The 1153433-nt window shown below is 47.5% G+C and overlaps 3 protein-coding genes across 14 annotated transcripts; 2 read left to right on the plus strand and 1 right to left on the minus strand.

The window, feature by feature from the left end:
* Positions 1 to 103884: 103884 nt before the first annotated feature.
* LOC138577510 (C-reactive protein-like) lies at positions 103885 to 130762 on the plus strand. Its single transcript, XM_069649632.1, has 3 exons — positions 103885 to 104009; positions 104645 to 104736; positions 129691 to 130762. Exons 2-3 carry the CDS (start codon positions 104661 to 104663, stop codon positions 130293 to 130295), a joined length of 681 nt encoding a protein of 226 aa, XP_069505733.1. The 5' UTR covers positions 103885 to 104009; positions 104645 to 104660; the 3' UTR covers positions 130296 to 130762.
* An 80904-nt stretch (positions 130763 to 211666) lies between these two features.
* LOC138577526 (E3 ubiquitin-protein ligase TRIM39-like) lies at positions 211667 to 738697 on the minus strand. Of its 4 annotated transcripts, XM_069649635.1 has the most exons (9): positions 738198 to 738330; positions 707835 to 707988; positions 632738 to 632833; positions 599491 to 599721; positions 588488 to 588510; positions 493242 to 493378; positions 403936 to 403962; positions 317043 to 317612; positions 211667 to 212017 (listed from the first exon to the last, which is right to left on the minus strand). In XM_069649635.1, the coding sequence occupies exons 2-8, from the start codon at positions 707925 to 707927 to the stop codon at positions 317065 to 317067; spliced, it is 1155 nt and encodes a 384-aa protein (XP_069505736.1). In that variant the 5' UTR covers positions 707928 to 707988; positions 738198 to 738330; the 3' UTR covers positions 211667 to 212017; positions 317043 to 317064. The 4 variants fall into 4 exon arrangements, with proteins under 4 accessions (XP_069505736.1, XP_069505735.1, XP_069505734.1 ...); XM_069649634.1 differs by lacking the exon at positions 707835 to 707988 and having other exon boundaries at positions 317431 to 317612; positions 738198 to 738695; XM_069649633.1 differs by lacking the exon at positions 707835 to 707988 and having other exon boundaries at positions 738198 to 738695.
* A 130360-nt stretch (positions 738698 to 869057) lies between these two features.
* LOC138577572 (zinc finger protein 3-like) lies at positions 869058 to 1085383 on the plus strand. Of its 9 annotated transcripts, XM_069649645.1 has the most exons (8): positions 869285 to 869427; positions 914880 to 914933; positions 924360 to 924422; positions 924528 to 924601; positions 1005687 to 1005795; positions 1006554 to 1006692; positions 1030790 to 1030873; positions 1083675 to 1085383. In XM_069649645.1, the coding sequence occupies exons 7-8, from the start codon at positions 1030846 to 1030848 to the stop codon at positions 1084862 to 1084864; spliced, it is 1218 nt and encodes a 405-aa protein (XP_069505746.1). In that variant the 5' UTR covers positions 869285 to 869427; positions 914880 to 914933; positions 924360 to 924422; positions 924528 to 924601; positions 1005687 to 1005795; positions 1006554 to 1006692; positions 1030790 to 1030845; the 3' UTR covers positions 1084865 to 1085383. The 9 variants fall into 9 exon arrangements, with proteins under 9 accessions (XP_069505744.1, XP_069505738.1, XP_069505741.1 ...); XM_069649638.1 differs by lacking the exon at positions 1005687 to 1005795; XM_069649639.1 differs by lacking the exon at positions 1005687 to 1005795 and having other exon boundaries at positions 869288 to 869412.
* The last annotated feature ends 68050 nt before the right edge of the window (positions 1085384 to 1153433 follow it).

The following is a 1153433-nucleotide window of genomic DNA, read 5'->3' on the forward strand; positions in this document are numbered from 1 at the left end:
GAGAGTAGAGGAAGGCAGATTGAGAAAGTGGCTGTTGCAGTAGTCCACCCTAGAGAGAACCAGAGCTCTGTAGACAGTGAGCTTCTGGGGGAAAGTGAAAAATGTAAGAATCCCGTTGAGGAGGTGCAGCTGGTAGTGGGATTTCATGGCTACGTCCGAGATGTGAGGAGAGAGAGAGTGGAGTTGAAGATGACACCAGGAATGAGCGAGAGAGGAGAGGCTGAGGGGAGCCTGAAGGAAAGCTGAGTGTCATCCGCATAACACTGTAAATTAGAGGACAAGGTAGTGATTAGGTGGGTCAAAGGGGCCAAGTAGAGGTTGAAAAACCAGGGTGAGAGGATAAAGCCCTGGAGAACGATACGTGTAGAGAGAGGTGACAGAGTGAAAGGGACCAAGTTGGACCTGGGAGGGGCGGTCCAAGAGGAAGGAGGTCAGCCACTCCAGGGCCTGATCCATGATGCCCAGGTTCTCACAGAGTCAATTGATCAGGATGGCATGGTTGACCGTGTCGAAAGCAGAGGAAAGTTCCAGGATAATGAGGACAGAAGGAATGCTGGAATCAAGGTTAGAGATCAGATCTTCACAGGTGTTCAGGAGAGCAGTTTCAGTGCCTCTGGCAGCTCTTAAGCCAGACTGATGGTCATGGAGACAACCAACAGATTCAGTTTGGAGTGTAAGCTGGCAGTTGGCCAGCTTTTCCAAGAGTTTGGGAGAGGGGAAAGTTCCGGTGGCAAAAGTATGATTACAGAAATGGATCAAGGGTGTCAATGTGGTCCTTAATGGTTCTGGAGGAGCAGGCAAGCACCTGTTTCGCCGACACTTCCATAGGTGGGACTTGTCTAGAAACCTAGTCAGGTGTTAGAGAGAAAGAAGAGAAAGGAGGAGGAGAGGGAGATATGGCCAAAGGGGGCCGAGAGAGGAAGAGGGAGAGGAAGAGGAGATGGTGGACAGGATGTTCTGAGTTTTAGCGGAGAAGCGAGAGGTCAAAGCTGTACAGAGGACCTGTTGAGGGAACAGGAGAGGTAGAAACCGCAACAGGATTGGCCAGTTCCTTGCAGATTTTAAAGAGTTTGGCTGTGTTGTTAGAGGCCGCAGAGACGCAGGCTTGAATGTGTGCTCTCTTCTTTATGAGTCTTATTGCTTCGACTGGCATTTTGGTGCAACCAGTCTAGGCATGTCTTAATGTGGCCTGGCATGCTTTACTGTAATGTTATTATGTGTCTACACTGGTCTACATTGTGCAGCCAGTTGGACATGTTTTCATTGTGGCATGGCATTTTTAATAGCAAAGCATTAATGTTCATGTACACTGTTGGTGACTTGCATGTATTGGATTGCTGTTACCCTACACAACAATACCAAACACTGTGGCTTTTTAGCCAATTTTTCTCAGAAAGTGTGCTGTATATAGGATTAAAACACATATTTATATCTTTCTTCTAGTGCAGTGTGTGGTATATCCCTTCATCAACACGTTTGTTCGTATTGCGCAAGCGTGGTAATCTAGGGGGGCCCAGTGTGTGGCGCGACCCGTGATTTGTTGCCGAGTTGGGGGGGGCCCTCAGCATGGCTTGCAGGGGGGCCCAAAGACCATGTGTTACGCCACTGGTTGGGGAGGGGTGGTAATTGGTGGGCTGAAACGTGTTACTCCCTCTTTTATGTTGTTGGTCGTCCCAGTTTTTCGTTTTGGAAATCTGGTCACCCTAATCCATCAGCAGACAGCAGAAGCAGGAGGCGACTCGAGGGAGTCTGTGGCTGAGGCTGAGGGCACCAGCCAGACTGCCGACTGAAAGGTAAGAATTATTTTTGCGTGCTGAGTGCCCCACTCTCCCATTGTATCTTCTGCTGAGTGTAGTTGCGCACAAGGGGCAATGTAATGCCACTGCCCGCAGGCTTAACGCGGGGTCTATCCTCATATTAAGATATGGATGTAGTGTAACTTACTGAATGGCACGTTTCACTGAAGCACTGGCTAAAAAAGGGAAGAAAAAAAAAACTGAAATCTAAAAAACACTAATCCGAGTCAATACTTCACATAAGTGACTGGACGTTACATTTTCGAACTCTGGACAAGTGTAATTAAGGTTGAGAGTTCAATGAAGCCCCCCGACGATGCCACTGATTGATACAAGGCTGGTGTCACATTAAGAACACTTTAAACAAGACCTACTTTCCACATGGAGAAAAGTAATCAACCACACCCTTCACAAAAGAACCTACAACACAAGTGCATGGAATACCCAGACCATTTACACTTAACACAAACCTAAGCACATGGGAAACATAAGTGTACAGCTGCTGTTATTCGTGGAGACATGTTAACGAGCTTGAAATATGCATAATATCTGCTTATCTTGCTTCAGCATCATTGTGGATACACCACCTGTATCCACAATGGCCAATTCACTGACACCGATTCGAATCAGGCCACCATTTGCTTGACTGAGGTATCACACCAGGTTAGATTGATCCTCGCATACATTTTTTGTTAAATGAATGGGTGCATTGCCATGTTATCCAATGTAAAATAATAGTTAAAACGTACTTGTAGGTTCATTTTTACTTGTTTGTGGTTTTCACTAATGTGCACATTTTGGCTGTGTTTTCCTGACTTTTGTTTTTTGACATAATGTTATATTGTTAGTCGGGGTTTGGTAGACAATTTTCGTGGCTCTAACTTGCAATCCACACAGCCACGTGTTGTAGTGGTGTCCTTGAGTTGTTAGAGTTATTGAAAGAGGTTTCGCAGAGCACATTTTGAAATGGGGCAGAGGAGAGCCACAGCTTTCAGAAGGGAGTGTCAAAGTCAGCTCCTTGAAAGAGCACACGCCTGTTCATGCCAAGGTCGCAGTGGGGACGACGGATAGACTCGGATGAGTATTTTGGGTAACACTGCTGAGTGACCATCACTTGCTAGTTCTTCTCTGGTACTTTTACCTCCTTCTTTCCTCTCCTCTCCAGGCTTACCTGCCCTCCTCTCTTCTGGATCCTTCCCATGCCCCCACAGTCTATTTTCTAGAGCCAACAGTAAAATGTACCAACTTGGTCCAGTGAAACTAGGGCACGTGGGTGCAACTGGCCATGAGGGTGTGGTGTCCGTGTATTCCTGAAGTCCGTGTATATCACTAGTCATATCATATGCACTTACTAAGTGTGTTTCCGAAATGCACATTTTGCAAATTATATGGGAGGAGTGTATTTCCACTGTGTGCATGGTGCAAATCACGGGAGGCGCGCCCCCTGCGTGTATATTTTGCAATTCATGCGTTGGCATCACATAACTAAGTAATGGGTGGGCATTAGCATTACACAGTGTCCCAAAGTCTGTTTATTACGCAATGGGAATGATTCATCACAAAACGTTTTTTTATGGGTACAGGCCCAAATTCTTCTTGGCCCTTGAACATAGTATGCATGCAGTGGATGCACTTTACACATTTGGTTACGTTTCCTGTACCAATGACCTACTCAGTGTCCCTACATCTTTCTTTCCACAGTGTGATCTCTTTGACCAATCCTTGCACAGTGAGGATTGCATAATTGCACTTTAGTTTCCCTCCCATGCACTTTTACATTGCGTGCCCTGAGGCAGGCCTTTGTGCACATTGTCTGCCTGTTCTTTGCACACTGCCCTGTCACACAAACTTTGCCTGCTGTGTCTCAAATCCAGGGACCTGTCTAATGCACATGCCCAGTGCCCTGCCTCTGCAGCACATCCACAAAGCCTGGTGGGAATTAATAGCACAGAAGCTCCCCCCAAACACCCTCAGGAGCTGGCTGGGGCAACAAGCCTAAATCACGTCATGTGTGTTTCATACCAGTTTCCTGCACGTTGTGCACTGTGGATTGTGGGCAAACAGGCGTGGCACTGGCCCTTGGCCTGCCTGCCTCTAGGGTACAATGTGTTCAAGCAGCTGTCCTACTGTGTACATAGCACCTACTGCCATGCATACCCCACAACACAGAGTTATTAGTGGCCTGTGCACATGACTCCTACAAGTGTGCACACACAGGGTCACTAGGAACACCCCAGGACTCTGTTTACATCCCTTCATACCCAGACCCCATGCAAGCAGTCCCACACCTCTATGCATGTCTACTACCTCCCTTCACCCACAAGAGCACTTACATGTGTGCATAGCTCCTACATTCATACAGATCACTTGAGAGCTCTCTCTCATGCCTGTGAACATAGCACCTACCTCTATAAAGACACACGGCCATTGAGAGCGTTCTCAGGGGAGCACACATAGCGCTTACCTCCCTACTAACCCAGGGCTATTGAGAGTGCTCTCAGACGCCTACACATAGCCCCCATCACCCTGTACACATGGTACTGTTGTATGAGTGCTCTCAGGGGCCTGTACACACAGCCTCTACCTGTGTGCACACCCTGTGCTATTGATAGCACTCTCAGAAGCCTTTACACATAGCTCCTATCCCCTGCACACGTTAACCCATTGAGAGGACCCTCAGAATCATGTTCACATAGTTCCTCTCTGTTTGCACACATTGGGGCACAGAAAGCATGTGCAGGGACAAGTGTACAGAGTTTTCATCTTCCCTCACAAAACCAGTTAGAGTGAGAGCAAATAGCAGATCCAATGAAAATCTTCACAGAATGTGACTAGTGACTACCACACACCCTGGGGGCCTACATCTTCCAGAGACCAGGGCTAGGCTTGGAGAGGGGATGGGGGACAACCGTGCCATGGTCAGGGGCCCCAGAAGCACTAAGCAGTTGGCATTGATTTCACGGTGCCCATTTTCCCTAATAGCCTCAGCTCGTATTTGCCTACCTGTGCTCTGGCCCAACAAAGGACCCAAGCTACGAGTCAGTTAACACAGAACCAGAGGAAGGTCCGGGGGAAGACACCACCGGACTCATTCATGGCCTGGGGATTGACCCTAGCCCTTTTAAAGTGCCTAGAAATACCCTTCAGTTGGCACCATCTTGGAAGCAGGGGAGGGCAGGTGTTCCTTCTTCCTGTTAATTTCAATCTCCTACTCTTAATAATAGCAGGTTTCCTAACACCCTTTTGGTGCGGGACCGGGTGTCTCGTGGCCTGTCTAATGCACAGTGTGTTGGGCTCATGCGCTATGCTCGCTCGTTCAGCAAAATATTGGGCCACTTTGACAACATTTTCCAGGGCCTCTTTTGGTTCCCAGTCCGGCCATGGCTGGCGGAAGGGCTGGAGGGTCGGGTGACCGAGGAAGAGGTGGAGAAGGCGATCAGCGGGATGAATGTGGGGACGTCCCCGGGGGAAGATGGCTTTTCAGTGTATTTCGGTGTATTTCTATAAGAGGTTTTCAATCCTCCCTGTCTCCATACCTGGCGAAAGTTTTCAACTCGGTTTTGGAAGGGAGAACTCTCCCCGACATCATGATGGGAGCCATTATAGTGGTCCTTCCCAAGGAAGGTAAAGACCCGAGGGAATGTTCGTCCTACCGACCCATATCATTGCTCAACATCGATGTCAAAATCCTGGCCAAGGTGGTGGGTAGGCGGATGGAGGGGATAATGCAGAAGCTAGTCCACGGAGATCAGGTGGGTTTCATTAGGGGCAGACAAGGATTGGATAATATCCGCAAAATGATAGACTTGGTACATTTCGCCCAAAACTCAAATCTCAATGCATGCATCCTGTCCCTGGATTCGGAAAAAGCTTTCGACAGAGTAGAGTGGAGATACATGACCCTCCTCCTCCAACGAATGGGCTTTGGGACACACATCCTGAGCTGGGTTGCCGCCCTCTATAGAGCCCCTACCGCAAGGGTCCAGGTGAACGGATTGCTGTCAGAATCTTTTCCTCTTACCCGAGGGACTAGACAGGGCTGCCCTCTCTCCCCACTGCTATATGTCCTCACGATGGTGGCTTTGGCCATAGCGGTTAGGACCCACCCAGATATCAGGGGTATTAGAAGGGGAGAAGTGGAATTCAAGCTCTCCCTGTTTGCTGATGATATCCTGGCATACCTGGTGGACCCGGGCTCTTCGATTCCTCCCCTCCTGTCCCTGGTCAGCTCTTTCGGGCATTTCTCAGGCCTAAAAATTAACACCAGCAAGTCTGTCCTCCTTCCGATGCGCCCGGTGGACCCGGTACTAGACCCCCTGACCAGGTTTCATGGGATAGCTGTGGGCAAGAACACCATAAAATACCTGGGGGTCCTCCTCACTAGGGACTTATCAAAACTGGGGACTTCCAACTACGAGCCCATGCTATCTGAGATCACCTCTGACCTGAGGAGATGGGGAGGAATGATCCTCTCATGGTATGGTCGGATGATGGCAGTCAAAATGAATATACTGCCCCGGCTTGTGTACCTCTTTACAGCCCTCCCTACCCGGGTACCCGCTCAAACCTTCATAGATTTACACAAGGGGGTCCGAGACTTTATTTGGCAGGGGAAAACCCAGCGGATTGGAAGGGCCACCCTGACGCTTCCAAGAGAGGAGGGGGGATTTGGTCTCCCAGATTTCCAATTGTATTATCACTCAGCACAACTGCGGGTCCTCCTAGAACACATGAAGGAAGGCTTGCGGACATATTGGTCATATTTAGAGGACATGGATGTCCACCCCCTAAAAGTCTGCGACCTCCTGTGGGCCCCTCGCAGGTCTATCCCGAAACAAGTACTGTCCCATCCGACCCTGGGTGTTCTCTGGGATATCTGGAGGGAATGCCCCCGAACAGCCCATCTTTCTTCTTGGCCGTCCCCTATGACCTCCTTGTGGGGGCCCCCCCTGAATCTGGGCAGCAGAGGGTTTAGAGAATCCCAGCGTTGGTCTGAAGCGGGCCTGGAATGGGCGGGCCAGCTGTTCAGGGAGGGAGAATTTCTGAGTTATGAGGACCTCAGGGACGGGCTGGGAGGCGGGACTCTCTCCATTTTTGAATACCTCCGCCTTAAGGGCATCCTCAACGACCCCTCATGGGGCCCAAACCTGAGGAGACAACTAACTCCCTTTGAGAAACTCCTTGATTCAGCAACTTCTAGAAAGGGCGCGGTCTCCTGTATGTACGCAGTCCTAAACACCCATAACCTTCAGGCTAGGAGGGGCTTCCGTGGGTTTTGGAACGATATGGCGGGAGAGGAGATATCAGAGGACGCCTGGGCTCGTATTTTCAGGATATCGTTTCATGGTAATCTTTTCACCTCAGACATGGAACACAACTTTAAACTCCTGCAGGGGTGGCACAGGGACCCGGCAAACCTCTCGAAAATGTTCACAGGGGTATCACCAGAATGCCCGAGGGGCTGTGGCCAGATAGGGACTAGAGGTCACATGTGGTGGCTATGCCCGAAGGTGCAGACCTACTGGGAATCAGTGAGAGATTGGATAGCGGAGGTAACGGAGGACCCCCTACCCCTCAACCCGCTGACCATGCTGCTGGGCCTCCCCCCGGAGGAAGCGGAAATGCACCGGTACCCAAGGATGTGGGAAACTATGTTGAGAGCAGGCAGAGTGGCCCTAGCCCAGAGGTGGAAGAGCCCAGAAACACCTTCCAAAGAAGATTGGACGAAAAAGCTTAAGAACATGTTCTTGATGGACAAATTGACTGCCATGGTGAACAATGACTCATGCTCATTCCTCGCTGACTGATATGGGGTCCAGCAGACATGGGGATGGGACGTTCATTAGTTTCGAGATCGTACCCCTGGATGGTCGGGGCGTGATCGTCACTGAGAAGGACAACACCCAAATGGGGGGTCCCCACGACCCGGGGCGACTTCGGCCTCAAGCCAGCAACTGAGTTGGTCACATGTTGCAGCACTTCAAAGACCTAGGAAAAGATGTGAAAGTTTGGTCTCTTTACTGCTGTTATGTTCGGATTGAACACGGGGGGGGGAGAGGGGAGGGTTACGAAAGGGGGGGATTGGGGCTATTGTAATATCGCTTTTTCTGTTTTCTGTTTCACAAAATGCTAATAAAAACCAAAGTTAAAAAAAAAAGAACTCTACCAATCCTGTGTTTCAGGCCCAGTCCCCAGTCGAGTAGACTCCAGGGAAGGGTTCGAGGTCGTAAGAGGTCAGAACAGGCTGAGTGACGTCCCTGTGGATACCAGGTGAGCGTTACACGTGTCTGGGGACCAGGAATTTTGAGGATTTATTCCATGTTTCTGCAGCTGGTCCCTTTGTTGTCTGGGGATTAGAATGTGTCCATATCTCTTGTCCTTGGCTGTGGGCCTCGTCTCATGCGTCTCGTTCCCTGTGCAGACAGAAACAGCTTAGCTTGTCTCCTGCTCTGCGGCCTGAGGCTTTCAGTAATTTTCCTACAACAATTATAATGCAGTTTCTACAGTGTCCATGCTTGTATTGCGCTCCCTATAGGTTACCTATATGTGGCTTGATCAGGTTCCTTATATACTCCTGTATGTCCAGGCGACTATCAGCGTTTAAGCATCAGCAAGCTCGCCCAGGATCTGTTGTGCCTTGCGCCTTCTGCTTTACTGCATTTGGCTAATGACAAAATAATGAAGCAATGACAGTATGTATATGTATCTGTCCTCTAACTATAGAACTGTACGCATATGTTCTTCATGTATTTGAGTGTGTGTTTGTGTCGCGCAGTGTGGACTGCACATGTGCTTCATGTCTAATGCTGCTATGACATTAGTCTCTAATGATGTCAGCAACATGGCTTCTTGGTGCTTAGTCCAGGCTGTCCATTGAGGTATCTCTGACCATGGTCTCCAGCTCTTCTCCCACACATGGATAGACTTGCACCGCACCTGGTCTGTATGGTTGGTTGAGAGGATACCTCTCAGTGTACTTATCGATCATTGGTGCATTTGGGATTAGTCTGAAATAGAATGGGTGGTTGCAGTATTTTCTGGCTTTCCGTCTTGTCATGAACTTGGTGGGGGGTGGTGGTAAGATCCCGAATCCCTCTTCAGAGTGACAGGGCAAAGGGGTGGCAGAGCGACAGCGCTAGAGGGGGAAGGAGAGACAGCACAAGAGGTAAGGAGCGGCAGTGCTGGGGAGGAGCGTAAAGCACAAGGGGAAGGCATGACAGCAAGGGGGAGAAGTGACAGAGCAAGGGGAAGGAGCAACAGAGCAAGGGTGAGGGAGTGACAGCACAGGGGGAGGAGGGAAAGTGCCAGGGGGAGGAGGGAAGGCACCAGGGGGAGGAGGGAAATCACCAGGGGGAAGCAGGGAAAGCATCATGGGGGAGGAGGGATAGAGCCAGCGGGGAGGAGGGACAGCGCAAGGGGGAAGGAGGGACAGAGCAAGGGGGGAGGAGGGATAGAGCACGGGGGACAGTGCATGAGGGGGAGGAGGGCAGCGCAAGTGGTGAGGAGGGACAGCGCAAGGGAGGGAGGAGGGACAGCGCAAGGGAGAGAAAGTCATAGCACAAGGGGGAAAGAAGCAATAATGCAAGGGGGAAGGAGCGACAGCACAAGAGGGAAGGAGCAACAGTGCAAGGGTAAGAAGCGACAGAACAAGGGATGGTGTGGAGGTACAATCCAAGGGCAAGGAGGAACAGCACAAGTGGGAGCATGGACATCACAAGGGGAAGGAGTGACAGTGGAAGGGGGAAGAGGGACAGCACAATGGGGGAAGAGGGACAGCACAAGGGGGAGGTGGGAAAGCACAAGGGAGAACAGCGCAAGAGGAGGAGGAGAGGGGGAGGAGGGTCAGCACAAAGGGGTGAGGAGGGACAGTGCAAGGGTGGGAGGAGGGAGAGCATAATGGAGGTAGGGGGGACATCGCAAGGGGGAAAGGAACAATAGCGCAAGGGGGAGGAATGACAGTGCAAGTAGGAAGGAGCAATAGCGCAAGGGGGAAGGAGTGACAGCATAAGGGGGAAGAAGTGACAGCGCAAGGCAGAAGGAGCAACAGTAAATGGGGTGGGATGGAGGGACAGTGCAAGGGTGAGGAGTGGCAGCATGAGGAGGAGGCGCAACAGCGCAAGGCAGGAAGGAGGGACAGCACAAGGGGGAAGTAGCAACAGCACTAGAGGGGGAAGGAGCGACAGCGCAAGGGGTAAGGAGGGACAGCAAAAGGAGAGAGAGAGGGAAAGTGAAAGGAGGGGAGGAGAGAAAGTGCAAGGGGGTGAGTAGGGACAGTGGAAGGGAGGGAGAAGGGACAGTGCAAGGGTGGAAGGAGGGACAGCACAAGGGAGGTAGGAGGCACAGCTCAAGGGAGGGTGAGGAACAGCACAAGGGGGAAAGGAGCAATAGCACAAGGGAGAAGGAGTGACAGTGCATGGGGAAAGGAGCAACAGCGCAAGGAGGAAGGTGTGGCAGTGCAAGGGTGAAGGAGCAACATCAGAAGCGGGAAGGAGCAATAGCACAAGGGGGAAGGAGTGACAGTGCATGGGGAAACGAGCAACAGTGCAAGGGCCAAGGAGCGAATCCGCAAGGGGGAAGGAGCAATAGTGCAAGGGGTGGGTAGGAGGGTCAGCGCAAGGGAAGGAGGAGGGACAGTGCAATGGGTAGGAGGAAGAGTTCATGGGGGAGAAGGAGAAGCTCAATTAGGGGGACAGCACAAGTGGGAGGAGGGCAAGCACAAAGGGGGAAGGAGCAACAGTGGAAGTGGGGAGTGACATCTGTTATTTGTATGTATAATTGCAGCCTCAATGTGATTAGTTACAAGGACACCTGTATGTTGTCAGTCAGCAGTTATCCAATTAACTACAACCTGCAAATCTCCTCACACATATTGTATTGGAGAGGTGCAGTACCACTGACAACATATAGATATTCTCATAAGAAATCACAAAATGAAATAAAATAATCAAGGACCAGGGAAACATGAAATAGAAATGGAAACAGGTTGTGAGCAGGAGAAAACATTCGTCAGTGATACTGCACCTCTCCAACGATCTAGACCTTACAGATGTCCTCAAACCTTATTTCCAAATCCATTTCCTATGAAAACATTAGTATGTTGTGAGTGGTACTACACCTCTTTATAAAATAATTCTTTGCATGGTAACAGTATCCAGCAAGGGAAACCTACATGTTGCCCAACAGGATCAGGAATGTAGGCCAAATATAGCTCAACTACCACTGGCTGCGAAAAGAAAGATCACTAAGCCATCCCAGCTTTGAAATGGTATAGAACTCCTGATTGGAAGTATATTAGTTAAACAAGCCCCTATTGAATTACATAAGAAATAACATTTAGTGTGTCGGCCGATTATGCCAAGGCATTTGAAGTTGTCATGCCAACCAAAAAGTCAGCTTTCTGGTATCTCTTCACTCTATCTCTTCTCTGTCGCAATGGTGTTGGTGATATTTGGTGGCTATGCCACCAAAATGTGCCAAAACCAAAAAGTAGTAGAACTGTGTTGCCTTCTATCCCTCCTCCACCGACTCTTGCCCACCTCCGATCCCATACCTAGGCTCTCCCTCTCCAATACAAACACCATACATGATTTTACCAAAGAGTAGAGGAACGCTGTACCTTTAGTTCCCGCAAACTATGATCTCTGGTAGAAAGAGGGACAGAGATGCACATATATGAGATGCTTCTCGGATGTATATGGTTTGGCCGTGACCCAACTGTGGTCAATTCAGCCGGGAAGGCAATTTTGCTGCGGCCAAATCTGGCAAATCTTAAACCCCCCCCATTAACCTCCATAGACTCCCCCACAAACCCCCTATCTACCTTTTCGGCATCTGCTCATCTTCTGACCCTGCAGTTTCGGATCTGTCCCTCCTACGGGGGTCGGATCTGACGCCACAGGGTCCACTTTTATTTTTTTCTTTTTCGTCCTGTCCCCTGCCTCCAAACCTCTGGAAGCGGGGAACACCCCAGCCACCCCCAAAGGCCATCACTACTAAACATGGGGAGCAGGGGACGTTCCCCATGTTTGGTAGTGATTACCGAAATTGTTTCCAAACGATCGAATGGTACTGGGCGAATTTGGCCAGATTCACCATACGACAGAGCGAAAGACCGACACATACACAGACATGGGGAGGGGGAGACTGGGCACCGATCAAGAAGAATCATGGAGAGTAAGATGGCTCGAGGGATCAAGGAGAACACAGTAAGAAATAGGTTCAGAGATAGATTGTGGCAAACTCCTCGAATGTAAATGCATCTTAAATGACCACCATTACTTTCAGTCATTGTCCACCACAACATACAGCTTCATACACTCTCCCATGCCTAATTACCCACCATTCACACCTCTTAAGGGACATGCCAAAGACTACAGCCACCACTGCCACCCACTCATTACCTACACATACAAGTGGGCCTGCAGCAATTTCAGGTTAATCGGTTGCCTAAACGCAGAAGACAAACGCTGATTGCTTCGGGAGCAGGGCTATGAGGGGGCTTGAGCATGGGCTTTGTTCCAAGCACACTACTGAAATGAGCAAGAGCAAGACAGTGGCTGCAAGATAGCTCATTGGAAGGTGATACTAGCGCAGATCCATCAGGGTTGAGGATCGAATCTCCAGTAAGGAGTCAGCAAAAATCAAACATGCCCTTCACCTGCCGCCCAGGAATGGTTATTCGCTGACAAAAAGTAAGGGAATGATGGCTGATTTTACTCGTCCAGAAATCGTTATCAGCCATAATATGAAAGGAAATCGTGGCTGATTTTATAAGAGTAGAGGAACGTTGTACCCTTTAGTTCCCGCACACTGCGACCTCTGACAGAAAGAGAAACAGAGATGGGCATATATGAGATGCTTCTCATGTCGAAATGAAGCAGAGAGAATGAGAGACTCATACCCAGACATGGGGGATAGAGGGGAGGCTGGGCACCGATCAAAATGAATCATGGAGAGTAAAATAGCCCGAGGGATCAACGAGAACACAGTAAGAAATAGGTTCAGAGATAGATTCTGGCAAACACCTCAGAAGAGGGTAGAGGAAAGCGAAGAAAGGAGATCCAGGAAACAGAGTCAGAGATTCAAACCCAGTTGAAGGAAGGGCAGTGGCTGACATGCAGGATATTGGAAACACAGAGTGACAGAGGGACTAGAGTCTTATATTGATTTGAAAGAAGAAGTGGAGAATAAAATGGATAAGGCAAGAGTAGAAGTGACTCATGCGGGCATCTTCTGGGGCATGGCTAAACAGTGTTAAAGGCAAGAGGTCAGGCTAGTGCTGAAAAGCCTATGTACTGCGGCACTGCTGGCCACTAATATTTGTTGTGTCCAGTGTCGGACTGGGGCATAAAATTGTCTCGGGCACCAACAAAAAAGTGGCCCACAGTTGCAAAGGGGAATTCATTCTTTTGAGACACTGTTGGAATAGTACCCAAGGGGGAATTTATTGATAAAATGTTTTGCAAATTTTGCATTTTAAAGAATATTTATTCAGCAACACTGGTCAAAACTATTAGCTGCATAGTGAAGTAACTCATCAAACTGGCCCACATTGGCCAAAAAAGTGTGCCACCTTGACCCAAAAAAACACACAAGCATTTTGTGTTTTTGGTTCGGCATGGGCCTATTGCCCTACAGGCCAGTCCGAGCCTGATTGTGTGCATAGTTTTATTTCTAATTATGTGTATGTAAAGCAAGTTTTGGCACTTGTTTGTAGTCTCAGCAGAGATCAAGGAGCAACTGGCATGCAGTCTAATCTCAGTTATGACCACCCGAAGCAAGAATAACACAGGCTGGCATAAATCGGGGAAACTACCAACTTTTACATTATGTACAATACAATTAATGAAATAATATGTGCACTTCTAGGTATTCCTCTTTTACTGCAAATTGTAAAGTATCATCCATGTCTTGGTAGGCCTGCTAGTTTTGATGATACATTAACCACAGGAGGTTGAGATCACACCTGGACGCATAGGCCAGAAGGAAGGTCCAAGTAGGAAGTCAATATTTATGAACTGTTACAAGGGCTATACATACATGTATTATTGAGGCAAGAGGGACCCCATTGCCAGGAACCAAGTGCAGGGACAGGCACGGGGACAGCAGGCGCTGAGCCCACCAAGGCCCAGTGGGGTGGCCAGACCGCCGAAGGGGGCTGCACTGCAAGTGGCAAGCACATTTCAGCCACAGCATCGTGCCATGGAGTCAGATGCCCCTACAGATTGTTGCTTTGCCCCTTTTGCAGGCATCAACACTGCAGACAGCACAGAAAGGACAGAGCGGCTAAAAAAATGACACTACCTGTGGCGCTGCCCGATGATGGGCACGCACGCGGCGGCGTGACGTTGCACGCCGCCGCGTGCAACATAAATAAATGGGGCGTTTCCCGAACTGTGAGGACGCATGTGGAAGTGTCGTCCTTACAGGGTGGGGCTACGTGACCGCATGGGGGCATGGAGGAACCCTCAACAGTGGCGACGAGTGGGGGAAACGATGCCCGGGCCCGGCGGTGACTTTTGATAGAATTTTTCACCGAACGAGGTGGATGCAACACTTCCTTTCTTGCCGTGGGTAGTGCGTTACCCACGCGGCTGGCGGCCATTTTGGTAAACAAGCCGTGGGACTTCACGAGGCTCCGGTTTCGGCTCGGAAGCGGCCTCAGGCTTAATTTTTGGTACTCCTGATAGCAGGAAGGCATACCTGCATGACTATATGCCTAATTTGAATTTTGGCTTTTCCTTGGGTTTCCTACGTCGAGTGAAAGCAAGAAAGAAGGTTTAGGGCCTAGGATCTACATAACCCACACATTTTCTTCTTCTAATTTTTGGGAACAATTGAAAGCTGAGGAATTCATGTTTATCTTTTTCATCATCAGGCTGGTGGACACACTCAGTTCTCATCCCCTTCATCATCACGGTGGTGCATCTTCATCAACAGGTTGGTGGCCACACTGATCTTCACCCTCTTCATCATCACAAGGTGTTGCAGTGACTGCAGAGTTTGAGTTGCGGCCCCTGTGTTCCATGTTGGGGTGCCTGTGCGCTCAGACTCATGAGTGACATTGAGGACCAAGGTGGTGCAGCAGCAGCAGCGGTGACAGTACATCGGCCTCCTCCGCCACCGCCACATGCACTACCTCAAGTGCAGCCTGTGCAGCAACCTCCGGTTGTTCCGGCGGGTCCTCAAGGTCCTCCACCTCTCGTGCAGCCAGTGGCAGGGCCTGCTGCTCCACAGATCCTTCCTGTCATGGCTCAGGTGCGTTCCCAGGCAGCTCTGCAGCCCATCCCCGAGTTTGATGTTTCGGGCCCACCTTCTAGCTTAGGGCCCAGATGGAGGAGGTGGCTGGACCGTTTGGACATGTATTTTCGAGCGGCCCAGGTGGTGGATGATGACACCAGGCTGGCAACCATGCTGTATTCGGCGGGACCGTCTGTTCAGGAGATTTTTGAATCACTGCCGCCTGGGGATGGATCGTATGGTCAGGTGAAGGCCACCCTGCAAGCTTACTTTCTGCCTCTTGCCAACGCGGACTATGAGCATTTTGTGATGCTATTGGCCAAACAGAAGGACGATGAAACCCTGGACTCCTTCTATGGACGCCTGAGGCGTCTCTCCTTAGCCTGCGCCTGGGGAGATGCAGAGGACATGATTAGGATGATGCTTATCCAGGCGTGTTCATCGGGCAAGCTACGAGAACCAGGCATCACGCTTCAGCGCATCCTTGAATTGGGGAGGTGCCATGAGGTGTCAGAGGCGAGAGCAACCGAAATGGAGGCAGGGTCGCGGTCCATCAAGACCGAGGAGGTATGTGCGATGTGGCGCGGTGGCAGGGGTGTCAGAAGACCTGGAGGTGGTGCCCGAGAGAGGGCCAGAAGGGCAGGGGAAATATGCATAAAGTGTGGATATGACCTACCCCACCCAGCAGGGTGCCCGGCGGCCGGAAAGACGTGTGGACGGTGTGGGTTTCCGGACCATTTCTCAAGGGTATGCAAGGTGGCCACGCCTGTGCTGGTACCGAGAGGCCCAGGGCGGCCAAGCTTCGTCCGCCAGGGTCGACCGCCCAACGTCGCTCAGGTGGACCAGAGCGAGGAGGATGCCCAGGTGGAGGAAGTGGAGGAGGACGAGGAAGAGAACATTTTCTTTGTCTCAAGTGTGGGGGTCCTGAAGAGTAAGAACAGGAGACAGCCCAGGTGCGTAATCGAGGTAAATCAGTCTCCCATTCCGGTCCTCGTGGACACTGGGGCATCTGTCAATGTAATGGCACGGGGACATTATGATGCCATGAACCAACCCCCCAAGTTGGCCGCGCCTAGGGCCCGCATTTTTGCTTTTGGTGGTCTTGACCCTATTCCCTTTGATGGTGTATTTGTGGCCAAGGTAGAGCATCATGGCTCTCAAATCAAAGCACGGTTCTATGTGACACCTGTGAGCACCAACACTTTGCTGAGCTGTGCTGCAGCGGAGGCCTTTGGCATCGTCAGCTTCGCATATTCTGTCTATTTGGAGGATATAAATGACTTGTTGGAGAAATATGCGGCACTGTTTAAGGGGATTGGACAGATGGTTGGGGAACCAGTGAGACTACATATTGATGAGTCGGTACAGCCCATTGCCTTGAAGCATCGGAGGGTGCCGTTTCACCTTCGAGAACATGTCGATAAGGAGCTGGACAGCCTGGTCAATCTGGACATAATAGAGAAGGTGGAGGGCCCCACCCCCTGGGTGTCCCCTATAGTGGTGGCACGAAAACCCAACCAACCCGACGCTGTCGGGATTTGTGTTGACATGAGGCTCCCAAACAAGGCCATCAGGAGAGAAAGGCACCTCACTCCGACGATAGATGACATCATTGCAGAGGTACAAGGTGCTCGCTTCTTTTCGAATCTAGACCTCTGGGCGGGGTCTCACCATGTTGTACTCCACCCCGAGTCGAGATATATTACCACCTTCACCACACATCGAGGGCTCTACCGTTACAAGAGACTCAGTTTTGGTGTCTCCTCGGCGGCGGAGGTATTCCAGAATATCATCCGGGGTGCCCTAGCTGATCTGGAGGGCGTTTTGAATATAAGCGACGATATTCTGGTGTTCGCGAGAACGGAGGTCGATCATCTGGGGCGTTTGGCAAAAACATTTGAGAGACTGCAGTCCTTGGGCCTCACCCTACACAAAGAGAAGTGTGAATTTCTGCGACCATCAATAGAATTCTTTGGCTTTGTGTAAAAGGAGGGGGGGTGTCCCCTGATCCCAAGAAGGTGCAAGAAATAAAGAAGGCGCAGCCTCCGGAGTCTGTGTCTGAGGTACGGAGCTTCCTGGGCATGGTTACATACTGTGGACGGTTTATTAAAAATCTTGCCTCCAGGTCGGAACCGCTCAGGGCACTAACGAGGAAGGACACAATCTGGAACTGGGGCCCACTGGAACAGGCTGCGTTTGACGACATCAAGAGTGCCCTGGCAGCTGAGGACACCATGTCATTCTTTGATCCCATGTTACCATCGGAGATCATTGTCGACGCCAGCCCGTTTGGATTGGGCGCCGTGCTGACACAGGTAGACCATGATGGGGGTATCCGCCCGGTGGCGTACGCCAGCAAGGCCCTGTCTGAGGCGGAACAACGATACTCGTAAATTGAGCTGGAGGCATTGGCAGTTCTCTGGGGGTGCCGGCACTTCCGACTCTATGTTCTCGGACGCCCTGTAACGGTGGTGACGGACCACAAACCGTTGCTTCCTATCCTGGCGGGGTCGTCATCCAAGCCCCCCGCACGGATTGAGAGATGGATGCTCGCCCTTCTGGAGTATGGGGTCACTCTTGTATATCGGCCTGGGGCGATTAATGCGGCCGATTACCTCTCCAGACACCCTGGGGCTCCCAGTGGAGAAGACCCTGACACTTGTGCAGAGGAGGCAGAAGAACATGTCCGGGTGGTAGTGGAGGCGGCTACGCCGAATGCCATGCCTCTTCAGGAGCTTGAGGCGGCTGCAGCTGAGGATGAGTGCTTTAACATTCTGAAGCAGTCCATGCAGCAAGGCACCTGGAAGTCGGTGCTGGAGGCCCTGGCACTCAGGAGGCCAGGACTGGTCTTGAGCAGCTATGGAAAGTCCGGGAGGAACTATCGTTTTGAACGTCCGGGCTCCTGCTCAGGCGTGATCGGACTGTGGTGCCCCAGTCGAAGGTGGGCGACGTGATTGCGCTGGCACATCATGGTCACCAGGGTGCCACCAAGACCAAGGCCCGCCTAAGGCTGAAGGTGTGGTTTCTGGAACTTGAGCGTAAGGTGGATGAATTCGTGGCGGCCTGTGTGTGGTGTCAGGCGGCTTCTCCACTGCAGCGTGAGCCGGAGATAGAGGCGATGCCTCGCGGGACACGACCATGGGAGGTAGTCCACGCGGATTTCACTTCCACCACGATGGGCACCCACTTCTTGGTACTAGTTGACGAGTATTCAAGATATCCAGAGGTGGAATTTGTGGACTCGGTAGCGTTCGAGCACGTTGTGGTCGCTGTGGAGAAGGTATTTGCGGCCCATGGATTCCCACAGACGTTGTGCTCGGACAATGGGGCGCCATTCCAGAGTGAACATTTCTCAGAATTGATGGAGAGCTATGGGGTGGTGCACAGGAAGATCACTCCCCTGTGGCCAGGGGCCAATGGTGAAGCAGAACGGCTCAAGAGGACTCTAAATAAGACCTTTAGAATTGCCCAGGGGCAGGGACAACCACTGCCGAGAGCACTGTACCAATTTCTGAAGGTCTATCGCACCACGCCCCACGCATCCACTGGAGTGGCCTCGGCAGAGGCATTGTTCAGGCGTTGCCCGCGTGGGCTGCTGCCGTAAGTGGGCGAGAAGGAAACGGGCGTGATCGATGATCAGCAGGTCGAGGCAGACCGAAGGACACGGATCGAGCAAGAGAATGTTAGGAGAGGGCTTCGCCCGCAGCCGCTGGAGCCAGGTGATGAGGTCCTCATTCGTAACACACACCCACATGGAAAGCTCTCTCTGCCCTATGAGCAAGAGCCGTTGGACGTTGTCGCAGTCAGAGGGCCCATGGTAACTGCATCGGATGGCCGGTCTGCAGTCACGCGCAATGTCAGCTTCTTTAAGAAGCTACGGGATCCAAGAACCGACCCGCCTCCTGAGCCCGACCCTGGGGATCTCCCAGAGGACACTGATGAAACACCTTGCCTGCCTGAGTCCCCGGCCAGACCAACACCTGTGGACAGATCACCCGTGCCGGAGGTGAGCAGGAGGTACCCCCAGAGGGCTGGGCGAGGGAGACATGCTCGCCTCACCGATTACGTACTTGGACATTTGGCTGATTACTGTAGTGGCAATCACTGTTGAAGTAAGGGGACCCGGGTGGCTGGTAATAAAGGGGTGTTCTCAGAATGGGGAATGTTAAAGTGTTATTGTTATAATGTGTGTTTAATGTGCAGTGAATAGTTGTAGTGTGTGTTGTTGTTCTCCTGGAAAAAGGAGGAGTGTGGCGCTGCCCGATGACGGGCATGCACGTGGCGGCGTGACGTGGCACGCCGCCGCGTGCAACATAAATAAACGGGGCGTTTCCCGGCCGCGCAGAGCGACCGGGAAAGCCGAACTGTGAGGACGCGTGTGGAAGTGTCGTCCTTACAGGGTGGGGCTACGGGACCGCATGGGGGCATGGAGGAACCCTCAACACTACCCATGGACTCTAGAACTACAAACAGGTGCCCATCTTAGACGTGCATCATGAAAAGGACATGCGCAGCCCCAGCCCAGGGCTTGTGCTCGAGAACCCTTCCAGGCAAGCCGTGTTCTTCAGAGCTCCGGGACCAGGAGCACGTGAGAGGGGCCACGCCCCACTGGAACGGATCACCGGCCCCTCGCCTCACACAAGATAAGTGTGGAGAAGCAGGGGGAAGGCAGGCAGCGCACCACTAGACCACCATAGAGATCAGAGTGGGGACAACACGCAGGGGCCAAGCTCCACCCAGATATATCCGCCCCTGCTCAGTGAAGAAGATAAGTAGCGCGAATATGGTGCAATTCCACAGAATCCAGGGCAGGGGGACACACGCAGGGGCCAAGCCCCCACCGGATAACTCCATTGTTAGGCAGAAACCTGTGCAGTTCCCTTAGGGACCACTACAAAAGATTTAAGACTACAGGTGTTGGCAGTAAACCCACTTGGTAGCAGTCTGTAACACCCAGATTTACCTGGTAGCTGTGGCTGAGCAGTCAGACTTCCCTCAAGAAGAGTTAGGCAGTATGCAAAGTATACACAATAGGCACTCAGATACAATACAATACAAGCAAACACTGACCAGAGCTTTGGTATCAAAGTATATCATTATTTATTTAAAAACACACAGTTTGAAACGCTCCAGCACTCTTATTGTAAAATATTCTAAACACAGTTACTATTGTAATATATACACCCCTTTTTCCTTATCGGATAAATCACAGTAAAACACCACTTATTTTCATACAGAGGTGAGCGCTTAACTAGATTGCACTCCAATAAGTTTATGAAAAAGGGAGGGAAAAAGACAGAATATAAAAAGGTACACCCCTCTAAGATTCAGGAACACTGTTAGCAAGGCAGAGAGCAAGAAGTCACTGGTGAGCCAAAGTCCAAAGGCTGGGCCCACTCTTACAGAGAGCAGAGCAAAAATGTGCCCAAGATCACACAGTTACACTATGCTTAGAAAGTCTTGCAGAGGGTTCAAAAAGGGTTTAGATATGCTTTAGGAAAGTTTAGCCAGGGTGTCCCAGACTAACCCAGGTTCGAAAGCCGGGGGCTAAATCTACCCCGTACAGTCGGTAGCAAGGGAAGCCAGGCGGGACACGGTACCTTAAGTGGGAAGGATCCTCCAGCGGTGGCAGTTGTTCCTGGTAGTGGGTGCAAGTTGCGTCGTCGTCCAGGGGAAGAGAAGATCTCGACTTTGAGGAAAGATGAAGGTCGTTGCACTACCAGGGAAGAAACCAGCCGTGGAGTTTTCCGGTTAAAGGTGGTACCTTTGTTTCGCGGTCGTGGTAAAACGTGGTATCCCAGTTGCCGGGGTGCTTGGCACAGGCAAGGCGGCCACGAGGTACGTCGGGAAGGCGAAAAGACGGTGAAACTGGTTATCCCCACCAGTCAAAGGAAGAAGACTCTCCGGCGGGAGATCTCCTCTGTCGTTGGGAAAAGTGGTGAGGCAGTCCAGCAGGGCTCCACCGGTGGTGGTGTCATGGCAGGTCGGCTCAGCTTCTCCCTCGTTGGATTCTTAGGTCCTGTGGCGACTTCTGAAGTTCCAGTCCCCAAAGCCCTGCTTTTATGCAGCAAACCCCCATTCACTCAGCCTAGCTGTCACTCAAACATGCTAAGTGGTGAGCCGGCCGGCTCACCACTTGGGCCAATCAGGATGGAGTGCGACTTGAATTGCCTAGGCAACTCAGTCCAGGGTGCCTAAATTTCCCTCCACCCCTCCTAAGTACCCCAGACAGAGTGGCACCACTTTGGAGGGCTTCTGTGGAGAAGCCCGCCAAAAAGTGGAACAAAGGGCTCGACTTGGGTTGGAGTCACAGAAGAGAACACAAACGCCATTTTAGAATCAAGTTTTGGCAAAAAATACTAACCGGAGAATTATTATTAATTAAATAAACCGGCGGTATGTTCGAGGCTACCGTGAATAATTAAATAAAGATAGTAGCCTAAAACAATGGGAAATCCCATAGGAAAATATTTGCGGTTGAATATAAAAAGTAGTATCCACTGCCACCAGCCAAAACTCGATCAGGGGGGACGGAGACGTGCCCCCTCGACTAACAGACCCCGGGGCAATTGAATTGCCCCAGCCAGTACGTCCACAATATGATGGTTTGTACTGGTTCTGTTCAGAATTTGAGACTAGTAAAGTCAATGGTGACTTTACATGCCCTGGGAGACAGTAGTCAGTCCCAGGGTATGGAGTCTATACTGGGGGTCACTATGACACCCCTGTCTCACTGCACTGAGGGTGCTGTGTAACACACATCACAAAAACACATGAAGCCCTATGGAGTAAAAGACCCCATAGCCCATTAAACACATCTAGATTCAAAGAAACACACTCAAATCATGTCCAAGAGTGAGGGTAAAAGAGTCTCACTCTTGGCAGGAGAATAAAAATAAACCCCAAAAATCCAGCAAAGCTGCTGGGGGACTCACTAGGTTAGGAAATTCAGCCTAAACAGAGAATTCTCCCTAACATCCAGCCCCTACTCTGAGCACAGATAAGTGGGGTCACGTCAACTCTGCATGCTAATGTGCTGACCTGCATTCCAGCCATGCGCGGATCAAGGCGCTAGTGCCATAAGCGCCCAGAGCACCACCTAGGGCCTGTGCCTCTTGACTGCTTTCTTGGCTTCCTAGCAGCTTGTGCCCAGAGCTTTACTAACTAAACCTAACCAGTGAACAGCGTTTGCTGTTCTCAGCGAGCACTCTCTTTCTTGTGCAATGACCTGTGTGCGATTGTTCCGGCCTTTACTCACACATCACACAACATTTACTCATAAATCAATAAATAAATCAATCAATCAATCGCTGCACTCTGAGGACCCAACAAGCACCAGGAGACAATTAAGACGCTCACGAAGATAAGGGTTTCTTGCGTGCCTAGTTCATGCTCATAGTTTTGGCCATTTATGGTGTCAGAAGTGCATGTTGCATAGTGTTGCAGAGCTACAGAGGTAGCTAAAACAGCAACGCCCTAGGAGGTTTAGGGGATACAGGAAACCGCCTGTGAGGTAACAGGTGGTGTGAACGTAGTCGGTGTGTGAGTGGAGGAGTGAAGTGTGTATGAGAGGAAGAGAGGCAGAAGCCTCAACCAGGAACGCAGAGTCGAAGAGCAGTACCTACCCCAACACCCCCCCTACCCATCCATAAACGCTCCCTAACCCTCTACCCACTCTACCTAACACCCCCACCCATCCAATCAACAAGACCGTAACCCTCCTTCCCCTGCTGGGGTTGCGGATACCTGTGTTTTGTTACAATTGCAGGCCCCAAAACAGTGGTGGGGCGAGAGGCTTGTGCTACCCCTGCACAGGGCAACGTGGATCCTGTCAGAAGTGCAAGCCCAAGTGTTTTCACAGCACCAGGGTAGCACGATCGCCATCATGGAGGACCTAGTCAAGTCCCTGCAAGATCTTAGTACAGAGTTGGCGTCTACCCATCAGGATTATGCTGTCCGAGCAACCCAGGTAAAGAGCTTGACAGTTCAAGCAACCCGTTTCCCTGCATTCCTTCCAGCCCCAATGCCTATACAGGTCCAAGTGACACCAGAGCCTGTGGTATACTTGGCAGCCCACGGGCGATATACCGGGGACCCCCAGAAATACTAACATTTTATAACGCAATGTCAACACTATTTTCTGACAAAACCAGCTGCTTTCCACTCCAGGCAGGCACGTACTGCATTTGTGATCTCATACCTGAGTGGAGATGGCGACGGGATGATAGGGTGTATGACTGGGTCGCCTTCCTAGAGGAGTTTGGTAAGATATTCAACCAGCATTCATCTGCCATGGCTAGGGACCGGGAGTTACTGTCCTAGAGACAGGGTAATCGAGACCTCATATCCTACGTCACGCATCCGAGTGGCCCGAGGATAAGAAGATGGTCTTGGGGTCTGGGACGACCTGAAGGACCCGATCGTCCATGTAGATCCTCAACCAACCTACCGAATGCTCAGCGATGATCGATTTGGCACTGCGTTTAGACTATCGCCAGGCTGAGCGACGTATGGATAGGAGATGTTGGGAGTCCAGGCCGGCCGTTGCGCGGTTATAGCGGTTAGAGCAAGCCCGCTCTTGACCATCTGTTGAGAAAGCCCCAAGTGGTGATGCAAAACCAATGCAAATAGGAACCGTATGGGGACAGCTCACCAAAGCAGAAAAGGAAAAGACAGGCAAGGACGGTTTATGCTTGCACTGCGGGAAGAGTGGGCACTTCGCTCATGCATGTCTCAATAAACCCAAAGTCCAGGGAAACGCATCCGCTCGTCGGTTATATGGGTCACCCTGACGACTGTAAAACCAGAGGAGACCCCAGTGATAGGACTAGCCGGCTAAACCCCTCACATATATGTGCTCTAACAGTATGATATTACTGGCTCAACCAGGCATAGTCCTGAGTAAACTGGGCAGAGCAAATTTCGCTGCCTGGGCTCCGGAAAGCTGGAACATGATTCCACTTTATCTTAAGCAATGCACTGCATTACAGCAGCTCAGAAAACGTCTAAAGACGTTTCTCTTTGATGCCTAAATCTATTTACTCGCTTAGGACTCTACGGCCACTCTTAAGGACTCTGCAGTCGCTATGGCAAGCAACTGCATCTCTTTCCATTCCTGAGACTATGGGCCTCATTACACGGACGGCGGTGGACCAAGGTGCTATTAGCACCTTGGTCCATGCCAGTAAAATACCGGCACCGCCTTGGTGGAAAGGGGAATTACCGCCCTATTCCAAGGTTGGTGGGGCGGTAATTCCCCCTTCCCCCATTGCCCTTCCCCATTCCCATTTTTGCCCCATAGGGCATAATGGGAATGGGGAAGGTGCTAATTATGGCACCGTAAATTGCGGTACCGTAATTAGCTCCCTGGTCCCTTTGCGGGTTGGTTTTTAACGCCTGCAAAAAGCAGGCGTTAAATTCTCCAACCCGCAAAGGGACCTCGTAGTAAGGCGGTAAGGGTTTATCGGTACCGGTAAAATACTGGTACCGGTAAACCCTTACCGCCTACCGTGTAATGAGGCTCTATATGTTTGTTTCCTTTCTGTTTGTTTTGTCTCTGTGAGCACCCTGAGACCTTTGGGTGAGTGTTGCACTATATAACACCTTTTTAATTCATTTTCTTTTAGTTAGTTATCTTCATATACAAAGTTGAATGTATGTATGTGGGTGTGTATGTTTGTCTGGCTATACAAATCCACACCGTTGAACCCACGACTACCACATTTTGCATTGATTCCTCTTTTGCCTGGTGCAACGTTGTAATGTGTTTGGATGCAAAAAATTCACTTCGTAGACACCCTCATTTATTGATGCTCCCCCCGATTCACTACAGTAGGTACTAGAAGGAGGCAACATTTGGAAAAGTGTCTGAAACAAAATGTTCGATGTGTTGGTTATTCTTTTGAAATGTATTACTACTGTATATATGTTTATTTAAGCATTTTTAAAGGGAATTAAAAATATATATATTTATTTTTTATCACGCCACTTCAAATATTGGAAATAGAAAGGTTACAGTTTGCTTAAATTCATTTACAAGAAGAGAGCACAATCAATCAAGCTTTTCTCAAATGTGCTGAAGCCATTGAGTGACTGACATATGCTGCACAAAAAACGAACATCACTTGGGAAAGCTCCATCTGATGCAAAGCAAAAATCAATATCAAGAGCTTCTGAAACACAACAAACAGCAGCATGACTTGCCAACCAGAGGAAGAGCAACTTTCTCAACGGCAAATGAGATGCCGGAGCAAACTGAAGCAAGACTTGCTGACATGAGGACAAGAGCAACATCCTCTGGGGCACGTGAGACACCACTCAATCAGGACACGGGCAACTCCGGGTACCAGAGCTAGTACGCAATAATTTTCAAAAAGTTAATTAAATGATCTCCCAAATATACATACAATTTGCACCCGGGGAAGGTCTCTCAGCCAATGAAGTGGCTCGAGACATGGGTGAGAACACAGTGCGCCATCCGCATTTCTCCAGCCACCCGAGGTAATTCAGCGGGTGCTGCCAACTTGATTGGGGGAGGCCACAGGGAGCCAATCCCTGTTGCCCCCCGTGCACCCACCCTTCCTCACACCACTACAAGAAATCCTGCACCCATCGCCCATCCCCCTCCCTCCTACTGGAACAGAGCTAAGACCTCCTGTGGCACTGCTGCAATGGAAATAGAAAACAGACTGTGCCCCTTTTCTTTTTGCTATGGCGGTGGCCATCTTGTTTTTATTTACTGGAGATTGGACTCGTGCAACATGGGTGGAGCCTGTCTCCCATTTAAAAAAAGGAATTCAACTATTTTGCCCCGGCGAACCCCGGCTAGAATCGGGCAGTCAGGTCTTTGCCCTGTATGTCCCCCTAGTCAGGTAGGAATGCTACATTCTCTGTGATCAGAATCAACTTTACTGTTTTCAGTTAAATCCATTTAGTGTGCTTTGAATACAGTATTAGCATTAGATTCAGATGTAATTGATCTGTTTTCCGACTTGTAATGCATGGCTACAGGATAAGTAATAGCAACATATTGTACAGCCTCATGTGTTCAGCATACCCAGACTTCACAAACATCTTTAGACAGGGACATTGGATAAAAGAATAGACGCATAGATCTGTGCTTCCTTGCTCTGCACTCGTCGGCTTCAACCTACTTCACAGTCACAGGTGACCCTCCCTACGTCTACTTCGTAAGACGCATCCAGCGCTGCATTAACAGTGCTGATTGCGCACAGATGGGATGCAGCTGGACGTACTTCCCAGACCCCACCAGCCTCTAAATTGATCACACAATGCATTTTGCATGGAGCCTTTTGGGTCCCATGTCAAAATTAAACAAAACCGTGCACAGCAGAGGATGCATCCCTAAGGGCCGACATAAAAAAAACAAAAAAAAAAAAAAAATCAGCACTTAGTTGAAAGATGTACGCTTAGATTTCTATATAATTGGAATCTATGCTTACATCTTTTAACCTAAAACAAGGAGGGTGGCACCCTTGCACTTCAACACAGTGGCCATCACTGTAAATGATCTGTGGTTTAGGATATTGTACATTCATATAATCACCTTCTTCTCATATAATGAATCCCCCCATCCGGGGCCTTTCACACAAAAGACCATTCATCATGGTTTGTAAAGTTACATTTGGGTTCCAGCCAACCTTTCAGAACAATACTTTTTATTCATGCGGTGAGAACTAGCCTAGGGATGACGTTGGCTGCACTTATAAACTGAGGAAAATGAAAGAATGGAATACATTGTTTCAAGCATTCAAAAACGTGTTCGGCTTCCATTTTGATTTCAAAATATCTCTGGCTCACTGATATTACACTGGGTGTTAAGGAGGGTAAGAGTCTTAGGGCCTCATTACACGGATGGCGGTGGACCAAGGTGCTATTAGCACCTTGGTCCATGCCAGTAAAATACCGGCACTGCCTTCGTGGAAAGGGGAATTACCGCCCTATTCCAAGGTTGGTGGGGCGGTAATTCCCCCTTCCCCCATTGCCCTTCCCCATTCCCTATTTTGCCCCATAGGGCATAATGGGAATGGGGAAGGTGCTAATTACGGCACCGCAAATTGCGGTACCGTAATTAGCTCCCTGGTCCCTTTGCGGGTTGGTTTTTAACGCCTGCAAAAAGCAGGCGTTAAATTCCCCAACCCGCAAAGGGACCTCGTAGTAAGGCGGTAAGGGTTTACCTTTACCGGTAACATACCGGTACCGGTAAACCCTTACCGCCTACCGTGTAATGAGGCCCTATGGTCCTCATTACGACCCTGGCGGAGATCCATGGTGCAATTTGCACCATGGACCATGGCGCAGAGCTGCCAACTCCGCCATGGGGGTTGGCGGACTTACCGCCCCATTCCGAGGTTGGCAGGGCGGTTAGTCCCCAATCCCCATTTACCCTTCCCCATTCCCATTTTTGCCCCATAGGGTATAATGGGAGTGGGGAAGGCGTTAATTACGCCACCGTAAATTACGGTGGCGTAATTAACAAGAGGTCCCGTAGCGCCATGGATTTTTCCGCCCGGAAAATCCGGGCGTAAAAATCACCATGGCGCTACGGGAAGTCGTAGTAAGGCGGAGAGGTACGCCATGCATTACGCTGGCGTAAACCCCTCTCCGCCAGGGTCGTAATGAGGGCCTATGTCTTTTAGGTAACACGCCTAAAACAGTGGACTTGAGAGAGAGAGAGAGAGAGAGAGAGAGAGAAAAAGAGAGAGAGAGAGAGAGAGAGAGAGAGAGAGAGAGGAAGAGAGAGAGAGAGAGAGAGAGAGAGAGAGATACATGCTGCCACCTATAGTCAGGACAGCTGCCTGTCTACGGGAATGAGGGCAACAGTTGTCAGAATGAGATATTGCCTGGTCTGTGAAGGGTGTCTTGTTTCAAACTTGAATCCATGCCTGTTGTCACTTGTAAACATAAGAACAGATGTCTCAGATTGTGTTATCGTGGAAACCAGAAGCAGGGCTGAAATCTTGGCTGAGTTCAGTTCTATAACTCATTAATAATCGCACTGTGTGATGAGCACAGAAACAGACAGCACGCCACCCCCAAGCAATCCAAGACTGAGTGACCCAGACCCTTTATGTACATGTTTTGTAGGTGTTCATTGACTTCAGTAAAATGAGTGGAAGATTCTATGACGTCACTAAGGAGGATTCCTGTCAGCCCAATTAGCATGAGGTGGCAGGCAAACCAAGCCTCCCAAGATCACTTCCCAAGTCTTCAAGAGATAATCAGCACAGATGTGCACCTTCACACAAAATACAATTAAGACTCACACTCTTTATCATGTGTTTGATGCTGCTTCTATTTGTGAGCCATGGATATACTTTTAACAGGGTAAACATAATTCTAAAATAGGTTTCTAAGCCAGAAGAGTATGAAACATGTCAGTAAACACAGGCAGGTTAGTTGCCAGGTTTAATCTCACCATCCTGACTGAAAACATAACATATAAAAAATGGAGTCTACATGAGACCAAGTATTGAAGACCGAGGCACAGTCTTTGTTTTTAACCCTTTCTAAAATAGACTTTCTTTTGTGCTCAATTCAACCAATTGCATATACATGTATGTGTCCATGTGTAAGTGGGGGTAGGAGAGTAAGGGTGTGTGGGTTGGGGGTGTTGTAGTGAGAGAATGGAGGGACCCGCCATAACAAAAAAGGTGGAGCTGCCTATCAGACACTGTAAGGAAAGTATACAAATGCTTGCAAAAACAAACATAAAATCAGATCGAGAACTTGGGTGGCAGGGCTTCTGCCCCCTTTACTGCTAGGAGCTGACTTGCTAAGTGTTAACATGCATCTTGCACAATTAGCAAGTTTGTCACTTCAAAGTGGGAAAGCCATGCTGCAAGCTGACTTATGGTCTTCACAGGTCGGCCTGAGCCTTAATTGGGGGACAGGCCAAAGCTGTTTGGCCGGACAGTAGGGGGCAAGACTGAGTGTGTTCTGTCTAAAAAGGCCACCTACCTGCCAAATGATGTCGACTGACAATTTATCACGGAAGAGGTCAGAGGGAAGGCGTGATGAACTCCACACCAATGTCCAGCACAGCTCACTCTTCTTGGGTCTTTTCCTATGAAATTCACACCTGGACAGCCGGTGCAGATACAGTACCCTGTGAACAACAGCCCAAACACTGTCTCCAGGTATTTCCAGGCCCCCTTTTGTCAGCCTCTTCCGGTAAGTTTGTGGGAAAATTGGGGTTGTGCAATATGGTAATTCTGGATATTGGTTGAAGGATTTGTTTAGGGTTTAACTTGTCTTTTATAAGCTGCATTCAAATAAGTCAACACATTTCTATTTGCTGCTTTTATGATAAATGAGTTGTAGGTTTTGCTTAATAGTTTTCATGTTTGTTCTTTAGTTTCTCCTTTCACTGTTTCTTTTTCTTCTGGCTTTGACTTTCTACATTTCACTTAAATTTCATGTTTTCTTTCCTTCCTTTCTCTTTCATTCTGACTTGCTTTTTTCCTGTCCATTTCACCTGTCAACCTTTGTCTCTTGCACCCGCACCCACTCTCCCATGCTGTTGCGTCAGTCTCTCTGTGTCCCTCCCTCTCCCAAACAGTGAGTAGCCCACCCCCTTTTCAAGAACCTCACCACCTCTTTATGGGGCCTTCCTGATGCCCTCACTCTCAGGTTGGTCCCCGCCTCTTCACCTGTAGATGTAAGGTGGCACCCTGATATATAGATCATTAATGCACCTATAGATTTACATTTTTCTATTGTGCTTTTGCAGTATAATTATGTGCCATCCACACCGCTTTACCTTGTGAGGTGCAAACCTCTGTGCACTCCACTGCCAGGCTGCTATGCATCCTCCTGATCACTGCACCCTCCCTTGCATCATGAATCGGCAAACCATCATTTCAGTGCAGAAACCTCACCTGCTCTCACTTCCCATGTGGAGCAAGGACAGGGAACACAGCCTCCTTGAAAGAGGATGTCCCTTGCAGGACACAGACCGCTGTCCCCTATCAAGATGCTGCTGCCCTATCAAGGTCCTGTGCTTTGCTGGAAGTGAGAAGTGGGACTATAGCAGAACCTTGAATGATGTTTCTCCTCCTCAAGGACAGAATTTAATTCTAGGCAAGGTTTGTAGTAGCATTTCCATCCAGTAGGATAGAGGGTATGCCTACAGCAGGCTGCAATGATCTGCATATTATCTACAAGTTAGAGGGACCATCCTCCAGTAAGATAGCTCAGTATTTTAATACCAGTGGGCGCCTTTTGGATGGATCTGTTTTTACCTGGAAGTCCAGGTTTCAATTCTAATAATATAGCTTTGTATGTTAATACACCAGCTGGTGAACTCTGTGTGCAACCAGAGGGTGCAGCTCCCTGAGAGACTGGGAGAGAGAAATGGAAGGACAGAGAATGTGAGAAAGATGGACAGTGTAAGGAAAGGAAAGGAAAAAGAGAAGGAGGAAGGTAGGCAAAGACAGGGAGAGAAAAAGGTAACAAGAGGGTGATAGATAGAAATGTGGAGGGTAGAGGAGGGAGGGAGGGAAGGCAGGGTCAGCAGGAGAAGACAAAGGCTCTCATTACGAGGTTGCCGGTAGGCCACCAGTAGTTCCCATTTCCATGGAGTCCCATTCCCATGGGAGCGCTGAAGCACTGGCATCATTGTTAACAGTGACGGTGCTTCAGTGAATTTTCTGCCGATAGGGGCCTGAACTACCAGCATGTTAGGCCTGCTGGTAGTTCACAGCCCCTACCGGCAGACTCGGAGTGAGCCGGTACGGAAAAGGTACCAGTAACAGTTGTTACCGACACTTTTTCTGGACCGGCTAACTCGTAATGAGGGCCAAAGAGTGCAGGTAGGTGGGTCTGGGAAGAGAGACTGAAGGGATGGGGTGACATGTGGAGAGAAGGAGGGATGGAAAAAAGGGAGTTTGATACGGAGGTACATTGAGGAGTGTGAGTGGGAGAGATGAAAGGAGGAAAGGGTAGAGGAGGGAAAACTATTGCCATAACATGAAAAATTAAAACTGTTCACCACACCACAAACTCCTGAACAAGACCCTGCAAGGGGAATCACATATGTGCAGTATTCAGCTATAAAACATTACAAACCCACAGCAAAAGAGAAGCAAGAATAATAGTGTAGTAACATCAGTTTACCAATATTCCATTTCCATCTACTTTCGCCTTTCTATTCCATCCACTCGCCTTTCACCTTTGACCACCAGGTCACCTTACAACTGCTCCTTCTTAACACCATTCCCATGTACCACCACTCCCATGCAGTACATACACCCTCACCATGACTTCTTGGCCTGGCTGTGAGAATCAAGGATGACTCCTTCTTTCGTCTGCGAGGGCTAATCAGTGTGGCCCCCAGGCCATCTCCCTCTGAGCTTCAGTGTGCTCCTGCAATGCCTCCCTAATCTGTGGCTAGTCCCAGCATGCCATGGAGTAGGGGAATGAGTTTCTGGCATCTTGTTGTGATCGACAGATCCCTGCATCCCGCAGAGTACTGCTGCATGGAATGGGCATTTTGTGGCTTAAAGAATGTCATTTTGAAGCACAAAAATTGTATTTTTGCTGTATTGTCACAACAGATCTTTTTCTGAGCTTGAGGTAGTGCTAGTATACAGGAGAGAGACAGGGTGCAACAGCAAATGTAAATGTAACCAGGGGAGGAATTGGCCCGGAATAAGATGGAGCTGCGCTCCGGCAAAAACAGTCTTGTCCGAGTAGACACGAGGCACAAAACCCCCAAGTTGAGAAAGCTCTCTGCCTCTGACTGACATGAGTCTCCTGAAAGCGGTGTCTGAGACACAGTGTTCAGGAAAGTGCAGCGAGTCGCGCTGTGTGAGACACGTGGTCAGGAAACTGCTATGAGTGGCAGTCAGGAGCAGAGCCTCATCAACCTGAGGGGAGCAGGGACATTTACAGTGCTCGTTGCTTACCCTCACTCTGCTGCACGCATAGGGTTACTGTGCCAGACACAGGCCCTCATTACGACCCTGGCGGAGATCCATGGTGCAATTTGCACCATGGACCATGGCGCAGAGCTGCCAACTCCGCCATGGGGGTTGGCGGACTTACCGCCCCATTCCGAGGTTGGCGGGGCGGTTAGTCCCCAATCCCCATTTACCCTTCCCCATTCCCATTTTTGCCCCATAGGGTATAATGGGAGTGGGGAAGGCGTTAATTACGCCACCGTAAATTACGGTGGCGTAATTAACAAGAGGTCCCGTAGCGCCATGGATTTTTCCGCCCGGAAAATCCGGGCGTAAAAATCACCATGGCGCTACGGAAAGTCGGAATCTGGCGGAGAGGTACGCCATGCATTACGCTGGCGTAAACCCCTCTCCGCCAGGGTCGTAATGAGGGCCACAGTGTTTTAATGCGTGCATCCATTTGCAACGACTGTATCTGAAAGTTGTGGTTTGCTCAACAGCCCAAGCTCAAACAATAAAACCATCCAAAGCTGTATGTATGTCTCGTGCTTTGCACACTTTTTACTGTCAGGGTGACTATTCTGACAGAGGAAATGAGCACCATACCAAGTGTGCATTGCATGCTCAGAAGGAATGAACGTTTGAATTACTAGCACGGACATGTTTGATAAATTGGTAGTCATTCTTATGTTGCCAAAATGCACTTTGTTTTAATGCAAAGCAGCCAGCATCCAATATTCTGGGCACGCACATCATTCAACACTTAGCAACCCGCACCCACCCACCCCCAGTCCTGCCAAAACCTCAGACAATACGGCCCCCAATCATCCACCCCCCCATGCGAAGAGGAGGGGGGGGAGTTCCACCAGTACATTTTGTTCTTTTCCAGCACTGAATCTAACCAATATCCTTTGGGAGACTGCGACTTTGTATGGTGACTATTAAGGCTCACTATCATTATACATGAAGCAACACTATGCTATTTAAATATGAGTATGGCTTTTTGGGAATAGCATAAACTGCAAACTGAATCACATCGAGATGCAACTAATATGGGCAGGCAAAACACAGGGAGAGTAAATGATTTGCTCATGATCACCCACTTTGGTTATGTGGTGAAGCTGGAATTTGAGACTAGTCTGGAATTTAGGTACTTGACCACGCATCTTCCCAGCTCAAGTTGGTACAAATTAGTGTACATCTTTGGGTTGGAAAACCTAAAATAATGCTCCATTTTATACACATGACTTTAAAGGTGCACAAGTCACATGATCAACCAACTTGACAATGTGTACATCATTGTTGAAACTTGCTGATTAAAAAGCGTTTGGGGGTCATTTGTTTTGAATCCTACATTGCACAGAGGGGACCACTTAGGTTTGCACTTTTAGGAAAAAGGGCCCTTCTCCTCAGTATTGTTTCCACCAGGTAGTGGAAAAATAAATAATAAAACACATACATTAGGGTTAATGATTCAGTATATGCAAGAAAAATGTACCCCGTGCTCAAAATCAAATGTCGACACCGGTGTCTGCAGCAGGGGCCCCAGCCTAAAAACCTGTCCCATCGATTCCACTTGAAAAGTGGAGACAACATATATTTATTTTGTTCCTCATTATGTAAATATCAAAAATGTATTATTGCCACTATGTAAAGGATCAGAAGCAGCTGGTGAATTATTTCACTGGGGGCGGGGGGGGGGTAAATATTGTGCAGGAATATGGGTGAGCGACTGAGTCTAGTGAGAGAACGCCAATCAATTAAATGGCCTTGGGCTGGGTGGTTTCTCCTCCCAATAATTTATTTGATGGACATTTGGCTAAGGAGGCATACAATATACAGTCTGCTTTGCAGGTGAACACTTAAAAACAATCAAATATATACCATGTCTCAAACACTACACAGAAGCATTTTCCAAAGCATTGTCTTGATGACTTTGCCCACAATATAAACCAGTATAAGTAGACTTTCCCATGCCGGCTATGCCAGCATTCCCATGTTAGTTATGCACTTGTTTTGGCTTTGCTCATGATGCACTGTAACAAAACAGGTCAATGCAGGCTCCTAAGGCAATATATACCAGTATCCATTCCCCACCTGTGGACATACGCATGCTAGCTGTTATCTAATGTAATAGGTTCGGCGTATAGGTGGCGCTTTAGCCAAAACTAACTAATTGAACTATCTTCTTCCCCGACCAATAGCAAAACAATATTTTCATGAATAGAAATCTTTGACCAACTCTGCATGCTAATTAAACAAGATAGTATTTGACACACATCTCTTCAGAACACGTTCATTAGTGTAATATGTGGATCATTATGTACTCTAAAACACACAATTACAAACATAGCTTAAGCATAGTTTGTCATTAAATTTAAGCTGCATAGGGCTCTAAACAAACAGTGCCAATAAGTAAAAATGTAATTTTACTACATGAATAGTACAGGAAGTTAATCCGGACATGACAGTTAATGCTTTAATGTTAATTTTAAATCAATACTGTTTCATTTTCTCTCAATAAATAATTTTATGATTAAATAATGGTAATGGAGGAAAACAGAAGTGCAATACTTCAGGCAAGCCCACACTCCTACCTAAAACCCCAATACACTTTGTAGTTGCCATCTGGCTGCGGTCACTTCACCCTTGGCAAAGACAACAGTTTTGGCTTTCATGTAGGCATTTACCAGGCACCACCATAATGGTACTACCTGGCCATAAGACAGCAACAGCTGGAAATTGTTGTGATTATCTCGGCATATGACATGAGTGCCTGGCACATGTCTTTATATTATATACACAATCCATAAATGTTGACTTTGTCAATGCTCATTTAAACAGGACCTCAGCGCAAGGAACAGATCTAAATGAAGTGGCTGGATGCACACTTGGTAAGACATTTTTATTAAATCAGTAGCACATTATGCAATTTAAGCCATTAGCTCTCAGCAGACTACTTAGAAACAATATTGTCAGGACAATATTTGATGTGACTGTTTGAGAGAGCTTCCTCAAAGAGATCTCAGGAGGATGAGTTTTGGGCAGGGAGGGGCATATAGCAGGTGTCAATGGCCATAGGGATGAGCATGGCCATGGGCAGTCATAATTTTGGTAAATAACTAAACAACAGCCTCAAGCTGTGTGTCCCTCCGCACATGTCATCACCCTTCTAGCTGCACTACAGTGGAATAGTTTCACCATACAGCAAACACTAAAAAAAAACTGAAGTAAAACTAAGGAAAAAGCAAAGCTCTCTATGCAGGTGCCTCTTTGGCCATTGGTTGTCCCGGTCCACCACCCCTCTGCTCATTGGCTGCTCTGTAGTTCACTCTCCTCTGGTCCTTGGCTCCCATGTGCGTTGCTCCTCCGGTCAATACCTCCTTTGGTCTTTGGCTTCCTGGTGAGTTACTGGCAAAAACAACCGGAAGCAAATGCTTCAATTTTCTGTGCTGTTGCTGCTTGAAGTGAACTTTGAAACCTTCGAATTGCCACTCATGCATGGCGTGTCCAGGGCTCAAGTCGAGGGTAGACGCAGGTGGACAGAGTCCACCCACTTTTGTCAGAGGGTGGATTCAGCCTCCCAGATAAAATGAGAGACTTTGAATGTCCTCTTTGAATTTATGAATTAAAGCTGACCCTGGGGGATGGAACTCCAGTCATTCGGCTTTGCAGGCTGGACACTTCACCACTGCACCCTATGTATGACCTGATGAAAAACAGTAAACAACTAAAGGTAAAATGTCCCATTTCGGTACCGCAGGTTCCAGGGAAAAGATTTGTATGGGTTCTTGGAGTTTAAAACATTCACTTAATGTTTTCCAAAACACTATTAGAAGAAAATATCCTCTCTTGGTTTTGTGTGTGTGTTGATTTTATGAAAGGCAAATGCCATTCGTCCTATGCAATTTGGCTGGTTATGCAAAGCCAATTTAATGAAATGTGCATATTTCCCCTTGATCTGCTCATTTCTGGTGACGTCACATCTGCGTTTGTTAATGTGTCCCCCCACTTTAATTTTTAGGACTTGACCCCTGGGCGTGTCCATGCAACGAAATTCAGTATTGATTTGAGAAAGATATGGTAATGACCACTTCAGAAATCATCTACCCCTCAAACTGTCTGACACTAGATTGCGGCACACAACCCGTCTCCCAACATTACACAGGTAAGATAATGGAACATACACTATGTGATTGCTGAAGTCTGCAATACATTTCCCTAAACACCAACCTAACGCACCACAGATACACCAGCAGATCTCCCCACAGTCGTTATACACATTCCTGACACACTCAAAGACAACCACACAAACAACTACCTTAGCAACATGGAGCACACATTAACCACTGCTACAGACTTCTCACAAAATATCTAAAAAGTACACTGCACAGAGAGCCCCATCTTTCCAGATCTGTACACATCAATGTTGCAACAAATGCATCTTGCCCTGTTCCCCCTGCTGCTGTATTCGTGCCCTACCCTATCTCTTGCAGATCCTGAAGCTCCTAGAAAGTGTGAAAATGGCTGAGGGTGTGCAATAAAAGATGCACTAGTATAACGGTACATAGCAAAGAGTTTCACTCATTCTCCCCTGTGGGAGTACTATAGATCACCCAAGCAATTTAGATGACTGGCAGCAACAGGGGATAAAAAGGAATGCTGGTTCTGTCATAGTTACTATACTAAAATCACTAGGACACTGACGGTCTGGTGAGACTGTGGGCCTCAATACAAGTTTGGCAGTGCAGGAAAAAGTGGCAGTAATTCCATTACCACCACTTTTATGTCAACAATGAAATTACCACCATTTTTCTGACAATGCTAAATTATAGGTTTTCGCAGATTTACCGCCGGTGGAATAATTGCACAGTAAATCTGCCGATTTCTGGAGGAAAAGTGACAGATTCACCTTCAGCTTGGTGCAGGAGGTAAATCCTCCACTTTACCTTCAGGAAATCGGCAAATTTACCACATGGTAATTCCGCCAGTGGAATATCCACCGAAAATCCCCATGGAGCTCGATAGACTCCAAAAATGTGGAATTACACAACCGTATTACCACTTGTAAGCCCGTGGTAACCCCACAGGACCACTTGCCAGTAATAGTAATTGGGGGTCATTACGACCCTGGCGCTAAGGGGTTAATGGCACCATAAAAGGCTGCGGCGCCGTTAACCCCTTAGCGCCTAATTACGAGATCCCTTTGCGGGACCCGACCTTAACGGCTGGTCTGGACCAGCCATTAAAGTAGGTACCCGCAAAGGGACTTTCAAGGTAATTACGGTACCGCAATTTGCGGTACCGTATTTACCGCCTTCCCCAGTCCCATTGAGCCCTATGGGGCAAAAATGGGAATGGGGAAGGGCAAATGTTCAATGGGGAATTACCGCCCCTCCAACCTTGGAATGGGGTGGTAATTCCCCATTGAACATTGGCAGACTCGTTACAATACCAGCAGCAACCATGGTGCTAATAGCGCCATGGGTTACCGCCAGTGTTGTAATGAGGGCCATTGAGTTTGGTGGTGACCACGGAATTTCCAAAAAACTTGTAATGAGGCCCATACGTCCATCTGTCAAATCAAGTGATATGTGATTGGGGGAGGGCTTGTGCAACAGTAATGCAATACTGGGTGACATCCTTGTGTGCCACTAACAGAGGGTACAGCATTCTGTCCCTAAACTCATTATGTCTGTCCCATTGTAAGCATGTGGACGTAATCACTTATAGGCACTCCAATGTTTGCGGTTAGAGTGAGATTACATTATTTGCTCAGGATCACAAACTTTTGCTAAACATTTAAGCGGGGCTTTTAACCCACTGTAATTTAGGCACATTACCACATGCCTTAGGAGCTTTTCTTGTAAAAGTATTTGTGTTTTGAATGCCAAGGCCTTCATTAATACTGTATTATAGAGTTTACTTGCAAAATACAAAAATTGCATAATAAGCCAACATGACAACATATAAATCCTTAAAGCAACATGTTAAGACAAAATAATATCATTGTAGCTTCATTTCCCAGAATGCAACATACTGCACGCCTGAACAATCTAATTAACCACTGAACATTCAGTGCTTTAAGACACACAATAAAAAAAGTTGTGTAATAAACAAGTTATATATGGAGAATCTTTGTCGCAAACTTCCAGCTCATTGTTATACGTTATCCATGATGTTAAGAAAATTCCACTATGGCCATAAAAGCAAACTTGATTTTTTTGTATGTGGAGCTAGTAGATGGCATGGATATAAACACATCTTTCAAAGGATGCTTTATTGTGTTGCTTGGTTTAACTTAAACAGATTTGCAAGGTGGCAGGTGCTATGCAGATCCTTTCAGATGGACATGTTCCATTATGCATAATAAATGCTCTGCTGCTGAAAAGAGATGTGTTGGCGAGTTGGTTAAGGTGCTGGCAGCAGAGCCAAGGATGCTGCCTGTGTGTCTCACAGGGGGCTGGATTCAAGAAATGGGTAGTGCTTAATCCTCCTAGTCAGCTGATCGATGATCTGGTTTAGGAGGGAGAACAAAAGCATCCTAAACGCTGTTCATGATCCTTGTTTACAAAACAAACGATCTAGTGGTATGATGTACCAATGGTTTATATGACACTTCCACCTCTACTTCCCATGCACTGCCCTCCTCTTACTTGTGTGCACTATGCATTTTGCAAGGAGCCTTTTGGGTCCCATTTAACATGTAAACCAAAACATGCATAGCAGAAGGCGCATCCCTTTTAAAGGCCAACATTTAAAAAAAATCTGCACTTAGTTGAAAGATGTTAGCTTATATTTCTATGTAATTGGAATCTAAACTGACATCTTTCACCTAAAACAAAGAGGGTGGCGCCCTTGAACCTCAACACAGTGGCCATCACTTTAAGTGATCAGTGTTTTGGGATATTGTACATTAATATTATCACATTTGCCTCATTTAATGAATCTCCTACAGGGCCTTTCACACAAAAGACCATTCATCATTGTTTTCAAAGTTAGTGTTGGGTTGGTGGCCAACCTTTCATAATAATACTTTTTATTCATGGCATGAGAACAAGCCTAGGAGATGACTTTGGCTGTGCTTATAAATGTAGGCAAATGGAAGAATTGAATAGTTTCAAGCATTGCAAATTCATTGAAAGGTGACGAGCTATCAGCAAACGCTATTTAGCCAAGAGTCTTGAAAATATCAAAATATCGAATCTGCACCTCTGGCAGAAGACCCTTGTATTTATTCAATGTTCCTCCTAACTGTCTTACTGATTGTGTTCTCTACTGAATCAAATGCCTCTTCATACACACAAACACTAACTGTGCCTCTGCGATGTCCCAGACCTCTCTGGATTAGGGTGCCACCGAAGATACACTGTTCCCTGTGCATCTCACTGCTGACCTTGTGGGCTCTACTAGTTGATTGCAGTTCTTGATAGTTATTGTCAAGAACTGCAACCCTACAGCGCACCTCTATGCATATTCTGTACTGAGTCCACAAGCCAGATGCTATGTCCTATGAGAGAGAGAAAGTGGGGGAGAGAGAGAGAGGGAGAGAAAAGAATGCTGCCACCTATAGTCAGGACAATTGCCTGCCTCTGGGAATGAGGACAACAGTTGCCAGAATGAGATACTACCTGTTTTGTGAAGGGTTTCTTGTTTCAAACTTGAGTCGATGCTTGTTCTCACTTGTAAACATGAGAACAGATATCTCAGATTGTGTTATCATGGAAACCAGAAGCAGGACTCAAATCTCAGCTGAGGTTAGTTCGATAAATCTTTAATAACAGCACTTAATGCTGAACACAGAAACAGACAGTACACCATCCCCTTGCAATCCAAGACTGAGTTACTGCTGCCCCTTTATAAACACGTTGTATATGTTCTCAGTACATTGACTTCAGTACAATGAGTGGAAGATTCTATGACTTCACTAAGGAGGATTCCTGTCAGCCCAATTAGCAAGAGGAGGCAGGCAAGCCAAGCCTCCCAAGATCACTTCCCAAGTCTTCAAGAGATAATCAGCACAGATGTGCACCTTCACACAAAATATAATTACTCTTTATCGTCCTTCGTTTGAGACGGTGTCTGTTTGTGAGACATGGGTATACTTTTGATAGGGTAAGAATAATTCTAAAATACGTTTCTGAGCAAGTCGAATGCGAAACCTATCAGTAAACACAGCCAAGTTAGTATTCAAGTTTCATTTTACCACCCTGACTGCAAACAAACAATTTCAAAAATGGAGTCTACATGAGGCCAAGTATTGAATAAAGAGGCATGAGCTTTGTTGTTAAACCGTCCTAAAACAGACTTTCTTTTGAAAGTCTACAGGTTGTTTTTCACTTTTGCTCGATTCGACTAATTTCATATACATGTGCATGCATATGTACATGTGTATGTTGGGGTCGCGGAGGAGGGGTGCGTTAGGTTGGGGTGTTGAGGTGAGGGCATGGGGGGACCCTACATAACAAAAAAAGGTGCAGAGGCCTACCAAACAGTATAAGGAAACTATTCAAGCGCATACATAAACAAACAAAAATACAGATTGGGCACAGGGTAGCAGGGCTTCTGTCTTCTCTCCTGCTGGGCGCTGGATTGCTGAAGTGTTATGTATCTTCCAAAATTAGCAGGTGCTGCTCACTTGAATGTGGGAAGGCCCAGTGTCAAGCTGGCGTATGGTCTCCATTGGACAACCTGAGTCTGAGGCTGTTTGCCCAGGCAACAAGGGAGCAGTACTGAGTATGTTGTGTCTAAATAGTCCACCTACTTGCCAAGTGGTATCGACTGCCAATTTATCACGGAAGAGGTCAGAGGGAAGGCATGATGAACTCCACACCAATGTCCAGCACAGTTCACTCTTCTTGGGTCTTTTCTTATTAAATTCACACCTGGACAGCCGGTGCAGCTGCAGTATCCTGTGAACAACAGCCCAAACACTGTCTCCAGGTATTTCCAGGCCCCCTTCTGTCAGCCTCTTTTTTACGTTTGTGGGAAAATTGAAGTGGTGCAATATGGTAACTCTGGGAATTGGTTGAAGGACTTGTTTTATGCTTTAACTTGTGCCTCTTGTAAGCTGCATTCAAACAGGTCTACACATTTCTATTTGCTGCTTCTATGATAAATGTTTTTAGGTTGTGCTACATAGTTTTCATGTTCGTTCTTTATTTTCTGCTTTTGCTGTTTCTTTTTTCTTTTCAATTTGTCTTGCTTTGACTTTCTATATTTCACTTTATTTTCACTTTCTCTTTCATTCTTTTATTAAGTTTAGACTGACTAGTCCCACCTCGAGAGGTGGAGGAATTGCATTTATCTTTAGAAACTCATTAGGACTTAGAACCATCCCAAGCACTAAGTTGGAATCCGCAGAGTTACTCTCTGTCAAACTCGGACTCTCAGCCAACCAAACGGTCACCATCCACCTAATATACAGACCCCCTGGTCCACCCACTTCCTTTGTGGATGACATCTCTACCTTAGTACTCAACAATGCAAAATCTAAATCTCAAACCATCATTCTTGGTGACCTTAATCTAGGACACCAAGACCCCAATAACCCTGCGGCCCTCGACCTCGCTAATACCTTAACAGATTTAGGCTTCTCACACTACATACAGGAACCCACCCACATTACAGGGCGGTCCCTTGACTGGCTTAGTGACACCAATTGCAATATTAGCATACTATCCAACGCCCCTTGCATCTGGTCTGACCACCACGTAATCACTTTCAGTATCGAAGCAGCTTCACCACCCATGCCTCTGGTCGCCCCAGCCACCCTCACCAGAAACAAAAAGAACGTTAACACTGAAAAACTACTCCCCCTCATCATTCCCACATTAAATAATGCTCCTGACACTTGCTCAGACCCCACCACCCTAGCCGACATATACAACCAGTCAGTGCTTGCAGCCATCAACTCCATTGCCTCGCTCAAACTGAGGAAACCCACACAACGAGCACACCTTAACTCATGGTTCACCCCCCAGCTTAGAGTGTTACGTAAAGAGAAACGTACTGCAGAGTCACGCTGGAGAAGTCACCACTCTGACGCCCACAAGGACAGTCTTCTGATAGCCACCCTTAACTATAAAGAAGCTGTACTCCAGGCAAAAAAAGATTCTTACACTAACCGCATTATGTCAGCCCAGTCTAACACCAAGGAACTCTTTAATATTCTTAAGGAACTTGAGACACCTACAGCCCCCCTGACTCTTGTACCAAAGACAGCACTTGGTGCTCCAACATTCAGTCAGCACTCTTGGGTAAAATTGCCACCCTCCAATCCAAAATCAGAGACAAACAGAAATCCCTACAGCTTGACCAACCACTAACCACACTCACACTCAATGCACATCTAGCCAACCCTTCTCATAAACCTTTCTCCTTCTCCCTGCTCACTACTCTCGAAGTAGCAGGCATCATAAACAATTTAAAACCATCCAATTGCCAAGCTGACCCTTGCCCAGCACCTATTATCAAGGAAGCATCTCATGAGTTAGCCCCGTTCATCACAGCATTCATAAATGCTTCTTTCAAGACGGGTATTGTCCCTGACAACCTAAAGGATGCATGGGTTATCCCACTCCTCAAAAAACCCTCCCTTGACCCTAATATCCCAACTAACTTCAGACCAATCACTACAGTCCCATTCCTGCTCAAGATCCTGGACCGTGCAGCCTACCTACAGATTCAGGATTACCTCGAACTAAACAATCTTCTGGGTTTAGGACAATCAGGGTTCCGCCCTAAACATGGCACGGAATCAGCTCTGATTGACCTGAAAACTCAGATGGAGTCACTAAAGGACAAAGGGAAGTTAGCTCTTCTCCTCCTCCTTGATCTCTCCGCGGCTTTTGATTTGGTCAACCACCAAATACTCTGCCAGCATCTCAAATCTGCAGCCCACTTCTCTGACTCTGCCAATGCCTGGATCCATTCATTCTTGAGCAACAGATCTATGAGGGTCTTCTCACCCATGGCCTCAGCAGACCCCTCCCCCATTCATTGTGGCGTTCCTCAAGGCTCGTGTGTATCCCCTACGTTGTATAACGTATTCACCAAGCCCCTCTTCGATGTGCTTGACTATCTGGGTGTCTCATACACCAACTACGCGGATGACACCCAGATACTCATCCCCATTACGGGAGACTACACAGCTGACACCAAAGCCCTTAACGATGTTTACTTGGTCATCTAGGCCTGGATGGCACATCACAAACTTTGCCTTAACGATGATAAGACCGAGCTCCTACTTCTAGGATCAAATCATCGGATCAACAAATTAGACCAAACTTACAAGTCCTTCATTATTGACGGCAACGATATTAAAGTCTCCAAAGACACCAAGACTTTAGGCGTCTATCTCGACTCCACGCTCTCCCTGAACAGACAAACTAATGCAGTTAGGTCAGCTTCAGCTTATACTTGCAAACTTATCACCGCCTGAAGACACTTCCTAAACTCTACCGACTGCATCACCCTCGCCAGAACACTTGTCATGGCCAAAATTGACTACTGCAGTGCTCTCTACCTTGGGACTAGTCAGTCTAACCTTAATAAATTGCAAACTGTACAAAACAATGCCTTAAGGGCAGCCTTAAACATCCCGAGATGTTCCCATATCTCCTCCATCAGATTGGACTTACGTTGGCTCCCGGTAAAACAAAGAATTGCCCTGAAAACACTAGCCCTGACTCACAAATGCCTGAGCAACAACGCCCCAACTTACCTGTCCGCTCGCTTCACACTCCACACATCCACTCGACCCACTAGAGCAGCCCAAACTCACAGCCTCATTGTGCCGATATGTAAACTCCAAAAAGCTGGTGGGGTGAGTTTCCCTGTTCTAGCTTCCAAACTTTGGAACACTCTGCCCACGCCTATTAGAACTGAACCATCATTCCACTCCTTCAAGAACAATGCTAAAACATGGCTGTTCTCCCAAGATCCATGATACCCTTACTCAGTCCAGTCTCCCTGTTTGGTACAGGACATGTATATACATCTCTTTCTGCTCTGTACTTGTATTATATTCTGTTAATGGTACCCCTCGGTTTATGTATATATGCTGTATATTTTGTAACTTACTGTGTAACTGCTGTTTTATTGTGACATGTTTAAGAGTATGCACCCGGTTGCCCCTGGGCCTGGTTTTCTGCTCTTTATAAATAAAATAAAATCAAAATCAAATCAAATCAAATCAAATTCTGGCTTGCTTTTTCCAGTCCATCTCACCTGTCAATACTCCCTTTTTCTTTGCCTCTTTTATCCGCTTCCCACTCTCCCATGATTTTGTGTCAGTCTCTATGTATCTCTCGCTCTCTCAAACAGCCCTCCCCCTGTTCCTGAACCTCACCACCTCTCTATGGAGTCTTCCTTGGGCCCTCGCTCTATGTTTGGTGCCCACCTCTTCATCTGCAAATGGAGATGCTGATATATAGATCATTGATGTACCTATAGATTTAAATATTTCTATTGTGCAGTATAATTAAGTGCCCTCCACACCCCTTCCCCTTGCAGAGTGCAAACCCCGATGCTAAGCCCTCCACCACCAGGATGCAGGGCATCCTTCTAATCACTGCACCCTACTTTGCATTATGAATCAGGAAACCCTCATTTCAGTGCAGGAACTACCAGGCCCTCGCTCCCCATAAGGAGCAAGGATGGGGAGTGCAACACACTTGCAGGAAGCTTTAGACAAAGACCCCTATCAGAATGCTGTTGCCCTATCAATGACAGCATGCCCTGTGCTTTGCTGGAGGTGAGGCATGGGACCTGATCTGAACTTTAAACGATATTTCTTTCTTCGAGGACAGAATTTAATTCTAGCACAGACAGGTTTCTAGTAGCATTTCCATCCAGTGAGATAGAGGGTATGGCTACAGCAGGCTACAATGATCTGCACCTCATCTACAAGCCACAGGTGTCAGCATCCAGCAAGATAGCTCAGTACTGTAATATGAGGAAGCACCTTTTGCCGGGATCTGTTTTAACCTGGAAGCCCCAGGTTTCAATTCCAATAATATAGCCTGGCATGTTAATGCACCTGAGATTGGGATAGAGAAATGGAAGGGCAGATAATGTAGGAAAGATGGACAGAGAGAGGAAGTGAATGGAAAAAGAGAGCGAGCAAGTAGGTAAAGACAGGGGGAGAAAGACAGGAAGAGGGCAAAAGACAAAAATGTGGAGGTTAGAAGAAAGAGGGAGTGCCGGTTCGGCGGGACAAAGAGTGCAGGTACGTGGTTTTGGAAAGAGAATTGAACAAGGAATAAAAACTGAGGAAGGAATGGGGAGTGGCATGTGGAGAGAGCGAAGGAAGGTTGATAAGAAGGGAGATTGAGGCAGAGGGACGGAGGTACATTGAGGAGTGTGAGTGAGAGAGAGGGAAGGAGGAAAGGGAAGAGGTTTGAAAAGTATTGCCATAACATGAAAAATGAAAATTGTATGCCACACTACTAACTCCTGAACAATAATCTGTGAGGGGAATCGCATTTAATCATACCCTAAGAACAAAAGGTATGCGCCTTTTATTCAATATATGTTCATTATTGTGCTATACAACATTACAAACCCACAGCAAAAGAGAAGCAAGAACAAAAGTGTGGTAAAATCCGTCTACGGATCTTCCCTTCCTATGTGCGGTCACCTTTCTATTCCATCCACTCCCCTTTCACCTTTGACCCCAATCACCTGACATCCGCTCCTTCTTACCATCATATTCCCATTTACCAGCATGCCCACTGAGTACACACACCCCCATCGTGACTTCTTGGCCTGGTTGGGGAGAATCGAGAATGACGACTCCTTTCGTCTGCAAGGGCTAAGCGTTGTGGCCCACTGCCCTTACTCCATCCCAGCTCAGTGTGGTCCAGCAAGTCTTCCTGAACACTGTGGCTAGGCCTAGCAGCCCATGGAGTAGGGGGATGGATTCCTGGCATCTTGTGAAAGACAGATCCCTCTGTCCCCCAGAGTACTGCAGCATCTAATGGGACATTTTGTAGCCTAGGGAATGTCATTCGGAAGAACAGACAGTGGGCCTCATTACAACTCAGGCGGTAAGGGGTTTACGGCGCCGTAAACAGCGCCGACCCTTACCGCCTGAGTACGAGGTCCCTTAGCACCATGGCGGATTTAACACCTGCTTTTAGCAGGTGTTAAAATCCATGGCGCTAAGGGACCATGGAGTTAATTACGCCACCGTAATTTACGGTGGCGTAATTAACGCCTTCCCCACTCCCATTATGCCCTATGGGGCAAAAATGGGAATGGGGAAGGGTAAATGGGGATTGGGGACTTACCGCCCCGCCAAGGTCGGAATGGGGCGGTAAGTCCGCCAACCACCATGGCGTAAACGTAGTTTACGCCATGGTGGTAAAGTCACGGCCCAGGCGGTAAGTTACCGCCTGGGTCGTAATGAGGCCCATTGTATTTTGCCAGCACATTTTTAATTGAGTTGAGAGCATGATGTAGTGCACGAGAGAGAGAGAGAGAGAGAGAGAGACAGAGAGAGAGAGAGAGAGAGAGAGAGAGAGGGTGCAACAACAACTGTAAAGCACAGGGAGCGGAAATTATTGGCCAACATCACCCACTTTGGTTATGTGGTGAAGCCAGAATTTGAGACTAGTCTGAAATGTAGATACTTGACCACATAGCTTGCCAGCTCTTGTTATTACTAATATGTATGCATGTTTGGGTTTGAAAACCTAAAATAATGCTCCATTTTATACAGAGGACCTTAAAAGTGTACACGTCACATGATAAATCAACTTGACAATGTGTCCATCTTTGTAGAAACAGGTTGAATAAAAAGAGTATGGGGGTAATTTGTTTTGAATCCTAAATTGCACAGAAGGAACCACTTCAGTTTGCACTTTTGGGCAACAAGGTCCTTCTCTTCTGTATTAGTTGTTTCCACTGCGTAGTGGAAATGTAAATAGTAGGCCTTGGGGTTAAGGATTCAGTATATGCTATAAAAAAAAGTCAACCCCATGCTGAAGATCAAAAGTCTGCACTCATGTCTGCAGCAGAGGCCCCAGCCTCAATCCCTGAGCCACAGATTCCATTAAAAAAATTTAACACAACATATTTGTTTTGATCCTTCATTATGAAAATGTCAAAAATAGTTCAAAAATAATGTGTGTGTTGTACATGGTCAGCAGATGAGCGCCATCTAACCCTGACTGGGAAGTCCATTCTAAGCAAAACAGGAAATGGCCACAACAAATAGCATCCTCTTAGGAAAATGCAGGCTAGCAGGAATGGGGTTTGGGATTTCCTCCACATTGTCATTCTGAGGCCCTCGCCAGATAACAGTGCCGCAAGGTTAGGATAAAGGAGGCGGTGTCTGCAATATATAGGACTGCAGAGAGTTGTTAAACACCAGTCAGTGACATGCGCTGGAGACGGACTACGGGGGACTGCATGTGCTTTGACAGCCACTTACCATAGAGTTCAGCGAGGTTTGCCTAGACTGACCACCGGCAAGAGTGTCAGGTAAGAGTTGTAAGCGTGTATAGCACTTGCAACTCGAGTACTCACAAGAGAGCGATCGGTTTTAGCGTTATAGGCTCGGCTCCCGCTAAGGGCCGGAGCAAGGATCTGCAACCTCCTTCCCTGGCATACCCCGACCACCACAAGACTTGACCCAAGTAGACACTGCTTTTCACGAGCAAGACGAGCTCGTCACATGCCATGCTACGTTCTCTCCTTACCACCCTTCATGCGTTAAAAACTATAAAATATAATTACTCTCTCTCAAACAACTATTCTCGCTCTCGGGAGGGATCGGGAATAACGACACTATAGAGAAAGCAGTATCATAACTAAACATATTCAGGATTAAAATAATTGAAAATCAGGGGTGACCATCTCAAACCCTCTCACTCACTCCTCCTTCATTGAAAAAGCAGATCTTGATAATAGTGTCCTCAACATTCTGAAGAAAAAATAAGAAAGACATATGGGTGGGAGAGACCCACGAAATTAGATTATCAACCAAAAGAAATCAGAGTGTTTAAATTAGGACAAACATTGTGCAGAAGCAATTATATTATTCTAAATAGGAAAACGGTCCTAAAAACTCTAAGCAAAATTGATGTCTACAATATTTGAGAAGAGATGACTTTATCCTAATTGAACCCTACCATCGAGATCAAAAAGCAAAAACCTACTTACACATCAAAGGCAATGTACTAAAAGGAGTGTCGGATGAGGATGAGTGTCAGATGAGTGTCGGATGAGGCATGTCGGATGAGGCATACAAACACCTAAACCAAGCAGGCTTTACTCCGACGGAAGTGCTACCAGCAAAAACAGAACCATGGGTTTTCATTAAGAGGGACAGTGGCGAACAAAAACGTCACTATATATCAAAAACCCAAGATCTGTACAATTGGAAAAGACTAGGCACAAGCTAAAACTACGAAGAGGACAATTACAGTCACAGGGGCCGTGACCAACAAGAACCAAGATTGAAGACCAAAAGAAGGAGAAAGATCTATGCCACGGCAGAAAAAAAGGGCGCACCAGCTTGGAAGAGCGATCAAACCCGCGACCGAAGGGAGCGACCAAGAGCCCAAGAACGTACTCAGATACAGACCACACAGGAGAATGGAACAAGAGTAGAGAAGGAGCGCAGGAAAAAATGGGAAAGGGGAGCAAATCCTTCAGAGAGCGGCGAAACAAAAACTCTGAAGGGCCCATGGAAATGGCTAAAAGCGGCCTTAAACCCAAACCACGACAAATAGCAATCACCGGGAGGGGTGACCAGAAAACTACCTCCTCCGACCCGTCTCCGAGAAACACCTCCGCAAAAACGCCTGACAATGGTCTCGTGGCACATTAGAGGCCTTCGACACCTAACCAACCCAGATAACCAGGACCTTGGAGCTTTTGACATACTATGCCTCCAGGAAACCTGGTTAATGGAAAAGCCATCCTTAGACGGTTTTGAGATCGCATTTTCACCGGCAACAAAAGGCCTGTTCGGCCGTCCGTCATCAGGTCTCCTAATAGCAATACGGCTGGGTTCAGGGATCACGACCACAATAAAATAACAGAATCATACTGTATCCTCGCAGTTCTAACAACATGGAGCCAAAAAGACAGCTGTCCGAGGGGGAGTGGAACAGCAAAGACAGCTATCATAACTGTCTACTGGAACCTGCAGAAAACCTCGACTGCAGACTTTTGCAAACAATTAGCAAAGGTGATTGATGATATCTCCGTGGAAGATCCCCTGACACATATAATCATATGTGGAAACTTAAACGCAAACTGCAACACCACAACGGACAACACCACAGTGAATAAATTACAAACTCCAGTGGAAGCAAGAAGAGCAACCTGGATGGCCCTTATGAAATCCAGAAATCTACACAACGCCGCATCAATGAATTTGTGGTAAGTTACGATACCCACATGGGAGAGAGGCGATTCCAGTGCAACTCTAGATTACTTCTTCATTTCCCATAGTCTTTTACCGTACTTAGAAGACTTTTCGGTCGCCAAAACCATAGAGAGCGACCACAATCTTCTGGCAATAGCATGGACATCGACACGCCCAGCGACCAAAAGATACAACCACCCAATAGATGTGAATACCCAACAAACCCGTTTACGCTTAACAGCCTCTAATATTGAAAGCATTATGGAGATCTACAAAAGGGGAACACGGTCTAAAGAAAAAAAGATGGGGCACCCAGATTACTTACCTTTTCTATTACAGTACAGGGTGAACATGAAGAGTGGCAATTCTGACGTAACCCGAAAAGGCCACATGTACTACAGAGCAGTAGTGGAAAAAAGAAGAGCACTGAGAAAAATGAAAAGACAAGCTACAAACGCCAACTCCCCGATGGCTTGGAGTACATGGTCATTGGAAACCAGGAAATACAAATCATGGCTACTAGGACATAGACATGCAATGTAACAAAAGGATGCAGAGGAAATGCTCCGGTCACTGAGTACAAAAAAACTAGTGACTTCTGGGCCCTCATCAAAAGGCCAGACAAGGCGGTGGAAAATCGAACCACCAACTCAGTAAATGAAGAAGCATGGGTCACATTTTTTGAAAATCTTTTTAAGGCCCAGCCGGACCATAAGCCTCCGTCCCAAATAGACTCAGGAACTCCATGGATCGACCTATCCTCAAAAGATGATATAAAGATCGTCATAACAAGACTTAAAATCTCAAGAGCTCCGGGCCCGATCGGCCTTAGTAACATCGATCTTAAACAGAATGTAGAGGAATGGACGAACTTCATTAGTATCCTCTTTGACCACTGCAGACAAACAAGAGCCATTCCAGCATCATGGGCCAAAGCAGTGGTGGGACTGATATTTAAACAAGGAAATAGGGAAGAACCGGACAACTATCGTCCCATCGCACTTCTCGACATAATAGGAAAACTCTTTGAAACACTCCTTCTAGGCCATTTCCGTAACTGGGTCAGAATGTCACCAGCCAATGATCCATTTCAAATGGGATTGCTAAAAAAGGGAAGCAACACAGTCAACATCTTAATGCTAAACCTCATAAAATCAAAGGTGAAGCAAGGTTCCCCCACAGTCTTTTTGGCATTCGTAGACCTGTCACAGGTTTTGACAGAGTGGACAGGCAAATACTGTGGGCTAAATTGGAAAAATGGAAATGCCAGAGGGAAGTGCTTGAGCCAGTGATGGCCCTTCACATGAACACAAAGTTAAGAGTGCGTCTGAACAACCAAGGCCGGCTATCAAGAGAAATACCCTCAGAACGCGGGGTGAAGCAGGGCTGTCCCTTAGCCCCAGCACTGTTTATTGCCTTTCTGGGGGACTTTAAAGAAGCAGAATTATCAATCAGATCCGTCCCGCCCAAGCTGGGAAATGTCAACATATCACGCCTATTATACACAGACGATCTGATTCTGCTAGATCAGACCCAAATAGGCCTCCAGCGCCAACTCACCAACTTGGCTCTATACATGGAACTAAACAACCTAAAAATAAACAAAACTAAAACAAAGATAATGATCATCGGAAAGCGTTCTTTGAAAAACAAGACAAATCACAAGTGGTCTTTGGACAAAGTGAACATCGAAGTGGTACCGAATTTCAAATATCTAGGAGTGTTTATTGACCAATTGGCAAATGAAGCAACAATGCAATCAACACTATGGGAAAAAGCGAAAAACCTTGCGGCCCAAATGAAGACAATCGACAGAAAATATGGCACATTTTCAGTGGTACCAGTGATACAGTTCTACAAGGGAAAAGTAGTTCCAACCCTTACCTAGGGGATGGGTGCAACCCTGGATATGCCAACTACAATCTGGCGGAAACTTGAAGGATTCCTTTGGAAATCTTTACTGGGTCTACCAAATTCGGTTTCGATGGAGAACATCAGACGAGAGCTAGGTCTTCTATGCCTGGAAGCAACAGTCCGGCAAAGTGCAATGCAATTGTTCAGGAACACCGTATTACCTGATACTCCTCTGATTTACAAGATCATTGCAAGTGAAATATCAAACCGCCACTTGAACATCTTAAACGTCTGGATAGATAAGTTAAGTGATAAGCTGGTTGAGATTGCATGTACAGAAGAAGACCTGCAAGCAAACCCTGTAAGAGTAAAATCTAAAATGGAAGCCCAAGATTGGATTGATACCCTTGAAAAAGCACAGGCAAAAACAAAGTTACTAAGCACCTACCACCAAACTTTAATAGATTGAAAGTGCCCTTAAACTACTGCATCAAATTTCCGAACAAACAGCTAAGGAAAAGATACATGAGAGCACGCCTAAATCGTGTTCCAACACGTGAAATCCAGGCTATCAGGCTGCAAATAACCACCAAAGAATGCAGATTATGCGGTCAGGTAAATCAACCTGAAACAATAAGACATCTCCTGCTAAAATGCTTGGAACTGAGGGATGTAAGAGCTACCTACCTGAACAGCCTGTGCACAGACTTTGTGGGACACCAAGAAGAAGATGAAACCACATGGTGGAACAGGCTGATGTCAGGTGAAAAAAGGAAAAGGACAATAGCTATGGTAACATTTTAGAAAGTGCCTTTCAAAATATCAATGCACAAACTGACACATTCAATTGTTGTCCGGCCAGAGATCCAGCTGAATGACTATATCTGGACTGAAATGACCCCCAAATGAGGGTGCCATCTTCTTCTTGTACTCTCCGTTCTCTTCATTGTGTCTTCGTTTCTTTCTATCACCTTTTCTTCTTCTCTATCTCTTAGCTCCTAAAGCATAACCATCGTTCTTGTAAAAATTGCAAATGCGATTACGCACAGGTAAATAAAAAAATAAAAAATAAAAAATGATCACCATAATTTAAAAAAGCACAAAAAAAGTATCTAGCCAAGACAAAAATGATGGTCTTTAATAATTTTAAAAAGCTAAAATTGACCTGGAGCCTTGATAATGAATATGTAGGGGCAGTGAAACATTTAATATCTCAGCATTATCATATATCAGAAACGGACATGGAACACCCATATCACAATCTAATTACTTCCTTACTTAAAAGTCTGCGGCAACATGAACGAGCTACTTACTCGGTTTAATTAACACATACAAACTTAAACCTTCTGCAATAATTGTATAGAGTAGTGAAATTTGTTGACTTAGACACTTGAGCTGGAGAGTAAATGTTTAAAAATCAACATGGCAGAAAAGTTCTATACTTCCTATATATAAAAAAGGACATACAGGCAACTATCGCATGTTAGCGATGCTGGCTATTCCAGCAAAGATCTTTGTTAAAAACTCGGCACATTCAACTGATACAGTGGATAAATGATGAACAGATACTGCCTGCTAACAAATCTGGCTTTAGAGCAAAATCTTCATCCCTTCATAATATCATCATAGTAGTCTCTGTGATTGAATACACTTCGAAGAACCGACAGTTACCAATATATGCAACATTTATCGATTTTTCCGCCGCATTTGACACCATTCTAAGAAATAAATTATGGAATAAGCTGTTGCGGAGGAAAACACCTATTGGGCTGCTAACTAGGATTAGATTATTATATAGAAATACTTCGGTTAAAGTCAGATTGGATGGAGAAGGCAAAGTATCAGGCCTAATCTCCACTTCGAGAGGAGTAAAGCAGGGGTGCAATCTGGCTGCAACACTTTTTAATTTTTATCTAGCAGATGTCCCTGAGGCTTTTAATGAAAAATTATTAAACGATTTAAAAATAGGCACGTTGAGAGTTGGTTGGCTTTGTTATGCGGATGACTTGCTCTTATTAGATGACACCCCGGCAGGTCTCCAATACAAGCTATCTGTATTAGAATCTTTTGCAAAGGAAAATGGGCTTAACATTAATCTGTCTAAGACAAAGGTGATGGTGTTTTCAAGAAAGTCAAAACAGACCACAAATCTAAAAAAGTACAAATGGATGAATGAAAAACAAAAAAATTGAAATAGCTGAGTCCTATCGCTATCTGGGTGTTATTTTAGATTAAAACCTCTCACGGAAAGATATATGAATTTGCAAATGAGACTTAGTCATTTTAAAGGGAAGCAAGCAGTGATCTCCATAAAAACGATGTTACTGTTATATGACACAAAAATTGCTGCAGTACAATTATATGGAACTTAAATCTAGGGGGAAAAAGTTAACAAATGAATTGACCAAATTTGAAGGTAGAATTTTGAAAATCTTATTGCGAAGGGCAAAAGCTTCACCTAGTGAATACATCTTCATAGAATCTAATTTGATGAGAATATGTGATAAAATAGAATACAAATCTGCCATGCTATAAACAAAGTTGTGCATCTTGGACAATGGAACGCTAATGGTTGATATTCAGAAAGCGTACAACATAATTTAGTCAAAAAATGTATTGGGTACACTTGATCGACTCAAAACCACATATGTCAGATGGGCAAAGAGAATTTGGTTGGCTGGTCCGCATATTCTACTGCAAAATAAAAATTCCTGTTGAAAAGATCTGTACTTTTGGTTTTGAAAGAGATACCATTCAGTTGGCAACCAAATACAACAGTGGGATGTATTTACAACCTAGAGAAAATACGATAAGCATCCCAGAGTATTTAACTGCTTTCCCTGATGCAAAAATAATGCAATGCTACTTGCTGTTTAAATTTAACATCTCTGATTGTCTTCAGATTATGGGGAGCAGACTCAGTATTTCACGAAAAGAGAGATGGTGTCAGGTAGGTGGTTCGGCTACTATTGAGACGGCACAGCACCTCATTTGCTTCTGCAAAAGCTTAAGTAGGATTAGACTAAGAATTGTTAAAGCTTATGATAGTGGCTGTGATTTAAATGACATGAATGAGATTTGGAAAACATTCTAACAAGGCCATGATGTTAACATTATATACCCTATGATGAACTTTCATAACTTTTGTATATAATTCTTAATCAATTATCAAAAGACGTGTTTTATTAAATTGATTTGGTAGTTTTAATGTTTTTACTGAGAATGAATTATGTATTTGTTAAGAGATGTATTTTTTAAAAAGGGATATTTTATAATTTTTATGATAGTGATGGAATGATAATTTTATTATGTACTATGTCATATGCAAAGTCTAAATTGGCTATGTGCATATCACTAAATAAGTAAATAAATGTGAGCTTCCGAACTGTACTTCAGTTGACTACATAAGAGGAGAGTTTGGATCCCATGCACACAATTTAGGCCGCATACAACTTTATATCTAGAAGGATGCCATTTTGCCTCCCAGCTGCTGGCATTTCTTTGGACTGTGCACCGCGGAAGTATAATTATATCCACTATATGGATGTCAATGATTAGGTTATACATTTCCTGGCAAGAAGACAGCCATGTGTATTCACTGGCCCCACTTCATAACCAGAGAAGGTGTGCCGGATTGTCAGAGCACACTTTTTTGTAGAAACCATCTTCGATTTCCTTTACAAAAATCAAAACAACTCGAAGGGCTCTTTAGCTGTTAGGGCGCTTGGAAGCGGTGCTGGAGATGTGGTTTCAGTCAACTAGCTGAAGTAAAATTCAAATACCATCAGAAAATAGCCTCCTGCTTTCAGCCATGGTAGGTACAAGGGTCCATGTTTAGTGGGCCCAGAAGTTCCCGGTATTCTAGAGGTACTGGAATTTATTCAAGCCAAATTCACTGACAAAGTAGACAAAGTGCAAGGCAAAGTTCTGTTTTATTATAATCTAAATAAACCAGGGACAGCATACAAGTATCAAAATCTTTAGTCTCTCTCCGAATTCATACAAAATAACACTTTAAGTACCTCTGATGCATCATATATCACGTCAAAAAACATCATAACAATTTTACAAAACCGATAAGGAATGGGGATTGGTTAAGGGATATAGCTACATATGGATCATATAGGAGTTACACAGTTAATTGGGTAAATGATATCTGATGGATAGTCCTGAGACCATCCCAATATTGATAATTGTAAAAATACATCACTTCTAAGAAAACCAATTGGCTGAAATACTGCCTGGTGGGTGGCATGACACTAAGGAATTTGATTGGTTTGCTTCTTGCTAACCAACCTTGGACATTTTGAAAGGTCGACAAGATATGCGCCAGACAGGTAGTAGGGGCAGATAGGTCCATGAACCGTCTTCTATTCATTAAAGAAATTACCATCCCTCATTCCTTAGACCATGGGCTTGGGCAATCTCTATTTGCTTGAGCTTGGACCTGTGTGTGCTTTTAGGGAGTTTCACAGGTGTCCTATCTTCTGCTGGAACCTAATGAATAGTCAGTGTTTTCCAATTACAAGTCATGTGCTAGAAGACCGTGTATGAAGTGGAATCACCTCGTATTTATTGGGAATTTAGCTATTATTAATGTGTGTGTCGTGTTTTCTGATGCCTCTAGGGACACACTTGAGTTATTCTTTATGGGGTCCTTTTGGCTCACTGTCTAATTGAATTCAGCTAATTGTTACGCTCACCTGGTCTCTGCTGAGGCGTTGGGGCACGGTTGCAGCCCTCCCAGGAGTTAGATCACCCCGTCACGTCTCTCCCCCTGCGGATAAGTTGTCGACGGCGACAATCGGTGGCACTGCTCCTGTGTGGATATGAGAAAATGTGAGTGCGCTGAGCGGTGACTGTTTCACCTCTCAAACCTTTCTACACAAGGTGCGATTTCTGTGGGCATTTATCAGCCCATAAGGCAAACCTGTTAATTATTGATGATGAGCTCTCTGTCCTGCTACTTCTGGCAGGGGTGCTTGTTGATGGGATCTAGTTCCTTCACTGATCCCTGTCCAGCTGCGACTATGCTTCCCTTGGTTGATGGCAAGTGTCTCTCAATGTCTCTTGTCTTTTCCCCTTTCTATTTTTCTGTCTTGGTATTATTCCTCTCAATATTGTTGTTAATTCCTGAATAACGTTTTCTCTTCTGTTTTCTTCCCATTAGATGGAAATGCGGCCCAAAAGCAGCTGTGGAGGCGCGGAATGCGGCCGGGAGGAAGATGGATGAAAACGCAATGTCCGACAACAGGTGAGTGATGGTTTAAGGAAAAGCTGGAGGTTCGATGGTAGCGCAACCTTAAACTTAATGTCTGTTTAGTGTCTAACCTTGCCTTTCATTTTTACTTGCAGGTGCTGCGGTTGCGGGTGGAGCGCGTCTTGCTGCAGTGTCACGATGAAGATTTCAGCGTCCCGGAAGATTTGAAGATGAGCTGTGGTACCAAGATGAAGATTTCAGCATCCCGTAAGATTTGAAGATGGGCTGCGGTACCAAGATGAAGATTTCAGCGTCCCGTAAGATTTAAAGGTGAGCTGCGGTGTCAATGAAGATGCGCACAGGTGAGAGCAGATTCCCCAGGTGGTAAGTATGGAGGCAGGAAGCAGGATTTCCAAAGGTAAGTTTAATCACAGGCGGCAGTGAGCATTACACTGCATGGAAGTGCAGAATAACGCAAAGCGTCTGCCTCATGGATTGGAGCAGCATATATAGCTGCGATCGTGGGCACGCCCACTAGGCCTGGCTTGTCCGCCACAGCCTGCCACTCCCAGAGAGTCAGCACGTGTAAGGCAACCAAATAGCAGCAGCCCCACCCAAGAATACATGTGGGGCTGCTTTAGTGATGGAAATTCCCATGTCAAATACACTTTGCACCCGAAATGAGGTGCTATGTTCCTAATAAAAGTATTCTTGACCCAAATAAATGTTCTTGCCTATTGTTTTTTATGAGCATGGCGCCAAAGGCACCAGGACTGTGTCCAACCGGGCCCCCTGTGAAGGTGGCCCTGTAATGTTTGCGTCCTTGGGCCGATGACCATGACATTAATAAAGGTTGGTTGTGCTCTTATAAGCTTGAATTAATTGGGTAGTATCCGGCCTATTTCATGGGAATGCCTTTGATCCACAGTTCCCATTCAATCTATCTGCTTCTGACCTTGGCACTAGCTGCCAACTACTGCCTGAGCTCTGCACAATTCTGTATTTCTGCATATTCAGCCTTTTGAGTTTTCTGAAAGCATTGAGGCTTTTGTCTATTTAGACATTGCTGCAGCGTCCATTTTAAAGAAGATGGCTGCCATATGTGAGACTCCAGAAGGTTTCTCACCAACTAGTCCACAGGGATCTGTTATCCAGGTGGCCAGGACGTGGCCATCACTTTTGGATCTAGTTCATGGCGGTGGACCAGTGCAGGAGGATCACCAGGGTGGGGTGTTTTCAGGGAATAGGAGTGGGACACTAGATGGTCAGATGCGGTATCCCCTTTCCTGTAACACCTTTACTCAATCCTATCCTGTAGGATATTTCAGAACTTTACCCCCCCCTTTTACAACACAAACACTTTCACAAGGACAGCCCGCTATGAGAGAAAACAGACTAACACTCGTGCAGGATACTTGACGTGTACCAATGCGATGGCCAGCCTAGGTCAGGTAATTATTGACCATCACACACACCTGACTTCCATTAAGCTTCCCCACACGGATAAAAGGCAGAACATGAGAGCAGTTTAACGAGAGCAGAAAGACAGCAAAACAGAAGGGGATCGCAAGAAGGGAAGTCCCCTTGACCTTTCTGACAAGGAACCGTTACTTTCTAGAAACCTCAAGAATAGGAAGCGTAAGACCAGGAAACCAGACTGAATAATCCTGCGTTGTGTGTTAGAGATACCCGGGGCCCTCCCACATCAATAATCACAGCGGGGAAAAGCAGCATCCACTGTGGTAACGTCCTTGGCTCCAAGAACAAAGCAGCTTCAGTAAAATCAACACAGCCGGTGAGTTAGGGAGACCGATACAAGACCGGTATGTGTTGAAGCCAAGGTTGCAAGCAGCAACATTGTATGGCGAGCGCTGGAACGAACACTGTTAAAATGTTTGTGATAAGAGACGCAAGTAAAGTTGCCCTGCTGATAAGTGATTTAACTTTGAAAGCAAGATACAATACATTTGACAGATTGGTCCGGCACCGCATTTGGGTGCTCAATCGAAAGTCTCTTTAAGGTATCCAGCTGAGAAGTGGCAAAAGTGAAAGTGAAAAAAGGTTATATGAAGAAGAAAACGAGTAATTGTGAATCAAAGTGCTCCTGCGACAGGTCGGCAAAATCCCACGTACAGTCGAATGTCTTTGATTTTGATGACAAATATACATCAGGGCAAATTGCGGTCTCTTCTGACTGTAAAGCATTCGTGCCATCCCTAACCGTAGGGTTATAATAGTTCACAAAAAGACGGTTATTCGGGGGAACGATTCTACATTGGGTTTGATTGCCCCTTTTATTTCATTAGATTCCAGAAGTCCTATCCAATGGACGCTGGATTATGGGTATGTGCAATAAAAACAAGAGGGAGACAAACCACCCGTTGCGTCTTAGATTGCTACGAGACTGAAAAAATGTCTCGTCGTGATGTCATAAACGTCTTGTGACTGACATGAAAAATGTTTCAAAAATGTTGGGGTTTCCTATATTGCTCTTTATTTACCCAAACAAACTAGAGATCTGTTTCATGCAGGTGATTGTCTGCGTAGAAAATGTTAAAATAACAAGTGGTGAGAGTCATCACTTAGATAGTAATTTTTTGAAGCTAAGCAATGCTACTTATGCACTTGAGGTGCTAAAGAAACCCATCTGTAACTGGGTTATGATCTTTTGGTCTTGAGATCCTTCCTCTTTCTTCAGGAGATATCTTGTGAAGTTTGTGGAGGAGCCACAACTATCAGGTCGACCGGTTTCGATGGTTAAAAGGTATTATAAACCATCTTCTTCAGGACACAGAAGTGATTTCAGTGGTGGCCTAATCAGAATCCGCCCTCAGGTGTAGGGCAGTTTGTATATGCCAGCAGCAGGCTCAGCCGTAGAATCCTGCAGGAGAGGACAAAAAAAGGGGGTGGGGGGGAAACATTGTGAAGTGAAATCATCAGAGATCTCTTCTGACAATGTAGTATCATACATAGTGTCATACCATGCTAGATCCAGTCTATATAGTTGTTATTCCTCTGTGTAATAACTCATTTCTTAGAAGAGCATAGCCCCATCTTTAGGGGGCACAAGTATGCCACTAGAACCCTGAGTTGGAAGAGGTGGATAGTGCTAGTGAAAGGCTTGCTATCCTGAGGGGTATGTGGTGCCAACTAGATCTATTATTGGACAAGTGCTGTCGGTGCTTGGAAGGTGCCGGCAATGGCCTGATTAGGAAACAGGCCCTGTCTGTGGTCACACGTTCCCCAGCGAAAAGCCGCCGTGCCTGAACAATCCGCCATGGTACGTCACTACGGCAGCTGGGCAAAAGTTTCCGGATAAAACAGCAAGTGAACAAGGGATCTTTCAATATCATACACCTGGGCCTGGTGTGTAGTATATCCATAAAGTGCCTTGGTGTGGCCTGAGGTGTGCGGTCCTCTGAGGGAGACCTGAAAAGGAAAAGAAAAGAAAGGCTGCTTACCGGGTGTCCAATAGCAAAAAATGCTATCTGCTGGCGCGGTGCTCAACGTCTCGATGAATCGGAGGGAGTGTAAACCGCTTACGTGATCTACCTAGGGGCGTAGTATATGAACGCCAGACTTGAAGTCACAGCTATCGACGCCGGGGGCCGTGCGTGCGTCGTCATTGGCCACATACGATATCTATGGGTGTGGTCAGGGGTGTGCGCAGGTCACGTGATCCTGAGAAGGCGTGCCCAGTTGTGAAGATCAACAAACCTCGTAGTCGGGCGTGATATACAGGCGCCAGACTTGGAGTCGCAGCTAATGACGCCGGGGGCCGTACGTGCGTCACCATCCAATGTCTATGGATGTGGTCAGGGGTGTGCGCAAGTCACGTGATCCTGCAACGGCAGGGTGTATGGTTTAGAAAAGGGGGAGGTGGAGCTAAACCAAAGTTAGTGGCAACAAATAAAGTCATATATTTACATACTGTATATTGAACTATGTTTTGCATTGAGAGAAAATTTGTTTGGAAAATTCCTAGTGAGAACCCAGGGGTATGGACAACACAGATCACACATATTCGAGTGTATAGATGTTGTACAAGCTGAGGTACATTTAGAGTTGAAGAACTGCTAGTTCTTGCCATTGCATGGCTTCGTTTAGACCTAGGTTGCATGTATTCAGGCGAAAAATCCACTTCTGTTCTTGTTTGAACAACATTGCATGATAGTTGCCTCCCCTCTTTGGTCGTTTAATCTTCTCAAGAATGGTCCATTGAAATGACTCTGGTGTATGGCCCTCTGCCATGAAGTGAGGAACCATTGGTGCTGTCATTTTTTTGGTCCTAATGCATGATTTGTGTTCGATCATTCTTTTCTTCGCTTCCCGAATTGTCATGCCAATGTACCTTAACTTGCATGGGCATGTGATCATGTATATCACCCCTTTAGTATTGCAGTTTGTAAAGTGTCTCTGAACCCATGGGGTAGTCCAGCCAATATCAATTGTAGTGCTGCGAACAGTTTGGGCACACATAGAGCATTGTCCACACGGGCTGTGTCCCACTGGTTGTGTTTGGTTCCACAGGACATTTTGCATAGTCCTGGCTGTAGGAATCTCTGGTCGAATTGTATTTACAAGAGAGTCTCTCAAGTTCCGTCTCCTTTTTAGCGCAAAACGTGGTGGTGCCAAATCTGAAGTGCCTGTGTTCAATATTGGCCATATAGATTTGATCCCTCTCTTGAGTTTATTGATGACAGGAGAGTAACTGAATACTGCTGTAATGACATGTCCTGCTTCTGATGGCTTATGATGTTGCTCAAGAGTACATGAACGAGGGATGTGTTTGGCCCTTTTGTAGGTGTCTCGTATAATCTTTTTAGGATACCCCCGTTGTATTAGTTGATTCTTGAGAGTTTTGGCTTGATAAGTATACTCATCTGTTCTGCTGCATAGGCGCCTATATCTTAGGAATTGTCCAAAAGGAAGATTGTTTTTCAGAGATTGCGGATGGTAGCTGGAATATGCTAGTAAGGCATTCTTGTCTGTTTCTTTTCGGTACACTTTTGAAATTAAACCTCCATCTGAAGCTTCAATGGATAGATCAAGAAAGTGAGTCTGTACTCTATTCTTCTCCATTGTGAACCGTAGATGTAAATTCTGTCTATTGATCCAGTCATAAAAAGCCATAACATCCTCCTCCGTCCTTCTGAAAATGATGAAAATGTCGTCTATGTAGCGACGCCAGATAAGGAGTTTCTCTTGAAAAGGGTTGGTGGCCGGATAGATGTACCTGTTTTCAAAAGAGTCAACATATAGATTAGCCAGACTTGGTGCGAATGTTGCTCCCATTGCTGTGCCAGTGATTTGTTGAAAAAATGAATCATTAAACAGGAAGAAGTTCTTTGTTAATGCTATCTCTGCCAATGCCAATATGAAGTTAGATGGTATACCATGAAGATTAATTCCTGAATCTAAAAGGGTTTTTAACATTTGCAGGGTCTCCTGTTGCGGGATGTTTGTATATAAGGCTTCTATATCAATGGTGATCAACCAGTCTTGTTCAGGATTGAAAGGCAGAGACGCTAGGAGGACCAGCATGGCTGTGGAATCCTTCACATATGATTTCATTTTTGGAGTTTCGTCTTTGATAAAGAAGTCTACATATTGGCTTAATGGTTCCAAGATGGATTGTATTCCTGAAACGATCGGACGACCTGGAGTTGGAAAAGTGCCTTTATGTATTTTAGGTAAGGCATACAGAACCGGTGTCCTAGGATGTTTAGGTATCAAGAAGTCAGCTTCCTTGGAACTAACGTACCCTTCTGCTTCTCCTTCTTCAATGAGAGGTGCTATGAGGGCCTGCAGTGATGGCGTAGGATCGTTGTGAAGAGGATAATAGCTAGTATTGTCATTGATTAGTGTTTCAACCATTTTGTTGTAATCTTCGGTGTTTTGGATGACGATCGCACCTCCCTTGTCTGCAGGTTTTATGGTGATTTTGTCATTTGTTGCCAATGCTGTCAAAGCTTCTAACTGGAGTTTTGTACAATTGTTGTGTACGAACGGAATGTTCGCTTCTATTTCTATAAGTTTTTTCATCAGTGCTTGTTCGAATGTGATGGATTCGGCAGTATGGGAGCTCGATGGTACACAGAATTGTGATGGTGATCTTAGGCCTGTAGTGTCCTTCTTGGGATTGGTTTTGTCTTCGAAGAATTGTTGCAGATGTATCTTCCTCATCATCTGTGTGCACTCAATCCGAGTTTGAAACGGATCATACCTAGCTGTAGGTATAAATGACAAACCCTTTTGCAGAACTTCTTCTTCGGCTGTTGAAAGTTGATGGTCTGACTGGTTCACAATTAAGGTAGTGAAGGCATTATGTTCTGTCCTCTGCTGCGGGTCGTGATTGTAGATTGTTGCGGGGTTTGCCATCTGGCCCTGCGTTGTCCTCTGCCTCGCTGTCCTAAAAAAGGGACCGCAGAATTGTTGAGTGGAGCTGGACCACTAAATTGTACTCTTTGTCCTTGTCTCACATGACTGCCTGAGCTGTGACTGGAGTTTGTACTTGAATTTGACCATGATCTATTCTGGCCACGTTGTGAATTCTGAAACCTTAGTTGGGCTGCATCTCGTCTTATTTGTCTGGCCTCGTCTGTAAAGTATTCTTCGGTGACATATGGATAAATCTTCACATGTGTGAAGCTTTCTAGATCTTTCTTAAGTTTAAGGATTTTTTTATTTAAATTGATATCTTTGAATTCTTTCAAACTGGTTTCCAGGAGTGCCAATTTCGTTGTGTACATTTGTATTGCCATTTTGGTCTTGAGGATGTCATTCTTTTGTATAAGCTCGCCAGTTAGTTTATCAGTTACTTCCTTGGCTGTGTTGATGATAAGAATGAGCCAATCACGAGTACATTTATTTGCAATGAAGGACCAATCTTTTCTGAATTGAATATTATCTAAAAAGATACGTGGTTCAATCCGAATGATTAGCCCATTGGGGGCCGCATGGGCTCGTAAATACTCGGTCATTAGTGCCCCATGGAGCTCTGCTCTAATGATCTTTTTCCTAAGAATCTCTAGCTCATTCCATTCATCTGTATTGCCAGTGATGTTGGGTGTAAGGTCAATTCCGAGAAGGGAGGGATTGGCCAAAATCCCATCAACAAGTTCTTCTGCAAATGCTAGGTAGTGGCCCTCTGCCATAGTGTCTCCAGTTGGTAATCTGTTGTTCAAATGGAAAAGAAAAAAGAAAAAAGAAAGAAAGAGAAAGAAAAAAAGAAAAAGCAAAAGAAAAAGGAAAACAGGGAAAAAAAAAAAAAGAAATTGGGAAAAAAAATTTTTTGGAAAAAATTGGGAAAATCCGTGTTATGTATGGATAAGAAAAAACAGGGTTCTATTGGTCGTTGATTGGAGGTCAATTGTCGAGAGGCAGATCTGGGCCTGCCCCTTCTGTTTCTTGAATGAATCAAGCCCAACAACTGGACACAGTTGTGCGAAAAATGCAAATATACATCAGGGCAAATTGCGGTCTCTTCTGACCGTAAAGCATTCGTGCCATCCCTAACCGTAGGGTTATAATAGTTCACAAAAAGACGGTTATTCGGGGGAACGATTCTACATTGGGTTTGATTGCCCCTTTTATTTCATTAGATTCCAGAAGTCCTATCCAATGGACGCTGGATTATGGGTATGTGCAATAAAAACAAGAGGGAGACAAACCACCCGTTGCGTCTTAGATTGCTACGAGACTGAAAAAATGTCTCGTCGTGATGTCATAAACGTCTTGTGACTGACATGAAAAATGTTTCAAAAATGTTGGGGTTTCCTATATTGCTCTTTATTTACCCAAACAAACTAGAGATCTGTTTCATGCAGGTGATTGTCTGCGTAGAAAATGTTAAAATAACAAGTGGTGAGAGTCATCACTTAGATAGTAATTTTTTGAAGCTAAGCAATGCTACTTATGCACTTGAGGTGCTAAAGAAACCCATCTGTAACTGGGTTATGATCTTTTGGTCTTGAGATCCTTCCTCTTTCTTCAGGAGATATCTTGTGAAGTTTGTGGAGGAGCCACAACTATCAGGTCGACCGGTTTCGATGGTTAAAAGGTATTATAAACCATCTTCTTCAGGACACAGAAGTGATTTCAGTGGTGGCCTAATCAGAATCCGCCCTCAGGTGTAGGGCAGTTTGTATATGCCAGCAGCAGGCTCAGCCGTAGAATCCTGCAGGAGGGGACAAAAAAGGGGGGGGGGGGAAACATTGTGAAGTGAAATCATCAGAGATCTCTTCTGACAATGTAGTATCATACATAGTGTCATACCATGCTAGATCCAGTCTATATAGTTGTTATTCCTCTGTGTAATAACTCATTTCTTAGAAGAGCATAGCCCCATCTTTAGGGGGCACAAGTATGCCACTAGAACCCTGAGTTGGAAGAGGTGGATAGTGCTAGTGAAAGGCTTGCTATCCTGAGGGGTATGTGGTGCCAACTAGATCTATTATTGGACAAGTGCTGTCGGTGCTTGGAAGGTGCCGGCAATGGCCTGATTAGGAAACAGGCCCTGTCTGTGGTCACACGTTCCCCAGTGAAAAGCCGCCGTGCCTGAACAATCCGCCATGGTACGTCACTACGGCAGCTGGGCAAAAGTTTCCGGATAAAACAGCAAGTGAACAAGGGATCGTTCAATATCATACACCTGGGCCTGGTGTGTAGTATATCCATAAAGTGCCTTGGTGTGGCCTGAGGTGTGCGGTCCTCTGAGGGAGACCTGAAAAGGAAAAGAAAAGAAAGGCTGCTTACCGGGTGTCCAATAGCAAAAAATGCTATCTGCTGGCGCGGTGCTCAACGTCTCGATGAATCGGAGGGAGTGTAAACCGCTTACGTGATCTACCTAGGGGCGTAGTATATGAACGCCAGACTTGAAGTCACAGCTATCGACGCCGGGGGCCGTGCGTGCGTCGTCATTGGCCACATACGATATCTATGGGTGTGGTCAGGGGTGTGCGCAGGTCACGTGATCCTGAGAAGGCGTGCCCAGTTGTGAAGATCAACAAACCTCGTAGTCGGGCGTGATATACAGGCGCCAGACTTGGAGTCGCAGCTAATGACGCCGGGGGCCGTACGTGCGTCACCATCCAATGTCTATGGATGTGGTCAGGGGTGTGCGCAAGTCACGTGATCCTGCAACGGCAGGGTGTATGGTTTAGAAAAGGGGGGGGTGGAGCTAAACCAAAGTTAGTGGCAACAAATAAAGTCATATATTTACATACTGTATATTGAACTATGTTTTGCATTGAGAGAAAAATTGTTTGGAAAATTCCTAGTGAGAACCCAGGGGTATGGACAACACAGATCACACATATTCGAGTGTATAGATGTTGTACAAGCTGAGGTACATTTAGAGTTGAAGAACTGCTAGTTCTTGCCATTGCATGGCTTCGTTTAGACCTAGGTTGCATGTATTCAGGCGAAAAATCCACTTCTGTTCTTGTTTGAACAACATTGCATGATAGTTGCCTCCCCTCTTTGGTCGTTTAATCTTCTCAAGAATGGTCCATTGAAATGACTCTGGTGTATGGCCCTCTGCCATGAAGTGAGGAACCATTGGTGCTGTCATTTTTTTGGTCCTAATGCATGATTTGTGTTCGATCATTCTTTTCTTCGCTTCCCGAATTGTCATGCCAATGTACCTTAACTTGCATGGGCATGTGATCATGTATATCACCCCTTTAGTATTGCAGTTTGTAAAGTGTCTCTGAACCCATGGGGTAGTCCAGCCAATATCAATTGTAGTGCTGCGAACAGTTTGGGCACACATAGAGCATTGTCCACACGGGCTGTGTCCCACTTGATTTTGATGAATAAGGAAAGTTTGGAAAAGTAGATCAATTTGGTTGGAGCGCAGCAGAGGGAGACCAATGGAAATTTTTGTGTTAAAGTGGGTCTGAGCCCGGCAGAGGGAGACCAATTGAAGGTTTTGTGTTAAAGTGGGTCTGAGCCTGGCAATGGAACCTGCGGTCAACACTAAATCACCAGAGAAATTGTAGATGTGAAATTCTAAGAAGAACAGAAATGTAATATTTGTTGTTTTGTATCAGGCCCTCTGAAGTAAGAAAGTTTGAATGGCAAAGAGACTATGGCACAGAAGGCCCTGATGTTGAGGTTTTGAACTGCATCCTCCTGCTAGAGAAGTTAAACAGTGTTCTAAGCTCGAGTGTGCAGCCTTGTCCCATGCTGAAAACGTGGGGTAGGGAAGCCAATTGCTTGAATATCCTAACATATAATTTCTTGAACACTTTCCTTTTGCATAACATTGTTTCCCACACTATTTGTATCTAGAAGTAAGGATTGGCAATCTTTTCATTATTATAGGCCCTTTTATTTTGACAGGCTCAACTAGGACTGCGTTATTAGTATTTGATGGTCGTAGCTTGCTCCCATCTTAGATTTAGGATTAGATGGTCATTTATCAAATTTAATTGAAGTTCAATAAACACCCTTGAACTGTGATCACTTGTGTCTATTTTACTGTTTGATACCATGCCTTCCTTATATATATGGTGTCAGGCAAGGGATGTTACTCAATTGAGACAAATTGGGGAACCCTTAAATTCCATAAGCTTAGTCATAGAGCCTCAGATCCATCTATCGCCATGAAAGAATCCATTGGCTGTGATATCTTTAGCAGCAAAGAAGCTACTATCCCTCCATGGAAAAGAGGAATGATTCCCACATACTTAGTACTAATACCTCCTCCTGGGTGTTATTTAAGATTGGCTCCAAAATCTTCCCTAGCCTTGAAATTTTGGTCTGGATGTCCTAGCGGACATCATAGAGTCCGACTTCTGGGGAGACCTAAAGGTTCTCCTACAGAACCATGGCAACCTTGGGGTCAAAATTGCTCAGGGAACTATCAAAAGGGCTCTATTTCCCCATTTTATAGAGTGAACAAGAAGAAACTGAGAGAGGTACCTTAGGCTTTGGGGAAAGACCACTGAGGCAAGGAGGGAAGAAGAACCTACCATCCTTCCGGATCTAGCCTTCGCCCAGCGAAATTATCCAGCACTCGTAAAGGCTTGCTTACTGGTGATTCCTGAAGGGGATGTATTAGAGAAGGGAATTCCATTTTTCTTCCTAAGGCAAGGATTACTGTCTAGAAAGGAAACCTCCAGAGAAGGCCTAAGTAAAACTCAGTTAGTAATCCCCAAAACCCATCAGAAGATTGTGCTAGAGATAGCACATTCTCATTTGACAGGGGGACACTTAGGACAATCAAAGACCAAGGCACACATCAGTGGGAGGTTTTACTGGCCAGGTATCCATGCTGATATAAAGAACTTCATTCAGACATGTGAAATATGTCAGAAAACCAGTACGTATATTCCCTTGCCTGCCCCTCTGAACCATTTGCGGATAATAGAAGTCCCTTTCTCACGAATTTGGATGGATATCATTGGAATGTTTGGAAAAGTAGATACATTTGCTCTGAGCTGGTGTGGGGGAGACCAATGGAAGGTTTTGTTTTAAAAAAGGTCTGAGCCCGGTGGAGGGGAACCCAGGGTGAACAATAAATCACCCGAGAAGCTGTACATGTGAAATTCTAAGAAGAAAGGAACTTTCATATTTGGTGTGTTGCATCAATGCCCTCTGAAGTAAGAGACTTTGAATGGCAAAGAGACTTTGGCACAGAAGGCCCTGATATTGTGGTTTTGAACTGCATCCTCATGCTAGAGAAGCCAGAGAGTGTGCTAAACTTGAGTGTGCCACCTTGTCTTGTGCTAAAAACATGGGGAAGGGAAGCCAATGGTTTGAATATTCTGACATATCATTTCTTGAACACTTTTCTTTTGCATAACATTGTTTCCCACACTGTTTGTGTTTAGATTTAAGGATTGGCAATAGGTTTATTAGTATAGGCCCTTTTATTTTGACAGACTCGACTAAGACTGCGTTATTATTATTTGATGGTCGTATCTTGCTCCCATCTTAGATTTAGGATTAGATAGGCATTTTTCAAACCCAATTGAAGTTCAATTAACACCCTTGAACTGTGATCACTTGTGTCTGTTTTACTGTTTGATACCATGGGCCTCATTACGAGTTTGGAGGCAGCCATGGTGCTATTAGCACCATGGCTGCCTCCAAACCGGGCTCCATTACAGGGTTCCTGCAATGGGGATTTACCGGGTCATTCCGACATAGGAGGACCCAGTAATTCCTCCTTGCAGGAACCATTCTCCATTCCCATTTGAGCTCAATGGGAATGCGGAGGGAGGTAATAACGGGCACATATCAACTGGCCTGTTATTACCACCCTCTTCCCCTTGCGGGACCCGGAAAGGATGCCTGGTTTTACCAGGCGTCCTTACAGGGTCCCGCAAAGGAAACCCGTAATCGGCGCTCCCGTAATGAAGGGGGCCAGTCCCGTACCAGCCCCCTTCATTACAGGAGCACCAGGGTTATAATGTGGCCCCATGTCTTCCTTACACATATTGCACTCTTATTTCTATATTAAAGAGGTATACTCGCATGTTGTTCATGTTGCATTCACCTTATATATTGGTTATGTTCTTCATGTCTTATGGTTGCTATGTTAATATTTTTCATGTATAAATGCACATTTCACCTAGTGTACATGTTCTTCATGTGGAGTGCATATCTACTTCGTATCTAGTGCGTGCACCTATTGATGTTACAAGGTCAACTTGACTGCTTTTCCCATCTTCAGCTTAGATTGTTTCTATGTTTTGTTGTAACGGCCTGGGATAAGGGTGGTATGGTTGCCTGAGTGAGTGCCGCTTCTCACATGTGCAGTATTTGATATGGGGCGGGGCAGAAGCTATAGATGACGTATTTTTCTGCCTCCCAACAAACTGTGTACACCTCTCTTTCTTCAACATCCACTGTGCAATTGGAATGGGATTTCCTCTTTTTGGGTTGCACAAGTACTCCCACCAGACCTTGGGGGTCATTACGACTTTGGAGGCAGCCATGGTGCTATTAGCACCAAGACTGCCTCCAAAGTCGTGTCCGGGTTCTCTGAATGGGGACTTACCGGGTCATTCCAACCTTGGAGGACCCGGTAAGTCCCCATTCAGAAAACCATTCCCCATTCCCATTCGAGCCCCCATAGGGCTCAATGGGAATGGGGAGGGAGCTAATAATGGGCCCACAAATAGCGGCCCGTTATTAGCTCCTTGCTCCCTTAGCGGCTCCCGCTAAGGACGCTGGTTTTACCAGCAGGCATTAGCGGGACCCGCTAAGGGACCTCGGAATGCGGCAGTAAGGGGTTAACGGCACGGCATCCTTACCGGTGCCATTAACCCCTTACCACCGCACTCGTAATGAGGCCCCTTATCTTGTACCACCTGGCTAGCAACCCAGAAAGATCCAGATTAATGGGGTGAGATTTGGGACCTTTGTTCAATATCCAGAGATTGGAGGATCCCTGACTGTTAACATTTTCATAGCAGGCTGCCAAGACAGCAGAAGAACACTAATAGGGGCCTGATTACGAGTATGGCGGCATTACCAGTTACCCTTACAGCATGCAAATATTTACCAGGTGCCTCGGTAGGTCTGTGTGATTTCAAGTCATGTGGTCCGTTTTTCGTCAACCCACCAGGTCTTGGCCCCCTCTAGCCCATTACGAAGGAGACAGCACAGTGAAATACGAGCACTCCCTGTCAGGGAGAATTCTCAGAAATGTGCTCATTTCGATTACCTTAGAGACCCCCAGCATCTTTGCTGGATTTTGAGCCTTCCTAGGTCTCACTGGTTACTATAGGAATTTCATAGAGAACTATGGGACCATAGTTTCTCCCTTGAATGTGGTCTCCTCACCCAAATTCCCCAAGAAGGTCAGATGGAATGAGGAGTCCACTCAAGCATTTTAACGATTTACGAAAGCCCTTTGACAAGCTCCAGTCTAAAGAGCTCCAGACTACAACCAAACCTTCATTGTGCAAACAGATGCTTCAAATACAGGTATAGGTGCAGTTCTGAGTCAGCTGGATGAGAAAGGTAGAGAGCACCCCATTTGCTTCATCAGCAGGAAGCTGAAGGAACTTGAAACAAGGTGGGCAACCATTGAAAGAGAGTGCTTTGCTATTGTGTGGTCACTGAAGAAGTTTAGAACATACTTGTATGGATCTACTTTTGTGATTCAGACTGACCACCAACCCTTGAGATGGTTGATGCAAATGAAAGGGCAAAATCCTTAACTGTTGAGATGGTCAATCAGCCTGTTTGATTTCACCATTGAACACAGGTCAGGGTGTAACCACCAAAATGCTGATGGTCTCTCCAGGATGTTTGAGTGACTGGAGTAAGGAGATTCATCCAGGAGTGTATTAAATCCTCCTGTCGCTTAGTCTGGGGGGGGGGGGGCGAGTGTTAGGGAGAATTCTCAGAAATGTGTTAATTTCCCTTATCTTAGAGACCCCCAGCAACTTTGCTGGATTTTGAGGACTTGATTTTTTTAGCTGGAAAGAGTGTGAGCCTTTTTGATGTGTGTGTTTACTTTTGTGTTCTTTGATTATGGAGTTTTTAGATAAACTCCATAGGCATCATATTTTTCTATGTGTCACAAAGCACCCTCAGTGCAGTGGCACAGGCATGCCTTTCAGACTTCCCAAGGTTTAAATACCTTTTCTGGGACTGACTACCGTCTGCCAGAGAATGTAAAGTTAAATTGACTTTACTAGTCTTTTTAAATTACTAGACCCAGTACACCCTGCCTTACAGCAGAGTGCTGGAGGGAATACAGAAAACTCACGTAGCACCCAAATGCTACCCTTTCCTCTCAGAATGGCTGGTGTTAGTGGTATTACCAAGATTTTCCCGTCCGCGAACCGGTTAAATGCTCAGGTAGCTAAAATCCACCGGAGCCATGTTTTTCAAGATGGCATCTGAGCCCCCTCTGTAAAAACAGGTCCCGATCGACTTTTTTCACCATTTTTTTTGGAAAGGTGCTTCTAGTGTTTGTCTCTGCGCGCCAAACCAGGTTTGGTCCCTTTGTTCGCTTGACTTTGGCAGGCTTCAGTACTGAAGACCGCCTCTGGCTCCTGAGTGTCTGGGGTGGACAGGAAGTGAGGGAGGTGCCCGAAACTCCTTGTGCTTAGTTTCCTAGGAGACCTGAATGCACTCTGGCATGATTGGCTGGCTGAATTTCCGGCAAGGACATCCACCCTGCTGGGTGAGTGGCAGCTACGCTGGAATGAATGGGAGAAAACTGTTTAAAAGGCAGGTCTCTGGGACTTGGAAGGCAGAGTCGACCACTGGAACGAAAGAACCGAAGCCGAGCTGAAGGATGAAGACTGCTGCAACTCCTGGACTGTTGGTTTGCCCAGTGAAGCCCTGCTGTAGGACCGAATCGCCTGAAACTCCCCCGACAGAGAAGCCCCTTCAAGGACGACTTCTTCCTTTGAGCTGGTGGGAACAACCAACTCGCAAGCCACCTGGACACCGTCTCCATACTGGTCGAATTTTCTTCAGAGTGCTGTAGAAAACCAGATGGCTAGTGAGAAGGAAACCAGCTTGTAGACTTTAAGGCACTTCCACCTTAAAGCCGACAAATTTGCCAAGCTTGTGGATCCTTCCCCGTGCAGTGAAGGAGCCTCCCGACGTCCTCCCGCTTGCCCCCGTGACTGACTGAGGGCCAGGACAGCGCGATGTGCAGTAACTGCCAGGACCACCAGCCTCTGCTACAGCTTTTCTTCATTTAAAAGGTACTGTGCAAATGCGGTTGAGAAATCCTCTATGTCGCGGTGAAGGTTTGTGAAACTTTCCCAACTTGTGAACCTAATTCGCTCCTAATCCAACAAGCAACTCTTTTTCATGCAAACTACTTCTGAGAACTTTGGCAAAGACTTAACCGTTTACTACAAGAACTGCTCTATCCTATCCAAGACACTGGTCCATTGACTTTGGCCCAGGCCTATTGAATTGAACTCACTATGATAGTGAACTGCAACTATTTGCCCTGCCTAAGAAAGTATTTGTGTTTGATTATCTTAACTTATGCCTTTTTACTTCCATTTGAAAGTTACTGAAGTGACATTTTCCTCCCACATCTGGGGAGCTTAATTTGTTCAGAAACGTATTGGTCTGGTACTGGAGTGTATTATAGTATATCAAATTGCCCATTGCTAGTGACTGTTTTTTAAATGATTGTGTAAATAAATTAATAGTGTTTTATCAAGAAACCTTGAGTAAGAGTTTGTTTGAAACATTGTGATTGTAAGTCGTTTGTGTAACATCTTGTACCGCTCACATTCCCTCTTGAGATAAGCCTGGCTGCTCAGCCCTGCTACCACAAACTGTGTAGTACAGACTTATACCAAAGGTGAGATTGTGCTTACACCTGTAGTCCTAATTGTGTGTAGTGTTCCCAAAGGGTACTGCAAGCAATTCTGCCCAACACTTCCTGAGCTTTTTTTTTTCAAATGATGGAGCGCTCATAACTGTCAAAGGGAAAAAAGGTTTCCCTTTGACAGTTATAGTTCCCTAGCTGTGCAAACTCAATGACCCATGAAAAGCTGCGGGTGTTTTGCTTCCCCAGCCTAGCATGGCTCATTGGAAATGCTGGTTGGGGAACTGCACCTCAGTTTGTGCAAGGGTGCACTTGTGCCCCTTCTTGCACATTCAGACAGAGCAGGCTTGAGTGGGGCGTCTTGTCACCCACTCTGGGGCCCTGGGCATTCGTTTGCAGTAATCAAGAAGCTTCCTGATTCCTGCTCATGCAGCAGAGGCTGGAGGGCTGGAGAGAAAAGACCTGCGGCTGAAGGTAAGTTTATGTTCATGTTTTTTTTTCATTTAAATTATGTGTATGGATGCGTGCATGCTTGTGTTGTTTGGTGAAGGACTGTATGATGATGGATGCTGGTGTGAATGAGAGCGTAATTGCTGTGTGCATATTGTGTAAATGTGCGTGTTTGTATGTTCGTTTATTTATTTATTAAATATGTGCATGGATGCTTGTATGCGTGTGTTATGATTCAGTGCATGATGGGTGCTCATCTGAATTAGACAGAGAGTGCTTGCAGTGCGTATGTTGTCCAAATGTGTGCATTTGCATGTTCATTTATTTATTTATGTATGTGTATGGATGCGTGTATACTTGTTTGTTTGTTTATTTGTTTGGTAATGCGCACCAAGCCCTTGGGTAGACGGGCGCAACAGAAACAAGAAATCTTAAAACTTAGTTACAGTGCAAAGGTAGCAATAAATAGAGCAGTGATTGCAATAGGAACAATATACAGGTACAAGATACATTAAATACAAAGCAATGGTCTTGGTAAGTCATGGAAGCATTATCATGAGTATCAGTATATGCACACATACATATACACACATGTATATACAACCTTACATGTCTACGTTATCGTATATCCATGGTGCATACAAATATGACAAAGCAGACGACCATGCGTGCACAGTTAACCAAACTACAGTGTAGTTTGGTGGAAACAAAGGGTCGTGTAGGGGCTGGACAGGTAGAGGTGTAGTTCGTCAGTTAGGTGTCATTGGTGTGTAGCCAATTGAGTATCTTATGTCTGAATTTAGGGTAGGGTTGTTCTAGTCTGAGGTCAACTGGTAATGTGTTCCAACATTGTGCAGCTCTAACAGGGAAACTGGTTCCTCCTGCTGTCGAGCGTTTGAATCTTGGAATCTCCACCATAAACGAGTTGGCAGATCTCGTAGGGCGGGTAGCTGTTCTCCTAGTAATTTTATCCATTAGGTATGGAGGTGCTAGGTTATTCAGGCATTTGGAGGTGAGGGATGCTGTTTTGAGGAGAATTCTGTCCGTTATTTTCAGCCAGTTAACCTCTTTCCTGAATTCGGTAATATGCTCTCTGTAAGGGATGTTCAATGCTGCCCTCAGGGCGTTATTCTGCAGTCTTTGAATTTTGTCTGTAATATATTTGTTGGCTCCTGAGTACAGGGCATTACAGTAATCTAATCTTGACATGATAAGACCATTGGCTAGTGTGGTGCAGCTCGCTCTCGAGAGGTATGGTATGGAAGCTCTGATGAGTTTGCAAGTGTACGTTGTGGATGAGACGAGGGATTTGACTTGCTTTTTGAGAGTGAGAGAGGAGTCCAAGTAGAATCCTAAAGTTTTAACTACGGACATCACCTTGAAAGGGTTGTTATCAATGTTAAAGGATGTGTAGTTTGGGCTGAGTTTTTGGATATTGGCTTCAGAGCCTAAGATTAGTAGCTCCATTTTTTTGTCATTCAGGCAGAGGCCATGGGATGCCATCCATCCCTGAATGATGGTGTATATTTTGTTCACCAAGGCTGAGTCTGCCTCGAAGTTGCCCGAAAGGGATATGAGGATCTGTGTGTCATCTGCATAATTAGTGTAGGTGACACCCAGTCTATCCAACTTGTCAAACAGAGGCTTGGTGAAGATATTATACATAGTAGGGGAGACGCAGGAACCTTGTGGGACCCCGCAGGTTATTCTGATAGGGTCGACAGAGGCTGAGGTAGAGAAGACTCTCATGGTCCGGTTAGCTAAGAAGGATTGGACCCATGATATAGCATCTTTGGTGAAGTTGGCGGCAGATTGGAGGTGGTTGCATAACACTACATAGTCCACCAAGTCGAACGATGCCGACAAGTCCAGTAGGAGTAGCAAAGCTATTTTTCCATTATCCTTTAATTCTTCAATTTGTGTCTTAAGGTCTAGCAGCGCTGTTTCAGTGCCATGGAGAGGGCGGAAGCCCGATTGTCGTGAGCCAAGTAGGTGGTTGGCTTCCAGATAGTCCTGAATTTGTATGTAAGCAGCTCTAGCTAAAATTTTAAGAAGAAATGGCACAGTGGTGATGGGTCTGTAATTGGTAGGGATAGTGGGGTCCAGAGTTTGTTTTTTAAGTAATGGTAGAACCCAGGACTCTTTAAGGTTGGCCGGTACCGTTATGAGTGAGTGCATGATGGGTGTTTGTGTGAATGAAATAGAGAGCGCTTGCTGTGTGTAACTGTGTGTGTTTGTTTGTGCTGGTCCGAGATGATTTTGGCGAGTGTGTGTTGGAGGTTTGTACAACAAAGGCATTTTAAAAATGCCTTTGTTGCACAATCCCACTTCCCACTGGCCAAAATCAACTCTGAGGTGTTGCAGGGCCTAGAGGACAGGGATGGTATTGTTTTTTTTACTGGACATCTATGAAAAATGTCTAGTAAAAAAATACCATACCTGCCCCCTAGCACCCCAGCGCCTTTCAGACACACATAATCACTTTGATTGTGTGTGTGTGATTTTGGCGCTGTGGGGCACAGTGGACAGGGATGGCACTTTTTTACTGGACATCTATCATAGATGCCTGGCCACTGGGCACCTCAGGACCTCCCATACACACATAATCAAGTTGATTGTGTGCATTTGTTAGTCGCTGAGGAGCCCAGGGGACATGCATGGTATTTTTGTACTGGACAAGATGTTTAAAAAATACCATACGTGCTCCTCTGGGTCCCTCAGCGCCTTGCATACACGCATAATAATTTTTATTGTGTGCGTGTGTTTGGCGCTGTGAGGCCCAGGTGACGGGCATGCTATTTTGTTACTGGACTTCTATGATAGATGTCCAGTAAAAGATGCAATCGTCGCCCCCTGGACATCCAGTACCTGGCATACACACATAACCACATTGATTGTGTTCGTGTGTGAGGAGCTCGGGGCACAGGGGACAGGCGTGTCCTGTTTTTATACTGGGCATCTATGATAAGTGTCCAGTAAAAAAAACATGCCTAACCCCAAGGCTCGCCAGCATCTCGCATACACACAATACATTAATTGTGTGTGTTTGAGGCACTGGGGCCCAGCTGCCAGGCATGGCATTTTCTACTGGGTATCTATGCCCAATACAAAATGCCATGGCTGTAGCCTGGGACCCCAGCTCCTGACATGCATCTGCCCCCTTGGCCCCCAGTACCTCGCAATCACACATAATCACATTCATCATTAATGTGATTATGGGCCTCATTACGAGTATGGAGGTAGCCATGGTGCTATTAGCGCCATGGCTACCCCCATACCGCATACCGGGTCCAGCTTCCTTCAATGAGGAATTACCGGGTCATTCCAACCTTGGAGGACCCGGTAATTCCTCATTGAAGGAACCCATTCCCATTCTCCCATTCGAGCCCCCAGAGGGCTCAATGGGAATGGGGAGGGAGCTAATAACGGGGCCGTTAATAACAGGCCCGTTATTAGCTCCCTGGTCCCCTAGCGGGACCCGCTAAGGAAGTCTGGTCTGACCAGACGTTCTGAGCGGGTCCCGCTAGGGAACCTGGTAATAGGGCGGTAAGGGGTTAACGGCACCGGCACCCTTACCGGCGCTGTTAACCCCTTACTGCCGACCATGTAATGAGGCCCAATGTCTGAGAATAAGGCGTTTGCATACCGTGGAGCAGGCTTTGCATTTTTTACTGGGCATGGTTGAAAAGCAAGCATGATGTGTTATCATGTAGCTAGACTTGCATTTGAATGGAGCCAGTTTAGCCATTTCTTATTTTGCTATGACATTTCATATTGGGAAGCTTTGATAATGCAAGCATAATCAGTGGTATTACACTGTATCATATATATTGCCAAAGATACTGGTTCAGAATGCTTCTAGTAATGGGATCCCGCTTGTCTCAATAATATATGAATATTTAGCCCTTGTAACAGTTCATAAATAATGACTTCCTACCTGGAGCCTCCTTCTGGCCTGTGCGTCCAGGTGTGATGTACGCCCTCCTGGAAAGTGTGGTTACTGTATCATCAAAACTAGCAGGCCTCCTGAGACATGCGCGATACTTCACCATTTGCAGTAAAAGAGCCCTACCTAGAAGTGCAGATATGAATTCATTAAGTGTATCACGTATATACTATAAAAGCTGGTAGTTTCCCCGATTCATGCCAGCCTGTGTTTTACCCGCTACAGGTTGTCTTGGGTGGGATTAGACTGCCTGCATGCCAGTTGATCTTTGCTCTCTGTTACCACAAACATGTGCCAGAACTTGCTTTACATACACATCATTAAAAATAAAACTCTGGATATAGCAAATATTGGTGGGCAGTACATAAGCTTTTCAGCACTAGCCAGATCTATTTCCTTTAATACTGTTTAGCCGTGTCCCAGAAGATACCTGAACGAGTCCTCTTGGATTCCCCATTTCACTCTCCTTCACTTATTCTTCTAAGTCAATATCAGACACTAGTCTCTCTGTCACTTTGTCTGTGTTTTCAAAATCCTGCATGTCAGCCACCCCCCTTCCTTCAACTGGGTTTGAATCTCTGAAGGGTGGCAGGTGAAGGGTATGTTTGTTTTTTGCTGCCCCATTACTGGAGATTCGAGCCTCAACCCTGATGGATCAGAGCTAGTGTTATATCCTATTGAGCTATCTTGCAGGCACTGGCTTGCTCTTGCTCATTTCAGTAGTCTGCTTGGAACAAAGCCCATGCTCAAGTCCCCTCATAGCCCTGCTTCCGCAGCGATCAGCTTTTGTCTTCTGCATTTAGGCAACTGATTAACGTGAAATTGCAGCAGGCACACCTGTGTGTGTGTGTGTGTGTGTGTGTAGGTAATGGGTGGGTGGGAGTGGTGGATTTAGTCTTTGGCATGTCCCTTAAGAGGTGTGAATGGTGGGTGATTAGACATGGGAGAGTGTATGAAGCTGTATCCTGTGCGGGACAGTGACTGAAAGTAATGGTGATGCATTTACTTTCATCATGTTTCTTGCAGTCTTTGTTGTACGATTGTAAAACAAAGTGGTGGACGGAGGAGTGGAGGAAATGCAGGACACATTTATAGTATTTGTATTGGAGAGGAGGGGCCTGGGTAAGGGATTGGAGTGGGGTAGGGGTGAGTGGAGGTGGGACTGAAGTTCTACTAGCCACCAAAATCTCATCTACAATATTGCTACAGAGAAAAGATAGAGTAAAACAGTACCAGAAAGCTGACTCTGTGGTTGGCATGACAACTGCAAATGCCTTGGCATAATAGTCCGACACACTAAATCTTTTTCTTGTTCTGTTGCGCATATTTGGGCTACTTTCCTGGCCCCTTTTGGCTAAATGTAGGTTTCTCTTTCTGGATACTGTTACCTTACAAGGAATTTTTGGAGAGGTGCAGTAACACTGACAACATACAGATGTCCTCATAAGAAATGGATTTAGAAATACGTTGTGAGGACATCTGTAAGGTGTAGTTCATTGGAGAGGTGCAGTGCCACTGACACATGTTTTCTCCTGCTGACAACGTGTTTCCATTTCTATTTCATGTTTCCCTGGTTCTTGTTCATTTTATTTAATTTCTTTTTTTAGAGGAGCAGTACCACTGACACCATACATATGTCCCCATAACAAATCTCAATGTTATTTCTTATGAGGACATCTGCATCTTGTCAGTGATACTGCACTTCTCCATTCTCAATGCGATTTCTTATGAAGGCATATGTATGTTGTCAATGGTACTGCAGCTCTCCAATAAAATAAGTTGTGAGGACATCTGTAATGTGTAGTTCATTGGAGAGGTGCAGTACCATTGACAGAGGATTTCACCTACTCACTACCTGTTTCCATTTCTATTTCTTGTTTCCCTGTTCTTTGTTTATTCATTTCATTTTTTTATTGAAACTTCAGCTCAATGTGCCCTCAATGCAAGCATTTAAGACACCACACTTGTGTTACAACTAACAACTCCATGTGTTCCAAATTTCCAGGTAGAACAGTATAACCACAAGGACTTCTTTGTCTGTTACAACTCGATTTCCTTAGAATTCATGAGATCACAAGTTTTCATTCAACTGTAGTGAATCCATGAAGTTCACAACAGCACAACTCAATTTAACATTGTGACCAGGGGATGCATATGACCACCAATTTTGATTGTTCATGGCAGCGGGGATAAAATCCCCCAGATGTCGCATCCGACTTGCAGTGATCACAATGCATCCAGCAAGTAAATGTTCGTTTTTTTCAATTTCATTATGACAGAATCGACAATGATTATCTTTCACTTCATTAATGTGATTTTTGGAGAGGAGTAGTACCACTGACAACTTACAAATGTCGTAATAAGAAATCTCAATGTGATTTCATGTGAGCACATCTGTAGGTTGTCATTGGTACTGTACCTCTTCAATCTCAATGTGATTTCTTATGAGGACATTTGTATGTTGTTAGTGGTACTGCACCTCTTCAATAAAATGTGTTGTGAGGACATCTGCAGGTTGTAGGTCATTGGATAAGTGCTGACTGAGAACATACAGGTGTCCTTGTAACAAATCACATTGAGATCAAAACTATTATATGGGACAACTATGGCCAAAAGCTGCAATTATACATGAAACAAACCAATGTCACTTCTCACTTGTGCTGTTGCGCCTTCCCCCCTTGTACTGTCCCTGCTCCCGCTTTTCAGCACCTCCTCCCTGTTGTGCTATCCTTCTTTGTGCAGTCCCTTTTCCCCCTTGCGTTGTTCTTCCTCCCCATTGCGCTGTCCCTTCTCCCTCCCTTGCGCTGACCCTCCTACCTGCCCCTTGCATTGTTGCCCCTTCCCCTTTGTTGTGCTGCTCCTTTGCTCTTGCACTGTCTTCCTTCCCTCTTGCACTGTCGCTCCTTCCCCCTTGTACTGTCACTCCTTCTTCCTTGCGTTGTCACTCCTTCCCCTTGTGCAATTGCACCTTTCTCTCTTGTTCTGTCCCACCCACTCCCTTGTGCTGTCCCTCCTTTCTCCTTTGTACTGTTCGTCCTCCCATCCTTGCACTGTCACTCCTCATCCCATTGTGCTGGCCCTCCTCCCCTTGCTCTGTCCCCCTTGCGCTTTCCCTCCTCCCCTCCTTGCGCTTTTGCCCTAACCCCCTTGTGCTCTCCCTCCTCCCCATGCACTGTTCCTCCTTCCCCTTCGCTCTGATGCTCCTTCCCCCTTGCGCTGTCGCTTGTTCCCGCCGTCCTGTCCCTCCTTCGCCCTTGCGATGTTGCACCTCCTCCTTGTCTGTTGCTCCTCCCCCCTGGCGCTGCGCCTCCACCCCACCCCATGCATGGTTGCTCCTTCTGCCTTGGCTGTCACTTCTTCTGCCTTGGCTGTCACTTCTTCCACCTTGCACTGTCGGTTCCTCCCCTTGCACTGTCGCTCCTTCCCCTTGTGCTATTGCTCCTAGCCCCTCGTGCTGTTTCGCCTCCCCCTTGCGCTATTGTGCTTATCCTCCCTTGCAATGTCCCTCCTCCACCGTTATGCTGTCCCTCCTCCCTCCCTTGCGCTGTCCCACCTCACCCCTTCGCACTGGCCCTCCTCCTCCTTTTGTGCTGTCCCCTTTGCACTTTCCTACCTCCCCCTTCTGCTGTCTCTCTTCCCCTGTTGCCCTGTTGCTCTTCTCCTTTGCACTATCCCTCCGCCCTCCTTTGTGCTGTTCCTCCTCCCCCCTTCCGCTCTCCCTCCACCCCAGCCCTTGTACTGAACGCTCCTTAGGTCTTGGGCTGTCCCTCTGCCCATCTTTGCGCTGTTGATCAGCCCCCCGTGTGCTATTTTTGTTCTGCCCCGCCCAATTGACCTGTCACTCCTTCTGCCAAATGGGAACTGTCACTCCTGCCTTCAAATGTAGTACAATGCTCCTGCGTGTTGTTGCTGGCCGAGCTTTCATCTATTGGATTTTGTATTCTTCCTTGTTTTGCCATTTATTTCTTCTTCCTCCCTCACAGTGCTGCTCTCATCCCCTGGCACTACCCTTGAATCTCTCCCATACTGTAATTCCTCATTCCTTCCATCAATGCTAAATTGAAAATGTGATAAAATACAAAAACAAAATTATTGTTTTCTGCACTTCGAGACCCCTGCTTTCTGTACACTGTATTTCTCTCTGAGTAACATTTTACTCGTTCCTATCTTTATGTCCCTTCGAGTGCCCTCAGCACATCTTTCTGGCATATCTTTCTGTGCACCCCCCACCGAGCGTGTGTCGATGTTGTGGACTGTATCAGAGACACTCTTTGGCCGGGCAGCCTGTTTGGGGGAGAGGGAGGCAAACGTATATTTGGACTTTTCCGGCCAATACAGAATTCCCTCTCAAACGATGTATTTCGCCTCTACAAACCATTATATCACGACCTTTTCTGAATCTTGATGGTACAAGGAAATTAGAATTTCAGCAACTGCAAATGAGCAGTGCCGAGTCCAGGCTGCCTTGGTGTGTTGGATGGGGGCGGGGAGGAGGGGTATGGGGAAATGTTCCATTGAAGTTGGCAGCAGCACTAGAGTGACGTCAATCCGCTAACAAGTGGATTTCTAATCCCATGCTCAGCGTTCTGTTGACTTCCTTCTTCCTGCCCCAAAATGATTTTCCGTTCTTTCAACACCTAAAAGTTGGATTACGGGTCCAACTTGGATTGGTTGTCATTACACGTTGACTGCAAGGGGCTCTGTAAAACGGAGGGCTGGACCCTGTCTTGCGTCGAAGCAAAGACTGGTGGCTTGCATCTGAAAGGTAAGTGTACAGCAGGGGCGTCGCTGGGGGGGGGGGGGGTAGAGGGGCTATAGCCCCGGATGAAAATCACGGCGCTACATGCAAAGGCTAGCCCCGAACATTATTTCCATGGGAAATGGAAATTACTGACGGCAGAATAAGTAGATGCAGGCCAGAAGGCAGCAATGTTCGTGATTAGATAGAATAAAAAACACGCTGTGACACAAACATTGCTGCCTCCTGGGCTGCTACTTGTGCTGCTGCTGACTGTCCGTGGCTGCACAGTCTGCGATTGCGCATAGGGAGCCGAGCCACCACCAGGGCGCAAACGCACGTGCCCTGGGTCTCTCCCTTGCATGTGCACTTGCGCAGTAGGCAGCAGCAGGTGTTAGAGATGCCCCGTGCCTGCAGACACTGGTGCTCTCTACGAATAACTCGAGCTGCTAGGACGTCACCGCCTGCTTGTGTGACCCCCACCCCTCTCCCCGATTAAGAAGGAATAATTTACTGGCTGTCGGCCCAGGCCCCATGCCATGTGCGCCTAAGTTAGGTAATATATGCCTACGTTTGGAATTGGAACCGAACCGACATTATTTTAGAGTTGAGTGAACTGTTTAAAATAATGTCGATCCGGAGTTGACTTTTACGGACTGACCCTGTCCATCCCAAGCACAAATAAACACAGTGCTTCGTTTAATTCATGAAGATGTCAAGGTGCTCCTTTTGACACTGTAAAGGGGCTCTGGATGATCACATGATGTAACTGTCTTAAGTTGTCCTTTTAACCCCGCGTTAGGCTATACAGATGCGGTCCACCTCTGCAATCGCTTTATGCCATTGGGAAACGTGAGCCTCTTTAAGATGCACAGGGCACTCATCACCCCTTCCCACCACTACCCCCCAAGAATCCACATCAGGAAGAGGTGAGAAGTCCACCCCAGGCAATCAATAGTCCCATTATTCGCTGCTCTGCGGTGTGAGGCACAGAGAGGCACAGAGTCCCAGTAATGTGAACCATGTCCCACCCGCCCCCACACTAACGTTTTAACACAAAATATGCATGTGCAGCAGAGGGAGGGAGGCTGGAAAAAGGGTGGGATTGAAGCTATTTGACAGGGGAACAAAGCCCCTGCATAAGAGGCTGCGGCATAAGAGGCCACCAAAACCCAAAGGTAGCGCAGGTGGTTACCTAAGTGTAACTGAGCGCCAACCAGCTAGCCCACAAGCAGAACAGGGTGTGGGAGGATGTTTGGTGCTACAGCGCAGTCATGTCGATGCACTCATGTAAACCCTATCACTGCAGCCATCCGGGACCTGCTATGTTTTGGAATTTAGCATGTGTGGGTGATGTTTGCTTCCCTTCATTGCTGTCCGCTGCCCCTTTCCTCATCTGCTTTTTGAAGGAGCTATAGGCCGAGCTAAAGCAACAGAAAGCAGCTGTAGCTACCAACCATTCGCATGCACCACAGTTTATTCAAGCAATTTACCGGCTTGAATCCTGAGCAGTGAGGTGGCATAGCACAGAACCATTCCTTCATGCATTTGAAACTAATTTCTAGATTCAATGTACAGATAGCTAGAGCAATGGTATTCATACTGTTTTGTGCTGAGCCCCCTTTACTTCGGGTAACAGTTCAACACTTCACGATGGAGAGCTGTGAGTCTGGTCTGTAAAAACAACGTCCTTTCCAAACCCAGCTCTTAAGCTTCCTCGTTAGTCATGAATGGATGCATTTCATTTTACAAAAGCCCCCCCCTGTTTAATGAGGTTAATGTTGGGGTGCTTTAAACATACAATAAGTGTGTAGCGACTGCTACACATTCCCACATCATGCCATTCATTCAGAACCATTGATAATGGGAGAACACAATACCGGTTAACACCTCTTTAAAACGTCATCATAGGTCCTCTGAACCCTGCGCAGCTGTGAAATGTGGCGAGCGAGCACCCTCGCGGTAACGCTAAATTGGAAAACATTGCACAGAGCTGGCTAATAACACTGCAAAAAAAGATCAGTTCTAATGGTGCAATCAAAGTGGCCCCTGAAGATTCATCGCATGTGAGTTTCTCTTTAATCTAATCTCGGGCCGCCAAAAGGCATCCACAGCTGCATTCACATAAACCCCCCCACCATCTCAATAACTGATTACTGCAGCTGAAGGGAACATGCTGGATGGCACCCGGCCAGTTAGGTTGCTGAATACAAAGCAATGCTACTTACTTTCTATTCCCAATCTATTGCAGTTGATGTCGGCTAACTTGTGGGTACCTGGTGCAAAGTGAGGATTAGTGGACACTGGACAGGCTGCTATGGAAGCTGTTTCATAACCAGCGCCTTGGCATAAAGCGCTCTATAAATAAACAAATCAATCAATCAATCAATCAATTGCAGACCACGCGCTCTGCCTGAAGCACAGCAACTCTTTGCTGGGGCAGCACGGGCAGGCGTGTTGCAGTTCATGTGGGGGTAGGAGATCTCCAACACTGGCCTGCAGCTTACCCATCAGGGTCTGGTTGGCATCAAATGCACCGGGTGCCATGACCATGGATGGAGTAGGGTAACCAGATATAAAAAGTAGAAAACCTGTGACACGACAACTAACATTAAAAACACTCACTTTTGAAAGTAGCTGTCAAGTGACTACACTTCAGTAGCGTTTGGAGGAGAAGGGGGTTTAAGTGTTACTGTTCAAAGAAACACACATTGGGCCTCAATACGACCCAGGCGGTAAGTTACCGCCTGGGCCATGACTTTACCACCATGGCGTAAACTACGTTTATGCCATGGTGGTTGGCGGATTTACCGCCCCATTCCGACCTTGGCGGGGCGGTAAATCCCCATTTTCCCATTTACCCTTCCCCATTCCCATTTTGCCCCATAGGGCATAATGGGAGTGGGGAAGGCGTTAATTACGCCACCGTAAATTACGGTGGCGTAATTAACTCCATGGTCCCTTAGCGCCATGGATTTTAACACCTGCAGGTGTTAAAACCTCCATGGCGCTAAGGGACCTCGTACTCAGGCGGTAAGGGTCGGCGCTGTTTACGCCGCCGTAAAACCCTTACCGCCTGGGTCGTAATGAGGCCCATTATAATTAATATATCACAATCTAACACGGTCTTAAATTGTAAAATGCAGCATTTCTTATGTGCAAGATTGTGCATTCCTGCCTGCCAGCTTGGAAGACCTACTACAAAAACCGGGACTACTGCAGTTTCCAATGGGAACATCATCTTGAGAAAAGGGAACAGAGCACCAAATACTGGCAAAGTCCCTGCAAAACCGGGACGTCTTGTTATCCCACCATGGATGTTGTTGTACTGAATGACCATTCTTTCTTAATTTGCTCAACGGGTGCTACTTGTCAAAGCAGAATATTGGACACAATCTACTTCTTGGGTAATGTTGAATTATTTAGCCACTCAGTCGTCGAAGTGTACCAAAAGAAGTAGTGGGACTATGTTCCCTGCTGGGCCACAAAACCATGATCCAATTTGTGCCAACCCTATTCGTGAAGGGGCCCCATCACGAGAAGACTAGACACACTGCACTGCAACCAGCCTTGTTAATTAATTAGCATGTCTGTTTAAACATATATGACACGTTGATGCTCTCGTACAGTATCCCCAGGAAATACATAGGTGCCGGGCTGGATATGATTAAAACCTGACGGGGTTATATGATTTACAGATGTGAGGGCTCCTGTTTGTGGCATCAGTTTGGGGTTGCTGTGTTGTTTTTACAATCCGGTTCATCTTTGGATATTACCTTGATGTGCTTTCCTTTCCTCTCTAGCCGAGCGTTTTTGTGAGTTTTGACGATCTGGGGGAGTGGGTAGAGCTGCTGGGGTCTGTGGGGGGCCTTTCTTATGTCCTATAGTAGGGTCGTGTTTGCGGCTTCAGCAGCAGGGTCGTTTTTCTTTTCCTCCTGTCCTGGAGTTCCCTTTTTTCAGCCTGTGAAGATTATTGCACTTTTTCTCATGTCTGACTTTAGTACAATAAAATGTTATTCGAGCCGTAAGCCCCACTGCAATAATCACCTCTAATGCCTAATTGTGAAGGACGGTCTGCCGTCCTTTTAAACATAGAGTTATGTGTCCTTGCACCACATTTCTGTTTAAAAAACAAGCATTGGCAAAGCCAATACTTTGGCTAAAATGTAGGGACTAGGTGGGTGTTTCTCAAGAATGCCCACGTACTTGCACCATCTTCCAGCGGTTGCTTGCTTCTGAGCATGCAGACCCACCCTGGCATTGCCTGATAAGTGCCTACCCTATGCCTACACAAAAAACCAAACTGTTGGCTTTGCCAATGCCTGTTAACAGCACTTCAGTGAAGGACACGTAGACTGCTTATACATCAAGTGACTGAAGGCAGACCTGGTTAAGACCTGTTTAGTACATCAGTAGTGCATTTACAGCTCCATTTAAGTCATTAATGCGCAGAGGACTGCTTAAAAAAACAGGCAGGTTGAGTGCAAAGTTTGATGGGAAGACTTGATTAAAGCAAGCTCAAAGAGTTCCCATGGGAAGGTGTTTTGGGCGGGCAGGGGTCGAGGGGCAGAAACTGGGTGGAAATGGCCATAAGGATTAGCATGTCCTTGGGCAGTCAGTAGGTAGCCAAATAACCAAACAACACATACAAGCTTGTTGTCCCTCCTCATATGCCATTTCTCCCCATCTGTATTCTAATGCAATAGTTTTGGCTTGTAGGTGGCACTAATGCGACCTAATAGCCCAAACCAAATCTTTTGTTTACTGCTATGACCACCAGTGCTGAATCTCTGCCGGAGGTTAGGACATGAGAACTAAGTGTTTAGTGCAGCGTGAGTTGGCAATCCTTTCAATATCTCAGGGGAGCTTACTGATTCTATGTGAAAAGAGAGTTGCACAGGTGGAAACAATTTCCTAGATAGCAAACATTTCATTCATGATTCTATCCTTGTCTACTGGTTCGGCCCCACAGATGGAAAGCCACATTTGAATCATTGCTATTTATTTTGGGGAAAATGTCAGGCCTCCCTTTTTGGTGTCGGAGGGGACAACTGATAACAATGTAGGCTGGCGTTTGGCATCAATCTGCGCTCGCTGGCTACATTGGATAATTACATTCATTATGTCCTACCACTTTGTAAGACCACTAGCAACCCCCTGTCAGTTCAACAACCAGCAGTATGTGACTGTATGGTTGATGAAGCAAACAGATATCTCTCCAGTTGTTGCTTAAATACAATTTCTCAATCCACGCCAAGTCTTTGGCTGTCCTGTCCAAAGGCTTTTCTTTGACTTATATAACCTCATAAAGTATTACATAGCACTACTGGATGAATGTTCAGGCTTTGGAGTGGCAAATCTTCCAGATGCGTATGAGAACTTTGGGCAGTATCGTTTGCAATATTAACGCTTGAAACTGCAACGCGCGCCTGCGTTCATATCACGTAGTTATGTGATGTCCAAACTTGTAATGGGCTCTAGCCCCGGATCTTCTACAAACCTAGCAACGCCGCTGGATCTGGGGCTAGGCCAATGTCAGGACTGTTGGGGCTCTGGGCTAGCAAGCCTTTTGGTTGTAGCTCCTGAGCTTTTATCCGTGACTGCAACCAAAAGACCCGGTGCTATAGCCCCCTGAACCCCCCCACCTACCCCTAAGCAATGACAGGGTGCAGGCCCTGAGCAGTGAGCGTGCTGCCTCCGATATACAAGCCAGAGTAGAGAGCAGCTCTTCTCTGGCTCTCCTGTGCTTGCCATAGTGTATGGAGTGGCAGCAAACAAAAACAGCGGTCGGTTATGGCGGGTATGTTTTCTTTGCAGTTGCGGAAAGAAAAAGTATCTGCTGCTTTTATTTGTAGGCACCCTGTGCTCGTTTAGGCACTTTGCGGCGAGCATGTTGCCTCCCATATACAGGGCAGACAAGAGAGGATCATTGATACTTATCATAACATGAAATAAGTAATTCCCTGATATTTTATGCAAGAAAGCCACTGCAAGCACGCCGTTAACATCTGTGTCCTGTTCAACGCGCGCTCGTTTGCAGAGTGGGCGTGTGCCTCATGCGGTTCTTTATATAGGCCCGGGTGACTGGCCACTTTCCAGACCTAGCAACACCCCTGCCTGCGCTCCTCTTAATCATTGTAATCTGCCCTGACTTGCACCCAAATCTGATGTGTTGTATTGCCAGTCACCAAACGGAACTTGAAATAAAACGTATTCGCCCTAACTGAGGGCTGTTTTTGTTTATTAGCACTCCATAGACAGCGAGCACGGGGTGCCTACAAACAAAGACAGCAAACGGTTTTAGCGAATATTTTTAATTTGCAATTACCCACAAACACACAGACAAAAAAACAGTTTCAAATATAACAAATAAAAATTCAATTTCAACCATGACACAGACAAAAAACAGTTTCAAATATAACAAATAAAAATTAAATTTCAACCATGACACAACAAGCCTTATTTCTCCCTTACAAGCTCCAAATAAAACGTTAAAAAATGGCTACCTTCTGCCAACGAAATTATAGTGACATCAAAAAACAGTAAACCAACTCGCATAGCTAAAAGCATGGACATTTTCAAACAAAACATATCTATGCTGCTTTTCAATGTAAAATTGGTCATTTTTGTAACACAATAAATAAATATTTATAACAAAATTTACAAAGACTAATATATGTTTTTTAAAGAATAAAACAAATGAAATACGCATTTACACACATTAACATATAGTGACCGCCATTTTTAATGTAAACATGGCTGCCAAATTCTACACAAAATACCAATGCAACAGAAGAGTGCAACAGGGGTGTGGTTTTGTGTGGGAATGGGTGGAAAAACACATAGACTTCACTTATTTATTTATTTGTTTTTACATTTGTAAAGCGCTCTAAGCCCTGGGGCATTAAGGCGCTGTAGCTTGACCAGTTACTTGCAAAGAGGTGACAGTTTCATACATTTTTCTCAAATAGGTACAGGAGGCAAATTACCTGCTTCTGTTAGGCGAACAATAATGTTTTAACGCTTTTTGGAAAATGCAATAGGAATGTTCAGCGCGCAGGGTAGGCGGGAGTAGGTGCCGGTGTTTGGCTGCGATGTCTGGGAAGCTAGAACCTCCAGTTTTGTCATGTTTGTATTTAGACGGTGGGATCTGGTGGGCATAGTCTGCTCTGCTTATTAATGGGTGTTAAATGGTCGACACATAACCAAACAACATTGCATCCATCTTCATATGTCACCTGCATTGGAAAGCATTACAGACCCTCATTCCTAGCTCTTTTTGTAATGACAATAGTTTAGGATTAAAGGTAGCAGTTTCAGCGCCACCTAGTAGTTACAAGTAAAAAGGCCCAGCTCTGACAGCAGCAGCACTCCAAAGTTCCTTAACAAACGACAGCAGTAAATCACTGATTACAAGCTTTATCTACCATCCATGATAAATGGTTCGGCATTGGGCCACAGGACAAGTAACCCTCACACAATGAACAGCCCAGAATGTATGATGGACTGGCTGGCATGTAGTCCATCAGGCAGATTCCTCATGGTTGCCAACTGTACAGCAAGCAGTTACATGAGCATTCACCCGCCACACCCTTCTCCTAGTGACTAAACCACATAGTATGAGAAATCCCCTTCTGAGAATGTTTTAATTTGGCAGAGTAGCATCATTTTACAGTACAAGCTTCTTAAATTGGCAAATAAGTCTAGGGGTGAGCATTTGGAATATTTTTCCATGGGTGTAATTTTAGGGGGGACAAGGATGTTTGTCAACCCCCAACGTAAGTGGCACACCATTCTGCCACCCCTCATTTGACAGGGGTGCCTTCCTTTAGATCTCATGTCCCCCCAACATTTTCTGCCAAGTTACTCCACTGAATTTATCGGCAATATGAAAAAACGCATGATCCTTGCTTTTTGATATAGCCATCCTAGCGCCCACAGGAAAAGGGGATAGCAGCACAGAGAACATCTTACATCACATTTTGTTAGGGCGTTGAAGTGCTGCCTCAAATGTATTCTCTACACTGTCGCTCACTCTCATGCAAAAGGGATCCTGCACGTTTCAGCACTACAGAAGAGGGGACTGCGAGAGGGATCAGATCAGTTGGCACCCCTTTACCCATTTCTTCTTTGTGGCTATGGCAGCTTCCTATTGCTCATGTAATGCTGTATGGCTAGCACCACGTGAACAGGGCTATATCATGTCCCAAACAAAAGACCGCAGTGCAGGGCAATATGCGTCCCGATCCTGGCCTGCATATAGCCTTGCAACCTTCGATGAATTGGTGGTGTGAAGACTGGATCACTGTAGACAGTGCAAGTGGCCAGCTCTCCTGCTTCACTTTTAGAGCTTTGGTGAGCAGGATATTTCTCTTATACAAGACAGTGTAATGGTGCATATGCTGTTTCTGGCCAAGACCCTTAGCATTATCTGCCCTTGCTAAGCACATTTCCTGCTGGGACTTGTACTTTCACATTGAAAATATAGACCTGTAGGTTAAGCTCCAGTAGCCAATGTGCAAAACAGGGACTTGGTGAAAACATTGCTTATGCCATGGGACCACTTGCCAGCTATCTGAATAGGGTTGTCAGGCCTGAGAAATGAAAAAGAAACTGACCTGCCTTGCTGGTGAGGCTTCCTGCCTTGATACAGCTCTGCAGAGGCGTTGCTACAGGGGGTTCTGGTGGGGCTATAGCCCCGGGTCTTCTGGTTGTAGTCCCGGATAGAAGCTCAGGGAGTACAACCAAAAGGATAGCTAGCCCGGAGTCGCGACATTGGCGTACCCCCAGATCTGTTCTAGACCTAGCAACACCCCTGCAGCTCTGCGACTGGCGGTGCCCGACTTCATGGCTTAGGCTTGGATGTTGCCACACATGGCCCCCTTGGACACAGAGGGGCACCTCCTGGACCAGCTAAGGTGACCAACGGGTGAATTGTTGCAATTTGTTCTTCTTACATAATAAACAAATTGCTTGTCTGCAGGGAGTAGTTCCCTATAGCTTTGCCAGGGCTTCCGCCCTCTGAAATTCTACACAGTGTGTAACACAAGTGACTGCAGTCTTTATTTTATTTGTGTTGCTTGTATAGCATGCCAAGCCTTGAGGCATCTGTGCGCTTGCTTACATAGTAAAGATTACAATTGTTACAGAAGATTATAGTCATACACTCAAAAGTCTTGATTTCTTTCCCGGCAAATTTACAGGAACTGTACTGGATCTGCAAACATCTTTTGGGAAAATATTTAAGCCAGAGCTTGAATTGGATAAATACAGGTATTCTTGCAAATCTCTCTTAGTCTAAAAAATATTGTTCAATCGCCAGAGGTGTGCTTGACATGGTAGCTTAAAAAGAGCTTATCATTACCCTGGGAATGCAAAGCAGAAAACATCTCTTCATGTTGCTTTAGGTTTGTTAAGTATGCTGTCAACCTAAAATCCAAGTGATGATACTAGTATTTTAGTGTCTGTGGCCCAACAGCTTGCTTGCCAGCTGGTTAAAAGTAAGAGTTGTGACATCACAGAGGCGGCAGAGGTGGATCTATTGAATAAAACCTTTTAGTTTACCTCTGCATTTTTTATTTTAAGGGCTACAGCGAGTAACATGGTTCCACCTTTCTACTGCTGTAAATAATCTTGTAACTTTCTTTGGTTTGTTGTCAGAAGCCTCCCCCAGCAGAACAATTCATAATGCGCTGCGTTTCACTTGAGTCTATCCCCAGGAAACACGATATGCAGACCACACACAGATCTAAGCACAAGCGAAGACGTAAAACTCAGACCCCCACATCTTATTGTGATTTCACGATCCTGCAAGATGCTGACGAAACAACCATTTTTAAAAAGAAAAAAACACAGAAACGCCTGTTTTTGTAAAAGCACCCATGAAAATGGCTGTTTTACAAAAATGGCTGTTTTTTTAAAAGAAAGGACATATATGGAGAGGTTCTCAAAACTTTGCTTATGCCAAAGAAAAGAGCAGCCCAATCCACAAAGAACATCTGAATGGGTGCATCTCATATGTGCCGATTCAGATAGCTGTTTTAACCCCTTTGCCCAAATCAGGGGGCATTTCTGCACATTTAAAAGTGCATCCAAATGTATAAACAGGATGCTCTTTTAAATGTGAAAAATTCTGTTTGGAATAGGCACAGGGGGTGCACATTTAATGGCAGTGTCTTTCCTGACTCAGTCATGCAATTTCGTTTTAAGCGTCTCACTTGCATTTCTACTCCTCAAACAGGGATAGACATCGTTTGGGCATCACATTTTACAGTGAGCGGCCTTTTTAGGGCCCATCATGGTGAAAAGCGCTCTCAGCACCCACGTGAGTGCCGGGAGCATTTAGAACATTACTGACGGGAGAGCACCCCTGACACTCATGTATTTAAGGTGGATGGCCAGCGCATCATTTATGCTAAAGCTCAGCCCTCTGGAAATGCACAGTTCACCTTTGAGAATAAGGCGACCATCTCATTTTAAAAAAAAGGGGACATTTAAAAATGGTACATCCTCTGCTCTATTGCGATGGCGGAGCGAGAGATCACCCGTGAAGCCCCGGGCGAGAACGGGCGCTCTTGACATCCCGGCTCAGGGATACACTGTGCACTGCCCGCCAGATTGACTGTGTGCAGCACCAGGAGCATTTGCGGTGAACGGTGTTGTGAGGGCCGCTGGGTGTGGTGGTGCCCTTGGGCCACAATTGGCGTCGCCTGCAGCCAGTCGGCCTCTTACTTGGGACTTCCCCATCAGGAAAGGCAGTTGTGCATGTTAGGGTGCATTCACTGGAACTTCTGGTTGCGCTTGTGATCTTGGGGCAAAGGCTCTGCAGGGTCACGTTCCTTGACCTCGGTGCCTCTGTGCCTCTGCTGGAGGGAAGGGACTGAGGCGAAGTGGCCTGGGGCAGTGGTGTGCCCACTGTGAGTTTGCTTTCTTGGCCTCTAGGCCCTTCTGTTGACGTTGAGATACTGAAAGATCCCTGGAGGTGCAGTTTTCTTTTTCATCCGTGGAATCGCTTAAGGGCAGGTAGTCCTGGTTGGCCCCGCTGTTGGAGCTGTTTTGCTCTCGAAGGGAGCAGCATACTGGTGGTTGATGGCTAACCGCAACAAGAAACAGGGCCACCTGCAATTTACACAGAAGGGAATCCTGGCACTGGGTAAGGGCACAATGGCGACCCCTGGCCCAAGTGGTGGTGAGGAGGGGTTACCAGTTTCCCCAGGGAGACCAACGCCTAGTGAATTGGCTGGCCCACCCTCGGAATTGAGCTTGGTCCTTGCGGAAATGAAGAACAGTTTTACCTTGGATAACACCAAATTGGATGGAATGGAATACAAAATTGACCGCATGCAAGAGTATAGAGAAGGAGAGCAGTCATATACGCGAAGCGGAACACAAGGTGTGAGTCCTGGAGGATAGTAGCAGTGAAGTGACCCAGGTTATCCGTGCCTTGCAGCGTGAAGTCAAAGAGATCAGAGACAAAAATGAGGATCACAAAGCGAGGTCCTGTCGCAACAATATCAGGTTGGTAGGGGACCCTGAATCGACAAACACGGAACATGGAGGTGTTTATGGAAGCATTTATCAGATAGGTGTTAAAGGACCCACCACTATCATCCCAATTCCTGGTGAAGAGGGCACACCTGATCTCGACTCAAAAACCCAGGCCGGGCCAGTACCCTCAGCCAATAATAGCAAGACTGCTGAATTACTGCGACTGGGACACTATCCTGCCCAGAGCCTTTGAGCTGGGAGAGCTACAATACAAATAAAACAGCGCTTGAAACTCGTTCTATCAAGATTTTACTCCATCTGTGTAGAAAGCTAGACTCTCCTTTTTGGCAGCCAAGAAACTACTGAGGGACTGTGGTCTGCAATATGCGATGCTATACCAGTCCACACTGCGGGTGATTCACAACAACAAGACCTTTATTTTTTAGATGCATTGCTGAGGTTGTAACTTTTGTGGAATCACTTCTTAAATCACGAGAAGACAGGGATCGTAGTCACATGAATCCTGATGTATATGATATGAAAATGTTATAATGATGTTTGAGAATTGAGAGCACAGTGTGCAAAGCCCGAAGGAGATGCTATGTCCCTGATATAAATAAGTGCTGGGGCCCCCAAGATCAGTGTGATGTTGTAACTATAGTGTAAAGAAATGGGCCAGTTGCTACTTATCCCGATGATAAATTGCCTTCTCCTCCTGGTGTACCTTCTAGTGTAGGTGGCCGGGTGTGGTCGTTGAGTCCGGTGCCCCCAGGCAGTTGCCTTTACAAAGTGGTTGGGGAGGGGTTGGTACTAGGGAGGGGGAAAATTCCCTGCTGGTTGGGGATTGGAAGTGTGGGTGGTGCGGGATGAGGTAGGGTTGGGGATGGGGGAGGGCAAAGGGATTTGGGGAGCATTTTTTGGGGGAAAATGATTCACGTCCCAGCATGGAGTAGTGCAATGCGGAAGTCAACAGGAACAATGGTGGGGGTGTGATCCTGGTGTACAGGGCTGGGCTAAAAGCCAAACTTACGATCTTCTGGCAGGATGTAACATTATGAGCTGGAATGTGCGAGTGCTGAACAATCCATGCAAAACCAGAAAGGTAATAAACTATTGTGAGTGGCATAGAGCTAAGGTAATCCTGTTACAGGAGACCCAACTGGCTGGTGCAGCGAATGAAGCTGTTGCAAGGTCTTGGGGCTCCAACAGATATTATACGTCATACTCGACCTACTCGGTGGGTGTCATGACATTGATTCACAAGTCCTTACGATTCAACCTGCTGGAGCAGGTTGTTGACCCGAAGCGCAGATTTGTTATTGTGTCGGGAAGTTGGGCTCATGTCTTGGTGATGTTTGTCAGTATCTATGGCCCTAATGTGGACGACCCACATTTTTTTAATCCTTGCTATCCAGGTGTTATAAATACATGCACACTAATATTGTATGAGCGGATGACTTTAACGTCGCTCTGCAGAGGTTTCTAGATAGATCTGAGGGGACAACCCGCCTGGTACCACAGGCTGCTGACCGGGTGTGCTAGAGTATGGTGTCGCTAGGGTTAGTCGATGTTTGGCGAATGCTCAACCCAGAACTAAAGGAGTTTTCATTGTATTCATTGGTACATGGTACGTCGTCCAGGTTAGATTACGTGCTTGCTAGTGCACCTCTGTTGCGGATGATGCCTAATTGCTCGCTTCACCCAAGAACTTTATCAGACCACTCTCCAGTCCTATGGTCGCTGACGATAGGAAGGGTTTTGGTATCTAGGCCCCAATGGAGATTGAAGGCAGCAGCTTTAGCTGACATAGTTTTCCGGAGTGAGGTAATCGAGGTTGTCCGGTCATTCTTTGAAGAAAGTGTGGGCAGGATGGCCTTGATGGCCATTATAAGCGTCAACGCGCTCAACAGCTGCGGGTGATTTGGCTGAATAACTAAAGGTGGCAGCTTTGCCGAGGTTAGGATGGAGGCTAATCGGACGTTAGCCAAGCCGATTACGGTAGAAGATATCCTGGAAGCAGCATGTGCGCTTCCACCGGCTAGGGCACCAGGGTCTGACAGTGTAGCTGCAGAGATTTATAAATGAGTTGGGGCGGGAGGTTGCCAAATACATGGGGAGCTTGTGGGAGGAGGCAATGTCGTCGGGGCAGTTGCCCCCCTTCAATGCTAGAGGTTGTGGTAATTTTATTGCTAAAGGATGGTAAGGACCCCTTAGACTGTGCCTCATACCGCCCAATTTCTCTTCTTAATGTAGACACTAAAATCTATGCTAAAATCTTTGCGGATAGACTGCTCCCGTTTGTGTCGGAACTAGTCCATAGAGATCAATCGGGATCTATCCCGGGTAGATCGGCATCACTCAACCTCTGTAAACTATTTTCTATACTAGCTCAAATAGACCTAGATGTGCAAACCATGGCATCTCTACTTGATATGGAGAAGGCTTTTGACTCCGTTGAATGGAACTACCTCTTTGTAGTACTGCGAGCTGTGGGTCTCCCGCCGTATTTTCTTTCTGTGGTGCGGCTTTTGTATTCTGGCGCAACAGCAAGGATAGGTTTATTTGGGAAACACTCTGAGGTGTTTGCACTGGGTAGGGGTACTAGGCTGGGCTGCCCGCTGTCTCTGTTACTTTTCGTACTTGCAATTGAGCCCCTTGTGTCCAGGTTGTGGAAAATCCACTTTAATCGGGGACTAGCAATGAGAGAGACAAGAGAATTGAGCCCATAATATCATCAAGGTGTTAAGTACCGAAAAGGTTGTTAAAAGGATTAACAACCTTTTTGGTACTTAAGACCTATTCTGAAGGTGGCGCATTCTTCCGAAGTCGGAAGGAATGCGCCACTTTCGGAATACATGTGGCGGTTGCTAGGATGGGTTGGAAACCAACATAGCAACTGCCACATTCGTAAACTGGTTTTTTGGAAGTCTATTCTTGTGGCACTCCACCAGTTTAATATGTGCGTTAAACTAGCGCACATATACGGTACCCTTTTGGTGGCATTAAATTGGAGGAGTGCCACAAGAAACCTTGTTTGGTGTAAATGAAAGTGTTCATGTACATGTATGTGTTGTATATGAACACTTTCATGTACACCAAAGCAAGCAGCTTCAAATGAAAGTGTTATTAAACACCACACGGTGTATATGAATACTTTCCTATACACCAAAATAAGTAGCTTCAACATCCTGCAATGTTGAAGCTGCTCACTTTGTTGTAAAGGAACTGTGTTCTCTGCAGCATTTTTGTAAAATAACGAATATGTCGTTATTTTACAAAAATGCTGCCGAGATTGCATTGTGCCTGTTACAACTAAAAACAGGCGCTATCCACACCCTGCACTGAGAATACTAGTGGAGCCTGGGCGTCCTCTTTTGACACAGTGAATCGTGCTGTTTAGAGTTCAGAATATGGGCCTCGGTATCTTTGTACGCGGATGACAATACTTCATTTTAGGGACCCTGGGGTGAACTTGCATTTCCTGTCACAGGAGTTTGCGAAGTTTGGTCGATACTCTGGACTCCCGAGTGAACTGGTCTAAATCTATTCTGTTTCACTCAACAAGGCCACGGTGAGGCCGGTGGAGCTGAGAGGCTTTAGGTGGGAACAGTCATCTGTTAAATATCTGGGGGTGAAGGTCAGTAGAAACTCGTGTTCGCTGTTGGCGGATAACCACATGGCGTACCTGTAGGCTTTGAGACAAAGGGTAGATAAATGGTGTGCGCTGCCCCTGCTAGGAAGGGTGGCTATTACTAAAATGGTTGTTGTGCCTAAGTTATTGTATATGTTCCAGAACATTCCTATATGGCCCGGTGCTGCCTTTTTTGCAGAGTTGAACTCGCTTATGGTGAATCTGGCTTGGCACCCCGAGTACCCCCGAATTAGTTGGAAAACCCTTGTTCTCCCATGAGATCAGGGGGTATATGCGCTAGAACTGTATTTTCTGGCAGCATAAACACATTTGCATGTTCGCATAGAAAGGTGCTCCGTGCGTCCCTTTGCAGTCCAGGGTGTCCTTGTGTCAAGGAAGGTGGCGGCTAAGTGCAAATTCGACCCGGTTGCCTGCACGGTCCACGCTTGGAATAGGATTCTGAAGAGACAGGGGGTGGAGATTCCTTTTGACCCGGGGCTCCAGCTCAGGGGGATTGAATGCCTCCAACCTACCTGTGATGAGGCCTTGGAGAACGAATGGAGGGTGGCGGGCATTGGCACTATGGCAGATTTGTATCCTGAGGGGGTGTTTGTCTCACTGGAGCTGTTTACAGCCAAGATGGGTGGTGCATTTCTCATAAGGCTTCAATATTTTCGTATGAGGTTTCCGAACCCGCCCCCGCCACTCCCAATCCTACGGTATCTCTTGAACTTGGCCTCCGCACAGCGCCTGGTGTCCCCATCTATGCGATGGTACATCTCTCACGGCACTGTGCACCTGGCCTAAACTCTTGTCTTCTGGACCCACGTACCTGCTCACCGTGCCACCCTCCCACACTTCCTCCAGGCCACCCCTTGCACTGGAGTCTGTATCTGTACCCATACGCTCCCCCCACCTTTTTCTTCCTGCACTTATTTATGTCTCGCCTTGAATCACTTGTGTATAGGCGCGTTATAAATGCAATATCATATCAGACATACCCTGTCTGCTGCCTTAAACCCAGCACTTGCCGCTTGCTGGCTGCACTACCACTGTTTGTTGTTTTTTATTTATTTTATTTATTATTATTTATCCATTTTCTCCTTTGCTCCACACTTTCCACTCCACCCCTCTGCCATGCACTTTTCCCCTCTCCCTCTCCCATGCACTTGCGCGTTCTCAATGTCACTGGGCCTAGTAAGATCGTTGTTTTGTTCTCTCTTGTCTCCCCTCCCTTGTCTGGTCGCGCCCTAAAACACTTGTGTACAAGCGCAATATAAAATAAATATCAATAGCAATGCAACGAGAATCTCCCAAAATGGTGTTGAAATGTAGAAAGCAGTGGGAAATTAATTCTGGGGCTACATTCACTGAAAAGCAGTGGGCGGCAATGTGCATGAGATCTCATAATGGGGTGTTTAATACCAGGCTTCAATTTATTCAGCTAAAAACCTTGCACAGGGTATACCTTTCACCTTCACGACACGCCTTGTTTGACTCGACTAAGAGTGGTATGTGTCCGTGATGCCAGGCACAGTCTGCTGATTTTCTGCACATGGTGTGGTCATGCCCTCAGTTGTGTGAGTTTTGGAAGGGGGTGACTTGCATAATATATAATACAATGTAAAGTATCAGGTGACCTACTTTGCTGCATGTTTGGGTGGCTCCAGGGTGCCCCAGCCTCGGGCCGGAAGCTGCTGGCTACTGGCATGATAGTGGCAAGGAAGTGCATATTAACGCGGTGGATTAGCCGGACTCCCCCTGATGTCCTGCATGGTTGGACAGCCTGATCAGGTTGAGTGACCTTGACAAGGAATATGGACTTCTCTGTGTCTTACCTCCTGGCACAGCGCCCGGATCCAGCTACAGAGAACTAGTGAGCCTTGGGCTGTCGGAACAATGCTGCATCCTCGTACCCCATTTATTGACTTGTAATACCAAAGAGTTATGACTGAGTCAGTAATATGTATTGTTAATTTGTACCATCTGTCACTAACGTCTGTATTGTTGGTTTGAGCGAGACATGAATCTTCTATAATAAACAAATAAAAAGGGTGGCCCTAATTTTCCCTGAGTGGGATCCGGTCACCATCAGTCCCGCTCAATCCTACTCCTCCTTTGAATGCCTCATCTGCAGGCTGTCTCTCGTACCCTCTCTCTCACTCTCGCCACTATCTACAGGCCCCCCAGATGTACACCCTTTTCCTCTTGGAATGGGCAGACCTCTCCTCCTCTCTCCTGGACTCCTCCTCCAAACCTCTCTTCCTTGGGGATTTTAACATCCATCTTGACTCTCTGGATTTGGCCACTGTACTCTTCTGTGACCTCTGTGACTCTCTTTCCCTCACAATTCTTCCCTCTTGTCCAACCCATCAGGACAAACCTTAGATGCTCTCATCTCATCAGATATCCCTCTCTCCAACCCTCTAACTCTTCCTCTCTCCTGGTTCGACCACTCCCTCCTCTCCTCCCACCTTAAGCTCCCTGGTGCCTAGACGCACGGCCAATCTCCTCTGTCATTCGACCGATGAAGCGTGTGTCAGTCGTTGCTTTTGTTGCCACTTTCATCCATCCTACTTCCCCTGCCTCTGACTCTTCTACAGACTCTGCACTGGCTAACCTCCATCTCTACATCTGTAACACTCTCGACATCCTTGCCCCTGCCATGAGGATCCGCATTAAGCCTGCTTCCAAATGCAACTTTTGGTATGACTCTGACTTGGCAGCTTTGAAACGCATGTGCAAAGCTGCCGAGCGGAATAGGCAAGCCTCCGGTAGATCCTATGACAAAGTGGCATGTTGCCTGCTCCAAAGGCAATATCGGCTCACCATCCACTCCAAGAAGAGTGCTCATGTCCAAGCCTGCATCTCTGGGGCAACTAATAACAGGGCTGAGATTTTCAAAATCGGCAAGAAACTTGCCAATCCTATTGCAGAGGAGGAGCCAAATGCCTCTACCGGAAGTCCCGCCCCTATTTTGCCTATATGTTGGGAACCGGAAATAGCGACAAGCACGACACCTGTAATGATGCCTATAGCCCGAAAAGCCCTTGAGACAAGGAATCCATAGAGAAAACCATTCTTTATGTATCCGCATAGAGCTGACCGTCTCTTGGGAGAGATCCCTGAAGAGCATGTAAAGACCGATGGAAGAGGAGACTGGTGCTGTCACATGAAGCAAGGTGACACGCCAAGAAGAGATGCCAAGAGAGAAGGTGAATAGACCATATAGATTTTGATGGCGAAGTAGAGGATTGAGTAACCCTTTACGTGCAGAATGAAGATTGCACGTGCAAAGAGCAGTGAAGAAAATGCAAACCGTTTTATAATTGTACAGATGCAGTAACGCAAGTAGACTAAGTATTCATGAGGCTGGCTATACGTAGTGAATAGACTGCAGGCGGTGCCACCATTATATAGAATCTGGATGTTCCATGTCGTATTTTAGCAAACTAGGACCCCATAAACAGGAGAGCTGAAAAGATTGTCGCAGTAGAATAAGGACAGCTAGAGGAAGAATCAAGAAGGCTTGCCTGGCCCAGTGTCAAGGGTTGAGGCAGCCAAGAACCTGGTTATCAAACATGGAAAGATACAATGAACGTGAGAGGCGAACTATGCTCCTGTTAAGGTGCAGTGGAAAGACAATGAGTGCCAAGTTTTATTCATTTTAATAGTATTAAAGGCAAAGAAGGAGCTCAAAACACAGTGGCCCTCATTACGACCCTGGCGGAGAGGGTTTTACGCCGGCGTAGTGCATGGCGTACCTCTCCGCCTGACTACGAGTTCCCGTAGTGCCATGGATGATTTTTACGCCTGCTTTTTGCAGGCGGAGAAATCCATGGCGCTACGGGACTTGTTGTTAATTACGCCACCGTAATTTACGGTGGCGTAATTAACGCCTTCCCCACTCCCATTATACCCTATGGGGCAAGAATGGGAATGGGGAAGGGTAAAATGGGGATTGGGGACTTACCGCCCCGCCAAGGTCGGCATGGGGCGGTAAGTCCGCCAACCACCTTGGCGGAGTTGGCAGCTTAGCGCCATGGACCATGGTGCAAATTGCACCATGGTCCTCCGCCAGGGTCGTAATGAGGCCCAGTGTCCTGTCACATGGTCTAGATAGAAATAGACTTTGGGCAAGCTTTGCCGAGACTTGAAGATAAGAGCATGATCACACTCCCTTCTATTCCCAGGAGCAGTGATACTTTGCAAGGCCAAGTTCAAATACTATTCTAATGGCACAAGGCTTGAGTTATGATGGATGATGGGCTAATTGGGTGGGGAGGCATGGTCAAATCCAACCCACCAGCAGTTGGGGTACCAGCTTGCATGTTGCTAGCGAGTGGAATATTCCAGAAGGGTACAAGTGTGCCAACCAATTGCAGAGGGCCACGTATCAAAGAGCCCTATAGTTTAAGACCCAATGAAACGTCATGTATTTTATGACACTGAAGATGACTTGCACTAGGGGTGGGCATAGTTGTCCACCTGACTGTAGAGACCCAATCACGATCCCATCCCCATAGGAAGTATACCTAGATGTTTCCCGTAGACCAACCACAATCCCAAGTAGGTTTTCTTACTTTGCCACGTAGTATGATGTCAATGATGGCGAGTTTTTACTATATAACTGTTTTTTATGTAATTCGCTGAGAGATATGCTGTGAGACGTCCGTTGATGTCCGTTGTACTCCCTGTTTTAGATAATTGTTAATAAAACAGCTAAATTTGCCAACGTCCTGAGTCGGTCTTATTATTGGTGTATGAGTAACTTCTGCATCCCCATCCATCCCATATAGCACTACCTCGCTTAAAGGGACTACGGGTTCAATACAACAGTTTCCTCCTATACTCTTCTCTCCCAGGCCCTCTGCACTGCACTTGCCTGCCACTTCTCCATCAAAACTCAGGATATCCTGTCCTCACTGTCATCTATCGCCCTCCCCACACCCACTCTTCTCCTGACTACCTTGGCTCCCATGTCCCTCCCGCCCATTCTCTCCTCCTTCTCGCCCTTTGCAACGGATGAGGTCACTAGAGTAGTCCGCTCTATGAAAGTCTCCTCCAATCAGGTGCTCCCCTGTTCTTCCAGAACTATCAAGGACAACATCTCCTCTCTCGCCCTTTCCTTGGCCGACCACTATAACCAGTCCTTTGCCACTGGCTCTTCAACACAACCCCTCAAGCACTCCCTTGTTCACCCTCTCCTAAAAAAGTCATCTGCAGACCCATCATGCCTGGCTAACTTTCGCCCTATCTCTATCACCCCTTTCATTGGCAAACTCATGGAGAAGATGGTTATTGCTCAACGCACCCACCACAGAATCTGCTAGCTGCCTACACGACCACCAGTCTGGCTTCAGAGCATCCAGGGCACGGAAACTGCTCTCCTGAACAACCATGAAGACCTGCTCCTAAACCTGGACTTTAACTCTGCCTCTGTTCTGTTCCTTCTCGATCTTTCCTCTGCCTTTGACACTGTCAATCTTGCCATCCTCATAAATCGTCTCCGTGACACCCTTGGCATCACGGATCGGGCACTGGCATGGCTGACCTCCTTCCTTTCAAACCGACCCTGCCAAGTGGAATTGGGCCCGTTTCTTTCCTCCACCTCACTCTCGACCTGTGGAATCCCTCAGGGCTCTATCCTATCACCTTGGGTTTTCAGCATCTACCTTGAACCCCTGGCCCACTTGATTGCTACCTTCTCTCCTCACTTCCACTGTTATGCTGATGACACTCAGCTTTCATTTAAGCTCCCATCCTCTATCTCCTCCCCTTCCTCTCTAATACCTGACTGCTATTCCGGCATGGTGCTCTGCTAACAATCTCTGCCTTACTGCCAGTAAGACAGAGATCCTTCTCATTGGTACACCTGCTCCCTGTTTCCCCCCCACTCTCTGGCCACCTACCTTGGATCCCCTCACCCTCTTATGAGACAAAAAATCTTGGGGTCATCTTTGACTCCTCTCTCTACTTCTCTCTGCACATCACGGACCTTGCCAACAAGTCTAACTTTTAGCTCCACCTCCTCAGAGGTATTCTACCTTTGCTCACCATCCCCAAGAATCTCAATGTCTCCAGAGGTCTGGTCCTCTCTAGGCTGGACTACTGCAACAGCCTCTTCCTCAATCTGCCTCTTTCTTCCCTTTGCCCTTCCGACTAATCCAGAATACGTCTGCAATACTTATCCTTGGTCTCAAGAAAAGGGACCGCATCTCTCCAGCCCTAAAATCTCTCCACTGGCTCCCGGTGACTGCAAGGAACACATTCAAGAACCTTTGCATCATCCACTAGGCTGTCTGTGGTCTGGAACCTCTCTACATCCACATTTATGTCCCTAAATACCTCCCTGCTAGAGTTCTCCAGTTCTCTAGCTCCAACTCTCTGCTAGTCAGGTACTTCTCCAAGCAGAGAATGGGAGGTAGATCCCTTTCCTCAGCAGGAGCCTCCCTCTGGAATGGCCTCCCTGCCCACTCAGACTTGAGCCGGTTCTTCTTAAGTTCTGGAATCTGCTCAAGACTTTCCTTTTCTCCTCCTTCTCCCTCCCACGCCCTCTCGTGATAACGTCCTTCTGCTGCTGTGACTGGTCCCTTATGAGTCTTACAGTGGGCCAGGCCCTCCATGCATGACCAGACCCCCCACCATCCCTAGATCACTTGCCCTCGGGCACCCTTCCAGGACCAGCTGATTCTGGTCCACCCCCATCCATCGCACTTTTCCCTTTCCCACTTCCCCTGCACTTGCCGTTTGTGGCTCCCCTCAGTACTTGCTCAGCCCTCTGGGCTATGCATTTCTGCACCTCTCCACCCATCCCTCGTCCCCTCCACAGCCCTGCCCCCAACTTCCTTCCTTCCTTTGCACTTTTTATTCTCCGTGATTGCACTGTAGGAGCGTCACGTGGCCTAATACGACCGTTACTGCCAGTTTTCCCTATGTCAACCCCCACCTTTTTTTTGTCTAGTGGCGCATGGAAAAACGTGTGTATAGGTGCCATACAAAAATTAATTACTCCTGCTGCATCATCTACAAGGCTGTCACCCAGAAGTCCTGAAGAATCTCAGCATCGTTGGAGGGCTACAAACCACCAGAAGTAAGGATATGCGCAGACTTGAACTCAAAAACAAAGCGCAGGGCTTTTCCGTCTACGCCTCAAGACTCTGGAATCTCCTCCCCATCGACATGCAACTTGCCCCCTTGCTTCCACGGTTCAAGAAGGAGCTCAAGACCCTCCTCTTCAAGGAAATGGCTCCTCCCAAAATACCTAGGTCCATACACAGTGCACTCCCTGCCTTACCTGGGACTGGGTGATCTGATCCCCACTGTTTCCTCCCCTGGTTACTAGTTGGTCTATTGCTGACTATAGGGCTCACTCCCCTGTTGTTACATCCCCACTCGCTTTCTCCTTCTGATGATTACAAAGCACTCAGTTGCTTCCCGAAGTTGGGTCCACGATCAATAAATACCCTATTAATATTAATATTTACATAACTGTGGAGGAACAGAATGCGCTGAAAAGCTGATACACCCGGAAGTCACAAGTAGAATACAGGGGTAGCAGCGGTGCTAGGAATGCAAGCGGGGCTGCACAGGGGAATAAATGCAGATGGGAGGGCAGTCAGGGAAGCAGATTTCATGTAATAGTCCACCGCCATATTTCACCATTTCAGCACACAAACAGTTTTGGGTGAGGTTTTAAAGACCACTAATGCGCCATTTTCTTTTTAGCAGGCCGTGTGACAACATGGTCAGGATGCTGCTGTGTCTTCTGGCAATTCTCTGCACCATGGGGAGGGTTGAGAGCGGCGCTGCAAACAAAGGTACGGCGACTTGGTGGAAAAGCATGAATGATGTATTTTAGGGGTGAAAATGTAATGCATCTGTTTTAAATAAGACTAGCACGAGCTTTCAATTCAATGGTTGTAAATGTAAATGAGTGATAGAAACGCTAATGTGTCTTATGCGCATTTCCACCTGGGGCAGAGCATTGCTGTCAGCATCTGTAAAAAGCCCGTCAACATTGGGCATTGCTCTGCACCTGGCCTACAGCTTGCAAGCCCTGGCAGTGCATGTGTTACCTCTGACTGTCGTGGCAGTAGGGCATGTATGACTCCCACACTTGCTGCCATGCTGTAGAACGTGGATTCCATATCACCAGAGCATTGCACTTGTTTTAACGTTCTGGTGTATTGGGGGGTTTTGGGGGGTGGGGGTGCATTTATTTTCATAGATTACATCAATGCAATACAACAGTTACAGGGCATAGCTATTGATATATTTGGTTTTGTGAATTACAAAAAGGCTTTTAACTGACTTCACATAGAAGTTGCTAGTTGTCACAGTCATGCTCTTGTCTTTTCATTGTAGCGCTAGCATGTGCCAACGGGAACGCAATAACTGAATAAACGGGCAACTGAAGATGGGAGGCCCATATTCTTCCAACACACACTCATAAATTTGAAAACATTAACTAGGCTACATAGCAAGAGGTGCTCTGATCAAACAGTTCAGCTTCACGCACCAATAGGTTAGATAGCTCAGCGAGTTAAGCGCTTGCCTCAGTGCACAGGATTTGCAGTCACAGGATGGACTCCGATCCCTTTCAATGTTGACAAATTGACTAGCATTAAATTAGAGATGCATTAAAAGCATATATTGTATGCTTAGCGGCAGTAAGACTCTATCAGGAAGTGCTACACACAAACGTGTGTTATATTTAGTGAGATATAATGTTTATGCTACATTTTAACTGTGTAGCACCTTTAGCAAAATAGAACACTACACTCTAAGCCTCCACAGCTCCATGGCATTTAGGAAGCACCCCTTATGGTAAAATAGGCTGCGCGAGGAGGTACAGCTGGCACTTGTTATGTTAATGTTAAAGGTATTTATATAGAGTTTGTCTCCAGGCGGTCAATATGATGGTAGCATCTGGGAATGGAAGACTGTACCTTGCATAGGATGGCATATCAGGCATGTGAGGCTTTAACTGGCATAGGATGACAGTCCCTAGTCATATGAGGCGGAGGGAGAAGGAGTCAGGGGTGTACGGGGTCAGTATTCCCCATGGCCACCGATAGTGCCTGGTGAGCCCCACCCCCCTCCAGCTCCCACAGCTGTCTCATTATGTTTTTTTTTTTTAAATAAGTGTGCGTATACCAAGGCATGCTCAATGGTCCTCATGTTGCTAGGCACCCAAATAAACAAGTTGAGAGCCTGGCATTCCCCGTGTGTTGAAGTCCTTCCAGAAAGAGCTGCCACTACCTTTTATTTATTTATTTTTTGGATATTTGTATGGCGTCTATACAACAAATGGTGTCTCAAGGCACCACAAGGCAAAAAGGGAGGGACCATGGGAGAAAGATAACAATAACGGTCCTATTAGACCCTGTGATATTTGGATCATGCAAAGGCAGTAACAAGAAGTGTGAGGGAGGAGGAGTGGGTGCCAGTCTGCGCGAATGCAAAGTGCATAGGGTGGGGTGGGAAGGGAAGTGCAGGGTAAAGAGGAGAGAGCAAGCGAAAGGGGAGGAGGGTGGGGGGGGTGCAACAGGGGCTAGGTGAGTTCTAACGGGAGGCCAGGAGGGCAAGTGCTAGGGATTGCAGTGGGTGGGGTCCACATGCTAAGTGCGGGGAGGAGGGTGGACTGGGTGGGGGGGCTGGTGCCCTGTATAACTCAGAGGGAACCAGACATCCAGTCACTGAGGCAGATGGGGGTGTTAGCAGAGGAGGGGGAGAGGGAAGGAAGAAGAGAAAAGGAGAGTCTTGAGGAGCTACCGGAACTTAAGGAGATCCGGCTCCAGTCTGAAAAGGGCAGGGAGACCATTGCAGAGGGAGGCTCCTGCAGAGGAGAGAGATCTACTCCCACTCCCTGCTTAGAGAAGCATCTGATCTGCATAGAGTTGAGCTAGCTAGAAGACTCTAGCAGGGAGGTATTTAGGGAGAGTTGGAGCTAGAACACTCTAGCAGGGAGGTATTTAGGGAGAGTTGGATGTAACAGGGTCCCAGGCCCCAGAAAGCTTTGTGGATGAAGCAGCGGTTCTTGCACTTGATCCTAGCAGCAACCGGGAGCCAGTGGAGAGGGTTTAGGGCTGATAGAAGCGGCCTCTGTGCTTGAGGTCAAGGATAAGTCTTGCAGTCCCCTTTTGGATTAGTTGAAGGGGGCGAAGGGAGGATATAGGAAGATTGAGGAAGACACTATTGAAGTAGTCCAGTCTAGAGAGGACCAGAGCTCTATATCTGGGGGGGGTGAGGAAAGGGAGAATGTCTCTAAGGAGGTGCAGCTGATAGTGAGTCATATTGGCATGGTCCGCAATGTGAGGAGAAAAGGAGAGAGAGAAGTCAAACTTGACACCAAGGTGTTTTGCCTCACAAGAGGGTAGGGGGAAGGGACCCATAGAGGGTGGCCAAATCGTAGGAGGGAAGGAGGGAGCTGAGGTCCCAATGAGAAGGATCTCATTTTACTGGCATTAAGGCAGAGATCATTGGCAGCACACCATACCTGAACAGCAGTCAGACAGTCAGGGATGAAACAGGAGGAAGAGGAGGCAGAGGAAGAGGAGGCAGTAGAGGGAAGTTTGAAGGAGAGCTGAATGTCATCTGCATAACACTTGAAGTGTGGAGAGAAGGAGGAGATCAGGTGAGCCAGAGGGGCAAGGTAAATGTTGAAGAGCCACAGGGAGAGGATAGAGCCTTGAGGGACGCCGCAGGTGGAGAGTGTGATAGGGGAGAGAAAAGGGCCCAGTTGAACCTGGGAAGGTCGGTCGGAGAGGAATGAGGTCAACCAGTCAAGTGCCAGGCCTGTGATGCCAAGACTGTCATGGAACCGATTTATCAGGATGGCATGATTGACCGTGTCGAAGGCAGAGGAACTATCCAGAATGATAAGAACGGATGGAGAGTTGGAATCGAGATTAGAGAGCAGGTCAGTAGAGCAGTGTCCATACCTCTGGCTGCTCTGAAGCCAGACTGGTGGTCGTGGAGACATCCAACAGATTCAGTGTGTTGGATCAGTTAGGAGATGATCAGCTTCTCCAGGAGTTTGCCCAGGAAGGTGGTAGTGGAGATAGGGCACCTTAATTTGTTCCACCTGGTGCCCAGTCGATTTTAGCAGTTTCAGGTTTACAAAATTAATGTTTGAAGTGAATGCATGTGTGTGTTTGAATGTAATGCATGCAGTGCGTATGTATGTACTGGTGCAAGGGTCTTGAGTAATTGTGTGGTGTGTGTTTGTATGTGTATAATTGTGTGGGCATGTCTGTGCAGGGGTGTCAATGCAATGCATGTAGGGGTTTGTGTGGTGGGGTAGAGTAATGCTGATATATTACGGGCACAACTGTATGAATGTGATTTAGTGACCGTTATTGGCATAGGGTGTGGGATGTGGCCTTAGATTCATGAAAGTGATTTACAGTTGCAATTTCAGGCATAGATTGATTATGCTCACAACGCTATGCAAGTGATCAACAGTGACCATTACCGGCATGGAAAGATTGTTGACATAGCTTCATAAAGTGATTTACAGTGACCATTACTGGCATAGTTCGATTGTGGATATAGCCTCATGCAAGTGATTTAAAGTGACCATTACTGACATAGGTAGATTGTAGATGCCACAGGCAGGTGGTAGGAAGTGACTATTACTGGAATAGATTGACTGCAGCCTCATTCAATTGATTTAGTTTACATTGTTTATGTTTATGTTTAGCATTTGTATAGCGCGCCAGGTACCCTAAGGCTTAAGGACGCTTAGAAACGACAACACACAAACAGTACAGAAACAAAAAAGAACGTAACAAAATCCAAGACAGGCTCATAAGCAGTAATCATACACGGGTCAGGCCCAGCCTACGGAGGATGTATTTTAAAAAAAGTGTGCGGTTTTCAGCCCCTTTTTTAAAAGTTTCCACGGACGGGGTGGTCCTCAATGTAGTTGCCAGCGAGTTCCACTTAAGGGGAGCTGCCGAGATGAAGGGTGAGTCTCTGGATTTTTTAGTTTTCAAGCGTGGCATGGCCAGGGTATTTGTTTCATCCGATCGAAGGGATCGAATGTTATTTTTTGCTGAGACTAATTCTTTCAAGTAAAATGGCATGACTCCGTGTATACATTTATGAGTAATAAGGAGAAGCCTAAACACGATCCTGGCCTGCACCGGTAACCAGTGTAGGCTGTGTCGAGCCTCCAACACGTGGTCTCTTCTTGATAGGCCTTTCACTACCCTAACTGCGCCATTCTGTATGACCTGTAGCCAATGAACATCCGATAGCGGCAACCCCACAAGTAGACTACAACAATAGTCGATCTTAGAGCCAATTATGGCTCTTGCCAGGGTTTCGCCATTGGATTCTGATATAAAAGGTCTAAGGCAGCGAAACAACTTGAGAAAATATGAAGCCGATGAGACCAGATTATTCACTTGTGCATTCATATTCAAATTTTTGTCAAGGTAGATGCCTAGTGTTTTCACCTTACTCATAACCTCAATATGGCAGCTATCTATGAGGAAGAATTTATAGCTGGATCCTAGCTTATCTAATTTAGCCTCTGAGCCAGTGAGTAAACGCTCAGTTTTGGAACTATTGATGGCTAAACCGTTCAATACCATCCAATCCTGAATTTTTTTGTATATTTCATTAATTCTTGATTCATCTTCCGCATGGGATCCAGATATGGGGATGACACATTGAGTGTCATCCGCATAATTTGCAAATATGATCCCCTCTTTCTCAAGCATCTGGAAAAAGGGAATCATGAATATATTATAGAAGCACGGCGACACGCAGGCTCCTTGAGGGACCCCATACGTAAGTACAGTTGGTTCTGCTTCTGCAATGTCGCTGGCCACTCTGTTTTGTCTGTTCTTCAAAAAGGAGATGACCCAATTTGTTGCTTCATCCGAAAAGTTGGCATTCTTCTTTAGCCTGGTGGACAGTATGTTATGGTCCACCAGGTCAAAGGCAGCCGACAAGTCTAAGTTCATAAGGAGTGAGATGTGAGCGCCATCCATCCTCTGTAGGAGATGGGATTTAAGTGCCAACAGGGCCGTCTCAGTCCCGTGATTCAGACGGAAACCTGATTGATATTTATGATAAATCTGGTTTTGTTAAAAAAAAATAGCGATCTGATTATAGGCCACTCTATCCAAGATCTTCAACAGGAACGGAGTGCTGGTGATGGCCCTGTAATTAGAAGCAGTGAGGGGGCAGAGATTGGGTTTTTTTAACAGTGGAGTAATCCATGCTTTTTTTATGTTGCCGGGAACTTCATTCGCTAAAAGAGAAACAATAACGAACTTGGTTAAGGCTGGTATGAGAACAGGGGAGCACTCTTTAATTATAAGAGAGGAGCAGGGATCTCCTTTACAGCTCGTGCTTTTTAAATTGGAGATTACCTTGGAAAAATCTTGCTCTGAAATGGGTTGAAAGCTGAACATGGCTTGATCCTCCAGTTTTCTGGTGGGAGACAAGGGACTATTTTCTAGACCCTGGATCGGTAGATTGAGTTTCTTCGACTCAATCCCCTCTCTAATTTTATCAAGTTTGTTGGATAAAGCGGATTGAATCTCCGTACACCATGCCTCATCCTTGCTAAAAGTTGCTTGAGCAGATCTGGGTGCTTGAGCCTGTTTTTTTAAGATTTTAAATAATTCTCGGCTGTCAGATTTGGCCTCTATAATCCTGGTGTCGAAGGATTCCTTCTTGGCTGAGTAAATCGCTGTCTTATAGACCTTTGCAGCTTTTTTATAAGTGACGAGGTCCGTGCAATTTTTATTTTTGCGCCAGGTATGTAGAAGATTAGTTTTCTTAGATTTAAGTATCTGAAGTTCTTTACTGAACCATGTGTTGCGTACCTCTGCAGGTATTGATTTATTTTTCAATGGTGCTAAATTCTCTGTAACAGAGCCTAACGCCTCGGAAAGGGTGGTGGACATTTCATCAAGATTGTCCATAATGCTAATCTGTTCGTTGAGAGATACAGCCCAATCCGCCATGTGCGTAAGGTTTAACTTCTGGCGGTTACGAGTCATGATAGATATTTTAGGAAGAGGCGCTTTCTTTTCATAATAATCCGTCTGAATTGAGAAATGGATACAAAAATGATCAGACCAGGGGCACGCAAGCACCTCTTGATTAAAAAGACTAAGGTTAAGAGTAGAAACCCAATCAAGTGTATTGCCCTTGATATGAGTCGGAACTCGAATATGTTGAGACATCTCAAGGGAGTCGAGGATAGTTACCATGTTCTTGGCTAGATCATCAGTAGCACAGCCCAACCATAAATTGAAATCGCCCACAAGAAGTAGTTTACTTTTCGGTTTAAGGAATACTAGTAGTGAATTGTTAAGAGACGCTGCAAAGGTAGAGTCCGTTGAGGGTGCTCTGTATAATACCACAACATTCAAGGTAGTTTCTGCATTAATAGATACTTTAACCCTCAAAAGTTCTGAGCCCTGTATGGAGTCAATCATACATTCCCAGGTTTTAAAATGAGATTTAATAATGAGCGCAACCCCCCTCCCCTGCTCAAGGTCCTATCCAGTCTAATGATATGATACCCTACACGGGTGGCCAATTCCAATATGGGATCTGCTGCGTCATGTCCCCAGGTCTCAGTAAGGGCACATATGTCCAGATCTGAATCCTGAATCATGGCAGCTACCTGGGTGGCATGTTTTACGAGAGATCTCGTATTAAGCAGCATACATTTAAGAGAGCAGGTAGTCGCATTAAGGGAGTCCACACATAATTGGGCCCTTTTGATGGTAGGCGGCTCAAGATTCAACGTAGTTCCTATAGATACCTATATAGTTCAAAGGAGTGTGGAAATCGAATGAATATTTAGATCGATGAGTGTATGGAATGGATGAACATGGTGAGTGGATGAGTGTGTAGAGTGGCTGGATGTTTAGAACTGACAAGCGTGTAGCGCGGATGAGTGCGCAAATACAGAAAAACGAGTAGAACCCAAGAGTACGTAAAACAGATGAATGTCCAGAACGGATGAGCGTAAACCGGATAAATGTGTAGAACAGATGAGTATATGGAGCGGATGAGTAGGTAGGGCACATGAGTGTGGATAACTGACGAATATGGAAATGCGGAGAGTGTGTAGATCGCTGGAGCAGATGAATGTACAGAGCGAATGAGTGTATAGAACGGATGACTCTATAGGTGAGTGTATAGAGCAGATGTGTGGATAGAGCGGATGAATGTATAGAGCGGATGAGTGGGTAGAGCGGATGAGTGGATAGAGCGGATGAGTGGATAGATCGGATGAGTGGATAGAGCGGATGAGTGCATAGAGCGGACGAGTGTTTAGAGTGGATAGAATGGATGAATGGATAGAGCGGATGAGTGGATGAGTGGAAAGAGCAGATAGAGCGAATGAGTGGATAGAGCGGATGACTGTATAGGGCGGATGAGTGTATAGAACGGATGAGTGTATAGAGAGGATAGAATGAATGAATAGATAGAGCGGATGAGTGGGTGTGTGGGTGGATGAGGGGATAGAGCGGATGAGTGGATAGAGCGGATGAGTAAATAGAGCGGGTGAGTAGATAGAGCGGATGAGTAGATAGAGCGGATGAGTGAATAGAGCGGATGAGTGGATAGAGCGGATGAGTGGATAGAGCGGATGAGTGGATGAGTGGATAGAACGGTTTAGATAGGTAGAGTGGATGAGTGGATAGAGTGGATGAGTTGATAGAGCGGATGAGTGGATAGAGCGGATGAGTAGATAGAGCAGATGAGTAGATAGAGCGGATGAGTGGATAGAGCGGATGAGTGGATGAGCGGATGAGCGGATAGAGCGGATGAGTGGATAGAGCGGATGAGTGGATAGAGCGGATGAGTGGATTGAGCAGATGAGTGGATAAAACGGATGAGTGGATGAGTGGATAGAGCGGTTGACCGGACAAAGTGTACAGAGAGGATGAGTAGATTGAGTGGATTGAGTGGATTGAGTGGATGAGCGGATGAGCCAACAGAACAGATGAGTGAATGAGTGGATAGAGCAGAAGAGTGGATGAGTGGATAGAGCGGAGGAGTGGATGAGTGGATAGAGCGGAGGAGTGGATGAATGGATGGAGCAGAGGAGTAGATAAGTGTATAGAACAGATGAGGGAATAGATTGCGTAGAGGGGATGAGTGCGTAGAGGGGATGAGTGCGTAGAGGGGATGAGTGCGTAGAGGGGTTAAGTGCGTAGAGGGATGAGTGCGTAGAGGGGATAAGTGCGTAGAAGGGATAAGTGCATAGAGGGGGTGAGGGCGTAGAGGGGTGAGGGCGTAGAGGGGGTGAGGGCGTAGAGGGGGTGAGGGCGCAAAGAGGGGTGAGTGCGCGTAGAGGGGGTGAGTACGTGTAGAGGGGTGAGTATGCGTAGAGGGGGTGAGTGTGCGTAAAGGGGGTGAGTGCGTAGAGGGATGAATAGAATGGATGAATGCGCAGAGCATGGGGCAGACAGGAGTGCAGGCATGGGGCAGGCAGGAGTGCATGCATGGGGCAGACAGGTGTCCATGCATGAGGCAGACAAGAGTGCATGCGTGAGGCAGACAAGAATGCATGTGTAGGGCTGACTGGAGCACGCTTGGCGGACTGGAGCGCGCAGAGTGGACTCGAACGCGCGGGGCGAGCTGGAATGCATGAATGAATGGAGCGGACTGGAGTGTATGGAGCTGACTGGGATGCATGGAGTGGATAAGAGTGCATGGAACGGACTGGAGCGCATAGAATTACGTGATGTATATAGTAGGGTTTGGAATGCAGAGAACGTCTGAAAGAGCACATAACCGATCATATCTCCCACCACGCTTACTCTCTCCTTTACATCACAACTCAACTAGAAAACAGAGATACTATGACACCATTCAGTATAACTGTCCTCATACCAACATCCGCCGCTCACTCCACATCATTTTAAGTAAACACTGCTGGTTACTCACCCCCCAGCCAGGGGTTCTCCTCAGGCCTAACACAGCCACTTCCGGTCTGGATAAATCCTGCCAGAACGAACACATACTCCTGATCGCTCAACCACCACACCTACTGCTAAGAAGCAGCTATTACACGGATACCGCACGAGCTGCACACATACCCGGTGCTCACACGCACCTTTTGTCTCTCTCTACTCTCTCTACTGATCTGAACTTCGGTTCCCAAGGGCGTTCAACCTACCAGCGCGTTCAGACCATACCAATGGTATATAAGGCGCTATACAAATGCAAAATAACAATAACAATAACAATGTGTATCTGGCTCCTGTGATGTTAAATCCGGGGAAGTTAATATATTCAAAGGGAGGGTGGGGTTATGGGTATGGGGTATTAAATCTATACTTGGGCTATTCATTAGCACATTTCAGGATTTGGGGGGGATCTGACATGAGAAAGGTGTATTTACCACGTTTTTTGGTGCCTGAAAGGTAGGGCTGGTTTTGATTCTAGACGCCCATTCCGCACTAAGAGCATCCATGCGGTCTCTGGCTTGTTGTATAGCCTCCAGGGCCTCCTTAATACCCATGTTAAGAGGAAATAATAAGAACAAATATAGAAGTAAATAAGACACTCACCTAGCAGTGTAAATAACAGAGCTAGATCCTAGCTTCCGTGGTGAACTGGGGTAAATCGGCTTAGACGCGCCAGTGCTGACGCTCCTGACGTGTCTATAAGAGCGCAGGGAACTACAGATATCAAGGGAGTTGTAGTTCAGAGCGTCGCTTAACGCGTGCCCGGTGTAGATAAAAGAACCTAAATTTGCTTGTTCGAGCCTTAAATGTACTTCTAACTATGATAACGTAAAAAGCAGTTCGAAATACAATTTAAAATGCAATTAGCGTAAAGTAGAACACGATTTGCTATTCCCTGTTAAAATGAGAGCTGAGCTCAATTAAAATTAAAATTCTATGCAAACAATCCTAGTGTTCACATTACTGGTGAACTGGTGCAGTACACACCTAATAAAGGTTATAATTGATTAGCTACAGCCTCATGAAAGTGATTTAACATGGCCATTACTGTCAAAGACACTGTAGCCTCACCCTCATGCAAGTTATTGCACAGTGGCCCATACTGGATAGATTGATTGTGGCTACAGCACATCCACATGCAAGTGTTTTACGGTGAGCATTTCTGGCATAGATTGTGCCCGCAGCTTCTTGCAAGTGATTTACAGTGACCATTACCGTCATAGATTGATGGTGGCTGTAAATTCATGAAAGTGATCTACAAACTTCTCCTGTGTACTGTTAGTGGCATGGCACTTATTGTACTTTTTTCCTGTGTTACCCTAGAGGGCAAAAAAGCGAATTGTATAGCTTTTCCAAAACAGTGCTGTAAAATGCACTTTCGTGACAAGCATGGATTTATTGTGGGCATAACTTCATGTAAATGATCTACAATGATCATTACTGGCACAGGTAAATTGTGGACAGAGCTTCATAACAATGTCAAATGCTCCCCTGTAGTGTTGGTGACATTGCATTCCTTATATCTTTTCATGTGGTGTTATCCTACAGAACCAACAGTAAATTGTTGAGCTTATTATCAATTTTTTCTAAACCTTTTGCTGTAAAATGCACCATTTGAACACATTATTTTATACATTTTCTCGGTGGGACAACCACCCCAACACACCATAGATTATGTTGGACTCCCTCGCTATGCTTGGTCACTCGTGCCAATTTTGGCAGCTATTTATGCCCCTCACCTGAACATTTTGACCAGCCATGACAGACTATGAGTCATTTAGAATCTTAGACCTCATCAGGGGCTGCTCCCTTGCCCTCTCCCCACCAGCACAAAAAGCTACCTTTGCCACTGGCTACTCAGGCCTATAAAAGGCAGTGGCCCTAGTTTTGCTGATATGGATAAGTCTGCAGGGAATGGCAATGACATTTCATAATCAAGGTAGTGCCCTTGTATGTTTGGTAACTGAAAGAGCTTTTTTGTCTGATTTACAAACTGTTTCTTATTGCGTTCATGTACCCTTATTTTAGGTATGTTACACCAGTGCTGCCTCTTTCTGTGCCTCATTAAGAGCAAAGGTCTTGTGATACTTCCTGTGACTTCACAGAGATCAAAAGTCATTTGCGGTCCGCGCTGCCCCTCCTAGTATTTTCTCGAATTCATGTTCCTAGCTGTCGTACATAAAAGCGCGCCCTTTTATAAATCAGATGCGCTTTAATGTACAACAGTCGCTTCCCTGGCATACCCCTGGCTGCAGTTACTGTAAATGGCAACATTGTGCCAGTGCAAAAACACTTGCATTGACAGATTCCCTTTTATGAATCATGCAACCCACAGAGTACAGAAATGTTCCCGCCCCTTTATGCAGACTTTTAGTGAATTTGGGTTTAGTATATTTTACAACCTGTCACATTCACAACTCCACAGTAACATGTGTAAGTCATTGAACGTGGAAACGTCCAGCACTAGACACAGAGTGACCTGATGGGACATTCTGAGATTTCCCAATCATCCAGAGCACGTGAAAGGTCGTGCAAAGTCAGTAGTGTTCTGGCAGGCTTTAGCGGACACGTGACTGACGCTGCCTCGCTCTTTGAGAGGCAATGACCTATTGGGAAATCTTTTTTTGTTGGAGACTGCCAATCCACCCACTCCTGGTACTTGAGAGAGCAAACACAGACCAGTGATGTTGCAATTATACAACATTGCACATCTACACAAGCTGCTGGGAAGCGTATTTTTCTGTAAACGGGAGTGCACACACAAACCTTGAATGCTGCCTCTTGCGCTGGCCTCCCAAGTGTTCAGTCAGGAGTATCAGCCTCCAGCCAGACAAGACTTCAATAGAGGAGAAGGTTAAAGGCAAACACAAGGCATTAATGCTTCAAAAATACAACAGTGATAAAACGACGACTTTTCAGTCTGTGTCCACACAAAAATGTTACTATGTAAAAGCATAATTGTACAAAAAGAAGGTTGTGTAGACCCGAGGTTGTCTGTCTGACTGAAGTAGTTAGGCTCTGTTTAGGTGTATGTAAAACACCACTCTTTTAAATCCGTTTTTTCATCTCCCTAGATATGAACTGTGATATTTTTACAGTTGATGAAAAACATGTCAGTACAGTTCTAGGTGCATATTATAGAAGAATTGCGGTCCACCTTGGCAGCTAGTAATGCTTCACCCAGAGTGGTGGAGGTCGGGCAGACTTCGATTTTACTTATCATTCTCGCATGGGGGCAATGGTCTTCTGCCACCCCCCACGGATTCTGTGTATAGGCACCATACAAATGCCCAATAAAATAAGAAATAAAGAATTCAATGTCTCAGGAAGAGGTAGGCCGCATTTCAAACCAGATGGCCTAAAATTGGGTAGACTTCCTCGTAGTACTCGCGGCTCCATCATACACTTTTGGTATACGGTCCCCTCATTCTAATGGGGCCCCACCCAATATACTTCCATTGGCGGCACCGGGTAGACACTTCCACCAGTTGGAGGCTCTGCCCAGTACTGCTGAGCATCTGGAATGGCATCTGAATCGAATGTAAACATCATTGAGATCAGGTGAGCTTCCGATCTGGTGGCAGCATAAATACATGCCCCAAATTGCACAGAACAGGCATGTCAAGTTTGCATAGTTTAGGATGTCACCCATCGCCATCCTCCAAGAAACGTTTAAGAACATGGGGCCACCTTTTCTCTTTTACAGCACAATTTTGTAAATAAATTGTCTGAAAATCTCTAGGTTATACAGACAGTTAAAAGGGGTATCCCAGAAATATTGCAATTCTTCACTATCTTCCAAACAAGCTGTAGAGGAGAAGACGTACATATCCGCAGGAGATCCTACCCCCTACCTCCCCTGTATTGGAGCCATGACACTGTGCCATTTAACACCAGCTATTGTACCAATGACGCAGCGAGTATATGAAGACGGTATCCATTAAGACGACCATATTGGATGTACCCTCGAGTTGATGATGGCCTACAGGAGGAACTCCCTGACGGAATATAAGAAACAGCTAAGAAAACAAACTGATGATGTCATGAAAAGTGTGCACAACGTCCTGAGATATTGAATGAAGACGATGTATGGCTCCTAGAGGAGAAATGACAAAAGTAAAAAATCAAGTGAACCCTAAAGTGTAAAAGAAGAACATTACACTGTAAAAGTGCTGCAGAAAACCAAAGTATAAAAGAATGTATATACACTGAAACACAATGCAGATCGAGTCATTGTATAGGCTGGCTATAAGTAGTAAATAGAATTCAGGCGGAGCCGCCATTGTACAGAAACTGGACATTGGTATCATGAGATAATAAGCAAAAGAACCATGGAGAAAGAATGAAAGGCTGTGTCGCAGTAGAATAGCAGGTTAGTGGATCTGCATTGGGGGGCTGTCTGGACTAAAGTCAAGAACTGACAGGTCGAGGTCAGCTATCTACGCTGAAGAGAGAACATAAAGGATGCCAAGTCTTAATTAATTTAAAACATTTAAAAGCTTGCAGAATGAACAGAATTGTGGTCTCTTGTCACGTGAGTCAAGGATGGAAATAGGGCTTGCACTCGAGTTGCAGACACAATAGCGAGTGTCCTCACTCCCGTTGCATTCCCAGGATAAGAATACTCTGCAAGGCCAAGTACAAAGAGAATTTCATGGCAGGAGGCATGGGTGATGAGAGATGATGGGCTAATTGGTTGATAGGGCAGCTTCATGTCTTACCTATTTGCACCTGGGTCTTGATTTACATGCTGCTAACTGAACCGAATGTTCCAGACATGGCACAAGCATGCCAAACCAATTGTATTAGTCCAAGGACCTTATAGCTTAGAAACCAATGAAACACTGTGTAACTGATTTTTCTTAAATGAAACCTATGAAGAGGTAGGCATAAATTGTCCACCTGATATTGGACAGCCAATAACAAACCTAGCTCCTATATGATTGTATATCTAGATGTGTCCCTTAACCAATCCCAACCCTTGATAGGTTTTTCGCTGTTGCCACGTAGCATGGCGCTGTTCTGATGCATAAAAAAGTATATCATTGTATTTTTGTGGAAATTGCTGAGAGACTGAGCGTATGTCCGTTGATGTTCATTGTAAACTCCCTGTTTTAGATAATTGCTAATAAAAGAGTAACTTGCCATCTTCTTGAGTTTGTCCGGTTATTTGGACTCTTTGGAAGTTTTCTGTTCTTACCCCATCCAGCCATAGATGCACATAAGCTCAAAGCCTGGCCCACTCCAGGAGAAACTGTGTTTCCTTCCACCCCAAGAACAGTTTTGTAACTAAAATGCTAACAATTGTATTGCTCATCGCCGCTAAGGAGGCCTAAGGGCTCTTACCCAGTATTACCCAGGGGGTCCAGTCAATGATGCTATTAGCACTCGGATGCTGGGCCGGGCACTACTGAATGGCAAGAAGAAACACATTCCAACTGAAGGACCACTTCAACATGGCCACCAGTCAGCAGGTGTCCTTCCATAGTTTGCAAACTGCTCCACTGGCAGCAGGGTGAGCAGCTGTCAGGGGCATACGGGCAGAGATGTGTACACAAAGCCAAGGGGAGAAACGTGTACAAGAGACAGGAGTCCTGCAGACAAGAAAGGAGAGGCAATAACTGCAGACAGGCAACAAAGGCAGTGAACAGAAAGGGGCAGGGACTACAAGTAAGACAAACACATTAGGTTTCCACTTGGGGTGTACCCAGAATGGGGAAGTGTTTCCCACAGAGTCAGGGGACACTCCAACCTGGTCAAGTGGCACAGCGAGTAGCGTGCCCGCTTTGACATCCGTGCAGAGCCTGCTAACGCAGGTTCGAATCCCGGCAGGGCCAAACTCAGCCTTTCATCCTTCCGAGGTCGATACATGAGCACCACACACGTGGGTAATAATAAGCAGCGCTCAGATACCCGAGGGTTCGTAGCGCTATATAAGTGCCAAATTATTATTTATTATTAACCTCCTGAGCTGGTTACTATTACAGGGTCCTACTCTGAATGCTCATGGAAAGGAGCAGCAGTTGTGGGTGTCTGCGTCTGGACTCTAAGGAACAAACAAGTAAACCGTAATCACAAGACTGAAGCCTGTATGGGTCCAGCAGGAACTAAACAGTGACTGCCTCCTGAAACAGGAACCAGCACACTGTTAACAATATGGCACGAGGTACAATACTGAAATGCAACAATGGAAAGGGGCAGAGATTGCCTGCTGGGAAACCCAGCAGCCAAAACTCTGAACAAAGGAATTACACAAGCAGTAGTGAGGACACGAACAGTAACTGAAATATTCAGGGAAAGAATAGGAAGTCATAGTGAGCAAGGTTCAGGACAGAACAGGAAGATAGAGGAAAAGCAATAAGACAAGAATCTAAGTGCAAGGATACAGTTGACTGGAACCGCAGACTATAAACTAAAGATCAGAAGCAAGGAACAGCAGACAGAACTATAGACCAGGAACAAGAAAGCTCACAACCAAAACTCTGGTCTAGGATAGCAAGGACTGAACTGCAGACTGGTAACAAGGAACTGCAACTGTGGACTGGAATAACAAGGGCAGGACTGCAGACAAACAAGGAAACTCAGGATTGGAATCTAGGAAGCTAAAGCCAGGTAGCATGCTATGGGCACAGAACAAGGAGCTGCAGGCAGGCAACAAAATAATTGGGGGTAGAGAACAAGCGGCTGTAGACAGGGAACAGAGGACTGAAACCAGGGGAGCAGAGATTAGCAGGGCAAGAGGCAGGGGAGTGCGGGAAGAGGAGCAGGGCTGCAAGGCGGAGAGCATAGGGCACTGGAACAGGTTCTGGAAACAAGAGGATACAGCAGAAATCCAAGGATCAAAGCCCAAGGGGCTGAGAGTGAACTCAATGCAAGAGCCCTGTGCTCCTGCAGACAGCTGATTAAATACTGACCTGGCCTGTGCTGAAGAAGGCTCATGAGCAGCATCTGGAGCACTGCACCAGAAGGTAATCTGCCTCCTCCCTCTCTGGTCCTGAGAAAGTAAAAGCAGCACTGATCTCTAAGGCTTATGGGGATTGTAAAACTGCTGCATTGGAATAGCCAGGGAATGAGAACTCCCACAAGGTGCATTATGGGATATTTAGTTAGTGAAATTAAATAAGGAAATAAAGACAAAAATATGAATAGGTATGGTCCTGGGAGGATTATGGCAATGAATGATTCCCAAATAGTCCAAAATGGGTGCCAATTGGTGCTGCAGTGGCACAGTCATGACAGCAGCGTGGAGCAAGTTTACAGAGTTGAGAGGCAAATGCTGGCACTGGAGCTAGTTGAGAAGAATATCAATAACTGAGAGGGAAGCAGGGACAAAAGGCACAGCACTGGAAGGGTTTGCGCAGAACGGCAGCACCCGGCAAGACAGATGGAATCCTTTAAATCAAGAGGATCCATAGCTAGACTGGTGATTATTGCCTTGAAGCCCTGGAGCCTGATTGTCTCAGTAAGTGGGAAAGAGCATAAAGAAGAGACAGTCCAAGGACACAAAGCAACAAAACATTAGATTAAAGTTATATAAAGGAGTAAAGAAAGAGGCATTGGCCAGATTACTTACCGGTAATTTTCATTACTCTGAGTCACAGTCCTTACATCTATGAGGCGTTGCGCCCCCTGACAGACCTTCCAAACCACCCTTTCCCACATCAACATGGAAGATCCTAAGGAATTCTCTAGTCCTTCCTCCATGTTTATGCATGTTTGGTACTTTCCTTTCACCCTCCTACAAGTTCCCTCCCACCTCCACCTCAACCTGGTGATCCCAAGCCCTCTGAATAATCTGGACTGGATAGGAGGGAATATAGCAATGTGACGAGGAAGATCTGGATTCAGAGTAATGCGGATTACCAGGTAGTCCTTACACCTATGAGGATATACCAAGCATATAACCATGGCCCAGTCCTGCCCACACAGATAATGAACACCCACAGACAGATTGTAAATGAAAAATAGACACATTTTATTGCTGGCCTGCATTAGTGTGTTTTAATCTCTAGTCTGGGGACGGGGCCACCAATAGCTTGTAGTGTCTCATAAACGTTGTGGCAGTGGGCCATGTTGGCGTTCTAAAAATACCCTCCATGGAAGCACCCCCAGCTTGGCCCAGGAAACCACCACACCCCTAGTGGACCTCCTAAGGACCGGACCAGGCAAAGCTACCCCTGCAACAGTATATGCAGTGGTGATAATGATAATAATCATTTGCATTTATATAGCACTACGAACCCTTAGGCATCTGAGTGCTGCTTATTATTACCCACTGTGTGTGGTGTTCATTTATCGACCTCGGAAGGATGAAAGGCTGAGTTTGGCCCTGCCGGGATTCAAACCAAGTGAGCACTCTACTCGCTGTGCTATCTGACCGGCTATGATGACCACCTTGAGCCACTTGCTTAGAGTGCTGGTAGGTTTAGTTCCCTGCTTGGCCGTACGTTGCATCACAAACAAGGAATCTATTTGACGAAGAGTGGACATGCGCCCTAGATACACCATAAGAGCCCTGGAAAGGGAGGTGCAATAAGAGCGTTTTTTGGGTAGAGTCCAACATCCTGAGTGCACCCATACTTGAAGACAGCCAGTCAGCGCGGCTCCTGAGGCTGCTGCCACTGCACAGAAGCCGCCAAATGTCAAGTCAGATAACAGTTTGCTAAGCAATTCCATCTCATTTAATAACAGGGTGACATCCTCCTGCTGCTGTAAACATTCAACCAGCTGTCGGAAGTCTCTCACCAAGGTCTGCGCAATGAAAGCCACATGCGTGCCTGTGTGGGCCAGAAAATTAGATGCCGAAAAGGATCTTTTAAGAGCCACCTCAATCTTCTTGTCCATGGCATCCCCAGGGCTAGCCTCGTCTGATGGGACGGACGTTAAAGCAAGCTAAGCAACCCATATAAGGTACTTGGGGGAAATTCAACTCGAAAGCCCGTCAGCGAATAGCGCATCACCACAAAGCGGGGCAAGACCGGGCTATCCACCTCCTTCCATTCCTTCAGCAGCAAGCAGTGAGCAAATAGCCTTATGAACCGGAAGGCCCTCTGGTTCAGGCACCACGTAGTTGCCAAAAAGGTCATCGTCCTCTGGCTCAGTGCCCATACGGTCTGGCAAATGGAGGATCTCCCCGATATGGTGGAGGGCGGTTGCTAGATCATCCCCCTGTAATTACCTTGCCCGTTTAGGTGGGCTCTCTGACTCTCAGGGAGGAAAGGCCCGTCTGCAACTGGAGCAGATGACTCATGCTCCCGGTGATGGCACTTCAAATACTCTGTGGTATGTATCCTTGTCCCCAGAAACACGGAAAAGGGTGCTTTTTAAAGTGTAAACATGGAGGGCTGCCTCCTTGAAAACCTAACAAAAGGGTTGGTTTTTTGGTTGCATACTCCAGGTTGGCACTAATCAGGTCTTTGAAGAACCGTGATGGTAAAAGCCATGGCTTCATGGGCCACATGTCATTCCTCAAGTCTGTTTCTTTGATGTCTTATCTTTTATTACAGGTCTGGGGCAGACACAGGTGTGAAATGGAGAGTGCTAATAGGCCCTTTCCCTGACAAGTAACAGCTCACTGGGAAGGGGCCATTAGCACCCCAAAGCCCCTCATTCTCCGTATACTCCACAGGAAATGCCTGAAAAAAGCCTGAAACAGTGTAATGCATGCACACTTCTACATTTTTTTAGAAGACGCTTGTGTGAAACAATTCTGTGATTTGAAGGCAACACACAGAGATGTCTCGTTGTGTTTTGCAGGTTAGAAAATGTCAAGCATTAAGGTGTTGTAATTGTTTACAGACTTCTTGATTTCGGGAATAAGGGGTGTTTCAAATTAATGTTGAAAACAATGAAGGGGGTTTATAAAAATGGGGACGAGCATGGCTACAACTTTTAAATGAGAGTGCCACCACCAGGCTCATGCTCCGTGAACGCTGCAGCCACCTCTAAAGCAATCAAGCGATGAATACGCCCCCCGCCATTTTGATTACTAGTGGAGGAGGAGGTACATATATTTTGTATTTTATTTATTTGTATGGCGCTCCAAGCCCGTAGGCATCTGGGCGCTATTCTTCCATAGTAGGTTACAGGAGGCACAGTGACAGGAAAAAGTTTACACAGATTGCAGAGAATACATTTACAGAATTTACAGGGGGTGGGTCGCAGGTGCAGGCTGGACCAGGAAAACCAAATGCCTCTTCTTCGCTATGAACTTGCGTGGCTCCATGCCAATTTTCAGCAACCATACAGTCCTCCTATAAACCGTGGTTGTCCAGAAACCAGTCCCAATGGTGGGCTCAGCGAGCTGCCGGCCCCTTTATTTTTTTGGAGCAACCCAAAGGATGGACACGTAACCTGGCACTGCACCAGGCCCAGCAGTGATCCCGGCACCATGGGTCACGCCACACCAGATCATGCTCATCAGTGATCCCACATGCGACCCAGGCGCACCGGTGTAGGTGCACCTGAGGTTTGCAGCGCAGGACCTCTGCCCGAATGCTCCCCTCGCCCCTGGCAACACCGCAGAACGGTGTAGCCGGGGCATGGCACGCAATCCCCACCCACCACGGGGATTGTCGAGGCCCGACCGTGGCATGCAAGCAAGCCACGGATTGACGCAGAATCAGAGCCGGGAGCCTAGGAATACCCTCAGAGGGAGAGAAGGGAGAAACCAGAAAACAAGCTAACAGAATAACAGAAAGAAATATAATAGAAAACAACTTGTCTCGTCTGTCAAAGGAAAAGGGTAGACCAGTGTCTTTCATGGATTCAGACAAAAAACAGGTCGAGGGTAGGAGTGGGAGGGAACTTGTAGAAAGGTTAAAGGAAAGTACCAAATATGGAGGAAGCAGCAGACCAGTCCTTGGGATCCTCCATGTTGATGTGGGAAAGGTGGTATGGAAGGGCTGTCAGCGGAGGTGAAGCCTCATAGATGCAAGTACTGTGATGAGGTAACCAGACAAAGGGGTAATGGACCTTTCTCTCCATTAAGCAATAGCGAATCTAGAAAAAGTACTTAAAAAAAATAACTCTGCCTTTAGTAACATAAAATGGTGCCATGGTTGGAGTTGAAATGTACATGAAAATCTATTTGCTTGACATGGAATTCTGCGAAAAAAGGCAGTCGGTGGCCTTCGGTGTCATAGAATGGACTTGGGGCCCAATTGTCAAAAGCAATTTGGGGACTCAAATGCATTTGAGAAAGCGAAAATGTCCAAGTAACGACTGTTACAATTTGCGCCTGATTATTCACAAAACACTGAAAAGGCCACTTGCAACAAAATGCACTTTGCCTATGTAAAAGGTATGTGTTTAGAGGAGGGTCAATTGTGAGGCAATTCAAATGAAGGTCACACCTCACCATGCAAATGGAGTCTCCAGATTCCCCAAAAAAACTCGATTGCTTGTGGAGCAATACAGGGCCGGTCTTTGTGTCAGGCAGCTCAGACGCCTGTCTGACGTCAGTCAGTCTCTAGTGGGCGCCACACCAGCAGTCCGTGCTGCTAGTCCGCATTGACCAGGGGGCCGGCCAGTCTGAGTGGCAAGCACGAGACAGCAGTCTGTCTGCATTGTTATAGCTCGAGCCGATGCTCCTGCAAAGCTAGGCCGCATGCGGCACCAGCCAGCCACATTCATTTTTATATGTATTGCTAGCAGTAGCACACTGCAGCCTCGGCCCTCAGGCAGGGCAGCAATTGACAAATTAGCAACATTTGTTGCTTTATTTCTCCCCCCCGCCCCAGGGTGGCACCGCTGGCCCCATGCCTAGGTGCACGTGCCCTCCTCCAGGCTATGCGTGCACACAATAGTGCACTGACACACGATTGATTGGGGCTGGTTGGCATGGGCAGCCTGCCCTTCCTTGACCTGCTGTCCCGAGTCTAGTGTGTCAGTCGGAAATTGCACGGAATCGTGAAATGGATCAGAAGGCCCAGCCACAGCCAGACCCAGTGAGCCAGAGCCTGCTGCTGACTTTGCCATTGGGGCACGGTTTGGTCCGTGCAGCCCGTGGGTGCCGATTGCTTCTGCCTTCTGCTGCCAATCAATAAGGTAAGTCATTGTCAGTGCAGAGCAAGGAAAAACAGATAAATAATTTCACCAGCTGTGGGGTCTACTGCAGCACCCAAACGCAAGGAAGGTATGCCACAGAATTAGACGCTGCTCACTGAGGCTGGCCTGAATACTCTGATCACTCTGCCCCTCTGACGGCTCTGCCCAGAGGGTATCTTTTCATCAGTTTTGTTTGGGGGAGGGAGGCTCAAGCCCCTCCGTGCCCATGATCTTCGCTGACCCAGCTAGTAGAAGTTTAAAAAGGTTTCACTGGCAATAGTCACGTTCCACACATCCTCTGGAGGTGTCCTGAACTCATGCTTCCTATGATGCTTTGCAAACAGCAGAGGTGCAGCCGTTTTATTTCAGCATGTTTCTGAATACTATTACCCCAGCGCCACCTTGGGCATTTCACGACTGGCCACTGCACCCTCATTCCACTGATCGTGCAAACCAGCCACAGCCACTGCTCACGGCCATGAATCTTCACATGTCAATACAGGGCACCTCGAACGTGCCCAGTGCTGCATGCTCCCCATTACACCCCTGCCAGCTGCTTTGTCTCCACAGCCAGTGCCATCCTGTGTGCCTTCTCCACACGCAGCACTGCGGATTCTTTCTTTTCCTTCATAGGGTTCTGCCACTGCAGCTTCACCCCCAGTGCCTTTTGGTGAACTGTTGGGCAGGGACACGGAAACTGGGGAAGAGTTCTCGCCAATCAGCATGCACAAGGTCCCTCGTAGCGCTTCACCTACAACCAGGAGACATACCATACAATCTCCTCCTGCACGCCTTATGCAGCAGCCAGACTTGGGAGCACTCTTTCTTTGCTGACCGTCCTCCAGGTCTTGCACAGATAACCACTGTCAAGGGGTGCGGCAGCGTACCAAGATGCGCGCTGTGGCAGTTTGATTACCTTAATGTAGTCCAGACGTGATAATTGCACTTTGTACTGTATTTGGCGAATTGGCGGCTAAGAAGTGCATTTCTACAAATCGCCTCAATTTTAACAACTTCTGTATAACTCCCATGATCCCACACTATTGGCTACGCTGGCTAGTGATGATGGGAGTTGTAGTCAAAACCATCTAAAGGTTGCCAACCCCTGCGGAGCGTCTAAACCCATAGGTGTCTAATTGCTTTGGAAGGAGTTGTGTAAATAAGAGTGTTGATTTATGATGGATTGGGTGGGCTGTGCATGCAGGGTACTGAGGATTAGGTGCTTAATTCAGAGAGTTCATGGTAAACACAAGCCTGCCCATTAACTGGGTCCACTGTATAAGGTAATGACGCAGTACAGGTCCCATACAAAAATATCAAAAATACTACCGATAAAATAATAGGGTGCACACATGTCAACTTGTAATCCTAAAGATTTCACATAATGTCAACCTATCTGCCTCATCTTCTTTTTAAATTTATTTTATTGTTCATTTATAACGCGCTTAATACCAGCTAATGGTTTCTAAGCGTGGGGTTGGGTGCTGTGTCTCGCCTTTGCAAGGTATGTAACGTGTTGCGTGTAGGAATGCGCTAACAGCCTTTCAAGTGAAGTGATGGCTCAATTAACAAGCCATTGTTTGTATACAATATGGGCTTAACATTTCAGTCTTAAGAACTGAACATGGGGCATTTTTATTCACCAGGCCAGCACAAGTATCAGTTAGCTGATCAAACCTATGCATTCGGCAAAGAGAATTAACGTGCCACACAGAAAAGTTTTAAACTATTTTCTTTATTTTCATGTCTCTTTATTTGACACACCAAAACATATTTTTTCCTATATTACTTTTTAGTTACATATGGCGCATCACTGGGAAGGTTAACTGACATTTTCTTGCTTAAGTATTCTAGTGTCTGTTTCGAACTAAATGCATCAGCTTAGCATCAAAGTTCTTTTAATTTTCTAAACAAGCCAGAGGCAGAGCCAGCCACTGCCTAGCACGCACACCAGATGGCAACCCAATGTGACTTGGCACCTTGATTAGGAAAGCAGGGTTTATTGTGTCACTGTGCAGACCACAGACCGTGGCAAATCAGTGCAGTGATATGTGTGCCCAAGTCACCACCCTGTTGGTTAATGGCGTCTATGTGGCACTCTTGTATGTAACAGCACATATACCTGGTGTCTGATGCGCCCAATGTCCATACAATAGTAAACTGGAACGTGTTGTGCATGTGGCTCTGAAGAGCATGCCATACTGTGCCCACACTTAAACACAAAGCAATCAAAGAAGTTGCCTCAAATTGTACATCCACTAGGCCAAACGCCCTTTCTACACTGCCACGCCATGATTTTCACTTGCTCCATGTCAGCACTAACAAGAGATGCTAATGCCAGCTCTGTTAGATCATAGGCCTGCTCTCTTTTTGACGAAATAACCCCTGAGGCCTGCGCAATAGTGAGGAGGTAGTGTCTGAGGAACTGTGTGAACCCTTTGCCATGCATTAGAAACCAGTTTTGTTTAAAACGCTTCATCATCTTATTACTGGTCAGGCTAAAGTTTGTTAGAGGTACAATCCTTTCTGTGTAGCGTTTCTGTGCATTGTTTATTGGGTCTCTCTTGTGCAGTATCCTGTCCTGTCTGTAGATATAATTGCCAGAAGATGTTTCTGTATTGGGTTGGGTAGGCCCACAGTGAGACCCAGCCCTTCCTCATCTAAAATGCCTCAGAAACAAGAAGCCAAAGATCCATTGTACCCCATTTGAGTGGCTGATGTTGCAGCCATTTAATACTTGCATCCAACAATTTAAGCTGTCCAAATGTACATGGATGGTTCATGGTTACAAACATTTTAATGTTGGGGTGAGTATTGTGAACTGTGATGTGAGCACCAAGCCATGCTTTGGTTATGCACTTAGAGATTCACACATACAATCCTTTTATCACAGACTTGTTTATCAAATGTAGAGATATCTGATCACTGTTATAGTCCTGAAATGCTCTGATTTAATGCAAAGCATACAGGAATCCTCATTGGTGCCATTTGCCCCTTTGCCCACACTCATAGAGATATTTTGAAAGAGTACAATAAAAGTGTACCAGACTGTCCATCTTGGATAACCTACTATCAGAAAATTATTATGGTTAGTCTAGTATTGCCCCTTGTGAAATACAAGTGAGTTGGTATGAACAGAACACCTGCAACACAGGACCAGTTGTCAGTGGGCCCTCAGACCCCGGCAGGCTGGTCACACCGCAGTGTGGCAGTACGGACATTTTGAAACTGCATTCAGGCAAGGCCTTCCCTAAGAGCAGGTGACAGAAAAACCATTTACTTGGGCAGCAACAGCTGTGTTTTCAAATTAGAATTCTTCTGTAAAGTACTTGAATTACAATGTAATGAAACTAGCTTCATTTATATAGCAATTATTTATTCATATTCAGGAGGGGTTTTGTGGAACGACAGAGGTGTAGTTTGGAAGTGACGTGAGCCAGTCGGGGGTGGTGGGTGGCGCCAACGATGCTTCCCGCCTGGGGTGCAATCTGGAGTAAGACCGGCCCTGTGTGGGAGGCGTATTTCATGGTACGTGTGTGTTAGCCTCCTTGTTGTTTAATTATGACATCTATCTTTCCATCTCCTGTAACTAGTTTGAAATGGGATCCTCAGCGCTGCAATGATAGGTTCTAGTTTAGGAGAAGGGAGTGATGTGACTAGCCACCCTGCAGTCATTTTGTCAGATCACTGGCACTGTTCTGTAACGCGGCACGGCCTTCGCTGGCACACACATACTGTCTCACCTGTGGATTTCTTTCCTTACAGACATGAATACAGATGTTTTCGTTTTCCAGAGGGATGATCATGGCATGCAGTCCCACGTGACCGTGCAGCCGTTGAAAGAGGAGCCACTGCGCAGTTTCAGGCTGTGTTTCAGGACCTACACTGACACCTCACGGCCCTACTCCCTTTTCCATCTTAGATCTGTGTCGTCTCCCTTCGCCGAGATCACCGTTTATAAAGAGAGCTCCAAGTCTTACACCCTTACGGTGGGAAGGGAGGATGTAATATTCTACACCCAGGAGGCCATCAACAAGTGGGAGCATCTTTGTTTCAGCTGGGAGTCTGCAACTGGGACAGCGAGGCTCTGGGTGGATGAGAAGCCCATGCCAAGAAAAGGACTAAGCAAAGGATACGTCATTCCAAGCAAGGCAAACCTTATGCTGGGAAAGAGAAGGAGCATGTCCCCCTTTGTAACTCAGTTTACTGGGGAAATGTATGATGTCTCTATGTGGGACTATGTTCTGTCCTGGGAGGACATTCAAAAATTCCAATTTGGTCCACAATCTGTCCCCCCTGGCAATATCCTGAATTGGAGAAACTTAACATATGAAGAAATAGGTCATGTGGTCGTTCAACCCTACCAATAAAATAATTTGATGGGATTCATGTGACTTTGGAATCAGTGACCTTTAAGGTAATGAATGGGAGAAGTGCCCTTACTCATAAGACAATACACAAGAAGTTGCCCAATCCGGTCATATTGACTTTTCATGGCATTCTGGTACTTGCAGTCTTGGATTTATCTTTGGAAAAGCAAAACAACAGGTGCCAGAATTTAAAGAGACAAGAGGACCGGATGTTCTGCTCTCACCTAAGGTGGGGCAATGGGAGACCTCTGCAGCTGACATCTGCTAGTGACGTGCTTACGCGTGCATAGAACTTAAGGAAGTAATAAAGGGATGCCTCCTTTACAGAGTACTCTCTTGGGCTGTATCACTTATCATCAACATGATGAAAATCTCACACCATTTTGGCTGCACCATTGCTGACAGAAAGCTAGCCATGCACAGAGGCACTCCCCGGCTCCTGGGGTGCACGTGGGGACAGCGCCCTCTGAGACATTCAGACAAAAGTGAGCAGGGCTGCACCCCGAGTCTGTGCTAGAGTTTCATGAATCAGGCGGGTATCCCCACTAACTAAAGTCCAGTATAGCTAGAGCAGAGTCAATCACCTGCCAGGACTTCCTAATAGATTGAGGCCCTTGAAGGGCTGGCATATACTCATGTCACGTGACTGTTCTTATCCAGTCAGACTGGCCCTGTAGAAGGACCAGCCTGTAAGACAATCTGTCTATTTTCCTGCAAACTAGACTGCCTCTGTTCCTAGGCGCCACGGTTCTCTGCAGCAGCCTGTGGCAACAGATGGCTGACCAAGGAGTGGTGAAGCCCAAAGGAAACGAGAAGAAATGTGTTTAGTGGTGATCAAAATACCTTTGACTGACAGCAGGAAATGCTATAACGTGACCTTTAAGCCTTACAATTTACAAGAAGTGACATCACCAAAATGAAGGTGAGATTATTAAAGAAACACATCCCGAAAGCAGTGTAAGAAATCAATCTGTTGGGTTTCCAGGGATGAGGACTTAGGTTAGGGTAGCTGAGTAATTTAGGGCTAAATTCTCCAGAAGTGAAGCCGGTTTGCCAATCTCGCAATCACACAGAAGGCGAAATAAAGGGGATGCAATTAGGGCCACTTCAAATATTCAAAGTGAGAAAAACATTGTCATTATTTTAGAAAAAGGGTATTTAAATCTGAATTTAGCAAAAGTTATAACTGTTTGAAGACTCTTCAAGCTTTAAAAGAGTTTGTCTCTGTTTTCAGAAGGCATCTGTATAATTAGCAAGATGTAGGCCGATGCGCCTCATTGTTAACAAAGGCCTTTATGCTTCACACAGAAATCAAGAGTTAAATGGACAAGACCAGGGGAAATCTTTGTCCATAGACTAACATGGCGAGTAGTTTATCATTACTACACTTGATGGCCTAAAATGTCCCTCCAGGTGATTGGGGCTGAATTGACATTATGACTCAGCCCTGGATCATGTATGTCAAGTGTGCAGCTATGATGCCAAGTCCAAGGGAAGCCATCAACTACTTTTAGACAATATGCCCGGGATCAACTATCAAACGGTTGAATATAACCTTAAATGCCCATTCCCGCCTTCATATACACATGGACTGCCATTATGTGCCCAGTGCAGCCTTCTGAGCACAGCTTTAGCCTAATATGCTTAGGTATAGCCTCAAATGTTCATTGCAACATCCTATGCAGATACACAGCATCAACTGGCCAGTCCAACCTTGTATAGCCAGTACAGTCTCATATGCACCGTGTGGCCTTGTGAACCCAGAGCTGCCTCCTATGCTCAGTACAGCCTCGGGTTTGTGGGATTTACTTCATATGCACAATGAATCTCCTGTATGCAGTAGGGGAGCAGGTGTAAGTGGATCTAGGTCATCTGGCCTAAGCCCCGCCAACCTGGTGCCTTCCTGGTTTCCGCTCCTTTTCACCACTTAGCAAGCCCCGCCCACCTGGTGCCTTCCTGCTTGCTGCTCCTTTTCACCACTTAGCAAGCCCCGGCCACCTGGTGCCTTCCTACCTGCCGCTCTTTTCCCCACTTAGCAAGCCCCGGCCACCTGGTGCCTTCCTGCTTGCCGCTCCTTTTCACCAATTAGCAAGCCCCACCCACCTGGTGCCTTCCTGCTTGCCGTGCTTTTCCCTACTTAAGGAGCCCTCCAGCCTCTTTTCCTTTGCAGCTGGGGAGCAGGTATAAGTGGATCTAGGTCACCTGGCCTAAGCCCGCCCACCTGGTGCCTTCCTGCTTGCCGCCCCTTTTCACCACTTAGCAAGTCCCGCCCACCTGGTGCCTTCCTGCTTGCCACTCCTTTTCACCAATTAGAAAGTCCTGGCCACCTGGTGCCTTCCTGCTTGCCGCTCCTTTTCACCACTTAGCAAGCCCCGCCCACCTGGTGCCTTCCTGCTTGCTGCTCCTTTTCACCACTTAGCAAGCCCCGCCCACCTGGTGCCTTCCTACCTGCCGCTCTTTTCACCACTTAGCAAGCCCCGGCCACCTGGTGCCTTCTTGTTTGCCGATCTTTTCCGTACTTAAGGAGCCCTCCAGCCTCTTTTCCTTTGCAGCTGGGGAGCAGGTGTAAGTGGATCTAGGTCACCTGGCCTAAGCCCCGCCCACCTGGTGCCTTCCTGCTTGCGGCTCCTTTTCACCACTTAACAAGCCCCGCCCACCTGGTGCCTTCCTGCTTGCCGCTCTTTTCCCTACTTAAGGAGCCCTCCAGCCTCTTTTCCTTTGCAGCTGGGGAGCAGATGTAAGTGGATCTAGGTCACCTGGCCTAAGCCCTGCCCACCTGGTACCTTCCTGCTTGCCGCTCCTTTTCACCACTTAGCAAGCCCCGCCCACCTGGTGCCTTCCTGCTTGCCGCTCTTATCCCTACTTAAGGAGCCCTCCAGCCTCTTTTCCTTTGCAGCTGGGGAGCAGCTGCAAGTGGATCTAGGTCACCGGGCCTAAGCCCCGCCCACCTGGTTCCTTCCTGGTTGCCGCTCATTTTCACCACTTAGCAAGCCCCGCCCACCTGGTGCCTTCCTGCTTGCCGCTCCTTTTCACCACTTAGCAAGTCCCGCCCACCTGGTGCCTTCCTGCTCGCCGCGCTTTTCCCTACTTACGGTGCCCTCCAGCCTCTTTTCCTTTGCAGCTGGGGAGCAGGTGTAAGTGGATCTTGGTCACCTGCCCTAAGCCCCGCCCACCTGTGCCTTCCTGATTGCTGCTCCTTTTCACCACTTAGCAAGCCCCGCCCACCTGGTGCCTTCCTGCTTGCCGCGCTTTTCCCTACTTAAGGAGCCCTCCAGTTTCTTTTCCTTTGCAGCTGGGGAGCAGGTGTAAGGGGATCTAGGTCACCTGGCCTCAGCCCGCCCACCTGGTGCCTTCCTGCTTGCCGCTCCTTTTCACCACTTAGCAAGCCCCGTCCAACTGGTGCATTCCTGCTTGCCGCTCTTTTCCCTACTTAAGAAACCCTCCAGTCTCTTTTCCTTTGCAGCTGGGGAGCAGATGTTAGTGGATCTAGCTCACCTGGGCTAAGCCCCGCCCACCTGGTGCCTTCCTGCTTGCCGCTCCTTTTCACCACTTAGCAAGCCCCGCCCACCTGGTGCCTTCCTGCTTGCCACGCTTTTCCCTACTTAAGGAGCCCTCCAGCCTCTTTTCCTTTGCAGCTGGGGAGCAGGTGTAAGTGGATCTTGGTCAACTGGCCTAAGCCCCGCCCGCCTTGTGCCTTCCTGCTTGCTGCTCCTTTTCACCACTTAGCAAGCCCCGCCCACCTGGTGCCTTCCTGCTTGCCGCGCTTTTCCCTACTTAAGGAGCCCTCCAGCCTCTTTTCCTTTGCAGCTGGGGAGCAGGTGTAAGTGGATCTAGGTCACCTGGCCTAAGCCCGCCCACCTGGTGCCTTCCTGCTTGCCGCTCCTTTTCACCACTTAGCAAGCCCCGCCCACCTGGTGCCTTCCTGCTTGCTGCTCCTTTTCACCACTTAGCAAGCCCCGCCCACCTGGTGCCTTCCTGCTTGCCACGCTTTTCCCTACTTAAGGAGCCCTCCAGCCTCTTTTCCTTTGCAGCTGGGGAGCAATTGTAAGTGGATCTAGGTCACCTGGCCTAAGCCCCGCCCACCTGGTGCCTTCCTGCTTGCCGCGCTTTTCCCTACTTAAGGAGCCCTCCAGCCTCTTTTCCTTTGCAGCTGGGGAGCAGGTGTAAGTTGATCGAGGTCACCTGGCCTAAGCCCCGCCCACCTGGTGCCTTCCTGCCTGCCACTCCTTTTCACCACTTAGCAAGCCCCGCCCACCTGGTGCCTTCCTGCTTGCCGCTCCTTTGCACCACTTAGCAAGTCCCGCCCACTTGGTGCCTTCCTGCTTGCCGTGCTTTTCCCTACTTAAGGAGCCCTCCAGCCTCTTTTCCTTTGCAGCTGGGGAGCAGGTGTAAGTGGATCTAGGTCACCTGGCCTAAGCCCCGCCCACCTGCTGCCTTCCTGCTTGCCGCTCCTTTTCACCACTTAGCAAGCCCTGCCCACCTGGTGCCTTCCTGCTTGCCACGCTTTTCCCTACTTAAGGAGCCCTCCAGCCTCTTTTCCTTTGCAGCTAGGGAGCAGGTATAAGTGGATCTAGGTCACCTGGCCTAAGCCAGCCACCTGGTGCCTTCCTGCTTGCCGCCCCTTTTCACCACTTAGCAAGCCCCGCCCACCTGGTGCCTTCCTGCTTGCTGCTCCTTTTCACCACTTAGCAAGTCCCGCCCACCTGGTGCCTTCCTGCTTGCCGCTCTTTTCCCTACTTAAGGAGCCCTCCAGCCTCTTTTCCTTTGCAGCTGGGGAGCAGATGTAAGTGGATCTAGGTCACCTGGCCTAAGCCCTGCCCACCTGGTACCTTCCTGCTTGCCGCTCCTTTTCACCACTTAGCAAGCCCCGCCCACCTGGTGCCTTCCTGCTTGCCGCTCTTATCCCTACTTAAGGAGCCCTCCAGCCTCTTTTCCTTTGCAGCTGGGGAGCAGCTGCAAGTGGATCTAGGTCACCGGGCCTAAGCCCCGCCCACCTGGTTCCTTCCTGGTTGCCGCTCATTTTCACCACTTAGCAAGCCCCGCCCACCTGGTGCCTTCCTGCTTGCCGCTCCTTTTCACCACTTAGCAAGTCCCGCCCACCTGGTGCCTTCCTGCTTGCCGCGCTTTTCCCTACTTACGGTGCCCTCCAGCCTCTTTTCCTTTGCAGCTGGGGAGCAGGTGTAAGTGGATCTTGGTCACCTGCCCTAAGCCCCGCCCACCTGTGCCTTCCTGATTGCTGCTCCTTTTCACCACTTAGCAAGCCCCGCCCACCTGGTGCCTTCCTGCTTGCCGCGCTTTTCCTTACTTAAGGAGCCCTCCAGTTTCTTTTCCTTTGCAGCTGGGGAGCAGGTGTAAGGGGATCTAGGTCGCCTGGCCTCAGCCCGCCCACCTGGTGCCTTCCTGCTTGCCGCTCCTTTTCACCACTTAGCAAGCCCCGTCCAACTGGTGCATTCCTGCTTGCCGCTCTTTTCCCTACTTAAGAAACCCTCCAGTCTCTTTTCCTTTGCAGCTGGGGAGCAGATGTTAGTGGATCTAGCTCACCTGGGCTAAGCCCCGCCCACCTGGTGCCTTCCTGCTTGCCGCTCCTTTTCACCACTTAGCAAGCCCCGCCCACCTGGTGCCTTCCTGCTTGCCACGCTTTTCCCTACTTAAGGAGCCCTCCAGCCTCTTTTCCTTTGCAGCTGGGGAGCAGGTGTAAGTGGATCTTGGTCAACTGGCCTAAGCCCTGCCCGCCTTGTGCCTTCCTGCTTGCTGCTCCTTTTCACCACTTAGCAAGCCCCGCCCACCTGGTGCCTTCCTGCTTGCCGCGCTTTTCCCTACTTAAGGAGCCCTCCAGCCTCTTTTCCTTTGCAGCTGGGGAGCAGGTGTAAGTGGATCTAGGTCACCTGGCCTAAGCCCGCCCACCTGGTGCCTTCCTGCTTGCCGCTCCTTTTCACCACTTAGCAAGCCCCGCCCACCTGGTGCCTTCCTGCTTGCTGCTCCTTTTCACCACTTAGCAAGCCCCGCCCACCTGGTGCCTTCCTGCTTGCCACGCTTTTCCCTACTTAAGGAGCCCTCCAGCCTCTTTTCCTTTGCAGCTGGGGAGCAATTGTAAGTGGATCTAGGTCACCTGGCCTAAGCCCCGCCCACCTGGTGCCTTCCTGCTTGCCGCGCTTTTCCCTACTTAAGGAGCCCTCCAGCCTCTTTTCCTTTGCAGCTGGGGAGCAGGTGTAAGTTGATCGAGGTCACCTGGCCTAAGCCCCGCCCACCTGGTGCCTTCCTGCCTGCCACTCCTTTTCACCACTTAGCAAGCCCCGCCCACCTGGTGCCTTCCTGCTTGCCGCTCCTTTGCACCACTTAGCAAGTCCCGCCCACTTGGTGCCTTCCTGCTTGCCGTGCTTTTCCCTACTTAAGGAGCCCTCCAGCCTCTTTTCCTTTGCAGCTGGGGAGCAGGTGTAAGTGGATCTAGGTCACCTGGCCTAAGCCCCGCCCACCTGCTGCCTTCCTGCTTGCCGCTCCTTTTCACCACTTAGCAAGCCCTGCCCACCTGGTGCCTTCCTGCTTGCCACGCTTTTCCCTACTTAAGGAGCCCTCCAGCCTCTTTTCCTTTGCAGCTATGGAGCAGGTATAAGTGGATCTAGGTCACCTGGCCTAAGCCAGCCACCTGGTGCCTTCCTGCTTGCCGCCCCTTTTCACCACTTAGCAAGCCCCGCCCACCTGGTGCCTTCCTACCTGCCGCTCTTTTCACCACTTAGCAAGCCCCGGCCACCTGGTGCCTTCTTGTTTGCCGATCTTTTCCGTACTTAAGGAGCCTTCCAGCCTCTTTTCCTTTGCAGCTGGGGAGCAGGTGTAAGTGGATCTAGGTCACCTGGCCTAAGCCCCGCCCACCTGGTGCCTTCCTGCTTGCGGCTCCTTTTCACCACTTAACAAGCCCCGCCCACCTGGTGCCTTCCTGCTTGCCGCTCCTTTTCACCACTTAGCAAGCCCCGCCCACCTGGTGCCTTCCTGCTTGCTGCTCCTTTTCACCACTTAGCAAGCCCCGCCCACCTGGTGCCTTCCTACCTGCCACTCTTTTCACCACTTAGCAAGCCCCGGCCACCTGGTGCCTTCTTGTTTGCCGATCTTTTCCGTACTTAAGGAGCCCTCCAGCCTCTTTTCCTTTGCAGCTGGGGAGCAGGTGTAAGTGGATCTAGGTCACCTGGCCTACGCCCCGCCCACCTGGTGCCTTCCTGCTTGCGGCTCCTTTTCACCACTTAACAAGCCCCGCCCACCTGGTGCCTTCCTGCTTGCCGCTCTTTTCCCTACTTAAGGAGCCCTCCAGCCTCTTTTCCTTTGCAGCTGGGGAGCAGATGTAAGTGGATCTAGGTCACCTGGCCTAAGCCCTGCCCACCTGGTACCTTCCTGCTTGCCGCTCCTTTTCACCACTTAGCAAGCCCCGCCCACCTGGTGCCTTCCTGCTTGCCGCTCTTATCCCTACTTAAGGAGCCCTCCAGCCTCTTTTCCTTTGCAGCTGGGGAGCAGCTGCAAGTGGATCTAGGTCACCGGGCCTAAGCCCCGCCCACCTGGTTCCTTCCTGGTTGCCGCTCATTTTCACCACTTAGCAAGCCCCGCCCACCTGGTGCCTTCCTGCTTGCCGCTCCTTTTCACCACTTAGCAAGTCCCGCCCTCCTGGTGCCTTCCTGCTTGCCGCGCTTTTCCCTACTTACGGTGCCCTCCAGCCTCTTTTCCTTTGCAGCTGGGGAGCAGGTGTAAGTGGATCTTGGTCACCTGCCCTAAGCCCCGCCCACCTGTGCCTTCCTGATTGCTGCTCCTTTTCACCACTTAGCAAGCCCCGCCCACCTGGTGCCTTCCTGCTTGCCGCGCTTTTCCCTACTTAAGGAGCCCTCCAGTTTCTTTTCCTTTGCAGCTGGGGAGCAGGTGTAAGGGGATCTAGGTCACCTGGCCTCAGCCCGCCCACCTGGTGCCTTCCTGCTTGCTGCTCCTTTTCACCACTTAGCAAGCCCCGTCCAACTGGTGCATTCCTGCTTGGCGCTCTTTTCCCTACTTAAGAAACCCTCCAGTCTCTTTTCCTTTGCAGCTGGGGAGCAGATGTTAGTGGATCTAGCTCACCTGGGCTAAGCCCCGCCCACCTGGTGCCTTCCTGCTTGCCGCTCCTTTTCACCACTTAGCAAGCCCCGCCCACCTGGTGCCTTCCTGCTTGCCACGCTTTTCCCTACTTAAGGAGCCCTCCAGCCTCTTTTCCTTTGCAGCTGGGGAGCAGGTGTAAGTGGATCTTGGTCAACTGGCCTAAGCCCCGCCCGCCTTGTGCCTTCCTGCTTGCTGCTCCTTTTCACCACTTAGCAAGCCCCGCCCACCTGGTGCCTTCCTGCTTGCCGCGCTTTTCCCTACTTAAGGAGCCCTCCAGCCTCTTTTCCTTTGCAGCTGGGGAGCAGGTGTAAGTGGATCTAGGTCACCTGGCCTAAGCCCGCCCACCTGGTGCCTTCCTGCTTGCCGCTCCTTTTCACCACTTAGCAAGCCCCGCCCACCTGGTGCCTTCCTGCTTGCTGCTCCTTTTCACCACTTAGCAAGCCCCGCCCACCTGGTGCCTTCCTGCTTGCCACGCTTTTCCCTACTTAAGGAGCCCTCCAGCCTCTTTTCCTTTGCAGCTGGGGAGCAATTGCAAGTGGATCTAGGTCACCTGGCCTAAGCCCCGCCCACCTGGTGCCTTCCTGCTTGCCGCGCTTTTCCCTACTTAAGGAGCCCTCCAGCCTCTTTTCCTTTGCAGCTGGGGAGCAGGTGTAAGTTGATCGAGGTCACCTGGCCTAAGCCCCGCCCACCTGGTGCCTTCCTGCCTGCCACTCCTTTTCACCACTTAGCAAGCCCCGCCCACCTGGTGCCTTCCTGCTTGCCGCTCCTTTGCACCACTTAGCAAGTCCCGCCCACTTGGTGCCTTCCTGCTTGCCGTGCTTTTCCCTACTTAAGGAGCCCTCCAGCCTCTTTTCCTTTGCAGCTGGGGAGCAGGTGTAAGTGGATCTAGGTCACCTGGCCTAAGCCCCGCCCACCTGCTGCCTTCCTGCTTGCCGCTCCTTTTCACCACTTAGCAAGCCCTGCCCACCTGGTGCCTTCCTGCTTGCCACGCTTTTCCCTACTTAAGGAGCCCTCCAGCCTCTTTTCCTTTGCAGCTAGGGAGCAGGTATAAGTGGATCTAGGTCACCTGGCCTAAGCCGCCCACCGGGTGCCTTCCTGCTTGCCGCCCCTTTTCACCACTTAGCAAGTCCTACCCACCTGGTGCCTTCCTGCTTGCCACTCCTTTTCACCAATTAGCAAGTCCTGCCCACCTTGTGCCTTCCTGCTTGCCGTGCTTTTCCCGACTTAAGGAGCCCTCCAGCCTCTTTTCCTTTGCAGCTGGGGAGCAGGTGTAAGTGGATCTAGGTCACCTGGCCTAAGCCCGCCCACCTGGTGCCTTCCTGCTTGCCGCTCCTTTTCACCACTTAGCAAGCCCACGGCCACCGGGTGCCTTCCTGCTTGCCGCTCCTTTTCACCACTTAGCAAGCCCCGTCCACCTGGTGCCTTCCTGCTTGCCGCTCTTTTCCCTACTTAAGGAACCCTCCAGTCTCTTTTCCTTTGCAGCAGGGGAGCAGTGTAAGTGGATCTAGGTCACCTGGGTAAGCCCCGCCCACCTGGTGCCTTCCTGCTTGCCGCTCCTTATCACCACTAAGCAAGCCCCGCCCACCTGGTGCCTTCATGCTTGCCGCGCTTTTCCCTACTTAAGGAGCCCTCCAGCCTCTTTTCCTTTGCAGCTGGGGAGCAGGTGTAAGTGGATCTAGGTCACCTGGGCTAAGCCGCGCCCAACTGGTGCCTTCGTGCTTGCCACTCCTTTTCACCACTTAGCAAGCTCCACCCACCTGGTGCCTTCCTGCTTGCCGCTCTTTTCCCTACTTAAGGAGCCCTCCAGCCTCGTTTCCTTTGCAGCTGGGGAGCACGTGTAAGTGGATCTAGGTCACCTGGCCTAAGCCCCGCCCACCTGGTGCCTTCGTGCTTGCCGCTCCTTTTCACCACTTAGCAAGCCTCGTCCACCTGGTGCCTTCCTGCTTGCCGTGCTTTTCCCTACTTAAGGAGCCCTCCAGCCCCTTTTCTTTTGCAGCTTGGGAGCAGATGTAAGTGGATCTAGGTCACCTGGCCTAAGCCCCGCCCACCTGGTGCCTTCCTGTTTGCTGCTCCTTTTCACTACTTGGCAAGCCATGCCCACCTGGTGCCTTCCTGCTTGCTGCTCCTTTTCACCACTTAGCAAGCCCCGCCCACCTGGTGCCTTCCTGCTTGCCGCGCTTTTCCCTACTTAAGGAGCCCTCCAGCCTCTTTTCCTTTGCAGCTGGGGAGCAGGTGTAAGTTGATCTAGGTCACCTGGCCTAAGCCCCGCCCACCTGGTGCCTTCCTGGTTGCCGCTCCTTTTCACCACTTAGCAAGCCCCACCCACCTGGTGCCGTCCTGCTTGCCGCGCTTTTCCCTACGTAAGGTGCCCTCCAGCCTCTTTTCCTTTGCAGCTGGGGAGCAGGTGTAAGTGGATCTAGGTCACCTGGCCTAAGCCCCGCCCACCTGGTGCCTTCCTGCTTGCTGCTCCTTTTCACCACTTAGCAAGCCCCGCCCACCTGGTGCCTTCCTGCTTGCCACGCTTTTCCCTACTTAAGGAGCCCTCCAGCCTCTTTTCCTTTGCAGCTGGGGAGCAGGTATAAGTGGATCTAGGTTACCTGGCCTAAGCCCGCCCACCTGGTGCCTTCCTGCTTGCCGCCCCTTTTCACCACTTAGCAAGTCCCGCCCACCTGGTGCCTTCCTGCTTGCCACTCCTTTTCACCAATTAGAAAGTCCTGCCCACCTGGTGCCTTCCTGCTTGCCGCTCCTTTTCACCACTTAGCAAGCCCACGGCCACCGGGTGCCTTCATGCTTGCTGCTCCTTTTCACCACTTAGCAAGCCCCGGCCACCTGGTGCCTTCCTGCTTCCCGCTCTTTTCCCTACTTAAGGTGCCCTCCAGCAGGTGTAAGTGGATCTAGGTCACCTGACCTAAGCCCCGCCAACCTGGTGCCTTCCTTCTTGCCGCTCCTTTTCACCACTTTGCAAGCCCCGCCCACCTGGTGCCTTCCTGCTTGCCACTCCTTTTCACCACTTAGCAAGCCCCACCCACCTGGTGCCTTCCTGTCATGATGCCTACCCCCGGAGTACCAGGCCATGCCCAGAACCCCCAGGAGCAGGCATCTCGTCCCCGGGTAAAAGCCCAGCGGCCCTTTATAGGGGCTCTTTGGAGTCTGTCCTGGCGCCGTTGGCGCCAGGCTCATGTTGGACATCAGTCCTGGCGCCATAGGCACCAGGCTCACAAGGGGAAGTGTTTGGTGCACTTACCTGAAGCAGACCATGCTGCACACTCACCTGATGCAGACCATGCTGCATGAAGAACCAAGCCAAATGAGGCTTAGGAGGGACTATTTTTCTGAGGGAACTATTTTGTTACTTGGGTGGGGCTGTGGAAGAATACTCACCTGGAACTTCTTCCAAGGCTATTTAAGCCACGCCCGGACAGCCACACGTGCTTCGCGTTGTTCTTCATCCCTGCAGCTGAACGCTCACCGTGTCAGCTCCTGCACCTGGACTCCAGCCACGCCCGCCTCGAACCTGGAACACCTGTAAGGAAAGAAGAGAAGAGAAAGGTGAAAACCAAGAACTTATTCAACCTTCTTACCTGCATCCGGAATCTTCACGCCAGCATTCCTGAAGGAGGACTTTCATTTAAAAGCACCGCATTGCTCGCTGCAGCGCCGTGCTTCACTCACCTGTTCCCGAGACGCCGTCCGGCTCCATCGCGGCTCTCAGCACCAGTCGCCACATCTCTGCACCTAGGGGAGAGAAGAAGAGACAAAAGGTGAGCAAGGGAACACAAGAGGAAAGCCGAATTTTCAGCCATATTACTTACCGGCTTTTCTTGGTGAACCATTCCACATCTCGGGTCGGCGCCGCATCTTTGGCAGGTACCGCACCCCGGCCCCTATGGGGAAAGGACAAATGAAATTACTGGGGAATTATAAAGACATTTAGAGGGGTCGCCCTCATCACTAACTCACCTGATTTTACCACCGGCAATTTAACCCCTCAACGCATCGCCTTGGTTCTGCACCTGAAATAAAGGACAGATCACAGGTTAGGAGAAACAACATAAAAGGAGGCTCACACTTGAACTTTTGCATCTTCATACTTACGGTGTATCGCTCAGAAAAGTCAAGTGGATTTGCCAGCGCCATTCTGAAAACCAGTGAAGTAACTGGACGAACGCGCGCCCCTGCACCAGAAGCAGGATGGAGAGTTCATCCTTCCAAACCATAAGGTGAGCTTAAACCGGGGGGTTTTGGAGGAAGTCAGAGGAATACGAAGGGTGAAAGGGGGGAGCAAGCACACTATTCAGCAGACAGTTAATCCCCTTTCTCATCTGCAGAAGGATATTCCTACGGGCCAGACAAGCAAGATTTGGGGGTCCTGTTCAATCGGTGGTCCGAATTCTGCGCATCACGCTTGAAGAGGCCACAGCAACCCAGACCAGACCAGCGCCTCCGTGGGAGCCAGGTGAGCGTTACAGAACGCGAAGACTTCCTACAAATTCCCACCCAGGCGCTATGGAAACTTCTGAGACTGACCAGTTGGCCCAACTACTGGGGGAATTACGGGCCGAAGTACACGCCGCTCGTCAAGAGATTAATGCTCTCTTGAGGGAAGTGATTGTATCAAAGGAAAGGACTGATGACCTGGCTAGACAGCTTTTGCAAGGTCAAGCTGGACAAACTCCTTTACCCGGTTCCGGAGGGAACCCCACTCCTGTGCTTTCCAGTAACCCGGTGCAGATGCCGCTGGCCCCACCCGAACGCTTTGCTGGGGACCCCAAACGATTCGCCGTATTCATGAATCAGTGTCGTTTGCATTTCCTGTGCAGACCTGGGGCCTTCCCTAATGACCAGACCAAGGTAGCCTTTGTATTGTCATATCTCAGCGGCAGTGCTGCCGATTGGTCAGTTCCACTGGTAACTCAAGATGACCCGATTCTTCGTGATTTTCAAGGATTTCAAGCAAGCATGGAAAGGTTATTTGCTCGTCACTCCCCGGGGCAGGCTCTAGATGACGAACATCTATCTCTGCGACAGGGCAATCAAGACCTCCTTTCCTACATTGCAACCTTTAATAGACTAATTGTGGAAACTGGGTGGCCAGAGGATAAAAGAATCACGTTATTTTAGCGAGGTCTACGCGGAGAACTTAAAGATGTTCTGGCCCAAGTTGTAAATCCGCCCCAAGAATGCTCAGAATATATAGACTTAGTGGTCCAATTGGATCACAGACTGCAAAACAGAAAAGCAGATCGGTCCAAGTTTGAGACCCGAGTGTTAGGCAAGACCCACGTTAACCTCAAGGGGGCTGAAGCCTCTGAGCCAATGCAAATCGGAGGAGTTAAAGGACCTTTAACTCAAAAGGAACGTGAAAGAAGACGGCAGATGCACTTATGTCTTTATTGTGGATCCTCTGGACACTTTCTACGAGATTGCCCGGCAAGGCCGCCCAAGAAGGTGGTAGGAGCCGCTGAAAAAATCCATGAAACCTCTGTATCGGGAAACGACCCCACCCGACAAGCATAGGGGTCCACTTGCCGAGCTTGAAAACGAACTCTCAGACCTCGCATTTCATTGTGCCAATGGTCCTCGTAGATCCGGAACAGCCTAAGCGATTGAATGCAATAAAGGCATACATCGATAGTGGGGCTATAGGAAACTACGTGGATCGTGAATTGGTCTCCAGGATTAACCTCCCTCTGCGTCCTAAAACCAGCAAAGATGTCATCACCACAGTTAATGGAACCGAAATTGCCTCGGGACCGGTAACACATTCCACAGCTGAGGTGACACTTGTAGGTCCGGACGGCCATCGGGAGGCAGTTGTGTTTGATGTAATCAAGGCTCCACAGTTTCAGGTTATTCTCGGAATCCCTTGGTTAGAGACACATAATCCTCGAATTGATTGGCGAGCGAAGAGAATAACCTTTCCGGAGTGTGCACGAACCTGCTACCCAGAAAATCTGAAGATCAGTCTAGCATCAGTAACCTCTGTCTCCATGCAACTACCTCCGGAATACCAAGACTTTCAGGACGTCTTCCAAAAGGAACAGGCCAACACGTTACCATCTCACAGATCGTACGATTGCCAAATCGATCTGGTGCCCGGTGCTCAACCCCCTTGTAGCAGGATTTATGCCCTTACGGAGCCGGAGAATCTGCATTTGAGACAATATTTAGATCAATACCTAGCCAATGGTTTCATTCGCCCCTCAAAGTCTCCGGCATCCTCAGCTTTGTTCTTCGTGCCAAAAAAAGAAGGCGACCTTAGAGCTTGTATCGATTACCGCGCATTGAACCAGATAACTGTTAAAAATCGTTACCCTCTGCCTTTGATCCCTGAACTCCTTGACCAGGTGAAGGAAGCTTGCATATACACCAAGTTTGATCTTCGGGGGGCTTATCATCTGGTACGAGTAAAAGAAGGCGACGAATGGAAAACGGCCTTTCGTACAAAATATGGACTATTCGAATACCAGGTGATGCCTTTCGGGTTGTGCAACGCACCTGCTGCCTTCCAATTCTTCATGAACAATGTCCTTCGGGAACTCATCGATGTCTGTGTTGTCGTTTATATCGATGACATTCTGGTGTACTCCTCTTCGGAATCAGATCACAGAAAACATGTCAGGGCCGTCCTTGAGAAATTGCGCCAGCACAAACTGTTTGCAAAGCTGGAGAAATGCGTTTTCCATACCACTGAGGTTGAGTTTCTTGGATTCATCCTGACACCTAAAGGGGTCCGAATGGACTCACGGAAAGTGGATGCCATCCTCAAATGGCCATCACCTAGTTCGGTGAAAGGTGTCCAAAGCATGCTTGGTTTTGCCAATTTTTATCGCAGGTTTATCCCGGAATTTTCACGGGTGGTGCAACCCATCACTGCGCTCTTGCGGAAGAATAAACGTTTTGAATGGACCGAGGAAGCTGAACAGGCCTTTCAGGAATTAAAAGCTAAATTTACATCCACACCTATTTTAAAACACCCGCGTCCTAATCTCCCATATATAGTCGAAACCGACGCATCCAGCTTAGCCATGGGAGCTGTCCTTTCCCAGAGAGACCCCTAAACCAACCAACTGCACCCCGTAGCATTTTGTTCCAGAAAGTTCTCGCCACCGGAGATAAATTATGCAATCACCGATAAGGAATTATTAGCCATTAAGTCCGCCTTTAAGGCTTGGCGGCATTATCTTCTTGGCGCCAGGCATACCATCACCGTGATCCCTGATCACCGAAATTTACAATATTTAAAAACTGCCAAGGCTCAGTCTTCACAACAGCTCCGATGGGCTTTATTCTTTGCTGAGTTCGATTTTGTAATCACTTACCGTCCCGGCTGTAAGAATGGCAAAGCGGACGCGCTATCTCGAGTTGGAATGGGAGAACTGGACACAAGCTCAGAACCTGTGCCGATAATTCCCGAACAAAGAATCTTGGGGATAACCACTTTACAAACCCTTGAAGACATTCAAGCACGGGTAAAACTATTCCTGGACTCTTCAGCCTTGCAGGATTGGATCAAAAGGGGGTCTGACTTTTCAATCAACGATGGCTTACCTTACTTCCGAGGACGTTTATTTTTGCCAGAAAAGGAATTTCAAGAACTGGTTATTTCCCGTCATCACGATACTCTGATGGAAGGACATCCTGGCATTGCCAAAACAGAGGAAAAAATTAAACGACAATTCTGGTGGCCGTCCTGGCGAAAGGATATTTTATGGGTGGCTGAATATGCATACAATAACTCGAAACACTCTGGAACTGGTCAGAGTCCATTTTATACCCTATATGGACATCACCCTCGTACTTCAGACCTGGACTCACCTTTGAGCCTCGAAATGCCCGCAGTGGACCATTTGCATTCTACGATTACTCAAGCCTTCAAGGATGCTACTGCACACTTACAACATGCGAAAGGGAAATACAAAAAGAATGCGGATCTGCATCGAAAGGAGGCGCCTCCATACCAAATAGGGGATCAAGTATGGTTGGCTACCAAACACTTATCGCTCAAGGGACCTCAGACTTTTAATCCAAAGTATTTAGGCCCTTACTCGATCAAAGCTATAATTAACCCAGTGGCAGTCAAGCTAGATCTACCAGCTAACATGCGGATTCACCCCGTTTTTCATGTGTCGCTTTTGAAACCAGTGCAACCAGGAACCAGATTAATAAAGCCACCAGAACCAATCCAGATAGATGGGGAGCCTGAATTCGAGGTGAAGAACATTTTGGACTCTAGGATCTCAAAATCAAAACTTTTCTATCTAATTGATTGGAAGGGGTACGGGCCTCAGGAAAGGTCTTGGGAACCCAGCGACCACGTACATGCACCTCGGCTAGTAAAAAGGTTCCATCGGAATTTCCCGAACAAACCGAAACCTCCTGAGGGAACAACCTTGGGAGGGGCCTTTGGGGGGAGTGCTGTCATGATGCCTACCCCCGGAGTACCAGGCCAGGCCCAGCACCCCCAGGAGCAGGCATCACGCCCCCGGGTAGAAGCCCAGCGGCCCTTTATAGGGGCTCTTTGGACTCTGTCCTGGCGCCTTAGGCACCAGGCTCATAAGGGGAAGTGTTTGGTGCACTTACCTGAAGCAGACCATGCTGCACACTCACCTGATGCAGACCATGCTGCATGAAGAACCAAGCCAAATGAGGCTTAGGAGGGACTATTTTTCTGAGGGAACTATTTTGTTACTTGCGTGGGGCTGTGGAAGAATACTCACCTGGAACTTCTTCCAAGGCTATTTAGGCCACGCCCGGACAGCCACACGTGCTTCGCGTTGTTCTGCATCCCAGCAGCTGAACGCTCACCGTGTCAGCTCCTGCACCTGGACTCCAGCCACGCCCGCCTCGAACCTGGAACACTTGTAAGGAAAGAAGAGAAGAGAAAGGTGAAAACCAAGAACTTATTCAACCTTCTTACCTGCATCCGGAATCTTCACGCCAGCATTCCTGAAGGAGGAGTTTCATTTAAAAGCACCGCGTTGCTCGCTGCAGCGCCGCACTTCACTCACCTGTTCCCGAGACGCCGCCCGGCTCCATCGCGGCTCTCAGCACCAGTCGCCACATCTCTGCACCTAGGGAAGAGAAGAAGAGACAAAAGGTGAGCAAGGGAACACAAGAGGAAAGCCGAATTTTCAGCCATATTACTTACCGGCTTTTCTTGGTGAACCATTCCACATCTCGGGTTGGCGCCGCATCTTTGGCAGGTACCGCACCCCGGCCCCTATGGGGAAAGGACAAATGAAATTACTGGGGAATTATAAAGACAGAGGGGTCGCCCTCATCACTAACTCACCTGATTTTACCACCGGCAATTTAACCCCTCAACGCATCGCCTTGGTTCTGCACCTGAAATAAAGGACAGATCACAGGTTAGGAGAAACAACATAAAAGGAGGCTCACACTTGAACTTTTGCATCTTCATACTTACGGTGTATCGCTCAGAAAAGTCAAGTGGATTTGCCAGCGTCATTCTGAAAACCAGTGAAGTAACTGGACGAACGCGCGCCCCTGCACCAGAAGCAGGATGGAGAGTTCATCCTTCCAAACCATAAGGTGAGCTTAAACCGGGGGGTTTTGGAGGAAGTCAGAGGCGAACGAAGGGTGAAAGGGGGGAGCAAGCACACTATTCAGCAGACAGTTAATCCCCTTTCTCATTTGCAGAAGGATATTCCTACGGGCCAGACAAGCAAGATTTGGGGGTCCTGTTCAATCGGTGGTCCGAATTCTGCGCATCACGCTTGAAGAGGCCACAGCAACCCAGACCAGACCAGCGCCTCTGTGGGAGCCAGGTGAGCATTACACTTCCTGCTTGCCGCTCTTTTCCCTACTTAAGGAGCCCTCCAGCCTCTTTTCCTTTGCAGCTGGGGAGCACGTGTAAGTGGATCTAGGTCACCTGGCCTAAGCCCCGCCCACCTGGTGCCTTCCTGCTTGCCGCTCCTTTTCACCACTTAGCAAGCCTCGCCCACCTGGTGCCTTCCTGCTTGCTGCTCCTTTTCACCACTTAGCAAGTCTCGCCCACCTGGTGCCTTCCTGCTTGCCGTGCTTTTCCCTACTTAAGGAGCCCTCCAGCCCCTTTTCCTTTGCAGCTTGGGAGCAGATGTAAGTGGATCTAGGTCACCTGGCCTAAGCCTCGCCCACCTGGTGCCTTCCTGTTTGCTGCTCCTTTTCACTACTTGGCAAGCCATGCCCACCTGGTGCCTTCCTGCTTGCTGCTCCTTTTCACCACTTAGCAAGCCCCGCCCACCTGGTGCCTTCCTGCTTGCCGCGCTTTTCCCTACTTAAGGTGCGCTCCAGCCTCTTTTCCTTTGCAGCTGGGGAGCAGGTGTAAGTTTATCTAGGTCACCTGGTCTAAGCCCCGCCCACCTGGTGCCTTCCTGCTTGCCGCGCTTTTCCCTACTTAAGGAGCCCTCCAGCCTCTTTTCCTTTGCAGCTGGGGAGCAGGTATAAGTTTATCTAGGTCACCTGGTCTAAGCCCCGCCCACCTGGTGCCGTCCTGCTTGCCGCGCTTTTCCCTACTTAAGGTGCCCTCCAGCCTCTTTTCCTTTGCAGCTGGGGAGCAATTGTAATTGGATCTAGGTCACCTGGCCTAAGCCCCGCCCACCTGGTGCCTTCCTGCTTGCCGTGCTTTTCCCTACTTAAGGAGCCCTCCAGCCTCTTTTCCTTTGCAGCTGGGGAGCAGGTGTAAGTGGATCTAGATCACCTGGCCTAAGCCCCGCCCACCTGGTGCCTTCCTGCTTGCCGCTCCTTTTCACCACTTAGCAAGCCCCGCCCACCTGGTGCCTTCCTGCTTGCCACGCTTTTCCCTACTTAAGGAGCCCTCCAGCCTCTTTTCCTTTGCAGCTGGGGAGCAGGTGTAAGTGGATCTAGGTCACATGGCCTAAGCCCCGCCCACCTGGTGCCTTCCTGATTACCGCCCCTTTTCACCACTTAGCAAGTCCCGCCCACCTGGTGCCTTCCTGCTTGCCACTCCTTTTCACCACTTAGCAAGCCCCGCCCACCTGATGCCTTCCTGCTTGCCGCTCCTTTGCACCACTTAGCAAGCCCCGCCCACGTGGTGCCTTCCTGCTTGCCGTGCTTTTCCCTACTTAAGGAGCCCTCCAGCCTCTTTCCTTTGCAGCTTGGGAGCAGGTGTAAGTGGATCTAGGTCACCTGGCCTAAGCCCGCCCTAATGGTGCCTTCCTGCTTGCCGCCCCTTTTCACCACTTAGCAAGTCCCGCCCACCTGGTGCCTTCCTGCTTGCCACTCCTTTTCACCACTTAGCAAGCCCCGCCCACCTGATGCCTTCCTGCTTGCCGCTCCTTTGCACCACTTAGCAAGCTCCGCCCACGTGGTGCCTTCCTGCTTGCCGTGCTTTTCCCTACTTAAGGAGCCCTCCAGCCTCTTTCCTTTGCAGCAGGGGAGCAGGTGTAAGTGGATCTAGGTCACCTGGGCTAAGCCCCTCCCACCTGGTGCCTTCCTGCTTGCCAATCCTTTTCACCACTAAGCAAGCCCCGCCCACCTGGTGCCTTCCTGCTTGCCGTGCTTTTCACTACTTAAGGAGCCCTCCAGCCTCTTTTCCTTTGCAGCTGGGGAGCACGTGTAAGTGGATCTAGGTCACATGGCCTAAGCCCCGCCCACCTGGTGCCTTCCTGCTTGCCGCTCCTTTTCACCACTTAGCAAGCCTCGCCCACCTGGTGCCTTCCTGCTTGCCACGCTTTTCCCTATTTAAGAAGCCCTCCAGCCCCTTTTCCTTTGCAGCTTGGGAGCAGGTGTAAGTGGATCTAGGTCACCTGGCCCAAGCCCCGCCCACCTGGTGCCTTCCTGTTTGCCGCTCCTTTTCACAAGTTAGCAAGCCCCGCCCACCTGATGCCTTCCTGCTTGCCGCTCCTTTTCACAATTTAGCAAGCCCCGCCCACCTGGCGCCTTCCTGCTTGCCACGCTTTTCCCTATTTAAGAAGCCCTCCAGCCCCTTTTCCTTTGCAGCTTGGGAGCAGGTGTAAGTGGATCTAGGTCACCTGGCCCAAGCCCCGCCCACCTGGTGCCTTCCTGTTTGCCGCTCCTTTTCACCACTTAGCAAGTCCTGCCCACCTGGTGCCTTCCTGCTTGCCGTGCTTTTCCCTACTTAAGGAGCTCTCCAGCCTCTTTTCCTTTGCAGTTGGCGAGCAGGTGTAAGTGGATCTAGGTCACCTGGGCTAAGCCCCGCCCACCTGGTGCCTTTCTGCTTGCCGCTCCTTTTCACCACTTAGCAAGCCCCGCCCACCTGGTGCCTTCCTGCTTGCCGCTCTTTTCCCTACTTAAGGAACCCTGCAGTCTCTTTTCCTTTGCACCAGGGGAGCAGGTGTAAGTGGATCTAGGTCACCTGGGCTAAGCCCCTCCCACCTGGTTCCTTCCTGCTTGCCAATCCTTTTCACCACTAAGCAAGCCCCGCCCACCTGGTGCCTTCCTGCTTGCCGCGCTTTTCCCTACTTAAGGAGCCCTCCAGCCTCTTTTCCTTTGCAGCTGGGGAGCACGTGTAAGTGGATCTAGGTCACCTGGCCTAAGCCCCGCCCACCTGGTGCCTTCCTGCTTGCCGCTCCTTTTCACCACTTAGCAAGCCAGCCCACCTGCTTGCCACGCTTTTCCCTATTTAAGAAGCCCTCCTCTCTTCTTCTCTGCCTTTCCCCTTTTTTTTCTGCTGACGAGGTTTCCAGACAAGTCCGATCTATGAAAGTCTCATCAAAACAGGTCCACCCCTGTTCCTCCAAAACTATCAAGGACCACATTGACTCCCTGGCTCCTGCCCTGGCTGACTTCTGCAATCACTCATTCGCCTCCGGAGTCTTCCCATCCCCCCTTAAGCACTTCCTTGTGCACCCTCTTCTGACCCCTCCTGCCCGGCTAACTATCGCCCAATCTCCATCACTCCCTTCCTGGGCAAGCTCCTGGAGAAACTGGCCATCTCCCAGCTTAATCTCCATGCTGAATCTGTTGGTAGTCTTCATGACCATCAGTCTGGCTTCAGAGCTGCCAGAAGCACGGAAACTGCTCTCCTGAACATCCGTGAGGACCTGCTCTCGAACCTTGACTCTAACACTCTGTGTGTTCTCATTTTGCTCAATCTCTCTTCTGCTTTTGATACTGTCAACCATGCCATCCTGCTCAACCGTCTCTGTGATAACCTGAGTATCACTGGTCAGGCTCTGGCGTGGCTGACCTCTTTCCTCTCCAATCGACCCTCCCAGGTCCAACTGGGGTCCTTCCTCTCTGACATCTTTTTCTCTACCTGTGGTGTCCCCCTGGGATCTAACCTCTCTCCCTGGCTGTTCAACCAGTATCTGGCACTCCTTGCCCACCGCATCACCGCTCTCTGCCCCAACTTCCAGTGCTATGCGGATAATACCCAGCTCATTTTCAGACTACCCTCTGCCTCCTCCTCTCCTTCCCTCATCTCTGACTGTCTCCCTGCTATCCAGGAATGGTCTGTCGCCAATGACCTCTGCCTTAATGCCAGTAAGACTGAGATTCTACTCATCGGCACACCCACTCCCTCCTTCTCTGCAGCTCTCTGGCCGGCCTCTCTTGGCCCTCTTCCTGCTCCTACCTGCAAGGCAAAAAACCTCAAGGTCTTCTTCGACTCCACACTCTCCTTCTCTCCTCACATATCTGATGTCTCCAAGAAGTCACATTACCAGCTGCACCTCCTCAGAGGTATCCTTCCTTTCCTCTCTTTCCCCCAGAAGCTCACTGTCTCCAGAGCCCTGGTTCTCTCGAAGTTGGACTACTGTAACAGCCTCTATCTAAATCTGCCTGCCTCTACTCTCCGCCCTCTGCAACTCATCCAGAACAGGACTGCGAGACTTGTCCTTGGCCTCAAGCCCAGGGGCCGTATCTCTCCAGGACTGAAATCGCTACACTGGCTCCCAGTGGCTGCGAGGATTAAGTTCAAAACCCTCTGCATTGTCCACAAGGCCTTCTAGGGTCTGGGGCCAAAATACCTTCAACTCTCTCTTCCTAAATATCTTCCTTCTCAAGCTCTTCGCTCATCCGCCTCCAACCCCCTCAGGGTCAGCCGCTTCTCCAAGCAACGAGTTGGTGGTAGATCTCTCTCCGCAGCAGGGGCCTCCCTCTGGAACAGCCTTCCTGCCTCCCTGAAACTTGACGAGAACCATCTCCGGTTCCGGAAGCACCTCAAAACCTCCCTCTTTACTTCTGCTTTCTCTCCCCCTCTCCCCTGCTAATTACTGAAACTGCACTGAATATGCAACTGGGCTACTCACCGTTCTCGGTCCTTGGCCCAGCCACTCTCCCCTGCACTGCCTCCCTGGCAACCCCTGCACTGCGGGACTGTCTCTGTATCCCTACAGCCCCCTTCCCAGGACTTGTCTGCACTTACCTTGCACTTGCCACCAGCGGGCCCTTATTATTTATCTTGTATTCTACCAACCCTGTACTGCACTTTTTCCCCTTTCCCCTTGCACTTTTCCCTTCCCCTCCACCCTTGCACTTGCGCGATCTGAATGACACCTGGCCTAGTAGGATCGTTGTCTGTCCCCCCTTTGTTCCCCCTCCCTGCCTCGTCGCGCCTTGAAACACTTGTGTATAGGTGCGTTACAAATGCCATATCATATCACCTGGTGCCTTCCTGCGTGCCGCTCTTTTCCTTACTTAAGGAGACCTCCAGCCTCTTTTCCTTTGCAGCTGGGGAGCAGGTGTAAGTGGATCTAGGTCACCTGGCCCTGCCTCTTCCTTCCTGCTCTTAACTCTTAGATGAAGGGTGTCTCTCGCCCGGGCGTCCAAAGTGAAGGGCAGCCAAAGAAAAGGGCTATTGCTGTTTGGACCTGTTTGGACCAGGAGGATCCAGGGTCCGACCCTTGCTAAGACAGTAGGTAAGCATGCACCAACATGTGTTTACACCCTCAGTCCCAACAGGCCATCCCCACCCTCTCTGGTCCCCCTGTGTTGTTCTCTTGTGCACCCCCCCCTTCCTGCACACAGGAGTCGGTCCTGATACATTCTGGTTTCACCATCACGTCTTGTGGCCAATGCTGGATTTGACTTTTATGGACTTCATTGATTCACGGTGCATCACCCTTTCTCAACTCTCATGCTGGACTTCCTTTGCATCTTGTACTCATGGTGGCCCTGAATCATGCTGTTCCATCTTCATCTTGTATCCTGGCTTGCAACATTATGGGTTACTATTGACTTCTGCAATTGTATTTGCTCTCCTCTCTTGCTTCTCCACTCTTTTTGACTGCTTACTCTCTGTTCTCTCTTCCCCTCTCCTTTTTCCTATCTCCTCCCCTCCTCCTCTTACTTTCTTCTATGCACTTACTCTATCAGAATTGTCCCTGGACCTACTATGATGGCAACCTCGTCTGTCGCTCCCCTATCCCCTTACTGTTGCCCCCCTCCCTCCAGCACTATCTGAAACGTTGTCAGGCCTAGTACGATAGTCACTTGTTTTGTTCCTCCCCGCCCTTTCTGCACCCCTCTCCCTCACCTTTTGTTTTCCTCCAGCTCTACCAGAAATGTTGTCAGGCCTAGTACGGTAGTCGCCTGTCCGTTTCCATTTCCTTCCCACTCTCCCCCTCCCATCCTTATCTATGTTTTAGCTCCTGCACTATCTAAAATGTCGTCAGGCCGAGTTCGATAGTTTATTTCACATCCTTACTGTTCATGGCTTGTAAGAATGTCATTGTATTTTCCCTTGTTCCCTTCCTTGCCTTGAAGCACTTTGAAACACATTGTTTATAGGCGCTATATGAATAAACTATCATAAACTATCATATGAATGAATGTATAAACTATGCCACCTGCCCTGCTCTTGACTTAGGGCACACCTGCCTTTCCATAGTAGGATGGCAGGCTGGTGGAGCCAAGTGACAGCATCTTTCATCTCCTGCTCGGGCGCAAGAAGCCCCAAAGAGACTGAGCTTCAAAGGCTCCTTCCCCAAGGAGTGGGAAACGGGGGAGGTTTCTCAGCCTTGCTCGGCAAAAGAGAAAGAGGGCACCTCTCCTCCAGGGCACCAGGCACAAACAGGGGCAGGGAAGATCAGGGAAGCTGGTTTGGAGTAAAGACTGGTCTGCATCTCCGCACACTTTTGTAGCACTGGGTAAAGGGAGGAAAGGTCCGCCTGCCTTGTCGCTCGGCAGCAAATCGGGGAAAGTGAAGGAGGGGTCTTCACACCCTAGCTCTTTACTGCTAGGGTCTAAGTGAGTGACAGACGGTTCAGAACTAAGGAAAGTAAGCATTGCCTGTTGAGAGCCCCGTTTGCTTTCTATCCCTGGAACTTCCCCAACATATTTTTTTTTAAATGATTATTATTATTTTTTAAACATTCTTTATTAGAATGTTATATTAGAAGTAAAACATAATACAACATAACAATACATAAATAAAACAGCAATCATGTAATTAATTTCAACTAATTTTTGTACAATATTTACAGGGGGTGCAAAGCTCGAAAGGTTTCGAAAAGGAAAGGGCGGACAGAAACAAGGAGAGAATGGGAGGCAAAAGAAGAAAGAAGAGAAATGACAGCATAAGAGACACAAAGGGAGAGGAAAGGGATAAAGAGGAAGAAATAAGGGGAGAAGAAGAAAAAAGAAAGTTGATTGGAGGGAATTCACACATACAATTCGTTAAAGGCATTCCAAATGCTAGGCATCCCTAACATATTCGTAATCAGCAACTGCATGGGTTTCACTAGAGAGAGCAGAGGGGAAGAGCACCTTGACAGCTGAAATGCCAGAAGGCCCCACAATGTGTGAGTGCTTAATGTATTGTAATGAACATAATGTAAAGTGGTCCTATATGCAATAGCATTTGGTCACATGCTTTTGTGTACCCAATCACGTTACTTCATGTTGCTATTTGTACTTTACAGAGCTTAAACACACCCTAGCAATGGAGGCATGAACTCAGTGCCAGTACTTGCAGTTTTGGCTATCACTCTTCTCAAACAGAATATAGGATTACACACCGCGTCATGAAGGTAAAATCTGTCTGTTGCAGGGTTCCGCCTGATTTCTGCTTCTTTTCAACTTCTACTTAATGCCTCTGTACCCTCTATTGGATAATGCAAACCTTGTACCCTCTATTGGATAATGCAAACCTTGTACCCTCTCTTGGATAATGCAAACCTTCCATTTGATCTCTGTGGCGATGATTTGTCGATGCTCGTCTGATTTGAAAAAAAGTCCCTAAAATGTGACCAGGAACACTGAAAGGGTCTGGGCCTGGATGAACACGAACTCCCTTTGCCTTAACGGATCAAAGATCAAGACCCTTCTTTGAGGCTCTCTGGCCACCAATCAGCTACCCTTTTCCTGGCCACCCCCAATAGGTACTCATTCAATCCCAGCACCCAAAGTCCAGAGCTTAGGCCTCATGTTTGATACTGACCTTTCTTTCTATCAACAGACCACAGTGATCGAAAGATTCTGCCATCAATGCCATGTGTTCAAGATATCCTTCCGTTCCCGAACCTCAGACACAATACCCAATAGCGAACCCCTCGATCTTGTTCAGAATTGTTAATTGAAATATTATCTATGGCAGTCTACCGAAAAGAGAACTCCAAAAGCTCTAGCTTATTCAAAACAGTGCTGCATGCATGATTTGTGGCCTCAAGGAAATTAGCCCATATTCTTAATGTACTTTAATCTCTTCTCTGAAATGCCAGTCTATGAACAGATCAGCATCATCTCTTATGGAGACACTGAAATCCGCTTGGTCCTTCAGGCTGAAACACATCAATGGCAGGCTGTGACTTCCCACGCACTATTTCTCTATGCTCAGCAGCATTGAACAGGCTGATCCAATCAAAGCCCACCAACTCACGGCATGGGAACAACATGTTATCATTAGAAGCCCTTGAACTTTAGACCTACCAGCCTTTCACTCTTAAGCTGTAACCCAACAATCTGAAGTTGAGGAAACCCCATAAAACGTGTCTTTTCCTAGAGACCTTCCCCTGTGACCTTAGTGCTAGCCGCCTCCTTTGTTTATTTCAGACATGTTAAAATGTCTTTGTGTAGGAGAAACACTGCTTAAATATATGTTTGCCACGACTGATACCACTCTTCTGTTTCCACCAGCCTCCTGCTCTCACACCCCATCCCTGACCCCACTATTAGTCAGCTCGCCCGTCAGCGCGCGGAAGTGACAATGCATGTGGGTGTGTGTGTTTGTCGTTTCCGAATGCAAAAACAACAGGAATGGAGGAGGTGCTCATGCTTACATGGGGGCATTTGAGAGGTCTTGGACTAAGACGTTTCTGATCCCTCGTTTGAACACAGTAATCTTGTTGGTGTCAGCCATTTCTTCTAGGATAGTTGTTGGACGCTTCTGGCTGAGCGAATGTGACTTGTAATCTCCTGCGTGTCTCCACTACACAAACAATAAAGATACATTATGCATATCTATGAACATGGAAACCTGAGACAGGAGCCTCTCTCTAAAAGTACATGTGTTTTCTAAAGAGGACAGGAAGACCACCTCTCGTGTGTGTGTGTGGGGAGCACCCACACAGTTGAAGGAGCACGGGTGTGTAACAGGAATACAGGCACGTAGTGCGGTCGGATACAGAATGGCTCATTATCATTGCAAAAGAACATTTCAGCCAGTAAGAAGCAGTCAACCTCAGCATCACCATGCAGTCATCAATGGAAGTTCACATCCAGATCAGAGTCACAGAGCAGTCTCACATGCGTATGCAAATTAGCTGAAAAGATTGGTTTGTTGTGTCTTGCAAAAAGTTGTTTTTGTCTAGTAGGGCAGTGATATTTTATGCATAGCTTTATCAACCCAAGGCTGACCGCTTCTTATGACACAACCACCAACCACATACTGCATTTGAAACCGATGAAGGATCCTCAATGTGATGAAGATTGACATCTTTCCTCTTCTTCCTGCTAGTGTTTCATAGAGCGCTTACTGTTAGATTTGATGATGCGTGCCCTCTTGCATATATCATTTTATATCACTAATATGGTTGGTTTGAATTAAGCAAGAAAAAAACTCTTCTACTTGTAATGCGGTAGTAGAATAGGCCAATTCAGGTAATAAAACACCACAACACAGCGCCACCTAGTAACCATCAGTGGAAGCTCACTTTCAGACCAGAGCCACACAGCAATGTGTCATGGGTAAGCAAATTAGCTGAAATGCTTACTTGTTCGCACCAACATGGTCATTGTCCTACAGGGCAATTCTATTTTGTATTCATTATAGTTAGGATAGGTAATTATATATCCCACCTTTTCTAAGGGAACCAGTCGGGGGATGGAGTTCTGAGGAGTAGAATGAACACTCAGGAGTGTGGAAAGAGCATTGGGAGGGGAGCTGAAGGAGCACTTGAGGTCAGAAGGAACACGCAATGACGATGGGTGCAGAAGGAAGGAGCATGAGGGGACCATGGCTAGGGAAAAGCAAAAGGGGTAGAGGGTATACTGGGCACTGGGATGATAATGTACTGTTCTACGTCTCAGATTCTCCAAAAGCCTATGGAGGAAGGTGGTGGGGGGGCATGAAGGGCAGAGGGCTAGGGGAACACGGGGAGAAAGGAGCACATGAAGATGGTAGGAGCCCACCTGGGGCAAGGAACACATGGGCGATGGGGTGCATACTAGGCGGGATAAAGGGCACTGAGGTAAAGGGAGTACTTTCAGGTAAAAATACACGCTTAACTGGGAAGGGCCAGCCTTTCTCCTGCTATATTGGTTTTTGTGTCTGGAGGTGAGGGCACCAGAGGGAGGTGGGGGGTGGTACATTATTTGCATGCTTTTAGTTATGTTCCCCTTTTCATGCTCCACAATGGTCAGTCACTAGGACAATCCTCACCATTGTGTAACTGGTGGACAGTGTTATTAAAGCCGTCTTGCAGCGTGAACGACAAACACAATTGAAGGTCGACAACAACACCCGATTCAGCATCCTAGGCCCTCACCTATGTGGACCAAATTCCCTTATCAGCCTTCGCCCTCCATGAAATGATGCTGCCAGGAAGATTTAGTTCTGGTATGTGAGGAGGGTGGAGAGGGCTGAAGGAGGGGCCGAAAATGGAGGTCGACAAAGCAGAATGTAAGTGAAGAGGTAATGGACTATTCAGAAGTACCTAATCATTCAAGGAGCAGGTGATTGACAGCACACTCAATATGCGATTGCTGCGTTATATCTGTGTGAGAGAACCAAAGCTCTCCAAAGCCATACCTAAACACAAATATTCTAAACCAAGAACTAAAGCTCTCCAAAGCCATACCTAAACACAAATATTCTAAACCAAGAACTAAAGCTCTCCAAAGCCATACCTAAAAACAAATATTCTAAACCAAGAACTAAAGCTCTCCAAACACATACCTAAACACAAATATTCTAAACCAAGAACTAAAGCTCTCCAAAGCCATACCTAAACACAAATATTCTAAACCAAGAACTAAAGCTCTCCAAACACATACCTAAACACAAATATTCTAAACCAAGAACTAAAGCTCTCCAAACACATACCTAAACACAAATATTCTAAACCAAGAACTAAAGCTCTCCAAAGCCATACCTAAACACAAATATTCTAAACCAAGAACTAAAGCTCTCCAAACACATACCTAAACACAAATATTCTAAACCAAGAACTAAAGCTCTCCAAAGCCATACCTAAACACAAATATTCTAAACCAAGAACTAAAGCTCTCCAAACACATACCTAAACACAAATATTCTAAACCAAGAACTAAAGCTCTCCAAACACATACCTAAACACAAATATTCTAAACCAAGAACTAAAGCTCTCCAAAGCCATACCTAAACACAAATATTCTAAACCAAGAACTAAAGCTCTCCAAAGCCATACCTAAACACAAATATTCTAAACCAAGAACTAAAGCTCTCCAAAGCCATACCTAAACACAAATATTCTAAACCAAGAACTAAAGCTCTCCAAACACATACCTAAACACAAATATTCTAAACCAAGAACTAAAGCTCTCCAAACACATACCTAAACACAAATATTCTAAACCAAGAACTAAAGCTCTCCAAAGCCATACCTAAACACAAATATTCTAAACCATTGCTCTCCTTGTGGTGAATGAGCTAAAAGCGTGAATGCATTTGCTGCAGCAATATGTTTGAAGTCTGTAAACAGGATCAGTTTGACAGCAAGGTCAAGAAAATGATGATCAGTGAATTTGCTAATTGCAGCAGATTGTTATTACAGCACAGAGGAGCCCAGGTCTGTGACAGCAAATACATGAAGGATAACAAGATATTCTTGTTTTCTGTTCCGGTCCAAGGCCCTGTGAAATCCATGAGGAAAATCCTTTAAGAGCAGGTTCCACATTAAGCAGACTTTTAGCGTCAATCTTCGTAGAATTAATGTTCCCCACAAATTGCTCTATTTGTAAGTCTTTGTTGTTCAGCAGCCCCAAGAGAACATATTATCTTCTGGACAAACAGACTTGTGCAATGGTCTGTCCAAGCAAATCAAAGTTTCCGTTTTTTATTTATGTATTTAATTATGATTGGTTTATAGCAAACCAGACACAAAATATGTTCTTGGTGTAAAAAGATTCATTAACCGTTCCAATATTTCACGGAGGCCAAACTCAAAGAAACTTGAATTCCATATATTATGCACAACCAAAACATTTCTGTTATTAATGTACTCTCATAGCTGATAAACCTAGTGAAACAACTAGATATTACATTATGGAATGCACTACATTAAACAAATGGATGCCTTAATGTCTCAAAATTCCCTGGAAAAGAACATACTCTATAGATCCTTTTATATTATGGAATACTAAAAGGGCCACAAATAATATCAAATGTTTCAAGCAGATTAATCCGGAGTAATATGAGCAAACCGTGCATTTCTTTGCCAGGTAATCTGAGAGCAGATTGTTGAATTTCATTTGTTTTTGGTAATCACTTTATGTATTCAAAGAAGGTGCACCTTTATCTAAGATATTCATAGGTTGTTAGTCTCTCCCAAATAAAAGCTTTCACCTTTATAGCTCGAAACGTAACATCCGTCTGAACCGCACTTTAGTCAAGAACCTGTCCCATTCTTGTGCATATTCATGTAATGTACTATGCATTTCTGAATTGAGACTTCTTTGGTGTCAAACCATATCAAATGGCCTCACACATTTTAAAATGTAAGCCAATTCTTTGTAGGTGTGCCAAGGTACTTAATGATATTACATGTAATGACACACTCTTTACTTGAATCAGAAGTGGCTTGAAGATGTGCAAGATTGTTTTCCAAACACTACGGTCAAGCCTTAGTTTGTTTTAGCCCTCATTTAATTTCCAGACCTTGAAAAACTTCACACAAGTACATCCCCCTGTCTAGTTCAGATACAGGGTTTAGTTGCAACAGGGCGTGTTATGTTTCAGAAGGAGAGAGCAAAGCCTAACGTTTTTCGCCCAAGATCTTCTCGCAATTCATTGATTTGAACCCTGCCATCTTGCAGGCTTATCTGGTCTGTCCAATGTTTGATGCGTGTGATTTAAATCTCAGAAAGGGTGGCCTGATAATCAGACCCCATTTAATAAGCGCCATCCTGAAAGTATAGCATACACCTGTGCCTTGCTGCCTTATTTATTTTTGCATTTGTGAAGCACACTTAACCCAGGGGCACCTAGACGCTGGTTACGAGAACAAAGTCAGTAAAGGAAAAGGGAGCCTTGGTCTCCTGATCTGTAGTGCCTGTTGTACAGTGGAACAGAACAGGTTCAAAGGTCACAGCTGCTTTGACAGCCAAGTCACTTCAGCACAGAGGCTGCCTTTAAAGTATGAAGCTCTGTTCTGAAACCCCATATGTATGAGTGTTACTATCCTGGTGACAGATTAACTCGGGCATGGTTTATAATTATAGATTACAGTATGGTGGATGGTATTTATCATAATTATTAAAGCCACATTAAATTGGTATCATACATTTGTCAACAATGTGAGCTCACCCCAGATGTGTGTGTTCCCCCCTAAACGGGCCATCTCTTCTGCATCCTGCAGAACAGAAGCCCTGGGGGCTGCCTCTCTTTGGTACTTTCTGAGGTGGGGTAAAACCACTCTCCAGCATGACAGCCCCTCAGCAGGAGCTATTCTGGGAAAAAGAAATCATAGGGCACCCCCTACACAAAAGGAGTAGTATTACACCAAATGGCTTTGGATGCTGTGGGCATGGGAAGGTGGGGTATTGTAGACATAGGGAGCTCAACACAGTTGAAGAAGTGTTCCACCACCGTGTTTCTCTCTGTATTTCTCTTTTCTTGGTGTCCCCACTACTTCCTTTAGCACAAAGCATGTTGGGTACGTTGTAAGCAGGCAAAGACCACTTGTCTCAAGAGCAGGGTTTGGACCTCTTAAAGTGGATTAGCTAGTCCAACCAACTCTGAATGTTTGATCATACAAAATAAGTAGTCTCCCACTCCTTCTCGGAATCCACTTTGGACGTCAAGAATTCAGGAAGAATTTGTGTGGACCCTGTGGGGAGCAGTCCTTTCCAGAGTCCTCCACCGGTGTGGTTAAGGCAGGTGATCCAGGGCAGAGGCAAACTCTGTTCGCCAACCATCCCCAGGGCATATTGTGGGTGATCTGCTGCCAGCTACACCAGTACCTAGGACCTTAGTGGAGATGAAGGATCCTACAGGTGTTTGCCAGCCTCACCTCTTGTTTGGTAGAATGAAAACACAAACTCATCTTATCCCTGAGCCCCTGGTTTAGGACTCATCGCATGCTGAGGGCCAGTACAACCGGGACCTCTGTGTTTCACCATTGAATGTCTTTGAGCCATCGTTGAACATCGTTCATCCCCATTTGAACCAACAGGACTGTCGGGCACTCAACCTATAAACTGCTGTGTTGTACGTCCACCCAGGTTCGCTGCCACACTGCACCAACTTAGCACGTTGTTGCATTGGCTTGAACTAGAAGTTCAACACTGCAACCACCACATCTGAGCCGCCTTTTGAACTTTCAGCATCTTTGTCACTGGTCCAGTCGACCATCATACAGACCCAGGTAGCCTCATCGAACAGCTGCTCTCGAAGGGTGCATCAAACCACTGCATCTAGACGTGCGCATCCATTCACCAGCATCTTCGCTGTCAAATGTAATATGGCATTTCTATAGCGCCTATTCCCGTTGGTATTGCCTCAAAGTGTAGTAGGTGAACACCCTTGGAGGAGTGAAGTACGAGGTATGAGAGCTTGGTCAGAGGAGTTTCGAATGAGTGCGTACACTTTATTTATTTATTGTGCATTTGTTAGGTGCTTATACAGTAAGTCAATTCTGTTTCAAAGCGGCAGCAGGGAGGGAACATGGGATTGAAAAAGAATGAATACAGTGGAAGATAAAAGACTAACCTACTATGCCTTGTGAGTATTCAGAACGTGCAAGTGCAGCGGGAAAAGGGGAAGTGGGGGTAAGTTTGGAATGTCGTGCTCGTGGGTGAGCAGCAGATGAAGTGCATAATATGGTAAGTGCTATGCAGCCTTGAGCCGCATTGGGTAGAAAGTGCACGCCTACAGGATTGAGGCCGGTGAGTCCGAGGCAAGTGCTGAGAGGTAAGCAGAGGCTGGGGTGATTGGGTATGGGAGACCAGGTCCCCGAGGGATACATAAGGGCCCTGGCCACCAATCACAGCGATTGTGAGATTTGCAGAGGAGAGACAAAGGGAAGGATGAGGTGAAGAGGAAAGTCTTGAGCAGCTTCTGGAATTTGAGGAAGCCCTGCCCAAGACGAAGAGGGAGGGGGAGGCTGTTCCATAAGAGGTAGCCAGTGGAAGAAAGTGATCTGCCTCCGGCCCTCTGTTTAGGAAAACGCATTACACACAGAGCGTTGGTGCCAGAGGACAGCAGAGATCTAGAGGGAGAGTATTTAGTAAGAGAAAGTTGCAGATAGCCTGGTCCCAGGCCCCAGGCAGCCTTGTGGATGATGCAGAGGATTTTTATTTGATCTGTGCCACAATCGGGAGCCAGTGCAGAGTTGTTAGGGCAGGAGAGATGCAGTCTCTGGGCTTAAGGCCAAGGATACGTCTTGCTACCCTATTCTGTATTAGCTGGAGGGGATGTAAAATGGAAGCAGGTAGATTCAGGAGAAGGCTATTGCAGTAGTGAAGCCTAGAGAGAACCAGGGCTCATGTGACATTGAGCTTCTGGGGAAAAGTAAGAAAAGGGAGAATTCCTTTGAGGAGGAAGAGTTGAAAATGGGACTTCCTGGCAATGTCCTGAGTGTGAGGGAGGAAGGTAAGAGCAGAGTCGAAGATGACTCCAAGGTTTTTGGCGTCACAGGGAGGAGCAGGGTGAGAGACCATGGAGGATGGCCAGAGTGAGGGGAAAAAGAAGGAGCAGGAGTCCCACTGGGAATGATCTCAGTCTTGCTGGCATTGAGGCAGATATTGTTGGAAGTACACCAGGACTGGATGGCAGATAGGCAGTCAGGGAGGATGGAAGATGCAAGAGGGTCACTAATCTCACAACGGCTAGCCCCATGGTGGCGAACTCACAGCCTTCCTACCTCGTGGGTATTCAACGTTAGTTATACAAAAGGAAGGTTATAAAGTATGTGTCACAGCTCTCGGTGACAGAAAGACCTATAGAACAATAGATTAATACCCATAATTAATTATTAACAAAAATACCTCAATTTTGTTATACTTTTAACACAATAAAACAGAGACCGGGTTTAAAACATTAAAAATAATGTATAAAGCCATGGGTTAAAAAAACATATAAACACAATTGATACAGTGTACAGCAAACAATTCATGTCAAAATTTCAACTGAATTATGAAAACTCGAGTGTGTTGCTCATACTTCTTTTCATTACATTAAAATGTCAAATTGTACATGTTTCTGTCCTAACACAGCAAGTAAATGCTGGACATTCATCAGGGACATATTTTTCCACTTGTTTGTGTTGTATGTGGGAACCAGCAATGTAGTTCAATTTCTTAGCTTCCTGGTCTCTCTGTCGATCCCTACTGGGATAAAGACACGTTTTAATATGCTATAAGGATCTTTAATTAGATCTACAACAACCCTGCCCCCTAGGGTATTAGATATAGCATTTACTGGAATACCTACTTGGTCACTTGAATGTTACTTCCAATGACTCCATGCAACCATTATTTGTTGCTCATACTTGCTTCCTTATTCTAGGATTGCCAGTCCTTCTTCCTCTTGCTATCCTAGGAGAAAAACAACCTTAGCTGTGGATCATATAATTACCTGTTGCAATCTATTTACACAGCCTTTCGCTTGCCTCTTACCTGAAAAGGGTGTGGCACCAATTTCTCTGGGTGGATTGCTCCTGTGTGCAGAAGTAATATCTGCTTAACGTGTACCCCCAACCTATGTGAGATGGAGACACAAACGGCGGAAAACACTCAGCACTATAGCGTTCTTTGACCACATGAATTAGTTTGAAAGTATGGGTAAGACCTCAAAACCCACTGGATGTCTACCGGTAGCTTGCCAATGCGGCAAACTCGTTTTAAGGTGAAAATGTAGTAGTCATCCGGTCTTGATAAAGTACACTCCAGCAACTCTGAAATGTCCATAGATACTGTAATTAATAAGAGGTATTTTGCCCTCTACTAATATGGGTGGTGTATGCCAGTCCTTCATCCTTACCTCGTTGGGATGTCAGAAGTCAGCGCAACGCCAGCTCCTTTGCTCGTGGCTCTGGCACCATCCAAAGATGGCCACTATTTACGTAATGTGCATGATGATGTCATTACATGGGCCGCGATGACATCATCAACGTGCCGATCAAACAGGTCAGGTCTATCTCTTTAAAGGACTAGAACGTGTGTGCCCATATTATACATATACAGCTGATGTTGTGGAGCCCATTTATGGTGTCACTAATACACTTCTGAGGCATTTACCCACAATTTAGTGACAAAATGTCCAACCAATGGCAACCAATACAAACATCGTACCAAATTATTTCACAATTAGGGGACTGACCTGGCGTCCGAGCTAAATTACTTTTTCAGCAATTTCGGGGCACACATAGTTGATGAACAATGTTTTGAGGCCCTGAAGACTCTTTCAAGATGGCCGCCCATATATAACAGCTGTGGACTTAGCAACGGCGTTAGTAACGCTTCGTTTCGCCTGTGGCCCCTGATACACAGAATGACTCAGCAATTTGAGTCGCTGCAGCACCGTGCAAATCTCTCGCAGCTCTGCAGCACTGTGGAAACGACTCGCAGCCCGCAAGCGCTGTCAGCTATTGAAGCATTAAGGTATATAGTACGCGCCATGCCTATTGTTACTGCTAGTTATACTTTAATAATTCATTTAAATAGTATATTGACGTAATGTCCTCTTCCAGGACATACCTTCCGCTGAGTACCCGAGCGTTTGGTTGCAGCCTCCACTGAGGTAAGCGGGGGTCCTGCGGTAAGCACTTTGTTCATGATTTTGTACCCTGCTTGTAAGGGCAACACAAAAAATAGCCTCCCTTCTTTTTGATATTAGGAGCTATCCGGGACCATCTCCAGTGAAGGCGGTCATCCATAATTGTGCCTAGGGTTATCTAATCCCTTAGGTAAGATGTTCCTCCATGATTTTTCTTAACATGGCACAGTAAAAATATTCATTTATTCTTAAATTATAAATTAAATCCTTTGGACACTCACCTGATCAATTCTCCCTCTCCCTATCCACAGCACTCCACGTATATTTGTCTCATACAGCCCCCGTCCTGATGAAGGCCGTGTCAGATACAAGGCTCATTTAGCCCGCCCGGACGGCTGAAACACCCCGGTATCGACGCATCTTTTAAAATCACAGTGTATTGTCACTGTTCATTTATAGAACAACTTGTTATCTGTTTTGTTATCTTTGTTGGAAATGTTAATTTACTCACTTTAGTACACTGTCTATAAAGTCCTGACAGTAACTGGTGTATTTTCATGTTTTGATACACAATCAATTAGACCAAAAAGTATTCAGGTCATGTGACCTGTCTCTCTGTATGATGTTTATGTAAAATAATTGACTATGTGCAATCTGTCAAACTATAAAAATCAAGAAGTTACCCAAACTGGGTAGCACTTAAGAAGTGTTATGTATATTTACTGGAGAGTGGAAAGAGTGTTTGTTCTCGACCTATTCAATTATATTTTGTTCTGACAAGTAGCCTTCCTGGGCAGAATAGGTTCCCTACCAGGAGCCCTGATTTAGAATCAATCGGCCTTTTATATGTGACTTTTGGTAATAAAAATTAGTTTTTGCTCTAATTTGAATAATTTCTTGTTGACCACTTCTTGTGATGTAACTTTGATTTGTTTTAGGATTATCCACTCGAAGTCCATATAGGTATATCCTTTTTCAATAAAATGTTTGACAAATGGGGCTTGTTCTATCAGATTTCAATGCAACTCCTGCGCCCGATCATCCTGGTGTTGCACTTTGTTTGTTATCCTGATATATACACAGGGATATGGACATGTAATCAAGTATATCACATTGTCAGTATTACAATTCGTGTGTTCGTTAATCATCCATTCCTGTGCCAGACCCAGGTCAACGGTCAGTTTTTTTGGTTAATGGGCACATGGCACAATTATCACAAGGGTGGTGTCCTACCCCCCAAGGCAACCCCCACTACATTCATTGTTGGGGTAAGATGTTCCTTCCACCCCCAGTGTCATTGTTCATCACCATATTTCGGATGGAGAAACTCATTTGCTGGCTGAAATATATTGACTAGGTGTTTTTAGTATGGAAGGGCAATGAAGAAGAGGCTAATTTTGTAGAATGGTTGAATGAGCAAAATAGATATCTAAAATTCACAGCCACCTGTAATAACAGACAAGTGAACTATCTAGATATTACCATCTACCATGAGAAGAGAGAACTCCTTGTGAGGCCCTACACGAAGACAACATACAAGAATGCGTTGTTGCATTATGGGAGCCACCATGCACATGTGAAAGATAATCTCCCCTTTGTGCAGTTTTTGTGGTTAAAACGCAATAGCAGTACCAAAGAGTCATATAAAAAACAAACTAAACTGCTGATGGACACATTGGTGCATCGAGGCTATCCAGATAGATTGGTAAAAAAAGGCAGCTAAAAGAGCCTATAATAACAACAGAGAGACCCTGTTGGAACACAAAGCCACAGATTAAAAAAAAAGACAATTGGTGTTTGTGAATACCTCTAGTAATCTCTTTTATAAAATCAAGGAGATTATTAATAGAAACTGTAACAAAATCATGAACAAAGACCTAAACAGGCCAATGGTAGCTTTTAAGAAAAGTACCTCCATCCGAAATATGATGATGAAGAAGGACATTGGGGTGGGAGGAACACCTTACCCCAACAAGGAATGTTGTGGGGGTTGCCTTGGGTGGTAGGACACCACTCTTGTGGTAGTTGGGTCATGTGCCCATTAACCAAAACAACTCTGACCATTGACATCATCATGCACATTACGTAAATAGGGCCATCTTTCAATGGTGCTAGAATGGTGCTAGACCCGCGAGCAAAGGAGCTGGCATTCTGCTGACTTCTGACATCCCAAAAAAGTAAGGATGAGGGACTGGCATACACCACTGTATTGTCCCAACCCATATTAGTAGAGGGAAAAACACCTCTTATTAATTACAGTCACTATGGACATTTCAGAGTTGCTGGAGTGTACTTTAGCAAGACCGAATGACTACTACATTTTTACCTTAAAACAAGTTGACCCCCTTGGCAAGCTACTGAGAGAAATCCAAGTTAGTGGGTTTTGAGGTCTCGCCCATACTAAACTAATCATGTGGTCAAGGGAGGCTATAGTGCTGAATGTTTTCCACCATGTGTGTGTCCATCTCACATAGTTTGGGGTTATACAATAAGCATATATTATTCACCTGCACACAGGAGTAATCCACCCAAAGAAATTGGTGCTACACCTTTTTTAGGTAAGAGGCAAGTGAAAGGCTGTGTAAATAGATTGCGACAGGTAATTATAGGATCCACAACTAAGGTTGTTTTTCTCCTAGGATACCGAGAGGAAGAAGGACCGACATTCCTAGAATAAGGAAACTAGTATAAGCAGCAAATAATGGTTGCATGGAGTCAATGGAAGTAGCATTCAAGTGACCAAGTAGGTATTCCAGTAAATGCTATATCTAATACCCTAGGGCCAGGGCTGTTGTAGATCTAATTAAAAGATCCTTATAGTATATTAAAAAGTGTCTTTATCACAGTAGGGATTGACAGAGAGACCTGGAAGCTAAGAAATTGAACTACATCGCTGGGTCCCCACATACACCACACAAAAGTGGAAAAATATGCCCCTGATGATTGTCCAGCATTTACTTGCCATGTTAGGACAAAAACTAGTACAAGTTGGGCTTTTTAGGTAATGAAAAAAAGTATGAGCAACACACAAGTGTTCATAATCCAGTTGAAATTGTGACACGGATTGTTTGTTGTACACTGTATCAATTGTGTTTATATGTTTGTATTAACCTGTGGTATTATACATTATTTTTAATGTTTTAAAACAGTTCTCTATTTTGTGTTAAAGTATAATAAAATTGAACTATTTGTTTAATAATTAATTTTGGGTATTAATCTCATGATGTATAGGTCTTTCTGACACTGAGAACTGTGACACATACTTTATAACCTTCCTTTGTATAACTAAAGATGCAAGAGGGTCAGTAGGAAGTTTGAAAAAGAGTTGTGCGTCATCTGTGCTGCACTGGAAGTTGGCGAAGGAGATGAGGAGCGCTAGCTGAGCAAGGTAAGTGTTGAAGAGACAGGGGGAGAGGTTTGAGGCCTGGGGGACACCACAGGTGGAGAACAAAGTATGTCAGGAGAAGGTGCCCAAAATGACCCGGGTCAAATTGTCAGTTAGGAAGGAGGTAAGCCAAACCAGTGGTCGCTCCGAGATACCAAGGGTATCATGGAGCCGTTTTGTGAGGATGGAATGGTTAACCATATCGAAGGTAGAGGAGAGATAGAGTTGTATGAGAACAGCCAGAGAATGAGAGTCCAGAGAACCGAGAAACTCTTCACAGGTGTTGAGAAGAGCAGTTTCCGTGCCTCTGGAACCTCGGAATCCAGATTGATGGTCATGGAGACCACCAACAAGTTTAGTGTGTGAAGTAAGTTGTAGAAAAGCTAGCTTCTCCAAGAGGTTCCCAAAAAAGTGGGTGATAGAAATAGGGCAGTAGTTGGCTGGGCAGGTAGCGTCTTCTGAAGGTTTTTTCACGAGGGGGCGCACAAGGGAGTGCCTGAGGTAGGATGGGAAAGATCCAGCAGTGGCAAAAGAGTGGTTGCAGAGATCAGCATGTACAAGTGTGAGAGAGCCAATATTGTCCTGGATGGTTCTGGAGGAGCAATTGGAAACCTGTTTGGAAGAGACCTTCATGAAGCGGACAACTCTGGGGACTTCTTCAGGTGTGACAGGGGAGAAGCTGGTGAACGAGGAAGAAGGAGAGTGGAGGCTATAGGAGGCAATGGAGTGAGGAAGGGGTTGGTCGGGAGGGTAGCAAGGGTGCTCAGGATGTCTACAGTTTTTTGTGGTGAAGTGTGTGGCCAATGTGTCGCAGAGGGCCTGGGGCAGAAGAGGGGAGGAGGAGGCTGCAGAAAGGTTGGCTAGTTCCATGCATGTTGTTAGATGCACCTGATACCCGTGCCTGGCTGTGGGCCCTTTTCTTGGTACATATGGAGAGTCTGTATTGCCTTTGGAGCAGGCAGCAAGCCAGTTTGTCAGAGGGTGAGCCTTCCGTAGCTCTTCACATGCGTTTCAAGGCTGCAAGTTCAGAGTCGTACCATGAGTTACGTTTGGAGGTGGGTTTCAGGCGGATCCTCATAACTGGGCAAGAATGTCAAGGGTGTTGGCAATCATCAAATCGAGGTTGCTGAGAGCAGTCAGTGGTAAAGTCTGGGGCTGAGTAAAGGGGGGAATGAGGGTGGATGCGAAGTCAGCAGCTACATTCGTTTCATCGGACAGGTGTTTGTGAACAAGTTTGGCAGGACTTTTGGAGGGGCAGTCAGAGTGCAGAGGGAACACAGGTGTGAGGAGAGGAGAGAGTGGTCTGACCAAGAGAGTGAAGTGACCAGAAGGGGGAGGAGAGAGGTCAGAATGGATGAGGGCATCCAGAGTGTGTCCAGCTGAGTGGGTTGGGCAAGAGGAATAGTGATGTGCCGAGTTTAAGAAAGAGAGTGGATGCTTTTACAGGGGAGTCCAGTTTGATGTGGAATTCGCCCATGAGGAGGAGATTAGGGGTGATTGAGTAGGGAGGAACAGAAATCAGTCCAATCAGAGAGGAACAGGGTGGTAGTGCCTGGAGGCCTGTAGATGGTAGCTGCTTGACTATCCTGAGATAGTTCATATACAAGTACATTATGACTGTTAGATTACAAGTCAGTTTGTTAAACTTTCGTTATCCGAAATCAGAGAGGAGGAGGGAGAGATGACCAGCTTGCAGACCAGGTTCTCCAAGGAAGAGTAGAGCTGGGTGGGTATGACGGAAGAAGGAACCCACTCAGGGAAGATTAAGGCAACCCCACTGCCGGCGCAGTGAGGTCATGGCTTGGAGATGATTTTGAAGCCATCAGGGAGAAGGGAGTCAAAAGCAGTGACTGAGCTGGCATTGAACCATGTCGCGATAAGTGCGAGAATGTCGGGGTCAGTGTCTTCAATAAGGAGGCAGATGTCGGAAGAGTGTTTGTTGGCTGAGCGGGCGTACAGAAATGTGGTACACCAGTAGGAGGGGGAGGGACAGAGAGAGTGGTAGGGGGAGAAGCAGTTGAAGGAAGGAAGTTAATGAGAGACAGCAGATGCCAGTCAAAGAGGAGGATGTTGGGTTGAGGACCCTGAACCAAGATAGTGCCTGTGTGTGGTAGACATTAATGATGCAGCGTGATGATGAAAAACCTGCCAAGAGGACTTCCCACTTGATGCCACCATTAATGGGAGAGGAGGTGAAACAGAGTAGAGTGGAGATGAGGAGTCCATAGGTCTGGAGAAGGGACAGAGAAGAGGAGATCAGTGAACACCTGTCTGGAGGTTGTACCGACATAAGTGTCTGCTATGGGTAGGCCTGGTTTCTTGGACATGATGTCTTTTGTGCTTTTTCCATCCAGTCTTCGTGAGAGTGGGAGGATAGGTGAATGTGTAGCAGTTAGAGAAGATCGGCGAGATGATGAGAACCGTAGGGGCGGTAGAGGAATGAACGAAGAGTGGCTGCACAGCACAGTTCTAGCTAAGTCACCAGGTGGCCAAGTAGTCACAAAGGGCACAAATGCAATCCAAAAAAGGGTGCAGAGATGTAAAAGCACACACACCTAAATTCGAAGTTCAGAAATAGTTGCACAAATGCAATGCAAACATGGTGCAGAGATGTTTTTTATATTTAATAGTTGTTTTAATCAAGATAAATCTTGATTTTCCAACATACAATTTAAAAGAGAAAAAATTACAATGAATAGATAAAATCAATTCAGGACAATTATTTTACATTGCAATCATCACTCAAACTAGCAGTTTATGTCATTTCTTGAGTTAGATATTTACATGGATCACAATTGGTGGTACTGCTAGACAACAAAGGCTGCTTGACTATCCTGAGATAGTTCATATACAAGTACATTATGACTGTTAGATTACAAGTCAGTTGGTTAAACTTTCGTTATCCGAAATCTTTAGACTATGCAGGAAGTTAAGAGTTGCATACCTCTCTTATTTTCTAGTGGCATGATATAATTGCTATATAGAGCACAAAGGACTGTTTAGGGATTGTCAACTGTGGGTTGCCCAATACAGTAATCACACTTAGGAAACACACAGCTTCTTTAATGGGGAGGATTTAAAAGGGCATGTGTCTCTGGCTTGGCTTTCAACCTCGTGTTGATGCACTGTGTCGTGCTAAAAGACACATGTTACTCCATTGCGGGTAAGACACGTGTCTGCTGCTCTTTGGATGAAAAACTAGAGTCTTTAATGGGTTTTCTCCGTTGAGCAGGTGCAGGTTTTTGTAAAAACAAAGAAGATAGAGTTCTTCAGTGGATTCCTCTCTTCAGCGCAATTTTAGTTTAAAAATAGTTTAAAAATTCTATAATACACGAAACAGTGTTTTCCTTGTTCGTTGTGACTATGCACTCAACAATCTAGTAAATATTGTATTTGGCCCCTAAGTCTCAGGCCGCCTCACCCCCCGTGCTGAGAGCAACCACGCTACATGGAGAGGGTAAGCTTTCTCCTCCCTCCTTTGAACTACTCACGCAGTGTTTTACAGCCAGGGACTACTAAAGAGGTTCAAAAATGGGAACTGTATCCCTTGTTTTCTTTCTCCTTTTCCGCCCCTTCTGTCACCCCTACAGGTAGAGGATTGCAATTAATGTAGACTACGCTGCAAGATAAATTAAGAAGGCACACAGATCGGTGCCCTAACCATAGCCTGGAGGAATGTGGCCTATCGACATAGCACCAGAGAAACCGGTCGGCTTTAGAACAACCCGATCAAGTGCCAAAAACAACCCGCACAGTGTCAGCTTGTTCCTTATAAGGATCCCTTCTCAAATAAACCCAGGGGGTCCAGTATTATTTAGAAACCTGAAGAGAGGAATCCACTGAAGAACTCTATCTTCTTTGTTTTTACAAAAACCAGCACCTTCTCAACGGAGAAAACCCATTAAAGACTCTAAGTTTTTGCATCTGAAGAGCAGCAGACACGTGTCTTTCCCGCAATGGACTAACATGTGCATTGTAGCACGACACAGTGCATCAACACGAGGTTGAAAGCCAAGCCAGAGATGCATGCTCTCTCTTTTAAATCCTCCCCACTTATGATATAATTGCTCCCACATTTGTGTCATGGATAAATCACAAACGTCCTCAAACAGGTTTAAAATGCATTGTTCGTAATGGTAATAATTCAACGCATTCAGTACATAAATGCTTCGTTGTTTGTAGGGCCATATTGCAAAATCGACATTGTGCATTATGGATAGTAATGCGCTTACGTATATACAAAACCTCATGGGTGGGCAACAGATTTAGCCGAAAGCATAGGTACCTTTCTCGCTGGCGTGCATTTGGAAACATGGTTAAATAGGTATCAATTGTACCATAACGTTTCAGTGCAAAAGGGTTATTTACAAACTTCTGATACTTTAAACAGGCATTCCTCGTATGAATCCAGTCATATTCATAGATATGCATTTTGCCTGATCTCGATTCTCTAGCAACAGTTTTATTGAGAAACCTATATTATCCATACTTTTCTGTACTTTTCCTCTTCGTGCACACGGAAAATTGATCTGCAGAGTTTAACAAATATTCTGCTATAAGACATAGCAAATCAGTTTTTGTTCCAGCTAGAAAACATTTACGATAAAAAGCACATAGTTTCCATTTGTACATTGCGTATAACGAAAGCAATCCCAATTCATGCCTTATTAGTAGTATTGGTTCGGAAGCTGGTAGATTGAGGACTTGTTTCCAGTATTTCCCTTCTATTCTTGCCCAATAAGTATATGTTTTCCCCAAGTGACGCCTCTGAGCCATACCAAATTACTGGATAAATGTTGGCTTGTAATAAGTATGAATTGGTAAAACCGAAAATTTGCAATATTTCGCTTTAATTATACAAGCCTGGGAAATTGGTGTGAGTACTTTTTGATTAATGTGTAATTCATATGCACTATTGACTTAATGGTTGGATATCACTGTGCCTAAATAAACATACGAGGACACTGTAGTTAGAAGTCTTTTTTGAAGTGGCCACTTATGGTTAGTAATACGCTGTTTAACATTGGCAAACTGGATTACCTTAGTTTTGTCTATGTTAATCAATATGCTATTCTTTTGTGCATATTTACTCGTCGTCCATTGGCAGTCTTCGAGAACAATACCATATCATCTGCATAGAGTAAGTACTTCACTTGGACACCATTAATTTTTGGGGGGTCTATCCTGATATTCTCAAACCACTTGCCCACGTCAGAGAAATAATGAAAAAATTAAACATGGCAGACGCCAATAGGCAGCCCTGTTCCAATCCACGAGCAGTGTGGATGGGATATGATAAAAGGCCATCCGTAGATAATCTGACCTGAATTAATGTGTTAGAATAGAGGTCAATTACCCACTTTAAAATATTCCATGGGCACCCTTTAGCCATCATTTTCTTATACAACAATTCTCGTGAGACAGCAGTCTATGAAGGCGATGTATAGTGCTTGATGACTTTGTTGGGCTTGTTGGATGAACTGTTCAGAGTTATGATATTAACTGCTGTTCCCATGCCCGCTAAGAATCCCGTTTGGAAGGGGTCACGGTAGTTGTTCTTTTCAAGCCACATATTGAATTGTCTCAGAATTAGAAGCGCAAATATTTTTCCCGGGCGGTCCAGAAGGGCAATCGGGCGATAGGATGTGGGCTCGGTTCTGCTGCCCTTTTTATAGATTGGAAGGATTATTGAATGTTTCCAGGAATTAGGGATGTGATCCACCACAGATAAATGTTTAAAAATCTGATAAAGAATATCGGCCCATTCTTGTGGATAGTCTTTCATCATGCCATTATTTAGGCCATCAGGCCCCATTGCTCGGGATCTGACCAGATTTTAATGCACAGAGAGATGTCTTCTAATTCTAGGGGGAAAGAATGGACTATATTTGGTCCCATACTAATTCCCTCAAAATCAGTGAATGGCGAGCAATAGAGATTATGAAAGTAAGACTGCCATACCTCCTTTGCTATTGCATTAATCTGTATCGCACATTGTGCCTTAGATGGGGCATTATTCAGACATGCTCAAATGCCTTTGTGTATTTACTTAGAATCTGTTTGAGCATGTATTCATTGTCATATTGATGCTGTATGCATCTCCGTTCCTTGAGCCAGACTTTATCGGCCCTTAGCCGATGTTTTGTTATTCGGACTCTGTCAACATTCAATTGCTGGTTCAAGTTATGGAGACTCTGTTTTCGGTGGGATTTTCGACGTTGCACTTCAGCATCAAATACATGACACTGTTTAATCTGGCTACTCTGCTTTGGAAGCTTGTACTCTTTGAACACCTGCATCAGCTGCACATAACAGTCAGCGCTCTCTCCGTAGTGAGAATCAACGGTCTCGCTAATTTTGGCTTTAAATTCGATTAATTTATAAGGATTCCAGCACAACCGATTCCCTGCATTATTCACTGTCACCCTAGACAAACACCAATTATCTTGTATGCTCAGTTTGGAGGTAAGAAACAAGCAACAAAGATGTAACATATTGGGGTTTCTCAACATGGAGGGAAGATGGTCTGTTGTTGACCTCGTCCCCATGTAAAATTAGGCAGGACATCACCAGGTACTGCACCGTTCAACATAACAAACCCCCTTTCTTTCATTATGGAAGACCAAATGGTTTCCTCACGAGCAGTTTCAGAATCATCTTTTAGAAACAGGTGTAAATTTAGATCTCCCATGATAAAAGTGTGCAATAACCCCAGATCTAGAAGCAACATATCTAAAATTAATAATAGGTGTTCAAAGAATCAATCTGCAGGTAATGTAAACTTGTTCCAATATATATTGTCAATGGCAAAGGTCATTGGCCTTCTGGTTAGCTTCACTATTTGGAAGCTAGTTGATGGAGTTGGACACGAAATACATGTTAGGCCAGAGATTTTTTTGCTGCCAAAAGGAGCCCACCCATGGGGCGCCCCGTCGCCTTTTTTGTGGCAGGTATTGAGACGATCGTGTGGGAGTCCCAAACCGGTGATGTCATCAGCCAGGTTTCTTGAAGTGCAATTATTTCCTGGGTTCCCAAGTTATTCTCCCATGAGTTAATTAAATGCTTAAGACCTCTTGTATTCCAAGAGATCGTATTGATGGTGTCTATGGTGATGGGCTGTTATGATCTACCACCCTGAAATTGCTTGGCTGGGGAGGAGCTCGAGTGAGACTGATCATCTCCTACTGTCGTCTTTTGGGCAGCCTTATAGATTTTAATCACTGGCCTTTCTACTTGTTGTGTGTGTTGTCTATTATCTTGAGTTAAGCTGAATGCCAAGTCATGAAGCGCTAGCCTCGCCTGCCAGAGAGAATTAGCTACCAATCCTGATTTGATATAGATCCTCGCCAAAGCTAGATCCTGGCTATTAGTGAACTCCACTTGATCAATATCTGATGATACTACGTTCTTCAGTGCTGGGATTTCAGCACAGATGTTCAGTATGCTTACTCTATTGAGAACATACTGGGCACCTGGCAAATCTCGACACTAACATTAAACAATGGTGATCTTTTTGTTTATTTTCAGTCTCAATGGTAAACTGATTTTTATTATGTGCTCGCATGAATGTTGCATGAGATGAATTTAAGAAACTGGTATGCACTATATTGGCTCCTTGTGTTGGTCGTGGACCTTGGGGCAGGAGCGCGGGGCCTTATAATAACTCACTCACATATAAAAATTCACAATGACAGAGGTTACCCTCTTTATCTTAGCTGGCTTGTTTATCAGTAACATATGCGTCAATTGTCAGCTTTAACATCTCTCTTACATCCTGGACCACAGGTGTCTCTATGGTAGGAGGGATTTGTCTCAGGACACTCTTATCACTGCCTTGGACTAATGTATTAGGAGGAGACCTGGCATTACTTTGTTGCACTTTTGTCTGTGCTTCTGGGGTGCAAGAGGATGAGGTCCAAATCAATTGTTCAGAATTTTTTGTTACAGGGACTGGAATTCTGGGCGCCACATCTGTCCTCAACTGTGGGAGCTCTGTAGTGGCAGCCGTAGCTGAGAATGTTAGAGGAAACTGCTTAATGTTGTCTATCTCGCTAGATTTCGAAATTATATAAGAATCAATGGATGCTCGAATTTCTTCATGCAGCGTGGTGATATTTAGCGCTTGATTCTCTGTAGCTAAATTACATGGCATCATTGGTAATTTCCCAGAATCCTTGGTATTAAGAATGGGGGCAATTGCTCTCGAGGAAGAGATCTCCAGCGATTCGGAATTGCTAGATTTTTGCAATTCAGGAGTGCTGACATTTATTCTCTCCTTTATTCTCTCTTCAGGCACCTTGTGCAACGCTAGGGCTACTAAGTCATCTAGTGGTTCGTATGCCTGTGGTTTCAAGTTGGATCTTATTGATCGTGGTAACTGTCGGCGGGTCTTGGAATTTCCCTAGTCTGGTAACCACCTTGACAAATCCTCTTGCTCGGCCGCTGGACTGTAAACAACGGGTTCTCTTATTTGGTTTCACAAATTTCTGTACACCGGGGCCATCAATGTGTGACACCCCCACTTGTCATGTTTGTTTATTTCCTGTTAATGTGAAAAGATCAAACATGTTAGTTTTAGTTGTTGTGATTGTTTCAGTCGCTGGACCTTCCTCGGTGGACTTGGCATTATAGTTTTGAAATTGTGTACTCTGGATTTCAATTACATCCTGCGTGTCCCTGCTCACTTGACCACTCACTTAGGGTAATATTTGGGTGATCACAATTGCCTCAATTAGGAGTGGTTGAGTTGACTAGGTGATGGAACTCTCCTCAACCTGAGTAACTCTTGTATCGAGAAGACCGGGGCACCCATCTACGCCATCTTGAGTTTGCGGCAATGTGATTGTCTTGTCAGTCTTAATTAATGTTTCAATGACATTCACATTGCCAACCAGCTGTTCTAGTATTTCCGTTTGGCGAGTGATTTTCCCTTCTAGTATTTCATAAAGTTTAGTAACTGATAGTAAGGCAGCATTCACGGCGCTCAAGATGTTATTGATGGTGGTGAGATGTAAAAGCACACACATGTAAATTTCCATTTAAAAAATAGTGGCAAAGATGCAGTGCGAGAAGAAGTAGGTTAGGTGATGAAGGCAAGACAGAGTAAATAGGCCAAGTAATTGGTTCAGAAAGTTAGTGGAGGAGGCAATGGGAAAGTTCAGCCATCACTCAGCGATAGTTCTGCAAGGAGCGTAGAGGTCCAGGGGTCCATGGTCATGGGGTAGCAGTATGTAGGTCTGGAGGCAGATTCATAATTTGAAGAGGGGGGACAAAGGTGGAGGACATCCTGGCCCTCTTCGGCCCGGACAGGCCCAGACAGGAGTGGGGCCTTTGGCGGGGGGCAAGGAGGGCGGCATTCACCTGCCGGCTTCCCTATTGGCTGAATAAGGAAGGACACAAGCCAATCGGGGCGCATCAGGCTGCCTCAGAGTATGGCTGAACTGCTTTGTTCAGGGTGGCCATCTTGGAATATTTTAGGTAGCATTGCAGGTATAGCCCAAATCACGAAAACATATACAAACAAAGCGTGCTCAAGATTCATTTGTTGGAAAATGAATTTGAATCTGCCTTTGCAATGAAGGCGCACAAAGTGATCAATAAAGGCGCCCCACGAGCTTCACAGCCTCAGTGAGGCCTACCGGCTGCTATAATTATGGATGCAGGTCCCAGCTGTTCCCCTGAGCCTTGTGGTGTTGTAGGGGGTGGCTCTCCACAGCCCGTAGATGCCGAACCTCCGTCCTTCGGTGTAGTGGAAGAAGTCGACTGCAAAGGTAAGTAGGGGTTGCCAAGTCCCTGCTAGTGACCCATGTAGAGCTGGCTTGTGAATGGGTGTGTGGATGGGTGCTGTAGAGGCTGTCAGGATAGTATGCAAGTGATTATGTGTCCAGCTAGACCAAATGTTTACCGTGGGACTTAGCTGTATTCTAATGGCAGAGGTGTTGTGCGATATGTTTTCGGGTGACGGATGATTGCAGATGTGTGCAGGTGGGCAGCCATACCTTCAAAGGGATACGGCTATCTTCCATTGTGATGGAATGCGATATGCACCCACGAGTCAGGGTTGATTACTTATTTCGCTGACAGAGTGCAGGTCTTGTCATGCTGATCTCTGGGAGTACTTTCGGTTTGTGCTTGGTGCTTTCTTGGTGTCTCCTCATATGACTCGTTGATACCCCCGTCTACCTATCTGAGGGTGGAGTTCACCCGAGAGTCAGGTTAGGCTAGTCAAGATGCGTGGGGGAAGAGCCAGGTCTTGAGTGCCTTCCGAAAACTAGGTGATCTTCTATGCTGCAGATGTTAAGTGGGCTGGAGTTCCATATAGGGGGATTTGGACTGAAAAGGAGGATCCCCTATTCTGGTCCATTTTGTGACAGGATTGACAAGGAGGAGAGCCGTGCCTGATCTCAGGTTTCTGTTGGGTCTGTATTGGGTGAGCTTGTGTTTTAGATATTCTGGGCCTGTGTTATGCAGAGCACAGTGGGTGATGCACATATCCTTGAAGGTGGACAGTCGTCCTAGAAGGAGTCCGTGCAGGACACAGAGCGTGGTTGTGATGTGCTCTCTAGGGCCCACGGCTAGGAGAAGCCTGTCTGCAGCATTTTGGACCAGTTGGAGATTTTAGAGTTGGGATGCAGGGGCATCCAGGTATAGGGAGTTGGCATAGTCAAGGTGAGAGAGGACAATGGTTGTTATTGCAGCCACTCGTGAGGGAAGGAGAGGAAAGGGAAGATGCATGAAGTGTAGATAGCATGATTTTGACACAGAGTTGATGTGATGGGATTGGATCAGGTGTACGTCCATGGTGCATCCAAGTACTTTACTGTCTTGGAGGTAGGGGATGGAGGGTCTAGGAAGGGCGGCCAAGGAGTGGGTTGGGGGAATAGGGCTGTCTTCCCGCAGATAAATGATTTCAGTTTTTCCAGGGTTGACAAGGAGGTAGTTAGTCGTCATCCAGTTCTCAATTTCTGTGAGGCATGAGGCGAGGTTCGGGGTGGGCAGGAGATGTTTTTAGGAATCTTGAAGCCATGTAAGCAGATAGGAGCAGGGCAGAGGCTCTGGTAGAGGTTAAAGAGTAGGGGTGCTAGAGAGGGATCCATGCGATTTCATCGCCTGCAGTTTCAGTGTGTTTTTTTTTACCCCCCCAAACCCCTCATCCCCTTTAATTATTTTTATATCCCCGTAAACCCACACCATATTTATAAAAATGTTTAACCCCCCCCACCCCCCAAAAATTTGAGGATTTTTTTGGGAAAAAAATCTGTGGCAAAAAAACCTGCGAAAAAACATCCAGCGATAAAATTATGTTGTACCCTAGAGAGGCTCCCTAAGGTTTTCCCGTTGGTGATGGGGCATGGAGTCGAGGAGAAACGGGGCATGTGTGTAATGTGGGATTGGTTAGTAAGGAAGGAGGATATACATTTCATCGCAGCATCCCTGATGCAGAGCAAGTGGAGTTTGTCTGTGAGGATGTAGTGGTCAATGGTGACAAAGGCCACCGACAGGTTTAGGAGGATAAGTGTGGCACAACCTTCTGAGTCTGCGGTCCCTTTGAGGTCATCCCAGATGGAGACTAGGGAAGATTCAGTTCCTCTCAGGGGTCTGAATCCGGACTAGATGGGGTCAAAGAGTAGGTTAGATTTGGGGAAAAGATAAAGCTACGAGTAGTTCTTCTGTCAATTCGTTTGGCTACGAAACAGTTGTTAAAGATAGGTCTGTAGTTGGCTGGTATAAATCGTTCCGGGGAGGGTTTTCTGAGCAGGGGTTTGATGTGGGAGTCTTTAAAACTGCTTGGAATGTGCCTACTGTAAGGCATATGTTAATGATAGATCTTGAAATGCTGCCAGGTCAGGTTGAGGAAAGGGTGTCTTTTAGGAGAAAAGGTGGGCATGGAGATCCGGAAGGATGGCTGTTAGCTTCAGGAATTAAGGATGGGAGATGGAAGAGAAGGAGGAAAAGAGTTGTTTGGTGGTTAGTGGGTGCGTTGACCCAGACATGGTTGCAAGGGAGGGGGACGGGAGCACTGCTAATTTAGAGACTATGGTATTTTTTCTTTCCATGGCTAGGTTGTGGAAGTGGTCAGCAAGAGTGTCAAGCATCAAGAAAGTTAATGAGGCATTTGACTACAACCATTTACAACACCTTAGAGTAGTGAGAAAGACGTGACACAGGTTGAAAGTTAGTCGGCAGGTTTGGATCAGCAACTTGCTTTTCAGGAGAGCAATGACCCATGGCCATTTTGAAAGGAGAGCAAAAGCAGACAGAGTCGATGGAGGGGTTGAAATGGCCTCTCACCTCGCTATGGGTTTGACAAGCTGAGGTGTAAGAGGATCTGATGGGGCACAGGAGGAGTTAGCCTTCATCAGCAGTGCAAGGACCTCCTCAGTGTTTGTATGACTGAAGTATGAGATGGTAGAATAGGTGGAGTGAAGAAAGCAGGAGGAGGGAATAAGAGTAAGATGAGGAGAGATTCCCTGATTTTGGAAGCAAAGTATTCAGCAAGGTCACTAGCTGAAAGAGTAGAGTTAATAGTTGTGGGATTAGGAGGCGTAAGAAGTGAGTTTAGGGTGCCTTGAAGTCGGCGAGGATGGTTGGAGTGTGTGTCAATGAGACAAAGGTAGAAATTCATTTTAGCCCTATCAAGAGAAGAGAGGTATACTTGCAGGTCCGCATGAGTGTAGAAGCACCTCCATCAGAGAAGGAGTTGTTGCATGTCAGTGCAGAGATCACGTATGAATGGGGAGACCCAAGGATGAGGACGCTGAGAATTACGGGTGAAAGTTAGCAGTGAGAAATGAGAAGAGGAGTCAAGAAGTAGGGACTGGAAGGTAGAAAAAGCAGTGTCAGTGCAGGAAGGATCTGGTAAGAAGGAGGAGAGTTGTTTTTAAGTTGCGCACATCACCTTACAGTGTGGTGTGGCAGTGGCACTTTGTATCCCTTTTCCTCTTAAAACAGTTTTGTTACTTTCATAAGAATGCTTGTTGCAGCAGACACTGTGCTACCTTGTTTTTAATTTTTCTTACATGCACTTTTGCATTTTACTGCATATTACCATTTGGAGTACCATATACTCAAAATGGCTGTGCAATGCCTTGTTCACCCTGTGCCTTGGCTATCTTGTCCTTTGGACTTTGTGCTTCCCTCTCGGCTTCCCTCTCTGCTCAGGGAAGACAATATAAGAAAAACCCTTTCCTGAGCAAAGCCTCAATTTTCTCAGGTAAAGCAACAGTATAAGCATCTGACCAGATGCGTGCGCTGGGACTGTCTGGTCCAAGTTAACACACTGGTAAGGGGTATGTCTGTTGCTGGGCAGATGGAGGGAATGCGACTCTCCATGATTGGATAGCCCTTGCCAGTTTGAATGGTGCAGATCCTTTTCATTGATGGGCTAGGGAGTGACCATAGCTCGAATTTCAAATAATAGGAGGAGTTCTGTTGCCATTCTCCGGATCACTGTTTGGAGACAATGCTCCTACAAAGAGCTGCAGTCTGCTGACGATCCGAGGATGACAGTTGAAGACATTCAGGATTGCCTCTAGCAAAGTGCCAGTGAAGCCATGCCACTCGGAATTGATTTCGTGAAGACCCTCTTTGTTGCTGTGACTATTGGGCTGGTGGAACCAACCAGTCCGGACCCCTGCATACCAAACCTGCCTTCTGGAACCTCTGGAAGCATCCCAGAAACAACCTGTGGCCTGACCAGCTCTGTCCATGGCGTCTGGTGTGCATACATTGCTAATCTGAGTTTCAGCTTGGAATTTAGCATGTCGCCAAGTTGTTGCTTAAAAGCAGTCCACCGGCAGCTGCTGCTGTCCATCTTGAAGAGGGGCCTTTTCCAAGCAATTTCTTTTTCTTTGCCACCCGAGTCACCTGACACCGCCTAAGCATGGGGTATTTCTTTGCTGCCCACTTCCATCATGTTCTGAGAGTCTTCTGTCATTGTGGGACTCCTGGTGGTCTGCATACTGGGATGCCTGGGTCATCTTGCTGCAAAGGATCAGGAACCATTTCCTCCGAGTTCGGAACTACCGCTTAGCCAGACCCAAACCAGACACAGAAAATGACCACTGGACCTGGGCCCCTGCACCCCTTGCATCAGAACCAATGATTGAAGTAAGTGGGCCCAGAGAATCTAGGAACTCTAGGAGTAGTTTATAGTGGAATAGGAGTAAAGTGGGGATGAGGCAACACAGCTGTTCCCACTCCCATCATAGGGTTGCATGGGTGCATAGTCCTGGCCCCAACCTCTTTCTGGCCTGGTCGTGGAGTTCGGGCCAACGATCCCCCTCTGGGCACCTCCTAGAGTGGTGGGATTTGGAGAGGACCACTAATCTTTCAAACTTACTTTTGTTCTAACCTCCTTAGTAAGTCAGTGTGATAAGCTTCATAGTTAGCCAATGTACTGAATTGTGGAAGGAAATGTGTTGCTAGGGGGCAGACATCATGCAGAATGTATATGTATTTCGCGGGAAAGAAATGTGTTGCACCTGGATTTATTTTGGGGGTATAATGTGTTACAATAGACATTTTGGGAAGATTAGTTAGAATTGTGAAAATTGGGCCTGCGTCACATTTAGACAGAATTGTGAAGGTTAGCCATGCGTCACATTTACATAGAAATGTGAAGGTTAGCCATGCGTCACAGTTAGATAGATTTGTGAGGTTTAGCCACCTAGAAGACCCTTGAGAGTACCCAATGCACTTGTAATATACACATATACACTCCTCGGCTAGCCATATCGCACAAACACACACTCTACATAACTAACACCCACATACAACAACCACCTATGCACTGGAACTTACCCCTACAGACAAAACAAGCCAGTGCGTACAACCATAACCTTAAAATACAAGCCAATTTCACACATAAAACACACACCTGACATAACAGACAGTTACAGCCAACAAACAACCCACGCACTGGACATCACCCTAATGGATACACAAGCCAGTGAACTCAACCACAACCTTAAATACTAGCCAATTTACACATAAAACACACACCCGACATAACGGACATTCACATACAAAAAAAATCCCATGCATTGGGCCTCACCTTTATGGATACAACAAGTCAGTGCATGCAATCAACCCATCTGCAACCCAACACACATAGATGCCAGTTCCTCTGTGATCTGAATCTATCCTATCCCTCTACCCTCACTAACCAACCCTGCCCTCTTTCTTGCAGAGCCACGTGAGCAACTGGAGTCTGCCCCTGGGTAGTAGTGGTGCGCAGTATAAATCACCATAACATAGGTGGTAAGCATTCAGTAATTTGAAGGGTCTGCATGAATCCGAGTTATGTGGACCTTTCAGTTATTCCTCATTTTAGGGTCCCATGAGTAAATACTTAATCTGGAAATGAACACAGGTGGTCATGTTTTTGTTTGGTGGTAATTATCTCCATACAAAAGCTGGTGGAAATTAACAAGCTTTATGAGTGAACCTCATAATTTGGCAGAGTGGCAAAGCATTCTATATTCTAAAATACTGGATGTTTTAACACTACTGCCAAACTTTTAATTAGACGGTCCTGTAGAAGTTATGTGTTCCTCCCCAGATACAGAGCTCATAACACTACAATACTACTAAATGGCAATGAATGTATGCATCTTGACAACTTGAAATGCGACTGATCCTTACTAAGCCTTACTGGTCTTTCTGGGGTCTTACTGGTCTTTCTGGGGTTATTGACTTGCAGCCATAGACTCGCCCTAATATAAAATAATTTACCCTACAGCTTCTTGTGGAAGCAGGCTGAGCAGGACAAAACCTCATGTACACCTAATGTATGACGGACTCTTACTGAGCCCTGTAGGCTTTTCAGAGGTCCAGGCCGGGTTATGAACTCTATATCATAATATTATAAACTTCAATAATATTCAGTGCATCTACCTCCCAGCAAATAAAAGCATGCCCAGTCAACCCTTATATGTGAGTGAATGGGCTGGTCTGACAAGAAATCTTACAATAGCTCACTTTATTTTTGCTAATTTTATCAACTTCAGAAGAAAAAAAGGCTGATTCAAACCTGGGAACTGCAAGGTACAAAATAATCTCTGCAGCAGGAGCACAAACCTATTGAGATAACTTACTGCAAAATTCAATGTGCTATTTTAACTGGATAACTTTCACTGATGCATTGAACTCCATTTCATCTTGCCAATTCCCATCCAGCCTCACTCAAATTCACGGGAACCCACAAATCTACCTGAATATGACCTAGACATTTCACTAAAGCCCACAGATCACCTTTGAGAAAGTTTGCCTAGGCCTACGTGTGCCTATCAGTTATCCAAATAAAGAAAGTCCCATCAGGTAATAAAGGGAGAAGAGTTTGTAAGTGGAATCTAAAGTATCAACATAAAACTGCTTAATTGAGAATCACAGTACCTCTTGTGTTGCAGCTGGCAAACCTTTCATTGGTTTAGCATGTGTTAGGGATTTCACAAATGAAGGGACCAATACCCATATCTGACATGCTTGCAAAGATGGGGTGAACAGAGGCATGGTTAAAGGTAAGAATTCCTTACATATTTTTTGTTTACATTTATTTATTCGGTGTGCCATTACAACAGCAGGAAAAAGACAAAGTAAAAGTGCCCTATTACAAACTTAACTAGTACAAAAATTGACAAGCGCCTGCAATCTGCTAGACTCTTACAAATATGAATTTCTTTACCTCGCTCATGTCAACATTGGACAACAGCAACATTGAAACTCTCCACATTAGAACATTAAAACAATACAATAGGTGGCTGAGGCTATTGTGAAGAATTTGAAGGGATTTTCCACAGAACATGGTCTCGGGCCCTCCTCATATGGCCATGGAAAGGCAGGCGCTTTCTGATCGCGACCCTTGGAGTGGTGTACTGTGGGATGATCGCATGGGAGAGGGGACTAGGGGAGGCAAATCAGACCAGGAAGAATGGGAGGAACCCCTTTTTAACTTTCCCCGTAATCCCCCCTTTTTGACAGCTTTTTGCCAAATTAAAGATGTGGAAAAGCCTGTGAAAAAAATAAAATACATGTCACAGAATCCCATAGGGACTGAGAAGAAGAGGGCTGAAAAGGCATGTAGAAATGGAGGACAGGCAATTAGGCCTAACAGCCTTTGCAAGGGTCAGTCAATTGACAAACATTGTTTGCACCTAAAACCAATTGCACCACTTAAGAGGCACAAAAGGCTGCAGCAGGAGAGGGAAGAAGGAAGGAGCTGGAATGCTGGCAGTAGTAGCAGAAGAAGAAAAGCACAAGGCTGGCAGTTCATGAGGAAGTGTGATCACTTAAGGCACACCGGGACGTGGAGAAATCAGATTTCACCTGCAAGTTCTGAGAGGGTCCTGTGCTCTCAAACCCTGCTTTGCAGTGACTTCACTGAGAGTGACATGCTGAGAGTGAAGGTCTTCCCAGGTGGCAGTAATTGCAGAGCTGTTACCGTACTGGAGCCTGAGGATCGTAGCAAGAAGCAAGCCAAAGAACAAAGGAGTGAAGGAGACTCCCAGTTTGCATGACCGGAGCTCAGACGCCCATGCTGCAGAGGAGTGTGGGTCTCAAGTGTGCCCAAAGCCGGAGTAGTAGAGGAAGAATTTGGAAGGTGAAGCAGCCCACAAACGCAGTAATCCAGGAGTGGTGAGTGAAGCTTGGCGCTCAGGTTCACTTCAGAAACTTTGCTGGTAACTGTGACCAGCTCTAAAGTGACTAGCGTGAGAGTAGAAGAGAGTATAAACTGTTGTTGTGAAGAGTCTTGTTAATAATGCAAATGTATCACGAGCACTTCTAGTAAAAGTTGGAGTGCTTGTGTAAGATGAAAAGCATTTAATGTTGGAGCGATCGTGCATATCAGATTGAAAAGGGGAACACTTTCGAAATCAGTCCAAAACCTTAACATTGACTTTCACAATTGATCCAACAGCATCAAAGGAAGGTCGCGCATGGCCAATTATGATTCCCGACAGGAGTTAGAAAGCATCTCTGTGTTAATACGTGAGAATACAAACACTTAGTTATAGTGGTTGCGTGTGCCTAAAACGGTTTCTCCTTTGAAGACTAAACCTTGTAACATTAAGAGCAAGTATTCTTTAAACCCAGTGTTGTATTAACAAGAACAACACACATTACCCAAGCCAAGAAACAACCCCTTTCTATAGTGAAGCAAGCTTTGTTTAAATCTATCCACCTGATTTATGAAGTAGTGAAAGGTCCAGTGTTCTTTGATACAAATGTGACATTGTCACCCAAAGTTGGTGTGAATAAAGCTGGGGAAGGGCGCTGGGTGCTTACAAGAAGATTGAGCAAATCATCTGTAATGCAGAGACTGTTGAAGTTGAGAGACAGTCAGTCTTGAAAAAGAGCAGGTTATACTGTGGCAGTAAGGCAGATAGAAGAGGCAAAGAGACTGCCCTTTTCTTGGAGCATAGAAAAGAAGAGTGCCCTGCCTAACTGTAGAGGTTGAAGAGTATTGTCTTTAATTCCTAATAATCCTGCAGAGTTGAAGCAGTAATACCAGAACTGTGTTTCTGTATAATACGGTCAGTGGACGTTACATTGAAATTGGTTGATGTAGTGGCATACTGTGGAACAAAGGAGTATGTTCCCACTGTAACAGTAGTAGAAGGGTGGTTGTCAAGAGGAAAGCAACAACTAAAGAAGAAGCATCCTGACAATTACACCAAATACCTGGCAGAGGTCATAAACACTTGGAAACTTGTAGAAGGAGAAGTTGTTAATCTATTCTTTGAACTGTGGCACAACAATCTCGGAAGAAGACAATCCAGGTGCTTTTTTCTTGGCTGCAATTTGAAGGGCATCTTTTCAACAGAAAGCTGAAGGACTGTTACCAGTGTATTTTTGTTTGATGAACCTTTGTTTCATTTGGAATTTACAAGAACTGGTTCAAAACTTTCCTTTTCATTTTGAACATTTGGGAAAATTGTCTTTGGATAATCCTGGGTAAGGGATTTACCCAGGACAGGTGAAGGTCATCCAAATCATTGGTTATTTGTTGTTCACCCTTTTATGTTATTGTAACGCTCACCTGATTCCCGTAGAGGCGCCGGTCTTGACTGGGCGTAAACCGTATCTTCAAAGGTGATGTGTAACCCACGGCTGGCTCTTTGGGCTGGACCTCTGTGCACTGTATGTCTGGCTCGAAGGGTAAGATGTCTGCAGATAGAAAATGTGGGATTAATGAACTGGGTTATTGAATGTCTCTCTCTTCTTCCCTTTCTCTTCTCCTGTAGAACCCCAAAGGTTAACGCTCTCACCTTAGGTAAGTGAACGCCGTGCTCTCCATCTGCCTCGAGGCAGGGTGCTGTAACCAGTTTCTTCACTGGATAAGGGGAGCAGGCCTCTTGACTTCAGAGGACTGCTGTCCGTCGTTTACTGCACGAACGGTAAGTTTCGAGTAATTCTAATGTCTTTAAAGTCTTTAGTAATGATGTCTCTTGTTTTGCAGGGTTCCGGCGATGGCGGGCTGAAGTGAGTTGAAGATGGAGCCCGTGTGATGAATAGAAGTGCCTGGAAGCACGTAAGTAAGCGCTTGTTGCCTGCTTCACGATGCGCTCTAACTGTCTTTTTATTTTGCAGGTACAAGTTCGGGGCGGCTGCAGGGTGCCGGAATACCCACTGGGTTAGATGTGGAAAGGAGTAATGGCACGTGAGTATTAAAGTTACCCAATGTCTTTAAACGCACCTTGTTTTGTCTTTCAGATGCGGGATGCAGCGCCGAAGGCCTCCGGAGCGTGCGAAGAGTTGGTAAGCTTTTGTCTTTCAGATGCCGGAATGCAGTGTGAAGACCTCCGGAGCGCACGAAGAGTAGGTAAGCCTTTGTCTTTCAGATGCCGGAATGCAGCGCGAGGCGTTGGTGACAGCCGATGGACCAGGTAAGTGAAGAGCTGTCACTGAAGACCGTAATGCTAACCTGTTCTTTCTGGTCTTTATAGGTGTTGCTGAAGACTGGATTAAGGATGGTAAGCCTTTTTCCTTAGGCCCAGGATCAGATGCAGAAGACACGATGAGTGTTCTGCTGCTGAGGATGCAGAATAACGCAAAGCAAGATTCATCCATCGGGTGTGGTTTAAATAGCCTCCTGTAGTGCTTAGGTGTCTCCTTCCACAGCCACGCCTAGGTAAGAAAAGAGTTCCTGCTTTCCAGAAGAGTTCCAGTGTTCTGAATCTAGGGAGTGGCTCCTGCCCCACCCAACAGGAAAAGTAGTTCCAAACAGAAGAGGATCAGAGACTCAACTGGCAGGCAAGTAAGCAGCATGGTCTGCTGCAGGTAAGTCCACCCAAGCATTATGAGCCCGGCGCTTCCAGCGCTGGGACTGGGCATATTTATGAGCCTGGCGCCAGGACGGGGTCCAAAAGGTCCCAATTGGGACTGGTTGGCACTCGGAACCTGGGTTATGGATCTGCTTCCAAGGGAGTTGGGAAAACCCAGACCTTTTGGAAGCAGAGATCATGACAGTACCCCCCCTCAAGGCCCCTCCCAAACCGGGCTTCTCCGGGGGTTTTGGCTTGTCAGGAAATGTTCGGTGAAATCTTTTGATTAGGCGAGGAGCGTGGACATATTCAGCAGGTTCCCAGGATCTCTCTTGGGGGCCGTAGCCTTTCCAGTCAATTAGGTAGAATAGTTTAGATTTGGAGATCTTGGAGTCCAGAATGCTTTTGACTTCAAACTCGAGTTCTCCATCAACTAGGATAGGTTTTGGAGATTTGGTTAGTCGGGTTTGAGGTTGCACGGGTTTTAATAGAGAGACGTGGAAGACCGGATGTATCTTCATGTGCGGGGGCAAGTCCAACTTGACCGCTACTGGGTTTACTATGGTAGTGATCTAATAGGGACCAAGGTATCTTGGGTTGAATGTGCGTGGCCCTTTTAGAGGTAGATATTTGGTGGATAACCAGACTTGATCCCCTACTTGATATTGAGGGGCTTCCTTCCGATGTTGATCTGCTCCTTTCTTGTATTGTTCTTTAGCCCTTTGAAGGTGAGAAACAGCTTCCTTAAAGGCTTGGGTGATTGTAGAATGCAGGTAGTCTACTGCTGGTGTTTCAAGATCTTGGAAGGGATCCAACTCCGAGGTTCGAGGGTGACTGCCGTACAAAAGAAAAAACGGGGTTTTCCCAGTTCCCGAATAGACAGAGTTATTGTAGGCATATTCGGCTATCCAAAGGATGTCTTTCCAAGTTTTTTCAGTTTGTTGCAGCATGCAGCGTAAATACTGTTCCAGAGTTTGATTGGTCCTCTCGGTTTGTCCGTCGGTCTGAGGGTGGTGACTGGTCGATAGTCTCACATCAATTTGAGCCGACCGACAGCAACTTCACCAAAAATGAGAAATAAATTGACTACCTCGATCTGAAATTAGAACCAAAGGAAAACCGTGCAGTCGGACGATGTTTTCGAGAAATTCTCGGGCCAGAGTTGCTGCTGTTGGCAAGCCTTTGAGCGGAATGAAATGCGCCATCTTGGAGAATAAGTCCACGATTACTAGAATCGTATTGTATCCGGAGCATGGAGGTAGATCGGTGATGAAGTCCATAGAAAGCGTATGCCAAGGGCGAGGTGGGACGTCAATAGGGCTTAAGAGGCCTGCTGGTCTTTCCTTTTGACTCTTGTTTTGGGCGCATACTCCACAGGACATTATAAAGTCTCTGATATCTTTTTTCCAAGACGGCCACCAGAAGTAGCGCTTGATCTTTTCTGAGGTCTTGGCCATACCGGGATGTCCTTCCATTAAAGAATCGTGATAACAAGAGATTACTTTTTTCTGTAAATCTGTGCTGGGTAGGTATAACCGTTCTTGGAAATACAATAAGTTGTCCTTTACTGCAAAGTCCTTTCCCTGCAGATGCCAATTCTGTATGTCTGCTGGAGTTACAAGTTGCCTGGCTTTATCCTTAACTTCCTCTATGGATTCTGTGGCGATTACACACAGAATTCTTTGTTCGGGAATGATTGATACAGGTTTAGGGTTGATCAAGTGTTCTTCCACTCCCATCCGAGAAAGGGCATCAGCTTTACCGTTTTTTGTACCAGGTCGATAGGTAATTATGAAGTCAAACTCGGCAAAGAATAATGCCCAACAGAGTTGTCTAGAGGATTGGGCTTTTGCGGTTTTCAAATATTGCAGGTTTCGGTGATCCGTAATCACAGTAACGGTGTGTCGGGCCCCCAGCAGATAATGCCGCCAAGCCTTAAAGGCAGACTTGATAGCCAGAAGTTCCTTGTCAGTAATCGTGTAATTGATTTCAGGAGGCGAGAATTTGCGGGACCAAAATGCCACGGGATGCAACTGATTGGTTACCGGGTCCTTTTGTGATAGAACTGCCCCCATGGCAAGGCTTGAAGCATCAGTTTCCACGATGTAGGGGAGTTCGGGGCGAGGGTGTTTTAAGATTGGTGCAGAGATAAATTTAGTCTTCAAATCCTGGAAAGCTTGTTCCGCCTCGGTAGACCATTCAAAATGTTTGTTTTTCTTTAACAAGGCAGTGATGGGCTGGACTATTCGAGAGAATTCGGGGATAAACCTGCGGTAAAAGTTAGCGAAGCCTAACATGCTTTGCACACCTTTTACGGAGGATGGTGATGGCCATTTGAGAACTGCATCGACCTTCTTTGAATCCATACGCACTCCGCCAGGTGATAATATGAATCCCAAGAATTCAACTTCAGTCACGTTGAAAACACATTTTTCCAACTTAGCGAAAAGTTTGTGTTGACGCAATCTTTCGAGGACCATTTTCACGTGTTTCCGATGTTCAGATTCCGATGAAGAATAAACGAGGATGTCGTCAATGTAAACAACAACACACACATCTATGAGCTCTCTGAGGACATCGTTCATAAAATATTGAAAGGCGGCCGGAGCATTACAAAGTCCGAAGGGCATGACCTGATATTCAAATAGCCCATACTTGGTGCGGAAGGCCGTCTTCCATTCATCGCCCTCTTTTACTCGTACCAAGTGGTAAGCTCCTCTAAGATCCAGCTTTGTATATATGCATGCTTTTCTGACTTGGTCCAGGAGTTCAGGGATCAAAGGTAACGGATATCTATTCTTAACGGTGATCTGGTTCAGGGAGCGATAATCTATACAAGTTCTAAGGTCTCCTTCCTTTTTTGGAACGAAGAACAAAGCTGAAGAAGCAGGGGACTTGGAAGGACGAATAAACCCATTTGCCAGGTATTGATCCAGGTATTGTCGAAGGTGAAGGTTCTCAGGCTCGGTGAGGGCATAAATTCTACTACAGGGAGGAGTAGATCCAGGTATCAGGTCGATCTGGCAGTCATACGACCTATGAGGAGGTAGAGAGTTAGCCTGATCCTTCCGGAAAACATCTTGGTATTCTAGGTATTCGGGAGGTAACTGGGGAGTCTCTGAAGAAATTGCTGCCAGTGCAACACCAGGTGGAGGGTGACAAGTAGAGACACATTCTGGAAACTGGACCGTTCTTGCTCGCCAATCGATCAGAGGATTGTGTTTCTCTAACCAAGGTATTCCTAGAATAATCTGAAACTGAGGGGCCTTGATCACATCGAACACGATCTTCTCATGGTGTCCCTCTTGACTTACTAGCGTCACTTCTTGAGTGGTATGCGTTACTGGCCCGGAGGCTATCTCCGTACCATCCACCGTAGTAATGACGTCCTTTACAGCCTTGGGACAAAGTTAGATTCATCCTCAAAACCATTTCATGATCCACATAATTGCCGATGGCACCACTGTCGACGTAAGCTTCAATTGCATGTAATCGATCCGGATTATCAGGGCTAATGAGGACCATAGGTATCACGAAATGCGAGGTCACGGAACTGGTTTTCACGCTCGGCAAGAGGACCTCTATTCTTGTCGGGCGAGGTCGTTTCCCTGCTCAGAGTTTGTAACTTTGGTAACTGCAGCTCCTACTGCCTTCTTGGCAGGTTTCACCGGACAGTCTCGAAGAAAGTGCCCTGAGTTTCCGCAATAGAGGCATAATTGTAACTGTTTTCTCCTTTCCCGCTCCTTTTGTGTTAGAGGACCTTTCAGACCCCCTATTTGCATGGGCTCCCCGGAGTCTACTCCTTTGGAAGGAGTTGGCGGTTTGGAAAATACTCGAGCATCAAACTTGGAACGATCGGCCTTCCTGTTCTGCAGTCTGTGATCTATTTGAACGACTAAGTCTATATAGTCCGAACAATCTTGTGGGGGATTCACTACTTGGGCTAACACATCTTTGAGCTCTCCGCCTAGACCTCTATAAAACAGCGTAATCCTTTTGTCCTCAGGCCAGTGAGTTTCCACTATCAGTCTGTTGAAAGACGCAATATAAGCCAAAAGGTCTTGATTACCTTGTCGCAACGAAAGAAGCTCATTGTCCAAGGCCTGCCCCTGTGAATGTCTTGCGAACAGTTTTTCCATACTGAGCTGAAAAGCTTGAAAATCATGGAGGACCGGAACATCTTGATTTACTAGAGGGATCGACCAGTCTGCCGCATTGCCACTAAGGTACGAAAGCACAAAAGCTACTTTAGCTTGATCAGTTGGAAAGGCTGCTGGCCGGCATAAGAAATGCAACCGGCACTGATTGATAAATACTGCAAACCTCTTTGGGTCACCAGAAAATCGCTCGGGCGGAGCCAGAGGTACATTCCCAGGTAGGTTGATCTGCACTGGATTCATAGAGGATGTAGAAGGAAGATTTCCCCCAGATGCGGGTAACGGGGTCTGTCCGGCTTGTGACTGTAGCAATTGTCTAGCGAGATCATCTGTTCGCTCCTTGGAAATAATCAGTTCCCTTCTTAGAGCGTTCGTGTCCTGACGGGCTGCATGCACTTCTGCCCTTAGTTCCCCAAGTAACTGGGCTAGCTGGTCGGTATCCGAGGTTTCCATAGCGCCTGGACGGGAGTTTTGTGGTAGGCTTTGCGTTCTGTAACGCTCACCTGATTCCCGTAGAGGCGCCGGTCTTGACTGGGCGTAAACCGTATCTTCAAAGGTGATGTGTAACCCACGGCTGGCTCTTTGGGCTGGACCTCTGTGCACTGTATGTCTGGCTCGAAGGGTAAGATGTCTGCAGATAGAAAATGTGGGATTAATGAACTGGGTTATTGAATGTCTCTCTCTTCTTCCCTTTCTCTTCTCCTGTAGAACACCAAAGGTTAACGCTCTCACCTTAGGTAAGTGAACGCCGTGCTCTCCATCTGCCTCGAGGCAGGGTGCTGTAACCAGTTTCTTCACTGGATAAGGGGAGCAGGCCTCTTGACTTCAGAGGACTGCTGTCCGTCGTTTACTGCACGAACGGTAAGTTTCGAGTAATTCTAATGTCTTTAAAGTCTTTAGTAATGATGTCTCTTGCTTTGCAGGGTTCCGGCGATGGCGGATGGCGGGCTGAAGTGAGTTGAAGATGGAGCCCGTGTGATGAATAGAAGCGCCTGGAAGCACGTAAGTAAGCGCTTGTTGCCTGCTTCACGATGCGCTCTAACTGTCTTTTTATTTTGCAGGTACAAGTTCGGGGCGGCTGCAGGGTGCCGGAATACCCACTGGGTTAGATGTGGAAAGGAGTAATGGCACGTGAGAATTAAAGTTCTCCAATGTCTTTAAACGCACCTTGTTTTGTCTTTCAGATGCGGGATGCAGCGCCGAAGGCCTCCGGAGCGTGCGAAGAGTTGGTAAGCTTTTGTCTTTCAGATGCCGGAATGCAGTGTGAAGACCTCCGGAGCGCACGAAGAGTAGGTAAGCCTTTGTCTTTCAGATGCCGGAATGCAGCGCGAGGCGTTGGTGACAGCCGATGGACCAGGTAAGTGAAGAGCTGTCACTGAAGACCGTAATGCTAACCTGTTCTTTCTTGTCTTTATAGGTGTTGCTGAAGACTGGATTCAGGATGGTAAGCCTTTTTCCTTAGGCCCAGGATCAGATGCAGAAGACACGATGAGCGTTCTGCTGCTGAGGATGCAGAATAACGCAAAGCAAGATTCATCCATCGGGTGTGGTTTAAATAGCCTCCTGTAGTGCTTAGATGTCTCCTTCCACAGCCACGCCTAGGTAAGAAAAGAGTTCCTGCTTTCCAGAAGAGTTCCAGTGTTCTGAATCTAGGGAGTGGCTCCTGCCCCACCCAACAGGAAAAGTAGTTCCAAACAGAAGAGGATCAGAGACTCAACTGGCAGGCAAGTAAGCAGCATGGTCTGCTGCAGGTAAGTCCACCCAAGCATTATGAGCCCGGCGCTTCCAGCGCTGGGACTGGGCATATTTATGAGCCTGGTGCCACTGGTGCCAGGACTGGGTCCAAAAGGTCCCAATTGGGACTGGTTGGCACTCGGAGCCTGGGTTATGGATCTGCTTCCAAGGGAGTTGGGAAAACCCCGACCTTTTGTAAGCAGAGATCATGACAGTTATTTATAAATCACTCTGAATGTTTTGTTTAGTGTGAGGGCCAGTTTGTTTATGTTAGGAGTTAATCCCTTAGCATTTAGACTACGTAGGGAATTCCCTGCTAGAGTAGGATTAGCAAGGATGTATTTGAAATGTTTTATCTTAATAAAATGTTTAATTCTGAGAAAAACATAAGCAGTTGTCCACCTCGCATTACTGACATCTCGCACCATGTGTAACCATTAGCTACCAGGGTCATTATGAAATTAAGTTTACTCTACCAGGTACTGTCTCGGGTAACACCAGATATCCCTAGGTTTAGCAGAATGGCCTGTCATGATAAATTTCACCAATTCGTGCAGTCATTGATTGAAAAGTTGATGCACCTTTATCCTTCCACTGCAATGCTATACATTTTTGAGCCAAAAGAAGTGCGAGCTCAATTAATTTACCTTGTAATATCGGCTGCGGTGGAGGGAGACCCAGCAGACATGTTAAGGGACATTCAGTTGCCTCAATGGTATTAATGGACGCAATCATATTTGTAACATCTACCCAGAATTCACCAATCTTGAAACAGGACCATGTCATATGTAGAACATTGGCCTTAAGTTGCTTGCCTTTAGGGAAACCCCCAGATGCTGTAGGATCACATTATTTCACCTTCAGAGGAGTACAATATGCTTGGTGTAGAAAGTGATACTGTAATGCACAATTGGGCCTCATTACGAGGTCAGCGGCAGGCTACTGCTGACCCTGTGGCACTGTTTATGCCACCTCATGTCCGGTGGCGTAACAGTACATCTCCATTCCCCTGGAGTCCCATAAGACTCCACAGGAATGGGGACACTGAAGCACCAGCACCATTACAAATGGTGCCGTTGCTTCAGTGAAAATTCTGCCGTTAGGGACCTGAACTCCCGGCAGGTCAGGCCAGCTGGGAGTTCCATGGCAGTACATTGCTACCGGCACCCTTATTTCCAGACCGGCGAACTTGTAATGAGGCCCAATGTTTATAGTTAAGAGAGATGAGCCTCGTTTGCCAAAAGATCTTTTCCCATTTCCCCTCGTCATTTGTGAATCCCACAACGGTCTTCCATCTTGCTTTAATCATGGCATTATCCATATTTAGGGTAAACCTATCCAATCCAAATAATTAGGAGATTGCCATAGAAGGAGTCTTCTGACATCAGGAATTTCACAAAGGGGCTACTGCGAGGCTCTACCGGTGTGCACAGATATTTAGCCTTCAAATCCCCTTTCATGCGTTCGTAAAGTAGCATATTAGTCATGGAGGTAGATGTGCGTTTAAGAAATGTATCTAAGGTAATCAGCTGTCCGTCTATATATATGTCTACAAAAATCTGGCAAACCCTCACCTACACAGTGGACGTATAATGCCCTTATCAGTAATGAATGGGATCCCCACTGTGTTGTCTAGGGAGAGTGATGGCAAATATGGTGGGAGCAGAGTACACTTTGTACGAAGCTTCATTGTATTTTCAACAGGGTCTAATTTATTGAAACAACTAGCACCACTAGTGGTAGGAATAGCCTCCAAAGCATATGGCAGAGCAAGAATCTTTTCCAGGTTGATACGTTAGGGTGTTGGGGTAGGCCGATACTAGTATATCGTGTGATGAAGCATACAAACCCATGTGTATACATCAAAGTTAGTGTATACATCAAAGTTAGGTACCTTCAGCCCTCCTCTGTGATAGGGTAACGTCAGTGTATCGCTTTTAATGGGCGGTGTTTTCCCACCCCAGATAAAATTAGTTAGTACAGATCTGAGTGTCCCACAAATGAGGCAGTAAGGTGAATAGAAATGGGAATTTAGGGAGAAGTATAATTTTGAGCAGGGATAACTGAGCCATAAAAGTAGCTCAGGTGACCTTGACACGTTTCCTTCAATAATGGGTCATAGTTTAGGGATTACAGTGAGGCAGTGTCAGCAACATTTATTGCCAGGTATGTAACCATATGCGGGTACCACCTAAAATGCTCACAGAACTGCCTTTGTTGCATCGAGCCCATCAACTGGAACAATTCTAATTTGCTCCAGTCGATTTGTAACACAAAATGTCATCCAATTCTACTATGTCGTCCCCAATTGGGGTGAGATTATGTTCTGCATATATGACAAAGACTAGTAAATCATCTGCATATTACGAAAGCAATACCGTTTGATTCAAAAGTCCAAGGCCCCGGTCTGTGTGATGCTCTCTCAGAATAGCTCAAGTGGTTTGATGGATAGGGCAAATAATATTGCAGAAAGAAGACAGCCTTGGGGCGTACCTCTAGACAATGAGAAACGCTTGGATGTGTACCCATTAGCATATTTATTTTCACATTTATAAAGCACGCTAAACCCAAGGGCATCAAGGTGCAGTTACAACCTGTTACATGTATTAAGAGACAAGAAAATGATTTCAACGGCAGGTGGTGGCACTGATCAGTTGTTACGCAAAGAACCAGGTTTTAAGTGCTTTCCTGAAGATCCAGTAGGAATGTTCAGCTCGTAGCACAGGTGGCAGAGCGTTCCAGTGTTTAGCTGCAATCATCAGGAAACTTGAGCTTCCAGCTTTTGTCCTATTGTGGATCGGCTGGATAAGTCTGTGTGCATATGTCAATCTAGTTGGTTTGAAGAATTTAACTTTTCTGATTTTTCCTGAGAGGTATGGGGTAGCGGTTTTGGTAAGATTTACAGGATTTGAATAGTATCCGTTCCCGCACTGGGAGCCAATGAACCTTTTTTCTTACGGCTGTGCTGTGTCTTCTTTTAGGAATGTTGAGCTCTGCTCCTAGTGCATTATTTTGATCACCTGCATTTTTGGGATGCTTGAGGACGAGGTACCAGCAAAAAGTGCATTGCAGTAGTGCAGTATGGATCCTATAATCGCCAAGGCAATTGTCAGACAGCTATTGCGGGAGATGAAGGGTCTTGACGCATTGATCAATTTTGTGGAATAGGCGGCAGAGGAGGCAATGGCATTCCCTTGATGGGTCAGGGAAAGTGTGGCCTCCAGATAAACTCCCAAGGTTACAGCAGGAGAGACAGGGATTGTGTTGCCGTCAATGTTGAATGTTGCATATTGTACATTAGTACCCAGCGGGAGGGGGTGGCAGCCTCTCAGCCAATGAGAAGGCTCGGAATGGGGGAGAAATTACCAGCTGGAGGCTGCCATCTTTCCCCCACCCCCTACGTCCCCCATCCTCAGAAACCCCTTCCCTCCCCACCTCCAGCCCCACTTACCTTCTTTAAAGTCCATTTCAGGAGCGGATGCGCTGGGAACACTTCTGTCCCCAGCGCGTCCGCTCCCGATCCGTGACAGGCCGGATTACCACGCATCGCTCAACCCTGTAACTATGGGCCGACGGCATTACCTGAAGTGGTAATGCCCCCCCCTGTTTGGGGCTTACTGCTTAATTGAGATTCTTGATCACTGCCACAGAGCCTATAAGGAGGATCTCAGTCTTATTATCATTTAGGCAGAGACGATGCATGGTAATCCAGGCAAGGATAGTCAGAAAGAGTTTAACATGGTGGAGTCATTATAGTAATTGCCAGAAAAGGGGGGGCTGTGGTGGAAATCGGAGTATCATCTGCGTAGTTATTGTAGGATATGCCAATGGAGTATAGAGAAGGTCAAATAAGGGTCTGGTGAAAAAGTTCTTTCATTTAGAAAAAAGGCAATTCACAATGTGGCTTCAGGGGAGAAGTGGGCTGCTGTGGAGAGGTGGTGACATAGTATCTTGTGGTCAACCAGATCAAAGGCTGCTGAGAGATCCATCGGCAGTAGAAGGGCAAGCTTCCCTCCCCATCTTTAATTTCATCCAACTGGTTTTTCAAGTCTAACAGGGCGGATTCGGTTCCATGGCCTGAGCGGAAATCAGACTGATGCATTCCCAGGATGTAGTTGGTTTCCAGAAAGTGCTGTATTTGGATGTAGGCTGCTCCGTCTAAATGTTAATGAGGAGTAGGACCGTCGTGATAGGTCCATAGTTTTTAGGTATCCTCGCATCTAGAGTAGGTTTTTTGATAAGTACCCAAGCTTCCTTGAGCCTGGTGGGGACAATACCTATGGAGGAGGAGTTAATGAAGGCAGTGATAAAGGGACTTGGGCCTCAGAACAGGCCTTAATGATGGGCGCTGGGAAAACTTCGCCTTTACATTTTGAGGGTTTTAGGCCTTCTAGGATGGTTTTAACGTCTAGCTCAGCGACATTGGTGAAGTGAAACATAGGTCTGTCTTGACCGGTGATGTGGAGGTGTGGGGGTTGTTGGCTGGTTCTGAGCGAGGCTTGCTTATGGTTGATTTTAGTGTGCAAGGTATCGATTTTATCGATCAAGGCTTTTTGTATGTTGGTGCACCAAGCCTTCTCTTTAGTTAACGAGGCAGGTGACGAGGACAGTGTTTCCAGTTCCCTGAGGATTGTGATCATTTCTCGGGTATTGGATTTTGCGTTTGCTATTCTAGTGTTAAAAGTGGTTGCTTTGGCAATTAGGGAAGCTTTTCTATAGGGGTTCGCTGCTGAGGAGAAGGTCCGTTTCCGATCCTCAGAGAGTGATTGTTTCCACTTTGCTTCAGTCAAGTGCTTTTTGGCTCGATGTTCTTGGAGGTCAAGGGTGAACCAATAATTTTTGTGAATAGATGGTTTCGTTTTGCAGGGTTTTAGAGGGGCGATAGTATCAATGGCTTTTGTCAGAGACTCGGAGTAGGGGTTGGTGAGCACACTTGGGTCCGTGCTGCCAAGGTATTTAGTTTGGAGTGCATTGAGCCGGGGCAGGATTCATTCCTTCATGTTGTTTCTGGAACTTCTGGCTAATGTAGGAGTCAGAGGTGGTGCCAAGGGCACAGTGTAGGAGATCAGTGAGATGGTGAAAGCCACCATATGGTGCTCTGACCATAGAGAAACCCGACAGTTGAGGTCAGCTATCCTGTCTAGGATGCTGCCTTTCTCATGAGTTGGGGTACTGATGAACTGTCTGAAACTTAGAACACAAAGGGAGTTGGCTACCGCTGTGGCATTTCTGTCACTAGGGTCATTCAGCCCAAGGTTAAGATTGACTAAAATAATGGATATAGATGTAGGTTTGATGTTGGTACCTACTGTGTGTATGAGATCTTCAAAGGATTGCACATGACATGCAATACATAAGGTAGATATAGTGTCTGTGCGAGTAGACAATTTCGATAGATGCAGGTCATAGTCCCCTATTGGGGTGGTACTGAGCAGTCTGATGGGCAGTGAATCCTTGGCTATCAGTGCTACTCCTGCACCTCTGGCATCCGGTCTGTCGCTGCAGAGTATAGAGTAGTCTACTAGTATGGCTAGAAAAAGGGCAGGGCCGGATGCTGCATGCAGCCATGTTTCTGTAATGGCTAGGTTATGGAGATTGTGAACAGTGATTAAGTCACTGATATCTAGGGCAGGACCGGATCTTGCGTTAACAAGAGCACAAAGTAATGGAGGGGGAGGGGGCTTGGGGCTCCTGGGACTGGGTCATTTGGTTAGATTGGGCAGGGGTGGGGCAGGTTGTGCAGGTGGATCTTGGGCGTATCCCTTAGTATTTGGTAAGGTAGGATGTGTGTGTCTCTGTACAGAGTGAGCACCATGGTTGTTACTGGGGTGACGAAATTGGATCCGGTATACGTAAGTATGTTCTCTCCGCTGGGTGTTTCTTATGGTAAACGTAGGCAGGAGAGAGCGCGAGGTGGTCTCAGGCCAGTGTGTGCGTTGAGTCTACTGTTTCTGGTCAAGCTGGACTCTAAAGGCGAGACAAGGCGAAGGTGCGCAGTGTCTCTCAGGTCTGCAGTAGTTTTACTCCTCAGTGTGTTACACGTACCACAGGGACAATGCAGCGGGATGTTGTTACATAGAGTGACTTAGGGATGTGATGAGCTTGTGTGGGGGTGGGACAACGTGCATCTGCATCCCTGGAGCAGGGTCTGTGGTAGGCAGGGGAGAATACAGTGAAGTAAAGAGGTGAGAGGGCTGGCTGGCTACGTGTGTTGTAATCAGGGCAGAGGGTTTTATATTTTTTGCTGGGGCGTTAGGAATACCCTTGATGGTAGTACTGGCCGGCAAGGTTAGGCGGCGACCATCATCAGAGAAATGGAAAAAAAACATAGTTGGACAGACTTAAGTAGAGTGTTCCTGTCCTCACGGTCTTACTGCCTTTCCCAGGTCACATTTGGAGAATGATGCACACGATTGAGGTCTTCTATTATGGAACTCTTTATTTCCAAGGAAAATTCATTACTCCATCTTTTTTGTTTCCACTGTTAGGAGAAGGGAGTATGGATGCCCGACTGTTATGTTATTTACATTTATAGCACGCACGTAGGCCAAGGAGCAGCTTGGTGCGAGGAAAACACACAGCAACAGCCCTACCATAGCCTAGAATAACAGGATCTTGAGTAGACGGCGAAACTGCAGATCATTTTCAATATTTCTAATGGTAACTGTGAGGCCATTCCAGTTTACTGGCAGCCACTTAGAAGGCTCGCCCCCTAACCCTACATAGACGAATTGTAGGTACCACGACCAAGCAGTCCTTGCCGGAACGCAGAGCCCTTCCAAGAATGTAGTTTAAGAACCTGAGCCACGAGACAAAGGACATACACATACATTGATTTATCCAAAAATTGTTAAGACTTTATTATTAAACTACATATATTTAAAATAACGCATAGGATTTTGCAATCCAATCTCAACACAACTCTAAACAAGAGTACAAAAACATTCAATAAATTAATTCCATTTGTGCAAAGTTAGGTTTGTATGGTAGTTCATTGTGAATGAAACATTCACTAATTCAATCTAACTAATAAGTGTGGGGTTTCTAGAAAAAAGGGCTGTTGTATTGTATGAGTGACACACTAAAATTATGTCATAGATTGTGTACAAAAGCTTCAATTCAACAATTTGTGTATAACACAATCATTCTTGTGCGTTTCATGGCATATACTTCAACAAACTTTAGTATTCAGAAGCGTGTGTTAGCTTCTCAAAAACAGACTTTGTTAGTTTCAAGTCTAAAGGATAGTCAACATGTTTCGGCCATTACAATCACCATTAGACACTACCCCTAGTGTCTTTTTAGTACACATTTTTCATTGGCCTTCTTCAGGACAAACTATTTCTTAACAGGGAGCGTCTGTTTTTTTTACCCCAATTTTCGGTCTTGAGAACGTGCTTGTATTTGTAAATACTGGCGTTCAGGGTGTGAGCACTATTAATAATGAGTTAAATATCTTGTTTCCAAGTCATGATTTCTTGATTTCTCTCTTTAGTTTGGGATGGCTTTTTCTTTCCGGGGCATTCGAAGCCTCGGGTATAATATGCACAAAGATTTGAAAACTATCCTTTCTTCCACTGGGACCCAATGCAGGGATCGTAAAACCGGGATAATATGGGAGCCATAAGGGGTAGCAGTAGCCACTCGAGCAGCAAGGTTCTGCAGCAACTGCAATCGATGAATCAAGCCAGCAGGCTGAGTCAGATACAAAGCATTGCAATAGTCTAAGCGACTGGTGACAAGCAATGCTACTACAGCCAGATGCACGTGAACAGATAAAAATGGCAAAACCTTGCAAAGCAGCTTCAACAAGAAATAACCTGATTTACACACTGCACTTACCTGGGGTGCCATTGAGAGTGAGGAGAAGAGGTAAACGCTGCAATTCTTCACTCCCGTCACTGGAATAGGACAATCACCCAGTGCAGACTGTCAGAAGGAAGAAGACCAGGAAACCAAGTCAGAAGGGGTAGTTTGTGCCAGTTGTTGCTCATCCAGCCCTTCATGGCCACCAGGCATTCATGCAACTGGGACGACACCTCCAACTGGTCAAGATCTAACCGGACCAGGATCTGGGTATCGTCGGCGTAAGAGTAACACCTGAAGCCGTGGGAGCAGATGAGACCAACCGAAGGCTGTACATAGGTGTTAAAAAGCATCAGGGACAAGGCAGACCTGGAGGAACACTACAGGACAGCGTGTGAAGAGAAGATGGGAAAATAGGTAGAGATAGTGATTGGCCCCTGTCAGTCAAAAAAAGAGGCAAACCAGGCCAGGACAGAACCCGAGAGGACGGCTGAGGCCAGACGGGACAGTAGTATGGAGTGGCCACCAAAAGGTCAAGTAGTGTGATAGACCTGAAGGTGTCTCCATGGCTGCTGCCCGGGGATCTGTCATCAAGGTGACCAGGACACAGCCATCGCTATTGGATCCAGTTCCTGGGGGGTGTACCATTGAAGGAGGATCACTTGGATGAGGGGTCCTTGGGGAGTGGGACACCGACGGGTGAGACACAAGATCCCCCCCTTCTTTCAACACCTTTTCCCCATCCTACCACGTAGGATATTCCAAAACACTACCCTCCCATTTTCCGACACAAACACTTTCGCAACAACACGAAAGACAATGGAATACTAGAGCTGTTTACCTGCCATGTCTCAATTCAAGGTTATGGCAAAGTTAGGCAATTGACCAGAATAATACACACCTGACGGCCCTTTCCCTTCAACACAAGGATAAAAGGTGGAGCACAAGAGTACAGGTCGAGCAAGGCAGACCGCACAATGTTAGAGCTAACTCAGCACGGCAGTTCAAGAGGAGGAGAAAGATGGTGCAGACCGAGAGGGTGACCAGCAGAGAAGTGACCTTTCCCTTTCTGACCAAGGCCTATGAAGCCTCCAAAGCAGAAATCATTAGTCCGCGAACAATAGCCAGTGTGTGTTGCAGCAGATGTCTATGGTACATGAGACCCTCCTCCGCTGATAACCAAGCCGGGTAGAGACGCGGGTCTCTATGGTACCAACCATGACTCGGAGAAGAAAGCACAGCAGTTCATCACAACCGGTGAGTCGAGGGAGAGTCGATAAGAAACCGAACTGTGTGGAACAATAAATAGCCAATGGCTTACTTGAACTTTTGAAGAAGCATAAAGAGATTATTGATTTAAGAGGGGGGAAAACCAGCAGCAGAGGGTTCCGGCACCACATGGGTGCTCACGAAGGACACTCTGGCTGATTACCTGAAGGTAGAAACTACCGTAACCAGAAGCCCTTGGGAAGAGGCGAAAAGAAGTCAAAGTGGTTATACAGGGGTCTTGTAAAATCCTCTGTACCATTGAAATTGACTGACAGATGATTAAAAAGATGAGGCAAATGAGTCCCGTGAGATGAGCATATGAACAGTGTGCGGAAGTTGGCATGAGTGAACCTGGCAGATGGATGCTAACGAGAAAGGGGCGAGGTCTGACATCCCTGTGAACAGTGTGTTAGCCGAAGTGAACCCGACCACGAGGTATCCACAGTAAACTGTCTGTAAAGGTAGATGAGAGTGAACCCCGGCAGAGCGAAGTCGACGAAAGTGGTGAAGCCTGAAGAACTGTTTAAAAAGACATTAAGATTTGTGAAAGTAAGAAAAGCCACAGTGAGCCTGGAAGAGGAAGGCGAGCATCTAAAAGGGGTCCAAACCCCAAAGAAGGAGATCCGGGTGAAAGTTGTCACCCAAAGTGCATTAGAAAAGGAACTGTTTAAATCAATTTGTTGAATATGATTTTGTGAAGGGTCAGCGCCCGGAAGAGGGGGACCCAGGGGTGAAGCCATCATGCAAAGTATACATAGAAGTGAACTTTATTTGTTGGATATATCAGGCCTCGAAGGCAAGAGACTTTTGTTAAAAGAGACTTAACCATCGAAGAACCTGATAGCAGGTGCACAACTGACAGCTTGTGCTGGGAAAGCCTGAGCTTGTGTTCTGCCAGCTGGAAAACAACCATCGGCTCATGCTGAGAAAGCTTGAGCGTGTGCTGTGCTCCAAGGCCCCACCTTGTCCTGTGCTGTATATGTGGGGAAGGGAGACCCCTGGCAATCACATCCTGACTTATTATTTGCAAACACTTCTTTCTTTATTGAAACCCTATCCCACACACTGTCTTTAGTTCGTTATAAGGAATTGGCAATAGTTTATTTTTTTATTAGTATAGGCCTTTTTATTTTCACACAACACCACAGGGACTGCCTTATTTTTCATTTGATGGTCGACACTTGCTCCCATCTTAGTTTTAGGTTTAGATTAGGCATGTTTCCACCCTGCATTCATTGTTAAATAAACACCCTCGAACTGTGATCACTTGTGTCTGTCTTTACTGTTACCACCAAGAGTTCCACGTATCAGGGCACCCACTCCCCCACTGTCAACCAGTCTGGCCAGATCATCAACAACAGATACCAAAAGAGTCTCAGCGACTCGCCCGGGGTGAAACCCAGACTGAAAAGGATCAAGCAGAGAAGAAGAATCCAGAAAAGAGGAAAGAAGAGAAGACACCAAAGCCTTTAATAATTTCATTAAAAAAGGGAGATTGGGAGAACATTTGCCAGAACTGAGACATCCAATGATGCCATTTTCAAAAGAGGAACCACAATAGCTTGCTTGAGATCTCCACGGATGCAGCGAGATTGACAGGACAAGTTCACAGTTTAAGTGGCCCATGAAATCATGCCCGGCATGATCTCCTTCAAGACACAGAGTGGAATGGGATCGGAAGCAGCTGCAGATTTTAGCTGCCATATAGCCGTAGAAACAGCCTCATTGGAAAATACAGGAAAGGGGGACTGATTGGGAACTGCCCCCTGCGCCAGGTTTCCCGAGGTCAAGTGGTGGTAGTCTGACTCAGTTGGATACTATGCCGTATATCCTCAATCTTGGTCTGAAAAAAACGCCAAAGAGTTGCAGAGCAACTGAGAAGGAGCCACCACTGGCATAAACCGTGAGGTGGAGAAGGATTTAACTATTGCAAACAGTTCCCTTGAACGGTTAAGAGCAGTTTCATGTTTTTGCGTAAATAAATTCTGCTTAGCAAGGTGGATGGCCCTATGATAATTCCTAGAAAGTGCACCAAAGGTCACCTTTTCAGCAGAGCCATATGACGAACGCCATTTACGTTCCCCTTACCTTAATTCCAGCCGGGCTCCCCCAAGTTCCTCAGAGAACCACGGCTGAGAGGGACATTTATGCAAATGAGAGCGTTTCAGTGCGCCACCTGATTGGCAGCCTCGAGCAGCGACTGAGACAGGCTGATAAAACCCACAGAAGCCATAGCACATTTAGCATTAACCAGTGTCAGCATTTGTGCAGAGTCGACAGCTGCCAGTTTTGCTTCAAAACAGCTGCTTGACATGGCGAAGTCACAGAAGAAATGCTGGACACCAGAAAGGGAATTAAATAACGGTTTGACCACAGGACCTGCCTCACATGTAGGACCAAAGTACTAGGATCAGAAAGAAATCAAGACTTAAATACCACCCTGCTGATGGATAGGCTCAAGAACTAATGGAGTTAGACCTAAATGAAGAAGTGAATCAAAACAATTATGCAACAACGGAGACTGGGGTGTGTTATACCTAATGTTAAAATCACCAAGTACTACTAGGTTGCAATATTTACCTTGAAGAGATGCTGCCCACTCCAGCAAAGGGTCAAGGAAACTAGCATAAGAGCCAGGAGATAGGCACACAATTAGGAAGTGCATGCAATGTGAGGCAGAAAAAGCCAGACGAACCAACAATGACTCCATAACCCATGGGATAAAGACTGTGCCTCTTGCTCCAAGTTCTCCTGAATAGATTGCATCCTCTTGCTCTAATGTTGTGGCGCACGCACAATTAGTTGCCATTAGATGGACAGTGGAAACAAATTAACAATAACTTGAAACATGAATGACCATGGCTTAAAATATGTATTATAAAGATTGGTTTTAATATTTCAGCATGAATGAGATTGATCGCTTTAATGATTGCTATCATTATGAATTCTCTCTTTTGCTTTAAAATATACAATTGAATGAAAGAGCTGAAAGATATTAAGGAGTTACTCTCCAACAATTGTGCTGTGGCAAAACAATATGCAGATCTAACCATCTTAATTGGCTGCAGGAAGCAAGAATTGCTTTAAAACACATCTAAGAAATGTCTCAGGGGCAATCTGTGTATACCGTAAATTCAAAGGAAAGTTAAAAGAAAGAGGTGAATAAACGTAGTTCATGAGTAATACATCCAAAGTCGAGGAGCTCAGTGCTGAACCCCGCTCTTTGCCAGTACTGCGCTAGTTTCATTTTTGGGCGTAAATGTGATCTTTGAATATATATTGAAGACATAACATCTCAGGGAATCCAGTAATAAAGTAGAAAGGGGGCGACATTTTCCAAAATGTGCACTCTTTGGAAAATCAAGCACTTTCCCCAAATATTCTAGGATGCAGAGGGGGGAAAAGAAACAAAAAAGAATAAAACCACAAAATACCTCCCTGGTGACCCCATCCCTCCGCCCCCAATGATTTTTTGACATCAGACCAATCTCACTTGCTCAAAATGGACAAATGGGGTGCAAGTAAGTGGATTTGCTACATGTGTCACAGTGACCATATGGGCAACAGACTATAGTGTAGACGTTTGTGTGTACCTCAACTGCATTCAATGAATATTTCCTGTACTACATACATTTTATTGAGTGAATCAAGTGAGAGTATGGTTGCAGTGCAATGGATGTTTGCCAGTTATGGTATGCTGCACAACCATAACAGGTGGCCTCACCATGCACTGCACTGTTCATATTGACAAAATCCCAAGCACACGCATACCTGGATAGCACAACACACACTACATAGTTTCAAAGCATGCCCCTGAGAACCACCCAAGGTGGAGGGACTACAGTATAAAAAGCAGTCCGTTTAGTCTGCAAGTTTGGGGTTTTGATGAGACGTTGTAGGAAAGTGAATGAGGTAATCGAGCTATAGAGAGGAGATATTAGGGGTTGTAGGAGTGTGCGTTGGAGGTAGATTATCAAGAGAAGATATACCATCTGGAAGAAAGAGATGAATGTTGAGGATGTTTATATTGAGGAGGTTGGTGGAGAAGGTTCATCTGATGTGATGGCAGCAAGGAGGCTGAAGAAGCAAGTCAAACCATTGCCATTTGGAGAGAAGGACAGAGGAAAGCTATGGGGGAGATAATCCAACTCTATCTGAGCAGGTTAGAGGAGGGCAGATGACCTCATAGAGATGAATAGCAAGAAACTTCCCATCGGACCTGGTAGGTCCAGGGCAGATTTCAGAGGCTGGTAGAGACACAATATTGTGTAATCTCACAGAGGGTCAAGGAGGTTACATCGGGGACCTTCAAGAAAGGTAGTGTCCCAGGAACCACAACCCATAGAGCAGGGAGGTAGTCCAGCAGGAGCAGAGTTCTCCAATTTGTCAGCAGAACAAGGGGATACCCACCACTGTGGAAGAAAATCCAACATTACCTTGAGGGGACCTGCAGATTCTTTCTTTGCCACCTGCTGCCCTTTCCCAGAGTACCATGTGCACAATCTGAGGGTCTTGCCTCTAGAACAAAGTTCCATGGGCTTGAAACACCCAGGACCCTGCCTGCAAGTCTGGAAGCCATCTGAAGATATGTGATTGGCTCCCAGAGAATCATGTGACTGAGTGGATGTTCATTTTAATATCTTTCTCTGACCACATCTTGCTTTTTCATAAGACCTTCTGCACCATCCAAGGGTCCTGTATGCAAAACGAAGCTCCCTGGGCATAGAACGCCCATAACCCTGGCTGCAAGTCTGGAAGTTATCTGGAGCACTCCGATTGGCTCCCTTGATGCACTGCTTCTCTTATTGAGTCTGCACTGAGCATCCAGCCCTTGTGTCTGCAGCCAAAGGCCAAATGAAGCAAAGGGCAAATCCATGTGTTTGGTATTTTGGTGCAGCCAGCATGGACATGCTTTCAAGTTGTGGTACAGTGTTTCTATTAGCAAAGCTAACAGGAGTCTGTTCCTATATTGGCAGAACCAGCGTGGACATGTTTTCTTGAAATATCATTATACACAAAGAAAACACATGTGTGTTCTTATATGGAAATATTGACACTGGTGCAGCCAGCATGGAAATGTTTTTATTCTGGCATGTATTATGGGCAGTGGCATAATAAAAATGTGTTGGGAAATGATCCTGTACACTGTTGGTGACTTGCATCTATTGGAGTGTATCATGAGTTACCCTGAAAAACCAATTGCAAACTATCTGTCTTTTTACTCAGTTATTCACTTAAAGTGTGTTGTAAAATGTGCACATTTTAACACATTATGGGGTCGGTATGGGGGTGAAACGCCCTTGCACCGCCAACTACTCTTGGTTGGTTCAGGCTCCGTTGTTTTGCATGGTCGCTTTGGCATATTTAGTTTGAAATATTTACACCCCTCCAATTAAAAAAAATCACCAGCAGCCACTGGCCACACACATCCTGTAGTGGACATGTAGGTTTATTTACACATTCAGAGAGTGAAATCAGACAGCATCCCAGTCTATGCTGAGTTTTGGGCGGAAAACGCAGTGGTGTGTCTGAAATGTAGAAACTGCACAAAATAATGTAGGTTTACTATTCATCAAGAAGACTCAGATAAATGTCTAATCCTTGGCTAATTGTCTACCAAACATATCGCGTTTACTGTTTTCCAGCGGTGTACATTTAAACACAGTGTGACCATTTCTGTCAAGTCAAATAAATATTTCCCATTTAAGCTTGAATTGTCCGAGTGGTTTGGCAAAGGGCAGCGCAAGTGCAGTTAAAGGCTGCGATGTTTGCTGTTTGCCGGCGAGCAAGGGGAATCATCTGGGGCGATTCACAAGACGTGACGCGACCGAGGACCAAAGGAAATCTCCTCCCAGTGTTGGACACACTGCAGTGCCTTCAATGAAAAAAAGCTAGACCTCTAAGCAGCACATAACAAAGCCTCCTGCACTCCTGCATACGAAGTGCGGCGCAAGTGCAGATGAAGGAAATTAGAAGCAAGGAGTGGTCGGCTGTTTACCAACATTGTCCCCACGTGCCCATGATCTCACCAGCGTCAGAAAGAAAGATGCTGCATCACGGATTTACGAGCGAGGACGTCTTGGCATCGCGAGAGGAAGAGAAGGTGCTGCTGGTTATCTCATCAGCTCCATAAAATGTGGCTAGTGTAGCGCAGCTGCTGTCCTCATTATAATCACCAGAGTAACCAAGGTACTCACACATTTGATTCCTACTACCTTGCCGCTTAAACTCTTAAACTCTTAAATTCTGCACACTCTGTGCAGCAAACCTTTGGTACAACGCGGACATTTAGTAGTCAAACCATCGAGACAATCCACCTCAGTTGATAACACAAAGCTACTTTCCTCTGCAACTATAACACACATGAGCAAAGTATGACTAGGTTAAAAGAGTGCATTCCAGCGAAGATAAATACATTGTTTCCTACCCAGAGAGTGCATAGGACCTACAACACAAACTGTCTGCTCTATTGAGCCATGTTACACAGCAGGCAGCCAAGATGGCGGGCCCCGGGCCTCGGGTAATACCGAGACTATCATAAGGCAATTAGCAGCCCTCGATAAAACTGTGTTAAGTACTAATTGAGGGACTTTGTTGGCTACTTACACAATGTTCTCAGAGCACTCAGTGGGTGACAATGGTTTTCCTTCTTCCACGTGCACTCCACTGGATAATCCACTTTTTGATCTCAAGACACGATTCCATCATGGCCAGGAACGTCATATTAAGCGATTGTCAACTTGTATGAAAATATCAGCAAAGAAATGAAGGCTCAAACCCACAGACTCTTTGAAATGAAATAAAAAAGAGGAGGATCTAAATGGTCGCCTGAGGCAGCACAGGCTAATTGCTCACCTAATGTTGCTGCTTGTTTACATTTTGAGAACACTCGGGCCCAAATGCAGGGAATGTGTTACTCCATCTATCACCATCCACAGCCTGTATCCCACTACTCCAGCGAGATATTCAAGGAATGCATTTTAATACAGGTGCCCGGTCCGAGCTCAAGGCGTGTCAATCTAAATGGAGGAAGAAAAATAAAAAGCGTACCAAACCTGGTAAAAGGAAGCCTAAGAACCAACCCCAACCTCCCTCCAAAGGCAACACATCCTCGAGGAAGTTCCTAGAGATTCTAAAAGCAAAATGTTACAGATCAAGAAGCAGTCTGCATAGATTCTACACAAGGCTGAAGGCATCCTAGTGCATGTCCCGCCTATTACAACAGCAGACACTCAATCTTCAGACACTGCAAAGAAGATCATTAAAAAGAAAAGAAAGCAGGTGAGGAGAAAAATAAAGCATTTCGAAACCACATCATGGACGACTTTTAATGGTCAGAATGCATTTCACATCAATCCTAGCATTAAACAATCGAGACAGGACACCATGGCAGTATTAACAATGAGTATCCACACCCGCAAATGACGATTGCAGCGTCTGCTGTGGACTACATTGGTCAGTTATGTTTTCTTTTTGATCAATTCACCAAAATACAATAAAGTCGTCATGAAATGGAACAGGTGCGACAGGGACTCGTGCAGCAAAATTCTCAAAGTGTCCTATTCACGATCAACACCATGTTGCCTTGTTGGTCGTCGGGTCTCCACGTGTTAGGGAGCCGTGTCCTCTCATAAGGGACGCCACGCCTTTTCAAGATGAGTCTGCAGAGAAACATTAAAAACAGTCACGTGTCAGTCGTACATACAGCAGAACAAACATCTTTAACGCCAATGTTCTACTTTTCACTACTTACATCAATACTGAGCATGCACTCACTTCATGTGTGGGACGAGAACGTTGACCAGCCCAAATCACAATGAGTGGTTCTTATCTACTGAACCCTGTAGTATTCAATTCGTCCCTAACAATGTTCTGCTATTTGTAACATAGTTCTTTATTTTTGATGCTTGCAGTCAAATAAGGCTTCTGCCCTGTCGTTTAATGCATATTTCTAGACGTCTCACAGTTGAGAGACAAAGTTACATAAGATGTTGCGCCATTAGTAATTTATGGAGGTTAAAACGTTGCATTTCTGTGTCTGATACAGGCGTTTTAAAGCAGCACAAGGGTAGGGATTTGGAAGGGGCGCACCACATTGCCAGGTTAGATGTACACTAGCCGTGGCCTAAAGCAGACCTGTGTCCCCGCTATTGACCATCATCTGCACAGATATGATCAGACAACCCCGACGCAAAGATGAAAAAGTGCTTCTCTCCTTAACCTCCAGCACAATAAAATCATTAAATAACTTATGCAGTCGACAATGTTACTCCTGGATCATTGAGAGCAATAGATGCAAAGCAAGTTAAATTAATTGGATCCTTATAATTTTGTTACATGTAACTGCCACGGAGACCATAATCTCGAATTATGGGAAAGGGAAATCGCTTGTTTCTGGATGTTCTGTATTTACATTGTCACCAAAGAATGAATCGGCTTCTTGCAGGGTAATTCAATACCCCAAACTAAACGGGACAAATGATAGGAACGCCTTGGGGACAAAATGGTACCAATGGCAATAAAGACCATGCGAGGTCGGAATGGATCTAGAAAGTTAATTGTGGCCATAGTTGGGGGCCTTCTCTTCGTGCAGAAAATCAGTTCAATCTTGTGTTATATTTCAATAGACTCTAGGGGGCGTACGTGGATAATCTAGGATTTACATTCCACGACTTTACGTTTGTTCTGGTAGCTCCACGAGCGTCTGATTTTACTAGACCTGGGATGGATAAGAATAAGCGGGTTACTTTAGCACAGCAGGCCCATTTAATGTACATATTTGGTTTTTGAACATGTAAAGAAGCCCAGACAAATTGGTCTGAAAATGTGAATGTCGTAAAAAAACTAAATATTTGATTTGGTCTGATTTGGTCTGAAAATACCTTTAGTGAAATATCAACTGGAGCGGTACTGTCAAGATTTACCTCAAAATAAAATACACCCAAAAGACTAAGTTAACGAGTGCGCAAATCCAAATGTTGTAGACTCTCCATCTCGTTTGGCAGCTGAAGTTCTTTCTGCTATAAAGATATTACAGGTTTATTTGACTTTGTATCCGATGTGGGTGCAGGAGTTCAAATTTTAAATGTTATTTTTCAATGATAATTGAACATAGTACGGTAATATTAAAGCCATTACATCCGGCAAAGTGTTTTGCTCCTAACAGAAGAACATTGCGCAGTATGAAAATAACACTGATGCTATTGTAGAAAAATTCTAAATTGTTACAGTCCAAGGCACACAGTTTGCGAGAAAAAGCGTATGCTTGTTCCCACCTATCCTTCACAGTGCAAGGTTTTTCACATGTACAGTGGTCTTAAATTTCCAATGTTTCAACCAGCCTCTTTTCCAACTACCATGTGTGCCTATGGCAGAACCAACACAGTAATATGCCCTAAGCTTGCAAGATGCCATGACCACATTTATCCCAGTGCCTTACTGACTCTCATACAAAGTAGCAAATACAAAAATATGCCAACATAGTTAGAATGGTGACATTTTATACAGTTGGCTGGGCATGTCTTTTGTTTGATTATGGGTACTAATCATTCATGCTCAGATATCCAACATCACCATACAGGATGCCTGTGTCATTCGGGGTGCTGAAACATTGTGTCCAGCCGTCATATGTGAGAGGTGCTAATGGCAGGTCATCGTCTGGTACTGTCGAAGTGGAATCCTTGAAGGTCCAATGCTCAAAGTTAGCCGTGGTGTGCCATGAACTCCTTCTCTATGTTCAGACCAGCAGTTTACAGGTTGAGAATCTTCAAGTAGTTCAGCTTCGATGCTCTTCTTTGTGTGATATTCAAGAGGCCACCTTTCTATACCATGAATGACAGGACCTGCGTGTGGAATATTCCTTACGAGTGACGAAAGATTTGTGATGTCAAGAGCTGGTGGCTGTCTGTGAAGGGCCTGCTCTGTGTGCTGTAGGCCTGGGGATAAGGTGTAGCGAGGAGGTGGATTTAGATGTACTAAGTGGAATTCTGTTAAATGACACTCGCTCACTAACAAAGTAATCCAGATGGAGCCAAAGTCACTCCATTGCTCTGCTTGTTTAACATGATTTGAGTATAGGATAGGAGGAATGCTGACTAGTGCTAGTACAGGAGTAGCTTCAGGCCCACCACTGGGGGATAAAGAAGCCAACCCTCCCTAGCATCTCAACCATTACCATCTGCAGGCAATGGGGGCATTTAAAGTAAATATACATATATCGGCTCTTAGGCAATGGACCAAGAAACCAGGACTCAGAGCCACAGGCTGCATGAAGCAATCACTCAAGTCACCCTGCCAAACTGGTGGTGCAATACCGCTTGGCACACTGAAAGACACCCTTGAAAGCAGGGCTTTTATCGGGAGTATCTTCCTACTGATTTCAGTCTGGCGCTTTGAAGCACGGCTGCCCCTCTCTTTTCAGCCTGCACACAAATTGTACCCTCAGTTGGTCTGAACCTGCTGTCAAAGGCTGCCATCAGATTGGTTGTTCAGTGAACATGGCCCACCCGCCAGATGCCAGGGAGTGAGGGCACTAGGACCGAAAGGCACGAGTCATCGCCTCCACTGGGAATAGACTATCTTTGTTAGATGGATGGACCTTTTTTGGGATACCACGTTCGCTGGAGTTTAAGTGTCAGAGCACAGGGATTAGGGACAGCCTGCTGAAAAGACCAATGGGGGCATTGCCCAGAGTGGGATGAGGCTGGGTGGGAGGCCCATATATAGTTTGTAAAGAGGGGAGCCAGAGCATATTTGGGTAGTACCATGACACACACTTGTGCTGGCTGGTTATATATTAATAAACCTACTTGCTGCTGTGCTTTCAAGTTACTCAGGTCTTCCTTGGTGTGTGAGGGAGAAGGAGACAACCAATATTGAAAGAAGGCAATCCAGGAACTCAAAGGTGGGAGAATAGGTCAAAGGCAATGGGCTCACCTTGTGAACAGGACAACAGTGTGCATCATGGTTTCGATACCCTGGTCGACAGAGCACTTCAACTTCCCTACGTTCATAAATTGAGTCCGACATTGTAGGTAATAATGCAGAAATAAGTACCATCAGTTACCAAGTACTCTGAACAATTATTCCCAGTTGTAGGGGTGCTATATAAAACACCAGAAATACCCATTAGGTTACTGCTGCTGATCAGCCCATCTCTGGGCATATCACAAACCCCAGGACCAAGGGAGGCAGAATGCTCACGGGGTGGATAGCCTGTCAGGGTGTGGTGAACAGTGAAGAAGCTGGTGCGGTACGGAGTAGCCAGTTGGTAGCTGGCAAGCCAGGGCAGCCCTTCCCTTTGAGTGGCCTATGTGCAGGGAAAAACTCAATTCTGGAGAGCATGCCTTAATAAATGGTGCCAGGGGTGAGGTCTGAAACACTGAAGAGATGATGGAGCAGGCAGTTGAGCAGTGCAGGGAGATAGTCACTTATTGAGGTGCACAGTGCAGAAACCAGTAAAAAGAGGCCCCACCTCTAAATGACCACATGGGGCAAATACTGACCAGGCTCAGTAATTGAGCCTCAATGCTCGGACAGGGGACTAAGCAGAGGAGAAACAGGAAAGCTCTGTTTTTACCATACCCTGTAGGGCTATAGTTCATAGTGAATCTTTGGCAAGTGTAAGGGAGTGCAAGAAGAGATCGACACACAGGTGGCATGAGGGTTGCAAAAGACTTTTTTATTAGCTTTAGATATAAAGAGAAAACTCTATTTATCCCCAACATTTAAGAGGGGTTTCCCTGCCGCAACAAAATACTAAGGGTTCCGTCAAGATATCTAACAAAAAAGTAAAATGTCCACCGTCCTGTGTCAAAACCTACTTCCATCCCTTACATCACAGGTGCATAACGAATTGCCCGTGGGCCGAGTGCGGCCCGGCATGTTGCTGGATGCGGCCCGGCAGGGTGCAAGACTTTCCTAATGGAAGGCAGCCCGCTAGCAGCAACGGTTGCCCTCCATTAAGAAAGTCTTTGTTTCCCTTGCCGGGCCGGGAAAAAGACTGCCCCTCATTGGCTCAGCGCACGCACACTATGTGACTTTCACGAGTCACGTGGTGCATGTGCGTGCTGCACCAATTGGGGGGCAAGCAGTGCGGCTGATGTGGCCAGTAAGGCTTGATGCTGGAAGGCATTTCAGCCTTGCCACGCCAGTCGCATTAGAAGTCGCTCGTCCTGCCAGCACCAGCTCATGCTCGTCTGCAGCTTGTCTACCCTGCCCTCAAGCTCATCTAGCCTGCAGCTCACCCACCCGGTAAGTGCAAAAAAAAAAGACATCAATTCAGCCCGATAGCCAGGTGGGCGGGCAGCCGCATGGCAGCTTGCCCCCCACCCCATTATTCAATCAGCGCTGGTCAATGGGCTGGTTTCTTGCTGGGTCCGAGATCCAGCATGAGATGTCTCGCCGGATCTCGGGACCTTGGCCGGATCCCGGGACCTTGGCCTGCCTCAGTCGTGACCAGGCTTTACCGAGCCCACAGCTTTTCTGATGGAAGCTGGGGACTTAGCGACCTAATCTGTGCTGTCCTCCTTTCCCCAGCCATCGCTCGTGTGTTTCCTGGCTCTGTTTGGCCCTGCCCGTTTTCCTTCTTCTGTCCTGAAAGGGATACCACTGGAGTCAATAGGCCATGAATAACAATGGGGTGGGGGCCATCACTACTGAAGGCAGGCATTCTACATGCTGCACACTCATGTTTTCCAAATGTGCATTTTACACTTAGGAAAAAAGTCATTTCAAAATTAAAATTGCTGCTTGCAGTCACTAGGTTTCTTTTAAAGTCTTTTTTTGTGTTGGACTACCACACAAAAACTCTAATTTGCGTGCCTGTATCGTTTTGTTTTATCACAGGTTATATTTATAAAGATGTTATATGCTCATCAAACTGGTTATTCCCAAATAAATGCTTCTGTTGTGCTAACAGCTGTTTTTAGGAAATTAAACTGTGGGTTCATGCGTGCCAATGTTTGATTTTCACTACATGGGCAGAGATACCCCCACCTCTGCCTGAATATAAGCAAGCAACCAGCTGAACCCGTCCCTGGCTAAACCTATTTTATAGCACTTTCTATTCATAAAGAATTGCAAAAAGTCATATGATTATCAAGAACTTTTGAATATATAACATCTTAGCAACGGTCTGTCAACCTGCTGAGCTACCCTGGGTAGCCTTCTACTGTAGAGCGGGTCTATGGATCCCTTAATGTACTATAAATTACTGCATTACCAACAGTACTATTATTTTGAACATTTCCTTTGAGCGGAGTCCAACTGCCAGCTCTGCCTCCTCAGAACTGCACACCCTCCTCCAAACTCCACCCTCACCCCGGCCCTTGTGGGATCCCCCTTTAAATGTGGTGGTTTATAGGTTTTTGAACATCTACTAAACAGCCATGGAGCCTTGCAGTTGATTTCCTGTGCGCCTTGTAGCTGGTTACTGGTATCTAATTATTTCTTAATGCTTCTTTTGTATATTTTAAAAATGTAGAAATTCCCCTTTGGGTATAGTACAATTTCGAATTAACAATACAATGAAATGTTTAATTTAGCCCGCAATGCCGTATTGCTTCTACATCTGCCGAATGCAATAAGACAATGCATTACTTATCGTAAAAGCATTTCTGATGGTTGTATCTGCTTAGATTCACATGCTGTGCATAGGTCCGACATCCAGTGGTCACTGCGGAGTATTGCATTTTATTTTTCGTAGTCGAAAAGGGGACGTCGACAAGGCGTGTCTGTAACACTATCCCTATAGTGACGTGCGTTGTACCCACAATCCCTCACGCGTCGAGGTCCCTCTGTATTTTTTCTGCCCTGAGGGAGCCTTCTATATGCGAGTGAGTACAGAAAAGAGAGAGAGAGAGATGTAGAAAGGTGTCTATGTTCCTTCCATCCGAGCGGGGAGGAAGGGTGGGCGCATGTGAATCTAAGCAGATACAACCATCAGAAATGCTTTTACGGTAAGTAATGCATTGACTTCTGATGTTTGTTAATCTGCTTAGAATCACATGCTGTGCATAGACTAGCGAGCAGTACCCGGAGTTGGCGGTGGGTTATGAGAAGGAACAGTAGAGAAAAGATGTCTTAATACTGCCTGTCCCACCTGGGAGTCAGATCTAGAGTGTGCATCTAGACAGTAGTGTTTTGTAAAGGTGTGCACAGAACTCCAGGTAGCCGCTTTGCAGATGGACTCAAGGGGAACATTTGCAATGAACGCTATGGAAGCCCCAGTGTCTCGAGTGGAATGTGCTCTTGGCATGAAGGGTAGTTCTCTCTTAGCAAGAGTGTAACAGAGAGTGATGCATTGAACAATCCATCTAGATATAGTGGACTTTGAAACTGCATCTCCTTCTCTTCCTGCTGCCACCGAGACAAAGAACTGATTAGTCTTTCTCAGTGGTCTGGTTCTTTCCATGTAGAACATGACAGCTCTGCGTACATCTAGTGTATGCAGACTTTTTTCTTCCAAGCTGGAAGGGTTTTGAAAGGACGTTGGTAGTTCTATTGACTGGTTTACATGGAATTTCGAGATGAATTTTGGTGCAAACCTTGGGTGTGTGCGTAGAACCACCTTATCCTTGTGAACTGTTACGAAGGGGTCTAGAACAGAATGAGCCTGTAGTTCACTTACTCTCCTAATGGAGGTGATAGCTATTAGGAAAGCAGTCTTAAGAGTGAGGTCTTTAAGAGTTGCCTTGTGCATGGGTTCAAAAGGAGGGCCCATGAGTCTAGAAAGTACCACATTTAAGTCCCATCCGGGAGCTGGGTTAGCTATCGGAGGGTGTATTCTCTTTACCCCCTCCATGAAGGCCTTGATAACTGGTATCTTCCACCACGACACTTTAATTTGGGAAGTGGTGTATGCAGAAAGTGCCGCTAGGTGGACTTTAATGGAATTGAACACTAGACCTGAATCCAGTAAATGGGTCAAGTACAGAACAATGTTAGTGGGAGAGCAGTCAACCGGGTTGATGCTCTTACCTCTACACCAGATGACAAATCTTTTCCACTTGCTAGAATAGAAGTGGCGAGTATTAGGTTTTCTGGCTTCCCTGAGGATGTCCATATATCTCTGCGGGAGTTGTAGATGTCCAAATTCTATGATCTCAGGAGCCAGGCTGCTAAGTTCATGGTCTGAGGGCATAGATGCAGTGTCCTGCCCTTGTCCTGTGACAGCATGTTGTACGGGCAGGGAGGTTTCACTGGGGAAGATAGGGACATCTCCATCAAGTGAGCGAACCATGGCTGCCGGGCCCATATTGGGGCCACTAGTATCATGGTAACCTGCTCCTGGTGCATCTTGTGCACCACTTTGTTGAGAAGGGGAGTCGGGGGAAAGGCGTAAACAAATTTCCCTGACCTTTGAATCGACAGACCGTTCCCCTTGGACTGGTTCTGGGGGTACCTGGAGGCGTAACTTTGGCATTGTGAGTTCTCCAGAGTTGCGAACAGGTCTATTTCCGGGAATCCCCATTGCGTGAAGACGTCTAAGACGATGTCTTCGTGCAATCGCCATTCGTACTCTTCGGGCAGGGGGAAGTCTCTGCTGAGTTCGTCTGCTAGCAGATTGAGTTCCCCTGGTACGTGTTGTGACAGTAGGAACATGTTGTGTTTGAGAGCCCACTTCCATATATTCTGGGACAGTTTGGAAAGTCGTGGAGAGTGGGTGCCCCCCTGCTTGTTGATGTAGTACATGGCTGTGGTGCTGTCTGTAAGGACCATCACTGTCTTCCCTTGTAGGTGTTCCTGGAAGGCTTTTAGTGCTTTGAACACCGCCAGTAGCTCCAGTAGGTTTATGTGCTTGGATGCTACGTTCGGAGTCCACACTCCGTGAGCAGTCTGATGGGATAGGTGAGCCCCCCATCCTGTGAGGGATGCGTCCGTGGTTAGAGTGGCCTCCACCGCGGGTGTGGCAAAGGGTTTCCCTATTATCAGGTTTTCCTTTGTCCACCACCGTAGCGAGAGAACCAAGGCTTGCGAGACCACCACTAGATCGTCACATTGTCCGCTGGCCTGACACCACTGGCTGTTGAGCCACTCTTGCAATGGGCGCATGCGCAGGCGCGCGTGAGGTACCAAATAAATACACAACGCCATCATTCCTAGCAATCGCATCGCTTTGCGCACCGTCACCTCTCGACCTGCCACATATTGAGGGATCTGAAACAGCATGTTTTGGACCCTCTCGTTGGAGGGGAAGACGAGGCCGTCCTTTGTTCGAATTAGAGCCCCTAGGAATTGTTTGACTTGGCTGGGGTCTAAGCTGGACTTCTTCTCGTTGATGGAGAAGCCCAGTTGGAACAAAAGGTCTACAGTCTTTTGGGTGTTTGAGAAGCATGTCTCGTAAGAATCCCCTGTTATGAGCCAGTCGTCGAGGTAAGGGTATACTGGGATGGATAACCTGCGCAGGTGGGCCGCTACCACTGCCAGTACTTTCGTGAATACCCTTTGTGCAGATGCTATGCCGAAGGGTAGCACTCTGAACTGGTAGTGTTTGCCCTCTATCATGAACCTGAGGTATTTTCTGTGCGCTGGCAACATTAAAATATGAAAGTATGCATCTTTCATGTCCAGTGTTGTCATGTAATCTCCCTGTGATAGCAGTGGGATCACTTCCTGTAAGGTCACCATACAAAACTTTTGGGGTTTGACAAACTTGTTCGCTGGGCGCAGATCTAATACAGGGCGCATGGTTAGATCCTTTTTGGGTACAAGGAAGTACACTGAATAAATACCTTCCATTACCTGAGATAGAGGCACACCCCTATGGCTCCTTTTTCCAGTAGTTGGTCCACTTCTTGGAGAAGGATGGCGAGGTGTTCTGGTGTCATGCGGCGTCCCCTCGGGGGTCTGTATGTTGGGGAACTGTTGAACTCTATACAGTAGCCGCGGGCTACGGTGGAAAGTACCCAGCGGTCCGATGTTATACCCTCCCATGCTGGAAGAAAGGATGTTAACTGGCCCCTGACCGGCGTTGCATGGGAGGGGACGCGAATCTTCGCGTCACTTGGTGGTGTTGTTGGCTTGGGAGCCTCTGGGGGTGGAACCCCGGCCTCATCCCTTGCCATGACGTTGACTCCTCTGATTGTACTGGCCGCTATTACTTTGGTAGTTGCTGGCAGAGTACTGTTGTTGTTGGTTTTGTTGCTGGCGTTGTCCACGAAAAAAGCACTTATTACCAAATCCCCGCCTGTTAGGGGGTTTTGAAATTTGGTCTAAGGTCTTTATTGTATCAAATTCTTTCTTCGCGTTCTCCAGCGCGTCATCCACTGCTCTCCCAAAGAGGTTGGACTCCTCTATGGGTTTATTAATAAGGGACGCTTGTGTTTCCGCCTTAAATCCGGAATTGCGAAGCCAGACGTGACGCTTCAGTAAAATTCCTTGTACCAAAGTGCGGCCAGCCGTCTCTGCTGCATCGAGGGTATTCTTGACGATGCTTTGATTGACCCGAGAGCCCTCGTTAACTGTAGTCAGTAAACGAGTCCTTAGGGGTTCGGGAGCTTCTTCGATGTCCTGTCTGAGCTTAGCCCATTGAGCATCGGCATAGCTTGCCAATAGGGTATTATTATTGGCGATTCTGTTAGAGAATGCTGCAGAGGTGGTGATTCTCTTGGCTAGGGCATACAGCTTCTTCCCCTCCTTGTCTGGGGGTGCCTCGCTAGTAGATAGTGGGACTCCTGCCCTTTTCCTGGTGTTGGTCACAACCAGGGAGTCCGGGATTGAGTGACCCTTAATATATAATGGGTCTGATTGAGAGGGAGAGAACAGTTTCTCAATCCTTGGATTGACCCCTCTCACCAATGCCGGAGTGGAAAGAGAAGGTGTAATACGTCTCTTAACTGAGGCGAGGATGGGTATAACCTGGCTAGTGGGGGGTTTTTCTTTGATAATCCTCTCCACAAAATCGGTGTCTGGGGTGACCTCCCCAGTTTCCATCTCGAAATGTGCTGCTGCCTTCTTCAGCAGTGCATTGAAGGTGGGTTGATCATCGACAGGCGAAGGGTTCCTGACTGGTGTAGTTTCAGTAGACCTGATGACTATACTGCTACTGCCTGTGTCAGTCGACCTAGCCGGTGACTGCCAGAGATTTGGGTCGCCCTCGCCTGTGTCTTCTTGGAATCCTTCCTCACATAGGTTAGTCTCCTCGTGAAAACATTCCTCTTCTTGTTGGTCCTCAACATAGTTGAACTCATCTTCCTCTTGGAAGAAGGTGTCTTCCTCAGTGGGATTGTAAGAGTCTATGTCCTCCTGTATGGGGTTATAAAACTTCTGGTATTTAGCCCTTGGACTCTCCAGGGGTGCCTCCCTTGGTCTCTTGGGTGCCCTGTCTTCTGGGATGGACATGAACCTATCTAGTTTGTCCATACAGGTCTGGAACCTTTCAAAGGTCCACTGAGGTCGGCCAAGACGGTCTGGGAAAGAAAAGGGGGTTTCTTCCTCCTGTAATAGTCTGGTTCTGTCCCATAACGTCGAAGAAAGAGAGCCTTCGCCTTCTGAGTATCCTTCTTGCTGGCTAGGGCCTTCTGTCGGCGTCGGGAACAGGCCTGATCTGTTTTCCGGTGCCTTCGGCGTATCTTTGGCCTTGTGCGCGGTTTTCGGCGTTGCACTCGCCGTACGTCTTTGGCCATCCTTAGATGCTATGCGCGCGAGGCTTTCGGCGATCATACTCTCGTCCGAGGGATCGGTCGCCGTCGTGCTATGAAACGTCGAGCCTTTGCTCGTCGAGTCCTTGCTCGTCGAGTCCTTGCCCGTCGAGTCCTTGTTGGCAACGTGAGCGCTCTTGCGAAGCGCGTCGCTGGAAATTTTGGTGTTAGCGCCCTTATTTTTAGAGTGCCCAGTCGCCTGTCACGGGAGCGGTGGCGGGGAGGGCTGACGACCCTTAAGGTCGGCGGAAGATGTCGGTGGCCCAGCGTCCCCGTTGGCGCTATGGCTACCTTCGTCTCCGACGAATGTGTGCCTGGGGGTATGTGCTTTGGTGTTTTTTTGTGTGCGTCCTTGTCGCCGGGGTGTTCATCCCCATAAGCTGGGTGTGAGCCGGGCTTGTCGGGGCCAGGGACGGACGAAGAGGAGCGTGAACGCTCCTTTGAGAGGTCTACAGCCTCCGTTACGGGGGCCGTGTAGTCACTGTCCTCGTCACACTAGGCGGCGGCGGCAGCGGGCGAGGAGTCAGGCCTAGACATGGCGTAGGCCGCCCACCTTTTGACCCTGCGGTCTTTTAGAGTTTTGGGCTTTAGTAATTTACAGGCCGCACAGCCGTCCTCCTGGTGATCGAGGGGTAAGCAACGGTTGCACCGTTTGTGCTTATCCTTCCAGGTGTATTTACCCTTGCAAAGCGGGCAAAACCTAAATGGCGTCCTCTCCATAGCTGAGGGTAATAAGTGTGACTACGACCTCGAAAGAGAGGGAGGGGAAAGAGAAAGGCATTCTTAAAGAAAAGAAAGAAAGACCACAAAACCCCACTCTCCCTACTGTGTATGGCCGGCGAGGCCAGGCCACGTGTTCGGCAGCGCCGAAGGATCTCCTCCGCTCGTCCTTCCGTCGAAGATCTTGCTCTGCGGAGAAACGGCTCTGCGTCGAGGGAGGGATCTACGTTATTGATATTAATAACAAACGACCAAAGGTCGAAGAAACCATTAGGCAATGTCTCTCGAGGAGCTCCGCATAAAGGCGACCAGTAGCTGGGCGGAAAAAACAATCTGAGGGACCTCGACGCGTGAGGGATTGTGGGTACAACGCACGTCACTATAGGGATAGTGTTACAGACATGCCTTGTCGACGTCACCTTTTCGACTACGAAAAACAAAATGCAATACTCCGCAGTGACCACTGGATGTCTGACCTATGCACAGCATGTGATTCTAAGCAGATTAACAAACATCAGAAAAGGGGTTATTTTTGAGAACTTTAATCTCACTCAATTTATTGACCATGGAAGGATGAAAGGCTGAGTTGGGTAGAGCTGGGAGAACTAGAGATCCCTTGGCTAGGGCCGAGGCAGGGGCTCTGGCCTGGCACTACGCAAGCCAAGCAAGGGAAAGGGACGTGCGGTACAGGCGGTCTCCATGTCAGGGGCTGGGTGGCATAGAAAAGAAGCTGTGGGTGAAGCAAAGGGATATTGATGGGGCATCACTGGCAATACAGGGAAATTGAGCCCACCAGTGACCGAGTAATCAGTGTCCCTCGAGGTGTGCTTTGAAGAGCAGGGTCTGCATTTCTTTCTGTATGGGTAACCAGTGCAATACATGCAGGGCATGCAGTGATGTGGTTAAAAGCTTGGACCACCCAGTTTTCATGGGGTTCAGCTTCAGGCAGGCGTTGGACATCCAGCTTTGGGTGACAGCAAAGTACGATCTCAAATAATGGCCGTCACTGACATATTTGTGCTATCTGGAGATTTGTGGATACTTTTTTGGTTGGGGCCTTTTTATTTTTAAAATGAAAACATTTATTATGAAAGAGGAACATCACATGTAAATTGTGAATCGGACTTCAAAGCAGTTGCTTAACATTAACAAAGCAAGCATTGGCAATGCCAACAGTTTGGACTTTTGTGAAGGCATGGTAAAGGCACTTGCCACACACTGCCGTAGTGGTATTAATAGGCCCTTGATGGTAGCCAGTGCAAAATGGTGTGCAAAGGCAGACCTGGTAAAGACATTTGTATTTTAGTGCTCCAAGTAAAGCATTAACTCTCAGATGATTGCTTTTATAAAAAAAAACACTGGTAGGTATTTGAGTGCAAAGTTTGATGCTAGGGCTTGTTTAAAGCAAGCTGAAAAAGCTCCCATGGGGAGGTGTTTTGGGTGGGGTGGGGCAAAAACTGGGTGGGAATGGACATATATTTTTTATGGCCATGGCCAGTAAATGGGTGGGCAAATAACCAAACGCCTACAAGCTGCATGTCCCTCGTTATATGCCATTTCTCCTTCGCTGTATTCTTATGCAGCAGTTTCCAAGGAGTGTTAAGAGGGCGATCAAGGACAATATTCTTCATAATCCATTTCTGTATACTCAACACCCATTGTTTCCCTCAGGTGGGTCACAGTTCACGGTTGTTCCTTCTAGATGTAGAATACATTCCATCCTGCAAAATCCAAGCGGCACCCAGATCTCTGAAGCAGACACTCTGGGTACGTTAGCAGCATTAACACAGAATAGTGCAAGTAGTGCTGCTTCACACTGCCCATGCTACTGCCCTCCCACATTGAGCACTAACTTTCCAGGGCATGTACATCTTATGGCAGTTGTAATTTTGCAAAAAGTGACTTCTCTCCAAAGTAGAGGCTTTCAACAATGCACATGAACTGGTTTTAACATTTTGCGCTCTTGGACAATGTTCGTTTCAAAGGTGACATTTGTATGGCACAGCTCTGTCACTGCGAAATTGAAAATGGCTACTGTAGTAGGGCCAGGCACTCTCTGCATTCACAACCCTATTCTCTTACATAGCTGTTTGATATGCCATGCAGCCCCTATTCTATACACTATATATGAAGCGAATATCCAACAATAAGGGCATGAAAAGGTATGACCGAGAGGCTATTTTCTTAATCTGGTCTTGCCTTTTGTCGCTTCTAGGCTGGTCTAAAAAGTATATACGATTCTTTTGTACTCTAGACTTGGACCGTCGTAGTGGGAGAATAACAGTGGAGTTCCTTTCTTCCTCGAAGTACCATTGAACCAGCCCTTTACCATTGGTACTCCATCTTAGTAAACAGGCCACAGGGTGCATTGCATCACTGTTTGTGCTCCAAAGATGTTCCTGCCAATGTGCGGTGCTGTTAAAAAAACAACGAAACTTGACCAGGAGCACCATCAGTTTAAAGTTGAGTGGACTGAAGTTTTTTTCTATTGAGTCCAAACCTAATGTGTACTCATGCCTTATTTGCCTCGAACGAAAAGCAGTCCCCAAGGAATAGAATATCCACCAGCATTCTTAAATGAAACATTCACAATATAAGGATTTGCAGGGGTACGCGAGAATGAAGAAAGCACAAGAGCTAAAAACACAACGGAGCAAGCAACAAGGTGTTTTTGAGCAGAAAAGAAGCTGACTGTGCCACCTTAGCTAGTAAATAAATAAAATAAAAAAATATGTTCCCCTTTAAAGGATGAGCAAATAAGCTGCGTATTGTAGATATGCCTAACAATTGTTACAGCCAACTGAAAATGGAATGTAAGGACATAAAATAATTTTCGGCGGCCCTTGATGAGAGCACGGATTCGAGTGACGCAGCCCAGTTCTTAACTTTCATTTGTGGGGTCAATAACGAATTCAAAGTATTTCAAGAACTTGCCTCCCTGGTATCTTTGCATGGCAGAACTACTGGTGTTGACATTTTTAATGCCTTGCAAAAAGTCATTGATGATTTAAATTTGCCCTGGGATAATCTGGTAGGCGTGACCACGGAAGGGGCGGCAGCCATGGTTGGGGAGCAAAATGGTTTCATTGGCTGGTCGAAAAGACAGTTGGGTGAGAAGGATGTCAATAAAAACAATTATCATTGCATCATAGATCAGGAGACATTATGTGAAAAAAAACATTTGAAATCCACAGAAGTAAATCACAGATTGTTTCAGGCGTTTTTAGAAGCAGCAAAGGCGGATTATGGTGATGTCCTATACTGATGTTCGCTGGCTTGGTCGTAGCAATGTTCTGAAGCGATTCTTTGATTTACGACAGGAAATTAAAGCATTCCTTGATGAAAAGGGAATGGACACTTCTGTCATGCAAGATACTGGGCAGCTGACTTTGCTTTTCTGACTTACCCGACAGACCATTTGAATAATTTAAATGTAAAGTTGCAAGGAAGCCAAAATATAATATCTGATCTGTTATATCTGATCTGTTTGAGGCAGTTTGTGCCTTTGAAATAAAGTTCAGACTTTTGACAGGCCAACTGGAGAAAGGGATGCTGTTACACTTCCCCACATGTGCAGAGGCTTTGCCCCCATGAGAAGTATGTAGGATGTCATCGGCATGTGATGGTCCTGAATGAATACAACATGTTTTTGAGAATCGTTTCACACAATTTAAATCACAGCATGCCTCTTTTAAACCTTTTCCAGACCCTTTCTCTGCTGATGTTAACAATGTGCCACCTGAACTTCAACTGGAAGCGATTGAACTTCAGTACTGTAGTGTCCTCAAAAATAAGCACAGAGATGCCTTTATTATCCTTTTACCAGTCTCTAAACACTGCTCAATTTCTCAATCTGTCCCGGGAAGCATTAAATATGGTGTCCATGTTGGCAGTACTTACATTTGTGAGCAAGTTTTTTCGCAGCTGAAATTACATAAATCCAGTCTAAGGACAACACTCACTGACCAACGTCTCCAGGCTATACTGAGAGTAGGAACAACATCACTGGAGCCAGAGATCCAAAAACTGGCAGCCGAGAAACGCTGCAATGTTTCTCACTGATAAAGTATGTCTGGTTCACTGTTCATCTCCCACTTAAAAAAATAAACCACATTTCTCCATACTCATGGGTCATTGATCACTTACAGCATTCCCACATGCTGTGCAAAATGCAGAGCTTGTGCCTTGCAAATTTAAAGCAACATAACTTGTGAAATGTTTGAGCACAGTCTTTTCGTCCTGTATGATTTACGTATTTTTTCTAGTTCCAATATGTCCTTTGCAAAGAAAGAAATGATAAAAGTGGAATGGAAAATGTGTACTACAAAATGTAAGTTTGAAATACAAATAAAGACCGGTAAACCTCAAAAAGGTATTTTTTTCCATGTGTTTAATAAAAATTGGGGGTTGAAAAAGCCTCCCGCCCCGCCTACTGCCGCTCCCACATATACTTTTCATCCCACTATAGGCAGCATGTACGGTAAATTCGGCCCGCTGGCAAAATCAGTTGTGCAGCCCGGCCTATAAACTAAACTGAGGAAAAATGGGGATCTTCTTGGTCCCGAAAGATGACTCCCTCCTTCTGGACGATGGAACAATGTTCATCTCCAGGTGACAAAACGAAATAATTATTTACTAAGGTCAAGTCAAATGTTCAAAAAAAATTCTTCTGGATGGATATTATATATGGCATGCAGAAAAGGATGTCTCTCAAGTTAATTTTCCATTTCACAATATTAGAGGGATGCCTCCTTCCCCCTAACATTCTTAAGGCACTTCGCAACGTCAGGGGGAACGACTTTCCCATGTCCTTCTGTAGATTTTACAAGGCCGTTCATGATCCCAGGAGGGGCGGGGGGGGTGACGCCCTTCCCATGACCTTCTTCAGGCTTCTTAACACAATTCACAGTGCCAGGGGAATGACCCCCTTCTCCTGGTCTTTCTTGGATTCGTTTCACAGCAATACCAACAACAGTGGGAGTGCCTCCCTTCCCCTGGCTTCTCTCTATTTGGTTGGGCCAACTTGGTTCACTTCCCTGCCTAGTATGGCGCTCAGGAAGTTGCTCTGCTCTTCTTTCATTCTCGTGAGTGCGGGTCCCAGACCCATACTTCTTAGTGGTTTCCCCTTTTGGCAGACCTCGTTCACTTTCCTTTCAGGAACTGCCACGAGGAAAAGGGATTTTGATGCTCTCCCTCTTTTGGTGCAGGTCCCAGACCTGTGTTGGCAGACCTAGTTTGCCTTCTTCCCAGGTACTGTGACGAGAAAGAGTGCTGTCTGATGCACTCTTCTCTTGGTTGTGGGCCCCAGACCCATAAACTTCTATTGGTTAAGGGTCCCAGACCTGTAACCTTCTCTTGGTGCATGACAGAGGTTCACTATCCTGCCAGGTACTGTGACTATGGAGATACGGACTGGACCTTCTTATGTCCCCACCAGCCAACCCCGGTACCTGCTTGCCGTTAGGGAGAGTTGCTGTGGGCCTTGATTGGTTGAGCAACTCACCTCCGGTTTTCTTGTAGCTTCCGCAAGGTCTCAAGTAGCTGTGGCAGCTCCACAGTTTCAATCTTCCTTCGGTCAGCGCAGCTTTTCCTCCACGCACTTCCCAGGTTTCAGGAACGCCGGGAGCTTCTCCGCCAGTTCACTGTGTGGTCCTTCCACTATGGACTGGCCCTGGTCCTTCCTGTTCCCTTCTCGGCATCTCAGTCTGCTTCCTTCTTGCACCATGCTGGCTCTCGCAGTGCCTCCAGGAAGGACTAGACAACTTCTTCCTGAGTTTGTCTTCCTTTTTTATCTTAATTGGACCAATGAGTAACCGGCAACCACTAGAATGCTCATGGTGGTTCTCAGGAGTCTCTTCATGGGCCCACACCTCCTCCCCGTCTCAGTATCCTAGGACTCTCCTTTGGGTAGATTAGATTCTTCTTCGCCCAGTACTACGTACATGATTTAAGGATGTTTCAAGTAGGTAGTCCCTACTCTCCCTCAGCCCAGTACTTCTCAAAGAGGTTGGGTTTTCTATCTTATACACATACATTGAAGTGTGGGGTATAGAGGTGACATGGATAGGATAGGTGGGCGAGTAAGGGTGTGCTGGAATGTTGGAATACCTCGCTCTCCGGGTCTATTCGTCCCTGGTCCCATAAAAGGATCCCTCCCCATGAAATCATCCTGCTAAATACCACCTCCAGGGGGACTATCAGCTAGTGGCCTCACCTCCCTGGCCTCGTGATAAGGAACAACATTCAAGGATTCATCACACAAGGTAGACACAGGATAAGCACATTAGGTTACAAACACAGTGACAGTGTGCCAACAAATGTCTGCCACCATTACCACATACCCCACAGGTGAAGGTGGGGGTAGAACATTAATAGGCGGATAACTAGAATTGGACGTCCAGGTCCGTGGAGTGATGGGGAGAAAATACTAAAACCATATGGTAGGATATTGGCTGAGATTATGTCCAAAGTATAACAAATACAAAGAGCCCCTGATTATAGCAGTAATGTGGAGAGGTGTAAGATATTGTAGCATGAGTGTGTGACCCTTATCAAAGATTTTGTTCAGGTACTGATGGACATATAACTGGCTAAAATGCAGAAGGAACAGTATAGACCTATTAAGATTTCATTGACAAATGCCATAATGAACACTAGTGCAGAAAGAGATCATGTAAGGAAAAAGAGAAATGATTTAGCAGAAAAGAAAGAGTAGTGATATAGTTAGAACTTACTACACCACCAGACAAGGCTCCCAAGCCCAATAAGTATCAATAAACCCATTAAGACATTAGGCCATCTCAAAATAGTGCATGAACTCCAGTAATAGGGAAAGAATGAGTCAGTATATTAACAACCAAAGGGATTCACATAAAAGTATATTTGTATTATATTGTGAAATTATTTTATGGTGTTCTCAGAAGTGTCATTTATATGTGAATGGCTCAAGCCTAACCCCACCATAATGTGCTTGGGTGATTGAGGAAACACACGAGTGTCCTCAATTTCGCTTTTGTTTGGTTGATTTGTCTCCCTCCTCTGAGTAAACAATAAGAGAGGGATGTGGCGTTGGGGCAAATTCAGCATTTGTTATGTTTAAACAATTAAGTACCATCAATTTTTATATAATCTTTGCAGGATAGAATTCACATATAATAGAGAATGCTGCATCACAGTGCATATTGATTATTTTAAAGTTTGTATTAATGTGTCACAGCAAGATAACACTGCAAAAGGTGATGCAGGATTTTTACACACAGTGTATAGAATTTTTTAATATGTTTATAATTTGGTGGGTGCCCCTTTTATTTGAATTAGCTGTAAAGTATAGTTTATGGAAAAGTATTTGATGGTTTTGTTGTTGGCAAATCCATTGGATTTTATATGGTGACCTTGGTCAAATGGGTATTTCTGGCTCATCCATTACAATATCTTGTGTGAATTTGTTTACAATGTCTTTCTTATTTTTAGTGACTGTAGAATTATAGGCCTTGAACGTGAAGAAACAGAAAAGTGGGACAATGCACTGAAAAGAGCAACTGAAACGCAGGAAAGGAAGAGGTGTCATTGTGTGGTAGAAGGTGTTGCTTAGGAGTGTTTAGGCTCAATAGGGCACATGGATTTAGGATATAAGAGAAATTGGTATGGAAAGAAAAAGCACAGATGCAAACGAGGATAGAGGTGGTCACAGCGGAAGGGTTGGTATCAGGTGAATGAAGATGCAGAGTCAATTTTGAAATCGCGAATGGTCAAAGGATGGTGAAAGAAAAAGGAAGACTGAGCTAGATCAATTAGTAAAGAGATTGAAACCAATAGGAGAATATGGGGAACAGGACATTGTTTATGTTATTTGATTTTGATGTGCATTTCCAAGATGCGCAATATCTTTGTAAATGTTTTCTAAGACCCCCTCATAAAATGGGAGGGATTGAGTACACAGAGTAAGGATCTATCGTTTTACGGCACTATGTTTCATCTTTACTGAAGATCACATTATGGGTTAAAAAAAGTATTGGCAATACTGATTGAACTTGTCTTTTATAGTGAAAACATTTGGGGCCTGATTAGGAGTCTGACGGTATTACGCCAAACTCATATACTGTTACGCTGGTAACAGTAAGGGTCTGCATGATTCAAAGTCATGTGGATCTTTCTGTTATTGTCCAGTTTGCAGTCCATAGGACCACATTGGGGTCATATAGAAAAATACCATATGCAGTAATGTTTTTGTGAGGAAGAAAAACAAAAGCAGACATAAAAAAAGACACAGAAAACAGGCAGAAAAAAGTGTTTCGTTATGAAACTCGAGATTTGTCACAGTGGTAAAACATTTGGGTGTTTTACCAGTTCTGCCGAACTCATCATCGGGACCTTTGTTCATTGTAAAAGAAGATGCCTTGTTTGTATTGTTTTGTACAATTGTGTGTTAAGAGAATGCAGTCAGATGTTGATAGTTTAACAGGAGGGCAACTTTTGGAAGAGCCTGTAACCTTCATTTCTTATTAACCATCTTGAACAGAGGGGGCTGGGGGAGGGAGTGATGAGACAGGGAAGAAGAGACAGACGGAGGATGAGAATTAGATCTGAAGGGAGAGAGAGAGAGAGAGAGGTAAAGATCATCTTTCAGCACTGCCTTTGGTCAGCATTTGCCTCTGGTGGAAGTTTCCCTTGTATTTGTACCATTTTGTCTGGTGAATTTGTTTTTCTTTGCACCATGCTTGCCTCCTGTGTGCCCTCCTCTCCCCCGCCCATTTGTACTTGCTCTCTTGCAGTGGATTGGTCCTCCTAGTAGGTCAGATGACCTACAAGGAGGAAGCAGCCACACCACTGTAATTCAGTGCTCCTAGCCTGCCTTGATGCACTGCCTTTCGGCAAACAAGACCTCTTGAGAGTGTTCCCGTTGTATTGTAGGCATTTTGTTTGTGGAATTTATTTTTCTTTGCACTTGGCTTGTCCCGTTTATGCCTTCCTCTCCTCAACCTTGGTCCCCTTGCGAGTCCGGTGACCAGAATTGTTCCCAAGTCTAAGGTCCCCAGGGGCAGCCGTGCCCTGGCAGTCAGCAAAGGGAGATACCCCTTTGCCTGGCCCCCAAACGCTCCTGCTGTCACCCTTTCACCAAGTAGACAGATCAACAACCAGGTAAGGCACAACACCAACATTTAAGTTATTGAATTTTGATACCAGAGACTTCATTGCATAGCTAGAATAATTTACTTTGCTGCCACAAAATCCATTACATAACTAGAAGCGTTTTTCATTCTGCTGCCAGAGAAATAATTGCACATTAAGACATTTAAAATCAATAGCCATTGCCTAGCTAGATACATTTATTTCACTGCCAATTAGTTCACCGTTTAGCCAGATTCTTACTACCAGAGAATCCATTGCATAGCCGTATCGATTTGTTTTGTTGACAAATAATTTCATTGGATAGCCATATTAATTTTAATGTTGTTAGCAGAAAATCCACTGCAAGCCTAGATTGATGGTTTTGCTAGCAGAGAATCCACTGCATAGCTCTTCCCTGGTTGATGGAAATGAAGCAGAGGCTTCCGGGTCATTGGCTTGGGCAATTCTGGTTGCTCACAGGAGGAAGCTAATTAACCCCTGGTTGGATTACCTATCCAAGTCAGGTATACATTCTGTATAAACCATCAACATCCTCATGCGCGTCCTTCCCCTTTCTTCCCCTCTGATTGTGCACTTTCCACCCGTAACTCAAGCTCCGCTCTCCCAGCCTTAGGCGTTTCTCCTCTCTCTTCCCGTCTCCACATACGCTTTCCACACGCCATTCAGGTTCCGCTTCCCCTCTCTTCCCGTCTCCATGTGCGCTTTCGCCACATTTTTGCCCCTCTCCTCCACCCCCCTTTAGGTCCTCCTATTTATGACTATTTATTGTATACTTGCTGTATTGTGTGCATTCTCTTCTCCTCTAGGTCCCCCAGGGTTCTAGTGTCTTGCGTACATTGCATTGTTTTTGCATTCCCCTCTCGCTCTATATTGTTTTGGGACTATTGTAGTGTATTTTTGTAGCATTGTGCATTTCTCTTCTTACTCCTCTAGGTCCCCCAAGGTTTCTAGTGTTCTGCATATCCTGTACTGTATTGCATTTCCCCTCTTACTCTTTTGTACCGCCCAATGGTCTCCAGTTTTTATCGCATATTTTCTCATTAGGTCCTCCCCCTCCAACTTTGAGCATTGTGGTTCAGTTGTCCGTGCTCACTGTACCCGTCCTCCTTTTCTATCTTTCCCCCTTTGTGTGCTCCTAGTGTGTGACCCTCCGGCCACCCTCTTCTGCTTGGGCTGCCTTCTCTTGCTCTCTGCCTTGCACCCCTCCATGGTGCTCTCTGTCTCCCCTATCTTCTCTAATGGGTACTCTATCTCCCTCTCACTAGGTCTCACCAGGTCTGGTAGGAAGAAGCTCAAAAAGGCACATACTGGTCTCCAACCCAGGCCTCCCTATCGCAGATACCTAACACCAGTGATTCCTCCAGACAGACCCTCACTGACATCCTTTGTCATTCCCGCTCAAGGCCTATGGACCCACATATGGTCTCTGTTCTCTCTACTTTGTCCTCCTCTCCCATTAATGGTGGCACTCAGTGGGAGGTCCTCCAGGACCCCTTCCACTCCTCAAGACCATCATTGATGTCTATCTGAATGGCACCGTCTTGATCCAAGGCCCTCAGCACAATCTCCTCTTTTTCGATTGACGCTTCCCGTGTCTTACCAACTTCCTTCCTTCTGCTGCTACTCCTACCTATATATCTGTAGCTCCTCCGCCACCTTCCTCTTCCGCCTTCTCTCTGGCACCCTCCTCTGCTTCTCTGGCTGCACTGCCTCCTCCTTCCTCTGCCACCCCTCTGGCACCCTCTTCTTCCTCTCAGACTACTCTACCATCTCCTTCTTCCTCCTCTACCCACTCTCTGGCACCTCTAAGACCTCTGAAGGGCATACCTCATGCCTGTACCCTGCCATGGAAGTCTTTCAAATGTGGCATTCTGCTCCACATCACTACCCTTAACACTCGCTCTGCTGTCAAACACTCCTCTGACATCTGCCGACTGCTCAAAGAACTTGATCTAGATGTCCTTGGTCTCACAGAGAAATGGTTCACAGCCAGCTCTGTCACGGGTTTCGACACTCTCCTCCCTGATGGCTACAAGATCTTCTCCAAACCCAGAGCCAACCATCCAGGAGGTGAAGTAGCCCTGATCTTCCCGGAGTGGATCCCTGCTTCTGTCATTCCCACGCAGGCCTAGTCCTCCTTTGAATGCCTGGTCTGCAGGCTCTACCTCACCTTGCCTCTCTCTTACTGTGGCCAACATCTACAGGCCACCTGGCCAGGTTGCCCTCTTCCTTCCTGACTGGGCGACCTCCCCTCCTTGCCTCTACCTCAACTTCTCCTCCTCAGAGACCTCAACATCCACTTGGATGCCTCTAGCCCCTCCTCTGGGCCCTTTCGCAATCTCTGTGACTCTCTCTCTATTCTTCCCTCTCCCCGACACACTCTGCCGGGCACACCCTGGATGTTTCTCATCTCAGACATGCCCCTCTCCAAACCTCAACCACTTCTCTCTCTTGGACTGACCACTTTCTTCTCTCCTCTCCTCTTGTGGTCTGAAGCCTGACTGACGGACTCCCAGGAGGTGGTTCTGTTCTAGGTTTTTCTGTATTTGAAGGTAAGCTACCTTGTCTAAGATTTTAAGCAGGAAGGGGACAGTGGTGATGGGTCTGTAGTTGGTAGGTGTAGAGGGGTCCAGAGATTGTTTTTAGAGTAGTGGGAGAACCCAAGACTCTTTGAGGTTGCTAGGGATAATTCCCGTGGAGAAGGAGGAGTTGATGAGTTTCGAAATTAAAGGTGAAAGTTCTCTTGCTGCATCTTTAATGATTTGCGAAGGGCAGGGATCACCTTGGCAGTTTGATGGTTTGAGGGCGAGTATGTCTTTTTCGACCTTTAGGGTGGATACTTTGGAGAAACAGAAGCGGAATAAGGATTTAGGTGGGGGTTTATGAGTAGACGGGGCAAAGTTGGCAGTAAGAGTAGTGCGGAGAAGGGTTTTTTTTTTGTTGGTTATCTTAACCTGTATGGCTGCTACTTTGTTGGATAGGGCGTTTTGGATGCTAGTGCACCAGTGTTTGTCTTTCACACACGTGTCTAGGACTGGGATGGGAGCTCTTTAAGGAGTTGGATTGGGAGATTCTCTGGTTGTAGGAGTCTTGCTTGTACAGAATTATTTCTTTCTTATAACGGGCAGTTATTTTATTGAGGTTGGTCTTATTAATGTCTGAAGGAGATTGTCTCCATATCTGTTCACTTTTACGTTTTTCAAGTGTTTTCTGGTGTGGGGAGAACCAAGTGTTCAGATGCCTTTTAGGTTTGCTTTTTATAAGTTTCAGTGGGGCGATGGAGTCTAGTGCTGAGGTCATTATTTTATTATATTCGTCTACGAGAGTGAGGGGTTCGATGTATTCTGTGAGTGAGTTCAGGGTTGGGAGAATGAGGGGGACAAGCTTTTCGGCCGTGATATTTCTTTTTTGTTTCTGGTGGGAATGGCTGGGGCTAGCGTGTTATATTGCGGGGAGTCGGAGTTAGGGCCTCAAGGTAGAAGGAGAGGAGGTGGTGGTGGTCAGACCAATGCTGGAAATGGCGGTGATGGAGGCAGAGCAGTTGTAGTCTGCCACCCAGTCGAGGGTCCTCCCTTTGTTGTGTGTAGGAAGGGTCACTATTTGGTTAAAGCCTAGTTCTGCCAGGGTATCAGCAATAAGTGTGGCATGTTGGTCTTTGGGGTCTTTAAACCCCAGGTTAAAGTCGCCTAGGAGAATGCTCTGGGTTGTGTTTTTTAGGTTGTTGGTGAGGATGGTGGTTAGGTCCTCAAATGATCCCAAGGGACCAGGGAATCTGTAAAGAAGATGGATAGTGAGGGTTTGGGAATTGGCAATGGGCAGTTTGGCTGTGAGGGATTCGCAGGAGTCAGATTTGTCAGCTGGGGCGAGTGTCCTGTTGAGATTAGTTTTGGCGATTATGGCGAGGCCTCCGCCTCGGGATTTGGTTCTGTCAGCTCTGAATATTGTGTAGTCATCTGAGATAGCTAGCATGAGGGCAGGGCTTGCTGTAGTGTGGATCCAGGATTAAGTGATGGCTAGAAAGTCAATTTTTTCTAACTGAATGAGGTCTGCTATTTCTGTGGCATGGGCTACTATAGAACAGGCATTTATTAGGGCACCTCTGATGTGTGGTGTAATGGTCTTGGTAGATGTTATCGAGGGAGCCTGATTGTTAGAATTGTGGTTGCTTTGACTGGATTGTGCATTAGAGAATTAGTGGGAGGGTTTGTAGGTATGGCATTGGGCATGGTATCCTACTGTTTCTTGTTTGGGTATAGATCGAGGAGCTGGCAGTGGTTCAAATATTTTGGGGAGCCTGGCGGGTAGTCTAAGGTTTCTGGTAGTGAAGCTGCAGGGTCTGGCCCTTTTGGGTAATTTTAGCATGTCGGCGTGGGGTGTGAGGGTGTGAGTAGGTGTCATAATATTGGGTGGTGTGGCTGCTGTGGGGCGGGTGTGGGCTTGAATAGCTGGTTGAGTGGAGCAAGTGAAGGATTGCCCTGAGTAGGACTGTGTAGATGCCTGGTAGATACATAATGTAAGGGTGCTAGGCTAGTGTGCAAGCAGCCAGTAAGTAGGAGTCAGGGTCCTGGATTGCAAGGGTGTATGGGCGAGGTGGGAGCTGGGCAGGATGGGTTAACACCAACAGGTGTTTGACTTATGGGTGCTGGTCAAGTAGGTTCAATGTAGGTGTGGGATGCTGGTAGAAGGTAGGGATTGGGCAAGCTAGTTACACATGTATTAGGTGCTGGTTTTTCACTTGTTATACAGATAATTATAGTGCGAATGTAAAGTGCGTTCGATATACAAGGAGCTATGATTCAGTGAAACGGAGGGACGCTGTAGTACAGTGCCAGAACAACATACACTAGGTGGATACAGCCACAAGGTGTCACTATGTGGTGCTCATGCGACTTTGAATCAGGTTCAAGATCCTAATAGCAGCAAAAGTTGCATAGAGCACACTGGGAGTGCAGATCAAGGCATTGGTGGCGTTAGCTGGGTTAGCTGTGGAAGGCCAACAGAAATATGTAGCTGCAGCTATTAGTTTGAGTTCAATTAAAGAAAGGTGGTGGGTCTCGAAGTGAGCAGAGTAGGTAGAATGCAAACGAGGAATCCAAGACGACTCAGGCTCAGTATTCAGTGAAGCGGGCAGTCATGGTTGCAGGGGTGCAAACGACAAATACTTTTCATAGGAGCATAAGCAGTTTCCCAAGGAGGTTGTGGAAGTCACAAGTGCATAAAGTGGTACAATTCCGAGCATATACAGTTACTAGCATAGGCAAGGAGGTTGCAGATTGAGTGCGGAAGGTGCCAGTCAGAACATGAGCGCAGTCAGCAAGCGTAGGGCTGCTAGCCCGGCACGTAATGGTAGCGGTAAAATGCGACTCAGCCAGTGGCGAGGGAAACGAGAGAGCAGCCTGCGGCGTTGCAGGGTAACAAGTGGGTGGCTAACGATTAGGCAGGCAAATTAGGGCAGTGCATTAAAGCAAGCAGGTATAGAAGAAAGTACAGGAAAATGCAAATTACCATAGCGAGTGCAATGTTCATCAGGGGCATTTGTTAGGTCAGTCAATGGGTCTTGGTGGGAGTTGAGGGGAGAGGTCCGGGAAGCGAGACTCACCATCGGGTGGTTAGAGTTGACATATAGTTTTTCGCGGGATGAAGGCTGTGCTGCAAGGAGATGGTGGGACACAACTTAGGTTGGAGCATTAGCGGGAATGGGATGAGCAGCAAGTTGGGCAGAGGGACGTCGCCAAGTGCCGGTTGCGCTCGGTCAGCTCAGTCAGAGCCTTTTTCCTATGACCTTCTTCCACATGGGCCGGCGCTCGCCTGCCGGCGAGTTGTGATTGGTGTAAGAAGTATACAGCACCCAATCCCAGCGGGCCTATGTAGGTGGCTCAGTGTGGGGGAGGTCAGGATCAGCAAGGCGGCGGCCATTTTAGGATAGGGCGAGCTTCATATGGATGAAAGCAAATCAACACAGATAGCGTGGGAAAGGGCAATCCGCTCGGTTTTTCCTCTCCGGGCAGGACATTTTCATATCAATGCAGGAAAACTGGTTTACCTGTTGCTCTTGGTGCCCCAGGCAAAGCCGACTCCAGCACTGCCACCCACCTTCTCAGTCATCCAGTCCATGAAGCGTGTGTCAGTGGAGGCCTTAGCTGCTACTTTCTCTCCTCCTTCACCTGCGGTTGGCTCACATTCTGACACAGGCCTCCCCAAGCTGCATCTCTCAATCTCCTTGCCCCTTCATGACGACCCATCTGAAGCCCACATCAAAGTGCAATTCTGGTTATGATTCCAACTTTGCCACCCTTAAATGCAAGTGTAGGGTGGCTGAGAGGAAGTGGCGGGCATCCGGCTCATCCTCTGACAAACCGCCCTTCCACCTGCTCCAAAGGCAATACAGACTCTGTCCTGTCCAAGAAGAGAGCCTACATCCAATCCCGCGTCTCTGCGGCCTCTAACAACTCAGCCAAACTCCTCAAAATCTGCAAGGAGCTGACCGATCCTGCTGCAGTCTCCACCTCTCCTGTTCCCTCCCAGACCCTTTGCACGGCACTGGCTTCTCACTTCACCATTAAAACCGATGTTCTATCCGTGATTCAGGAATCGTGTGCCACCAACTATCTCTGCCTTAATGGCAGTCAGACTGAGATTGTTCTCATTGGGGCCCCTGCTCCTGCTTTCCCTCTGGCCCCTCCACCCTCACCTTCCTGTGAAGTAATGAACCTTGGTGTCACCATCGACTTCAGCCTCTCCTTCTCTCCTCACATCTCTGAGATGTCACATTACCAGCTGCACCTCCTCAAAGGTATTCTTCCTTTTCTCACTTTCTCCAGAGCCCTGGTTCTCTCTAGGCTGGACTATTGCAACAGGCTCTTTCTAAATCTGCCTGCCTCTACTCTTCCCAACTAATCCAGAACAGGAGTGCAAGACGTGTCCTTGGCCTCAAGCCCAGGAATGAATGAAGAAATCTAAATCTCTCTCTCTCTCTTCATCCACCCCCCTCTCTCTCCCAGCACCCCCCCCCCACCTCCAGCAACTCATCGATTTGTGGAATGGAATGAACATTTATTTGTTTGTCTATTTATTTCTGTGGTTGATAGCGCCCAGAACCCAGATGGCAAGTTATAGTTACAGACAGTGCAATACAGGCGAGCATGCCTTAGACATATTTGTTGAAAAGTAGGGTGTTGATGTTTTAGCGAAAGGCCTGGTAGGAGGGATCTTTTCTGATGATGATGGGTGGGATTGTGTTCCAAAGGGTGGGGGCAATAGTGGTGAAGCTGGTTCCTCCAACTCTTTTCTGGTGAATCTGGGGGTGATAAGTGAGGTTGAAGAGGAATGCAGGCTGCATATGATAGGCGTTTTAGAGATACAGCGGGTAAGGTAGAGGGGGAGCAGTGTTATGTAGGCAGCGATGAGTGATGGAGAGGATTTTGAAATCAATGCACGCCTTGCTTGGCAACCAGTGAGCCTCCCATCTCACTTTGGAGATGTGATCAGAACGTTTCAAACCCCACGCTGCTCGGAGTGCATTGTTTTGGATCAGTTGCAGTTTTTTTGTGGTTTCTGACAGAGGTGCCTGCAAGGATGGCATAGCAGTAGTCAAGTTTACTCCCTATGATGGCTCTGGCTAGTGTTAGGCAGTTGTTGGTGGTGAGTAACTTCCTGGATAGGTTGATGAGTTTAGTGGAATATGCCGCGGACGAGGCGACAGCCTTGATGTGCCTCTGCATGTTTAGCTGAGAGTCAAGGTAGACACCCAGTGTTTTGACATGGGACAAGACAGGGGTGGTGTTCTCATCAATGCAAAAGGAGGTGAAGGCAGGGTCAAGGTGTTTGAGGCGATGTGGAGAGCCAACAAAGAGCAACTACGTCTTTTCATCTTTATGGCAGAGATGGTGGTTGGCCATCCAGGTTTGGATGATGCTGTAAACCCGGTTGATTTTTATCAGTGTCAAGTTTGTAGTTGCAGGAGAGTTTGAGGAGGACTTGGGTGTCATCTGCAAAGTTTGTGTAAGGAATGTTTAGGTTGTCCAGGTGGTCGAAGAGTGGCTTAGTATACATATTGTAGAGTGTGGGTGAGAAGCAGGATACTTGGGGGACACCGAAGGAGACGGGAATGGGGTCTGCTGATTCAGAACCTGTTAAGACCCTGGATGTTGGTTTGCTCAGGAAGGACTTGGTCCAGTCGGCCGCTTCCGAGAGACTGAACAGGCCAGTGAGGTGGTGGCACAGGATATCATGGTTGACAAGGTCAAAAGTTGCCGAGAGGTCAAGTAGGAGAAAGATGGCAAGGTCTCCAGCGTCACGGATGTGATCAAGTTGGAGTCAAGAAGGACGGATTCCGTGCTGTGTCCGGGTCTGAAGCCGGATTGTCGGGTGCCAAATAAATTGTTGGTTTCTAGATGTGTTTGGAGTTGGGAATAGTCAGTGTGGTCGAGGATTTTGAGAGATGAGAGATAGGGCACCGTAGTGATAAAGCGATAGTTGGTAGGAAGGGTGGGGTCAAGGGTGGGTTTTTGCAAAAGAGGTGTGACCCATGCTTCATTGATGGATTTGGGAACAGTGCGGGTGTTGAAGGAAGTGTTAATAAAATTGGCGATGGTGGGGGCAAAGGGGTCTGCACACATCTTTATGAGATTTGCTAGGCAGATGTCACCTATGCATTTGGAGGCTTTAAGGCATTGGATCAGGGTGATCACATAGGGCAGGGAGATGGGGAGAAGGTGAAAAGTGGGGGCGGTGGGGTAATGGCTGCGGTGGTGACCTCATTGATAGTGAGGAGCAGTGATCCCACGCCTCATCAACTTCCTTTCTCTCCTGCTATCCCCCTTCCTCTGTCCTCGTCTACCTTGCCTCTACCCTCCCTCCCTGCCCCCTCTCTTGCTCCTTCTTAACCTCCTTCTTCTACACCTCCGCAGGGCGTACCTCTGATCTATACCCCTCCCCGGAAGTCCTTCAAGGATGGCAACCTTCTCCACATTGCCACTCTTAACTCTCGCTCTGCCATCAAACATTCCTCTGATATCTGTCACCTTCTTGAGGAACTGGACCTGGATGTCCTCGGTCTCACTGAGACATGGTTCATGGCCAGCTCTGTCACCAGCTTTGACACTCTCCTACCTGACGGATACAAGATCCTCTCCGTGCCCAGGCCCAACCGTGCAGGGGGGGGTGGCCCTTATCTTCCCTGAGTGGATTCCTGCCACTGTCACTCCTACGCAGACCTACTCCTCTTTTGAGTGTCTTGTCTGCCGACTCTCTCTCTCTCTCCTAGCCATTCCCTTACAGTGGCTACTATCTATCGGCCACCTGGCCAAATTTCCTCCTTCCTCTCTGAGTGGGCTGACCTCTCCTCCTCACTCCTGGCCTCAACCACTCAACTCCTCTTCCTTGGTGACTTCAACATCCACCTGGATGCCTCCTGTCCCCCCTCTGGACTCTTTCGAGACCTATGCGACTCTCTCTCACTCTCTATTCTCCCATCTGGGCCTACCCATTCTGCAGGGCACACTCTTGATGCTCTGATCTCTTCTGACCTTCCCCTCTCCGTCCCTCTCTCCACTCCTCTCTCCTGGAGTGATCACTTTCTCCTATCCTCCCACCTCACCCTCCCTACCCCACAGGCAAAGCCACTCTCATCACTGCCACCCACCTTCTCGGTCATCCGACCCATGAAGCGCGTGTCAATTGAGGCTTTCGCTGCCACCTTCTCGCCTCCCCTCCCCCCTTCGGCTGACTCCCACCCTGACACAGCCCTCTCCACGCTCCACTCTGCTATATCTGATAGTCTTGGTATCCTTGCCCCTGTCATGAGAATCCGCCTGAAGCCCAAAGCCAAATGCAACTCCTGGTATGACTCAGATCTCGTCACCCTAAAACGCCAGTGCAGGGTGGCAGAGAGGAAATGGCGTACTTCATGTACATCCTCTGACAAACTGGCCTGCCGCCTGCTCCAAAGGCAATACCGTCTCTCCGTTCTCACCAAGAAGGGAGCCCTTATCCAAGCCCGCATCTCTGTTGCATCTAACAACTCAGCCGAACTCTTTAAAATCTGCAAGGAGCTTGCCAACCCTGCTGCAGTCTCTACCTCTCCTGTCCCCTCCCAGGCCCTCTGCACTGCACTGGCCTCTCACTTCATCTCTAAAACTCAGGACATCCTGTCCACACTCTCCTCCTATCACCTCCCTCCCTCTCTTCCTGGCTCTTCCTCTGGCCCTTCTGCAGCCACACCTCCTCCCTCCTTCTCTGCCTTTCCCCTTTTTCCTGCTGACGAGGTTTCAAGACAAGTCCGATCTATGAAAGTCTCGTCTAAACAGGTTCACCCCTGCTCCTACAAAACTATCGAGGACCACATCGACTCCCTGGCTCCTGCCCTGGCTGACTTTTGTAACCACTCCTTCGCCTCTGGAGTCTTCCCATCCCCCCTTAAGCACTCCCTTGTGCACCCTCTTCTTAAGAAACCCTCTTCCGACCCCGCTTGCCCGGCTTACTATCGCCCAATCTCCATCACTCCCTTCCTGGGCAAGCTCCTGGAGAAACTGGCCATCACCCAGCTCAACCTCCATGCTGAATCTGTTGGTAGTCTTCATGACCATCAATCTGGCTTCAGAGCTGCCAGAAGCACGGAAACTGCTCTCCTGAACATCCGCGAGGACCTGCTCTCGAACCTCGACTCCAACACTCCGTGTGTTCTCATTCTGCTCGATCTCTCTTCTGCCTTCGACACTGTCAACCATGCCATCCTGCTCAACCGTCTCCGTGATAACCTGGGTATCACTGGTCAGGCTCTGGCTTGGCTGACCTTTTTCCTTTCCAATCGACCCTCCCAGGTTCAACTGGGGCCCTTCCTCTCTGACATCTTCTTCTCTACATGTGGTGTCCCCCAGGGATCTAATCTCTCTCCCTGGCTTTTCAACCAGTATCTGGCACTCCTTGCCCACCGCATCGCCACTCTCTGCCCCAACTTTCAGTGCTATGCGGACGATACCCAGCTCATTTTCAGGCTACCCTCGGCCTCCTCCTCTCCTTCCCTCATCTCCGACTGTCTGTCTGCTATCCAGGAATGGTGTGCCGCCAATGACCTCTGCCTTAATGCCAGTAAGACTGAGATTCTACTCATCGGCACACCCACTCCCTCCTTCCCTGCAGCGCTCTGGCCAGCCTCTCTTGGCCCGCTTCCTGCTCCTACCTGCAAGGCAAAAAACCTCGGGGTCATCTTCGACTCCACACTCTCCTTCTCTCCTCATATATCTGACGTCACTAAGAAGTCACACTACCAGCTGCACCTCCGCAGAGGTATTCTTCCCTTCCTCTCCTTCCCCCAGAAGCTCACGGTCTCCAGAGTCCTGGTTCTCTCGAAGCTGGACTACTGTAACAGCCTCTATCTTAATCTGCCTGCCTCCACTCTCCGCCCTCTGAAACTCATCCAGAACAGGACTGCGAGACTTGTCCTTGGCCTCAAGCCCAGGGACCGTATCTCTCCAGGACTGAAATCTCTACACTGGCTCCCTGTGGCGGCGAGGATTAACCCTCTGCACTGTCCACAAGGCCTTCTGGGGCCTGGGGCCTAAATACCTTCAACTCTCTCTTCTTAAATATCTTCCTTCCCGAGCCCTTCGCTCATCTGTCTCCAACTCCCTCAGGGTCAGCCACTTCTCGAAGCAACGAGCTGGGGGTAGATCTCTCTCTACGGCAGGGGCCTCCCTCTGGAACAGCCTTCCTGCCTCCCTGAAACTTGAGGAGAACCATCTTCGGTTCCGGAAGCACCTCAAAACCTTCCTCTTTGCTTCTGCTTTCTCTCTCCCTCTCCCTCTCCCCAGCTAAATTCTTCACTGAATCTGCACTGAACTTGCACCTGGGCCACTCTCACCGACCTCGGCCCAGCCACTCTCCACTTGCACTGCCTCCCTGGCAACCCCTGCACTGCGGGACTGTCTCTGCATCCCTACAGCCCCCCTCCCAGCACTTGTCTGCACTTACCTTGCACTTGCCACCAGCTGGCCCTATTTATTTTTTTTTATTCTACTTACCCTGTTCAGCACTTCCCCCTCTCCCCTTCCCCTTGCAATTTTTCCTTTCCCCCCACCCCTGCACTTGCGCAATCTGAATGACACCTGGCCTAGTAGGATCGTTGTCTATCTTCCCACCTTTCCCCCCTCCCTGCCTCGTCGCGACTTGAAACACTTGTGTATAGGCGCGTTACAAATGCCATAACATATCATATCATATATAATTTCTTGATTATGGTTTTGTCCAAAGTTTGAGGGTTTAGTTCGCTTGGGCCAATTGCACAAGGGACCACCAGGCCTTATCTTTCAGGAAGCTAGTAGGAGTGGGGCTGGCGTTTCGAGCTCCTTGAGGATCTTAAATCGCTCTCTGGTGTTGGAGCTGGCTTCACTGATTCGCGTATTGTAAATGATGGCTTTAGTAGAGGTAATAGCTTTTTTGTAAAAGGTGGCAGAGTTGGAGAATGCCTCCTTGTTGTGAGGGGGTTGGATTTTTCCCCCAGGGATGTTCGTTGGCCAGTTTTAATTTACAGAGGGTAGGAAGTTCTTTAGTGAACCAGTTATGGTGATTGCCTTTTTTACGCGATGTAGTATTCCTTTTTTTACTACAAAATTAACTTGCCCCCACCTCCCTCCCCTTCTCTGTCTAAATCCTCTCCCTCCCCACTGGGGTTCACATGGCCACTCAAATCATATGGGATCACATCATAAGGTTCTCAATCGTTGGGGACACCATTGGGCTCCGTAGTTGACTTTTAAGAATGCCAGGATCTCCCCCTTAGTCACCGGCAGGTTGTTGTTCATTGCATAGGTAGCACATTCCAATGCCACAATGTCCCACACCTCGAGTATCCAGTCCTGCAAAGTAGGAACTACCGAATCCTTTCCACCTCTGAGCAATAAATAACATCCTGGCCAAAGCAAGGACCACTCATGCTTTTGTTCAACCCCCGAAGTCCCCTTTTCCCCCCTCCCTCCAGCCCCAAAAGGACTAACTCCTGCAACCCCTCCACAAAGACCTGGGCCTGTGTCTCTTTCCAAAACAGTTCAATTTTCAGGAATCGCCACCAGCTATGGGAGCCGGTGCCCGTCCCCCCACATCCTTTCCAGCAGTCCTGCGAGAACTCAGGATAAATCTTATCTTGAACCAGCGTATAATGCCAACCATACAATATTTTATACCAGGCCTCTAGTAGTTGAGCAACGTTGGCCACCTTTGTAATCATCTTCCATAGTCTCTCCCATTCGTCCCTGCTAATTTCCTTCCCAAAGATCCTTTCCCATCGATCCATATAGAGCCATGAAGCTCAAGGAATGGCATTATCCAAGATTTTATATAGGTTCGTCACCAGACCCCTAAACCCATCATCGGTGGTCAAGAATGTATCAAATGGGGTAAATTGGCAGGTGGCCGCCAAACTAAATGTGGTGTCCTTGAGCCAATGCCGCAATTGAAAGTATCGAAGCCTTTCTTTTTCCTCCACCCCAAAAATCTTGCTTGCACTCTATAAATTATCCGAGGTTTGAGCCCTGATACAAGTCTCGGATGAGCTTGCATCCTCCTTACTGCCACTTTCCAAATGCCCCCTCCTTTCCCAGGTGAATTCCGAATGATTAAAAATGAGGGTAAAAGGGGACGGAAAGGTTGTAATCCATATTTCCCCACTAGTTTGTCTCACGTATCAGCCATCAGCCTCATTATTGCACTCAAGTACATGTGCTGTAGTCTGCATTGGTGGGATAACCACAAGACTTCCCTAAGATTATGTCTTACTACTGCCAGGTCCATTGCCACCCATTGCTTCCCCCTATGGGGTGACAACCACTCTCGTATAATCCGCAGCTGATCTGCCTCGTAGTACAACTGAAAATTGGGAAGTGCCATCCCAACATCTGTCCTTGGGGACGTCAATTGGAATCAACTGACTCTAGGCCTCCTCCTTCCTAGACAAAGATCCCAGTCATCTTCCCCAATTCCCAAAAATAATTGGATGGAACTGCCAATGGGATCGCCAGAAATAAATACAGTATCAGAGGGAGCGTCACCATTTTGACAGCTGCCATTCTGCTCACCCAGGAAACCTCAAGGTTTTTCCACTACTGGAAGTCTTTCTGTTTTGCCTTCGACATGGGTGGGTAATTGGCTGCATACCAGCCAGAAAGCGAGGTTGTGATTTGCACCCCCAAATACTTAATCCCACCTGAGTGCCATATAAAAGGTGAAGGCGTCTTTAGCGCAATCAGTTCTCTTCCCCTCACCGTTAGGATGAGCAATTCTGACTTGGTGAGGTTAATCCAAAGACCCGATGCCTCTCCAAATCTCCTGAGTATCTTCGGCCCTTAGTGAGTCCTCCGCCTAGTGACAATAGCATGTCATCTGCAAATGCGGCAACTTTATGCTGTTCTGTATACCGCATACCTCCTCGGCCTCCCGTATCGACTGCAGTTAAGGCTCCAGTAATATTGCATACAACAGGCGGAAGATAGAACACTCTTGCTAACTCGGGACAGGGACCCGTTAACCATCAGCTACACCACTAGAGAATTATAGTTGGCCTGAATAATTCGCAAAAAGTTCCCACCCAGACTCACCTTTTCTATCACCCTAAACAAAAAAGAGCGCTCCACTCGGTCGAATGTCTTCTCAGCATCCAGGGAGAGGAGGACCGAGGGCGTGGCCGTCTAATGTGCCTTCTCTACCAAATGTGCCACGCGCCTAATATTATCAAATGTCTATCTCCCGAGTACAAACACTCCGACTGGTCCACGTGGATAAGATTTGGGAGAAGCCCCTCTAGTCTATTGCCCAAGATTTTAGTGTACACGTTAGCATCAATGTTTATTAGGGCTATTGGCCTATACAATGTGCATTTAGTGGGATCCTTGTTGGGCTTGGGAATAAGAGTTATATTATCTTCTTCCATGTATAGACACCCCCCCTCTCGCCCATCCCCCCGGAAGTGGTTGAAAAATGTGTTAGGTGGGGAACTAATACCCTAGCATACGTTTTATATAAGGACCCTCCGAACCTCAAGTGAATTCCCTCCAGGAACTTTATTTTTATTTATTTTACATTTTTAAAGCGCTCACACAGCCCGCGGGCATCGAGGCACTGTCACAGGAATTATTTGTTTTCTTAGTTGCGTAATTGGTTTTTTTTTGTCTTAGTTTCCTATTTATAATGCGCTTAAACACCCAGAGGTTTCTAAGCGCGGACCCGGGGATCGAACCTTTGTTGCTTCGTGTTGTCTTGCTTCCAAGAAGCACACGTTGCCGCTGAGCTAGGATGAATATAGGTCCTTGTAATAGCCAGCAAAGCAATGTTGGATTTCTTCTGTAGGGGTGTGGCGGACTACCAGGTCATCCGTTATTACCCCAATAGTACTACTGCTCAGGCCCCCCCCTAATAATCGGCCTTCATGTAAAACTTCTGACGGATGAAAAATAGCGAACCTTCCGCTCTCTTTGTCCTGAGGACACCCAGTTGTCCCACTGCTTGGAAATGCCCTCCTTGAGTTCCTAGATGGAACCTCCTCCATCCGCCTCCTAGCTTCCTTGATCTCCCCCTCCAGTTGGACCTCAAGGGTCCTCAGCTGCCTCTCTCTTTGTGCCTTTGCAGCTGTACATTCCCCCTTAATGTTGCCTTAAATGCATCCCAACGGATGCTCTCTCCCGTGTCCGAGCTCCTATTGAGCTCAAAGAAGGCCTTACTCTTTCCCACTTGTTCCTCCCTGACAATTGGATCTCGCAGCAGCTCGCCCGGGAAACTCCAACTTCAAACCCCTGTCCTATGCCCCAGTAAGTGCATCTCTATTGACACTACCTCATGGTCTGCTATTCCCAGGGGCCCCACCTCCACCCACTCCACTGTCCCCATCAGCCGAGCAGAGACTGTTAGGAAAGATTGTATGCAGTACCCTTTGGGTGCACTACAACAACCCGGATGTCCTGGCAATAGGAACCCAACCTTTGGTATAAGTCTGTACTACACAGGTTGGTAGCAGCCAGGCTTATCTCAAGAGGGGTCAATGTGAGCTATAGGGGATTTACACAGATTCACAGTGACAAGTATTCAAATAAACACTTACACACAAGGTTTCTTGAATAAACAATTATGTATTTATCAGTCAGTTAGACTAAGCCTTCTTCAGAACGGAGCAATATAAAAGCCACACACAAATACACTCCAAAAATACACACTCTTAGTTTCTAAATCAGAAAAGACCCTTTTGGGAAGGCCCACAGTCACAACCTACACCCTCAGGTGACTTCAATAGCTAGGGTGCTGGGGACATTAATCATTAATATCTTACTGTAGCTTTTAGAACATTCTTAGAAATTGGTCAAAGGAAAAGGTTATTAGAACAAACAAGAGATAACAAATATTCGTAAGCAAGCAAATACTTTCAGATTCCCTAAGCAGAGTCATTCAGTGTAATAGGTTAAGCCAAAGTCAATGGGCAAAAGTTTATATGAGCTGAAACACTTCTGGTAGGTAAGTAAGAAAAGATCTTTGCACAATGTTTGAGAAGTCTTTGAAGAAAAGAAGAATCAATGTAGGGCCACAAGCTGTTTAGGCTTGTGAGTAGTAGAAGAAGCAAGCAACTATACAACAAGAGGTGCGTTCTCTCAGACTTTACAGTACCTTTGGATTGAAGAAAAAAGTGCAGCAGATGGTTTCTGTTCCTATGCAGATCTGCAGATCTCACTGTTCCTGGGCCTCAGTCGTGGGGACAAGAGGGAGGACTTCTGGGGACTCCTGCACTGCAATGGGACGGTCATTGCTTGCAACAGGCAATCTTCAAACAAGTGGCACTTCAGTGTTTCAGCTCCTCGTAGCTACCACAAATAGCAACACTGCGGTTCCTGGCTCTCGAGGTGGACTTCCTTGCTTCTGGGGTCCTGCATTCTGTTGAGGGGGCTCAGGCTTGGTCAGTCCTGCTTCCTGGGAGTCCGGAGGATCTTCCTGGAGCTCTTGGCCAGCTTAAAAGCAATGCACACAATCTGGTGTTCCTCTACCTGGCTATTCGGTTTCCAGCAGCAACTCTGTGGAAATTCAACCAGCTCTGAGAAGATGTCCAGGTGGCTTACTTTGGAGTTGATTGGTGCCACCAACTCAAAGGGAGAAGTCATCCTTGCAGGGGCTTCTCTGTCGATACGAATTTGGAGTTTCAGCACAGCAGCAGGGCTTCACCGGGCAAACCAATGGTGCAGGAGTTGCAGCAGGCGTCCTCTTCAAGTTCTTCTTCGGTTCCTTTGTCCAGTGATCGACTCTGCCATCCAAGCCAAAAGCCTTGCCTTTTATTCAGTTCTGTCCCATTCATTCCAGCTTAGCTGTCGGTCAACCAGCAGGGTGGCTGTCCTTGCCGGGCAGTCAGCCGGCCAATCACTACAGAGTGCATTTGGGTCTCCTAGGAGACTAAGCACAGGGAGTTTCGGGCAACTCCCTCACTTCCTGGCCCCGCCAGACACCCTGGAGCCCACCAAAGGCAAAGCAAACAAAGGGACCAAACCTGGTTTGGCGCACACAGTAAATCTCAAGAAGGACTTTTCCACAAAGAAATGGTGAAATGAACGCAGCCCGCTGTAAATGCGTACCACGGTAGTTAAAAGTAAACCAGCAAAGTTGCAGGGGGTCTCTAAGGTGGAGGGAATTGGCACATTTCTCAGAATTCTCCCTATCAGAGACTAATATATATATTCATATATTCAATACAGGATTGTGTCCCATGAACACTGGACAGGAATGTATATCCCTCTTTGTCCCCCCATGACCCCTGTCCACACATTAAGTAGTCCCAAGTTCTCGAACCTCCCTTGTAGGGCGATCGAGGCTACTGCCCCCCATATAATCTACTGACCGAGGACCTATCACGAGGTCACCCATTAGTATTGTATGTCCCTTTGCAAATCCTTCCAGTATGTTGAGGAGTTCCCGTAGGAAAGCCTCCTGGCCTGAGTTAGGCACGTTGACCGAGGCCATTGTATATGTCATTCGCATAAGATTCCCCACTATTAAAATGTATATACCTCCTGTGTCCACCTTAGTTTCTTTCACCTTGAAATCCACTCCATTCTGGATGGCTAGGGGGCGACTCCCGCTGTCTTATAAGGTCCTGAGGTCTGAATAATTTGGGAGAACCCCTGCAGTCTAAGTCTCGCCTGGTCCTTTTTCAGGAGGCGAATCTCCAAGACATCCAGCCCGGAGGATCTAACAAACTGCTCCAATTTTTTCCTCTTGACAGGGGTATTCAACCCCCTCACAATATGTGTCGACCACTTGAATGGGAACTAGTCTCATGCTCTACCTTACCTCATCCCTCCTCTCCCTTTGTGATCCTTGGTGCCTCTGTCCCTTTCCCCTTCCATGCAACCTTTCCCTTGTGTCTCGAACCCCAAACCCCGTGAACCCATCCCTCCCTCCCGCCCATTCCCCTGTTCCAACCCACTCTCCCCCCATCCCGTTCCCCAACCTAGGGATGCCCCTCGGCCTCCCCTCCCTTGTCGAGGTTCCCCCCCACCCCAGAGCCTCCACACCTTTACTGAAGCCAAGATGGAGCATCCTTCTTCATTCCCTCCGTCCAAGATCAATCCTTAGCTTCCACCACCCCCTTGCATTTGTATATGTACCAAATCCATTGGTCAGACTCCCTATCCAACGGGCCTTCTATCGGGCCTCCTGCGCCTCACCTCTTGCATCGACTACTACCATGGCCTGGGCCTTGGACGGTTCTCATTTTGGGAGGGGCCCTCTCTCTGCCGGTCCAGGGACGCGTCCAGCTGCAGAAGGTCAACTCCCTCCTGTGGGAAAGTGATCCGCTTCTGGACCCCCTCCCATTCAAACAGCAGGCCAAAAGGGAAGGTCCATATGTATCGTAATTGTACGCCCGGCCAGATCCCCGACCACCGGGCCCATCTGCCGTCTCTTGAGTAGGCTACTGGAGGCCAGATCCTGAAACAGGGAGATCGGAGAGCGTTATACAGCACTGGCCCATTTCCCTGGCAGCGTATAGTATCTCTTCCTTTTGTCCATATCTTGTTAACGCCAGCAGGACGTCTCTCGCTCTTGCGTTAGGGCCTTGTGCCAGTCTGCCTGTTCTATGGATCCAATAAAGTTCTATCCCTTCCGGCTCTGCCCCTTCTAACAGACCAGCAAATATGTTCTGGGCTACTCCCTTCAAGTCTATGTCCCCCACAGTTTCCGGCAGATCTTTAATCCATATGTTGACCCTCTCTGATCTATTCTCCATGTCCTCCATTTGTATTTCTAAATTCTGGGTAGCCACACTGAGACATTCTATGGCCTCCATGTTTGCTGTGGTGTCTGTCCACCTCCTGAAGGCCCCTCTCTAGGAGATCCATCCCTCCCCCAGCTGGCCCACCTCCTGCCTCATTTACACCAGAGCCATGTTTAAATCAGAGGGCATCAGTTGGAACTGGTCTTGAAAGGCCTTTGTAAGTGTGGTTTGGAGTGTCATTAGGTCATTATGGATGTCCTGCCTGGATTCCGTGGGCTCTTTTTGGTCAGTTGGGCCCGGGGTACTTGTGCCTCAGTCTCTTGCCTCATTTGAGGCTGAAATGGTAGAAAGCGTATCCGGCACACTCCCTGTTATTGGTGCCTGCTTCGAAGCCCTCAATTTGGGCTTGGACAGTCACCTTGGTGTCCCTGGGGTGTGGCCTCCATTGATCGTTTCCATTGGTGGGCTATTTTCCGATGGTGGGCACTCCAACACTTCTACTTCTCCAACATTTCCCACTGTGTCCCTCCAAAGTGGAACTGGGACCCCAGTCCCTAATGCTGCACTAGGGGTCCAGGGTGTTTATTCACCCCCTTCACTGCCACCAATTATGAATCGTTCCTGGTTGGGGCTCTCACCCGGTGTCTGCGTGGCTGCCACTGGCCGGTTCCCCACACTAGACTTAGATGCAGAGTCTAGCCTGCCAGAGTCTCGTGTCACCGCCACTCGGCTTCCGGGGGAGTGTGTGCACTCTACCTGGACCCCCCCCATCTCGCCCTGGGTAGTATCCTCCTCACCTTTGTTGTTTTATGGGTGAGGGGCTCCTTCTTTCCCTCCAGAGGCCTCGCCGTCTCTACTCCCCCTCTGGTAGTGCACCAAGGAGGACCTGCTTGTTTTCCTGCTGGGGGCAGTACTACTTCCTCCTCTGCTCCGGTGACGGGATGGGTGGCGGGTCCCCTGCAGCTGCCTCCAGGCACTGCCTGCGATACTCACGGGGTGCCACCGGGACACAAGGCAAGTGCGTCCTTTCAGGCGCCGACTGCATCTCCACTAGCCCAGTCTGTTTTCCTCACTGCGGGTCCACTCCACTCTGCGGTCTCACCTGCTTGTTCCTCCAAGCCTGCAGGTCGGTAGTGGTGAGCACGTCCAGGCACCCAGGTAGTGGCACCTCACAGGGTGCCAGTCCCCGCGCAATTGGGTCAGCCCATTTCCACTTCAAGGGGACCACCCCTCTCTACAGTCTCTCCTCCGTAGGCCTTCCAAGCTTACTGTCCTCTGTTGCCGGGGGCCTCCAGGCCTCCCTTGGGTGTTGCCGCCTCACGGGCCCCCGGCCCTGCACAGTCTGGCCCGAACGTTTATTCTTTTTGGTGACCGACCCTCTCTGAAGCTCCCCCCCGCTTGACTTCTCCACTTGCGGGAGATCGTGCATCTCTGCTTTTCTTAATTTCTTGGAGTCTCTTGGGGAAGGGGAGACTCCAAACTTGAAACGTGCCTTGAAACACTTGTGTATAGACGCGCTATAAATAAAATATCATAAATCCTATTCCTCTTGCTCCTGCTACCTGCGCTTCACAACTCTCCGGGGTGGTGGATCTGCAGTTCGTTCTTCGGTGGGTTCTGGAGCGCTTGCCGACGCATCTATCTGGTGTCGGTGGCCATCTTGGAATCCTGCAATGTCGTTTTGAGAGGGGTTGTGCTGGTATAGGGCGTTGAGGAGGGCGGAGTTGCAGGCGTTGAGGACGACTTCAGGGTTAGTGCTGATGAGCCCTGGCTTGAGGGAGGCCGGAATGGTGGGTTCCAGTATTCTTTTGGTTAGTTTGCAGGTGTGGCTAGCAGTGATGGGTAGGCAATCATCGTTTCAAGGTGGCGGGGGACGTGGGGGTGAAGGAGAATTGGATCAAGGAGTGGTCAGTCAAGGGTACAGGGTTAATGGAGGTGACTAGAACGGGGGTGTTGTATAGGATCAAGTCGAGACTACGACCTATGGAATGGGTCGGGGCAGAAACTGCTTGAGCGAGGTTCATTTCATGGTGAGCTGTGGAGAGAGCGGTAGATTTCAGGTCTGTGGGGTCTTTGAATCCTAGGTTGAAATCGCCTAGGAGGAAGAGGAAGTTAATGGCAGTTTGAGGGTGGGGTTCAACTTTAGCAAATAGGAGTTCATAGCCTGGCAGAGGTGGGAGGGGGGAGGCTCGGATGTGGAGGGCGGCTTTGGATATGATGGCGACTCCCCCACCTGCAGAGCCATCTCTGTCAGTTCTGAGGATGGAGTAGCCAGGGGGTAGGGTGAGGGATAATGAGGGGGCCTGCTGCCTCGTGCAGCCAGGTCTCGGTGATGACCAGCAGGTCAAGGATGTCGGGTGCATGGGCGCAGATAGAGCGTGCGTGGATATGGGGGCAGGCGAGGTGCTCAAGCCTGGTAGGGATGTTGGGGCATGTGGTGAGAGGTTTGGCAGTGGTTATGATAGAGTGTGTGGTGGGGTAGATTTGGTCATTTGGGTACTATGGGTCTGCATATGCGATGATGTTTCGCAGGCCACGATTCGGGATTGGAGGCGGTGCAGTCTGGTGATACCTATTCAGGCAAGAGCAGTGGGTGAGGGGAGGGAGGGGAAGGTGGAGGTGTGGGGTCCAGCCAGTCTGGAGCAGAGTCTGTGTGGGGGTGTAGAGCCCAGGCCGGGTGCCAAGAGCACTGCTGTGCGTTTCGTGGGTGTGGTTGGCGAGGGCCATGAGAAAGTAGAAGGTACAGGGGATGTCAAGTTGGTGCCAAGTAGTTTGGGTGAGTGTGTGGAGGTGGATGGTTTGGAGGGGGGGGGCTGGTTGGAGGTTGGTTAGCATGTCAGGGTATGCCTGGTGCTCTGGTAGACCAATCCATTTCAAGATGGGCAGGAAGGGCGAGAGGTTCGGGGGAGTGTAGTGCTGCAAGTGGCCGGAAGGAGACGTTTGGTGGGCTTCAGGGCAGCTGGTGGTTGTATCAGAAGGGAGGGAATTCACAAGGGTGTTGGAGAGGGGGTGATTGGGAACACTGTGGGTCAGAATGACAATGTCCAGATTGAGTGGGTTGACGCGGGGCAGTGCTGCGCCGTGCCAAGTGGTGGGGATGTAACAGGCAGCTTGTTACACGGTATCTGAGGCTATGGTACAACCAACATTGGCTTTGGACTGATTAGCAGCAGGTAGCTTGGTATCTGAGGCTATGATACAGCTAACATTGGATTTGCACAGATTAGCAGCAGGTAGCCTAGTACAATCATTGGTTGAGGCTATGGTACACCTAACATTGGCTTTGCATGAGGACATATCAACAAAGTGAGGTATAAAAGGGGCAGGCACCTTAGTCAAGGCATTGAAATCGAAAAATAGCTGACTGGTGGCTCTGATGGATTGGCATAGGCTGGCACGGGTTGGCGGGGCATTCGATAGGCTGGCACAGGTGTTGGCGGCTTAGTAGACACTGCTCCGGGCAGGTGCAGTGTACGGAGGTCCACCACGGTCTGGGAGGTCAAAGTCATAGTGTCAAAGGCACCGCAGTTCCTGGTGGGGTGGGTGGGTCCGTCAGGTGGTCATTTGTGGCATGAGGGTGAAACCACAGCTAGCGGAGTGCTTGCTGCAAAGTGGGTAGAAAGCTTGTCGGTGGTGGTAGTGCGGCAGGTGTGGGGGAGTGATTGGGCAAAGGGAGAAGGAAGTGGGAGGCAGTGACTATGTTCTGCACAGTGGGATGTCAATGCTGCTGCCTGTGGGCTGACGTTGTTGCGCACGGGGTGGTGGATAATGCTAACGAGCGGGCTGTATCGTTAAGAGGAGCGGGAGCACCTCTTACCCGACGCCCAGAATGTAGTGGGATTGTAGGGGGCGGGAGCCGTAGCGGCCATCGGCTGGCCGTAGATCTTGTATAATGTGACAGGGAAGGCAGCCAAAGGAAGACAGGGAGAGGCAGGGGCCTTGCATCCGGGCCTTGGTGCTTCACCTCCCAGGGCAATTTGTTGCGGGTAGCAGCCAATGGAAAGGCAGCTTCTTATGTTGTTGCTCCTCAGAGAAATCATGCAGGGCAACCAGGTTATTTAAGGCGGTGGCCATTTTATCAGTGGGTTTGAGACCACTGGTTTAAAATGCTGGAGATGCTGGCATCTGTGCCTCGATCTGTCCTCACCGCATTCGTAGCAGGTGCTTGTTGACAGTCCCCAAAGGGAGTTTTGAGTATTAAATGCTTATAGGGTCTGGATTATTCGTCTTCTGTTATAAGCATTTCCTCACCGAGATTCCTTCAGGTTTTGTCGCTCGGCCGTCAGCAAAACCTGGCCACGGTTCAACGCTGCTGTGTGCCAGTTTTCATTGGAGAGTTGAACCTATTGGGAGGAGCGGGGATGTTCTTTCTTTTATCCTGCATTGTTTCCTCCTTGCAGAAGATAAGCATATGGCAGCCACCCTCCCTGGCCTCTTAAAAAACAGTCTAAGCATCTGTCTTAGTGATAGCTTTCAGTGCCCTAAACAGAATTACAGATTCATAGAGACTGATTTGCGAGCCAGGACCAAAGACTGGAATAGGGCTCAATCACTTGTAGGTCCAATATCTCGTTGACCTCAGACTTTACCTCCTTTGGCATCCTATAGCTCCCTGCTTTAGAAGACACACTATTTCCAATAGCAATGTCTTGCTGACACCAGGGTGTCAGTCCTGGAATACATGAAAACAAAGAGGCAAACTGCCTAAGCAAAGATTTACACTCCTTGTGTTTATCTAGGGTCAGTTGAAGGAGGAGTTGCGTCATCTTCTCCTGAAGCCAAAAGTAGGGCTCCAACTTTAACTCTTGCGATTGGCCAAGCCCACTTAATAGTTACTCATTGAGTCAACAGCTCTGAAAGGCCCACCTACTTATCCTGTAAAGATCTTAGCCTCACAGGTTCCATAATCAAGAACTCCTGTCCAGGAGAGAAAGTGATAAATTAAGCTTTCTGGTCATACCAAAGGTTGATCTGCCTGCAACATATCATTTACCCGAACCTTCAGAAGTGTCATCCTTTCTCAAAGGACTAAGAAATAGTCAACCAAATTTGTGGTTGGAGAAAGGAAGTTGGTTTCCCAGCCTTCCTTCACCTGGGTGAAAGATCCCCTGACTGGATGACCAACAAGCAGTTAAAATGGGCCCACCCGCTTGACGTACAGTGGCACAGCTTTACAGTTGCCTTCTTTTTCAACACCCATTTGGACAAATAGAAATCCAGGTATAAGCGCTCCCTTGTCTTCCTATTTCTAAAATGGCCTGCAAGGGGATAACCTGCTGAGCAAATTGAAGGTGGAAGGGTCTATCTGACTGGGTAACATCTAACCTCCTATAGTAAGCAGCTATGAAAATGTATGGGTTCACTATAAAGGAGCCCATCTTCCCAATAGATCCTCTGCCTCTGCTTCCCAAGGGGCTCACCCTGCAACTGGAAACAGGGCTGTGTCCTCAGTCAGTCAAGTGAGGAACACTCTGCATGATCACTAGGTTCCTCTATGGCGAGTCAACACACTACAAGCAAACTCTGCAGCTCTGGATGGTGCCCAAAATTCAGGTCATCGGTGAGAATCTCCTCTTCAACAGTAGGAGTAAAGTCAGGCACCTACAAATTATTGGAGGTTTTAGGGATAGAGGTTGTCTTCAGTGAATGAGATTTTAACTGTAATTGTAGCAGTCTAGAAGACGATGATATGAACTGTCCCTCGTTGTACTCAGGAAGTGTTCTGAAAAATGGTAGAGGATTAAAATGGTCGGCCTTTATGAAAAAGTGGAATTTGTACCGTTTAAACAGAAATATAGAGGGAGATTGGGATTGCGGTGCTACTTGGTTTGGCCCCTTATCTACATCAACAATTGATTTCGTCTACATATCAGACACATATGCCCATTTAGTGAACTCTAAATATACCCTGTGGCCCAATGAGTGACCATGTAAAGCTTGTATTGAATGTGCATATTCCACCTAATCATGATCCTTTGACGGTGACTTGTTGCATAGAATCAATAGCAAATGTTCATGGAACAAAAGTCATGAATGTGGTCAAGAATTGGGAAAAATGTAATCATTATGTGCAAGATTGGTGGGTGGATTATTATAGTACCTCAAAGAGAAAATGTGTTCTCCTTAATAAATCCTCGAATTGTTTGAAAGATTAAGTTGGAAAGAACAAGTTACTCTCTTACCTGGTAAGGTTCTTTCGATGGGATGGTCCGACGACGTATTTCATATCTATGACAGGCAATCACCCCAGCTGTGCTGCTACGGAAACTTTTTTCGGCGTCTGCATCCTGCGTCGATGACGTCGATGCGCCGTCGTCAAGGACCTCCTCCGACGTCATCCGATGTGATAAGTAGGACTCACGACGCCCATAGGCTCAGTTGTAGTTTTTTCCCCCAGAACGTGTGACATTAGTCTACTGCCAGTCAGACACAAAGCCTTGCGGAACGTAAGCTGCAATCGCATAAGAAATTCTGCAGCGGGGAAGGTAGGGAGGGAGCGATATGGAATACGTTGTCGGACCATCCCATCGAAAGAACGTTGCCAGGTAAGAGAGTAACTTGTTCTTCGAGGGGATTGGGTCCTCCGACGTATTCCATATCTATGACAGACTCCCAAAGCAGTACCAGAGCAAGGAGGAGGGAAAGAATTTAGAACAAAAATTTAGAATTGCCAATCAAACAGCAGAGCAAAGGACCGCCTTGCCAAAGGCCAGATCCTGTCCTCGGATGGAATCGAGGGAATAGTGACGTACAAATGTATGTACAGAAGCCCAGGCGGCTGCATCACAGATGTTGCGAATAGGAACACCCCTCTGCAGGGCAGTAGATGCAGCCATATCCCTGATAGAATGGGCCCGCAAGCCAGCCGGTGGGTCCTTACCCGCCAAGCGGTAACACTCCGAGATGGCCAAAATAATCCAGCGAGACAAAGTCTGTTTCATCACAGCTTGTCCCAAACACTTTCCAGCGTAACTAATAAAGAGTTGATCGTCCACTCTGACCCGGGAAATGCGTGAAACATAAAAGCGTAAAGCTCTCCTAGGATCAAGCCTATGGAGCCTCTCCTCTTCCTTATCAGGATGCGGATGAGGATAGAAAGCCGGAAGACCAACCTTCTGGGCCAAATGAAATTCCGTCACTACCTCCGGAAGAAAAGAAGGACGGACTCTAAGGACAACCCTGTCCTTATGGAAAACAGTGAGGGGAGGCTTAACTGAAAGTGCCTGTAACTCACTCACTCTGCGAGCGGAAGTGACCGCAACTAAAAATACAGTTTTAAGAGTCAACAGTCTCAAAGGACAAGAGTGCAAAGGCTCAAAGGAAGCACCCGTTAGAAACCTGAGAACAAGGTTCAAATCCCAACCGGGCACCAGGAAAGGTGACGGAGGGAACACATTAGTGAGTCCTTTCAGAAACTGTGAGATTAAAGGGATTTTAAAGTAGGAACACTCTTCAGACGAGCGCTTAAAGATGGACAGCGCTGCCAGGTAACCTTTAATGGTACCCACTTGCAAGCCCCTGAGGACCAAAGAAAGTAAAAAGGACAGAACCATGGGGATGTCACATACAAAAGGATCCACATTCTGAACTCTGCACCAGTCACAGAACTTACGCCAACGGTACAGAGACTTTGTTGCAGGCCGTCGGGCCGAGAGCAACACCTCCACCACGTCTTCAGGGAGGTCCCAATCCTTATACCTCAACCTTTCAGAAGCCAAGCGTGAAGGTTGAGGGATCGGACCTCTGGATGGAGAACCTGGCCCCCCTCCCATGAGAGCAGATCGTCTCGGTAGGGAAGACGACGTGGAGGGCAGATGGACAAGTCGAGAAGGTCCGGGTACCACGTCCTCCGAGCCCACGCCGGAGCAATGAGGATCATCCGGGAACCGAACTTCCGTAACCTCTGCAACACTTGCGGGATGACGGGGACTGGAGGAAACGCGTACAGCAGTGGGAATGACCACTCCACCACAAACGCGTCTCCTAAGGCTCCTTTTGGAGGAAATTCCTGCGAGCAAAACCTTTCGCACTTACGGTTGACAGTGGAGGCGAAGAGATCCACTTGAGGGGTCCCCCAAAGGGCGAAGATCTCCAGGAGAACCTCCTGAGCCAGCTCCCACTCGTGAGAGATCATGCTCTGCCTGCTCAGAGCGTCCGCCGTCACGTTTTTGTCTCCGGCCAGATGAACAGCCGAGATCGAAACTTCCTGCTGGATGGCCCAGAACTCAAGCTGCATCGCCTCCCTGCACAGAGGAAGTGACCCTGCCCCCCCCTTTTGTGTTGAGGTAGTGCATGGCCACTGTGTTGTCCATCAGGATCAGGACATTCTTTCCTTGCAGTCAGCAGAAAAGCCTTCAGGGCTAGCCTGACGGCCCTCAGCTCCAACAGATTGATATGGAGTCTGGACTCTGACGGAGACCAAAGACCGCTGACTGTCAACTCGTTGGCAGGAGCTCCCCATCCTGTGAGGGATGCATCCGTCACGATCGTCACCTCCGGCCAGGGTAGCCAAAATGGAGCCCCCCTCATCACATTGCCTTTGTCGGCCCACCACAGAAGGTCCCGGGCTACCGAGGACAGCACCTGAACAGGGTCTGACAGCCTGCCGGAGGTCTGAGACCACTGGAGTTTGAGTGCCCACTGCAAAGATCTCATCTGCAACCTGGCCTCTGGCACCAGAAGAATGTAGGCTGCCATGAGGCCGAGCAGTCTCAAGAACTCGGACGCTGGGAGATTCTGGGCAAGCTGAAACTTGTGCACCATCTGCTGAACGTGAAGAGCCCTCACCTGAGGAGGAAAACACTGCCCCAGGGACGTGTCGAGCACTGCTCCGATGTACTGGAGCCGCTGCGTTGGTGTCAAATGGGACTTCTTTAAATTGAGGGAGAAGCCCAGCTTGAGTAGGGAGTGGCAGGCGATGGACAGAAGATCCAGGACTTGCTCGGGAGAGCTCCCCCTGATCAACCAATCGTCCAGGTAGGGGTAGACGTGAATCCCCTTTCCTGAGATGCGCTGCCACCACCACCATGAGCTTGGTGAAAACCCTTGGGGCGGAAGTCAATCCGAACGGCAGGACCCGAAAACTGAAAGTGCGAGTCGCCAACCGCGAACCTCTGGTACTTCTTGTGCTTGGGATGGATCGGCATATGGAAGTAAGCATCCTTGAGGTCGAGAGACACCAACCAGTCCTGAAGTTGAAAGGACTGGAGGACTTGAGAAAGAGTCACCATCTTGAACTTGTCCTTCCTGAGGAGCTTGTTCAAACCGCGCAAGTCCATGATGGGTCTCAATCCTCCGTCTTTCTTCGAAATCAAAAAATAAGGGGAATACCATCCCTTGTTCCTCTCCGCTACAGGCACCAGTTCTATGGCGCCTTTCTCCAGCAGGGCTTGAATTTCCTGCGCAAGGAGCGGATCCGGACTCTTCAAAGAGAGGTTCCCTGGTGGATTGTCGTGAGGCATCTGCCGAAAAGGAAGACAGTAGCCGTGGGTTATGATCTCCAGAACCCACACATCCGAAGTAATGGCTTGCCACTCTACAAGATGCTGCGCCAGCCTTCCCCCAACCGGCGAACCATGGGACCTGGCCTCATGACTGAGTGGTAGCGCCTGCAGCGTTGCCTGAGGGCAAAGAGGCAACTGCCCGAGCGGCCTTGGCACCTCGAGTACCTTTGTTTCCACCTCTGGCACTCTTTCAATGGCCTCTTTGACTGCTACCTCCCCTCGCTTTACTGAAGGACGAGTAATAGCGAAAGGAACCTCCCCTCCATTGCTGTCCCCTAGGACGAAAAGGCGGAGGTTGGCGAACTGCAGCACCCAACGACTTCGCTGCAGCTTTGGAGGTCTGCAACCTCTCAAGGCTCTCGTCAGCCTTGCTGCCAAAAAGGTGTTCACCGTCAAAAGGCATGTTGAGGAGCCTGGCTTGCACATCAGGAGCAAACCCCGACTTCCTCAACCACGCAAACCTGCGTATTACGGTGCTCGCCGCCATGGACCGGCTGACACAGTCTGCCATGTCGAAACCCGACTGAACGGACTCACGCATGGCATCCTTGCCATCCTGAATAATAGCAAGAAAACCATCCCGTTAGTCCCCTTCGGGAATATGTTCAGCCGCTAAGGAAATACAGTTCCACAGAGTGTGCGTGAAATGTGACAAGGCACATATGGAGTTGGCCGCCTGAAGAGCCATACCCCCTGAAGAAAACACTTTCTTCGCCCAGCCATCAAAACGCTTGTCATCCCTATCAGGAGGGATGGTAGGATACGCAGCCTGCTTAGCCGGGGCTGTAGCCGCCTGCACCACCAAACTCTCCGGAGTGGGGTGCGTGGTCAAGTAGCAGGGGTCACTACTGGCTGGGTGGTATTTTCGCGGCAAAGACTTGCCCACTGCCGGGAGACTCTCCGGAGCAGTCCAAGCCGCACCACCCTTCTTTGCAGAGCCATATGGAATGGCAGTACCGGGTCAGTGGGTGGACCTTGGTCGAGGATATCCGTCAGGTCATCCTGCACAAAATTAACTGGGGGCGCCGACCACCCCAAGTAGTCCGTGACCCTCAACATAAGGCGCCAGTACGATGACTCGGCATGGGTGCCAGGCTCAGGCTTACAGAACTCCACCTCCGGAGAGGTGTCCAGACCACTGGCGTCATGCAGTGACTGACGCAGATCCTCAATCTGGCTATGACCAGGAAGAATCTCATCTGGTACCGTGTCAGGAACCAACCCATCTTCAGAACCCTCTTCCACTTCGGAAATATAATCCATAGGCTGGAAAGTGGGCATTGAATAAGGGAGAAAGACATGTTTTGCCTTGGCCAGAGCCTTTCTAGGGGGTACCCCCGTGCTATGGGGAACCTCCGACACCACAGCCTCGAAAGGCGTCTAGGGTGTCGACGGAGTCGGCGTCGAGCGTGGTGCCGACAGCATCGACGGCTTCGACCCAGGCCTCGAGGCCGGAGCCCCCAGCGTGTCTCTCGACAGCCTAGGCGTCGATGACATTGACGACTTCCTCGCAGGCGGGGCCTCGAGAGAGTCCATCGACGACCTCGGCGCCACAGACTTCACAGGTTCACGCGGTCTCGAGGGCATCGAGGACCGGGACCTGGAACGGTCATAACTAGAACGATTCCCCTTGTCCGAGCAGGACCTCTCCCGCGAATCGTGCCGACCACCCGAGCCCGAAGGCGTACGAGCGATGTCTCTAGTACGGTCACGGCCGACCCCCCTCAGAGGCGCGGACGGACTGGAGCCCTGCGATTCAAGAATCGCCAATATTTTCCAGAGAGGAACGCTTGGTGGGATAAGAAACCTGCCGACGGGCGGAGTCCTCGGATGAGGACGGGGAAGGCGACCGATGACGGCGCTTCCGGGAGTGCCTCGAAGAGGCAGAGGAGTGGCGGGACCCACTCCGGGACCGAGACCCCCTAGGCTTACGACTATGATGCGGAGAGTCGCCCCTCGAATCGTCCGTCGAAAGCCCAGTGGACCTTGCCTTCCGGGGCTTGGACACCTTACCGACCTACAGCTTCTTCTTACGTTCCCGCAAGGCCTTGGACGTAAGCGACTGGCAGTCGACACAATCATCCGTGTTGTGGGCCTCCCCGAGGCACCAGAGGCAGGCGTCGTGCGAGTCCGTCACCGACATTTTGGACCCGCAGTCCCCACACTTCTTGAAGCCCGGACGCAAGGGTGGAAGAAGAGGAAGACATCCCGATAATACTTCACAAAACGCACAGGTTCCAAGAACCGAAAGAACAGAAACTCCAAAGAGTCGAGGCGCGCCGAGATCTCCGAAGCGAACACGTTCGCGTAAAAAACAGAAATGAGGCTACGGGCGCCGTATGTCCTACTTATAACATCTGGTGCAGTCTGAGGAGGTCCTAGAGGGCGGCGTATCAACGTCATCGACGCAGGACGCAGACGCTGAAAGATTTTCAGAAGCAGCACAGCTGTGGCGATTACTGTCATAGATATGGAATACGTCGGAGGACCCAATCCCCTCGAAACTATATTCTGAAAAGGCTTGAAGTAAGAAATTGGTTGATGTATTTGTGGAAAATGTGAGTTATATTTTAAGACAAGACAATTTTAGACATTGGGTTTAAGAGTTAAAGTTTCCCACACTGTGCTTCAAACACATTCCACACCTTCTCCCTGAACAAAGGAAACTTCCCCCTGCCCTTGGCTAAGAGAATGGCAGGCTGGTGTGAAAAGGAACTGGGAGTGGCACCCTGGCCTGTTGCTCTGAGTGCAGACAATGGAGTCCTTGAGCTGAATAGGAATGCTAATTAGGGTGTGACTCACAACAACTGCTCTGGCAGGAAGGCAAACCATGTGACCCCCTGACTCAGCCCGCTCTGGAGGCGGGCCATACTGAAAATGTGGATTTGACATTGGATTAAATATATGTTTAAGGAAAATACTCCTAAAATATTGTACCAAACTGACAAAAATATGAAATTTGCTCACAGTTTAAGACTAAGTTGGAATCTGTGCGATGTTCTGAGGCTGAACCCCCGGAATGTATTCATATTGTAGCCATTGTGTTTATGTTAGGAACATGAAAAATTACAGAGATGTTCCCAGATGGGATATGCATGCATGTATAAAAATTGGTGCAGAACTAACATTGAGAAACCCACCAAAAGTGCAAAAAAGTTGTCATTTACGAACCAAAGCTCGTAGGAACATGGTAATTGAACAGAGACATGCCTTAATTAATCTGTGATGTCTATATGTAATATTAACAAGTTGTGCATATTATAAATATGTTTATGAAAAATAAGATATACTGTACAGACACAAAGGGGAGGGTTTTTCCCTAAGCCATAAACATGACACATACTGAGACACTGCTCCTTTCTGTTAGACGTTCCTCTGCACACCAGAACACTGCTAACACTTCCACAACACCTTCCCCGGGTTCCCACACTACTCCCTCCAGGTTTCGAGACTCACGTGATGTGGGTACACCAAAGGACCAAAAACTCTGTATCGGGTACAATGCACGTGCCCGGTTGCAGCCCTTCCTGCATTGGCAGTTGCCATGGAGAGCATACAGCAGAAGGGGCGGCGGAACGCTTCCGCATCGATCATTCATCCGCTCACATGATTCAGAGCGGCGTTTTCCACGTGACAATAGTGGGTGCCACATGACTCGGTAGCGCACAGTATATAACGCTTGAGGCACGAAGCGCTCACCGCTTCTCAGCTGTCTTTCGACTCCGTTTGGCGCTACGTTTTGAATCTACTCTGCCGATTACCTTGACCTTGGATCACGCACCTGTACTCCCTCGGATCATCCCTTTGTACCTTTGCTTGGAACTGTTTACTCATTGCTGAACCTCGGCCCGTTCCTTACCTGCTTTTGGATCTTCCCTTGGAACTTTGTTGGACTTCTACGCCATTGCCCTTTGGGGACTCACTCTATGTTTCCAGCTCTTCTTTCAGGTGGGCTCTCCTGTGCTCCAAGTGTTACTCCGGTCCCTGTTGTTCTGGGGACCGCCTCTCATCTGAGTCTCGAACCTCCCTCATTAGGTCTCCCGGATTTTCCAATCACCGGATAGGTAAGATTATCCTGATCCTGTGATTCTTGCATTCCATTGTAATTGCCTGGTACTTAACCCCGCTTTCTTTCAGCAGCATCAGTGTTCCAGAGGTTCCGTGGATCTGGGAAGTAACATCTCCCACCTGTGGCTCCAAAGGTCGCACAGCGGGGTTCTTTTGATTCCCTTGTGCGTCAATTGGGTACGGAGGTCTCAACGGTCTACACGACATTCAAGTCAGAACAGACTGAGAAGCCGTATAGTTGTGTTGAACAATGCAGGGATCCACGGAAGAACCCATTGCTGCTTTAGTACAGGCAATTACAGTATTAAGGGCAGATATGGCCGCCGCAAACACCGTGATTCACCAAAGGCTAGATTCCATACAGAGTGTCCAGCATTCCCTCCCTGCAGACTCTGAATTCGGGGATGTTGCCACTCCAGCCACACCTCCTCCATTGGCTATTGCCCCAGCTCCAACCACGGTGACCCTTCCAGCCCCTTCTCCTTTGGCTGCTCCTGAACGTTATCAAGGCGACCCTAAGAAGTTCAGCACCTTCATCAATCAGTGCAAGTTACACTTCCTGTGCAGACCTCAGGCCTTCCCTAACTCCACTGCTAAAGCGGCCTTTACCCTCTCATACTTGGCCGGAACGGCTGCCACTTGGGCTAATCCTTTATTGGAGAACAATAACCCGGTTCTCTATGATTTTGATCTGCTAGTTACCGCGGTGTCCCGAGTCTTCGACACCCGACATAAGGCACAATCCAGGGATCTGGAGTTGTTAGAACTAACCCAGGGTAGAGGGACCTTGATTGACTACATCACCCGCTTTAACCAATTGGTTGCCGAGACATCATGGCCAGAAAGCAAACGGGCGGTTGTCTTCTATAGAGGGTTGAGTAATCCAATGAAAGATGCATTAGCAGTGGTCCCTTCCGTGCCCAATCAGTATCAAGAGCTAGTGGATCTTGCAGGTAGATGCACGTCGCTCAGAGCGCAGGGCTGAGTTGGGCTTTTCCCATCCTACAGTGGTCAGTACTTCCACCTCCAACACTGAAGAACCCATGCAAGTGGGTGGTTTACGTAGTCCCATCACGACATCCGAGAGAGAACGTAGGAGGGTGGATAATGCATGCTTTCATTGTGGCACCACGGGTCATTATGTTAAGGAATGCCCTCGACGTCCCAAGAAGTCCCAGGTTTTTCGGACAGCTCGACCCTAGAACCGGAGACCAGTTCGAGCTTCCAGTCCTCATCTCCGGGTGCCCTTCCTGCTTTTGATCGTGTTCAGCCCATCTCTGTACAGGGCACTCTTTCTCCTTCTGCGGGTATCTCCCACGCAGTCACGATCATTATTGACTCTGGTGCCACGGGGAACTACGTAGACATTGCTTTAGCCCATTCTCTCAACCTGCCTTTAGTGTTGAAAACCCAACCCAAACTGGTTCAGGCTGTAGACGGCACTGCCCTAGTCTCTGGTCCCGTTAGACACCAAACTGCCCCTCTCATATTGACCATCCAAGACATTCACACAGAGACGTTAAGTTTTGACTTAATTACTGCACCCCAGTTCGGTATCATATTAGGAATACCCTGGTTACGTGAGCACAATCCCCTCATTAATTGGCAAACAGGCACGGTCCTCTTTGAGTCAGATATCTGCCAGAACTATTGTTTCCCAACCCATCAGGAAACGTATACTCCGTCACGGGCCTTGGGAGCCCTCGCTCAGCTCACATTGAATGATGGTGGATCTGTGGTGGTTAATTCCCATACTGTTGGAGGGGTAGTTAGTGGAATTCCCCCTGAGTACAAAGCATTTGAATCATTGTTCGATCGCGGTTCTTCCGAGGTGCTTCCTCCCCACAGACCATATGACTGCCCGATTGAACTTATCCCGGGTTCTACCGTTCCTTTGGGCAGGATCTATTCTCTGTCTCCCTCGGAAGAACAGGCTCTGAAACAGTATGTCCAGAACGCCCTGTGACTAGGCCATATCCGTCCCTCTACTTCACCAGCCGCAAGTCCTATTTTTTTTGTCCCCAAGAAAAAGGGGGATTTACGTCCTTGTGTGGATTACCGGCGCCTTAATGCTATTACGAAAAAGGACAGGTATCCAATCCCTTTGATCACCCCCCTCCTGGACCGCTTATCCCATGCCTCCGTTTTTACCAAGTTGGACCTTCGGGGCGCATACAATCTAGTGCGCGTCCACGAGGGCGATGAGTGGAAAACTGCCTTTTGTACCCGTTATGGGTTGTATGAATACCTAGTCATGCCCTTTGGCATATGCAACGCCCCGGCCACATTCCAGCGTTTTATGAATGACATATTCAGGGACATTCTGGACCTATACATGGTTGTTTATCTGGACGACATCCTGATCTTTTCGCGGGATCTTGATGATCACGTACAGCATGTTCGGGAGGTCCTATCCCGTCTGAGGAAACATTTGCTGTTTGCCAAACCCGAGAAATGTCAGTTCCATAAAACGTCTGTTGAGTTTCTGGGCTTTCACATCACTCCTGGGGCCTTATCCATGAACGAATCCAAGTTGAAGGCGGTCCTAGATTGGCCGGTTCCTCAGACACTCAAGGCCCTGCAGGCCTTTTTGGGTTTCGCCAACTTCTACAGGCGCTTTATTTCATCCTTTTCTACAATTGTGGCCCCACTCACGGCTCTCACTAGTCCTCATGTACCCTATCACTGGCAAAAGGAACATCAGGAATCCTTTGACGCCTTGAAGACCGCTTTCACCACCGCACCGATCCCTCAGCACCCCAATCCCGAACTTCCATTCATAGTTGAGACGGACGCCTCTTCTTTCGCCATCGGTGCGGTGTTGTCTCAGACATGTCCGACTACGGGCAAGTCGCACCCGGTGGCATACCACTCCCGCAAGTTTTCCAGTACTGAGGCCCATTATACTGTAACGGAGAAGGAACTTCTGGCTGTCATGGACGCCTTTCGTGTCTGGCGCCATCAACTCCTGGGGGCTAAGCATCCAGTCACTGTCTACTCTGATCATCAGAACCTACGGGACTTGGCCTCCCTAAAGTGCATCAACAGCAGACAGGTCCGATGGCATCTCTTCTTTTCCGCCTTTGATTTCCACATCACTCATCGTCCTGGGGTCACTCATGGAAAAGCAGACGCCTTGTCACGCTCTCCGGGTGGGGTCTCGTTGCCAACCTTCCCTGATACTGTTCAAGGTAAAAGTCACGTGATTTGTCTCTGCACTCCCTCTCTCTCATTGTTGGATTCGGTGAGAGCATGGACGAGCAGTCATTCTGACCAACTGCGAGATTGGGATCCGGTGTATTGTGACGGTTTGCCTTTCGTGCAGGATCGCTTGTTTCTCCCCACGCCTGACTCCTGTAACCTGGCCCTTGAATGGTCTCATGATGTCCATCCTGGCCAGGAGCGCACCATGGATCTCCTAAAGCGCTGGTGCTGGTGGCCTTCTATGAAGCGCGACGTGGAATACTATGTCAACTCTTGCTCTGTTTGCACTCAGGCCAAACATCGAAGAGGTCGGCCTGCTGCTTCCGCTACCGGTACCCCCAAGACCTTGGCACACGTTGACTATGGATTTCGTGACCGATCTCCCCAGGGTGCGGGGTTTCGATACCATCTGGGTGGTGGTGGACACATTCACCAAAATGGCTCGCTTTGTCCCCTGTAAGGGGATCCCTTCGGCCCCGGTCTTGGCTAATTTGTTTCTCAACTCTGTTTTCACGTTGTTTGGGCTCCCTTCTGTCATTATCTCCGACCGAGGGTCGCAGTTCATCTCTCGTTTTTGGAGAGCTTTGACTAAGCTGCTTGGCATCGATACCAGGTACTCCTCGGCCTATCACCCAGAGACTGATGGGCGGACTGAAAGGACGAACCAATCTATGGATCAGTATCTTCGGTGTCTTATCTTGCAGCAGCAGTCCTCCTGGTTGAGTGTTTTACGGCTTGCCAAGTTCGCATACAATAGTGCGGTTCACTCTGCTACGGGTTTCTCGCCTTTCTACGCCCTCTATGGCCAGCACCCCAAGGTCTTGCCTGTCCCTGATGCGTCTGTCTCTTTGAATCCTGCGGCCACGGCTTGTCTTAGGGATCTGTCTGCTGTTCATGCTCGTACTCTGGTCCACCTTACTGAAGCAAAGGCCTCCATGAAGTCCCGTGCTGATGGCAAGCGCTTGGCTCCTCCTCCCCTTGCTGTGGGTTCCCGGGTGTGGTTGTCTTCCCGTCACCTTCGCCTAGTTGGTTGTCAGAAACTTCTGCCTCGTTTTGTTGGGCCGTATGTGATCTCCCAGGTTGTGAATCCAGTGGCTTTTCATCTGGTTCTCCCGAACTCTTGGCGAATCCACCCTGTTTTTCATGTCTCCCTTCTCAAGCCTTGCCCTGATTCCTCCCATCTCCGTGCCCCGGTAGCCCCGGTGTCCATGGCCTCCCCTGATGTCTTTGAGGTGTCGGCCATTTTGGGTTCCCGTTGGTTTAGGGGTAGTCTCCAGTATTTGGTGGCTTGGAAGGGTTATGTTAAATGTTAAAGGTATTTGTACCGCGCACCGTCACCAACGGAATTGGTCCCCAGGCGCTCAGGCAGATCTGCAAACGATAAAGGTGGGATGGGTTAGTAGGTTGAAGAAGGGAGTAGGATAGTGAGAGAAGTGGTGTGCTGTTGGCAGCTTCAACTCAGTATACACCGGGTGCTGAGCTTTGGTGCAGGTATCGGATTGGAGTCAGTCCACGTGTGCTGTTGTTCCGGTTTATGTGTTGTTGCAGTGTTGTGAAGTACGTGCGGTTTGTTGTGCGAGAGATGGTTGTGTGAGTTTTTGAGTGAGATAAGTATGCAGAGTTTGAGCTTATTGGTTAGTGGGTTACCTGACCTTTACCAATGCTAGTACTCGCGGTTCTGGGGAGAGTGGCACTTGTTGGCCCTTGCATTCCCATCTAGGCGCGGCGCAGGCCAATGATTGGGGCTCCATACTGGTGTGATCATGCCAACATTCACACTTTTATCTGGTCGCGGCGCAGGCTAGTGTTTAGAGATCGGTCCAGGTGTGGGCAAGCTAGCGTTCACAACTCCATCCGAACACCACGCAGGTTGGTGTTCACGGCTTTGATTGTGGCATAAGCTAGCATTCACGTTTCCTAGGCGCGGGCGTGTTGTCCTTCGAACAGTCCTATCCACATGCGACGCAGGCCAACGTCTATCTAGATGCGTCTGCCAGTCTGGCTGTGTTCGTCCGGTGCGTAAGAGCGGGAGAGTGTAGGTCTAGGTTTCGTCTGGGTCTAGTTAGGTGGTCAGTCTCTGTAGCCTTCCTTTGGGGCTGTCTTCCATGATGTCTTATGCTCTGTCGAGTGGTTGGTTCTTTGGCTTGAGCGTTTGTTCAATTTGAGAGTGGCCGAAGTTGGGGTTATATTCATCATTGTTTTACTGTAGGGGCATTCCGGTGCGTCTCCGTAGTGGTTACGCTTTTAAGAGCCATGATTTGAGGAGTTTCCTGAATGCTAGGTGGTTTGTTGTATTCCGTATATTCTTAGGTAGGTCATTCCAAGTTTTGGGTGCCTGGTGAGAGAAAGACGATCCTCCACATTTTTGGTTCCAGGCGTATGTCTGTGCTTGATCCTAGTGTTCTTGTCTGAATTTCAGGTTGGTTTTGTGGTTTACTGAAAGTCGTAGTATTAGGGATTCGCATTTGTCGATGTTTAGTGGGTCTTCCATTTTGATGATCAGTTGTTCCTTGTGGATGATCGCTAGTCCCCCCCCCCTCTTTTGGATTTCCTGTTTGTTTGGATGCATTTGAAGTCTTCGGGCAGGCAGTTGTTGAGGGTGATCTTGTAGTTGTCGTCTAGCCATGTTTCGGTTACAGATAGGATGTCTATGCCTCCTTCTGACAGCAGGTCGTATATTTCCGTTGAGTGTTTGGCCATTGACCTTGCGTTTATTAGGTTGCAGTGGATTCTCTGGGTGAGGTTCTGTTTTGAGGTTATATGTTGTTCGATTCTGTAATTGTATGTTCATGGAGTTTCTGCATTGATGTTGGTAGGATGAAGAACGGTGACAGCTGCTTCTTCATTGAAGCAGTCTAGTAAGTTGATAACAGGGCTGATTAATCTTGGCGTTTCTGCTGTGATGCTACTCGGATGAAGATCGGCAGTGGTTTCTTCTTTGGGTTCGATTGTTGGGTGGGGAGTGGCGTTGCTGGTTGTTGGTACTTCGCCGTGTTGTGCAGGGCGTGGTGGGAATTGGTGTTGTCCCTCTGTTCTTGTAATGTAAGGGGTAACAGGGTCGGAGCCTTCCCATTCTCTTTTTGATTGCCCGAAGTCTTTTTCCGGCGTCTGTCAGGAAATTCTTTGCATGTTTTGAGGTTTCCGTGTTGGGGTGTCGGTGTACCGTGGTTGTTGCGAGGTAAGGTGTGAGGTATAGGGATTTTTCTCTTGTGGATTTTGTTCTGGTTGTGTCTGCTTTAGGCGTGTTTTCTTGCAATGGGGCTGTTTCTTGTTTGTTCTGTCGGTGTTGTGTGTTCGCGTCTCTTGTTGCTCGGTCTTGTTCTCTTTCTCGGCGTCCTTTTCTGGTACGGGCCATTTTCCAGTCTAGATGCAGGCGTAGTGTGGTAGTTGGTCCTCTATGCTGTGTTGTGCGGTCGCCGTGACCTCGGTTTCCTTCTCTGGGTATGCTGGGGTGTTCTCTGGCTCAGTGTTGCTTTCTGTCGGTGGGTGGGGGGTGTTTCCTAAGGGTAAACTGTCGGGGGGTGTGGAGGGTTAGGGTGTTAGTGGTCTGTGGGTATGGAATTTAGTTGAGTTAGGTAGTGGCGCGTTTTCGGGATTAGTGGGTACTGAACTAAGCGCGGTTAGATTATTTGAGAGACCTGTATAGTGGGAGAGAGGCCTATCAGTGCAGTCTAGATATCATACAGTGCAATTAGGAGACAGAGCCCTGCTAAATTTGAGAGACCTGTGTGGTGGGAGAGAGGCCGATCAGTGCAGTCTAGTTATCATACAGTGCAATTAGGAGACAGAACCCCTGCTATAGTGGGAGAGAGGCCCATCAATACAGTCCAAATATCATGCAATGCAATTAGGAGACAGAACCCCTGCTAAATTTGAGAAACCTGTATAGTGGGAGAGAGGCTTATCAGTGCAGTCCAAATATCATACAATGCAATTAGGAGACAGAACCCCTGCTAAATTTGAGAGACTTGTATAGTGGGAGAGAGGCTTATCAGTGCAGTCCAAATATCATACAATGCAATTAGGAGACAGAACCCCTGCTAAATTTGAGAGACCTGTATAGTGGGAGAGAGGCCTATCAGTGCAGTCCAAATATCATACAATGCAATTCGGAGACAGAACCCCTGCTATAGTGGGAGAGAGGCCCATCAATACAGTCCAAATATTTTGCAATGCAATTAGGAGACAGAACCCCTGCTAAATTTGAGAGACCTGTATAGTGGGAGAGAGGCCTATCAGTGCAGTCCAAATATCATACAATGCAATTAGGAGACAGAACCCCTGCTATAGTGGGAGAGAGGCCTATCAGTGCAGTCCAAATATCATACAATGCAATTAGGAGACAGAACCCCTGCTAAATTTGAGAGACCTGTATAGTTGGAGAGAGGCCCATCAATGCAGTCTAAGTATCATACAATGCAATTAGGAGACAGAACCCCTGCTAAATTTTAGAGACCTGTATAGTTGGAGAGAGGCCCATCAATGCAGTCTAAGTATCATAGAATGCAGTCGGCTTCTTTGCTTTGGGTTTGGTAAGTGGAGTAGTTACTCTACTCCTGATCCAGGCCACTCCTACCTTACTGGTCCCCGTAGGTGATGGTTGACGGCCGGCCCCTGCTTCCCCTGCAGACACCGGCTGACACTCCCTGGAGTCGCCTCTGTTGGAGTCGCCCTTGGCCTCAGGGCCCTTAGCCGCTGGGGGCTGCCGGGCAGGGGGCTGCCCTGGGAGGACCGGTGATGAAGGGAGGGATGGGCGGGTCAGGAGGCGGGGGGTGGGACCAGGAAGGGGTGGGAGGCTAGACCCAGGAGGCTGGCGGATGGTCCAATCAGAGTGCGGGGCGGGCTGGGAGGCGGGAGGGCTCGAGGGGACTGGAAGAGGAAGTGGGGAGGGATGGAGGGGGAAAACACGGGGCTCGAGGAGGCCGGGGGGGCTCGAGGGGACTGGAAGAGGGAGTGGGGAGGGATGGAGGGAGAAACATGGGGCTCCAGGAGGCCTGGGGGGTGGGGGGATCGAGGGCACTGGAAGAGGGAGTGGGGAGGGATGGAGGGAGAAACACGGGGCTCGATGAGGCCTGGGGGGGCAGGGGGGATCGGGGGGACTGGAAGAGGGAGTGGGGAGGGATGGAGGGAGAAACACGGGCTCAAGGGGTTCTAGGCCCACGGAATGCCCCGAAGGTAGGGTCAGCCCACGATCCTGGTCTCACACTCACCGGCAAGGCTCCCTCTGCAAACAGAGCGCGATGGCCACGGGCGGGCCGCTAGACCGGGAAGGCTGAGTGGATGGCCCAATCAGAGTGTGGGGCGGGCAGGGAGGCGGGCAGGGAGGCGGGCTGGGAGGCGGGAGGGCTCGAGGGGACTGGAAGGGGGATTGGGGAGGGATGGAGGGGGAAAACACGGGGCTCGAGGTGGCCTGGGGGGTGGGGGGGCTCGAGGGGACTGGAAGAGGGAGTGGGGAGGGATGGAGGGAGAAACACGGGCTCGAGGAGTCCTGGGGGGTGGGGGGGGCTCGAGGGGACTGGAAGAGGGAGTGGGGAGGGATGGAGGGAGAAACACGGGGCTCGAGGAGGCCTGGGGGGTGGGGGGGCTCGGGGGGACTGGAAGAGGGAGTGGGGCGGGATGGTGGGAGAAACACGGGCTCAAGGGGTTCTAGGCCCACGGAATGCCCCGAAGTTAGGGTCAGCCCACGATCCTGGTCTCACACTCACTGGCAAGGCTCCCTCTGTAAACCCATGGCCCAGAGGAACTCTCTTGGGTTTCTGCCCTGGACGTTAACGCTCCTCGGTTGGTGGCCCGATTCCATCGGGATCACTCGTCCTGCCCATGGGGTCGTGGGCCGTTGGGGGGGCTATGTTAGACGTTCCTCTGCACACCAGAACACTGCTAACACTTCCACAACACCTTCCCCGGGTTCCCACACTACTCCCTCCAGGTTTCGACACTCACGTGATGTGGTTACCCCAAAGGACCGAAACCTCTGCACCGGGTACAATTCACGTGCCCGGTTGCAGCCCTTCCTGCATTGGCAGTTGCCATGGAGAGCATACAGCAGAAGGGGCGGCGGAACGCTTCCGCATTGATCATTCATCCGCTCACGTGATTCAGAGCGGCGTTTACCACGTGACGATAGTGGGTGTCACATGACTCGAAAGCGCACAGTATATAACGCTTGAGGCACGAAGCGCTCACCACTTCTCAGCTGTCTTTCGACTCTGTTTGGCGCTGCGTTTTGAATCTACTCTGCTGATTACCTTGACCTTGGATCACGCACCTGGACTCCCTCGGATCATCCCTTTGTACCTTTGCTTGGAACTGTTTACTCATTGCTGAACCTCGGCCCGTTCCTTACCTGCTTTTGGCTCTTCCCTTGGAACTTTGTTGGACTTCTACGCCATTGCCCTTTGGGGACTCACTCTACGTTTCCAGCTCTACTTTCAGGTGGGCTCTCCTGTGCTCCACGTGTTACTCCGGTCCCTGTTGTTCTGGGGACCGCCTCTCATCTGAGTCTCGAACCTCCCTCATTAGGTCTCCCGGGTTTTCCAATCACCGGATAGGTAAGATTATTCTGATCCTGTGATTCTTGCATTCCATTGTAATTGCCTGGTACTTAACCCCGCTTTCTTTCAGCAGCATCGGTGTTCCAGAGGTTCTGTGGATCCGGGAAGTAACTTCTCCCACCTGTGGCTCCAAAGGTCGCACAGCGGGGTTCTTTTGATTCCCCTGTGCGTCACTTGAGGACGGAGGTCTCAACGGTCTACACGACATTCAAGTCAGAACATTTTCTCAAATCAGGGGACAGGAAATTCTCTGACCTATCAGATCCTTAGAGGGTTGGGCATAGATAATCAGCCTCCCCACCCACTTTGGAAATGGATAAATAGGGACTGCTAAGGACAGGCAAGACACACTTTCCACTCCTCAACTGATTTCTTGGCGAAGCACCCTGCAGGAAGATCCAGGCTCCAGACATAGATCCAGAGACCAGACTATAGAACCACACTCTAGAACTTTGATGCAGAGAGGCCTAACCCAAAAACTGAACTCTTTTCAGCAGGCCTTCAGAATCTTTTGCAACCTGATTCTAACCCCTAAACTTCCAAGGGGCACCTCAAAATCCAACAGCCTGGCTGAGCTGTTTTGCAGTTCTAGCTAAGAACCCTGTGCTAGAACCAAGATCCAGACCCACAGAGCAGAGCTGTATCCAGAACCCGTCAGATCCAGTCCAAGAGGCCGTGCAAACCAGAGTGCCGTGCTGAGAGCAGAACCCAGAGCCTGAGACCTGTCCGGTGGCAAGGGAATCCCTGCCAAACCCTTGACCAGATCTTTGAGGGGCCCATTCCATTTCAATTCAAAGCCATAGCTGTAAGTATTTAGTGTAGAACTGTAAATAACCAACATCTTAGTATTAAGTAACCCAATCCAACCATTCCAACCGATTCATAATTGCATTATTGAATCTCTGTTGTCTATCCTAAATTCTTCTCTCCTCCACATAATCCTTGGTAATTGTAGCGATCATCATCTTGGCGCTAATATATATTTTCTGGAGATAGGCAATCGTCTCGTTCAGACAGAAACCATTCGGAGGCGCCTTTGGATAGGTAGCTGAGCTGTCGTATAGTTTGCTGCTCCATAGACTCTCTAGTCTTCAGAAATCTTTGTTCCAAATCTTCAACAGCGCATCTTTCATTTTGAAATCTTGACTTTGTTTCTGAAAAATCTACCTTTATTAAAACCTCTGTAACTTTTGAACCATACGTCCTAGAAACGAAATTTAAATGTCACGCACGTGGAAAAGTTGCAGCGAATTAGCAATTTGGCTCAATTTCACCACATGTCAAAATAGCCGTTTCTTGTTTTCAACTGCTGAATTTCGTTTTCAATCTGCTAATCATTCTACAATCATTGCTAGTGCTTACCTGACCTAATCCAAAGCAACTCTCACTAGTTCTGAATCCTATTTAGCAAATTAAAATCAATTTTAGCATTTTCCCATTCATTGCAAACCACATTTAAAAGCATTTTGACCTGTTTTTAAAGCATTCCTGTTCTCTCTAAGCTTGCTGGGGGGGGGGGGGAGTGGGATTGAACTGCATTGTTGCTGGTTATTCCTGATACCTGTGTGCCCTCATTCCATATCCTCATATTGCATCCTGGGGGGAGTGAGTAACAGGGGGAAAGAGTGATCATATTATCTGTTGATTGAAGTCATATCAAGTCTTACTTCTGTGTTGCTTTCTTTCCTATCCTTGCATTTCCTTGAACCATACAAAGTATTCTCTGATATACTATTTTTCCTATTCCTACTCCTAATTGATTAAAGAGATTTTTGATATTGTAATATTACCCATTGCTGATCATTGTTCATATTCATAAGTGTGGTATTCAGATATTATTCATATTCATAAAAGTGTAATCTATATATTGTTCAATTCTTCAAATAAATCTTTTAATTTGCAAAACAAACCTATTTCTTGGTTCAGTGAGACCGGGGGAATTCAGAGAGAGTGGCATTATATAAGGGTACATCATCCAGAATTAAAAGAACTTTGACATAAAAATATATAAATAAGCGTTTCCATTGGGCAGGGGAGTGGCTAACAAGCCATGGACTGGGACGTGCCTTCGTGTTGAGCTCCTTCTGATCCGACATCAATCCTAGAAATTACGCTGGAAAAATGCTGCACGCGCCCTGTAACTGAAGGACTGGGCGTCTGAACATATGCTCTGCAAGAATCCTGAGAAACAAGCACTTCGCGTCTATGAATCGAGAGATAAAAAGACTTTTGGAGAGGCGGCTGTGTGGATAAATAGTTGCCAAGATGGCAGACAACAAAGGGAGCGTAATCGCACCCCCAAGGAGAATCGAATGCTGCTGAGTCACACAGATCGCAAGGAAGTTAACTGCCAGTAGAAACGCTTTGAAACCTTGCTTTATTTACTGCAACAACATGGCGGCGCTCCCGGGCGCGAATGAACGAAGCGACTGAAAATCGCAACAGTATCAAAAGACATACGCCGTATGCTTGTGCGGCTCCCAGCCGCTCACACAGGCAGCTGGAATGATGAACGCTGCGATCCAAGAAACGAAGAGCGGGCGGCGGTGAGATTAATGAGGGAGACACTGACCGCGAGTGACATATGCTTGAAGGCAGCGCAACCCCGAGCGCCGGTGACGGAGGTTGTTTATCTAAGCACGGAACACGTGAAAAACGGTGTGCTGATGTCGAAACAAACGGGGAGAGATGGCCATTTGGATTCCCTTGTATTGCTGTAGTGCACTGCAAGCAAGAAGTGGCGTACTGTTTGAATCAGAATGCCGTTGAGAATCAGTGCCACCTGGAACGAAATGAACAATTGAACGGGGCGCATTGGAAAGCCTGCCTTATTACAACAAAGGCCCAAGAACTGACCCCCTTCCATTGCCGAGGTGCCTGGTAAATGCAGACTGCTGGGCTGTTCAGTGGCACCACTACTGAAAAGAAGTGCCACGTGAAATACAGTGATAAATAGGCGCACTGAACAGGCGCGCTGATGGTCTGCCCTTTATGATCTGATGCAACACTGTATGCCTTGAAAGTGACTGGGACCTGCAGAGAGGACATAGATCCCAAATTGAAACGTTGCCAGGGGACATAAAAAGGTGGAGTGTGAGCACTGGCCCCGGAAAACATGCTACTGAAACACTGCCCAAAGGAGAGACGTGGGAGGACACAGCCCACTCCAAGCTTAACCTTGCGTGCCGCCTTGCAATACAGCCCACTGAAGACATCCAGGCACTGAACTGAAGTGGGGAAGCTATAATAACACGGGAGAGCTAATATAGGACACGGAGTGAGACCGCAGGATGTCGGTGAATGGGGTGAAGGCCAGGAGCAAGCAACCCACTATGGAAACCTTTGCAAAGGCGCAACAGACCCCCCTGGCCCCAGCACAAAGGACGGGGGAGGCATCTGGGGATGAAGCCCCTGAAGGAGAAAACCAACAGTTCCTAGCGGCCATAACGGACCTAAGTGCTAGGTTGGGCACAGCGATGGCGGAGCTGCGGACAGCCCTGGATAACAAAATAGATGCCGTAGGAATCAAAGTCACTCTTGCTGCGACAGGATGTCAGAGCGCTGGCAGAAAGAACTAGCGGCCTGGAGAGCGCAGTAAAGGCTAACACAGACGTAAGCATGAATAATGCAAAGGAGGTCCAGGTGCTCAAACAACAGGTTGCCAACCTTGAAAATCGAGTGGAGGAAGCAGAAGGAAGGGCGAGACGGAACAACATCCGGGTGGTCGGCCTGCCAGAAGGAGAAGAGGGCCAAGACCCCACAGACTACGTGGAGAACATGATCCTGCAAGAAGTAGGAGCGGACAAACTCACAGGGGTTCACGTTGAGCGGGCACATCGAGCCCTGATGAGGAAACCACGGCCTGGAGCTCCACCACGGCCGATAATTGCGAAGATTTTGTATTATAAAGACAGAGAAAAGATTCTGGAGTATTTTCGCAAGGGCAGATCGATAGAAAGAGCCTCCTCTAAGATTACAGCATACCCTGACTATACTATGTTGGTGCAAAGACAGCAATATAGTTATGTGGCGTTTAAGAGGAGACTGCGTGCGGCGGATATCAGGTACATGTTATTGTACCCTGCGAAGCTAAAAGTTCTGCACAAAGGCAGAGCGCTGTTCTTTGATACCCCAGAGGAAGCGGCGTAGTGGTTGGACTGGCAGGGTTGTCTGGCGCGAGATGAGGAACAGGATCGCCAGGAGCACGATAAGTGAAGATACTATATAATGTACACTGCGAGGATAAGCGGATGGGGAATTCTATAACGCCTTGAGGTACTTGACAGACAATGTGTAGCCCTCGGACTTTATGACCATGTTGGACTGGAATATAGTGAATTAAAGCGCAAATGAGTATGGGAGCACTAGGCGTAGCAACTCAAAACAAATAGGAACAACAGGATGGCAGCTACCTACCAACTAGAATTAGTAGTAAGGCAGCCAATAGGGCAGCTTCACCCTGCTGAGCCACGGGTACAGGCTTTTGCCAGAAAGGGCTAGATACGGGGGTGCCCGAGATCCAGGGATGGAGCTGGGCAACAGTTGGGCAGGGTGTTGTTGGGGGAAGATAGGGAGGCGGGCAGGAGGGAGGTGTGGGGGGTTGTTGTGTTTATAGTTAGAGGGTGTTTGAATTGGAGTACGAGTCTACATAGAATAATTAAGCTACTGAAGCTGGACTGCATGGATGAGGGGGGGGAACAGGGACACAGACGTATCATGGGGGACCTTAAAATAGTCACCTGGAATGTTAGGGGGCTCAACAGTTACTTGAAGAGAAGAACAAGTTACTTCTTACCTGGTAATGTTCTTTCGATGGGATGTTCCTCTGACGTATTCCTTATCTTTGATAAATCATCTCCCAGCTTGCTGGCCTCGGAAAACTTTTTTCAGTAGAGGGCGCTGCGTGTCGACGTCCCTCGACAGCCTCCGTATCGGCGCCGACGTCATCATGCGTATAAATAGACTCGCGCAGCGTCCGTTGCTCAGTTCCGTTTTGACGTTAACAGTTGTTTTACATGAATTGGTTTTTGACCTTGAAGGAGCGTAAGCTGCAACCACAAGGGAAGTATTACTGCGGGGATGGATGGGAGGGGCGATAAGGAATACGTCGGAGGAACATCCCATCGAAAGAACGTTACCAGGTAAGAAGTAACTTGTTCTTCGAAGGGATTGTGTCCTCCAACGTATTCCTTATCTTTGATAGACTCCCATAGCAGTGGTGTGTAATTGGAGGTGGGAGTAAAACGCCATGTTTCCTTTTAGGAATGAACAGAATGTAATACGGATTTGCCAAACCTAGTCTCTTGACTAGAGGAGGAATCCAGGTTGAAAAATCTTGTGAAGGTATGTGCGGACGACCATGTGGCAGCCGCACATATGTCTCGAACCAGAACCCCTCTTTGGAGGGCCGAGGAGGCTGCAAAACGCCTGGGTGAATGAGCCCTAAGATTTTGAGGAGGCTCTTTCCCTGCTAGTTTGTAACATTCCAGAATGGCCAAAATAATCCATATGGAAATGGTTTGTTTTGTTATCGGTAGTCCCAATTTGTGCCCTGAGTAACCTACAAACAGTTGGTCTGCTTGCCTAATCCTAGCAAGTCTGCTGATGTAAAATCTTAAAGCCCGCCTTGGGTCCAGCCTATGTAGCCTTTCTTCCTCTTTCCCCGGATGGGGAGGCGTATAGAATGAAGGTAAGGTAATTTTCTGAGTGATGTGGAATTCAGAAACCACCTTTGGGAGGAAATTAGGCTTCACCTGTAGGACAACTTTGTCTTCATGAAAGATTGTATGAGGGGGTTTACAAGATAGAGCTTGTAATTTGCTCACCCTTCCAGCAGATGTTAAAGCCACTAATAAGACAGTTTTAAGGGTAAGAAATCTTAGCGAACAAGAGTGGAGTGGTTCGAAAGGTGTACCCATCAGGAAATTTAAGACTAAATTTAAGTCCCATAAAGGAACCTGGAACGGTCTTGGAGGATAGATATTAGTTAATCCCTTTAGAAATTATACTACTAAGGGTAATTTGAAATATGATGGCTCCTCTGCAGTGCGCTTGAAGATCGATAGTGCGGCGAGATAGCCCTTGATAGTGCCAACTTGAAGGCCTGAATTTGCCAAGTAGAGTAGAAAGGATAACACCGTTGGTGTACCACATGAAAATGGGTCGATATTCTCTTCTCTACACCAGCTGCAAAATGTTTTCCAATGGCAGTAGTATAAAGACCTAGTTGCTGGCCTTCTGGCCGAAAGCAACACCTCCATGACGTCATCAGGGAGGTCCCAATCCTTGTACCTCAACCTTTCAGATACCAAGCGTGAAGTTTGAGGGTTCTGATGTCTGGATGGAGAACCTGAGCTCCCTTCTGCGAGAGAAGATTCTCCTCGAGTGGAAGACGAATTGGAGGGCAGATGGACATGTCCAGAAGATCCGGGTACCACGTTCTCCTAGCCCAGTCCGGGGCAATTAGGATCATGGCTTTCCAGAACCTTCTCAACCTCCTGATCATTTGAGGAATGACAGGGACTGGAGGAAACGCGTACAGAAGTGGAAACTCCCAGTCCACTACGAACGCGTCCCCTAGAGCTCCTCTCGGGGTAAATTCCCTTGAACAAAACTGATCGCACTTCCTGTTGATGCTGGTGGCGAACAGATCCACTTGAGGGGTTCACCAAAGGGTGACGATCTGTTGAAGGACTTCCTGAGCTAGTTCCCACTCGTGGGAGACTGTACTCTGCCTGCTCAGAGCGTCCGCTGTCGATTCCTTCTTGGATTTCCCAAAACCAGAGCTGCATCGCCTCTCTGCACAGCGGCAGTGATCCTACGCCTCCTCTTTTGTTGAGGTAGTGCATGGCCACTGTGTTGTCCGTCGTCATCACGACATTTTTCCCCTGTACAGATGGCAGAAAAGCCTTCAGCGCTAGTCTGATTGCTCTCAGCTCTAACAGGTTGATATGTAGTCTGGACTCCGATGGAGACCAAACACCGCTGATGGTCAAGTCGTTGGTATGGGCTCCCCACCCCGTGAGTGAGGCATCTGTGACTACTGTTATCTCCGGCCATGGTTGCCAAAACAGTTCTCCCTTCAAGATGTTTTCCTGGCAGGCCCACCACTGAAGGTCTCGAGCCACCTTGTCCGGAACCTGAAGGACGTCTGTCATTCTCCCTGAGAATTGCGACCACTGAGTTCTCAGTGCCAACTGAAGGGATCTCATTCTCAGGCAAGCCTCTGGCACAAGGAAGATGCAGCATGCCATGAGGCCTAGCAACCTCAAAAAGCCGAAGGCTGGGAGACGTTGGGCATTTTGAAACTTGGTGACCATCTGCAGAATATCTTGACCCCTCACCTCTGGTGGCGAGGCTTTTCCCAGGGCAGTGTCTAGGACCGCTCCAATGAACTGGAGTCTCTCTGATGGTATCATCTGTGACTTCTTTAAATTGAGGGAGAAGCCCAGTTTGTGAAGGAAGTGGCAGACATAATTCAGCTGGATCTTAGCTTGTTCCGGAGATACAGTTCTGATCAGCCAATCGTCCAGGTAGGGGTAGACATGAATCCCTTCCCTCCTTAGGCTTGCAGCCACTACCGACATTAGCTTGTTGAAGACCCTTGCGGCAGAGGTCAGCCCAAATGGCAGAACTAGAAATTGATAATGAGAGTCGCCAATTGCGAACCTAAGGTATTTCCTGTGTTTGAGATGAATTGGCACATGGAAATAAGCATCCTGAAGGTCCAGAGATACCAGCCAGTCCTGGAGCTGGAGGACCTGAAGGATCTGAGAAAGAGTTACCATCTTGAACTTGTCCTTCCTGAGGAAATTGTTCAGTTCTCGCAAGTCCAAGATGGGTCTCAGTCCTCCGTCCTTCAGTATTAGGAAGTAGGGGGGGGGGAGTACTAGCCCTTTTTCCTCTCCGCTACAGGTACCGGTTCTATGGCACCTTTCTCCAGCAGGTCTACAATTTCCTGCAAGAGGAGCGGATCTGGAACTTTCCGAGAGCTGTTCCCCGGTGGATGGCTCTGAGGAATGCGTAGAAAAGGCAGGCAGTAACCTTGGGTAACTTTCTCCAATGCCCAAGCATCTGACGTAATAGCCTGCCATTCAGTCAGATGTTGAGTTAGCCTGCCCCCTACTGGTGTCTTGTGAGGAGAGTCCTCAGAGGCGTCTGATGCAGGTGCCGATGGTAAAGAGGTTGCTGCTGCTGCGGCTTTTGTATTTTTACCCCGTCTACCTCGGGTGAATCTTTTTTGACCTCTTTGAACCGACTGTCCTCTGCCTTTTCCGAAGGCGGAATAAAAGCGAAATGACTTACCTCTCCAAGAGGCTCCTGAGGGGCGATATGGCGTTTGGCGGATTGCAGCTCCCAGGGATTTTGCTGCTGCCTTTGATGTTTGTAGCTTTTCTAAAAACTGTCATCCGCCTTCTTACCAAACAAAGAAGAGCCGTCAAAGGGCATATTCAAGAGTCTGCTTTGCACATCTGGAGCAAAACCAGACTTTCACAACCAAGCAACTCTCCAGGTTGTTGTACTTGCCGCCATGGCCCTGCTGATGCTGTCAGCAGAATCGATGCCAGTTTGAAGGGATTCGCACATAGCGCCTTTACCATGTTGATGATGTTTAGGAACGCTTCCCTTTCTTCTCCCTCTGGGAGGCAGTCAGCCGCTGATGAAGCACACTCCCAAAGTGTGTGGCTGAACCTTGCGAGCGAACAAGTAGCATTGATGGATTTCAACGCCATGCTACATGCAGAAAATACTTTTTTGGCCATAGAGTCATATCTCTAATCATCCCTGTCCTGTGGAACGGTAGGGTAAGCCGATTTACTACCCGATGAAGTAGCTGCCTGAACAACCAGACTCTCCGGAGTTGGGTGTTTGGATAAATATTCAGGGTCAGCAGAAGACGCCCTATATTTAGCTGATAATTTTTGTTAACCGCTGGGATTACCTCAGGTGTTTCCCAGTTTGCCAATATTCTCCTTTGTAATGCCGCATGAAATGGCACCACAGGATCCTCCTGTGGACCTTTGACCAAGATGTCTGTGAGGTTGTCTTGCTGAAAAGCAGGTGAGGGTGTGGACCACCCCATAAACTCTATTATCCTTGCCATCAGGGCTCTATAAGGGGTTTCAGCATGCTCTGGGTTTGGTCTGGCAAATTCCACTTCTGGGGAAGTGTCCAACCCACTTGCTTCCTGTAAGGATTCTTGGTGATCTTTCAACCTACCTTCCTCCGAGGTAAATTCCTCTGGTACAGGAGTTGCAAATTCCTGCAACTCAAAAGGTCTTTCCTGATCTGAATCCTCCCCTTCTTCATAAATAGATGGAGTGATCAGGTCTTGAAAATGGTATAAATCCCATTTCCAGAGCAGAAGGGGCCAAAGTCATCATAATTGGCTGAGAAAACATCGACGTCGTCGGCGCAGATGTTAAAGGCTTCGAAGCCATCGAAAAAGGAGTCGAAAAAAGTGGAAGAGGCCTCGATGAACTGGAGAGTATCGGAATTCTACTCGAGGTTGATGATGACATTCGCGTGATCGAGGCTCTGGGTATGGCCACTGGCTGTGAGGTGGCCGTGGGTTTGTCCTTTCTCGGCGTCTGCGTCGAAGACGGCATTGACTCGACTGACCTGTGCATTGAAGAACCCTTCGATAACGGCGTCGAAGACGTCGATCTATGCGTTGAAGGGATCTTTGACGACGGTGTCCAAGACGCGACTCTGCCTTTACTCGAGGGTTCGTGACTCTCTCGAGTGGCTTCTTTCGCCAGGTGCTGCGACTCGCAGCGTTTTGATTTTTCGGGTCTTTCACCCAGGGTATCACCCTCAGCAGTCTTCGAGGGGGTCGAGGCCGCTTTCTCGAAGACGCTAAGCATCTTTTTCCTGAATTCCTCCCACTCAGCCTGAGAGCTATGTTTTGTGGGGCAGGAGACCCTTTTCGGGGAAATGGAAGAAGAAGAAGAAGACGGGGAAGGGAATCTTCGACGTCTCTTTTTTGAATGCTTAGATCTCGAAGAGTGATGGGAACTGCTTCGAGACCTAGAACGAGAAGAACAAGTTACTCTATTACCTGGTAACGTTCGTCCGATGGGATGGTCCGACGACGTATTCCATATCTATGACAGGTAATGTCCACAGCTGTGCTGCTTCAGAAAATTTTCGGCGTCTGCGTCCTGCATCGATGACGTCGTCCCCGAGGACCTCCTCCGACGGCCGACGTCACCCGATGTGATAAGTAGGACGCACGACGCTCGTAGCCTCAGTTGTAGTTTTTTCCCCCAGAACGTGTGACACCAGTTTTCTGCCAGTCAGACACACAAGGCCTTGCGGACCATAAGCTGCAATCACATAAGAAATTCTGCAGCGGGGAAGGTAGGGAGGGAGCGATATGGAATATGTCATCGGACCATCCCATCGAAAGAACGTTACCGGGTAAGAGAGTAACTTGTTCTTCGAGGGGATTGGGTCATTCCGACGTACTCCATATCTATGACAGACTCCCAAAGCAGTACCACCGTAAGGAGGTGGGAAAAGAATTTAGAATATACAAATTTAGAATGCCCAATCAAATTGCAGAGTAAAGGACTGACTTGCCAAAGGCCAGATCCTGCCCCCGGATGGAATCGAGGGAGTAGTGACGTACAAAAGTATGTACCCAGGTGGCTGCATCACAGATGTGACGAATAGGAACACCCCTCTGCAGGGCAATAGACGCAGCCACTCCCCTGGTAGAATGGGCCTGCAAGCCAGCTGCAGGGTCCTTACCCGCCAAGCGGTAACACTCGGAGATAGCTAAAATAATCCAACGAGACAAAGTCTGTTTCGTCACAGCTTGTCCCAAACGCTTTCCAGCGTAACCAATGAAAAGTTGACCGTCCACTCTGACACGGGACATGCGCGAAATATAAAAGCTCCACGCTCTCCTAGGATCAAGCCTATGGAGCCTCTCCTCTTCCTTAGTAGGATGTGGAGGAGGATAGAACGCCGGAAGAACAACCTTCTGGCTCAAATGAAATTCCGAAACCACCTTCGGAAGAAAGGAAGGACGAACTCTAAGGACAACCCTGTCCTTATGAAACACAGTGAAGGGTGGCTTAACTGAAAGTGCCTGTAACTCACTCACTCTGCAAGCGGAAGTAACCGCAACCAAAAACACAGTTTTCAGAGTTAACAGTCTCAAAGGGCAAGAATGCAAAGGCTCAAACGGAGCACCCATAAGAAACTTAAGAACAAGGTTGAAATCCCAACCGGGCACCAGAAAAGGTGACGGAGGGAACACATTAGTGAGCCCTTTCAAAAACTGAGCAATTAAAGGAATCTTTAAATAGGAACATTCTTCAGACGAGCGCTTAAATATGGGCAGCGCCGCCAGGTAACCTTTAATGGTCCCCCCTTGCAAGCCCCTGTGGGCCAAGGAAAGCAAAAAAGACAGAACCATGGAATGTCACACTCAAAAGGATCCGCATTCTTAACTCTGCACCAGTCACAGAACTTCCGCCAACGGCAACGGTACAGAGACTTTGTTGCCGGCCGCCTGGCCGAGATCAACACCTCCATCACGTCTTCAGGGAGGTCCCAATCCTTATACCTCAACCTTTCAGAAGCCAAGCGTGAAGGTTGAGGGATCCGACCTCTGGATGGAGAACCTGACCCTCCTCCATGAGAGCAGATCGTCTCGGTATGGAAGACGACGTGGAGGGCAGATGGACAAGTCGAGAAGATCCGGGTACCACGTCCTCCGGGCCCACGCCAGAGCAATGGGGATCATCCGGGAACCGAACCTCCGTAACCTCTGCAGTACTTGCGGGATCACGGGAACTGGAGGAAACGCGTACAGCAGTGGGAATGACCACTCCACCACGAACACGTCTCCTAAGGCTCCTTTTGGAGGAAATTCCCGCGAGCAGAACCTTTCGCACTTCCGGTTGCCACTGGAGGCGAAGAGATCCACTTGAGGGGTCCCCCAAAGGGTGAAGATCTCCAGGAGAATCTCCTGAGCCAGCTCCCACTCTTGAGAGATCGTGCTTTGTCCGCCGTCTCGTTGTCGTCTCCGGCCAGATGAACAGCCAAGATCGGAATTTCCTGCTGGATGGCCCAGAACTCGAGCTGCATCGCCTCCCTGCACAGAGGAAGTGACCCTGCCCCCCCCCCTTTTTGTTGAGGTAGTGCATGGCCACCGTGTTGTCCGTTAGAATCAGGACACTCTTTCCTCGCACAGTTGGCAGAAAAGCCTTCAGGGCTAGCCTGACGCCCTCAGCTCCAACAGATTGATATGGAGTCTGGACTCCGACGGAGACCAACAACCGCTGACTGTCAACTCGTTGGCATGAGCTCCCCATCCCGTGAGGGATGCGTCCGTCACGATCGTCACCTCCGGCCAGGGCAGCCAAAATGGGGCCCCCTTCATCAGATTGCCTTTGACGGCCCACCACAGAAGGTCCTGGGCGACCGAGGGCGGCACCTGAACAGGGTCTGACATCCTGCCGGAGGACTGAGACCACTGGAGCTTGAGTGCCCATTGCAAAGATCTCATCCGCAACCTGGCCTCTGGCACCAGAAGAATGCAGGATGCCATGAGGCCGAGCAGTCTCAAGAACTCGGACGCAGGGAGAGTCTGGGCAAGTTGAAACTTGTGCACCATCTGCTGAATGTGAAGAGCCCTCACCTGGGGAGGAAAACACAGCCCCAGGGATGTGTCGAGCACTGCTCTGATGTACTGGAGCCGCTGTGTTGGCAAAAAATGGGACTTCTTTAAATTGAGGGAGAAGCCCAGCCAGTGAAGGGAGTGGCAGGTGACAGACAGATGATCCAGGACTTGCTCGGGAGAGCTCCCCCTGATCAACCAATCGTCCAGGTAGGGGTAGACGTGAATCCCCCCTTTCCTGAGATGCGCTGCCACCACCACCATGAGCTTGGTGAAAACCCTCGGGGAGGAGGTCAATCCGAACGGCAGGACCCGAAACTGAAAGTGCGAGTCGCCAACCGCGAACCTCAGGTACTTCTTGTGCTTGGGATGGATCGGCACATGGAAGTAAGCGTCCTTGAGGTAGAGAGACACCAACCAGTCCTGAAGTTGAAGGGCCTTGAGGACTTGAAAGAGAGTAAGCATCTTGAACTTGTCCTTCCTGCGGAGTTTGTTCAAACCGCGCAAGTCCATAATGGGTCCCAATCCCCTGTCTTTCTTCGAAATCAAAAAATAAGGGGAATACCATCCCTTGTTCCTCTCCGCTACAGGCACCAGTTCTATGACGCCTTTCTCCAGCAGGGCTTGAATTTCCTGCGCAAGGAGCGGATCCAGACTCTTCAAAGAGAGGTTCCCTGGTGGATTGTCGTGAGGCCTCTGCCGAAAGGGAAGACAGTAGCCGTGGGTTATGATCTCCAGAACCCACACATCTGAAGTAATGGCACGCCACTCTACAAGATGCTGTGCCAGCCTTCCCCCAACCGGCGAACCATGGGACATGGCCTCATGACTGAGTGGTAGCGGCTGCGGCGTTGCCTGAGGGCAAAGAGGCAACTGCCCGTGCGGCCTTGGCACCTTGAGTACCCCGTTTTCCACCTCTGGCACTCTTACGGTGGCCTCTTTGACTGACAGCTCCTCTTGATTTACTGAAGGACGAGTAATAGCGAGAGGAACCTCCCCTCCATTGTTGTCCCCTAGGACGAAAAGGCGGAGGTTGTCGAACTGCAGCGCCCAACGACTTTGCTGCAGCTTTGGAGGTCTGCAACCTCTCAAGGCTCTCGTCAGCCTTGCTGCCAAAAAGATATTCACCGTCAAAGGGCATGTTGAGGAGCCGTGACTGCACATCAGGAGCGAACCCAGACTTCCGCAACCACGCAAACCTGCGTATTACGGTGCTCGCCGCCATGGTCCGGCTGACATAATCTGCCATGTCCAAACCCGACTGAACGGCCTCACACATGGCATTCTTGCCATCCTGAACCATAGCAAGGAAACCATCCTGTTCGTCCCCTTCGGGAATATGTTCAGCCGCTAATGCAACACAGTTCCACAGAGTGTGTGTGAAACGAGACAAGGCACATACAGAGTTGGATGCATGAAGCGCCATACCCCCAGAAGAAAACACTTTCTTTGCCCAGCCATCGAAATGTTTGTCGTCCCTATCCGGAGGGATGGTAGGGTACGACGCCTGTTTTGCCGGGGCCGTAGCCGTCTGCACCACCAAACTCTCCGGAGTGGGGTGCCTGGACAAGTAGCAGGGGTCGCTACTGGCTGTACGGTATTTTCGCAACAAAGACTTGCCCACTGCCGGGAGACTCTCCAGAGCAGTCCAAGCCGCCACCACCCTTCTCTGCAGAGCCATATGAAACGGCAGTACCGGGTCAGTGGGACTGACCAAGATCAAGGATGTCCGTGAGACCATCCTGAACAAACTCCCCTAGGGGAGCCGACCATCCCAAGTACTCGGTGACCCGAGACATAAGGCGCCGGTACGAAAAATCGGCATGAGTGCCAGGCTCCGGCCTACAAAACTCCACCTCCGGAGAGGGGTGCAGTCCACTGGCATCATGCAGTGACTGCCTCAGGTCATCAAACTGGCTATGGCCCGAGTGAAGCTCATCTGGCAATGTAACCGGAACCAAGCCTTCATCAGAGCCTTCATCACCCTCTGAAATGTACTCCAGGCGGTGAGAGGAAGACACCTGGGGACCAAAGCTATGCCTGACCTTAGCCAGAGCCTTTCTAGGGGCTAACCCTGTACCACAGGGCCCCTCCGACACCACCGCCTCGAAAGGCGTAGAGGGCGCCGAACGAGTCAGCGGCGAGAGAATGGCATCGACGTCAGCTGCAGCACCGCCGGCATCGACGGCGTCGACACAGGCCTCGAAGCCGGAGCTGCGAGCGTGTCTCTCGACGACCTAGGCGCCGACAGCATCGACGACCCCCTCGAAGGCGGAGCCACGAGAGAGATCGTTGACGACTTTGGCGCCACAGGCGTCGACGTCTTCCTCGAAGACGGCACAGGATCACAAGGTCTTGAGCGCGTCGAGGACCGGGAACTGGAACGGGCATGACGAGAACGGCTACCCTTGTCCGAGCGGGACCTCTCCCGCGAGCCGTGCCTGCCACCCAAGCCCGAAGGCGTACTGGCGGTGTCTCTTGACCGGTGCCGACCGACCCCACTCAGAGGCGCGGACAGACCGGTGCCCTGCGATTCGAGAATCGCCAGCATTTTCTTCCCGAAGGAAGCCCATTCCTCTGGTGTCGCTTGCATGGTGGGATAAGCGACCCACCGACGGGCGGAGTCCTCGAAAGAGGACGGGGAAGGCGACCGATGCTGACGCTTCCAGGAATGCCTCGAAGAGGCAGAGGAGTGGCGAGACCGACTCCTGGAAGGAGACCCACTGGACTCCCGACGATGACGCGCAGAGTCGCCTCTCGAGTCATCCGTCGAAAGCCCCGTAGACCTCAACTTCCGGGGCTTAGACACCCGACCTACCGACAACTTCTTCTTGCGATCCTGCAAGGCCTTGGCCGTGAGCGACTTGCAGTCGACACAGTCGTCCGTATCGTGGGCCTCCCCGAGGCACCAGAGGCAGGCGTCGTGCGAGTCCGTGACCGACATCTTGGACCCACAGTCCCCGCATTTCTTGAAACCCGGACGTGGGGTGGAAGACGAGGTAGACATCGTTTCACTAACAGGTTTTCACAAAAATCGAACAGGTCCAAAGGAACCGAGAAGAATACAACAAACTCCAAAGAGTCGAGGCGTACCGAGATTCACAAAGCGAACACGTTCGTGGAAAAAACGGAACTGAGGCTACGGGCGTCGTGCGTCCTACTTATCACATCTGGTGACGTCGGCCGTCGGAGGAGGTCCTCGGGGACGACGCATCGACGTCATCGACGCAGGACGCAGACGCCGAAAACTTGCCGAAGCAGCACAGCTGTGGCCATTACCTGTCATAGATATGGAATACGTTGGAGGACCCAATCCCCTCGAATATCTTTTTTGATGGCAAGGAGACGAATGTCTCGACTGCGCCGAGAAAACTTTCGAAGAAGTTTTAACTGCCTTACCTCTCTCAAGCTTTCCCTTACGCTCCTTCAAGGCTTTCGCTGTCATGGACATGCATTCCTCGCACTCCGAACAATGGTGCTCGACTCCCAGGCACCACAAACAGATCCTGTGAGGACAGTTTCGACATTTTTTGAAGCCGGACCGTGGAGTCGTCCGTTCGGATGAGGAAGCCATCGAGTAGGAGTCGGTATTCACAAGGAATAATGAAGTATATTTGACTGAAGAACTGCGCAACGATATTCCGAGGCCCCACGAAGCGCGGAAAAACGGAACTGAGCAATGGACGCTGCGCGAGTCTATTTATACGCGTGATTACGTCGCCGCCGATACAGAGGTTGTCGAGGGACATCGGCTTGAGGGACGTCGACGCGCAGCGCCCTCTACTGAAAAAAGTTTTCCGAGGCCAGCAAGCTGGGAGATGATTTATCAAAGATAAGGAATACATCGGAGGACACAACCCCTCGAAATAAAGTTATGCTATACCTACGGAGACAAAGGATCGATATTGCCCTGTTGCAAGAAACACCTGACGCGAGACAAGTTGGAGATAGTCAGGAAGAAATGGAGGGGTATGATGGTGGGTTCGCCATATTCGGCCTATGCCATCGGAGTGAATATTTGGGTAGCGCCGCACGTCCAGTTCCAGCTGTTACACACGTTGGCAGAGACGGACGGGAGGATGGTCATGATGAGGGGATTGGTGGAGAATAAAGAAATAAGTATTATAAATACATATGCCCCAAACCAAAATACTGCGTCTTATTTTAAAACACTAACAACCTTAGCATGTGTGTGGGGAGTGCGATGATTTGAAGGGGGGGGGGCTTTAACTGTGTTCTAAACCCTAGATTGGATAGGTCGGACGGGAAACTAGATAGACCTACCCCAGCAGCCATGGCGTTGCAGATGCTGCTGAATGATTTTAGGCTAGAAGATGCATGGAGGACGTGCCATCCTCACGATAGGCAGTACTTGCACTATCGCCCCGCAGCAACTATGTACAAGGTTGGACTATGTCTTCGTCACTCCAGAAATATTGCCAGAGATCACGCAAGTTGAATATAAAGCGAGAGTCCTCTCGGATCACGCGCCTTTGATACTAGGATGGAAATATTGTCCTCCAAGAGCGAGAATTCCGACGTGGCGCCTCAGGGCAGAGGCGCTCAAAGACCCCCTTTTTAGAGAAGGCATGAGAGATGAGATAGCTAACTACTTTGAGACGAACACGGGTAGTGTAGACTCAGCGGGTACATTGTGGGAGGCCTTTAAAGTTGTGATTAGAGGAGTGGCTATAGCAAAACACAAAGGATTGAGGGAGGGATTTTGGCGGACCTACAGGAAGTTGGAAGAGACCTGGAAAAAGCACTCAGAAGGGAAAATGAAACCAACCAAGACAGTGACCTGATAGTAAGATTACAGCAAAAGTGTGCAGGGCACTGGGAAAGATTGTGCAACCTCAGCTATAGAAAATATATAGAGAGGCAGCATGCCGGCAGAGATAAACCAGGGAGGATTGTGGCATGGCTGTATAAAAATGAGACTCCTAGGCCCCCGATTAGATCGATAATGAAGGAAGACGGAAGGGTGGTAGATACCCAAGAGGGAATTACGTCAGGAGTTTGTAAACTACTATGGCTTGCTATATGGGGATGAAGAGGAGGATAATCGCACGATAATAGCGGAAACGTTAGAAGACATAGGATTGCCACAGATTAGCACAGAGGAAAGCGAGGAGATGGATGCACCGATCACTTTGGAGGAGCTAGAAGAAGTGGTGAGACAGTTGCCAACTAATAAGACCCCGGGGGCTGACGGACTCCCAAGTGAGTTTTATAAAATATTCAAAGATGAGGTGCTCCCCCCTTGTTAAATATGTTGAATGAGGCGTATGAGCTAGGCAGACTACCGGAGTCGCTCAGAGAAGCGATAATAATACCACTTCCCAAACCAAACAAGCCAGTACATAGCTGCAGCTCTTATAGACCCCTGTTGATGTTGAATCAAGACAGCAACATTTTGACTGCTGTCCTGGCCAATAGATTGAGTAGAGTTATAAGTAAATTGATACACCCGGACCAGACAGGCTATGTCCCTAATAGGAACATCTCCAATAACCTTAGAAGGCTCCACAGTTATCGAATATGGAAACGGAAGTGAAGATGAACTTGCAGTTGTGTCGTTGGATGCAATAAAGGCTTTCGACTCGGTCAAATGGCCATGGCTGCTGGCGTCCCTGGCTGGCTATGGGATAGGTCCAGGGTATCTACACTGAGCCAAGATGTTGTACAGTGAACCGCTGGCTAGAGTCAAAACAGGGTCAGTGGTATCGGAAAGATGGAAGCTGCGTAGGGGAACCAGGCAAGGTTGTTGTTAGGACACCACCTTCACTTACCGTTGGGCGGTCCTTGGGGGGCTGCCTTGGCGCCAGGCGCCACTGGGGATTGTATCCCCGATACCGTTGGTGGGGTCTGCAGGGATATGGGACATCTTCTCGCCGGGTCCTGACTGGAGCGCATGCGTGGTCGAGCAATGGCACGAGGCTTGCGTTGCAGGCCTCGCTTCCGGCTTCTGCGCATGCGCAGTCGGGTGACGGCGCGAGGCTTGCGTTGCAAGCCTCACTTTCGCACCGGGGGCACGTTCCAGGAGGCGTTGCCTGTCTGGCCTCGCTTTCGCGAGGACTTCCTCATTAGCGATCGAGTCGGGAGCCAGTCGCGTCTCAACGTGGCTTGGTTCCCGACCCACCGCATCGCTCCTGAAGTTTCTGCCTGTCAGAACCTTGTCAGAACCTTGTCCTTACCTGCTTGCCTGTTCGTGTCCTTCCCCTTTGCCCTCTGGGAAGGCCCTGTTCTGCCTCTGTTCCTCCTTGCCTTGATCTGCCTTGTTCCTCCTGTCCCTGCCTCCTCTCTGCCCTGTTCCTTTTGCCAGTTACCCCTTGGTTCCCAGCCTGGGTCCTGTCCCCTCCTCGGTTTACCAACCTAGGGGCTCTCCGTTTTCACTGCCTGATCCCGTCTGCTCCCTCCTGGCCTGTACCTTCCCTGGTTGGATCATTCGTCCTTCCTGTTGCCAGCATCAGTTTTCCTCCAACTACTACATCAGAAGCTGGACCCGTTTATACCTGCCCAAGAGGACATCTGGACGACCTTCTCCATCAGTGCTTGCACTGTTCTGGCGCCACATTAATCCCCGGGGAAGTGCCTTGACTGTGGCATCAGGAGTTAGTTCCCCTTCAATCCTGTGCTCGTAGGGCGGGAGGGGAGCTGGCTTCTGGCGTTACCATTCTTCGGACCGACGTCAATTGACAGCCTGGCATCTCCACAACGTGCATCCTCTGGAAGATCAGGGACGCATATCTTGACAGATTGAGACGCCTTACTACCAGCTCAGAACTGGAGATGGACGACGTCCAGGAACTCCGAGAAGAAATGAGGACCCTGAGATTAGAGATGACTGCACTACGTCAAGAGAATGTGGCTTTGCGACAGATGGTCGCTCAAGGAACTGGCAGTCCATCCCAAGCAGAGGCTGCCATGGCCCATACAGCACCACAGAAGTTTGACGACGATCCGAGGCGTGTGGCAGAATTCTGTAATCACTAAGATACATTTCCTGCTTCGTTCCTCCCAATTCATCCAAGATAAGGCTAAGATTGGCTACATCCTCGGAAACCTGACCGGGAACGCCTTGGCCTGGGTAACACCCTTGGTCGCTGCTAACAGTCCTTTCCTAAGTGATTTTGGTGCCTTTGAGAAGGCGTTCTTGGAGGTTTTTCAGTCACCTAATCTGGGGGCCACAGCACAGAACCAATTGGTGGATCTGAAACAGGGATCAAGCGACATTATTACGTACATTAGTCGTTTTCGCCAGATTGCTGCTGATTCTCTATGGCCAGAAATAACCCAGAAGACATTATTCCGACGAGGATTAAGAGAAGAGTATAAGGATGAATTACTGCACATACCGGAACCCGATACCTTACAAGCTCTTCTGGACCAAGTTCTCCGGATTGATCACCGACTGACGGAACACAAGGGTGAGAGGCGGCGATACGAAAGAACAATCCCAAGACCACAGTCAATACCGATTGGGATACCAGGTACCACCGAGACCGGTCCGGAACCGATGCAACTGGGTGCCATGAGAGGGCCACTGACGGAAGCTGAGAAGAAGCGCAGAAGAGATCAACGTCTGTGTTTGTATTGTGGGGGTGATGGACACTTCCTGGGTACTTGTCCTCGGCGACCCTTGAAAAAGTTGGAAAACTAAAGGGCCTGTCGTGTATTGGGAAGGTTACGACGGGCCTTGCATCCGCAACAGTCCTTCCTGACTCTGAGGTCATCCTGCAACCCATGCAGCCCGTGGTGTTGATGGTATTAAATCTCAAGGTGGCCTGGCAGAGTAAGTCTGTGGACACATTCGGTCTCGTGGATTGCGGGGCCTCTGGAAACTATCTGGATGGGGATTTCGCGACGAGAAACAGCATACCCCTTCACACCAAAGAACATGCCTCATTAGTAGAAGTAATAGACGGAACTCCACTGGCTTCGGGACCTATTCGTCAGGTCCTCTACAACTCGGGATCAATGGACACCAGGAATTCATATCGTTGGATGTAATACGGTCCCCAACATATCCCATTGTTCTTGGATTACCTTGGTTGCTGCAGCATAATCCTAAAATCGACTGGGGAACACGAACTCTGACGTTTGACTCCGCTCTCTGTGCCAGAGATTGCGCTACTACAAGGAACATCCCAAGATCCCGGACAGCCACTGTAAACCTGGAAGGTAACGGAATACCTAGGGTTTGCTTATTGGAATCCGTCCCATCTGAATAAGTGGCATTCCGCGATGTGTTCTCGGAACCTGGGGATATACCACTACCTCCCCATAGGTCTTGTGACTGTTCCATTGAACTTTTACCTGATTCAGTCATTCCACATGGGAAGGTGTATTCTTTAACCCCTAAGGAGAGAGAAGCATTACAGAAATATCTGGAAGAATGTTTACGTAAGGGATATATTGCTCCCTTCAAGTCCCCGGCTGGATTCCTTTTGTTTTTCGTTAAGAAGAAGGAAGGATCTCTACGCCCCTGTGTGGATTACAGACAACTGAACGACATCACACGGAAGGACAGGTACCCCCCCTTCCTTTGATCCGAGACATCATTGAATCCCTTTGCTCAGCTCGTATCTTCTCCAAACTGGATCTCCGAGGAGCGTACCATTTGGTTCGAATAAAACCCAGAGATGAATGGAAGGCGGCCTTCAAGACACCATCAGGGCATTACGAATACCGGTTTATGCCGTTCGGCCTATGTAATGCTCCAGCCGTCTTCCAACGATTCATGGATGAGATCTTTGCGGACCTGATCGGAGTCACCGTATGGGTTTACCTGGATGACATCTTGATTTTCTCCTCGTGCCAAGAGGACCACGTCTCTCATGTGAAGAAAGTACTCAGTCGACTGTCCTTAAACCATCTTTATGCCAAAGCAGAGAAATGTCTATTCCATCAAGACAGTATTGAATTCCTCGGCTATGTAATCAATGACTCTGGAATTCAGATGGATCCTGCTAAGGTACGAGCTATACTGGAATGGAGGCAACCCCATGACGTGAAGTCCTTACAACGTTTCTTGGGTTTCGTCAACTTTTATCGCCGGTTCATCCCTCATTTTTCCTAGTTGTCGGTACCCCTAACACATCTAACAAGCAGCAAGGTGCCATTTGTTTGGAAAACCGAGGCCACGACTGAATTCAGACGCCTTAAGGAAGCTTTTAGCACTTCTCCTATCCTACACCATCCAGATGAACTAAAACCATTCATTGTTGAGACCGATGCGTCCAATTTCGCCATAGGGTCCGTTCTACTGCAAAAGGATCAAGGATCGGGTACGGAATTCCCAGTAGCGTACTATTCCCGCAAGTTAAGTGCCAGCGAACGCAACTATGCAGTTGTCGAGAAGGAGCTTCTGGCTATTAAGGCGGCATTCGGGGAATGGCGACATCATTTATTGGGCGGAAGGTATCCAGTAGAGGTCCGCACTGATCACCGCAACTTGCAATATCGCCATTCCTTACAGTGTCGGACTTCTCGCCAGGCGAGGTGGGCCTTCTTTTTCTCACACTACGATTTCACCATTACTTATATACCCAGTTCCCAGAATCAGAAAGCGGACGCACTTTCCCGCTCACTTGAGGATAACGTCGGACATGACTATTCGGATCAATCTTTAATTGCCTCAAAGCATTTCTTGTCTTACATCTCACCTTTCCTGGATTCCATAGCTCAAGGGACCTTGGCTAGCCCTGAAAGGAGAACCCTGCTAAAACAACCACAAATTAAGGAAAAGGACGGTATGCTGTACTATGAAAACCGGTTGTTCATTCCCACCGCTTCATTACGGACTGTTATCCTACAAGGATTCCATGATTCCAAGCTCGGAGGACATCGGGGAATACGGGCCACCCAGGAACTGATAGCAAGGCAATTCTGGTGGCCAGGGTGGGCCAACCAGATCAGCCAGTATGTGGAAAGCTGCCCAATCTGTGCCCAGACTAAAATACCACGAAGAAAACCCCTGTGACTATTGAAACCCCTTGAAACCCCACCCTATCCTTGGCATACCATCGCCACAGACTTCATCGTCGATCTTCCTCCGTCTGAAGGCAATACTTGCATCATGGGCGTCATAGACTGTTTTACCAAGATGGCACATTTCATTCCGTTTTCAGGAATCCCTACTGCGGCCCAAATGGCCCAGGTTTCCTTCACAATATCTATCGTTTGCATGGACTTCCTGAAAAGATCATCTCCGAACGTGGATCACAGTATTTGTCATCCTTTTGGAGTCAACTATGCCACCATCTCGACGTCCAATGAGCTCTTAGTTCTGGCTACCATCCACAGACCAATGGCCAGACAAAGCGTACCAACCAAACGCTAGAACAATACTTACGCTGCTATGCTAATGCCACTCAAACCAATTGGTCTGCCCATCTGGACCAAGCCGAGGTGGCATACAACAACGCTGTACATTTAGCTACCGGAATGAGTCCTTACCAATGTTCGTACGGATTTCATCCCAAACTTTTCCCGTTTGGACCAGTCCAGCCCAGCACCGTGCCTTCCACTGATGAACTCGTATCCAGGATCGAGAAATCACATGCCCAGGCAACTAGGGTTCTTGCCGAGGCTCGTGAGCGCATGAGGGATCAGGCAGACAGACAACGTAGTCCCGAACCCGCTCTTTTGGTGGGGAATCGGGTTTGGCTCTCTTCTAAGAACCTACCAGTCCGTACCTTGCCCACTAAACTTGCTCCCCGTTACTTTGGGCCTTTTTTGATCACAAAACGGATCTCATCAGTGACATTTCAGTTGCAGTTGCCGTCGTCTTGGTGGATACATCCTGTTTTTCATGTTTCTTTATTGAAACCTTACCTCCCAGATCCCTATGGTCATTCAGGGTCTCGTCCCTCCGCTATTGACGTGGATGGCGTGCCAGAATTCGAGGTTCAGGAGATTTGTGATTTGCGGATCCGGCGGGGTGTGCTTCAATTTTTGGTGGAGTGGAAGGGCTTTCCTGCTTCTGATCGTACCTGGGAGCCTCGGAAGAATGTACACGCTCCCCGCCTGGTCTGCAAATTCTTTCTTCGCCATCCCTGGAAACCTGGGGCTCCTGGCCTTTCTGGGAGGGGGCATAGTGTTAGGACACCACCTTCACTTACCATTGGGCGGTCCTTGGGGGGCTGCCTTGGCGCCAGGCGCCGCTGGGGATTGTATCCCCGCTACCGTTGGTGGGGTCTGCAGGGATATGGGACATCTTCTCGCCGGGTCCTGACTGGCGCGCATTCGCGGTTGAGCAATGGCACGAGGCTTGCGTTGCAGGCCTTGCTTCCGGCTTCTGCGCATGCACAGTCGGGTGACGGCGCGAGGCTTGTGTTGCAAGCCTCGCTTTCGCACCGGGGGCACGTTCCAGGAGGCGTTGCCTGTCTGGCCTCGCTTTCACGAGGACTTCCTCATTAGCGGTCGAGTCGGGAGCCAGTCGCGTCTCAACGCGGCTTGGTTCCCGACCCACCGCTTCGCTCCTGAAGTTTCTGCCTGTCAGAACCTTGTCCTTACCTGCTTGCCTGTTCGTGTCCTTCCCCTTTGCCCCTGGGAAGGCCCTGTTCTGCCTCTGTTCCTCCTTGCCTTGATCTGCCTTGTTCCTCCTGTCCCTGCCTCCTCTCTGCCCTGTTCATTTTGCCAGTTACCCCTTGGTTCCCAACCTGGGTCCTGTCCCCTCCTCTGTTTACCAACCTTGGGGCTCTCCGTTTTCACTGCCTGATCCCGTCTGCTCCCTCCTGGCCTGTACCTTCCCTGGTTGGATCATTCGTCCTTCCTGTTGCCAGCATCAGTTTTCCTCCAACTACTGCATCAGAAGCTGGACCCGTTTCTACCTGCCCAAGAGGACATCTGGACGGCCTTCCCCATCAGTGCTTGCACTGTACTGGCGCCACATTAATCCCCGGGGAAGTGCCTTGACTGTGGCGTCAGGAGTTAGTTCCCCTTCAACCTTGTGCTCATAGGGCGGGAGTGGAGCTGGCTTCTGGCGTTACCATTCTTCGGACCGACGTCAATTGACAGCCTGGCATCTCCACAACGCGCATCCTCTGGAAGATCAGGTACGCCACGTCCCAGGGACACACATCTTGACAGTTGTCCATGTTCCCCTATGCTCTATATATTAGCTTTGGAACCCCTAGCGATCCATCTAAGGCAACAATATGACATGATAGGCATCCCAGTGGGTGGAACACGACACCTGATATCATTATATGCAGATGATATATTATTGTATTTGCGATATCCAGAAGAAAACCTCCAATATGTCTTGGAGGTGATGGGTAGATATGCAGAGATGTCTGGAATTGCGGTGAACCCCCATAAGTCCAGCATGTTCCCATTGGGTGGATATAAAGGAATTCCCCTAGAACGATTGCCGAGGTTACAAGTGCCATGGGCTATCAGCACATTTCGCTACCTGGGAATAGATGTATACCACACGGTGGAGGAAGAGCATGTGCACAACACAGAAGTAGCCATTAACAAGATAGAAAATTGTGTGCGGTTTTGGGTAAAACTGCCCTTAGCGATGGTGGGTCGGGGTGCAATGTTAAAGATGGTGGTCTTGCCTCAGCTCCTACACTACTTCGGGAACATCCCGTTTCTGATACCCAAGACATTTTTTAGTAAACTGGCTTGTATATGCAGGGACTTTCTATGGCACGGGACGCAGAACAGAGTGGCCCTCTGGGAGCTGCAGAACACCTACGAGAAAGGGGGTATAAAATTGCCTAATTATGAAGTTTACTATGTTGCCAGTCAGCTACAGTATGTGGCTAAATGGCTCTCAGAGGTTGTGACCCCGGAGACCAAACTGTTCAGACAGGACTGTGTCCCATTATACCTGAGAGAGTTAATATGGTTACCCCAAGCTGTACTAGAGGGGCGCCCCAAGATGTTGCCACTGGGATGGAGGATGTGGCGTAGGGCATGTCAACTGATGGAGAACCCGTCCCCGTGCTCCCCCCAGATACCGCTAGTGGCACTGGCGGGCGGGGAAGAGCAACTGAGGATGGTAATCAGGAATCATTGGGAACCGGCTGGCGTAGTGACAATGGGAGACATCTGGCGGGAGGGCACTATAATAGATTTTGGGGAGTTAAGGGCGGAGACTGGGCTACACACTGGCCAGTATATCACGTACTATAGATTGGTGCGAAGGATCAAGAGAACATGGTCAGAATTGGTTCTTGAGGAAGAAACTTATCAACCTATCATTCCTCAACAATTCAGTCCCCAGTAATCTAAAACAATCATGGGTTCTTCCACTCAAAAAACAAACCCTCGACCCAGCCATCCCCACCAACTACACACCCATCACCACAGTTCCCTGCCTATTAAAGATTTTGGACAGAGTTGCATACCTCCAAATTCAGGAATACCTAGAATCCAACCAGCTGCTAGGAATACGCCAATCTGGCTTCAGACCTCAGCACGGAACAGAAACTGCCCTTGTTGACCTCAAAAGCCAAATTGATGAAATTAAAGACAAAGGCAATACCGCTATCCTACTCCTATTAGACCTCTCAGCGGCCTTCGACCTGGTCGACCATAAAATCTGCTGCAGCCACTTAGCCACCGCAGCTCACTTCACCTCTGCTGCAGTCACACGGAAACAATCCTTTCTGGCTAACAGAACCATGCAGGTCTTCTCATCTACAGATGCAGCAGACCCCATCTCCTGCGGAGTCCCACAAGGCTCCTGTGTCTCCCCCACTTTGTATAATATATTTACAAAGCCACTATTTGACCAACTGGACCGTCGGGGTGTCACCTATACAAATTACGCAGATGACACCCAGATACTCTTTACCATCACAGGTAACTACCAGACAGACGTCACCCGGATAAACAAGATATTTTCCATCATTCAGGTATGGATGGCTTCCCATGGCCTCTGCCTGAACGATCAGAAAACAGAGCTCCTCCTTGTTGGCTCTCCCAGCAACCTGGCAAAATTGAATCCCAAATACAACAACATCGCTATCGATGGTCACACCATCCCTATCGCCAAAAGCGTAAAAACGCTTGGTTTTTACCTCGACGCCAACTGCAACCTTTCCAAACAAACTAACATGATTGCCTCAGCTTCTGCTTACACCGGCAAACTTATCAGAGCCAGTAGACCCTTCCTATCTTCCAACAGTTGCCTCACTCTCGCAGGAGCCCTCATACAACCCAAACTGGATTACTGCAACAGCCTCTACCTAGGTGCCAACCAATCAATAATCAACAAACTACAAATACTTCAAAACAACGCACTACGTGCAGCACTTAACATTCCCAGACGGGAGCACATCTCCACAGCCAGGAAGTCCTGTAAATGGCTCCCCATCCGTCAAAAAAAAATAAAATCGACCTGAAATCCATCTGCCTCACATATAAGGCCTTAAACCACTTAGCCCCACCTTATCTCACCAACAAATTCACCTTAAAACTCGCCACTAGAACCACTAGATCCTCCAATGCCCTATGTCTGTCCGTACCCAGATTTCTCTTAAAAAGAGCTGGAGGAGCTAGCTTCACAGTACTTGCCTCCCAACTCTGGAACACCTTACCACTCCACATTAAAACTATCGAGTCCTTCCAGATCTTCAGGAAACATGTCATCAGATGGCTCCTAAACAATGAGTACCCCACCATAGGTTCAAATATATGTAAATTCTGTAAATTGTTGTTTTTTTCTGTTGATCTGTAGCTCCCCCAATAGGGGAGTACCCTGCCATTGCTCAAACATGTCTGTATGCCTTATAAACTGCTGTAATTGGAATCTGTATGCATCACAACTATCTAACCGTCTTCTTAAGCGCCCTTCTACCTCCGGGTTTGGAGCGCTATACAAATAAAATAAACAAACAAACTATGGACTTGATTATATGACATAGCAGAGGGAGGGCACAAGATATCTAGGATATATGAGATAATGATGCCTAAAGTGGGAAAGGAAGTGGTACAACTGAGACTAGACTGGGAGGATGAAGTGGGTACCCCAATGGATGACGGGATGTGGGAACGAGTCCAAGGGTATCATAAAAAGGTGTCAAGGAACGCAAGACTTCAGCAGATGCAGTTGTATATTACGCATAGGGCGTACCTGACACACCAGAGGATAGCCAAGTTTAAAAATGCAGGACGGCAGGCATGCCCTAGATGTGATGAAAAGAATGCGGGCATGGTGCATATGTTCTGGTCCTGCCCGGTCATTGGGCGCTTCTGGAGTGAGATTGCACATAAATTAGTGGGAAAAGGCATTAAGATTGTGGTGGACAATGTGTGGGCCTGTCTGCTGGGGGGGTTCCCTAGGCCAAGGAAATGCAAGCATGTGAGCAAACTGAAAGATCTGGCATTTGCGCTTGCGAAGAGAAGAATTGCTATGGGGTGGAAGACATGCCACAAACCCTGACTGGAGAAATGGTGGAAGGATTTGCACAAATGGGCGGAGGCAGAAACTATGGTATGGCAAGAATCCAGTAAAGCGGGGGGGAGGAGGAAACAGACTCTCATGGCCTGGAAACTGCTGATAGCAGAGCTATTTGGGTCGGTGTCGGACTCAGGAGACCTCATGGACAGCAACCTCCCATCACAAGATGCAGAATAGGACATTAATTAAAGTGGGCTCGTAATGGGGGGAGGGAAAAGGGAAGCAGTGAGCACGACTGCATAATGCATAATGGATATGTTACTGTATGCACTGCAAGTTTGGTTTGTATTGTTTGTTTAAAAATCTAATAAAAATTATTTAAAAAATAAATTAAAAAAAAGGGTTTCCATTGGGCATCCCATACTAGGCATTGACTTAGTTGGAGTGCCGGATTGAAATCACTTACAGATCGGGGGCTCGTAGCGGGAATTCTGGATTAGATATACCACTTGTGCAGCTAACAGTGTGCTAACTGATAGGATACATAAATCCTGTTGGGCTACCACGCTGTGTTAAACTGTAAAAGCACCCCTCAAAAGGGATCGCTCTAAGGAAACGTTCTGTTTTGCTAAATAAAATAATAACCTTTTGTAAGTCAGGAAGGAAATCAATTTCCAGAATGGCGACATTGGTAGACATCAAGATAGCTAGAGAGCACCTTTTACATAAGTTATTTGTGAGAGGAGAGTGGACTGAGCAGGACCAGAATGTGCGGTTGCAGGCAATCATACCACAGATCACTGCAACAGGGTCAGATATATGGAGAGATCAGGGTCCCTTACATGTGGCCCTGAGCGAACTATATATGGCCCTAAAGCCAAGGATGAGCACAACAAGATTGCCAAGGTAGCGGCATATCTATATTTGTCTATTGGAGCCATACAGGATCAATATGCTGAAAGCCAAGATCTGGCAAGTAGGCAACTGATGGCATTAGAAAAGGCCCAATCTGATCTGGACTCTTCTGAGCAGAGGCTGCAGAGGAGCCAGGAGTCAGAAAACGAAAGTAGGCAGTATCTAGTTAAAATCAAAGAGGATATGGTTATCCTGCAACAGGAAAAGGCAGACCAGGATACCTGAATTCTGGCCTTGCAGAAGGAGTACCAAGACGGTTTGGACTCCCTACTGCAGAGCCAGAAAAAGCTTGAGCAACAACTGGATTTCAACAGGGTATGTGCAGAGCAGGTAGTCACCCTGCAAAGCCACCTAGATAGAGAGAAGGCAGAGAGCAACAAATTATTTCTGAAAGACCTAGACACCCAGGCAGAATTTGAGGAAGAGCGCCAGAAAGCTGGTGCTCTTCAAAGACAGAGGGACGACCTGGCGGCACAGAGGCACGCTCTTGCTCAGGAAAGGGACACCTTAAACCAGGAAGTCTGTCACTTAAAAGGGAAACTGGAAGAAAGTCACCTGGCCCTCCAGGGACAGGGTGACCTCCAAAAAGAGCATCAAAACTTGTTAGAGCACACCAGGAGGGTGGAAGTTGCTTTTACAAGAAAGGAGCAGGCCGGTAGTGACGGGACTCAGGAGGTAACCCTCCTGCAGCAAAGACTGGCCCAGTACCCCAAGACAAACCAGGAAGTACAGAGAGAAAATGAGGCTCTCTGTCAGCACAATGATAGGCTCCAGCGACAGGTAGCCATGCAAGAGAGACTGATAGAGACTAGTAAGGCCTTGATTGAGGAACAGAAAGCTCAGGTTCCTACATGGCAACAGGGAGCAGGGGCTGATACAGATGAGGTTCGCTGGGAAAGGGAAACACCTGAGCATAACCTCAGGAGCCCTAGTACCAGAGGCCTTCATCTCTCCCAGTCCCTGGACTCTGCCACCCCCATGTCCCCTGGCGCACATGAGCCCAGGGCCACAGGGATGGCAGATTACTATCCAGTCAGAAGTATGGGGCTCATAGGCCAGCACCTCCCAGGAATGGATGGGCGGGCACCTGGGTATGGGTACCCAAGTACTGTGAAGTTTAGTGGGGAACCCCAGGAGAGTAGGCCCACTAAGGGCATCCTGAAAACCTCTGCCCAGTTAGGACAGTGGGGGGGTACCCATCAGATCCGGGGAGCAAGGAGGAATCAGAAGACTCCTCTGAGCGCCCCAGGACACAGGCGACTAGGTCCCCACATTCTGCCAGCCATTCCCAGGCTCGCAGAATCCGGGAGGACCTAGAAGACCAGATGGCACCTCTGGGAGCAGTGCCTCTGAGTCAGGGGATGAATGGACCAGGGTTCGCCCGAACCAAGAAGGCCAACAAGGCAAAAAGGGCCTTGCTTAAGGACCCCTTAAAACAGATCAAGGCAATAAGGAGCATCATCACTCCTTATCATAAGAACGCTAAGTATTCTGTTTGGGAACACTTAGAGCTCTTTGAGCAAATGATGGAGACTTTCCATTTGAAAGACAGCAGTAGCTGCATCCAGTATGTGAAATGGACATTCTCCCCAGAATACTCAAGTTTCTTTGCGGGGCTGGAGGACCAAAATCATTCAAGATGGTCCACCTATAGGGCGGCCATCTTGAAGCATTTTTCTGTTCACAGAAATCTCCAAGAGGTTCGCAAGGCAGCCTACAACTTGCAATGTGGGGAGGATCAGGCCCCACAAGAATTTGTGCAGGAACTAAAGCGTGCCTTTGCGCAGACTACCAGAAGGGTGCGCACTGACAGTAAACAATTTGTTAATACTTTTTTCCATGCTTTACCAAAATACATCATGACCCAGCTAGTGAGAGATTTTCATGAGAAAAGATCGCTAGACTGGGTCATTAAACAGGCCACCCGGATCTATGAGGTGCAAAAGCCCATAGACAACAAGAATACTCAGAAAAGCCCCAAAACAACCAACCCCCCTGCTGCTACTAAAGTGTCAGAGGTAAAGGTTGCCGCCATTTTGGATTTGGAGATGGGGGGGGCCTAAAAACATGCCTGCACTGAATAATTCCAAGCCCAGAAGGCCCTCGGGCCAGTCACAGACAGGGATCCAAGGAGGTAGTCCCACAAATGGGGTCCCTCACTCCTCTGACTACGTAAGTCCCCGCTACAAGGGGAACAGACCGATCCTGGGTTGTGTGTGGACTCCTCCAGCCGAAGGGGGGGACCCAACCAGGCACCTAACGCAGGGAACTTCCCTCCTGACTTCACCCAGGAGGACAGAAACTCCCCAAATCCTGGGCAGAACTTTTTCCCCGGGTACCCACAAAACTCCCAACCCCAAAATCATCCATCCTTCTTTCCCCAATTCCCTGAGCCCAGACAACAAGGGGGGAGGGGTACCCAAATCTTCCCAATCCGGGGTATTACCAGAGAAGGGATAGCTACCCTTCTGGGATCAGCCCAGGGGAGAAAACAGAACCCTGTATCAGCCCGAGCGGGTTTCACAGTTAGAGCACCAGGTCCAAAACATGGCACAGGATCTGGGTCGCATGCTGAGGGCTCAACAGAAATCTCAGATGAGCATGCCGGCGCAAAATGCCCCAAACTCTGGACCTGATGCTCCAGAACAATGACGGGGGCAGCACCCTGACAACCCACCGGTTCCCAAGGAGGAGGCACAAGGGGAAGGGGGTGTAAAGCCTTGGAGGAAGCTTCCTTCCCCACTTGTAAAAAGCCCCTGGAAAACCAGGAACCCGAAAAAAAATGTCCTGCCCTTGAAAGTCTGCCACCAAAGGAGCAGAGGGGGGATAGGAGAAACAAAGAACCCAAACAGAGCCACTTTGTGGAGGAGGTACAGATCTTCCAATTTGAAGGAGAGGGGTCCTCAGAGGATTCTGGGGAAAGGATCCTCTCCTACAGAGATGGGGGAACTCCTCCCAAAGAAATATGGGTCCCAAAGGATTCAAATCCAGACTGGGTAGATGTGGGGACTGAGCCCATCATCCAACCCCAGAACCAACAACATCAAAATTCCCTGGTTCAAAGCCATCCTGGTGACTGCCTCCAAAAAAAGGGGGGGGGGTGGCCAAGAACCAGAACCAGGGGAACTCAAAACTTCTCCCATCTCTAGTTGCCATCTTTTTCTTTCAGATTCCCAAGACTCTCCACAGAACTCTGCCCAAATCTCTTCTCTCTCAATGTCCAAAACAAAGAAATTAGCCCACCAGTTGTCCAAAAATGTGCATTATCTGTGCCCCCTTGTGGAGAAGGAGGGAAGGTACTATGCCCCGGTTCAAATACAGGGGCAGGGTACAATTTTGGCACTGGTGGACACTGGATCCCAAGCTACCCTTCTTTCCAAAAAGGCCTTTGACAAACTGAATTCAGGAACGGGGGAGAATTATCAAATTCCTCTAACCTCCCTTCCTGAACAACTTCAGAACTTTGACGGGAAGGAAATTCCTGTCGAGGGGACTGCGGATTTGGACATTAAAATTAGGCAACACAAGGTGAAGCACCCGGTCATAGTTGTGACTCCAGAGGGCACCCCTTGTTTAATAGGGAATGACCTCCTGAGAAGGTTGTCACCCCTAACAGATTGTGTAAACAAGGTCCTCTGGACCCAGACTAGCCGACCAATAAAGTTAAAACAGAGTGTCAACCATGTTAGTTTAAACGGCACATGCCACATGGTTGAACAAAAATCTGACCAAGTAGAATTTCACTTTCAGAACAACCAAATTCCAGACGTGACAGTAATCGCAGTAGGACAGCAAACTGGTGATGGGGAGCCTATCTATTTCTAAAAATCAACCTTCCTTCCAGTTTAAGGTGGCATTCCATACTGGAAGGAAACACTCTGAAATTCTTTACCAATCCACAGTCAGACATTCCCACTCCGATAGTCCAGAAAGATGTGAAATCAGCTCAGAGCCTGGCTGATATTTAGCAAATTGGAGAGCAGTTGTTCATCCCTGTTCAGTTAAACGAAGGGAAGGACTCTGTTCTCGCCCAAGTGTGTGTGAACAACTGTAAGAGCTTCATCAGCGAAGCCATGCTCCACCAACTCCCAAAAGATCCAGCCATTCCCACATTTAAACTGATAGACAAATGGGAAATGGAGCTGGAAGCACCCAATTCCGAACATCTCCAGCCAAGCAGGTGTATGCTCAAAATCTACATAGGCAACAAGAACATAGTCCATAATTGTTGGGTCATGCGAGACGTCATTGCCGCCTTTTACTTAGGCAGTGACATTCTCAATCACTTTGCCATTAGTTTGGACCTAATAAACTTCAAAGCTTGGTCCCGATTAGCGAATAATCCCATGGGCTTTGATGATCCAGAGAAGGCATTTAGGTCAGCTCAACTGCTGCCTTATGCAGTTGAAATTCCGATTGGAGAGGAAGTCACCATCCCAGAAAGGACACGACAATTCTCCCTGGAAGTGAAACTTAAAAGGACAGAAATTGAAAAACCCTGATGCTTATATTCATCTAAATGCTTCTCTCCAACAGCAAGGGTTGGGGATAAACCCAACATCATTAGTCAACATAGAACATGACACCATTACAACAGAGGTGGATAACAGGGACTTAAAGAGTATCACTCTAGCCGCAGGCACCATTATTGGAATGGTGGTTGATGACTGACATTTTTCCATTGATTTAGGAAATGAACTGTTAGGACCAATCCCCAAGGATTGTTTTGACAGTGACAGTGATGATAACACAACACCAGACAGGATCTTTGCCAGGCAAGGGGGGAACTTTCTGGTGTGCACTTCCTGCCCTTATAGTAAGGAAGATGTGACTTGTGACTTCAGGAGGGATGAGGCGATTTTCCAGGTCCGTGAGGACTGCCTTCCCCACCTGAAGCCACCAGTCCAAATCAGCACTCTGACCAGGGACTTCTCCACCCAGCTGGAGGAGGCCGCTGAGATAGCAAAACCAGAAGTCTTTCCAGGCTTCAGGCAGATGGTTGAAGAGGGAGTCAACCTAGCTGATGCCTGTGAGACTCTGGAGCAAAAGCAAAAGTTTAAACAAGTTTTCTTGGATTTTCAAGATCTCTTTGCGGTGGACTCATCACTGTGGTTGCACCGACATCCACACAACAGCAATTCCCACGGACCCTGGCATGACTCCAGTGTTTGTAAAGCACCATCGCTTGCCTCTCGCATCAATGGAGTCCCTTACTGAAATAATTAAGAACCTTGAGTCCCGTGGGATAATCCGTCCAGTCCACAGCACCTTCAACAATCCGGTGCTGGGGATATTGAAGCCAAACGGCTAGTGGAGACTCTGCGCCGACCTTAGGGAGCTCAACAAAAGGGTCCATACTTCACAATGGCCACTTCCCTACATTGCCCAAGGGCTGGCCCAGATCCAGGGGTCACAGGTATTCACTGCAATAGACCTAACCAATGGATACTGGACTGTACCTGTCAGTAGGGAGGACCAATACAAGCTGGCCTTTACCTTTGGGGGCCAGCAGTACACATGGACCCGGACTCCCTTCGGATACATCAACTCCGGCAATGAATTCAACATTTTTCTACATAAGGCCATCCCCGACCTGGGTAAATTAACCTGTCTTATGTAGATGATGTCCACATCAAAAGATCAACTGTGGAGGAACACATAGCAGAGATTCGTTATGTTCCGACACAGTTGAGGGCAGCCGGAGCAAAACTTTCCTTCCAAAAGGCACAGTGGTGTATAACCCGTGTAAATTTCTTGGGGCATGAGATTACTCCTCAGAGTCTCTGTCAACAGGAAAAGAAAGTGGAAGCACTCCAGAAATTGAAAGACCCCACAACTCTGCGGGAAATAAGGAGCCTCCTTGGACTGACTAATTACAGTAGAAAGTTCATTGAGTGCTACGCAGAGATCACCAGAGGTCTGATTCATCTTTTGAAGGGGGGGGTCAAGTGGAAATGGGGTCCAGAACAAGCCGAGGCAGTAAGACAACTCAAAAGCCTCTCACAAGCACCTTGCCTAGCTTACCCTGTCAGAAACAAGGAGTTCTTCTTGGAGACAGGGTTCTCTAGTACATGCTTGACTGCAGTATTATACCAAAAGCATGACAAGGTCAATAAAGTAATCTCCTATGCGAGCAAAACTTTATCCTCTGAGGGGGAAAAATTCAACGATTGTGAGAAGGCACTCCTGGCAACGGTGTGGGCATTGAAGAATTACCGCCCGTTTATCCAGGGGGAACACATCATAGTGGAGACTCCACACCAGCCTCTGCAATATCTCCAAAGTGACAGAATCCGGGCCGGAAATGGGAGTAATTCCCGAATTACTTCCTGGATTCTGTCAATGCAAGGCTTTCCTGTGGAGGTCAGATATGGCCAAAACAAGAAGAGTCCCCTCGCGCATGGTCTGGCTGACTTGCATGATTGTGCCAGAGAAAACTGTCTCGAGGACGAGAGTCTAAAAATCAAGGACAACATGGAGGCATACCTCAATTCCCCACACAAAGTCTTTGAAGAAGACAAGTGTGAGGGAATGCCTACTGTCTATGTGGATGGATGCTCTTACCATGTTGACAACAACGGGGAAAAAGAACTTGTGGCTGGTGTAGGGAATGCATGGGTGAATGAGATCCCAGAACACTCCGCTGGGTACAAAATTGGTCCCCGAAGCAGTCAAGTGGCAGAGTTGATGGCTGTGCATCCTCACTGCTGTCCAACATAAACTCCACAAACTGGTCATAATCACAGATACGGATTATGTACGGAACAGGTTCGTGGAGCACCTGGTTAACTGGAAAACCAGAGGCATGTTATGTGCTAATAACAAACCCTTGAAACATGGGAAATTAATTCAAAATATTGATAATCTGGTCACCTCGAATGAGATGACCATCTACTGGAAAAAGATCAAGGGTCATTCCAAAGTAGAGGGACCAGACAAAACTGGAAATTACTTAGCTTATCAGCTGGCCAAAACCGGGGCCATCCAAGGGGATCCAATTGAGATCGAGTCCCTGTTGGGGTAAATCCAGGTCACTGCTATCACTAGGTCCCAGACAAATGCTCACAATGATCTCTCAACTGCACAATGGAGTAAGGAGACCCCAGATGCTGATTTGATTACGGCTCAGAAGGGGGATCCAATAATTAATAAGTTTTATCAACACATTGAGGACCCTGACAACTTTCCCCTGACGGATACCGATTGTATCAGAGTGTTGATGAAATGTCCAAAAATGTTCCGAATACAAGACGGTTTGTTGGTGAGGAAATCCCTAGCTGGCCATGATCAGTGGGTGGTTCCTACCTCATTCCAAAGCCTGATGTTAAGTCACGCCCATGATGCGGCCACAGCCGGTCATAGGGGGTTTCATACAACACTTGAAATTTTAAGAGAGGTTGCATACTGGCCACACATGGGGCAGGACCTCGACCAATAATTGAAGGGGTGTCTTGTGTGTGCACAATTTCAGCCAACCTCCCTCACACACCGTGCGCCTCTCCAAAAGAGGGGGATGACACTGCCATGGTCAGATTTGCAAGTAGATTTCATCGGGCCTGTGATTCGCTCCTCTAGGGGGAACAAGTACACGTTGACGTGACATACTTGTTTACTAAATGGGTGGAATGTCTCCCGGCCCCAAACTGCAAGGCAGAAACAGCAGCTGCCCTGATGATCACCCATATCTTTTCGCGTTTTGGACTACCCCAAAGGATCGAGTCAGACAGAGGTAGCCATTTCACTAGCAAAGTAATGACAAAGATGTGGGAGATACTTGGGGTTAAAAGGAAGCTACATATGGCTTACCGGCTAGCCTCTAGTGGTGCAGTAGAGAGATACAACAAAACAATTGTGAGCATATTAAAAAGGTTTGTGGCAGATTCTGGGCCAAGTTGGGATATTCGATTACCTCTTGTCCTAATGGCCATCAGATCTACCCCTTCATCTGCAACTAAAATGTCAGGTTTCAGTTGATGACTGGACGCAGGATGGTGCTTCCCCAGCATCTGCTCTACCGAACCCAAGAGCAGACATTGATCAATGCCTCCATAACTCATGAGTATAACTCATGAGTATGTTGAAAACCTAAGAAAACACCTTCAACATGCTTTTGCCTATGCTCAGCGAAATCTAGAGAGATCTGCAGACAGCATGAAGACCCACTATGACTTAAAGACTACCAGAAAAGAATACAATGTAGGAGGCCGGGTCTACCTATACAATTTCCAAAGGAACCAGGCCAAACAACGCACATTTTTGCCTACTTGGAGGGGACCTTTTGAAATTGTAGACAAAATCTCACCAGTCGCCTACAAGATCTGCATCCCCAAAGGCAGTTTGGCAGAAGGGGAAGACAAGTGGGTCCATATTAATCAACTAAAGTGTTGCCATCCTAGGCACACTCTCCAGCAACTGGAGGAGTCTTCTGGAACCCCAGAGGGGGCCACTCCAGATCCATAAAACTCCAAATATAAAATATTCCAGATATAGTCTATAAAATACGAGAATGCAAATGTCTCCCGATTTATAAAATGTATATGTCCGCCCCACTACATTAATAGTGGTGGGGAAATGTCTACAAATATGTTTTTGCTTTGTCATCCTAGGAGAGATAAACCTTGGATACAGTAACCAAGGAGGATTACCCGGGGCCCAGGAGCAAAGATCTGAGGGGCCTGGATTATCGCTCAATACTCCCATCAGAACCGGCGAGGAGAACCGATCGATTCACCCCTGATGGAGGAAAAGATGATGAACGTTGCCATTGTTGAATCAGAAGAGATGAGGCTAACATCCCAGTCTGGCGAGTTTCCATTGATGGACGATCAACGCCAATCGCAAGAGGGGGGCTTGTGGGATGTCTCAACCCACTAGTCCAGGCCCTGCAACATTACTGTGCATTGCTTGCAGCAGAAACCTCAGAAATGGCCACTGGAAAGCATGCTGCTCGCTAAAAATCACCCAAATTTGCACAGTAAAAATCTGAAAAATAGGTCACCATCCACTTTTGCCTATGTCAGTGGTAACACAGGAGACCACTGCCAAAACCCACCATTGGGCTACCCACAAAGTAGCCTGAAATCACTTGAAAAAGCAATGCCGTTTGCCAAAGAGAAACAAAGAGCTGTTTGGAAATCAGTTTTCTTGATTGTCACAAATGTGCAAAAATCATGGCTCACAAACCACCCAAAAAGATCCAACCACCTTGTTGGGTGGTGAACATCATTCTACTTCAAGAATCCACATAAATATAATGGCCACAGAAGTATATGTTATCTGAACAAAGTCCACTTTTGAGGATTGCTTGCTGGAAGAAACCTGTCAAAAATGGGTGTAATACAGTTACTCACCTCTGTCAGAAGCCGGCGATTTAAAACCTATCTTGTGTAAAGTTGAACATTGAACTCAAACTATGCCAAAGAAAGACTTGCTATCAGAAGCCTAAGAGGTGGATACAATTCAAAACTATATTCTGAAAAGGCTTGAAGTAAGAAATTGGTTGATGTATTTGTGAAAAATGTGAGTTATATTTTAAGACAAGACAATTTTAGACATTGGGTTTAAGAGTTAAAGTTTCCCACACTGTGCTTCAAACACATTCCACACCTTCTCCCTGAACAAAGGAAACTTCCCCCTGCCCTTGGCTAAGAGAATGGCAGGCTGGTGTGAAAAGGAACTGGGAGTGGCACCCTGGCCTGTTGCTCTGAGTGCAGACAATGGAGTCCTTGAGCTGAATAGAAATGCTAATTCGGGTGTGAATCAACAACTGCTCTGGCAGGAAGGCAAGCCATGTGACCCCCTGGCTCAGCCCAGCTCTGGAGGCGGGCCAAACTGAAAATGTGGATTTGACATTGGATTAAATATATGTTTAAGGAAAATACTCCTAAAACATTGTACCGAACTGACAAAAATATGAAACTTAGAGATTGTTAAAATGAAAAATGTGCTCACAGTTTAAGACTAAGTTGGAATCTGTGTGATGAGGCTGAAACCCGGAATGTATTCATATTGTAGCCATTGTGCTTATGTTAGGAACATGAACAATTACAGAAATGTGCCCAGATGGGATATGCATGCATGCATAAAAATTGGTGCAGAACTAACATTGAGAAACACACCAAAAGTGCGAAAAAGTTGTCATTTACCAACCAAAGCTCGTAGGAACATGGGACTTGAACAGAGGCATGCCTTAATTAATAAGTGATGTGTATATGTAATATTAACAAGTTGTGCAGATTATAAATATGTTTTTTTATGAAAAATAAGATATACTGTACAGACACAAAGGGGAGGGTTTTTTCCTAAGCCATAAACATGACACATGATGGCACATGATGACACACTGCTCCTTTCTCAAATCAGGGGACAGGAAATTCTCTGACATATCAGATCCTTAGAGGGTTGGGCATAGATAATCAGCCTCCCCACCCACTTTGGAAATGGATAAATAGGGACTGCTGAGGACAGGTAAGACACTCTTTCCACTCCTCAACTGATTTCTTGGCGGAGCAGCCCGCAGGAAGATCCAGGCTCCAGACATAGATCCAGAGACCAGACTATAGAACCAAACTCTAGAACTTTGAAGCAGACAGGCCTAACCCAAAAACTGAACTCTTTTCAACAGGCCTTCAGAATCTTTTGCAACCTGATTCTAACCCCTAAACTTCCAAGGGGCACCTCAAAATCCAACAGCCTGGTTGAGCTGTTTTGCTGTTCTAGCTAAGAACCCTGTGCTAGAACCAAGATCCAAACCCACAGAGCAGAGCTGTATCCAGAACCCGTCAGATCCAGTCCAAGAGGCCGCGCAGACCAGAGTGCCGTGCTGAGAGCAGAACCCAGTGCCTGAGACCTGTTCGGTGACAAGGGAATCCCTGCCAAACCCTTGACTAGATCTTTGACGGGCCCATTCCATTTCAAAGCCATAGTTGTAAGTATTTAGTGTAGAACTGTCCATAACCATCCTCTTAGTATTAAGTAACCCATTCCAACCTATTCATAACTGCATTATTGAATCTCTGTTGTCTATCCTAAGTTCTTCTCTCCTCCACATAATCCTTGGTAATTGTAGAGATAATCATCTTGGCGCTGATATATATTTTCTGGAGAAAGGCAATTGTCTTGTTCAGACAAAAACCATCCGGAGATGCCTCTGGATAGGTGGCTGGGCTGTCGTGTAGTTTGCGGCTCCATAGACTCTAGTGTTCAGAAATCTTTGTTCCAAATCTTCAACAGCGCATCTTTCATTTCGAAATCTTGACCTTGTTTCTGAAAAATCTACCTTTATTAAAACCTCTAACTTTTGAACCATACGTCCTAGAAACGGACTTTAAATGTCATTTTGAAGCTAACATCCTCAGTTTTTCCGCAATCGCGTTTCCCGCACGTGGAAAAGTTGCTGCGAATTTGCAATTCGGCTCAATTTCACCACATGTCAAAATAGCAGTTTCTTGTTTTCAACTGCTGAATTTCCTTTTCAATCTTCTAATCATTCTACCATCATTGCTAGTGCTTACCTGACCTAATCCAAAGCAACTCTCACTAGTTCTGTATCCTATTTAGCGAAGTAAAATCAATTTTAGCATTTTCCCATTCATTGCAAACCACATTTAAAAGCATTTTGACCGGTTTTTAAAGCATTCCCGTTCTCTCCAAGCTTGCTGGGGCGGGGGGGGGGGGGGAGAGTGGTATTGAACTGCATTGTTGCTTGTTATTCCAGGTACCTGTGTGCCCTCATTCCATATCTTCATATTGCATCCTGGGGGGAGTGAGTAATAGGGGGAAAGAGTGATCATATTATCTGTTGATTGAAGTCATATCAAGTCTTACTTCTGTGTTACATTCTTTCCTATCCTTGCATTTCCTTGAACCATACAAAGTTTTCTCTGATATACTATTTTTCCTATTCCTACTCCTAATTGATTAAAGAGATTTTTGATATTGCAATATTACCCATTGCTGATCATTGTTCATATTCGTAAGTGTGATATTCAGATTTTATTCATATTCATAAAAGTGTAATCTATATATTGTCCAATTCTTCAAATAAATCTTTTAATTTGCAAAACAAACCTATTTCTTGGTTCATTGAGACCGGGGGAATTCAGAGAGAGGGGCGTTCTATAAGGGTACATCATCCAGAATTAAAAGAACTTGGACATAGAAATATATAAATAAGATTTCCATTGGGTATCCCGATAGGGGTAGGCATTGACTTAGTTGGAGTGCCGGATTGAAATCACTTACAATGCCGCACCGTCCCTGACTATCCACCAATGGCCATAGTCCTCCCCACACAGACCATTGCCCTTCACCTTCAGAAATCGCAAAAAATGCAGACTAAAACAGAAATACACAGCAATGCCTCCCTCCCATCAAATACCATATCACAATGTCTGGTATGGTTGTTTCAAACACAGGACAGCTCCTCTCTTGAACAGAGGGAAAGTACCAACCTTTGATCCACCTCATATACATCACATTGCTCACCCAAATAACACCCTCCCACACAAAAAATAGATATCGCCCTCCAGCTACTTACAAACAAGCTAGTTCGTCCTCCCATCTCCCCAGGCAGAAGGGAGGGACACGCCCTAATCTACCTGCTCCAAAATTAGGCCAGTTATAAATCCTTCCACACACCAAATATGGGCCAGGGGGACCCAAACACAATTATGTACATCTCTACATTGTCAAAATGAGGCTAGTCTACACTCCACTTACCTCTCATCTTTCTCTGCTGATCTTAGCTATGTTCTGTAGCCGGGAGAATCCGGAGACCTGCAACGTTTCCTCCTCCATCTCTAAATCCAGGATTGAAGAGGGGCTGCAGAGTGCGGGTCTGAAAGGAGGGCCCGGAAAAGGTGAAGAGAAGAGACCTGTCTTGCACATTGTACACCAAGAACCTGCCTGCCTCACAGTCCAAGAAGAAACCCAGGGTTTTGAGTGGCAAATGGGGAGTCAAGGGCTTCCAGGGGTAGGTGAAAGCCCAGTATTTTCCATCCATGAGCCGCACTGTCCAGAAACCTCCCTCGGGTGATATTGTGGGCCATCCCTTCCTGCTCACAGACTCATCACACACACCCAGAACCCAGGCTGTCTTGTTCCCCACCTCCACCTCCCAGTAATGTCTTCCTGAGCTCAGCTTCTTTCTTCCCAGGACATAAAGGTGTGGATCAAATCTCTGGGCTGTGTCAGGTAGTTCCTGATCTCTGTCTCCAAGTCTCACGTTTCTCCCATCTTCGGACACGATGAGCCAGGGATGAGCACTGCTAGGATCCAGAGTCACCTCATCTGTAAAAGAGAAAAGCACAGGTTCAGCAACCTGACAATGACAGCAAACGCTTGGTAAATAACAGAGCAGTGTCAGACAGCCAATCATAGTAGAAGGAGCAACAGTTCACCCAATCAAATAGAGATATGCAGCCATTCACATGGTGAGACACAGGGAACGGAAAAATAGAAAAGGGTGAATGAGAGAGGGAAAGATAGACAGTAAATAACGATAGAGAGACATGCAGAGGAGAAAAAGAAAAATAGAGTGAAAGTTAAAATGGAGAGAGACAAGCAGAGAGCAAAGTGGCAGAGGGAGGGCTAAAGTGGACTGACACCAGCGTATGACGGTGAGCGAAAGAAGGCAGCAGCAACAAAGACAAAGGCAGAGAGATAGGAAAGGTTGCACAAGAAAGGGAGAGAGGAATGATAAAAACGCCCAAAAGAGGAGGGGGAAAATATAGACCACGTAAGAGTTAGAATGAGACTCAGCAGAGAGGGGAAAGAGAAAGAAAAGTAGAGGCACGCTAGAAAGAGAGCACACAAAATTAGAAAGCGAGGAAAAACAAAGAGTCAAAGGGATGAAGCAGTAGTTGTGAGTTCTGAACATTCAGTCATCTTAATGTAGAGCACTGGTCCTGGAAACCTCAGAAAAAAATGTCTCCTTCCTTCCGGAAAGCTCACAGGGGGAATACAATTGCATCATATCTGGGCAGTGCAGGAAATGGGTCGAAGTTCTCCAGATTCGGAAAAAATGATCTCCAGGTATCCAGGGGAAAAGAAAAAGGCCCCCAATGATTGCACAAACAGCATGGCCCTAGGATACAGAGAGAAGAGGGCAGAGGGAGGGTCCCGGGTGCAGATAAACCTGTGCTTAAGGGCCTCCTTTGGAGGGAGGCGGTTATAATCGCAAAGATATTGCACCCCGTTTAGGTGGAGTAGGTCCTGCCAATGTGATGTGCATGACGCCACATGCTTTAACACCAATGGAGCTTGAGCGGTGAGCAGTGGTATAAATTATACAAAAAACATCAGTGGTGTGACAGCCACTGTGGACAAACATACACTTAATATGCATAAGAAAATAACGATATCCAGTAATATTATCGAAACATAATTATTTATTAACTAAACCATTAACAACGAAAAAATGCTGAATTGTAAATTAAATATATATGGGGGTGGGGTAAATGGTTAAAACGGCTTGGGGTGGAATTAAAAACATGGCTCAACGGGGAGCTTGCTAGAGGGGACCACCCACATTAATATATACCTCTAATTTCTTTAGGTAAAATCACTTAGAACCGAAAATAACTATTCTCCATACTCAACGGCACTCCTACATCCACAAGATAGTTTCCCCCAGAAAAAGCCATTCAAATGACACTGTGGAAAGTCCATGGTAAGTTTGAGAGGAAATGATAAGAGTAATGTCATGTGGTACAGCAAACTGTTTGTTGGAACGTATTAGCGAATTGGAAGAATACTTGTACATTTCTGTTCCGAATTTCACATAACTAAACGCAAACTAGCTTTTGCAAGTTTCGAACTGAAGTGCACTTCAATGCTGCGTTGCTAGTGTTTCATGAACCTGGAGAACGTTCTGGTTTAAGTAGGTTTGTATGCGAGCAGCAGGCACAAATAGAAACATGGTTTCTTGTGTTTTCTTTGTGGATCCAGGCAGCCCCTATGCCTTCAATATGATCTCCCGGTCCTCTTTGTCGGTTTCGGTCTTCCTCAAGGCTTCGGACGTCTCTCCCTCTCAGGTTCTTCGGTCTTTGTGCTGCCTCTCTTGCGCCCCCCGCCCCCTCCCTGAAGTGTCCGGGGAGAGACTGTACAAGACTACGGAGTAAGTTAATGTGTGATTTAATTATCATAACAAGTATATATAGACATTAGGGAGGAGGGAGATTGTACATCCTTCAGTCCGGCTGGCAGCAGTTTATCTTCAACCAGTGCTCCGCATTCCATCTCGCTCGTCATCTCGATAACACGCTCCCAGCTTCACATGCTGGCTTCTCGTGCTTCTCATTCTTCTCGTGCTATCCTATCCAATAGTATGGATATTACACATCTCCCTTCCTTTATATACAATAATATAAAACACCAAAGGTGTTGACACTAGTTCATATACAACTTCACACAAAGTCCTCCATCCCCCTGGGCTTGCGAATTGTTCTCCCACTTCTGGATTTGTAGGACAGCTCACTGATGCGACTGGGCAAGGAAATTACTTCAGATTTGTTGGATCTCATCACTCGCACATTCTTCATCCCACATATAACATTCTGATCTTTCTTATTCGCTACTTCTCTATGATCCACTTTCCTTCCCTCCTTTTGCTTCCTCATTGTACTACTTCTGCCCCCATCAGAACATTTGTTGTCATCACATATCCATACTCTTTCCACATTCCAGATTTTGCCATCCTCAGTTCTGACAGAATGTTTGCATGCTTCCAATACTCTGATGGGCTTGGACCATTTACAGGGACCCTCTCTGAGCACCGGGGGTAAATTAATTCTTACCATTTTCCCTACCACAGTACTTTCATCATACTTGCCCATGGGTCTTTTCTCATCATAAACTTTTTTGTTTCTCAATTGTGTATTTCTTATATTTTCACACACCAACCCAAAGTCCTTGTTGACTCTATTGTTCTCACTGCTTAACCACATAGGCGCTAATTTGGTGTGTGCCTTTCTACCCCTACTTAACTCAAACGGGGAAAGACCTGTAGTCGAATGGGGTGTAAATCGATGTGCAACAATTCTCTCCTTAACTGCTCTTTCCCAATCCATGGCGTTGGACCATGCCAATCTAATGGTCTGTTTCAACACTTTGTTAAAGCGTTCTACAGTACCATTTGTTTGAGGATGGTAAATGGCACTCCTTTTATGTAATATAGAATACTTTTTGCAAAATTCTTCCATATCTTTAGACCTAAATTGTGTACCATTATCTGTCAAAATGCTGCTCGGGTAACCTTCCCTTTCACATATTTCAGATAAGAATTTGATCACTGTATTACTAGTAATTTTTGGTGCAATAAGTACTTCAACCCACCTAGTGAGAAGGTCAATTAGTACTAAACAATATTTTTGTACACCAGCACTGCATACTGGGCCTAACACATCCATTCCCACATCTTTCCATGCCTTATCCGGTATTTCAGTTACAACCATAGTTTGTTTTACTCCCACACAACTTTTATCATTATTATTGCAAAGGATACAATCCCTAATGTGTCTCTCAATTTGCAGGTCACATCCTGGCCACCAGTAGTCATTTCTTATGCGTTGTTTAGTTTTCACCATCCCTTGGTGTCCTTCATGACCTAATTCCATGACTCTTCTTCTCAGGCTGGTAGGCGGGATTATCTTGTCTCCTCTCATAACTATGTCTTTATGTATATGTAATTCCTCAGCAATAGGCCAATATTCTGAAAGATTGGCTTTCTCAATCAACGCTTTGTTCCATGGAGCTTGACTGCATATCAATCCTTTAAGATTGTCCATATCACTGTCACCTTTTATGGCATCACTCCATTCCGTCCTTGAAATAGAAGTGGACTCAATATTAAGAACATTTTCAGTATCGTCATCCTCATCTGTAGTTTCTGATGTATTAGTCAAACATGACAAACAATCAGCTGTAATGTTTTTTGTACCTGGTACATATATCACCTTACAATTATATTCCTGAAGTAGTATCACCCATCTTCTAATCCTGTTGGATACTTTGTCTAATCCCTTGGACATAATAACATGAACCAACGGTTTGTGGTCAGTCCGGAATTCCACTTCACGTCCCCAAATAAAGCTCCTGAACTTTTCTGCCGACCACTTAATTGCCAAAGCTTCTTTTTCTATTGCTGCATACGATTTTTCAGCACCCCTAAGAATTCTTGAAGCGAATGCGATTACCATCTCTCGTCCTTCATGTTCCTGAGTGACGACAGCTCCTAATCCAACATTGCTGGCATCTGTGGTAATTATGACTTTCTTATCACTAATGAAATTTTTTAATGCTGGAGCCTTATCAATTGCATTTTTGATAAATTCAAATTCATCCTCGCATTCATTGTTCCAATCAAAATTCTTCTTCTTATTGGCCTCACGTAAAGGAACAGTATGTACAGCAAAATCACGAACAAACTTAGAGTAGTATTCTGCCATACCTAAAAATGTACGTACTTCATCTTTGTTACTTGGTCTGGGCATATTCTTGATTGCTTTTACCAGTTGTTCCTTTGGAGATATTCCTTCGGCTGATATCTTATGCCCTAAATATTCAATTTCAGCACGGTCAATTTTGCATTTTTCTTTACTTAATTTCATCCCTGCTGCAAACAGTTTACCATACACCTATTTCAATCTTTCATCATGAAGTTCTTTATTATTAGCATAAATCAAAATATCATCTTGGAAACATACCACTCCTGGCACTCTTTCAAATAGCTTATGCATAATCTTCTGAAAGACGGATGCTGCTGACACGAGACCGAACGGCATCCTCCTAAATTGGTATAATCCATCTGGTGTAATAAATGCCGTAAGATGCTTTGACTTCTCATGTAACTTGACTTGATGATATGCTGACGTAAGATCAAGAGTGGAGAAATGACTCAAAGGTCCAATGGTAGATATAAGCTCTTGAATATTAGGCAGGGGATGCCTATCTGGTATGATTCATTTATTGAGTTCTCTCAAATCAATGCAGATTCTTAATTTTCCTGATTTCTTCCTGAGAACTACCAATGGTGACACCCATTCACTAGCATTTATGCTCTCAATTATGCCTTGACTTTCCATGAGCTTAATCTCTCTCCTGACTTCATCTCTCATGGAAATAGGAATGTTCCTTAACTTCTGCACAACAGGCGTATGATTGGATTTAATTTTTATCTCATGCACATATCCCTGAAGACATCCTATCCCTTCACGAAACACTTTTGTCATGGCATCTTGAGAAGTATAATTCTTCACTTCAGTACTATCTGTCCGTTTGTTCAATTCATCCTGAATAACAAACACAGATTCTTCAGCAATGGAATCAATTTTCACTTTTAATTTGCTTTGATGTGTCCAGCTTAATAGGGGAGTTTGACCTGAGTCAGTGATATAGATCTTTCCATTGGCTCTTCTTCCCTTAAATTTCAAATTTCCCCAAAACCATCCTATGGTATCTATTTTTACACCACCATATGCCCTGGGTTTAATATCTGTCTCATGTAGATATTCATGTCTTTTTTTATCCCATAGCTGTTGTGGTACTAATGTATACTTCGCTCCTGCATCAATCATCATGTCAATTTCAACACCATCAATATGAACCTTGGCCTTGGGACTGTCTAATACCCTTTCATCTTCATCATCCATGACCACAAAGACACATTCTTCCCCTTCATCTTGATCACTGCGGTCACTACTAGAATTCCCACCAATCCAGTTGGTGGACATGCTACGAAATCTGCAGCACTTGGAATAATGTCCCTTTCCTTTGCAACTACTACATATGATCTTCATTGCTGGGCATTCAGGATCATCTGCCCAATGATTTGCACTATCGCATCTGTAACATCTGCCTTGACGTTTCTTTCTTGAGTTGATATTGAAATTTTCTTTCCTGCCATAGTTGCTTGGAATGTTTCTCTGATTAATTTTGTGCTTCCCTTTGTCCAGTGATGATTGATGTGACTTATTGTACTCTTTCTTCTTTATTCTGGAGTTGGTCACCATAGCTATGGATTCTTTTTCATCAACATTCTCACATGTTAATTTAGCATGTTTCAGACTGCTTGCTTCTAATTTGACAGATTTCATCTTGTTCTCCAGTTCTTTCACACATTCCTCAGTGTGCTCCACTTATTTTGCTACCCTAATTACAATATCTAACGAAGGATAATTTTCAGACCATAGCTTCTCTCTTACTTTAGTACTTCTGCATTCCAACATGAATTGGTCTCTTAGCCTTTCATCTAATTGTTCATTGAAGTTACAGGTTTTGGCAAGTTTACGTAAAGCAGTCACATATTTTTCAACACTTTCTCCCTCGTCCTGTGTTCTTTTGCCAAACTTGTACCTCTCCAGAATAATACTCACTTTTTTTTCATAGTGTTTGTTTATTTTCTTTACTGTGCGTTCATACTCATTAATATTTACATCTTCATCAGCAGTAAGTTCTGGTAAAGATTCATATTTTTCTTGACCAGCAGGTCCTAAACAATGCAATAATAATGATTTTCTTTTGTCAGCACTGCAATTTGGTCCACACACTACACCTGCATAGTGTTCAAAGGATCGTATCCATCTTTTCCACGGAATGATGGGTTCATCTGTATCAGGCATAAACAATGCTGGAGGAGGCACACTACTAAATGCCATCACTGCCCACTGTTTATGATGTTTAATCCACCTATAGTTAACGTGGTTTAATATAAGGTTCACCAGAAAGCTCCTCAGTGAATATAAATTAGTACCAAGTAGATTGACTAAATGGTGTCCTTAATGTTTATTTACATCGCTCCATATATTATTATTGCTTTTAAATTCTTTAACATCCACATTACTCTGAAAAACTTAGTTGTTTCCTTGCAATAACACGTCTCCTGAGTAAGATGAACACCTCACATATGACTAGTCCAAACCGCATGCAGCATTTCTTTATCAATGCTATTTAGTTTATGCAGAAAATTGATGTGTATGTCCCTTTAAGACTAAGTCTTTCTCACGCATGCGTGTGGAAATCCAGGAAGTAGTTGGGCGTAATTGAACAGTAATTCTCGGAGAGAAGATAAAGTCACGGCAGCCCAGCACATACAAAGATACTCCGTGTATATATAATATTAATCAACGTTACCGTTTGACAATTCGGGCCGCTGCAACGCTCGGGGCTGAGCGGAGCGGCCTATGATGTCAGATGATTAGTGTAAAACAGCATCCTCGTCGCCATTTGAAGTGTCCGGGGAGAGACTGTACAAGACTACGGAGTAAGTTAATGTGTGATTTAATTATCATAACAAGTATATATAGACATTAGGGAGGAGGGAGATTGTACATCCTTCAGTCCGGCTGGCAGCAGTTTATCTTCAACCAGTGCTCCGCATTCCATCTCGCTCGTCATCTCGATAACACGCTCCCAGCTTCACATGCTGGCTTCTCGTGCTTCTCATTCTTCTCGTGCTATCCTATCCAATAGTATGGATATTACACTCCCCCCGCAGTACTTCGCTGGAGCCTGGCCATGCGCCTGTTCGATCGCGTTGTTTTGGCGGGCTCTCGTGCATGGGCTTTCTTCTTCTGTACACGGTGGCCCAGAGACGCCGTAATTCCTCCATCTGCATCCCAGTCAGCAACTTCAGCTTCTCCGTTTTCCGATCTGGTACTTCGCTTGGGGTGCCTCCAAGGAGGGTCGGTCAACTACATTAGTCCTTCCTCCATCTTTAAGCCACTCCGCGTTTGAAGACTTGAACATTTAATCCAACTCCGAGGATGACTCACGTTGGCTCTGGGCCTCCTCCTCGTCCCAGTACTTTGCAATGGGCATTCACTTGAATACACCATATTCTTCCTCATCACAGTAATGGGGCTTTCACTGATCTTGTGATGTCTGCCGCTGCCGATGGAGCGGGCGGCGGCAGGAGAGTGATCGCTGCCTTCGGCGGAGGCCGCCTCGCTCGCGGTGCATGCAGGGCGCAGCGCGGCAATGATACGCGACTCTTCGTTGGGCTGCATAAACCCGGACTGGCGCCAAACCGCCAGTTCCGGTGATACCTTTATTTTTCCCCCTCCCCTTCCTGTGTCACGTGACCTTGTCGTCAGGGCACGTGACACCACATTCCTCCCCAATTTGGAGGTAAATTCACGGACAACAACGGAATACATTTTAGCTTGGATTGCTGTCTCTTTTACCAGTTCTTTTACGATATACCCCGTCTATGACATACCCTTGGAGGCGAGATGACGGCTTGGGCTTCTCCCTTAGGCTGTAGCGGGTGCTCCGTCCTTTGGGCGAGATGTCTACGGCGGTCTTTGCCCCCATCTCTGTCTCTGGATGGTGTGGTCCGTCTGACTCTTCCGGCGCATCTTCACTGTTTGACGGCATGGGTCTTTGGGGCGTATCAGCGGTCTTTTCCTTCGGGGATAGTGGGTGTTCTTCCCACATCTCCGGGGGTACTTTCCTGAAGTGGGATATGTTCCGGGTTACCGTTTCCCCTCCTCGGGTGGCAGTGACCATGCTGTGGTTGGTGGCTTGAACTGTCCACGGACGAACCTCGAAGTTTAGGGACATCTTCTTTGGCTGTGCTCGGTTCTTGACGAGGACTGTGTCTCCTGGGTTTAGTTCTTGATGGTACGCGCGTCTGGCGATGCTTTCTTGCTCGTTGTGCCTCTTCCTTCTTGCGTCCATTTCCGGGATGTCTGGCTCTGGTGCAACCCAGTGTGGATGTACTGGGAGTTCCGCCTGTATTGGTACTCCAAACATAAGGGCTGCTGGGCTGATTCCAGTGGCTGAGTGTGGGGTTTGCCGGTGCGTTCTCAGAAACCGATACACTGCCTTCAGCCAGGGGTGCTTTTGTTCCTTGGCAATTCTGATCACCTTGTTCAGCGACCCCATGAAGCGTTCCGCATCACCATTTGCCTGAGGCCATCGTGGGGTAATTCGCTGATGTTTCACGTTTACTTCTTTGAAGAATTCTCGTAGCTCCTGGCTGGTGAATGATGGTCCATTGTCACTTTTCACTTTCCTTGGGATCCCATGCGTGGCAAATATTTTCTCCAGCGCGAGGATAGTGGTTTCAGCGTTCGTGGATGACACATGATCTACTTCGGGGTATCTGCTGAATTCATCTATCACTACGAGCAAGTATCCTTCACCTGCAATGGTGCAGTGGTCCATGCTGACCGCGTCCCATCGCTTGCAGCTCCGTGGGACACTGTAGATCGGTTCTGGGTTCTCCGGTCTCCTGGACGCTTGGCAGGCTGCGCATGACTCTACTAGCTCTGTGATTCTTTGGTGCATGTTTGGCATCCACATCCGGGACTTGAGGTACGCCGAGGACTTGACAATCCCTTGATGTCCACTGTGAGCTAGTTTGAGTGCTCTCTCTTCGAGGGACTCTGGTAGTATGATGCGGTGACCTTTCAGAATCACTCCTTCTGGTGCTATCGAGAGTTCGTGCCTGATCCCAAACAATGCTCTGAGTTTGGTTTGAGCTGGTATGGTGCGGTTGGATGTTGACATGAGATAGTTCTTCCAGCTTCCTGATTGAATGGCCGAGGTAGTGTATTGTAGAATTATGTCTTCTTTTGTCTCCTGTATTATTTCCTGCAGTGTCAGGGCTCGCGGCCTGGCGCATGCTACCACGTGACAGACGTGCTCGTCCGTTTCTCTTGCATGATGTTGTTCGCTGTCGGTAGCGGGTCGTGGATGGCAGGACAGATAGTCTGCCGGGTTATCTGAACCTGGCCGGTATTCTACCTCAATGTTGTACGGCTGCAGTTGCAGCATCCACTTCTCTATGCGGGCAGGAGGGTGTGGAGCGGAACCTCGGAATATCGGTATCAGGGGCTTGTGGTCGGGGAAGACTCTTGCCTGTTTTCCTAATAGGTACACCTTGAAATGGGGGCACCCCCACAGTATTGCTAGGGCTTCCTTTTCTATGTGGGCGTAGTTTTGTTCTGGCTTCGTGAGGGCCCTGCTGGCAAATGCGATGGGGAACACTCTGCCTTCGCTGTCTGTTTGGGCCAGCACAGCTCCTAGGCCCACGGGGCTGGCATCCACAAGGAGTTCAGTCTGCCGTTCCACGTTGAAGAAAGCCATAGTCGTGGTGGCGGACAGGGCGTCTTTGATCTGTTGGAATGCCTGTTGGTGGACTTCGGTCCACTCCCATCTTTGGTCCTTCTTGGTCAGTTCCCTGAGAGGGCTCGCGATGCTGGCAAGATCGGGGAAGAAGCGCGCGCAGTATGTTGCCATCCCCATGAAACTTCGCACCTCCGAGGCAGACTGGGGAGGCTTGAAATCTTTTATGTCCTGTACCTTGGAAGGGTCAGGGGATACACCTGCTGCGCTGAAGATGTAGCCGAAGAAGCATAGTTCGTCCTTGTCGAATTCACATTTCTCTGCATTGAGGGTCAAACCCGCTTCTTCAAGTCTTTTCAGGACTGCTGCCAGTCGTCGGTGGTGCTCGTCCTTGTCTGAGGCGTATACAAGGATGTCATCGCTGATGTTGGTGGTACCTGCCAGCCCTGTGATGACTTTTCGGATCTCATGCTGGAAAACCTCTGCGGCGGATGAAATTCCAAAATTCAGCCGCTTGTACCTCATGAGGCCGAGGTGGGACGAAAACGTGGTGATATATCGTGATTCTTTGGATAGTCTTAGCTGGTGGTATCCTGACCGGAGATCGAGTTTGCTGAATACTTTCGTTCCTGTGAGATCCACGATGAGCTCATCAATGGTGGGAGTTACGTGGCGTTCTCGGCCGATGGCTATGTTGGGGAGCCTCATGTCGATGCATATTATCACTGCGTTCGGCTGTTTCGGTTTCTGGGCTACCACCATTGGCGAGACCCACGGGGTCGGGCCTGATGTCCTCTCGATGATTCCTGCGTCTTCGAGTTTGGATAGCTCTTTCTCTACAGCAGTTCTCAGGTGAAATGGGATCCGCCGGTGGCGCACCGCCTTAGGTTCAACAGTAGGGTCTATGTGTAGTTTGATGGACCTCCCTTTTAGGCATCCGATGCCCTGAAATAGTTTCTTGTGACGACCTAGGATGTTGCTGAGTTCGTCGTGTCGAACGCTGAATGCGAAGTGTATCAGCTTCAGTTTCTCCGCTGTTCTACAGCTCAATAAGGTTTCGCAACCGGCATCTACGACGTAGATCCGTGCGCGGCAGTTTGTGTTGTTGTGCGCAAAGTCAGATTTGAACGATCCCTGCACTGGGAGGGGTTTTTTGGATCCATAGGCATATAGCCTGACTTTCTTCTTGTGGAGCTCTGGTTTTGGGTGAAGTCTGTTGAGTGCCGTCACGGGCATGACGTTTACTGTCGCGCCGGTGTCAATTATTACTTTGAGTGGGTCTCCGTTGGAGAGGACTGTGCACGATGGTCTCTTCTTCTGGCGTGATCGGCCTGATTTGACTGCCGATATTAGGTGTACGCGGTGTACTTGTTTTCTCCCCTTCTTCTTCCTTCCTTTGTTCCGTCTTTCGGGGGATGAGCTGCTGTCGCTGTCGTCGCTGTCGCTCGAGCTCGGGGATCTCTGGGACTCATCGACTGCTCTCGCTTTACCTCTCCTCGCTTGTTGGCGGGGATGTTCTCTAGGTGCGAATTTTCTTCATTGTTCATTTGCCGGGCGTGAGCCTGGGTCTTTGTCATTCCTGTTCGGCGGATTCAGGCAGACGGCTGCGTAGTGGTTAAGGCGATTGCATTTTCTGCATGTGGACCCCCAGGCGGGGCAAGATTCGCCTTTATGCCATGGGCCTCCGCACCATTTGCAGGCCTAATCTCGTCCTTGTGACGGGTGGGGCCTCTGGTTCTGTTTCGGGCGTGTGCTTTGTTGTTTGGAGATCGCTGCTACGTCTTCTGTGGGTCTGGGGCTGTCTAACGGTAGTCTCTGGATGGCAGCTTCCATTACCGCTACTTGGTCCTCTGTCTGTTCACGGAGACGCGCTGTCTCGAGAATGCGCGATAGTCGCATGTTCTTCTCTGATAGAATTGCCCTTCTTAGTTTTTCAGAGGAGATCCCATTGATGATTTGGAGGCGAATGGCGAATTCTTCGTCTGGGAATTCACAGCCTACGGCCATTTCGCGAAGGCGAGCATGGAATTTGTCCACCAACTCTCTCTTGCGTTGTCTTGCCATACAGAAATGGAACCGCTCATAGTCCGGATTGAGGTCAGGCTTAAACATGTTGGTGAGCGCAGCTCTCGCCGCTGTGTAGTCAATGTCGCTCCCGCGGTTTGGTAGGGCGTTGAAAAGGCGCAGAGCTGCTGACCCTACGTTGAGCAAGAGGAAGATGCGCATCGTTTTGGGTGTGGCGATGTCTCTGGCCTCCAGGTGCATCTCAAATTGTTGTAGCCATATTTCCCACCTGATGGCAGCTCCGCTGGTGAAAGGGTCGAACGGTGGCATAAAAGTTGTTAATGTGGGATCGCTGCGCTCATCTGTGATGCTTCTCCTTGATGATGATGAGCCGGTGCTGATCCTTGTCGGGCTGGTGTTTGGGCTCGACATGCTGCTCTATCGGGTGACTTTGGTGGCTGAGTGTAGCTGGTGATGTTGTCGTGGCCACTGGGGTGCCTGGTGTGATGGCACGTGGCCCCACGTGGAGCGCTGCAGTTCTGGGTGGGCCGCGTGTGATATGCGCGGGCCGCGTGTGACAGATCGTGTTGTGCTTCTCCTGGGGTGCTGGCGTAACAGGTTTTTTATTTTTCCTCTATTGTTAATGTTTTTTTTTTCCACGAGCGCGATGTACGCGCGGTTGTAGGTGCGGCCAGCAGGATCAGGCATTGAGCGTGGGCAGAGCCGGGGACACGCTTACCGGCATTCGTGGCGTTTTCGTGGGTCCGTGGATGCAGCGGCTCCCTCCGATGCCGGGAGGCGTGCAGTCCACAACCGCCTCGTCGCCAGTGTGATGTCTGCCGCTGCCGATGGAGCGGGCGGCGGCAGGAGAGTGATTGCAGCCTTCGGCGGAGGCCGCCTCGCTCGCGGGGCATGCAGGGTGCAGCGTGGCAATGATACGCGACTCTTCGTTGGGCTGCATAAACCCGGACTGGCGCCAAACCGCCAGTTCCGGTGATACCCTTAGTTTTCCCCCTCCCCTTCCTGTGTCACGTGACCTTGTCGTCAGGGCACGTGACACCACAGATCTTACAAACATACAAAGGAGAGGATACTTAATTAGAGGAAGGTACGTGAGCTGGTGGGAAAGTAGTTTATCATTATTGGGAAACCACGTCTGCCCATGGCGTCCGCCCTGTAACCCAGAGGGGGAATCCCTCCCCATGAGATCCTACCTCTGAGTACCATCACAAGGGGGACTAATGGATAGCGGCCTCACCTCCCTCGCCTTATTTTAAGCATAGCTCTCAACTGAAACGCTTTTGGCGGGTGTCACCCGCCCTGTGAAGGGCTGACTCACCCGCCAAGCTTCCTGCAAGCCCATTCATTCCAATGGGCGTCTCACCCGCCAAAAACAAAATCGGGTGATTACACGCCCCTTTGTGACACAAATGGTTGAGAGCTATTTTTTAAGGGTCTCCCCCTTGGGCAGAAGGGAAGACATCACAGGATTCGTCACAGGGGGATCAGGAAGTAAAGACTGCTGGTCTGCAATGAATAGTGAGTGAATCTCCTACTCAGCCCCACACTACTTCTAAACCGACAGTGATCCCAATCGTAACGGAAAACAAGGCACAACACAATAGCATAATTAATTTGCCTCCTTTGGTAATGTGGGCTAAGGGCAGGCTATACCACCAGAAGGGGGTGTGAGCTGACAACAGTAGCAAACCAAACACCATAAGAACAAAGAATCAAAAATAAAACAATGTCCAATCAATGTTATATAAAAACAAGAGCCTTTAATCACACTGAAAATGCAAATAACTAATCAAAAACCCTGAACATCCACCTTTGCAGTCTTTAAAGAGCAAAGGGACACACTTGGTGAAGAGACCACTGCAGGTCAGACCGTGTTCAGTAGCAATGCTTATAAAAAGGAAATGGCTGCTCAAAAAGGTAGAAAGCAGGATCTTTTGAGTCACTAAGGGCTTTGAAGGCAGGCCAGGGGGATATACCCACACACAGTACCTTTAAATCCCGCCTGGCCTCTTGGCATTTTTACTTGGTTGATTCTGTGTCAAGTCGGTGGTTCCCAGTATATTGCTTAAGTCGAGGCAGGTCAAGTCGGCTCAAAGTGGTCAAACAGTGCAGAGTTGTCTCTGCAGCGATGATCAGCTTGATTAGGTGAACCGCAGACAAGCAATAAGTGAAGTCACAGTCTAAATTCAGCAGAATCATTTCAACGAGGTACAACGGGCGAGTTGCAGTGCTTGGGCCGTGATCTGTTGAAAGGTGCTGGAGTGCAAACAGGTGATGGGACAAGTCAGCGTCTCAACAGCAGACAAAGCGGCAGCTGTTAAAATCAGCTCCCGTCTTTCGGAACAGCTTGAAAGGCATCCCACGGTGGTACCATCTCAAAATTTGATGAAAGCAGGGAAACATGATCCAGAGCTGTTCCTTTGCTTCTGGTCCTGTGTGGACCCAAGCCAGGAGCCCCACGGGCCAGGTGTGTCCGTTCTTTCTACACTTTACAGCCACGGGGGGGTGTAGAGCACACTTACATGATTCTGCCACCTCCAATGAGCAGGTTCCCATTTACCAGTGTCTCAGTTGCAGTAGGACTTTCCCAACCTGCCGGTCACCTGACATGTGCCCTTAGTTGGCAGAGGAAAGAGCCTTCTGTCTTTACCTTTGTGGCAGAGGACTTCAGAATAGGCTGTATTGCCAACAGAGTCCCAGTGAATACTTGTGTTGAAGTTCAAAGATTAATCAATGAAGCAGAGGGCTCGCCGCCTTATAAAAGCAAACTGTTAAAGGGAGCTGGTCCAAAGCAACCCTGCTGTAAGGGACACAATCCAGGCCGTGTCTGCTGACATCATACCCATAGTGCCTTGACTGCAGGAAATGCGGAGGACAGAATGTTGCAGAGGGACCTAGCATAAACCAAGATGATGGAACCTCTATCTCATTTCCCCCCAATAATTAAATACTTAAATAGCTCCACTTCCTCCCTACCTATCCCTTGGTCCCTACCGTCTCCTTACCATCTTCTCAAGCCATCCCTCTTTCTCCCCGGGGCCATGCCCCTCCATCTTCAAAACCTGTTCCCCTGGGGTAGCCCGTTTGTGCAAACAGCACCAACCCCATCCTATTCCCCCATTGTGCTTCACTCCCCCTCATCTAAAGGGGCCATGCCCCTGGCAACAAAAAAAACCTCCACTGAGGTGTTCTTTCTGACCCCCCAACTCCCCACCTCTTTCTACTTCCTACTCCTTACTATCTCTTCCACCTGCAAGGTCAAAATCCACCAGCTAATAACTATTCCCAAAAATTGACAGGTGAACACCCTCCCCCCTGATAATCTTGAAACCCCCAAACTATTCCTTTGTGCTCTAAAACCTTCACCGCCGCCGAGGCACAACATGTTACATTTCTCTATGTATTCCCTTCCTTGCTTGCTCTATTGCTCCCTCACTTCTCGCTCCCCTCCAAACTCTCCGCGGCAACAGCTTAGTCCAAACTGCATGTCCTTTGGGCCACATTTTTCAGACCCATACCAACTCCCTTTCCATTTTTCGAATAAGAGCCCCACTTGTGTCTCTTACTAGGTCATTTTCCCCTGCATAATTATCACCCCCTGTGGAGACCCACAGCGTTCCTTCAGCCCCGCCAACATAGGCAGCAGCTGATCCCAGCGAAACCCCCCTGAACCGGACCACCTCATCAATGCCACTCTGTAGATGCAACCCAATTGCCTGCCAAAAACTCTTTTCTCCACCTCCTTCCCGCCCACTTGACAATAGAGTGGCCCACAAACCAAATCTGCGGCATCTTCCCCGGCCTCCGCGTAGCATCTGAAAATGAAATTACAATGTCACTTTCCAGTCACGACCACCCCACCACATTCAGCCCTCCCCTAGACCCCCGACCATATTTCAACCGCCCCTTACCCTAATATCCCCTTTGTACCTCCCAGACCTGCACCGACCCAAACTTTTCAACTTCCTCGGATAAGTCCAACCCACTACCATCAGATGCCGCAACCCTACTAAACCAATGAGTTCCAAGCTCCTACTCCTTTTCCCCCACCGCTACCCACACCTTCCTCAGACAACCCATCCTCACCTGACCACCTCCTTATCCCCACTACGGAAACACCCCCAGGTCCTATCCTACCTGTCCCCCTATAAATTGTACCTTACCACCCATCCTTTAAACAATGCACCTACCCCAACTTAGACTCCCTTTCACCTCTATCCTCTTACCCTCCTGTTCACCCTTGCCCCCCACCCTCAATCACCTTCCTACTATTGCCCCGTGTTGCCCATCCTGCACTTGGGGGCCTACGTGCACCCCGTCCATGCAGGCCCTTTTCCTCATCACTCCTCTTCACCACTGCACCAGTGGCCAAAACTGCGCCCCCGTCCATGCACTCCAATCCATATAACTTACTCTTCCAGCACCTTGCGTCCACTACACAAGGTTTCCCACCTGCACCAGGGGCCTTGGTGCACCCCCGTCCATGCAGTCATATCTCCTCACTTCACCCGGCTGCACCAGGGGCGCTGCCGCACCCCCGTCCATGCAACAAGCCCAGTTCCTCCCGTGTTGTGCGTACTCAATTCCCACCCTAGCATGTTCCCTATCTCCTGCCCCTCCTGCGAACTGTGGCTACTACTGTATGCTCGAAGTTGCAATATCTTCTTAACCTCCGTTCTTCTATTGTATCTACTCTGTGCTGCTATAACCCTCTCATGTCCCCCCAAAGCTTGCTCACCTTGTCGTGCGGCAAGTGTGAGGGCTTCACCACTGCTTCCACGCCCTCCCAATGACAGCCACCACCCCTAACATTTTTCACAATTACATCCACCCCGCGGCCCTCCCCCGCCCTACCTAAGCGTCTTCCTCCTCACCCCTCTCCTACACCCTTGGGATCGCCCCCCATAACCTCCACCAAACTTTGCACCCCCTTCCTTTTCCGATAAACTGATGCCCCACACTGAAACCCCCCACCTTAACTGCCCTACAGTCCTTCCTCCCCACCTCCTTGCCCCGCTCCTTCCCTTTCCCTCTGTCCCCTGCCTGAAAACACTGTGTAATTGGATACCGACCCGCACACCTGCTGCACTCGTGTTTAAATTTGCACATTATCCCTGTGCAGCCTTCTTTATTGAAAGCCCAACATGCTGCTGAGGGCTGCCCCCTGCCTCCTCCCCCCACCCCTTCCGGGGCAGGGCATCCAATAAAGGGCCGGTAAGGCACGGGTAAACCGCTTGCCGTGTGTACCGTTGGAGCTGCCTCATCTGTGCCATCCATTGCAACCAGAGATCCATATCTATCTCCCCCAAACCGCCTGACTGTCCTCCGCCAACCTTGCTCTAAACTCCTCGTCATAACGCACCCACGCGAAGCTCCCGAAACTCATGAATGCCTTTCTAATCACGTCCATGTACTTCAACAGCGCCACACATCTCTCTGAACATTTCTCACAATAGACACTTGCGTATATAATAAATGCTGACGTCCAATTCTCGATCGTCATCGGTACCCTTGGACGCGAGGCCAGCTCCCTCTCTTCCTCCTTAGAACCAACTTTGGCTCTAACTTTCCTATGAAGCAACTTAAACACATCCACAAATTCCCCTGCCTGTATCTTATCCTTTGTTGTTGTCATCAAATGTGCTCCCAAAGGTTTTGTGATGCCCATGTATGGTAGCTTTTTCTCCTTGCCCTTCACCTTTCCCTCTTTTTCTTTTGAAACCTGTACCTCAAGCGCCAATGGCACAATCACCTTGTCTGTCTGCACCTCCAACGATCAATTGTCCCTTGCTACAACCACGGCACCAATAGCCTGTACAATAATCTCTCTCCTCACCCCTTGCAATCCTGACCCTTCCCTTCTTGCCCCCATTCTCGTGTCCCCCCCTCTGCCATGCAGTCCCCTTCCCGCTCACCTCTTTCTGCCCTGCCATCGCCCGTCTGCAGCCTGGCCTCCACTCCAATGCTCCTCTTCTCCTTCCCCTTAAGTGCCAGGCTATTACTGAAGTCTATGTAAAAAGGAAGAGTATACTCGTCCTTGGCACTTAAAGGGTTTTAATGAGCTCCTGCTGCGGGGACAAAACATGTCAGCAGTCTCAACCAGCCAGTAATCCCCCCGACCTCTAGCCCCCCAGTCCCTTGCTCCCGTCATTCACAATCCCATCTAAAGCCCCTTCTCGCTCTCCCCCCTCCTCCTTACTGCCCTATACCCTTCATCCTCCCACTGCCCACATATTCTTCCATCCCTTCATCATCACCCATGAAATACCATTGCTGTTGCGAGCACATGCTCGGGCCGGGCAGATCCTCCTCTTGAGAGTCCAGGGCGTCCGCCCCGCCACTCCTTTGGCGTCTTCTCGGCGGGGCCACAGAAACCCTTTCCTGTTCTTCTCTCGGGCGAGGGGTCCTCTCCACCCTGTGGTCTTCCTCGCTAGGGGCCGTGCTGTGCCCTCTAGACTGTCCTCGCGTAGTTCGTGGAGGGGCCGTTCTTAAACCCTCTCTATATTCCTCCTCTGCCATACCAGGGGCTGCTCTGTGCCCTCTGCCCGAAATCCTCCTATCCAGGGGGACCGCTCCGCGCCCTTCCCTAACCTCACTAATTGATGGGGACCACTCTCTCCTCCTTCCACCGCACTCTTCTGCATATATTTACCTCCTTTGCCCCTCTAGCCTGTAACCCCTCTCTGCTCCCGGTCACCTTCACCTTCATGCCCCCCCCGACCTACACCTTTTTGGACACTCCTAACGTCCCCTTCAACCACCTGGTCATTATCCCCCAAACCCATATCTGGTCTCTCTCCCAACTGCACTCCCCTCCTGGACGCTCGCTTGTCAATCTCCCTGCGTATCTTCCTACCCCTGGACTCCCAGGCCTCCCCCCTGCCCGCCGAGGGGCTGCAAGCTACCACCGCTGCGAGCTCCCCATCTGCCGCTGCTCTCCGCTGCTGTCTACCTGCACCTACATCCCCTTCACCCGTAACCTCACCCTCAGCCCCCTCCAGCAGGGCTTTGGATGCCCTGCTAATGATCCTCAAGGCTTCCCTCAGGGGCTTTGCATTCACCAGGCTTGAGCAGTGCTACTATGCACCTGCACAACGCCCTGCTGAACCACCTAACTAACCCCGAGCCCCCCCCCCCTTTTTAAGCACTGAGCAACCAAGAAAACCTGGTGCCAATAATGCTGGAATGACGCCTGAAATAAACCAATCCAGCTTCTAATTAACTGCCCAACGGACAAAACTGCCTGGACCAATAAAACAATGGATTGCCTGCCTATATTAACCTTAACATATGTTTATTGATTTCGTGACACCAGCTAGCCTGTAACCGCAGGAGCAGTAAAGCAGGCAATATCCCCTGCGTGCAGAAATCAGGCCCTAAATTCCCAACTGAAGATAATGAATATGTATATAATTATATATATGCCCCCAAATCCAATAAAGCCACGCTACGTATTTGACGTGAGAAAACAAATCCAAAGGCAAGAAAACTCCTCTACCAGCCGGAATAATAACAGGGCGGCCCCTTTAAGGAGACTGCACTGCCAACTTGGGGCCGCACACAGCAACCGCGCCGTACTGGGCAAAATGACACAGTTCTAACGCGGGAATGGCAGCACCCGAAAATACTAACTACCTAAAATATGTCCCTACGAAAGAGGCACCACCACTCGAGAAAAATATGCCCAGGACGACCCGCTGTCCTCCCGGCCGCGGGGGCCTAAATGCACATTCGAGGACCTGCGAGCAGCTCCCAACCCGACGCCATGAAAGTTTCCGAACGAGATAACGCTCCCTCCCACACACAAGAGGACCTGCTAATAACAACGCACGGTGGACTGGGGTAAGCGGGGTACCTTATATACGGTACCCCCAACTATGAGTGAATTTATTTTTATTGTTTTAATTATATATTGTCAAACAAACTAAACCTAAACCGCCCTCGCTAACTAGGAACCCTACCTCACCTTCACCAACACCAAACTAGGCCCAGACGCAGGGAAGGCTCGGAGCAGGCGACCAGGACAAACACACGTCCTAACCGTCGCCTGCTCCAGAACCTTCTCTCCCCCCTTAAATACCCCCTAGGGCGCTCTATGTGCAGGCCGGCTCGCTGGCCTGTGCAGCGCCAAAAATCACCCCGGTGGGAAATACTTCACATTCCCCCCAGAGCCCCCCATCCCATGTCCAGTGGTGGACAAAACTATTGAGCAGAGGAGTAGACGAGTGACATCCTGACAAGAAAGATATCTCATCTAAGAAAGAAGTCTGGGCACTTAAACCCCCCGGGACTGAGTGACTTTTTGTTTCCTGCCAGGAGAGGGAGGGCAGAGCCTTATGGAAAGAGGGAAGGACTGAGGGCTACAGTCCTAGAAGGAAGTTTGACTTTTTGTTGTTTTGCTCCAATTGATCTCAGTAACCCAGAATCCCTTTGGTTTTTGTTATTTTAAATTCTAAAGGCCCATAGTACCCGACATCTGGCTGTGAGTTGTCTGCTGATCGCTCAGCCTGTGACAAGACACACAAGAGAGGAGAGATAAAAAAGCAGTACAAGTTCAGAAGAGGGACAAAGTGAAAGAAAGATTTTCTCCACAGGAGCGGATGGTGAAGTAAGTCACCAGCTCCCCAGGAACCGAATGAGGCCAGACAAGCTTTGCTTAAGGGTCCATATCGTGAAACACTCTCTTGACTTAATGCTGGATTTACTCAGAGCAGTCAGAAAGGTCAAAGGATATAGGTATCATGTTGTCATCTTTGCTCTGGCCATACTTAACAATTAAGTTATAGAGGCAAGGGCGCAGATTCCTCATCACTGAAGTGGTCTTTCACCGTTGTGGTTAAGGTGTTTAGCAGGCAGAATTTAAGCAGCTGAAGCCCCATATTTAAGAAAATGGGTAATGTGTTCTCGAAATTGGGATTTTAAGTTCTACAAACCTCCATTGCAGCCAATGAAAAATGCAGCAGTTACTCAAATTCCCTGGACAATTTCTTGTGGGCGTTCAAAGAGGCCACATTAAGAAGGAAAATATGTTTTAACCAGCAGCCGTAGAGACTTTAAAAAAAACGTGTAGAAATAAAGTAGTATACTAGCTACGAAAGATGGCAGGATGGGCCCACATTGGTAGGCAGACTTTTAAAAGAGTGGTAAGGTGCTGTTGGGCTGGCAGGTGACTGTATAATGATTATGTCAGTGGATATTGCACAATACTATTAGATACAGTGTCATTCTAGTCAGGTGTGTGGGCCCTAATCCTAATATTCTTTCCTCAATCCCCTCTTCTTTAGTGACTACAGCCCCATTCATGTGACAAATCCAGCTAGTATGAAAGTGTGCCATTTCAAACCCCTTGGTCCAGTAACTGCAGGTGGACGTTGCTATAGAATACTGGTTCCCTCGAAATAAATTGCTCACATCCCTGCAGCACTGCAAGATGAAGGTCACCCCGTCTCTTGTACATGGTCTATCATGGTGTTGAAATGGCACTCCTCTAGTGGAAAAAGGAAAGTAGGACTACATTGGTTGTCACTCATCTTAAAATTCACTAATGGAACATTGTGTATTTAAGATCCAAATGTAGGTAATACCAACTGATAAACTTTGTGGTACTAGAGAATATATGCTGCTTTCAAGAGTAATGGACCCTCACTGAGATTCACAAACAAGGCTATGCAACATTCCACATTTGTGCTACAAAAAAGGCCCTACCCGGGTCCCAAAGTGCTGTCTCACTATTAGGGTTTCTATTATACTGGGAGCGCAGACATTGGTGGTGGAGGCGGTATGTAAGAGGCAAGCTCAGAAGCTCTACCACAGTAGTTTGTTGCTTTCATTTCGACAAAACATGGGTGGTAAAGGCAAGGCTCCAAATACTATGGATTTGGTTGGTAGAGATGGAAATGATTCCACCTCACAGTCAACCTGCCTGGCAATGGAGGATTGTAATTGCACCCTTGTGGATGATCTGAGGGTTATGAGCAAGATAGTGACAACCTAACTCAAAATGATGCACGTGATATCCTCTTTACATCAACCTGTGTTGAAAAGAGAAGTAGGGCTACCTCTGTAGACCTTTTGGCAAGAGCATTTTTAGGACACTGAATGGCAGGGTGGAGTCTGATTCTTCTGTTCACTGAACCTTTCACCTGGACCGGTCATCTGTTGATTCACTCCGACAAGTTGGTCCCTTTGTGTAGCGCAGGGCTCAAATACAAGTCAGAGCCTATTATCATTAAAGGGTCTGATAGCTGTAGGGCAATACTCTCGAGCACCAAGACAGTTTGGTCCGAGCAAGTAAACGTCTCTGCTACCAAACCCAATATCGGTACCTCCACTGGTTAATGTTAAAGGATATTTATACTGCATACTATATCACCACCGGAGTGTTCCCCTGGGGCTCTGGTGGATCTGAAAGGTAAGAGGGTTGGATGGTTTAGTAGGGAATATCGGGAAGAGGGAGAGCAAGAGTTGTGATGTCCCGTTGACAGCTTCAGTTCGGTTCACGCCGTTCACTGAGCATGGGTACGATTTACGGGTTGGTAGACTCCCACGTGCTGTTGTGCAGGAATATCTGTAAGTCCCAGGCAGCCTCATCAGGTTGTATTGTTAAAACCAACAATTGGTGAGTGAAGTGTTGTGGAGCTTCCTACTCAACTACCAGTGGAGAGGTGCGTGTGCCTTTAAGGGAAGAAGACCAGCTGACCCTTAAAAGGCTGCCTCCAGCACCCTTGTGGTGTAAGCCCTGCGGTGAAAGGGCTGGACTAACTGCTGGTAGGCTGTTTGGCGCGTGGCATTACCAAGGCCATTCAATGGCTGTTCAAACTACCCCGGTTTCAAGGACACAGACACAGAAGAAACGTGAGCGACCAGGAGGAAATGAGGTGAATGGTGAACACTGAGCTGCAAATCAGCGGTCATCAAGAAAAGTAAGTTGCTTTTATTCCTGTGCCTCAACGAGTGACGAGTTAAATGCTGTCACTCGGCATGCTACGGATGATGAACCAGAACTTGCCAACTGTAATGATTTGCCCCTGCGCTGTGTTGTGATAGAGAATGGGGTAAGGCCTGTTAGGGCCGTTTGCAACTGCACTGGTAGCACCATCAGTACTTCCAATCACTCAACCCAATGAAAGGAAACACTCTGCGGGATAGACTGAAGCAAAAATACACAGCCGCTTAAAGACGCTGCCTTACCTGGTGTGTTGTCGGCGTCCGCCTGCCCACGGGATAAGTTGAACGCGTGTGTGCGCAGGACCAGCTGAGAATCCCGCAGGGGTGGGGAGAGGGAGGAGGTTTCGGGCAAGTCTGGTGTTGGCTCGCCGGTTCGTACAAGCTACGCGGGTGACGGAGGGGATGCCGTGCTGCAGGTCTATGGCAGCGGAAATGAGGCTGGGACGCCGCTTGGGGGCTGCGTCAGTGGCGAGGCTTCAGGCGGGTCTCACGCGAGTGGCCGTAACTCTGCGCTAGCTCTCTCCGGTTCAGCGGTTGAGGCTGATGGAGCTGCCGAGTTTGGGGGAGGAGTCTCCCACACTTACGAAGTTGGGGCTGACAAAGTGGGCGTGACTTTGATCACCAGCTCGTCCGCTTCACAACACGAAAGCCAATCTTTCCCGACTGGGGATGTGGATGACGAGGTTTTTAGTACCTCATTAGGCACTTTAAAAGAGCCCTTTGCCCTGAATATAGCGTCTATCAGTGTACAATCCACCGCGGCAGCAAATGGACTGGCAGTTCACATATGTGAAGAACGCCGAGACTCACTGGATGTTGCTAACAACATATTAAGCAATTTAATATCCATGAATAAAGCACTTAGTGGTAATCTAATGAAGGACTCATCTTTGCATGGGGTGAATGTTCAAAAAACAGCCCCCAAACGTCAGAACGCTGAACTAAATGAGTCCAATAAGGACATATGGGCTAACGTCTCATATACAAACGTAGAAAGTCAGCAATCTGCGGCCCAAAGGAGAAGACAAGTCGGGCTTCTTCAGATGACTCGCCTTTTAGGCAGATGCATTCGCAAAAGAGGATTGCCAACACGAAATGCCTAGACTTGAGCAAAACACACCAGAATGTGCATGATTCACAGTCTCCTAACACGCTTATATCGGATACCCGAGAACTGTCTGACTCTTCATTTATACAACGCCCCTTCCCGAAGATAAGGAGGGGTAGAGTCCATAGACCCAGGAATACAAGGAAGCGTATCTCAGAGGTCAAAAACTTGGGGTATAATGATCCCAGTGTGACTTCTGAGTTACAAACTGCAATATTGTCTTCCTTAGCAATTTCCATGGCTCACTTCATGAAATTATATGAAAATCTGAATGATTCAATGAAGGACCTCTCAACGCTAACTGCTTTAATGAACACTAAAATAGTCCACCTGGAGCACACATGTAGTCAGTCCCATGGGAATATCGATGATGCCTTGAAAAACCTGAATGCTTCACTCAAATCCTTATGTGACCAAAAAAGAAACAACTCTATTGATAAAAAACTCTTGGCTGACGTAGCTCGTGAAGCACTCGCCTTGTTTAAATATGAAGAATTGGCCCTAGTAGGTGCCAAAAGAAAAAATTATCCTAACAGCTATAATACAATGCGGAGAAGCTCAGAGCTAACGGGAGCGGTGTGCCCAGATCCTACATCGCAATCCGTTGACAGCTGCGCAGAGAGTGCTTTAAGCGAAGCTGTAATTGTCCCTAGAGGGCCTGTGGCGCCTGCTCTAACATTCCAAGATAAGTCCCTTGACCCTATTGGTAACAAGAGTTTGGACTTCGTCACCGATCCCCAGTCAAGTTGTGTTGGTGCTGTGCCACACGTCCCGGATCGAGCAGTTTGTAACTCACGAGAGTGTGAACAAATCATTAACATCTCATTCAACACGGCCTTTGAGCAGGCTAGAGCTTGCAAGAAAAATCTGTGTATTGAAGATCAAACGCTGACAACTTCTAACTTAGAATCACAGCTAAGTGGGCCTCCTAGCACTCAGGAAGGAGAAAAATTGAATGTATTCTCCATTTTTGGTGGCACTTCTAGTTCCTTCCCTGAAGTGGTTGAACAAAAAAAACAAAAAAATAAATCTACAAAGCCTGCGAAAAAATCTAAGAACCTGCCCGGGAAGAACAACAACAAAAACACGGAAGGACGAAAATTCTTGCGGAACATAAAGTTTGTTCAAATAGTGAGTAAAGAAGCGTGCAATTACGATCAAAAGGAGAATACACAACAACTTGAGTTGCAAAAAAAAGCTGCCACTCAACAAGGACCAAAAGAGACAGACTTAACGCCCAACGATATATCAGCGGCCCTCTTAAATATGTCCACAAACGATGATCTAGAAGAAGTTGAGGTATCTCAAGTTGCCCCTCCAAAGATCCAAAGTGAGAACACTCGCTCTGATTCACTTCCCGTGAAGACAGTAGGGTCGGCACACATTGAATGTCCAGACAATAAGGTTGAAGTTGACTCTGTCGTCGAAGTTCCAATTACAAACCATGTTGTGGCTCCACAGAAAGTCAGAACCAAGACGACTCGAACTTGCCATCTTATTAAGGAATCAGGATCTCCTGCGTCGGGTCCACTTGCACCGACAAGCACACCGTTTGTGACAATGCAAGAAAGAAGGCGGAAATTACATAAAGAACAAGCACAAGTTTATCGGAATGAGTCCATTAGAAAAGAGGGCACACACGCCTCTTGCACCCGGGATGTAGCAAGAAGAGATGGCAACTCGTACAAAAATCACATGAAAGACAACTCATCAAGTTCTGCGTGGGATGCAGGTGTGAACTCCCTTGGAAGAAAGAAAAGTGAAGGCAAAAGAGGTTAAGACTCATCACCGATATTTAAACTGATGATTGAGAGGATGGACTCAAAGGATAAATTGATCTTAAATAGAACAAACATCATCCGATTATTCAATTTAATTCCAAGCCTACATGCCATCAAGTCTGACGACTTAAAAATCGCCGAATTTCCTAATGAAAGAGGGCACGACAAAGTAATTCTTCACGTGATATCGTCATTGATAGCTAACACAATTGTTGAGGCGAACGTTGCACTAGTCTCACTCGGATTCGAAGTCTATGCGCTGGAAGCCTTTAGCAGGAGCCCAGTCGACCAAGATGCAAGAAACTCCCATGATGCCCTAAGCTGCTTGCAGCAGAACACAGTGATACGTTCTGAAACGAATGAAGATACCACTCAGTATTGGGGAGAAGGGTCAAAGAAGGTGGTCAGTGCCCGGCCAATGAGTCCAGTGCACAAAAAAGAAAAAGTAGAGGGAAAAATCTTTAATCCAACGGAAATTGAGAACGTGGGTGCACTTGAGACACCTAAAACAGACATAAGGATTACGATATGTGGAAGCCAAAGTGCGAACCTGGAATTGGAGAGCACTAATAGTGGCCTAACTACTAATGAGGCCACTCGTGAGTGGGGATGGGTAGCGGCAACGATCAACACAAAGGCCCAGCAATAATGCCAGGAATTACTCAGTGCGAGTGATTGCTTAGTGGCCTCCTGGTACACCCCAGGCTTCAACCATCTCTTTAACATGACTTGGTTGGAGGGAATAACTATTGCTTGTTTACAGGAAACATGGCTACAAGAAATTCCTCTTTCAAGTGACTACGAAGTGGCCCTGAACCCCGCGATAAAACTGGAAAAAGGGCGCCCTGTAGCAGGTCTGTTAACAATGGTAAACAGGGCCTCTGGCTTTAGGATTCGAAAATCCATCAACCACTTTTCATACATTCAGGAAACCACGATCACAAAACAGGAGATGGGCTCTGAAGATATTGACGAAATAATAATTTTAAACGTGTATTGGAACCACTTGAGGGCTGGGAAATCTGAATTCATAGAACAAATTGCTGAAATTCTGGACGCCCTCTACGAGCCTACGGCAAGGGTTAACATTATGATCTGTGGAGCTCTGAATATTGATTTGTTTAACCCTGTGTCAAAAGATAAAAAGGCTCTCGCAGATGAATGGCTCGAAAAAATGGAAGTGAGACAATTGCTAATGTTGAATGGGAACACCCTTGGGGACATGCCCCCGGGAAAAACTTGGCACCGGGAAGACTCATCATCGATAATCGACTATATGTTCATTTCCATTGATTTGCACGCCCGAATAAAATCTTTCAGGATTAGGAAGGAATCCAGTAGTGACCACAATATGCTTGTATCACAGCTTACATCATCATCGCCCAAGAACACCTTTAGGTGGCAACATTTTGTCTTGGTCGCAGCAAATAGGGTTAGACTTCGCTTAGAAGATCATGAAGTTGCCCAGCTATCGATGGCTTACAGTCAGTACAACTTCCAATTAGAATACGAGCAGCTACTGCAGCAATTTAAGATCAAGAATGGAGGGCTGAAGAACTTAAACATGGTCTGTAAACATTGGTTTGACCCAGAAATACAGATTCAGAAACGGCAGATGAGACAGGCAATTCGACAGGCAAAAACATTGGCCCCGAATTTTGGAGGATTATCAATAACACAGAGGCCCCACAAAAGGCCTTGCAAACATGCCTGGTGACGGAAGCAACCTGGATCTCTCATTTTGAGAACTTATATAAGGGATACAGGTTTGCGGTTAATGATAATGAATTGACCTTTCCGCCATGTGCACTTAAGTATTGCAAAAGGGACATTGTGACTATCATTATGAAGGCTAACAACTCAAGAGCTCCTGGCCCTGATAGATTAACCAACTACACCATCAAGCAATGCCCCGAGATTTGGGCAGAGTTCTGCATATCCCTCTTTGACAGAATAAACAACTCGGGGCATTCTCCTAAATCATGTAAATCGGCGAATATCGTACCGATATTTAAAAAAGGGGACAGATCAAACCCCAAAAACTATCGACCGGTGGCCTTATTAGATGTTCTGGGTAAGATTTATGCAACCACTCTGCAGAGAAAACTAGTAGAATGGGCAGAAGAAACGGCGCACGTAGACGCCCGACAAGCTGGGTTTGTGAAACAAGTGGGTTGTTCCTTAAACTTATTACTACTTAATTTGGCTAAAATGGAGGCCCCGAAATCAAAAACAGCAATATACTTGGCATTTATCGACTTCTCAAGTGCATTTGATACTGTTGATCGGGACCTTTTGTGGTCCACATTGCGTCAATGGGGGTGCCCAGAAGAGTTCGTAGCCGCAATTCAGGAGCTCCACACAGATACAACTATCAGGATTCGCCTAGATAAATCTGGCACACTGTCAAAAGTGATCACTACACATAAGGGTGTAAAACAAGGTTGCCCGCTTGCAGCAGCTATTTTTAGCCTGTTTATATCGGATATAGGAAACTCGATAGATGCTATAGTCTCATTTCCGCCGAAAATAAACAACTTACAGGTAAGCTGGCTCCTATATGCTGACGATCTTGTTGTGATGGATTTAGCACCTGTCGGGCTGCAAAGAAAACTCGACGCCCTTCAAAATTACGTAATCGAGAACCGGCTGCAGATCAATGCAAAAAAAAGCGAAATCTTAATATTTAAGAACTTGAGAGGAGCGGTATCAAAAAAAGCAAAAAAAATCAAATGGTGTCTAGGAGGCGTACCGGTGACGATATCCCAAAAAGTCAAATATTTAGGTATGGTCTTAAGTTCTTGTATCAACGATGCCCCCTGGGTAGCTGATGCAAAAAGGAAAGGCACCCAGTTAGCGTGTCAAGCACTTTGTATGAAAAAGAAATTTGGGAAATTCTCATTAGAACCCTTATGACTCTTTTATCAACAAAAAGTCATACCAGCATTGATATACGGGGCTGAGAATGCCTTGGGATGCTCTCACGAATGATGGTCTTCCCTGGAGAACCAATTTTGGACTAATGTATTGGGACGCCCAAGAGGGACTATGACCTTGTGCATTAGATATGAGCTATCGTTCATTTCATTACAGGCAAGGATTACCAGGAATTTGCTATCCTTGTTTAGAAAGACACGTGTACGGGAAAACATCTTGCAATTTGAAATCCTCCACAGCGCCACGGCCAAAGGACAAAACGTTGTGGCAATGTGGATGCAGCGTTGCGAAAGCTTACTAGATGGATACGACATTAATATCAACCTGCTCCACGAAAACTCTGACGCCGCAAAATTGAAAATCTGGCATTCAGATTGGGAGAGAACTTGCTCTCAAAGAGCTATGGCAAAATTGATGAGACGTGCCATCTGAAGCACGTGCCTTTAACACGGCTCAATGTTACATCAGCCTTTTTCCAGATCCCTACTTACGGAGACGCTTTATGATGTTTCGTATGAATCTGTTTAAAACCAAAGAGCGTTTACAAACATGGAGTTGCAATAAGACCATAAACCTTGCAGATTCTGCATGAAAGACCCAGAAACATTGAAACATTTGGTACTAGTCTGCAATAGCCTCTGCGGTGAAAGAACTATGCAGCTGGGTCTGTGGGGCAGGAATCACCCCTCCTTGTGTGCGGAAGAATGGTGGGGTCACATGTTTAACGGAGTCGATTTAAAATTGTTAATCCCATTGACGCACTTCTTAAAAACAATTGAACAACGGCTAGATGCGGTCTCTGGAACATAGGATCTGAGTCATGATAGAGGGGCCAATGGGGAATTTTTGGACTCGGATGGACATGGCCAGAGGAGGGTCGAGGGGACAATGCAGTTCTTTGTTTGTTGTTAACTGATGTGTGTAAACATTTTAAAGGTTTGTATAAACTGTATAAAATAAAAAAATAAAAAGAATATCTGTGGTTTGTTTTGTTGTTTTAGTGAAGTGCATGCGGATTGCTGTGCAAAGATGTGGTTGCGTTTATTTAGCGTTTGAGAGGTGTATGCAAGGAGTTGAGGTTTTAGCAGTTGGGTTAGTGGGGCTTTTTCTTACCTCGTTGCTTCGGACATCTGTATTCAGTGTCTCTGCCTGTGCTATGTACTTGGGCGTTTCGTGGTGGGTCACTCGCCGGGTTCTGCGCATAGTGGTGGCTTGTCTCTGTAATTGTCTAGTGGTCTGGGGCAGGAAGGTGGTGAGGGAAGGAAACGCTTACAAATCACCCTGATACACCAAAGTTTGATAAGGAGTTATTTTATTAAGCAAAGAGCAGCTGAATATAAATGATAAACGCATGGGTGTACATTACCTAAATTCACCACAATTACATAGTTACAGTGTCTGTTAGATATGCGGCTACATGCATTAATTTACAGCAGTTGCAAAAGAACGTGCACGTACATCAAAATGTTTACAAAGGCTTATCTTGTCAATAACACCCTGGACCAGTACCAAAATGTTCCATGATGCAGTTCATCATTGCGAACATCCCGTAACAGAAACATCTGTCCCTCTCGTGGAATGGGGCTCACATTCTCTAGACACACAGAGCCAGGAGCAAGGTTGTACAGATAACAGTTTAAGTAGGCTTTTTCCGATACCAGGACATTCCTACAAAGGGATCACAGTTACAGTGAAAAGAAACAGAGGTTTTTCAGCTTCGTTGGAAGATAATAATTTCACATCACAGAAGTCAGTTTAACCAACTAAATGCAATTCCGCACACAAAATCGCTGAACAGTGGCTCTGTAAGTAGTGCTCAGACAGTCTGCAATGGATATAAACCAAGATATTTCAGCCCGCTGCATTAAAAATATGTCCATTCTAAAAATATTGCAGATTGGGGCTACATCAGCAGACATTCGGTTGGCCTACTATGCTTAAGCAGTTTCAATGAGGGTTGGTGCGCTTGGAAAAGAAACAACATAAGCCTACCAAAGAATCTCTGCAAGGCACTCAGTAAGGCAAAATACAGCTATTGAATGCGCTTGGGTGGACCTCATGTCTGCTTGGTCAGTTCAAGATGCTAGAAAAAATCGTTGCTTGTGGTTTGTAATTCACAGGGTTATCTCACGAGTCTTTACTCCCAACTGTCACAAAAATACAGGAAGTTAACTTGATAAGGAAGGGATTAGCCCATCTTCCTAGCTATGCTGGGACATGGCAAATGAACATGGGTGCCTCCTTTAAGCTGCACAGAACCCTGGTAGGGCAGCAGGCACAGATTCTGTCACAACTGTTTTTTTAAATACAACCTGGTCCAAATCTGTGGGCCCTTCTGTTTATCTAATCAAACACTGATGTATCAACAGACAGGACTCACACACATGGAAACGGGCATTACAACAATTTTTTTTAAACGCGGGCATTACAACAATTTTTTTTAAACGGGGGGCACACTAACTATTTACATGATGGCTGCCCCCGTTAGGAATCAGCTTCGGTTCTAGCACAGACAACCGATTCCACAGGCCTCCTCAGTATTCATGAAAGGCACCATATGAGTGTACCATTTCTAATGTTTCTTTGCTTGTGCTCACCTCACTTCAGATGACGCAGCCCAACTGTGTAAACAACCGTCTACAAAAGCTGGCTCCGTGGCCATGTCCTTCACCTTTCAAGTCATTCGTCATTGGTGTTTTGTCAACTGCCATGATCCCAGTGAAAGGCCACGCCTGCGTGTTAGTCTCCAAAGCTCATTCCTGCCCTTTTTTTTTATCATCCGTCATGTCCTGCTTGTTCATCATCAGAGTTTGTTAGTCACCCGCCCCACCAAAGCCTAGGTGGGTTTGATGGTCTGCAAGAAAGCTTGAGCACCTGGGAGGTGATGAGGGGAGTAACAAGCCTGGGTACTGATTACTCTTCACTTCACGCCACACTGCACGGCTATCTGTCGGAGTCTTTCCCGCCTCTACGCCGCACACTTTAGGGAAGCTGCCCATTCCTGTGCCGACAAGACAGACTTTTCCATGCCCACCCGCCTTCCTGACACACCTTGTGGTCTCTTGAGGGAGTGTGTGCGAAGTGAGGGGGCTTGGAGTTGGCCAGCATCAGTACCTGAGTGACATCAAATAGTCTGAAGCCTGACAGACCCTACCGAGATAATCAGGAAATACTCCTCAACAGGATACAAGACCTGATGGACACGATGTGCACTCCCATACAAACACAATTCAGGAAAGGGAGTGCTTAAGACTGACTTTGCTGATAAAGGAAGTATGTAGTTGTTTAAGTTGCCTCAGCCTTCTTGGGGTTCCCCAACATCAAGTAACACTTTGATGAGGTGGACAGGGGATGGTAATAGTCGGTACTGCGGGGAGAATCAGTTATTTCCTTAAATAATTACATAAAGGTAAATATGCATGGATAAATCATGAACCAATGGTGAGAGGGAACGGACAACTTAATTTCCACAAATCCGAAATATGGCAGATGTGTATGACGGCACCAATTTGTTTTAGCTTGTTCATTAGGAACAAGTTACTTAACTGTAACTGTTGTTCTCCAGCATGGGTCTGGCATGGATTCACATGCTCATGAATATTCCCCGTCGTTAGGCTGGGAATCCTCGGTAAAGAAAAAAATCAGTTTCAGTGTCGTTTCTGAACTGTCTTTCTACTAGTAACCAATCACTGGTCTCTGGGTCATACTGGCCCAGCTAATGACTGCCCTCTACCTAAGCCCCTCCTCTGGCAGCCATCTTCAGATTTGGTAGCACGTAAAGTGGCAGTAGGACCAAGAGAAGAGCCGCAGAGGGGTAGGAGGGAGGGTTAGCAAAGTGAATCCATGCCAGCCCCATGCTGGAGAACAACAGTTACAGGTAAGTAACTTGTTCCTTCTCCAGCATGGGGTCTGGCATGGATTCACATGCTCATGAATACAAGAATACATATCAGTACACACATGCACAACCACGGGAGGTGACAAGGCTCAACATTAAGCATTTCAACAACTGAACATTAAGCATCTATTACCTCCTCACCAGGCTCACCTTCAAACGAACAGGTTGTGCAGCACTGCCTGGCCGACTCTGGACTCCTCCATGGAATCCCGGTCGACGCAGTAGAATCTCGTGAAGGTGTGCGTCGACCTCCACGTAGCAGCCCTGCAGATGTCCAGCAGGGGCACACCAGACAAGAACGCCGTGGTAGCAGCGATCGCTTTGGTTGAATGGGCTCTCGGACGGCCAGGCAACGGTCAGTTTGCCAACCGGTGACAGTGCATGATGCAGCCGGAGAGCCATCTGGAAATAGAAGCCTTTGAGAGGGCCTTCCCTTGGTTCACAGGTCCAAATTTCACAAACAGCTGTGATGTCTTCTGAAAAATCTTCATGCGGTCCACGTAGAACATCAGCGCTCTAGCTACATCCAGTGAGTGCAAAGTCCTCTCGGCCGGCGACAAAGGCGACGGGAAGAAAACAGGTAACACCAAGGACTCGTTGAGATGGAAGTCCGACGGCACCTTGGGCATGAAGGAGGGGTGCGTCCTCAGCAACACCCTCGTCTCGTGGAAAGTCAGGTATCGGGCTTTACAAGAGAGAGCCTGGATCTCTCCCACTCGTCGTGCGGAGGAGATGGCCACAAGAAACGTGGTCTTCCACGACAGGAACTTCAACAGTGGTGAATGCAGAGGCTCGAATGGTGGCCCCATGAGCCTGGTCAGCACCACGTTGAGCTCCCACGCCGGGGCCGGAGCCTTCACCGGCGGGAAAGATCGGAACAGTCCTTTCATGAACTCGTTCACCAAGCGATGAGACCACAGAGATGACCGCCCCGGAGTTCTGGTGTAGCGGGAGATAGCCGCCAGATGGATCTTGATGGAGGCATGTGCCAGCCCCGCCTTGGCCAGCGATAACAAATACGGCAGCACTTGAGGGGCCGTAATCCGCAGAGGGTTAATCTTCTGTGCACGGCTCCAGACAGAGAACCTCTTCCAATTGTGTCCATAGCACTTCAGAGTCAAGGACGCCCTGGCCTTTGCAAGCACCTCCTTGCAGTCCGCCGGGATATCGTACCCTCCGAACTCTAGTGCTGCAGGAGCCAGGCCTGCAGGTTCAGCGATCCTGGGTCGTGATGGAGGATGGAGCCTCCTTCCCTGGCGAGAAGATCCACGTCCGTCGGACGGAAGTTTGACCGGGGGGGGACGCTGACATGTCCAGAAGGTCCGGGAACCAGATCTGCCTCGGCCACGCCGGTGCGACGAGGATTATCCTGCACCGGGACTGTCTGTTGACTGATGAATCGCAGCAGCAACGGGGGGAACGCATACAGGAACAGGCCGTCCCAGGGGAATGAGAAGGCAATGCCCATGTTCCCCGGCTGGGGAAACCTGCTGGAGAAACCTCCGGCACTTGGTGTTCATCACTGTCGCAAATAGGTCGATCTGGGGATTGCCCCATCGTCAGAATAGGAGATCCACTTGATCCTGCCGGAGTTCCCACTCGTGGCACGAGCGCAGCTCCCTGCTGAGTGAGTTGGCAATGGTGTTCTTTATTCCTGCCAGATGGAAGGGCACCAGGAACATCCCTTGGGCAACGGCCCAGTGCCACAGATCCTGCGCTTCCTTGGATAGGGCTGGGGATCTGGTGCCCCCCTGTTTCCTGATGTAGAACATTGTGGTGGTGTTGTCGGTGAAGACCCTCACCACCTTGCCCTTGAGGGACTGAAGGAACGACCTGAGGGCCCAGAACACGGCTCGGAGCTCCAGGACGTTGATGTGTAGGGACCTCTACTCCGGGAGCCAAAGGCCTCTTGCGTGGAGATCTCCGTTGTGCGCTCCCCATCCTTCCAGGGAAGCGTCAGTTGTCACCGTTTCCTGATGTGCTGGGGTCTGGAAGTCCATGCCCGCCTCTAGATGCGTGCGGGTGCCCCACCACCGGATTGCTTCGTGGAAAGTCTCGTTGAGTGAGATCCTGTCTTCGAAGCTGCCCGCGCTTGCATCCAACGGGCGCCGAGGAACTCCTGCAGTGGAGGCATCTGCAACCTGCATAGGTGCACGAGGTAGATGCACGAGGACATCATGCCGAGCAGGGACTTGATGGATCTCACCCTGGCCACATCCATGGTCAACAGCCGTTGTACCTTGCCCAGGATGGCTTTCATCCTTTCCTCAGACGGCAAAGCCAATCGTGCCACTGTGTCGAGTCTGGCTCTCAGGAACAGGGCGTCTTGCGACGGTACCAAGTGGGATTTTGCGAAGTTGATCGAGAATCCCAGATCCGTGAGCAGTTGGACGGTCTTCGCTGTGTGACCGATGGTGAGTTCCCTTGACTTTGCTCGGATGAGCCAATCGTCCAGGTAGGGGTAGATGTGGATCCCCTGCAGGTGCAGCCGCACCGCCACTGGTGCCAGGCACTTGGTGAAGACCCTGGGTGCCGACTTCAGTCCAAAGGTAAGGGCTTTGAACTGATAGTGTCGCCCTTGGACCACAAATCGTAGGAACTTTCGATGTCCTTTTAGAATGGGGATCCTCCAAGTCCAGCGACGATAGAAAGTCGCCTTCCTCCAGCTGTCCCAGTACGTGCTGGAGGGTGACCATCTGAAATTTCTGGGACTTGATGTACTTGTTTAGACGGCGAAGGTCCAGGTTGGGTTGCCAACCGCCGGTCTTCTTTCGGACAAGGAAGTACCGCGAGTACAATCCGGAGCCTCTTCGGGACGATTTCTATCGTGCCCTTTTTCAGCATTGCTCGTACCTCCAGAAGTAGCTGTGAAACGTGGTTTTCCTTCCTGGCCAAAGGTGGTAGACGGGGACACTTTCTTTGGAATTCCAGAGTGTGCCCGTGGGCCAGCGCTTCCAGCACCCAACGATCGGTGGAGATGGACTCCCACGTGCTGACAGATTTTGCCAGCCGGCCGCCCACTGGGGTGCTTCGGTGGGGGCCCGATGCCGCAGCCGGTTCAAGCCTGCTTCGCCGAGGCCTTGGCGCATTGGTCCCCTTGGCGATGACAACGTCCTCCAGCCTTGCTGCGGCCTCTGTAGGCCTCCTGCGACGATGAACGGGCCGCTTCGTGGCACGACAAGGAACCGCCACCAAATCCTTTGGAGGCACCTTGAGACTTGCCTCCGGAGGTCTGAAAGGGCGGCTGTCACTGATGGAGACAACCGAAGGCCAGGGCCGTCTCGGTGTCTGCCTTGATGGCCTGCAGTGACTTGTCCATGGCCTCGACAAACATGTTGTTCCCGTCGAAGGGCATGTCCAGTACCCTGGTCTGCACGTCCTGACAGAAATCGGTGGCCTTAAGCCAACCGCGCCGGCGAGGCAAACGCTGGTGCCCATGTGGCGAAAGCCGGTATCAGCGATGTCCGTGGCCACTGTGATGGCGTGGTCCGAAGCCACCTCGCCTTCCTGCAGGATTTCAAGGGCTTCTGCCCTCTTGTCTGGGAGGAAATCCAGGAGGGGAGCGATCTTGAACCACAGCTCCCTGTCATAGCGCGCTACGATAGCAAGGGTGATGGCCGCTTTGATGGTCGTCGCCGCCGAAGAGATGACCCGTCGCCCCATGGCGTCCAGCTTCTTCCCCTCGCCATCAGGTGGGGAAGTAGAAGTTGATCCCGTCGCCCCTCCGGATTTCTTCTTGGGCGCTGCAGAGACCACCAAATCTGGGGATGGCGGAGCTCTGAGGCACATCGGGGCGGAATCTGGGACCCAGTACTTCTTCTCATACCGGTCCCTCTTCGCAGGCGCCGTGGATGGGTTCTTGAGTAGCGACAGTCCTTCGTCCCAGATGTCGTCTAATAATGGTACTGAGAGGACGGTCTTCCTCTTGTCCTCCCGTCGCTGGTAGAGGAAACCCTTGTTCTGTTCTCCGGGACAAAGTTGGAAGAGCTCCAAAGCATAGTTAATGTGAAAATACGACACTTCTCACCATTGGGACAGTGCTGCTTCGGCCAGAGTTTCAAACTGAAGAAGTGAGCAAGTGATCCGGGGTATGCAGCCCACACACATGCATGGGATTCCGATGCACCCACATGCGAGATTTGCACCAAATTAGTGAGATTGTGCTCCGAGGTAGGAGGCACACGCACAGTCTTTGCTCTGAGGTTTGACACACTCACAGGATGGGATGGCATTTTGTTCTCCCATCCTAGTTGTGTTGCTGTGCCTTTTGAGGGCTACTAAAACCTGGATGATTATAGAGGGGTGGAGTAGGGGCAGTATTGGCCTACTGGAAGGCTTAAACCTCCTTCTTACTTGACTTTAGCATATGCAGTACATGCTAGCCAATGTTTCCACTGTTCTGCACCCCCCGCCCCTCTCGCACCAAGTTGGCGACTACGTGCAAATGCGGTCATATGACTGCTGGTGATGTCACTTCCTATATTTGGGCATCCCCCTAGGAAATTCATAAGTCGGCTCCCCTGCCCGACTTATTTATTTGTTCAATGTTTGTCGTGTCCGTGGACACGATTAATTTATTTATTTCGGCAATGTTGGGTCCGACCAATAAACCGGGCTGTGGCAGAGGACTTTTACTGCCTCCGGTGCCCCCTGGAATTGGATTATGCTTCTTTCATTACCAGAGAAGTAATTAATGTGCATTACAGAGATAAGCTGGCATATGTATTGGGCACACTGCACATGCTCAGGCAGCATCAATCATGCTTTGTAGAGGACAATGCTGGCCTAAATTGGGAACAGCCAGCATAGACATGTTGCTACAGAGGCATATTTTGGGCACAACCAGCATGCCAATGTGTTACATCAGTAACAGTGCTGTCTTACACTGTGGACACATTGATCATTAAAATGTGTTGTGTTCTACAATGTTCTTGTCTGCTGTTGGTGACATGGAATATACATGTTCCCCTTTAGAACCGATTTTAAACTTATGGCTTTTTGGTCACTTTTCCTGCTGTAAAATGCACAATTTCAGCCCCATATTTGTAAATAAAAATCCCCCCCGTCCCCCCCCAAGCCCTCCCTAGATCGTTATAGCTCACTGGCTACGCTCGGTCGCCCCCACTATTTCAGAGAAATATCAACACATACACACTGGAAGAAATCACAAGAAACTAACCTTTCATCACTGCCCCGACACCAAAAGCTATCTTTGGGACTGCATGGCTATGCATGTGATGCTATTGTATCAAAGGTCACACACCATCGCTTTTGAATATACTGCTTTGGGTGAGGGTGTTCACTTTTTGGTCGCTGGCCAACTGGGTGACAAAAAGTTAATGCTTCGGCCCCACATTCAAAAAGGTTGGACAAGCCTGTTTTAAGGGAACATGGAATGTATGTCAGTAGAAATGGTGCAGGGATACCAAATAGACACAGTCTTTGAAGGGGTTCACAATTCAAGAACATATGCCCATCAGTTCACAGTGTTCGATATGCAGAAACACATTCTATTGATGATAGCTCCACAGTGGCTGTGAGAGCCGAAGAAATGTAGAAATTCAGATCAGCAGAACGCAAGGCGCTCACTATTTAAGAAAACGCATCTATTTAGACGTACATGCGTCATTTAGTAGGAAGAACAAAACAAAATGCTAATTATTCTGCAAAACAAAAAATATACTGCCAAATGCACAAGATGGTCATTATAGTGGAAGAAACAAAATGAGAGAAAAAAACACAATGAGAAACGCATACCGCATCATACAGCAACATCCTCCTCTCTTACTCCCGCTCCCTCATTCCATTTAGAACAAACACCACAGTACATTCAGAATGATGTACTCAGAAAATAACTCTGCACATAGTCATACACAACAAGCTATGCATACAATCACACCGTGGGCACACCAACAATACGCTCAGACAAGCATGCATGGAATACATTGTATGCACAATAGTCATACATAATAACAGTCACAGCGTACAAGAGCACACCATGCAAAACATTCATCCACTCCAACCAGCCATGCACTCCAAACAGTCAAAACAGTCAAAAACAGCCATTCACTCCATAAACGTAAAGCAGCCTGCCACTCAAAAAAGCCATCCACACAAAACCAACCATACACTCCATACACTGCAACCGCCAGCACACTCCCAAGCACCACCACACTCCCAAACACTCAAAACAACACACCATGAGCACTTCAAGACCACCTACAATACATTGGGGCTAATTTGCTTGGAATAACATGCAAGAAATACAATTCTTCACAATAGCCATACATAGAAAAAAGGATATCAGTGGGGAAAACACGTTTTAAAAAAGAGTTAAGATTATTACCCTTAAAAGGTGAAGTCTATGGAAGGGAATATCAACATTAATGTATTGATTTGATCATTGATTGATTATTCTATTGCACATAAAGGATATCGTGTCTCACAGAGGTGACGTACAGAGGATACAAAACACAAGTCTGAGGCAGTCCTAGGGTACAGCACCCTGACAATGCGGAATGGATATGTGAACGTTTTCCTGTAATGGAGGTGCAGAAAAATTGGACATATACTGGTCACAGTGAATGTAAGACATGGATAAATCAGATATACATTTTATGGTATAATGCGAAGGCATAAGCACATTTAACATATTTACATGCGTAGGTTACATTGTTGGGAGAGGCAGGGTGGGTGTTAGTTGGAGAGGGATAGCAAGGGGATGGGAAACAGCCTTCCCTGATCAGCAACTGGAGGTTGAATCGGGTCTTGGACAATTCACATGGCGAATGGGGAACATAAAGGTTTAGGAGAGAGGAGAATTGCAGAGTTTGCAGGGGAGATTAAAGCCATAAGCAGTCAATAAGGTAAAGGCGGCAGGACCTTAGATAGATTTGAAGACTAGGAATAGGAACTTAAAGATGGAGCAATTATGCATAGAGAGTCAGCCAACATTCCGTCTGTATGTAGAGGTGGGGGATTTAAGGAGCTAGAATAATTGTAGAACTTGTACAGAGAAAAGTTAAGAACTTGGTTTAGGGGAGAAAAGGAGTAGAGACAGAGACCAAGAAATAGGCTCAAGCAGTCATCCATTTTGCTGAGCACAAGGGTGAGATCAGATTTGTGGCTGAACGTTGGGTGAAGTGGGGACGTATCGTCCTCACATTAAGAAGCTTAATCCTGGCAGCAGTGGCCATAATGAACTGCTAGAAGTTTACGGTGCTGTCAAAGAGAGCTCCAAAGCTGGAGCTGTGGGGGATGGAGGTAGGATGTCAGGAGGGAATGTCAGGAGGGAATTAGATCATTTGCGAGGGGGGGACCCAAAACGTCGACTGCCTAGGGGCCTCCACAGGGTTTAATCCGGCACTGAGAAGATTGGAGAGTGGGGCAAATCTTGGAGGCAGGGAAAAGGTTACTTCTGTCTTGTATGAGGTTTAGCATCAGGCTGTACAGAGCAGTCCATTAATGGATAGCTTTGGGGCAGCTGGTGATGCGTTCTGTGATTTGTAAGGAAGGCATGGTATGTTATGTTATTTTGCATTTATATAGCACCTTATGTACCATTGGTACGATCACAAGGCGCTGGTAGGTTGAACGCCCTCGGGAACCGAAGTTCAAGTCAGTAGAGAGAAAGAGAGAGAGTCATAAGGTGCGTGTGAGCACCGGATATGTGTGCAGCCGTGTTGCATTCCTGTGATAGCTGCTTCTTAGCGGTAGGTGTGGTGTTTGGGAGATCAAGAGTATGTGTTCGTTCTGGTAGTTTGTTATCCAGACCGAATTTGGCTGCATTATGCCTGAGGAGAACGCCTAGGCTGGAGGGTGTGTAACCAGCTGTGTTTAGATAGGATGATGGGGAGTATGAGGCAAGTGATGGTATGAGAACAGCTATAGCGAATGGTGTCATAGTATCGCTGTTTTCTAGTTGAGTGGTGGTGTAAAGGAGAGAGTAAGCGTGAAGATGTGTTATGGTGGTTTATATTGTGAGGTTGATCATACACCAGTAGTTCCATGTACTTCATCTGTTCCATGCACTCTGACCATTCCATGCACTCCAAGCAGTTCCAGGCATTGCCACTATTCCCTTTACTCCCACATACCATGCACTCCCACCATTCCATGCACTCCCACCAGTCCATGCCCTCCAGCCCGTCACTTGCCCTCCAGCCCGTCACTTGCCCTTCAGCCCGTCACTTGTCCACTCCGTGCTCTCTGTTTGTTCCGTGCATTCCATCCGTTGGATGTACTCGCTCAGTTCTAAGCAAACAATCAGTTCGATCAGTTCTATGTATTCCTTCTAGTTAATGCACTTGGTGCGATCTATACATGTTATCGCTTCATCATCCAGTCTGCTCATTTCCACGTTGTCTGTTCTCTATGCATCCTCCATCGACCCCCCTGACCCGTTTCATATACGTAGTTTTGTCCGTTCATTCGTCATCCGTTCATCCACCCACTTTATCCGTTCCATTCTCTTTACCCGTTTCGTCTACACACTTCTTCCGTTCCACCCACTTCATCGGTTCCACCCACTTCACTGGTACCATCAACTTTTCCAGTTCCACCCACTTCAATGGGTCCACCCATTTCACATTTTCCATCTGCATACTTCATTTGTTCATCCACCAACTTTATCCATTCTACTCACTTCACCCTTTTTGTCCACACACTTCTTTCATTTCATCCACTCCACAAACTTCATCTGTTCCATCCACGTACTACACCCGTTCCGTCCATATACTACACAGGTTTCCATCCACCTATTTCACACGTTTCCATCCACATACTACACCCGTTCACTCCACATACTACACCCATTCCATCCACTCCTCTTTCTCGGTGACTTCAACATCCACCTCGATGCCTCCTGTCCCCCCACTGGTCTCTTTCGCGAACTCTGTAACTCTCTCTCACTCTCTATTCTCCCGTCTGGGCCTACTCACTCTGCAGGGCACACTCTTGACGCTCTGATCTCTTCTGACCTTCCCCTCTCCCCTCCTCTCTCCACTCCTCTCTCTTGGAGTGATCACTTTCTCCTATCCTCCCACCTCTCCCTCCCTACCCCACAGGCAAAGCCACCCTCTTCACTGCCACCCACCTTCTCGGTCATCCGACCCATGAAGCGCGTGTCAGTTGAGGCTTTTGCTGCTACCTTCTCGCCCCCTCCTCCCCCCTTGGCTGACTCCCACCCTGACACAGCCCTCTCCATGCTCTATTCCTCTATATCTGATACTCTCGATATCCTTGCCCCTGTCATGAGAATCCGCCTGAAGCCCAAAGCCAAATGTAACTCCTGGTATGACTCGGATCTCGTCACCCTAAAACGCAAGTGTAGGGTGGCAGAGAGGAAATGGCGTGCTTCATGTTCATCCTCTGACAAACTGGCCTGCCGCCTGCTCCAAAGGCAATACCGGCTCTCCGTTCTCACCAAGAAGAGAGCCCTTATCCAAGCCCGCATCTCTGAGGCATCAAACAACTCGGCCGAACTCTTTAAAATCTGCAAGGAGCTGGCCAACCCTGCTGCAGTCTCTACCTCTCCTGTCCCCTCCCAGGCCCTCTGCACTGCACTGGCCTCGCACTTCATCTCAAAAACCCAGGACATCCTGTCCTCGCTCTCCTCCTCTCTCCTCCCTCCCTCTCTTCCCAGCTCTCCCTCTTACTCTCTTGCAGCCACCCCTCCACCCTCCTTCTCTGCTTTTCCACCTTTTTCTGCTGATGAGGTCTCCAGACAAGTCCGATCTATGAAAGCCTCGTCTAAACAGGTTCACCCCTGTTCCTCCAAAACCATCAAGGACCACATCGACTCCCTGGCTCCTGTCCTGGCTGACTTCTGCAACCACTCATTCGCCTCTGGAGTCTTCCCATCCCCCCTCAAGCACTCCCTTGTGCACCCCCTCCTCAAGAAACCCTCTGCCGACCCCTCCTGCCCGGCCAATTATCGCCCAATCTCCATTACTCCCTTCCTGGGTAAGCTCCTGGAGAAACTGGCCATCTCCCAGCTTAACCTCCATGCTGACTCTGTTGGTAATCTGCATGACCATCAATCTGGCTTCAGAGCTGCCAGAAGCACGGAAACTGCTCTCCTGAACATCCGTGAGGACCTGCTCCTGAACCTCGATACCAACACTCCCTGTGTTCTCATTCTGCTCGATCTCTCCTCTGCCTTTGACACTGTCAACCATGCCATCCTGCTCAACTGTCTCCGTGATAACCTGGGTATCACTGGTCAGGCTCTGGCCTGGCTGACTTCTTTCCTCTCCGATCGACCCTCCCAGGTCCAAATGGGCTCCTTCCTCTCTGACATCTTTTTCTCCACCTGTGGTGTCCCCCAGGGATCCAACCTCTCTCCCTGGCTTTTCAACCAGTATCTGGCACTCCTTGCCCACCGCATCGCCGCTCTCTGGCCCTACTTCCAGTGCTATGCAGACGATACCCAGCTCATCTTCAGGCTACCCTCAGCCTCCTCCTCTCCTTCCCTCATCTCCGACTGTCTGTCTGCTATCCATGAATGGTGCGCCGCCAATGACCTCTGCCTCAACGCCAGTAAGACTGAGATTCTACTCATCGGCACACCCACTCCCTCCTTCCCTGCAGCTCTCTGGCCGGCCTCCCTTGGCCCCCTTCCTGCCCCTACCTGCAAGGCTAAAAACCTCGGGGTCATCTTCGACTCCACACTCTCCTTCTCTCCTCATATATCTGACGTCTCTAAGAAGTCACACTACCAGCTGCACCTCCTCAGAGGTATTCTTCCCTTCCTCTCCTTCCCCCAGAAGCTCACTGTCTCTCGAGCCCTGGTTCTCTCAAGGCTGGACTACTGTAACAGCCTCTATCTTAATCTGCCTGCCTCCACTCTCCGCCCTCTGCAACTTATCCAGAACAGAACTGCGAGACTTGTCCTTGGCCTCAAGCCCAGGGACCGTATCTCTCCAGGACTGAAATCTCTTCACTGGCTCCCAGTGGCCGCGAGGATCAAGTTCAAAACCCTCTGCATTGTCCACAAGGCCTTCTGGGGCCTGGGACCAAAATACCTCCAACTCTCTCTTCCTAAATATCTTCCTTCACGAGCCCTTCGCTCATCCGTCTCCAACTCCCTCATGGTCAGCCGTTTCTCGAAGCAACGAGCTGGGGGTAGATCTCTCTCCGCAGCAGGGGCCTCCCTCTGGAACAGCCTTCCTGCCTCCCTGAAACTTGAGGAGAACCATCTCCGGTTCCGGAAGCACCTCAAAACCTTCCTCTTCGCTTCTGCCTTCTCTCTCCCTCTCCCCTGCTAATCCTGCTTAACTCCCCACTGAACTCAGCTCAAACCTGCATCTGGGCCACTCTCAGCAACCTCGGTCCAGGGCCCAGCCACTCTCCACCTGCACTGCCTCCCCGGCTCCCCCTGCACTGTGGGACTGTCACTGTATCCCTACAGCCCCTTTCCCAGCACTTGCTCTGCACTTACCTCGCACTTGCCACCAGCTGGCCCTTTCTATTTATTATTTATTATTATTTTATTTTATTTATTTTTTTTACGCTACTTACCTTGTACTGCACTTCCCCCCCCACCTCCTCCCCCCTGCACTTCCTCCTTTTCCCCTTACCTCTGCACTTGCGCGATCTGAATGACACCTGGCCTAGTAGGATCGTTTGTCTGTTTTCCCCTTGTTTCCCTCCCTCCCTGCCTCGTCGCGCCTTGAAACACTTGTGTATAGGCGCGTTACAAATACCATATCATATCATATCATATCATATATTACACCCATTCCATCCACATACTACAACCGTTTCCATCCACATACTACACACGTTTCCATCCACATACTTCACACGTTTCCATCCACATACTTCACACGTTTCCATCCACATACTTCACACGTTTCCATCCACATATTTCACACGTTTCCATCCACATATTTCACACGTTCCATCTATACTTCATCCGTTCCATCCATATAATTCACCCGTTCCATCCAAACACTTCACCCGTTCCATCCATACGTTTCATCCATTCCATACATCCTCTTTCTCTGTTCTACCTACCTCACCCGTTCCTTCCATATACTTTGCTATTCCATTCACCCACTACCCCCGATTCTACCCACCCATTTTGCCCAATCCATCCACATACTTCACCCGTTCCACCCACATACTTCACCCGTTCCACCCACATACTTCACCCGCTCCACATACTTCACCCGCTCCACATACTTCGTCCGCTCCACCCAGTTTGTCCGCTCCACCCAGTTCGTCCGCTCCACCCAGTGTGTCCGTTCCACCCAGTGTGTCCGTTCCACCCAGTGTGTCCGTTCCACCCAGCTCGTCCGTTCCACCCAGTTCGTTTGTTCGTCTCACATGCTTCATTAGTTCAATCCTATATTTCATTTCTCCCCGATACTTCACTTGCTCCATCCACTTTGCCCGTTCAATCCACATACTTGACCCGTTACGTCAACATACGTGCCCCGTTCCTTCCAAATACATCACCCGGTCGGGCCATACTCAACACATGCTCCACACTCTACATCCGTTCCATTCAACATACTTAACCCATACCTTCTACCTACATCATTTGTTCCGTCACATAGATCACCCGTTCCGACAAATCGTCATCCGCCCGCTCCACACTCTGTGCCCGCTCCACACTCTGGACCCATTACACACTTTACACTTGCTCCACACACGCTCCACCCTCTACAGCCGCTCCAGACACTACAATTGCTCTACACCTTATTTCCATTACACATCCTACATCCACTCAACACCCTACATTTCCTCCAAACCCCCCGTATCCAATATCCGTTCAACACCCTACATCTGTACAACACCCTACATCCACTCCATGCTATCATTTACTCCATAGCCTACCTCCGTTCCACGCTCTCATCATTTCCACGCTCTCATCGGCTCCACGCTCTCATGCATTCTGTGCTCTCACCCGCTTTACGCTCTCATCCATTATACGCTCTCATCTGCTATACACACTTCATCCTCTCCATCGACATTCATCTGCACTACCGACATCATCTGCTCAACTCACTTCATCTATTCATCATGCATTATTGGTTCAACTCATGTCACTTGTCGTATGCACTCGATCCGTCCCATGTTCTCCGTCTGTCCCATGCACTACACTCATTACATGCACTTGAATCGTCTAGTCTATTTGTTCCATTTGTACCATGCACTTTTGCCTTCCATGACATATATCCATTTCATGCACTGTACCAGTTCAGTGCACTCTGTGCACTCATACGTATCATGTATTCATCTTTCCATCCTCTCCACTTTATTCTTCTTGTCAATTTTGTTCCTCTCATCCAGTACATTCATTTCATCAATTTCAGCCATTTTACTGTTTTCATACGACTTATGCTTTTATCCTCTTCACTGATTTGTTCAATTTTAATCATTCTATTTTGTTTGTCATTTTTAGTTTACATTCGAGGTAATTAGTTTTCGATTTCTCGCTTGGAATCTTGATTGATGTTATTTATGTTATTGTTATGGTCTAGAAGTTTGGGCTAGTTGAATTGCTGTTATCCACTTTATTCCTCCCATCCACTTTGATCTTCTTGTCCTTTACATACATGTCATCAATTTCATTAATTTCAACCACTTTACTGCTCAGTACAACTAATTCTTTCGATCATCTTCAGTGCTAATCTCCTTTTTACTCAGTCTAATTTTGTTTGTTTTTTTAGCTTACCTTAGTGGTTATTATCTTTCGATTTCTTGCTTGCGTCATGATGTTGGATTGTTATTTAAGATCTAACATTTTGGACTAATCTCATTGAGTTGCCGTTATCCAGTTAGAGCCATGGGCCGGTTTTACGGGAAGAGCCATGTTTTCAGTAGTTTGCGGAAAGACATGAGGTCCTCGGGGAGTCGGATGTGGGGTGGGAGTGCGTTCCATAGAGTAGGGGCCAAGGCTGAGAATGATGATCCACCTAATCTGACTGAGTTTGTTTTTGGTATGACTAGGAGGCTGACTGAGCTTGATCTTAGGGTACGAGCTGGGTGATAGGGTTTTAGTTTGTCTTGAAGATATTGAGGTCCAGTTTTATGCAGTGCTCGGTGAGAGATGCATAAGGTTTTGAAGGTCACCCTTCGGGAAACCGGAAGCCAGTGCAGAGTTTTGAGGGCTGGGGAGATGTGGTCTCTTGGGCCAAGAGCTAGTAGCAGTTTGGCTGCAGCGTTTTGAGCTCTTTGTAGTTTATTCAGTTGGTATGCGTGTACTCCGAGATAAAGGTGGTTAGCATAGTCCAGTCTTGATATAACAATTGATTGGACAGCGGAGAGTCTGTTGGGAAAGGAGGTGTGGAAAAATGCGCCTTAGAGTTTTTAGGTGGTAGTGGCAGGACTTGAGACGTTGTTGACTTGGTGTGAGAGGGTTAGGTCAGAGTCTAGGGTGCATCCAAAGTTGTTTCGCTGAATTAGAGGGTGTCAGTGAGTTGCCCATGGTAGATGGCCAGGGTAGTGGGTGTGGAAGAAGTTTGGTGTTGCCACATACCATGATTTCGGTTTTCGAGGGATTTAGCAAGAGGTGGTTTGTGGTCATCCAGAGATCTATGTCGAGGAGGCAGGAAGCGAAGTCTGGTCGGCAGTTGGGTTTTGAGTTTAGGAGTTTTAGAATTAGTTGAGTGTCATAGGCGTAGTTGTAGCACAGGATGTTGTGTAAGCAAATTATTCTTGGGAGGGTGGCCATGTACAGGTTAAACAGGAGGGCTTATAGGCGTGCTCCTTGTGGAACTCCGGTGTCGACTGGACGGGCTTGGGAGCAGTAGGTGGAGAGTAGGGTTATTTGGTTCCTATTGTTGAGGAAGGATGCTATCCATTTGAGGGCGGTTCCACGAATTCCTAGGGAGTGGAGGCGGTCTAGCAGGATTGAGTGGTTGATTGTGTCGAAAGCGGTGGATAGGTTAAGAAGGATTAATGCAGCGTATCCCGCAGAATCTGCTGTGTTTTTAAGGTCGTCCCAGATTGAGGTTGAGGTGGTTTCAGTTCCGTGTCGGGCTCTGAAACCTGATTGAGCAGGGTCTAGGAGATTGTTGGCTTCGACAAAAGGTATTTAGCTGGGAGTAGGCAGTTCAGTCAATGAGTTTGGCTAGGAATCTGGTGTTTGAGATGGGGTGGTAGTTTTTGGGTTTGAGGCAAGCTTTTTTTATAAGAGGTTTGATATAAACAGTTTTGAATGCTTCGGGAAAAATACCCGAGGACAGGCAGTCATTTATGATGGTTCTTGCATGCTCTCCTGCGCAGGTAGATGCGAAAATTTCTTTGAGGGTTGTGGCTGGGCAAGGGTCCAGCAGAGAGCCGGATGGTTTGCGGGCAGAGAGAAGTTTGAGGAATTGGTCGGTTGATATTGGACTGAAGGAGTCGAACGTTGGTTAGGAAGTGGTCGCAGGCGGTGGTTTGGCTGGTATGGGGGTGGATTGCGAGGTGGGTGTATGAGAGCTAGTTTGTTGGTTAGAGTATGTGTTCTTTCGAGACCTGTCATGTAGAAGTGGAGAGAGAGTGCGTCGAACAGTGATTGTGAGGGGGTCTGGAGGGTGGTGATGCATGATGGTTTGGTGAATTCGGTGATGATTTTGTGAAGTTCTTTGTTGGGGTTTTTGCAGTTTAGGATTCGGGAGTTGTAATGGGCTTTATTTGCTTTCCGGATTTCGGCCTTGTACTGCCAAAGGTGCCGGGCCAAGGTCAATCTGCTGAGGGGGGTTTTGTCCTTCCGCCACTTGCGTTCTAGGGATTTATGTAGTTGTTTAGTGGTCTTCAGTTCAAGTGTGAACCATCTAGGGAAAAGGCCACGGCGAGCTGATGGTTTGCAAGAAGGTGTGAGCCGCATTAATGAGGTGTTGAGCCATGAGTCAAAGGCGTCGGGGGTTAGTTGTTCATTGAGTACGGAGGTAGGGGGTGGAGACTGAAGGAGTGTGTCGGCTGGTCAGGAAAGATTATTAGTTTCTTTCAGCATTTGCGTAGGTTTGGAGGTTCAGGTTTGGGTAAGGGGAGAGGGTTTGGTGAGCAAATGGCGAAAGAGACAATGAAATGATCGGACCAGATGATAGGGGTGGGGGGGTTTAGATATATCAGGTTGTGGGAGCTGAAGATGGCATCAAGTGTGTGTCCTTTATAGTGAGTCGGGCCGTTTATGTGGGGTTGAAGGTTAACTGCGTCAAGGCCGTCAACCAGTGAGTGTGTCATAGGGTTGGTGGGAATGTCAAGCCATATGTTGAAATCTCCTAGGAGGGTGAGGTTGGGATAGTTTAGTTGTAGGGTGGCAATAGAGTCGCAGAGGTTGTTTGAGAATTGTCTATCGTAGCCAGGGGGTCTGTAGATTATTAGGAAGCTGTGGGAGAATGAAGAGGGGAGGAAGAGTTTTACGAGGAGTGATTCGCAGGAAGAAATGGTTGGCTGATTGTCGATGATTGAGGCGTAGAAGTGAGATTTGAACGCAATTGCTATTCCTCCTCCTCTAGAGGGACGGTTTCGTGGGATGAGGGAGTAGTCTGGGGGGAATGCTTCGTTGGCGATCGTGGCAAAGTTGTCAGAGAACCAGGTTTCCGTGATAAAGACCAGGTCCGGTTTGTCGGAGGTGAGGAGGTCAGAGATGCTGTGTCTGTTTTTTGCTACAGATCAGGCATTAAAAAGGATGCAATTAACTTCGGTACAGGAGGGTGATGAGGGAGTGGCAGAGGAGGGGGATGGGGATAGAGGGGGTGGAAAATGGGAAGATAGTGTGGGGGGTGCACAGTGGGGAAGAGTAGGTGGGCGGTTGAGAAGGTGGGATTGGGGTGCAGGGGTTGGAGTGGTTTGACGGGTTGATTGGATTTGGAGTTTCGGATTTGGTCAGTGAGAAATCGAGGGAGAGGGGTTTTAGGTATGGTGAGGCAGGTGGGGAGGGTGGTGCTGGTCGAGATTGGGAAGATGAGGTGGGTCTAGACAGGAGTGATGAGTACTGAGCAATTGAGGGAGACCAAGTACGTTTTCTCTTCAGTGTTTTTGCTGTGGTTGGAGTGTGAGAGAGGGTAGGGGGGTCAGAGGGGGAGAGGGAAGCGGCTACTGTTCTTGCCAGGGCGAGGCGTGCAATTTTTAAGGAGGGGAAGGAGTGGGCTTGTGGGTGGATGATGGTGGGTGTTGATGAGGAGGATGTATGGTAGCGGGATGGGAGTGCTTGGGAGGCGATGCTGGCCGTTGGTCGGGTGGGTGGGGGAAGTCGGTATGATGATGGTAGGGTGGTTGGAGGAGGGGATAGGAGAAGGGGTTGCCTTAGGATGGTCCGCTCGCCATCAAGCTCCTCTGGCTGGGTGTTTGGATAGCGGATGGGTAGGGGATCTGATGGAGGGGGGGGTGGGTTGGTGGGGGCATGGATGGCAGGGTGGGCGGGAAGGGAGGTGGGCACAACGAGGTTATTTTCGGAGGTTTTTGGGGGACTCATGCTTTTGTTAGTATGAGTTGTGTTATAGTTGACGTTGGATGGTTTTGTTCGCACCTTCCCACTACAACTATACCACCGGACGTTTAGCTTTACACACCCACTATGATTAGCTGTACTACCGCTGTACCACAGTGATATTTTGCACTTTCTAAATTCAACTATACCACCGGGTGAGATTATTCACAGATTGAGTTTGACTAAACCATGGGTGAGTATATATTCACAGTTTCTAGTTTTAGCTATATCACGGGGTTAATTCAACTATGGTCACACAGTGATATTATTCACAGTTTCTAGGTACAATTATACCACTGGTGGGGTTATTCGCTGCTTTTACGTACAACTAAATCACAGTTTCTATTTAGGTTATCTAATTAGCTAATAGGCCGACTTACTACATGCAATTATGCCTGCGGATATGCTATTAGGTAGACTTTCTAAGCGCAGCTAAACTGGCAATTATATCACAGATATGCCATTAGGGCCACTTTCTGAATGTAGACTACCCCACAGAGGTGCTAATAGGCGGACATTCTGAATGCAGTTATACCATAGATATGCTATTAGGCAGATTTCTAAATGCAGTTTTACTGCAGATATGCAGTTTAGGCAGACTTTCTAAATGCAATTATACTACAGAGTACTGTTAGGACTTCCTGAGTGTAGTTTAGACTACACCACAGCTTCTATTCACTTCTAGGAGGAACTAGAATGTACAGACTACATATCTGTAACTACGCTACAGATATGCTATTAGGCGACATTCTGAGTGCAATTATACCACAGAATGCTATTAGGGACACTATCTAAGTGTAGGCTACACCACAGATATGTTAGATATGCTATTAGGCGGACTTTCTAAATGTAGAATATATCACAGCTATGCTATTAGGCGGACTTTCTTTAGGTAGACTACACCACAGTTATGCTATTGGGTACACGTTCTGAATGCAACCTCTTATAGGAGCAACTACAACTAGAACACAGACTGCTTTCAGGTGGACTTTCTAAATGCAATTTAGACCAAGATATTCTATCAGGCGGTCTTTCTAAATGCAAACTAGAGCACAGACATGCTATTAGGCAGAGTTTTCTAAATGCAATTATACCAAGATATGCTATCAGGCGTTTTTTCTAAATGCAATTTAGACCAATATATGCTATCAGGCGGGTTTTCTGAATGCAATTACACCAAGATATGCTTCCAGGCAGTCTTTCTAAATGCAAACTAGAACACAGAATGCTTTCAGGTGGACTTTCTAAATGCAATTTAGACCAAGATATTCTATCAGGCGGTCTTTCTAAATGCAAACTAGAACACAGATATGCTAGCAGGTGGACTTTCTAAATGCAAACTAGAATACAGATATGCTATCAGATGGACTTTCTAAGTGCAACTAGACCAATATATGCTATCAGGCGGACTTTCTAATTGCAAATACGCCAATATATGCTGCCAGGCAGTCTTTCTAAATGCAATTACACCAGTATATGCTATTAGGCAGTCTTTCAAACTGCAAACTAGAACACAGATATGCTATAAGACGGATTTTCTAAATGCAAACTAGAACACAGATATCGCATGTGCTACTAGGCAGTCTTTCTAAATGCAATTAGACTAAGATATGTTATCAGGCAGACTTTCAATGCAATTACACTAAGATATGCTATCAGGCAGACTTTCTAAATGCAGTTAGACCAGGTTATGCTATCAGGCGGACTTTCTAAATGCAATTACACCAAGATATGCTACCAGGCGGCCTTTCTAAATGCAAACTAGAACACAGATATGCTATTAGGTGGACTTTCTAAATGCAAATACGCCAATATATGCTGCCAGGCAGTCTTTCTAAATGCAATTACACCAATATATGCTATCAGGCAGACTTTCTAAATGCAATTACACCAAGATATGCTACCAGGCGGTCTTTCTAAATGCAAACTAGAACACAGATATGCTAGCAGGTGGACTTTCTAAATGCAAACTAGAATACAGATATGCTATCAGATGGACTTTCTAAGTGCAACTAGACCAATATATGCTATCAGGCGGACTTTCTAATTGCAAATACGCCAATATATGCTGCCAGGCAGTCTTTCTAAATGCAATTACACCAGTATATGCTATTAGGCAGTCTTTCAAACTGCAAACTAGAACACAGATATGTTATCAAGCAAACTTTCTAAATACAATTACACCTAGATGTGCTACTAGGCAGTCTTTCTAAATGCAATTAGACTAAGATATGTTATCAGACGGACTTTCCAAACGCAATTACACTAAGATATGCTATCAGGTTGACTTTCTGAATGAAAATACGACAATATATGCTGCCAGGCAGTCTTTCTAAATGCAATTACACCAAGATAAGCTATCAGGTGGACTTTCTAAATGCAATTACACCAAGATATGCTACCAGGCTGACTTTCTAAATGCAATTACACCAAGATATGCTATCAGGCTGACTTTCCAAATGCAAACTAGAACACAGATATGCTATTGGGTAGCTATTCTAAATGCAATTAGACCAGTTTGGAGGTAGGGTAGTAAGGCGTGAAGTAATTGCTTCAGTCCCTGCCCTTGCCTCACTTACTTATTGATGGCTTCTTGCTTCTCCTGCGGATACCTGCAGATACAATCAGGAGCCGTCACATTGAAGCCATCCTTTGCCTTGGGTCCTTAGCCGATGGGCTGCCGGGCATAGGTTTGCCCTGGGAGGACTGGCAATGAGTGGGAGACCTCTTGTCAGGACCAATCTGGGCCGAGGGGAGGGTCAGGAGGTGGGAGGGAGGATACCAGGAAGAGAGGTTGCGGCGGGGAAAATCTATTGGTAACCGGGGGTGCGGGGTGGGTTCAGGGAGGAAGGGTTCAAGTGATTAGGGCAGCAGAAGGAGCTCCAAAGGGGTATAAACAGTAAGACAGACACAAGCGACCACAGTTCAAGGGTGTTTATTGAACTTCAACAAGGGGGTGATAAATGCCTATCCAACCCTAAATCTACAGATGGGAGCAAGCTATGACCATCAAAAAATAATAATGCAGTCCTAGTGGAGTCTCGTCAAAATAAAAGGGCCTATACCAAAAAAAATTCTTACCTCTAAATACAAATAGTTTGGGGTAGTGTTTATGAAAAAGAAAGAAGTGTTCACAAAAACGATATGTCAGGATGTTCAGGCCGTTGGCCTCCCTTCCCCACGTTTTCAGCAAGAGACAAGGCTGTTCCCTCGAGCATAGCAGACTTTCTGGCTTCTTCGGCACAAGGATACAGTTGCATTACCAGTATCAGGGCCTTCTGTGCCCAAGTCGCTTTACTAATCAAAGTCCCTTGATTCAGAGGGCCTGATGTAGCAAAACAAATGAAAGGTTCCTTTCTCCTAACAAGTACTCAATTCAGGTGATTCACTCTTCATCCTGGATCCTCCTCAGCCGGGCTCAGATCCCTTTTATACAATGTTCATGATTTTGGATCCCCCTCTTCCGGGCTCAGATCCTCTTCTCCAATGTTCAGAGAATATTCTTTATCGGGTGAATCACGGTTCACCCCGGATCTCCCTCAGCCGGGCTAAGATCCTTCCTCTTACACAATTAGTCTCCCTCAGCCGGGCTCGGACCAATTTCAGTTTGTATTAACCATTGAAGACTTTCAAATGTGTCACCTCTCAGTTGGATACCTAATAGAGACCTTCGAATGAGCACCCATGTGGCGCTGGACCTTTCTGTATACAGTATCTATCTTGGCTTCAAATATTCAGTCACTCCTGTGATGTTCAATTATACCCGCTTTGCTAGTCACATACTTTTCAGATTTCTCCATACAATGTTGCCGCTTGCAACCTTGGTTCTAACCCAGACTGGTCTGCTATCAGTCTGCCCGACTGTGCTGACTTTACTTGTGCTGCTTTGTTGTAGGAGCCAAGGACAGCACCACAGCAGCAAACGCTCCTTCCCACCTTGGCCATTGACGCGGGGTACCTCCGACCCACAATGCAGATTTCTTCCACTTTATTTCAAGGTCTTAGGATTCTTATTCTCAAAGGCTTGTGAAAGGCTTATGAAAGTAACGGTTTATCTCCGAAAAGGTCAAGGGCACTTCCGTCCTTGCAACCCTATCTGGTCTTGCCATCTTTCTCCTCGTATTAAACTGCCATCTTGGAACTGCTGCTTCCTTGGGTGCTTTGCCTTGCTCAGAGTGTGCTTTCGTGCTCTGCCTTTTATCCGTGTGGGTTAGTGTGATGGAAGTCAAATGTACGTAATTATCAGTAATTGCCTGACTCTTCCTGACCATTGTGTTGGGACATGTCAGGTATAAGGCTCATGTGTTAGTCCGTTTTCCCTCACAGTGAGCTGTCTGTGAGAAAGTGTTCATGTCGGGAAAGAGGGTGGGGTTGTGTTCCTAAGTATCCTACCTGGTAGGATGGGGAAAAGGTGTTACAGGGAAGGGGATTCCACATCTCACCATCCGGTGTTCCACTCCCACTTCCCAAAGACCCCTCATCCAGGTGATCCTCCCGCACTGATCCACCCCCAGGAACTGGATCCAAAACCAATGGCAACGTCCTGGCCACCTGGATGACATATCCTCGGGGACTAGCGGGTGAGACACCTTTAGGTTTCTCACAGATTGCATGGGTGAAGGAGGGAAAGAAGAAAAATATCTGGGTGTAAACAGCAAAGAGGTGCCGGTGAAAGCTAAAGCATGAGATGAGTTTACCCAGGGAGGAGGTGTAGAGGAGTGGGCCGAGGAACAGGTAGTAGAAATTATGTATTTCCCTAATGCAAAGTCCATCACAGCATGCAAATACTTCACGACACTTACTTTGAATATTTGGTAGTTCACATCCATACTATAGATCAAGCGAGTCTTCAAAGGAAGTGGTTTTATTGTCAGATACGGTTTAATTTGTAATGTGATGAACTTTGATTTAGATAAATACTAAATTTGTACTGAACGTTGCGCACTCTGCAGGTTTGGTTGTCGGTGCCGAAGAGCGTGTTGGAGCGGTCACGCTATTATCTTTTCACTCATTGAAAGGGAACTTTCTGTACGCACTCAATAGGATGTATGTGTCGGATTTGTAACAAATGCATCAGGATGCAGCATGCCTTCAATCCGTGTAATAAAGCTTTATGTATTCAAAGTTTGGCAGACCTAACGCATTTCACCCTTCCGGACTTCCTCAGAGTGTTACAAACTGCATACAACTCATCGCTTTTAAAGAGACCAATTCATAGTCCCTTTTTCATTCCCACTATTTTAGTGCGTTCCCATTCCTGCGTGTCTTACGGTCGCCATCTCAGAATGTGTAGACCTACATCATATGACAAAATCTCTATTCGTATAGTCTGTACTTATGATACTTATGATAAGACGCTATTGTTTATGTCCATTTCAAAAATACTAGTTATGGTGTATTTAACAGCATATTCACATTTAGAGACACAAGGTATGATGTATTAGACAGCACACTCATACTTATAATAATTATTTCTAAGTGTGCCCCTCTAACCTAGTATATGATGTATAATTAGGGTGGTGGTATCTCCACCTGGGCAGATTGCCCTGGCATCATTGATTCAGAAATCTAATGTGCCGACATATCCTTCTGTGAGCTACGGCCAGCGAATGAAGCTAGCGGATATAAGTGCACTATGCATCATATCCAGGTAGATAAAACCCAGTCTAATACTGTGAATAGGGCCTGCCGCCATAAGGTGCCATGTGTACTGACACTGTAAACAACATAAGGTTTAGTCCCTTCATGTGTCACAAAGTCGCAACATTAACAGGGTAATTCATAGAATTTCGCAGAAAAGTGTCGCAAGCGGCTGGCGCAGAGTGTCCGCGTGCGATTGTCTGCGCCAGGCGCGTGCACCAAAACCGATTTCCGCGCACAGCGTATTCATGGATTTTAGGCTCCCAAACCAGCCGTGGCGCAGAGTATCGCAGCGACCCTGCAGCAGCGCCAGTAACGCCCCCAAGAACGCCCTCGCGCAAGGAAAAGCCATCAAAATCGCTAAATCATCGCAAAGGGCTGCGCTAACCCTGGACCAGTTTACAGGGCTGCCAAACAAGGAACGCAAAGCGGGTAACGTACATATCAGGGGTACGCGGGAAGGTTTACATGCGATTAGCCAGGGTACGTGTATGACAGGGGTACGCGTGAAGTTAAACACGCGATTAGCCAGGGTACGTGTATTACAGGGGTACGCGGGAATTTTCACATGCGATTTGGCTGGGTACGTGTATGACAGGGGTACGCGTGAAGTTTTACACGCGATTAGCCAGGCTACGTGTATTACAGGGGTGCGCGGGAATAATCACACGCGATTTGGCTGGGTACGTGTATTACAGGGGTGCGCGTGTTCCCTGTACACCCTCTATGGCCCCTGCAGGCAGCCCACAAAACAGGGGACTACCCTGTACACCTGCTCAGGTCTCCCACCCCCCACCCCCCCAGCAGTGTGGGGCACCCTCCACCAGGCCCCCACCCATGTCTCCCACCACCCCCACCCCCCAGCCACCATGGGCAGCCCCCACCAGGCCCCCACTCATGTCCCCTATCACCCCCACCCCCCAGCAGTGCAGGCGCAGCCTCCACCAGGCCCCCACTCATGTCCCCTATCACCCCCCAACCCCCAGCAGTGCAGGGGCAGCCTCCACCAGGCCCCCACACATGTCTCCCACCACCCCCACCCCCCAGCCACCATGGGCAGCCTCCACCAGGCCCCCACTCATGTCTCCCACCACCCCCACCCCCCAGCCACCATGGGCAACCTCCACAGGCCCCCACCCATGTCTCCCACCACCCCCACCCCCCAGCCACCATGGGCAGCCCCCACCAGGCCCCCACTCATGTCCCCTATCACCCCCACCCCCCAGCAGTGCAGGGGCAGCCTCCACCAGGCCCCCACTCATGTCTCCCACCACCCCCACCCCCCAGCCATCATGGGCAGCCTCCACCAGGCCCCCACTCATGTCTCCCACCACCGCCACCCCCCAGCAGTGTGGGGCACCCTCCACCAGGCCCCCACACATGTCAGCCCTATCACCCCCACGCCCCAGCAGTGCAGGGGCAGCCTCCACCAGGCCCCCACTCATGTCCCCTATCACCCCCACCCCCCAGCAGTGCAGGGGCAGCCTCCACCAGGCCCCCACTCATGTCTCCCACCACCCCCACCCCCCAGCCACCATGGGCAGCCTCCACCAGGCCCCCACTCATGTCTCCCACCCACCCCCACCCCCCAGCCACCATGGGCAGCCTCCACCAGGCCCCCACTCATGTCTCCCACCACCCCCACCCCCCAGCCACCATGGGCAGCCTCCACCAGGCCCCCACTCATGTCTCCCACCCACCCCCACCCCCCAGCCACCATGGGCAGCCTCCACCAGGCCCCCACTCATGTCTCCCACCACCCCCACCCCCCAGCCACCATGGGCAGCCTCCACCAGGCCCCCACTCATGTCTCCCACCCACCCCCCAGCCACCATGGGCAGCCTCCACCAGGCCCCCACTCATGTCTCCCACCACCCCCACCCACCAGCCACCATGGGCAGCCCCCACCAGGCCCACACTCATGTCTCCCACCCACCCCCCCCAGCCACCATGGGCAGCCCCCACCAGGCCCCCACTCATGTCCCCTATCACCCCCAGCCCCCAGCAGTGCACGGGCAGCCTCCACCAGGCCCCCACTCATGTCTCCCACCACCCCACCCCCCCAGCCACCATGGGCAGCCCCCACCAGGCTCCCACCCATGTCCCCTATCACCCCCACCCCCCAGCAGTGCAGGGGCAGCCTCCACCAGGCCCCCACTCATGTCTCCCACCACCCCACCCCCCCAGCAGTTTGGGGCACCCTCCACCAGGCCCCCACCCATGTCTCCCACCACCCCCACCCCCCAGCCACCATGGGCAGCCCCCACCAGGCCCCCACTCATGTCTCCCACCCACCCCCACCCCCCAGCCACCATGGGCAGCCCCCACCAGGCCCCCACTCATGTCTCCCACCCACCCCCACCCCCCAGCCACCATGGGCAGCCCCCACCAGGCCCCCACTCATGTCCCCTATCACCCCCACCCCCCAGCCACCATGGGCAGCCCCCACCAGGCCCCCACTCATGTCCCCTATCACCCCCACCCCCCAGCCACCATGGGCAGCCCCCACCAGGCCCCCACTCATGTCTCCCACCCACCCCCCCAGCCACCATGGGCAGCCCCCACCAGGCCCCCACTCATGTCCCCTATAACCTCCACCCCCCAGCAGTGCTGGGGCAGCCTCCACCAGGCCCCCACTCATGTCTCCCACCAGCCCCACCCCCCAGCCACCATGGGCAGCCCCCACCAGGCCCCCACACGTCCCCTTTCACCCCCACCCCCCAGCAGTGCAGGGGCAGCCTCCACCAGGCCCCCACTCATGTCTCCCACCACCCCCACCCCCCAGCCACCATGGGCAGCCCCCACCAGGCTCCCACCCATGTCCCCTATCACCCCCACCCCCCAGCAGTGCAGGGGCAGCCTCCACCAGGCCCCCACTCATGTCTCCCACCACCCCAGCAGTGTGGGGCACCCTCCACCAGGCCCCCACCCATGTCTCCCACCACCCCCACCCCCAGCCACCATGGGCAGCCCCCACCAGGCCCCCACTCATGTCACCCACCCACCCCCACCCCCAGCCACCATGGGCAGCCCCCACCAGGCCCCCACTCATGTCTCCCACCCACCCCCACCCCCCAGCCACCATGGGCAGCCCCCACCAGACTCCCACCCATGTCCCCTATCACCCCCACCCCCCAGCCACCATGGGCAGCCTCCACCAGGCCCCCACTCATGTCTCCCACCACCCCCACCCCCCAGCAGTGTGGGGCACCCTCCACCAGGCCCCCACTCATGTCTCCCACCACCCCCACCCCCCAGCCACCATGGGCAGCCCCCACCAGGCCCCCACTCATGTCCCCTATCACCCCCACCCCCCAGCAGTGCAGGGGCAGCCTCCACCAGGCCCCCACTCATGTCTCCCACCCACCCCCACCCCCCAGCCACCATGGGCAGCCTCCACCAGGCCCCCACTCATGTCTCCCACCACCACCACCCCCCAGCAGTGCAGGGGCAGCCTCCACCAGGCCCCCACCCATGTCCCCCTGCCCACAGGCCCTGACAATCCTCAAGCATGGGCCTCATGGCCAGCCACCACAGCCCAAAGACACAACCAAATCCAAATAATGTATTAATAACAACAGTAATGGCAAACAAAATTAAACAAAATACACAAGTACAAAAAATAAATAAATTAAGCTGGCTGTCCCTTTTCAAATTAAAATCAATAAATGATAATCCAAAAAAATGTCTTCCAAAGTTCAACTCCATAAAAAGGAAATGAAGGGAAAAGGGAAAAAAGAAATAGAAAACCATTGCTCCATGGGAAAAAATATTCATAGTAAAAAAAAATTCCAAATCCAAAGTCCAACTATGTACAAAGTATTCAGGGTCCATCATCCCAACAGAAGAAATGAAACCTACCAAAAAACCTATCCAAAATGGGACTATATACAAAAGGTGGAGCAGTGTCCGTCGACTCCGAATAAAAATAAACTATAAAGGAAACCCATCACTAAATAACTATATACAATGGCGGCGGGCCAGTCCAGCGGCTCACTTAGTGGTGTTCCGGGCCAGGGCATCATCGAACTCCTCGTCTATGTCCCGGAGGCGGTCCTGTTCCATGGCCCCGAGGGTCCGCAGGGACGCTGACATGTTCACTTCCAACTCCCTGCGGATTGCCTCGAGGCACTCGGCCCGCCTCAGGGCCCTCCGCATGGAGTTCTCCGCCCTGACCATCGTGAGCCGCGCCTCTTCCGCCCGCCGCCGCTCCGCCTCTATGGCGTGGCCCAACCGCTGCCACACGGAAGACACTTCCCGTCCAGGGTCCTCCTGCCCTCTGGCCGATGCCTGCCCCTCCGATGTTGAAGGCCCCGAGCTATCGTGGCTCCCACCTACAGCCTCCTGCTGCTGCAGCTGCTGCTGTCCATGTGCCCTGTCCGATGGTGCCTGCACATCCTCCTCCAGCTGGGGTGCAGTCGTTGATGTGGCCACCCCTGCTGGACGTCCGACTCCCGACTGTGGCAGGGATCTGTTGTCCACCAGCCTGGCCGCACGGTCGGAGGCAGCTCCACAGGGCACCCAGGTGACACATGGGTGGGAAGATGGCATGGAGGACGACTGGGGCATAGGGGGTTCCGTGGAGGAGGGGGTCGGAACAAGGTCCAGGAAACGGAGGAATCCAGCCCTGGTGAGCTGTCCCAGTGGGTCAACGCAGTCAACGAGCCATGCGAGAAGACTTGCAGACTCATCATGAAAAGACTGCAGGTCAGCTCGCATGGCCCGTTGACGCAACGCCACCCCACCCCGGACAGGCTCAACCTGGTGCAGGATAGTCACATCCGCAGGGAGAGGAAGGCCAGGTGTTGTAAGCCAATCCCCTCCCTGAGAACGGGTCTGGAGGTAGGCATCCCTGCTGGTGCAAAATGATGCAGTGACAGGAGCAGGGACAGGATTGCACACAGGCACCTCCGCGGCGGCCTGTGCTGCCTCTTGTCCCAGATCCTGCACTGCACCACTAGCACCAGTGGAATCCCCACCTCCAGACCCCGCCTCTGTCGCTTGCACGGCCTCCTCCTCCTCCAAACCCCCCACCAACCTGGATGACTCCGTGCCATCTTCCTCTGTTGGGCCCTGTGGGGTCCCAGCTGCCCCTTCTGCTGCCGAGGAGTCCAACTCCAACCTCCGCCTCTTGGACCTCCCCTCGGCAGCTGCGGCCTGGGACACGGCACCGGACTCCTCACTCCCCGACGAGATCAGAACCTGGGAGGGGATCCGGGCCTTGCGTCTCCGGCTGGTGGTGCGACCCCTGCCGCTGTGCTCCACAGCACCTTCTCCGCCCTCTTCATCAGTTGACGCTGCAGACAGGGAGAAAGAAAACACAGGCATCAGGGCACTGTCCAATGGACTCATACACACATGACAGTCATACATGAGTGGCATTGGTAAACCTCAGACATGGCATCACAATCCCCAACACACATGTCATTTCAACTTGCACACATGAACCATACCACAGCCATATTGCAACAGCCAGCACCATCCATTCACATACAACAGCATGAGCAGCCAAAGGTCATCCACACATCACATGCAACATAGGGAGTACACTACACATGCACAACACACACCACCAAACTTGCATGCATGTGTACACCTCCGCCAACGGTCGCAGTGTTCCGATCGACATCCATGTCACACCTGACAATCATTCCTCCACATCCTGTGCCATGCAAGCCCACACACACAAGCACCATCCATGTGTCACACATGAGACCCCTCGCATGTGTCACCCTCACGGCCCTGTACACCCCCCCCCTACTTGCCCACATAAAAATACATGTTCAACCTGCACACTCCTGGCACACCACACGCACAGCTTACAATCAGTATGCATGTACACTTACCGCTCGACTCCAGACGGGTCTGCCTCTCAAGGACCTGGACGTGGAGCGCTGGGGATATGCGTTCCAGGACCCTCATCTGATCTTCCGACAAGTGGCCCCGGCGCCCCTTAGCATCCGCTTCCTTCAGGAGGCGCCGGGCCTTGTTGAGGGTCCTGGACCTGAAGTCCTCCCAGCGCTTCCTGACACGTTCGTAGTCGCGGACTGCCACCTCCTCCGCGTTGATGGCAGTCACGATGTCCATCCAGATCCGAGTCCGTCCTTCCTTGTCGGCGCGCAACCTTCCGAAGAGGGCATCATACTGCGCCAGGACATGCTCCACCAGGGCACCAACTTCGGTGGCAGTGAAGCTGGTGCCCCTCTGCCTCCTTGGCCGGGGGTTGCCACTGGTGCCAGATGTTGCAGTGCCCGACATGGCAACCACAGAGGCAAGAGTGGGTGGGCAACTGGGTCCTGGGGCTGGGCTGTGGGGCGATGGAAAAGCAGTCGGGAGTCTTCGGTTCCAGCAGGGGTGGTCACAGCAACAGCACCCCTGGCTGATGTGCAGGCAGCAAATGGCAGGGCACGTGGGCAGCAGGCACTCAGGCAGCAGCAGATGGCAGGTGGGAGCGTGCTCAGGGCTCTGGGGGGCAGTAATTCGGCCTTCTGGGCAGGAGCATGGTCTTCCGTGTGTGAACGCGTGGCCAGCTTGATACGGAGTGATTTTACACGTGAAAATCCAGCACGTCTGCGTGTAATTCAAGGAAGGCCCTTAGCGCGTAAGCGCGTCAGCACACGTCTGTACATTCATTGGCCCAAAGGCCACCAGCGTATGCGCGTCTATGAAGTCACGTGCACGTTGAATATGGCACACGTTTGAAATGTTGCGTGTAAAAAAAATGAAAGACACGTCCGAGTGTCAAAGCGTGTAATTGGTGGAAATGGCCTTAGCGCGTACACGCGGAAGTGACAAAGCGTGTAATTGGTGGAAATGGCCCTAGCGCGTACACGCGGAAGTGACAAAGCGTGTAATTGGTGGAAATGGCCCTAGCGCGTACACGCGGAAGTGACGCTGGACGTGTGGGCCTGCATAAAAGGTACGTGTAGAACACCATTTCCTTGTACATGCTTTTCGTGGAGAGCAAGTGGGTGAAATCCGTACTTCTTGTCGTTTCACACGCGATTTACTTCACGGCGTTTCAAGTTCGTACTCCCTTTTACCTCTGACAGCTTTTTCTCTTTCTTCTCTTTTTCTGGTTTTCCTGGGCCTGTTCCCTCAAACAGCGTTCCCTTCTACTGTTGTCCTGTCTCCTCAGACAGAGTACAATTCTTCTTTTGGCGGGGGTGTTGCCAACGCGCACACGCGCTTCTTTTTCACGCTCTTTTTCCTGGCAGACGGTGAGTCACGCACGTATCTAACATCTGTGCTTGCCCCGTGTGTAGCCTACCCCTTCCGAGGTCAATCTAGGCTGCGTGTGACACGCATACGTTCATTCTTGTGTTACTGGGTGCCACAGCGTAGTGCAGGTTTTTTTTTCCGCACACGTGGTCTAGGAGGGGTTGCGTGCACGTCATCTCCCTTTTTTGGGCTTCCTGTGCGTTGCGTGACCCGTCATCTTTCCCCAGGGGTCACATTCAGCCTTGCTAGAGCACTAGGGTAAAATTACCATCTGGTACCCAACCCCTTTGACCCCCCAATTGCCCAGGCAATAGTTTACAGCCACTCCCATACGCACATTAACATCAGTGCCATGGTTGGGAGGCGAGGAATCCATAAGGGTGGCAAAGGTGGACGAGCCACAAGTGGTGGCCGTGGTGGATCCGGTAGGGGACGTGGTCGTTACTTGCAGGGTGACCCTGTCCCCCCATGTGTGGAGGACCAGTCAAGTGCACCCATAATCCCCCCCACCCCCCTGGTTGAGGCTGATGTGGCTGACACCATCCATGCTCAGCCCTTGTTGGACCAGCCCATTGTGGCACCAGACCTGGCTGACTCCATGGCTGACTTCCAGGTCAGCAGGCCTATGACACGTGCGCTGGTGCACGTTGATGTCATCAGGCCACGTGGATCAGGGGCAGCAAGGTCATCTGCTGCCCCAAGTAGGCAGGGTGGAGAGGCTGCAGGGGCAGCTGCGGCTCCATCCACCCCAGCTCTCACACACCCAGCCAGGACAGTGTCGGTCCTAGTCCATCCTGCTGACATTCCCCCTGACACCATTACACTTGAGCCAATGCCTGCACCAACTCCCATGCTGAGTGTGCAATCCCACACTCCTGATACAGGGTCCACCAGGGCTCCTGCCCCTAGTGTCCAGAGCGGCGTAGGACACTCAGGATCACCACCACCTTCCAAGCGGAAGAGGAAGAGTGTTCGTCCGGCACAGGCTGATGCCCCAGACACGGCTACACAGTCCGGCCCGTCGAGGAAGCCCAGCTTCACGGATGCCGAACTGAATGCACTTGTCGAGTATGTGTCCGCACATGATAACAAAATGGTCATTGTTGTAGGATCCAAGACCACACCTGCACAACGCCAGGCACACTGGCGGACCGTTGAGGACATCGTAAGTGCCCTTGGAATCGTGAGGCGCACAGCCAATGATTGCTATAAGCGCTGGAATGACCTAAAGCGCAGGGCAAAGAATAAGCTGGCCTCAAGTCATGCCGCAACTCTAGTGACTGGAGGTGGGTCTCCAGTAGAAGACATGGAACTCACTCCACATGAGTCAGTCGCTGGGACCTACGTCACGGAGGAACAGATCCAAGGCGTGGGAGATCTGCCTGATTATGAGGCATTGTCCGGTGAGTGCACATGCATGTGTGTGTCATCCATGTGCATGGTGTGTGTGTGTGTGAGGGCTTCTGTTTGTGTGCCAGGTGAGGGTGTGTGCGCCCGAGTCGTTTGGGTCACCCATGTGCTTCATGCAATACATTCTGCGCAGCAGCATTTGGCCATAGCAGTATCCCATCTGCCAACAGTAGACATCTAGCCCAACAGCACGCCAGTTGCCCTTGAAGTGTCACCTTGCCACAACATTGTTGCTTATTTTTCTCTGTTCATTCAGGCAGATTGTTTGCATTCCACCACTTTTACTAGGCATTTCTCAGTCCTCTAGTCACATGTCTGACATGGCTATGGTAAAGTGGAGTGACTTTGTTACCTGGATATCATTTGTTTAGACATGTCCCTGTGCAATCGGACCATTTTGGACTGGCAGCTCCAGGTGAAAAATCAGACCTGTTTGAATTAGAAAAGCTATAACATGAGGGAACTGGACTGAATGAATAAGTGCTGCCCTCCTCTCCATCTTCACTCAATAGCAATGGTACATGCCATCTGTGTGATGGCATGTGTATTTCACCTGGCAATCACAGGCCAATGTGTGATGCCACTGCCAGGCAGCATGCAGAAAATGTGTTCATCTTCCATCTTGGTGTCATCAGTGTGTGCCATTTGCCTACCCTTCATACGCAGTGAGGGTGCATGCATGGGAGGGTTTTAGTCATGTGGGACATGTGTCAATCAAGTACTGGTTCTGTTGCTTCTCAGCCCTCATTGTGTGCCATGGTGCTAATGCCTGTTTCCATTTGTTTGCTTTTATGTCTTTGCAGGGGAAGACGCACCTGATACTGCTGGTGTTGTGGAGATGGTGCAGACCCAGGAGGGGTCTGAGGGCTGACCGACCACCAGTGAGGGACGTGGTGTGGTGGTGGGTGAGAACCCACAACTGCTGCAGGTCGTGCTCTCAAGGGGTCTCTCTGGCTGCACCTCCCCCGAGCTGTACTCAGGTGTTGATTCGGATGATGAGACCTACGTGCCGTCGCAGATGAGCGTTCCTGGGAGGGATTCTGTTCTGTCCCACCCACCTGCACCAGGGTCAGAACCCTCAATGGGGATGTCAGTGTTGGCAGCTACGCCTTTGGTGGTTATGGATGCAGGGTCACACTCCGCGACATCTGATCCTGTTCCTGGGCCAGCAGATCAGAGGGGGAATGCAGTCCTGCAGCCTCAGGCAGTGCCGGCACAGCAAGGCGCAGTTCGCCTTGCCCCAGACAGGTGTGGTGCCCGCCGACGTGGTGGCCGTACGCCACCTGGCAATACCGCATGGGAGCAATCCATTTATGGTATGGCAACCCAACAGGCAGCATCATCAGAGATGATGGCTCAGGCCATGGATAGGGTGGCCACTTCCATTGTCCCCCCCGAAAGGCTGATGGAGCGACTACAGCAGGCAACCGACTCCATCTGCCAGTCACACAGGGAGGACATGTTGGCGTCCAACAGGGACAGGCGGGCGGCACTGGCGACTCTGCAGGAAGCCATCTCCATAGAGTCCCAGGGCCACAGGGAAGCCCTGAGGCTGGAACTCCTTCACCTCAGGATGACTCTTGTTGAGCTTGAGGCTTCAACAAACCGAAGGACAGAACAGCAGCTGGAGCGTCTCACCCGTACGCTCTCAGCTGAGATGCAGGCAACTAGGGCGGAGGTCCGGGCATCCCGTGAGTTGTTGCATGGGGACCTCCGCACACTCATCCTCCAGAACGAGACCTACCACACCCGCATGCTTGCAGCCATGGAGGAACAGACTAGGGTCTTGCGTGGGCTGCCTCCCATAGTGCCACCACCTCCGGATGCAGCTGCACAGGGTGATAATAGCGACAGCAATGATACTCCCACAATAGGGTAGCCGTGTGGGCCATGAGCCCATGGAGGTGTTTTTTTTTCGCAAGATCCACACAGGTGGGTTTTGGTGTGCACCCTGTCCTCGGACCTCCTGGGTGGCCTCCCCAACCCCCCCCCATTAATGGCCATTTTTTTTTTAATTGTATTTATTTATTTTTTTTAAATGTTTGGGACAGTGTGTTGCCTTGTGTGGCTCCCGTGGGCATACGCTGCATTGTGGCTGGGCACATGCAGGCTTGTCATGTATTTGGTTCAGATGCTTGGGTTTTTGTCACACACACTCCTCCTGCTTCCCGTTTCCATGGGCTTGCAAAGGGTGTGCCCAAGTGACATTGACGTACATGGTGACATTGGACTCCCACTACATGTGTGGGTAGTCTAGTCAATACTGTGTATACATTCCTAGTGCATATTGCTGTTGTGTTGTACACTGCATGTTGCATTTATGTGTAACTCATCATCCATGTCTACCTCCTAATTTGCAGGTCCTTTCCTCAGGTCTACACAAGGCCCTCTACTTTGGAGATGGGGTCCATGTTGGCAGCAGTGCACCGACAACTCTACATGGCGGCAACACTGTACAGTTGGAAGTGGTGGGAGTGCAGGCATTTCCAGGTGGTGAGACTACTGATTCCTTACATTCGTATTGTCATGTTAATGGTAGTTTTGAGGGTCAGTAGCTGATAAGTGTTATTGCTAAATACCTGCTCAAGTGTGTTGTTGGTCCTGCATTACTGTGAGCATTTCAGGTGTAGCGAGTTTCTATTAGGGACACTGTACTTTGTGACACTTGTGTCATGTTGTGGGGATTACTTTGTTTACCTGCACATAGCATGACATGGCACGGTGTGTCGTGTGGCGGTGCTGGGGATGGGTTGGGTGACATGGCACTGTCCTCATGTTGCATTTTGCAAGTGGGTATTCATTTTAGCTGCATGAATGTGTTTTTTCACGAAACTGCATTGGTGGTGTCTGTGTAGGTAGGGATGCACACATTGTAACACTTCCAGGTGAACAATCTCAGGCTGATATGGTTTTGACGGTTGATTCTCCAGACATTCAGGATCAGTGTCAGGTTGAGTCATCATTGATTGTAAGATGGTATGTGCCAGGGCAGTGTGCACTCCACAGGGGTGTGATTTCTATGTGAAGTAATTAGCCACTAGCTATGTACGGGCTGCCTCCCCCCGTGCCCTCTCCCCTCCCATGCGCAGCGGGCGTGCATGTGGTTGGGGATGTGGAGGCACCACCATGTCCACGGCCAGGCCCCGGCGTGTTGCAACGTTGTGCTGGACACATGCTGCCACTATGATCCTGCACACTACTGGGGGAGCGTATAACAGCTGCCCGCCAGAACGGTCAAGTGAGCGAAAGCGTGACTTAAGCACTCCGAATGTGCGCTCGGGTTGCAATGTGGGCTGTGTTATATCTTACCTCGGGTGGCGTGGTGGGGTTCCGAATTGGCGTCATCATGTGGGGGCTGAGAGGGTAGGCACTGTCCCCTGTGGAGGTGGTGATGGGTATCATTGGTGGGGTTGTGACCTTGCTCAGTATCTGACATGCATGCATGTGCAGTGGCATTCATACTCACCAAGCAGCCATGTATCGCCATGCCGCCCAGCTTCTAGCTGGACATTCGGTAAATGAAGCTGTCGTGGGTGGACCCGGGATAGTTGGCATATACTGAGGTGATGATTCCCTTGGCTTTACATACTACCTGCACGTCGATGGAATGCCAGTGCTTGCGGTTCCTATAGATGTGCTCAGATGCCCTCGGGGGACATAGAGCCACATGGGTGCAGTCGATGGCACCTAGCACTTTGGGGAATCGTGCCACACCGTAAAAATCCCGGGTGACAGCATGCCTTTCTGCAGGTGTTCTGGGCAGGTATATGTGCCTGCAGACTGATGGGCGTGCAGTGATGATGTTCAAGACCTGGTGTAGGCAGCGTGACTGCGTGGCCTGTGACACCCCACCCACTATGGCACTTGTCCGCTGAAATGATCCAGTGGCTAAGAAGTGCAGTACATTGAGGGCCTTCTCCAGGGGGCTGAGTGCTTGGGAGCACAGGGTGGGTGATGTGAGGTCATCCTCCCACTCACTCACCAGGTCCAGTATTATGTGTGGTGGAAACCTGTACCTCCCATACACCTGGTCATCAGGCATCCCGAAAAGGCTGGTTCTGGGTGTGAAAATTCTGGCCCTGACTATCCTCCTCCTCCTCCTTTGGTAGCCCACGGCCACTGCTGCTAGGAACGGTATATTCATCCTGGCGTCTGAGCTTGTTAGTTTTTTGCGCGCAAATGTATGCGTCGCGGGTCGACGTATGCCTGCTTCCTACTGGCGTACGTGTTTCTTTGCGCGTGTTGTAGGCGAGCGTGTGAAACTTCCCGCGCACCCCTGAAATCCAGTACCCAGGCCAATAGCGTGTGGAAATTTCCGCGCACCCCGGAATACACGTGCGCTGATGTACTCGCGTGTGTAAGTGCCCGCGCATCCCTGAAATACACGTACATAGGCCAATCGCGTGTACGCGCACTTTTGTCCAATTACACGCGATGACACTCTGACGTGCAGTCTTTCCACGTGTGCTCCAGCATCACGTGCTATGAGGGAAACACCAGTGCGGGTCACGTCACAGACACGCTTACGCGCTGAGGGCCTTTGGTCCAATAGAATCGTGTATGCGTGCTGACGCGCTTACGCGCTAAGGGCCTTTCCTCGAATTTCACGCTGACGTGCAGGATTTTCACGTGCCAAATCACTCCGTATCAAGCTGGCCACGCGAAAACACACGGAAGACCACGCTCCTGCCCAGAAGGCCGAATTACTGCCCCCCAGTGCCCCGAGCAGCCTCCCACGTGCCACCTGCTGCTGCCTGCCTGCCTGTCTGCTGCCACCGTGCCCTGCCATTTGGTGCCTGCACATCAGCCATCTGCAGGGGTCCAGTTGCTGTGTCCACCCCTGCTGGAACAGAAGACTCCCGACTGGGATAACATCGCTCCACAGCCCAGCCCCAGGACCCAGTTGCCCACCCACTCCTGCCTCTGGGGTTGCCATGTCGGGCACTTCAACATCTGTTTGTTTGTTTGTTTATTTATTTATTGTGCGCACCAGACCCTAGGGTAGCAGGGCGCAAGAGAACAAGGAGGTTTACAGCTTAGTTAACGTTTGCAGGTTACAGATTAGTTAACGTTACAGGTTACAGGCATAGTGGACATTTCGAATCTGCAGGGTAGGGCAAGTGCAAGTGCAGATAAGGCGTAGCTAAACAGTCAAATCTATGGCGATCAAACAGTAAAAGCAGGTTAGTACAAACATTATAAGAAGACGTTACGTATAAAGTGACATACGCTATGTCGCATTCTCAATAAGCCATTTTATGGTGTTCTTTCTAAAGTTATTGAAGGTTTGGTCAGATCTGAGTGCAAGGGGTAGGGAATTCCATAACTGTGCTGCCTTAACTGGGAAGCTGGAACCTCCAATGGTGGCTAGTTTGAATCTGGGCACTAGGAGGCAGTTGGGGCTGGCTGTCCTTGTGAGTCTCGTTGGATTTTTCCTGTTGAAGCGTTCTGAGAGGTATCGGGGAGCTTTGTTGTTTAGGCATTTGTGGATAAGGGACGCAGATTTAAGGTTGATTTTTTCTTGGGTGGAAAGCCATTTGTGTTTTCGTCTTATTTCTGAAATGTGTGCACTTCTGGGGATACTTAGGGCCGCTCTAAGTGCATTGTTTTGGAGCACTTGGATTCAGTGGCAACCCCAGGCCAGAGGGGCACCAGCTTCACTGCCACCGAAGTTGGTGTCCTGGCGGAGCATGTCCTGGAGCAGTATGATGCCCTCTTTGGATCGTCCCGCGCCAGCAAGGAAGGACGGGAGAGGATCTGGGTGGTTGCCATCAACGCGGAGGGGGTGGCAACCCGCGACGTCCAGAAGATCAAGAAGCGCTGGGAGGACTTGAGGTCCAGGACCCTCGTGAAGGCCCGGCGCCTCGTGGAGGGGGGCCGGATGAGTTCCATCCAGATGAGGGTCCTGGAACGCGTACGCCCAGCGCTCCACGCCCAGATCCTTGAGAGGGAGACCCGTCTGGAGTTGAGCGGTAAGTGGCCAAGCATTGCTGGGTGAGACAGGGCATGTTGCGGTGTGCTGGTTGTCTGATACTTGCCTGTATGTGTGACATAGGCCATGTATGCATGTATGTGTGCAGGGACATCATGGTAAAGCATGTGCGACCAGTGATGTGTGATCCACATGGTTGTTGCGTGTGTTTAAATGCGACATGGGGAGCCCTATGCAGATTTTACATATGAGAGCATGCCAGTCTCTGTTCCTGTACATGGGTGGGGGTGAGGGATGGGTGCTGATGCCAGGTATATATATGGTAGCCATGTCTGTGTGCCTGACCTGCGTGTCTGTGACTTGTGAATGCCATGGATGCATGCCACATGTGTGTGACAATGCACAGATTCACTGATGCAGCCTAGTTATCCTTGTATCCGCTGTGTTTGGGGTGTATGAGGCCCGATGGATGTGACTGAGGTGAAGTGTGTGCATGTGATAGGCATGACCCATGATACATGTGAGTTCCATATCATTGTATGTTTCAAGAGTCCATTGGACATGTATGGAAATGTCCATGGCATGCACCATGCCTGGTACTGTGTGTGTTTTGCCTGGACTGACCCATGTGTTGTGGAGGGACATGATGGAAGTGTACTTTGACAGTGGTACTCGTCTGCTATTGCTTCCTGTCTAGGGGACCATTGTACAGTACCCTGATGCTTGTGTTCTATGTCTCCCTCCACGCAGCGGCTACTGAAGAAGAGGGCGGAGACGGCGCTGTGGAGCAAGGCGGCGGGGATGCCCCCACGGCTGCAGCGGAAGGGGTGGGTGAGCCCCCACAGGGGCCTGCTACGGCGGAAGACAGTGAGGAGCCATCCAGGTTGGTGGTTTCCACAGAGGAGGAGGAGGCCGCCACTGAGGCACACATGGGGCCTGGTGGGGGCATCCCTGCTGGTGCAAGTGGTGCAGTCCAGGGGCAGGGGCAGGAGGCAGCACAGGTCACCGTGGAGGGGCCTGTGCATGTCGCTGTCCCTGACCCTGTGAGTGCACCACCATGCACCAGCAGGGATGCCCCGTCCCAGGCCCGCCCGCAGGTAGAGGGGATGTCCATGTCATCTGACTCCCCTTCACCTGTGGAAGAGGGGCCCCGTGGCCGTATGGAGAAGGTCCTGATTGGGGTCGCGATGCGCGCGGGTGCAATTCGTGATGATGTGCGTGCTTCCCGGGAGGAGCACGCACGTCATCACGAAGAGCACCGTGCCGACGTGGCCCAATTGGGATCTTCCATGTTCGGGGGTTTCCTGCATGTGTCGGCCAATCTGGCGGCCCTCTCCTCCTCTGTGGAGGCTATAAGCCGGTCGTTCTCCTTGCCGTCTTACGGCACAGATGCCACCAGGGCCCCCTGTGGACCTGCCCTGACCAATGCACCCAACTTGGTGGGGATCCCATCCCTGCCACCGTCGGGAGTCGGAGGTCCAGCAGGGGTGGACACCACAGCAACTGTACCCCAGCAGATGGAGGATGTGCCGGCATCATCAGGCAGGGCACGTGCACGACGGCGTCGGTGGATTCCATCAGCCTGGATGCCGTCGTGCTGGCAGAGGCAGTTGCGTCGGAGGCAGCTGTCCGATCTTGTTTCCCTCTCCTCCCCACTCTCCTCACCTGATCGGTAATCCTCCAACTCTTCCGTATTGAGATGCCGACGTGAGCAGAAGTCTCTCTTCTTGGTCGAAGATACTTGTCTACCACGAGAGGAAGCCACAGTGAATGCTTGAAACAAGCAGTCCTGGGACTCCTCTCCCGTAGAAGGCGACAAGGGAAAAAGCCTTGACGGCAGAAAAAACCCTTGAGAGGAAAGAAGCCAATCCGGAGTCTCCCAATGAGATTGATGGTATGTCGTCTCCAGTGGTAGCAGAAGAGTAGGTAGCCGGCTACTGAGGTTTGGAGGAGGTCAACAACAGCTGATGATGGCAGAAACAAGGCAGGTATCGCCTCGCAAGATCGAGTAGCGAGAGAGACTCGAGCCGGCGGCGAGAGAGCGCCGCGGGAGCTGAATGAAAGCCAAAGTGAAGCAAAGGAGCTAAGAGAGAGAGAGAGAGAGCTAGGAAAGGTGAAGGGAAAAGCACGGACCAAGCCGCGGTAAGGGGAATACTAGCAATCTCACCCAAAGCAGGAAACAAAACACTACGGGGGTTGCAACGCAGCGATCGCTGGGAGTGAGAGACTGAAATACTTCCCAGCGACCGCCATGCTGCCAGAGAACTAGACCGCGGCTGCACGTAAGCGAAAGCAACGTGCTGGAACTACGGTCTGCGCCGGAGCCTCCAATGCGGAAGTACCCGCCACTCGGCCCGGCTGCGTATGACAGTATGCCCCCTCACAAAGCGAACCCCCCCAGGCTTACCCGGAAAACACCGATGGAACCCGGTCAACAACCGGGGAGCATGAATGTGGGAGACCGGTTCCCAAGAGTCCTCCGACTCCGGGTAACCCTTCCACGAGACCAAGTATTCCAATCGTCCCCTGTAGAATCTGGAGTCACGGATAGCCGAAACTTCGTATTCCTTCGTACTTCCAGAACTTTGGACTTGCAAACGGGGAAAAGATCTTAGGTGAGGATCCGGAACAAAAGGTTTGAGAAGGGAGGAGTGAAAAACAGGATGGATGCGACTGAGAGTGGGAGGCAATTTCAATCTGAAAGCGACAGGGTTGATCTTAGATAGAATAGAAAAGGGTCCCAAAAAGCGAGGAGAAAGTTTGGAAGGGTGAACCCATCGAGGCAGAAATTTAGTAGAGAGCCACACCTTGTCTCCCTCCTTCCAATCGGGACAGTCCTGCCGACGTTTATCCGCCTGTTCCTTGTTCCGGCTTCTGCTCCTTTTCAGACTGAATTCTGCACTCCTATGCGCCTCCGCAACGGACTGAAGAACTGCTTCCGCAGTGGGAGAGTTTGTAGGAGCTGAAGTCACCGGAAAAATGGATCGAGGATGCACTCCATACGTGCAAAAAAAAGGAGTAAGACCTATCGCGGAATGTGTAGAATTGTTGTATGTAAATTCCGCGGTGGGTAACAATGACACCCAGTTGTCTTGGTGTCGGTTGGTATAACATCTCAGATATTGTTCCAAGGTGGCATTCAGTCGTTCGGTCTGGCCATTCGACTGAGGGTGGAAACCAGATGACAGTGCTCTCTCCATGCCCACTCTAGTACACAAAGCCTTCCAGAAGTTTGAGATGAACTGACTACCTCGATCGGAAATGATCTTGTCAGGTAAGCCATGTAGTCGAAAAACATCTCGTGTGAAGGTTTCCGCCATCTGAGTGGCGGTAGGTAAGCCAGGTAGCGGGGAAAAGTGTGCCAATTTTGTGAAAGTATCTATTGTCACCATAATGCAAGTGCAGGATTCGGACTCAGGTAGATCCACAATGAAATCGGTAGAGATGAGACCCCAAGGGCGTGTAGGCATCTCGGGTTGGGTCAGCAAACCTAAGGGCTTGCCCGATGGATATTTAGCTCTGGCACATATTGGACAGGCCTTGATGTAATCCTTAACCTCTCCTTTCAATTCAGGCCAGAAGAACCTTCTTGCAATAAGTTCATTAGTGTTCTGCACTCCTCTATGACCCGAGGTAAGTGGATCATGGCCCAAATGAATGATCTTCTTACGCCAAGGGCCTTCGGGAATGTACAGTCGGTTCTCGTAAAACACTAAACCTTCCTTCTCGGTATATTTTCCTCCTCGTAGCTTAGAAAGTTTCATCCTTTCGGAAGCCAACGCGGTCTTCACTTCTTGAAAGAAAACGTTGACGAGTCCCAGGATCTTGTTTCTTCTGAACATAGCTTCTCGAGAAAAAGGGGTATAGTCTCCAGGAACCTCCTTCCTTGATAAGGCATCTGCGACTTTATTCGAGGAACCTGGTAGATAGGTAATATGAAAGTCGTATTGGGCGAAAAAATAAGCCCATCGAGCTTGCCTTGAATTAACACACTCCATGTTTTGTAGTGCCTTGAGATTCTTATGGTCTGTCCTAATGAGAAAAGGATGACACGCACCCATCAGTAAATGTCGCCAATCCTCACAGGCCAGCTTCATGGCGAGTAGTTCCTTCTCTAAAACCGAATAGTTGAGTTGGCTGGGAGACAAAGTCTTCGAGAGATAGGCTACTGGATGTTCCACACTATCGTAGGTTTGTAAAAGGACTGCCCCTATAGCCAAGGCAGAGGCATCAGTCTCCACGATGAACCGTCGGTTTTGATCCGGATGTCGAAGAATCGGAGCGGAACAGAACAATCCTTTTAAGTCCCTAAACCCATGTTCAGCTTCGGGTGACCATAGGAAAGGCCCTGAATCTTTCCTTAAGAGTCTCGTAATGGGAAGTACTATCTCTGAGAAGTTTGGGATGAACCTCCTGTAGAAATTTGCGAGACCCAGAAATCTTTGTACCTCCTTAACACTGTCCGGGGAGGACCAATCGAGTATAGCAGCGACCTTGCCTGAATCCATGGAAATTCCTTCTTCCGAGACAACGTATCCGAGGTAGTGAACAGAGGGGACTGCAAAAACGCACTTCTCGGGTTTGACAAGAAGTTTATAACGTTGAAGACGCTCCAGCACTTGAGTCACATGAATGATATGGGATTCCAAATCTGATGAGTAAATCAAAATATCATCCAAGTAGATGATGACGGTAACCAGCAACAGATCGGAAAATAAACGATCCATGAATCGCTGAAAAATGGCCGGGGCATTCACTAATCCGAATGGCATTACTTTGTATTCGTATAATCCGAACGGGGTGCGAAATGCCGTCTTCCATTCATCTCCCTTGGCAATGCGAAGCAAATGGTATGCGTTCCGAAGGTCCAGTTTAGTAAAAATACGGGCCCCCTGTACGGCCTCTATGATCTCAGATATGAGTGGCATGGGATAGTGGTCTCTGATCGTAACCTTATTTAGTCCTCTGTAATCAATGCAAGGACGCAAATCGGTGGAGTCCCTCTTTCTTATGAAAAACAATGAAGCTCCTGCCGGAGACTTGGAAGGTTGAATAAGGCCATTTTGCAAATTGGTATCCAAGTAGTTCCTTAATACCTGTCTCTCGGTTTGGGTTAAGGAAAACATCCTACCGAAAGGAACTAAAGCATTAGGTTCCAGCTCTAAAGAGCAATCCTCAGGCCTGTGTGGGGGTAGATCCGCAGGTATAGTCTCCTTGAAGACCTCCTGATAGGGTAAACAATAATGTGGTAATGCGTGAACTCCCACATGATCGCTTGTTAACACCGTCGAAGTAAGTGACTCCCCATGGAGTGATCCTAAGAGGCAATGTTGTCTGCAGTACAGTGATGAAAAACTCAACTGGTTGCTAGTCCAGTTTACCTGAGGGTTGTGTTTATGAAGCCAGGTAACTCCTAGAATTATAGGAAAGTGCGCTGCTCGAATGATATCGAATTTGAGCACTTCTCTATGTTGGAAGATGGTAACTCCTAGTTCTTCCGTGGTATGGGTTATCAGACCCGACGAGAGGGGAGATCCGTCCACACCCTCTACCTTTTGATCCTCTCTGCGGGCTACTCTATGAAGGCCCACCTTCTCTGCCCAGAGAGTGTCCACAAAGTTTCCGGCCGCCCCACAATCCAGGAGGGCTAAGGCATCTATAGACCTTCCCCGGGATTCAATTCGTACAGGAATAACCATCAACCTGGAATCCTCCAAAGTGTTGGGAGCTGAAATGGAGAGAGAAACATAGGGACTAAATGGGTTGCAAGTTGATCCTCGGAACCAAGTCCCTACTGGCGCCGAGGAAGTTCGTTTCCCTGTGACCTGGTTGGAACCACCTGACAATCTTTGAGCTGGTGCTGCTCAGACCCACAATAGGCACACAGTACCTTTTCCTTTCTCCTTCTTCGCTCAGCAAATGAAAGCGGACCCCTGGTAGCTCCGATCTGCATTGGCTCTTCGAGGGAGTGGGAGGAGGCGTGAGAAGAGGACGTAGAAGTATTGGATGTATGAGGTTTTGTTGCTACACAATGTTTGCGGCGTTCTGCTCGGCGTTCTTGAAGACGATATTCAATCTGCAATGTGGAGGATAGCAGATCAGCGAAAGTCGGTGGACGAGAGGACCTGGCAAGCTCGTCCTTAATCTCTTCTCTTAGGCCCCTTCTGAAGATGGTGTACTGGGCTTGTTCCGGCCAACCTGCTCCTGCCGCCAGAGTCTTGAATCGGGATATATAGGTTAGAACATCTGAGGACTCTTGCCGTACATCCAACAAATCCTCACATGCAGTGAAGGTTAGTTCCGGTCTCTCAAATGTTTGTTGCAGTAAGGCCTGAAACCCGGCAAAGTCATGTAATATGGGGTTAGCACTGATCACCAATGGCGTGGCCCAAGAAAGGGCGTTACCAGTCATGTTTGAGATCAAAAAGCCTACCTTGGATTGATCGGTGGCAAAGGAACGAGGCCGAAATGTAAAGTACACTACACAAGCCTCCATGAATTCTTTTATCTTCTTTGGTGAACCATCAAACTTCCCCGAAGGAAGCGACATTGTCGGTAGTTCAACCGGCGAAACCTCCCGAGTCATGGTAAGTTGGCGCAGAACCACGTTTTCAGCTTTAACCGTCTGTAATTCTTGTGACAGGCCCTGAACCGCCTTCCAGAGTTCCTGGATCTGTTCTTCGGCTGACATTGTGTTCTCCTGGCGTTGCAAACTGTCCGATCTTGTTTCCCTCTCCTCCCCACTCTCCTCACCTGATCGGTAATCCTCCAACTCTTCCGTATTGAGATGCCGACGTGAGCAGAAGTTTCTCTTCGTGGTCGAAGATACTTGTCTACCACGAGAGGAAGCCACAGCGAATGCTTGAAACAAGCAGTCCTGGGACTCCTCTCCCGTAGTAGGCGACAAGGGAAAAAGCCTTGACGGCAGAAAAAACCCTTGAGAGGAAAGAAGCCAATCCGGAGTCTCCCAATGAGATTGATGGTATGTCGTCTCCAGTGGTAGCAGAAGAGTAGGTAGCCGGCTACTGAGGATTGGAGGAGGTCAACAACAGCTGATGATGGCAGAAACAAGGCAGGTATCGCCTCGCAAGATCGAGTAGCGAGAGAGACTCGAGCCGGCGGCGAGAGAGCGCCGCGGGAGCTGAATGAAAGCCAAAGTGAAGCAAAGGAGCTAAGAGAGAGAGAGAGAGAGAGAGAGCTAGGAAAGGTGAAGGGAAAAGCACGGACCAAGCCGCGGTAAGGGGAATACTAGCGTTCTCACCCAAAGCAGGAAACAAAACACTACGGGGGTTGCAACGCAGCGATCGCTGGGAGTGAGAGACTGAAATACTTCCCAGCGACCGCCATGCTGCCAGAGAACTAGACCGCGGCTGCACGTAAGCGAAAGCAACGTGCTGGAACTACGGTCTGCGCCGGAGCTTCCAATGCGGAAGTACCCGCCACTCGGCCCGGCTGCATACGACAGCAGCAGCAAAGTCAACGTGGGAGGCATCATGGCTCAGGGCAATCAACATCGGAGGGGCAGGCATCGGCCGGAGGGCAGGAGGACCCAGGACAGGAAGTGTCTTCCGTGTGGCTGCGGTTGGGCCAGCAGATAGGTGCGGAGCGGCGGCAGGCGGAAGAGGCGCGGCTCACGATGGTCAGGGTGGAGAACTCCATGCGGAGGGCCCTGAGGCGGGCCGAGTGCCTCGAGGCAATCCGCAGGGGGTTGGAGGAGCAGATGGCATCGTCCCTGCGGACCCTCGGGGCCATGGAACAGGACCGCCTCCGGGACATAGACGAGGAGTTTGATGATGCCCTGGCCCGAAACACCACGGAGTGAGCCGCTGGACTTGCCCGCCGCCTTTGTATATAGTTCTTTAGTTTTAGGTTTCCTTTGTTTCTTCTTATGATTTGGAGTCGACGGACACTGCTCCACTTTTTGTATATAGTTGCATTTTAGTTAGGGTTTTTTGTAGGTTTCCTTTGTTCAGTTGGGCTCATGGACCCTTGTACATAGTTCTTCATTGGATTGTTTTATTTTTTTTTTTTTTAATTTATTCACCATGGGGCAATGGGGCAATGGTCTTTGCATTTATTTTTCTCTCTCGGATTGATTTTATTTTTAATGTGACTTTGGACAACATTTTTTGGGATTTGGATTTGTAGTTTTGATTTTTTTGGACGGACATGCAGCTTATCCTTTTTTCATTGCCATTGTAGTTTGTTTCATTTCATTTGCATTCAATTTTTTTTAATACAATTTTGTTTTCATACTTCACTGTGTGGTATCATCTCATTGGTTTCATGCATGTCATGTTGGGTGTTTTCCCATTCAATTGCAACCATTGTGTGTGACGGACATGGGTTCATTTGCTTTATGAACATTGGGGGTGTAACATGTAATTTCCATTTCCATGTGGGTGAATGGGTTACTTGGTAGGGCCTTTTGGCTGTGGAGGCTGACCATAACGCACATGATTGGGGATTGTGAGGACCTGGGTGCAGGGGTACATGAGTGGGGGCCTGGTGGAGGGTGCCCTGCACTGCTGGGGGGTGGGTGGGAGACATGAGTGGGGGCCTGGTGGGGGCTGCCCATGGTGGCTGGGGGGTGGGGGTGGTGGGAGACATGAGTGGGGGCCTGGGGGGGCTGCCCATGGTGGCTGGGGGGTGGGTGGGAGACATGAGTTGGGGCCTGTTGGGGGCTGCCCATGGTGGCTAGGGGGTGGGGGTGGGTGGGAGACATGAGTGGGGGCCTGGTGGGGGCTGCCCATGGTGGCTGGGGGGTGGGGATGGGTGGGAGACATGAGTGGGGGCCTGGTGGGGGCTGCCCATGGTGGCTGGGGGGTGGGGGTGGTGGGAGACATGGGTGGGGGCCTGGTGGAGGGTGCCCCACACTGCTGGGGGGTGGGGGTGGTGGGAGACATGAGTGGGGGCCTGGTGGAGGCTGCCCATGGTGGCTGGTGGGTGGGGGTGGTGGGAGACATGAGTGGGGGCCTGGTGGGGGCTGCCCATGGTGGCTGGGGGGTGGGGGGTGGTGGGAGACATGAGTGGGGGCCTGGTGGAGGCTTCCCCTGCACTGCCGGCGGTTGGGGGTGATAGGGGACATGGGTGGGAGCCTGGTGGGGGCTGCCCATGGTGGCTAGGGGGTGGGGGGGTGGGAGACATGGGTGGGGGCCTGGTGGAGGGTGCCCCACACTTCTGGGGGGTGGGGGTGGTGGGAGACATGAGTGGGGGCCTGGTGGAGGCTGCCCATGGTGGCTGGGGGGTGGAGGTGATAGGGGACATGAGTGGGGGCCTCTTGGGGGCTGCCCATGGTGGCTGGGGTGGGGGGGTGGGTGGGAGACATGAGTGGGGGCCTGCCCATGGTGGCTGGTGGGTGGGGGTGGTGGGAGACATGAGTGGGGGCCTGGTGGGGGCTGCCCATGGTGGCTGGGGGGTGGGGTGGGTGGGAGACATGAGTGGGGGCCTGGTGGGGGCTGCCCATGGTGGCTGGGGGGTGGGGGTGGGTGGGAGACATGAGTGGGGGCCTGGTGGGGGCTGCCCATGGTGGCTGGGGGGTGGGGGTGGTGGGAGACATGGGTGGGGGCCTGGTGGAGGGTGCCCCACACTGCTGTGGGGGTGGGGGTGGTGGGAGACATGAGTGGGGGCCTGGTGGAGGCTGCCCATGGTGGCTGGGGGTGGGTGGGAGACATGAGTGGGGGCCTGGTGGGGGCTGCCCATGGTGGCTGGGGGGTGGGGGTGATAGGGGACATGAGTGGGGGCCTGGTGGAGGCTGCCCATGGTGGCTGGGGGTGCAGGGGGACATGAGTGGGGGCCTGGTGGAGGGTGCCTATGCACTGCTGAGGGGTGGGGGTGGTGGGAGACATGACGTGGACATGAGTGGGGGCCTGGTGGGGGGTGGCCATGGTGGCTGGGGGGTGGGGGTGATAGGGGACATGAGTGGGGGCCTGGTGGAGGGTGCCCCACACTGCTGGGGGGGTGGGGGTGGTGGAAGACATGAGTGGGGGCCTGGTGGAGGCTGCCCCTGAATGCTGGGGGGTGGGGGTGCAGGGGGACATGAGTGGGGGCCTGGTGGGGGATGCCCATGGTGGCTGGGGGGTGGGGGTGCAGGGGCACATGAGTGGGGGCCTGGTGGGGGATGCCCATTGTGGCTGGGGGGTGGGGGTGCAGGGGGACATGAGTGGGGGCCTGGTGGAGGGTGCCCCTGCACTGCTGAGGGGTGGGGGTGGTGGGAGACATGAGTTGGACATGAGTGGGGGCCTGGTGGAGGGTGCCCTGCACTGCTGGGGGGTGGGGGTGGTGGGAGACATGAGTGGGGGCCTGGTGGAGGGTGCCCCTGGATGCTGGGGGGTGGGGGTGCAGGGGGACATGAGTTGGACATGAGTGGGGGCCTGGTGGAGGCTGCCCCTGGATGCTGGGGGTGGGGGTGCAGGGGAACATGAGTGGGGGCCTGGTGGGGGATGCCCATGGTGGCTGGGGGGTGGGGGTGCAGGGAAACATGAGTGGGGGCCCGGTGGAGGGTGCCCCTGCACTGCTGAGGGGTGGGGGTGGTGGGAGACATGAGTTGGACATGAGTGGGGGCCTGGTGGAGGGTGCCCTGCACTGCTGGGGGGTGGGGGTGCAGGGGGCCATGAGTGGGGACCTGGTGGAGGGTGCCCCTGGATGCTGGGGGGTGGGGGTGATAGGGGACATGAGTGGGGGCTTGGTGGAGGGTGCCCCACACTGCTGGGGTGTGGGGGTGCTGGGTGACATGAGCAGGTGTGCAGGGTAGTCCCCTGTGGTGTCGGCTGCCTGCAGGGGCCGTGGAGGGTGTACAGGGAATACCTGGGAGCACACAGCCAAATCGCGTGTGGAAATTCCCGCGCACGTACCCGGCCAAATCGCGTGTGGGACTTCCCGCGCACCCCTGAGATCCACGTACCCAGCCAAGTCGCGTGTGGAAATTCCTGCGCACGTACCCGGCCAAATCGCGTGTGCAACTTCCCGCGCACCCCTGAAATCCACGTACCCTGCCAAATCGCGTGTAGAAATTCCCGCGCACGTACCCGGCCAAATCGCGTGTGGAACTTCCCGCGCACCCCTGAAATCCACGTACCCTGCCAAATCGCGTGAGACTTCCCGCGCACCCCTGAGATCCACGTACCGAGCCAAGTCGCGTGTGGAAATTCCCACGCACGTACACGGCTAAATCACGTGTGGAACTTCCAGCGCACCCCTGAAATCCACGTACCCTGCCAAATCGTGTGTGAGACTTCCCGCGCACCCCTGAGATCCACGTACCCAGCCAAGTCGCGTGTGGAAATTCCCGCGCACGTACCCGGCCAAATCGCGTGTGGAACTTCTCGCGCACCCCTAAAATCCACGTACCCTGCCAAATCGCGTGTGAAAGTTCCCGCGCACCCGGCAATACACGCACATGTTATTTTTCAGTCAGCGGGTGTCCGTGTTTGTGGGTACCCCTTTGCACGTCATTTGTCCTGGAGGGCCACAGTATAGGACATTCATCATAGCTGTATATAGGTGCTATTTGTTGGCGCGCCTTTTGGCGCCCATTTATTACAGGCGCAGAGACGCTACCGCCTGCTTTCTTGTGGCGGTCGTGTTTGTGCCTGTGCGCTGGTTTGACCGTGCGCTTTTTTGCCCTATTCGATTCCATGAATACGTGTTGTAGGCGAGCGTGTGGGCGTTCCGCGCACTTGCACCCTGCACTTCCCCCGTGACGCCCACATTTTGGCAAGTTGTTCCCCATTCCGAGTGTTACACCCCGTGTTCCGCCTACTTTTGTTGTGTGCGCCGCGCTATGTGCGATTTTCGCTGTGGCCTGTGTGATTTTCGCTGTGACCTGGCGCACGCCGTTAGATGGCCTGTGCGCCAACGTGCGCCGCGCACTTTTTTAGCGCACATCCGATGGTTTTCTCGCGCACGCCCTTCCATGAATCGATGTGCGCTGCTTTTCGTGCGATTTTCGCACTTGCACTACGATTTTTGCTATTCCACTGCGAATCGCACGTTTTTGGCCACTTGCGCCGCGCTATTTATTCCATGAATCGGCCTGTAAATGTGCTTATGCCTTATAGATGGTATACGATCATAAAGTGCACAGTGCCTACTTATTCCTGCGGGTAAGTATTCCAAGTACCAAGGATAAAGTGCTTCATGCGTTGTATGAAATGCTGCCAATCAGCCACATAGTGTAAATATATATAAAGTGCATGATGACTCTGAACACATGAAGGGACTAGACTCAGGGCCTTACATGCCTGAGGTGCATGTAATAATGGAAAATTGCACGAGACACTTTTCCATGAAGACATGCATTCCGATGTATTACGGGAGTGACAGCAATAAACGAAGCCTGCTACTCCTGCAAAGCCGTGATTTACGGCATGGTAACAGCCTTGCCAACCACCTCACATGCAAGGTGCTGACAAGGACTGTATTCACACGCCAGAACACCCTTCCTGCACCAGCCAAAAGAGACATACATTAATGGTACCCTGGGAGTTGCAGTTAAACTCCACAGCACACTTTCTCCCATTACGTACATAGCATTTCTCAGACTGCTGCAACACTTTTCTAGTTCAATGAAAGTTTAAGAAAACTTACTTGAATTAGAAAAGTGGCTGCCTTTTGAGAAATGCTTGCTAAGTCACTGGAGCACATTTTTCCACCACAAAGATACATTTTAGAAGTTTTTGCTGTTGGAAAGCACAACATTTCCCCTCCAATATATCCACCCATCTCAGAATGATGGTGCTGGAAACTGGAGGGGAGAATGTCGGCTTTCCTTGCTATATTTAGCACAGGCTCTGAATCAGGCCATATGTTGACCAAAATGTAGAGATTAAAAGGTTTTCAATGAAAATATATATGTATTACAGGGCCTGTGGTAGCGGCCCTGTAGTTATGGTTAAGTTGCTCAACCCATAGGAAGAGCACTTTTTGGGTGGCTTCTAACTTCACACCCCCGCCCTGAAGAATCCTCACGAAACTTTGCAAAAGAGGTATATGGTCAGAAAGATCCTGCGAAGTTTGATAGGTTCCATTAAGGGGGGGCAAAGTCATAGGGGGGTCCCAAAATGTGTGGTTTTTCCAATAGACGCGATGGAAACTGAATTTTACTCACGCCTACAGCCCAATTTTGCGCCAGGAGCAGCGGCTTGGTCCCGAAAGCGTGCTTTTGTAAATTTGGTGTAAATCCGTCCAGTCGCTTAAAAAAAAAAAAAAAAAAATTAGGTCCCAAATAATTTGTGATATCTGGGTTCGGTCTGCAGACTCACTTCCCTGTTGGCTCTGCGGTCAGGCCTCATATTGGTCCAGAGGGCAGCGTGAGGTCCGCGGACATCGGGTGCGCCGGCTGATTGGATGATGAAAAGCGCGAGGTGCGTCAGATTTTCCAAAACCCCTGCCATGTTGGATCCTCAAACATCGCAGTAAAAACATTGAAAAACACAACGTTGTACTTGTCAAACTTATCAAACAATCCCAGGGGAGCTTAGAGGTGATGAGGATGGAATGGGATATGGCCTTAAAAAGCCAAGAAACTGGGGCGTTTCCTTCTCCGATGTCCGCGAACAGCCCGGGACAGTCCTGTGATGTCCACGAACATCTTAGATTTAGGGGGCATCTATGCTTAATTGTGTATTACAGGGTTGGTGAAAAGCAGTTCTTGGATGGTTTTTAACTTTGGCGCCACTCAATGAAATTGCATGAAATTTTGGAATTTCCTTCTAGGCCTGATTCACAATGGTTTTGGAAAGTGTGGTGCTGTTTTGTCAAGAGAGGGCAAAATTAGAGGGGGGCCCAAAATATTGTAAAGGCTCATAAATGTGGTGCCATTTGACAAATCTACACAAAAGTTTGCAAAAAGATTTTAGATCTAGATATACATGTTTTTGCAAAGTTGGGTGGGATTTTGTCACGAGGGGGCTAAATTAGAGGGGGGTCTCAACATTTTTATATGGCTTATAACTTTGTTGCCGTTTGACTAACGTGGACAAATGTTTTCAGACAGATTATCAACCAAACTATAAATGATTGTGCAACATCTGAATGGATTTTGTCAAGTGGGGGCTAAATTATGACTATTGTATGTACGTACATTTTAACACTTTAAAAAAAATAAAACATGGACAGGTTTCCTGCAAACTCGTGTAATGAGCATTGGCAAGGACCTGAAAGCATAGTTTTGCAAATGTGTCAGTGTTTTACTTTTTGACAAGTGTCATAATGTAGGTATAAAAAATAGTGATATACCTTTGGTGATTGAGCTATAGCCTGTGGGCATGGGCAGTGGCCAGATTGCCAGCGTTATGGCATAAGGTCATGACCCGGACAATCTGGATGCTGGCCATGACCATGAGGGACGACAAATGGGGTTAAAGTGTCCATGTCCACCAGGGACCGTCTATGTGGTAAAGGTTTTCAAAATTGGGACAGGTTTGAAGGGAATAAAAATGTGCTTGCGGGTACAGGTTGAAGTACTGGATGGGATTGCAGCAAATATGCACGAGGAGGATCAGCAAGAACTGGAAAGCATGGTTTTGCAAATAGGTCGTTTTTTTTTTGTTAAAGTATAAATAGTAAGTGCACCACACAGTGATATAACTTTGGCGTCTGGGCAATGGGTCTGGCCACCAGCAAGGAGAAATGGGTACTGCAATTTGCTTATGCAGCATGGCAGAAGCGGTATGTTTGAATGGTAAAAAATATTCTGTTCGCGGTTACCGCCTGAAGTGGTGGACTAGATTACAACAAACCTGCGCGGTGAGCATTAGCAAGGACCTGCAGGCATGTTTTTGGAAATATGTCTTATGTTTCATTTTTCCAAAGTGTAAGAATGTAAACAGAAAAACTAGTGATAAACATTTGGTTTCTGGGTAGTGGGCCTGGCCCTTTGCAAATGCAAATGTGTACTCTGATTTGCTTATTGGGGAATGCGGCCCGGCCGAATGCCTATGCCCCATGGATTTGGAGACTGACTATGGCGGCAAGCCATGAGCACTAGCCAATGGTTACATTATTATGGTATAGTGGACACTGAACTAGGATGCAGGGTAGGTGCACTGAATAATATGAGTGATTTGGTTCGGCTGGGGTCATGGTGGAGCCTTATTCCACAGGCAATTGAACGATTATTTCCATCCCCAGCATGCGCTGCTGATAACAACAGACATAAGTATGTGTTGCAAAATGTTTCTTAAAAGAGCTTTATAGTTCTTTCATATATGTGAAAAGAGGAATTACTAATAACTTATATACAGTGATGCAACATCATGAAACATTTTTTTTTCACTTGTAAAAATCTATTAAAAACTTTGTTAAAGCGATATTATGGTTAAGATGCATCCCACCCTTGGGACTCCTCTGCTCCAGTAGTTACCCAGTGGTGTCCCACCTTGGCATTTCCCATCACGTCTTGTTACCAATATTATAAACACTACCCCTTGTAGGGACTTCATCAAAATGTATTTCATATGTGATGTCATCAGTGATGTCATCAATGACATTTGTGATGTCATCTTTGATGTTCTGGGTGTTAGTTTTAGCAGGGCATGGTGGTGGCGTGAGTTATGGTTGCTTAGCTTACCATATCTGCCGAATTTCAAGGTTTTTTTTGGTTTTACTGGTAACCATAACATCCCTTTAACAACGTTTTTTCAGTGAACGTTATTATATATATATATATATATATATATATATATATATATATATATATATATACATATACATACACAAACATTTTATATATAACTAGCTGATATACCCGGTGTTGCCCGGGCTTTCAGTTCCTCATAGGTACAAGAAACAGCAAAATTTGGTGCAGATTGGTGAAACGGTATGGAATTGTATAAGGAACAACACTTTGCAAAGCCGCAAACCCACAAATATATTTTGACTTTTGCTGAAATCTGGGAAAAGGGTTGGGGGTTCCAGATGTCATGTAGCCAGTAATGTCTGGAGGATCCTAACAGGCGACTGTGCAAAATGTGGTTCAGATTGGTGAAACAATGTGGAATTGTATAGGGAACATACGCGAAGCCACATACCCACACATTTTCATATTATATATATATATATATATATATATATAGAAAGAGAGCAAAACAGTAGACGAGAGACACAGATGGCAATAAAAAGGAAGAGGGTCAGAGTAGAACTTTGTGAAAGAATATTTATGAAGAATTACAGAAACAAGATAATTTCAAGGTTGTGACAAAGCACAGTATTTAGTTACCTGCAAAGTCAATGGCCCATCTCCACTCTACAATAAAGCATAAAAACAAACATTTCAGAAAATGAAAAAATTTAAAAATAACAACAGAAATTGGAATTTCAAACAAGGTATACATAATAGAAATGAGAAATATTCTGAAATAGAACTCATTAAAGATGGGCATTTTCTATAATCAATTACATGAAGTGTTAATGTTACAACTTATTTAACATATGTTCCACCAATTTTATTTTCAGAGAACATTATTCAAGGTGCTTATCCTAGTGTCAGTACTTTAACACGATGGTCTTTCAAGTGTCTTATTTACATCATGTGCAAACTACTTAAAACACAAATCCTACAATGTGATAGTATGTTAAAGGTTTTAGGCAGAGAGAGGCGACCATAGGGGCTGGGTGCCGCCACCCACTAGATGATTTAAGACTGAGAGAAGACAAAGAGGGACCGACTAAACCACCAGTCGAACGCAAGCCTGGGCAGACGCACTACTCCAGCACTGGCTAGGTGACTACAACACATGAGGACTTGTTGTCCCAAGGAACAGAGGGTCCTAAAGAGAGGAAGACTTGTGATTCAGTCTATGAGGTGCCAACTAGAGTGAGAGGGGCATAGGGCTTAATTGTGGGTTTGGCAGAACGGGGAGAAATGGTTGTAAAATGTCAGCAACAGAATTACCACCACTTTAACGTTCTGCTGAACTCTGAAATTAGAGCTGAAGTGCAGGATTTACCTCGAGATATATGCTGGAGGTAGATCCTCCACCATACCTCCACAATATGTTGGATTTAGAGTGATGGAATTATCGCTCATGGTAAACCAGCAAAATCCCCATACTATGGACTCCAAAATGGGGATTAAGACTACCGTTCCACCACTCGTGATCCAGCAGTTAATTTGCAGGATTATGGGGTAGTCACAGTAAACAAGTTTGGCAGTAGTTCTACTGCAATTACCACCAAACTGGTGATGCAGCCCTATAGTCTTTAGGAAGGAGATCAACATTTAACCCACGCCTGTCCCACGGTTATGACCCCCACATGTTATGGTCCCCATCATACAGGAATCTCCCCCATTTTGCTGAAGAACCTTTAGTGATCAATCAACACATTCTCTTTGGCCCATAATAATAATTTAGCATTTATATAGCGCTACGAACCATCAGGCATCCAAGTGCTGCTTATTATTACCCACGGTGTGTGGTGCTCATTTATCGACCTCGGGAGGATGAAAGGCTGAGTTTGGCCCTGCCGAGATTAGAACCTGTGCCGGCAGGATCTGTACAGATGTCAAAGCGAGTACTCTACTCGCTGTGCTATCTGACCGTGCTGTGCCATCTCCTTACTCTTGCCACGTAACACTCAAAGTGATAGTGTCCAACACCCTACCCTGCACCTCAGTCCCAAATAGATGCAGCAACGCTGTGCAGGGACAGATGCAGAACACCCAACAACCTTGTAGAGTGTCCTTGGCACAAAGAAGGATTTGTCATTTGTCCACAGTACTGTACAACAACCTGAGACAGCAGGATTTACAAGTGTTTATCCACAGGGTCCCACTGCCTGCATATAGCGAGTATTCACCATTGGTTTCAAGGTAGGAAAGCCAACATTTCGTTACTGTGTCAAGAGACTCGCTTGCGGAGAAGAGGCAGCAACATACTGTTTAGAGGCCAATCAGGGAAGTGGAGAGAGAGATCGCAACAAAACCCAAACTGAAATCCAAAATTGTGAGGACCCTCTTATGGTGTTGGTCCATGGATCAAACCCCTGAAAATCTAACTCAACACAGCTAAGAAAGTTTTTCCTGAAACTGGCAACCAACACCAAGGGCAAACCACTGCAGTATCATAGCTGAGCATGGGTGAGGTTATTTGACCCTAGGAGGCGTGTCCACGCTGCTATGAAAGCAGCCTTCAGTCAGCACTATGTGTGGGAGTCAGAAGTATTACGGAAGTGGCAATCTGTAGGAGATGGGAAGGACCTGTAAGAGCTGTGAAAGAGGAGAGGAGGGCGGAAGGAGAAAGTGAAGAGAGAAAGCAGTGATAGAAGACTTGGAGAGGGGAGTAAAAGAAAGAGGAGGTAAACAACATAAGGAAAGAGGAAAGGCTTGGAAAGGAAAGTACGATGGGGAGGAGGTAAAAAACTGAAAGGAGAAGGGAAAGCAATAAGTGAAGAGCAAGGAGAGGAGAAGATGAGGGGACTGAAGCGTGAAAGAAAGAATGGTGTGTTGAGGAGAAGGACTGCAGAGGTCATAAAAATAGTGAAGTAGAACAAGAGGATTTAAACGGTTCTAGAGTGGACAAGGATCTAGAGTGGACAAGGGGAAAGAACACCTAGCCACCTTAGGCTGGCAAGGGCGGTGACAGTCAGCCATCTGCATAACAGGGTGCACAAATGGAACAGGGTAATTATTCATATAGCACGCATACACAGGTGGAGTGCTTCAAAGCGCTGATCCCTCTGGAAATAACTCCCTCTTAGAGGACAGAGACCCCACCAGGGGTAAATGTCACTATCCCCCAGGCACCAAAACCTTTGTAGGATATGTATGTGTTGGATTTTGCAACGAACATGTACACCGTTTACTAATACCTGCCGTGCTTCTAGGTATGCCCAGTCTCCTGTGAACACTAAGGAGAGACTAGAGAACCAGTCCACTGGAGGCACATCCCTGGAACAGCCAATCACGGAAGAGACTGAGCAGGCCCTGCAGAGCATTACTGAGCCAAAGACGTGAAAGGTGGTCTATCTGGAGAGAGCAAGAGAATGCCAATGTCGGCGGCGGCACCACACCGCACAACAGGAGAGTGCAGCAAGACACAGCTGACAGTCAGACGGCGCAGCCCGGGGAGGCTGAGGGAATGTCTCGGTAGGACGGCATGGAGCCCAGGAGAGAAGTTGCATGAGCAGCTCTGCCGCTGCCCCAACTATACTGTGTGAAGGAGAGAGTGTCTTGATAGGTGTTAGGCAAGAATTGATGTAGTAACCCTGTCGGAGACTACACAACAATTGTCCTCTTGATGTTAGGTAACCCACCTTTTGGTATAGGCCTGTACTATAGGCCTGTACTACACAAGCTGGTAGTGTGACTGAGCAGCCAGGCTTATCTCAAGAGGGGTAAATGTGAGCTGTAGAGCTCTAGCAATGAAATCCACAAATACAAGTAGCCAAGTAACACTTACACTCAAGGATTTAGCTATAAATGGTTATTTATTTAACATCAATTTTTAAATAAGCATTCTTTAAAAAGGGCACTTTTCCAATACTTTTCCAGATTCAACACAAAGCTAGTAGATACTCTTTAGAGATGCTTTTTCACACTTACCCTGAGGTAACGTCACTAACTAGGACAGTAAAGGCATTTACATATCACTAGTACACTTTGTAGATTCTGAGGTTTGTAGAAAGAAAAGGCTAAAGGAAGGAAAAAGGTTAAACAGGTTCTCAGGGCATGTGAGTATACTTAAATCTTCCAATAAAGTCCAGACAAAACCTATCCAAGCAATAATAGTTAAAAAACAAGATATCACCTCTGAGGGACAGAACATGTCAAAGTTAAATGGACTATAAGAGTCTGCAGGGAGCCAGGACAGCTAAAGTCAGCCAGCCAGCGAATCGGGACTGGGTGCATTCAGGCATTCCTAAAGACAAAGGACAGGGGAGTTTCAGGAACCTCCCTCACTTCCTGCCCTTCCAGACACACTGGAGCCAGAGGCGGGTTTCAGTACTGGGTTCGCCTAAGGCAAAACGAGCAAAGGGCTCAAACCTGGCTTGGTGCGCAGAGTAAAACCCAATAAAGACTTCACAAACAGAAAATGGTGAAAAAAGAAGACCGGGGCCAGTTTGACAAATGGCCACCCATGGGTGCTATTCTGCAGCTGAGGATTCAGCCTGCAGTAGAAAAGCACAATGGTAGGAAAATTAAACTACTGCCACCAGCCATTGAAAGTAGTGAGGGTAACATAAAAGATATTACATGAATAGGTGGGAAGAGGGGCTACTAAGTAACTCCCCAGAACTCCACATAAAATGGTGTGTGCTGGACCCACAAAGAGAAAAGGTAAGTAAAGTCAATTTCACTTTACTAATCTTGGGAACAGTAGTTCACACAAGAAAAGGTATTTAAGCCTTATGAGAAATCTAAGGATTTCTCTGTGACACTGCACCGAGGGTGCTGTGTGTCACCATACAAAAAGTAGATGCCTAGGGAGTTTGTCAGACTCCAAAAACAAAGGTAACACATAATCCAAATCAGGTCAAAACACATGAGCGAGTGAGAAAAAGGCCTCACTCACTGCAGGGTTCAAATGAAAAAGTCCTGAAGTCTAGCAAAAGAACTGGAGGTCTCTACGGTTGAAGGGAATTAGCACAGAAATGAGAATTCTCCATACCACTAGGATGGCAGAGAGCTCAGTGGGGAAGCTGTGTGGCTCTGCCCCAACTGAGCTGAGAGAACAGATTAGAGTCTTGATAGGACAGCACATAGCCCAGTTGAGAAGTCATCCAAACAATTCCACATCCATCAAGCAGCGAGAAGAAGAAGATAGTCTCTGAAGGCCAATGCAGAGTGCAGTGGAAAAGTCGAACGAGTGGCCAAGGTGGGAGAGTCAAGTCCGGGGAGACCGACAAGGAAGCCCAGCACAAGAGATGTGCAAGTGGCTCCCCGCTGACTGGAGACCCAACAAGACTCAAAGGCCCACCTGAGGAACACTGCTCGGGACACTCAGGTACATGGTGGCTCTAGTGGAGAGGGTGGCATGCGAAGGAGAGAGGTAGAGGGAAAAAAAGCTCAGATTGAGGAAAGATCCCCAAAGTGGGGAGGAAGAAGCAGAAAAGCCCCAGAGTCGAGATAAACTGGAAGAGGCCCAGGGAGTGAGAGTAAGAAGATCCACACAGTGAGGAATGACAGTAAGAAGAGCTCGAAAGTGGGGAAGAGACTGACAACATCCCATAGTGGAGAGAGAGAGAAGAGGCCCAGACTGGAGAAGGACTGAGGGAAACCAAAAGTGGGGATGAAGAATGGCTGAAAGAACACTGGATAGCATCCCAGCACAACAAGAACTCTGGACAAAAGCTACTACTAAGGAAAGGACATGGTTGGGATTAATAGCCAGCATCCATCATCCCCTTCCAGGGAAATAGTTCTAAAACATCATTTGTTTGTGGTTTTCCTTTGGAAGATGGGGAACGTGGTTAGCTTACAGTAGGATTCTGGACAGAGGAATTTACAGACATCCTGACGAGCACCCTTTGAACTTTCTTTCACATAATAAGGCCAGAGCTTGTAGGTGAAAGATTAGTATGCAAGTCTAGATTCTGACCTTCCACAACACCTGAAGTTGACTTGTGCCAGTGAAATCTGACAACTCATGTCCAAGTGTTGCATCACCGGAACGAACCCTGGTCCTCTGGAGTCTAGCAAGTGGGGAAAACGCAGCAGATTGAACCCGAAGTTTTAACGCAAGCATATCCTCAGAGGAATTGGGTGAGAGCTCCCAGTGACTTTGCCGTCAATTTTCTTACCTCACACTTATTTTGCTTTGTTACCTCATCTTAAACATATGAAGCTATTTAGCGAATACGAGCAAAATGTGGGACCCTTAGTACGTTCATCGCATCCTGATCGAAAACATATATTAAGAATGGGAAGCAGCTCTGCCAAAATTCTGGCACTTTACATCTCTGTAGGCAATAAGTGCCACAGTGTTTAGAGGCTTTCCACCATTCTTGAATGGTGCGTCTGGCCAAGCTCTTGGGTACTGTAAACACACATGCCATCAAGATGAGGGAACATCACCAGAATATATATTTTAATCCATCCAAGTACTTTGTTGTGGTATGTTTGAGTCGCTTCATATTCAACTAGATACTAAAACTGAAGCCTTTCAAAGCAGAATTTAAGCAACTCCCATCGGGACATGCAGTCCAAGTCTTGTTGAGGTGAATATGCATATAACCAAGGCAGTTTCCTGAGGCGGGCAGCTGCCCGGGTCGCAGAGCTCGGGGTGTTTGGGGAGGGGTGCAGGAAGCAGGCCACCCAGACAGCAGCCCCTGAGCACCCACCCCAGTAGTGGCACTTCAAATGCTCTGTGGTACGCATCCTCGTCCCCGAAAACACGGAAAAGGGTGCTGTTTTAAATTGTAAACACAGAGGTCTGCCTCCTTGAAAAGCTAACAAAAGGGTTTTTTATTTTGTTGCATACTGCAGGCACTAACTAAAGCTTTGAAGTACCATGATGGTAAAAGCCATAGCTGGGCTTCGGGGGCCGCAGGTCATTCCCCAAGTCTGTTTCTTTGATGTCTTATCGTTTATTATTTGGCTGGGGCAGGCACATGTATAAAATGGAGAGTGCTAATGGCCACTTTCCCTGACAAGTCATAGCTCACTGGGGAAGGGCCATAAGCATTCCAAAGCCCCTCATTCTGTGTATTCTCCACAGAAAATGCCTACACCACATAAGACTGAAACAGAGTAATGCATACACACTTGCACATTTTATTCAGAAGATGCTTGTGGGAAACAATTCTGTGATGTGAAGACAAGTAGAACACTACACAGAGATGTCTAGTTGTCTTGTGCAGGTTAGAAAATGTCAAGCATTAGAGTGTTTTAATTGTTTACGGACTACTTGATTTAAAAAATAAGGGGTGTTTCAAGTGACTGTTGAAAACAAGGAAAGGGGAGTTTTGTAAAAATGGGGACGAGCATGGGTACAAATTTAAACGGAGAGTGCCTCCACCAGGGCACCCACCGCGATGAAAAGTCAAGATTTCCTTCTACAAGGCTGCAACTTGTGTTCTGACGCAAGTGCGGTTTCTGTCACTTGCAGCCTGGTTAAGCCCGCTGTGCAATGCTTTTGGGCAAGTGTCTTTTTCCCCTGTCTGTTCCAGCCAGGCCAAGCTACTGTTACCTCCAAACCCCTGCAATGCCCAGGAGGCCCCACCCCACACCTCTCCAGCTGCTGAGCAGTAGCCATAAGCCCTTCTGGGACTTCACAAGTACTTACTTCCCTGGTGATCACTCTTTGCCTTGACAGCGTATTTAAAGTACGAGCTATTTGTAAGTGATGGCACTTAACAAGCCAATTTTTTGCACTGAAATCTTCGGTGCATCATTCTGATCGCTTTGTGTGCGTGTGCTTTTGTGCTGCTAGAGCATAATTGATCGTTTTAGTCCAATAAAAAGGTAGCAAGGCAAGGAATGTCCGTGCTTAGTCCGAGAATAGTTCTGCTTGCAATTGAGTAGACACGGTCGCTGTTCGTGCACGGAGACAGCACTTGTTGCGAGCATTATGCCATATGGTACTTTTTGTAGGGACCACAGATAGGATGGATCAAAGACAACGTCACTTAAAGGCGCTGGGCTTTGGTTCGTCTTGTAGTGAAACCATCTTAAATTCTCCAATGACTACCAGTAAGTTAATCAGCAGTTTGAAAGGTAGGGCCTCGCTGCTTCTTTTAGAGTAATTCTAACAGTGAAGAACATAGAAACAAGACACAAAGAGATCGAATGATTACCCTAAACGTCTGAACCTGATAGAGTGGGGGAGCATTGTTTCAAAACGAAGACGATCATGTGCACTGTCAGGTACCCTTCCCGATGCTGCAGCTTATGATCACTTGCTGTGAAAGGTAGGTGGTTACACACCCAGGCCACAGCAGACAGAACACTTGACCACATGCTAGAAAAGTACCCGTTCCCTGTGTTTTTTTTCAGCATGGTGAATGTTACCGGTTAAGCTTCGATTACTCGGACTGTGATGATTTATGCTACCACCCCAATCACCAGACTAGAATGACAACTGTATACAAGCAGGCATAACAACATTAGGTTGTCTCCCACCCTCTGTCTCTCCATCACTTAGACGCCATTTCTCCTTCCGCTCTTCACTTGACATGTTGGCACCTTTCCGGTGTGTATTCCTATTTTTTTATTATTATTTTGAGCACGGACTTAGCTTCGAGAAGCAACAGAGCGCTTGGCAGAGGTATACACCAATACAGATACATAACAGAGCGCTTTACAGAGGTATACAACATTACAGATGCATAATGGAGCGCTTTCAGTGGTAAGAACAGAACAGATATACAGCGAGGGCTAGGATATAGAAGAGGTACAGCTGTGGCAGGGAAGGGAGGGGCGGGCAGCGTCTAGTGAGTCAGATGGCCCGAGGGGCGACGTGATGGCCTAGGTGTTGAGGAGGAGCGACTCCATGAAGATGTGGGTTTTGAGTTCTTTTCCGAATTGTAGGAGCGTGGGGGCGAGTAGGATGCCGACGGGGAGGAGGTTCCATAGTCTTGAGGCGTAGGCAGAGAACGCTTGTATTCTGGTCCTTTCCTTTTTGCAGCAGATTTCAAGTCTGCACGTGTCCTGGCTTCTGGTGGTGCACTGTCCGCCGGAGATGCTGAGTTTCTCTCTGCGGTAGCTGGGTGACTTGAGGGCGACTGCCTTATAGATGATTCAGCAAGACTTAAAGGTGATTTGTGTGTGCAGTCGGAGTCAGTGAAGGTCGGTGATGTGGTCGTATCTACGTAGACCCTTGAGGTGAGCAGCTGCGTGTAGGACACTCCTCAGGGGCACAAGGGAGGATGACGGGAGGCCTTAGAGGAGTGCATTGCCTCCATCCAGGTGCGATTGGACCAGTGCTTGAATGGGAGATCTAAAGCTGTCTGGAGGGAGGAAGGACTTGACTTTTTGTAGAAGGGTGAGCTGATAAACTGACTTTTCTTCGCTATGTGTGTCTTGAAGGAGAGGAGTTTTTCAATGTGCAACCCGAGGGACTTGGGGCAGGAGATGAGCTTGGGTGTGAAGTCCTCTGAGTTCATGGTTGATAGCCAGGTCTGTATGTCTGGGTGTTTGGTTTTGTTGGTGAGGAGTAGGAATTCGGCCTTGGAGGAGTTGAGCTTCAACTATGCACTGGACATCCAAGACTGGATCAGTGAGAGGCAGGTTTTGAGCCTGTGGATGTCCTTGATGAGTCGATCTTGAGGTATAGCTGTGTGTCATCAGCGTATTGGTGGATGTTGTGTGGCTAGGAGGGTTCCCAGCGGCTACATGTATAGATTGAGAATCACTGGGGAGACGATGGCACCCTGCAGCACTTAACAGGTGACTGGTAGTATTGGCAATCTAGAGGAGTCCATCTGAACAAACTGCTTGCGGTTGGCAAGGTAGGACTTGAACCAGCATAGGACAAGGTTGCTGATCCCCATGCACCGATGTAGGTTGTCCGTGAGCCCCTGGTGGTGTACTGTGTCGAAAGCGGTTGAGAGGTGTAGTAGAATCAGGAGGCAGTGGTGGCCATCGTCAAGGATGGTGAGGGCGTTGTCGACCATCTGTATGGTTGCTGTCTCTGTGCTACATCTGGGTATGAATCTGGATTGGTAGGTTTGAAGGAGATTGTTGGTGGCAATGTGTTGCTGCAGTTGTGTGGCTACCGCTTTCTCGATCATTTTATCTAGGAAGGGAAGATGGGTGATGGGGCGATAGTTACCTAGGTTGTTGGGATCCGCAGTTGGTCTTTTTGGTAGAGGGAGTATTTGTCCTGTTTTAAGGTCGATGGGAACGTGCCTTGAGTTAGGGAACTGTTGATGCTCTCCAGGTAGGGAAGCAGAGCTTCGGGGCGGGGTGGGTCCTGACGATGGATTCTGGGAGGATGTTATCTGTATACCCATCTCCTTCTTTCTATCACTCTTCTCTTGTTGATGAGATTTAAAATTACCTGTCATTGATTTACCATGCAGGTAACAAAAATAACGCAACACAACAAACTTTGGAGACGTCCGTCTATCGTGTTCAGTGAACCCTGATGCACAATGCATGATTGCCTAGTCACTTGCTTTCCATGGTCCAGTATCAGAGGAATCCAACATGATATTAGGGATTCATTTAGAAAATACAATCACAATGGTAGGAACAGATTAGCTTCTTCCTGCCACTTGCCCTGTGGGAGGGGATCCATGCCTGCTGCATGAGTATTCCCAGAGGAATCCGTGGGGAAAGGAGAGGGGGATTTGGGAGTAGGTGTTCTTCAGCTGCAGTGGAAAAGTACCTGTACATCGTTGCCTAGAGAAGAGTCAAGAGATTGATCCATTAATGTGTACTTTGCTTTGCATGTTTACTTCTGTAAAGTACTTGAATTACAATGCAATAAAACTAGCTTCATTTGTAGAACAGCGATTTATTTTTTATTGAGAAGGGGTGGTGTAATGCATGTGCGAAAATGAGCTAAAAAAACATGGCGCTGGTGCACGGCCATTTTGGACATTCACTTCCAAACCGCAATGAAAGTCTATGTTTCTGTGGGATCAGTTAGCAGGCATGAATTCTGCCACAGCTGCAATATTATATTTTGAAACAGATGAGCTCACTGTGGAGGATAGCTGGTGTATTGTTTGATCAAGGTCGAGCCAAGTAGGGAGTCAGAGTTGTGCAGGTGCAGTGATATGGGGTTCTGGGAACGAGCGCACGGGAGACAAGCTGGGTTTTTCCACTACCGACTGGATTTTTACACTCTGTCCTCCCACTGCTTGCTGTCTGTCCTTCTGCCGGGGACGGTTGGCAACCTGAGGTGGGCAGGGATTTTTTCCCCCATAAGAGAAGCGGTATCCTGGTGGTAGATAGAGAATTGGAACCCTAGGTGATGAAGTCTCACTGAGAGGGAGGATGCTCCGCTCCAGACCCCGTTTGCACCGTCATCTCTCTGCCTACCTGCCTTGGGCCTGGGTAGTGTCGTAGTGGCCGAGATGAAGCTTTCTCCTTCAACTGCACTAATGGTGATGTAGTTCTTGTTTGTAGCTATCCTTGGGTGTGTCTATGTATAACCAATTATATGTACTCTACCCCCGCACGCAACCCCCATATTCTTTTAAAGGGCGAGGGGTACAGCCACACACCCCCGCTCCCATTTATCCCATATATTGCCCCCATAAATAATGTTGCATATGCAGTTTCCAAGTGACTATATGTATGGCGACATTATTTATGGGGACAATATTACCGGATACCAGCTATACAGCATTATGAAAGCTATAGTTAGAACATCTCTCTGTTTTCCACATTCACATACTCTTATCAGTCACCTGGTTTCACCAGCATTTGAACTATGTGGGATAATGGAAGTATAAAGGGAAGGTGGGGACCACCAGCAAAACAACCCTGAAAACAAAGACATACCATAGAGATTGTGAAAAGCTAAGGCTCAAACACATTTACAGAAATTGATACATTATGAACGGATAGATATAGGCCCTCAAAGAGCAAAAATATATCTGGATAATTCATGGTCAAATTAGTCTTTCTTGAATTTCTACCAAATGTTTTCCTCAGTCAGCAATTCTCGATTGTACAAAGAACGCATATTCTTCTTGCTTCTAAGGCACTCAAGTAACAAAGTCACTTACTCTAAATGGTTTTCCTTGGATGATTATTTTGTATAGCTCAAGAGAGGTCAGAAAAGAAGAAGTAAAGACTGAGAAAGGTAGCCAAGTAAAGCAAGATAAAACGAGTTAATAGCCGCCTACGTTGACTTCCTTCTATGGAACATGGTTAGAGCAATGCATCTGTTCAGGTCTATACTTAAAACTCATTCAATATCAGGTGTGAGAATCAAACCTCCTAAGTGCTTATATGGAAGTTCTCCGATTTGGGATGTTTTTGGAGAGTCATTCCTGCCTGTGTCAGGGGAAGAAGGCAGGAATTCTAATCAAATTGTTAATATCCACCTCAAAGAGTGAGTAGAGCCCAAATAAGTCAATCTCCTTTTTGACCCTCGTTAACAACTTAAGGGAAGGAAGTATAGTAGAACGTTGTTACAGAATAAGAAATTTACTGTGAAGACCTTTATACTGGGAGGGCCTGCATGTTCTTTGGCTTCGGATGTAAAGGGCTCCATTATCATTGCAAATAGGAACCTCATTATCCCATAACATTTTGAAACTATTGGATGTGGCCCTATTTACAGCCAGTGTCTAAGGGCTACTGCACAATGCATTTAGCAATTGATACATGTGAGGGCTAAATGTTCTCTGAAAAACCTAACAGGCTATTCGACATTTTCAGTATCAAAGGACATGATTAAATATTCAACATGTACATCATATAAAGTGAAGATACTCATCAAACATCCCGCAGGCCACATGCAGCCCTTCAGACCATTTGCTACACCCCCCCACGCCCCCTAACCTTATCTATGCTCTGGCGCTTATGCCATGCTAGGCACAGCAGTGATGGTGTTGATAAGTGGACTACATCCAGAGTTTTGCACTGAACATTTGAAGTGTATTTATTTTACCATTAACTTGGACTTCGGGATGAACGAAGGTGGTCATAAATGCCTGTTCTTCCACAATCATGGAGGAGTAAAATAGTGCAGATCAAAGGATTAAAGAAATGGTCATGTCCCCAAACATCTTCTTAAATAATAACCTGTACACTTGCTCTGCACCTTATAGCAATGTATTATAAGTATTTTCTACAGAGCATCACTTACATTTAAATGCACTTATCACTGCGTCTCCCCACCCTGTGTTTGCCAAAGACCTATCACTGTGTTCCCTTCCCCCGTGTTCGCCGCCATCTTGTGGTACAAGGACAGTTGCATGTGGGCACGCCTATATCTGCCCTGGCAACACAAACGGGAGCAAACTTCACTTCAGTGACGTTTGCAGTCACTGGAGTGCAACATACTCTAAACGATTTCATGCAATCATGTATCACCATGCAAATACGGGAGATACTCTGCTTAGGGATGCATCTCAACATTTTCTTGCTCACTTCCTCTCGGATTCATTTTGTTCAATAATATAATTTCCAAAATATTTAAAGCAGTGAACACAGTAATTTAATTTAAGTATTAACATTAACATTTCATTTCAGAAACACGACTTTTATTAAAAAGCCATCCGGACAGTGATCATTAGGCACAATAAAGAAACATGACATCATTTAAATATCATCCTTTGTATTCTGTAATCACGTAGTTGTAAAAAGTGAAGCAAAACCGAAAAAATGTTAGTGTGTTTTTGTGCAAATGACTCCGAAATCGACTGATGTTCTTTAATGTTTCACACGTCACTCATGCTAGTATGATGCATGGCATTCGAGCCAGATCAACATTCTGTTATCAGCAAATCAGAGGGAAGATATCACATGTTCATTCTTTGCAACCACAACTGTTATGGCAGGTTGTGATATTTTGCCCAATTTCTTCCTTCTAATGCTGCACAACTGTTCACCTGCATTTCACAGGGAATGTAGTCTTGCGTCACTCTAATGAATGGTAGCTACGCGTGGACAAACACATTCAAGGATCCATTGTCTTCACTAACAGCATTTGGACATTTGGAAGGAAAAACACCCAATGGCGCCTGAATAGCCGGTCCGACCATACGCTAAGACCATGACACACACAAGCCTGTAGGCATGATCTGTCGAAGACAATAACATAACAGCATTTAACCAATGTAACTTCTCCTTGCCTCACCCGCTTAACAAATTACACATTCCTTTTTACTACGTGGTATGTGCATATGTATTGCTGTATCAGTCCATGTCCCTCGATCCCGTCCTTGTCTTTACTGTTATATGCCCGGATTTCTAGTTCATGCAATGGGAAAAACAAGACTGCCTCTGTGTCACGTTTGAAAGGGCATCCTAGCTACTTGCCATTCAGTTTTCCATCAGAAAATGTATATCTAACCTTCTTTTAAAAAAGCCCTCTATCCTAGCTAATAACTCATGAGCAATGCAAAATTCTCTACATACACAATCAGTTTTGATGACCTAGCCAAGAGAAGATGGATTCTACTGGCAATTTTGCACTGGATTTTCAGCCAAGAACAGTTTCTCAAACTGCTATCTGCCCGCAAACCTTCTGGTTCGCCACTGGACCCCTGCCCAGCCACAACCCTTACAGAAATTTTTGCTTCCACCTGCACAGGAGAACACGCAAGATCTATCATAAATTCCTCCCTCTCCTCCGGTATCTTTCCCGACGCATTCAAAACGGTGCACGTCAAACCTCTAATTAAAAAAGCATCGCTCGACCCTCTCGAGCCCAAAAACTACCACCCAATCTCAAACACGAGGTTCCTTGCCAAACTCATTGACCGAACCGCCTACTCCCAACTAAACGCCTTTGTCGAAACCAACAACCTCCTAGACCCAGCCCAATCAGGCTTCAGATCACGTCACGGAACTGAAACCACCCTAACCTCGATCTGGGATGACCTTAAAATGACAGCAGACTCCGCGGGATGCGCCGCACTAATCCTCCTCGACCTATTGGCCGCTTTTGACACGATCAATCACTCAATCCTCCTAGACCGACTCCACTCCATAGGAATCCACGGAACCGCCCTTAAATGGATAGCTTCATTCCTCAAAGACAGGCACCAAATAACGATACTCTCCAGCTTTACCTCACAACCCCGACCTGTCGACACGGGAGTCCCTCAGGGAGCATGTCTATCCGCCCTCCTGTTCAATCTCTACCTGATCACCCTCCCACCAATAATTCGTTCACACAACATCCTGTGTTACAACTACGCCGACGACACTCAACTAATTCTAAAAATCCTGAACTCGAAATCCTCCTCCAAAACAGAAATCATGATTTGTGGCAACCTCAATCTTCTTCCGCACCCACTACACTGGCCACCCGCCATGGGCAACTCACCGACACCCTCCAACACAGTGAAAAATCTTGGATGCAATCTAGACTCCGACCTAACACTTTCGCGCCAAGTCAACAATGTCTCAAAATCCTGCCACTACCACCTCAAAAATCTTAGGCGCATCCTTCCATACCTCTCATTTCCCAACAGAATCTCCGCGGTCCAATCAATTGTCATATCAAGACTGGACTACGGAAACCCCCTATACCTCGGAATTCATGCCTACCAACTAAACAAACTCCAAAGAGCACAAAACGCGGCAGCCAAAATGCTACTCGCGCTAGGTCCGAGAGACCACGTATTCCTAGCCCTTAAGACACTGCACTGGCTTCCAGTAGCCCGTAGGGTAGCTTTCAAAACCTTATGCCTCTCCCATCGAGCACTACATAAAACTGGACCGCAATATCTTCAAGACAAGCTAATACCTTATCACCCCACTCGCACCCTAAGATCAAGCTCAGCCGGCCTCCTAGTAATCCCTAAGACAAACTCAGCCAGGTTAGGCGGATCATCATTCTCAGCGCTAGCCCCAACCCTATGGAACTCGCTCCCACCCCACATCCGCCTATCTGAAGACTTAACGGCCTTCCGCAAACTACTGAAAACCTGGCGCTTCCCCTAAAACTAACCAGCAATTTGACCGGAAGCAAGAAATGTACAACTAAATAAAAATCGAATGTAAACCATAAGAGAAACAGTACCAAACGAATAATGTAGATCAAAACAGTGAAGTGGATAATAGGAATAAATCATCAGGAAACTAGGAGATCTGGATGGACGCTTGACCAGACGAATGTGTAAGAGTGAATGAGCATGTAGAGCGGACGAGCGAAGAGGGCGGATGAACGTCGAGAACGCAGGAGCATGGAGAGCGGATGAGCGTGGAAATCGGATGAGTGTGGAGCGTGGAGAGCGGATGAGTGTGGAGAGCGGATGAGTGTGGAGAGCAGATGAGTGTGGAGAGCGGATGAGTGTGGAGAGCGGATGAGTGTGGAGAGCGGATGAGTGTGGAGAGCGGATGAGTGTGAAGAGCGGAGTAGCGTGGAGAGCGACTGAATGTGGAAAGCACACAGCGAGTGTGGAGAACGACTGAGTGAAGAGCGCAGAAGCGTAGGATGCAGTTGAGCCTGGAGAGCAGATGAGGGTGGAGAGCGGATGAGTGGAGAGAGCGGATGAATGTAGAGAGCGGATGAGTGGAGAGAGCGGATGAATGTAGAGAGCGGATGAATGTAGAGAGCGGATGAGTGTAGAGAGCGGATGAGTGTAGAGAGCGGATGAGTGTGGAGAGCGGATGAGTGTGGAGAGCGGATGAGTGTTCTGAAACAGACGAATACGTGGAGCGGACGTAGGAGTGGCGCAGATGAGCTGATGGAGCGGATGATTGTGCGAAAAGGTGAATGGGTGATGTCGGGTGAGTGTGTGGAGTGGATGTTGTGTGGGGAGCGGATGAGCGTTTGGTGCGGACGAATAGTGTGGAGCGGACGAGTGTGCAGAGCGGACAAGTGTGTGGAGCGGACGAGTGTGTGGAGCGGATGAATGTGTGGTGCGGATGAATGTTGTGAAACAGATGAATGTGTAGAGCGAACAAATACACAGTGCGGATGACTATCTGGAACGGATAGTCACGCAGAACAGACAAGTAATATTATCAAGCCAACGAGTAGTATGTTGTGCCGATGTGTGGGTGGACCGGGTGATCGAGTATCAAGACTGTACGAGTGTCTAGACCGAACAAGTGTGTAGACGGGACGAGTGTGTAGACGGGACGAATGTGCGGAGCGGACGAATGTGCGGAGCGGACGACGTTTAACCAGACGAATGTGTAAGAGTGAACGAGCATGTAGAAAGGACGAGCGAGGAGGGCGGACGAACGTCGAGAACGGATGAGCATGGAGAGCAGATGAGCGTGGAAATCGGATGAGTATGGAGAGCGGATGGGTGGGAAGCGTGGAAAGCGGATAAGCGTGGAGAGCGGATGAGTGTGGAGAGCGGATGAGTGTGGAGAGCGGATGAGTGTGGAGAGCGGATGAGTGTGGAGAGCGGAGGAGCATGGAGAGCGGAGGAGCGTGGAGAGCGACTGAATGTGGAAAGCACAGAGCAAGTGTGGAGAGCGGATGAGTGTGGAGAGCGGATGAGTGTGGGGAGCGGATGAGTGTGGGGAGCGGATGAGTGTGGAGAGCGGATGAATGTGGGGAGCGGATGAGTGTGGAAGGCGGATGAGTGTATAGAGAGCGTTTGAGCATACAGAGCGGATGAGTGCATAGGCAGACAGGAGTTCATGCGCTGGGTAGACTGGAGTGCATGCACAAGAAGGACAGGAGTGCACACTTATGGAACACATGAGAGCATGCGTGAGGCACACTGGAGAATGAAGGATAATCTTGAGCACACAAGGTGAACCAGAGTACATGAATAGGTCAAGCAAGCATGAATGTGTAGGACAATCCCGAACGCCTGAAACGAACAAAATGAATAGAACGGACCTGCCCGCTCGGAACTGCGTGACATACATAATATGCTTTGGAATGCAGGGAACATTTGAAAAGAATACTTATCATAACACACCCTATGCTTACTCTCTCCCTTACACCACCACTCAACTAGAACACAGAGATACTATGACACCATTCGGTATAACTGTTCTCATATCTACATCTCCCGCTCACTCCACAACACTCTAAGTAAACATTGCTGGTTTCACACCCCCCAGCCAGGCGTTCTGCTCAGGCCTAACGCAGCCACACTCGTCCTGGATAAAGCCAGCCAGAGCGAACACATACTCCTGATCTCTCAACCACCACACCTACCGCTAAGAAGCAGCTACCACTTGAATTCCGCACCAGCTGCACACATACCTGGTGCACACACACACCTTTTGACTCTCTCTTCTCTCTCTACTGACCCGAACTTCGGTTCCCAAGGGCGTTCAACCTACCAGCGCCTTCAGACCATACCAATGGTATATAAGGGGCTATATAAATGCAAAATAGCATAACATAACAAAGTAGAAGGTACCCGTTTGGATTGGTCACAGTATGACCAAAGACCGATACTTCACAATGTACGAAATATTGTAATGTATGATATGTTGTATTGATTTCTGTACTTTTAAGGCATTACACCGAAATAAAGGATATTTGACTGAAATACATATTGTGACAAATCCAGCTAATTCACCCCTTTTACCCAAGGGGGAGCCACCTCATTTGGACTAGGCAGTTGAACCCACTACACAATAACCTCCCTGAACATGAGACAACTTACGCTGCTGTGCAAAGGAGGAAGGCCTGCCCCTCTCAGGCAGAGCCGAAGGGTAGAGCCATACACCCGGCATGCTTGACAGGGACCAGAATCAGCCCGCGAAGTGCTGCCTCCTCACCACTGGTGGAGACAACTCAAAGCCCAGAGCAATCAGGAGAGGAATTTGCTTCCCATGACAGAAGACCAATCAGCAACCTGATCATCCAATACAGGCGGAAAGCAGCAGAGTATGCTATCTAGAATGAGAACGCGGATACACGCATCCCAGGAAGTCTGCCTCCATCACCAAGCACCCCTGTTAGAGTTAAGGTACGCAGCATTGCACACGTAGTGGGTAGAGGGCGGTGCTGCAAGCTCATGGCTTACACACGGCTGATAACCAGAAGACCCCGGGAGGGGATAAGAGAAATTGCAAGGGAAATTGCAACCAAAGCAGGGCCAAGCAGGCCCACAGCCCACACAGGGCTGATAACCAGAGAACTCAAGGAATAGGAGCAAGAGAAACCACATAGGAAACCAAAACCAAAGATCTCAAGTTGGGCTAAGTAGGTCATAGTGGCCTTCCCGAGACTGAAAGCAAGACTAGCCGAACAGGAACAAAAAAAAGAGTAGTATTATCTAAATTCCAATGACCACAGATCAGAGGAACTCATTAGGTTCAATATAGCCCTAAGGAGGGTGGGGTTAAAACAAGAACTATATGGACTAGCTGATACTGTTCTCCTGTCACAGCGACGGCTGTAACTGACATTTTTTCTTCCTTTTGCTATTTGTTCATCAGAACCAGCAGGCCGAGAGCTGGAAGAGACTCTTTGCTGTAAACACATTGGGCCTCATTGTAAGTTTGCCGGTATCCTGGCGGGAAATCCCCCAGGATACCGGCAAAAGGAATTGCCCTTTCCGCCACTTTGTCTGGCAGAAATACCGCCAGATTACAAGTGGTGGTAAATCCCGATTCCATGGAGCCCCATTGTACTCCGTGGGGGGATTTGCCTGTATAACTGGCACCGGTAATACAGGCTATTTCTGCTATTAAGGCACCTGATTTAGCTGGAGGTGCATCAAGTGCCCCACTGGCAAGCTTGTGGTTAGCTGGTGCAGTAACGTGCCAGTATACTTTAAACCAGCACGTTATTACCGCACCAGCCAAGTTATAATGAGCCCCATTGTTTTTGTTTGATCATTGGAACTACCAATCTAGGAGCCAGACAAGACTTTGAGAACTCTTTGTTGGAGTGAATCGAGGGGGATTGCAACCCTAATCCAAGTAAAAGTTAAATTGTCTTTCTCTCTTTCTTTGTATAGTGGTAGGACAGATGTTATGGAAGTTTAGGTTTTGGGCAGAGGACCAAGTTTATTTGTTCAACATTCTGACAAGCACCGGTTTGTTGCTTTTTAGAGTAGGGAACTCCTCATAGTGGTAGGGCTTAGAGAAAGTGTGCTTTCATTTCAAATAAAACTGGTGTTTGTCCGCCTTCTATATCCGAGTTACCACAATACACAACGTTCATTGAATCCATATTTTGCAGCTGCTTCCAACCACCCGATGGTTCTCAAAAGATTCAGTAATTCATTTTCAGATTCTTATACTGTCATGCTTTAACAAGAGCACACTGTTTATTCCGCAAGTTGTTTTTTGAGCATTATCTAACCCTTATAGACACCCCTCTCTTGACACTTTGGTATGCCAAACCTCCCCCCATTTTCTGCAATGTAATATCTTTCACTCAAACGGGAATGTCAACAACCGCTATTCACCAGCAAGAGATTCAGAGAACACATTGAACGTTTGACATTTTTCAACATTTATTTTGAAGCTATTCGAATACTAAACTAATATGGTTTCATGCTGGTTATTGGGGGCAAATGACATTTTTTCCTAGAAATGTGTGCCCCAATATTGTTCCCACCTATGGGGTACAAATATTGTTCATGAATTCAATGGTTTGCTAAATACGATTTCAAATGGGTATATGGCCCCATAACAGTGGCACAGCCAACCACAGACTTGGGAGGGCCATGGCATCCCAAATTGAAGAAATTGAAGGAAGAAAACAAAATTTTATTTAAATTGCTTTTTTTATAACGTACGCAATATAATCCCCGAGTTTGGTTTCTAAGCACGGATCCGCGATTCGAACCTCTGTTGTACTGCATGGTCTTGCTTTCAAGACCAGCGTGCTGCCCCTGTGCTATCCTCCGTTCATTCTGCAATGAAGCTGAGCCTGTGGCACCAATGGTAAAAGTGGTGCTACATCAAGAGCCAGTCATGTGAGAGCGGACTACTTAAATTCAAGCAATCATTAACAGTCAACAGCAACAAATCTACAGTGGCAGAGGATAGAAGTCTGCCCTGCCCATATCAATATACGCCCCCATGAGCAAGCCAAAGACTCCGGCAGGCTTTTACCTGGCTAACACCTCAGTTGATTAGCCTCTTTTTTCAAAACTATTTATACTCTGGATTGGAGTGAAATAATCTGACTAAAGGAAGGCATGATAGATATTTAGCCTCTTGGTCTCAGAGGAAGGAGATAGATCCACTGCACAGTGGATTAATACACCTACTGTAGCTGTGTGTAATCCACAGGCAACACACCCAGTCCATGTTGAGATACTGAGGCATGTGTGCTTGCTATGCTGGGACCTGTACTCACCTAACATCACCTCAAGAACGTGTCCCATTTCCATTACCATCACATGTAACTTATCAGCATGGAGCCCTAGGCTTTTGTCTTCCTAATACCTTTCAGGACATTCTGGAGCAGTGAGATAGGTTATGCATGAGGGTTACCGAGGTCAGAGTACACATATCAAAACCACGGCTGATAGTGGACATGCAGGCACTTGCGGGGCAATGAATTTTGGATCATTCATGAGCTCCACCTCTTCAGAAAAATGAAATCCTACCTCACCGCAGGAAAGCGTACATATTAAAGTGAGTGTGACAGACCACTCGGACCAGGCAGGTAAATTGAACAAAGGCCAGTCTTTATTGACTTTTTAAGAAATAATAAAAGAAAATCAAGTATCAGTTCTCTTTTCAGTATAGATGACTCGATGGGGTTTTCTGCGAGTGTAAGGCAGAAATCTCTGGTTAATCCTAGTAAGCCCACTGGTATGGACTTGTGATCTCCTCGCTTCCAAACCGATTCTGAAAGAAGAAAGAGAAATCCCCATCAGTCCTTCCTCTCTCTTTGCTTTATATAGGGGCTGGCCACTCTGGACCCAATCAGGTCTTTCCTTAGCTCTGAGGTTATAAAAACCCACCCAAGCCCCGACCCCTTCCTCCTGTGCTCCCAGTCGCCATGATGTCTCCCCGCTATGTGCCACGAGATGAAGATAGGGATTTATACAGTCGGAGGTTCCCAGCTTTGGTAAGGATAAAGTCCCTCTAATATCCTTCTTTTTGGTATCTTTTCTCTGTTTTAAAAGTGTAAGGTTATACGGTTCTTTTGCTTCACTTCGCTCCGTTCCCCGTTTGTGGCGTCTTGGCCCAACAACCTCCCCCCGTTGGCGTTCATGCTGCGGTACACGCGGCACATGCCGGCAGTCCCTTGCTCCGTCTGGGCGCCTGTGTCATGGTTTCCGCGTTCCCCGCCAGCAGGACACACACCACCTCTCAACCTAGTTACCGCTACCGGCCGTGCGTTAGGGTCTCCACTATCCGCGCCCAGGCAACACAATTTGCGGATGGCACCCAGGTCTGCCCCTGACCACAAATGACTGCTTCCTTCAGCGGCCTCCTCCTCCTCCTTCCGGGCCGTACGTTCAGGCTCGAGTTCTGCTTCCCCGGTGTCCACCTCAGTGCTTCCCGTGGGCCCCTCCGTTGTTTCCGGGTATTTGGTGTTCGCACGGCGTCCCATGGCCTCTGATGCAGTCTGGCTGTTACAGTGAGTAATGGCATTGCCACTGAACACAGTACAGGCTGAATGGATCAGACTGAAATGTATTCGTCAAAACCAGTAATACAGCAGTATGAATGTTGATAGCCTCTTTACTTCAATGCAGCTTATCTTGACATGTGTTACATTTTATTTACAAAATGCTTGTCACGGACTGCTTTGAAACAGACAGGCACGTGGTGGACTCTTTCAAGGTGCTTATACGGTATCTTCCACATTCACACTCGGGAGGAGGGGAACAAGTTTAAAGAAACCACTATAATATATGTTTATGATCTAGCCTTTTGAAAGAATCCATAAAGGAAAGAGTAGTCTTGCACAGGTACACCGTATACCGCAGACAGTATTGCTGTTCACTCACAGAGCTATCTGCAATAACATGCAATCACATTTTTGCATTCTATTATCATTAATATGCAAAAAAGAGCCTTACGGTATATGCACAATATGTTGGCAAATGATACGTAAAAAGACAACACCAGTTCATTTTATGCAATGCACAAACAAATTATACACATATGGCATTGGCAGATTTAATAATGAAATCTGCATTTAACTGAGACCACAACATAGTCTAAAAATGTAATGACCACCACACGACATGTTCATTTTAATTGCATGCTTAGAAGATGGTGGCAAACTTCAGAGGGTGTTCTTTTTGTACAATGTTTTGGGACACGGTTAGACATAAATTCTGTATTAGGTCCATGGGTCCCCATTGCCATTAATGTTTAAACCAGATCATACAGAAACTGAAATTGCATTTGTTAAAAAATTGACTTGGCTATCCACTCTTTTTCGTTTGGTAAAGACCAATCTATAGAGCAATTCTCCACTACCTTCCTTTCCGATTGCACCACCACCAGTTGCCATTTTGCAAACACTGCTCGGCATGTCCATGCCTCCATGCCATCAATGCTGAAAAGCAACTTTTTGGAAAATGTACGAGACACCTATGAATCTCAATGCACTGCAAACTTCTGTAAAGCCTTTCAAAATCTAGTCAGCCGCAAATATAACCTTCACAAGGGCTGTATGAGGCTACGGCCCAGGTTCCAACCATTTCCTCCTCCTCTCCTGTTCCTGCTCAGCAGCAGATGTGCGCAGACATGATAGTGTGTGTTGGTTCCCCAAGAATGTTTAGTGGCTGCATGGTTTACAAGTGATTGCCACTTTTGAAAAGTATACCTTCTGATTGTTCGCAATAGCAAGAACTCTACCGAAGATGATTACTTATTGACTATGATCACTTAAGGAGTTCTTCATAGCTCCTTTTCCCCATGCAGCATTGATTTCCTAGTCCACACACCTGTACACATGTCAATCGTCGAATTGATAGATCTGTGGAAATCTCTCACATGGCTTTGGCTACGCTCATGTGCCTGTTGGTGGCTATCAGTTTGACTTCTAAATCTCTGCATTGAAGAAGTTAAATCATCACAACAGAGTAAGTAAATTGGGTAACCTGGACCACCACAGATTTATGTGGTGCATTTAGTGCACAAGTGCTGGAAATGTTAAGTACAATACTATACACTAAACCAAGCACTGTTACACTGACCATCACCTTCCAAACAAAGCCTTTTTCTGCCAAGAGCATTGTCTAATACTACCTGCCTGATTGAGAGTACATAACTGTAAGGGAGGCACAGTATCACAAGTATGACACTGACACAAAAGGTACAATTTGTAAAACCTTTATTCAATTTCCGGGGTTTGGAAAAACTCCTACTTTGCCCTATAGCTAGGATGGGAGCAATCTCTACCATCAAATAATAAATAAAACAGTCATAGTTCAGTCCGTCAAATCAAAATGGCCTACACTAACAAAACCTAATGCCTGCCCCATCTCTTATACAAAAAGTGTGCAAAGGAGAATATATATGCAAAGGAAAATCAGTGTTAGAATATAAAGAATAAATGTGGCTGAGTCAGTTCTCAATAAATGTGGCTGAGTCAGTTCTCATCCCCACGTTAGACATCACGGAGTAAGGCGGTCCTCGTAGAAAGGATGACACACTCTGGCTCAGATTCTCAAAACAAATGCATTTCAAAACGTGCATCGAGGCCCACCTGGCCTTACACGTTAAGGTCTCTCTTTCCAGCTTTCAAAAACACAGTTCAACAAAAAGTTCATGTAGGTCTCCCTCAGTCGTGCTCGGACCTTTCAAAGCAAACGGTTCACATAGGTCTCCCTCATTCGGGCTTGTACCTTTCAAACACAACACATGCAAGGATTCCCTTCCCCAAGATTAATTGTCATCCTTTAAGGGTTCCCTTTCCCTAACTGATCACATGTCACACTTCCGGTCTCCTTCAGTCGGACTCAGACCTTTTCCTAATGTCCAAGACTTTGAAATGTGCGTGGCGTTCATTATCGACCTTCACAGGACCACTTTGACTATCCCTTCAGCTCACACTTGTGTTATTTGCCCCAGTGTCTCTAGGTTTGGGTAGTTCGATGTCATAAGCACAAAAGTTAAACGTTCACCTTTTTACCCCTCCACCTTTTCCCCAGGGTTAATTTTGATCACTTCACTTTTTATAGTTCATTCACTTTATCACTTCATAAAAAAACATTTCAAACATTTCACCTTTCACTGAGTGAGCTACTTCCTTTTGCTGGACCACTCCGCTACTCAGCATCACTGGTTTCACAGCTATCAGTAATTCAAAGATCACAGGTATGCCTTCCTCCGTGTCTCATCCACAAGTGTGCAGCCTTCAGTTGTGCAATACACTGTTGCAACTTCAATCTTTAACACACACCAGTCTTTCATGTCGCTTGCCAACTCACCGGCTGTGTGCATTTCTTTGTTGTCTTTGCAGTTTTTAATTCACAAGTCAAGGTTCGCCTTCGCCCCAGAAGTTCTGCTCTTAGTCGTGTTCCACCTTGCTCAGTGTGTCTCTATGCTCTGCCTTTTATCCGTGTGAGGAGAACCAATTGGTTTCAGATGTATGCACTTACAGCCAAGTGCCTGACTTTGCCTGACCCGATTAGCGGGACATGTCCAATGAGATATGTACGGGTTAGCCTCTTTACTATCAGTCGCCCTCTTCCTCGGCCCAGTGTTTGTGTAGAAAGGGGTAGGGCGGGGGGTTGGGGCATTGGCAAATCCTATAAAATAGGATGGGTCATGTGTATGGGCAAGAGGGAATACTGCATCTCACCATTGGTCGCCTCACCCCTACTCCCCAAAGACCCCTCAACGTTCCACCCCCAGGAACTGGATCCAAAAGAGATGGCCGTGTCCTGGCCACCTGAATGACAGGTCCCTGAGAACTAGCGGGTGAGACACCCTTTGGTTTCTCACATAACCAAAGGGGGATGTGGCCACTTCAAACACTTGTATAAGACCCTAGTAGTTCCATACCATGGTGGGACATGCTGCTGGACTCAATCAGAAAATTCTGTTATGATCAATTCTAGTTGTAGATGGGTGACCTTCATGCAGCGCCAGAATTGTCAGTTTCCTTCTATTTGGGAATTTTGACCATATGGGTTTGACCAGCAAGACACCTTTTCTGTGTAGGCAAATATGTGCATGGCATTGATGTATATCCCCATATTCTCAGACTTGTATCACACCCCAGTGGAACACCCTGAATTCAATCAGTTAGTGCTACTGTTTAGTGCTTACAGCAGTCTTTTGATGTTGCAAGGTGACCTTCAGCAAGAGGCAGGATGGTCTGTTCCCTTAGGTTTGTGTATTTTGAAATCTGGTTTTGGCCAGTGAGAGACACTATTTTTAAAGATATCTCAGGATGTGGGCGGGCAGATGGTGACATGCCAATGAAGCTTGTATCCTTTTCATCTAACTTTAGGCCACTGTGCATTTTTCTCTCTTGAAGCCCACTGTGTTTACTCTCGAACGATGTCACTTTAGTCTACTATGCATTATTGCCTGATTAGGAGCATTTTTTAAGTCTACTGTGTTAATATTTTAACTATGCTAGCCTTATCCACTGTGCCCAATAGTGACTGAAAATAACTTAGCCTACTGTGTACACTTGTATCTGTACATGTATTCTGCACTTCACCGTGCCTACTCCTGAATTAGCCCACCATAAGCCCTTTGTGCCCAACTTGGACTGCCTACAACCCACTGTCATTATGTACCCTTGGTGTCCCATTAGACTCCTACTAGGTGCTTTGTCCAACTTAGCTTGGCTAACGTTGCACATTTCCCTTCCTATCATCTTAGTATCACAGACTAGCACCCTCATCACTAACACCCCAACTACTAGGTTTGCATTTACAACAACCCTAAACAGTACTCCTACTCGCCCCACCATGTCAGTTACATCTTCACATAAGCTTAGCACACAGCAAGAACCTTCTATCACACAGGCACCATGTAGTACCATTGATAGAAATTTAAGATTGCGCACACGCTTATCTAAATTGCACGAATTACCAGCTAAAACAGTAGAGCAACTTAACCACCTAAAAAAGAGCCTACCCCACAAAGTAGCTATAGAGCCTAATACAGGATTGGCCAACTATAAAATACCTAAACCCAACTCTCCTAGGAATACTATTATAGACAAGCCTAGTTCCAATGTACCATATGCATCAGAAAGCCATCTACCTAATCTTAAAGGAGCTGTAATAAATGCAAGGTCTTTAGTTGCACACGCAACCGAAATATCTGACATCATCCTAACAGATAACCTTGACTTCCTGGCCATCTCAGAATCTTGGTTACATGATGCCGCAGGCCCTGCCCTTTCTCTGGCAGTCCCTGATAATTACACTATCCTGAGAGCGGACAATCATGTCTCTCGAGGAGGAGGAACAGCAATTATTGCTAAAACTAACCTCTCCATGAGATTAGTTACCACACCCACTCTGAAATCCTGTGAATGCCTAACTGTCAAAATACCCATTGCCAACTCCCCAAGGCTAAATATTAATCTCATCTATAGACCACCAGGCCCTATTGGAACATTCCCTGAAGACATCTCCATGGCCTTGTCTAACAACTTGAAAAAATACTTCTCAAATCTTAGTGCTAGGTGATTTTAATTTAGGTTACAACGATACTAAGGATATCCAATCTACTGCCATTGCTAATACTTTGAAAGAACTAGGCTTTACCCAGAAAGTTAACCTACCCACTCATGACAAAGGACAAACTCTCGATTGGATCGCAGAGCACAACTGCAATGTCACTATCACGACCATTGCTCCTCAAATTTGGACTGACCATTATCTTCTGTCATTCACATTGGCAACTAAATCGGCCATAGCTCAGACTATCCCGTTTGCCCCACCAACTCTCCCGAGGAACCAAAAACATATGACAGCAGACAAACTACTTCCTTACATACTACCTAACCTTAACTCCCTACCTGATAACTTGGAACCTAACTCTCTAGTTCAACAATATAACAAAGTTATGAATATCGCCCTCAACGATATTGCACCTCTCAAACTAAGGAAGAGTAAACCCAAAAAACACCTCAACACTTGGTTCACCCCTCACTTAAAGAATCTAAGATTACTCAAAAGAAAATGTGAAACTGCCTGGAGACTCTCACCTTCAGCAGAAAATCAAATAAACCTTACCAATATCTAAACCCAATACAAGAAAGACATCCTCCTAGCCAAACAGGAGGCGTATAATAACAGAATATCAGTGTCTAAATCTAGAACCAAAGAACTGTTCACAATTCTAAAAGAACTAGCAACACCCATTTTACCGCAAGAAAATTGTACCAAAGACAAAATGTGGTGCTCCAGCATTCAGCACGCACTAAACAACAAGGTCTCTAACTTACAAACTAAAATTGCCCATAAGAAAGCTTCACTAGCACCTCAAACCACTCCCATCATAGTACCGCTGCCACACCACAAACAAGAAACACGTTTCAGCTTCTCAAAAGTCTCTGTTATTGAGATGGAGAAGGTTATACTTGGACTCAAACCATCTAACTGTAAGGGTGATCAATGCGCAGCACAACTTATTAAGGACGCTGCTAGAGAACTCGCGCCCTTCATATCTAAACTTATTAACTCCTCATTCACATCTGGTATCGTCCCTAATAATCTGAAAGAATCCTGGGTACTACCACTCCTCAAAAAGCATACCCTTGACCCAACCATACCCACAAATTACAGACCTATAACGACTGTGCCATTTCTCTTAAAAATTCTAGCTAAAGTGGCATACATTCAAATCCAGAACTTCCTGGAATCCAACCTCTTACTAGGATCTCGCCAATCTGGTTTCCATCCTCAACATGGTACGGAAACAGCTCCAATTGATCTTAAGGCCCAAATAGATGAACTTAGAGACAAGGGCCAATCAGCCCTACTCCTCCTCCTAGACCTCTCCGCTGCATTCGACTTGGTTGACCATAAAGTCCTATGCAGCCACCTAGACTCTGCAGCACACTTCTCTAAGGACGCTATAATATGGATTGAGTCATTCCTGAGCAATAGGACTACGAGAGTCTTCTCACCCTCAGCATCAGCAGACCCTATCCCTATAACCTGTGGTGTACCCCAGGGATCCTGCGTGTCACCAACTCTCTATAATGTATTCACCAAGCCCCTCTTTGACGAAATTTACCATTTGGGTATCGCCTACACGAATTATGCAGATGATACCCAAATCCTCCTACCTCTTACTGGAGATTACTCCTTGGACCTAGCTTTGGTGAATAGAATGTATAGCATCGTTCAGGCATGGATGGCCACCCATGGACTATGCCTGAACGATGATAAAACAGAGCTCATTATCCTAGGCACTACGGCTCACTTATCTAAATTAAGCCCGGGCTATGCCCACTTCACCATTGATGGTAATGACATCAAAGTAGCTAAGGAGGTGAAGACCCTAGGCTTCTACCTAGATGCCACCCTTAACCTTACTAAACAAGTCAACTCCCTGGCATCTGCTACTGCATATACATGTAAATTAATCAGAGTAAGCAAATAATTCCTCTCCACTAACAGCTGTCTAATTCTCTCTAGAACCCTCATACTCTCTAAATTGGATTATTGTAATGCCCTGTACATTGGTGCGAGTAAACATATCATCCAAAAAAATACAAGTACTCCAGAATAATGCTTTGAGAGCAGCACTCAAAATAAATAGAAAGGAACATATTTCCTCCACCAGGAGAAAATACAAATGGCTATCTACTTTCGACAAAATTCGACTCAAAATTGCCACCCTTACATATAAATGTCCAAATAATAAAGCACCACCATATTTAACTGATAGGATTATCAGAAAAACATCCGACAGACCGACCAGATCAGCCAACTCCAACTGTCTCCTAGTACCACGCTTTAAACTATCCACCATTGGGGGATACAGCTTCCCAGTTAAGGCAGCTCAACTGTGGAACTCTCTGCCTCCTTGCCTAAGAGAATATGAATCCTTCCCCAAATTTAGACAGAACTTGACTGACTGGCTGAACGAAAACAAGCAAATTGCCATGCTATAGCCATACCATAGCTGCCTCTACTATGCAGATGCCAGCCCTAGTATTTTGCCAACTATATACTGGACTGTTAATACTCTTCCTCACTGTAGATTTTTCTGTATATTGATTAGTTTACTGTGTTTTTAGCCCTCATTGGACACTTACTCTGTATATTAATTCCTATTACTCTGTATTTAGTCTATCATGTAAATTACGCTATCCTTATCCCTGATGTACTTCATGTACCTATGTAACTAAGCTGAACGCATTCTTATGTCTTGCGCCCTGATGCCCCAGGGTCTGGCGCGCACTATAAATAAAACAAATAAACAAAACAAACAAGTAGTCAAGTGGACATCCTGCTTAATTCAACTACCAAGTGCTATTGTGTGAGTGGACAGTTGATGTACTTATGATGCATGTAGAGGGAGGCCACATGGTCTTGTTCATTTGTTTGGTGCATTTTAGCCATTTGCCTTGGCACAGGTTGGGACACCGTTTTGCAAGATATACGGTGATGTGGGCAGGCAGATTGTGTAATGTCTACAAAGTCTATATAACATACAAAAGCAAATAGAAACAAGAGACACTCAGCAGTGTCTTCAGTTATTAATCTGTTTTCCCTCTCTGAACTGTAAAGGAGTGGTGTCTAAGAACAAGTGGAGCAGGGGCACATGGGAACAGGGCAATTGAGGAGTGAAAGCAGGTTTTTTCCTCGCCCATTATATGTTTAGACAGTTCAACAGTTCGACTCGCAACATGTTGGACTCATGGCATTATTTGATGCCATAAAACAGACAGACTCAATACTCGATTGAGGGAATTTTTATCTTAGATAAACTATGAGCCCTAAAACGGACATTGGAAAAGGCAGGCATGACAATACCAGCAGTAAAATGGGGAGTGTTGACCAAGTGGCTGGAAGAGGCCACAGCTAGAAGGGATGACAGGAAAGTTGGTGGAATTAAGACAGAGTTATGAAGTCAAATAACATTTTGTAAGGGGTAGGAGAGTGCTGGAAGTGGGCCAAATGTGCCCACAGATATTAGAGAAGGGACCCACAGATGCAGGCAAAGAAGAGGGTCTGGATATTCAGAAACCAGAGGATATACTTCATTTTTTCGCCACCCTTGTGTAAGGGTGCAGGTGGCCGAGTCTGACACAGTGGTGGCATCTTTATTGGCAAAGACATAGTAAAAGAAAAGGAAAATCTTTTTCTATGAGTGGTTGCCCAACCTCAACAAAAAATACTAAGGACTCAATCAGGATGTCCAAAAAAGTAAAATGTTCACTGTTCTGTGTCCAAACCTAAATGTCGTCCCTCACGCTCGAGACTAAAGAAAAACTAGGTGTCTTCTTGATCCAGACAGAGGCTCCTCTCATTCTGGATATAGATTAAAATGTTCAGCTCTTGAGTGGTTCTTTCTTGACATTGGATGCTCCTCCACATGTATACAAAAACACAGTTCCCAAGTATCAGGGGGTAGTCTCTTCCCCTGTTCTAGCTCCAGCTCACAAATGTCACATCAAGCCTAGTTCACTATCCTGCCAGACTTGAATATAGATCTTAGCATTCCAGAAAATGTCTCTTATTTTAGCAATGGGTCTTGAACCCTTGTTTTAGCTTCTTGCACCTCTCTTTCTATATTACTAGACACCCCCCCCCGGCTGTCTCAGGATCTCCCCGACTTGTTCTGTAGCTTGTTTCACTTTTGTATGGGTTCCAGACCCCTTTATAGACTCTCGGGATCTCCTCGACTTGCTTTGGGCCCCATGCCCTTGACTGTGTGCTTCTTCGGACTTGTGTAGGTACTACATCCCTGTGTGTTGCTTTTGCGGGACTCGCCCGACTTCATATGGGTCCCAGACCCTGGTGTGCTGTTCTGGTGGGGCTCCCCCGACTTTATATGGGTCCCAGACCCTGGTGTGCTACCTTTGCGGACCCCTTGTTCGACATAGGGTATTTTGTAAAGTTAGTTCCAGCTTTTACAGTAATTTCGCTATCCCCTTTTGCCTCTCCGAAAATTGGTACATGTTTCTAATCTATTTGGCCCTCGGTGTCCCCACCAGCCGGCCCTTCGGGAAAGGTTTTTGCGGTCTATGGTCTGTCCTGGAAATACTGCAGGGCTTCTGTACTGCTTCTGCCTTAGGTGCTCTGCTCTCTGCTGTATACTCTCTCTTCCACGTCCTCGGTTGCACGCCTTCGCCTTGCTTTGGCTTGGACAGTCGGGTTTCCACTTTCCACATCACTGGACAGGTCCCTGATGATGGAGCCACTGGAGACACTCATCCCTCCTAGATGACAGTCTCGTTCACTTCTCAGGTCTCTCGCCACGGAACCGGCATGTGGATCTTCACTCCTCCAGGCCTGGCTTGACGAGGTGCACAGTCCTTCCTTGCTTTTTATTGCCAGGGATGCCTCATGTAGACTGTTCCGGGGTGGGCTATTGCCTCCTTGCTCGATCTTCTTCTTGCCAGTGATTGTATACACTTTACCTGGGTAAGCCTCACTCTTTCTCATCCCAGTATGAGGTGTATGAATGAAGTCCTGTACTTGAAAGAGATACATAGAGGTGTGGGGGACCACAGGGGACTGAGTGGGTTGACAGGAAAGAGGGGACAGGAATTGAGGGGGTGAATACCACGTTCTCCCAAGGTTATCGTCACTGGTCCAATGTAGGGCTTCCCTCCCCTTAAGGTCCACCCACTAAGTACCACCCCCAGGGTGACTATCGAGTAGCGGCCTCACCTCCCTGGCCTCATGGGAAGGGCATCCCTATGCAAGCAGTGACAATACCCTGGAATTCGTCACACTGGACAGACGACAACTAGGGGAAGGATCAATCATAGAAGAGAATTCCCCGATATTACCCGCAGATCCAGAATCACTGAGGCCGAGTAGACGAGGACCCAGTGGAATTCCACCACTCATGGGACCTCAACTAGTGTACAATTCCTCCACAAAGAGATGGACGATATACAGAAGGGATTCACATATATGTCAAGCTCCACTCAGACAAGTACCATCTGCACAGTGTGATGAATCACAGGAATTTGTCCCTTCTCCCGGGGGGAGCCCCTACACCAGTAAAGGCTAGGGAGGTGAGCCCGCTTAGCAACACCCTCAATAGGAGTCAAGGCAAGTGCGACCTCACTGAGTTAGACTGCCCCCTATGGGGATAAAGACTCCCGTTCCTGTGAGGAACTCCCTAAAAATTCTACCCAGATTTTCTTTTCAGACATATTCTACCAAGATACATATAAAAAAGGAACAAGAAGGAACAAGATACTTACCTGTAACTGTTCTCCAGCATGCGTCTGGCATGGATTCACATGCTCATGAATATTCCTCGTCATCAGGCTGGGAATCCTCGGTAACAGATGAAATCAGTTTCAGTTTTATTTCTGAACTGTATTACTCCTAACAACCAATCACTGAGCTCTGGGTCATACTGCCCCTAGCCAATGACTGCCCTCTACCTAAACCCCTCCTCCGGCAGCCATCTTCAGATTTGGTAGCACATAAAGTGGCAGTAGGGCCTAGAGAAGAGGGGCAGGTGGGAGGTTTTGCATGTGAATCCATGCCAGACCCATGCTGGTGAACAACAGTTACAGGTAAGTAACTTGTTCCTTCTCCAGTATGGGGTCTGGCATGGATTCACATGCTTATGAATAAAGAATACATAGCAGTACACACATGCACAACCATGGGAGGTGACAAGGCTCAACATAAGCATCTCGTACCTCCTCACCAGGCTCACCTTCAAGCGAACAGGTTGCGCAGCACTACTTGGCCGACTCTGGACTCCTCCCTGGAATCCCAGTCGATGCAGTAGAATTTCGTGAAGGTGTGCGTCGACCTCCACGTAGCAGCCCTGCGGATGTCCAGCAGGGGTATACCAGTGAGGAACACTGTCGATCGCTCTGGTAGAATGGGCTCTCGGACGTCCAGGCAGCGGTCTATTTGCAAGCCGGAGACAATGGGTGATGCAGCCGGAGAGCCACCTAGAAATGGAAGCCTTTGACAGGGCCTTCCCATGGTTCACAGGACCAAAGTTCACAAAGAGCTGAGACGTCTTCCGGAAACTCTTGGTATGGTCCACATAAAACTTTAGTGCTCTAGCCACATCCAGCGAGTGCAAAGTCCCTTCAGCCGGCGACAAAGGCGTCGGGAGGGAAAACACAGGTAACACCAAGGGCTTGTTTAGATGAAAGTCTGATGGCGCCTTGGGCATGAAGGAGGGGTGCATCTGCAGAACCACCCTCGTCCCATGGAAAGTTAAGTAAGGTGACTTACAGGGCAGCGCCTGGATCTCACCCACCCATCGTGCAGAGGCGATGGCCATGAGGAACGCTGTCTTCCACAACAAAAACGTCAGCAGAACTGGCTGCATAGGTTCAAATGGAGGGCCCATGAGCCTAGTCAGCACCATATTAAGTTCCCACGCCGGGGCAGGAGCCTTCACCGGCAGAAACGAACGGAACAGTCCCTTGATGAATTCCTTCACCAGACAGTGTGACCATAATGATGACGTCCCGAAGATCTGGAGTAGCCGGTGATAGCCGCCAGATGAACCTTGATGGAGGCGTGAGCCAGCCTCACTTTGGCCAACGACAACAAATACGGTAGTATCTGAGGAGCCGTGACTCTTAGAGGGTCGATCTTCTGTGCACAGTACCAAATTGCAAATCTCTTCCATTTGCGACAGTAGTATTTTAAAGTGGACGATGCCCTGGCCTTGGCAAGCACCTCCTTGCAGTCCGCTGGGAGCTCGTACCCCCCAAACTCTAACGTTGCATGAGCCATGCCTTCAAGTTCAGCGATCCTGGGTCGTGGTGCAGTATTGCGCTTCCTTCACTGGCGAGAAGATCTACGAACACTGGAAGCTTGACTGGAGGGGATACTGATGTGCTGAGAAGGTCAGGGTACAAGACCTGCCTCGGCCACAGTGGTGCGACGAGGATCATCCTGCACCGGGACTGTTTGAGTTCATTGATGACTCGAAGAAGTAACGGCAACAAGGGGAATGCATACAGAAACAGGCCCAGGGGAATGAGAATGGGTCTCCCATGCTCCCTCAGCTGGGGAAACCTGCTGGCAAACCTCTGGCACTTGGTGTTCGTCACAGTTGCAAATAGACAGATTTGGGGATTGCCCCATTTGCAGAACAGGTGGTCCACTTGGACCTGCCGAAGCTCCCACTCGTGGAAAGAGCGTAGCTCCCAGCTGAGCGAGTCTGCAACAGTGTTCTTTACTCCTGCCACACAAAACGGAATGAGGAACATCCCCTGGGCTATGCCCAGTGCCATAGGTCCTGTGCCTCTTTGGAGAGCGCTGGCGATCTGGTGCCCCCCTGCTTCCGGATGCAAAACATTGTGGTGGTATGGTCAGTGAAGACCCGCACCACCTTGCCCTGGAGGGATGGAAGGAACGACTTGAGGGCCCAAAACACCATCTGTAGCTCCAGAACATTGATGTGCAACGTCTTCTCCTCCAGCAGCCACAGGCCTCTGGCGTGAAGACTTCCGGTGTGAGATCCCTATCCTTCTAGCGAGGCGTCTGTCGTGACAGTCTCCTGGTGCAGCGGGGTCTGGAAATCCGCGACTCCGGACAGATGAGAGCACACATCCCACCACCTTATCGCTCGGCGGAAGCTCTCGTCGAGCGTGATCCAGTCTTGGAAACTTCCTGACACTTGGATCCAGCGGGCGTCAAGGAATTCCTGCAGTGGATGAGATAAATGCATGATGACATCATGCCGAGCAGAGACTTGATGGTCCTCACCATGGCGATCTTCTAACAGCAACTGCACCTTTCCCAGGATGGCTGCTAACCTCTCTTCCGACGGTCACGCCAGGCACGACACGTGTTGAGTTTGGGACCCCAGGAACAGCGCATCCTGCATTGGAGTCAAGCAGTACTTAAATTTACTGGGAATCCCAGATCTGTCAGAAGGTTACCGGTCCTCGCCGTGTGGTCGACGGTGACTTCTCTTACTCTGGCCCGGATGAGCCAGTTGTCCAAGTAAGGGTAGACGTGAATCCATTGCAGTCGCAGATGGGCTGCCACCGGAGCCAGGCACTTGGTCAAGACTCTGGGTGCCGACTTCAGTCCAAAGGGAAGGGCCTTGAATTGGTAATGCTTCCCCTGAACGACAAAGCACAGAAACTTGCGGTGTCCCTTGTGAATGGGGATGTGGAAGTACGCATCCTCCAGGTCCAACGAGGACAGAAAGTCTCCCTCTTCTAGCTGTCCGAGCACGTGTTGAAGAGTGACCACTTGGAACCTCTGGGACTTTATGTATTTGTTCAGTTGCCACAGGTCGAGAATGGGTCTCCAGCCCCCGGTCTTCTTTCGTACGAGGAAGTATGATATGATATATGATGTGGCATTTATAATGCGCCTATACACAGGTGTTTCAAGGCGCGATGAGGCAAGGGAGGGGGAACAGAGGGAAGACAGACAACGATCTTACTAGGCCAAGTGTCATTCAGATCGCGCAAGTGCAAAGGAAGGTGGAAGAAGAAAAGTGCATGGGGGGGGAGTGCAGTGCATGGGTTAATAGAATAACAAGAAGAATAAAAGAACGGCCAGCAGGTGGCCAGTGCAGGGTGAGTGCAGACATAAGTGCTGGTGTGGGGGACTGTAGGGATGCATAAAACAGTCCCCAGGTGCAGGGGTTGCCAGGGAGGCAGTGCAGGCGTGCATCTGGCAGGGCTAGGGCCCAAGATCAGATGGGTGGCCAGGTAACCAGTGCAGTCTCAGTAACAGCCAGGACTTTAGCAGGGGAGAGGGGGAGAGAAAGCAGAAGCAAAGAGGAGGGTTTTCTGGTGCTTCCAGAACCGAAGATGGTTCTCCTCAAGTTTCAGGGAGGCAGGGAGCCTGTTCCAGAGGGAGTACCTTGAGTAAACTCAGGAGCCACGGAGCCGCTTTGGAACTAGCTCTATCGTCCCCTTCTTTAACATGGCCGGAACTTCCAGCAGCAGCTGAAGGATATGGTTTTCCTGCTGGGCCACCGGTGGTATTTGGGGACACTTTCGATGGAACTCTAGGGTGTGTCCGTGGGTGAGGGCGTCCAGCACCCAGCGGTCAGTGGAGATGGACATCCACACGCTGACGAAGTTCATCAGCCGGCCTCCCACCGGGGTGCACAGGTGGGGGCCCAACATCCCGGCCGGTTCGCTCCTGCTTGGAGGTCGACGGGCCAACATGAGGACGACGGCGTCCTCCTCCGAAGGCCTTGGATTGACTTCTGTTGGTTTTCTGGGCCGAGGAACGGGAGGGTTGGCAGTAAGAAGAGGAGACCCCGCCGAAACCCCTTGAAGAGCATGTAGACTTGCTTCCTGAGGACCAAAAGGACGGTCGCTGCTGCTGTAGCGTGCTCAGGGCATGTGCCGTCTCCGTGTCCGCCTTGATGGCCTGTAGGGACTCAACCACAGCTTTTCTGAAAAGGTTGTCACTGTCAAAGGGCATTTCCAAAACCCTGGTTTGGACTTCCTAACAAAAGTTGGTGGCCTTGAGCCAGCCACGGCGGCGAAGGCAAATGCTGTTGCCCATCTGGCGGAAACCTGCGTCCGCGAAGTCCGTGGCCACTATGATGGCGTTGTCCGACGCCACTCTTCCCTCCTAAAGAATCTCTAATGCCTCTGGACCTCTTATCGTCGGGGAGGAACTCCAGCAGAGGTACGAGCTTTAACCACAGCTCCCGGTCGCAGCGCGCTACGATAGAGAGGGCATTGGCGGCCTTGATGGTCATCGCTGCAGAGTAGATAACTCACCTTCCCATCGCATCCAACTTCTTGCCTTCATTGTCAGGAGGGGTGGACGTTGCCGAAGACGTAGAGCCCGACGACTTCTTCAGGGTGGTTGACACCGGAGCCACTGGGGGAGCAGGCGGCGGCGATGCCGCCGGCATCCTCTTCTGTATCTCGGATACCAGTGTATGCAGAGTTGAAAGAATATCCACTGAGAGGTACCACCTAGAGACCTCTCAGTGGACATTAGAGCTACCAGCTGAGGCATAGGCGCAGAGCCAAGGCCCTCGCCGCCTTTGTCTGGTGCACCTGGACCTTCATGGTCAGGCCAGGTCACTTGGCCTGCTTAGCCTTTGTGGTCGTCCTGGACACCTTGTCCTGCTTGGCCTTCTCCTTAGGGGTTGGGTCAGAACCTCGGTCCCCTTTGGCCTTCTCCGCCGAGGGTAGGCCGGACGCCGTGCCTAGTTTGGTCTTCTCTTTGGCCGTCTCCGCGGCCACCTTTAGCTTGCCCGGATGATCTGAATTCCTCTTGGACGAAGATCCAGAGCGTTGGCTGGAGATCGAAGCAGCTGGGGATGTCGAAGGAGCCCGCTGCACCAGTGCTCCCGACGGTAGTGGAATCGCAGTGCTTGGCCTTTTGTTGGAACCCCGCGGGAGGGGCACCATCAAAGGACTTAGAAGCCCACTCAGCTTTCCCGGATCCGGGAGAGGCATGCCCATGGAACCACCTGGTGCAGAGGCCTTGGCCTGCCGCCACTCTTCCAGCCGTTCACACTGATCCTTCAACGTGCGTTTCGAGAGTTCACGGCAAAACACACAATCCTCCTCCTTGTGCACTGGATGCAGGCAATACAGGCACTGGGAATGTTTATCGTCCATGTGAACATTCCGCAAACCGCAGTCGGTGCAAAGCTTGAACAGAGAGGGGGAATCCTTTTCGTCCGCCATGATCCACGCACTGTAGGCCTTGACGAATATTCGAATCGCAGTAAAAGCTTCAGAGCTAAGCACGAGGACACCCAACACTTGAACGTTCGGTAAAAATCTGAAGATGGCTGCCAGAGGAGAGGCTTAGGTAGAGGGCAGTCATTGGCTTGGGGCAGTATGACCCAGAGCTCAGCGATTGGTTGTTAGGAGAAATACAGTTCAGACATTTCTGTTACAGAGGATTCCCAGCCTGACGACTGGGAATATTCATGAGCATGTGAGTCCATGCCAGACCCCATGCTGGAGAATGTGTTATTGTGAAACTGAAAATGTGGATTGCAGTTTAAATAGTAAACACCATTTAACTGGAACAAGAAAGAGGAGGCAATAGAATGCGAGGCTGTAGAGAGAGAGATACTGGGGAAAGCCTGGGACGCCATCATAGCGAGAAAAGGAGGAGACTGGAAATTCCAAAGAACTTTGGACACGGCATGTCCTGGAAACTAGAGAGTAGGACAAGGATCGAGTGGGGGCATGACCACAGAGTGACCATGGTGGACTGACAGTGCTTGCAACAATGCTGAGACCACTATGCGGCTGGTGTTAACACCCCAGTGCATTGGAAACCGGAAAGCCATCCTAGACGATACTGTGAAGTACGAGAGACCGAAAGAAGACTGTCAAGTGAAGAGGGAAAACCAACACGACCCAAAAGAACCCCCAGTAATGTTATCCATGAGGTTGACAGGTAGCTGAGAAAGCAGGAGACCTGGGAGGGAAATGGAGAATCGTTATCAGACTATTCATACGCGTACCTGTCATGATAGAGACACGATAGCAGCGAGAGCACATGAAGTGAAAGAATTATTACAAGAGACAATAACAGTAAAGGAAGTGATGGATAATTGTTATACGAGTAATCCTACTTGTCACAATCAAAGTAAAGAATGCCTGAGCAATGAAAACAAATATGGCTCTAGGAGAAAAGAGTGATAAAACCACTCATATGAAGAGAGACATTAGTAAAGAATCAGAGAAACTTTATAAAAAAGGAAAAGCCAAAACACAAAATAGTATTGAGAGACCTATATCATTTGAGCAAAGAAGTCACAAGATATTATTTGAGAATCAGCAATTGAACAAAAGCTGGCAATGCGCCAAACCCAGGAGAAGTCATGTTCCTGTCCTTAGATGCTCTGATAGTGGTAGGCTCAGTTAGATTTATTTTGGACAGTGGACAGATTGTTTTAAGACATTCACTAACAACTGACTAGCACCTTGGTCAGTTTAAGTAGGGAACTCCGCATAGACAGATAGGCGTTTTCTTTTCTTTAATAAAGACCAGTTTCAAAATGTTTTTTAAGAGTCAGCGTCCTTCTGACATGCCACAACAGGGAGATGGGCAAAAGCAACAGGGACAGATGACAGTCCATGTACTATGGACACCGGGAGACCTTAGGACATTAGCTAAAGAATTCCCTTACATAAGGGAAGAACCACAACTATTTGTGGAGGAATTACAGACAATAATGCAGTGTCACAACCCATCGTGGGCAGATAATCAACTTATGAGATTAGTGAGGCAAGACAGCGATTAAAGGAACTAGCGACTTGGCCAGCCGACGCTCCAGGCATAGGGGCCACACTGACGCAGGCAAGGGATAGGATAGTGGTGATGGTCAGGAAAGTGTGCCCTAGAAGAACGTATTGAGCAAAAATTTCAAATTGGAAGCAAAATAAGTGTGACTCACCTGCCAACTATTTAGATAGACTGAAGGTGGTGTTCACGCAGCACTCGGGTATCACAAAACTGGATGAAACAGCACCGGAAGCTATTGCCAACTCTTTTGTTGTGGCATTGCTACAGAAAGTACAGATGCAGTTTAAGGACATGTGCATATTGTAGCAGACTATGCCGTTAGCAGAGCTAGTGGCGGTGGTGAATCATTGTGTTGCTTGCCAAGATCAGAGAAAGGAAACATAGGATAATACACTTATGACATTACACAACCAAAGTCTTCAGAGGGACAGCAGCCGGGAACAGGACACTTCCAGGGGAATCAAGCCCAAATAGGGGGCCGAACTAGAGGCAGAGGATGAGGTCAAATGGCCCTGCAGACATATCAGAACCAGCAGGGAGGATACGGGGCGACTGCAGCATCCGAGACAATGAGGACAGTTTTGTCAACAACAGGCATGGGGAGGGCAGGGTCACCAGATGCAGGGCAACTGGAATAATCAGCAGGCTCCTAGAGCTATTGCACTGAACCCATTGATTTGTAATTATTGTAAGCAGTAAGGCCATTGGAAAAATGAATGTCCATTCAGACCGTATGTAAGACAACAGATGCTCGGGGAACTGGCCCAAGTAACACACAAATGCAACCACAGGGAGGACAGGTCGAGGGACTGACCGCAACCATGGGCCAGATGTCCCAGTTCCCAAACTGGGAAAGGCCAGTCCTTTTATCCCAGAGACCCCACAAGGGCATGCGGTACTTCTAATTGGGTATTGACAATCAGAAGGGGAGGAGACTCTGGAAGCACTGGTGATACCTTGCTTAAGGTCAGGTTCAGGAAAACCACTCTCTGTCACCTTAGAGCGAATTGCCCATCAACATGCATTGTCTTTTAAGGCCCACTTCTCCTGTGAATTTGTTGGGAAGTGATTTCCTGTGTAAGATGAGATGCACTATATACTGTATTCCAGACAGGGTGTTTACAAGTGTGCCCACGTATAAGGCACTGACAATGATGGCCTTATTAAAGGAAGGCCCCGAAGGAGGAGTAACAGAGATAGAGGAGCAATGGTCGGAGGACATACAGGAGTTAATTGATTCAATACCAGGGTGTTTGTGGGCCAACCCATGACAATGAAGTAGGATATACGCACACAGATGAAGCAGTAAGGATAAAAGCAGATCCTTTTTACCGGTTCCCCCATAAACTCCAGTATCCCTTGAAAACTGAGGCAGAGGAAGGAATTACCCCAGTGAACTAATCATTTCTGAGTCAGGGAATCATAGTTCCAACAAGCAGTATATGTAATATTCCTTTTTTTCCTGTGAAGAAACTCTGAAAGGATGTATATCAGTTTGTAAAGGACTAGTGTGCTATTAATGCCGTAATGATACCTTCCTTTTGTGGGGTACCAAATCCAGCAAACATGTTGTCGTGTATTCCACCAAATGCCATGCATTTTACAGTAGTCAACTTATGCTCTACTTTCTTTTCAGTTCCCATACATAAGGGCAGTCAGTATTTATTTGCGTTTTCGCATAGGGGGGTCCGGTATACATGGGCCCAACCCTCTTCTCACAACAGTTAAAAGAAAGATTTAGCGGGCATACAATTAACAGGAAAATCTGTGCCCATACTTATTTGTTAATCACCTCTCCCTCATACAAGGCTTGTAAAGAAGATACTAAGAACCTGCTAACAGTATTGGCAGAGAAAGGGCATAAGGCGTCGAACAAAAAAATGTTGTTATGCACCCTTATGGTGCACTATTTGGGACATGACATTATGAAGGGATGTCGAATGATATCTGCTTCCCTTAAAGAGACAGTTTACAACATATCAAAGGCGCAAAGCATAATGCAAATGCAAGCTTTCCCTGGGCCATTGGTCATTGTCGGCAAGGGTTCTTAGAATTTGTCGAGATAGGTAAGCCACTACAAGATTAAACCCGAGTAAATACTGTTGAACCATTGCAATGGACAACAGAGGTGGAAGAGGCTTTCACAAGAAGATAACGGTTATTAGCTGAAGCCCCTGCATTAGGTTTACCGGATTACAAAAAGGGATTTACCTTGTATTGCCATGAAAGAAAAGGATTTGCCTTAGCTGTCCTTACCCAGAGACACGGGATTCATCATAAACCCATGGCATACTATAGTAAAGAATTGGATCCAGTTGTGGTAGGAATGACACCTTGTCTCAGAGCAGTAGCTGCAGCAGCTCTGGTAGTGGAACAAAGTGAAAATATTGTATCATGGTCACCGTTAGAGGTGGCCATCCCACAGTCGGCAGTATATATATTATTGAAAACCAAAAGGCAGCATATGTCAGTTTCAAGTGCAAGCAAATATGAAATGCTGTTAAATTCTTTAAATATCACTTTGACTCTACGTTTGGTTTTAAACCCAGCATCAGTGTTACCAACTCTATTAGAGGGTGAGCCACATGATTCCAGCACACATGACTGTGTTGATGACAGATTGTCTGGTAATGCTTTGGGCAGACCTCTCCGACGTACCACGGCCAGACCCAGATCTCGCGTACTTCGGTGATGGGTCGGGTTTCAAAAATCAGAATGGCCAAGTGGTCTTCGGTTACGCGAAAGTAGTGGCGAGCGGGAAATTGCTCCAAGTAACATCAGCGCAGGTGGCCGAATTAATGGCCCTAACGAAAGCCTGTTGAGCAACGGCTCAGAAATCTGTTAATATTTTTACTGATTCAAGATACGTTTTTGGCATAGCCCACGACTTTGGTCAATGCTGGAAGCAGAGATGATTCATTACTTCAACTGGTACACCCATTAAAAACCCTTCTCATGTGGCTAGGGAAAGGCAGACGCTTCGTGATCCTGACCTGAGGGGTGGTGTTCTGCAGCAGGATCACATGAGTGGGGAAGCAGGTCAGGAGAAATAAGAAACCCCCTTTAATAACGTTCCCATAGACCCTACCACCCTAATGGCTTTTTGTAAAATTGAAACTTTTGAAAAGGGATATTTGAACATTGGGTCCCACAATGCCAAAGTACTGGGAGGAAGAAGAGAGATGCAGAGGTACTGGACTGCAAGTTGCAAGGTAATGGGGTTAATTACCCACACCTGAGGGAGACATAAAAGACATAAAAAGACCCCTTAGGTGTAGGCCAGAGCAGTACTGGGAAGTGGAGTGATTGCAGTAACTCCATATTGCAGTTTCAGCTGTAGGAGAGCAGAGACGCCAGAGCCACTGTAGTTTGCTGAGCGGATGCCACTTCTGAGAGGGTCTCCACCTTCAGAGACCTTGATTGCAGAGGATACACAGCGGGAAGCATTGTCTTTGAAACCTTTCCCCCGAAGACCGTAGCTGCAGCGGGAAGTTTAGAAGCTTTCCCCATAGTAAGTCGGGCTCCGATGGCAAGCGAGCACTGGAGAGCATTTGGAGCGGGGAAGGCTACTTTTCGGACTGTTGAGGGCTGTGGAAAACAGAGAAGCAGTTTTCCGGAGCGAGCGGAGCAGAAGAAGCAGAAGACCCAGAGTCAGCAGTGCAAGCGGACGCAATACCCGGTGAGTTCACTAGCACCTTATGACCCTGCGGCGCTCTGTGATCACCCACTGGCTAGGTCCGGGTACTTTGAATACCGAACTGATGTAAAAAGAGTGAAGTGGCAGAAAAATAGGCATTTTGAATATCGAACTGATGTGAAGCAGAATAATAATCAATTTGAACACCAACCTGATATGAAGAGAAGAGAGTGGCAGAATAAGAACTTGGCTAACAGGCTAGAAATGTGCCATTGTGTTGGCTAACAGGCCAGAAATGTGCCATTGTGTTTAGGTGGGTCAGAATAAGAAAGGGCAATAAACTAGAAGCCAATTACAACCAATTGACAATTAAGAAGCCAGTTGTTTATAGGCCCTATTGTCAGAGGGAGAAAGAAGCAATAGGGGGAACTGACCTAAACAAGCATTGCCTTAGCCAAAGAAGAACAAGAGTAAGTGAAAGCCATAATCAGCTTTAAAGTTAATACAAGAGTGGGAAAACAAGAGTGGCAGGGAAGCTGCCCTGCTGACAGAAGGTATTCAGGAGGAGAGGAGCATAACCTGCATTGTATGTGGCAATTACAAAGGTGGAACAAACCGCACCAATGTCTTTCATGTTTTCCCAGATGAAGTAGTCAAAACTGATGTTGTGGAAAGTCAAGAGACTTTATAAGTTGTTTGAAGTACTTGTAGCAGTGTTAGTAGTTTAATTAGTCCTGGCAGGGAAGTACACCAGGGCAAGGAACCTTGTAATGGTAGACCTGGCAGGCGATTGGACCAGGTGGGAATTATTGAAGTACTATTGTGTGGTTAAAAGTGTTGAAACAGAAGTGGCAGGACTACTACAATATATTGGTAACTGTTGTGGAAGCATCCTGACAAATGTATTTTCGTTGATACTGATGAACTGTGGAAGTATCCTTGTTTTCTGAGAAGAAGTTGTGTTGAACTCTCTGCCACAAGCGGAGACATAAAAGACTTGCTGAATATTTTGAACTGTTGGTAAAGTCCAAGTGAGAGACTTAATGGAGCAAGAAGAATGTCATCAAAACTGTGTTGAAAGACAGAAGTTTCTTATGCTTTTTGAACTGTTGATTGAAATCCTGTTTGCATTTCAGGAAGCGGAACTCACCCAGGTTACAAGGAGAAACAGTCATCATGTTTTGTAACATAACTGTAATTTCTGCTATATTTAAATTGCCATATATTGATTGCTGTGTTGAGTTGTTCTATGTACAGCTGTGAGGGACAGATTGATTTTGTTAGAGTGTTTCCTTTAGTTACTTTGATAGGCAGGGAAATCTTTGTTAGGGTAGGGTATTGTTAGAGACGTAACAATCCTTTCTGAGTTAATAAATCGGCATTTTATGAAAAACCTTCCCAAAGTTGACCCCCTTACATTTATGACCCCTCACAGTTAGCATTGTTAGATGCTATAGTGTTGTCGGTATCCCATACAAAATATCCCCACCAAAAATATTGCTGTACATATGGCAGTTTGTCTCGCCATAGGCAATATTTTTGGGGGGGATAATTTGTGGGAGCGGAGGTTGCAGGGGTGTCCCCCGCACATTTTAAAATATTGTGGGGGTTGCAGGGGTGTCCCCCTCAGGGTCCATGGGTCAATGTCGCAGCAAAATATGGCGATATCTTTTAGGTATATTAACACATGGAACCGTGTTGTCTGACTGGATTGATCAAATGTGCTGCCCACCAGGCATTGGATGATCCTATTAGTTGCGGAAATTATTTTTATGTTCGAACTACCGAATTTGCTGCCACCTTAGAGGGCAACAGTGTGTACATCTTCCCAGTGCAAGCTGTACAGGTGGAGAAATCAGATAAAACACTAGGACACCGCACAAATACAAGAGAATGCGCATACATATGAAAAAGACAAATGGATAAGAAGGGAGAGCCGACTGCATGAGGACTCCGTGTCGAGACCAACAGGGTCGGTTAGCGGCTCCAAAAATATTATTGTCACACTTAATAAGAATACATCATGGACAGGCACATTTTGGTAGAGATGGAATGAACATGCTAGTGGATGGAACAAACCCGATGCCGGATGAGAACTAGTTGGCATTACATGCCCAGGAGGTATAGAATCTTTTACTTTCAGTATAATATTTCGGTGAATTTATGCATATAACGGCTCTGAGTGTATTTTTTTATGTAATGGTCCTTTCAGAACCCCGAAGTGCTTGCAAGGTGAATTTCATATTGGGCACGTCAGATCCGGTGAAGAGACCCTCGTGTGTACCACAGTCACTATCCTTCCTCTTAATGCGGTTTTTGAGCTTGCACCTTAACCATCAGTACCCATTAGGGAATTGGGTAAGCATTTTTTACAGAATCTTATTCCTGTGATAGTATATTCATAAAACCCTACTCAAACTATATCCTTTATATTCTCCACAGTGCACTCTCTGATCCCATTGATCAGTAGATACCTCGGAATTATATTGAACTCTCCTTGTTGGGGAATCGTGCATATTTGGAACTGGTATATCATGTGAAGCCCACATGCCTGGTTAAAACACATGCTTCGTAGTATGAACACGCCCCAGTGGACAGGTACATTAGAGCAATTTACTTTTTCATTATTTCACTTTTAGTTTTACCTTTTGGAGTCACATTGTGTGTAAATTAGGATACACTGCAAATGAAGTGATAGCGCACTGAAATAATAACCATTTCATTGTAGAATTGAGTGACCATTTGGAAATGTGTCTAGTGAAAACACCTGTATTGATACATACAAGTATATTGGAATTCTGTTGAATTACGAGTTGACTGATACTTTTTGTGTATATATGTGATTGCAGATTGTTTTTGCTCCTGAAGAAGGGGCGTTTCCCCGAAACGCGCAGAGCTTGAAATTTCGTCTCATCTTAAGAACACTGTTCCTTCATCTTTCCTTTTTCATGATGGCCATATGAGAAGCCTTTATTTATGTCTATTTTCAATTGTAAACCAGAAATGATTGATGCATTTACTTTTGTTTCTTTGTTTCATTATTTAAACTTTATTATATACATGTGAAAATCCAAACAGTGTATTGACTGATTCATTTCAGCATAAATGGTGTGCAGGGGACGGGAGTGTCTTTATAATTAGCCACTTTTTCTTGGTTCAAACCTGGTTTTCACCAGAGCTTCCAACTATGGCTCAAGAATACTGTCAAAGATGTGCAATATGTTTTCAAAACAACATGGGGGAAGAGTGTGCCGATCGGACCCGGGGGAACACCCTCCACCGTATAGCCAGTTTGTGGGACTACAAATAGATTTTCCCCAACTGCCAAAATGTAATCCGTGCAATATCTGATAGTAATAGTGGACGTTTTTTTAGGATGGGTGGAGGTGCACCCTTGTAGAAAGGAAGATGCAGGGACTGTCATGAACATTTTGATTTAGGAATTTGTGCATAGATTTGGGGTACCAGTTTGTATTAACAGTGATCAGGGAACTAATTTTGTTTATATGATCAAAACACTGTTGACTACTTTGAAGGTCCAGCATAATTTGCATTGCCCTTACCATCCTCAATTCGCTGGGGCAGTTGAGAGACGAAGTGGAGTATTGAAAATGAAATTGTCCAAACTATGCCAAGAAATAGGGTTGAGGTGGCCAGAAGTTTGCTATTTCGCTTTAGCATGAGAGGCACATCCTCCAGGAAAACTGGGTTGAGTCCATATGAAAACCTCAATGGAAGACCAACATCACCACCTGTGATAAGTGTACCAGATAATTTGGAATTATCAGATGATCGATTGGTGGAATATGTAAAGACACTTAAGTCCTCTGTCAGTCTCATTCACTATCAGGTTCAAGTTGCTCTTCCAAGAGAACCAGACTCTCCAGGTCATTCGTTACAACCAGATGAAAGGGTCCTGATAAAGGTCCACCAGAAAAAGACTGCTCTAGCCTAAAGGTGGAAGGGACCCTACCTGATTCTACTGACTTCTAACTCCACTGTGAAGGTTCAGGGACACCCATCATGGTTCATGTAAGCCACTACAGACAGACGGTAGCCCCTGCAGTGAAGCTGCTATTTTCTAGCGGATTTGTTTGCTTATGTTAATATAGTTTTAGGAGAACCCGATTATAGAGTACAGAGCATATTAGCAATGAAAAACATGACTAATGTTGTGACATCGGCAGATGTCGAGGCTTGGTTGTGGTATAGGAAACGATGGATAGTGCAGTGGGAAGAAGGAACTTGCGATCTAAATGGATCATGGGAATGTGGAGTAGATCTTTGGTTGTGATTTATACCACAGCCAATCGAGTGTCCGGTGGGGGTAGCACCATCTTCCTCTGAGGATCTACCTAACTGGATGAGGGATGAAGAACGTTTGAAAGTTTTGACCACACCAATGGAAGAAAACACAAGGACCCCACAACCTAACCTTAGAGATAGAGAGTACATAATATAATACACCTACTACGGTAACTGTATTTCTGATTTCATATAGTATTGTCACTCTGTTCTTTTTACTAGGAGGAGAAATAAAATGATTTACTAGAAGTAGTGGACTGGGACCACGGTTATGACAACACAGAGAACCTGGTGGTAATGCAAGCCTATATTCGGATGTGGTAAATTTGCCCATGGCCATGCACTGGGTGGTGGTACCAGGGTATTGTGAGATGGACGATCTCTGTGATATAATGGGGAAAGAGAAGGGACAGCAAGTACAGCTGGAGTGTTATTTATTAACCATGGTGGATGGGTGCAACAGTACCAGACCAATGAAAATGTGTTTGAATTCTACAGAAGCTCAGTGTCATTTTTCAGACAATTTACAGAACCGTGATTTGCCTTTCACCATTCATACTAGTACTAAGCAATTTACTGTTATTTGGCTAGCTACAGAAAGAAGAAAATAAAGCTATATGTTGAATATTTGATAGGGTGGCCAAAGTTAGTGCTACAAAGGCTTAAGGATCTGGAAGGAGTAGAAGAAGAAGCAGCACGACATGTGACAGATATGGCAAAGAGCTTGCAGGGGTTGGGAGACAGCGTATAAAAAGGGAAAAAAGGTGTTTGAATTGGCTCATCGCAGAGCTACAATTTGTATGGAGGAAGATATTTTATGCGCTGTAAACCATGAAATATCTGAGCAACCTTACATTATCACCATAGTATGTCTCACAGCATTTTTTCTTCTATTGGCAGGGGTCATTTGGTGCTGCATGAAGTGTTGTTGCTATTCAGGAGCAGTGGTAATACAGAACCGACCCTCCAGCTCGCCATCTCTTCGATCTGTTTCCGATTCCCACGCCTCTTTTATTCTGATAGAATTCCTGCAAGAAAGTATGATGCTGGGGAAATGGTTACAAAAACATGATGATGACTGCTTATATTGTAGAAATAGTGTGGTAAAAGTAGATGGTTCAACTGCACAAACAAAAAGCAGGAATGGGCCATAGTAATGGCAGCTTTAAAGGATATTATAGGAGTATTAGATCAACTAGGTTAGCTGTGCAGTAAGTGCAAAGGACGGCGGGGGGGTGCTAACGCTGATGGCCCCCGAGGGAGGGGGGAAATCTGATTTGTACTGTAAAATGTTGCCATAAAGGCTTTTTAATACTATGCTCATAATGGGTAAATAAACCATGATATTGGAGGAGTCCAGGAACAGTATTCTATATACCTGCAGTATTATAATTAAGTATGCGCCCGAGAGTTTTGTTATTTTTCTTTTTATAAACAGCAGGGCTCAAGTTGAGGGTACACTGGGGTGGACTGAGTCCACACACTCTTTTCAGAGGGTGGACTCCGTCCCCCCAGCTAAAATGAGAAACATTGAATGTCCTCTTTGAATTTATGAATTAAAGTCGACCTCCGCGATCGAACTGCAGTCGTCAGGTTTGCAAGCCAGACATTTCAACACTGCACTATATAATCTGATGAAAAATAAACTAAAGGTGAAATGTCCCATTTCGGTACTGCAAGTTCCAGGGGAAATATTTGTATTGGTTCTTGGAGTTTAAAACATGCACACCTTTAAACGTTTTCAAAAACAGTATTAGAAGAAAATATCCTCTCTTGGTTTTGTGTGTGTGATGATTTTATGAAAGGCAAATGCTATTTGTCCTCTGCAATTTGGGTAGTTATGCAAAAACAATGTAATGAAATGTGCATATTTCACCTTGATATGCTAATTTCTGGTCAGCTCTTTTGGAAGCTCTCGGATGCATTAGGGTGAAGGCCACCATCTTGGATTGTACTGGCCTAAACCTGCTTGGACAATGGGGTACTATGCTCGACCAGATGTGCGTCAGGGAGCGTCGGCCCCACACCCCTCAACTGAGGACGACGACACTGGATATCGTCAGATTAGAGCAACTGATCCGTAAGTGGAGAGCCACGGGGGCACAGGAGGATAGACAGAAACCAAAGAAGGACTATGATTGTTTACAATGTGTTATATTGTTATAAAAGGGGCTCGGGATATCTAAACAGATGTACGACCAATGTAAGGGGACAAAACTGAGGAGATATAATGTTTATGTTTATTGAGTTTATATAGCACTTTAATCCAAAGCGCTTTACAGTATAACAACAAGCTACAATAATGAAAGAAGAATATTTACAAACATGAAACAAACCAGTGATACAGTATGTAGAACAATTTACTTAAAAGGAGGGGAAGAGAGGTGGGGAAAGTGGGGGGAGAGGAGGTAGGTGATGGGGCTACAAAGTCTGGTTTGTGGTCGACGGGAGGTGGGGAAGGTAACAGGGGTGGGGGGAGCCCCCTGGTGACCTACGTCCCCTAGTTGTTTCAGTGTCCAATTTAAGGTCAGCAGGAAGGGCGAAGGAGGGAGGGGAAGGGCAGGTAGGGGTGTGAGGGGGGAAGGAGGGATGGGAAGGAGAGTCAGGGGGGAGTGTAGAAGAATGACTTTCAGAGAGGAAGTAGGTAGGGGTGGAGCAGATAGAGAGAGGTAGGGAGTTCCAGTGGAGGGGGGCCAAGAGTTGGAAGGAGCAGAAGCGTGAGGAGGCACATGGGGCTGGAGGTACAGTGAGAAGGTAGAGAAAGTGAGAAGGTAGAGGTCGGCTGAGCAGAGAGAGCGGTAGGGAGAGTAAAATGAGAGGAGGGAAGAAAGATAGGGGGAATAATAATGGAAGGAGAACTGTAGGCGGGTTGGTTTATTAGTTTGGGCGGTGGGTTGATAGAACGTTTTAGGTTTATGATGGTTGCAACCAGGCAATGAACGCAAATACGACTCCTGAGTCCTTTTGTCTGATTTGGCAACTACGTGAAATTGCTCGTTTTGTCAGGCAGGATTTACTGCTCACTTAATGGTAGTGTAGCAAGTGAAGCACATGTTTGTAATGAAACAATATACAATTAAGAGAGATACTTTACCAGCTGTTAACAGCCCTCAGGCACAAGGTAAAGGCCCATGCAAAGTAAAGCCCTAAATGAGGATCCTGGGATATTACCAGCCAGAAAGTCCTCCTCTAAGGTATAATGGAATTTATTTCACGCTCACCAAATTCCTAAAAAAATAACTGCAAACAAAGATGGAAATGGAGTGCATGGGTGGGGATTGGGAGAAAGCACGGGACACGTGTGTGCGCCAGAGCAGGCTAAAGAAAATGCGGTCCTGGGCGAGAGACGCTGGTGGCCTGCATGGAACACTGGCTTTACCATATAGTAAAAGTGTGTGTCCTGGGCACCTGATTGATTCGCTACTCTCCCCTGGGTGCTAAATGATGAAATCTTGTGAGACAGATGAAGACAAATCCCTTTTGATGTTAGACTGGCTTTGCTTGCCTCAGAGAAGCAATACACACACTATATAGAGTTAAACGGGTAGTTCAGTCAGAAATGTTATTGGGCCAATCGATCAGGCATGTATTTGAGCATAGATCATTCCTTCTTAAAATACATTCCAATGCAACTTACCCGAGCTTTTCGCACTTTAACACATGCGAAAACGAAAGGTCGGGTACGCCATCTTGTGCTCATTTTATCCGTTGATCCAACACCCTAAATTCAAGTGCCCTTGCGGCACTAATTCAGATCGCCCACCTGTAAAGACTGGAGGGGGATATCTGTACTCCTGCCCTCTATATGGCAGAGTAGAAGCATAGAGCACCCCAGCCAAGATTCTCTATTTCGTAGTATGGACAAGCACCCAAGGTTTAAGCTCTCAGGAGGTGATGTGGGCTGGTTCCTAAGTACAGTGAGTCCCCAAGCCCCCAACAAAGGAATGTCCACACACTATGTTATGTGCTAACACAGTTCTTTGTATAAAAATAAGGTTCACGATATACATACATCAATCAATAACATACTTTGTAATCTGGCAATTCTAATATGGCAAATATATACAATGTCTATGCTGTACCAAACTTTCCTTTAGATTCCTTTAAATTGCATCAACTGCTGACAGTTATAATGGCATACAAATCATGCAGCAAGGTGTAAAAGCACAGATCAATTCTGGATGAGGATCCCCCCACCTGGGTAACCTGTAATAAAGTATATTAACAAGCCCGTCCATTAATGTTTAAATAGTCTTGTTTCCTGGTCAAAAAGCTCAACCACCCCAATGTACCTGAGATAGAAGAGTTTATTTGAGGGTTTGTCAACGGATCCCTTGAGGGGGTACTCCCTTTAAAAGCGGGAACCACGGGGCGTCAAGATTCCTCGAAGAAAAGTAAACCCTGGCGTATGGACAGCAGCTTCGACCTTCGCTGTGCTCTTCTACGATCGATCGTGGAAGTTCTGTGAAGATGAGACGTGTGGTCCACCACGATGCAAAGTGTTTGGTGCCACAAAAAAGACTCAGTGATAGATGTAGGCCCAGCAGTGGGCGTCGGGAGATGCTGCAGCGGTCCTCTGGCCTGTCGGTGCTGCAGCCGCTGCAGTACCTCGGGATAGCTTCAGGGATCAGGACTCGACCACGGGCTGGACTTCGGATCTTCATGTCGTCACTGTCCTCAGTATGTCGGCTTCTGGTGGTGGGAAACCCACCGGCGGACTTTCTACGGTAGCTGACGACCTCAACTTTCTCTGGCAGTACAAAGTGGTCGGCGGCGATGCCAAAGGAGACCCTTCGTTCAATGTTCTTAGGCAAAGGTGGAGCATTGCGGCTCCGGTCGCCTAGCAGAACGGCGTCAAGCTATCCCAGCTTCTGGGCGAAACGCTTCGACTGGCTTCCAGCAGTTACGGAAATCTTCCGAACTCCGGTCGACGGCAATTGACTTCGATGGCCTTGATGTCCTAGCGCTTTACTTCAAGATTCTCAGCTGACCCCTTCTCCAGTCGACAGCCTTTTAGGGACTGGCTTTCAGGGTACCTCAATGAAGATCAGCTTTTGCACGATGTTCCTTTGTAGCTCGGGGAGAGATCTCCTAACCAGGCCTTCTCTTGGATCAGTCCTCGACAGACTCAACACCTTTTAAATTTCATCGAAGGAAAGCAGCAGCAATTCTTCTTCCAGCTGGGCTTCAAGGATAAGCAGCTTCAAGTTTCAACTTCAGCTTCTGAACACATTGGTAAGTGAGAGGACCCCAGATATACACATCTGTCCCTCATTCACTCTGAAGGGCATTCATGCATGCAGACAGGCAGCCAATCAGACTCACAGCTTCCACCCAGACACACATAACAAGAAATGTGGATTGGGGCAAGCACCCAGTCTTTCAGCACACCACACTGCATTCATGTCAGTTTCAGGCAGGGCTGTCTCATTCATTGTATCACACACACAGAAACAGACACCCATAACATATAATGCATACTGGTCACACACTCTATTCACACAGGTCCCACCCCAAGGGTGTACCCACCACATACAGTCACCAGGAAGACTCCAGCCAGTCATGCCTTGACTCCCCCCCCACATATATGGTTCTTCCCCCCAACAGCCCGTCAGGGGAAGGGACAGTCAGGGCTTCCCAGGACTTTGGGAAAACAAGGTAACAGGCAATAGAAACCACAGAGGCCATCTTACCTTCCATCAGCAATCCACCGATTCCTATGGCAGGGCCTGGTTATCCCAAAATGAAGGATACTCGGAGCACCTGTCAAAGTCAGCATGGAGTTGCCACCAGCCCATACCCTGCTCTGTGGGCAACATACAGGTGCCCAAAAACATACACTAGGGGTACAGGGTTGTACCCCCACCCATGGGTGCCATAAGGGTACCCAAAGGGTCTCTGTTCACCATATCCAACTGGACTCCTGTGCACATAACAACACCCATGATAAGGGAGTACAGGACAAGGACATGGATGCCCTGTCCCTCCAATGCATTTTCAGCACCACACCGCCCCCAACGCTGACATCACTAGACGCTCACACCCATTTTACAACGCCAATTTAGGTCTCATGTCAACGTTCTCTGTGCGCAATCTATTGACGTGTCTCCATGGAAATGCTGAGACACCTCGTTCCTCGACAAGTGTAAACAAACCCTTTCTCATCACACAACATTGGAGTTTCTTTTTCCTTTGTGTCAGTGTATTCAATTTCGTGCTTCCCTGACTTGTTTCTGCTCTGTTCAGCTATCTGTCAAGTACAACACACTGAGAACCGGTGTTTATACTGCCTAAAATCAATTAACTCAGTAGTCGCTTTTCATTTCTTACATTATGTACAAATATCTTTACCAAACCATATTTAAACATGTTTGGCTGTTTCTTCGCTTCTCTTTCGTTAACATTCAATGTTAATGGGAAACCCATTTTCTTTACTGAATATAAACAAACACGTTTCTATTTACCTCACTGTTGATTCTGTGCTTCTTCACTATTCAGGAACTATGGCAACAATTCAGCCCCACCTGTACAAGCCTGAATATTTAGAGGAGGAAATCCTTGAAAGACAAAAAAAGTTGAGACGATGTGGAATCAGATGAAGTCGTGAGGATCAATCACCGGAGCCTGAACACAGTTGCGTGGAACATGTTTCCACCTGGTGTACCTGCCATTTTTGTGAGATTATGCCTACTCTGGTGGAGAACTGCTGTTGCAAAGAAAACTCTGGCTGCTAAGACACCACTGCTATGCATTTTTTAGCTGCATTACTTCAGGGCGGCCTGCCTTACAAGATCCATGTTGCGAATGATGATGGTCCTTATGCACGAACTTAGAGCTACAGTTTGCCCTCGTAATACAAGTAATGAGTAAGTTCACTCTTTATATATTGTGTGTTTTTGACAACCAAGATGGCTTGCATTATATCTTGTTCCCCTACATCAATATAAATTTGATGTATCATTGACAAGAGTTTTTCTGTAAATTGAATAAATTACTCATTCTAATCTGTAACCAAAGTGTTCAGCTTTAGATGAATTGTCCGACCAATTACGTTTCTTTCACTCGGAAGCATCTCCAAAACTTGTTTTGCTGGAATGTGCATTTACATTTCTAATTGATCCCTACTTGAAATCACAAGTACTGTCAGTACTTTGCACAAAAAGGTACTTTTTAAAGCATAACAATGCCTTACATTTTACAAGGTAGTGCAAACAAAAACAAATGTAATTATTGGGTTCATTCAAGTAAACTATTTCTGTATCTCTTACACAGGTGGTACATGCTTGTGGCATATCATGCGTTTACATGGTGGATTCATGGAAGATGGGGGTTTCATGTTCGACGAGTAATACTTGCGTGTGTGGTTCGAGCCATTTGTGATGAATTCCCCAGTGACCACGGACGATACCGTGGATTTATACAGACAGTACATCGACCACAGCAGTATAATTTGTATTGTCAGTGCCATACACTTTACCAGACTAAGTAAAAAAAAAACCAAATGATTTAATCTGATAGGGGTTAGAAATTGCAAATCCACAGCATGTCCAAACATCTTAGAGTATCGTTCAAGATTGGTGTGCTGTAACAAGTTCACTGGTCTATCACGCTCCCCTCAACCACATCCATCCCCCCTCTGCTATAAATGGCTGTTTTCACCTGTGGCAATGCGCTCGCAAGTAACCTGGGAGGATGGGAATGCACAAGGTGCCAAATACCATGTACACCTCAAAGGGTTCTTTCGCGTGGGGACCCTTATCCACATAGACACCCCAGACCCAGTGTCTCCAGTCTCTCATTTGAAGATCATGTCACTGCAATCAACATAGGTCTGTGTCCATTCACTGTGTTTCCGGTCCTATTGCGCTCCCCTCATCCACATCCACCCCCCTCTGCTATCAATGACAGCTCACACCTGTGGGAGTACGCTCGCAAGGGGCTTGGGAGGATGGGAACGATCAAGGTGCTGAATACCATGAACAGCTCAAAGGGTTCTTTCACATAGGGACCCTTATCCACATAGACACCCCAGATCCAGTGTTTCCAGTGTCCCCTTTGATGACCCTGCCACTGCAATCAACATAGGTCTGTGTCCATTCAATGTGTTTTGGTCATATTGCGCTCCCCTCATCCACATCCACCCCCCTCCGCTATTAGTGACAGTTCGCATCTGTGGCCGTGCGCTCGCAAGTGGTCTGCACTGGCGGGATTGAGGAGGTCTAACATTTTCATAGAGGCCTGGTGGGTGTTGTAAGGAAGGCATGGTATCAAACAGTAAGACAGACACAAGTGACTACAGTTCAAGGGTCTTTATTGAACTTCACTTCGGTTTGAAAAACACCAATCTAATCCTAAATCTAAAGATGGGAGCAAGCTACGAACATCAAATAATAATAACACAGTCCTAGTGGTGCCTTCTCAAAATAAAAGGGCCAATTGCCAATCCTTAGTTCTAAATACAAATGGTGTGGGAAACCATGCTGTACAAAAGAAGTGTTCAAGAAATGATACATAAAGATAGTTAAGCCGTTAGCGTCCCTTTCCCACGTTTTCAGCACGGGACACAGCGGCACTCTCCAGCTTAGCACATACTCTGACTTCTCTAGGATGAGGATGCAGTTCAAAATATAGAGAAGCTGGAGGGAGGCGACGTACGTTGCGACCCGCCCCTGGCAATGGGCACATAGGCGCTCGATGGTGTGACGGTGAGCGCGGCATTGACGCCGCCACTCAACGAATGGGGGCAACTCAGGAACTATCTGCCACTTCCTACGACTCTAAACTTCCATGCAAACTCTATTCAGAAGTGCCAAACGAGGGCGAACCCAAGTCAACAATAGATATTGACACGCCCTCCGAGAGGAAAGCCGGAGCGGAGATAAGATCCCTGCAGCCACTAAATAAGAACCTTGTGGCACTTGGAACAACAGAAGAGAACTTGGTCCCCTGTCCAAAGGACACGAGTGATGATAGCAGCTGAAATCCACCCGGTCATTGCAAGGGTGGACCTAAAAAAGCCCCATCAATACCTTTTGGGCCATGGATGAAACCATGTTAACAGAGGATGATTCCTATTCAACCATAGAGGAATCTGACGGAGACAGCGATCCAGCACTGTCGGGGACGGAAACCCTGAACACAAAACAGCAAAAAAAAGCCCTAATACTGGAATCGAATGGACCAAAGCTTAACAAGCTCAAAGCTCCACTCGACCCAAAAGGAATACTGCAGCGAAGAAAGGGAAAAAAAGAAAAAGAAAAGAAAAATGTCTGGTTAAACTAACATACGAACCAGGAACTGGGGGGCCAGATAAACGTAAGGGCCCAGATGCAAACATTGCCAAGGGCGGCATTCACAAAAGTCCACTGCACACCCAATTCCTTAACAAGAAATGTAAGCACAAGAAGGTAGAAGCATTATATTCTTCGTAAGTGACCCTTGGAGCACTTACGAGATTCTTCTGCACAAAAAAAAGGGCAACTACGGTAAGTGACAGAGGCGAGATTTCAGACGCAGACCTTCTGGAGGGAACCATAGATGACACAGAGACACGATCAGAGTTCCCAAACCAGTCTCAGTCTACCCCCATCCAAAAACCAGAACCCTATAAAAAGGACCTAGCGGACAAGATCCTAGAGCGCAAAAGATGGCAAGTGGCAACCCCTTCTGCCAAGGGCCTATCTGGTTCAAAGTTAGGGACTGGCAACACCCCACAGTTAAAAACCTTCTCGAACAGCAATAGTCCATTTGGGCTAACAGAAACAACTGGCCCTAAGAGACTTATGGACACCCAATTAACACAAGCCCCAGAGACAAGCGAAGAGACACATGGAGAGGGTGAACGATCAAAGGAAAACAAAGCAAACCACACAAACAGCACTAAGAACAACTCAGCTGGACCAGGATTGACTAAAGACACTGAACCCTTATTGAAACGGGTGCACCAAAAGATTGTCTTACAAACACAAAGACCCACCAAGAATCCCAAACGTCTCCATGGCTAACAAAGCCTTTAAGACAACAGAAAAGGCTTAGCGAAATACCGGGAGAGGTGGAAAGCGACACAGGACACAAAAAGATTGACAGTCAATTTTCCATCATGTCGACTTTAACAATAGGACTGGCTGCCTTCACAAAATTATATGAAGCCTTGAACGACACCTTAAAAGATCATCTGACAATAGCAGCATATACCCAGAAACAACTAACGTTCTTGGAAGGCTACAGAACTGCAAACGAAAATAAAAAACTGGGAACCAAGGACTCTGATATGCAAACTCAGGACCTAACAAACACATTTCACAAAGAGTCCCATGCTCAAACTGACCTTTTACCACTGAAAACATTCTTCTTTTCGGCTTCCAACAGTTTGGCTCCCAAAGGTTTGGTCTCCCTAGGGAAAACTACTGTTCTGTCCTTGTCACCCCCTCAACCTCAGTTGTCGAAACTGCAACCTCAAAATCTCAAACAGATTGAGGTTCCCACCATTATTAACTCAAACAAACAGAGACAAATTCAAGGAAAAAAGCCCTGTCTCTGCTAAGTCTCTCCAAAACAGGCTTTGAGAAAACGGCTGTACAGTCCAGGATTCGGACCTTCGTATCCAAACAGATAATGACCCACCTATCGACCCTCCCGTTAACAACTCGCGGAGAACGACAAAACGACTGACGGCCCCAAAGTCTCGCAAAACACCAACACTAAAAGAAGTGGAGCTAACCTTTGGTAACAGAACTGCAGTTAACGGACCCAGATCTACCCAGCCCGGGGTATCAGGGTTAACTCATGAAACAAAGAGCACTTCCAAGAACCAATATCTCCAACGGAAAGCGAAATGATGGCTGCTGTTCTAAACCTTTCTCAACGCTTGGAGGAGTCTGAATTAGAACCAACTGAAAAATCGCGGTGCAAAAGAAAGGTGGACACGTCTCCCCAAAGCTCACCATGTGGTGAACCGGAAAAAAAAATTTGAAATTTAGACCAGAAGCCTCTAACGTTTCTCACATTAGAGGACAAAAAAAAGCAGACGTTACAAAAAAAGGAGGAACAAAGGTCACCAAAAAAGATCACAATCAACACCAACAAAGCCCAAGAGCGGCGACCTACAGATCATTCATAACCCCGGGCTAATACAAAGATTACCAGGGCAAGATCCACTGGTAACGCCCGTGGGCACGTCAAACAGTCGGTACCTAGATGGAGATCAAAAGTTCACCTAAATCAAAGGTCTAGAAACGTATCCAGTCGCACAAGAGGTGCAAGCAAACAACGAACCAGAGAAACAGGAAGCTATAGACGCGAGAAAAGAAGGAAAGTTGCAAGAACAGAATGATTAACCAACACGCGCTCCTTTCGACTAGAACAAATGCTGAAATATGGCGATCCTATATCCTAAACAGAAAGAAGATACTTGCTCTATTGCATCATATTCCTTCCTTGAAGAAACTTTCCTCCGACGATATTTTCATTGTTGAGTTCACAAAGGCTTCTTCGTCGGACAGTATGCCTACATATCGAATCCTCAACTATAAACAAAAAAAACTGTTGAGATGCAAGAACTAAACTGAGAACATTCGGCTACGACTAGTCAAACAAGGTGACATAGAAAAACAGACGAGGCGAACTAGGTTTAAAACAAGCAGCAGCTTGCCAAAAGGAAAATCAGTGTTATGGCATAAAACGAAACTTTGGTCACCCGACAGCTCACAAACCTTGGATTCCAGGAGATACAAACTCTCGGAAACTCTAACTACTTTGGACATACAATTGGTCCAAGACAGGAACCAGCACAGATCTCGTCACCCGTCCACTGCAATAACAGGTCGCAACAACTCCAGAGAGAACAGGCACCAAGAAAAAAAGGACCTGCTCTACGAATCAAAAGAAAGGAAATCCAATCTCAAAAAAACACACCGGGATGACTCACTGGAGAATGAACAAGTATCACCGTGCCCCCTGAAAAACTGGACGATAACAATAGATTACGAAAAGCCAAGAGACAAACACTTGGAAACACTCAAAGCCACGCAACATAGTCTGAAAGATGACGAACTGAGATGCTGGGCCTGTCTTACAGAAGTGCTGGTCAAAACTCACGGCTCTTAGCAACGAAACTGTTTGTCACGTCCATCAAAAAATTCCATGCAGGGGACACCCAAGAGCCAATCAAATCAGCTGATTATGGAACACGTGTGGCTTTTCCCATTTAATGAGCACCTCTGACGTTAATCTAGGAACATTCGATCTTCTGTGTCTCTAAGAGACATGGATCACGAAAAAACCGACAATGGATGGCTACAACATCGCTTTCTCTCCAGCTGTGCAAGGCCTATTGGGAAGACCTCAAGCTGGACTACTCACTGCCACTCGCATAGGCAGTGACTGTTACCTGGAAGAAATCTTAACAAATGATCCTTATACATTAGCAACCATAATTTCCTGGAAACCTACCCAAGTCAGCAAGGACACCATTAAGAAGAAAATCTACTTAGTGATAAATATATACTGGAACCCTACAGTATTAACCACAGACGGTTTTATCACCAAGATAGAAAAAATACTTGAAGATTCCAGGCAAGATCACTTAATAGACTACATCATCATATGTGGGGACCTGAACGCCACCAAAGAGATAACGGGAAGACAAAACCCTACTCAACCTCATAAGAACATTACAGGACACGCCGATGCAAACTCTGCAGCTAGAGGTATCACGTGGGAGGCTACCATGGAGGCATGTGACTTGCACAACTTACACCGCCTCAGGAAGCCAGATGCGCCAATCATCCCAACCTGGGAATCGGCAGGCCGCAGCACCACCTTAGACCACATATACGTCTCATGAGATTTACTAGGAATCGTAACTTCTTTTGAGGTAGAACATACAACAAACAGCGATTACAACCTCTTGAAGGCGATATGGGAAACTGAAAAACCAACAACCGTACCAAGGCGGCTACAAATGGGGGCAGCAGTGACAATAAATAAGGGGGGAAACCACCTTAGACTCAAACCATCGGCAATACCTGAAATCACAAGGTGATACTTACAGACAAAAGCGTTGCACAAGATGAGCATGGATCCGGTAATAACAGACTACTGTCCCCTGTTGGTGCCCTATCAATGCCCAAGGTCTGGCAAAAAACCCAACAAGTCTCATCACCACAACAACAATCAGGCACTGAAAGCAAAAAGACAAGAAATGCGGAAACAGATAAGGAAGGCAAAAAACTTTCTCTCGAAGACCAACAAAGAGGAAGCAAAGTCAGCCACAAAAATGTATAAAAATTGGCTAAAATCCCACAAAAACTCGATGTACCAAACTGGCTCTGAAAAAATGTTAAGAACCTTAAGTGGCAAACAGCCAAAAGCCTTCTGGTCTCTGCTATCAGCTGAAAGAAGGTCAAGTCAAGATGCCCTACTAAGTAGTGTAAATTAAAAAAATTGGGTATCCTATTTTTCAAACCTGTTCGGCCCATTACCGTCAGTTGGGCTGAAGACCAAAATGGATGGGACATTGAACAAGATCGCTAAACTGAAATCTTCGAGCCCCAGGTCTAGATGGGCTTTCGAACTTGGACCTGAAGGGAAACATCGATGCCTGGGCTATCTTGATAGCTGAAATATTCAAGACAAGTGCAGAGTCAAAGACGATGCCTCGATAGTGGAAAACATGAAATGTTGTCCCGATATTCAAAAAAGGGGATAAAGCGGACCCGAAAAATGTTTGCCCAATTGCCTTGTTGGACTGCATTGGGAAAATCTTTGGATCATGCCTCCTGGATAAATTCTAAGTGTGGTTAACAACATCAGAAGGACATGACCCATTCCGAACCGGCTTCACCAAGAATTTGGGAACAACGGTCAACATCATGTTACTGAGCATCTTCAAGGCAAAAGTCTTAGAGGGCCTTCCAAGGTTATTTTTGGCCTTTATCGACCTATCAAGCATTTGACAAAGTCAACAGAGAAAAACTCTGGGACAAGCTGAACAACTGGAATTGTCCAAAGTCGATATTGGCTCCGATAAAAGAACTACACAAGGACACTTCTATGAGAGTGCGCCTGAATGGAGCTGGTCTTCTTTCAACGACCATAAACACATATAGAGGCGTCAAACAAGGCTGCCCATTGGCCCCCGCTCTATACAAAGTATACATGGGAGACTTGCAACAGGCGGAAAAATCAATCAGAGACTTGCCGCCTACGACGGGCAGTGAAAGAAATCAGCAGACTGATCTATGCGGATGATATTATTCTAATTGACCAAACAGTGGTACGGCTGCAAAGAAAACTGGACAACCTCTTTGAGTACCTGGTATCCAGTGACCTAGAGATCAACACAAACAAAACCAAAGTACTGATCCTAGAGCAAACATCTAAAAGAACAGAAACATCATCCTGATACCTAGAGAAAGAACGCCTTGAAAAGGTAAAATCCTTCAGATACCTGGGTGTCACATTCAGCAGCAGTCCACAGGAACTACCTATGCAAGAAAGAGACTCTTTGACTTAAAATCCGAAGTTTGACAACCCAGACGATACTGGTAGACAAAAAGTATGGTCGATATTCACAACAGCATTGATCTTTTACAAATCAAAGGTTGTTCCAGCAATTTTTTACGGTGCTGAAGCAATGCCGGCAATTCCACCTGACATCTGGAATCAACTAGAAGGCTTGTTTTGGAGAAAGGTGCTGCGTCTTCCAGCCTCCACACCAGTGGCGTCAATCAGAAGGGAATTAATTCTAACATCACTGAAAGGCTCAGGAGACTTAAATGGACTACTGATGTTCAGAAAAATCTGAACCTCCAACCAAAGAATACATGCGCTTATTTTGGAAGAACTAAATAAAGGGACAAAGAAAACGCTAGCTTCATGGGCCGCAAACAAAGTCTCTCTCTTAGATGAAATTGGAAGCTCTGAGGACGAACTACTCAACAACCCAATGTAAACAGCGAGCAAATTCAAAGAAACTGATTGGTGTAATACCTTGGAGAGTGCAGGGAGCAACAAGTTAACATTACACTTGTCAATCACTGTGCAGAAACTGAATAATCCAATAAATGACCTGGTCAAGTTTCCAAGCAAGAGACTACGTTAAACCTTTATGCGAGTTCGCCTCAATGTTTTGAAAACCAACGAAATCATAGCAATAAGAGATAAAACCAAAGCGAACTCATATCGTTTTTGTGACCAGGTCAACTCAGTTGAAACACTGAGACATTTGTTGCTTAGACGCCCAAGCTTGTCAACAAAACAACCCATTTAGGACACTTGTACACATACTTTTGCAGTTTGGTTGAGGAACAATGGTGGTGTTACCTAATGAATGGCACAAATAGAAAACCAGTGATCGCATTGGGCAGTTTCCTGGCGAGCCTAGAGTTGGACAAAACACAACCAATCACAGTCAACAGCGCGGAAAAGAAATAAAAACAAAAGAAATAACAGGATTCAAAGCAATCAAACTTGTAAAAACTGTTAAAACACAGTTAAATCAAGTATAATAAAAAAAGAATTCTCAGGACCTTCTGTGCCAAAGTCTTTTTGCCATTCAAAGTCTCTTACTTCAGAGGGCTTGATGCGGCAAACATTCAAAGTTCCTTTCTCCTATGCACAACTTTTCTGGTGATTCACTGTTCATCCTGGGTCCCCCTCTGCCGGGCTCAGACCCACTTTAACACAGAACTTTCAATTAGTCTCCCTCCACTGGGCTCGGACCAATTTATCTTGTTTTCCCAAACTTTCTTTACTGTATCAAAATCAAAAGACTTTCGACTGTGCATGGGATTTTGCTTGACCCGTCGCATGACCACTTCGATTTACAATTCCTTTATAACTGAGTTTCAATTTTGCCACTTCTCAGCTGGACACCTTACAGAGACCTTCGATTGAGCACACAGCGGTGCCAGACCACTCTTGTCAATAGTATTGTATCTTTTCCTCTCAAAGTTCAAACACTCATTAGCAGTTCAACTTTACTTGCGTCTTTTATCACACACTTTTTAACAATGTTCTTTGCAGCGCTCGCCATACAATTTAGCTGCTTGCAACCTTGGCTTCAACATAGGCCAGTCGTGTATCGGTCTCTCCAACTCACTGGCTGTGTTGATTTCACTGATGCTGCTTTGTTCTTGGAGCCAAGGACGGTACCACAGCAGATGCTGCTCGTCCGCGCATTGATTAATGATGCAGGATGGCCCTGGGTATCTCCGACACACAATGCAGGATTCTTCAGCCTCGTTTCCTGGTATTACGCTTTCTACTGTCGAGGGGTCTTGAAAGTAATGGCTCCTTGTCAGTAAGGTCAAGGGAATTTCCCTCCTTACGATCCCTTCCTGTTTTACCGCCTTTATACTCTTGATCAGCTACCATCGCGAAACTGCTGCTTCCTCGTGTGCTTTGCCTCGCTAAGAGTGTGCCTTTTATCCGTATGGGGACGTTTAATGGAAGTCAAGTGTGAGATATTGTCAGTAATCGCCTGACCAATGCATTTGGGACATGTCAGACTTGGGTGTTAGTCCTTTTTCTCACATAGCGGGCTGTCCTTGTGAAAGTGTTCGTGTTCTAAACATGGGTGGGGGTAGAGTTCCTAAGTATCTTACCTGGTAGGATGGGGTAAAGGTGTTACTGGGAAGGGGATACCGCATCTCGTCATCCGTTGTCCCGCTCCCCAAACACCCTTCACCCATGTGATCCTCCCACACTGGTCTTCCACCAGGAACTGTATCCAAAAGCGATGGCTGTGTCCTGGCCACCTGGATGACGGATCCTCGGGGACTAGTGGGTGAGACACCTTCTGGTTTCTCATAGTGTGAATGAACAGGTCACTCATTCACATACACACCCACTTCTGTAAGCCTTTATAAACACTTTAGAAGTTACCAAGAAAACATCTGTGAAATCGACAACAGATATCGCCAATCTCTCCTCTTTTTACATTGCTCGCTGAATCAGCTCATCTGTTCTTCTAAGTAACTGTTAGTCAACTTTTACTTTCTGGAGTGTCAACGTACTGTGCTAGGCCACTTTCCATTGCTTTATTTGAAAAGTCTACGCCATTATCAACCATCCTACACATTTTTATCTCTGTAATTAGCAAATAACATTACAGAGTATTGTTTCCAAATGTAAACTTTTGTATTGCATGTTTCCAATGCATGTTTGCTCTAGGTGCCATTTTTTATAAAGTACATTGTTTTATTATCAAAAGGAAGGTGATGTGTGCTTTACTCACTGATACATTGTTTTTAATAGTAATATTTATTTATATTTTTTAATAGATCATAATGACAACAATGCCTTCTTGTATCGGAGTACAGTGCTGCATGTTTTTCCAAAGGATTTAAATTTAATAAGAAAATGGCTCTTGAGCTGCAGATATCCAGTGTCCGAAATTGAAAGCAGAGCCAAGGATATCTTGGATGACGTGAGGGGCAATCGATTCCATATCTACAGCATGCGCTTCTCAGAAGATATGTACGAACAATCAAAGTACACTAAAAAGTGCTGCCTGAGACTCCTTCACAAATTATTTCCCAATGCAGTTCCAACTGAATTTCAGCACTCGCTGACCCAGGTGAGTAGAGGACGCTGAATTTTTAAATGTATTTTAGCATTTTCTAAATTTGCCTGTATAATATGTCCTTTAAATGACCACTGAATATATTGAAATATTCGGTGAACAGGTAATAAACAGTTTTCAGTTTTTGGGGAATATTTCCATTGTTATGTTATTACACAAGTTTCCTTCATGACACGATGTACTGTGGTTTATACATTTTTAACTTTAGATTACTTTCTTTATCCCTACTTTAGTGAATACACAAAGTAATCTCTGAATAGTTCAGTTCAATGGGAGCCTTTCTAAACACAAACACACACACACACACACACACACACACCGTCCTTTAAAAATAGGTCATTTTCTTTAAATTACCATGTCTGTCTTACCGTAAACCGCACTGATAGAAGTACAGCCCGTTTCCATGGAGGAAACAAACCACAGACACGTCAAACATCCTAATGGTGAGGCCATGCGACTTGCACACAAAAATGTGTCCGAATTTTTGATGTGGTCTAAATTATAATACTAATGTACATTTTCTATCACACAATGGTATGACCATATGCATCGATTAAAGGACAGTGATGCTACATCAACCACTATTCCGGAGTCAACAGCAACCTCACTCACCTTTCAAATAAATGTTTTAGAATAATCCTTCAGATGCGACTATACAAAATATCTATTTGGTAAAGTTCAATTAGCTTTTGATACAAAGTGGTTTGTAGGCTTCTTTGTCAATATCGACCATCTTTGGCATGGAATTTTATTTTGCTTTTACATCTTTATTATACAATTACTGTTATATAGGTGGAGCCTGGAGCTTCAACAAGGTACTATTCTTCTACTGCAACCGGACTGGAGCATGAGGTATGAGACATGAAAATGTATTGATTTATACTAATAGTTCTATATTAACAATATCTTATTTCCATTTAAGCCAAGTTATTGTTTTGATCATTTGCAATACTGTCAGCAATTTGCTCAACGAAAAATGGAAAAGGTAAAACAAAATAACATTACAACGCATTAAAGGGGCCACAATGTAATCAATATGTTTTGCAGGTGATCTTGCACCAATTCCCTGCAACATCCCAGAAGGTTATCAAGTACATTTTTCAAATAGGTCTTTTTAAAAAGTTACATGTACAGCATTTGACTTTGTTAATACCAATTAAAAAAATGTAATAGACGAATAACCATATCTTTTTACATAGTTTAACTGATATTGTAAGGTCGACAATCATATCAATTTTCTCAAGCTGTATTTTGTGAGATCAAAGATTTTAACGTTAACTTGTTTAACAATGTATTCAATGTTCTTTGAATTTGTTATAATCATGGAATGTGCTACTCAAGCGGTCGAAATTGAAAAGCATGGACAAGAGGTATAAAATATTGTAAAATATCAGTTATCCATTTTAACTCTGATGTAATATTTAATATGTTTTAGTGGTTTCCATAGTGACATTTTGTTATATTTGTTATATGAATCTTTAAGTGGAAGAGCACATTTCAATGTTTATACAATTAAAAAATGCTGTTTTTCCGCTTGGTCTGGTGGTAGGCAAATCCAATTTGACAGTTTCAAGGATAATGTAGAAAACAGGGGTACGTAACAAAGGTTTATAGAAAAAAAATAATTTGTTTAGGAGTTATTTCTTTGATATTACACGTTAATGTTGTAATTCATATATTCTGTATGTGTGCTATAAATTAAGCATGTTTTTTCTTTTAAATTAGAGGCCTAAGAAGTAGAGGAACATAAAGACTCAGACAAAAACTAATGACATCAGTTGCAAAACCGTTGTCACTTGGAAGCAGCTCCATTTTGAGGATCAGCATGGTCCTCGCAAGATACAGTATCATGATGCAGATGTCCAGGGGCCAGAATTTGAATTAAATGTCAGCAGTGACCCATGGAAAGTGTGGGATGTTTTTACCCATGCATCCAAGCCCTACCATAAAACTGTGCAGTACTGGCATGGAAAACATCATGATGGCCAGAACTCCCCAGAGAGTGCACAGGGAAAACATGAAGAATAGGCTGCCACCCATTTTTGCCTATGTTGTGAGCACAGGAGGGCACTGCGTAAAACCACTATTGGGCTACACACACAGTAGCCTGAAACCATTGGGAATGGCAATGCTGATTGCCAAAAAGCAACTCGGAACTGTGGGGAATTCATTTTCTTAATCCCAAAAATGGTTGCAATACCGGTACTCACCACTATCAGAAAGCCGGCGTTTTAAAACCACCAGACTTTTGTGTAAAACTGAACAGAGGAACCCAAACCAGACCAAGGAAAGACTTGCTAAGAGGTGGATACAATGTAAAACTATATTCTGAAATGAAACACCCATCTGGGCCAGAGCATAATTTTAAAAAGATAGATAACTCATAGTGCGGACTTATCAAAATTATATAAGTAATATCATTATTCTTGTGATTTTTCTGTGCACGTTTTAAGAGGCGTTAGGACCCTGTGGTGTATTCTGGGGGGTTGCTAGCGGAAAATAGGGTCTCGCTCCAAATGTCTGCATGTTAAAAATCTGACACTTCATCAATTAATGTCCATACTCCATGCGCACATGTGTGTAATTTTTGGTAAATGTCCGATATTGGTAAACCAGTCAAAAAGCGCAAAATGTTGTCATTTTTTAATGCAAGCCCCCAGGAAGATCAGAGGCGGACAAGCATGGACCATAAGGAATATTTAATGTGTACCTGTAATTTCAACAAATTGTGTATCTGGGAAATATGTATTTGAATCAAATATAGATTTGTGGGCAAATTGACCAGGGGAGGATCCTCTGACCCATAAACTGACCTCATCATGATAACAATCCATTTCCTTCCCCCAATCATGGTAGAGGGGAGAATCGGGCCAATGACAAGTAGAGAGGGGCAGACTTAGCTAGGCCCAGGCACACACCCATTTTCAAAATACATAAAAAGAGACTGCTGGGACAGGTAGAGACATTCAATTCCATTTTCTGCGGGACGCTCTGCCGGGAGACTCCAGACTTCACATCCATCAATCTTCAGAGACCAGAAATTTACTTCAGAACTTAAAGCAAGGGCCTAAACCCACAAACTGAGAGCTCTTCTCAGCAGGCCTCAGCATCCTTAAAATCATTTGCAAACTATTCCACAGCCGGGCGAGCTGTCTGAATTCTTTGCCAAGAACTGCTGCCAGTACCCAGAAAGCAGTGTTACATCCCGAATCCACTTGATCCGGACCGGAAAGCAGAGCAGTATCCAGAACCAGAGGCCGGCAGAGCAGAGCTGACCCAGACCGCTGTGAGCAGAACCGGTGCCTGATTGACCCGCCGAGCAGACAGAACCGCCGTCGAACTTGTTGACCAGATCTGTGACGAGGCCTAGTTCAAATTTATATTGTGAGTACCTAGCAGAACCGTGCAGAACCAGTCTCTTAGTTAAAATAATCTAATTCAAGCTATTTTAACCTAAGTAGAACGGCCTCCTAGAAATCGTGTCATCTGCCATTTTTAAAGCTGCACAACTGTCACCTGTCAATTCTGCAGCTGCAAGCTCTCACCTGTCATTTTGAGTTTTACTTTAAATCCGAAAATCCACCTTTATTAAATTGTCCATATCTCTGGAACCGTCTGGGCTAGGAACGAAATTTAACTTTCATTTTAAAGCTGTGATTCTAGGCTTTCCAACGAACCTCCTCCTAACAGACTTCCTACTCCCTATACTATACGATTTACGCACTCGTGCAATTTACCGCGATTTGCGATTTTGGCTCAATTTCTCCACTTGTCAAAATAGCAGCTCCATTCTTTCCTTTGTTAAAATCCGTTTTCAACCTGGTAATAACTCAGAGCATTGCTAAAGTGAGCCTGAACTAATACCAACAAGCATCTCTCACTCACCCTGAATCTCTAGAGGGAATTAAAATCAGTTAGCAAATTTTCCCATCCGTTGCCATCACATTTAAAAGCATTCTGGGCCTGTGTTTCAAACTTCTACCTGTTTCCTCTAAGCTTGTTGGGGGGGGAACTGAATTTCGTATTGTTATTGATTGCATTCCTGAGAACTGTGTGCTCCTCTTTCCATCTCCTTCCATTTCTTACATTGCATAGGGGGGGAGGTGAATTGCCAGAGAAAAAGTGATTACATTGTTGTTGGTTGAAATCATATCAAGTTTATTTGCTGTACTGCATTTTATTCCACCTTGCATTTCCTTGAAACCATAAAGCATTTTCAGCTACCTCATCCTCTATACTACTCCTAAGTAATCAAGTGTACCACTGTAACATTACCCATTGTGGATCCACATCATATGTCTCAGTGTACTATCAGATATTAATTTATTATAAAAGTGTGATATATATATATATTGTTTAATTTTTCAAATAAACCTTTTAATTTGCAAAACAAACCTACTTCTAAGGGTTGTCATCCAGAGTACATGAACTGGACCTAAAAATATATCAATAAGGGTTTCCCTCAGCATCCCAGACGAGGCATTGACTTAGCTGTAGTGTTGAAGTGAAGCCGCTTAACAAAAGTAACCATGGATAATTGTTACAGCACATAATGACACCCAGAAGAGACAGACAACACAGAAGATGTTTCAGAATTGCTTGCAGAACCGCTAACAGAATCAACACCCTCCCTCTAATAAAATTCTATCTAGGAAACAGACAATATTCCCGGTTTCCCCCATATATGTGGACAAATCGGAAATATCACACAGAAATAACTGAAGCATCTTCGCTACTGATTGACGATAGTGCTCGTGATGTGGACTTCACTCTTCCTAGTGTTGAGGACTTATCCACCACCTTGGAATCGCAAACAACTATACTTTGGGACGATTGGCTATTAAAGGAACCAAAATACATTGTATTCGACTGCTGCCTGATTGAGATTATTAAAATGATTAAATATTATCATAAATTACATAGGAGGATTTGTGAGGAGCAATTGGTGAAGCTTACACGTGTAGTCAAAGGCACCGCCTTGAAGATAAAGGGTAGCTGTATGATATGATATGATATGGTATGGTATTTGTAACGCGCCTATACACAAGTGTTTCAAGGCGCGATGAGGCAAGGAAGGGGAAACAGAGGGAGGACAGAGACAATGACCTTACTAGGCCAAGTGACATTGAGATTGCGCAAGTGCAGGGGAGGGGGCAGTGCTATACATGGGATCAAAACAACAACAAGAAGTGCAGACAGCAGGTGTCCAAAAGTGCAGGTAGGTACAGACCCAAGTGCAAGGGTTGCCGGGAGGCAGTGCGGGTGTGCAACTGGGAGGGCAGGGACCCGAGCACGAAATCAGAGGGTAGCCAGGTGACCAGTGCAGTATCAGACAGGAAATCGGCAGGGGACAGTAAGAGAGCAGGCAGAAGCAAAGAGGAAGGTCTTGAGGTAATTCTGGAACCGGAGATGGTTCTCCTCAAGTTTCAGAGAAGCAGGGAGGCTGTTCCACCAACTCGTTGCTTGGAGAAGAGACTGACCCTGAGGGAGTTGGAGGAGCAAAGAGCTCGTCATCCGGAGCATATGAAAAGGTGGTTGGTTCCAGGATCCCCTCATCACAGCACTTCAGAAGATTGTGTACAACAAAATACTGTCAAGAGACATGAGGAGACTCGCCAAATTCTGCCACACTGGAGATTTGGAGGCGTTCCATAACATGCGCCTAAAGTACAGGCCTAAAAAGTTTCATTTTTCCATAGGCGGTATAGAGGTCAGAACAAGACTGGCTGTACTTGCACACAATGAGAACAATGGAAGGGAACAAGCAAAAACTGCAGGACTTTCCTGGATGCCTCGTTACAACAAGGAGCCAATCTTCCAGCAGATGGATTTTGAATTTGTGAAAGATCTGACATTGAATGTGCTGGCCCTGAAAACGCATGAATTGATCTAGATTTTGTTTCCAGGGTCCAGTCTATGCCATCGAACAAAGCAAAAGAGGCTTGCCCTCCAAAGCTTGAACTTGTGGAAAGGTCGACTTCAAGATTCAAATGGAGTGGCTCTCTTTACAATGTCTAACAAAGACAATTTCAAGCTTTTGCACAGTGTTTGGAAACTGTTCTCATTGTACAAATAATGTAATAGTATGTGACTTGAGATGTAATTGTTAAATAATTTGTTTTTAATTAATTACTGTTTGTGAAGTAATGTCACTAGATAGGCCTTAAAAGTTCTATTTTTTGTTGCTTTTTGTATTAAATACCATCAAAATAATTGATTTATATTACAACAATAAATGTCAGTCTGATTATTTCAAGTATGTGACTCCAATCAAATCAAATGTAGAAGAATCTGGTGAGCTTAATAACAATAGTTACCAGGAGCTACTTTTGGCACCCCAGGCAAACTAATGTAACGCTATAAACTAGCTCCTTGTTCCCAAGTTGTAGCTCCTGGTGACCGGTTACTGCTGGATACCCAGGCACTGCTTGTAACTCCTGCTTATCAAATCCTAATTTCAAGCCCTGTTTGAAATTAACTCAAAAATATTTAAAGGATCTAAGCAGAACATTGGAGCATCAGGAATACAGAAACTCAAAGTGTCCAGAGCTCTGGTCCTCTCCAGGCTGGACTACTGCAACAGCCTCTTGCTCAAACTGCCTTTATCCCCCCCAACTCCCCTTCAACTAATCGAGAACAGGGCTGTAAGACTTATCCTTGTCCTCAAGGCCAGGGACTGCATCTCTACAGACCAGAAACATCTCTACTGGCTCTGGTTGGCTGTGAGGATCAAGTTCAGTGCATCATCCACAAGGCTTTCTGGGGCCAGGGACCCCACTACATCTGACTCTTTCCCTAAATACCTACCGCTTAGCCTTCAGTCAACTTGCTGCAATTCTCTGCAGATCAGACGCTATTCCACGCACACAGTGTGGAGTAGAGGTCTTTCTTCGGCAGGAGCCTCCCTCTGTAATGGCCCCCTGCTGCTTCTCCCCGATCTCCTTAAGTTCTGGAATCTTCTCAAGACCAACCTTTTCTCTTCTTCATTCCCCCCCCTACTCCTGCTAATGCCCCCCTCTGTCGCATTGACTGGCTACCTGGTCCCTTCAGAGCTCCACAGGGCACCATGCCCACCTTGTCCGGTATACCCCAGCACGCTGTCTTCCTGTCCTACCCCCACAATCTGCACTTGCCCTTCCAGGCCCCTTTCCCCTGACAAGCCTGGTGGGGTCTGCATCCCTGCCGAGCCTGGTCCCCCCAGTCCTGGCGCTTAGCATGTGGTCCTCACTCCCTGCTTCCCCTGGCACTTACCCACCTGGCCTCATTTTGGGAGGATAGCTCAGCGGCAACGTGCTTGCCTTGGAAGCAAGACGACACGGAGCAACACAGGTTCGATCCCTGGGTCCGAGCTTAGAAACCTCTGGGTATTAAGTGCGTTCTAAATAACCTATCATATCATATCATATCATTAGCACTTTCCTAGCCCCATTGGCCCTCTACAATCCTCCGCCCCATGCACTTGTATACCTCCTCTTTCCCCGCACTCCTCTCCCCACCCTGACCTATACCTCCCTCCTCCCCACTCCCTCCCCTCTGCACTTCTTGTTACATCACTTGCACAATCCAAATGACAAGGCCTAGTAGCACCATTATTATTGTTTTCTTCCCTGCCCCCCTCCCTTTTTGTCTTATGGCACCTTGAAACACCAATTGTTGTATAGCCACTTTACAAATAACCAATAAATAAAATAAATGAAGTCTAACCTTGCTGTAAAGTAGGAATCATAAGTGCCTGTAGATTGCAATAGACCAAAGATGTATGTGCCACAGTGTTAGCCAACATTGAAATAACGGGTGAAGGAATAGGTCTTGACAATGTGCACTATGAACATGCATCTGCGGCCTTTGCACATTTACACATGTGGTGGACAACCAGGCGCACCTGCATCAATGCAGAAATCAATATGATTGCTGGAATAGATCTACATAGAAGCTAGTAAGCCTTTCAAAACTGCACTCATTCGAGGCATGCTGGAATTTTAGTGATATACTATATATATATGGGATACATTACTCACTGTAATTGTATTTCTGATGCTTGTATCTGCTTAGATTCACATGCCGTGCATAGGCCGACATCTAGTGGAAGCTGCAGAGTATTAGAGTTTGTTTTTCGAAACTCAAAAATGGGCGTCGACACAGGGCGTGCCAGTAATACTATCCCTAGTGTGACGTCCACTGTACGCATGATCCCTCACGTGTCTAGGACCCTCAGATTGTATTTTATCTGACATGAGGTAGCATGAGGAGTAGCGCAAGTACAGATAATCCAAGCAGATAGATAGAAAGATAAGACTACAAGCATCCATGCGCCTTCTATCAGAGGGGAGGAAGGGTAGGTCGCATGTGAATCTAAGCAGATACAAGCATCAGAAATACGATTACGGTGAGTAATGTATCGCTTCTGAGGCTTGTGGAATCTGCTTAGATCACATGCTGTGCATAGATTAGCAAGCAGTGTTAGAAGAAGGAGGTGGGATGTGAGAAGGGTCATGAGCAAATAAATGTCTTAGAACCGCTTGTCCCACTTGTGTATCTGTCTTGGAATGGGTGTCAATGCAGTAGTGCTGAGTAAAAGTGTGAATAGAGCTCCAAGTAGCTGTTTTGCAAATGGTGTCAAGGGGCACATTAGCAATGAAAGCCAGAGTGGCCCCAATGCCTCTTGTAGAGTGGGCTCTTGGAGTGAAAGGCAGAGTTTTTTCAGAAAGGGAGTAACACAGCTGGATACAGTTAATAATCTACTTAGAGATGGCGCCTTTAGAGACGCGATCTCCCTCTCTGCCTGTAGCTACAGAGACAAACAGCTGGTCTGTTTTCCTTAGCAGTCTGGTCTTGTTCACATAGTAGAGAACCGCCCTACGCACATCCAGGGTGTGTAGTTTCACCTCAGCCGAGCTCTGTGGGTCTGGAAGAAAGCCGGGAGCTCGATGGACTGGTTCACGTGGAATTTAGAAATAAACTTAGGTGAGAACCTAGGGTGTGTACGTAAAACCAGTTTATCTTTAAAACCAGTTTATCTTTATGAACTGTAAAGAAAGGATCCTGCACTGACAAAGCCTGAATTTCACGGACCCTTCTTATCGATGTAATTGCTACTAAGAAGGCCGTCTTATAAGTCAGGTGTTTGAGACTGCTTTTATACATGGGCTCGAATGGGGGGTCCATGAGTTTAGATAGCACCACATTAAGGTCCCATCCTGGTGGTGGGTTAGAAATTGGAGGGTGAAGTCTCTTCCATGAAGGCTTTAACCACTGGTACTTTCCACCACGACACCTTGTTATGGAAGGTAGTGTATGCTGACAGAGCTCCAGGTGTACCTTCAGTGAGTTAAAAACGAACACTGCGTCCAGCAGGTGGAGCATGTATGTGACAATAGTGGAAGGAGTGCAATTAACTGGGTTGATTTGCTTATTCTGGCACCAGATAACAAATCTTTTCCATTTGTCAAAGTAGCAGTTCCTCGTGTTTGGCTTCCTAGATTCTTTTAGGATGTCCATACATCTCTGCGGTAAATTGAGATGTCCAAACTCTATAACCTCAGGAGCCATGCTGCCAGGTTCATTGAGTTGGGTTGAGGATGCACTTTCTGACCTTGGTGCTGGAACAGTAGGTTGTACCAGCCCGGGAGTTTGATGGGTTCACCGCTAGTCTGCGCAAGTGTGGGAACCATGGTTGTCTCGCCCACATGGGAGCAACTAGGACGAGCGTCATTGATTCTTTGTTCATCTTGTTGACCACCTTCCTGATGAGAAGAGTTGGTGGAAAAGCGTACGCAAACATCCCTGACCAGTTCATCCACAGGGCGTTCCCCTGGGAGTCTGGTTGGGGGAACCTGGATGCAAATCCTGGGCACTGTCTGTTTTCACTTGTGGCAAATAGGTCTATAGTGGGGAACCCCCACTGAGAGAAGATATCTTCTACGATTTCTCTGTGTAGACATCATTCGTGTTCCTCTGGGAGGGGGTCTCTGCTCAAAGCATCCGCCAGAGAATTGAGATCCCCTGGAACATGTTGAGATCACAGGAAGATGTTCCGTCTGAGTGCCCATATCCAACTTTTCTGGGCAAACTTGGACAGATTTGGTGAACGAGTCCCTCCTTGCTTGTTCAGGTAGAACATGGCTGTAGTGCTGTCCGTTCTGATCTGCACTGACAGGTGCAACAGGTAAGGCTCGAACGCTTGAAGCGCTCTGAATACTGCCAGAAGCTCTAGCAGGTTGATATGATTCCTGGCCACTGAGTGAGACCAGAGACCCTAAGCTGTGTGGTGGAGATGGTGAGCTCCCCACCCTGTTAGGCATGCATCGGTTGTGACTACCGCCTGTATCTCGGGATCGTAAAAGGGTTTCCCCTTGGACAGATTTTCTCTTGTCCACCAGTGAAGGCTTTGTACAAGTGTTGGCGAAACAACCACTAGATCGTCCCACTGACCACTTGCCTGAGACCACTGTTTCGCCAACCAGGTAAATACATGACACCATCATGCCCAGCAAACGCATTGCTTTGCGTACCGTTATCTGGCGACCGGCCTGATATTGCTGAATTTGCAGCAGTATATTCCGAATTCTTTCCTCTGATGGAAAGGTCAACCCCTCTTGAGTGTCTAGGATAGCTCCTAGGAACTGTTTGGAGGTGCTTGGCACCAGACTTGACTTTTTCTCATTTATTCAGAAACCTAATTCGAAGAGGAGGTCGATCATTCTTTGAATGTTTGTTCTGCAAATTATTGGGGTCTCCCCCGTGATAAGCCAGTCGTCCAGGTAAGGGTACACCGGGATTGCCTCCCTGCGTAGGTGTGCTGCCGCCACCGCCAGTACCTTGGTGAATACCCTTGGAGCCGAAGCTATCCCGAAGGGCAGTACCTTGAACTGGTAGTGCCGACTGTCCACTTTGAAGCGCAAGAACTTTCTGTGCGCTGGGAACGTGGAGATATGAAAATAGGCATCTTTCATGTCCAATGTTGCCATGTAATCCCCCTTTTTTAGGAGGGGGGATTACCTCTTGGAGAGTAGTCATGCAAATTTTTTGGGGCTTGACATACTTGTTTGCAGGCCATAAATCCAATATTGGGTGCATTGTCAAATCCTTTTTTGGCACAAGGAAGTAAGTTGAATAAATACCCTTGTTTACCTGGTGTCCCGGGACGAGTTCTATCGCGTCCTTTGCTAGAAGATTGACTATCTCCTCGAGGAGGATCTTCTGGTGGTCCAAAGAATGTATTTTTTGTCGTGGAGGGTGGTTTCGGGGACGCTCTAACAGTTCTATGCAGTATGCTGCGGACAGCACTCATCTGTCTGATGTGATCCCTTCCCAAGCTTGGGTGAAGTTGGAAATGCGTCCCCCTACTGGGGATGCGTGAGAAGGGACCCTGAACGGAGTGTCACTGTTTTGGTGGAGGCGTGCCGCCTCCTCTACTGGGGCTGCCTCTATCTTTACCACGTCCTCTCTTATTACCCCTGCCATAACCTTGGGTAAGACTGCTGTTGTTGTTGTTCCATGGTGTACCCTGCCCCTGGGAATAGTTTCATCCTCTCTGGGAATTTTGTCCACGTGGGCGATGAAAATTGCCATTCCCTCTTTGATTTGGGGGTTTATTGGTTAGTTGGCCTAGGGATTTGAGAGTTTCATACTCGTCCTTGGCATTTTTCAGCGCATCCTCGACCGCCTTTCCAAACAATAGATCCGGCTCCACCGGTTTATCTATCAATGATGCTTGGGTTTCGGGTTTGAACCTAGACTGCTGTAACCAAGCATGTCTTTTGATAACAGTGTTCTCTGCTATCAATCTGCCGGCGTTATCCGCGGCATCAAAGGTTGCCTTTAAGATGCAACCGGACACGGCTCTTCCCTCTGCCGAAACTCGTGCCAATTGGCCTTCTAAGGGTTCTGGTGCGGAATCTATGAGAGCCGCGACTTCTTCCCACTGGTGGCAGTTGTAACTCGCCAGTAGGGTGGTGGAGTTGGCAATCCTTGCCTGGTAGGCGGAAGTGGAGGCTACCTTCCTGCCCAAGCCATGCATTTTCTTACTCTCCTTGTCGGGAGGAGCTTCGGACGATGACAAGGGTGTTCCCGCCCTCTTTCGGGTGTTTGTAACTACCAGGGAGTCTGGGTTTAGTTGCCCCCTTATGTACAGCGGGTCTGATTGGGCTGCCCTGAAAAGTTTCTCAATCCTGGGGTTTACTGCCCTAGTGAGGTTGGGATTAACAAGGGAAGGGTCTATTCTCCTTTGTATTGACTTAAGGATAGGGATGGCCTGGGCAACAGGTCTCCTTTCTCCCACTAACTCCTCGGCAAAGTCCCTCTCTTCTTGAGCACCTTGGGTATCAATGTGGAAGTGTTCTGCCGCTCCGGACAGGACTTCATTCAAGAGAGGCTGGTTGTCGACAGGGGAGTCTGTAACCGGGGGTTCTTTCTCTACGGGGGAATCTACCCTATAGGTTTCTGGGTCGTCCTCTTCCTCCTCTTGGTCCTCATCATCCCCACAGTAGCCCGTCCCAGTTTGTTCCTCCAACATGCCCAAATCTGGATCCTCACAAAAGGATGGATCTTCCTGATATTGAGAATAGGGCTATATACAGAAAGGGTCTGAAGACCGTGTTGGTGCTTCAACCCGGGTCTTCTTACTTGGGGGTGTTGGGTCCTTAGATCCTGAGGGTGCTGACCCATCAGGGGTATATGAGAGGAAGTGTTCAGAGTTCTTGGCATAGAAATCTGCCAATGATGACATCCTTGACATAACCCTGTCTATGTCATCACTAGACCATTCTCTTGAACTGGGAATGACTCTTTCTTGGGGGACTTTCCCTGTTTTATCTTGACTAGGCCTACTGGTCCTTGGGGTAACAGAAGACTGAGACTTGTCTGTCTGTCTATGCGGAGTAGAATGTTTTTGAGGTGTGGAAGGAGGCTGAGACCGCTTCCTGTGTTGTTTTTCCCCCTCCCCGTGGGTGGAAGAGTTTTCCCTGTTTTTTTGCCCCTTCAGAGCCTTTCCACGCCTGGTGTCGAGGTTCGGGGGTAGTGTCCCTATCTCTCGAGCGTGGAGGTTGGGACTTGGGAACAGCCGCTACGCGGTCTGCTGATGCCGACTCCTGGAGTGCGGACTGGGGATAGAGGTCGGCTTCGTCTTCCGATGACCGAACCTCCATTACCTTGGGGAGCGAGGCACTCTTGGCAACAGTGGATGATTGCCTGGAGTCATGGGGCGATCTAGATCGAGAACGCCCAGAGGACACCGATTCGGACAGTTCTCTATGTGCCTCTTTCCGAGGACTCGACGTGCGCGTCGAGTCTCGGTTGGAGTTCATGTGTTTTGTGGAAGTGTTGTGGGTAGCACTTTTGTCGCCGGGGGTTTTCCCCATAGCCGCCTTGCCAGACGAACTTCCGAGGTCGGGGACTTGCGCTTGGCTGTCTCTTGACGCCACGTTGCCCTCGCCGTCCGAAAGCACAGCGTTGCTGCCATCGCTGAAGGCGCTCTCTGCTGCCATGGCCTCTTGACGCCTGGCGTGGTGGGCCCAACGCTTGGTCGAACGGTCCTTTAGTGTTTTCGGTTTAAACCTACTATACACTCTGCAGTTCGCCTTGGGGTGGTCCCTCGGCAAGCAGAGATTGCACGTGGCGTGTCTGTCAACCCAAGGATACTTGTGGTTGCATTTGGGGCAAAATTGGAAAGGGGTACCCTTCATACACACCTTGTGGCAGCGGGCTAATAAGTGTAGGAATATATAAGAATGTACCTATATACCAAAGAGTGTAGAGTATGTCCACCCCCCACTCTCCCTACGTGCAGGGCCAAGGCCAGAGGCCTTCCAAGGCCCGGGCTGTGGCCAGAGGCCTTCCGAGGCCCAAGTGCGTCGTGCAGCTCTCGACAGTCGATTCCTTCCCCGGGCCGGCGTCAAGTGTGGAAGTTCGGTGACTCGACATTGGGGTGGAGAAATGGGGATATATAACAATATTTTTGCAAAAGTATGGCTAAAGCCAGGGAACTCCGCGGAATGCTTCCGACCAGTATGGCGGAAAAAAACAATCTGAGGGTCCTAGACGCGTGAGGGATCATGGGTACAGTGGACGTCACACTAAGGATAGTATAACTGGCACGCCCTGTGTTGACGCCCATTTTCGAGTTTCGAAAAACAAACTGTAATACTCCGCAGCTTCCACTAGATGTCAGCCTATGCACAGCATGTGATCTAAGCAGATTCCACAAGCCTCAGAAATATATATATATATATATATATATATATATATATAGTTGCTCATTGCAAGTGTTGCCCAGGGTGCAACAGTCCACCCAGCCTGGTGTGAAATCACCCCTTCCCCATCCCTTTCTTCCCAGTCTGGCAGTGCCATCTCTTTATATTAACCCACTGCTTTTCCTTCATCTATATCAATGAATCTGTATTTCATGCTGTAATCATCTCTATATGTGAAGTATGATTAATGAAATTGGTTTGTGTGTTTTTAATCCGCACTGATGGTGGGTAGTGAATATCTACTTAGCAAACAGCAATACATACTTAACAGGTATTGGGTATTAGGTGCATAGAGTACTGTTGAAATAGGTTGCATAGGCCCAACAGTGAAATTATTTAGCCAATTGACAGAATTGTCGAAGCCGTTATATTGGGCTCAAGATGCAAAAGCCGTTTTTCCTGATGTGTATTCAAATTCTGTTTATTTCAGAAAAGAAGTAACACACTTTGGCTATAAATAAAAAACTGCCCCACACTATCAATTTGTATTTTTTCGGGCATTGCCCTATTGGTGTATAGGCAAATCCGAGCCTGTCTGCACCTCATCTATGGTCATCTTTAAAAGAATACGTAAATGTGCGACCACGCAAGTTGATGCCGTTAAAATGGAAGTAAATATTTTCATATGTGGGATACTTTAAATATTTCGTTGTGTTTCACTGCACAGCTTACCATTAATATTGTTCATTTGTGTGGCATGTCTTCCCAAAAACGAAACTCACTGTGGCAGGCTGTGAACGCTGGTCCCATTGTTATTTATCCTTGAATCCACCGCACTAACAATTTGAAGGACAAAACGCATCAGATATCCACAAAGAATTGATAAGATTCATTATATTGAAAGCTTACGTTGGAAAGTTATGTTTCTATTACTGAGATCTGTCTTTCGAATCGGTTGGTCATCCGTCACATAGGGAGAATGGAAACTCAATACACAATGTAAGGAAGTATTAAATAATATTTATGCAAGTGAGGTTGGAAAGTGTGCTGTATGCTACTTGACTAACATTGTGACGGATGAATGTTCAATTTGACGCAAAGAATAGACATTGTTCGTGTTAATTGTAACTTAAATTGAAAGACTGTGTATATTCAATTATAAAGTGGGTACTGAAGAACAAGTTACTTACCAACTGCAACGTTCTTTCGATTGGATGTTCCTCCCACGTATTCCTCATCTTAGATATATCCTTACCTTCAGCTTCGCTGCTTTGGAAATTTTTTCTCTCTCCACAAGAGGGCGCTCCACTCGAGGAGACGGCGTCGATGTCCCTCGGCGGCATCCGTCGAGTGTCGATGTCATCCGTAGTATAAATGCCTCGAGCGTGCCCGTTGGCCTCAGTTCTGTTTTTTCGTATCAGAGCCCATGTATTATAAACAAAGGCGTGCCTCTTATTGACCCAAGCCTTGAAAGAATTTAGAGTGTAAACCACGTAAACTGAACTGTGGGGTAGGATGGGAGGGTCGATGAGGAATACGTGGGAGGAACATCCAATCGAAAGAACGTTACAGTTGGTAAGTAACTTGTTCTTCGAATGGGTTGTGTCCTCCCACGTATTCCTCATCTTAGATAGACTCCCAAAGCAGTTTTGTATTGGAGGCGGCAGTACAGATGCCTTTTAGTCATGTACCGAATGTAGTACAGATTTAGCAAATAAACCTCCTTGAGATGTAGTTGAGTCCAAAGCATAATGCTTGATGAAAGTATGCATGGATGACCATGTGGCTGCTGCACAAATGTCTTGCACAGGAATACCCCTCTTAAGTGCTGTTGAAGTTGCTATGCCCCTAGTTGAATGGGCTCTTAAGCCCTCAGGGGGATCTTTTCCAGCTAGCCTATAACACTCTGTTATGGCTAAAATTATCCATCTTGATAAGGTTTGTTTGGTTACGGCTAGTCCCAATTTACGGCCAGTGTATCCCACAAATAGTTGATCACACTGACGTATCTTTGACAATCTTGAGATGTAAAAGCTTAGAGCTCTTCTGGGGTCTAGCCTATGTAGTCTTTCCTCTTCCTTACTTGTGTGAGGAGGAGGGTAGAACGCAGGTAGAATTATTTTCTGTGACAGATGGAAGTCTGAAACTATTTTTGGCAGAAAAGATGGTTTAACTCGAAGGACAACTTTATCTTTATGAAAGATGGTGTGAGCAGGACCACTCGAAAGTGCCTGCAACTCACTTACTCTGCGGGCTGATGTCAATGCAACTAAAAGTATAGTTTTTAATGGAAGAAGCCTTAATGGACAAGAATGTAAAGGCTGAAAAGGTGCACATGTCAGAAATGTAAGTACCAAATTTAAATCCCACACAGCAACTTGAAAAGGTACTGGTGGAAAAACATTGTTTAAACCTTTTAGAAATTGTATTATTAAGAGTATCTTAAAATAAGATTTTTCTTCTGATGAGCGCTTGAAGATAGATAGCGCTGCTACATATCCTTTTATTGTCTTAACCTGGAGCCCCAAATTAGATAAATGTAATAGAAAAGATAATACCATTGGAATGTCACATTCAAAAGGATCCACATTCTTATCCCTGCACCAATTACTGAATTTATTCCAACGACACCGGTACAAAGATTTTGTTGCTGGCCTTCTGGCCGAAAGCAACACCTCCATAACATCATCCGGAAGGTCCTAATCCTTGTATCTCAACCTCTCAGAAGTCATGCGTGAAGGTTGAGTATGTTGACCTCTGGATGGAGAACGTGACCTCCCTCTTGCGAGAGAAGATCCTCTCTTTTTGGAAGACGTATTGGAGGGCAGATGGACATGTCAAGAAGGTCCGGGTACCAGGTTCTCCTGGCCCAATCCGGGGCAATTAGGATCATGGTTTTCCTGAACTTTCTCAACCTCCTGATTACCTGAGGGATCAGAGGGACTGGAGGGAACGCATATAGAAGAGGAAATTCCCACTCTACTACAAATGCGTCTCCTAGAGCTCCTCTCGGGGGAAATTCCCTTGAGCAGTACAGTTCGCACTTCCTGTTGACAATGGTCGCGAACAGATCCACTTGAGGGGTTCCCCAAAGGGCGAAGATCTCCATGAGGACTTCCTGAGCTATCTCCCACTCGTGAGAGACTGTGCTCTGCCTGCTCAGAGCGTCCGCCGCTGTGTTTTGCTCTCCTGCTAGGTGAATGGCAGATAAAGAGATACCTTCTTGTATTGCCCAGAACCAGAGCTGCATTGCCTCTCTGCACAGTGGCAGTGACCCTACTCCTCCTCTTGTTAAGGTAGTACATGGCCACTGTGTTGTCCGTCATGATCAGGACATTCTTTCCCCGTACAGAGGGCAGGAAGGCCTTCAGAGCTAGTCTGATCGCTCTCAGCTCCAATAGGTTGATGTGTAGTCTGGACTCCGATGGAGACCAATGACCGCTGATTGTCAGATCGTTGGTGTGGGCTCCCCACCCCGTGAGTGAAGCGTCCGTCACTACAGTGATCTCCGGCCATGGCTGCCAAAAAGATTGTCCCTTGAGGATGTGTTCTTTGCAAGTCCACCATTGTAGGTCCTGAGCTACTCTGGTTGGAACTTGTAAAAGATCAGATATTTCCCCTGAAAATGGGGACCATTGAGTCCTGAGGGTCCATTGAAGGGATCTCATCCTCAATCTGGCCTCTGGCACCAGAAAAATGCAGGATGCCATGAGGCCGAGCAACCTGAGAAAATCAAAGGCCGGTAGATACTGGGCATTTTGGAATTTTGTCACCATCTGCAGAATGTGGTGAGCTCTCTCTTCAGGAGGCGAGGCTTTGCCCGAACGAGTATCCAAGACTGCTCCTATAAACTGGAGCTTCTGTGATGGTATCATGTTTGACTTTTTTAAATTCAGAGAAAACCCTAGTTTGTGAAGGAAGTGGCAAGTCTTGGATAGATGATCCTGGACTTGTTCGGGAGAACGTGCCCTGATCATCCAATCGTCCAAATAGGGGTAGACATGAAGCACCCCCTCTTCTGAGATTCGCTGCCACTACCGCCATCAACTTGGTGAAAACTCTTGGGGTGGAGGTCAACCCGAAAGGCAGAACTCGAAACTGATAGTGAGAGTTGCCAATCGCGAACCTCAGGTACTTTCTGTGCTTGAGATGGATTGGCACATGAAAGTAAGCATCCTGAAGGTCCAATGATACCAACCAGTCTTGAAGTTGGAGAGCCGGAAGGATCTGAGAAAGAGTGACCATCTTGAACTTGTCCTTCCTGAGGAACTTGTTCAAGTTTCTCAAGTCCAAGATGGGTCTCAGTCCTCTGTCCTTCTTTGGAATGAGGAAATATGGGGAATACCAATCCTTGTTCCTCTCCGCTACAGGTACATGTTCTATTGCACCTTTCTGTAGCAGGGTTAAAACTTCCTGCAACAGGAGCGGGTCTGGATTTTTGGTAGAGTTGTATTCCGGTGGGTGATTCTGAGGTTTCTTTAGAAAAGGAAGGCAGTAACCTTGGGATACTGTTTCCAGTGCCCAAGCATCTGAAGTAATGCCTTGCCATTCTTTCAGATGCTGTGAGATCCTGCCTGCCACTGGGGTCTTGTGATTCAAAACCTCAGAGTGGTTTTGCAGCAGCTCCAGCAGCGGCTGAAGGGACAGATGCTGCTGCTGGGGCAGATCTAGCGCCTCTTCCTCGCCCCCGAGGAAATTTCCTTTGTCCTCTTTGATTAGCTTGTCCCCTTCCTCTCCCAAATGAGGAGTAAAAACGAAAGGGACAACCCCTCCAGGAAGATGAGCCTGTGTAGGGGCGTTGCTGAGGTTGTCGTATAGCGGCACCAAGTGACTTTGCCGCTGCTTTGGAGGTCTGCAGCTTCTCCAAACTTTCATCCGCCTTGCTGCCAAACAACCTCGAACCATCAAATGGCATGTTAAGGAGTCTAGATTGAACATCTGGTGCAAAACCCGACTTCCTTAGCCACGCAAATCTGCGTAGCACTGCGCTAGACGCCATGGACCTGCTGATACTGTCAGCAGTGTCCAGACCTGCTTGAAGGCATTCTCCCGAAGCCTCCTTACCATCCTTAATTATAGATAGGAAACCATCACATTCCTCTCCTTCTGGGATGTGTTCAGCTGCCGCTGACATGCAGTCCCACAGAGTATAATTAAATCTAGCCAATGTACAAGATACATTGGTAGACTTCAGAGCCATGCTCCCTGATGTAAAGACCTTTTTCGACCAAGTATCTATTTTCTTGTCATCCCTATCAGGGGGCACAGTGGGGTGTAGAGCATGTTTTGTTGATGTAGCTGCCTGAACTACCAGGCTCTCAGGAGAAGGATGTTTACTCAAATACTCTGGGTCAGAGTTACAAGGTCTGTATTTTGCCACATATTTTTTATTTACTGCTGGACTAGATTCCGGTCTTTCCCAAGCAGCATTTACTCTCCTTTGCAGGGCAATATGAAAGGGAAATATGGGGTCTGGTTGAGGTCCTCCAGACAAAATATCTGTCATGTCATCATCCTGGTATACAGGTGCATTATTACCCCACCCCATAAACTCTGTTACTCTATTCATGAGTTTTCTGTAACCCAGATCAGCATGTTCTGCTGGATCTGGTCTCTCAAATTCATATTCAGGGGATGTGTCTATTCCACTTGCAGACTGTAAACATTCATACAAATCCTGCATTTTTGATTGAGGATTTATTAATTCCTCTGGAACATCTCTTGTCCCATATTTTACCCCTGCTGATATAACCTCAGGTTCATCTTGTTCTTCATATTCTTCATTTTCTGATGACATTTCTCCATATACAGATGACATAGTATGGAAAAAATCATGGCCCTCATTACAAGTCAGGCGTTAAGGGTTTAACGGCGCCGTTGGCGCCGTTAACCCTTAACGCCCGATTTACACTTTAACGCCTGCTTTTTGCAGGCGTTAAAGTCCAAGGTGCTAAGTGACCTTGGTGCTAATTACGGCACCGTAATTTACAGTGCCGTAATTAGCGCCTTCCCCATCCCCATTATGCCCTATGGGGCAAAAATGGGAATGGGGAAGGGCAAATGGTGAATGGGGAATTACCGCCCCACTCACCTTGGAATGGGGCGGTAATTCCGCCATCCACCATGGCGGAATCTGGCATGGACCATGGTGCTAATAGCACCATGGTCCACCGCCTGACTTGTAATGAGGGACCATGTCTGTTTTCAGGATGAAATATTTTTTAAGGAATATGTTTCAACCCTGTTTTTGGTGTCGACGTCGACAGAAGCGTTGATGGCGTCGAAGTCGTGGCCGTTACCTTCGATGTTGTCTAGGTATTCTTCGATGTTTTCGAAGGCACTACAAATGGCGTCGAAGGAATCTTCGAGGCAGTCGACGTTGTCGAAGTAGTCTTCGAAACACTTGACGCTGTTGAAGAAATCTTCAAGGTCGTCGATAAAATATTCGACTTGACTTTTTTCTGTTGGGTCGTCGATCCTTTCTGCTCGACAGCCTTCGACAGAGGCTTCGAAGATGTTTTTGTCAAAGTCTTTAATGACGTATCGATGTCGAAAGTCTTTTTCGTAGAGTCTGTCTTTTTAGGTGTCTGGGAAGAGTCACTATAAGACACCCTTGACAATTTCTTGTCAGACTTCTTAGTTTTAGACCTTCCTCTGTCACTTTTGTGAGTAGAGGCATGACCTTCAACAGACATTTTTGAGGGGGTATGGGCCGCGTTCTCAAAGATTTTCATCATGGACTCTAAATGCTTTCCACTTTTTAGGGGAGTCGTGTTTAGTTGGACAAGTAATAACTTCCTCCGAAGTCGAGGAAGAAGAAGAAGAAGAGGGAGATCGGTGTCGTCTCTTTTTCACCTTTTTGGATGAAGAAGAAGAGGACTTCCTTGATCTACTCCTCGATCGTGATTTTTTATGGGGTTTCACCGAAGACTCAGCCAAGTCTTTCTTCCCTCTCGAAGAAAACTTTGAGGATTCCTCCCCCACCGCCAGTTTACCTCGTCTTTCTTTCAAGGTGGGTCATGGATTGGCACGCATGGCAGTCATCGATCTGATATTCGGACCCGAGACACCAGAGGCAGTTACGGTGAGGGTCGGTCAGCGACATTTTTCTGCCGCACCTTAGACACTTCTTAAACCCCGTTTTCGGAGTAGATGGGTTCTAGGAAGACAACATAATCGCTTAAGACTGAAGCGCCGTTTTATTTCAATCCGAAGCGAAGCTAACGGAAAAACGGAACTGAGGCCAACGGGCGTGCTCGAGGCATTTATACTACGGATGACGTCGACACTCGACGGATGCCGCCGAGGGACATCGACGCCGTCGCCTCGAGTGGAGCACCCTCTGGTGGAGAGAGAAAAAATTTCCAAAGCAGCAAAGCTGAAGGTAAGAATATATATAAGATGAGGAATACGTGGGAGCACACAATCCATTCGAAATATATTTTTGCATTTTTGATTTTACATAGTTATATTATACCGATGTGCGCCTGTCATGGGTGCAGTCTACCAGTCAACGGCTTCTTCAACCGTAAGTGGACAATAATCATCAACAATGCATCTGTGATAACCATTATCTGAGGCGATCGCCAGACACCTATCTATCCTTTCGCAGTTGCAGTAACATGGAGCAACATGGCAGCCTATAGGTTCTGAAAACGTCCGGAGGTGAAAATGTTGCATTTTAAATGTAAGCCACTAATTTCGTCTCTGTAACGGAACACCATGTACGTCGATCAAAAATTGTCGATCAAAAATCGGTGATGAATGATAATTTACTGTGAAGAATGCAAAGACTGGGATTAATCGATCGATGAACGGAATCAGCATTATAACATCACAGTAAAAGAAAACATTAGAACCATGTGATGTTCGCTAGCTATAACCTCTACTGGAAAAAGTTAACCATGTTTTCGTGGACTTATTTACCCCTTTTCAGCATTACTTCAAAAGTAAAAGTACGTGTTACGCTCCCGACTATTGCTGTTTTCTTCAAAATAAACAGTTTTTATCATTATTGTGAGAAAAAAAAACAAGTGTTGCATCTGATGTGTGCATTTATGTTCCTGGTTCTGCATTAGATAACATTATGACGTTGGTGATGACAGGGTACATCTGGCTACGCTGCAGACCAACGTTATTTTAAATAGGTGGAGCTCATCGTGAATGTCCAGTGATGTCAGCGTTAGGGGCGGGTGATCTGAATTAGTGCCACAAGGGCACTTCAACTTAGAGCGATGGATCAACGTATACGATTAGCACAAGATGGCAGTACCCGACCTGTCGTTTTCACATGTGTTAAAGTACGAAAACTCAGGTAAGATGCATTGGAATTTTTTAAGAATTATCAATCTATGCTCAGAAATACATGCCTGATCAATTGATGCAATATAATTCTGACCAAACTACCCCTTTAACAAATGTTCCAAGAGCCTGGCATGACTCAACCTCAATGTTCAGGACTTACCAACCCATTGTATCCCCTAATTTTCAAGGGACATCAGTAATAGTCAGTCATACTCCACAAGCATTTATCAACCTACCGCAGACCTTAAGTGTGTATGGGAAGATGACCAAGTAAAAAGCAGCGAGAAGGAGAGTAATCTCCCCAAGTGCTCTCAATTTTCTTTGCCGTCAGTATCAATATTTTATCTATGAATTCAAGGCCAAGGCGAGGATACATAAGGACAAAAAGCAGTGACTACCTTTTTAACAGTCTCTAAGGTCAATAACAGTATGGTGGGTCATCTTCCACTTCCTACCTAAACTTGAAAATCCTCTTTTCCGTGTTGCTAGTCCTTTTTAATTAAATAACGTAGACGTACGGAGGACATAATATGAGCCCACACCTTTCAGCCTGTGAAGGTCTCAGTATGAGATGCAACATCTGCACGTTGAACAGGTACAGTGACCTTCAGAACCTTACAAACACAGAGGCAGGTGGTAATTTTTATGATCTGGAGAAAGATTGTGTGCAATAAGAGTATTCTGTTATTTTAGGGCGGTTTATGGGGACAAAATGATTATACAGAATAACATTATCACAATTAATCAAAATACAGGCTATAAAAAGTCAATAAACATTTATACGCGCATTGAGGGAAATACTGCATTTGGTTTCCTCATTAGTTTCCACGTCCTCCATATCCACCTTTCCACATGCGATATTTGATTGTCAAACTTAATAGAAGACTTCGGTACATGCAAGAAGAACTCAGTGGTCCAATGAAGATGCACTTCTGGTATGTTCACGTTTCCATCTAAAAACTCTTGGAGGCACCAGCTTTGATGTCTGGGCTCCAAAACCGTCACTGTCTCTCTTTAAAAAGGGGCTGAAGACATTCCTCTTTGATAAAGGTAAAATCTAAGGAGGCTGCAAGAAGCGTAGACCGATGTATGTTCTGTGCATCTGTATGTCTTGTGAGCGCTCAGTATATCTGTATGTCTTGTGAGCACTCTGAGGCCTTCGGATGAGTGGCGCTATGCAAACAATAGACAGATAGACATGAGATGCTTATCTACAATTCATTGTGTTTTAATTGCCTGAATTGACCAGCCTCGTCAACTACAAGCACAAAGTAAGCAAATATTTTAAGATATCCTTTATAAAAATGTAGGAGAAACAATGTCACCTATCCAGAGGAACAGAAATGGAAAGAATATTCTACCAAACATGCCTGCTTATGTGTGTTACATTACTGTCCTTAAAAACATGCATATCAGTGGAGTAGTTTTACCAATAAGATCTAAGATCTGTCTGCATAATGCATTTCACATGTTCAAATCACAGCAGGTCCATTCATTCTTGTATCTATCCGAGGTAAATAAAAGTAGTACCCTCCATTGGCCAAATGATACAACCTTTCATCCATTGAAATACCTTCAAGTCCTAGGCTTTACCCACCAAACAAAAAACATGATTCCGAACGAAAACATAATTACAGTAGCAGGTTCTCTGGTGATGAAATATACTGTTTTTGTTCGGTAAAATCTACATTTATCAAGATACCAGATTTGTGTTATCTCACCCAATGCTTGTATTATTTTCATTTTCAGGTCTTCCTCTTTCTCATGCTCGTTCACCATTACCTCTTCTTCCCCTTTACCATCTCCTTTCCCCTTAAAACACTGCAAATCTGGATGCTGAATTTTCATATTTTCATATCTGAAAAGTAGAGAAGCTTTAGCCTAACAAAAGTGTATCTGCTCAGAATTGAAATGTACAACAAGGATACGTACTATGCGGTCAGAAAGGAAAGACCTCACCAGTTAACTGTGTAAAAAAAGCCTTCACTGTGAGATAGAGATTTAGAGACCTGCGAGGGCAGAGCGGGACAGGAAGCCTCTGATGATGGACAGAGGACATAAAATGCAGGTGTTGAAACCTTCCAGTGGGCTAAGACCACACACTTTAATCACTATAAACATAACTACACATATTATGCTGAGATGTTACAATACACTTACATTTGGAAGTCGCACTGACTCTCTCAACAGATGGTAATCACAGAGCAAAAAGTATTGGTAAATCCAAAGGTTTTGGTGCTTGTATTTTTTTGGTATTACCCAAATTGACCTTTTACAATTGACCTTTTGTCCTAATTGACCTAATTATAGTGGTCCTAATTGACCTTCTGCACAATTGACCTTCATATTACTTTAGTTATTATATATATGTATTGGGTTAGTTTGGGATTATAAATAATCTAAGGGGATTGGGTGGGGGGGGTTGCAGGGGATTTCCCCCCACATATATCTCCTAATTGACCTTTTAAATTAGGTCAAATCTCCCAAGGTCAATTCTCCTGAGGTCAATTGTGAAAAGGTCAATTAGTATACATCCGTTTTTTTACATTTAAAACATGAATGCAGTAAATATGTGTGCTCTACATGCCCAGTAATTACTTTAACTGTTAACCAAATATCTCCACGTGATGGTTTGCGGATGCTACATTAGTAATAGACACAGGAAAAAAGACACGTCTTCCAATGCAAGCAAAGTCAAACTCGGGAGCATAGAAGTACATCAAGATAAGGTTTTCAAAGAGATACACAAGTTACATACATGTTGCCTCGGAATCTATATAGAGACATACTTATACATTTTCTACATGTATACCCCTGCAGAGAGAATAAAGCAAATGAAATATCAATGTTTCTCAGACATTAGCAAAACACATATCCCTGAAGGAAATCCGAGACCATAGAAGGAACTGAAACATGTCAAATATATATATTTTATGTGTTGAGAAAGACTGGCAATTGCTGAAATACCTATAATGTTTAATATGAGAATATTAATAATATATGCACCTTATTTCAATAATGTTAAACTCTGCAAAAAATAAGGTTGCGATTGAAAAGGGCATCACAGGAAATCATGATTTCGTACCACTGGTAAGGTGCCCCCAAGCTCATTATTTTTCCCCATAAACCAGGGTCCCCTCCCGCCCCCCTAGTGGTGTGCATAAATTGAGTAGGGGGCTAGATGTAACCGCCCATAAAATATACGGTTCAAAATGGCCTTACAGTGTTAGCACTATGATGCAAAACATTTTATATGAAATGAAAATGTAAATGCGACAGTGTTTCATGTAAAATGCACATTGGTGTGCACAATGTCACATGTGCCCTAAACATATGTCCCAACTGTGATTCGTTACCTGTTTTCATTATAAACAATGCAACCTGAAAAACGAAAATCGCCACCATTTAAAACATGATTTCACTAACCGTATCAGAGGCTTACACCAAATGGCTATCATTCGTGTGTCCCAGCAAGGGGACATAGGTTGCTAGTGGAGGCAATCGAGGATGAACTATCGTCCCTCTGGGGACAGCAACAAATGATGCAGTCCCCTCGCTGAATACAAATGTAAAGCCGGCCAAAAGAGGAGAGAGTGCTGCGGGGACCAGTCCTGAAGGTGCACCCATGTGCCCAGTGGTACTTTCAATCCCTCTAAGGCCTGCTAAAACCGAGTGCCTGGGACGGAGTGACCCTCCCGTCCAGGGGAGCTGCCTCTCCGCACCTTCGCTCCAGCACAGCGACAGAAATTACTGATGAAAATAAAACTGTGGGCCAGCACCAGCTCTATGCCCCACAACACATCTGCGCACAGGCGACGAATTACCAACAGAACGGTCTCTGAATGGGAGGGCGACCCAGATTTACCTGTTTCCATAGAGTGCCCTACCGGAAACAATGGAGAGGGATGGGACGGACCTAATTGAACCACAGATAGAGGGCATTAGAATTAAAAGGGAGACAGTGGCAACAGACACTCAGAACAGACGGACGACGGGGCACAGGGAGCTCAAGGGCAAAGGGGGCCCCGGGGGGAACGCGAAGCGTTTCCCCCCGTGGAGTTTTTTGGCGCTGCACACGGCCAGCGAGTGGCCGTGGGGATGCAGAGCACCTCCCTAGGGGTACTTAAGGGATCAGGGAAGGTTCGGGAGGCAGGCGACGGTTAGGACTTGGTGATTGATTCAGGTCCCGTTGCCCGCTCCCGAGCCTTCCCTGTGGTTCCTTGGGCCTAGGTGTCGAGTTAGTGCAGGTGAGGTAGGGGATTAGTATAGTAGGAGGGTGGGTAGGTATTATTAAAAAAAATAAAAAAAAAAAAGAAAAGAGGTCGTTTCTTGTGTTAGCGGGGTAGGAGGGATGCCGTAAATAAGACACCCCTCGCGGCTTACCGGTTTTTTCGGGCTTCCGTCTCGCGTCAGAGGTAGCCCGCGAGCGGGGGGCGTGGGGCTCCGTGGTTTTCGGCGGGGTTTGGGAGGGATTTAGTGATCCGGCGCGGGCCCGCTGTTCGTGTGGGCGTTAGGGCCGGGGGGGGGCGGAGCTTCAGCGGCTCTTCAGCGGCTTTCCGCGGCGCCCCAGGGGATTAGTTTCCCACGCCGCTTTACGAGCGTTTGGTCCGTGTACGGAGGGCGCGTAGCAGCGCTCTCACACAAGGGGGCTGGGCAGCGCACTTAAAGGAGCCGCGTCCCTGGGTGGTTGGGGAGTGCGGTGCTGTCGGGACACGGCCAGGTGGCAGTGTTCTCTGTCGGTTAGCAAGCGCTAATTAGTGCGTGCTATAGGGTGTTTCAGGGCTCCCGCTTCGGGTTTCAGGACCAGGTGGTGGGGAGGGAGAGGGTAGAGGGTACAAATTGTAGTTTGGTAGGTTTGTTATATAAAAAAAAAAAAAAAAAAAAACTAGTTAAGGAAGGTTAGTTTAAAAATGTTTGCCTTTTATTAATTGGCAATATCAGGGAGGTTATTTACAGGGGATCACACTAGGTGTGTGTTGTGGTTGTGGTTCTGGGGGCAGTTAGCTTTCTGTTAGGGTTGTGAGGTTTCTCAGGGCCAAGGGTGCTAGTCATCGGGTAGGTCCCGGCTCGGGGGCATAGAGTAATTAGGGCATTTTTGAGGGGGTATATTTCTGGGCACACGCGTTTTAGTGTGCACAATGGCAGGCCGGAGGGCATGCAAGAATGGGAGGGTGGATGCGGGGGCCTTGAAGAAGGCCCTGGAAATAATTAGCAGGGCGACCAAAGCCCAATTGGAAGGGGCGGTGGGGGAAGTTACGGGCGAGGAGGAGTGTGGTGGGGGCCGACCGCAGTGCAGAGCGGCGGCGGACGGGGCCCTGGCGGCGGTGGTGGCTTGCACCCCTACGGCAGGGAGAGGGGAGAGTTGGGAATCCAGGGGTAGGAAGATGAGGAGGGAAATAGACAAGAGGGCGGATGGGGGTTTGAGCAGGTCGGGTGGGCAGCCAGGGAGGGAGGAAGGGTCTGATAGCTCTAGGGAAGAGGGGAACGCGCGAGTAGTTGGGGACCGAGGGAACACCAGTGGGGGCAAGGGTGGGGCGCAGGCAGTTGGGTCGGGGCAGAGGGGAAGAGGGGGTAAATACCTGCAGAAGAGTGCAGGTGGGAGAAGGAGGGAGAGGTCCCAGTCAAGTGAGGAGGGTAGGGCGGGGCGCGGAACGGCCCCCCCGGGTAGGAGGAGTGGGGGCGGAGGGCGCTGCGCAGCCCCCGCTGTACAGATGGAGGGCGAGGGTTTTGTTACGGCCCCTCCTCGGTCAACGCAAAGAGAGCCTGGAGGGTGCAGCACTGCCCCCAGCAACGAGGATGTCAGGGTGGAGGTCGGAACGCCTCGCCCAAGAGGAGAGGACCAGGCAGAGGTTCCCACAACCCCGCCGAGAAGACTTCAGGGGAGTGGCGGGGCGTACGCCCCGGACTCGCGAGAAGAGCAGCAAATCATCTCGGGCAGGAGCTCGCTTCCTCAATGCAGGAGCCCTCTAAGAATGGAGAGGAGTAGCACCGGTGTGGATGCCAGGCCGCAGATGGCAGGCGTGGAAAGAGGTGAGCGGGAAAGGGAGTGGTCATCTGCATGGTAGAGAGGGGTTACAGATAGGCGGTTGGGGGATGAACGGGGTGGTGTTCAAGGTGTGAGGAAGGAAGTGGGGGTGCAGGCCATTGGAGCCGTAAGAGTTGAAAAGAGCATTTGCTCGGTGGAGGTCCAAACTGACAAAGCGATGGAGCCATTGGGGCTTGAGGTGCAGGTGGGAAAAGATAAAGAGGTGGAGGTAAAGGGAAAGGAGAAGAAATTGCCATACATGGGGATAACCAAACCATTGGGGGCACATTTGATGGCGGCGACCAGGGAGAAGATACAGGGAGGTGAATTTGTGGATGTTTTCAAATTGCTTCATAGGGAGGTGAGAGCGAAAGAGGGGTCTAAGGAGGAAGAGAGAGAATTGGCTTCACGCCTGAGGGTCCCGGTGACTATTGAGAATTGGACGTCGGCGTTTATCATTTATGCCAGCGTGTATTGCGAAAAATTCCCGGAGCGTTGCGTGGCCCTGCTTAAATACATGGATGTAATAAGGAAGGCTTTCACGAGCTTTGGGGGCTTTGCCTGGGTAAGGTATGACGAGGAATTTAGAGCGAGAATGGCGGAGGACAGTCAGGCGGTCTGGGGGGAGATAGATATGGATCTTTGGCTGCAATGGATGGCCCCAACGAGGCCTGCCCCGACATTGCACACAGCAAGTGGGCTGCCTGTGCCTTACCGGCCCTTTCTTGGTCGCCCCGCCCATGAGGTGGCGGGGGGAGGAGGCGGAGGACAGCCTTCGACAGCATGTTGGGCGTTCAATAAAGAAGGCTGCACGAGGTGGATGTGCAAATTTAAACACGAGTGCAGCAAGTGTGCGGGTCGGCATCCAGTTACAGATTGTTTTCAGGCAGGGGACAGTGGGGCAGGGCGAGGAGCGGGCAAGGAGGTGGGGGGAAGGACCGCAGACCAGGAAAATTGGGGCGGGCTGGTAGGTCAGGCTCAGTTTATCGTAAAGGAGGGGGGGGCACAAGGTTTGATGAAAGGTGTTGGGAGCAAAATTAAAGGGGGCAGGAGAAAGGTGAGGAGGAAGATGCGTAGGTAGGGGAGGGCCCAGGGGGGAGGTAACAGTGGAAATTGTTAAGGGAGAGGTAGCTGTCGTTTGGAGGGCAGGGTCGACGGTGGTGAAGCCCTCACGCTTGCCGCACGACAAGGTGAGTAGGCTTCAGGCTGCATGGACGGAGGTGCGGGAGCGCCTCTGGTGCAGCAGGGGGGAAGTGAGGAGATGGGTCTGCATGGACGGGGGTGCACTAGGGCCCCTGGTGCAGCTAAATTAAAAAAAAAAAAAAAAAAAAAAAAATGGAGCAGAGAAGCGAGGTGCCGGAAGAGGAATTTATGGGTAATGGTCTGCATGGACGGGGACGCAGGTTTGGCCCCTGGTGCAGCGGTGAAGAGGGAAAAAAAAAAAAAGGGGGCCTGCATGGACGGGGGTTCACTAGGTCCCCTGGTGCAGGTGGTAATGGACGAAAGTAGCTTGAAGATGGTGATATGGAAGGAACTGCATGGACGGGGGCGCAGGTTTGGCCCCTGGTGCAGCGGTGGAGAGGAGTAAGGAAGAAAAGGGGCCTGCATGGACGGGGGTGCATTAGGGCCCCTGGTGCAGGCGGGAAAAAGGTGGTAATGGATGCGAGGAGCTTGAAGAGTTATATGGAAGGGACTGCATGGACGGGGGTGCAGGTCTGGCCACTGGTGCAATGGCGAGAGGAGTAACAAACTAAAGGGCCTGCATGGACGGGGGTGCACGTGGGCCCCCGGTGCAGGGGGGACAATGGGTGCAGGGGGGACAATGCAAGAATGTAAAGGAACAAACTGGGCACAACAAGTGGAACAAATGGTTTATTGCTTGTAGGGGAGCGGTTTGCGACTTGTTTTACGTGAGTATTGTTTGGGGGCTTTCAGGGTTTCCGAGTTGGTCGGGGGAAAAGGGGGGGTAGGGGGACTGCAATGGGAAGATGTTCAAATTACAGAAGAAGGTTTAGATATCAAAATTAAAAGGTCTGAGACGGATATGAAGGGAAGGGGCTCTTGGGTTCGGCTGGGTCGTGGGAGCAAGGTCTTATGCCCAGTTCCAGGTGCTAGGGGTATTGCGGATGGAGTTGGTGGCAGTGGGAGAAAAGGAAGAGGATTTTGGGACTCATTACTTTAGGATGGGCGCAGCATCTGAGGGTACCGGGCGGGGTTTTTTCAGAAGACAAGGTGAAAAGATTGGGACGTTGGAGGTCTGGGAAATACAAGGGGTACGGCAGGGAGTTTGATAATGGGGGTGCTGAAAAGGTGGTTAGGACTTTGCGGTCCAACTGTTGTTGAAATATTTTTGACTTGTCAGTGATTTTGTATTTTCTTTTTCAGATGCTGCGCGAAAGGAAGGGGAGTTGGCGCAAGTTTTGATTTGTTGGCCATTAAATTGTTAAGTGGGCTGGGAAGGAAGTGGAGAAAAGGGGTTTGGAAGGTAACAGGGGTGCAGTTACAAGGAAGTGGTGGTGAGACGGCACGGGTTGGGGGGCCTGCGGTGGGATCAGCTGCTTCCTATATTGGCAGGGATGAGGGAACGCTTGGGGTTACAGAGGTGGTGATTATGCATGCAGGGGAGAATGACCTGGTGAGAGATACGGGGTTGGCTCTGCTAAGGAAAATGAAGAGGGACTTGGGGGGGGTGCGGGAAATGTGGCCTCATGCAGTGGTGGTATGGACTAAGTTGTTGCCGCGATGAGTGTGGAAGGGAGTGAAAAGGGGGGAGCAATAGAACGGGCCAGGAAGGGGATAAACAGAGAAAGGGTAAAATTTTGTGCCTCGGTGGCAGTGCAGATCATGGACCATAAGGAAATAACATATGAGGGTCTCCTTATCTTTAGAGAGGTTGGGGTACACTTGTCCGTGTAGGGGAATAATCACTACCTGGCGGACTTGGGTGCTTGGCTGACAGAATGGGTAAAAAGTTTGAGGTAGAAAAGTTGGGGGGGGGGGTGGTTTGGGGCAGAAAGAACTCCTCGGGTGAGGGTTTTTCTGGTGCCGGGGGCATGGCCCCTTTTGATGTGGGGGGAGGGAAGCACAATGGGGGAATGACACGGGAAAGGAGGGGGTGGCGCTGTTTGCACAAGCAGGTCACCCCGGGGGAACAGGTATTGAGCCTGGAGGGGCATGGCCCCTGGGAGAAAGCGGGACGCCTGGAAAAGGGGCAAGGAGACGGTAGGATCCAAGGGATCATTAGGGAGGAAATTGGTTATTTAATTATTTAATTGTTGGGGGAAAATGGAAATGTTTAAGTTATTTAATTGATTGTTCAAATATGTCTTTAGCTTGTTAGGCCATGGAGCCAGTTAAGCGTTTTGATTGTAAGCTTTGGCCTGTCACATTAAAGCGACCTTTTCCACTTTTAAATGAGTCTGGGTTTTTGTGCAGTAAGCCAAAAGGGAAGGAGGTGTCCCCTCCTCAAGATTCCAGTGGAGACGATGGTTGCTGCGCACCAGGATGTGCCAGGGGGCAAAGTGATGTTGACATCCATTAGCTCCCAACACGGGGGATGGAGAGGGTACCACCACTAAATAGCTCTGTTAATGACCCACACCTATGCACAGAAAATAGGAGTGGAAATTGTAGCGTAGCACACCACAATATGTGACATTGTAAGGGATATGTGCCGCAGGTGGACAAAACCAAGGGGGTTCCATAAGGTATCGCAACTAACCAACCCCACTAAAAAAATTCAAAAATTAAAACATTTAAAAAAAGAATATATATAACATTTTTTGCATACACCTCTGAAATTCTGAACTAAACAAAACCATACCTCTACAGCAAAACAAGCCACACGCACCTCACTACACCACAACAAAACAAACCACACAGCCTCGCACAACAGCACATGACGGCAACCAACCAAAAAGTCACACATACGCTCAGCGAACGGTGTAAACCGAACTGAAGCTGCCAACAGCACATCACAGCTCTCTTGCTCTTTCTTCCCGCTCAGTCCTAATAATTTACCCCCCACTCCTTACCCTCTTGCTTTACAGATCCAGAGTGCCAAGGGACCACCCAGATGGTGATATTGTGCAGTATAAAAAACCTTTAACATAACGTAACGCACCCTTAATAATTAAAGGAAACCGGCTGTATTGTGTGCTCCATAAAGTAAATAACAATTGCAGTGAGTGCAGACACGGGCATGCATGAGAAATACACAGCAGTTTCCCCGATTGCTTCCGAATCGAAGGGGGCACAAATGAGGCAAAGGAAGAAACAGAAACAAAGACAAGAATAAACCATAAACCTTGTCGCCTATCTGCCAACAAGAAAATCCTCAGTGGGGCTCAATGTTTCTCATAGTGAAGAGAGCGCTAGACAGTGTCGAAGAAATCTCCATTCTCGCGATCCGAATAATATAGATTGGTAAAGGTCTTTAAGAGCAGCAAAGAAAACGAATAGCATACATCAGAGGCGTTGCTAGGAGGTGGCTTAGGGGGCTATAGCCCCCAGTCTTTTGGTTGTAGCCCCGGATAGAAGCTCAGGAACTACAACCAAAAGGCTAGCTAGCCCCCAGTCCTGACAGCCTCGACATTAGCATAGCCCCGGATCTCTTACAGACCTAGCAACACCCCTGGCATACATTAACAGGACATGTTTCCACAAACAAATCCAACACGAACATGCCCCACTCAAAACACAGCAGTTATTATACACTTTCAACTACAATGTACCCAATGAAAGGGGCGTACACCAAGGTGCTCATGAGAGCATTCTTGGGGAGTATACTTTCACCTTCCTGCTTATCACAAGAACTTCAAAGAGGAATTGTACATCTTTCACTTCTCCTGGTCACGTGCAGGGCAACCCAAAGGCTATTCTGCAGCTGGGGTCTTATCATAAAAGATTTACAGCCGCCTATCTAGTTTCGAGTTCAAAACAGTGTAACCAAGAACCAACTGGTACAATTGTAATAGTTGTACGAGTTAAGGGTTAGAAAAACAACCCTGGGGGGGGGGGGCACTGCTGAGCAGCCGGCAAGATGGCTACCTAGCTTTTCAGCTCTGTGACCCGACGGCAAACTATCCGTCGGAATCAGCGGATTTCTTCACCATCCAGCGTTGGGGACAAGAGCATTGTACTGCAAACTCCCTGCCCCGTGCACTGACCCGTGTCCTGGCCGAAATCGGAGCCCCGGGACGGAGGGAGACCCCTTCTCCCTTGTACGACGTGCCTGGCATCTGCGGCCTGCTGAGCTCGGGGCGACTGCTGCGGACCCCGCCCCCTGAGGCCTGCCGGGGCTGCCAACTCCTCGGCGATTTCTCCTGGTGGGCGCTGGCGTTCAGGCGCCGGGCCAAGCTCCTCTCTGCCCTCTCGACTGTGCACCCGCTCCTCGGGGCGTTGTCGGGCCGGCGCCTCCTCCGCGCCCCCAGCCCCTCACGGCCCGGTGCGCCACACGCTACTCCTGGTGCAGCCCGTCCTCTCTGCCCACCCCTGGAGGGGTCCCAGCGGGGGGACCGCGCCTCTTACCGCAAACGTAGATCCCTGGACGCTGCACCGCGGGGGCGGCTGGAGCGCGCCCCCCGCACTGCTGCCATCTTCCGGACCCACCAGCAGATTTCTACACGGGATCATCGACTCCTGTGGGGGACGCTCCGGGATCCTTCCTCCCCGGAGGTGCATCTGCGCCCGTCCCCTCGCCCGACCCCTCGGGCTGGAACCGCAACATCTGCCTGCACATCGCCGCAACTGAGACCTGCTTGTGGCCTCCACGCTCCGGCCCCTAGCTGCCAGCTCGACCGCAACCCTGCGGAGACGGAGACCTGACATCCTGCCTGCAGGTGAGAGGTTTGGGGCCCGGGACTGCCTTCTACTGTGCCCCTGGGGGGCCCACTCGCCCGCACTCTCTGCGCACACCAGGTCCACGTGCACAGTACACTTTCCACGGAGAGGGCGGCCGCGGCCCGCCAGGCCTTCCATCATTCACGCTGACTTGTTTAGGTGGCCCCCATGTGTTTCATGATCCCGCTGCTCCTCTCGCAGGGGCGGCCACTCATCCCTGCTTGGCTTGGTTCACTAACTGGGCACCTCTGTGGAATCCTTGTACTTGTGTACCGAATCACTGGATCCCTTCGACTGTGTCCGTGGATTGCATCGCCTCACGCCAGCTTCACTCTGCCCGTTTGTCCTACCCTGGGCGCTTCATCACCCCCTCTTCTCACACTGTGCAGATACTAGCTGCGCCTAGAGGTCACCAGGTGTTCCTGACTGAGCTGCCCTTTACTGCTGGTTATCGCTACCTTGGCCTGATCTACCTGGGTGGCGTGCGCTGCTTGTCACTCGTCTTCCCAGGTCGTGGCCACTCGAGGCACTTGACCTGCCCCCCCCCCCCCCAGGGTGAGCCTGTAGCCCTTGAATCTACCTGGTCAGAGTACTGGTCGCCCCAGACCCCACACATTAAACGTCCCAGAGCTGACCGGGACCCGAAGATCCTCCTGGTCCCCCGGGACCCCACTGGTAACATACTGCATTACCTGCCCTGCTGTTCGGGGTGGGCCTCCAAATATTTCCGGCAAGGCTCGCGGGGCTAACAAGGCCGGGGCGATGGACAAGTTTGCTAAATCACTTGCCAAGCAGGATCAGGGAGGGGCCGTCCCCCCACAGGACGAACCAGATGTACCCTCATGCCCTTCTCAACCCGACCTCACGACGCTCATGGAATCCATGGCCAAAAACTTTGCAGCATTTCACGAAAAATTAGATGACATAAATGCAAATGTCGCCTCTTTACGTACTAAGCTGGACCAACATGGCACTAGGCTGGTCAAGGCCGAGACCAGGATTGGAACCACTGAGGATGAGGTGCACGTGCTCCAGGGCACGGTCTCCGACCTGGTGCGGGACATGAAACAGGTCAAGGCGAAGTGCGATGACCTAGAGTCCAGGTCCCGCAGGAACAACATCCGCATCGTGGGGGTTCCGGAGTCGAACCTGAGAGACCTTCTGGGGAATCCACAACTCTCACCATTCTTCACCATCGAGCGGGCTCACTGCTCGCTGGACCCGCGCACCAAGCTGGGTGACTTCCCCAGACCAATCATAGCCAAGGTGCTCAGCTTCAGGGATAGAGACCACATCCTACGACTAGCCCGCGAAAAGGGGTAGCTGAGATTTGAGTCCCAGACTGTTCGTATCTTTCCCGACTTCTCGGTCAATGTCCCAATGGAACGCAGGCAATTTAATGGCATGAAAAAATTGCTTGGGGAAAGGAAAGTGGAATATGCCATGTTGTTCCCTGCAAGGCTGAAGCTCACCCACTGTAATAAACTGTACTTCTTTACGGTCCCGGAGGAGGCGGTCAAATTCATTGAGTCCCATATTCCTGTCCCTGATCCGGCAGACAATCCTGCTGACGAGGGTTGACTTGAACTGCCCTGCACTCATTACTTGAAGAATTTACTGTGTCATTGCCACGCTTACCGCCTGTAATTTCCTTGTCATTTCATGTATCTTTCTCTTGTGCATCCATTGTCTGTCGTAACTTGATTTGAAAGCCTCATGAAACCCATACTGGTCACTAATGTGTGATAGATCTGATACGACACCTTGCCTGGGCTCTCCCATTTCAATACCCCCCGCTTAGTGTATTATATACTGGTGTCCCCTCCACTACTTAACATGGTCACCGCTGCACAGTATTTTGTGTAGCCCATCGTTCAACCGCCCAATCGGGCTCACGGCGGCAGCTCCCCTGCTGCAGTTGCAACGCCGAGTTTGGCTTGTTATGTTCACTGGTTGCACCCCTGTTGGGTGCGATGGCTGGCCTTGCCCCGTTGGGTTTGGCACAGGTGCCCTGGAACTCTGGGTGGGCTCTTGGGCACTGCTCCGGTTGGGGGGGGCAGTGTGGGAGGGGGTGGGGACACTGTTGGGGTATTATGGCAAAAATGGCAGGACAGTGGTGGCTACTGGTACGATGCAACGGGCCACTGAACTGATGGTCGGCACTTATGTAACATACTTTCTCATACACTACTCGGATCCCCCCTAAAGGGCTACTGAATGGCTATTAGACTAATGTCTTGGAATATCAGAGGGCTCAGCAACTTCACGAAGGCACGCAGGATCACTGCTTATGTCCAGAAGCACAGGGTCAAAATACTCCTCCTGCAGGAAATCCATGCACTCGCTCATCTCTCTTCCTCCTTTGCCCCCTCTTGGGGCTCCAACAAATACTACACGGTGTTCTCTTCACAGTCCAAGGGTGTCCTCACTCTGATTCACAAGTCCTTGGAATTCTCCCTTCGCACCAGCCACATTGATGGCCAGGGCAGATACGTTATCCTCCACTGTCTCCTGGCGAATACTGAATGCCTTCTGGTCAAAACATATGCCCCATGCATCGATGCGCCCGACTTTTTCGACCACCTCCTTGACATCCTCCTTAGATATGTTGGGGTTCCCGTTATCTGGGGGGGGGGACATGAACCTTATCCTGGACACTGACTTGGACATAACTGGTGTTGCACCTCGAACTCTGTCCAGAGCCGCTCGTCGCCTACATACACACATGATCACTGCTGGATTGGTGGATGCCTGGAGGGTACTCCACCCTCTGTCGAAAGAGTTCACGTTCTTCTCTTCTGTTCACGACAGCCACTCCAGGATTGATCTTTTCCTTCTCTCCGCCGGGCTCATGGGCAAAACGCTCACCACACAGATTCTCCCACGCACACTGTCCGATCACTCCCTGCTCACACTGGACATCGCCCTACAACCGGCCCTCCCCCATCACCCTAACTGGCGGTATAAGTCAGATGCACTGCATGACATTATTTTCAAGGCTGACATCCTCTCAGACATCTCCTCGTACTTTGATAACAATAAGCGCCACGATACTACGGATTGGGTGAGATGGGAGGCCTTTAAGGTTTACATCAGGGGCATGTGTATCTCCAGGGAGGCTGGTGTCCTGAAGGACATTAGAAATTCTCTGCGCTGCTCTGACTCCAGACTCAAGGAGCTTGAGCGCGAATATGCGGCCACTCCCTCTCCACCGAAGCTCGCGCAAATACGAACTGAACTGGAGGCGTTTGAGGCCTTTGCTCTCAGCGAGATACGTTATCTTACCCGACCAGTTGCGGCTCGGAAATATGGTGAAGGAGAGAGGCCGGGCCGTACCCTATGCCGCCTTGCCCGTGTCGAGGGAGGTAGAGCTCGGATTGACAGCATCGTCGACAATGGCGGAGTGCGACATTGGTCCGACCAGCCCATTCTTGAGACCTTCGCAGATTTCTATGCGACCCTTTACGCCCAACAACCAGAGCACAGCCCACAGGACCTGGACGATCTCCTGGACCGCATCCCAATGTCCCTTATATCCTTAGCCACTAAAGAACAATTAGATGCACCCTTCACCCTTGACGAGATCACTGCTGTCATTTCCGCCCTCCCTAAGGGTAAAGCCCCCGGCCCTGATGGCCTAACCGCTGAGTTCTATCAGGAACATGTAGCCCTCCTTGCTCCACGTCTCCACGAGGTCTGGGAGGAGTTGCTGAGTCTATTAACCCTCCCCCGATCCCTCCGCGAGGCTGTCATCACTGTGCTCCCCAAACCGGGTAAGCCCTTGGGTGAATGTGGCTCCTACAGACCTCTGTCCCTCATCAACACTGATACCAAAATCTTCGCCAAAGTCATAGCAAATAGGTTCCTCCCCATCATGAAATTCCTGATACACCCAGACCAGAGTGATTTTGTCCCTGCCCGCTCCACGGCATTAAACATTCGGCGACTGTTTAACGTTCTCTCTAGAATAGACCCTAAAGCCAATGCTGTGGCTGTGACGATGGATGCCCAAAAGGCGTTTGACATGGTCTCGTGGCAATACCTCTGGGCGGTGCTGGAGAGGATGGGAATCGGCCCATACATGAAGTCCTGCATTAGGTTGTTGTACACTAACCCTGTGGCCAGGGTCCTGGTTAATTCTCACCTGTCGGCTCCCTTTTCTCTCCACAGGGGGACACTGCAAGGATGCCCGTTTTCCCCCTTGTTATTCGCGATGGCCATTGAGCCCATGGCGGACAGCGTCCGGAACAACCACGTGCGCAAGGGGATTCGCCTGCGGGATACCCCTGAAATTATATCATTGTATGCCGATGATGTGCTTTTATACATCAGAGACCCCTCAGTCCACCTCGACCCGATCATGCGCGAAATTATAAAAATTGGCACTTTCTCGGGCTTTACCATAAATTACACCAAGTCGGAAATCTTTCCCCTCACACCCGCAACTCCCCAACCTGCATGCGAATTTCCCCTCAAGTGGGCACCCGAGGGCATCAAATACCTTGGGGTTCAGGTGTCCCTCTCAAAATCCTCGTTACTGTCCGATAACTACGTGGCCGCTGCGCAATACGCCAACGCCAGGATGGAAAGGTGGCGGAACCTCCCCCTCTCACTATCAGGGAGACTGTCCCTCATAAAAATGATCATAGTCCCGAAGCTTTTATACATATTCGCTAACGTCCCACTCTGGCCCGGGAAACAGTACTTTACGGACCTGCATGCGGGGTGTGCCCGTTTCCTATGGCACTCTGGTGCCGTGCGCAGAAAGTGGCAACACATGACCCTACCTTATGAGAGGGGTGGCTTCAACGCACCTGATCTCGCTCAGTACTGGATAGCCGCTCAAGCTAAGCATGCTACACATTGGTACCAGCACCAGGAACCCACCCCCCCATGTTAAGCTCGAGACCCTGGCGACCGAGGAGGTGAACGTCATGTCACTGATCCTCTTTCACTCGTACCGCTCGGAGGCCCCCGCTGACCCAGTGGCCTCCACTATTAGGGCGTGGCGGCAAATTCTGAAGCCTGCCTCGGGTTCCCCCCCGTATTACAAATGGCTTCCCCCCCTGTTCCCTGATGGGAAATTCATCACCCCAGAAACGTGGAAGCCAGGGCACTCCAAGTCCTCATTGGAACTGCTGCAATACTTTCGTCTCAGAGCGGCGGTCCAAGACATGTGGCCTTCATATCCTGTCAAGCCCCCTGAGTCCCCCGAGGTCTGCTACATCTCCAATTCCGCAGGGGCCAAGGGCATCGTCTCCGCCCTATATAAAATGTTAATGGCGCGTGCTGTAGAAACCCCCCATATTGCTCGAGATGCCTGGAACCGTGATCTGGGATTAGACATTACTGACGAAATGTGGACTAAAATGTGCATGCATACACGCAAGGTTTCTCTTAATTCCAGAGTTAGATGTATTCAATACAAGCTACTCAATCGCTTGTACTACACTCCCTATGCGATTGGGAGGTTCGCCCGTGACCAGTCCCACCCCTGTCAAAGATGCAGATCCACTGATGCGGACCACGCCCACATGTTCTGGTCCTGCGCGACACTGGCCCCGTTCTGGGATGCGGTGCTTGGGACCCTCTCTGAGATAGTGAGCTTTCCTGTCTGCCCTGACCCCCTGTCCCTTCTTTTCGGTCTGTGGGAGGGGGCTGAGGCGAAACGGGAGGCTAAGTTTTTGAATGTGGCGGCGAGTGTGGCCAAGAAATGCATCCTGCAATGTTGGAAGCGCAGATCCCCCCCTTCCCTGGAAATGTGGCTGAAAGCCACAAGGTTACAATCTTGTGAAGAAGACTATATTAACATGTTGCCCAGTGATGCTCGGCCTAAGAACATATGGACAGAGTTTTGTAGCTACCTGAATGGTAAGGTGGACCTGGAGCTTCTATCTTCTCCCCCATCTCCGGATCCGGGGACGTTGCAATCCACACCATAAACACCTGTAGTGTTATTAACCTCTGTTTGAACTGTATGTGGACCTCTGTTTAACATGCCCTTTACTATTCACTATTTAAGTGTGTAATGTATGTTGCCGCTGTAACCTGTAATGTGCCAGTTACTACTGCTTGCCAATAAAGACAAGTTTAAAAAAAAAAAGAAAAACAACCCAGGGTTCCAAGATGGCCACCGGTGAAGCTAGGACGTGAGCGTGGTGGCTCCATTCACCCGAGACCGGAATCAAAGATACTCAACATTGAGGCACCAAAAAATGTTGGCTAGGGAACGAGTGAGCAGTGGACATAATCGGAGGATCCAGGAAGTTTGGCTGCAGCTCTGTGGATGCGGTGGAGCATAGAGGTGGCCATGGCCTGCAGCGACTTGAGCAGGGGAAGTTCATGGTGGCTGGCAGAGAGGGAAGTAAGCAGAGCCCAGCCTCCCCCATGAAAATATTTCGAGTGCGGCTCCCTGCAGTATGCCGCTACACTAAAGGCGATTGTTGAGGAGACTGGATGTATGAGGCCCCGTTCAGCTGCAGACTTATCGCAAGCCCACGACACACGAGGTGGTGTGCTCCAACCCACCTGAGCTGTGTACCCAAGCACATCCAAGGAGGCATCAGGAGAAGGCTACCGGAGGGGTGCATGGGCAGGGACAGCAAAGAAAGTAAGCGAGTGTGGTGGAGGAGCTTGAGGACAGGAACGGTTCTCCCCTCCACGGACACTGGAGAGTGCAGAGCAGACAGGTCCATCAGCCATTTTGAAGATCACAGACGCCTGCCGCAGGGTCTGGAAGTGGGCCCCAGTACAGTCAGTGGGGGGAATGGGGTTATCCAACCTGCATGGGGAGAGAGCCTGGTGACTGAATCGGATCCAAGTGCCCAAGGAAACCACGGACCCCAACACGGGTGCAAGTTAGTGTGTGGAGCTGTGCTAGCAGCAATCTCCCGGCTGGACATTGGGAAGATAAGTGTGGGCCCCACGCAATAGAGCGGAGTGGGGAATACTGGCCCGGAGCTGAGAAAAAGTGGGGGTTTCAATCTTCATTTTTCAGAGACTGCAGAGCTTGGGCTTCTCCCATGTTGGTGGAGAAAGTGGAAGGTGATCAGACGGTGCCTCAAAGTACAAAGGTAGTGGGCCACTAGGCGGGTCTTCAATGCCCAAACGCCCCAGAAACAGCAGGAAGGCAGCCTGCAGCGAGGCTGGCGACGAGAAAGTGAGCAGGTGACCCACACAAGGCCAGAGGAGACACCGAAAACTACCTGGGGCAGCCAGCTCTCCAGACATGGCGATGAATAGGGATGAACTGAAAAAAGGCTTCAGTGACTTCCAGGATAAACTAACGGCATCCCTTCAATCACAGTTTGCGGAGTTGAAAACGGACATGAAACCAGCTATGCAAGATATGAAAGGAGACATTGCCAATCTGGAAGCATGCACAAAAGCCACTGAAAATGCCCTCCAGGTTCTAGCAGACGATGCACGAAAAATGATAACATTAGGAAATCATTCAAGGGTGGCGCAGAATTTAGAACTACAATGTGAAGACTTAGAAAACAGGTAGAGAAGATTGAATAGTCATTAAAAAAATCTGTTGGAGAGCATGGAGGATAACGATTTGATGGAGACTGTACAAAACATCTTTCGGGACATTATGTGGGAGGACCAGGAAACAGCGATCCAATTAATCAAAAAGAGGGGGCCAGGGCATGTGATGTACTGGTGGCACTCTGCAACTATAGCCAGAAAGAAAAAATCCTATTTGCATCAAGAACTTCCGGGTCCACGAAAGTGAATGGTATGGAGATCCAGCTGTTCCAAGACCTTGCTCAAACTAAGCTGATTAAACGTTACGCAATGGGCCCTGTAGTTAGATCTCTAATACAAAAGATAAAATACAAATTGACATTTCCTTTAGGCCTTTAGTTCACTTGGGAGGGTCAGCAGCATTACATTAAGATTTGTGAAGGGGGGAGCCCCTCCTCCAACTTAATGAAGTAGATAATCCACCCATAGACACAGTGGAAACCTAGCTCTCCGCAAGGAAGAAACCATGGTAATGGGTAAGAGTGGCAAGAGAGGGGGATTTCCACATGGGCCCCGTGACAAGGCAGAGCGGGGTGAGGTCTGAGTGCACCCATGTCCAGTACGGAGAGCAAGGAGTGATGGATTTGAAGACTGGAATCATGAGCACTGCCTAAAGGCAGGCGAACAGAGAAGTTGACTGCCTATGCAGGAATTACTCGAGACGGTAAGGTTTATGGCGTGTTTTGGTGGGCGCTTGGGAAAAGAGGGCAGAGGGTGGTGGGTGCTTTGGACCCTTGGAATCCAGTAGGGGACTAGATTTATCCCTATAAGCTTTTCTGTGGTTTAAGTTTGCGGATCAATTCTGGGGGTATGGAAGCCGTGGGCACACTAGGAACTTTGGGAGTTGGTAGTGGTTGTGGTTAGGAGGTGGCGGAATTGGGAATAGGAGGTGGGGAGCCATCAGGAAAAGGGAGGAAGGGATCCAGGCAGGAGGTACATGTACAGGTCTTGGACACTGCACTCGAGGTTACTACGAAGTTTCCGCTAGACATTGAGACGACAGCACGGCCTACATGTGCCAGGGACATATGGGATAAGGGGAGGACAAGTACACTAGTAAACTTTTGACTTTACATGTACGGGGTCCAAATTCCATGATTAAAAGAAAGAAAATACAGCAATATCTGAACAGAAAACTCCCGGATATTGTACTCTTTCAGGAATCGTACGTTCAAAAAAAGAAATAGATTTAAGTTGAAATTGAAGGGCTAACCAAATATATACACGGCGAACACGGATGGGAAAACAGGGGACACTCTTATAGCATTTAGACACATACCAGACCTATGAATTCTGGATACAAAGGGAGTAAATTTATCTTTGTTAAATTTAGTATTCGAGTGACCAACATAACTCTGGCCTTGGTTTATGTTCCAGATTCGGGACAATACTGTTTCATGAGATCGGTATTGGGTGCCCTAGACACATTTGCTAAGGGGGACATTTTGCTGATTGGAGACTTTAATTTAGCATGGAACCCGCCAAAAAAGGACCCAAGTGCCCAAATCTATCATGGTCAGGTGTCCCCCGACGAAAGCACTGAAAGCCAAAATGGAGCACTTGATGCTTAAGAATGTATGGCGTATACTGATTCTCTATGTAGAGAATTCTTGTGGAAAAATGGCAGATGCAGGTTAGCATTAGCCGTATTGCAAGGCCATACGAAGAGGGTGGCATTAGAGTACCTTGCTTTGAACATTACTACCTGGGGGGAAAACTGAAATATATAGTGAGCTGGTTGGCAGATGAATAAAATTCAGACATTCTGCTACATCAGCCTACAGAACCAAGCTTATTCCTTAAAGAATTATGGTACAAAATACCTAACCCTGGACAGCATTCATACCTTATACTGCTGGGAATACAAAAATTGGACTGGGCGTTAGCACTCATTAAACTAAAGGACCCCATCTATGCAAATCCCCGAAACGTTACTGATCGAATTGTCAACCCAAGCCCAACTGGGGATCCGGACACACTGGCATTGCCACAATTGGAGTCTTGCTCCAAGATACAACTTTTATACCCTTTCAGGAACTAGTAGATAACACAGGCCGTCAAGCATGGCCAATCCCTATTGTATGGCACCATCAGGAAAGCGACTGCATGCAGATGGCCGACGTATAGTGAGATAATAGAGACACACTCTATAATTGATACCCTATAAAACATTGCTGACGGAACACAAATGATCTCTAGGTTATACAGTTTTCCCCGAAGCAGCCAACCCCTCCTCCCCCAGAGGTGGCTATAAGGACCAAATTGGAAAAAGACCTAGGGGAACCATTCCAGGACAAACACTGGTCTGAGATATTGCAATACCATAAGAAAGTGTCCCGGAACGACAGACTACAATTGATTCAACTGTTCGTGACACACAGAGCGTACCTAACTCCTCTTAGAATATCCACATTTCTGAGGGCAACCCAACAACATTGCCCTAGATGCACATACATGGAAGCTGATATGATAAACATGTTCTGGTCATGCCCCATCATACAGAAATATTGGGAAGAAATAGCAGATAAAATGAATAGAGGAGGCCTTGACATGAACCCACTGACGCCCTCTGCCTGCATGCTTGGCCGTTCCACGTGCCCCCAACACACACGCTACATATCCAAGATGAAGGATTTAGTGTTTATACTAGCTAACCGCAGAACAGCGATGTCGTGGAAGCCCCCAATGGCCCCAATATCGAGTACTGGTGGCGAGATCTTATAAAATGGGCGCTGGCTGAAACAACTGTCTGGAGACGCGCAGCACACAAAAGCCTCTCTGACACGAGTGCAGGCATTACAGCATGGTATACTATGACACAGACTCTGTTTAGCTCTGCCCAATTCGGTAACGAAGGTGAAATGTGAACCCCTACAGACACTACTACCGATTCAACACAGTGAACGGTTAAGGGCAAAGTCTGAAATAACCTATACCATGGCAACAAAGGGGGGCAGGAAATCGAGGAAGAAGAGGGAGGGCATGTTGGGAAACGAGCATAAGTAGACTTCATCAACACCAAATTGCAATTGAGTAATTAATATGCATATGACTGTACAATACACTGGTATTTTACATGGAAATTCTAATAAAACCCGTTTGAAATTTTTTTTTTTTTTACAAAAAGGATGTATATTGTATAGGGAAACATCAGGGTACACCTTTTACTCACATGTCCACCGCACATATTCGCAGATTACCTGTGGGCATCCATGACATTGATGAGACGGATAGAATGGCTGGATGTGGGACCTATACTCCTATCGGATCATGCCCCGCTCACATTTACTATGCTAATGGGGCGGCATGAGTGCAACCTGTGGAACTGGATCTTCCCCTCAGAGATAATGAAGGATAAAATATTAGCTGGTGAAATAGGGAGGGGATAACATTAGGGACTATTTTGTCACAAATGATACACCAGATGTGTCAGGGACTTCAATCTGGGATGCTTTTAAAGCTGCATTACGGGGGGAACTCATAGCGATGAAAGCAGTGAGAGACAGGCAGTTGAGACAGATGGAGCTAGAGTCACAGCTTAAGGGGATCATGAAACGTATGGTACAGGATACTGGTTGAGCCACTCAAAAGGAATATAGATGCGCGAGAGGCCAGCTAGACTTACTGTATGCTAGGAAAGTGAAGAAGGCGCCATTATTTACGAAACAAAAATATTCCATGAATGCAAACCAATCCAATGGCCTGTTAGCTAGATATCTTAAGGGACAAAGTGCAAGAAAGACGATCGTACAGACACAGGACCAAAAAAGGAGGGTAGTTACAACCACAAATGAAATGACAACAATCTTTAGGCTTCCACTCATCCTTCTATGCCTCAGACACCCCTAACCCAGTAGATCAAGCAGAGTACTTAGATAGGCTTCCACTTCCAAAAATTACATCAACGGTACAAGAGCAATTGGAGGATGAGATATCGCAAAGACGTTTCCCGGGTTTTTTAATAAGACGTTCAGGGCAACCTTAACCCCTAAATTGACCTCTCTATATAACCTGTTTAGATTGAAGGGTAAGGTTTCATGCCCTATGGAGGATGCTAAGATGGTTGTATTTCCTAAACTGAATAAGGACCCAACACAATGTAGATCTTACCGTTGCATCGCATTAATGAATCTGGATGCCAACATTTATACTAAGATACTGGCTAACAGATTAGAGGGGGTCCTACCAGATCTGATCAAACCGGATCAGTCAGGTTTCATAAAAAACAAGGGTTTGCCATTTAGTGTAGAAAGTATCTAAAAAAGGATCTCCCGGCCATACTGGTAACACCCAATGCAGAAAAAGCTTTCGATCGGGTAGAGTGGCCCTTATTTCAGACTATGGAACATATGGGCTTCGGTTCACACTTTTTTAGAATGGTTAAGGCCAACTATAATTCACTGCAGATTAGGGTTGTCAATTAATGGATCCCTCTCTCATCCAATAAGCATTAGGAGAGGGACTAAACAGGGAAGCCCACTTTCCCCATTGTTAAACGCTATACATTTAGAGCCACTACTCAAGATACTATGTAATGTGGAACGTATCAAGGTGAATACCGTAGGGGGAGAGGGGTACATAAAGTTTTGGCATATACAGGGAAGGGGAGAGGGAAGAGAGATTTTCAAATGGACTCATTGTATACAGTAACATATGGCCGGCTTTTTGGGATGGTTAAGCAACAATTAAGTAAATGGGGCTCAATGAACATATCTTGGTTGGGGAGGATTAATACCATTAAAATGGGGATTCTCCAGAAAGTACTTTATCTCCTTCAGGACCTCCCAGTTAAAAACCCCAAGTTGTTCTTTCGATCATTAAACAAATAGATGATGGCCTTCATATGGAATAACAGGAAATGACCGATTGCCCTTAAGGTATTGATGGCTCCCCGAAATAAAGGGGGCTTGGCCCTTCCCAATTTTTATTTGTACTATGCAGCGGCAAAATTGAGGATTATTAAAGAGTTGTTCATGGGAAACATGGGGAAAATATGGTGTAGAATGGATAGGACAGTGGAAGTGAAGTCTCTGGATGAGGTTCTATGGTTGCAGCATGCAGACCTACCTAGGAATATGCATATGAGTAAGCTAATGGCACTGGTGGAGGACATATGGCACCGCACAGTATGGAAGAGTGGGATCACCACGTTTCCCTCTCCATTAAGCCTCAATTCTTTAAAATCCCCAATTTGGCTCAGGCTCGAAATGGGGAGCTTACGACCAGTGGAAAAAGGGTGTTTGCTTAAGGCTGCAATACATGATACAGGGTCCAAAGATTAAAACATTTGACCAATGTAAAGTGGACTTTGGGCTCGGGGTAGGTGAAAGATTTAGATACTTTCAATTGTGGCATTGTCTGGCACATCCAACAATTAGCTGACAGACAATTTACACATTTCGAAAAGTACCCATTAACTAACCCCATGTTCAATAAGGTATCCAGTGATATTTTTGAACAGAAATTACTGAAGACCTTTTTCAACTAATCCAAAATATGAAAAAAAAACATATGGGTTTAGGGCAAGGGAGTAAAACGGGTGGAGAGGGGTATGGGGCGGGGTTATAGACGCAAGGAAATGGGGGAACCCCCCCAATATTAAAATAATTTTAAAAAACAGTATTTTTTCAGTAGTTAAGATTCGTTAAAAACGTTTTTGATAAAACATTTTTCGAAAAAACTAACATTGGTCCATTCAATAATGGCGGAGGATACTGCACCATCAGCCAACGGGCTCTCCCTCCCTGAATCAAAGCCCCTGCCAACCAACTCTAGTCCTCCTCCCCACCCCCATTCTTAGTGCAAGGTTTAATAAACTCAATTTCACTGCCCCCATTCCAATTCTGCAAGTCACTGAGCGGTAGAAAATGGGACCTTCCCTTGTGATGCTGGGGGCCTATCTTAGGTAAGACCTCCTTCAGAGCAAGTTGGTTTTTCACCCCCTCCCCTATATCAAACACCTAGGAATGAAGCGGATTGTGTGCTGCTATGAGAAGATCCCGAATCAACCGTGAAGGAATATGCAGAAAGAATCTGTCCAAATCATGGATTAATTCTATTTCAGCAATCTCACTCGATTGAATGGCTCTCAGCTCTGAAACATTTGCCACTAATCTCAGGACGTTAGACCTGCTTAGGGTCAGTGCTTCTTCCGATTCTCCCCGACTTTCCAAGAGGAGACAATGAACTTGAGCCAGGGTCTTTTTAGATATTCCATTAGGCAATATTGAGGGTAGCCTAGATGAACGACCCAGCCTTTCTCTTGATGACTCCTGGGGCTGTGGAACCCCTCGCCCCTCTAGATTCATAACTCATCTGTACCTGCCATTCCTAAAAAAAAAAAAAAAGGTTCATCATAGAATACCCAATTATCGTCCTGTTCATTCACCAAAGGAAAAGGCTATGATTTACTAGTTTGAAGTCTTCTTTGCTTCAGTGTGTAAAACACTGGAGATAGGTGCTCAATGTCTTCAACTTGAAGCTCTCGCCGCTACGAGAAATCGCCAACTTGGTGCTTTGTGAGCAGGAGGTTGAACAGGTGTTAATCAGGGTCATTTTAGTGGATCAAAGGAAAATCCACATTACTTTTTGTTCTCGTAATAGAATAAGTTGTTAGATTCAACAGTTTCTTGGCCACCGGAGATAGTGGAGGTTGTTCGGTTTGGTCCAACATGCTTGGTCATTGTTGACTTCAGTCCACTGTCTTTTACTGGTTGGTTCTTGCATTTGAGGTTTCTCCTTGAGACCTTGTCATTTGCCCTTAGAAAGCATCTAGGCATGCAGTGGGAGTTGGAGGGGGTAGACCATGCTCTCAGAAATGTTCTAGACCCTGTCGTTGAAGGTCGACCTTGAGGTCTTTGATTTTTAGACTTTTTTCCTCTTTAAAGGTTTTTACCCCCAGTCTTTCTCTTAGTGCATATTGTAAATATTTGGTGTGGGCCATCTGAGACATCATCGTCGAGACAAATTGGTTGGGATTCATGACTAAAACGGCCCCTCGTGGACCCGAACACTCTCCAGAAGACTTTCCATCCTGCCCATGGGCACAAGTGCCCGAGCAGAAATGTCAGGTACTATCTCACCACTTGAACCATATCAGGAGAATTCGGTCGGTTGCTCACTATTATGGATGGCAGTATTTGGATCTCTGGTGAAGACGGTGAGGCATTCCAACCAGTTGATGTTATAAAAGCTTCAATGTGTGAAACCTTTAGGTTCACGGAAGTCAGCAGACTTGTTTGCTCTGTGAATTTAACATCCAATGTCTCATACAATTTGCTCATTGACAAAAAACTTGTGTTCACAGCAGATAATGTTCCCTCCAACATAGGGGTCACCCCAGCGGCCAAGCCAAATTATCTTTGAGTTGGCTTAACAAAGAAACTGAAGAGTTCAGTGAGGAATTCAACGATTCCGCGCATATATTCGGGAAGCCCTGAACGTTTTTTATTTTTATTTATTTTATTGATTTTTATGTACATATTAGTTTTTTATACCAACACATGCTCATGTTGTGTATCAATTCTGCATCCAAGCAAAACATAATTAACTATAACTTTAAACATTCCCTTAACCAATCCCTCCCCCTCCCTCAACACGCCCACCCTCTGGTCCTATCTGCTGCTTAACAAGTACTTTGACGCTGCATAGCCTCTTTTCGCTCTTAAAGTCATTAATCATGGAATTACTCCATATCCGCTATATAACTCCTGCATTGAACAGTGTTTGTAGCAAGGCTTCCCAACCTGCAATCTCTGCTGTGCCCTCCACACGGTCACTCCCCATCGCCCTTCTCCATGCTGCTGATGTTATGCGCATGTTCATCCACTGGGTCGTGATATACGTTTATCCCCAGATATTTGAAGGTACGCATTTTCCACTGCAGGGCCAGTGTCGGCAGTTCGTACTCTGTCCTCCCACAAAGTCCCGCTAGTGGAAATATCGCTGACTTGTCCATGCTGATTGTGATCCCTGACCATGTTGCGAATAGTGCCATGGCTTCCAATAAAAATTCCAGATTGTCCTCTCGGTTCTGAATATATAAGTGTGTCACCCGCATACAATGATAATAAATGCCCGTCTCCATCCATTTCAATCCCGGCCTATTTATATTCTGTCTTGAGATACTGGACAATCGGTTCCATGGCAATGATATGCAATAGTGGTGATAACGGACACCCCGGTCGCGCAACCTTTCCCAGCTCCCATGCTTGCGAGATGTGCCTCCCTGTCTTGACCCTTGCCATCGGCTTAGTGTACACCAATCAGACCCATTTAATGTAAGCCTGACCAAATCCAAATCCAGATCTGCTCAGTGTTGCATAGAGCCAGTCCTAGTTCACGGAGTCAAACACTTTGACCGCGTCCAATGTAGCTATGGCGCATGGTGCCTCCCCAGGACACCGTCCTGTCCAATATATGGTGTAGCCTCCTCAAATTCCAGGACATACTATGGCCTGGGACATAGCCCGTTTCATCTGGTTGCACTAATTTAATTATCACTTCCTTCATTCTTGCCGCTAGTATGGGTGTTAGTATCTTGCTATACTGATACAGCAACGAGAGTGGCCTGTAAAAGCTACATTCCAACAGGTTTTTACGAGGTTTAAGGAGGGATATAATCAGGCCTCCAGATAAGGTGGGTACCAGGTCTTTTTACGCATGAAAATCTTGTAAATACACCAGCTTTATTATTTTCCTGAGTACATTTACACACAGGTTTAGAGCAGAGGGCAGTGGAAAGGTCAGGTTACTTGACAAAAACCAGAAGGCTTCTTTTGATGTTTATCTACATGGATGTAATTGCAAGCCACCTCTGAAACAGAATGTATTTCTCTGAAGCCTTTCAAAAAAATTAACTGCACACTTTGATAAAAGGAATGGTTTCTTTCCATTTAGCTTCAGAAGCACTGTGCATGATTTCCTAGAATTCTAGGATTGTGTAACTAATAAGATGGAAAACTAAGTTGCAATTGAGGATTCATATTTTTCAACAAGTTATGCTTTTTTTTCCAGTGAAAGCAAACCAGTATTGCACTATTGTATTTTTCAAAGGTCCGGCGCTGTGTGCATAATCATGCAGAGGCAGATCATTTTTACACTTCTAATTTAATGTACACTCCAATTATAAAAACAGTGTGTATAATGATGACTATGCACAGTCTAGTTTACATCCATTCAACCTTGCAGTCAAAGGGGTACATTACTATAAATGGTCAGTGGCAGCAGAGTCTTTGGTCAAGGGTGATTGATTGTCATTACACTGATCACAGGTGTTCTAGCCTTGCAAATCTTCAGGACTACAATTAAAACATCCAAAACCTGACTCTCAAGGAAGTGCAAGCGCTGTTCAAAAACAGACAAATGAAAGTTACATTGGTAATTGAAACAGAAACTCAGCAAAACCTGTCCCTGTGATAATCCAGATAGGTATTTAACTATGTAGCGCTTCATGAATGGTTCGTCATACATCTAGGGACTGTGATTATTATACAGTCGATATTCAGTTAACCAACTTCTGAAGGATGTTAGCCAATAAGATAGCTCAGCTGGTTCAGCACTCATTGCTGCAATCTGTGCGTGATCTGTAGGTTGCAGGTTCGAATTCCGGCAAGTCCAGCTCAGCCTTTCATCCTTTCGAGGTCGATAAATATATACAGGAGAGACCAAATGGCCAGAAATAATGGCAGGTGTAGTCTGTCACAATGCAGAAAGCTGCCGCATAGTAATGATTTCCATACAGTTTTTGCCCACGTCGGCTGGATGTCGCATACATTTTACTCTCTTGCAAAGGAGAAAAGTCATTCTTACTCTCTTAAAATTACATTTACTCTCAAAGTTAAAAAATAGAGCGTAAAATACTCCCACCTCCAAAATCTTATCTGGAGCACCGACTATAGGTGCATTCAAAGACGCGGTGAGATGGTAGAGTAATTAATGTGTTCCTTTGGAAATTCGATCTTGCTGATTTTCATGTGCAATTATGTACGATTTCTGAAATAGGTCCCAATGGTGTGATAGCTAAATCAGAGGATGAATGGTCATCAGATAACAGTGCTGGCTCCATAGCTGTGTGCCTAGGACCTCACGAAGAAGCACCAGAGCACTAGATCCCTGCCTTTTTGACAGTCTATAAAAAGAATAATAATTTGGTGAATTGAAAAGCGCTTCAGGTAAATTTACTGCATACAAGCACTGTAATTATTTGTCATGGTACCTATTCATGGTGTCTGATTTACCTACCTTGGATTTAGGGCCGAGTTGGCCTGACTGGGGATTGGGACCCTTAATGGGACAAGCATGTTCCTCTTGAGCTAACCATATCCTTTCAAGCACAGCATGCCCCCCAATCTGTTGCAGGAAGCAAGAGTAGTTAAGCACATGGAGCAGGAAGGCATCCCTGCAATGGGTGGCACCCCTAAGAATTCTAGCCTGGTGAACGTGATTTCCCAGATGCACGGTGACCATGTAACTAGGCTCTCCCTATTTATGGGCCGTCCAATGTTTTTCATCCAGCTTTGGGCATATCTCAGACAGCTGTGCATGGGATCTGTTGGTAGAATGGCTCTCCACAATGCTTTCAATGCAAACCACTAGCTGAATGTCATCGGCATGAATCTGGATTTCTAAATTGCAACGTTGTGTCAAGGGTGGCTAACATTACTTCACATTCTGTTACTTGTGGTTTTCTTTTCCAGATAGAGAAAACAAAGCTATACAATCATTCATTTTTGCTAAATAATAATAGGCATTTATGTAGCGCAACAAACCCTCAGGCATTTGAGCTTATTAATACCCACGCTGTGTGGTGCTCATTTATTGACCTCGGAAGGATGAAAGGCTGAGTTTGGCCCTCCTGGGATTCGAACCTGCACCAGCAGGCTCTGCACGGATGTCAAAGCGCGTGCTCTACTCAATGTGCTATCTGACTGGCTAAATGTGTATTAATAGATTGGTCTATGGTGTAATTTGTCCACTATTCAAGTCTTCCCCATGGAACAGTGTGTTATTTTAGCAATTTAAAGCCAAACAGTAACATACATTTGTACCAACTAGAGATCAGGAGATATGAGTTCAAGTGTCTAAGGTCCAAAACGGGCTGATTTCCTGGCTTCACCTCTTAACTAAAGTTTTTCATCCTTTAAAATAATTTTATTTCACTGTACCAGGTCTTCTACTTGGAACATCTTGTGGGGTTTGTACTGTAGGAGTTGGGGAGGCAGCATACCAGGCATGCAAAACTCCCTTCCTACACACAAGAAAAGCATCCTACAGCCTAAAATGTGGTTATCACCCAAAGACGCCTTAGGGTATTGGTTGTGCTTGGTTAGTGTTGCTAATCATTCAGGTATGGGTATTCTGCTGGCACTTCCCTGGTTTGACCTCTGGAGTTAAGTCAGATGGTGTTGAATAGCTCTGCCAATTACTTCTCTGGCTGCTTCACCGCTAACGGACACACATGAAGATGTGGGAAAAGAATTGCCCAAGGCAAAGAGCAATAGTGTGAACTAAGCATTTGTTTAAGGAATTAATCGACTGTGTGGATGAAGGCCATCACACATCTTGGTACCCTCTATTTTCGTGAGCTAGGTTTAACATTTTATCCTTGGCTTGGGGGGAGCGCAAGTTGACCCATGACGGGAGAGGGCCCTGTGCGATTGGAGCTGTGGGGCGATTTTAGATTGGACCTGGAAACCAGGAAACCATGAACTCCAAAAGCAACAGCTTTGCATTAACAAGGAACGGTCATGCTGCAGAGAAGAACTTACTGCCCCATAGGGGAGCTGAGGGGATGTGGTGGGTGCCAGGGAGGAATAGAAGTAGGCCTGAGAAATGTGGGACACATTTTTTTTATTTCGGTAAGCCACTGATGCATGAGTGCACCCATTTTCTATTACTGACTTCATGGGAGTAATGGAAAGTGGCTGCAACAGGTCTTTAAATATTGGGTAAATTCAGGCTTTTGACAACTAATGGGTGGGTGTGCACGCGTTTCAGATGGTGCTGTAGCATGCACATTACATTATGCTGTTACACCGTAAAACAGGCTTATATCAACACACACTGGAGCATGAATCCTGTTTAAGGGTTTTAAGATCTGAGAACATGGTATACAGAGCACTCCCAAATTCAGAACCTGGAGAATAAAGAGCAGACATACTGGGATCCAGTGAGGCTGGCACAGACAGTGTCAACAGGGGAGGTAACCAAGAAAGCTGCTACCAGATCATTGGGTATAAATGGTGTGGGCCTTCTAGGCTGGTGTGCAAGGTCACTGATTAAATACCAATGCCCATTGATCAGTCACAAAATTACCTTTTTTTGAAGGTGATTGACCATTCCTTTGACCTTAATCTAGGCCTGCTAAATTCTGGGTAGCTCTGTAGTGTGCTCTTTTTTAAATCAATGTTAACTTGTGGGTCATTTTTGATAGCAGTCTGTGACTCAGATGGAGTTTGAGACTAAACTAAGAAATGGTCTCACTTGTCATGTCCAGTTTAGGCCACCACATAGACCTCTCTTTAACTATGTGTCCTGGCCTGCATTCATACGTGGTAATAACGAACAGAACAAGAATATCCAAGATTCTGCCAGACCAACCAGGAGAGACATTAATCGAACATAGTGGCAGAACAGGAGGGCACAAAAGTGCCATCTTTTCTCATCTACTTGGATCCAGCTACTTTCGTAGATTTAGATGAAGCTTTGTGGTATGCAATTTCTTATGTAGGTAAATGTTTAACACACGTTATACCTTGTTTTGATTATATAATACAGGTAACAAACACTAGCCCAGGATGGACCCCTACGGAGATCAATCTATCTCGGTTGTCTGCATTCACTTTCATGGTTGAAAGTGCGTTTAAGAAATAACTTGCAGAAATTGAAGTGGAATTTGACGTTTTTGAAGTATCAACATGGGACCATTTTTTTTCGAAAATGATGTGATTTGTAGTGGTCACTTGTGGGTCTAAAGAAGTTCTGCTCAGAGGCCAGTTGGATGTTTGTTCGAAGTTTGGTTCTAAGTCAATAGAATCGTGGAATTATTTCTAAAATTGTGAAGGAGTGCATCATGCGCAAATAGCGGTATTCAATCAGCTCAGTGAATGATTTTATGTAAATTTCACCCAAAACATATGAACCATAAATTAATTATCAACAAATTAGGACATCCCCTTAGGTGGTGCTATGGACAGAAACATGTTGGGATCACGAAATTCGGACACACTATTTGGAATGAAATTTAATTTCTGTCCCATTGTGTCTTTGTGATGAAGTGTTACAATTGTTGTATTGTAAGCAACTTATAATTGTATTTCTTTTTGGTTTTGTTCATTGGTTAATTATTACTTTGGGTGTTAACAATTTTTACGAGTATTATAGGATTTGTGGTTTATGTCATATTGACAAAATAAATTGGATTATGAGTTTTCTAATAAAGTCTACTCTGTTTTTTAGGACTATGCAGTAGGATGAGAGAAAAGACTTATCATATAATGATATTGTTATAAAGATTGTATTAATCTGTCTCTTTATATTTACATACCTTGTTTTGAGCCACATTTTGATATACGGCTCTGTTTTGTTGTTGTAAGTTTTTAACCTAACACACACGTTCAATGCATGTCACATGATATTTACTCACTTGCGGAAGAGAAAACTAATTTTTACTCTCTTGAAATTGCATTTACTCTCCAATTATAAAAACAGGGAGCAACATACTCCCACCTTAGAATCTTATCTGGAGCACTGGGTATAATACAGATTGCCCATGTGATAAGCGCAGGAAGTCTTGATTCTATTAAAGACACGGAGGCAAGCATTATGCTTTTACTTCTTAAGTTACTGCTCAACAGCAATTCAAAACTTACTTTTCAAACAGTTTTTTCTTTTTAAGAACATGTGCCCAACTGGCTTAAAAAACAAACCTAAACAAAAACAAACAAATGCATGAGGACAAGAACTATCCTTCCCAAGAATCCTAGAGGCTCTGTAGTCCTAGCCTCCTTTCTGTCCACCAATGGTAGTCCTTTGTCTGGTATAAACTCCTCTGACTCTAGGTCCCTTCCTCTTCTTTTTCATCCTGTCTCGCTGTCTAGTCTTGTAACTGCTAAACAGATCCAAATTTAACCATTGTAATCACTGTGCTGCGCTTCGCAGTGTAGATCTCTTTCTTTCCATCAGTCCTTGTTATTTTTCTGCTCGTCCACTAAAACAAAGATAAGGGCATCATCATCAGGGACGGGAAAATCTTTTACACAGTTTAAATACAATGCAGTAGAACATTATTTGAACTTCAGATGGGCGGGATAATGCTCGCCTCCGTGTCTTTAATAGAATCATGACTTCATGCGCTTATCGAATGGGTAATCTGTATTCTATTACAAGACCGGAGTCGAGCATTATGCTTTTTCAAAGCTTTGAATCACTGCCGCTGTAATATTAGTGACTGGCTTAAAGTAGAACGTCCTAAATACTGAATCACTGGCCCAGTCTGCGGCTTTCATGATCTCCTGCAGTGGAACTCTGGCTGAAAAGCTCCTGAAGCCATGGCTCCCCTAGCTGAGTGAGCCCCGAAACTCGATATGTCTATTCCTGCTAATTGCATGACTTCTTTCACCCATCTCGCTATGGTCGCTACTGCTACTGCTTTAAATGGCTTCCTACGCGCAATAAAGAGCTGAGTCACTCCTGCCGGTCTCACAGCGGCTGTCACTGTTTTACATCTCTTTAAGCATTGTGCTACGCAGAGCTTAGTATTGCCTGGAAAATACGGATAAGTAATTATCTTGGAATTAGTCCTGGTACGCTGCGCCATGTTGAACGCTACTCCTTCCGGATAGAAAATCTTCCGGTCAATCTCGAGAGCCTTAACATCAGAAATGCGCCTGCATGACACTAAACATAATAACATAGCTAGCTTTCCAGACAACTGCTTCTCTGACAGCAGCTCGTTTCTTGGCCATTGCTCTAGCATGCTCAGTACCTTTGTAATGTCCCATAATACTGAATATCTAGGCCACGGATGCTTGCTCACCTTAATGCCTTTGAGGAGTCTTATCACGGCTGGATGTTCTCCCGCGGGTACTCCTTCCACTAGATCATGGCCCGCCGAAATGGCCGAGCTGTACACTCCTATCGTCCTGAAACCTTTCCCCTCCGCGCTTAGTGCTGCTAGAAAATGTATAACTTGAGTTATAGGAGCTGAAATGGGAGGAATACTCCTCTCCCTGCACCATAATTCCCAGGCCTGCCAAGCGGAATTATAGCTCCTAACTGTCGAGGGGGCCCATGATACATCGATGAGCTCTGCAGCTTCCTCTGAAAGCCCCGGCAAGCGCCATCTCCTCCTGAAATTCTGCAAGCCAACAGCTTCAAGGTCTGATCCCTGACCAAAGGGTGAGGCGCTCCTGCTGGATCTAGTAGGAGATCCTCTCAGTGTGAGATCCTCTGAGGGAAATCCATGGAAAGTTCCATCAGAATCGGAAACCAGGCCTGAGAACTCCATTCCGGAGTTTCTATCACTAGCTCGGCCTTGTCTCTGCACACTTTCGCTAGTGTTATGGCTATCATCGCAAAGGGGGGAAACGCGTAATGGACGTTCTGTCCCCAACACTGAAGGAAAGCGTCAACGCTTCAGGGTCTAGCCTCCAGCTGAAGTAGTTCTGCAGGTGCGCGTTTAGTCTGCAGGCGAACAGATCCGTATGCAGCGGCCCCCATTTGCCTTGCAATTTGTTGAACACTGATTCGTGTAGCCTCCAGTCGCTGGAGTCCACTAGATAGCGAGAATTCCAATCGGCAACAAAATTCTTTGCTCCCGGAAGATATTCCGCTTTGATCGCTATATTCCTGCTCAGGCAGAAGTGCCAGAAGTCCTTGGCTATCTCCACTAGCATCTTGGACTTCGTCCCCCGAGCTTGTTGATATATCTCACCGCTGAGATATTGTCCATGCGTAGCAGAATGCAGCATTGAGCTTTGTCTCTGGAGAACGCCTTCACCGCGAAGGATCCTGCCAGGAGCACCAAACAATTGATATGCAGTTCCAGCTCTTCTGGGGACCACTTTCCACCTGTTTCTGTGCTTCCACAGCTGGCTCCCCAGCCCGACCTGCTGGCATCTGACTCTATTATGAGTTCTGGTCTGTCCCCGAAAATGGCTCTGCCGTTCCACGCTTCCATATTGCTCAGCCACCAACGCAGCTCTGACCTGCTGTCCTCGTCCAAAGGGACCGGATGATGGTATCTCCATCCTTTCTGCAGGTACCTGATCTTGAGCCTCTGAAGGGCTCGATAGTGTAACGGTCCGGGGAAGATAGCCTGGATCGAGGCCGCCAGAAGACCCACTATCCTGGCTAGATTCCGAAGCGAAATAAGCTGTCTCCCCAGAGCTGATCTCAGCTCCTTCTTGATGGCCTTTATTTTGGCGGGCGGGAGTGCTAGCGTGGCCTTTCTTGTATCTATGTCGAAGCCTAGGAACTCCAGGCTCCTGCTCAGGACGAGCACCGACTTCTCCTCGCTGATCAAGAAACCGAGGCTGGAGATAAAGGCGGTCGACCACTGCACCTGTCTCAGAAGTCTTTCCTTGCTCTCTGCCATCAGAAGGATGTCGTCCAAATATATGATCATCCTTATGCCTTGCTCTCGCATTGCAGTGGCTACCGGCCTCATCAGTTTCGTGAACGCCCAAGGCGCTGATGCCAGTCTGAACGGCAAGGTCTTGAACTGCCAGATCTCCTCTTTCCACCTGAAACGCAGAAAACGCCTGAACAGGGGAGCGACTGGCACTGTCAGGTATGCGTCTTTCAAATCTAGACGGGCTAGCCAATCGTATTTCCTTAGGAGGTCCGCCAATAAGTGCATCCCCTCCATCTTGAAGTGCCTGTACTCTAGCCATCCGTTCAGTTCCTTCAGATTGATAACTGGTCTCACCTTCCCTTTGCGGTGAACCAAAAACATGTTGCTCAGAAAACCCTGCGCCTCAGTCTGTGCCCTCTCTATTGCTTGCTTCTGCGCTAGCGCCTCTAATTCTGCATCTAAGAGAACTTTCTCTTCTGCCGAGGAATGCATGCGCTGGGGAGGCCGTGGCTGCCATGGCTCCTGCATGAAATCTAGTTGGAAACCCTGGACTGTCTGCATCACCCATGCGTCTGCTGATACTGCACGCCAGTTGTCTATAAAAAGCAGCGTTCTCCCTCCCACCGGGGGATAACTTGCGGCTTCCGTTCTCACCTGTGGGGCTATTCTGGTGCCTGAAGTATCCTCGTCCTCGGCGCCCTCTGGAAGAATGCATCCTGTTGGCGTGATTCCCAGTATTGGGCCCTAGACCCTTGAGGTCTTCTGTTGAAGTTGAGGCGGCCGGACGAATGACCTCTGCTGCGACCGGCCTCTGCCTGCAAAAGCCCGAGAAGGGAAAACCTTTCTGATTGATGCCTGGGCTCTCTCGAGAGCGGTGTAGGTCCCTACACATCTGTTCATTTCCTTGACGAACGTGTCACCAAATAGGAGACCGTGTGCTCCTCCTCCCGCTTCGTATGATGCTAGGTCTCCCAATTTGTTGTCCACTTTCAACAGTGCAGACCTACGCCTCTCTGTCAAAATCACAGTATTTGTGTTTCCTAAGAGGCAAACGGCTCTCTGAGCCCATCCAGCCAGCGTGTACAGGTCTACTGGCTCCCCAGTGTCCTTGGCCCTCTCAGCGAGGTCCATGATTTTTGCTATTGGGCCTGTCAGATCCAACACTTTATCCTGACAGGACCGCCATGCGCAATCCATTCCTCTGCGCGTGTCCTTAGCGGCCCTTGTAATGAAGGTCAACATTTTGGGGTCCAGTTCCGGGGTCTCCGTCACCTTCCCCGTGAGCTCTAGAAGAGTGCTTTCTCCTCCGGGCTGCTTTACTCCCCCTTTGTTCTTTATGTAGAGGCTCAGTGGTGGAGGTCCCCTCCCCTGGGTCTTCAACTCTGCCAGCTTTTGTGCCCAAAATATCTTCAAGGATTTGTAATCTGTCCTGAATAGGCTGGACCCCTTGAGCTACTGCTCTCACAAGGGAATCCCCTAATACCTTTTTGAAACTCTGGGAGAGATCGAATTCTTCCTCAGGTAACTCCTGCTCATGTTCTGAGTACTCTTCCCAGTACTCCTCTCCTCTGTCACAGGCCATCACTGTCTGACGGTAGGTCTTGTCAAGAGCTGCTTATGGGTAGCTTAAAATGCCTTTGTGACAGTACAGCTCACAAGCGTGTGGATTAAATTTCTTTCCCCCTTTTCTTTTTATGCCTCTCCGAACGCTCGTATCAGACCAAAATGCTCTGTGTATTCGACCGTCCTGCCGCTGCTCACCACACGGAATGTTCGAGTGAGGAACGTTGCCAGAGACGCGGTCTCCTACTGCGCATGCGCGGAAGCTCCAATGTGCCCGCTTTCAGTTCCGCGGCTGCGAACCTACACGTTTTTCGCGCCTTAGTCGTCACAGAGGGAACAGGCTCCCTTAGGCGAGCAAGATCACTCGCGGGATGCCCGTTCCCTCAATGCGCCCTGTCACTCTCGAAATCGGGCGCTGATGCGCGACGCACACAGCCGCGCTCGTATTAATACACTGCGCTCACGAATACACACCTTACGCGCTACTCGTATTAAAACACTACGCGCTACACAATACTTCAGTTGTGAACACATTAGCCTTAATAGAAAACTTCACATTATCATAACATGAAACGCTTAGCTAAATAAATGGAACACTTAACTGTCGAGCCAGCAAAAAAAGAAGAGGAAGGGGCCTAGAGTCAGAGGAGTTTATACCAGACAAAGGACTACCATTGGTGGACAGAAAGGAGGCTAGGACTACAGAGCCTCTAGGATTCTTGGGAAGGATAGTTCTTGTCCTCATACATTTGTTTATGTTTTGGTTAGGTTTATTTTTTAAGCCAGTTGGGCACATGTTCTTAAAAAAAAAAATTAAAAAACAGTTTGAAAAATAAGTTTTTAATTGCTGTTGAGCAGTAATTAAAGAAGTAAAAGCATAATGCTCGCCTCCGGTCTTGTAATAGAATTATAGATTCCCTTAAACTAAGGGGAAGGATATCTTCATCATAAACATCATTAAATGTGGCCAGCAAGTGGGGGGCCAAGTTGTGCACATATTCTTTATAAAATTTGCTAGGTAGCCCGTCCGAACCTGACATCTTACCTGTCGGCAAACCCTTAATCATAGTCTGTATTTCTTCTAAGGTGATGGGCACCTCTAAACTGTCCCTCTCCTCTTGGCTCAACTCCGGGAGTACAATCTTGCCTAGTACACAAGTGTTGATAAAATTCTCAGAAAACATCATTAATCCCGTTATGTGTGTGGCACACTTCTTCCTGGGCTGTATTTATAACATGTATGGGGCTCTTTTGTGCTTCATTTCTGTACAACCATGCTAGTAGTCGTCCAGGCTCACCTCCCTCTATATGCTGCCTTTCTGTGTACTTTGCAAAAACATGTTTACCCAGTCTATCCCAGCAGTCCATGCATTTCTGTTTGATTTCCCTCATCTTTACCTTGTTGCTTGGATCCTGTTCTTGAGGATCCCGCTACAGCTGCCACTGTGACTACTACCTTCAGGGCTTCCCAGAAGACTCCACCGCTGGATACACTACCCAGATAGTTCAATACATATTCACTGATACTGTTTTTGATACAATCTTTGAATAAGGGATCCCTCAACGATTTGCTTCTGAGCCTCCATATGGGTATTGGGTGCATAGGGGGCACACATTGCCATTGTACTCCAAGTGGGGCATGATCTGATAAGACTCTCCCTTTATATTCAGCATACCTGATCTGATGCATTATCTCCCACGCTACAAACACATAATCTATCTTTGTATACACTTGATGTGGCGCTGAAAAGTGTAAATCATGTCTGGTGTCCGGGTGAAGCACTCTGCAGACGTCTCCCAAAACAAAATAATTCAGGAGATTCTGCAATGCTCTCGCGGGCAGTGCTGATTTAGTGTATTTACTGTCTGATCCATCTACGACAGGATTCAAAATACAATTAGAATCTCCACCCCATAACATATTACTGTCCCAGTATGGTGCCAATCAGGGATACAGATCTGGAAAAATGTGGCAGCACTATGGTTGGGGGCGTATGTGTTAATTAAACATTTATCCACCATTCTACCTTCATTATCAGCCTTTACGCGAGTAACCTTGAAGAGTACTGAGGGCGCTACCCATATCAGGAATCCTCGAGCATACGCTGAGTACGTGGAAATGAATAATTGCCCTCGCCAACTTCGGGCTAATAATGTCCGTTTTTCAGCTGTGAGGTGCGATTCCTGTAGCATAGCTATGTCCACCTTGCATTTTTTAAGATACGAATAAAACTCTATTCCTTTTCACATAAGCTTTTAACCCCCTCACATTCCATGTAATCACATTAATTGTACCCGCCATTTCCTTCTGTCTCCATGCAGGTCCCCTGCCCCTCTGGGATTCTCCCCCAGTGTAGTATTACGCCTTTCTAGCAGAGTCTTACTAAAAGATAAACCATGATGTACTGCAACTACGCATGCAGACAACCTTTCCCTCCCTTGAAAGTCCTAAACTTCCCCAACCAACAACAATGGCCCAGCATTGCTGCCCTTACTCGGGCATGTCCACTTCTCGCATCTTCCTCGAGCCGGCCTGCCTGGGTCTAGTGCACAGTAGATGGGCAAACAAACAATTGCCCCAACTAAATAAACAGAGGGGTGTGGCAGTCACAGCCATAGGCGCAATTCCGTCCTACATAGTCTATGATCGTAAGTGTTAATAACCTCTGCCTAACTATTAAGCCCATTACCAAACTGCTGTGCACTGGTTCACAATGAGATTGATTGATTGATATTTTATTTCTATCGCGCTCGTACACAAGCGTTTCAGAGCGTGACAAGGCAAGGGAGGGGAACAGGGGAGAACAAAACAGCGATCTTACTAGGCCCAGTGACATTGAGAACGCGCAAGTGCATGGGAGAGGGGGGAGGGGAAAAGTGCATGGAAGGGGGGGAGAGGTGGAAAGTGCGAAGCAGAGGAGAAACAGATAAATAACAATAAATAAATAATAAAGGCAACAAACAGTGGTAATGCAGCCAGCAATTTGCAAGTGCTAGGTTTAAGGCAGCAGACAGGGTAGGTCTGATAAGTGCAGGATGAAAAAGGGGGGGCTGTATGGGTACAGATACAGTCCCCAGTGCAAGGGGTGGCCCGGAGGCAGTGCGGGAGGGTGGCAGGATGAGCAGGTACCTGGGCCCAAAGGACAGAGGGTGGCCAGGTGCACGGTGCCAAGAGAGAACAGATCAGCAGGGGAGAGGGGGAGCGAAGGCAGAAGGAAAGAGGAAGGTCTTGAGGTGCTTCCGGAACCGGAGATGGTTCTCCTCAAGTTTTAGAGTGACAGGGAGGCTGTTCCAGAGGCAGGCCCCAGCCGAAGACAGATCTACCCCCAGCTCGTTTCTTAGAAAAACGACCCTGAGTGAGTTGAAGATAGAGGAGCGAAGAGCTCGAGAGGGGAGGTATTTTCGGAGGGATAGCTGAAGGTATTTTGGACCCAGGCCCCAGAAAGCCTTGTGGACAATGCAGAGGGTTTTGAATTTAATCCTTGCATCCACTGGGAGCCAGTGGAGAGATTTCAGAGCTGGAGAGATACGATCCCAGGGCTTGAGGCCAAGGACAAGTCTCGCAGTCCTGTTCTGGATTAGTTGCAGAGGGCGGAGAGTAGAGGCAGGTAGATTTAGAAAGAGGCTGTTACAATAGTCCAAGATAGAGAGAACCAGAGCTTGAGATACCATGAGCTTCTGGTGGAAGGAGAGGAAAGGCAGAGTACCTCTGAGGAGATGCAGTCGGAAATTTGACTTTTTAGAGACCTCAGAGATGTGGATGGAGAAGGAAAGGGTGGAGTCAAAGATGACCCAGAGGTTCTTAGCCTCGCAGGTGGGGGTAGGAGGAGGGCCAAGGGAGGCCGGCCAGAGTGAGTGGAAAGGATCGTGAAGGTGTGCCGATGAGGAGGATCCCAGTCTTGCTGGCATTCAGACAAAGATCATTAGCGGCACACCAATCTTGAATGGCAGTTAGGCAATCAGAGATGGGAGAGGAGGTGGCAGAGGGCAGCCTGAAAATGAGTGGAGTGTCATCAGCATAGCACTGGAAATTTGAGCAGAAAATGGCAATGCAGTGGGCAAGAGTTGCCAGGTATTGGTTGAAAACGCCAGGGCGAGAGGTTAGACCCCTGGGGAACACCACAGGTAGAGAGGAAGATAGATGAAAGGAAGAACCCAAGTTGGACCTGGGAGGGTCGATCTGAGAGGAAAAAGGTCAGCCTTCTATATATGTAGGCTTTGCAATCCTCATGTATTTGCGTTCTCACAGTGTCAACTCTGCAGCCCTTTATTCGATATGTGCCACTCCCCGCTACTTAATTATTCCCAGCCTCAGGCCAGGTAGGGCTTCCTTTGCGTTTCCGTTGTACATCAGCCTCCTCATTTGCACTGAGTCCATCTTCTCTCTATCCATCCATCCATGCTTGCGCATCTTCTGGAAGGTCAAACAACCAAGTCTTATTCTTGTGTATAATTTTGAGCCGCGCTGGGTATATCAACATTTATTTCAATCCTGTCGTGCAGAGCCTACTCTTGGCTGCTGTGAACTGTGCTCTGTTCTGCACCTGAAACGTGTAGTCCGGGTAGACAGCCAAGTCTGCTGAGGCTCTCCTTAGTTGTCCCCTTTGCCTGGAATAGGCCGTTATATTCTATCGATCCTTGTAATTCAGGACCTTGGCAATAATCGGTTGTGGGGGTGCTCCGGAGGGGGGGTTGGGGCTGGCATCCTAGTCAACGCTCTGTGCGCTCTGTCGATCATAAAGTCCTGTGAGGGTCCCGGGCACAATTTCCTGGAGTAACATTTTCTATGTACTTTGTCTGGTCCGTTCCTTCTTTGCCTGCCGATAATCTGATGATGCAGATATTATTTCTCCTTGCCAGTCCTTCAGCTTCCTCCACTTTGTTCTCCAGAAGGCTTACTTTCTGCTGCAACACATGGACGTCCGACTGCGTGATCTTTAGTTCTCCTCTGTTCTTTCACTTGTGATTCTAGCATTGTGGTGCGCTCTGCTAGGCTTCTCACATCCTGTCGCAATAGCCCCACGTCCAGTTGCACTGCTCCAATCTGTGACCCTAACGAGGCTTTTAGGTCTGCCATCGCTAGCATGACTTGGTTGTGCAAATCCATGGTGCCCTTTTCACCTTCCTGCGCCGCTTCCATATTTCCTCCGGGTACTTGCTGTTTGGTTTTAGCGAATCCGTCCAGGGTTGACTGGCCAGCCTTGCTTTTGGATGGTATGGGAGTCATTCAGACCACTAGTTCTCCTCTTCTCAGCAGATGCAACATGCTTGATCTCTGTTCCTGTGCAAGCTTTTAGTTATATATTTTCGGGATGGTTCTATCTGTACATGCTGGTGCTCTTTCACTAATCTGCGAGCGCCTATTCTCTTGGGCGGATTCGTTACATGTGACTTTCTTGCCCTGGATGGGGGTGGGCGACGTGGCTCTTCTGCCTGCTGAAAGCGTTATGCGTAGTACACTTGCTTGCTCGTCCTGCGTATTTACTCTCAGGGTGTGATCTTCCGGTACTTGCCAAGTATGTACCCATCTACCTGCAAGGCACTACGTGTTTGTGCCACTTTTCCCCCACAAGCTGTTTCCGAGTGTCTTGTCGCTGATCAGTCCCCCACTCCAAGGGCATTTATTCGAGGGGAGCCCCGAAAGGTTCATTGCCTCCGATTCCTGTCTGAGTGGGCCCTGTGAGTCCTGAAATAGTACTGCTTTGTTTATCTCCCTTAGGTCAACATTGCTCCGTGCAATTGAAAATTATTTTCCCGCTGGATTGTTTCCAGAAGCTCTACTTGCTAGATTGGATTAGTGCGATCATAAATAATGTTTTATGTAGAGGATGAAGCACTATGGCTAGGCTGGGGTGTACACATGTGCATCGATATGATAAAAGTATAATACAGAAATAAAATACCTCTTAGATAGGAGATTAGAAAGGTAAATAAATTACCCAATAATAATCTGAACAAATTTATTTTATCAGTAGGTTTAAGAATAAATACTGCTCCTGCTAAAGTGGTTTCGCCTTTCCTGTCGGCCTATAGTCTGGAGAGATCTGTATGAACTTAGTCGCAAACATGACACAAAGTGTTTGTGGCTGCTTTTCAACAATAAGGGGTCTCACTTGCAGTCTTGGATGATTAATCCCATTGCTAGTAAAAAAAAAATGGGAATCATACTTATGTAGCAGATTTGCTGCTAAAAGGTGCCTATATTCCATTTCTTTATTACTTATTAAATCTGTCTTTTGACAGAGATAAATTTGGTTGGCATTATAAGCAAAATGTAAAAATCCAGAGCACCGGGTCCTAAAGGCGTTTCCAATATCGTTATGAGGACTAATCCCAAGATCTTGGCAGATAGTCTGCTAACCCTTTTTACACAAATTATGGTTTTTGGCCAAATCCCAGATTCTTGGAGGGTATCCCACTTCATACCCATTTTTAAATCCTGATAATGCTTCCAACTATAGGATGATATCTTTACTTGATGGCCCATGCAACATTTTCACCACATGCCTCTTAAAGGAAATTGATATATGGACTGGGGAAAATTGTATTCTTAACCGTTTCCAGAGAAAGGGTAATTCAGCAAATAATAATGTATTCATACTTAACTCATTGAGCCAACAAGCTTGCCTCAAACTGATCCCACCCCTTTATATATTATTTGTAGACTTTGCCTCAGCATTCGACACAATCGATCGTACATTGTTGTGATCCAAATTAGAGAAATTAAAGATGCCACATGATTTATTGGTAGCATGTCAACTATTATGAAAATAACACTGCACATGTGAAGCTAAATGGCAAGGGCAAATTGTCTGCACCGATCGACATTGCAAAGGGTGTAAAGCAGGGGTGCATTTTAGCCCCTGTTTTGTTCAACTTGTTTATGTCTGATATAAGTGAGTATTTAACGAATAATCATAATTTTCCCCCTAAACTGGGAACTTGAAAGTGCTATATTTGACATATGCCGTCGATCTGGCTATTGTTGATACTACCTATTCTGGCCTATGTAGAGGTGCGTGCAAACTTATTGACTATGCACAATTTGGTCATTAATTTGTGTTGGTAAGGTTAAAAGAGATAGCAAAGTACAGTGACATCTGGGGGGATTTTGCATCGTGTGCACAATTATTGTTACCTAGGATATGGGATCAAATCTCTTATATTGGCTCTAAAGAATCGCCACACTAAAGCTAGTGCAATAATCTACAATGAAAGAAATGTGCAACTTCTAGTGCTGGTTTTAGTTTTATTGCTATAGTTATACTATCGTCAAAAACTGTTAACAAGTATTTCATATGGATTGGAATGCTCTTTTCTTAATCATGAGGAATGGGCCAACCGCTTGGAGGGACGTAGTTGTTGTCGGATTCTGGTGCTCTCTAAATCAATGCGGATACAGGCTATAAGAATTGAGTTGGGCTTAACCTATTTGAGTTTGATTATAAGTGTAAACAGAGGAAATCTATGTATAAACAATATTGTGCGATGACTCATCTTCTATGTTAATTCTTCTTTTTTTTTAAACCTTTTTTTATTGAACAGCTTGGCAGCAGAACACAGACGAACAGTACAGGGGGTAAGCACAAGGTGGGTACAGTAGGATCAATGCAGGCATACAAGCAGAGCATCTAACATTAACATTTTCCATCAAGGATGCATACAGTGCGAGGACAACATAAGATATCCCTTGGCTCAGGGTGAATCACCCGCATGGGTGGGTGAAGTAGTTGGGGGAGTTGTATCAGGTGTCGCATTTAAATCTGACATATAGGAACGAAACTGGGTCCAGACATTTCTAGGCCTCGAGTGAACTGGTTGTAGACAGGACCATGCCTCCTCAGTGTCTGAGGCCCATGTGAGAGCGTTGAGCTATTGCGCATGCGTGGGGGGTGCGGGGCGAAGCCAGCGAAGCAGAATGGCCCGCACCGCAAGGAGCATGCAAAGGCTGGCTAGTTTCCTGGAGTTTCAGGGTAGCTCTGGAAAGTCATGAAACAGGCCCTTCACTGGGTAGGCGTCGATGGGACAGTCGAGCATAGCAGATACAGTTGAGAATACCCTCTCCCAAAACTGGGAGAGGCGGGGGCAATCCCAGATCATGTGTGTGTAATCGGCGCCATCATGCCCACACCTGGGGCATCTTGGAGAGTGATCCTTAAACATACGGTGCAATCTGCTCGGAGTATCATGAAACCTGTGTAGCACCTTTAATTGAATCAATTTAAACCGGGAATTGAAAGATACCTGGTTTATTTGGGCGCACATGTGGGTCCAGCGCTCATCCGTCACCTCCACCCCGAGGTCCCCCTCCCACGCCCGCCTTAGTCCAGTAAATTTCGGAGTGGTTCTGGATTGTATCATTGTGTATAACCTAGATATTTTCCCTCTAGTGGGTGTGGGGGAGGTTAGTTCCTTGATAGGGTCCTCTGGTGGCATTGCCGGGAACATGGTGTAGTTTCTTTTAAGGGTTTTACGTAAGGCTGAATACTGAAGCCACGCACTTGGGCCACTTCTCAAGGATAGCGGTAGTTCGGGCCATTCCACAAAGCTACCCTGCACGAATACGTTGCGCAGCAGCTCTTATCCCGCCTCAGCCCATCTGCGCACAGTCGGCGGCGGGACTCGCAGGATCCCGGGGAGAAAGTTCCACAGTGGGAGATTGCCATGAAATGGGTGAGGAGTTTCTAATAGTTTCCACATTTTCAACAGCGCCAGGGAGGTGCAGGCCACAGGGTCCAATGAATCCCGTGCGAGGAGAATGGGTTGTATCACCAGGGAACGGATATCTCGGTCGCTGACCGAGGGTCTTTCAAGTCTGACATGTGGAGGAGGGTCAGTTGTGTTAAACCAGTAAGATGTGTGTTGGATTTGGGAGACCAACCAGTACTTAAGGAAATCGGGAGCCCCAAAACCGCCATCAAGCATCGGGGTGGACAGCCTGACCGCACCCGAATGCCACAGGAAAGAGATGGTACTACGTGTCAATGCTTGGAAGAAACCCTCGCCCGGCCACAGGGGGACATTAATGAACCTGTATAGTAGTTGGGGTAGTACTATCATTTTTAGTAGTCCTATTCTACCCGCCAGAGAGATCGGCAATTTACTCCATGTCGGGAACTTAGTTGCCAGCTGCGTTAGGTAGTTTTGGTAGTTCTCCTCTAGGGTAGTCTCAGATTGACGGGTTATTTCAATTCCCAAGTACGTGAACTTCAACGGCGCCCATAGGAATCCCATCGTATCAGGAGGGGGGAGGGTGCATTCCGTGAGCGGAAAGAGCGTAGATTTTGAGCAGTTCACCTTGAGGCCTGAGATGTACCCGAAGTAGATCACATCTTTCAGTATCGGGGGTAAGTTAGTGGAGGGGGACCGCACAAAAAGAAGTGCATCATCAGCGTAGAGCGATATAATATCGGCTTGACCCGCCGAGCGGAGCCCTCTGTGTGAGTGAAGTTGACGGAGCATGTCGGCAAAGGGTTCTATCGCTAAAGCGAAGATCAGGGGGGAGAACGGACAGCCCTGCCTCGTTCCTCTGGCAATGTCGAAGGGTGGGGAGCATCTGTCCTCAGTGCGGACACTGGCCACCGGTCCCGAGTAAAGCTGACCCAGGAACGAAACACCGGCCCGAATTTGCATTGTTCGAGCACCCGCCAGAGGTACCTACAAGAGAATGCCTTCTGCATGTCGAGGGTCGCGGCGACCGCCTGGACGCTGGGGCTGATTCTGCTGATTATATTAAAGAGCCGTCTAATGTTCATAGCGGTGGATCGGCCTGGAATGAACCCCGCCTGATCTGGGTGTATAATGGATGGCATACAGGGAGCAAGTCTGGTCGCTAACATTTTGTCAAAAAATTTTGTGTCACAGTTTATGAGGGAGAGTGGACGATATGAGCTGCAATGAGTGGCAGGTTTACCAGGTTTAAGTAATACCGTAATTGTGGCTTCCCGGAGTGATGGGGGGAGTGTGCCTGCCTCCACCGATTCCTCCCAAAGAGCCTGTAAGTGAGGGAGTAAGAGGGTCTTATAACATTTACAGAATTCGACCGGGATGCCATCAGTCCCGGGAGCCTTTCCCGAGGAGAGAGAGTCAATGGCTTCCGCGAACTCTTCAGAGGTGAGTGGAAAATCAAGGGAATCAGCAGTCCCGGGAGAGCCGTAAGATAGGAGTCCACCTCTGCCTCCGTAGCCTCGTCCGAATTGGAGTGTAGAGCTTCATAAAAAGCAAAGACCTCTGAGCTGATGTCCTGTGACGTGGTGGCCAGGGAGCCATCTGATCTGACAATCCCAGGTATATGTGGGGCACCTAGTTCATGTCGGACGAGTCTAGTGAGGAAGCGGCCCGGTCGCCCGCCCTCTCCATATCTCCTCGCCAAGGAGATATGGAGAGGGCGTTCTGCTAGGGATCGAAAAACGCCCAGCTCTACTCCCATGGCCGCAAGGGTCGCAGGGGATGAGGACCGTGAGCACTGGGCCTCCAGGGTTGATAGTTTAGTTTCGCTGACCGCGATATCCCTTCGGATTGTTTTAAGTATGCCACTCTCTTTGGACAGTGCTATGCCCCTAATGTATGCTTTAAAGGCCTCCCATAGGGTGCCCTGGGAAGATACCGAGTCCCTGTTCATATCGAAGTACTCCTCAATGGCTACCTCGAGTTCCGATCTAAACAGAGGGTCAAGAAGAGAATGAGGTTTCATCCTCCATCGTCTAGCACGGTCTCCGCCCGATCCCCAGTCCATGGTGATGGTCACCGGGGAATGGTCAGATAGGGTCCTAGGGAGGATCGTTAGTTGTACCACATTTTTAATCAATACATCAGAGACCACCCACCTGTCGATTCGAGAATAGGAATCGTGGACTGAAGAGTAGAAGGAGTAGACATGGGAATCAGGGTAAATCAGTCTCCAAGCATCTATAGCCGCAATGCGGGGGAGGGATGATAGTGCAGCATAGGCTGCCCTGGTGAGTTGGCGGGGCCTGGACCCAGATCTGTCAAGGTCTATATCAAAGATGGTGTTGAAGTCCCCCCCAATAGGATAGGGACCAAAGGGAAGCCGTCAAGGAGAGATGTGAGGTGTGTGAAGAACTCCGGGTCATCCGTGTTAGGGCCATAGATGTTAAGGAGGATCACCTCCCTATTCTGGAGTATTGCATGGAGAAGCACATATCTGCCTTGGGGGTCTATTTGTGAGGAGATGAGTGTAAATTTAAGGCTCTTATGAATGAGAGTCATGACCCCCCGACTTTGAGTGGAGAAGTTGGTGTAGTATCTCTGGGGGCCCCAGGTCCTAGCAAATCTCAAACAATGTTCGGATCGCGCATGTGTCTCTTGTAAAAACAGGATCTTGGACCCATGTCGCTCCACGTGCAGTTGTATCTGTCTCATTTTTTTAAAGTTGCCCAGTCTCCTCACATTCCAGCTTATAAATGTTAGATTGTCCTCCGGCAAGGTAGGGGTAACCCTCATATCGCCGGGATAATGTCCAGTGGGCCGATGCTGCAGCCCTGTAGCCCCATCAACATTACATTGCCCTGCCGTCCGCCTGTGCCGCCAAAGCTAAACTTTTTTTATAACAAAACCCCCATCGCCCCCCTCCCCCACCCACATCCCTCCCCGAACACGAGGAATGGCAACCCCAAAACCCCTTAACCAAATCCAAAACAGTGGCATCAACGCCTGGGGGGCTGTGGGCCGGACTGATGATGCTGCTCCGGGCCTGTGGCAGATCCAGCTAAAACATGGTGCCTACAGTGATGCTATGGACGTTACTTGAACAGCTGTAATCGGCACAATTTACCTTGGCACAGTTATGCAGGTTAATCTAACTGACAGATGTTGAGAAGTATAGATGTAGTTGATTCTTGGCGTCTCAGGGGGAGAGTCGGTGTCAGCGCCCCCCCAACGGGCGTTCCGAGTGGTTGTAGCGAAATGGCCGGGGGGGGAGGGTCAGCCTGGAAAATGATAGTCAATAAATCTGGAAGCCTCCTCCGGAATCGTGAAGAACGACACCGGATTGTTGTGTTCCACACGTAGCTTAGCGGGGTATAACATGGAGTATTTGACTCCGTGATCCCTGAGCCTCCTTTTCACTGCCAGTAAAGTCTTGTGTTCCCGCTGGACAGCCACCGAGAAGTCCGGGTATAGATGTATCCTTGCTCCGTCTAGTAGAAGTCTTGCGGCACTAAGGAGGGCATCACAGTCCCGGAAGTTAAGGACCCGGGCTATGATGGGTCGCGGGGGTGCGCCCCGCTTGGGTTTAGGCGTCAGAGCCCGGTGTGCCCGCTCTATGGCAAACTGCGGGGACAGCTTCGGTGAGTCCAGCAAAGACAGTAACGTACGTTCAACAAAGTCTTACATCGGTTCTCCGATGCCACTCTCAGGGACCCCAATGATACGAAGGTTGTTACGCCTCGAGCGCGATTCCAGGTCTTCGTTTTTCTTCTCCACCTCAAGGACGCGGTTAGATAGAGCCTTGACCTCCGACCGCAGTGCCCCCAGGCCATCCTCGGCAGAGCCCATCCTGGCTTCAACCTCCCGAACTCGGCCGTCGGTCCTCTCCATGTGGGCCCTGATAGAGGAGATGGTGCCATTCATATCATCGAGCTTCGAGTGAAGCGTGGTGAACCCCTCACGGATAAAGTCCATCATGTTCTGAGATTCTAAGGCAGCAGTGGATGAGGTAGTAGCGGGGGCGTGCTCGGCAGCCTCCTCGGCAGGGACGACCGGTGCCTTCGTAAACATGTTTATGGAGCTCTGTTTTTTGCCAGTCCCTTTAGTCATTGTGGCGGTGATGTGGCCCCAGAGAGGGGAAGGGGTGCCGATAGTGTCGCCCGCTTCCATGGGCAGGGTCCCCGAGGTGCGGCCCCCAGGGGATCCAGGCCTCGAAGGCAGAGGCCGGCCGACGCAACTCAAGCATGAGGAGGATCCAAGCAGGTTGCGGCTAGGCCGCCAGGGGTCCGGGTCCCTCCGGGTGCCGGTAAGGTTGCAGTCCGGTCTGCGGGAGGGTCCCACCACGCTGCCCGGCAGGAGCACGTCATCCTCTACGAGGTGCAGGTGGTTGCTGACCCCCGCGGGGCGACGCCTCGGTTTGTAGACAGCAGATTGAGGGCCGACACGGGAGGCGATGAGGGCCTATGCCGCGTGCGGGTCCGGTAAGCGGAAGGCTTCAGCTCCAGTGGTCTCGGTGCTCCACCCCAGCACCGCGCGGCCCCAACAATCCAGTGGCCCGTTCCTGGTCGCCAACGCGGAAATGTTCCGCCGCCACTCGGGACCCCGCAAGGGCGGCAGGTCGCTACGGCTCTGAGGGCCGGGACCATCTGGCGCCCCACGAGCGCCCCACGAGCACCGAGGTTTTGGCGCGCAGACTCGCGGGATCTGGGGGATGGTCACGCCAGTTCCCGATTAGAGGGTTCCCGGCACCGATTTTCTTCGGGATTTGGACCAGTTGGTCCCTGGACCAGCAGCTCACGAATCGTAGTCGTCTGGTACAAGTTGTAGATCATGCATGCCCAAGATCAGGAGATCTGCCTGCCACGGAGCTCACGTTTCAGGCGGCCATCTTGTTCGGCGCTCAACAGCGCCCCCCCTTATGTTAATTCTTCTAAGGGCAGAAATATTCAGAGGTAATAGTGTTTCCCTTTTGGAGTTTAGAGACATGAACAAGGAGTTCTTTTTAGAGTGCTATGGAGCCCAGACTCACGGGACTCAACCTAAGTCAGATGGCTTAGGTTCTTTGTTAAGTTCATTTAAAAAGAAAGCCCAGGAGTGGACTGGGCATGTTGCCATGACCATTTAGGAAAATTATCCTCGTTAGCTACTTACTCAAAAATAAATTCACCTTTCGAAAGACAATAAAGTATATACACCAATTTCCATGCCCGGCAGCTAGGTGAATATTTATGCAGATGAGGTTGAATAAACTCCCTGTTAGGAGGTTAAAGGGGTATGGTTGCACCTTTCTGCTGAACATTTGTGCCAAGGGCCCGGACTCAATTAATCACTCCGACACGTACTTACATCCTGTAGACATATGATTAAGCATTATGTTAAATATTATATGCCGTTTGCTGAGGGTCTGCAGGATCTACAGGGAGAAGAGTTCTGGCTGAACTGTCTTTCTGGATGCAGTCTTACCAGGCATATTGCCCTGATCAAGGTATGGTAGGCATTTGAATTCCAACTTTTACAGATGGATGTAATGTGTTCATAATTTGTGAGATATGCATGGTGCTTTTTAGGGTTTTGATTAGTATTGTGTGTCATCCATAATGTGCAATCATTTATAGGTTGCTAAAACAAGTAGAGATATATGAAAGCCATTATTGTGATGTGGTGTGATGTGATTTTTTCATGGCCCTTGCCCCTGGCCCTCACTGGCAAGTCAGCCTTCCAGTTAGGGCCAGGTCAAAGGCCTTAAAACCTCATCCAAGACTCTCTTGGAGTCAGTCCTAACACCTTTGGTGCCAGGCTCATATCCATCATGAAGACCAACATTAGAATGGGACTATTTACTTGGGACTATTTAACTTTCGGGGGTTCAGCCAACATGGAGGCACACATATAGCTCAGTTACAAGGAACTGAGCTATGCGGTCTAGTCTTTTGGGTGTGGCAGGCCTGAGACTACTTTACCTGGACTACTTTGGGTGTGGTAGGCCTGGGACTGTTTTACCTGGACTACTTTACCTGAGACTATTTAAACCGCACCCAAACAGCAGAACATGCTTTGCGTTATTCTGCTGTGGGCAGCGTAACGCTCACTGTGTCCAGTTCTTTGAACCCAGCTTACCTGAAACCAAGGACCTGCAGAGAGAGAAAGAACACTACGAAACTTACCTGGAACAGTATCCTGTCTTCAATCCATCGCCGACTTCAGTTCCACTCACCTGAAGGTACGAACTCCATCATCCGGCACCGCATGCATCTTGGAATACCATAACCTGGAGAAAGAAAGACAGCATTAGTAAGCGTTTACTCACGTTTCCTCCCAAATGAAGAAAGCCACACAATTCTTACCTGGGTAGTCATCTCCTGGTCAATAGTGACCAGGAGATGGAACATTACGACGCTCGGCGAGGAACATCGCATCCTGCAAGGAGAGAAAAGACACAGGTTAGCAATATAAAAGGCGAAACAGCGCCACACATCGCGCACACCACGCTTTTGCCTACCGGCTCATGCTCATCTTCAAACTGCATGACAACACCAAAATACCTTTCCATAACTAAAAGGAAAGAAGCAAGACATTCGAACTACGAGGAACATAAGAACTGCATATAAAGACTGCAAAGCAGCAAACCTACGGAGTCGTAGCAGGCCTAGATTCCCACAGGGGGGGCTTGCACCAGTGAAGTAACTTGGTCGCTGCTCGCCTCCCATATCTACACGTCCCTACCATGAGGAGCAGGACGGAGAATCAACCTTTTACAATATTAAAGTGAGGAGAGGGCCCAAGGGGGAGGAAGGAGTTGAGGCCAAGGGAGGTGGGAAAACAAAGACAATCTGGTATTGAATCCAGCTCTCCTACATTGCAGACCCATCTGTAACCAGAGGCCTTACCAAGGGATCGGAAGAGGTTTCGAGAGAGCAAATCATCCAACCATGGCTGGGTGGCGTCCCCGCGATACCAGATGAGCGTAACAGAGTTTTGTTATTTCTTTTTTCCATAGGTTAGGATTGTGTGCATTTTAAATACATTTTAAATATATTTGCATGCATTTGATGTGTAACTTTGTGAAACGTTTGTACTGATCTATAACAGACACGAAACAGCTGAGTAATATATAATGATGTAAACTGGCACACCAAGGTAAGTGAACCAAGTTTATTGTGTTAACATCTGTAAGGCTGCAGCCTTCCATCTCATATTGACAGACTCCAACTGCTCTCTTCAGAACCAAGCATTCCACATAAAGTATCATCAGGTTCTGTGAGATCACAGCCTGTGCTGCTAAGGTTCTACACAAACTATATAACTATATAACACACCTCCTTCCCTTAAAACAAAACATAATAACAGAGGGAGGAAGGAGGAACAGAGAAGAACAGGGGAATGGTAACAATGAAGAAACAAACTGGGAAAAGATAAGTGTGCAATATCTGAGGAGGGAACGCAACCGGTTTTGACAAATCCATGAAAACAACCACGTAACTGTCCCTGGCACCCCGAAAATTCAAAAGCCCCAGTAAATCTATGGCAATAGTCTCCCATGGTACCTTGGGACTTTGTGGTACCCCCATTGCCGGAAACCTTGTCTCCAACACCTTGACACTGTTCTTCCACTTTTCACACTCAACCCTTCCCTCAATAAGTTCATCCATCCAAGGCCACTAAAGGTCCTTCCTAATAAGGGACTTAGTCCTGGATATACCCATATGTGACCTGTGTACTAACTCAACCGCAATCTCCCGCATTCCTGCTGGGACCACCAGCCTATATCCCCTACACACAAAGCCATCCACCAAACGTAAAATATAACATTGATTCTCCTGTACTCGGAGTTGTTCAGCCATAGCCTGACCATCATTGGAGCTCCATCTCCCTTTAACTAGTCTTTCAACCTGTTGATACACTCCATCCTGATAAGCTGCTTGCCACTCACACTCTTGTAGACTCTCCTCAGCCACAACAATGTCCCTGACACCATCATCTTCCAATGCACCAGGTTCTTCATCGTCCAACAATGGACACTTAGAAAGGGCATCGGCCACCACATTGTCTCTACCATGAACATGCTCCACTACAAACTCCAGTGCCTGTAATCTGGGAACCCACTTGGAAATTCTCCTGGACACTCCATCTAAACCCTTTTTGTTAAAAAGTGCTACCAATGGTTTGTAATCAGTGCGCACAATAAATGCTCTACCATGCAGATACACTTTGAATTTGGTGATGGTCCATAACACTGCTAAAGCTTCCTGCTCAATAACCGATTTCGGCTCTCCACCTGCTTGCATGCTGCCGAGGCATATGCAATTGTATGTAACTCTGATCCGTCTTCTTGCACGAGATCGCCCCCAAACCATATTCTGAAGCATCAATGTACACTATGGTGCAAGCGTCCTCTCTGAATCACTGCAAAACCGGTGCACATGTGATTTCCTTCTTTACCTTCACAAACTCATCCTCACACTTCACATTCCAATCAAATATAATTCCAATCAAATATAACTCTCTTCTGGGGGCGGGGTGCTGTTGAGCAGCCATGAGGAATGGCTGCCTAGCTCTCGAGCTTCGCACCACAGCACAGATATCCGGTGAAAAGGTAGCAAAAACATAGCACTCCAGGGCACTATGTCTGCTGGGTATAAACGATAATCCCAGGGTGCGGTCCGGTCCATGAGCCGAGTCTGGAGGCGACCGCGCCCTCCACACCCCGACCCCTGAGATCTGCCGTCCTGCGAGCTGTCTGTTGGATGTGTGTGGCGTGGGCGTAGCATCAGTGGCCCACTCACAGCCATGCCCGCGCTATAGGAGCAGCCAACAACATTGATGCGGCGGACCGTACATCATCTCCCCAACATCAGCGTGTGCCCCTCCTCGCTGTGGAAGCCCAGGCTCCTGCTCCACATTGGAGCCCCACAGTCCCCAGCTCCCTCGATGTGATTCTCGCGGGCCAGCTGGTCCCTCCCCCTGCACCGCGATACAATTCCACAGTGGGCTGGTGACTGTGCTTCAGCTGTCCATCCGAGACTCGATTGGCTGGGTCACCACGGAGCCCCAATTCGACCCCCCCACCCAGCGCGGGCCCAGCATTTTAGTCATCGAGTGGGCCCCAGCACACAGGGAACCCGCTCTGTGCCACCCCCCTGTCAACATCTCATGAAGCCATAACCCACTGGCAAAAGCATGTGAGGGGGCCCTAAGGGTATTGAAATCACACCACCTGAGGACCCGGGAGTTGTTCCTGGCATTGCGGCCCCTGCACACTGGATCCATTAGCTCGGCATTGAGCACTGATCATTGGGGTAAAGCCCATAAACTTCACACACCAAACCCCAGAAACCCTGTGACAGGGGGATGTTATAAGTGGGCCGCCCCTCTGGATACTTTCAAAGACCCTAAAGCATTCATTTGACCTGGGAGACAGGGAGGCTGTTGTCACCCTGGTTACACGCCACAGGGCTTGCGGAGGTTAACCTCGGTCCTCACGAGACGTTTCTCTTGGCCCTGCGACAACAGCCATCATCTGCTTGCGTGGGCCAGGCATCATTGGACGGCAGCCACGCCAATTTAGGCCTCCCCCATACCATCGATGGGCTTCTCGGAAAAGGGCCTGAGCACTAACCATGACCAAGGGTGCCCGGGGCTGGAAAAAATCCAGAGCCATGGACAAATTCACGAGCTCTGCACCCAGGACCAAACAGGGGCAGTCCTACCATACCAAACCCTGCTCCTGCCTCCACCCCTGATCCGACTGGCATGATGGAGGCTATGGCGAAGGGATTTGCGGCCGTACACAAGAACCTTGATGACATTACCGCAAATGTGGCATCAATGATATCTCAATTGGCCCATGAGGGTGCCCGGATTACAGAGGCGGAGACCAGAATAGGGGCCAACGAGGACAGCTTGCATGCACTCCAAGACACTGTTGCCACCCTGACCAGAGACATGAAATAAGTCAAAAACAAATGTGACGACCTAGTCCCGCTCCCGAAGGAACAATATTTGGATAGTCGGGGTCCCCAAAAAGCGCACTTACGGGAAGAATGGAACTGGCCATCGGTGAACTTACTCAAAGACCGCATAGGGAGCCCAGACCTTTCCCCCTTCTTTGCAGTGGGACAGGCCCACCATGCTCTGGCCCCCAGCCCAAACCAGCAGACTACCAAAGGCCTATTAAAAGCAAAAACATTGAGCTATCGTACAAGAATCATCGTTTTCAGCTGGCCCGAGAAAAAGGGGAGATTAGACTAGGCTACCAAATCATCTGGATTTTCCCAGACTTTTCTACCTCAGTGGAGCAGGAGCGACAGCAATTTATAGGTGTGTAGAAGATGCACAGGGAACGGAACGTCCAATATGCTATGTTGTTCCCGCCACGTCTAAAGCTCCAGTTTCGGGGCAAACTTTACTTTTTCACAGTCCCGAGTGAGGAGGTGAAGTTTATAGAAGCACAGATACCCTTGGCCAATCCAGCCGCTGAGCCGGCTGAGTGGAACCTACCGAACTGATGGTGCATGGTTCGTATGTCTTGCTCCGTGATCAAGGAGTCCTGACTTAACATGAGCTGATAGTAGCGCTTCTTATGTAACAGCTGCCTTTTTTCGCTATACAAGTGGGAAGATACACCACAAGCATTATGTTTGATGCTGTGCGGCAACAGCATACCTCTTTGCAATTGCTCTCTGTGCATTAAGGGTTAAATGTGCCCCAGATCCCAGTTGGACCGAGGGTGAATTGCAGGGGTAAGCACACTGCTAGGTTGGGGATGGCAGTGGGGGAGGGAGGAGTGAGACCAGGACATGGTTATTGAGATGCAGCCCGGAAAAAGCTTGGGGGCCCATTGCGCATACCTGGGGAGCATGAGTGTGAAAACTTCAAAAGGATTGGCAATTGATTGCTCAGAGGGGTCGACCTCACAATACATACTGGTTTAATGTATCACATAGGGTAAATGAGAAGATAATGCATGGGTTATGGCAAAGCAGCTAAAAATACAGTGCTGGAATGTCCGGGGTCTCAGTAACTTCATCAAGATGCGCAAAATAATGTCCTATGTACAGCGTCACAAAGCAAATGTGCTGTTCTTACAAGAAACACATGCCAGGGAGGGGGTTTGTTGCAGCATGGCCCAGATTTGGGGTAACAACACATACTTCACTTCCTTCTCTTACAAATCCAGGTGTCATGACCCTTATACATAAGAACCTAAGATTCGTAGAGAAAAAGGTGCATATCAACCCAGAACAGAGATATGTGGTGATCCATTGCATACTAGAAGGTATTGAAATGATCCTTGCTAACACATACTGCCCCACCATTGACTCCCCAGAGTTTTTTTACTTTTGTCTGCCTACGATGAAATACCTCTGGTTAACATGAACCTGATACTAGATCGATCGCTCAATAGAACAAACCCAACAGCCAGACCCCAATCCAGCGCCACTCGTCGACTGCACTCCCTCATACAGACACTGGGCTTATGTGATGCACGGAGTATAGCGCACCCCCGGATGAGGGACTACACATTTTACTCCTCTGTGCATGATATGTCATCTCGTATAGATATGTTCTTGATTACCGGCTCATTGATGGGGAAGGTTACGGACACGGATATTAGACAGTGTACACGGACGCTACAGATCGGGTGCAGGCATAACCGCTGCATCTGGAGGTTCAAATCGTCCGCACTGGAGGACAGTGTTCCATGCAGAAGTTAAGACCGATATAGATACCTTCTTCACTTGCAATGCGACAGGATCCTCCTCACATAGCGTCAGATGGCAAGCTTTTAAGGTCTACATTAGAGGGATGGCGATATCCAGGGAAGCAGGGGTTCTTAGGAGCATACGGAGGGGCCTAGAGAAATCTGAAATAACCCTCAAGAGGCTTGAAACTGAATACTACCAGTCCCCTCACCCCCAGACACTATTACTAATACCTTCACCCCCAGACACTATTACTAATATGTTCAGAACTTGAATTATTTGAGGCACATGCGTTGAGGGAGGTGCGTTACTTCACTCCTCCGGAGGTGGACAGGAAGTACGGGGAAGGAGAAAGACAGGGGAAAACATTGTTGTGATTGGTGCAGGCAGAATGAGCCCGATCCCAGATAGACTCCATTCTTGATGAGGAGGGCAACGTAAAGTGGACAGGTGCCGAGGTAGTGGGAGTTTTTCGGGACTTCTACTGCAATCTATACACCGCAGGGCCGCCCCTTGTTAACCAGGCCATACAGGAACTATTAGATAGCGTCCCGTTATCACGCCTTAACTCCCAAACCAGGGAGACGCTCGACAATCCCCATCACACTTGAGGAAATTATGGCAGTCATTTCCAGCTTGCCCAAAGGGAAGGCTCCAGGACCAGACGGCATCACGGCAGTGTTTTACAGGAAATGCGCAGCAGTAATAGCCGCTATTCTTCTTAATATATGGGATGAATCTCTGAGAGACTCGCTGATCCCAGAATCACTGTGGGAGGCAGTGATCAGGGTACTCCTCAAACAGGACAAGCCTGGTAATCAGTGCAGTTCCTACAGGCCGCTATCACTATTTGCTAAGGTGCTGGCTAACAACCTACTCCCACTGATGCTGCACCTGGTCCACCACGACCAAGCCGGGTTCATCCCCGGAAGGTCTACATTGCTTAATATTATTTCATGGTTAGAATGGACCCCTTGGCATGGGCGGTTACCATTGATGCTCAAAAAGCTTTCGATATGGTGTTGTGGGAATTCTTGTGGGTGGCACTGGAAATGATGAAGATAGGCCCGAACAGGATACGCTATATATCAAATTATTGTACACACAACCATTAGCTAGAGTGTTCGTTAACTCCTGCATGTCCAAGAAATTTCAGCTGGGTAGAGGTACCCATCATGGCTGCCCTCTTTCCCTCATTTGTTTTGCTCTGGCCATCAAGCCCATGGGCTTACTTCATCATAGAGCGCCACAGAAAACAGACAATCCGATTGATAGGCCCACCGGGGATAATATCGCTATACGCGGATGAGTTGTTGCTATACGTCTGATACCCACACAAATATTGATCCCATTTTACAAGGCATTAAACACATTGCCGAATTTTCCGGTTTTACAATCAATTTTTCCAAATGTGAAATATTTCCACTAACGGATAACACCCACGAATGCCGCAGACTTTTCCCGTTGCGGTGGTCCCTGGACCATATCAAATATTTGGGATGATGATATCCAGGACACCTACCGCATTACAGCAATCGCTGAAAACAAAATACAGAGGTTGCAATCTCTCCCGCTCTCCAATGTTGCTAAACCTAAATAAAATGTCGCTACTACCCAAATTACTTTACATTTTCACTAATGTCCCAATATGGCCCGGCAAACCCTACTTCACCAAGCTGCACTCTCTCCTCGCACAATTCTTGTGACACTCCGGTGCGGTTCGAAAGAAATGGGAACCGACATTCCCATATGAGGAGGGGTGGTTCTCAGCACGTCATCTGGAACTCTATTGGGTGACTTCCCAAGCGCAATTTACCTAATTCTTGAATATTACGGGGCAATCTCCTCCACATGTCAAGTTACAATCACTAGCAGCAGAACGCACGGATCTAAAGACACTAGTGCTTGACTAGCAGTATAGATGACTCTCCATTGGACCCGGTCTCCTCTACGCTGAGAGCGTGGCGCTTCATTTATACCCTTATAGGGGCCGACCACCCATACTACTGGTGGCTTCCACTTGGGAACTTCCCTGGGCTAAAACCAATGTGGGACAAGGCAGTCCAAGTAAGATGGGAGGGGTTGGGATGCACTGCACTGTCAGACCCATTTCCGAATGGGAAATTCATCACCGCCAAGACCTGGATGTCATGGGTGGATGTCATGGGTGTTAGTCCTTGCAGTGCACACTGGTGGCACGAGTTATGGTTGCTTAGCTTACCATAACTTGCGAATTTCGGGGGGTTTTCAGTTTTACCTGTAACCATAACGTCACTGTAACAATGTTTGTCCATTGAATTGCGTAGGTTTTTGCTAGTGCATCTTAACCAGAACATTCCTTTAACAACGTTTTTTTGCCAGTGAATTTCATTGGTTTTTAGCAGGATACCTTTCGTTTGTAAAGAAGAACTGTCCAACATAGTGAAACTGCTGGCAGCATGGTAACGCAGACAGCAGTTGGGGACTATGCGTCTGGTTGCAGACATTGGGTGGCAAGGCAGCTGCTCTCTTACATAGTGGTGCCAATAACCAAACGCAAAAAATATATGGAAACAGCAGCATGCCAAAGAATGGCAAGAGAAAATACAGCAGGTGTACAAATTGTGTACGTACAAAGTAAACAGGAGAAAGTTATTGGGAGGATACCGTAAGGGTATGCATGAACAGAATTAATGTCTGCCTTCACCAATCGTACCGCACTGCTACTGTACATGGGAAGTAAGAACTAACGGACAGAGTAATGACTGGCAAGAGCTAAGAGCAATAGTCGGTACAATGTAGTAAGGAAGAAGAACTGTCTAATTATTGCACAGGTGTTGCAGTGTGCAATGGTACATATATATAATGTGTCTTTTTGTAATGCAGCAATGCCAAGCACCTTCGAGTGGCAGGAAAGAAATGTCACTCATAACAGAATGACTTTCTACAGTAACCCCATTGGTACGCACTTTAGTGAGAAGCGTACATTATGTAATATATATTCCTGCATGTACAGCAAACACATTCTGTTTTCCGTAAGAAAACATTTTGGAAAGGAAAGCAAGGCAGTAGAAGCTGCAAGCCTTGCACAACACCATGCGCGCATAGCAAAGGAAAGAAACTGTAAATACCAAAATGGACAGACTGGAAGGCAAAGTGTAAAAAATGGGGAACAACGGTGCCCCCTTACAAGTTGCGTACAAAGAAATGTTTTGAACAAAATGAAATGGATGTGGCACACCTCCACACATACTCCTTCCCCATGTCGCAGTCCGCCATCCCCTCAAAATTCGTGTCACAGCACATTCAACAGTGACACAGCAATCTCGTCCTTCCCTAACAACCAAGTTCTGCAAATCCGTATTTCCCTACAGAAAGTATGGACTTCTGCTACCCCTTCCCTTGCCTAAAGGGTTGTAGGAATGTGAAAAAGTGAACGTTAATAATGATAATGTTGCTAAGTATGCTTTTTTTCCTGAAATGGCGTTGAGACTCAGCGGCACACAGTCCTCCTTGCAATGCTTGCAATTTTGTGCGTACTGCATGTGTATGAGTGCCTCTGTGTCCTGTAACATCAGCACTCTACAGCATATGCAAAGGAACGTTAATTTGGTTGGGCGGCCACCCACGTCCTACAGATAGGTATGCAAATAAGCATCCCACCTGCTTTACCCTATTAATAGCCAGCATCTTCCCACAATGGTCGGCGCATGTGTGGCGCACTATTAGTCAGTAGGAAATTGGCAATGGTGTGCATAGTACACCCACGCACATGAGCAAAATAAAATGCAGCCAAAACGCGTCCAGTGGACAGTCGTTCATAAGCATAGATGCCAACATTCAGTGGCCAAAAATGTGTACGGATGTTAACATTGCAAAAATCGTACCTACCATACCGACATAACGGGAAATGATGCCACATCAACTTCACCCAATGCAATGACAGGTCATAACAGGAAATCATTTCACATTAACTTTGACCTTATGACATCACAGGAAATCACCACAGTTGGCGAATGGCCTTCAAGAGATCACAGGAGTGGAGTGTCTGGTGTGCTCCATCAAATATCCTCTCACCCATCATGATAAAGAGACATACCAAATGAGTGACGTGTACATAGTGTCACCAGTTTCTTCCTCAGCAGAACACAATTTCGTCTTGAAACATATCAATGACAACAATGTAATTCACCATTCACTTTGCATTTTTACAACTAGTTGAAACCTACTGAACAATATATGACATCACGACACAGGTGCCACCTCTGTACGAATGAACCATTTTAATAGGTCATGGTAAAACAAACGACATGTCAGTGAGTAAAGACGAGCAAGTAAATAAAATCATAATACTGTACTCAGTACGTAAATGCAGTAACATTTTAAATAGCTAAGTGTACCTTGACAACAAACAAATTGTGTTTTGTAGAGGCCTAACAAAGATTTAATTGTTAATAAAAAAACAAGTGAACTTGGTGTTACAAACCTTAATGTTACATAGAAATACGTAAGCATGAAAAAAAAATGGGGGCCAAAATATGAACAAACATACAATACAGGCTTCCCAAATCAGGGGAGCTGGGAGCAATGTAGATGCTACTTGTAGCAGAGAAGGTCCTGCCTAGCTTAACAACCAACCGTTACCAGGAGGTACATTTGACTCCCACACCAACTACTGCCAAACAAGCACACCTATGTAAATTTGGGACATTCTGTAATTAAACATTATTACACATCCACATTACAGTTAAAGAGTAAGGGGTCTTCACTAATGGACAAAATGAGATGTTCCCTTCTTTTGTGGAAGCTACATTTGCACATGCACATTCACTACCCCCTTCTTGCCCACTATTCCCTCCTGGTCACTGGTGAATGCTAGATACCCAGAAGCTGGTTTCAGCTGCTGCTTTTCCAATCTTAATTTTGAGACCCGCCATACTTATTGCATAGTGCAGTATAGCCCATGGTGCATGAACTAATTGCAAAATCTGCACATTTATGGATTTAGGAGTCAGAGGAGGGGAAAGGAAAAAGGACACAAAGTAGAGGCATCAAACAGTGCCAATGTACCACAGGGTACACCCTGTGAAAGGTGCATTAGAGGTCAACATAATACATCACTCAGTTTCCTACACATCCAATGTGATCTAACAAGAAACAGATAAAAGTATTGGGGGGGGGAGTGGCAAACGTGCATAGAGGCTCAATGTACACATCACGGACTTTCCTACACAGTCACTCGCACCTCACAAGATACACATACACTGGTGGGGGTCTGTGCAAAGGGCATTACCGACTTCAATATGGTATCACTCACTTTCCTACACAATCTGTAAGACCGCACACGGTGCACAAACAGTGCGAGGGGCTGAGCAGTGTGTCACAAATGCATGTGACAGGCCTGGGTAGAGTGTCTCTTGAAACCATTTGGAGAAGAAATTGGGTGTCTTTCACTTTTCCCAATGGTGGCATGGCTAAAAGTGGTGTGCTACAGTGCGTCTGCAACTAACAGCAACCATTTCACTCTGGCTGAGTACACACGGTAGTGGAGTAAATTATGAACGTCCCTTCCCGTCACCCACACATGCAGCAGCGACAGTCCCCATTGTCCCAAAAAGGGATTATACGCACGCGAGTTTACCAAACGATGACGATGGCCTTGTCCGGATGAAGCCGAGTCATTAGTTCTTCTTCTTTGCAGCACATCGACATTGCGTACTCGTAAAAGTTGCACACGCTTCCTCCAATAACATTGAAGAGCTCTCCATGTCACAGTATTAGTTGTGTACAACAGGCCTCTGCGAACACACTGCAGCCACAAACGTAGTTGTGCAATCCCTGTGGCTTTACAGTCCCATTTCCATAGCCGCCATCTTGGAAGTCGCCGGATGTGGCTTTTGAACTGCATCACGACAGCAGTGCCAACATGATCAGCCGACCACACCGACAGTGCATGTGGGCCCTCATTTCGGGGACAGGAGCTGGACTCAAAGCATATGGTTTAGCGATGTACGCAGTATTTTTTGGAAAGGGCAGGCTTACAAACACATTGCTATGTTACATTGCACATGCATGCATATTTGCGAACAATGTACGGCTGCTTTCCGGATGAAAAATGTGCACAACAATCCGCCCAAAAGGCACACCGTAGAAGTACTGTGTAATGTGTTTGTGGCTTTTGTGAGCAACGGAGTACGGCACATACGTTAGCCGTGCAAATAGTGCTGCACCAAATCTGCTGACCTACATCACGTCTGCAACTAGTACCAGCCATGTTACTGTGCCCAAGTACGGACAATACTGCAGAAAATTATGACGGCCCTTGCTACCACCCACACCTGCAGCACTGATAGTGCCCATTGTCGCAGTATTGTTGCAAACTTGCACAAAAAGGGAGTATACGCACGTGCGTGTACCCAAGGACGGCGATGGCCTTTTCCAAATGAAGCGCAAACATTCCTTCTTCCCCTTCCATTTTGCTCTTTACAGCATGGCGTCAGTGCGTAGTGGTAAAAAGTTGCACACGCATCCAGCAATGAGAATGAAGAGCTCTCCATTTCACAGTATTACTTCTGTACAACAGGCCTCTATGTACACACCACGGCCACAAATGCTGTTGCGCAATCTCTATGGCTGTACAGTCCCATTTACATTAACGCCATCCTCAAAGTCCCTGGATGTGCCTTTGGAGGTGCGTGCAACCAGGGTATGCAAAGGTCATTGTAGGAGGCGGCTCTGAAGAAAGCATTTCCTTTTCTTTTTTACAAGTTTGCAGCAAAACACCTTTTCTTTTGGATAGTATTTGCTTTTCTGTTTTCTTGTGCCCATATTCTTATAGTAAATTCTTCACTGCTTCTTGTAGACTGGCAAACAACACAGCATTACCGGTGGGCGACAAAGAACTGCAATTTTCCTGAAAATAACTGCATTTCCACAACTAATGAGGTCATTGTTGCCAAAGAACATCCCAGCACCGGACACAAAAGTGTAAATGTGTCTGTTAATGAGACACTTTCCTGCCTCGGGCTCCGGACAACATCCTGGAGCAATGTCCCATACCGTTCGTGGTGTTAATGATGAGAAAAGCACCTTCGCAGAGGGAAAAACACACTTCACTACATGTACCAACCTCCTCATTCAACGGAACACACCTGCACAAGCCGAGTAGCCCATATGAATGCCGCAGTAGTGGATGACGACAACATCTGCTCTTTACAAACTGGCCAAGTCTTTGCAAAGTGCATGCATGTCGGCAAAACTACGCTCGGACACAGCGCTCCACAATGCATCCACTCCTTCCAAACCAAAATTGCCAGCAAGGTTTCTTTCCCGGGTACACTAGTGCAGATCTATCACGAAGGCATCACCCAAAGTCCAGACAATGCGTTTTGCCATGCCAGCCATCCTCACTACGCACTGTAGAATGCACATTTTCTCCGCTCCTCCCTGTTAACCACACCCACAGTACCTCATTGGGTAATCCGCACAGTCCATGGCGATTGGCCAGCATGGAGAGAAGGACAGATACTGATACGTGCGGTGCTCAAAAGACAGCAACGGCTGCACCCCAGTAAAGCGGGAGCAGTCCATCTTCCCTTTTCACTACCTTCTCTACGCCACTACCTCATTGGTTACGAGTAAATAGGCACACACGATTCCACCAATGCCATGGAAGATGTTAGCATCTAACACTGTTTTACACAGCACTTCGTTGCTACCGTTACAAAATGAGCTTGCTACGGTGCTGTTACTGCACAGCTTTTGCAGTACAAAAGTTAGTGAAAATGTGCAACATTAGTGCATCCTCATAAACGCCCAGCACCACAAAATGAATGTACCTAAACTTTTGCTGCAGTAGGTTTACTAGTGTCGTACCAGTGGCTCTGCGCACAGTATGTGGCACACATCTGCTATTACGTTGTTTGAAAGCATACTGCTTTCTTTCCCATCCCCTACCATCAAGTGGCACTTCACTAACATGTTACATGCAACATTCTCATTTACCCACATCATCCCTTGTTATACCAAAACAGGATCCCTCCGCTTTCCTGTCCAGAATAGCACAAAATGTTTTCCACACTAATCCATCGCCTACAGATATCGGTGAAATATGCCACCTACAGCAGCATGGAATGTATGGTACCAAGCGAAATCAACTGTACAAAATATCATTATATAGAAAGCTCTACTTGTTTCTAGGCTGCACTATTGCAACACTCTCTTTTCAAATCTGCCACCTTCTACTCTCCGCCCTGTTCCACACATGCAGAACAGTAGCGCCGAACTTCCAATGGCATCTGTCCTACACTCAGATATCGCTAATAGCTCCCACTGGCTACAAGGTTGCATTGGCTGTCCAACTATTCTTTTGCCCAATCCGATCACCGGCAGGCGAACGCCGGCCCAACCCACAAAGGCCACCCAACAAGGCTGCCTTTCTGGAGCCTGACGAGGATCGAGGCACAGAACTCTGCCCAAAGTCGGTAAGACGCTCTTGACTTTAAGCCTACCTTACCCTCACGCCGCGACCTCAGCATGAGATCTACTTTGCACCGAAGTTACTGACATTCACTCTCAGAGGTATATGTAATCCCACTTGCCAGCTTGCTCCTGTTATTCACAGCGGCCTCACCCTTGCAAAGCCCCATTATGTGTAAACATCCCTGTTACTAATTGCATAGTCACAAACCAGGCGCACCATCTGTCACGAGCGTCATAGCGCACTCAAACAGTCTGTATACATTGCATCCTAGCCATTGGCTAACACATGCTCATGGCCACTTATGTCAAGCTCGCAGTATCACACACATCATATGCTCGAATCCTCCTCCCCATAACCTCCCGCCCGAACTAATTGTGCACTGCTTACAAATTGCACATTACTTGAGGAGTACAACCTGCCAACTACTATCATGTATGTATCATGCACTCTTACGATCAGTACCTCAGTATCCTAATTGACTATTGCCTAGAATTGTAGAGCCAACCTCAATTATGCTTGCATTCCCACTTTAAGAATGGTATACCAGCACTGCTGCATGTAATTTAACATATCTATCAAATGTGATCATCTACTGGACTGTAGTATTCTTGCTCACAATGTACGTGTTGTACAGATAATGTTGACATAACTCGTGTGGTACAGATAACGTTGACATAGTTCGTGACCCTGTTATTTATTCTAGCCCACATACTTAGTCTATAGCCTCCTTACATCAACTAGCGTGATCTACCAGTATGATGGTTGTAGCTCACTAGGTTTGTGCCGTACAGATAATGTAGCCACAGTAGGCGACTTGCTACTACCCCAGCCTGCGCAATTGCCTAGTCTTTAGCCGCTATTGCAATATTTGCTTGATGCACTCAGCATCTAATTCTAGGTGTTCATCTTGCATTCTTGCCAACCAGACCCATATGAATTCAGGTGTTTATCCATGTATTTCCTGCCAAACCACCTAATCTTGATACCAGGCATCTATCCCACACTCCTGTCATACTGCCTCATTTCATCTTTAGGTGTTTCTCTATGCATTTCAGCTAAACTGTATCACTCTGACTGTAGTTACACACGCCTGCTATTCAGAATAACCACGATAGCTTGATGCTTTTACCCAGTATGTATCTACTTACCTCCTACCTGCTGGCCTATATCCTGATCAGCCTCAATACTGCACTACCCACTAAGATGACTCCACTATTAACTAACATGCCTGCCTCATCTAGATCTAACAACCAAGTATCTTACTTATATTTAATTGAGCCTCAGGTACTGCCACCCTCCAGTCACCCTCGTATCACTACAGAAAGGAACCTTGGACTTAGAGCCAGGCTAGCCAAAATACACGAGCCATTGGCCCGCTCATTGCCTAATAGACAAAACCGCAGAACGCAACCACTCCGACCCAATCCCGTTACACAATTCAGTAACTTATCACCTAAACTTCATTCCTCACCCCCTCATAACTCCTCCAACCTGGGCACCCCCCAACCCTTACAGGACAAGCGCCATACTACACAGGACAAGCGCCACACTACCACCTCAGAAAAGACAGACTCCATTCCCAAAAACACAGCCAGTCCTAAGATCAAGGGAGCTTTGATCAACGCCAGATCGCTGGTAGCCCATGCCAATGAAATCGCAGACTTAATACTGATAGTAGACCTGGACTTCCTTGCAATCACTGAAACCTGGTTACACCCAGCAGCAGGCCCGATGCTCATGTTGGCAATCCCAGATAATTATACCATCTTGAGACAAGACCGACCCAACTCTAGAGGAGGTGGTGTCGCCATTATCCATAAGTGCAGTCTCACCATGAGACTAGCCACCTCCATAGATGCCCCTCATGTGAAACATTAGCAGTAAAAATACCTCTTACCAACACCCAAACCCTTAACATCTACTTGATCTACCGCCCACCAGGCCCCATTGGCACCTTCGATGAAGACCTCAACTCTATCCTGGCCAGCAATCTTAAAAGCTCCACTCAAGCACTCACCTTAGGAGACTTTAACTTGGACTACAATGACACGGAAGACCATCCCGCAAGCACTATAGCCAACACTCTATCTGAATTAGGCTTCACGCAAAGATGCACGTCAGCAGCACACTCGAAAGGCAGAACCCTCGACTGGATGGCTGACCATAACTGCCTAGCGAATATTACAAACATCTCACCTTTAGCCTGGACCAACCACCATCTGATTTCATTCATGCTCTCCACCGATAGACCACCACCTCCGCCCATTACTAAGGCCCCACCCACTCTCACCAGAAACAAGAAAAACATCACAGCAGAAAGACTTATCCCTAATCTACTTCCCACTCTCAACACACTGCCAGATGACCTGAACCCTGAGTCCATGGTCGAAGAATATAACAAGGTTATGGCCTCCGCGATGGACCACATCGGCCCTCTCAAACTCCGATCAAGTAAACCTAAAACACACCTTAACAAATGGTATACACCATTCCTCAAAAACTTAAGGCAGCAAAAAAGAAGTTGTGAGGCCACTTAGAAAAAAAAACCTTCAGACTCAAACAAACTCAAACTCTCCAAATTAGCAGCATTGTACAAAAAAGAAATCTATCTGGCCAAACGAACCTCATTTGACTCCCATATATCCCAAGCCAAATCAAACATGAAAGAACTCTTTACAATCCTTAAAGAAATAGAAACCCCCATAGCACCCCCTGACACCTGTACCAAAGATAGAAACTGGTGCTCAGACATTCAAAATGCCCTAGCTAATAAGATTGTGACTCTTCAAAGCAAAATGTCTAGCAAAAGAGCCTCCCTGAATAACACTCTCAACTCTAAAACTCACGACAAACCCATGCATACCGATTTAGCCCGTTTCCAGTTCGCCAAAGTCAATATTCTGGAAGTGGAAGAAATCATCCTATCTTTGAAACCGTCCAATTGCCAGGGAGACCTATGCCCTGCTCAGCTCATCAAAGATGCTGCCCGGGACCTCTCCCCTTTCATCACAAAATTGACCAATGCCTCCTTCGCCACTGGATCTATCCCCACTAACTTAAAACAATCCTGGGTACTCCAATTACTGAAAAAACCTACTCTCGACCCTGCCATACCCACCAACTACCGACCCATAACGACCATTCCCTTTCTCCTAAAAATTCTGGACAAGGTGGCCTATGTTCAAATACAGAAGCACCTGGAAGAACACAACCTCTTAGGATCCAGACAGTCTGGTTTCCGGCCCCAACATGGCTGCCTTACTCCTTCTCCTTGACCTATCTGCAGCTTTCGACCTGGTCGATCATTCTGTCTTATGCTCACAGCTCCATACTGCAGCTCACTTCTCAACAGAGGCCATCACATGGATCACATCCTTCCTTAACGGTAGGACTATGAGGGTCTTCTCTCCCACGGCCGCAGCAGACCCCATACCTATCACCTGCGGCGTTCCCCAGGGCTCCTCTGTCTCCCCCACACTCTACAACATATTTACCAAGCCCCTTTTCGATGATTTGGATCATCTCGGTATCACCACACTAATTATGCAGATGATACTCAGATCCTCCTTCCGCTTTCTGGAGATTATGGAAAGGATTTGGCCTTGTTTAATAGGTTGTATATCATCATCCAGGCATGGATGGCCACTCATGGACTATGCCTGAATGATGATAAAACAGAACTCATTATCTGGGTACCACACTCAATATAAAGAAACTTGGCCCGGCCTACAATTCCTTCACGATTGACGGAAACAACATCAAAGTTGGACAGGAGGTCAAAACACTGGGATTCTACCTAGACTCCAATTTCTCCTTCAAAAGACAAGTGAGCTCCCTTGCATCCTCCATGGCCCACACATGCAAATTAATCCGTGCAGCCAAACCTTTCCTGTCGGACTCTAGTTGCCTGACACTCGCCAGAGCTCTTATTTTGTCTCGCCTTGACTACTGCAATGCCCTTTATCTGGGATCTACCAAGGCTACCACTAGCAAATTGCAAACCCTTCAGAACAATGCCTTAAGAGCAGCTTTGGGCATTTCCAGAAGGGAACACATTACAAATCTCAGCCAACAGAACAATTGGCTAGCCACCAAAGATAAAATCCTTTTAAAAACGGCATCACTCATTCATAAGTCCTTGAACAATGCCGCCCCAACTTACCTGATCAACAGATTCCACCGACAGTCATCACTAAGACCCACCAGAACCGCATACAGAAACCGTCTATCTGTTCCCCATTACAAACGGGCCACCAAAGGGGGCAACAGCTTCCCAGTAAAAGCTGCTTTGTTGTGGAACTCCCTGCCTCCAAACCTTAGAATTGACATGCCCTACCAGAATTTCCGCTCACTGGTAATCTCATGGCTGAAACGTGAGACCCAATAGATGTTGAAGCGCCTAGCGCCCCTGCACATACTGAAACCACTTGTGCCCTCTTGCTTACCTGCCTGTGTGCCTCACATTTACCTGTATATAATTACCTGTATATAATGGCCTGCTGGCCTATTACTGATTTGTATATAACACTGGTGTACTTTATTCTTGTATTATGTATATTCTGTGTACTGTAACTAAGTTTTGAATATTCGTGTAAAGGCTGCGCCCTGATACCCCCAGGTACGCTCGCGCATTATAAATAATAAAAACAAACAAACAAACAAACAAAGGCATAAAGAGAAAACACTCTGCATTATGCAGAAGACCTTCTGGACCCTGGGACCTCAATACCTTCAACTCTAACTTTTTATACATGTCTGTGTGCAAGCTCTTTCCACATCCCCCTCCAACTCCCTCAGGGTCAGTCGCTTTTGCAAGAACCCAGTTGGTGGTACATTTTCTTTTGTGCCTGAGGCCTCCCTCTACAACAGCCTCCCTGCCTCCCTCAAATTGGAGGATAAGCATAGCTGGTTCCGGAAGCACCGCAAAAGCTTTCTCTTACCGTCTGCTGTTTGTGCTCCTCTCCCCAGCTGCCTGCCTACCATACACTGATTGTGCACTGGTCACCTGCCCACTCTGACATGTTGGTCCCATGTGACCTTCCCTCGCCCGGCAAACCCCTGCACTGCCTTTGTAGCAAACCCTGCACTTGGAGAGTGTTCTCTGTATCCCTAACAGTTCCAACAGCACCTCATGTGTCCACTTATCCGTGCACTTGTCGCAAGGGGCCCGTATTTCCACTTACTATTACTTCTTGCTCATCCCATGTACTGTACCTTCCCCTCCCTCCACCCATACACTTGGGCGATGTAGGTCGCACCTGCCCTACTAGGGTCGTACTAACTGTCTCCCCTCTGTTTCCCCTCCATTGCCGCATTGTGCTTTCATGAACGTCTCTATGGCCACATTACAAATGGCATGTTGTACAATTCCACATTATACCATAGCATACACACAATTACTGCACAACTGTACGACTGCCACTTGCTGTGTACTCTACAAAGGTCTTCAATGTTTTCCTCACTACCCCATTAAGTGCACACTTTCCAAATACGTGGCTGAAAAGCAACAGTGCTTCCATGTTACTGCCTTAAAACAAATGCATAGCGTTCATTCCTACCCCCAGGATACCTGCCCCTTACCTTCCACACTTCCACCATACCCCTCGACACTTTCTACAAACAAGCATGTTGCCACAGTGTATCTGTACACACCACACCCACTAACCTTCTACAGCACTATCTGTCCCTCCTTTCATTTCCATGCCTCCCACCCAAAAATGTGCTGCATGTGGCACGTGCAATCGTAAAAGTTCAGATGAATCTACTCGTACTAGCCAAACGGTAGGGTGGTGGGGGCTGAGAGAATGTGAAACAGGGTAGGGGTTTCGGTGTGCAGTACTGTCTCAGAAAGCACTTGTTTTCTTCAATTTTATTTCCTCTTGTCCTGTTTTTGTTATGTACGCGCTTGCATACAATTATTTTTTCTTCTGTCCTTTTCCAGTGAGTGTCCGTTTCCTTGCCCTTGTCACATTTGTAAGTACTGAACGTGAACATTTACCTTAAACTTGTACAGGATTTTCTGCAACGCTTCCTGCTTGCAGAGTACCAAACAAAACAGCATTGCCAATAGAGGTCAAAAACATGCCATTTCCTTGAAACTACTACAAATGTTGTTTCTTCATGCGGTCATACTGGGTACAGTACATCGCAAGACTACACATACACTCACATCCTTCTGCTTCTAAAACACCTCCCGAACACTGGCTGTGGCCAAATTACACAGTCATTGGCCCAATTCACCTCTACAGCCTTAGCACACTCAGGACGCCCTACTGCACTGTTCATTTCAAATTTCAGGTGCTCTGCTTTGCCCTCACTGACCACTAGCCCATCACCACACATACCACATCCTAGCACCACCCATGTTTTAATCCTCCTATCATGTCTAATGCACTCCCCATCTTCAATGTGCCCTGTCAACTTTCACCCTGGCCCGATCTGCACATGCATGGCTCCATGACGTTCTGCTACCTGTGCAAAACAGTACATAAGTGGCTGTGTACATTCTCCATATTGCAACTTTATAATGCTCATGACTTCCTTTCAAAAACCAATATGTTCAAACACTTTGCTGTTTGAAGGCTGTTATAAGGGCCTACCCATAGCAAACGCAATTGTTGCCATGTGCCTCACGGGGGCAATGATGAACACCATATGGTCATGTACGCATACTACCTCACTTCTACTGTTCAGAAAAGTATGCAATATTCTCTGCAACCATTCTGTCCACCTCAGCTACTTCAAATGCATGCCGAGTGACAATTACATGGCTACATGGTGTTGTGCTGGCTGTGAGGAAGGCCTAGCCTGCTGGGTATATAGCCGAAGACCTATGGCCTTCGGCCATGCACCCACCACTCTAGGTCTTTGCCACACACACCACAACTTAACCAAGTCATTCAGGCCACCATGTCCGCATGTGCCAGAAATAAGAAAGCCAACATAGCCTCCACCACTTTCACCCAACCGACGCACGAGAATGCAGGTATACAAGGACACATGTTCCACTTACTGTAATGTATACACATAATGCTGTATTTTGCACGGCAAACCACTTGCTATCACAATACATTGTAAGCATGGCACCCTCTGAGCACATTCAGCTCAACATTGGGCCTACTCTCGAACCCTGTAGTACGTGCATATAAGCAATGCTGCGTTACGAACTGCAGCATTTACTAATCTGCGCAAAGCACAGTACGGAACCACAAGCTTATTAGAGCAAGTAGAGCTTGCCTCACCCAAGCCAGTTGTATCATTATCGCTAACGGCCTAATACTCTCAAAGCTTGACTATTGCAATGCCTTGTAGTTGGGAGCCAACAAATACATCATTGACAAACTTCAAACATTGCAAAACAATGCCCTTAGAACTGCCCTGAACTTACCTTCCAAAGAACATATCTCCAATAAAAGAAGAGAGTACAAATGGCTCAAAATCTGTGACAGAATTTCACTTAAAATGTCATCACTCACCTTCAAATGTCTCAACAATGCAGCCCCCCTACCTGGCAGCAAGAATAGCGAGAAAACCATTGATCCATCCCACCAAAACAGTCAACTCCTACTGCCTACAGATACCTAAATTTAGACTAAAAAAAACAGGTGGCTGCAGCTTCCCAGTCAAGGCAGCCCAATACTGGAATGATCTCCCACTCAACATTACAACAGACCAATCATACTACAGCTTTAGGCGGAATATCCTCACTTTGCTATGCTCCAACGACTCCCAAGATTAACCATGCCTCTACTCACACCAACAAATCCCACTCAATCTTACTGTATATTCTTTAACTGATTTGTTGAGATGTAATGTTTCATATTTATATTGTGCCTTACCCTGTAACTAAGTTTTTAAGTATTCATGTTTTTCTGTTCTCTGTTGCGCCCAGTTACCTATGGGTTTGGCGCGCCATACAAAATCAATAAACAAACAAACATAGGAAGCAGTACCACCATAACGTCTTCCACATTTACAATATTCTGTTACTGCACGCAGGGGATACACTGCAGGACTGCTCACTCGAACATCTCTACCCACACACCTACAACCAGGGCTCCAGATAAGGCGAGTAGCAGGCCTTTTTACGCATGACAATCTTGTAAATACGCCAGCTTTATTATTTTCCTGGGTACATTTACACACAGGTTTAGAGCAGAGGGCAGTGCAAAGGTCAGGCTACTTGACAGAAACCAGAAGGCTTCTTGTGATTTTTATCTACATGGATGTAAATGCAAGCCACCTCTGAAACAGAATATTTTTTTGAAAGGCTTCAGAAAAATACAAAGTGCACACTGATAAAAGGAATGGTTTCTTTCCATTCAGCTTCAGAAGCAATGTGCATGTTTTCCTAGAATTTTAGGATTGTATAATTAATAAAATGGAAAACTAAGTTGCAATTGAGAATTCTTTTTTTTTTAAACAGGTTATGCTTTTTTCCAGTGAAAGCATACCAGTATTGCACAATTGTTTTTTTCAGAGTTCCGGCGCTGTGTGCATAATCATGCGGAGGCAGATCATGTTTACATTTCTAATTTAATTAAAAGTCTAATTATAAAAACAGTGTGTAAAATGATGACTATGCACAGTCTAGTGTACAGCCATTCAACCTTACAGTCAATGGGGTCATTACTATAAATTGTCAGTGGCAGCAGAGTCTTTGCTCAAGGGTGAGTAATTGTCATTACACTGATCACAGGTGTTCTAGCCTCTCAAATCTTCAAGACTACAAATAAAACATCAAAAACCTGACTCTCAAGAAAGTGCAAGCACTGTTTAAAAACAAACAAATGAAAGTAGCAAAACCTGTCCCTGTGATAATCCAGATAGGTATTTAACTTTATGTAGCGCTTCATGAATGGTTTGTCATACATCTGGTACTGTGATCATTATACCTCAGTTCATACTCAGTTAACCAACCTCTGAAGGATGTTAGCCAATAGCTCAGCCGGTTGAGCACTCGTTGCTGTAATCTCTGCGTGATCTGTGGTTTTCGGGTTCGAATCCCGGCAAGTGCAACTCAGCCTTTCATCATTTCGATGTCGATAAAGGAGTACCGACTTTGGTTTGGTGGTAATTGTGATAAATATATTCTATGTGCAGCGCTTTGCCAAAAGAGCTATATAAATAACCATTTGACCACTAGATTAGATATAGAATTTAGCATGGAGTCCTTGCCTCTCTGCATTGTTGTATCATAACATTGGCATACCATTAGGTAGTAATAGCTCAAGGAAATTAGGACTTTCATTAAACATCAAAAGACCATTCTCAAATCACACAATACAAATTCATGTATTTACTATATAATTGGCTAGGTTTTTGTGATTTCAGCATTTAAATATATGCAGGAGAGATCAAATGGCCAGTAATATTGAAAGGTGTGTTCTGTCACAATGCAGAAAGCTGCTGCATAGTAATGATTTCCATACAGTTTTTACACGCGTCGGCTGGATGTCGCATACATTTTACTCTCTTGCGAAGGAGAAAAGTCATTTTTACTGTCTTAAAATCACATTTACTCTCAAAGTTTAAAAATAGAGAGTAAAATACTCCCACCTCAAAATCTTATCTGGAACACTGCCTACAACTTTAGGTTGTTCCACGAATCACCACCCCCATACAATCACTCACAAGCCAACAATGTGGCACCTACTTTAAAGGTGTGGACATAACTTTTCAGCCAGTGGACATGCTTACCTCTCCTACTGATGCAGCCATGCATCCAGGGGACTACGGACTTACCTCCCACAGCACACCATAGTGCATGCTATGTAGAAATGGTATTCTTTTCTACAATGCACTTCCCTTTTCCAAATGTGCCTGCCACCACTCTTCACATCAACCCATTGCCCCTGCATTTGCCATGCCATACCTACGCCTCCCTGCAATCACCTCACAACTTTGTTTCCTCTTCAGGTAACCGCACCTTGGCACACTGTGCGCCGATACCGCTGGCACACCACCCTCTTCTCGTCATAACTTTTCTCGCATGCACTGCTACTCACTGGGGCCCCCTTTCCATACCTTCTTCCCACAACATGCTGCCTTGCTCTATGTTCTTCAGGGCCTTTCGCCGCAGCAGTGTCCTCCCATACAACATGCCGCCGTCATACGAAACTTTTCTAACACATCCCGTCAGCGCCCACTGCAGTACACTCAAAATATCGCCGGCGCAGTCACCAGCAAAAATGGGACGCCGGAGCGTGCCCATATACTAATACAATGTTAGTGTGCACAATGCTACGTACAAGAGGCCCAGCCGCGCACACCATCTCTTTCGACTTCGCCACACAAACCACAACCCTAACGTCCGATACACCATGGCGGCGTCTCCCTACAACTTTGACGCACATTACCCTTCCCTCCAGCCAACCACGGGCCGCATCGCTGTTCGCCGACAGCACGCCGCACCGCACGCCAATCACACTGCGGTCCACGGAGCGAACAGGGAAAAGGGGTCCGCTCAGCGGACCCAGATATCACTAATTTTTAGACACGTACATTTCAGTTGTTTGCAACAAAAGTACTGGTCCAATTGCCACCAAACACACAAAAGCATGCTTTTTGACCCAAGCCCCCGCTCCTGCCGCAAATTTGGTGAAAATCCGTCCAGCCATTCGGCCTGTAGCCGTGCGCAAAGGTTTTCCCCATTCAGTCTGTGACAAAAAAAAAATCGGGGACCCCCCTATAACTTTGCCCACCACTGCCCGAAACCTCGCCCAACTTGGAGTCAGATAGCTTCGCTATTTAACTTAGTTTTGTTTTTAATGTTTTCTATTCACTTTCAAGTTTAGGCATTGATAGGAGCAGGAGTAAGGAGACAGACACAGTGTTGGTTGCTTCACAAATGCTTTTATTTAAATAATAAAAGGGGTTGGAAAAATGGCTCATTTGCCCTAACTCTATGATGGGTTTCCCTGCCTCAACAATATGAAATAATGAGACAGTTGTCATCAGGATGTAAAATGTAATGTTCACTGTGTCAAAGCCCTACTCTGTCCCTCACAATCTATATGCTTGAAAATCTACAAGGGAAAAAAATTAAATGTCTTTAAACTGCTTTCCGTAAGCCTCCCAGTATTTCCGAACATACCACTTCAACATGTAAGTCAACGATCAAAGTCTTCCACAATATGCCAAGGGCACAATCCTCATCCCTGGTCTTTTCTTTCCTGGGAATCCCTTTGGTTGGGTTTCCTTCTTTCGTACACCTGGTGTACTTCACTGCCAAGTGCACAACCATTTAGTGGGTATTTACGATGACACACTTGCTTTACCTTTTCTGCTAAATAGTCCTATGTGATATTTTGTCACTCTTTCACATTTGTCATTTACTTGGTCTATTTGTCTGCCTAGTGTAACTTCATTTCCCCTAGTGCTGACATCAAACAAAACGTGTTGGAATAGTTACTGGTTCCCTGGTGTCCCTTATTTGTGTCGTCTTGAAAAGGCAGGGGATTTATAGGATATACAATTATATACATCTAACAATCTACCGGTCGAAACTTCCTTCTTATAACGTTTACCACATGTCAATCTTATGATCCAGTCATTTAGAACAACATACCTTCCTCTCCACAGGCGATACCTTTCTGAACGTTCTCGCAATACGGTTCACCCTTCTGCTGTTCCCTGGGATCCCTCCCACTCAACATCAGGGCAGACCAATCCTTCTACAGCTTTAGGCGAAACACTCACCTGGCTACGATCCAATGATCCCCAGGACTAAACCATGCCCTCCCACACTAACAGACCATAACCAACCTGACTGCATTTATGTACATCATTAACTGACCATCCAAAATGTAAATAACTGTATGTATATATGTAGATATGTCCCTTCTCCAGATTCTACTTAATGTTATGCTATGCAAAATGTATGTAATTAACTATATGTATATATGTAACATGCCCTCTCACCAGATTCTACTTATTGTAATGCTATGCTTTATATTCATGTGTGCCTTATCCTGCAACTAAGTTTTTATGTAATCTTATCTTCCGGATGTCTGTTGCGCCCGGTTACCTCTGGGTTTTGCGCGCCATACTAAATAAATAAACAAAATAAACAAACAGACCCCAGCGGCTTCTGGGATAGGTCCGTCCTCTTCCCTCAAAGTCTCGCCTGCGGCACCCGTTGGCAAAACTGCCACTCCACTGGCTCCCGTCTCGATGCTGCAACAGGTGTAGGCGCTCTGTTTCAGTGTGTCAGAGGGTGTTCTCCACCATCAGAAATCCTGCATTGTCTGCTGGCCATGGCAATACCCAGGTTCGCTGGAAAGAAACCTATGCACTCCCGCGCTGACTGTCCGCGCAGCTGTTGCATGGCTTGCCGGTACCTCGCTTCTGGGGTCAATTGCCACAGCATCCCAGTCCACTCGCCGGCATTGGCTGCACCCGTCTGTTGGGTCTTCAAGACCCCACAGGGTGCTTTTCTCTCTGGCCAACAATCTTGTTTGCGCCTCTAACCGTTTGAAAACACGGATCGGCGGACCCGCTCCAAGCATTTCCCCAGCCATGGAGTAGAGTTTTCAGTTCACCTGGTAAAACCGCTTCAAATGTTGAACATAGATGTTTCCTGTGCCATGGAAGTCGACACCATGGTGTGTTTGGAAGACGGAGGTGACTCCACTGCTTCAATCCCTGGTTTCTGCCCGCACTTGTACTTTTGCAGCACTTTCTTCCAGTCTTGCTTTCCCCTCTCTGCTGCACCAGTTTCCTCCTTCTTTCCACCGTCCACGTATCAAGCTACAATGCAAATCACTTTCTCTGCTTTTACAACGTCGTCTGCTCCCACTACTGCTCCTACTGCCACTCTTTCCTAACCGTTCTCTACTCCTCGTTTAATGGGAAGAAGGTCTCTCAAAGCTAGCTAAAAACTAGAACGTTGTTGGCAGTTTTCGATTTCCTCTCTGCAGGGCCTTCTCGTCCCAGTACTATTTGTGTCTAGTGTTGGTATTTCTTTGCTTACGTTAGATGTGTCCCATCAAAGAATAGAATAGGAAAAGTAGACAAAATCGTGGACGTGTCGTTTCACCACAATTGGTGTTGTATTGGTTTGCCAATTAAGGGGGTGATGCCTTTAGGTTCATCACAACATGTTTTGGTAGCTTGTCACATACCTTGGACACTGTTGCATAGGAGGGAATCATTTTTACTCTTAATATAGTTCTCACTCCAATTATCAGTGTTTGAAATATTCCCATCTCAAAATATTATCGGGGCTACTGATAGGTGTGCAATGTCTATTTTAAACGCATTCAGCCTCATTTTGGAGTCAAAGGGGTAAATAGACAGTGGCAGCAGGCCACTTGCCCTGCGGTTACTGTCATTGCAATCACAGCCACAAGCTTTGTAATATTCCCTGCCTTTGATTAAACATTTGAAACCAGAGTCTCCAGACAATGCAAGTGCTACTACAAATCCAACATAAATAAAAATGGCATAGGTACATTTGCAATTGAAATTGAAACCCAGCAAAACATGTCCCTGTGGTGGTAAAGATAGATACACGTTTTTTTTTACGTAGCGCTTCATGCAGTGTTCCTTCAACATCTAAGCACAGTGATTATCATGTCAACGAATAGTCACTCTGACCTCTGAAGTATAAAAAGGCAAGCTTAGTCCAGCCAACTTTTGACCATGAGTTTAGATATAGAAATTAGCATACAATAATTTTGCATTAAGGACTTGACTTTGTGCACCATCTTATCACTAAACTAACATGCCATTAAGTAGTACAATCTCCTGGATCTGAGGAGTTTCATTAATCATTCAAAAGATAATTCTGCTATTAAACCTCAAAACACATCATTCAAGTTTCTTTACTGTGTAATTGGCCCGGTTTGTTTGCGTCTTCAAAATTAGCAAAACATATACATCAGAAATCAAATGTGCAGACCCTTGCAGAGGAATCATAAAACGCAAGTAGAATTACTTGAGTCTCCTGAACAATATTAACATCCCATTATGAAACATTGAAACATGATTTAGGAAGTAAAAAAGGGCTGTACAATGTCTGGAATTGGTCATAGTGCTGCTGGCCATTTAGATGTAAGTGCAATGTACTTTTTTGCTGTGTCATTATGCCCTTTTGTTGAAGTGATGAACTGTGTTGAAAAGCAAATTGCTGTTTTCTTTTTGGTAATGTTCAAAATTGCCTTGCTTTGATGACGAGTTGTAATTATGGTTTACTGAATTCCTTCTATATGGAGCGTTCCTGATTTCAGGAGCAAAGTTAGTCTATTTATTTTGACCAGTTGATACTAATGCTATTGGAGTTACATCTACGTGGAGCTTCCACTGCAGAGGTTGTATTGTTTCTGTTCCATGTGGGTGGTGTTCCCACTGCAGTGATTCTTCTGTACCCTTTTTATGTGCATTGCAGAGGCCCACTCATTGCATTTTCCTTGTGATGAGAGTTTGGACTGCTGAGGCCTATGCTGTTCCTATTCTATGCAAGTGTAGCTTTCATTGCTGAGGGCAGAGGTTCTTCATTTACCTGTGGGGGAGCATGCCAAACTCAATCACATGCAGTTCATGCTTTATGCGAGGGGATCTTTCACGGCTGTGACCCACAACGTATCAGTTTTCTGTGCTTTCATCTTGCATTGTTGAGACTCATGAGTCATGACATTCATGTTCTATTTGAGGAAAGCATGATACGGTCCATGACATACCTTTTTTTTTATATCCGACTATGTTGTACTTGTCTATGTGAGTGGAGCTTCCACTGCATAGACATATTCTGCATCTGTTCTATGAGTTGGGATAGCCTACCCTTGCTTTACCTTGCATTGATCCACCTGTTCGACATGATGAAAGCTTGTGGTGCTTTTGCCATGATACACCTTTTCTGTTTGTGTGAGAGAATCCAATAATACTGATACTCAAACTCACTGGTTCTGTGTGAGCAAATTATTGAAACACCTCTGCTGTTGTACCTTTTCTGTACATGTAAAGCAGGCCCATGCTCTTTTGCCACGATGTGGACCACTTCACATAATTTCAATACAGTTCTATCTTTTTACATGAGTTGGCTGGATGAAACATTCTTTTTTACTCTCTTGTGAAGGAGACAACTCATGTTTACTCGTTTGAAATTGCATCTACTCTAAATGTATAAAGACAGGGAGTAAAATACTCCTATCTCAAAATCTGGAGCACTACCTATGACTATACACACCTCTCTACAGCTCGGGACTAGGGGCGGCTGGACACTGCTGCTCCACTGTCCTGGCCCGATCCCTTGTCATACAATCGTTTGCTAAATCAGTGTTAACTGAGCATTTGCCTGAGCCCTGGTTGCTGAACCCCATCCTTTGTCCTGTCAGTCAAGGCAGTTTTTTTTATATCCTAAGGTTTGTTGAACAACTCCAAGACCTGCTTATTTAATGCAGTAACGTCTTGTTGTAGACTTTTAGTATAATTTAAATCACTCACATCCTAGGCAACATGCAGTCTACTATCCTGGGAACTCTCGTCTCTGTGATAAAGCATCCCTTTTCCAGAAAGTTCTAGTTGTATTTTGTTCTTACTTTGCCATGCTTTTCAATCACAGAGGGCTTGTTGTTTCTCAGATCGCCGATTTACATCCCACCAGATCCATGGATCAACATGTTGGAGATTTCCACTCCTGGAGCTATCATATAGTTCTGCTTAACAACTACAGCTTTCCTGTGGATCTCATTGCCCCCGGACCCCTGATGGTACGTTTAGTAAATCTACGGGATCCCTGAGGTGATCATAAACTACCACATGAGCCACATTTGCCCATTGATGCATTGCTGGTGGAGGTTGAATAACATCAACTGGGCAGGGTGAACTGTTCTAAAGGGCTGATGTATCCTCAGTGTCTGCTGGCAGTCGTGGGTGCGGAGGCGCAGATACTGCAGTTGCTGCTCCTACAAACCACGTATCAAATTAAACAGGGCCAATCAGTTTTAAGTTCTGCTTGGTCTTGACCAGATCCACCATGCTACTCTTCACATTAGCTTGGCCATTTGCACCCTTTTGAGCTTTCCCTGTGCTTTTATCATTCCGCATACTCTGTTGTGATCCTTCAAAGCACAGTTGTCAGCATTACTTTGGGCAGTGGTGGTAGCTTTCGTGAGGCGAAAGGGCACCACCACCCCCTTTAATTAGGTCTAGTGTTCTTAACAAAGTCACTGCTGCTGTCTGTCTCCTAACATAAGAGGCATTCAGGAGCAGAGACTTCCTCTGTAACACGAGGTCCCAGGCCTCATAAGGGGCGTCCATCACTGCAAGGCTTTTTCTGCAGCGCCCAGTGGACTCTAGGCAAAAGGTGAATTTTTCAGAGGCTGGCAGAGAGAAGTAAGTTTGGCCATGCCAGCCTCTCATCTTTGCACCAATACAGATTGCGTGCGTCCTTACACATGCTGAGTAAGGGCTAGGTCTTCCGGCTCAGGTTCACCACGCCGCTACGAGTTGAGAGCGGGCAAGCACAGTATGTATGTGTTTTCATGAGTGAAGTGCATGTATGTTTGGGGGGGTGTGTGGGGGGCGTGTGGAAATGGAAGGGAAACACCAGTGAAAAGAGGCACCCCTGCTGCTCCGCACGTGCAGGCGGGGTGTGTGATGAATCCTACCGAGTCATCACTGATCCCCCACCTAAGGTCTCCTCCCATGTGGCCAGGGGAGGGAAGCCGCTGCCTGATCCTGACCCTGGGGGTGGATCACATGGGATGAGATGGATTGTCAGGGGAGGGTGTTGACTCCAACAGGAGAGAAGAGATATACTTTTCTTTCTTGCAAGGAAGATTCCTTCATTTCATAGTTTTTAATGGCATGTTGTCATTATTCAGAACAATTTAGTTATATATATATTTTTTTGTTATTGAATAAATTGTTTTAGTTGAATTTACAACTTTTTCAATTATTTACATTCAGATTTCAGTTTACGATTGTGAATTGATTAAATTGGACAATATTTAGGCACAGTAACAATCAATAGATAATTTGACTTCAGGATATACAATAAGATAATATAGTTAAAACACATTTTAGCAAAATACAAGATATGCAAATAGTAGATTTGTACATAACCATTCTAAAATCTATCTTTAAAAAATATATATAAATTCATAATGCATTCACTTCATAGTACCAAACAAAAGGTAGATGATTTCATTGTGACCAATATTACGAATAGACAGTCGTAAACTTTCTAATTAAACTTCAACTAAATAGCGATAAAAAGTCACAGTTAGTCTACTGGTAACAGTTTAAGTTCTTTCAGAAATTGTATGATATCTATAAACAATGAAGTGTTGGAGGTGTTAAAAATTGCATCCCATAGTTCATCTCTAGTAAATGACAATCTATATTTAAAATGCTTATTGAGATAGCGAGTTCTAGTATCTATGAGAGCTGGACAATCAACTAGAAGATGCCTTGTGCTTTCAATAGAGTCCGTTTTTTTTTTTAACAGTAGGAGCATGATCTGGATAGGTTTGCCATATGGTTGAGAGAAGCTAATTTAACTTTTGTAGGCATTAAATTAAACCTAAACCCTAAGAATGCATAAGCGTATTTCCTATTAGGAAATTTGGTTAGATAATGTGGTAGCACATTGACTGCTCGCAATTGGAAGGTGCCTTTTTTAAACGCCTGATATGTGCTAATTTGGTCAATGGTATTAATCCAATCTCTTCTCCAAAGTTTCAATTTGGCTTTATCAGGAGATTCCAGTAATAGGTCTAACGAAATATCAGCTTCATTCAAGATTGACAAACAACAATTTTTCCATTGTAGTAGTGGTTTGAACATATGTTTCTCCAGAACATTTTTTAGTACAGGAAATAAATTCATGTCTATATCCGTAGCAGTTAGGCATTTTCTGTATAGGTACAACATAAGCCAAGAGACTGAGGCATTTAACGATATAAGACCCAATTCAAATCTAATAAGGCCAATCGGGGTACAAACAGGTATTGGTAGAATATGTTTCCAAAACAATCCCTCAATAAAGTCCCACTTTACGGCTTTTGGGTTGATTTTAGTTTGGCTTCCATAGATCACTGTTGGGACAACCTTTTGTAGATAGAAAATCCTAGCGTGTATGATAGAGAATGTTCCGTAATTCCTTTAGAGTGCTTTACCTTGAATAGCAAGTAGTCTCATTTTAGCTGCAATTTCATCTTGGTAAGGTGTGTCAAGAGGGTGAGTGTTAAGATTTACACCTAGATATTTGTATTCTTGAACAAGGTTCAGCTTACAATCTCCTAGTTTCCAGTTAAAATTTATTTTGGCTGATGAACGACCATGTTGCAAAATGTGAATATTGGATTTGGAAGTATTAATTGTTAGTTCATTTTTTGTGGTATAATCAGATAATGCCGATAACTTCCTCTGTAGCCCAATCAGAGTTCTGTCTATGATCACCAGATCATCAGCATATAATAGATACGAGATTTCGTGGACATCAAGTTTTGGTGGAAAAGAACGAGCAGAATTAAAAGCAGTACAAATATCATTAATATAGAAGTTAAATAAAATCGCAGCAAATGGACATCCTTGTTTTAGGCCAGAGTTTGTGCTGATTGGCTACGATAATAATCCATTTGATGTGAGTTTAATTCTTATGGTAGTTTCCGAATAAAATGTAAGAATTAAAAATCTAATATATGCAGGGCATTCAATGTCTCTGAGTTTCTTCCAAAGGACTTGTCTCGACACAGAGTCAAATGCTTGTTTAAAATCTATAAAAGCAATAAAAACTGGTTGTTTGGTTAAAATCACTTGATATTTTAATACTGATAAAATTAATAGATTTAATGAAGTGCCAATTCCAGCAACAAACCCAGATTAACGTCGAAGAGATGTTCTTTACTCAGCCATTTAGAAAAATCTCTAAGTATCAATTTTGCAAATATTTTCGTGCGCTATCGGTCTGTAATTAGCAGGGTCAGATCTGTTCCCTTTTTTAACTATCGGAATAATAATTGCTTGCTGCCAGGATGGAGGAATTTGGTCTGATTCAATAACTGTCAAAAATAGATTTTAAAACATTTGCCCATAGTTCAGGATTTTTCTTTAGTATCGCATTGGTGAGCAAATCCGGTCCCCGGGCTCTAGATGTACTTATTATTAATAAAATGTCCAATTCATCAAATACAAGATCTGATAGGCAAGGATTACATATAAGTTCTGATTTGCAGGTCTGGCCTGTTTTTTGTAATAACTGGAAATGGTTGGACCATACAGACTCGGCTATAGGGTTTAATAGAATGGTTCTATGAGCATTACGAGGCGTGTAATTAATTACTTTCCAAATCAAGCCACTTGACTTAAGAGACTAGTGCTTTTAGCATAGTTTCAGCTCTTTCTTGGTTGTATTTATGTAGGAGTTGTTTAATTCTATTTCTGTACTGGTTTCTTATTTGAATCTTGTGTGCTTTACATACCCTAACTGACAGAGTTCTCAGCTCCTGTCTCATTACTTTCTTTAGTTTCGCGATTTGTAATAATCGTGGGTATTTATGTGTGTAGGTTGTACGACATAATATACTTACTTCCCAATTTAAAATTTGGATGCAGTCACTATAACGGACACTAGATATAGTAGAATTATCATGGTATGTTTCAAGAATTTTTTTTTCTCCAGTTTAGCTATCTGAGTAGGATACCATTTGAGACGATTTCCTTCATTATTTATTTCTAGTGTCAAATTATAGCGATCACAACTTCTAACCTCATGTGGTAACCAAGATATTTCTAATCTAATATAGAGTTACTATTATTTCGCTTCCACGTCGGTTTAGGTGGAGAATCTGAGGGGAATGATCCATTTAACATAGAAAGCTTTCTTTCAACTACTAACTTGTTCCATTTATAGGCTCTTGAGTTATATTTCTTATTTGTAGTCATACAATTTAAATTAAAATCCCCAGCAATGATCACCGTTCTGATATTGGGGTTCATTAGTGCTTGATTTAGCACGTTTTCAATTTCATCTAAGAAACGCGGCTCGGAAGGAGATAAGGGGTTCCAATGAATATTTAATACTAAACAAGAGGGAGAAAAAGGATCAGAAGTGTTGGTAGTGGATAGTTAAACTACCTGAATTCCAATGTCTGGGGATGGCCAAGCTTTCAAAGCCAGCTGGCAGTCATTACGGACTGCAACAAGGAGACCAGAACAGCAGGATGCCCTTTAGTTGGTTTAGCGGCCGGCACAATGTTTAGCTGATGATCTGCCCAGCAAGGGGTAGTTTGGAGCCAGGTTTCTTGTAGTAAAACTATGTCATACTTATTAAGATTTGACGCATTAGTGAAAAGTAAATGTGCAAACCCTCTAGTGTTCCATGAAGCTAACGTGCAGGTGTGTAGTAATTTTGTAGATTTAGTCTAGTGATTTGGTTCACTCATACGAGTGAACCAAATCACATACGAGCATTTTTTAAGCCAATCCCATTTGGATGGGGGGTGGGCTTGGTTTACAGCCTTATTAGCCTTACACGTACAGCAAGATGATTCGAAGTTGGGTGCATGGGTCACCTTGGAGTTCGGATTTTTGGGCATAGATACCTCGATCTTAGGAGGGGGACACAATGCTTCAATCCGTAGGCCTCCGTTGCATAATTCTTGTCTTTCTTTCCAAATTAGGTTTTTGACAATGATCGAAGAGACATTAATCGCGCTGACATCTTGTTGTGCTGGCGTTGGATACCACAGTGAAGCAATGTCATTTGAGTTTACTTGTGATAACGTAGGAATTGAGTTTAATATTAATAGAATAGTATTGCGACTTGGAAAGGGATCTGAATGCAACCTGTCAAGCATTGTCATTTTCAGACACTCATCCCTTAATGTTAAAGGGTTAGGGAAATATATGTCCGGCCTATAGTCTTCGTGAATGGTATCTTCAGAAGTATTTGGCAAAGTTTTAGTTATAGATCTCAGTTTTAAAGAGGATGTTAATTCAGATATATCGACCGGATGAGACTTTGAAATTGTGCATTGTTGTACGACATCTCCATGAGTGTTTTGGTTAGATAATTTGGGAATGAGTGTATGATTAGAGCTGTCACTCAGACCCTGAGAGTTAGCCTGTAAGGCTTTCCAGCTTTGATCTAGAGTCTTGAAAGCTGTGGAGTTTGCTTCAAAGTTCAAATGAAAGATTGACGTTGCCTGTTGTTTCTTTAATCTACTGTTATGTAGACCATGATGTACTTCTTCGGTGATTGAATCATTCGGATAAGCAGACATATTCATAAGCTCATCTTGAATGTCATTCGAGTCTGCTTTGTTTAGATCTTCACTTTCAATACAAATTGGTTGTGAGGAAATAGACTTCTTACCTTTGGAGACTTCCAAGTCTGAAGGACAAGTGGATGGAGCAGCTCTAGACGGAGAAGGACAATTTTGTAGATGGTCCGGTTTTTGTTCTGATAAATCAGGAGACAGATGATCACTAGTTACTAGATTAGCAAAAAAATGTTTTGTTTTGGCTTTTTGATTTTTATTTTTAGGTGATTTTTTAGATGGTCTTTGTTCAATATCGGAATTATGGCCAGAAAAATTCAGATTTTGGGACGTGCGCTTCCTATTTTCTCTCCTTTTGGAGATTTGTACTGGTTTAGCAAACACCTCGTATAGAGGTTTTTCAACAATTTGCACGTCAGGGGAATTTGTGATTAATTCATCACCATTTGAAAATGGGGGAGATTCAAGATTTGGCTGCGCATCTCCAATTGGATCTTCACGAGGAGGACTCTCCAAAGGTATTACAGAATGAAGCTCAACTGTATTCAAAGGAATGGTTGCATTATTTGTACAGGCTGCAATCCAATCTATTTTTTTATGCAGAAGAAGCAAAGAGTCCTGATGACAGACTGATCTATGATCTAATACTTCAAAGAGTTTTACCAAGGAGAATATGCTTGTGTTAATGGCTGTTAAAGCAGCATCAAGAGCAGGGTTATTGATTGAGGGAAATCCAAATGATGGCCGAGCAATCGGTTTAGTAAAGGAAGCAACAAAAGACAATTGGGACTCATTTGGAGAAATGATGTCCTCAGGGGCATCCATTGTGTAAAGCTCTGGAGTTTTAGAGAGTGCAGATGTGTTAGGAGCATTTAACACACCCTTCAGGGTTGGTAACAAGTCGAAACCATTAGGAACCGGAGTCTGCGTAGAAGAAGAAAGGGGTAAAGGAAGCGAAAAGGAGAAAAAGGCGCATTTGCAGCATCTTGCTCTAAAAGCAATGGTTTTACTACGGTAAGGTTGACTATGTCTGAGTATAGAGCCTTTGGATTAGAGGACTGTGAAGAAGCACACCAAAATATTGCTGCGGTTCCAAAGAAAATTCAAGAAGATAGGTGGGAGTATGAAAGTGAGCATTACTTGTAGGGCTTGATGAGAGTGATACGAAGCGCTGCATCGTTTTATCCGACAAATGCGTCGGTGTTTGTCTGAATTTTTATATAGCTGGTCAAGTAACGCTATATTAGCCGGCACTTTATTTAGAGAATGGATGGGTACAGCTTGGAGCTCGGGTTGGTCTGGGTTTACCAAAAAGTGGTGGATGTCAGGAGAAAACCCAAGACTTTTTTTCGAAGAGATACCATGTTTTGAAACGCCCATATTGTTTGGGGACTCATTTAGACTTCTGCGTGTTAGCCAACTCGGAACAGGAGGTATGCCTGCAGTTAGACGATTCATAATCACGTAGATGTATTATAGCGTTCATTTACGTGAGACGTCAGTTAGCAAGTGGCGTGGTCTATTTTCCAAGTAGGCAGTGAGGTCGGCACCGTGATAATCCAAGAAACGGCGTTGAGGCACAAAAGGCAAAGCGGGGTGCAGACGTGCAGTCAGTACTCTGCAGGGTACTCAGCTGGGTGTAATATTTAGTTATAAAACTCTGAAAGCTCCTCTGTACAAACAAAACCCTAGACAATCTTCATATGTGTGTATGATAAACCTTGAACATATCCAACATCTAATGTTTATGGTGATTGTACTTTAAATGCAACTGCCCAGCAATGTAACTCAGAATCATTTGAAACTTCTTTGGACCCCAAGTCCTACAAAGCCTCCGGTACTGAGACGAGGAAGAGGAGCAAGGAGTCCATGTGGAGTAAATATGACATCAAGTGTAATGTGCATTCTAGTTGTCAAGATCCTAATCACATGCATGGGACATTTAAATCTGAAAACCACCCGCAGCTGACAGAATGGAGAAGGAGAGAGAGGAGAACTGCAGAGTGCACAGAGTGGGAAGCGAGTCCAAAGGCAGAGGAAGCCTCATGGAGAAGAGCAGGAAACGTCTGCCAGTAACAAACTGGAGGCATTCAGGATCTTAGAGGAGAAACTCCAGTGAAGAGAAGGTGAGCTGTACAGAGCTGTAGTGGTTCCACCGGCGAAGAGCTGACACACTGACGCGGGAACTGAAAGAGACTCCACAAAGAAGGGAAAGCTTGCCCAATGGTACCTCCTCACAGCAGCCGCGCAGTGAGTCAACCTTAAAGGGTAGGGGACCCTAGGACATGCGAATACGTTAACAAACATTTGGAAGCATTTTCGAAAACTGACCAAATAGATTTAAACAGCAAACGCAAACATGGTACAATTCTCCTGAAATGAGATGTCAGTTTGGGGAAACCTGGAACAAGCATTGCCAAGAGCCATTGCAAGAAAGGTTGCCAGACAGAGCTTGAACAAGCCATCATATATGGGATGTCAGTATTGAGGAAATTGGTACAAGTAATAACTGAAGTCAAAGTTGTGCCACTGAAGTAGTACAATTGTGTGATACTTACGAGGAATGTGAATGTTGCAGAGAGATCTGATAAGAGCATCAAGTAGTGAAACTTTTTGAAAGAGATACCTGGCAGGAGAGTACACCAGGGGATCTGTATTAGCCAAAAGGGGGATATTCCTGGCAGGAGAGTAAACCAGGATATTAGGAGTTTTCAGTTGGGAAGTTTCCTGGCAGCAGAGTCTGCCAGGAAACACACTTTGAACGACTGTGTTGAAGAGAAACTTAGTCATATTAAGTTGTTGTTTCAATTGAACATTTTGCCAACCAGAGAAGTTGAAAAGACACTTTTGGCATACTTTAATAACTATTGGAGAAAAGGCATATGTTTAACTATCCTGAAAAGTAGGAAAGACTTTCATTTGCCATATTCCAACCAGCATTGTGGAAAAGACATTCTGTTTTGCCATCCTGAAAGATTAGGAGAGACTCCCTCTTTGTTATATTCCAGCCAGTGTTGAGTAAGAGACATTTGTTTTGCCATCCTGAGGACATTATTAGGTAAAAGAGACATTTGTATTGCCTTTGAGAGATTGGTCTTGAAACAGAACATTTTGAACAATTTTCTTGAAATAATCCATGGGAAGGGAAGGAACGAACGCCTGGACACAAGAATTGTTTTGGTTGAAGTTATGATTGTGTATAGTAGTTTGGACACAAAGTCAGCCTATTTTAATTTTAGTTTCCTAGGAAGGGTCATTTGCTTTAGTGGAGGGAAAGTTGGGCCTTTGAACGACATCTGATTAGCCGTGCAGACCACGCGATCTTCATCGCAGATCAGCACAACGCTAATACTTACCAGCGATTCTCCGGAGCACCATCACACGATTGCCGCTCCATCATCCGATCGCCGCTCCAGTGCTGCCGCATCTGTAGAACACAAAAGAAGACATCAGGTTAGCAGTGCAGTGGTGAAGGCCTCATTTAGACTTATGATATTGCGCAAGGCTGCTATCACCTGAAGGCAGCAAATCTTCACGGACTCGCCATACTTCATCACGCAACCTTTGTCCAGGAGGTTCCGCCCCTGCAGAATATAAAAGCATCAGGTTAGTTGTGCAGAAAACTATACCGTGTGGAAAGACTTTCGCATAGCACTGGCGCAAATCTTACCTTGGGAAGCCAGCCATCAAAGGATCTCGCTCCATCTTAAGCACGAAGAAGAAACCTCTAAAGAAGGGTACAGGACTGAACTGTTACAACTTGAACTCTTAAGCTATCCATACCATTGGAATAAGACTTACCATTGAGTCACAGTTGTCTGGAACTTAATAGGATCAGTGAAGTAACTAGATCCTTGAACTACTACGCACCCCTGCACACAGTGGCAGGACGGAGAGCCCGCTATTCACAACACAAAGGTGAGATATAGCAATGGGGGTGCAAGAGGACGTCACGGGAGGCGGGAGTTGCCCTCATCCATATGGTTGGGTAACATGTGATTTAACATTCTAGGCAAACCTGCTTTCGTGGCGAAGTCAGATGGGAGCACAAGACACATCACCGGATCGTCCAGCTCCATTCGGCGCCCCTGTGGAGGTCAGGTGAGCGTAACATCGGTTTACTTATTTTCAGCCAGTGTGCACATGTTTTTATACTGTTGCATGGTGTTTATTTTTGCTACTGTGATGAAGCACGGTGCGTCATCACATGGAAGAAACAGGAAGGATCCCTGTTCTGTCGCGATATCCCAAAATGAAGCAATATCCCCACCCTTCTTCTGCTAGAAACCCCCTCCTTAATGGACTGATAAGTAATGGCTATTCTGCCATCACACTAAAAAGTACTGGCACAACGAAGAAGGCAACCTGCCTTTTTGAAGATTACCTTGCAGGTACTGGCACAAGGGAAAAGAACAGAGGAACAGGGATAACCTCCAGGAACCTATTGGTCCCCTCCCAATAGGAAAAGAGGAAGAGAGCCAGGAGGTGTGCTTGTGCCTTCACCAGAGGAGCAGGAAACTGGAAACCTGTGCAGGAGCAGAAGGGGCTGTGGACCACTACCATATCCAGAGAGAAGGGGAGCTCTTGGTCCCCAGCAGTCTTTGGGGAACTGAGAAAGCCTGGAATATCTCTCTGGCTATACTGTGGAGCAGCAGTAGTCTACAAGAGACTGAGGGAAACCAGGAAACTTCCTCACTGGAAGAGAGCAGCTGGGGAAGTTGCTGAAGACAAGAGAGCCCAAAGGAAGCCATAGACGCTTACCAGAGTGGACACTTGTTAACCAAGTACCAAGGTACACTGAGGGTGACCAGGAAGGCACCGGGAGACCATGGCATTTTTACTGGTAAAGCCAACAGGAGTACGTTCATACATGGGGCTACTGGCATATATTGTCACACCAGCAGGGATGAATAGTGTCCCTTCTTATAGTATCATTACTGGCATTATGAGCAAAGAAAACATGAACATTATTTTATATAGGAATACTGGCACAACCAGCATGAACTTTTTTCAATACTGCCATATATTGTAGGCAAAGGTATCATTAAAATGTGCTGGGAAGGCTACTGTGCAATGTTGATGACTTGCATCTGTTGGATCTTTTCATTTGTCACCCTACAAAACCGATTGCAAACTGTGTGGCTTTTTACTAAATGTCTAATAGAAATGCACCATTTAAACCATAATTTTAAAAATGATTTCAGGGGGGAGAAATCCCCCAATCACCCCTTGGTTCGGGGTCGGACTCCCCCGCTATTCTCAGTCAATCCTGCATATTGCCGGAAAACTTTTACCCTTCAATTAAAAGAAATTACAATTTGTCACAGACTCTGAGGTTCATTCATGGTATCGTATATGGTTCTCGCTATGCCATGAAATACAGACTAAAGCTTGTTAACAAGTGCATTCACCTCCACTTGTCACGTACCAAAGGTCAGTTAGCAGTGCAATGATCTTTGGAATGGGCCAACTTTTTAATGCTTTGAATGGGTAAAAGTGAACAGAATCGTACAAAAATGTCGACCTGGGAATTGCGACAGTCGAAAATGGTGACTTTTTTTTAAAAACACCCCCTTTACACCACATATATATGTGGGAGGTAATGGGATATAATAGAAATATGGAGGTTTGGCGGGGGGTCTCCCCCCGCATATCTATGCGGTGTAAAGGTGATTTCATTTTCTTTAAAAGTCGGCATTTTCGTCCGTCGCAATTACATGTGGTCGCAGTGATCACATAGATCCAAAGTGAACCTAATGATTCCCTTTTGTCATGATAAAAGTCACTGCAAGTATAATCTGGGCACTCTTTCCAGCTTGTCCAGCAATTGCACAATTACACTCTCTCATGGACCCCTAGCAGGGAACAGTATAGGAGCAGTGGAGGGGCGGCAATACCCAATATCAATTGCAAATTATGGGGGTGACAGAGTGATTAGCCTTTTCAGGAGGAAACAAAAGAGACAACACTATTTGCATTTCATTAAATGTTTCCTTCGGGGGTTGATAGCAGAGCAATAATCCACTCTGTGCATCAAAGGTGTAGAAGAAGTGGCTCTCCCAATTGGAGCACTACCACAATCACAACAGATGAGGTGCAGTAAATGGAAGCAAGGACAACTCAAACTACCGCAGACTGTCACTGCTTGCCCTTCTGCATCCCTTCACCAGGATTGACAGTTATGGGAACCACAGATCTATATTCTGGATAGGACATACCCTAACCCTCTGGTGCTCTATGTTTGATTCCACACAAAGGTCATGTATGATATTGATATTTTGCAACATATTACCCAGTTAAGCTTACTTATACGTCTCACCAGGCTGCAGTTCAGTCCAGTTGCAAAACAGGTTTACCAGATCGCCAGTGGCCTACAACGGAAGCATCCTTGTCCACATCTGCACAATGTACTGACACTCATGGCTATGCTGATTTTCCCCACTACATCTGGCCCTTTTAAAGATCAGCAGGCTTCAGTTGGCTCTGAGCGTCTTCAGTCATTAAGTCTGGCCTAGAGAAAACCCTAAAGTACCTAATTTTTAAAGCGTTACTTTATCTCCGGCCCTCAATTTATGCCACTACCTCATGTCACAGGCTGTTTTAGGCTGCAGCTCCCTACGCCCCTACATGCTACACCAACGCGTCTCAAGTCGCAGTGCCACAGGGAGTGGATCTGTGCTGCATCCATCACATCAGAGCATAAGTGGTAGTCACTTCCAAGATCTCGAAGGCTTGACTCCCAGAGTATATAAGAGGCCTACAGAACTGAGGCTATAAATAGAAAGCAGGGCCGTATATATCTGAAGAGGAAGTGTGTCAAGAAGCAGACGGGCGCTGCATCACTGAGGCAAGGTTGACCTTAGAGAAGGTGTGGAGGCCAGTATCTCCAGAAGAGAAACTGGGGTGATGAATCTAATCATGTCCTCACTTCTTTCCCCAAGGTAGTCTCGCCCTATGTGGCCAGGGAACGGCAGCCACCACCTGATCCCGACTCTGGGTGGCTATATGAGGGAGGACCACCTGGGGTGAGTCGACCCTCAGGGAGAAGGGAGGACGCCTTTGGGAAAAGTCACATACCCCCATTCCCTATTGGGGATGTTCCCAATATTCCTCAGACCTTAATGGCTTATTGCACCACTATCCATGTATAGAATACAGTTTTAATATTCCCTGACATGATAACCAGAGTAATACATTAATTACTGAGACGAGGAAGAAGCAGGGAGCAGTAAGGATTACTCCTGAAAGAATCCCACATCAGCTTCCTCAACAACACAAGGAATCATCCATCAACTACTGAGACAAGAAAGAGACAAAGAACAGTAAATACCACTAAGGCCGGGAAACCTACGCTGCGGTCTAGTCTTTGGAAACTCTTTAATCAGACCGGGAAGTTTAAAACCCATGCAGCTGAAAGCAATGAGAGAGAGCTGCAGATGCTGAAATGCAAGGTTACCTGCACAAGCACCAGCCAGAATGTTGGGGGAGAAGACACCATGTGAAACGCTACCAAAGCTAATCCGCCCAGAAGGAGAAGGAACAGGAGTGCAGAGGACACGCTGCCTGCGAGAGAAAGGCAGCAGAAACTGAAGACCGGCATAGCAGAAGCGCAGCTGATGACAAGTCGCAATCCAAGCCCACAATCCAAAGAGAACCAAAGCAGAAAGGCACGGGAGACACTTGGAGCACCGGGTAAACCCAGTGAAGCAGAGAGGATTACGGGGTTGCCTGAAAGTGTGTGCTGCTTCGGAGTAGCTATCTTTAAGCAAAGTGGACTATGTGTAGAAGCGAATAAATGTAAAAGGTACGCCACAAGTGGGCAAAGTAAAGTATGTGAAAAAGCTAAAAGACCCATACACTTTTCCACGAAACATGCATCTTAAAGGGACACAGAGAAAACCAAGTAAAAGGGGAATGAACTTGAGAGGGGCAAAATCCCACTATATGAAAGAGAACCATTCAAGAAATCATACACCAACATTGGGCTGGTACTGTTTCATGGGTACAAGAAATGTAATAAAGAAAGGATATGAAGGTCCCGGGAGGAGAATATACCAGGTGAAGAGAATTGGAATAAAGTTATGGTATGAAAGTCCTGGCTGGAGAGTATACAAGGTGAAGAGAATTATTTTTTGGCAGTCCAATACCAGCTGAAGTTAAAATGTGTAAAATACTGTCAGCAAGTCCTGGCAGGGGAGTATACCAGGCCAAATCAATTGTAAGTTAAATTACAAGGGTATCCTTAGGAAGTCACATGCCCTAGGATCTTGAACTATTTGAAACTTGATGCTTTGTTTTGAACTAACCTGCAAAAAGGAACATGGGGAAGGAACTATTTCCCCAAGAACTGTGTGTGTCCCAAGAGGGAGAAGCCATCCTCTTGGACTACAAGAAATCTTGCATATTGGTAACGGGAACCTGGGAAGGGAGCCATTCCCTGGAACTGAGAATATTGTCCTCTTAAAACTTTTTGGTTGGAGTTATATCTTTACGTTGAATTGGAACATCTGTGCACATTGAGCTCCATAAAGAATATCCTTTGCACCTCTGAGTTAATTTTTCTAGTGTGAGGACCAGAATAGGATTTCAGACCCAAAACATATTTTTTACTTTGGACATCTTGACACTTCACAAATCCCTTTTTGGTTGAGGTAGGGAAATTCCTCCTAGGATAGGGATAGTAAGGCATTTCGCCCAACCCTTTTGATTTTGATTAACTGTTTATAGCCAAAGCTATGAGTCCTCTGTTGTGCGTCTCATTCCTGGCTCCTCACACTGGATAGTTTATTATTTGACCCACCCGGATAATGTTAGCTTGGATCATTCCTAGAGAGGAAATCCAGTTTTGTTGTAGACCAACTCCTATACCCATTAGGCGCTTATTTCAGCAACCACCTGCTTGAACCGATACTTCTTGTGCCAGGTGTTTAGGCATTTAACCAAGTTATCCAAACGAATTACAAAAGACTGAGACAAAACAATTGAAGGGGTGGATTGGCCTTAGACTTAGAAGCTTAGAAGACTTACCCCATGTGTGCCAAAAAAAAAAATCAGCATCATTTGCTAGTACTTACACAATGTATGAACAAAAAATAAAGTCACTTTTCTTTCACTTTTCGGTCCAACTCCTTGTATTTTGCCACTCCTAGTGGCCTCCTATGCTACAGAATCCTACCTCACCATCTCATTTAATAAGTTGCTCAATGCCTTTTCAAGAGCCCTTGCTACAAAAAAAATAAATCATCTGAATTTAGAGACCACACAGAGTTAAGCATACAATGAGTTTGTTTTGCTGATAATTTACAGGAACAGGACATATTTTGGGTACATTTGGTGAGGTATGCTATGAAGATAGGTCAAAGAGGACAATCATACCTTTGTAATATGCTCTTCATGTCCTAAAGAGAGAAAATTAAAACATTAGAAATATACAGCTCATAGAATAATTTTTTTAATTCATTTAAAGTTTAATTTTACAAAAATCTAAACTAAACAGTTATGAACATTTACAAATTATAATCAAATATGTGGATAAAATATCACATTGATTACCCTTATCTTCATTGAAATACAGTATGAAGAACCAATGGACCCTATCAGTTAAAGTGTGTTACCAGTAACTTTGTAGAAAAACCATTACATACATTCCTATAACAGAATAAATCAAAAGGTTATTAGGAAAATACTTCATTTTCAGGGCTCCCTTTTCCAACTTTCTGAGCCCCCTAAACATTTTGCTGGCTTTCTTGAATTTTTTTGTTTCTTTTTGTGGTCTGAGAGACTTCTTGTGAAATTCCACTGTCAGTACAACTCATTTCTGCTGTGCTTGAGCCTTTGAGCTGTGACAAATCTAAGGAGATCATCAACTCTTCCCAAGGGGAAGACACCCCTTTTGAGACTAGGAAGGTGAGCCCACTACACTTGACACTGCCTATGGAACAGGGTAAGCAGGATCCCTCTGGGGGGATTTCCCCCTAAAGGGACAAGAAATCCCCAAAGAGGGGTATATGTCCTCATGCCTCAGCCACTAACACCTGTTAGGCAGAATCACATGCAGTACCCTTTGGGAACACTACATGCAATTAAGACTACAAGTGTAAGCACAATTTCACCTTTGGTACAAGCCTGTACTACACAGTAAAGTGGTAGCGATGGCTGAGCAGCCAAACTTATCTCAAGAGTTTAAGTGAGCAGTAAGTTACACAAAGAACCAACTAATACAGTGATTCAAACAAACACTTACTCAAGGTTTCTTGGTAAAAGAATATACATTTATTTACTCAGACAGTTAGAAAACATTACACTAGCACGAGCAGCTCAATATCACACACTAATGAGCCACAAATACACAACTGGTAAGTAACTGAACAAGTTTAGTTCCCCTGAAGTGGGAGCAAAATGGCACTTCAGATACTTAATAAAGGGGTAAAAAGACAAGGTTATAAGAACACATAGCCAAAATACATTCATAGGCAGGGCAAAGGGTTTCAGTTAGCAACAACCAGCAATTCTTCTCAATAGGCCTGGGCCAAAGTCAATGGTTCAGAGTCTTTGTATAAGATAGCACAGTTCTGGTAGATAACGGTTAAGTCTTGCCACAGAGTTTAAAAGAGTTTGGCTAGGCGAAACGTTTGACGACTGTTTAGGGAAGGACAAGCCTTCGAAGTTGAGAAAGTTTACACAAACTCTTGCAATGGCCGGACTGCGTTTACACCCTTGGTATTGAAGAAGAGCTGTAGCTGAGGCAGTTCCTGGCAGTTCGAGCAGATCTCGCTGCTCCTGAGCTTCAGTCGTGGGGACAAGAAGAAGGACGTCGGGAGGTTCCTGCACTGCCCAGGGATGAGGCCAAAAGCTTAGCAAGACGTTGGTTTAAGGTGCGAGTGCCTTAAAGTCCACGAGCTGGTTTCCTTCCCTCTGGCTATCCGGTTTTCAACAGCATTCTGATGAAAATTCGACCAGATCAGATGGGGACAGTGTCCAGGTGGCTTACGAGTTGGTTGTTCCCACCAAGCTCAAGGGAAGAAGTTAACCTTGAAGGGCTTCTCTGATGATTGGAGTTTCAGGCAATTTGGACCTGCAGCAGGGCTTCACCGGTCGTCCAGGAGTTGCAGCAGTACTCTTCCTTCAGCTCGTCTTCGGTTCTTTCGTTCCAGTGGTTGACTCTGGTTTCCAAGTCCCAGAGACCTGCTTTCAAACAGTTTTCCCCCATTTATTCCAGCCTGGCTGTCACTCACGCAGCAGGGTGGCTGTCCTTGCCGGACAGACAGCCAGCCAATCACGCCATAGTGCATTCAGGTCTCCTAGGAGACTAAGCACAGGGAGTTTCGGGCACCTCCCTCACATCCAGTCCACCCCAGGCACTCATGCGCCAGAGGAGGGCTTCAGCACTGAAGCCCCCAAAGGCCAACGAACAAAGGGACCAAACGTGGTTTGGTGCGCAGAGACAATACAAGAAGGACCTTTCCTAAAAGAAATGGTGAAAAAAGATGACCAGAGTTTGTTTTTACAGATAGGTCTTGGGCGCCATATTGGAAAACATGGCTGACCCGGTTTTTAGCTACCGTTGTTAGCGGTCAGGAAAAATCACGGTAGTTGATCTAAACCACTGCCACCAGCCATTTAAAGTAGGAAATTGTAACATTTGACTGTTACATGAGTGTTTTGACTCAGGGGAATCTAGGCAACCCCTCCAGCACTCTATTGGAAGATAGTGTGTGCTGGGTCAGTAAATTTAAAAAGACTAGTAAAGCCAATTTAACTTTACATGCTCTGGGAGACGGTAGTCAGTCCCAGAGAAGGTATTTAAACCTTGGGGAGTCTAAAAGACACCCCTGTGTCACTGCACTGAAGGTGCTGTGTGACACACAGAAAAAGATGATGCCTATGGAGTTGTTTTAAAACTCGATAACCAAAGAACACAAAAGTAAAACACATTGAAAATGAAAAGTTCAAAGCCCCAAAATATAGCAAAAGAGCTGGAGGGCTCGAAGGTAGAGGGAATTAAGCACTTGTTTGAGAAATCTCCCTAACAACAACTTTATGGAGGTATATAGACAGTAGGGTTATGAAACTGCTATAAACCCTTTAATATTGGCTGACTCAGCTTCCGACCCATGCTCTGCCCAATATGCATGGATGAAAACAGCAATGCAAGAAAAGCAGCCCCTTATAGGAGTGCCATTGAAGGAACAAAGAGTTGGCGTCCCAGCCTGGGGTGCGCTCTAAGAAGTGTAGCCAGGGACAACGGGCTTAACAGCCCGGACGCCGGCCCGCAACGAGAAGTACCTCAGAGGGCTAAGGGAAAGCCCTGACAAGAATCCACCTACCCACACCGAGTGAGCAGAGGAGAGGAACCAATTGACAAGTCCAGGCCCGGCTCCAGGAATTTTCATCTGGGTGGGCCAGGGTTGTGATATGGGGGGCCACATGTCATTGAGTGTGGGTCTAGGAGTACCCTAAACAAAGTGCTGGCATTAATCTGTGAGCCAGCAAAAAATATCTTCCCAGAGTTGCAAAAATACATTTGCACCCCTCTATAAAAAACAGTACATAGCAAACGAGAAGCGAGAAAATAGAGTTGCAACATCAATCTACCCATCTTCCCTTTCCATCTGCTCTCCCCTTTCTGGTTTATCTGATCCTCCCTCACCTTTCACCGTCCAGTCACTTTCCTTCAGCTGGGCTCCCTGTTACCTCCCTTTCCCACCTATTCACACCATCACCCAGCATGACTTTCCTGGCCTGGGAGAATTGAGGGTGATGCCACCTCCTCCTCCGAGAGGGCTGAGTAGCGAGGCCTGCAGTGCTTGTACCATCTCAGATGGTGTCCGCCCAACAATACCTTCCTGAGCACTCTGGCTGCTCCCATCAGGCCCCGGAGGAGATGCTTGTGGTCCCTCCATCTTGTTGTGAAAGATAGACCCCCATCCAGAATACTGAAGCGAGGAATATGAGATTTTGTTTCCTACAAAATTACATTTTCTTCAAACTTCTTTCAATTTCAAGAACAGAACATGCCATTTCCAATCCATACAGGTAGTTTTGTTGATCTTAACAATATTTTGAGCACAACAACATATCCTCCAATAACATACACATGTATACAATCCTCCCTTCACCCACCCATTCCACAACCTCCTGCCCACTCCTTTCCAACTGAAACCCTACAGTAGTCCCATTCTGAATGTCTCCCATCAATGGTTCATGTCCAAAATTACATTTTAAACAAAAAATGTTATTTGCTGTTGCATTTCTGCAGCACATTTTAATTGAGTTGAGAGTGCAGGGGAGTTCTAGGGCTGTAAGGTCTGCATCAGTAGGCAGACAATGCTGGTTGAGGGGTTTGTGGCCTCCTGGTACCACTCCTGGTGGGGCGTGCCCCTTTACATCATTGTCTGGTACATACTGTTTACATACTGGTTATAATATGCAATTGTCCATGATGACACTTTGTTTGATTTGTTTACTTTCATTTGCTATTGAATGACACAATTGTGTTCAATACATGTGGCCCGGATATTTTCAAAGTTAGATGTGTGTGTGTCAATCACTGTGCTGCCCATCTATTAAACCACGAGTGAGGCTTTTTGGAATAGCTTATATTACAGACTGAATCACTACTAGGGGCACCTAATTTTATCAGGTAAGGCATAGAGAAATTAAAAAATATGCCCAGGATCACACACGTTGGTCAAGTGGTAAAGCCATAATTTGATCCTAGCCTGAAAATTAGATACACACGTCTATTGAGCTCAAGTTGGTACAAATATATGTTGAAGTTCGGCTTTGAATGCCTAAAATAATACTAAATCGTATACAGATTACTTTAAAAATGCACAAGTCGCATGATAAACCAACCTGACAAGGTATTCATCATTGTAGAAACATGTTGATGAAAAGATTAAGGGGGGCATTTTGTTTTGAATCCTAAATTCCACATATTGGAATTCTCCTGTTTGCACTTTTTTGCAAAAGGGGCCATTCATTAATTTAAATTGTTTCCACCAAGTGAGTTAAACACAGGCGAAAAACGCCTTTGCTCTTTACTTTACACTATGTGTCTGGAAAAGTGTAAATGACTTTCACAATTAACGATTGTGGGAACCATCCACAATGGATTCTTTTAGAATCTACTGCCGCTTTCCAGGTGTAAAACTCAGGCCGGTACCATAGGAATCTATTGGTTTATCGCTAACGTAAAAATTAATGCTGGTGGAATATCAATCGGATTTGGCAGGGGGACCTTGTTAAGTCCGATCTGATCTCCAACTTCACCTGTCAAATCATACAAAATCCTGCATCTAATAAAAAGTGGAGCTACATGCATTTACTGCCACTTCTTCCACTCTGCTTGACCTAGAAAAGGATCCCATATGACTGGGATTAGCATAATTGACCTAAAAATATTTGACCCAAGACATTTGATCGAATTTCTTTGACCTTTTTTCGGTCAAATTTAATGAAAATATATATATATGGCGGTGGGCAAGGGTATAGATTAGGTTGAGGGGAAGTGGGCTGGGAGTTGCGGGGGTCTGCCCCCACATTTTAAACCCAAAAAAAGGTCAAATTAATTAGATCAAATGTGATTAGGTCAAATGTTTTAGGACAAATAGACCCAAACAGGACCGTAGCTTTATTTTCCCCCATACAAGCTCCAGCATAGAAATTAATGAGAACATACAAAACAATCTCATAAAAACACAAAGTGAAATTAAATGAATGACAAGGTGATTGTTTCACACAGCTTGTTTTGTATCCCGTTACTAATCACCCAACAATCACACTTAAATAGCTTCTTAAAACCCTATATAAAAGTGGTCACGGCCTTTTTAGCTTTTCTCACCTCTAATCACTTCCGGTTGTAAATAATCTGCCTCTGAGACACATTAAAAAGATAAGATCTCACTGGTTGGGCCTGATCAGCGCCGGCTGTTTCTATTTGAGGGGAGAGAGTAGAGCAGAGGGGGCATTGGCATTTGTCCATTGTCCAAATGTTAAATCCACCTCTGATTGCACTCTTTAGAAAATATTTAAATACTGCTTTTTAGTTATTAAAGATGTACACCTTTTATACTTTGCCTGCAACATTATAGAAACGCTCTTCTTTTTTTGTTATTTTACGGGTGTTCATGTTTCATTTCCGGCACCGCCTAACCACCCAGCACCCAGGAATTACATAATACTTTCCAAATAAATCCCACAACACACATGACATATTCTGTTTGCATGAAAACTCCGCAAAGTTACCCAAACAGAATGAGGTTATGAAGTCAATACTTATCAGTTTGATTCATGAAAAGTTAGGCTTTCAAACAAAGATACATTCTATTTAGATCGTAGCCCCACTGGCAAGTATGCATGAAAATATTAGAAACTGGTCAATACTTGCCAACCTTATCATTTTCAGTTAGGGCCTTTTGGACCAGCTCAGTGAGGTGCAGCTTCATTCCCTAGGCGTAGCAAGCAAGACACCCACATCTGGGCATATACACATTCACTTAGGGAGACAAACGTAAGCCAACATGCATTGGCAAAGCCAACAACTTGGGCTTTTGATTAGGCATGTATTGGCATTTGCCAGGCCCTGCCATAAGGGTCCCACCTGACCATAAAATGGGAACAGCTGTAAAATGGTGCCAGTAACTGGGCATATGATGGCCTTTCCTGGGAAATGTCTGCTAATACCTATACGCAAGCCAAAACTGCTGGCTTTGTGATTGCTTTTTCAAGACAGTGCAAGTCACAAAGGCATTGACAAATATATTGCTTATAAAATCAACTGGCTGAAGACACACATTAGAGAATTGTACTAGACCAGGAGCTCATTTACAGAGGCAATTAAGTAATTAAACACTTAAAAGAAGATAACACTGGCAGGCCCTATACAGCAACACGTTGGGTGTTACTTTGCAATAGAGCTTGCTCAAAGAGTTCTAGAAAGGTTAGGTTTTGGTGGTGAGGCATTGGCATAGCCATGGCTATCATTAATTGGGTAAATGACCAGACACACCCATAGGATGTGTGTTTCTCCTCACATTTTATTGCCATCCTAACTGTGTTCCAAAGCATGCGTTATGGTTGTACCTAATAGGTAAAAAGTCTCTGAATCAATTAGAACCACTGTCATTGCTCCTGCCAGCATTCCATACAACTGTTTGCATATCAGCCTTGGCACTTTCACTAATGTCAGAAGCCCTTCCCAAACTGCTAGACCACAGGGCCTAAAAATGCATACGGTTAATTGTGTTCCAGTGCAGATGGAGCACGACCTAGCAATTGAGATTTAACTACACCTTTTGGTTGCAGCACCAAAAGTCATTTTCTAATGGCTTGTCCCCGTCTCTAATCGCACAGACGTACTACAGAATTATGGCATGGAATGTTGCGCAGAGCAACGGTAGTGGTAATGTTTAATTGAAAGCCTTGTAGCTATCACTTTTTGATTTTACTAGAATCTCCCCTACAGAATTACATTTTTGTTACTACCAACCTTATCTTTTCACTTATACTCTCAAGTAGTTAATGCAGCAGAATATATACTTTGAATGTAATTTGTGAGGGCCCCCAGTCAGTTGACGCACCTTCTGCAGAAATCTGTGTTCAAGCAACTTTACCTATCATTTATTGTTTGATATAGTTAAACATTTTAAGCAGCATGATGTGAAAAAACACTATTCCCAAAAAAAAATAAACATACTTTAAATTACAGAAACCAAAATTGTGATTTTAGGTTTGAGAAAATAGTTGTAGGCAGCCTGCTTGAATAAGTGTGCTACCTCATTAGAGGTGTGAATGGTCCTCCATCTCCCTGGTTATTTGTACTTTTATGGCTGTGGGGCATAGATCATTGTCTAGGGCAAGAAAACAAATCCTGGCCAGGCCTCCTGCAATTCACCCTCTCAGAATTATATCTCTGAGGTTGCTGCTGAATGTTTACAGTGACATCCACCCCCCCCCCCCACTCCCTTGGTTACCAGTGGTGTATAACACCACTGACATGGCCTCCTTTCTAGGGCGGCCAGAGGCTGGCTCTGTCCCCCCCCCTGCTGGAGCCGGGCCTGCCAAACTACCTTTGACTATGATAGAGTGGCGTTATTAAACATGGTGGTATTGCCCAGGCTATTACACTACTTCGCTAACATCCCACATACAATACCCAAGCGATTCTTTTCGAAACTACAGAGCATATGCAGGGGGTTAATCTGGCACAACTCTAGGAATAGAATAGCATTATGGAAGTTACAAAACTCGTACGAGCAAGGAGGTATCAGACTGCCAAACTTTGAAGTATATTATCTTGCTAGCCAACTCCAATATGTAGCAAGTTGGCTATCAGAAGATATGGAATGCACCCCTTATTTCTTGAACGAGAGGATGTGATTGCCGAAACGACAGAGGGCGGGAGAAGGGAGACTGTTAGACCTGGGAGGGAAGATGTGGCGAAGAGCTTGCCAGTTAATGGAGAATCCATCCCTGTGTTGCCCACAGATTCAGTTAGTGGCGTTAGGAGTAGATGAACAAATGACGCTGAATATCAGAAGGAAGTGGGAACCGGTAGGCATAGTCACAATGGGAGATGTGTGGCAAGACGGGCAGGTGAAAGAGTTTGAAATATTGGTGGAGGACACCAGGTTACATAAGGTACAGCATATAACTTATTCTAGGATGGTGAGAATCATCAAGAGTACGTAGTAGTTATAGAAACTTTCTACGATGTGTCTGAAGGAGGTCACGAGATATCCCGCATATATGAGTTGCTGATGTCAAAGGTTGGGAAAGAAGTAGTTCAGACGAGGTTGAACTGGGAGGAAGATGTGGGGGAAATCGATGGAAGATAAGCTGTGGGTTAAGGTGCAGGGATATCACAAAAAGGTATTGAGAACCGCATGGTTGCAGCAAATTCAACTATATGTCACTCACCGAGCATACATGACCCTGGAGAAAATAGCTAAGTTTAAACACGCTGGAGTACAGACAGGTCCGAAATGTGGGGAAGTGAATGCAGGAATGGTACATATGTTCTGGTCATGCCCTGAAATAGGAACATTTTGGAGGGAGGCAGCCCACTTCATTGCAAGAAAGGAGATAAACTTAGAAGTGAACTCCCCTTGGGCGTGCCTGTTCGGGGGATTCACTAGGCCCCGCAGACTCAAACATGTGAGCAAGCTGAAAGACCTGGCATATATATTAGCCAAGCATAGGATAGCAATGAGCTGGAAAGTGAGTAGGAAACCGTGGACACAGACCTGGTGACAAGATCTTAAGAAATGGGCAAAAGCAGAAACGATAGTAGGGGAGGAAGCAACAGGCAGAGGGCAGGAGGAGGAAGCAGGAACGTTGATTGCCTGTCGACACTAATAGCAACATTATTCGCGACAGAACAAGAAGGCCGAGGAGAAGATGTCCCTATAGAGGTGGAGTAGCTGGGTAAACGCTGGTAGATATGTATGAGGAAGATGGAAGGGTTCTGTAGGCTGGGGGTTGTGGGGGGAGGAAAATACAATTGGAAACTGTAAGCAAGAGCTACTATTTATGATGGTTTCATTGTGCTGTACGGTTTTCATGTTGGAAAAATAATAAAAATGTACTTTAAATATAGGTCTATAGGTTCCTGATCCCAATTCATCTTCATTTGCACAACATTCTGTTGCTGACACTTTCTGATCTGGTTTACCTTGAGCTAATCGGCTTTCGATTGTAGCCAGGGCTTTAAGTGGGCCGGGGCCTGCCGGGGCTCGGCCCCGGCAGGCTCTGAAATTTCGTTTTGAGGTGGGGCCCTGGCGGGGCCCTGCCGGGGCCCAGTAATCTCCCCTGGCAGCCCCGGCCACTACACGAAATGGCATTTTTTTCTACAGCCTGAAGTGCTCGCTCGTTTGCGAGAGCTTCAGGCTACAGAAAAAAATGCCTTTCAGCCATAATAGTGGCGCCGCACCTGCGAGGCATCCCTTTAATCAAGAGATTCCCGTCGGCCGGCGCCACCATTATGGAAAAAACGTGAGGCCGCTGAAAGCAGAGGCCTTGCTTTCTAAATACTGGAGCTGCCGCGCTCCAGTATTTAGAAAGCGGGAGTTTCAGTATTTAGGAAAAAGGCCTCTGCTTCCAGTGGCCTCACGTTTTCAGCCTTAATGGTGGTGCTGCCCCTCCCCAGCTGGCGAGGGGCAGCACCACCATTAAGGCTGAATAGGCAGGCGCTGTCCCCTGCCAGGCAAGCCTACACAAAATAAATGCAGAGATCAGCACCCTCTCTAATCTCTACGAAAGACTGCCTGGCAGGAGTGGCAGTAGCCCATTGAGCCCGGGCTCGTTAAGGGGGCGTGGCCTAACGGGCCATCAAGACCCCCGCTGTTAGGCCACGCCCCCTCGATGAGCCCCGGCTCGATTTGTAGTGCCACTTAAGGCACTGATTGTAGCCAAGAAGAGCTTGGTTATCTTAACACAGACCACTACCTGGAGCTACTTTTTATTCACCAGTGAACACCTATATTAGCTATTTGACATTCCCATCAATATGCATCTTATTCATATTTGTATTTGTGATGTTTATTAAACTTTGCAAAATTCTGCAATATGATTAACAAGTCACCTATTGTGCTTTTTGGAAATTACAACAGCTCAAAGTAAGTTTTTGATTGCTGGCATAATGCTGAGCAGAGACTCACAAATTGGCTGGTTTTACTATACATAGTTTAAGGACTAGATTAGCAAGGTCTCCCTTAATTTTTTACATTACTACTTTTGAACTCCTTTGGAATGTGCTCCTAATGTGTTAGTATACATGAATCAGGGCTCGAAATTAAGATTCTATGAGCAGGAGTTAAAACCAGCTCCTGGTTGTCAGGGATTACCCAGTAGGCAGGAACTACCACTGGGAAACCCGGAGCGAGTGCATAGCATTCCGCAAATCCTACTCGCACTTAATGCGCATTTGACATTTTTGTCCATTATGTATGATTCATTATGTATTAAATGTGTTCTAAATGTGTCATAATTCTTCTTTATTAGCATTCTCAAATACTCAATGTTAATGTCACATATGAATGTTTGCAAGGCATCGATTGTCCTGGAGAGACAAAAGTAGCTCCTGATAACTGTTGTTTACAAGCTAACCAGGCTCTCCTGGGCTAAAAGCGGGAGTTAAATTACTCCCAGCTCCTTCAATTTGGAACCGAACCCTGCTTCATGAAAAAAGCCATTGTTTGAATCTGATTCTGAGCGGCACACTTTAGATATTACTACTGTAGTCCCTTGCTCTCCAGAGGTAGCTCCTGATCACAAAGTGATGTACAAGGCGCTACTTTAGCTGCAACTTTCTTTATTTTGATTCTTGGAAAGAGAAAGCTTTTCCTAATTCTATACATTTCTAAAGGTTCTCTTACCGTCAATAACTCCACATCCTCCTGCTGACACTTTGATTCGATCTCTCCAAGAACAATTATAAGGGAGGATCGAAAATCTGCAAATTTGGCCACGTTCGTCCTAATTCTCTGTAGACTCTGCCTCTCTTCTTCTTCCAGGCTGCTCAGGTGCTGAGATTTTTCCTTCTCCAAAAACTGCTGTAGCTTTTCAAACTCATATTTGATTTGATCTCTCTTCCTTTTGAATTTGTCCTGCAACAAAGTGTTTACAATCATGAAAGTTCACATTATTAACGCCTCAATGCTCTAGGAAACTCTTTGTATGACAAAGGTGATGATACAAACCAATGTGTGAGTGCTCTCTGTAAAGAACATTTCCAAATAGATATGTAGAATAAGTGTAATGTCATGTAGAATGTAGAATGCAACTTGTTTGTCATCATGTAGTGGGACATCCTTAAGGAGAAAACAGAATAGGAGATTTAGGAAAAGAAGCCCAGGGCAGGACATCCAGGGGAGCACTAGATGTGGGCAAGCGTAGCTCACAGGTTGGGACATCGAGAAGAACACAGGGCAGGACATTCTGAAGGAGCGCACATAACGGGGGTTCCAAGAGGGGAGCACAGGGCGGGGCATGGTTCTCCAGCTCCACATTAGTTGTCTTGAGTTACATGGCGACATAACGGCTTGCCCAGAAAGGAAGGTTTCAGAAAGGGCATGGTAATGATGGCATTCTGGTCTTGAAGTGAGATTGCCCCCGAAAATACTTCCTTGCATTGCATAAGTAAAACCGCCATGACAACCTTGCTGAAATTAGACATGGCAAAATAGATTTCAGAGCTTGATTTCAGAATGTGACTGTAGGAAAAGCGAGGACCTTGAACGGAAAGCTTGGCTCCACAGGGAGCCAGGAAAGTGCAGAAACGAAATCATCTTTAGATATTATCATGCCAGTAAACTTATATGACCGGTACTTCTATCATAACTGAAATTGTCTGCTAGTATGCACATAATAACAAAACAGATTGATTGCATTACAATATACAAAATCCCTACTGCAGTTTTGCTATTAGACCATTTTCAAAAAAGCGTTGGCCTGGTATGTTGGGAATTTCCATCTAGAGAAATATTGAAGGTCAAGCTCCAAAACTAGCTCATAATTGCAGAATTGTAAAATAGTTTTGTATATCAAATAGATGTTGCCCAGATGCTTCTTCACAAGATCTCAAATTCTATCGATGAGCTGTAATCATGCACATCTTGATTTTGTTAAGAGCTACTGAGAAGCGAGAGGTAGGGGAAAGGTGAAATAAATACTCTTATATGAATTTGAAGCCCCTACTAAACAATACTCCAAAACATTTTACGGATGGCAGAGGTTACTACCATCAACAGTGGACAAAATACATTTCATTAAAATAGAGACTCTCCACAATATTCATTTCTATTCCAATCTATTCCACTTGTATTAGACAAACATTTTTGAAGTAAATTAAGACACATATCACACGACAAGGGAAAATGAGTAGAATCATCTGAAATAATTGTGTCAGCATTAGACGATCCTTGCAAATATTGAATAATACTGAAAGCCTTCTATGATTTAAGACTGTAGTTGAGAGAGACATCTGGGCCCATCACTCTTTTTGCCTTGCTTGAAATGTAACAGTGAGAAGAAAATAGTATGGTAAATCCTTGGGAAAATGGTGACCTTGATCGAGCACTGAACTCCTGATATTCAGTGCCACACAAAGTTGTCAGCCATCCAATTGCTGAGCAGTGAGCTATCGGAAAGAAAGTAGCTCCTCGTCTTTATAACACAAACCTGCAGTCGTTCAGAAATGTAAAGAAACGTTTTGTTAATGCAAGCAGAGTGCGGTAACATTATAACTAATATATGCACTGTAAGGTATGTGATGAATCCTACAGAGTCCTGACAAAGACCCTGCCTAAAGTCTTCACCCCGGTGGGCAGAGGAAGGCAGCCACTACCAGAGCCCTACTCTGGGGGTGGTATTAGCCGGGAGGATCACCTGGGAGCAGTAGGTCCCCGGGGAAATGGGAGGACTCCATCGGGAGGGACGCAGTATTTTTGTTCCTCAGAGGAGGAAGAGTCAGTAATGCCAGAATATGTAATGGCTTGTTCTTTCCCAAAGCTAATTATCCTGACGGTGGTAAAAAACTGTTCTAGCCAATCCTGTACTGGGAGTAAGAATTTTCCCCCAAAGTTAAAAAAAGTTGTAGAGGTGGAAGCTCCCATTTTCAACAAGAGAATGTTAAAGATGGATATTTAACTATTAACATATTAGATTATGAAAGTCCCATTTCCCTCGAGAGCAAAACCATTCAGTAGGACCTTAAAATACTCCTTTTAAAACGGTGATTAGGGATTGAAACAAATTTGGTAACAATTATCCCCTTAAAAAGAGCAAGTTGAACATAAGAGACTTTCAAGTAACACAATGCCAAAAGTACAGGGACGAAGAAGAGGGATGCAGAGGCCTTGGACTGCAAGTTGCAGGTCAATAGGGTCAATGACCCACACCTGAGGGAGACTGGGAGACGGAAGGTGGAGTGATTGCAGCGACTCACATTGCAGTTGAAGGAGAGCAGAGACGGCCTAGCCGCCATAGTTTGCAGTACGGACGCCAGTTCGAAGAGGGTCTTTTTCCTTGTTTGCAGAGGTTGCACAGCGGAATCATTGTTTGTAAAAGTTTTCCCCCTGAAGATCATGGTTGCAGAGGTAATGCAGGGGGAAGCGTGAAGTTGAGAAGCCTTCCTCCCCCAATAAGGAAGGCTCTGGTGGAAGGTGAGCACCAGAGAGTTGGAGCAAGGCATGCTCCTGGTCTGACCAGCGCAGAAAAATGAACAAAGCAGTTTTCCATGCCGCCAAGAGCAGAAGAAGCAGACAACTAGAAGGCAGCAGTGAGAACAGATGCACTCGCCAAACCCGGTGAGTGCACTTGTGTACAGAGCACTCCGTAACCGTCAGCGGTCGGGTCGCCAACCAATGGCAGTGCATAATGCAGCCAGAGAGCCATCTTGAAATGGAAGCCTTGGACAAGGCCTTTCCATGGTTCACAGGACCAAAGTTCACAAACAATTGTGAAGTCTTCCGAAAACTTTGTGCGCGTCACATAAAACTTCAAGGCACGAGCAAAGTCCAGCGAGTGCAAGGCCCTCTCTGGTGACGACGAAGGTCTCGGGAAGAAAACAGGCAACACCAAAGGCTTCTTGAGGTGGAATTCCGACAGAACCTTCGGCATGAAAGAGGGGTGCGTACGCAGCAGCGCCCTTAACTCGTGAAAGTCAGATACAGTTGTTTGCAGGATAGGGCCTGGATCTCACCTACACACCTGGTACAGGGGATAGCCACAAGGAAAGCCGTGTTCCACGAGAGAAAGTTGAGTGGGACCTGATGCATAGGCTCAAAGGCTCCCCCCGCCCCCACCATGAGCCTCGTCAGAACCACGTTGAGGTCCCATGCCAGGGCAGGAGCCTTCACTGGCGGGAAGGATCGGAAAAGGCCTTTGAGAAACTCCTTCACAAGTCTGTTGGACCACAGCGAGGATATCCCCAGGGATCTGGTGTAGCGGGCGATGGTCACCAGATGTACCTTGATGGATGCGTGAGCCAGCCCAGCCTTGCCAAGGACAGAAAGGAGGGAAGGATCTGAGGAGCGGTAACCCTCAAAAGGGTGATCTTCTGCGGCCAACACCATGTAGCAAAACACTTCCACTTATGGCCGCAGCACTTCAAAGTTGACGATGCCCTGGCCTACGCGAGGACCTCCCTGCAGTCTGCGGGCAACTCAAACTCCAAACTCTAAGGCTGTAGGTTCAGAGTTCCTGGGTCGTGATGAAGGATTGCGCCTCCCTCTCTGGTGAGAAGGTCTGGAATCACCAGCTACTTGAATGGAGGTGCTGCTGACAGGCCGAGCAGGTCTGGATACCAAATATGCCTTGGCCACACCAGGGCGATGAGTATCATCTTGCATTGGCACTGTCTGAGTGTGTTGTAGCAGGAGAGGGAACAGTGGGAACGCGTACAGAAACAGTCCTTCCCATGTGATCCCATGGGAAGGAGAACGGCTGATGGAACCTACTGGCAAACGTCCAGCATTTGGAGTTTGCCGCCGTTACAAACAGATCGATCTGGGGACTGCCCCTTTCAACGAACAGGCGGTCCAACTGATCCTGACAAAGCTCCCACTCGTGACAGGATCAGAGTCCCCTGCTGAGGGAGTCTTCAATGGTGTTCTTGACTCCCGCCAGGTGAAGCGGAACATCCCCTGTCTGACGGTCCAGTGCCACAAGTCCTGTGCCTCCTTGGACAGCATCAGTGATAGTGCCCCCCTGCTTCCTGATGTTGAACATAGTGGTGGTGTCCATGAAGATACTCTCCACCTTGGCTTTTAAACAAACTACTTCAGGGCCCAGAACACCGCCTCTAGCTCCAGGATGTCGATATGCAGATCCTTCTCCTGTGTAGCCACAGGCCTCTGGCAAGCAGACATCTGGTGTGCGCCCCCCAACCTTCCAGGGAGGCATCCGTGGTGACAGTCTCCTGGTATGAGGGGTTTTGAAATCCCATGCCTTGGGTGATGTGGGAGCAGACCCCCTCACCACTCTATCAACCGTAGGACCTCCTTGCAGAGAGGGATTTTGTCCGTGAAACATCTGGACACCTATATCCAACGGGCATCCAAGAATTCTTATAGGGGTCATCTGCAACCTGCAGAGGCGGACGAGGTAGATGCAGGATGACATCATGCACAGTAATGACTTGATGGCCCGCACCGTGGCTGTCTTCGCCGATGACAGTCATTGCACCTTTCCTTGAATGGCTGCTAGCCTCTCCGATGGAGATGCCAGACAGGACACTGTTGAGTCTAGCGCCGAGGAACAGTGCGTTCTGCGATGGCGTTAAGCAGGACTTCAGATAGTTGGCGGAGAATCCCTGATCCATCAATATTTGGACAGTTGCTTTAGTGTGTTCATTGGCCAGCTCCCTCGAGCGGGCACATATCAGCCAGTCATCCAGGTACAGGTAGACGTAGATGGGCAGTAACTGGTGCCAGGCATTTTGTGAACACTCTTGGGACGGACTTAAAGCCAAATGGTAGGGCCTTGAACTGATAGTGCTGCCCTGTACCACGAAGTGTAGACATCTCTGATATTTCTTGTGAATGGGGACGTGGAAATAGGCATCCTCCAGGTCCGACGACATCAATAAATCCCTTTTCTGCAGTTGGCCGAGCAAATGCTACACCGTGACCATCCTAAATTTTGTTCAGATGTCATAAATCCAGGATGGGTCTCCAGCAACCTGTCTTCTTTTGACTAGAAAGTATCTGGAATAGGCTGCGGAGCCCTAGAGCCGTTGGGGAACTAACTCTATTGCCCCTTTTCGTAACATGGCTCGTACCTCTTCCAGAAGCTGAGGGATGTGCTGCACCTGACTGCGAACTGGAGGAATATGAGGACACCTGCAATGGAACTCCATGGTGTGCCCCTGGACGAGAGCGTTCAGCACCCATCTGTCGATGGGGATCTTTCTCCATTCGCTGATGAACCTCATCAGCCAGCCTCCCACTGGGGTGCACGAGTGGGGGCCCGACATCTTAGCCGGTTCAGGCTTGCTTGGGCGCCGCGTCGTGCCCTTTGGCACCATAGGCCTGGGAGCGGCCTCTGTAGGCTTCTTGCATTAAGGACCGGGAAGGCTGTCTGTAAGACGTGGGGAACCCTTTTGATGGCCTGCTCTATTTTCCCCTGGCGGAGCGAAAAAAAAGACTAGGGTGTCCCGTGAATGGGCCGTCTCCTTATCCGTCTTGATGGCCTGGAGGGACTTGTCGACGGCCTTCCTAAACAGATTCTTCCGGTCAAAGGGCATGTCCAGTACCTTTGCCTGGAACTCCTGACGAATGTTAGTGTCCTTCATCCATCCCTGTCGATGAAGGCAGACACTGTGCCCCATCTGGCCGATCCCTGTGTCAGCTACATCCACTGCCACTGTGATGGCATGGTCCAATGCCACTTCTCCTTCCTGGAAGAAGGCGAGGGCTTCCATCTTCTTATTGTCGGGGAGGAACTCCAGAATCAATCCTAGCTTGTACCACAATTCCCTGTCGTACCTGGCTAGGATCGCTAGGGCGTTGGCCACCTTCATTGTGGATGCCGCTGTGTAAATCACTTTTTCCCCACAGCGTCCATCCTTTTCCCCCTCGCTGTCCGGAGTGACTGACGACGATGAAGACAGGTTAGCTGACCGTTTCCTCGAAGCAGTCAACTCCACCGAGTGAGGCGATGGCTGCGACCTCAGGCACTTGGATGCAGAGTCCAGCACCCTATACTTCTTCTCCAGCCTGTCCTGCTTGGCTAGAGCCCTCTTCCAAAATATCATCCAGAAAGGGTACCACCATGATAAGTCTTCCTTTTGGCCTCTCGCCCTTGATACAAGAAGCCCTCCTTTATTTCTTCGGGTACCTGTTGGACCAACTCAGGCGCTCTGGCAATCATGGACTTGAATGATCCCTCCTCGTCCGGTGGGGAAACCCTAGGACGAGCATCAAAATGTGAGGATTCATTGTCTGCATGGACAAAGTCTTCGTCCTCATCCGTAATCGTGGCTGTATCCGTCCCCGTTATCAGGGTCCGCTGGGGCCCGACGTGGTGGAAGAGGTTAATATGGGCGCGTCAGCTGAGGCTTACTCTTTTTCATCTGCAGTTGTTCCGGGTCCTGGGGCACTGCAGGTACCGGTGCCGGGGGCATCCTCATCTGGATCTCTGACACCAAGGTGTGAAGAGTTGATAGAATGTCCAAGGAAAGGTCACTCAGCTGAGAAGGGAGAGAAGGAGAACTAGGCCCTGCGCCGCCGTCGTCCTCGGGGACCATATGCATGGACTCTTGATCCACGTCGTCCATGGCGGAAACCTCCATAGTTTGAGCGGTGACCTGGGAGGACTATTTCAGGGCCTCCAGCCCCCCCTCCCTCCCCCTTTTGCCACCCTGAGGGGCCTGAACCGGGGTCTGGGTCGGTGCCTTAACCCCTTCTGGGGTGCCTGCAGCCTCTGCAGCATTGTCGCGCCGTGGGGTCAGGATACTTTAAGCGCCACGCGAGCCACTCTCATAGGATCAATACCCGCAGCTGCCGTGGTAGTGGAAGCCATCAACACAAATTCAAGGGTGCTAGAAATGGAAAAGAGTGTTAAACAAATCATGAAGACCACAAGTTGTGGATCTCCCAAACCTCTGGGAAATGGAGATGGTCAAAACATTGAGCTCAATATAATGAAAGGCAGCACCGCCGGAGAAGAACCCGATACAGATACAAATCCCTTTGCCATATCGAAGATATGAGTGAAACGGATAGATCCTAGGAAAAATGCTAAATCATCAAACAGAAGTGAAATTCTGTTGATCTTTTGGTGAGCAGATGAACTATCCCTGCTCTCATCCCATGACATCGAATATGTAAAATTCCCAGATCTAAGAAATAACAGTATCTCGGAATGAAGGTTAAAGTCCAGAGTAGGAGCCAAAGCAATTCTAACAGCGGCACCAATTTTAAGGGCACTAGGCATAGACGCCTCAGTGGATCCCTTCAGTGAACAGGGAGATTTGGTGAATCAAAGAAATAAAGGGAAAGATCTTAGAGTAGGCATGGGCAGCCTGGTAAAAGCCAACAAAATAAGTGTTGACACAAAATAGATTAGAACCCCGCTCAATTCACCCAAAGCAATCAAAGAATCCTAACCCTCGGTCTATGGTACCAGAGATAATTTCCCAAGTCTTTCAGAAACTAGGACTCGTGGAGACATCGCTGTAGTCTCAAGAGAGTGAACATGGTTGGGCTGGAATACAAGGGGCTCTAGCTCCTTCAAAAATAAGGGAATTAGAAAGGGAATTTTTGATAACCACGACCGAATTGTATTTCAGGAAACCTGGCTAAAAAGACCCTTAAAACTAGATGGTTTTACAATAATAGAACAGCTAGCCAAACATCAAGGCAAAGGCAGACCTGCGAGGGGCCTGCTAATAGCACTGCAAATTTACTGATTCAGAAATAGTAAATAAGGACTTTCGGATATCCTAGTAATAGCAACTAAATTTAGGGACGCTAAAGTTGAAATGGAGATCTGGGTGATTAACATCTACTGGAACCCAGTTAGTTCATCTTTAATTTCCGTCTTTTGTCATCTGGCTCAATCCTAACAGATCTACAAATTAAAAATGCAGCGGTCAATATTATCTTGACCGGTGACCTAAACACCCAGTGTATTAGAACCCAACTAGAGTCGAATACTTGGAAGTTGCCCACACTGACTGGACGCCAATGGCTGGCTTTCCTGACTGAATGAAATTTCCTCATGGCTAATGGTAACATCAAGGGGGATGTTCCTCCAGCAATTACTTTGTCGAGGGGCGACCAGGGCTCTACCATTCATTACACATTCTTCACAAAAGACCTTTTTGACAAATGCATAGACTTTAATATTGTAAAGAAGGCTTGGAACTCAATCGAGAACTAACGAGAAGGTGGCAGAGTATGTCGTATCAAGACCTGAAGGTCCTATATAATCCAGTAACATTTGTAGAATCCCTATGGAAGGCTAAAGTGCCCAAATATGTAGGCGATCGACCATGGCTTAACCACCAACACTGCTTTAGTGAAGCAACGTTATTAAAGAAGAGGGAAGAACAAAGAATTCTGCGGGTTTAACAATAAAGTCCTAAATTAGGAGAAGTTGAGTGTAGAGAGAAGGATATGACAGAATTATAATCATTGGGCCAAAGACATATTAGATCACCATAATTTTGTGAACAAATGCTAAGAGCCCTGGGGACCCATAACTCTAGAAACTTCTGGGGCAATTGTAAATAAGAGATCAAGCGCATCCACAAACTACTGCCCGATCTCCCTTCTAGACGCTGACAGTAAAATATTTGCAAGGCTGGTGTTGAATGACCTAGAGATTTGGGTAAAAACCAATGGTATACTTGCAAAGAAATCACATTGGATTTAGGAGGGGCCTATCAATCACACTGAATGGCCTTATCCTTAGCACAGCATCAAGCAAGAGCTTTGTGAAGGGTGGTCCGCCTTTGTTCAGGGCCTGGGTTGACTTGTCTCAGGTTTTCGACAATGTAGACAGAGAAGGACTTTTTGGGCAAATTGAGGCATTGGGGTATTCCGGACTCACTTCTATACATTATAAGAGTTACATTACAAATATTTTCTTTGGATAAGGCTAGATGCTAGAGGGAATCCATCTACTCAAATCCTGACCCATAAGGGAGCGAGACAGGGGTGTATGCCTTTTTAATCCTTACCTAGCAGATCTGGCTATTACCTTGCAAGGGAAGGGCCTCCCTAGTCCAATGGTTGGAAAGGAGATGCGGAAATGGGTAGCGTATGCTGACGACATTGTGCTACTGGATTATACTTCCATCGGACTACAGAGATTTCTCGACCTATTGGGAACATTCACAAGGGCTAACAAGTTAAAGATTAATCTGGCGAAATCAAAAATAGTTACGTTTAAACACCCTCTTACTAGGGAATCCACCTTCATATGGAAATGTTGAGTTAATTTATCCCTAAAGGCAAGGAGGTCCTATATTTGGGGTTGAACATCCAGTCATTTCCTTCTAGGGGGTACATAGAGGCTATTCTCGTGGACGAGTTGACTAATGCAGGGAGCCAGATGAAGACATTGAGCGCTACCTATTGTACGTTTTCAATAAAACCATTGCTTACATTCTACGCCAGTAAAGTCATTCCAACTCTGACCTATGGTATTGATGTACTCCCAGGAATTATAACAATTGGAAGAGGTTGGCAGGTCTATTACGGAAAAGTGTCTTTGTCTTCCTCAGTCTCTCCCAGTGGCTTCCGTGAGGTACGAACTGGGTCTCCTCTCCCTCCGCTACCATGTAGAGTGGAGGATAGAGTCCGCATTTAGATTGATTAGCTGCTGACAAGTCAACACCCTCTATGAGGACGTTAATAAAGAGCTAATGAAAGAGGGTAATCGGTTCCTAGCAGGTCTAACTGCCTATGCGAAGAAATTCTAATTTCCTGTGATTGTGAAGCAAGTGACCTTTATGATAATCCTATGTATGTTAAAAAAACAACTAAAAAGAAAGGACTGGATAGTAACAATCGCAGAAACGAGATCCAGAATACTGTTGTATTCTCACTCACCCCACGATAAACCACAGGTTTTTCTGCCGGGTTATCTATGGCGATTTCCTAATTTTGCATGAACATTCTATCCACGAAGGAAATTCTTCACTCTAGGCATAAGGAAATGCATAGTGACAATATATGCCAACAATGTGTTGGTCCATGTGTACAGACCTGAAAACGTGCTGATTGAATGTCCTGGCACTCGCTTGCATAGAGAGAAAGTTTGCAAAGTTTGTGGATAAAGTATGGTGTTTAAAAACCTAATCTTTCTGGGATCGGCTTGGCTACGGTAATGAAAGTTTCTTGACCTCGGCGGTGATAACTCTATTATGCGATCTCAGCCTTTTAAAGTGAGTTTGCGAATGTTACTCACCGATTTAGTGAATGGTTGCAGAGATGAGGCAAGATTGGTAATCTGACTTGATTGAAGAGCACGGGTTTGTTTAGGACCAGGGCCTCCTCTATTGAGGGAAGCTCTTTTCTGTGATATGCCCCTTTGCTGTATTAACAAGGCAGACAAAGAGACTGATCACCTAAAAGAGCAGGGGAACACACCGCCACGATACCCAGCTGAAAGGAAAACAATCCACAGGTCAATAGATGTTGAGAACCAAGTACAAGCTAAGAGTATATGGTAAGGTATAGCCACCTGTTTCTCCTCCCTCCTAGAGAAGACGGTACTCAATCAGGCCAATGTATCTTATTCCTACAAGAACAAGACAAGGGACATTGCTATATGCAAAGAGGACTATTGGCCAGCAAAAATGTAGAAAACAGATTTCTTACCGTTCTTTAGCAAGGTCGGGAATAAGATGTTTCTGAACAGTGCGTGGGTGACAAAGCGTGTTGAGGAAAAAAAAACAGAAGGAAAAAATAATTAAAAGGGTGGGTAAGTATACGAAGACTTGACCCGGGCAGCACGAGGGACGCACTAGAGTCAGGGGGGTCCACTGGCTGCAAAGCATCCTGAGGTGCACACAAGTCGATGCCAACAGTTCCAGGAAGACCAGAGGTAATGCAGAGACAATCCATGTAAGCAAAAGCAGGGGTCGTTGCACAGCAGTTCCAAGGAACAAGACATAAGGCAGAGGCAGTCCGTGTAAATGAAGGCAGGAGTCAGGGATACACAGGGGATTCACACGGAACTTTGGGAAATTGCAGAGAGCCAACTTCAATCAGAAGCAGCGTTCACCGGATTAATGACGCTTATGAGTCCTTGCGAGAACGTGGCACTCTGCGTCCAATGGTGACTTGGGTCACATGATGGACGTTGAATGGGTAACTAATCGAAAAGGTTCCTTGGCAACAGCTGGCTGCCATAGCCCGTTTCCACGGCAACCTCCAACGCCAAAGGAACGGGGCAGAGAAAAGCTGAATTCCTTGCCTAACGGCTGGATAAAGCCTGCATTTATCAGCCCTGATGGGCATGTGCATTCTTGAGTCTGTAATACGAACATGAGGAGCCGGAGCCGCCTTCCGGGTCATAACAGCATCCACCCCCAAATGCGGCGGCAGACCCCTGGAGGCGTGAAAGCGATGCAGAAGAACCGGTTAATGGATGTTGGCGAGCAGTTCCCAGGATCTGTCTTCCGGGCCAGATCCATTACAGTCAATAAGATAGAACGGGTGCCCCCCACGCAACTGGTAGTCGCCGTCCACCTGGACAGGAAGTGGACGAGGAGACAGACGTGTGTCAGGGAGACAAGGCTTGAGTAATTAAACGTGGAATACAGGGTGTACCTTGCAGGAAGCAGGTAATGACAGGCGCACCCACCGCCACCAGGTTGATGAGTGCTGAAATCTCAGAGACCCACAAATCGAGGGAGAAGCGTTTTCTTCCCCTGAATCTTCAGTTTCTGAGTCGAGAGCCAGACGCGCATCCCCACTCGTTAATCAAGAGCTGGAGACTGATGCACGTCCGTGTAGCGTTTGGCCCTGTCTTCTGCCTTGACAAGATGTTCACGGACATCCTTTTTTTTTTTTTTAAACAATTTTTATTCTCATTTTTTTAACAACACACCAAACTTAACCAACACGTCAAAAATTTCCGTTTGCTAATTTCTTAGCTTCCGTTTACATGTTACACATTACAATCCTCCCCCCTCAATCCCCATTAACTCGAGCTCCTACTTCAATGCCTCGGGTTCAATTTCTCACTGGGTTCGACATGGGAGAGTCCCGACACCATTTGTCTCCATGCTATCAGGGGTCCCGCTTCCTCCTCCCCTCCCCTACTAACTGCTTCGTACCATGCTGCCGTCTCAGCATCTGCCCATTTCAGAAGGTCATTCCACCACACCTCTAATCTAGGTCTTTGGGCTGCTTTCCAGCCCATAGCAATTCTCCGTTTGGCCAAGATATAGGCTAGGTCCTTCAGTTTACTGATATGCTTCAGGTTGCGTGGTCTGGTGAATCCCCCCCAACATGCATGCCCATATTGATTCCAACTCTAGCTTAATCCCCTTTTGGGACAGGCGTTGTTTGACTTCCTCCCAGAATCTTCCCACCTCTGGGCACGCCCTAAACATGTGAATCATCCCGGCGCCCACCTCCCCGCACTTTGGGCATTTCTGTACTGCTGTGCTTCCGAACTTGGCGATTTTACCGGGGGTCATGTATGCCCTGTGGGTAACATATAACTTAATTTGCTGCAGCCTCGCATTCCTGGACACCTTCTTATGGTATCTCTGGGCTCTTTCCCAGTACCCATCCTGCATAGGTTCTCCTGCCTTCTCCTCCCAATCCCGCCTCAGTTGGAGCAACTCCTTACCCACTCTAGACATCAATAGTTCATAAATTCGGGATATTTCGTGCCCACCCTCCGAGATATCATACATCGTTTCAATGACGGTATTGGGTTGTTCTGCTAATACTGCTTCAGGCCACGTTTCTCCCGCTCGTTTAATGATTCTAGTATACATAATGTATTGTCCCTTGTGTACTCCCATTTCTTCACTTATCTTTTGTAAGTCCAGTGCCTCTCACTCTTGCCATATATCTCCTACGATCGCAAGGCCCACTGGTTCCCAGAATTTACGGATCCCTTTCATCAATTGCTCATCCATTCCGCATAGCGCCACGAGTGGTACCTGCGGGGAGCATGGGGTCGGGATTCCCACTACTTGGCACGCTTTGGGCCATGTTTTCCAGCCTAGTTCCAGCAATCTCGCTTGCCCTTGCAGCTCTACTTTAGGTAACCATATCAGTTATTTTAAGAAGAATGGGTCACCGTCCCTCCTCAGCAATCCTGCTTCTGCCGTCTCGTCTTCGGTCGACATCTGTCCACATATTGTAGCTGCCCCGCCAGGTGGTATATCTCAAAATTCGGCAGGTTTATGCCTCCTCTATCATGCGTGTTCTGCAATTTCCATAGAGCCACATTGTTTCTAGTATTATGCCATATCAAGCCCCTGCATAAGCTCTGGAGTTTCGTGAAGAAGCGTTTGGGGAACATGTATGGGATATTCGTGAAGAAGTGAAGAAGTGTAGTAGCCTAGGCAGGACCACCATCTTGAGCAAGGCCACCCTGCCCACCAAGGCCAGGGGGAGTTTCGCCCAGAACCCCATACTGTTCTTGATGCCTTCCACTGCTCTTTCCGTATTATATTTATATTAGTCTTCAATCGTGCGGTATATATTGATCCCCAAGTATCTGAATGTACTGGTCTGCCAGGGTATCTGCAGGGTGTGGTATATATTGATCCCCAAGTATCTGAATGTACTGGTCTTCCAGGGTATCTGCAGGATAGGTAGGTTCCCCTGTGGGACACTCCTATATCTCCCCAGGTGGAACATGAATGACTTCTTAGGATTTACTGCTATGCCCGAAAGGGTCGCATAACGCTCCATCACTTCGAGAACATACTGCAATTTTTCCTCTGGGAAGCGCAGGTACAGCAGCATATCATCTGCATATAATGATATCAAGTGCGGTCCCCACTTTGTGCGGACCCCTATCTCTCTGTATTGCAGTCTCAGACATATCGCTAGTGGTTCTAATGCAAGGATATACAGCATGGGGGACCAGGGGCAGCCCGGTCTTGTGACTCTGCTAAATTGCCATTTATCTGAAATGATCGCTCCCGTTTTGACCCTAGCTGTCATAGCTCTCAACCATTTATGTCGCAAAGGCGGGTGAAATCACCCGATTTTATTTTTGGCGGGTGAGAGGCCCATTGAAACGAATGGGCATGCAGGCGGCTTGGCGGGTGATTCAGCTGTTCAAAGGCATGTGAGTTGAGAGCTATGCTAGCTGTTAGAGAGCTATACACCATCTTATGATATGGCATTTGTAACGCGCCTTTACACAAGTGTTTCAAGGCGCGACGAGGCGGGGGGGGGGGCAAAGGGGAGACAGACAACGATCCTGCTAGGCCAGGTGTCATTCAGATCGCGCATGTGCAATGGTAGAGGGGAAGGGAAAAGTGCAAGGGGGAAAGGGAGGGGGAAAGTGCAGTACAGGGTTATTAGCATACAAGATAATTAATAAGGGCCAGCTGGTGACAAGTGCAAGGTAAGTGCAGACAAGTGCTGGGAAGGGGGGCTGTAGGGATACAGAGACAGTCCCGTTGTGCAGGGGTTGCCAGGGAGGCAGTACAGGGGAGAGTGGCTGGGCCAAGGACCGAGAACGGTGAGTGGCCTAGTTGCAGATTCAGTGCAGTTTCAGTAATTTTAGCAGGGGAGAGGGGAAGAGAAATTGGAGGCAAAGAGGAAGGTTTTGAGGTGCTTCCGGAACTGGAGATGGTTCTCCTCAAGTTTCAGGGAGGCAGGAAGGCTGTTCCAGAGGGAGGCCCCTGCAGCGGAGAGAGATCTACCCCAACTCGTCGTTTGGGGAAGCGGCTGACCCTGAGGGAGTTGGAGGCGGATGAGCGAAGAGCTCGAGAAGGAAGATATTTAGGAAGAGAGAGCTGAAGGTATTTTGGCCCAAGGCCCCAGAATGCCTTGTGGACAATGCAGAGGGTTTTGAACTTAATCCTCGCAGCCACTGGGAGCCAGTGTAGTGATTTCAGTCCAGGAGAGATAGTCTCGCAGTCCTGTTCTGCATGAGTAGAGGCAGGCAGATTTAGATAGAGGCTGTTACAGTAGTCCAGCTTCAAGGGAACCAGGGCTCAGAGAGCTTCTGGGGGAAGGAGAGGAAAGGAAGGATACCTCTGAGGAGGTGTAGCTGATAGTGTGACTTCTTAGAGACGTCAGATATGTGAGGAGAGAAGGAGAGTGTGGAGTCGAAGATGACACTGAGGTTTTTTGCCTTGCAGGAAGAGGGCCTCAGGTACTCTGGTCCCATCCCGTATTCTTTTCAGGCCGCCATCATCCAAGGCCACCTCACAGAGTCAAAGGCTTTTACTGCATCCAGTGAGACTATTGCCATTTCGCTAAGGTCGTCCTCTGTCTGTTCTATGATATGGTGGAGTCTCCTGTGGTTATCGGATATGTTACTGCCTGGGACATAACCTGTTTGGTCAGGATGTATGAGTTTGTTTATTACCCTTTTGAGTCGGTTCGCCAACACTGCCTTGAGAATTTTGCTCCTGGTTTAACATGGATAGGGGTCTGTACGACCTGCATTCAGTGCTCGGCTTATCAGGTTTGAGAAGCGGAATAATTACCGCCTCCCTAAGGGATTCCGGCAATCTTCCCCTCTCGAACGCCTCATTTAGCATAGCCAACAGCAGGGGGAGCACTTCTTGTCTATACGTTTTATAAAATTCACTTGGGAGCCCATCTGACCCTGGGGTTTGCTCGTGGGTAGGTGCAATACCACGGTCTCAAATTCTTCTAGTGCGATTGGGGCCTCCAGGTTCTCCCTTTCTTCTTCGTTTAATTTAGGTAATCCTATGTCTTCCAGTGTCTCCCGAGTCTTCCGTTCTGCACTCTCCCCTGTGTCTTCGTAGAGACGTTTATAGAATCTGAGGAACCCCTCGTTCACCCTCTGCTGGGTGTTCCAGATCTGGCCTTCTTCTCCTGTTATCTCCCCGATTACTGGTCTTGGTGTCTCGTTTTTATATAGCCATGCTAGCAACCTCCCCGGTTTATCCCCCCCACATGTTGCCTTTCAATATATTTTTTATAGTTCAGGTTGCATAATCTCTCCCAAAACCCCCACCAACTTGTTGTAGTTGACTCACTTGTTCGGCGTCCTCCTGTGAGGTGCCTCCCCTATTCATTATTTCTTCTAGTTTCTTCTCTGTCTCTTGTAGTCAAGCTCTATGCCCCCTTGGAGTCCTCTAGATTTGGATATGGCCGCCACCCTCACCACCTCCTTAAACGCCTCCCATAGGGTTCCCTCTGACTCTACGCTCCCTGTGTTAGTATCGAAGTACCCAATGACCCCTTAAGGTCCTCCCGAAATACCGATTCCCGCAGGGCCTCAGCTCTAAACCGCCATGTCGGGATTCCTGCTCTGGGGGGCTGATGTCTCCACTCCAGGACCAGAGCGGAGTGATCAGATAGTATTCTAGCCTTATAATCTGAGCCCATCATTTCCCCTACAAGTTCTGAGGCGATGAACATATATATAGTCCAGTCTTGTATACAGTTTGTGTGGGGCAGCATAGTGTGAGTAATGTCTATAATTCGGGTGTTGCTGCCTCTAGATAGCCTCTAGCGGAAGTCTCTCAGCAGGGCTTGTAATGCTTTCGCAGCGGGCGTGGTTTTATAGAGCTTCGTGTCTGACCTGTCCATTTTAGGATATAGCGTGCAGTTAAAGTCCCCCTCTCATATAATCGCGCCTCCCATATGGGGGCTGATTTTGCTGTATAGTGTCCTAAAGTAGGCTGCCGTATCTTGGTTGGGGGCGTATGTATCTATGATACTCGGTTCTCTATTCTCCAGCAGCCCCCGCATCACTATCATCCTCCCATCTGGCTCTGCCATGGCCTGAAGCATCTGGAATGGCACATGAGGTGCTACCCAGGTTACCACCCCCCTGGCGTAAACTGAGTAAGTTTCTCCCATGGTGGTCCCTCTACATTTTTTCTTGGTCACCTCTAGTTTCTCTTTGGTAAGGTGGGTTTTTTGCTATGTCCACTTTTTGCCTTCTCAAATACATCATTACTTTGTTCCTCTTCAGGTAACTGTTGAGGCCTCTCACATTCAAGTTACTATTCTAAGACCTCCCATTGTCACCCATACATTATCCCTTCTCCCTCCCTCCTCGTACTTCTCTCCGATTTTGATTGGCATGAATGTGGGCTTGTTCCCAGTCCCTTTCTAACATTAACTCCCCAACTAACCCGCCACTCCCCATACCCACTTCTGACTAGATTCACTACACACATACCCACCTTTCACCCCTCCCTGCCCGTCCCCAACAAATGCCCAGCTCCATCCCTGGATCTCAGGCTCCCCCGCATTTGGTCCTCTCGCTATACATTACTTATATTTAGGGTAAATTTATACAATATATACATGTGAGTGCAAACATATGGTACATTGTATAATACAGGATCACGCTGATCAAGGTGCAAGTCAGCGACCGGGGCTAAGCATAGTCAGGATTGGTGAGGGTAAGGTGGCAAGAGGGTTATAGATCATTGGTGCGGAGCCAGTTCATAGCATTGTGTCTAAATCTGGCGTAAGGTAGTGGACGTCTAAGGTCAATTGGAAGTGTATTCCAAGATTGCGCAGCTTTGACTGGGAAGCTAGTTCCTCCAGCCATAGTCAACTTGTATCGTGGGGTTTCAAGCATGAATGAATTGGCGTATCTGGTGGGTCGGGTTGTGGTTCTCCTCGAAATTTTTTCTGCTAGGTACAAGGGGGCTAAATTGCTTAGGCATTTGGATGTTATGGAAATAGTTTTGAGGAGAATTCTGTCTTATTTTTAGCCAATGGGTCTCCTTCCTGAATTTAGTGATGTGGTCTCTGGTTGGGACATTCAATGCTGCTCTTAGGGCCTGTGTCCTGTGTCCTCCATTCTTGCATCAGTGGTCCTGACAGGGTCTTGCTGCCTTTTCCGGCAGCACTCCTTTCACTGCCTCATGCTTCGCACTCATGCATACATCGTTCGTTCGGTGCTGGTTATTGTCAGGCCTCTTTCAGCACCTCACGTCACTCTACTCCGTCACGCCTACTGTGGCACATTTTGCACAATCTTGTGTTGCCCGCAGCGTACCATTGTCCCCCTGCTGCAGTTCAAGGTGTCCGTATGTCGCAGAGGACACCGTCCGTGCCCCAGAGCACCCAGCAGTAATGTCCCCTGTTTTGTCTTTAGTTTTGTTGATCACGTTTACTTTAGAATATTCTGCTCCTCACTGCTGCAGTACCCCCGACAGCCTTCTTTATCCTTCGGCTACTGTATCAGCACCCATGTGCTCTATCTGTCCATGGACAGGACCTATAGTGTAAAGCAAGTGGTTCTTCCGTTGCTTCCTTGACACACTAGCTGTAATTCTCTCCCCGACATCTTCATCAGCGTTGTGCACACTAAAGCTGCCCACGTTGTGCCAGCGTCTGCAGTCGTGTCACTTTCACCCCGCTGGGCCATGTTTCTGCTACTTGCGTGTTTCACCCTACTTCAGCAACGTTACCTCTGGGAAGCGTCTGTGTCCACGTGCCTCTGTTCAATTTAGCTTTCCGCCGCTCCCCTCTCCTGAGCGGGCCCCTTTCGGTCGGCACTGCCGATGCCTTCTGCGTCCAGGTATTTTAGGAATTATTATAGGCACTCAGCATACTTGTTTTGGGTCATCTTTCCTCGTACGACCATTGCCATTCACAAAGTACGTATGTCAGCACTTTTCACCGCACACCGAGGCTGATCCAGTGCAGTAGCTCCGCACAGGGTGAGCACCACCCGATACTTGTGTATCTTCGTTCGTATAATCCATGCGTCAATATCAAGGCTCGGAGAGTTCTGTCACCCGTCTTCTCACGCTGGCCCCCGAGCCAAGGAAACAATGTTTCTTCATCCGGGCCCGGTCTCATCATCGCGCTTGCCGTGTCTCAGCCCCTGTCTGCTTCTAAGGCTGTTCCAGCGCTTGTGCTGCAGCCCATGAAGTCAGTTTCACTTGCGGGCCGTACCTCCTTTGTGCTCCGATCCCAGCATCGAATTCAATCCTGCATCCGTGGTACACACGGCCAATGCCGTATTCCATTCAGGGCACCCCCGTTGTGGGATTTCTTAAAGTTTTGTTATGAGACACATGATCCGCCTATGCTAGTTGTTGATCCTTTGTCTGCCAGGCATCTTCTATACACGGCAAACGAATCTCGGAGACCTTCTCTGGCTTCTATCATCGAAGCCGCTCTGTAGATCAGTGCCACATTGTATGTCTATGTGCCCTGAGGCATCCTGCAAGCAATCCTTTAATCTTAGAACAGTTGCATCAGTTTTCACGTGGTATTCAACAGGATAATGTGAGGATCCGCAGGAGCTCCAGAGAAGACACATCCTCCTACATGACTCCTAGCCACGCCCCCGTTCACAGACGTTCTTATGCAGCAAATCCATATTACGGAGGCATGCTTGAGCGGCTGGGTTGTCGATAGGCAGAGCTGGATCCAAAGACACAGACCACAGATGCTGTCCATAAAGAGCAAAGAACGGAGAGACTCCTGATGCCGTGTGTATTGAGTTGTTGTAGGCAAATTCAGCGGGCGACACCATCGACAACCAAGAATCCTGAAACGAAAGACAGCGGCACCGAAGATACTGCTCCAGGGTGGCACTGACCCTCTCGGTCTGTCCGTCCGTCTGCGGGTGATAGGCAGAGCTGTACCTTTCGTCGATATGAAGAGATGAAGTCAGGGCCCTCTAGAACCGTGAGGTGAATTGGGTTCCTCGGTCTGTTACGATGATGGTCGGCAAACAAGAACCAGAAAATGTGCTTTAGAAAGAGATCGGCCAAAGCCAGAGCTGTTGGGATACCCACACAGGGAACACGGCCATTTTAGTAAAGTAGTCCACCACAACCCCAAATGGTGTTAAAGCCTCAAACAGGGGGTAAGTCAACTATGAAACCGATAGAGACCATATACCAAGGCTTGTGTGGCACCGGAAGGGGATGCAAAAGACCCACCCGTTTGTTCCAGGAGATTTACATTGGGAGCAGACCGCTTGTTCGATGACATCCTTGGACATGGAAGGCCACCCAGCCCAACGGCGCAATAACTCCAGGGTCTTCTGCCGACCAGGGTGCGCATCGATGAGAGTCATGGGACCGGGTAAGTATACGAAAACAGGGTTCTCCGGGAGGCATGAACAAGCGACCCTGGGTGTACGGTAATCCCTTAACGATGTCCATATTGAGATCCAGACATTCCTCAGGATGTGAGGAAGCCCAATCTTGAATAAGCGACCATAGGGAAGGCTAAGGAGTGCAACCGCACGCTACCCTGCAGGGTAGGAGCAAAGACTGACCCCCGGGGTAATTGCGGGATTCTGAGTGCAAACGGCATAAGGCATCCGCACAGGTGTGAAGGCGGGCCGGACGATAAGTTATTGTAAAATCAAATTGAGAAAAGAAAAAAAAAGGTGCCAGCGAGCCTGCCTGGCGGTGAGGCATTTCATAGATTTGAACGCCAGGAGACTACGATGATCCGAAAAAACAGTTATCAGAGGGCGAGCCCCTTACAAATGATGCCTCCGCTCAGAGAAGGCCTCTTTGATAGCCTGCAGTTCCCGCTCCGTAATGGGATAGTTCAGTTCGTATTGAGTAAACTTCCTGGAGAAGAAGGCCACAGGGTGTATTTCACCAGAGTCCGGGCAACGCTGAGAGAGAGAACTGCCCCGACGACTGAACCTGATGCATCAGCTTCTACCAGAAAGGGCAAGACCGGATTGGGATGCTGTAACACCGGGGCAGTAGAAAAAGCTGCTTTCAAGGCATCAAATGCTACCAGTGCCTCAGAGTTCCAACAAAAGATTTTTTTTTAACTAGTCAAGGCTGTCAAGGGAGCTGAAATGGAGGAAAAGAAATGAATGAAACGTCTGTAGAAGTTTGAGAATCCAAGGAATGATTGGAATGCCTTGGTTGTTGTGGGAATGGGCCAGTCAAGTATGGCTTTGACCTTAGAACTGCTCATCCCGATACCATGATTGGTCAGATCATAGCCCAAGAACTCCACTTCAGTGGCGTTGAAAATGCATTTCGCTGCCTTCACGAACAGATGATTTTCCCTCAATCTTTGAAGTACCAAACAGACATGTTCGATGTGTTGCTCCACTGAAGACGAATAGACAAGATGTAATCTAAGTAGACTACCACAAACTGGTCAAGGAAGTCATGGAATAGGTCATTCATAAATGCCTGGAAGGTAGAAGGGGCACTGCAGCAGCCAAAAGGTTATGACCTGATATTCAAATAAGCCGTAACAGGTTTTGAAGGCAGTCTTCCATTCATCCTCTTTTCTCATGCAAACTAAGTTATAAGCACCCCTAAGATCCAATATGGTGAAGATTGCCGAAGTTCCCAGTGGTCCAGTAAAACGGAAATGAGAGGTTGGGGATATGGTTCTTAATGGTGACTGTGTTCAGGGCCTGGTAATCAGTACAAGGCCGGAGGTCTTCTTCCTTCTTCGGGATGAAAAAGAGGGGAGAGGCTGCAGGTGACTTGGACGGTCAAATGAATCCAGTAGCAAGAGACTTGTCGATATAGTCCTTTAGGACTTTGTCTTCAGGTAATCTGAGGGAATATACCCTTCCCGATGGTATCTTGGCACCAGGGACCAGGTCTATAGGGCAGTCATAAGGCCTATGGGACGGTAGCTTCTACGCTCCCACCTCGTCAAAGACACCCGAAAGGCTGAAAACTCGATCGAATGCGAGGTCCCAAGTCAGCAGTTTCTGCACCAATGAGCGCAATGGAGGCCACCATAGCCTGACACCAAGTCCTCAGTGAGACGTTCATAGATTGGAAACAAATGTTGCAGATAGAGGAGGGAAACTGTACTACACTTGAGGACCAGTTGATAGCAGGATTGTGGTGTTATAGCCATGTAGGCCTAGAATCACCATAAAATGGTGTACCATGTTTTCAGCATGGCTTTACTCCGTATGCATGCGGATGAGAGACGTTTGTTGGGTGACCAAGCCTGATACAAGAGAAGTGCTGTCTACTGCATGAACATCTCAGGTTGAGATTTAGTCGTAACTGGAATACCGTTGGCGGGAGCATAGTCATAAACCATACAGTTCCCAGTAGCGCCGGAATCTATAACGGCCATGGCCGGAAAGGAAACGTCGGACTCAGGTATAAAGACTACCGGAAGACTGAATGGACTGGAGGGAACTGTCCCATGGGAGTCCAAGGAAAACACCCCTGGCGTAGGGACTACTGCCGGGTGTTTGCATTTCTCGCTTTCCCAACAGGTCTTTTGGGGCAGTCTGAGTTGGTGTTTGGCCAATCCGCAGTACATGCACAAATTGTGCGACCGGCGGTGCTCTCGTTGAGCAGGAGTCAAAGGACCACGTATAGCTCCTACCTGCATAGGCTCAGGAGCGGAGGATGATAGCCAGATGCTTCATAAGAAGGAATGGCTGGAGGTGGGGCTTTGCGTTCCACCTTTCTTTCTGCCCTGCGAGTGTCAATCGGCAGAACCAGATCTAACAGTTCACCAAATACCGTGGGAACGACGGGGACAGTAGCGAACGTGTCCTTAAGCTCCTCTGAAAGGGTCATGTAGAAGACTGGTGATTTTTTCTCTTCAGGCTAGTCTGTTTCGGCGGCCAGCTGGTTGAACCGGGCCAAGTATGTTAGCAAAGGAGAATTTCCTTACCGAAGATTCAGGAACTCAGTCAGTTGCTTGAGTTTTATAGCGGGTATCAAACACCCTATTCATATGGCTGTGAAGTGCGTCAGTCATACAGGACATAGCCGTTAGTCTCTAGGAGGGGATTGGCCCAGGCTGCAGCAGTCCCCCCCACCCCCGAGATACGATAGAACAAATGCTGCCTTTATAGTGTAGTTAGGAAAGGCTGAGGGACAGCATAGGAAATGCAATTTACATTGGTTGATAAAGGTCCGGTACTGTTTGGGGTCACCGGTTAGGCGCTCCGGGGGAGCCAAAGGGAACTGTGTGGCCAAAAGGACGGGATTGGTTCCTGTCTAGGAAGAGGATAACCGGAGCCGGACGCAGTAGCCCTGGAAGCCTCACCCCATTGACTGCGGACATTCGACATGTCCTGTAGACCGTCGATCCTATTACGCAAGGTCCATTGTGCTGCGGACATATCGGTTTGCAGGTCTGCCACCAGTTGAATCAGGGTAGTCAGGGGGTCCGCAGTATCTATGGCTTTGGTTTCTGTTACTCACCAATCCGGTGAATGGTTTCAGAGATGAGGCAAGATTGGTAATCCTAATACTCCGACCTGATTGAAGAGCCCGGGTTTGTTTAGGACCCAGGCCTCCTCTCGAGGGAAACTCTTTTCTGTTATATGCCCCTTTGCTGTATTAACAAGGCAGACAAAGGGACTGATCACCTAAAAGAGTGGGGGGAGGGGTGGAAAAATGCCACCACGATACCCTGCCTAAAGGAAACCAATCCACAGGTCAGTAGATGCTGAGAACCAAGTACAAGCTAAAAGTATGTGGTGAGGTATATCCACCTGTTTCCCCTCCCTCCTAGAGAAGACGGTTCTCGAGCGGGCCAATGGATCTTATTCCTACAAGAACAAGACCAGGGATATTGCTATATGAAAGAGGACTATTGGCCAGCAGAACGTTAGAAAACGATTTCTTACCATTCTTTGGCGAGGTCGGGAATAAACGGTTTCTGAACAGTGCATGGGTGACAAAGCGTGTTGAGGAAAACAATGGAAGGAAAAAAAATAATAGAAAGGAGGGTGAATATAAGAAGACTTGAGCCGGGCGGCACGTGGGACGCACTAGAGTCAGGGGGGAGGGGGGTAGACTGGCTGCAAAGCGTCCTGAGGTTTACACAAGTCCATGCCAACAATTCCAGGAAGACCAGAGGTAATGCAGAGGCAGTCCGTGTCAGCGAGAGCAGGAGTCGGTACACGGCAGTTCCAAGAACAAGACGTAAGGCAGAGGCAGTCCGTGTAAACGAAGGCAGGTGTCAGGGGTACACAGGAGATTCAAACAGAACTTCGGGAAATCACCAGGAGCCAACTTCAAACAGAAGCAGCGTTCGGCGGATTAATGACGCTTACGAGTCCTTGCGAAAACGAGGCACTCAGAGTCCAATGGTGGCTTGGGTCACATGACGGATGTTAACAGGGAAGTAATGGAAAAGGTTCCTTGGCAACAGCCGATGCAATAGCCCGTTTCCACAGCAACCTCCAAAGCCAGAGGAACAGGGCATAGAAACGCTGAATTCCTTACCAAATAGCTGGATAAAGCCTGCATTTATCAGCCCTGATGGGCATGTGCATTCTTGAGTCCGTAATACAGACATGGGGAGCCGGAGCCGCCTTCCCCGCCTTCCGGTTCATGACAGCGAATTAAGGGGTGAATCATGGGAAATGACTCCCTTTTTAATTTATTATGCCCTTAATTCTTTTCTTTTTTTGGAATCTGAATGAAAAAATGTAATTTGTCTTTGCTTATGTATCAGTTTCTTTTTTATTGGTATTACGATTTTATTAAAAGTAAAAACAAATTGCTATATTGATATTGACTGAAACACAAATTAAAAAAAATTAAAAAAGATAGTGTACTGTATGTGAACATTCCATTGGATCGATTGTATGAGCGTTGCACCATAACACAAAGCGTCTCCATTTCTTGAAATAACAATGTCTTGTGTTTGGTTTACGTGCTTGTTTTAGAATGTCCATGCCCCTGTGGTTTAGTTTTAAATGACCACATTCTATGACTTCATGGTTAAAGTGTTGTTCATTGAATCTGTGACATGTTGAATGGGCATGGTAGCTAGGAGGACAAAGTGACATCATTTGCAGGTGTGAAGTTGTGCCCACATTGGACCTATTAGGATAAATATTACTTGTTCTTGGTGTACCTTGTGGACTATGTGAGGAACCATGGTGACAACAAGTAAGGCAGACACAAGTGCTCACAGTTCAAGAGTGTTTAGTGAACAATTAATGCTGTGTGCAGGTTGGAAAAACGCCTAATAGAAACCTAAATCTAAGATGGGAGCAAGCGTTGACCATCAAATGAAAAATAAGACAGTCATAGTGGTGTGGTGTCAAAATAAAAGGGCATATACTAAGAAACCTATTGCCAAACCTCACAACTAATACACAAAGGGGTGTGGGATAGTTCTCAGGAAAAGAAAGAAGTGTTCTCAAATAATAGGTCAGGATGCGGTAGCCTGGGCCTCCCTTCCCCATGTTTTGGACACAGGGTAATATGGGAATTTGGAGCACAGTACAGTCTGTGGCTTCTCTGGCACAAGGCGACAGTTCCAAAGGCAGCTCTCAGGACACACTCCCGGGCTTCTCTAGCATGAGACGACAATTCCAAAGGCAGCTCTCATGACACACTCTCTGGCTTCTCCAGCACAAGATGGTAGTTCAGCTTTTAACCTTCGAGCTTTCAATTATAAGGGCCATCGATGTACAAGTCTCGTTTCCTTTGAAAGTCTCTTGCCTTCGGGGCCTGACGTGTTCAAATAAATAAAGTACCTTTAACAAATTAAAGTTCTTTTCTAATGTTCGTTAGGTAATGGGTTCACCCACTGGCTCCCCCTCTTCTGGGCACTGGCCCTTCTCAATTCTTAGAACCACAGTTCAACTAGGGTGATGGTTTCACCCCTGGGTCCCCCTCTTCTGGGCACTGACCCCTATATGTATCGTATTTCAAAATATATCACAGTTCCTTTATTAATCAACTTTGGGTGACAGCTTCCCCCCTGGATCTCCCTCAGTCGGGCTTGAACCCCTCTTGCCTTTCTTTCTTTTTGGGTGATGGCTTCCCCCCTGGATCTCCCTCAGTCGGGCTTGGACCCCTCTTGCCTTTCTTTCTTCTTGGGTGATGGCTTCACCCCTGGATCTCCCTCGAACGGGCTCGGACTCCTCGTGACTTTAACAGGATTCAATTCCCTTGGTTTCTCAATGTTCACTTTCACTGAGGGATTCACTTCCCCTTCTCTCACACTGCTTGGAGATCAAAGTCCATTGATTGTACAGGGATTTTGCTTGACCCTCTGTATGACCACTTTGACCTACTTCGCTGGCCCTTCTATAGAATGAAACTCCATTATAATTAATATAAACAGAATAAAAACCTGTAATAAATAAGGTAAAAGAACGGTTAATGAATTACAGTTTATTCTGTTTTGTAGACCCTGTAATGAACGGTGTGAAGAAAAGAAAAATAGGAGAAGAGTAATTTGGAAAAACATTGCGATTCTGCGTATACAAAGATAGCCTGAGTTACAGTAGATTGACAGAAAAACAACAAAAAAACATAGAGAAAGAGTTGTGGAAGACAGCAATCAGTGTTCCCCTGATGGAATTCCTGTGTAATGTTTTTAATAGGAGTAAATAGGGAATGAAACATGTTGGGTTGCGAATGAGTAAAGGAGAAAATGGTTGTAATAGTAGGAGTGTGTGAAAAATTGTTTTTTTATTTGTAAACTTTGTAAAATGGCTGAGAAAAGTAGCCATATAAAGTTGACCCTGGTACGATCTCCACTATAAGAAAATTGAACAATGTTTTTTTAAAATATATAAATTCAGAATAAATTTGTGAAAGAATAAAAGTATTTTTGTAATAACAAATAAAGGTATTTTTGTATTAATAATGTATAGCATTGACATCTAATGTTTTTCAAGTTAGTGATGTGGCTTTATTGGCAGTTGTGGTAACAAGGACAAAGGGCTAAAATTGTAAAACTATAGCTGAGTTACAAAGGATTTACACAACCGGACTGTAGGAGAATGTGTTGTATTTATGTTACAGCGAGGGATAGAGCATCTTGTTCAGTAGAAGGTGGTGTGAAGTTGTCTCTTGATGATGTGGATCAGGTTGATTGACTGAAGGGGTCTGAGACTGGTGAATTGATCAGCAGCCCCCTAAAAATTCTATAATTGGAACGTAGCCAGTCGGCCAACAATGGAGACGGGAACCTGAGGCTGTGTAAACCAAAAGGAAGGACTTTCAACTGAAACGCTCCCAGGGGCGTCGAGAAAGCTGCCTTTTCCTCATCAGGTCCATACACTGGGACCTGCCAGTAGCCTTTTGCTAAGTCTAGGGTTAATAGAAAAGTGGCGATTCCAAGTTTATCAATCAGGTCATCGATGCGTGGCATGGGATAGGCATCAAAATCGGAAATGGCAGAAGTTACGCAAAACCTCAAGGAATGGTCAGGTTTGGGGACCAATACGATACGGGAGGGCCATGGGCTTGAAGAGGGTTTGATAATAATTGCTCTTAACATTTTATCCACTTCCTCAACCACTACCTGTTTACAGGCTTCCAGGAGTCTATAAGGCTTTAGATGGACCACTTTTCCCTTGGGTGCTCTAATGTAGTGATATGCCTTTCACTCTTCCTTGTTTCTCAGAGAATAAATCGGTAAATGATATGTCAGATCGCACCAGGTCCTACTTTTCCAGGAAACATGGGTGCTGGACCCTATTGCTTTCCAATGTTATATAAACTACACGGTTCCTGCTACCAAAGGTCCTAGTGGAAGACTGATGGGAGGCTTGCAGATATGCTATGATTTAAACTTTGATTGGGGGGTGGTCCCTATTGAAACCGTTCGCCTGATCTAATTATTGTCTGTGTTAACAAAAAATGGGTGAATGGTTCCTGCTATTCAATATATATAACAGACCCAGTGTGGCTACGGGTCTGGAGGATTTCTTGAAATTCCAGGAACTGATTAATTCAAATGCCCCACGGAACTAACAATGTGTCAGGCTAGACACGGACTGGTGTGTTCCTTTGCAGTGACGCCTCGCAAGTCCTGAAGGCAGTACACAACCCACCCAGGGGGAGCCCCCTACCAGATACTCTAGATGGACTATACGGGGAAAGGCTCCCCCACCTCCCCCAGACGGGAGTGCTACTTGACACACAACCTAGTTCTCAGAGATCAGGCCAGGAGCTTCAATAGGGAATACAATAGAAAACCTTATAAAGCAGCTGTTGTAATGCAAACAAGCAATATATAGGTAATCACGAAACGCTTCCCAGTCCACTATTACCTGATCATATGCCGATGTACACTGTGAACCTGATCAAATACCTTTCAGGAAAAGTCCTAATTACCAGATTCCCTACAAACGCTTGCCTTCTGGATCCTGGAAAACGACCGTTGCGAGAACGCTAGTTCCTTGACGGACGGCTGTTTAAATATACTTGAGGGCGAGGCGAACACTTGCGCGAGACCACACAGTTCAGAGGAAAGTACCTCACAGCGCAGTCATGCTCCATGTGCCACCAGGCCCATGGTCTTGTTGGCATGTACTCTGCATCGCCTGGTAACAGCGTTCCGTCCTGATGACGTATACGCTGGAAAGGCGATGACACGGTAAATAGAGTCATCGGCGTCTCTCGTTGCCCAAGGTGGTTTCCGTGCCGGTAGAGGCACTGTGGACCACTGCTTTCTGTATTTTTTTATTAATACACCAGATTGCTTAAAATAAAACTTTATGCCATCATCCTAGATCTTCAAACTGCTTTCGATACAGTACCGAGAGAAGGTCTGTGGCAAGTCCTGGAGGAAAGGAAAGCACCAGTGCCAATAGTATATTCTATCAAACTACTGCATATGGAGACACAGGCTTCAGTCTGTCATGGGCTAGACGGAGAACAATCTAAACCCTTCGCTGTGCAGAAGGGGGTCTGCCAAGGGTGCATCTTGGCACCACTCCTTTTTTCAATTTACATTCAAGGTATAGTGGATGCATTGGAGGTGGGTGCCCTGGAAGCCCCCAAAATTGCATCCAAGAGATGGCCAACCCTCTTTTTTGCAGACGATGCGGTTATATCTTTACTACTTCCTCAAAAGGGCCTTGAAACATCTCGATTTCCTATACAGAAGAACAAAAAAAGATTGGGACAATCTTCGACTGTGTTTAAGAGTACATTTTAACATATTGCTCCTGTCACATCGCTGGAAATGCTGGTCTCCAAGAGGAAAAAAGCACGACAAAATCCTAACGATTATGGAAACCTTGAGCCGGCTTTGAACTGTAGATATCCAGAGCCAAAAGCCTAAATGTCAAGCCGGAGCAAACACAAAAACGCAAAACAAAGTTTCCTCCATTCCTGAACGATCTCCAGTGTTCACAAATGAAACGAAGCATTTAGTGAATGCAACCAGAAATCACACATTTTAATTAACTGGATTAGCTCCAACATATCTTTGACATGATGCAGGTACTTTCAAAATTTGCTGCTGCTTTTAACACAGAATAAATAATCCAGGACCACATACATTTAATATTATAAATGTTGCAAATTCACAAGGAGGTCTGGGAATGAATGAATGTAAAACAAAAATGTTCGACATACGCTGTACAAAAAGTGTTTGTAGTGACGGTTTTGCGGCCACTGTTCTGTAAATTGCTTTCTTTCCTGTTTTTGGCAGACCAGCACGGGAGGCAGCAAAGGGAGTTTGTTACGCATGGCGCGCGGCCGTTCATATCAGGAAAAAGGTCACATTGTGTCCCGGCAACACTACACATTGTCGATGGCAAGCACAGACCTGTTCGATCTCTAACCCGCCTGACAGTATGGAAACCGCCATGTGTTTCTCCCCAAATAATTTCAGTCACCCGGCTGCCTTCCTCCTCTGCAAATAAAATCCATCACAGACCTCAGAACCTTCAATACACATCTCAAACAGCACCTCATCTCCTTTAAAGGCAAATGCTTAGGCACCATTTCCCACTAAGATGGCCCAGAGCTCCCTTCCCCCCCAAACATCAAACTTGTCCCCTCCTTTCCCCGGACTTCAATGATTAATGACAGACATATCATATCGCCATCCTGAACTGCCTCGCTACACCAAATATATTATAATGTACTGGTTTATGCCCCTTCATCCCAGAATGCACCCCTGTACCACCTGCTGCTCAGCCATTGGTTTATGTCCCCATTTTGCTGTGCTCTTCTATATTGTCTGCTGCTCCCATGCACTGTGATATTGTGTGCTACATGGTTTATAACCCCAAACATAAACCAATACAAAACTATTACACCATTGCCTTGTGAAAGGACGGTTCTCAGTAGTCAAAAGTCTAAAGCAAGGGCCACTGGCAGTGACCTGGTGGCTAGGGCCCCCACAGTGACTAACTGGATCGAAGCCCCCGACAATGAACATCTAGAACACTTAGAGAAAAGCCCATCTGAAAAGACCTCAGCCAATATAAACAGAGGCACTCAAGAATTCATCCACGGGAGTCGAGGCCATGGAAAAGAAGACAAAGGAACATTTCCACCTTACCTCATAGGCTTCAATATTAATATATGATGGGTTGGGAAGAAAATGGGAGTTCACGTGACAAGGCATAAATTAGTTTTCAAAAATTGATTAGCAGAGTTTGCTAATTAAAATATTTTTGATTAGCAAACAGACCCATTTGATTAGCAATGTTGTACTAATATTGTTAATGTCATCAGAAGTTATCAGTCCCCAAGACATGAAATGAGCAACAATACAGCAGCTTTGCATACCACTGAAATAAGACATCAGCTAGAGGAGTCAGGCCTTGTAAATTCTTTAAAATTCAGCTAGACCTGCATGTTGGGTAACTTAGTTTCCCCATTTAACCTAAGATAAATCTCGACTCATAGCAATGGAGGACAACAAATTTAAAATGTGATTAGCGTACAAAAGTGCATGTCACTACAAACCCTCTTTGTTTGGCACACTGATGCCACCCAGAGGCCAAGATATAATACAGTCAATCATAAAGCAAAGCGAGCTCTGGAGTCTAACTATAGTGTTTGGTATTGCAAAAGATCTGTAGAAGTGCAGATTGGATGGAACTGCTGATCACTCCTTTGAGTAAGCATTTAGTTCACTTTGTTTATTCATTATGTATGAGAAAAGAAAGACTTAGCAAAGTGGATTGTGTAGCAAGCCGAAAACTGGGCAATCTAGATGTAATATTGTAGTTTATGGTCATCTCAATTTCAGGGTACCTTTGTGACAATTATAAGTATTACTTTTTTAGTTGGTACTCACAATGACAGTTTTCGTTCTTGTGTAGACACTGACCCGTAGCGGTCATGCCAAAGAGGTTGTGTATAGAAATGCTTCCCCCAAAGTGTTCAGAGGCCAGTGAAAAGGACTCTGTACACCTCAGGGGCAGCACCCTCGGGGAAACCCTCCTGGGGTAGAAAACCCGATGCAGTCCAGGCAGATGAGATGTAGGATGCGGTAGTCGAAGCAATATCCACAAGTAGAGTAGGATGGTTTGTTGTATTAACCCTTTGCAGTAGCTGTTGGAGTCCGGGAGAAATCTGCTGCCGAGGAAGTGTTGCAGATGGAAAGGCAGTGCACCGCAGGACACACACCACCAGATGAATCCCGGAACAGGTATCCACTGAAGCAGGGAAAGAAAAAGAAAAAGCCAACCGAGAAGGGATGACCCGAAGCGGAGAAAGGCTGAACATAATGAACTGCAGAGGAGAGCAGCTTGCGAAAGGGAGAAAGAGCGAGGAAACCAGAACGGCAGAATGCGGTAAGGTAAATAAGCAGAAAGTAGCCAAGAGGAAAGTTACAGAAAAGTGACAGCACAAGACGAAAGAAACAGAAAGAGCAATGCTATTAGAATCGCAAGCGAAAGCAAGAGATGTGCAAAGTCGAAAGGCTAAGCACACAGAGCGAACAGAAGCAACGCACCTACCCGTTTGAAGTGAAGCAAGATATGAAAGGGGGTTGGTGCGTGGCGCCATCTTGGAAAGGACTAGACCTGTTCGAGTGCTGCAAGAAAATGGCATTAGGAAGACGCCATCTTGGATTCCTTTGTAGGTAATGTGGATGATGTTTCTTCCACCGCATCCATAAGGTTCTATGGGGAACTGTGGGTGATAATATAGAATGTAAAGGAGTATGGGTTCGTGCATGGGTTGAGCACCAGTTGCAAGATGTATGCAACCTGCAGGTTACAAAACTAGGTTTGCCCTCAAAAGCATTCGATCATGTCATCATGTACATTTTCAAAAGTGTTCACTCTTCAATATGATGCATCTTTCCCAACAAAATGAAATATAGTTGACAATGAAATTTAGATACACTAACCTAAACTTTACTGTAAAGCATGGAGATGATGTAGTGTATAACAGTATCAATACTCTAATAATGCATTATGTAAAAACCTACATTTTAGGAATGATTTTGCAGGACGGTCTTTTAAATATATATATATATATATATATATATAAAGTTGACACATACTGGTCTTTGTCAGACAGCATATAGAAAGCTTAAAAAAAGTAGCCTCCTGATTATTTCTGGTTTGCAATTATTTGAAAAATAAATTCTTGCCTAGCACTCCCAAACATGCTTTTGGCACTTAAGAGTGGAGATGATTACTGCTGCACTTTCTTTCTTTCCATTAGGACTTTAAGAAAACAGAGAAAAGAGGGGGAAGAGAGCACAGAGGGTAAAAGGAAAGCAGGGTGAGCTGTGTTTTCATTGAAGAGGGTAACTTAAATGGCTATCTTTGCTACACAAGTGTCAATTTGATTAGCAAACTGACATAATTGCATAGCAAATTGCTATGCGACACCGCTTATCTTATGCCTTGCGTGATCAGGGGTGGACTGGGAACCAAAAGGGCACCTGGAAATAATGTTCATAGTTGCTCCATATTATATATTTGCAGAAAGCCGAACCCTTCTACTATGAGAACATTTGGAAATAAAACAGGTTACCACACAAAAGAGGCCCAGGGTGCAGAGGCCTACCTGGAAATCTGCAGAGTTCTCTTTAGGCCAGTCCACTCCAGCACGTGATGGAAGGGGAGAAGCTTGAAGGCACGCTATGGTAATAAGGGCCCCAAAGCTCTGTGTATACTTCGCCGAAGACATGTGGATGTCTTCAGGTCATTATGTGATGGCAAAGAGGGCAAAAAAGAATTAAACAGCTTACCCTCACCACATATGCTGTGACCAGCTAGAAATTCCAAAATCGAGTAAATGAGGATTAGAATCTTTCATTTGAATTACTGATGGGTAAATTAGGTTTCTCTTACTTCCATCTCGGCCACTCTCTCCTCTTCTTTGCTCTGCAAATGATCAACATCCTCCAACTTTCTCTTCAGTTTGTCCAGATAATTCTGAAACTTGTCCTGGAAAACAAACAATCTATGTCTTGAAATATAAACAGGAGATTAATGTACCGTTAAAGTCTTTTCAGGTATCCATACACTGCACATTTATCCATTTATAAGAACATTATACGTTCAATAACTGGCCAAAGAGAACTCCAAACGTACATGAAATCCTGCCTGTGTCTGGGATCATACTTGTGGGTGTGCATGAAGAATTGGGGAGGGGTAACCAATAACAAAGGATGTTGTCCGTTAGGCTTTTTCAAAGCATCGATTGTTACAGAGTTCTTGGAAGTCAACCTTACTGGGTGTGCAAATGTTCGTGTAGTACAATACATTTCTCACTAGTTGGTGACGGAGGAGCAAGACTGGTGTAAAATGCAGGTGCATACACAATGGGTGTAAGACGATAGATTGTCCACGCAAGTCTTAAAAATATACTTAATTATTAAAACTTACAAATGCATTAGGCTAAGTATACTACCAACACGTGGCAAAACAATGTTGATCAGTTAATGTTTACTCTAAAACAACCATTCAACAAGAGTTTCAGGTGAATAAACAGTTGTGGATACAAAGAGGGAGTTGAGAAAAGTTACTAATGTTCGCCCATAGGATTCAACGGGGCTAAATGCAATAGTCAAGCACAGAAGATAGTGACAAGGATGCCAAGCAAGGTGCAGAACAGGTAGCCAGTTTTTCCCCTTCCTCGATGGAGACACTGTGCAGATTTCCCTCGTTCATAGAGAGCAGAACTTCACACTCTGAGCCTTGGCTTTGGAAATACTTGTAACAGCACCATCTTTCAGATACCCTTGCCCATCGTGTTTTAGATCCTCAGTGCAGTAGTCAACCTGAGAAAGGACTCCAAGACCCCTCCCACTATAGAGAAGCATGGCATGGGAAAGACGCCAGCCCATCTATCAGAGGACCTGCAACCCTGAGTGGCTGTCCAATCATAAATAGCCAGGGTTGGATGTGGATATATATATATATATATATATATATATATATATATATATATATAAATATAAAAGTTGGACAGGTTTGCCGTGTTTTTGGTTAAAAACTTTTATTAAAAACAAAAAGGGGTTGGGAAAATGCCTCTCTGATCCGGTCCCAAGTGGTTCCCCTACCTAAACTAAGGATCTGCCTGCGTTAGAATGTCCAAATCACATTGTCCGGTGTCCAAAGTTCTAGTCTAACCCTCACACTATACACGAAGGTGAAGGGGAAACATCTTTGTTTGTTTGTTTTGTTTGTTTATTTTATTTAGTATAGTGCTCCAGACCCAGGGGTAAATGGGCGCTTAAGGACAAGTTACAAAGTTACAGTATAAAAGCAGTTATACAATTGTGGCGGAAATATGCCATATATGGTATGTACAGGCAGGTAATAGGAAACATTTCAGAGTATGTACCATATATACAGTTAGTACTGAGCTTAGTCTATCTGAGGATTGCCTTCTCCAGAAGCCAGCTAATGACTAGTTTTCTGAACAATTGGAAGGATTTGGCCAGTTTAATATTTAGTGGCAGGGTGTTCCACAGTTGAGGGGCGAGGACAGTGAAGCTCGAGCCCCCCGCTCTTTTGGCGGTGAATCTGGGCACAATGAGGCTGAGAGTATTGGATGATCTGGTGATTCTTGTGTTTGGTTTAAGAGTGAGTTTGTTGGTAAGGTACTGGGGGGCTAGGTGGTTTAAGGCTTTGTAGGTGAGGCAGAGAGTTTTTAGGTCAATTTTTTGTTCAATGGATAACCATTTGCAAGATATTCTTGTGTGGGAGATGTGCTCTCTCTTGGGAATATTTAGTGCTGCTCTCAGCGCATTATTTTGGAGTTTCTGAAGTTTCTTGATTATAACTTGGTTGGCACCAAGGTAGAGGCTATTACAGTAGTCAAGCTTCGATTGTATGAGGGCCTGCGCCAGAATGAGGCAGCTGTTTGTAGATAGAAAAGGTCTACAGGCCCTGATTAGTTTTCCCGTGCATGCGGTGGCTGAGGCAGTCATATTAACTTGTTTTGAGAGGTTGGTATTGGCGTCATGGTAGAAGCCTTAAGTTTTCACATTATTCACAACTAGAACAATGTTGCCATCCATGGTGAAGTTGGAATAATCGGGGCTGAGTTTCTGTAGATTATTGGGGGTCCCGACTAGGAGGAGCTCGGTCTTATCATTCAGGCAGAGGCCGTGTGTGGCCATACATGCCTGAATGATGGCGAAGATTTTGTTAATCCTGGTGGCGTCAGTGTTGTAGTTGCCAGTGATGGTGAGGAGTATCTTGGTGTCATCTGCGTAGTTGGTGTAGGTGATACCCAGATGGTCCAGTCTATCAAAGAGAGGCTTTGTAAAGATGTTATAGAGGGTGGGGGAGACGCAGGACCCTTGTGTGGCCCCACAAGTGATGGGGATGGGGTCGGCTGCGGCCACAGATGAGAAATCCCTCATGGTTCTGTTGGCTAGGAAGGATTGTATCCACGTGACAGCAGAGGGGAAGAAGTGGGCAGCAGAAGAGAGATGGTTGCAGAGTATTTTGTGGTCAACCAAGTCAAAGGCTGCTGAGAGGTCTAGGAGGAGTAGGATGGCTGCTTTGTTTTTGTCCTTGATGTCATCAATCTGGCTTTTGAGGTCAACAAGGGCAGTTTCCGTTCCGTGTTGAGGGTGAAAGCCATATTGACGCAGTTGATTGGACTCCAAGTAATCTTGGATTTGCAGGTAGGCAACTCTGTCGAGGATTTTTAGCAGGAAGGGGACCGTGGTGATAGGCCTGTAATTGGTGGGAATGGCCGGGTCGAGAGATTTTTTTTTAGGAGAGGGAGAACCCATGACTGTTTTAGGTTATTAGGTACAGAATTGGTCGAGAAGGATAGGTTTACTAGTTTGGAGATGAAGGGGGCTAGGTCTCGCGCAGCATCTTTGATGATCTGTGCGGGGCAGCTGTCCCCTTTACAATTAGACGGTTTAAGGGATGCTATGATTTTTTGAATTTCGGGTATAGTAACCGGTTTGAATGTAAAGCCGGAAGTATTGCTGGTCGGGGTGAGTGTGCTAGGTATGAAGGCGTTACTATTTGAAAGTTGTAATCTTTTGGATTCGATTTTGTTTTGAAGGCCAGTGATTTTGTTAGCTAGGGCATTTTGGATGCTGGTGCACCATGGCTTGTCCTTCACGCAGGTATCGGTTGGAGGGTTCGGATTTTCTTATTCCTTCAGGATGGTGAAGAGTCCTTTAGCAGAAGATTGGGCATTATTTATTCTAACAATGTAGGCTTCTTTTTTAGTGCGGATTATCTCTTTCTTATAGTGGGAGGAAATGGTTGTGAGATTGGATTTGTTTTCTGCAGAGGGGTTCGTTTTCCATAGGGTTTCCATCTTGGCTTTCTTTTTTCTAAGAGTTTTGAATTCCGGTGTGTACCAAGGGTTCAAGTGAGCTATAGGCTTACATCTGCGTTGCTTTAGCGAGGCAACTGCATCAATGGCGCTAGTTAGGGCATCGTTGTAGGTGTTGACTAGAAGGTTAAGGTCAGCGGTAGCTGGGAGTGTGTTTAGAAGGGGGAGGATCAGTGGTGTGAGGGTCTCTGCAGTGATGTTGCGCTTGTTTCTAGTCAGGCAGGCTTGTGCATAGGAGCGCTGTTTAGGGTTAGGATTGTTTTGGTTGATGTCGAATAATATGAGGGAGTGGTCAGTCCATACAAGAGGTTATGGGGCTTTGCAGGTGATATTGCAGTTGTGGGTTGCGACCCAGTCAATGGTTCTACCTTTCTGGTGGGTAGGTAGAGTAATGACTTGGGTGAAGTCATGCTCGGATAAGGCGTTAGCCAAGGAGGCAGCAGGAGTCTCGTTGGGGTCATTAAACCCTAGGTTAAAGTCTCCTAGAATAATATTTTGGGAGTGGGGCTTGGAATTCTCTGCTATGAGAGAGGTAATGTCTTCCCCGAAGGGGCCTGGGGGCCTGTATAGAAGTTGCAGAGTAATAGTACTCTTAGGGGTGGTTTGTACTTTGATGGTAAGGTGCTCACAGGACTTTAGCGGGGGGGAGGTGATTAGTCCGAGGTCGAGTGAGGATTTGAATATGATTGTTACACCTCCTCCGCGAGCATTAGGTCTGTCCGCTCTGAGGATGGAGTAGTTGTCGGGAATAGCAAGAGTGAGGCAGGGTCCTGCTGCTTCATGTAGCCATCTTTCTGTAGTAGCAAGGAATTCAAGGATAATGTCGGCAATGTAGGTGGGGTGGGCTACTATGGATCTAACATTGAGTAGTGCCCCTTTTAGAGGTGTCATGTTAGTGGCCTTAGCGCTGTCCTTAGTAGTGGTCTTGGTCACAGGTGCAGTAGGCAACTTGCCAGATGTGGTAAGGAGTCTAGCGCCGAGTCCGTTATTGCGGTCCTGGAGGGTAGGGTTGATTGTGGGGCGGTGAGCTAATGGATTGGGATGGTGAGGGTTGGAGACAATGTGGTCAGCTTTAATTATGTTGGAGGTGTTGGTTAGGATATTAGCTAGTGTGGCATTAATTTTGGCAGTGGAGTGTTGGTGAATGAAGTGTGGGAAAGGTGGAAGGGAGGGCAGGAAGGGTGTGGGACAGGGGGTATGTAGCTGTTGCTGCTGCATGGAATGCTGTTGTTTATGATGCGGAAAGGGAGCATGGTGAGCATGAGCCAAGGGAGCATAGTTGGAATTATGCAGAGAGTGGGCAGTTTGGTTGTTAGCACAGCAGTGTGGGCAGGGACTAGGTTTGAGATAGCTAGTGTGGTGCGGAGGAGGGCAATTAGAGTGCAGCCACGGTTTCAGTGCGAAATTACTGTTATAGTGCAAAGGAGGGCAGTTGCAGTAATACAACGACAGGTAGGCATAGGCTGAAATCGAAATTGCTCCTTTGGTGCAAAAAGGGCAGTTGCAGTTGTGCAGTAACATGTAGGCATAGGCTAAATTCGAAATTACTACCAAGGTGCGAAAAGGTCAGTTCTAGTGGTACAACAACAGGTAGGCATAGGCTAAATACTAAAATTAATGCTATGGTGCAAAAAGGGCAGTTCTAGTAATGCAACAACAGGTAGGCATAGGCTAAATTCGAAATTACTGCTAAGGCTAAATTCGAAATTGCTACTATGGTGCAGAAAGGGCAGTTCTAGTAATGCAACAACAGGTAGGCATAGGCTAAATTCGAAATTACTGCTAAGGCTAAATTCGAAATTGCTGCTATGGTATTAAAAGGACCGTTCTAGTAGTGCAACAACAGGTTGGCATAGGCTAAAGATCGAAAATTGCTAATGAGGCAGCATCAGGGTAGCCCTGCCAGATGAATGGCATCTGAACCAGGTAGTTACAGTTATGCAGCAATAGTTTCATTTGAGCTGCAGTGAGGCAGTTGCAGTTATGCAGAATTCGAGGTTGCTGGCATGGGATGAGGGAGAGCTGGATACTTCTGCTAATGCAGTCCAATGATTGTACGTTCATGGGGGGTGGTTGTAATGGAAAAGGGGCGCGCTTACCCTGTAAGTTGAGGGATGGGCCGGAGAGGGTAGGGGTCTCTGCCCTGGGCTCGCCGGCGTAGACAGGCGAAAGACAGGCGAAAGACAGGCGAAAGACAGGCGAAAGACAGGCGAAAGACAGGCGAAAGACAGGCGAAAGACAGCCGAAAGACAGCTGAAAGACAGCCGAAAGACAGCCGAAAGACAGGCACTGTGCCTTTGACCGTGTGTCTTCGAGCGTGGGCCGGCTCCCAGCCTGCCGGCTTGTGATTGGCTGTAAATGCTGGTAGGGAGCCAATCACAGCGCTCGCAGTGCTGAGGGGCCTGATGGGAGGCTGTGTTGATGGCGGATGGCCATCTTGGAGGGTGGTAAGCCTCGTAGCTTACAATGGCGGCTTATGCACTCCAGTGCAAATCTGGGGTGATCCTGATGCAGAAGGGGCAGCTGGGCAAATACGAAGGATGGCACGGATATAAATAATAATATCGCAGTGATATTAGAACAAAAAGCAGGTTCACTCAAGTGGCGGCAATGTGTTTTAGGCATTGACCTATATTGACTACATTTATATTTTCTCTTTATTGTGGTTTTGTTATAGGGGTTGAATCAGTGCACCCTTTTCATTTATAAGAAAAAGTGTTTTTCAAAAAAATGTTATAAAGGATGAGGACAGCTACATAATAAAAACTGTACCTCTTCGTACTCATTAGTTTACGCATGGGTATTATTTTTCTCCTGCATGTACACCTACCCTAGGAATGCTTGAATAACGCCACCATAGGGTAGCCACCATACCACGTCAATTTGCAATAAAATTAGTTGCAATTAGCTTTGACTCCAACAGCCAGGACACTCCCCCTTTGTATACAGTCGGCCTGGACGAAAGCCTGACTGAAACGGGTCCAACGCATGGGAGTGCTCAAGAAAAGAGGTGATAAGAGGGGAAAACAAAGGATTCATTGGAAAGGGAAGCAGAGAAATAGGGGGTAAATAAGCCAGAACAGAAGAATCAAGAGAAGGCTTCTTGATTAATGGAATGACGCGGGATTGCTTTAGGGCAGCTCGGATGCAACCAGTCACACAAGATTGATTGAAGGCTGCACATAACGAGGGGGTGATCAAATCAATAACCTCCTGTAATATATCCATTAGGATGGCATCCAATGGGGATGCAGATTTAAAACCCTTGGTAGCAGTGATAACCATGAAAGGTGTAAACACTGGAAAGGTAGACCAATTCTCTGTGCTGTTGACAGCCACAAGCTGTGCTTCTTTGTCACACGGAGGTGCTTGGGTAGAAGTAATCAAGGCTTGGATGTTACTAACTTTCGTAACAGAAAAGTCTGTCAAAGCATCGCTTAGCAATTGTGAAGAAACTGTGGTGGTCATAAAGCTTTTTGTGGAGAGAGAACGTACCAGAGAGAAAAGAACTTTTGGCTTGTTCAGTGCTCCTTCCACTCAGGTGATATAATAATTTACTTTAGCAAGTCGGATTGCCTGATGGTAAGCTTTAGACTCTGTTGAAATGAGTCGATGCGCCGGTGTGTATGAAGCCCGCCATCTGCGTTCTAATTGGCATTTTCTTTTGGTGCCGATTTTTGAGTGCATCATCAACCCATGGTTCTGAGACAAGCGGTTTACTCTTGCAAAGTTGCCAAGGAGTAAAGACAGTCTGCCAACCTCAAGAATGACTGTAGAACTTCGGACAGGTCAGCCTCCCGAGGGGTGTCTCGTGTACCCATTAGTTCAGAAATGACGCCTTTCCTAAGGATCTGACGTCAGCGACGCTTTAATAGCGGAGGATGATAAGGTTGGACAGAAGGAGGGGGTATGTGAAGCAAAAAAGGTACCACATAGTGATCCGACCAAAGAATGGGAAACAATGGGCAAATAGTGGCCAGAGTAGATAAGGCAAACACTAGATCCAAGGTGTTGCCAAACACGTGTCGACCCATGGACCAGTTGTGTCAGATTAAGATCATTCATAGTTTCAATAAACTGATTTTCCAGGGCCTTTGACGTGCCCAAGGAGTTCAAATTAAAATCACCCAACATCACCAGATTTGGGAAGTCAAGGTACAAAGTTGCGGCTAGTTTAAGGAACTGCTCGAAGAAAAGGCAATCGGCCCCAGGGGGGCGTTGATAGACTATAACAATAGGAATGAAGAAGGTGCGCAGAATACTAATGCGACCAGCGTTGGATTGAGCAGTCGGCCAATCGGCCCGTGGCCGATAAGAATTGGAGCCGACTGGAATGTGGGCCGGTTTTATTTAGCACTTAGGGGCCGATTTATTAGTCACGCACACACACACATAATAAATCAATCCTGTCCATTAGCATTTCCACTCTCAGCTGCCTCTGCTCTCAGCCGGATGGCGCCGGAGGTGGACGGGGGGCGAGTGTGGTGGGGGACGGTTTCCAGCCCGCAGGACTGCCTGGGCAGGCGTGGTGTTATTTTGTAACATTTCCAAAAAGTAACATTCTCCGTCCGGTGGAGCGCACCCCTGTGCCCACAGGCGAGAGAGCAGAGCAGGCCATTTAGCTTTCGGTTTCGTTTCGCTTCCTTTCGAATTTTGCATTCAAAAGGAAGCGAGACTTCGAGTGCTGACTGCCTGCCTACCGAGAGGATCAAAGTGCTCCCTGCAGAGGCTGTGGGGAAGGCGTGCGCACAGAGGAAAGAACATAAATCCGACGAGCTGCAGAGGTTAGTTTGTTGGCAGGCACGCATAAACCTTGTTGTTCTCCTTTGCCAGTGCGTGTGCTGCTGTGCACCAGTTTTGGGATTACTAAATCATTTAAATGATGCTCTTTCTGACTCGCATTGGAGCTTCAAGCACGAATTGTGCAGCCCATACGGTACCGTAGTAGAAAATAATGGATTTTTTTTTAAACTGACAGCATTCCTCAGACACCGAGAAGGGAAAGAAGGGGGCGGTTAAAGGAGTCAGGCTCAAGTTATTGAGCAAAAGAGAAACGCAGCCCATTTATTTTTCTGTTGTTAAATAAGACTAACAGCAGCGCACAGTTATACTGAGTCATCTTGCCGTGTGAAATGATTATACACAACCACCATAGAACTTTAAAGAAAGGGTCCCATTTTACCACGGCTGTGAGGTTCGAAGAAATTACAGCACGAGCATGCACTTATGAATACAGCATTTGGAGAAAGCGCAGGCATTTATTTCAAACAGTGCAACCACCATGGCTTTGCTGAAAAACCTCTTTTCCATAAGAAAATAAAAAGCCTGCATAACAACTTATTGGGCTCATCAGTTTAACACAGTGGCAGCTGCCCAGCCATGGCAATAACTTTCTTCGTGCTCCCTCCCTCGCGGCCCGGGCTCTGATGAGAGAGCTTCTGGAAATCTCAGGTGGATGAGGTGCCAGCTCTTCCTGCCCTTCATTTAACTGAAATGTAAACAGTTTCAGAGCAGACCTGTGGCAAGTAAAACAGGAAGACCCGAACTGAAAGGGGATTGAGGAGGCACAATTTACAACCTCACAGTCAGCCAGGGGTGCACACACCGGCCTTGGAAGATCCAAACCTATACGGTAAGCAAGCACCCCATTCCCTGCTGCAAGATTTCAGGTAACCTTATGATGCATGGCTCTTTCAGGCTTGTTAAACCCCTTGATGAAGCAGAGTATTGATGTATTTGTTATGCCTATATGTTTCTCGTGCATGTTTTATTTAGGTGATAGTATATATGTTTGACGTGGGCCAAAAGGCCTGCGTGGCAAATAGCCCACGCCTTCCTGACCTCGACTGGTGGATTAATTTTAAAAAAATAATGTAATTCCCCCAAATTGGGATCCCAAAATCTCTGTCAAGTGGTGATCGATCATTACCACAAAAGATGAGAGAAAATGTGCCACTATTTCTTTCCTGCTTGAAATGATTTCACATGGGTCTTGTAGCTTCCTCTCTGTAGAGTCCGCATTTTGAGGCGTAGATTTGACGAACTGATGATGTGCACAACAATTCAGTAAAAAACATGACAATAGGGACCGGGGCACTGGCATTTTCCCTTCCAAAAGGTCTCAGATTTCTGATCCACGAACTCTGCATTCATATTTTAATGATCAGCTATGGGTTTCCTGCCCTTAACTGCCACCTTTCTCTGCCATGCTGCCCCTGAAATGGATGCCCATCCTTGCACTGTCTGTTTATGCCAAGGTAGAAACGTGCATACTGTTTACTCCTCCTTTTCCGGAATGTACAGGAACTTTGTGAGGAGAAGCCACGACATGCTTACTTTCTGACAGCCTGCTCTCTTTTGTTGGGCTAGGAGATGCCCCGGGTGTTGGCAGTACAAGTTGCCTCTAAAGCGGAAATGTGGGGTTCTCCACAAACATCATTGCAGAGAGAGAGCACATTAACACCTACTTGCATACCGGGGTGGGAAATTCTGAAATTAAGGGAACGTGCCTCTCAGTACGCATTGCTACTTTAACACCATTCATTATATTACAGCTTCTATGAGCTGTCTTGGTTTGGGAGTGTTCTGCGGGAGTCACAGGATTCTCTTGAAGAGTGGGGAGGGTGGCTGGACTCAAGCGTGCGCACCGCACACACGTTAAGGGCTCCACATGCTCGTCTTTACAGTCCAGTAGGCGAGGGCGCCTCCTCTGTCGAGTCACACACACAAGGTAGGGGATGGGGGTATGGTGTGTGTGTACGCGCAGGTGAGACATACTGTCCCTCTGGAGATGTGGGTTCGACCAGCGCTCTGTTGCATGCACCCTGAAAAGTAGATGCACACAGGCACATGCGGCCCAATTTGCACCAGACGTGCAGATGAACTTTACTGGTCTGCCCTTAAATCTCAGTTACAGGATTAATGGTATCAACACCACACTACAGAATAATTGCTTATTTTACCATAGCCGATATGATACTCAGTGAGTTGAGCGCTCACTGCTGCAATGAGTGTGTGATCTGCAGGTTGCAGGTTCGAACCATCTCAGCCTTTCATCCTTCTGAGGTCGATTTTAAAAAGTACCAACACAGGTTGGGTGATATTGTATGTATATTTGTTCTATATAAAAGAGCTTAAGCGTAAGTGCTATACAATAACATATTATAATTTGGCCTTGGACGTCTGCTTGCATTCACAGTAATTTGACAATATGGATCTATACACACAGATATTAATGATACATATGGTGATCCATTCTTGTATGAAATGTATATCACATTAGTGAAATCATAACCATATTTTTCGTAGTGTACTTAGGAACAATGCTATTGATGCCACTTCCTGTTTTGTCAAGGGGTGAAGGTTTGTGTTAATTCCACCCCTGCACCTCAGAGCTGTGGACCCTGTCACAGACCTGTATGCAAAGTTATGTTATTTCATGAGTTGTGTTGTAATGTAACAGACACATGAAACCTCCATAAGTAGCATTTTCTGGAAAGTCATGAATTGACGCGAATCACGGATGATGGTTTGAGGGCCACTTTTTTGAGGCGCCGGGTGGGCCACTTTTTGGAGGCGAGGGGTGGGCCACTTTTTATTTGATGTCCGGGCCTATTTCTTGTCCCAGTCCGACCCTGAATGGGACCTACAAGTACTTCAACTTTTGATTTTCCGATTCAAGGAGAGCATTTTTTCCGTGAATGGCGCTTTAACGATAAGAGCAACGCTCTTCCCCCCCACCCGGCTGTAGCAGCAGCAGGATCCATACACAATAAATCAAAGGTGTCTGGAAAGGCTTGTAGGACTGCCGGACCGGAAGTGTCCTTAAACCAAGCTTCTGTCATGCAGATAGGATCAGGGGCTAATTTGCAAGTCATAGCACAAAGAAGCATGCTTCACTAATGAACGTGTGTTTATTACCAAGCCTGTAAGGCTGTCTATATTTGTGTCACTATTAGGTACTCAGCAACCCATATCTAATGGGAGAGCCATTGCGTATGGTGCTAAATTAGGTAGTTCTTCGCGGGACCAGCTAATGGGCAATGTGCATTTGGAAGTAACCCGCAAAGTCCACAGCCCGGACTGTACACGGACGGCATAGCTCTCAACTCACCCGCTTTTGGCGGGTGTCACCCGCCTTGCAAAGGGCTGACTCACCCGCCAAGCCTCCTGCACGCCCATTCATTCCAATGGGCGTCTCACCCGCCAAAAAGAAAATCGGGTGATTTCACCCGCCTTTGCGAGACAAATGGTTGAGAGCTATGCGGACGGGCACAGATGGGTTGGACTTTGGCGCGACTTCGGCAAGTAAGGCTCTGGCCCGCTGTGCTTCAGGGGGATGTACTGTATTAATAAACATGGTATCACGGCAGCCGGGGCTACTCCCACTCTGAAAACGTGAAGAGAGACTCCCAGATGCTAAGTGAATGGATGTCAGAAAAGAAAGACTGCCTCTAACCAGGCACGAGGCCCTGGTGGCTAGTGGGGGAAGCCAGGCACCTTCCTGCTGGCAAGTCCAGCTTACAAGGAAAGGAAAATAATTAAAATAAGAACACAAAATAAAAACGTGAAAGGAGCGTAGTTCGTCTCAGACCTGGTATACTCTACTGCCAAAGCGTCTTGCATTCGCACACTTGTAGTTGCGTGGTATAATGTCCTGCAAGGGCTTCTTGTTCTCACACTTGTAGCCATGGGCCTTTGCCCTTCTCCAAAATTGCGTATTAACTACATTGGATAATGTATCTTCTTGATATATATTATCTTACTCAGGTTTGCTTGAATTGTACACATTCATATACTTGTAAGGGTTTTGTTTGTGGTTCTTTTAATAATATGTTCTTTTGCTACCTCTCTTTCTCTCTCTCTCTGTTACGTTGCGTACAATTATCTGCATTCGGCGTGGTCGCTGATACGCCCAGGGGCCCCACTGTCTTTGGGCGGGCTCACCTGCTCTGAATGCCGTTCCAGGATTCGCCCATGGTCAGCCGGTAAAGGATTTCTGCTGGTTTCCTTGTGACCGCTTCTGCTATTGTCTTCCGTCTCTCATGGCTTCCACAAGTTTGGTATGCTTCTATCTCGGCTCTGGTTTAAGTGAAGCAATGCGGTTGGACACCTGCTAACTGCCAGGAGTCCCTCACCAGCTCTTAGCATTCCTGCAGCATGTCCCGGTGCAGCAGCTTCCTCTTGTTTTGTCAGCAAGCCTCAAGGTGCCACCACGCCAGTTTCAGCCTTCCTCCTTCTCAATTCTCACTGAGAGATTTAGCTCTCTCCCACCAGCAACAGACATCGCAGACTGTCTGCCTCTGCTTTTTGAACTTCCCAGGTCCAGATGCATGCGAGGGAACACAAGAGCTCTCGCTGGACTTGCAGCCTCCTTCAAACTGCAGATTTAATTGATCATCTTCGCCCCAGTATTTTTAGAATTCTGGGACATGGAGTCCATTGTTGCAAATTGATTCTGACAACTTAAATAGTATTTTCAAAGTTTTCACAAGGTCGAGCAGAGGTGGAGAATTGGTCTATAGGTTTGGACAAAGGTGTTTCCCTATTTTCTAGAGGATAATTAGTAGATGTGTGATAATAGGTAAGGAAAAGGTTCATCCTAGTCTTTAGAGGAGAATGTATGACAATAGACAATGAATGCTTGGGGAGTTGGTTCTTGGCTATTAACCTGTGATTGGTATGGGGAAGACCATGTCTCATCTGGCAAGTCACCCCCACATCCATAAGTGCCATCTCCCCCACAGTAATCCTCCACAAATAGACACCACCAGGGTTCAGATCAGAGAGTGTCTGCCTCACTCTGGCCACAGAAAGAGGTACCACCCATGGAAGTATAGAAGTTCTGCTGCCAGATTCATCAAAATATATAATATTGTGCGCAAAAGCGAATGAACTAACTTTAAGATGACCATTAAAAAGGAAAGGAGCGCAAGTCTTGAGTGTTGTGGACACCTCCTGTGTGACACTGCCCGACAAATTAAGCCGAACTTGTATCGATGTAACCCCATGCAGAGTGAACAAAATATTTAGTAACCACTTGATATACCCCACCTATGTAGCTCGTTCCAAAGCAGAGAACGAACAACATAGTTGAACGCTGCAGTGAGGTCAACACATGCCACCTACAAGATTTGCTCGAGGTCACAATAGACACATTGTTGCAGCAAAGTGATAATCATTCCGTTTAAGGAACAGCCTAACCCTGGCCTAAAGCCAGTCTGATATTTTGAAATATCATCGGTCTCAGTAATCCACTGTTCATTGTATATTTATTTTTGTGTTTTGTAATGGGCTCATCTGTGGCGGGAAGCTGCTTCAAAAATCCAGAGACAAACAAACCAGAACCTTGATTACAATACAAGTGTCACCTATATACAATGAATAGGAAGCATGGGATATATATATAAGCCATAGGAAGAACATGATGAAGTTAGACCTCCAAATAGCCTGCCTAGTTACAGTTTAGCATCACAGATCTGAGCTGCCAATTGGGTTACCCAATGTGTTTGATGCTTTAACTAAGATAGCATCGGGTAAAGAAATACACAGCTTTCATGTTATTTATATTACAACAGAAAAAAAGTGGCCGTCTAACAATATACATAACTTGTCCCAGAGTCAAGGCAGGCAAACTCGATGTTATCAGGTAATGGCTAAACTAGGCCATGGGGCAGAAGTGCAAGTCATTAGGTATAAGTGGGGCAGAATAAAGTTAAGGAGTCATTGGGAGAAGGGTGGTTATTTGGATAATGCACGCTGGCACATCGGTGTTGGATCTTCTGTTCAAGGAGCCAGATTTTCACATTTGTTTTGACCCTCTTGATGATATATTCTGCTTTCAGGGTTGTGGTAGGTTGTTCCAAAAATTCAGACCTAATGCTGTGAGGGAAAGACTCCCTGCTCAGTCCAAACCAGTTCAAAGTGCACAAAGGCTGCTTTCCAGGCTCCGACCAGAACCTCCCGATAAATATGACCACATATGTCCATTTCCAAGCCCTACCTGGGTAGAAGAGGGGCAACAAAGACAGTGAGCCACAAGGACAGGGCTTAACAAGGATGGTTAGCCATTACGAACACAAGTGGACAAAAGGTGGTCATGAAAAGTGCTTCAGCATCAACAGTGGATGGAGTAGCGAACACACGTGGGCGTGGACGAACGGCAGAGAGAAGGAAGGTCCTTCTCAGAGGAAGAAAGAGGCGCAGGCTAAACGCACCCAGAGACCACAGGGCCAGCTATTGCCATCAAGTCGACCCCATGGGTGCTATTGACATCAGCTTAGAGGCCCAATGTCTCAGGGGGTTGCCGGGGAACACCCAGTCTTCTTGAGGGGCAGGTCAGACCATACCCAGACCATGCAGACCCTAGCCATGTTTCTGGCATGAGGGCCCCATGGCATCATGGCCTGCAGGCCCGTGCTCCCACACGGTGGGCCTGCAGGCCTAAATGAGACACAGGCCAAGTCATTCCCTTATGGAGTCTGCAGCCGGCCTGAGGCACGTGCCTGCAGTTGCCCCTTTTATTAGCTTGGGCCATGCCACAGACATGGACCATCTTAAAAGGGCCACACACTCGGGAGGGTCACACACCACACTCCTTTTTCATAACGAACAAAACAGTGTTTCAGAAACATATACTGATTCACCACCTCCCTCTCCACCCCCCCGTTACAGCATGACAATACTTAAGCCACACAGAAATTATAGAATAGACAAATCATGGAATGATCCAATGACACATAGAGGCACTACGGTAATTGCAGATCTATAACACATATCAAGGATTCTATATGTATTCAGCGAGTGACAGTGTTGGCGAACTGCTGGTGGTATATTGGCAGTTCTACCCCATCTTACAAGATCCTTTATTAACCTGGGGTAAGCGGAACATCAACCACTGAATGATGCCATGGTTAGCTGTTAGCTGCAGGCACCATATGGAGCCTGCCTACAAACGTGGGAGCACAGCTTCGCCTGCATCTTAACTGGAGGCCACTTTAGGCATATATACCTTCCATGCAGGCTCAGAGCATCACAAAGCAGACAAAAAAGTCTGTTGATGGCACAGTCCAACGGACCGGCAAAGTGGCACCTGGGATCACCACAGGACACATCGGCTTAGTCCCCTGATGTTGGGGGAGGCAGCAAGACACAGGTAGCAGGGCGTGTAGGCTGTGCCACATAATGTTGACAGGGCATGGGGTGACACCATGTTACTCACCCCCTCTTCTTCGTCACATTCCCCCAGGCAGGTGTGTCACTTTACTGTAGCGGCACAGGAGGGCGCACAAGCACTCATACAGAGCTACAGCCCTCTCTTGTTCGTTACACTGCTTCTTGTTGGCGGGTGTCAAGCTGCGAGACATTGGTTGGCCAGACACAGGTGACAGGGTGTCTGGGCCACTTCTCCTCCCTCAGGCTGTTGATGGGGCAGCAGTCTTGGCCAGTCCGATCTTCCTTCTATTCTGGCAGGATAAATGGGCAGTTGGTGTCTCAGTTCAGGGGCTGGCACAACCCGCACCAGAGGCCACATGGGCCTGGTCCATAGATGGTAGGGCCGGCAGGGCGACACTAGTGGGAGGGTGTTGGGTCCACTCCATTCATTCCTTTCACTTTACTTCTATTTCTTGGCAATCACCGTCCATGTCCCAGGTGCAAGGGTAGCACCAGCATGGTAAGTGCAGGCAGACGTGGTCGCTGGCGGGGCAGGAAGCAAACATTCTGGTGGCAGGTCCACGTTAGGAACAATGTGGACAGTGTAGGTGCTGCCAAACTCTGCTCCGATGCCACATGCCTGCCTTCAGTGCAAACGCAGAGTCCATTCTTTTTTTCTTGCCCCTTTCACAGAGCTCACGGCGCACACCCTTCACCCATCTTTAGGGTGATTTCACAGTAGCTGATGAGGCACTACTGCCACTGGAACTGCTTATCGTGCCTTCCTTTCCATTAGCTGTGATGTCGAGCCACAGAGCACATGGAACGGATGGAGTGGATGGAACGGATGGAGTGGATGGAACGGATAGAACGGTTGGAACAGATGGAGTAGATGGAAAGGATGAGGCCGGTGGAGCTGATGGAGTAAAACACATGGAACAAATCGAATGAATAAAAAGGATGGAACAGGTGAAACACACTAAACAGACGGGAACGATGAAACAGCTCTACAGACTGGATGGTGTAGTTGGATGAAGGATCGAACAATGGAATGAATAGAAAGACCAGTAAACTAAATGATGAACCAGACGAAATATACAAACAGACAAAGCTGAATGAACGGACAGAGTGAACAAAACATATAGAACAGATGGCACGAATCAGCGCTCGATCACAAACACCGTACGGAAAACCACCATATCACACCGCCACGCTTACTCTCTCCTATACACCACCACTCAACTAGAACACAGTGAAACTATGACACATTCGGTATAGCTGTCCTCATACTAACACCCGCCTCATACTCCTCATCATCCTAAGTAAACACAGCTAGCTCAGCACACACCACTAGCCTACCTGTCTCCTCAGGCCTAACAGTCAGAAATCAGTCTAGGTATCAACCAACCAGAATGAACAGATACTCCTGATATATATATCTCCCCTCTCTCCCCTGTCTCCCCTCTCTCTCCTCCCCCCCAGGGCGTTCAACCTACCAGCGCTTTCAGATCATACCAATGATACATAAGGCGCTATATAAATGCAAAATAACATATCACCAGTGATGGGCCTGGGAGCAATTCTGTGGCACTTCACCAGTCAATGCGCCGACATGCAGCGCTACGTTTTCACCACTGTATGTGGGCCCGGGACTTCAGGGCTCATTAGCCTGTTCATTTCCCAGCTCATATGTGGGACGTGTCAAGCTTTACCAATGTGCGGCACTGGACCCGTCACCAGGCAGCAGGGCCTCTATTTTGTTGTATAAAGCTCCAGCCTGGAGCGTTGTTCATTTCACACCACTGGTCAGCCCGGGATCGCTGGAGGCCCATATGCACTTGTCTGACTTGCGTTTCACTCTTTTTCACTGCAGGGTTGTTAGGGACTCCGTCACCGGTGTATGCCACAGACCTGACTCCGACATGGAGCTAATGCAGTGCTTCACCGCCGGTGGTCCGGCACTTAGGTTATCACTGCATGCCTCTCACTGGCTAGCTCCATCACCGGAGTACTCATTTTTGTTTCATAATACCTCACTGCTGCCCCCCTCGCCCGAGAACTTGGTGGAGGCTTTGGCAGGGCGGCAAGCTAGCAGATCGTTTTGCTGTTTGTGGGGGAGGGCCGGGCACTCACCTCCTCCTTTACGGTTGCGGCCAAGGCTGTGCTGCCTTCCCCAGCTGGGGACCGCTCACTTTCTTCCCCACTGGAAGGAACAAAATCAAATGGTGGCGGATGCAGCAGGGGCTGCCGGCAGACCCCCCACCCTGGCCACACGAGCACCCTCTTCACCGAAGGGCCGCGGCCAGGGAGGATCCGCCGGCAGGGAGCTTGCATGCCACACTCTCCTCTCCCCCTGTTCCTGCGGAGATGGATGACGCGTCATTTTCTCTCAGCGATGGATGCCACTTCCTCCTCTCTTCTAGGGAACACTGCGGTGGCAGTCAGGCCCCAAAAGTAAATGTTTTTCTTTTTTTTAAGTGATGGGAGAACCGGGGGTTGGCGCATCGCAGGCGCTCTTTATCTCGTCGCCATTGTTGTGGGGGACGGCCATTGGCATCAATCCAGCCACATGGGTGCTATGGACATCAGCACCTTAGAGGCACAGTGCATCAGGGGGTTGCTGGGGAACTCCTGGTCTTCTGGAGGGGCAGGGCAGACCATACCCAGACCATGCGAACCCTAGCCACCTTGCTGGCATGAGGGCTCCACAGCATCATGGCGTGCAGGCACATGCTCACACGGGGTGGGCCTGCAGACCTAAATGAGACAGGCACTCACATCATTCTCTAATGGAGTCTGCAGCCGGCCTGAGGCACGTGCCTGCAGTTGCTCCTTTTATAAGCTTGGGCCATCTTAAAAGGGCAATACACGATAACACTGCCCCTCTTAAAATGGCAACACACTCGGGTGGTCCCACATCACACTTGTCACGGTTTAAAAGGAGAACAACTGCAATGGTCAGTAGTACTTGGTGAGAAAACAAAATCAAGTCTGCTATAGGAAAAGAGAAGAACATCAACACAACTAAACAAGTGGAAAGACGAAGGGAAGGGGCTTGCCCCCCTTCGCATCTCTGAGACTTACTCCAGGGGTGGGACGTGAGCCTGGTTAAAGTGTCAGTCAGTAAAGCTGAGAACTGTATTGTAGGCTGAAAATACAACAAGCTTGCTTATTTTTGGAAACAACTGCCCTTGCTAGTGTTAGGGATAGTGACAGGCTTCGGACACAACAGTGAATTACTTAGTTTTTGAATTTCTGATGGTACCATTAGTTTTCTTTGAGGCAGGGAACCCCTCTTAGCACTAGGGACAGATAGGAGTTTGTCAAATCTAACATTGTGGAATAAAAGTGTTTATACTGAAAATGTCACCATTTAAAGCAAGCTTACTTGGTCGACGATGCACTCTGGTGGGATCGCCTAATAGGAGGCTTGAGACCCTCTTAGACAACAGCAGCCACCAAAATCTTGGATCAAATCTTTTCACACACAGATTCGCAGTCTGGGCAGAGCGGACCCACTTAAGCACAAGGGGTGAAATGCGGGGTTGGCCGTTGGATGGACCACTCACCAGGAGGGCTGGGTGTGTCTTTGAATTTGCTTTGAATTTGCTCATGCTTCCCTTAGCTACAGCTTCTCTTGACTTTGGATTTCTTCTTACAAACATTCTGTAAAGACTTTTTAGAAATTGTAAATTGAAGTTCTTCTTCATCCTCTTGTAAAAATCACTTCGGTGACTATATACTCGTAATAAAAAAAATAAAAAAATAAAAAAATGTCACCATTGTGTACAAGCCGCTCTTTTGATCCCTCACATGCCCCACTGAAAGGTATGGGTAAACTGCAAAAAGAAAAATCTTTCCCAAAATTATTATTAATATGCTTTCAATATTATCTGATATGTACTTCTTTCAGCACTGCGATCTAGTGACCGATGACAATTTTGGGTGGGTATATTTAATGTCACAATAATCAGTAGAAATACGTGTTTAAATCTTTATGTTCAGAAGGTCTACGCCCCAAGTTTTTTTGCATTGCTGGCAGAAAAATGTCAGGTATGCACACTCCAACATGATCTGGGCTGGTAACTAAAATACTATACTTGATCCGTCATCGGACAAGTCAAAGAGGAAGGACGGGAATGCACATTATGCCCTTGCTGGGTCCTGTGGATTCATGGCGAGTATTACATCAGAATGGGAAAGAGTACACTTGTTATTCATCCATGCATCATACGAACTCTCGGATAGATCAGTTTCTCATCTTAAAAGGGGTGTTCGGAGCAACAAACCACTGTTCCGTTTGGCATAGAACGCGCTCGGATCATCCTGCCATAGTGTTAGACAGAGGCAAGTTTGGGGCAGGTAGATGGAGACCACCGTGATGTGTTTAAAAATGGGGCCAGGGAACATATTTTAGGTTTCTTCCCACCAAAACGTCTGTTCAGTAGTATCGCACAAGACATTCTGGAAAACATGTAAAGTGTACATTAGGTGGATATGCATCACCATAGAGTGGGGCTGCTGAGAACTATATGTACAGAACTGTAGACAATTGAAGTAGAGTTGAAGAATCTTGAAATGCCTATACAGGCAATAATGAATGAGAAATTAGGAGTAATTAGATACTCACTTGGGGTAAATGTGGGCCGGCGGTAGAGCAAGAGCTCAAATATTTTAATAAACCGCTTTATTTTCATGCTACGGACGTTCTCGTAGCATGAAGATGATACATTATTGTATGTTTGTAATCCAGGCACCAACCTTATGCTTCTGCTGATGGGTTACAAACATCGGGAGGTACTCTGTACTGGTGATAAACAGATTCAAGTCTGAGTGGTTTCTGTTGACCTGGCAGACATCCTAGCCGCAGAATCTGGGGGATTTGGTAAGGGCACCAGAGGGAGTGACATCCCGACAAAATGGAGACGGAGAGACATTTGGGATCCCATAACAATATTCTTCTGTCAGAAATCGCTACATGTTGAGGAAGAGTGAGGAACACACCTGGACCAAATATATGTTGTTGCTCATGCACTGTTTCCGTTATCCAGAACTCGTTTTTTTGCGATGCTTTGCATGAAACCAAACTTGCCAAAATTTACCAGGGTGCTCGGTTAGTACCACTTGTTTAATGCAATGAACTTGTATGTCATAGACTGGTGATCCATATAAAAATATTAGAATAAGGGAAAGTGCCCATACTCCGGGATTGATGCTGTTGGGCCCAAAGATCAAGACAGTAGTGGTTCTGTCCCCCTGAACTGGCTTGAAAGGCCCTGGTTACATTCGAGACCCTGCTCCTTACCTTTTTAATAGAATACACTTTAACTGGAACATTGCTGCAGACAAGTTCCTGTCCTGCATAGCCCGGTCTGCCTTCCCAGAGAGGCCTTTTCAACCAAAAGTCTAATTATTCTCTGTATTTCATTACAGTGTTGGTTGTTAAATTAGTTCATCTGTCCCTTAGTTTGATTAAAATCTTGTATTTTTTTATTGAACCTTGATTCGACATTTCTTTATTTTGGTACCACTAATACCGTTTGGATGCTTTCTTACTGGCTCACGCCCTTTCTGAAGAGTATAGCTTGGCGAAGGTATACCATTCATGCTATGCCTGTGGCACTTTTATGACCGAGCTCACGTCTGGTTTATTAGTAGTGTGGACCCAACTAGAAGTTTAGAAACCACTACTCATCCCTGTACTCCTGCAGTGCCAAAGTCATTCTATCACACCGGTGGCAATCAGTTGGGATACAACTTGGACTGTGCCAAGTTTAGTCACCCAAAAGCTGTGCAGACAACATTAGAAACACTGCCAGGTATTGTTTTGAATAATGGACTCCTTGCCAGGCTTGAGAAAGTGAGACAAGGGGGAAAGGGTTTCTCGTAGCAAGAGGGACAAGAGTGCAAGGTGCTGGCCTGCTAATCAGCGAGTTAGCTAGGTGAGAGACCCAGGGGCATAGCAGTGATCACCACCCCCCCCCCCCAAGACATAAGTAGGTGTACCCTAGAAAGCTAATCAGAGAGGTGATAAGGGGACAGAGATTACCCTTTTCTTACCCCTCACTTATTTAGACACATATTAGGTGGGAATGGATATTGTAAAGCGTTTTTGCATTCTGGAGGACACATAGGTGAATACTACCGGGGGACCATCCTTAGAATTAAGGTGTGCCCAAGGCCTTCGGATATTTAATGCCCCAAGAGGAAAAAGTATACTTACATGAGAAGTACTCTAGTGGATCACCTCAGTCTACTGAGCAGTATTTTAGGTGATCTAGTGGGTGTACACAGGCATGGTGGCAAATTTCCAGTTTTGTTGCAAGTTCTGCTAAAAGGGAATTCCTTGAACATTCTGCGTTTAAAAATCAGTCGTTTTGGATTCCAAGATGGCCGCCAGCAGTGGAAGTCGCGTTTGAGTCGCGCTCCCGCCGGGTCACCAACAAAAAGCACTTCAAATGCTGATTTCCGAGCGGATTTGCACTGGTCGCACTCCGGCACCTCACATACAGTGGCGGGCGCAGTAGCGACCAGAAATCCTACTGGCAAACCCCCCCCCCCGGGGAGAGAACCACTCGAGAGAAGCGGCTGCCCCTCCCCTACCCCCTCTCCCACCGAGGGAAACCCTGTCATGTGTACAGGAGAGATCGAGAGATTGAGCGAAGACAGAGCCGGAGGGAAGGAGGGAAGCAGGGCACAGAGGCAGAGGGGGCTAACCACACGCCCTCGACATACACTCACGGGGGGGGAAATAAAACAATCGCGCAGGGGACCCGAGCGCGTCCCCGGAAGGCGCACCCCGCATCCCCGGGAGCAGACACGGCAGGGTGAGAGTGGCCCTTCCCCTTCCGGCGAGGCAGACTGGAATCCTCACGCAGACCGGCGGAGAAGCACAGGGAGACAGGAGGGCCCACCCAGACCCCCACGGGGACACACTAAGCCAGAAGGACCACACAGCGGTGGCAACGGGCGGCTCCGCAGTCGGCGCCAGACACAGGCACGAAACGAAGGAGCATCGATCGAGGAGGAGAGGAGACCAGGAGACAGAGGTGAGAGTGCCCGCATAAGCACTCCTCCTCTCCACATCCCTTGAGGCCCTGCACAGGCGGCAAAATCACAAGCAAGGAACCGCTCCAGGAACAGAGGTGCTGAGCACCCCCCCCCCCCTCCACCACCCCTTCCACAGCATAGTGAAAAGCAAGGGGGGGCTGCGGCTTCTTGGGAGGGGGAACAGACCCCACCCTAACAACGGTCAACCAGCATACCCTAGGAAGGCACAGGAGTGCCGTAATACACCCCACACAGAGGCGGACCTATGCATAACGGCCAGGAGGCATCGCTCACAGGCCCACCAAAGGAAGGGGAAAATACCCCCAGATACCACAGAGAGCTTTCATAGCACCCCCACCTCAAGCACCTGGGAGACACCCAGAACCACAACAGGACCCCCACAAATAAGGAAAGATGTCAAGGGCGAAAGGGAAGGGGGTGCTTCCCAACCCGCGTCGCAGCCTCCCAGACAGCACTCAAATCTACTTCAAATGTGGTCCTCAGATGTACCGGCGATCACAAAGGACAGGGTAGGAGAAGAGCCCACATTAGACATCACCCCCCAAACTCAGAGCACCTCTCCACCGACAAAAGACGACATGAGGGCCTGGTTTGTGGAGCTACAGGATAAGTTTGTGTCCACAGTACAGGAACAGTTTACCTCATTGAGGAACGAAATGAAGCAGGCTGTCCAAGAGTTGAAAATAGATGTGGCCAAGCTGGAGGAAAGGACAGACACCCTAGAAAGAATCATGCAAAATGTAGAAGAGGAAGCGAATCAGAACAGTGAAACACAGGAACAGTTGGTACGGCTAACCCTTAACCTTGAAATTCAATGTGAAGACCTGGAAAACCGCTCCCGCAGATCCAATATCCGCATTAAAAACATGCCTGAATCGGTGACAGACAAAGACCTAAAATGTGCGGTGCAAGAAGTTTGCAGAGACATAATAGAGGAACAAGAAGCGGAGAGCATATGGATTGACAGAGTCCATAGGGTAGGTCCGAAAAGAACAAGCGCCCCAGGGGAGAGACCAAGGGATGTACTAGCGGCCCTCTCATCATATCCACAAAAGGAGCAGATTCTAAGGAAAGCGAGACAGCTAGACCACATAAGGATGAAGGGGGTGGAAATCCAATTATACCAAGATTTCGCCTCAGCGACACTCTTAAAAAGAAGGGATATGGCCCCACTGGTGAAAGAATTGGTGGCAAAAGAAATAAGATACAAGTGGACGTTTCCATTTGGACTATTGTTCGAGTGGGAAGGCAAACAGAGAAGAGTGACCACCAGTGAGGAAGGACTTCATACAATGGGCCTGCAAGCGGAGGTGGATGACACAACAGGGGTCAGGACAAAGGGGGACCCACACAAGAGGCCAAGAGGATGGGAAGTAATGCGTCAAAGAAAGAAACAAAATGGCAGGGAGAAAGCAGGGCACCCTACCGGGGAAAAGTAGAAAATCCAAGTAAAACTGACAGCTCAGTCTCCGAATGGATAAGGCGGGAGAAGTAAAACCTGAGGAACCTCGGAACACCAGATAGCTGGCGGCCAGGCAGGGGACCCGGAAGGGACACAGCCCAGGCCTGAGGAAGATGCAGGGTTTAGGACCCCCGGCAAAGTTCACCCCAAGTCTAGAGAGGGCAAGGAGCAATAGGCGCAACGCCCTAGCAACCTTAGGTGCCTGGGCCCTCCTCGGGATCAAAGTTAAGTTACAGTTAATGTTTGGGGGAAAGTTGGGTAGTTTGGGGGGGAAATTGGGAGGGGGAGACTCCGGAAGAGGGAAGGGAACACAGAAAGCGGGAAAGAAGGCAAAGACAACAGACTAGACGAGATGGGAAAATTCAGAATTTTCTCACTAAATGTAAGGGGGCTGAATTCGCCGGTGAAGAGGAAGAAAGTGGAAGGTCTGGTAAAAAGGGAGAAGGCGAACATTCTGCTCCTCCAGGAGACACATATTAAGGCCCAGGATAGAAGGAAGATACACCTGAGAGGGTACATGATCTGGACGCAGGCGAATGCGGGTGAAAAAAGAGCAGGAGCGATGATTGCAGTTAAAGAGGGAATGGGGGCAACCCTCATAGATACTCAGGTAGACGGGGAAGGGAGGTTCGCATTTGCAAACTGCACGATAGAGGGATAGAGGGATCGGCTCACCCTAGCGGCACTATACTCACCGAACTCTGGGCAGGACGGATTTCTCTGAGACACTCTAGGGAAACTAGAAGGATTTGCGAAGGGAGAGATAATACTGGGAGATCTAAACATGGCCTGGCAACCAAAGCTGGATAGGAGTGCTGGGGGAACTCAAAGTCAGGGGGCCCCGTCAAAACAACTTAAGCAAATGATGGAACAGCTGGCTCTACAGGATACCTGGAGGGTATAGAAGGGACAAGCTAATGGATTCATGCACTACTCGCACGTGCATAACACAATGTCGAGGATAGACTACTTCTGGGTGTCGGTGGGACTGATCGGGATGATCCAGGGAATAGAAATGGGCTCAATAGCTCTATCAGACCATGCCCCGCTCTGGCTGGACATTCAGACGCCAGGTAGGGGAAGAGGCCTCTGGAAATGGAAATTACCACCCGATATTCTAACGGACCAGGTGATGGGAGAGGCAGTTAGAGACAAAATTAAAGAATATTTCGACCTATATGACAAAGGAGATATACCTCTAGGGACGGTTTGGGAAGCTTTCAAGGTAGTAATTCGTGGTCACATTATAGCACTAAAGGCCACAAAAGACAAGCAGCACTACGAATGGGAAAGAACACTAGAAAAGAAAATAACGGATATTCAAGGGGAGATGGTAGTTCATCCCACAAGAAGCCTCAAGAAGGCATTGAAACACGTGCAAGGACAGCTAGATATGCTTTGCAACAAAAAAGCAGAGAAATCCCTACTCTACCTAAAGCAACAATACTATATCAAGGCCAACAAGGCAGACAAATACCTAGCAAGACAACTCAGAGAAAAACAGAAATCAATGGCAATCTTGAACGTCAAAGACACACACGGAAAGACACAAACACGCAACAGGGACATAGGTGAGGCCTTTAAGGCATTCTATCAAGACATCTACGCGACAGAACACCCGGATGAAGAGCAGCAAGGTAGGTTCCTACAATCTCTCCACATCCCAAAAATATCAGAGGAGGACAAAAAGAAATTGGAAACCAGGATCACAGAAGAAGAAGTCCGCAGGGCAATAGCAGATCTCCCAACCGCAAAGGCACCAGGGCCAGATGGCTTTACGGCCCCCTTTTACAAAAAGTATGCAAACACTCTTGCCCCAGTCCTGACAAGGTTACTTAACACATTCCAGGACGGTGAAAACTTAACTCCATCCATGAACGAGGCGAAAGTCCTAGTGTTCCATAAACCAGGTAAAGACCCTACTCTCCCAGGCTCGTATCGTCCTATAGCCCTGATAAATTTGGACGCAAAAATATATACCAGGATACTGGCAGCCTGACCATCACCTCTCCTTCCGACCCTAATAAACACAGATCAATCAGGCTTCATCCCCGGCAGGCAAACACACGATAACCTAAGAAGAATTATCCACCTGGTAGAAAAAATAGGCATTACTCATACACCAGCAGTATTGCTCTCCCTAGACGCAGAAAAGGCCTTCGACCGGGTAGAATGGTCCATTTTAGTCAAAACACTGAAACACATGGGGTTCGGAGACCATTTTATAAATATGGTCAAAGCCAACTATAAATCTCTACCGATAAGAATCGCAATAAACGGGGAAGTAATGGACAAGGTGGAGATTTCAAGAGGTACGAAACAGGGATGCCCCCTCTCCCCGCTCCTATATGCCATTTTCTTAGAACCTCTCCTAATTAAAATCAGGGAATCAGTGGGGTTAAAGGGGATCGAGATGGCGGGCAGGCAATACAGAATTATAGCATTTGCAGACGATATGCTGCTGGCATTGGAAGATCCAGAGAACTCTCTACCACACACCCTGAAAGAATTGGAGGAATTCGGGGGGATCTCAGGCCTAAAAATAAACAGGAAAAAAAATCAGAGATCATGTTCCTAGCGGGAGATAAGGGGACATTGGAAAGAGTGGCGGGCTCTCTTGGACAAAAAGTAGCAGATGAGGGCATTAAGTACCTAGGGGTGACACTCACACGTAAGGTAGACCTGATATATAAGAACAATTACCCACACTTATTGGCTAGAGTGAAGGACCTAGACAGATGGTGCCCACTTAGGGTCTCATGGTGGGGCAGAATCCAATCAATAAAAATGAACATACTTCCCAGGGTGCCCTATTATTTCCACGCCCTCCCAGTAACAGTCCCAGACTCCTTTTTTAAAGTACTGTCCAAGGCCATTTCGGTATACGTCTGGAACAAGAAACCCCCTAGGGTGGCCAGAGCTATCCTCACGGCACCAACCAGGGCAGGGGGTCTATCACTCCCACATTTCAAGAAATATTATCAAGCAGCACAACTTTGGGTCCTGAAGGAATGGCTGGGAGAAGACCAAAGAACAATTTGGGTAATACAAGGTAGGGCGGTCGTTAGGACCCCCCTGGAGGACCTACTGTGGAAACACAAACACCATAGACACCTGAATCTCAGAATCAGCAAGGTCATGAAAACCACCCTCAACGCCTGGGACGATCAAACCAAGAAGGGAATCATGACCACCCCACAGGACCCCTTTACACCCATATGTCGAAGTCCGCAGTTCCCACCAGGACACGATTCTGGGGGTTTTGAAGAATGGGAAGCAGCAGGGTGTAGGAAAATAGGAGAAATGTTCCAGGACAACGTAATAAGAATATTTACGGAATGTAAAAGAATGTGGAACCTGACGGACGCAGATAGGTATAAATATGAGCAAATAAAACATTGGCTTACCACACCAGACGTATATCAGGCGGTCACGAGGGACCCAACACCATTTGGAAAATATATAATAACCAACCCAGGAGACAAAAAGCTGGTGTCAACATTATATCAGAAGAAGTCAAATGGACATATATGAAAACATGGGAAGGCACGTTAGGGGAAGGAATGACCAACCAGACAGCAGTGGGAAGAATTATGGGGGGGAATCCCTAAACTCACCAGGGCAGTCCAAGCCAGAGAAATGTGGCTCAAAATAATCACTCAATGGCACTACATCCCAGAGAGCCTCAAATCTATGTACCCGGAAACGTTGGATCGCTACTGGAGGGGGTGCCCGGAATCAGGCACCTGGAGGCATATCTGGTGGACTGTAAGGGGGTAAAGGGCTTCTGGAAAGAAGTGCAAAAGGAAATGACAAAAATCTTTCCAGGGGCAGACCAAATGGGGGAGCGGGTGTGGCTGTGCGGATTCACAGACCCACGGGCCAAAAAACTCCACAAAGCACAATGGAGGAGCTTCATGGGCTTAGTCATTGCGGCATGGGCAACGATAGCCCAAAACTGGAAAAAAGACCCGCCATTGGTATTCACCTGGTTACAAAAAGTCTGGTCGCAAATGACCATGGCAAAATATAACGCACCATCTTCAGGATCAGAAGAACTCCTTCATGAAGGAATGGGGGACAGTGTTGGAATATTGAAAGTCGGACATCATGGAACATTGGTGCCCACACAATATTAAAATATCAGACATATACGGCACGTAAACTTTTCCAGAAACAAAACCGAATGGGACCCTAATCTTCCAGGGGGGCGGGGGGGTGGGGGGGTGGTATGTGTGATTAATGTGTTGATGTTTTGTACATGAAAACAATAAAAATATGTTAAAAAAAATGAAAATTAAAAATCAGTTGTTTTTTTTACAACCTGAAGTATCACATTTCCTGACATTCATGTGCCCCACACAGAGCCAGTCAAGGATTCCCCTAGTGTACAATTCATATAGCCCCTAGGTTGTTTCCAGACCAAAACGTCCAGGCAGCTGGTTGAGGCCACCGAATTGTGTGCGAGCGGCCAAGAAATTCTAGGTGGGGGGGGAAAGGAGGGTTCTACCTTTTGAAAAGTGTGATAATAAAAAGAATAGCATAGGCCCTACCACTAAATAACACCCAGAGCCCCAAAAAATGAAATTATGTGAAAAGTGAAATTTGGAAAGAGACGGGTGCTCCAACACTGCCTCCCAGCCCACCATTTCAAAAGACAAAAGGTTGTTGGGTATGATGTGAAACCTCCAATAACAAAGGGTATAGTGCTGACAAAGGTTCAGGTGCCCCGCTAGAAGAGTCTCAGGGGTAGGCAGGAAGGGCTAGGTCCTGCCTTGTTCCCTGTGTAAGTCTGGTGACCGATCCATAGTAGCTGCTGGGGGGGCAAGCAATAGCTTCCCCTGAATGGTAGTGGTGCATTTCTTACCTTCTAAAAGTTTCATTGTGATGAATCCTACAGATCCCTCACTGAAACCTTGCCTAAAGTATCTTCCCGGGTGGCCAGGGAAAACCAGACGACTGATGCTGATCTTGAGTCAGTGTAATGCGGGAGGATAGCCCGGTGGAGAAAAAGATCAGGGGTGTGAGGCATACCTGTGGGATGGGACGGTATTTAGCCGCTTCTCAAGAGGACATCCTATCAATACCACAGTATGTAGTGGCTTGTTGCCATCATAGTTCAATTGTTCCACAAGTAGAACATCTGAACAAATTCAGCCATAAACCCTATGATGCCAAAAGTAAGAAACATCCTGTTATAACCCAAGAAATGTATGTGGTTATAAATTCCACTAGCTCCCAAAAGCCTAATAAGGGGACGTTAGATAGTAAAGGAAGTCTTAAGACCAAATATCCATATTCCTCTTATCAAACATGCATTATGATTGATTCTTGTGATAACTCCTTCTTTACTGCAAGTTATTTACCAAAGGGATAAGAAAACAAAACTTGATCAGTAGGGACTTCCATGTCCCAGGATTCCTTCAGTACTGGGACGAGGAAGAGGAACAACCATGCAAGAGTGGTCAGCTAATTAGTAAAAATGACCTACACCTGAGGGAGATTGGGAGGCTTAAAGGACCACTCAGGTGCAGGGGAAGCAGAATTGTAGCAGACCGTTTATGCAGTGGGAGGAAGAGGTAGGGGAGCAAGACGACATCAGGACCAGGACGAGTCCTGAGAGAGGGTCTGTGTCTCTAAGTTTCCAGACTGCACAGGTTGTGCAGCAGGAAGCGTAAAGAAGAAATGCTTGGCCGGCAAAACTACGTTGTGCAGAGGTTGTGCAGCAGGAAGCTGATGTGGTGCGAGCAGGCGAGAGGTTGCTGGAGTGCACCGGAGACTCTCTGGAACCAGAGCGGCTCCAAACAGCGTGGCAGAAGCAGCGGCGACACCTGAGAGAGGGTGCGCCGGGTCAGGAGAAGCCCTGGGCCCTGCAACTCTGAACACGAATCGGAGCACTTGGAAGCAGCTTGCCCAGTGAGTCTGGAGCGAACGAGTGACTCCACCGCGCTCCTGTGCAGGCCGCGTGTTCAGCGCAGGCAAGATAACAGATAAGCATTACAAATACCGAACTGTTGAAAACCTACCAAATCAAGTTAATAAGCATTACATATACTGAGCAGGTAACAATTTTGTTGTCAATTCAAAAGAATCCTAGAACTGAATGTGTAAGTTTGGGAAACCACCAACAACCCGATGGGGATACCATATTAGAATCTCAGGCATACCACCAATACTCAAGCCAAGAAAAATTAAAGAGGCAATATCAGTCTAACACAGTGGTATTCAAACAAGATTTTTTTTTTTTTTAGATTGGAAGAAATGGGCAGGGGTGGCTCACATGGGCGGGCTGAAGCATGAAACTGTCTCAGGCAACAATGAAAAAGTGGCCCACAGTTGTAAATGGATATTCATTCTTTTAGTCACAGACTGGGCCTCATTACTACTATGGCGGACCAGTAACAACGGTGCTGGTAAGCTACCGGCACCGTTGCTACCGTTCCGCCATAGTAAGAGTTGTGCTCGTGGGTGCTTGACAGCCCCCGCCAGGTCTGACCTCAGCTCGTCGGATGCACCAGCACCGTTATTAACGGTGCCGGTGCATCCGAGCTCCTCATTCCCATTTGAGCCATATGGGGCTCAAATGGGAATGGGGATCTACCGGCACCTTCGAAAGGGCAATTATCATGTCCGCCTAACTCGGCCTGACCTAGTAATTGCCCATTCGCGGGTGCCAGTCCCGGATGCAACTCCAGTGGCAGCCGTGCCGGTTTTACCGGCACAGCTACCGCCAGAGTAGTTATGAAGCCCACTGTTTCAATAGTACCCAAAGGGGTGCTTTGTGTTAAAATGTAAGTAAATTGTGATATATTCAGCAACAATGGTCAACATTACTAACTGCATAGTTAAGTAACTCATCAAAATGGTCCACATTGGCCAAAATGGTGGCCCATTTTGATTGGCCCAAACTAGCATTTTACATTTTTGGTACAGGCATTGCCCTATAGGCCTGTCCGAGCCTGGCGGCTCATCCATAATGGCAAGAGGCGCCCACCCAGTGGCCCCTCACCCATTATGGAGGAGCTAAGGAGCCAGCCCAGTGAAACAGTGAGCACTCCCTCAGCTGCTTTATCCAGCTAATGGAGTGCTCCTGGGCTGGCTGAACTGTCAAAGGGAAACACTGTTTCCCTTTGACAGTTCAGTTTAGTTCCCCAGCCGCACATGCTCACTGAGCCATGCAAGTGCTGGGGCGTTTTGCTTCGCCAGCATTGCATAGCTCATTGGAAATGCTGGCTGGGGCACTGCATGTCTGTATGTCCGAGGGGGAGCTCCTGCGCCTCCTCGCACATACGGACAGAGCAGCTGGAGCAGGCCGTTTCAGCACCCACACACAGGCCAATGCAGAAGGTACGTTTATGTTCATTGTTTTTATTTAAACATGTGTATGGATGCGTTATGAGTGAGTGTATGGTGATGGATGCTCATGTGAATGATAGAGTGATTGCTGTATGAATGTGCAGCGCCTTGCATATACACATAATCATGTTCATTGTGTTAGGACCAGTGGGGCCCAGGGGACAGGGATGGTATCTTTTTACCGGACATCTATCATTCAAAACCCTCTGCCTTGTCCACAAGGCTTTCTGGGGCCTGGGTCCAAAATACCTTCAGCTATTCCTCCGCAAATACCTCCCCTCTCGAGCTCTTCACTCCTCTACCTCCAACTCCCTCAGGGTCAGTCGTTTATCAAAGAAACGAGCTGGGGGTAGATCTCCGTCTTCGGCTGGGGCCTCCCTCTGGAACAGCGCCCTGCCACTCTAAAACTTGAGGAGAACCATCTTTCTTCCTGCACTTATCAGACCTACCCTGTCTGCTGCCTTAAACGTAGCACTTGCAAATTGCTGGCTGCACTACCACTGTTTGTTGCCTTTATTATTTATTTATTGTTATTTATCTGTTTCTCCTCTGCTTCGCACTTTCCACTTCTCCCCCCTTCCATGCACTTTTCCCCTCACACTTGCGCGTTCTCAATGTCACTGGGCCTAGTAAGATCGCTGTTTTATTCTCCTCTGTTCCCCTCCCTTGCCTTGTCACGCTCTGAAACACTTGTGTACGAGCGCGATAGAAATAAAATATCAATGCCTGCCCCCTGGACTCCCAGCAACAATTGCAAACTGTTTGGCTATTTACCCATTTTTTGTTAAAAGTATGCTCTACAATGCAACATTTTAACCTATTATTTAAAAAAAAATTCACAGGGGGAAACCCCCCCGAACCTCCCCTTAATGCCCCTCCACTTAAAAAAGATTCACCAGCCGCCACTGGCCCTCAGACTGTGTTGGGAACGGGATGGGGGAACCGAGGGACTATGGTGGGAGCACAATGGGCGGGAACCATGGGATAGTGATGGGAGCAGAGTGGGGAGAGCCCTGGGTGTGTGATGGGGTGGGGAGAGACCAGCGACTGGGTAGGAGTGGGATGAGGGAGCCCAGCGACTTTGATGGGAGCAGGTGACGGCGCGCAATATATACTGTCCATTTGGCATTTCTGGGGGGTCCCGACCTGCCCAAATTTTGCTCAGGGGGGCCCTGGCCAAAAAAGTTTGAAGACCACTGGTCTAACAGAAGTTGCCAAACACGAGAGGGTAATGCTGAAGAGCCCAGGGTTGTCAAGGTTGGTACTCGAGAGGGGAATGCTAAAGAGCCCCAGTGCGGTCAAGTTTGTGACTCAGGTTCTGGGACACCTATAATTTGTTTATTATTTATTGTTAAAGTGTTCTGTTTTAAAATAATAAACCCCTCACCTATCGAAAAAACATAAAACCAACAGTCAAACAATCGCAATTACACAATGTTAAAAAAAGCATTAAATTAAAATAGGTTAAACATTATTACGGTATCACATTACAAATGTTGGCTGAACCATACCAAACATGTGTTCACTATACAGCAATTAAAAATCCAGTGTAATGTCATATGTACGCCAATTGGTCCGAGTCTCGAGACCCAACGTTGGCATTGCCCCGCACATCCTGAAAAAAACGGAATCAGTGCCATTACCATCTTAAAATGTTCTCCTATATAAAACAACATCCACCAGTCATCTAAACTATTAGTTTTGCATTTTTCAAAGACTTTCCCCAGATGCTGGGTAAGCTTGCCAGTCCAGCACTTGTAAGACAACAACAAAACACGCAACGTTTATTCGGAGCCTTCCATATTTCAACATCTACAACTCGGGTCTGCTCTATCCCACTGCCTTCTAAATATTAAAATCTCTTTAGTCAAATACAAAGTTAAACAGAAGTGTAAGAACTGTGCTCCATAAAAACCACACATGAATTTCCCAAAATATTTTGGTAGAGGGCTGCATGCTCTATTTTCTATTAATGCGTCCCGATTGGACTTCTGATCTTTGATTCAAAGTTTCCTTCCAATGTCTCCTCCAAAGTTTGAGTTTTTACAGCATTCTGATTTTTGCACAAGATTTCCTCGCTTAAACCCAAATCCTTCAATAATTTTTGGCAAGCCGTTCTCTGTTTGCTTAGTATTGATTCCACAAGGGAAGCAAAAGCTTCCTTTGGAACTTTGAAGGACCCCAAGTGCGAGCAGCGGGGTCCCCCGCCCACATCATTGACCCTTCGGATGAAGACCCGTTTGGGCCCGCCCTGGCACCACCCACAGCGCAGTCCCGGGGGCGGGGTGGGACAGCAACGGCAGCAACAAAGGGACTCCAGCCTAGGCGGCGCTCCGTCGTGATAGAAGGCGACACCCAGGACCGAGTGGAGGGACCGCTCTCCCACTTGGTGGAGGACTGCTGCGGGCACTCCGGGAGGAGTCCCCCAGCAGCGCCCCAGGACAAGGTGAAGTGAGGGACGGAGGAGGAGCAGGAGGGGTGCCGACGTGACTGGGGCCCACACTCTCATGCGTGTAGACGTGCCGGCGAGGCAGTGGAGGCCCCATACTCTTAATCACAAGGGAACCTAGGCCCGTTGGGTGAAACAACCACAATCCAGCCACACATAGTGCATAGACTCAGCAAGTGATATGCACTGACTTCGGAGGCACAGTGGGGGAAAGCTCATCCTGAACCCCACTTTGAGGTGTGTCACGTGGACCCGCCGAAACTCATGGGCCTGCCGAAACTCGTGGGCCTTTGGAATCCGAAGGCTCCCCCGCTAGGACTTATTCAGAAGCTCAAGAAAACGCACGGGCCCTCAGAGTCGTAGAGCAAGGCTGGGACAAAAATAATCCTTGTGGCACGCCCGCGGGGACCCGCACGCACTGCACCTCCACTCTAAGGGCCACAAGCCCTCGCGGCAACCCAGAGAGGACGAAGGGGGGGGGTGACACCGTGCTAACATAAGAAGGCTCCTGGATTGCAAAAAAATTAATAAAAAAGACCACTGCATATTCTGTCGGAGGAAGAAGGTCTGGGCCCCACTGCGGCCTCCCGCCCCCAACCGAGTACAAGAACAAGCACCCCGGGCAGGCACTGTACGAAAAAGAAACACATAAGGCGAGGAGGAGGCTCCCAAAGGCAGTGAAGCTCACCCCTCCTGGACCGGGCCTGGAACTAGACTGGCTGGGTGGCCCCTGGAGACTCGCAGACACTGGAGCACACCTAGTACAGAGAGTGGGCTCCCTGCCAGAGGAGCCGAACAGGTTTAAGCTGTGGGTGGACTGGGGAGATCCTCCCCTAATGTGGGGAACGCACAAGAAGGGGGAACAGGCACAATATATGGCCCCCCGGCCCCCCACCCATGAGACTCTTAAGCACGGCGCAAAGGGACAGGACTCTGCATGGGGGAGAGCCTCCCCCCAGGTCAGACACCGGGCAGACGGTCCCCCACTGCCCTCACAGTGAACAGTAATCACAGTGGGAGTCAGACACCAGAAGCCAGGTCGGACCAGTCACATCCTGCCAATAAATAAAGCATAATAGAGAGGGAACCCTACCCCGGGCGGCACCTTAACCCGAACGTTACAGAGCGTAGCCCGGGTGACTGCATCTCGGAATCACACTGGAGGAGGTACAAGATGGGGCCATTAAGATGAAAAAGACCCGCACAGGGAACCTATCCCTGCAACGTTTCAGGGGGCCCACGGGAGGACACCAAGGGACACCTCTCCTCGTCCCCCACGAAATGGCGTCAGGGGGAGGCACCCCTGCTACAACTCCAGCTCTCACCAGAGACGACCTCAAAGACATATTTCAGTAGATCAGAGCTCTCAGAACGGACATACAGGCCTCCATCTGTGATCGGGGTTGACAAAATTGAGGAACAAAAATGGAAGGGCTCGAACACAACCACCTGCAAATGGACGTTCTCGATAAGAAATATGAAGCACGTATGACAGATCTGGAACTCATGGAAGAGGCGATGCTCTTGAAGATAGAGGACTTGGAAAATAGGGAGAGGCGTAACAACTTAAGAATCCTCGGAGTGAGTGAGCAGAAGGGTGAATCAGCGGCGAAGTCGGACAAAAAGTGCAGGGTCTGATAAATCAGCTGTTCAGACTCGAGGGGGGCAAAGAAGTACAGCTGGAGAGAGCACACAGAGGAGGAAACGGAGGAGGCAGGGGCCCGCGGGCCCATAGTGGTGCGCTTCCTTTACAGGGAGAAAAAGGAGGTTCTCGACAAAGCAAAGTGCCTGTGGAGCTTTTTCTATGAAAGGGACACTATCAAAATATTCCAGGATCTCTCTGCCTTGATGGTAGCCCGCTGCAGGGAGTGTTACCCCATCATGCAATGGCTCTCTGACAAAGACATATCGCTGGTACCATCCCTTCGCACTAACATTCGAGCTTGGAGAAGGGGACTACAGAGTGACCGGGGGAAAGAAGCCCTAAGAGTGCTACAGGCTATCAAAAGCGAGGAGAACAGCGGCACGATGAAGACGGAGGCAACACGCCGAGACCAGCAGCGGGTGCCCAAGGGTCCACGGGCCGCAAAAAAGAAGATACAAGGCCGCAGAAAGATTAGGAAATTAAACACCCTGCCCGGAGAGGAAAAGAGGATGAAAACTAAGGAACAGGAGTCCGACGGATGGAGGAGGGGAAACCAGGAGTGCACTACCCCCATCAAGGGGAGGTCAGGTGTTATGAGAAGCAACAGAGAAGCGACGATTTCAACTCTAGCGGCACACCTTAGGGTGGGCATCTCCAAGCATGTAAAGGTTACAGGGGGGAGGGTAAGGGTACAGATATGGGGCCGGATGCACGGATAGCTGGATTTGAAGTACCGAAGGGAGGCATAGTGTTGGGTTACGCCAAAGGGTCGGGGAGGGACATGGAAGTATTGAATGGCACCCCTTAACATGGTAGGCCGGGTGGAGGTCCTCAAAATGAGATCCCTCAGCATGAATGGTCTCAACTCCCCCACCACATGCTCCCTACTGGGGAGAGAGCTGAAAAACAGCAACTTTGATGCACTCTTGTTGCAGGAGACGCGCACAGTCCTGGGGGAGGAAAGAAGAATCCCGGGGGTCTATGCTGGACAGACAATTTGGGCCTCAGGGCCAGCCATGAAGGGAGGAGTAGGGATCATACTGAGCCGGAGGCTCAGGCTCGTGAATCCAGTGATCTGGGGCCGGACAGACGGGAGGATACTAGTGGCTTCCGGGGCCCAAGACAGTGCAAAGAATAACCCTGGATTTGGTATATAGCCCCAACACGGGCCAAATGGAGTTCCTGAGGGAAGCCATGAGGGGGATATGGTCAGAACAGAAGGCCTCCTCATCATATGGAGGGTGGGGGGGGGACTTCAACATGTGGGCGGACCGGATGATGGATCACAGTGGTGGGCATGCCCCAGTGGGCAGTAGAGGGGGAAGTGCAAGTAACGGTTTCGCAGACCACATGTGGAACCAGGGGCTTATGGTTGTCTGGAGGGACGCCAACCCAACAGAGGAGGATTACACCTTTTACTCCCCGGTTCATGGCTCCAGAACGAGGATTCACTACTTCTTTCTAGAACAGGGACACCTAAGTAGGGTGAACGCTTGCACACACGTCCCAATCAGATGGTCAGACCACAATCTGGTGGAATTTAAGACAACCCTCTCAGGGCTGAAACCATTGAGGAATTCTTCCAGACCAATGGTAGAGGGGAGGTTGAAAAGGGAATGGTTTGGGACGCTGCAAAAGCAACCTGGGAGGGACCTACTCATTAGGGAAGGAGCTGAAAAGAAGAGGGTCAGGTACCTGCTGGCTGAAAACCATGTGAGAGAAATCCGCCTATAAAGGGCAGAGGGCAAGGAGTCAAGACAAAGGGAGGAAAACCTCAGAGTGGCCAGAGGTAAGCATCAGGAACTGAAAGACATAGAGATGGGTTATCGCCAGCCTTCAATACCTAAAGCAAAAGTACTACGAAAAGGCAAGACAAGGCGGAAGCCATGCTGGCTGCCAACCCAGAGGCCAGAGAGCAGAAAGGTTGGTGGCTGGGATTCAAGCGGAAGGCGGGCAGAGACTCTCTGATGCAGGTGAAGTTGTGGGGTGCTTGGCTTAATGCATTGAAACACTCTATAGGAAGGAGGGAACACCAGACTAGGCCCACCTAGAAAAATATCTGGCAGATGTCCCCCTCCCAAAACTGGGGAAATGAGAGAGTTTGATTCTATTCCAATTACACATGAGGACGTTCTCAGAGCAATATCAGGTCTTAAGCTGGGGAAGGGGAAGGCTCCCGGTGAGGACGGATATACCGTGGGGTTTTACAAGACGTTTGCAGGACCCTTCGCACAACACTTCGCCGTTCTATTGACAGGCATTATGGTCACAGGAAGGGCACCCCCGTCATTCGGGAGGGCGCTGATCACCACCATCCCCAAGGAAGGCAAAGACCCCACAGACTGTAAATAGTACTGGCCAATCTCCCTGGCTCAACGTGGACGCAAAACTATTCATGAGGATATTGGCCACGAGAATGGAGGGCCTAATGCCAAAACTCATTCACTCTCACCAGGCGGGGTTCATTCGAGGGAGACAGGGGGCAGATACCCACCGTGTGAATGAGGGACAGGCAGCCAGGAGTGGAACTTAACTAAAGCCTTTATTCAGGATACAGGAATTCAAAAAGGAACAGCAAATTCAAGAATGCTTCTTCTTTTTCTTGGAATATGGATGTGGCTTCTCGACCTTGCAGCTAGTCCTCGTAAGCCCACAGCCTCTCAGGCACAGCTCTCTCTCTCTCGAAGTCCTAGAAGAGAATGGCAAAAAGATACCCAGTCCATCATTTGTTTTTACCTTATATAGGGGTTGGGGCCTAGGTAGCTAATCAGCACGGATTTTGCTTGGTTCTCTATAAATATCCCCATAAGCCCCGCCCCCTTTCTCTTGGTTTGAAGGAGGGTTGCCTGCCCGCCAAGTCCGGATCCCTGCGAGGAACCCCCGTCTTGAAGAGGTCTGGCAACCTCAAGGTTTCTGTGACGCTTTCTGAAGGTGAGTGTTGGCGGTGAATACCGAAGCGAGTTTCTGCCTTCCATGTCACTGGGTACGGCCTCGAACTTGTGGTGAAAGGAGCCGCGTGGAAAGCCGGCTTCTGCCTGTGAAGGCGTTCGGCTGGCCACGGTCCATGCTGCACTCGGAGCAGAACCCCGCCTCGGTAAGCAGTGTCAGCCATAGTCCTTTCATCTACATCTTTCTTAATGCTGGCTTTCGAGGTCTCAAGACTGTTAACTATCTGGACTGTGTTCTCCCGACCTCGTAAATTGGCTGGTTGGTACCCCCTCTCAGGTGGTCTTCCTTCGACCGGGTGCTCTCTCTCATGTGGTCCCTCCTCTCGCCTCTTCCCTTTCATGTCTTCCATATCCCTCCGATCACATACTCCCCCCGAGGAATCGAGCCGCTCGGGCCGATCAAGGCTCCTGGAGAGATAGTCCGGAACCACCTGGAAGGATGCAGGCTTGTGTAACGTTTTAAAGCTATATTCTTGTAGAGTGAGGAACCATTTTAGCACACGCTGATTCGAATCTTTCTGTATGGCCAACCATTGTAAAGGCGCATGGTCAGTAAATACAGTAAATGTTCGACCCAGGAGATAGTATCAAAGAGATTCGATTACCAACTTGATCGCTAAACACTCTTTTTCTACCGTTGAGTACGGCTCTTCGTGGGGAAGCAGTTTACGGCTGAAAAAAACCGATGGGATACAGATCCTCTTCTGTTCCTTGTGAGAGCACCGCGCCTAAACCAGAACCAGACGCATCAGTCTGGAGGAAGAATTCTTTATTGAAGTCCGGACAACATAGGACAGGTAGGGCTGAGATTGAATTCTTCAGATGGTTAAAGGCCCTGACTGCGTCAGGATCGGAACAGACGTCCTTCTTATAGGTGCTTTTCAAGGCCTCTGTAAGGGGAGCTGCCACTGAGGAAAACATGGGTATAAATCTTCTGTAGTAACCCACAAACCCCAAATAAACCTGTATTTTTTTGCGATTGCTAGGCATGGGTAATTTCTGAATGGCTTCGACTTTGTCAAGTTGGGGCCGGATCTTTCCCATGCATACTAAATGACCTAGTTAACGTGTCTGTTGGGCCCCGATGGTTGTTTTCCTTGGGTTGATTTTCAGTACGGCCCTCTCCAGTTCATTTATAAAACTCTTCCAAGATGTTCAAGGTGTTCTTTCCAGCTCTTGCTGAACACTATACTATCGTCTATGTAGGCTGAGGTGTATTCCTTGTGTGACATCAGTACTTGGTTCATCAATGCTTGGAACGTAGCAGGAGCCCCATGGAGACCAAATGGTAAAACTGTGAACTGGTACAACCCTGACGGGGTAGAGAAAGCAGTTTTAATCTTATCTTCTTCCCGTAAGGGTATCTGCCAGTATCCCTCAGTAAGGTCTATGGTGGTTAGGTACTGGGCGGCTCCAAGTCGTTCTAGTAACTCGTCTATCCGAGGCATGGGATAAGCCTGATAGGTTGAGATCTCATTAAGTTTCCGATAGTCCATACAAAATCGAGTCGTGCCATCAGGTTTGGGCACCAGGAGTATCGGGGAAGACCAATGACTTGTCGATCTTTCGATTATTCCCAGTTTCAGCATTTCTTCGACTTCAGCTTGTTCCAGTGCTCTTTTAGCCTCAGGAAGTCGGTAGGTCTTAACCGGATGAACTGGTTCGGTAGGGTCTCAATTCGGTGTTCTACTAGTGGAGTTCTGCCTGGAAAGAATGAAAAGACCTCTCTTAGAGGAGTAAGGACTTCTAGGAGTTCCGTTTTTTCTTTTGCCGACAGGTTCGATCCCCATTGCACTGCCTGCAGGGCGGATACCTCGGAACTACTGTCTGCTGTATCGGGACACATTACATTCATTCCGCTTGGAGCTGTGCTTGGTTCTTTCCAAGCTTTCAGTAAGTTGATGTGATAGTTCTTGGTTTTCTCTTTTTTCGCTCTGGTTGTTCTATCAAGTAGTTGACCGGCCCGAGTACATCCAGTACAGTATAGGGACCCCTCCATTGGGCCAGCATTTTATTGTTAGACCTGAGCAATAGCACTAGTACTTTGTCGCCTTTCTGGAAGGACCTTACTCGGGTGTTGCGGTTGTAATATTTTTCTTGTGTCTGTTGTGACCGGCTCAGGTTCTCCCTAGCCAGCTCTCTCGTGTGTGTTAGAGTATCCCGAAGATTTATCACATAATCTGTGAGTTGGGTTTCTTCCTCTTGGTTTTCCCATTCGTTGCGTGCTAGATCAAGTACTGTTCCGGGTTTGTGACCAAACAATAACTCGAAAGGGGAGAACCCGGTGGACGATTGTGGGGTATCACGTAACACCATGAGCACCCAGGGTAATACCCGGTCCCAGTTAGTGCCCATGGGCTCAGTTGCCTTTTTTAACATTTGTTTGATAGTCTTGTTATAACGTTCTACCAACCCATCCGTCTGTGGATGATAGACGGTGGTACGGATCCTTTTTATGTTCAGCTGTTGGCAGACTCTCTGCATTCCCCCAGACATGAAATTCCGCCCCTGGTCGGTCAGTATCTCGTCTGGGAGTCCCACTCGACAAAAGAAAGGGACTAACAAATTACAGACCTGTGTGGCGCTTGTTCCCTTCATGGGGAAAACCTCGGGGTATCGTGTTGCGTAGTCTACGATGACTAAGAGGTACTGATATCCGTGGCTGTTGGGTTCTAATGGTCCCACTATGTCCATTCCTATCTGGGAAAATGGCTCTTTTATCAAAGGTAACGGTTGTAGCGGGGCCTTCGGTGGTAACCGGGGACTGGTTTTCTGGCAAACCTCACATTCCTCACAATACTTGGTCACGTCCCGGAACACCCCGGGCCAATAAAACCTTTTCAGCACCTTATCTTGCGTTTTTTTCCCTCGCCAAATGTCCTCCTGTGGTAGCGTCATGTGCTAGCTTCAGGACGGTGGGTCTGAAACTTTGGGGTACCAACAGTTGTTCCAGTTCCCGATAGCCCCTGTCCTTGGTTATCTGATATATCAATCCCTTCGATGATTTAAACCAAGGATATGCTGTTCCCTTCTCTGGGTATTCAATGGCCTGGTTCCAAGCAGTTTTTAGGGTAGGATCTAAGGCCAGTTCACCTCGAAATGTAGGTTGTTTTTCATCGGGTAACCAATCTATGACCCCCGCAAACTTCTTTTCTTTTTCCCATTTCATCTTTTCCCGTCTTATTTCGCTTCGGCTTTTCTTGGGGGGTTTTGGGATGGGAGGCCTTATGTTCATCTGGGAAAAAGGAGCTGTTTTCAACCACTCTGTGTCCCTTACACATTCGGGAAAAGAGGGGAGATCAGTTCCCAGGAGAACCGGGGTTGGCAGGTGGGGCATGATGGCAACCTTCATTCTGGACTCCACCCCTTTTACTTCTATGTTAACTACCTTAGAAGGATAGGAAACAGTGTCGCCATGCACGCATTTTATAGGTATCGGAATATCCAGCCCAACCTTCTCCCCACTTACTTCCGGTCTGACTGCGGTCTGTTCGCTTCCGCTGTCCAGCAGAGCCTTCTGGGTAGTTCCGTCCACCCGGACATCTAGCAAATACGGTTCACGACTCCTGCGGTATTCCCTTCCTTGAACGAATCCGATTTCCATGGGCTCCGCTGGTTTAGGTTTCTTTGGACAAAACCTAGCTATATGGCCCCAATCACCACAATCAAAGCATTGGGGCTGTCTGGACACGGTAGGCCATGTTATGTTTTTGGCTTCCCCTCGTGCCGGCCTTTGTTCAACCGTTCCTTGTGGTTTCATTGCTGCGGTTCTGGGAAAGGGGTCAACCATGGATGCTCTGACTGAACCTGCTTTCTGAAAGGCAGAAGCGATATCGATGGCTTCGGTCAGTGTGGGCCGGTGGTGTTGCCTCACCCATCTCTGCATCGCTGAGGGGTGTGCCTCTGTGAACTGTTCCAGCTTAATCTTGTCCACCATCTCCTGAATGCTGCTGCTGGAAGGCTTCAGCCACTTTTCTGTCAAGTCGTGGATTTGATAATACAGCTGACGAGGTGTCTCCCCCGTCTTTAGTTTAGCATCCCTCAGGCGGATCCAGTATGACTCATCATCCATTCCCATACGTTCAAGTATGGCTCTCTTGATGTCTGAGTATGCAGTGGCCCCCTCTGGGTTGGCCGCTTGGTATGCTCCTTGCATGCTGCCGGTCAGCAAGGGTACAATGAAGTGACCCCACTTCTCCATGGGCCATTGTGCATTGCGTGCCACTCTTTCGAAATTGGTGAAGAAGTAACAAGGGTCTTCACCGGGTTGGTATTTTTGAAAACACAGCTGTAGGAGCCATCGGATTGCCTCTACTGGTTACCACAGCCTCCGTCATTTTCTTTAGTGCATCTTGGTTTGCTGCATGCAACTGAAGGGTTTGTTGGATGGTTTGCCGGTCAGTCTGCGCCTGATGTGACTGGACCTGTATGATCTGCTGAAGTTACTGCTGTCCTTCTGCCAGGGTTTTAATGATTCCTTCCAGGGCTTGCTGTGACATCCCACCGCTGCCACCACTTTTGTAAATGAGGGACAGGCAGCCAGGAGTGGAACTTAACTAAAACCTTTATTCAGGATACAGGAATTCAAAAAGGAACAGCAAATTCAAGAATGCTTCTTCTTTTTCTTGGAATATGGATGTGGCTTCTCGACCTTGCAGCTAGTCCTTGTAAGCCCACAGCGTCTCAGGCACAGCTCCCTCTATCGAAGTCCTAGAAGAGAATGGCAAAAAGACACCCAGTCCATCATTTGTTTTTACCTTATATAGGGGTTGGGGCCTAGGTAGCCAATCAGCACGGATTTGGCTTGGTTCTCTATAAATATCCCCATAAGCCCCGCCCCCTTTCTCTTGGTTTGAAGGAGGGTTGCCTGCCTGGCCCGTCAAGTCCGGGTCCCCGCGAAGAAACCCCGTCTTGAAGAGGTCTGGCAACCTCAAGGTTTCTGTGACGCTTTCTGAAGGTGATTGTTGGCGGTGAATACGGAAGCGAGTTTCTGCCTTCCGTGTCACTGGGTACGGCCTCGAACTTGTGGTGAAAGGAACCGCGTGGAAAGCCGGCTTCTGCCTGTGAAGGCGTTCGGCAGGCCACGGTCCATGCTGCACTCTGAGCGGACCCCCGCCTCGGTAAGCGGTGTCAGCGGTAGTCCTTTCGTCTACGTCTTTCTTAATGCTGTCTTTTGAGGTCTCAAGACTGTTAACTATCTGGACTGTGTTCTCCCGACCTCGTAAATTGGCTGGTTGGTACCCCCTCTCAGGTGGTCTTCCTTCGACCGGGTGCTCTCTCTCATGTGGTACCTCCTCTCGCCTCTTCCCTTTCATGTCGTCCATATCCCTCCGATCACACTCCGCAATACCCTTTACCTCATGAAGACAGCAGGAGGGGGGGGGGGTCCCAGTGCTGGTGGCCACTGATGGGGAGAAGGCCTTTGATCTGTTGGACTGGGACTTCCGCAATGGGGTACTTAGGAAATTTGGTTTTGGGGAGGGGTTCCAACAGGGTATACAGGCGCTATATAAAAGCCCCTCAGCTAGAGTCACAGTCAATGGGCGTCTATCCCGGCCTTTCCCCCTGTGGAGGGGCACAAGGCAGGGGTGCCCGCTGTCACCCCTGCTCTTCACACGGACCATGGAAATCTTGCTTGGCAGGATACCTGAGGAGGGAACCAAGTGTCGAGGGCATCAGGGCAGGCAACAGGGAATTTAAGCTGGGCCTTTCTGCAGATGACGTAATGCTCCACCTGAGACATCCCAGCCAGTCTGTACCGGCGGCCCTAGAGGTGATTGAGGAATGCGGAAGGTATTCAGGGTTTAACGTAAACTCAAATAAGTCAGTGATCTTCCCATTCTCCATAGACACGGCTAGGAAGGTAGAGGAACTCATCCCCCTGGGACTGCAGATGCAGGTGGACGGGTTGAAATACTTGGGGATCAACATAGTCCGCCCAGACCAGGACTTGGGTCAGGCCAACTACCCGCCTCTTTGAAAAATTATTTTCAGACATGGTGACGTGGGGGAAGGGGCTGCTGTTGTGGATGTGCTGTTTAAATGCAATAAAGATGAACCTCCTCCCGAAGGTTCTATACCTGTTCCAGATGCTCCCAATCAGTGCACCAGTAGAACACCTGAAAGAAGACCAAGTGGCGTGTTATACGATTCCTTTGGCAGGGGCGGAAGCCCAGGGTGATGTATGACACACTCATTCTGCCCAAGGACGGGAGGCAGGGGGGAGTGGCACTGCCAGATTTGATGACATATTTTAGAGCGGTACAACTTAGAACGTTGGTCCCACACCTAAGGGAAGACCCAGACAAACAATGGGTCTATTTGGAGAACCAGCACCTGCTCCCAGAACCGTCTTCCGAAACGTATTATAGAACACCCGATCATCGGGGTACACTGGGAAGTCATGGTCATGGGGAAGGGGGGGGGGTTCTAGGATCACCACGTGGCCCTTCGCGATGAGCCACATCTGGGCACCACCGGTTAGGGATAAGATACCAGGTCGGAATGTTACCAGTCATGGTTCGAAGCAGGACTGGCAAGGATGGGCCAATTGGTTAAAAATGGGGAATTTATAAGCATCCAAAAACTCAAGCAAGCCCTAGGAATAGGGAACTTTTCGTCCCTCCTATACCTGAGACTCAAGGCCGTATTTATGTCTGACAAATGGAAGGCGCACATTCAAACAGAATTTATGCCGGTGAAAAAGGTACTGGATGGCTACACGGACATGCAAGGTCTCATCTCACGCATCTATGGGGCATTGCTTGAGCCAGAGAGGGGGGCCACTGCAGCACTCCGTTCGCGTTGGGAAAGGGACCTGGTCACTGAACTGGACGATCGTCTCTGGAAACAAATGTGCAGGCGAGCTTTTAAAACCTCCATCTCATGCCAGTATAAGCTACATGCAATAGAATTACTCCACCGATGGCAATATGACACCGTCCGACTGTCCAGAATAATCCCAGCAGTGGACCCTCGTTGACACGGATGTGGGGCCATGGCAGATTACTGGCACATGTGGTGGGACTGTCCCAGGGTTCAATTCTTTTGGTCTGAGGTCCTGGGCTGGATCAGGGATGCAGTGGGGGGGGAGGTGGGGGATTTGAGAAACATACACGCTGGACCCACTGCTTGTGTTTGGGATGGAAAGACAGGCAGAATCCTGGGAGGCGCCTTCATCCTTGGCCCACTTTCTCCTGTTGCGGCACGGCTCACAGGGCCAGGCACTGGAAACGGGAACAACTCCCAACGGTACAGGAATGGTCGGCTACGGAATGGCAAAAATTTCCGCTGCGCTAAATAGAATGGGTACAATTCCTTAATGTGTTTAAGTAGGTGGAGGGGGGACAGGCACAAAGGAGAAAGGACCACCCGGGCTCATACCTGTGGCGCAGTAATGACTCACCCGACCCGAGACTGTCTACCGGGAGCATCCCTCAATTACTAGGAACTGAAATGCATCTTCACCCATATCTGAGGGTGGTGGAGGTTGGGCAAGTTAAGGATGTATCAGGACAGGTTGTTTATTTTCTATCTTGAGAGGGTACATCCCTCAATCTTCAGTGGTTGTTATTCTGTATGTGCCTGTAAAAACCAAATTAAAATTTTAAAAAATGTAACTAGTGGCTCTACGGAAAATGACAGTGGGGCTCATCACAGAGTTGCCGGTAAAACCTGCTGGTATGCGGCAGGTTACCAGTAACCCTGTAACACCCTTACTGCAACCCAATATCCCGGTGCCACTGGGATATCAAAAGCGGCGGCAGTAATGGTAAATCCCCATTTCCATGGAGTCCCAAAGGACTCCATGGAAATGGGGCCACTGAAGCACCGGAACCGTTGCCAACGGTGCCGGTACTAAAGTAACAACCATGCCGGTAGGGGCCTGGAAACCTTGCAGGTCAGGCCTGCTGGGGGATCCAAGGCCCCTAACGTCATTGTTGTAGTAAGGCGGTCTGGAAAGGGCGCCGGTACATTGCTACTGGCACCCTTATTTCTGGACCGCCATACTTATGAGGGCCAGTATCTTTTAAAAATAAGTGAACCTTGCACAGCCAAGTTTTTAGTTTTTGTCCTAAGCTGCGAAAATCTAGCTGCATCTTTCATACTAGTGTTTAATAACATCAAATAGGTAAATGAGCATACTATGTCGATTTGTCCTCCTTTAATAACCCAAGATGTGGGTTTCGCGCTCTTGCCTTGCAATATCAGAATCTTTGTCTTAGAGACATTTATCTCCAAACGGTTTTCATCTAAATAGAATTGCAAATCTTCCAGCTTATGCTGTAGGCCTACTGGCGTCTGGTCAATTAAAACCTGATCATTGGCAAAGAGCAGATAGCCCACAGATCTCCCCTTCAAACTTGGTGGGGATGAGCGAGGCTTCTCCAGAGCCAGAGGAATATCCGATATAAATAAATAGGTTAAAGAGCACTGGCGCTAAAGGGCACCCTTGCTTTAAACACCTAGTCGTGGTAATAGGTATTGCGAGTCGCCCCGCATCCCCTGTCTAACCTTAAACTCAGGGAGGGGCCTGTATAGAAGGCCCAAATTGCCTGTAGAAGTCGGACGGGCATCCCCATTCAACGATTGCCAGGTAGATTTTACCCTTGCCCCATTAACGAACGTGTCTTAAAGATGTTCAAAATAAACGTGTTCAGACTAGTCCCAATGCCCCTAACAAAACCAGACTGAAAAAAATCATTATGCCCAGTGCAAGCAGCCCAGTCCAGCAAATATATTTTTTTTTTTTTTTTTTTTCTATTATACGTATTAATTTATTTATTTTAATTCTTATAAAGCGCCACACGCTTGTGGGCCGCAGGGCATGCCGATGTATCTTTTTTTTTTTTTTTAAAACTTTTTTTATTGAAGAGCTTGGCAGCAGAGCACAAACAGGCAACATAGGATATGCATACATAGTAGGTACAGTGGGGACAATGCAGGAATACAGTCAGATCTTCCAAACCGTAACATTGTCTATCAGAGAGATAAAAAAAAAAGGCATGAACATAACATAAATCAAAGTGAAGTGGCCCTTACATCAGGGTGAGGTATCTGTATGGGAGGGGGACAAGATTGGCTGCATCGTATCAGGGGTCGCTTGCAATTCTGACATATAGGAGCGGAACTGGGTCCAGACATTTCCAGGTCTCGAGCAGGCTGGTTGTAGGCCACACCATGTCTCCTCAATATCCGAGGCCCATGTCAGAGCGTTGAGCCACTGTGCATGCGTGGGGGGAGCAGGGCGGAGCCAGCGAAGCAGAACGGCCCGCACTGCGAGGAGCATGCAGAGTCCAGCTAGTTTCCTGGAGTTTCGGGGCAACTCCGGAAAGTCGTGGAATAGGGCTTTCACCGGGGAGGGGTCCATGTGGGAGTCTAGCATGTCCGACACTGTGGAAAATACATTCTCCCAATAGTGGGAGAGGCGGGGGCAGCTCCATGTCATGTGTATGTAGTCAGCCTCATCTTGACCACACCTAGGGCAACGTGGGGAATGGTCTTTGAACATTCGGTGTAATCTGCTTGGAGTGTAATGAAATCTGTGGAGCACCTTTACTTGGATCAATTTGAACCGGTAGTTGAAAGATACCCGTTGTATTTGGGCGCACATGTGGGACCAGAGCTCATCCGTCATCTCCACCCCGAGATCCCCTTCCCACGCACACCGCAGCCCAGTAAATTTCGGTGCGGTCCTGGATTGTAGCATTGTATACAGTCTGGATATTTTCCCTCTAGTGGGCGTGGGGGAGGTCAACTCCTCGATCGCAGGGTCGTCTGGTGGCATTGCGGGGAACATGGGGTAGACCCTCTTAAGGGTGTTACGCAGGGCCGAGTATTGAAGCCATGCGCTCGGGTCTCCCCTGAGGGGCAATGGTAGTTCGGGCCATTCCACGAAATTACCCTGTACGAATACATCTCGCAGCAGCTCGTAACCTGCCTCAGCCCACCTGCGCGCAGTCAGCGGTGGTACTTGCGGGATCCCGGGGAGAAAGTTCCACAGTGGGAGATTGCCGTGAAATGGGTGAGGGGTGTCCAGAAGTTTCCACATTTTCAACAGCGCCAAAGAGGTACAGGCCACGGGGTCTATTGTATCATGTGTGCGGGGAATGGGTTTTATCACCAGGGAGCGAATATCACGGTCACTGAACGAGCGTCTCTCGAGCCTGACATGCGGGGGGGGATCAGTTGTGTTGAACCAGTGGGATGAATGTTGGATTTGGGAGACCAACCAGTACTTAAGGAAATCTGGCGCCCCAAACCCACCATCAGGCATCGGGGCAGAGAGGGTCCCGAGCTTGAGCCTGACTGCGCCCGAGTGCCACAGAAAGGAATTGGTGCTGCGTGTTAGTGTCTGGAAGAAGCCCTCTCCCGGCCACAGGGGAACATTGATGAATCTGTACAATAGTTGGGGAAGAACTATCATTTTTAGCAAACCGATTCTGCCCGCCAAGGACATCGGTAGTTTATTCCATGTCTGAAACTTCGTTGACAGCTGCGTCAAGTAGTGTTGATAGTTCTCCTCCAGGGTAGTCACGGGTTGGCGAGTTATTTCAATACCCAGATATGTGAATTTCTCCTGTGCCCACATGAAGCCCATTGTGTCGGGAGGGGGGGAGGTATGTTCCGTGAGTGGAAAGAGCATAGACTTAGAACAGTTGACCTTGAGGCCTGAGATATACCCGAAATACACCACATCCCTCAGAATCGGGGGTAAATTAACGGAGGGGGACCGCACAAAAAGGAGCGCGTCGTCAGCATAGAGTGATACAATGTCGGCTAGCCCGGCCGCGCGGAGCCCCCTGTGTGAGTGGACCTGACGCAGCATGTCGGCGAACGGCTCTATCGCTAGAGCGAATATTAGAGGGGAGAACGGGCAGCCCTGCCTCGTCCCCCTGGCAATGTTGAAGAGCGGAGAGCATCTATCCTCGGTGCGGACACTGGCCACCGGTCCCGAATAGAGCAACTTAAACCAGGAGCAAAACACTGGCCCAAATTTACACTGTTTGAAGACACGCCAAAGGTAATTCCAAGAAACAGAGTCGAACGCCTTCTGCATATCGAGGGTCGCGGCGACCGCTTGGGTGTCAGGGCTGATTCCGCCGATTATATTAAAGAGCCGTCTGATGTTCATGGCGGTAGATCGGCCCGGTATAAACCCCGCCTGATCTGGGTGAATAATGGAAGGCATGCAGGGGGCCAGCCTGGTCGCCAACATCTTGGCGAAGATTTTGGTGTCGCAGTTTATAAGAGAGAGTGGGCGATAGGAGCTGCACTGAGTAGCGGGTTTACCGGGTTTGAGTAGTATTGTGATAGAGGCTTCCCGGAGCGATGGGGGGAGCATGCCTGCCTCCACCGATTCCTCCCACAGAGCCTGCAGATGGGGGAGTAAGAGGGCCTTATAACACTTATAAAATTCGACTGGGAGACCGTCAGTTCCCGGAGCTTTCCCGGAGGACAAGGAGTCAATGGCATCTGCAAACTCCTCGGTGGTAAGTGGGCTATCTAGGGTATCAGCGGTCCCGGGAGAGAGAACCGACAAGGGGAGAGCCGAGAGATAGGAGTCCACCTCTGCCCCCGCAGCCTCGTCAGCGTTGGCATATAGAGCTTTATAGAAAGCAAAGAACTCCGCGTTGATGTCCTGTGATGCGGTAGCCAGGGTGCCATCTGATCTGATAATACCAGGTATATGTGGGGAACCGAATTCGTGTCGGACGAGACGAGCGAGGAAGCGGCCCGGGCGCCCACCCTCACCATATCTCCTCGCCAGTCCGGGACTATCAAGGAACTTCTGCTCTCGCTCCGCCAGGGAACGGAACACATCCAGCTCCTCCCCCAGGGCCGCGAGGGTCGCAGGCGTCGAGGACCTGGAGCACTGGAACTCCAGGGAAGCCAGTCTGCTCTCGCTGGCCCCAATGTCCTTTCGGATTGTTTTAAGTATGCCACTCTCTTTAGATATTGCTACGCCCCTTATGTAGGCCTTAAAGGCCTCCCACAGTGTGGCCTGGGAGGAAACCGAGCCCTCATTTATTTCGAAATACTCCACAATGGCTGCCTCAAGTTCCGATCTAAATACAGGGTCTAGCAGGGAGTGAGATTTCATCCTCCACCTTTTAACCCGGTCCCCGCTCGGTCCCCAGTCCATGGTGATGGTCACCGGGGAGTGATCGGATAGGGTTCTAGGGAGAATCGTTAGTTGTGTCACATCTTTAGTCAATGCATCGGATATAACCCACCTGTCTATTCGAGAATAGGAGTCATGGACTGATGAGTAGAAGGAGTAAACACGGGAATCAGGGTAAAACAGGCGCCAGGCATCGACGGCTGAAATACGGGGGAGGGATGATAGTGCCGTATAGGCTGCCCTAGTGAGTTGGCGGGGCCTGGACCCTGATCTGTCCAGGTCGATATCAAAGATAGTGTTAAAGTCCCCCCCCCATAGAATAGGGACCAAAGGGAAGCTCTCAAGGAGAGTTATGATGTGTGTGAAAAACTCCGGGTCATCGGTATTGGGGCCGTAGATGTTAAGTAGGATCACCTCCCTATTTTGGAGCATTGCGTGGAGAAGCACATATCTGCCCTGTGGATCCATCCGTGAGGAGATGAGTGTAAATTTGAGGCTTTTATGGACGATAGTCATGACTCCTCGACTTTGAGTGGCGAAGTCGGTGTAATATCTATGGGGCCCCCAGGTTTTAGCAAATCTCATGCATTGTTCGGATCGAGCATGTGTCTCTTGTAGAAACAGGATTTTGGACCCATGGCGCTCCACGTGTAGCTGTATCTGCCTCATTTTCTTAAAATTGCCTAGACCCCGTACATTCCAACTGATAAACGTCAGATTTACCTCCGCAGGGGGAGGCATAGCACACATCACAGCGGGATAGCGTCCAGAGGGCCGATACTGCAGTCCCGTCGTCCCACTTGCATTGTATTGTCCCGTTCCTTGTGCACCCTGCCAAAGCTAAACTTTTCCAAAACAATAACCCCAACACCCTCCTCCCCCACCCACATCCCTCCCCAAACATGAGGAATGATGACCCCGAACTCCCTAACCCAAGGCCAAAACAGTGGCATCAGCGCCTGGGGGGCTGTGGGCCAGAACGATGGCGCCGCTCCGGGCCTACGGCAGATCAAGTCAAAGCACAGTGCCTTCAGTGATGTTACGGACATTACTTGTACGGCTATACACGGCACAGTTTACCTTGGCACAGTTATGCAGGTTACTCAAATCGTTGAAGCGTAGTTGGACGTCGTGTTTTCGGGTCCACAGGAGAGAGCCAGTGTCGACTCCCCTCCAACGGTTGTCTGCACGGTTGTAGAAAGAGATATCGGGGAGAGGGGTCAACCTGGGAAGTTGTCATCGATGAATCTGGAGGCCTCCTCTGGGATCGTGAAGAACGATACTTGATTGTTATGTTCCACTCGTAGTTTGGCTGGATATAGCATGGAGTATTTGACTCCGCGGTCCCTGAGTCTCTTTTTCACTGCCAGGAAAGACTTGCGTTCACGCTGGACCGCCACCGAGTAATCCGGGTATAGGTGTATCCGTGCTCCGTCGAGTGAAAGTTCGCCCTTGAGTCTTGCGGCCTTCAGGATGGCGTCCCGGTCTCGGAAGTTAAGGACGCGGGCTATAATGGGCCGCGGGGGTGCGCCTGGTTTGGGTTTTGGCGCGAGGGCCCGGTGCGCCCGTTCCACCGCAAACTGCGGGGATAGCTTCGGAGAGTCCAGCAGGGATATTAAGGTGCGTTCCACAAAGTCTTCCATCGGTTCCCCGATGCCGCTTTCCGGGACCCCAATGATACGGAGGTTGTTGCGCCTCGAGCGCGATTCTAAATCCTCATTTTTCCTTTCAACCTCAAGTACGCGGGTGGATAGGGCCACAACCTCAGATCGTAGCGCCCCCAGGCCATCTTCGGCGGAGCCCATCCTGGCCTCCACCTCACGGACCCGGCCATCGGTTCTCTCCATGTGGGCCTTGATAGAGGAGATGTTACCATTCATGTCGTCGAGCTTCGAGTGAATCGCGGTGAACCCTTCTCGGATAAAGTCCATCATGTCCTGGGGCTCCGGGGCCGCAGTAGAAGAGGTAGTGGCGGGCGCCTCCTCAGGGGGGGCGACCGGTGCCTTCGCGAACATGTTGATGGAACTTTGTTTTTTGCTCGTCCCTTTAGTCATGATGGATGCGAGGCGGCCCCGTGGGAGGGAGGAGAGTGCCGATCGTGTCCCTCACCTCCACGGGTAGGGTCTTCAGAGCCGTAGTGTCGCGGAGGGGTTCCCGCCGTGTCCGAGCGCTTCCTTTGTGTTGCGGGTGGTGGCCGTCCGATTCGTAGGCTCGTGGTGAGGTGCTATGCGCGTGCAGGTCTGCGCACAGAAGACTTCAGCACCAGTGGACGGGTGTCCGCAAAATACAAGTGGCCCGACACCAGGCCTCACTCGGCGGCCTCGAGGGCCAGGCCAGGTTCGGCTGCGCAGCAGGGTTGGCGCGCGTGGTCCGTGGTGGGAGTCTCGCCCCTTTCCGATTTCAGGGTTCCCGGCACCGATTTTCTTCGGGAATTGGGCCGGTCGGTCCCCGGGCCGGTGCCTCACGAGTCGTAGTCGACAGGTACCAAATTAATACCGTATATGCCAAAAATCAGGATCCAGGTATCTGCCTGCCACGGAGCTCACGCTTCAGGCGGCCATCTTGCTCGGCGCTCAGCAGCGCCCCCCAGTCCAGAAAATATTTTAATATGACATCAAGTAGGACGATGGGGCTGCAGTTTTTCGGGTCAAAACCCAGTGCCCTTCTTGAAGATTGAGACCACAAGCGAGACCTTCCACGAGGCCGGTATAGCTCTTGCTCTCATGATCTCTGTAAACAACACCATTCATTCTTGTGCCCCTTGAGCATTAGGTTTGTTATGCCATCCAGGCCTGGGGTTCTTGAACCCTTCTGATCAAATCATACAAACCTTCTCTGTCAAATTGCATGTTTCGAACAAAATTGAAAAGTGGCTCACCTGCCCTTATTCACTGAATTAACCAATAAAGCATCTTTTTGTGTACCCAAAGCGTTCAACAACTGCCAAATCTCAACCACACTTTTACCCCATATTTTAGACAACATATTCTGTGCTTTTTTTCAAAACAATAGCATGCTTAAACACCTTGAGCTGATTCTATATTTCTGTCGCCTCCTTTTTAATAGAATCGACATACAGGAGACTCCAGCCCGAAGGCGGCTTTTCTGACAAACCACCTTGTGTGTGCTTATCAGCATACTCAAGGAGCTTACCCCAGCCCTTAGTAGAAACAAAGTTGGTTAGAAACAGAGGGTAGTCAATAAAAGGGCAGGAGTTGCTTATTGTCTGGCCATGAGCTTTCCTTGTTAACCTTTGCCTTAGTTCGAGCATACTTTGAGCAGACAGAGGCGCTCGCGGCCTTGGACGATGTCCAAGTCTAAACTATGTTCAAATGCCCAAAGACTGTTACTAGTCGACCATGTCCTTTGCAATAGGTCATGGTCACTGCTAGATGTCGGCAACACTTCAAATCGAGTGTCCTGTGACAAGAAGTTACTACTAACAAAGATGTAAGCCAAAACCGCACTCTTGCTACCAAATTTCCACGTCGTGCAGCTACCAATACCCCCTTCTATTTTTCCATTTAACATCTGCAAATTCATGTTCGACGCAACATCCCTCCCATAATGTTTTTCTTTTGTTTATGGCTAGCTGTTTTGTTGCCCCCTTTTTGAATTGTTGCCCTCTCCCTTTTTGAATTGGTTATCTCTTCTATGCCAGCGATGTTAAAATGACCGCAGACTATTATAGAGAAATCCTGCAAAGGCTAACAACACTAAATCAGCTGATCAAGGAGAACATCAATAAAGTCCTGATCTTTAATCTCCTTTAGGTTTCAGTGCATGTTACACAAAACCAGGCACACATGAGCTGATAGTTCTTCTGATTGCCCTTCCCATTGCCTTGCCATAACCAATATCTGAACAAATGTGTTAGGGTATTTTACCTCCATTACCCGGAGGTCAATGCCACTTTTCACAGCTGTCATAAGACCCAATGATGGGCGTCCCCTTGCCCCCTCGACCCACCCTGTTCAAATGAACAGAATAGCCATCCAGTAATGGAGAAACCAACAGCCAAGTTTTCTTTAGGCACACAATCCCGAAAGATTCCAACTGGAGGTCACCTTTCACAGAGAGATGCAGTGAACATCTACAGTTCCACAACGGCAACTTGAAGCCAACTCACTTCGGGGAGTCCTCCAGTTAATCCTCTTTCCTATTCAGGACTAGTGCCTCAGAAAGCCAGGCCCCAGAACCCCTCTGTCCCTGCAAGCTACTCTCTTCTAAAAAAACATTCCACTTTCCTTCTTGCACCCTTCATCCCATCCACAGTTATTTTATACAAAAAAAGTATTCAGTGCCATATAATCGTGGTTTGAGATTCAGACTATATTGCTATCCCCGATGATGTCCTTGTTGCGGCTCTAGCCGCTCATTCACTATATATCTAGACATGTCCTAAGTTGGCGTAGTTATCTTTCGCAATTGTACAGCAAGTCCCACTCCCCCCTTCCCAACCACCCAGTACAGTTATGTGGCTCTTAAATCAAAGCCCAACAGAAGTAAACCTGCTGCTTCCTCTAGCAGCAACGTTTTTACCAAGCTTGATGACAAGTGCAGAATAACTGCGTCCAGGCATTTTTTATTTTGAAACTCAACCAAAGTTGTGGCCCCTGAATGTACACACTTCAGTTTTGGAATATTATGGAAAAGACGTAGAACATTAGACCTATTTACGTATAGGCCGTCAGGAAGGTTAAACAGTCTTTCCAAGGATAGACCATAAGTCATCGGTCCTATCCGTTGGACCTGCTCCCTCTGGTGACCGGGCAAGGACTGTTGACTGTCCATTTGCAATATTGGTAGGTTACTCCGAGTGGAATGAACCAGAGTCAAAGTCAAACTTCTTTGTTCCAATGTTTGGAAAACTAATTTAGATTTAGGAACACTTCCATCTCTCATGTTAACCAACAATGGTTTCAATCTAAGACCAAAGTTTACTTGCTTAATCGTCCTCGTTGCACACGGATCATCTTTTTAGATGACCCTGGATGTAGAAGAATTTAGCCTTGGCCGCTTTACTTGGCTGTTCATTTGCCTCTCCACCAATCTCACTGATTGCTCAAAATGATCATCCATGCTCAAAATGATCATCCACGGAGTACACAGATAAGTCCATCAAAAACTTGTTGGATACAGATAGAGAAACCTCTCATGTGTGTGGGATCCTCTTCAAGGGCAGCCTCAAAAGCTCCAATCATAAACTCCACTGTGTTTTTCGACTCAAATTGCGATGTGGTTGAAATCCTCCTAGAGCAAGTAGCCATTACCTTCGGGTTTACAGGAATTTAAGTTCCTTAAAAATGTTCTTCAATCATTTGATTTAACTTTTTTGCCATTGCCCATTTTTATATTTTTAGGTAATGACTGTAGTTGCTTCCCGGCTTTCTGCTTCTTTAAATTGTTCCTGTCGAAGATTGGATAATCAGTAGCAATAGAAGTATTCAGCAGAGATGGACTGACAACAAGTACCCTCAGATGTCTTGCATTCAAATTATCTACAGGGACCGCCAATGGAGATTGTGACAGGTCAGTCATAAGCAAATCTACCATAGAGGCTATTAGTGATGAGCCCAGGTACGATTGTGCGAACACTTGGTGAACCTGGACCCCTTTCAGCCACCTAACAAGGGGCACTAGAGGTCTCCTTTTACTCCATCTTTCTTTGTCTGCTCATTTGTAAACGTCCTTCCCCTTCTTTGTTTGTCTCGTTCTTGGGTCCAATATAGAACTCAGTGAGTGTAGAAAGAAAAAGAAAAAAAGAAATCAGAAGGTTTCTCCACTTTACCTTTAGATGACGTACAAAACCTTCAATAAGAATAATATAGAGTGGAGCATTGCCAACATAGATACATGGTCCTTCAAGGATTTAAGGATTCCTAAAGCTTAATAAATGGGGCCAAAGTAATTGTTAATGCTGACATAGTGGCTAGATTGATGCCCTCTCCAATTTTTTGATGGACATGGCCAGATGGCCTTGAAGATGAACGTGGCTGCAGTGGAGACCTTTTGTCTGTATAATTATAACTATAATTGGTTATTTATAACTCGCTTAATACACAGAAGTTTCTAAGCGCAGACCCGGGGAATCGAGCCCGTGTTGCTCCGCGTCGGCTTGCTCCTAAGGTGAGCGCATTGTCCCCGAGTTATGCTCAGAAATGGATGAAGCTGATGTTCCTTGACAACAACCCTTCTTCGTTGAACTTTCTGAAGCAGCTTTCTCATTAAGTACTTTAAGGCCAGATTTGTCCAATAAAACAGGACTAGAATCGCCACATGTTGGAGTAAGCCCATGATTAGTTGAGATGACTGTTAAGTCTGGTGTTGACTTGTGTATCGATTAAAGGTAAAACTGTAGCATTGCTTACTTGGGGGATCTCCCATTAGAGACTCCCCAGTGGCTGCACTATTGAAGTCCTTCGTTGACTTCTTTCCCGCCTCCATCTTATGCGTGATGAAGGCTATTTCCTCCTTCAGTGTAGCAGCCAAAGCACTGTTGTCCAGTAAACTAATTGACTTAGAAAATCCTGGTCATTGGCTATTGTGAACCAAAGTTAAAGCGCCAAAGTGAGGGATCGCATAAGGAGAGCTGTTACCCATCAGTGGCAGTACCTTTAACAGAGACGTCTCCCCCATGCCAAAATTAAGCGACTAAATGTTTTGTCGACATCATCAAATCATGGTCTGGTACTTTGCCCTCAGCAACTCAGTCTGGCTCTCTTTGCCGATTGAACTTTTAGACAGGCTTAGGTTCCTTTGCGCTTTGCTGCGTTTATACGGTCAGCCCTTTTGTAAAGAAAAGCGCCTCCTGCACAAATCCTTGTGGACCTTAATTGGGTACACTGGACATCCGGAAGCCAGCGTAGGCGGCAGAGCCTTTAGGATTCTGCCAGACTTAGAAAAGGATTGTGGAAGGCCATCGGCTCTCTCCACCTCTTGATCTTTATAGTGGTTGAATTCAGGGGCCAAGATTCGAGGGGAAACCAACGGGCCACCCAAGCTACAGTCACCAGGGGTGGCAGACAGAACATAATCCTTGACCATTTGGGATACTGTTGTCAAGCTATAGATGACATTGTGGCAAATCGCCTTGGCTCCCTTCGATAGCAAACTTAAAGGCTCAACCTCGTTAAATACTACGGCATTGTTAGATGAACAAAAACAGTCCTCTAGCCTCTGGATCTCTAGGCTGGGTTCCAAAGCACCTTGCAAGTTAACATTCACCACCAGCATTACACCCATTGTTTCATCCAGAGTGCCCAAACCGTGGAGTGGAAATGTCTGCCCAGGAGCTGCACCAAAACAATCCACAGCACTTTTATAATCAGCATCCACGTGTAAAGACCTGGTATAATCTTCAACTGCTGATCTCAGTTCATGGCCAGGCTGATATGCTGTACGTCTGTCAGCTGAATGTGCAAAGGATAAATGTTTTTTAAACAGCCTGGGGTCAGCGTACACACTAGACTCGCCCCTTTTACCACTTGGCTGCCTCCATTAGCGTCCTGTATGCACAGTGTAATAGAGGTTCATGAGGACCACCTACCCAATAGTTGATAATACAGATTTCAGTAACCGGTAACAGTAATCCTATAAGGCAAGATATGGGTCAACTCACCCTCCTTGCAACCTTTCTCACAGGGTTCTCAATAACAATAAGAATTTAAGGTACGGCACACCGCCGTTGGGTCAGTTAGTCTTCTCCCAGTTCCCGAACACACCAGAACACAGTATAACACTTTTGCGTGATATGAAGCAGCGATAAAGACAGACATGCTGCGCTTGTGGGGACAGTAGGTAGAAGTAAGTAGAGGTAGACTTTTTTCTCCCTTTTTTCCCCCCTCTAGCATTAACAGTGTGTCTCTCACAGGGTGCCAAATGCACTCACCGCAGTGCACTGACACGATCAGAGCACTCGCTCCTATATGCCAATTCAAGGCAGCAGAATATCACTGTACCCCCAGCTGTCATTACTACCGACCATCTGGAATCTGCCCCCCACTTAGCTGGATGGTCCAGGCTGTGGATTCTGGCTCTTGGCAGCAGCCCTTGAATATTGGCGCTCATGTCAGAACGCACAACAGACACCAGCCTACAGCGAACTTCCTCCTCCTCCTTAGAGCAAAGAACCCAAAGACACATCAGGGCGCACGTTGTTCACTTTCTCGCTTACGCACAGCTGCTTCCGGCGCTTCTTGCTACATCTGTAATTGTGGTTGATGTAAACTCACATTGCTACAGCCAAGGAAGAAGCAGGAAAAGGCTTCATCCTGAACGATATTTCGGTACTGATGCAGAACGGAAAGAAAGGTGGCAAACAGGCTGCCTTTCTGTTATGCAGAGGGAGATGAGCATTGTTTGTGGAGAAGTCCCGATATGGATCAATGTGAATGTTCTAGTCCTAAAAGCTGACTAACATTTTGATACAAAAGAGGACCATTAAAGTTGTTGTTATTATTATAAACCTGAAATATACCATTGAAGCACTGTTATGTTGAAGAAGTAGAGGGGCAGGCCAGTATACCTGTAGGGCAAGAGGTGATTTCCCAGAAGAAACCTGGCAAAAAAGAGTAAGCAAGGCAGTAGAAGTTGTAAGTGCTGAAGAGTGGTGCTATTAGAAAACAATATGTTGAGTTGTGACATTTGGGGAAGAATTGTGAAAGCTGATTGAAGAACATTTACAATTCTTTCTGCAGTTAATATTGGAGCAGACCATCCTGATCAAAGTATGTGTTGTTGCCACAAAGGTGAAATTCTTATTCCAGGAGGATTGAGAGTTTATTACTTTATCAAGACCCTTTAGTGAAACAAATGAACCTTTTGTTATACCAGATTTCCTTGTTTTTCCTTTGAACTGTGGAGAAAACCCTTGTTTGGATCTGGGGAAGGGAAGTTCACCCAGATCACGACAAGAGACATTGATCCTATTGTGAACCAGGGCATATGTTATGTTTATTTGTTGAATTGAGTTGCGATATAATACCTTTTTACTTTGATTCTTGTAGAAGCGTGAGGGTTAGAGATCCCTTGGGTAGAGTGTTCCCTTTAGTTTACTTTAGACAGGGAAATCCTTGTTATGGTAGGGATAAAAAGGAATTTATTAAACGTGTTGTAAAGACTGGTGGGGGGGTCTGTACTTCTGCTCTCTATATGGTAGAGGAGAGGCACAGAAGACCCCAGCCAAGATTCTCTATTACGGTAGCAATGGACGAGCAATCAAGGCCTAGCTTCTCAGGAGGTGATGCAGGCTGGTTCTTAAGTACAGTGTATTCCCCAAGCCCCCACAAAGGAATGTCCACACACTGTATTACTGAAAACACAGTCTTTATATAATTAGTTCAAAGGTTATGTACACTTATCACAATAACGCACTTTGTGCTCAGGAAAATCAATAATGGTAAATATCTACAATTCTAAAGTGGTACCACTAATATTAGACCTCATTAAAGTGCATTCACAATACTGTAGAAATGGCACACAGATCAATAAGAAGGAAACCAGCAATAGAGAGAGGAGAGATAAAAGATGGTTGAAGCAATAGGCAGAATACTGGCCCTAGCTACTGGACACAGTTCTGTGTGGAGATCCCCCCACCTGGGCAACCTGTAAAATAAAGAGATATGACACAAGCCCAGTCCATATATTGTTCAATAGTCTTATTCTCTCCGGCAATGTTTTTACCCCCCCAATGTACCTGGTGGAGTCGAGTCCTTCGAAGAGGCGTCGACAGATCCTTCTTGAGCGACCCCCTTCCAAGCGGGAGTCACGGATCGTCGAGAGGCGTCGAGAAACGTCGAAGACCTCGGGGTTCGGCGACGGGGAATCGACGGCCCCTCTTGAATGCCTTCCCTTTCAAGCGGGAGGCACGGGGCGTCGAACGTCCGTCGACAAACGAGGTAGAACGATGTCAAAGAGGCGGCAGCTTCGTCCGAGCGGTGCTCGTCGGCGTCGGGGCGTCGGCGTCCTGCAAGGCGGAGGTGTGCGGGGCACCTCGATGACAATAGTTCTGGACCGCAAAGATTGTAGAGACGGAAGCCCAGCAAGGGCGTCGGGTCGTCCGAGTCTTTGAGGTCGTTGGGTGGCGGGAAACCCACCGGCAGGTTTCTCCTCGGCGCGTTGGTCGTCCTCGACTTTCTCCGGCAGGATAAGCGGTCGACGATGCGGTCGAGGGAGTCCTTCGATTGAAACGTTCTTAGGCAAGGAGCGGACGGCTCCGGTCGTCGGCGGCACGGCGTCAAGTGGTTCCCACGGCTGGGCAACACAACTTCGACGGGCCTCCAGCGGTTACACAGACCTGCGAACCCTGGTCGACGGCAATGGACTTCGACAGCGTCGATGTCCGGGTGCTTCACTTCGATCTCCTCGGCGGTCCCGTCTCGGGTCGGCAGCCTTTCGAGGGTCTGACTTCCAGGGCGCTTCGGCGAAGATTCAGCGGTGCTCGATGGTCCCTCGGAGCACGGGAAGAGGGCGCCTAGCCAGGTCCTCTCTCGGGTCAGTCCTCGACGATTTCGACAACCTTCAGTTTCTGTCGAAGCAAATGCCACAGCAAGTCTTCTTCCAGCTGGACGTCGAGGATCAGCAAATCCAGTTACTCTTGAGTGGAGACTCAGCTTCTGAACAATTTCCAGTGGTGAGAGGTCCCCAGATATACTATTCTGTCTCTCATCCACACTGCTGGCACACACACAGCAGCCAATCACACAGAAGGGCATTCATGCAGTCAGTCAGCCAATCAGGCACACAGTGCATTCAGGCCACACTCCTCCCTTTCAGACACTCACAACAAGGAATGTGGATTGGGACAAGTACCCAGCCATTCAACACTACACACTGCATTCAGGCCAGTTTCGGGCAGGGCTGTCTCAGTCTTTGTCTCACATGCCAGAAACCAGACAACCACAACAAGAAGTGTATATTGGTCACACACTCCATTCACCCAGGTCCCACCCACAGGAGGTACCCACAACATACAGTCAAAGGGAAGGCTCCAGTCAGTCTAGTTGGGCCTTCACAACAACACCATATATGGAACTTCCACCCAACAGCCAGTCAGGGGGAAGGTACAGAGTCAGGGCTTCCCAGGACTTTGGGAAAAACAAGACAACAGGCCATAGAAAGCAAGAGGCCACAGGGGCCATCTTGTTTTCTATCAGGAATCAACTGATCCCTATGGCAGGGCCTGGGTATCCCAAAATGGAGGACACCCAGAGCACCTGTCCAATTCAGCATGGAGCTGCCACCAGCCCATACCCTGCTCTGTGGGCCACCCACAGGTGCCCAAAAACATACACTAGGGGCACAGGGTTGTACCCCTACCCATGGGTGCCATAAGGGTATCCCATGGGTCTGTTCACCAAACCAAAAGAGAGAGCTGCACTGCCAGGAGTCCCAAATGGACTCCTGGGCAGAAAACATAACAGAACACACGATAAAAGGCAGAAAAGGACAAGGATTCAGGGGCCCTGTCCCTCTGATGCATTTCCAGCATCACAGTCGCCCCCCCCAGACTGAGGTGGAGGGTGCCTAATCTCCCACGGGATAGACACCCTCATCCAGACGGTCAACATACCTTCTGGAAAGGCCATCTGCATTATCGTGACTCTTCCCTGGTCTGTGCTCTATGGTGAAGTCTAGCCCTTGTAGGCTAATGGACCACCTGAGCAATTTCGGATTCTCACCCTTCATCTGCATAAGCCACTTCAGGGGCTTATGATCTGTTTGGACCTTGAAGGTAGACCCCGTAAGGTAGGGCCTAAAACGCCTAAGGCTCCAAACTATGCTAAAACACTCCTTTTCAACAGTAGCCCACCTAAGTTCTCTACCCTTGAGTTGTCTACTGATGAATATGATAGGATGTTCTCTCCCTTTGTCATCTAACTGGGACAAGACAGCTCCAATTCCGGTGTCGCAGGCATCCGTCTGGACGATAAAGGGTCGGCTGTAGTCAGGCGCACTCAACACAGGTGCCCTACACAGACTTTCTTTCAAGCCATCAAAGGCCCTCTGACAGTCTTCAGTCCAATTAACCTTCCTAGGCTGTTTGGGTGAAGTTAGAGCTGTCAGGGGTGCAGCTATGGTTCCATAGTCTGCCATGAAATTGCGATAGTACCCAGTGAGGCCCAAAAAGGCTCTCACCTGGGTTTGAGTAGTGGGAGTCTCCCAGTTCTGTACGTCCTGTACTTTACTGGAGAGAGGTTGGATTTGACCCCCGCCTACCTCATGACCAAGATAGGTAACTTTCCCCTGAGCTATCTGGCACTTGGTGGCCTTGATAGTGAGGTTAGCCCTTTTCAAGGCCTGCAACACCTTATCCAGATGTGTCAAATGCTCTTCCCAGGTGGAACTGTAGACGGCAATGTCGTCTAAGTAAGCCACACAAAAGGCTTCCAGCCCACTGAGCGCATGGTTGACCAATCTCTGGAAGGTGGCAGGGGCATTCTTCAACCCAAAGGGCATGACCCTAAACTGGTAGAGTCCCTCAGGTGTTGAGAAAGCCGTCTTTTCCTTGGCATGGTCTGTCAGAGCTATTTGCCAATAGCCTGAGGTAAGGTCAAAGGTGCTCACAAACTTGGCAGCACCTATGGTGTCCACGAGCTCATCAGCCCTGGGCAATGGGTGCGCGTCAGTTTTGGTGACGGCATTGACTCCTCGGTAGTCCACACAGAACCTCCAATCCTTGGTACCCGCCTGGGAACTTGCCTTGGGGACAAGGACCACTGGACTGGACCAGGGACTGGTTGAGGGTTCAATAACACCCAGATCCAACATCTTGGCGACCTCAGCCTGGATGTGGTTTTTGACGGTATCCGACATACGGTAGCTCCTGCTCTTGACAGGCACGCTGTCACCAGTGTCAATTTCGTGCTTGCACCACGGTGTAAGGCCCGGTGTCAGTGAAAACAGAGAGGCATACTGCTGGAGCAAAGCCCTGCAGGCCCTCTGCTGCTCTGTTGTCAAATCGGGAGAGAGCTGTACTCCCTCCACTGAGCCATCCTGAGGGTTGCTATGCAGCAAATCAGGAAGGGGCTCACTCTCATCCTCTTCTTGCCCTGAAGCTAGCAAGAGACATGAGACCTCTGCTCGCCTGTGGAAAGGCTTGAGCCTGTTGACATGGAATACCTGGGGGGCTACCCCAGAGGCTCCCATGTCAACCAGATAATTGACTTCGCCCATCTTGGAGATGATCCTGAAGGGTCCAGTCCACTTGTCTGCCAAAGCTCTAGGCTTGGTAGGCTCCATCACAAGGATTTCCTGTCCCGGAGTCCAATCCACTTGCGAAGCTTTAAGGTCATGCCAGTACTTGTTCAATTCCTGGCTGGCCTTGAGATTTGCTGTTGCCTGACCCATCATTTGTGTCATCCTCCGCCTGAGGCCTAACACATAGTCCCCCACTTGCTTGGCGGGACCTGGAGGGGTGGCTTCCAAGCCTTCTCGGATCAAGGCGAGGGGCCCCCTCACGGGATGTCCAAAGAGTAACTCAAAGGGGCTGAAACCAACACCCTCTTGAGGTACCTCTCTGTAAGCAAACAGCAGGCATGGCAGGAGGAGATCCCATTTCCTCCTTAGGGGTTCTTCCAAAGCCCCTAGCATGCCCTTGAGAGTTTTATTAAATCTCTCAACCAGACCATTGGTCTGGGGGTGGTAAGAGGTGGAGAACTTGTAGGTTACCCCGCACTCTTTCCACATGGTTTTCATGTAACTAGACATGAAGTTGGATCCTCTGTCAGAGACAACCTCCTTGGGGAATCCAACACGGGTGAAAATGCCCAGGAGAGCCCTGGCAACCACCTTGGCAGTAACAGTCCGAAGGGGTATTGCCTCAGGGTACCTGGTGGCATGATCTACCAAGACCAGGATGAACCGATGTCCACCTGAAGTGGGAGGGTCAAGGGGACCGACGATGTCGATGCCCACCCTCTCAAATGGTGTGCCAACCACTGGTAATGGCTGCAGTGGGGCAATGATCCTGCCTCCAGTCTTGCCAGACAACTGACAAGTGGGGCAGGTCCTGCAGTGGGACTCCACTTCTACCCCCATCCTTGGCCAGTAGAAATGGGCAGAGAGCCTCTGCTTAGTCTTCTTAGTCCCAAGATGACCAGCCAAGGGCACCTCATGCGCCAACTGCAGTAGGAAGGGCCTGTAAACCTGGGGTACCACCAACCTCTTGCGGGCACCAGGTTCAGGCTTAGTGGGCTCACTAACAAGGAGCTCACCCTCCCAATAAATCTTGAATGTCCTAGGCACTTCACCTTGTGCCTGGGACAGGGCCTGTTTCCTCAGACCCTCGAGAGAGTGGCACTCTCTCTGTCCTTTACAGAAGTCTGCCCGGGAGGGTCCCCCTTCAGCTAACAAGCATTGAAGGTCGGGGTGCTCCTCCGGGTTAAGAACCTCTCCCACAGGAGAGTCTTCTGTCTCTTCTCCCACAGGAGTTGAGTTTGGGTTTTCCACTGGACCCAGCCCGTCCGGAGCATGGATCCCAATGGGTGCTGTCGGAACAGCAGGAAGAGAAGGTGTTCCCTCCACAGAGGTGGCCTTCTTGGTCTTCCTTCTTCTTGCCTTAGGCCTCGCCTTTGGCTCGGGTACCTGACTCACAGCCAGACCCGGTGTCACCTGTGACCTAGTGACCGCAGCAGCAGTCAGGGGAAGACCATCCGAGATCAACCCCAACTCCACTAGATCATTACCTAACAGAATGTTAGCAGGGACATTGTCCTGAACCAGGACAGGAAGCTTTGCTGTCTTGTCTCCAATCATGAGTGTGACTAGGGCTACAGGCGATAATTTGGGAGGCCCACCAGCTAATCTGGTGGTTTGCAGAGGAGCACCTACATAGTCCTCTGGCTTGAGCAGGGTCCTGTCCACCACTGTCATGCTTGCCCCAGTGTCTCTCAAACCAGTAGAAGGCTGGCCATTCAAGAGGACACTTCTCAAAAACCTACGGGTGTTCTGTGGGATAGTCGCCAGTACTTCTGCGTACTGGTCCCAGGCCCCAAGGGACACTAAGGAAATCTCTACCGGAGCACCAAAGGTGATTCCGGTAGAGGAGGGGAGGACAGTGGCCTCCACCTCAGACACGGGGTAAGGGTAGGTCAGGCTGACAGCCTGTACTCCAAGTGCCTTACCTTTACACTTGGGGTCACCCCTTTTGTGATCCAGAGCCCCACAATCCCAACAAGTGCCAGGAGTGCGGGGTACGGTACTGGAACCGCTGGGAACCTGCTTTGCAGCAGGTGGACCACTACTCTTATTCCCACCCACAGAGGACTTATCCCCACTAGATTTTTGGGTCTTAGGAGAGGAAGGCTTTGGTTTACCCGACTGTGACTGCTTTTGGGACTCCTCAGCTTTCTGAGAGGCCCCCTTTTCTTTGTCCTTGTCCTTCCCACTGGAGTCCTTAGGGGACACCCGGTGGGAGACCCACTTGTCAGCCAACCTAGCCAGCTTAAAGGGGTCCAAAATGTTCTGGTCAGCCACATACTGACGCAGCTCTGGTGAACAGGCTTCAGAAAAATGCTCAAAAAACAAGAGGTGGGACAACTCAACAAAAGTTTTCACCTTGTATCCATCAATCCACCCCATCATGTTCATGTGCGCAGTACTCACCCAGTCAACCCAAGACACATTCTCTCTTTTCTTAAATTCCCTGAACCTTTTAAGGTATTGGGTAGGTGTCTTGCCAAACTTGGCAATCAAAGCAGACTTCATACACTCATACTGACCCCTTTCTTCCACACCCAGCTTCAGAATACAGTCATATCCAGTTTGAGGCACTCTGCTTAACAAACACTTAGCCCAATCTCTTTTAACTACATCATGAATTGCACAAGCCATTTCAAACGCTTCAATCCATTGGAGGATATCTGAACCCTCCACAAACACACCAACCAAATCTTTCATAAACTTGGTGGCTGGGGACCTGACACTCTCACTGGATCTAGCTGAAGTCTCCACTCTAGCTTTCTCTAGCTGGATTCTCTGACATTCAGTGTCCTGGCTTTTGAGTTCAAGGTCCTTATTTCTGAGTTCAAGATCCCTATTCTTGAGTTCCACTTGCTGTGCCAGCTCCTCTTTCTTAAGCTCAGCTTCTATTTCCAACTTGCAATATTCAAAGGCTAACTTCATCCTCAATAACTCAAGTTCCATGGAATTGCTGGGGTTTGGAACAGAGGCAGCAGGAATGGTGGCATTCCCAGAAACAGATTCAGCGACAACCCCAGGGGCAGAGTCCTCACTGGTTGCATCCCCCCCTTCATCAAGGGTTTCACCATCAGTCTGGTAGTCCACCAGGGCAGCTATCAGCTCAGCCCTAGACTTATCCACAAAGTCTAACTCCCTGGCTTCACAAGCACTCTGGAGAGCCTCCAAGCTCATCCGAGTCAATTTACCATTTGCAATGGGCTCCATTGCCTGTAATGCAGTTATTTGGTACACACCCAAACCTTAATCTAATAAAGTGCGGATATTTTGTAAGTGGCACGGTTATACACTGAGTCTTAAAACCATAAGCATCCCACCGCTGCCACCAGCTGTAAAGACTGGTGGGGGGGTCTGTACTTCTGCTCTCTATATGGTAGAGGAGAGGCACAGAAGACCCCAGCCAAGATTCTCTATTACGGTAGCAATGGACGAGCAATCAAGGCCTAGCTTCTCAGGAGGTGATGCAGGCTGGTTCTTAAGTACAGTGTATTCCCCAAGCCCCCACAAAGGAATGTCCACACACTGTATTACTGAAAACACAGTCTTTATATAATTAGTTCAAAGGTTATGTACACTTATCACAATAACGCACTTTGTGCTCAGGAAAATCAATAATGGTAAATATCTACAATTCTAAAGTGGTACCACTAATATTAGACCTCATTAAAGTGCATTCACAATACTGTAGAAATGGCACACAGATCAATAAGAAGGAAACCAGCAATAGAGAGAGGAGAGATAAAAGATGGTTGAAGCAATAGGCAGAATACTGGCCCTAGCTACTGGACACAGTTCTGTGTGGAGATCCCCCCACCTGGGCAACCTGTAAAATAAAGAGATATGACACAAGCCCAGTCCATATATTGTTCAATAGTCTTATTCTCTCCGGCAATGTTTTTACCCCCCCAATGTACCTGGTGGAGTCGAGTCCTTCGAAGAGGCGTCGACAGATCCTTCTTGAGCGACCCCCTTCCCAGCGGGAGTCACGGATCGTCGAGAGGCGTCGAGAAACGTCGAAGACCTCGGGGTTCGGCGACGGGGAATCGACGGCCCCTCTTGAATGCCTTCCCTTTCAAGCGGGAGGCACGGGGCGTCGAACGTCCGTCGACAAACGAGGTAGAACGATGTCAAAGAGGCGGCAGCTTCGTCCGAGCGGTGCTCGTCGGCGTCGGGGCGTCGGCGTCCTGCAAGGCGGAGGTGTGCGGGGCACCTCGATGACAATAGTTCTGGACCGCAAAGATTGTAGAGACGGAAGCCCAGCAAGGGCGTCGGGTCGTCCGAGTCTTTGAGGTCGTTGGGTGGCGGGAAACCCACCGGCAGGTTTCTCCTCGGCGCGTTGGTCGTCCTCGACTTTCTCCGGCAGGATAAGCGGTCGACGATGCGGTCGAGGGAGTCCTTCGATTGAAACGTTCTTAGGCAAGGAGCGGACGGCTCCGGTCGTCGGCGGCACGGCGTCAAGTGGTTCCCACGGCTGGGCAACACAACTTTGACGGGCCTCCAGCGGTTACACAGACCTGCGAACCCTGGTCGACGGCAATGGACTTCGACAGCGTCGATGTCCGGGTGCTTCACTTCGATCTCCTCGGCGGTCCCGTCTCGGGTCGGCAGCCTTTCGAGGGTCTGACTTCCAGGGCGCTTCGGCGAAGATTCAGCGGTGCTCGATGGTCCCTCGGAGCACGGGAAGAGGGCGCCTAGCCAGGTCCTCTCTCGGGTCAGTCCTCGACGATTTCGACAACCTTCAGTTTCTGTCGAAGCAAATGCCACAGCATGTCTTCTTCTTCCAGCTGGACGTCGAGGATCAGCAAATCCAGTTACTCTTGAGTGGAGACTCAGCTTCTGAATGCTTCTGAACAATTTCCAGTGGTGAGAGGTCCCCAGATATACTATTCTGTCTCTCATCCACACTGCTGGCACACACACAGCAGCCAATCACACAGAAGGGCATTCATGCAGTCAGTCAGCCAATCAGGCACACAGTGCATTCAGGCCACACTCCTCCCTTTCAGACACTCACAACAAGGAATGTGGATTGGGACAAGTACCCAGCCATTCAACACTACACACTGCATTCAGGCCAGTTTCGGGCAGGGCTGTCTCAGTCTTTGTCTCACATGCCAGAAACCAGACAACCACAACAAGAAGTGTATATTGGTCACACACTCCATTCACCCAGGTCCCACCCACAGGAGGTACCCACAACATACAGTCAAAGGGAAGGCTCCAGTCAGTCTAGTTGGGCCTTCACAACAACACCATATATGGAACTTCCACCCAACAGCCAGTCAGGGGGAAGGTACAGAGTCAGGGCTTCCCAGGACTTTGGGAAAAACAAGACAACAGGCCATAGAAAGCAAGAGGCCACAGGGGCCATCTTGTTTTCTATCAGGAATCAACTGATCCCTATGGCAGGGCCTGGGTATCCCAAAATGGAGGACACCCAGAGCACCTGTCCAATTCAGCATGGAGCTGCCACCAGCCCATACCCTGCTCTGTGGGCCACCCACAGGTGCCCAAAAACATACACTAGGGGCACAGGGTTGTACCCCTACCCATGGGTGCCATAAGGGTATCCCATGGGTCTGTTCACCAAACCAAAAGAGAGAGCTGCACTGCCAGGAGTCCCAAATGGACTCCTGGGCAGAAAACATAACAGAACACACGATAAAAGGCAGAAAAGGACAAGGATTCAGGGGCCCTGTCCCTCTGATGCATTTCCAGCATCACACGTGTTTTATTTAATAAAATGCCAAAGGTTGAAAACTCTTTACAAAGTGGTCCGCCTCACATTTCTGACCCCTCCCAGCATCCCAGACAATGCATTGCCAAATACAGAGGTGGAGACAGGGGTTTGCCAGCCACAGACCCCTATCTCAGTGCAGGTCACAGGGGTCAGACCCTAAGAATGAAGCAGTGTGCTCCATCAAACCAAGATGGTTAAGAGGCAGGGAAAACTGCATCAAAATTGCAAGACCCAAAGTCCACTGCATCTGCAACGCATCAGAGAGAAGAGAAAGTGGCCTTTTTTGTTGCTTACTCCCGAATGAGTGCACACAGAGAAAGATCAGATGTGAAGAAGGGCCCCTCCCAGTTATCTGCGCCGCAGAACTCAAGAGGTGCAGATCAAGCAGTTCCTAATGTGTGTCCCTTGATTTTCTTTGTACCTGTGAAAGGCAGAGGGCTCTGCAGTCCTAAGGGCTAGCACTAGATAACAGCACTAGATAAAGTGAGAGGGGATGAGAAGAAACTGTTGGTTGGCTAGGTGGCCCTACTCTCAGAGCACCTTGAGGCTTCTGCCTCAAAGGGTCGCTGACCTAGGGACAGCAGAGAGAGAATCCTGTGCTCCACCCAGTTGAGTTATGTTGCTCCTGGGTAGTGTGAGAACTCACCCATTAGTCCCCGGGATCTGAAATCCAGGTGGGCAGGGCACGGCCATCACTTTTGGATCCAGTTCATAGGGGTGGACCAGTGAGGGAGGATCACCTGGGTGAGGGGTCTTCGTGGAAGTGGATACCGGGTGGTGAGACGTGGTATCCCCTTTCCTATAACACAACACCTTTTCCCCATCCTACCAAGTAGGATATTTAGGAACTCTACTACCACCCCACACCCCATAACATGAACACTTTCTCATTGACAGCCCGCTATTAGGGAAAACTAACACCTGAGCCGTATACCTGACGTTTCCCAACACAATGGTCAGGCAATTACTGATCATCACACACACCCGACTTCCGTTAAGCTTCCCCACGTGGATAAAAGGCGGTGCACGAGAGCACACTCAGAGAAAGGCAAAGCACACGAGGAAACGGCAGTTCCAAGATGGCAGTTTAACGAGAGAGGAAAAGATGGCAAAACAGAAGGGGAATACAATGATGGAAGTTCCTTTGACCTTTTCGACAAGGAACCGTTGCCTTCATGCGCCCTCGAGATTGGAAAACATAAGACAAGGAAAACAGGCTGAAGAATCCTGCATTGTGTGTGTGTCGGAGGTACCCAGGGCCCTCCCACGTCAATCAAGGCAGGCAGAATCACCGGTCCCCGTGATACTGTCCTTTGGCTCCAAGAACAAAGCAGCATCAGTGAAATCCACTACGCCGGTGAGTTGGGGAGACTGATACAAGACCGGTCTGTGTTGAAGAAAAGGTTGCAAGCAGCAACATTGTATGGCGAGCGCTGGAAAGAACATTGTTTGAAATACGTGTGATAAAAAACGCAAGTAAAGTTTGACTGCTGATGAGTGATTGAACTTTGAAACCAAGATATGATACCTTTGACAGAGTGGTACGGCACAGCGTGTGTGCTCAATAGAAGGTCTCTGTAAGGTATCCAGCTGAAAAGTGAAAGAGTTGTAGACAAATGTGAATCGAAGTGGTCCTGTGAAGGGGTCAAGCTAAATCATGCACACTGTCGAAAGTCTTCGATGTTAATACAGTAAAGAAAGTTTGTGTCAAAGTAGATAAAGTTGGTCCGAGCCCGGCAGAAGGAGATCAATTGAAAACTGTGTGTTAAAGTGGGTCTGAGCCCAGTGCAGGAGGCCCCCAGGTGAAGCAGAAATCCCCCAAGAAGGTTTTGTCTTAAAGTGGGTCCGAACCCAGTGGAGGGGGACCGGGGTGAACAGAAAATCACGCAGGAATTTGTACATGTGAAATCCTATGAAGAAGGAACTTTCATGTTTGTCATGTTGCATTAGGCTCTCCAAAAGAGAGACTTCGAATGGCAAATAGACACTTCAACATCATAGCACAGGCGGCCATGATGTTGAAGTTTTTCATTGCACGATTGTGCTAGAGAAGCCAGAGACTGTGCTAAGTTTGAGTGTGCCGCCTTGTCCCGTGCTGAAAACGTGGGGAAGGGAAGACAACAGTTTGAATATCCTGACATCATTTCTTGAACACTTCTTTTGCATAACATTTTTTCCCACACTATTTGTATTTACAAGTAAGGATTGGCAATAGGTTTATTAGTATAGACTCTTTTATTTTGACAGACTTGTGTGATCATTTGATGGTCGTAACTTGCTCCCATCTTTAGATTTAGGATTAGATAAGAGTTTTTCAAACCTAGTTGAAGTTTAATAAACACCCTTGAACTGTGATCACTTGTGTCCGTTTTACTGTTTGATACCATGCCTTCCTTACAGTAGGGAACTCTCCACTTTAAGATCTTAGAGGCGAGAAGAGAGGACAGCAACACAGAGTGTTACTCTGAAGTTGCTCCCTAGGGTTTCAACGTAGGAGGTGACAGAAAATCCTCTGAGTGAGCCAGAACAGGCGATTCCTGCACGACATCAGTGAGGCCTCTTATGGGTCTAGTTGGTATACCCAGTCATAGGATATGGCAACTGTTCCTTGGCCTCCCTGCTCAGATTAAAGACAGTGACCCAGAAGGAGCCTCTTGTGAAGAGACCGCTTTAAAATGTAATCCCAGTTCTGAGGGTCCTGCATGTGCCGACTGAATTGTAGTCGCTAGGACCACCAGATCAGTCAGATTCATACCAGGCACTGCGAGAGCATGCTGTTGTGGCAGGGCCTTGTCCACATCAAAGTATCCAGACACCAGGGGAGCCTTTAAACTGGATATGGTAGTCAAGGAAGTACACCTATGCCTGCTGGCTAGAATGAGCCTGTGCCTATAATCACCACCCTAGGGACCCCCAAATACTGGGTGTGAAGAGCAAGGAGATGCCTACCCCATCCCAGTGCCAATCTGGATGGGAACACAGTACCTTGGCCATTCAGCTGTGAAGAAAGACGATCTGGGACCCTGAATTTAGGCTGAACACACAAGTTAAAGTGGTCAAATCAATTTTTTTCTGCCTCCGAATACGAAGGCGTGCTCTACCTTAACGCCCGCTCCCGTCTCATGAAAACATTGGTTAATGCTTGCCTTGACTATGCAGATGCATTATATATAGGCCTCCCAAATACCTTTTACATCGACTCCAGATCGCTAAAAATGCTGCCATCCATCTCATTATTCATGTTCCTACATTTTTCTACACTTCTAATCTTAGAATTTGCCCCCGGCCTGTCGTCAATTTTAAGATACTTAGTTTCATTTTTAAGTGCACCCACAGTTGAGCACCACAATATTTAAAAGATATAATTTGCATATCAACCATCCCGCCCTCTTCGCACAAACTAGTTGCATCTTTTAACCCTCTCCTGGCACCAGTAAGGTGAGGGGCGGGAGGGGGGGGGGGGGGGAAATCAAAGCTTTTCCGTTGCTGGATCTGAATTTTGGAACACTCTTCCAATCCAGCTTCAATCAAGAACCTCATTACTAGCCTTTAGGGGAATCCTTAAAACATATGTTTTCTCTAAATTGCAACTGTGTTACGTCTTGCCAATCCATCCCTCTGCAATTTCTCTGCCAAGATCACCTGTGCCCAGACGGAAATTATTTTGCTTGGTACCCAATTAGAGTTTTGTGCTATACAAATAGTTCAAATCAAATAATTCAAATCAAAGTAAGAAGGCTAGTGAATCATTAGTCCAGTCCAAGGCAGGTGTCCTTGGAGATAGAACTGGCAAGTCCCAGAGTGGGACGTTTATCGCTTAGGGATTTGGACCTGTCCCCTGAGATTACCACCAGGTGTGTAGTGCCTTGCATGGTTCCCATGAGTACCACCAGAGTGATTGGTGATGAATCACTAAGCCAACATGCACTGGAATTGCTTGCCCCTACGTTAGCAACATGTCTCAACAGCCCATCAGGCCAACTCAGTCCCTGGGCAGGGCTGCTGTGACACAGAGGAGAGGGCAGTCAATGTCCCAGGAGGGATCTCTGTTGGAGAGTCCACCCCTCAAATTGCTACTCCTCTTTGCCCTAGTAATGGAACAGAGCACTTCGAGGACCACAAGTCTCCATCAAACTTCTTGCAGTTGCTCCTTTACCTGGACAATGATAAGATCATGAAGATGGGAATTTAGGTGATCAGTCAGTTTATGTCACTGGATATAAACCCGGGAGAGTGGGGAGAAGTAATGTATTTCTTCGCTATATGGACAGCTGCTGAACTCCCAGTTGAAGTGAGTCACGTTATTTAGACGTGGGCTTCAAAGGAGTGGTTATCCCAGCCTTGAGTAAATCTGATGAACAGACCATGAGAGAGGACTGGCACCAGGAACCTTCATCCCCATGCAAGAGAAAGCAGACTGGCAACTATGGGTTTCCAGTCTGAGGCCTCTCAGAGGTAAAGGAATTCTGAAGAAGGACACCAGCCTTGAACAACCATTCGAATAAGAGTGGGCAGTGGTACATCTGAGAAAGGGTCTGGTAATCCCCCTGAGAATTGAGGGCACATATGTATTTACAGATTCACCTGGACCAGAAGGGAGCATAACCTACTGGCAACTAATTCTCAGGATTGGTGTTCGTGTTACCCACTAGTCACTGGTCTGGATGTAATGTGGTATTGTTACTAGTGGATTTGGGAGATTCAGAGCCCAATGTCTGAACCAAACAGACATTCAAGGCATATGAAATGATCTAGATCATTACTAGGATTCATTATAGACATCCTGCACCCAGACGGTATTCCAGTGCAGATGGCTCCCTGATGTCATGCAACTGCTGTGAGGAGACTGACACAGTAGTGGATCTGCCCTCAAGGTTGTATCTGCGGATGGGATGGTGAGGGAGACACCCATTGCTTTTTACTAGGTGGAATCTCCCAGATTTCTTTCATTTTCAGAAGCTCTAGGAAAAGGGTTCTGCCATGAATGGCCAATCTGCTAAGCAATTTCACTTTCAGACGGCGCTCTTGTTTTTTACAAACTGGTGTTGTTGGGTTTGTTCCCTGATGGAGCACCCCTTTATACTTTCTGCTGGGCATAAGGTATTGGCACAACAGCAGCTTATTAGCAGCAAAGGGAGTATGTGTCTAGAAAGTGACCCAACTAAAAAGTGTAAACTTGTTTCTGGTTACTAAATTTACTATATAAGCAGTATCAGTTTACAACTCGGAGGAAATATTCATGCCTATTTCAGGAAGATGCCATCCAAAAGATGCATTACTGTTGTATCCGGAACCAAAATAATTCTAAATTTCGCTTTGGCTTTTTTGGAATTAAAATGTGGGTCCCTATGAAACTAAACAAGCAAGCCTCATGGTAGTTCGATTAAACATAAAACACAAAGCTATGGTTTGAAATACTGTTATACATTGACATTAAAATCACATCAGATGGCTTTGGCAAACTAGTTTCTAGTCACTTATACCACTATTAAGATTTTCGATGTATCGGTCTGGTCTGTAGGCTTCTCCCTCAGGCGCAGGTCCTCCTTTGTCCTCTTCCTCAGCAGGCTTGACATCTTTGCAAGAGGGCAGGGTATACAGCAGGGGGCGGAGAGACCAGTGCTTTAAAAGGGAGCCCTGCAACCACAACAAAGAGATAATTACTGGAATCTCACAGACAGGGACAGATGGGGGGGAGGTGAGTCAGCAAGGGGAGAAGTTAGAATCAGGAGATGGGTCCCACCATCTTGGAAACTGTTAGACCGACCAAAACTCCTGTGCCTCCTCATTACTTCCTGCCGACAAAAGCACTGGGACTATTTTCACAGCAGCCCGAATTGGCCCCTTACAGAAGGCTTCAAATTAACGAATATGCTGTTGAATAATTGGTATATAAAAAGAGCTACCCCCCACTTTAGTTGAATAATCTTTGAACTTCAGGAGAAATATTTTACTGGAATGTTTTGGGGGGCTATAGCCTGCCCAAAAACCACTGTAGGTGAAGATAAAGATTTTCAAGGAAGGGCCAACACATTTCCCCATCCACTTCAGGGAAATATTTGGAAGGACATGCTGCTTGGAAAGTTTGCCTGCCTGCTGAGACACTAGTATCCAGGACTCTTTCCTACCAGAACAGGCAAGTGATCTCTGGTAATCGAATTGGCTGGGAAGGGCAGAAGAAGGACTCTCCTTTCCTCTGAACCCCTGGACAGGGCCTTACAGCACCGCAGAAAGAAATAAAGCTGCCCAAGACTCTGTATCCACTGTCAAACTGTTTCGAGCACTTGCCAAATGCGCCGACCCGAACACCGCCAGCCTGCCCCAAGCTTCTTCTCACCAACTGCCATTGCTGCTTGTTGAACCACACTCAGTGGTGAACCCAGACGCTCACCAACTCTATGCCAAATAGAAGCCTTAGAAAGTGCTCCGACCCCCAGATCGATGCATATGAGCTCAAAGAACAAGACTCTCTGTAGTGGTTCTGTTCCATCTGTAGTGGCTTGGTTTATGGGCCTTAGAGACATTTAAGATCCCACTCTTTAACTTTTTTAAAGCATTTAACATTGCTGCAAAGACAATTGCCTGCATAACCCTGTCTTGACAACCAGATATTCTTTGCTGGGGGTGAAGGCAGTGTGCCATTCATGTTGTGCGCGTCGCCTTTATGATTGAGATCACAGTGTGGGGCAGAGTAGCAGTTTAGAAACCACTATTCAACCCTGTATTCCTTCAAGCAGAAGTGATTTTGTCAGAAGCAGCCAGACACTCGACAAATCCTCTTCACAGGGGCGTAGCATCCTGCCAGATATTTTATTCACACCAAGATGGTAGTGCCTTGTCCCCAGATCACTAAGGTATTTGATGCCCTTCTCTCCCGATCTGTACTTTACAAGGGCTGGGAACCTTCTTCACATTCTCTCTATAGTGAAAGGGATATGGTGCCCTTCTCACCCTAAGAAAAGTCTTTCTTCCCTTTTGGCAAGAGAATCAGAACCACTTTGCTCTGGCAAGCCTAGTAGCTTTGGTCAGGATCAATGACCTCCCACTCCAGCAAACTTCCCTGAGGTGTCTACAGTCACGCTTGCGTCAAGGACAGTCTCTCACCCACCAGCAGTCTCAGTCTGAAAGGTCTCCTTTGCTGCTGCTCTTTGGCCTTTCCACCTTCTCCAAGCACCTTATCCTTCTCTATCCATCGCCACTCTACTGTGTGCTGCTCTCCAATTCTCAGCTAGCTCACTACCACTACCATAACTAACCACCACCAACAGTCCCTTCTAAATGGGGACAGCTACAACTAGCGGTTCTTTGTGACATGGTCACCATACAAATATCTAGAGGTAAAAAAAATGTTTTCCCATACATTTACCCTAACCCATATATAATACAGCATTTTTCCCCACAGGATTTTTTTGTGGCGTTCATATCACTGTATATGAAAACTAGCACCAGGGGTTACAGGCCAGGCTCTAGCTGCAGGCAGATCTCATGACTCCCGTGGGTTTCCCCAAGCCACCATCCCTAAAGCTGATAGCGATGCGACGACCGGTGGGCTGGGGTTCCTCTGCATTTAAGCACTACCGAGGAACCGTCAGCCCTATAGCACAGATTTGTCAGTCCCTTTGGAGGGCGAGGCATGGCCACTAAAGTTAGGGCATTAACCCATAGCAAGAGGGGGTTTCTTCTACTACAACCTACAGGTAGTTCACAGCTCTGCTAAATTGCCCTGGTATGCTGGTTTTTCTTTCCAACAAAGACTCCTGTGGGCGCAGAAATGGAGTCAGATTTCTGACTTTTTCAAACACAGTAATTCTAAATATTGGCTTAGTCAATGGCTCAGTAATTCTGACGGGCGTATTCTCTTGCATAAGGTTGACTGATTGTGATATTACATGATCACGTAATTACAATGGTTGTACTGAAATTCTTCAATTGTTATGGGTAAAACCCCTCATTCAGCTATCTATACTCTCATCAATAATGTACGAAGCCATGGCTAGTATCAACCGTCTTTATTCTTCCACATATCCCAACTGTCCCCCCTCCTCCCGGGTCCCTCCCCTTCCGCCCCCTTCCCGCTCTGGCACGTCTCTTTCCCTTTATTCAGATACAACACCTCCCCCGTGCTTAACATGAAAGTCGGGGTTACATTTGTTCAATGAGTCTCACCAGTCTCCTCACTGTCCTGTGGGGTCTGCCTGGAGACTCTCTGCTTTCACCAGTTGCTTCAACCAGGGGGTTCGTTATCTCCATCTCCTGGGTCTTCAGCGACCACTTCTGATGTCTCCTGATCGTCGAGAACAATCTTTTGAAGAATGACACATTCCTAGTTATCTCTCCTGGTTCTCCTGTCGCGGTTATCATAGGTCCTTTTATAGCCGTGACGATCCGGGGTTCCGGTGTCCATTTTCCTCCTCTGGCTTTGTCGTACTAGGACTGTTTGTCCTACTTCTAGCTGGGGGTCTTTTGCATTCCTCTGTTTGTCAGCCCATTCTTTGGCTTTCCTTTTCTTCGCGGCATCTCGTTCCCTTATGGCCGCGTCTTCTTCCGGCGTGTAGTCTTCCCACTGGGGGATGCGTGTTCGGGGTCGGTACCGCACCATTAGTTCTGCTGGTGTTTTCCCCGTCGCATCACGCGGTGTGTTCCTGTAACTTCTGAGCATCCCGCAGATGGCCTGTGATTGAGATACTTGCTCAGCTAGGGCTTTCTGTCTGGTTAGTTTTATATAGTGGCCATGAACCGCTCCACCATTATGTTGGCTTGGGGCCAGAGTGGTGTAACCTTCTGGTGATAGAAGCAGAGATGGTCTGCGAGTTTGGCGAATTTGCGTCCTTGGAACGGGGATCCATTGTCGGTCTTGAAAATGTTGGGGATGCCCCATTCACTGAAGAGTTCATCTATGATGGGCGCTGTTTCACAGAATGATGTCGACAGTGTTGGTTTGATGAAAGGAAATCTTGAGTATTCGTCGATGACCACGAGCAGGTATCCACCTTCTTCCAGGGGTCCATAGAAGTCCATTGCAACCTTTTGCCAGGGCCTCTCTGGGAGTGTCGTCGGCTGTAGGGGGCTTGGGGATGATTTCCTCGCTGCTAGTTGGCAGGGTCTGCAGTGTGCCAGCATGTTTTCCACTACGATATCCATGTAGGGCAACCATATGTGTTTCTTAGGATCTTTTTTGTGTTGTCAATCCCTCTGTGGCCCTCATGAGGTAGCGCTACTAGTGTCTTTCGTAGATCTTTCAGAGCTACTAGCCTGTTTCCTCGTAGCAGTATGTCTTGGTCAGTGGCGCCAGTTCCAAGTGTATTTTGGCTAGGCGGTCTAAGTCTTTCTTGTCCGCCCCCTCCCCTCTGTTTCTTCTTTCCTGGCATTCCCTCCATTTGTTGGAGCGGGCAAGACGTATGGCAGCTTTGATTGTCGGGTCGGCTTTACTTCGCTCTGCAAAGATTGCTGTTGAGATTGTGGGTGGCATGGCGTTGGAGGATAGGTATGAGATGTATTCTTTGGCCTCATGAGCTAGGGTGTCATCACTTCTCGTCAGTGGGCGTCTTGACAGGTAGTCTGCCGGGTTGGCTTCTCCTCCAGGTTTGTGGATGATCACATAATCATATTCTTGTAACCTTATCCCCCAGCGCTCTATTCGGGGAGGCATTTTTGTCTTGGGGTTCCCAAATACCGAGAGGAGCACTTGATGGTCCGTTACTAGGGTGAACTTCCGGCCAATTACGAAGTGGTGGAACTTTTCGCAGGCCCATAGAGCTGCAAGGCTTTCTCGTTCAGCCTGGGAGTAAGCCTTTTCGGTGTGAGATAGGGTGCGGCTGGCATAGGCTACAACTGCATGTCGTGCGTTGTCCTTGATGTCTGTTTGGGCTAGGATGGCTCTTAGGCCAACTGAACTGGCATCAAATGTGATGACAGTGTGCCACTCCGGGTGGAAGTATGCTAGCTGGCGGTGGTTGGGCGAGGATCTCTTTGATGGTTGAGAATGCTGTCTGGCAGTGAAAATCCCAGAGGAATGGCTGATCCTTTTTGGAGGAGGGCTCGGAGCGGGTCGGTAATCGCGGCGTAGTTTGCGAGGTAGCGCGCACAATATCCTGCCATCCCTAGGAACGAGCGTAGTTCTGCCATTGTCGTGGGGCTTGAAGGTCAGTGATTGCTTTTATCTTGTCCGGGTCAGCCCTTATGCCTTTATCTGAGAATATATGTCCAAAGAATCTGAGGCTGGTTCTGTTGATGTCGCACTTGGGTCCATTTAGCGTTAGGCCCGCCTCTTGGAGGATCTTGCAGACTGCTGTGAGTGTCCTGTCATGTTGTTCTTGATCCTTTCTGAAGATCAGGATATCATCACTGCAGTTTAGGGCATTCACCTCGGATGATATTAGGCGTCTGATTGTCTCTTGAAAGATTTCTGCGGCGAACGATATGCGAAAGTTGAGCCATTTATATCTAAACAGCCCTTCGTGTGTCGCGAAGGTGGCGATTGCTCTTGAAGCAGGGTCTATGACGAGCTGGTGGTAGCCCTGATTGAGGTCTAGTTTTGAAAAATGCGTCGCTTGGTTCAGCCTGATGAGCATATCCTCCAGGCTTGGTCCTGGGTGTCTCTCCCTTTGAATGGCGATGTTGGGGATGCGCATATCGATGCATATGCGTAGGCGTCCATTTTCCTTGGGCACTATCACCATGGGAGATACCCATGGTGTTGGTCCTTCTGCTTTTTCGATGATGTCGTTGAGGAGGAGGAGGAGTTGGATCTCTTTTGAAACTTGGGCCTGGAGGTGGAAACCCACCTTGCGTGGGTGTTGTGGCAGCAGCGTGACTTTGGGGTCGATGTGCAGCTTAACAACAGTCTTTGAGCATTCCTACCCCTTCAAACAATTTGTGGAATCGAGCTTTAAGGTCCTCTTTGGCGAGGGGTCGACAGAATGGCACCGCATTCTGACGGGTGTCCCTTTATTATTTCAGTTTGGTCGTATTGCAGGTCGATGAGTGCCAGGGCCCTGGCGGTTCTGTAGCTGAGAAGGCAGCGTCCTATGGAGGGACTCCTTATGACGTGTATTGTGGTGGTTGTCGTGAGGGCGCGGTGTGTCAGGACGCCTTGAAATTGTCCTTTGGACGTCATGGGCAGGGCTGCTCCCCATTGGAAGATGTGCGTTCTTGACTTCCGCAAAGGGTAGAGGGCCTCAATCTCGTGGTATAGTTCCTCGTTCATAATATTCACTGTCGCCCCGGTGTCAACAACAAATTGGTTTCTGGTTCCTCCCATTTGCATCGTGACTTGGGGGCTGGCGTGTCCTCGCTGTCGACGCTGAGGAGTCGGACATATTCCCCGTCATATCCAGCATGTATATATTGGAGTTGTTGCACTTCCTCTTGATGATATCTTGGTGGAGAGTTATCATATGGGTCGATAACCAGTGGGAAAGGCTGGACATGACCTTCCTGTTCGTGAAGTGGCGGGTGTTCTCTTGTGTACGTTCTCTCTTGAGTTGCCAATTGTATTGGGTCATGGTGGCGGAAATCATAGAGTTCATGAGCTTTCCTGTCGGGTTCAATTTGTAGTCCTTCGAGCGCCCTCACTGTGTTTGGACGTTGGTGGGTGTTTGTGGGACTGGTCACTCCTCTTTCGACAGGGTGTTGGTCATGCTGTTCTCTGTGTGTCTCCAGCAGGCGACCAGCGTTCTGTTGGTGGATTGGGCTCGTCTCAGGGAGTTGTTCATTGCACATGGCTTGAAAGTGGTTTCTTGTCCACATCGCATGCATCGTTGGCCAATCGCGAGGCATGGTCCTCTGTGCGGGTATTCGAATCCACAGCGGTAGCATTGGCAGTCACTTTGCGTTCGCTGTGTGGTGTATCTGGAAGTTTGTCTCCCTTGAGCATTTGAGTATCGGGTGTATGGGTTTATGGCTGCAATGATGTCACGCTTTTTGGGGTTTTCTATAGCTGCGGCTTGGACATCTATTCTTTCGTACACCCTGGGCAGGTCCAGCACTTCTTTTAGGGATAGGGGCTTCTACAGAAGGTGTTTTCTGAACATTGATGAGATGCATCCCTCTATTATGCGTAGTCCAATGGCTTTGTCGTCGTTGAAGTTGGTGAAATCACACTATATGATTTTTCTTTGAAGGCGGATGACAAACTCGCCGATGGATTCATGGGGGAGTTGGGCACACTGATTGAAGTTATAGTGTTCATAGTCACGATTGGGTGTTATGAGTTTCTCGTTGATGGCTTCCAGGCGGCGTGGATAGGTGGTGCAGTCTTGTGGGGGAATTGTGCGTATTATATTTTTAATCTCTCTTCCCGCTACATTTGTGAAGATGCTTATTTTGTTGGGCGTGTCTTGGGTGCCAATGGCACCTACAAAGTCTTCAAATTCTTTGACCCATTCTTCCCATCGCTGACCCTGGTCATGGTGTGGGTTGAGGGTGAATGAGCTTGGTCTCCTCATGAGGCTGGCGTGTGATGTGAGGCTGGCGTTGGCAGTTGTGGGAGCACCTGCGTCTGCCGCAGCTTGTGCTGGAACGGTCATGATTGTGCTGTAGTTAGTTGGAACTGTTGGCAGCGTTCAAAGAGGATTTTGTTATAGTCCTCCTGTGTGGTGATTTGCTCTTTATGCGGACATTGAAAACCTTGTGGTTCGGGCATCTCGTTTGTTTTCCACTCAGGGCTTGTTTTTGTTTTTCTTGCTTATGACTTTCCTTGAATCAGAGACCTTAGGTGTTGTTGGTCTCCTGTCCGCTGGTAATGTTGTATTTGTGGGTTGGTGGCTCATGGTGGGGTGCGCCCGTTGCGTTGCTCCTGGAGCGTTCAATGTTACGCTCTATTGTTTTGTGCGTGTTTCTCTTGTGTGCACAGTGGTTGTAGGGCGTATGTTGCGTGTAGCAACTGGAGCGTTCAGAGTTACGCTCTACTGTTTTATGTAAGCACCTCTTTTGTGCGCAGCGGGTTGCAGGACCATGCACGGTCTTAATAATATTGTAGCAGGTTTCTTTAAATTGGCTGGGATTGCGGGCCGTTACCTGGCTTCAGCTTCCGTTTTGCAGTTTCTCTACTGCTGGCTCCTGGGGTACCGGCGGCGCTCTCCTCCGCTGCGCGTGCGGTGCTCGGTAGGTCTTGTTCTCCTGGCCACGGTCCAGCAACGCTGCCTTCTGCCGCTGGTCCTGTGATTCACCAGCGTCTCCTCTTCTTGCTGCTGGCTCGTGATCCGGCGGTCTCTCCTTCCACTGCTGGGTACACGGTCTGGCGGTCCCTCCTGCGTGCTGCGGCACGATCTGCTGGGCGCGTCCTTTTTCTTGTCGGCGTGGGGTGCCGGAAGTAACTCTTTTGGTCTGCTGGGGGCCTGCAGGCACACATGGCTCTCCGTTCTCCAGTGCGGTTGCACTTCCTCCGCCACTGGGCACGTTCGTGTTTTACCTCGCAGCTGATCACGTAGACCTCCTTGTCACAGTCGTCTTGCTGGGCAGAGCGGCTCTCCTGCGCTGCTTCTGTTATTGTTGGGCCTACGACCCCTTCCACTGCTGGGCGCGCGTCCCTCCTCCACTGCTGGTCAAACAGACCCTCCTGCTGCACGCCGTGGGACACGGCTGCCTCGTCGCCAGTTGTTATGGGTAAAACCCCTCATTCAGCTATCTATACTCTCATCAATAATGTACAGAGCCATGGCTAGTATCAACAGTCTTTATTCTTCCACATATCCCAACTGTCCCCCCTCCTCCCGGATCCCTCCCCTTCCGCCCTCTTCCTGCTCTGGCGCATCTCTTTCCCTTAAAGGGGCTGCATCCCTTTATTCAGATGCAACAGTAATGAGAGCAATTCATTGCCTATGCTGGAGCAGCACTTGAACAGGTAAGATACCTCAGTAGGTTGATGTTCTCAACATCTCATCAGCACATTTATGGTTAGAATCCTATGTGACTATGCTGTGGTGCTAAACTGTGCAGCTACATGTGTGTTTTTAGAGGTTCCTGTGATATCCGCTTCCCTTTCCCTGGTCTGTATGGTGTGTGATGCCATGTGCGGAATGGGAGCAAATGTAGAATTCAAGTAGAATACCTGGAGTGCATTGGAAGATGTAGCCAGGTTGATGGGCAACGTTGGCCCACTCTCATGTATGCACTTAAGAATATTTAAACAAATAAAGTAACTTAAGGAAAGAGCAACCTACAGCTCAAGAAGTCTTGCTTCAAAACATTTCCAGCACGTTCCCCCTTCTTGCTACTGTGGCATGTCCCAGTTTGGGTGCTACTACCTGACTGGGAAGGACAGGGAAGGCCAGGGATGGATGCAGCCCCTGATTTCTAGCCCAGGTCTGGGTAAAGATGTACACTCCCTTAAACCAGACCAGGGACAGTGGGTAGGGAGGGGCTCTGCACCTACCAAATAAAATCGTTGTTAAACCGGAGATGGGCTACACCCAGAGTTCTTCGATTAGCAATGGACACAAGATTAAATTGTATAGGGTTCCCAACAGTGACCCCCTCTTTATTCATAAACAAAATACATACACATTCAATACCTTTCCCATTTTCCATTTCCTAGTATTCCCCTGGTATCAGAACAAACTAAATGGGGACCTGCTACATAAGAGCACTGCTTCCTTGGAGGGGGTCTTGAGGAACATATGGGCGAGTCTGGTTCAATGGACAGCTTACCTAACCTCCTGTACTACCTACATGGAGGGTGAGGCCAGTGGAGGGCCTCTGTGGGTGGTCCCATCTTGCTAGACGGCCTCAGGCAGTTCACAACATCCACCCTATCCATTTAATATCCTTAGATATACTTCCTACCCCTACTTTAACCATACACAACGTTCCACTTAAGACTTTCCCTAAACTCTTCACTTCCGATTTAAAGATTTGATAAAACATTGAATTAAATATATACATTTAGCTACACATACATATAATCATTTACATACAACATGAATAAAGACGCTACGTCACAATGGGTTGACTGCTGCAGTTAGTCACCCCCTTCACGGTCTTTCTTTGGTGGCTCTGGCACTCTGAAGGGATGGCTTCAGGGGCTTTGATCTGTGATGGTGTGGGGGCCCGGCTCCTCTTCTTTCTTCAGGGTGGCCCCTGTCCACCACATGAGGCCATCAGCACTCATTATGCAAACCTTGCTGTGGATGTCTTCTGGGTGGCCCCCATGTGAGTGGGGTTTTGCCAGCAGTCACCGCATCACTGCAACTCCCCACGGCCTCTTCACAATATTCTGGGTTAACGCGGCAGCACGCATCACCATCTTCACTTTAGGCAGCCTCCCCATTGGTCTGGTAGATGACGCCACAATCACTGCTGCGGCTAAGTGCCATTTTAGAACCAGGCTGCGTCCCCGCTTATGTGGAGGATGACGCTGTAACCCCCGCCTCAGCCAGGTGTCATTTTAGCATCAGGTGGCGGCCCCATGGCAAAGGGGACGCTGCCTCAGTCACTGCCGCACATCCGCAGCCTCAGTTTCTTTTTGGCCCACTGGTGTTCACCTGGGATGCTGCATGAGGGCAGTCCAGGACTTTAGTTCACCCGGGCTGCCTGCCTGACTGAGCAGCCTAGGACTTGCAACTTGTATGCTGTTCACCCGGACTGGCTGGTGAGCTAGCCCGGCACTTTTTGTCAAAACTTGCAACCCTGGTTCCCTTTTCCAACACCTCCTCACCTGAATCTCCATCGAATTCTTCTCGGAGTTCCGTCTTCTCTTTCTTTCGTGTCTTTCTGATTTCTTTACTCCTTCTTTGATGCAAGTACGGGCGTGGCTCCCCGGAGGCCACCGTAACCGGATAGGAACCAAATCCCAGGAGCCTCCCAGGAGCCAACCCGCTGTTCCAGGGAAAAAGCCATAGGCTGAAAAAACCCTGTGTGAATGGTCTTCTTCAGGTTGGATAGAAGAGTAGAAGCGAGTCCAGTTCCTTCTTCGGTGTAGATGATCGAGTAGCCGGTGGTGCCGAAAGGTACTGAGGCAGAATAGAAGCACAGGAAACTGGTTGGAAGGTAGAACGCCAAGGTAGCGATACCACGAACTGATGAATTGTAGGCTAGAAAGCCTTTAACAAGAGAGAAGAAACTCAAGGTGAAAGAAATGGAGTGAGTAGAAAAGAAACGGTAGTCAGAAAGAAAGATAAACAAGGTAATAGCAGGAAGGAAAAGTACAGGGGCTGAGGAGTTAAGAACAACCTCAAAGTGCGATTAACAGGGATCTAACCGTTAAGAGAAAAAAGCTACCCAAAAATAGTATGTATACCTCTGTGTAAGATAGTGAATGAAGAGAGAGGAAAAGCAACAGGAAGCAATAACAGGTAGCGAAATATTCAGCAACACAGCGCTGGTAAGGTACGAAGGTACTAAGATACAACGCATCAGAGCACTGGTGCGTTGTGCGTAAATGCGTGCTGACGGCCATCTTGGATAATGCATAGACCGCTACACAAAGTTTCCAGCATCCATGTTAGGTGTACTTCCATCGGTTCCAAACCTTCCAAGGTCTATGCATTACAGTATGCCCCCTTCTATGTTGGACACCACCTGGTTTACTTGGAAACAATCTGTGAAACTTCTGAACAAGTCTTGGAGCACTTATATGGGTTTTGGGCTCCCAGGTTCTCTCTGATCTGGGATACCCCTTGCAGTGTACCAGGTACTGCAAGATACCCTGTCGATAACGTGAATCAACCAATCTGTCCACTTCGTACTCCTTGGTCTCTTTGGGATCTACTACACTTGTCTTCTTAATACTCCTCTGATAAGGATCTTCCACATAAGCCTTTAGTAAGGAAGTATGGAATACCGGGTGTATTCTCTTGAATCGAGGTGGTATCAACTTGCAGGCGACAGGATTGATTTTAGCCTCGATCTTGTATGGACCAATATATCTTGGAGAAAATGTTCCCATACGTGTCCAGCGAGGTAAGTACCTGGTGGATAGCCGTACCATTGAGCCAGGACCCCATTGAGGATTGGGTCTTCTCTTAGCATCGGCTAATCTCTTGTAGTTCCTTCTGCTCTTCTCTAGAGTCTGTAAAGCTAATTGATGGGTCTGTTGTAATTTGAACACTGCCTCGTCTACAGCCGGAGCCTTGGTCCTTCCAGCTGTATTGGGGGGTAGAAAATGCGGATGATAACCATAGGTACACTGAAAAGGACTCATTCCAATAGCTGTATGTACCGTGTTGTTATACGTGAACTCTGCCATGGGTAACAATGATGCCCAATTGTCTTGTTCCTTGTTACAGAAACACTGCAGATACTCCTCCAGTGTGGCATTTAGTCTCTCCGTTTGTCCATTGGATTGAGGGTGGTATCCTGATGATAATGCTCTTTGGATACCTAGTTCCTTACACAGAATGGACTAGAATTTAGAGGTGAATTGTACTCCTCTGTCCGAGATGATCACTCGAGGAAACCCGTGCAGTCTTATTATGTCTCGTAGGAACACAGAGGCTGCCTCAGAAGCGTAAGGTTCTCTTGTTAAAGAGGAAAAATGAGCCTGTTTGGAAAAGGAATCAACCGTAACCATAATAGCTGTGTTCCCCTGGGAAGGAGGTAGATCTACGATAAAGTCCATACATAGATTCTCCCAGGGTCGAGAAGGTAAGTCAGCTTGCTGGAGAAGTCCTAAAGGTCTCTGTCTAGAAACCTTTGCACTAGCACATACCGAACAGGAGTTAACGTATGAGTTAACATCAGCTCTCATCGAAGGCCACCAAAAACTACTGTCCAATAGTTCGTAGGTGGCCTTTTGTCCCCTATGACCAGCTAATGGGAGATCATGACAAAAATGTAGCGCCTTGGCTTGAAGTTGTGAAGAAGGTAGAAAGACGAATCGTGGAACCATAATCCATCCCTCTCTTGAAGACCTTTAGACAATAGCTTCTGTCTAGTCCATGTCCTGTATTCCTTCCTAACCTTCTGAAGAAAGCAGTTGATCACTGCTATAAATCGTGTGGTAGGCAACATCTTTTCCTTCTCAGTAGGTTTGACCTCCGTACCTTGATCTTCCGTCCAGCTTCTAGAAAGGGCGTCAGCTACTCCATTTTGTGAGCCTGGTATATATGTAATCTGGAAATCAAAGTTGGAGAAATAGTATGCCCATCTGGCATGACTGGAATTGTGGCATTCCCTCTGCTGGAGAACCCACAGATTCCTGTGGTCAGTGCGAATCAGAAATGGATGTGTGGCCCCTTGTAATAAATGTCTCCACTCCTCGCAAGCTCTTCTCATCGCTAAAAGCTCTCGCTCATGTACAGGATAGTTTTGTTCACTGACTGTAAGAGTCCGTGAGTAGTAGGCGATGGGATGTTCCACTCCTTCATTATCTTCTTGTAACAACACAGCTCTGAGGGCTCCGCCTGAAGCATCGGCTTCCACGATAAACGGTTTTGACTGATCCGGTTGAATAAGTACCAGAGCTGTGGTAAATAGTCTCTTGAGGTCCGAAAAGGCTGATTGTGCGGAAGGATTCCATTTGAAAACACTTGCCTTCTTGAGAAGCAACGACAGAGGAAGTACCATCTCCGAGAAGTAAGGAATGAAACGACGGTAGAAATTAGCCAGGCCAAGAAATCTTTGAATATCCTTAAGAGAAGATGGTTCAGGCCACCTGAGAATGGCCTTTACCTTATCCGGATCGATCCGTATTCCATTAGAGGATAAGATGAAGCCGAGGTAAGGTACTTCGGTACCCTCAAACATACACTTCTCGACCTTAGCGTACAGACGATTGTCCTTGAGTCTCTGCAGTACTTCCTTAACAAGGGTCCGATGTTCAGTTAGAGTGGAAGAGTAGATCAAAATATCATCTAAGTACACTACTACGGAAGTTCCTAGCATATCAGCGAAAATGTGGTCCATGAACCGCTGGAACACTGATGGGGCGTTGACTAATCCAAACAGCATCACGCAATACTCAAACAACCCCAACGGTGTTCGGAAAGCGGTCTTCCATTCATCGCCTGCATGGATCCTGAGTAGGTGGTAGGCCCCGCGTAGATCGATCTTAGTGAAGATCTTGGAGTCCTTAACAGCTTCAAGAATGTCCCTTATCAAGGGCATGGGATAACGATCCTGGACAGTAATTCTGTTTAGTTCTTGATAGTCTATACATGGACGTCATTATTTCGTTCCCTTCTTTGCTACAAAAAAAAGTGATGCACCTCCGGAGAATCTAGACTTCCGAATCAGACCGTTCTGAAGATTGGATTTGAGATATTCTTTCAAAACCGTCCTTTCCTGCTGGGACAACGGATACATCCTACCGAAAGGTAGTGAGACTTCTTCCTTTAAGTCTATCCTGCAATCTTCAGGTCGGTGAGGTGGGAGGAGTTTGGGAACAACATCTTCAAAAACCTCTTTGTATTCTTGATATTGAACGGGAATGGCAGAAATAGAAACTGTGGAATGATTGATAGGGCATGCAGAGACTTCAACCCGTTGCTCCTTGATGCAATCCCTTCCACAGAAATCTGAGTTAAAACTCAGTCGATTAGCACTCCAGTCAATCGAAGGATTGTGAAGTCTTAACCAAGAAATGCCAAGTATTACTGGAAAATGAGCAGCCCTGATAGTGTCAAAGATTATCTCTTCGGTATGATTCTTCATGGTTATCTGTAATGGTAATTTTCATAGTAACAGGTCCCGACGACAAGGGACGTCCATCAACACCTTCCACAGGAATGGGCTTCCTCTTCTGTCTGAGCGGAATACCCTTGTCTTATGCCCATGAGGAGTCTATAAAGTTGCCTGCAGCACCGCAGTCTAACATGGCTAATACCGGAATCGAGACTCCATTAGTAGAGTTCAATGAGACTTGAAAAATCATCAGTCGGTTGTCTTCTCCTGTGTTAGTGGTGTTGCAAGGGTTTGTGCCACCTTCCCCGTAGTCTCCCTTGCGTAGACTCTGGGTTGCGCGTTTCCTGAACGCCGAGATGGAATCACTGTACAATCCTTCAACTGATGGTCTGAAGAGCCACAGTAAATGCACAAATTGTGTTCTCTCCTTCGTCTTCTCTCATTAGAAGACAGGGGTCCTCTGGTTGCACCAATCTGCATTGGTTCCTCTGTAGAAAGACAATCCTTAAATTGTGTGTTCCATTGGAGTCCTCGACCCTTCCATTTTTCTTGGCGTCTCTCATGCAACCTGAAATCTATCCGGAGTACCAAGGAAACCAGATCGGAGAACGTCTCGGGTCTTTCGACTCGTGCCAACTCATCCTTTATATCTTCTTGCAACCCTCTTCGAAATATGGTCTGTTGCGCAGTGTCTGCCCATCCTGCTAAGCTTGCCAAACTTTGGAAGTGAGAAATATATGTCTGTACGTCTTGGTTCCCTTGCTTTACATCCATAAGGGCCTCATATGTAGAATACTGAACCTCAGGTCTTTCGAACCTAATCTTGAAATTGCGAACAAATAAGTCGTAATCATTTACCGAAGGATCATCAGAGGTAACTAGAGGTGTTGCCCATTTTAATGCGCTATCCGTTAGGTTAGCTATCAGGAATCCAACACGTGATCTACGGGACTCAAAATTCCTCCTTCTGAAAGAGAAATACACGGTACAAGCGTTGAGAAATTCCTTCATTCCCTTAGGGTCACCATCATATTTGCTAATGGATAGGGGCATCGGAGGTAGTTCACCTCTTCCTTCATCTCGAGTTGCTACTTGCTGATGAAGAGCTTGATTTTCAGCCTGTAAATTCTGCATATCGACTCGTAATGCTTGAATGGCGTACACATTTCTTGAACCTGTTCTGGAGTAGCCATTTTCTTTGTCTTTTGTCGTTGTATACTGTCAAAACTTGCAACCCTGGTTCCCTTTTCCAACTCCACCTCACCTGAATCTCCGTCGAATTCTTCTAGGAGTTCTGTCTTCTCTTTCTTTCGTGTCTTTCTGATTTCTTTACTCCTTCTTTGATGCAAGTACGGCCGTGCCTCCTCGGAGGCCACCGTGACCGGATAGGAACCAAATCCCAGGATACTCCCAGGAGCCAACCCGCTGTTCCAGGGAAAAAGCCATAGGCTGAAAAAACCCTGTGTGAATGTTCTTCTTCAGGTTGGATAGAAGAGTAGAAGCGAGTCCATTTCCTTCTTCGGTGTAGATGATCGAGTAGCCGGTGGTGCCGAAGGTACTGAGGCAGAATAGAAGGACAGGAAACTGGTCGGAAGGTAGAACGCCAAGGTAGCGATACCACGTACTGATGAATTGTAGACTAGAAAGCCTTTAACAAGAGACAAGAAACTCAAGGCGAAAGAAATGGAGTGAGTAGAAAAGAAACGGTAGTCAGAAAGAAAGATAAACAAGGTAATAGCAGGAAGGAAAAGTACAGGGGCTGAGGAGTTAAGAACAACCTCAAAGTGCGATTAACAGGGATCAAACCGTTAAGAGAAAAAAGCTACCCAAAAATAGTACGTATACCTCTGTGTAAGATAGTGAATGAAGAGAGAGGAAAAGCAACAGGAAGTAATAACAGGTAGCGAAATATTCAGCAACACAGCGCTGGTAAGGTACGAAAGTACTAAGATACAACGCATCGGAGCACTGGTGCATTGTGCGTAAATACGTGCTGACGGCCATCTTGGATAATGCATAGACCGCTACACGAAGTTTCCAGCATCCATGTTAGGTGTACTTCCATCACTTCCAAACCTTCCAAGGTCGATGCATTACACTTTTCTTCACTGCTCCGCCCTCCAGGGTAGAGCGGATTCAACACTCCCAAACTCCAGGGCAGACTGGTTCGGGCTGCCCCCACATGTGGCCAGGACCAGGCTGTTTTTCAGCTCTGGTAGCCCCACTCTTGCTGCCCGGGTCCTTTGTGATTCCTGGGCCAACACGGCCCCTGGGTGGCCGAGCTGCACCTGCCAAGCAGCTCAGCCCCCTGGCCCGCTCACCCACGTGCCACCGAGTGCATTGTCTCTAGATGCTAGGTGTGGGGGGGGCCAAACACTAGTGGCAGCACCCCCCATGGAGCCATTTTCTTCTCTCTCTCCACTTCTCGCTTTCCCTGCTCCTTTTGTAACTGTTCTTTTCAACTGTTTCTTTTTAAATCCTCTAAAAAAAAAAAAAGAAATCTCCCCATGCCCAGCGCATTCTTGTGCAAGGGAGTTCTGTTTCATTGGTCTTTCCTTTTCCTTTTTTTTTTCTCTTATTCATTCCATCCAGCCCCATGGTGGGCTGGATGGTCTAGTTGAGTTCAAACACATACACAGAAAGAAATAAAGTAAACTACACAAATCATTAAATTAAATACTTTTATTTCCCTGTTGTCCACGTCTTTATTTCCACGGTCCCTTAGGGACAAAACACGTAGCCCATACTAACCAGGTCTACAGATGCACGAGGGATCCCTTTGGGTATGCCATGGGTCCAGGGTAAGGATGTTCTCTTTGAATACATGAATGAACCACAACACTCTGGATCTGCCAAGGGCCCCGTCATCCTGAGCTCCCAGGAGAGAAACATGCAGCAGAAATTGCATTTGCAATGAAAGGCACGTTTCAGTGCATTTTGGCAATTATCGCTTTTTAGCCCTGTTCCCATGCAGTGGCTTCATCTCAAGCCTCTGAGCTTCCTCGATGAATGGGACTGCACACACTCCAGTGATTATGGTCTACCTAGAGAAGAACGTGTATCCAGTCCAAGGCTGTGTAGTCCTCAGATATGGGGACATTTCACTAGGTCCGAAAGAAAGTGTGGGTGAAGTCACCAGAAGTTGGACATCAGAAGTTCTTCGGACGCCGGCGATGCCTTCACATGTAAAGCTTATTTCTATGCCTCCACAGGTAGTGCAATAGGGTCAACCCTCGTCCCTCTTGAGAAGGTGGTCAGGATCTGGAGACGCTGCAGGATTAGGCTGGGGTCAGAGCTTCTGTGGTTGTCTACTGCTAACAAATTCATGCTGCTCTTCTCTATTGTGTGTGCTAGGGGTTGGGGGAAATGTACAGCATCTATCAGCCAATTATACTTCCTTCTCCTCTGTGTCTCCCTTTCCCAATATCTGTGATGTGTGTCCAATGTTACTTCACTCCACCTCCATCAAAGTACCAAAATTCTCTTAGTCTGCGTCCCACTGAAGCGAAGATATTGGAGGCTAGGGGTGTAATGAAGCTGGCGCAGGGTGTGCAAAGATCCGATAAAGGGGCTGCCATGGACGCACTGTAGGCAGATTGTGGATGGTGGTGGGCAGTAGGAAGGTAAGTATGCACATAGAGTTGTTGAGTGTAATGGGTAATGTGCAGAGCATGGCTGACTACGTGTAGAAGCATGGCAGAGTGTTTGCGCTCTGTGGCTGGTATGGGACTGGAAAAGTGGTATGCTCAGGGCTCATTCATTGCCACAATGTCCTATCTTGTCAATTAAGAATGAAAAGCCGCTCCCAAGAACTTTCTTGGTTGCAGGATGCGCGCTGTCTTTGCCATCTAGGTAACCTGCATGCCATTACAGGTGTAATAGGATCAACATGGCGGAATGGAAGCAGTTAACAAGCCGGTACAGATTGTACTGGTTGCAACAGGTAGAGCCACAACGGAGGCAGCCCAGATAGATGCGGTTTGCGAAGTCCCGGCGTGATAACACTGATGAGAACAGCACTCCCATAAGGTCAGGGAACTACCATACGATCCATAGGGAGTTGCAGAGCGGATGACACAGTTGGGTGGGGCTGGATGGTAGCGAGGTCTTGTTCCCTAATCTACCACTACCTAGTCCTTGCTGCATTCAGCTTCGAGAATTGGGCTGGGAAAGTACAGTTGAGCCTTTTGTGAAGCAGAGACAAGCAATGTGGTGGAGGAAGAAAGCGATTGTTGGCTGTCCCCAACTTTAAATACCCCTACTGTCTATTCGCAGCTACAGTTACCCGCCAACTCTCCACCTGGGTCCGGCTGTCACTTTGCCTGCTTTGATCCAAGAAGCCCCATGCTTGTGTAGGGAAGAAGGATCTCCACTGCAAGCAGGTCAGTACATTTTCTGGTGCTCCACTTCAAGGCCTGACCAGCAAAGGTCACGTTTAATATCTGTGCCAGGGAGGTCTACTGCAGCTCGGAATAAGAGCATTCCCCAGAAGCGAAGCCTAACACCGATGTTGGATGCCTTGTCAAGCACAATTACACCTGTAGTCCTATCCCACGATCCATTCCCCTTTTCCCTAAAGTTTTTATTAAACCGAGACCCTCAGAAAATATCCTGGATCTAGAATAACAGGTTGCTGGTGTAATTGATAAGCCCCCTTGCACTGTCGCAAGTACAGCATAGTAGGTTTTGCAAGCTTTGCCTACCCGAGTTAGCTCCAGCCACTTCCTCTTGCTCCCAGCCTACTAGCACATGGAGCCTACTTTTACCAGAAAAAAAAGGGAGACACTCAGAAACCCCAGTTATTGAGGCCGTCCCGGGCTCATTGTAGTTTTCACTGCATGGTGTAGGAAAGTCTAACTCGTAAGAAAAGATACAGAGCAAGGCGTCATTTTAAAAACAACACGTAAAATGGGACCCACGCAGAGCATTTGGGGAACACAAGTGCAAATAAATAAATAAATAAATAAAAAAGTGCAATGTTTTGTAGCTACTCAAATAAAACTAATTGACAAGGCAGGAGATAAAGTATTCCAAGTTACTCTAGGAAAAACGATGTAGTATTCACACAAAAACCTGAAGTCATACTTTTTTTTTCAAACCTTTTTGTAAAAAAAAAAAAAAAAAAATATCGATTTATAAAGCAGATGTTTGGGTACAAAAACTGGTCATTAAAAAAATGCCAATTTATACATATCAGGGATACTTGACAACAGATAAATGTTCCGGTCGTGATAGTCTTGCATTCATCGAGATGAGAGCCCATAGAAAGCTGGGCCCAATTAGTTTCCATCACTACTAGATTAGAAATGGGCGCAGATTAAATATGTGGTTGAAGATTAAAAAACAGCTAGATATATTGTTTTGTTATTAAGAAACGAAATGCTGCTGTCGACGGAAAGACACAAAGAAAATAGAGGAGGCAGCATGGTAACTGCTGCAGGGTCCTCTCCCAACTTGTTCCCCTCCCCCTGGGAAAGGGGAGGATGCGGGGGGCGGAACTGCGCCAAAACAACCCGAAGCCCGAGAAGGGCAAAACAAAGGAAAGGGGCGGGGCGAGCACCTTTTTAACCGGCAGGGTCAGGCAGCAGAGACATCCAGCCCTGCAGCAGGACCCTGCAGACACGCCGTGAGGAAGGATTTTGTTTTGTTTTTGGAGTGCCTGAGTTCCAGTGCAAGCCGTTGGTTTCCTGCTCCTGGCTCGGGTCGCATATGGTGAAGGAAGCGGTCCGGTTGGAGTTGTTCCAGGGAAGGAGATGGCCAGTTGCAGTGAGGAGGGAACGGAACTCCCCAGAGCGTTGCAAAGAGAAAGGTAAATACCACTGCCAGGGAGGTTTGGTGCTGGACGCTGGTGCAGTCACTGTAATCAGGCAAGGGGCGACGTAAAACGAGGTGAATATCTGAAGAAGTTGATGTTTTGTCTGAAATGTATAGGGTATTTGGCTCTCTCTAGTTTGTTCAGGAACCAGCGCTGGGGGCAGGCGTTACGGGGGCAACGTTACTTATTACTAGGTTTGACAAATTCCACGGTGTGGGGCAAACCGTTCTTGCAGGGGTTTTCATGAATAGCAAGTGGTTTAATAGAGAGGCGCGAGGCGGCCCCAGAGCCCTGTCTACATGCACAGATTGCGGTTCCCGCAGGCTCCCCAAGTGAATGCAAGTCTACAGGCGAACGCAATGCGGTCGTGCGAGTTGTATTGTCTAATTGCCTGCAAGTTACATATTGAAGGTATTTGCCGTTTATTATTAATGGGGAGTGGTCGGCATGATGGGTGAATTGGAATTATGTGGTTCAACGTTGGCAGTGCAAAGTAAGGGGTGGCTTAGAGATATTCGTCGCTCTGGTGTGAGCTTCTGTGTCACGGGTTATGCGCTGTATTAGTGTCCCGCGTGGGGAATGCAGTGAAGAGATATCGCGAGAGTCACCAACTCTCGCGAGATCTCGCTTTGGTGGCGAGGACCGCCCCCGCACGCTTCGCGCGATTACGGGAGCACCAGAGGACGCGGCAAGACGCGTCCTGCCGGCTCCTCCGATATTAGGGCCTGGGGGCTCGCACCACGAGACATTGTTGTCCCACAGCCCTGCAACAGTTATTAGGCACGTTTGTCTAGCCTTCAGGTTCTGTATTACTTACATGTTCCTGGCAGATGTCCACTGTGCAATAAAAGACATCCAGCCAGTCATCACGCCTCCTGTCATCTGTGCAAGCGTTTACTACATAAATTGGCGACGAGGATCACCACTGCAACCCACGTGGGAACATGCAAGGAGCGACGCCGCCACCCCCCTTCCTGCAAACTCCAGGTAAACCCGCCATCCCGTGGCCGCAATGGCAACCCCTTTTCACGACGTATGTAGAGGCGGTAGGAGGGGCAGGATTTTCAGCGGCACGGCGTGGGGCTATGTTACTTAATGCCCTAGGAGTGGAAGGACAGCGGGTGTTTGAGAGGCTCACCCCGATCCCGGTGGCAGGGGACAACGATGACGTCTTTAAGGAGGCAGTTAGGAGAATAGTGAAGAGATTTGCCAGTAAAGAGAACACGGTGTTGCACAGTATACGCTTTTACACCCGCAGACAAGAAATATCTGAACCGGTCGACGATTACGTCACCAAGCTGCAAGAACTGGCGGCACTGTGCAGTTTCGGCAACAATGCTGAGAGCCTCATCTGCGACATGTTGACAGTCCACACTAACAGCAGAAAAGTTCAAGATGAATTCATTATGGAGAAAGAATTACAACTGGAGAAGGCGATCGAAATTGCCAGAGCGGTTGAAGAAACGGCGGGAAGACGAAAAGAACTCACGGGAACCCACAGTTCTGCTGAAATCCAAGCAGTCACATTTCACTCAAAGAAAGAAAGACAGACACCCGACATAAGAGAGGGGAGAGGAGGTAAGAAAGAACCTCTGAAATGCCACAGGTGCACCAGCACGAAACACCTGGCGTTCGATAGGGAGTGCCCAGCTAGAGACAAGGAGTGCTCCATCTGCAAACGCATTGGCCATTTCTCGTTGGTATGTCGGTGGAGGAACAAGAAAGTTACCAGTGTAAACACGGATCACAACAGGGAGCGAGAATCGTCCTCAGAAGATGAGGGGAGACCCACAGTCATTATGGTAAACAGCACAAGGGCAAGAAGACAAAAGCCCCATTGCACAATCAAAATTGACGGTCGCGAAACAAGAGTTATGGCGGACTCTGGTTCGGACCTCACCCTACGGACATATAAGGAAATGGTGGGAAAAGAAAAGGTCCAAGTTCTCACCACACGACACAAACCCACAGTATTTGGAGGGGCGTCAGTTGAACTACTGGGATATATCAAAGGGAAGGTGGAGTTTAAAGGAAGAGAAACCACCACCAGAGTGTATTTCAGCCACGAAGGCCCAGCGGTACTGGGATGGGACGACCAAGACAAGCTCAAAATCAAACTGGACCCTAGCACAGAAGACCAGGTACTGTCTGTCTGCGCGAGGAATGGGCCCATTGTCAAGAGTGACTACCCAAAACTTTTCTCAGAGGAGCCGGGTCACATCAAGGGCTTTGTCCATAAAATATTGCTCAAAAAGAATGCCGTCCCAGTCAAACATCGAGTGAGGCCTGTGCCAGCAACCCAAGAGACACTCTCAGGGATCAATTGGACAAAATGAGAGAGGAGGGTGTCATTGAAGAAGTTGAAGCGTCAGAATGGCTGAGCCCAGTAGTGCTGATAAAGAAACCGAACTCGCAAGAGCTAAGGGTGTGTATAGACCTTCGCAGTTTAAACTTAGAGGTCATCACCGACAACTACCCACTACCGAGCATAAATGAACTCATATTGTTGATGAAGGAAGCCAAAATTTTCTCAAAACTGGATATGAGAAACGCATACCACCAAATACAATTGCATGAAGAGTCAAAACCCCTCACAGCATTCATCACACCTTTTGGCACCTATCAGTTCACTAAGATGCCATTCGGGTTATCGTCGGCAGCGTCAGCGTTTCAACGCATGATGGATGTCTTGTTACGAAAGGTCAAAAACGTCGCATATTTCCAGGACGACATCCTTGTGTACGCAGGGGATGAACAAACGCATGACGCCACATTGAAAACTGTCCTGACCAAGTTGCAAGAAGCAGGGGTGAGGCTACGCCATGAAAAATGCGCATTCAAAGTGAAAGAGGTCGAATACTTGGGGTACAAAATCTCAGAAAAAGGGATCAGTCCCAAACAAAATCTGATGCATGCAATCATAAAAGCACCGGAACCTACCAGCAAAGACGACGTAAGATCATTTCTTGGACTGGCAGAGTATTACGCAAAATTTATCCCCATGTTCTCTGAAACCTCAGCACCACTCCGTGACCTACTCAAAAAAGGTTCGGTGTTCTCGTGGCAAGAACCCCAGAAGAAGGCGGTTGAAAGTATAAAACGGCACATCATGGAAGCGCCGTGTTTACAGCCATTTAACCCAGAGTGGGATACAGTCATCGCCACGGATGCCAGTGCATGTGGACTAGGAGCAGTTCTTACGCAGAAGAAGGGGGACACGGAGCATGTGGTAGCCTTTGCCTCGAAGGCCTTGTCCTCGGCGGAACAGAACTACTCTACCATAGAAAAGGAAATGTTGGCGTGCGCATGGGCGGTAGAACATTTTAGAACATATGTGTGGGGCACGAAATTCAAATTGGTGACAGACCACAAACCCCTCATCCGCATGCTCAGCCCGGGAGGTACCAAAGTGTCCACACCCCGACTGGCACGCATTGCAGCAAAACTGCAAGAATACACATTTGAAGTGCAGCACATATCAGGGTGGAAGAATTCGCAGGCTGACTGCATGTCTAGATTGCCAGAAGGTAAAGACAAGGCCACCACGTTTCTACAAGAATGCATAGTGGCATCTATCACCGATATAAAGGCACCCGATTATATGGAACTCAGCGAGAAACATTGGCTGGAAGAGGACAGAAAAGACCCGGCCATCGCGAAAATCCGTGAGTGGATCAAGGAAGGGTGGCCAGGTGAAAAAATAGTGCCAGAAGGTATGAGACCCTATTGGAAGGTGGCCGAAGAGATATATGAAACGGACGGGATAATAATGAAGACGGACCAGATAATCCCACCGGTAGGCATGAGGAGCACCATTCTATGCAGAGCCCACGCTGGTCACCTGGGAAACACGATGACCCGGCGCAGAATCCGGGAGGCCTACTGGTGGCCGTCCATGGACCAAGAGATTCGCACCATGATAGAGCGCTGTCATGAGTGCCTCAATAGCGACAAAAGACTGAAACTCAGACAGGCACCCCTAATTCCCACAGAAGTACCAGAAGCGGTGTGGTCAAAAGTGGGCATAGACTTTATAGGACCTCTGGAAGCGATGGCACCAGAACATCGGTATGGCATAGTGCTGGTTGATTACCTATCCAAGTGGGTCGAGGCTGAGTTCGTCCCAAACATTACCACAGCGACGGTAAATGAAGTCCTCACGGAAATTTTTCAATGAGACGGCCTCACAAAGGAAGTAGTAACAGACAATGGGGTGCAACTGATCTCACGGGACATGGAACAATTCCTAAGAAAGCACAATATAGGCCAAAAAGAAGGCGGCCTTGTATCATCCCCAAGCCAATGGGCTTGTTGAAAGGGCCAACAGGTTCATTAAGGGAGCAATCCAACTAGCCACAGCCTCTGGGATGGACCCCCCAAAAACTACCAAGGAGGCCATAGCTGCCCACAGACTCACTCCAAACGGTATAACGCAAATATCCCCGTTTCGAATGTTGAGAGGGAGGAGTGCAGCCTCCACGCTCATACCACCATGGTTATCCAAAGTGAGAGAAGATGAAGCAGTGGACATGTCAGAAGTGGTGTGGAGAATTGAAAACAGCAAGGCACGCATGAAAACATGGAGTGACCTAAGAAGAAGAACCAAGCAAGCGTCAGACATTGGAGGGGGAGATTGGGTCAAAATAAGACTACCAAAAAAGGACCAAATCACGGGCTCTCGGTTCAGCAGACCCACCAAAGTGGTCCACAGGGGAACGAACCATGTCCGCACCGAGGAAGGGCGCACATGGAATCTGGAAAGAGTAGCCCTATATCAGAAGAGACAAGAAAGAGCAAGAACCCCGGAGAGACCACATGCCGAAGAAGGAATAGACAACGAGCGAAGGGAACAACGGGAGCCCGAGAGAAACGACAAAGAAAGGGAAGAAACAGAGATGGAACCGGGATCGCCCATGCCAGAATCCGAACAGGAGCCACAGGAAGATCGCACTGGAAAGGGGGACCGGCCGAGAAGAGAGCACAGAAGACCGGTGAGATACAGTGACTATGTTATGCAATGAACTTCCTCTTTCCGTACCAAAGGGAGGTGTGTAGCGATATCGCGAGAGTCACCAACTCTCGCGAGATCTCGCTTTGGTGGTGAGGACCGCCCCCGCGCGATTACGGGAGCACCAGAGGACACGGCAAGACACGTCCTGCCGGCTCCTCCGATATTAGGGCCTGGGGGCTCGCACCACGAGACATTGTTGTCCCACAGCCCTGCAACAGTTATTAGGCAAGTTTGCCTAGCCTTCAGGTTCTGTATTACTTACATGTTCCTGGCAGATGTCCACTGTGCAATAAAAGACATCCAGCCAGTCATCACGCCTCCTGTCATCTGTGCAAGCGTTTACTACACGCAGGCTAGGTCAACCTAGTGAGTGTCCTCACTTTCAAACTGGACATTTTGGATGCATTACGATTAGATTGCAATCTCTGTCTCTCAACTTGAATGACAAAGTCACAATGCCCCACCCCAGCCACCCGCCCAGGAACTCCAGTTCCTTTATTTTTTCAGTTCCAGACGAAAGTGATTACTTTGGAGTCAGCATTCCCTCGTGACCAGAATGGTGTGATCTTGGGCAAATCACGTTGGGGTCATTTGAAACGGGCTGCGGGGAAAGGGTGGAGGAAATACAAAGGGCAATGCTTTATCACCTCGATTTGAAGCACGCTTCAGTTCATTTTCTAGGACAGAAAAAGCTGAGAATGTTCGAGGGGCAGCGTTGACATGTTTCTTTGAGCACTACATCTGCGTTTTACGTAGCACGGAAGTGTAGACAGGCTGCTGTGGCAGTGCACTGCTTTCTTGGCGGCGTACCAAGAGACCAGGTACAGCAGAAAGGGTAAGGTAATTAATGCGGTGCTGAGTACCCATAGTCTATGTCCCAATGGGCTTCGGGCGCTGCACGTTTGAATTGATTTTAATGGTGGGCAGAGTTCTCCCCATTGCCTCGCTTTATAGGTCTGAATCCCCGAATGCAACAACAAGCATTGAAAAAGCCTGCAGGTTGGGCTTTGGCGTAGCTAAGGGGTGGACCTTTTCCATGCAATGCCAGAATAGTACTGCATAAGAGGGGGGCAAATGGAGGATGGATGAAGCGTGTAAGCCCAGCCCAGCACAGCACACAGGGTCGAAAGGAGGGGCTTGGGTTGCTCGCAACCATGCCACGGGAATACAGAGATGGCCTCATCCTTGGTAGATTAGATCAAGATGTCAAACTGAGGTAGGCAACCATAAGCCCTGGGTATGCGCAAGGGTTTTCATTGTAAGTTATAAATTGGTGTAGCGCGACTAGGCACAAGGGTATGCACAGGTGTCCATGGCACGAGGTGAGTGAAGCGGAATCTATAGCGCAAAGCATAACAATGGTTAGTGGGTCAGGGGGAGAAGACGACAGTGAGGACACGTGGCGGGGGCACACATTTTGTAACAAAGGCGCAATAACCAGGGGGAGCATTGTAAGGTGGGCCCATGGTTGCACGCAGGGCAATGCAAGGCGGGCTCGGCACACCAGTGTCGTGGGCAAAATGTTAATGCAGTACAAGCGGGGCAGCGAATTGGAACACGCAGCCGGAACCAGCGAATTGATGTATACAATGCAACAAGGCTTTTTTATAACGCGCATACACAACGTGCTTCAATGATCAGGGGCGAAGCCAGAGGGCATATCAATTGTTTATAACGCGCATATACATAAGTATTTCAGCAGCACTGAGAAGCCAGAGGTCAGGCCGTTTTAAGGCGCCTATAACACGAGTTTCAGTGACTCTGTACTGCAGGAAGTCATGTCAATTATAACGCGCTTATTTATACAAGAAAGCCACTTTGGCCAACGGTACCAGAGCATGGGTGGAGGCATGGGGCAGCAGCTGGGGGCTGGGCATAAAACCCGCACACAGGCAAGGGGCTAGTTTCAGAAGGCAGGGGGCCAGGGATACGAGGAAGTATTTAGCAGGTATCCCGCCAGCCGCAAGGTAAGGGTGTAAGCGCAAAGAGCACAAAGGACAACTTTTTAGGCTTTCGCTGGGGAATGTGGTTGCGCTCCACAAGGACGCCCGAAACGCCAGGTTTTGTCAAGTTTGGCACAGGTTACGGTAACCATTTTGTGTGAACCTTTTGTGCCAGGGCTGCATTACAAGGTGCCAATAATGACAAGCAGGGTTCCTGGATATGATGGTGTTCTATGACAGAATGACAAGGCGCCCGTCTTGGAAACGGGTCTCCTGGGAAGAGATGGGGTGGCCTGATTTACTGTTGGGTAAGAAAAGGAGGTTGAGGAAGGGAATATAAAGAGTTTCCCCTACAACTGGCAAAGTAATGGGTTGAACGGTCACAGACTTTGTATGTATGGGGCCTGTACGTGAACAGAGAATGCCGGCGGGCCGTTGATCAGGGTTTGGAGCTCAGTGGTAGAGCGCAGGGATCCATAATTTTCGTTTGGCTGGGTTAGTGATTGGATTGCTATAGGAATGCGAGTGAAAGCGCGTTTTAGAGTAGGTGGGCTACAGGATGGCATTTGTGTTTTTATTGGTGTCAATTTCTCGTGTGCAGCGCATAGGGTTTAGATTTGCGTGGTGCAGGTCTTCCATTTGCTGAAGTGTTCCTGGTAATTACGGAAGCACAATGTGTTCATGACATGGCCCTGGTTATGTTTTAATGTAGGGGCAGGCTCTGCATTAAGGATTCCTTATGGGTTTCAGCTTACCATCGTCACTACAAGGCTAGTAGAGCAGCAGGGGGGCATGGTCTATGTCGAATATGTAGTCCGTGGAACATGCAAGCATGGCCTCTTGGGGCACTGGTTTTTAGGGGGAGTTTGGGGTGATAGCACAGTGGTAAAACCATGGTGGGGGCGCTCTTACACGGAAGGGGCGGAATCACAACCAGTGGAAGTATAACGGCACCGTTCCATAGAATAAGGGGGCAGGCAACAGTGGTGAAGGTGATGTGGCTATGCCCAGTTTAGGCACACAGCAGTTCAATTTGCAGCCGGGTTCAAGTCCTAATAATTAAGGTGGGGGGACTCATCAACAAATACAATGGGATATAACATCGCCAGAAAGTAGCATGTAAAGGTGAAATATGCACATTTCATTTATGGGCTTTGCATAAACACCCAAATTAAACGGGACAAATGGCATTTTCCTTTCAGAAAATCCACACACACACAAAACCAAGGGAGGATATTTTCGTCTAATAGTGTTTTTGAAAACATTAAAAGGTGTGCATTGTTAACCCCCACGAACCAATACAACTGTTTTCCCTGAAACTCGCAGTATCGAAATGGGACATTTCAACTTCACTTGTTTATAATTTTCATCAGGTTATATAGTGCAGTGGTGAGGTGTCTGGCTTGCAAAACGACTGCGGTTCGAGACCCATACTAGAAGGGCCTCATTTGCTAAAATAGGGTGGCAAGAAAGACATTTGGGGGCTCAAGGTTGGCTTCCGGAGCAGGTTTGATCAAGCAGGGTAGGCTCAGCCGTTCAGCAGGCCAAGGTCAATGGAGAAGGTATTAATGGTGAGACTAGGGCTGGGGAGCTGTGGCCTTGGTAACATGGTATAGTGACGGTTGACCCGGGAGACAACATGATTAGCAAAGGGGTGACCAGGGGCCACGTGGCAGGCATTGCCGAATCTACAAGGTAAATTGGGTGAGGCATCATTCTCTAGGGTATGGCGTCTTAACAATGGAGTGGGGTACATCATTGGCACTGGGAATGTGACGGTAACTTAACATGGCTACAAAACCGACTCAGCCTTTATCCCTCTGGGGTGAGTATGCAGGTTGCAGTGATCATGATTCGTGGTGTAAGTAGCATTGTAAAAATTCAGCAAAGGCAGAGGAGGACGCAAGGGGCAGGAACGAGAGAAGGGGGGCAGAAGGCATAGTTGGTTTGCTAAAACAAGGGAATAAAAGCTCAATTTAGTAAACCGAAAGGGTCTTACTCTTCTCTTCACCAGCGCCTCTTGGGAGCCTAAACGGCAGGGGCATCTGGATATAGCAGACCGGGAAAATGTGATTTAACATGCCCTTTCCCCTACTTCTCATTACCAGCATTGCAAAGAAGGAGGAGACGCATGGTTGGGTAGTGGGGCATTTGTTTATGGCGAAGGCCAAAGCGAGCTGGACACCGCAGCAGGAGGAACTGTCGGCCGGCGGGTTCTGAATTCAGTTGCACGGGGTGCCAGGGATGAAATGGGCGCAGCTACAGGGGCTGCTGGAAAAATTGCTGGGTAAGCAGCAAAAACCAGATGGGCTGGTAATCCACTTGGGCGGGAACGATTTGATCAACTTGGGGAGTGGGGTCTTGTTGAGGGACATAATGTTCTCTGTGCAGGAGGTACCAGCACAGCCGGGCGAAACGGAGATCGTTTGGTCAGAGGTGATTCCCAGGGCAGAATGGAGGGGGGCCAAGAGCCACACAGCGGTCGAAAGATAGAGGAAAACTGAATGGTGCCATGGCAAAGCTCTGCAAGGGCAGAGGCTTCCAACAAATCAGACATGGCCTGATCAACTAAAAAACCCCAGAGTATTGCTTGAAGGATGGCGTACATCTGTCCGCATTGGGGATGGAACTCTTCTGCTGGAACAGAGGTACTAAATTGTTGGAGCCGTAAAAGGAAACAGGAAGAAGGGGAGCCACGGTAGGCAGTAACCCACCTATTGGCGTGGCGGTGTTTGGGCGACCAAGCACAAATGATAGACTCCGGATGAGCCAGAAGGAAACCGGAATGGGTCTTCGATCTTCCGGACCAGCGCCTCTTGGGGGCCTAACGGCGGGGGCGTCTGGTGGTAACAACTAAGGCTCAGCTTCCCCCCAAAAAGAAACGGCGCTCTCCCCACCCACGGACACCTGCATGGGCAGGATAGGCTCAGGCACAAAGGGTGGGGGGAGTTGGGTGCCTACGATGGAAACTATACAAAGGTATAGGGGGAAGCAGGTGAGGTTGGACACGGAGCAAGCGCCACACCTACAGACTAGAGTTCACAAAATGTGTACAATAATTCTGTTGTTATGGAAATAAAACTGCGGCCAAGTTTGCCATTTGAAATACTGTCTCATGCCAATTCATTGCTTGTGAGGAAACAAGCTGCAGCGAAAGAACGAGCAAAAGAGTGCTAATTGGCAAGGAGGGCAAATGGACAAATGCAGGGGTTATGAGTGATGAGGTGAACAAAAAAGAATTAGATTGGCAACCATGATCGGTGTTGCTTTTTTAGCAGACTTTACAACACATATCTATGTGCTTCTGATTAGCCTCTCCCAGGGACACACAACCGTGTGTGGTTTCATCCCATCCCAAAACATAGCTAAAATAGGGAGCACGTGTGAGACTGGCCACACACCTGTCTCAAACCAATAGCAGTGCACTGCACACACAAGCATTATACTTAAGGATGGCCTCCGAAGTGGACTATACGAGGGTCACCGCACGTGGAACTACCCCATAGAACATACATACCCTGTATTCTTGGGCAGCTTCTCGAATTGGCAGTATTGCGTGAGGTTTGCAATCACGCGACATGCTGCACACCACACAGATGGGCTTTTGATCATTTTCACAAAAGAGTTTCAGTTTCTCGTCATGTTCTCCGCACAGACGTGTCTCTTGTGTGGCCGCGCCGGGGAGGCGATTTTCCTCTTGCGGGGTCGCACCGGGAAAGGAAAACTGTTTCAACATTTCCACTATGTTTGCCAGCGGTCTATTGGGTCGGAGGAGTTTGTTCGGAAACGTTTCTCTGCATTGAGGACAGGAGAAATTCGACTCCAATCCCTCCCAGCACCCAGTAATACAGCACCGACAGAAGACATTTCCACATTCCAAAAACACTGGGTCCGTGAAATATTCCAGACATATGGCGCAGGTGGCTTCTTCCTTCAGACCCTCTAACTGGGTCGCTGTGGCCATGTTCGTATTGAGGTGAAGTTTCGTTTCTCAGCAGAAGTGGGAGTGTCTGTCCGTTTTCTTTCCTTATCCACCCCTTTTTAGCCTGACGCGTTTACTGGCTCTTGAGCATGCAGATCAGTCTGAGCTGCGCCTGCGAGTGTCTGCGCCCCCAACAGGGCGTGTCTGTAGCAATGTCTCCAGCTGTACCGAGTCTGCACCTTAGCAGCCGCGCTCTTCAGGATGTCTGTGATGGTCATATCCGTCCATGATTTAGCACCTGTTGGTGTTGCCACGAGACCGTTGGCTCTGAGTAGTAAAAGGAGTTGGCAGCTCAGTGTGAGGTAAGGGACGCTGTGGTGATCAAGAGGATGGCCTGGCGGAAGAAGCGTGTTCACGAGGCGTTCTAAGAGTCCAGTGACCTTGCCCGATAGAACACAGTTTTGCCAAAAAGTAATTGTAAAAGTCGAGTTTTCCTGTAGCTAGTGGAGTTGGTTTCAGTTGCAGGCAGAGGTGGACTGGCCTATATGGATCTCTGGACATTTCCCGGTAGGCCTCTGGACCCTGGGCCTCTTTTGCGTGGTAACCTGCTTCCTGAAAATGTGTAATATGGTGCCGCTTTAAAACATTATTTCCAGAGCCGCTTTTGGTTCCCAGACCTCCGCTGGTTTCATGATTATCCTGATTTGCTATTTTGGAGCTTGGGAATGTGGTACCCCTGGATGGTGGTGTAGCTCATGAATTTAAGGAAGCGTGTGGGGTAGCAGGGATGTTCATGTTCCATTAGGATTGAAAATGTGCTAAGTGAAGGGGACCTCAGTACCTCTAGAAGAGGGTCTGCAACCTTTGGCCCGCCAGATGTTTTGGACTCAAAATCCCATAACCTCTTACCATTGACTATTCTCGTTAGGGCTGCTGGGTTACTAATAATAAAAATGTTTTCCATAGGTTTATTAGACGGGCACATTTATTATGTGATTTTGAAAAAAAGGACACATAAGTATTGCAAAATATTTTATTGCATTTGAATAAAGAAATCTATTAAAATATTGTATTGAGAGGTATTGCACCCTTTCTTGTGCATATGTTTCTTAGAGAAGTATTTATACTGTTATAAATTATATGTTCACCGTATGTAGATACTTGTATGCACAAAGCACTGTCATCTTAGAGAAAATAAAACATGTAAACATGCACCATTTTGTATTACCTACACTTACCTATAACTGTTGTCCTTGGTATTGTCCAAGGATGGGGAACCCTATGTGCCTTCCTGAGGCAAGGAAAAACGTATCTGCAAGCTGGCACCCTTCTCTGAGGTGTGGTAATGGTACGGCTGGCTCTCTGGCTGACTGAGAAGAAAAGAAAAAGCTTGAATTTTCGGGTTCGAGGGGAAGAGTGCTCAGGGGTCTGTGGAGATAAGAGAGACTGCTGCGCGGAATGGTCCTATACAGCCTGGGTAAGGCCGATTTTTGGCCTTTTCTAGGACTGTACATTATTGTTCCCCTGCTTTAGGGGTGGAGGGCTCCATTTCTCCTGAGCAGAGTATCGAAGAATTAACATCACACGTACGCGAACCGAGGAGGAAGGCCGCTGTGCTGACTCAGTTCTCTCGCTGGGATGCCGCCAGGGTGATGTTTCTTTTCACAAGCATGCTAAGGAGAGAAAAATAAAACCCTTTGGGCTAAACTGCACAAAACACCCAGACTCACCATAAGTGGAAACGGTTGCTTTAATATGATAGACCACAACTTACAAAACATTGCTAACCTGGTTATTCAGCCTTACATATTAACCAAACCATTAACACATATAGGTAATCACCCTTCCTTCCCCTGCCCCATTCCCTCCATTCAAATATTCCTTCCCCCTTCCACTCCCCAACATCTTTCCCAACTTTGTCCATGATCTCTCCCCAAGCCAAAGCCCATCCTTCTTCCCAACCTCTTCCGCTTTCTTGTAAACCCTGGCTAGCCTGTCCATCCGAACAGCGCTAACCACTTTTTTTACCTTGATAATAACCCTTTGGCTTCAACCAACCATCATTTAACCGACCGTGTCCTCTGCTTTGCTTTCCCCGATATCCTTGCTCCCCCAGTCCCATTACCTCACCTTCTAAACATGAATGCCAGGCCGACCTGCCACATCAGCATCAGTGAAACATCACATTGGCACCATGCACAATCACTTACCACCCTAGTCTGTCACAAAAAACACTGTTTTTCCCTTTTCAACTCTCCTCCATTGTACAATTTTTAAAACCCAGAAGAACTGCCCTAGCCAAATTACCAGGGTGGGTGACCAGGCAGCACATTCAGCATCAGCCGCCGACTGTTCTCGAACATTTGCTGGTCCCCTTTACATAGCTTGGGGGCACTCTGCCTCACTGCTGTTGCTGGCCAATGGGCATTGCCCAAATGCAACCAGGCTGAGGGGGTGGGGCAACCAGTTCTACATGCCCCAAGGGGCGCCCTTGGGCTCAACTGCACAAAAACACCCAGATGCTTTAATGTGACAGGCCACAGCTTACAAACATCGCTAACCTGGCTCTTTGCCCTTACAGACTGACCAAACCATTAACACATATAGGTAACCTCGCTTCCTCTCCATACCCCATTGGCTCCCTTCAAATATTCATTGCCCTTCAAGTCCTGATAACTTTCCCAACGTTATCCATGTCCTCTCCCCAAGCCAACACCTGTCCTCCCCTATCTCGCCCCCTTTCTCGTTATTACATTTTTATTTTAAGTACACAAAGGTAAAATGGAGCAAAAGTAATGCAATAATAACATACCAGCGTAAATAGTGTAAACAAACACTAGAGCAATCAAGTTACAGCAAACCCGTTCTAGCCTGTTCATCTGAACAGCAATAACAACCCTTTGGCTTCAACCAACCATCAAGTAAATGACTGTGTTCCCGGCACCTAGAAAAACCCTGCCCAGAAATGTTCTTGCTGCCCCACCCCACCCTTCTTAAAATGCCCACCACTTTTTCACCCACAATCTCTATATCCAATCACATAGCTCATCCCCCTTTATAATAGTGAGGTGTAACCAGTTATCCGTAGAAATGTTAAAAAATATCCGGACGTCTTATCACGTGTACTCACCCAATCTTGCATCACATATACATTTTCTTGTTTTGCTGAGACGTGTGAGAGCATTGTGACAAAGTGTGGTGAAGGGAAAAGAACACAAAGACATAAACTGTATGAAAAACTCATTGTGACAAAGTTAAGAGACTGGCAAAGCAGAAATCATGTTGTGGCTAAGCCAGGTTGGCATGGAGAAAGCCAAGTGAGTGTGAATCTGAACACAGGGGCAGTTACAGAAAAATCTGTGTGGGCAAGCAAGCCTAGGGTGACCGGTTGCGTGACTTGTAATGGATGGACTGTGTGGTCTGACAACTGCGCGTAGACTGGGTATACCCTATATGAGAAAGACAAAGACACCTGCCAAGATACAGAGAGCAAATAACTGCGCATGAAAGAGTTTGCTGAAGTGAAGCTGGAGAAAGCAACCTGCTGAAATGTCAAGAACTTGCAGGAACGTAAAGTTGATCTGGAAGTGGGTTTGAATATTGAGAGACTGAACTTAAGTAACAGTTTTGACGAGCTGCGTAAACTGATGTCTTGGGGAGGGGAAACCTGAGACCTTATGAACTTGGTTGCCGCCTTGGGGAACGGAACCTCGAGGCCTCCTTTTTGGAACTGTGTTGTCTTCTTGGGGAAGGGAACACCCAGGATTTTGTGGAACTGTTTTGAGCTTGCGGAAGGGGAAGCTGAAACAAGCCAAGAGCTGGAAGAAGCTCAGAACTTTATTTTGAACACTATTTATTTAGTTGCCGACCTCACTACACATTGTTTAGCTTTAGTTGTGAGGGCAAGTATAGGTTTTGAACACAGACATACTTTTAAGTTGTACTTACTGACTTGGGCCTCATCACAAGTCTTGCGGTAACCCTTAAAAGCGCTGCCAATACCGCTCTGCTGGATCATCAGCCGGCGCAAAATATACTGCTGACTGCAAGAGCAGCCTGCGCTAGTACACCCAGCGCTATAAGAGCCGGACATACGAGGTACAAACACAGCTGCATCACAAGTCCATGTTTGGTGCAATTAGCGTTGAAACCTGCCGCTAATACCACTGAAAACACGACAAAGTTAACTCCAGCTGGAGGTAAATGAACAAAGGTGCCTGAAAGTAAGCAACAGGTGAACCAAATCAACCCCAGAGGGCTACATAAGGCACACCCCTACCCCAAACATTGTTTCCAACAGCATACTGCCACTAGCCACTTTGAGCAGGGACAGGCAGCTGCACATGCTGCACCTGGAAGTAGAGAGGCTGGACAACCAGGCCTGGTCACAGGGAGGAGCGGGGGCGAGGAAGAGGAGATCCCAAGTTAGGTGTGCACCGATCTCCAGGGTTATGCCCTTACCCTGGACCTTCAATGACATCCAGATCCAGTTCGTCACCCTGTACCGCCTCAACGGGGAGACCATAACAGAGCTGCTCACCAAAATAAAATACGAAATAGGGAGCAGGATCAACATCCTGACAGCTGTGCCCCCATTGCTGAAGCTATTGTCTGTCCTACAATTTCTTGGAACTGGCACCTTCCAGCACTCTGTTGCCATGATGCACGGCATGGCACAGCGCACATTCTGCACAGTTTTGGGCCAGGTGCTTGAAGCCCTCCTGCAGCAAGTTCAACGCCACATCTCACTACCTCCCACCCCAGCCCAGGTCAGTGCCATGAAGGCACGGTTCTATGCCATTGCCCGAATGGCAAATGTGATCGCTGCCCTGGACTGTATCTATGTTGCGCTGGTGGCCCATGAAACAGTGTACCAAAACCGTAGGCACTTCCACTCCCTGAATGTACAAGTGACCTGCAACCCCAACCTGTACATCACCCACTGCTTTGCCCTCTACCCTGGTTCCATCCACGATGCCATGGTCCTACGGAACAGCACACTGCCAGGATACCTGGAGAGGCACAGAGGACAACAGACTTGTATAGTGGAGGAGTAGAAAAGGCAGCACAATTGTGCCACGTACCACATGCCGAAACGGGGAGGGATGTGCATGACTACACAAAGGATGGCATGACAAGAAAAACGCAAAATCTGTACTTTACCACCTCCCAAACCATCAACACAGTACAGACCAAGGAATATGCACAGGTCAGACTTAACTGCATGGGGAAGCAGTTGTACACTGACAGTAGCAGCCATATTTGGCAACATGACTACAGGTACCACAATGCAACATGCACTTACCAAATGAATGCTGACAAATGGCCACGTTGTTTGTCTCAAACAACAACCCTGCCAGTACGACAGCAATGCACCCATGTACAGCCAGCCCACGATGCCCAACCGTTGGCACCAGATGCTCAGGGAGTGCCCATGGAGAACCAAGCATGCCACATGCATGGTGGAAATACATTGCCACATGACAGCCACCATGTCCGCTGCACATGTCACCGACAGACACCTTACGCAACATATGCTGCAATGGAACAGGGTGCATGTGAAGCACCAACAATGCATGACACGAGTGACACTGCATGCACAGACATAGAATAGTCACATTGTGTAAGTCCACCCTTACACTGTGTCTAATGCCTGTGCCTCCCCCCCATGCAGGTGATTTTGGATACCCACAGCTGCCCTGCCTAATGGCTTCCGTGTATGATCATATGGCAGTCATATGTAAAGAGGATCTAAAAATGTACGAAACGAAAATCGACTGTGAAGGTTGTAATATCCTACACACCAAATTCATCCCTAATTCTAATTTTAGTATACATATAATAACTGTATGCAGACCACCAGGAGCTATACACAATTGTAATGAACAACTTACCAATGTGCTCACTTCAATCCAAACCACTAATTCGGCCATCATATTAGTTGGAGACTTGAATCTATGGAAAGGAAATACCAAAGATAAAAAAGCCAAGGAGCTGGAAAAGATGCTCAGAAAAAATAACATTCTGGTGCACAATAATGACCCTACCCATGTTAAAGGCAACATCCTGGACTGGATGGCAAGCTATAATATTGATCTCCTGAAAATTACCACCCTACCATGTATATGGTCTGACCATCTGTTTGTTTCAAGTCAGATTCTGCTTCCATCTCTAAACAAACCCAAACATGAACCCCTGCGAAAAATTATGCATAGGAATTACAAGGCACCCACTACAGATAAACTAACTGAATGCTTGACCTCCCTTATGCAGACTACGAGTGATTCAGATCATCCTGATCTACTTGTGGAGAAATATAATACCCAAATGGCTATCCTATTGGACGATGTGGCTCCTATGAAGCCTAAAACAATGAGGAAATCTATCCGCCAACAAAAATGGTTCACACCAGAGCTGTCCAAACTAAAGGCTACTAAGCGTTGCGCAGAGCGCGCTTGGCTCAAAGATCAAAATTCGATTAACAGAGCCGCTTGGAAAGTACATGCGAAAGTATACAAAGAAAAAATCAAGGAAGCCAAGCGGACCTATTATAATGATCAAATTGACTCGGCAAATAATGATACAAAGGAACTTTTTCGTCTCTTCAGGTCTTGAGAGAAACCTGAAGTTTTAAATCACTCTATTACACCTACTAAAGAAGACTGTGTTAGAACACAGAAAGCTTTTTCTGACAAATTGATATGCGCACAAGATAAAATTCGGAGCCAACTACAAAACCAATTCCTAGACATAAATTCCTCTGTAGCTAAAAAGGTAGAACCAAATCACATGATTAATCTTATAGAATCGAAAAAGGAGGAGCTTCAATCAACCCATACTGGCTTTAAATTTCCATAAATCACAGTCACTGAGGTTGAAGATACCATGAGAGCCATGAACCCGACTAGTTGCCCAGGGGACCTCAGTCCGTCAAAAATTATTTTAGACCATCAGAGTACCTTCGCACCTTTATTATGCAGATTTGTAAATGCCTCCTTCAGGCACTGCACTGTTCCACAAGCCATTAAAACTGTGGCAGTTACCCCCCTTTTAAAAAAAGCAGGCCTAGACCCTAAAGATGCTTCCAACTATCGACCGATCACAAACACACTTTTTTTTTTTAAGCTTGTGGATAAGATCGCTACAACACAACTTCAATCTCACTGTAACGCTCACCTGATTCTCGCAGAGGCGCCGGTCTTGACTGGGCGACTACCGTATCTTCAAAAGTGATGTGCACCACCCGGTTGGCTCTTTGGGCTGGACCTCTGTGCACTGTATGCCTGACTCGAAGAGTAAGATGTCTTAGGTAAGTGAACGCCGAGCTCTCCATCTGCCTCGGGGCAGGGTGCTGTAACCAGTTTCTTCACTGGATAGGTAGCGCAGGCCTCTTGACTTCAGAGGACTGCTGTCCATCGTTTACTTCACGAACGTTGAGTTCCGAATATTTCACATGTCTTTAAAAGTCTTTTGTAATGCTGTCTCTTATTTTGCAGGGTTCCGGCGATGGCGGTTGACTGGCTGAAGTGAGTTGAGGATGGACCCGTATGCGGAATAGAAGCGCCTGGAAGCGCGTAAGTAAGCGCTTGTTGCTTGCTTCACGATGCGCACTAACTGTCCTTTTATTTTGCAGGTACCAGTTCGGAGCTGCTGAAGGATGCCGGAATGCCCACTGAGTTTGGCGTGGATGGAGTAATGGCACGTGAGTATTTAACATTACCCAATGTCTTTAAACGCACCTTCTTTTGTCTTTCAGATGCCGGAATGCAGTGCGATGACCTCCGGAGCGCGTGAAGAGTAGGTAAGCCTTTGTCTTTCAGATGCAGGAATGCTGCGCGAGGCGTTGATGACAGCCGATGTACCAGGTAAGAGATGCGCTGTCACTGAAGACCGTAGTGCTAACCTGTTCTTTCTTGTCTTTATAGATGTTGCTGAAGACTGGATTCAGGATGGTAAGCCTTTTTCCTTTAGGCCCAGGATCAGATGCAGAAGACACAATGGCCCTCATTACGACCCTGGCGGAAAGGGGAAAACGATGGCGGAAATGCAATACCGCCATCGAATAGCGCTCGGTGCGACTATGACCCGTCACTGCAAAGTACGAAGCCATTAGCGACACCGTAGTGAACGCCAACGCTAACTGCACTAAGCACGCGCGCGCGCGCCATGCCAAACCGCAAACACCACCATGGTGCAACGGTACGCCAATTCCGACCCTAGCAGACATGTACCTAACGCCATCAGGCATGGCGGAATGGACCATTCCGCCATGGCGAGAAGTACGGCATCGCGAATCAACCGTAAACGGCCCCACTGAGTGCCTGTACACCGCTCCCTGCCCACAAAGTACAACTCCCTGTAGGTGCAATGAAGTCACAATGCAACCATTGAAATGTACAAAGCACCCATGCATGCCAACGAACAAAAGCAACACAAGAGGGGCCAATGGGAGCTGCAGGGCACAGATGGCACGAATACAGAAGCCATCCCAATGGACATGACCACAGTCCCCCACCAAGAAACGCACGCAAACACAGGCACCTGTGCCCAGCAACATTCCGAAAATCACATCATTCCACCAGTCCACCTGGCTGACCGCCATCTGTTACACAAAACCCAATCCCCCGCCCCTGAGCATGACAACATCCAAACTGTCATATAGGCAGCCCCCATCCCTGACCTCACGGGCTCAGTAGGCAAACGCGCCCAGCACAGTACCACGCAACTAAACCCCGAAGCAGGAACCCAATGCAGATCTCCTCACAATACATCGCCCCACAAATAGGCACATGCCACATCACTTGCAAAGAAAAACGCTACACGGGCCAAATCAGAATAGAAATTTAATGCACAACAAAATCACCAAGCCCATACAGCCATCAGGCCATGAACTCCAAAACACATTTCACCATTGTGGGCTGCATCCGCAAGAAATGACCAGCCACTACTTGTGTGACGCCCTGTCCCATCATGGTACACAGAGCCACAATCACGTACGAAAAGGCAACAAGGAAGCGCACACAACCGCAGGGCCGTCCCAATGGGGAGGCACTAGTCCAGCTGAAAGGCCAAAATGTTGCTCCGAGCCACCAGTACTGCGTAAGGGCATGTGGGCCACTGGCGATCGTCCCATAAGATCGTAATGCTGCTCCACCGATTAACACGAAGCAGCAGGTGTCGGGAGTAAAATCCATCTGCAGGAGTGGCATACAGATGGCAGTGGCAAAAGGGGAGGAGATACCTGTCAACCAAAAGAAAAGAACAAGAACAGAATGGCCATCAGAACTACATTCGAACAACTCACTTCAATGAGCACACGAAATCCACAGCCATATGCATGCTAGCCCACTCCAAAGGATCATCACCACCCCAAAGCCACTTGCGACTCATAACCATCTATACCTAGGTGTAAACACCATCACGAACGAGTGTACCTGTGCATGCGTCTGCCAAAACAGAATCCATCAGATGGGAATGTTAACGTGCATGGACACAAGTGTCTGAGGGCGCGTCGAGACAGGGAGGGCTCAACAAGGCCAGATAGACGATGGTCCCACTATGGCAGCCCTGCATCACATAGCGTAGGGGAGGCAGATAGATCCCAAGAAGCCCTGTACATGGCAAACTCTGCATCAAATCACCTGCCCATGCATCCATTCATCATTCCCTCATCCCGGGATCAAAACGCCTGAATAATTACTCACATGACATTAGAAACGTCCATTGAGTCTGTGCGTAATGCAGCCTGCTAAATCCACAGTGCCCCAGCCCGTAAATCCAGTGTTGTGAAGTAACATGTATTTGGGAATGGCCGGCCTCATCGCCCACGTAGCTATTGCGCATCCCAAACTATTCATATCAATCATTGCTCCCTCGCCATGGGCCCTGTCTCAAGGACATAGAACAATAGAACGTTATATTTGCAGTCAGACCTGTGGGCATCTCCTCGCCGCTAGCTGGAAACCGAAAGCGCCGCCCTTCGAATTCCTCATTTGCAACATCACGTCGAAAAGGCATCTGTGGCCGTTTGAAATCACTAATTATTCCATCGAGTGCGGCTGTGTGTGAAAATGGCAACTGCCTTCACCCACAAATGGGACGCCCCGCCCGTCGTTGCAACTCGGTACAGTGATGCATGAGGGCCCACCGTTACTCGAGTACTACGTTCCACTGACCCTTCACAAGTCCGTTCGCGACTGCACAGATAGTATGGGAAACAATGGGACCACAGCAGAATGAACATATCAACCAATCTTACACGCCCATCGGGTACAAATACATGATTGCAATAGCAAGATACCATTCCCCGAATTGCAACGTTGTGCGCGGGACGTGCTCGGCCAAAGGGGAGAGCAGTTTGCACAGGTGGAATCAATCACCACAGGTGGAGGCCATACAGCCTGGAAACACATAAATTGCACAGCCAGTCTCCTCCCACAACCACAGCGAAATGCTACCGGCAGGACTCGCGATGTTGGCCCTGGGGGACCTGATAGCACTGCAAGTGCTCCGACTCCAAGAAGAAGACGAACAACAACTACAACCAGCCGCACGGAGGAGACGCAGGAGGAGGAGGAGGCCAAGGCAGGGCCAGCAAGGCCCAGCAGCACAGCCACTACCACCACGCAGGCAGCCCGCAATCCCACGCCTCCGAGCACATCCGTTCAACCTCACTGATGAGCAGATCCACACCCTCTACCGTCTGGACCGGGACACCATAGCCGCCATTGTGGACATGACACAGGCTGACCTAGTCAGCATGATAGATAGCCCAACCGCCATCCCACCCCTACTGAAGGTGGTGTCTGTACTCCACTTCCTGGCCACAGGCACCTACCAGCACACAGTCGGACAGTTGCATGGCATTTCTCAGCCACTGTTCTCACGGACACTATTCCAAGTGCTCGATGCCCTCCTGCAGCACGCAGACGACTACATCTCTCTACCACGCTCGGAGCAGGAAATAACCAACACAAAAGTGGGATTCCATGCACTTGCCGGCATACCGGGTTGCATTGGTGCCATCGACTGCACCCATGTTGAATTGGTCGTGCCACATGCCATGGAGGCCCAGTACCGCAACCGAAAACAATTTCATTCACTGAATGTACAAATGGTGTGTGACTCCAACAGGATCTTTACGCATTGTTGTGCCCGATTCCCTGGATCAACCCATGATTCCATGGTCTTGAGGAACTCTACCATACCACGCTACATGGAGCGACACGCAGGGAACAGATCCTGGCTACTCGGTGAGTCTCATTGCATGCATGATGATGTGGGGTATGTGATTTGGCAATGTACTGGCAGGAAGGGGGGGGGTGTGCGTACGTATCAATGGCATTCCACATCCTACGTTTCTCGTCCACATACAGGTGATGCTGGATATCCACTGAAGAGATGGCTCCTCACACCAGTCCGGAACCCACGGGACCAGCATGAGGAGGACTACAACCATGCCCACTCACGTACCCGTGTAGTCATTGAGCAGGCATTCGGCCTACTGAAGGGCCGTTTCCGCTGCCTCAGCAGGTCTGGCGGGGCACTCCTGTACCGCCATGAGAAGGTTGCAAAGATGGTGATGGCATGTGTCATGCTCCACAACATGTGCGTACGTAGAAATGTGCCCATGCCCCCTGACGCAGAACTGCAAGCACCGGATGATGGTCATGATGAGGGTGGGGATGTGGCAGCACCTCAAGGAGTCTGCGAGGCACCGGAGGCCCGTGACATTCGTCAGCATCTCATTGATGTATGCTTCTAGCACTCATGCCTGGTGGCTGATACATGGACACGGGACACGTGGCACTGTGTGTGTCTGGAACATGCACAAAATGGACTGTACGCCTATGATGGCCTAGTACACAAAGATCAATGTCCACACATCTCATTGGTTGATCGTGCACTGTTTATGGCATATGTGATATCATGTTGTACACCCTATCGACCCGCCACCCAAGTGAGCCCAACACACCCCCTCCACCCTCCTACCTCCCCCCCGAACACCAGTGTCCAAAGATGCTCATTGTCAGTGGGCTGTCGCTATTGCATGCCCCCTCTGCGGGTATCAGGGGCACCCCTGCCTGTAGAGCGCCGGGTCCTCCCAGATCTACGTTGGGGGCTGCCCTGGACGGAACTTGCAACGGATGATGTGTCTGCCTGCTCACGTCCATGCATGTCCCTAAGGGTTTGCGAGAGCTCAGTGAGCACACGGCGCACTGCGGCAAGTTCGGCACATACGTCTTTGGACGTCGCATGCAGTTCCCCCCTCAGGCTCTCGGTGCTTCTCTCAATTTGTGACCTTAGCGTCTCTGTGCCTCTCTCCATTTCTGCCCTAAGTGTCTCAGTTGATGTTTCTATGTCTGCCTTGGTGCCCCCACATTCATCGGCATGGTCCTTGAGGAGTGTGGCCAGTTGCTGCTGTTGTTCGATCAACTGGTCGAGGGACTGTTGCCTCTGCTGGGCCATGGCCATTTGCGGGGGTGTCGCAGAGGGGCTGTTGACCTCATGTTGCCTTCCCACAGGGCTTGGGGGGGATGGCCAGTCGTCGTCTTGTGGGTGCCCCTGCGTGGTATCCTCATGTTGTACGGGATGGGACAGACAGGGGGATTGGGACAGGTCATGGATGGATCTGACTTCGGCATCCCCGTTTTCTGTGTCCAAGCATGCTGCCATCAATGGGGTGTCACCTATGGTGCTGCTGCCACCAGAGGCAGTGCCTTCTGTGGCATCCATTGGGGGGACCTGTGGTGGTGGTGTTGTGGGCATGCTGGCTGCTGGGGTGCCTGTTGATGTTCCCTCCTCTGTGCTGCCACCTGATTTGTGCTGCTGCCGTGTCTTGATGCGTGCAGCTGAGGTGGAGGGTCTCTGGCCGTTGGTCTTGGCCCTCTTTGCAGGTGTGCTGGTAGGGGTGTCCTGTTGCTCGTCGTTTGGATCGGACCCTGTGGTGGAGTAAAGGAGAGCGAGGGTTATTGATGGGTCTGTGGGAATTGGAATGGCATTGTATCACATGCTTTGGGGTGGTACCTGAGGGTGTTTTGGGTCGGGGCCTTGGAGGTGCTTTGATTTGTGTGTGGAGTGAGGGTGCAGTTGTTTGGCAGCCTGCAGTTAGGGTGTGCCTGCTGCACGTGTAGTGCGTGTTTTAGGGGTTTTTAATTATTTATGTATTTATTGTGGTTTTTAACGTGCGCTATCAGGCCGATGTGTGTGGACGTTCTCCTGGACATGTGTTTCTGTTGCACTATGTGGACGCATGGTACTTCACATGGATGGACTGTGTGGATTGTTTTATCTGGCCCACCTACCTGAATCTTCGGATGTCTGCACTCCTTTCTCCATCCCTCCGACTCCCTCAATGCTCTCCATTCCGATGGTGGAGGCACAGATTTCTTCCCAGGGGGTCAACTTGATGGGTGATTCAGGACCTCCCCCGGTGGCTGTGGCAATGTTGCGGTTGGCAGAGAGTATGCTGCGGACGCGTATCCGCAGGTCGTCCCATCGCTTGCGGCATTGCTGTGGGGTGCGGGGTGCGGTCCCCACCGCACTTACCCGCTGTGCCACCAGAGCCCATATGGCCTTCTTGTTTGCAAGTGCCGTCCTGGTCATTTGCGTGGAGAAGACCACGGCAGCATTCTCCTGGAGGGTCTCTGTTAGCACGGTGAGTTCCTCACGGGAGAAGTGGACCTGCCGCTTGCGGTCGCACGCTTTCTTCGCTACTTTTCCCATTTTTCTTGGTTTCGCTAGGGTGGTTGACGGGGTGGGGTGTGTCTCAGGGTAGTGTTTTTAGTGGTTGTGTGGTTTTAGTGTATTTATAGGTGTACGCCGGGATATTTCCCGTTCCGGGCCCGTGTTTTAACTTCCGTTTCCGTATATTTCCGGCCACCGTACTTTCCGGTAGGCGCACACTGCGGTGACCGCTAAGAGGGGTGGCGGTATTGCACCTGGGGCGCCGTACGGCGGCGGTGTGGGCCGTTTTGGGGTCATTTCCGCCATCGCGGACTTTGCACTTCCGCCATGCCGTGGTGCTCGTGCCCGATGGGTCGGAATGGGCCGCACTTTGCTCCTTCGTGCAATGGCGGAAACGCTATTTACGCTGTGGCGGTCCGGTCAGTCGCTTTCCGCAAGGGTCGTAATGAGGGCCAATGAGCGTTCTGCTGCAGAGGATGCAGAATAACGCAAAGCAAGATTCATCCATCGGGTGTGGTTTAAATAGCCTCCTGTAGTGCTTAGGTGTCTCCTTCCACAGCCACGCCTAGGTAAGAAAAGAGTTCCTGCTTTCCAGAAGAGTTCCAGTGTTCTGAACCTAGGGAGTGGCTCCTGCCCCACCCAACAGGAAAAGTAGTCCCAAACAGAAGAGGATCAGGGGTTCAACTGGCAGGTAAGTAAGCAGCATGGTCTGCTGCAGGTAAGTCCACCCAAGCATTATGAGCCCGGCGCTTGCAGCGCTGGGACTGGGCATATTTATGAGCCTGGCGCCACCGGCGCCAGGACAGGGTCCAAAAGGTCCCAATTGGGACTGGCTGGCACTCGGAACCTGGGTTATGGGTCTGCTTTCAAGGGAGTTGGGTAAGTCCTGGCCTTTTGGAAGCAGAGATCATGACACTCACATTGAAAATACTAGCAGGTTGCATGAAAGACAATCAGGTTTTCGCCGTTTCCATGGCACAGAGAGTGCGTTGGTTGATCTTCAGACTCACATGCCTTCTCTAGTTGAGAGATATAGACCGGGCTTGCTAATATTATTAGATCTCAGTGCAGCATTTGATCTCTTGGATCACAAGATCTTACTACACAGACTGCTTGACATAGGTGGCCTGGCTACCGGGACGGTAAATTGGATCAGATCCTTTTTGGAGAGTAGAAGATCCAGGGTACATTGGGGAGAGGCTTTCTCGGAAGTAGAGACCATCCTATGTGGCGTCCCACAGGGAGCCTGTCTGTCGCCTCTTCTTTTTAATATCTACATTGTCCCTCTCTGTAGAGAACTGGAAAAGCTGGGCTATTTCTTTACAAACTATGCCGACGATTTCCAGTTGTCAATGGAACTATCAAGCGACCATCAAGCGGATCAATTTAAACTCAATGAAGTATACAGAGTGATAAAAGACTGGATGACCACAAACTGGCTATGCCTAAATGCAGGAAAGACGGAACTCATGGTTTACGGGTCTAAGAAATCAAGAGAGGCTTTAGCCCCGGCTTTCTCTGGTTTCTTGGTTGACGACAGCCCTATCACAACAGTCGATAAGGTGAAAACACTAGGTGCATACATGGAGGCCTCCCTGGACGCAAGTGCACACGTAGATGCCATCGAAAAAAACACGCAATATCATCTGCGAGTATTGAGGCAGGTCGCCCCCCTAATTTCAAAAAACAATTGAGCTAAGTTAGTTAGAGCTGTGATCTTACCACATCTGGACTACTGTAATGCCTTATTAGGGGGAGCTAGTAGAGAAGACGTTCTTAGATCACAGAAAATTCAAAATGCCTCTGTGCGCATAATCTACAGTATGAAAAGAAACTAACCCACCTCCGGTGCCGGAAGGGAGCTACACTGGCTTCCGATAACAGCCAGGATTTCCTTTAAAACGCTAACACTGTGCCATAAATGCATCTATGGGACAGCTCCAAACTATCTAAAGAACAAAATCTCGGTCTACCAACCTGCAAGAAACCATCGTTCTGCATCCACTCTATGTCTGCAGGTGGCCAGGACAAAGACAGCCCGTGGTAACGGACGTTCCTTCCCGGTGCTCGTAGCTAAGGCTTGGAATAACCTACCACTGGTGCTTAGAGCTGAAAGAAATCACCTGGCGTTTCGGAAGCTCCTAAAAACAGAACTGTTTATTTAATTATTCTTCGGTTACCCTCACTGACCTTTTTCTGCTTTGTGAAGGAGCGCTTGGATGCCTTAGGGCTTTAGCGCTATAGAAACGTTTTAACATAACATAACACATCCACAAACACTGCAGGAGACTGCCTACAACCATGCCAACTGCATGTGTTACGAAGTTCGTTGGTCGTGTAGAGTATGAACAACCCCTCTGTCCCCAAGAAACACCCTGACGGTTTAGAAATATCGTCAGTGTGAATATTAAGGCCACAGGTGGAAGTCCGGAAAACCAGGACGCGGGAACAGCCGGAAGAACCCCTTGAGCGCTGTAAGGAAAGGTACAGTGGTTAAGTAAAGAAACAGGGCCCGAATACCTATATGTGCAGAACCCCAAAATACCTGAATACCTGTGAGGTCTTGGGTCAAGGCGTGGGTCTCCTAGCTGTAGCTGGAACAAGCTGTAGGGTAGAACAGGTAACCACCTATTGTAGGACTGAGGCCCTAGCCAGTGAAGGGTTAAGCAAGTGGAGTCCGTGGAGCAAGCGTGGGTCGGTAACAGGCAAATCCAAAGTACTTGAAGGGTTAAGCAAGAGGAATCCGTGGAGCAAGCGTGGGTCGGTAACAGGCAAATCCAAAAGTACTTGAAGGGCTAGGCAAGAGGAATCCGTGGAGCAAGCGTGGGTCGGTAACAGGCAAATCCAAAGTACTTGAAGGGTTAAGCAAGAGGAATCCGTGGAGCAAGCGTGGGTCGGTAACAGGCAAATCCAAAAGTTACTGAAGGGCTGAGAAGGAGCAATCCGTGGAGCGAGCCGAGGTCAGAATCAGAGCAGGTCCTTGAACGAAGAGAGAACGTCACGTGATCCAAAACAAGACAGCTGTGAAGCAACGCCTTCGGTTCACAGACTCCTTTTATCCTCGGAAGGGTCGTACGTAGAGTCACGTGTGATGCAAACCGAAAGCGTTGCCATGCTGCTAGGCAACAGAAGTCACGTGATCCGTGAAGCACCGGGAAGCGCCGGTCTCCGCAAGGGATGTGAGTTCCTGAAATGACGGAGCCTCCAGTTGATCTGCCACCGCCGTGAAGGGCGATAAACACCCGTTACCCCAAACCTGTCATGCCGTGCCCTGCTGTGTGCGACGTGAGTGGGGAGCATAATGCACGAGCGTCGGGGAGTGCGGGAATGGGTAGACAAGGAGGGGCGAGCGGAATGGTGTGACAGCATGACCCGTCTGTGCATCGAGCATACCCGAAGGTACGTTTTCCGCTGCCTCCATTGTACTGGTGGAGCCCCGATGTACGCTCCAGAGAAAGTGGGTGACATTGTGCTCCTGTGTGCCATGCTGCACAATATCTGCCTGAGTAGAAATGTTCCACTACCCCCTGACGTGGACATGCCACCCACAGATGATGAGGATGGAGTGCCTGTGGCTAAGGCAAATACACGCATTGCTAGAGATTACATGAGGGATGGGAGATTGACACACCAGGGACTGATAGACAATTTCTTTTGACACATGCACATGCTACAAGCAATGCACAACTGTGTGACACCACCTCAATCAATAAACACGACAATGACACAATCAAGAATGTCCTTGCATTGATGAAGTTCAACGTTTTTTATGTAATGAAGTGACCCAACTAACCCCCTCCCACCACCAACTCCCCATCACACTATCCCCCCTCCCCCACCAACTCCCCATCACATAATCCCCCCCTCTCCCTTGCACCACCAACTTCAGCACAAAACTTTTCAAGCAGTTGAGGGAAGTTAGCTTTGTAAAGGGCATCCAAGCGATTGACCAGGTTAATCCCCAAATATTTCAGTGTGGGTCAGCCAATAGTGAGTCCCAGGGTCAAGTAGTTTTCTTTATCGCTCTGAGTGGGTTCTTGAAGGGGGAAAAGGATGGACTTGCTCTTATTTATTTTGAAGCCGGAGAGAAGGCTGTAGTGTTCAATCAGTTGTATCACCCTGGGCATGGATTCTAGCAGGTGTGTGATGTGTAATAAGAGGTCATCAGCATACAATGCTAATTTGTATTCGTGTCTATTGACCAAGATCCCCTTGATCAACCGATCTGCTCTAATATTTTGCGCCAGTGGTTCAAGTGACAGGGTAAACAGGATGGCCGACAGGGGGCAACCCTGTCTCGTTCCTCTCCTCAGGGGGAACCATCTTGAGTAGTCAGAGTTGACAGACACTGAGGCCTTGGGAGACGTATAAATTGCCTTCACCCATCTTCTAAATCTTTCCCCAAGACATACCTTACTTAAGACTGCTTCCAAGAATCCCCACTCAGACCTATCAAATGCTTTTTCTGCATCTATGGAGAGGCAGACTGATTTCTCTTCTCTTTTCTGTGATTCAAATATCAGGTGGAGGGTCTTTCGCACAGTGTCGGATCCTCGTCGACCTAAAATGAATCCCACCTGGTCTGACTGTATGAGCCGAGGCATGTATATTTCTAAGCGTGCAGCCAATATTCTTGCGTATATCTTCGCGTCTATGTTGAGCAGTGAGATTGGTTGGTACGAACCGCAATGTCTGGGATCACTTCCTGTTATTGGTATCACTGAAATTAGAGCTTCAGAGAACGAGTCCGGAGCTACACCGGAATCGAGAATGTCATTAAAAAGTTTCAATAACAAGGCAAGCAGGGGAGACAGGAATGCCTTGTAGAAACTGGCTGTATAGCCGTAATTTCTAGGGGCTTTCCCCAGTGGTAACCTCTTTACTGCTGCCTCAATTTCTTCGGTGATTGTGAGGTCCATTATGTCCGCCTCGCCGCTCGTCTCCGTAGGCATTGTAATCTCGGACAGGTAGCTATTTATATCAGAGTTATTCTGACCTGCTTCTGAATCATATAGATGCTGGTAAAATTGGGCAAATGCGTCCAGGTTGTCCATTTCTTGTGCGCTTTGGGACTCATCTGGACTGCTTTGTATAGACGTTACCCATCTTTCCTCCCTTTGCCCACCAAGCATGCTCGCTAATAAGGCATAAGCTTTATCTCCTTTCTCATAATATTTTTGCTTGAGGAGTCGTAGCTTCCTGACGACTGGGGATTCCTCAAGGAGGCAGAGTTCCTCTCTTTTTTGTCTAGATAGAATGATCTGGTCTACTCTTCCATCTGTTGCTGTTCAGGCCACCCAGTCTAAGTCTGCTATCTCTGCTCTCAGTTTCTTTTCTATCAGGGACCTCTCTTTTTTTTTTTATTCGCGCCTTCTCTTATCAGTACCCCCTGCAGGTCGCTTTCCCTGCATCCCAGACAGTTTGTATAGGTACTTCTCTGTCATCGTTCACCTTAATGTACTCCTCTATTTCGGTCGTCATTTCTGCGTGGAAGATGGGGTCTTTCCATAATGACTCGTTGCAACACCATTTCGTCCCTCTGCGTGGGAGTGCACCCAGATCTAACGCTATAGAGACCATATCGTGGTCTGACCACGTAATTGGCTCGATTTTCGAGTGTGCCGTGACTGCCATGAGTTCTTCTGAGATGTAGATATGGTCAATTCTTGTGTATGTACCATGAGTTGCAGAGTACAAAGTGTAGCCCATAGTGTCTGGGTTTAGGGCACGCCACACATCTCGTAGTCTGTAGGTCTGGAGGTCTGCATCATTTTCTTTACCTCCGTCCTACCGGCGACAGCCGGTTCCGAGGGGCCGGGGGTTGCTGACTGCCTGTCTCTTTTGGTGTCGGCCCACAAGTTGAAGTCTCCTCCAACAATTACATGGGTCCTCATTACGACCCTGGCGGAAAGTGACTGACCGGACCGCAACAGCGTAAATAGCGTTTCCGCCATTGCACGAAGGAGCAAAGTGCGGCTAATTACGACCCATCGGGCACGAGCATTACGCCATGGCGTAATCCGAAAGGCTGCGATGGCGGAAATGACCCCAAAACGGCCCTTACCGCCGCCGTACGCTGCACCAGGTGCAATACCGCCACCCATCTCAGCGGTCACCGTAATGAGCGCTCACCGTAATGAGCGGGCACCGCAAATTACGGGCACCGTAATTATACGGAAACGGAAGTAAAAGCATGTGGCCGGAACGGGAAACAGCACGCCGCACAACTATAAAATCCGAATCCCAACACAACCATAAAAAATCCGACCCTGACACACATCCCAACCCGTAAGCAACCCCAGTTAAAAAAATAAATATGGGAAAGGTAGCCAAGAAAGCGTGTGATCGCAAGCGGCAGGTCCACTTCTCCCGAGAGGAACTGACCGTGCTCACCGAGACCCTCCAGGAAAATGCCGCCGTCGTCTTCTCCAGTCAAATGACCAGGACGGCCCTTGCCAACAAGAAGGCCATATGGGCCCTGGTGGCACAGCGCGTAAGTGCGGTGGGGACAACACCCCGCACGCCACAGCAATGTCGCAAGCGGTGGGACGACCTGCGGATCCGCGTACGCAGCATACTTTCTGCGAACAGGAACATCGCCACAGCTACCGGGGGGGGATCAGAGTCGCCCATCAAGTTGACCCCCTGGGAGGATATCTGCGCCTCCACCATAGGAATGGAGAGCATAGAGGGAGTCGGAGGGATGGAGAAAGGAGTGCCGACATCCGGAGAATCAGGTAGGTTGGCCAAGAGAAACAATGCGAAATCCACAAAGCACGAACATGTGCAGTACCATGTGACCCCATAGTGCAATACATACTTTGCCCTGACAGCGCCCTCCAAAAGTCAGAATGAATAAACAAATTAATCAAGATGCCATAAACAACCCCTACATGTGCAGCATGCACCCCCTAACTGCAGGCAGCCAAATGAATGCATCCTCAATCCACACGAAAATGAGACCACCTCCAAGGCCCAGTCCCAAATCAGCCTCATGTACCACCCCAATGCATTTGATACGTTGCCATTCCAAATCCCACAGACCCATAACTAACGCTCGTCCCTCTTTACTCCACCACAGGGTCCGATACCAACGACGAGCTGCAGGACACCCCTACCAGCACGCCTGCAAAGAGGGCCAGGACCAACGTCCCAAGAGCCTCCACCTCAGGTGCAAGGATCAAGACACGGCAGCAGCAGGAATCAAGTGGCAGCACACTGGAGGGGACTGCAACAGGCACCCCAGCAGCCAGCAAGTCCACAACCCCAGCACCACAGGTCCCCCCAAAGAACGTATCTGATGGCACTGCCTCTGGTGGTAGCAGCACCATAGGTGACACAGCTGTCATGCCAGCATGCTCCGACACGGAAAACAGTGCTGGCGACGTAGGTACCATCCATGACCTTTCCCAATCCCCCTGCATGTTACATCCCCTACACCATGACGAAACCACGCAGGGGCACCCTGAAGACGACGACTGGCCAACCCCCACAAGTCCTGTGCCAAGGCAACATGTGTTGAGCAGCCCCCCTGTCACACCACCGCAAATGTCCATGGCCCAGCAGAGGCAACAGTCCCTCGACCTGCTGATCGAGCAACAGCAGGAAGTGTCCACGCTACTCAAGGACCATGCAAATGAATGCGGGGGTTCCAGGGCAGCCATGGAAACATCCACCGAGACACTCAGGGCACAAATAGAGAAAAGTAGTGAGAGCCTCAGGGGAGAAATGGAGAGAAGCACCGAGAGCCTGAGAGCACAAATGGAGAAAAGCACCGAGAGCCTGAGGGGGGAACTGCATGCGACGTCCAAAGACGTTTGTGCAGAACTTGCTGCTGTGCGCCGTGTGCTCTCGGAGCTCTCACAAACCCTCAGAGACATGCATGGACGCGAGCAGGCAGAGACATCATCCGTGGCAAGTTCCGTCCAGGGCAGCCCCCAACGCAGATCTGGCAGGAACCTGCGCTCCACGGGCAGGGGTGCCCCTGATACCCGTCGAGGGGGCTTGCAATAGCGTCTACCCACGGACAGCATGCATATTTGGACACTGGTGTTGGGGGGGGAGGTAGTAGGGTGGAGGGGGTGTGTTGGGCTTCACTGGGTGGCGGGTCCATAGGGTGTATAAATCAAATCACATTAACAATACAGCACCTCATTATCATCCAATGACATGTGTGGACATTGATATTTGCGTACGAGGCCTTCATAGGCGTACAGTCCACAACGTGCCTGTACTACACACACACAGTGCCACAGGTCCCCTTTCCGTGTAATAGGCACCATGCGTGGTTGCTAGAAGCATGCATCTATGATGCTCTGTCGGATTGCACGTGCATCCTGTGCCTCATGGACTCCTTGAGGTGCCTCCACATCCCCACCCTCATCATCATCATCCTCAGGTGCATGCAGTACAGCGTCAGGGGGCATGGGCACATTCCTACGTATGCACATGTTGTGCAGCATGACACATGCCATGACCATCTTAGAAACCTTATCATGGCTGTACATGAGTGCCCCGCCAGACCTGCTGAGGCTGCGGAAACGAGCCTTCAGTAGGCCGAATGCCTGTTCAATGACCACACGGGTACGTGAGTGGGCATGGTTGTAGTCCTCCTCATGCTCGTTCTGTGGGTTCCGGATTGGTGTAAGGAGCCATCTCTTCAGTGGATACCCGGCATCACCTGTATGAGACGAATAAAGGGTGTCAGTGGAATGATAGTGCTAAGTAGCCCCCCCCCCCTCCTGCAAGGTCATTGACGCATCAAATGGGCCACGATGTCATGCATGGAATGAGACTCACCGAGTAGCCAGGATCTGTGCCCTGCGTGTCGCTCCATGTAGCGTGGTATTCTTGTGTTCCTCAGGACCATAGAATCATGGGTAGATCCTGGAAATCTGGCACAACAATGCGTAAAGATCTTGTTGGAGTCACACACCATTTGCACATTGATTGAGTGAAATTGTTTCCGGTTGCGGTACTGGACCTCCATGGCATGTGGGACAACCAATTCAACATGGGTGCAGTCGATGGCACCAATGCAACCCGGGATGCCGCCAAGTGCATGGAATCCCACTTTTGCGTTGGTAATCTCCTGGTACGTGCGTGGTAGTGTGATGTGGTCGTCGGCGTGCTTCAGGAGGGCATCGTGCACTTGGAAGAGTGTCCGTGAGAACAGTGGCTGTGAAATGCCATGCAACTGTCCGACTGTGTGCTGGTAGGTGCCTGTGGCCAGGAAGTGGAGTACAGACACCACCTTCAGTAGGGGTGGGATGGCGGTTGGGCTATCTATCATGCTCACGAGGTCAGCATGTGTCATGTCCACAATGGCGATTATGGTGTCCCGGTCCAAACGGTAGAGGGTGTGAATCTGCTCAGCAGTGAGGTTGAACGGATCAGCTCGGAGGCGTGGGATTGCGGGCCGCCTGCGTGGTGGTAGTGGCAGTGCTTGTGGGCCTTGCTGACCCTGCCTTGCCCTCCTCCTCCTCCTTCTCCTCCGTCTCCCCTGTGCGCCCGGTTGTTGTACCTGTTGTTGTTCGTCGTCTTCTTGTAGTTGTAGCACTTGCAGTGCTATCTGGTCCCCCAGGGCCAACATCGCTAGTCCTGCCGGTAGCATTTTGGAGTGGGAGTGGTTGTGGGAGGGGTTTGGGTCTGCTATATATGTGCTGTCGGCCTGTATGGCCTCCACCTGTGCTGATTGAATGAATCTGTGGCAGATGCAATCCCTTCTGGCCGAGCACGTCCCGCACGTAAGGCTGCATTTGGCCGCATGGCATCTTGGAATTGGAATCATGTATCAAATCCCGATGGCAGTGTGATGTACTTTGACTGATTTTCATGCTATGCTCCCATTGTTACACATGCTATAATTGCAGCCGCTTACATACCTGTGAAGAGTCAGTGGTATGTAGGGCTCGATCGATGGCCGACCCTCATGCAGCACAGTAACGTACTTCACCGACGGGCGTGGCGTCCCATTTGTGATTGCAGCCAGTTAGCATTATGACACACAGCCGCACTACATTGATGTAATTGTGAATGCAAGCGTTCACAGAAGCCTTTCCGACGTAATGTTGCAAGTGAGGAATTCGAAGGCCAGCATTTTTGGTTTTGAAGTGGCGGCGAGGATACGCCCACAGGTCTGGCTGGAAATGTAACGTTCTATTGTAGAATGTCCTTGGGACATGGCCCATAACGAGCAAGCAATGAATGATATGAATTGAATGGGATGCGCAATAGCGTAGTGGACGATAAGGCAGGACGTTCCCAAATCCATCTTGCTTCACAACACTACAGATCCGGCCAGGAGCACAGTGGTTTTTGCAGACTGCATTACGCACAGACGCGATGGAAGTTCGTTCCTCTCCTCAGGGGGAACCATCTTGAGTAGTCAGAGTTGACAGACACTGAGGCCTTGGGAGACGTATAAATTGCCTTCACCCATCTTCTAAATCTTTCCCCAAGACATACCTTACTTAAGACTGCTTCCAAGAATCCCCACTCAGACCTATCAAATGCTTTTTCTGCATCTATGGAGAGGCAGACTGATTTCTCTTCTCTTTTCTGTGATTCAAATATCAGGTGGAGGGTCTTTCGCACAGTGTCGGATCCTCGTCGACCTAAAATGAATCCCACCTGGTCTGACTGTATGAGCCGAGGCATGTATATTTCTAAGCGTGCAGCCAATATTCTCGCGTATATCTTCGCGTCTATGTTGAGCAGTGAGATTGGTTGGTACGAACCGCAATGTCTGGGATCACTTCCTGTTATTGGTATCACTGAAATTAGAGCTTCAGAGAACGAGTCCGGAGCTACACCGGAATCGAGAATGTCATTAAAAAGTTTCAATAACAAGGCAAGCAGGGGAGACAGGAATGCCTTGTAGAAACTGGCTGTATAGCCGTAATTTCTAGGGGCTTTCCCCAGTGGTAACCTCTTTACTGCTGCCTCAATTTCTTCGGTGATTGTGAGGTCCATTATGTCCGCCTCGCCGCTCGTCTCCGTAGGCATTGTAATCTCGGACAGGTAGCTATTTATATCAGAGTTATTCTGACCTGCTTCTGAATCATATAGATGCTGGTAAAATTGGGCAAATGCGTCCAGGTTGTCCATTTCTTGTGCGCTTTGGGACTCATCTGGACTGCTTTGTATAGACGTTACCCATCTTTCCTCCCTTTGCCCACCAAGCATGCTCGCTAATAAGGCATAAGCTTTATCTCCTTTCTCATAATATTTTTGCTTGAGGAGTCGTAGCTTCCTGACGACTGGGGATTCCTCAAGGAGGCAGAGTTCCTCTCTTTTTTGTCTAGATAGAATGATCTGCTCTACTCTTCCATCTGTTGCTGTTCAGGCCACCCAGTCTAAGTCTGCTATCTCTGCTCTCAGTTTCTTTTCTATCAGGGACCTCTCTTTTTTTTTTATTCGCGCCTTCTCTTATCAGTACCCCCTGCAGGTCGCTTTCCCTGCATCCCAGACAGTTTGTATAGGTACTTCTCTGTCATCGTTCACCTTAATGTACTCCTCTATTTCGGTCGTCATTTCTGCGTGGAAGATGGGGTCTTTCCATAATGACTCGTTGCAACACCATTTCGTCCCTCTGCGTGGGAGTGCACCCAGATCTAACGCTATAGAGACCATATCGTGGTCTGACCACGTAATTGGCTCGATTTTCGAGTGTGCCGTGACTGCCATGAGTTCTTCTGAGATGTAGATATGGTCAATTCTTGTGTATGTACCATGAGTTGCAGAGTACAAAGTGTAGCCCATAGTGTCTGGGTTTAGGGCACGCCACACATCTCGTAGTCTGTAGGTCTGGAGGTCTGCATCATTTTCTTTACCTCCGTCCTACCGGCGACAGCCGGTTCCGAGGGGCCGGGGGTTGCTGACTGCCTGTCTCTTTTGGTGTCGGCCCACAAGTTGAAGTCTCCTCCAACAATTACATGGGTCCTCATTACGACCCTGGCGGAAAGTGACTGACCGGACCGCAACAGCGTAAATAGCGTTTCCGCCATTGCACGAAGGAGCAAAGTGCGGCTAATTACGACCCATCGGGCACGAGCATTACGCCATGGCGTAATCCGAAAGGCTGCGATGGCGGAAATGACCCCAAAACGGCCCTTACCGCCGCCGTACGCTGCACCAGGTGCAATACCGCCACCCATCTCAGCGGTCACCGTAATGAGCGCTCACCGTAATGAGCGGGCACCGCAAATTACGGGCACCGTAAATATACGGAAACGGAAGTAAAAGCATGTGGCCGGAACGGGAAACAGCACGCCGCACAACTATAAAATCCGAATCCCAACACAACCATAAAAAATCCGACCCTGACACACATCCCAACCCGTAAGCAACCCCAGTTAAAAAAATAAATATGGGAAAGGTAGCCAAGAAAGCGTGTGATCGCAAGCGGCAGGTCCACTTCTCCCGAGAGGAACTGATCGTGCTCACCGAGACCCTCCAGGAAAATGCCGCCGTCGTCTTCTCCAGTCAAATGACCAGGACGGCCCTTGCCAACAAGAAGGCCATATGGGCCCTGGTGGCACAGCGCGTAAGTGCGGTGGGGACAACACCCCGCACGCCACAGCAATGTCGCAAGCGGTGGGACGACCTGCGGATCCGCGTACGCAGCATACTTTCTGCGAACAGGAACATCGCCACAGCTACCGGGGGGGGATCAGAGTCGCCCATCAAGTTGACCCCCTGGGAGGATATCTGCGCCTCCACCATAGGAATGGAGAGCATAGAGGGAGTCGGAGGGATGGAGAAAGGAGTGCCGACATCCGGAGAATCAGGTAGGTTGGCCAAGAGAAACAATGCGAAATCCACAAAGCACGAACATGTGCAGTACCATGTGACCCCATAGTGCAATACATACTTTGCCCTGACAGCGCCCTCCAAAAGTCAGAATGAATAAACAAATTAATCAAGATGCCATAAACAACCCCTACATGTGCAGCATGCACCCCCTAACTGCAGGCAGCCAAATGAATGCATCCTCAATCCACACGAAAATGAGACCACCTCCAAGGCCCAGTCCCAAATCAGCCTCATGTACCACCCCAATGCATTTGATACGTTGCCATTCCAAATCCCACAGACCCATAACTAACGCTCGCCCCTCTTTACTCCACCACAGGGTCCGATACCAACGACGAGCTGCAGGACACCCCTACCAGCACGCCTGCAAAGAGGGCCAGGACCAACGTCCCAAGAGCCTCCACCTCAGGTGCAAGGATCAAGACACGGCAGCAGCAGGAATCAAGTGGCAGCACACTGGAGGGGACTGCAACAGGCACCCCAGCAGCCAGCAAGTCCACAACCCCAGCACCACAGGTCCCCCCAAAGAACGTATCTGATGGCACTGCCTCTGGTGGTAGCAGCACCATAGGTGACACAGCTGTCATGCCAGCATGCTCCGACACGGAAAACAGTGCTGGCGACGTAGGTACCATCCATGACCTTTCCCAATCCCCCTGCATGTTACATCCCCTACACCATGACGAAACCACGCAGGGGCACCCTGAAGACGACGACTGGCCAACCCCCACAAGTCCTGTGCCAAGGCAACATGTGTTGAGCAGCCCCCCTGTCACACCACCGCAAATGTCCATGGCCCAGCAGAGGCAACAGTCCCTCGACCTGCTGATCGAGCAACAGCAGGAAGTGTCCACGCTACTCAAGGACCATGCAAATGAATGCGGGGGTTCCAGGGCAGCCATGGAAACATCCACCGAGACACTCAGGGCACAAATAGAGAAAAGTAGTGAGAGCCTCAGGGGAGAAATGGAGAGAAGCACCGAGAGCCTGAGAGCACAAATGGAGAAAAGCACCGAGAGCCTGAGGGGGGAACTGCATGCGACGTCCAAAGACGTTTGTGCAGAACTTGCTGCTGTGCGCCGTGTGCTCTCGGAGCTCTCACAAACCCTCAGAGACATGCATGGACGCGAGCAGGCAGAGACATCATCCGTGGCAAGTTCCGTCCAGGGCAGCCCCCAACGCAGATCTGGCAGGAACCTGCGCTCCACGGGCAGGGGTGCCCCTGATACCCGTCGAGGGGGCTTGCAATAGCGTCTACCCACGGACAGCATGCATATTTGGACACTGGTGTTGGGGGGGGAGGTAGTAGGGTGGAGGGGGTGTGTTGGGCTTCACTGGGTGGCGGGTCCATAGGGTGTATAAATCAAATCACATTAACAATACAGCACCTCATTATCATCCAATGACATGTGTGGACATTGATATTTGCGTACGAGGCCTTCATAGGCGTACAGTCCACAACGTGCCTGTACTACACACACACAGTGCCACAGGTCCCCTTTCCGTGTAATAGGCACCATGCGTGGTTGCTAGAAGCATGCATCTATGATGCTCTGTCGGATTGCACGTGCATCCTGTGCCTCATGGACTCCTTGAGGTGCCTCCACATCCCCACCCTCATCATCATCATCCTCAGGTGCATGCAGTACAGCGTCAGGGGGCATGGGCACATTCCTACGTATGCACATGTTGTGCAGCATGACACATGCCATGACCATCTTAGAAACCTTATCATGGCTGTACATGAGTGCCCCGCCAGACCTGCTGAGGCTGCGGAAACGAGCCTTCAGTAGGCCGAATGCCTGTTCAATGACCACACGGGTACGTGAGTGGGCATGGTTGTAGTCCTCCTCATGCTCGTTCTGTGGGTTCCGGATTGGTGTAAGGAGCCATCTCTTCAGTGGATACCCGGCATCACCTGTATGAGACGAATAAAGGGTGTCAGTGGAATGATAGTGCTAAGTAGCCCCCCCCCCTCCTGCAAGGTCATTGACGCATCAAATGGGCCACGATGTCATGCATGGAATGAGACTCACCGAGTAGCCAGGATCTGTGCCCTGCGTGTCGCTCCATGTAGCGTGGTATTCTTGTGTTCCTCAGGACCATAGAATCATGGGTAGATCCTGGAAATCTGGCACAACAATGCGTAAAGATCTTGTTGGAGTCACACACCATTTGCACATTGATTGAGTGAAATTGTTTCCGGTTGCGGTACTGGACCTCCATGGCATGTGGGACAACCAATTCAACATGGGTGCAGTCGATGGCACCAATGCAACCCGGGATGCCGCCAAGTGCATGGAATCCCACTTTTGCGTTGGTAATCTCCTGGTACGTGCGTGGTAGTGTGATGTGGTCGTCGGCGTGCTTCAGGAGGGCATCGTGCACTTGGAAGAGTGTCCGTGAGAACAGTGGCTGTGAAATGCCATGCAACTGTCCGACTGTGTGCTGGTAGGTGCCTGTGGCCAGGAAGTGGAGTACAGACACCACCTTCAGTAGGGGTGGGATGGCGGTTGGGCTATCTATCATGCTCACGAGGTCAGCATGTGTCATGTCCACAATGGCGATTATGGTGTCCCGGTCCAAACGGTAGAGGGTGTGAATCTGCTCAGCAGTGAGGTTGAACGGATCAGCTCGGAGGCGTGGGATTGCGGGCCGCCTGCGTGGTGGTAGTGGCAGTGCTTGTGGGCCTTGCTGACCCTGCCTTGCCCTCCTCCTCCTCCTTCTCCTCCGTCTCCCCTGTGCGCCCGGTTGTTGTACCTGTTGTTGTTCGTCGTCTTCTTGTAGTTGTAGCACTTGCAGTGCTATCTGGTCCCCCAGGGCCAACATCGCTAGTCCTGCCGGTAGCATTTTGGAGTGGGAGTGGTTGTGGGAGGGGTTTGGGTCTGCTATATATGTGCTGTCGGCCTGTATGGCCTCCACCTGTGCTGATTGAATGAATCTGTGGCAGATGCAATCCCTTCTGGCCGAGCACGTCCCGCACGTAAGGCTGCATTTGGCCGCATGGCATCTTGGAATTGGAATCATGTATCAAATCCCGATGGCAGTGTGATGTACTTTGACTGATTTTCATGCTATGCTCCCATTGTTACACATGCTATAATTGCAGCCGCTTACATACCTGTGAAGAGTCAGTGGTATGTAGGGCTCGATCGATGGCCGACCCTCATGCAGCACAGTAACGTACTTCACCGACGGGCGTGGCGTCCCATTTGTGATTGCAGCCAGTTAGCATTATGACACACAGCCGCACTACATTGATGTAATTGTGAATGCAAGCGTTCACAGAAGCCTTTCCGACGTAATGTTGCAAGTGAGGAATTCGAAGGCCAGCATTTTTGGTTTTGAAGTGGCGGCGAGGATACGCCCACAGGTCTGGCTGGAAATGTAACGTTCTATTGTAGAATGTCCTTGGGACATGGCCCATAACGAGCAAGCAATGAATGATATGAATTGAATGGGATGCGCAATAGCGTAGTGGACGATAAGGCAGGACGTTCCCAAATCCATCTTGCTTCACAACACTACAGATCCGGCCAGGAGCACAGTGGTTTTTGCAGACTGCATTACGCACAGACGCGATGGAAGTTTCACATATTATGTGAGTGAATATTCATGCGTTTTCATTGCGGGATGAGGGAATGATGAATGGATGCATGGACAGATGATTCCATTTAGGGTCTGCCATGTACATGGGTTTTTTGAATCACTCCCCTTCCCCTGCGCTATGTGATGCAAGGCTGCCATAGTGGGACTTACGTCTATCTGCCCTTGTCGGATCCTCCCTGTCTCGACGCGCCTTCATACACTTGTGTCTAGGCACGTTACTAAACCCATGTCATGGGTTCTATCTTGACGGACGCATGCACAGTAACCGACGTTGCCAATGGTGTATTTACCTCGATTGATTTCGTTATGAATCGATACTGATTTAGGGGTGTGTATATTCCTTTGGAGTGGGCTAGCATGCATATGGGTGTGGATTTGGTGTGTTGAATGAAGATTGTAATGCATCATGAGTCCCGTAATGCAATCGGTTAATTTGTGTTTCATTTGGGTGACAGGTATCTCCTGCCCTATTGCAGATGCCATCTGTACGCCACTCCTCCAGATGGGTTTTACTCTCGACACCTGCAACTTCGGGTGAATCAGTGGAGCACCATTACGATCTTATGGGACGATCGCCAATGGGCCACATGCCCTTACGCTGTACTGGTGGCTAGGTGCAACATTTCGGCCTTTCAGCTCGACTAGTGCCTGCCTCATGGGACGGACCTGCGGTTCTTGCCGCTTCCATGTTGCCTTTTGGAACGTTGATGTAGGCCCTGTGTGCCATGATGGTACAGGGCGTCACACAAGTGGAAGCTGGTCAATTATTGCAGATGCAGCCCTCGGTGATGATGGATGTTTTGGTGTTATTTTGCAAATTGCTGTGAGGCCTTTGTCATTTGGATGTGCATTTAAATTGTATTCCGATATTTGGCGTGTTGCGTTATTCTTTGCAGGTGATGTGGCGATTTTCGATTTGTGGCGGTATGTATTGCGAGATGATCTGCATTGTGTTCCGCCTTCTGAGTTGAGTTGTGTGGTACAGTACTGGCCGCGTTTGCCTACGTAGCACAGTATGGTCACGGATAGGGGCTGCCATTGTGACTGTTTACATGATGTGCTGTTCAGGGGCGGGGGATTGGCTTTTGGCCGACTGGTGCCTGTCAGCCAGGTCGATTGGTGGAATGATGGGATGTTCAGAATGTGGCTGGTCACAGGTGCCTGTGTTTGCGTGCGTTTGTTGGAGGGGGACTGGGGTCATGTCCATTGGAATAGCTTCTGTATTCATGCCATCTGTGCCCTGCAGCTCCCATCGGCCCCTCTTGGGATGAGCCTGGCTGCTCAGTCACTCTGCCAACTTGTGTGGTACATGCTTCTGCTGATGGTTGGTTTGTTTACTGGCAAGAGTACAGGGCTGGTGCAATCCCCCTCAGGATGCTGTTTTGGATGTTGCCTTGCGCTGGTGGCAAGCGATGGGGGACTACTGTTGTTTTGTGTCATGTGTTCTTGATTTTCATTTTGATGTATTGTACCTTCACATGCCTGTGCTGCATCAGTACGGCTATGGTGACATGCCGTACATGGATGCCCACTCACGGGGCGCTTTGAGCCCCTGCAGGCATTTCTACGTTGGCATGCATGGGTGAATTGTAGATTTCACTGGTTGCATAGTGTGAGTACATTGCGCCTGCCAGGAGTTGTGCAATGTGGCCAGGGAGTGGAGTACAGGCACTCAGTGGGCCATTTACGGTTGGTTCACGATGCCGTATTTCTCGCCATGGCGGAATGGTACTTTACGACGTGCTTGATGGCGTTCAGTACATGTCCGCTAGGGTCAGAATTCGCGTACCGTTGCGCCATGGCGGTGATTCCGGTTTTGCAAGGCGCGCGTGCGCGTACTTGGTGCAGTTAGCGTTGCCGTTCACTGCGGTGTCGCTAATGGCATCGTACTTTACGGTGACGGGTCATAATCGCAACGAGCGGTGTTCGATGGCGGTATTGCATTTCCGCCATCATTTTTCCATTTCCGCCAGGGTCGTAATGAGGCCCATGGTCTTCAGCCTCAAGCATTATTTTTGATATTGTGCGTTGTATGAATCTGGCTTGGCCTACATTTGGGGAATAGAGAGTTGCTATTGTGGTCTTTTCACTAATATTCCCACCCTCGCCCTCTTCAGAGTCCCGGAGACCCAGTATTCTGAACCCAGCCTGGGCGGTATCTCCTTTCGCTCCTCTCCTCTGGCATACTTTGTCTCCTGCAGGAAAAGTACATCTACCGCGACCTCCTAAATTCTCTTAATACCATGGACCTTTTTGTGGGGGGAATTAAGCCCTTTAACATTGAGCGAGCAGATTCTCGTGTGGACACCCTTTGTATTATTGGTAGCCATCGCCATCACCTGTCTAGAAGTGGTTGCTCATATATTTCGGGACTTTGTCAAATCCGTGCCAAACTTTGTGGTTGCAGAGATCAGTTCTCACATTGTAACGCTCTGTAACGCTCACCTGATTCCCGCAGAGGCGCCGGTCTTGACTGGGTGAATGCCGTATCTTCAAAGGTGATGTGTAACACACGGTTGGCTCTTTGGGCTGGACCTCTGTGCACTGTATGTCTGACTCGAAGAGTAAGATGTCTGCAGATAGAAAATATGGGATTAATGAACTGGGGTTATTGGGTGCCTCTCTCCTCTTCCCTTTCTCTTCTCCTGTAGAACCCCAAAGGTTAACGCCCTCACCTTAGGTAAGTGAACGCCGAGCTCTCCATCTGCCTCGGGGCAGGGTGCCGTAACCAGTTTCTTCACTGGATAAGGGTGCAGGCCTCTTGACCTCAGAGGACTGCTGTCCGTCGTTAACTGCACGAACGGTAAGTTCTGGGCACTTCAAATGTCTTAAAAGTCTTTTGTAATGATATCTCTTGTTTTGCAGGGTTCCTGCGATGGCGGATGGCGGGCTGATGAGAGTTGAGGATCGAACCCGCGTGAGGAATAGAAGCGCCTGGAAGCACGTAAGTAAGCGCTTGTAGCCTGCTTCACGATGCGCACTAACTGTCCCTTTTATCTTGCAGGTACAAGTTCGGAGCTTTAGAGAAGCTGAAGGGTGCTGTAATACCCACTGGATTCGGCGTGGGAAGGAGTAATGGCACGTGATTAATAAAGTTGTCCAATGTCTTTAAACGCACCTTCTTTTGTCTTTCAGATGCGGGATGCAGCGCCGAAGGCCTCCGGAGCGTGCGAAGAGCTGGTAAGCTTTTGTCTTTCAGATGCCGGAATGCAGCGTGAGGCGTTGGTGACAGCCGATAGACCAGGTAAGAGATGCGCTGCCACTGAAGACCGTAGTGCTAACCTGTTCTTTCTTTGTCTTTACAGGTGCTGCTGAAGACTGGATTCCAGGATGGTAAGCCTTTGTTCCCTTAGGCCCAGGATCAGAAGCAGAAGACACGATGAGCGTTCTGCTGCAGAGAATGCAGAATAACGCAAAGCAAGATTCATCCATCGGGTGTGGTTTAAATAGCCTCCTCTAGTGCTTAGGTGTCTCCTTCCACAGCCACGCCTAGGTAAGAAAAGAGTTCCTGCTTTCCAGAAGAGTTCCAGTGTTCTGAACCTAGGGAGTGGCTCCTGCCCCACCCAACAGGAAAAGTAGTCCCAAACAGAAGAGGATCAGGGGTTCAACTGGCAGGTAAGTAAGCAGCATGGTCTGCTGCAGGTAAGTCCACCCAAGCATTATGAGCCCGGCGCTTCCAGCGCTGGGACTGGGCATCTTTATGAGCCTGGTGCCACTGGCGCCAGGACAGGGTCCAAAAGGTCCCAATTGGGACTGGCTGGCACTCGGAACCGGGGTTATGGGTCTGCTTCCAAGGGAGTCGGGCAAGTCCTGATCTTTTGGAAGCAGAGATCATGGCACACATATACACCCAGCACTGTTTTCCCCCTCCCCCTTTCAACCCCACATCCCCAACTTACCCCCCTCCCCCATCTCCCATGTGCGGCGTCCGATCCAGCTGGGTTAGCCTCACCCAGTCGGCCCCCAAACCACCAGTGAGGACCTTACCTCATTGGTCCGTTAACCTAACATTTGTAATAAACAATGAGCCCCCGCTGAAACCCCTCCCACCTTGTCCCGATACACAACGTATATTATCCCTGAATATTCTTACTGTACAACATTATCTTCAGCTCAGAACATCATCAGTGTGTTTCACACTTCACATGGGAGATCTGTAGTCTCAGGCAGGTTTGCCAAGTGTCCATGTGGATCAGGGCTACTTCGGCGACTTTAGTGTCTCGTAGAAAGTTCAGTGTTCCATATCCGACGAGGCATTCATCCGCCTGAACGTTCGGGATCTTGGGATTTTCTGTTGTCTCAGGCCCTTGATCTTCCATTCTCTATCTCTATTTCGACTGCCCTCGGGAACTGAGGGCCCTTCCTGTTCACCAAGCAAGTCTGTGATGCAGCCGGTAATGTCCCTCTCAGATTTCAATTTAATTGTGGTCCCTTCCCATTCAAAAGTCAACGAAAAATGGTAACCCCACCGATATCTTATTGCTTTGTCCTTCAAGAATTTAGTCAGTGGGAGGCATTTTCTTCTCATAGCTAGGGTGATGGAGGAGAGGTCCTGATAAATGGAGAACCTGGCTGTGTCCATGGAGATCTGGGTGGTGCTTCTCGCCTTTTCCACGATTTGGGCCTCATCTGCTTAATTATGGAATCGAGCTAGTATCGTCCGAGGTCCTCCCGCAACACCTCCCACACGATGAATGCGGTCAAGTTTAGGCTCATCTAGGGAGTCACCGGCAAACAGTATTTTCAAGATTGTATGTAGGGTTCTCTTTAAATCTAGATCCGTTTCTTCTTCTTTCTCCAGAACACCAAAAACGCGAATGTTATTGCGTCGTTTGCGATTTTCAAGGTCGTCAACTTTTAGCCAGAATTCTTCCTCCCTCATTTCAATATCAGCGAGTCTGATGTCCATTTGTGTTTCAAGCGTAGATAAAGAAGTCTGGTTGTGTTCTACCTCCTCAAGCCTCTCCTCCATTTTGTCGATCCTCAGTGTTATTTTGTCGATCTTCCCGCTTATGTCCGCTGGCATGCTCTTCATTTTAAAAAGCAAGTCTGCAACATCAGATTTAGTTGCGGCAGCCTCAGGCCCAGAGGTCGTCATCTCGATGATGGGAGGAGGAGCGTTGGGGGAAAATTGTGGTGAAAACATGTAAGACGCAAGTTTTTCTTTAGTGGTCATAGGCTCCGAGTACAAGGTACTTCAGACTGTGGTGTTCAGACTGATGTGCAGGGGCGTCAGAATGTCTGACGCACTGCTGTGCTCCACTTATGTGGGAGTCGCTGGTTCTCTCTGTGCCTCTTTTGAGAAATATCTTGGGGTGCCTCCAGACTGATTCCAGGAGTGAGGGTCCCTGACTGTGGGGTGCTCACCGAGATGTGGCGATCATGGGGATCGAAAGGTGGGGGGGGAGGTAGTTTGTTCAGATTCCGAATTGTTCTGAGCTCAGGTAAGGCGGTGGAAAATTTTAACGGGTTGGGGTTGTTTTCTTTGCACTTGTATGCTGTAGTTCTTCCCGGTGGGGGTCACTGTGTTGCCTTGGGGATAACCAATTGTACAGTTCTGCCACTGTATCTGGCCCAATGTTCGAGAGCCACCGGAATGGTGCACTTGAATGTGGAGTGTGATCGAGTATGGTTCTCCACTAATTCTTCTTTCTGCTACCGTTCGAGGGCAGGAATCTGCGTGTACCCTTCTCACCGACGCTGGGAGTATGGTTGCTGGGCGCTGAGGGGTTGGACGTGTGCTTCATGGGTGTTATTTTCCGTGTGGTCTGTAGGATCCTTTATAATGATTCAGAGTACCAGCTAGCTCCCCTCTGACTCTGGCGGTATTCTTTGTAAGTCTGCTACGAGTCACCTCGTGTGGTCGGGTCGCTGCGGGGATGCACGTGAGCAACCACCTAGGTCGTGGTGTGAAGCTCGGTCCGAGGTAGCCCGGTGCCTGTTCCCTGTTCCTGCCAGGTCGCCTTGTAGACCTTTGTGGTGTTGTGCAAGGCCCTCCGTGGGGCCGTCAATGTACGGCATCTTGAGTTGTGGTGCGGTGTCTCGCTTTTATCTATGCTCCTATGGGCGCGCAATTATCTTTCCCCTAGGTGGCGCCACCGGGTTACCTAGCAGTTTCGTGTGAGTTCTGGGTCCTTAGACCACGGTTGGCGCCCTGGCCGTTAATAAGGGTCACTAGCAGGCAGAGGTAGGCGGTATCCACTAACCGGGTGTGTTTTGATGTCAAGTCAGAGCTGCCGTGTGGGTACGTAGTATGGCGCCCGCCGTCCAATGTAGTCTCTCAGCGGTCTACTCCTTCTGTGGGACAGCTGGGTTTATGCACAGCATGTAATGCACCCTTGTTGGAGCTGCCGGATTGTATTGAAGGGGGTACTCTTGTCGATGGGGGAGTCAGTGGCTCCCCGGCGCCTGTTGTTCTCTAGGTGCAGCGGGACCCGACTCGTTTGCGTCTCAGAGATCTCCTTGTTTGTGTCGGAAAGGAGTTCCAAAGCCGCGGGTGGTGTGCCTGTCTCCGCAGCTCCGTTGTCCTCTCTGTTTGTGGGAGACCCGTTCCGCTTCACTTAGGAATGGTAGCGGGTACTTGCTGTAGCTGGGTCTGGCGGATATTTCTGTGAAGTAGCCTGTACTGCAGTCGGTTTACAAGATCGCTCCGCATTTCAAAGCCAGATCCAGTCTGAGTTTTGTTTTCGTTTGGACGCTACTTGGACGTCGTCACCGTCCCTCGATGATTTCGAGGGCTTCCTCTGGCCGATTTCTTCTGGGATTTTCTCAGCACAGGGAGGGCAACCTTGTCAGAACACCTCAATGAAACATTTTAAGCCGTGGGGGTTCCAAAAGTGGGGGTTCATGCCACTTTCCGGACCTCAGGGCTGGAGCTCACACAGAGGAGTTCATCCGTGCGCCCTCTGGTGGCCAATCCATTTTTCTCTTTCTAATTCTCTTAGTTTGATTCAAGTTCATTCTCTCTCTCTCTTGCAGGGTTCCAGGTCCTCTTTCATCTTCTTCTAATCTCGTATACTTTGAATACTCAATTTCCAATTACAATTCAATTTTTCCCAGAGTGCTGTATCATTTATGAGGTTTATCTTCTTGCCGTCAGAAGACTGTATTCCTCGAGTGTCTTTTCCTTTTAGATTCTCCTTTTTACCTTCAGGATATGGGTTGTCTTTTCCCTTTTCCACAAGTGAGATGTTTGCAACTTTTGTTCCCCCCACTTTGTAGTATTTGTGTTTCTTTCTATTTCTTTAACACAGTTCTGGTTTCTTACTTCATTTCAAATTCCCTTCACACCAATACTGGGACAAGTTTCTTTGCTTTACATTGAGTCCCTCTTGCCCTTCTGGTATTCCCATCGCCCATATTACCTTCTGTGTTCAGGAGCAACGGCACCGGTACCTGGTGGACATCGAATTCTCTTTCATCTACCTTTTAGCTCTGCTGCCTATTTTCTATGGTATTGGTCTCCCAGCATTTCTCGCTCTGCGTCGGAGCAGCTCTGGCTTACGCAGGTTGCGGGTTCTATGACAGCCCTGCCTTCTTCTGTTCTCTCACATACAGGGGCGTCCACTGGTTCTCCGTGTTCAGCTCTCTCTTGGCTCCCTTGCCTCTCTCGCTGGTTCCCTTAGGGTTTTGGCTTCCCAATTGGTCTCTACAGGAAATTGCAAAAGAAAATCCACACTGCCCCTTTCTCTTCCTTTCCTGTGTTCAACATGAAAACAGAATGGTTGTAGGTCTAGAAACCAGTGCATAATACAGGGGTTTATGTTTTTGCGCAGACTGAGCCAGGTTAGGGGGAGTGGTCTGTCACCAATGTAAATTTGCAACCGATAAGTTAATATCGTAGGTGTCCCACAACCTATTTAATAGCAATGGCCTCCAACTCTATGGCTGCATATTTTTGTTCACGAGGAAACAACTTCCGACTCGTGTAGAGAACTGGATGTTCCATCCAATCATGGATTTATGACAGGACCGCCTCAAGTCCAACCTTTGAAGCATCCGTATGCAGGAAAAATTCTTTATTGAAATTCTGTACCTTAAGTACTGGCTCACTGCAGAGGATGTTTTTAAGAGTATTGAAACTGGCCTGATCTTGTTTGTCCCATCAAATCTTTTGCGGTTCACCCTTCTTTAGTTTGTCCTTCAAGCAGGACGTAATGCTGTTATGCTTGAACTAAAATGGCGCTGTTGCGCAGTGCATTCTGGGAGCGCTCGGAGCCATGATGGATATTTACTTCATGCCGCAGTGAAAATCTGCACACATTTTGCTGAGTGTTAGATTCACGGTGCTGAGGAAAACATGCTTTCCAAACCTGGTATGCGGTCAAGTACATTTCTGCTGGGAAAGCTAACTTTGTTATGGTTTGTTACTGTTCTCCGTGGAGCATGTTTTAGAGGAGGGAGGCACTCTGCTCCTTGAGGGTGGTTGTCGGTTGACCCAGCTGGCAACCGACGGCTTGTCATCAACTGAGCAAGTGCCATTTCCAGAAGGTTCGAGAACTGCCACCCCTTTTCAGAGTGTGTATATATGTGGAAACCCGGAGGTGGTCAGGTGAGACTTCAGCCAGAGGAGGACGCTTACGTCCGGCATTGCTGTGGGCTGTAGTGCTCTCGGCCTGGCTGTTCCCGGGGTCTTCCAGCCGCTTCTGGGCGAGATGAGGAATCCAGTTACGCTCAAGGTGATTTATTTCCTTTTGAATTCTTTGCTTCGTCTGTGATTTATGTCTATATTATTTCTGTGAGTTATTTCTATGTTATTATTGGTTGCTTCTAAACTTTGAATAAATAGCCATATAAGTGCTGATTATCTTTTAAGAGTGTGTGGTTGCGAGTTATTGCGTCTTTCTGCGTTCAAAGTATTGGCTCTATAATTGCATTGGTGATTTATGTTTTTCCATGCACTCTGGAGAGAGCAATACATTTTTGGCGTCACGAACAGGATACTTGTGATGAGTTGTTCCGAGTACTCAAGAATCTGTTTGAACGTAGATAGGATTCGGTTATCTTGCAAGTGAAAGTAAGTGGGTAGTGAAGCTTTTGCTGGTGTGTTCGTGCCTGTGGGAGTGACTGCTGTGTGAAGAGAAAAAATATATAGATATAAAGAGGTTTTGTTTTGTTTGCGATAATGAGTAGTTTGTTCAGGAAGAAGAGCGCTAGCGGTGACTGTTCTGATGTTGTTATTCCAGGCTGGACTAAGAGTCCATATGATAAATTGGCCCAGGCGTGGGCATGTGGTGCAGGTCTAAGTGAAACATGGGATCAAGGATTGGGAGATGCCGATCCGTCTGATGTAATGGCATGCTTGCAACAAGTTCCAGTGGAACGTGGCAGAGAGTGTGCGGCATTAGGTAGGCGAGGTTGGGTTCTGTTGCATGCTTATAGGAAAATACATCAAATGAAGGTGGAAATGAAAAATGAGGTTTTGCGATTAGAGAGAGAGCTGGCTGCAGAACGGCAGACTGCGTTAATGCAGCAGATTCAAATGAAACTGTTTAAAGATAAGGCTGACACATATCAGGCTGTGGCCGAGAGGGCAGCAGTCAGAGTAGCCCGGTATAAGTATAGGAAAAGACGGGGAGGGGTCAACAAAAGAAAGGTGGCAGCTGTAATCGCTACCGTTGGTGTGGACTGGGATCCGGATAAGTGGGATGGTGATATTTTTGACTCAACCAGTCTAGAAAGTAGTTCCGCAAATGAGTCTGACCCCAAAATGGAAGTGAAACAGAAAACAGTGGCGGCTAAGCCCGTTAGAAGACGGCGAGCCGGACCCCACCCACAGAATCCTGCTGGCGGAATGGTGGATTTAACCACGCTGGAGGATTACACACAGCAGGAGGTTGGGGAAATTATTACCCGTTTGAGGCAAAAATCAGGGGAGGCTTTATTGACATGGATGGTGAGATTGCTAGATGGGGGTGCGGCAGGGTTGTTGGTAGATTCTACGGATTCACCGCGTTTTGTACCCCTGTCAATTGACACCAATGTACAGGAGGTCTTAAGAGCAGGTCCGCCCCTGATGCAAATGGTCAAGATACGCAGGTGTCTTTGTTGCACCTGGTAGCCCAAGCATGTAACCGTAAATACCCCATTACCTCAGATTGGCCTAGCGAAGAAACGAAGTGGTATACGTTGAGAGAGGCAATTCAAAAAGTCAGAGAGCATGCTATGAAAGAGGCTATTCACATAGATGCCCCTGATCACATGGGAGCCGTGCCGCTCTCAGTTTCAACTTGAAACATGGTGATGAGAACTGCGCCACCCGCATACAAAAGTGTCATCATGACTTTGCTCGTAGGTATGACGGGCAAAGCTACTGATGAGGTAGCGGATGCCATTAGGCAACTTGCAGATTTAGGGGAGTGGGATAAGAGCGATAACAAGCAACGGGAGAGAGAGGGGTGGAGTCAGAGAAGAACCGAAGGCAGGCAGCAAGATAGCAGAGACTCCCGAGTGTCCCGAAAAGACATGTTTTTGGCTTTGTTGAAAGATGGTGTGCCACACGAAGAAATTGATGGCATTGAAACCAGAGTAATGTATGAATTATACAAAAAACGAGGACTTGCAGCCAAAGAGTGCTATAAACAGGTTAAGAAACAGGTAGTCACCACGCCACAGGGGGACACCTCACCTTCTGCTCGCCCTGCGGAAGAACAAGACGAAGGGTCTATGGGGACACCTTCCCCGTACCAACCGACATATGCTGATTTGAGAAAGGTGGTGAGTGCGATGTTAGAGGCGGAGTCGAGTCACACTCATTCGAAGTTTGACTAGGGCTTCGGCCAAGCTCCGGCAGCGTCTGCCCGCATAAAAATTGATAGGCGGCCTCATGTTGATGTTAAGATTTTTTGGGGGCCAAGAAATACACAAGGGGTGCGAGCATTGATAGACACTGGGGCGGAGGCCTCTTTGATTCATGGCAATGCAACACGATTTAAAGGCAAACAGTTTACTATTACAGGTCTAGGGGGAAAGGAGACCCCCGCAGTACAAACGAAAGTGGAGATGAAAATAGGCAATTTGAATAGGCAGAAATACCAAGTGTTGATTGTCCCGATACCTGAATATATAATTGGCTTTGACATTTTGGAAGGGTTAACCTTGGGACTTGGCGGTAAAACGTACCAGTTTGGGGTGAGTGCATTGATCTGTACAACCATTACCGTAGGCAAATTGAAAATGCCCCCTGTGCAAGTGCCGGTGGCAACCAAGCGGGTAGCAATGAAACAATACCGCATTCTTGGGGGGGGCACAAGGAAATTTCAGACACCATCAAAGAGTACTTGGAGGCGGGTGTATTACGCCCTATTACCACTGCATGGAACAATCCTCTCTGGCCTATTAAAAAGGGAGATGGGTCGTGGAGGATGACGGTGGATTACCGGGAGTTGAATAAACACACTCCTCCCTTAGTGCCCGCAGTCCCAGATGCCATTACCTTGATTGAGAATGTCCAAAAGTTTGAGGGGACTTGGTATGCAGTGATCGATTTAGCCAATGCATTTTTCTCTGTGCCAATTGCTGAAGAGTATCAAGAGCAGTTTGCATTTTCGTGGAGTGGACATCAGTACACTTTCACGAGGCTACCAATGGGGTACATACATAGCCCGACTATCTGTCACCGGCTGGTGGAAGAGCACTTAGACAAGATACTGTGTAAACCTGACACACAAATCTCTCATTACATTGATATTTTGATTCAGGGCAAGGATGAGCACAGTGTGCAAAGTCAGTTAAATGTCATTATGGAAGGATTGAAGAAGGAAGGGTGGGAGATTAGCCCGAGTAAAATTCAAGGTCCAGCTGAAACAGTGATATTCCTAGGGATTCAGTGGCATCATGGGCATCGAGAAATGGTGCCAAAAGCCCGACAGAAAATACTTGAATTCACCACTCCAATGAACAAAAAGCAAGCTCAGCGGTTTATAGGGCTGTTTGGGTTTTGGAGACAGCACATTCCCCATTTAGGGCAGATATTGACCCCCCTTTACAAAGTGACACGAAAGAAATATGAGTTTCAGTGGGGGGAGGAGCAGCAAAAAGCCTTTGAGCTGGCGAATGACACCGTGCAGCAGGTGCTTGATTTATGGCCATTGAAGGAAGGCGAAGTGGAATTAAATGTGTCTGTACAAGACAATTATGCTAACTGGAGTGTGTGGCAGAAACAAGACAGGAAACGTGTGCCATTGGGGTTTTGGTCGTAAGTTGCCCGATGCTGGTAACTCATACACTCCGTTTGAGAAGCAATTGCTGGCGTGTTATTGGGCCCTTGTTGATACCGAGCAAATGACGGTGGGCCATGATGTATTGATGAGACCAGAAATACCAATCATGCAATGGGTACTGAGCTCTCCTAAAACGCATAGAATAGGACATGCTCAAGAAGCCAGCATAATTAAATGGAAATTGTATATTCAAGACAAAGCGAAATCAGGGAAGGTTGGAGTTGCAAAATTACATGAGCAAGTAGCCAACATACCGCCCTCAGATTACATACCATCGGAAGTGCCTGAAAAACGTGAGTCTCCCGTGAAATGGGGAGTACCTTACAGCGATTTGACCGTGGAACAAACAGAGCATGCTTGGTTCACAGATGGTTCAGCTCGATATGTGGGAACTGAGCGGTACTGGAAAGCAGTGTCGTATAATCCCAAGACAAAAAAGATGTTGACAACGTCAGGGAAAGGGAAGAGCAGTCAGTTAGCAGAACTTTACGCAGTTTATCAAGCATTGAAACAAGAGACCCCTGGTCAATGTTATGTGTACACAGATTCATGGTCAGTGGCAAATGGATTGGCAGTGTGGTTGCCAACCTGGCAAAAGAATGGGTGGAAGATTCATTCAAAAGAGTTGTGGGGAAAAGAACTGTGGCAAGATATTGCAGAAATGTTATCACAAAGTGAAGTCACTGTATATCATGTGGACGCGCATTGTGCCACAGACTCATTAGAACGTTGGTTTAATTCTGTTGCAGACGAACATACCAAGATTTCATCTGTGGATGCAAAGGCTCAGGAAGACGATTTGGAGGGTTTGGCCAAATGGGCTCATCAGAAATGTGGGCACCTTGGAGAAAAGGCTACTATCAGGTGGGCACAAGCTCGAGGAATCAGTCTTCCTTTAGAAGTAGTGAAAACGATCATTTTGCAATGTCCAGTGTGCCAACACCAACTGCATAGACCTATCCCTCAGATTGTTCGAGGTACATTGCGAAGAGGAAAATTACCACGTCAAATTTGGCAGATTGATTATATCGGTCCCATGCCAATCAGTAGAGGTTGTCAGTATGCATGCACTATTGTGGATACATACTCAGGATATTTGATGGTTTTGCCGTGCAAACGTGCAACACAATTGAACACCATCAGGTTGTTAGATCAGATCATACTACATTATGCAGTGCCTTTGCAGATTCAAAGTGACAATGGGTCACATTTCAAAGGCCAATTAATTAAGGAGTATTGTCAGGAAAAGAGCATTGAGTGGTTGTATCACGTACCTTATTACCCAGTGCTTCAGGGTGAATTGAACGAATGAATGGTTTATTGAAAGAACAGTTGCGCAAATCTGGAGATGGCAATCTGGCAGGCTGGCGTGATCGTGTGTTTGATGCGGTGCAAGTATTAAACAATAGACCTGTGAATGAGCATGAAACTCCTTTGATGCGACTAATGACTCCTACTTTACAGTTTCAGTCAGGGAAACACTATTCCACTGGGAAATTACTCCGGGTTCGTTAGCTCCCTATCGAGCAACTCCAGAGTCAGCAGGGGTAGACTTGCATTCCCATGAAGAAATCAGATTAGACCCGAGAGGGATAGTTGTAATTGAAACAGGGATTGGAGTACAAATTCCCCCAGAGCACATGGGATGGATTGCCCCTAGATCTGGCCGAGCATTGAAGGGAGTTCAAGTTTTGGGAGGGGTAATTGATGTGGATTACCAAGGCGAGATTAAAGTCATCCTAATGAATAGTGGGGACCAATTGTTATCGATCCACAAGGGTGATCGAGTGGCCCAATTGATCATTATTCCTGTTAAGTTATCCATGATTAAGAAGGGGGAGCCTCCTACAGTGTTAACTACCCGTGGGGATCGCGGTTTTGGCTCTTCAGACAGTATGGTACTGGGTGCAAAGGTGTGGGTGGAAAAGCCAAGTGGCCCACCAGTGCCCGCAGATGTCATTGCATCAGGCAAAGATCAAATAGTTTTAGTCATGGAGCCTGGTAGAAAGAAATGGCAATATGTGCCCGCAGACAAAAGTTACCTGAGAGAGTGATGTGCAACACTGATATCTCTTTTCTGGGTTTGCCTTGTAGATCCTGTGTCTGGCTGGTGTAATTGTGGTACTAAATGGACTCCTTTTGGGAGAGTTAAACAGCCTGCTGCTACCAACGAAAAATGTCACATCTGTGCCCGTGATCAAGGGGATACTGATAGTGATGAATAATGTTGTCCCAAAGCAGCCTCATGCCGATGCAGAAAAGCCAGCCAGACCGAAGACATGGATTCATGAAATGCGGCAAACACGTCAAGAGCAAGTGAAAACAACTTTGATGCCAATCATGTGAGAAGCATTTTCAGGACGGCAAAAATATTCTCCTATGATCACCCAGACGGAGAATATGTGGATATATCTGGCACAACAGGTGCTCAACATATCGCACTTCTGTCTTACTGATGTGCCCAATGCTGAAGCTTTACTGACTACGTGTTTAGTAGCAGTGCCGGCGCCTGTTCCGGTTTTAAAAAATAACTTCGGCGTCACACACAATGATTCTTTGGTTCAAGATTCGGATATTAGGCAATCTTTTTCCGTTTATGAGTACTGTAGGTTTTGCGAAGAAACCGATCGCAAATGGAGAAATTTGACACGTGTTATTACTTATAATATAACCCAAGGTGATGTATGTTATTTCATGACATGCAATGCACAAGAAATTGGCAAATGCCAACAGATCGATTTAACCAAACAGCACAATCATACAAGGTCTGAGTAGCGACTGTGTTCGCGAGTGCCACGCACATGCACCAGTGTAAATAATACTATGTCTTGTAATCATACAGTGATAGCTGCCAGTCATTTGAATCATGTGAAACTTCCAACAGGATGGCTCTTTTCATGTGGCAACATCACATACACTTATATTCCAGCTAACATTTCCGGAGGTCCATGTGCTTTAACTCGATTAGGACTAATGATGTTTCCTTTACACTCAGCGATAACTCGAGGTAAACGGTCAACTTTCGAATCTGTGGTTCTATCTCCTGATTGTGATTACCATGTACACTTTTTATCAGAAGCTGAGGTTCTAGCATTGCATTAACCCTTTCATTAGTAGGAGTTTGGGGTTTAGCTGCTGGGGGTTATAAATCTTTGATGAAATTAACATGTTTAGTAGTCAAAAGCCTTAATCATACTTCTCAGGCATTAGAAGAATTACTCCTTGATAGTCAAGTTATTAGAAAAGCAACTTTGCAGAACAGAGCTGCTGTTGATTATCTATTGCTAAAGCATAATTTAGGGTGTAACGCATTTGAAGGTATGTGTTGTTTTAATCTAAGTGACCATTCACGATCATTTGAAAGTCATATTCGAGGTTTGAGGGATCTCATTTCTCAAGTGTCTCAAGATCGTACTGGGAATTGGTGGGATTGGTTATTTTCATGGATACCTGATATTGGGGGTACACTATGTTACGCTTTTGCTTGCATTTTCATTATATTAGCTATCACAATAGCTTGTTGTTGTTGTATTCAATGTATTCCCAATTTAGTTTTAATGTTTCGTAGGTTTCAGAGACCGGTTCCTTTGCCACCGGGCTATGGAAGGTAAATATCCAAGGGTGGAATTGTTATGCTTGAACTAAAATGGCGCTGGTGCGCAGTGCATTCTTGGAGCGCTCGGAGCCATGATGGATATTTACTTCATGCCGCAGTGAAAAGCTGCACACATTTTGCTGAGTGTTTTTTTTTAGATTCACGGTGCTGAGGAAAACATGCTTTCCAAACCTGGTATGCGGTCAAGGACATTTCTGCTGGGAAAGCTAACTTTGTTATGGTTTGTTACTGTTCTCCGTTGAGCGTGTTTTTAGAGGGAGGCACTCTGCTCCTTGAGGGTGGCTATCGATTGACCCAGCTGGCAACCGACGGCTGCTCATCAACTGCGCAAGTGCCATTTCCAGAAGGTTCGAGAACTGCCACCCCTTTTCGGAGTGTGTATATATGCGGAAACCCGAAGGTGGTCAGGTGAGACTTCAGCCGGAAGGAGGACGCTTACGTCTGGCATGCCTGTGGGCTGTAGTGCTCTCGGCCTGGCTGTCCCCGGGGTCTTCCAGCCGCTTCTGGGCGAGATGAGGAATCCAGTTACGCTCACGGTGATGTATTTCCTTTTGAATTCTTTGCTTCGTCTGTGATTTATGTCTATATTATTTCTGTGAGTTATTTCTATGTTATTATTGGTTGCTTCTAAACTTTGAATAAATAGCCATATAAGTGCTGATTATCTTTTAAGAGTGTGTGGTTGCGAATTATTGCGTCTTTCTGCGTTCAAAGTATTGGCTCTATAATTGCATTGGTGATTTATATTTTTCCATGCACTCTGGGGAGAGCAATACAAATGCTTGAGTAATTCAGAATGTAAGGCTTAAGAATGCCCTCAACTCTCTTTTGTTCTGACGGGGGAGTTTCGCTGACTGCCCTAACGTTCTCAGCCTGAGGCCTTACCAGGCCTTTTTCCACAAAGAAACCTATGTAACTTATGGCCGACTGGGCCAAGTGGTATTTCTGTGGGTTAAAGTTAACCCTACCTCTCTAAGTGTCGTAGATATTCTTCCCAGGTTTGACTATGGATCACTATGTCATCAAGATATACACCACAAAAGCTGGAATAGGGTCAGCATATTGTATCCATAAGCTACTGGAAAATCACAGGGGCGCTGTGGAGTCCAAAAGGTAGAACTCGCAACAGAAATAATCCCCTCGGCGTGGAAAAGGCTGTTCTTTCTTTTGCTGGAGGGGTTCAATGGGCACCTGCCAATAGCGCTTGTTCAGATCAATCAGGGAAATGAAAACAGAGGAAGAGGAATGGAGTAATGAAGATGACCAGAAGTGGTAAGCTAACGCTGCGTCCTAGTCATTGGAAAGTGCTAATCAATGCTGGAAGTTTAAAACTGAAACAGCTGAGCAGAGCGAGAGAGAGAAGCAGTTGAGAGAGGGGCAGCTGAGTGAGAGGCAGATACCAAAGCTGTTTTCGGAATGGCGGAGTCCAGCAGACAGTGAGAAGCAGCACAGAGGCTTTTACAGACGGCGTGCAGGGGGACCTAGCTGAAAGAAGTGCCGCGCTTTGTGATCATGAACTGCTGGAGCCACCCGGTGCGAAGGAAGAGCACACTGGCTGACGGGAGGCACTCCCAGCCAGCCGACTGAAAGGGAAGAAGAACAAGAGACACAAAGAATGCCAAAGATGCCTGGTAAACCCAGGGAGAACAAACAGGTTACCCGGGCGGTTGAAGGTGAATATTGCGCAGCCTTGAAAGCATGAAAGGACACAACTGAAACCATTGAAGAGATTGATACAATTACATATAGTGTTGGAAAAGGATCGGTGAGCCAATACCTGGAAAGAGAGGTTAATACAATTATCAACAGTGTTAAGAATGGGGCGGTGGCCCAAACATTTGACAAAAGGAGTTGACACAAATAAGAACCTTATTAAGGAACGGTCATTGACCCAATATTGGAAAAGCACTGTTTCTTGGATGAAAGAAAGAGTGAGTAGAGAACAGAAAATCCCTGGCAGGATAGTGAACCAGGCAAACAGTGAGTCTGGGTCTCACACCCAAAATCAAGTGGAACTATTACAATTTGAAAGGATATACAAAAGCCCTGGAGAGTAAACCAGGCACCGTTTTGTCTGGGAGCCACACCCGCACCCACGAAGCAGAGTGGTAATATACTGGCAGGAGAGTAAATCAGAAGTGACAAGAAGAATAAACTGGAAATAAGTGAACAGTGAGAATGAATACAAAAGGGAAGCCCCATACACCTTTTAAGGATCAGTAAGACATTTCCTAATACCCTGGCAGGTGTGAGAAACCAGAAGGTGTCTCACCTGCTAGTCCCTGAGGATCTCTCCCTCAGGGGGCCAGGGCTTGGCCATCGCCTTTGGATCCAGACCCTGAGAGTGGACCAGTTTGGGAGGATAACCTGGGTGAGGGGTCTTCAGGGAGTGGGAGTGAGACACCGGATGGTGAGACGCAGTATCGCTCTCTTCCCTTTAAGAACTTTGCCCCATCCTACACGGTAGGATATGTGGGAACCTTACCCCACCCCTTTCCCTTCTCCAACACTTCCACACGGACAGCCCGCACCGGGAGAAAACAGACTAACACCGGAGCAGTAGACCTGACATGTCCCACTGCCATGGTCAGGCGAGGTCAGGCATTTACTGACAATCAGCCAAATGAAGAAAACTGAGTCGCAAGTACTCAGCTAATCAGTCGCTCACACACTGTCCCCCATAAGGGGTTACTGTTAGATTCTGCAAAAGTTCAGAAATGTAAACGTTGATTCCAACAATCTTTAGCTTGCTTCTGTGATGAGAAGTAAAATCCAAATCTTTAGTGTTTTTCAAACCAAAATGGTGATTTAATTTTTAAACAGAAAGGGAGGTCCGCTGTAGCCTCTATGTTTCACAGGTTCATGTGCCAATGCATTTAATAGTAAGTTACTCCTTCATCAGGGTTGAGCTCTATTAGTAAATACAGTGGATCATATACCAAATCAATACAGTGGATCATATATCAAATCAATACAATAACAAGAGTAGACAATGTCCAATGGGAAATATGAATACAAATAAATGTTGTTAGCATCATGTACATACCCCATTTCCAATGCTTATCAGAATAAAGATAGTGGGAAAAATATAAAAAGAGAAACAACCAGGTAATCTAAGAATATACTGCTATTCTTTTGGTATCCATTATTTCAAAGTCAAAAAGTACCTCAATCTCTTTACCACGTGGTCATAGGTGACAAAACTTTACTAACAGTTGCGTAAAGTTTCCTTGTTCCAACTATATGGAAACAAATTATTATTATTTTTTTGGTTTATTCAAACCTTTAAAAGAACAAATGATAAAAATACATTTAACAAATCACACATTTAAATAACATAATTAGCAAAAACAGAAAACAGAAAAGAAAAAACATCAAAAATTAAGCAATTAAAAATGATAAAAGAAATCAAATGAACACTGATTTAGGCAAAATAAACCACAGGTCACAAACAAGATTTAAGTCCATTCTTCATCAGTGTTTTTGAGGAGAAATGTCAGAACATATGTTAATTTATTATTTGCCTCCGAAAAACATTCCTCCCACCATTCTTCCATTGTATGATGAGGTTTACTTGCCACAATTGATTCAAACAGTGTCATTCTTATCGTGGAGAAGGCTTTACAGGTGAGAATCAGATGTTTGATGTTTTCTTCATAGTGCTCAAAGAATCTACATTTTGAATTCAACTTCTCATATTTAGTCCATCGCATAATTACTTCTTTGGTCTTGAATTGATTCAGCCTGAATTTCATGAGCAGAGTTCTTTTTTGTTTATCTGGGCATTTTTCAAGATATTTGTACGTGGAATTATAGGTTTTTCCTTCAGGAGGAACATTCTTCATGAGCGAAACAAATTAAATATATAAACATACGTGAAATATGGGGTAGATCTAAATAAACGTTATCCTTGTAAAAGCAGACAACGCTGGCCTGCACTGTCTGTGTCGGCAGGTGGATACAGACACACGTACGTACGTACGTACGTACGTACGTACGAACGAACGAACGAACGAACGAACGCGTGATGTGTTGAGTGTTTCTCTAACCAGTGATAGATTAAATCTTATGAAAGAAATGTGGATTTGTGAGTATGGGTCTTGTAAACGATCTTAAAAAGGAGTGATGAATTCTCCCTTTATGCTTTGTAACCGCTGCTGTGTCAGATTATGGAAGAAAGCAAGGCTTGCAGGAACGTGCTCATGAAAGCTTAAGTATGTTTGTTATGGAGCCTGTGGAGACGCCTGGCGCTGGCCACAACAGTGGGTGTGTCCTTGCCCCAGGCGCCTCACGTCCCAACCTCCTCAAGTCTGGAGAGGTCAGGACATATGGATCGCCAAATATCGGTTATGGATGAAATTCCTAAAAATGAAGGAGGAAAGAAATTTCAATGACTAAGACTATGCAAGTGTTTCTCTTTTGGTTTATTCAAACCTTTAAAAGAACAAATGATAAAAATACATTTAACAAATCACACATTTAAATAACATAATTAGCAAAAACAGAAAACAGAAAAGAAAAAACATCAAAAATTAAGCAATTAAAAATGATAAAAGAAATCAAATGAACACTGATTTAGGCAAAATAAACCACAGGTCACAAACAAGATTTAAGTCCATTCTTCATCAGTGTTTTTGAGGAGAAATGTCAGAACATATGTTAATTTATTATTTGCCTCCGAAAAACATTCCTCCCACCATTCTTCCATTGTATGATGAGGTTTACTTGCCACAATTGATTCAAACAGTGTCATTCTTATCGTGGAGAAGGCTTTACAGGTGAGAATCAGATGTTTGATGTTTTCTTCATAGTGCTCACAGAATCTACATTTTGAATTCAACTTCTCATATTTAGTCCATCGCATAATTACTTCTTTGGTCTTGAATTGATTCAGCCTGAATTTCATGAGCAGAGTTCTTTTTTGTTTATCTGGGCATTTTTCAAGATATTTGTACGTGGAATTATAGGTTTTTCCTTCAGGAGGAACATTCTTCATGAGCGAAACAAATTAAATATATAAACATACGTGAAATATGGGGTAGATCTAAATAAACGTTATCCTTGTAAAAGCAGACAACGCTGGCCTGCACTGTCTGTGTCGGCAGGTGGATACAGACACACGTACGTACGTACGTACGAACGAACGAACGAACGAACGAACGAACGAACGAACGAACGAACGCGTGATGTGTTGAGTGTTTCTCTAACCAGTGATAGATTAAATCTTATGAAAGAAATGTGGATTTGTGAGTATGGGTCTTGTAAACGATCTTAAAAAGGAGTGATGAATTCTCCCTTTATGCTTTGTAACCGCTGCTGTGTCAGATTATGGAAGAAAGCAAGGCTTGCAGGAACGTGCTCATGAAAGCTTAAGTATGTTTGTTATGGAGCCTGTGGAGACGCCTGGCGCTGGCCACAACAGTGGGTGTGTCCTTGCCCCAGGCGCCTCACGTCCCAACCTCCTCAAGTCTGGAGAGGTCAGGACATATGGATCGCCAAATATCGGTTATGGATGAAATTCCTAAAAATGAAGGAGGAAAGAAATTTCAATGACTAAGACTATGCAAGTGTTTCTCTTTTGGTTTATTCAAACCTTTAAAAGAACAAATGATAAAAATACATTTAACAAATCACACATTTAAATAACATAATTAGCAAAAACAGAAAACAGAAAAGAAAAAACATCAAAAATTAAGCAATTAAAAATGATAAAAGAAATCAAATGAACACTGATTTAGGCAAAATAAACCACAGGTCACAAACAAGATTTAAGTCCATTCTTCATCAGTGTTTTTGAGGAGAAATGTCAGAACATATGTTAATTTATTATTTGCCTCCGAAAAACATTCCTCCCACCATTCTTCCATTGTATGATGAGGTTTACTTGCCACAATTGATTCAAACAGTGTCATTCTTATCGTGGAGAAGGCTTTACAGGTGAGAATCAGATGTTTGATGTTTTCTTCATAGTGCTCACAGAATCTACATTTTGAATTCAACTTCTCATATTTAGTCCATCGCATAATTACTTCTTTGGTCTTGAATTGATTCAGCCTGAATTTCATGAGCAGAGTTCTTTTTTGTTTATCTGGGCATTTTTCAAGATATTTGTATGTGGAATTATAGGTTTTTCCTTCAGGAGGAACATTCTTCATGAGCAAAACAAATTAAATATATAAACATACGTGAAATATGGGGTAGATCTAAATAAACGTTATCCTTGTAAAAGCAGACAACGCTGGCCTGCACTGTCTGTGTTGGCAGGTGGATACAGACACACGTACGTACGTACGTACGTACGTACGTACGAACGAACGAACGAACGAACGAACGAACGAACGAACGAACGAACGCGTGATGTGTTGAGTGTTTCTCTAACCAGTGATAGATTAAATCTTATGAAAGAAATGTGGATTTGTGAGTATGGGTCTTGTAAACGATCTTAAAAAGGAGTGATGAATTCTCCCTTTATGCTTTGTAACCGCTGCTGTGTCAGATTATGGAAGAAAGCAAGGCTTGCAGGAACGTGCTCATGAAAGCTTAAGTATGTTTGTTATGGAGCCTGTGGAGACGCCTGGCGCTGGCCACAACGGTGGGTGTGTCCTTGCCCCAGGCGCCTCACGTCCCAACCTCCTCAAGTCTGGAGAGGTCAGGACATATGGATCGCCAAATATCGGTTATGGATGAAATTCCTAAAAATGAAGGAGGAAAGAAATTTCAATGACTAAGACTATGCAAGTGTAATCAAAAAGCTGCGAACTGAAAATGAATGTAAATCGGCTATGAGCGTCAAGGCGAGCCTCTAAAGGAGACTCCACCCTGTCTAACACTGATGCAAGCATGTCTATGGCAATGCTGTCTTGCTCAAGTATCTCGAATGTAGCAATGTGCGTAGCTGTGCAGTAATTAACACGTTCAAGCCAGTAGTTAACATGAAGAATAGCCTTGAGCACACAATCAAAAACGTGTGTGTTCATGTGTATGAAGGTGACCTCCTGCTCTGTTATATGCATGTAATATCCTGTATGGAGGATAGGTACATCTTGCTATTCCCAAAAATTATTCAACATTGTTAACTCACACATGGTGTACCTAATACACAGACTAAATGAGTAATAGTGTTATTGTTACCGCACCCAAGGTCTTTACAATAAATGTGTCATAACGCTGCGTAAATGAATGTTGAGATCATGTGGTTACATATTATGTCTAAAATCCTACACAAATTTCTTGAAAAAATATTTACAGTAAGGATCCTGTTCTTCACCATGTCAACGTTCTGCAATGATGAGCTGCACCCCAACGGTACTGCCATATGGTTATATGGTGTGATGTCGCACATTATGCCCAGAACTCTGCTCATCTTCATAACAATGTCATGATTTGAACAAAATTTCATTGGGATCATTCTCGTATACAACCACAAATTATACGTAAAATGATGTACCACCAAAGTCCTCCTTTTAAATGTAACTACATCTACCAAAGGATGTGTTTAAACAGATTTCTGTAGAGAGGTAAAGAATCAAATGTAACATAGGAAGTTTACTTCTTCATTCATGCCATCTGGTGTGAGTGACCCCAGGCAGTCGATCCAAAATGTTTCTCTTCTGTACAGTTTGAGATTAATGTCCTCATGTGGATTGTTCATGCTAACAACCTCCAGAATTTGGAACCTTATTTGCAAAAGTTTGTGCCTCTTCTCAATCTAGTGCCTAGCCACTGCAGAGTTCACATTGGAGTTCCTGATGCATGATCTGTGCTTGTTCCATCTAGTTTTCACCATACGTTTTGACTTGCCTATATAGTATAGGCTGCAGGGGCATTTGATGACATAGATTATGTTGCTGCTGTCACATGTCCTGTAGCTCTTTAGTTTAATTTTCTCGCCTGTGCGAGGATGATTTATCGTGTTCCCTTTATTGATTAAACCACAATTGGCACAATGCAAGCAGGGAATGCTACCAATGTGTTGGTGATGGATTCTTTGATTGGTGGCTTTGTTGAGCATAGTTCATCTCTGAGGTTTCTGCTCCTCTGATAGTCAAATATAGGTGTTTCCTTAAAGGTGCTGTACTCGCATGTCGCACATCAGAATTTGCCAGTTCTTTTTGATGATGTTCTTTATATGATAGCTTTGTAAAGAGAACTTAGAAACATAGACGAGTCGAGAGGTATCCTTGGTTTCTTTCTTATGAGATAATAGGGTTTTGCGATCTACAAGGTTTGTCCTGGTGGTGGCTTTGTCAATATCTGTGCTTTTATACCCATGTGCGAGGAATTTTTTGCCCATTTCGGAATGTTCCTTGATGTAGTCCTCTGGGTCACTTACCATACGTTGAACTCGAAGTAATTGACTATAAGCAAATTGTGGATAAGACTAGGCTGATGAAAACTCAGACAATGAAGCAAATTGTTCCTGTCAGTATCCTACATGTGTAAGTTCGTATTATATCCGTTGGTGTCTATATGATGTTCACTCCGTGGTAGACATTTCATGGGTGAATTGTATCCTGCGATCAATGCTGTTAAGATAGATGAAGAACTCCTTGAGTTCTGTTTCTATGCCTGACCAGATACCGAAAAAGTTATCAATGTACCTTATCCAAAGATGGATGTTTTTCTTCCAGATGTTATGTGTCAATGCGTGGTCTGTTTCGAATTTGAACATAAAACAGTTGGCGCATGTTAGTGCCATCATGGCCCCCATTGATGTTCCGGAAACTTGCAGGAAGAACTTGTCTTTGTACTAGACATATTAATTCTCTGCAATTAATTGTATTAACACTAGTATACATTTGTCTTGTGCTTGAATTTCTGTTTCTATGAGGAGCATCCATTCTATGGCTTCTAGTCCGGGATCATGTGGTATGGACGGTGTCCGGTCAAATGGTCGAAAATAAAAGATCGAATGACCATTTGATCGAAGTAAAATGGTGGAAAAAAAAGGTCGAATTTTCTTTTTATTTATTTATATATTTTTTTTAGTTTTGGTTGGTTAAAAAATATTTTTAATAAAGAAAAAGGGGGGTTGGGGGTGGACCCCCCCATAAAATAAAAAAATAAAAATAAAAATGGGCCTTTTTTTTCGACCATTTTACTTCGATCAAATGGTCATTCGATCATTTGGTTTTCGACCAAATGACTGGTAACCGGTATGGACGTGTTAAGACTTTTTACATCAACTGTGAACAAAATATGATTGCGATCAAATTCTGTAGATTCTAGGAGTTGTAAAAAATGGGTAGATCTCTTATGTATGTATGTGTTCGCTGTATGAGAGGTTGCACGAAAAGATCAATGTATTTTCCAAGGGGTTGCAATATACTGTTCATGATGGCTACGATGGGTCTGCTAGCAAGTTTCTCTGCATCTTTGTGACTTTCTGGCAATGTATAGAAATTAGGAATCCATGGATGACAATTCAAGAGATATTTATGTGTATGATGATTGTTCCAGCTTAGCTCTTCTGATTTACTCAGTAGGTCTTCCAGATTTTGCTTGATCGAGACAGTGGGATCACCATCAAGAGGGGCATAGATGCTGCTATCCCCTAACTGTCTCATGCATTCTGTATCATAATCTGTGGTGTTAAGAATAAACACGGCTCCTCCTTTGTTCGCCGGATAGGTTGTGATTTCTGTGGTACAGTACACATTTCTAATGAGGTTCATTTCATGTGATTTCAGGTTTCTGTTTGACGGACATTTAAAGCTGATGTTTTCGAAATCTTTAGTTACCTTTCTCTGGAAAATCTCTAGAGATGGAATAGATATTGGTGGCATAAAGTGACTCTTGACCTTAAATTCTTTAAATTCAGGTTCATCAGTGGCCATGGAGCATTGTTCATTGGTCTAGAGTTCATCAAAAAAAACTTTCAGTTTTAATTTCCTAATGAACCGGAACAGTTCCACCTTGCTATCAAACAAGGAAGTGCCATAGGTCGGTACATTACTTAAGCCCTTTTGTAGAGTTTTTTCCTCTGTTGTAGTCAAAGGTCTGTCGGAGATGTTTATAACTAGGTTTTCTTTTGCTTCCTTGTCACTCATCCTTCTTTTTGATTTCCTCTTTCATCTTCTCATTCTTTTTGTCTGACCCCTAAAAAACTCCAGCAGGTGTACTTGGAGTCTCTGTTATATTGTTACTCTTCCCAGGCGGGATTGCTGCTGTGCCTTGTGCGTTTGTTGGTTCACGTATAGATTCAGAATCAGAACTTGAGGTGTTACTCGAGTTATTTCCACGTGGTTTGCTCGGTGCTGGTGGTCCATATCTGTCCATCCATGTATAGACTTCCTCACTGAGGTAGTCATAGGAGTCTCTCTTGAATTTCCTGACCTTCTTCTATTCTCACTCATTTTTGTAGTTATCAAGTTTGTTTTTCACCCCTGCCAAAATTCCATCAAAGTCTTCCTTACCTAGTGTTTCTACTAGTTCTTTCTCAATCTCAGTTTCTACCCGTCCACACAGACAGGTAAGCGGTGTCCGCTTTTACAAGGTTAACGTTTATTTAAATGTACACCATATTTAACGTGTGTTTGTATATTTAATTTGTTTCCAGATAGTTGGAACAAGGAAACGTTATGCAACTGTTAGTAAAGTTTCGTCACCTATGACCAGGTGGTCAAGAGATTGAGGTACTTTTTGTGACGTTTTGACTTTGAACTAATGGATACCAAAAGAATATCTGTACATTATTACATTACCTGTAAGAGAGTCCACATCGAAGCCCGCGTCTACGTGGCATCTAGCAACTCAGCCAAACTCTTTAAAATCTGCAAGGAGCTGGCCAATCCTGCTGCAGTCTCTACTTCTTCTGTCCCCTCCCAGGTCCTCTGCATGCCCTGGCTTCTCATTTCATCTCTAAAACTCAGGACATCCTGTCCTCTCTCTCTTCCTCTCCTCCTCCTCCCCCCTCTACTCACTGCTCTTCCTCTGGCCCTTCTTCTGCCACCTCTCCTCCCTCCTTCTCTGCCTTTCCCCTGTTCTCCTCAGACAAGGTTTCTAGACAAGTCCGATCTATGAAAGTCTTCTCAAAACAGGTTCACCCATGTTCCTCCAGAACCATCCAGGGCCACATTGACACTCTGGCTCCAGCTCTGGCTGATTTCTGCAACCACTCCTTTGCCACTGGAGTCTTCCCCTAGCCACTGATGCACTCCCTTGTGCACCCTCTTCTTAAGAAACCCACTGCCGACCCTTCCTGCCCGGCTAACCATCGTCCAATCTCCATCACTCCTTTCATTGGCAAACTCCTGGAAAACCTGGCCATCTCCCAGCTTAATCTTCACTCTGAATATGTGGGTCGTCTCTGTGACCATCAGTTTGTCTTCAGAGCTGCCAGAAGCACGGAAACTGCTCTCCTGAACATCCGAGAACACCTGCTTTCCAACCTCGATCCCAACACCCCCTGTGTCCTCATCTTGCTTGATCTCTCTTCTGCCTTCGACACGGCCAACCATGCCATCCTGCTCAACTGTCTCCGTGATAACCTGGGTATCACTGATCAGGCCCTGGCTTGGCTGACCTCCTTACTCGCCGATCGACCCTCCCAGGTCCATCTTGGGTCCTTCCTCTCCTCTATCTCTACCTGTGGTGTTCTCCAGGGGTCTAACCTCTCTCCCTGGCTGTTCAACCAATACCTGGCACTTCTTTCCCACCGCATTGCCGCTCTCTGCCCAACTTTCAGTGCTATGCGGATGACACTGAGCTCATTTTCAGGCACTCTTCAGCCACCTCTTCTCCTTCTCTCATCTCTGACTGTCCACCAACCAGCCGTCAATGATCTCTGCCTTAATGCCAGTAAGACCGAGATTCCCCTCCTCGGCACACCTGCTCCCTCATTTCCTGTCATTCTCTGGCTGGCCTCTCTTGGCCCTCTACCTGTTCCCACTTGTTAGGCTAAAATCCTCTGTGTCATCTTCGTCTTCACACTTTCCTTCTCTTCTCACATCTCTGACTTCTCTAAGAAGTCACACTACCAGCTTCACCTCCTCAGAGGTATTCGTCCTTTCCTCTCCTTCCCCCAGAGGCTCACTGTCTCCAGAGCTCTGGTTCTCTCTAGGCTGGACTACTGCAACAGCCTCTTTCTAAATCTGCCTGCCTCTATTCTCCGCCCTCTGCAACTCATCCAAAACCGGACTGCGAGACTTGTCTTTGGCCTCAAAACCAGGGATCGTATCTCTCCAGGATTGAAATCTCTGTACTGGCTCCCAGTGGTGGCAAGGATTAAGTTCAAAACCCTCTGCATTGTCCACAAGGCCTTCTGGGGTCTGGGGCCTCAATACCTTCAACTCTCTCTTCCTAAATATCTTTCTTCTCAAGCTCTTTGCTCATCCGCCTCCAACTCCCTCAGGATTAGTCGCTTCTCCAAACAGTGAGTTGGTGGTAGATCTCTTTCTTCTGCTGGGGCCTCCCTCTGGAACAGCCTCTCTGCCTCTCTGAAACTTGAGGAGAACCATCTCCAGTTCGGGAAGCACCTCAAGACCTTCATCTTTGCTTCTGCTTTCTCTCCTCCTTTCCCCTGCTGATCTCCTGGCTGAATCTGAAACTGCACTTGTTACCTGGCTAATCTCTGATCTCAGGCCCAGGTCCCCCCCCCACCACCAGTTGCACACCTGCAATGCCCCCTGGAATCCCTGCACTCGGGACTGTTTTGGTATCCCTACAGCCCCTTCAAGCACTTGACACCTGATGTCTGCACTTACCCTTGCACTTGCCACCAGTTGGCTGCACTTTTATTTATTGTCTATTTATTTTACTGCTATCCAATGTACTGCACTGCCCCCCCCTTTCTCCTGCACTTTTCCCCTTGCCCCTCCCCCCCTGCACTTGCGTGTTTAATGTCACCTGGTCTAATAGGATCGCTGTCTCTGTCTTCCCTTTATTTCCCCTCCCTTGTCTCATCGCGCCTTGAAACACTTGTGTATAGGCGTGTTATAAATGCCTAATCATATCATATCATATCATATCATGCCTGGTTTTTTCTCTTTTTTTCCCCACTATCTTTATTCTGCTACGCATTGGAAATGGGGTATGTCCACGATGTTTACTGCATTTTTTTGTATTCACATTTCCCATTGGACATTGACTACTCTTGTTACTGTATTGATTTGGTATATGATCCACTGTATTGACTAATAGAGCTTAGCCCTGATGAAGGAGTAACTGACTCTGAAATGCATTGCCACATGAGCCTGTGATAAATAGAGGCTACAGCGGGCCTCCCTTTCTGTTTAAAAATTAAATCACCATTTTGGTTTGAAAAACACTAAAGATTTGGATTTTACTTCTCATCACAGAAGCAAGCTAAAGATTGTTGGAATCAATGTTTACATTTCTGAACTTTTGCAGAATCTAACAGTAACCCCTTATGGAGGACAGTGTGTGAGCGACTGATTAGCTGAGTATTTACGTTTTCTTTGTGTGGCAGTTTCTGGGTCCAGGTGGACTTTTCTCAGTCTGCTTCTCGTCCCTTAAACTTAAAAGGAGGGAGCACAAGAGCACACTCTGAGCGAGGCAAAGCACACAAAGGAATAGCAGTTTCGAGTTGGCAGCTGAACGAGAAGCGAAAGATGGAAAACCAAGAAGGTTAATACCCTTGACCTTTTTCGGCAAGAAACCGTTACTTTCACGAAATCTTGGAGACAGAAAGCATAAGGCCAGTAAACCAGAATGAAGAAACCTGCACTGTGTGTCGGAAATGCCAAAGGCCCTGCCGCGTTACTGATCAAAGCAGCCGCCAGGGTATGGTCCTTGGTTCCAAGAACAAAGAAGTATTAGAGAGATCAACACAACCGGTGAGTTAGGGAGACCGATGCAAGACCGGTCTATGTTGAAGTCAAGGTTGCAAGCGGCAACATTGTAGAACGAGCGCTGGAATGAACATTGTGAAACGTGTGTGATGAAAGACGCAAGTAAAGCTAAACTGCTGATGAATGTTTGAACTTAAAAAGGCAAGATACGATACCGTTCACAGAGTGGTCCAGCACTGTGAATGTGCTCAATCCAAAGTTTCTTTAAGGTATCCCGCAAGAGAAACACAAGTAGAAGATTCCATGAATATTGTTTGAAGTGAATCGAAGTGGTCCTGCAATGGTTTAAACAAAAACCATTGCACATTTGAAAGTCTTTGATTTTGATACTAAAAGGGATCCGAGCCCGAACAAGGGAGATCGATATCAAGAGGATCTGAGCCCGAATGAGCGAAATCCATGGTCCGAGCCCGAACGAGGGAGACCAAGTGTGAACATTGTGATAAAAGGGGGTCCATCCCCAAAGGCGGGTGACCCTGATGAACAATAGAAGTGAGAACATTTGTATGTGAAAATCCTAAAAGGAATGGAACTTTGAGAATTTGTTTTACAACAAATCCTCTGCACTAAAAGACTGTTATTGGAAAAGAGGCTTTGGCAGAAGACCCGGATATCTGTGCTTTGAACTGTATCCTTGTGTTCGAGAAGCCATGGTTTGTGCAAAACTCAACTGTGCCACCTTGTCCAGTGCTGAAAACGTGGGGAATGGGAGCCAACTGCTCAGCTATCCTGACATATCATTTCCTGAACACTTTTCTTTTGCCTACTAATTGTCCTACACCATTTTGTATTTAGAAGTACGGATTGGCAATAGGTTTATTAGTATAGGCCCTTTTATTTTGACAGACTCCACTAGGACTGCGTTATTTTCACTTGATGGTCGTAGCTTGCTCCCATACTTAGATTTAGGTTTAGATAGGCGTTCGATAAACACCCTTGAACTGTGATCACTTGAGTCTGTCATCACTGTTGATATACCTTCCTTACACAGGAGAGTACACCCGGGGTAAAATGAGGAACAGTGAATGGAAAAAGGAAACCCCTGTTAAACTAATAGAGATACGGAGTGTTAAGTTGAACATTCAAAAGAACTGCATGCTTAAAGGAACTCAAGGGAAGACTCATTTCCCTTTGAGGAAACTTGAACTGTGATGAAGTGACATTTAAACTAACAACTGAAATCTAGGGGATGGGATGACCCCTTCTCTTGTAGAACTTGTATTCCCTTTCTTTTCTGCACCTTGGAAATGTATGTTTAGAACTTTGAAAGCAAATGCATGGCTTACAGAAATCCCATTGTATGCGTTATATTGAGTGTAGAGTGGGGGTCAGTTTAGGGCTTTTGGGCACAGTACGGAGGATACTATTTTATTTGATATCCTGACACAAATGTTACTGAGTTTCGTTGTGGCAAGGAAACCCCTCTTAGGATTATGGATGGATAGGATTCCTCACAACCTTTTTATTATTTCTTGAAAATAAAAGTCTATAAGCAACACTCAATATGCCACTGTGCACAGGTCTTACTATTGATCCTTTACAATGTTCTTTGGGGTCTGATTAAATCATTCCACAAGCCCATCTGTTTCTGTATGGTATTCAAAGGTGTGAAGTGTGGTAATGTGTGGGATTTCTTTCACTCCAGCCATAAGTCCCAACATAAAGGTACTCCCTTGGTGGGTTAGAATCTCCATAGAGAAACTGGTACGTGATAAAAAAGGTATGAAGTATTTTAAGATCTGCTGAGAGGTATTCGTCTTCATTGGGAACGCTTCAGGGTAATGGGTCGCGTAGTCCACAATGACCAAAATAAACTTTTTTCCTAGTCGGGATGGTTCTAATGGGCCAACAATATCCATCCCTATTCTTGAGAATGGGATGTCTATAATCAGAAGGGGCTGTAATGGGACTACTGGAACATTGGCCAAAGCTGTTTTCTGGCATAGGGTGCATGTGGCAACAAAGTTTTTAACATTTGCATGTACACCCGGCGAGTAGAATCTGGGTACTATTTGTTTCTGCGTCTTGTTGATGCCTAGATGTCCAGATGTTAGGGAAGCAAGCACCATTTTTAAAACAGTCACTCTATGACTTCTAGGAACCACCTGTTGTGTTCTCGATATTCCTTCGGAGCTGACATATACCCGATAAAGGAGACCTTTATTTACAAAGAATAAGGGGCCTCCCTTTTCTCTATCCTCTGTGAGAAACCTGAGGCCGTTCCCACATCTACTCCCTGGGGATCCTCTGCTCAAGTGACCAGGGAAGGGCCATCGCTTTTGGATCCCAACCCTGGGGGTGGACTAGCGAGGGAGGATAACCTGAGTGTAGGATCTTTGGGGATTGGGGAGGGAATGTCTAGAGGCGAGGCATGGTATTTACCCCTTCGTGATTCTGTCCAGTCCTCCCCTCCCTTAGCCTTCATGGGTTATTGTCGACCCTATCCAAAACCTCAAAATACTAGGGTTAGAAAGAGTCAACTGAGGAGGATGTCTAGTTCCTACCATGAAACCCATGGTAATATGGGAACTAGAACTAGACCACCTAAAGTACCACCTACTTCCCAGTTCAGTTCCTGTTCTAACAGGAGAGAAGGAAAAGATCACCTTGGGTCAAAATGAATTTCCTTTAAGAACGTTTTTTCCTCTCCTTATCCTACTGTTCCCCCTGAAATCAGACCAAGTACGGAGAAGAAAAAGAAGATTACCCCAAGAGTGATGCAGATTACCTATAGAAGGCCCCACTATAGTATTGAGACGAAGAAGCTGGAGCCAGAGAGCTACAGACCTGAAGGCCCGGCAAGTCTCAACAATTGGCCTGATTGGAGTCAGGCAAATGAGGAAAATGGAGCCCACCTGAAACCTCTTGAAGGGGCACAGATGTATAAAAGGTGGATCATTGAAAGCAGAGACGAGAGAGGACTAGGAAAGCCAGCACAGCCAGCGGGAAACCAGAGGAGAACGGGATACTGAGATGCTGGAGGAAGGAACAGTGTAGCAGAGTGTCACTGCATGGCCAGGGAGCCGGAGACTGAGAGAGAAGGGAGCTGTGGAAGTTGGCAGTCCCTTCGCCGTGGCCGAGAGTTGTTAATTCCCCTGAATGGAAGGGCCATCCAGGGATGTCTGAGGGGCAGGCGGTGAGACCCTGACCTCAAGTCCCAGAAAGCAGCTGAATGCGGAAAGCGGTGAGTTTCAAAGAAATGTGAGGAAACCCGGTGCGCGTATAAATGTGAAGGAATTACATTGTATCAGAGCGGTTGCGTACAGTCGAGGGGAGCCTGCAAAGTAGGAGCAAAATGCAGAATGAGCAAAGCTACATTGAACACGCAAAGTGAAGGCTTTACTTGAAAGCCACAGAAGTATATTAGAGAAAAGAAACCCTGAGAAGTATCAAGACAGAACAAATCTAATTTTATGAATCTTTTGTGAACTTATGAGTATCTGTGAACCGCCATGGTGGCAGAGAGCAGGGGCAAGGACTACTGGTTGCGTGCCCTGTAATGGGTCGGACGTGAAGCTTAGGGAACACCCCTGAGATACTTTGTAACATTGTACTGTGAATCAGTCCCTGAAGCTTGAGGAGGGGATGTCCGAACTCCTTTGGAACTTTGTGTATTGTGACCAGCACTTGCATCTTGGGGAAGAGCCCTGAGCTCCTTTGTAACATTGTATTGTGAATCAGTCCCTGAAGCTTGGGGAAGGAAGCCTGGGCTTCTTGGGAATATTGACTTTGTAACTGTATCCTGAACTTGGGGAAGCAAGCTAGAGACTGCTGTAGACTTTTATTTTGAACACCATCTTAAATTAGAATATCCCTACACTAACTTTGGGTATTAAATGAGAGGGCAAGCATAGGTTTTGACACAGACAGACTTTTGTTTAAGACTTTTGAACATAGACGTTCCTTAGTTTCTTTAGGTAGAGCAATCCCCACCATCACTATAGGTCAAGTTAAGCGTTACAGTCATCCTGATATTTTATTCAAGGTTTTCGAAAGTGTTCTGTTGTCTGTGTCATCTCTTGATACCATGCCTGTCTCACACCTCTTCCTCAGAAATGGCCTGATGAAAAGCCTCAGTCAATATCGGATAATTCCATTGTGTGAATGCTGGATCGATCAGGGACTACTTATGTGTCTTCATCAACCGGGCCCCGCTCTTCTGCACTAACTGAACCATCGTTGTCTATCCATGGGACAACCTCCCCAAGGAGAGGTTTGTCGGCTACCCCAAAACCCTTGGTACCCTGAGTACACTTTAGTATAGGCCCTTTTATTTTCACAAGACTCCACTAGGACTGCATTATTATTATTTCATGGTCGTAGCTTGCCCCCATCTGTAGATTTAGGTTTAGATAGGTGTTCATCACACCCTTGCGAAAGTTCAATAAACACCCTTGAACTGTGGTCACTTGTGTCTGTCTTACTATTGATACCATGCCTTACTAATATATGGTGTCAGAGTGGGATTTGATTTAATTGATAAAAATTGAAGATCCATGCTGATAATTGTCGTACCACCAGAAGGGCAAAATAGAATTGTTGAACTCCTTTGCTCTGTATCCACTCTAAAAGAGGTTTTGCTCTCTCAACTACATATCCCGACAGGTCAACAAGACCTACCGGCTAAAACTCAAGTGCTCTTTGATACCCTCAAACTCTCTCATTATAATATGCAACAGTGGGACCAAATAATATTGAAAATCCGACCCACCTTTACCTTTATTAGACCTAGTGCCGTGAAATCCCCCCAACCTCCGCTTCTGAACCTTTTTCATTGGTACCCAATTACCATCCGTTGTGGGACCACAGGGGCCATCGGGTTAGAGACCAACCTACTAAAGTAATTTCCTGTGGCAGAATCAGACTCAGTAGGATCAGACGACTTCAAATCTTTATCCAAAGGAGTAGAAACATGTTTTATTTTCTGATTCAGAAAAAAGCACTGAAGGAACCCTTACCCCCACCGGAGGAAATGGCTGATCTAGCCGCTGTCATAGCCCAGTTGCCGGCCCACCAAATGCAGGAGGAAGTTAGGTTTCAAGAAACCTTAACAAAATCGGTCGTGCTGTAAGCTAGACTCCTACTACCTACTACTTCAACCATACCAAGAAGGCAAAGATCCAGAGAAATTTCGAGCGATTAGCTGAACAGCTAGGATGGGAAGAAAACCTAAAAAGATGCTATTGGATACCCTTGTTGAAAAGTGAGCTACAGACCGCCTACCAACTACTCAATCTTGCCTACGGAGCCACCTTTATATCCATCAAAGAAGTGCTATTGAAAAGAATGGGGCAAACTTCTACTCGCATAAATTGAGGGCCATTAGGTTAAATCCAGGAGAAACCCCCCTGGAAATGGGTGAATTTATCAAAAACACCCTAGCCCTGTGGATCAATAACAAATCCTTAGAAGAATTAATAGAAATGATCACATTAGAACAGTTCACCAATTACTTACCCCCTTTTTTGAAAAAGGCTGTCTTACAATTAAGTCGACCTACCCTAGCCAAGGCCATTGAAACTTCACAAAACTACTCGGATGCAGCCAAACACTTGCACTCGGTACATCGAGGTGAGGAATGGAAAGATTATAAACATACCCACCGAATCCAACCTCAGGGAGTGGACAATCAGGGAGGATCCTAGAAAATGAAGGAATGGGTACAAAAAGAAAAACTAGAAACCAAGAGATTTGACCCTAAAACAAAGAGGAAAGTTAAAGGGAGGAACCTAAAGGAAGCAGACCAACCCCTTATCTGATTTTCATGTAGAGAAACTGGGCATTTGGCCAGGCACTGTCCGAAAAATGTAAAAATTAACCTATGGAAATAGGCTGTTTAAAGGGAGAAGAGTGGTAAGAACCCATAGAAGGTCTAGAGACCTTTAGCATATGTTTGTGTCAGTCCTCTGCTGACTTCACATATGAACAGGCTTGGATGAATGGGAAGCAAGTAAAGGCATTAATTGACTCAGGTAGCAAGCAAACCGCTATAAGAGCTGACTTGGTCACAACAACAGATCTCGAGAATGCTACCTTAGTTAGAGTTACCTGACGACACAGGGACAATTAAGTATACCCCAAAATACCTGTACACATCAACAGCAGGGGCTAGTCCTGTTTAATATCTTCAGCCATCATTCCTGTCACAAGTTTCTCCCCTTCTCACCTGTTTCTCCTTACTTGTGACCTTCTTGGGAGTGGCTTCCTTCTTTCTTACTGTCCGGGACTTGTATAGGCCTGGACGCGGGTCTTTGGAGTCCAGCGTGAGGTTTGTTGCTTTCCACTAGGAACCGTTCAGTATCCAGGACGAGGAACCAGGAACAAGATGAGCAGGCTCGAAAGAAGTCGACGCGCCGACTCCGAGCACGAGGTAATTCCAGCAATAGTACCACGAAAAGAAAGGGAAGGGGAAAGGGAACGAAGGAGTACCAGGAAGGAAGGAAACAAGGTATCAAAGGGAGCGCGAAGTGAACTTCGGAAACGCACGTCTAACTACCCCAAGCAGTAACATTGAGATGCGCGGCGCCGCAGAGGCGTGGCCCTTTTCTAGGAAGCCGAACGTAGCATGGAAAGGCTGGTGTGCAGCGTTTCGGAACTGTCAGCCATGTTGGTAGAACCACAGAGTTCACAACCGCGGTGCATCATGTACCATGAAGTACAGAATGGGCGAGTTTGGCGGTTCATGACAGCATGCCTCCTCCTAAGCCCTGCACCTCTGGGTTTGCCTGGGTGGATCCGATGATATCTTTGTAATAAACGGGGGGCATTCATGTTTGAGACAGGTTCCCAGGTGCGCTCACTGGGAGGGTATCCTTTCCATTCAACCAGATACTGGAGTTGGCCTCATCTGTATCTGGAATCACATATCCTGGAGACCTCGAATTCAAGTTGTTTATTGATGAGCACTGGAGGGGGTCTTAGAGCAGTTCGGGTGGATTTCACAAATGGTTTTAGCAAGGAAGTGTGGAAGACTGGATGAATCCTTTTCCAAGAATCTGGAAGCTGGAGTCAGTAGGCTACTGGATTAATGATTTATTTTATGGAAAAGGGTCCATAATACTTGGGGGCCAGTTTATTTGGTCGTATATGTCGAGGAAGAAGTTTCGAGGACAGCCAAACCTTGTCTCCCACTGTGTAAGAAGGGCTTGGTCTTCTTTTGGTGTCTGCATAACGTTTAACATCTTTCCTGGCCTTTTCCAGTCGTTCTTTGGCGTCTTGTGGATGTTGATTAATGTTTCGATCCAGGAATCAACCGCAGGGACTGGGGTTGAATGAGGCAGAACAGACGGTAGAACTGAAGGATGAAATCCCTGGCTACAAAAGAACGGGCTGGTTTTGATGGCTGAATGATCCAAATTGTTGTAAGCGAATTCAGCTACAGGAATAAGAAGCGACCAATCATCCTGAACTTTGGTGGAGAAACAGCGAAGATACTGCTCTAGGGTCTGGTTGACTCGTTCTGTTGCTCCATTGGTTTGTGGGTGGTATCCTGAGGACAACGCAGGCTGGATCCCCAATATCTGACATAGTTGTTTCCAAAATTGGGATATGTATTGGGGGCCTCTGTCAGAGATGATTTTGGAAGGTAGTCCATGAAGCCTGAATATGTGTTCCAGGAAAATCCCAGCCAATTCAGATGAGGATGGTAACTTGAACAAGGGTGTAAAGTGAGCCATATGTGTAAACAGATCGATAGTAACCATTATGGTTGTGTATCCTCTGGATGGGGGTAATTCCACAATAAAATATGTGGCAATGATTTCCCAAGGTCGTGTTGGCATTGCTGGTTGGTGTAAGAGACCTGCTGGTCTTCTGTTATCATGTTTATTCTGGTTACAGATTGCACAGGATTGGACATAGGTTCTTACGTCGTCTTTCATCCATGGCCATCAGAACTGTCACTGTAAAAGATGGAGGGTGGTGGTGATGCCTCGCTGTCCTGAATGGAGGGTATCATGGCATAGCTTTGTAATATTACGTCTGAGTTCTTGTGTGGGTACTGCCAGCTGGGTTTCCTTGAAAAGATATCCGTCTTTCAGCTGGAGGTTCCTAGGATTGTTCCTTTCGTATTCCTTCCAGAGTTCGGAAGAAAGTGTTTTTGCACGAATGTCCTCCAGGAGAGAAATAGCTTGGGCTACAAATACAGAGTCAGGAAACATCTTGGGAAAGGTCCGTGCTTCGAGAGGCTCGTAGTCAGGGCGTCTGGACAAGGCATCAGCTATGATGTTATGTGTTCCAGTATCAGTCCAGAAAAAGTAGACACCCCTCAATGATGGAGGCAATGTATTCTGTTGGCCGAAAACCAACCGCCTCATGTGTTTAGTATTAGAAATACATAGCCATAAGCTTGACTAAAGTGCGGCCATTTTGATGTGATTGAAATAGCCATTTTGTTTTCTAACCTTTGCCTCTTGCCTTCTGTTAAAACTATTTTGCTGAAAACGTATTCTGCTCCACTAGTACATTATTGTTCATGCATAGAGCAAGGCCGCGAGAGACTTGTTGAAACATAACGCAGCGACCCAGACAGAAATGCCCGGTCTCCTCCCTCACAAGTCTTTGGAAGTAAGCAGCAAGGCATTTAATCATTACACAGGTGCCAGCCAGTCTCGCTAATACAGTAGAAATGTTGGAAACAAACATTTTATGGCTTGAATTATGCTCTCCTTTACGGCCCCCTTTCCCTGAGCCCTGTAGAGCCCTGGAGAGCGAGTTGACCCCCAGTACACGCATAGAAACTAGGAGATAGCGAGGCCTGGAATGTGTCTCTCCCCTGCACGCAGCTTGCTTGCAGAGAACAGAAGCAGTGTGTTCTTAAAACAAAGAATTGTGTCTGAAGGCTCATGAAATTGCAAACTGTTGCTAAATAAATCTCTGAAGGTGTCATACTCGTCACAATTGTCAATCATCGAACCCAATTCAAAGGAAATACATTATGGGCGGTATTGAATGTGTCACCACTGATTGTAAGATGCTTGCTTTGTATATATGTAACTGTTGTAGGATTCTCACTCTCTTGCGTCCCCCGGGGTCTGGAAACACACGTCGTGGGGCGTGAGACCCAGTTGGCCAACTGAGACTATTTGCTTTGCAATAAACCCTAGCTTTTGGGAATACAACCTCGTGTCTGTCGTATCAGTTTGTGTATGGTGATTGTGCCTTGTTTCCATACGCGAGGGTCCCCTAAAGGGCCCTTCAAGATGGCGCCCGAAAAGGGAACCTTCCCCACTTGTTCCATCATGTACGTTGTAAAATAAGGAAGGCGGCGAGAACGGCGAGGACGGGACGATCGAGCCGGCATCAAGAGGTGTTTGGGCGCCCCTGTCAAAGTGATGAGAGACTCCTTTGCAGATCTGCACACAACTGACGATTATTGGTTGCGTCAGTATACGGATAAATCGCGTCTTGAAAGAGGACTTGATTGATCAGGTGAGTCGTGCCCCGATTCAAAGTAACCCTGATATTGGTTGAGAGTTGATTTTAGCAAAATCAAACGCCCATTCTAAGGTTGATTAGCCGAGGGTAAGGTTAAAACATGCCGGAAACTGGCCATGTTGCGCCACCTGTGGAGTCGCCAGCGTATGGGATGTATGTGAAGTATGGTGTAGGGGCGATAATGTTTTGTGAGATTTGGCATAGGCAAACCAGAAAAGAGGAAGATTTGCAATGGCTGAATCACAGGAGTTTTGAGATTCTGAGAATAGATTATTTGGAGAAGGTGTTGTTGAAAAAGAAAACACGTCCTGCGGCATTTGATATCCTTAGAGACTGGAGAAAGGAAGCTATGCTTCGTTGGAAAAGTAGGGAGAAGAGCACGCGCACGCATAAGTAGAAAGCAGAAAGAGTGAAAGAAAAGCAGTTGGAGGAGTGGGATGATAGTTTGAGAAAATCAGATAAACGTGGTCAGTTGAGTATAGATAAGATATACCCACAACAAGAGCTGCATTCATCACATGAGTTAATAAGCAAGATACTAACTGAAACAAGTTGAGAGCGTCCAACAAGAGAGTCTAAGAAAACCGCACCAGTGACTATTGCCCAGCCCCCTCCAGCTGCTCAGCCCCTCCCTATTGTTCGGATCCCAGCACAGCCACAAACCATACAATCAGCGCCTCCCATTAGCCAGCCAGTGCCGCAGCAGTTACTTCCCGTTCCCGTTGTCCCATCCGCACCTCCCTCCCAAGAGATTGTTGTTGTCACATCTGCACCGTCAATTATTGAACTTGAACTCACTGAAAGAAGAGAGGGGACGGGACAAAGTGAATGCACTAGAGTGACCCGAAGCGTGATCAGCAAGGAGAGAAAGTGGGAGCTGCAAGAACAGGCAGAGACGTTTATAGACGGGAATGGTGAAAGGTCGACGCTGGCCTGGATGTATGATTTCAGGAGGAGCTATGAAAGACAGGTAGTGTTGGAATGCATGGGGGAATATTTAAAGGGGAATTGGAAGCAGTTAATTGGGAGGGTACTGCCGCAGCAGTTGTTGGATTTGAATGCGTTGGCATGTTGTAGAGAGAGAGAGATGAAGAAATAAAGGAACATGTAGACAGGCTTTTTGAATTTAAGAATGAACTTGATGATGAATATGTTGAAATTTTAGCATGCCAGGGTATAAGGGAAAGGATATAAGGAGAGACAGTGGGGAGTGGCGATACCATATGTACAGCAGCAATTTTTTTCGTCGTCAAGACAAACGGGTGATAAACTAAAAGTATGTGTATGAGAGGCGTTAAGATGGATCACAGATCCTAATATTCCCACAATGGAAATACATGAGATATTTGATGAATACCCCTTGCCAATGAAAGGAAAAGCACTGCAGACAATGGTTGAATATTTAGTAGACAAAGATATAGATGATGAGAAAGCTAGCCCCCCAGAATTGATGGCGGTATACAAGAGAGCATTAGAACGTGGAACAGGAGAAACAGCCTTATCACTTGATTTGGGAATAATATTACATATGAGAGAAGGGGGAGGAAAGGTGAGTGCAGTGTTTCCTATGAAGGAAGTCCCACCTACATTTTTGCCAAAGGTAGAGATTCCTGCAACAGGCAATCAACCAGCGCGAGTAACGGAAGCACATTATACAGCACAATATGTGCACGTCCCCTTCTCCAGACAGGAAGTGAATTACATAAAACAGACGATTCCCGATTTATGAAAGAATCCAATGGGATTCTTTAAGGAAATAGAGTCCTATTTGCAATCGTCTATGTTCACTATGAATGATATAGATTTCATATTCCCAGTAGTTGTGCCAGCAGACATATGGAAGCAAATAAGAAAGGTGGATGATGATGTGGCCTATGGTGCCACATGGGCAGATCTAGTAGCAGAGGATAAGAATAGAGAAGCGGGCGGAAAACCATCGGCAAATATGGCGGCGTTACCAGCACGGATAATACAAAAATTGAAAGAAATTGTTCCAGAAAAAAGAATTGTATGGGACAAATTAACTGCATGCGTTCAGGGCAAGGATGAGTTAGCCACAGAATATTTTAATAGATTTGAGGAAGTATTTACAGATTTTAGTGGACAGGATGTGAGCACAGAAGCAGGTAAAAGACTATTTGTCGATAAGTATGTGAGAGGGTTAATACCTCCAAAACAAAACCTAATAATGACATCAGAAAGTGCATGGCCAGCAAAAACGTTGAACGAAGTATTGTATACGGCCCAATATTATGAGAACAGATTGAATACAGAGAAAGAGAAAGAGGTGAAGGATCGGGCGAATTTGAAAACGAGAGTGTTACTTCAGCAAGTGACGGGCCGCAATAGAGGGAGAGGAAACGCACAAGGCAGAAGTAATTTGAACATGCATGGAGGGCCTCTGGGATTAAATCAGTGTGCGTATTGCAGAGAGGAAGGTCACTTGTGAGCGCAATGTCCACATTTGCAAAATAGAAATGGGTATGGTCAGAGAAGACAGCATAGGGGGCACCCAGGAACAAATGGGCAGAATAGAAACAATATGCAGCAGCACCAAAATAATCAAGGCAATGTTATCCAGAATCAGAACCAAACTCAAAATCAGACTGCTTTTAGCCAAAATCAGAGCCAACAGAACACGCAAAATGGAAATAGAGGGAGGGGCTGGAACATTTTTGATACACAACCAAATACGTACTATAGTAATGATTACACATCGGATGATGTGTTATTCCCTCAATAGGACAGCCTAAGACAGGGGTCGGAGCCAGTGCCTATTCCTGTGAATCAAAAAGGACCCTACGTAGAAATGAAAGTCGGGAATAGAGAGCATAGCTTTCTCGTAGATACATGAGTGCAAAAGTGCTCGATAGACCATCACTTGGTTCCGGAAATACCACTGTCAGGGCAAAGGAATATTTCAGTAGGGTTCGCAGGTACCCCAGTAATCAATCCAGTGTCCCAACCAGTAGCAGTGACATTAGGTCCATTCATTGAATATTGTCTATTTCTCTTAACAGAAAATTGTGGGGAAAACCTTTTGGGTTTAAATCTATTGAAAAAACTGAGTGCCGTTATCCATTGCACTCCTGATGGAGTGTTCTTAACAATTTCGCCACAGAATGTACCAGTGTCTGAATTTTTGTCCAAACCTTTGCCAGGAGAATTGAGTAAGGTGGCAACTTGCATATGTGCAATGAATGACAATGATGTGGGATGTTTGAAAATAGAGCCAGTAAAAATTATTCTAAAAGAGGGAGTAACGTTGCCACGTATTCCACAGTGTAAAATTTCAGCAAAAGGAGAGAAAGGATTGAGGAGTATTGTTTCAGATTTGGTAAAACTGGGGGTAATCAAAGAGATTACTGGCAGTACATGTAACAGCCCCATTCTCCCGGTATATAAGAAAGGAGGTAATGAGGTACCATATCGTTTCATAATTGATCTGCGCACATTAAACAAAGTAGTAGATCCTCAATTCCCATTGGTTCCAGACGTCACCACAATTTTGACAATGACTCCCGCCTCGGCAGAGTACTTTAGTGTAATAGACTTGAAGAATGCCTTCTTCAGTATTCCAGTACACAAGGAAAGTAGATATGTTTGCCTTCATTTACATTCACATGCATTTCACAGGGCTACACAGAGAGTCTGAGTATTTACAGCAGGGCATTGAAAGAACAACTAGATATGCTAGAATTACCGACTGGATGTGTGTTGTTTTAATATATAGATGATCTATTAATTGCCGCTAATACAGAAGAGATTTGTAAAAAAAAGTACTGTTTTATTATTGTCACGTTTAGCAGCGCATGGCCATAAAGTGAGCTTAAAGAAATTCCAATATTGTCGAAAGGAGGTGGCTTATTTGTGCTACCTACTTTCGAGAGAGGGGAGAAGACTGACCCCGGAAAGAATAGAGAGTATTTCTGGTATGGCTATTCCAAAAACACAGAAAGGAGTCAGAGCTATAATAGGCATGGCTTCCTATTGCCGGCAGTGGATTGTGAACTTTGCATTGATTGTGAAGCCAATGGGGGCATTGACAAAAAAGGATGCTGTGATTCCTTTGCAGTGGAATGAAGAATGTCAGAGAGCATTTGATCTGCTCAAAACTGCATTGTGTACTGCTCCAGTTTTGGGCACACCAAATTATGAAAACATTTTCAGATTGTTTGTACATGAAAGTAAGGGTTGCACGTTGGCTGTTTTGACACAGGAACAAGGTGGAAGAAATAGGCCATGTGGCTATTTTTCTTCCATGCTGGACCCTGTAGCACGCGCATTACCACGTTGTTTGCGAGCTGTTGCAGCGGCTGCTGCGTCAGTGAAACAAACTGAAGGAATGGTGTTCGGGCACACCTTGATTTTGATGGTGCCACATGCCATAGACGTTCTACTAAATAGAACGCAGACGCAACACCTCACATCTGCTAGATTGACTAGATACGAAATTGTCCTGTTTGCGCCACACATCCAAATTATGAGGTGTAATGCTTTGAATCCTGCAGAATTAATGCCACTGCCCACTGAATGAGTGAATGAATCACCTCCCCATGATTGTTTAATGGTTACTGAGGAAGAAACTAAAGGAAGAATTGATTTAACCGATACTCCACAAAAAGAGCCAGATGGAGAGCTGTTTTGTGACGGCTCCTGTTTTAAATTACCTGATGGCACATCAACTGCTGCCTATGCTATCACTACACTGCAAAGAATTATGGAGACCAAAAGAATCCCCTACAACTCCGCCCAAGCCGTGGAGATAATAGCTTTGACAAGAGCCTGTGAGATTTCTGAAAATCTGAGTGTAAACATATATACTGACAGCCAATACGCCTTTGGCGTGGTTCACAATTTTGGCCGACTTTGGGCTGAGAGGGGTTTCTTGACATCACATTGAGCCAGAATTCAACATGGCCCTTTGATTGTACGATTACTGTCTGCACTTACTTGCCCAAAGCGCCTAGCAATAGTGAAATGCGAGGCGCATACAAAAGTAACATGTAAAGTGGGAGAGGGAAACGCATTTGCAGACAGAATTGCGAAGCAAACTGCCACTGATTTGAATACCAAAATGTTGACAGTACAGTCTGAGGAAATACCCTGCATGATAGAAAATGGAATTGCTACTGTCAAAGAGATGCAGGCAGAAGCCACTGCTGACGAGATACAAGGGTGGGCTGAGGGCTCTGCTGAATTAGATCTAGAAGGTTGCTGGGTAGACAAGAAAAGTAAAAACTGGATGCTGCCCAACTCCTATGTAACTGCAATGGTCACGATGGCCCACAGCCCTACATACATTTGTGCCAAAAAGATAGTTCAGCATCTAGCCACAGTATGGGAGAACACACACATAAAGAAAAAAGCAGAGAGGCTGGTCCAAAATTGAATCATGTGCCTACAACACAATGTGGGGAAGGGAACGGTGACTCCAACAGGCAGTTGCAGCCCTCCGTCTATGCCATTTGAGGCAATCCATTTTGATTTCACAGAGATGGAGAGGTGCCAAAACTTGAAGTACGTTTTAGTGGTTATATCTGCATTCAGTAAGTGGGTGGAAGCATATCCATTAAAAGACTGCACCGCGATGAGCACTGCAAAAGTAATGCTGAAGGAGTATTTCTCCCGGTTTCGTCTGCCCCGTGTTATATGGTCAGATAATGGCCCACATTTTGTGGGCGCAGTGATATTACAGATTTGCAAAGGTCTCCAGATTGACAAGAGATTCCATTGTTCTAGACACCCCATGAGTGCCGATCTTATTGAATTTCACAACGGCATTTTAAAGGCCAAAATAAGTAAAATGTGTGCAGGAAACAAGTTGAGCTGGGTGGACGCATTACTGTTAGCGTTACTGTGCATGCGCACATCTGTGCAGGCAAGAACTGGGCTCTCCCCATACGAGATAGTGATGGGGATGCCGGCGAATGTTTGGTGTGCACCACAGCCAAAGCTGCTAAATGAGATTGAATATCCTGTGCTCAGCATTTACTGTAATCTGTTAATTCAAAAATTGCTTTTGATTCATCAGCAGGTGCAGGAGGCTCTACCCATCAGGTACACTGGTCCTGGGCATTCACTGGAACCCGGAGAGTGGGTTCTAGTCAACATTTTTGAGAGGAAGTCATCACTTGCACCCAGATGGCGTGGACCCTACCAGATAGTTTTGACAACCCAGACTGCAATCCGCGTGGACGGAAGGAAAGGGTGGATATATGCAACGCATGCCAAAAAGGTCCCTGTAAAGATACCGGTGGGGGGTGTCTGTACTTCTGCTTTCTATATAGCAGAGGAGAGGCACAGAGGACCCCAGCCAAGATTCTCTATGCGGTAGCTATGGTCGAGCAATCAAGGCCTAGCTTCTCAGGAGGTGATGCAGGCTGGTTCTTAAGTACAGTGTAGTCCCCGAACCCCCACAAAGGAATGTCCACACAATGTATTACTGAAAACACAGTCTTTATATAATTAATATTCAAAGGTATGTACACTATCACAATAACGCACTTTGTACTCGGAAATCAACAATGGTAAATATATACAATTCTAAAGTGGTACCACCAGTATTATCAGATCTCATTAAAGCGCATCAACTATACTGTTAGAATGTCACACAGATCAATAACAAGGAAACCAGCAATAGAGATAGGAGGGAAAGCAAGATGGTTGACACAATTGGCAGAACACTGGCCCTGTTACCTAGACACAGTTCTGTGTGGAGATCCCCCCACCTGGGCAACCTGTAAAATAAAGATATAGCACAAGCCCAGTCCAATAGTCTTATTCACTCCTATAATGTTTTTACCCCCCCAATGCACCTGGTGGAGTAGAGTTCTTTGAAGAATCATCGACGGATCTTTCTTCAGTGACTCCCTTTAAAGCAGGAGCCACAGATCGTCGAGAGGCGTCGAAGAAGGTGAAGTTGACGTCAACGGTGTCGATTAGAAGTTAGAGGGTGCCGAGACCACAACGTCGATCCAGGCGGTGCTCGTCAGCGACGTCCTGCGAGGATGAGGTGTGCGGGGCACCTCGGCGATTGATTGTTCAGGACCACAAAGAGTTTCAGAAGAACTGTGGCCCAGCAAGGGCGTCGAGTCGTCGAAGTCTTTGTGGCCTTCAGGTGGCGGGAAACCCACCGGCGGATTCTCCTCCGCGCATCAGCGGCCTTGGCTCTCTCCGGCAGGATAAAACGGTTGTCGGTGCGGACAAGGGAGTCCTTCGATTCAAATGTTCTTAGGCAAAGGAGCGGGCGGCTCCGGTTGTCGGCGGCACGGCGTGAAGCGGTCCTCGCGTCTGGGCAACACAACTTCGACGGACCTCCAGCGGTTACACAAACCTGCGAACCCTGGTCGACGGCAATGGACTTCGACAGCAGCAAAGTCCTGGTGCTTCACTTCGTTCTCCTCAGCGGTCCAGTCTTGGGTCTGCAGCCTTTCGAGGGTCTGACTTCCAGGGAGCTTCGGTGAAGGTTAGCAGTGCTCGATGGTCCCTCGGAGCACGGGAAGAGGGCGCCTTACCAGGTCCTCTCTCGGATCAGTCTTCGACGAATTTGGAAGCTTTCAGATCAGGTCGAAGCAAATGCAACAGCAAGTCTTCTTCTTCCAGCTGGGCATAGAGGATGAGCAGTTCCAGTTACTCTTCAAGTGTAGACACAGCTTCTGAACACCTTCCAGTGGTGAGACGTCCCCAGACATACTATCCTGACTCTCATCCACACTGCTGGGTCACACTCAGCAGCCAATCATACAGAAGGGCATTCATGCAGTCAGTCAGCCAATCAGGCACACAGTGCATTCAGGCCATCCTCCTCCCTCTCAGACACTCACAACAAGGAATGTGGATTGGGACAAGTACCCTGCCATTCAACACTAAACACTGCATTCAGGCCAGTTTCGGGCAGGGCTGTCTCAGTCTTTGTATCTCATACCAGAAACCAGACAGCCACAACAAGAAGTGCATATTGGTCACACACTCCATTCACCCAGGTCCCACCCACAGGGTGTACCCGCAACATACAGTTACTGGGAAGGCTCCAGCCAGTCTGGACTGGACTTCACAACAACACCATATATGGAACTTCCACCCAACAGCCAGTCAGGGGGAAGGGACAGAGTCAGGGCTTCCCAGGACTTTGGGAAAACAAGGTAACAGGCAATAGAAAGCAAGAGGCCACAGGGGCCATCTTGTTTTCTATCAGGAATCAACTGATTCCAGTGGCAGGGCCTGGGTATCCCCAAATGGAGGATACTCAGAGCACCTGTCAAATTCAGCATGGAGCTGCCACCAGCCCATACCCTGCTCTGTGGTCCACCCACAGGTGCCCAAAAACGTACACTAGGGGCACAGGGTTGTACCCCCACCCATGGGTGCCGTAAGGGTATCCTATGGGTCTGTTCACCAAACCAAAAGAGAGAGAGCTGCACCGCCAGGATATGATATGATATGGCATTTGTAACGCGCCTATACACAAGTCTTTCAAGGCGCGAAATTTTCCACATGAACTCCTGCGCGGAAAACACGACAGAACACACGATAAAAGGGCAGGAAAGGATACGGAGGCCCTGTCCCTCCGATGCATTTGCAGCATCACAGTCGCCCCCCCCCAGACTGAGGTGGAGGGTGCCTAATCTCCCACGGGATAGACACCCTCATCCAGACTGTCCTTCTGGAAAGGCCATCTGCATTATCGTGACTCTTCCCTGGTCTGTGCTCTATGGTGAAGTCTAACCCTTGCAGGCTAATGGACCACCTGACCAGTTGCGGGTTTTCACCCTTCATCTGCATAAGCCACTTCAGGGGCTTATGATCTGTTTGGACCTTGAAGGTAGGCCCTGTAAGGTAGGGCTCAACTATAAACTCCAAACTATACCAAAACATTCCTTCTCAACAGTAGCCCACCTAAGTTCTCTACCCTTGAGTTGTCTACTGATGACGATGATAGGCTGTTCCCTCCCTTTGTCATCTAACTGGGACAAGACAGCTCCAATTCCGGTGTCGCAGGCGTCCGTCTGGATGATAAAGGGTCGGCTGTAGTCAGGCACACACAACACAGGTGCCCTACACAGACTTTATTTCAAGCCATCAAAGGCCCTCTGACAGTCTTCAGTCCAATTAACCTTCCTAGGTTGTTTGGGTGAAGTCAGAGCTGTCAGGGGTGCAGCTATGGTTCCATAGTCTGCCATGAAATTGTGATAATACCCAGTGAGGCCCAAAAAGGCTCTCACCTTGGTTTGAGTAGTGGAGTCTCCCAGTCCTGTACATCCTGTACCTTACTAGGGAGAGGTTGGATTTGACTCCCTCCTACCTCATGACCAAGATATGTGACTTTCCCGTGAGCTATCTGGCACTTGGTGGCCTTGATAGTGAGGTTAGCCCTTTTCAAGGTCTGCAACACCTTATCCAGATGTGTCAAATTCTCTTCCCAGGTGGAACTGTAGACGGCAATGTCGTCTAAGTAAGCCACATAAAAGGCTTCCAGCCCACTGAGCGCATGGTTGACCAATCTCTGGAAGGTGGCAGGGGCATTCTTCAAACCAAAAGCCATGACTCTAAACTGGTAGAGTCCCTCTGGTGTTGAGAACGCTGTCTTTCCCTTGGCATGGTCCGTCAGAGCTATTTGCCAATAGCGTGAGGTAAGGTCAAAGGTGCTCACAAATTTGGCAGCACCTATGGTGTCCACGAGCTCATCAGCCCGGGGCAATGGGTGCACGTCAGTTTTGGTGACGGCATTGACTCCTCAGTATCAATCTCGTGCTTACACCACGGTGTAAGGCCTGGCGTCAGTGAAAATAGATAGTCATACTGCTGGAGCAAAGTCCTGCAGGCCCTCTGCTGCTCTGTTGTTAAATCGGGAGAGAGATGCACTCCCTCCACTGAGCCATCCCGAGGGTTGCTATACAACAAATCAGGAATGGGCTCACTCTCATCCTCTTCTTGCTCTGAAGCTAGCAAGAGACATGAGACCTCTGCTCGCCTGTGGAAAGGCATGAGCCTATTAACATGGAATACCTGAGAGGCTACCCCTGGGATTCCCATGTCAACCAGATAATTGACCTCACCCATCTTGGAGATTATCCTGAAGGGTCCAGTCCATTTATCTGCCAATGCCCGAGGCTTGGTAGGCTCCATCACGAGGACCTCCTGTCCCTAAGTCCAATATCTCTTGCGATGCTTTAAGGTCATGCCAGTACTTGTTCAATTCCTGGCTGGCCTTGAGATTCGCTGTTGCCTGACCCATCATCCATGTCATCCTCCGTCTGAGGCCTAACACATAGTCCCCCACTTGCTTGGTGGGACCTGGAGGGGTGGCTTCCAAACCTTCTCTGATCAAGGCGAGGGCCCCCTCACGGGATGTCCAAAGAGTAACTGAAAGGGGCTGAAACAAACACCCTCTTGAGGTACCTCTCTGTAAGCAAACAGCAGGCATGGCAGGAGGAGATCCCATTTCCTCCTTAGGGGCTCTTCCAAAGCACCTATCATGCCCTTGAGAGTTTTATTAAATCTCTCAACCAGACCATTGGTCTGGGGATGGTAAGAGGTGGAGAACTTGTAGGTTACTCCGCACTCTTTCCACATGGTCTTCATGTAACTAGACATGAAGTTGGATCCTCTGTCAGAGACAACCTCTTTAGGGAATCCAACACGGGTGAAAATGCCCAGGAGAGCCCTGGCAACCACCTTGGCAGTAACAGTCCGAAGGGGTATAGTCTCAGGGTACCTGGTGGCATGATCTACCAAGAACAGGATGAACCGATGTCCACCTGAAGTGAGAGGGTCCAGGGGACCGACAATGTCGATGCCCACCCTCTCAAATGGTGTGCCAACCACTGGAAATGGTTGCAGTGGGGCAATGACACTGCCTCCAGTCTTGCCAGACAACTGACAAGTGGGGCAGGTCCTGCAGTGGGACTCCACTTTTGCTCCCATCCGGGGCCAGTAGAAGTGGGCAGAGAGCCTCTGCTTAGTCTTCTTGGTACCAAGATGACCAGCTAAGGGCACCTCATGCGCCAACTGCAGCAGGAAGGGCCTGTAAACCTGGGGTACCACCAACATCCTGAGGGCACCAGGTTCAGGCTTAGTGGGCTCACTAACAAGGAGCTCACCCTCCCAATATATCCGGAAGGTCCTAGGCACTTCTCCTTGTGCCTGGGACAGGGTCTGTTTCCTCAGACCCTCGAGAGAGTGGCACTCTCTCTGTCCCTTACAGAAGTCTGCCCGGGAGGGTCCTCCTTCAGCTAACAAGCATTGAAGATCGGGATGATCCTCCAGGTTGAGAACCTCTCCCACAGGAGAGTCTTCTGGCTCTTCTCCCACAGGAGTTGAGACAGGGTTTACCACTGGACCCAGCCCGTCCGGGGCATGGATCCCAATGGGTGCTGTAGGAACAGCAGGAAGAGAAGGAGCTCCCTCCACAGAGGTGGCCTTCTTGGTCTTCCTTCTTCTTGCCTTAGGCTGCGCCTTTGGCTCGGGTACCTGACTCACAGCCAGACCCTGTGTCACCTGTGACCTAGTGACTGCAGCAGCAGTCATGGGAAGACCATCCGAGATCAACCACAACTCTACTAGATGATTACCTAACAGAATGTTAGCAGGGACATTGTCCTGAAGCAGGACAGGAAGCGTTTCTGTCTTGTCTCCAATTACGAGTGTGACTAAGGCTACAGGCGATATTTGGGAGGCCCACCAGCTAACCTGGTGGTTCTCAGAGGAGCACCTACATAGTCCTCTGGCTTGAGCAGGGTCCTGTCCACCACTGTCATGCTTGCCCCAGTGTCTCTCAACCAGTAGAAGGCTGGCCATTCAAGAGGACACTTCTCAAAAATCTACGGGTGTTCTGTGGGATAGTCGCCAGTACTTCCGCGTACTGTTCCCAGGCCCCAAGGGACACTAAGGAAATCTCTACAGGAGCACCAAATGTGATCCCTGTAAACGAGGGGAGGAAAGTGGCCTCCATCTCAGACATGGGGTAAGGGTAGGTCAGGCTGACAGCCTGTACTCCAAGTGCCTTACCTTTACACTTGGAGTCGCCCCTCTTGTGATCCCGAGCCCCACAATCCCAACAAGTGCCGGGAGTGCGGGGTACGGTACTGGAACCACTGGGAGCCTGCTTTGCAGCAGGTGGACCACTACTCTTATTCCCACCCACAGATGACTTATCCCCACTAGATTTTTGGGTCTTAGGAGAGGAGGGTTTAGGTTTACCCGACTGACTGCATTTGGGACTCCTCAGCTTTCTGAGAGACCCCCTTTTCTTTGTCCTTGTCCTTCCCACCGGAGTCCTTAGGGAACACCCGGTGGAAGACCCACTTGTCAGCCAACCTAGCCAGCTTAAAGGAATCCAAAATGTTCTGGTCAGCAACATACTGACGCAGCTGTGGTAAACAGGCTTCAGAAAAATGCTCAAAAAACAACAGTTGGGACAATTCAACAAATGTTTTCACTTTTTATCCATCAATCCACCCCATCATGTTCATGTGCGCAGCACTCACCCAGTCAATGCAGGGCACATTCTCTCTTTTCTTAAAATCCCTGAACCATTTAAGGTATTGGGTAGGTGTTTTGCCAAACTGGGCAATCCAAGCAGATTTCATACACTCATACTGACCCCTGTCTTCCACACTCAGCTTCAGAATACAGTCATACCCAGTTTAAGGCACTCTGCTTAACAAACACTTAGTCCAGTATCTTTTGTCAACATCATGAATTGCACAAGCCATTCCAAACGCTTCAATCCATTGGAGGATATCAGAACCCTCCACAAACACACCAACCAAATCTTTCATAAACTTGGTGGCTGGGGACCTGCCACTCTCAACTGGTTTCGCTGAAGTCTCCAATCTAGCTTTCTCTAGCTGGATTCTCTGACATTCAGTGTCCTTGTCTTTGAGTTCAAGATCCCTATTCTTGAGTTCCACTTGCTGTGCCAGCTCCTTCTTCTTAAGCTCAGCTTCTATCTCCAACTTGCGGTATTCAAAGGCCAATTTCATCCTTAATAACTCAAGTTCTATGGAATTGCTGGGGTTCGGAACAGAGGCAGTAGGAATGGTGGCATTCCCAGAAACAGATTCAGCAGAAAACCCAGGGGCAGAGTCCTCATTGGTTGCATCCCCCCCTCATCAAGAGTTTCACCATCAGTCTGGTAGTCCACCAGGGCAGCTATCAGCTCAGCCCTAGACTTATCCACAAAGTCTAACTCCCTGGCTTCACAAGCACTCTGGAGAGCCTCTAAGCTCATCCTAGTCAATTTACCATTTGCAATAGACTCCATTGCTTGTAATGCAGTTATTTTGTACACAACCAAACCTTAATTTAATAAAGTGCAGATATTTTGTAAGTGGCACGGTTATACACTGATTCGTAAAACCATAAGCATTTCACCGCTACCACCAGTGTAAAGATACCGGTGGGGGATGTCTGTACTTCTGCTCTCTATATGGCAGAGGAGAGGCACAGAGGACCCCAGCCAAGATTCTCTATGCGGTAGCTATGGTCGAGCAATCAAGGCCTAGCTTCTCAGGAGGTGAGGCAGGCTGATTCTTAAGTACAGTGTAGTCCCGGAATCCCCACAAAGGAATGTCCACACACTGTATTATTGAAAACACAGTCTTTATATAATTAATAGTCAAAGGTATGTACACCATCACAATAACACACTTTGTACTCGGAAATCAACAATGGTAAATATATACAATTCTAAAGTGGTACCACCAATATTATCAGATCTCATTAAAGCGCATCAACTATACTGTTAGAATGTCACACAGATCAATAAAAAGGAAACCAGCAATAGGGATAGGAGGGAAAGCACGATGGTTGACACAATTGGCAGAATACTGGCCCTGTTACCTAGACACAGTTCTGTGTGGAGATCCCCCCACCTGGGCAACCTGTGAAATAAAGATATAGCACAAGCCCAGTCCAATAGTCTTATTCTCTCCTATAATGTTTTTACCCCCCCAATGTACCTGGTGGAGTAGAGTTCTTCGAAGAAGCATCGACGGATCCTTCTTGAGTGACTCCTTTTAAATCAGGAGCCATGGATCGTCTAGAGGCGTCGAAGAAGGTGAACTTGATGTCGATGGCGTCAATGAGAAGTTCGAGGGTGCCGAGACCACGACGTCGATCCAGGTGGTGCTCGTCAGCAACGTCCTGCGAGGATGAGTTGTGTGGGGCACCTCGGCGATTGATTGTTCAGGACCGCAAAGAGTTTCAGAAGAACTATGGCCCAGCAAGGGCGTCGAGTCGTCGAAGTCTTTGTGGCCTTCAGGTGGCAGGAAACCCACCGCCGGATTCTCCTCGGCGCGACGTCGGCCTTGGCTCTCTCCGGCAGGATAAAACGGTCGTCGGTGCGGACAAGGGAGTCCTTCGATTCAAATGTTCTTAGGCAAAGGAGCGGGCGGCTCCGGTCATCGACTGCACAGCGTCAAGCGGTCCCCGCGTCTGGGCAACACAACTTCGACATGCCTCCAGCTGTTACACAAACCTGCGAACCCTGGTCGACGGCAATGGACTTCGACAGCGGCGAAGTCCTGGTGCTTCACTTCGTTCTCCTCAGTGGTCCCGTCTCGGGTCGGCAGCCTTTCAAGGGTCGGACTTCCAGGGAGCTTCGGCGGTTAGCAGTGCTCGATGGTCCCTCGGAGCACGGGAAGAGGGCGCCTTACCAGGTCCTCTCTCGGATCAGTCTTCGACGAATTTGGCAGCTTTCAGATCAGGTCGAAGCAAATGCAACAGCAAGTCTTCTTCTTCCAGCTGGGCGTCGAGGATCAGCAGTTCCAGTTACTCTTCAAGTGTAGACACAGCTTCTGAACAACTTCCAGTGGTGAGAGGTCCCCAGATATACTATCCTGTCTCTCATCCACACTGCTGGGTCACACTCAGCAGCCAATCATACAGAAGGGCATTCATGCAGTCAGTCAGCCAATCAGGCACACTGTGCATTCAGGCCATCCTCCTCCCTCTCAGACACTCACAACAAGGAATGTGGATTGGGACAAGTACCCAGCCATTCAACACTACACACTGCATTCAGGCCAGTATCGGGCAGGGCTGTCTCAGTCTTTGTCTCTCATACCAGAAACCAGACAGCCACAACAAGAAGTGCATATTGGTCACACACTCCATTCACCCAGGTCCCACCCACAGGGTGTACCCACAACATACAGTCACTGGGAAGGCTCCAGCCAGTCTGGACTGGACTTCACAACAACACCATATATGGAACTTCCACCCAACAGCCAGTCAGGGGGAAGGTACAGAGTCAGGGCTTCCCAGGACTTTGGGAAAACAAGGTAACAGGCAATAGAAAGCAAGAGGCCACAGGGCCATCTTGTTTTCTATCAGGAATCAACTGATTCCAGTGGCAGGGCTTGAGTATCCCAAAATGGAGGATACTCAGAGCACCTGTCTAGTTCAGCATGGAGCTGCCACCAGCCCATACCCTGCTCTGTGGGCCACCCACAGGTGCCCAAAAACATACACTAGGGGCACAGGGTTGTACCCCCACCCATGGGTGCCGTAAGGGTATCCCATGGGTCTGTTCACCAAACCAAAAGAGAGAGAGCTGCACCGCCAGGAGTCCCACATGAACTCCTGCGCGGAAAACACGACAGAACACACGATAAAAAGGTAGTAAAGGACAAGGATACGGGGGCCCTGTCCCTCCGATGCATTTCCAGCATCACAATCCCATCGCCATCTGAAAAACTGCCTGATCGAGACGACCAGAAAGAGACAGCGGCCCCAGAACGAAAGAAGCTGTTGCCAGTTCTTTGCCACAAAATCTGCCTGAACCCGAAATAAAGCTTGAAACGAAGCCTGGAAAAATTGCTATAAAGGAGAAAGGGCAAAGAGTGCCCCAACGTTGTCCAGCAGAAGGTGCATCATTGCTGGCTGACACAAAACGTGTACTACTTTGGCGCCCACCATCTGCCGTTGCACCGCAGGCTGTCTCCGAGCTCGAGTCTGGGAGTGCGTCCGCACTATTCGTTGATCACACGATACCAGGAGCAAGGCGGTATAATTTACAGAACCAGAAGAAGGAGTGATCAAATCTCCATTTCTTTTGATCTTTGTTGCCTCTGTTTCCTATCACGGATGAAGTAGGAACCGGAGGCCTAGAGGAGAGCGGCGTGAGGGTTGTGCAAGTCGGACAACTCAAGAGCGTGGCTCCTCGGTGCTAAGAAAATCCATGTGCAGCTCACCCCTTACGGATAAGAGGGGCTCACATGGTACGAAGGCAATTGATAACTGCTCTGGAGTTCTTCGAGCAATGTGCAGATGCAAAGAAATCTTGCCCAACGTATAGTAATCCAGGCTGCTAAGAACTGGCAGAACAAACTGTTGACATTTTCTGGACTTATTGACATTCGAACGAGTGCAACGATAAGAGACATTCACGACGAACATTGTTGGAGAAGAAGAACAGCGAGAGAAAACATGCCGGAACCAGCTTTTGCCCCCTCATGCACCACTGCTGATAATTAGTTAACTATAGAGACTGGAAGGTTACAAAAAAGAAATTGCAGAAAAAATTGTATGCTGATCTTAACGATAGTCATGTGTGTAATGAGTATATTAGCCCCAATAATGACAGTACTGGTATTATGGTACTTAGAAGAAATACACCCCTTGGAAGTACTCTTGCCTGTTGGAAACATCTCCACTACTGAAAGCCCGGTCCATGTGATTACTTACACTCTGTCCCCGATGGAAGAAAGACACAGGGAAGGTTATGGGAATAACACATTACTGCTAATAATGAATATGACTCATTCAATATTGAGAATAAACAATTGCTGGGTATGTGCCCACTTGCCGCAGCATGGTGGTAAGGGGATTGGTTGGTATGTGCAGCCGCTGCCATTGAGTTCTGCATGTTACACATCCTTGAGTGCATTATATTATGGGAAATGGAACGAAAGTGAAACTGGTCAATCAGATAGAACAAATATGAATGAATTCGAAGAGATTATTATGAAACCAGATTATTTGTGCCCTATAAATCATCAGTAATCACGTTTCATATGAACCCAGAAGGAAACAAAGATACAGTGCCCCCCTCCTATACAGTAAATTACAGTCCACGCTCTGTCCCCATTTGCCTGAGAAAAAAGGGTTCCTATTCGGTGGGGACATTCACTAGATGCATGAATATAGCATTCCTTGATAAAGAGGTAGAGCCAGTTTATGTAGGCGACCCCGTTTATTTCATATGTGGAGAAAAAGCGTATCCCTGGTTACCTAGAAACTGGGGAGGTACTTGTTACTTGGGACTTTTGTTCTCGGGGGTATTCCTTTCAAGAACAGCAGATATAGCCAAATTGGCCAGGTCAAGACCACGGCGAAATGAGGAAGGAGGTTTGATCGCGGAAGACATAGCAAAATCATTCATACCATTTTGGGACCAAGCAATAAACTCCTAAGACAACTGTCCAGAATATTAGAGAAACTTTATAAATGGAACAACAGATATATTGTACAATATGACATTAGAGGAAAAAGGAATTAGATTAATGACACTCCAAAATAGGATGGCTCTTGATGTTATCTTGGTTGATCGTGGGGGAGTTTATAAAATTGTGGGATCAGCGTGTTGCGTATTTGTAAGCGACTCCTCCCCTACGATTTTCAAAGCAATAAGAAAGTTGCACGTTTTAAGCTCTGACCTACACCCCCCTGAAGGAAGTTGGGAATTGAACATAAGCTCCTGGTTCTGGGAGGTATTACGCTCATGGGGATGGAAATTATTTGCCATCCTAGAAGCAGTGCTAGGAATATTCATGACATATTGTTGTTGTATACACTGCTTACCTATAGTGTGTACTGAAATAAGTGAGGAGGGTGTACAAAAAGAGCACTACTAAATCAGGTACTCAGGAAAATGATGAATTGAAGACGGTGAAAGAATTCATGTCAATCAATATTGATGACAATGACAACAAGGAGGAGACTAGTAGAATGCCGATTCAGAATCAGATACTTGGTCGGAAGAGGATGCAATGTACGGATGAGGCGTTTGGCATACGGCCAAAAGGAGGGTTTGTCAGTCCAGAAAAAGTAGACACCTCTCAATGATGGAGACAATGTATTCTGTTGGCCGAAGACCAACCGCCTCATGTGTTTAGTATTAGAAATACATAGCCATAAGCTTGACTACAGTGCGGCCATTTTGATGTGATTGAAATCGCCATTTTGTTTTCTAACCTTTGCCTCTTGCCTTCTTTAAAACTGCTTTGCTGAAAACGTATTCTGCTCCACTAGTACATTATTGTTCATGCATAGAGCAAGGCCGCGAGAGACTTGTTGAAACATAACGCAGCGACCCAGACAGACATGCCCGGTCTCCTCCCTCACAAGTCCTTGGAAGTAAGCAGCAAGGCATTTAATCATTACACAGGTGCCAGCCAGTATTGCTAATACAGTAGAAATGTTGGAAACAAACATTTAATGGCTTGAATTATGCTCTCCTTTACGGCCCCCCTTCCCTGAACCCTGTAGAGCCCTGGAGAGCGAGTTGACCCCCAGTACACGAATAGAAACTAGGAGATAGCGAGGCCTGGAATGTGTCTCTCCCCTGCACGCAGCTTGCTTGCAGAGAACAGAAGCAGTGTGTTCTTAAAACAAAGAATTGTGTCTGAAGGCTCATGAAATTGCAAACTGTTGCTAAATAAATGTCTGAAGTGTCATACTCGTCACAATTGTCAATCATCGAACCCAATTCAAAGGAAATACATTATGGACGGTATTGAATGCGTCACCACTGATTGTAAGATGCTTGTTTTGTATATATGTAACTGTTGTACGATTCTCACTCTCTTACGTCCCCCGGGATCTGGAAACACACGTCGCGGGGCGTGAGACCGAGTTGGCCAACTGAGACTATTTGATTTGCAATAAACTCTAGCTTTTGGGAACACAACCTTGTGTCTGTCGTATCAGTTTGTGTGTGGTGATTGTGCCTTGTTTCCATATGCGAGGGTCCCATAGGTGCCCCTTCACCAGGGAAGTGAAGAATTTGTAATTGATATTGGGCAAAAAAGAAGGCCCAACGGGCCTGACGGCTGTTTCTGCACTCCAGGGATTGTAACACTTGTAAGTTCTGATGGTCTGTACGAACTTGTACTGGGTGTTTGGCACCCAAAAGGAGATGACGCCAGTCAGTGAAGTCTTGTCGGATGGCTAACAACTCCTTCTCCAAGACGGAATAATGAGTTTCACTGGGAGTCAAGGTGCGTGATAAATAAGCAATGGGATGTTCCGTCTTGTCCTCAAGTTCTTGTTTTAAGACTGCTCTGATGGCATAGTCAGATGCATCAGTCTCAACCAAGAGGGGTCGATCTATATCAGGTTGAGCTAGGATAGGAGCTTGAGTGAATTCCAGTTTCAGTTGTTGAAACGCTGACTCTTGAGCCGAAGACCATTGAAACAGAGTGTCTTTCTTTAAGAGTGTTACAATAGGGTGTACAATATCAGAAAATGTGGGTATGAATTTTCTGTAAAAGTTAGCAAGTCTCAGGAAGGATTGAATGTGTTTCACAGTAGTGGGAACAGGCCAAGACAGGATGGAATCAACCTTGGAGGGATCCATTCCGATACCCTTGGAACTAAGGTCAAACCCGAGATAATGAACAGTTGATACATGGAAAACATTTTTTTCAGGTTTGACCAGGAGCTTATGTTCACGTAAAAGTTGTAAAACTGCTTTAACGTGTTCTTGATGGTTCCGAGGTTCCTTGGAGTAAATCAGTATATCGTCTGGGTATACAATGACGAAAAGGAACAGCATGTCAGAAAAAACCCGATCCATGAAGCGTTGGAATACTGCGGGGCATTAGCGAGACCAAAGGGCATTACCAGATACTCAAAGTGGCCAAAGGGAGTTCTGATGGCTGTTTTCCACTCATCGCCTTCCTTTATGTGAATGAGATGGTAGGCATCCCTGAGATCGAGTTTGGTGAAGAAGACAGCACACCTCACTGCCTCCAGAATGTCCGAAATAAGAGGTAATGGATAGCGGTCCTTGAGGGTGCATTGGTTGAGGCCACAGTAATCCAGACATGGTCGAAGTTCCTTGGAGTCTTTTTTAGGAACGAAGAAGAGAGAAGCACCAGCTGGAGACTTGGAAGGTCGAATAGTTCCGTTTGTCAAATTGGTATATATATTCTCGGAGGGCTTTCTTTTCCGGTTCAGCCAAAATGAACATTCTTCCAAAGGGAATCACCGCTGAAGGCTCTGTATCAATGGCACAATCCTCAGGTCTGTGAGGTGGATGAGATTGAACAATGGCTGTTGAAAACACATCTGAGTAGGTTTGGTATGCCTGAGGTATTTGGATAATGTTGGAGACAGTTACGGACGGTTGCTTGGGTTCCTGGAGGTCTTCTGAAGGACTTGGCAATGTGGCAAGAGATAAACAATGGGACATGCAATGTTCTGAACCGAGAAACAAGGATCACGCTGCCCAATTGATGTAGGGATTGTGCTTCTGTAACCAAGGCATGCCCACAACCAAGGGGTAATGAGCTGATTTAATGATGTCAAATTTGAGTATTTCCTGATGATTGTTTATTGACAGCAGTAAGTCCTTGGTATGGTGGGTTATGGGTCCAGAAGACAAGGGTCTACCATCAATGGCTTAGACAGGTTGTATTATCCCTTAGGTTTCTTGTGGGATGTGATGTTTGACAACCCAATCATGGTCTATGAAAATGCCCATGGCACCACCGTCCACTAAAGCCAGGATGGGATAGGATTATTTTTTGGAAGAGGATATGACTGTTTGTAGAATCACAAGAGTGTTCTGTCCTGGAGATTTCAAGGAGTGAATAGATGAGGAGCAAACATCATTCTCTCGAAGCTGTGCTCTGCCTAGGATCGGGAGCTGGTGTTTCCCGAACGTGGAGGCGGCGCTATTGGACATTCTCTTACAAGGTGTTTATCAGAGGCGCAATACATGCACAGTCCTGTATTAATCCTACGGATCCTTTCATGGGGAGAAATAGGTCCTCGAAAGGCTCCTAGTTGCATAGCTTCAGGGTCTGAGGCTTGCATAGCAGTTGCTTCTTTTGGGCAGGGATAGCTTGTGGCTGACTTAGGAGATGATGATTTAGATTTCCTCTTTTCCGCCTTTCTTTCCTGTATCCGGAAATCAATCTGTAGGGAGAGGTCCATGAGGGCTTGAAAGGAGCTTGGGCGAGCTACGCTAGCTAATTCATCCCTTATCTCATCATTTAAACCTCTTTGAAAGAGGGTAAAGCTGGCTTCCGGGGACCAATCAGCTTCTTTAACTAGCTGTTTGAAGCGAGTCACATAAGTGAGCATATCCTGGGTCCCTTGTTGGAATTCAAGCAATCTTTCCTGAGCACTGTAAACAAGCTCAGGGCGATCAAACATAGCCTTAAGGACTTCCACAAACCCATCGTAATCATCCAGGAGAGCATCGCCAGCATTGACTAAGGGAGTTGCCCAGGTTAAGGCATTGCCTGTGAGATGAGATATCATGAATCCAACCTTTGCTCGTGGGGTGGAATAGTATGGTTTGAAAGTGAAATGTACCAAACAAGAATCTAGGAAGGCACATAGATTTTTTGATGATCCGTCGTATTTGTCCACTACTCCCCCTAACAGGACACTTTCCTTGGCAGCACCAACTGCTTTAATGCAGCATTCTCAGCCTTATGGTTTTGAACTTCAGTGGTTAATTCTTGCATACCTCTCATGAGGTCCTGGACTGCGGCTTCCATGTCTGTCCTTGTATCAGGTTTGAGGTGTCTCAATCTGTCACAAGTCTCTCCCCTTCTCGCCTGTTTCTCCTTACTTGTGACCTTCTTGGGAGTGGCTTCCTTCTTTCTTACTGTCAGGGACTTGTATAGGCCTGGACGCGGGTCTTCGGAGTCCAGTGTGAGGTTTGTTGCTTTCCACTGGGAAGAGTTCAGTATCCAAGACGAGGAACCAGGAAGAAGATGAGCAGGCTCGAAAGGAGTCGAAGCGCCGACTCCGAGCACGAGGTAATTCCAGGAATAGTACCACGAAAAGAAAGGGAAGGGGAAAGGGAACGACGGAGTACCAGGAAGGAAGGAAACAAGGTATCAAAAGGAGCGCAAAGCGAACTTCGGAAAACGCACGTCTAACTTCACCAAGCAGTAGCGTTGAGACGTGCGGCGCCGCAGAGGCGTGACCCTTTTCTAGGAAGCTGAATGTAGCATGGAAAGGCTGGCGTGCAGCGTTTCGGAACTGTCGGCCATGTTGGTAGAACCGCAGAGTTCACACCGCGGTGTATCATGGACCATGAAGTCCGGAATGGGCGAATTCGCCGGTTCATGACAATTCCTGGACTCCCCGAAGAAGTTATTCTGGGTTGGGATTTACCTACCTTTTCCACTCTTGTAGGTAACCCCACCTCTGTATAGAGAGTTTTCACCCCAGGGCTGCTGCCACTCAAATTACTACTCACAGAACTCTCCAATATGGGACTGAAAAAAAGCAGAACCCCATGAAACCCCTTCAAGATATAAAAAATCTATAAACCGAGAGTCAACCCCTAGAGACCAGTTTGTGCGTTATTTTCGAGAGACCGATAAAACCACTTCACCTCTACCTATACCGTCAAAAAAAAGATCTGTGGATTATGCGAGAGTCCATGGATATATCTCATCCCTGTTCTTTCCCAGGTCTTAACAGTAAAGAACCTGGACAAAGACCAGTCATATCCACCTTGCATAGGGAAAGGGTATGTGATAAACCTGAAGGTGTCTCACCCGCTAGTCCCTGGGGATTGTCATCCAGGTGGCCAGGACACGGGCATCCCTTTTGGATCCAGTTCCTGGGGGTGGACCAGTGCGGGAGGATCACCTGGATGAGGGTCTTCGGGAGTGGAAGTGAGACAACAGAGGGTGAGACGCGGTTTCCCCTTTCCAATAACAACTTTTCCCCATCCTACCAGGTAGGATACCTATGAACTCGACCCCCCCCCCCCTTTCCTGACATGAACACTTTCTCACGGACAGCTCACTGTGAGCGACAACGGACTAACACCAGAGCCTCCTGAAATGTCTCAACACCATGCCAGGCAAAGTCAGGCAATTACGGATCATTACACACACCTGCCTTCCGTCACACTACACCACATGGATAAAAGGCGGCGCACGAAAGCACACTCTGAGTGAAGCGAAACACACGATCAAACAGCAGTTCCAAGATGGCAGTTTAATACAAGGAGAAAGACGGCCCTTGACCTGTAAAGACTGTTACTTTCGTGAGCCTTGGAAAGTAAGAAACCGAAGACCAGGAACTAAACCTGCACAGTGTGTTGGAGATACCTGGGGCTCTCCCGTGCCGATAAACCCAGGCAGGGAGGAGCGATTGCCGCCATGGTACTGTTCTTGGCTCCTACAATAAAGCGGCGCCAGAAAAGACTGCACAGCGGCTGAGTTAGAGAGACTGATACCAAACCAGTTTGTGGTTTGAACCAAGGTTCTCTTACAACACCACACTTTTTGCCTTTGCCAAGAATGGTACTCACGGTTCTTTGGGTTAGCTGGAGGCTTGTAGAAAAAAGAGGCGTCCCCCCGGAAGTCCAGAGATAAAAACTATGCTCTGTGCAACACGGGGGCCACCCACTGGGAAACCCTCGTGGGGAAGAAAACCCAGATACAGATGAAGGTAGGTATCCAACTGTAAGGTATATGAATGTCCTCTGGAGCAAGGATGAATGTAAGCAGGAGGATCCTTGAAGCTTTGTTCCGATAGATGAGGAGACAGGAACTGGAAACTCCAAGGTAAGAACTAAACAATTCCAACCGCAAGGGACTGAAGAAAGGATGAAGAAGGAGGCGAGACTCCGGTAAGAGGGGTGAGAAGGGAAGCAGAAGAATAATCCAGAAGAGTGGGAAACAGGTGGCACAGAGAGAAAAGAACTGAGGATAAAGAAGCTGAGGTTCGGCGACAGCGGCAGGGAGCCGTGGGGAAGAGAGACTCCGAGAGCGGTAAGTGCAGCAGGGAGCCGAAGAGCAGAGAGGAGCCGAGAGCTGCGGAGGCAGCTAGAAGCCGGAGGGTGGAAAGGACCCGAGGGCAGCGAGGGCGGCTTGAAGCCAGGAGGTGGAAGGAAGCCGAGGGCGGCGAAGACGGCAAGAAGCCGGGAGATGGAAAGGAGCCGTGGCGGCGAAGGCGGCTGAGAGACGTCGGGAAGAAATAATGACGAAAGTGGCGAGAGCGTGAAAGGCAGCAGCTAAGAAACGCCGCGCAGAAAGAACAAGGTAGATTGCAAGTGCAAGCAAGGAAACCTTGTAAGTTTCAAAGGGCTAAGGAGCAATGCTAACGAAGGGTTAGAGTATCAACGCAGTGAACCGTTGTGTATTGGAGCATAAGTAAGAGTGGGTTCAGCCTGCATTCCGTGTTGGATGGAACACTAGACCTGCACTGCTAGTTAGTGGAAACGTTGTCTAGTAGGCGCCATCTTGGATTCCAACGAGTGTGTTGGGGATGGTGAATCTTCCAGTGTTTCCAAAGACTCCTAGGAGTTCTTCTAACAGTATGCCCTCCCTGTGGGATGGAAGGTCCGGGTTTCCACGGGTGAGACCTATGGAATTTATGCACGAAGGTAGGTGCATGAACAGCGGAAGCTGGTTCCCAGGTTCTATCGGAAGGTCCATAACCTTTCCAATCAACGAGATATTGTAGGGTTCCTCGATGGTACCTGGAGTCAGCTATGGCTGATACTTCATATTCTGGTCCTTCGGGCGTGTCAGTTGGCAGTGGAGTGATTGTTCCTTGCCTGCGTAACCTGTCAACAACATGAGCCTTCAATTGAGAGACGTGGAATACATTATGTATTCGAGACCATGAAGGAGGTAACTGTAACGCTCACCTGAAACTCTGCGGGAACCTTCTGGAACTCCAACTGACTTCTACCTTCCTGGGAACTAGACACTGAATTTCTGTGAAGAAAATAACAATTTTCCCTTCCTTAGTTCTCTCTAGTAAAACAGGTCAAAACTGGTAATATGGGAGCCAGCAAATACCTCACCTTGGTATTTAATTAGTTGAGCTCTCCATCCTGTTCTATACAGGGGCGCAAGTTCTGAAGATGGGACACTGGATATCAGTTTCTTTGAAAGGGACTAAATAGCACTAAACAATGACATAACCCTATGCTATTGAACCTAAAAGGGGCCAATAAGCTGAGGTGTAATGCAAGTGTAGAATTACAGAAAAAACTACCTCACTACACTACGGGGCAGAAATAGGAAAACACCTTATCACTGAGCGTAATATGAACCTTAGTGTGACCAAAAAATATCTGACTAGAAAATCAGCTTCCAAGACAAACTCCACAGGAAAGGGCGCGAACCCGCTAAAAACAACGTAATATCCTGAAAATGCGTGAGGAATTCAACTAACATTCATACACAATTTCAATGTATCTGATAAGGCAACAAAAACGGAACAAATGCATTTGCATATAATGGGTGTACTTGCGTGAGAGAAAACTGCTACGAACTGAGATATGAGGAGACCGCTATGACAGGACTTCAACTATGGACTGTGACAGAGCCAGGAACGGCAGCAACTGGAAAACACAGGAAGGGAGCTGAATGCTAATAAAAGTTACTCAAGGAATGAATGGAATTATCTGTGGACAAGGTATATTGAGCGGTGACAGGGAACGGAGGTACGCGGCGAGCGTTCAGTCTGAACTCAGACAAACGACGCGAAGCGTGAGCCTCCTGAGGGGCGGGGCTTAAATAGCTGGCACATGAAAACAACTAGACCCGCTAACTAACTGACCAGAGGCGCTACCTAGCGGCCATTAAAGAAACTCAACCAACCATTAATATGGGGAGTTAGCATCAATAACTAGCTAGGGCAAATAAATTCCCTATGAACCTGCAACTCTTAGGACAAGTATGGGAAAATAAACTAACCTGTGGTCATGACAGTACCCCTCCTCAAGGACTCTCCTCCCGGTTTATTGGGGTGATTCTGATGAAACCTTTTTAACAATCTAGTGGCATGTATGTTTTCTTTAGGTTCCCAAGATCTATCTAAGGGACCGTAACCCTTCCAGTCAATCAGATAAAAAACCTTGTGCCTGACAATCTTGGAGTCTAAAATATCCTTCACTTCATATTCAGATTGATTGTCTTCAAACTCAACGGGAGCAGGAGCTGGTTCTAAACGAGTATCTGGCGTTACTGGTTTCAGTAAAGACACATGAAAAACTGGATGAATTCGCATCTTCCGAGGAAGGGTCAATTTCATTGCCACAGGGTTGATGATGGCTTCTATGGAGAACGGACCCAAAAATCGAGGAAGAAATTTCTTTGAACCTTTCAACATCAAATTTCTGGAGGATAGCCACACAGAATCTCCGACTTGAAACCTAGGAGCTACACTTCGATGGCGGTCAGCAAACTTCTTCTGACTTTCCTTGGCTGCGGACAAGCTAGCTTGAGCCCTAGTGTGGGCCGTTGAGATGAATTCATGGAGAGTTTTCACAGCAGGCATCTCTAAAGGTTCTGGAGGGTCAAAGGCTGAAGTTCGAGGATGTTTGCCATGTAATGTATAGAATGGAGTAAGCCCTGTAGAGGAATGAGTTGAATTGTTGTAAGCATATTCTGCCACCCACAATATATCCAACCAAGAGTCTTCTGTTTGGTGAAGCATGCATCGTAAATACTGTTCTAAGGTCTGGTTGGTGCGCTCCGTCTGGCCATCGGTTTGGGGATGATGGCTGGTGGATATTCGAACATCAATCTTGGCCAGAGCACAACATTGCCTCCAAAATTTAGAAACAAATTGACTACCTCGGTCTGAGATTACAATGGAGGGAAAACCATGCGCCTTAACAATATTCTCCAGAAATATCTTGGCCAATCCAGAAGCTGTCGGAAGTCCTTGGACTGCGATAAAATGTGCCATCTTGGAGAATACGTCAACCACCACTAGAATGGTGTCAAAACCCCTACATGGAGGAAGATCGGTAATAAAATCCATTGACACGGTATGCCAAGGACTCGGTGGTACATCCAAAGGTTGAAGAAGACCGGCCGGTCTTTTCTTAGTATTCTTATTTTGTGCACAGGTTCCACAGGTTTGAACAAATTGAATGACATATTTGCGCCATGTAGGCCACCAGTAGTGTCGCTTGATTTTTTCCAAAGACTTTGTGACCCCTGGATGTCCCTCAATCAAGGAGCTATGGTAGTTAGCAATTACTTGTCTTCTCAATTCTTCAGTAGGTAGGTACAAGCGATTTTGATAATGCGGGATATCCTCCTGCAGGGTGAATTGATCGCCTCGATTTGTCCAGGTAAGCAGCTCTTCAGGAACCACATTCCTCTTGACTTCCTTCAGCAGTTCTTCATAAAAAGGGTCTGAAGTGCTTAGCAATCCTAAAACCCTGTCTCCAGCAATGATGTTGTTTGGAACTTGGGGAACAAAGGTCTCATCTTCATTGCCAATCCGGGACAAGGCATCGGCCTTCCCATTTCAAACTCCTGGCCGAAAAGTGATGACAAAGTCGTACTCTGCGAAGAATAAAGCCCATCGCAGTTGTCTAGCTGATTGGGCCTTGACTGAACGGAGATACTGCAAGTTTCGGTGGTCAGTAAGGATGGTGACTGTGTGTTGGGCACCTAGCAAATAATGTCTCCATTCCTTTAAGGCGCACTTGATTGCCAACAGTTCCCTGTCTGTAATGGTATAATTTCGTTCTGCAGCTGAAAATTTTTTCGACCAAAACGCCACTGGATGCAAAACTTGAGTCTGTGGATCTCGTTGAGACAAAACAGCCCCCATGGCAGCACTCGAGGCATCTGTCTCTACAATAAAAGGTAAGTCTGGACGAGGATGTCTCAAAATAGGAACCTCAGTAAACTTGGACTTGAGAGTCTGAAAAGCAATGGTGGCCTCTGGTGTCCAGGCAAACTTCTGGTTCTTTTTAAGCAAAGACGTGATTGGATGAACCAACTGCGAGAAATTTTCCACAAATCTTCTATAGAAATTTGCAAAACCTAAAAAACTTTGGACTCCTTTCACCGAAGTTGGAACTGGCCATGAAAGAATTGCCTCTACCTTACGAACATCCATCTTCACTCCTTGAGAGGACAGCACAAACCCTAGAAACTCTACTTCAGGAACATGAAATGAACACTTTTCCATCTTCACAAAAAGGGAGTGCTCTCGCAATCTTTTCAAAACTGCTGAAACGTGATTCACATGCTCCGAGGGGTTTGCTGAAAAGATCAAGATATCGTCAATATATACTACTGCGCAGACATCGAGCAAATCTTTCAAAACGTCATTCATAAAGCACTGAAATGCTGCTGGAGCATTGCATAACCCGAATGGCATGACTTGGTATTCGAAGAGGCCATACTTAGTGCGAAAAGCAGTCTTCCACTCGTCGCCTTCCTTCACTCGGATCAGGTGATACGCCCCTCTAAGATCCAGCTTGGTGAATATCTGAGATCCTTTAATTTGGTCCAACAAATTTGAAATGAGGGGAATAGGATATCGATTCTTGACAGTAATCTGGTTGAGTGCTCGGTAATCGATGCAAGTTCTGAGATCGCCTTACTTTTTTGCAACAAAAAAAAGAGGCGAAGCAGCAGGAGACTTAGAGGGTCGGATGAAACCGTTGGCTAAGTATTGGTCTAAGTATTTCTTTAGGTGAGCATCTTCTTTCTCCGTTAGTGAATAAATCCGACTACACTATTCTAGTCCCGTCACCATTATTGTTGTCTTTGTCTTTTTGTTAGCGTTCTGATGCCCGCGGGCTTTAGCGCTATATAAACAAATAAATAAATAAATAAATAAAATACACGGAATTTCACTTCCAGGAAGAAGATCAATCTGACAATCATAGGGCCGATGTGGAGGAAGCTCCTCGGCCAATTTCTCTTCAAAGACATCTCGAAATTCTGCATACTTGTGAGGTAGTAAGCCGATGACTCCTAACATTGATACAGAGACCTTCTCCATTAAACGGGAATCATCCTGGGTGTTTGTTTTACAGCAAGATTCTCTACACTCAGCAGCAAAGGTCAAAGACCGAGTTCGCCAATCAATCCTTGGGTTATGTTTCTCCAACCAGGGTAAGCCAAGTATAATTTGGAGTTGGGGAGCGCTAATAAGGTCGAACGTGATTCTCTCTTCATGTTTTCCCTGACAACACATAATAAGGTTCTCCGTGCATTGAGTAACAGGACCTGAAGCCAAGGGCGTACCATCGACTGCTGATACATTTTCAGCTTCGTGCTTGTTCGTACGAGGAAAACCCATCCTAGTTGCCAAATCGATATCCATATAATTCCCAACTGCTCCACAATCGATGTAGGCTTGCAAAGTCTGCATTCTGGTGGGCTGTTTCGTACTGGATAAGGTAATGGGAAAAACAAAATGTGAGGTCACCAAACCTTTTTCCATGCTCGACAAGTTGACCTCTACACTTGTCGGGCACTGGAGTTTTCCGAACCCGAGTCCTTCTTGTCTGGGTTAACACCTCCAATAGGCTTCCTGGAAGGTTTAATAGGACACTCCTTGAGAAAATGACCAGCCTTACCACAGTAAAGACACAACTGTTGTTGGCGTCTCTTGTCTCTTTCAGCTTGTGATATCGGTCCTCTGACGGCTCCCAACTGCATGGGTTCAACGGAACTCTCAGAACTGGTTCTCAACTGATTTCCTTGGGGCGCACAAAATAAGTTCTGTTTTCGGAACGAGAGCGATCCATTCTTCTGTCTTGCAATCTTTGGTCAAGTTGTACCGTTAGATCAATGAATTCTGCAATTCCTTCTGGAGGATTCACCACCTGAGCCAGGACGTCCTTCAATTCATTACATAATCCTCTCTGAAATAAGGTGGTTCTTTTCTCTGTGGGCCAATTTGTTTCTGCCACCAATCTGTTAAAAGTTGCTACATATGCCAACAATTCCTGGTTACCTTGGTGAAGTGAAAGCAACTCATTATCCAGAGCCTGACCCTGGGCATGACGTGCAAACAATTTCTCCATCTCCTTCTGAAAATCTGCAAGATTTCTCAAAATCGGATCATCCCTATTTACTAACGGGATTGACCAATCAGCTGCATAACCACCCAAATAGGATAATATAAACGCTACCTTGGCCTGATCAGAAGGAAATACCCCAGGGCGACAGAGGAAATGAAGCTGGCATTGGTTGAGAAAAACCGCAAACTTCTTAGGATCTCCTAGAAAGCGTTCAGGAGGAGCTAATGGGATATTGCCGGGAACAATTACTTGAACTGGTGAGGGAGGCGTGACTGAAACGGGGGCAGATGCACTGGCAGAAGGCAAGGGAGTTTGACCCGCTTGGGCTTGCAACATCTGACGAGCTAACTCCTCAGTGCGATCCCGGTTAACAATTAATTCTCTCCGGAGAGCACTGGTTTCTGAGCGGGCTGCATGGACCTCAGCCCTTAGTTCTCCCAATAACTGAGCCAACGGGTCTACTTCTGGAGTTTCCATAATGTCCAGGCAGAGTATTTTTTTTTTTTTTTTTAAAAGTGGCTTCGCGTTCTGTAACGCTCACCTGAAACTCTGCGGGAACCTTCTGGAACTCCAACTGACTTCTACCTTCCTGGGAACTAGACACTGAATTTCTGTGAAGAAAATAACAATTTTCCCTTCCTTAGTTCTCTCTAGTAAAACAGGTCAAAACTGGTAATATGGGAGCCAGCAAATACCTCACCTTGGTATTTAATTAGTTGAGCTCTCCATCCTGTTCTATACAGGGGCGCAAGTTCTGAAGATGGGACACTGGATATCAGTTTCTTTGAAAGGGACTAAATAGCACTAAACAATGACATAACCCTATGCTATTGAACCTAAAAGGGGCCAATAAGCTGAGGTGTAATGCAAGTGTAGAATTACAGAAAAAACTACCTCACTACACTACGGGGCGGAAATAGGAAAACACCTTATCACTGAGCGTAATATGAACCTTAGTGTGACCAAAAAATATCTGACTAGAAAATCAGCTTCCAAGACAAACTCCACAGGAAAGGGCGCGAACCCGCTAAAAACAACGTAATATCCTGAAAATGCGTGAGGAATTCAACTAACATTCATACACAATTTCAATGTATCTGATAAGGCAACAAAAACGGAACAAATGCATTTGCATATAATGGGTGTACTTGCGTGAGAGAAAACTGCTACGAACTGAGATATGAGGAGACCGCTATGACAGGACTTCAACTATGGACTTTGACTGAGCCGGGAACGGCAGCAACTGGAAAACATAGGAAGGGAGCTGAATGCTAATAAAAGTTACTCAAGGAATGAATGGAATTATCTGTGGACAAGGTATATTGAGCGGTGACAGGGAACGGAGGTACGCGGCGAGCGTTCAGTCTGAACTCAGACAAACGACGCGAAGCGTGAGCCTCCTGAGGGGCGGGGCTTAAATAGCTGGCACATGAAAACAACTAGACCCGCTAACTAACTGACCAGAGGCGCTACCTAGCGGCCATTAAAGAAACTCAACCAACCATTAATATGGGGAGTTAGCATCAATAACTAGCTAGGGCAAATAAATTCCCTATGAACCTGCAACTCTTAGGACAAGTATGGGAAAATAAACTAACCTGTGGTCATGACAGTAACAGGATTCGATAGGCCACTTTCCCAACTGCCTTGGAAACTTGAAAAGGACCAAAGAATTTGGGGGATAATTTAGAATGTATTAGTCTCTTTGGGAGATATCTGGAAGATAACCAGACTAGGTCCCCTTGCTGGTAAGTGGGTTCCTGGGTTCTTTTCTTGTCAGCTTGCATCTTGGTCTTTTGTTGAGTCTCCTTCAGAACTGTACGGGCAAGGGCATGTCCAGATTGAATGTTGGCCACCAATTCTTCAACCGTTGGAGAATTAGTAATCCTGGGAGGAGTGATAGGTATTATTATAGGGTGAAACCCATACGTACAGTAGAAGGGAGACATCTTGATCGCTGAGGGTTGGGAGTTGTTATATGCTACTTCTGCATAGGGAAGTAAGTCATTCCAGTTGTCTTGGGTTGCGGAGATGAAGCATCTAAGGTACTGTTCCAGAGATTGGTTTAGCCTTTCCTTTTCTCTTTTCTACGTTCCTTTCTTGGATTCGGTAATCCATTTTTAGGACAAGTGTAATCATCTCGGCAAGGTTATGTGGGCGGGGAACTCGAGAGAGAGCTCATCCTTCAACTCTTCGTTCACATTCCTTCTGAAGATGGTTAAGAGAGCGTCATCTGACCATGCCGTCTCGTTTGCCAACTGCTTAAATAGAGTGATGAATGCCAGAAGTTCCATTGTTCCTTGTTTCAAGTCTAGGATGTTTTCTTGTGCTGAGACCACTAATTCTCTGCGTCCAAACATGGCCTGTAGGCTGTTAGTGAAGCCGGCTAGAGAGTCCAAGAGTTGATTGTTAGTGGTCACCAGCGAAGTAGCCCAAGCCAGAGCACTTCCTGATAGGTTAGATATCATAACACTAACCTTAGACCAGTCATTAGGGAAAAAGACCGGTTTCAATGTAAATTGCACAGTACATGAGTCGATGAATTCTTTCAATCTCTTGGGATTGCCTTCATATTTTCCCATAGGTAAAGGTCCTGGAGGCAGTTCTGTTCTTGAATGTACCATTTGGCGAAGCATGGTGTTTTCATTGCGCAATGTCTGCACTTCAGTATTGAGATTTTGTACAGCTGCCACGAGTTGCTGTATTTGTTGTTCCATCACTCTTCCTTTTCTTTAGGGCGTTGCTATCTCTTACAATACCACACTTTTTACCTTTGCCAAGAATGGTACTCACGGTTCTTCGGGTTAGCTGAAGGCTTGTAGAAAAAAGAGGCGTCCCCCCGGAAATCCAGAGATAAAAACTATGCTCTGTGCAACCAGGGGGCCACCCCCTGGGAAACCCTCGTGGGGAAGAAAACCCAGATGCAGATGAAGGTAGGTATCCAACTGTAAGGTATATGAATGTCCTCTGGAGCAAGGATGAATGTAAGCAGGAGGATCCTTGAAGCTTTGTTCCGATAGATGAGGAGACAGGAACTGGAAACTCCAAGGTAAGAACTAAATAATTCCAACCGCAAGGGACTGAAGAACGGATGAAGAAGGAGGCGGGACTCCGGTAAGAAGGGTGAGAAGGGAATCGGAAGAATAATCCCGAAGAGTGGGAAACAGGTAGCACAGAGAGAAAAGAACTGAGGATAAAGAAGCCGAGGTTCGGCGACAGCGGCAGGGAGCTGTGGGGAAGAGAGACTCCGAGAGCGGTAAGTGCAGCAGGGAGCCGAAGAGCAGAGAGGAGCTGAGAGCTGCGGAGGCGGCTAGAAGCCGGAGGGTGGAACGGAGCCGAGGGCGGCGAAGGCGGCTAGAAGCCGGCAGATGGAAAGGAGCTGTGGCGGCTAAGGCGGCTGAGAGCCGTCGGGAAGAAATAATGCCGAAAGTGGCGAGAGCGTGAAAGGCAGCAGCTAAGAAACACCACGCAGAAAGAACAGGGTAGATTGCAAGTGCAAGCAAGGAAACCTCGTAAGTTTCAAAGGGCTAAGGAGCAATGCTAACGAAAGGTTAGAGTAGCAATGCAGTGAACCGTTGTGTATTGGAGCATAAGTAGGAGTGGATTCAGCCTGCATTCCGTGTTGGATGGAGCACTAGACCTGCACTGCTAGTTAGTGGAAACGTTGTCTAATAGGCACCATCTTGGATTCCACTGAGTGTGTTGGGGATGGTGAATCTTCCAGTGTTTCCAAAGATTCCTAGGAGTTCTTCTAACAGTATGTCCTCCCCGTGGGATGGAAGGTCCGGGTTTTCACGGGTGAGACCTATGGAATTTATGCACGAAGGTAGGTGCATGAACAGCGGAAGCTGGTTCCCAGGTTCTATCGGAAGGTCCATAACCTTTCCAATCGACGAGATATTGTAGGGTTCCTCGGTGGTACCTGGAGTCAGCTATGGCTGATACTTCATATTCTGGTCCTTCGGGTGTGTCAATTGGCGGTGGAGTGATTGTTCCTTGCCTGCGGAACCTGTCAACAACATGAGCCTTCAATTGAGAGACGTGGAATACATTATGTATTTGAGACCATGAAGGAGGTAACAGGATTCGATAGGCCACTTTCCCAACTGCCTTGGAAACTTGAAAAGGACCAAAGAATTTGGGGGATAATTTAGAATGTATTAGTCTCTTTGGGAGATATCTGGAAGATAACCAGACTAGGTCCCCTTGCTGGTAAGTGGGTTCCTGGGTTCTTTTGTTGTCAGCTTGTATATTGGTCTTTTGTTGAGTCTCCTTCAGAACTGTACGGGCAAGGGAATGTCCAGATTGAATGTTGGTCACCAATTCTTCAACCGTTGGAGAATTAGTAATCCTGCGAGGAGTGATAGGTATTATTATAGGGTGAAACCCATACGTACAGTAGAAGGGAGACATCTTGATCGCTGAGTGTTGGGAGTTGTTATATGCTACTTCTGCATAGGGAAGTAAGTCATTCCAGTTGTCTTGGGTTGCGGAGATGAAGCATCTAAGGTACTGTTCCAGAGATTGGTTTAGCCTTTCCTTTTCTCTTTTCTACGTTCCTTTCTTGGATTCGGTAATCCATTTTTAGGACAAGTGTAATCATCTCGGCATGGTTATGTGGGCGGGGAACTCGAGAGAGCTCAACCTTCAACTCTTCGTTCACATTCCTTCTGAAGATGGTTAAGAGGGCGTCATCTGACCATGCCGTCTTGTTTGCCAACTGCTTAAATAGAGTGATAAATGCCAGAAGTTCCATTGTTGCTTGTTTCAAGTCTAGGATGTTTTCTTGTGCTGAGACCACTAATTCTCTGCGTCCAAACATGGCCTATAGGCTGTTAGTGAAGCCGGCTAGAGAGTCCAAGAGTTGATTGTTAGTGGTCACCAGCGGAGTAGCCCAAGCCAGAGCACTGCCTGATAGGTTAGATATCATAAAAACTAACCTTAGACCGGTCATTAGGGAAAAATACCGGTTTCAATGTAAATTGCACAGTACATGAGTCGATGAATTCTTTCAATCTCTTGGGATTGCCTTCATATTTTCCCATAGGTAAAGGTCCTGGAGGCAGTTCCGTTCTTGAATGTACCATTTGGCGAAGCATGGTGTTTTCATTGCGGAATGTCCGCACTTCAGTATTGAGATTTTGTACAGCTGCCACGAGTTGCTGTATTTGTTGTTCCATCACTCTTCGTTTGCTTTAGGGCGTTGCTATCTCTTACAATACAACACTTTTTGCCTTTGCCAAGAATGGTACTCACGGTTCTTCGGGTTAGCTGGAGGGTTTAGAAAAAAGAGGCGTCCCCCCGGAAGTCCAGAGATAAAAACTATGCTCTGTGCAACCAGGGGGCCACCACTTGGGAAACCCTTGTGGGGAAGAAACCCCGATGCAGATGAAGGTAGGTATCCAACTGTAAGGTATATGAATGTCCTCTGGAGCAAGGATGAATGTAAGCAGGAGGATCCTTGAAGCTTCGTTCCGATAGATGAGGGGACAGGAACTGGAAACTCCAAGGTAAGAACTAAATAATTCCAACCGCAAGGGACTGAAGAAAGGATGAAGAAGGAGGCGAGACTCCGGTAAGAAGGGTGAGATGGAAAGTGGTAGAATAATCCCAAAGAGTGGGAAACAGGTAGCACAGAGAGAAAAGAACTGAGGATAAAGAAGCTGAGGTTCGGCGACAGCGGCAGGGAGCCGTGGGGAAGAGAAATGCTGAGAGCGGTAAGTGCAGCAGGGAGCCGAAGAGCAGAGAGGAGACGAGAGCTGCGGAGGCGGCTAGAAGCCGGAAGGTGGAAAAGAGCCAAAGGCGGCGAGGGTGGATTGAAGCCGGGAGGTGGAAAGGAGCCGAGGGCGGCGAAGGCGGCTAGAAGCCGGGAGATGGAAAGGAGCCGTGGCGGCGAAGGCGGCTGAGAGCCGTCGGGAAGAAATAATGCCGAAAGTGGCGAGAGCGTGAAAGGCAGAAGCTAAGAAACGCCGTGCAGAAAGAACAAGGTAGATTGCAAGTGCAAGCAAGGAAACCTCGTAAGTTTCAAAGGGCTAAGGAGCAATGATAACGTAGGGTTAGAGTAGCAACGCAGTGAACCGTTGTGTATTGGAGTAGGAGTGGATTCAGCCTGCATTCCGTGTTGGATGGAACACTAGACCTGCACTGCTAGTTAGTGGAAACGTTGTCTAGTAGGCGCCATCTTGGATTCCACTGAGTGTGTTGGGGATGGTGAATCTTCCAGTGTTTCCAAAGACTTCTAGGAGTTCTTCTAACAGGTTGCAAGCGGCAACTTTTTATAAAGAGAACAGTGTTTGAGGCATTTATGATGAGTGACGCAAATATAAATGAAAAACAAAGGAGCAGTTTAACTTTATAACAGAACTTTGGGAGGCCAAGAAAGTATACCATACACAGAGTTGTCCGGTGCCACGTGGGTGCTCATTCAAACATCTCTGTTAGGTATCCAACTGATGCTGAGTGTGAGAAAAAGGAATATTGACATCGAAGTGGTCCTGCAGCGGGTCAAGCTAAACCCCCTGTACATTTGAAAGTCTTCGATAATTTAATGTACATCACAATTGGTCTGAGCCCAGCTGAGGGAGACTAATTGACCAAAAGAAAGGCATCTGAGCCCGGGTGAGGGGGATCCAGGGTGAACTGTGAGTCACCCGAGAAATAATTCTCTGAACATTGGTTTAAAAGGGATCTGAGCCCGGAAGAGGGGGATCCAACTTGGAACTTTTGAAAAGGATCTGAGCCCGGCTGGAACACAGTACTCTTGAGGGTCAAAAGAGCAGATTTCATAATCAAAAGGAAAACTCTTATCAGGGTGAACAGAGATATAAACAAGGAGCAAAGATTAGGTGAAGACCCAACCATTCCTTGTTGTAATTTTGGGCCTGGGTGTCTCCAGGTCTTATTCAGCCAGCTCCTGCATACAGTATTTAACCTTCTAATAAAGATTAGACCCATGTTAACACCAGAAAGACGTGAAATCCCCGTGGTGCCCACTCAATTTCGCTTCCTGAACAGAGATATAAAGCCTAACTCCAATCTTATAGCCTCGATGGGAGTGGCATTCGTCAATCCCAGAACTTTTCTCCATACTAGGCCCTCAACTTCATCTGCTGTCAGATCTTTATAGGAGATGTGATCATTCTGATGATGTCATCACTACTTTCCCTGAGGCAGCCTCTCATCATGTGGCTAGGAGACGCAGCCGCTACCTGATGCTGACCACGGGGGTAGCTGTATGAGGGAGTGTCTCTCGGAGGGGGGTCTCAGAAATCATCAGACGAGACATGGTTTCCCCCTTTCCATTCAGGGACACCCCCTCCATTCACCATGCCTTAATGGCATATTGTGATAGGTCCCTTCAATACCCTGCCAAAGTTGATAACAATACTCATGAAAATGTTCCATCATTTGAAACAACATGTACTGAGACGATGAAGAGGACTGTAATGAACACAGTGTGAACCATGACATGCATTCTAGTGTTTGGAAGAATGTGATTGGTCCAAAAGACCTTCCAGTTTGGAGGCAGGAGTTTAAATCAATTGCCGTAGGAAAATGGAGCAAGCTTCCTTTTTCAAGCACGGGCGTGGCAGCGGTCAGGAGACTCATCGTATAGCGCAGAGCAGACAGTGTCCCGACCTGGAGGCGAACCCCGAGGGCAGGCCAGAGGAGATGGCAAGAAAGGAAGCCAACCTCAACACCCTGTGCCAGCCAGGGAAACCAAGGAGCACGAAGAACTGAGAGACATGGCTGCCGAGCGCTGTAAGCAGCGGGAGAAGACATGAAGGGGCGAGCTGCAGACCAGCCACAGAGTACAGTGGTCCCGGTCAACTTGAGAAGCCACCAAGAGAGAGAGAAGTTGTGGTGATAACAGTAAGCCAGGGCTGGCTTCGTTCCAGCATCAGGAGTGAGAATGCTCCATTCTGACAACATGCCTTTAAGAGCTGAAATGTAATGAATGCAGAATCCTGGAGAAGGGAATAATTTCCCCTTGAGTGAATTGCAATACAGGACGGAAAAAGTATGCTCTTGAACATCAGAACTTGGTTATTCTGTGAACTTTTCTTTTGTGGAGAGAATCCTGGGTAAGGGAGTCGTCCCCTTTGGAACTGTAAACATTGATCACTGGAACCTTTTTGTTGGAGTTATAACTTTTGATTGAACTTGAGCAAAGGACATTGTCCCCTCACACTTTAGACTGAGTTATAGAGTGTGAGGGTTAGGATAGATTACAGACACAGGACGGGTTTTGCTGTGGACAACCTGATGCTTGACAGACCCTTAGTTTTGTTTAATGTAGGGAAACACTCGACTCATCATGGAGGTTTCTAAGGCATATAGAATATTGGAGACTAATATCTGCCTATAGATGCATACTATACCAATGAGGCTGTACCCAGCAGTATGCCTTGCAAATTGCTTTATCGCCCGCATTATAGACAAAGCCTTAGAACGCTCTTTATGCAGTCCATCCCCACTTCTAGACTTTATCTCATAATTCAGATAATAGTAATTCTGTGACTCTGTTGACAGTTCCTTCCCATCTCTGTTTATGTCACTAACTCAACCTTGCCTTACTAAAAGCCATGTACTGCACTTTTCCCATGTTTACTCTTAAACCATTTCTTGCAGCATAATCCAGGACGGCCTGGGCACTCCGACTAATACCCATAAATGTACTAAGAAGGTAACAAAATAGTTGGCGTACATAACCCATCCTATTTTTGTATGACCCAATCTGGGAGCAGCATTATTAATCTCCTCCAATGCAAGTCACAAATCAGCCACAAACAAGTTAAACAGGAAGGGGGCCAGAACACAAACGTGTCTGACACCGTGCCTGATGGCCACCGGATTGGAAAGTTTGGCCAACCAATTCAATCTATTGCATCAAAGGCTGCTGTAAAGTCGACATAGACAGCATTTATTTATTTCATTTGTATAGCCTGCAAACAGCCCAGAGGCATTGAGGTGCTGTTACAGGTACATGTTATTAGAATTAGGTTTGAAATACAATACTTCAGGGTAACAGGAGCAAGGCACAGGAGGTGTTCCAGGTTAGGAGAACAGCTGTGTTTTTAGCACTTTTTGGAATACCCAATATGCTTTTTCTGTTTTGTGTGGTGGTGGGAGGTAATTCCCGTGTTTGGATGCTAAGTAGGGGAAGCTGGAGCCGTCGGCTTTGGTTCATTTCACTTTTGGTAGGGGTGGGGGGTCAGTGTATGGTGTCCCTGTATGTCTTGTAGAGTGGGCTTTGGCTAATTTCTGAGATAGGTATGGAGGCAGTGTTGGATAGGCATTTGTGGGTGATGGACAAAGTCTTGAAGATGTTTCGATCTTGGATGGGTAGCCAGTCGGCCTCTCTTCTTGCTTCTGAGATGTGTTCTCTTTTAGGGATGTTAAGGGCTGCTCGGAGGGTGTTATTGTGAATTACTTGGAGTTTGTGGATGTTTCTGGTGGCAGTGCCTGCAAAGAGGACATTGCAATAATCAACCCTTGAGCCGATGATTGCTAGGGTAACAGTTAAGCAGCTGTTTCTGGAGAGGAAGAGTGTAGCAGCCTTTAAAACCTTGGTGGTATAGGCTGCTGATGAGCCATAGGCATTCACTTGGAGGGACATGGTAAGGGGAGCATTGAGGTATACCCCTAGGGTTTTTACTGAAGCTGGGACAGGGATTGAGATTTTGTAAATCTGGAAGGCAGTGTATTGTTTATTGAGATTTTTTAGGGCTCTGGGTGGTCCGACGAGAAGGATTTCTGTCAGGAGTGGCACTCTATTAAGAGTGGCACAGGATACCCAGAAAGGGTTTGGGTGGTTGTGCCAAATAAAGTGGACAGATAAGAACACACACAGCGGAAAGGAAAGAGAACGAAGAGTAAGCAAGAGTAGCAAGGGAAAAGATACAGAATGAATACCCTCTTGGGGTGTATGCAGATATAGGAAAAGAGTATTCCACGAACCTTGGAAATACTCTATCCTTCTGCACAGTTTGCTATAACAGAGGCCAACGCTGTTTGCTCATGACTTGGAACAGCAGCTCTGGGTGTCTGTAATGTAGAAACAGGACAAGGGAAGGGGCAGAGGTTGACTGATGGGAACCAACAGACAAGCTCTGTACAAAAGGTTCTACAAACAGTATAAGAGAAGATACTACAGACAAATCCAGGAAAGGAGGTGATAGCAAACTAGCAGAAGGAAATGAAAGGAAAGTCGTGTAACAGGATAGGATAGCAGAGGACAGTAAGGAACAAGGTTGAGAGCTCAGAGGAGCAGGAAAGCAATGAGTAAGCCCACAGGAGTAGGACTGTAAGGTAGAACGCCCAGAGGAAAAGGGCTTAGGGCAGCAGAGCACAGCAGACTGCACGGCAAGGATCCCGTAATGGCTGGGCAGTAAGGAGTGAACCCTGAGGGACAGGGCCGCTGAACGTAGACGGTAGCAGAGGACTGTAGAGGGATGCTAGGCCGAGAACCCAGCGGAAAAGGTAGGTAGTAGGCAGCGGAGCATGATAAGCTGCAAAGTAGGAAGGCCTAGAGGACAAGGGCTGTAGGTAGCCAGAGTGAGGTAGGCTGCAGAGCAGGGACCCCCAGAGGACAAGGGCTAAGGCAGCCGGAGTGAGGCAGGCTGCAGAGCAGGGAGCCCAGAGGACAAGGGCTGAGGCTGGAAAGCAGCAGAGCGTGATCAGCTGCAATGTAGAGGGTCTGCAGGGCAAGGGCGGAGGCTGGAAGGCAGCAGAGCATGATCGGCTGCAATGTGGAGAGCCCGGCAGGGCAAGGGCGAGGCTGGAAGGCAGCAGAGCGTTATCGGCTGCAATGTGGAGAGCCCGGCAGGGCAAGGGCGGAGGCTGGAAGGCAGCAGAGCGTGATCGGCTGCAATGTGGAGAGCCCGGCAGGGCAAGGGCGGAGGCTGGAAGGCAGCAGAGCGTGATCGGCTGCAATGTGGAGAGCCCGGCAGGGCAAGGGCGGAGGCTGGAGGGCAGCAGAGCGTGATCGGCTGCAATGTGGAGAGCCCGGCAGGGCAAGGGCGGAGACTGGAAGGCAGCAGAGCGTGATCGGCTGCAATGTGGAGAGCCCGGCAGGGCAAGGGCGGAGGCTGGAAGGCAGCAGAGCGTGATCAGCTGCAGTGTGGAGAGCCCAGAGGAGCAGGGCTGTGAGGCAGGGAGCCTGGAAGGCTATGGCTGGAGGCAGCAGGGTGGAGCAAGCAACAAGGCAGGGTCCGAGCAGGAGTGAAGGTAAGCAGCATACAAGATCCATAGGAAGATGCAAAAGGTGGAGGAAGGACTCTCAGATGCAAGAGGCTGAGCCACTGCAGGCAGCAGCCTTTTATACTGCCTAGCCCAGCACAGAGGCAGGCTAATTGGTTGCACCTGGCTAAGCACACCTGCAGGCAATCGGCCACCTCCCTTTCTGTTCCTGGGCTGGTGGAAGCAGAGCAAATCCCTAGGGCTTCTGGGGGGTGTAGTTCCTCTGATGACCAATAGGAACAGCCAGGAATCGATGCTTGTAGCCAAGTGCATTATGGTATGCGTAGTTTGTTGGCAAAAATAATAAGGCACCAAAGTCTCGCAAATGGGAAATAAAGTTCCCAAAGTAAATATAGATGGATCCAAGAGTCTGTTGTAAATAAATGATAAACAAATAGTCCATATTGAATGTAAATGGATGCGCCCATGGCGCAGGCATGACAGTATGCCCCTCTCCAGGCCCCTCTCCAGGCTCCCTGAAGACCGACCTATAGGAATAATGTCTGTCACACCGTACAAGAGTCTTAATCCAAAAAGGCACATCATGGAGCACCAGAAATGGGTTGCAAGGTGAGAGTCTTGAATGACGGAGATAGTACCAATGTTCTGAACTTTTGATGTAGAAATCAGAATAGACGAAGTCTTTGGAACACAGACCCCAACTGTGTGTGCATGAAGAGAACTGCGAAAAACTGCTGCAGGCTCCATGATAGATTTTGCTTTGACGGGCAACCGTATGGTGCTGGAAAGTGGAGCCATAGGTACAGCAGAGTTGGTAGCTTTAGGAAGGTCTTCCAAGACATCCGGAGCAGCAATGACAACGTTAGGGTTAGCCGCAGAGAGTTCAGGAGTCACAGCGGCGGTTTTCCCATGATTAGTAGACAGTTCAGAGGTTAAAGCAGCAGTGAGATCTTGAATGGCTGTAGAGAGTATCAAGGCTGTAGCAACTGGGTGTGTGGGTGTCATGAGAGAACCAGCGGGCTGGAACGCACCTGAGACTGGTAGAGTAGAGTCTGGCAGTCTTAGTGCTATAGATACACCAGCAGGAACAACTGGAGCAGTAGTCTTAACAGGGAAACCCTTCGCTGACCTTGCAACAGTTAGCATGGCGGATGTAGGATCAGGAAGAGAAGGTGCTGAGGGATCAGGTTGTGTAGCAGAGGATTCTGCTGCAGCGAGCACAGCTGCGAAGGAAGTAGAAATCTGGGCATCGGGAGCATCAGAATTAGCGGTAGCTTCAGGAATCACAGTAGCTATAGCAACTTCAAGATTTGCAGCAGGGACTTGAGGAGTCTCAAATGTGGCAGGGAGTTTAGGAACCACAGCAGCAGGAAGATCATGAATTGCAGTTGGAAGTTCGGGTGCTGTAGCAGCTATAGACAGTTCAGGTGTTGCAACTACTGGTAGATCGGGTACCACAACCACTGGCGATTCAGGGGGTATCGAAGAAACTGAAGATGTTGATTACTCAAGAGTGTTATCTGATAGCACAGCCACACTTTGGCAAGCCCCGCTTGCCAACTCAGCATGCTCGGTGTGAATTGCGCCAGTCTCTTCAGCTGCCGTTGTCATTTCAGAAGAGGTTGTAAGTGTGAGTACAGGACAATAGGCAAGGGTGAAGGCGGAACCATCCTTTGACTCAGAGGGATTTCCAATCAGAAGACCACCCTTGTTTTGTGGTGTAATGGCTGTGTGAGTGATTTGACCCACCAGAGGAGTTAATTCTTTTCTGTCGGTACAACAACCTGAGTTTCTGTGGCTGGAAGGTGAAAGAGTTGTGTCAGTCTTTAGAAGGGATACATATGCTATATTTAGGTCTTCCATCTGCTTGGTATAAGTCTGTATACTTTTCTGCATGGCAATTCCAGGCCTTATCATGTCGATCTCTAAAGATAAGATGTCAGGTGTTGGACATAGTGTCAGATGGTCTGGTGACTTGTGTCCCTTCATAAGATTCTTATAATGCAAATAAACAAAGTCATCATAGAGGTCTTCGGTATTTCTTTTAAGGCGTAGGAGTTGTTCTTGTAGCAGGTAAGTATCATTTGTTTGATCTAAAGCTTCAGAAGCTGGTGTGGTAGAAAATTCGGTTACAGCAATGGGAAGACTGACCTTAGGGTTATTGTGGTTAGTAGATACTGTGGAAGCATATAGACAATCGATGGTTAGTATAGGTCTTTTGTACCCAGGACCAGATGCACAAACCTCAGGATAATGACTGCCTTGTCCTGTCAAATAAGGTTTTCCAGCATTCTGGGGGGCTTGACAAGCTGACCTTGCGCATATCACTCTGGCAACAGCGTATTCTGGTTTAGAGTCTCCCACAATGAGTATATCCTTAGCTGTTGCAGTGTTAGAAGGCTTGTCAGAAGACGCAGGATAGTTTTTCACTGTTTGGTCTAACAAGATATGTAAGAATTCATTATCTTGCTGTAGCTCTGCAACAGATAAGGACTGCGGATCATAGTCGCAATTGTCATAATAATTGTACATGGAAGAAGGGTCAGCTAGCCAGTGAGTATAGTACCGTGCTTGTAAATCTTTGTTTAATAAGGCGAGACTGTCCTTTAGACTAAGGTTCTTGTTTGCTGTCTTGTCAGGAATAAGGGCTAGTGCCGCCGGGGAGTAACTAAGTTTGCTTATTAAAGCATTGGTAAAGAGAACTACATTTCCCTGCATTCCGGGGAGGACCTGTAGTTCAGCGTAAGTTGCCGGCGTTGCCAGCTGCAAGTAATGAAGGGCAGCATAAAGCCAACACGCTCGCAGCCGCAGGTGTGGCTTATTTTGTGTTCCTGGATGGGTGCGGTCGGAGCGAGACGTGAGCGAAGCTTTCCTTACAGCCCGTAAGACTTTGGAGCAATACGAAGCTGGCGGACTGGCTACAGCGTTTTCTTCAGACTCTGAGTGGTCCCGTGGGGCCGCTCAGAGCTCAGATAAGTAATGGGTACATTACTCTGGTAAATACTGAGAGCAGGAGGAATGCGGGCGGGCTGGCTGACATTGGTTACAGCATTTTCTTCAGACTCCGAGTGGTCCCGTGGGGCTGCTCGGAGATCAGATAAGTACTGGGCACATTACGAGTTTACAGCAAAGTGTGTGTTTTCAGTAAATACTTGTTAAGGACTTCAATGCTTAATACTCGTGTGTTCAAAGGCACACGACAGAGTGTGGACCATGTTTTGGGTTGCTAAATCAGCAACATACAGTACAGGACATTCAGGGTTAGGGGCTGTTTAGGCACACCAGTGATCTGTGTCCCTGTCTTGGCATGTACATTATGGCTATAGGTGTTCAGTGTTGCTTCAGCTTGTCCAACGGGCCATGTGTCATGTATTTCATGTAAGGAATCTAATTCCATTGTTGGTGTTCATCTATGCTTGCTATATGTTTATCTTGTTACATGATCACACGTATTAAGGTGTGTTTATACGTTTTGGAGGTAGGCTGGAGGCAGGATTAATAACACATAACCTATGTGGTTAGTTTAGGAAAAGAACTAGATAAGGAGGTTTTTTCCCTGTGCTTCCCCTTTCCTATCCACCTTAGGAGTTCCCTAACCCTCTATCCGGTGTTCCTACATCCCTACCCTATCCACAACCTCTTCCTAACTCCTCTTCCCCCCATTGGCTGCCACGTGGTGTCCTGTGTCTATAATCAGGCGCCTGTGCCAACCACGGGTGGAGGGTCGAATTCATTCGGCTTCTGTGGTTCGGGGGAGAGTGTCGATTCCTCTCCTCCATTATTGTGTGCATACTGATATAATAAGCCACCCCCATATTGGGATACTAAAACCACCCAAGCCAAATGGATACGACTCCTCCGCCTTTAGCCGATGTGCTAAAGGCTCTTCAAGATATTCAGTTAGAATTAGCACAGGCACGCCAAGAGTCAGACAATTTAAAAGTACAAGTACAAGGTTTGATGGCTCAGCGAACCCCCTTGGAGGGGGCTAGTGGGTCTAATGTTAGAGAACCATCTACTAGTCAAAATGCTACCGTTATTGTTCAATCTCCTAGTAATGTACCGTTAGCAGCACCTGAACGGTTTTCTGGGGATCCTCGGAAGTATATGATGTTTCTTACACAATGCAGATTGCATTTTCTGTGTAAACCTATGGCGTTTGAGACCATTCAGGCCAGAACAGCATTTGTAATATCATACTTGACAGGGGATGCGGCGGCCTGGGCAATGCCCTTGGTTCAAAAGGATGATCCTTTGTTGTATAGTTGGGATGGGTTTTTGGCAGAATTTGGAAGGTTGTTTGATCGGCGGGAAGTGTCTTTGGCCCAAGATAAAGAATTATTAGTGTTGAAGCAGGGTACTAAAGATTTGGTAACGTACGTGACCCAATTTAATAGATTGGTGATTGAAACAGAATGGCCAGAGGCTAAACAAACAGTGTTATTTTATCAAGGATTGAAGGATGAACTAAAGGATGCCATTGCTCAAGTGGAGCCGCAACCTAGAACATGTACAGATATGATAGATTTGGCATTGAGACTAGATCACAGATTGAACGAGAGAAGAGGTGAAAGAAAAAGACCGGAGGCTGTTTCGTTTGCGAGACTAGATAGAAGTAGAGGAGGAAGGTTGAGTGAGGTGGAACCCATGCAGATTGGTAGTATCAGAGGACCTTTATCAACAGCGGAAAAAGAGCAGCGTAAAAGTAACAATCTATGTCTTTATTGTGGACAAGCAGGGCATTTTATCCGCAATTGCCCTAATACTCCTCAGAAAGGGGGCGGGGGAGACAAGAGCAAGAAGGAAACGGTAAAAGAGATGGGCCGGCCTTAGGGGGAACACAGGTGTCTGGCCCGAGTGAAGTAAGGTTCCCCAGATGGGTAGCAAACACGGTTGGAAGTAAAACCTCTCATTTTTATATCCTGGTGACATTATGTTTTGCGTTGTCCAAAAAAGAGGTATGGGCAATGGTGGATTCGGGGGCTACGGGAAATTTTGTAGACATTACTTTGGCTGAACAGTTAGGATTACCTGTGCAAGACAAGGAGAGGGTGGAAGGTGTGCAGTCAGTGGATGGGTCCCCATTGATATCCGGACCAATTCGGAAGCAGACTGAGAAATTGGAAATGATATGTGCGGCAGGTCATAGAGAGGAAATCACATTTGATTTGATAGCAGCACCTCAGTTTGGTGTGATCCTGGGAATGCCTTGGTTGAAGGAACATAATCCGAGAATTGACTGGGCAAAGCAGAGGTTGTGGTTCGAGGAACAGGAGTGTAAGGAACATATGTTATCAGAATCGGGACCGGCAGCATTGTTGGTGGAAAGGAAACTGGATATGCCAGTAGTGGGAGTGGTGGAAACAGAGATCCCTGCCCAGTATATGGAATTTGCTAAGGTTTTTGACAAAAAAGGAGCGGAACAACTACCACCGCAGCGATCATATGATTGTGTTATCGAATTAGAGGAGGGGGCCAAGTTGCCTTGCAGTCGGATATATGCTCTCACTGAAACTGAAAACAAACATCTCAGAGAATATCTTGATGAGATGTTGGCTAAAGGGTTTATCCGACATTCAACTTCCCCTGTTTCTTCCCCCTTATTTTTTGTCCCCAAAACGGAAGGCACGTTACGAACATGCATTGATTATCGTGCACTAAATAAGGTCACAATTAAGAATAGGTTTCCTTTACCTTTGATTTCTGTCTTGTTGGATCAAGTACGGTCCGCAAAGATTTACACTAAGTTTGATTTGAGAGGTGCCTATCACTTGATAAGAGTTAAGGAGGGTGATGAGTGGAAGACGGCCTTCAGAACTAGGTTTGGTTTGTTTGAGTACCTTGTAATGCCATTTGGCTTATGTAACGCTCCGGCGGCCTTTCAGTTTTTTATGCAAGAAGTATTGCGAGATTTCATTGACATTTTTGTTATTGTTTACATCGACGACATTTTGATATACTCAGATTCCCCAGAACAACATGTAGGACATGTACAGGCCGTGTTGAAGCGTCTGCAGGAATACCAACTGAGTGTAACATTGGAGAAATGTGTATTCCATGTAAAACAGGTTGAATTTTTAGGATTTATTTTGACGCCAGCAGGAGTGGTTATGGATCCCAAGAAAGTGCAGGCAGTAACTGAGTGGCCTTCCCCGCAGTGCATTAAAGATATCCAATCATTCTTAGGGTTCGCCAATTTTTATCGGCGTTTCATTAGTAATTTCTCTAAGATAGTTTCTCCTATCACACAATTACTTCGGAAGGCAGTAAGGTTTGTTTGGAATTCTGAGGCAGAAAATGCTTTTAAAGAATTAAAGAAAGCCTTTACTACAGCACCCATGTTAAGACATCCAAACACTGAGAAAGCTTTTCAGGTGGAGACAGATGCTAGCAATTTGGCCATAGGAGCTATATTGTCACAGAAAGAGGAAGATGGAATATGGCATCCAGTGGCGTTTTTCTCTAGAAAACTGACCGGTTGTGAGCAGAACTACTCCATTACTGATAAGGAATTGTTGGCCATTCGGGCAGCCTTTCTAGAATGGAGACATTATTTACTAGGGGCACGACATCAGGTGGTGGTCGTAACAGATCACAAGAACTTGCAATATTTTAAAACTGCACAAACCCTGAGCCAGAGACAACTGAGATGGTCCCAGTATTTTAATGAGTTTGATTTTGTGGTAACATTCAGACCAGGCAGTAAAAATGGGAAGGCGGATGCCTTATCCCGACAACAAAATACAGACAATCTAGTAGAAGAAGTCAAAACAATTATTGCCCCAGAAACAGTTATTGGAGCAGTCACTAAACACATAACTGATCAAATAAAGAAGGTGTTGTCACCAAGTCAAATGCAGAAGTGGAAAAATATGGATGCAACACGAATGGTGCGGGAGGGGTTGCCTTACCATAATGGGCATTTCTACTTACCCACCAAAGAATTACAAGAAAAGGCGTTGTATTGGTGCCATAATTCACCTTTAGCAGGACATGCTGGGCAAAGGAAAATGCAAATTATGTTAGAGAAGTACTTTTGGTGGCCTACATTAAGAAAGGATGTGGAGAACTATTTATTACACTGTGAAAATTGTGCGCCTAATAAGTCTGAGCATGTAAAAAAGAGAGGGCTCTTACAACCGTTGGCCACTCCTGAAAGAGCATGGACTCACCTGTCAATGGATTTCATTACTGACCTACGACCCGATAATCAGTTCAATACCATTTGGGTGGTGGTAGATTTTCTGTCCAAACAAGCCCATTTTGTTCCATGTGTGGGAATTCCGGAAGCAGGCAAGTTGGCAGAGTTGTTTTTGCAACATGTAGTCAGATTGCATGGTCTGCCAAAGAGCATTGTGTCGGATAGGGGCTCGCAGTTTACATCCAGGTTTTGGCGTGCTTTCTGTCGGATGTTGGGAATCAATTGTGCTCTGTCCACTAGCTATCATCCTCAAACCGATGGGCAGACCGAAAGAGTGAACCAGACATTGGAGCAATACCTGAGAGGTTACCTGGGGGATGGCAGAGAATCATGGGTGCAGGCACTGTGGTTGGCGGAGTTTACATATAATAACACTTTTCACAGTTCTTTGGGAATGGCACCTAATGAATGTTTGTATGGGCATGAACAAAACATGATACCAGAACAACTACCAAACATGGAAAATATACCAGCGTTGCAAGAGCGAAAACAGTTGCTTCTTCAAGTCAGACAGAGGGCACGCACAAATTTGGAGAGAGCCAAAGAAGCATATAAAAGACAGGTGGATAAACATCGACAAGAGAGTCCGCAGTATCAAGTGGGGGATCGTGTTTGGTTATCAACACGCAATCTTGCATTGGTAGGATCACGTAAATTTATGCCTCGGTTTATTGGTCCTTATGAAATATGTAAGTGTGTATCAAAGACTGCTATGAAATTGCGTTTGCCAAAGACTGTGCCGGTACATCCGGTATTTCATGTATCTTTACTTAAACCTGCAGCTCCCGGAATGAAGACCAAACGGCCTCCACCCATTGTACAAGATGGACAAGAGGAATACAAGGTTAAAAGGATTTTGGACGTGAAAAGGAAGAAGACGCATCTATGGTACCTCATTCAATGGGTAGGTTACGGACCAGAAGACTGTTCATGGGAACCAGCAGAGGCCGTACATGCCCCCAGATTGGTGAAATTATTTCATTTGAGACATCCAGAAAAACCCGGTCCTGGAAAGAGGCCTGGGAGAGGAGGTAATGTCAGGAATAAGGGCTGGTGCCGCCGGGGAGTAACTAAGTTTGCTTATTAAAGCATTGGTAAAGAGAACTACATTTCCCTGCATTCCGGGGAGGACCTGTAGTTCAGCGAAAGTTGCCGCGCGTTGCCAGCTGCAAGTAATGAAGGGCAGCATAAAGCCAACACGCTCGCAGCCGCAGGTGTGGCTTATTTTGTGTTCCTGGATGGGTGCGGTCGGAGCGAGACGTGAGCGAAGCTTTCCTTACAGCCCGTAAGACTTTGGAGCAATACGAAGCTGGCGGACTGGCTACAGTGTTTTCTTCAGACTCTGAGTGGTCCCGTGGGGCCGCTCAGAGCTCAGATAAGTAATGGGCACATTACGAGTTTACAGCAAAGTGTGTGTTTTCAGTAAATACTTGTTAAGGACTTCAATGCTTAATACTCGTGTGTTCAAAGGCACACGACAGAGTGTGGACCATGTTTCGGGTTGCTAAATCAGCAACATACAGTACAGGACATTCAGGGTTAGGGGCTGTTTAGGCACACCAGTGATCTGTGTCCCTGTCTTGGCATGTACATTATGGCTATAGGTGTTCAGTGTTGCTTCAGCTTGCCCAACGGGCCATGTGTGATGTATTTCATGTAAGGAATCTAATTCCATTGTTGGTGTTCATCTATGCTTGCTATATGTTTATCTTGTTACATGATCACACGTATTAAGGTGTGTTTATACGTTTTGGAGGTAGGCTGGAGGCAGGATTAATAACGCATAACCTATGTGGTTAGTTTAGGAAAAGAACTAGATAAGGAGGTTTTTTCCCTGTGCTTCCCCTTTCCTATCCACCTTAGGAGTTCCCTAACCCTCTATCCGGTGTTCCTACATCCCTACCCTATCCACAACCTCTTCCTAACTCCTCTTCCCCCCATTGGCTGCCACGTGGTGTACTGTGTCTATAATCAGGCGCCTGTGCCAACCACGGGTGGAGGGTCGAATTCATTCGGCTTCTGTGGTTCGGGGGAGAGTGTCGATTCCTCTCCTCCATTATTGTGTGCATACTGACATGTCTTTAGGGAAACCATATGTTTATGCAAAGGTTTCTTAACTCGAAAGGAAAGCATCTTTGGTCTGTGTGTGCCTTTCCGGCCTATGGAACAAGAAATCTTTTGCTCTTGCATTCTGTCAGGAGTGGCACTCTATTAAAGAGTGGCACAGGATACCCAGAAAGGGTTTGGGTGGTTGTGCCAAATAAAGTGGACAGATAAGAACACACAACACAGCGGAAAGGAAAGAGAACGAAGAGTAAGCAAGAGTAGCAAGGGAAAAGATACAGAATGAATACCCTCTTGGGGTGTATGCAGATATAGGAAAAGAGTATTCCACGAACCTTGGAAATACTCTATCCTTCTGCACAGTTTGCTATAACAGAGGCCAACGCTGTTTGCTCATGACTTGGAACAGCAGCTCTGGGTGTCTGTAATGTAGAAACAGGACAAGGGAAGGGGCAGAGGTTGACTGATGGGAACCAACAGACAAGCTCTGTACAAAAGGGTCTACAAACAGTACAAGAGAAGATACTACAGACAAATCCAGGAAAGGAGGTGATAGCAAACTAGCAGAAGGAAATGAAAGGAAAGTCGTGTAACAGGATAGGATAGCAGAGTACAGTAAGGAACAAGGTTGAGAGCTCAGAGGAGCAGGAAAGCAATGAGTAAGCCCACAGGAGTAGGACTGTAAGGTAGAACGCCCAGAGGAAAAGGGCTTAGGGCAGCAAAGCACAGCAGATTGCACGGCAAGGATCCCGTAAGGGCCGGGCAGTAAGGAGTGAACCCTGAGGGACAGGGCCGCTGAACGTAGAAGGTAGCAGAGGACTGTAGAGGGCTGCTAGGCCGAGAACCCAGCGGAAAAGGTAGGTAGTAGGCAGCGGAGCGTGATAAGCTGCAAAGTAGGAAGGCCCAGAGGACAAGGGCTGTAGGTAGCCAGAGTGAGGTAGGCTGCAGAGCAGGGAGCCCCAGAGGACAAGGGCTAAGGCAGCCGGAGTGAGGCAGGCTGCAGAGCAGGGAGCCCAGAGGACAAGGGCTGAGGCTGGAAAGCAGCAGAGCGTGATCAGCTGCAATGTAGAGGGTCCGCAGGGCAAGGGCGGAGGCTGGAAGGCAGCAGAGCGTGATCGGCTGCAATGTGGAGAGCCCGGCAGGGCAAGGGCGGAGGCTGGAAGGCAGCAGAGCGTGATCGGCTGCAATGTGGAGAGCCCGGCAGGGCAAGGGCGGAGGCTGGAAGGCAGCAGAGCGTGATCGGCTGCAATGTGGAGAGCCCGGCAGGGCAAGGGCGGAGGCTGGAGGGCAGCAGAGCGTGATCGGCTGCAATGTGGAGAGCCCGGCAGGTCAAGGGCGGAGACTGGAAGGCAGCAGAGCGTGATCGGCTGCAATGTGGAGAGCCCGGCAGGGCAAGGGCGGAGGCTGGAAGGCAGCAGAGCGTGATCAGCTGCAGTGTGGAGAGCCCAGAGGAGAAGGGCTGTGAGGCAGGGAGCCTGGAAGGCTATGGCTGGAGGCAGCAGGGTGGAGCAAGCAACAAGGCAGGGTCCAAGCAGGAGTGAAGGTAAGCAGCATACAAGATCCATAGGAAGATGCAAAAGGTGGAGGAAGGACTCTCAGATGCAAGAGGCTGAGCCACTGCAGGCAGCAGCCTTTTATACTGCCTAGCCCAGCACAGAGGCAGGCTAATTGGTTGCACCTGGCTAAGCACACCTGCAGGCAATCGGCCACCTCCCTTTCTGTTCCTGGGCTGGTGGAAGCAGAGCAAATCCCTAGGGCTTCTGGGGGGTGTAGTTCCTCTGATGACCAATAGGAACAGCCAGGAATCGATGCTTGTAGCCAAGTGCATTATGGTATGCGTAGTTTGTTGGCAAAAATAATAAGGCACCAAAGTCTCGCAAATGGGAAATAAAGTTCCCAAAGTAAATATAGATGGATCCAAGAGTCTGTTGTAAATAAATGATAAACAAATAGTCCATATTGAGCGTAAATGGATGCGCCCATGGCGCAGGCATGACAATTTCAGTCTTGTCGCCATTTAGACACAGGTGGTTTATTGCCATCCATGACTGTATTAAGGAGTAGGTATTGTTGAGGGTGTTTCAGTCGTCTAAATAGTTGCCTGTGAGTGGGATCAGAATGGGTGTATCGCCGGCAAAGTTGGTGTAGTAGGCTATGCCAGGGAATCCAGGATATCGAAAAGGTGCCTGATAAAGATGTTGTAAAGGGTCGGGGCATGACCCTTGCGGTAACCTACATGGGGTGGGGGACGGTGAGGCATTAGCGTTTTCTGAGAATACCCTCATAACTCTTCCTTCCAAAAAGCATGCGATCCAGGCAGTAGCCATGTAGGAGAACTTGGCAGAGGTGGTGGCATAGGATTTTATGGTCAACCAGGTTGAATGCTGCACACAGATCTAGAAGGAGAAGTGCTGACTTCCCTCATCCCTGATCTTGTCTAGTTGATTTTTTAGGTCAAGCAGGGGTAATTCAGTGCCATGCCGGTGGGTGGGGGAAGCCAGATTGACTCATCCCAATGGTGTGGTTCATTTCAAGGAAGTTTTGAACTTGCAGGTAGGCTGCTCAATCAAGGATTTTACGTAAGAAGGGGACAGTTGTGGTTTGCCTGTAGTTGGTAGGAATAGCAGGGTCTAAAGATGTGTTTTTAGGAGGGGGAGGATCCAAGCTTCCTTGAGGCTGGCTAGCACTGTGCTTGTAGAGAAGGATGTGTTTTATGAAGGTAGTGATGAATGGAGTTAGTATTTCTGCACAGTCTTTGATGAGGGATGCTGGGCATATGTCTCCTTTGCATTTTGAGGGGTTAAGCCTTTTGATTATTGATAGGACTTCAGTTTCTGATATGTCTCTGAACGAAACTGGGGGAAGGGAAGGTTAGGGGATCTGGGTGGGGTGTTTGTGGCTGGGGCATGAGGGTCCTTATGGTGTTTGACTGGTTGATTAAGAATGTTCTTGTTCAGGGTGTCGATTTTATTTAACATTGCCATTTGGATGTTAGAACATCATGTTAAATCCTTGAAGATGGTGAAAATCTCTATAGTATCTGATTTGGCGTTGTAGATTCTTGCATTAAAGGAGATGGATTTTGCAGTTATTATTGCTAATTTATATAATTTGGAGATTTAGTCATCTTTCAGGCTATCAGTGGGATTTTTTTTGCCACATTAGATCTACCTGGTGTGTCTTGTTGGCTTCGCGAGGAACTTGGGGGGCAATGATTTTCACTGCTTTGGATAGGGTAGAGGTGTAAATATACACTAGCAACTTGGTGTCAGTAGTGAACGGTGCTTTAAGGCAGTGAGTGTCCAGCCAAGGCATGATAGTTTCTTTTGTGTGCTTCCCAGAGCTGCACGTGACTGTAGGGGGTAAAGAGTGGCAGTAAGTTTGGTTTTTGTGGGATGGAGAAGATGATAATGTGGTGGTCAGACCACGGGTGGTGGTGCTAGTTGAGACCTGCTAATGGTGGTTGGCAATCCAGTCTAATGTGTGGCCTTTCACATGAGTGGGGTTGGTGACCTGGTGTTCGAAGCCTAGGGTTTCAAGAGCATTGCCCAGCGATGTGGCCTGAGTGTCATTGGGGTCATGGAGAACCACATTAGGATCTCCCAGGAGGAGAATTTTTGAGGAGATTTTGTTGTTGCCCTCGAGGATGTGGAGGTATTCCTCAAAGCCTCCTCCACAACAGAAGTGCTTCCTTTAATTTAGCTTGCTCAATGAGAGAGTTAACCAAAAGGATATTCATAGTTGTTGATAAAGCTTTCCTAAAATCGGTTTGCAAGCTACACATAACTGAGCTATTTTCTACCCAATTATTTATTTCTCTCAATAGGCAAGTCGAAAAGATCTTACTAGCACTATCTATCATGGCTAATAGTCGATAGTTCTCAGGGTCTTGTCTCTTTCCTCTTTTTTTAACATAGGTATTTTATTGGGTTTTTAAACATGGTAAAACAACAGACATCAGAATTTGCAAGACATAGTACGGCACAACTCATTATCGGCATGGACGCTCGGATTGTTCGGAAGCTGGGGGTGGGGGACTCACCCTCCCAAGGGGGATGTGATCCTTGTGTCTTTCCTCTTTTATAAACAGTGATTAGGTGAGACATCTCCACGAGTCAGGGATCACACTACTTGCTACAATTTTATCAAACAACATACCCAGGACCTCTGACCAGAGGATAGGGATTAGCCTTGTTCACCATATAAAGACTCCATTGGGTCCTGGCGCCCAAGACTGTCTGTGCCTCGGGTCCCCAAAACTGTTAGATGGTCCTGACAAACAATCTGCTAATAGCTTCAGGGAGTTGGTGTGATATTTCCGTTCTGTCTGGGACCACTTCCCTCCTGTGGTCCAAGACCCACATTGGGTTCCCCATCGTTGCCTGCAGGCACCCGATTCTTTTATCACGTCTGGGGCACAACAGAAGATCGCTCTACCGATCCAGGCTGCCTTGTGCTCCAATCACCACTGCATCTCTCTCTCAGTGCTTTACTGGGAATCGGGACTTCCTGCTCGTAAAGACAGCCCCCAGCAAAAGTGTTGAATCTTCATCCTCTGGAGTGCTCGATAATGCAGCAGGCCTGACAATGCGGCTTGAGTCGAGGAGGCCAGTATTCTTAATATTCGGGCTATAATCCTGAATGAGGTCTTCTGTTTCACCACTGTTGCCAAAATCTCTTCGCAGATTGCGTACATCCTCTGTGGCGGTAAACTTAGCAATGCTTCGATCATGTTTATGGCGCCGCCCGATGACAGGCGCGCACGCGGCGGCGTGACGTTGCACGCCGCCGCGTGCAGTACAAATAAACGGGGCGTTGCCCGGCCGCAGGAGAGCGACCGGGAAGCCCGAACCAAGAAGGACGTGTGCGCTTCAGTCCTTGGTGCCGGGGCTTGCGGCGATGCGCGCGGGGGGCGCCAGTCACCCTCAACAGTGGCGACGAGTGGGGGAAACGATGCCCGGGCCCGGCGGTGATCATCGGAACAATTTTTCACCGAAACGAGGTCGGAAGACAGACTTTGTTTCACGCCGCGGGTAGTGCGTTGCCCACGCGGCTGACGGCCATTTTGTGCTATGGGCTGTGGGACTTCAGGAGACTCCGGTTTGGGCCCTTAAGTGACCCCAGGCCTAATTTTTGGATATTCTAGTAGCTGACAGCTACATCTACACGGAGTTATGCCCGAATAGTGCATCGACTCAATTTTGGGTTTTCTACGTCGATTGGAAGCTAGGAGAAGGCCTATTTTGGCTGGGCCTGCTGAATCTATTTATCCTTTGCCACAAATTTTTGGAACAGCTAAAGGCAGAATGCCTTTTTCATCCCCTTCATCATCATCCTGGTGACTCCACTAGCCTTCATCCTCTTCATCATCACAGAGGTGGTGGGAGTCACTGCATCCAGAGGTGGTCCATGCTGAGGGTCAATTTGGACTGGGTGTTTGAGTTGCGGCCCCTGATCAGCATTCTGGGGGTGCGTGTGCGCTCAAACTCATGAGCGACACCGAGGATCAGGACGGAGCACACGGTGTGGCGGCGCAGATTCATCCTCGTGCACCAGTGGCCCCGCAGGGTCGACAACCTCCAATGCAGCAACCGGCAGCTCCAGCAGATGGTCAGGCAGCGGTTCCGGCTCTCCAAACCCCAGTTCAACCAGCTGCTGCACCTGGTGTCCAACAAGCGGTGCCTGCCATGGCCCAGGTACGTGCACATGCTGCCCTGCAGCCCATCCCCGAATTCGATGTGTCGGGCCCGCCGTCCAGCTTGGGGCCCAGATGGAGAAGGTGGGTGGACGGCCTGGACATGTATTTCAGGGCTGCACAAGTGGTCGATGATGACACCAGGCTGGCCACGATGTTATACTCAGCAGGGCCCTCTGTCCAGGAGACTTTTGAATCTCTAACACAAGGGAATGGAACCTATGATCATGCAAAGGCCGCCCTCCAAGCATACTTTCTACCCCTTGCCAACGCGGACTATGAGCGATTCATGATGCTCTCTGCCAAACAAAAAGATGACGAGACTTTGGACACGTTCTATGGGCGCCTGAGGCATCTGTCGCTCGCCTGTGCCTGGGGCGATGCAGAGGACATGATTAGGACCATGCTTATCCAGGCGTGCTCGTCAGGCAAGCTCAGGCGCCAAGTGCTGAGGGAGCCTGGGATAACGCTCCAGCGCATCCTTGAGCTAGGAAGGTGCCACGAGGTGTCAGAGGCGAGAGCCGCAAGAATGGAGGCCGGGTCGCGCCCTATCAAAACTAACGAGATCTGCGCGATGTGGCGAGGGGGGAGGAGTGCCCGGAGATCTGGCGGCGGCACCCGAGACAGAGCCGGGAGGGCAGGCGAAATTTGCCAAAAATGCGGATACGACCTGCCCCACCCAGCGGAATGCCCTGCAGCTGGAAAGACCTGTGGACGGGGCGGGTTGCCAGACCACTTCTCAAGGGTGTGTAGGGCGAATTTGCCCGTATTGGTGCCAAGGGGCCAGGGCCGAACTGTTTCCACTCACCAAGGTCGGCCGTCCAATGTTGCTCAGGTGGACCAGAGCGAGGAGGAGGCCCAGGTGGAAGAAGCGGAGGAAGAAGACGAAGAGAACATATTCTTTGTCTCAAGTGTGGAGCTACTGAGAAGTAGGAACCGACGACAACCGAGGTGCGTGGTTGAAGTGAACCAGTCTCCAGTCCCTGTCCTCGTGGACACAGGGGCGTCGGTGAACGTCATGGCCCGAGAACATTACAACGCCATGGATCAGCCGCCCAGGCTAGTCACACCAAGGGCCCGCATCTTTGCGTTCGGTGGTGTGGAACCCATCCCTCTGGACGGGGCCTTTGTAGCAAAAGTGGAACACGATGGCTCTCACATCACAGCACGTTTCTACGTGACCCCAGTGAGTAAGAATACTTTGTTGAGTTGTGCAGCGGCGGAGGCTCTCGGCATCGTCAGCTTCACGTACTCCGTCTACCTGGAAGACATTAATGACTTGCTGGAGAAGCATCGTGCCCTGTTCAAGGGGATCGGGCAGATGGCCGGGGAGCCGGTGCGGCTGCACATTGATGATTCGGTACAGCCGGTGGCCCTCAAACATCGGAGGGTACCTTTACACCTCCGTGAGCAGGTCGACAAAGAACTGGACAGCCTTGTCGATTTAGACATCATAGAGAAGGTGGAGGGCCCGACTCCCTGGGTGTCCCCCATAGTGGTGGCAAGGAAACTCAAACAACCGGGCGCAGTCCGGATCTGCGTGGACATGAGGATCCCCAACAAAGCCATCAAGGGGGAGAGGCATCTCACACCGACGCTGGATGACATCATTGCAGAGGTGCAGGGCGCTCGCTTCTTCTCGAAGCTCGACCTCCGGGCCGGCTATCACCAGGTCGTCCTCCACCCCGAGTCAAGGTACATTACCACCTTCACCACACACCGGGGACTATATCGCTACAAGAGGCTGAGCTTTGGGGTGTCCTCGGCGGCGGAAGTATTTCAGAACATCATTCGGGGTGCCCTAGCTGACCTCGAGGGCGTCCTAAACATAAGCGACAACATTCTGGTGTTTGCAAGGACGGAGGTGGACCACCTGAGGCGTTTGGCAAAAACATTCGAGAGGCTGCAGTCGTTGGGACTTACCCTCCACAAGGAGAAGTGCGAGTTTCTGCGCCCCTCCCTGGAGTTTTTCGGGTTCGTGTTCAAGGAGGGGGGGTGTCTCCTGACCCTAAGAAGGTACTGGACATACAGAAGGCGCAACCACCGGAATCTGTGTTGGAAGTGCAAAGCTTTTTGGGCATGGTCACGTACTGTGGGCGGTTCATCAAGAACCTGGCATCCAGGTCTGAGCCTCTCCGGGCCCTGACAAGAAAAGACACCATCTGGAATTGAGGTCCACTGGAGCAGGCGGCTTTTGATGATATTAGAAGTGCCCTCACGGCCAAGCACACTATGTCGTTCTTTGATCCTGCACTACCATCGGAGATCATCGTCGACGCCAACCCATTTGGCCTGGGTGCTGTGTTGACACAGGTTGACCGTGACGGCGGCGTCCGGCCAGTCGCGTATGCCAGCAAAGCGCTGTCAGACGCTGAACAACGTTACTCGCAGATTGAGCGCGAGGCGCTGGCGGTGCTGTGGGGATGCCGCCACTTCCGGCTCTATGTACTCGGACACCCGGTGACGGTGGTTACTGACCATAAACCACTGCTGTCCATCCTAGCAGGGTCGTCATCCAAGCCGCCGGCACGCATTGAGAGGTGGATGCTGGCTCTCTTGGAGTATGGGGTGCCCCTGGTCTACCGGCCAGGGGCAAATAACGCCGCTGACTACCTATCCAGACACCCCGGAGCGCCTGGAGGAGACCGTGACACCTGTGAGCAAGAAGCTGAGGAGCATGTCCAAGTCGTGGTGGAAGCAGCCACACCGAATGCCATGCCGCTCCAGGAGTTGGAGGCTGCGGCGGCACAGGATGAGTGCTTCAAGGTGCTGAGGCAGTCCATGCAGCAAGGCTCCTGGAAGTCAGCGCTCGAGGCCCTGGCGGGGCGCACTCAGGAGGCCCGGACTGGTTTAGAACAACTATGGAAGGTCCGCGAAGAACTGTCTTTCTCTACATCGGGCCTGCTACTTCGGGGTGATCGGATTGTAGTTCCCCAGTCAAAGGTGGGTGAGGTGATCGCACTGGCACATCGGGGCCATCAAGGGGCCGCCAAGACCAAGGCCCGCCTCCGGATGAAGGTGTGGTTTCCCGAGCTGGAACGCAAGGTGGATGACTTTGTGGAGGCTTGTGTCTGGTGCCAGGCAGCCTCGCCCTTACAGCGGGAGCCGGTCATCGAGGCGATGCCAAGGGGGACCCATCCGTGGGAGGTGGTTCATGCCGATTTTGGGTCCACCACCATGGGCACCCACTTCCTGGTCCTGGTGGACGAGTACTCCAGGTACCCCGAGGTGGAATTCGTGGAGTCTGTGGCGTTTGAGCACGTGGTGGTGGCGGTGGAAAAGTTGTTTGCGGCTCACGGGTTTCCACACACGCTGTGCTCGGACAACGGTGCGCCATTCCAGGGTGAACGGTTTGCTGAACTGATGGTGAGCTGCGGGGTGGTGCACCGGAAGATCATGCCTCTTTGGCCTCAAGCGAATGGGGAGGCGGAACGTCTGATGAGGACCCTCAATAAGACATTTAGGATTGCCCAAGGACAGGGGCAGTCCCTACAGAGAGCCCTGTACCAATTCTTGAGGGTATACCGCACCACGCCCCATGCGTCCACGGGGGTGGCGCCGGCGGAGGTGATGTTCAGAAGGTATCTGCGAGGATTGTTGCCAGAGGTCGGAGAACGAGAGCCTGCGGTGATCGACGACCAACGAGTCGAAATGGACCGGCGAGTGAGAATTGAGCAAGAGAACGTGCAGAGGGGGCTTCGCCCACAACAGCTGGAGCCGGGAGATGAGGTTCTCATTCGCAATCAACATCCGCATGGGAAGCTCTCCCTGCCGTATGAGCCTGAGCCACTGGATGTCGTGGCAGTCCGGGGATCCATGGTGACTGCGTCAGATGGACGGTCGGAAGTAACTCGCAATGTAAGCTGCTTCAAAAAGCTCAGAGATCCTAGAACAGACCCACCTCCTGATCCGGACCTGGGAGGAGTCCTGGAGGACGAGGGAGACCCACCCTGCATCCCGGAGTCCCCAGCTCGGGGGCCGTCGGTGGACAGATCACCCGTGCCGGAGGCGAGCCGGAGGTACCCCCAGAGGGCTGGGAGAGGGAAACCTGCTCGCCTCACCGATTACGTACTGGGACAATTGGCGGAGGATCTGGAGGGGGAGAAATGCTAGCTAAAGGGGCCCGGATGGATGCCAATAAAGGGGTGTTCATGGCTCAGGGGTTTGTGACTTGTTCTAGTTGTAGTGTTGGTGGTTTCCAGTGCATAGGTGAATGGCAATTGTCGGTTCTCCCCCAAAAAGGAGGAGTGTGGCGCCGCCCGTTCACTGTGAACCCCAGGAACTCCAGTTCAACAAACACTATAATTATATACAGATTGGCAGAGAGATACTGAACTGTACTCTCTGTATCAAAAAAAGCATATGTTTGTTGCAGGTAAGGGACTGTTTATACCCCGAACGTGCTGTGATTGGTGTGGACAGACACATGGCTTTGGTGTAAACTACTCATTTTTACCCAGTGTTTTGGGAAATGTAGTTCAGCTAAGTTTTCATAGCAGTTTTACATTCGTTATTTGAAGATGCTGTTTTCTGGCATTACAGTAACAGAGGCATGGTAAGGGCCTCTGGTATCTACATCATTAGGTGGATGCTTGCATTTATAACGAATAATACAGGTGCACAAGAGCTAAATCAGCCTTCGACTATAGTTTATTAAGCCCCATACATATTTTAATCTGGGGCTATTCAATGACTTGGAAATAAACAGTAAAAGGAAAAGGACACGTTGTTTCTACTTATGTTTTAAAATAATTTCCTTTGCTGCGAAAAGGAACAAAACAGCCCACAATTGGGCACCCAAGAGGCAGACACTCAAATTCGTTCCATGCACGAGTTTTAATTGAGAAACAGCCCATATTATCAACTCTGAGCAACAGAATACCGAATGCAATCAGGCATCATCATCCAAAGTGATGCAATTTATTTATATCACAAGATGTCAGACGTAGTACGGTCCGGAAATAATCTGTAAATGAGACGTACGCACGCGTCGCTCGGTCCGTTTCTCTAAGGGCATCTATGAGCCATCGTTTCCTTGTATCTAGGTTGCCGCACATGCAGTTCTTGTCCTTTCCCAACGAGTGGATAACACCGACAAGCTATTTTATTTTTTTATGTCCTTAACGTAGCAATGGATTTCTCCAGCCACAAAAAGGGTCCTAGAGAAGCTGTTTGAAAATACTGCTTTGTTGTCAAGGTAACTCATGGTTCCAGATATATCTTGTGCCCCCTTCGGTCAACAGTAAACACCCTGTTCAAACATGGCCGCCGACCCACGCAATGGTGTGGGAGGAGCTATACGGCAATTGGTAGCATCAGTCCGGCTTCGATGTCTTTGGTTTGAAACAACTGGTGGAGGAAAGGGCTTTACTGTAAGAGGGGGGGCTAAGGTTTCCGGGTGACCGGATGCAGAGACAGCACCGGCAGAAAGAAGCGGAGTAGGAAAGGTACGATTTGATGGGGTAGGTGAAGCGGTTTTTGACAATACCTGTAAGTGGGGCTCGTCTCCTTTAAGGCCGTAAATCCCAGAAATACTCCACCCCCGCCCCCCCCCCCCCTCCTACTCTCTAGAATACAGGTCAATTGCTTCTGCAGAAATGCTGTATAATATCTTGGAGACGGACCTAATGGTCTTGAGACGTGGTTCAGGTAGCACGGCCTTTTGAGAGGAATTGGGGCCCAGTACATTGAGTTGGACACTAGAGAATTCGAGGGTGCTTCATCAAGCGCATTTTGTGCGAACAGGTGCATTATGGGATGAGAAAATTAACTCGGCAAGTTCTCTTTCGGGAACTGGATAAAACGGCTATGCACAGATGCGTTTTGGTATGAACTTCAAAGTGTCTACCGTGCTTTGACACTACTTCATGCATGTGGTAAAACAATACAACATTGTAACGCGAGATCTCTAGGAAAAGATGGGTATCCTGCACTTATGATAAATTGTTTCTAATCGAATGTCTACAATGTTTTCGTGAACCTTCTCAACGTTAACTTCAGATGTGGATGTGGAGTTGTGGTTTTGGGTTAGATATGTACAAAGTAGGTGGCATTTTGCGTATGCATAGTTAGGGCGATGACTTGCTATAGTGAATTTAACTGTAGCAAAATAACTTTTGTTGCCGCACATACTTCTGTCTAATGTTATGGTGACTTGTACTGCGCACTACTGCCTCGTTTTGTGGTGTCAAGGGGCACGGGCAGATCTGAAAATGAAGGAGGGCTTGGTGTGATTGAGAGAATAAATGTCAAGATATGATCTGGCATTTATAACGCACCTATACACAAGTGTTTCAAGGTGCAACGAGGCAAGGCAGGGGAGAAACAGTGGAAGACCAACGATCCTACTAGGGCAGGTGTCATTCAGATCGTGCAAGTGCGACGGAAAAGGGAAGAGTGCCAGGGGGAAGGGAAAGCGCAGTACATGGGATAGAAGAATAAATACGTTAAATAAGACGGCCTGATGGTGGCAAGTGCAAGGTAAGAGCAGACATAAGTGCTGGGAGGGGGACTGTAGGGATACAGAACCAGTCCCTAAGTGCAGGGGGTTGCCAGGAAGGCAGGGCAGGTGTTCAAAAGGCGGGACCTGGCTCCAAGATCAGAAGGGAGCCAGGCAACCAGTGCAGAATCGGCAGGGGAGCGAGGCAGAGAAAGCAGAGGAAAAGTTTTGAGGTGTTTCCGGAACCGGAGATGGTTCTCCTCAAGTTTCAGGGAGGCAGGAAGGCTGTTCCAGAGGGAGGCCCCTGCCGAAGAGAGAGATCGCCCTCCCCAACTCGTTGCTTGGAGAAACGGCTAACCCTGAGGGAGTTGGAGGCAGATGAGTGAAGAGCCCGAGTAGGAAGGTATTTAGGAAGAGGGAGTTGAAGGTAATGCGTCCCCAGGTCCCAGAAGGCCTTGTGGATAATGCAGAGGGTTTTGAACTTAATCCTTGCAGCCACTGGGAGCCAGTGCAGAGATTTCAGTTCTGGAGAGATACAATCCCTGTGCTTGAGGCCATGGACAAATCTCGCAGTCCTGTTTTGGATAAGTTGCAGAGGGCGGAGAGTAGAGGCAGGCAGATTTAGATAGAGGCTGTTGCAATAGTCCAGCTTGCAGAGAACCAGGCCTCTGGAGACGGTGAGCTTCTGGGGGAAGGAGAGGAGAGGAAGAATACCTCTGAGGAGGTGCAGCTGGTAGTGTGACTTCTTAGAGACATCGGCGATGTGAGGCGAGAAGGAGAATGTGGAGTCAAAGATGACCCCGAGGTTTTGGTTTTTAGCCTTGTAGGTGGGAACAGGAAGAGGGCCAAGAGAGGCCGGCCAGAGAGCTGAAGGGAAGGAGGGAGAGCTTTGATGTGCATCAGTTTGGAAAAAAACTGTCACTATGTGCTGTTTTTTTTTTAAAGTTATTAGTTGGCTATTGTCAGTGCTCCAGATTTTGGCTTGAGAGTAAATCCAATTTCAAGAGTAAAAATGAGTTTCCTCCTTCGCAAGCGTAAAAAAAGTGTCTGACAATATATGTTTTGTGCGTAAAATTAAAACTGTGTTCAAAAACATTAGTGACAAAGAACTTGATGCGTTGTTAGGTAAGACTTGATGTAGTAACACTGTGTGAAGTAATCGTTGATAAGGGTCCCTGTACATCAAACTGTTCTTCAGGCAAAAGCTGCATCTATTTCTAACTGGGAGTGCCCGTAATACATAGTATAACTTCTAAACATAAAGTCTTCGAAGAATAGATCTTCCACTGTGATTGGTAACTCGCATCCTGCCTATATTTACAGCCAGTAGTGTGTTACAGGCACTCCCAGTTAGAAATAGATGCAGCTTTTGACGGACTAACCCGGCAGCACATATACGACAACCCCTCTTGGCGCAGCTATCCAATCAGAAGAATCACCTTCTGGATATAAGAGGTACATTTCCATGAGGTAATAGTATCATTGGTAACAGGACTGATTCCAATGCTACAGACTAATGGTAGACGCTGTTCTCCCATAGGTGACACCTTGACATCAGGAAGAACGAGTAGACCGAAGAATCTAGTACTCTCTAATGTTTGGAATTAATTTCCGCTGAACCTATACTACCCTCACTACGTGGTCAGTGGAGGTTAGTTAGTAAGGGTTCTACCCAACCACTACGGGTTGTTTTTTAGTATAATTTGTTATGTCTTTTGACATATGAGAAATGAGGCTGGATTACGAATGAATGTTTTATACTTTGTAGGGAGACAGAAACCACAAGAAGGTTGATTTTTACCTTCCATCAACACAAGAAAAACAGGAGTGCGGAGACAACCACCCATGATATTTGTCCTGAAGAAGGTCCTTTTGAACTGTGTGGCCACCATTGATGGCCCTTTTGTGACCAAAACATATGTAGATGAGAAAGGTCTATATGAATTATATGTTGACTTGTGTATGAACTGAGAATTTATTTGGGTTATACCACTAATTGTATAAATTTCGTGTGTTGGGCGATGAAGAGGTCTCTGAGGTTTGGCCGTCTTCTCGCCACCTTGTGTGAATGTGCAAGTGAACATTTGTTGGTTTGACTGCGAATGATTGATGGAAGAGTGATTCTTGTTTCTTTTGGTTTTCTGGGTAATGAGTTTAAATTGCCTATATGATATGGTGTATTTTATGTGATCTTGAATAAATATATTTTTGATAACAATCATATGAGTTGAGTGGTAATCCAGCCTCCCCATCACGGTTCAACTGTTTTATAGGTCTGTACTACACAAGTTGTTAGTCTGACTGTGATTGAGTCAATCTCAAGAGGGGTAAATGTGAGCTGTAGCAATGAAATTCGCAAATACAAGTGGTCAAGTAACACTTGCACTTGAGGTTTCATTTATAAATAGTTATTTATTTGACAGTAAGGTCATCACCTGGTTACTCAACAATTAACCTACCATGATTGAATGCATACCTACTGCAAGAATGTATTTTGCACTATGTCAGCATATTATTGTCTATGCACTAATTGCTATCCTGTCAAGTATACCTTTGCTTCATCACTGTACAATTGTGACCTACTTTGCCTGTAACTCGAAGCTTAAGCGCCCATATACCCTTGGGTCAGGTGCGCTATACAAATTAATAAACAAACATCAATTTTAAATAAGCGTTCTTTAAAAAGGGCAAGATATGTAACAATCAAATATACTTTTCCAGAATCAGCATAAGCTAGTGGATACTCTTTAGAGATGCTTTTTACACACAGAGGTGGCTTAATTCACATGGATAGTAATGGCATTTTTATATTACTAGTTATACTTTGCAGATTCTGAGGTTGCAGAAAGGAAAGGTTAAAGGAAGTAAAAAGGTTAAACAGGTTCTCGGGGCATGGGAGTGGACTTATATTTTATGAAGTCTAGACCAGCCTTTCCCAACAATAACAGTTTAAAAACAAGTTACCACCTATGAGGGACAGAAATATCAGTCAGTGGACTAGAAGGCTGCAGGCAGCCAGGACAGCCATAGTCAATTGGAGCACAGTCTTGGAGCGGAGTTAGAGTTTTGTAGAAGGTAGAATCACAAGCTGTTTCACTTGTGAAAAGCAGAGTTGCAATCAACTCCAACAAAAGTAGCCAATGCAAGTCTCAACAGAGAAGAGCACAGCTAAAGGCACTGAGGTAAGTACCCCAAGTCTAAACAGTAGCTCTGGTTTGAAGAAGAGTGGTCCAACTGGATTCTGTCCTGTTGCAGCGATGCAGATCCTGGGTTCCTGAGCCTCAGTCGTGGGGACACGCTAGAGGACATCTGGAGGGCTCCTGCGCAGCAATTTTGAGGTCTTCGGCAGCTACAGGCTTTTTTTCGGATTACCAGCCCCACCGCTGATCTATAATACAGGTTGGGCGTCCTGCACTCTGGTGAGGTGACTCGAGCTCTGGTCGTCCTGCTTCTGTAGGGTCCTTAGCAGACTCCTGTAGCTTTTGGCCGGATTGAAGACATTGCACTCCAGATTTCTCGACCCCTGGCACTCTGTTCTTGCAGCAGTAAAGGAGTACAGCCAATTGGGGAAGATGGTCCAGGGTTGATTGGTCCCACTAACCCAAGGAAAGAAGTCGTCCCTTCAGAAAAGGGAGTTTTAGCACAGCAGCAGGGTTTTACCGGACAATTCAAAGGTCCAGGAGGATGCAGCAAGCTTCGTTAACGGTTGGGTGTTTATCCCAGTGGTTGACTCTGCCACTAGTCCAAAAACCCTCGCCTTTTAAGCAAGTCTCTCCCATTCATGCACAGCCTAGGCTGTCACTCAAACAGCAGGGTGGCCAATCAGGACTGGTTGCATTCATGCACTCCTAGAGACAAAGGACAGGGGAGTTTCGGGAACCTCCCTCACATCCTGCCTTTTCAGACACTCTGGAGCCAGTAGCGGGTTTCAGGACTGAAGCCCGCCAAAGACAAAACAAACTAAGGGCTCAAACCTGGCTTGGCACGCTGGGTAAAAGCCAAGAAAAACCTCACAAGAAGACGGGGGCCATTTTGACAAAATGGTCACCCATGGCTGCTATACTGCAGCTGAGGATTCAGCCTGCGTTAGAAAAGCACAATGGTAGGAAAATTAAAACGCTTTCACCAGCCATTGAAAGTAGTGAGGGTAACATACAAATGTTAAATGAGAATGTTGGATAAGGGGTTACTAGGTATCCCCCCCCCCCAGCACTCCACATAAGATGGTGTGTGTGCTGGACCTACAAAGAGAAAAGGTAAGTAAAGTCAATTTCACTGTATTATTCTTGGGAACAGTAGTTCACATAAGAAAAGGTATTTAACCCGATGAGAAATCCTAAATGATTTCTCTGACACAGCACTAAATGATTTCTCTGACACTGCACTAACGGTGCTGTGTGTCACCATATAAAAAGTAGATGCCTCTGGAGTTTGTAAGACTCCTAAAACAAAAGAAACCTATAATTCAAATCGGGTCAAAACACACGAGAAAAAGGTCTCACTCACTCCAGGGTTGAAATTTAAAAGTCCTAAAGTCCTGCAAAAGAGATGAGGGTCTTTAAGGTTGAAGTGAATTCGCAAAGAAATGAGAATTCTCTCTAACATGCATACTACCCAGCTTCATCTTCATTATACTTGGACACTAAAACTCTAAGAACTACTATGGATGGCAGCTAGTTACATCATAAATCAAGTCCCTCACTGTACCGATATCCCTTCTCTGCCTCTCTGGCCTATTGTTGTTGCCTGGTAATTCCTACTTGACAGCCACTCATGTTTTTTGCTCCATCCCCCGTTCCCTTTGCTACTCCGTTTCCCCTGTGTCACTTTCTGATATTCTGCCTCTCACCTGTAAGTGCTGTTATGCCACGTTTTGAGGTCTGTTGCTTTGTCACTCTGCCTCTCCCATCTCTGGATTCTGTTATTGCTGTTTCACTCCTACATTGTACTGTGTTGATATATCTCCTCTTCCTCGCTCATGCCATTACTGTGGCTATATCTGTTTTTTCATGTTTTCTGTTGTGGTTGCTACTCCTTTTGATTATCTATCTATGTTCTTGTATTGCGCCACTAACCGGAAGGCCTCAGGGCGCACACAGGAGAGAGAAAAGACAGAACGACAAAAAAACATGAAAGAGAGTGGATTCAGAAGGAAAGAAAGCATAAGAGCACAAAAGAAGGACGGATATTCATCCAGTAATCCACCAGCAGAAGGCAGATGTAAAATACATACGGTTGGAGTAAAGGGACAAATACTCATATCGCATGAAAAAAAGAAATGCTAACCTTGACCTATATCAAACAGGAAGGTTTTTAGTTTTTTCTTAAAAATACTCAAAAAATTGCTCTCCGCAAGATATTAGGGCATAGTGTTCCATAGGGCGGGAGCCCAGGAATCAAAACTAGTACCCCCAGATCTCTTCAGAGTGGGCAGTGGTTTAACTAGAGTGGTGTTATTACTAGAGCGCAATAAACGACCAGCCATTTTCTTTTTTATTCTCGCAATGAGATATGCTGGAGCTTTACAGTACAGGCATTTATACACAAGGGTCAACCCTTTGTGATATAGCCGCGGTTGAACCGGCAGCCAAAGCAAGCTGCGCCTTGCCTCAGAAACATGCATATTACGCTTAAGTCCCATCACAGCTCATACCGCACTGTTCTGAATCACCTGCAACGTCTTGAGGTTGGCCTGAGAAGTGCCAATCAAGAGACCTGTTAGAGTAGTCCAATTTACAGTTCACAATCGCAGCTGCGATTAGTGCGAGATTGTCTTTAGATAGGTATGGGCGTATCTGCCACAAGAGCTGGATATAGTACTGGCAAGAAGATTTTAGGTAACTAGTCTGTCGGTTAAAGGACAGTTGAGGGTCAAAAAAGACCCCTAACGTTTTTACAGATTTCGATATATGAATAACGTGTTGACCATCATATTTTATATCCAATTTCTTTAACCTCTGCGGCGTGCCCAAAATCAATAACTCAGTTTTGGCGTTGTTGAGGGCCAAAGAGTTTTAACGCCATCCACTTCTGAATTTCAGAAAAGATGTGATTAATGTGCTCCAAGTCTTTTTGGTATTCACCAGTAAGTTTAACAACAATCTGCGTGTCGTCAGCATAATTGGCAAAATAGATGCCCATAGCTGACAGAAGAGTGCAGAGAAGACGTGAGTAAATGTTAAAAAGCAAGGGTGAGAGACATGAACTCTGCGGGACACCACAGAGTAATATGGAGGCAATGGAGTGAGAATTGTCTTTAGTCACCTTCATGTTCCGTGGACCTAAGAAAGATTTAAACCATGCTGATGCTTTTGTGGAGCATTGGCCAATTGAGATCAAAGCAGCAGCAGAACTGGATTGCCTTCATCGATAAGACCAGTGATGCATGATTTCAGGTCCAACAGAGCAGTCTCAGTCCCATAATTAGACTGGAAACGGGACTGCTGGGTAGCTAATATATCGTGCTCATCGACGAAGGCTTGATATTGACAGTAGGCAATTTATCCAGGATTTTCAATATAAAAGGAACATTTGTAATCGGGCGATTCCCTGCTTCAGCAGGATCTAAGTTTTCCTTCTTAAGCACACTGCCTTAATCTTTCTCACACTGCCTATTATGTTATTGGCCTGCCTTTCTCTAGTCTGGATTCTCTATTTCCAGCTCTTCCTGTCTGCTTTTGTTCTGTGTTTTCTTATTGTACTGTCTGTCTATTTTGCTCTGCTTCTATTCCTCACTCCTATTTTGTGTGTGTGTGTTTGTCTGCCCGTCCTATTATTGACCTCTGATTCCCTTCTCACTTTCTTTGGTGCTCTCTTACGTAGCTCATTGGTCTTTGTTTCTGTTTCTCGAATTCCAATATGTTCTCTGTTCTCTCGTTCCCCCACTTTGTTCTCCTGTATTGCTTAGGTTCAGAGTTGCTCTTCCTCACCTTTGTGTCTTTCGACATAGCACCAATAAGTGTTCAAAAGTTTCAAGAGTTTGTCTCACCAGATGCAACACTTGCTTGAATGCAGATGTTTTACCAGTACTGTTTGCTATCACAATTATAAGAGCCCAGCTGGGATGTGCTTCTTCTGAGCCATTATAGGTATAGAAGTCCTGGTGGAATGTGTGTGTTCTGATCATTTAGTAGTACTTTTGATAATTGGAAATCAGCTCTGTTACAATTGAATGTTACCTACATCTTAAACGCATAACTCTGATGCAGACACCTCAACTCACCTTCAACATAATTTTAACTAACAGGTTACACAATGATCCCTGAGGCAGGGCTATTGACCCACTGAGCTACCTTTCCCAACGGGCTGTTGAAAGGCACATGGGATTAGGCCACTGGCAGTTCCATGTGAGTCTTGCCTGACACAGCTGGCTTGTCAAAAACTCTCAGCCTGTTTGGACTATCGTACCTACATGAGTCAGGAGACTCATAATGAGGCTTTGAAATGTGCTAGATTTCTGGCAGTTGTACATGGGAGAATTTGACGTTTTGAAAAGCGCAAGTCAGCCTTAGAGGTCCCCACACAATGAGGGATTGAGCACAAGCAGCGTTCTGTTTTTGTCACTTGCAGTATAGGGAGCAACATCCGGCTAGCCCATTTTTTGTCGCAGTAGCGGGCTCGGGGACAGTAGTCCTATTGGACGCAGGGCCTAGAAGGGTTTGGGACAGCAGCCCAAGTGGGCACACTTCGAGTAGCACGCTGCAGTGGGCACGGCTTTTGTGGGGCTAAGACACATGTGACATAAATTGCGCCAGTAGAAGCGTGTGACTTTGCAACTGTCGCACACGAGAGCAGCTTTGGTTAGTGCTCAGTCTCAATTGTTACATGTATACCTATGCCCAGATACTCGAGCAGGAGCTAGGGCGGAACAAAGATGGAATTGAGCACCAGGATCCAGCTGGCTCGATGCCTCCTAAGACTGCTAAGCTGAAACCAAGCCAACGCACAGAAGATGGCCTTGCCAGGGCAAAGCAACAGACTCCTGGTAGTGACATGGAACCAGCGCAGGAGAAAGGATGCGAGACTTTGGAGCTACATAAACAGGTGATGCAGGCGATGGCAGACTTAAATGCCTCTATGGGCATGCAGATTGCGGCAGTGCAAGTTGACGTCAGATTGCTGCCCCAGGATGTGCGAAATTTAGCAGAGCGCACTGTCGCCCTGGGGACCCAAACAAAAGGCAACACTGGAGCGCTATGTGAGATGCAGGCGGATGTCCATATTTTACAGCAGTAAGTTAGCCTCCTGGAAAATAGACTGGAAGAAGCGGGCGGATGGGCCATTAAGAATAATATTTGAATAGTAGGCTTGCCTGAAGGGGAGGAGGGCGCTGACCCTACGTGCGCTGACCCTATATTTTATATTGAGAACATGCTACTTCAGGAGATTGGGCCTGGAAACCTCACGCAAGGCTTCACAACCGAGAGTGCGCACAGAGCACTGTCTTGACGCCCCCCTCCGGGAGCACCTCCAAGGCTGATCATCACTAAGGCCCTGAACTAGGGCAGGGAGAAAATATTAGCATACTCCAGACAACGGGGGTGAATTGTGAAGAGCTTTGGCAGATCTGGCGGTCTACCCCGACTATACTTTCCAGATGCAGAAAAACAGGGCGCAATTTTCAGCGGCCAAGTCGAGGCTCTGTGCGACAGGCCTGAAGTATATGTTGATCTACCCTGTGCGACTCAAAATTATCCATAAAAACAAGTCCTGGTTCTTTGACCTTGCAGAGGACGCGCAAGCATCGATGGACAGGGAGAAGATGGGCCCTCACGGAAAAGAGGGGGGTGACTCTGATGAGAGATGTAAAGGAAGCTCTATGCAACCGGTGGCCAGGAGCATCTAGGGTACTGGATTGGATTGAAGCGAGAGGCGGTGCTGCAGGGACACAGATGCTGGGTGGACACTCTTGAGGTAAGAGATCTTGCGCTGTGAGCAGGAGCCTCCCTGGAACAAACTTTCTGTCTGCACTTGCTAACTATTTTTTTTACTTTCTTTGTACATGGCAGGGATTCAGCAACGTATACCATGATGAGGAAGAATGTACTCGTGGCTGCTGCCGTCGCACCCCCTGAGTTCTTTTTCTTCCTAGGGGCACTTGTTTTAGGGCACTTGTTTTTGTGCCTATCTGCTGGGCACTAGCCTCAAGCTGGACGTTTATTCTTGGGGTTATTGGGAAGTTTTCTTTTGGGGGGCGGGTTGCCTGTACGTAGGTCAAGAGAGACTGGTAGCGTATCCTATTTGTTTGGAACACATCAGAAGAAAGTGTAGATGGTTGTCAAATGGGGGCGGATTAGCCCGGTAGAGCGAGAGAAAAGTCAATGACTGGGTCTGTGCACGTTCTCACGTGGAATGTGAGGTTTGAATGCCAATGCCTATGTGAAAAAGAACAGGGTCTACTCTTAACTTAGGAGATGTAGAGTGGACATACCCATGCTGCAAGAAACACACCTCAAAGCTGATAAGCAAACATTGTTGGCAAGAAAAAGGGGGCGGGGCGGGTCCTGGATTCCACATATTCGTCCTTATATGGATAGCGCCCTCCGTACACTTTAAGGTAACCCAGATTAAAACGGATAATGAGGTAAGGATGGTGGTGGTACAGGACCTTCTTGAGCAGGTGGACACATGTCTGATCACTACGTACGCCCCTGACCAGGGGCCAGCTCAATTTTCCCAGACCCTGCACCCCAGCCTGGGCCCTTCTAGGAATTGCAACATGATATGGGGAGGTGACTTCAGTTGTAACCTAAACCCTCTCCTGGACAGATCAGACACAAAATATACTAGACCGGGTCTGCCTGCTAGGACCTTGCAGACACTGCTGGACTCCTTCGCCCTGGTGGGTGCCTGGGTAGCTCTACTTACGGACGCCAGGCACTACTCGCACTATCCGGCACCACACTCTGTGCACACAAGAATAGATTACTTTTTTATAGGATGTGAACTAGCTCAACTTATCACAAATGGCCAGTACAAAGGTAGAGTGTTGTCGGATAATGCGCTGCTTAGTTTACAACGGCAGTTTGTACCCCCTTAGAGTCCCGATCCCTACATGGCGGCTCAGAAGTCGGTCACTACAAGACCCCCCCCCCCATTTTGCTATTTCATCAAAGACTGCATCATTGATCATGTTTCACATAACAAGGGGAGTGTCCCTAGTGAAGGTAGTGATCAGGGGAACAGCCATAGCAGGTCGAATGGTGTCCAAGCAAGCATAAGTAGGGATTTGTCCTCCGCTGAGGAAAGCTTGAGACAATTCTAAGAATCCCAAGAGCCGTTACCAGAGAAGAATGCAAGGGTCTTTGCGCTAAAACAAAAATGCATGGAGTGTTGGGGAAAGATTGGGTAAGCATAGTTTTGCAAGATAAAATGAGAGGCAACACAGAGGGGGACAAACCAGGCCGCCTGTTGGCGTGGCTGTATAAAAAGGAGGACAAACTGGGGCCCATACACGAAACCAAGATTTGTTTCATGAAGGGTGTCAATGACGCGTTTCTTGAATTTTACCAGAACCTTTATCAGGAGAGTTCCCGGACACCAATGGCCCATATAGTGGAAGTGCTGGACGAGATAAATACCTTCTCTGGGACTGACTACTGTCTCCCAGAGCAGGTAAAGTTGAATTGACTTTACTAGTCTCTTTAAATTTACAGACCCAGCAAACACTATCTTCTTATAGTCAAAACACTAATGTAACAGTCAAATGTTACCTTTTCCTACTTTAAATGGCTGGTGGCTGTGGTTTAGATCAAACTACCATGCTTTTTCACGACCGCTAGCAAAGGTAGCAAAAAATCGTGTCAGCCATGTTTTTCAATATGGCGCCCAAGACCTATCTGTAAAAACATTTCTTTTAGGAAAAGTCCTTCTTGTGTTTGTCTCTGCGCGCCAAACCAGGTTTGGTCCCTTTGTCCGTTGGCCTTTGGCAGAGTCGACCACTTGAACAAAAGAACCGAAGATGAGCTGAAGGAAGAGGACTGCTGCAACTCCTGGACGACCGGTGAAGTCCTGCTGCAGGTCCAAATTGCCTGAAACTCCATTGACAGAGAAGCCCTTCAAGGTTAACTTCTTCCCTCGAGTTTGGTGGGAAGAACCAACTCGCAAGCTACCTGGACACTGTCCCCATCTGGTTGAATTTTCTTCAGTGTGCTGTTGAAAACCGGATAGCCTGAGCGAAGGAAACCAGCTTGTGGACTTTTAAGGCACTTGCACCTTAAAACAACGTTTTGCCAAGCTTGTGGCCTCATCCCTGGGCAGTGTAGGAACCTCCCGACGTCGTCCTTCTTGTCCCCACGACTGAAGCTCAGGAACAGCAAGATCTGCTCGAACTGCCAGGAACAACTGCCTCAGCTACAGCTCTTCTTCACTTAAAAGGTACTGTGCAAACGCTGTCCGGAAATCTTTTCGGCCATGGAGAAAGTGCGTGAAACTTTCCTGACTTCTAAGGCTTGTCCTTCCCTAAACATTCGTCAAACTTTTCGCTTAGCCAAATTCTTCTAAAAACCGTGGCAAAGACATAACAGTTTACTACCAGAACTGTGCTATCCTATACAAAGATTCTGAACCATTGACTTTGGCCCAGGCCTATGAACTGGATTACTGGTTGTAGTTTACTGAAACCCTTTGCCCTGCCTATGACTGTATTTGTACTGTTGTCTTTTTACCCCTTTTACATTTTTTTACCCCTTTTTAAAGTATCTGAAGTGCCATTTTGCTCCCACTTCAGGGGAGCAAAACTTGTTCAGTTACTTACCGGTTGTGTATTTGTTGTATTAGTGTGTGATATTGAGCTGCTCTTGCTAGTGTAATGTTTTCAAACTGACTGTGTAAATAAAAGTATAATATTTTACCAAGAAACATTGAGTAAGTGTTTTTGAACCACTGTATTTGTTGGTCCTTTGTGTAACTTGTTCTACTGCTCACTTCAACTCTTGAGATAATTCTGGCTGCTGTAGTACAGGCTTGTACCAAAGGTGAAATTGTACTTATACTTGTAGTCTTAATTGCATGTAGTGTTCCCAAGAGGTACTGCATGTGATTCTGCCTAACACGTGATAGATAGCACAGCATCCTGGGACACATCGTGCGCCATAGCCACATTGGATGCGATGAAGGCGTTTGATTCCGTTAAATGGGACTGGCTATATGCAACTTTGTTTGTGTTTGGCTTAAGTATATCAAGTGGGTACAGCTAGTGTATACTAAACCGATTGCTAGCGTTAAAAAAACAGGGGCATGTGAATTGGAGAAAGGAACAAGACCGGGTTGCCCGTTGTCGCCACTGCTCTGTCCTAGCCATGGAACCTATTGCTCAATATCTCGGGGAGGAATACATGGAGGTGGGTATCGAAATAGATGGGGCTAGGCATCTGATATCCCTGTATGCGGATGATACGCTGTTGTATATTCAGAACCCCACAGATAATTTGGAATTGTTATTGGAAGCACTGGCACTCGTTGCGAAACTGTCTGGTATTACAATTAGTATGGCCAAGTCAGCCTTGTTTCCTTTATCAGGACTGCGCAGATTAGACACGGGGGCTCTGCCGGCTCTCGCTTTACGATGTGAAGTGACCACGTTCAGGTATTTGGGAGTCAACGTATATCATGACCCTGCGGTGGAGCATGCACAGAACACGCTGAGGGCCTTGAAGGGGGTTGAGAGCTCCATGAAGTTCTGGGCAAGACTATCCATTTCATTGATGGGGAGTGCAGCTCTGTTGAAGATGGTGGTACTGCCCAGGATGTTGCACTTTTTCGTAAATGTCCCGTTCTTCGTACCTAGACTCTTCTCTAAAACTATGGATAGCATTTGTTGAGTGTTCCTGTGGCAAAATAGAAAGAATCTAATGGCGTTGTCACTATTGCATAGGCTGCATGTTGAAGGCGGCCTCAGGGTACCGCAGTTTGAACTATACTATAAGGCGGGGCAAGTAAAGATTGTGGTGGACTTGGTGGCAGATAATCCTACCTCAGATACTTTGATCTTCATTTTGACCCTTGTAACATATTGTCTAACTACAGAATCCTTCCAAGTGCCTAACCATGGCTAATTAGAGAGTACACATTGGAAATCAACACCAGGTTTTTGTAATATACCAGTGGCACGGTTTTCCGGAGCACAGTAATGGCTGTACACTCCGCCCGTACTACCATTCCTGGTTGTAGGTGTATGATGTCCCATCGGGCACCCAGGGCAAATGGATGGGAGCTGCCCTAGGGGGCTTCCCTTAGGCAGCTGCCCAGGTAAGGCTGCCCTGGGAGGGCCACAGAAGTACTGAGTTATGGGGGCAGGCAGTGGGGGGCAGAGAGGCATGCCCTTGTTGGCGAGCTCTCTGTACACTTGCAAGTTTTAAAGTGCCAAAGGGAAACAAATGCAGAACGATTTACCCTAGAGAGTTGTTTCCTCAGTCAGTGCAGACCTAATGATCAACATTTTCATCTTACTCGCCAGCCGTTATAGGATAAGGAAAAGTTACTCATTTGGTACCTTTTTCTTCCTCATGGGTTGATTTGTAAACCGTATCCGCCCCCATTTATGGGATCTTAGAACACCTTTTTAAGTAAGAGAAAAATGTGCTCTTGCATATTCTCATAACAAATTAGCTATTTTGACTCTTTTGTTTTCCAACTTTTCCCTCAGAAAAATCTTTTTAGCATTGCGGTTTAAATCGAGCCTTCTGCTATACCTTCTACATTACCTTCACATTCCTTTTCCTTGTCCCAGTGCTCACTTGTGAGGTTCCCAACCTCCAGCTCAGGAATCCATTCCCTCTTTTAACTAACACCTATACCTATCCCACACATGCTGCTCTTATTTCTTCTCCCGTTTGTACTTGGAGGGGCACCTGTAACTTTCCCTGCCCCTTCACTCCCTGCTGGGCTTCGGACTGCTTGGTGGTGGGATGTTGGTCTCCCAGGCCCCTTGCTGAACAGGGGGCCTGATTCAGCTGCCTCCTGTTCTGCAGGCCCTGCTGGGCTGTCTTGCGTAGATGGCCTCATTGGCTTCATCGGCTCAGGCCAGATAGTCAGCCCCGACATCGATGAGTGGGGTACTCCTCCTTTGAATGCCTGGTGTGCAGGCTCCCTCTCTCTCCTGGCCTTCCCCTCACGGTGGCTGCTATTTACCGGCTGCCCGGCCAGGTAGCCTCCTTTCGCTGAGTGGGCGGACCTCTCCTCCTCTCTCCTCACCTCTACCTGTCAACTTCTCCTCCTCTGAGACCTTAACATCCACTTGGATGCTTCTTCTCCTTCTGCAGGACTCTTTAACAATTCCCCCCCATCCCCCCAAAACCCCCACTGTCCCTCTGGCCTGACAGCTCTACAGGGCACACCCTGGATGTTCTGATCTCCTCAGACCACCTCAATCTCTCCTGGTGATCACTTTTGCCTTTCCTCCCATCTCTCTGTCTACCCCTCGGGCCAAGCCGACTCCAGCACTGCCACCTACCTTCTTGGTCATCCGACCCATGAAACGGTTGTCAGTAGAGGCTTTCACTGCTACTTCCTCTCTTCCTTCTGCACCTCTGGCTGACCCAGCCCTTTCCAACCTCCATCTTTCTATTTCTGACACTCTTGATGTACCTGCCCATGTTATGAGGATCCGCTTGAAGCCCAAATCCAAGTGCAACTCTTGGTACGACTCCGACCTCGTCACCCTTGGAAAGCAAGTGCAGGGTGGCAGAGAGGAAGTGGAGGGCCACGGGTGCACCCTATGACAAACTGGCTCGCTGCCTGCTCCAAAGACAGTACAGACTCTGTCCTTGCCAAGAAGAGAGCTCCCATCCAAGCCTGCACCTCTGCAGCATGTAACAACTCGCCCAAACTCTTCAAAATCTGCAAGGAGCTGGCCAATCCTGCTGCAGTCTCTACTTCTCCTGTTCCCTCCCAGACCCTCTGTACGCCATTGGCTTCTCATTTCATCACTAAAACTCAGGACATACTGTCCACGCTCTCTTCCTCTTCTTCGTCCTCCTCCACCACTCCTGGCCTTCCTATGGCTGCCTCTTCTCTTCCTTTCCCTTGTTCACCCCCGACAACATTTCTAGACAAGTCTGATCTATGAAAGTCTTGTCAAAACAGGTTTTTTCCTGTTGTTCCAGAACCATCAAGGACCACATAGACATCCTTGCTCCAGCTTGGCCGATTTCTGCAAGCACCTGTTTGTTTCACACACCGGTCACCTAGCCACCCTCTGAACTTGGACCCAGGTCCCTGCCAGTCAAGTTGCCCCCCCCCCAAGCATTTTGGTCTGTATCTGTAACCCTACAGTCCCCTCTCTCTACACATATGCGCCACCTGTTGGCTCGATTTTTGATTGCCTGCACTTCTCCACTCCCCCCCCCCCCTTCCCTTGCGCGATATGACGCAAGGCCTAGATTGTTGTTTTGTCCTCCCTCTGGCCCCCCCACCCATCCTTGTTTTGTCACCTCTAGAAACACTTGTGTACAGGTGCGTTATAAATGCCATATCATATCATTGGTGGTGGGGCCCTTGCCACCTATACGAGGTGTAGAGAGCTGGGGCTTCCTGCCCTCTTTGATGCCGAGTTGCTCCAGTCCCTGTCAGTGCTATCGGTTGTGCCGAGATTGGGACGTGGGTGGCGTGACCGCATCTACGGGCAGAGTCTCATTGTTTCTGGACCTGGCAGAGATCCCAGCGGGGCTGGTGTCTCCACAAGGTCCTTGCCATATAACAAAAAAATGAAATGTTTGTGATGGAGCTTCCACACACCTTTTATCCATTGTGTTGCCATGGGCTCCCGCTGACGCACTGCCCATAGGATATTGATATATAATATGTGCATTTTGGTGCTTTGTCGCTTTTGGATGCTGGGGAAGGGGCTGTGAGCAGGCATGACACTGGTTGGTTTTACCAGGCTTCTTGCTGGTGATCACTTGCATGCTTTGGGGCTGCTTGACTGGGTCAGCTAGTCACATGATGGCCCAAGTGCATGGAGGAGGTGGCCCTGGCATGGGCTTGGCTGCTTGAAACTGGCTGCACCTGGTGGTCTTTGCTACCTTATTTTAAGGGGTGCTACTTCAGTCATTTTGCAGCTGGTCGTCTGTTCTGGTGCTCTGCTCTTGATTTCCTCCTGCATGTTTGGGTGGTCTCTGCTGCTGATATGCCGATTTTCTGGGGTTTGTCTGCTGTTTCTGCCTGTTGTGCCTGGCTACCATAGCACCTGGAAAAAGGTGTAAGCTGAAGCATGTGGCCCTGAAAGGCAAAGTTCCCTATCTTACTCATACAGACTCCAACTGGCGTACGTCCTCCAAACGTATGAGCGCTCCTGTACTGTGGCATATGTTGTTGGTCTGCATTTGCAGGCAGTCCCTCAGGAGGGAGGCTGGTGTGCGGATTAAGTCTGGACGATCCAAGATTCTGGTGCTGTCAGCAGCTTCATTTTCTGATGGGGAGTCCTCTTCGTTTTGCTCTGCGGTGCTCGTCGATGCGGACGATCATAAAGGAAAGTATCTGAATAAGGAGGCACTGACGAATGTGTTTGTGCAGATGGCAGAAATACATGGGGGTTTCATCATCTGCTCTCTTGCCCATCTGGAACCCGGCCTCCTCCATGCCAGTTTACACATACTATAGGCACAGGGGTACTATTGATCCCTGAAATTCGGGGGGGAAGGTCTCAACGACTGGTGGGAGCCTGAAAGGGCGGCAGTTCTTCGCTTCATGGCTAAACGTTATTCCCTACTTGGGGAGGAGAGTGAGCTTCCACAAGTGCTCAAGGTGAATATTACCGTGATGATAGATGGCATTTATAACGCGCCTATACACAAGTGTTTCAAGGCTCGTTGAACCTGGCATGTCGCTTGTCAGTGGTGGCAAAGGAGGTGGCCGTTTGGGATCCAGTCGACAAAGTGCATTAGGCTCTGAAAATTCCTCACACAGGGGCACACATGGCCTTCGGGGTGCGATGTACGCTTCCTACACGGCTGAGACGGCTTTGGGTGGTTTTCGGCTGTTGGCTTGTGAAGGAAGGAGTGGTCTGTGCTCCCCTGCTACACGCTATGCAGTCACAGGTGGAGCTCCTTTTGGATTTGGCAATGATGGGATTCATGCTGTGGCATATACCATGGGTGCTGATTTATCAGCCCTATTTCATTTGCCCCTCTGGGACTGACATTCTGTTGGGCATCAGAAGGCGGGTGCCTTGAAAAGCCCTTTTGATGGCAAGATGTTTAGTGATTCCCTGGAGGACAGGGTCCATAATGTCTTCATGGTGGTTAAACAAGCTGACAAGCTGACAAGCTTCATCATCGCTCTGAGGTTAAGCACCAGGCTGGGGCTTGTTGCAGCCGTAACAAGTTTCAGAGTCCTGTGGTGTCCAGGGGAAATGTTCATAAGTCTCATGGTGGAAGTCTGTCCAGAAGGATGCAGAAGTCTGGCAAACCCTTTTTTCCGGCACCTTCCCAAAAGTCCTGACGCCAAATATGTTGGGCCCAGGCTCTGTTGGTTCTGGTCAGCTAGGCGGGCCATATATTCTGACTTGTGGGTGGATGGGATTGTTCGGTGGGAGTACCTGATCGAATTTGTGGGCCAGGGGGTTCTACTGTTATATTTGTGGTGCCCAAACCAAATGGAAAGTTCTGGCACATCATGGACATCAGGAGGCTGAACAAATTTGTGCAGACTCTGCATTGCAACATGGAGAGTCTGCAACAGATCATCCTGTTGGTTGAGGATTTGGACAGTCCCCGGATCTCTACGGCGTGTACTTTCATGTGCCGTTTCAGAGATTGCATTGGAAGTATCTGATATAATTCTTTTTGTCAGGCATTTCCAGTTCCGGGCCCTTCCCTTTGGTTGGAAAATCGCTTAACAGATGTTTACGAAGGTGTAGGGTCCAGTGGTGGCACTGCTTCATGCCAGGTGATAGTTATTTCTGTACCTGGGCGACTGGTTACTCAAAGCTTCCTCCATGGAGCTGGTGATGGAGCAAGTAACAATTGGCTCTGGAGTGCTGAAATCTCTGGGGTTCCACATAAATTGTGATAAATCTTGTTTGGAGCCTGCTCATGATCTGCAATATATAGTGGCCCTTTTGTGGACCGTGTAGGGGTGGGTTCTACTGCCACTCAACCGGGCAGTGCGCCTGCAGTGTCTTTTGGGACTTTTGCTGAGCAAGGACTGGGTTACAGCCAGGGAAGTTGTCTGGGTACGGGAACACATAGCAGTATGTGTCTTTGTAGTCCCATGGGCACATCTGCATACGCGACAGTGGGTGTCCCACTCTTGAAGGACGGATTCCCAGATGTACAAGTCACAATTGCCATTCTCCCGGATCTGAGGTTTCAGCTCCAGTGGTGGATGGTTCTGGACAATCTGTTACAGGGTTTTCCATTTGTTCACCCCTGACCGAACATTGTTACTTTTGCTGCCAGTGGCCTCGGGTGGGGGTGGTGTTTGGGGCCCAGAGTACTCAGGGGTGCTGGATGCTGATGCAGCCATCGCACTCATCCATTTAGAGGGAGCCGGCGGCGATATTTCTGGCTCTCAACATTTTCCCGTGCAATCCCGGAGTCGGCTGTTCTGGTCCGACAGACCATAAGTCAGCATAGGCGTAAGTCAATGGACAGGATGGTACGAAGTTGCATTGACTAGAGTCTGACGTTCCAGTTCGGATGTTGGGTGGAGTAACATGCTATCTTTTATAAGCAGTTCATGTCAGGGTGGACTACATCCAGATGGGTGGCCTGAGCAGGATTTTCCCGTCTGATTGGATCTTGTGCAGGTCAGTGTTTCTCATGATCTGTCGGAAATTCCAGTCACCGGTGCTGGACCCGTTTGCTTCACCGATGGCTCAACCGCCCCTCTTTTGCTCCAGGTTCCCATCTCCGGAGGCTTGGGAGGCGGTGGATTCTTTGACACTGGAATGGCCACATGGGCTTCTTTATGCCTCACTCCTATCCCGCTGCCTCCCACAGTGCTGCTGAAGATTTTGGAGTCGGGGAGACACTGGTGGCACTGGTGTGGCCAAGGTGCTCTTGGTACCCCCTTCTCGACCTGGCTGTTGCTCCGGGAAGCTTCACGCCCTCGTACCCATGCCCACTCTGGATGGGGCGGGCCCTCTTGCTTTTTGGATTCTGACTTTGGGGTGGGGGGTTTTGGATGTTGAGAGGCGGGGATTACGCAGACTGGGCATAACTCTACGGTTGTCGTTGGATATTCAGAAGTCCAGGTGTCCCTTGACACTGAAGGTGTATGAGGCGCAGTGGAAGAACTTCACAAGGAGGTGCACTAGGAAGTCTGTGTGCTCCCTGGACTGTTCCGTAACATATTGCAGTTTCTTCAGGATAGCGGGGTCTCAGATCTTTGTGTCTTCTCTTAGGGCCCAGTGGGACATCTGGGCTTTCAAGGAACCCTGGGTTCTCGGTTCTGGGTGTAAGCTGTTGCCCTCCCGGCTTTTAAAAAGTTTCCTCATGCCCTAAACCCATAGTGCATGCTGGTGTTCCTCCTTGGGACCTTCCTTTGGGTTTGCGTGCTTTGCAGAACTCTCCCTTTGAACCAGTGCAAGCAGTGCAGTCCATTGATATGTGGAAAAGTGTTCTGGTGGCCATTACCTTAGTAAGGAGCTTTCGTCCTAAAGTCCTTTCAAAGTTCCATCAGGCACAAGATATTGTGCTGCCGTTCTTCTTTTCCGGTCCCACCTCGCCAGAAGAGAGTGGTGGCATAATTGTGAAGTGAAACGCGCTATCTTGGCCTACCTAGACGGAGCAGCGTCCTTTCAGCAGTCTGTCTGTTTGTGACATTTGGGGGTTCGAAGCTTGGCTTGAAGGCATTGGTGCCTACGATTAGCCGTTGGCTTATGCAGGCCATTCACTTAGGCTTTTCTTAGGTGCAGGTTTCTTTGCCAGCTGCTGTTCAGGGTCGCTCTACAAAAGGCATGTCATCTTTTTGGGCAGAGGCAAGGTGAGTGCCGATTCAGGAGATCTGCAGGGCAGCTACATGGGCCAATATGGTGGCACCCGGTTGAAGGCCCTACTGGCCCGCTTCCACTCCTTTGAGGTCATCATTAATGTTTACCTGAATGGCACCGTCTTGGTCCAATGCCCTCAGGCCAACATTCTCCTCTTTGATAGATGCTTCCTGTGCCTCACAATTTCCTTTCTTCTCTTGTCCCTTCTCTCCCTTCCTCTGCTTCCTTGCCTTCCCCTCCCCCCTCTGCTTCCTCCTTGGCTACCTCACCCTCTCCTCCTTCCTTTCTGCCCCCCCTCATGCTCCTTCTAAACCTCAGCAGGGCGTAACCTCTGATTTGTACCCCTCCCCAGAAATCTTTCAAGGTTGGCAACCTTCTCCATATTGCAACTCTCACTGAGCTGTCAAACACTCCTCTGACATCTGCCGCCTCCTGGAAGAACTTGATCTCGATGTGCTCAGTCTCACCGAGACATGGTTCACGGCCAGCTCTGTCACAAGCTTTGACACTCTCCTCCCTGATGGCTACAAGTTCCTCTCCGCACCCAGATCCAACCTTTCCGGAGGGGATGTATCCTTGATCTTCCTGGAGTGGATTCCCGCCTCTGTCATTCCTATGCATGCCTATTCCTCTTATGAATGCATTGCCTGCAGGCTCTCTCTCTATCCTGGCCACTCTCTTCCCGTGGGTACTTTCCATTGGCCACCTGGTCAGATAACCTCCTTCCTCTCTGAGTGGGCGGACCTCTCCTCCCTCCTGGCCTCGACCATTCAACTCCTACTTCTTGGAGACTTTAACATGATGATTTGCTCTCTCGCTACTATAAGAGGGGCCTTGAGTGGGCAAACATCTTGTATTCTTTAGATTTGTTGATGGTCAATGGATCTACTCCTTCGGACTCGCCACCCCAGTACACTCAAATTGGTAAAGACGTGTAGTATTTTGGATTATGCCTTTGTGGCGAATTCTAGTACCCTGGTAAACGACATGGGCGTGGTCCACAGATTAGAGAGTGATCATTTACCACTCCTAATCAGCATTAATAGTCACCTGTCCCGCATGGTCGGGGGTAATGGGTGGTACCCTGAGGCGTGGGCTGCCTGCGGGGCATGGCCAAGGGTGATGGGCTGCCCCCTCTGGCAAGGGCTGCCTGCGGGGCATGGTCACAGGTGATGGGTGGTCCCCTGTGGTGTGGGTTGCCTGCGTGGCATGGGTTGCCTGTAGGCATGGTGCCCAGAACTGATAGTCCTTTCCTGGTTCAACCCCTGAACCTTTTTGCTTTACTAGTGGGATATTTTTCCTTAATACCTCAGTGAGTGGGAACCATTTTCCATACTCACATAAACTTTAACTCTCTTTATGGGTGTCATTTTTAAGACTCTCCATGGTGTCTTTTTATTTGTATTTTATTTATTTGTATAGCGCTCCAGGCCCAAAGGCATCCGGGCGCATATCTTGGTACAACATAGGTGCAGATAAGACAGTGGTTATAGTGGGTTTCATAGCATTATTCATGAGTTCAATGCCTAGTACATAGTAAGCTGGAAAGGCAGGTTAAATACAGTACAAAGTAGGCACAAAATACAGATAGTTATTGCACATGTGGAGGGTGAACACAAATGGATTATTAAATCGAAGTCAAAGTATAGAATACAACAGTGTCAAAGAGTAGGAAGATGGATATTAAGTGTAGGAGCAGGTGGCAGTTAGTCTTGTGTGGAGGATAGCCATAGCTTGGCTTTTTGTTTGAATAAAGTTGGAGAAGATACAGATCTGATGGTTAGTGGAAGTGAGTTCCATAGTTTAGAAGCTAGAACTGGGAAACTTGCACCCCCAGCTTTCTGAAGTTTGTATCTGGGGATGGTCGAGCAATGTGCTTGAGCTGATCTAAGTGGCCGGGTGGGCACATACTGAGAGAAGCTAGATAGATAGGACCTGGTTGTTTACACTATTGTGTGTGAGGGTGAGAGATTTCAGTGATATCCTTTGTGTTACTGAAAGCCAGTGTACGCTCTTCCTTGTTTCAGAGAGGTTTGCAGATCTGGGGATGTTGAGGGCCGCTCTGATGGCATTATTTTGAGTGACCTGGAGTTTGTTGAGGTTGCGTTGGTTAGTCCCTTGATATAGTGCATTGCAGTAATTGAGTTTAGACATAACCAAAGTCCTGGCCAGAGTAGTGCCGTTCTTTGTGGAAAGGAAGGGGTGGCATGGTGAAATGAGCTTGCATGTGTATGCGGAGGCAGAGACAGCAGCATTAGTGTCTCTATTGAGTGATAGCGTAGAATCAAGATAGAGTCCTATAAATATATATATGGTGTGGTGTATTTGTATTTTATTTATATCCATTGCCTCAATTTGAACTTGGAAGGGTATTCCTGCGTTGGGGAAGAGTGTTGTACTGCGACTCGGGGGGGGGGGGGGGGTGATTTGTTGTTGTGGTGGTCTGAAATAAAGTTTGTGATGGGGTGTTGCAACTGCATACTGGTTGGTCTATGTTTTCATGCTCCTGGATCACTTTTTCACTGCTGTCTTTGGTGTGCCTAACATGAAAGTACTGAGACGAGGAAGAGGAATGTGGAGGTAATAAATTACTTATCAGTAATCTTCATGACTTGTCCAACTCTTCCTCATCACTGTACTTACGACCCTTCTCGCCCACCCTGGAGCAGTTTAAAAATCCTTCCCTGGTGTGTTGTTAGCTGATGTGTTTGGGGTATTGAAACGAACCCGTTGGGAGGCAAGTGGGGGAGTATTGTACTCTCTGGAGAGGTGGGACAGGTATGGATGTTAGTTAAAAGATAGAATGGATTCCTGTTATGGAAGTCGGGAACTCGCAAGTAAGTTCTATGACGAGGAAGAGAAGGACTAGGAGTAATGAAGATGACCAGTAAGTAACGGGTCATAAATGGTACGTAAAAATTCACAATTTGTAAACTTTACCATACACAATCTATTACATTTTCTTTTAACAATGCATTAATAAAATTGCAGAATGCAATTAATGAGATCTGCTTTTCAACAATCAACCTTTCCCTTAAAGACTGCTTTAAATTTTTAAATACATCTTTTGACAAACTGCAAGTCGACCTGCACATAGAGTACACGCCGGAACAAACGAGGGACACTGGCTGGTGTAGCCATCAGTTTGTGACTCCCATTGTTCCTTTGTTCCATGTACTGTTGGTTGAAATGTGTTTTTTTTTTTTTTTTTTTTTTTTTTTTTTTTTCTGCCTTTTTTTTGTCTTCTGAAACAGCAAGTATGTATTAGGTTACTTAAAATGCTTCTAATCCTACTCTTCTTCCTCACAGTACTTACGTTTGAGGCATTAATCTCCATGACGGGACCAACTATTTTTTACTTTGCCTTTTCCCCTATGGAGGAACACATTCCTCTCCGACCCACAATTCCCTACTTAATATCATGGGCCCTTCCATCCCGGGCGAGTGAGGCGTGTCATCAGTGCTGTGACAGAGGAGCAGTATATTTATATAGCACATATTATTCCATTAGTATGTCCTCAGCGCACTTGTTGTGGGAACACCCTCAGGGGGACTGAAGTCCAAAGAATGGGAAAATTGTCAAAGAATAGAATGCATGTGTGCATTTGGCCAAGCTGGGGAATTGGGTGGGCTGGCTGAGCTACAGTAACCTACCCATGATGGTCGGGCATGTGGATGGGTGCAGAGAGGTCTGGAGAGAATGCGAGAGACTAGTTGGTGTCCAGCTAGATCTAATTTTTTTGTTGTAGATCGTAGCTTCATTCTGATGGCAGAGATCTTGTGCTTTGTGTTTTAGTCTGTACGGAGGTGAATGCGTGTGGGTGGGTGGATGTGCCTGCTGCTAGAGTCCACCGCGATGGTGCGTAAATACGTACGCTTAAGCCCCAGATTGGGAACTTTTGATATGGCGGTGTAAACTGATCATCCAGTTTTCCCCGATTTATACTTTACCTTGCTGTGGCGACATCCTGAGGGGGCAAGCAGTGTCATGACCTAGGTTTCACTGCCTTATGTAAATGTCTTGTTCTCGTGTGTGTGTGTGTGTGTTGGTGGTGGCTTTAATCGTGTGAAAGCTGTCCACTATTAGCTATAGATGGCAAAAAACCTTACGTGTCTTTTAAAAAAAATGCTTTACTTGTTAGGAAAAAGTAATTGGGGTTCTGCTGAGGGACATCTGGCAATAAAATGCCGTCCAACTTCCACTGAAAGCCATTGGGCTGGAGGCTTATTTTGGATTTTTAAAGCAAAGAAATGTTCAGGGTTACAATTAGTGTAAGATGCTGATTGGACCTTCCAGATGAGGACTACTTGAGCTATGCTTCATTACTGCACTTTAGCTCAAGAGGGTTGGAATGCAAGATGCAGAGAGGTGTGCCTATCTTACTAGGATTTGGACCGGTGATCTGCAGCAAGAGTACAAGAATTCACGCTGAAACCTACTAACCAGTCATAAAACGTAATTTGCCTCCTCAATTCTATACATGCACACCATTTCTTAATCGCCAAGGGCCAAAGATCGCTAGCGGCGAGTGCACATTTTGCACCCTGCTGTACCTATGTACAGAAGAGTCCATCTAGTCCATTCGTTTTCAAGCTGAATACAACTCCAGATATAGTATCTGGCTATGACTTTGATCTTAATTCCATGAACTTGGACTTATGTGAAATTTCACAAACTTCTCCCCTTACCTGGGGTGTGGAAATACTGCCACGGACACCCGAAATTGGTTTAAAGAAAGGCTTCCAGGGTATTGGACCCTCTGGTATGAGATATTAATTTGACATTCCAAGTGATGACTACTTGCTTTTTCAAAAGGAACTTTAATTACCTTTTTAGTTAATAGATCAGTTCATTCAATAGATGCGTTCATTTAATTCTTAGAAACGCATTTAATTCTTTTCCGGTGACCTAATCATATTCACATTGCCATTATCTGCACCTGTTTTGGGCCACTTTGACCATACTCACTTGGCTGCCCCTTTGTCAGGATTCCCCTCTGCTACTGTGCTTAAAATGTAATGAAGCACGGTATTGATGTGGACCCTGAGAAAGGGGCAGCAACCAGAGGACGGTCCGAGTGGCAAGTGAATATGAATATTTACAGCTGGTCCGATAGCACAGTGAGTAGAGCGCTCAATTTGACATCTGTGCAGAGCCTGCTGACGCAGGTTCGAATCCCGGCATGGCCAAACTCAGCCTTTCATCCTCCCGAGGTCGATGAATGAGAACCACACACCGTGGGTAATAAGCAGCGCTCTATAAATGCTTAATTATTATGATCATGTTGCCTAAAAAAAATATTTATCGCCAAGTCTGTGAAAGGAACTGATTTCAAGAGTATCAGCTATGTGGCCATGATTTTAAATGATGGTTTCTGTGTGATACGCTTTGTGAGTAGAAGTTTGCTCAGTACAGTACCAGTGCTTACCCAGAGGCCTACCTCGATCTATTTTGTGTATAGAGCCACTCACCCGGAGGCCTTGGACCGCTGACAAGGCAGACCGGACACAGATACATACATGTGTCGATGCTGTTAGGCTGAGTTCTCCTTAAACTTTACCTTTGTCAAAGAGAAAGGTCTTCAAAGAGGGATAAAGATGGTGTTGCCCTCAGCAGGATAGGCAGTGTGTTCCACATCACAGAGGCCTAGGCATCGAAACTGCTACCTCCTTTTTAGATTGAATCGTGGACAAGCCAGGATTCCGTTCTTGTTGGATTGCAATGTTGGATTGTCTTGTGGGAGATTTTTGAATGTGATTTTTTTTTTTTTTTTTTTGATTTTTATTTTTGATACAAAAAGGCATTACCAGACATAAGTTTACCTTGTGCTGTACACTTTGCTCCACCAGGAGCCAGTGTAGTTTCCAGCAAGCCTCAGACACATGCGCTTGCTCACCTCTCAATCCCACATACAGCATGCTCCGCTCCATTCTGCACAATCTGCAGTTACTTGATGTTGGCCTGTGAGGTGCGACCAGCAAACTGTTGCAGTAGTCGAACTTTGCATCTACAGTGGCAGAGACCACTACTGCCCCTTTCTGCTCCGACAGGTAAAGTGTTCTCTTCCACAGCAATCTCTTGATGTATGAACATGTTTTCGATGTGCTACATTTTTATTCGATGTTAGCCTTGAGTCTAGGTAAACGCCCAGCGTTTTGACGTTCCGGGCATCAGCAATGATATTACCATTCGAAAGTGACTATATTGTGGCTCCATTTTCTATAACCTTGTACCAGTTCCTATAATGAGCAGCTCTGTCTTCGTTCCGTGCCCTCCATGATTGAATTGCTGGGAAGATTTGGTTGACTCTTTCCACATCTGTGAAATAAATCCCAGACACTTCAATAAGAATCTGCATATCGTCCGCATAGTTGGTGAACATTACACCCAGACTGTCCAGTAGCCCACATAGTGACCTGATATAAACATTGAACAGCAAGGGGGAGAGACACGATCCCTGTGGGACTCAGCAGGCCAAGAGTGTAGGAGCGGAATGATTGTCATTTCTAATTACTCTTGCTTGTCTTGGCCCGAGAGAGGATTTGAGCCACTTTGTGGTGGTGTCTGAGCAATTCCATATTGTAACGAGGGTTGACCAGCAGCTCATGATCCACCAAGTCAAATGCGGCTTATGAGTCTAGCAAGAGAAGTAGTACAGTTTGTCCGTCATTGGCGTTTTTTCTGTGCCATGTGTCGTGCACCGTGCTTTTTATAAGCAAAGTGCAGAATGCGTTCAGGCTAAATGTTCCTGCGATGTTCCGTCTCGTCCTTTGCAGTCTCACTCTGCCCTTTTGGTTTCTGTCCCTCGTTTCAGACTCTTGCGCATTGGCAGACGTGCATTTTCGGTGACCGCTGCAAAAGCCTGGAACGATCTCCAACTGTCCCTTCGAGCGGTCGATAATCATCTGACCTTTCGCCGGGCTCTGAAAACCTATTTGTATTAGGCTTTCCCTCTGCCTCTGTCCCTCCGCTCTACTTGGCGCCATGATGCCCCTGGGCGTACGTGTGCTTTACAAATAAATATAACCTAACATGTTTGGAATTAAACCCTCACTGGCCAGGGAGCAGTAGTCTTTGTTGCTCCGCACATTCACAGTACATTTGTTTGTTTGTTTGTTTTATTCATATTTATGTAGTGCACAACAGTCCGAGGACATTGTGGCACTTGTTATAGTACAAAGCTTAGTTACTTGGTTACATAGTCATTAGCAATATATATACAGGTTATAATACAGTTATATTACATTTGTGTCATATTAAAATAAAGATGGTCGAAGTGGAGGAGGAAGTAGCAATGCTAGTTGAGGAAAGTGGCCTTGAGGTTGTTGTGGAAGACCGAGATTGAAGTTTCTGCTCTAAGGGTGGCAGGGAGAGAGTTCCACATTTTTGGTGCAATATAGGAGAAGCCTAGACCTCCAGCTGTAGCTCTTTTTATGCGTGGTATGTGTAGCTGGTTGGTGTACTGAGCTCTGGTGGGGCGCGTGGATGTGGTCCTAGATAATGCTTCAGATGGGTATGTTGGAGTGGTTTTATTGATGCATCTGTGTGTGGTGGTGAGGATTTTCAGAGTGATACGGTCTTTGACCTGGAGCCACCGTGCTTCACGTCTGGTTATGGGTCGAAGCTGGATCCACGCTATCCCTTTTTAAGAGCGGATTAATCCAGTCTTCCAACAGGTATCTAGGAACCTGGTCTTCGGAGTAGGTCATATGAATTGTTCTTGTCACCAATGGTAGCAGTGGGAGGAGACTGTCTTTAAGCAATGATGCAGTAAAGATGTCCCCTTTACAGGAGACTGGTTTTAAAGCTTGCACAAGTTTTGAACCTCTTACTTTAATTGAAGAAACAGGATGGCACCCGAAGCAGATGATTCTTCCCTAGCAGTCAGTGGTTCAGGTTCAGTAGCTTGGCCTCCCAGCAGTGAGACACGTTTGGAAATGGCGTTTTGGTGGCAGGTCACTTTCCTAGAGAACTAATTCTGGATGTTTTGACACCAGTCATCATTCACCATGAAACTAGATTGTGTCTTTTTCCCCTCCAGTTCATGCAAGATGGAGAAAAGCTCACATGAGCTAGATTTAGAGGCAGTAAAATTCAGTCAAAGTTTGTTTGGCTGTTCGACCTGCCTCTTTATATTGTGTAACTGCTGTATTATATGCTGCAAGTTTGGAATTACAGGAGTTCTTTCTCCAGCTCAATTGGGCTGTGCGTCTCTTTCCTAAGACAATTATCTCAGTATTGAACCAGTAATTATACTTGGATACATTTGTTGGCTTGATGGGGCATAGAGGGGCTATGATAGCAAAAGCACCCTTAGTGATTGTTCTAAATTGTTTAGTACAGTTTCCCAGGATCATGTCATTGGATATGCTGGCCAGTTGTGGGAGCATCAAGAAATGACAAACTACAAAATTGGGTTAGGACAAATTACTTCTTCTATCCCTTTCAGACTTGCTACAGTCCTGCGTCTGCTAATGTACAAAACATCAGATTACTAGACTCCCCGATTCGCAGGGCCCGACAAAGCGAAGGTCCATCTTTATAGATAACGAATAGGGACTTTGGATCCGCTTTTGATTGTAAACCGGGACACCCTATGGTGAAAATTGGAGTAGTTGCTGCAAATATTCATTCTGTTGCATAACCACACAAAGGCCTGCGTGCGTCTAGATGAGGGACTTTTGTCAACTCCAGTATTGATAAACAGCTGTCAAGTAAGGTTGTGTGCTGGTTCCCCTGTTCAATTTATATTTAGTGGATCTTCCACAGCGCTTGAGACATGGCCAACTGCCCACCAAAGATTGGTAATACCAGAATGGTAGCCATGTTATATGCAGACGATTTAGTCATTTTTGATCTGACCTATACTTGCATGAAGAAAATAATCAATGAGTTTACGCAACTGAAAATGAGCTAACCATGAATCTTGATAGGTTGGTAACTTTGAGCTCTTTAGATAACACTGCAAGCTATCCATGCCTGGGCCTTGAAATGAGTTCTTCAGCTGTTTATAATCTAATCAAAGAAACTAAAATTAGGAAAGCGCGATACGCAGGATACTCCATAGAATGTTTATGTATTTTCTGTAAGCAAACCTTTTGTCCTGCTATACTATACGGATTAGAGGTATTTGCCATGAAGGACTTCACATGGTTGAACAGACTAGGTTTCGTCTGCGATAACGTATTTAACTTGCCTCTGACAATGTCTATGGAATCTTTGCGTTTAGAGTTAAGACTTATGTCCTTGAGGAAACTGGCTTTGAGAAAGAGAGTGGAGTTATATGAAATCAAGAGTCTCCCCCAAATGCCCACTATTAAGCCACACTGGTGAAAATTGTGGCAAAGAGTTTGTTTTGAGAGGAAGAAATTTTGAGCAGCGTAATGCAGCACTGTTTGAGCATAGTAACTGGACTCCCAACTTTGAAAGAGGAAAGCGTTTAAAAGGAAACCTTTAAAAGAAGGCTAGACAGATGAGATTGGTCTAACAACTATATACACTTGTCCAAGTTGTAGAATTTAGAGTACATGTCCTCAGTGGTGCATTGCTTTAAGAAGGCCCATCCCTATTTGCTTTTGTGTCCTGACCCAGGAGTATGCAGGTTGATTCTTCTGCTATGTACCTACCAGCTCCCCCTTTTGGCAAAAGGAGGTGCACATTTGAAAATCGCAGTTGAGGCAAGATTTTGCAGAATGTGTAAGCTGCCCCACATACTTGAAACGGCTAAGCATGTTTTCACAGAATATTAGAAAATCAGCTATTTTTACATGTGCATCTTGGTTAAACTTGTTCACACATCTGATGCATGAACAAAGGGAAACTGATTGAGAAGTTTGCCTTGCCCCAACTCAACTCTCGCACTGATATTGCTGGTGGCCTCCACAACCCTCAATGTGCATTCCAAGCATCCAGAGGCATGGAAACTGCTCTTCTGAACACCCGTGGAAAACTGCATGCATCCCGGGATTGCAACACCCCAGCTGTCCTCATCCTAGTTAATCTTTCCTCTGCCTTTGACAGAATAAACCACTCCATCCTCATACAAAGGCTCCATGACACCCTTGGTATCTCTGAACAGGCACTAGACTGGCTGACCTCCTTCCTAACTGACCGCTCTTCCCAAGTCATCCTGGGCACCTTCTCCTTTCCTACTTCTCCACCTGTGGTGTCTCCCAGGGTTCTATCATCTCCCCTTGGCTCCTTGACATCTACCTTACTCAGCTGGCACTTCTCATCTCCTCCTTCTCCCCCAACCTCCATTGTTATTCAGACACGCACCTTGCATCGTCCCAGTTGCCTTTCTGCCATCCAGGCCTGGTGCACTTCCAATTATCTCTGCCTTGATGCCAGCAAAACTGAGCTCCTTCCCATGGGACCCCTGTTTCTGCCTTCTTCCTTTAACTTTGACCTTCCTCCATGTTCTTTTCCCCGGCTTCTTCTTCTGCAGCTAGACATCTTGGAGTCCTCTTCGACTCCTCTCACTCCTTCCTCCCTCACACTCAGGATATTGCCTGCCAAGAAGTCCCACTTTCTTCCTTCTCAAAGAAATTCTACCTTTTCTCACTTCCCCCTCCAGAAGATCAATTTTACTCGAGCCCTGGTTCTCTATGCTTGACTATTGCAATAGCCTCCTCCTGAATCTACCTTCTTCCACTCTGCAAACCTCACCCCCCCCTCCATCTAATCTAGATAGTCCAGCAAGACTTATCCTTGACCTCAAGCCCTGTGACCGCATCTCTCCTGCCCTAAAACATCTTCACTGGCTCCCGGTTGCTTCACAGATTAAATTCAAACGCCTCTATCATCCACAAGGCTTTCCGGGGCTGGGGACCACCACCACCCTATCTGCAATATCTTACTAAATCTTCTCCCTCTGGACCTCTTTGTTCCTCTGGCACCACCTCGTTGTGTGTAAAGCGTTTAGCTAAAGTAAGGGCAGGAGGTCGATCACTTTTCTCAGCTGGCTCCCTTCTGTGGAACAGCCTCCCCTTCCCTCTGCACCTTGAGCAGGACTCTTACTTTCGGAAGCTCCTCAAAACTTTCCTCTCCTGCCCCCCCCCCTTCTCTCCTCTGCTAATTCTCAGTTGCTTTGACTAGTGTTCGGGGCCCTGACCTCCCACACCGAATCGCCCTCAGCTTCTGTCTATCCTCAGCACTTGCCTTGGCACTCCTTCCGTCCTGGAGGCTTGCACTTAGCATACCTTGCACGTCATCCGTTACTCACCTGTTACTCACCCACGTGCTCGTGGGTGAGCAACAGATGAAGTGCAAGGTGTGCTAAGTGCAAGCCTCCAGGACGGAAGGAGTGCCGAGGCAAGTGCTGAGGATAGACAGAAGCTGAGGGCGATTCGGTGTGGGAGGTCAGGGCCCTGAACACCAGTCAAAGCAACTGTGAGAATTAGCACCCCAGCACCTACCCCCAGTTCCCCCTCCCTTCTGCTCTTGCATGTTCTGATTACTCACAAGGCATAGTAGGTTTGCCCTTTCCCTTTACTGTATTTAATCTTTTTACGTATTTTAATACTTTTTAAAATGTATTTTAATGTCTCATTCTGTCCCCTCCCTGTTGCCCTGTGGGCTCTTTGAAACAGCATTTGCTTGCTGTATAAGCACCTAAAAAGTGAACAATGAATAAATCGGTCACAAGACTTTTCTAACTATTATTTAAATACTGATTCAATTACTACGCAAATAGCCCTTTACCTTCTATGGACTCACGTTGAGAGGAGTTACAAGAAAGTCTGATGTCACTAACTCTAACTAAAAGCGACGAGGAAATGGTTAGTCGAGAGATTAGATGTTCATAATGAAATGTTTTGATGAAACTTTTTAAATTTTAGATGGAGAAACATTTTTAAGGTTTTTAACAATTGAAAGCTGTAATTAACAGGAAATGTTTTATGTGATGCTATGGTGAATTAATCAATTGACATGCTATGTTTTTACGTTTCTGAAGTCTGTTTGTGAAAGTTCAACATGAAGTCTAAACACTAACTAAATATTCACGGATATCGGAGCAATCAAATTGCAGTTACAAATTGTCAGAGCAATCAAATTGCAGTTACAAATTGTGCATGGAGCTGGCGGGAATACCTTATGTAGTGTGAAACCTGCCACAATCGCGGGTGATCACACACTTGCTAAGGGTTCTAAATAGCATATTTAATATTCGACTGAATACTGAATAGTTTGTCAACTATTCGGCCGAATATGAAGCCAACTATTTGCTTTATTTAACAAATCGTGTTCCAAACTTCAAAAAACACACTTATTAAAAAAACAAATAAAGCACCATTTTAAATGCATTCTATACTTTTATTTCACTTCATTGTAATTAATGTAGCATCTTTATTTAAAGTATAAAAGCCAGAAATAAAGCAGATTTAACCAAAATGAAGGGACCAAATGTACAGATTGTTGCATATTCAGTGCCAGTTAAAGTAGAAAGCTTCACAAATGCAAAAGGACTGCCTTTGTGAATCAGATGCATTGCCTTCTCTATCCAGTTGCAAAGTCGATTTCATCGAGTTTAGAAACTTCTTTGCAGCTCACATAGAAATTTATAAAATGGTTCGTCGGCTCATGCAGGACACAAGTCAAGAGGAAATCGTAAATATGTGACCTCCATTTCACAACTATTCACCCCACCCAAACAAATGCTGCTCACTTTTCACTTATCCTAGCCACTCTTTCTCGCCAATACACAAACATATGTAACATATAATTTCCTGATAAAATATCAGATAATGTTGGACTCAAGTACTTAAAAAAAGAAAAGGGGGGGGGGGACTATGACGTACGCAATGGGAAGTGACATAACGGGAACTGAAGGTATCTATGCACATTTCTTTCAGTTTGTTTTTTCCAACTGAAAACAGTGCACATTGCATATAAACATTTGCCAAAAGAAACAATGTTCCTGTATTGTTGCAGGCGAAGTATAAACGATGAGCACCTTTTTTGTCTAAGACTCTGTAACAAAACATGCCCTAAAGAGCAGATTACAATACAAGATATTTTTCAGCTGTGTGATAGCAATTTGTCTGGTCTAATTCTATTTAGTTTTGCAAACTGTCTATATTTGCCTTTGAGTTCATGTTGCATTGTATTCAAATGAGAATGTTAAAGTATTCAGCAAGAGCCGAATAGCAAGAAATTATTCGGCCGTAGCCGAATAGCTTTTTTTTTTAGCCGGATTTTGGCCGAATACTTACTCGAAGCTGAAGTTCGGTACACCCCTAGTTCTAAATCCCCCCGTGCATGCTGGGAGTTGTAGTTCCCAGGGATCTGCTTGCAGCGTGATCGTAAAAGCACAATGACCAATCATTCTTTCAAACAGTTACAGTCCTGAGAAGACGATTCTGATGGTCACTTAATGCAAACCATGGTAGGAGTGCAGTAACGAATACTTGGAGCACAATTAAAGTTCTTTATAACAACTCTACATCGGAGCGATGAAATTTCAGTTACAAACATTTATCTAGTGCCCACTAGGCTTGAGCTTGTGGCTCATGCAAAGTATGTCCTTACCTCTACTCTTGGGTCTTCCTGCCACGTGGTGCCCTGGTAGACTAATCTCATCCGCTCCCAACAAATGGCTTTCTATAGACCGTTGATTGCTTTTTCTTTATTAATTAGAATTTTTGTTTAGTGCTGGCACTACTCTGAGCACCAAGGATGAAAAGGTTTTCAGGATAAGATTGAAAGATTAGGATAGACAAGTGGCAGTGGGCGAGATGCGGGGGGTGGATTGTTATGTACATGGAAACAAGTATGGTTTGAGTCTCTTTCTGGAAGTGGGGATGGAGGGTGCAGTTTGGATGTGAAGAGGAAAAGGTGTTCATTCCCGGGGTGCCTAGTGGGTAAACTCTTGTTTTTGTGTGCATGCTAGTTTGCAGTGGGGAGTGTGTAGGAGATGCTGGCTTGGTTGTCTGGTGTTTGTGGTGGATGGGCTTGAGTTTGTCGTGAAGGTGATGTTTTGTAATGGATGGCATTCAAAACAATGCAGAGTTCTTTGAATGCAGAGTTCTTTGAATGCAGAGTTCTTTGAATGCAGAGTTCTTTGAATGCAGAGTTCTTTGAATGCAGAGTTCTTTGAATGCAGAGTTCTTTGAATGCAGAGTTCTTTTAGTTTACGGCCAGGCAGTGAAGCTGGGTGAAAGCTGGGGTGATGTGTTAATGGTTGGGGTAGGTGGAGGATGAGCCTGCTGCTGTGTTTTGTATAGCTTGCATCAGGGGCAAGGGTGATGCTGGGGATTCAAGTGAGGAGAGCATTGCTGTAGTCTATCTTGGAGGGAACTAGTGCATGAACTGCATTGCGGAAGTACTCTAGAGGAAGGTGGTGTCTGATCTTGCGGCAGAGGTGTAGTGGTAGATTGCATGTTTCGGTGACAAACAATGTGTGTGTGTGAAAGAAGGGTGCAGGGTGATGGTGAAGCCAAGGGGGATGTCCTTGGCAAGATCTTTAATCAAGGGGTGAGTCCAGGTTTGTATCTGGTGGGACAAATGAGGTATTTTGTTTTGGAAGAGTTGACCTTCCGTAAGTGGGTGACCAGGCGAATGGTGATGGTGAAACCGTCTTGGAGGATGTGAAGTTTTGAGGCGGATGAGATGTGGAAGTATATTTGTATGTTATCTACATTTTGGTGGAAATTGATCGTTTTTTGTGCCAAGGATCCATGGTATTACCATATAGGTTGAAAAGTGTAGCCAGCGTGGAGCCTGGTGGGACCTCTTACTTGATAGGGGTGTGGTCGGATCAAAAAGGGTGCATGGAGACAAGTGTGTTCTGTCTTTAAGGAAGGAGATGAACCAGTTGAAGATGTTTCCTGAGAGTTTTATCCTTTTTTATAGGATGTTGAGTAGAATGGTGTTGACTGCAGTACTACTAGTATAGCCATATGTTCTTTCTGATATTGTGGAGGTCATGGAGGATGTGAAGTGTAGCAGTCCCAGTACTGTGTCCAGAACGAAAGCCAGATTGGGTGGGGTTGAGTAGGTGGTTTGTAGTGATGTGGTGTTGCAGCTGGGTGGTGTTGCAGTTGTGTAGTGGTGCAGCGTTCCATGATTCTGGTGTGGTATAGAAGGATGGTGATGGGGCGGTAATGAGCATGGGGTCAAGGAATGGTTTTTCGAGGTGGGTTGAGATTGTGTGCTATGGGGATAGTGCCATGTGAAAGAAAGGAGTTGATGTTGCGCCAGTGGGGAGTAAGGGTAGCAATGCAATTGGATGCAGCCATGTATGGAAATAAAAAAGTCCATGTAGTCTGTTCATTTCACTCTAGATATAGCTCTGGCTATGACTTTGTTCTAACACCATGAACTTGGAAGTTATGGCATTTCCAAACTTCTCCCCTTTTGTTGTGGAAATCCTAAAGAAAAGCTTTCAGAGTATTGGACCATTCGGTATGAGATTGTAATTTGACATTCCAAGTCATGACCACTTTTGCTTTTTCAAAGGTTATGTTAACTTTTAATTCTTTTCAGGCTACCAAATCATATTCAATAGCTACTACAGACGCCTGTTTCTGACCATCATCCAGGAAGTGTGCAGGTTTTGTTTTGGTAATAACGGTGATGAGGGAGTCTCTTTCGATGAGTTGGAAGGTATCTCATGGGTTGGAGTGGGAGAGCAGAGGGGAGGGCTTGCCTGATGTGTATTTTGGAGTTGAAGTTTGCATACTGCAGTGGATGGAGGTGTGGACAGTGGTTTGGAGAGGGATTTGACAATGTTGAATAGCTTCTGTGTATGATTGGTGGAGGATATGAGTTTGTGGAGGCAGTGGGTGGCTTTGTCATTGCATGTATTTTTTTCTTTTGTATTTGTTGCAACAGTGTTTGAGTGGTGTTCTTGTGGCGGGGTATGGGTTTGATTGCCAGGCTCTTTCTTGTCGTCTGACTTCCTGCTTGGTAGAAAGGAGGGAGCTGTGGAACAATGATTTAAGGTGGTGGCTACAGGGTTTTTATGATGAGGGCAATTGTGTGATGATGATGATGGTGGTGGTGGTTCAGGAGAGTGGGGGGGGAATGTGTCTGTGGGGTGGTTTGAGTGGTGCGAAGGCTGTGTCTGTAGTGTGTGTGTGTGTGTGGAGTTGAGGATACATTCATATGGGGTTGCTGTTGTGGTGCCATTGAAATACAATGCAAAAGTTGATGTTGCATAATCCTGGCATTACAAAACCATATTCTGCCTCAACATGTTAACATCTGGGAGCTCTGTGATACTTTCCAAATAATGTTTACACTGATCACATGGCAATGTCTGGCAGGCAGGCTTTCATATTCTTGCTTGAATCTCAGAGTAGGAAGTTGCACTAGGGGGGGTCCTGCCCCAGCCCACTTATACCTTGACGTCTGGATCACCCAGGGCACGTTGGCATAGATTCTACTGTCTCGCGGGCCGGGGTGGCTCTCCTCAGTAAATTATTTTAGAAAAGTAGCCAAAAGGGCAAGAAGTAATAGAGGTTTATTCGCAGCCCAGGTGCAGCTGGGACAGCTATATTCAAACAGATCGCGGAACAGAACGCGTGAAAAGGCGCTGTGAAAGAAACGCCCCTAAATCTAAGATTTTTATAACAATCGAGTTAATTAACATTAGTTACTTTGCAAAATGCAGAAATCTCCACACCAAGCTGAGTGGTGCTTGCACATTGTACCCTTATAGAAAAACATACATTATGTTCTTTAACCCCTAAGTTTGGTTGCACCTACTTGTGCCCCTGCATTTCTTTTATATTTTAGGATTGACTTGTATAACGATTAAAAGGAGCCCCCTCCCCTTTACAGAGCTACTGTCGCAATTGATAAGTGTTTTCACTGCGCAGAACTTTTTTATTACATAATTAGAATTGCCTTGCAGTACTCGACGGAGACAATTGGTGCCAAATGTCCCCCTCCGTGATGGGTCTCTTGCAGGCTATTGGTATCCCTTCTATTGGGGAAATGTAATCCTTCAAGTTGTTGGTGGCATTCCACTTGTCATGCAATTGTGTATTAATTGGGTGTGCGTTGAGCATGTGCAAAGTACGAATGCACATATCTGAGGATCGACACTAGGGTATGTGCACGCGTACTCTTCATACTGGGGAAAGGGGATTGATGCTGTAAGCTCTGCTCCAGTCCTTCAGACGTCTGTTTTACATCCTGCATATCTCATCAAGTAAAGTGTTGTATTCCCATTGTAGTCTGCGTTAGGTTTACTAGCTACTTTGCATTGGGTTTCATGATTCAAGACATTGAAATGGAAAAACAAATGTATTAGTTCAGTTCCCACCACCAAAGAACCGATATAAAATATGTCTATGATGCCCGTCCTTGGCCCTACAATAAGACGTGGCAGCAGTTAAGTGATGTCGATTTATCTTTTCATTACAACTCAAAACGTATCATTGTAGGGGTTCCTCTCATTTCAAACTGTCATTTTCCAGTATGTCTTCTTCCGATGCACACCTAGTGTGAGAGGTACACAAGGAGCAGCCCTGCATGCACAGAGGTTTTTGACCGACTATTTAACTGGTTACACAAGATTACCTGCTATTCTCGCCTGGGGCAGGTGTTGGGGAGGAAGGATAGCTCAGGGGCAACATGTTTGTCTTGGAAGCAAGACAATACAGTGCAACACAGGTTTGAATCCTGATTCAATGCGTAGAAACCACTTGCTGGTATTCAGCACGTTAAAAAAGAAAAATTATAATTGCAGACAAAAGTTGTATCTTTGTCTATAGCAGGGGGTCTTCAACCTTTGGTGCTCCCGATGATTTGGACTACAATTCCCATTAACCCTATTGGGCCGGTGTGAGAAAAACATCTGAGGAGCCAAACGTTGCAGATGCATGGTCTATGCAGCAATGCTGGATGTACACCCATGGTCTATACAGAAATGCTGGATGTACGATGTGTCCCTTTTTGTGCCTCACGGTAGGTTAAAAAAGTACTCTTATAACTGAGTTGCTCAATAAACTTCTCCAGGTATGTGTTCCTTCCTCTAACTCGTTTGTCCCTAAGAAGTAGCCTTTGTCATTTCCAAAGGCCTAATGGCAATCCAAAAGAACGCAGGGGGAGCAGCGATCTTACTATTTATTTATATAATTCCGAGACTTATTGAAGCACTCCCAACTTTGTCTACACCATTATCGATTATTTGTTTGGTGTGCACTATGAACTCTATTTAATGAAAAAATCTATTTCAGTTGCTTTCTATGCAATCCTCCCTTAAATCATAATTTCCGTGTTTCTCTGTTAAACCAGTTTCTTTTATCATGACTGAATATGCGCTCATAGTTTCCAAGTAGTCGCAAAAGCAGCTAGCTGCTTTTGATGTTCCAGTGGTTTATATTTACAAATGAATATGCATTTCCAATGATCTCCTATAAACATGTTAAACAGTCTGTTCTTTTCGCTTTGATTTAAGTGCAGGATAGCCTGTTTCTATTGTCTATCAATTAAATCGATATTTGCATGCACGATGGCCTAGTACTTACCATAGTTCCTAATCAATCCTGTTAGATAGCCCAATAACATTGAACACGTTGGGCTATGTTAGTCACACCTTGGAAACTAGGGTAGGGCGGTGGCAACTGCAGGCAGATGGTAATGGTTTGCATGATTTTAGCTTTCTGTAAAGGGCAAAATTCTGTCGGAGATGAACATTGTATTTACAGAGGTGCCACTATCTTTCAATGAAATATATGTATTACAGCATCTGAATACATATGCTATGTCCAATATAGTTGGGCTGTATAGGAAGCAAATCCATAAGCAACAGCCTTCTCCATGCTCTTCCTCCATCTTGCACAGAAGTTACTGGACTAACTCTTTGAGCCTCCAGATAGACTGGTTGATTTCTGTTTTGACTCTCTTGGGACCTTTCTATATAGCCTTATTGATGGTCTTGCCTCATCTGCTCCCACTGCCATAATCTCTGTATCCTTTTTAAAATGGAAACCTCTTAACTGTTCGATTTCAATTCTTCAGATCTTATAGAGACTGTTTCCACATTAAGTTCTAGGATTAGCTTGATTGTGAAGTCTGATTTAAAGAGTCTTCTGCTCAGGAGTCTTACTAAGTGGTTCGTTCCATGTGATAGCCTAGTTGGGCAGAGGTTTGCTCAATACAGTACTGGTGCTTACCCCAAGGCCTATATTTGGTCTATCTTGTGCCCACTAGGCTTGCAACGTATGTTCTTGCCCCAGCTCTAGAATCTTGCTTCCACGTGGTGCCATGGGGGACTTATTTCACCAGTTCCCAACAGACACCTATAATGGATTTCGGTACGGCATTACATTGACCTGCTACCATCTGATGAGATATACTGGTCATACTATACCCACAGATCCACATGCAAACCGCACACCCTATTATCTGGTTACCGCCCACATTGTGTTGAAACATTTCTTGCACCCTTGAGGGGTTGGGCTCCTGCAGTGCAAGGGACTTAGACATGTACAGCTTTTACTTTGTTACTAAGACATAATACATCCTGTGTGCCAGAGGGTTTGTGGCAATGGGGTGTGCAATTGTCATCCGGTTGTTGTGGTTGTAGCTCTATATAATTTCATCCCATTATAATTGGGTTGACAGTGCAGTATTTGTCATCGGTTCTCTGAAACCTATTGGGGGGGCAATTCCCTCAAATCGTTTTTGCCACACAAGCACAGCTACCTTACTGGGTGCTTTACTGGTTGTGTAGTAACAGTGCGGGGGTGAGGGGGCGGGTTCTTTTTTAACATTCGGTCACTATTATCCTTCATTAACCAGACCTCAAAAGATGCACTCCCCACCATCCATAGATGAATGAGAATTGACTCTTGGCAAGTATGAAATTGTGTCCTCTGTGCATGTGGGGAACTTGGGAGGGTAGGTGAGTTATGATCAATCCAACAATTGTCTATCCCTCCATTCAGTAGTACTGTTTCTAGAAATGTGTATTTGGGGTGTGCAGTCTAATCACTGTCTCGCTTCAGACGAGTACCTTGTGCCATTGGCCCCTAAATACAGCCCTTTTCTTTTTCTCAGGGGACAGTGCTGAGGAGGGTGCCGTGCAGCAGGAATGTGAACTCCGCCTAACACTATTTAAGTTGCGCGTCATGACCCTAAATCCTACTAAGACCTGTTTGCATGCAAACGCCAACATAGGAAATGTAAATGGCAGATGGCGCTGATCTATCAAGACCATAGCAACACATAACGTGTTTAAAACCTGCCTTTTTTGTTCATAAGAAGTTGGTCGATCAAAAGTGCCCATCAGTTAGTCTGCAAAGAATGCCCATCTCAATCATCCATCAAACCTGGTGTTCTTAACACAAGCAGTTTGATGCAGGGGGGTCGAAATTGGGATTTGTTAACCTGGAGCAAAAAGCAGGAGCTACTACATAGTGTACATCAAATCTAACTTGGTGCAAGGTGCAAACTCCAACTTTTTGTTTATTTGTAGGGCGCACCAAACCATTAGGTAGCTGGGCGCACAATATGACAAGGATACTTAAAGCTTAGTTACAGGTACAATGAATAATCGCAGGTACAGTTCAATGTCAACAGGTACAGGTAGAAGGCAAAACGCGGAAACCTATAGTAATTAGTCTAATGGTCGTTAAGGCGTAGCCAGGTACGGGAGTTCTGTCTGAAACTTTAATAAGACTGATCCCTTCTGAGCTCCACTGGTTATGCATTCCATTGTTGGGCTGCTTTTACAGGAAAGCTGTTAAGCTGTTACCTTTTTTTTTTGTCTGAATCTGGGTATTTGGAGGCAGTAGGAGTTGGCTGTCCTTGTTGGTCGTGCAGTAGATTTTCTAATTATTATTTCCTTTAGGTAAGGAGGGGCGGCGTTGTTAAGGCATTTGAAGGTTAATTTTAAGGAGGATCCTATCACTGATTTTCAACCATTTATGATTTCTCCTGGCCTTAGATATGTGCTCTCTAGTGGGGAGGTTCAGGTCCATTCTGAGTGCGTTATTTTGCAGTGTTTGTAATTTGTTGATCATGTATTTATTGGCTCCTAAATATAGTGCATTGCAATAGTCCAATTTTGATAGGATGAGGGCATTGGCTAGGATAATGCAGCTTGCTAGTGAGAGCAAGGGTCTACATGCTCTGAGTTTGCCAGTGTAGGCGGTGGCTGAGGCCAGGGAGTTTACCTGTTTTTTAGAGATAACGTGGAATCCAGATAGAAGTCGAGAGTCTTCACTTTTTTGCCAACTGTGATTATATTGCCATCAATATTGAAGGCACTGTAATTAGTGTCAGTTGTTTTAGGTTATTGGCTGATCCAAGGATCAGGATCTCCTTTTTATAGTCGTTCAGGCAGAGGCCATGGGTTGCCCATCCATGCCTGAATGAGGGTGTATATTTTGTTTACTAAGGCTGTATCTGAGGTGAAATTGCATGAAAGGGGAATGAGGATCTGGGTGTCGTCTGCATAGTTTGTGTAGGTGACGCCCAGTCTGTACAATTTGTCAAATAAAAGCTTTGTAAAGATATTATACATGGTTGGTGAGACACATGAGCCCTGGGGGACGCCACATGTTCGAATTTGGTCTGCTGATGCTGAAGTAGAGAAGACTTGCATACTTATGTTATCTAGAAAGGACTGGACCCAGGCTATGGGTCCACTTGAAAAGCGGGCAGCCGATGCTAGGTGTTTGCATAATACTGCGTGGTCCACCAAGTCAAACGCTGCCCACAGATCAAGGAGGAGTAGCATAGATGTATTTCCTTTGTCGTTAAGCTCATCTATTTGAGCTTTGAGGTCTATTAGTGCTGTCTCCGTGCCATGCTGAGGTTTGAACCCCGGTTGACGGGAGCCTAGAAGTTGATTGGTCTCAAGGTGTTTCTGAATTTGAAGATGGGCCACTCTATTATCTTCAGGAGGAATGGGACCGTTGTGAGGTCAATTTAATATTATTCAATATGCTCAAAATGTTCCTTGGGAGTGTTCTTGTTTCTCCTTTATATGCATTCCCAAAACTTACACAGTTAAATCACCTAGCTAGGTTTGTATGGCACCACTTGCTACATGAGTCAAGAGTAGCTTCTGGTAGCTGTTGGTCTCGAGCTAACCAGGCCCCTCCTTGGCTACAACCAGGAGCTAAATATCTCCCAGCTCCTGTCAATTTCGAACCCTTCCGATTACTAATTTGTATGTAACAAGACTTTAATTTTGTTTTGGGAAATAGAGTTGCAGGGTTTGCTAAGATGATCAATGCCACAAAGCAGTTTTCCACAATGCTGAACTACTGAAAGCTGCATAAAACTGAATTGTGCATGGCGGGAACTATCATCGGACAGCTGAGCTGGTGAGCAGTTGCAAAGGGCATAATTTGCGAACAGCCACAAAGTAATGACATTGTGGATGTTTGGTGTCCAGCTCATGCAATCAGTGATATATAACCAAGGTTCGCCTTGTTTGTGTATCTAATGCAAGGACTCAAAGTATGTGTTCTCCATATACTCATCTTTTTCTAAATATGTAGCGTGTAAAGGGAGAAGTGTTGAAATTTTGCGTTCCTAAAGTTAGTCAGAGACTGAAATCTAATTTGTCTGGGGTTGCAACTTTCCTGGAAAGGAGTATACTAGATAGACTTGTTTTATTTGAAATTCACAAATATATATCTACTATTGTCTGATACAATGATCACTGCAGCAGGCACATGAACGTCTGAGATACCCAGTATATGCAAGATGGAGTTCACAGTTCTGAATCCTAGTAGCTCAGTGGTTTTAATGGAAGCTGCAGAGATATTAGTGTAATGTGCAACAATAAATCGTAGCTCTCAAGTGACCCTCTTTTGGAGGGTCCAATAAGCATTTTGCCTTACATTTCCGTCTAAAAATAACAATTTTCTTGCTGTGAACCATTAAAGTAATTCCCCTGCCCAATGTATTTCAATGGAATGTTGACATCAGGGGTCCCTCATTACAACGTTGAAAGGTTGACCACTACGATGAAGTTAAATAGACAATTCATTTTGCTAATAAGTAAAAAAAGAAAAAGCATTTTGCACTCACGAAAATTTATCATTGACCGCTTTAAAATTCCTGCAGTTTCATTTTCAGATGCAAGCTTGTTCGTGCCTGTGCCTGTAGAGTATGTTTGTCCAGAGCTGACGGGACTTTACGATGGAGATCTGATTTGCGACACAAATTATCTTAGCAGACTTTGATGGAGAAGTGAAAGCAATATGGCGAGCTGTGACTTTCAGATGCAACATTGGAAAAAATAAGACTTTGACTTTTAGCTTGAAAGAATGAATTGCATGCATGTAGACCCTTTAACTAAGTTTAGTGCTATTCAATGTATTTAAAACCTTTTCAATGAGATGTCCCCTTCAAGCCGCTATAGAGGAATTGGAGGGAGGAACAAGTACACTACGTAACACTGGTAGGTTTGGGTGGTATTTCTGAGGGTTCTGCATTCTTACATCGCTGTTTTAGGGGGACAGGGAGGGTCTCTAACACTCCACTACATGCGCTGAGTGGACACCAAAGGAACTTAATATGGAGTGTCCTGTATGGCATATTTATCAGGATACGGCGTAACAGCACTACATTGAATTCATACGATTTTAGAAAGCAAGATCACAGGACAAGGGTTATGAGTCCAGCGTACCCAAAAAAGGTCATTGAAAGAGCATATTTGAAGGCCAGATCACAAAACAGATGAGGCCCATTGACTGGATCTCGGAAAGACCTAAATCCAAACGCAAACAATAAGGACACCACACGACTAATTTTAACGTTTGATAATCAGGCAGTTATGACCAGGCATATACTGCAGAAACATTGGAAAATCCTACTGGCAGACAGATCTCGTATGCAACCTGAATAAAAGGCCAGATATAATTTAGAAGAAATCATTCACAGAAGAAAAGAAAATGAGCAGTTGCTGAGGAATCGGAGGAAGCGGTTTAGCAAATGCACAAAGTGCAATGTTTACAAATATGCCAAAAACGTTTGTCATTTAAGCGTCCAGTAACGGACAAGACTGTGGAGATCCTGAAAAGAATCACATGCGACACAGAATTTGTTGTGTATGCCCTAATATGTGGTTGCCAGAAGTGGTACATTGGAAGCAGTAAGTGCAAATTAAGAATTCAACAACATGTCAGAGCCATTTTACACAAAGACCCCAACTATCCCATGGCCGAACATTTTAGTGATTGCCATCAAGGAAACATGGAAAGCTTCAGCTTTATTGGCATTTGTGCAGTGGACATTGGGCTTCGAGGTGGCAACCGTGAGCTTATGCTTAGGCAAAAAGAGACCTGTTGTATTCTAGACTTTGAAAGCAAGCGGCCACAATATTGACAAGTTACTTTATACCTTCTTAGGAACATAATACGTGTCACTCCTATAAGTATTAAGTGTTTACATCTCTCAAACTTACCTAGTCCACAATTAAATGGCAGCTCAATTGGAAAATTTGAAAAATACTATAAATGATCTGGACTTGATTGTGTCCAACAGTGGACATGGATTTTATCTGTGATTAATGTAGGATATTTGTGGTGATTTATATGGATTTCCTTTTTTCTTCTTTTCACTTTAGTGTGTTCGAAGTTTCTGGCACTGGGACAGGAATTTGAGCAGGAATTGGTAGATGGTAAGCGAGAACTGCAGAATTAGGAGTAAATAAGTAATCATGACTACTACTAAGGCTGAAGAATGAAGGTTTGCACTATGCACCTTCATATTGTGCTGTTGTAGGACAATGCCGTTAAAAAGAGGAGCACTGGGCGTTTTAGCATCTGACTATTTTTAGGTGAATGGCATGTTAACAATTGAATTGTTTTAAGAACGATATACCTGGTACTTTGAAGCTTGATACATCTCAGTATTTATGTTGCCGAGGTAGGACCATGTCGTTAAAGGGGAAGCACTATGCACTTTATAGCATTTTTGTTTGCATCTAAAAATTCTGTTAGCAATTTTGCACATTTAATTTGTCAAAACATATAAACTATTGTGTCCAAGAAGCACTATGCACTTTAAACAGCTGTTGAGTTTAAATGTAACATTAGTTCAATGGTATAGTTATCAGCTTCATGTTTTAAGGTTCACAAGAACAATAGTACCTGCAATCAATGTGTTAAAATGGCACTTATATATGTAGAAATCATCGGAGGTTGATACATCTCAGCATTGATATTGCTGAGGTAGGACTATGGTGCCAAAGGGGAAACGCAATGCACTTTTAGTGATTTCTGTTTACATTGAAATAAGCTGCTAGCAATTTTGCACATTTGAATTGCCCAAACATAGGAACTATTGCTGCTAAGAGCACTATGCACTTTAAACAGCTGTTTAGTTTAAATGTAACAATAGTACAACAATATAGGTATCAGCTTCATGATTCAAGGTTTTACAAGAACTTACAATTCATGTGTTAGACTGTCATTTATACATGTAGAAATCACTGACATTATACAATTAGATTGCTTCAGTAAGGAAATGACTGCAGCCAAAAAGCACGATGTACCTTTTTAAAAAATGAAATGCACTTTATCAAACAATTAATGTTAATGTGATAATGTCAGCGTCGGCACTATGCACTTTCTTGGTCGAAATGTTTACCATCTTAACAGCTAACTTTAATAGGACAACAATGTCAGCATTAAGACTTTACACGTTTTTGGCAAATCGGATTACATGTTCACTAGGTAAATATGGCCGCCATGAAACCATAGAGATTTGCTATGCTGTTAGTCCTTTCTCTATACCAACCCCCTGGCCTGAACACTGGTTTTCTTGTTTAAAATGTGCGCAGGTGTTAGGGATATGTGGTTGTGATCAAGCGGCGAGGATGCCACAAAATGCGTCAGCGACAGGAACTTTTTGCCACTAAATGGGAGCATCTCATTAATTCGATGGTTTTACTTTTATTGCTATGGCTGTGATTCGAACGTTCGTAAGGAACGTATGATAAAGAAAGTGTGTTTTTTGAAAGTAAGACGGATCCTGATGTCTTTACTTCCGACCATGGAGAGTGCTGTTCACTTGACTGACTTGTGATCAGTTTCCCAAAGAAAATATATATATATATATATATATATATATATATATATATATATATATATATATATATATATATATATATATATATATATATATATATATATATATATATATCTGATGTTTGTTAATCTGCTTAGAATCACATGCTGTGCATAGGTCCGACATCAAGTGATCACTGCGGAGTATTGCATCTTGGTTTTCGTAGTCGAAAAGGGGACGTCCACAAGGCGTGTCTGAAACACTATCCCTATAGTGACGTGCGTTGTACCCACAATCCCTCACGCGTCGAGGTCCCTCAGATTGTTTTTGTCCGCCCAGCTACTGGTCGCCTTTACGCGGAGCTCCTCGAGAGACATTGCAGATTTCATCTCCTCGACCTTTGGTCGTTTTCTTATTAATATATAACACATAGATCCCTCCCTCGACGCAGTTGTGAAGCTGTTTCTCCGCCGAGCAAGATCTTTGATGGAGGGGACAAGCGGAGGAGATCCTTCGGCGTTGCCGAACACGTGGCCTGGCCTCGCAGGCCAAATACAGTAGGGAGAGTGGGGTCGTGGGACATCTGTTTCCTTTCTGAAAATGCCTTTCCCTTTCCCCTTCCTTTCCCTTGGGGTCGTTATCACGATTTACTGCCTCAGCTGTGGAGAGGACACCCTTTAGGTTTTGCCCGCGTTGCAAGGGCAAGTTCACTTGGAAGGACAAGCATTCACGGTGTAACCGCTGCTTGCCCCTCGATCACAAGGAGGAGGGTTGCACGGCTTGTCGGCTTCTTAAAAGACCGTAGGGTCAAGAGGTGGGCGGCCTCCGCTATGTCGAAGGCCGATTCCTCACCCGCCGCTGCTACCACCGAAAGTGACGAGGAATGTGATAACACTACCTCCGCTACGGAAGTCGTAGACCCCTCTAAAGAGCGCTCACGCTCTTCGTCGTCTGTCCACGGCCCCGACGGGCTCGGCTCACGCCCTGCTTATGGGGATGAACACCCCGGCGACACTGACGCACACGATACCACCCATAAGCACACAACCCACGGCTCTTCTTCGTCAAAGACGAAGAAAGCATCAGCGCCCAAGGAGACGCAGGTTCCACCGGCGGCCTCCTCGGACCGTTCAGGTTTGAAGCCCCTCTCGCAACCGCAGCCGCGACCAGCGACTGGGCTTTCGGCAAAGAAGGGCGTCGCCCCCAAACCATCGGCCGGCGCGCACCAGCAGAGAGCGCACGCCGCCGTAGAACGATCGACACCCGTAACGTTGAAACCACAGCCCTCCTCTGACAAACTAGTCGCAGAGAGCTTGGCGAGGATCGTTGTAGCCGACACCCAGAAGCGTACGCCGAAAGACACGTCGAGCGCTACGCAAAGGTCGAAAGACATGCCGAAAAGGCCCGAAGAAAGACAGGGACTACCCCCTTCAGTCGGGGGGGGGACCCCCAGCACACCGGAAGGCTTTTCTGAAGGCGACGGGACACTTTCCTCGACGTTATGGGAGAGGTTGAGCCGTTTTCAGGCGGAAGACACTAATTTTCCCCCGCTAGACCGCTCAGGGGTACCCCATGAGACCATGGAAAGACTCCATCTCTGCATGGAGAGAATGGAGAGGTTTATGAAGACCCAGAACCCTCCCACTCCCAAGAGAAGGGCCTCAGGAGGACCCGGGGCTAAATATCCGAGACTATTCAACCCCTCCCAGCAGGACATAGCCTCAGATTTCCATAATGTGTATGACCTCACTGGTGAGGAACAATACTTGGAGGAGGAGGATGAATTTGTGGACGATGAAGAGGGACAGAACCAGGAGGAAGGTCTGGAAGACAGCCCAGACATGGTAGGAGAAGGCTTCGGAGAAAATCCAGAAGAAGGGCCTTCACATCCCTGGCAATCCCCATCAGTATATTCGGACACTGATGTCCTGAACCTAAATCCTCCTGACAATTCACCTGTTAGGAACACGTCTCCCATAGACGATCGGCCCACATTCAATGCCCTGTTGCGCAGAGCAGCAGCACATTTCGAACTGGACACTGGGGAGATCTCTCCTGAAATAGACTTTGTGGAAAGAGTAATTAAGGCGAAACCCCCGGTCAGCCAGACCATTCGCCTCCTCGCTTCAGTGAAGAGAAGAATCATCCCTTCGCTATCCACTCCCGCACTAATCAGAGGAGTTAATCCAAGAATTGAAAAACCTTTCACTCATTCACCCTCAGACCCGCTGTACATCGGGGGACATTCTATTCCTGACTCCCTTGTAGTAACTAATACAAGGAAGAGGGCAGGGGTGCCGCTGTCCACCAGCGAGGCACCACCTGACAAGGAGGGCAAGAGATTATATGCCCTTGGAAAGAGTCACATCCTCGCCTGCCTTTTCTGCAAGAATTGCGAACAACAATTCCTTCCTTGCTAGCTAGCTATGCGGACGCGCAGTGGGCCAAACTGCGCAAAGACGCCGAAGAAGCCCCGGAACCGCTACGGACACGCCTGTTATCAACTATTGGCGAAGGAACCCAGGTCAACCAGAGCATTGTGAAGAACTCTCTGGATGCTGCAGAGACAGCGGGACGTTCCCGCCATGCATGGCTGCGTAATTCAGGGTTCAAACCGGAGACACAGGCATCTTTAATAAATAAACCTATTGAAGACTCAAACCTCTTCGGGAAAGCGGTGGATGAGGCTCTGGAGATGGCTAAAAAAGAGTTCGATACTATCAAAACTCTTGACCAGATCTCTAAGCCCACTACCAGACGCGGCTATGGCAACAAACGCTTTTGTCGTGGCCAACGCCAACAACAGAATCAGCAGCAACAGTACCCTGCCACCAATTACCAGACCAATAGTGGGCAGTACAGCCAAAGAGGCCAGCGCCGTGGCAAAGGGAGAGGTCGGGGGTCCACCCCCAGAGGCTCCCAAGCCCCCAACAACACCAAGTGACGCGAAGATTTGCGTCCCCTCCCATGCAACACCGGTCGGGGGCCGGCTAACATCCTTTCTTCCAGCATGGGAGGGAATAACGTCAGACCACTGGGTACTTTCCACCGTAGTCCACGGATACTGCATCGAATTCAACGGTTCCCCAACATACAGACCCCCGAGGGGACGACGCATGACACCAGAACACCTTGCCATCCTTCTCCAAGAAGTAGAACAACTGCTGGAAAAAGGAGCCATAGAGGTCGTGCCTCTATCTCAGGTAACGGAAGGTATTTATTCAGTGTACTTCCTTGTACCCAAAAAGGATCTAACCATGCGCCCTGTATTAGATCTGCGCCCAGCGAACAAGTTTGTCAAACCCCAGAAGTTTCGTATGGTGACCTTACAGGAAGTGATCAACCTGCTATCACAAGGAGATTACATGACAACACTAGACATGAAAGATGCATACTTTCATATTTTAATGTTGCCAGCGCACAGAAAATACCTCAGGTTCATGATAGAGGGCAAACACTACCAGTTCAGAGTGCTACCCTTCGGCATAGCATCTGCACCAAGGGTATTCACGAAGGTACTGGCAGTGGCAGCGGCCCACCTGCGCAGGTTGTCCATCCCAGTTTACCCTTACCTCGACGACTGGCTCATAACGGGGGATTCTTACGAAACATGCTTCGCCAATACCCAAAAGACTGTAGACCTTTTGTTCCAGCTGGGCTTCTCCATCAACGAAAAGAAGTCCAGCCTAGACCCCAGCCAGATCAAACAATTCCTAGGGGCTCTAATTCAAACAAAGGACGGCCTCGTCTTCCCCTCCAACGAGAGGGTCCAAAACATGCTGTTTCAGATCCCTCAATATGTGGCCGGTCGAGAGGTGACGGTACGCAAAGCAATGCGCTTGCTAGGAATGATGGTGTTGTGTATTTATTTGGTACCTCACGCGTGCCTGCGCATGGGCCCAATGCAAGAGTGGCTCAACAGCCAGTGGTGTCAGGCCAGCGGACTATGGGACGATCTAGTGGTGGTCTTGCAGGCCTTGGTTCTCTCTCTACGGTGGTGGACAAAGGAAAACCTGGTAAGAGGGAATCCCTTTGCCACACCCGTGGCGGAAGCCACTCTAACCACAGACGCATCCCTCACAGGATGGGGGGCTCACCTATCCCATCAGACTGCTCACAGAGTGTGGACTCCGAACGTAGCATCCAAACACATAAATCTACTGGAGCTACTAGCTGTGTTCAAGGCGCTAAAAGCCTTCCAGGAACACCTACAAGGCAAGGCAGTGATGGTCCTTACAGACAGCACCACAGCCATGTACTACATCAACAAGCAGGGGGGCACCCACTCTCCAGGACTGTCCAAACTGGCCCAAAATATATGGAAGTGGGCTCTCAAACAAAACATGTTCCTACTGTCACAACATGTACCAGGGGAACTCAATCTGCTGGCAGACAAACTCAGCAGAGATTTCCCCCTGTCCGAAGAGTACGAATGGCGACTGCACGAAGACATCGTCTTCGACGTCTTCACGCAATGGGGATTCCCAGAAATGGACCTGTTCGCAACCCTGAAGAACTCACAATGCCAAAGTTACGCCTCCAGGTACCCCCAGAACCAATCCAAGGGGAACGGTCTGTCGATTCAATGGTCAGGGAAATTTGTTTACGCTTTTCCCCCGACTCCCCTTCTCAACAAGGTGGTGCACAAGATGCACCAGGAACAAGTGACCATGATACTGGTGGCCCCAATGTGGGCCCGACAGCCATGGTTCGCTCACTTGATGGAGATGTCCCTATCTTCCCCAGTGAAACTCCCCTGCCCGTACAACATGCTGTCACAAGACAAGGGCAGGACTCTGCATCCATGCCCCCAGAACATGAACTTAGCAGCCTGGCTCCTGAGATCATAGAATTTGGACATCTACAGCTCCCGCAGAGATGCATGGACATCCTCAGGGAAGCCAGAAAACCTAACACTCGCCACTGCTATTCTAGCAAGTGGAAGAGATTTGTCATCTGATGCAGAGGAAAGAGCATCAACCCGATTGACTGCTCTCCCACACATATTGTTCTATACCTGACCCATTTATTGGATTCAGGTCTAGTGTTCAATTCCATTAAAGTCCACCTAGCGGCACTTTCTGCATACACCACTTCCCAACTCAAAGTGTCGTGGTGGAAGATCCCTGTTATAAAGGCCTTCATGGAGGGAGTAAAGAGAATACACCCCCCGATAGCTGACCCAGCTCCCGGATGGGACCTTAACGTGGTACTTACCAGACTCATGGGCTCACCATTTGAACCCATGCACAAAGCATCTCTTAAAGACCTCACTCTTAAATCTGCTTTTCTAATAGCTATCACCTCCATCAGGAGAGTAAGTGAACTACAGGCTCTTTCTGTTCTAGACCCCTTCGTTACAGTTCAGAGATCAGGTGGTTCTACGCACGCACCCAAGGTTTGCACTGAAATTCATCTCGAAATTCCACGTAAACCAGTCTATAGAACTACCAACCTTCTTTCAAAATCCTTCCAACTTGGGAGAAAAAAGTCTGCACACACTAGATGTGCACAGAGCGGTCATGTTCTACATGGAAAGAACCAGACCACTGAGGAAGACTAATCAGTTCTTCGTCTCGGTGGCAGCAGGAAGAGAAGGGGATGCAGTTTCAAAGTCCACTATTTCTAGATGGATTGTTCAATGCATCACTCTCTGCTATACTCTTGCTAAGAGAGAACTGCCCTTTAAGCCAAGAGCACACTCTACTCGAGGCACGGGGGCGTCCATAGCATTCATTGCAAATGTTCCCCTCGAGTCCATCTGCAAAGCGGCTACCTGGAGTTCTGTGCACACCTTTACAAAACACTACTGTCTAGATGCACACTCGAGATCTGACTCCCAGGTGGGACAGGCAGTATTAAGACATCTTTTCTCTACTGTTCCTTCTCATAACCCACCGCCAACTCCGGGTACTGCTCGCTAGTCTATGCACAGCATGTGATTCTAAGCAGATTAACAAACATCAGAAGACAATGCATTACTTACCGTAAAAGCATTTCTGATGGTTGTATCTGCTTAGATTCACATGCGCCCACCCTTCCTCCCCGCTCGGATGGAAGGAACATAGACTTCCTTTTATATCTCTCTTTTCTGTACTCACTCACGTCTACAAGGCTCCCTCAGGGCAGAAAAATACAAACAGAGGGACCTCGACGCGTGAGGGATTGTGGGTACAACGCATGTCACTATAGGGATAGTGTTTCAGACACGCCTTGTCGACGTCCCCTTTTCGACTACGAAAAACAAGATGCAATACTCCACAGTGACCACTGGATGTCGGACCTATGCACAGCATGTGAATCTAAGCAGATACAACCATCAGAAATGCTTTTACGGTAAGTAATGCATTGATATATATATATATTTATTATTATTATTTATTTTCTTTTTTCTTCTCTCAAAGATTTTCGAGAAGCCTCTGCGAATTGTAATTTTGTTGTTTTGATGGGCAGCGGGGTTCCCCACCCCTATTGTTTGTATTCTCGACCATCCCTACAATTTAAATATTATTTCCCACCCCTATATTTTCAGTTTTTCCAAACAAAAAGTTTAACAAAACCAGTCAATGAAAGAACGTTATGATTTCTAAATCCTTACAGAGATATCCAAACCTGGAGGAGAAAATACTGGAAGGTTCCCAAACACCACCACCTCCATTTCATGAAGTGTCATTTCTTATTCTGGAGACTCTTGATTGCAACTGTATTGTCAGACTGTTGAAGTTGGTAGTGGTTCTAGCAAGTGATGTGGAACCCGAATACACTGCACCACTACACCACAATCTGGGCGTTTAACCATATAATCCGGAATATGCCTTAAGGGGAGTTCTAGGTTTCGTCTTTGCCAGCTCTTTGGGTCCATTTGCTTTACTGAATCCCCTATCACAAGTTGGCACGATAAGATTAGTTTTGTCTCCTTGGGAGATCTTTTGTTAACTGTTGGTTGATTGTGTTTAGTAGTACCATGTAAACTTTTAGTGTAATCTGGCTATCCAATATCTATACGCTTAATCCGTTTCTGTATTACTGGGAAATTGCCATAGATCTTACAAGGCCAGATTTCTTGACATTGGGTTCCAGTAATTACCTTTTTTGGTTCCAGTAAACACCTTATTGGCATTAATATGCTACTGGTTATGTATAATCCGCACCCTGTGATATGATCATTTTATTGACACAATCATAGAGACTAAAATGCTATCTTGCTCCGTAGAGAATTGGGATTTGCCTCTCATAAACGTTGTTTTCTTTGTCTTAAGTTTCTTTCTGCGCTTGTGATTTTCCTGCCTTTATGGTTACACCAGTTGGGGGTATGGGATTTGACTTTGGGAAGTGGGCTTGTGTTTTACACTTACAGAAAGGACAGATACTCACCAAGGAGTAGACCTGCTAGTTTCTTATTTAGTTGAGCTATTTATTTAACCATTGTACCAGCAAGAAGGGGACATGGAACACCATCTTGTGGGCAGCTTGGCATCTACTATATTGCGGTGGTATGTCTAAACTCAACCATCTGAAAAAAGAACATGATGGAATCTGCATTGCCATCAATGCGCAACATGATGCAGGGGTGTTTGGGCTACTTTGTACAAATACAGGCCCCCCATGACATTAAAACGCACATAATCTTTCTTTATATTATGTAAATATCTGTGGGTTTACTTTTTTAAACACATTGTTTGAAAAATGTGTACTGTACACTGTTATACATATTACTCGTGTGAAAACGACGACATTGGGAAGATCCTGTATAATCACTCCCATCTTTCCACATCAATGAAGCACATAAATGAGGGAAGTGTGTTTATGATCGGCAAAGGAAGGGACCAAAACATTTACAGCGCCTTTACTTTGTACCAGTGGTCGCAATATCATTACTTGATGGTGATCTGTAATATTTGTGTATTGATGTTAGTTATGTTTTTATTTCATAGTATTACTAATTGTATATCTTTATGTTTGAGTGCATTCACATTTATTTACTGTTGCATTTTTGTTTTTTAAATTGTTTACATTTTTATTTTTCCTTCGGTAGGGAAGTGCTCACAATGGAGGGGCCTACTGACAACATGTATTTCTTGATTTGAAAATTCAAACTGTAAGTTAAATATGTATAACTTGCATATTAATATTTATGGTGAATACTTTGGATGGGAATGATACAAGGACTGTGTGATTGACTTTATTTTCTGGCCATTCCCAGAATTTCCACCTGCATGTACACTGTTGGCAGCTGTTGGCTTGGGAGTCATCATGACCGAACACATTCTTACCCAGGTAGGACATGGTTGTGCAGTATTCTGGAGAAAAAACAGCCAAATTGTCCATGAAAATAAAATCCATGTTAAAGGTCTTCCTATATTTCACATTAATATATGTGTAACTGCTCACTTCAATTTCTAGACTCGAAAACATAATGCACAATTTTCATTTGTTTAGATCTTAACATATTTAATAGCAAATACTCCTGGAGGATTTAAAATCAAATAATCTCTGAGCCATTTTTTATTCACCCACACAGTGAAGGCATTTATTTTGAACAAACTGTATTTGTAGCACCTGATGGGCTTCTGCTTTTTGATATTGGGAAACTCCTTATGTGAAAGGGGGTGCTTTCCATCCAGATGTTTACGTGTTTGAAAAATCTAAATGGATCACATAAACTGGACATTACCTTTTTAATATGGTGTGAAACTTAAATACATTGTAGAGGCCTGATTTTACCCAGAAAGAGAAATGTTTATGCCATGTGCACTATATGAAGCGTCATCCTGCACAAGAATGGCGCCAGCATATTACACAGCAGACCCCCAGGTGCCAACAAAAACTCTGCGGCATGCTGGTACTACAGTGTGCATGGCGAACTGGGTAGTTTTCAAACGCAAAGTAGCTATAGTGGAATAACGACCATGTGCCAGCCTAGCCTCAGTGAGTCAGTTGGGCGTAGTATAGCTGCCCTGTCGACAATCTACTGCATGCCTTTTGTTTAAAACAAAGTTTTTAGTGTGCTGATAGCAAGCACTTTCTAGAGCTTGACTGACTTTTCACGCATGGTTGGGTTATATTGTATGACGGGTCAGAAGGTGGGAAAGGCCACTTAACTATGGATGTGATTTCTGATTACATTGCTGTAACAGCCCATTGGGTAACATTCCCCTTTAGAGACCAGCAAGAAAAGTCTCCTTTGGAGCTGCATGCTGTCCACCAACAAGCTACTATGTGTATGAGCCACACAAAAACAGACACCTGGGCAGTGCTTAATTTGTGCTGGTGGGCAACACCGGCACTTTTTTATTTATTTTTCACACATCGTACGGGCCGGCGCACAGCATATAATTGTTTTTGTAGATTGATTTCGATCATTCATCCAACGCTCTGCTTGCAGGCGCATGGCTGGCTGGGCCTGGCCAGCCCCTACCGCCTGCCTGACTACAGTGCAGTGAAACAGGAACCGCCAATGAAAAGTAACATTCTGTGTTACTACGGATTACTATACAGAATTGATCAAATACTGCAGAGTACAATTTTTATTGGCTGTTCTTCTGAGCCGTTTAAATTATTGGTCGCGTGTTCAGGTGGGTGACCGGCACAGAGCCACCTTTACTTCTGAAGTTAACAGTTGTGTTAGGGCATGGCGTGGTTGGATGGAGAGCCTGCCTGAGCCAGCCCAGTGGCAGCCACGTGTGGTGCTAGTTGTGGCCGCTCTCAGCTGGCCCTGGACCTTGCTTTCAGTTTGATCGACTTGTTTGTGGGCCAGGCCCACCCCCGACCTGAATCAGTCAAGTCAGTCTCCGACGATGCCAACTCCCAACGGTAAGGTAAGTGCAGCTGAACTCTATCTTTCAGAATTTTAACAAGCTTTTAGGTCGCACTGCACAACGGGTTGCAGCTGGTAAATGTGTCGGTATCTAGGGCTCTTGCTGCCACTGCAAGCTATCCCGCCCCTTTCTAAGGTATCCTTTTGGCTCACATACTCTGATCCACACGCAACCCTGCCAAAGGATCTCCATCTTCTGCTTCACCCTCACCCCTCTACAGTGTTGGGAGCGAAACACAGCTCTGCCGTTGCACCTCTGTCCAGATCTGCAGCAGGACTTGCTGTGCCAAGTATGTAACCCGCGGTTCACGGGTAGGGTTACACTTTAAAAAAAAAAAACTTTTATTAATTTTAACAAACAACCAAAAACCCCAACAGTGAACAATTGTACATTTCAAGTCATATGTATAGTTCCATAATGTGTCCACCACCTCCCCAACCCCCCCCCTCGACCTGATTTTACCCACCTCACTGCCTTCCACCACGCCATCTGATGACGCCCCTCCCTCCGCGGAACCATCCTCCTCTAGGCACGTCTTGGCTGACCCAGACAGTGTCTCCAGGCACTCGATGTCTCAGCTTCTTCCGCTCCCCCTCTATTAGCTGCTTCGCTGCACACCACCGTTTCCGCATCCGCCGATTGCTGATGGTCGTGCCACCAGACTTCCACTTTTGGTTTATTTGCTTTCCAGCTCATGGCAATTCTGCGCTTAGCAAGTATATAAGCCAGGTCTTTGTGTTTATTCACATGCTTCAGCTGACGCGGCCTAGTGGGATGCCCACAGAGAGTCCACCGCCAGACTAATGTCCTTCTCGGTCAAAAGGTGGGCCACCTCCCTCCAGAAACTCCTCATTTCCGGGCATGCCCAGAACATATGTACCAGTCCTGCATTCTCCTCCCAACATTTCGGACACGTTTGTGTTCCTGCATTCTTAAACCTTGCAATCTTCTGGGGGTTGGGGGAGGAGGCGGTCATAGACTCTCTGTGGATGACGTATAACCGGATTTGCTGCAACCTCGCATTCCTAGACACCTGTTTTGTGGTATTCTTGCACCCTCACCCACAACCCATCGCTCATAGATTCCCCGGCCTCTTTTTCCCAATCCAGTCACCTCTTTCCCCACTCTTGACATTAGCAGATCGTAAATTCGAGAGACCTCACGGCCTCCGTCTGACACATCGTAAAATGTTTCTATGGCTGTGTTGATCATCCGCACCAACCTATTGTAAGTGATGTACTGTGCCCGGTGCAAGCTGGTGTCTTCCACCAGTGTGTCAAACTCCACTGCATCCCCATCCTTCCATACATCCCCCAGCGTTGCTATACCAATCGGTTCCTAAAGCTTCCGGACTACCTTTCTCAATCGCTCATCCACTCTATTTAGTGCCCCTGTGGGGAACCCAGGAACGGGTTCTCCATAATCCGCAGGCCCGTCGCCATATCTTCCATCCCAAGTCTAACAGTCTTATCTCTGCATCTTGTAATTTTGGCAACCATATCCATTCTTTCAGAAAGAACTGGACACATTCAGCTCTCAACAATCTGGACTCCGATGTGGAGTCCTCCGATAACCACTTTGCAACATACTGTAGTTGGCTGGGCAGATAATATCTCGAAGTTGGGCAATTTAATGCAACCTTGGTCATACGTATGTTGCAATTTCCATAGTGCTATTCTATTCCTAGTATTGTGCCATATGAACCTGGTTATTATATATGGCATATTCACAAAGTAGTGTAACAGCAACACCACCATCTTTAATAGTGGCACTCTCACCATCATGGTCAAAGGGAGCTTGGCCCAAAACCTCATGCTATTTTCGATGTTAGTCACCGCCCTCTCTGTGTTTTGTTTGTGTTCGACCCCACTGTGATGTACATCAATCCCCAGGTATCTAAAGGTCCCGGTCTCCCATTGTATTTGTAATACTGGCAGTTCCTCTCGTGGTATCCCTTCATCTCTACCTAGGGGAAATATGCATGATTTTTTGGGGTTCACTGTGATGCCAGACAGCATCGCGTATCACCACATTACTTCCAGAATATATTGTAGGTTCTCTTCAGGATATCTCAAATACAACAGCATATCATCCGCATGCATTACTATCAGATGTTGCCCTCCCTTCGTGCTAATCCCCACCTCTCTGTATTTTTGCCTCAAATATATTGCTGAGATGGTCGCCCCTGTCCTAACTCGAGCTAGTGGTTTACTTTACAGCAGTTGGACTCACCTCAAATACGTGGGCCCCATCCTGTATTCCTTCAAGGCTGCCATCAACAAAGTCCTTCACTGCATCCAATGAAATTAATGCAACCTCTTGGGGGTCCGTATCAGTCTGTTCTGTAACATGATGGAGCCTTCTGAGGTTGTCCGATATGCTTCTGTGCAGAACATTCCCGGTCTGGTTGGGATGTATACGTTTATTGATAACCGGTCACCGCCTATTTCCAACACAGCCGTATCTTGCTGTCTTAAGCATGGGTAGCGGTCTGTATGACCTACAGTCCGTGCATGGTCGATTAGGTTTAAGAAGCGGAATGATAACGGCCTCCCACAGAGACTCTGGAAGCGTTCCCTTATCCAACGCCTCATTTAACATTGCTAGTAGTGGGGGGAGCAACTCGGCCTTGTACGTTTTGTAAAACTCGCTAGGGAGTGCATCCGCCCCTGGAGCCTTACTAGTAGGTAAGAGCTTGATCACTGCTTCTAATTCCTCCAGTGTGATTGGGACCTCTTAAGTTCTCGCTCTCCGCCGCCTCCAGTTTGGGAAGGCCGATGTCTTTCAATGTTTCCATTACCTCAATCTCATCTCCCTCGTCTTCGTCCATATACAGTCGCTGGTAGAACTCTAAAAAGCCTTTGTTCATTCTTTCCTGGGTATCTAGTATTTGTACATCCATCCCCCGCACTGCTCTGATTGCTTGTTTTGGTGTCTCATTCTTATGCAGCCAGGCTAATAGCCTGCCTGGCTTATCTCCCTCTGCGTGCTGCCTTTCAACGTATCTTTTATAGTTCAGGTTGCATAATCTCTCCCAGTACTCCCTGCAATCCTGTTGCAATTGTCGTATGGTGCTAGCCTCCTCTGGGAAATGCCCCCCCTCCCTTGCGCATGATTATCTTTCTTTTCCGCTCCTTGTAACTCCTGCATTATTCCCCCTTGTAGGCCTTTAGATTTAGAGATTGCTGCCTCCCTCATCACCACCTTAAATGCCTTTCTTCGGGTCCTCTCTGAACACAGTGTCTTTTAAAGCTTTGGCCCGAAGTCTCCATGTCGGGATCCGTGCTCTGGGTGGCGATTACTGCCGTGCTACGATCAGTGGCGAGTATTCTGATTGTACTACTTCACCCGTCAACTCCGGTGCAGCGAATATAAATATATCTCTCTCCGCGTGTGCAGGTTTTGTGGGGCCAAATAATGGCAATATTGCCTATCCTGTGGGTGGTACATCCTCCATACATCCACTAGTCGAAAATCACTCAATAGGGTACTCGGGGGTCTAACTACCGGGGTAGGCCTATCTGTCTACTCATCTGATCTGTCAACCCTGGGATCTAACGCACACTTAATGTCCCCTCCCCATATAACTGCCCCTCCAATATATGGGCTGATCTTACTGTATAGGGATCTGAAATAGCCGGTAGCATCTTGGTTCGGGGCGTACATGTTGATAATACTCAGCTCTGTTTTCCATGAGTCCTCTTATCAGCACCATCCTCCCATCTGGCTCCCTGGTGGATTGTAGCAGCTTAAGCGGTACATGCGGTGCTATCCCACGTAATTACCTCTCTGGCATACGCTGAATATGTTGCTCCTATGGTGATCCTCTCCATTTCCTCCCTACCACTTCCTGTTTTCCCTTTGTCAGGTGAGTTTCCTGTAATAATGCTATATCAATTCTCTGCCTCTTCAACTACATCATGACCCTATTCCTGTTCAAATAATTGAGCCCCCTGACATTCCAGGTCACTATCTTGAGGTCCCCCATCTTATCCATACCCCATTCCGCCCCTGTCCTCTTTCCTTCCGCTCCATGCGCAGTGGTTTGTAGGTATATGCTAGTTTCCCCTCTTTTTTTAACTCTTCCGAACACCCCAACTTCATTACCACCCCTCACCCTACCCACTCCCAATTGGTGCCCTCCCCTTTCCTCCCTCCCAACTTCCCCACGCTGTTGCCCAGCTCCAACCCCAACTCCCACCCCACCTCCAACCCCAACTGTCGTCTAGCTCCATCCCTGGATCTCAGGCTCTCCTGCATCTAGCCTTTACTCAGTAATACCGTTACTTAAGCTTAGCAGGGGGATACCGATCTAACAGTATCCTAACTAACTATGGGGGTGATGGCATATCTTCCGGTGCTGTTGCTCTAGCGCAGCACCTGTGCTCCCATATCAAATCAATAATGTACCACAGTTACCTTATTACTTTTCAACCGTCATCTCTTATGTGCTCCCGTTATCCTCCATATTCGCTATGCTATATTCAATCCCAAGATCCAGTGTTCATGCATAATACGCGACTTGTTCACTTATCCGACCTGCCCTCCGTCTGGTCATCTCCTGCCGGGCAATTCTGAGCATCCAACCACTCTGTTGCTTCTTCCGGGGTCTCAAAAAACAGAGCCTTATTCTTATGCAACACCTTCAATTTCGCAGGATACATCCGCATGTACCGGTATCCCACGTCCCGCAAACTCCTTTTTGATCGTTCCATAGTGCAATCAGCGTCTTTGTACCAAGAAGGTGTTGTCGGGGGTATTCTGTGACAGACGCAGACGCTCTGTGTATCAATCCTCCTTTCCGGAAATGTTCCAAGATCTTCTCTGTCCCTGTAGTGCAAGATCTTCACGATAATCAGCCGTGGAGGGGCTTCTGGCAGAGGTTTCCAGACCTGTGCGCTGTGCGCTTTTCTGTAGCAGCATGATTTCGATATAGTTGGTCGGGTCCGGGCCTTCTTCCCCTTCCGGTAGCCCCACGATTTGCACATTATTTCTGCGCGCCCGCCTTTCAGCTTCTTCTGCTCTGTTCTCCAGGTTGCGCACTTGCTGCCTCCAGTATATGGATTTCTGCGGCGTTCTCTGCACAGGTTGACGTATTTGCCTTAACCTCCATCTCCAGTCCACTCGTGCGTTCCACCAGCGCCCTCACATCTTGCCGCAGCAGGTTGATGTCTACTTGTACTGCATCTATTTTAAATTCTAGTGAGGTCTTAAGTTCGGCCATTGCTGCATCCAGCTTAGTCTCCCTGGACACGGTCAGCGATCGCATCTAGGATCTGTTGTTCGTTGCACACCAGTGATGCTTCATCTTGTTTGATTTGCCCCTTGTTCTTCACCGCCTCTGTTGTCTGAGGAGATTTGGCAAACAATTCTATCGTTGGTTGCTTCCCCTTATTTTTTTATCAATTTATTGGCCATGTTTGTGCCGGATGCGGACCCGGGCTGTGGGCGAGTAGGGTCGCTATTCTGGGGAGCTACCGCTTTTCACTAGTCCACCTCTGTGTTGCAAGAGTCATGCGGTCACTTGTGCTTCGCAGGGCTTCCGTAGGATGCGTCAGTGAGTTAACTGGTTGTCGCCTGGTATCACTTGCTCCCCGTTGAGGCAGTCCCAGGAGAGGTCGACCTGTCCACCGGGGTCTACTAATCGTTATCCCTCGTGGGTTCCTTGCCTGGGTACTGTCCCGACTATGGGTCCGGTTCCATGGGGTATGTTCAGCTCGGTCCTCCCAGTGTGGGTTGTATCTCGGGATTCAGTTATCCTTGCCGGAGTCGCGTCTTCGTCTTCTTGGGTGCCCAGCCAGTCGGCCTCTTTCCCCCTTATACACTGTAACGGTTCTCATGCCCTCTCTGGTGCCACTGTCGTGCGCTGTCTTAATTGTTGCCGGATGTATAGTCTACTGCTATTATGCCCTGTTTTGCTAGTGCTGTTATGCACTGTCCCCTTAATCTGTGGGGGCTCCCCTCTGGCAGTGCTTTAATAGGGGCCTTTCTTTCCGTCAGCTGTTGTGGCGTGTAGGGTCCGACACTAATATCACATGTCCATCTCTCTCCACCTAGCAGTTGCGGCTGTTTGTGGGCCTCCTCTTATACCATAGGGTCCTCGCCCACCGCTTTCACCTGGCATCAACCGTGTCTACGTGATGGCGGCCTCCCAAGTATGAGCTGCTATGTGCCATCAGTATGGATATTCTTTTAGTCCGTTCCAAAACGTCCGTACTGTTGTTGCGTAATTGTGAAGCCCACCAGGCGGGACAGGGGTACAATTCCAGGCAGTACCCTGTTACGATCTGCGTAGACTCCCCCATTACGCTCTGGGGCTCTGCACGCATTCTCTCACCTCGCTTGTGTTCCGAGGTACGTTCCACAGAGTTCTTAAGCTTGAGGCATCCGCTGTTAGTTCCTCCCAACGCACCAGAGCATCAGTGCTCCGCTTCCTCGAAGCGTGTTAGCGTGGTCCCTGCTGATTTAACCAGCCTCGGCATGCTCACAATTGGAGCCCTGCGATTCCTCCGTCTTCGCCATCGACAACCACTGCCCTTTCGGGGTTCTGCCCGGCTCGCCACCAGATGGCTGTGCAACCGCTTGTGTGCCTTTTCGTGCGTTCGCATGCACCCCCAGCTTCCCGCTTCTTTGTCTCTGCAGCTGGGCTGCTCTCCGTGCCCGGCTTTCCTGCAACAATGTATCGAGGGTGATACTGTGGTTGCGCGTGGTCTCCTCTGTTGCTGGAGTCCAACACCTGTCCTCCGCCATGCCTCGCTCCCTGACAGCAGCGATCCACTTCACATCTGACAATCTTCCCACGGTGTCCTTTGTTTCATTGCGCCAGCCATTTTGTTTCCAATAACAGATGACGGATACAAACTTGCCATCGCCACACACACGCTCAGTGATATCGAGGCCTCGGACTTTCCTTGATTGTGCACTAAAGCTTCATGCACACAACAGTGTCTTCTTGAGCTTAATCATGCTCTGTGGAAATGTTCCCTTGTCGGATCGTGCCAGATCTTCAGGAGCAGCTGCGAAGACACGTCCTACTTCAAGGCCCTGAAGTCACGCCCTCTTAGGGTTACACTTAGTGAGAGAAAGAAGGGTCCAGCTGTCGCCCTTCCATGGATATTTCACCAAAAAGCCCTCAAAGAAAATTCTGAGGGGTGGACATCTTAAAGATCGAAACAGTGAGGGGATTTTGTGAGAGTGAAAAAGATAATGGGACACAGAGCAGGGTTGAGGCGGGAGAACAAGGAAGGGGAGTAGACTGCAATGGGACAAGAATCAGTAGGAAGGAGTACACGAGCGAATAAGAATGTGAAAGCGTGCATGTGAATAGCCTGCCACAACGGAAGTGAGCAAGTGGTGATTGTGCAGTGAATGCGGGGTAAAGTGAATGTGGATTTGCGAGAGAGTAAAAAAGAATGCACTGATTTTTCAGTGAATGTATGGGTTAGGGTGTACATATATGTGTATAAACACACCTGTGAGGGTCACCCAGCACACCTTCCCTTTGCTGCTTCTCAGAGAGGCCATTATGATTTGCGTTGATACTAAAATGTGTTTCCATAGTGATACATCTTGGCAACATGAACGGCAGACCTCAACAAGAGATTATTGGCAAATTATTTGCACCAATTAAATATATATTTCCTCTCGGACGTAATTTCTGGCGTGTTGCTGTGTACATATGAGTGCTCAAGAGAGCATGCAAGGTAGCTTGACATCAATTTGAACGGGTTGTGCTTGTGAATGTATTTCTGAGGAGTGTTGTAGTATTACCTCTGTGTCACATACACCTATACGTCGCTTCACATTCTCTAAGTTTCAGTCATTGAGGTCGAAAGTTATCCTCACTCTCAAACCTTCGAATTGCCAGGGTGACAACTGCCCAGCCCAAATTATCAAAGATGCGGCCAGAGACCTATCACCATTCATCTCTAAGCTTATCAATGCAATCTTCTATACTGGCACCATACCTAATAACCTGAAGGAATCTTGGGTACTCCCCCCCCCCCCCCCTCCTTAAAAAAACAGTCACTTGACCCAACTATCTATAGACCCATCACCATTGTACCCTTCTTGCTCAAAATATTAGACTGGGTAGCTTGCCTCCAAATTCAGAAATATTTAGAGCAGAATCATCTACTAGGAGTGCGTCAATCGGGCTTTAGGCCCCAACACAGGACTGAAACAGCCTTGATGGACCTGAAGGCACAAATGGATTCACTCAAAGATGCTGGTAAGATCGCATTACTACTCTTACTTGACCTCTCGGCTGCGTTAGTTCAGGTAGACCACAAAATCCTGTCGCCACTTGAGCTCAGCTGCACGCTTTTCGTCTGAGGCCATAGGTTGGATACAATCCTTCCTAAGTAACAGGACTATGCAGGTCTTCTTACCATGTGCATCCGCTGATGCCATCCCCCATCACTTGCGGGGTACCACAGGGCTCATATGCGTCTCCTACACTGTACAACATTTTCACCAAGCCCCTTTTCGATGATCTTGACGATCTTGGTATCACCTACACCAACTATGCTGATGGTACCCAGATCCTCATTCCCCTTTCGGGAGACTACGAATGGGATTTGGCTTTGGTGAACAGTGTACCTCATCATCCAGGCATGTATGGCTATCCACGGTCTATACCTGAATGATGACAAAACATAACTCATCATCCTCTGTACCAGCGCAAACAGGTAAACTCCTTGGCCTCTGCAACCGCTTACACCTGTAAGCTAATTAGAGCTGCTAAACCTTTCCTCTCCATAAATAGTTGCATCACTGTCATGATCTCTGCTTCCAAAAGATCAGGACTTGCCCGACTCCCTTGGAAGCAGACCCATAACCCCGGTTCCGAGTGCCAGCCAGTCCCAATTGTGACCTTTTGGACCCTGTCCTGGCGCCAGTGGCACCAGGCTCATAAAGATGCCCAGTCCCAGTCCCAGCGCTGGAAGCGCCGGGCTCATAATGCTTGGGTGGACTTACCTGCAGCAGACCATGCTGCTTACTTACCTGCCAGTTGAACCCCTGATCCTCTTCTGTTTGGGACTACTTTTCCTGTTGGGTGGGGCAGGAGCCACTCCCTAGGTTCAGAACACTGGAACTCTTCTGGAAAGCAGGAACTCTTTTCTTACCTAGGCGTGGCTGTGGAAGGAGACACCTAAGCACTACAGGAGGCTATTTAAACCACACCCGATGGATGAATCTTGCTTTGTGTTATTCTGCATTCTCTGCAGCAGAACGCTCCTCGTGTCTTCTGCTTCTGATCCTGGGCCTAAGGGAACAAAGGCTTACCATCCTGGAATCCAGTCTTCAGCAGCACCTGTAAAGACAAAGAAAGAACAGGTTAGCACTACGGTCTTCAGTGGCAGCACATCTCTTACCTGGTCCATCGGCTGTCACCAACGCCTCGCGCTGCATTCCGGCATCTGAAAGACAAAGGCTTACCTACTCTTTGCATGCTCCGGAGGTCTTCGCACTGCATTCCGGCATCTGAAGGACAAAAGCTTACCAGCTCTTCGCACGCTCCGGAGGCCTTCGGCGCTGAATCCCGCATCTGAAAGACAAACGAAGGTGCGTTTAAAGACATTGGGCAACTTTATTACTCACGTGCCATTCCTCCTTCCCACGCCGAATCCAGTGGGTATTCCAGCACCCTTCAGCTTCTCTAAAGCTCCGAACTTGTACCTGCAAGATAAAAGGGACAGTTAGTGCGCATCGTGAAGCAGGCTACAAGCGCTTACTTACGTGCTTCCAGGCGCTTCTATTCCTCACGCGGGTTCGATCCTCAACTCTCATCAGCCTGCCATCCTCCATCGCCGGAACCCTGCAAAACAAGAGATATCATTACAAAAGACTTTTAAGACATTTGAAGTGCCCAGAACTTACCGTTCGTGCAGTTAACGACGGACAGCAGTCCTCTGAGGTCAAGAGGCCTGCACCCTTATCCAGTGAAGAAACTGGTTACGGCACCCTGCCCCGAGGCAGATGGAGAGCTCGGCGTTCACTTACCTAAGGTGAGGGCGTTAACCTTTGGGGTTCTACAGGAGAAGAGAAAGGGAAGAGGAGAGAGGCACCCAATAACCCCAGTTCATTAATCCCATATTTTCTATCTGCAGACATATTACTCTTCGAGTCAGACATACAGTGCACAGAGGTCCAGCCCAAAGAGCCAACCGTGTGTTACACATCACCTTTGAAGATACGGCATTCACCCAGTCAAGACCGGCGCCTCTGCGGGAATCAGGTGAGAGTTACAATCACTCTGGCTAGAGCGTTGGTTCTATCCAAATTGGACTACTGTAATGCACTATACTTAGGAGCCAACAAGTACATCACCAAACAAATTCAGATCCTTCAAAACAATGCCCTAATAGCAGCGTTGGTTATCTCAAAAAACGAACACATCTGAATTAAGGAGAACGAATAACTGGCTCGCCACCAATGATGAAATTCTGCTAAAAACAGCCTCCCTAACCTACAAATGTCTTAACAATGCCGCCCCCCAATATCTCAAAGATTTAGCAGAAACCTTACCAGTCGACCCACCAGAATGACCAACATAAACTGCCTGACAATTCCAAGGTTCAAGCGCACTAAAGCGGGAGGGGGCAGTTTCTCAGTCAAAGCGGCCCAGCTTTGGAACTCGCTACACCACCATCTGAGGGCTGACCAAACATACCCACACTTTAGACATAGCATCCTTAACTGGATCAAAGACAAGGACTGTTAAAATATTATTGTAATGTACATACCTGTAACGCTCACCTGATTCCCGTAGAGGCGCCGGTCTTGACTGGGCGTATACCGTATCTTCAAAGGTGATGTGTAACACACGGCTGGCTCTTTGGGCTGGACCTCTGTGCACTGTATGTCTGACTCGAAGGGTAAGATGTCTGCAGATAGAAAATATGGGATTAATGAACTGGGTTATTGAATGTCTCTCTCTTCTTCCCTTTCTCTTCTCCTGTAGATCCCCAAAGGTTAACGCTCTCAACTTAGGTAAGTGAACGCCGTGCTCTCCATCTGCCTCGGGGCAGGGTGCTGTAACCAGTTTCTTCACTGGATAAGGGGAGCAGGCCTCTTGACTTCAGAGGACTGCTGTCCGTCGTTTACTGCACGAACGGTAAGTTTCGAGTAATTCTAATGTCTTTAAAAGTCTTTAGTAATGATGTCTCTTGTTTTGCAGGGTTCCGGCGATGGCGGATGACGAGCTGAAGTGAGTTGAAGATGGAGCCCGTGTGATGAATAGAAGCGCCTGGAAGCACGTAAGTAAGCGCTTCTTGCCTGCTTCACGATGCGCTCTAACTGTCTTTTTATTTTGCAGGTACAAGTTCGGAGCGGCTGCAGGGTGCCGGAATACCCACTGGGTTAGATGTGGAAAGGAGTAATGGCACGTGAGTATTAAAGTTCCCCAATGTCTTTAAACGCACCTTGTTTTGTCTTTCAGATGCGGGATGCAGCGCCGAAGGCCTCCGGAGCGCACGAAGAGTAGGTAAGCCTTTGTCTTTCAGATGCCGGAATGCAGCGCGAGGCGTTGGTGACAGCCGATGGACCAGGTAAGTGAAGCGCTGTCACTGAAGACCGTAATGCTAACCTGTTCTTTCTTGTCTTTATAGGTGTTGCTGAAGACTGGATTCAGGATGGTAAGCTTTTTTCCTTAGGCCCAGGATTAGATGCAGAAGACACGATGAGCGTTCGGCTGCAGAGGATGCAGAATAACGCAAAGCAAGATTCATCCATCGGGTGTGGTTTAAATAGCCTCCTGTAGTGCTTAGGTGTCTCCTTCCACAGCCACGCCTAGGTAAGAAAAGAGTTCCTGCTTTCCAGAAGAGTTCCAGTGTTCTGAACCTAGGGAGTGGCTCCTGCCCCACCCAACAGGAAAAGTAGTTCCAAACAGAAGAGGGTCAGAGGCTCATCTGGCAGGCAAGTAAGCAGCATGGTCTGCTGCAGGTAAGTCCACCCAAGCATTATGAGCCCGGCGCTTCCAGCGCTGGGACTGGGCATATTTATGAGTCTGGTGCCACTGGCGCCAGGACTGGGTCCAAAAGGTCCCAATTGGGACTGGTTGGCACTCGGAACCTGGGTTATGGATATGCTTCCAAGGGAGTTGGGAAAACCCTGACCTTTTGGAAGCAGAGATCATGACAATACCATTGTTTGTATTGTATTACTGCTAACCGGCCTAGCCTGCTGGTAAATAATTCTCAAGCTCTTTTTACTTTTTCTGTATTGAACATGCCCTATGTATTTGTATATTCTGTATTTGCTGTATAACTCTTTAACTAGGCTGTAAACCTTCTTGTTCTCCTTGTGCCCTGCCTCGGGTCTGGTGCGCATTATAAGTAAATAAACCAGCATAGAATAGCATGGGGCCAGTCCCGTATTGGACGGTGGCAAGTGCATACTAGTACATAGGTTTCCAATCAACGGGCAACAACGTGGAGCAAATCTCAAAGTATGGCGTGCAGCTACAGACACTTACTGGGGAGAGGGGGTGGCACAGGGGGTGGCACAGGCGACTAACGGGGGTGGGGGGCGCAGACATACAGGGGGCAGCAGAAGGGTGGTGGGGGTGCAGACATACAGGGGGCAGCAGAGGTGTGGGGTCTATAGCACCTAGATTCCCTTTGGGCCATAGTCTGTGCTCTATAGATACAGTATATTACATGTCTGGTACAGGGCCGCAAGGTCTTGTGGATGACTGCGAGGCCTCCACCTGTCTTGTTCGGCCGGTCTCTGTTGGATGCTGTAGCCGTCTGGGATAAGGACGTCTAGGATGTGAGTGAAGGTGGGTGTCAGCAAGGTCTCAGTGATGTTCTTTCCACATATCCAAATTGGGAAGTCAAAGAGGGTACATTCTGGGAAACAACGGCACAGCTTAAGAAAATAGATATGTTTTTATTACAGATACCTAAGTAATTGCAGTAGGCTATAACCTGGGCGGCAATGAGTGTCATTAGGGACTTAAAGGTATAGGCGTAGGACCCTGTACCGCTTATGTTTCATGAAACATTTCACAAACCTATGCCAATTCGATAAGGAAAAAATGTCCTTTAATGGCAAAACAAACGCCTTTAACTGAGGTAATTTGCGAAATAGATACATGGGGAAGGTCTGGTAAATGGTCAGCAATCCTAGATGGTATAGGTCAACTGGGAAGGGCCAGGACAAAGGGAGGTGAAAAAGGCAGAGTTTTTACACCTGTAAAGAAGCAGTCTTTGAAATCCAGAGAATGGCAGGATGATCGATAGGACGATGGATAGAAGAGCCTTCTTGTCACTGAAGACAACCAGTCAAAGGGGCCAGTGGTGGTCGGGGAAATCGTGGTGCCAAAGCCGCTCAGGCAGCTGCCACTTTGCCTTCAGGCACTGCCGCAGCCGCTTCCAAACAGTCATGAGGCTATGTCCCATGGTTCGCCGGTTGGGGGCAGATTGTCTCAGCATCTCGAAGAATGGCGAGTCATTACTTCAGATGCGTCGGTTTTGGATACCATAGCCCACGGCTACTGCCTTCCCTTCCTTCAGCGGCCTCACAACAATCCACCAGGGAAACTCACTTCCAGATCCGCTCCTTGCGCAGGAAATTCTAACCCTGCTGGAGAAAGGCGCTATAGAACTGGTGCCTGTATCGGAGAGGAACAAGGGATGGTATTCCCCCTTATTTTTTGAGTCCGAAGAAAGACTGGGGATTGAGACCCATCATGGACTTGCGTTGGTTGAACAAACTTCTCAGGAAGAACAAGTTCAAGATGGTTACTCTTTCTGAAGTCCTCCAGGCCCTTCAACTTCAGGATTTGTTGGTGTCTCCGGACCTACAGGGTGCTTACTTTCATGTGCGATTCATCCCAAGCACAGAGTATCTGACGTTTGCGGCTGGCGACTCGCACTTTCAGTTTCGGGTCCTGCCATTCAGATTGACCTCCACCCCGAGGGTCTTCACCAAGCTAGTGGTGGTGGCTGCGTGAATCCCCCCCTCGCCTGGACGACTGGCTGATCCGGGCGCTCTCTCCCGAGCAGGCGTTGGATCACCTCAGTCTCACCTGCCGCACCCTCCACAGGCTGGGCTTCTCCCTGAATTTCAAGAAGTCGCATTTGACACCTTCCCAACAGCTCCAGTACATCGGGGCTGTGTTAGACACGTCCTTGGGGAAGTGGTCACCTCCCAAGGACATGCCCAGAGTCTCCCGGCTTTCGAATTCTTAAGGTTGCTCGGCCTCATGGCATCCTGCATTTTTCTTGTGCCAGAGGGCCAGCTGGGGATGAGATCCCTGCAATGGGTTCTCAAGATGCAGTGGTCGCAGTTCTCAGGCAAGATGCCGGATCCCGTTCAGATTGCACTCTCGGTCTCCCAAGATCTTCTGTGGTGGGCCAACGAAGGGAACCTGATGAGGGGTTAACAGTTTTGGCAATTTTGGCAACCATGGCCGCAGGTGACTGTAGTGACAGATGCTTCCCTCACAGGATGGGGCGCTCATGCCAACAATTTGACACCCAGCGGTCGTTGGTCTCCGTCGGAGTCCAAACTACATATCAATCTGTTAGAGCGGAGGGCCATCCAGCTAGCCCTGAAGGCTTTTCTGTCTTCTGTACGTGGGAAGAGTGTCCTGATCATGACGGACAACATAGTGGCCGTGCATTCCCTTAACAAAAAAGGGGGGTAGGGTCACTCCCGTTGTGTAGCGAGGCAATGCAGCTCTGGTTCTGGGCCATCCAGCAGGGAATTTCGATCTTGGCAGTTACTCTGGCCAGAGATGAAAATGCGGCGGCGGACATTCTGAGCAGGCAGAGCACGATCTCTCACGAGTGGGAGTTGGCTCAGGAAGTTCTTGAGGAGATATTTGCCCTTTGGGGAACCCCGCAATTGGATCTCTTCGCCACCAGTGTGAACCGGAAGTGCGAGAGATTCTGCTCCAGGGAATTTCCTCCAAGAGGAGCCTTAGGAGACGCGTTTGTGGTGGATTGGTCATTCCCACTGCTGTACGTGTTTCCTCCAGTCCCCGTCCTTCCTCAAGCGTTGCAGAGGTTCATTGGGGGGTGGGGTGTAGGGCGGTTGGCGTAAATTCTGCGACTAGTGCAGAGGTCACAATGTTGATCCTTTTCAGTGCTCTATTCCTATGGTTTTCTTTCTTACTTTCTTTGGCCCACAGGTGCCTTCAAGTTGGTACCATTTAAGAGTTACCTGGTGGCGCTGTCTTATCTTTAAGCGCTCGTCTGAATAATGTTCTTACTTTAAGATTCCTTTGATTTCTTTGTTTCTTAAAGGACTGACTAATGTATTCCCGCCGTCCCCTTTCCAGGTGCCGGTTTGGGATTTGAATTTGGTTTTGAAATTTCTCATGGGTGCTCCGTTTGAACCTTTGCACTCCTGTCCTTTCACAATACTGTCCTTCAAGACTGTGACTTGGTTGCGGTTACTTCCGCTCGCAGAGTGAGTGAATGGCAGGCACTTTCATCTAAGCCACCCTTTACTGTGTTTCACAAGGACAGGGTTGTACTGCGGGTACGTCCCTCTTTTCTACCTAAGGTAGTATCTAAATATCATCTGAGTAAAAAGGTGGTTCTTCCATCTTTCTACCCTCCTCCTCATCCTGGTAAGGAAGAGGAGCGACTCCATCGGTTGGATCGAGGAGAGCTCTGAGCTTTTATATTTCTAGGATGTCCAGGGTCCGAGTGGACGATCAACTCTTTGTAGGATATGCAGGACACCGATTGGGCCAGGCTGTTACCAAACAGATCTTGTCCAGGTGGATTATCCTCACCATTACAGAGCGTTACCGATTGGCGGGTAAGGACCCTCCTGATGGGTTGCGAGCTCATTGGGGCGTTGCTACTTCCACAGCTCTCCAGCGGGGGGGCGGGTTCCTATTAGGAATATTTGTGATGCAGCCACATGGGCTTCAATCCACACCTTTAACCATTACTACCTGGATACAATCCATGGTCAGGATATGGCGTTTGGAAAGGCGGTTCTTTATTCTGCAATCTGATTGGGTACTCTAAATTCTTTTCCTTCCTCCTGCTTTGGGAGTCTGTCAAAGATGTGGAATACGATGGAGGACACAATCCATTCGAAGAACAAGTTACTTACCAACTGGTAACGTTCTTTCGACTGGATGTTCCTGCAACATATTCCACATCACCTTCCCAGCCTGCCCCACTGGAGAATTTCCTATGCCATTGCAGCTTACGTTTCTGCAAGGCTATGTGCAGTCAAGCAGGCATGAGACTGGTGCCACACGTTCTGAGGCTACAGGCCCTGTACATCCTATTTATAACATCCAGTGACGTTGCCCTCGACTGAGGCCTTCGAGGGACATCGACCCGGCGTCATTGACGCAGGACGCCCTCTGCTGAAAAAGTTTCAAGTGCACAGCTGTAGACATTACTTGTCAAAGATGTGGAAAACGTTGGAGGAACACCAAGTCGAAAGAACGTTACCAGTTGGTAAGTAACTTGTTCTTCTTAAACGCTGGCAATGTTTGAATCCCATTTTAGTGTGGTCATGTGATGTAGTCTTGAATGGTTGCCATGTTATGGAACACTGCAGACCCATAGTGTAAATCAACTCTGACTGCATGTGCCAAGTGTTCCAGTAATAGTAAACCAATACCATCAGTACTTTAAGAAACTGCAATGTATCAGTGACTTATAACTCTTCAGGTGCAGCCTGGTCTACGCTGCATCCTACTGCTTGCGGTGGTAGGTGTGAAATGACCGAAGCAGTGTTTTGCATCTAATGCTGGTTGGTAGAAAAACCTCAGCATCTATTTGCTCTTTGCTGATTGATCGGAAGTGACCTCAGCAGTGTTTTACTCCTTCTCCAGCATGGGGTCTGGCATGGATTCACATGCTCATGAATATTCCCCGTCGTCAGGCTGGGAATCCTCGGTAAAGAAAAAATCAGTATCAGTTTCGTTTCTGATCTGTCTTTCTCAGTAGTAACCAATCGCTGGTCTCTGGGTCATACTGCCCCAGCCAATGACTGCCCTCTCCCTAAGCCCCGCCTCTGGCAGTCATTCAGATTTTTACTGCACGCTCAAGGTTTGGGAGTCCTCGTGCTTAGCTCTTGAGCTTTTGCGGCGTTTTCGTGCTTTTTCAAAGACAATTTTTCATTTTTCGGTCAAATAGAGCCTCAAGCTCCACCGTCTCTACATCTGATTAACGGGGATCCGTGTTGGATTTTTCTACGCCCCTCAAGGGTGAAGATGTTGTCGAGTTACACTTCTTGGAGGATTCCAGAGGTTTCTGCAGCGTACCCGAAATGGCCTGGGAGAAAGGAAGCTTGACGCCCGGAAAGCTGTTCAGGGTCTGCCCTGGATGCGAGAGCTACAGAATGTGTTCAAGGAGGACGAGCATTCGAAATGTGTCTAATGCCTTCATGAGGACAAAACGCACGTGGAGAAGGACTGTGCGTTTTGCAGGAATATGTCTAAACGGACCATCGGGGACTGACACCTTTGTCTCTCCAACTGGCTGGCAGGAAGGAGTCCGTCAGGTGAGAAGAAGAAGAAGAAGAAGTCTGAGCAGTCTTCTAAGTCCTGTGAGGGCGCCCCGGCGACGGGGGCCCAACAGAAGGCAAAGCACAGCGAGTCCGCGGCCACCGGGAGCACCAAACGGTCGGGCTCTTCGGCTGCCAGGCAGGGTGTGTCTTCCCCAGCGCCAACGCTCTGGTTCGGGGAAGAGGAAATCCGAGAACCCGGGTAAGCCTCTCGAGAGGCCCCGGTCGATGTCGAAGGATTGGGCCGATGGTGGAGCGAGGCGGTGTGACTAACCCCCCCCCCCCCCCACCCCCCCTCAAGGTGAATGCCTCAAACGCACCTAGGAGGTGAAGGCTTTGATTCACCCGACCAAGGCCTCTATCAGGGGAGTCACGGCGGCCCTGGCGTAGCCTGGGGAGGCTACGCCAGTGGAGGCGACCCCGGGGCCCAGAGTCCCCCTGCCTCCGCTGAGTCACCACGGTTTACCACTACCGAGAAGAAAAGGATAGTCCCTTGTAACCGGAGAACTCCGCGGCTGGTTTCTTCCCTGACAGTGCAACGACCTTCACCTTTCCTCCACGTCGAGACCTCCTCTTCCTCTGGACGAAACACCAACTTGCACCCGCTGCCAGGAACAACTGCCCCCGCTGGAGCGTTCTTCCCACTTCAGGTACTGTGTCCCGCCTGGCTTCCCTTGCGACAGATCGTTCAGGGTGACAGTAAATCCTCGACTTTCTAACCTGGGTTAGCCTGGGGCCTGTTAACTAACTTTTACTGACTTGATCTCAATCTTTTGTGAACTATCTACAAAGACTCTTTGGGCATAACCCCACTGTGTGATCCTGGCACATTTCGCTTGCTCTCTCTAAGAGTGGGCCTGGCATTTGAACTTCCTTGCTCTCCAGTAGACCTTGCCTAACCTGCCTCACTGTGGTTCTTTTAAAAGTATTGAAATTGTGTGCTTTCATAACTCTGCCTTTTTCCTCCCTTTTTTTTATAACTTATTGGAGTGCCATCTTAGGTTAAGCACTCACCTCTGTCTGAAAATAAGTGGTGTTTCTCACTAAGACTTGTCTAATAAGTAATCAGGGTTGTATATATATATAATAGTGACTGTGTGTTGAATTTACTTACCTCTTTTTGTGCTAGTGTAATTTACAAGTGTGTCTTTAAATAAATAATTATATACTTTTACACCAAAGCTCTGGTCAGTGTTTGCTTGTGCTACTGTTTCTCTGTACTTATTGTGTATACTCTACATACTGCCTAACTCATCTTGAGGGAAGTCTGACTGCTCAGCCACAGCTACCAGGTAAATCTGGGTGGTACAGGCGGCTACCAATTGGGTTTACTGCCAACCACCTGTAGTCCTAAATCTTTTGCATTGGTCCCTAAGGGAACTGCACAGGTTTCTGCCTAACACCCTCCCTCCTGCCCCTCTACGGCTCTTCACTTGATCATACTGCCACTTTGCGTGCTACCAAATCTGAAGATGGCCGCCAGAGGCGGGGCTTAGGAAAAGGGCTGTCATTGGCTGGGGGCAGTATGACCCAGAGACCAGTGATTGGTTACTACTGAGAAAGAAAGATCAGAAACGAACCTGATACTGATTTTTTTCTTTACCGAGGATTCCCAGCCTGACGACGGGGAATATTCATGAGCATGTGAATCCATGCCAGACATATGCTGGAGAACAACAGTTACAGGTAAGTAACTTGTTCCTTATGCTGATTGTTAGGTGTGTTGAGCAGTGGGCTAGGACTATATAAAGGCTTATTTCAGAGGGTGGGGGCAGGAGAGGAGCTGTACTGAGACTGGAAGTAGATGGGAGGCAGACCTGATACTGGAAGGCGACCTGAGAGCAGACTAACATCTCCTTTCCTGCAATTCCAGGCAGGAGGGAGTGTGGGAATATTACTCATTTTTTCTGCCTGCAGTTTGGAGCCCCTTAAATGATATGGAATTTATAACACGCCTATACACAAGTGTTCAAGGCGCGACAGGCGAGGAGGGGCAACAGAGGGAAGACAGACCACGATCTTACTAGGCCAGGTATCATTCAGATCGCACAAGGGAAGGGGGAAAGGGAAAAAGTGCGGGGGGGGGGAGGGAAAAAGTGCCGGGGGAGGGGTTGGGGAGACTGCAGTACATGGGATAATAAAATAACGAGATAAATAAAAATGGCCAGCTGGTGGCGAGTGCAGACATAAGTGCTGGTGGGGGGTGGGGAGGGGTGCTGTAGGAATACAGAAAAAAACAGTCCCCAGGTGCAGTGGTTGCCAGGGAGGCAGTGCAGGCATGCAACAGGCAGGACTTGGGCCCGAGAACAGAAGGGTGGCCAGGTAACCAGTGCAGTCTCAGTATACGCCAGGAATTCAGCAGGGGAGAGGGGGAGACCAAGCAGAAGCAAAGGGGAAGGTTTTAAGGTGCTTCCAGGACCGAAGATGATTCTCCTCAAGTTTCTGGGAGGCATGGAGGCTGTTCCAGAGGGAGGCCCCAGCCGAGGAGAGAGATCTAACACCAACTTGTTGCTTGGAGAAGCGACTGACCCTGAGGGAGTTGGAGGTGAATGAGCGAAGAGCACGAGAAGGAAGATATTTAGGAAGAGAGAGCTGAAGGTATTGTGGCCCCAGAAGGCCTTGTGGACAATGCAGAGGGTCTTGAACTTAATCCTCTCAGCCAGTGCAGAGATTTCAGTCCTGGAGAGATATGATCCCTGGGCCTGATGCCAAGGACAAGTCTTGCAGTCCTGTTCTGGATGAGTTGCAGAGGGCGGAGAATAGAAGCAGGCAGATTCAGAAAGAGGGCCAAGCGAGGCCAGCCAGAGAGCTACAGGAAAGTGGGGGAGTGGGTGAGCCGATGAGGAGAATCGCAGTCTTACTGGCATTAAGGAAGAGGTAATTGGTGGCACACCACTCCTGGATAGCAGACAGTCAGAGATGCGGGACGGAGAATAGGTGGCCGAAGGTAGCCTGAAAATGAGTGGAGTGTCATCCGCATAGCGCTGAAAGTTGGGGCAGAGAGCGGCAATGCGGTGGCCAAGGAGTGCGAGGTATTGGTTGAACAGCCAGGGAGAGAGGTTAGACCCCTGGGGGGACACCACAGGTAGAGAAAAAGATAGCAGAGAGGAAGGACCCAAGTTGGACCTCCGAGGGTCGGTCAGAGAGGAAGGAAGTCGGCCACGCCAAGGCCTGACTGGTGATGCCCTGGTTATCACGGAGACAATTTAGCAGGATGGCATGGATGACGGTGTCAAAGGCAGAAGAGAGATCAAGTAAGATGAGGACACAGGGGGCGTTAGAGTCAAGGTTGGAGAGCAATCACATTGTTTGGTTTTTTGAGTCTTTACTATTCACTTTTTGAGCAGAAATACTACTTTTTTACAAGAACTATATTTTGGGGGATTTATTTGGATTATGCACACTAAAGGGTTCTGAGCTCCTCCCTCTATTAATCTCCCTACCTTCGATCTTCTAAAGAGTGGTGCTTATGAACTTTTTACCCATACTTAACTGCTATTCCATCACCTATCCTATCTCTTTCGAAAGCCTGGAAGAAAGAGATAGGAAAAACGAAAGCTCTCCTGGTCTGGAATCCAGGCCTGCCCATCACTGACACCTATGTCAACGCTTCTTCCAGGCAGACTGTCGCTGACTCCTCTTTGTCCTTTCCACTCTGGACCTTTGGATTCCCCATATGGTCACAGTGCTCCCTTTTATCTTCCTCGCCCATTAATGGTGGCACCCGTCGTGAAGTACTCTTGGCATACTTCCTTTCCTCTCGGGCCATCGTTAATATGTACCTTAAATGGCACTGTCATTGTACAAAGCTGTATGTATTGTAGCTTGTAAAGCGCCGGTAGCCCGAAGGCATCAGGGCACTTAAACAATACAACACAGAATCTACCAAATTGGCAGAAGAATGTCATATACAAGGACTAGAATGACCCGGAGCATATGTACACCTCAGTTCTTTATCTGAAAAGGTGTCTTTAGCCGTTTCCTGAAAGCCAGGTGACTGACTTCTGATCTCAGAGATTCGGGGAGGCTGTTCCAGTTGTGGTGCCAGCACCAGAAAAGATCTTCCCAACCCAGATTTCAACTTAAAATTGGGAACAACCAGAAGGCACTTTCCTTCCGATCGCAGTCGTCTCATGGGTGAGTAGAGCACTAAACTATTCAAGTAATCCGGTGCTTTGCCATAAAGGCACTTGTGCACCAGAGAAAGAGCCTTGAACTTTATACGTTCCTCCACTCTAAGCCAATGAAGTAACACCCTTTCAGATGTGACGTGGTCAAGTTTCTAACTAGCCTAACCGCGTTGTTCTGAATCACCTGGCATCTGGATAGGTCCTTCGATGAGGCCCCAATCAACAGAGCATTGCCATAGTCAAGCCGAGATAGAATAATGGCTCTGGCTATGGTCGCCAGATTGCATTCATTAAGAAACGGCTTAATCGATTTCATTAGCCTAAGATAATACGCAGTGTTTTTTTGGAGGTAACTGGTCTGGGCGTCGGAGGTGACCGCAGAATTAACCATCATGCCCAGGGTTTTCACTTTAGTGGCCACTGAGATAATGGCTTGCTTGATTTGAAAAGATTTATACTCAGCCCCCAAGTTGGCCAACTGTCGACTGGAACCGAACAACATCAGTTCTGTCTTTGTGTCATTCAGACACATCCAATTTGTCTGCATCCAGTCGTCTATTATCTTGTAAACCTTTCCAATCAATTCACTATCTGCGGCGTGATGGCTACCCCCCAGCTCCAAAATGAGCTGGGTGTCATCTGCATAGTTCGTAAATGACACCCCAGCCTTCACCAGGATGCTGCATAATGTACGCATATATATATTGAAAAGAATCGGCGACCGGCTGGCCCCTTGGGGCACTCCAAAAAGAAAATTGCATGTGTCAGAAAAATTACTGCCCCAATGGGCTCTAGCTTGGCGGTCCGATAGAAAAGACAGTAGCCAATCAATTGCCCCTTCGTAGCAGCCCACATTCTCTCGGAGTGCCTTAATGAGAAGTTGATGATCTACAAGATCAAATGCGGCACTCAGGTCTAGGAGCATCAGCATCCCTAACTTGTTATCTACCAAACGCAGCATCTGGTTCTGCAGATCAAGCATGGCTGTCTCAGTTCTGTGGGATGCTATAAAACCTGATTGTTGCTGATGCAGGGCCTCATGGTTCTCTATAAAGCGTTGTAATTGCTGCGTGGCTACCTTATCCAGTAGTTTAAGGACAAAGTTGGAGTTAGTTATTGGACGTAGATTCACTGGGTCCTTAGGAACCAGGCCAGCTTTTTTTACGAGAGGGGTGATGGTGACCTTCTTAAGTTCCTTAGGCACTGAGCCTTCCTGAAACGAGGCATTCACAATTCTCAAGAGAATAGGAGCAAAGATGTCTTTATTTTGGAGAATAATGCTAGGTGGTAGAATATTTTCTGCACAAGTGGTAGGTTTCATGGTATTCAACACCTCTAGCAGTTCTGCTTCTGGTATGGTGTCGAATTTGAAGAGCTGTTCTCTAGTAGTAAAATCCACTTCTATTGGTGGTGTGTCCTGTTTAGTTGAAGTTCTAGCATTAATATTTTGTCTGGCTTTTTCCGTCTTGGCTTGATATGCATTTAAAACATTACAATCCTCCTCTGTAGGCGTAAACGGGGGAGTAAGATTTTTGGCTTTTTCAATACTCTTCAGTATATAGAAGAGTTTGTCTTGTCTGCGTTTTCAATTTCCAAGTTAAAAAAGTTAGCCTTTGCTATCTTGATTTTATCTCTACATTCCTTGTCCTTTGTTTTCCAGTTATTTTTGTTATCCTCGGATTTGTCTAGGATCCATTTTCTCTCCAGTATCCGTTTTTCCTTCTTTAATGTATGGAGCTCTATGGTAAACCATTTTTGACTATTGTTGTTTTTCCTTGCTAATTTGGTTTTGAGAGGGGCCTCTGACTCCACCAACTCTAAAACGTGCTTATTATATCTGTCTAGGAGAGTCGTGCAATTATCATGATCCTGGAAAGAACACAGTATTTTATCAGTGCAAGACTTAAGTTGTGCCTTGTTCAAATTTTTGAAGTTTCTGTTGACTACTCGAATATGAGGGTTATGTTGGTGTAAATGTAATGGCAGTTTTATATTTGCAGATACCAGGTAGCGATCGCTCCAAATACAGGGCGTGGTACTGCAATCTTGGAGGAATATATTATATCCACACAGCCAGTCCAACTGGTTTCCCTGAGGGGTGGTGGGTTCCTCATTTAGGACGTTAAAGTCAAGATTAAGAGCTTTTTCCAGGGCGATGGCTCCTTTGTCGTTCTTATTCCCTCACCAAAAATTAGTCTCCTATAATGACCGTGGACACATTAGCAGATTGTGGGTTATTTAGGTGTGAGCAAAGTTCCAATGAGAAATCCGAGACCAGTGCCGGTGGTCTATAGATGGCTATTAAGTTAAGACAGTTGTTAGGGGCGAACACCAGGTGCAAGGCTTCCCACCCACTGCAGCAAAGTGTCACCCTAAAGAGTTTAAGGCTATCCTTGGCAATAATTGCCACCCCACCCCCCCTTCCCTGCTGTCTATTCTCAGTGTAGATAGTGTAACCCTCTGGTACGGCCAGCTCACATGTAGGCCCCACTGGGCCTTTAAGCCAAGTTTCTGTTACGCAGAGAATACCAAAGCTGTTAAAAATAATAATAGCTTTGATATTGATGGCATGTTTTGTCAGAGAGCGTGTATTGAGAAGACCAATATTTAGATTTAAATACCTCTCCGTAGACTCCTGAGGGAAGTCTGTTTTTAATATTTTCCTCATCCATGTTGTTTTTAACCCCCTCCCGCGATCTCTCTCGTCTTTTTACATCTAGAGCCAACATGTTTCTGAAACAGGCTTACCTATTACAGGAAAACTCCAAGTGCCCTTGGGAACGGAGAATCCAAGACCGGGGAGTGGCGAAGCTGAAGCTCACCTGAGTGAACCAGAGTAAACCGGCTTAGACGCGCCTGACGTGTGCACGCGAGTAACTACACAATACAAGGGAGTTGTAGTTCTATGCAGTGCTTAACGACGAGTGCAGTGAATATGGAATCTAATTCCACTCGTGCAAGCCTTTACAGGTACTTCTAGCTAAAATCAACTAAAACGGAACTTCTGCAGTTCGCACAGCAAGAATACAATTTTAAAATTCCCCTTTACAATAAAAGCAAAACTTAATTCTAAGTCTTGAAACTACACAAACAGCCCTAGTACTTAATTACAAAGCTCTCAGCCCAACCTCCTCCTTAAGTCGCCTTCAGTCTCATCAACTTCCTCCCTTCTCGTGACACTCCTTCTGCCACCCCTCTGGCCCCTCTGCCACCACCTACGGGTGTACCACACTCTTGTACCCCTCCCCAAAGACCTTCAAAAGTGGTAAACAGCTCCACTTGGCTACTCAACTCGTTCTGCCGTCAAACACTCCTCTGACATCTGCCACCTCCTTGAAGATCTGGACCGCAACGTCCTTGCTCTCATCGAGATGTGGTTCATGGCCAGCTCTGTCATGAGTCTCGACACTCTCCTTTCCAAAGGGCTACAAGATCCTCTCCAGGCCTTGCCTGTACAAGAGCGGAGTGGCCCTTCCCTGAATGGGTCCCTGCTACTATCGTACCCACTCAGTCCTACTCCTCCTTCGATTGCGTCGTCTGCAGGCTTGGTCTCTCCTATCCTCTTGCTGACTCTAGCCACTATATACAGGCCCCTGGCCCAGTCTCCCTCTCCCGCTAAGTGTCTGACCTTACCTCTTCCCTCCTGTCTTCCACCTCCAAGCTTCTCCTACTTAGACTTCAATATTCCGCATGACTCCCCTAATATGGCATCTGGACTCTTCTGCAAGCTCTGTGATTCTTTCCCTCTTCATTCTTCCCTGTAGTCCGACGCACTCAGCCGGACACACCTTTGATGCTCATCATTGCTGGCATCCCCATCTCCAGCCCTATCACTACTCTCTGTTGGCCTGATCATGCTCTCCTATTATCTCACCTGGACCTCCTGGTTCCCCTGGCTAAACCCCCGCCCGCACTGCCAGTCTCCTTCTCCGTCATTCGACTTGGGAAGCAAGCCTCAGAGGGCAAATTAATGTGGCGGCAAAAGCAGCAACTAACTCCTGCCGCTGACTCTCACTCTGACACAACCCTTACTAACATTCAACTCTAAATCTCCAGCACTCTCGACATCTTTGCTCCTGTCATCAGGATCCGCATGAAGCCTGCCTCCAAGCACAACACCTGGTATGACTCTCACGTGGCAGGCTTCGAGCAAATCCTCTAACAAACTGGCCTGCTGCCTGCTCCAAACGCAATACAGAATTTCCATCTGCTTGAAAGAGGGCCTATATCCAATCCCGCATCTGGGGGCCACTAACGCGGCTGAACTTGTCAATCTGCAAGGAACTTTCCAATCCTACTGCAGTCTCCATTTCTCCTCTGCCTTCCATGCCCCACTGATCTGGCCTCCCACTTCATTACTAAAACTCAGGACATCCTGTCCTCGCTCTCTTCTACATCACTCCCTTTTACCTCACCCGGTCTCAGGCCTCCATTGCCCCTGCCACTTTTGCCTACTCACATTTTTCTCTCCCATATCACCTGATGTTTCTAGACAAGTCTGTTCTATGGAAGTCTCATCCAAACAGGTGCTCCCCTGCTCCTCCAGAACTATAAAGGACCACATTGTCTCCCTTGCTGCAGCCTTGGCTGATTATTTCTGCAATCACCCCTTTGCCACTGGATCCTTCCTGTTACTCCTAGAGCACCCGCTTGTCTACAGTCTCATCAAAAAGCCTTCTGCCAACCCTTCCTGTCCGGCTAACTACCGCCCTATCTCCATTACCCCCTTCCTGGGCAAACCTGTGGAGAAGCTGGCCATCTCCCAGTTTATCCACACCACTGAATCTGTCGATTGTCTACACGCCCACCAGTCTGGCTTCAGAGCTGCCAGAAGCACGGAAACCTCACTCCTGAACATCCATGAAGACTTGCTCTCTAACCTCTATTCCAACTCTGCTTCCTTTCTAAACCTTCTAGACCTTCTACATATGGTCAATCGTGCTACCCTTATAAATCTGCTCTGTGATACACCTGGCATTGCGGACCTGGCTCTGTACCTCTTGACCACCTCCTCTGACGGACCTTCCCAGGTTCAACTGGGTCCTTCCCCCCCCCCCCCTCCATCTTACTCTCCACCTGTGTCCCTCAGGACTCTATCCTCTCGCCTCGGCTTTTTAACATCTACCTTGCTATGCGGACGACACGCAGCTCTCCTTCAAGCTTCCCTGTCTCCTCTTCCTCTCATTCCTGACTGTCTGCTATTCGGCAGGGTGCTCTTCAAACTATCTCTGCCTTAATGCCAGTAAGACAGAGTTCCTTCTCATTGGGACCCATGCCCCCCTGTCTCCCCCCCCTCCCCTGCACTCTGGCCGCCTTCTATGGGCCCCCCTCCCCCTCCTCTGAGGCAAAAAACGTCATCTTCGATTCCACTCACTTTCTCTCCTCCCATCAGACCTTGCCAAGAAGGCCCACTTTCAGCTGCACCTCCTCCGAGGCATTCTCCCTTTCCTCCCCTTTCTCCAGAAACTCAATGTCTCCAGAGCTCTGGTCCTCTCCAGGCTGGATTACTGCAACAGCCTCTCCCTCAATCAGCCTAACTCCTCCCTTCATCTAATCCAGAATAGGACTGCAAGGCCTTATTCTTTGCCTCAAGGCCAGTGACTGCACTTTCCATCCCTAAAATATCTCCACTGTCTCCCGCTTGCTGTGAGGATCAAGTTCAAGACCCTCTGCATCATCCACAAGGCTTTCTGGGGCCTGGGACCCTGCTACATCCAACTTTCTCTCCCTAAATACATCCCTGCTAGAGCCCTTTTTGTCTTCGAGCTCCAACGCTCTGCAGATCAGACGTTTTTCCAAGCAGAGTGGGGATAGATCTCTCTAGGCGCCTCCCACTAGAATGTCCTCTGTGCCCCTCTCAGACTTGAGCCGGATCCCCTTAAAATCCAGAAGCTTCTCAAGACCCTCCATTTCTCTTCCTCCTTCCCTCTCCCCCGCTAATGTCCCTCTCTGCTCCCCCCCCCTGTATTGTTGTGCCTTGGTACACTTGTGTATAGGGGCACTATAAATGCCCAATAAATAAAAATGAGGTGACCTTGTAGAGGGCAGACCATTTTATGAGGTGCCTAAGGAGAAGGTAGAGCGTTACCTTTGGAGGGACTATTACATTTTTGATTTTGATTTTTTAGTTGACATGCAGACAGATCATTAATACAATAACTGGTTGTTACTTAGTTCCCTTTTGCATATATGTAGTGACTATAATGGTAGCAATGTTTCTTTATTCTCAGAATTAAGATTTATTCACACGCAAGAGTGTAAGGGCATTCATTGAGTGTTCATTACTGAGAATCTTGTCAGAAGCATTTGAAACATATTGTGGGGGCATCTCTTCAAATGTATTGTGTTGATATGTTATGGATGTGTGTTGTAACAAAACATTATTCTGCGTAAAACCATAAACGCAGTACAATAAATTAGAATTAAACACTGGTAAAACCAATTTCAGGGAGTATTATCCATCCAAATGCATTGAAATAAAAAATAAACAGATTTCATGTCATTGTTAAAATACAGTGTCTTCTCTTCCAGGCTCTAAAAACATATTTAGATACATTAGAAAACTGTATTTAAATCCGTGCAATTACAGAAATTCTCAGCTTGTATGATCAACCTGATGTACTTAATTCTAAAAAGCTGAAAAATAATGCTTCTGCAGGTCCAAATAGCCTGGACAAAAAGAAAATTACCAACGGTCTGCTTGAGTGCCCCACAGACCCTGCATAATGTGACATTCTGTCGTGTCCACTAATGTATTTATTAGGCACTTATACACTAGCAAAACTGTTTCAAAGCACCCACAGTGCAAACGGGTTTGGGTCAGGGGAAGGTAGACAATGAATTACAGCAAGGATAAATAATTGCATTAATGGTACAAATATTGAGAATAGATGGAAGGGGAGACAAACCTGTTATGCCTTGTTAGTGTTCAGAAAGTGCAGAGGGGTGAGGGGTGAGGGATAAGGTGCTTTGGTGCTCATGGAGAAGTAATCTAAGCATATTGGTGCGAAGCTGTAAAAATCACGCATGAGCGTAACTGGTGGCCACCCAGTCCAAGTAATCCTCAAACCCCCCTGGGCTTGTTTCAGATCCTAATATTTCCCAGTGCTCAGTGATTGGCAAGCTCGTCTCATACCTGCAGACGTGGAATCCTTGCATGCATTCTTGACCACTATTTTAGCGCCTTATGTTAACTAAGTGGAATTTGACCAATAAGCCTCCAAGCCAACACCAGCAAGACTAATGCACACATATTTAAACCAGGGCAGAGCTCCGGAGCTCAGGTAGTCGCAGTAGGTTACCCAGAGCTTCCCACTCCAGGTTCTCACTCAGTACAGCAAAGGTTTTATCCCCATAAACCCTACAACTGGAGAAAGATTGCACTGCCAGTGAAGGCTTTCCATTGGGGCCCCACTTGGTTGCATAAAGCTAGCTCTCAGGAAGTCATTCTTCCGGCGCCTTACCATAACCCAATATCTCAGCCCCATACAGAGCTGCCCCCAAAGCCTGAGATTGATAGTTTCAAAGCTAGGAACACCACACCCCTACCAGGCTTAAAGAACTGGTGAGTCCCCTGTCGTATTTCTCCAGGGACACTGTTGTCTTGTGATGTTGTGCCAACCAGGTTAAGACCTCAGACAATCTGACCCCCAGATAGTCAAAAGAACAAACCTGTTCAAATACAGAACCTTCAGTGGAAATCTGCGATTTAGTTGCGTTGCCTCGCTTCTGGCAGAAGAGAATCACCTTTGTTTTAACAATGTTAATGTGCATATGGAGCTCCCTACACTTCCCTATTAAGACCTCCAATCCACACCTGACGCCCATAGGGGTGGTTGACAGTATCGCGGCATCGTCCGCATAGAACATTGTCAGAAACCGGTCAGCTCCAAACTTTGGCGGGTCTAAACAATGCATCAACAAGTCCTCCATTTTGTTCATATAAAGGCAGAATAAAATGAGTGCCATCACTCAACCCTGGCAGACCCCTCCCTGCCTGACTTCAAAGGGATCCGTTAGGGCACCCTCGGCCCACATTTCACAGATGCCAAGTTATAGGTGTATGTGGACTGAGGAGATCTGAGGAGAAGCCGCAGGGACGGTTCTATTTATACCCTACGTCCAATTGGGTGGTGCGTAAGCATCCCAAAAGGACGTCGATAGGACACTAAATTGTCGGTTTGCCTAAGGAAAATGCATTTAATAAAAGACTGAGGGTTCCCGGCCTGACGGGGAATATTCTAAGCATGTGAATCCATGAAAGATACCAACGCTGGAGAAATGGAGTTACAGGTGAGAAACTACTCCCTTCTCCAAACTTTTAAATGTGCGTAGATGGAGGGGCAGTTAGTTTTGCTACAACTTACCACCTGTACTCCGTTTTTTTTCTCCAGACTTGGCAGGTCGATGGAGGGTTACCTGAGGCATGTTTTTTTTTTTATTCCAATCACAGCTCCCTAGGAGCTGTGTGTGCAAGGAGAGATCTGGTTGTGTACAAGAGTTCGGTGCAACCTTTTTGCACCAAACCGTGCAGCTTCCACTGGTGCAGAACCTCGGGGCAGTCGGCTGGACGCAGGAAAGCAGGTTACAGGGGCGGTCACCAATGCACAGCGACAGATGGGGACACATCTGTCGCAGTCAGTGTCAGCCTCCTATCTTGGGCCCCTTTGATTCTGGAATGCTGAACACTTGCAGGAGGCACTCTAGCAAGAAATTCGCAAGTTCTGAGCTGAAATGCACAACCTCCAAAACTGGAGTTGCTCAGTCCACCGGATGGTTTCTGGGACACCGCTGAAGACTTCAGATGGCTGGACCCCGAGCAGATGTCGGGAATGATTTGGTCCCACCACTCCAAGTGTCGAAGTCCTTTTATAGATCACCAGTCAGACAGGGCTCCACTGCAATGAAAGGTGGTCCCCAGGCCTTCTTAGGACGGGTCCACTGATCTTCCAACGTCTTCACAGCTGGGCAGGATACTTGGCTCCTTGCAGGATCTCTGGGGAATGTCTGCAAGATGCCTGTTCGACTGGATTCTGTCCTCCCATGTATTCCTCATCTTTTGACATGTAATGTCCAGCTTCAGCTGCTTCGGAAAACATTTTTGGCAGAGGGCGCTGTGCATCGATTCGATGTCCCTCGCAGGCCTCCGTCTTGAGGATGTCCTTGAAGGCATGGATACCATGCGCAGCACTTGTTGGCTTCAGGTCTGTTTTTCTGCAACAGCGTTGGCTTCTAGAAATACAGCACGCTTCTTCAGTCTTGTTACGACTTTGCTATTTCGAGATCGAAATGTCTTAATCATCGACACCGACAACCCCGAAGTCCGGTTTCAAAAAGTGTTGGGATTGTGTGCCGAAAATGTCTGTTTGTGGTGCCTCGGGGCGGACCATGACACCTCCAACTGCTCCAAGTGCCAGCCTGACTAGAAAGGTGTTAGGCAGAATCCTGTGCAGTGCCCTTAGGGACCACTACACACAATTAAGACTACAGGTGGCAATACATGTATTACGTTTGGTACAAGCCTGTACTACTATGTCAGAGTGGTAGCAGTGGCGGAGCAGCCAGGCTTATCTCAAGATTATATGAGCAGTAGCAGAGATTACACAAAGGGACCACAATTACTGTGACTCAAGCAAACACTGACTCAAGGTTTCAGGTAGAAAAATATAAGTACATTTATTTTTAAACACAACACTTCTATTAAACTTAAACACAAACAACACGTCAAATATACTACAACTAATCAATTCACTTTGTACAGTATGTTTCAAGGTAAGTACCCTGTGTTTGAAAGAACCGGTGTTGGTAACAAAACACGTTACCGTGAATACGATTGCGATCACTTTTTGACAGTTCGGTCTACTAAATAAACGCGTATCCGTGACATGAAATGCTACTGGGGCAAAAACACACTTAGCACCTGAGATACCCAGAGGGAGTTGGAGGCAAAAATCAGAGGCAATATTTTGGTTAGGCAGACAGAATCGAGAAACAGACAAGAGTTCAAAAGTCAAAGGGCCGGAGCCAGGGTCAAGTGACACCAGGGGCATGTTGCCGAAGATCACACAGTCAGATAGTTCACGATTAAACCTAGCCAAGAGTACTTCGATATTGTCAATGTTCGGAAGCAAAAGTTATAAGAAGGAAGGAAGACAAGGGCAAGCCTTGGAAATGAAGAAAGGGGGTTCACCGAGTTTCCTCAAGCAGAACACAGTAACTTATTTAAATGGTGCAGCTGGTGCCCTGGCAGTTGTTCCTTTTGGTTTCCCGCTGACCCACGATTCCTGGAGCTTCGTTGTGACGGAGGACGTCTGAAGGGGGTCTGCACCACACAGGGATGAAGACGGCAGAAGCGACAATGATTTAAAGGTGCTCTCCTTAAAAACAGGAGAGGCTCTTCAAATGGCTATCCGGACCACTACAGCTGTGTACAGCGATTTCGACCAAGGAAGAGGATCCTCTGGCTGTGGAAGATGAGCTGGTTATCCCCACCAGGCTCAAGGGAAGAAGACTCCGGACTGGATCTCCTCTTAGTCGTTGATGGCTCAGGACTGCAGCAAGGCTTCGCCGGGATGGGATAGTTGCAGCAGCGGTCGTTCTCTCCGCTTCTCTTCGGTTCCTTGTAGTAGTTCCAGTTGCGACTCTGACTTCTAGCCCAAGAGACCTGTCTTTTTATGCGCAAAAACCCCATTCAAACAGCCTGGCTGTCAGTCTTCCAGCAGGGGGGGGTTGTCCAGCCCAGACAACCACCTCAGCCAATCATGGCAAAGTGCGACTTGGGTTTCCTAGGATACCCTGTGCAGGGGGTGACTACACCCCTCCCTCATATTCAGCCCACCTAGACACCCAGGCGCCTGGTGGAGGGCTTCTGAGCAGAAGCCTGCCAAAAGACGGTGAACAAAGAAGGCAAACCTAGTTTGCCGTGCAAAGTAAAACACAAGAAGGACTTTAACAAAAAGAAATGGCGAATAAACCCCACCAGAGCCAAAAGAAAGACCATTTGATCAAGCGGGTTTATGTTCGAGGCTAATATAATAGCCAAGAACAATACCACGTTTATCTAATATAATCGCGATAGAAAAGTTAGCGTAGATGCCACTGCCACCAGTCAAGTCTAAATGTTAAGAGCGAAACAGTGCTCTAGGAGGTACAGATAAAAAGGGATACAAATTAACCCTTTCCAGTACTCCATGGAAGATGAGGTGTACTGGATCTGTGGTAGATTGACTAAGTAAAGTTAATGGCAACTTTACCCTTTTCTGGCGGACTGTAGTCAGCCTCAGAAATGGAGTTGGGGGAAGTCTCAAAGACAACCCTGTGCCACGGCACTGAAGGTGCTGTGTGACGCACAAAAAGAAGGGGGCTACTGAAGTGGTGTACTTCAGAGTCCACGATCATAAAAACAGAGAAATACACATGGCAAAACATAGGGGAAAAGCTCACACTCTTACCAAGTGGAAGAAAGTAAACTCCAGAAGTTCAGCAAAGCTGCTGGGGGACTCACTAGGTGAGGGAAATTAGCCATAAATTAGAATTCTCCCTAACAAAAGGCCTTGAAGGAACGGAAGGGGAGGTTGAAGGTAGGACGAACCCCTAAATCTCCTACCCGGATCGTGAAACCTTCGACTGACTAGTCGAGAGGCGAGACTCCTTGGAGGAAAGCCATGTGATCGAGGAGTGGCTCATCTCTTCTTTGTCCTCGAAGAAATTGAAGAGAAAGCCCCGTAGATCGCCTTAATCGACTTCGTCGTTGGACGTTTCCGGAGAGAGTTGCTTGCCAAACCAAAAAATCCACTCCGGCCAAGTCGGAGGCCTTCCGAACCGAGATCAAAATATTAGAAAAACAAAGCCTCCAAGCCATGCTCCTACCGCGCCTTCGAAAGAAGCTGGTAAGGAAAGGACTTGACCTAAATACTGCCCACTCTTGAGCCCGGGACAAAGGCCTGATCCGCATCGTGAGCCCTCAAGGCCTCGATACGATGAAGTTTCATTGAATGATCAGTCGAGCCGGAAGCATAAGTAGAGGTTGTCGACATCTTTGACGCTAGCCAAACCCTCGACATTGACGCCGAAGACATTGGTGTCAGCTGTGCCATCATTGCCAGCTGCGCCATCAGTGCCTGTAGTCTGGAAGCGGACACACGATAGGTTATAAAAAGGGGTTCATTACTCGTTACAAAATTAAAGGGAACACAGCGAGCCCCACCGGACTCAGACACTGCTCTTCAACCGCCTCTCTGCTCTCGCACTGCTCACGTCACCGCCTTCCATGCTGCATCATCCCTCACGCAGCGAGCTCCAGCAGGCAGCTAGATGCATACTACACAACTTCCCTTCTTCGGAAAAGGACATTCACAACAGAATCCTCATCAGTCTTCCTTCTATTCAAAATCATCCAAATGTGGAGGTCTGTGACAAGTCCTCCCCCCATATTGACTGGCGTAGAACTCCTGTGGCAGTACTGGGCAAGGAAAACTCAAACATTTTTCCCTCTCTACCACAACTCTTTTTGCTCTCATCAGTATTATCTGTACACACTCCACAACCCGCACCACTACCACTCTCTCATTCATGTCCTTCATCACGAACACACGCTCCATAATCCATACCCTTCCATCTTCCACCCTTATGGCGTGCTTAAATACCTCAACTACCCCCATGGGTCTGGACCACTTGCACAGTCCACTTCTAAGGGCAGGAGGGAGTTTGATTCTACCAAACTCTCCCACGACAGGAATAGAATTCCTGCCACTTACAGATCCTGATTTTGTCATGAGCAGCCTTGTTTTTCAACTGACTACTTTTATATTTTCATAGACTCGCTTGGGCTTATCCTCCACATTAGTGTCCTTACCTAACCAAGATGGTACCAATCTAGTGTTAGCCTTACGCCCTCTGCTAAACTCAAATGGGGACATCCCGGTTGTACAGTGCGGGGTGAACCGCTGTGCAACTGTCTCTCTAACAGCTCTCTCCCAATCTAAGCCATTCGACCACGCCCAATGAATTGCTTCCTTAAGTACTTTATTAAAACGCTCCACCACACCATTTGTTTGGGGGATGATAAATGGCACTCTGTTTATGCTCAATGGCATTTCTCTTACAGTATTCTTCAATCTCGTTGGAGCAAAACGGAGTACCATTATCAGTGGTGATGGTTTTGGGAAATCCCTCTTACATATTTCATCTAGAAATTATATGAACGTCTTCGCAGTGATGCAATATCTAATCACTACCACTCATCTGATTAGTAAGTCAATCACAACCAGACAACTGTGTTTCCCATTGCTATATATTGGGCCTACTACAGCCATACCTAATTTATCCCACGCTTTCTTAGGAATTTCTGTCAAAACCATGGGATACCTTGTACTCACTCGCACCTTATCGCTCCTGTTGCGAAGGATACAATCACAAGTAGATCTTTCAATCTGAAGGTCTCATCCTGGCCACCAATAATCGTTTTGTTATTCTTTGCGTCGTCTTAACTATAACTTGATGTCCCTCATGGCCAAGGTCAATCAGTCTCTGGTGTATTCCTGCAGGTGGAATAATGCTGTAGCTTCGCATCACGATCTCTTCTTGCACGTTTAGCTCATCCACTATTCTCCAATAATCCAGAAGGTCTGACTCTTCAAACTGTGACTTCCTTGGAGGACACTGACCCTCAATTATTTGTCGAAGTTTATTTAATGAGACATCTTGTGCCATTGCTTCCATCCATTCTTCACGTGGTATAGGCATAGCATCTATACTGAGGCCTACTTCTGCATCATTTTCACTGCTATTGTCTGCCTCAGAAATATTTGAGATGGGACAAACGATGTGCAGCAACATTCTTGATCCCTGGTACATACTTTATTGTGCATTTGAGCTCTTGTAGCAGGGTTGCACATCTTCTGATTCGACTCGAAACTCTATCAAGATCCTTAGTCGTGATTATCTGGACTAAAGGCTTATGATCAGTATGAAACTCTACATCAATTCCCCAGACGAAACTCCTGAATTTATGTACTACCCACTTGATAGCTAAAGTCTCTTTTTCTATTGCAGCATTAGATTTTTCAGCTCCATTGAGCAACCTTGAGCAACCTTGAAGCGAACGCTATGAGTATTTCCTTCCCACCAACTTGCTGAGTGACCACAGCCCCTAGCCCCACATTACTGGCGTCAGTAGTAACAGTCTTCCTATCACTCCTAAAGTTTTTCAACGCTGGAGCTTCGGCTAACGCATATTTTATGAATTCCTCTTCACATTCTCTGCTCCATTCAAAAGTCCCCTTTCCTTTGAGTTCGAGCAAAGGAAGGGTGTGGGAAGCAAAATCACGAATGAATTTGGAATAATATTATGCCATTCCAATAAACGTACAAACCTCTTCTCTTGAAACTGGTCTGGGCATACACTCTATGGCATCAACCAATTGTTTCCTGGGACATATGCCGTCTGCCGAAATGATGTGTCCAAAATTTTCAATTTCCGACCTATTGATTCTGCATTGAACTTTGCTCGGGGTCATCCCTGCTTCATGTAATTTCCTGCACACATGCTCCAATCTTTCATTATGAAGTTTTAAATTATCTGCGTATATCAAAATATCATCTTGCAAACATATGATGCCTTCATCCCCTTCAAACAGTTTTTGCATGATTTTCTAAAAAACGGAAGCAGCAGAAACTAGTCAGAACGGCATTCTCTTGTATTGATGTAAGCCTTTGTTGAGGAGAATTCTCCAGAATGGCTAATTTCCCTTACCTACTGAATCCCTCAGCAGCTTTGCTGGATTTCTGGGATTTATTTTTTTCACCTGGTAAGAGTGTGAGCCTTTTTTCCTACTCTTGCATGTGTTTTTCTGTGTGTTTAACCTTTTCTTGTGTTCATAGACTGTGGAGCCTCACCTGCTCCATAGGCATCATCTTTTTACTGTGTGTTACACAGCACCTTCAGTGCAGCGACACAGGGTTGTCAAAGACTTCCCACTCCGACTCCATTTTTCTGGGACTGACTACTGTCTCCCTGAAACATGTAAAGTTGCCATTGACTTTATTAGTCTTTTTTTTTAAACTCACAGACTCAGTACAAACTATCTTTCATAGAGTACTGGAAAGGGTTAATAGTTATCCCTTTTTGTCTGGTTCTCATGGAACATTGTTTGTTCCCTTTTCATTAAGATTTGGCTGGTGGCAGTGGTAACTACCCTATTTTTCCTACCGCGGTTATTTTATATAGCCTTGGTATTGTTTTAGGCTATATTGGTAGCCTCAAACTTAAACCCGCTGGACCATATAGGTTTTTATACGGTTCCGTCTGGGTTTATTCACCATTTCTTTTTGTAAAAGTCTTTCTCGTGTTTTACTCTGCGAACCAAACCAGATTTGGTTCCTTTTGTTCGCCGACCTTTCGCAGGCTTCTGCACAGAAGCCCTCCTTAGGCGCCTGAATGTCTGAGGGGGACAGGATGTGAGGTAGGGTTTTAAGACTCCCTGCACAGGGTCTCCTTGGAGACCTATGTCGCAATCTGATATGATTGGCTGTGGTGACTGTCCGGCGGGACAGCCACCCTGCTGTGTGATTGACAGCCAGGCTGTGTGAATGGGGGAAAACTGCATAAAAAGCAGGTCTCTGGGACTGGAAAGGCAGTCGCCACTGGAACGAGAGAACCGAAGAGAAGCTGGAAGAAGAGGACCCTTACCACGACTGAACCTCCCGGTGAAGCCCTGCTGCAGGTCCGAATCTCCAAACTTCGTCGACAGGGAAGATCTGCAAGGAATCTTCTCCCCTTGAGGTGGTGGGACCAACCAGTTCACCAAACTGCTAGCCAGGCCTCCCTTCTCTGGTTGAATTTGCTGTAAAGCGCTACAGTGAACCGGATAGCCAGGAGGAACTGACCTTGTTTGCGTTTTAAGGAGCGCACCTTTTCTCCAGCATGGGGTCTGGCATGGATTCACATGCTCATGAATATTCCCCGTCGTCAGGCTGGGAATCCTCGGGAAGGGAAAAATCAGTATCAGTTTCGTTTCTGATCGGTCTTTCTTAGTAGTAACCAATCACTGGTCTCTGGGTCATACTGCCCCCAGCCAATGACTGCCCTCTCCCTAAGTCCGCCCCTGGCAGCCATCCTCAGATTTTTACCGCACGCTCAAGTGTTGGGAGTCCTCGTGCTATAGCTCTCGACCTTTTACTGTGTTTTGCGCCTTTTCAAAGAGATTCATCTAATTTTTCGGTTTAATCGAGCCTCCAGCTCCACCGTTTCTACTTCCGATCACAGGGACCCGTTTCGGATTTATCTATACCCCTCAAGGGTGAAGTTTTCATCGAGTTACGCTTCTTGGAGGATTCCAGAAGTTTCTGAGGCCTACCTCGTGGACGAGAAGAACATGGCCCAGGAGAAGGGAAGCTCGACTCCCAGCAAGCTGTTAAGGATGTGCCCGGGATGCAACCTACAAAATGTGTTCAAGGAGGACGAGCATTCGAAATGCCTTTACTGCCTCCCCAAGGACAAAACACACGTGGAGCAGGACTCTGCGTTTTGCTTTAACATGTCGGATCGGACGATGAGGGATCGCCGGACCTGTCTCTCCAACTGGCTGGAATGCAAGAGCCCAGCAGGTGACAAGAAGAAGTCCGAGCGGTCTTCTAAGTCCTGTGAGGGCGCCCCGGGTACGGGGGCCCAACAGAAGGCAAAGCACCGTGAGTCCGCGGGCACTGAGAGTGCTGAACGGTGGGCTCCTTGGCTGCCAGGCAGGGCGCACCTTCACAGACGCCATCAACCGCGAGCCAACGCTATGGCTCTTGGAAGAGAAAATCCGAGAACCCGGCTAAGCTTCTGGAGAGGCCCCGGTCGATCTCGGAGGAACCGGCCGAGGGGGAGCGAGGCGGTGACCCTCCCCCTAAGGTGAAGGCCTCAAGTGCGGCCAAGGTGGTGAAGGCCTTGATTCACCTGGCTAAGGCCTCTATCGAGGGAGTCGCTGTGGACCTGGCCAAGCCTGTGGAGGCTATCCCAGTGGAGGTGACCTCTGGGCCCAGGGTTTCCCTGCCTCTGCAGAGGGAATCCTCTTTTAGGCCCATCAAGAAGACCCCCGTGAAGACCCCAGTGGAAAAAGAGGGGGGGAGGTGGTGGTGGCCGGTGGCCGTCACGGACACAACCTCCGAGGAGGAACTGGCCGAGAATTTGGAAGAGCCCCAGCCCCACGGGAGGAATCCCAAGGAGGGGGACGATGAGAGCGAGGGTGGCAACGACGACTAGGTTCCCGTGGAGGAACAACCTTCGCTCCCGGCACGCCCGTCGCAAACCGAGCCTCAGGACAACTTGGTGGCCATTTTGACGGCAATCCAAGCCTTATGCACGGAGATGAGGACGAGACTGCCCCTGCCCCCGACGGACGACCCAGCTGTACCGGGTCCGTCGGAAAGCCCTCCGACAAAAGTAGAATTCATTCAGTGCCCCTTCAGCCCTCACGGTCTTCTCAGTCTTTGTCGCCTTTCCCGAGGGACGACATGGGAATGGACACGTCCACGACGGCCACGGATGACAGCGGTGACGACTGGACTGGCCTCCCGTCTGATTCCTCGGGCGTCACCGCCCGACGACATTGGCTCCTTCCACGCCATGATTGCCTGGGCATCCGAGCTTTTTCAACTCTGCCCTGAGGAGAAGGAAGGCTTCCTCTACCAACGGCGCAAGGCCAAAAGGAAGACTGTCCTCGCGGTGCCGTTGCTGGATGACATCAGGGACTTGCCCTCCTTAAGAACCCGTCTACGACACCTGCCAAGAGGGACCGGTACGAGAAGAAGTACTAGGTCCCCGAAGCCGCCCGTTGTGCCTTAGGGTGCAGCCGACCCCGGATTCGGTCATCTCAGCGGTGGCCAAGAAGAAAGCTCGGGGGGGGGGGGGGGGACATTGGCTTCATCCTCAACTTCCCCACCGGACGGCGAGAGTCATGTCGGTGGCGACAACGATTAAGGCGGCCAACGCCTTAGTGATTGTGGCCTGCTACGACAGGGAATTGTGGTACAAGTTCGCCCCCCCCCTGTTGGATTTCCTCCCAGGCTACAAGAGGGCAGAGGCCCTAGTGATCTTACGGGAGGGTGAGGTGGCGTCGGACCACGCCATAACTGTGGCCACGGACATTGCCGACACCGGTTTCTGCCAGTTGGGCAACAGCATTTGCCTTCGGGGGTGGCTCAAGGCGACAGATTTCCGCCAGGACGTGCAAGCCAAGGTTTTGGACATGCCCTTCGACGGGAACAATCTGTTTGGAAAGACTGTGGATGAGTCGCTGCAGGCCATCAAGCCCGACACGGAGACAGCTCGGGCCTTGGGAGTTCTGTAGCGGCGGCTGCCCTTTCGGAACTCCTGAGGCAAGCTAGGTGCCTCCAAAGGATTCTGCAGCGGCTCCTCGACCTGCCGTCGGGCGGCCCGCTCCTCGTCGCAAGAAGCCTACAGGGGACAAGGCAAGTCCGGTGGATCTCGCCGTCGTCGCCAGGGAGGCCAGGGCGGCAAGGCTGCTTCCAAGCAAGACTGAACCGGCCGTTGCGTCGGGCCCCCACCGAAGCACCCTGATGGGAGGCCGGCTGACCAGGTTCGTCAGCGTGTGGCAGTCCGACCGTTGGGTGCTGGATGCCCTGGCCCACGGGCACACTCTGGAATTTCTAAAGAAGTGCCCCCAAATTCCTCCCGTGGCCAGGTAGGAAAACCACGTCCCTCAACTACTGTTAGAGGTAAGGGCGATGCTCAAGCAAGGAGCCATCGAGCTCGTCCCAAAGAGGCTCCGGGGCTCCGGAGTATACTCAAGATACTTCCTCGTCAGAAAGAAGGCAGGAGGTTGGCATCCCATCCTGGACTTGCGTCGGCTAAACAAATACATCAAGGCACAGAAGTTCCGGATGGTCACCCTCAGCACGTGCTGGATCAGCTGGAGGAGGGTGACTTCCTATCGTCGTTGGATTTGGAGGATGCGTACTTTCACATCCCCATCCTAAAAGGACACCGAAAGTTTCTCAGGTTCGTAGTCTAAGGGCGGCACTACCAGTTCAAGGCCCTCCCATTTGGATTGAAGTTGGCGCCCAGGGTGTTCACCAAGTGCCTAGTACCAGTGGCGGCGCAGCTGCGTCCGCAGGGGATCCACGTCTACCCCTACCTGGACGACTGGCTCATCCGAGCAGGGACAAGGGAACTCGCCGTAGAACACACAGCAAAGACCGTCCGGCTGCTCACGGACCTGGGATTCTCCATCAACTTCCTCAAATCCCACCTGGTTCTGCTGTTTCTGGGAGCCAAGCTCAATACAGTAGCCCAGTTGGCCTCGCCGTCTGAGGAAAGAACGCAGGCCATCCTGGGAAAGGTATGCCGTCTGCTAGCCACAGACATGGCCAGAGTGAGGTCCATCAAGTCCCTTCTTGGGATGATGTCCTCTTGCATCTATCTGGTGTGCCTGTGCAGGCTTCAGATGCGCACTCTGCAGGAGTTCCTCGATGCCCGTTGGACGCAAGCGACGGACAGCTTCGAGGACAAGATCTCGCTCAACGAAGCATTCTACCATGCAATTTGATGGTGGGGCACCCGCGTGTATCTCGCCGCGGACACGGTATATCGGGTGACGGTGACGACGGATGCCTCCCTGGAGCGGTGGGGAGTGCACACCAGAGATCTTCACGCGAGAGGCCTGTGGCTCCCAGAGGAGAGGCCGCTCCACATCAACATACTGGAGCTCCGAGCAGTGTTCTGGGCCCTCAAGTCATTCCTCCCGTCCCTCAAGGGCAAGGTGGTGAGGATCTTCACCGACAACACCACCACGATATTCTACATCCGGATGCAGGGAGGAACCAGATCCCCCAGCCCTGTCCAAGGAAGCCCAGGATCTGTGGCACTGGGCCTTTGCCCAGGGGATGTTTCTGGTACCTTTTCATCTGGCAGGGATAAAAAAATACCATCGCCGACTCACTCAGCAGGGAGCTGCGCTCGTGCCACGAGTGGGAACTATGCCAGGATCAAGTGGATCATCTCTTCCGGTGATGGGGCAAACCCCAAATCGACCTGTTGCCTTTGCTGCTCTGGCTCATCAACCAAGAGGGCCCGGTGCAGGATGATCCTCGTCGCTCCGAGGCGGCCGAGACAGATATGGTTCCTGGACCTTCTGGACTTGTCAGCGTCCCCACCAGTCAAACTGTCGACGGACGCAGATCTTCTCTCCAGAGAAGGAGGCGCCATTCTTCATCACAACCCGGAGTTGCTGAACTTGCAGGCCTTGCTCCTGCAGCACTAGAGTTTGGAGGGTACGATATGGTGCCGTGCACAGATCAACCCTCTACGGATTACAGCCCCTCAAGTGCTACCGTACTTGCTGTCGCTGGCCAAAGCTGGACTAGCGTGCGCTTCCATCAAGATGCATCTGGCAGCGATTTCCCAATACACCAGAACTGCAGGACGGTCGTCCCTGTGGTCTCATCGCCTGGTGAAGGAGTTTATGAAAGGACTGTTCAGTTCGTTCCCGCCGGTGAAGGCTCCAGCCCCGGCGTGGGAGCTCAACGTGGTGCTGACCAGGCTCATGGGCCCGCCATTCGAGCCCTTGCATTCGGCTCTGTTGAAGTTCCTGTCGTGGAAGACCGCGTTCCTTGTGGCCATCACCTCTGCACGACGCATGGGAGAGATTCAGGCCCTTTCCTGCAAGTCTCCATACTTGACTTTCCACGAGACGAGGGTGGTGCTGAGGACGCACCCCTCCTTCATGCCCAAGGTGCCGTCAGACTTCCATCTCAACGAGCCCTTGGTGTTACCAGTCTTTTTCCTGTCGCTGTCCGAGAGGACTTTGCACTCGCTGGATGTAGCTAGAGCGCTGAAGATCTACGTGGACCGAAGAGTTTTCGGAAGACATCACAGCTGTTTGTGAACTTTGGACCTGTGAACCAAGGGAAGGCTCTCTCGAAGGCTTCCATTTCCAGATGGCTCTCTGGCTGCATCATGCACTGTCATCAGTTGGCAAACCAACTGTTGCCCGGCCGTCCGAGAGCCCATTCGACCAGAGCGATCGCTGCTACCACGGCATTCTTGTCAGGTGTGCCCCTGCTGGACATCTGCAGGGCTGCTACGTGGAGGTTGACGCACACCTTCACGAGATTCTACTGCGTTGACCGGGATTCCAGGGAGGAGTCCAGAGTCAGCCAGGCAGTGCTGCGCAACCTGTTCGCTTAAGGTGAGCCTGGTGAGGAGGTAAGAGATGCTTAATGTTGAGTTTTATGTAATGCTTAATGTTGAGCTTTGCCACCTCCCGTGGTTGTGCATGTGTGTACTGCTATGTATTCTTATATTCATGAGCATGTGAATCCATGCCAGACCTCATGCTGGAGAAGGAATAAGTTACTCACCTGTAACTGTTGTTCTCCAGCATGGGTCTGGCATGGATTCACATGTGAACCCTCCCTCCTTACCCCTCTGCGGCTCTTCACTTGGTCATACTGCCACTTTACGTGCTACCAAATCTGAGGATGGCTGCCAGGGGCGGGGCTTAGGGAGAGGGAAGTCATTGGCTGAGGGCAGTATGACCCAGAGACCAGTGATTGGTTACTACTAAGAAAGACAGATCAGAAATAGAACTGATACTGATTTTTTTTCCTTACCGAGGATTCCCAGCCTGACGACGGGGAATATTCATGAGCATGTGAATCCATGCTGGAGAACAACAGTTACAGGTAAGTAACTTGTTCCTTATTAATCGTTTTGCTCCGCTGCAGGTTTCTTCCCTGAGCAGTGCAGGACCCTCCAGTCTTCCTCCTTCTTGTCAGTCCGACAGTCGCTTCAGGAACCATGAGCCTGCAGGACCTGCCAGGAACGTCTGCCTCAGCTACAGCATTATTTCGCTTTTAAGGTACTGTGCTAACCCGGTTGTTCGTTTCGTCCAGCCGCAGTGAAAGTGTGTGAAATCTTTCACCAAACCGGGGGCTTGTCCTTCTCTTTTCTTTAAAGTAACTTTTCGTTCGACCAACTTCGTTCTGAACTCCTGGCAAAGACTTAACCGCAAACTTCTCTGAACTGTGTGATCCTCTGCATAAGACTTTGGTCCATTGACCTTGGGCCAGGCCCCTTGAATTTGATTTCCTCACTGTAGTTCTTTTTTCTAGATTGCCCTGCTTACTTACTTGTTTGTGCTGCTCAATTTCTGTCTAACTTTGTCTTTCCCTCACTTTTAAATTACTGGAGTGCCATTTTGCTCACACTTCATTTTGAGCCTAACTTGTCCAGAATCTATAGGGTGTGGTGTAGTGTATCTTAATTGTGATTTTTCAACTGCTTAATACTAGTGAAATGTTTTATAACTGATGTGTAAATATATGTATATTCTTTTACTCAGACAACTTGAGTCAGTATCTGTTTGAATCATATTAATTGCTGTCCTTTGTGTAACTATTGACACTGCTCACTTTCCTCTTGAGATGAGTCTGGCTGCTCAGCCGTCGCTACCACTTTACTGTGCAGTACAAGCTTGTACCAAAGGAGACTTTGTACTGTCACTTGTAGTCTTAATTATGTGTGGTGTTCCCAAAGGGTACTGCATATAATTCTACTCAATAGCCTTCAGGTGTCATAGAAGCAGCCAGCATTCTGGAATCTTTGTGCAAATTGACGTGATAGTAAGCCGATGTTCGATCCAAAGTAGAGAAAACCCTTGCAGAACCGATCGTGGAAACAATTTCCTGTATATTCGGGAGTGGATGTCTATCAGGAACCACGCATTTGTTTAGTTCCTCATGTCCACATGTTACCTTTTTTCTTCATAAGTACAACTAATGGAGAAACCCATTTGCTGGCTTCAATGCTCTCCATGATTCCTTGATCTTCTAGAGCTTTTATCTTTTTCTTTACTTCTTCCCTCATAGACAAAGGGATGCCACGCAACTTCTGTGCTACCGCACAATGACCAGTCTTCATTTTAATCTTGTGAACATATCCACGGAGACACCAATCTATTCTCGAATTACTGCTATCATTACATTTTTTTATCTCATTAACTTTTTGTACTGGTGCTCTCCACAGAAAACATTGATTCATCAGCGTTGGGGTCCAACTTCAGTTTTATGATGCGTCCAACTTAATAACTGTGTCCGCCCTGCTTTGACATATATCTTTCTGTCATTAGCAGTTCTGTCTTCAAATTCACCCCAAAACTACACAATTATCTCAATTCTCACTCCTGCATATGCTCTGGGGTTAATATCAACTTCATGTAGATATACATGATTTTCTTTGTCCCAGTAGTTCTGCGGTATATTTGTCTCCCGAATCTCATCATGCGTATTTCTACACAGTCTATGCGTACCGTGGCTTTGGGACTCTCTATTTTTTTTCTTCCTTTATCCACAACCATGGAAACACATTCCTCCCCTTCTTCATCACTGGGACCACTCCCTATCCAATTCGTGGATGTATTTCAGCTCTTGCAACGCTTCGAATAGTGGCCTTTCCCTTTTACGTTTGTTGCAGATTATTTTCAAAGCAGGGCAGTCGGGGTCATCTGCCCAGTGATTGGCACCATCGCATCTGAAATACCTGCCTGGGCTTCTCCTTCTCGGGCTGTTTTTTTGTCTGTCCCCTAAAGGATGTTCTGCATCTTCTATCATCTCTCCAAAACGACCTGCGTGTTCTTCCTGACATCCTTCGTCTCGTAGTTGTACCATCTACTTGAGCAATCGAGTCATTCACATTGGGCACATTCAAGGGTAATATTTGTTTTATTAACTTCCTTTTTTAACATCAAGTGCTTTAACTGTGTGTTCCAGTATTTTTATGCATTCTTCTGTGTTCCACCTCTTCTGCTACCCGTAGGACAGTATCCAATGGCGGGTCATGTTCTGACCATAGCGCCTCTTACTTTAGCATTACTACATTCCAATATGAATTGATCCCTCAAACGTTCATCAAGTTGTTCTTTAAAATTGCAGATTCTTGCTAGTTTTCTCAAACTCGTAATATATTGCTCTACACTTTCTACCTCTTCCTGCACTCTTTTTCCAAATGTATACTGTTCCAGGATGGTACTGAGTTTATTTTCATAATGTTTATCAATTTTCTTGACTGTACGTTCATATTCATTTAAATCAGTGTCCTCATCTGCAGGAAGGTCCGGTAGGTCTTCAAATATTTCTTGCCCAGCTGTCCATAGGCAATGTAATAACAAACTTCCTCTTTTCTACGCTGCAGTTTGTGCCACAAACAGCTCCAGCATAATGCTCAAAGGACTTGATCCTTCTCCTCCACGGTATAACGGGGTCACCCACTTCAGGCAGGAAACATGACTATCTAATGGTGTGCAGGATGCTGGGAGGATATCTCTTATGCTTCTCTGCGAGGTTTGTGTATTATTTAGTTATCAGTAACTTATTTTTCTTGATGCAGATTGCACTTCATTCGTACGATCCACATTTATGGAGATTTGTTTATACTCCGTAATTGGTTAGCACTGAAAAAATTGATTATAGCTTCTTCCTCACGCCTCCGGTGCAGAGAGCATAGTATATATATTTTTTTTTATATGCTACATATGCATGCATGCATACATTCATGTCTCGTGTCCCAATACGTGCATCGAAGGAGTACAGGAGTACTAATGCGTTCCGTATCTTCTAGTCATGCGCTTTCACCCAGATTGGGAGCTGGTCGCTAATGCTTAGATTCCCTTCAATGGATATGTTAATTAGTCTTGCGCATGCACGATGCCTCTGCTACGTATGCATAAGCCACCATTGCTTTTCAAGGAAGCGGGTGGGTGACTGGTGAGTCTCCTTGTTTTATTTTATCTCCAATAAACGTACGTTAGTTGCTTTAATGGACGCTGAATGGGGTAGGAACATTTGAATGGTAACCCTTATCAGTTATACTTGCCTGCCGTTGGCCGCTGCAATGCCTGAAATGTATGTGGCGGAGCGGCTTTCACTGGCAGATGTGGGCAGGCAGCAAGTAACGCCAGCAGCAACTCCCCTCACCATGGTACGACAAGTTTCAACAGCTGCAGGGTGGTGGGGCTTGCTAGGCAGCATCCCCGTCGCCAGTTGTAGTGTGGAAGCGGGGAGCGGACACACAATGGGTTATAAAAAGGGGTTTATTACTAATTACAAAATATATAGTGGCGCTAGTAAAAAGGGAACACAGCGAGCCCCATGGACTCTGACACCACTCTTCTTCAACCGCCTCTCTGGTCTCGCACTCCTCACGTCACCCCCTTTCCATGCTGCATCATCCCTCATGCGGCGAGCTCCGGCAGGCAGCTAGATACATACTACACAGCCGAGCGCCCTAGTTAAACCAATGGCGCTGTTAAAGAAAATTTCAAAGACTACTCCCGCGTTGAACCCATCACTGACCAAAACCAATAATTCCTAAGAAAACATATGTACCACTACCCAGGAAAGACTATTTTAAGTCTTTCTTCCATTTATGAAGAGGATGAGCAGTCTGATGAGGCTCCATTTGGCCTACAATATGCTACGCCTAATGTACGAGAGTTTTATTGAGTCTAGGATGAGGGACCTAACTGGCAGACTGCAAGTGGGGTGGATACCTCACCTGAGTTGGAGTTTGGGAGACCAGAGGCTGGGGAGCATTCATATGCGTCCTATGGACAACTTATGTCAAAGGTAATGGGTTGGATTAGACCTCCATTACCGTACGAACAAGATGCCCTTACTGACATCTTCGACAAAGGTCCACAGTTGGATCCCATATTACCATTCCACATGGCCTTGCAGAAAAGGGTGGCAATGAATTGGGAGACACCGGAGACCAATCTTGTTAAGTACCGCCCTTCCAGTAGTGACTCTGACTACATGTTGAAATGACCGACTCCAGAGTCTTGTGGTGCAGGCAGCTACTGCGACATCAAAGCAAACGGTGTACCCTACCATCCCTCCTGGTAGGGAAGATGAACTAGTAGATGGATGGGCAAGGAAGGTCTTTTCCACAGAGAGTTTAACACTCAAATCTTCTAACTCCACATGTGCCCTGGCAAAGTTTACGTTCACTCTATGGGACTGCATTTCCATAGCGGCAGAGCACATTCCCAAAGGGGATGAGAGGGATGGCTTCTTAGCATAGAGACGGGAAAGAAGCCATGTGCAAGTCTCTCCAGTCAGTTTTGGATTCTGCAGATGGCATCAGCAGAGCCATGGCTACCAGCACCGTTATGCTCAGGTTTGCGTGGTTGCAAAAGTCTGGTTTTGCACCAGATGTGCAATCCAGACTTCTCAACGTGCCTTTTGATGGGGTTTTGCCTTTTTGGCAACAAGGCTGACAAGAGTCTTGAAGTTGCAGACCTGGAAGGCAGTGGCCAAATCTTTAGACACAGCTATTATGCAACCTCAGCCTTTTCGACGTAGCGGAACTCTTAGAGCGGTAGATATTTTCGCTACTACTCAGATGGAAGGGCAAGAGGAATGGCCAGTAAAATGGGCCAACGATTTCCTCAAGGTGGACGAGGAAGGGTGCAAAGGCAGCTCAAGCAGCGGCTTCTTTACCATCTGCCGCTGCATCAGCCGCTCTAAACCTCTGATGTCTTGAGTCACAGTTCACCAGTGGGGGCAGACTGTCGCAGCATCTAGAAGAGTGCCGAGACATTACTTTGGATGCTTGAGCTTTACAAACCGTAGCCCACGGTTAGTGCCTTCCTTTTATAGAGAGTCCTCGGAACAATCCACCGGGGAACCACTGTTTGAGGATTCCAGATCCGCTCTTTGTGCAGGAGATTTTAACCCTGCTAGAGAAAGGCGCTATGGAACCAGTGCCTGTAGCGGAGGAACACGGGTTGGTATTCCCCTTATTGCCTAATGCCTAAGATGGACGGAGGACTGAGACCCATCTTGGACTTGAGATACTTCAACAAGTTCCTCAGGAAGGACAAGTTCAAGATGGTCACACTTTCTCAGATCCTTCAGGCCCTCCAACTCTAGCATTGGTTGGTGTCTTTGGACCTTCAGGATGCTTATTTTCATGTGCAGATCCATCTCAAGCATAGAAAATACAGAGGTTCACAGTAGCCGGTTCTCATTGTCAATTTCCAGTTCTGCCATTCGGGCTGACCTCCACCCAAGGGTTTTCACCAAACTGTTGGCGGTGGTTGCAGCGAGTCTCATGCGAAAGGGGTAGTGGGGCGGGGGGGGGTTCACGTCTACCCCTACCTGGACGATTGGCTGATCAGGGTGTGTGTTCTCCTTGCCACTCTCTTCAGACTGGGCTTCTCCTTCAATTACTAGAAGTCCCATATGACACCTTCTCAAAAACTCCAGTTCATCTGAGCTGTACTGGATACATCCTTGGGAAAGAGCTCGCTACCCAAGGTGAGGGCTCAAGACATTCTTCTGATGGTTACCAAGTTTCAGAATGCCCATTGTCTCACAGCCTGCATTTATTTTTGAGGTTGCTCGGCATCCTGAATTTATCTGGTGCCAGAGGCGCCCGCCTGAGAATGAGATCCCTTCAATGGGCTCTAAGAACTCAATATGATATGGCATTTATAACGCGCCTATGCACAAGTGCTTCAAGGCGCGACGAGGCAAGGGAGGGGAACAGAGGGAGTGCAGACAACGTTCTTACTAGGCCCGGTATCATTCAGATCGCGTAAGTGCGTGGGAAGGGGGCAGGGACAGTGCAATGAAAGAGAACAGTAAGTAACGGCCAGCATCTGACAAGTGCATAGGTAAGTGCGGACAACAGGCATCAAGGACTGGTAGGGGGACTGTAGGGATACAGAAACAGTCCCCGAGTGCAGGGTTTGCCAGGTTGGCAGTGCAGGTGTGAGACAATGGGAGGGACCTGGGCCCGAGATCAGAGGGTGTCCAGGTAGCCGGTGTGGTTCAGGAGATCAGCAGTGGTGAGGAGGAGAGCAAGCAGAAGCAAAGAGAAAGGTTTTGAGGTGATTCCGGAGATGGTTCTCAAGTTTAAGGGAGGCTGTTCCAGAAGGAGGCACCAGCTGAAGGAGATCTACCACCAACTCGTTGCTTGGAGAAGCGACTAACCCTAAGGGAGTTGGAAGCGGATGAGCAGAGAGCTCGAGAAGGAAGGTATTTAGGAAGGGAGAGTTGAAGATATTGAGGACCCAGGCCCCAGAAGGCCTTGTGGACGATGAAGAGGGTTTTGAACCTAATCCTTGCAGCCACTGGGAGCCAGTGCAGAGATTTCAGTCCTGGAGGGATACGATCCCTGGGCTTGAGGCCAAGGACAAGTCTCGCAGTCCTGTTTTGGATAAGTTGCAGAGGGCGGAGAGTAGAAGCAGGTAGATTTAGAAAGAGGCTGTTGCAATAGTCCAGCCTAGAGAGAACCAGAGCTCTGGAGACAGTGAGCTTCTGGGGGAAGGAGAGGAAAGGAAGAATCCCTCAGAGGAGGTGCAGCTGGTAGTGTGACTTCTTATAGATGTCAGAGATATGAGGAGAGAAGGAGAGTGTGGAGTCGAAGATGACCCCAAGGTTTTTAGCCTTGCAGGTTGGAGCTGGAAGAGGGCCAAGAGAGGCCGGCCAGAGAGCTACAGGGAAGGAGGGAGCGGGTGCGCCGATGAGGAGAATCTCGGTCTTACTGGCTTTAAGGAAGGTCATTCGCGTCGTGGCACACCACTCCTGGATAGCAGTCAGAGATGAGGGAAGGAGAGGAGGCGGCCGAGGGTAGCCTGAAAATGAGTTGGGTGTCATCCAGATAGCACTGAAAGTTGGGGCAGAGAGTGGTGATGTGGTGGGCAAGGAGTGCAAGGTATTGGTTGAACAGCCAGGGAGAGAGGTTAGAACCCTGGGGTACACCACAGGTGGAGAAAAAGATAGCGGAGAGGAGGGACCCAAGCTAGACCTGGGAGGGTCGGTCAGAGAGATGTCAGCCACGCCAGAGCCTGACCAGTGATACCCAGATTATCACGGAGACGGTTGAGCAGGATGGTATGGTTGATGGTGTCAAAGGCAGAAGAGAGATCAAGCAGGATGAGGACGCAGGGGGTGCTCGAGTCAAGGTTGTAGAGCAGGTCTTCACAGATGTCCAGGAGAGCAGTTTCAGTTCTCAGGAAAGATGTCGGACCTACTTCAGGTTCCAAGCAGGGTCACACAGGATTTTCTGGGGTGGCCTGCGAGGAGAGAATTCTGAAGGGAGAACAATTTTGGCAACCATGGCCGGAGATAACAGTAGTGACGGGCACCTCACTCACGGGCTAGGGAGCCCACACCAACGATCTGGCAGTCGGCAGTGGTTGGGTCTCCACCGGAGTCCAAAATACATATCAATCTTTTTTGGAGCTGAGTACTACCTCAACAAGAGAGGTGGTGTGGGGTCACTACCTCTGTGCAGAGAGGCAATGCAGCTCTGGAACTGGGCAATACAAGAAGGAATCTCTCCGTCAGCAGGTCACCTAGCCGGAGAGGAGAACACTGCGTCGGCTGATGCTTTGAGCAGGCAGAGCGGTCTACCAAAAGAGGGAACTAGCTCAGGAAGTCCTTTGAGAGATCTTCACCATTTGGGGAACCCCTCAAGTGGATCTGTTTGTGACCGGTGCCAACCGGAAGTGCGATTAGTACTGCACCAGAGAAAGTTCGGGAAACACATGATCCTAATTTCCCCCGATTGGGCCATGAGGATGTGGTACCCGGACCTTATGGACATGTCCATCTCCCCTCCAATAAGTCTTCCACAAAGGGAGGAACTTCTCTCATGAGAGGAGGGTTGTCTTCTCCATCCAGAAATCAAGACTCTCAACCTTCACGCTTGGTTTCTGAAAGGTTGAGGTACAAGGATTGGGACCTCCTGGATGACGTAATGGAGATTTTGCTTTCGGCCAGAAGGCCAGCAACCAAAGTCTTAGTATCATTGCCTTCGGAACAATTTCTGCAACTGGTGCAAAGACAAGAATGTAGATCCTTTTCTGTGTAAAACACCAGATGTCTTATCCTTTCTATTATCTTTAGCCAATCTGGTGCTCCAGATTGGTACTATTAAAGGCTACTTGGCGGTGCTGTCCATCTTTAAGCGCTCGTCAGAGGAATGTTCATACTTCAAAATTCCACTGGTGACACAATTTCTAAAGGGACTATGTTTATACCTCCTTCCCCCCCAATCTCCTTTCCAGGTTCCAGTTTGGGACCTTAATATGGTTCTAAAATTCCTAATGCATGCACCTTTTTAACCCTTACACTCATGTCCTTTAAGGTTGCTAACCTTTAAAACCATTTTATTGGAAGCTATAACCTCAGTCTGTAGAGTGAGCGAGTTTCAGGCACTTTCGTCCAAGCCACCCTTTACTACCTTCCACAAGGATAGGGTTTTTTTAAGGGTCAAACCTTCATTTCTGCCCAAAAGCGTTTGATTTCCACATAGGACAAACTTTTTTTACCTCGTTTCTATCCCCCCCTCATTCTAGCAAGGAGACACTACATAGGTTGGACCCTCATAGAGCTTTAAGCTTTTACATATCTAGAATGTCAAAACGGTCTATTGATTACCAACATTTCATTGGATATACAAGACAGAAACTGGGTCAGGCTGTCTCTAAGCAGACCTTATCTAGATGGTTAATTCTGGCCATTTATGAATGTTAGATTGGCAGGAAAGGAGTCTCCGGAAGGTTTAAGGGCCCATTCCACCGTGGGTATGGCTACCTCTACAGCCATGCAAACGGGTGTACCAATAAACATTTGTGAAGCAGCAACGTGTCTACTATCCACACATTTGCAAAGCATTATTGCCTGGAATCTTCCCGCCGTCAGGATGGTAGCTTTGGTTAAGCAGTCCTGCACTTGGTTCATGAAAATATGTAAAGCCAAATTCTACTCAGTCTCCAAATCGAATACTGCTTTGGGAGCCTGTCAAAAGATGAGGAATACATGGGAGGACACAATCCATTCGAAGAACAAATTACTTACCCTTTGTAACATTCTTTTGACTGGAGGATAGCTCGGCGGCAACTTGCTCGCCTTGGAAGCAAGATGACACAAAGCAACACAGGTTCGATCCCCAGGTCCATGCTTGGAAACCTCTGGGTATTTAAGCGTGTTATAAATACACAACTAAGACAAAAAAAAAGAATTGCGCAACAATTCCTGTAACAGCGCCTCGATGCCCGCAGGCCGTGTGAGCGCTTTAAAAATGCAAAAAATAAATGTATTCCTCAGTGCCCTCCCAACCTACCCCACAGTAGAATTTCCCATGCTATTACAGCTTACATTCCTTCAAGGCAGAGTACGGTCATGCCTGTGCTTTGGTGGGTATCTCTGCTGTAAAGGGGGAAAAACAGAACTGAAGCCAACAGGTGCTGGGTGTGCTTTATATGCCTTTGATGACCTCTTCCTTGAGACGGAGACCTTCGAGGGACATCGAGCTGACGCACAGTGCCCACTACCAACAAAAAAAAACATTCAGAAGCAGCTGAAGCTGGACATTACATGTCAAAAGATGAGGAATACGTGGGAGGAACATCCAGTCGAAAGACCGTTACAAGAGGTAAGTAACTTGTTCTTATATAAAAACGGTGAACACTCAGCCCACACAATGGAAGATCCGCCCCTCATACACACCGCAGCAGTGGTTCTATCAGGACCACTGATGGTGAAACTCGTGCATATGCTCTAGACCAGGGGTCTCCAACCTTAACGTTGTCTAGAGCTACTTTCAGTGGAAGGCCAGTAGTGGAGAGCTACATGTACGAAAACAATTGGGACATTCAATGTGAAGGCTGACGCTGCATGCTATTCACCAGTGCTCTGTAGTCTGATGTATAACTTGCTGAATCGACCATTTGGCGACACCCTGCTCTTAGACGTACAGAAACCAGTTTGTAGATTGGGACCAGACAGTCCCAACCTGGGAACACGCACACATGGCCGTGCACTAACCCGCTAAAAGCACAGCTTTCCTGGGCAGTGTTTTACCATAAAAGGAATTGCCTGACCTGGTAAGGCAGGAAGAAGGTAACCAGGCAAGAGTTTGTCAAGAGTTTGTCCTTGGGAACATCTAAAGTAACTAAAAAATCCCTTTGTGTGTAGTCTAGGGTCATACAAAAGAAACCCCATTGCACTGCATTGTAAAATGTATTGTGCAATGATAAAGTTAACTAAAAAAATAGATCACATGTAAAAAGGGAATCAGTTTCCCAGTACGGGCAGCCTTAAGGACCTGGTCAGTTTCCCCAAGTTTCCCCATAACAATGAGTAAAAATGCAGCAGAGTGAAGCTGAAGGCTTCGCTTCTCTGGAAAAAGTCAGTACAGAGTACAAAAGCAAGAAGTTCATAGAAATGGAGGGAAAGTTGCTAAGAAGGTAATTTTCTAACAACCACTACCAGCACTGCAGGTGGCTCAGGAAGGCTGTACACTAATGAATGAGTAGCTGAGATCTTCAACACCTATTAGCAGTCTTTGACCATGGCCGCTAGGTGAACTCTACGGATTCGGCCTCTGATGCCGAAACCACATCCGCCACCTTAATGTAATCCCATAACCAAGAGAATGACTGGGGGCTATAGGAGCGCTTTTCTCTCCTCCCTATATTGAACTCGGGCCTTCCTTGAACACTCACTGGGCTTCTTCCTGACCCCTCTGTTCCTGGCTCTGCCCCGACTCCTGCAGTACTGTCTCTCCTCCCCCTGACCATTGTCATTCTGGTTGTACCACCGCTCAGTGTGCGCCCCCACCTCTGTATCGGTGTCGCCACCATTCCACCACCCCCAGTAGCATCCTCCTTCTCGCCACCAATCTGAGCAACATCTGCTGGAAAAGCAGATTGCCTATTCACCTTATCCCATGTTTGCCTTATCTCGACAGTGCTCATAAACTGTGGCTTCCCCTGTTCTGATTCAAAGTAGGAGAATAAGCCTACATCCTCTGAATCCAGACTGTAGTTCACCTCCCGCACTGACCACAATGCATCGGATTCCCCCTGCATCCCTGCCATTTTTCCACACCCCCAATTAAGAGATTCTCCTAAATAAAATAAAAAATGCATACTATCAAATGTTTTCCTAACGATTAAAATTGGTAACTTTGAAAGTGAAAAAAAAGTAACTTTTTTAAATTCAAATGTTGAAACGAAAGGGTTCCATAACACACTTCTTCCCAAATAAACTGCCTGGAACACAAAATAAGTAAACAAAAATAAAGGTTGCTTGATTTTTCACTGTTATGGCTGCACAGGCCAGTGCATTTGTTAGCCCTTCCAATTCTTCCAGTGATGGCAACTTGATGGTGCTTTGCCATTTAAGAGTTTTTGTGCAAGTCTTTTTAAACCCACCTTATCTTTGGCGTTTGCTGCACATGCCCCAATGCTCCAACCACAAGTCTGTCAGACTATACTTCACTGATGACCCCTAATTAGGTTGAACATGTTATTCCGTTGTCTGCAGTCATCAACTGTCTTTCTTGGGTAGAAGAAGCAATGTATAAAATAGCACTGCCCTGCAAGACAAAAATCATTTTCTGGAACAAAGGGCTTGCATAACTTGCATACCCACATTCCTTCGCTCATATGACTCTGCAAAGCATAACCTAAGCAGTGTCGTATAGCAATTTGCTATGCATTTCTGTATCTTTGCTACTCAAATTGAAATCGTATCATAGGCGACATTACTAAAACTGCACCCAACCCCCATTACTACACCCTGCAGAGCAGGGGTTGCAGGTGTGTCACCCTCTTACATTATGGTAAGAGGGGATAAGATTTTTACAAAAAGGACCCTACGGCATCAGCACCACGTAGGTGGGAGGAGCTGACAGCGCTGGGTTACAAGGATGTCGGCAGCGCACACAGGAGTGCGCTGCAGTAAAGATAAGTGGGGGGGTGCGGTTTTCGGGTTTGTGGATCGGGCCGTAATTGCAGTCGACATTTTTGTTGGCGGAGTTACGGGTGGCACAGTGATCACATAGATTCCTCAAATTTACTCTTTTGTAGCAAGGCTAGCTATTTAAGTTGCACTGTTGAATAAAAACACGGCTTACGCTGTATGTTGCCCTAGCACTTTTTTTAACCTTTTTTCTCTGTTCACTGCAAGCTCAAAGGGGCTAATGAGAGAGGGTGTAATTATCTCCTCCACTAAGGGCCGTGTTTGGGAGTGTGAGGCAATAATTACTTATTGTTTTTCAATTAATTGCAAACCAGAAGTAATTGGGCTGATACTTTTATTAAGCTAACTATCCAGTCTGGCAAAGACCATTGTGTTACCTTGACAGTTACAAAATGGAAAATTACATTATTGATACCCTAAAACTTTGCATCATCTCCGTGCTTTGTAGGTAGTGTAGGTTAATATACCTAAATCTCAGTGTCAAGTATATTTCATTTTGTTGGGGATTATGCGTCATATTGACTAAGGAACACTTTTGAAAATGTAATCACACATACAAATGCTTTTGATGGAAAACCTAGTTCTGTAACCTGCTGGTTGCTCACATCTGTGGAACTGGTGCTCAACCCATGAGCTGATACCCAAACTCCATGACATTCTATCTTATCACCCTGTTGCTACCGTGAAAGTGAGATGGCCCACAAACTACAATATTGCCCCTAGTTCGTCCAGTTCTCTGCCTGCTACACCAGCCACCCTGCATAGTCTTACTTCCTTTCCTCTTATATAATTAATGCACAGATAACTAGTAGTGATCAATAGTGGCATCCAGTCTGTGTACCTACAGATCTACTGCACTACCATACACTGTAGTGCCTCCAGATCTTACTTTGCTCTATGATTGCATTATATGTTCGGACCTGCAGAGGAGAGCTGGCAGAACTGTTTTCAGATCCTTTTTATCATATCCATTTATTTTTGTCCATTCATGCAGCTAACCTTTCAAATGTATTATACTCAACAAGGGCTTGCAAAGTGTTTTGGCTTACTTGCTAAGTCGAGTAGAATTTATGAATGGCAAGTACCATTTGCAGGGAATGGTTGAAACTTTAATTTAATATTTACTTTGACGTACATTTTAAATGAAGGTTTCATTGTGCACAGCTGGCCTCTGGGTGGCAGCAGTGTGCCAAACAAAAGTGGGTTACAAAAAGGGCATTTACATTTGTTTGGGACAAGTGCATTTCTCTTCTCTTCGGTTGAGTAGGTAAACTAATTTACTCGGACTGACAGAATTCTTTAAAGAATTTGCAAGGCCAGACTCCTCTCTCCACTTAATATCTTACTTCAGCGGTACAAAAAACTGCTGTGTTGTTGCTCTCTTTATGTCTTCGGTACAACTATCTTCTGGTGATATTATATTAGTACAACATTGCTAATTAAACGGGTTTGTTTGCTAATCAAGAAAATGTTGATTTGCAAACTCTAATACATTTTTGAAAACAAATTGATGCCTTGCTTTGAACTCGAGGTGAACTTGGTGATGGCTTCTGGCTGGCCCTTTAATTAGCATGTGTGACTTGGCTTAAATGCCCTATTTTTCTTTCATGCTATTGAGATGAATGCAGCCTATTCTGACTTGCATTCTATGTCATTGTAGCCAGTGCAATTTGTGGTACAAAATAACATACTATTGTAATTCCCTTTTTCTGGGAATAAACACTAATACTTCACACCTTTTATGTCCTGCTGCCCAAATCATTGCAAGCACACCATGGCGTGCTCACAAAATGCCCTGTTGTGCTGAAGTTACATTGGATGCCAGTGAAAAATTACTACATTTAAAGCCACCACTTTTACTTTTAAAGCCCTGTAAACCAATGCACCAGAATCACTATTTAAAGGTCAAGTGGTGTGAATTTAAAGGGTGACTTTGAATCTAGTAATACATACCTGCCATTGATTCCATGCTACAGGAAGAAATGTGGGTTACTCTTGAAGTTCAAACACTAAACCTGTGGCACATACTTCCAGAAGAAATGTGTAGGTCCAATCACTTATTGCCCTTTGAAACCCCCCTGAAAAACTAGCTTTTCTACGTTTTTAATGTTATTTATACCCTTCGTCATCCAGTGCTTTGATACCCTTTGGGGAGCCATTTACTGTATAGGCATAGAAATGGAACATGCCACAGGTGAGTTGCAAAATAGGAATCACAATTGTGTGGAACCTAGCATAGGCCAAGCTTCTCCCACTTACAATGCTTAGTCTAGATAATGCCATAGTAGCACATTACTAACTGTATCCATTGATAATGTCGCCATGAAAATGGCCGCCATGTGTGACATGAAAACAAAGCTAATTTAAGTCAGCTTTTCATAGCTCATGCAACCTGTAGTCAGTGAAACAATGACAAATGTAGATGACAGTTGTTAAATGGTCATCAAGCATAATGTTCGTCAAACATGAAGCACACGTTTTACACAGAAGGCTAATGTGCACGCTTGCTGGATGGATATTTCTGACCTTACCAAGGTCCAGGAAGTGGCGCTTTCCTGTTCTGGCAGATGAGTAAACCACAAACGAAAATTGCCTGTTTTAACTGCACACCAGTAGATGTGAGCGTTGACTTCACACCATTAAGTGTTATATCTGATAAGGATTCAAGAACATAAGGATTCAAGAACAGGAAGTTGCCAGATGCAAACAGAAGCATTGTGCACGTCTGTAAAGTTAAAGAAGTAACAAGTGAGAGAAATGTCTCCATGTAGCCGAGGGTACAGTAGAGGCATTCACTAAACTGGTACAAAACTCACACTGAAGAGGTGCAAAAACCCACCTAATGGAGGTGTACATAGGAAACCTAACTCAACGAGCACAGTGACATTCTCCGCTCTAGGCTTTACTCTTTCAGATGGCGGGTACGACACACGCACAGGTAAACCATGTTCCTTCATACATATAAGGCCCAAGCCAAAGGGGGAAGAAGCAGTCCCTTTTCTATTTCAATGCAGAGGATGGCAGGGAGTGCTGTGACCACAGCTAAAAGCTCCAGTCCAGCAGGAAAGTGGGTGGGATGTGAAGGGTGCACTTTGTCTTGGGAGGGGGGTGGCGTGGGGAGGCAACGGGGAGTGGCTTCATGTTGCCTCCCTACAATCAAGATGGCAGAACCTGGGAAAGTGCCTCGAGAGGCTGGGAAAACGTGGGCGGTACAGTGTTCCCGCCCGTGGTCCCAGCCACCTGATTGGCTGAGCGCCCTTCCCCGGGTGCTAATTTGCTTTGTTTTCTTCACTTGCTGGATTGTATTGATGATCTATTAAACTGATCTTTGTACAAAAACAGAATGAGGATGTCATTTTAATACAGATACATTATTTTTCTTTTTTAGAAGACACCATAGCTGGCTTATAATTATATTGACAACACATTCACACAATAAAAACATAATTAGGAACCTATAGCTATTGCATCTCACTCTCTCTGACAATACTGCTAAGCTTCTCAGCCATTCACCTGGTTGACTGTATTAGTGTATCCCTAAGCCGCCACCACCACCGCACTTAGCTTGTTACACACTCATTACATAGGCATTGCGCCTCTCCTATTGCTCACCACTGCTCCCGATAGAGATATTGCTATTGCTTTTACTCTGTCACCCCACAGCCACCATCCTGCATCATAAATTAGCCAGACAACAGAATGACACCTCATGCCTTCTGGTATCTTACCTCTCTCTGCAGCATATCCCTCCTCTACACAACTCACTACATAATCCATAACATGCCTCCCACTTGCAACCACCCCGGTAAAAGTCCTCACATCACAAACACCATTATGCCAAACCTTACACTCTCCAATAACATAGCCCCAACTTGGTTCCTACCTGCACACATCCATCCAAACGTAGGTCAACGTATCACCACAAGCACCACAATGCCAAACCTTACACTCCCCAATAACATAGCCCCAACTTGGTTTCTACCACCTTGCCTTCCAGTTCACTGCAACATGGTCCACAAACACCCACCCCAACATCCACACACAACACACTATCCACACGCACCACCTAAGCCACACGTTCTCAGATCGTCCACTACCATACCCAGCACAACCACGAATAGAAACCTCAGACTAGGCTCTAAGACTCACCATACTCCCACTCCCAACGATGCACATCGGAAACATAATCCTGCTACTCCTTTCACACACACCACAGTATCTCCGGACAACACGCATACCTCCCCCCACCCCCAATGACTCCACCCAACCACCACTCATCAGCAAGTCACAGCCCACCATCCAATCTATCAAAGGTGCTCTCATTAACTCAAGATCCTTAACCGCACATGCTCTCGACATAGCTGACATCATCACCTCCAATGACCTTGACTTCCTAGCTATCACTGAGACCTGGCTCCACGCAGCATCAGGACCAGCCCTTGCGCTAGCCATCCCTAAGGAGTAGTCCATGTTCCTCCTGAAAAGACAAACCGGTAAAGGCGGAGGCGTCGCCTTTATAGCAAAGACCTCTCTGAATATCAGACACATAGTCAACCAAACACCTCCCATCTGCCGAACTGATTACCATCAAACTATCCTCAACCAACACGAATACTACCACCATCCACCTCCTATACAGACCGCCTGGTCCCATCTCCTCCAGCGGCATTGCTCTCCTGCTCTCTAACAATACCAAACCCAACTCGCAGATACTCATTCTAGGCGATTTCAATCATGACTATAACGACACCAAAGATGACAAAGCAAACATGATCGCCAAAACCATCTCAGAGCTACGATTCACCCATCACATCTCACAACTCGCGCACAATAAAGGGAGAACCCTTGATTGGTTAGCGGACCTTAACTGTGATACCACCATTCTGTCCAACACACCCTGTGCCTGGACTGACCACCACCTAATCACCTTCACCATCAACTAAAACAAACATGCCTCACCACCGACAACTAATGCTCCACCTGCATTTACGAGAAATAGCAAAAATCACAGATGAGAATTTAATCCCACTGCTCCAACCCATCATCGACTTCACACCCACCATTGCCAACCCCACAGATCTAGTAGACCTATACAACTCAACTATCCTCAAAGCCATCAACATTGTTGCGCCGCTTAAATTACGCAAAGCTAAACCACGCGTTCACCTCAACTCTTGGTTCACCCTTGAACTAAAAACGCTTCGGAAAAACGAGAGACATGCCGAATCAGTATGGAAACACTCCCCCCGCCCCCCTCTTAGTCATCAATAAGATGTCCTATACCTCAGCCTCCAATAACTACAAGCAAGCCATCATCCAAACAAAAAAATATGTATCATGAGAAAATCAGTAAGGCCAAATCTAACACAAAAGAGCTCTTTAATATCTTAAGAGACCTCGAATCCCCATCAGCCATACCCGACGCATGCACCAAAGATACCTCTTGGTGTACAAATATACAAGAAGCCCCCCTCTGCAAAATTGCTATGCTCCAAGCAAAAATCAAAGCTAAGAAAGCTAGCCTTACGACTGCTAATAACCTCACCCCATACCCCTCCCACCAAACAAACAGACAGTACCCCATTCGAATTCTCAACCATCACTACCAAAGAGGTCGAAGACATAATATCCACCCTGAAACCGTCCAAATGCCAAGGCGACAAATGCCCAGCCCCAGTAATCAAAGATGCAGCCAAACATCTAGCCCCTTTCATCACCTCACTCATAAACTCTTCATTCACTTCAAGTATAGTACCTGACAATCTGAAGGACTCTTGGGGTCTTACCACTGCTCAAGAAACCCATACTGGACCCTAGCACCCCCACCAACTACAGACCCATCACAACAGTGCCTTTCCTCTTAAAAATTCTGGATGGAGCAGCCTACCTGCAGATCCAGAACCACCTAGAGAAAAACAACTTACTTGGACTAAGACAATCTGGTTTCCGCCCTAAACATGGTACAGAGACCGCCTTGATCGACCTCAAGACTCAAATGGACAAGTTAAAAGACAATGGCAAACTGGCCCTCCTACTCCTACTTGACTTATCAGCCGCTTTCTTCGCACCCACCGCTACCGCCGAACCAGCCCCCGTTACCTGTGACGTCCCACAGGGATCCTGCGTCTCACCCACACTATACGTGTTTACTAAACCCCTGTTTACTAAACCCCTATTCGACATACTGGATCATTTGGGTGTCATCTACACAAACTACGCAGATGACATTCAAATACTCATCCCACTAACAGGCGACTATTCCTCTGACAATAAAGTCCTCAACAACATTTACTCTTATCATCCAAGAATGGATGGCCAAGCATGGACTATGTCACAATGACGACAAGACAGAGCTTCTTCTCTTAGGTTCCCAATCCAGACTCAATCTTAACAAACTTGCCAAACATTCACCATTGACGGCAACAACATTGCTGTATCTAACCATGTAAAAACCCTAGGAATATACCTCGACTCTTACCTCACGCTGACTAGACAAATCAACACCATCTCATCCTCTACCGCCTACACATGCAAGATTATCAACGCCTGCAGACCCTACCTATCCACATCCAACTGCACAACCCTTGCTAGAGCTTTAGTACTCTCTAAAGTAAACTATTGCAATGCACTCTATCTCGGCACCAGCCAAAAGAACATTGACAAGCTTCAAGTTGTTCAAAATAATGCTCTCAGAGCAGCCTTGAATATAACAAAATCTGAACACATTTCAGATCTCAGACGTTTCCACCCATTGGCTATCTGTACCCCAAAGAATTGAGTACAAAACAATGTCCCTGACCCACGAGTGCCTGTCCAACCAAGCCCCCAAATACCTTGCTGACAACTTCACCCTTAACATCTCATCTCGGCCAACCAGATCAGCCCAAACCCATTGCTTAAATGTCCCCAGACATAAGCTCAAAAGAGCACGTGGCTCAAGCTTCCCAGTGCTTGCCTCGAAACTCTGGAACTCCCTACCACTTGCTCTCGGAACCGAACCATCCTTCCACCGATTCAGACAAAATGCCAAAACCTGGCTTATCGCCAAAGAAGCCTAAGCCTGCACCCATCATTCACCTGAGACACGTGTACATATATTTATAGACCTATATAGCCAACACATCCTGCATTAACCACTTTTGTTGCAATTATACTGTAAATACCCTACTTGTTATTTTTGTACTGAATATCCCCGCTCCACAACGGATTGCACAAACTGTGAATAACATGTACTATAAGAACTATGCATATGTAATGTTTATACTGTACTACAACAACCATGTATATATTACCTGTTACCTTGTAAGTCAAGCACCCAGTTGCCCCAGGGCCAGGCCGCGCTATACAAAACAATAAACTAAAGTAAATATACACAGGTTTCGGCCAGAACTATAGTATAGTGAGCGGGGGTTGCAGGGGACACCCCTGCAGCTCACCGACCAAAAGTGAAAAAAAATTAAGAAAAGAAAATTACCCTGCGGCGCCAGTTCCCGATCACAGAAGTGAAAGAGAACCAGCGTCGCAGGGGCACAGCGCATCGGAAAGAAAGGTAAGTAGGGATGTGTGGGTGGGGGTGTGTTTGTATGGATGTGGTGTCTTTTTTAAATGGATGTCCGCTTGGGAAATGTACGAACATTATTGTATTGCGTACATTTCCCATGCAGACCTTTTTCATGCGGTAATTTCTGTCGTGGGAAATTCACACAGATCCTATACACAATATGCATACATCATATACATATTTCGAGGGGATTGGGTCCTCTGACGTATTCCATATCTATGACATGTAATCACCACAGCTGTGCTGCTTCGGAAACTTTTTCGGCGTCTGCGTCCTGCGTCGATGACGTCGATGCGCCGCCGTCGAGGACCTCCTCCGACGTCCGACGTCATCCGATGTGATAAGTAGGACGCACGACGCCAGTAGCCTCAGTTCCGTTTTTTCCGCGAACGTGTTGCTTCGTGTTTCTCGGTTCTAGCCTCGACTCATTGGAGTTCTGTTCTTTCTGGTTCTTCGAACCTGTTCGTTTGTGAATATTCCTTCGACGATGTCTTCCACTTCGTCTTCAACCCCGCGTCCGGGCTTCAAGAAGTGCGGGGAGTGTGGGTCCAAGATGTCGGTGACTGACTCGCACGTTGCCTGCCTCTGGTGCCTCGGGGAGGCCCACGACACGGATGACTGTGTCGACTGCCTGTCGCTCACGTCCAAGGCCTTACGCGAACGTAAGAAGAAATTGTCGGTAGGTCGGGTGTCCAAGCCCCGGAAGTCGAAGTCGGCGGGGCTTTCGACGGATGATTCGAGGGGTGACTCTCCGCGTCATCGTCGGAAGTCTCGTCGGTCTTCTTCTAGGAGTCGGTCTCGCCACTCCTCAGCCTCTTCGAGGCATTCTCGGAAGCGCCGACACCGGTCGCCTTCCAGGTCCTCTTCAGAGGACTCTGCCCGGCACGTCGGTTACCCCACCAGCCGTGCGACGCCGGAGGAATGGGCTTCCTTCGGGAAGAAGATGTTGGCGATTCTTGAGTCGCAGGGTACTCAACCGTCCGCGCCCCCGAGTGGGGTCGGCCGTGTGAGGTCGAGAGCCACCGCTCGCAAGAGTGGTCGGCGCGAGTCACGGGAGAGGTCCCGTTCGGACAAGGAGGCTCGTTCTCGCCGTACCCGTTCCAGGTCCCGGTCCTCGACGCGATCGAGACCGTGTGCACCTGTGATGTCTTCGAGGAAGACATCGACGTCTGTGGCGTCGAGGGCGTCGACAGGCTTTCTCGAGGCTCCGGCTCCGAGGAAGTCGTCGAAGCCGTCGACGGTCAGGTCGTCGAGGGACACGCTCGGGGCTCCGGCTTCGAGGGCTGTGTCGACGCCGCCGATACTGGAGGCGCTGCATCTGACGTCGACGCCGATTTCCTCGACGTCGACGCCGATCCTCTCGGCGCCGTTGCCGGTTTTCTCGGCGTCGGCGCCGATTCGCTCGACGCCATCGTCGCCTTTCGTGTCGGAGGTGCCCCGTGTCTCGGGTGTTCCCCCTAGGAAGGCTCTGGTTAAGAGCAGGCACTCTCGGGTGCCTTTCCACCACTTGGATTATATTTCAGAGGCGGATGAGGATTCGGATGGCCTGGTTCCTAGTCAGGTGCCAGATGACATTGTCTCGGGCCATGGTCAATTTGACGATTTGAGGCAGTCGCTGCATGATGCCAGTGGACTGGACACCTCTCCGGAGGTGGAATTTGGTCGGCCTGAGCCTGGCTCCCATGCCGATTCCTCATACCGGCGCCTTATGGCTAGGGTGTCTGAGTATCTGGGATGGTCTGCTCCCCCAGGGGAGTTTGTGCAGGATGATCTGACGGATATCCTTGATGTTGGTCCCCCAACTGACCCGGTACTGCCGTTCCATATGGCTTTACAGCGTAGGGTGGCGGCGGCTTGGACTGCTCCGGAGAGTCTCCCGGCAGTGGGCAGATCCTTGTCGCGAAAATACCGTCCAGCCAGTGGCGACCCCTGCTACTTGACCAGGCACCCCACTCCGGAAAGTTTGGTGGTGCAGGCGGCCACGGCCCCGGCAAAGCAGGCGTCGTACCCTACCATCCCTCCTGATAGGGACGACAAACGTTTTGATGGCTGGGCGAAGAAGGTGTTTTCTTCTGGTGGTATGGCGCTTCAGGCGGCCAACTCCATTTGTGCCTTGTCGCGTTTCACGCACACTCTGTGGAACTGTGTTGCGTTAGCGGCTGAACATATTCCCGAAGGGGTCGAACGGGATGGTTTCCTTGCTATGGTCCAGGATGGTAAGGATGCCATGTGTGAGTCCGTTCAGTCGGGTTTGGACTTAGCTGAATGCGTCAGTAGGTCCATGGCGGCGAGCACCGTGATACGCAGGTTTGCGTGGTTGCGGAAGTCGGGGTTTGCTCCTGATGTGCAGTCCCGGCTCCTCAACATGCCCTTTGATGGTGAACATCTTTTTGGCAGCAAGGCTGACGAGAGCCTTGAGAGGTTGCAGACCTCAAAAGCTGCAGCGAAGTCGTTGGGCGCTGCAGTTCGCCAACCTCCGCCTTTTCGTCCTAGGGGACAGCAGTGGAGGGGTGGCTCCTTTCGCTATTACTCGTCCTTTGGTAAAGCAAGAGGAGCTGGCAGTCAAAGGGGCCAACGCAGGGGTACCAGAGGTGGACGACAGGGTACCCGTGGTGCCAAGGCCGCTCGGGCAGTTGCCTCTTTGCCCTCAGGTAACGCCGCAGCCGCTCCTACTCAGTCATGAGGCCATGTCCCATGGTTCGCCGGTTGGGGGAAGGCTGGCGCAGCATCTTGTAGAGTGGCGTGCCATTACTTCAGATGTGTGGGTTCTGGAGATCATAACCCACGGCTACTGTCTTCCCTTTCGGCACAGGCCTCGCGACAATCCACCGGGGAACCTCTCTTTGAAGTGTCCGGATCCGCTCCTTGCGCAGGAAATTCAAGCCCTGCTGGAGAAAGGCGCCATAGAACTGGTGCCTGTAGCGGAGAGGAACAAGGGATGGTATTCCCCTTATTTTTTGATTTCGAAGAAAGACGGGGGATTGAGACCCATCATGGACTTGCGCGGTTTGAACAAACTCCTCAGGAAGGACAAGTTCAAGATGGTTACGCTCTCTCAAGTCCTCCAGGCCCTTCAGCTTCAGGACTGGTTGGTGTCACTCGACCTCAAGGATGCTTACTTCCATGTGCCGATCCATCCCAAGCACAAGAAGTACCTGAGGTTCGCGGTTGGCGACTCGCACTTTCAGTTTCGGGTCCTGCCGTTCGGTTTGACCTCCGCCCCGAGGGTTTTCACCAAGCTCATGGTGGTGGTGGCAGCGCATCTCAGGCAAGGGGGGATTCACGTCTACCCCTACCTGGACGATTGGTTGATCAGGGGGAGCTCTCCCGAGCAAGTCCTGGATCATCTGTCCGTCGCCTGCCACTCCCTTCACAGGCTGGGCTTCTCCCTCAATTTAAAGAAGTCCCATTTGACGCCATCACAGAGGCTCCAGTACATCGGAGCAGTGCTCGACACTTCCCTGGGGCAGTGTTTTCCTCCCCAGGTGAGGGCTCTTCACATTCAGCAGATGGTGCACAAGTTTCAGCATGCCCAGACGCTCCCGGCGTTCGAGTTCTTGAGGTTGCTCGGCCTCATGGCATCCTGCATTCTTCTGGTGCCAGAGGCTCGCCTGCGGATGAGATCTTTGCAGTGGGCACTCAAGACGCAATGGTCGCAGTCCTCCGGCAGGATGTCGGACCCGGTTCAGGTGCCGCCCTCGGTCGCCCGGGACCTTCTGTGGTGGGCCGTCGAAGGCAACTTGATGAAGGGGGCTCCATTTTGGCTACCCTGGCCGGAGGTGACGATCGTGTCGGATGCATCCCTCACGGGATGGGGAGCTCATGCCAACGGGCTGACAGTCAGCGGTCGTTGGTCTCCGTCGGAGTCCAGACTCCATATCAATCTGTTGGAGCTGAGGGCCGTCAGGCTAGCCCTGAAGGCTTTTCTGCCGACTGTGCGAGGAAAGACTGTCCTGATCATGACGGACAACACTGTGGCCATGCACTACCTCAACAAAAAGGGGGGGGGGCAGGGTCACTTCCTCTGTGCAGGGAGGCGATGCAGCTCGAGTTCTGGGCCATCCGGCAGGAAGTTTCGATCTCGGCAGTTCATCTGGCCGGAGACGAAAACGTGACGGCGGACGCTCTGAGCAGGCAGAGCGCGATCTCTCACGCGTGGGAGTTGGCTCAGGAGATTCTCCTGGAGATCTTCGCCCTTTGGGGGACCCCTCAAGTGGATCTCTTCGCCTCCAGTGTCAACCGGAAGTGCGAGAGGTTTTGCTCGCGGGAATTTCCTCCGAAAGGAGCCTTAGGAGACGCGTTTGTGGTGGAGTGGTCATTCCCGCTGCTGTACGCGTTTCCTCCAGTCCCCGTCATCCCGCAAGTGCTGCGGAGGTTACGGAAGTTCGGTTCCCGGATGATCCTCATTGCTCCGGCGTGGGCTCGGAGGACGTGGTACCCGGACCTTCTCGACTTGTCCATCTGCCCTCCACGTCGTCTTCCCTACCGAGACGATCTGCTCTCACGGGAGGGGGGTCAGGTTCTCCATCCAGAGGTCGGATCCCTCAACCTTCACGCTTGGCTTCTGAAAGGTTGAGGTATAAGGATTGGGACCTCCCTGAAGACGTGATGGAGGTGTTGCTTTCGGCCCGAAGGCCCGCAACTAAGTCTCTGTACCGTTGCCGTTGGCGTAAGTTCTGCGACTGGTGCAGAGTTCAGAATGTGGATCCTTTTGCATGTGACATCCCCATGGTTCTGTCCTTTTTGCTTTCTTTGGCCCACAGGGGCTTGCAAGTGGGTACCATTAAAGGTTACCTGGCGGCGCTGTCCATCTTTAAGCGCTCATCTGAAGAATGTTCTTAATTTAAAATCCCTTTAATTTCACAGTTTCTAAAAGGGCTCACTAATGTGTTCCCTCCGTCGCCTTTCCTGGTGCCCGGTTGGGATTTAAACCTTGTTCTTAGGTTTCTTATGGGTGCTCCGTTTGAGCCTTTACATTCTTGCCCTTTGAGGCTGTTGACTTTGAAAACTGTGTTTTTAGTTGCGGTTACTTCCGCTCGCAGAGTGAGTGAGTTACAGGCACTTTCTGTTAAGCCACCCTTCACTGTATTTCACAAGGACAGGGTTGTCCTTCGAGTTCGTCCTTCTTTTCTTCCAAAGGTAGTGACGGAATTTCATTTGGCCCAAAAGATTGTTCTTCCGGCATTCTATCCTCCTCCGCATCCTGGTAAGGAAGAGGAGAGGCTCCATAGGCTTGATCCTAGGAGAGCTTTGAGCTTTTATGTTTCTCGCATGTCCCGGGTCAGAGTGGACGATCAACTCTTTATTGGTTACGCTGGTAAGCGCTTGGGGCAAGCTGTGACGAAACAGACTTTGTCACGCTGGATTATTTTGGCCATCTCGGAGTGTTACCGCTTGGCGGGTAAGGACCCACCGGCTGGCTTGCGGGCCCATTCTACCAGGGGCGTGGCTGCATCTACTGCCCTGCAGAGGGGTGTTCCTATTCGCAACATCTGTGATGCTGCCACCTGGGCTTCAGTACATACATTTGTACGGCATTATTCCCTCGATTCCATCAGAGGGCAGGATCTGGCCTTTGGCAAGGCGGTCCTTTGCTCTGCTATTTGATTGGCTATTCTAAATTTTGTTTCTTAATTCTTTCCCTCCTCCTTGATTTGGTACTGCTTTGGGAGTCTGTCATAGATATGGAATACGTCGGAGGACCCAATCCCCTCGAAGAACAAGTTACTTTCTTACCTGGTAACGTTCTTTCGATGGGAGGGTCCGACGACGTATTCCATATCGCTCCCACCCTGCCTTCCCCGCTGCAGAATTTCTGTTGCGATTGCAGCTTACGTTCCGCAAGGCTTTGTGTCGGACTGGCAGTTGACTAATGTCACACGTTCTGGGGGAAAAAACTACAACTGAGGCTACTGGCGTCGTGCGTCCTACTTATCACATCGGATGACGTCAGACGTCGGAGGAGGTCCTCGACGGCGGCGCATCGACGTCATCGACGCAGGACGCAGACGCCGAAAAAGTTTCCGAAGCAGCACAGCTGTGGTGATTACATGTCATAGATATGGAATACGTCGTCGGACCCTCCCATCGAAAGAACGTTACCAGGTAAGAAAGTAACTTGTTCATCTAGACCAGACCTAAAGCCTTTTAGGTTGTTTTTATGTACGACACTTATGTATAGGTGTTTTCATTTTGGGTGATTCTTACTGTTGATCTACGCCTTTTTGGGGGGGGGTGTAGGTATTTTTTCTGTAATTACTGTCCATTGCACATTGATTTGGCCCTGTTTATATGGCATTCGATGCAATACGCCACTTGCTTGCTTTTGCAGTTTATCTTTTCATGAAAGGTCCATTCTCTGTCTCTGATGGTGAAATGTTAAACTTTTTTTTGTATTAATGCACACTGAACAATTCCCACACAAGCGATAACCTACAAGGGTTGCCAAGTTCCAGTTTTTTCTAAATTGAGTGGACCAAGCTGTCCCTGAAGTTTCTCCGTCTCTTCAGGTCAAAGAGGTGCTTCAACATAATTTGATTAGATACCAGTGTTTACAGATATTCCTTTTAGGTCCAAGGTGTTGGGGCAAAACGTGGTGTCACATGTCATTCCGTTTGTGTCTTGTGATATGATCAGCAGCATTAGGTTTTTTTCCCCTCTTTGAGGGTTATTCCTAATTTAATCCGTCTTGCTTCCGGTGTCACCGGACCTGTTGCATAGTACAGGCAGGGTGGAATCTGGAGAGTCGTCCCTATCTGCACGGAATCACCATCACCAAAGGCAGTCCTCTCCCTCCCCACATGGAGAAAAGATGAGTCTAGTAGTTGGAGACGCCAACTTAATCCTGACCAGATGGATCCCATGCAAGACCTACTGTTACGTCCCGCCCCCTTTCCTCCATACTGTATGGACGTCCCTTCAAGGGACGGGAGATGGAACCTTTTTCACCAGAAAAAACCTTCTTCCCCTTTAAAGTTAGAGGCGGGCGGGGTGCGGCCCAGGGAGCATGCGCTGCCCTGACTCTGCCCTCCGGGCACACCTCAGTCCCATTTTGTGCGTCGACAGGAACGGGCTGAATTCACCAGCGCTCCTGTGTTTGGCTTCGCCATGTAATTCCACGTGCAGATACTTCTTCTTTGTCTTTTTTGTCTTTTCTATCATTCAGATACACGGTCCTCAGGCGTCACGCTCCTCCCCGGCGCATGTTGACTTCTACAGGGTTCAGCAGGTGTCCATCCTGCAACAGGCTCTTCCTAACTTCAGACCCCCACGCCCTCTGCCTACCTACGTTGCCTTGGCCCAGACCACGGTTGGCAATCCTGTTCGGCTTGTGATGGGCTGTCCTCGAAGGCACTGAAGAACAGACTAGCCAGGTGGAGGGATCGGCCAGGTCCTTCTACCGGCACGTGCATCGAGGCTGCTACAGCTACCGGCCTTCGGGTCGAGGGATCCTCGGATCCTCCCGGGCGCAGTGTTGAGGGACCAGAAGGTTCATGTACCGGGTCTAAACCCAAGGGGTTACGCCCTTTTCCAGCTCAATGTTGGAGGGGCTACGCCCTAATACCGGCAATGCGTCTGAGGGGGCCCCCAAACACAGCTCTACCGACCCCCTGGTTGAGGGTGTCGCACCTAACGGGCCGAGGAGCAGGCTAGGACTTGTGATCCACACGCAAGAGTCTTGGACGAGGCCGGGCCCAGCGGGCCGAGCAACACGTCTTGGGCACGTGGCAGGCAGCTCAACAAAATGGCTGCCGCGTCAGAAAGGGGCTCCCGTCCGATGCCATTCCACGAATTCGGTGAAGGAGTGTCCAGGTGGGACTGGCCTCAACCAGGTACGTGGCCTACAGTCTACCCTTCCTTTGTGTCCACATGGATAGGGTACCCTGTGACCCAGTTGGTACCTCCTGCCACCTCTTTGGCCAGTGAAGTGGTGCTCTTCGAGAAGTTTCTCGGCCTCATGAGGTGTTCTCATCAAAGACGCCATTAGGAAAGTCATCCCTGCCATGCTAGCGGCACCAGACTCCTCCATCGGGCCCCCAGGCCCCGGTGCAGCTGCCTCCTCTGAACTCCTCACCCAGTGCCAATCATGCTTTAAGGCGGGGCTAGCGGAAGCCAAGCTCTTGGAATCCACAGTGGCTCATATCGATACCTCAGGCCGTGCTATCTGTATTGGCATGGACATGAGGAGAACAGCCTGGCTTCGGGCACCGAAATTCAACCCGGATGTCAAGGAGCGCATTATAGATCTACAGTTCGAGGAGGCGGGAGGGGGACCTCTTCCACTCCTCCACGGATGAAGAGCTGGACAAGAAGAACAGCAGCTCACAAATGGCGAAGTCTTTATACATTCTTACAAAGACAACGCCCAAATCGTACACCCAATCTCAGCAGCGCTCGGAAAAAGGGTCATACATATGGAGGGTTCTGCGGCTTCCAGGAACGCAGATCCAGGCAGCTGGTCCTCTTGCCATCTCGGAACCGGCGCAAACAACAAAAAGGCGGCAGGGGGGTGGGGGGGTGGGGGGGGGGGGGGTGGTAAGGGCTTTTCCCAGTCCCTCATTGTCAGCCTCTGAGGGAAAGAAGGCATGACACAACCCTTTGGGTCCACGTGTCTCCAGTGGGGGGCAGGCTTGCTCTCCATGCACAGTTCTGGTGCCAGAATATCACGGATCCCTGGATCCTCTCCGTAGTATCCAATGGGTACCATCTTCCTAGCCCATCCTCTCCTCCCTCCTCCCCTCCACTCCCACAGGTTGGGACAGCAACTCTTTTGGCGGAGATCCGGTCGCTCGTAGAGAGCCAGGCAGTGGAGGAAGTCCCAGCCTTCCAGCAAGGCTTTGGCTTCTACTCCAGGATTTTCGCCATTCAGAAGAACCAGGCGGGCCTGAGCGTTGTGCTAGACCTTTCCACCCTCAACCTCTCCCTACCCCTGCAAAAATTCAAGATGGTTACGCCAGCTTTTATAGCGGAGACATTGGACAAGGGAGACTGTATGTGTTCCCTGGACCTGAAGGACGCGTACCTACTTGTCCCGATTTGGCAGCCCCATCATTCTTTCCTACAGTTCAGGATCATGGACTACCATTTCCAATACAAAGTCCTTCCATTTGGCCTCAACTCGGCCCCCAGGGTCTTTACCAGTCTCATTAACGCATTGGCGGCCCTCCTCAGAGCGCAGGGCCTGCACATCTACCCATACCTCGACAAATCGCTCGTCAGGGCTACATCTCCGGAAGCGGTTCGCCACTCTTCCCATGCCCTTATGAACACTCTGCACAACCTGGGCTTCTCGCTCAACATCAAGAAGCCACAGCTGCACCCTACGCAAACTCTGACATTCCTGGGACTCATTTGGGATTCGTGCTCCGAGAGGGTTTTCCCGTCGGAAGACAAAATCTCGGCCATCAAGAGGGCCACCGCCCACTTCCTCAGCAGAAAGGGGACCTCTGTATGGTGGTACCAACATCTTCTGGGTCTAGTGGTGGCAGTCCTATTAGCCTACCGCACACAAGACTAAGGATGAGAAGCATTCATCTGCACTTCGCTGTCTCTTGGTCCACAGCACCTGGATTCGACAGGAGCAGGAATACCACATCAATTGGTTGGAGCTGAATGCCATCTGGCTAGCGCTCAGAGCATTCCTACCACTTCTCAAGTGAAAGGTTGGTCTCATCCAGACAGACAACTCGACCAGCATGTACTACTTCAACAAGCAGGAGGCGATCAGCATGTGGGAATGGGCCCTGGAAAATGACATTTACCTCTCGGCAGTCCACCTCCCGGGGGAATCCAACCTGTTGTTCGACAGGCTCAGCAGGCTGGGGGCGGACAATTACGCGTGGCAGCTAAACAAGCTCGTTATTCAGGAGATCTTCAACAGGTGGGCTCATCCCCAAGTGGATCTGTTTGCCACCTGGCACAACAAGTGTCCCCTGTTCGTATCCTGGCAGGGTCGGGGCCCCAGCTCTCTGGGTGACGCATTTCATTTCCTGTGGACCGGCATGAAGGCCTACGCCTTTCCGCCTACTCCCCTGATCCACAGGATAATTTGCAAAATCAAGGAGTCTCACCGACTCATCGTTCAGGCCATGGTTTTCGGATCTACTGAGCCTCTCGGAGGTGCCCCCGAGACACCTTCCGACGGGCCCAGCACATCATCTGGCGCAGCAGGGGGGCGGAATCCACCCTGCGCCAGGGAAACTAGCCCTCACAGCGTGTTACCTGAGCAGGTAACGCTTAAGCACCTTAGCCTGTCGCAGGCCAATCTGGAGATCATACAGGGCGCCAATAGCAAAGCCACCAGGGCCCAGTACAAAAGCAAATGGGACCAGATTCTGCCACTGGGCAGACTCCAAGGGAATTGACCTCTTGGCCTGCAATTTGGACGATGTGCTCTCCTTTTCGGCACACCTCGCTCATTCAGGCGTACAGGTGGACACCTGCCATATATACCTTGCAGCCATTGGGGCTTGCAGGACCTCTGAGGAAGGCATTTTTTCCTCCTCAAACCCTATCGTCAAACATCTGACTGGTCTCGCTAGGCTCAACCCGCCCGTCAAGAGACCGCACCCTGTGTGGGACCTTAACATAGTCTTGGGCGCCCTTGCGCACAAATCATTCGAGGTAATGGCTTCTGTGGGCATTAGGCTGGTCACCATCAAGACACCCTTACTAGTCGGTCTTACCTCAGCTCGCAGAGTCAGCGAGATCCAGGCGCTGGTCGCCTCTGAACCATATACCATCTTTCACAAGGACAAGGTAGTCATGCGGACGCACCCGGCATTTCTGCCCAAGGTTCTATCTGCATTTCACTTGAATGAATAGTCCTTCCTACGTTCTTTTCCAATCCCAAGGACAAAGCACAGAGAGTGCTGCACTGCCTAGATGTCGGGCGTGCCCTAAAATTCTACTTGGACAGGACCAAGGGCTTCCGCAAGTCGGACACTCGGTTTGTCATTTTCAAAGGCTCGAGGCCAGGCTACCAGGCCTCTAAGGCATATCCTGCTGGATGGTCTCTGCCATCAAGGAAGCATACGAGGGCCAGCACAAGCCATTCAGGGCCAAGGCAACGGCCATCGCATTCCAGCACCAGGTCCCTTGGCAAGTCATAAGCAGGGCAGCCACTTGGGCCTCTCCCTCGGCTTTCTGCAAGCATTACTGTTTGGATGCCGGCTCTAGATCTGATGCAGCTTTCGGACAGGCGGTTCTCAGGAACCTATTTGCTTAAGGAAGGTCTCCTCTCCACCCTAAGGCTACAATCGGCTGTAATCGCCCATACAATATGGAGGAAAGGGGACGGGACGTAAGAGGAATTAAGTTAGTCACCGTAGTGACTAACGTACTCTTAGTCCATAGTCCCCTTTCCTCCATAGGTCCTGCTAACCTCCCCCCTAATGATAATGGTGTCATTAGGCAATGCTAAATCTATTGTCGACGTGTCAATGGGGACTCGGGTGTAGCGCCCGAGGGCGGAGTCAGGGCAGCGCATGCTCCCTGGGCTGTGCCCCCGTGCGCCTCTAAATTTAAAGGGGAAGAGGGTTTTTTCTGGTGAAAAAGGTTCCGTCTCCCGTCCCTTGAAAGGGACGCCCATACAGTATGGAGGAAAGGGGACTAGGGACTAAGAGTACGTTATTCACTACAGTAAGTAACTTATAATTTATTCGACCTGTGTAAGATCTTTCCTCTGAGATGCAGACCCTTAAGGTTGAAAATGCTTCCCTGAAATAAATTTGTTTTGGCTCGGGACGCCATAGCACAAGAAAATCCTACACTCTGTATGGTGTTGGATAAATATGATGGGTCACCTAAAAAGTCACAGCAATTTCTGGACTTGTGCACGATACAAGTTAACTTCAGGTCCTTGCTGTATACCTCTGACAGAGCCAAGGTGGGCTTTGTTATATCCCATCTGTCTGGCAACTCCCTTGGTCACGGGCAACTCCCTTGGTCACGGGCAACAACCACATACTAGACATTTATGTTGCCTTTCTAACCGCATTTAGAGCTATATTCGATCGATCGAGACATTATCGGCCCAGTAGACTTTGCTAGATTTCTGACGAGGCTTTCAGGATTTGATGACCTATATTACGCTTCAAGCAACTGTCAAAAGAAACTGGCTGGGTAGATGCCTGCTTCAACTTATTTCAACAGGGTTTGAACGAAGCGCTCCAGGGTGAGCTGGCACAGGTTCCCAGACAGGATAATTTCAATTCCTTGGTGACTTTAGCCCTTCAAATGTTTTTTTTTCGTAAACAAGAGAGGCACTTGGAGAAACGTAAAACATTTTCCTTTGCATCCATAGGTTGCCTTACAATCAACCTCTAATTCTCAAGTTTCACCAGATCCAGAGCCTATGCAACTGTAACTGCTTGTGGGCCCCTAAGTGCTGAAGAAAGGGTGCGCAGAATTGCTCAGGGGCTCTGTTTGTACTGCGCTTCTCGCAATCACATGTTTAAGGCTTGTCCCTTTATACCATTAAGACGTTAGGGAAAAGCTGCCTCCGTTTCTTAGATGGAGCACGGAAATGGGAGATTACTGAAGCGCCAAATCTCCATTACCCATAGCCACCGTTTCCAAACCTTTGTTAGTGGTATTGGGGATTTCCTTTGCTTTTTCCTCATAAGATCCCCTACTAGCATTTGCTTTAGTCGTGTTCGTGGACATTTCCTGGGCTCAGGCCCATGACACACCTACACGACCGGAGACGACAGTAGTTCAGTCTGTAGAAGGGATTGATTGTTGACCTGTCTTCTGGTCCCATTACTGAACACACTCAATCTGTACGGATGTTCGTCCCCTAACACACTGAGGTGTTTTGCTTTGACCTGATTAAAGCAGCCGATTTTCCCATAGTTGTGGGAATGCCCTGGCTCCAGTGTCATCTGTACATCAATGGATCGGCGTTCCTTGGTTCTGAGTGCTGTGTCAACATTGCACCCATGAAAAATCAGAAGTGCAAGTACAATGTTCACCCGATTCAGCAAATGTCCCAAGAATATCGGGACTTTCATGTATTCGCAGATTCCTTGGAAAATAAATGTTCTCCATCGTCCAGAAGGTTGTGGGATTGACACACATCCAAACGCCATCAACCCATTTGGGAGGATGTTTATTCTTGCTTCTCCACAGAAGCATGCCCTAAAAGAATATCTGCATGTTAATCTCAAGAACGGCCTCATCAGGATATCCAAAATCGCCAGCTGGGGCCTCGTTCCTTTTTGTACCTAGAAAGACTACCGGGCTTTGTCTGTCTTTGGAATAACGTGGACTCGATCAAGTATCTTTGAAAGACAAGTACCCTTTGCCCTTGATAGTGGGTATTTTGCAAGCTCTGCAAGGTGCCCAGGGATTCTCGAAATTAGAGGTGCAGATCACCTGATTCGTATTCATTCGTCAAGAATACGCTGTGAAGGCTGCCTTTAGAACACCCTACAGGCATTATGAGTAAGGTTATGCCTTTCGGTCTCATGAATGCCCCAGCCGTCTTCCAGAGATTCATGCATCAGATCTTCGCAGATATGCTTTTTCAGTTTGTGATGGTCTATCTGGATGATATACCGATTTATTCATCCAACCCACATCTCCACCAATGTCTGTCGGGTTCTTAGGCTTGGCATAAATTAGAAAATTATTTTGTGATCTTTCTAATTTATTGTTGCCAATTACAAAAGGTACCTTTTCACTGGTCCGACAAAGCAGATCAGGCCTTTTCTTCTTTGAAGGAGTTGTTTACACAAGAACACATCTTGGGTTTAGTGGCAGCTGGTTGCCACTAAACCTTTCATTATAGAAACGGATGCTTCAGACGGCGCCTTAGGTGCTGTTCTGAAACCCCTTCAAAAGGATGACCAAGAACACCTGTCTCTCTAGGACTTTAAACAGCGAGCGACATTACTCAGTAGTAGAAAAGGAGTTTTTGGCTACAAGACAAGCCTTCTTGTAATGGTGACATCTCTTAATCGGCGCTAGACAACAAATACAGATCCGAACGGACCATCGAAATCTACAAGCTTTGTAGTCTATTCAGTGTAGCAAATTTGTTTGTGCCCAATATCAGTTCTTTCTTACTTAAATACCTGGAACACAAAACATTATAGCGGATACCGTGTCTCGTCAATGCAATGACCCTGGATTTGCCAACATGCAATACAGTAATATTCTACAAGATTAAACTTTCATTTTCCAAATTGAATCCTTTTTATCCCTAGTGAAACGCGATACCAATACCTCCTCTGTGGAATCTTCAACAAAACCATGTATTCTTATAAGGACCATTGTTTGTATTTACCGACAGAAAGGACCCATAAATTGGTGGTAAGTTTCTGTCATGATACCTTTCCTGCTGGACACAGAGGTATTAAAGCCGCTACTCTCTCTATTCGGCAACATTGTAGCCCTAGACCACTTTCATCCCTCCTACATCTAAGCTTTGCCGCTATGCTACCTACCTTGGTCAGGTTTTCCAGTGTCGTCTTGTTCACCATACTAGTTTGGCCTCCTAAAATCCACACTCCAGGTGGATTTTTTTAAATCCATCTGAACACTGGGACCATTGTTGGCTCACAGTACCAAGCCCTGGGAACCAGCCAGGTTATTTCTGGTAAATGGAGCCGTTTCCGCCAAATCCACTACCATGAGTAGTACTTATCTTGAGGTTCTTGGAAGAATTCCTATTCATGAAATTCACTCCTGGGTGTTCCCCCTGGTGCGTAGTAGAGAATCCAGAAAGGCAAGTCCTAACTGCGATTCCCCATATACTTTAATTGAGGGGTTGGAGGTGTCCTCCTGTCCTGCACCACCTTCTGTGGTCCATCACCCGACCACTGGAATCATTGGGGTCTACTGTGGCCTTCCCTGGGCTTTATGGTTGTTGCGTCTCAACTGTGGGGTACAACTATACTTGCCTCCTTCAGTGTGGATGGTTCTTGAACTTTTCCCATAATTTTCTATGGAACTTTGAACGAACACTGGAACTCTCCCTAAAGTGACTGGGGGTACTTATCTGCTCCTGGGCATTTTTGCTGGATCCCCCATGGGGTTCAGTGAGCTCAGGGGCAAGATTTCAGTACCTACCTATGATTTTATGCTAATGGAGACAGCGGCTGCATTTAATAACAATGTGCATATTTCCACATGATATGTAATCTGAAAGTGTTGTTGCTGAGATGTTCCTTAAATCTCTGAAGATTTCTTTCTTCAGGATAAAATAAATTCCCTTTTATTTCCCACACCCTGCCATATGTGTTAGGTGCTTGCTCCCGGGTCTAGAGTGTTCCACATTGTTGGGTTGTATGGTATCCTGGTTCCCCCACCTACTATGCCCTTGGCAAATGGCACTATAGAGACATGGTGGTAAGGAGAGTCCTTTTTAAAGGTTATTGTTTTTATAAAATACGGGTATCTTTTTAATACTGTGTTAATACTTAAAGCGTTTTTTTTTTGAATGGATATTTTGATTTTTGTTTTTATTAAAGTATATATTTTACAGTATAGTGTATTTTCTAGAGTTATGCGTGTGGACTAATTTTACCTTGGTGTCAACCTACTACTCCTCCCTAAGAGTTAAGCCTTGTCGTTCTGTCCGCTCTACCCATTTTTCAGAGGTCTGTCTTCCCTTTCTTGTCAGGTCTTTTGGACTTCCCGCTAGGGTTAGTTGTGGCACACTCCACATAGGATGGTTCAAAAACTGTCAACAATAGAAATGGAATTGGATGTGGGGGCGGGGGGCTGACTTTGTGCCTACTTTTCAACCAGATATATGTATTCTAACCTTTCTTCTACTTGACCAGAACCATTTGGGTCAAATCACCATCTCCTTGTTCCTCAAGTTACCTGCTGTGCCATTGTGTCTTCATTGTAAAGTCAAACCTCTTTAGTGCCCATTGGTGCACATTAATGCACATCATTCATTTCTCCATAGTTGTTGGGTTGAGATCTCATCTGTTGTATTTGAGCAGGGCTGACACATTCACAGTACGCTAAATCATTACAATGGGTTCTAGCTAGGATGCCTGTTATTTGTTTATTTGATTTAACCTTACTTGATGTGATTATGCTCGGGCCTGCCATGTGCAATTTTGAACCGTGTAATGCAAATATTCACTAGCCTGAAATATATGCCACAATGTGAGAAATTTCCCACAAGCTTGAACCTCTGGTTAGGGCATTTTCTGCACACCTGCCACCTGAGTTGGATCGTCCCTTAGGGACACACAGGTGGTGTCCCAATTAAGGCCTTTTGTTTAGGGCACATTACTGGAAAAAGTCTGTGAACCAGTTGGAAAAAGCAGACGTTCATGAAAGAACTACAGTTGAGGACTTTGGCCACCTTTCTGTAAATTATATATATTTTTTAACTTTGGGTGCTTTGTCAATATATCCTTGTCCATATCTCCTTGTCAATTTAGAGTCCTCTCCGGTCTTTGATAAAGCAGCACCTAGCGACAGTTGAAGCAATCTAAATGATCCTGTCACAGTAGTAGTCTTATGCATACAACCCATGTTTTAATGCCGTTCTTACCACTAAATAATTTTACTTCATTTTTTCTTGCTCTATACCTTGGTTCTTTTTCTTCCAGTTAGCACCTTCCTCCTAGAGATCAAAATTCTGGCCCTGCTTCTGCCATGAGAATGTTAATTTGCGTGTTATGGGTTCTTGTGGAGATCTGAAGCAAGCAAACTCAGCAGGTAAACCTGTGGCCCAATAGTAGGCTTTAATCTAGGAATATCTTCTTTGGCTTTCTTCGGTGGTGCCAAAGAGCATTTCAGCGGGGTGTGCCCAAGTTTTGAATGTCCTCTCACATTGTCAAACAGGTAGTGTCCAATTTTTATTTTAACCAGTTCGGCAAAGTTGTGGGTTGATGGGACTTGGTATAAATCACTAGTGTTGAAGGATTCCCTGTAAATTATCATTATCAATGTTTAAATCTCAACTGTGCTATAAAAGGAGATTACTCTGAGGTCTTTGTAAAAGTTGTGCCTACAGCAAATTTTGGAATTTCGCTGCAGAGATCTGCTTCTGCAGTGATAACCCAATTGGTTTAGTTAAAAAAGCACAGCAAGTTAGACGTTTTTTTAATGCTACTTAACCATCGCTGAATGATGGCCTCCTCAAACTTAATCTAATATTTTAATCTCGATTGTAATTTGGATGAGTGAACAGTGTACTGTTTTGGGCATCATAACTCCCAATGTGCGATGGCGACAGAAGGAATCATTGCCTAAATGCAACGAACCAGGACTGCATTTACCATAGTGGGATTCAGGAGGTTGAATGTATGTATTCTGTAATGGACATGATAGAAATAACATTTATTTAACTTGAATGTCATTGCTTATATTCTTGTGCTGTGCTGTTGGGCAGCTTCATAGTCTACATAATAGGTTAAGTTACTCTTAGGAAATTGGTTGAATGGGAGCTGATTACAAAGTGCTTGATGTTTCAGGGAGGTACAACATTGTACGTTGCTGTAGTTTTTATTGAAGAAGAGCAAATCGAGCAAATCGAAGTAACCGAGCAAGTTGAAGAGCAAACCCTTCCCGCAATCACTGCTGGTGAGAATGATACAGCCTTGATTTCACAAGGTAAGCTTTTGTATAATTTACCAGAGTACAATAAATAACACTGCAAAAGCTATACAGTCTTCAATTGTCCAGGAAATATTGGAAATCACAATGCCATAATCTCAACAGACTAAATGCAAGCTAGATGAGAAATGTTTCTGGGCTTCAAAGGTCATAGCTCTGGTCATGTTTTTCCTCCCCATTTTCCCAACCATCTTGGTGCATTGCTTAAGTTTTGTGAGGGTTGGACCATTCTGCAGGAATTCTGGTGCCGGCTCCATGCTAGATTGCATTTGTCATTTGGGATCATGGCTCAGAAGATGTGGTTCATAATATCCAGCAAGAGTTTGGGGAAAGTCACAAAGTAGCCTAAATTACCTTTGAGAGCGCGGTTATTAATGCCTTCTGGGCACTTGTTGCCATTGCGCAAGTGAACATGGTCATGTCCTTATTCCTGTGCACCATGGTTCACATGCTAGGTGAGGTTTTATAAGCTGGAACATCTTGGACACCGTTTTAAAAATGAGGCTTTTTGGTAGACACCTGGGTCACAGATCAGACTACTTATGTGGCCTTTCTTCATGAATAAGTGTGGCATTACTGTGGTTTAATAATGTGGCAGCAACCCCTTCTAGCCTCACGCAATTGTGTAGCTTCCAAATGTTTTGGGGCCAAGTGCACATTCACCTTAAACTATTCCTATGAGATGGGGGAATCTGCACCTGCAACTTATCAATCACTGGGTGCATTTCCTGAAGTTCTGAGAAGCAACCTGACACTGTTAAAGGGTTCTGTGGAATGTCTGCTGCCGCAATCTGCCCAACATCTCACTCAATTGTCCAAGTGCTGCTGCAATGTACTGATTTCAGCAAGCTCCAAGAACAGTGGGAACCATGAGTAACACCCTTACACCCCACACCCACACATGCCCTGTGACGACCACCATCTGGACCTAGCAATTACACCTAGGTTACAGCATTCCTCTGCTTCCATATAATACCTTGCTACATGCCATGCTCAGCCTGACCTAGAAGCAGGTGTGCCTAATGAGGGTTGGTAAAAGGTAGAGACCTATTGTTTAAAAAGAAAACTTCCAACTCTAGGACCATTTATCAAAGATCCCTGGAAATCAGGAACACAAGGCTTACCTTACCTTCAGCATAGGGCTACCGTGTTGGTAGCTGGTGGAGAGTTTGCCCAGTGCCTCAATTCATCTTCCCAAGTGTGGGTGTGGCTTGCCTGACTATGGGACCACCACGTGACTGGACCTGTCATCTGGACATCTGCACTGTACCCCTTTTTTAAGACCGTTTTTATACAACCCTATAGGGGATCTTCAAATACGGTCCTTAATAGTGGGCTAGCATGCCTGATAAGAAAGATAAGCCACAACTCTCTTAAAGACCAGTGATGAGGGCAAAACGTCCAGGCTTAACTCTGAGGCAGTTGTTGCTGGCTGATGCAAGTACAATTAGTCCACACACTTATCTATAGAAAATACACCACATGGATATGCTGAAAAATATGTAGTATATATGCTATATAATAGTTTAATTATGTTAATTATGAATTTTCAGAACCAAATTCATCTGAAGTTCTAGCTAAACTCAAGGTAGTGTAGCTGAGCCGTAAAACTTTTAGGTGATCTAGAGGTGGAGACACACAGAGCACTCTAATAAGTGAAAGGAGGAATTCTAAAAATACTATTATCTATTAGGCCTTACCACACTCTATGCAGTTTAAATTGCAGGGAAGTCGTACTACTCAATCAAATCCATATGCATATGTACCTCCAAGAGGTTGACCGTAATTTAAAAACAGTTCCAGGTTATTCAATTAAGAACAAGTAAAAACTGTATGCATTAAAGCAAGTGCAGATTAAAAAAGTAATATTTGAAGCAATAGCACAGTTGGTTAGAACAGTGCAGTACACTGTCAAGCACTGGAAACGGTTATGGTTTGCCTTAAAATAAGGCCTATATACATAGGGCTTCATCACAAGTTGGGCGGTAACCCTTAAATGCGGGGGTAAGAGTGTTACCGCTGCATTTAAGGGTCCACCCAATCTAGAGTCTGGCGTGTTTACCCCCAGCTTAAAGCTGGGGGTGAACATGCCGGAAAAATGCCAGTTTTTGGCGCAATTACTGTGCGTTTATACAGCCGAAAATTCCCCGACCCAATGGTGAATGGGGAGTAACAGTTAGCGCCCAACCCGTGATCCGGCGGTAATACTGCTGGAAGGGTGGCCGCTAACGCAAATAAAGTTTTGGGGAGGGCTAGTCTGGGTGGATAGACTACTACTGATCACAACCAGGCTAGAAAGGGGTAGGGGTGAGGACTTTGCACCTGCAAACACTGATATGAGTGGGAGGGGGGGAAATGGGTATGCACGCTCAGCCCCCTTATTCTGATTACGCTAGAAAACTGCTTTAGGGTTCGTAGAACCGCTGGTTCCCCCTTAATTTGATCGTTGGTCTGGTTGCAGACGGTCCAGGGGACATGGGTGCAGAGGTCATTTTCATGGTTTATTGTCCGTACTGTGCATCGTCCTCTGGCAAGGCAGCTTCTGTGACTTAGTAGATGGGAGATACAGGAACCCTGAGATAAAAACTACCACAAGTTGCACAATGTTGGAAGATCCCAGGGAAAAGGTGAAAGCAGGCAGCATCGCAGATTACCATACAAAAGCAACGGCAGGGGACTGATGAGGCGGGCATCAAGAAACTGCTCCAAGGTGGCCCCTCTTCTGGATAGGGGCGCAGCAGGAGAGATGGAACTCTGCAGGTGTCCAGCTTGTGACCCTAGACAAAGTCCTAACTTTGGCCAGTGACTGGAGCATTGACAGTTGGGACAGAGCTGTTCAGCCCACAGGATGGATGGTACCTGAACGCTTCAGAGGGCAGAATCGGCATGCAAAGGTCCGGACTAGTTGGTCTCGACATCGGTCCAGAGAGACCGGTCTTCTGGAGGAAATGCTGGATATCTTTAACAGTTATTCTTGTGTCTTCAGTGGGCTGCAGCCCTTTGAAGGGGTCTTGACTACGACAATCTGAAGTATGGCTGTACAAGTCCTCCTTTTATCCTACATTTCAGCAAGGGCTATCCCCAACCCACCAATGGGAAGGATTTGCGCCCTTCAAACTCTCAATGGCTGTCCAATCCTGTACAGCCTCTTGACCCACATCTGACCAGCAAACACCCTCACATCCAGCCAGGTGCACACAATGCTGTTTTGCTTGGGAAAGTCCTGGCTTTGCCTGTGAAAGAGCTTTTCTTGTATGGCATTTTCTAGCCTGACTGAGCAGGAAAAAGGTGTGGAGAATCTTGTGGATCCCCCACTAAAACTCTGCCTAGAGTCTCCTCCCAGGTGGCCAGGAGATGGCAGACCCTTCTTGATCCCAATCCTGGGGGTGGTGTACTGTGGGAGGATCACCTGGGTGGAGACTTTGCAGGGTAAGACATGGTATGGTTTCTTGGACGATAGCACGATCATTCCAGAGAGGTTATTGCATCTTGTCATTCCAATGAATGTCAGTCTGGGGTTACAAACAAACAGATAAAAGCTGGGAAAAAAAATGCATGAAGATGTTTTCCAAACCATTCCTTTATACCACTAAAAGCCAATATCCTCTACTATATCAAAGGTATTCCAACAGGAATGATGAACATGTAACCTTTCCTGCCCTGTCTCTTTCTCAAGGGGTTAAACATTATAATTACTCTTAATATCTGGTCAAGAAACTCCATCTTAAAACCTTTCAAAGGATTAGAGAAACCGAATTTTCCCAAAATAAACTAGTCCCAGAATCCCCAAGGGAAAGTGAAGAGGAGGGGGGCTGAAGAGGCATACAAAAGTCAGGCAGGCTAGCTCTAGACAAGGTCAGGCAGTTAGTCCTAAGGGCCTATACCGGAACCTAAATAACTCACCTGAGGGGGCATGCAAAGCTGCAGCAGGGAGGAGCAGTAGAAAGAAGCTGGAGCAGGAACTGGAAGGTCAACAGTAGCAGAAGAAGCAGAGCACAAAGCTTTCAGTTCACATCGGAAGTGTGACCACAGAAGGGATGCCAGAGTAGAGAAAGTGGAGAAAAGGCACTTTTCACCTGCTGGCTCTGAGTTGGTTGTGTGCCAACAAACCCTGTTGGGCTGTGGCAGCATTGGAAGGGAATGGAAGCAACAGGCAGTCTTTGCAGGTGTGCCTAATAGCTGTGAATGCAGAGCTGAAATTGTGCTTTCTCCGAAGTCCCACGTGCAGAAGCAAGCCGAGGGGAAACTGTAGGGTAGGAGGCTGTCCCTTGATGAGGCCAGATCGGAGACACCCATGCAGCAGAGCGTTATGCATCCCAAGAGTCGCTGCAGTAGTAGCAGGAGAAGAAACTAAGCTGGGAAGCAGTAGCAACCAGCAGTCGTGATTGGGAATCAGAAAGGAAGCTCTGTACTCCTGAACAGAAATACGTTGCCGGTAACTGTAACCAGCTTTAATTACACTTGCATCCAAGTGAGTAGAAGTTAACTGTGAAAGCAGGAAGTCTTTTTTATTAAGGGGAAAGCAACATGTGCTTATGTAAAAGCTTGCGTGTAGATAAAGCCTTTCTTTCCCTAACATCAGCATTACCTTGTTGCTGAGCGGTCGCGTGGCTACTGTCAACACAGAGCAGTTTAGAACTGACTTTTCTGAAGTGTTGAAGCATCCTTTAAAGAGGCTGCACATGAGACAATATTTCCCAATATCTTGGAGGCCGAGTGCTGACCGAAAGGTGTCTTTTGTGGCAGTTCAAGAGTGAAATGAAATTGCGTGTGCCAAATTTACTTTTCAGTAAAAGGTTTGCATCTTGCAACACATTAAAGGCTGAAGCAGAAGTCGTAGAAGTTGCAGCTGAAGCCAGAACAAGTACTACCCAAGCCCTTAGAGATAAAAGTGAATCCCGCTCATGTAAGAACTATGTTCTGAAGTTGTTGAAGTCATTGTTACCAAAGAGTCCTTTGTATTTAAATGTAAAAGGATCATGCAGAGCTGGAAAAGTGGCACTACAGCTTTGGTGGTAACCATTGAAGTAAAGGTGTACATGAAGCTGGGGAGGGGAGTTGGGTTCTTAACAGAAGTTGTTTGTAAATCTGCATGGAGGAGACCAGTTGAAGGAAGAAGTGGTGTAAAGGCTCTAAGACTTTTTGGAAGCTGCAAGAGAGTCAAAGAGGCTCCCCTTTCTTATGGCATAGAACGAAGAGCGCTTTGCCAACCTGTGGAGGTTGAAGTCTTTTGGTAGTTGCCTAATCTTGAAGTTGCAGTTGTAGCAGTTTACCCAACGCTGCGTCTCCTAACAGGCTTCTCAGAGAAACGTAGTAAGAGTGAATTTGGGGATACATCGGTGCTCTCATTGTCGGAATCCCTGGTGCCAGGCGCTCCGCTCTGCACAGTGAACGTGATCCCCCGCTGCTTGCCTGGAGTAGGCAGTACCATGTCTACTGTAGGACTGCATTAGGGGTTGATGAACTTTCAAGCGCTTCTTTGTGAGTTAGAAAAGTCTGCCTCTTTTACTCCCCTTCAAGCAATGCACCCCTCATGATTTTGCAGTCGGGACCTAGCTACCTTGCTAGTGGCTCTTTAAGAGCTGCAACCCACTGTGCGCACCTCCACAGCAAGCACGCGGCTCAAACCGACCCCTTGCTTAGACAAGGACCTCTAGAGTGTACACTGCCTGCCCACCCAGAGCCTCTCGCCGCCCCTCGTCCTGTCATTGAGAGGCCTCTGATGATCTCCACTGGACACCTTGGAGCGCATCTGTTTTTCATCTTTATGATCAATCTTCCTTTCTAAATCTTAACGGTCACGTCCCTGCCGCACACAAGGGCACTAAGAGGATAACAAGCTGACTGAGATGGGCCGGGGGAAGACTAGTTACAGGTATGTATGTGTGTGTGTATGATGGGGGACAGTGTTTGTGGTGGGGAGGGGGCTGTGGGGAAGGATTGTGTCTGCGTGGTGTTTGAGTGTTTTGTTTATGTAAGGGGTTCGTGGGGAAAAGGCAGGGTTGGGGGAGAGGTTGAAGAGGGGTTTGTGAGTGACACCTGATTTCATAGTGCGCAGGGGGAGGAATTCAAGTATTTTGAATATTAAAGGCCCTCCCAAAATCGGCTGAAAAAAATAATTCTTTTTTTTGGTGCACCCTTTAAAATTTGAGATAATGACATGGAACCAGATTTTCATATTTATGATGATGAGTCGACCCAAGAACATTTTGCTTTGACTAGGTAACTATTTGACCTTGTCCCTAGGTGAAGGGAATCTTTCCCTTCTCACCTAGTTTTTTTTTTTATGGTTGACCTTTTTGTCTCTCCATAGTGATGGTTGAAGTTTCCTACAACTTTAGGGCTTAGCATGGGTTGCCTCTTTGGGCTCACCGGTTAATTTCTTTCCTTTTAATTGGGTGAACTACAGTTCCCAAGTAGTAAAGCGGGATTTTCATCACCTTTATGTGGAGTGCTGGGGGGATGCAATGCATCTCCTTTCTTAGTTACCTGTAACATTTGTGTTAAAATTGCAAGTTTGCATGAATGGCTGGTAGCAGTGGTTTTACCTTTGACTTTTTGGTCCTATTGCTCACAGGCTGTTAAATCGGCTTCTGTAATGTGCAGAAGGGGCACCCTTTTTCTAAAATAGTGGGCTGCGTCTTTTTTTTTTGCCATGTTTTGCTTTTAGTGTCTGAGGTCTTCCCATACGATTCTAGGTGGGAATTACCTCCGTGGGAGTTTTATCTTCGGCGGGAATCCTTTGTATTCCCTGCCAAGGCTGCAGAGTGTCTGAGAAGGCAGAAAGTGAGGGGGCTGGGGGGGGTATCAAAAACCCCACACCCCTTTGCCTTTCACCTTGCCTGAAAGGAGCCCAGCCTCAGTGAGGGGGGGAGAGGGGGAGGCTGGTTGTCCTGATTGTACAGCCAGACCGCCCTCTTTCTGTAAAATGCAGGGAGTCATTGCAGAAGTTGTGCTGTAGTTCCTGTTAAATATGCCGAACCCAAAAGCTGCTGTCAAGAAGACCACTGGAGCTGAAACCGAAGAGGCAGATGAAGAAATTATGATTTCCAGGGACCAGAGAGCCTGCTGTGTAACCGGAGCCAGCTTTAACCCTTCCTTCCAATTGCTCTGGAAGATCCCCAAAAGGATGACCTTGACACAGAGCCTGGTGAGATCCACTAGACCCAAGAAGACTTGCATTCTGAGCCATCCCACGTTGTGCTGCGACCTTGCAGGACTGCAATACTCTGGGACCTCGAACCATTGTGCAGTGTATGGTCTTCCGAATCAAGCTGAAACTTTGGTGGCCTCCTCCTGGCTGTCCAGAGACACGATTTAAGTCTTTAAAGTCCCCTCACCGGAGTGCTGAACCAGATCAGAGACAAGAATCTGATTAGCAATATTCAGTCGTCCCCTGGCTCCTGGAAAAGGGCACCAAAACCACAGAGCCGCATCCAGCCACGGAGAAACTCACTCTTGCCTGGAACCTTCCCCATTGTTCCTTGCTGCAAAATCCCTTCCAGTGTCCTGTCTTCAGTCTTCATGCCAGGGAATTCATTGTCTGGGTTTTTGGCTGCAGATCATGTAGTCTCCCCTGCTGCAATCTCATCTGTGCTGAGGTACTGTGTTGGCTGGGGTTTCTACCTGTGTGATAGCTATATAGCTGTGGGGTGTTTCTTGTGATTTGGAGTGTCCTCATGCAATTCACCCAGCCCCACTGACTTCCTAGGGTGTCTGCACTGTCCCGAGACCCTAACTCTTCCTGCAACTGAACCCTACCTCATCCTGCCTACAGCTGGCTCCTAGACCGCTAGGGTCCATCTTCTCCCTCTGGTAGAACTCATTCTATAGATTAGGGAAGGATTGGATAAGAAAACGATTCTGCCTTAAAGTATAACAAGTGTTTAAAAGTTACTTACTTGTGAAAAAGTTGGTTGGTATCTGCCCTTCTGAGAGCGTGCAGTTACAAATGTTCTTATTTACCTTGAATGTGTTCTGCAGTTATGAAAAGTATATGTAAGGTTAGTTTACTCACCTGTGAATTGGTTATGCCTCTTTCCCAAAAGTAATGCTGTTGGCTTCACTCAACTATTTCTTTCAGAATATTACTGTAGAAGTCTACCAACTGGGTCTTGCTTCCTCTGACCAGCTGCATGTGTCGGACCCTCTAGTCCCTGTGGATCTGTCATCCAGGTGGCCAGGACATGGCCATCGCTTTTAGATCCAGTTGATCTGTCATCCAGGTGGCCAGGACAAGGCCATCGCTTTTGGATCCGATTCCTGGTGGTGAACCTGTGCTGGAGGATCACCTGGGTGAGGGGTCTTCGGGGAGTGAGACAACGGATGGCGAGATGCAGAATCCCCTTCCCTTAACACCTTTACCCCATCCTACAAGGTAAGATAGGTAGGAACTCCATCCCCACACCCTTTCACGACATGCCAACTTTCTTATAGACTGCTCGCTATGAGAGAAAACTGACTAACACCCGAGCCATATACCTGACCTGTCCCAATGCAATAGTCCGGCAATTACTGCCCATCACGCACACCAGACTCCTGTTACACTTGCCCACAGGGATAAAAGGCGGAGAACGAGAGCACACTCTGAGCGAGGCAAAACACACAAGGAAGCAGCAGTTCCAAGATGGCATTTTAACAAAGGTAGAAAGACGGCGAAACAGGAGGAGATCACAAGGAGGGAAGTGCACTGTTCCTTTTCAACAAGGAACTGTTACTCACAAAACCTTGACTAGAAAGAATAACACAAGGAAACCAGGCTCAAGAATCCTGCATTGTGGGTTGGAGGTACTCGAGGCCTTCCTGCATCGATAATCAAGTCCGGGAGAATTGGCAGCTGCCGTGGTACTGTCCTTTGCACCCTACAACAAATCTATGACAGTGAAATTAACACAGCCGGTGAGTTGGGGAGATCAATAACAGACCGTTCTGTGTTGAAGCTAAGGTTGCAAGCGGCAACGTTGTATGATGAGCGAACAGTGTATGAAACGCATGTGATAACCAACACAAGTAAAATTGAACAATGATTGATTGAACTTTGAAAGATATGATACCTTTGACAGTGTGGTCTGGCACCATGTGCATACTGATTCAAAGGGCTGTAAGGTATCCAACTGAGAGGTGGCAAAGGATTGAGTTGAAGTGGTCCTGCAATGGGTCAAGAAAAATCCTGTGCACAATCGAAAGTCTTCGATATTGATACTGCCAAGAAGGTCGATGACAAAGTAGATAAAAGTTGGTCTGAGCCCGAACGAGGGAAGCAAGTTTGTGTTAAAGTGAATTAACATTGGACCGGGCCTGGCAGAGGGAAACTGATTGAACATTGTGCTAAAATGGATCTGAGCCCGGCCGAGGGGGATCCGAGGTGAATAGTGAATCACCTGAGAATTGAGTATGTGTACATTCCTAAGAGGAAAAGAACATATTGTTTGTCACATCTGGCCCTCTGATGGATGAGATTTTGAAAGGCCAAGGGGCTTCGGCACTGAAGGCCCTGATGCTAATGTTTAAACTGCACCCTCGTTCTAGAGAAGCCAGAGACTGTGCTAAACTAGAGTGTGCCGCCTTGTCCTGTGCTGAACATGTGGGGATGGGAGGCCAACGTCCTGAAAATCCCAACATATCATTTCTTGAACACTACTTTCTTTTACATAACATTGTTGCCCACACTATTTGTATTTAGAGGTAAGGATTGCCAATAGGTTTTTTAATATAGGACCTCTTGTTTTGACAAGACGCCACTAGGACTGCTTTATTTGATGGTGTTAGCTTGCTCCCATCCTTCGATTGAGGTTTAGATAGGCATTTTTCAAACACTTTTTGAAGTTCAGTAAACGCCCTTGAACTGTGGTCACTTGTCTGTCTTGATACCATGCCTTCCTTACAATAGCCTGTCTAGAACAGGTCTGCCTTGGGTTTTACTTTCCTTGAATAGCTGTGTGCTTACCTGAGTCTTTTTTCCAAGGATCTGAAAATCAACAGTAATAGTATATTACACCCTTAGGTTTTACCTGTCTGGCACACAAGTTTTCTATTCTTATTGTCCTGTAGGTGTAACTGACCTTGGTCTGCCTGGTGCAATCCTAAATTAGTGTAGAATGTTATTGCTTACCTTAGTGTGTGTTCCACTGATCTGAAAAGCAGCTGTTATTGTATATTACACCATAAGGTCTTACTCACCTGGTATAACTGTTATTCTGGATGTAGTTATAGGTTTATACTGTGCCATGAATTTGTGTTTCACTATTCAGAAAGGTATACTGGTAACAGGGTTGGTTTACTAAGTGATTCCTCAACGCAGTGTCACTGCCTGACTGACCGTGTCTACTACCCTTGACTTACTGTAAAGTAATTAAAGGTTACGGATGGTTTTACTCTCCATGAATAGGCGTGTCCTATACTAAATGTGTTTGATAAGGTCAGACTTCCCTAGAAATATTGTTAATTTTCTGAACAGGGTCTATGCTTTGGTCTGTACTTTAAAGCATTGTGTTGTGTTTTTATAATTGTGTTTATATATAATGTGACAGTACTTATTTTCCCAAGATTTTTCTTGGCCTACTTGTATTTAAATAAACCCTTTATTTTTTACAATACATACTGTTTCAGTGTTTCTTTGGACCATATGTATGTATTTGTTTTTATTTATTTTTATTGTGCACCAGACCCGGGGGTATTCGGGCGCAAAGGCAGAAAGAGGGTTGTTCAGCTTAAGGTTACATGTTACAAATAATCAAGCTATGGTTAAAGTGCTGTAGACCTGCAGTGACGGAAAATCAAGGCAGTATGTACAATAAGATTACAATAGTGCAAGTGTAGCATAAAAGTAGAGCAGAGTAAATATACAAATTATACAAGCAATCCAAATGATGTTAGCGCGAGGTTAGACATGGTCTTTTAGCCATTGGATTAGGTTAGATCTGAATTTCTGGTAAGGGAGATCTTCCCTTAGATCAGTTGGAAGGGAGTTCCACAGTTGTGCCGCTTTAACAGCAAAGCTACTCCCGCCAGATTTAGTGAGTTTAAATCTGGGTACTAGCAGTTGGTAAGAGTTGGCTTTTCGTAAGGGGCGAGCGGCTGTCTGTCTGGTGAATCTGTCTGAGGTATTGCGGGGCTACATGGTTAAGGCATTTGTGTGAGGGAAGCTGATTTTGTCTTTAGTGGATAGCCAGTTGGCGGATCATCTAAGGTCTGATATGTGGACGTTTTTAGGGAAGTTTAGGGCAGCTCTCAGGGAATTGTTTTGCAATGTTTGAATTTTGGAAGTGATGTGTGTGTTGCTGCCTATGTAGAGGGCGTTGCAGTAATCTAGTTTTGACAGGATTAGTGCTCTTGCAATAGTGACACAGTTGTGAGGTGAGAGGAAGGGCTTGGCTGCTCTGATTAACTTGCAAGTGTACGAGGTGGCAGAGGCCATGGAGTTCACTTGTTTAGCAAAGGTAAGCGTGGAGTCTATATAAAAACCGAGGGTTTTAACTACTTTGGCTACAGTGATACTATTGTTATCAATTATGAAGGAGTCATAGTTGGAGCCCAGTTTTTTGATGTTGGAAGAGATGCCTAGAATGAGAAGTTCGATTTTGTCATCGTTCAGGCATAGACCGTGAGCGTCCATCCATGCCTGGATGATGAGGTAGGCTCTATTCACAAAGGCCAAATCCTTGTCATAATCTCCCGTCGGCGGGATGAGGAGCTGTGTATCGTCTGCATAATTAGTGTAGGTGATACCAAGACCATCTAGATCATCGAGAAGGGGCTTTGTAAAAATATTATAGAGGGTAGGTGATGAGCAAGATCCTTGGGGTACGCCGCAAGTAATGGGTGCGGGGTCAGCAGCTGCTAGGGGAGAGAAGACTCGCATTGTCCTGTTATCCAGGAAAGACTGGATCCAAGCGACAGCTTCCTGGGAGAAGCAGGCTGCCGTGACCATGTATGCTACAATTTCTTTGTACCAAGCTACAGCCCTCTCTCCCTGGCTGCTCTGTCTACGCTACCAAATACTGTGGTGGTACAGCCTTATACTAAGAGTGGAGTTTTGTACTGCCTCATATGTTTGGTTTTACTAAGCCCTTAGTTGGACTTCAGAAAAACGGTCCTATCGTCTAGACTGGTTTACCGCGAAAATGGAACTCCTGCGCACTCAAAGTAATACAGTAATTGCATTAAGTTAGCATAGACATACACAAGTGATTTATAGGAAGGAAAACAGTTGGTTGGTGTTCTATGAGCAAAGCTTCAGGTCCTAGAGGCAGTTTCTATGCACAGCAGGTCTTTTAAAGTCCAAAACACAACCCTAGCTAAAAGGCAGTACAGAGAGGCATGAAGTTTTGAAAAGCAGCAGTTGGTAAACGTTCCTGTGGATACCTTGTAGTCTCTAGGAAAGAAGATTCAAGAAGACTTAACCAACGTTGGAGACCTTGAGAAAGGACTTGCTAAAGGGACACAAGCAGCAGCTTGGATCGGCGATAAGGCAGAGCTTGCCCTGGACACCTTTTTCTGCACTCCAACGCTCTGGAGCCACTTTCTGGAATCTGGTACTCGTACCCATTTCCCCACAGTACCTTAGGTTTGAAGAAAACATTGTGCTGGATGCTCTGCAATGTTGCAGCTCTGGACCCGACCTCCGGATTCCTTGGTCTCAAGGGGAGGACCTCTGGCACAGCTTTAATCAACTTCACTGGCCCCTCCCCGGTGGGAGCTGGTCCCATTCAGGCTCTGGTAGACAAAGGACAGAGGGTGTGGAAAGTTCCTCCCACATTTCCTGCCTGCCCAGATTCTCTGGAGCCTAGGCGGGGACACCCAAGGGTTCCAGCTGAAAAAATCTCTCTCCCTCCTCCGCCGAGTCCTTTGTGCTTTTTAAATTGCATCTGTTATGGGGAGATGATCACAGGCAAAAGCGATCCGTATATTTGTATCCAATCGTTTTTTACCAATTGAAGATGCCGCGTTGATACTACATACTGCTGCTGTACGACCCTGCTATCATGGCTGGCCTCATTGCAGTCCCCCCAATGGTGTGTCTGGCCTGCGCCTGTTCCCACTGGCTGGCTACAATCTTTTTTAGCCAATTGCAGGAACGGCGAGGCAGGCGCTGGCCTGTGCAGTCTAAGGCCTGCCTCGAAGGCCCTGGCCGTGCTCTGGCCCCCACTTGCTGAAATGGCCAGCAACTTTAATATCTGTGTCTTCCATTACCGTATCCTCATGCGAGTACTGCCACATTGGGACTGCCTGGCGCCTCTGAACTATCCCATGCGCCTTCCAACTCACCCTCCGTTGCAGCGATATCTTTGACTACAGTGCCTCTGTTTCTGCCTTCCCTCGCTATACCCCTTTCTTCATTCCCACCAGCAACCACACTCTGTGCTGCACTTTCTTGTACCCTCCCTTATGACTGCGTCTGTTTGTGAACAAAATGTATATCGCATGTGTCCCTTCCTGCATTGAAAGTTACCTGCTTGCGTGAAAATCGTTTGTACCATGCCTCCTTCCTGCATTGACAATGCCCGATTATGTGAAAACCATTCTTAGCTGTGCTTTGCAGCATACCTGTGTACTGTGCTCCTTTCAGCCGTAGCAAAAATTCGACCTTGGCTGTGCACACTTGCTACATAGTGTACTTTCTGCCTCAGCTAAATTCACACCTGCATCCTGCATAACGTCCTGCTGGTCCTACCTCTTACCCTCTGCACCGTCCAACCCCCCTGTGTTTTTGCTCTGCTCCCCCTCCCCTCTATGTGCCTCAGTACAGGCTGGTAAGTAGTGTCCTCACCACTGAGCTACCCATGTCGCTATATAACTCTCCTACCTTCAACTGCTTGTCTATTTCCTATCCCTCTCCTATCACTAAATCTGGTCGGAAGAAACTTAAGGACATGCATGGCCCCAACCCAGGCCTTCATATTGCAGACACCCATGTCAAGGCTTCCGCCAGAGAGACTCTCAGACATCCTCTTTGTCGTTACCTCACCTGACCAATGGACCCGGTACATGGTCGCCTTTCTCTCTCTTGCCTTTTCTCCCATTAATGGTGGCACCTGCTGGGAGGTCCTCCTTGACCTCTTCTCCATTTCGAGGGTCATCATTGTCTATCCTAATGGTACCTTCATGGGTTAGGGTCCTCAACCCAACCTTCTTCTCTTTGACAGGCTCCTACCTTGCCTCTTGAACCTTACCTCTCCCACTGGACTGGCACCCTTGCCTGCTTTGCTGCCTTCCTCCCCTGCACAGGCTCCCTTGCCTGCTGTGCCTTCAGCCTCCCCTGCACAGGCTCCCTTGCCTGCTGTGACTCCCTCCTCCTCTGCACAGACACCCTTGCCTCACTGTCCTGGCTCCCTTGTCGGCCTGGGCTCCTCTGCCATCCTCCACTATCCCTCTGGCTCTCCTGTCACCCTCGCCTCGGGGTTGGGGGGGGAGAAGGAGGAAGACCTGCAAAGATGGCAAGCTGCTCCATCGCTTTGCTGTCCAACACTCGTCTGACATCTGCAATCTCCTTGAACGCATGGATCTAGAGGTGCTCGCCATCAGATACATGGTTCAAGGACAGCTCTGTCATAGGTTTTGACACACTACTCCCTGAAGGATATAAGATCCTCTTTTCCCTGACCCAAGGGGTTAGGCGGGAGAGTGGCGTTGATCTTCCCAGAATGGATACCTGTGTCCATCGTACCCACTCAGGCCTACTCGGTCCTACTCCTCCTTAGAGTGCCTTGTCTGCAGACTCTCACTTAAATCTTCTCTCCTTATGGCCACCTTCTATCGGCCACCAGGACAGACCTCTCTCTTTCTGAAAGGGGTGACCTGGACTCCTCTCTTCACTCCCTCCTCTCAACTCCTCCTTCTGGGTGACATCAACATTCATCTGGACTCTCCTGAATCCTCACGACCTTTCCGTAACCTATGTGAATCTCTCTCTCTCTCTCTCTCCCTCCCTCCCTCCCTCCCTCTCTTAACTTCTGGCCCCACGCGCACAGCGGGCCACACCTTGGATGCCCTCATCACCACCGACATCCCTCTCTATACCTCTCACTACCTCTCTTGGACGGACCGCTCTCTTCTCTCTTCACACTTGAAGCTCTCCTCACCTCTTGCATTGGCACACTCGGCGCAACCTCTCGACTTCAAAGTCACCAGAGCCATGAAAAGAGTGACAACAGCTGCCTTTGCCTCCACCTACTCTCTGCCTCCTACTCCTGTGGCTCACTCCCACCCTGATGAGGCCCTCATTAACTTAAATCTCTCTATCTCTAACACCCTTGATACTCTTGCCCCTGTCATGACGGTCCGACTGATGCCTTCCAAAAAGTGCAACTCTTGGTACAATTCTGACCTGGCTGTCCTTAAACAGTTGTAGGGCAGCTGAGCGGAAATGGAATTTGTCTGGAGGACCCTCTGACAAACTGGCCTGCTGCCTCCTTCAAAGGCAATACCGATTCTGCATCCACACCTAAAGGTTTTTATTCAAGCCTGCATCTCCGCTGCATCAAACAACATGGCCGAACTTTGCAAAGTATGTAAGGAACTGGCCAACCCTGCTACAGCCTCCTCTTCAGTCACATCCACCCAGTACCTCTTTTTGGCCCTGGCTGCACACTTCACTGCAAAAACCCAAGACATCCCCTCCTCTCTCACTTCCACACCACATCTTACACTAACACCCCTGGAGCCTCTCTTGACCCCCATGCCACTTTACCTCTCTTCTTTCACTCCCATCACACCTGATGAGGTCGCCAGACCAGTCCGCTCTATGAAGGCATCATCCAAACTGGTGGACCTTCTGCCCCTCCAAAACCATGAAGGATAACGTTGACTCCCTCACTCCAGCCTTGGCTGAACATTGCGATCTCTTTTGCCACTGGAGTTTTCCCAACTTCTCTAAAGCACTCCCTTGTGCACCCTCTGCTTAGGAAACGCTTGGCCGACCTCTCCATTCCAGGGAACTATCGCCCCGTCTCTATTACCCATTTTTGGGCAAACTCCTGTAGATGCTGGCTATCTCCCAGCTCGCCCTCCACACTGAATCTGCTGGTTGCCTCCACGGCCATCAGTCTGACTTCAGAGCATCCAGAGGCACAGAAACTGCTCCTCTGAACACCGGTGAAGACCTGCTCTCAAATCTTGACAATAACACCCCCTCTGTCCTCCTTCTTCGTGACCTCTTCTCTGCCTATGACTCAGTAAATCACAATATCCTGATCGCACGTCTCTGTTACACCCTGGGTATCACAGGTCAGGCTTTGGCATGGGTAACCTCCTTCCTTTCCGACCGCCCATCCTATGTCGAACTTGGGTCCTTACTCTCCAATATCATTCTTTAAACCGGTGGGGTCCCGCAGGCTTCTAACCTATCCCCCCTGGTTCTTCAATGTCTACATGGCTGCCTTGGCACGTGCGAATGCCACTTTCTCCTCTAACATCCAGTGTTCAACTGTCCTTCAGGCTACTCGGCCACCCCCTCTGCCTCACTGATATCTGGCTGTCTGTCCGCAATTCAGTCATGGTGTGCTTCAATCTACCTCTGCCTCGACACAAGTAAGACCGAGATCGTTCGCACCTGGACTCCTGCTTTTCCACTCTGGCCGGGCATACCTTGGCCTGGTGCCCGCACCCATCTGCGTGGCAAAAAACCTTGGTCATCTTTGACTCCACTCTCTCCTTCTCAACTCACATTTCAGACATTTCCAAAAAGTCCAACTACCAGCTATACCTCCTCAGGGGTAATCTTCCTTTTTTCACCTTCCCCCAGCGGCTCACCATCTCTAGAGCTCTGGTTCTCTCTAGGCTGGACTACTGCAACAGCCTTTCTCATCCTCCCAGCCTCTGCTTTGCACCCTTTGCAACTCACCCAGAACAGAACCGCAAGACTTATCCTTGGCCTCAAGCCCAGGGACCGCATCTCTTCGGCTCTGAAATCCCTCCACTGGCTCCCCATGGATGCAAGGACCAAGTTCAATATCCTCTGCATTGTCCGCAAGGCTTTCTGGCACCCGGGACCCATCTATCTGCAGCGACGCCTACCTAAATACTGTCCTTCTCGAGCCCTCCACTCATCTACCATCAACCTTCTGCAACTGAGCCAATTCTCCAAGTAGAGATTTGGAGGGAGATCTCTATCCTCGGCAGGGGCATCCCTCTGGAACAGCCTCCTTGCCGCCCTCTGTCTTGAGCCTGATCTCCTTAAGTTCCAGAAACTCCTGAAGACCTTCCTTTTCTCTTCCTTCTCTCTCCCTCTACCCTGCTAACCTCTCTCCACTCTATCCCTGTCCCCCTCCTTTTCCTACATAGGTTGCTAACTGGCCGCCTGGTGTACATCAGAGTCTCAAAGGTCCCCAGTAGGGGTGTCACGGTATTAGTTTTATGACGGCACGATAACCTTCTTACTAAATGGTATATAATGGTTATCGCGGTATAGCAGGTGGAGTTAACCAATCTTAACAAATATTTTCTAAAAAGGTCATACATTGTCAGATTTATCATCGCAAACAAAACCAGGCACCCAGGGCCAGAATTGGGCTTTTCAACATACTTTCCACTGAAATGCCACCCCTTGCTTCCACCAAACACGAGGAGGACGAGGACGAGGAGGAGGAGCTTTTCTTAAGTGGTCATTTAGGCTTTTAGCTCCCCCACTGGCTAATGGTGAAGATGAACATGTTGCCATCTTTATAACCTGCATGCCACAGATCAATGGAGGCTGATGGTAGTATACGCTTGTGCGCACACACGCACAGTCTTTACGATACAGCCTTTAGTTTACTTGAGGGCCAAAAGGTGTTCAGTAATCAAGGACATCTTACCCTTTGGTATGGCAGCAGGGAATACCCACAGATGAGTGAACTTCGCAGTGTGACTTATTATATGTAAATTCAATGATAGAACCACGGAAATCCCCCATTGTCATATGTTTAGCAAACATTATCCATTATAAATATTTAAACCCCACAGCTGCCAACCCAAAGTAAACCCTTTTCCCTCTTGGCACTGTATTTATTCTTCCTATTGCTAACATACTGATTTTGTGTCAGGCACGTGTGGTTTATGGAATGGCATAAAAACCTGCTCCAACTGATACTGCTTGCAAGATGGCACATCCAACAGTGCAAGACCAAGACTGCGCAGCACTTGCTTACTGCAGCCTTTCCAAATCAGATTGAAAAGCACACTTAACGGTATAAACGGTATACCGGTATAAACAATGTGACGGTTATTGTTGTTCAATTAAGTGGTTCACGGTATCTTTAACGGTATACCGTTACATCCCTAGTCCCCAGCACCCTCGCCGGTCCTCTCACACTTGCCTCTGGGCCTGCACTCGCCTCATCACTACTGCACTACTAAATTACCCATGAGAATGGCATCTCTCAGCACTTACCCCAGTTTCTTACTGACTGGGTGCACTTGGACCCTCTCTCAGCACTTACCCCAGTTTCTTACTGACTGGGTGCACTTGGACCCCCCCCCTGCACTTCTTCACCCCCCACTCTCCCTCCAGTACCGTCTATGCACTTGCACAATCTGAATGCACTATGCCTTTGATGATCGCCCATCTTCTCTGCATCCACTCCTTGCATGATGGCACCTAATGCACTTGGAAAAACTGCAGTCGTCGTCAGACCTATTTGCTGTCATCTACACTGTTAACTGTACTATATGCACTTAGTCTGTCTTGCAGACTTGTTTCATTCAGAAATTCAAGGGCTGTGAATGACTTGTTTTTTCCCCTTGTTCCCTCCCGCCTTGAGCGCTTTGAAACACTTGCCTTGTGTATAGGCGCTTTATAAATAAACATTACCATACCAACATTACCATACTCCTAGAGACCCACACCCCCAGCCCTAGACGCACCCACCCACACCCCCAACCATAGTTACACCCACCCACCCCGAGGCACACCCCCCTGAGGAAACCCCCACCCACCCCGAGGCACATGCCCCCACCCCAAGGCACATGCCCCCACCCCGAGGCACACCCAGCCCCACCCCCTCCCCACCCGAGGCGCACCCAGCAACACCCACCCACCCCCTCCCCAAGGCACACCCAGCCCCACCCACCCTCCTTCCCCCACCCTCCTTCCCCCACCCGAGGCACACCCAGCCCCACCAACCCCCACCCCAAGGCATACACCCCCACCCCCGAGGCACACAACCCCCCCAGAGGCACCCCCTGAAGGACCCACCCCCCTCCCCGAGGCACACCCCTCCCCGAGGCACGCACCCCCCCGAGGCACGCACCCCCCCTTGGGTGTCCCCCCCCTTGGTCACCCCCCCTTGGTCACGCACCCCCCCCCCTTGGTCACGCACCCCCCCCCCCCCCCCCTTGGTCACGCACCCCCCCCCCCCCCTTGGTCACGCACCCCCCCCTTGGTCACACGCACCCCCCCCCCTGGTCACACTGGGCACCCCCCCCTTGGGCGCACACACCTCCCCCTTGGGCACACCCCAACCACCGACCCCCCCCCCCACCCTGAAGCACACCCCCACCCTGAAGCACACCCCCACCCCGAGGCATCACACCCCACCCTGAGGAATACCCCACCCCCCACCCCAAGGCACAACACCCATCCCGAGGCACACCCCCCCCACCCACCCCCATCCTGAAGCACACCCCCCAGCCATCCTGAGGCACACCCCCCCACCCACCCCCATCCCAAGGCACACCCCCCCACCCACCCCCATCCCGAGGCACACCCCCCCACCCACATATAACAAAGTATTTCAAAGGAGGACCCTATGGGTCCACAGCAACACCCTTCATAAGGAGATGTGCTGCAATAATAAAAAAAAGAGGCCTTTTACGAGTTATGGAGTAAAATGGACCTCATAGGACATGTAAAATACAAAGAATAGAGTTCCAAAAGACATGGCCCCTAAGAATGAATTAATGGGAAAAGGCTCCACTCATACAGGATTGAAGAAAAAGGTCCAGAAGTCCAGTGTAAAGTGCTGGGGGTCTAGCTAGGAGGCGGGATGAAGCACACAAATGCTAATCTCCCTAACATCTTCCAACTATTGTGCTATTTTCTATTCACTATTCAGTCTCGTTTATGCACAATAGCGTCACCTATCTCTGTCTGCGTGTGTGTTTTGCCTTTTGCTTTTACCTTGGGTGTCCCTGCCTAGGCTCCAGTGTGTCTTGGCAGAGATGAAGTGGGTTATTCACTCCCCTGCCTTTTGTCTGCCAGAGTCCCTGAATGGAACCAGTTCTAACTGGCGGGGTGGTGTCCTGATTGGACAGCCTCCTGCCACCCCCCCTTTTTTTAAATTATAAATTCAGCGAGTTTGCAGAGGAGTGTGTGGGGAAAACTGAATAAAAGGTGTGAGGTACCCGAGGTGAAAAGCAAGTCGACTTCTGGAACGGAAGAACCAAAGCTGAGGATGACCAGAGACGCCTGCAGACCCTTCCAATCACTGTCAAGCGACCACTGCTGTCCTGACCCCGTTTTCTAATTGACAGAGGAGCTCCAAAGAGAACTCCTCCTTCCCTTTGGCTTGTGGGACCAACCATTCCCGAGACCCACTACAAATTGAGCCCTCTCGAGGTTTTTTGCCTTTCTAGAGCTGCAGACCGCTAACACTAGGAAACCTCCGACCCAGTTGCAGCGCAATGTCTTTGCGAGGCCGAATCGGTCAACAACTTTGACCTCCAGAGGCACGATCCCCTCCACCAGAGTGCAGTAGTTCAGAACCGAAGGAGATCGACCGGGCGAATACCGTCTTTTGTTGGTGCTGAGAAAAAGGCTACCCAAAACCGTAGACAGACCAAGGAGAATGAAGAAAGCCGTGCCAAGGGCCATCTCTGTCTCGACTGCTGCTGAGACATCCTATTCAGAGTCTTTACTTTCCTCCCCAGACTGAGGAATCTGGAGGCCGGGTCCGTCGCTGCTTCACAGAGGTTAGAAGAAGTAAATGTAGCTGTATTCTCCTAAGGTACTGTGCGGTGAGAGGTTACCTTGAACCAAAGAGTCGCTCCAGTGTGACTGGAGTGAGTAGAGGTGTTCAGGGTGTCCAACCTACCTCTGACCCAGGCTTGCCAGCTTGTGTTCCGTTTGAGGAGTTCTTTTGCAGGTTCCACCTAACTTGTGTTAAATCCTATAAAGTATCTTTTCCTAGAGACTGAATCCTGTGGAACGTTTGCTACTTCGTAAGACTTTGGCTCCACTCCTACACTGACTTTTTCGTATAGTTGGGGATTGAACGTTCTAAGCATTAGAAGCTGTGTAAAGTGTCTCTAGATTAAGCTCTGCTGGTTGGTGTATACCCATCCTTTTTTCTTCCTAAAGACTTTATTTTATGTGGTTTTGCTAACTAAATACAATTACCGTATATCTATGAAGTAAACACGGGCGCATTAGTACTGATAATATGGTAGAGCTGTCATTAGTGTCGGACTCTGTAACAATTGTACTGTGACCAACTACTATGAAGTGATGCCCATTGACAAGTATTATGAAGAATAAAGATTGCCAAAGCACATAGCGCAGGAAGTCTTGATTCTATTACAGACACGCAGGCGATCATTATGCTTTATCTTCTTTAATACTGCTTAACACAGCTTTTCAAATCATGTTCATTCAAAACCTTTTTTCTTTTTTTTTTCTTTTTTTTTTTTAAACGAGAAATGTAAAAATCAACTCAAAATTTATCAACATGTATCCTTATACTAGATCACGGCCTGTCTTTACTACAAGTCCCATGAGGCTCTAGGTAGCCTGTAGTCCCAGCCTCCATGTGAACCACCAATAGGAAACCACTCCCTAGTATAAGTCTTCCTCTGCCTAGGTCCTTTCCTCTTCTTTTCTGATGCTCTTCTTGCACTTGTCTTTAAAAGTCTTACTCTCCTGAACTGGCATCTTCCTTCCTGCCTGTCTGGAGCGGTGGATTCTCTCTCGAAAATAATATTGCATCACTCTCTTGAGTTTTTCATCTCTTCCCCTTAAATAAAAACCAAAAGGATATGTTAGGGTGGGGAATTTGCTTCCTATTCTTAAGGAGAAACATCAGGTTAATTAAACAGTCCGATTTAGACAGTGCGACATTCCTTTAGGGAGGGATAATGATCGCCTCCGTGTCTTCAATAGAATCAAGACTTCCTGCGCTATGCGCTTTGGCAATCTTTATTCTATGACAAGACCGGAGGCGATCATTATGCGTGTTCAAAGCTTTCAATCACTGCTGATGCCATGTTCTCTAGAGGCTTGAAATAGAAAGTTCTGAAAACTGAATCACTCGACCAGTCCGCCGCCTTGAGGATCTCCTGCAGCAGAACTCCGGCTGCAAAAGCTCTCGAAGCCATTGATCCCCTGGTCGAATGAGCCCTGAAGACAGAAATGTCTATGCCGGCTAGATCCATACTATCTCTCACCCATCTGGCGATAGTCGACGCTGTTACTGCCTTAAAGGGCTTTCTTCGCGCAATAAGCAGCTGAGTGACGCCGTGAGGTCTAAGCGCTGCTGTCGCTGCTTCATAGCACTTAATGCATCGCGCTACGCAAAGCTTGCTATTGTCTGGAAAATATGGGTAATTAATTACTTTAGAATTTGTCTTGGTACGCTGCGCCAAGTTAAACGCTATGCCCTCTGGATAAAAGATCTTTCTATCTACCTCTAGGGCCTTCACGTCTGATACTCTCCTGCAGGATACTAAGCAAAGTAAAGTGGATAACTTGCCTGATAGCTGTTTGTTCGATAGGTCGTTCTGGGGCCACAGTTCGAACAATTGAAGGACCTTGTTAACGTCCCAAAGTGCTGCATATTTAGGTAAAGGGGGTTTAGTAAGTTTCACTCCTTTAAGGAGTCTAGATATCGCTGGGTGTTCCCCTGCTGGATTCCCGTCTGTGATCGTGTCCCGCCGAAATGGCTGATCTGTACACTCCCACTGTCCTGAAAGCTCTACCACTGGTTGTCAAAGCTGCTAGGAAGTTCAAAACATGTTCTATAGGAGCTGAAATGGGAGAAATACTCCTCCCCCTGCACCATCTGGCCCAGGCTTGCCAAGCGGAATCATAGCTCCTGATCGTGGAAGCTCTGTAGCTTGCTCTGAAAGGCTTGGCAAGCACCACCTGCGCCTGAAATTCTGCACGCTAGGAGATGCAGCGTCTTGTTCTGAATCAGCGGATGATATTCGCCCTTCTTCTCACTTTGTTTTGTTAATTAAAATATAATTGCAGAAGTATGTATAGGAATTATATGCTCTATGCGTGTTTGGTGAATGGCCTTTCCATTGTGAAAAGAAGTGAGTTTATGGCTATACAAGTGTCAATCTTCCCAATTAGGCAGAGCAGTCTGATCTCTGGTTAGGTCAGTTTGATGCACTTTGATCATCCCTGTGAGATTGCGCACCAAAGGACTTTGAGGTCCATGCTATGCAAGGTTTGTTATGTTTGTGTTGATTTATTTCTGTCCATCTGTAATGAGAAATAAATGTGCCATGAACCTTTTATACTTGTACTGATTGTTGGGAGGTACCTCTCCAGACTCTAGGCGACCTGCGCTGCCGGAATCCACACGCGCCTCCCTTCAACGTACTATCTTGCACAATTCTGCCAGTTTGGTTTTTGGGGCTGAAATATAATTTAATCTAAATACTCCTAACATCCATTTTCACTACTAGCTGTTGTGCTCCGTTCTCCAGTTTCATGTCAAATACCTTGTGAACAAGACATCCCATGTCTGGTCTCCAATAATTGGGCATCCACACTGCCCATTTCAGATGGCTTGTGTTGCATCTGGAGCCAAGAGTATCCGATTAGAAATGCTTAGATTTTGGCAGCTTGTGGACAACAAAGATTTTTTTATTGTTTTTGCTATAGCAATTTCTTACTGGAATGCCTTGCCTTATCCTTTAAATAAATGTTGCAAGTTCTTGCCAATGCATACAAGCCTGCCTCTTGTCCATGTTTCTTTTTAACTACTAGTTCTATGCCTCCATTTATTTTGTTAACCTTTTTGTGTTTCTTTTTCTGCTTTCTTCCTGTATGGTGTGCGAAGAATCTTCTGTTAAACTGTTTGTAATTGGGCAAGAACAATTTGAATTGGTTGCTGGACAGAATCTCGGAGTCCATTTTGCACAGTTTACTTTTTTTTTCTTTTTCATTTCAAAGGAGTTCGCAGAGATGGGGAAAATGTGTATACATTTCACATACCAGCTTCTCAACTGATGCAGACAGAGTCTGAGATAAAACCAGGTGTGAAGTGTTTTAAAGCTTGCCTACATTTTGAAAAATGAGACCACTGTTCCCTGCAGGAACCAAAATAAGCAACAACAAAGCCACCGATTTTGTCTTTTGTCAAGCCAACTTTTTATTTTATTACGAAGTATTCTAGTTCCAAGAAATCACAGCAGATATTAACCTTGCTTGCCTGCTGCTCAAATCACATAACATGTTTGCCCATTCAACCCACCGTTAGCACATCATGCTAGGTATTGCATTTTAATGTCAGATGCTCACATCCGATGCCAGTTGTTGCCATCAATTCCAAGCAAACGCACAATGACGGCTATTGTCATAAGTACCAAGGTGAGTCCTTAATCCTTCACGTTTAGCACCTGGAAGGTAGCTGACGACTAGTGGTGGCTAACATCTGCACATTTCATCAGCATTTTTCGAAAAACATGAGCAAACTTTGGAACCATTTTGCAATTTCACTCCACTCTGCATCTGCTCATGATGGTTAGAAAATATTTTCTTTTTGCAACATTCCTTTCATAGTTTTTTATGGAACCCCCCCCAATTCCTTTTGGTCTGTTTATCCTGTACTGACTTCTTGTAGGAAATGAAAGCCTTCAGATTCCCTTGCCTTTTGCTCATTTGTTACATTACTGGCGAGGCAAGTACCTTCAGGCAAGGGGGACATCAATGTGTTGTCCTTAACTGTGTGAGTCAAACACAGCACAATCAACAAGGCCTGGCCAGATGCTGGACCTTTCAATTCACTGAGTACCAGCCACCATATCTAGGATGTACTCGTACATCTGTTAATACTGAACTTGATGCAGCCGCATACTGAGAAGGTGCCACCAACAAGCAATTGCAGACAAAGGGATGACCATAACGCTAATATTGATATTGAGGTTTTATTACGTGCATATTCTTGCGGAACCAAGCAGCAGACGATGATAACTGAACATGCTCAAGTTGCCTTCTTTAACAGTTCTAGATTCAATCAAACTAATATGTTTTTAGCTTGGAGCAAAACACAGCATAGGAGGTCATATTTCGCTAGTCAGCTGGGAGTAGATTCCATAAGCGAGGGCCCTTGATGGAAAAACAGCAGCCTCCTTGAGTAATGTAGTGGGATGGGGGGGGGTGTAACAAGCAACACGTTTTTACCAGATGATAGCAGGTTTTGAGTTGGCTTGTGGGGTTGAATTTTCTGATGCGAGATAACTGGGTGCTAAGCACTGAAAACATTTATGTACCAGAGAGTGTCGAAACTCAATCCTTCTCTTCACCGAAAGCCAATGCATTCTTCAATGGACAGAAATGGGGGCTTTCTTAGGTAAATTAAAAATCAACCTGATGGCCGCATTCTGGGCTACCGGAAGATGCTGATGCTGGACCGGGCTCATAAGCACCAGCCATAAGTTTGTAGTGGTAGAACTGATGGAACTGAACTGGATGCAGTGGCACTCCAATAAGCAATTGCAGACCCAACAAGACACACGGATGACCTTAGCCTAATAGCCCCGAAACCCAAAGGGAGATGCAGTTCCCTTGACGGGCACTGGAAGGTCATTAGGAACAGGTGCTCCCTCCAATCCACACACTCAAACACACCAATATGCTAACTCTCTCCTCCACACCAACAAACAATAGAATGCATCTATACACCTTGATTAATTTGGCCTTGCTGCACACATACTTGTACACAGCCATGATCCCCTCAACAGTCTTTAGAATGCAGCTATAGCCCACGAAAATCGGCCTAGATGCACACACTATCTCCAATGTTGCCAGAATGCACCTACCCAAGTCCAATTGACCTTGCTGCACACATTCTACTGATCTCACACAACCACCGCACTACCCCTAGCACTAGAATGCAGCTATACACCACTTAATTCGCCCTGGCTGCACACATACCGAGTGCACCCAATCCCTGTTTACTACACTACTCTACTGACCTAGACTACTGTCCCCGAGGGCGTTCAACCCACAGCGCTTTGGGATCATACCAATGGTAAAAGACACTCTACAAATGCCCAATAACATATCAGCAAAAACGGACTAGTCCTTCAGACTATCAGTACTGGGAAACTGTTTATCTTTTGAATGCTTGTATTTTTACATTACACACTACACTACAATGAGGATACTTTTATATAACTCTAACCTTTTACACATGGGATGTTTGGTTACTTTTATATGTGCCTAAAGACAAGCTGATGGCAGCAGTTACATTTTTGCTTTTATTTTTCTCCTGCACATTTGTGTTTATTAGGTCTGTCTACTAAATGTGGCTAGTGCCCTTAACTGGCCATGCCATGGGATTTCTGCTTGTTCTTTGGCTATCTAGTAGTCTGGCCTTCTTCCTGTCTTCCCAGGTCAGGAAAGTGTGTGTCGTCTCCTTCCTTCCCTCCCTCCCTCCCCAGGAAGATGACTGAGACTGCCTAGTCCCAGTCCACATCATTGGTGTCAGTCTGCTACTCCTGCAGGCATTCTTCAGATCTAAGTCGGAGACAAGAATCCTTCAAAGAAGAGCAGCCCGTTGAGGACTTTTGGATGGATTCCTCAAATCTGTCCTGGTGGACAGATTTCAGGAGGTCACCCAAGTTATAGGGAACAGGGGAACTCTGGGAGTTTAGCCAAACCAATCATGCTAAATATGGAAGAGTAGCCAAAGCTAAGGAAAAGTACAGGCAAGTTGGGTCATGGGTCCCCAATGAATCCACACAATGAATCCACACAATGATCACACTTAGTAAAGTACAGAAATACTCTTATATGCCCAAATACACATTAAGAAAATGAATCAGTTAGGTAATAGTGTCACAAAACACTCTAAATATAAAACATATATACAGCCACCCTTTGGTTATAAGAATGCACACAATTCACTTATGTAAGTAGTTAAGCAATTGGATAACGAGCCCACAGAAATAGGAGCCCTCACTTTATCAGGCCAATCTTAGGTTGAATTGGGCCTTTAGGAGATGGGATAATGTTAGAAAATGTTCCTGTGTCGGTGAGCAATGTTCCAGAAGACGTTTCAGGACTTTTACAGTTAAGTAACATACTTTTACTATTGTAAAAGATGCCCAGGAGCTGCGGATTGCAAGTAAGTATCCAGTCTGGTCCAGGAGCTGAGTGCAACCCTTTCCAGCAAAGAAATGCAGCAGGCATCGATGCAGGACTCTTCGGGGCACTCTACCAGACTGTGGACGGCCGGTCACCGCACACTTCAGAACAGGACCCGTCTATGCTGGAACACAAACTTGGTAAAAAGGTGACTTGGAGGACTAGCTGGCGGTCACCAAGTGCTGGGCAACAATGTGGAACAGCGGCGCTTCTGGCATGGTAGCCCAAAAGGGAGCTGGTCAGTCTACCAGGTGGTCCAGGGACACCTCTGAAGGCTGCAGGATCGTGACAAGGCGTCGAGACTGATTGGTCCCACTAGTCCAAAGGGTTGAAGCACCAGCAATGGTCTTCTGAGATCAGGTAGCCCAGCAGAGCAGCAGCAAGAGTCATAGCCAGACTTCATCTGGATTTGTCCTTGGGTCTTCCGTTTTCTGCACAGCTACACAGGATACTTGGCTGCAGGACTCCTTATCATAAATTAAGGTGAGTGATCAAACTGAGCCTTCGAATAGCAAGGACCTGCACCACTCTTGCACACCAGCAGTAGTTTGGGGATTTATCAGTTGTATGCTTAATCCCCTCTCCTAGCGAGACCCCCAGCACCTTTTACTGGACTTCTGGACCTTTCTTGTTCTCCTGAATGAGGAGAGCCTTTCTCCCCCCCCGCCCCTCTTTCATTCTTACCTGCTCTATCCCTGGGAACTTTGTCCTATGTTTTACCTTATTTTAGGGAGCCATGCTTTCTCCAGCAGAGGTCTGGCATGGATTCACATGCTCATGAATATTCCCAGTCAGGCTGGGAATCCTCAGTAAAGAAAAAATCAGTTTGTTTCACTTCTGAACTGTCTTTCTACTCTGGGCCATACTGCCTCCAGCCAATGACTGTCCTCTACCTAAGCCCCTCCTCTGGCAGCCATCTTCAGATTTTTACCGCACGTTCAAGTGTTGGAGTCTGTGCTATAGCTCTCGAGCTTTTACTGTTTTGCGATTTTTCCTACGTGTTTTACTCTATTTTATTCGGTCAATCGAGCCACAAGCTCCACCCGATTAACCTTCTGATTATCGGGGACCCGTTTTTGGATTCTTCAGCACCCCTCAAGGGCGGATTTTCATAGTTTCTTGGCGGATTCTAGAAGCTTCTTCGAGGCCTACACCGTATGGATATGGCAGAGAAGGACTCTGCGCCTCTCTTCAAGGTTTGCCCCGGCTGCAACCTACGAATGTCTTTTCGGACGATGGACATTCCATGTGCCTCTACTGCCTGCATTCAGACCAGACGCATGTGGATGACGACTGCGTGGCTTGTCTTGTCGACCGACGCAAGCGCCTCAACGAGTGGCTGCAGGCCAAGGCCCCTCCCCTGCCCAGAAGAGAGTGGAGCTGTCTTCTAAGACCTTTTGAGGGTGCCCCTCCCATGAGGGCCCAATATAAGGCTAAAAACCACAAGTCCACTGCTTCCGGGAGCGCTGTTGCCACGGGCTCCTCTGCAGCCAGGGCGAGTTCAGCGTCTCCAGCACCTTCGACCACGAGTCAGCGCTCTGGTTCTTCAAAGAATAGGAAGTCTGACCATCCGGGCAAGCTTTTGGAGAAGACCCAAGCTGGACCGGCAGAGAAGGCCAAGGGTGAGCCGGGTCACGACCCTCCCCCTAAGGTGAAGGCCGCGGACGCGTCGCGGTCAAGACCACGAAGGCCTAGGTGCATTGGACAAAGACCCACACTTCCATCGAAGTAGTGGCGGCGTCCCTCGCGAAAGCCGCTTGGGTGGATTCGCTGGGCATGGCCCCTAAAGTGAGGGTATCCCTGCCCGCCAGGAGGGAGTCCTCTTTCCAGCACATTGAGAAGAGACTGGAGAAGATGATGCCCATCATTTCAACGAAAGTCTCCCCTGGTCGCAGGGAAGGGAGGGGCACGGTAGTCCTCCAGGGCACGACATTTCCTCAGAGGAAGAGCTCACCAGCCTCCCGTCCTCCAGGAGCGGAGATGCGTCAAGAGCAGGCCCTATGGTGGGGGCGAGGGGAGATCCCGGCAAGGGCGACGACAAAGGTGGGGATGAGGAGACCGAAGAGGGGCAACAGGGTGGTGATGACAGAGCGGATCAGCCTAAACTGCAACGCCCCGGTCCCCGTCGCCTCCACCCCAGCAGCCATCTGGGGATATCTGTGGACATTCTGGCTGCTCTGCATACCCTGTGCTCGGAAATCCGAGTGAGGATGCCTCTTGTGCCAGCGGCCCGACCCGCAGCGCTGAGGCCATCGGAGGAACCACCACCACCCAAGAGGAGAAGAGTTCATGATAGGCACTGGCACAGATGACGGCAGTCTGGGGGAATCTCCCGTCTCCGCCGGCCAGGTCTTCACCGCCCGACGAGATTGATTGGCTCGTTCCACGCCATGATCTCCAGGGCCTCGAGCTGTTCCATCTCGCCCCGGAGAAGAAGAAGAAGAAAGACAGAGAGGCTGCTAACGCCCTCACCATTGTGGCACGTTACGACAGGGTAATTTGCTTCAAGATGGCTCCCCTCCTGGACTTCCTTCCTGACAAGCGAACTGAGGCGTTGGAGACGGGAAGGCGAGGTGGCTTCGGGCCACGCCATTACGGTGGCCACAGACATTGCCGACACGGGATTCCGCCAGATGTGCAACAGCGTTTGCCTTTGGCGAGGCTGGCTGAGGGCCACAAGTTTTCCACCAGGATGTTCAGTCGAAGGTGTTGGTTATCTACAAAAAGTTCAGTTCCTAAAAGGTGCCAAACACACCTGGGTATCCTATCTGACAGTAAAGTAATACTATGATAATCAAAAAATACACATTTTATTAGTCATACGAAGTCAACCTTTTAAAAAATTATCATATCACATAAAACAATCAAACAACCTTAAAACAACACAAGTCAATCAGCCTAAGTGGGTTCTAATCATAAATTCAATCTTGGGTCAAACACGTGTGGCCTAATCACACTGAGATCCCTTAGCCTTAGATGTTTTTTTGGCTATTTCGTATTTTGAATTTGTAGATTGCCAACTTGTACAAGTTTCTGTCCATTAGCACAACAATGTAGGACATTCTTCAGGGGTGTTGAAGTATCTTGTGTCGATTCTATTCAAGATGAAACGGTATTACCAAACCTCCATCTTCTTGTAAAGACGATATACCCTCTCTAACTCGAGGGTTCAATATCCTGGAGTCTTCTCTAACCTTGATTGGTTATCTTAACGGCAAAATTCCAATTGCTTTAGAAACTGATACCTTGTTTCCTCTATCTTCTGTCCATATTGTTATAAACATATGACCAAAATGTCACTCCATGTCATGGTATGTTGCAACTTCTCAAAAAAGCTCACGTCTCCAAGAAGGTGTCTGTTCCTTGTATAACAGTATTGGAGAGAAAATCTCCAAGGCACCCAGCCTATTGGGCTAGTTGTAGCTTCCAATCCAGGCACTCCCCAAATGGAGTTGTCCTCTTCACTCAAGGTAGTAAGTAAACCTCACAATGACAAATGGCTCGATCCGTCGAAGGTGTTGGACATGGCCTTCGGGAACAATTTGTTTGGAAAGACTGTGGACGAGTCTCTCCAAGCCATCAAAGCAGACACGGAGATGGCTCGTGCCCTGGGCACACTTCAGCAGCGGCAGCCGTCCTGTTGGACTTCTGGAGGTAAATCCCAAAGTTCCTCTGAAGGATTCGGAGGAGGTGTCTTGTCCTTCCGTCAGCCCCACCGCTCATCGGTCCAGGAGACCTACAGGGGCTGCGCCAAGTCTGGCGGCGGACGTCATCGTCGCCAAGGCCCCCAAGGCGGCGAAACAAGATTGACTGACCGTGAAGTCGGACCCCCACCCGTGCATTCCGGTGGGAGGCCGGCTGGCGAACTTCGTCAGCATGTGGAAGACCATCTCCACTGACCGTTGGGCGCTGGACGCTCTCGCCCACGGACACACCCTAGAGTTGCAACGGAAGTGTCCAAGGATACCACCAGTGGCCTGACAGGAAAACCATGTCCCTCGGCTGCTGCTGGAGGTACGGGCCATGTTAAGAAAGCGGGCGATCAAGCTCCTCCCGAAGAAGCTTCGGAGTGTACTCTCGTTACTTCCTTGTCAGAAAGACTATCGGTTGGATGCCTTTTGTGGACCTCCGCCTTCTGAACAAGTACATCAAGTCCCAAAAGTTTCGGATGGTGACCCTTCAGCACGTGCTAGGACAGCTGGAAGAGGGGGATTTTCTATCGTCGCTGGACTTGGAAGATGCCGATTTTCACATCCCCCATACACAAGGGACACTGCAGGTACCTACGCTTCGTGGTTCAAGGACAACATTACCAGTTCAAGGCCCTTCCCTTTGGGATGAAGTTGGCGCCATGAGTGTTCACCAAGTGTCTGGCCCCGGTGGCGGTGCAGCTACGTCTCAGAGGGATCCACGTATACCTGGACCTGGACAACTGGCTCAAGGGACATCGCCGTCATCCACAGAACAAAGACAGTCGTACTCCTGTCGGAACTGGGGTTCTCGATCAACTTTACGAAGTCCTGCTTGACTCCATCGCAGGATGCACTGTTTATGGGAGCCCGACTCTACAGTGTGTCATGCCTGGCGTCTCCGGAGGAAAGGATTGCGGCCATCTTGGTGAAAGTACAACGGCTGTTGGCCCTGAAGGTTGCAAGGGTATGATCCATCAAGTCCCTACACTGCAGGGTGTCGTCCTGCATTTGCCTCATTCGGCTGTGCAGGCTGCGGATGGGTCTGCTGCAGGAGTTCTTTGACGCCTGCTGGATACAAGTGGAGAAGAGCTTTGAGGACAAGATCACACTCGACGAGAGTTTCTGTCTAGCGATACAGTGGTGGGTAGTGCGCACACATCTGCCCGCAGGCGCGGATTTCCAGTTCCCACCTCATCAAGAGACGATCATGACGGACGCCTGCCTGGAAGGATGGGGGGCGCATTCCGTAAGTCTTCATGCAAGAGGCCTGTGGCTACCGGAGGAGAAGTCGTTGCACATCGTTTTGGAGCTGCAGGCAGTGTTTTGGCCCTAAAGTCCTTCCTTCTGTCCCTCAAGGGCAAAGTGGTACGGGTCTTCACGGACAACACCACCACGATGTTCTACATCCGGAAGCAGGGGGGAACCAGATCCCTGGCGCCCTCCAAGGAGACGCAGGACCTTTGGCACTTGGCTGCAGCCCAGGGGATGTTTCTCGTCCCGTTTCATCTAGCAGGAGTGAAGAACCCCATTGCCGACTCTCAGCAGGGAGCTGCGCTCTTGCCAGGAGTGGGAACTTCGGCAGGACCAAGTCGATCATCTGTTCCGCAGATGGGGCAATCCCCAGATCGACATGTTTTTCGACGGCGATGAACATCAAGTGCCGGAGGTTTGCCAGCAGGTTTCCCCAGCCAGGGAGCATGGGGGACACATTCCCTTTCCCCTGGAATGGCCTGTTTTTGTATGCGTTCCCTCCGTTGCCGTTGCTTTTTAGACTAGTCCATCAACTCAGACGGTCCCGGTGCAGTATAATCCTTGTCGCACCGGGGTGGCTGAGACCGATATGGTACCCGGACCTTCTGGACATGTCGGCGTCCCCTCCAGTCAAGCTTCCGGCAGACACAGATCAGCTCACCAGGCAAGGAGGCGGATTCTGCACCACGACCCAGGATCTCTGAACCTGGAGGCCTGGCTCCTGCAGCACTAGAGTTTTGGCGCTACAATCTCCCAGCGGATTGTATGGAGGTGCTTGCCAAGGCCAGAGTTTCATCTACTCTCAAATGCTACGGGCACAAGTGTAAGAGATTCGCCATTTGGTGCCGTACTCAGAAGATCGACCCTCTACGAGTCACTGCTCCGCTGGTGCTTCCGTATTTGTTGTCATTGGCCAACGCAGCACTGGCCCATGCTTCCATCAAGGTTCATCTGGTGGCCATCTCCCGCTACACCAGATCTCCTGGACGATCATCCTTTTGGTCGCACTATTTGGTCAAGGAGTTTGTCAAAGGACTATTTTGCTCGTTCCCGCCGGTGAAGGCTCCGGCGTGGGCCTCAATGTGGTGCTTGCTAGGCTCATGGGTCCTCCGTTCGAGCCTATGCATTCGGGGCCACTGAAATTTTTGTCGTGGAAAACAGCGTTTCTTGTGCCCATTAACTCCGGAATGACGAGTGGGAGAGATCCATGCCCTCTCTTGTAAATCACCTGACATTCCACGAGACTAGGGTGGTGCTATGGATGCATCCCTCCTTCATGCCCAAGGTGCCGTTGGACTTTCATCTAAACGAGCCCTTGGTGTTTCCTGTATTCTTCCCGACACCTTCGTTGCCGGCTGAGAGGACTTTGCACTCGCTGGATGTGGCTAGAGCGCTGACGTTGCAACCTTTTGTGACCTTTAGTCCTGTGAACCATGGGAAGGCCCTCTCCAAGGCTTCCATTTCCAGGTGGCTCTCCGGCTGCATCACCCATTGTTACCGGTTGGGAAACCGGATGTTGCCTGGCAGTCCGAGAGTCCATTCGACCAGAGCGATTGCTGCAACTACGGCGTTCCTGTCTGGTGTGCCCCTGCTGGACATTGCAGGGCTGCTACGTGGATGTCGACACACACCTTCACGAAGTTCTAATGCATGGACAGAGGGATTCCAGGGAGGAGTCCAGAGTCGGCCAAGTAGTGCTGCACAACCTGTTCGCTTGAAGGTGAGCCTGGTGAGGAGGTTAGAGATGCTTAATGTTGAGCCGTGCCACCTCCCGTGGTTGTGCACATGTGAACTGCTGTGCATTCTTGTATTCATGAGCATGTGAATCCATGCCAGACCCCATGCTGGAGAAGGAACAAGTTACTTACCTGTAACTGTTGTTCTCCATCATGGGTCTGGCATGGATTCACATGCGAACCCTCCTGCCTACCTCTCTGCAGCTCTTCTCTTGGTCCTACTGCCACTTTACGTGCTACCAAATCTGAAGATCGCTGCCAGATGAGGGGCTTAAGTAGAGGGCAGTCATTGGCTGGGAGCAGTATGACCCAGACCAGTGATTGGTCGTTAAGAGAAAGACCGTTCAGAAGTTAAACTGATTTTTTTCTTTACCAAGGATTGCCAGCCTGACAGGGAATATTCATGAGCATGTGAATCCATGCTGGAGAACAACAGTTACAGGTAAGTAACTTGTTCCTTACTCCATCTCTTAAAGGCATCTGTGTTTCACTTTTGCAGCACACAGCACCCTCTGTGCAGTGTTGCTGGGGAACCTCAGGGTACTCCTTTTTATTGTCTTTCATTTTCCCTAAGTACTGTTCTTAAGGGAAGAGGGATACTTTGAATCCCTCCTAAAACTTTAACTTCTGAGACATTAGCACACCCACTTTATGTGCGATGCTAAGGGATACTTTACCTCATAGTGACAAACCTAAATGTATGGCTGTGGCAGTGGATGTGTTCCATCAACTTTTGTGCCGCAGACTGTATTCACACCTCTGGTTATGCACAAAAGGGTCACCTATGTTTTAACACAGTGGCCCCGTTCTTTTGTCGCTATTTCTTGTGTGGTTGTCCTTTGTTAGCCTTTCTTCTACCATTCTGGAAGGGGGAGGTCTATATGTTAGTTTTGTCTTTGTCAGGAACACATTATGTCTCTGCCTAGGCTCCAGCGTGTCTGTGAATACAGGAAGCAGGGGAGGAGCCTGAAACTCCCCTGTCCTTTGTCTGTTAGCCTGCCTGAATGGAACTAGTTCCCACTGGAGGGGCAGGTTGTCCTGATTAGACAGCCACCCGCACCTTTCGATAAACTGCAGGAATCGTTTGCAGAGGAGTGAATGGGAAATCCTGATAAAAGGCGAGGTTCCTGAGGCAGAAGGATAGTCTACCACTGGAACAGAAGAGCCGAAGCAGAAGACCAGAGACGCCAGAAGATCCTTCCAGTAACCGTAAAGCGACCACTGCTGTCCTGGCCTCTGACCCAATTGCAGTGCCTTGTCTTCCAGTGCACAAATCCTCCCAGAACTTTGGTGAGCTCCAGCTGGACATCCAGAGGCACGCTCCTACGCTTCAAAGTCCCCTCACCAGAGTGCAGAACTGCAGAATCGAGGCTGATTGACCGGGCGGTAACAGTTCCCTGTTGGAGCTGATGAAAAGGTGCCAAAACTGTTAGGACAGTTTTTCTGAAGTCCAATTAAGGGCTTAGTAAAACCATTCAACTGAGGCAGTACAAGACTCCACTCTTGGTATAAGGCTGTACCACCTGAGTTCAGGGTACCGTAGACAGAGCAGCCAGGCTTATCTTAGGAGGGAAAGAGGGCTGTGGAATCGGTACAATGAAACTGTAATACAAATGGTCCAAAGAAACGCAAATACTATGCATTGTAAAAATAAATGGTTTATTTAACTACAAGTAGGCCCAGATAAATCTTGGGGGAAATAAGTACTATCACAGATCATATAAACACATTATAGAAAAACACAACACTATACTTTAAGGTACACAGACCAAAGCATATTACCTAATTTGGAACACCTAACAGGAGTTCTAGGGCAGTCAAACCAGTAGTTACTTTTTAGATTGCTTTCAGTAATATACCCTAGCAGTTGTACCATGACGCTCAGCAAGAAATCACTTACTAACCAAACTGGACAATATACATTTTGTGAATAGTGGAACACATATTCTAGGAACAGTAAAACACCTATAACTCTGATTCAGGATAAGTTATTCTAGGGGAGTTGGATCTTGCGGTGTAATATTGAATTACAGTTGCTTTTCAGTTCACAGACTAAGGGAAGCAATAACTCGAACTTATTTTAGGATAGCACAGTTATGCTCAAGGTAAGTAAATCCTGTACAGGAGCGATCAGCCACTTAAAGGCAGGTGTAAACCTAAGACTTTTTGTGTCCCAGGGAAAGCAAAACCCGATCTTACTCTTTCTGAATGATTCTAAGTAGATAAAACCTAAGGCAGACTTATTCTGGACAGGCTAACACCAAGTCGGGGGAACCAAGACCCAGTTGGGGGCACTCCTACAGTTATCCTAACAGGAACCGAAAAGTTAAACCAACAACATTACTTTTGGGAAGAGGCGCAACCAAATCACAGGTGATTAATATACCCATACATCTACTTTCTGTTAGAATGGCGAAACAATATCTAAGTAAAGAGGTTACATATACTTTTCAGAATGTCAAAACATTTCTAAGGTAAGTAATAACTTTGTAACTGTTAACTCTGAGTTACAGTAACCAACCAACTTTTTACAAGTAAATAACTTTTAAACACATATTCCCTTTTCTAGCAAAAGGCCCAATCCTTGGAAGTCTTTCCCTTATTCTTGGAGCATAAGTGTTTTCAGTGGTAGATGGGGTCGGGTGGGGTCACTAGGGTCTAGTGTCCAACAGTCAGGTCAGGATAGAGAGTTCCTAAGGAGACTGTTGGAACAAGTAAGTACTTTATTTTAGAGTTAGTTGAGGGTCCAGGGCTTTCTCAGAAGACACCCTAAGGATTCCTGGAAGGGCCTGTATGCAGTGACGAGAGGACTCCCAATCACAGAAAACCTCCCAAAATTGCACAGGAATCACGAGAGACTTGAGATAAGCACAGAAGCCGGCACAGAAGATTTTGCAGCAGGACGACCTCCGAATCTGGAGCCAAAAACCCAGTCATTGAATTCCTTCATAAAGAAGACTGGACTCTGGAAGGACCTTTGCAGCAAGGATCACAGGGAAGGCTCTAGGCAAATGTTTAAATACATTCTCTTGTGTGAACTAATAGTAGGACAACTTTTGTCTTACCTTTTTGCCTTTGTGGGTCCAGCACACACCACCTTATGTGGAGTGCTGGGGGTTTACATAGTAACTCTGTATCCCACTTCTCATGCAACTTTGTGTTACACTAACTAACTTGAATGACTGGTGGCAATGGTTTCTTTTTACTACCTTTTTTGTGCAATGTATCTGCAGGCTGATTTTCTCAACTGCAGTACAGCACCCATAGGTGACCATTTTACCAAAATGGCCAGTCTTCTTTTTTCACCATGTCTTGTTTTAGTTCCTTCTGGGCTTTTATCTGTTTAGATTAGGTTTGAGTCCATTGTGTGCTTTGCCTTTGGTGGGCTTCAGCTCTGAATCCCGCCCAGGCTCCAGTGTGTCTGGGAAGGCAGGAAGTGAGGGAGGCTTGCCTGGCCACAACCAGGTGCAACTGGGAGAGTGGCTGTCCTAGAGGACGACCACCCCAACCCCCCTTGTGATAGCTTAGTGCTGTGGATGAATGGGATTTCGCATATAAGGTGAGGGTTTTGGGACTAAAAGTCTGAAGAAGATGACGGACGCTAGCAGCACCTTCCAGGGCCGCGAAAGCACTAGTGAAGCCTTGCAGCTGTGCCGATCCCGTTATCCTATTGAAGCTCCCCCAAGGACGACGTTTTCACTTAGCGTGTGGGACCAACTAGCCTCAATACTTGCTTCTTTCTGAGCCAACCCCTGTGTGGTGATCTTCCTGGGCTGCAATTTCCCAATACCTGGGGTACCTGGACCATCGACGAGTGTATCGTCTTCCGAAGGACTAATCCGGTTGGAACTTTGCAGGCATCCGTGTGAGTCTACAAAAGCAGGAAATCTTAGTCCAGAGTCCCCTCACCAAAGTTCTGGACCGAGGAAATTCCAACCGGGAATATTTGTTCCTTTTTGGTGCTGAGAAAAAGGCACCAAAACCACAAAGATCTGCGGAAACGTGTGTAATCCATTGCGGAAGCGTCCCCCTCGAATGTGCTGACACAGATGCCCGCCAGACGTCCTTCCTTTCGTTCCCACGACCAAGGTCCAGGAAAAAGGGTCTGCATCGCTGCATCAAGAAGGAAGTCCGCTGGAACATCTGCTTCAATTCTAAGGTACTGTTGGGCTTTTGGGTTTAACCACCTGTAGACAAATCTAATGCTTCCTAGCTTGCTGAGTGCTCCTTCTTTTCTATCCTTTTGAATTACTTCAATTCACTTGTGCAGGCCGAACAGCTTTAGCACATCAGGTAGGCTCACTTGAGCTGCCTGGATTTTTCTTCAATTAACTAGTGACTGTTAAACTAACTTTTTCTGAGAAAATTGCATCAGAACTAGAACTGTTAGATGGACTTTGGCTGTCCTGACGTCCCTAAAGGCATCTCTCCTGAACTCTAAGCTTTTTCAATGCTTGTCCCCTATAAAGGTTTTAATTGTTTTACACTTATTTCTGGGGAAAAGACTTCCTACATCCCTCTGGGAGAAAAGACTATTGTTACAGTGCTACAGTGTTCTATTCTACTCTAACACATTTCACCTCAATGGTGACCCATAAGTGCTACTACTGACCTTGATTGATGTCACTCTGTGTGATGGAAATGTTTTAGTACAAAATTAATTTACTACCCTGCATTATTGTTGCAAGAATAACTTGATTCTGAAATTCTAATTGATGTTGCTATTAGTTCCTGCATATTTAGTGTGATTCATTTGCTTTGTGTATATATAAATACATCATTTAATTTAACTTTTTAAGGGTGTAAGTGTTTATTGAATACTTGTATTTACTGATTTCATTGTACTGTTCTACAGCTCAAGATGAGCCTGGCTGCTCAGCCCCTCTACCGACTACTGTAGTACAGGTCTATGTTAAAAGTTGGATCACTAATACCAAGCAGAGAAGTCTTAAAGTCCCACACCAGTTGGACTTAACACAATCTTATTTAACAGCCCTCCTCCCAGCCCCCTGTCCCGCATAGGATAACATTGGGAACAAAATCCTTTGTCTCCCATCTCCCTCTTACTTACCTTTGGTTGCCAAACCTGGGCTAAATGGAGTGCCCCTGCGTTAGGTATGGGTCTAGAAGAGAGGAGAGCTTACTTATTTTCTGGTAAATAGTTGCAGAACTTTTAAATGGTGTGGAACTATTCTGAATCGCCACCACAAGTCCATTGCATCCCTGTAGAGAAGGGTTGTCCAACTCCAAGCCTCGAGGGTTGGAAACGTGTTGTATTTTCAGGATACGCCTCATTGATATTCATGCAATAAATGTGCATACAATGATTCTAAAAGTATGTAATTTTTTCTCATGAATATTAATCGGGGATATCCTAAAAACCTGTCAGTGTTCAAGTCCTCGAGGTCTGGAGTTGACAACCCTGCTTTAGAGAGTACATACCTGTGAGAAAACATGTGTTGGAACCTGTGACTTTTAGGCCACAAATCTTAGGGTTGGACTTCTAAAGTATAGGTAATTGAACTTGTGACTTGTTCTCATTTTAACTACATCTTCATTACTTAACTATTTCACCTGTTTAGTTTTGTTTAATGATGTGTTATGAATGAACATACTCGTGATTGTATATATTTGTATTTTATAGTATTGTGTGATATTACCTGATGTTTTTTCAGTGTGTTCTAAAAGCCTAAATAAATTATTGTTTTTTATAACTGACTGTATAAGCTGAATTGTGTATTATTCGGAGGACTTATTGTGTGCCGCTGATCGATCTCCCGCCCTCCCTCCCTCACTGCTCTTCCACATACCTTGATTGGTTTTGGCTAAACACTGAGCTCCCTGTTCTCCACAACTAGGGTAGTCTCCTAAATTCTTTCCAACGGGGATGATTTTAAAAATCCATCTTAACAATGGTTTGTCGATAACCTGGCAGTGGAAAGGATGTGGTTGTTTTGGTGGCCATGCAAAAGTTTGCTGCTAACATTTGTTGGGTTGATTTTATACGGCGCACCGCTATACCTGCAAGTAAGAGGAACAGGGTTGGTTAGTGAGGGAAGAGTGATAAGGTAGGTCCAGAACCAGGAGAAACTTGTGTCTGTATGTTGGCTTGCAGATGGTTGGTTGCGTGCACTGGCTTATTGTATCCATATGTGTAAGGTCCACTGCCTGGCTTGTTTCTATGTGACTGTTATGTAGGGGTGTGTTTCTGTGTTTTACATGTAAATTAGATGGTATTTCAGGTTGTGCGCACCTGCTTGCTGTATCCATACGGGTAAGCTCCAATGTCTAGGTTTTTTGTTGTAAGCTTGTGTTCGGTTGGGTGTGTTACTGTATAGGTTGACTAGCCCAGTGGGCGTGTATAGTGCTTGGTGATGAGTTGGAGGAAGCAGGAGCCGTGTTGTTGGTACATTGGCTACTCTCTCTGAGCTCTTCTGTGTGGCTAATCTACACAATTCCATTTATCGATGCACATGGTTAACTTCAGTCCGAGTGTGACGTGTGGCTAATCTTCAGAAATGTATCTAAGTGCTGCATGGCTAAATTTGGGGGACAATGCCTGAATATGACTATCAACAGGAGAAGGAGACTAAAGCGCACAGGAGCGCCAAAATACTATTTAAAATGTATTTTCAGCATGGTGGGGGCACAAGGGCACCAACTTTACTTTTTTAGAAGCATTAAGAGCGTGGTGGGGTCGCAATGGCAGATTCTAAGTGATTCGACCGCGGATGATTTTGCTGCGGCTGTAAAGTTTGCATGAGAGAGGTGCGAACTACCAGAAGTTTGCACCTTTCTCATGCGAACACACTTACATACTGCGGGGGTGTCCACCGCAACCCCCGCTCGCTGTACTTTTTTTTACTTACCTGCAATGCTACCACCAAAGGTTCGAACTTTTGGTGGTAGCATTTTTCGATCGTTTTGTACGGTCGGACCTTTTTTTTTTTGGTCTGATCGTACAAAACCCAATGGCAGAGGGCACTTACCCTGGAGCTGGAGGAAAGGCTCTGGCCAGCGTGGAGGGCATTAGACCCTGGGATGGAAACACACACTAGACCTCTGGCTAATCAGCGGGTGGATGGAGGAATGGGGGAGGCTGGTGTATGCTGATCAGGGAGAGGGGTGAGACGAAGAGGGGGACAACAGTGCACAGCTGCGCCAAAATACTATTTAAAATGCATGGTGGTCATGGTGGAGGTCGCAAGGGTCACAGCAGCCCCAAAATGCAATGTATATTTTGAGCATGGTGGGTTGGTCACGAGGGGCACGAGCGCACAAGAGCACCAAAATTACTAACTTAGAAAAGCATTAAGAGCGTGGTGGGTTCACGATGGCAGAGGGCACCTACCCTGGGTCTGGAGTTGGAGGATGGTGATGAAGAACAGTCAAAAGCTAAGGAAAAAAAAAAGCTCTGGGAATCGGGATCAGAACGATCCAGGAGGTTCGTAAATCCATTATGTATTCAAGTATCTTGCTGCATGTAAGGCCAGTGGGAATCCTTCCATGTTATCTGTATAAGATTCCAAGTGCTTTCTGGCGTTCCCAGTTTTTAAGCCTTCAACTCAATTTGTTCCCGATTGAGGAGATTATTTGGGGGGAGGGCAGGGGAGCGGTGGGGGGGTAGAAAACATTGAGAGAATTGAGAATTTGCTAATATTGTAATGACCAGTCAAAAATGAAGACGATTTTCCATCTGCTGCTAGTGTTATGTTCTGCAGCCGCATGGCACAACATTTTGCTTGCCAGGTCTAAGGCGTGGTGTTTTGCTGCTTTACGATTTCTTGTTGAATTATTACAGAGAAAAATGTGATTTCGTATTTGGGGCTAATAAAAGGTTTTGTGCAACTCCATTTAATTTTTTATTTGGTATTGATTGCATTTCTTATTGTATTCTTAATCTTTTAACTTTGAAAACTGACCTTTTGTTATGTGTTTAAGGAATATAGAGGGTTTTAAGGAATATGGAGTGTTTGCTAATAATGAGTGTACATTAATGTGGTTCTTGAGTTTCAAGGTGAAAAGTTCTTATGAGCTAACCACAATACATTTTTAAAAATTATATATTCTACCAATTTTTAGATGCAGCTTGTATTTGTGCATAAGGAAGCTATTCTCTTGGGGCATGCATATATTACGCTCACTGATGTAACCAATATATTATTCAAACAGCAAGGACTAATTTTATTCAGACACTAAAATGCCATACAAGTAGTTTTAAACCGGATTTGTATCAACAGTAAGCCACAAGTGGGCTTTCCTGGCAACAAATCTTCTGAGACAAAAAATCAGGGGAAACTACCGCTCATTAAGGGGTACTCTGTAGTTTCACTATATTGTTCAATGTGGAGTTCTGAGCAGTCCTGATTGGAGTATCTCCTGATTTATTTGTGAGGAGTAACTTTAATATAAAACGCATAATGAAGATTTTTTTTGTTTAACTCTTCCAGTGTATGTACTTCCAACAAGTCAGAGGAAAGCATAACTTCCACACCGCCCCTTAGGTTTTTACTTTGGTAGCCTGCCTCCGTGAGTTTGTGTGGATATTTTTACTCCACAGGATCAGTCCAGTATTTTTAGCTCCATTCGACGTTTACCATTTATTACAATCTTCGATGGGGTCTAAGATGTGGGAATTGACAAATGGATTTGCCATCTGCGGATTTCTAAATGATCAGGGGTGTACAAAAGTATCTTCTCCACGTGCAGAATAGGCAGCATCGTTTTTCACGCTTTTTTCAATCTGGCTCCAAACAATAGCGCGCATAAATGAAGCCGTCAATGGAACAAACACTGTGCTCCCTACCTAGGGGTCGGCACAGGAGATTTCATCTTCCAATATGGATAGAACATTTTTTGACAAGCTGGCAGATCTGGTAAGACATAGTGATCAGATGGGTGACCCGTTCAGTTGACAGCCCTGATCCATTTCAAACTGCCCCCATTGGTGTGTTGGCCAGTTGCAACCAGTCTTATATATAGATATAGATATAGATATAGATATAGATATAGTTTAGCAGTCTGTCACTGAGCCCCAGTCTGATCTATAGAGAGATGCACTTGTGAACCATCTGTGGTACTGGTTCTCCAAACAATGACAGTTCATCCTTTGCATCAAAAGGTTCCCCAACGTTTTAAAACTACTAGGGTGCATGAGGTGGTCGAGATCAAGGGATATATAGCCATTTTCCAATTCATATCCATTGTTTGCTGCTTGACCAATAGACACTCGTGGAGTGCCATTCCCATGACCTCCGCTGTGTTAATTGCTTGTGAGGAGTGATGTCGCATTTGGCTTCACCCGATTCTATGACCGAGAAACAAAAAGGTAAACATTTCATGCGAGTGATGTGGATTGGCTAGCTATAGCAAATGAAGTGTGATCTTCCCATCCCGAGTGATTCCTAATGCATGGCCAATAAAGAACCAATTAAGGCTGCAGAACTAGAGAAATGTTTGCCAAACGAGTGAAGTGCACACAATTGGTTTCAAGGTGGGCGTCATGCACAATCTGGTTTTGCCACTTCGTTTCTGGCATGCAGCATATTGTTTATGTAAAAAGAAAAAAATACTCAAATTACACACATTGTGGGACCCACTCAGCCCATCCTGCTTTCGGCTCTTGGCATTTGTGTACCCTGCAGTGTGCTGTAGAACATACAGAAAGTGCCACAAAAGATTGAGGGCTGCTTGGCTGGCATGTCTATTGCCTGTAGTTCTTCTGTAACAAAGTACATTTGAAAGCGGTGTTATATATATTGGACATATCCCCCTCCTTTTTTACTTCTGCCCTTTGTATTTTCAACCAGCATTTAATTCAGGAGGACTGAATTGGGAGTAGGGATATCCCTGTAATCCGTGTTTAGTAGACTTTGACTGCCTTTGAGCTGGTTGGTAGCTTAATTGGCGGATGAGCCTGCTGCAGTCAGATAGGCATCCATGCAAGCAAACACTTCAGAAAAGTGTCAAACAGGCATCCATGCAAGCAAAAGCCAAGGAGAGGGCCAAAGAATATACCTGTCAAAATGCATTTGACATTTTAATGCTGCAGCAATTTCAATTTTATTTTGAAAGTTTGTTTTGATTTATTGTAATTTATTGTATTTTATTAATAATGTGATAGTTTATAATTAAACTTTACACATGTTTACAAATTATTTTGAATGCATAATATTTCAAATATCAAAGCAGATGAAAAAAAGAGACAGAATAAATGAATACAAATGTCAAACAATTTAAAATAAAAAACATTAGATATATGGAAAAACTCATATTTCTAAGTGCTTCCTTATTTATGGTCCCCATATACAGTCCGGGAGTACTAATGGAACTAATCCCCAATAACACTTGGGGTATCATGCGTCCATTATCTCAACCAAAGTTGCGTTGGGTCCATACCCCTTTCCCTGTGTCCTCTTTACCCACTAGTTGATATCACTTTCTACTTGGGTATGGGGTAGATCCGTATTGTTGGATGAATTCAGATGGAGATGTCCAAGAGTCTTTCTACTTTTACCAGACATTGAACGTAGCAATTAGTACCTGCAAGCTTTGGGAATTGATGAAACGTTGCCAGAACATGGGTTCTCGGATAGATTCTAAATCATGTACATGATTACTATAACATAATAAGTACATATCTGCCATGTTTGCGCACTCTATCAATAGATGTTTTGCAGTTTCTTTAATTCCTCCATCGTTACATACACGACAGAATCTTTCCAAGGGGGCCGAGCGCTGTGTATACTCCTATTTGTTTCGACCGGTAGGTTGTCCATCCTCAGTAAGAGTATAAATTGTCTAAGCTTGCTTGAAGGACAAAAGTTCAGGTAGTTCTGCATTTTAAATGTATAGAGCATATGATGAATATATTGGTATTTGCAGAGTTTCCCAAGGTGTTCATAATTTTCAAGCCTATCCCAAAGATCGATCTTTTTTGACAGTGATTTTTAAAGGATGACTGAATCTGTCACCTCTGTTAGTCCAGCATATTTCCTTCAAGTAAATTTCAGTTTTATTTTGAGGTGACAATTGGACCTTGCTTTGGTGATTGTTTTGATTTAATATTGTTAGGACAGTTTTCAAGGGCTGTAGCTTGGTACAAAGAAATTGTAGCTTACATTTGGTCCAAAGAAACACTGAAACACTATCTATTGTAAAAATAAAGTATATCTTTCGAGGAACTCTTTCGGTGGGGTTGTCCTGTTGCTGGACCTCAGCGCCCTTGGTTATATTGCTGGTATGACTTTTCAGGGTCGCTTGGAAAAGTAACAACGGAGTCCTTGGTTCCTCTCCTCCGTTTTGGAAAATGAAACGCTTTAGGGCGTTACATTGGTCTATTTCCAAGCGCCCACAAATAAATGAAAATGATGACAAATGACTCCCTTTACAGTGTTCAGAAACTCCACATCTTGTGGTTTATTATAAGCTAGTCTGGTGCCCTTTGTGATTACACGTGTTTCGATGACTAAATCATCTTTTTCAAATCAGGGCTATTCGTATTACAAAATTTTTTATAATTTGATAATTTACACATGTTAAGCACATACCATGATATTCCCATATTGACAACATATGAGAGTCATTGATTTATCAAGTAAACATTCAAGTCAATGAATTTTTGAAATCAGAAATACACAAATTAAAAACTATGAAATAAAATTAAATTAAAGAATGGCCATTTTAGGGAGGGGCGCAGGGTAGGAGTGTTGGGGATTGAAAAAAACAATTAGATAAGAAAAAAGAGAAAATGGTAAGTTAAACCAAAAATTAACTTAAGGTTAAATTTCACTAGTACTTTTCAAATAATAACTGAACAGGTTTTCATATAATGGTCCATGCACTTCTTGATTTTTATATTTTATTTTTTATTTATTTATTCGTTATTCTTCTTGATTTACTTATTATGGTATCAGGTACTACGCACACATCCTTGCCTAATTGCACTGTTGCCCACTAGTATTCTTAATGTCATGTGAATAATTTCATGGGTTAAATCCCAGATCCATCTACAAAAAACAAAATTGTAGTTGGGAATAATGTACGTCCGGTTGTGTTTACATTAACCAAATTTGTACTGGCTTACGTTTCTTAATTCTCATAGTTCCCATAAAGAAAGAGTAGAAATCTTTAAATGGTTAGAAAAGTATTCTATGAGCAATTTTATTCCCCATTTTCCCTCGTTGTAGGCTGGCCTCTACAGTAAACACAGCAAATTGAGAGCGTTAAATTTACAGGCTTCGGCTTTCTTGCGTTTTAAGCACACACTTTAGTAATTGTTCAGAAATGTTCCACGTGTTCCCGCGTGTGTGAGATAAACCAGACCCCTTTGTATTTCTAGCCCCCCCATGAGCGGGCTTAACTTTCCTTCACTGCGTCCCATGCCAAAATGTCCTGTGGTTGCCTGGCAACTCAGTCTCGTTTCACCGTAGTTGCCCGCGGCCATATTGGAGTGGGAGAACTAACTGATTTCACATGTTTTCCCATGGTTCCGATCCTGAATTCACCTCTTTAGTTGCAAACAGTGATCCGATGTACAATGTACAGTTACTAATTTGGCATTTTTTGAAAATAATAGCCTAATAGTTCCCTGTTACTTTTCTTTTTATTTTCCTAGGTTACTAATGCTAGTTAATACCGCATGATCTATAGTCCTTTCTCAATTACTGGTACCGCGGCCATGAACCTGGGCTGCTCAAAATTACGGTCTTGTTTAATACAGTATTTCAGTTCTAGTCCCTGCGATATATTATGAATGGATTTTGTCTACGCTTTTCTGTAAATGTGTGAAAACCTGTCTGATAGCACGTATGACTTCCCTGATACCATATATCCCTTACTTTGTCAGTTCCAGTTGAAGGTAGTTCTTTATTATTCAATACAAATGAATTGATATATTCTCCAAGTCTGTATTCATGGTTAACACATAGCAATGTATACATTTGCACATTTTCTAATTATTAAAAACATGCTTGTTCTCAATCCGCAAATTCAACAAATACATTTTCAGTCAATGCTCTTCTCAGTGCGTTAACGCACATATTATTCATTAAAAGGAGGCCATCTCATTGTCTGTGTTGAGGCCTTTCACTACAGCTCGAAATGTGCAAATTAGTGCAGCTTCTTGTTGCCTAGGTTTTAGTTCTTGGTCCCCGCCTCTTGGGCCTAAGGTTACTTTTTTCAGGCCAACAAATCTCAACGCTTTATCATCCATCTGATGTTTCTTCTGCCAGTGTTGGGCTAGTGGTAGGTTTGTTCTCCAGCATGGGGTCTGGCATGGATTCACATGCTCATGAATATTCCCTGTCAGGCTGGGAATCCTTGGTAAAGAAAAAATCAGTATCAGTTTCGTTTCTGATCTGTCTTTCGTAGTAGTAACCAATCACTGATCTCTGCGTCATACTGACCACAGCCAATGACTGCCCTCTACCTAAGCCCCGCCTCTGGCAGCCATCTTCAGCTTTTTACCGCACGTTCAAGTGTTGGGATCCTCGTGCTATTGCTCTCGAGCGTTAGTGTTATTTTTCACGTTTTTTCTCAAAAAATGTCTCTTTTTCAGTCAAAAGAGCCTCAAGCTCCACCTTTTCTTCATCCGATCAACGGGGACCCGTGTCGGATTAGTCTACGCCCCTCAAGGGTGAAGATTTCGTTGAGCCACGCTTTTGGAGGACTCCAGAAGTTTCTCAGGCCCATCTCGGACATGGCCCAGGAGAAGGGAAGCTCGACGCCCGGAAAGCTGTTCAGGGTCTGCCCTGGATGCCAGCTTCAGAATGTCTTTGAGGACAAACGCTCCCTTTGTCTTTACTGCCTACATGAGGACAAGACGCATGTGGAGAAGGACTGTTCGTTTTGCGGCAATCTGTCGGAGCGGACCATGAAGGACCGCCATCAACGTCTCGCCAACTGGCTGGAAGGGAAGAGCCCGTCAGGCGAGAAGAAGAAGTCCGAGCGGTCTTCTAAGACCTTTGAGGGCGCCCCGGCGACGGGGGTCCAACAGAAGGCCAAGCACCGCGAGTCCGCTGGCACCGGGAGCGCCGAACGGTCGGGCTCTACGGGCGTCAGGCAGGGCGCATCCTCCCCGGCGCCATCAACCACGAGCCATCAACCACGAGCCAAAGCTCTGGCTCGGGTAAGAGGAAGGCCGAGCACCCGGCGAAGCTCCTGGAGAGACCCCGGTCGAGCTCGAAGGCCCCATCGGAGGGGGAGCGAGGCGGTGACCCTCCCCCCAAGGAGAAGGCGGTGAGTGCACCTAAGTTGGTGAAAGCCTTAATCCATCCGGCCAAGGCCTCTATCGAGACAGTCGCGGCGGCCCTGGCTCAGCCTGTGGAGGCTACACCAGTGGTGGCGACCTCGGGGCTCAGAGTCTCCCTGCCACCGCGGAGGGTGTCCTCTTTCATGCCCATTGACAGGACCCCCGTGAAATCTCCGACGGAGAAGAAAAAGGGGGGGGGGGGCAGAAGGTCGTCGTGGATTCGGCCTCAACCTCTGAGGAAGAGCTGATCGAAGTCTTAAGGAGGAAGACCAGCCCGTCGGGAGGGACCCCGACGTAGGAGACGACGAGAACGTCAAGGGTGCCGACGGGGCTCCTGACCGCCCGTCGGACTCCCCTCAACCAGTGCCGCAAGACAACTCGGCGGCCATTTTGTTGGCTATACAGTCCTTATGCTCGGAGATAAGGACAAGACTGCCGTTACCACCAACGGAGGAACCGCTCCCGACGGGGGACCCGGAGCCAGGCCCTTCTGGGAGCCCTCCCCCTAAGAGAAGGATTCATCCTCCACCTCCTTTTCAGCCATCGCGCCCTGTTCAGCCCTCCTCCCCGTCCACGACACGTGGGGATGATATGGGGACTGACACGGCTGCGACGGGTACAGACGACGAGGTTTACGACGAGGATCGCCACCTCCCACCCGGGCTTCCCCGCCCGACGAGATTGGATCGTTTCAGCTCTGCCCGGAAGAGAAGAAGGAAGGTTTCCTTTATCAACGGCGCGAGGCCAAGAGGAAGACGGTCCTCGCTGTACCTCTACTGGACGATATTTGGGATGAGGGCCTCGCCCTCCTCAAGAACCCATCCACGACACCGGCTAGAAGGGATCGGTACGAGAAGTAGTACCGGGTCCCGGACGCGGCCACCTTGTGCCTTCGGGCACAGCCGACCCCGGACTCGGTCGTCTCCGCGGCGGCCAGGGAGAAAGCGGGGGGGGCGCGGCCTCTACGTCTACCTCCCCGCCGGACGGCGAGGGAAAGAAATTAGACACGATGGGACGCAAAGTCATCTCGTCGGCAGCGACGACGATTAAGGCGGCCAACGCCTTGGCTATCGTAGCCCGCTACGACAGGGAATTGTGGTACAAACTGGCCTCCTTGCTGGACTTCCTGACGACAAGAGGGCGGAAGCCCTAGAGATCTTGCAGGAAGGAGAGGTGGCGTCGGACCACGCCATTACGATTGCGACTTACATCGCTGACACTGGATTTCGCCAGTTGGGCAACGGCGTATGCCTTAGGCGGCGTGGATGGCTCAAGGCTACTGACTTCCGTCAGGACGTGCAGACCAGAGTCTTGGACATGCCGTTCGACGGAAACAACCTGTTTGGGAAAACAGTGGACGATTCCCTTCAAGCCATCAAGGCGGACACGGAGACGGGCCGGGCTCTTGGGGTTCTCCAGCAACGGCGGCCGCCCTCACAGAGCGGCGGAGGCAAACCGGGTGCCTCCAAAGGTTCCAGCGGCGGATTTTTCACCTACCGGCAAGCGGCCCGTTCGTCGTCACAGGAAGCTTACAGTGGACGAGGCAAGTCAGGCGGACCCCGCCGTCGTCGCCAAGGAGGACAAGGCGGCAAAGCCTCTTCGAAGCAGGACTGAACCGGCCGTGGGGTCGGGCCCCCGCCGAAGCACCCCGGTGGGAGGCCGGCTGGCGAGCTTCGTCAGAGTGTGGGAGTCCATCTCCACCGACAGTTGGGTGCTGGACGCCCTAGCTCAGGGTCACGCGCTCGAGTTTCTAAAGAGGTGCCCACGCGTCCCCCCTGTGGCCAGGAAAGAACATCACGTCCCTCAACTTCTCTTGGAGGTAAAGGCGATGCTCAAGAAGGGCTCCATCAAGCTCGTCCCAAAGAGTTTACTCAAGATACTTCCTCGTGAAGAAGACGGGAGGATGGCGTCCCATCCTGGACCTACGACGACTGAACAAATTCATCAAGGCACAGAAGTTCCGGATGGTCACCCTCCAACATGTCCTGGGTCAGCTGGAGGAGGGCGATTTCCTATCGTCGTTGGATTTGGAGGATGCCTACTTCCATATTCCCATCCTAAAGGGACACCGAAAGTTTCTCAGGTTTGTGGTCCATGGGCGTCACTACCAGTTCAGAGCCCTTCCCTTCGGATTGAGGTCGGCACCCAGGGTGTTCACCAAGTGCCTCGCACCGGTGGCGGCGCAGCTGCGCCGAGAGGGGATCCACGTCTACCCCTACCTGGACGACTGGCTCATCCGAGCAAAGACGAAGGAGCTCGCCGTGGAGCACACGGCAAGGACCGTCCAACTACTCACGGACCTGGGATTCTCCATAAACTACGCCAAGTCCCACCTGGTGCCCGCGCAAGACGCACTGTTTCTGGGAGCGAAGCTTGACACAGTGTTGCTGCTGGCCTCTCCGCCGGAGGAAAGGACGAGGGCCATCTTGGGCAAGGTGCAGCGGATGCTGGTTGCGGACGCAGCCAGGGTGAGGTCCATCAAGTCCCTCCTCGGGATGATGTCTTCTTGCATTTATCTCATCCGCCTTTGCAGGCTCCGGATGCGCCCATTGCAGGAGTTCCTGGACGCGCGCTGGATCCAGACGACGGGCAGCTTCGAGGAGAGGATCACACTCGACGAGAGTTTCCGACGAGCGATCCGGTGGTGGGGCACCCGCGCGCATCTGACGGCGGGCATGGACTTCCAGACCCCCGGCCACCAGGAGACAGTGACCACGGATGCCTCCCTGGAAGGGTGGGGAGCGCACACCGAAAGTCTGCACGCGAGAGGCCTTTGGCTTCCGACGGAGAAGTCCCTCCATATCAACGTCCTGGAGCTCCGTGCAGTGTTTTGGGCCCTCAGGTCCTTTCTTCCGTCCCTCAAGGGCAAGGTGGTGAGGATCTTCACCGACAACACCACCACCATGTTCTACATCAGGAAGCAGGGCGGTACCAGGTCCCCAGGGCTGTCCAAGGAGGCGCAGAATCTGTGGCATTGGGCCGTCGCCCAAGGGATGTTTCTGGTGCCGTTTCATCTGGCAGGGATAAAAAACACCATCGCCGACTCGCTCAGCAGAGAGCTGCGCTCGTGCCACGAGTGGGAACTACGACAGGATCTAGTGGACCGCCTCTTCCGACGGTGGGGCACACCCCAGATCGATCTGTTCGCGACGGCGACGAACCCCAAGTGCCGGAAGTTCGCCAGCAGGTTTCCCCAGCCGAGGAGCATGGGCGATGCTTTCTCGTTCCCCTGGGAGGGCCTGTTTCTACGCGTTCCCTCCATTGCCATTGCTGATCCGGCTCATCAACCAGCTCAAGAGGTCACGGTGCAGGATGATCCTCGTCGCACCTGCGTGGCCGAGGCAGATATGGTTCCCGGACCTTCTGGACTTGTCAGCGTCCCCGTCAATCAAGCTGCCAGTGGACGCAGATCTTCTCTCCAGGGAAGGAGGCGCCATCCTCCATCACGACCCGAAGTCGCTGAACTTGCAGACCTGGCTCCAGCAGCGTTATAGTTTGGAGGATACGACATACCGTCCGACTGCAGAGAGGTTCTTGCAAAGGCCAGGGCGTCCTCAACTCTTAAATGCTATGGACACAAATGGAAGAGGTTCTCTGTCTGGTGCCACGCACAGAAGATTAACCCTCTACGGATTACGGCTCCCCAGATACTGCCGTACCTTCTGACGCTGGCCAAGGCTGGACTGGCGCACGCGCCCATCAAGATTCATCTTGCTGCGATCTCCCGATACACCAGAACCACGGGGCGGACGTCTTTGTGGTCTCATCGTCTGGTGAAAGAATTCATGAAGGGACTGTTCAGATCGTTCCCGCCGCTGAAGGCTCTGGCCCCAGCGTGGGAGCGCAACGTGGTGCTGACCAAGCTCATGGAACCTCCGTTCGAGCCTCTGCACTCGGCTCCGTTGAAGTTCTTGTCGTGGAAAACAGCGTTTCTTGTGGCTATCACCTCCGCACGAAGAGTGGGAGAGATCCAGGCCCTTTCCTGCAAGCCCCCGTACTTGACTTTTCACGAGACGAGGGTAGTGCTCAGGACGCACCCCTCCTTCATGCCCAAGGTACCGTCGGACTTCCATCTCAACGAACCCTTGGTGTTGCCTGTTTTCTTCCCGTCGCCTTCGTTGCCGGCCGAAAGGACTTTGCACTCGCTGGATGTAGCTAGAGCGCTGAAGTTTTACGTGGACCGCACAAAGTGTTTTCGGAAGACGTCATAACTTTTTGTGAACTTTGGACCTGTCAATCAGGGGAAGGCTCTCTCAAAGGCCTCCATTTCCAGATGGCTCTCCGGCTGTATCATGTACTGTCATCGGTTGGCAAACCGACCGCTGCCTGGCCGTCCGAGATCCCATTCCACCAGAGCGATCGCAGCTACCACGGCGTTCCTATCTGGTGTGCCCTTGCTGGACATCTGCAGGGCTGCTACGTGGAGGTCGACGCACACCTTCACGAAATTCTACTGCGTCGATCGGGATTCCAGGGAGGAGTCCAGGGTCGGCCAAGCAGTGCTGCGCAATCTGTTCGCCTAAGGTGAGCCTGGTGAGGAGGTAAGAATTGCTTAATGTTGAGTTTGATGTAATGCTTAATGTTGAGCCTTTGCCACCTCCCGTGGTTGTGCATGTGTGTACTGCTATGTATTCTTTATTCATGAGCATGTGAATCCATGCCAGACCCCATGCTGGAGAAGGAACAAGTTACTTACCTGTAACTGTTGTTCTCCAGCATGGGTCTGGCATGGATTCATATGCGAACCCTCCCGCCTACCCCTCTGCGGCTCTTCACTTGGTCATACTGCCACTTCACGTGCTACCAAATCTGAAGATGGCTGCCAGAGGCGGGGCTTAGGTAGAGGGCAGTCATTGGCTGTGGTCAGTATGACGCAGAGATCAGTGATTGGTTACTACTACGAAAGACAGATCAGAAACGAAATTGATACTGATTTTTTCTGTTACTGAGGATTCCAAGCCTGACGACAGGGAATATTCATGTGCATGTGAATCTATGCCACACCCCATGCTGGAGAAGTTCCTTACTTCCCTTGAATAGCTTTCCCATTATTCAAGTGTATACTTGGGTTATGTTTTACCTGATCTGCTTAGAGCACTTCTAAAATAGTCATAAGAGTTCTTACCTTAGAATTGTAGCACACACTTCAGAAAAGTGACATTCGTTAAACGGTCTAGTCCTATGCTTAGAAATAGTGTAATAGTTCAGCTATCAGATATTGGTGTTCAAACTATCATCTAACTTAATTGCCAGTGCGTGCATCATGGTGGAGGAGACGGATTCCCCCTCTTTTCAAGCTTTGTACTGTCTGCGGTTTGCGGAATGTTTATATGGATGATAAACCTTCCCAGTGCATCTACTGCCTGCACCCAGAGGAAGATTGTGGATTGTGTGGTCTCTGCGCCGGCCAACAAGTCTTAATCGGGCTCTAGGTCTTCAGCAGCGTCCACCCCTCCTGACAATGAGGGGAAGAAGTTGGGTGCGATGGGAAGGCGAGTGATCTCCTCTGCAGCGACGACCATCAAGGCCGCCCATGCCCTCGCTATCGTGGCACGAGACGACCGGGATCTGTGGCTTAAGCTCGCCACCTTACTGGACTTCCTCCCCGACGATCAGAGGGCAGAAGCTTTGGAGATTTTGCAAGAGGGCAAAGTGGCGTTGGACTACACCATCTCTGTGGCCACGGACGCGGGTTTCCGCTTGATGGGCAATGGCATTTGCCTTCGCCGCCGTGGTTGGCTCAAGGCAACCAACTTTTTTCAGGAAGTCTAGACCAAGGGTTTGGACATGCCCATCGACGGTGACAACCTCTTTGGGAAAGCTGTGGATGAGTCCCTATAGACAATCGAGGCAGACACGGAGACTGCTAATGCCCTAGGCACACTACAGCAGCGGTGTCCGTCCTTTCGGTCCTCGGGAGGCAAGTCCACCCACTCTTCGAGAGGTGTTGGCAGGGGCTCTTCTTCCTCTTACTGCGAATCCCCCCCGCCCCCATTCCTCAGCCAAGGAGAACAGAGGCGGCTCCAAGACCTTCAGAGGAGGGCACCACCATTGTCGGGGACCGCACAGTGGCCCGTCTACCTCCAAGGAGGAATGAACCGGCTGGGACGTTGGGCCCCCACCCGTGCACCCCGATGGGAGGCCAGCTGGCAAACTTTGTCAGCGCGTGGAAGATTATCTCCACTGACCATTGGGTGCTGGATGCTCTCGCCCACGTGCCCACCTTGGTGTTCCATCCAAGTGTCCCTGAATACCTACAGTGGCCCGACAGGAAAGCCACGTCCCTCAGCTGCTGCTGGAAGTTCGGGCCATGTTAAAAAAAGGGGCGATGGAGCTGGTTCCAAAAGTACTCTGGAGTATACTCAAGATACTTCCTCGTACAAAAGAATACCGGGGGGATGGAGGCCCATTATCGATCTGCAACGACTGAACAAATACATAAAGTCCCAGAAGTTCCGTATGGTCACTCTTCAACACGTGCTCGGACAGCTGGAAGAGGGAGACTTTCTGTCGTTGTGGGACCTGGAGGATGCATACTTCCACATCCTTATCCACAAGGGACACTGCAGGTTTCTGTGCTTTGTCATTCAAGGGAAGCATTACCAATTGAAGGCCCTTCCCTTCGGACTGAAGTCGGCACCCAGAGTTTTCACCAAGTGCCTGGCGCCAGTGGCGGCACATCTGCGACTGCAAGGGATCCATTTCTACCCTTACTTGGACAACTAGCTCATCCGGGCCAGGTCAAGAGAAGTTGCCGTCGACCACATGGCGAGGACCGTTCACCTTCTGATGGATCTGGGGTTCTTGGGGAACTATGCAAAGTCCTGCTTGACTCCATCGCAGGACGTGCTGTTTCTGGGATCCCGACTACAGTTTTGTGCCTGGCGTCACTGTCGAAGGAGAGGATACCGGCCATCCTGGGCATGGTGCAGCAGCTGCTAGCACTGAAGATCGCCATGGTGAAGACCATCAAGTCTGTGCTTGGCATGATGTTGTTGTGTATCTAGCTTATCTGACTGCAGGTTGCAGATGCGCCCACTGCAGTAGTTCTCCGATGCCTGTTGGATCCAAGTGTCAGGAAGCTTCCAGGACAAGATTGCACTCGACAAGAGCTTCGGTCAAGCGATAAAGTGGTGGGGGGTGCGCTCTCATCTGGCCGGAAGGCACATATGTCCAAACCCAACCACGCCAACAGACAGTCACGATGGACGCCTCCCTGGAAGGATGGGGATCTCGCACCGGAAGTCTTCACGCCAGAGGGCTGCGGCTGCCGGAGGAGCAGGCGTTGCACATCAACATTCTGGAGTTGCAGGCTGTGTTTTGGGCCCTCAAATCGTTCCTTCTGTCGCTCAAGGGCAAGGTGACGCAGGTGTTCACGGACAATACCACCACAATGTTTTACAGCCGGAAGCAGTGGGGCGCCAGATCGAGAGCGCTCTCCAAAGAGGCGTAGGACCTATGGCACTGGGCCGTCTCTCAGGGGATGTTCCTCGTTCCGTTTCATCTGGCAGGAGTAAAGAACACTGTTGCTGACTCCCTCAGCAGAGAGCTACGCTTTTGCCATGATTGGGAGCTTCAGCAGGACCAAGTGGACCACCTGCTCTGCAGATGGGGCAATACCCAGATCGATCTTTGTGACGGCGATGAACACCAAGTGGCGGAGGTTCGCCAGCAGGTTTCCCCAGCCGGGCAGCATGGGGGGGGCGCATTCTCATTCCACTGGGATGGCCTGTTTCTGTATGCGTTTCCGCTGTTTCTTCGAGCCATCAGTCAACTCCGTCCCGGTGCAGGATGAACTTGGTCGCGGCAGCGTGGCCGAGGCAGATCTGGTACCCGGACCTTCTCAGCTTGTCGGCGTCCCCTCGAGTGGTTGCGGATCTTCTCGCCAGGGAAGGAGCAATGCTGCACCAGGATTGCTGAACCTGAAGGCCTGGCTCCTGCAGCATTAGTTGGGGGGGGGGGGGGGTGGAGGATGTATGATCTCTCAGCAGACTGCAAGGAGGTGCTTGCCAAGGCCAGTGCTTTGTCTACTTTAAAATGCTACGGACACAAGTGGAAGTGGAAGTGGTTTGCTGTTTGGTGCCGTGCTCAGAAGATCGACCGTCTGAGGGTCACGGCTACTCGGATGCCACCGTATTTGCTGTCATTGGCCAAAGCGGCGCTGGCTCACGCCTCCAAGGTTCATCTGGTGGCCATCTCCCGCTACACCAGATCTCCGGGAGGGTCATTGTTGTGGTCTCACCGTCTGGTTAAGGAGTTTGTCAAGGTACTATTCTGTTCGTTCCCGCCGGTGAAGGCCGCGGGCCCGGCGTGGGAACTCAATGTGGTACTGACTAGGCTCATGGGCCCTACATTTGAACCTATGCAGACAGTTCCGCTGAAATTGTTGTTGTGTAAGACTGTGTTCCTCGTTGCCATCACCTCTGCAAAGGACTTTGCACTCGCTGGATGTGGCTAGAGTTCTATGTGGACCGCACAAGAGTTTCCGGAAGTCGTCCCAGCTCTTTGAACTTTGGCCCTGTGTGCCGTGGGAAGGCCCTGTCCAAAGCTTCCATTTCCAGGTGGCTCTCTGGCTGCATCACACGTTGTCATTGGTTGGCAAACCGACCTTTGCCTGGCCATCCGAGAGCCCATTCTACCAGATCGATCGCTGCCAGGGCATTTTTGTCTGGTGTGCCCCTGCTGACATCTGCAGGGCTGCTACGTGGGGGCGATGCACACCTTCACAAAATTCTACTGCATCAACAGGGATTCCAGGGAGGAGTCCAGAGTCTGCCAAGAAGTGCTGCGCTTGAAGGGGAGCCTGGTGAGGAGTTAGATGCTCATGTTGAGCCTTGCCATATCCCATGGTTGTGCAAGTTTGTACTGCTATGTATTTATTCATGAGCATGTGAATCCATGCCAGACCCCATGCTGGAGAAGGATACAAGTTACTTACCTGTAACTACTGTTCTCCAGCATGGGTCTGTCATGGATTCACATGCAGACCCTCCCTCCGGCCCCTCTGTGGCTCTTCTCTTGGTCCTTCTGCCACTTTACGTGCTACCAAATCTGAAGATGGCTGCCAGAGGAGGAGCTTAAGTAGAGGGCAGTCATTGGCTAGGGGGCAGTATGACCCAGAGCTCAGTTATTGTTTGTTAGGAGAAATGCGGTTCAGAAATGAAACTGAAAAAGATTTGTTCTGTTGCTGAGGATTCCCAGCCTGACAGGTAATATTCATGAGCATGTGAATCCATGCCAGACTCATGCTGGAGAACAACAGTTACAGGTAAGTAACCTGTTCCCTATTATACTTTTAGAAGAGCAGTCAGCAATGTATAGGTATGTAGACTGTTTTAGAAATGCACAAGGCAGATCAGGGAAAGCAAAACCCAATAAAACACTTTTGTATGAGCGCTATATAAATAAATTATTAGATCTTATCAATGGTACACTTTAAGAATAACTCAGTTAATCAAGGTAGTTAAACCCTATTTGTAAGTTTTTATTCTCATTCAGGTAAGAATAATAAAACAGTACAAACACAATTACTTTTAAGAAGAGTGGTACACTATTCAAAGTAAAACAACTTGCATACTTTTTATAGGGGCAGAATGCAGCTCTTAGCTAAGTAATAACTTGACACTTTGTTCTATTTCAGAGATACAGTTAAAACACTAACTTATTTACCAGTAAGTACTTTCAAGACAGAAGCCTTCTCTTTGGTAGTCCTTCCCTATACTACAGCATGAATGAACTCTGAGGCAGAAGAGGGAACCTATTGGTCTAGGATCCAGCTGTAGGCAGGTCAAGATGGGTTCAGTGTCAGGAAAATCAGAAGTCCAGTGGATGTCTTCAACAAGTATTAGCTTTATAGTTCGTTAAGTGTTCAGGGACTTCACAGAAGGCTCCCAATATGCTTTCTAGCATTAGGCCTGGGCGAACGGTATGGTCAAACTCCCAACCACACGAATCACCAAAGACTTAAGGTAGCTATTACCCAGGCCAACACAGTACCTTAGGAGAAAAGAAGAGCTTCTGGGTGGATTCCTTCAGGATGCAGCCGTGCAGGACCCGGCCCCTGGATTCTTGGTCTGGAGACGAAAAAATGAGACACTGGATGGAAACCTGCAGCAGCAGTCGTTAAAGTAGGCTTCCAACAACAGATTCTTCTCGGATTCCCATGGCTCTGTGGATTTGGTGCCTTTTTACAGGAGCCAGATGAAGTATGAATGTCGTCGGTCGGATTCTCTTCTCTTTCGGTCCTGCACTCTGGTGAGGGGACTTGAGGGATTTGAATAGTGTCTCTTGAGGTCCAGCTGAAATCCACCAAAGATGCGTACAGATTTGATCTCCGGAGGATCATGCCCTGCACTCGGCTCGAGGTCCCCTGGCATTGGCATTTTGCAGCACAGCAAGGTCACAGCACGTTGAGGGGGAGCTTGTTTTGCAGGTCATGTGATGACTAGTGGATCTCACCAGCCTCTGGGTAGGGTTGTCTCATTCGGGACCTCCAGGTCGATTGGAAGGAAGGGTTGCATCAGGATCCGGTTACACACAGCAGGCTTTCCGGTCCCTGGAAATGGCTTCAGAGGTCTTTAATTCATCTTCCTCTTGGATGCAACTCCAGTGGTAGACTTGTCAGCAGATTTCAGAATCAGATTATTTATCAGCACAATGTCTGCAACTCTCCCTGCTGTTTACAGAAAGGGGCACTCTGGCTGTGCCAAGTCCATTGGGACTCCTTTCAGGCAAGGTGAAAGTCAAAGGGCTGCAGAGTTTTGCATTCTTCACTCCCTTCCTCCGTTCGCAGACACTCTGGAGCCTCGGTGGGAAATAAAAAGGATTCCCTCCGAAGGCAAAACTTCAACCGAGGTCATTCCCGCCTAGAATGGCAGAGGACGGCCACAGAAACATCAGGCAAACGGCGAAAAAAGGAGCCCACCAATTCAGCAGAATGGTGGCCCTTCTGTGCATTACCAAGGCTGATTTAACAGCCTGCGAGTAATAAGACCAAAAGATCATTTAGTTAAAACCACTGCCACCAGCCATTCACGTAAACTTGTAATTGTAACAATGTTACCAGGTAAGTAAGGAAGGGGATACATTGTATCGTCACAGCACTCCACATAAGGTGGGGGTGTACCCGCTCACTATAATCAATGTAAATGAAAGGGGATGGGAAATCTCACTTTACTTCTTGAACAGTAGTTCACCCAAGAAATAATGAGAATTAAAAAGGAACCCACTGCATTTAAAAATGTTTGTGCTGCCATGGTTTTAGCCAGTCCAAAGTTATAGGAAACTATAACTCCAACCATACATTATGGAGAGACATACAAAGCTCACCCATAAAAAGAGTAAAAGGCCGGGTAACCGGAGACAAAGATTCTCCTTCACCTAGGGACAAGGACAAATAGTTACCAAGACCAAGCCAAAAGTTCTGGGGTTGACACAGGTCAGGAAGATTATTCACATTTATGAAAATCTTACCTAACACACATTGCTGCATTGACTGGCAGGATATATTTTGGGCCAGCCCCGATTCATATGCACTCTACCTACTTCACTTTGCTCCACTAGGTGAGCCTCTACATGCATACAAGATTGTTTGACTTCTTATATACTGACTCGTACACCAAGATCCGCCTGCTGGGTGAAGTGATGGGTAATTCAAACTTTCATGATGGGATGGCAGATGGTTTCTGTTCAGGCTTCTGATCTCTGGAATTCTTTAGCAGTATTTCACAACCTGGTTTTAGGGACTTCAGGCTGGACTAAAAACCTTTCCATCTTCAAGAGAGCTACGAACATTCTGCTAGTCATTAAATTAGCTCTTAAGACTTTGATCTAGCACCAAGATACTTTAAGGAAAATATGCTCCACCATACTACGAGAGCTCTACGGCGTCTAATCTGCCATTGTGTAGATGTATCCGTGTGTGTTTATCTATTCCCCATCATGGTATATCGCTATTTAGTGCTTCTAGTCTACCACCGTTTGTTTTTATCACAGTGAACTACCAAGGGCTCTTACTCTTTCCTCTCGCTCTTCTTTTCAGTCTCCACTTCCCTCTCCTTTTTCTCTTCCCTCCTTCTTTATCCTTTACTCTTGTGCCTCCTTGTTTACTCTTGCTCCTCCTTTATTTTTATTTTTATATATACTGTTTATTGAACAATTCACGTCTCAACAACAGGGTCACACAGTGCAAATTACAATGTTACAGCTGGTTCTGGACACATATATCGTAAAAGCCACAACAATCTTTTGGCATAAACCGTCCTTTCAGCCCTTGAAAGTCTGGGGGCTGTACATTACCTACTAGGGGAACACCAGGGACATGAGATACGAAGTCACCAGTCAATCGGGCGGGTACACCTGCACAGAACTAAGCGGATAAGTACCACCCCGACCCCCTGTTTGGGTCAGCAGTCAGTCCAGGTCTCTGTTCCGTGACCGAAGATAGGCGTAGAAGGGGTTCCAGATATTTTTGGTCCGGTTTTGTGGCCTGCAGTGGTTGGCATATTCTTTGTCTGTGTCGCTCAGCCAGGTCAGATCTTTAAGCCATGTACTCAGCTTAGGGGGCGGGGGATGTATTTGTCCACTTCATCAATATGCAGTGCCTGGCAGCGATCCGACGAGTCGAACCCAGCTTCCGGTACTGTTTTGGTAACCCCGGGAGCCATCCAAACATACAGCACAACAAATCGCCATGTATTGACTGCCCCAGCATTTCAGACATAGTTTCAGCCACCCCTCCCAAAATGGACGCAGTTTAAGACATGCCCAAATCATAGGTAGGAAGTCGGCCGGGACTGAGTTACATTTCGGACAAGAGGCAACTCCAGTGCTATCAAACTGGTGCATGCAGGCTGGGGATAGGTGTACTCTAGGTAATGTCTTGAGCTGTATCAGTTGTAACCGGGTGTTGAATGCCCCACTGTGCGTGCTATCACAAAGCCCTTTCCGCTGTTAATCTGTAAAGGTGACCCAGCATCCTTGTCCAATTTCTGTCTACACTTTAGTGTTTCCCGGGGTGGGAGTCCTGCTGGATCAGCCTGTAGAGTGCAGAGACCAGTCCCAGGCTCCCGGGGGAGCACCTGATATATTTCAACAATGGGGTAGCACGTGGGATATCTGGGGACCATTCCCTGAATGCGCCTCTTCTTCTAAAATACTGTAGCCTTCGCTCGGAGCCCTCTCCCATCTTTTCAGCAAATAACTCCTGCGTAACGAAGGACCTGTTTGGGTACATGTCCTCTATCTGGCTAATTCCTGCCCCCACCAGTCTCGAATAATGGCTTTATCACATGTTGGCGCTAGGCTCCCTATGTTCCAAAGTGTGATACCTGGGTCAAAGGGAAGGTCTGCCCTGAGCCTCAACAAGGCTCTTTTCCACGCATGCACTGTGAAAGCAACGGGATCTGTTGATCAGCACTCCCTGGAGAGTGAAGGGGTGCACTGAACATTGCTCTATGCATACATGGGGGTGGGGAGGCCTTCTGAGCGCCAGGCATCCACAGGGATTCAAAATATAGCTGAGCATCCAGGAAGTACAACTCCACATCAGGCGTGCCGACACTCCCCTTGTCCCATGGGAGGGTTCGTGTTTCCCAGCTAATGCGGGAGCTCCGCGGATGCCAGGCCAGCCTAACCAGTAGAGCCTGTATGTTGTTCCCATCTATATCCCTCAGTGTTTGGTGGTTCAGTAAGGGGAATATAATTGATTTTGCCCTCTTGATCCAGAGACCCGAAGAATCGCCGAACCCTGCCAATTCCTGTGTCGTCAGCATCAAGTTATTTGCAGGGTCTTTGAAATAAAGAACTGCATCGTCGGGGGTGGGGGGGAAGCAAAATCCACTCCCTGACCCCCCCCCCCCCACCCATTGCCAGCCCCTATTTCCATGGAATCTGCGCATCTGCGATCCACAGAAAAGAGCAAGGGTGAGAGCGGTCAGGTCTGCCTGGTCCCCGCCACAGCTTAAAAATGTGCAACCGCGTGCTGACAATACCAATACTGGCACTCGCCCCAGCGTATAGCAGGCGCACTGCTGAATGATAATAGTCAGGGACCCCCAACTGACTCAGTACTTCAAATAGGTAGCTCCATTCCACAGAGTCGAATGCCTTTTCCATGTCAAGTAGGGCTGCTGCTTGCACTTTGGGCTCGATCTGAGCCAGGATTGCCAACAGCTGGTGCAAATTTAATGAGGTCGATCTCCCTGGTATAAACCCAGATTGGTCCAAATGAATGATCTGTGGGGGGCGGTAGCAGATGGTCCGCCAGCACCTTAGCAAAGATTTTCATATCTAGGTTCAGTAGGGATATCTGGCGATATGAAGAGCAGTCGAGGGGGTCCTTGTCCGGCTTCAGTATTAGCATTATCACTGCCTCGTGCATGGTTGGGGGAAGGCACCCCACCGACATACCCTCCTCCCATACTGACAACATGGGCTGAGCGACCTCGGGGCCCCATTCCTTGTAGAATTCAGACGTTACCCTGTCCGTACCCGGCGCTTTGGAGGACGGCAGGGCTCGTATTGCCAGAAGGATGTTGAGTGAGATGGGTACAGCGAGAGCTTCCACCGCTGCCTCGCTCAGCGTCGCCTCCCTGATATAGTTCTCCAGTTCTGCTCTGGGCAGCATTCCCTGCAAATCATATAGTCTCTTAGTAGTGGCGGAACAAATCCGCTATCGTGTCCGGCCTAACTACCACCACCCCCTCAGCCGTTCTCACTGCGGTTATTTCCCTGTTAGCCCCTTTCTTGCCTAACTATTGTTGCTAGCAGCCTTCCCGGTCTGCCCTCCTCGCCGTACCTACGGTCCATTACCGGGCGAGCTAGGTATTTAACCTCCCTCTCCGCGTGGTCATTAAAACGGTCCATTGCATCCCTCAGTTTGGCCAGAGAGCCCGGAACGCCTCCTGCGTCTACATCCCCTTTGCATCTCTTGATTTCCTGCTCCGTTTCTCTCAACTGCCTATGAATTTTAATACTCCCAACTCCAGAGAGAGAGAGACACACCCACCACGGAGTACCACCTTAAATGCCTCCCAGACTGCTCATCACAGGTATGGAACCAAGATTCTCCCGAAAATAGGTCTTAACCAGGTTGTGTATCTCGCTCTTGAAAACAATATCCGACATTGCCGCTGACTTAAACCTCCAGGAGGGTCGGGCTAATACCTCCTGATCCGGGTTTAGGACCATAATGCAGGAGAGTGGTCAGAGAGCGTTCTTGGAAGCAGAACGCAGTCAACTGTTCGGTGCACGAGGTGGGGGACAGGCGAGGATGTAATCTAACCGTGAGGAAGTGCTGTGCACTGTCGAGTGGTGTGAATACTCCCTTCCCTCCGGCCTCAGCATCCTCCATACATCCCCCAGCTCGGATTTGCACATACCACTCAGGACTGCCTCCTCCGCTTTGGAGCTGAGTTTCTCCCCTCCTGCCGACTTATCTCTTCCTGGGTCCAGTGTTCCATTGAGATCCCCAGCCCACACTATGCTAGTATATAGGTATTTGTGACACCTGTTCACTAGAGACTCAAGAACCCAGGATCATCCACATTGAGGCCGTATATGTTGACAAATGTAATCAGCGTGTTTTCCCCAACCGCCCGAGACGATGACCTATCTCCCCTGCGGATCTATTACTGTATCGGTCGTGCAAAATCCAACAGATTTATGCACTAGTGTCATTACCCCTGCTGAGTATGCAGCGTAAGAGGTGTAGTGTTTACAGTTCCCCCAGCTTCTGGCAACCCCCTCGTTCCCCCTGCCCACTAGATGGGTTTCTTGCAGTAGGATTACTTTGGCACCATGCCTTTCACAGTACTGGACCACCTTGCAGGCCTTGCACGGGTTAAGTCCCTGCACGTTCCAGCTGATTACTCACCATTATTGACTGGAGGTTATTAAAGGTGGCTCTACCAGCACCTTTGCTCGTCCGGGTCATGCAACGACTGCGGATCAACTTCGTGAGACGTGAATTTTTTGGAACTAACATACAAACTTTGCCAAAATGTACCCCCCTTCTACCCTCCTCACAACTAGCCCCCCTCCATCCCGCCCCCTCTGCCCTCCCCCCATCTTGCAGTGACTTGAGCCCCCCTCCCAACGACCCTCAACCAGATTATCATTGGCCACAGCCCGGGGGTACCAGACACCGCTACTCGAGTGACCTACATCACCTTAGACCTAGAGGGGAGGACCTCTAAACCTCATCTTATCATGCTACCGGACTGATTAATTACATTCTTGCGCATACTTATTCAGGACCCATCCGGGAGAATTCTCATTTAAGAGCCATTTAATCAATGATCATACGGCACAGCACTTGGAGGATCCGGGAGCATCACCCCTTTATCGCTCCCACTCCTACACCTTACTTGCCAGGCCCGGCAGTTCACTTCGGCAGTGCCTCGAGAGAGTCATGCACCGCGCCAGGGTCTGAGGAGAAGTTATCCTGGCCTTCATGTTGAACATGCAGTTTGGAAGGTTATAGCATTGAATACTGTATCTCACAATCTCGAAGCACCCTTTTTGCCGCCAGAAAGGAAAGGCAGCTTTCTGGACTGACTGGGTGAAATCCGGATAGAATGATACTCTAGTGTTTTTGTAGGTGAGGTCCCAGAGTTCTCTTGCCCTGCAGCGTGTGATATCCGGTCACGATAATTCAACACGTGCAATTATCGTGCGGGGGTTTCTGGCCGGGTCTAGGGGCTACCTGTGATGCTAGATGTGCCCTCTCCACTAGGAATTGGGAGGACAGTGGGGGCCCCTGGAGCACCTCCTTGATGAAGCTTTCCATGTTCCACTGTGTGGCCGATTCTGGAACCCCCACCACCCGAATGTTATTCCTCCATGACCTCGCCTCCAGGTCCTCATTCTTATCCTTGACCGTTTTGACCTCTCTGGGCAGTTCCCGAATCGCCTGTGTCACCTCATGCTAGTGTCCTCCAGTGTGCTCACCCGAAGCTCAACCTCAGAGGTTCTCCAACTCTCCTTCTCGATGCGTTCCTGCATCCTGTCCACCTTATAAGCCATCCCATCCAGTTTTGTATTAAGGAACGCAAAGCCTGACCGCATTTCCGCTAGCACTAGGCCCAGTTTTGACATTGGAGTGGTCCCACTTGGCCCAGCTGGTGCCTCAATCTGACTGTCAGCGACTTGTCTGATGTGTCTCTCGACTGCATCGTTGTTCTGCTCTCCTTATGCAGCCCCTCTTTCTTGGTGAATTGCAAGCGGACCGCTGCTTGTTTCCCTTAGCCATATAGCTCTCTGTGGGGCGCACTGCGGTGATCCCCTGGCTCAATCAAGGAGCAGTGGATATGAGCGCCCGGGATCATTTATCCCCTCAATCTGGCCCTGATTGACTGTCTCGGGGTGGGCCCAGGTTTCCCTTTTGAGTCTTACCGCAGGGATATAGTGTTGCCTCCTCCTTTCGTGCACTGTACTTGGTTTACAGCATGGTGACGGCACTCCTGCGTCTCGGCCCAGTCTCAAGGCGGGAGTTTTTGTTACATGTTTTGGGCACATGCGTCCTATCTCAGCGGTGCGACCCGCAGGACTGCCACCCCCTCACCTTACTTGTTGACCCTGGTAGGGGTCAAGTTTCGAGCGCAGCCCGATTGGGGTAGCACAGGTTCACGTCTAGGGTGGTTGTCAAAGCTGATCAGCTCCTTGTCAGGGATGCACTCGCTCGGGGGTCTCCTCGTCATCTGTCAGCCTCTCCAAGGCTGCAGCCCCTACCGTAATGTCCCAGCTGAGTTTCAGGGGTCTGTCCCCCTATCCAGTGCTCTCGGTCCTGCCGGTGCTTTGCTAGTCCTGGTGTTAAATTATTTACTTGGGGTCAACGGGATCTGGGCAGTGACTGTGTTGCAGGGCTCCCACGCAGCTCAGGGGCCTGGGGGCTGCCTCACATCATGGTCACTGAGGAGCCGAGGTTATAGTATTTCAATGGCAGGGAGTCCTTGAGCACTGACATATTTTTTTTATTGCACTGGTCTCCTTGCACCCAGTTGCACTTCGCTGAGCCTCTGGGTTTAGCGGTGGGCTGCGGGGCTCACACGAAAATGAAGTGGTTAGAAGCTGCTTCCCCTCGTAGTTACTGAGGACCCGAGGTTGGTGAGAGAAAAGACGCAGTCTATTGTGCTGGATATTGCAGGGCTCTCCCAGCTCCAGCTTCACTTTGTCTGGATACAGCAGTTATCCCTCACGGCACCGGTAGGAGCTGGCTACGCTGTTACAGATGGTGAACAGCCGATCAGGGGAGTCCTGCAGGCCCATCACGGTTCTCCTATCCCTCAGGAGCTGCCGGTGCTGTTACACAACGGGGCGGGCTGAACGAGGGTGATCTGCAGTCCCCACGCGGCTCTCCTATCCCTTCTGCGTCAGCGAAGTAAATCGAGGGCGGGGCAGTCAAGCTTCTTCGCGCTGGTCTCTCTCCTCGGCTGTCAGGGTAACTGGCTCCCTCAATGCGGCCAGAGGCTCCGGACCAGCCTCACTTGAGTCCTCCAGGGGGCCGCAAGCCCCAGCCGCCCTCCACCAACACGCACTTTCTCCGTTGGTTGGTTTCACTTTCGGGGCTGTCGCGTTGTGCTGTCAGCTGCCGTGGAGTCGCCGACTCGCTGCAATGGAAGGGCGCCTCTTGGCCGGGGATCAACCTCTCACTCGGTCCCACGTCTGGCATATGTGATCAGCCTCCAGGCGCGGCACCCTGGCTGTGCACAGGCACTTGCGTGCAGTCCTCACTGAGTCGCGCACCCAGGCCACCCATGCTTGTGGCGCCCTCACCTCAGATGAGCACTTCTGGAGCCCCTCTGATCACCAAACTCGGGCCATCGAGTGCCGGGCTGTTCAACAGGGTTTCATCAGCTTATGGACTCGCACAGTCCCTAATGGGCCTCGAATCTGCCTCCCCTCTTACTAGGTCTGATACGGAGCTCACAGAGACTTGGGCACCTTGGCTGCAGGCTCTAGCGCCCCCTCCCTGTTTACTTGTGCGCCTCCTCCCTCTCCTCTTTTCCCTCTCCCCTCTCCCTTTCTTTTTCTCTCTCCTCATTCAAGTCACTCTGGGACTTATAGACATGACCTAATATTCTCCCAGGTTACTTCTAGGGATTTGTCGGGGTGTCTCCCAGACACTGAAGCCTCTCTCCATTTTCTTCCTTCCGTGCCCCGATTTTTCTCTCCCTGTATCTAGCACTCTCCCTTTTTACACCTACTTTCCAACTCGCCCACCTTCTCTCCTCTCCCTGCGTCTTCCTCCTCTGTCAATCTGTCTTTTAATAATCTACCTCCATCCTCCGATCTTACTACTCTACTCTTCCCACCCCTACCACAGTTTGTCTGCCCCCTCTGTATGACTAACCTTTTTCCTTAGACTTTCTGTGATTTTGCTAACTAAATCCAATTACTGTATATCTTTGTCTTAATGCGAGTGTCATTAGTGTCAACCTCTGTAACAATTGTATAGCTAGCAACTACTATTTAAGCAGTGGCCTTTTGAAATGAAAAGTGGTTTTTTTTTTTTTTTTTGTAATTCTGTGTTGGTTAAGTATTTTAAGACATTCCTTGTGTAATAATGATATATTTGAATATAACCTATGTGGAAGTGTTTCTTTGGACTACTGTCCTGTGTTCAGTGTACTTACCTACAGCTCACATCTTCCTCCTGTGACAAACCAGAGGGTGTTTCACAACCTAGTCTGAAAGAATCCTGTACTCTGGTGGCCAGGTAAGGGCCATTGCTTTTGGATCCTGACCCTGGGGCTGGACAAGCGAGGGATGATCACCTGGGTAGGGGGTCCTCTGGGTGTGGGGGAGAAGCACCCGATGATGAGACCTGGTATCCTCCTAGTTCCACAATCCATCTAACCCCTAACACTGCTTATTTTATGTGAAACTACAGCACCCATAATTCCCTACTGAGCCGAGGAAGATGGGGAATGAGGTCTGACGGATTATCTCTGACTTGCAATGGCTCTGTCCCTGTATTGAGGCCAGGCACGTAATCCTAACTATCAACACCTGCCACTTATTAACACTCATGTTCAGGTGAATAAAAGTTGGCGTGCACTGGCACAATGTGGGCCAGGCTGGGTACGAGAAGGAACAGCTTTCGGGGCTGATGCAAACAAGGCGATGGCAGCCCAAGGGGCTGATCTGCAGTTATGAAGAGCGAGAGATAGCCAGGGTTTCGGGAACCTTTTTCCATACTCGCAGAATATTTTTAACTCTCTTTATGGGTGTCAAGTTTAAGACTCTCCAGTGTTCTCTTAATTTTATCCTCTTGACTACTTTTGATATATACCTTTTTTATTGTTACAGGGTTGCCCTTTGGGCTCCCCTTTTACTTTCTCTGGCTAACCTTGTGAAAACTACAGTTCAAGTATAGAAAGGAGATTTCTATCACTTCTACATGTTAGGTGAAACCAGCACAACCCCACTTTATGTGCAGTGCTGGGGAGATATAATCTATCCCCTTTCTCATTAGCACTGTAACCATTCTGTTACAGGGACAAGCTTACCTTTAATGACTGGTGGCAGTGAACCTTTCTACCAAAATGGCCCATCCTCTTTTTTTTTTTTTGCCATTTTAGTGCTTCTTGTCCCTTCTTGGTCCTTCCTCTGCCCTCCAGGTCGGGAAAGTCTTTTGTGTGAATTCTATCTTTGGCGAGAGACCTCGGTCAAGCCCTTCCAGGCGCCACAGTGCCTCTCAAGGGAGGAGTCCAAAACTCTGCAGTACTTTGTCTTCCAGCCGGAGTGCGAGATTCCAGTTCAAACTGGGAGGCTGGCTGTCCTGAAAGGATTGCCAAGCCCCCAAATTTGAATGTTGCAAGGCTGTTTAATTGGTTGGGTTTCTGCATAAAAATCCGAACCTTGAAGCTGAAGAGGTAGTAGACCGCTGGAACCAAAACTGAAGAGGAAGATGAAGAATTTGCAATTTAAACGATTTCCAGCGACCAGAGAGCCTGCTGTAGCCATTCCTTCCAATCGACCTGGAGACTCAGAAAACGACGACCCAGAGCCTGGTGAGACCCACTAGACTCAAGAAGATCTGTGTTTTTAGCCATCCCACGTCGTGCTGCGACCTTGCAGGGCTGCAATACCCCAATACCCTGGGATCTTGTGCCGTTGTGCGGTGCACGGTTTTCCGAATTGCGAATCTCGCTGAAACTTCGCAGGCGTCCTGCTGGATCTCCAAAGGCATGATTCCAGTCCGATATTCTGTCTTCTGTACTCCTGGCGCCAAATCCACAGAGCCGCATCCAGCCGTGGGGAAAACCTTGCTGCAAAAGTCCTTCCAGTGTCCGGTCTTCTGTCTTTTTGATGAAGGAATTCAACTGCCAGGTTTTTGGCTGCAGATACTGATGTCCTGCTGCTGCAAAATGTTCCTTTGTGCTGAGGTACTGTGCTGGCTTGGGTATTTACTTATCTTAAGTCTTTTATGATTCCTGTGTAGTTTTGGGGTGTTTTCTGGGAGTTCTCTCGTCCAGTTCACCCAGGCCTACTGCTGGAATTCTATGAAGCCCCTGGACCCTCAAATAACTCTAAAGCTAAAGTACTTACTTGTTCTAACAGTCCTCCCTATGAACCCTTCTGCCACTGAGAACACTCATGCTCTAACAATAAGGGAAATACTTCTAAGGATTGGGCCTTTTGCCTAGAAAAGAGAGATTGCAAAAGAAGGTGGTTAATAACTAACTCAGAGTTAACAGTTGGAAAATTTCTACGTTAAGTAATAACTTTTATGCCATTCTGAAAGTATATGTAAGGTTGTTCTAATTACCTTAGTAATGTTCTTCCATTCTGAAAAGTATATATAACATCTTTCTTTCCTTAGAAACTGCTCTGCCATTCTAATAGAAAGTAGATGTAAGGTTATTTTACTCACCTATAAAATTGGCTGTGCGTCTTTCCCAAAACGTAATGCTGTTGGCTTCACAAACGATTTCTTTCAGTGAATAGGTGTAAAAGTCCCCCAACTGGGTCTTGCTTCCCCTGACTTGCTGTTAGCCTGTCCAGAATAAGCCTGCATTAGGTTTTACCTACCTAGAATAACTTGGTCATTCATAAAGTAACACTGGGTTTTGCTTTCCCTGGTCTGTTTTAGACAGACGCAAACAGTCTTAGGTTTATACATGCCTTGAAGTTGCTGATGGGTCCTGTAAAAAGTGTATAGGTTTCACTTACCTTGAGTATAACTAAGTTATCCTAAAATAAGCTGGAGTTATTGCTTCCCTTTAGTCTGTGAACGTAAAAGCAACTGTAATTAAATGTTACACCCCAAGGTCCAACTCCCCTGGAATAACTGTTATCCTGAATCATAGTTATTATAGGTACAGTAAAAACCTAGAAGTGTTGCACTATTCACAAAGAGTATATTGTACATTTGGTTTACTAAGTGATTTCTTACTGAGCATCATGGTACAACTGTTAGGGTCTACTACCCTTGTATTACTGAAGGTAATGCAAAAGTAACCATTGGTTTTTACTCCCCATACTGAATATGGATGAAAAGGTTAGATTTACCTAGACTACTGTTAGTTCTCTAAATAAGGTCTATGCTTTGGTCTGTCAACTTTAAAGCATAGTGTTGTTTTTATAATTGTGGTTATATATAATGTGATAGTACTTATTTCCCCCAAGATTTATCTGGGCCTACTTGTATTTAAATAAACCATTTATTTTTACAATACATAGTGTTTCAGTGTTTCTTTGGACCTTTTTGTATTACAATTTCTCTGTACTGATTCTACAGCCCTCTCTGTCCTAAGATGAGCGTGGCTGCTCTGTCTACGCTACCCTATACTCTGGTGGTACAGCCTTATACTAAGAGTGGAGTCTTGTACTGCCTTAGTTGAATGGTTTTACTAAACCCTTAGAAACAAACATGGGAAGTAAAGTCAGTCTTTACTGACCTCCACATGTCCGGACAGGGTTCTAAACAAAGCAACCCAAAAGGGTGTTCCATAGAAGTCTGTGGGAGGAAAGCAGCAAAAAGAGAATCTTTCCTACCTGGAGTACCTACTTTGGGATCCTTGGAAGAGTAATTATTCTACATACTCACTCCTGGTTATCCACCTTGTCTGCAGCATCTGCACCTTTTGGGGTAGATCGGACTTGCCTCCAGTAGTTAGTGACTCTTGTGTATGGGCCTGCCCCTGGCCATTTTTCCTGAATTCAGTGGGGTTTCAGTGAGCTCCAGAGTAAGATTCGCCAGTGTTGGGAAAGATTTTCATTTTGCAACTTTCACTCCATAGTTTTCTACGGATCCCCTTTGTTTTGCTTTGTGTTTGATCCTGACCCGACTTTTTGAAGGGAGGTAAAGCCCTCAGTTTCCCCATAACAATTGGGCAAAAGGGAAGTGAACCGGACTGTCCTTCAAACTGTCAGTACTCAAAAGCTTTGTTTCTCTTTTGAATTCTTGTATTTTTACATTGAACATAGCACTGCAGTGCCATCGGTGTACTTTTGTATCTCCCTCGTTTTACATTTGGGATTTTGTTAACTTTTATATGTGCCTAAAAACAAGCCAGTGGCAGCAGTTGCATTTGAACCCTTGTTGGGGTTTTTTTTGTGCACATTCGCGGTTACTGTGTGTGGCTACTAAACGTGTCTGGTGCCCTAAAATGGCTGTGCCATAAGATTTCTCTCGTTCTTTGGCCATATTGTGTGTGTGTGTGTGTGTCTGTCTGTCTGTCTGTCTGTCTGTCTGTCTGTCTCCAGGAAAGGGGGTGCCAGTTTCTGCTTCTGGGGCGGTTATGAAACAGTACTGGTCCCTGAGTGAGTGGACAACTACTGACTTGACATGGTGCAGACCCATTCCATTGGTCGGCTTGGACTTGCTTTCAGCTCCCGTTTTGTATAAGAGGACTCCTGCAACCCTTCAGATCTACATTGGAGCCTAGAATCCTTCAAAGGAGAGAAGCCCTCTGACGACCTGAGGACAACTTCTGCCGTGGACCAGCATCCTCTCCCGTGATTGGCCCAGTGAAGCCCTACTTCCAAGTCTGATCTCAGAAGATACCCCCATCAGTGCTTCGACATTTGGTCTAGTGGGACCAACTACTCGCATCTTCTCGAGGTTGCATGCCCCAAGATCCATTGTAAGTGTCCCTCGACTGCCCAGTGGACGGACCAGCTCCCCCGTGAGCTACCTGGTGGTCACCAGCGTGTGCCAAAAGCTGCCGCCTCCTGAAATGTCACCTTCCTGGCATCCTGGAGCTGCTTCCTTGACAGCGACTGCAAACTGTGATCGTCCCATGAACTTTTCATCCATACCATGAAGTGTCCTGAAGAGGGCTGCAAAGCAAAATTCTGCATTTCTTCAACTAGGCTGTATCTTGCAGTTGCACCTGACCGGAAGAACACTCTAACCTGCAACCCCTGGGCACCTCTCACCTGAGCAAAGGAAGAAGGGTGCCCCCTCCCCCTGATGATTCATCATGACCCCTGGGGAAATCTGAGTCAGCACGGAAAGTAAGCATATCTTTGCCTATCTCCCCCCTTCCTCTGTAGGATAACATTGGGTGCAAAAGTACATTGTCTCCCATCTCCCTCTTACTTACCTTTGATCGTCAAAGGTTGGACAAATATCCTGCCCCGGGCTTAGCCTTGGGTCTGGAAGGAGAGGAGAATGTGCCGTCTTCTGGCAAATTGTTGCTGAACTTCTAAATAGTTTGGAACTCATCCCTGTAGAGAGCACCTTTGAGAGAAACCTTGTATTGGAACCTGTAACATTTGGACAGTGGGCCTCATACAGCTAAGGGCTGGACTTCTTAAGGAAACGGAATTGTACTTGTGGCTGATTCTAATCATTTACATACATTTTTCACCTGGTTAGTTATTTAGTGATTTATTGTAAGTGAACCTACTGGTGAATTTGTGTTTTATGGTTTTGTGTGATATTACTACCTGCTAGTTTAATTTCTTAGTGGGTTATAAAGGCCCACAATAAATAACTTTATAACTGACTGTCTAAGCTGAATTGTCTGTGTTGACCCATTGGGGCCCCTGACCTTGTCCACACTGGTTACATGTCTTCATAACTAATCAGTCAATAACTAATGACTATATAACGAAAAACAAAATTTGTTTTTTGGAGGGGTCCCCTCCAAACCAGTTTCCCTAAGCTAAAAACCCACTCCATCCGTTTCTCCTTAAGATTTAACTCTTTTCCCCACCCCACATACATTTTCGTTATTTCTTTCATTATATAGTCATTCTTTATTATATTTTTGTTAAACACTGTCCACACTTAAGTGAGACTAAACCTTGGCTGCTCTCCACTCTACCTTGTTTGGATTTTGGCTTCACTTTCAGACCTCCTTGCTCACCATAACTAGGGTGGCCTTCTAAATTCTGCCCACCAGGGTTGATTTTAGACATCCACCCTAACAACCAGTTAGTTCTGTACGTTGTGAGGTTTCTATCCATTTTTAAAGTCCACCCTTTCATTTCTGCAATGCTACATTTACTTGAAACACTAAATGCAACTGGCAACAATGCATACATGCTTCCCTGTATCAGAAAGGCAACTGTTACTGAAATATTTGTTTCTTCAAAGCTTTTACTATTAGCTATGGTACTATTAGCTATGGTTTCAATTATCTCTGTGACTTGTATGTGTTGGGGGTGGGCAACTGGCCATTAATGCTTTTATTGAAGCCCTTGGTGGTCTAACTTCATGGGAATTATGTTTTTTGGCCTTAAGGGTTGTAAATGTAGATTTCATCAGGATAAAATAATGTCCCTTTTTAATCCCATTCCCTGTGTAGTGTTGACCATCTGATTTAGGGCCTTGCACATGTACTATGGTTTGATGTCTTTTTAATACTGTAAGGGGAGTTTCCTAAAGTCCACTTGAGGTAAGACTTCATAAAACTAGCCCTTGGCATACAGGTCCCCAACTCTTAGTACAAGTCTGTACTACTCAAGGATCCTTGGTAGAGTGGCAGAGCAGTCGGGCTCATCATAGGAGGAAGATGTGAACTTCATGGACGTACACTGAACCCAGTTAGTACAGTATTCAAAAGAAACACTTGCACAGATAATGTTATAATACATTATATAGTTTAATATATTTACACAAGGTAGGTAGATGCATTCTTAGTTCACTTAACCAACACACACAGGAATTCTTAATACTTTTCAAAGAGCATTACTTGGATAGTAGTTGGTTGCAGTACAATTCTTAGAATTTGACACTAATGACAGTTGTACTGTACTACCGCGTACTCGTGATAAGACTACGATATACAGTAATTGTATTTAGTTAGCGAAACCACATAGGATAAAGTCATTTAGGAAGGAAAAGGGTTGGTTAGTCGCACAGTAGCAGAGCTTAACATTCTAGAGACACTTACTTGCCAAACTACTGCTTTTAAAGTCCAATCCCTAACTATACGAAACAGTGTTGGAGCGGATTCAAAGTCTTTAGCAGCAGCAGAACAGCAAAGGTTCCTCAGGATACTTTAAGTCTCTAGGAAAAAATAATTGCAGAATTAACACGTGAGGGACCCTGCAAAAGAATTCCCTAAAGGGACACAAGCTGGCAGCTTGGGTCTGAGTTAGAGCGGACACCTCTTGGTGCACTCCAGTCCCTCTGGAGCAACTTCTTGGATTAAGAGAAGTTCTAACTTTTCTCACCACAGTACCTTACGAGAAATGCTCATAGCTGGATTCTACTCTGTGCAGCAGCAACAGACCCGGTCTCTTGATTCCTCGGTCTGATGAGGAAAGGAAGGACTCTGAATGGGATGTCCCAGCAGCACTGTCTTGAGAGGACCCTTAGCATGGGTTTCGTCGGTCTCCTCTGTCAGTCTACTGTTTTGGTGCCTTTTTCTCAGCACCAACAAAGGACAGTATTTGCTGCGTCGATCTTCGATTATGCTGGACTGCACTCTGGTGAGAGGGACGTAGTTGAGTCGGATTGTCTCTGGAGGTTCACCTGGAGCTCAGCAAAGACTTGGACGGATTCGGCCTCTCAAAGATGTTGCACTGCAAATGGGTTGGAGGTATGCTGGTTTCGCAGTCTGCAGCTCTGGAAAGGCACAGCACCTCTGGAGATGGCTCAAATTGTATTTCGTCTCCGGGCTGGCTGGTCCAACCAGCCAAAGGGAAGGAGTCCTCTTCGGAACTCCTGTCGAGTGGCAAACGGGGTCAAGACAGCAGTGGTGTTTTCACGGTGATGCAAAGAGTCTGCACGAGTCTCCCCTGCAAACTCTCTTAGCATTTTACAGAAAAGGGGTGGGTGGCTGTCCAATCAGGACATCCAGTCCCCCAGTGGGAACTGGTTCCGTGAGGCACTTGGGCAGACAAAGGGCAGGGGAGTGGATAAACTCCTCCCCCACTTACTGCCTGCCCAGACACATTGGAGCCTAGGCAGGGACACCTAAGGGTTCCCTGCGAAGGCAAAACACACACAGACCTCAGAATAGTAGAAGAAGGGCTAACAAAGAACCATGATAGACCTGGCAAAAAAAAGAAAGGAGCTACCATGTTAGAACATAGGTGAAACCTATTATGCACAAACAGGACTGTGAACCGTCTGCAGAAATACATAGCACAATAGTTGGCAGAACATGTCCATTGCCACTAGCTATAACTATAGTTTCTATTTGACTAAAAGGTCACAGGAACAGAGAGAAGAGGGATACTAGTTGTCCCCTTAGCACTCTACATAAGATGATGTGTGCTAATCTCACAGTATAAAGGGTTAGGAGGGATAAAACGTATCCATCTCTACTGTAGTTGGTAAGGATTAAAAAATCTCGAAGGATAACCCAAAGGGTTCCGAGCAACGGATGCCCTTAAAGAGCTATGGAGGAGTAAAGGTAAAACACAAAGGGTTCCAAAAGTCAGAGCAAATAAGAATGAATGAGAGGAAAAAGCCTCATCTCATACAGGATAGAAAGAAAAAGGTCTGAAAGTCCAGCAAAAAGTGCTGGGGGGTCTCACTAGGAGAGGGGGTGAAGCATAAAAATGATAAATCTCCTTAAATACATTGCACTACTTAACATGTGTTGTAAGCCATCCTGATTCTTTCCACCCACTGTTATTTTACATTGGTTACTTATCCTTAGTTAAGGGCCCACATAGACATTGGGGATAGGAGAGTCCTTGATTTTTTAAATATGCTGGGTATCTTTTTAATGTGTATTATGACTGAAGTACTTATTTGAAGTGATCATTTATTTATTAAAGTATGCATTTTTCAGTAGATATGTCTGGTGTATTTACTTTATCTTTGTGGACTAATTGTCGCTCTGTCAGCCTACTCCTCTTACCTGAGAGTTCAGTCTTGATGCTCTGACCGCACTACCCATGTGTGAGGTTTGTCTTCACTTTCTTGTCTGGCATTTTAGCCCTGCCCCTTAGGGTTAATTTCTGTAGTATCCTCAACGGAGCGTAGTACAAAAACTGCCTTTAAGATTCTCCCTCCAGCATGCCCTCCCAACCATACCCTCAAAGTATATGAAGCAGTTTCATCTGCTTGGGGACCTACACCATATTAAATAAAATGTAATACTGCGTTTCTATGCTGTGCAGATCATGTTCCAGTATTATCCTTGCTATCCTGTGATTTAGAAATAATGTAGTCAGTGTTTTGTAATGTCCATTTCATCACTGTAAATAAAGTTCTGCTTGGCTTCATACAACTACACTTTTCTATTACCTTCAATGATACCTTGGACCTGCTCTCCATTTTACACTCTACATGTTAAATTGCCTTGCTTATTCTAAGTGTATGACTTTGATTTCTCCAACAGATATTGGCCCAGTGATCCATAGTACAATCGGCGACCACGCTGAATATATTCTTGTGGAAGCACCTGACACCTATTCAGAGAATGCAGAAGAAAAGGATCTTCAGATTATGGAGCAGAGTGAAACCATCATAGAGCCAAGCAAGACGCAAAGGAAAAGAAAGATCCGTGCAAAAAAGAAACCCAATGTGGCCAATCCTACCAAGCCAAAAGATCGTATACACATTTGTACCGATTGTGGGAAAAGTTTCAATCATCAGGCATCTCTTGTTAACCACCGTAGAATCCACACTGGAGAGAGACCATATGGTTGTGATGATTGTGGGAAACGATTCAGTAAGAGCACACATTTGATTAACCATCGAAGAATACACACAGGGGAGAGACCGTTTATATGTTCCGATTGTGGCAGAAGCTTTAGTCAGAACTCTCATATTCTTAACCATCAAAGAATCCACACAGGGGAGAAACCTTATATTTGTAGTATATGTGGCAGAGGCTTCAGTCAGAACTCTCATCTTATTACGCATCTGAGAATCCACACTGGAGAGAGGCCCTTTCCTTGTCCTCAGTGTGATAAGTGTTTCAGTAATAACACAAATCTTGTCAACCATCTGAGAACTCACACAGGGGAAAGGCCATATGCATGTAGCCAGTGTGAAAAAAGCTTTAGCCAGAACTCTCATCTCCTTAATCATCTCCGAACCCACACTGGGGAGAAGCCCTTTTCATGTGATCAATGTGGTAAAAGTTTCAGTTGGTCATCAAATCTGAATATGCACCAGCGAATGCATACAGGGGAGAAGCGTTATGCTTGTAGTGAATGCGATAAATGTTTCAGTCATTCATCACACCTAAAAAAACATAGGGCAACACACAATGCCCCAGTTAAGATGATTGAGGTGATAAATGTGTCACCCAAGCATGAAATTTTACAGGCCACAGAAATCGAGGTAATCGAAGTGGGAGACATGTCATCTAAACCTGATCAGGCCATGCACACTGCAGCAAATCTTCTAATTGAGGTGGGAAATGTTTCTCCAAAACATGATCAGGGAATACAGGCTGCAGCAAATCTTCTAATTGAGGTTGGAAACATGTCACCCAAACCTGATCCGGGAATGCACAATGAATCAAATATCATTATAGAAGTAGAAAATATTTCGCCTCTACATGATCAAATACAGAATTAATACTAAATTGGTCATTCTAATGCCCGCCTCTCTATTATAAGTGAACCTGCTTCTGCTGCAGCCTGTCCTCTGGTAATGCACTACTGGGAAGATCTGAGATTTCAAAGCATATTTCCATACCACGGAACTGAACATCAGATTAAATATAGTGGGTTTAACTTGCACAACTGGGTTGTGAACAGCAGGATTATCACTGTGCTTTGACTGGGTGGAGGGGGGACATGCCAGTTAGCATTTGAGATACTGATTAACAAATGAAAGGTCCTGATGTGGGCTTTGGGGCTATACTTTTCCCTCTATTTTCTGGGAACCTGAGCTCAACTCTACAGTAGGGCTCATGTTTTTGCACATAATAGTGTCCAGTGTATTTTTTTTAATCCCATGTCATGGCTTTGCACGCTTGCTTCATCATATTTAAGGTGCAATTGCCAGTTCCATTGCACACAACATTTTCTGTATTATCTGTGTTTTGCTAGGAAAACACCACAGCTGATAATAATAAACCAGAGTTAGTTTGCTTGTGTGATTTATTTTTTTATTTTATATCATTTTGTAAAGGGTTGTCCGGAAAGAGGAGAAAAGCTGAGGTTTCCATGAGCTTCACACTCTACTGCATACCATTTATACCTCTGCAAGGTGTATTCCCTAGTCTTCATATTTGGCTTTCTTGATATAACGTCAACATTTATTTCACTCTATTTGGCTAGTTTAGAAAATTTGGATGCTCTCAGGGCCTCATCTTCTACGTGTGGCTGTATTATCGCTGCTAACGCACAGACCCTTTCCTACCCCCCGGTCTCCCTGTTTCTTCCCAATTCATTGTGCAGTTGTGTCAGAAATCAAGAGGGGCACAACCATAAAATTGATATAGCGCACACATGCAGTACTAACGTAACGCCCAATTCATCAATTGTATTTATTCATCACTGGGTGTGACATTTCTCCTTGCATCCAGCTTACATCCACCCACCCCCCTATTAAGTTATTTTAGTTGAGCAGACACTTGGATCTCTCATTGATTTTTGATCTGTTGTGTACAGTCCCCTTCTCCAAGGCAATCTCCTGCGAATCTGAACATGCATAGGCTGCTAACAAACTTCTCAATGCACTGCAACAAGTATGCTTCAAAGAGGTTATTACCTCAGAATGTTCACAGATGGATATTAACTTTCAGAAGGGAGTCTAACATGTTGCTTTCCCTGTAGGATATATCCTGTTATATTGTATGTACAAGCACCCAAGTGTCCATTGATATTAAGACTAAAGTGTAATATTCCCCTACTTTCAAGAGCTCTTCATGAATTTGGTTTATTGTTAGTAATTTTGTCATTAGTAAATGTTATTCCATGTCAGGTTAGCTCCCCCTATCAACTGCGGGGTTCCGCAGGTTAGCTCTATGACCTGTTAAATATTATCAGTGTGTTCCCATCCCTATCGTTTCCTAGGGGGGTAGAGGGAGTGCAAAAGCACTGTCTTAATTGGAGATGGTTCATAGCCGTGCTTATGCCCCTCCCTCTGCTTTGAGAAGTGGGTCTCCTGTTGTGCACTATTCAAAGCATAAAAGGCCTAAAGGAAAGTTTAGGGAGTCTTTGAGAATTAGAATCTGATAGTCTTGTCTCATTGTTTTCTGGAGTTACTTCAATAGGTGCCCACAACCAAGATTCTTTGGTACTGGTACTACAGGCATTAAGACAAAGATCTTATGTTCAATGGTCGAGACCTCACATTACGATCATCGTAAAGGTTCACTGTATGTAGGCTGTAACTTTCAATGTCCATGAAACACAACTCGGAGAGTTCTCTGTTAGGGATGTATAAGAAAGACGTCTCCTGCAAAGTGGTCCATTCAACGGGCATGTACTAATATTGGGATACAACTCAGTGACACTTTTTTTTTGTGGAATTTTAACATAGGATTTAAGAGGGGTCCTATGCTGAAGCCTGGTGCCAGCCTTTTCCTAACTCCCATTCATGTGCAGAGAGGCAGTTCAAAAGGTATCTGCCTCCCCCAGCAAGGGGAGAAAGGACAGTTTTTCTCTCCTGGAAAAGAGATCTTACTTTGGTAGGGCTGGCTTTCATAAATGGAAGTGTGTGTGGAAAGACAATGTTGGCACGTTTGAAGGATTAACATATGCTCCTGGAATAAGACCTTCACTCTGCAACCTGCTCAAAATATTCACTATTCTGGGCAGAAAGAACACTGTCCTGAGATAGGCAATCACTTAAAAGGCTATGTTTCTTTTTCTTTAAATCTTTAAAAGGAAATATGATATCCTAGTTTAGTGTAAGTGGACTGGCATGATTGGCCATACTCTTCTTGGTGCCTGTGAAGGTCTCCTCAGATAAAATAGTTGCATTTACTTTTTCTCAATGATTTGTATGACTTTTTGTTTTGTGTTTGGTCTTTGTGGTCTACTAAAATAGGTTGCAATTTTAACTGTGTAAATATGTTTGACGGTAAAATGTCCATAAAGATTTAAATGCTTAAATAAATTAAACAAACTGCAAATCCATGAAATAGCCAACTAACTACAGGATGTCATTCAAATGGAAGATGATTAATGCCATCATCATGAGGAAAAGGTGGATATTGGAGGGTTGATCTACATGCACTATGTGGTTATACGAATTATTGTTTTGTGGTTAAAAGGTGGGTTGTGGGGACTGGAGATGCCTCAGCTGTGTGATTAGTGGCTCACATGGATAGCTAAAAAGAGTTAATCCGATGAAGGGTATGTTGTGTGTGGTGGTTTGGAGAATAGAATGCAGTGGTATCTTAGTGAATAGTAATCCTTGTTGAAAACAATCTCTCGGCGCCCACAAAAGTTTCTCCAAATGTAAGCATGCTGTTGCAGTGGTCGAGCAGCCAAAGCCTAACCTGGGGAGCATGGTGTTACCAAAAATAGTACATGATTTTTCTTTAAATAAATGCAATGTTGACACACAAGAAGCACACGAGGTATGTATGGTAGCCGGTAAGTGAGTATTCATAGGTCGAACTTAAAAAGATGGTATAGTTTGTTACAGGTAAATAAGGTTAACTGCAGATACAGGTTATTAGTAGAAGGTTTCGGTTCTCGAGCATGGACTTCAGATCAAAGCCCAGGGGCAGTCCTTTGCTGCATGCTTCTCAAACCTACAATTCTACATGTGGGCCCATTCAGAAGAAAAAGTTCCAGTGTTACACTTTGGGATTTCACAGTCTGGTCTTCTGATGTTTCAGACGCTCTAGTGGAAGTTCAAATGAGGCACACAGTCTTTCTCATAAATTCTTACTGATGCTACAATTTGATTAATGGCCTTATTCTGTAGAAAGGATGCAATGTAGCACTTCACATCCCTGCGGTCTGGTCTCCTTTGTTGTCAGTTTTGTTCAGGCTTGTACACTGTCCTTGTCGCCACGAAAGCATTGAATTAGAAGTTAAGCCTTTGGAACTGGTTCCAGCAGTTTCGGTTACCGTTGTAGTGCTTGACAAAGTCTCTGATTGCAGATGACCTAATTAAGGGGTGGAGGGAGGGGGTGAGAAGGGATGTAGCCAAAGCTAGAAGATAAACGCTGCAGGTGTTGTAGACCGCTTCTTGCTTAGTTTCTAGGTCAGCCGTATGTTGCAAAAGCGACTTCCTGTCATTGTTCTTCATTGTCTGGTGTCTATGCGTTCTCAGATCTGAATGCACACAAAAATAGCAAGGTGTCCCAGTGAGTCAAGCAAATGGAAGAATATGCTCCTTTGCTGATTTAATTATTCTTTTTTTTAAATACCGTTTTACTGACCAAGGTTGCTCCATAGCAACCTGTGTACATGCCACTTTGCTTGGGCTGGCCCTCGCGCGCACACTCTCTGGAGTGCTTAAGCCCTGGTAATCACTCGGAACTCTGTGACTAATTTTCTTTACAGGTGGAAGCCCTCTTTTGATCTCAACCAGTGGTAGCAATAAAGGGCTTTGTGGCACCGAATGTGACGACCTCTTATCCCATTTTCTTGACTGTAACTCTGATAGAAGCATGTTTTTGTACATTCCTTTGAGGAAGAAGGCCCTGCAAGTGCTCTCGGCAGCTGATCCCTGCACTAACCGGGGCAGCACTGAAGAACGACTCTCAGGGAGAATATCTGAGTTGTGGAAAGTGCAAATCCTCTTGCACCTTCTACAAGGGGGAGCATAATTATAATATTGCACTCAAAAGGTTTCCAGAACGGTCATTAATAACGGGGCTCACCCCCTTGGGCTTTCAGGGCCTATTACCAGAAGGAAATCTCGCACGATTCCCTGTGTTACTGTATCTGAGGTTTCAAGAAAACCTAAACCTTAAAAGGTGTCAGCAAATTGCAATCTGCAACAAGTGATCACAAGATCTTAACCTATTTCTGGTTTCTATTGGGACGGCTTGACTGCCAATCTGCCGTGTTGAAGTGGTGTAGTGCTTAGTTATGGATGCCCGTTCTGGTGAATAAAATCCAGTTATCTGGGAATATCTGTTTTGTTTAGACGATATAATCATTTTTCACGTATTGCAATACTAATGAAATGGATGTTCAATTTTTTTCAGTAATTGTATTCGACTGATCGCTCGTTTTGTCTAAGTCATGCTTTTTGAGTAGAGAAAAAGGTTAGAGGTATCTTGCCATTATTAATGGTACAATTTATTTATTTTTACATTTGTACAGCGCACACAAACCTGGAGGCATCTAGGTGCTGTAGAGGATGCAAATATCCTTAGTCAGGATAGTAGTCATAGTAGGGATACATGGTGCATAGACATGAATGTATGAGTTACTGGAATCGCATTGACGGGTGGTAAACGTCAATAACAAATACAGGGTCACATATCGGTAGGCATCAGGCATAGACGCGGGTTGGACAAACAGCATGGTTTTTAAGGCTTTATGGAAGGCCCAATAGAATTCCTCTGCTCTTAGTGCCTGTGATAGAGCGTTCCATTGCTTGGCCGCGATTGAGTGGGAAGCTGGCGCCTTCTGCTTTGGATCGTTTGAACTTGGGTTGTGCTAATATATGGGTGTATGTGGTTCTGGTGCGCCTGGGCCAGTTGGTCTTAGCAATTTTTTCTGCCAGGTAGGGCGGGGCAGTTTTGGCGATACACCTGTGTGTAATAGTGAGTGTCTTGAAAGAGATTATTTCCCTGATCTGGAGCCAATGTTCCGACCTGGGAATAGTCAAGGCGGCTCGTAAGGCATTGTTTTAGATAGTCTGGAACATTACAATAGTCCAACCTCGCCCCGACCACTGCTCGGGCGATGGTTGGGCAACTTTCTGTTGAGAGGCAGGGTCTGGCCACGTTTAGAAGTTTCATCGAGTAGGCTGCCGAAGAGACTATGGCATTTATTTGGTGAGTTAAAGACAGAGTTGCGTCCAGGTATACCCTTAGTCTTGCCTCGATGAGACTGAGATCAAGGAGCAGTTCATATTGAAAGTTGCGAGGTTAGGGTCCATTTCTTTTTTTTTTTTTCACACAGATGTGGGTCCGATGAGGAGAAGTTCGGTCTTCTCATCGTTGAGGCAGAGGCTGTGTGTTGCCATCTAGGCCTGGATAGTGGTGTATGTAGAGTTCAGAGTGGCGGCATCATTGGTGTATGTGCCAGAGAAGGGGAGGAGGATCTGGGTGTCTTTGGCATAGTTGGTATATACTATGCTGAGTCGAAGAGGGGTTTAGTCAATATGTTATGAATGGTTGGGGAGACACAGGACCCCTGCGAAACCCCGCAATTGATAGGGGAGGTGCAGCACTGGCATTTTTTGATAATACATTAGTTGTTCTTCCTTCTAGTAGGGGCTTCGGGTTCCCGGAGGATGGAGAATAGTTCTCTGGTGTCAGATTTGGAATTGGCAATTCTGGTATAGAAGCAAGAGACTTTGGCTTGGATGATGGCTTATTTGTATTGTTTAGATAAGTGTAAACTCTCGTTTTGTGGTCTCAGAGGGGTTTTCTTCCAACAGGTTTCAGCAAGTCTTTTTTTGGTTCTGAGGTCTGATAGGTCTTGGGTGTACCAGGTGTATCGATGAGCTATGGGTTTTTTTTTTTTTTGTAGCAATTGTGGTGATGTTGATTGCTTTAATTAGAGTTTCGGTGTAGAGATCGGCAAGTTTCTTAAGGTCAGATACATCAAGGTTTTCTAGTTTGAGGGTGTTAAGGAATGGTAGGAGGTTATCCTTGGACAGCTTGCGGCCAGCTACGTGCTCAGCAACCTCCACTTGTCCATCACCAATACTCTTGGCAGTCTTACCCCCAGTCATAAAGATCCGCCTGAAAACTGCCTCTAACCGCAACACTTTACTTTAATTAATTTATTCAGGCACAACCAAAAAGGACCCATAGGCATACGGGTGCCAAGAACTTGAGTCCCGAACACAGATGGTAGAGATGCAGACAGTCTGACCTATAAGTATTTATTATATATGAAGCATCCTACCTAAATATGTGAGTTTAACTTTTTTTCTTAAACATTTCCAGTGTCTCCCAACTTCTGAGGTCCAATGTCGGAGCATTCCAACATTTTGCTGCAGCTACCGAAAAAGCACATCTATTGCCAAAGGCTAAATTGATACTAGGGACTTCCAGTAATTTGAGGTCGTTAGATCTGATTCCTGGTTATTCTCTTTTTATTCAAGTTGTCAGCCACGTTTGCAGGGAATTGTCCAGCTAGACATTTGAATGTAATTGTGAGCAGGCAAAATTCAATTCACGCTTCTATAGGTAACCAGTGTAGACTTCTCCTAGCATCAGAGACATGATCAACTTTTTTGAGGCCCAGAATTGCTCTAACTGTGCTATTCTGTATCATTTGTAGTCTAGATAATTCTCTCCTCTCAGTCCCTATAATGAGGATTCCACAATAATTAATCTTGGAGCAAATAATAGCTCTAGCCACTGTTTGACTGCTTTTTTGAGAAAGGTTGGGGCAAATGTGTCGCAGTAGTCTGATGTAGTAGGCCGAAGAGGAGACAAGCCTGCTTACCTGAGCATTCATGGAAATGGATTGATCAAATGTGACCCCCCAAGGTCTTTATTTTGTCTTTAGTCTTAATTATACAGTCGCCAATTATTAAGATTTGTTGATAATCCATGCTAAGATTTTTAAGTCTGCGGCTAGAACCTAAGACAATTAGTTGTGCTTTTTCATGGTTAAGTGCCAGGCCATTCATGCACATCCAGCCGTGAACCTGGTTGTAGGTCTTATTAATCATTTTCACATCGTCCAGATAATTTCCTGTCAAGGTGATGAGACACGGTCTATTATCTGCATAATTATAGAAGCGGATCTGATTCTTCTCCAATAGAGAGTGAAGAGTGGGTTGTAAAGATGTTATATAAGATTAGCAGGCCCCCTGCAAAGCCCCCCCCCCATAATTCAAAGGGACGTGTGTAGCTTCTGCTGTGGTCCTCAGACTCTTATAGTTTTTTCCCCAAATCGATTCCATCCATGCCAGTGCCCGATCACTGAAATTGGCAACTTCTCAATCTCTGAAGGAGAAGTGGATGATCCACTAAATTAAAAGCAGCGGACAAGTCCAGCGCCATTAGCAGCATAGTTTGTCCATCATTAATCGTTCTCATATTGGATTTTAAATCTAGAAGTTGCAGATTCTGTGCTATAACCTGGTCGAAAGCAAGATTGATATTTATTCAGACTAGTATTATTCTCCAGATGTAATAATACTTGTTTGTAAGCTGTTCTGTCCAAGATTTTAGGTGAAATGGGGCATTTGTAATGGGTCTGTAGTTAGTGAGGATAGAAGGAATAAGTCCTTGTTTTTTTGAAACGGTGTCACCCATGCTTGTTTCAGGCGAGTAGAAACGCTGTATTCTTTTAGGGATGCATTAATAATTTTTGTTAAAGAGCTTATAATTGATTCTGAGCATGCTTTGATTGCTTTTGCAGGAAAAATGTCACCTTTACATGGAGAGGGTTTGTGTTCAGGATTAGTCTAAGCTCGGTTCCTGAGATGTTTACAAAGTTAAATATAGGGGTCTTTTTGGAGACATCAGTCTGGACTTCTTGTTTTGGGATCTGAATCAGAGAGAGGTGAGATTATCTCTTCTGACAATTTTTCTTTATTGATAATGCATTTTATTTTTTCCAACTTCTCTACCATGGCGTTTTGGATATCGACACAGCAATCCATATCTCTAGAGGTACCATCCGCCTGAATAATATTTGGTTTCTCAAGTTCTTTGAGGATTCTAAAAATCTCATTGGATTCGTATTGTGCCTTGTCAATTCTATCATTGGCAATAATTACTGTGGTTGTAAATCTCTTGGCTGATATTAAGTATCCGTTTGTTATGAGTGTCATGGGAAGCTTTCCACTGATAGAAATATTTCCTTTTTTGGACTGTGAGGGTTTTTAGTTCCTCAGTGAACCATGCTTTGCCCGGTTTGTTAATAACCTTCCTTGATGTTCAGGGGGCCAAAACATTTGTCGCCTTATCTAGGGCGTCCATAAGTATATTAGTCATCTCCTCAGGGGTATCTAAGCGTGAGATTTGATCATTATATGATAACTTCAGCTCCTGGATATTGTCGGGTTTCAATCTCTTTAGATTCATAGAGGTTAACCAGCTTTGATTGGTGACCCTATTTCCTATTGGAGGATGTAAGACAGTAGTGCATTCAATAAAAAAAAATGGTCTGACTAAGGACATGGAGAGAGTTTCGGTTTGGTCATATTAACATTGTAAGAGGCCAACCAATCAAGAGTATGACCTTGATTGTGGGTAGGTTCATCAATGAATAGTTTAAAGCTGCCTTGGACAAGTGTCTCTCTAATTCTAGTGCAGGTGGATCAGATTTATCCCCTTTCCAAAGGTTAAAGTCTCCAAGAATTATCCATTTAGAGGTGTCTTTAAGTTGGGAGAAAATAAAGCTGTGTAAGTCGAACACAAAATCAGGCATGGCTGTATGGGAAGATAGAGAAGTAACATTTATATTCGAGGAAGGATCTGTCCTTACTTTGAGCCAAAGAGTTTCACACCCCTTAAATCCAATTATGTCAGATTCCCAAATGTCTAGGTGATTTTTAAAAACACCTGGTACAACTTCAAACTTGCAGCCCTGAAACGAAAGTGCAGAGTGGCAGAACAGAAGTGGCAAACCTCATGTTCATCCTCTGACAAACTTGCCTGCCGTCTGCTCCAAAGACAATACAGACTCCAACTGTGCCAAAAAAAGCCCACATACAGGCATGTGTGTCCGGTGCATCCATCCAATCGTCCTGGGGGGATAGCTTAGCGCAACTTGCACACCTTGGAAACAAGACGACACGAAGCAGCCCCTGGGCCCCTGGGCTGCGAGAGTGCTATAAAAATGCAAATAAAAAAAACACGGCTGAACTTTTCAAGATCTGCAGGGGACCAGCCAACCCTTCTGCAGTCTCCTCCTCCCCTTCACATGCCCTATGCAATGCACTGGCCACACACTTCAACACCAAAACTCAGCACATTCTGAACACCCTGGCTATCCACCCTCCCATCCCACACCCCCTTACCTCCTTACCCTCCTTCTCCTCCTCCCCTGTCACACCTGAAGAAGTCACCAGTTGTCCACTCCGTGAAGGTCTCTTCTAAACAGGTATCCCTTTGCTCATTCAGGACAATCAAGGATAACATTGGCTCTCCCTCCTCCCTTAAGCACTCCCTTGTGCGTGCATGCCTGAAAAAACCTTCAGCAGACCCTACCACCCTTGCCAACTACCGCCCTATCTCCATCATTCCTGGGGGAAGGTGCTGGAGAAACTGGCATTGCCCCAACTCAACTGACACACCAAACATGGTGGTGGTCTCAACGATCATCAATCTGGATTCCGAGCACCCAGAGGTACGGAAACTGCTCTCCTGAACACCTGTGAAGAACTGCTTGCATCCCTGGACCCCAACTCCCCAGCTGTCTGCATCCTTCTCGATCTCACCTCTGACACAGTCAACCATTCCATCCTCACACAAAGGCTCCACAATACCCTTGGTATCTCGGAACGGGCACTGGACGGGCTGACTTCCTTCATAACTGACCACTCTTCCCAAGTCATCCTGGGCACCTTCTCCTCTCCTACATCTGTGGTGTCCCCCAGGGTTCTAGCCGCTCCCCTTGGCTCTTTAAAATCTACCTTGCTCAGCTTGCACGCCTCACCCACCCCCCCTTCTCCAACTTCCACTGTTATGTAAACTATACACAGCTCTTTTTTAAACTTCCTGCTGGCCCTCTTGCACCCTCAATAATCCCTGACTGCCTTTCTGCCTTCCAGTCCTGGGGTACCTCCAACGATCTGTGCCTCAACGCCTATATAACTGAGATCCTTCCACTTGGGTGCCCTGCAGCCTCCTTCTTACCTTCACTCTGGCCTTCCTCCTTTGGCTCTTCCCCTTGATCCTTCTTCTGAAGCCCGAAACTTTGAAGTCCTCTTCGACTCCTCTCCTTCACACTCAGCATATTGAGAAGGAAAAGCTGAAAGTGGGACTTATTGGCAAAGGAATGCTCCCATTTCCCCATAGGCTCAATGTTAACCAAGCCCTTGTTCTCTCTAGGCTTAACTATTGCAATAGCCTCCTCCTGAATCTACCTTCTTCCACTCTGCGACCCCCCCCCCCCCCCACCCCCTTCCAGCTAATCCAGAATTGGGCAGCGAGCCCTGGGACTGCATTTCTCCTGCCCTAAAAAGTCTTCACTGGCTCCCGGTTGCTGTGCAGATTAAATCCAAGCGCTTCAAGACTTTCCTCTATACCTCCTCCTTCCCTGCTAACCCCACAGTTGCTGTGATTGGTGTCCCAGGTCCTTCTACATCCACGGGGCCCCTGACCTCCCTCACCCAATCAGTGCAGCTCCTGTCTACCCTCAGCACTTGGTAGAAACAGGGGGGGGGGCTTGCAGCCTTCTTTTTTGTTGCAGGGGGACCTGACTCAGAAAGGCATATATAGTAAGAAGAGAAGAGTCATAGGCTACCCCTGTTCTAACCGTATGTAGAAGGTAGGCTTGAGAGAAGCAGGTTGCCAGTGTATAGATGCTGGCAAAGGAGGGTCAGGGGTAAGACATTTTCAAAACAAGTAATTTTATTCAAAACATTATTGCACACTATAAAAACAGTGAGTATATAGAAACAAAACCTATTCAAGGGTTTACTTGAGCCAAACCTCAACACAAAATTAGAACTGCTTTAAACATCACAGTTTAAAGTGGAGGTTAGTAACATATTGTGTGAAAAGGGTTTACATTACTACTTTTAATCAGATAGTATTGGTTGCCGACACAAGAATATGTTTCCAGTCCGGGGTGGAGTAAGCCTTCACTTGAGCGTAGTGGTGTTGTAAAATGAAGGGTCCGGACTTTCATCAGGACGTGGTTCAAGGGAGAAGTTTTCTAAAAGAAGATAGCAAAATTTAGAGCGTTTGAAAAGAGGGGGGGGGGGGAACCACAAACACTGCGGGGTCAAGGCCTACCTTTAAATATCAGCGGTTAGACTGGAAAAAAAATTCAAAAAGAGCTGTGCTGTTTGCTAGGCGAGGCACTGTAGCCTGGGTCTACAGGGATAAAATGGATAACAGTAAGTTATCATATATGTAAAATAAATTACAGCATGGTGATAATTTTAGAAGAAAGGGGTACCTTTTCCAGGTGTAAGGCTGGAAAACAAAGGTTGTTGTAGGCAGTACCTGGTGAGTTGAAGGCACTGAAAAGAAGAGAACCAATTCAGTAGGGTTAGGAACTAAACCGGCAAGGTACTGTAGATAGTGCCTGCATTGAAATTATTAGATGTGAAGGAGAGATGAAGTGCCTATTTGTGCTCGGCCAGAGTTGCTGTCTGAGGCGGCTAAATGGGAGTGCTCAGAACGTTGTGAACTGCGGTGGTTGAGTGGAGTATTTGGGGTGTGTAGCCACAATGTATCATTTATGGTGACTAGCGCAGAGTGGAAGGGCTGATTAATACACACTGCCATCAGTGAAGTATGGTAGCAAAATGACTCGTGCGGCGAGCATAATACGGGTGAACCGCTCGAGATTTTCTAAAGGGTTCTAAAAAAGCCAAAGGATCTAGCATTAACGAATTAGGAATGCGAGGCTTACCTGGTGGAGTAAAGAATACAGCAGTGCTGGTTGGTGCGCGAAAAGGAGCTGTGGTTCTCTGAGTGGGACAACAAAAAGTATTGTCGCAGCGCATGCGTGCAGTGGGGCCGTGGGAAAGCTACCACCACGCATGTGCGGTTTGGGAATACTATTTTATGGAGCATGCGCGACGAGTGCTGTGGCAGCTCCAAAAATGCTTGTATATTGGGACCGTTGTCTGGGAGGGGGGGGGTCCTAAATAAACGTCTGTGCCAGATGTACATAATTTAATCATTAGGAAAGGGAAAAGAAAGGACAACTAGTAATAACGCTGCACTAGATGAGGTCTAAAGCATTATCGCATTCTGTTGTGATTAACAGTATATTACTTATTGTAAAAGAAGGCGATAGGAAATGTTGCTAGTATACATTAGTCACATAGCCACTAGGTATTGCATAATGTGGGCACAGATGATAGCATGTTTAAAGCAACAGAAAACCAAAAAAGGCATATACATATTGCAAAATAGCAAAGGACGTTAAAATCCTGGTTCATACAGTGGAAATTCATTCATTATTTTCAGGCATAATATACAGAGGGTAGTTTCAGAATATATAATTGGCACAAGACATGACATGGTTTGAAAAATGTTAGATTATGGCATTTGGATTACTGAAAGAGGAAAAAATAGTCAACTAGATGACAATCGTGTTGTATATGGAAGAGATTAAATTAAAGGGCGGTAGTGGGGGGGTATTCATTTGAAGAAAAGGCTCCATTCGATGGCGACGTTAAGGCCTTGTTTAACTGAATTTAGGCGATATATCCATTGTTGCTCCAATTTTCGTAGGGCCAGATCTCTGTCACCTCCTCTGAATGGGTTCTTGGCTGTTTGCAAGATGAACCAGAAAATGTCATTGTGTGTGTTTCTTTTCTTGGAAATGCGCTACCATCGGTTTGTCTTGGATGTCATTCTTGATACATGAGCGATGCTCGCAAATGCGTTGTCGTATCTCGCGTTTGCTTTTGCCAATGTAGAGTAGCTTACAGGGGCCTTGTATGGCATAGACCGTCCATTTACTTTTACAGTTGGTGAAAGTGTTGAAAGTCCAAGGTTTGCCATTGAGTTCGACGGATTTCATGTCTTTTGTTAGGCAGCATACGGAGCAAGATCCGCATTTGAAGTGGCCTTTCACCGGTGGTAGGTTCCATAAGGTATTTTGTCTTTCAATGGGTTTAGTGGATTCGGTATAGGTGTTGACCAGTCTGTCCTTTAGATTTCTGCTTCTTTTGAAAGCGAAACGAGGTTTGAAGGTTTCCGTGTGCAAAATGCTCCAATGACGTAAAATGCTTTTATTAATTTGGTTGCTTAAAGGAGTAAAAGTGGTGACAGGTTATTTTTTCCGTACATTTGTCCTGTGGTGTCGGTGTGAGACAAGACTCTCTGCTCCTGTTTTTCGCTTTTTTCCTTGCTTGGCGAATGATATGACTCGGGTATCCTTTCTTTGAGGCGCAGTGAGAGGTCTTCACTGGTTATGTTGTAGTCTTCCCGGGTTGTGCAGTTATGCCTAAGGCGTAAGAATTGGCCCAGAGGTAGATTATCTTTAAGTGCTGCAGGGTGAAAACTCTTGAATTCCAAAAGGGTGTTTTTTGCGGAAGGTTTACGATAAAGAGTGGTAGTTAGAATGTTAGTAGCTGTTTTGTATATCGTAAGGTCTAAAAAGGGAATGGAGATTTTGTCTGATTGTATGGTGAATTTAATACACAGGTCTTTGCTGTTGAGCCAGATGTAGAATTCTTGCAGGTCTGCTTCGTTGCCTTTCCACGTCATAAGTACATCATCAATGTAACGAACCCAGAAACCCATCTGGTCTTTGAACGGATTATTTATGTTGTAGATTGATTTGTCTTCAAAAGAGTCCATAAAGAGGTTCGCTACATCGGGTGCGAAGGTTGCTCCCACTGAGGTGCCATGGCACTGTTGATAAAAAGTGTTTTCATAGACAAAGTTTTCTGTGAGGGCAAGCCGGATACATTCAAGTAGGAAAGCAGTTGGGGGCTCCATGTTAGTTCTACGGTTGAGGTAGGTGGCTAAAACATCTATACATTCGCGTTGCGGGATACTGGTATACAAAGATTCAACATCCAAAGTGACCAGAAGATCATTGTGTCCAACAGATAGGGTGTCCAATTTCTTTATGGTTGATGTGGTGTTTTGTACATAGGAGCGCATTTGTCCAATGAATGGTCGTAAGAAGTATTCAATATAGATAGATAGTGGTTCTAAAATAGATCCTATTCCGGCTACTATTGGTTGGACTGGAGGATTGCTGGCATCCTTGTGGGTTTTGGGTAACAAATAGAAGGTGGGTAAAATCGGATTACGGTTTTTCAAGAAAAGTCTTTCATCATAGTCGATCCAGCCTTCTTGCCAGGCGTGGCACATCAGGCTCTCTATTTCGGTGAGAAGTCTGGTAGTTGGATCGGTAGGTATCTGTCTGTAGAATTTGGTGTTGTTGAGGTGTTTCTGAACTTCTGTGTTGTACAGTGTTTTTGCCCAGAGGACTCAACATCGCCATCGAATGGAGCCTTTTCTTCAAATGAATACCCCCCCACTACCGCCCTTTAATTTAATCTCTTCTCTTCCATATACAACATGATTGGCATCTAGTTGACTATTTTTTCCTCTTTCAGTAATCCAAATGCCATAAGCTAACATTTTTCAAACCATGTCATGTCTTGTGCTAATTATATATTCTGAAACTACCCTCTGCATATTATGCCTGAAAATAGTGAATGAATTTCCGCTGTATGAACCAGGATTTTAACGTCATTTGTTATTTTGCAATATGTATATGCCTTTTTTGGTTTTCTGTTGTTTTAAACATGCTATCACCTGTGCCCACATTATGCCATATAAATACTGAGTGGCTATGTGTCAATAATATATTCTAAAACTACCCTCTGAATATTATGCCTGAAAATAATGAATGAATTTCCGCTGTATTTATCCGGACATTAACGTCCTTTGCTATTTCGCAATATGTATATGCCTTTTTTGTTTTTCTGTTGCTTTAAACATGCTATCACCTGTGCCCACATTATGCAATACCTAGTGGCTATTTGACTAATGTATACTAGCAACATTTCCTATCGCCTTCTTTTACAATAAGTAATATACTGTTAATCACAACAGAATGCGATAATGCTTTAGACCTCATTTAGTGCAGCGTTATTACTAGTTGTCCTTTCTTTTCCCTTTCCTAATGATTAAATTATGTACATCTGGCACAGACGTTTATTTAGGAAACCCCCCCCCCCCCTCCTCCCAGACAACGGTCCCAATATACAAGCATTTTTGGAGCTGCCACAGCACTCATCGCGCATGCTCCATAAAATAGTATTCTCAAACCGCACATGTGTGGTGGTTGCTTTCCCACAGCCCCACTGCACGCATGTGCTGCGACAATACTTTTTGTTGTCCCACTCGGAGAGAACCACAGCTCCTTTTCGCGCACCAACCAGCACTGCTGTATTCTTTACTCCACCAGGTAAGCCTCGCATTCCTAATTCGGTAATGCTAGATCATTTGGCTTTTTTAGAACCCTGTAGAAAATCTCGAGCGGTTCACCCGTATTATGCTCGCCGCACGAGTCATTTTGCCGGTTATTTAGCTACCATACCTCACTGATGGCAGTGTGTATTAATCAGCCCTTCCACTCTGCGCTAGTCACCATAAATAATACATTGTGGCTACACACCCCAAATACTCCACTCAACCACCGCATTCACAACGTTCTGAGCTCTGCCATTTAGCCGCGTCAGACAGCAACTCTGGCCGAGCACAAATAGGCACTTCATCTCTCCTTCACATCTAATAATTTCAACGCAGGCACTATCTACAGTACCTTGCCGGTTTAGTTCCTAACCCTACTGAATTGGTTCTCTTCTTTTCAGTGCCTTCAACTCACCGGGTACTGCCTACAACAACCTTTGTTTTCCAGCCTTACACCTGGAAAAGGTACCCCTTTCTTCTAAAATTATCACCATGCTGTAATTTATTTTACATATATGATAACTTACTGTTATCCATTTTATCCCTGTAGACCCAGGCTACAGTGCCTCGCCTAGCAAACAGTGCAGCTCTTTTTGAAATTTTTTTCCAGTCTAACCGCTGATATTTAAAGGTAGGCCTTGACCCCGCAGTGTGTTTGGTCCCCCCCCTCTTTTCAAAGACTATTCTAAATTTTGCGATCTTCTTTTAGAAAACTTCTCCCTTGAACCACGTCCTGATGAAAGTCCGGACCCTTCATTTTACAACACCACTACGCTCAAGTGAAGGCTTACTCCACCTCGGACTGGAAACATATTCTTGTGTCGACAACCAATACTACTATCTGTTTAAAAGTAGTAATGTAAACCCTTTTCACACAATATGTTACTAACCTCCACTTTAAACTGTGATGTTTAAAACAGTTCTAATTTTGTGTTGAGGTTTGGCTCAAGTAAACCCTTGAATAGGTTTTGTTTCTATATACTCACTGTTTTTATAGTGTGCAATAATGTTTTGAATAAAATTACTTGTTTTGAAAATGTCTTTCCCCTGACCCTCCTTTGCCAGCATCTATACACTGGCAACCTGCTTCTCTCAAGCCTACCTTCTACATACGGTTAGAACAGGGGTAGCCTATGACTCTTATCTTCTTACTACCCTCAGCACTTGCCTTGGTACACCCTCTGCCCTAGAGGTTCACTAGAGGTTTGCTCTCTTACTCCTCTTGGACCTTTTGGCGACCTTTGATCTCGTCAATCATGAAATCCTTTGCCACCACCTTAAATCAGCTGCACACTTCTCCGATAAAGCTACAACCTGGATTAGCTCCTTTTTAGACAATAGATCTATGCGCCTGTTCTCTACACTAGCAGCCGCCCCACCTGTCTCCTGTGGTGTGCCACAAGGATCTTGTGTTTCACCCACGTTGTATAACGTGTTCACCAAACCTCTCTTCGATATCTTGGACTATCTGGGTGTCACACCAACTACGCCGACGATGGCTCCACACGGACTCTGTCTTAATGATGAAAGACTGAGCTCCTTATTCTTGGTTCGCCACAAACTTCCCAAACTCGACCCTGCGTTCAAGTCCTTCATCATCGATGGGAATATTATCCCAACCGCCAAGGACACACAAACATTAGGGATCTACTGTTAGGGAGAATTCTCTCTTTAGGCTGAATTTCCTAACCTAGTGAGTCCCCCAGCAGCTTTGCTGGATTTCTGGAGTGCGTTTTCTCCTCCTGCCAAGAGTGAGACTCTTTTTCTCCCACTCTTGGACATGATTTATGGTGTTCCTTTGACTGTTAATGTGTTTTATGGGCTATGGGGTCCTTTACTCCATAGGGTCTCATGTGTTTTTACTATGTGTTACACAGCACCCTCTGTGCAGTGACACCCCACCATAGACTCCATACCCTGGGTCTGACTACTGTCTCCCAGGGCATGTAAAGTCACCATTGGCTTTACTAGTCCCATATATTAACAGAAACCGGTACAAACCATCATATTGTGGACGTACTGGTCGGGGCAATTCGATTGCCCTGGGGTCTGTTAGTCGAGGGGGCACATCTCCGTCCCCCTTGATCAAGTTTTGGCTGGTGGCAGTGGATACTACTTTTTATATTCGACTGCAAATATATCCCTATGGGATTTTCCCATTGTTCGAGGCTACCAACTTTAATTATTTAATTCTCATAACCTCGAACATACTGCCGGTTTATTTAATTAATATTAATTCGCCGGTTGGTATTTTTTGCCAGGACTCGATTCTAAAATGGCGTTTGTGTTCTCTTCTGTGACTCCAACCCAAGTCGAGCCCTTTGTTCCACTTTTCGGCGGGCTTCTCTGCAAAAGCCTCCAAAAGTGGTGCCACTCTGTCTGGGTACCACAGAGGGTGTGGGAGGGGGTTTAGGCACCCTGGACTGAGTTACCTTGGTAACTCAAGTCGCACTCTTGTGTGATTGGCCCAAGTGGTGAGACGGCTGGCTCACCACTTAGCATGTTTGATTGACAGCTAGGCGGGGTGTGCTGCATAAAAGCAGGGCTTTGGGGACTGGAACTTCAGAAGTCGCCACAGGACCTGAGAATCCGACGAGTGAGAAGCTGAGCCGACCTACCACGACGACACCACCGGTGGAACCCTGCAGAACCGATCACCACTTCCCGACGACAGAGAAGATCTCCCGGCTGGAGAGGCTTCTTCTCCTGACTGGTGGGCACAACCAGGTTACCTTCTTTTCCTCGCATCCCAGGACGTCTTGTGGTCGAATTGCCCGTGCCAAGCACCCCGGCAACCCGAAAGCCACTTACCACTGGACCGCGAAAAAAAAGGACTGCTCCTTTTACCTGAGAACTCCGCGGCTGGTTTCTTCCCTGGCAGTGCAACGGACTCCTGTCTTCCTCCCCGACAAGATCCTCTCTTCCCCCAGACGAAGCACCGACTTGCATCCGCTGCCAGGAACAACTGCCCCCGCTGGAGTATTCTCACCACTTTAAGGTACCGTGTCCACCAGGCCTCCCTTTCTAAAGATTTGCTACAAGGTAATAATAATCCCTTAACCTTCTGGACTGGGCTGGCCGCCTTGACCATCTAACTGGTCCCTTTCTTCGGTCCAACTCTTCTTTGAACCCTTTCAAGACTTTTGTGCACTGCAACCGTGTGACCTTGGACACATTTCGTTCTGATCCTCTTAAAGTGGATCCGGCCTTCTGAAATCTAACTTCACGGTTTTACTTTGCCTTCCTCTCTTGTTGTGTTCTTGTGAAAGTGTTGGGATTTGTTTCCAATTATACTCTGCTTTTCTCTCCCTTTTTAAAACAAATTATTAGAGTGCCATCTGCGTTAAGCGCTCACCACTGTCTGAAAATAAGTGGAGCTTTACTTAAGACTTGTCTAATATTCTTTTAAGGGAGTGTATATCTTTTAGTGACCGTGTTTCTTAACTGCTTAACCTTAGTGCCTGTGTGTTTTACTAGATGTGGTTTTAAATAAATATTTAGATCTCTTTTACACCAAGCTCTGGTCAGTGTTTACTTGTTCTACTGTGCTCTTTTGACCTATTGTGAATACTCTGTATACTGCCTAACTCTTTTTGAGGGAAGTCTGACTGCTCAGCCACAGCTACCAAGTGAACCTGTGTGGTACAGACTGCTACCAAGTGCGTTTACTGCCAAACACCTGTAGTCTTAAATCTTTTGCAGTGGTCCCAGAGGGAACTGCACAGGTTTCTGCCTAACATCTACATTGACTCGACCCTATCCCTGACCAGACAAACTAACTCAGTCTCTTCCGCAGCGGCATATACCTGCAAGTTTATTACAGCCTGTTGCCCTTTCCTCTCCGCAACCAATTGTGTCACCCTGGCTAGAACTCTTGTATTATCCAAGATTGATTACTGCAATGCACTGTACCTAGGCACCAATTGCTGCAACCTAAACAAGTTGCAAATTGTCCAAATCAATGCTATTAGAGCTGCCCTCAACATTCCCAGGCGCCAACACATATCCGACACCAGACGCAATATTCGCTGGCTCTTTCCCACACCGTATCTCCCTGAAAACCCTGGCTCTTACCCACAAATGCCTTCATAACCAAGCTCCCTGCTACCTGGCTAACCGATTTGCCCTCCACAACTCCATTAGACCCCGCAGAATGGCTCATTTAAACTGCCTTGAGGTTCCACATTTCAATCTCCAAAGATCAGGTGGAATTAGCTTCCCCATCTTGGCAGCTAAACTCTGGAACACGCTTCTTAATGAGCTTAGAGCAGAACCCTCATTCCCGAGATTCAAACACCTTACGAAAACCTGGCTGGCAGCTCAGGACATTTAGCTCTGGGTTCTCTGCTTCTCTGTAATCTTGTTGTCCTCTCATTGCTATTATCATACCTGTAAATTCTGTATTATACTTGTAAACTTTGTAATTATGGTTCTGTCTGTTTTTCCTATGTTGTAACTAAGTGATGCGCCCGGTTGCCCCTGGGCCTGGTGCGCTATACAAATAAATAAAATACTAAATACACTTGCACCTAACGTGGCTCCAGTCTGTGTAGCACTCAACAACCACACTGACCTACAAGCAACCTCTGTGCTTGGGTTGATGAGTCCTAGATTTAGATCTCTTAAGAAAATAATTTATGATGAGGGATTTAGCATATCCCCTAATATGAGAAGTAGGTCGTCAAATGACATAATTGGGCCAGGTGAATGGTATACTACATGGATGGCAATTGTGTTGGTAGGGGTGATGGTGAGTATCAGTGAGAGGATATTGCAGTTCTCATTGAGTAAGGAGCGGAGTTGCCTGAAACATAGGTGGTCTTTTGCTATAAGGGCCACTCCACCACCTCTAGAGTTCAATCTTTCGCTCTTGAAAATGGTGTAGCCTGATGGAATGGCTAGAGAGAGCTGGGCCTGATGCTGCATGCGGCCAGGTTTCTGTGATGGCGAGGGCATCAAGAGTTCCTATTATTAGGAGATCATGGATGGGCGGAAAGTGAACGGGTGTTTACCAGTGCTAGGTTGAGGGGGGGCTCTGGCTTTTGTGCATACTTACTATGGGGCCAGGAGTGGTGATGTCTGCTATAGCACAAGTAGTGGTGATACTGGCAGTAAAAGGTGTTGTTGCAGTACAAGTGGGGGCAGAATTGGTTACCCTAACGTGCATCCATGAATCACTTTGCTGGCTTTAGGCATGGAGACTGCCACTGGTGGCAGTGTTTGCAAGGTTGGATAGTTTTCTGAATGGTGTAGATGGCCTTGATGGAGACAAGTGCAATTTCCGGACCTGATGTGGATGCAAGCGTAAGAGTGAGTCTGATTACCTCGCAGGGCGTGGCAGCAAAAGCTTGAGCTACAGTGGGGGTAGTTCCATTACAAGAAGTGGCAGCATAAGCAGAAGTGGATATAGTTGCATTACAAGGGGTGGCAACATGAATAGTAACGTGTGCAATCGTCTCACTAGGCACGTTAGCAGCAACATGAGCATTATTGGAGGCAATTCTAGTATAAAAGTGGAAACATGAGCAGCAGTAGGTGCAGTTTTGATGGCCCAGGAGGCGTACAAATAACTTGCACAAAAGAGCCCAGGCATTGCTTGGACTGGTTAATCGGGCAGCATTTTGCATGTACATCTTACTGTTCGTGTTCCTATGATGACAGGGAAGACACATTTGCTTAGTGCGATCTTCAGAAGGATGACAATTGGAGTGTATTGGTGTAATTGGTGGCTCATGTGTAATAAGCACGCTTTTTAAATCCAGAGAAAAATTATTATAGTGTCTAAACAAAGGGATTTTTCCAGATAACTGGATTTTATTCACCAGAATGGGCAGCCATAACGAAGCACTACACCTCTCCAATATGGCGGATTGACAGTAAAGCCTTCCTAATAGAAACCAGCTATCGGCTAAGATCATGTGATCACCCAGTCACTTTAAATGACTCTGGTTATCAATTCTCTTTTGAAACGGACACTGGGCGGCTACCAGAACGGAGCACAGATCAGGGTGGGGATTTTAACCCCTGACTTCAAGGTAAGCAAATGGGATGGGGTCTAGATGCAATCCTTTCCTTTCTTGCACAGGAGGAGACCAGCAGCAAGAGAAATGTTTTTCCCAGGCTACAGAAATGCATTAAAAAAATCACACATAGGACTAGGTCTAGCAAAACACAGCAAGGGTTATCTCAAAATGCACTATGCAAGGACCAACTGTATGGCGAAAACCAGTGACCAAGATAAACGCTTTCCTTTTCTCTTTTCCATGCTACAGAACTACATTAAGAATCATTCATGAGACTAGGTCTAGCAATGCACAGCAATGGCATTTCTAAGCGTACTATGCGAGTAATAATTGGATTTTGTTTTTACCACTAACATAGCATGCTGACCAGTCTAGTTAGGAATACGAAAAACGTTTCTGCTTTAAGTACTACGTACAAAGGTCATTCTTATTTCCAGACAAATATAGACTCGAATCGGAGCGCTGCAGGATATTAGCAATGTTGGCATAGAAGAATACAAGAACCTGCACAACCAAACATCACTGAATTTGCCCTGATTCGCCCTCCACCTGCTAAGTATGCAGATCTGTTAGCATTGCCCTACACCAATCAATTTTTTTTGTCAATGTTGACAAAGGATCCCTAGTGTTTCACTAAGGATCTGTAGATCTAAAAAAGAAAAGACAAACTTTATTTAAAGGAATGGTTCGGTCAAAAAATTTTATTGCCCCTACGGGTTGGCCATGTGTTTTTAAGCCTAAGTTGCTCGATTTTAGAAAAATTTCCTATGGACCTTACCCGGGTTTTCGTCCATTAAACATGCGAAAACAGGCACCAGGGAGCTGCCATTTTGTGATAATCCTATCATTTCCCCCATCGCCCTGGCTGACCTGCTTTTGCGGCACTAAATCATATCCCCCGCCCCTGATCCTGTCATCAGCAGACGCGTACCGCCCATTTCACAATGCCAAAGCACGTCTCGTGTCAACATTCGCTGCGCTTCAGCTAATGACGTGTCGCCATGGAAATGGCAGGACGCCTCTTTCCTCAATAAGTATAAACAGACCGTTTCACAACATACACAGCAGCAGATTTTCGATTCCATTCCTCTGTGTTTGCGTATTCTGTGACTCGTTTCTGTGCTCTGGTCAGCTACCTTCGTTGCTTGTAGCCCGTGTGGACAGATACCAGTACCACCGCTATCAATTATTTTAGTTTGTGCAACACACAATGGATACAATAATGCCCTACATGTAGGAGCCCAAGTATGCTGAGGAGGAACCACTGGAAAGGGAAACACGCGAAAATGATGGGGCTTCGGACAGCAGTTGGCATGACGAATCAACGGATGAAGACACTGGACCTAGTCGCATGCACGGTGTTTCCACCTGGTGCACATGCAATCGGTGCGAGCTAATGCTGACCGAGGAGGAGAACTGCTGCTGCTGTGAAAACTCTGGATGCGTGGCCTACATTTCGGAAGGCGAGCCACGACCGCAATGCATCACCGAGCTGCCAGACTTCAGGGCAGCCTGCCTCACACGGTCCGTGTTGAGGATAATGATGGTGCTTATGCACGAACTTCGCGCAACTGTTCATCCTCGTAATCCGAGTAACGAGTAAGTATACTCTGCTTGTCATGCCACTACTATTTCATGGTCGTCTCCTATATCCATAATTACATATACATGTCATTGTAACGCATGAAAGTCGTTCAATAGTGTGCATTTAGTTTTACAAAGGTAGCGGGCGCCCCTCTCTCGCAAGAACAGACATGATAACCTGTTCAGTGGTTATTAACCACTTGAGAGTTCGCAGCCACTGCTTTTACTCACTGTGCCTTTCACAGATGGGAAATATCCATTTGCATATCAGTCTTTGTCCTGCCCAGGGGCAGTCCAGCACCGAAATACAATGGCAATTCCAATCTGAACGAGAGTACCACCAGCAACCCCATACACGTGTTTCACCCTTGTTGGGGATCATCAGTGAGGTGAACCTGATGCCTCTCTAAGCACAGTGAGAGGGAGACCACGTCTGGTTGCCCCCAGGAGACCTAGGGTTACCAATCCCAGGTTCCTTAACAAATAGTTTTACAAAGGTAGCGGGCGCCCCTCTCTCGCAAGAACAGACATGATAACCTGTTCAGTGGTTATTAACCACTTGAGAGTTCGCAGCCACTGCTTTTACTCACTGTGCCTTTCACAGATGGGAAATATCCATTTGCATATCAGTCTTTGTCCTGCCCAGGGGCAGTCCAGCACCGAAATACAATGGCGATTCCAATCTGAACGAGAGTACCACCAGCAACCCCATACACGTGTTTCACCCTTGTTGGGGATCATCAGTGAGGTGAACCTGATGCCTCTCTAAGCACAGTGAGAGGGAGACCACGTCTGGTTGCCCCCAGGAGACCTAGGGTTACCAATCCCAGGTTCCTTAACAAATAGTTTTACAAAGGTAGCGGGCGCCCCTCTCTCGCAAGAACAGACATGATAACCTGTTCAGTGGTTATTAACCACTTGAGAGTTCGCAGCCACTGCTTTTACTCACTGTGCCTTTCACAGATGGGAAATATCCATTTGCATATCAGTCTTTGTCCTGCCCAGGGGCAGTCCAGCACCGAAATACACCACTGCATCAGCTTCACCTCACTGATGATCCCCAACAAGGGTGAAACACGTGTATGGGGTTGCTGGTGGTACTCTCGTTCAGATTGGAATTGCCATTGTATTTCGGTGCTGGACTGCCCCTGGGCAGGACAAAGACTGATATGCAAATGGATATTTCCCATCTGTGAAAGGCACAGTGAGTAAAAGCAGTGGCTGCGAACTCTCAAGTGGTTAATAACCACTGAACAGGTTATCATGTCTGTTCTTGCGAGAGAGGGGCGCCCGCTACCTTTGTAAAATTATATGTTGGGGAACCTGGGATTGGTAACCCTGGGTCTCCTGGGGGCAACCAGACGTGGTCTCCCTCTCACTGTGCTTAGAGAGGCATCAGCTTCACCTCACTGATGATCCCCAACAAGGGTGAAACACGTGTATGGGGTTGCTGGTGGTACTCTCGTTCAGAGTAAAAGCAGTGGCTGCAAACTCTCAAGTGGTTAATAACCACTGAACAGGTTATCATGTCTGTTCTTGCGAGAGAGGGGCGCCCGCTACCTTTGTAAAATTATATGTTGGGGAACCTGGGATTGGTAACCCTGGGTCTCCTGGGGGCAACCAGACGTGGTCTCCCTCTCACTGTGCTTAGAGAGGCATCAGATTCACCTCACTGATGATCCCCAACAAGGGTGAAACACGTGTATGGGGTTGCTGGTGGTACTCTCGTTCAGATTGGAATTGCCATTGTATTTCGGTGCTGGACTGCCCCTGGGCAGGACAAAGACTGATATGCAAATGGATATTTCCCATCTGTGAAAGGCACAGTGAGTAAAAGCAGTGGCTGCGAACTCTCAAGTGGTTAATAACCACTGAACAGGTTATCATGTCTGTTCTTGCGAGAGAGGGGCGCCCGCTACCTTTGTAAAATTATATGTTGGGGAACCTGGGATTGGTAACCCTGGGTCTCCTGGGGGCAACCAGACGTGGTCTCCCTCTCACTGTGCTTAGAGAGGCATCAGCTTCACCTCACTGATGATCCCCAACAAGGGTGAAACACGTGTATGGGGTTGCTGGTGGTACTCTCGTTCAGATTGGAATTGCCATTGTATTTCGGTGCTGGACTGCCCCTGGGCAGGACAAAGACTGATATGCAAATGGATATTTCCCATCTGTGAAAGGCACAGTGAGTAAAAGCAGTGGCTGCGAACTCTCAAGTGGTTAATAACCACTGAACAGGTTATCATGTCTGTTCTTGCGAGAGAGGGGCGCCCGCTACCTTTGTAAAATTATATGTTGGGGAACCTGGGATTGGTAACCCTGGGTCTCCTGGGGGCAACCAGACGTGGTCTCCCTCTCACTGTGCTTAGAGAGGCATCAGCTTCACCTCACTGATGATCCCCAACAAGGGTGAAACACGTGTATGGGGTTGCTGGTGGTACTCTCGTTCAGATTGGAATTGCCATTGTATTTCGGTGCTGGACTGCCCCTGGGCAGGACAAAGACTGATATGCAAATGGATATTTCCCATCTGTGAAAGGCACAGTGAGTAAAAGCAGTGGCTGCGAACTCTCAAGTGGTTAATAACCACTGAACAGGTTATCATGTCTGTTCTTGCGAGAGAGGGGCGCCCGCTACCTTTGTAAAATTATATGTTGGGGAACCTGGGATTGGTAACCCTGGGTCTCCTGGGGGCAACCAGACGTGGTCTCCCTCTCACTGTGCTTAGAGAGGCATCAGCTTCACCTCACTGATGATCCCCAACAAGGGTGAAACACGTGTATGGGGTTGCTGGTGGTACTCTCGTTCAGATTGGAATTGCCATTGTATTTCGGTGCTGGACTGCCCCTGGGCAGGACAAAGACTGATATGCAAATGGATATTTCCCATCTGTGAAAGGCACAGTGAGTAAAAGCAGTGGCTGCGAACTCTCAAGTGGTTAATAACCACTGAACAGGTTATCATGTCTGTTCTTGCGAGAGAGGGGCGCCCGCTACCTTTGTAAAATTATATGTTGGGGAACCTGGGATTGGTAACCCTGGGTCTCCTGGGGGCAACCAGACGTGGTCTCCCTCTCACTGTGCTTAGAGAGGCATCAGCTTCACCTCACTGATGATCCCCAACAAGGGTGAAACACGTGTATGGGGTTGCTGGTGGTACTCTCGTTCAGATTGGAATTGCCATTGTATTTCGGTGCTGGACTGCCCCTGGGCAGGACAAAGACTGATATGCAAATGGATATTTCCCATCTGTGAAAGGCACAGTGAGTAAAAGCAGTGGCTGCGAACTCTCAAGTGGTTAATAACCACTGAACAGGTTATCATGTCTGTTCTTGCGAGAGAGGGGCGCCCGCTACCTTTGTAAAATTATATGTTGGGGAACCTGGGATTGGTAACCCTGGGTCTCCTGGGGGCAACCAGACGTGGTCTCCCTCTCACTGTGCTTAGAGAGGCATCAGCTTCACCTCACTGATGATCCCCAACAAGGGTGAAACACGTGTATGGGGTTGCTGGTGGTACTCTCGTTCAGATTGGAATTGCCATTGTATTTCGGTGCTGGACTGCCCCTGGGCAGGACAAAGACTGATATGCAAATGGATATTTCCCATCTGTGAAAGGCACAGTGAGTAAAAGCAGTGGCTGCGAACTCTCAAGTGGTTAATAACCACTGAACAGGTTATCATGTCTGTTCTTGCGAGAGAGGGGCGCCCGCTACCTTTGTAAAATTATATGTTGGGGAACCTGGGATTGGTAACCCTGGGTCTCCTGGGGGCAACCAGACGTGGTCTCCCTCTCACTGTGCTTAGAGAGGCATCAGCTTCACCTCACTGATGATCCCCAACAAGGGTGAAACACGTGTATGGGGTTGCTGGTGGTACTCTCGTTCAGATTGGAATTGCCATTGTATTTCGGTGCTGGACTGCCCCTGGGCAGGACAAAGACTGATATGCAAATGGATATTTCCCATCTGTGAAAGGCACAGTGAGTAAAAGCAGTGGCTGCGAACTCTCAAGTGGTTAATAACCACTGAACAGGTTATCATGTCTGTTCTTGCGAGAGAGGGGCGCCCGCTACCTTTGTAAAACAATAGTGTGCATTGTCTAGATGGCATTTGTCCGAGCAGAATGCCATTAGTTACAAGAATTGTCATTGACAACAAACGTTTATTAAAATTATCTTGGTCATTTAAAAACAGTTTGTTTCATTCCTTTTCACAGGTGGTACAGGCTGGTGGCCTATCGTTCCTTTACATGGTGGCTTCACGGGAGGCTTGGACACCGCGTTCGAAGAGTGATACCCGTCTGTGCCGTTCGTGCCATAAGAGAAACATTCCCGAGTGACAGCGGTCAGTACAGGGGATTTTCTCTCGCTGTGCTGCAACCTGAACTGTACAATGTGTAAACTTTTGTATTTTTGTATCATCAAAATAAACTACAAAATAAAACACCACATATATTTTAGCAACGGTTGTTTCGATTTTTTTAAATCAATCAAGTGTGTTTCCATTCAAGGATGGACGTCGGACACCTGTGCTCGGAATGGGTAAAGCGGGGTGGTCACTATCTAAGCTAACCAAATAGATTATCAATAATGCATGCACTAAATAACACTTGTTCAAAGTATTTCAGTCGGTTATGTCTCTATAAAAGTCACACATATATCAATGAACATTGGATTATACAGGCCTTAGGTCAAGGGTCTTGACCACTATAATACAGTATTTGAAGTGTGAGTCTGTGCTCACAAGAATCTCCGATATGTGGCATTTGTTATTGATAGGCAACGATATACTGCAGTAGGGGTCTAATGTTAGTTGGGGATCTGCTAGGTGGCAATCATGGCGTGGTCAGTGGTCTGGCACATGAAGAGAATACCTTGCTGGGACACAGGGTCAGAATGGCAGTTACTTTCCACTGGCGAGGGTGCGTGGGCAAGGACACGTTTGTGGAGATGAACGAGCCATGTGCATGATTCAAGCCGGTTCACATGCAGGACCGTGATCTCAGAGAGATGTTACATTTATTAGCTGTTGCAAATACCTCTGGAGTTTTCCAGTCAGAGTGGGAACGAGGCTGTGGGCCATGTGCTCTGCGCGCTGTACTATCGCAGTGAGGCCTGGTCACCAAAATGGAGTGGAAAGGGGGTACAAAAATGGATTCCCCGTGTCCTTTAACATCACATAAGGGCAAGGGACGGGCGCAAACTGCCAAGTTGCAAAACAGCATGTACACTTCAAAAGTTATCCCACGCCCAGGGGCCATCGCTCACATGGCCTCCTCAGACCCTGTGTCTCCAGGCATGCCTCCCCTGAGGCAGGCTGCCCCCCTGCAATCCACATAAGTGTGTCTCCATTCAGCAGTCTTCCTGTGCCTTATCTGCACGCCCCAGGCCCATCCATCCCACCCCCTCTATCAAAGGCGGTTCGCACCCGGGAATGAGCGCTGGCATGGGGGGCTGTGACGGGCGCAAACGGCCGAGGTGCCAAACAGCATGTACACTTCAAAAGGTATCCCACGCCCAGGGGCCATCGCTCACATGGCCTCCTCAGACCCCGTGTCTCCAGGCAGGCCGCCCCCCCCTGCAATAAACAATACCACGACATACACACGTCCTTCATTCACAAACACACCCCTGTTTCTAATACTTTATAAACCACTTGATATGTCTCATGAGAACATCTTTGTGCTTTGCAAGTCAACTCCTGAACCTTCTACCTGAGAAGCACTGAGATCCATGCTATCTGTGACCGCTTCGAGCAAACTCGTCAGTTTGCTACCTGTGGCCATCTACCTGTTCTCCTGCAACATACTGCTCGGCCTGCTGAATCCAACTGTTTGTTGGTCAAGGTAAGGCCGTGTATCCTAGTCATATTTCGGTAATTTTTACATTTCAATCTATTTGCTATTACAGTACCCAATAGAGCTATGGTCCTTGGTCTCATTGCTATTGACTTGAGTTTCAATTGTTATGCTATCAATAGATCTATTTATTTTCATCTATGACAATTGTCATTGAATTGCATCCTTCGGGGGACCAGTCTATAATGTAAGCATGGTTCCTTTTCGTGCAAGACAAAACAGAAATTCCTGTAATTTATGCAAATACTAAGCCACACTTGATGAACTGGTTTAGTTCCAGCGACCATAACAAACCTTGCATTGAGCATGGTATGGTTCATTTACTTTTTTGACATTTTTATTCATCAAGGTTTTATAATAATCTTGATATTTACTTTTCAGAATTTTCAACAATGCCTGCCTGTTCGATTAGCGGTTGCCCTTCGAAGACCCATGCTAAATCTGAAGGCACTGCAATGCATGTATTCCCGAAAACTGTTGATCGAATAAGAGAATGGGTCAGACATTGCGGATATCCACTGGATGAGCTGGAAAGTAGAGTCCAACAAGTCTTTGAGGACAAGAGGGGTGATCGATACCGCATCTGCAGCCGGCACTTTCCCTCGAACATGTACACCACATCTTGGGTAACAAAGAAGAACAAACGGCGATCGACACGAAAATTGCTCGCAAACGCTAGTCCCACTCTATTCATCCACAATCCGCCACTGGTGAGTCAAGTGTCCGTTTTTAGCTTTAGGCCTTGCAGTAGTGTGTAGGTAGCCGAATGGATTCATTGATATTTTAGGTGTTGTTTCCAATTTGTAATACTTTCGACATTGATATGAGTGTATAGCTTTTTGAATAATGACATTTATCAATATATTATTTTTAGATTTCATAACCCACAAACGAAATCTATATATGGGCACAGGGAACTGTGCTATATTGCGCATTACTCAAGTATTCTGTCTCCTTACATGGCAATTTTAAATATTGGCATTTCATTATCAAACAATAATTTACCTCTACAGCTTCTTGACTATCCCTTGAATCTGAAGCAAGAACATTCTACTTCTGTCACGTTCTCGCAGTTATCAACCACTTCCAGCGCGTATCAGGTAATCCTACTTGGCTATTCCGCTACATACTTGTTTTATGCATGTCAAGTAATAGTTTGTATGTATCGTGTGATTATTTTACCAATTGTTTGGTTAGTGCTTTCCAATTGATATACACCTTATTTGTCGTCCCCTGGTGTTTGTTTTCAGTTATAATTAGTGTTAGAGAGTACTAATGCACGTACTGTCTTTCAGGGAGATGCTGAACCGTCCACCACATTGACAACAGCCCTAGATGTTCTTCAGCAGCCCGAGGTATGGATACTGAAAGCTCAACTGACCATGATCATCAGGACTGGAACACTTGTTGTTTGATTGTTCTACACCATGTTTCATTTGTGGTTAGCCGTTGATATGTACCTTTGCGGTCGACCCCAAGCATGTGTTGTGTTTTCAATATTGTAATCCTTACTAATGCAAATACTATGTTTCAGGCTGTGTTGAATCGTCAACCCACGCACTTGATGCGGAGCCTGACATTCAAGTAATTCCGGTGGAAGCGGGACCATGCGGATACAAATCGGCGCTACAGCTTTCGAAAGTGCGCACCACATTGACAACAGCCCTAGATATTCTTCAGCAGCATGAGGTATGGATACTGACAGCTCCATCGAGCGTGATCATAGAACGTGATTACATTTGCTATACTTTCTTCCCTATTAACGCAAGTACTGTGTTTCAGGGAGATGATGGAGCTTCCACTACAATCACAAGATCACATTTAGATGATGCAGATGTAAAGAAATTGGAGAAATAAGTCGATTAAATCTGATCATTTTTAAATATTCCTTGATTCTTTTAGATAATGCAACATTTGTAGTTATCTCTTTATATGTACCTGTGCCGTCGACCCCAAGTGTGTGTTATGTTTACGATATTGAAAACCATACTAACGCAAGTACTGCGTTTCAGGGAGTTGCTGATGCCTCCTCTTCAATACAATCATTGGTGGCAGTCCATGTAGAGCCAGAGGTATGTATACTGACATCTCCATCGAACTAGGTCATCGGAGCTTGAATACTTGTCGTTTGATTGTTCCACACAATGTTTAAATCGCGTTTGGCTATTGAGATGTACATGTGTGTGTTCGTCCTCACGTGCGTTTTACGCTAACAATATTTTGATACACAGTAATGAAAATACTATGTTTCAGGGAGTCGATGGAGCCTCATTCCGTGCTGTCTATGCGGATACAGAAAATATAGTCGTTGCAGCGCAAGAGGTAGGGGAGACATGCGGATACGTATCAGAGCAACAGTGTGCAGAGGTTGATGGTCGAGTCAAAAAAGTTGTAAAGAAAAGAAACCAAAATAAGGTTAGTTACAAACAGTTCATAACTTTAGAATTTTTTTTGTGCTGGGGACTATTTTGTGTTTTTCCAGTCAATTGTACTATACTTTATCTTGTGTTTAAACTGAACATCCCTTTTCCAATCTGTCCTCTAGTTACCCGTGGGTCTACGAACTATACATACACAGACAGTGAAGCGAATGAGAGATGTAGCTTGCCATTTACACTATGGAGGCTATGGAGGAACTATTAATTCAGACGCGGCGTGTTGAGACTCGGGATGCTCATGTCCAATGGCCAGAACATGAAATTAATGTGTCCGGAGAATCCAGCAAAGTTTTATTGGACCATTGCTACAGTACGACCGCACCGCCGCAACAACATGATACTGGAAGTATTGAAGATAGCTCTGAAGTAGTCGCAGATCAATTCACACAATCTACACCCGCCAAAAAATTGCCACCAAAAAAGCTGTCGACATTGTTGTGTTCTCCCATCAATGTTGAGGTAGCAGATGTTGAAATGACAGAGAATGAACCAGCAGCAGAATTCAACGACGCATCAGAACTTGATAGCAGCGTATTTCTTTCAAATGTGGTGATATGTCCTCAACGTCACAGGCCGAATCAACTTTGACGCAGGATGACAGTCTAATGAAAGAGGGCAAATACATAGTATTCGACAGTTGTTTGATGGATATTATAAGTATGCTGAAATGTGGGCATTCCGTCAGAGGGAAAGTATGTGGGAAGCCATTGATTCATGTGACTCATCAAAAACAAGGCAGTAACGTCACAATACATGCCGCCTGTAGATTACATCATACGTTCTCATGGTCTGCACAAACGATGCTGGGGAAACTGCCAGCAGGCAATCTACTGTGTGCAGCTGCATCACTTTTTAGTGGCTCCAGTTTTAGAAAGTTAGCGTCTTTCTTTCAGTTTGTGGGACTCCATTTCATTTAAAAAACGCAGTACTACAAATACCAACATGATTATCTGTTTCCGGCCATTAGTGATGCTTGGAAAATTTAACAATTGTCTCTAGCAAGTACATTCGAAGGCAAACGATTCAGGCTAGCTGGCGATGGACAGTGCGACAGCCCTGGATTTTCTGCCAAATACTGCACCTACCACTTTCAGGACATGGATAGTAAGAAAATTGTGAGTTCAGTGGTCGTGCAGGTAACACAATGTACATCCTCAGTGGCCATGGAGAAACTTGGATTTCTAAAATCAGTGGAATATCTACAATCGAGGGGAATGCACATCGACCTCATAGCCACAGACACGTTTCAATTGCCAAGAAAATGAGAGAGCAGTTCCCACATATTAAACATCAATTTGACGTATGGCATCTTGCTAAATCAATCAATAAGAAAATCTCGGCTGCAGGGAAAAAAAAAAGGTTTGGAAAGTATTTCAGAGTGATCCCAGTCTATCAGCAACCATCTTTGGTGGAGCTCCAAAACTTGTGAAGGGTCAGTGGAAATACTACGTGAAAAATGGCGGTCACTGATGCACCACTGTACCAACGTGCACCGCTGGTCAGAAAACCTACATTTCCACCAACGTGAACATGGCCCTTTATCCCCAGTGGAGGCATGGAAGAAGAAGTGGTTGAATCCATCTCCACCGACACACAAAGCCATTGAGAAGATTGTTTTCGATAAAACTCTATCAAGAGATTTGAGGGGACTGACAGAATTCTGTCACACAGGAGGTTTGGAGGTGTTCCACAATATGTGCCTAAAATACAGGCCAAAGCGCTTGCATTTCAGCATACAGGGCATGAGACATAGGACTCTACTTGCCGTCTTGGCCCATAACGAGAATCTCGGCCGTGAACAATCTAGGACTAAGGGTAATGTAAGGATGCCTCGCTACACTAAGGCCTTTTCAAAAAGAAGTAAGCAATGGGTGATCAAACCAGTCTATGAGGAAATGGAGTTCGACTTTGTCAAAAGCCTTATTGTTGCTATATTAGAGAAGCACAGATATGGAATTTTGAACGTTTCTGTGCAGAGCACTGATCCATTGCCACCCAACATTGCCACTGAGCCATGTCCACCCAAAGGAGAGCTGGTTGTGAAGTACAAATTCCTGTTTAAATAATTGTAATACGGTTGTCTTTTTGTAAATACATTTTATTGTACAGTGTGCATACAAAGTACGCTAACCCTAACCCCTACCTTCACCACCCTGGGTGCTGAACTACCTGGGTGTCATCTTTGAATTCTCTCTCTATTCACCTCATATTGCTGACCTTGTCTATGTGTATGTATATATTTTTGTTGATGCAACTCATTTTCGCAATCTCTTATAAATGCTGAGCACTGTTCACCGAGGGGAGGCTTGCGTATTGCAAATAATAAAACAAACAATAAATCTCACTTTCAAATCAACTGCTCGGGTACTTTATACTTTCACCTGACCTTCCCCAAAAAATTGAAAGTCTCAATAGTTATGGTTCTTTGGGGCTTCAAAGCTCGCAGACAACGAGGACAAAATTGGGGCCTTAGAACGCGCCCAGCGAGCCGTTGCAGATGGGAGAGAAGCCAGTTCGCATTTGCACATTGAGGCGCACTACATAGATGGATTCGAAACTTCCAAGTTCTCACAGATGGCTTTACTACAGGATGTTGCAAAGAAAGAATGTATGCTAATTTCTAGTGAAGGTCAGCGGCTTTGATTTTCAGCTCGCGCCCTGAAGAGGCCCACAACTCGCACTGGCAGTATAAGGTTCTATTGTTTTTTGACCTTGAGAGATGGGGACCATGCAGAAAGAACTTCATTTGAAAGGGGTTTGGGGGGCGCAATAACGTTTGAGACGATGAGGCAGAAAATTCTTAAACTAGACCGAGTTTCATGTTAGTTCAGTATACGAAAAATCGTTGTCAAGAGCACAGTGGGATTTACGGACTGCATTACGCAGAGACACAATGGAAATTGCAAATATAATGTAAGTAACTCTTTAGACGCTTTAATACCGGAATGAAGACTTAATGAATGGATGCATGAATAAATGAATGAATGAAGAGCTTTGAAAAGGTTTGTGGGATCGTCCTTGTAGCGGGAACATGGGCATGCAGGTCTACATTCCACACGCATGTAGACAAAAAGTCGTTTCCCATTGTGTACCAACCTCGATTTATTTAGTTAGTTTTTGCATTGATTTTAGAGCCGAACATACTCCATTGCACTATACTTGAAAGCAAATAGTTTCAGCTCGGCCGTAATAAATAAAATGAATAATATTAATGAAGATCGGTTGGCGAGACTAATTATACATTTTATGTTTTCAAAATAGGTATATACTCCCATTTTGCCACTGTCACCAGTTTCGGACACCGGCAGACGGTTTCTTCAGCCGCCAGCTGCAGCTTAATGTAAACAACTGCACCATTCTGATGATCTTATGGGACGATCGCCAAGGGCCCATATGCCCTTACGCGGTACTAGCGGCTAGAAGCAACATATCAACCTTTACGCTGGCCTAGTGCCTACTTGATGGAACAGCCTTGCGGTTCAACGTGGGACAAAAGTGCTTCTTTGAACGAAAACTTACACCCTGTGTACCATAAAGGAACAGCGCGTGACTCACGATAAAATTTTAAGGATTTGCGGATAGAGATAAAAGAAAATAAATGACTTTCGGAGTTCATATGGCAATTGCAGAATATTCTATAAACATTTAATGTCAAATAAATGTACTTTACCAAATTTACCGTGTTGCTGTTTGATTTTAAAGTACAGTTTCATATTCCGAATTGTGGCGCGCTGTGTTGTGAGCTGATCTGTGTTGGTTTCCGGGTTCTGTGTGAAGTCGCGTAGAAGACGACTGGGCGCGTTTGCCTACGCAGCACAGAAATGTCACGGAGAGAGGCAGGGAATATGAATGTTTTGATAATGTCAGGCTCAGGGGCGGGGGATATGATTTAGTGCCGCAAAAGCAGGTCAGCCAGGGCGATGGGGGGAAATGATAGGATTATCACAAAATGGCAGCTCCCTGGTGCCTGTTTTCGCGTGCGTTTAATGGATGAAAACTCGGATAAGGTCCATAGGAATTTTTTCTAAAATCGAGCGACTTCGGCTTAAAAACACATGGCCGACCCGTAGGGCCAATAAATAATTTTGACCGAACCATTCCTTTAAGTTGTTTTCTTTGTCTCTTGTTATTATTTTCCTATTTTTTTTCTAGTTTTTATGGTTGTGAACTGACTAATTCCTGTAACCATTTATTGACTAATATCTACCAATTAATGTAACTACTGATCCTCCAACTGTTTTATATCTCCTTACCTATAACCTTGGAGATTTATTATTTGCAAACCACCTTGAAGAAGCCAGTTGGACGAAAAATGTTGGCGGCACACTAACCCAACATGTCCGGATGTTAGTCACAAAGTTACTAACCCAATGCAATGTGTGATTGGCGTATACATTTGAACAATACGTAAAACGATGAGTTGCGCTGCTAAAGGGTGGATTTTCTTACAAACTTTACTCTGAGACCCAGGATGTTAGCCTGCCCCAGTGATGAGCAGCACTCAGTGCCAATCAGTAGGACACAAAACAAGCCGACAAATTACAAACATAGGGAGGCCCTGGCAAGCATAGCTTAACAACAACCACCGTATCTTACGCAATCTGCAACAACACTGTTACCCTGAACATAAACGTAATTTAGAACATTTGGGAAAGAACAGGTTATGTGGCTCCAAATCCTATGCTGTACAAGCTGTCTCTTGCACTTCCAGGCATAGAAGCCAGTGACCCATTGGAAGGCTCCTCAACGACTTCCTTCCATTCTTTCCCTCCAGTTTTCCAAGAAACAGGGAGCATTTTAGGGTCTGTGGCAAGTTAATACTGCATTTCTATTACCTCCTACTTACAGCTATTTAAATTCCTTCTCCCCATGAGGTGGATTGAACTACTGCAACTTCGGTCCACTTGGGAACCCTCTTCCACATTTTGGATGTTTTAGTATGCATGATGGACCTCCTTGGTGTCCACCTCGACAGAGGTTTAGTTTAATTTGTATATAGCGCCACTCACTGATAGGCCTCTGAGTGCTAGGCAAACGATAACACAAGAAACATATCATAAATTAAAAAATCTCAGCACATGCATGGGGAACAATTGCAACAGTACAGGTATTCACCCAAAGGTGGCACCTTCAGTCATATCTTCTTGTCCCAAGATGAGGCAATGCTAAGCTTGTTTGCACAATCAGTGGAGATGTTCCTTAACAAATGTTTGAACCTGGTATGCTCCTTTAAAATGTAGGCATCTTTGTTATTGTGTATTTGTATAGCGGCTTATATATCATTGGTGTGATCTCGGAGCGTTGTGGGTTGAATGCCCTTTGGGACCGTAGTCCAGGTCAGTGGAGAGAATATAGTATTATATAGTGGTAGGGGGCACTCTGTATCTGTGCAACCAGTGTGGTTTGCGTGGAGGTGGCTGCATTCTAATGCTAGGTGTGGTGGTCATGAGAGAGTGTGTGTAGCTAGGCCGATTTGTTTTGTGGGTTATAACTGCATTCTAACTGACTGTTGTGGTGTTCAAGGAGCAGTGTAGATGTGTGCGCTAGGCTGAAATGGATTGTGGGGTGTAGCTGCGGTCTATTGTTTGGTGTAAAGTGGAAATGAGCATATTTATAGGCGTGAGTGTCTGTGCTTACTGGTAGCAGGCCCCTGTTCCTGGCTGTTTTCGGAACCCCATGGGCTGGCCCTTTCTGTATTAATGGTTCGCGATAGTGGCTCTCCGAGAGAGATTCTCTGGCTGGTGCTGACTATTTTGTGTTTGCCTGGTTCGATGGCCCCTCTTCCAGAGGCTCTGTTGTAGGTGTCAGCCCATGGCCGCTGGCTGGGTAATTCCCAGCACGTCTGTGGTTACTGTGTAATTATCAGGAGAGTCCACCCAAGCATAGTTGCTATAGCGCCTCTCGTTGGGGGTTCCTGGCCTCACTCCTAGGTAGACCAGGGTTGCCAGACCTGAGCATATTGTGTACAGGTTAGACTACAAGACATTACCAAAACTAAATGTCTGAAACAAGTGCTATGATATGTCATCTATAATGCGCCTGTACACAAGTGTTTCTAGGTGCGACAAGACAAGGAAGACGGATAGGACAAAACAAGCAATCTTACTAGGCCTTGTCTACTTCAGATCGTGCAGGTGCAGTAACAAGAGTGCACAAGGTGAGAGGGGTAGTGCCAGGGGGAGAGGAGGAGGAGTAAGTGCAGCGCCGTTCTGGTTAAGCGCAAGGGGGCAGGCCGCTGTAGGGTTCCAGTTACAGCCCCCAAGTGTGCGTTAGGCCTGGAGGCAGTGTGGGGGCTACTGGTCATGGAGGAGCCTGGTACCCTGTGAGACGAAGGATAGCCAGGCACCAGTCAGCAGGGGGGAGAGAAAGCAGAGGTGAAAACTGAGCTCTTGAGCAGCTTCCGGTACTTCAGGTGGTCCGGCTCAGGTTTAAGAGTGGGCAGGGAGGCACCTGCAGAGGAGAGATCTACCCTCCACTTGGAGAAGCGTCTGACCCTCAGAGTTGGAGATGGCTGAGCGAAGGGCTTAAGAAGGAAGGGGTGAGGAGAGAGTTGGACATAGTATGGGCCCCAGCCCCAGAAAGCCTTATGGACGATGCAGAAGGTCTTGAACTTGATCCTTGCAGCCACTGAGAGCCAGTGCAGAGATTTCAGGGCTGGAGATACGATCCCAGGGCTTGAGGCCAAGGACATGTCTTGCAGTCCTGTTCTGGATTAGTTGCGGAGAGTAGAGGCCGGCAGAATGAGAGCCTGTTGCAGTAGTGGAGCCTAGAGAGAACCAGTGCTCTGGGAAAAGGAACAATTCCTCTAGTAGTGGGCTTTCTTTGCAAGGTCTGTGATGTGAGGAGAGAAGGGGAGAGAGTGCAGTCGAAGATCACACCAAGGTTTTTTGCCTCACAGGAAGGCATAGGAAAAGTGCTGTTCGGGAGAGAGAGAAAGCAGACCAGGGGTCCCAATGAGAAGTATCTTGGTCTTGCTGGCATTAAGGCAGAGATTGTTGGAAGAGCACCACTCCTGAATCATGGATACAGTCAGGAATGAGTGGGAAAGGAGGCTGAGCGGAGCCTGAAAGAGGGCGGAGTGTCATCCACATCACACTGAAAGTTAGAGATGAGCTGGGCCAAGTAGACATTATAGAGCCATGGTGAGAGGCTAGAGCCTTGGGGAACACCACATTTGGAAAGAGAGGTGGTGATGTAACGCTTACCTTGGGCTCCACGGGAACATCGCTCCTTATAACCTCAACTACTCTTCTCTGGGTGCGTGGTTTTCTCACTACCCCTCTCTTCTTTTAATAAGCAAAGAAATCTGTGGAATATGACAAAAACCAGTCAAAATGTGGATTCAGTGTAGGTGCTGTGAAACAGTCTTCTCACTAGTCAACCTCTCCCTCCCTACGGACTTCCCTTGCTCACCTCTATTTATGTTGTTATGGGCTCTCCATCCCGCTTCTGTGCGGGGGTGCAAGTTCTGAAGGGGGGGGGGCAGTTTCTTGCATGGGAAGGAGTGGGACTTTCTTAGGAAAAGGGAGTGCAATGAAATACAGCTTAAATATAACGGGCAAGGAATTTTCCACACCTTACCAATCAACACCACAGCCAGAATTCAAACAAACTAACCCTAAATACCTAAATGGTGAGAGGACAGATATTGAGTGAACAAATATAATCTTTCCCCGCTATCAAAACCTTCCTAATAACGCTATTCAATCAGGAGATAAATGTGAACTTGCATTCCTCACAAGAAAGGCACGAATGCGTTAATGGAACAAAAGTGTCAATGCCTTTAATGCCAACAGGTTACCATTATGTGCGTGTGGCGCTCTAAGCGAATGTGACCAAAAATAAATGTGACTGAAGTCAGGTTCATCCTGTTCTCCAAGAACGGAATCTCCTCACGAGCAGTGCAAGGAAATGCGCGGCAAGAATCACTACACGTGCTCTGTGGGAAAACTATGCCGCACACTAGCTAATGCCACAATAAACACAACTCAACAGTGTTATAACATGTGCGATACTTGCAGTCTGTTGGAGATGACAGGAAACCTCTCCCAACTAACTCCCTCAGAGAAGCGCCAACTCTTGACAGAAAACACGCGGCAGGATAAGGGCAGGAATATGACAGGAAACAGGGCTATGGCAGAAGGAAACGATGAAAATAACAGGAACACTGCAATTCGGGGATAACTAGGAATGCTAGGTCTGTGAAGTTTTAGTCAGGAGTTGACTAGCGGTGAGCGTCCGCTTTGACAGCTGAAGACACGAAGCGCAGGACAACAAAGGGGAGGGGCTTAATACTTGCAGAGCCCAAACCACTAGACTACACTGCAGCATTCAGGGAAGGCCCCCCGGCGGCCATATTGAGTGATGCGGAAATGCCTGAATTACTATTGGCCACAGTAACCTTTCTGCTATTAGCCCAGGAATGGTATGCCGCAGCCCAAGACCTCCTGCGGGAAATTCTATGGAAAAATTCTGTGGTCATGACAGTATTCCCCCCCCAAAACCCCTCCTAAACTGGAGCTTCCCTTCCTAGGTTTGCTTGGGTTATTGCGGTGAGAAGCCCTTAACAATCTGGGGACATGAAGATTTTCCAGGGGCTCCCATGTCCTATCCTGAGGGCCGTACCCTTTCCAATCCACTAAGTAGAACAACTTGTTACGCAAATTGCCTTGACTTCATATTCAAGTTGATCATTCTCTACTCCCACAGGAGCTGGAGCATCGTGGATACGAGTGTTAGGATGGACTGGTTTCAAAAGCGAAACATGAAAGACCAAGTGGATCTTCATGGTTTTTGGAAGTGTTAGTTTCATAGCGACTGGGTTGATTATTTTCTCAATGGCGAATGGCCCCAAAAATCGTGGAAGACATTTTCGTGACCCTTTTAAGGCCAAATTCTTGGTGGCTAACCTCACCAAATCCCCCACCCGATAATCTGGAGCATCACATCTTTTGCAATACGCAAATTTCTTTTGAGACTCCTTGGCCAAGGACAATTGTTTTCATGCTTGATCTTCAGCAATAGTTTTCTTTTCGTGCAGAGATTTCACATCTGGCATTTCCAAAGGTTCAAGTGGATCAAAGGCCGATGTGCGTGGGTGCAGCCATGCAAGGTGTAGAATGGACTAAGTCCAGTGGAGGCATGGACAGAATTATTATATGCATACTCAGCAATTCACAAAACATTTAGCCATTTGTCCTCCAGTTGGTGCAGCATACATCGCAAATACTGTTCCAAGGTTTGGTTGGTTCGCTCAGTTTGACCATCCATCTGGGGATGATGGCTGGTGGACAGGCGTACATCCATTCTTGCCAACTCGCAACATCTCCTCCAGAATTTGGAGACAAACTGACTTCCTCGGTCCGACACCACTACTGAAGGAAAGCCATGCAGTTTCACGGTGTTTTCCAAAAAGGTTTTTGCCAAGACTGATGCAGTTGGTAATCCTTTCAATGCTACAAAATGTGCCATTTTGGAAAATAAATCCACTACCACCAAGATAGTGTCAAGCTCTTCACGTTTAGGTAAGTCCGTAATGAAGTCCATAGAAATGGTATGCCAGGGAGCAGGTGGTACATTCAATGGTATGAGAAGGCCAGCAGGTTTCCTTTTTTGAGTTTTATTTTGGGCACAATTACCACACGTTTTCAGGAATTGAATGTCATATTTTCGCCAATTAGGCCACCAGTATGATCTCTTCACCTTCTCCAAGGTTTTGGTGATACCTGGATGGCCTTCCAACAGAGTGCCATGATAATTAGCAATCACTTGTTCTTGCAGCTGGGGGGTGGGCAAATACAAACGTCCCTGATAAAATGGTAAACCATCTTGTACTGAAAAACATTCTCCCTTCGACTCCCATCTCATCAATTCCTCCTGAAGGATACTAGATTTAATCTGATTTCTCAGCTCTTCAATGGTCGGATCTGAAGTATCCATAATTACAAGCTCCTTCTCCCCGGAAATTATCTCACCAGGATTCACAGGCACATAAGCTTCTTCCCCTTTTCCGATACGGGAGAGGGCATCTGCCTTCCCATTACATACACCTGGTCGGAATGTAATGACAGTCATATTCTGCAAAAAAGAGGGCCCATCGTACCTGCCTAGAGGATTGTGCCTTTGCAGAGCGGAGATATTGCAAGTTTCGATGGTCGGTGAAGATGGTTACCGTGTGCCTAGCTCCTAGCAGGTGATGCCTCCATTCTTTAAGCGCACACTTAATTGCCAACAGCTCTTTGTCAGTAACGGTATAGTTCAATTCTGCAGAGGAGAATTTTTTGGACCAGAAGGCCACAGGGTGCAGTTCTTGGGTGTTGGGGTTGCGCTGAGACAAAACAGCTCCCATGGCCACATTTGAGGCATCTGTTTCCACCACGAAAGGAAGATCAGGTTGCGGATGTTGGAGCACAGGTGCAGTGGTAAATCGTTCCTTTAGTTTCTTGAAGGCCTCATTAGCTTCCTTAGTCCACTCAAACTTTGTTTTTTCTAAGCAAGGATGTGATAGGATGGACCATACGAGAGAAGTCAGAGACGAATCGCTGATACAAATTTGCGAATCCAAGAATCCCTTTGACTGAAGTGGGCGCAGGCGAGGTAAGAATGGCGTCGACCTTTCTGTTATCCATCTTGATTCCATTAGCCGACCGAATGAATCCCAAAAACTCCACTTCAGGAACATGGAACTGACATTTCTCTAACTTAACATACAGAGAGTTGTCCTTGAGAGTTTGAAGTACAGCATTTACGTGCTTTACATGATCTGAAGGGTTTGCAGAGAAGATTAGAATGTCATCCACATCAACCACCACACAGATGTCCAACAATTCTCTGAAGATGTCGTTCATAAAGGACTGGAAGGCCGTTGGAGCATTGCAAAGCCCAATGGGCATCACTTGGTAATCGAAGAGACCGTACCGCGTTTGAAAAGCTGTTTTCCACTCATCTCCTTTCTTGATTCAAATAAGATGATAGGCGCCACGGAGGTCGAGCTTGGCGAATATTCGAGCCCGTTTCACCTGATCCAGCAAGGTGGAGATGAGGGGAAGGGGATATTGATTCTTCACTGTGATCTGATTCAATGCGCGGTAATCAATACAAGTTCGCAAATCTCCTTCTTTTTTGGGCACAAAAAAGAGTGGTGAGGCCACTGGAGACTCGGGTGGCCTGATGAATCCGTTGGCCAGGTACTGGTCCAGATAAGATCTCAAATGGACATTTTCTTTTTCGGTAAGGGCATAAATTCTGCTGCACGGAAGCTGTGCTCTGGGAGTGATATCGATTTGACAATCATAAGGCCTATGTGGGGGCAAAACCTCGGCCTGTTTTTCTTCTTGAAAGATATCCTGGAATCTTTGATACTCTCTTGGCAAGGAACCGAGGAGACCTAGAGTAATTGGAGTACTTGGATCAGGCTGCAGCAGAGTTACTGGATCTTCTGTTGACATACACATACTCTGACAACTAGAGGTAAACATCAGAGTTCGGGAACACCAATCGATCAGGGGATTATGCTTTTCTAACCAGGGTATTCCCAAAATGATCTGGAATTGTGGGGCTCGAATAAGGTCGAAAGAGATCCTCTCCCTGTGTCCCTCTTGACAAAGCATGATGAGATCATTAGTGCACTGCGTCACGGGACCTGACACCAATGGAGTGCCATCCACCCCAGAGACGTTCTCGGCTTCTAATTTTTCCCTTAACGGGAGTCTCAATTTGCTATCCAGAGTTAAATCCATGTAATTGCCAATGGCTCCACAGTCAATGTATGCAGTCAATGCATGCCTCTTTGTGGGAGTTTCAGGACTAAAAAGGATGATTGGGAACACAAAGAGTGAGGTCACAGCAACCTTTTCCAGGCCCGACAAGCTGACCTCTAAACTTGTCGGGCACTGGAGTTTTCCGCCACCTGATCCTTCTTATCTTGATTGACACCCCCCCAAAGGTTTCCTAGCAGGTTTGACAGGGCAATCTTTTAAAAAGTGACCGGCCTTGCCAGAGTACAAACACAACTGGAGTTGACGTCTTTCCTCCCTCTCAGCTTGGGATATTGGACCTCGGATTCCCCCCAACTGCATGGGTTCCGGATGAGTGTCTGTGCCTGGTTTTAACAATGGTTCTCGGGGCGAACTACAAAGGCTCGGCTGTCTTGATGAGCTCGATCTGTCCTTCGGTCTTGTAAACGGTGATCCAACTGTATGGTTAAGTCAATGAATTCTGTGATGTTTTCAGGCGGATTCACAACTTGAGCCAATACATCTTTCAACTCACTGCGCAGTCCACGATAAAATAATGTTGTTCTTTTTTCAGATGGCCAATTTGTTTCTGCTACCAGCCTGTTAAAGGTGGCACATATGCAAGTAGTTCCTGATTGCCCTGCTTGAGCGACAGCAGTTCATTGTCCAACGCCTGTCCTTGCGTGTGCCGAGCAAATAGTTTTTCTAACTCTTGTTGGAATTCTGCAAAGTTCTGTAACACTGGGTCGTCCCTATTTACCATGGGAATAGACCAATCGGCTGCATATCCACCCAAATAAGACAAGACAAATGCTACCTTAGATTGGTCAGTGGGAAACACTCCGGGTCTACACAAGAAATGCAATCTGCACTGATTCAAGAGGCTGCAAATCTTTTAGGATCCCCTGTAAAACGCTCCGGGGGTGCCAGAGGAATATTCCCAGGAATGACCACTTGGACTGGAACCGGGAACGATGTGGAGGTGGAACCCCTGGGATTACTTTGGGGGTAAGGGCACCTGTGCCGCTAGATTTTGTAACAATTGACGAGCCAGCTCCTCTGTCCGCTCTCTATTTATTCCCAATTCTCTTCTAAGGGCACTGATTTCGGACCCTGCTGCATGGACTTCAGCCCTTAGTTCTCCCAGGAGTTGGGTTAACTGATCTACCTCAGGAGTTCCCATGATGTCCAGGCAGAGGACTTTTCTGTACGGCTTCGTGTTCTGTAACGCTTACCTTGGGCTCCGCAGGAACACTGCTCCTTATAACCTCAACTACTCTTCTATGGGAGTGTGGTTTTCTCACTACCCTTTCTTCTTTCAATAAGCAGAAAAATCTGTGGAATATGACAAAAACCAGTCAAAATGTGGATTCAGCGTAGGTGCTGTGAAACCATCTTCTCACTAGTCAACCTCTCCCTCCCTGCGGACTTCCCTTGCTCACCTCTATTTATGTTGTCATGGGCTCTCCATCCCGCTTCTGTGCGGGGGTGCAACTTCTGAAGAGGGGAACAGTTTCTTGCATGGGAAGGAGTGGGACTTTCTTAGGAAAAGGGAGTGCATTGAAATACTGCCTAAATATAACGGGCAAGGAATTTTCCACACCTTACCAATCAACACCACAGCCAGAATTCAAACGAACTAACCCTAAATACCTAAATGGTGAGAGGACAGATATTGAGTGAACAAATATCTTTCCACGCTATGAAAACCTTCCTAATAACGCTATTCAATCAGGAGATAAATGCAAACTTACATTCCTCACAAGAAAGGCACGAATGCTTTAATGGAACAAAAGTGTCAATGCCTTTAATGCCAACAGGTTACCATTATGTGCGTGTGGCGCTCTAAACTAATGTGACCAAAAATAAATGTGACTGAAGTCAGGTGCCTCCTGTTCTCCAAGAACGGAATCTCCTCACAAGCAGTGCAAGGAAATGCGCGGAAAGAATCACTACACGCACTCTGTGGGAAAACCATGCCGCACACTAGCTAATGCCACAATAAACGCAACTCAACAGTGTTATAACATGTGCGATACTTGCAGTCTGTTGGAGATGACAGGAAACCTCTCCCAACTAACTCCCTCAGAGAAGCGCCAACTCTTGACAGAAAACACGCAACAGGATAAGGGCAGGAATATGATGGGAAACAGGGCTATGCCAGAAGGGAACAATGAAAATAACAGTACCACTGCAATTCGGGGATTACTAGGAATGCTAGGTCTGTGAAGTTTTAGTCAGGAGTTGACTAGCGGTAAGCGTCCGCTTTGACAGCTGAAGACGCGAAGCACAGGACAACAAAGGGGAGGGGCTTAAATGCTTGCAGACCCCAAACCACTAGACTACACTGCAGAATTCAGGGAAGGCCCCCCCGGCGGCCATATTGAGTGATGTAGACATGCCTGAATTACTATTGGCCACAGTAACCTTTCTGCTATTAGCCCAGGAATGGTACGCCGCAGCCCAAGACCTCCTGGGGGAAATTCTATGGAAAAATTCTGTGGTCATGGCAGTTGGATAAAAAGGACCCAAGTTGGACCTGGGAGGGGTCGGTCCAGGTGAAAGGTGGTCAGCCACGCCAGGTCCTGATCCGTGATGCTCAGGTTCTCACAGAGATGATTGATCAGGATTGTGTGATTGACCATGTCAAAAGCAGAGGAAGGGTCATGGAGGATGAGGATAGAAGGAAGGCTAGAATCGAGAGTAGTGAGCAGATCTTCACAGGTGTTCAGGAGAGCAGTTGCCGTGGCTCTGGCTGCTCTGAAGCTAGACTCATGGTCATGGAGACAACCAACAGATTCAGTGTGGAGCGTGAGCTGGCCAGCTTTTCCAGGAGTTTGCCCTGGAAAGGAGTGATAGAGATCAGGCTGTAGTTTGCCAGACAGGTAGGATCGGCAGAAGGCTTTTTCAGCAGGGGTGCACACTGGAATGCTTGAGGGGAGAGGGGAAAGTTCCAGTGTCAAAAGGCTGATTGAAGAAATCGGCCAAGGCTGCAGTGATGGCGTCAATGTGGTCCTTGATGGTTCTGGAGGAGCAGGGGAGCACCTGTTTGGACGACGCTTTCATGGATCAGATTTGTCTAGAAACATTGTCAAGTGTGATCATAGCGAAAGAGGAGGAAAGGGAGAGGCGGCCATAGGGTGGGCTGAGAGGAGAGAGAGGACAAGATGTCCTGAGTTTTAGTGGTGAAGTGAGAAGCAGAGTTGTACAGAGGTCCTGGGAGGAACCAGGAGAGGTGGAGACTGCAGAAGGATTGGCCAGCTCCTTGCAGATTTTAAAGAGTTTGGCTGTGTTGTTAGAGGCTGCAGAGATGTGGTCTCTCTTCTTGGACAGGACAGAGTCTCTCTATTGTCTTTGGAGCAGGCCATTTTGTCTGGGGATGGCCTGACGCCCTCAACTTCCTCTCAGCCATCCTACACTTGCGTTTCAGGGTGGTGAGGTTGGAGTCATACCAAGAGTTGCACTTGGAGGTAGGCTTCAGATGCATTCTCATGGCAGGGACAAAGACATCCAGAGTGTTGGAGATAGAAAGATGCAGGTTGGAGAGGGCTGTGTCAGAGTGTGTCGGCTGCAGGTGTAGCAGGAGCAGATAAAGTAGCAGCAAAGGCTTCCACTGACACACGCTTCATGGGCCGAATGACCAAGAAGGTATGTGGCAGTGCTGGGGTGGGCTTCGCCTGGGGGACAGAGTATGTCTGAGGAGGTGAGAACATCCAAGGTCTGCCCGGCAGAGTGCGTCGGACCAGAGTCTAGAATGGAAAAAGAGTGTCGCGAGTGTCGCAGAGGTTGCGGAAGAGCCCCAAGGTGGGATTAGAAGCATCCAGGTGGATGTTGAGGTCTCTGAGGAGGAGAAGGTGAGAGGTAGTGGCAAGGAGAGACTAGGAGAGATCAGCCCACTCAGATAGGAAGAGGGCGGCCGGGTCAGGACGCCAGTAAATGGTGGCCACAGTTAGGGAGAGGCCAGAAGAGATAGAAAGCCTGTAGACCAGGCATTCAAAGGAGGAATAGGCCTGCATAGGAATGACAGATGTAGGGACCCAATCCGTAAAGATCAGAGCTACTCCACCTCTGGGATGGTTGGTTCGGAGAGGATCTTGTAGCCATCAGGGAGGACAGTGTGAAAACATGTGACAGAGCTGGTCATGAACCATGTTTCCCTAAGAGTGAGAACATCTATGTCAAATTCTTCAAGGAGCTAGCAGATGTCAGAGGAGTGTTTGACAGCAGAGCGAGAGTTGAGTAGCACTGTGGAGCAGGTTGCCACATTGGAAAAACTTCTGTGGAGGGGTACAGACTTGAGGTATGCCCTGCGGAGCTGGTAGACGGGCCTTAGAGTGGGCAGAGGAGGTAGGAGATGGCAGAGTAGTCAGAGAGGATGAGGAGGGTGCCTGAGAGGTGGGGGGAGAAGGTGGCAGAGGTGCTGGTTGGTGTAGCAGGAGAAGGAAGGAAGGAAGTTTATTAGACGCGGGAAACGCCTACCAAAAAGGAGATTGGGCTGAGGGCAATGGACCAAGACGGTGCCATTCAGATGGGCATTAATGATGGTCTTGCAAGAGTGGAAGGAGACCAAGAGGACCTCCCACCGTGTGCAGCCATTCATGGGGAGGAGGAAAGAAGAGAGGGAACAGAGACCATATGAGCAGTCCATTGGTCTGGAGAGGGAACGACAGAGTATGTCGGTAAGAGTCTGTCTGGAGGAAGCACTAATGTAGGTAACAGCGATAGGGAGACCTGGGTTGGAGACCAGGATGTCCCTCTTGAACTTCTTCCTTCCCGACTTAGTGAGAGGGCTAGGAGATAGAGTACCAGTTGGGGGAGATGGAAAGCACCATAGAGGGTGCAAGGAGGAAGTAGGAGGAGGGAGCAGAAAAGGGAGAGGCTCTGCAGCAGTGGTTGTGTGTGTTGATTCCCAGATGGGTAAAGTTTGAACAGGAGTGGGGCCAATTGCATTTAGCTGTCGGAGGAGCTAATTGCGCACCGGGAGTGCGTTGGTGCTTACAAGTCTGAAGATAGGCCTGTATAGCACCGGTTGGCATCTCCTGGAGTTATGGTGCCTATGGGAATTTCATGGTTAAGCTCAGGTATGGGTGCTGTTGAGCTCTAGTTTCCGATTGATGTACACAGACAGACATCTCCTGCTCTTAGAGCATGGGGCATGTCTGGTCAGTTGGCAGTGAGCTTGCCTGGTCATAGCATACGATTATAGTGATGCCAAGTCTTAGGTTTAGAGTTGTGGACAAAGGGATAGGGAGTACAGGGGGCATGGCCAGCCTGTTGGCACAACAGGGGTGGGGGATGCTAGGCCTTTGTATTCAAACCAGGGTGCAGAGGGCCTGCAGCTGCCTAGCCCAGAGCCTACTGGTCTCTTGCCCCGGCTGTTCCCAATTTTGTGGTGATGCCTTATCAGCTGGCTTCCGTGACCCGACTGTTACTATTTTATGAGAATGCAGTTTTAGCCATTGGTGGAGGGTTAGGCGGCCCTAGGCGGTCCCTTTCATGGTTTAAGGAAAAGGCCAGGTTTTCAATGCTTTAATGAAGGCGATGTCCTGGTTGTGCCGAATGTGGGGGAGGCAGCGAGTTCCACAGTGTTGGTGCCAAGGTAGAGTAGGCTGACCCTCCAATCCTGGCTGAATTGGAGGCTGGAATCACTAGCAGGAGGGCCGTGGTTGACCTTAGGGTGTGTGTTGGGAGATAGGGGAAAAGCTTCTCCTGTAGGTATGCCGGGCCAGCCTTGTGCACTGCTCGGTGGGTGATGCATAGGATTTCGAAAGTGGCCCTTCGTCCAATAGGGAGCCAGTGAAGGGTGTGGAGAGCACGAGAGATGTGATCCCTTCGTCGTAGTGCAAGAAGGAGTCTGGCGGCTGTGTTTTGGACTCTTTGGAGTTTAAGTTGGTAGGCCGGTACACCCAAGTAGATGGCGTTTGCATAGTCCAGTCTGGATATGACAATGGACATAAAAGCAGCCAGTCTGTTGGGATAGGTGAGATAAGGGAAGATGTGCCTCAGAAGCCTGAGGTGGTAGTGATAGGATTTGGATACTTTATTGATCTGGTGTGACAGGGTTAGTTCTGAGTCCATTGTGCAGACGAGGTTTTTGACTGTTTTGGAGGTAGGGTACAGGGGGAAGGTGCCGAGCGGGTTGGGAGTGCGGGGGGCATGCGAGTAGTTGCGGGAGTAGAGCTGTGTTGCTGCACGCCATGATCTGTTTTACCTGGGTTCAGAAGGAGGTGGTTTATTGTCATCCATGGGTCTATATCTCTGAGGCAAGCTGATTGGTTGGGTCGTGGGTTGGAGCTAGATTTGGGGATTCTCAGGATAATTTAGGTGTCATCGGCGTAGTTACAGCAGGTGCGGTTGTGCGAGCGGATGATCCCTTGCATAGGGGTCATGGAGAGGTTGAAAAGGAGAGGTGTAAGGCAAGCGCCTTGGGGTACACCAGTGTTCACTCGGCGATCGATGGAGAGAAAGGGGTGGGGGAAGTGATTTTGTTTCCTTTTGTTGAGGAACGAGGTAGTCCAGTTGAGTGCCCAGTCTCGGATTCCTTTGGAGAGGAGTAGGTCAAGGAGGTTTGAGTGGTTAATGGTGTCAAAAGCTGCTGAGAGATCAAGGAGAACCAGTGCAGCACATCCTTCAGAGTCTGCTGAGATCAGTGTGGTTTCTGATCCATGGCGTGGCTGGAAGCCTGATAGAGTGGGGCCTAGTAGGTTGATGGATTCTGCAAAAATGTTGAGCTCAGAGTATGCAGAGCGGTCGATGAGTTTCGCCAAGAATCGGGAGTTGTAAATGGGCCTGTAATTGATTGGCTGGAGGGGGTTGAGCCACGCTTTTTTAGAAGGGGTTTGACCTCTGCTAATTTGAAGAGGTGAGGGAGTCGTTGAGTATGGACCTTGCCTGTTCTCCTGCACCGGTGGAGCTGATGATTCCTTTGAGGAGAGCGGTGGGACAAGGGGGGCCCCGGAGGCTCTGCTGCTGGACAGTAGTTTGAGGAACTCCTCGCTCGAGATGGGGTTGAAAGATGGTGCTATGGGGACTGGGATGGTGGAAGCTCAAGGAGCAGGTGTTGGGCAGGGTGTGAGGTTGAAACGTTTGGCATTAAAGGCGGCCGTCTTGTCCAGTGCTGTGTTGGTGGAGGGAGTTGCAGCGCGGGTGTGTGGTCGGGGCAATGGTGCAGGAAGGGCTTCACGAATTCCAAGATGATCACGTGGAGCTCTTTGCTGCTGCTGAGGAAGTTCAGGATTCCTTTATTGTAGTATGCTTTGTTTGGCCTTTTGGAACTCAGATATGTAGTTATGGTGATGGTGGGCGAACAGACTTGCTATGAGGGGGTTTGGATTTGTGCTTGAGGGATTGATTATAGGTTTTGAAGTCTTCAGGTGGGGCGTGAACCATTTAGGGATAGAGGTTTTTTGGGTGGCATAGGGGCGGGAGGGGTGAGAGGGCGGAGTGAGTCGTTAAGCCAGGAGTAAAAGGATTCAATAGTTAGGGGTCTACCTGTGGTTGGGAGTGTGTGTAGCAGGGCTTCAGTCAGGTCATGTATTGCCTTAACCTTGTTCCAGCATTTGTGGTCATGAGGTGGGACAGAATGGACCTTGGGCGGTGTGCGGATAGAGAAAGGTATGACTGACTGGTCTGTCAAGATGCAGGGTTTGGGGCAGGACACAGACTAGGTGGGAGGAGCTGAAGATTTAATCAAGGGTGAGACCTTTAGTGTGGGTGGGACCTGTGGTATTCCCGGGAAAGGTTATGTGCCTCTAGATTGTCAGCCAGGTGTTGGGTCATGGAGTTGTTGGGCACATCAAACCAGATATTACAGTACCCCAGTAGTGTGAGTGCTGGCTTATTGACCAGAGAGGTAGCCAATGAGTCAGAGGCTGTTGCTGTAGATGAGTAGGAAGCTGTGTGAGAGTGGGCAACAGTGAGAGTCTCTAGAAGGGATTTGCAATTAGGTGTGCAGGGCTGGGTTTCATTGGGTGAGATGTGAGGTTTGTGGAGGATGGCTATTCTGCCACCTTTGGAAGTTCTGTTGTGGGAGATGAGCAAGTAGTCTGGTGGGAAAGCCTTGTGCGCGACAGTTTTGAAAACGTCTGCGAACCATGTTTCAGAAGATGAGATCGGGATTGTCAGAGGATAGGAGGTCCAAGCTGCTGTCTGTTTTTGGCCACATAGTGGGCATTGAGTAGGAGGCAGGTGACTTGATGTAATGTGGTGGTTTCCCTGATGCTCGTTGTCAGATGGACTCTACAGTACTGAGTGGCTGGTGGGGGGCTGTCGGTTGCAGGGGGTAATGGTGTCGGCGGTAGGGTCAGAACAGTTGCAGTGACTGAACCTGACTGAGGGGGAGGGGTGACGGTTTGGTGGGGGGTGGTGGTTCGGGTCCAGGATACTATTTGAGGGGGCGGTGATTGAGGTGGGTCGCGACCAGTTTGTGTGAGATTGAAGGAGGTGGATCAGGGGTAGGGAGCTTGGCAGTGAGTTGTGCTGGTGTGGTGTGTGGGTGCCAGCTAGCTGATGACTGTGGTACGAGTCTGGAGGGGGATGGAGGTGTAGATGTGGTAGGTGAGAGGTAGTGTTCAAAGAGGAAGTGGCTTGCAGGGAGGTCCTGACAGCTGGCCTGGGGTCAATGGAGAGGGTGGACTGATGCAGGCGAGGTGAGGCAGGAAGAGTTTAGAGTGAGGGCTGGTCTCAGTTCCAGAGTTGTGTGCATTGGGATTCAGGAGGTGTGTTTGTGTGGGGGTGGGGGGCAGAAACAGAGGGTTAAAAGGATGAAGCGATGGTTCTAGAAAGAGCATGGTGTGCTGTGCTGAGAGAAGGGGGAAAGGGGTGGAAGGGGGAGGTTTGGTGCTGGAGGATGAGGGGATTCCAAGGAAGGGGGGGGCAGTGCTTTTTTGTTTTGTGGTTGAAGGTGATGAGGATGGGCGGCCTGACTGGGTGGAGTTCGTGGAGAGGGGTTGCGTGAGTGGGTTTGGCCCATCTATGGGATGCTGGGTTTTCGTGGAGTGGGTCGGAGGTGAAAGGTAGGCAAGGGTATGCATTTCGGTGGAGGGATGGGGTTAGTGGTGCCACGCGGAGCTTCCCACATATGAGTGTTTGATATGGTGTGAAGTGTGGTGGTCCTTGGTGAACTGGCTAAGGCGGGTAGTGATCTGGGAGGAGAATTCCTGCGAGGTGGTGCAGATGTTGCGGTAGTGGCGGTGAGGTAGTGTTGTTTGGATGGGTGTCATTTCTTAACCAGGTCCATTGGTTATCTTTTCGGAGTTCCCTTTGGCTTCACCTGCCAACATGGTCGTTGCACGATTACGTCTCTTGAAATTTTAAATACAATAATGGGCCCCTTCCCTTTCTGCTCCTCGTCCTCCCCACAAAAACCAACGCTGTTGCTCCCAGAGTTGCCTGATGATAAACCGGGGAGGACCAACTGGAATCCTCTCTTCACCATGTGAACATGGTCTGGGCATTGGAGCAGATTTCAGGTGGCAGGCCTGTCTCGGGGCAACACATTACCAGCAGGATACAAAAGAAAGTGTTGGACTGCACGTCCAGGGTGTGGACAGGGTCAATTAATTCATGGATTACCAACTTGTTTAGAAAAAGATGAGCACTTGGCCACAAAGGCGGTTCTTATTTTAAACCAGCAGCCGAGACTGCTCGCTACCCTTTCACCAGGACAAGCAGGCTATATCCCGATCCTTTGCCCAGAGAGCTGTTCCTGAAAGCAGCAATTGCATCACACATTTTGTCACAGTGCATGACACAGCCTTCTGGTTTCAGAGGTTCGGCTGCTATTCCGGTAATCCCTGCAGTGAGACTAGAAAGAGCAATTGGCAGCTGCACTTTATAATAATACTTATCATTCAGATGAATTTAGTCCTCCCATCCACAATAGGCTTGGCTTGATCCATTTAAACCTAAAACCGTGGCAGCAGTCAGACAACATCCTGGTGGTCACAGCCTTCCGGGAACCTCGAACCAGCATTCTCCTCTGTGACGCTCTGTGATTGAAGGATTGGAGGGTGCAGAGAGGGGTGGCCAGGGGATGACATGTGACTCTAAAAGAATTGACTGTTCATTACACCTTGTCTCCTTAGGTGTAAAGGTACCATAAAAGATGACCCAATACGTTATGGTCCACCCAATGTGTCTGGAAACATGTATTATTTACAACGAAGCTGTGCATAAGAACTACAAAATTATATAAACTTAATACCCTGGCGAGAGACAATCAGAATGAAACAAGCATTCTGATTGGCTCTTGCCAGGTCCATACCCGGCTGGGAATCCCTCCGTCGGGATTCCACGGCCTTTTTCCCCGGCGAGGGGCGTGGCAACCCCTCAGCCTATGGGGAGGCTCGAAGCGGGGCCTCCCCGCGGCTGAGAGGCTGCCTTCGCCCCCCGCCGGGGACTCGGGTAAGTATTTTTTTTTCTCCCTTGCCTCTCCTCCCTCCCACCCGCCCCCGCCAACTTACTCTCTTGTTTCTGCGTCCCCGGCGGGAGACGAGGGAAGTCTCCAGCCGGGTGGAGACTCGGAGCGGGGCCATCCCCGCTCCGCGCCTCCACATGGCTGGGGGCTTTCCTCGTCCCCCGCTGGGGACGCAGGTATGTTTTTTTTTTTTTTACCCTCCCACTCCCACCCTCCCAACCCCGCTTACCTTTTTCTTGATCCTTTTTTGCGTCCCCGGCGGGGGACGAGGGAAGTCTCCAGCCGTGTGGGGCTTTCCTCGTCCCCCGCCGGGGACGCAGGTACGTGTTTTTTTGTTTTTTTTTGTCCCCCTCCCAAACCCACTTACCTTTTTCTTGATACTTTTTTGGGAGCGGACGCGCTGGGAACACATGTGTTCCCAGCGCGTCGCTCCTGATGACCGCCATGGAAAGGGAAAACTGACTCGTTTCCCTTTCCATGGCGGCGGCCATTTTCTTTGGCGTTTCTTTTTTTTCTGTCCCGAAACGCTGCAGCGTTTTGGGACAGAAAAAAATTGCTTTTAGTACCCCGGTCACCGCAAATATTGCGGGCCGGGACAATAATAGCAATATGACCCGAGCGGCGGGGGCATTACCGACTCGGTAATGCCCCCGCCGCTCGGGTCATATTGCTTAAGTAACGCTGTAACAGTGCTTTTTGAATATGACAAAAGTACAGACTAGTGATATTAAAGGATCCTGAAATGTAATTCAGTGTCCACAAAATCCACATGGATGCTTTATGAGGCCCAAAGACCTGGGCAGGAACTTAACTCTGTTCAGCTTTGGCTGCAGTGAATGGCACTTTGTTATTCAGTGGTGTTAAGCAAGATGACTTTCAGATTGGCGAGGGGAGCCCGAAGGACAAGTTCAGCTACAGATCCACTCTCCACAACGGAAGTTTGTAGTTGTGGGTATTGTCGTCCCTGTTCAACTGTATTTCTAAAATCAGCCCTGTTGGACAGATTTTAGTAGGCCACCCTAGTTACGGTGAAAGGGGATCTCTGAGAGTTTAGCCAAAACCCCATCAAGAGTAGTCAAGGTTTAGTCTCAGGGTGTGAGTGGGGCCATGAGCCCTCGCAGAATAACTCATAATAATTCAGCTTAGACAGTTATAAAAAATAGTTATTTAGTTAGGCCTTTAAAATACACCGAAAAATGAAACTAGCATAATATCACACAATACCATATAAAACAAACAAATAAATACATTCACCAGTGGGATCACTTGCAATGCATCATTAAATAACTAACCAGGTGAAACAGGTAAGTAATGTGGATGTAGTTAAAATGATAACCAGTAGCAAGTTCAATTCCCTATACTTTAGAAGTCCAACCCGAAGACGTATGGGGCCTAATGCCGAAAAGGGACTGGTTCCCACACAAGGTTTCTTCTGTAAATTGATGCAATGGACTTGTGGTGTTCCAGAATAGTTTCAAACTATTTAAAAGGTCAACAATTTACCAGAAGACAGGTAAATTCTCTTCTCTCTTCCTAACCCAGGGGAAGGATGCATGGCCCAGGTTCAACGACCAAAGGCAAGAGGGAGACTGCAGACAAAGTACTTTGCACCCAATGTTATCCTATGGAGGACTGCGGGAGACTGACACTTATGCTTACTTACACCCCGACTCTGATTTTCCCAGGTACCATGATGGGTTGGCTGGGTGTCACTGGGACTGGGGTCTTCCACTCTTTTTTCGGGTCAGAGGTGCCCAGAGTTTGCAGGTTCGAGGCTTCTTCCGGTCGGTAGCAACTGTAAGATGGAAGCCCAGTCGAAGAAGAAATGCAGACCTTTTCAGGACACTTCAGAAGATGATGGCAAGCGAGATCCAGCAGCGTTCTCTCTTTGCAGGTGACAGGCGTCATTCATTGACAGTCGAAGAAGCAGCTCCAGGACTGGTTCCCTTGATGCTTGGAAGCTGAAAATTCAGGAGAGGTCACGTATGGCAAAATACAAATGACACAAGCTGGTGACTACCGAAGTTCCAGGCCTAAACGTGGAATGACTATTCTGGTGAGGTAACCCGTGAGGGAGTTGGTCAGTCCACGGACCCTTCAGAATGCTCTGAGGGGCGGGATCCTCGAAGGCATTGAGGGTAGTTGCTCCCATTAGTCCAATGCTGAAGCATTGATGACGGACTTCAGAGATCAGGCAGAGGAGTAGGGCTTCACTGTCATGGCCACTGGGCAAGGGCCCATGTCTTCATCACCTACAGGGTCCAAATGGACCCAGTGCTGGCGCCTCTGGCACCAGGCTCATAGAAAAGTGTGCTTTGCACCTAAGGCACGTACATCAGGGCCGGGCGTGGCCATAGAGGATCCTTGGGGAGCACGTCGAAGAACCTCTGGGAGTGGCAAGATGGAGCCACAAGGCGGGGCCAAAGGGAGGGGCTGGGGCCAGCCTATTTAAGGCCAACCCACCCTCATACTGGCGCTTCACGTTAGTCTGCTTTCTGCAGCGTAACGCTTACCGCCATCTTTACCTGTTTTCCCTGCTCTTCTCCTCGTCGTGCATCTTACCTGATTCCAGCTACTTCATCGCTGAGGGCGCATCCTACCTGATTTCGGCTACTCCATCACTGAAGGCGCACCTTACCTGACTCCAGTTGCACCATCGCGGAAAACGCACCTTACCTGTCTCCAGCTACACCATCGCTGCACAAGCATCTCTCCTATCTCCTGCACTCCATAGTCTGCATCGCATCTTACCTGATTCCCATCGCCATTGGAGTTGGAGTGCTTCACCTGATCTGGACGTCCAGCTACGCGGGAGCTTATCTTCCATTCTTCATCTTCGTGGAACCTCCATCCTGCAGCCGCGGACCGGCCTCGGGACAACCAGCCTCCGCTCGACGCCGCCAGACTTCTCCTGCAAGAGAAAAGAAAACAACAGGTTAGGAATCATATAAATAACTAACGCTCGGCCGTGTCTTTAATAGAATCAAGACTACCCGCGCTAGCCGCCTTGGTAATCTTCATTCTATGACAAGACCGGAGGCGATCATTATGCTTGTTCAAAGCTGTCCAACACCATCTTGGCTAAAGAATCTACTGGCTGGAAATAAAAGGTCCTAAACGTAGATTCTGAAGACCAATCTGCTGCTTTTAAAATATCATGTAAGGAGACTCCTGCTGCAAACACTTTGGATGCCATAGCTCCTCTCACCGAATGCGCACCAAACAAATATAGATCAACACCTGCCCAACACATGACTTCACGCACCCAACTAGATATGGGGGCTGTAGCTACTGCCTGAAAAGATCTCCTGCGCGCAATCAGCAACTGTCGCACACCTGCTGGTCTCACATTCTCTGTCACTCTCTCGTACTCTTTAATGCAACGTGCAACACATAGCTTCGGTTCCTCAGGTAAATATGGATATGAAATTATCGAGGAAGCCCTCTTTGTCCTCTGTGCAATCTGAAAGGCAACCCCTTCTGGAAAAAAAATCTTCCTATCAATTTCCAATGCTTTCACATCCGAGACTCGTCTACAAGACACTAGACCCAACAACATTGCCAATTTACCCGATAAATGCTTCGCTGACAAATTCCTATTATCCGGCCACTGTTTAAAGAGGCGTAAAACCTTCTCTACGTCCCACATCACAGAATACTTAGGAACTGGCGGCTTCCGCATCTTCACACCTTTCAAAAGTGTAACCACTGCCGGATGTTCTCTGATAGGCTGCCCTTCACACCTATCATGTCCCGCCGATATAGCTGACCTATACACTCCAAGCGTACGAAAGGCTTTTCCACTCGCAGCTATTTCCGCTAGAAAATTAAGCAGATGGACTACAGATGCTGAAACGGGATGAACACATTGCTCTCTGCACCAGTCCGCCCACTTATCCCAAGCGGCGTCATAGCTCCTAAGTGTAGAGGGGGCCCAGGAATCCCTGATACAATCCGCAGCCTCCCTCGAAAGGCGCGGCAAATCCCATCGACTCCTGAAATCCTGCAGGCTAACAGCTGAAGAGTCCCTTCTTGAATCAAAGGATGCCTCTGACCTATCGAGTCGCAGAGTAGGTCCGCTTCCCATGGAACTAATCTTGGAAAATCCGTCAAAAGTTCCATCAGAATCGGAAACCACGCTTGAGACCTCCAGAACGGCGTAACTATTACCATCTCTGCCTGTTCTCGACGTACCTTCGCCAGGGTCCTCATTATCATTATGAAAGGAGAAAAGCGTAAGTCGGGACTCCCCTCCAGCTGTGAAGGAACGCATCTGTCCCCAGCGCTTCTGGGTCCAGCCTCCAGCTGTAAAACTGTGCCACCTGAGCAATCAGTCTGGAGGCAAAGCGATCTATCTCCATCGTACCCCACAAATTCTGTAACTGCTCGAACACTCTTCTGTGCAACTTCCAGTCGCTGGAGTCCATTAGATACCTGGAATTCCAATCCGCTATCGAGTTCTGGACTGCCGGAAGATATTCTGCCGCTAAAACTATCCTCCTCTCTAGACAGTAATGCCAGAAATCCTTTGCTATTTCTACTAACATTTTGGGCTTCGTACCCCCTAGCTTGTTTATATAGCGCACTGCAGATATGTTGTCCATTCTCAGAAGAATGCAACAATTCACCCTGTCCTTCACAAACGCTTGCACAGCGAACGAGCCTGCTAATAACTCCAGACAGTTTATGTGGAGCTTTAACTCCTCCTCTGACCAGCGACCTCCTGTCTGCAACTGACCGCACCTGGCACACCAGCCTGCTCTGCTTGCGTCTGATTCTATGATTATCTCTGGCACGTTCCCAAATATGGCTCTGCCATTCCAAGCTTCTATGTTCTGAAGCCATCACTCTAGTTCTACGTTTCCTTCTTCGTACAGAGGTATCAGCTGGTGATATCTCACCCCCTCTCTCAAATGTCTGATCTTCAATCTCTGGAGCGCTCTGTAATGCAGAGGCCCCGGGAAGATAGCCTGAATAGACAATGCTAGAAACCCCACTATATGTGCTAAACTCCGTAAGGAAATGACTGACTTCTCCAAAACTATCCTCAGTTCCTTCTTTATACTTCTCATCTTCTGCTGAGGCAACTCTAACGTGGCCCTTCTGGTATCTATCACAAACCCCAGGAACTCCATCCTCTGCTTCGGGTCGAGCTCCGATTTCTCCTGATTGATCAGAAATCCTAGAGAAGACAATAGATTGCTGACCCACCTCACTTGTACCTCCAAAACCATTTTGCTCTGAGCTAGCAACAAGATATCGTCTAAGTAGATGATAATCCTGATACCCCAGCTTCTGATGGCCTCTGCTACTGGTCGCATCACTTTTGTGAACGCCCACGGGGCCGAAGCAAGCCCAAAAGGCAGACATGTGAAACGCCAGCTTCGCGCCATCCAAAAGAACCTGAGAGTCCCTGTATTCTCGCTCTATTGGTATGGTACGGTGGCGTCCTTCAAATCTAGCCTCGCCAGCCAGTCTCATTTGCGGAGCATATCTCGCAACAGATGGATACCTTCCATCTTGAAATGTCTGTACACGAGCTACCCGTTCAGCACTTTCAAAATGATTACCGGTCTCGACTTTCCTTTCCTGTGCATGAGGAACATATTGCTGTAAAACCCGACATTCTCGTCTGAACACCTCTCCATCGCCCCTTTTTCTACTAGCGCGGAAAGCTCCTTCTGCAGAAGACTTTCCTCCTCTTTTGACATTCTTATACAACTTGGAAGCCGATCCTGATGAGGAACACTGAGAAACTCTAATCTCAGCCCCACTACCGCTTGCAAAACCCAAGCATCGCTTGATAACATGCGTCACTTGTCTATACACTTCGCTGTGTGCCCCCCTACTTTGGGGTATGCTCTTACCTCCAGCTGCACTTTGCTGACGGAAATTCCCTCTGCCTCTTCTTCCTCGAAAACCTCTCCCCCCTTACGGGGAAGAAGGCATCCTGCTGCCTATGTTCCCAGTACTGCGACCTGGGTCCTTGAGGCCGTCTTGTGAAAGAACGACCGGCCGCGCGACCTCTTTGTCGACCGGTCCCAGCGAAAACTCACCCTGGAAAAACTTTACGAATGGAAGCCTGTGCTTTTTCAAGCGCTGTACAGGTCCCCACAAAACGGGATATCTCCTTCACGAAGTCTTCACCAAACAGTCCTTTGGCTGCTGCACCTGCCTCATAATTGGCAAGATCTCCCAACTTGTAATCGATCTTTAGTAGTAAGCTTCGTCGTCTGTCTGCCGAAAGCGCACTGCTGGCGTTGCCAAGGAAGCAGACCGCCCTCTGCGCCCAGCTGGCGAGCGTACCTGGGTCCACCGGAACATCCGTTTCCCTGGCCCTCTCCGCCAAGTCCATAATTTTGGCCAATGGACCCGCTAAGTCCAACACCTTGCCTGGCATCCTTTCCAGGCACGATCGACACCACGCCTCACATCTTTAGTGGCCTTTGTTACAAAGGTAACCATTTTGGCGTCCAACTCTGGTGTCTCCATGACTTTGTGCGGGAGATCAGGCCTCGGACACTCGGCCCTCATTCGAAAACGGACCTCCTTTTCCAGCGGCTTGTGAATCCTCGTGGCCATGTACTGAGCCACCCTGGGAGAGGGAACCCATTCTGACGACCTCGGATGTCTTATACTATCCGGGTCGAACAGATCATCCAAATTCTCCACCTCTTCCATGTCCTGGAGCGCTCCACTCTCACTGTCCACTATGCCTTCCTCCTCGAGACCTTCCTCGTCCTCCTCCTCCTGCGAGCATCTCACGCCTTCTTCAGCGGCCCCTATATTTAACTCCCCCAGGGTAGGGGGTCCGAGGTCTGGCACTGCCGTTTTCCCAAGAAAAGCCGCCTTTAGCTTATCAAACGGGTCGGCAACCTCCAGGGCTTCTGCTGCAACCCTGATTGACCCGGGGGGGGGAGGTAGAAGAGTGGGGGCTCTTCCGGGTCTTGTACACCCCCTTTTGCGCAGCTGCTTTTTTCTCAGGTGGGCCTCGAGGCGTGCCCTCTCCTGGGCTGAGCTCTCTCACTTTTCGTTTGGCAGCCGATGTTGAGAGGAGGGATTCTAGCGCTTCCAGCCACTCTTGGATAGGCTTAACTCCCTGGGATACTGCTACAGCCAGTCAATCCCCAAGAACTCTCTTAAAACTGAGGGATAAATCTTTATCAGTGTACCATTCCTCCTCGGAATAGTCAGGAGAAGAACTGGCCTCCATCTCAGGAATACCGAGAACTCTGGCCACTTGTTCTTCCTATACTCCCTTTATCCTCCAAGTTTTTTTTTTATAAAGTTTTTTTTGTAAAAAAATGTTTATGTAATGAGTGCCGCCACGTGCCAATGCCAAGCAGAGGGCAACCTAAATGAGAGGCTCGCTGCGATGTTTCCCCAAAATCACAGGCTCCGTGGACAGCTGAACGCAGCTCCGGCGCTGAAAAAGACTAAATCTGATGCTATTGCGCATGCACGCCGGCCCGCGTATCACGTGAGACGCTCGTGGGTGCTTTACTCTAAAGCCCTGCGAGCGCCCGATGGAAGGCTCACCTGATTAGTCGCTGACAAACAGACGCGGATGCGCGTACCACAGGACTCGCGGGTGCTTTCCTCTAAAGCCCAGCGAGTACTCCTCTCGATCGGGCCAAAATAGATTTCCCCAATATAAATATAAATGCGCAACAATACAGAGGAAACGCCGGTCACCCGACACGAGCAAGATGACTAGCGGTCCCGGCGTTCGCTCTGACAGTTATACCTGTACTAGTAAATACAACGCGCTCACTCGCTGAACTAAACACACTTGCCTGCAGAAAAACCCAGCAACCAATTCACGAGCCAGCGCTCATGCAAGATCCAACACTCTGCACCAACGTAATACAGCTCTCTACACACCAACACACAGAGCCCTGAAAACTAGACTTATCTGCTCAGGAAGCCGCAAAGGAAGAGGAAGCAGTATGGGCAGGATATGAGACATGGACCGTGCTGGTCATGGATTGGTGCAAAGGAAAGGTCAAGACTACAGGGACCTTGAGGATTTATGGGGATTTGTAGTCCCAAGTTGCAGTAGTCTTGTGGACTGTTTCTTTCTTTCCATTTTCTATTTTGTTCTGTTTTTTAAGAAAGAAAAGAAAGTTCAGGTTTTGAAAGTTAAGCTGCTGTGGGAAGTGGCAATAAAAGAGAAAGCATAATGATCGCCTCCGTTCTTGTCATAGAATCACAGCAAAAGACATAATTAACGAACAATAATCATTGCTGAAAGACTCACCTTCTAAGTGGTTGGTTGCAGCCGGTCTGGATCGCCACTTCCACGGGCCAGTGAAGCAACTAGGTCCGCTCCAAGCGCCCGTGCTACAAGAAGCAGGGCGGAGAGCTCAGCATTACAAATAAACGGGGGCAATATCAGCATCCAGAGCAGTTGATTCCGCAGCAGCTGGGGAAGAGAGTCGATCCAGGCGAGCCAAGTCGAGGGAGGGTTCCAACCGTGCCTCGATGTCCCCGCAGAGACCAGGTGAGCATAACAAAATGCGAAGCCTCTCTGAATCTCTGCCTGGGCGTTATGGAAACCTCTGAAACCGACCAGCTGGCCAAATTGGGGGAGCTACGGGCTGAAGTTCATGCCCCTGGGCAAGAGACCAATGCCTTGAGGAGAGACCTTATTGTAGCCCGGGAACGGAGGGATGATTTGGCAGGGCAAATGCTCCAGACACACGCAGGACAGGTTCCCTTACCTCGGATTGCACCAACTCCTTTGCCACAACCATCAACACCAGTGCAAGTGGTACATCCAGGGGCAGTTCCACTGCCTCCACCAGAGCGTTTCACTGGCGACCCGAATAAATATGCCGTATTCATGAACCAGTGCCGTCTCCACTTTTTGTGTCGACCTGGGGCCTTTCCTATCGACAACGCAAGAGTTGCCTTTGTACTTTCATATTTGGGAGGCTGTGCAGCTGACTGGTCCATACCATTAGTAATCCAGGATGATCCAGTACTTCAGAATTTTGGGGTATTCCAATGAGAATTGGAAAAATTGTTTGCCAGACACACCCAATGACAAGCCTTCGAAAACAAATTATTGTCTCTCGGACAAGGAAGCCACGACTTGTTGACTTACATTGCCACCTTCAACCGTCTCATATCACAGACTAATTGGCCTGAGGAGGAAAGGACTACACTTTTTTACCGAGGGCTACGTGGTGAGCTAAAAGATATACTAGCTCAAGTGGTCAACCCGCCCGAGTGTTGTGCGGAATATATTAACCTGACGGTGCAATTAGACCATCGGTTACAGGACCGAAAAATTGACCACACGAGGGCTGAAGGGAGGTCAGTTTACATTCGACCTCGGGACAATCAAACCAGAACTCATGAACTCACTGAACCAAATCAAATTGGAGGATTACGAGCCCCTATTTCTAAGGCTGAAAGGGGAAAAAAGGAGACAACAACAACTTTGTTTATATTCCGGTAAAAAGCTGGACATTTCCTCCGAGATTGCCCTATAAAACCCCCCAAGGAGATAGTAGGTGCCACAGACAACGGCAACGGAGAAAAGGAACAGAAGTCGGAAAACTCGGACGCCCGGCAAGTGTAGGGGTCCACTTGTCGTTCGGAATAAAGAAAGTTGTACAGACCTCACACCTGGTCATCCCGGTGTTATTAACCTATCACCAACAACCATCAAAAGTACATGCTCTAGAAGCCTACATTGATAGTGGAGCGGTGGGACATTACATCGATCAGAATTTGCCCACACGGATAGGCCTTCTGCTTCAGCAAAAACCACAATCGGAAAACGTCACTGCCGTGGATGGCTCTCAGTTCTCCTCCGGTCCGGTAACACAACACACCAATAAGGTGACGCTGATATGTCAGGATGGTCATCAGGAAAGCATTTATTTCGATCTTATAGGGGCCCCCCATTTCCAAATGATCCTAGGAATGCCGTGGCTTGAAACCCATAACCCAAGGATTGACTGGCGCACAAGGAAGCTGACTTTCTCCCAAGAATGTGCAGAGAGTTGCTACCACAAGGACGTGAGGAATCTACAACTCAAGGTGAAACCCATCCTAGGAATTTCTGGTTCATTACCCTCCAAATACCAAGACTTTTTTGGATGTGTTCCAAAAGGAACAAGCAAACACCCTGCCTCCACACAGAAATTACGACTGCCAAATCGATCTGGTCCCAGGAGCACAAATCCCTTGCAGCAGAATTTATGCTCTGTCTGAGCAAGAGAATCAGCATCTGAGAACATACATAGTACCTAGCCAATGGGTTCATCCGCCCATCCAAGTCCCCAGCCTCCTCAGCTCTCTTCTTCGTACCAAAGAAGGAAGGGGACCTCAGAACTTGTATAGATTATAGGGCATTCAACAAGATCACTGTAAAGAACAGATACCCTCTGCCACTCATTCCTGAGTTACTTGATCAAGTGAAGAATGCTCAAATCTATACAAAATTGGACCTACGAGGAGCTTACCATTTGGTAAGAGTGAAAAAGGGCGATGAATGGAAGACAGCATTCCAAACAAAATACAGGCTTTTCGAGTATCAGGCTATGCCCTTTGGATTATGTAACGCGCCAGCAGCATTCCAGTTCTTTATGAATGATGTTCTTCACAAACTGTTGGACGTCTGTGTCCTCGTATGCATCAACAACATTCTCATCTAGTCAGCATCCAAGGAAGAACATGTGGGCCATGAAAGGGCCGTTTTGGAAAAGCTTCGTAAGCATCGGCTGTTCGCCAAATTGCAATTTTTTTTTCCCCCTTTTTTTCCATGTCACGGAAGTAGAGTTCTTGGGCTTCATGCTTACCCCACGAGGGGTTCACATGGACACTCGCAAGGTGGAAGCTATTCTTCAGTGGCCATCTCCAAGATCGACCAAGGGAGTGCAGAGTGTACTTGGATTTGCCAATTTCTACCGGCAGTTCATCCTGGGATTTTCTCTGATCGTTCATCCTATCACTTCTTTATTAAGAAAGAATAAAAAGTTTTCCTGGTCTCCCGAAACTGAAAAAGCCTTCCAGGAATTAAAATTGGCTTTCACCTCAGCACCCGTTCTTCAGCATCCACGACCCAACCTGCCCTATGTAGTTGAAACCGATGCCTCCAGCGTGGCCATGAGGGCGGTTTTATCACAAAAAGACCCGGACATGGGGCAATTACACCCCATACCATTTTGGTCCCGTAAATTTACTGCACCGGAGATTAACTATGCCATAACCGACAAAGAGTTACTAGCAATTAAAGGAGCACTTAAAACCTGGAGACACTACCTTCTAGGAGCTAGACATATTGTTACGGTTATCACGGACCACCGTAACCTGCAATATTTAAAAACTGTCAAGTCCCAATCTTCACGTCAGCTTCGATGGGCTCTTTTCTTCGCAGAGTACGATTTTGTGATTACATGCAGACCAGGAGTGCGTAACGGAAAAGCAGACGTTCTGTCGGAATGGGAGAGGACAAGGACGTATCATTCCTGAGGGGTGAATTCAAAACCAGATCACAGTAACCGCCTGCTGGGAAGACTTGAAGGTCGACCTCCAGTCTCAAATGGACCAAACAGCCCAACAGGGGACCAGTACTCCATCAAGGATAGTTTACCCTATTTTCGGGGGAGACTATACAATAAAGACAAAGGAACACAAAACAAAATCATAGCAAATTACCACAAGTTTTCAGTGGGGGGACATCCCGGAATTACTAAGACACGGGCCAAAATAAGGAAGAACTATTGGTGGCCAACCTGGAGAAAGGACATGGTCCAATTTATTGCAACCTGCAGTGTTTGCACGCAACAAAAATCCCAAAAGTAAAGTCCAGCAGGATTATTGCGTCCATTGCACCAGCACCATGGCATACGCTATCCATGGACTTCATTACAGATTTACCACCCTGTGACGGCTTCAACACAATTTTAGTCGTGGTAGATTTATTCTCCAAGATGGCACACTTTATTCCACTGAAAGGACTTCCTACTGCTGGGACTCTGGCTACTGTATTCTTAGAACAAATAATCAAACTGAATGGTTTCTCCTTGGTACTGATTTCAGATCGAGGAACACAATTTGTCTCAGCCTTCTGGAGGAGTTGTTGTTAGATAGCGCAAATCGATCTTCGCTTATCCACAAGTCACCATCTCCAAACCGATGGTCAAACTGAGAGGACCAATCAGACGCTAGAGCAGTATGTGAGATGCATGCTGCAACAGACGGAAGGATCCTGGAAAGACATTCTCTGGTTGACTGAATTTGCCTACAATAACTCTATCCACACCAGTACTGGACAAACCCCATTCTATATCATGAATGGTTGACATCCTTGAACGGCCTCCTTTGATCCGCTTGATGAATTAGAAATGTCTGCGATCACTTCACTACATAAAATCATTACTCAAACTCTTAAGGAAGCAACCAAGAATCTAACCAAAGCCAAGGAACAACAGAAGAAGTTTGCTGACGGGCATAGAAGGGAAGCTCTGCATTACCAAATTGGCGCTAAAGTATGGTTTGCATCCAGAAATATACCTTTAAAAGGTACGTGGTCACTGAAAAATATGGATATATCAGTGTCAAACCGCAGTAATATATAGTGTGGCTCAGGGGGAGCAAGCACCATATCATAGCGCTGGGTCCCCCTGTCACCACACAGAATTCAGTTTAAATAGCGAATGATATAGAAAAGAGCCTGGTGCTTACCTAAAATTACGTGACAGTAATCGATTACTGTCACGTAATTTTAGGTAAGCACCAGGCTGTTTTCAGTGACCACGTAATCTACCAGCATGTAAACATTTGGACCACACTCCAGGTCCATCACCAAGGTTAGTGCCATTATGTACCTTTAAGTCACACAGTACTGATACTTTAAACACTTGTAATTACCACACTTATTGAATTTGCTTTATAATTAATTGCAGGAGAGATAGAAAGAACGGTTACCCAATAGTTATAACCTGAAGAAGGGCGTTTAACGCCCGAAACGTTGAGAAAAGGGGACAACGGTCACATTAACACCGAACAATTTATGTCAACTCTAATATTGGGACTCATTTTTTGAATTTTGTAATGAATTCGTTTTTTCTTTGAGAAAGACATTGCCAAACAAAAATGTATATTTAGTCATGTGAAAGAAGAACTTGTATCTTTTATCATTGACACAATCTGCGGAATTAATTGAATTTGTGTATGTTGTAAAATACAGATATATGTTTTTTATATAAACTGAGAAATTGAAAGTTCATACTATATTGTTTGAATTGTTTGAACCATTGAAGTACTAATATATATATACGTATATATATATATATATATATATATATATATATATGATCTTTAGACATTTAATCAAATCAATGCAACAGAGTGACTTGGCACAATTTCCCTTTTTGCATACACCTCTCAAACTCCAAACCAAACACAACCAAAATCTACAGCACAACAAACCGCACAAACTTCACTACATTGCAACAACAAAACAAAAACACGCATAGTCTTGCACAACATTACACAACTACTACCGGCCGCAAACACCCCAGGCCCAGCCAACGGACCCACCGGGCTGAGGCCGCCAACACACATCACTGCTCTCTTGCACTTTTCCTGCCTCCTCCCACTAACTCAAACTCCCCTCCTCTTTCAGAGCCGCCAGAGCACCACTCCGGTGGTGATAGTGCGCGGTACAAATGTCCTTTAACATTAACATTAACATGAGCGCTACTGGAACAGGACAAACAGTACACCAATGAGTAATGGAAACACTGAGATCCCATTAAAGAAGCTTGCTCGGATCAGTTCAGGTTCAAAGCCTGCAGAGGTAACCTCGAGGAGCAGTATGATGCAGTTATCTGCCATAATGGCAACGGTCAGCCCTGGGGCCCTGCATCATTGTGGGACCAGACACATGATTTGCAGCGGTGTTGAGGAAAAGCTGAAAAGATAATTTACTGAATAAAAGCAGTCGGAGGCACACTGTTGTGCATGATGAGTGACTTTGTTGGAGTAGTGGCAGAGAAGCTTGTGGTTGTTAGTCGTATAGGGAACTGTCTGAAAATAAATACCTTTACCCATGGAGATCAGACCAACCAACCAACGTGGGTTGGAGGGACCCTCTGATGTAACAGGCTCAGTTTTCTGAGATGGTTGTTTCAGCTATAGTGATTAAAGCCAGGTTACGCAGTCATGGTTTGAATAAAATGCATCAAGACCCATCCCTGGAGATATCCATGTTGGGAGACCTTTACAAGATTCCTGCTAAACAGATGAACCAGCCATGCCTGGATTTCAGAATAATATTTTCCTGGATTTCTAAAGTCAAGCAGTGCAGCAGAGTCTTAAGAATTGTAATCACAGAAAAACATCCTGAAACTATCGATATAGCTGTTCTCCTGGAACATGGATAAGCATAGAAATCTGAGGCTAACTTCAACACACAATCGTCCTCACAGGCCATTCAAACAGTTGATGGCCAGCCGAAGAGGGCTGGCCACCTTACACTAACTTCCATGACGATCTTTGCAGCAGGCAAACTGAGGATGTGGATTCCAGAGGAATCCCTGGCAGTATTCCTTTGTAAGCCCTGGGATAGAGCTCACCTCAGATAATGTACTGTACATGATAATTTCCAGTGTCCACCAATGACACAAAGGTGACAAAGCACATTTGCCTAGATACTTAATTTCATAACAATGGAAACTGCATTTTGGAAGCCTACTGGTACAGAAGGCTTCCTGTGAGTCAAAATACTCCGTATGCAGCCGCTATATTGAAGTGTACTGCCACCAACCAGCCAACTGTTTGCTCTGATTTGTGGTATACTAGGGTGCTTTTCTCCCCTCGCAGGATTCTCAAACTTAGGTGGCCCGGTACCTAATACGCATTACTGTTTGTTTGCTCTAATTGTGGTAAC

The sequence above is a fragment of the Ambystoma mexicanum genome, chromosome 1p, assembly GCF_040938575.1.
Source record: "Ambystoma mexicanum isolate Mex_15411 chromosome 1p, UKY_AmexF1_1, whole genome shotgun sequence".
In the NCBI taxonomy this organism is placed as follows: Eukaryota; Metazoa; Chordata; class Amphibia; order Caudata; family Ambystomatidae; genus Ambystoma; species Ambystoma mexicanum.

Excerpts from the sequence above, each read along its gene's own strand:
- LOC138577510 (XM_069649632.1), top strand. The coding sequence starts at position 104,661 with ATGGTCAGGATGCTGCTGTGTCTTCTGGCAATTCTCTGCACCATGGGG. Across the intron at positions 104,737-129,690 it reads GAGCGGCGCTGCAAACAAAG|ACATGAATACAGATGTTTTC; the intron begins GTACGGCGACTT and ends CTTTCCTTACAG.
- LOC138577526 (XM_069649633.1), bottom strand. The coding sequence starts at position 738,644 with ATGGCCACAGCGACCCAGTTAGAGGGTCTGAAGGAAGAAGCCACCTGC. Across the intron at positions 632,834-738,197 it reads AAGCTGCCCAAGAATACAGG|GACAAGTTTCAGAATTATCT; the intron begins GTATGTATGTTC and ends TTTGTTTTCCAG. Across the intron at positions 493,379-588,487 it reads ATGAAGAGCATATTACAAAG|ATATGAAAATATGAAAATTC; the intron begins GTATGATTGTCC and ends TCTACTTTTCAG.
- LOC138577572 (XM_069649643.1), top strand. The coding sequence starts at position 924,578 with ATGACCGAACACATTCTTACCCAG. Across the intron at positions 924,602-1,006,553 it reads CCGAACACATTCTTACCCAG|GGAGGTACAACATTGTACGT; the intron begins GTAGGACATGGT and ends TTGATGTTTCAG. Across the intron at positions 1,030,874-1,083,674 it reads AGAGTCTGAGATAAAACCAG|ATATTGGCCCAGTGATCCAT; the intron begins GTGTGAAGTGTT and ends TTTCTCCAACAG.